Here is a 1,153,433-nt window from a genome sequence, read left to right as displayed (position 1 = left end):
ATTAGTGTGCCCCCACTAATAAATAACGTAAATTTGAAGGATATTAATTTGGATCCTTGTTATATTAAGCAATCGATACATACTTTATAGAGTTGAATATGTATATTTTGATGTGTTGCGAATGGAACGACAAAATGACCATTTCTTTGGTGGTGGATATAGGTAGGTTTAGATCGCGTCTGGTGGAAATTTTCTTAAATTTTGCTATGAAATTATTTTCTTGGATGACAACTTTGGTGGTGGCTGGTTAAATGGTCTTTTTTGTTTTGCTTATGGATATATTGTTAATGTTATTATATGTTGTCGTCCGAAGAGTGCCTCTCAACAATAAATGTGTACTTTCGGTCGCTGAGATTCAAAGTAAATTGTTTCATGAAAAATCAACAAATTTCGGCGTAGTTTTCGACAATAATTGTTTTTTTTTTTCAAAATTATTTTTATGTGTTTAGGAGGATTGCTTTTCTCCAAACGTTTGGGGTTGTTGTTGTTGTCATGTGTTGGCTTCCAAAGAGTGCCTCTCAACAATAAATTTGTACTTTCGGTCGCTGAGATTCAAATAAATTGTTGCAGGAAAATTAAAAAATTTCGTTGTTATTTTTTTCGACAAAAGTTGGTTTTTTTTTTAAATTATTTTTATCTGTGTAGGAGGATTGCTTATCCCCAAACGATTGGGATTGTTTTTGTTGTTATATGTTGGCTTCCAAAGTGTGCCTCTCAAGAATAAATTTGTACTTTCGGTCGCCGAGATTCAAATAAATTGTTGCAGGAAAACCAACAAATTTCGTTGTTGTTTTTTCGACAAAAGTTGTTTTTTTTCAAAATTATTTTTATCTATGTAGGAGGATTGATTATCTCCAAATGATTGGGCTTATCTCTAAACGATTGGGATTGTTGTTGTTGCTATATGTTGGTTTCCAAAAAGTGCCTATCAACAATAAATTTGTACTCTCGGTCGCTGAGATTCAAAATAAATTGTTGCTCGAAAATTTACAAATTTCGTCGTCGCTTTGTTTAGACAAAAGTTGTTTTTTTCAAAATTGTTTTATCTGTGTAGGAGGATTGCTTATCCCCAAACGAATGGGGATTATCTCCAAACGATTGGGATTGTTGTTGTTGTCATATGTTGCCTTCCAAAAGTGCCTCTCAATAGAAAATTTTTACTTTCGGTCGCTGAGATTCAAAATAAATTGTTGCTGGAAAATTAACAAATTTCGTCGTCGCTTTTTTTTCGACAAAAGTTGTTGTTTTCAAAATTATTTTTATCTGCGTAGAAAATTTTTACTTTTGGTCGCTGAAATTCGAAATAAATTGTTGTAGGAAAATTAACAAATTTCGTCGTCACTTTTTTTCGACAAAAGTTGTTGTTTTTCAAATTTATTTTTATCTATTGTTGTTGTTGTTATATGTTGGCTTCCAAAGAGTGCCTACCAACAATAAATTTGTACTCTCGGTCGCTGAGATTCAAAATAAATTGTTGCAGGAAAATTAACAAATTTCGTCGTCGTTTTTTCGACAGAAGTTGTTGTTTTTCAAAATTATATTTATATGCGTAGAAAATTTTTACTTTCGGTCGCTGAAATTCGAAATAAATTGTTATAGGAAAATTAACAAATTTCGTCGTCGTTTTTTTGACAAAAGTTGTTGTTTTTCATAATTATTTTTATCTGTGTAGGAGGATTGCTTTTTTCCAACTGATTGGGAATGTCCAGACAACAAGTCTGATACCTCGTGATTCAGTCTGCCCACCAGGGGGTTTGCCAACATCTTCACAGAATGCATCTTTTCAGGGGCAGCGGGCTTATAATAAACTAGACGAATAAACTGCGAATATTTAATGACTCTAACCTAGAGGCTGGCCGACATAAATGCATTGCGTTTCCGGGACTCTTAAAACCGGGAATATTGTAACTCGGCGAACAACATGTCCTTCTTATTGTTATATAGCCTATCCTATGAAATAAGCTCTCCACCAGACATACTTGTGTTGTTTAGCCCTGCCCTACCGCCAAAAGCCAATTTCACGTTGCTATGTTCACTTACCATCCAATATCAACTAGGCCTAAAGATGACCCGTCCTGAGGCACCACCCACAACTACACCACCAAGATAAAAGTTCCGCCAGGATCATATCCTGTTTTGATTCAAGGATTAAAAGAGATTTACTACTTATACTAGATCCGAAGTTTGGGACATTGGGACTTTCTATCTGCCTACTAAGACACAGTCGCCAGTAGAGAATATCAGCTAATACTCGCTAGTAGCTGCTTAAGATATTCTAGTGGATAACGAGCTTTTCGCTTGAAAGTGTGCCAACACACATACATACCATCTAACATATTGTAATGTTTACTTTCATCTTTGATTACCATCACTCAAGGTAACAATAAAACCTTTTTGTCGCTTAATATTTTATGCAAATCCAAATTTTCTTTTGTGTTATTTTTCACATTTCCTTTTTTTGGCGTACTTGGAAATGGAAAATGTCCTTTTGTTATACACATACTCATACACACACACACACATATATATGTGGGGTAATATAATCTATTTCGGCTTACTCCTTTCAGATGGGAAGTATTTCATGTGCACACAGCACTTCAACTTCTTCTATTCACCGTCTGACATTTGATAAATTAGCAAAGAGTTTTTGTAAAATTAAACTGTCAACGGCACTAAAGTGATTACTTTGAAAGTAGGTGGCTGATAAGTAGCATGAGAAGGACAAGAAGAGGGAGCATAAAAAACTCAACTGAATAACAAAACACAATTTTGGAATGAACAGAACCAAAAAGGGGGGGACAACAACAAGACCCTATGAAAGAGATAAAAAAAGTACAGGGAATTTATTCAAAATTATGCAGATCCCTTAGCAGCTCAACACAGCACAGGAGGAGAAAAATGATAATAATTCAATAAACCACAACTGGTACCCCATTTAAGGAAAATATACCTATGGGACTTTTCGCATGAAATATTACCCAGTGGTGGCATTATAAAAGTCCCCAGAGTGGCATTAAGTATGGCCCCACATTCACAAATTTGAGTTATGTGACTGGGGGCCTTCTATTTGGAGCTTCAAAGAGTTTCACTTTGATATCCCAAGTTTATCATCTCCTTTGGATTGGCTTGGGAAATTCTTTTAATATTGTGGCATAGTTTGTGAAATTTCACATAACTGACCCTTGACGTCAGCAATGGGCAGGAAAAAGAAATATTCTGTTGTAGTGGTAGTTGTAATGAATGGAAAAATCAACTTTAGACGCCCACTTGTGTGCTAGGAATAAAAGCATTGTTGTGGTTTGCAGAGAGGCAGAAAGTTAATATGGTATTTAAATTAAAGTAAGGCCATACACTTAGGCAGTAGAAATATACGTTTATAAAAAAACATTAAAAACTAAAGCCTTTAATAACACTAAAAAACAGAATCTTGTATATAAAAATCTATTTGTGTTTGTTTATTCCGTAGAGACCCGAAAACAGCAAAACCGATTACTTCAAAATTTTCATAGATTGTGTAGGTTGGTCTGGAAGGAAACATAGGCCATATAATTTTTTGATGTCGGGAAGCGGGCGGACCCTCCCTCTTAACCCGAATGTACTACCCAAATAAAAGTTTACCAATCGGGGCAATATGGAACTTAAATGAAAGGTATTCAGGAGTAGAGTACGAATTTCATATTAAAATCGGGTCCAAGTAACAGGGGGCCGCCCTAACCCCAAAACCCCTAAAAAAGGTTTAATAGACGACAATATGGGACTCAAATAAAAGGTATTCGGGAGTAGATTACGAATATGGTCAGGAAGAAAGAATAGGCTTTATAATTTGTTGATATCGGAAGGGGGTTGACCCTCCTCCCTTACCCCAAAAGTACAACCCAAAATTAAAAGTAGACCAATCGGGGCAATATGCAACTCAAATGAAAGGTATTCAGGAGTAGAGTACGAATTCATATTAAAAATCGGGTCCAAGTAACAGTGGGGCCGCCCCAACCCCAAAACCCCTAAAATAGGTTTAATAGACGATCATGACAATATGGGACTCAAATGAAAGGTATTCGGGAGTAGATTACGAATATGGTCAGGAAGAAGGAATAGGCTTTATAATTTGTTGATATCGCAAGGGGGTGGACCCTCCCCCGTTACCCCAAAAACACCACCCAAAATCAAAAGTAGACCCATCGGGACAATATGGGACTCAAATGAAAGGTATTCAGGAGTAGAGTACGAATTTCATATTAAAAATCGGGTCCAAGTAACAGGGGGGCCGCCCCAACCCAAAACCCCTAAAATAGGTTTAATAGACGATCATGACAATATGGGACTCAAATGAAAGGTGTTCGGGAGTAGATTACGAATATGGTCAGGAAGAAGGAATAGGCTTTATAATTTGTTGATATCGGAAGGGGGTGGACCCTCCCCCCTTACCCCAAAAGGACAACCCAAAAGTAAAAAGTGGACCCATCGGGACAATATGGGACTCAAATGAAAGGTGTTGGAGAGTAGAATACGAATATGGTACTGAAATTCCAGTCTAAGTAACCATCGAGCCGCCCCAACCCCAAAACTCCCCCAAACTGACATATTGAACGTTCATGTCAATATGGGGCTCAAATGAAAGGTATTCGGCAGTAGATTACGAATCTGGCATACAAAATTAGATCGATGTTACGGGACTAAAATTAAAAGTATTTGAGAGTGGAAAACGAATTTAATAACCAATTTTGGATCCTAGTGTTTGGGGGTTCGCCCTAAAGCAGTGAACTTCATTTCCGACTATGGCAATATGGAGCTCAAATCAACGGTATTTTAAGGTAAAGAACGAATTTGATATCTATTTTCAGGGCAAAGTGCCGGTGACCCCAAAACACCCTCCAAACTGTTCATATTTACCCACCATGTCAATATGGGGCTCAAATTAAAGAGACTTGGCAGTTGAGCACAAATTTGACATCAATATTTTAGTTGAAATGTCTGAGGTACCATCCCTCCAATGTAGCGCAGAGGTTAGCATGTCCTATGACGCTGAACGCCTGGGTTCGAATTCTGGCGAGAACATCAGAAAAAATTTTTCAGCGGTGGTTTTCTCCTTCCAATGCTGGCAACATTTGTGAGTTACTATGCCATGTAAAACTTCTCTCCAAAGAGATGACACATTGCGGCACGCCATTCGGACTCGCTTATAAAAAAGCAGGTCCCTTATCATTGAGCTTAAACTTAAATCGGACTGCACTCATTGATGTGTGAGAAGTTTGCCCCTGTTCCTAAGTGGAATGTTCATTGGCAAAAATTCGCAATATGCAAAAATGTTCATACTCGACGTCCTCACGATCGCCCGGATCTTCGGCTGCAGGACCTTATTATGGTCAGGCAGTCTAAAACAGATCTCAGTTCCTGGGTTCTTAATGTAGACCGCCCAGGCACTCTCTGCCCTCCAGCGTTGATCCATCCATGTACCATGAGCTACCAGATGGCAATACTAGGGTTCCGGCTGCCAGCGGCACAGTGTCTCGCACTCGACCACAAGTATCGTCTCAGGTATCCGATCGAAAACCTCTTTCATATTTTCCAAGTTTTCTATCGTCGCCTCGATTATACCGCGATGGTATGAGCTACTCTGCTCCTATCCTCAATACATTCTCCCATCGTCTTAAGTCTCATAGCTGCAGTGGCTTCCTCGTATGTATATCTATGGGTCGGATATCTAGAATAGTCTCCAGTGACCCAGTGGACGTAGTCCTCATCGCTCCGCTTATGCCAAGACAACATCTTCTCTGAACCTGTTATATTTTCCTTACGTTGCACTTTTTCTCCATAGCAGTCCAACAAGCTAATGAGGCGCAAGTAAATATCAGGCTAATCACGCTTCTGTAGGGCCAGTTGACTATTCTCGGATTCAGGCCCCATTTCAAGCCTACGGCCCGTCTACATGGTGCCCAACAACTGTGAGCCTTCTCAGTATGCTCCTGAATGTGACACTTCCAATTAAGTTTCCCGTCCACAATTACTTTTAAATATTAGATTTCGTCAGATATCGAAATCGTTCTATTAAGGAAACATGGAGCGTCAAATTGGATTATCTTCGTCTTTTTCGTGAACAGGCAGATTTCAGTCTTCTCTGGCTAGACCTTTGGATCTAGCTTAGTCACATGCCATCTGCAAAACCCTTTCTATCCCTTTGTATAGCTGGTTCGGTTCCTTACTCCTTACGGGTATTATTAAATCATTTGCGTAGCAGACGGATTTAAATCCCTCCTCCGTCATCATCCGTAATAGGTCATTTATGGTGGTCATCCAGAGGAGTGGCGATAAACTGTCCCCCTGAGGCGTGCCTTGTGCCACTTTCTCCCTTATATTTATGTCATGGGACACACTCTTTATTTACCTTATTCTTAGCATATGGTTTATCAAGTCTCTCGGAACCGGGTCCAGCCGATACTGGTCTAACGATTGGATTAGTATGTCGTTCCGCACATTGTTTAAAGCCCCCTCGATGTCAATACATACCGCCTGGGTGTACGTTTTGGCATCGAAGGATTATTCTATTTTATACACAACCTCGTGCAGGGCAATCTCCACCGACCTTCCCTTGACATAGGCATATAATTGAGCAGTTCGCTAGATATTCCCTCTTTATCATGGTGTCCACAGTACCTTCCATACTTTTGAGTAGAAAGGATGTAAGGCTTATAGTTCTGTAGACCTTTGGTGTCGCATAACTTGCCTTGACGGTCTTTGGCATAAATTCCATCCTTGCCTCCTGCCAGATTTTCGGAGTATATGACAGGTGGGGTGCCAGATAATCGGCCTTCTGCTGTAGTAACGCCGGAAATATTCCATCAGGTCCGGGTGTCTCAAATGCTTTGAAGCTCCTTAAGGATTCCTTCACCGATCAACATTATTATTCCAAGATTCCGGTGTCTCCATGGGTCCCGTCGTATCCTGTGGAAAATGGGGTTTCATTAAAAGCCTCAACATGTCCTCCCTTCTCTCTGCACTCACTCCCATGCTCTACTAACGTTTCAGTTTGGTCATGGGTTTTTGAGAGAAACTTGTCCATCTGGGCGGCGTCATTAGCGACCTGTTCGCAGAAAACCTTCCAGAAGGCAAGTTTTACGGCTCTAGTAATCTTATTGTATTCCTTGAGCCGTGTGTAATAAACATTCCTACAACTTTTTTACGACGTGCTCTGTTAAAATGTCTGCGGACCTCTTTCGCAATGTTACGAATCTCCCTGGTCATCCAGAGTTTTTCGTAGGCTGATTTCCTTTTCCGAAGAGAACATCTATCTTTAACATTGTTTTCGCTTTATTCTATGCTTGGACAATCGGTCTATACTTAGTATAGCTCCCATATATTTGAAGAAGCTATTCAAAGAACTTGTCACATGGGATCCAGGGTGAATTCGGCTCGGTCGAACTAAACGCGCTTTTAGTTGTTCAAAAAAAATTTTGTCCAAATTAGATTTATACATAATATTTCGTTTGTTTCCCAGATAGATTTGGAATGAATAATTTAAGAGCAATTTAAAAACAATTTTGTGAAATTTTGTTTTTAATAAAAAATTCCGTGGAAGCTTAAGAAAAAGCTGGGTATTTTGTTTTTGACAAAATGTATTGATTACAAGTCCGTTACATTACGGGTATACTAATGGTCTCCTTAAACCATTGAAACGCATTTCTTTAATATCTTTCTATTTTCCAAGCCACGGCTTTTTCCTATGGATTTATATAAGACATTTATGGCTTAAATGTTGACTACTATTTTTCTAAAGTTTTGCCAAACTTTTTATTTTTTTTTTCGCCCCCAAAACTCTTGCTTACATTTCTGCGCAGTTTAACGATTGCGCTTGTTTTTCATGAATGGCAAATGTGAATGGGGAAATTAAAAACGCCTGTTTTTTTTTGTGAAAACTCCATCTCTTCGTTATAAACAAATACAATAAAATCACTGTTACCAAACGAAACGAAGAAGCATTTAAATTATGCGAATTTTTGCCGGCGACCCAAAACAATTCCATAAAAACCAAATGAAATTAAAACAGAAAAATGAACAAAGAAAACTTACATTCGCTGCGCTGTTGTGTAAACCTTGCCCTTAACGCATCTCAAAGGAGCGAAGGCATAAACACAGCAAATAACAACAAAATTAACATAAACCGCCGACAAACAAATGTTGCCGAAAAGCAGAAAAACATTCCAAAGAAATAAACCCAAAACCAAGACAAACAAAATCCATAATGTAAAAGTAGTCGGTTTGAGGTCGAACATTACTCGTTGGCGAAGAAATCCCCTCGAAATGCCTTAGGGAAGGACCACTCACTCGATAGCTCTGTGCAAACTAAACAAACAGAAGCTGGAATTTTCACAGTTCCATTTGAATAACAACAGTGAAAAAAAGGAACTACTACCCGAACATCTCTGGGAGTCTTGTGCTTACCTAAAACCAAACACAAGAAAAAAGAACAACAAAGCGGAGGATCCTCAAGGCATGAATGGAGCTTGCCATTTTCAGAGAGTTACCAAAACATGAACATTCTCATCATACTTAACAAGGCTATTACTCAGTGGGCTAGCATAATACGAGTATTTGGCATTGTGGCAGAGACGTAGAGTAAAATGATACAAAAACCGTTAAACCGGTTTTGAAAACTATTGTTGAATAGAGTATTTCCCTTAATGTAAGACATCTCAGGTGGTCTGAGTATAAATTCGTGCAAAACAGAAGTATTTCTTTTCACCAGGAGATACAAGTTGCCTACAATGAAAGATCCATCCTTTGGATCTGGTTAAGTATTGAGCAGTAGGTGGACTTTAAAAGCGCCGTCCAGCAGACCACAACACCATATAACATTATAGGTCTGACAACTGCAGAGAAAGCTACCTTAACCTCACGGCAGTGCTCGCTGTCTAGCCACAATGTCCAGAGGCATAAGGTGTAGCATTAAATTCAGTGCATCAGATGGTGTCGATGGTGTCTCCTCAAAGCGGCTGTGATGCATAAACAAGCCATCTTTTGGATCTGGTTAAGTATTGAGCAGTAGGTGGACTTTAAAAGCGCCGTCCAAGAGACCACAACACCATTTAACATTATAGGTCTGATAACTGCAGTATATAGCCAATGTATGACATGAGGTCTAAACCCCTTACTTTTGTCAATGGCTCTCTTGCAGGTGTATAGGGCAAGAGTTGCCTTTCTTGCCCTTTCCAAAATGTTGAATTTTAAGTTCAATTTCCTGTTTAGCAAAACACCCAGGTATTTTGCGCTTTCTGTAAATGGAACATTCTCTACCCCAAGGAGACAGGTGACTATCTCCTTGGGAGGAGACTGTCTGACTGGCTGGCGGTCTCCTTGGGAGGAGAGAATGTTCTCTCTCTCTCTACACTAAGGAGACAGGTGAATATCTCCTTGGGAGGAGGCTGTCTGACTGGGTGCCGGTCTCCTTGGGAGGAGAGAATGTTCCATTTACAGAAAGCGCAAAATACCTGGGTGTTTTGCTAGACAGGAAATTGAACTTCAAATACAACATTTTGGAAAGGGCAAGAAAGGCAACTCTTGCCCTATACACCTGCAAGAGATCCATTGACAAAAGTGAGGGGTTTAGACCGTGTGTCATGCATTGGGTATAAACTGGAGTTGGTCAGACCTATAATGCTATATGGTGTTGTGGTCTGCTGGACGGTGCTTTAAAAGTCCACCTACTGCTCAATACTTTGCCGGATTCAAAGGATGGCTTGTTTGTGCATCACAGTCGCTTTGAGGTAGACACCATCTGATGCACTGAATTTAATGCTACACCTTATGCCTCTGGACATTGTGGCTAGGCTGAGACCACTGTCGTGTGGTTAAGAGAGCTTTCTCTTTGGTCATGTGGCGACTACGGATACTGTGTTATCCTTGATACAATATCTGATGTCCCATGCAGTGTGGATTACACCCAGACTAAGCCGAATTTTGATAAAAAGTACTGTACCATTATTCCTGATAGAACCGATAGGAACTACGATATTCCTGGTAACAGAAGTTACATAGACTTCTATACGGATGGTTCTAAACTAAACGACCAGTTGGGCTTTGGGGTGTACTCTAAAGATCTAGAACTGGTCATATCAAAAAGGTTACCCGACCACTGTTAATCAAGCGGAGATCCTTGCATTTGAGGAAGTGGTGGAATGGCTAAGTTATAATGTCAACGACGACTGGCATAAATATCTTCTCAGACATGGTTGAACAGTTCAAAATTCACCTTTTCTGGGTGCCTGGGCCACAGAGATATCCCAGGGAATTGTAAAACGGCCGAGCTTGCGAGACTAGGAACTACCCTACACAATCCAGGGAAACTGGAATCTGTGGATATGCCTATAGCGACATGGAAGCCAAGTTTTCAGCACCAGTTCTGAGGGCCAACGAATGATAGATGGTCACAAAGAGGGGGCTATGATCATTCCAAACCTATGTGGCCTAATCTAGACGCGGAGAGGTCTACTGCTTTGCTGTCGTTGGTTAGAACAGATGTCTCAGTCATTGTGTCCGTCATGACTGGTCACTGTCTAATCGGAAAACATGCTGACAGACTGAAGGTTGTCAGCAACGACCTTTGCAAAAGCTATGAGAACATCGAAGATAAAGAGACTATCGAATACCTTCTGTGTGTGTCTCGCACTAGCAGTCAGATGGAGTTCCACTTTAGGTTCTCATTTCTTTGAGAACCTGTCTGATTTAGCGAATGTGAACATTTGCAAGTTTTTGGGCTTTTTAAAGCGATCTGGATGGTTCAACGGTAGGAACTTCTGTTTCTGTGGTATCACAATGGACAAAAACTGAGTCTGATGGCAGACTGCCACTTAAACCTAGTCTAAACCTAGGTTCGACATCTAGATTCGAATCGTGTCTAGAAACTAAAAAATTAATTTTACCGCATTAAAGATTAAAGATTAAAATTCCAATCTGGACAGACAGACGGACATAGCAATATCGAATCAGAAAACAATTCTGAGTAGATTCGTATTAGGGCGGATCCACCGTAGCTAGCAAAATATCGATAGCGCTATCGATATTTTATTTTTTGTTTGATTATCGATTTATATTTTTTCTATCGATACTTCGGCAAATTTCCATTATGTGCAATATTGAACAAAAATATTACGCCTAAAGTGAGAGGAATTTTCTTCCGATTGGGCCAAAATTTTGTACAATGATTATTTCTCTCATGACGTCCAAGTGACTTTATTAAATTTATTCGATATGTGCATTGATAATGCTTCCATATAAATCGATATCCTGATTTTTACTTCTCATTTTCGTTTGACATGATGGGAAATTAACGATTACATCGATACTATCGATATTTACTATTAGACATATCGAAAATATCGAATGTTACGATTATCGATAATTTAGCAGCTTTAGCACAGAGGTTAGCAAGTCCGCCTATGATCCCAAACGCCTGGGTTCGAATCCTGGCGAGAACACTAGAAATGGGAAAAGCATGTTAAGTTCGGCCAGGCCGAATCTTATATACCCTCCATCATGGATCGATATTTGTCAAGTTCTTTGCCCGGTATCTTGCGCCCCGGTAGCCGAGTTGGTAGCGTGCTTGGGGTTGTGGGTTCGATTCCCGCCAGAAGCCTTGGTCTGTCGCTACTGTGGTATCACAATGGACTTAAAATTGTCTAAGTGAGTCTGTAAAGGACTGCCACTCTTACCTAACCTAACCTAACCTACCTTTTTTAAAGGCAAACAAAGAATAATGGATCGGAATTGATATGCTTTTGGAGCTATATCAGGTTATGGACCGATTTGGGCTATACATGGTTTGGGTTATGAAGATCATAGCAGAAGTCACTGTTCAAAATATTAGGGTAGCCCTACTGGGGCTCAAGAATAAAAATCAGAATCGTCGATCTTGACCAGAAACTAAGCTGGGGAAGGAACGTCAAGGAAAGTTTCAAAAGGAGACTAAATGTTCTTCACTCCTGCCGCATCTCGATATGAAGGAAATAAAGCTTAGACCAGGAACGATTGTTCTTTCAATCCTGCGTCATTGGGCTTTCGACAACTGAGCCATCGGTTGCATGATCGAGAATGTACAAGGCGCCACTTTGGTGTGTATTTCTGAAGCAAAGAGGAGTGCACCAATAGAGGCGCTGAAAGCGATTCCCGTTCTTAGTTCTTGCCATCTGAATATTGCTTGTTTGACAACGACTACTGCTCGTCAAACGTTGGACACTATTCTGTTCTGCTGGGGGAGATCGTTGCGCAGAGGTAAGCATGTGCTGGCGATCACATCAGAAAAAAATTTTTCAGCGGTGGTTATCCCCTACTAATGCTGGCGACATTTGTGAGGTACTATGTCATGTAAAATTTTCTCCCCATAGAGGTGTCGCACTGTGGCACGCCCTTCGGACACGGCTATAAAAAGGAGGCCCTCCTAATGCTGGCGACATTTGTGAGGTACTACGTCATGTAAAATCTTCTCCCCATAGAGGTGTCGCACTGTGGCACGCCGTTCGGACACGGCTATAAAAAGAAGGGCCCCCTATCATTGAGCTTAAACTTGAATCGGACAAAACTCATTGATATATGAGAAGTTTGCCCCTGTTCCTAAATGGAATGTTCATGGGCAAATTTGCATTTTGCTGAGGGATGGGGTTTTGGGTTTTGATGGTGTGTCAGGCACTGTTGGAACTCTGGTCATCAATGATTGACGGCAAACGAAGTGGTTGACAAGAAAAGAATCGCTGATTACTGCAGATTGTGCCACGGAATCCGGGGGTCCTACCATGTGCAGGTTTCTTGGTTTGGTGCACGCCTTCTAAAATGACTGTGGGAATGAGTCGTGGGCTAATGCCGTGTGTTGCCGGCTGGCATAGACCCCATGGCTGAGTATATCGCGGAACGAGAACAGGAGTACTGTCCCGTCTGTTCGTTAAGGTCGTTCTCCACGCAGTGAAAGGTTGAGAGTCCTACAGGGTGTGCAGTTAAGAGGACGAGTTGGAGACGATTTAGCGCTCCACAATTTGAAGGACAAGGTACAGGAGAAAATGTCCTTGCAAGATTGCCTCCAGGAACTTATTCCTCTTGAATTTCTGTAGAGAATTGGCTGAGTGGACCGTACTCTCATCGGTGAGAGTTTTTTTCCGGTCCGCTTGGTTCCCTCCGTCTGTCAGTGAGACGGACAAGGCCCTCAGATATCTAAACTGTATTTACTTGTTTTTGATGTAGGTTGTTGGGGATTGCAAATGGGCCATATAGGCTCAGATTTGGATATAGCTCTCATATAAAGTGGTTCCTCGACTTAACTTCTTGAGCACCTAGAAACCACATTTATTTATGGTTAAAATTGATCTATAAGCTGATATGACTCCCATAGAAACCTATCTCTTGATTCGACATTTTGAGCCTTGGAAATCACAATTGTTGTCTGATTTGGCTGAAATGAATTCGTGGCAAATATAATCTAAATCAATCTTAAACCATATAAAACGGTCTCCCCATTATTTTTCTTACCTGGGGTGGCAGACATTTGTTACGTAAAGTACCCATATGTCCTTCCACTAAGTAAATTTTGTGTAAATCCATACTATGACGAATTCAATGGATCTAACCTAACCTAAACCCTCTTTGTTCTCTTTAAGAAAGTAGTAGCGTCGGGTATAAAAAGAAATTCCATGGAAACCGGTTAAACCGAATATCGTAATTCTCATTTATACCATAGCTTCAATACAAAGCTTCAATTGTCTACAGACTTTTATTGCAACATCATTTGCAGAAATGTTAACAGCCCTGCGCTGCCGCCATTAACAAAATCCAAACATTAGGCAACCATCCGACTGGCTGTTCGGCTATGATTGTGGTAAAAATGGCCGGTCATTTATATTTGTTTGCCTAAATTTAATTCCCAAATAAATTTTCACTCACTTAAAATGTCCTCATCTGGTTTGTTGTCATTGCTTCTGGCCATGATGGATTTTAATTAGAAAATGGAAGCATTTTAATTGGGGCTTTTACAGCGCACGTACACAGTCACACCTACACTTATCCCCGCACATAGCCAGACACTTATACAGCTCAAAAATTAATTGTTGTCCTGTTTTAAGAGGAAACTATTATGCCAACTGCTGGGTAATTTACCATACATTCAGCGGAGTAGTCGTAGACGTTTTCTTGTAACAACGTTGAAGATACCTGCATGGCCCAAAAGTTGAGGCTTTTGTTTTTATAGCGGAAAACTTTGGTTTATATTGGCCAAACCTCGAAATGTTTATCTTCAAATTAAGGTAATGCTGGGCATAAAGACAATCCTTGGGGACTGTTGGACTCATAAAACAAGTTATTAAAATGTTATTCATTTTGGTAGTTTATGGGGGAAATAATGATATTTTACTCGAAAATTAAAGAGGGTAGTGGTCAGGGGTATTTAAACACTTAAAGTTACCAAATTTAATGCCATGAATGAAAAGAATTTAAAAAAATGAAAATTTTCGCAATCACTTCGAATTTCGTTGATACATGCTTTTAAAAAAGTCAAACCCATAGCTCCGCATACGCTACGATCTCGATGACACCTAAAAAAGATGGAATATAACATAAGTGGATTTTACTCAATGGCGGAGATGTGACCCTAACATTGGGGAACTCAGTGTACAAGGATTCGATTTCTTATCTCCAATTTCCACATACGATTGACAACTACATAACTAATCTGGCTCGGCTATAGGTACGTGTTGCCCGTGTCCTAAAAATGTCCATATCGAAAGCCTTCAATAGGTCAAAAGTCGCAAGGTTTGTCGCACAGTGGGAGAAAATTGAAAAAAAAAAAACAAATAAAAGCGTGCTAAGTTCGGCCGGGCCGAATTTTATATACCCTCCACCATAGATCGCATCTGATTTGAACCATACTTAGCACAGTTGTCGAAAGTCACAACGAAATACGTCGTGCAAAATTTCAGCCAAATCGGATAAGAATTGCGCCCTGTAAACGCTCAAGAAGTCAAGACTCCAGATAGGTTTAAATGACAGCTATATTAGGTTATGGACCGACTTCAACCAAACTTAGCACAGTTGTTGGAAGTCGTAACAAAACACCTAATGCAAAATTTCATAAATTTTATTCAAATCGGATAAGAATTGCTTCATCTAGTGGCTCATGAAATCAAGATCTGAGATCGGTTTATAAGGCAGCTATATAAAAAAAATGGACCGATATGGCCAGATATGGCGCATTTACAATCTCAACGACCTGCACTATAGAGAAATATTTTTGCAAAATTTCAAGCACTTAGCTTTACTCCTTCGAAAGTTAGCGTGCTTTCGACAGATAGACGGACGGACGTGGTAGATCGACCTAAAATGTCATGACGATTAAGAATGTATATATAAACCGATCCCCCCGATTTGACTTCTTGAGCCCTTACAGGACGCAATTGTCCGATTTAGCTGAGATTTTGCATGTAATGTTCTGTTATGACTTGCAAAAACTGTGCCAATATTGTCCAGATCGGACCATATTTGGGTATAGCTGCCATATACACCGTTTTCGAAATCGAAATCAAATGAAAATATTCCTTTAGTGAGCTCAACACTCTATATCGTGAGATCGGTCTATACAGCAACTATCTCCAAATTTGGGCCGATCTGGACCATATTTAACAGGAATGGGTAGGGGTCTACCAAAACTCACTGTGATAAATGTCATCGAAATCAAATTAAAAATGCTCCTTCTATAGACTCAACACCCTATATCGGGAGATCGGTCTATATAGCAGCAATATCCAAATATATTCCAATTTAGACCACATTTGACAAGAATGGGTGGAAGTCTTCCAGAACTCACTGTGCCAAATTTCAATAAAATCGGATAATAAATGTATCTTTTATAACCCTAATCCCCCATATCAGGAGAATGGACGGGCACTCTATATGACAGCAACATCCAAATATGGTGCGATCTAGACCACATTTCACAGCAGTTGATAGGGGTCTACCAGAACTCATTGTGCCAAAATTCATCGAAATCGCATAGAAAATGAGCGATTTATTGCCTCAAGACTTTTTGTCGGGAGATCGGTCTTTATAGCGGCTATATATATCTATGGACGGATTTTATGAGATCAGATGGTCAGGTTTATATACAAAGAATGTGAAATATAAAAATTATTTGCAAAATATTTTATAAAGCCATTTTTATAAAGACCCAGCTTTTGTGTAAATATCCGGGTATTTACTCAAGTTAACCAATGTACCGGGTAAATACCTTTTAGGTACTTTTATATTTAAATATTGACTGATTTGACCCCATTGTAATCCCAACAGACCTCTATTAGTAAGAAGTACTTATGCAAAATTTCAGGCTCCTAGCTTAACTCCTACTGAAGTTAGCATGCTTTCGACAGGCGGATGGATTGCCAGACCAACATGGCGAGATCGACTTAGAATGTCATGACGATCACGAATATTCATACTATGTTGGGCCTCATATCATTATTTCAATGTTTTAAAAACGGATTGACTAGATTAGGTTAGGTTAGATTAGATTAGGTTAGGTTGAAGGGTTGAGTTCACTCGGACGCCAGTTTGGCCCATTGTGGTACCCTAGAGAGAGAAAGGGAAAAGAAAGAAAATCTGAGACCTCGTACTAGAGGTTATACACGAATAAAAGAAAAAGACTGGAGGAGAACCCAAGCGGGGGTGAAGAACCGCCTGTCCCTATGCAAGCTCGGATCTACCTACGCCGGAGCTTGTGGCACCCTCTGTCGGAACCATCCTGTTCCCTCAACAAACCTCAGGAGACATACCAGAGGTACGTTTGCAAGTTCACTCAGATCACAGAAGAAACAGCTCCCCAGAAAGGAGAGCCTACGTCTCTGCAGACCCGGACATGAACACAACAAGTGCTCTATAGTCTCCTCCTCATCCTCATCGAGGCAACTCCTACAAAAGTCATTTTGCGGTATCCCCATGCGCGCCGCCATGCGACCTATGGCACAGTGTTCGGTTATGACCCCTGTCAAAGTACTCATCGACCTTTTATTGAACGCCAGTAACTCCCTCCACCTCCTCCGGTCGATGACCGGTCATAGCTCCTTAGCAGTCCGGCAACCATCTACCGAGCCCCACCTCCCCACCGACGCCTCCCTGGCCATCCCATCTACTGTGTTCAGTAGCTCGACAAATAGCACGTGGGCAAGACCGATGAATGGTCCTCCCGGCACAAATGAACCCCTCCTGGCGCACTCGTCCGCCCTTTCATTTCCTGGAAACCCCTTATGCCCAGGAACCCATGTTAGCGTCACATCGTGGACCCGGAGCCTATCCAGGGATTCCAAACAATCCGGCAGGCGTTTCAACCTCACCATCCTCGACCCTAAGGCCTTGAGCGCCGCCATACTGTACACATAAATTCTGAGTTTCGAGGGCGGTAAGCCCCTTATTAGAAATTCTCTTGCGGCCAGTGCAATGGCACAGACCTCTGCCTGAAAGACCGTACACTCGTCTCAGAGACATACTGATATTGAGTGCATCAGAGTAGACCCCCAATCTAGTCCCTGACTCCATCTTGGAGCCATCTGTGTAGATCGAAGTCTCATCCTCCTCAAGTACACCATTCGCCCTCCATTCGTCCCTCTCAGGAAAACGAATCGCGAATGCCCTCACTCCAGTCGGCAATGGTGCCAGGTAGTCGGAGATCCTCCTCAGTCTACCCTCCGTATCTATAACACCCAGAATCGAACTATGGCCGCAACCATCCTTCTTCAGCATGACGAGCTCCCTCAGCCTAAGCGCGACCCTGGCGGCGCAGTTCCAAACAATGGGCTGCATATCCAGCATCGCCTCTAGGCCTGCCTGCGGTGCGAATCTCAGTACCCTTGTGATCCCGACCCAGTCCAGTCTCTGGACCATCTCGAACTCCCTCGCACGCGTCATCTTTCCTACGGCATTTCACCATACCGGTGTTCTATAGGCCTGGTCTCACGATGGCCCTATACATCCAATAAATCATACTGGGAGTCACCCCGCCACTTGCTACCGAACATCCTCCTGCAGTAATAAAAAGCGCACAGTGCCTTACTGTTTAACTAGATAAGAATACTCCCATGCTATGAAGCCATTAAAAAAATTTGTCCTAAGAGTGCCAAACCCTTTTGAGTGGTTTGCTTGACTTTCTTGATTAAAGACTTCTCTTTGATTAAAGAATCACTGTTGCAATGATTTTTGCTTTGTAAAATAATTGTTTTCTTTTCTAATGTTCCAATTGCTTACTTTTAAATGAAATTAGAAATGGTTACACAGAATAAATAATCCCAAGGCTTTGTTTTCCAGCTAATCGCTATACTTATTTTTCTTCTTCTACTTCTTCTTCAATTATTGCCTTTCGCATTTGCCCCTCTATTGCTGCGACTGACTATCTGTTGATTCATTCATTTATGCTCTTTGCCAAACGATTATTACTGCCTTTTATGTCCTTTTCCTCAACTCAACTCTAAGTCCTTTACATGATTATCCATGAAAAGCTGTAATTCTTTGAAGTACGGTCTGCTCGCTTTGTGTTTTTTGTCCTTTGTTTGTTGGGTGTTCTACTGTTAAATTTTTCCATGTTTCCTTAAGGGTGCAAAGATGTCTTCTCAGGGATGTCATTGAGGTTTTCATTTAATTAGAGTTCAAAACAGTTACTGCGAGAAGTTCACACACATGCACGCATACACGCAAACACAACAAATGCTCAAAGACTTACCAATACCATTTCGAAGAAATCAAAATAAAGTGCAATGCTTGTAGGTAGGTGTGTACATGTGTGTGAGTGAATTTTCTTAGACGACGAAATGATTTTGATTGGCATTACTGAGATACAAAGACTGACATACATTCTTTTAATGGCGATACTCAGAAAAGGAACACAGAGAACGACTTATATATCAGTCGTTCCTTTCATCATATAAGTACGGTATATTAAAACAGTTTAAAATGACGAGAGGTTTTAGAATTTAAACAAGTAAAAGCGTGCTCGGCCGGGCCGAATCTTATATACCCTCCACCATGGATCGCATTTGTGGAGTTTTTTTTTCCCGGCATCTCTTCTTGGGCAAAAAAGGATAAAAGAAAATAATTGCTCTGCTATTAGAGCAATATCAAGATATGGTCCAGTTCGGACCTGTGTAAAATGTCAGCCAATTCGAATAAGAATTGCGCCCTTTAGGGGCTCAAGAAGTAAAATAGAGAGATCGATTTATATGGGAGCTGATCAGGCAATAGACCGATCAGACCATAATAAACACGTATGTTGATGGTCATGAGAGGATCTGACGCACAAAATTTCAGGCAAATCCGATAATAATTGCGACCTCTAGAGGTTTAAGAAGTCAAGATCCCAGATCGGTTTATATGGCAGCTATATCAGGTTATGAACCGATATGAACGTTATTTGGCACAGTTGTTAAAAGTCATAATAAAATACGTCATGCAAAATTTCAGCCAAATCGGATAGGTATTGCGCCCTCTAGAAGCTCAAGAAGTCAAGTCCCCAGATCGGTTTATATGGCAGCTATATCAGGTTATGGACCGATTTGAACCATACTTAGTACAGTTGTTAGATATCATAATAGAATACATCGTGCAAAATTTCGTTCAAATCGGATAAGAATTGCGCCCTCTAGAGGCTCAAGAAGTCAAGACCCAAGATCGGTTTATATGACAGCTATATCAGGTTATGAACCGATTTGAACCATGCTTGCCACAGTTGTTGGATATTATAACAAAACACCTTGTGCAAAATTTCATTCCAATCGGACTAGAATTGCGCCCCCTAGAGGCTCAAGAAGTCAAGACCCAAGATCGGTTTGTATGGCAGCTATATTAAGTTATGAACCTATTTGAACCATACTTGGCACAACAGTTGGATATTACAACAAAACACTTCGTGCAAAATTTCATTCCAATCGGATAAGAATTGCGCCCTCTAGAGGCTCAAGAAGTCAAGACCCAAGATCGGTTTATATGTCAGCTATGTCAAAACATGGACCGATATGGCCCAGTTACATCCTAACCGACCTACACTAATAGGAAGTATTTGTTCAAAATTTCAAGAGACTAGCTTTACTCCTTCGAAAGTTAGCGTGCTTTCGACAGACAGACGGACGGACAGACAGACGGACGGACGGACAGACAGTCGGACGGACAGACGATCGGACATGGCTAGATCGACATAATATGTCACAACGATCAAGAATATATATACGTTATGGGGTCTCAGACGAATATTTCGAGTAGTTACAAACAGAATGACGAAATTAATATACCCCCATCCTATGGTGAAGGGTATAAAAACGCAAGTAAAAGCGTGCTTAGTTCGGTTGGGCCGAATCTTATATACCCTCCACATTTGTCAATTGCTTTACCCTGTATCATGTTTCATTATCTCAGGAACCATGGACGACCCGGTACAAAGTTTTTGGATTGAACCATATCAACTACTTATTATTTTATTCTAACACGTACTCGGACGAGGTCCTGCGTTATTTGCCATACAAATTGAAATTATTTATTTTCTCAGAGTTATTGACGTCGGATGCGAAAGTGATGGGACGGGGAGACTGTGAAGCATAACTTATCTGCTTTTCGGCTATCCAACACCCACATCGGAGTTGCGACGGCTGCTGAGGAAGGCAAACCAGACAGGAAATGAAGTACTAATAGGGTGCGATGCGAACTCTCAGCACATTTCGTGGGGTAGTACCAACACCAATAAACGGGGCCAAACCCTAGCAGAGTTCTTGAATACTAACGGCCTAATAAGACTTAATATAGATAACACTGCTACCTTTGTTAATTGGATTAGGGAGGAGGATTTAGATGCGAGAAATTTTCGGAAAATCTGTTCGATGAGGTTCAGGATTGAAGGGTCTCCAAAGAGCACTCCTTCTCTAAACATCGCTACATTTGGTTTGGTATAGCATGGCCAGCGCCGAATCCGATAAGCTTCCGGAATAAGTTCGAAACCAACTGGCCAAATTTCGGAAGACTACTCCGAAGAAGACTTGGGCAGCATACTTAAGATTATCCAAGCACAGAAGACAAAGACGGCAATGTCAACCGGATTACGACTGTAATAGTGTGATCTTTCGAAAATAGTTGTCCTCTTGGAGAAAGGAAACCAGTCAAAGAAAAACACTGGATGACCGGGGAGATTTGCAACATTGGGAAAAAAGTCAACAGACTTTGCAACAGCACACGTTGCCAAAAAAAAAACGGAAGTTTATTGGAAGGTGTATTAAACACGGCTCAAGAAATATATCAAGCTTATCAGAGTGGCAAAACCTGTCTCCTGGAAGCTTTTCCGCGAACAGGTCTATAGTGTCGAAAAAATTGCTCTCAAAAACCCATGTCCAAACTGAATCGTTTGTAGGCGACATGGGAGTGAGAATAGAGATAACGGAGAACCTGTTGAGGCTTTTGATGAAAAAGCATTTACCACAGGATACGAAGGGGCTCACGAAGACACCGGAATGAGGTTGATCGAAGGCTTGTCATAACGGAATTTATGGTCAAGGAAGCCTAGAGGAGCTTCAAACCATTTAAGTCACCCAGACATAATGAATTATTTCCGGCGTTACTACAAAAGGAGGCCGACTATCTGGCGCCTCATCTGACCACTATTTTCACAACGTGCCTAAGACTTGCATATACTCGGAAAGCCTGGCCGTAGGTAAGTGTGGTGTTTATACCCAAGCCTGGCAAGTCAAGTTATATACACCAAAGGCCTACAGACCCATAAGCCTTACGTTCTTTGTACTAAAAATCATGAAACGTATTGTGGATACCATGATAAAGAGTAGGACATCCAGCGAATTGCTCAAATACAAACCGCATGCCTATGCCAAGGGAAGGTCGATGGAGACTGCCATGCACGAGGTTGCGCATAAAATAGAAGAATCCTTTGAACCGAAGACGTACACATTGGCAATTTGCATTGGCATTGAGGGGGCAGCAATGTGAGCACCGATACATTGATCCAATCCTTAGACCAGTACCGAGGGGACCGGCTGGATAAACCATATGCTAAGGAATAGATGGATAATTTATGGGTCTAATAACATAAATATAAGTGAGTAAGAGGTACAGGACACGCCACAGTGGGGAATTTTATCGCTACTTCAATGGGTGACCACCATAAGAAACCTATTACGGATTTGAACCCGCCTGCTACGCAGATGATGTTATAATACTTCTAAGGGGTAAGGATCCGCACCAGCAATGCGGAAGGGCCGAAAGGGTGTTGCAGATGGCATACGAATGGGCTTGACCCAGGAGACTCAATGTTAACCCTGGGAAAATTGAAATCTGCCTGTTCACAAGGAAGACAAAGGTGGGCCAATGTCACGCACCCCGTTTCCTCAATACAAGTTTAATGACAATGACAAGTTAAATACTCAGATGTGATCTTGAACAGGAAACTGAATTGGAAGTGTCAAATTTAGGAGATTACCGAGAGGGTTCACAGATGTTGGGCACTATGTATGTCTGGCCGTAGGTTCGAAGTGGGGACTGAATCCGAGGATAGTCCACTGGCTCTACAAGAGCATGATTAGATCAATACTGTGTGCCATCAGACTCACTTAGACGTTTTCGTCCATTGTGATACTACAAGAACAGAAGAAGGAAGATGCCTTCTATTTCCTATCGTTGAACCATCCAGATCGCTTTAAAAAGTTCAACAACTTGTGAATATTCAAATGCTAATTTTATGCAAATTTTGCCCATTAACATTCCACTAAGGAACAGGGGCAAACTTCTCGCACATCAATGAGTGCAGTCCGATTCAAGTTTAAGCTCAATGATACGGGGTCTACTTTTAGTAGCCGAGTTCGAACGGCGTGCCGCAGTGCGACACCTCTTTGGAGAGAAGTTTTACATGGCAAAGTACCTCACATGTTGGCAGCTTTAGGAGGGGAAAACCAGCGCTGAAAAAAATTTTTTTCTGATGTTCTCGCCAGGATTCAAACCCAGGCGTTCAGCGTCATAGGCGGACATACTAACCTCTGCGCTACGGTCGCCTCCTTGCGAATATTCACATACGCTATATCAGATAGCTTTTTAAAGGAATGAAACCTAAAGTGGAACTCCTTCTGACTGCCAGTCTTTCAGCATGTTTTTCAATTAGACAGTGACCTGTCATGACGGACACAAGGACTGAGACGTCTGTTCTTGCCAGTGACTGCAAAACGGCAGACCTCTTCAAGTCTAGATTAGGCCACATAGTTTTGGAATGCTCACAGCCCCCTCTTTATGACCATCTATCATACGTTGCCCTTTGGGCCTAGTCCGGAAAACTTAGCTTATATGTCACTAGAGGTATACCCACAGAATCCAGTATTCCTGGATTATGTAGGGTAGTTCCTAGTCACGCAAGCTCATCCGCTTTGCAATTCCCTGGGATAGCTCTGGGGCCCGGCACCCAGAAGTGGTGAATTTTGAACTATTCAGCCATTTCTTTGAGAGATCTGCGACAGTCGAGGGCGGTTTTTGTGTTCAGAAATACGTTCTTCAGGGCTTAAATGGCTGCCAGAGAAGGTATTTATGCCAGTTGTCGTTATGACATTATATCTTAGCCATTCCACCACTTCCTTAATTGCAAGGATCTCCCCTTGATAAACACTGCAGTGGTCGGTTAACCTTTTCGATATGAGCAGTTCTCGATCTTTAGAGTACACGCCAAAGCCCTCCAAAGTTTGGAACCATCCGTATAGAAGTCTATGCAACTTCTGTTTCCAGGGATATCGTAGTTCCAATCGGTTCTATCAGGAATAATGGTACAGTACATTTTATCAAAAAGCGGCTCAGGTAGGGTGTAATCCACACTGCATGAACATTGGATATTGAATCAAGTTTAACACAGTGCCCGTAGCCGCCACATGACCAAAGAGAAAGCTCCCTTAACCTCACGGCAGTGGTCGCAGCAATTTTTCTAGCCACAATGTCCAGAGGCACTAGATGTAGCATTAAACTCAGTGCGTCAGATGGTGTCGTCTTCAGTGCGGCTGTGATGTACAAACAAGCCGTCCTTTGGATCCGGTTAACTATGGATGGACTTTTGAAGCTCCGTCCACCAGATCAAAACACCATATAGCATTATAGGTCTGACAACTGCAGTATATACCCAATGCATGACGCAGTGTAAACCCTCAACTTTTACCAATGGTTCTCTTCACCAATACTTACTTACTCCTCAGATTAAGTGCGATGCAGCCACTGAGGCTATGAGACTTAAGGCGATGGGAGAATGTATTGAGGATAGGAGCAGTTCATACTATCGCGGTATAATCGAGGCGACAATAGGAAACCTGGAAGAGGAATTAAACATCAAACCGATGGCTTTGGTGCAGGCACACCCTCCTGCAGAGACAAAGAAGGAAATCTGGTAACTGACACAGATAACATACTGAGGATATAGAAAGAACGTTTTACCCAACTGCTAGAGTCCGACGTTGGCGGCGAAGAGCATACCGCAGAACCAATCCCTGATGATGGTATAGAATGTTTACCTCCTAGTCAGAATGAGGTCCAAGTAGCAGTGATCCGACTAAAAAACAACAAGGCAGCAGGAGCCGACGGGTTGCCCGCTGAACTATTTAAGACCGGAGGCGACACGCTGATAAGGCGTATGCATCAGTTTATCTGCGCAATCTGGCTAGAAGAACGCATACCCGATGATTGGAACCTCAGCATACTATGTCCCGTACACAAGAAAGGAGACAAGACGGAATGTGCCAACTACAGAGGAATAAGTCTCCTCCCCATCGCATAAAAGATACTCTTGAGCGTACTGTGTGAAAGATTAAAAACTAAAGTCAATGAAATAATTTGGCCCTATCAATGCAGCTTTAGACATGGTAAATCCACTCTAGACCAGATATTCACACTGCGCCAAATCCTTGAAAAGACCTAAAAAGGACAGATATATACCTACCATTTCTTTGCTGACTACAAAGCCACTTTCGATACCCCTATAAGTTCAAAGGCATTTCAAGCCTTGTCTGAGTTTGGTATCCCTGCAAAATTAATAAGACTTTGCAAGATGACAATTGCTGATATGCGTTCCTCATTAAGAATAGGAAAGAATCTCTCCGAATCATTTAATACAAAACGAGGTTTCAGACAAGGAGACAGCCTATCGTGTGTTCTCTTTAATATCCTGCTGGAGAAGATTATACGAGATGCAGATGTGAATAGTTATGGCACACTAATCACAAGAGAACACATGCTACTCGCCTATGCCGACGACATCGACTTCATAGGTCTTTCACCGGAAGTAGTAAACTGCAGCCTTTGAAAGAATCGAAAGAGAGTCAGTGAAAATGAGTCTGGCAGTAAATGGAGATAAGACGAAATGGATGATTTCAACTCCCAAAAAGCCTTTCACAACCGAGCAAATAAAGAAAATGGAGAAAGTTGGGAACCACAACATTGAGACAGTCAGTAACTTTATCTACCTCGTCACCGCCGTAACCGAAACAAATGTCACCAGTTTTGAGATTAAGCGAAGAATAATACTGGCAAACAGATGCTACTTTGGACTAAGTAAGCAGTTTATAAACAAGGCCACCTCTCGACAGACGAAGATTACACTATGCAAGACACTGATACTACCCGTGTTGTTATATGGTTCTGAAGCATGGGTGCTTGTGAAAGCAGATGAGGCAGTGCTTGGAGTATTTGAGAGAAATATTCTTCGTAAAATATATGAACCAGTTTGCGTTAATGGAGAATATAGGCGACGTATGAACCACGAGCTGTATGAGCTGTATGACGACGATAACATAGTTACACGCATCAAAATACAACGGCTGCGTTGGCTGCGTTGGTCATGTTGTCAGAGCGGATGAAGAAGCTCCAGCAAAGTAGTCTTTGGAAGGCAAACACGGTGGTACACGCAAACCGGGGAAGACCAAACGCCCGATGGATGGGAGACAACTCGAAACTTGGTGTCAGAGATTTTAGAATGAGCGCAGAAGTCCGAGGAACGCTATTTTACGTTCGGCTCGTGGAACAAATATTCTGTCATAGCCAATTAAAGTAAAGGAAGGAATGGAAGAGGTTTCCGAACGGATACCTGAGACGACACTTGAGGTAGAGTGCGGGGCACTGCTGCCAGCGGCAAAGTCTTGGAGTGACAGAACTCAGGTATTGCCATCTGCAAGATTGTGCTACACAAATGAATCGAAGCTAGAGGGCCGAATGGACCAGGGTGTCTACATTGAGAACCCAGAAACTGAGATTTGTTTTCGACTGCCTGACCATAATACTGTCCTGAAGGCGGAAGTTCTGGCGACCACGCAATGCGTGAGGTGGTGTAGTGTTGACGCGATAACGTCGAGTACCAGGACGGTTAGGTCACGTACAGTCTTCGAGGGTAAGAAGAAGATTAGCGCCTTCTCTAAGGATAGCACGATCCACATCGTTTGTGTGCCGGGTCAAAGCGGAGTAAAGGGTAATGAAAGAGAAGACGATTGGGAAAAGAAGGCCTTTGGACTGCTGTCAATAAACTTGGTTAACCCGCAGCATGGTTTACTACCCTTAGGAAAGCTTCTGCTAATTTTCGTCAAGATCGGAGCAGATTTAGATATAGCACTCGTATAAAGATACAAACCAATTATTGGGCCATTGATTAAATTTAGCGGACGCTTTTGGCGATGAACTCCTATTCAATTTTGAGTTTGATACAAAAGCGATCTATGATGGAGGGTATATAAGATTTCGCAAAGCTCAGTTTTACTTTTTACATCCACCACCGAAAGATGGGGGTATATTAATTTTGTCATTCCGTTTGCATCACATCGAAATATCCATTTCCGACCCTATAAAGCATATATATACTTGATCAGCGTAAAAATCCAAGACGATCTAGACATGTCCGTCCGTCTGCCTGTTGAAATCACGGTACAGTCTTTAAAAATAGAGATAATGACCTGAAATTTTGCACAGATTCTTTTTTTGTCCATAAGCAGGTTAAGTTCGAAGATGGGCTATATAGGACTATATCTTGATCCGCCGATTTGGGGTCTTAGGCCCATAAAAGTCACATTTATTATCCGATCTTGCTGAAATTTGGGACAGTAAGTTGCGTAAGGCCCTTCGATATCATTCATCAATTTGGACCAGATCGGTCCAGATTTGGATATAGCTGACATATAGACCGATCCTACGATTTAGGGTCTTAGGCCCATAAAAACCACATTTATTATTCGATTTTGATGAAATTTAGGACAGTGCGTTGTGTTGGGCCCTTTGACATCCTTTTTCAATTTGGCCCAGATCGGTCCAGATTTTGATATAGCTGCCATGTAGACCGATCCTCCGATTAAGGGTCTTAGGCCCATAAAAGGCACATATATTATCCGATTTTGCTAAGGTTTGGTACATGGTAGGCCCTTCAACATTGTTCTTCAATTTGGCCTAGATCGGTCTAGATTTGGATATAGCTGCCATATAGACCGATGACATCCTTCTTCAATTTGGCCCAGATCGGTCCAGATTTTGATATAGCTGCCATATAGACCGATCCTCCGATTAAGGGTCTTAGGCCCATAAAAGGCTCATTTATTATCCGATTTTGCTAAAGTTTGGTACAGTGCGTTATGTTAGGCCCTTCTACATCATTCATCAATTTGGCTTACATCGGTTGAGATTTGGATATAGCTGCCATATAGACCGATCCTACAATTTAGGGTCTTAGGCCCATAAAAGCCATATTTATTATCCGACTTTGCTGAAATTTGGAACAGAGAGTTGTGTTGGGCCCTTTGACATCCTTCTTCAATTTGGCCCAGATCAGTTTAGATTTTGATATAGCTGCCATATAGACCGATCTTCCGATTAAGGGTCTTAGACCCATAAAAGCCACATTTATTACCCGATTTTGCTAAAATTTGGTACAGTGAGTTATGTTAGGCGCTTCAACATCCTTCTTCAATTTGGCGTAGATGGGTCCAGATTTGGATATAGCTGCCATATAGACCGATCTCTCGATTTAAGGTTTTGGGCTCATGAAGGCGCATTTATTGTCCGATTTCGCCGAAATTTGGGACAGTGCGTTCGACATTTTTCTGCAATTTGAATAAAATCAGTCCAGTTTTGGATATTGCTACCATGTAGACCGATATCTCGATTTTAAGACTTGACCCCAAAAAAGGCGCCTTTATAATCCGATTTCACTGAAATTTGACATAGTGACTTATATTAGGCTTTTTGTCATCAGTGTCGTATATGGTTCAGATCGGTTTATTTTTAGATATAACTACTAAAAAGACCAATATTTTGTTATACACAATCGAACAATTACTTGTACTTATTAGTATTTGGTTCAAATCGGAACATATTTCGATATAATTGCAATGGGACATACCATATGCAATTTTCACTGGATATTGATGAAAGGTGGTTTACATATATACCCGAGGTGGTGGGTATCCAAAGTTCGGCCCGGCCGAACTTAACGCCTTTTTGCTTGTTTTAGTTTTGATGGAGATTAGTTTGACATTTTTAAGTAAGAACCTAAGCATTAATAAATTTCAGATAATACGTCTTGGAATGATGTCATTATTTTGTTTTTACATCCCAATTTCGGTATGTATTGGGTTGCCCAAAAAGTAATTGCGGATTTTTCATATAGTCGGCGTTGACAAATTTTTTCACAGCTTGTGACACTGTAATTGCATTATTTCTTCTGTCAGTTATCAGCTGTTACTTTTAGCTTGCTTTAGAAAAAAAAGTGTAAAAAAGTATATTTGATTAAAGTTCATTCTAAGTTTTATTAAAAATGCACTTACTTTCTTTTAAAAAATCCGCAATTACTTTTTGGGCAACCCAATAGTTGGAGGATTGTGTACCTCACATATCCCATTGCTTAACTTTACGACTTATCAAATAAAAACCCCATCGACCTCAACATCCAATGATGTTATTTTTGTAAGACGCACCTTTGTTGCTGCCCTCTTTCATCTATTTTTACTTTGGCGATGGCGAACATCATTTCGTCAATGAAAAAACAGAAAACGTCTACGATAGCATCTTGGCTAGGGATCGCTTTCTCAGCGTACAAGATAAACTTAATTTAAAATTGTATTTGTTATAGATTAATAAAATTGGAATCGTAAAAATTGCTGAAATAGAAATGTATTCGTTGACAAACATATACTTAATTTTTATGGCCCTCACCAGTCTCCACTTTACACCACCACATCCGTTTCTCGCTACTCGCTCCATTGTGGTGATATCTTTTTGGCTTTATTTGTTTGTGTGTATGTGTATTTTGTACTTTTTTTCCTCTTTTTTTGCAAAAATCACCATAAAAATAAACCGCAATCATATGCAGGCATAAACGGTGATAATAAAAAGAATGGTACGATAAAAACTGAAATTCTAATACGCACTGAAAGCTATGATAACACGATGATGCTTGCTTAGCGTGGGTGGTGGCTCTAAGCAATGAGAGATGAGAGGAGTGGTGAATGAGAGATGAGAGGTGTGGTGGAACTAAGCGAAAGGGATGAAAGAAGACATCTTAATGTTAAATACTTTTTTTTTGAAGATGCACAGTGATTCAAAATGCAAAAGAGAAAACTTTATATCAGTGTTGGGCACATGTGCTAGTGAACGTAATATTTCCAAGCCCATCAGTATATGTTCTTGTTCGCGTACATAAATATGTATTGGTTTGCCCAAAAAGTAATTGCGGATTTTTTAAAAGAAAGTAAATGCATTTTAAATGAAACTTAGAATGAACTTTAATCAAATATACTTTTTTTACACTTTTTTTCTAAAGCAAGCTAAAAGTAACAGCTGATAACTGACGGAAGAAAGAATGCAATTACAGAGTCACAAGCTGTGAAAAAATTTGTCACCGCCGACTATATGAAAAATCCGCAATTACTTTTTGGGCAACCCAATATAATAGTGTGTGTGCATTTGCCCGCCACTGCTTTATAAACCCACCACCATAAGATGAGGGGACTACTAATCGAATCATTATGTTCTTAACACCTCGAAATATCCATTTACGATCCCATAAAGAATATTTATTCGTGATTGTCTTGACTTTCTAAGTCATGTCCTTTTGTCCTTCCATTCTCCTGTCTGTCCATCCGTACTCCAGTTGGTCCGTCTGTGGAAATCATAGTAGCGGTCGAACGTGTAAAGCTAGCCGATCGAAATTTTGCACAGAGATTTCCTATTGATGTAGGTCGCTGGGAATTGCAAATAGGCTATATCAGCTCAGATTTGGATATAGCTACCATATAAAGTGGTCCTTCGACTTGACTTAATTAAGCTCTAGAAGCTGCATTTACAGTCCGATTGGTCTAAAATTTAGCACGCAGTGTTCTACTACGTCTACCAGCGATCGTGCCAAATATGGTTGGAATCGGGGTAAAACTTGACATAGCTACCACATGAACCGATCTCCCAATTTGATATCTTAAGTCCCTAATAGACACAATTTTTATCTGATTGGGCTGAAAGTTTGAATGAGGTGTTTTGTTACGACTTTCAACCATCGTGCCTATAATGGTCTGATAAAGTTCCCATATAAACTGATCTTCCTTTAAAACATCTTGATCCTCTGGTAGCCTTAATTTTTATCCAATTAGGCTGAAATTTTGCACTTAGTATTATGTTATGACTTACAACAGATGTGACTGGTATGGTCCAAATCGATGAATAGCCTGATATAGCTAACATATAAATCGATCTTTTGATTTGACATTAGAAGCCCTTAGAAGCCACAAACGTTATCCGATTTGGTTGGCATTTTATACGTTGTGTTATGTTATGACCTCTAACATCCATGGAAAGTATTGGCCAAATTGGTCTAAAACCATATAAATCGATCTCCCAACTAGAACACTAGGGTCCCTAAAAGTTTTAATTTTTGCCTGGTTTGGCAGAAATTTGGTACAGTTATAATTTGCCTCTTAACTTAGTTCATTTTTGTAAACTTTTAGCAGAATTCCTAGTGGTGGGTTCCCAGCCGAACTTAGAACTTTACCTGTTTAATAACAGTTCTGGTCCACAGAAAGGGTTTCTTTTTAGGTAGGATTGCAGAAGACTCTTCATGCTATTTCAGCTATATCAAGGTATGAACTAAATGGGGGTCATACCAAAGTGGAATTTATTGTGCAAAATTTCAGGCAAATTGGATAAGAATTGCGTCCTATAGTGGCTCAAGAAATAATATTGGGAGATCTTTCTATATGGGAGCTATATCAGATTATGGACCGATTCAGGCCAAATCTGATAAGAATTAAGAATCTAGAGGCTCAAGAGGTATAATCTGGAGATCGGTTTATATGGGAGCTATATACGGTTTTGGATCGTTTCAGACCATATTTGGCACGTATGTTGAAGGTCTTAAAAAAAGTCATAGTACAAAATTTCAGGATTAGAATTGAGCTCTCTAGAGGCTCAAAAGTAAAATCTGGAGATCCGTTTATGTAGGAGCTATATCAGGTTATGAACCGATTCAGTTCACATATTAACACATACGTTAAAATACAACAAGTAAGAGCTTGCTAAGTTCTGCCAGCCTGAATCTTATATACCCACCACTATGGATCGCATTTGTCGAGTTCTATGCACGGTATCTCTTTTTAGGCAAACAAAGAGTATTGAATAAGAACTGTTATGCTATTGGAGCTATATCAAGTTATTGCCCGATTCGGACCATAAATGAATGCTGAATATTGTAGAAGTCATTGTGTACTATTTCAGTTCATTCGGATAAGAATTGGGCCTTGTGGGGGCTCAAGAAGCAAAATCGGTAGATCGGTTTATATGGGAGCTGTATCAAGCTATAGATCGATTTAGACCATATTAGACACGTATGTTGAAAGTCATGAGAGAAGCCGTTGTACAAAATTTCTTTCAAATCGAATGAGAATTGCGCCCTCTAGAGGCTTAAGAAGTCAAGATCCCAGATCGATTTATATGGCAGCTATATCAGGTTATGTACTGATTTGCGCCATACTTAGCAAAGTCATTGGAAGTCATAAAAAAACACCTCATGCTAAATTTCAGACAAATCGGACGAGAATTGCGCCTTCTAAAAGCTCAAGGAGTCAAGACCCAAAATCGGTTTATAGAGCAGCTTTATCAAAACATAGACCGATTTGAACCATACTTAGCGCAGTTGTTGGAAGTGATATCAAAACACCACGTGCAAAATTTCAGTCAAATCGGACGAGAACTGCGCCCTCTAGAAGATCAAGAAGTCAAGACCCAAGATCGGTTTATATGGCAGCTGTATCAAAATATGGACCAATTTGAACCATACTTTGCGCAGTTGTTGAAAGTGATACCAAAACAACACGTCCAAAATTTCAGTCAAATCGGACGAGAATTGCGCCCTATAGAGGCTCAAGAAGTCAAGACCCAAGATCACTTTATATGGCAGCTATATCAAAACATGGACCGATTTGGCCCATTCACAATCCCACGTGCAAAATTTCAGTCAAATCGGACGAGAATTGCGCCCTCTAGAGACTCAAGAAGTCAAGACCCAAGATCGGTTTATATGGCAGCTATATCAAAACATGGACCGATTTGGCCCATTTACAATCCCAACCGACCTACATTCATAAAAAGTATTTGTGCAAAATTTCAAGCGGCTGGCTTTACTCCTTCGAAAGTTAGCGTCCTTTCGACATACAAACTGACGGACAGACGTACGGACGGACAGACGGACGGACAGACGGACGGACAGACGGACGGACAGACGGACGGACAGACGGACGGACGGACAGACAGACGGACGGACGGACAGACGGACGGACGGACAGACGGACGGACATGGCTAGATCGACATAAAATGACATGAGGATCAAGAATATATATATACTTTATGGGGTCTCAGACGCATATTTCGAGGTGTTACAAACAGAATGACAAAGTGAGTATACCCCATCCTATGGTGGAGGGTATAAAAAAGTCGTTGTGCAAAATTTCAGCCAAATCGGATAAGAATTGCTCCCTCTGTAGGCCTAAGAAACATAATCGGGAGATCGGTTTACATTGGAGCTATATCAGGTTGTAAACCGATTTGGGCCATAATTGACGCATTTGTTTATGGTCAAACCAAAACATTACAAAATTTCAGCCAAACGGGGTAACAATTGCGCCCTCTAGAGGCTCACGAAGTCAAGATTGGAGATCGGAATATATAGGACCTATATCAGGTTATGAACCGATTCGAACCATTTTTTGGATCAGTTACTAAATAGATGTTAGAGCAAAACACGCAAAATTTCTGCAAAATCGGATTATAATTGCGCCCTCTGGAGGGCACCGTAGCGCAGAGGTTAGCATGTTCGCCTATGACGCTAAACACCTGGGTTTGGAGCCTGTCGACACCACCAAATAAAATCAGCGGTGGTTTTCCCCTCCTTATGCTGGTAACATTTGTGGGGTAAGTGTATGTTCTAAGTGGCATTGGGTGTTTTAGAATCCCCCACCCTCTTTTCGACCTAGTTTTTATGAATATTAAATTTTTACGAAATTTTCGATGAATCTCCAAAATGTTTCAAATTTTCTATAAAATTAAAATTTCGTCAAAAAATGTAAATCACTGTGTGTATAAAACTACTAAATTGCTTTGTCGACTTACCTGTTGGGGATACCGGGTGACAGGGTTCATTTCGAATTCATTCATACATGCACTCACCTAAGTAAAAACCCCTTACCCAAGAAAGCAAAAAAAAAAACAAACATACATAAAAGAAGGAAAAAGTGAATACAAAAAAATTTTTTTTAAAAGGTTATGCTGAAATTCACCTTTTAATAATTCATGTGTGAAGAAAATCAAAAAAGATCCTTCTTTCTCTACTTCAGAATGTCTGACAGATGCACGCCCAATACCAAAAAGAAATGCTGAAAAGTGAAAAATAAAAACGCAAATGAAATTTAAATGATGTTAAAAATGGATGATAAAAACTCAACAATCTCAAACAAAAAGTATTTTTTTGGGCATACTTATGTAAATGTGCACATTAGGGTGTCCCAAAAAATAAGAGGTTTTTTTTAGAAATGCATATTCTAGATTTTTTTTTGTTTTTCATCCTAACAAGCAAAATGCAAAATAATATGGCGACCAGTTAGCGATAACACGTACCGACATGACGTCCAAAGTTGGTTGTAGTGATTTTTAAAGAGTCCAGGTGTATAAGGGGATGAAGCGACCCCCAATTACTTGAACCTCATTTTTACGTCATATTCGTAGTATACTCCTAAATAACTTTTATTTGAGTCCTATATTGATATGTACGTCCAACACCTCTGTTTGGAACAGTTTTTGGAGTTGGGCGACCGCCAATTTTGAATACCATATTCGTATTCTACACTCCAATAGTCCCTATCGGTTTTTGAAGTACCGGGGGACCCTGCCCCGGTACTTCAAAAACCCCTTCCAATATCGACAAATTATAAAGTCTATACCTCTTTCTTGACCACATTCGTAATCTACACCCGAATACCTTTCATTGGAGTCCCATATTGTCATTATCGTTCAATAAACCTATTTTGGGGTGCTTTGGGGTCGGGGCGGCCCCCCACTTACTTGGATCCAATTTTTAATAAGAAATTCGTACTCTACTCCTGAATACCTTTCATTTGAGTCCCATATTGTCCCGATGGGTCCATTTTTATTTTTGGGTGGTACTTTTGGGGTAAAGGGGGAGGGTCCGTCCCCTTTCGATATCAACAAATTAGAAAACCTATTACTCCTTCCTGACCATATTCATAATCTACTCCCGTATGCCAATCATTTGAGTCCCATTTTGCCATGATCGTCCAATAACCCTATTTTAGAGGGTTTTGAAGTCGGGCAGGCCCCGCCAGTTACTTGGATCCAATATTTAATATCAAATTCTTACTTCACTCCTGAATACCTTTCATTTGAGTCTCATATTGTCCCGATCGGTCTACTTTTATTTTGCGTTGTCCTTTTGTGGTAAGGAGGAGGGTGCACCCCATTTCGATATCAACAAATTATAAAACCTATTACTCCTTCCTGACCATGTTCGTATTCTACCCCCGAATACCTATCATTTGAGTCCCATTTTGCCATGATCGTCCAATAAGCCTATTTTAAAGGGTTTTGGGGTCGGGCCGGCCCCCCTGTTACTTGGATCCAATATTTGATATTAAATTCGAACTCTACTCCTGAGTACCTTTCATTTGAGTCTCATTTTGTCCCGATCGGTGTACTTTTAATTTTGGGTAGTACTTTTGGGGTAAGGGGGGGAGGGTCGGGTCCCTTTCATCTATCAACAAATTATAAAGCCTATACCTCCTTCCTGACAATATTCGTAATCTACTCCCCAATACCTTTCATTTGAGTTCCATATTGATATGTACATTCAATATCTCTGTTTGGGGCAGGTTTTGGGGTTGGGCGACCTCTTGGATATTTTAACCCAATTCAGAATACCATATTCGTATTCTACTCTCCAATAGCTTTCATTTGATACATATTGTTCTTATTGGCCCACATTTATTTTGCGTTGTCCTTTTGTAGTAAGGGGGAGGGTCCGCCCCCTTTTCGTTATCAACAAATTATACAGCCTATACCTCCATTCTGACCATATTCGTAATCTACTCACGATTGCCTTTCATTTGAGTCCCATATTGCCGTTATCGTCCAATAAACCTATGTTAGGGGGTTTTGGGGGTCGGGCCGGCCTCCAGTTACTTGGATCTTATTTTAAGTATATAATTCGGACTCTGCTTCTGAATACCTTTTATTTGAGTCCCATATTATCCCGATCGGTCCACTTCTTCTTTTGTCCATAAGCAGGTTAAGTTCGAAGATGAGCTATATCGCACTATATTTTGATATAGCCCCCATATAGACGGAACCGCCTATTAAGGGTCTAAGGCCCATAAAAGCCACATTTATTATCCGATTTTGTTGATGTTTGGGACAGTGATTTATGTTAGGCCAGTCCTTCATCAGTTTGGGCCCGATCGGTGCAGATTTATATATGGCTGCCATATAGACCGATCTCTCGATTTAAGGTCTTGCGCCCATAAAAGGCTCATTTATTGTCCGATGTTGCCGAAATTTGGCACAGTGAGTTGTGTTAGGCTCTAAGGCTCATAAAAGCCACATTTATTATCCGATTTTGCTGAAATTTGGGACAGTGAGCTATGTTAGGCCAGTCGACATTCTTCAATTTTTTAGCCCCGATCGGTCCAGATTTGGATATAGCTGCCATATAGACCGATCTCTCGATTTAAGGTATTGGGCCCATAAAAAGCGCATTTATTGTCCGATGTCGCCGAAATTTGGGACAGTGAGTTGTGTTAGGCCCTTCGACATCTTTCTGCAATTTGGTTCAAATCGGTTCAGATTTGGATGTAGCTATCATATAGACCGATCTTATGATTTAAAGTCTTGGCCCCATAATATGCGGATTTATAATCCGATTTCGCTGAAATTTGAAATCTGTGTCTTATAGGGTTCAGATCGGTCTATATTTGGATATAGCCACCAAAAAGACCAATATTTTGTTCTACAAAATTGAACAATGTCTTGTACTTATTAAACCACTTAATGTCCGTGCCGAAATTGGTCCAAATCAGACCATATTTCGATATAGCTGTCATGTCGGCATAAATTATGCATTTTTCACCGGATTGTGACGAAAGGTGGTTTAGATATATAACCGAGGTGGTGGGTATCCAAAGTTAGGCCCGCCCGAACTTAACGCATTTTTACTTGTTTAGTAGTACTTTTGTGACAAGGGGTAGGGCTCGCCGCCTTTCTATAGACTGTTTTTGAGTCTCTAAGAAATGTACAACCAAACGAAGCCAAAAACAAACACAAATTAATTTTTATAGCCTCCTTCTTAGCCTTTGCTTGCAATGCTAAGAAGGAGAACTTGACGCATTGATAAGTACACCGATTGGCTTAGCATCACTTCATGATTCGATTTAGCTATGTCCATCTGTCTGTCTGTCCATGTATTCTTGTGATCATTCTTGTTAGATTTTCGTAAAATGTTTTTTGCTTTCTTGCTTTTCGGTTCAAGGACGTAGGATATTGATTTTAAACAAAATCGGATCAGATTTCGATATAGATCCCATCAGAAGCGTAGAGAAAAAAGCCTCTGGGGTGAGCTAAACATCCCCCAGAAAACTTTTAACCCTCCCAGAATTTTAAAATTTTTTTGGTCAAAATTTTTTTTTGGTCAAAATTGGCTAATTTTATTGCTATTCAAAGGGTTTCATCAAAATCGTCCAAATTTAAATATAGTTTCATACGGTATAAAAGGCCGTAGTAGCCACAAATTAAGTCCTATCGTTAGAAGATCTTACAAGACTCTATTCGATATTTCAATAGGTAAGCAAAATTGGAGTCTAGCTAGTTTTCAAAATAGCTTATATGAATTAAAAGTAGTACTAAGGGTATCCGCCCGACTTTTGTCTTTCCTGACTGGTTATATGTAAAAAAATGTTTCCTTTGTCTACTAATTTCATGCTAGGATCTACAAATCTCAATTGGTTTCCTTAGAAGGTACTATATCCAACTTTGGATCTCACGTCGGCAAGAGTTATCATTAACCGATCGCCATAATATTTCGTATTTTGCTTATTGGCATCAAAAAGGAATAAGAAATGGAGGGTATGCGTCTCAAAAAATATACATTTTGTTTCTTGGGACACTCTAATGTGCACACATGAGCACACGTATAAAGGTAGGAAATACATGCGTAGCATTGAATACCCTATCAGCATGTTAACTAACACAGGAGCAATTTGGCACGGCAAAACGCAGGCCTTTCTACGAAATCGAATCGTTACCAATTAGACCGGGAAATGAAGAATATCAAGAAGTCTCAGTAATTTACGTTGTAAACGCACATGTTACACCCTCCACCGAAGGATGGGGGTATATTCATTTTGTCATTCCGTTTGCAACACATCGAAATATCCATTTCCGAACCTATAAAGTATATATATTCTTGATCGTCGTAAAAATCTAAGACGATCCAACCATGTCCGTCCGTCTGCTGAAATCACGCTACAGTCTTTAACCAGTAAGGAAGGACAAAAGTCGGGCGGGTCGACTCTATAATACCCAACACCTACCCTATAGGTACAATGTGGGAGCTATATCCAATTCTGAACCAATTTTGATGGACCTCTACGAGCATATATGTTCAAACTGTAATAACTACGGTTGAAAAATGACAACAGTATTGCAAATTGCCCAAAATCTGACGAACCTATATACAAAAGCTATATCTAAACCTGAACGGATTATGGGGAAACTTTTCAGATACAGTGGCAGTCGTCGAGGAAAGCATTGTACGAAGTTTTAGGAAGATTGGTCAATAAATGCGCTGGCAGTCGCTCTAGGAGTAAAAAAAAAAAAAAAATATATATATATATATATATATATATATATATATATATATATATATTTGAGAGCTATATCTAAATCTAAACCGATTTACATGAAACTCGCCAGTAATGTCGAGAGTCGTAAGAAAACCCTTCGAGCCAAATTTCGTGAGAATCGGTTAACAAGTGACCATTTTTTTGCATTATTACTGAAAATCGGACGAACATATATATGGGAGCCATATTCAAATCTGAACCGATTTTTCCAATTTCAATAGTCTTCGCCCTAGGCCGAAAAACATGTCTGTACAAAATTTTGGGACGATCGGATGAAAACTGCGACCTGTACTTTGTACATTAATTATAATGGGCCGACGGACAGACAGACGGACAGACAGACAGACGGACGGACATAGCTAAATCGAATCAGAAAGTGATTCTGAGTCATCGGTATACTTATCAATGGGTCTATCTCTCTTCCTTTTGGGTGTTACAAACAAATTCACGGTTGCCCAAAAAGAAATTGCGGATTTTTCATATAGCTTGTGACTTTGTAATTGCATTCTTTCTTCTGTTAGTTATCAGCTGTTAATTTTAGCTTGCTTTAGAAAAAAGTGTAAAAAAAAGTATATTTGATTAAAGTTCATTGTAAGTGTTAATTAAAAATGCATTTACTTTCTTTTAAAAAATCCGCAATTACTTTTTGGGCAACCATATAATACCCTGTACCACGGTAGTGGCGTAGGGTATAAAAATAGAGATATTGAGCTGAAACTTTGCACAGATTATTTTTTTGCCTATAAGCAGGCTAAGTTCGAAAATGGCCTAAAAGCATAAAAGCCACATTTATTATCCGATTTTGCCAAAATTTGGGGCAGAGAGTTGTGTTCGACCCTTCGACATCCTTCTTCAATTTGGCCCAGTTCGGTCCAGATTTGGTTATAGCTGCCATAGAGACCTATCTCTCTATTTAAGGTTTTGAGGCCATAAAAGGCGCATTTATTGCCCGATTTCGCTGAAATGAGGGACATTGAGTTGTAGGCTCTTCGAAATTTTTCTTCAATTTGGCCTAGATCGGTCTAGATTTCGATATAGCTGCCATATAGACCGATCTCTCTATTTAAGGTCTTGGACCCACAAAAGGCGCATTTATTGTCCGATTTTGCCAAAATTTGTGTTAGGGACTTCGACATCTTTCTTCAATAAGGCCCAGATCGGTGCAGATTTGGATATAGCTGTCATATAGACCGATCCGCCGATTTAGGGTCTTAGGCCCATAAAAGCCACATTTATTATCCAATTTTGCTGGAATTTGGGACAGAGAGTTGTGTTGGACCCTTCGACATCCTTCTTCAATTTGGTTCCCAGTTCGGTCCAGATTTGGTTATAGCTGCCATATAGACCGAGTTTTCGATTTAAGAGTTTGGGCCCATAAAAGGCGTTTTATTGCCGATTTCGCCGAAATTTGGATCAGTGAGTTGTGTTAGGACTTTCGACATACTTCTCCAATTTGGCCCAGTTCGGTGCAGATTTGGTTATAGCTGCCATATAGATCGATATCTCGATTTAAGGTTTTGTGGCCATGAAAGGCTCATTTATTGTCCGATATCGGCGAAATTAGGATCAGTGAGTTGTGTTAGGACTTTCGACATACTTCTTCAATTTGGCCCAATACGGTCTAGATTTGGTTATAGCTGCCATGTAGGCCGATTTCTCGATTTAGGGTTTTGAGGCCATAAAAGGCTCATTTATTGTCCGATTTCGCCGAAATTTGGGACATTGAATTGTTTTAAGCTCTTCGACATTTTTCTGCAACTTGGCCCAAATCGGTTCAGATTTGGATAGCTGCCATATAGACCGGTCTCTCGATTTAAGGTTTTATGCCCATAAAAAAGGCATTTATTTACCAATGTCGCCGAAATTTGGCACCGTGAGTTAAGTTAAGCCCCTCGACATACATCTTCAATTTGGCCCAGTTCGGTCCAGATTTGGTTATAGCTGCCATATAGACCGATCCCTCGATTTAAGGTTTTGAGGCAATAAAAGGCGCATTTGTTGCCCGATTTCGCCGAAATTCGGGACATTGAGTTGTTTTAGGCTCTTCGACAGTGTTCTGCAAATTGGCCCAAATCGGTCTAGATTTGGATATATTTAGCTGCCATATAGACCGATATCTCGATTTAAAGTCTTGGCCCCATAAAAGGAGCATTTATAATCCGATTACGCTTAAATTTGGCACAGCGACTTATGTTAGGCTTTTCGAAATCCGTGTCGTATATGGTTAAGATCGGTTTATTTTTGGATATAGATACTAAAAAGATCAATATTTTGTTATACACAGATGAACAATGACTTGTACTTATTAGTATTTGGTCCAAATCGGAACATATTTCGATATAGCTGCTAATAAGGCTGATAATAAGGTATGCATTTTTCAACGGATTGTGACGAAAGGTGGTTTACATATATACCCGAGGTGGTTGGCTACCAAAGTTCGGCCCGGCCGAACTTAACACATTTTTACTTGTTTGGTTTTATTAGGTTTATTGTTTAAGTTTTTGCTTGTTTTTAAAATAACTCAAACATTTTCCATTGTTGTCACCTTCAAATAGTTGCAGTGTGTTTCCATTTGAGTTTTTGTTCACTCATACATAAACAGCTGAGAATTAGAATGTACCCCCTTTTAATTTCAATTTTTTTGGAAACATTCTCAGTAGCCAATACTTTCATTTGTTTTAAATTCCCAGATACTATGCCTAAAACCTAGAAGCTCATCTGTCGCAACAAAATGATACTGAAAATCTGATTGGGTTAGGTTGAAGTGAAATTCTGCAAACTGGCATTGTACAATTGTTGTCTTTTGTATGTAAAGGCCTCTAAATTAAAACCCTTGAAAAGTTACTTCATCATCATATTCCTAAATATAACATATTAGCATATGTATTATTCAGATTTTATATATTTGATGATGGATAGTAAATGACTTCCTGCAAATGTGAACAGCGAACAGTTGTATAAGCCAAATTTTTTGAATCTCTTACGGTTATTGGCCCATCCGCGCGCTCTCTGTCTCTCCCCCTCTCTCTGTCTCATCACTCAGTTTCCATGGTCTAATGCGTAAAAAATTCAATCTCTGGCTTTGACATAAATTTTTTTTTTAAGCATTCCTCGTTTAAGCAAAGTTGCTTAGCTAAATTTAACACTGAAATTTCCACAACAATAAACCCCATTTTCCTTTTATTTTTTTTTTTTTTTTTGACCAAAGAAAACGGCTACAAAAAAAATGAGACAGCGATTTTTATCACCGCAGGCTAAGTGTGCAGTGTTTGCTAGTGTGTGAGGGGTCGTTTCGTCGCTCTCTCTTTTTTGGGGTCAAAAAGAATAACGACAAAAACCAGAACACGTTAAGGGAAAATGTAACGGAAACGGAAGTTGAAACGTATTAAACCCCGTTTCGCTTAAATGGTCAAAAACGAATCATGCTTGGACCTTCGTCGTTGTCCTTTTGATGGCTCAATAAAGGCATATATCAGACATTTGAAACATTTGGGCATAAATTGAAATATTAATAAAGGGCAGACGAAATTGGGATAAATAAAATATGTACGAAACAGAGACAATTTAAAATTTTATAAATTATTAAATAACAAGAAGTTGGTAGTTCATTGCCCATGCCAAAAAAAAACAAGTATATCGGATTATATTTCTGGAGCAAAAAATAAAAAAGTAAGGAAAGGCAAAATTCGAGCGATGCCTACTATATATTGTCCTAGACTTATCCTATGAGTGAAAATTGGGCGTTATAGCTAATTCTGAACCGATTTTGATGTAATTCAGCTGAGGAGTTTGGCTGCGTTATTAAAAAATTCTTATCAATTCTTTCGAGCAAAATATTTCGATTTCGATGTATATTCCGCAAGAAAACGAAGAAAATGGAATGACGCGAGTGAGCGAATCGAGATGTTCAAGAACGAGAATGAAGTCCGAAAATTTTACCGAAGAATTAAACATCATACCGATGGCTTTGGTACAGGCACATCCTCCTGCAGAGAAAAAAAGGAAAACTAGTAAGTGATACGGTGTATCAGCTGCTGGTACACCGATCGAAAAGTTGATACCAATGGTATTGTTGCAAATGCAAATTTTGCCCATGAACATTCCACTAAATAACAGGGACAAACATCTCACATATCACTGAGTGCAGTTCGATTCCAGATTAAGCTATATGATAAGGTGCCCTCTTTTCATATCCGAGTCCGAACGGAGTTCCGCAGTGCAACACCTCTTTTTGGAGCGAAGTTTTACATGGCATAGTAACTTACCAGCATTAGGGGGGTAAACCATCGCTGAAAATTTTTTCTGATGGTCTCGCCAGGATTCGAACCCACGCGTCATAGGCGGAAATGCTAACCTCTGTGCTACGGTGGTCTCCGGCGATATTGATGCAAATGCAAATTACAAATTTACCCATGAATACTCCATAAAGAACAGGGGCAAACTTCTCACACATCAATGAATGCTATCCGATTCAACTTTATGTTCAATGATAAGGTGCCTCTTTTTTATGGCCGTGTCCGAACGGCGTACCGCAGAGCGACACCTCTTTGGGGAGAATTTTTTACATGACAAAGTACCTCACATATGTCGCAAGCATTAGTAGGGGATAACCAACGCTGAAAAATTTTCTGATGTTCTCGCCATGGTTTGAACCCTGGCATTCAGCGTCATAGGCGGACATGATAACCTCTGCGCTACGGTGGCCTTCAGCAACCACTAGTATGGTGAAAAACAAGATCGTGAGAACAATGCACTCAAGATGAGTTGTTATACCGTCCACCGCTTATACTTATATACCGTCCACCATGGAACGGATTTGTCAAGTTCTTTGGCCGATAACTCTTTTTTTTATAGGCAAACAAACGATAATGAATAAGAATTGCTATTCTATTGGAGCTATATCAAGATATAAACCGATTCGTGCTTGCATGGTTTGGATGATGGAGACCACAGTAAAAGTCATTTTGCAAGTTCCGCTGGGAACTTGGACCCAAATTTTAATACCATATTCGTTTTCTGGTCTCCAATACCTTTCTTTGATACCCTTTTTGTGCCCATCGGACCACTTTCGGATATGGGTGGCGTTTTTGGGGTAAGGGGGAGGATCTGCCTCCACCGGATATCTAAAAATTACATATGTTTCCTTCCAACCTAGGAAAACTTTAAGAAAATATAGTCATAATGGGTCTAATGGCGTTTTTGAGGGGTGGCGTGACCCCTTATACTTCGATCTGATTTTGTATGCCAGATTTGAAATCTACTCCCGAATACCTTTCATTTGAGCCCTATATTGAAATGAACGTCCAATGTGACTTTTTTGGGGGAATTTGGGGTTGGGGCGGTCCGATTGATATTTAGACTCAAATTTTAATAAAATATTCGTATGCTACTCTCTAATACCTTTCATTTGATACCTATATGGTCCCGATCGGTCAACTTTTGATTTTGGGTTGTGTTTTTGGGATAAGGGGAAGGGTCCGTCCCCCTTCCTTCCTCCCAGATCAACCTACACAATATGCGAAAATTTCGAGAAAATCGGTTCTGCCATTTTTCAGTCTATACGGTACGAACAAACCGAGTTCCATATATCCGTGATTTGCTAATACTATACTTCGACATGACTTTGTATGCCAGATTCGTTATCTACTCCCGCATATTGTCCTTTGATACCCATATTGTCCTTATTGGATTTTGATTTTGGGTGGTGTTTTTGGGGTAACGGTGGAGGGTTCGCCCCTTCCGTTATCTATAAATTATAAAGCCTATTCCCACTTCCTGACCATATTCGTAATCTACTCCCGAATACCTTTCATTTGAGTCCCATATTGTCATGATCGTCAAATAAACCTATTTTAAGGGGTTTTGGTGTTGGGGCGGCCCCCCATTTACTTGGATCCAACTTTTATTATGAAACTCGTACTCTACTCTTAAATACCTTTCATTTGAGTCCCATAATGTCCCGATCGGACCCCTTTTATTTTTGGGTAGTACTTTTGGAGTAAGGGGAAGGGTCCGCCATCCTCCCGATATCAAAAAATTATATAGCCTATGTTTCCTTCCAGACCAACCTACACAATTTGTGAAAATTTCGACGTAATCGGTTCAGTCGTTTTTGAGTCTATACGGAACAGACAAACAAACCGACAAACACAAATTGAATTTTATATTGGGTTGCCCAATTGCCCAATTACAGAGTCACAAGCTGTGAAAAAATTTGTCAACGCCGACTATATGAAAAATCCGCAATTACTTTTTGGGCAACCCAATATATAAGATGGGGTCGCAACTCAATATTTCGAGGTGTAACAAACGGAATGACTAGATTGGTATACCCCCATCCTATGGTGGTGGGTATAAAAATTAAAATTCCAAGAAAATCCAAAAATCTTCTCCTAAAAAATAGGCCACTGTATTTCAGCTTTTACTTGAAGTTCAGGAGTTACTTTTACTTTTTGTCTCGCTGGTGGTGTTACAGACTCAAAACCTGTATTCATCTCCCTTTCCTTTGTATGAGAGTCGTTTTCAAATACAAATTTGCAGTTAAACGGAAAATAATACTAAATATCAGCTCTTGCACAAACAACAGCTTAAGCGTCTGTTATAACAGAAAAAAATATTTCAAACATATTTACAAACTTTTCCTTCCAATTTGGCCTACACAAGACGGAAAAAGCACAACCTCAGTAAATAGATTCAGGCAAATGCTCCACATTCCAGTTTATGATATAAATCAACAACAAGTTTTTAATGATTCTTTTTATGAACAATTTATTATTCCTATCTTGTGTATGTTTGGACATGCAACGGAAACCCCTTCGGGCAAGATGAAAAAATAAAAACAACAACAAACGCAAACACGCACACAAACACAACCACATCATTGGTCTTTGCGGCCCCATAATCTGTGCTCCAATGATAACGTTGTTCGACCAACATCAACATCATATTCGAAGATACTCTGTGGCTGTGGATAAAACATCGGTTATTTCCTGTCCATTCTCTTGTTGTGCTACATCCTCCTTCCACCGTGATGATGGTTCCTGGCATAAACATGAGCATGAATGTTTCCAATATGTGTTTATATTTCTGTGCTGTGGTCTGCTACTTGTGGCATGTTCTACATTGGCAGTAGCAAAAAAATTGTTGTTCCGTTTTTTGTGAGTGGCAACTACAGCAACTTGAATATTCTCTTGATTTGCATAATTTGCATGCGATGATAGTTGGGAAATTTTCATTCAGTATGATTCACTGTTGGCAAGTGCAGTTGGGGGTGTTAATTCATGTTTGTATATTTGAAGTGAAAGGCCACAACATTAAAATTACCACATTGGCATAGACGATGTGTGTACCACAGTGCGGCTCAGCAATACAAGTTAGGGGGCCTTGTAATTGTAATGAAAAATTTAAAGTAATATGTTGGTATATAATGAGGGTGAGAGAGAGAGAGAGAGAGAGAGAGAGTAAGGAAGGCTCAATTTTGCGAGAGAGACAAACATGAGGCCGTTTTTTAACTTTTCCAGTTTTTTTGATTGTCAGAGCGAAGATCATTTAATTTCACAATTTTTCGTTTGTTCCTCTTTCGAGAAGAGCTCAATGCCCGGAGATTTGTGCAATCGAAAAGGAAAGCTAGAGATCACAACACACACCAACCACTATGGGACGCGTTTCGTCATTTGGTTAGAATAACTTATCGGCTATATTAGGTGTAAAGGTTTCAAGGGCCATACATTGGTGTGACACACAAGTGTGACACCATTCAGACGGTATATTCGATATCTACAAATATATGGCCCTTGAAGCCTCCACACCTAATATGGGCGATGAGTTATTCTAACCAAATTACGAAACACTAGCTGTTCTTTTTCCACCGCATGTATTTTTTAATTGTAATTGTTTAAATTGGAGGTCACCGTAGCGCAGAGGTTAGCATATTCGCCTATGACGCTGAACGTCTAGGTTCGAACCCTGGCAGAAACATCAGAAAATTTTTCAGCGGTGGTTATACTCTCCTAATGCTGGCGACATTTGTGAGGTACTTTACCATGTAAAAACTTCTCCCCAAAGAGGTGTCGCTCTGCGGCACGCCGTTCGGACTGGGCTATAAAAAGAAGGCCCCTTCTCATTAATCGGACTGCACTCATTGATATATGAGAAGTTTGCCCTTGTTCCTTAGTGGAATGTTCATGGGAACAATTTGCAAAATTTTTTAAAGTTGGTTATCTATAGGGAGAACAGAAGCTATTTGTATGTTGCTTAACATCGGTTTAGATGGATATCTACCCAATATACTGCGGTTCACCAGGATGGAATAACTGAAATATTGGTTGAAAAAAGCGTCTTATCTTGGATTTTATTATATAAAATTGTTGTGCGTTTAGTGCCTTCAATCGGAAAGCTGGGCTATATGGCAGCTGCTTACAGATAAGGTCTGATCTGGTCCATACACAGACGATAAACAGTCCACACCACTCACTGGCACGATGAAAATGGGCAGTAAAAGCTTATTTCTGGGTTCAAACCCTTAAATCGCTTTATTCAAACTATGCACGGTTGTTCATTGAGATCAGGGCAAAAAAAAAATTACTTCCATCAACTCAAGATTTCTTATCGGGAGATTGAAAATAAGTAAAAAGGCGTTAAGTTCGGCCGGGCAGAAATTTGGTATATATGTAAACCATCTCTTGTCATACTCCGGTATTTTGGTAGCTATATCCAAATATAGACCGATCTGAACCATATACATATTGGAGAAAGACATCGAAGACATCGTTATCGAACAATAAATGCGACTTCTATTGGCCCAAAACCCTAAACCTCTATATGGCAGCTATATCCAAATCTAAACCGATCTGGGCCAAATTGAAGAAGGATGTCGAGTGGTCTAACGCAACCCGCTGTCCCAAGTAATTTCCCCCATATTAAGATAAGAAACTTAGATAAGACACTTTGGCCAATATTTCATTGATTCTATCCTGGTGAGCCGCAGTGTAAATACCAACACATTGAGTATTTGCCGGGAATTCAATGGGCAAATTAATGGGTATATATCAGTCTTTTATTAATGGGGGAATCATGTTGAAAAAGAATGACTTACCATAACAAAAATCAAACAAGTTATCCATCACAAGAGAACCTAAAATGGATTTTCTTCTGACTGACAGTGCAAGCCACACATAGCAGATGTTCTCTTTTTCCTCGACGTCCTCGTAGCTTCTACAGAAGTCATGACTTGCAACCTTAAGTCTCGCAGCAAGATTTCTGATCAGACAGTTATCTGTCACGACGGACACAATGATGAAATGTCTGTTCTAGTGTAGACCTTTTTAAGTATAAAATAGACCACATTATTTCGGAATGTTCACAAAAACAACTTTGTGACCATTAGTCATTCGTTGGCCTTCGGGCCTGATCCTGAATACTTAGCTTGTATGTCACTAGTAGCATACCCCCAGATTTCAGTTCCCCTGTGTATGGTAATCCCTAGTCCCGCAAGCTCGCCTGCTTTACAGTTCTCTGAGATGTCTTTGTGACCCGGCACCCAGAACAAGTGAATTTTAAACTGTTCAGAGTTCTGCGACATTCGGGGGCGGTTTTTGAGTTTAGAAATACGTTGTTCATGTATTTAATGATTGTCCGGATGTCTGACTATTCTGGGGGTGCTTATCCAACCCTAGAGAGGCCTATCTACGCTTATGGTTGCCATAATTGCCCTCTCCAAAATGTTTGATTTGTAATTCAATTTCCTATCCAGCAAAACACCCAGGTATTTTGCACTTTTAGTTAATAGAACAGTCTCTCCTCCCAAGGAAACAGGTACCACGGGTGGCAATTCGTATTTCTTTCTGACAAAAAAAAAAAAAAACAACTTCCATCTCAGATTTACGCCTAGATCACTTTCGGTAGCCCACTTTGTCATCGCACGTAGAGCCCTTAAAGAATTTCTCTAAGAGGGCTGGGAAACTTGCCACTTACCATAACAGCTACGTCATCAGCATGCGCGACCACTTTTACACCTTTTTCATCCATAGACATTAAACATTGTCTCTATATATATATATGTTAACGGCTTCATTCCAAAGTAGAGGAGACAGTACAACTCCATCTACAGATCCCAAGCCTGTTGTAATGCATCTATAAGTAAGTAAGTTATTAATAAACTTTCTTACGTTAGTATTGATGTCTAGAAACTCCAGCTCCTAAAAGATTGAATTCGCTTTTACATAATTTTAAAGCACCTTCAATGTTAAGAGATGCTTACTTTACTTTAATTGGCTATGACAGAATATTTCTTCACTAGCCGAACGTAGAATAGCGTTCCAAGCGCCTCGATCTTCTGCGCTCATTCTAAAAACTCTGACACCAAGTTTCGAGGTGTCTCCCACAACTTGATCTTTCCATCGGGCATTTGGTCTTCCCGGTTTGCGTGTACCACCGTGTTTGCCTTCAAAAGACTTCTTTGCTGGAGCTTCTTCATCCATTCTGACAACATGACCTAGCCAACGCAACCGTTGTATTTTAATGCGTGTAACTATGCTATCGTCGTCATACAGCTCATACAGCTCGTGGTTCATACGTCGCCTATATTCTCCGTTAACGCAAACTGGTCCATATATTTTACGAAGAATCTTTCTCTCAAATACTCCAAGCACTGCCTCATCTGCTTTCACAAGTACCCATGCTTCAGAACCATTTAACAGTACGGGTAGTATTAGTGTCTTGTAAAGTGTAGTCTTCGTCTGTCGAGAGGTGGTGGTCAAGAGATGCTACCATTATATAAGTTAACAGTTACTAAATTTCTGTTTTTATTAATTTGAGTGCTTTTACAGAACTGAATCAAAAATCTTAAACTTAGGTTGAAGTTGGTTGGTGCTGCTGTTGGCGCTGCTGCTGTTGGTTGGTGCTGTTGCTGGTGCTGCTATTGGTTTCTTGCTGATTGACGATTTTGTTATTGTTGTCGTCATGAGGTGTCAGGTTACCCGCTTTGCTGTGTTTGCTGTTGACCTGCGGTACTGGTGGATACGGATTGTTGACCCTTGCGTTAGCTGTAGAAATGCTTACATTTCATTACCATTACCATTTCATATTGTTGCTTACAAATCATGATGGTTCACTGTTTGTTGTTGCAGGCGGACAATGTTGACTGACAGCGGTCAATGAATTAATCAATAGAATCAGCAATTTTTTGGTATCGAAATCCAATATAAAGAATTTTTTGTTTGGCTGACATCCCAGCAAACATCTTTGATGTTAACACCTCCCCTCTTAGTTACGAGCGTCCTCGATCGTAATACCGTTAGAAGTAAGGTATCTGAGATAATCTTGGTACGTCTCTTGGAAAGTTTGTTGAATTCGATGTCGGAACTGATAGTTGATTGGGAGGTGCTAGATTAACGGTTTCAATCAATGGGCGCTGCTTTCTTCTTATCAAGAACAATACCAGAATGAGAGCTGCAGCTATTGTGAGTAAATGCACGGCCGCACTCCATTTGTTTTTAATGTTCAACAGTTCTATCGCTTTTGTATTGTTTAGATGGATCCTTTTTACAAATTCCAAAGTGGTTACTTCTTCTATTTTTGATCCAGGAGATCTAGGTTGTAGGATTGCAGGTAATGGTTCGGCATACGTTGTTTGGAAATAGTTGTATGTCTCGTTGTCAATTGTTATGGAAGCGTTTTGAAACTTGATTATGAAGGTTCCCGTAAGATTGTACTGCTCGTCGTTGATGAGAATGGTACCATCGAATTGATTTAGTAGAATCATCCCAGGCAAGACTTCCTCTACTGTAGGGGTGGTGCTATGTCTCAATAAAGTACAGTTTGCTTCTACGCTTTTTAAAAGATTTAACAAACAATTTTCTTTTTCTATTCTTTTGACATTATTTAAATTACAAACAGTCAGATTATTGAAAGATTTACATGGTTTAAGGATCCCATAGGATTCATTTTTACAAACTAGTATTTCATTATAATCAATTTTATTAATAAGATCCCCACTCTTAGTGGGTTTAATCAAGAGTTTACTGCAGGAATCTAAATTCGTAGTCGGTACATTGACAATATAAATAAGTGATTTTTCATTTGATGCAATTTTTACTTCAGAGAATTCGAATATTTCTTCTATGTTTACAAAGGGAATTGAATCTTTCTCGAAAAGCTCTTTTGCAATATTCACTTCAGTGTTCGACAATACAAATGAATTTATTATGCCGGACTTTGCCCAGTGAATGGCATAATTTACATTAACAATTTCTTCCTTTAAAAGGTCAATTTTCATTTTGAGCATGGTTATAAAATTTTCATTGGTTTTTACAATTTTTATAATTTTGTTGGTATTTTCTGTGAGTTCATCTATTTTTTTTAGAGACAGATTATTTATTACAACCTGCCTATTATTGCTTGACAAAACATTGTTAATTTTTTGCTCTATTATCTCGAAATCGTCGTGATCTGGATTTCCGGCGATCCATTTCCAAGTAGATCCAATAAAATTAAGAGATCTCTTTACTCTGGGCTTAATCCTATCTAGGTGACGCTGAAGTTGGGTAAGTTCATGTTGAAGGTATGGATAAAGAGGATGGGATTGGTTTATATTCTGACGTAGGTGTTGCTGCAGGGTATTAATTACATTCTGGTAGTCCTCTGTCTCAATAACATGTATTAATTTCAAATATCCCGTCTGAAGTTTCGCATAACCAGTATTTATAGAAATAATCTGTGAGTTGGAGTAATCTAGAATCTGCACCTCAGCCTTTGCAAAAAGGGATAAAAATCTGGAAAGATGGAATTTACTTTAGTTTCTAATGTTATTCTTATGAACAATGCGACCTGACTCCGTAGTGATTGTGCTATTTTTATTTTCTTTAACAATTTCCTCGGCATAGCTTTTACTCAGCTTTGTTCCTAGCCTCTTGTTAACCTTCACGAAAACTTTATCTCCTGGTTCATAATCCTTATGGTTTGTTCTATTCTTGTTATGGACCCTCATATCACTCGCCTGTTTCTGTTTGAGTTTTTCGACTATCTCCATTTTTTCCCTCTCCAGTTCTTGGGGTGCAGTGAAGACACGTCTTCCAAAGAATGCCTCAACTGGTTTTCGTGCAGTGGTAGAATGAATCGAATTATTATATTCAAACAGAGACTTATGAAGGAGCTCTGAGAAGGAATCAGGGGAATTCTCTGCCTTGATGCACCTCATAATCTCAGTCAGTGTCGAATGGAACCTCTCTATTTGTCCATTGACGTAGCTAGCGTATGGGGGAACTTTGAAGATTTTTACATTATATTGGTTTTCCAACATGAATACTATTGCCGAAGAATTAAATGACCTTTCATTGTCCATAACCACTATCTCGGGCATGCCGAATGCTAGAAGTATTTCCCTTAATGGTTCCTTTATATCCGTAGTAGCCCTCGATTGCAAAACCTTCGCCTGGGCGTATTTAGAGAACTTGTCAATAGCGGTTAGGACTGGTTTCCTCTCTGTTATAAAAATATCTATGTGGACAATTTGTCCCGGGAATTCAGGGATTGGTGTTTCCTGAAGCATAATCTTATTAGGGTGGCGTTCGTATTTGTTCTCTTTACAAATTTTACATAGTTTGGTAACTTTCTTTATTTTAGCACTCATTTTGGGAAAGTAGAATCTCTTCAGCAATTGTACTTTGTTCTCGGAACTGTTTCTATGAGCTCTCTCATGTTCCCTAATAATTTCTTCCTCCTGTTCATCCTCGTTCGTAAGGTCTTGCACCATTGTCCTAGTGTATTTGGCTTTATATCTGCCAAAGTTTGTGCTAAATATCTCTTGAAGTTTTCCTAAAATCTCATCTGAAGTTTTAATACAATTCGTTACTGACGGGTTCAAGCATTTTTTTAGATTGTCCAATAAGTTGCTCTCGGATGTGTCCGATAACTCAAGTGTGTGTCTATGGTATTGTGGAAAAATTGTATCGAATTTGTAGGACGTCATTTCTTCTTGAGATATTATAATTTGATTCTTAAAAGCATTTAATGGGGCGTCCGTATATTGTATTAAGTCCTGGGGTGAACTTTCGTCACTATGCTGTGTCGCCGTCAAGGAGTTTATATGAGACACTCCTTGTGGGATTCTTGATAGGGCGTCAGCCACAACATTAGTGCTCCCTGGTTTATACAGCAGTTCATATTTATAGTCCTCAAGGAAGGCTTTCCATCTTTTAAGTTTATAATTGGAATTCTTATTATTCAAAGAGTATGTCAAGGGAAGGTGGTCCGTAAAGATCTTCATCTTGGCCGATCCATAGAGATAATTCCTTAATGACTTCAAGGCCCATACTATTGCGAGCAATTCTTTCTCATTAGTCGCGTAGTGTTCCTCGGACTTTTGGAGAGTTCTAGAAAGGAATATGATGGGTCTGTCATCCTGCGATAACACTGCTCCAAGGGCATAGTTTGAAGCGTCTGTTGTCAATTGGAATTCCTTGCCGAAATCCGGGTATGCCAATAAAACGTCTTCCGAAATTAATGAATCTTTCAGTTTATTGAATGCTGTTATCGCATTTTCATCCAGATCAACATTAATTTTTTTAGACATGTGTTTCGAGACGCGACCTTTCTCCCCCCTCAAAAGCAAAGTTAGAGGCTTTGCTATTTTAGCGTAGTCTTTTATGAAGCGCCTGTAGAAATTCGAAAGTCCAAGGAAAGATCTTAGGTCTTTGAGGGTTCTCGGAAGTGGAAAATTCTTTATGGCCTCTACTCTTGTTGGATTAGTTCTAATTCCCGAATCGGATATCAGAAATCCTAGGAACTCCACTTCATTTTTTAGAAACTCACACTTATCCAGTTGAACTTTCAGGTTAGCACCCTCTAAGGTCTGGAAAACAGTGTGCAGGTTCTTCAAATGCGTTTCCTCGTCTTCTGCAAAAATGATAATGTCATCTATGTAGACAAAACATATCTTCCCTATATGTTCCCGCAATATGTCATCCAAGGCTCTTTGGAAAATAGAAGGGGCGTTTTTCAACCCAAACGGAAGCCTTGTAAATTCATATTTACCGTTGTTAACCGAAAAGGCGGTTTTTCTCATATCGCTTTCCTTTAATGGTATCTGGTGGAAACCACTTTTTAAGTCGATTACTGAAAACCATTTACTTTTCGAAAGTTGCGGTAAAATTTCATTAATATTGGGTATCGGATATTTGTCTGGAATAGTGATATCGTTCAGTTTACGGTAATCGATAACCAAACGGTACTTCTTTTTTCCCGAAAAATCTGCCTTTTTGGGAACAATCCAAACCGGTGAATTGTAGGGCGACCGGGATGGTCGGATTATGTCATTGTCTAGTAGTTCCTGAATTTGGCTCTCAACTTCGTCCTTCAAATGCATTGGATACGGATAGTAACGTGAATAGACTGGAGAGTCATTCTTTGTTTCTATCTCACCTACAACAGTCGTAGTGAACGTCAATTTTTCATTAGGGTCACTAAATAAACCCTTAAATTGCCTGATAATGACATTAAGTTCGTTTATTTGTCGTTCAGACATGTGCGTATTTCTAATGTCAATGGTGTTAATGGATTGTGAAAGTTGTTGCTTGAGGCGTATTTTTCTCCTATTGTTGAAAACCACATAATTTTCAAACGTATAAATGACAGCTCTCATCTCCCTCAAACTGTCATTACCTATGATGCCATGGAAAGTCTTCAATGTTGGAAGAATAAAGAACGTCAAGGGATTCTCGTCTTCGTTAAAGACGCTTACCAATGTATGGTGAGTGATCTCGGTCCTACCACCAACAGATCTAGCGAAAAAATTTTTTAAATTAGGGGTAGGATTCTTTACTAAATCGGACTGGATATAATTTTTATTTGAACCGGTATCTATCAAAAATTTCAATATACGGCCTGAACTCATCCTGCATTCAATATAGGGCAAGGACGAGTTCGCTAGTCTAAAAAATTCACATCAACAAAGTCGTCCGCTTCGGTGTCACCCCTATCATAATATTTCTCGAGATAGTCCTCGAAGGGTTGAAGCTTCTCCTCATCTTCATAATTCTCCATTGTCTCTTCGTAAGATACTGCCTGACTACCCTGATGACTATCCTCCTGTTCGGATTCAATATTGAAATTCCTCTGCATCTTTTGAGGTCGATGCACTTGGTAGGACTGACTGAGCGGTCTTTTCTCCATAAACCTATTACCCTGTCCAGGTCTGTTCACGTAATCAACTGTGTTCGTACGCATAGACCGATCTATATCCATCGGTTCTGGCCTGGGTTGTGGCTTCGGTATCGTCGGTCTTTGCGGTATGTTATTGCTGGTGTAAAATTGCCGTGGAGGCATTTGTGGTGGGGAATTACCAGTGTAGAATTGCCGTGGAGGCATTAGTTGTGGGGAATTACCTGCATAAAGTTGCCGTGGAGTCATTTGGTTAGCATATTGCTGCACTTGCCAACGTGCAGGCGAGTAACTCTGGAAGTTATGCGTGGGAAGAGGATGATGTGAAACTTGCGGTTGCCCGTGGTTGCGATACTGCGGATGGGCCATAGCCTTATCCGTTTTCATATGAGCGTTAGCATACTGCGTCCTATATTGCTGATTTTCTAGCTTCAGACACAAATGTAGTGCCTGAGGAAGGTCGGTTGGTTCCCTAATTCCCAGTAATCTTGGTAAATCGCCTTTAAGCCCTCTTATGAAGGTGTCCAGGGCTTTGTCCCGATAAGTCTGGGTCATAATATCCAACGATTCCCTACCCATATCCATGCAAGCCAATTTGTTCATTATCAATGACAAATGCGCATAGACGCTCTGGTAGAAGTCCTGAACTGTGCTCTGTCCCTGAATCAGTGAAGACATTTGGTACTCGAGAGTTGACAAATCCCTTTTGTCTGCATAATGCAGAGTCAAACACCGGGAAATACAACTCCAATCTAATGGGGTATTATATGACTCAAGGGCGGCATCCGCGCTACCAATGATTTTGTTCCTAACCACATTCAATATTCCGAAATATCTAGGGGTCCCTTTTGATGCCTCATAGAGTTGCAAGACCCTATCGACGCTCTTCTTCCACGAACTAAATTCTCCCGGATTACCGGAGAATTCCCTGAGGCATCTGACTATGTCAGGGATCCTATCTAGATCGTCTAGTTCTCCCCTAAAACGTTCTTCTATCTGCTGATCAACACCGGATATGTCTGCGTTAGGGTTTAGTATTTCCCTAACCGTGCGCCTAGACTGTTCTACACATGCCCGCAGTATTCTATCCATGTCAATATTACCATTAGGTAGAGGAGGCGGTGGATTGGGAATGTTAAGGATTGGGGGTCTCAATAAGTCACCATTTGGGTTAGCCATATTTCTAATTATTTTCCAACTTTTCCTAAATCTATTGATTTTTCTATTTCCTGCAGTTAAAATTTCTAAATTCTTTAATTATTCACAAAATTTTTTTTTTTTTTTTTTTTTTTTTTTTTTTTTTTTTTTTTTTTTTTTTTTTTTTTTTTTTTTTTTTTTTTTTATCTACCAGAGTTTTCACGTTTTTTTCACTTTCGTACTTAAATTCTTCTTAATTATTAAATCTAACTTTTTCCAACTTTTCTTAATTCTATTGATTTTTCTATTTCCTGAAGTTACAATTTTTAAATTCTTTAATTATTCACCAAAATTTTTTCTCTACCAGAGTTTTCACATTTTTTTCACTTTTGTACTTAAATTCTTCTTAATTATTAAATCTAACTTTTTCCAACTTTTCTTAATTCTATTGATTTTTCTATTTCCTGAAGTTACAATTTTTAAATTCTTTAATTATTCACCAAAATTTTTTTCTCTACCAGAGTTTTCACATTTTTTTCACTTTTGTATTTAAATTCTTCTTAATTATTAAATCTACGATTCACAACTTTTTTTTTTTTTTGTTCACTGCCTACTTACAAATGTATCCCTATAAAGATTTTCCATACGTCCATGGAGGCGATTTCGTTGTCCTTTCGTTAAATCTACTTGGAGAATCGTCCGCTTACTTGTTGACGTGTGTTGAGCCGGTAGTTGTAGCTACAGCCTCTGTGGTCTTCTAGGGTGTTTTTTTGGTCCTTGGTCACAGCCTCCGGGTGCGTTGATGGATTGTTGGGCGCCAGTTAACAGTTACTAAATTTCTGTTTTTATTAATTTGAGTGCTTTTACAGAACTGAATCAAAAATCTTAAACTTAGGTTGAAGTTGGTTGGTGCTGCTGTTGGCGCTGCTGCTGTTGGTTGGTGCTGTTGCTGGTGCTGCTATTGGTTTCTTGCTGATTGACGATTTTGTTATTGTTGTCGTCATGAGGTGTCAGGTTACCCGCTTTGCTGTGTTTGCTGTTGACCTGCGGTACTGGTGGATACGGATTGTTGACCCTTGCGTTAGCTGTAGAAATGCTTACATTTCATTACCATTACCATTTCATATTGTTGCTTACAAATCATGATGGTTCACTGTTTGTTGTTGCAGGCGGACAATGTTGACTGACAGCGGTCAATGAATTAATCAATAGAATCAGCAATTTTTTGGTATCGAAATCCAATATAAAGAATTTTTTGTTTGGCTGACATCCCAGCAAACATCTTTGATGTTAACATATATTCCTTCACAGCGAGAGATCCTCCTATATAGGCGACTAGGTAGTAGAGTTGACTTGCCCTAACTATATGCATGCTATATATAGAGACAGGCGATCTTTGAGGATCTTTGTCCTAAAATAGGTTTCTATCAACCTCTCTAGAGTCCTTAGTATAAAGGATGACAGACTAATAGGATGAAAATCTTTGGCCTTCGTTTGGTACGGATTTCCTGGCTTGGAAAAAAATTCCCTTTGAATCCCTACATTCCACAGGTATATACGACATGCTGGTACTAGCAGACTATATCGCCCTAAGCCAAGGAGCCACTCTATCAGATACAGCTTGTAATTCCGCCGGTGATACATAATCATGGTCTGACGACCAAAACTTTTTATCGCCTAAAGGATTTTCGACACAATTTCCCCAACAACTTTCGATGAATGCATATCAGTGACAACCTCTTTAGGCGCAACTTTGTCCATTAGAGAGTTTCCCGAGGAATGTGCATCAACCAGTAGTTCTAATGTATCCTAATTAGACCTTGCCCATATATTCTCTTATATCTGAATGTACCTACCAGCTCGGCCTTATAGACATCCCAGTCGTGTGGTGCCTTTGTGGCACTCGCCCTGTTGAAGAGTTTTCTACAACCTTTCCTTAGACATACCTGTTCTGGGGTCCACCATGGCGGTCTGGGGTCTAGCACTTTTGCAGTATTTTCTCCAAGGCTACAACTAACTTAACGGTAATCAAGTAAGCAGTGATCATCAAAAATTTCCCAGTCAAAATTCCTTCCGCTGACATTAGTACCTCCTGCCTGTTCCTGGTAATAAAGGTGCGTTTATTTACTTTATTACAAATCTTAAAATATATTTCATAAGCAGCTCACCCCTTTCGTTAATATCTGAACTTCCCCATATCTGGTGATGTGCCTTAGCATCACTTCCGACAATGAGGTTATTTTTTCTATTAGAAGGGACTTGAACCCGCAACTTAGGGCTTGAAGGCCCCATTTAGCATCGTGTGTCATATATAGGGAAGTCAGCTGGCTACTATTGAATCTTCAGTGCTGAGCAATGGATGAAAAATCCATTTATACTAATCTTTGCAAGAATACAATCTATGAGTAGTTTAACACTGGAAAATCATCCTATTTTTGTTTACCATAACTTTGCGCGTCATCGTTTTGACGAAGGATTTAATTCAGGAATTCTTAGTCCACGAACCATTCCTTCACACACTTATGGTTTCTGGATAAGAACAACGTCAAATCGTCTTGCCATCAGCAAAACCTTAAGTGCCGCCGAAGAGATTTATTTGCAGAAACCGAACCCTAGTCAGGATTCTCATTTTTGATCACAGTTGCATTAAGCTTGTCGTCTGAGTCCGCCTGGAGTTCATCTCCACTAGTCAAACATTTGTTAACCAAAGTTAAAAAACAAAAGTTTCTTCTTCCTTACATCTTGCGTAAACAATATGAGAGGCTTTGAAAACGATAATGTGACACACTTTGTGAAAAACGAACTGTTGGTCATCAGTTGATTTTCAGATAAAGTTTCACATAAACATATGTGACACTATATCGTTGTAAGAACCAATTTTTCTCAACTCCAATAGATTTTGTCCTTAGAAAGTAAGTGCTTTAAAATTTCAAAATTGGGTGAATAAATTCCTCCTATAAACTTTACAAAATTTCGTTCACAACAATAGATAGATATCCTACTACATGACTAATGTTTCAAAAGTAACAGGGCTCTAAAAACCTATTCAAAGGCCTTTGCTTCCGTTCTTTGTCTAAATATTGCCACAAGCGGTGCTATGCCATATTACCATTACCATACATATGAAGAAATTACTCCAAAGGGATGTTAGCCCACGAACAAGTTTTATAGCAACCATGAAGGCTATCTTTCACTTCCTTATACTGCTACTAGCCAGCCCGCACAATGCTCCCAAGTATTGTTTAGACTTGAAATGTACAAGCAGATGCAAATGCAATGCGGGAAATAAATAAAATTTGCAATACATGTATAGTGTGGCCCAAGAGCAATGTTATTGAATTAATGAATTCCGAAGCCAAGCTCATGGGATACTTGAACATTCATATACAACATATAATTGTTTAGTATGTTATTGTAATTGGTTTCCATTAAACTGGCATACTGGAAACTATTACAAGCAAATTAAAGAGTAACAAAACTTTAAAATAAAAAGAAATCCCAAGGAAATCTTTTAAATATAACTTTAGGGGAAGTAAAACTTCCACAGAATATCCTGTAGAAACCAGTTTTTGGCAAAATGTTAAAAAAATTTTCGAAGAATTTTTCAAAGATACAAATTCTCAGGGAAATTTTCTACAGAAGCCTAACATTTTCTGCGGAAACCAAATTTCAACAAAACTTCCAAAAGAAAATATTTTACAGAACCACACTACCGACGAAATTTTCTAAAGAAACTAAACTTTGACCAAACTTTTTTCGAATACTTATTTGTTGGTTGAAAATGAAATGAAATGAAACAAATTTGTAAATTTGCTCATGAATATTAGGAAACAGAGCAAGGAGCTTAAATGCAACAAATAATATTCTTAAGAAATATAAGCCTTTATGTGGTATCCATGCTTATTAGCTTTCATACATTATTTTTAGAGGAAGCTATATTGGAAGTGCAGAGTAGGTAGATACAGATCTCAAATTTAAAGAACAACTTTTTAATAAAAACTTTTATTGTTTCAGGGTCCCTATGAAAGGAACATTGTGTTTGGTAAGTAATCCCAATACATTTTCAAACAATTGAAATGTCATTTTATCAATTATGTTACGATGAACTTAAAAGTCCATTTACTTACCAGTTATATATATTTGTGTTAAAGTTAAAATTTCAATGCTAATGAATTAGTAACAAGCCATATTTAAATCTGAAACAAAAAACAAAAAAGTGTAAATTTAATATAAAAAATGTTTTGTAAAAATTTTATAAAATTAGCTGAACACAAATCTTTGAACAAATTTCATGGAAAGTTTTTCTAACACTGCAGTACGCGAGCACTTTATGCAAATTTTGCCCATGAACATTCCACTAAGGAACTAGAGCAAACTTCTCACATATCACTCACAGTCCGATTCAAGTTTAAGCTCAATGATAAGGGGCCTCCTTTTTATAGTGCGCCAACTCTTTGTAGAGAAGTTTTACATGGCATAGTACCTCACAAATGTCGCCAGCATTAGGAGTGGAAAACCACCGCTGAAAACTTTTTCTAATGGTCTCACCAGGATTCGAACCCAAGCGTTCAGCGTCATAGGCGGACATGCCAACCTCTGCGCTACGGTGGCCTCCTTTAGGTTAGGTTTAAAAGAGGGTGCGGATATTAATCTGCCCCATGGCACACCTAAGCCAGTAATCGGCTTGTTGTGCGCTCTAAATACTAAAAAACTAACCACGAAAAAGAAAATGTATGTTAGGAATTCGCTGCTACTTAAAAAATCCTTAATTGTTTTCCTTGTCACGCCCCTAAGCTGATTCATGTCTGATATTGCGTCTCCACCTAAGTACCGGTGTCTTTCAGCCCCGAAAGTCGGGCAATGATATAGGAAATGCTCCAAAGTCTCATCATCTTACCCACATGCCCTAAACATGCTACCACTTGCCGCACCGATTTTCCATAAGTAAGCTCGTAGTCCTATGTGTCACCATATGATGCCAAAAACTATTGGGTTGCCCAAAAAGTAATTGCTGATTTTTCATATAGTTGGCGTTGACAAAATTTTTCACAGCTTGTGACTCTGTATTGCATTCTTTCTTCTGTCAGTTATCAGCTGTTACTTTTAGCTTGCTTTAGAAAAAAAGTGTAAAAAAAGTATATTTGATTAACATTCATTCTAAGCTTTATAAAAAATACATTTACTTTCTTTTAAAAAATCCGCAATTACTTTTTGGGCAACCCAATATACTGACCTCCTTCTAACTTGCTTTCAGTAATAGCCTCGTCCTCTCACAATCCCGATCACCCCATAGAATTTTCCCCGTCCTACCGACTGTTCACGTTCGTCGCCCACGCCCTTAACTCGGACTGAGTTGACCCGCAAGGCTCCGGGTTACCCAAGTTAATTGACGGCAGTCCTCTGGCTTTCACCGCCAAATCGTCCTCTCTTTCATTCCCCCTTACTCAGTTATGGCCCAGCACCCAAACGATGCGGATTGTGCCATCCTCAGAAAATGAGTTAATCTTTCTCTTACACTTCAAGATTGTTAGTGATCTTACCGTCCTGGTTGTTATTGCCCTTATGTCCGTAAACATGTTTACACTCGACGACCTAGCGTTAGCACCACACCACCTCACGCAGTCCATGATCGCCCGGATCTCCGCCTGCAGGAACGTATTATGGTCAAGCAGTCGAAACTAGATCTCAGCCCTTAGGTTCTCAATGTAGACCCCCAGGCCAACTCTGTCCTATAACTTTAATCCATCCGTGCAACATGATCTTCCAGATGGCAATACTAGGGTTCCATCAGTCCAAGATTGTGCCTCTGACGGGAGTGCCTCACACTCGACCTCAAGTGTAGTCTCAGGTATCCGTTTAGAAACCTCTTCCCTTCCTTTTAGGTTTCCTATAATCGCCTCGATTATACCGTGATGGTATGAGCTACTCCCATCCTCAATCGATTTTCACATCGCCTTAAGTCTCATTGCCGCAGTGGCTGCCTCACACTAAATCTGTATGTCAATGTAAGTCTCCAGTGCCCTAGTGGGCGTAGTCCTAATAGTTCCGGCTATGCCTAAACAACATCTTCTCTGAACCTTTTGTATGGTTCTTATGTTGCAAACTATTGAGGCGTAAGTTAGTATTGGTCTAATCACGCTCCTGTAGAGCCAGTGCACTATCCTCGGATACAAGCCCGCATAGTGTCGAACATCTATGAGCTTTCTCAGTTCGCTCCTGAATATGACACTTCCAATTAAGTTTCCTGTCCAAGATCACACCTAAGCATTTGACCTTGTCAGATATAAAAATGAGAAATCGTGGTGCCAATGGCCAGCTTCCGTGCAGTGTCAGATTGCACTTTTCTCGCCATGCTCAGACGGGTGCAAACCTTTGCTGCAACAAGGTAATGATTCGAATTGATAATGGATGATGATCGGATCAATCGTACATCTAACACGCTGGTTGAATGCCTTCCTCCTATCACAACGTGATCTATTTGGTTTCTCGTATTTTGATAAGGCGACAGTGATGGGGTCGTATGAACCCTTCGGTGTTGGAATCTTATGCGGCGAAGTCTTTTAGCCCCAATCCATTTGCGGAAATTTCTTCGTGTAGGCTAAACTTTCCGACTTTTGAGTCAAAGATATTTTCCTTCCCTATTTTCGCATTAAAATCTCCCAAAACGATTTTAATATCATGGGCAGGATAGCGGTCATATTCTCTTTCAAAGCGTACGTAGAAAATATTCATGGCGGCATGTGCACAAATAAGGCTGATATTGAAGAATTTGGCTTTTATGCGGATTGTGGCTAGCCTCTCATCCACCGGAGTAAAGCTGGAGACAAGGTGTTCAGTTTCCCAATAACCACAAATGCACAGCAACATTCATGCCTCGTGTTATGGCAGCTAAAATATAGTTCGTCACAATTTGGGGTTGTTATGACGCCATTCCCGGTCAATCGCACTTCTTGTAAGGCGGTCATATCTGCCTTGTACTTCTCCAATACATCCGCTAGTGCGTTTACTGCACCTTCTCTTTAAATCATGGTCCTCTTTTCGTTTGTACCTTTGTATCTTTTCGTCGTTAACGTAAGGGGGGTCCGTTTTTATTATTGCTTTGTTTTTCATAGTAATTCTTATAGTTTTCTGGGAGCGGGTTACTGGCCCAGCGCCCCAACCGCATGGATTTTGTGGGATCGCACATGTATGTCGGTTGAAATCACGTTACAGTCTTTAAAAATAAAGATATTGAGCTGAAACTTTGCACAGATTATTTTTTCGGTCTATAAGGGAGCTATACCAAGGCCGATTTAAGGTCTTAGGTCTTATTATTCGATTGTGATGAAATTTGACACAGTGAGTTGTGTTAGGCCATTCGACATCCTTCTTCTGTTTGGCCCAGACCGATCAGGATTTGAATATAGCTGCCATATAGACCGATCTCTTGATTTAAGGTCTTGGGGCCATTTAAGCCGATAGTCGACATCTTTTTTCAATTTGGCCCAAATCGGTCTATATTTAGATATAGCTGCCATATAGTCCGAACTCTCGATTTAATGAAATTAAGGTCAGTGTGTTGTGTTATGTCCCTCAATATCCTTCATGAAGATGGCCCAGATCGGTCCAAATTTGGATATAGCTGCCATATAGCTCGATCTCTCGATTTAAAGTCTTGGCCCCATAAAAAGCCCATTTATAATCCGATTTCGCTGAAATTTGACACAGTGACTTGTCCTAATGATTTTCGACATCCGTGTTGCATATGGTTCAGATCGGTCTGCATTTGGATATGTCTACCAAAAATACCAATATTTTGTTCTACAAAGTTGAACAATGACTTATACACTGATAGGAAAAATATATTGCAAAATCATGCGCTAGCTACACAGGCATTGTTGGAAATATTGTCAACAAGCGTGGATGATTTTGTAAACACGCGTTGTTGATTCATGAACCGACCGTTTTGAACATCATCCCTTTGAAATGTGTATGAATGCCAACCTTAAGTTTAAATGACTCTTAAAACCTTGTATGTGTATAGCCGTCCGTGATGCAATGTGGTAAGGCGTTTGTAAACACACTATGGGATTAATGGAACACAGGTTTGATACTCATCGGCACACAAAATCTTTTTGTAATCTTTAAATAAACTGTGCACTAGATGTTGTCAGAATGTGAACGGTTGTGGACAATTTGTTCAACAAAACTGTTGTTGGTTTATAAATATTTTTTGTTGGTCTAACAACATCTGAGTGTTGATTCACTTTTATGAACGAATGTGATTTAATTTTTTCTATGGGTGTACTCATTAGACCACTCAATGTCCGTCCCGAATTTCGTCCAAATCGGACCATATTTCAATATAGCTGCAATGGGGACATAATGTTCTAAGTGCGGGGCCACAGAGTTATCTTGGGATATTGTAGAGCAGATGAGCTTGCGAGACTGGGAACTACCTTACACTTTACATGGGAATTGGAATCTGTGCCTCTAGCCACATGTAAGCTAAGTCTTCAGGATCAGGCTCGTAGGGAAACGAATGGTATTTGATCACGAGAAGGGATTTGTGAACATTATGTGAACTAATCCAGACTTGAAGAGGTCTACCGCTTTGCTGTCGCTGATCTGATCTACCGCTTTGTTCATGACTGATCTTAAAACATGCTGACACATTCCACGTTGCAAGTAAGCTGTGAGGACATCGAGAAAGAAGAGATTATAGAACAGTGTTGGGTACATTTGGTAGTGTGCGTAATATTTCCAATAGCAAGGACTATGTTCTTGTTCGCGTACACCAATATGTGCAACAGGGTATGTGTCCGCCAATGCTATAGAACATCTGCTTTATATGTGTCTCCCGCACTGGCAGTCAAAAGGAGTTCCAATTTGAACATTCGCAAGTTGTTTGTCTTTTTAAGCGATCTGGATGGTTCAACAGTAGAAACTTAAAGGCATCTTCCTTCTCCTGTTTCTGGCCTATCACAATGTACGAAAAGGCCTAAGTGAGTCTGATGGTATACTGCCATTTAAACCTAACCTAGATATAACGCCCAAATTCCACTTAAGGGATAGTTGTAGGGTATTATGTAGTCGGCACTACTCTATTTGCCTTTCCTTACTAGTTTTTAGTTAATTTTCAATTTGTCAAACCATAAAATCTTTTGTTCAAATTTTAACATTCCAAATTTTTAATAAAAGTATATAAATGACTGATACCAACACTAATGAAAATAAATTCGCTGAAAGGGGATGCAATAGTTCAAGAAAATGGAAATGGAAATTGAAAAAATATTCCTTTAATCCAACATACGATCATGATATATTCAATTGCCCTCTTCTGAAGAGAATTAAAAATGAAAACTTAACAAGTCCTTGCCCAGATCTAGGAATTCTCAAACAAAATTCGAAGCAATCGCATGAAGTGCAGCAAACTATTGAAGATAATAAACCAAAAGATCTGTACTTCGATTGTCAGGATAGTGAAGGCGACTCTTGCATAAAAACTGAAGGTGTTTCTAGTATGAATGGTATTATGAATCGTATTGAAGATCTGAAAAAAATTAAATATCTCTTGGAGAAGATGGCCCAAACTTCTCAACTGCTTCATCGTTGTTTTAGTAAAGCCTATCACAAGTCCAAAAAATTCAAACGGTATGATGCGGACAATAAAAAGACAAGATGCAGTTGTAATAAATTTTGTGAGAATATTCAAACCCCACATAACAAAGGCAACAAAAACAAGTTTCATCCATGTGAGGTAAACAATAGGAATTATGTGTCTGGTACTTCTGAAGCCCTTAAACAAATTTATGATTATAATTTGGGTCATTCTAAAGATTATGGCGTAAAGGCAACAAATAGTGAAAGTGGAAATCAGGAAACTCCCTGCGAGGAATTCATCATAGGGCATATTTTGGGCCCTACAGATGGCGTGGAGCATAATCAAAATTCCAACATCAAACAAAGAAAGCAAGAAAATTTAGATGATTATAAATTTTTGGGTAAGGTAATTGGCTCCGCCAACTCTACTGCGGTTACCTATTTATGTGCAGCCCACGACAAGGATTACGAAAATCTTGACTTTTGCCAAAGATGTGCCAAACTTCGAGGTGAAGCAATGTCGGATAAAAGTTTCAAACAGCTAGAAGAACAAATTAATGCAAATATCTCAAATAAATGCCTTAGTTATATGGAGACAGGCAAAATGACAGAAAATGATGCTGTACAAGAGGCAAAGATTGAATTTCCTTCAGATCATGAAGATAGCAAGTTGTCTCACAATATGTCTTCTGCCAGTCCATATGTCCAAAACGAAACAGATTTTTTACCCAAGAACTTTCCCTCTCCCATATTATTATACCCACCCCAAGTCTCTCAAATATGCTATTCTTCATATCAAAACAGTTTACCATCTTCTGCTATATGTCCCTGTCAAATAAACCAGCCCGCAAATGAGCCTTGGAATAGTCAGCCAATCCAGTTCAATGCTAACCAACTTCAAGGTAATCATTATTTGCCCACACAGGGAAGCTGTCCCTACCAATATTCTCCAACAGCTATGGCGCAGATCTCCAATCCAGGCAATGTTGCTCAAAACCCCCTGCCAGCTTCCACAACATCTATCTACAAAAGTCACAAGGAAAAAACTTTTCGTAGAGCCAAAAAATCTATTTCCATGGAACCTTTTATCTTCGTATTGCCCCTAAAGCTCCAAATTGAAAAGAGCAATGGCAACATTAAACACTTACAGACCCAGATAACACTGCAAGCTTCTGCTGTATCAGGCAAGGAAAAATCAAAACCTACTAAAATTGGAAGGAAATCCAGGAAGACCCAAACAAAGTCATTGCAAACTCAAACCTCAACCTATAAGGGGCAACAAACTCTAGAAGGGAACCACAATTATGCAACCGAAATATTTTATTCCTGCTACAGTTCCAGTTCAGAGGAGCCACAAATCAAAACATTCCAAAAGTCTAGTGAATCTATGGAAAACTCGAAAATTGGCAAGGAGCATTATCGGTCACAGCATAAAAATGTTTCCAGCCAACTGCTGGGGTCTGTGGTATACCATAATCACCCAAAATCTGTGAACAAAGCCAAGATGAAACCCAAGAATGTTGGAATTGTGAAGAATATCAGTGATAAATATAGAGATAATACCATCTTGCCTAAAGAATTTGTAGAAAAAAGTAAAAACAATTCCTTTGATGCTCATCCAACTAAGTTTCTTTCTTTGGAAGCATCTTCTATTTTGGAAACTAAGAACAGTGTGTATAACGATAGCAAAGCTAAAATTTTGGATATTCCACAAGTCTCATATAGGCCTGAGATTCCAACTCCGCTTCCATACCCACCCCCACCACCACCACCTTCCCCAGCTAGTCCTCCCTCAAAGCTATCTTCATTGGATTTTTTAATTTTTCCAGAGGTTAAAGGATCTCCTATCTCTCCAAAGCCAAGAGATATACATTTCAAACTACCCTCACCGACAACTAGCTCTAATGAGATGCTAACGGAAACCATTACCAAAAAGGTAACTATAAAGCACCAAGAGCCCTTAACACAAGAAGCGGAACCACAACCTCCCTCCAAACTAACAAAACAAAATGATGGCTTTACCAAAAAAGTGAATTTAAAGTCCATGGAAACCCTGACAGATGACTCCAAGACTCTCACAATCCCAACTTCTAAGATTGAAGAATTCCACAGTAATGAAAAGGTTCGACTTAAACCGGAAAACCCCATTGATACCCTGGCAACTTCTAGCAAACCCACAACTTCCAACAATTCTTCACTGTCCACCAAAGTTTCGGCTATAATGCAAACGGATATCACCTCCTATCAAACTATGGCTCATTTCAAGCGAAATGAAATGCGCAGAGAAATTATGGAATATCTAAAAGAGCTCATATGGCCGCCAGCCTTGTATCGTCCCCAGCGTAGTTATGTTCCCTTGGAGGTTGAAGAAATTCTAGCATATCTACATTCTCTATTCAATCCCCAAAATCCATTGAAAGAAAATGATAGCCATGAAAGTGTTTTTGAAAATATTCGCTTGATTTTAAGTCCCAGCGCCATACATAAAACTGCCCCCTCTTCTCTAAGTATGGTGGAAATTTCTCCCTCCAAGGAGAGAATATTACAAGATTTGGGATATATTTTAAATCCCAAATCAAATAGAGTGCCTTCCAAGCATTATTCAAAGGATGATCGAGAATTGATACTAGAGACATTGCAAAAATTGCTTATACCTAGACACGCCAAGAAGGCGGTGTCTCAGGAAACACGCGAAAGTCTGCTCGATCAACTGCTTTATCTCTTAAATGAAGAAAGTGCACCTAATGAGAGTGAGGGAAAAACATCTGCACCTCATCAGCAGTCTGGTGCAATACAATCAAATGTTGTGAAAGATGTCAAGCATGTGTTGAATATAGAGCGGAATACAAAACCAGAAGGATATCCAACAAGACAAGCGAGTTTAGATGAATCATCTTTAGAGGAGTAACTTTTATTAAATGAGTCGTGAGTCCAAAAGGCCCCCCCGAAGAAGTCATAAGAAAGAAAGAGCCTTATACAGAAGAAAGAACTTAAGAAAGTTTTTTTTTTTTTTTTTGAAGCATAATCAATGACTTAATAGGAAAATGATTTTGCAGATTTCTTTAGAATTATTTCGTCTGTCGTTTGTTTGTGAATAAAATTAAATGGAAAATTTTCAGGAAAAAACTCAAATAAACATTATTTTAAACGTAGGTTAACCCATTAATGCATAGTGCCATTTTTGTAGGACATTTTTATACCCTTTGTGCATTTCTTTGTAACACCCAGAAGGAAGAGAGCTATACCCATTGAAAATGATACCGATCAACTTAGAATCACTGTCTGATTCGATTTAGCTATATCCGTCTGTCTGCCAATCCATCTATCTGTCTGTCCGTCTGTATGTCCATGTTAATTTGTGAACAAAGTACAGGTCGCAATTTTTCTCCGATCGTCTTCCACTTTGGCACTGGCATATTTTTCCCTGAAGGCCACCTTAGCGAAGATGTTTGCAAGTCCGCCTATGATGCTGAACGCCTGTGTTGGAATCCTTGTGAGAACATTAGCAAACATTTTCAGCTATATCCCATCATAATGCTGGCGACATTTGTAAGGTACTTTGCCATGTAAAAACTTCTGCCCAAAGAGGTGTCGAACTGCGGAACGACGTGTAACATGATCTTCAAGATGGCAACACTAGGGTTCCGTCAATTCAAATCTGTGCCGCTGACACAATCTTGAATTGGTATATAAACTACATGGAGACATAATCCCATATAGCCTTTCTTCGAGCTTGATCTCTGCCTATGGACAAAAACGAATCTAAGGAAAGGTTCAGCTCAATGGGAATAATTGCCAACCTAGGTGATATGGGTATCAAATGAAAGGTATTAGCTAGTAGATTACGAATATGTAAAAACAAACAAGTAAGAGCGTGCTAAGTTCGGCCTGGCCGAATCTTATATACCCTCCACCATGGATCGCAAATGTCGATTTCTTTTCGCGGTATCTCTTTTTAGGCAAACAAAGAATAATGAATAAGAGCTGTTATACTACTGGAGCTACATCAAGTCATAGTCCGATTCGTACCATTAATGAATTGAATGCTGAACATTGTAGAAGTCATTTTGTAATATTTCAGTTCATTGGGATACGAATTGCGCCTTGTAGAGGCTCAAGAAGCAAAATCCGCAGATCGGTTTATATGGGAGCTGTATCAAGCTTTTGATCGATTCAGACCATATTGGAATTGTGCCGTCTAGACGCTCAAGAAGTCAAGATCCCAGATCGGTTTATATGGCAGCTATATCAGGTTATGTACCGATTTGCGCCATACTAAGCAAAATTGTTGGAAGTGATACAAAACCACCACGTTCAAAATTTCAGTCAAATCAGGTGAGAATTGCGCCCTCTAGAGGCTCAAGAAGTCAACACCCAAGATCGGTTTATATGACAGCTATACCAAAACATGGACCGATATAGCCCATTTACAATCCCATCCGACCGATACTTATAAGAAGGATTTGTGCAATTCAAAAATCAAGTGGCTAACTTTACTCCTTCGACAATCAGCGTGCTTTCGATAGACAGGCAGACGGGTATATTGTGCCCCTTTTTACCCTGAGCAATATGGGCATCAAATGAAAGGTATTAAGGAGTAGATTATGAAAACGCAAAAAACAAATAAATTACACTCAGTTACGGCACTTTCTTCCCCAATTTTAAAAACTTTTATCCGAAATTTAAGATGAAGAGAAGGATGATGATGAGTATGAAGTCATCACATCGTAAGTGAAAATGGATCCCACATTAAATATACTCCCGAGGGCTTTAAATGTGATTGCCACATCAACGCGGCAATCCCTGGGTAGTGCCAACAGCAGGGAGCAAGTTTAATTTATCAGCATCATCTTCTTTTCGATATAGCAGCTTTGGGGCATAAGATATGCATTTTTCACCGGATTTTGATGAAAGGTGGTTTACATATATATCCGAGGTGGTATTCAAAGTTCAGCCAGGCCGAACCTAACGCCTTTTTACTTGTTGTTGAAACATTTTTGCTATTCTGTCCGGAGTCGGAACCTATTTGGGCCATACATGAAAGGCTGCAAAATTTCAGCCAAATCGGGTGGTAAATGCTAGAGAAGTCCAATCTGAAGATGTGACAGGTATATCAATTTTATGAACCGATTCCGACCATACTTTGCACAGTTGTTGGAAGTGTAAACAAAACACCTCATGCAACATTTCAGCCAAATCAGATAAGCATTGTGTTCTCAAAAGGCTCAAGAAGTATAACCGATAGGGCCCCTTTACAATCCTAACCGACCCACACGAATATGAAGCATTGGTGCAAACTTTCAAGCGCCATGTTTTACTCCTTCGAAAATTTACGTGCTTTTGACCGACGGACGGACTTGGCTAAGTCGAGACAATCAAGAATATACATCCAGTGAAATTTTTTAGTAAAAACAGCAAAAATATTTGCTGAAACCAACAACAAAATGTTGGTTTTTGTCCACAAAATGTTAAAATTCTTGACTACACCACTCCAGTTGCTCCAAGGTAAGCAGTCTTTTCTTCTCCCTTGTCCACAACCACCATCAACAACCTGTCCCTTGTGACATTAGCAAACCTGTATTTCTCTTGTTCGCCTCAGTTCTTTTGGGGTTTGTATGTCCTTTAGGTGGAAGGTGGGAGGCCACCGTAGCGCAGAGGTTAGCATGTCCGCCTATGACATTGAACGCCTGGGTTCGAATCCTGGCGAGACCATCAGAAAAAAATTTTCAGCGGTGGTTTTCCCCTCTCAATGCTGACAACATTTGTGAGGTTCTATGCCATGTAAAACTACTCTCCAAAATATGTGTTGCACTGCTGCACGCCGTTCGGACTGGGCTATAAAAAAGGAGGTCCCTTATCATTGAACTTATAAAAAAAAATTAAATTGGACTGCACTCATTGATATGTGAGAAGTTTGCCCCTGTTCCTTAATGGAATGTTCATTTGCATTTGCATGTCCTTCAGGCGATCGCAGTCTTTTGGCTGTCTGCTGTGCCGTTTCCGAATCAAGACGTGTGTCAATTGGGGTAGCCTGTGGAGCAAATCTCAATTAAGGGAATCTCTCACCTGAGAGTCATTAGGATGATGGAGCCTGGTCCAGCCGAAACACTAGTCGAGGTTTTAGGAGCAAGCAACATGCTACGACCTTATACTACCACCCCAAATATTTGATCTTTGGAGTCCTTTCTAAGCCTATTCTCGGGCTCCAGATTTGCAGAGATATTCTTGAGGAGCGAAATAACAACAAGTCCGCTCCACAACAAATTCCAAATTTATAACGTTCTAGTACCCCGTACCACATTCGTTATCTAGGGTATAAAAATGAACAAAACTAATTCAATTCATTACAAGAATATGTAGTGAAGCTAGAGCAACATAAAAGCTAAATTTATCAAAGAGTTAGTGGGTTGCTAGAAAGTAACCGAAACTGCAAGGTCATGGCAAATTTTTCTTTAATTTACGTTACCTTAATTATCTTTTAAAGGTTCCTTCTCTTCTTTCTCATAGCCACAAAAAAAATATTTATTTTTTTTTTCATCTTTTCGAAATAATTCACTGTAAATGCTTGCAAATAATTTAAATTAACTTCTTCCGGTTGGGACTGCAAGTCCTCTCTATTGTCATTGCGTCTGCATTCAACATAACAGCTGATATTCCTGGAAACAACATCGGCTTCAGGTATGGCGACCGCTCATTGTTACTTTCTTAAAGGTGTGCGTCGTGTTGGAAGGACATTGCTGTTGTGAATGCCTTGTCCTTGTTTGCCCGCGTGCCTGTGTGTGTGTGTGTGGCAAATTGAGTTTCAGTAGCTCCCGCACTGCGAGTGTTTAATAGAGAATGGCACGTTATGGCGTCGCCTAAGTGCTTTTGAAATAATCACCCATGGAAATGTTTCATCTTAAAATGCTTTTAAAGTTTCGCCATTAAAGGCGTTTGTAGGTGTTAAAAAGTTGTTAAGTACTTTTATTGCGCCACCAGCAGCAACAACAATCGTAGCTATCAGGGGATAAAGCCAAGAGTGGAACTTGCATGTTCATCCATTCATAGGAAGGCTTTGTAATATACCCTAAGCCAGAGTTGTCGATAACGAATTAGAAATGCCGCCACACTCAACATCTTTGATAAGAAAAAAAACCAATGACCATAAAATGCTGATAAATTTTTAGAAAAATCAAATATCGGCAAGATTCCCTTTAATATTTAATTTCATAAAAAATCTGATTTTCAACGTTTTTTTTTTTTTTAATTTAATTTTTAAAATAAAATACAAACATAAATTAAATTTTTAAAATTTCTGTGTAAAATAAGTTTTAAAATTTCGTAAAAAATTAAATTTTAAAAATGTTTTTTTTTTTATTTTTTTTTATTTTCGACAAAATTGCTATCAAAATTAGGTTCTAGTATTAAAAATCAATATGGGGCGCAAATGAAAACTGTTTGGGAGTAGATCACGAAATTGCTTATCATTTTTGGGACCAAGTTTCTGCGGGTTCAGCCCACCCAAAAAACCCTTAAACAGGATTTATTGATCACCATGATATGGCGCTCAAATATAAGGTTTTTGAGAGTAGTGCACGCATCATGGTGGCCACCCGACCCCCAATATACCCAAATCGGACATATTTACCGATCTTGGTAATACAGGACTCAAACGAATATTATTTAGGAGTAAAGTACACTTTTTGGATATCCACACTCGGGGTGAATTGACAGAGTTTCATTCTTCCCGCAAAAACACCCCAAAAATGACTTATTTACCGACCATGGCAATATAGCGCTCAAGTGAAAGGTATATGAAAGTAAAACACGAAGTTGATACTTACATGGTGGCCACCCGACCCCCAATATACCCAAATCGAACATATTTACCGATCTTGGTAATACGGGACTCAAACGAATATTATTTAGGAGTAAAGTACGCTTTTGGGATATCCACACTCGGGGTGAATTGACAAATTTTCATTCTTCCTCCAAAAAACACCTCAAAAATTACTTATTTACCGACCATGGCAATATAGCGCTCAAATGAAAGGTATTTGGAACTAAAACACGAAGTTGATGCTTACTTTCAGGGGATCAAGTTTTTGGAGTCCACCCCACACTCAAAACACGGCCCAAACATTTACTGACCACGATAATATGAGGCTCAAGTAAAATAAATATTTATTCTCAGGGCCAGGTGTATGGGTGACCATCCCACACCCATACCATACACGTTTACCGACCATGTCAATTTCCGATGTTCTCGGACGGACGTGCTTATCTCTGTGCCACGATAGCCACCCAGACCGATATGACAAAAGTGAGATTAACGCCTTTCCTGAAGATGACAAGATACGCATTGCTTGGTTGCCGGGCCACAGCGGTGTGTAGCCGAACGAAAGCAGAGATCAATTGGCCGAAGGCCCCAGAGCGCGAAATGCCAAACCTTTCTCTGTGATTCATTTCGAGTTAAGCGAATGAGTAACGAACCCGCATTTAGAACTGTGAAACGGAGAAAAGGTCAGTGGGGCGACGAAGAAAGCGGGAATCGTGCGATCCAATATCCCGACTCTCGTCAGTAGCTAAGATGCTTGAAGAACTACTCTTCCCGAACCTTGTCAGAGAATTTGCATGTGTTTCCTACTGCTTTGCGCGCTATCACTACATGGTTAGCTAGGTCTCAACCGCCCTTATAAAAAATTATAACAAAAATAAAACAAGTAAAAGCGTGCTAAGTTCGGCCGGGCCGAATCTTACCATGGTATACCTTCTTTGTCCGTCGTCTCTTTTAAAGCAAATAAAGGATAATGTTAGTCTCATAGTAGAAAACATTGTGTGAAATTTCAGCCAAGAATTGCGTCCTCTAGAGGCTCAAGAAGTCAAGATCCCAGAACGGTTTATATGGCAGCTTTACCAGGTTATGAACCTATTTCAACCGTACTTAACACAGTTTTGGAAGTCATAGCAAAACACCTCATGCAAAGTTTCAACCAAATCGAAAAGAATTGCGCACTCTAGTGTCTCAAAAAGTCACGACCCTAGATCGGTTTATATGGCAGCTGCATCAAAATCCTATGGTGGAGGGTATAAATATTATAGAAAATTCTATTAAAGCTTCTGGGAAAACTTAATTTTTGGTACCCATAAGAAATAAGTTTCCAATATGGGACTAGTAAAATAATAAATTTTTTGGATGAAAATGATGTTGATATCCGAAGGGGGGCGGACCTTCCCCCTTACCCCCGTTTTCAAATACGCCAGATCTCGGAGATGGGTGCACCGATTTAAGTGAAATTAAGTTTGCACACTTATGGTAACCCAAAAACACGAAATTGGTATACAACTTTGGGGAAAAATAGTCTGGGGGAACGCCCCATCCCAAAACCCATCCGAACGGACGTGTTTACCGGTTGGGACAATATGGGTATCAAATGAAAGGTGTTTAAGACTATAGTATGAACTTGGCATAAAAATGTTACCCCAAGTGTCGGCGGGGTCCCCCACCCCCAAAAACACCACTCAATAGGGTACTTCTACCGCCTTGGGCAATATGGATATCAAATGAAAGGTATTTAAAAGTAGAGTACACAACTGACATAAAAAATATTCCTTTGTGTCTAAGGGGCCACCGCCCAAAACCCCCAGCACGACGTATTTACTGATTGGGACAATATAGATATCGAATGAAAGGATTTTAAAAGTTGAGTAAAAAGCTGATATAAAGAATTATTCCTTGGTGTCTGAGGAGCTCCCCATCCCCCAAAACGCCTCAACAGGACATATTTACCGATTGCGACAATGTGGGTATCAAAATGGAAGGTGTTTGGAAGTTGAATAAAATAAATTGATCCAAAGTGTCTACGGGGTCTCCCAAACCCCCAAACCGGGCTTGAATGTCCAACTTAATGGATGAATGTCCAACTCAAATGAAAGGTCTTTGGGGGTTGACTACGAATCAGGTATACATATTTGGGACAAAGACTGCAACATGCCCACCCACTAAATAACCTTTAATAAAACGTGCAGATTGTGCAGGTAAATTATTTTTTGGGTCTTAGCGTCGCGGAGACCGACCCTCTTCTCCCAATAACAACAACACTAAACTGTCATACAGGACATCCGGGAATATTTTGTACTCAAATGAAAGGATGTGTCAAAGGGTCATCCCCTTCCCCCTATACTACCCACAAAAAAAAAGGAATTAAAAATAATATATGAAGGCCGATATGGATTGAATAGGTCTGTAATAAAAGGTTTTTGCTAGTAGAGTACACTTTTTACCCTCAAATTGGGATAGACACAGGAGGACCTGCGCATCTTTAAAAATGTGGTATCCCAAGTGATACAAAAAAAAAAATTTATTTGTGTGGATCTGAACGAGACCCTAGCCCTGAATATCTTGATCGCCACCTTCTAAATGCTTGACATTATGGGACTCAAACAAAATGTTGCTCTAGCACGATGCTGTTATTCTTTCAGGTTCCGCCCCCTTAACTTTCTTCAACCTGCCATGTTTGTTTAATGGTAATAAGGGGCTCAAAAAGTTGATTTTTGATAGTAGCAAACGAAGTTGATATCCAATTTTGAGGACAAATGTTTGGGTTCTTCTCACCCCCTAAACCAATGCAATTGGGGCTCAAATAAAAGGAATTTGAGAGTGGAGCACCATGCTGATATTGTTGAGGGCTAAGCTCGTAGGAAGCCTTCCACACCCAACATACCCCTCAGACTGGGCATAGTTGTGGACTAGGGCTAAAAGGCGCTCTGATATTTGTTTTATGGCCAAGTGTTTCAGTGACGCCTCACCTCATAAGCTCCCCCTAAACCACACATATATACCGACTATAGCAATATCCAGCTCAAATGTGGTTATGGGGAGTAAGGTATGAATCTGATATCCACTTTTGGGGCAAAGGGTTGTGCTACTCCAATCCACCACCAAAACCAATAGAATGGAGAAAATCTAACATCCAAACTTTAATGGGTCCTTCCCTTACGGAGCCTCCCCTTACCCTATTTTCAAAAACGTCAGATCTCGAAATGGAGCGATTTAAGCGAAATTTGGTATGTTTATAATAACACTAAAAAAGAAATTTGGTATCCTTATTTGAGGTGGGATATCTAGGGGAGCCGCCCCACCTCCAAAGCCCGCCAAATGGATATATAGACCAATAATGACAACATGGGGCTCAAATGAAAGGTATTTGTGACTACAGCAGGAATCTGATATATGAGGGTCCATCTCCCCCCAAATATACCCCCATACCGAACATATTTACCGACCATAGCAATAAAAGGCTCAAATGAAAGGTATTTGGGACTAGAGCACCAATATTATATCCCAATTGGGGCGACATATCTGAAAGGCCGTACCAGCACCCCTGAACAAGACTTATTTCCTGAAAGTGCCAGTATAGGTCTTAGGTAAAAAAGAGAGTGAAAACAAGTGCAGCGCAGCGGGCCCTGCCTATCTACTTTTTTTTTATTAAAATAAAAATTTGTATATGATGATGTGTTTTGTTCTTCTAAGCATTGATGATTAATTTGTGTCAGAGTAGTGAAAAATAAGTCTTTATGATCTCTTACTGCGCTTAGGAGGGCCAGGGGACTTGTTGAGCCCGGATTCAGAACAAAAACGTGCTCTACACCGTACTCAAAAGTCGTTGGGTATGTAGAGCACCTTTATCAATTCGACAAAGGTGTTGATGAAGATACATGGCGTATCAGAAATCGCAATTCACCACGCCAGTCAAAGTGTTTTTGACAACAGCACACTCTAGCTAAACTTTTCTAAAGTCTTTGCTATGCTATTTTTTTAATTATAAAGCATTGAATTTAAATGGTCTTGGGCTGGATTATGCTAGAAAAATCACAAAATTTTAATCTTCAAAATTTTTTATTAAAATTTTTAAAACAAACTTTTCTCCAAAGGCTCAATATTTGAAGGCTAATTTTTAAAATTTTTCTTATAAAAATAAGTTTTGAAACATTTTTTGTATAAATAAGTTTTTCTAATATTTTAGGAATATTATTAGAAATGACAAAATTTTCTATAAAAATTTTGCCTTCAAAATTTTTCGAAAATAATATTTAAAAAATTTTTTTTTTTTAAAGATGACCCTTTATTTTAAATACTTCTATGAAAATTAAACTTTCATAAAATATTTAAAAAAAAACTCTTATTTTGGTAAATTTAAATTTTTTTGAAAATTTTTGGGTGGCATCGCAATCTGATGAGCCCTCTGGCAAAGGGCGAAATCGCGATTATTGCAAACCGCCCTGATAAATTTAACACACTAAAATTGCTGAGACTCTTTAAAGTGTTTTTGTTGTTTTATTTTGAAATAGGAGCAAGAAATGAAAACACATTGGTCTAAGCTGGTTAATCCAACAACAATTTTAAGCAAATTTAAAATTATTAAATATGTGTTGCCTTCAAGCAAACCCTTTACATACTAAAATATTAATAGTAAATATATTTGATAGGTGGCAACACTTATTCCATGGCAAAAAAAAAATCACAAGCTGCCTTGTGTTGATGCATGAAAATACACACCAAAGGTGGAAATACTGCTAAGAATTTCATAAAACATTTTAAATTTTTTTTCTTTGTTCAAGATTTACCACCCATTGTTCCCGGGGTAGTTGGCAGAGGAGGATTATTATGCTTCCTTAATTGACGATAAAAGCGGCGATCCCATACTCTTTACTATACTGCTTATTATGGAGTAGTTTAGGTACCTTAAATGATAAATGACTTTTTTTTTGCAAGAGGAGAATGGTTCGGCCTCCATGTGTAATTAACATTTTAATAATGTTGACCTTATCTGTCATTAGCCACAAAAAAAAACTCATTTTTCAATTATAAAATTTCGGCAGCAAAAGTGGCCCTTAATGCCTTTGTCTCAAACTTTTTTTTTTGTAAATATTAAATTTGTTATTCTTTTTTTAATGCAAATTTTGGATTACTAAATGGTGAATACCACAAAACATCTGGTAATTCAAAATTTGTCATGTTATTCCAGAGAAGAAGGAACAAAACGAAAGGCTGATAAATTTGGAAGGCAAGCTTGCATAAAGTAAAAGCAAGCTTTGAAAAAATTAAAAGCGAGTATTGAAAACTTTGCGTAATTTTTGCCCAAAACTGGTGGACTCGGACGACGAGGCTAACGCAACAGTGGTGGAAATTCTGAATCCTAACTATGGTCCGGTTTCATTGTAAGACCGCTTCGGTGGCACTAAAGGTCCTTCTGATGGCAGAAGGATTTGGAGTTTTTCTTATCCAAGAACCATGGGTGTTTGCAGGAATGGTTCGTAAACTAAGAATTTCTGGATTCTCAAAGGTACGGGGAATGGGAGACACAGTGCCTGTTTTCTTGCAAAGAGTAGACTAAATCCGTCGCTAAGCACTAAGGATTCAGTAGTAGCCAGCCTTGAAATGCATAGGTCGTATTAGTGGCTGGTTTCCCTTTATATGGCACACAATTCATAAACAAGGAGGAGGTAATAAATTTTACCTTGGTATCAGAGAATATCAGCGACTTGGATGACCACATCTTCTCGTCATTATATTAGCTTGAGCCTTGCAGAAAATACTGCAAAAATGGTTCCTCGGCTAAACAGAAGTAACATTTCGGCACACATTCTCCACGACTGTCCTCTCTAGATCTGAAAAGCAAGTGAAAACTGCGGAGGACTACATAGACATAATGGTCAAGTGGATAATGAAGGCCCTGAATGACTCATAGAACCAAACCAAGGGGCAAACAGCGACCTCCATAGTGGAATCCAAAACTGGTTGGTCTAAGGACTAAGGACAGTCTAAGGCAAGACTGGTAGTGACCTTACCGTCCTGGTTGTTTTGTTTTTTTGCCCTCATGGCCATTTTACTGTCCGTAAAGATGTTCACACTCAACGTCTTCGCGTTAGCACCGCACCACCACACGCATTCCATGATCGCTTGGATCTCCGCCTGCAGGACCGTATTATGGTCGTGCAGTCGAAAATAGATCTCAGTCCTTGGGTTCTCAATGTATACTCCCAGGCCTACTCTGTCCTCTACCTTTGATCGATCCGTGTCACATGATCTACCAGATGGCAATACTAGAGTTCCGTCAATCAAAGACTGTGCCGCTGGCAGCAGTGCCTCGCACTCGACCTCAAGTCTCGTCTCGGTTATCCGATCGCAAACTTTTTCCCTTCTTTCCAGGTTTCATATCGTCGCCTCGATTATACCGCGATGGTATGAGCTGCTCCCAACTTTAATCCATAGTAGCTGCCTCACACTTAATCTGGTTGTCATAGGATTGGATATCTAGAATAGTCTCCAGTGCCCTAGTGGGTGTGGTCCTCACCGCTCCACCTATGCCAAAGCAACATGTTCCCTGAACCTATTGTATGGTTCTTATGTTTCAGTTCTTCTCCATAGGAGTCCACCAAGAGGTGGAGGCAGTGAAGTATTATAACACCGTCTGTGTAGCAGACGGCTTCAAATCCCACCTCTCTCAGCACCCGTAAAAGACCACTTATGGTGGGCAACCATAAGAGTGGGGTGAAATGGCCCCCTGTGGCGTGCCTTGTGCCACTTTCTCTCACGGGACCCGCAATTTATCCACCTGTTCCTTAGCATATGGTTTATCCAGTCTTTAAGGACCCGGTCCAACCGGCACTGATCTAGGAATTGAATCAGTGTTTCGTTCCGCACATTGTTAAAAGCGCCCACGATGTCAATGCATACCGCCAGTGTGTACGTTTTGGCATCGTAGGATTCTTCTATTTTAGGCACAACCTCGTACCGTGCAGTCTCCACCGATGTTCCCCTGACATAGGCATGCTATTTGTATTTGAGCAGTTCACTGGATGTCCTACTTTTTATAATGGTATTCAAAATACGTTCCATGGTTTTGAGTAGAAAGGACGTTAGGCTTATAGGTCTGTACTTGCCTTGCCGGGCTTGGGTATAAATACCACTCTTGCCTGCTGCCAGGCTCTCGGAGTATATGCAAGCCCCGGGCACGCTTTGAAAAATTCGCCAGATGGGGCGCCAGCTAATCGGCCTCCTTCTGTAGTCCTTTTTAGGCTGAAGAAACCACAATTTCGATCCGATCTGTGTAAAATTAAGCAAGAGGTGTTTATTTGACCTTTTTATATGTGTGTAAAAGTTCGTCAAAATCGGACCAGATTTAGATATAGCTCCCATATATATCTTTCATCCGATATGGCCTTTAAAGGCTGTAGAAGCCACACTTTTGGTCCGATCTGTGTAAAATTAAGTAAGAGGTGTTTTATTTGACCTTTTTATATGTGTGCAAAAGTTCTTCAAAATCGGACCAGATTTAGATATAGCCCCCATATATATCTTTCATCCGATATGGCCTTTTAAGCTTGCAGAAGCCACAGTTTTGGTCCGATCTGTACAAAATTTAGCGTGATGTGTTTTATTTGATGTCGTCATTCATGTCCAAATTTCGCCAAAATCGGGCCAGATTTAGATATAGCTCCCATATATATCTTTCATCCGATATGGCCTTTTACAGCTGTAGAAGCCACAATTTTGGTCCGATCTGTGTAAAATTAAGCAAGAGGTGTTTTATTTGACTTTTTTATACGTGCGCAAAATTTCGTCAAAATCGGACCAGACTAAGATATAGCCTCCATATATATCTGTCCTCATGTGTGTGCAAAAGTTTGTCAAAATCGGACCAGATTTAGTTATAGCCCCCATATATATCTTTCATCCGATATGGCATTTTATGCATGCAGAAGCCACAGTTTTGATGCGATCTTTACAAGATTAAGCGTGAGGTGTTTTATTAAACGTCCTCATGTGTGTGCAAATTTTTGTCAAAATCGGTCGAGATTTAGATATAGCTCCCATATATATCTTTAATCCGATGTGGCCATTTAAGGCCACAGTTTTTGTCCGATCTTTACAAAATTAAGCACTAGACCTTTTTTTTAACGTCCCAATAAGTGTGCAAAATTTCATCAAGTCGATCCAAATTTCGATAGCTCCGACATATATCTTTCATCCGATATGTCCCTTTAAGGCTGTAGTAGCCACAATTTAGATTTCAACATAGGATCCATGTATTGAAAGAAGTACGTATTCTGGGTGATGTAGGGTATTATATAGTCAGCCCCGCCCGACTTTTGCCTTTTCTTACTGGCTTTTTTTATATTCCCATTACTCTTGTGGGTAAACATGTCATTTACGATGAATTTTGCTGTGGCACGTTCCCCCAGGTTGTTTGACCCCTCCCAATTACGTTTAAAAAGCGGCAAACAAAAAGCAAATATTTTGAACAGAATTTCACACGCAACACTTCACTTTCACTATGGGTTACACTGCTAATTTTCTCCCCCACAACAACAAATTTGAGAAAAATTAAATTCCAAACAACTAAATCACAACAATGCAATAACAAAAGACCTTTCCATCCCCCAGCATTAAGTGGAAATATTTTTTCTTCCGAAATGCCACAACGTTTTAGGGGCTTTAAAATGAAATCCTAAATCTTTGCTAATTTAAAAGCTCACTCATAATTAAGGCCACTTCAAAAGAAATCTGGATGGAAGGTATTAAATGCCATGGATTACATTTTTTACAGCACTCAAAGCAAATGTGACTTTTGTTGCTTTTGTAATTTTTTTCGCAATCGTAAGGTACCAAGAATTCTGGCAGCCCCAGGGGCAGTTTAATGTGAATGTCTTCAAGGGAAAAATGTGGTATGCAATAGCAACAATGATGTGAGGCTAGAAAATAATGTAAGGAAATTGAATTCTCTTTTTCATTTGCTGAAGGCATTTCTTACTTATTTTTCAAATTCCTGGGGAAATTTTGATAAAATGTTTGTCTTGAGAGAAAATTGTACGCAAGTCTTTTCTTTGATCCAAGGACAAACGCTATTAATTTTGGAAAAAAAAATCGGTTCAGATATAGATATAGCTCCCATCCTTTCAGAAAAACAATTAAAAAGGGTTTGGCCGGGCCGAACCTTGGGAATCCGCCATGGATACTCCTATAAATTTACAGGAGGAACAAAATTTTACTCTGTTTTCAGGGGCTCCAGACCTGAAATCCGGAGATTGTTTTATGTGGGAGCTATATCAGGTTATAGGCCGATTTGGAACATACTTGGCTCATCTGTAAAAAGCCATGTCGAAACACTACGCGCAACATTTTAGCCAAATCGGACAAGAAATGGGGCTTCCAGGGGCTCAAGATGTCAAATCGGGAGATCGTCGTAAATGGGAGCTATAGCAAGTTATTTGCGATTTAGCTGAAATTTTGGCCATGTGCCAAGTAAGGTCAAAATCAGTCCATTACCTGACATAACCGCCACATAAACCGATCTTCCGATTAGACTTTTTTAAGCTACTAAAGGCGGCAATTGTTATCCAATTTCGTTGACATTTTGCATATGTCGTTTTGGTATGACTTTCAACAACTGTTTCAAGTATGGTCTAAATCGATAGATAGCCTTATAAACCGATCTTCCAATTTTACTTTCGATTTGTCTGAAATTTTGGAGGTGGTATTATTCTATGACTTCTAACAGCCATGACAAATACGATCCATATCGGTCAATATACACAGATTTTTTTCTCGTAACCAACACGAAGGGGATGTCCCCCATATATGCAGTGCATTTCGTTGGATCCAGAGATCGTTTTATATGGGAGCTATATCAGGTTGTTGACGGATTTGGAACGTAACAGAGCACTAGGTGCAAAATATTAGCCAAATCGGCCAAATAGTGGGGCTTTCAGGGGCTCAAGGAGTCAAATCAGGAGATCTGTTTATATGGGAGCTATATCAAAATCTGAACCGATATGATCAATTTGCAATCCCCAGCGACCTACATTAATAAAAAGCCTCTGTGCAAAATTTCAAGCGGATATCTAAATTCGTTCTTCCGCTATCGGAAATATCGGAAGAACGAATTCAGATATCCGCTTGAAATTTTACACTGAGGCTTTTTATTGATATAGGAAGAAGTTTTCACATGGAGGAAGTTTTCACATGGCATACCTATCACACAAATGTTGGCAGCTTTAGGAGGGGATAACCACCGATGAAATTTATTTTCTGATGTTCCCGCAGGACTCGAACCCCGGCGTTCAGCGTCATAGGAGGACATGCTAACCTCTGCGCTAAGGTGGCCTCCAACGACATTAGAACAGGTTCAAATAACACGTTGTCATGGCATAGGTGGAGCTAAATGTACCACGCCTACTAAAGTAGTGAAGACTATTCTCGATATTCGACCCATAGACATACAGGTTAGTTATGAGGCAGCTACTGTTGCTATGTGACTTAAAGCTATGGGAGAATGGATAGAATATTGGTGCAGGTCACACCATCACGTTGCGACCATTATGTAAAGGAAGATATTTTTAATCGGATACTTAAGACATTGTTGAAAGACATTGTTGCTAACGGTACAGTCTTGGTTTGACGGATCACTCGTATTGTCATCTGATAGTTCATGCACTGCACTGATGGATCCAAATCTAGAGAACAAGGCGGGCCTGAAGATCAACATTGAGGAACGAGGGACTGAGTTCTGTTTCTAGCTGCTTGACCATAACACGATCCTGCAGGCGAAAATGCTGACTATGATGGAATGTGTGAGGTGGTGTGATGGTGTGGTTTGAACAACTGTGTGCATCATCAGCGATAGTAAACTGACATACAACAACCCAGGAAGACATTTTTATAAAATTGGAAGCAGTATTTCTTGTGTGCATACTGGAGGCCACCGTGTCGCAAAGATTAGCATGTCCGCCTATTAAGCCGAACGCCGCGTTTCAAAACCCGGCGTGTACATCGACAAAATTTTTTAGCCTTGGTTATCCTTTTACTAATGCCTAGCTGCATTTGTGAGGTATCCTGCCATATTAAAATTTCTCTCCAAAGAGATGTCGTACTGCGGACGCCGTTTGAACTCGGTGTAAAAGAGGAGTCCCCTTGTCATTGAGCTTTAAAATTTAATCGGACGGTACTCATTGATATGAGGGAAGTATCCCCTTTTCCTTTATGGAACATGTTCTATGATGAAGCGCAAATGTTTCTTGCGTTGCACTCAGTATACCCTCTGCACTATAGGATGGGGTATACTAATTTCATCTTTCCGTTTGTAACTGACAAACTATTGAAAATCCAACAAAGCATATATATTCTTAATCGTCTTGACATTCTAAGTCGATTTGGCTATGTCCGTCCGTCTATCTGTCGAAAGCACGCTAACTTTCAAAGGAGTTAAGCTAGATTCTTAAAATGTTACACAAACATGAAAAGAGCCAAATCTGACCATATTATGTTAGCTGCCATAAACCCCAATCTTCCAATTAGACTTCTTGAGCCTTTTGTGAGAAAAGAGGCTATATTGTCAAGTATGGCCCACACCGGACCATAACCTTATGAAGCTGCCATACAAACCGATCTTCAGATTCAACTTCTTGAGCCTCTAGAAGGCGCAATTACTACTCAATTTGCCTAAAACTTTGCACCTGAAGTTGTGCCATGACTTTCAACAGCCAACATATAAACCGATCGCCCGATTTGACTTCTTAAGTCTTCTTATCCGATTAAGCTGACATTTTGCGTGAGGTATTTTGTTTTAACGTCATTTACAATAGTGGCAAGTGCGCTTCAAATTGGCGTATAAGCTGATAAACTTCTATATAAACCGATCGCCCAATTTGACTTTTTGAACCTCTATGAGGTATTTTGTTTTGACTTCTAACAACAACGCCAAATCAATAATCTGATATAGCTGTCATATAAGGCGATCTTCAGATACGACTTTTTCAGCCTCTAAAAGGCGCAATAATGACATAATTTGGTCCAAATCGTTCATAACCTGATGTAGCTCCCATACAAACCCTTCGACCGATTGGACTTTTTGAACCTATAGAGAGCGCTAATGTTATACCATTGTAATCACGCTACAGTCTTTATAAATTGGGATATTAAGTTGAAATTTTGCACAGACTCGTATTTCTTCTATACTCAGGCCACATTGGACTATATTTGGATATAGCTGCCATATAGATCGATCTGACGATTTAGGGTCTTAAGCATATAACAGGCGTATTTATTACCCGATTTCGTTGAAATTTGGCATAGTGAGGCCCGCCGATATCCGAACCAAAAATGGACCAGCTCGGAACATATTTGAATATAGCTGCCATATAGACCCATCTACCGATTTTGGGTCTTAGGCCTGTAACAGGAGCATTTATTACCCGAATTTGCTAAAATTTGAAACAGTGAGTTGTATTAAGACTCTGTTCCGAATATAGTCCAGTTCTGGCTATATTTAGATATAGCTGGCATAGAAACCGATCTTCAGCTTTAAGGTCTAAAGTCCATAAAAGGCGCATTTATTCTCCGATTTTGCTGAAATTTGAAATAGTGAGTAACACTGACAGCCCCGATATCCGATCCGAATATGGTGTATATCGGACCATGTTTCCATATAGCTGTCATATGGACCGATATGTCTATTAAGGGTCTTTAGCCAATAACAGGCGCATTTATTACCCGACTACGCTGAAATTTGAAACAATGAGTTGTATTAAGACTCCCAACATCCGTCCTGAAAATGGTCCAGACCGCGCTATATTTAGATATAGCTGCCATGGAGACCAAGCCTTTAGCTTTAGGGCCAAAAGACCATAAAAGCGCATTTATTCTCCGATTTTGCTGAAATTTGAAACAGTGAGCTTATTTAAGACTACCGACATCTAAACCAAATACGGTCCAAATCGGACCACATTTAAATATAGCTGTCATATTGATGGATCATTCGAATTAGGGCTTATTCACATGATCGGCGCATTTATTACTCGATTTCGTTGAAATTTCGAACTTTTATTTGTATAGAGTTTCTCGGCACCTGAACCAAATGTGATCAAAATAAATATATCCATAGTGGTGGGTACCAACTGTTCGACACGGCTTTAATGCATTTTTGTTTGTTTTTTTTTTTTTTTTTTGTATCTCCTAAATATTGGAAAACACCATTCAAAGAACGTGCTAAATGCCATCCTTGGTGAAAGATATTTAACAATGGGCCTGGCCGAACTTAAAGAGCTTTTGCTTGTTCTTTGTATACAAAAATTATTGGAAAACCCTATAGATAACCGAGGTGGGGGGTATCCAAAAGTTCGGCGGGACCGATCATAAAGCCTTTTTATTATATCCATCACCATAGGATGGATGAGATAGGGGGTATGCTAATCTAGTCATTCCTTTTGTAGCACCTCGAAATATTGATCTACGACCCCCAATATAAATATTCTTCATACTCTGGACATTTTGAGTCGATCTAGCCACGTCCGACCACGTCTGTCGAAATCACGATAGCAAGCGAACGCATAAAGCTAGCCGCTAGCTTTATGCGCAGAAACTCCTTTTTGCTGTAGGTCGTTGGGGATTGCAAATGGGCCATAAATTTAGGTTATAGCTCCCAAATAAATGTATCTCCCAATTCGACTTCTCCCGAAAGCCGAAAATGTTGTCCAATTTGGCTAAAATTTTGGGCGTAGTGTTCTGTTACGACTTCCAACAACTATGCCGAGTACGGGCCCAAATATATATTCTTAGGAAAATTTCATCGTAATTTGGTCTATGAAATTTTTTCTTAAGAGAAAAATTTATTGAAATTCTTGAAAAAGAAAAATCATTAAAATTTTGTGTTTAGACAAAATTTGAATGAAATTTTGCCTCTGAAAAATTGCATACAAATTTTCTCTTTGAATAATATTGCATAGAAATGTTGTCTTTATTTACCAAAAGTACAGTAATTTAATAAAATAAGTCAATTGGAGTACAATTTCTATTTTTCGTCATTCATCATTATCATTTTCCCCTTATGACAAACTTCACATATCAACGATAAGAACTGAAGCACGTACACACGTCCTACTTATAATTCTTGTTTCTTTTTGTACCCTCCACCAAAGGATGTGGTATACTAATTTCGTCATTCCGTTTGTAACACATCGAAATATTAATGTGAGACCCAGCAAAATATGGTTGCCCAAAAAGTAATTGCGGATTTTTCATATAGTCAGCGTTGACAAATTTGTTCACAGCTTGTGACTCTGTAATTGCATTCTTTCTTCTGTCAGTTATCAGCTGTTACTTTTAGCTTGCTTTAGAAAAAAGTGTAACAAAAGTATATTTGATTAAAGTTCATTCTAAGTTTTATTAAAAATGCATTCACTTTCTTTTAAAAAATCCGCAATTACTTTTTGGGCAACCCAATATATATATTCTTGATTCCCTTGACATTCTAAGTCGATTCAGCCCTGTCCATCGATCTGTTCGTTCGTCAGTCCGTCCGTCTGCCCGTCCGTCTGCCGTCAACAGCCAAACCAAGTATGGCCCCAATATGTTTCTATAGCATAGCAATTCTTATCCATTATCTTTTGTTTGCCTATAAAGACATACCGGGCAACAAACTTGACAAATGCAATCCTAGTTGGAGGGTATTGCTGTAATTGTTTGCAATGACACGAGAGACGAAAAAGCAGGTTCAATGATAAATACACAGACTGGATCAGTAAAAGGAAAATTTTTAGTGTAACCATTTTTATATACCGCAGTCATTTTGTCTAGCCATGTATTTCAGTAATCACAGCACATGCCTCATACATATATTACCTGTCTTTATTGGATGTTTTCCATATATATATGTGTCAACTGATTTGCGCTGTCAACTAGGTCAGAGATGTCATCGTAGGTATGTCCGCCTTTGACGCTGAGCGACTGGGTTCAAATCCCGGTGATAACATCTGAAAAAAATGTCAGCGTGGTTATCCCCTTCTGGTGCTGGCGACACTTTTGAGGTACTATGCCATCCATAGAAGCCATATAAGAACTTCTAGAGGCCGTTCGGACTCCATTAAAAAAGTGCTGTCCATTGATGTACGAGAAGTTTGCGCCTGTTCCTTAATTTAATATTCATGGGCAAATTTGTAAAATTTTGATCTGTACCATCAGGGCCTTTATAGCAAAAATTTTAGAACTTGAAGAATTTTTTAACTGATTTAATTTAAATCATATCTTTTTGAAATTAAACTTTAATAGCTATAGCATAAGAAGAGGTCTACTTTTTCCAACTTCAGTCCTTATGTACTTGTATTATGGTTGCTTTTTTTGTTTTGTTTTATTTTATTACGACAAGAGCATGTCAAGCCTACAAGAATTTCACCTTAAATGTTCTGTTAATGGTAAAGCTGCCATTTCGGTTGAACTAAAGAACAAAACGAGCCATACCAGAGCACAAACATAATGCAAATACACATAAGCTTTAAGAGCAACGCCAGCCATATCATCAAAGAAAAATTCTAACAAAAATACACCGAGAGAAAAATATCAACCGAATATTTTATTACATTTATAATTTTCTGTGGGAGTATAGTTGACCTTTAATTTTGATAAAAAAAAATCCATACAACATAAATTTAGTAAAAGCCCTCTGAAATTCGATTTACCAAAAAAGTCGTTTGAATATAAACTTAATCAAAAATTTCATGGAAATTTTATTTTTAAACTAACTTTCTGGAAAATTTTGTACCATAAAAATGCCACCATTTTTTTTTGTTAAGCAAAGTATTTTGTTCAGTTTTCGGAATAGTTGCAGAAAACTTTAACAAAATATCAATTTTTTAATATAACTACATGAACTTTTTTTGCCAGGGGCTTAATTCTCTTTCTATGAAAACGTAAAATGATAAAGGTCTGGTTATGCTCTCGTAAACATACAGTAAATGTCGAAAAAGGTGTCAGCTGTTTTGTTTTGCAAATGATTAGCAAACGTCTTTCGACAGTAACCGGAAAGTAGGATTCAGTAAAAAAAAACAAAGTTTTAATTTCCATTTTCGTGTATGCTGATTAAATTTTAAGTTTGAAGAAAACCAAACATTTTTGTTTAGAAAACTGCTATTGTATGATTTACTTGTCGAATTTATTACAATTTACTGTTGATAATTAAGGTTGAATGGGTAGCCCACAACAAAAATGTGGGCAGTCTTACTTATTGTGAAATGTTGGGTTAGGTTAGGTTAGTTTAAAAAGAGGGTGCAGATATTAATCCGCCCCATGGCATACTATGGCATACACCTAAGCCAGTAATCGGCTTGTTGTGCACTCAAAAAACTATAAAGTAACCTCTAAAAAGAAAATTTGAAGTAAGATTAAAAAATCCTTAATTGTTTTCAATACCACTCCCCTAAGTTGGTTCATGTCTTCACTGAACTCCTTCTTATTTCCTTTCAGTAATAGCCTCGTCTTCTCATCCCCATAGGATTTTAGCCGTCCCACCGACCGTTTCGCCGTTTCACAATGTTGCATGCGCATTCGTCGACCCGAAAGGCTTCCGATTAGCTAAGTTTATTGACCACAGTCCCCTGGCCTTCACTGCCAAATCGTCTGTTCTTTCATTCCGCTTTTCTCCGCTAAGGCAGGGCAACCAAACATTGCGGGTAGAGCCATTCTCAGAGAAGGCGTCAATTTCATTCTTACACTCCAAGACTGTTCGTGACCTTTTCGCCCTGGTTGTTATTGCCATGATAGCCTGCTTACTAACCAAGTTTATTGACGGGAGTCCTCTGACCTTCACCGCCAAATCCTCTGCCCTTTTATTCCCCCTTACTCCGTTGTGGACCGGCACCCAAAGGATGCGGATTTTGTCATCCTCAGAGAAGGCGTTAATCTCCTTCTTACACTGCAAGACGGTTCGTGACGCTACCGTCCTGGTTGTTATTGCCCTTATGCGCGCTCTAAAAACTATAAACTAACTTCTAAAAAGAAAATTTGAAGTTAGAAATTCCGTGCTACTTACAAAATCCTTAAATGTTTTCAATACCACTCCCCTAAGTTGGTTCATGTCTGGTATTGTGTCTGCACCTAAGTGCCGGTATCTGTTAGACGCCAAAGCCGGCAATGACAAAGGAAATGCTCCAACGTCTTATCATCTTCCACGCATGTCCTACACATGCTATCACTTGCCGCACCGATTTTACATAAGTGAGTTCGTTTTACGACGTGCTGATTAAAAAGTCTGAGGACCTCTTTCCCGGTCATCCAGGGGCTGATTTCCTTTCCCGAAAAGAACAACTATCTTCAAACGACCCCACCAGTGCAGTCGTAATCCTGTTGACATTTTCGCCAATGTCTTCTGTGCTTGGACAATCTAAATTATCTTGCCCAAATTTTCTTCTGAGTAGCCTTCCGAATTTTGTCCAGTTGGTTTTCAACTTATTCCGGAAGCTTATCGGATTCGGCGCTGGCCGTGCTATTCTAAACCTAATGTAGAGATGGCCATAGAAAGAGTGTTCCATGGAGACCATCCAATCCTGAACCTTATCGATTAGATTTTCCGAACACCTGTTGTGAAAAGTAAATAAAAAAGTAAAAGTATTCACAAGAATTTACAAGAAGAGAGCGCCAATACGGCGCTGTCGTATACGCTAATCCATGTTAGCACTATATCGTGAAACTGGGTTCTATTCAAGGATTCCACACACCCCGCCCCTCACTTCGACCTCACTGTACTAGAATTCACTTCGTATGCTTCGTATACGGAGTAGCTGCAATACCGAGTAGAGGCCGGGCGGCAACGATTCTCGCTAAAATACTGAGTGCTTGTCATACTCGATATGACAAGGCAACCGATTCTATGGACCGGAACGAACTTTCTCACTTTTGGAGCTTGACAAGGATCGCTAACTCCACATACACATGTGACTACAACAGCTGATTTCGAAAACAGAATTTCTTTCGTGTCTATCGTTATGGCACTTAGCTCTGCCCGAAATGTTGTTTGTGTCGTAGTATAGCCCCAATCCAATCCCTGTCTCCTGAAACCCTCCTCAGTCTACCCACCGCATCCATAGCGTCCAGAAGGGAACGTTGGTCGTATTCTGTCGTTGTCAGATTTTACCTCTCAGTATTTAAGAAGGCCGCTATCGCATACTCCTTCAGTTGGAGAGATGACTCAACTTTTCGCTTCATTGCGTGGAAGGCCGTCTTCTCCGACATGCCCTGGCTTCCACTATATGCTCTATGGTTTTCAGTAAAAACGACATAAGGCTTACGGCTTACGGCTTAACTATAGGCTTTTAGTGTCGCGTAGCTAGTCTCGCCGCTCGCACACTTAGTTCGCCTCCTTAGACTTGCGTGACTTAAATATTTGGAAGCTCCTTAAGGCTTCCTTTATCATAAGCACGCAATGATGACCTTATTGTTCCTAGATTCCGGTGTTTCCCTGTATTCCGTCATATCCTGTGGAATGATTTTGCATCAAAAGCCTCAACATATCCTGCGTTGCCTTCGTCTTAATTTGGACAAGGGTTTTCAAAAAAAAAAAAAAAAGGTTTTCATTTTGGCTGCGTTGTCGAACAGTTCATACAAAAATCTCGTTTCGAAGGAACTTCACAAATTTTAGTAAAATTTAGGAGATACAGCATTTTAAAATATTCAAAGTGAAAATTCGAATTTTGATGCATTTTCGATGAAATATTGAATTTTTTGACTGAGTCACGAATTATGATCCATTTCGTCGCTCTAGGACCCATAGTTTAGGAGATCAGCCAGCATCTTCCAACATCTGAGAAAAATATGATCCGAATCGGTATATAAACTGATAAAGCCCCCATATAAACAGATCCCCGGTTTTGTCATCTTGAACTCCTAGTTGCCTCAGTTTTTATCCGATTTTGGCTGAAAGTTGGTACATGAAGTACACTTTAGGAGATACAGCCATTTTTATGTTTTCGAAATCCAAATACGATTTTTGGTGGATTTTCAATGAAATTTTTATTTTTTGATGGAGTCACAAATTATGGCCTATTCCCCTTTAGGACGCATAGTTTAGGAGATAGAGCATTTTAAAATATTCAAAGTGAAAATTCGAGATTTGATGCATTTTCGATGATATTTTGAATTTTTTGATTGTGTTACGAATTATGGCCCATTTCCCTCTAGGACGCAAAGTTTAGGAATATACAGCCATTTTAAAATATTCAAAGTGAAAATGCGAGTTTTGATGCATTTTTGATGAAATTTTTAATTTTTTCATGGAGTCACGAATTTCGCTCTAGGACGCATAGTTTAGGAGATCAGCCAACATTTTCCAACATCTGAGCAAAATATGATCCGAATCGGTGTATAAACTTATAAAGCCCCCATATAAACAGATCGCCGGTTTTGTCTTCTGGAACCCCTAGATGCCTCAGTCTTCATCCGATTTGGCTGAAAGTTGGTACATTGGGTTCACTTTAGGAGATACAGGCATTTTTATGTTTTCAGAATGCAAATTCGATTTTTGATGGATTTTCAATGAAATTTTTATTTTTTTGATGGAGTCACGAATTATGGCCCATTTCTCTCTAGGTTGCATAGTTAAGGAGATCATCCATTTTAAAATTTTGAAAGTGAAAATTTGAGTTTTGATGCATTTTCCATAAAATTTTTAATTTTTTGATGGAGTCACGAATTATGACAATTTTTCGTCGCTCTAGGACGCAAAGTTTGGGATATACAGCCATTTTAAAATTTTCAAAGTGAAAATTCGATTTTTGATGGATTTTTAATGAAATTTTGAAGTTACGTTACGAATTATGGCCCATTTCCCTCTAGGGCGCATAACATGGGAGATACAGTCAGTTTAGTTTTTTTTAGCTAACTTAACCTCTTCTTGCTTATTATCCACTTATTTAGCTTATGTGTCTACTCTGTATGTCTATTTGCATGTATTTATTTTTCTCTTTTTGTGGATCTTACAGGATATGTCAAAAAAATGACTTCCCGTTGTTAAATTCGTTCTCTCGTTCCATGGCTTTCACTTTGGAGCGTTCAACACTTCAATTTGTTTATAGCATATTTGCCAGTTTCAAACACGCCCATTACCAGCCAGATAGGTTCATAGATATGTTAAAGCCCCCAAGTAAACCGATCTCCGGATTTGACTCCTAGAAGCCTTAGTTTTTGCCTAGTTTGGTACATGAAGTACACTTATGTCCTCTAATAACTCCCAACTAATCCTACCCCAATAGAAGCCTAAATAAAGATAGCCCCCATATAAACCAATCTGCGGATTTGACTGATTAAGCTCCTAAAACTTTAGTTATTGGTCAATAGTTTCATAATTAGTTATAGGTCCCTTGAATCCCGATACCCCGATATGATTTCTTGGGACCATAGAAGCCTCAATCCATACCCGATTTGATTGTTTAACAATAATTCAAATACAAACTAAGTTAACAAGGCCACATTTTTAGCAAAATCAATGTGGGTGGATAGCCAAGATTCGACCCGGCTGAGCTTAGCACGTTTCTACTTCTTCATGTTGTTTTATTTATTTACGAAATTATGCCATATACTATTATAAAAGTAAAGTTTTATTAAACTATTTTCCTACCAAATTAAATTCTTTTCCATATTCTCCACTTTAAGTTTGGTGTACTACCACCATACATAAGGTCTTTCAGTGAGCAAACAGTTTACCTCCCTTTTTTCATGTGTACAGTACAAAGATTCTTGTGTAACAATATTTGACAACAACACATCCACACACACTCACACTTACACAACACGCACTCACGTATTTAACATAGCCCACGACCATGCATTTGTTCATGGACTTTGTCCCTAACATATACCTCGCCGCAGCACTTACGTAGTCTTTGACCGATCGTTTGTCTGCAAAAGTGTGACATTGTACACACATTCACATAGTGTATACAGTACATAATTGCACTTGTCACATAACACATGGCACATGTGACGGGAGAAGCTTGTGTATAACATTAATTTTCGTCACTATGCTTTTTACCTTTTTTATTTTTAAATGCTACTGTTGTTGGTACAATTACTGTCGTTTATATTGTGTTTTCTAGGGTTATTTTTATACTTTTCTCAGATCTTTTTATACCAAATAGTGGTTGATAAATAAATTTCAAGGAAACTAGGTGAAGATTAAGGATTTTAGGGACTTCAAAAAATAGAAAAAACAAGTAAGAGCGGGCTATGTTCGGCCGGGCCGATTCTTTTATACCCTCCACCATGTATCGCATTTGTCGCGTTTTTTGCGCTGTATCTCTTCTTAGGCAAGCAAAGAATAATGAATAAGTACTGTTATGCTATGGGAGCTATATCAAGTTGTAGTCCGATTCGCACCATAAGTGAATGCTGAACATTGTAGAAGTCATTGTGTAATATTTCAGTCCATTCGGATAAGAATTGCCTCTTGTAGAGGCTCAAGAAGCAAAATCGGGAGATCGGTTTATATGGAAGCCGTATCAAGCTATAAATCGATTAAGACCATATTGGACACGTATAATGAAGGCCATGGGAGAAGCCGTGGTACAAAATTTCTGCCAAGTCGGATGAGAATTCTAGAGGCTCAAGAAGTCAAAATCTCAGATCAGTTTATATGGAAGCTATATCAGGTTATGTACCGATTTGAGCCATACTTAGCACTATTGTTGAATGTCATAACAAAACACCTCGCGCACAATTTCAGCAAAATCGGAGGAGAATTGCACCCTCTAGCGGCTCAAGAAATCAAAATCCAAGATCGGTTTATATGGCAGCTATACCAGGTTGTAGACAGATTTCGACCATACTTCAAGCAGTTGTTGGAAGTGATACCAAAACAGCACGTGCAAAATGTCAGCCAAATCGTACGATACTTGCGCCCTCTAGAGGCTCAAGAAGTCAAGATCCAAGAACGGATTAAATGGCAGCTATATCAAGTTATGAACCGATTTTAACCATACCAAACATAGCTGTTGAAAGTGGTACCTAAACACCACGTGCAAAATTTCAGTCAAATTGGACGAGAATTGCGCCCTCTAGGGGCTCAAGAAGTCTAGACCCAAATCGGTTTATATAGCAGTTAGAGAAGTTTTCAAAATGGCTGGATACCTTACAAATGTCACCAGAATTTGTAATGGGATAACCACCGCACAGTGGGAGAAAATCGAAAAAAATAGTAAAAAATATACGGTGGGAGAACGGGTAGAGATATCTCTTTGAAATTATTTGAAAATTTAAATTGAAAAAAACTTCTAGAAAAAAATGAATAAAGATATCTTGGTAACTCGTGTTTGAATATTTCAGATAAAAGTGTCCTTAAAAAACTGTAAGTAAATTCTGCCCGGTTTTTTACAAAAATCCCCAAAATACCCCTTTCGAGCAGAGATGGTTTCAAAATCGGAATTTTTAGTAAATTTGCTGAGAAGGCTACAAATATTGTTAGGTGCAAAAAATGTTTTGCATGGATTTAGGGAACATATGGATTAAAAAAATATGTGCCCAATTGTAGAATTTGGTGTTTGGAAATTTTGAACTCTAGGGGTTTTCCAATTTTTTTTATTAACAAATTGCCTATTTTGAAGTACATATAGCACCTATTTAGGTTGACATATCTCGTTCAAATTTCACTTAAAACTCATCTTCAGTATGTTCTCTTCACAAAAAAAAAAGAAAAAATTAAGGTACTGAAGCAAGTGTTTTCAATAAAAACTAATCAATGAAAATACTTTTTTTTTACCAAAAGAATGGAAAAATACACTTTTTTCACAGTTTTTGATATAATCAAATGTGGACACTTGGCGCGTCACAGTCATTGTACATTTTGTCACGAATCCAAGTCATGCATAAAAAAGAAAATCGAACCACAAATGCTTTCGAAAATTGCAAACTACGAAGAAGATCTCGGTCAAAATTGCACAAAAAAAATAAAGTCGAATATGTCCGAACCCGAAGCCACCGTAGCGCGGAGGTTGGCATGTCTGCCTATGAGGCTGAACGCCTGGTTTCAAATCCTGGCAAGATCAACAGAAAAAATTTTCAGCTGTGGTTTTCCCCTCCCAATGCTGGCAACATTTGTTAGGTACAATGCCATGTAAAACATATCTCCAAAAAGGTGTCGCACTGCGGCACACCGTTCGGACTCGGCTATAAAAAGAGAGCCCTTATCATTGAGCCTAAACTCGAATTGGACTGCACTCATTGATATGTGAGAATATCCAGTAAAAAATTTGGAGATCAGACCATAAGTGAAGTTTGGCAGCCCGAAAAATTCTTCGAAACACCGAGGTGACCAACTTTAGGAGCCTGTCCCAAGGCACCCAGACAATCTAGGACCTTGAAATTTTGCAAACGATCTCATTAATACCTCAGCTCTAACCAGATATCTCTACCCGTTTGCACACGGCCTATTTTTTACTAGTTTTTTCGATTTTCTTCCACTGTGCACAGCTTGAAGTTTTTTTTTATGATTTTTGCGTCGGGATTTGAACCCAGAAGTTCGGCGTCATATGCGGACATGCTAATCTTAATATCTGCGCCACGATGCCCACCATTTGAGACCCAATAAAGTAAATTAATTCTCAATCGTTTTGGCATTCTGAGTCAGTCTACCCATGTCTGTCCGTCCGTCCCTCCGTTTGTTGAAGTCACGATTGCTGTCTAACGAAGGAACCTAGCCACTTGAAATTTTACGCAGATACATACGTTGGAATTTCCATATAGTCTTTATAGGTTCAGATTTGAATATGACTTCCTGAAACCATCGAAAACTCAAATCTCACCTGATATAGCTGAAATTTGCCACAAAGACTTATGTTCTGAATTAAAACATCCGTACCAAGAATGATCCGAATCGGTATATACACCGATATTCCCCCAGGTAAACCCATCTCAGGATTTGACTTCTTGAGCTCCTAGAAGCTTTAGTTTTTGCACAAACCCCCCTATGAATTCATATCTGAATTAGACTTCCTAAGCTCCTTCATTTCTAACTTTAAAACTCCATGATATAGCCCCCATATAAACCGATCCATCATTATGACTACTTGAACCCCTAGAGTCCTTAAATTTGTATCTGATTTGGCATAAGGACTTCTGCTCTGTCTATTAACCTTCGTTTCAATAACGATCCAAATCGGTATATAAACTGGTATAGCCCCCCATATAAACAGATACCAGGATTTGATTTCTTGAGCCCCTAACAACCTCAATATTCCTCTGATTTAGTTGGATTTTAACACAAAGACTTCTGTTCGAACTTACAACATTCATGCCAAATATGGTCTGAGTCATAGCTGTTTTTCTGACTTTTAACTTTCGGGCCAATTATGATCCGAATGGGTATGTAAACTGATATATCCCCCATATAAACCGATCCATCATTATGACTACTTGAACCCCTAGAGTACTTAAAATTTTTTCCGATTTGCCACAAGGACTTCTGCTCTGTCTTTTAACCTTCGTTCCAGTAATGATCCGAATGGGTATATAAAATGATATAGCCCCCATATAAACCGATACCCTGATTTGATTTCGAAAGCCCCTAAAAACCTCAACTTTCCTCCGATTTGACTGAAATGTTGGCACAAGGACTTGTGTTATGACTTCAAATATCTGTGCCCAGTACTTTTCGAAGCGTTCTTAAAACTGATAAACCGATCCCCGGGGTTTGACTTCTTGAGCCCCTAAACAAGTTAATTTTCCTCACATTCAGCTGAAACTTGGCACAAGAATTTATGCTAAGACTCATAATATTGAGTTGCCCAAAAAGTAATTGCGGATTTTTTAAAAGAAAGTAAATGCATTTTTAATAAAACTTTGAATGAACTTTAATCAAATATACTTTTTTTACACTTTTTTTCTAAAGCAAGCTAAAAGTAACAGCTGATAACTGACAGAAGAAAGAATGCAATTACAGAGTCACAAGGTGTGAAAAAATTTGTCAACGCCGACTATATGAAAAATCCGCAATTACTTTTTGGGCAACCCAATATATGTGCCCAGTATGATCCGGTTCAGTATAAAATGTATGTGGCCCCCATATAACTTGACTTCTTGAACCCAAAGAAACCAATCCCTGGATTTGACATCGAAAGCCCCTTAAAGTCTAATTTTTCCTCCGATTTTGCTGTAATTTAGCGCAAGGATGTGTTATGACTTCCAAAATATATGTGCCAAGTATTATTTGAATCGGTCTAAACCATATAAACCGATCCCCGGATTTGACTTCTTGAGCCCCTAAACGCCTTTATTTCCCCCAGATTCAGCTGAAATTTGGCACAATTTGATTCGGATCAATATAAAAATGTATAAAGACCCATCCCCGAATTTGACTTCTTGAACCAATAGAAGCCTCCATTTTCACCAGATTTGGCTCTTAGCCTTTTGTTCTGACTTCCAACATCCCTGTCAGGTATGATCTGAATCGGATTACAAACTTATATAGCCCGAACCCCGGTTTTGACTTCTTGAGCTCCTAGAAGCCACATTTTATGCCGAAATTTGGTATGTGAAATACATTTGTAGTCACAGTGAATCCTTCCCCGTAAGGTTAATAAATCGATATAGGCCACTTAAAAACTAATACCCCATTTGATTTTTACAACATAATTCAACTACAAAATAAGTAAAAAAGGTATATTTGTAGCTAAATCCATGGCGGTGGATACCCAAGATTCGGCCCAGCTGAACTTGAATGCTTTTACTTGTTATAAACATATATCACAAATTAATTGGTACATATTTAGTTAAAAAAAAACTCTGAAAACCTTAATCTTAGCAGCATCCAAAAAAACTGAAATTTAACCTAAGTTTGACACATTACTTCTCTCAAAGGCCATGTTGGTTTCGTTCTCTTGTAAGCCTCTAAATTCATTTGTCATACCAAATTTTTTTGGCAAAGTCGACAACAAATTATTTCAAATTTCTTTTTGTGAGACAAGCATACAATATTCGTAAAAGTTAAATAGTTTCCCTCCAAGTTCCTCTGCGTCGCAATTTAATCTAGCCTGGCTTGTATTTTTTGCTATTTTTACATCCATGTCGCATTTAGTGTTGTTGCAGGTGTTGTTCATTCCATAGTATTTTCACAATAGCATTTCATGGCTGGTCTTGTTAACATTTTACAATGGTGTTGTTGTTGGGTTTTTTTTTCAACTTCTTTGTCCTCGCGTTTTGTTTCCCGTCGTCGGATTCTTGTGAAGTCGAGTGTGTTGGCAATTTCAGTTGTTCAGCTTTAACGTAAAACTCTGTCCCATTTTCACATAGCTTAAAATTTTTTGAAGTAAAACATCAAGAAAAAATTCCATGATGCTGTAGTTTAAAAACTTTGGAATTCTTTCACTTAGTCCTCCGCTTTGAGTTGGTTGCAAAGTTTGTGAGCACAAGATTGGCGTTTATTTCATTTTTCGTTTTTTTTCTCTTCATTTTTATGTAATCTATAAAGGTGTGGCAGCGGAAGCAAAACACAAAACTTGTACTCTGTTGTACCTACCATAAATGTTTCAAACGAAAGGACAACATTCCGTCAGGTGTTTATTTTGTGTAAACTTTATTGTTTTATTATTTTTTGTTTTGTTTTGTTCATTAAAGGGTTTGCGGAATGTTTTTAATTGAATTTTACTTTTACAGTGTTGCGTATACGTTATGCCGTTGGATTGTTGTAATACGCATACGTCACCTTGTACGGCCAGTGTGTAGTGTAAAGGGAATTTTAAAACCTTTTTTTTGTATTCCGTTTTAAAGTTGTGCAATATTAAAGAAATTGTATAGGAACCGTTTGACTCAGAATTGTATTAAAGCATTAACATAACAGTGGCTACTCATGTCAGTTATATCCAAAAATTATCCGATCTGCACCAAACTCAGCACGTAGGTTGAAAGTGATATAACACACTTACTGCTACAAATTTCTGCGAAATCGGGTAATCAATGGCCCTTATATGGATTCAAGATCATATATCGTAATAAATGCCCCTTTAATGGGCCAACAACTTTAATCGGGAAATCGGTATATATGACAGCTATATCCCAATATAGAGTGACCTAAGGCATATTTGACACATAAGTAGGAGATGTTAATACAGCTCACTGCGTCAAATTTCAACGAATAGGAGAAATGAAAGCGCCTTTTGTGGACCTTAGACTTTAAATCGTAAGATCGAAGTAAATGTCAGCTATATCCAAATAAAGACCATTTTGAACCACATTTATCGCAAGTATTGAGGGCCATAACATAACTCACTGTGCCAAATTTCAGCAAAATTGGGAAATAAATGCGCCCAACAACTTGAATCGGGAGTTTGGTATAGTTGCAAGCTATTAATATTATACTATCTGAACCTTATCCCGCATGGATATCGAGGGGCCTAAAAGAAATCACTGTGCAAAATTTCAGAAAAATTAAGTAAACAATTCGGTTTTAAACGCTTAGACCACACACTTGGTAAATTTGTATCAATTTTTATACCCGAAGGATGGGGGTACATTCATTTTGTCATTTCGTTTGCAACACATCGAAATATCCATTTCCGACCCTATAAAGTATATATATTCGTGATCATCGTAAAAATCTAAGACGATTTAGCCATGTCCGTCCGTCTGTCTGTTGAAATCACGCTGCAGTCTTTAAAAATAGAGATATTGAGCTGAAACTTTGCACAGATTATTTTTTTGTTCATAAGCAGGTTAAGTTCAAAGATGGGCTATATCGGACTATATCTTGATATAGCCCCCATATAGACCGATCTGCCGATTTAGGGTCTTAGGCCCATAAAAGCCAAATTTGTTATCCGATTTTGCTGAAATGCGGAACAGTGAGTTGTGTTAGGCCCTTCGACATCCTTAATCAATTTGGGTCAGATCGGTCCAGATTTAGATATAGCTGTCATATAGACCGATCCTCCGATTTAGGGTCTTAGGCCCATAAAAGCCACATTTATTATCCGATTTTGCTGAAATTTGGGACAGTGAGTTGTGTAAGGCCACCCGAAATTTTTCTTCAATTTGGCCCCGATCGGTCCAGATTTGGATATAGCTGCCATATAGACCGATCTCTCGATTTAAGGCTTTGGGCCTATAAAAGGTGCATTTATTGTCTAATTTTGCCAAAATTTGGGACAGTGCGTTGTGTTAGGACCTTCGACATCCTTCTTCAATTTGGCTTAGATCGGTACATATTTAAATATAGCTGCCATATAGACCGCTTTCTTGATTTAAGGCTTTGGGCCCATAAAAGACGCATTTATTGTCCAATGACGCCGAAATTTGGGACAGTGAGTTGAGTGGGGCCCTTCGACATTCTTCTTCAATTTAGCTCAGATTGGTCCAGATTTGCATATAGCACCCATATAGACCGATCGCGCGATTTAAGGTTTTGGGCCATTAAGGCGCATTTATTGTCCGATTTCGAAATTTCGGACAATGCGTTGTGTTAGGCTCTTCGACATTTCTCGGCAACTTGGCCAAATCGGTCCAGATTTGGATATAGCTGCCATACAGACCGATATCTCGATTTAAAGTCTTGGCCCCATAAAAGGTGCATTTATAACCCAATATCACTGGAATTTGCCACAGTGACTTATGTAAGGCTTTTCGACTTCCGTGTCATATATGCTTCAGATCGGTTTATGTTTAGATATAGCTGCTAAAAATATCAATATTTTGGTATACGCAATTGAACAATGACTTGTATTTATTAGTATTTGGTCCAAATCGGAATATATTTCGATATAGCTGCTATGGGGCAAATGGCATGCATTTTTTGGCGAAAGGTGGTTTACATATATACCCGAGGTGGTGGATATCCAAAGTTCGGCTCGGTCGAACTTAACGCCTTTTTACTTGTTGTGTATTATCTATAAATTTTAAGAGCTTCATAATATCCTCATGGAGGGTGGAGTGGAGGGCACCGTAGCGCAAAGGTTAGCATTTCCGCCTATGACGCTGAAGCCTATGTTAAAATCCTGGCGAAAACTTCAGAAAACAACTTCAGCGGTCGATATTCCTTCCTAATGCTGGCAACATTTGTGAGGTACTATGTCTTGTAAAAACCCCAAAGTGGTGTACTGCGCCAAGCCGTTCGGATTCGGCTATAAAAAGGAGGCTCCTTATCATTGAGCTTAAACTTGATCTTAAAAAAAAACTATATCTCTTACCACATTTCTACCACTGAATGTTGTTCTCCATATAAAATACGCAGTGGTACAGCTGTACCAATGGTGTGGTTAGAAGGTGCAGAAAATAGGATGGGGTCTAATGGTTCCATCGGCAGATGGGTGAATATCAGGGCTATATAAAGATATAATCCGATTAAGCCAATCTTCAAACTATAGGCAAAAAAGAATCTGTGCAAAGTATCAGCTCAACATTTAAATTTTTAACCTCGGGAGACAAGGGTGGTATTTATACTCAAGCCCGGCAAGGCAAGTTATGCGACACCAAAGGCCTTCAGAGCTATAAGCCTTACGTCCTTTCTATTGAAAACCATGGAACGTATTGTGAATACCATGATAAAGACTAGTACATCCAGTGAACTGCTCAATTACAAACAGCATGCCTATGTCAGGGGAAGGTCGGTGGAGATTGCCCCGCACGAGGTTGTTCATAAAATAAAAGAATGAAGAATCCTTCGAACGTACACATTGGCGGTATGTGTTGACATCAAGGGGGCTTTTAACAAACTGTGGACACCAGTACCGGGTGAACCGGGTCCTTAGAGACTGGATAGTCCATATGCTAAGGGACAAGTGGATAAATTGTGGGACCCATGATATAAATATAAGGGAAAAAATGCCACAAGGCACGTCACAGGGAGTGGCGATAAAATGCCATCCTCAGTCAGCACGCTATTACGGATGCTGACTGACGAGGGAACCAGCTATGCAGAAGGGCCGAAATGGTCCTGCAAACGGCATACGACTGGGCTAGTGGCCTCAATGTTACCTCAAAGAAGACTGAAATCTACCTGTTCACGGGAAAGACCAAGGTGGGCCACTTTGACGCACCACGTTTCCTCAATAGAACGATTTCGATATCTGACAATGTCAAATATTTAGGAGTGGTCTTGGACTGGAAACTGAATTGGAAGTGTCACTTTCAGGAGAGTTCCGAGAAGGCAGATTTTGGGCACTACGCAGATGGACCATAGGATCGAAATGGTGCCTCAATCTGAGTATAGTCCACGGGCTCTATAGGAGCCAGTGATGAAACCAATACTTACTTATGCCTCAGTAGTTTGGTGGACTGCGATGGGAAAAAAATGTTATGTAAGGCTAATACAAGTTCAAAAATCATGTTGTCTTGGCATAGGTCGAGCGATGAGGACCACGCCTACTAGGGCACTGGAGACTACTCTAGATATCCGACCCATATACATACAAATTAAGTGCGATACAACCACTGCGTCTTTGAGACTTAAGACTTCGATCGGATACCTGAGAAGACCGACACTTGAGGTTGAGTGCGAGGCGCTGCTGCCTGCTCGAGAGTAACTTGTATGCTATTGGGAGGAGACTTATTCCTCTGTAGTTGGCACATTCCTTCTTGTCTCCTTTCTTATGTACGAGACATAGTTACTAAGGTTCCAATCATCGGGTATGTGTTCTTCTAGCCAGATCACGCAGACAAGCTGATGCATACACCTTATCAGCGGGTCGCCTCTGGCGTTAAATAGTTCAGCTGGAAAACCGTCGGCTCCTGCTGCCTTGTTGTTCTTCAGTCGGGTCACAGCTACTTGGACCTCATTCTTACTAGGAGATAAACAATTTATACCATCATCAAGGATTGATTCTGCGGTATCCTCTTCGCCGCCAGCGTCGGACACTAGCATTCTTTCCATTTCCTCAGCACACTATCTGTATCAGTTACCAGATTTCCTTCTTTGTCTCTGCAGAAGGATGTGCCTGTACCAAAGCCAACGGTTTGATGTTAGATTCATTGGTAGAATTTGCGGACTTCTGTACATCTCCATTCGCTCACACTCAATAGGAGCAGGTCATACCATTGTGGTATAATTAGAGCGACTATAGGAAACCTGGAAAGGCAAGAGCTTTTCGATCGGATACCTGAGACGACAGACGACAGGCGAGGCCCTGCCGCCAACTCGAGAGCAACTTGTATGCGATTGGGAGGAGACTTATTCCTCTGTTGTTGGCACATTCCATCTTGTCTCTTTTCTTATGTACTAGACATAGTATGCTGAAGTTCCAATCATCGGGTATGTGTTCTTCTATGATGCATACGCCTTATCAGCGTGTCGCCTCCGGCCTTAAATAGTTCATCGGGCAAACCGTCGGCTCCTGCTGCCTTGTTCTTCAATCGGGCCACAGCTACTTGGATCTCATTCTGAGTTTGCTTTGCTGCAATAAGATAAAAATCCGAATCTATATTTGCTCCACGGATCGATCGTACATTCAACACTCTGGATCAATACCTTCCATCGGGTGACAGTCATGTGCGTTTGTGAATTTTTTTATGTTGAAATCTGGTGCTACCAACTACCATGTTTTTTGCCGGGGCGAAATCTGTCAGCCTCAACCCATTATCGGGCCTTATCTCGTGGAGTCTAAACATTCCGACTGTTGGACCAACGATGTCTTCCTTCGCTATCTTTAAATCTCCCATAACGAAGTTAATATCATGGGCGGTTCAGCGGTCCAATTCTCTCTCTCTAGGCGCTCGTAGAACATATTCTTGGTCCGCTCGTCCTTGTCTTCCGTCGGGGCATGGACACAAATAAGGCTGATGTTGAAGAACTTGGCTTTTATGCGGATTGTGGCTAGCCTCTCATCCACCGGAGTAAAACTTGAGACAAGGTGTTTCAGTCTCCGGCTAACCAGATGCAGATCCGCAAATCATGATGGTTTTTCGTTTTCGTGGGCCATACTGAAACGAGTGCGAACCTTTGCTGCAAAATGGTTAAAATCTGGTGCAGCTAACTACCATGTTTCTTGCCGCAGCAAAATCTATTAGCCTCAACCCATTATCGGACGTTATTTTCGACGTTTGGACCAACGATATCTTCCTTCCCTATCTTTGCATTAAAAATCTCCCAGAACGATTTTAGTTTAATGGTCGGAGCAGCGGTCATATTCTCTCTCTCTACGCGCTCGTGGAAAATCTTCTTGGTCTGCTCGTCCTTGTCTTCCGTCCTGGCATGGGCAAGAATAGGGCTGATGTTTACAAATTAGCTTTTTATGCGGATTGTGGCTAGTCTCATATTCACCGGAGTAAAGCTTGAGACAGGGTGCAGATCCGCAAATCATGATGGTTTTTCATTTTCGTGGGTCGTCAACGTTATTCTTTTGGTTCTCAAAGTAATTCTTATAATTTTCCGGAGGCGGGTTACTGGCCCAGCGCCCCAACCGCATGGGTTTTCTGGGATCGCATGTGAATCCCTCGATGTCGCGAGCCGCTTGCTCCAAGATCCGATGCTTGCCTCCATGCGCTCCTAACCTGGGAACAGACGCTGATGTTAAAGGCGCCAATAACTCGCCTTGTCATCTCGAGCATCATTGGCACTCAGTATTTAATGAAAGGTGTTTTCTACAACTTCTACTACTATTGATCCGAAAAATTATTTGATTTGGTGATTTGTTCTTTAAATTCTAGCAATTAAACTTAATTTGTAGCTTGTTGGCTATAATAATAGTTGAACCTTTTCTTGTATCTTAAAAAATCTCTGTCGCCTAATTAAATCCAAGCCCTTGTTAATCACTGAGGTCTATTGTGGCGCTGACCCAATATAAAACCAAGTATTGTCATTAGCATTCGATTTGCAGCCGCAGTACCAACAACAAAGCCTACTTTCGTCCTTGTATACTGAGGTAAAGTCATTAATTAATGTACTCTTGTCATGTGAAGCATATGAAAGGTAAAGGGCAATAACATCCTACATTACAATGGCAAGAAAATGTATGCCTTTGCCGACTTGAATGTTGTAATATTTAATTTGGCCCATGGTATTGGCGATATGAAAAACAACAGAATCCACAAAAATGCAGAGAGCAAGCCCTGGACCAATGCCACACTAGTATCTAAAACGAATACCTGAACATGAAATCAATAAATAATTTTTCAAAATATAATCCTTGGACATTGTTAATTGAATGTGCTACAAATTTATAGCCACCTTGTGGGTATTTGTTTGGGCATTGAAAGGTGCTTTCCACTACTACTACCACCGCTATACTACTATTGATCCGAAAGCTTCATATATCGTTGTGTTCTATGGATGTACATTTTCTACATTGAACGATTGGCCACTTAGGGGTGGGGAAAAAATCAATACATTCTTGGAAATTGTCTATTTTTACCCGTTTAGCCATTTGTGTGACAGGACTTACTGTGCTGTGGTGCACCACAATAGTTTTTCATTAACATTTTTCATCCAACACAAGCTAGCTGCGGGAAATTTTAGTTTGGTAGTAAATAATAATGGGAAAATTTAAATGAATGAACATGTAGGGAGGTTTTGGACTTAAAGATTTAGAACAATAGTCGAGAATGACTTGTTCTCTAATAATGATGTCTGAACTACACCAAAGAAAGAGGTGAGTGTAAGCGTCAGATTGAATTGTAGCCGTTGAGTGGAACGGACGTGTTTTTATTTCGCTCCTTAAAAAGAAAGTAAATGTCCGTATCTCGGAATAGCTACTAACTATTACGAGTACGCTAGAAAGAAAGAAAGACCCAACAGCTGGGGTAGTGCCGTCAGACCATAGCATGTTGTCCTCCCCTTCTATAGATGTGGGTGCCTTGGCATCTGTAGTCGAGAGTAATGCTTCAAGCGCACAAATAGTCGTCAGACTAATTATTGAGGAAGTGACGGATAAACCAGAGGGATGCACAGTTCGTCCCCAGCCTTTAAGTAAAGGTGGTGTTTCCGAATCGGATTCTGACAGCGACGGTGTCAAGGAAACAGTCCTCGTACCCGAATCGAGATATGAGTACATCTGGATGACGGCAGAAGTGAGCGATGGCTTTGTTAAGCTCATAAGCAGACCGAGAAAGCGATCCGGGGCACGGCGAAGGAGACAGAGGAGTATGTGCCGGCATCGCAATCGGGCAAAAGTGCAGGGTACTGGAAGGGATAGGACTGACATTCCAAGCACTTCTACGGAAGCTGGAAAAAGAATCAGGTCTCCGGAATAGCATAACACTGCTAAAATGCTGAAGAAGAAAACGAGATCTCCGCTTTCAAGTACTCTGGGAAAACCAAGCCAGCGTTCCGCAATGGAGACCCCAGACAGTGTCATGCGGGGGTAGACAAAGTCGGAACAGGAACGAAGGAATCGCGCACGGCTCCTGAGTCTTAATGGAGGACTGTGACCAAACGGAGGCCGCAGCCATCACAGTAGGGGAAGATGGTCGCTGAGAATTTTAAGGAGCCGCCCTCTTACGCCAGAGTGGCAAGGAAGCACAACAGAGATGAGCTGACTTATGCAGTCATCAATATCGGCAGTGCATCCGGTAGGATTCCACCAGATCATCGGTCCCAAGTGGAGGATCTGGATAACGATCGGATTTTCGAACATGTGTGGAACTCTGTAAAGGGTCCACCCATACAAATGATGATCTGCGAGTATAGAGTGGACATCTCTATGCTGCGCTTTGCGCCGGCGGAGTGTATTGATACTGTCAAACAGCACGTCAGAGGTATCCACGATCGCTGGGAGGACGCAAAGCTCGACTTGATGAGAAGGATAGACATCCCCCAGCTCACAAAGGTGACATTCTTCATCAAGTGACGGGGCAGTAAATTTGCGACGGAACGCTTGTTGGGATTCTTGGGCAAGCAAAACTAAGGTTTGGTCGCAGAGAAGTTTGAGGTCCTCCGCAGGGAGGAGAAGGAGGAAGGAACCCGCCTTATGGTTGGCATTGATCGAGTCTCCGTGACGAGTTTGGCTACGACTAAAGTCATGGCGCACTACGGGAGCAAATCAGTCTTTTTCAACATTGGGAAGACTAGGATAGGCAAAAATCCTCTAATTGAGACATCAGGCCGTGCAGTGGTAGGTGGCTTAATACCGCCTAACAAACAGGGGGCTGACGACGAGACCATCACCGGCTGTCCCGATAATGGAAAGACTAGGATAAGCAGAAATGCTAATATTATAACTTTAGGCAGTGCAGGTGCGAGAGACTCAACACAGTCTAACGAACAGGGATCCGACGATGGAACCATTGCCGACATTATCAGGGTTCGGAAGACTAGGATGGGCAAAGAACTTAATACTGAAACATCGAGCAGTGCAGTGACAGGAAAGTCAATGCAACCTAACTAACAGGGAGCGGACGATAAAACCATCACTTACTCCCAAGAAACCCATTTACTCAAGATTTGGAAGACTAGCATTGGCAAAGATCCAAATAAAGGAACATCAGGCAATGCAGGGATGGGAAACTTAACACAGCCTAACGAACAAGAACCCGACGATGGAACCATTACACGACATTATAAAGTTTCGGAAGACTAGCATAGGCAAAGAACCTAATATTGCGACATCAGGCAGTGCAGAGACGGGAAAATCAATGCAGTCTAAAAAACAGGGAGCGGACGATGAGACCATTACTCACTACCAAGAAGCCCATTTATATTTTAAACCTCCACCGGAGCGAGACAACTACACACGCTCTGATGGCGAAAATCAGCAAGGACATGATTCATGTTGCCTTAATTAAGGAGCCACGGACGACCCGGAACAAAGTTTCTGGACTGAACCATATCAACTACCAATTATTATAACACTGGTACTCGGCCGAGGACCTGCGTTATTTGTCATGCAAATTTGAATCATATATTTTTCCCAGAGTTGTCAACATCGGATGTAATAGAAAACTCTTTCTATTCTCTGACACTCTTTCTTCGGCCAGCGCCGAATCCGATAAGTTAAGAATCAACTGAACAAAATTCGGAAGACTTCTCAGAAGAAAACTTGGGCAAGATAATTTAGATTGTCCAAGGATAGAAGACATTGACAAAAATGTCAACAGGGTTACGACTGCACTGGTGGGGTCCTTCGAAGATAGTTGTCCTCTTCGGGAAAGAAAATCAGCCCAAGAAAAACCTTGGATGACCGGGAAGATTCGCAATATTGGGAAAGAGGTCCGCAGACGATTCAACAGAGCACGGCGTAAAAAAGCGGACGTTTATTGGGATATGTTTCATACACGACTCAAGGAACACAATAAGATTACCAGAGCGGCAAAACGTGCCTCCTGAAAGCTTTTTTGCGAACAGGTCGATAGCGTTAATGTCGCCGCCATGATAAAAAAGTTTCTCTCAAAAACCCTCGAATATTTCGAGGTGTTACAAGCGGAATGACTAGATTAGTATACCCCATCCTATGGTGGTGGGTATAAAAATGACATAAATCTTTTTCCCCAACATACCTTCATTTACAACGAATATGAGAGTCCTCATCCACATAAACAGCACACATTGCGTTTAGCTCACAGTTTTATTTCAAGGATGCCTTTAGTCAAACTTTGATGGTCATCAATTGATTTATTCACTCTATTCCATATACGTACAAAATTTAATCGAATGAATGCAATATGCCATGTACAGTATGCCATGTAGAACTCTAATTCAAGTAGCATGTTTCAATAGGAAATGCAGTTATCATGATTTCATCGGAATTGCGACTAAGTTAATGCAGTAAAGTAGTTGCCAAAAATTTTCACAAAATTTATAAACTATAACCAGTGAGAGTAGCTGTTAAAAGTTAAACTGACTTTTGTACATAAAGTGTTTAGTTTAAGTGCACAATTTGTTGTTAAAGTGTTTTATTAAAAGACACAAAAATACTTTTGAAAACTATTTTTATACCCACCACCGAAGGATGGGGGTACATTCATTTTGTCATTCCGTTTGGAACACATCGAAATATCCATTTCCGACCCTATAAAGTATGTATATTCTTGAACGTCGTAAAATCTAAGACAATCTAGGCATGTCCATCTTTCTGTCCGGCCGTCCGTATGTCTGTCCGGCCGTCCGTCTGTCTGTAGAATCACGCTTCTCCCTTCAAAAATATAGATATTGAGCTGAAACTATGCACAGATTCTTTTTTTGTCCATAGGCAGATTAATTTCGAAAATGACGTATATTTCCACAAAGCCCCCATATAGACCGATCCTCCGATTAAAGGTTTTGGACCCTTAAAGCTACATTTATTATCCGAAATTTGAAATTTGGACAGTAAGTTGTGACAGACCTCTGGGCATTGTTGTTCATACGGCCCAGATCCATCCAGATTTAGATATAGCTGTCATAGACCGATCACTCGATTTAGGGTCTTGGGCCCATATAAGGCGCATTTATTGTCCAATTTCTGGACATTTTTGTTTATACGGCCCAGATCCATCCAGATTTAGATACAGCTGTCATATAGACCGATCTCTTGATGTAGGGTCTTGGGCCCATAAAAGGCGCATTTATTGTCCGATTTCGCTGAAATTTGGGACAGTCAGTTGTATTAGGCCTCTGGTCATTGTTGTTCATACGGCCCAGATCCATCCAGATTTAAATATAACTCCCATATAAACCGAGATCTCGATTTAGGGTTTTGGGCGCAAAGAAGATGCATTTATTGTCCGATTTCGCTGAAATCTGGGACAGTGAGTTATGTTAGGCCCCTCGGCATCCTTATTAAATTTGGCCCAGAACGTTCAAGATTGGATATAAAAATGCAAATTTTGCCCATGAACATTCCACTAAGGAACAGGGGCAAACTTCTCACATATCAATGAGTGTAGTCCGATTCAAGTTTTAAGCTCAATGATAAGGGGCCTCCTTTTTATAACCGAGTCCGAACGGCGTGCCGCAGGGCGACACCTCTTTCGAGAGAAGTTTTACATGGCATAGTACCTCACAAATGTTGCCAGCATTAGGAGGGGAAAACCACCGTTGAAAATTTTTTCTGATGGTCTCGCCAGGATTCGAACCCAGGCGTTCAGCGTCATAGGCGGACATGCTAACCTCTGCGCTACGGTGGCCTCAAGATTGGATATAGCTGTCATATATACCGATCTCCCGATTTAAGGTCTAAGGCCATGAAAGCTCTTTCATTGTCCTCGACATCATTGTTTAATTTGGCCCAAATCGGTTTAGATTTGGATATAGCTGCCATATTGACCGATTTAAGGTTGTAGGCTCATAAAAGGCGCGTTTATTGCCTGATTTCGGCGATATTTGGATCAGTGAGTTGTGTTACGAGCCTTGATATCCTTGTTTTAGCTGACCTAGATCGGTGCAGATTCACATACAGCTGACATATAGACCAATCTCTCGATTTAAAGTTTTGGGCCTGCAATAAGCACATGTCCGATTACGCTGAAACAAAGAGGTGTGGCGAGGATTCTAGTGGGTTATGTTAGAATCCTCGCCACACCTATTCAATATGACCCATATCGACCCAGATTTGGTTATAGACGCCATATATACCGATCTCCAATTTTAAGATTTTAGACCCATAAAAGGTGAATTTATTAACCGATTTTGCTGAAACTAGGACCAACGAGTTGCGTTAGGACCCTCGACATTCGTACCGAGTATGGTGAAGATCGGACTATATTTGGATATAGCCGCCATATGTACCGATCTCTCGATTTAAGATCGTGGGACAATAAAAGCACGTTTATTACTCGATTTCATATATGATTCATATTTCTCTATATTATGACGAAAGGTTTTTAAACATATATCCGTGGTGATGGATATGCAAAGTTCGACCCGATTTCGACAGACGGACGGACATGGCTAGATCGAATCAGAATGTCGAGACGATCAAAAATATATATGGAATCTTAGACGAATATTTCGTGGTGTTGCAAACGGAATGACTAAATGAATATACCCTCTATCCTATGGTGGTGGGTATAAAAATACTTATGCGAGTTGTTGTTTTCGCACATTTAAATACCTTCTTTGGAATGGATATTTCTTTATGGCGTAAATATTACCAAACAATGTATATGCCTTAGAAATTCTTGTTGTGTTTTCTTGTACCCAGCAGCCATTTGTCCACTGTTCTAATTATTTTTTTCCAATGGACGTACCAGCATTTTTATACCCTCCACCATAAGATGGGGGGTATACTAATTTCGTCATTCTGTTTGTAACTACTCGAAATATTCGTCTGAGACCCCATAAAGTATATATATTCTTGATCGTAGCGACATTTTATGTCGATCTAGGCATGTCCGTCCGTCTGTCCGTCCGTCCGTCTGTCTGTCGAAAGCACGCTAACTTCCGAAGGAGTAAAGCTAGCCGCTTGAAATTTTGCACAAATACTTCTTATTAGTGTAGGTCGGTTGGGATTGTAAATGGGCCATATCGGTCCATGTTTTGATATAGCTGCCATATAAACCGATCTTGGGTCTTGACTTCTTGAGCCTCTAAAGTGCGCGATTTTTATCCGATTGGAATGAAATTTTGCACAACGTGTTCTGTTATGATATCCAACAACTGTGCCGAGTATGGGTCAAATCGACCCATAACCTGATATAGCTGTCATATAAACCGATCTTGGGTCTTGACTTCTTGAGCCTTTAGAGGGCGCAATTCTTATCCGATTGGAATGAAATTTTGCCCGACGGTGTTTTGTTATGATATCCAATAACTGTGCCGAGTATGGTTCAAATCGGTTCATAACCTGATATGGCTGTCATATAAACCGATCTTGGGTCTTGACTTCTTGAGCCTGTAGAGGGCGCAATTCTTATTCGATTTGGCTGAAATTTTGCATGACGTATTTTATTCTTACTTTCAACAACTGTGTCAAATAAGGTTCAAATCTGTTCATAACCTGATATAGCTGCCATATAAACCGATCTGGGATCTTCTCTAGAGGTCGCAATTATTATCCGATTTGCCTGAAATTTTGTACGACGGATCCTCTAACGACCATCAACATACGTGTTATTATGGTCTGAATCGGTCTATTGCCTAATACAGCTCCCATATAAATCGATCTGTCTATTTTACTTCTTGAGCCAACAAAGGGCGCAATTCTTATTCGAATTGGCTGACATTTTACACAGGTCTGCAACATATAATTTAATTGTGGCCCAAAAAGGACCATATCTTGATATCGCTCTAATAGCAGAGCAAATTTTTTCTTTTATCTTTTTTAGCCTAAGAAGAGATGACGGAAAAAGAACTCGACAAATGCGATCCATGGTGGAGGGTATATAAGATTCGGCCCGGTCGAACTAAGCACGCTTTTACTTGTTATGACTAAGGCCTAACTTTAAAAATTTTAATTTTCCGAGTTTACCATCCTCGCTCGACCGAGCTGCCAAACGAACTGACTGCTCTTTGGTCAAAAAAAAGGAAAAAAAAAAAATTTAGTAAGAATGTGTCTATACCAGTGACGAGCACACATTTGCAATTATTTGCAAGCCCATGGGCTTGCTTTGGATTATTTTCTTGCGTACGTGCACAGTAAAGTGCAGTAGAGTGAGTAGGTTTTTCCATCACTGGTCTTTACGCTTAAATACTTATTTTTCTCTAGCAAGAGAGATACAAGAGAATAACTATTGGTCCGTTAAACGAATAATCATTTTGCAACTATCAAAAGATTTTCTCTATTAAAGAGTTTTTGTTTTTACAACAAAAGAAAGGTCTCGCTTTATCGAAGGCGAAGCTCCTAAAGAGTTCACAACAAACAAAGTTAGTTACATTCAAAAATGCTACGTTTATAGCTAACATTTGATATGTTGAAGCGAAATATAAGATAGTTACAATAGAAGACAAACTTCGTAAAAATGTACCAAACCTTTTTATTTTTTTTTTTGCGTGTGGAAGTCATATCAAAACTTTACATGCACAATTTCAGTCAAATCGGGTAGTAATTGCACCTTTAAAAACCTTAAGAAGTCAAATCGGCGGACCGGCTTATAAGGGAGCTGCATTAGGTTTTTGACCTATTTGAACCATACTTGGCACAGCTATTGGCTAAAGAAGTCAAATCTGAAGATTGGTTTATATGGCAGCTATATCAGGTTATGGACCTATATGAACCATATTTGACACGGCTATTGAGTGTCAAAGCAAAAGTTACATGCAAATCCGGTGGAAATTGCCCCTTCTAGAGGCTGAAGAAGTCAAGATCCAAAATCTATTTATGTGACAGCTTTATCAGGTTATGACCGATTCCTGCCACATTTGTTGGAAGTCAATAGAAAACACCTCATACAAGATTTCAGCAAAACCGGATAACAATTTCGCACTCTAAAGGCGCAAGAAGTCAAGGTCCGATATCGGTTTATGTGGCAGCTATATCAAACCACGTACTGATATGGCCCATTTACAAACCCAATTGACCTACACGAATAGAAAATATTTGTGCAAAATTTCAAGCACCTAGCCTAACTTCTTCGACAGTTGGCGTGTTTTCGACAGACAGGCAGACAGACGTGTGGACATGGATAGATCGGCTCAGAATATGAATATATATATACTATATATACTTTGTTCAATCTCACATCAATGTTTCGATGTATTTCAAACGGAATGACGAAATTACTATTCCTTTAATTCTATGGTGGAGGGTATAAAACATAAAATTGGACAAGGCCAAATATGACTATGTTCATCAGTCGCTTATATTCAATATAAGTGGTACTTATGAGCATCAAAGTTGCTATTGATGTCAGTTACAAATTTGTACAATAAATATTGGGTTGCCCAAAAAGTAATTGCGGATTTTTCATATAGTCGGCGTTGACAAATTTTTTCACAGCTTGTGACTCTGTAATTGCATTCTTTCTTCTGTCAGTTATCAGCTGTTACTTTTAGCTTGCTTTAGAAAAAAGTGTAAAAAAAGTATATTTGATTAAAGTTCATTCTAAGTTTTATTAAAAATGCATTTACTTTCTTTTAAAAAATCTGCAATTACTTTTTGGGCAACCATATTTCAATGAATAAAATGACAAGCAATAGCTGATTGAAGCTGTGCTTAATGAAAAGAGACCTACTATATCTAGCAAAGTCTTAATCAGGCATGGCATTCCTTTATGGCTAAACCATTGTTTAAAGATTCCAAAAAAGGGTTTGATACACAAAATGTCTAAGTTTGAGAATTCAGTTGATTAGATTTAAGATGGTAAAATATTGTACATACTATTTGATATGATACAATTTTCACCATAAGTTACTCTGTTAAAAGGTTTCCACTCACTCAAAAGGTTCCCACTCACTCTATTAGCCAAAACTAAACAAAATCTCAACTTTTGAATTGCAATTGATAGATATATAAAATCCAGCATTTAAGAAGATTTATACATGACCTTCTCTACCGTTTACTGTCTCATCAATAAATCATCTAATGGTATCTATTTGATGCTTTGCCAAACTGTCTTGGCCGAAAGGCAAACAATAGAATCTTACAAATCACTCTCTTAACAGCACAAATATACAATTCTTCAACCAATTCACCTTCACTCGAACTATGAATCTTTTCCACTTCATCGGGCTCTCTTTTTTTTTTCTGCTAATATTTCCTCGAGGGCTTTGAATGTATGTGTATGTGATGGCATTAAGTGTGAACATGAAGGTCCTTCCTGTTTTGTCGTTTCGTGCATCCGTTGTGCTTCCGTTTAAGGAGTACAAAAACACAATGCCATTTGGCTCACACATAAATAATGGCCAATAATAAATCTGCTACCTTTGTTTGCGCAACGCTTTACTGGCTCATTGAGCCACACTTTGTCTTAGTGCCGAGTAAATTTTGACATGTTTTCCATAATCCTCATTGAATTGATAAAAGACAAAGTGGATGTGTTGGTGCATAAGCAATGCCAGTTCCAGTTAAAACCTTAAAGAAAGTGTGGTGGTAGGAGTTAATCGTTATCCTTAAATGTTAAATAACATAAAACACAAATATAAAAGGCCATTCAATCGCAAATCATGAGATTGTTGTAAGCAAAGAATAAACACTGAATATAAAAGTTGGGAGCAAAGCAAATGTCTTATAAATGTCTGGTCATTATGTAAAAAAGTATTTTGTGGCCAAATACGCCCTTCAGTTTTCATGCACATAATGTTTATTGCTGTTTTATGACTTTAAGCATTCATACAACCCACGCTTTCATTGCTTATGCTGTATATCATTCATATGGCCTGCAAGAGCAACACCCATTAGCTTAAGGAGGAAGGATTCCTAGGAGGAGCAGCTTTCGATAGGCATACTTTTTGTAGGTCAAAGCAAAAGTCAGCGTGTTAAATGTCAGCCAAATCGCCCTTGAGGCTTCAGAAGTAATACCATTAGATCGGTTTATATCAGAGCTATATCAAGCTAAACTTGGTAAAGCTATTAAAACTCATAACAGAAAGCCTGTATGGTGGGTCAATAATCGAGCAATTACCAAAATCGGAACCTACGACTAATAATAAGAAAATTTGCCCCAGAAATCAAAATCGAGCTTCTGTCTTTCAAAGACAAAATCCATCCTTCGAGTGGTATCCTTTTTATACCCACCACCATTGGCTTAGCTAGGGGAATCCTGGAGGGGGCTCAGCCATGCCCAGAGAATCTGTAATGAAATTGATTAGAAAACCACAAACTGTACTCTGCACCACAATTGTGACTGTGATAAAATGTTTAGTTCGACTCAGATATTCCCGTTGATTCGACTAAGCCATGTCCTTCTATTCGTATATCCTTTCTGTGCTGATCGTCCGTCTGTCGTTTTTTATACCCTACATCACTACTGTGGTACAGGGTATTATAACTTTAAAGTTTTTTTATAACTCCCAGAAGGAAGAGAGCCAGACCCATTGATGAGTAAACCGATCGACTCTATGTCCGTCTGTGTACCCGTCCGTGTGGTCCACCCCACATTTTTTCAAAATCGAAAATAGCCAAAATTCTACGAGGATTGTTAATGCGAACCTGGGAGATAGTGTGGTCAGAAGGCGGTTGACCAGAAGAACGCCCCAAGGAGGGGTGTTTTCACCGATTCTATGGAACGGCACGAGGATTATCGCTTATTGCGGACGATGTCGAGCTGCTGGTCCGAGGCAAGTTTCTGTTGACTATCAGCGAGATCATGGAAGGTGCACGGAGGAGGTTTTCGCGATAGGCTACCAGAAATGGGTTGAGGACCAACCCAGAAAAGACACAGCTGGTGCTCTTTACGCATAGATATAAGATACCGGAGTTCCGACTCCCGTCCTTGGTCGGGGTCACGCTGCGGCTGTCAAAAGAGGCGAACTACCTAGGCATCGGTTATCGGTTCGAAACTGTCCTGGAAGAGGAACACCGAGGAAAGAAGCCGTAAAGCACTGTGCGCTTTTTACTCCTGCAGGAGGATGTTCGGTAGGAAGTGGGGGGTGACTCCCAGAATGATTTATTGAATATATACGGCCAACGTGAGACCAGTAATGGTCTATGGAGCACTGGTATGATGGAATGCCGTAGGGAAGAGGACGCGTGCGAGGGATTTCGAGAAGGTCCAGAGACTGGTCTGCGTTGGGATCACAGGGGTACTGAAATCCACACCGCAAGCAGGCCTGGAGGCCCTTTGGGGCCCATGGTTTCGTTTAGCCTTAGGGAGCTCGGCATAATGAAGGAGGATGGTTGCGGCCACAGTTCGATTCTGGGTCTTATGGATACGGAAGGTTAGACTGAGGAGGATCTCCGACTACGTGGCACCAGTGCCAAATAGAGTGAGGGCATTCGCGATTCGTTTTCCTGAGAGGGACGAATGGAGGGCGGATTGTGTATTTGAGGAGGATGGGACCTCTATCTACACAGATGGCTCTAAGATGTAGTCAGGGCTGGATTGGGGGTATACTCTGATGCACTCAATATCAGTATATAAACGGCCAACGTGAGACCAGTAATGGTCTATGGTACACCGGTGTGGTGGAATGTCGTAGGGAAGAGGACGCGTGCGAGGGATTTCGAGAAGGTCCAGAGACTGGTCTGCGTTGGGATCACAGGGGTACTGAGATCCACACCGCAGGCAGGCCTGGAGGCCCTTTGGGGCCCATGGTTTCGTTTAGCCTTAGGGAGCTCGGCATAATGAAGGAGGATGGTTGCGGCCACAGTTCGATTCTGGGTCTTATGGATACGGAAGGTTAGACTGAGGAGGATCTCCGACTACCTGGCACCAGTGGCAAATGGAGTGAGGGCATTCGCGATTCGTTTTCCTGAGAGGGACGAATGGAGGGCGGATGGTGTATTTAAGGAGGATAGGACCTCTATCTACACAGATGGCTCTAAGATGTAGTCAGTCCTCAAAACTCTGAATTTTTGTGGACAGTATGGCAGCGCTCAAGGCCTTGTGGTCGAGGATGGTGAGGTCAAGATGCGTGGCGGATTGTTTGGAATCCCTGTATAGGTTCCGGGCCCTCGATGTGACGCTGATGTGGATTCCAGGGCATGAGGGAATTACAGGGAATAAGAGGGCAGACGAGTTCGCCAGGAGGGGTTCGTCTGTGCCGGGCGGACCAGTCATCGATCTTGCCTACGTCCCATTTGTCGAGCTACTGAGGACAGTAGATGGGATGGACAGGGCGGCGTCGGTGGCGAGGTGGGACTCGGTAGATGGTTGCCGGACTGCGAAGGCACTATGGCCGGTCATCGGCCAGAAGAGGACAAGGGAGTTGCTGGCGTTCGATAAGAGGTCAATGAGAACTTTGACAGGGGTCATAACCCGACACCGCTATACATGGGGGCTTAATGAAGAAATTGTCCGATGTAGCCCATCTTCCAACTTAAGAAGCTTTTGGACAAAAAAAAAACAATATGTGCAAAGTTTCAGCTCAAAAGCGCAAATTTTAAAAACTGTAGCGTCATTTCAGCAGACAGATGGACATGGCTAGATAATTTTAGATTTTTACGATGATATATATCGATGTGTTGCAAACGGAATGACAAAAGAATATACCCCCATCCTTCTTTAGGGGTATAAAAATGTTACACCTTGATTCTTGTTATTCAGGGGGACGCCGCAAATGCAAATTTTGCCCACGAACATTCCACTAAGGAACAAGGGCAAACTTCTCACATATCAATGAATGCAGTCCGATTAAAGTTTAACCTCAATGATAGGGGGCCGCCTTTTTATAGCCGAGTCCGAACGGCGTGCCGCAGTGCGACACCTCTTTGGAGAGAAGTTTTACATGGCATAATACCTCACAAAAAACCAACACTGAAATTTTTTTCTGATGGTCTCGCATTCGAAGCCAGGCGTTTAGCGTTACAGGCGGACATATTTACCCACCATAGCAATATAAGACTCAAATGAAAGGTATTTGGGAGTTGAGCACCAATATGATATCCACATAGGGGATAAAATATTTCTTAATAGCTTCCTTCGCCCGGCATTAAACTGATAACAAATGGTATTATAATTTGTTAAAAATGTTTTTATAAATCAATACCATAGTTAAATGGTCAAAATTTAAATCAATAGTTAATTTTTACAAAATATTTCTTTATTTTTTATGTTTTTTTTATCGATTCATTTTCGACACCATACATTTTTTAAATACTCAAGCCCACTCTAATACAGTTCTACAATCATCAATTTACGATTTATCATTTTTGTATCCCCAAAATAAATTCCCAATGCCATCAATTTAAGAATGAGGCGAAACTGATGGGAAAATTAAATCACTATAATATCCATCTATTGATTAGAAATCCAATTTAATGCCGAATGAATGTCATAATGAAGAAATTTGTTGTATTTCCCAGACAGAAAATCATTTCCACTTTGAAGATTTGTGTGTCTCTTGTTGGTATTCTCTCGAGGTTTTGAGGCAATTTTGATGGCATTGCAAATCAGTTTTGTTATGCTTTTAAACAATAGAAAATAGATTAGCTTGACTTTTCAACAAATTTGAAACGTATGAAAACACTCAAATAACTGCCAGTCTTAAGACTAGATAGAAAGTACAATGAATGTTCATCAATAATGTTTAACTGTATTATACTGCTGCAGAAATTTAATTAGAATTTGTTATACATGAAACAATGCTAGAGGAGAGCTGAATTGCGATTTCTTCAATAGTGATATTCGAGGTATAATTGCCAAGAATGAGTTGATTTGTTTCTTTAAATGTTTCAATATATTTTTAAAAACTTTTTTTTAAGGAAGCCTATTAATCTCTTCTTTTTTTTTTTTTTGGTTCTTCATAGTATCAAAATAATTTGCTTGTATTAGTTATACACACATTAAAATTAAATTGTTTCTGCATATAGATAATAGTTTTAAAGTTAAAATTTTTTAACATTCTTCTGTAGCACAATATCTTAAATCATGGGGAGTTTTTTGCTCTATGACATTCCCTCTGTTTACGGGAAATATTTTTACACTCGTACATCTGTTCGCTTCAGATGCATAACATCCGTTATTTATTTAGTTATGCTCATATACACATGTATGTGTCCACTTCTAAATCACTTTTTTATATGTGTGTGTTTGTGAGTATTAGTTCGATGTATTTTTAACCACAATATACCACCGAATTCTTTTTTACACATGACTTAGAGACTGAGCACACGTATGGAGACAAAGAAAGCTAAAAAATTCGTGGTTGAATAGATGAATGAGTTATTTCAGAACCAAACTAATAGAATAGGAACTGAATATTAAAAAATTAAAACGAATATAATATTTAAAAAAAGTTTAAAATAGAAATAATAAATTTTGAAATGAAGAAACAAAAATGTTATATATGCCCTCTTGTTTTGGTTGTATTTAACAAGTAAGGAAAGTCAAAAGTCAGGCGTAGCCGACTATGTAATGCCCTACAATTATAAATACATATGTATATTAGAGATGTATCTTAATCTGAACCGACTATTTAACAGATCGTTTGAAAATTTTTGTTACTACGGCAATATAAGTGCAAATCCGGCGATAAATATGTATGGGTGCTACATCGAAATCTGAACCGAATCTCAAATATGTTAAGATCAGTAACAAAACAATCCCTTCCAAATTTTGTGCAGACGGATTACAAATTGTGTTTATTACAGCTTTGTAAATGTAAATCGGGCAATACATATATATTGAAGCTACATCCAAATCTGAACCGATTTTGATGAAATGTAGCAGATATGTTAAGATCAGTAGCAAAACAATCCGTGCCAAATTTTGTGCAGATCGTTTGAAAATTTTAGCCACTTCGGCCATTTAAGTGCAAATCGGGCGATACATATATATGGGAGCTATATCTAAATCTGAACCGATTTTAATGAAATTTTGCAAATATGTTTAAATCAGTAACGAAACAGTCCATGCCAAGTTTTGTACAGATCGGTTGAAAATTAAAGCTACTACGGCCATTTGAATGCAAATCGGACGATACATATATATGGGAACTATTATTTAATCTGAACCGATTTTGATGAAAGTTTGCAGATATGTTAAGATCGAGAACAAAACAACCTGTGCCAGATTTTGTGCAGATCGGTTGAAAGTTGTAGCTACTACGGCCATTTAAGTGCAAATCGGGCGATACATATATATGGGAGCTATATCTAAATCTGAACCGATTTTTATCAAAATCAATAGCGTTCGTCCTTGGGCCAAAAAAGTGATATGTGAAAAATTTCATGATGATTTGGCAACAAATACGACCTGCACTTTGATTACAAGGACTCACAGATGGACATGGCTAAATCGAATCAGAAATTGATTCTGAGTCGATTGGTATATTTATCAATGGGTCTAGCTCCTTAGCGTTGCAAGCAAATGCATAAATATATAATGCCCTGTACCGCAGTGGTGGTGTAGGGTATACAAATATGGGCAAATAGTTTTAATGTTTTTTATACCCCACACCACTACTGTGGTTCAGGGTATTTCAGCTAGGATGATCAATAAAACGGGTTTTTCCTAACCCCAGTTTTCGAGCTATTCGAAAAATTTGCTTTTTTCAAAAACTGGTTTAAATCAGGTTAAGCCGGGAATTTTTTAAAAATCACAAAAACTTAGTAAAAATCCGGTTTATTGATTATCCCATCTATAAACCACAGCAGTGGTGTGTTATATTAAAAAAAAAAAACAAGTAAAAGCGTGCTAAGTTCGGCCGGGCCGAATCTTATATACCCTCCACCATGGCTCGCATTTGTCGAGTTCTTTTCCTTGCAACTCTTCTGAGGCAAAAAAAAAAGATAAAAGAAAAGATTTGATCTGCTATTAGACCGATATCAAGATATGGTCCGGTTCGGACCACAATTGCTCCCTTTGGGGGCTCAAGAAGTAAATTAGCGAGTTCGATTTATATGGGAGCTGCATCAGGCTATAGACCGATTCAGACCATAATAAACATATTTGTTGAACGGCGTGCCCTATTGCGACACCTCTTTAAGGAACGTTTTAATATGGCATAATACCTCACAAATGTCCCCAGCATTGGGAACCGCTGAAAACTTTTTCTGATGTTCTCGCCAGGAATCGAACCCAGGCGTTCAGCGTCCTAGGCGGATATGATAACCTCTCCACTACGGCGGCCGTAGCTTGCATATAAACCGATCTCCCGGATAACCTTCTCAGCCGCTAGAAGCTTAAGATTTCGCCTGGTTTGGGTAAAGATATTTTGTGTAAGTTTTTACCACAATCCAAAAAAGATTCAAAAATTAGGCCCGGCCGAACATAGCACATTTACAAATTGTTCAATATGATTTCGACAAATGTCGAACTTAACACGCTTTTAACTCAGCCAAACCTTACTCTTTTTTTTTACTTATTTTTGTATCTATATCAGTTGTATGTTCATATAATAAATAAAGAAACAATGGTACTACGTTCTTACATCCTAAAATCATGCTCCGGTATATATGGTGCTATTTTTAAAAATGTCACATATGATGGAAAAAGTAACAAAATATTGAGTAGCTTTAATATGATTGAGTAGCTCGAACAAATAGCAGTTCCCCACTTCACACAGTCATGTACAGAAAAAATGCCTTTATTAGAAAAATTGTTATATTTAAGTTTGCTAAATGGATGAATGAGAGTATGCACGTGTCGGTGTGTGTGAGTATAAGTGTGAGTGAGCCCAGTTATAGTAAAAGCTTTTGTATTATTTAAAACATTGTCGACATCCAGCACATGAGAGAATAAACTACAATGGATTCACAGATGCAAACGGATAAAAAAGGGCTTACACTTGAAGAAAAACAAAATTATGAGAACATCAATGAAATTAAAATTCTTCTAAAATAAAAATATATTCCCACGGTGTCCTACATAGCTAGGTAAATCTGGCTGCTTGCATACTCATCCTAGATGTAGTGCTTGGATTTTCTGAGTGTAGATTAGACTCACCATAGAAACACATATGTTTATTCACACATGATGTATATGTGTTTGCATGTATACAAGTCTATGTGCGTTAGGATGGGTCAATTTTTGAGGTTCAAGGTAAAATCGGAATCTACGACAAATTCTAAGAAGTTTTGGCAAAAAAACCAATGGATCTAAGCACAAAACCGAACGTTAGATCAACAAGGGATTCGGAGTGGAGCGTGAGACGGAGTGGAGTGGAGCGAGGAGCGGAGCGGAGTGGAGCAAGGGGCGGAGCGGAGTGGAGCAAAGGGCGGAGCGGAGTGGAGCAAAGGGCGGAGCGGAGTGGAGCAAGGGTCGGAATGGAGCAAGGGGCGAAGCGAGGGGCGAAGCGGAGTAGAGCGAGAGGCGGAGCGGAGTGGTGCGAGGGACGGAATGGAGCGAGGGGCGGAGCGGTGTGGAGCGAGGGGCGGAGCGGTGTGGAGCGAGGGGCGGAGTGGAGTGGAGCGAGGGGCGAAGCGAAATGGAGCGAGAGGCGGAGCGAGGGGCGAAGCGGAGTGGAGCGAGAGGCGGAGCGGAGTGGTGCGAGGGGCGGAGCGGATAGTTTGGCAATAGTTTGGATCGTTCCATAACTGGGTAGTCAGTCAGCGGAGTGGTGCGAGGGACGGAATGGAGCGAGGGGCGGAGCGGTGTGGAGCGAGGGACGGAGCGGAGTGGTGCGAGGGACGGAGTGGAGTGGAGCGAGGGGCGAAGCGGAATGGAGCGAGAGGCGGAGCGAGGGGCGAAGCGGAGTGGAGCGAGAGGCGGAGCGGAGTGGTGCGAGGGGCGGAGCGGATAGTTTGGCAATAGTTTGCATCGTTCCATAACTGGATAGCAAAATTTGTCCACGAACATTCCATTAAGGAACAGGGGCAAACTTCACACACATCAATGAGTGCAGTCATATTAAAGTTTAAGCTCAATGAGAAGGGGCCTTCTTTTTATAGCCGATTCCGAACGGCGTGCAGCAGTACGACACCTCTTTGTGGAGAAGTTTGTACATGGCTGCCATATCAAATGGTTCCGTACCTCACAAATGTCAGGAGGGGATAACCAACGCTGACTATGTTTCGATCACATGATTCGAACCCAGGCGTTCAGCGTCATAGGCGGACATGATAACCTCGGCGCTACGTGGCCTCCATCAGTCAGTTAGTCAGTCAGTAAGTCAGTCAGTCAGTTAGTCAGTCAGTTAGTCAGTTAGTTAGTCAGTCAGTTAGTCAGTCAGTCAGTTAGTCAGTCAGTTAGTCAGTCAGTTAGTCAGTCAGTTAGTCAGTCAGTCAGTCAGTTAGTCAGTCAGTTAGTCAGTCAGTTAGTCAGTCAGTTAGTCAGTCAGTAAGTCAGTCAGTTAGTCTGTCAATTAGTCAGTCAGTCAGTTAGTCAGTCAGTTAGTCAGTCAGTTAGTCAGTCAGTTAGTCAGTCAGTTAGTCAATCAGTTAGTCAGTCAGTTAGTCAGTCAGTTAGTCAGTCAGTTAGTCAGTCAGTTAGTCAGTCAGTTAGTCAGTCAGTCAGTTAGTCAGTCAGTTAGTCAGTCAGTTAGTCAGTCAGTTAGTCAGTCAGTTAGTCAGTCAGTTAGTCAGTCAGTTAGTCAGTCAGTCAGTCAGTTAGTCAGTCAGTTAGTCAGTCAGTTAGTCAGTCAGTTAGGCAGTCAGTCAGTTAGTCAGTCAGTTAGTCAGTCAGTTAGTCAGTCAGTTAGTCAGTCAGTTAGTCAGTCAGTTAGTCAGTCAGTCAGTTAGTCAGTCAGTTAGTCAGTCAGTTAGTCAGTCAGTTAGTCAGTCAGTTAGTCAGTCAGTTAGTCAGTCAGTCAGTCAGTCAGTTAGTCAGTCAGTCAGTTAGTCAGTCAAATGCGATCCATGGTGGAGGGTACATAAAATTCAGCGCTTAGCAAACTTAGCACTTTTTTACTTGTTGTTTTTTTTTTTGTCCTCTCAAATTGACCCACCCTAATGTGCACACGTTTTAAAGGCCCAATGCTGTAGTACTACTGTGACTTGCCGCTTTGCAGCGATTTACTTCCTTTTCCGTTTTACCACTCTCACAGCTGGCATCATTGTTGGTGGTGTTTTCCCTTTTGTTTTTTTGTCCTCAATTTTTTTTGCTTTATTTGCATGTATGGGTGCATGTGTATGGGTATGTATTTGGATTAAATTTAAATACCATAGGGGTGAGTCTATAATCTATAAACAACAGCTCGGCATAAAAATGTCAATACATTAACGTAAGGATACATATCCGTATGCACACACACTCATATACACACACACTGTCACACACATACATCTTTTTGCTTTATTTGATTGCCGTATAGGGTATTGATGGTGTTATCTTAAGTTTATTAAATTTCAATTTTTGTTTAACACATGTTTCATCTGTTAGGGACTGTCACCAACCATGTGATCCAGCACAGCGTGGGGAGTATTTTGCCAACAGTGTTACTTACAGGATGTCAATACTTTATATCTTGGGACTTTTTCAACAACTTTGTTACATTTAAAGTTGCTGTCATATTCATTGAAAGTTTCTTTGAGCTTCAGCAGTTGACGGGGATTTTTTCAATGTTGTGTTGTATCGTATTATGTCTTTTGATAAAATAATTAACTACACTTTGCAACAAAAAGGGACAAACATTTTAAGCGTGATAACATAATCATCAAAATCGGATAATAATTGAGCCCTCAATAGGTTCAAGAAGTAAAATCGAGTGATGGGTTTATAACCAACATCAGCGACCGTTCCCTGGTTAGGGGCGGCTGGAGGCGCACCTCGCAACAACGGGGGATACATGTGCGATCCCACGAAACCCATGCGGTTGGGGCGCTGGGCCAGTAATACGCCCCGGAAAACTACAATACAATATAAGAATCACTATGAGAAACAAATAAATAGTAATAACAAACCCCCCTAACGTTGACGACCCACGCAAACGAGAAAAGGACCATGATTTGCGTATATGCACCCGGAATTTCCGTACTCTCTATAGAGAAGGTGCAGATATTACCGCCTTGCAGGAAGTGCGATGGACTAGAAATGGCGTCACTACAACACCAAACGGTGAAGAACTATGCTATGGCTGCCATAATACGAGGCATGAATTTGGTGGAGACTGAAACACCTTGTCTCCTGCTTTACTTGATCAAAGGCTAGCCACAAACCGCATAAAAGCCACATTCTTCAACATCAGCCTTATTTGTGTCCATACACCGAAGAAAGACAAGGACGAGCAGATCAAGAATATTTTCTACGAGCGCCTAAGAGAGAAGATTACCGCTGCCCCGCCATTGATATTAAAATCGTTCTGGGAGATTGTAATGCGAAGATAGGGAAGGAAGACATTGTTGGTCCAACAGTCGGAAAGTTTTGCTTCCACGAGATAACGTCCAATAATGGGTTAAGGCTGATAGAACCAGCAAGGAGACAAGACGGAATGTGCTAACTACAGAGAAATACGTCTCTTCCTCATCGCATACAAGATACTCTCGAGCGTACTGTGTGAAAGATTAAAACCTAAAGTCAATGAGATAATTGGGCCCTATCAGTGCGGTTTTAGACCTGGTAAATCCAACCCTAGACCAAACATACACACTGCGCCAAATCCTGGAAAAGACCCGAGAAGGACAAATAAACACCTTCCATCTCTTTGTTTACTACAAAGCCGCTTTCGATACCCCTTCACGCTCAATAAATAATAATCTGCAGGATGACACTTGCTGATACGCGTTCCCAAGGATCCAGCATATTTTGCAATCTCTTTAATAACCTTCTGGAGAAGATTATACGAGATGAAGATGTGAATAGATGTGGCACACTAATCACAGGAAAACACAGCTTCTCGCCTATGCCGACGGCATCGACATCACAGGTCGGTCACCGAAAGTAGTAAACGGCTGCGTTGGCTAGATCATGTTATCAGAATGGATGAAGCAGCTCCATCAAAGATGTCTTTTGAAGGCAAACGCAAACCGGAACGATCAAAAGCCCGATGGAAAGATCAAGTACTGGGAGACACCTCGAAACTTGGTGTAAGAGATTATAGAAGGATCGGAGAAGATCGTTGCGCTTGAACCGCTTTTCTTGGTTCGGCTAATGGGACAAATTTTCAGTCATAGCCAATTAAAGTAAAGTAAGTTTATCAGGTTATGAACCGATTCAGAGCATATTTGGCACATATGACAACCAAATCGGATAAGAATTGCGCCCTCTAGAGACTCAAAAATAAAATCGGGAGATCGGATTTTTGGGAGCTATATCAGGAATGGACCGATTTAGACCATATTTGGCACGTATGCTAGGGGTCAGTGACTGTGCAAAATTTCAGCAAAATTGGATAAGAATTACGCCCTCTAGAGACTCAAAAATAAAATCGGGAGATCGGTTTATATGGGATCTAAATCAGTTTATAGGCCGATTTAGGCCATATTTGGCACGTATATTAGAGCCCATAAATACTGTGACTATTCAAAATTTCAGCAATTTTGGATAAGAATTACGCCCTCTAGATGCTTAAATCAAAACGGATGGTCGGTTTATATCGGATCTATATCAGGTTTTACACCGATTCATGCCACACTAAGCACGTAAGATAGGGGTCATAAAAGAAGTCATTCAACCAATTCGGATAAGAATTGCGCCCTCTAGAAGCTTAAGAAGTATTATCGGGAAATCGGTTTATATGGGAGCCATATCAGGTTTTGAACCGATTCGGACCATACATGGCGCATTTGTTAAATGTCGTAGAACACATCACATTAAAAAATTTCGGCCAAATCGGAGAATAATAGCGCCCTCTAGAGGCTCAAGAAGTCAAATCGGGAGATCGGTTTATATGGAAGCCTTATTAGTTTATAGACAGATTCAAGCCATATTTTGCCCGTATGTTAAAGGTCATAAATACAGTAACTGTACGCCCTCTAGAAGCTCAAGAAATAAAATCGGGAGATCGATTTATATGGAAGCTATATCAGGTTTTACACCGATTCAGGCCATACTATGGACGTACATAGGGGTCATAGAAGAAGTCATTGTTCACAATTTCAGCCAATTCGGATAAGAAATACGCCCTCTAGAGTTCCGAGAAGTAAAATTAGGAAATCGGTTTATATGGGAGCTATATCACGTCATGAACCGACTCAGATCACATTTGGCTCGTATGTTAGAGATTATAGATACAGTGACTGAACAAAATTTCACCAAAATCCGATAAGAATTACGCCCTCTAGAGGCTCAAAAAATCAAATCGGAAGTTCGGTATATGTGGGAGCTATATCAGGTTTTCTCCGATTCAGGCCATACTAAGCACTTATGTTAGGCGTCGTAGAAGAAGTCATTGCGCTTAATTTCAGCTAATTCGGAGAAGAATTGGCTGATCGGGATGCGGTGACTGTGCAAAATTTCAACAAAATCGGATAAGAATTACGCCCTCTAGAGGCTCAAGAATTAAAATCGGGAGGTTGGTTTATATGAGAGTCAGGTCATCAGGTTATGAACGAATTCAGAGCATATTTAGCACGAATATTAGAGGACATCGTTACAGTAACTGTGCAAAATTTTAGCAAAATCGGATAAGAATTACGCCCTCTAGAGTTTCGTGAAGTAAAATCAGGAAATTAGTTTATATGGGAGCTATATCACGTCATGAACCAATTCAGACCATATTTGGCTCGTATATTAGAGATCATAGATACAGTGCCTGTAAAAAATTTTAGCAAAATCCGAAAAGAATTACTCCCTCTAGAGGCTCAAGAAATCAAATCGGGGAATCTGTTTATATGGGAGCTATTGCATATCAAGTATTACTCCGATTCATGCCATACTAACACGTATGTTAGGTGTCGTAGAAGAAGTTATTGTGCATAATTTCAGCTAATTCGGATACGAATTGCGCCCTCCAGTGGCTCAATAAGTATTATCAGGAGATCGGTTTTTATGGGAGCTATATCAGGTTATGAACCGATTTGAACAATATTTGGCACAGTTGTTAGAAGTTATAAAAAAACACGTCATGCAAAATTTCAGCCAAATCGGATAAGAATTGCGCCCTCCAGTGGCTCAATAAGTATTATCAGGAGATCGGTTTTTATGGGAGCTATATCAGGTTTTGATCCGATTCGGACCTTACTTGGCGCATCTGTTCAATGTCATAGAACACGTTACAGTTCAAAATTTCAGCCAAATCGGAGCTCAAGAAGTCAATGTGGATATCGGTTTATATGGGAGCCATATCAAGGCATGGACCGCCATTTACAATCCCAACAAACCTACACTTATAGGAATTATTTGTGCAATATTTCAAGCACGTAGTTTTACTCCTTCCAAAGTAAGCGTGCTTTTCACAGGTGGACAGACACACGGTCAGACGGACGGACAGGGCTAGATCGACTTAAAATGTCATGACGGTCAAGATTTTATATACTATATGGGGTCTTAGACTAATATTTCGAGGTGTTACAAACAGAATGACAGGATTAGTATACCCCCATTTTATGGTGGAGGGTATAAAAACACCAAAACAGATGTGGAGGCCAACCGGGACATTATGGACCTAAATGAAAGCTCTTTGAAAGCGTAGTACGAATATTAGGGGACCATGTGTTTGACCTCAACGTGGTACAGAGATTAGCATGTCCGCTTAGGACGCCGAATGCCTGGGTTCAAATCCAGGCGTCAACATCAACAAAACTTTCAGCTATGGTTATCCCCTTACTAATGCTGGCTACATTTGTAAGACATTCTGCCATGTTAAAACTTCTCTATCAAATGGTGTCGCTATGCGACATGCCGTTCGGACTCGGCATAAAAAAGGAGCCCCCATATCATTGAGCTTTAACTTTAATCGAACTGTACTCTTTGATATGAGAGAAGTTTCCCGTGTTGCTTAATGGAATGTTCATGGGAAATTTAGTATTAAGTTAGTGTCTAAGACTTAAGACGATGGGAGAATGGATTGAGGATGGGAGCAGCTCATGCCATCGCGGTATAATCGAGGCGACGAATGGAAACCTGGAAGGAAGGGAAGAGGTTTCCGATCGGATACCTGAGATGAACCTTGATGTCGAGTGCGAGGCACTGCTGCCATCGGCACAGTCATGGATTGAAGGAACCATAGTATTGCCATCTGGAAGATTATGTTACACGGATGGATCAAAGCTAGAGGACAAAGTGGGCCTGAACATCTACATTAAGAACCCAGGGACTGAGATCTGTTTTAGACTGCCTAACCATAATACGGTCCTGCAGGCGGAGATCCGGGCGATCACGAAATGCATGAAGTGGTCCGGAGCTAACGCGAGGACATCGAGTGTGAACATCTTTACCGACAGTAAAATTTCCGTAAGGACGATAAGGTCACGAACAGTCTTGCAGTGCAAGAAGGAGATTAACGCCTTCTCTGAGGATGGCAAAATCCGCATCGTTTGGGAGCCGGGCCATACTAGGAGTAAGGGGGAATGAAAGGGCAGACGATTTGGCGGTTACAGCCTGAGGACTGCCCTCAATAAACTTGGTTAACCCGAAGCCTTTCGGGTCGACACAGTCCGAGTTAAGGGAGTGGGCGACGAATGCGCATGCAACTTTATCAAACAGCGAAACGGTCGGTAGGACGCCGAAAATCCTATGGGGGGATACAGATCGTGAGAAGAAGAGGCTATTACTGAAAGGAAGTAAGAAGGTGGTCAGTATCGCTATTGGTATCATAACGGGACACATTGGACTACGATCTCACTTATGTAAAATCGGTGCGGCAAGTGCTAGCATTTGTAGGGCATGCGGGGAAGATGATGAGACGTTGGAGCATTTTCTTTGTCATTGTCCGCCTTTCGCGTTCAACAGACACCGGTACTTAGGTGGAGACAAAATATCAGACAAGAACCAACTTAGGGAAATGGTATTTTAAAACAATTAAGGATTTTGTAAGAAGCACTGAATTTCTAACTTAAAATTTTCTTTTTAGAGGTTACTTTATAAATTCTAGAGCGCACAACAAGCCGATTACTATATGTCCATAGTGGCATGGGGCAGATTAATATCTGCACCTTTCTTTCAACCTAACCTAGTTTCTGAGATTCTGCGGAGCACACCGGGCCAGCTTATAAATACGTTTAAAGTATTTTTTCAAATTTTGGGCTAATTTCAACTTTCTACCGTCTGAAAACAGCAGACAACTCTTGCTTATAAATTCTAGAGCGCACAACAAGCCGATTACTGGCTTAGGCGTATGTACATAGTGGCAGGGGACGGATTAATACCTGCATCCTCTTTTCAACCGAATCTAACCTAGTTTCTGAGATTCTGCGGAGCACACCGGGACAGCTTATAAATACGTTTCAAGTATTTTTTGAAAATTTTGGGCTAATTTCAACTTTTTACCGTCTGAAAACAGCAGACAACTTTTGCTGATTCATCAAAAATTTACTGCTGTCCCGTTTTCAGCAGACTTTCTGCTTTTGCTATTTTTACTAACAAATTTCTCTGGGAGGAGTTAAAGTGAAATTCATATTGTATACATCGCTATGCTGCTATTCAATAAAAACTTTTTGTAAACAAATATAAAATCTTATGTATTAAGCAGAAAAAAAAGTATCCTTCTTACCTCAGTCGCCGAATGGATATGCAGTGTTGTTATTATGGCTATGCGTAATTTCTTCTGGTATTGTTTGTTGTCAAACTTTTTGGTCTATTGTTGTTAGCGATTATGTTACTTGTTGTGCGTTGTTTGCTGTTGTTTTTGCGATATCTTCAAAATATATGAAAAAAAATTCTCAGCATAAACGACTTTCACTTGAAATTTTGGTTTTGTGCTTAACACGAAAGGAAAATTTGTGTGCGTATATTTGAAGGTTTTTATGCGTTTTGTTTCTTTATTATATGTTTTTTTGTAAATTTTGTTTTTTGTGTGTTTTCTACAAACTTTTATTTATTGACAACAATAAACCAACATGCCGAACAGAAGAAGAACGTAATATTTAAATTTATTTATAACAACATCCGGTTGGTGAGCAGACGCTGTTGGTTAGGTGGGTGCCGGTGGTAAGGTTTTGTGTATGTATATCACTCACACCTTACAGCTCACTAACACAGGTGTATGATTGGTATTTGTGTTTTTATGTTTCCTCTAGAGGATTGATTGCTGTGTTGGGGGTGGGGTGGGTCTTTGTCCTTGTGGCAGTTCTTTTTGCGTAGCTGTGAATTTATGTATCCAACATTGGCTGGAGCAGCAGCTGCCGCTCTATACTTTCCTTTAATGAGTCACAAGTATATGCTCCGTTACACTTCGCTTGGCTGGGAAATTTAACTCTGCACGTTTTCAGTTCATCACAATAATTTTGATGAATTTCACAAAATGCTGTCGGTCGGTGGAGATGATGGACCTGCTTAATTTTTCCGTATATTTTTTGTTTAAATAAAATTTGGTTTGCGTTTTTGTTGGTGTAGTATTTACTTTGTTTCACTTTCAAAACAAGTTTTACGTCTTTGATATTCTATTTTTTGCTTTGAGATTTTCACTTCACTTCAGTCCGCAGCGCTCTCTCTCTCTCTCTCGCTGTCTGGTTAGACGAGAAAGTTTATGTTTCGATGTAATTTGGCTAACTTTTTAGAAAGTTTTTGAGGAGGAGTTAACATACAATCGGTTGATGTGGTTGTTTGTTGGTTACTCTGGCTCTTTCTTGTAATCCCTCACACAGAAATGTTCTCTATCTGTATAAATGAAAAATTATATGAAATAAAGAAAAGAAGCATTTTATTAGTTAAAGATATATGTTTTGGGGAAAAATTAATGTAGTTTAGTATAGGTGCTATTGATTAAGTTGACGTTTTCTTGTTTTAAAATGTTAAGTTACCCGCAACCTCTCTAAAACTCATAAATTTTCTGACTTTGTTTGTTGGCCCATAAATATTGGTAACAGTTATTTATGACTTTATTTTCCCTCCCATGCCATATATTGCAAATTTTGCCCATGAACATTCCACCAAGGAACACGGGCAAACTTCTCACATATCAATGAATGCAGTCCGATTCAAGTTAAGGCTAAATGGTAAGGGGCCTCCTTAGCATAGCCGAGTCTTTTTTGGAGAAAAGTTTTACATGGCATAATACCTCATATAAGGGGGGGAAAAACACCGCGGACACTTAGCCCTGAATGAGGATATCGAATTCATGCTACTGTAGCCTATGTCCGCCTATGACGCTAAACGCCTGCGTTCAAATCCTGGCGGGAACATCGGACAAAATTTAAAACGGCGTGCCGCAGTGCGACACCTCTTTATGGAAAATTTTTTAACATGACCATGCATGGCATGTTAACTCGCAAATGTCGATCCTCTTTATACTGGCGACATTTGCGAGGTACCATGCCATGCATGCTCATGTAAAAAATGTTCTCTAAAGGGATGTCGCACTGCATCACGCCGTTCGGCCTCGGCTATTAGAAAGGTCCCCACATTGAATTTAAACTTAAATCGGAAAGCACACATTGGCGTGTGAGAAGTTTGCCCCTGCTCGGTTTCTGGGTAAATTTTTACTCTACTCCCAAATGCCTTTCTTTTGAGTCCTATATATCATACTATATTGGTATATATTCCGGTTAAGGGGGTATTTCGGGGATGGTCACTTGGCCATTTAAGTAAATCTAAGATGCTCTACTTTCCAAAAAAACATTTCATATGAGCCCCTTAATGGTATGATCGGTAAATAAGTTGTATTTAAGGGTGGGCTGGACCCCAGGGTCTTTGTCCCTAAAATGAATATCAATTTCCCTAAAATCAATCAATTTCCACCCCAAAAAGCTTTTATACAATAGGGAGGTATTTAAGGTGGCTCCCCAAACACATGGCTCTATATTGTCGTGATTGGTCTATATATACATTTGGCGGGTTTTGGGCGGCCCTCACTTTTTCGGGGAGACATTACGACTTAAATATGTATATCATATTCGTGCTCCACTCCCAAATCCCTTTAATTTGAGTCCCATTTTGCCATGATAGGTAAGTACGAACCATTTGGAGGGTATTTTGGGGTTGTGGCGGCCACCAGCCTTTTTGCCCTAAAAATAGATAACAAATTCGTTATTTAATCCCAAATACCGTTGATTTGAGCTTCATATTGATATAGTCGGAAATGAAGTTCAGTTTAGGAGATTGTCCCTGTTCCTTAGTGGAATGTTCATGGGCAAAATTTGCATTTAGAGGTGATTTAGGGCGTACCCCCAATCACTTGGCTTCAATCACTTGGCTCTCAAATTTGAGTCCCATATTGCCATAATGGGTCAATTAACCTACGACGAATTTTAGAACGAAAAGCGCCTAGACGTGAAAGCAGATTTTAAAGTCTTGTTCGTAATCTACTCTTTCATTTGAATCCCATATACCCATGGTCGGCTGATATGCCCATTTGGGGGTATTTGGGGTTGGGCCACCTACCATTACTTGGACCTTGTTTGTTATGCCATATTTGTAATCAACTGCCGAAAACGTTAAATATATCGGTTTAGAGGAGTTTTGGGGTTGGGGCGGCCCGCTGGGTACTTGGACCCAAAATTTAATGCGATATTCGTTTTCTAGTCATTTGATATTTCATTTGACAACCATAATGTGCCTATCAATCCACTTTTGGTTTTGGATAGCGTTTTTTGGGGTAAGGGGGAGGGCCCGCCACCATCCGATATCTAAAAATTATATAACCTATGTTACCCTCCACAAAATTTACATAATCTATGAAAATATTAAGAAAATCGGTTCAGCCGGTTTTGATTCTACGAAACAAACAAAAAAACCGAGTCTCATATAGTCATGAAGGGTCATATGCCCTTCGATCTGACTTTGCCTGCCAGATTCGTTATCTACTCCCGAATACCTTTGATTTGAGATCCATATTCAATTTGTCTGCTTTTAGAAGTTTTGGGGTAAGGGCGACTTCCTGGGTACTTGCACCCAATTTTTAATGTCATATTCGGATTCTACTCTTCACTACCTTTCATTTGATATTCATATTGCCCTTATTGGTGCACCTTTAATTTTAGATGGAGTTTTTGAAGTAACGGGGAAGGGTCCGCCAAATTATAAAGCCTATTCATTCTTCCTGACTTTATTCATAATATTCTCCCGAATACCTATCATTTGAGTCCCATATTGTCATGCTCGTCCAATAAACCTCTAATAGCATGTTTTGGCGTTGGGGCGGTCCCCCATTTACTTGGACCCAATTTTTAATATGCAATTCGTACTCTTCTCCTGAATACCTTTCATTTGAGTCCCATATTGTCCAGATCGGTACACTTTTATATTTGGATAGTACTTTTGGGGTAATGGGGAGGGTCCGCCCCCCTTACGACATCAAAAAATTATATAGCCTATGTTTCCTTTCAGATCAACCTACATAATCTGTGAAAATTTCAGGTAATCGGTTCGGCCGTTTTTGAGTCTATACGGAACAAACACAAATTCATTTTTATATATAAGATTCGGCCCGGCACGGGATAACTGTGAGCACCACACAGGCTTGAACATTGAGGTCCGATCTGTGCGATGCTCAATGCTGTCACGAGAAGCTTAGCTACGAGCTACTGGGCGAGTCCACAGGTTACGGATAGTGGAATGCTCCATACGGAGTAGTTACAACGGCAGTCGCGGACAATCATAGTCTCAGTGAGAGGCCGGGCGGCATCGGCTTTTGAACAAATATTGAGTGCATATGATGGTCGAAATGGCAAGGCGAGTTATTAGCGCCTTTAAATAACCAATGACCACCTTGTTTCCGCGGCGATCGGTTCTTTGGACCAGAACGAGCTTGCTCATCTAGATGAGCTTGACGAGGATCGCTACCTCCACATGAAAATGTGGCTACAAAAACAAAACACACAGATTCCGATGATACTTGTCACGATTATTGAAAGTCACAACGGAACAATATGTGTAAAACTTCAGCCCAATCGGGTAATAATTGTGGCTTCTAGGGGCTCAATGTCAAATCCGGGAGATTGGTTTATATGAGAGTTATATCAGGATATACACCGATTTTAACTATACTTTCAACCATCGTTTAAAGCCGTAATGGAACACTAAGAGCAAAATTTCAATCCAATCGAATGATAATTGTAGTTTCATTAGCTACACTCATAAAAAAAAGTTTACTGAAAATAGCAAACACTGTCTGCTGAATATTAGTATCGGCAATTTTGCTGCTATTATAGCAGCAGTTCTGCTATTGCAGCAACAGTTCTATAATTTCAGAGCTGCAGACTACTGCTGAAAAGTCTGTTATTTGCTGAAAATAACTGCTTAATTATGAAGGGGATGTTAGAAGAGACAAGTAAAAGCTTGCTAATTTCGGCCGGACCGAATCTTATACACCCTCCACCACGGATAGCATTTGTCGAGTTCTTTTTCTGTCATCCCTTCTTAGGCAAAAAAAAGGATAAAAGAAGAGATTTGCCTTGCTATTAGAGCGATATCAAGATATGGTCCGGTTCGGACCACAATTAAATTATATATTGGAGACCTGTGTAAAATGTTTTCCAATTCGAATAAGAATTGCGCCCTTTGGGGACTCAAGAATTAAAATAGAAAGATCGATTTATATAGGAGCTGTATCAGGCTATAGGCCGATTCAGACCATAATAAACACGTATGTTGATGGTCATGAGAGGATCCGTCAGGCAAATCGGATAATAATTGCGACCTCTAGAGGCTCAAGAAGTCAAGATCCCAGATCGGTTTATATGGCAGCTATATCAGGTTATGAACCGATGTGAACCATATTTGGCACAGTTGTTAGAAGTTGTAACAAAACACGTCATGCAAAATTTCAGCCAAATCGAATAGGAATTGCGCCCTGTAGAGGCTCAAGAAGTCAAGACCCAAGATCGGTTTATATGGCAGCTATATCAGGTTATGGACCGATTTGAACCAAACTTGGCACAGTTGTTGGATATCATAACAAAATACTTCGTGCAAAATTTCATTCAAATCGGATAAGAATTGCGCCCTCTAGTGGCTCAAGAAGTCAAGACCCAAGATCGATTTATATGACAGCTATATCAGATTATGAACCGATTTGAACCTAATTTAGCATAGTTGTTGGAAGTCATAGCGAAACACGTCGTGCAAAATTTCATTCAAATCGGATAAGAATTGCGACCTCTAGTGGCTCAAGAAGTCAACATCCCAGATAGGTTTATATGGCAGCTGTATCAGGCTATTGACCGAAATGAACCATACTTGGCACAGTTATTGGATTTCATAACAAAACACGTCGTGTATAATTTCTTTCTAATCGGATAAGAATTGCGCCCTCTAGAGGCTCAAGAAGTCAAGAACCAAGATCAGTTTATATGGCAGCTATATCAAAACATGGACCGATATGGCCCATTTACAATTCCAACCGACCTACACTAATAGGAAGTATTTGTGCAAAATTTCAAGCGGCTAGCTTTCCCTTCGAAAGTTAGCTTACTTTCGAGAGACAGACGGATGGACAGACGGACGGACATGGCTAGATCGACATAATATGTCACGACGATCAAGAATATATATACTTTATGGGGTCTCAGATAAATATTTCGAGTAGTTACAAACAGAATAACGAAATTAGTTTATCCCCATTCTATGATGGAGGGTATAAAAATAAAATACAAATGTAAATATGTGTCTCAGTGGATGTTTTTATCACCACTGAATGTACACTCAACCAAATTTGTCATTCAAAACAGCAGGTTTTAATTGCTGAAAGTGGGAAAGCAGACAATACTGATGTTTCAGCAAATATAGGGCTGCTGTATTGGCAAACATTTCGGTCAGCTCAATCAGCAAACAAAATCTGCTGTTTTAAGTACAAAAATCTGCTGAAAAAAAATTTTACGCTATTTTTTAATGTTCGCCTGTTACTTGTTTTGATTACTTTATGCATTTTTTTCAGAAATTTTGTTGGAAGAGATGATTTCAATTTGTGGATATTACTGTAAAAAGGCATGGCGATCAATTGTAAATATTATTATTTTATGGGGACTCAGATAAGTATGCCCCCATCCTATGATGGTGGTTATAAAAGTAAAACATTCTTAGGAAAATACCAATTTCCCCGAAAAATTAAATAGCTTTCATAAATCAAACAATTTTGTTCGAGATTTTTTTTCCTATGGCATATGTGAATTAATGGACGGCCCCCGAAATTGACACTTAAAACGACAACATTATTTGATATTCGGAGAAAATATAAGTTGCCATAGAGAACATTTAATTTGAAACCCAAAACAGCAGCAGCATTTATTTTGCACTGTTCTAAATTTCCGCGAAATTAGGTTACTAATATGGCTTTTAAAGGCACAGGACCTCAAGTCGGGAGATGGTCTTAACAATACGATATAAAACAGGGATAGCGAGTGGTTCAAAATAACAAACTACAATACCTTATATTTCGTACCAATAGGATAACAAATTCAGCTTTTTTGTGCTTAAGACTCTAAATCATTAGGTCGATCAGTAGGGCAGCTATATTAAATCATGGTCCGATCTAGACTTAATACGGCATTTATATCAAGAGGTTCTAAAAAGTTCCCTATTCTAGAGTTTGTCGCAATCGTATCAAAAATTCGACTTATATTGACTTTTTTATTGACTCTCAAGTCCCAAGATTCAAATAACCACTTTCAGATTTCGAGGAGGAGTGGAATGGAGGATAGGTAGAGGTCAAACAGTGCCGGAGATATCACACCGCCTTGGGGAACTCCCTGTTTCACTCTTCGGTGCTTCGATTTCTTATCTCTAAATTCCACAAATGACTGGCGACCACACAGATAATTCGTGACCCATCGTTTCAGGCCTGGCTGGAGGGACGTGTTGGCGATGACCTCAAATAGTTTGGTATGACTGACCGTGTTGAATGCCTTCGATAGGTCCAGTGCCACGAGGACCGTCCTATTACATGGCCTGGGCTGATTGAAGCCACGGCAAATGTGTGCGGTGATGGCATGCAAAGCTATTGTTGTGCTATGCAGTCTTCAAATTCCATGTTGATGCTCGGCAAATGGAAATTCTCCTACGAGGCTCGGGAGGAGTAATGCCTCAAGCCTCTTTGCCACTGGTAAGAGAAGGGAGATGGCTCTATGCGGCAACCCTGCAATCAGTAGCAACACGCCAGATGAAGGAGAGGTATCGGGAGAAAAGGAGAGAGGAGAAACGTTTATTCCACAGAAAGAAAAAGGAAATTCAAGGAAGTGAGTGCGAGCGAATTGAGATGTACAGGAGTCAGAATGAAGTCCGCAAATTCTACCAAAGAATTAAACACCAAACCGATGGCTTTGGTGCAGGCACATCCTCCTGCAGAGACAAAGAAGAAAATCTGGTAACTGACACAGACAGCATGCTGAGGATATGGAAAGAACATTTTACCCAACTGCTAGTGTCCGATGTTGGCGGCGAAGAGGATACCACAGAACCAATCCCTGATGATGGTATAGAATGTTTACCTCCTAGTCAGAATGAGGTCCAAGTAGCAGTAACCCGACTAAAGAACAACAAGGCAGCAGGAGCCGGCGGGTTACCCGCTGAACTATTTAAGACCGGAGGCGACACGCTGATAAGGCGTATGCATCAGCTTGTCTGCGCAATCTCACTAGAAGAACGCATACCCGATGATTAGAACCTCAGCATACTATGTCCCGTACACAAGAAAGGAGACAAGACGGAAAGTGCCAACTACAGAGGAATAAGTCTCCTCCCCATCGCATACAAGATACTCTCGAGCGTACTGTGTGAAAGATTAAAACCTAAAGTCAATGAAATAATTGGGCCCTATCAATGCGGCTTTAGACCAGGTAAATCCACCCTAGACCATATATTCACACTGCGCCAAATCCTGGAAAAGACCCGAGAAAGACAAATTAACACCTACCATCTCTTTGTTGACTACAAAGCCGCCTTCGATACTCCTTTACGTTCAAAGGTATTTGAAGCGATGTCTGATTTTGGTATCCCTGCAAAATTATTAAGACTCTGCAGGATGACACTTGCTGATACGCGTTCCTCAGTAAGAATAGGAAAGAATCTCCGAACCATTTAATCCTCATTCACCGTGCAAAACGTGTAGCTTTCATACAGCTCTGCCAAAGCTGTGCCACGCTAGGGGAGAATGCCATGACATGTGATGCGCATTAAAGTCCCCTAGAACCAAACGATTATGGCCAGATAGCAACCCACTTATGTTGGGGTTGTAAGCCTGTCCATTAATGGGGACGCAGCTACCAACCGGCGGTATGTACACGTTGTATAGCTCTATCTCGTCACTACCAGACCTGACTGCTATCTCCATGTATTCCATGTAGGGTCACTAGCGCCATGCGCAGGCGAGATAGGTCTATATTGCACGGAATGGTGTATTACGAAGGCCAATCCCCCACCTCCATTCCTTGAGCGATCCTTACGTAGCACATTGTAACCATGGCAACTGTGCAATCTGCAGGTGTTGGTCAGCTTTGTCTCCTGGATCGCTGCGACCAGTATGCTCTTCCGACTCATAAAGTCCACAATCTCATCGATCTTGGCACAAAGTCCGTTGCACTTCCCGGCACTGGCATGGCAATATTTGGGCTGAGATGCTGCCGTTGCGTATTGTCCTACGGGATAGGTCGGGTGGGTCACATGGTCCGACGACGAGGACGCAGAAGGCGACGACGACGACGCTTGTGACCCACTGCGGGCTATGTTCGCACATCACCTTGCGACATAACCAGTATGACTATACTCCCGTATAAGCAGTATGACTATACTTTAAGCCATTTCAATGGTGGTTATCCTTTCTTAATGCGTGTTTTCTACGGCCCCCCCTTCTGTCGGCCCACAGTTCAATTGAGTATTATGTACCTATTATTTGTACACAAATTGGCTCTTGTAATAAGTTTTCATTGAAACTTTCTTTAGAAAAAATGAATTTAAACTTGGCTTTTTTCTAGGAAGAAAGCTTAACAAATTCTGTCCACTTGATGGAAAATTAAGATTCAACACAAAACAACCAAATCTTTAAAATTTCAGTAGCTACATTTCCCAAATACCAACCTCAACAGAGTGGTTACAGCTATGAACATTCCTCGTTTTCCATGTCTATGATCATAAATTCCATTACTGCTTTAAGCCATTGGCCATAAATAAGACATTCCATGTCCTCGCAATTAAAGTCATTTCAAATGAAAATTCCCCTAACACAAAATTTCCTCACTACTGTGGCCGATGATGTCTTGCCTAGTCTTCAGACTCAATTCGCTTAAGAGAGAAAACTAAATTACGCTGGCGCTACAAGGACAATTCTCATAACTCAACATTCTACATGGCAGGTCTCCATTTGGAAATTTAAAGTTAAAGTTAATCCTCAATATAAATCCCTCCACCCCATTCCATTTGTAGTCACAAAAGGCTGACATGCCAACATATTCTCACATTTTAATTGGAAAAATTGTGAAAATCATTCTATAGACTCAGTCACACGAAGGCCGCCACAATCACAATCACCAACACCAATGCCATTCGTTCCTATTTATTTGGGGGACACATTCCGAACTCCCATTTATCATCAAACGACAAAAGATGGCCGTAATTCACGAGTTGGTAAACCATCACACCAAGCTGCTGGCAATAAAGGAAGCAAGCTGCGCGTCAGCCATCACCATCATCGTTGTCATTATCGTCGCCCAAAACGATAGCCAAGCCATAGCATTGAAACAAACTATTCTTCGTAGTCGGGATGAAATTACTGGCAAGGAAATTGCCAAAGGCCTTTTGTGATGGGAGCATACAAGAGTTAAGAGACGGAAACACATACAGGGCCATAAGCCTGCACACACACACACACATACATATGTGCGCCCAAAACTCTAATTGAATGTAAAACACTTTTTGAAGGAAATCCCAAATAAAGGAAATAACGGTCGTCAAGCATTTGGTTTGATTAACTCTTGCAGGCAAATGCTTATGCCAAATGGGCTGAGAGTGAATGTTAAAAGCAAGGAGGAGAAGATGGATAAACACAACTTTTTCAAATTGGAAGGCATAACAAATCTCCTACATGGAATGTCAAACGTGTGCGTAATTGATGTGCTACACACATTGTTTCGCTATAAAGCGGCATACTTAAAACATAAACAGCAAAATTAGTAACACACGGGAAAAAACAAAGAGGTTTATTATACCCACCACCAAAGGATGTAGGGGGTATATTAATTTAGTCATTCCGTTTGTAACACATCGAAATATCCATTTCCGACACCACTTTACTTACTTTAATTGGCTATGACAGAATATTTGTTCCACTAGCCGAACGTAGAATAGCTTTCCAAGCGCCACGATTTTCTGCGCTCATTCTAAAATCTCTGACACCAAGTTTCGAGGTGTCTCCCGCAACTTGATCTTTCCATCGGGCTTTTGGTCTTCCCGGTTTGCGTGTACCACCGTGTTTGCCTTCAAAAGACTTCTTTGCTGGAGCTTCTTCATCCGCTCTGACAACATGACCTAGCCATCGCAGTTCATACACCTCGTGGTTCATACGTCGCCTGTATTCTCCATTAACGCAAACTGGTCCATATATTTTACGAAGAATCTTTCTCTCAAATACTCCAAGTACTGCCTCATCTGCTTTCACAAGTACCCATGCTTCAGAACCATATAACAGCACTGGTAGTATCAGTGTTTTGTATAATGTAATCTTCGTCTGTCGAGAGGTGGCCTTGTTTCTAAACTGCTTACTTAGTCCAAAGTAGCATCTGATTGCCAGTTTTATTCTTCGCTTTATCTCAAAACTGGTGTCATTCATTTCGGTTATGGCGGTGCCGAGGTAAATAAAGTTACTGACTGTCTCAAAGTTGTGGTTGCCAACTTTTTCCATTTTCTTTATCTGCTCGGTTGTGCAAGCCTTTTTGGGAGTTGAAATCGTCCATTTCGTCTTATCTCCATTTACTGTCAGACCCAATTTCACTGACTCTCTTTTGATTCGATTTCCGACCCTATAAAGCATGTATATTTCGGATCGTCTTAAAATTCTAAGACGATTTTATGATGATCGTGTGTCTGTCCGCTGTCCATCCGTGTGTTTGTCAGTTGAAATCACGCTACAATCCTTAAAAAATTGAGATAATGAGTTGAAATTTTGCACAGACTAGTATTTCTTCTATACGCAGATTAAGTCTTGATTGGGCCACATCGGACTATATTTTGATATAGATTCCATATAGACAGATCAGGCGATTTAAGATCTTAAGCCTATAACAGGTGCATTTATTACCGGATTCCGCTGAAAATTGGGCATAGTGGGTTTAAATAAGCCCGCCGATATGTGAACCAAAATTGGTCCAGATCGGAACATATTTGAATATAGCTGTCGTATAGACCGATCTACCGGTTTTGGGTCTTAGGCTTTTAGCAGGCGAACTTTTTACCCGACTTTGCTGAAGTTTTGGAACGGTGAGTTCTACCAAGACTCCCAACATCTGTTCCGAATATGGTCCAGATCGGGTTATATTTAAATAAGGCTGCCAAAGAAACCGATCTTCAACTTAAGGGTCTGAAGACCATAAAAGGCGCATTTATTCTCCGATTTTGATGAAATTTGAAATAGTGTGTTGCGCAAGGGGCCTCGGTATCCGACCCGGTGTATATTGGACCATATTCACATATTGCTGCCATATAGACCGATATGCCGATTTAGGGTCTAAATCCTATAACAGGCAAAATTGCAAATTTTACCCATGAACATTCCACTAAGGAACAGGGGCAAACTTCTCACCTATCAATGAGTCCGAGTCCGAACGGCGTGCCGCAGTGCGACACCTCTTTGGAGAGAAGTTTTACATGGCATATTACCTCACAAATGTTGCCAGCATTAGGAGGGGAAAGCCACCGCTGAAATTTTTTCTGATGGTCTCGCCAGGATTCGAACCCATGCGTTCAGCGTCATATGCGGACATGCTAACCTCTGCGCTACGGCGCAATTACCCGATTTCGTTGATATTCAAAATAGTGCGTTTTATAAAGCCCGTCGATATTCGAACCATTAATGGTCAAGGTCGGAACATATTTGGATATAGGTCTAAGGCCTATAACAGGCGCATTTATTATCCAACTTCGCTGAAATTTGGATCAGTAAGTTGTATTAAGACTCCCCACATTTATCCTGAAAATGGTCCAGATAGTGCTTTATTTAGATATAGCTGCCATTAAGACCAATATTCAGCTTTAGGGCCTAAAGACCATAAAAGGCGCATTTACTCTACGATCTCGCTACTCCTATAGGTGACCACCATAAATGACCTATTACGGATGCTGACTGAGGAGGGAGGCAGACGATGTTATAATACTTCTGAGGTTTAAGGACACGAGCGAACTATGCAGAAGAGCCGAAAGGGTCTTGCATATGACATATGACTGGGCTAGACCCAGAGGTCTCAATGTTAAACCAGAGAAGATATTTTCACGAGGAAGACGCAGGTGGGCCAATTTAACGCACCACGTTTCCTCAAAAAGACTATTTCGATATCTGACAAGGTCAAACACTTAGGTGTGTTCTTGGACAGGAAACTGAATTGGAAGTGTCACATTCAGGAGCGTACTGAGAGGGCTCACAGATGTTGGACACTATACGGGCCGTAGGCTCGAAATGGGACCTGAATCCTAGGATAGTCCACTGGCTCTACAGGAGCGTGATTAGACCAATACTTACTTACGCCTCAGTAGTTTGGTGGACTGCTATGGAGAAAAACTGCAACATAAAGACCATACAACTGGTTCAGAGAACATGTTGTCTTGGCATAGGCGGAGCGATGAAGACCACGCCTACTAGGGCTCTGGAGACTATTCTAGATATCCGACCCATTGACATACAGATTAAATGTGAGGCAGCCACTGCGGCTATGAGACTTAAGGCGATCGGAGAATGGATTGAGGATAGAAGCAGCTCACACCATCGCGGTATAATCAAGGCGACGATAGGAAACCTAGAAGGAAGGGAAGAGGTTTCCGATCGGATACCTGAGATGAACCTTGAAGTCTAGAGCGAGGCACTGCTGCCAGAGGCACAGTCTTGGATTGACGGAACCCTAGTATTGCCATCTGGAAGATCATGTTGCACGGATGGACCAAAGCTAGAGGACAGAGTGGGCGTGGGGGCTTACATTGACAACTCAGGGACTGAGATCTGTTTTAGACTGCCTGACCATAATATAGTCCTGCAGGCGGGCATCCGGGCGATCACAGAATGCGTGAATTGGTGTGGTTCTAACGCGAGGACGTCGAGTGTGAACATCTTTACCGACAGTAACATTGCCATAAGGGCAATAACAAACAGGACGGTAAGGTCACGAACAGTCTTGGAGTGTAAGAAGGAGATTAACGCCTTCTCTGAGGATGGCAAAATCCGCATCGTTTGGGTGCCGGTAATGGAGTAAGGGGGAATGAAAGGACAGATGATTTGGCAGTGTCAACCAGAGGACTGCCGTCAATATATTTGGTTAATCCGAAGCCTTCCAGGCCGACGCAGTCCGAATGGACGACCAAACATATATTTAGACCAATCACGACAATATGGGACTCAAATGAAAAGTATTTAGGATAAGAAAACGTATCTAATATCCAATTGTCGGACCAAGTGCTAGGGTGACCACCCCAAGCCCCCAAAACACCCCTAAATGGGACATATTTACCGACCATGGCAATATGGGACTCAAATGAAAGGTATTTATGAGAAGAAAACGAATCTAATATCCAAGTGTGGCATTACGTTTCTGGGGGTCCACCCCTTCCCCAAAACACCCCCTAAAAAGGTCTTATTTAATGAGCATGGGAATATGGGGCTTATATAAATGGTATTTGAGTGTAGAATTCGAATCTGATATCCAAATATGGGACCAAGTGTTTGGGGACCGCCTCTGCCCAAAAACGTCCCCTAAAGGGGACAAATTTACGACCATAGCAATATGGCGCTCAAATGAAAGGTTTTCCAAAGAATCTGATATCAATAAAGCACGAATCTGATATCAATATTCGGGAAAAGTGTCTATGGGACCACCCCACACCCACATCACCACCCAAATAAGAATTATTTGCTGATTATTGCAATATGAGACTCAAACAACAGGATTTTTTAGAGTAGAAAACGAATCCGATATATATGTTCAAAGCCAAGTCACTGAGTGGCCGCCCATCTCCCAAAACACCCCCCCAAGCCGGTCATGTTTGCCGACTATAGAAATATGGGGCTCAAATTAAAGGTATTTGGGAGTGGACTACGTATCTGATCTCAACATTGGGGATGCCCACCACCATAATAACCCCCCAATAGGACATATTTGCTCACCAAGACAATGTGGGTCTTGAAGAGAGTGGAACTAAATATTTTTAGTTTTTAGGGCCAATACCCCAAACCGGACATATTTGCTGACTTTTGCAATAAGGTGTTTAAATGAGATTAGAAGACGATTTTGGCTTAATGTTGGCGGACCATGTTGGATAATATTGGAGGCCACCGTAGCGCAGAGGTTAGCATGAACACCTGGGTTCGAATCCTGCCGATACCATCAGAAAAAATTTTCAACTGTGGTTTTCCCCACCTTATTCTGGCAACATTTGTGAGGTACTATGCCATGTAAAACTTCTCTCCCAAGAGGTGTCGCACTGCGGCATGCCGTTCGGACTCGGCTATAAAAAGGAGGCACCTTATCATTGAGCCTAAACTTGAATCGGACTGCACTCATTGATATGTGAGAAGTTTGCCCCTGTTCCTTAGTGAAATGTTCATGGGCAAAATTTGCATTTGCAATGAGGGGGGACCACCCCAATCCCCAAAACACCCATAAATCGGGCATATCTACCATCCCAATGTGAATGTGGAGCTTAAATGAAAGTTATTGGGGGGTAGAGCAAGAATTGATACCCACTTTCCGGACAAATTTTCTGGGGATCTACCTCTTTTCCAAAATACCCTACAAACAGCAATTTTTTACTGACCATCGCAATATGGGGCTCAAATAAAGGTATTTGGGAGTAGAATACGAATTTGATATCCAAATATAGGACCTTGTGTTTAGGGCATCACCTCTTCCCCAAAACACCCCACAAAGGGTAAAAATGTTTCAACCATAACAATATGTGGCTCAAATGAAACGTATTTGAGATTGAAAAACAAATTTAATAACCAATCTTTGGGCTATGTTTTTACGGAACGCCTCATCCTCTAAACTCCTCTCAAAACCAATTCCAATGTGGGGTTTAAAAAATGGTGTTTGAGAGAAGAGCACAATGCAGATATTTTTTCAGGGCCAAGTGTCTGGGGGACCACCTAACCCCCGAAAATACCCCTAAATCGGACATCATGAGAATATCGGGCTGAAAAAAAGTATTTTAAGAATGGAGTACACCTTACATCCAAGCTTAAATTCGTAGACCAATAAAGATCATATGGGATTCAGATAAAGGCACTTATATTGTTAAACTGTTTGTCAAGCGATATACTATTTTCGTAGCATGGTATTTCACTAAAAGCTCTTTTTGTCGAATTATAAATATTCCAAGGAAACTTTTGTTCCATATAAAGTAAAAGAAGCGGAGCGGGTCCGGGTCAGCTAGTTAATTATGGAATAAACATACGATCATTTATCTCAAAAAATTAAATTTTTCTTTGAATACCAAAATAACATCTCTCATTGAGAAACCCTATACTAGCAAATAACATTTTCAACGTGACATTTCCATTTTCTCCACAATGTAGAAAACAAAAACTTGTTCCTTTTCCAATGAAAGGGAACATTTTAAATTATTCATAAGTTGTTATTATGAAAATATGTTCTAGGATTGCTTTCTGCCCATTCAATGCAAGCCAAGAGTCATTATTAGTTTGTTAACAAACAACCGACTCCTACTCCGATGGTGAAGAGTTCAAACTAATGAATCCTTTGAGAGAGCAAAAAGGGTTTACAGGAACTAAGAAGTGCCCTTTTAAATTTATTCATATTCAGTTATGCGAAAAGTAATGCGGTATGGTAATTAACTAAAAATATATTCTGCAAAATCTTACCACAATTTCAGTTATATCATTAAATAGTTTTGTTATTATTAAATTTTTGATTAATGCTCAGAAGTATTAGTTTTTTATGTTTTAATAATTTTTCAATTTCCTTGGTAATTACAAAGTAATGGGACTATTATTTGAGTTTCTCAAAAATAAGATACTGTAGAAACTTTGCACTTATTTGAATTTTCATTGACATTAAATGAGACATTTGCCTAGGGGGCACGAGATACCAGAAGATGAAACCAAATGTCTATCCTTCATAATAATGATAATGTCCTTGTCCTTTAGGCGATGCACACATAACAACTTCATTATGGTTTGATGGACTAGGAGAAACTTTTGTAATTGGTTACTTAATTTGGATCCGTTTTCAGTGGCAAGTACTAATTTATTAGCTTTTGTAAAATCTTATCTATAAAGACCGCCTATTCTTCCTCCCATTTCCTCCTATGTACCGAACAGCCAGTTTTATTTTCTTTATTAGCCTTCGGCATGACGTTTGAAAGTTGACTTAAGCATTGTTCTTTCCCCTACAATTGCCAATGTCTGCTAATTTGCAATATCCGTTTGAGTTCTGTATCTTGGTTTGCTTTGGTATCTTCTTGTTCTATATTACATTGTTGTTACAGTTTATTCCATTTCTTCTCCCTCTCATGCTTTGTACATCAAACAATGCCACCGGAAACCTTAGCAAATCTTTAGCTCGTTAGTTATATAATGTGAAAATGTTAAAGGGTTAACCACAATGAAGTGTGTGTCTAAAAGAAGAGATTCTGAGGCAAACATCCCATTTTAATTCGAATGTGTGTGCCTCAACATTGATGATATAAACCAATGTAGATAATTAGAAACAAAATAAGTAAAGGCATTAAGACACTCGCAAATCCGGAGGAAAATACACCATTTGTGAATCCAAATGTTTATTCTGGTAATCAATCTATATGGCAGCTATTTCCAAATATGATCCGATCTGAATTGCATCGTGCACAAAGGTGAAGAAGTCAAACACAATGGACTGTTCCAAATTTTAGCAAAATCGGTGAATAAATAAGCTTTTTTAGGGGCACTAGAACTTTAAATACATCTCGATCGAGGCTATATTCTATATTCAGCGAAATCGGGTAATAAACACCAAAAACCATGCCTGCTTCGAGGGATTTGGTGAGTGGGTTGGAAAGCATAAAGTGCTTCACATACCGAAATTCAGCTCAATCGAAAAAAATAAGGGCTTCTAGAGGCTGTAGTAGTAACACAAAGGAATCGGTTTATATGATGCCACTAGCGGAACCGGGCCCGCTCCTCTGCGCCTTCTTTTAGTTTATATGGAAGAAAATTATCCTTTGAATAATTATTTTTTACAATAAAAAAACTTTTTATGGAATACCATGCTACGAAATTAGCATGTGTATATCGCTTGAGCATCAGTATAACAATATAAATGCCTTCTCTGAATCCCATATGATCTATATTGGTGTCTGAATTCGCTCAGAGGGTTTAAGGTCATTTAAATTTGGATGTTAGATGCACCCCATTCTTAAGACTTCTATATGGATACTGGGAAGGACCCCAGTGTGGTGGTTGGTGGTTTAAGGGGGTGGTGTGAACCCCCCAGAACATGGTCCGAAAGTGGGTATGAATTTCGTGCTCTACTCCCAAATACCTTTCATTAGAGCCCCATATTGCCATGGTTGGGAAATTTTCTCCAATTATGTTCAATTTAGGGGTGTTTTCTGGGTTGAGGAGGTCCCCCAGACTCTCCGCCCTGAAAAAAATATCAGCATCGTGCTCTACTCTCAAATACCATTTATTTAAACCCCATGTTGCAATTGGTTTAAAGGGTGTTTACACGATGAGGCGTCCCCCAAACACATGGCATCAAAATTGGTTATCAAATTTGTTTTCTAATCTCAAATACCTTTCATTTGAGCCACATATTGGCATGGTCGAAACATTTTTGGGGGGTGTTTTGGGGGATGGGGCGGCCACACAGTGACTTGGCTTTGAAATTATATATCAGATTCGTGTTCTACTCTAAAAAAAAAACCTGTAATTTGAGCCTCAAATCACAATGGTCAGCAAATACTTCCTATTTGGGTGGTGTTATGGGGGTGGGGTAACGCCATAGACACTTTTGTGCTTTACTTCCAAAAACCTTTCATTTGAGCCCCATATTGCTATAGTCGTAAATTTTTCCTCTTTTGGGGATGTTCTCGGGCATGGGCGGCCCCCAAACACTTGGTCCTACATCTGGATATTAGATTCGTATTCTACACTCAAACACCTTTTCTTTAAGCCCCATATTGCCGTGGTCAGTAAATAAGTCCTATTTGAGGGGTGTTTTGGGGTGGGGGTGGACCCCCAGAAACTTGGTCTCACATTTGGATATCAGATTCGTATTTTACTCGCAAATACCTTTCATTTGAGTCCCATATTGCCATGGTCGGTAAATATGTCCGATTTAGGGGTGTTTCGGGGGTTGCGGTGGTCCCCCAAACAGTTGGGGTGGGGTGGTGCCTCAAACAATTGGATATCAGATTCGTTTTCTAATCTTAAATACGTTTTATTCGAGTTCCATATTGTCGTGATTGGTTTATATAAATATATAGTAGGTTTTGGGGGTGGGGCGCCCCCCTAGGTACCCCATCCAAAATTTGGATGCCAAATTTTTGTTTGTAGGTTACTATAAGAGAGCAAAAAAAATTTGGCTTAAATAGCACCACCCATTTCCGAGATCTGGTGTTTATGAAAATTAGGGTAAGGGGAGGGTCCGCCCCCCCTTCAGATATCAAAAAATGTAGTATCCTATTTTCACCACGTGATCATTATGCACCATCTGTGAAAATTTCAAGGAAATCGGTTCAGCCGTTTCGGGGTCTATAAGGAACACACAAACAAACAAACAAACACAAATTGATTTTTATATATAAGAAGAAGAAGATGTCTATTTGAGACCTAAATTGGCGGGATTTAGCGATGGTGTTGGAGGACATCCCCGGCTGACACGGTATAACAGCCACACAGGCTGGAAATTTGAGCTCCGACTTTTGTAGTATTCATTGTTATCACAGGAACCGCGCGGCGGAAAAAGATGTGCAACAGGTGTTTTCAAATGCCAGCAAAGACATCTGGAGGCATTTCAAAGACATACGGGCTCGCTTTCAAATTTACACGGTGGGTCATTGGCGAACTGGTCATCACCTTTCACTTCAATTAGCACTTATAATAGCCCTGTTGAAAGAGTTCGTAAATAATGCCTTCTTAAATATCGCTGAAAATATGCCTCTTTTCTTCATTTTTAGAATGTGTTAAATTACAAAAAGAAAAGCTCGATTTTTTTGTTTATTTTGCTTTTAAATGTTAGATGTGCCAACAAAAAATTGTCTATTTTTAGAACAAACGGCATTGTCTTTTACTTCCGTCGACAGTCATTTTTTTCCTTATCTTGGAAAGTTGTTTTGAACTTGAGTTTACCCTTACCTTTGTGTGTATTTAGAGCGCACAACAAGCCGAATACTGGCATTGGTGTATGCCCATAGTGCCATGGGGAGGATTAATTTCCGCACCCTCTTTTAACCTAACCTAAATTACTCTTTGTGTTTGGGTTGTACTCACACCCAACATATCGTTCATGTGTAAGTATTGAGCCCGATTTCGATGAAATTTGAAACAGCGAGTTTTGGTAGGCCTCTACACTTTTTTGTTGAATGTTGTCCAGATCGGACCATATTTGGATATAGCTGGCATTTAGACCGATCCCCCGATATAGAGAATTGAGCTCACAGTAGGAGCATTTTTCATCCGATTTCGATGAAATTTGAACCAGGGAGTTTTGGATGACCTATACACATTCCTGGAAAATCTAGTCCAGATTTTACCATATTTGAATATAGCTGCCCATAGATTGGAGACCACCACAGCGCAAAGGTTAGCTTGACCGCCAATGACGCTTAACGACTGAGTTCGAAGGCATAACACAAATGAGTTGATTTTGCAGAAAACGCATTTCAAGTTACGCAAAGTCTTGTACACCCGAGCAGATAAAAAAATGGGAAAATTGGGAACCACAACTTTGAGATAGTCTAGGTCTAAAGCCGCATTGATAGGGCCCAATCATCGCGTTGACTTAAGTTTGTAATCTTTCACACAGTACACTCGAGAGTATGCGACTTATTCCTCTGTACTTGGCACATTCTAGCTTGTCTCCTTTCTTGTCTTGAGTATGGGACTTATTAAGCTGAGGTTCCAATCATCTGGTATGCATACTTCTAGATTCTCCAGATTGCGCAGACGAGCTGATGCATACGCCTTATCATCGTGTCACCTCTGGTCTTAAACAGTTCAGCGGGCAACCTCTCGGCCCCTGCTGCCTTGTTCCTCTTCAGTCGGGTCACCACCATTTAGATCTCATTCTGACTAGGAGGTAAACATTCTATACCATCATAAGGAATTGGTTCTGCGGTATCCACTTCATCGCCATTGTTGTACACTCCCCTTTACTGTATCCAAAAATCAGATGCAAGATTCGTTTGAGTAACGAATGATTGACTGACTGACTAATGAATGACTGAATTATGAAATTTTGCATTAATGTTGGTTTTGGATCGGAGATGCGAGGTAAGGCCGGGTTTGGTGAAATTCGTACGTTAAGGTACTAAATAGTACCAAATAGTAAAAAAATGGGTACTATTTGCCCAGGGCGAACAGATACGGCTAAAATTATGATTTGGTCTCAAATTAAATAACTTCCCAAAAAAAATAAGATTTGGTGAAAAAAAAGCCAAAATAGTACCGTAAGTGGGAGAAATAGTTCGTTTAGTACCGCAGTTGGTACTTTTTGGTGGTTTTTTTGTTTATTAAGCTAGAGCTTTGAATTTTGGTTCTCAGGTACACTATTAGGAGGCCAAATGAGTTTTTGAAATTTTGGTACTAAAAAGTAACAAAAATAGTACGAAATAGCTGAACTTTGCATAAAGCGGGTAGAGCTTTAATGAAATTTGGCTTTAATGATTGTTATTGCGAAATAAAGGGGGTAGATAGAAAAATATGAAAAATAGGGTGAAACGTACGTTTAATACCGTATTTGTTAGTACCATTTTGTACTTTCTTTGCGGATTGAACTAGAGCTGTGAAATTTTGCATGTAGGTTCAACTAGGAAATATATGCTGGCTGACAATGTGATTTTTTCACGAATTGTACATTTTGGTACCAAAAAGTACTAAATAGTACGAAATAGCTTATTTACTTTTGCAGTGAATGGAGACGTGCAAAATTAAATAATTTGGTAAAAAATAATCGTAGTCTTGACAAAAATACAATATGTTGTACCAAATACGAAATGCTGAAATCGTACCAGGAGTGGAAGAAAAAGTACTTAAATGCTGTAATTGGTACTTTCTTTATAGATTGAGCTACAGCTCTGAAATTTGGGATACAGGTACATCTTGGCAGCATATACCGGGCGACTACAAGATTTTGTTGATATTAGTAAATTTTGGTATTAAGCGTACAAAATGATATTTTCTTAACGAATTGAACTGCAGCTCTGAAATTTTAATTTTGGAACTATGTACCAGGCGACTATAAGATGGTACCTTCTTTACGGATTAAGCTAACGTTCTTTGGAATACAGGTACATCTTGGCAAAATGTACCAGACGACTAGAAGATTTTTTTGATATTCGTACATTTTGGTACTAAAACGTACAAAATGGTACCTTCTTTACGGATTGAGCAACAGCTCTGAAATTTGGAATACAGGTACATCTTGGCACTATGTACCGGGCGACTAGAAGATTTTTTGATGTTCGTTCAGTTTGATATTTAAACGTACCTTCTTTATAGATTGAAGTACAGCTCTGAAATTGGGAATAAATTTACATCTAAGCACTATGTAACGGGCGACTGGATGACTTTTTTGATATTCGTTAATTTTGCTACTAAAACGTACAAAATGGTACTTTCTTTACCGACTGAGCTACAGCTCTGAAATTTGGGATACAGGTACATCTTGGCAGTATGTACCGGATGACTTGATTTTTTTTTTTTGAAATTTCAACATTTATGTACTAAAACCTACAAAATGGTACTTTATTAACAAAATTGTAGTGGCCCAAATTTTAAATTCAAATGTTTACTCTCATTCCAAGCACATTTTCTTCGAGTCTAATATTTCTCGGATCGGTTCACAGTAACTTGACCTATATTTGAATATCAAATTCTTAATATAAACACAAAAACATTTTATTCGAGTCTCATATTTACAAAAATTTTACACCAAATCTGAATATCAAATTCCAGTTTTTTTTTTGATATAACAAGGGTAGTAGGATACATTAGTTAGTATTCAATATCAAGTTTCAATTTGAAAATTAAAAAATCTGCATTTTTTCCAAGTTTTTTTGTTTTTATATTTAATTGCCCTATTGGGCAAATTTAAACTAAAGTTTCTTAAAAACTACAGGGTGGCTGATGAATATTGCTACAATGATGAATATTGCTACATTTTTTTTTCGGTGTATGGAATACATTTTTCTTTTATTCATGTTAAATTAAATTATTAAATTAATTATTAAATTATTATTAATTAAATTAATTAATTAATTAATTAAATTAATTATTAAATTATTATTATTAAATAGAAAAAAAGTTATTACATTTTTTTTTGGTAGCGGCTTTCATCAGCCACCCTGTATAATAATCCCAAAGTCTAATGCAAACTTCCAACAACATCTACCACAATTGTATTCCACATGCGTCCTCCCAAAGATTTAATTTGTTGCAAATTGTTTACTCTATATCATGAGCATGCAATTTACCATTTATGTCACACTTCCGATTAATTAACTTCAAGTGTTTTGCCACTTGTATGCACAGTCAAGCTTCGATCAAGAGCTGCTCCTTAAAATGCAACACCATTTTTCAACGGTTAAGCAAGCAACAAAAATAAATTGTGTTTGCTTCATTTGAAAAAATAATTATTTAATTTCTACAGCATCATGGACTAATGTACACTTTGCATGGCACACTATTTCATTCGGAACTGAGGTGGAGCTGCGAATGGCAATGTAGCCTTTTACTTATCGCTAAGCTCCACCATCCATACATACATCTAATCCATGGAGGACTTTTGAATGAAAACTGCTTGCTGCAGCAATGGTATGTGGCAAGCGACACCAGAGAGTTTAAGTGTGTGTGTGTGTGTGTGTGTGCCACGTTTCTTCTCACGTACAAACGTTTAAATACGTTGGTTTAGCTGCATGATAATCACTACAAGGATGTGGATATTGATGATGTAGACAAGCAGCATGGCTGCTAAAGAACTACATGAAGCCCTGGGAAGTGCATCAATATTATAAATTGCATTAAGCATTATCCCAGTTGCTTTATTGAATATTCAAAAGTACGACATTGAGACCCTTATGCACATGCCAAGGACACTGGCTAGAGAACAACAGTGTTGCCATAGTTTGCGTGGAAAATTCTTTTTCGTTGATTTTGTGAATAAAAACAAGTAAAAGCGTGCTAAGTTAAGCAGGACCGAATCTTGGATAACCACGATTATGGATTCTGAAAAATATTTACCCTTATTACTTCAGATTCTTTGTGGGTAGGGCACAAGAATTAAAATCCGGGTATCGCACTGTGGGATACTATCGAAAAAAGAACAAGTAATAAATCGGATGTTTGATAACGGGTAGAAATATCTCTTTGAAATATTAAATGAACAGAGCTTGAGTATAAACGAGAACACGTGCAAAATTTAAAGGCCCTACACTCAACGAAATTTGTTATTCCAAATAGCAAAAATTCTTCAATTCCTTGTTTCTAAAGTGCTTAATTAATCCAAGGTAGCATCTGTTTGCCAGTATTATATTTCGCTTTATTTCAAACTGGTGTAATTCATTTCGGTACGGCGGTGCAGAGGTATATAAAGTTACTGACTATCTCAAAGTTGTGGTTCCCAGCATTCTTCATTTTATTTATCTCATCGGCTGTACAGGACGTTTTGGCAGCTGATGCCATCCATTTCCTACCAGACCCATTTTCACTAATTCTCTTTAGATTTTTTCAAAGGCTGCAGTTACTACTCCCGTTGACCGACCTGTAATAACGATGACGCCGGTATAGGCGAGTAGCATGTGTTGTCTTGTGAGAAGTTTGCAATATCTTTTAACATCTGCATCCCGTATAATCTTCTCCAGCAGGAATATTAAAGAGATCACACGATAGGCTGTCTCCTTGTCTGAAACCTCGTTTGGTATTAAATGGTTCGGAGAATTTCTTTCCTATTTTTACTGAGGAACGCGTATCAGCAAGTGTCATTCTGCAGAGTCTTATTAATTTTGCAGGGATATCAAACTCAGACATGGCTTGAAATACATTTGAACGTAGCGGAGTATCGAAAGCGGCTTTGTAGTCAACAAAGAGATGGTAGGTGTTGAGAACGGGTATTCGTTCTTCCAGCTAGATCTCGCAGACAAGCTGATGCATACGCCTTATCAGCGTGTCGCCTCCGGTCTTAAATAGTTCAGCAGGCAACCCTTCGGCTCCCGCTGACTTATTGTTCTTCAGTCGGGTCACAGCTAATTGGACCTTATTCTATACCATCATCAGGGATTGATTCTGCGACGCAGCTTGGTGAAATGTTCTATATCCTCAGAACACTATCTGTATCAGTTATCAGATTTCCTTCTTTGTCTCTGCAGGAGGATGTACCTGTACCAAAGCCATCGGTTTGATGTTTGATTTTTTGGTAGAATTTCCGCACTTATTCTCTCTCCTGTACATCTCAATTCGCTCATACTCACGTCACATCCATTTCCTTCTTCTTTCTGAGGAATAGACTTTTCTCTTCTCTCCTTTTCTCCCGATACGTGTTGCTATTGATTGCAGGGTAACTCTGTATGCCGCATTCTTCGCTTCAGTAGCATTTCGGCAATCTTGGTCGTACTATGGGTTTTTTGGAGAGGCTTCCTGCACTCAAGTACGGATTTCGCCGCATTTTTTATGAAGTGGGGAATGGATTGCCACTGCACCGTTATATCATCAGAACTAGTAGTGCTTTCATCAAGCAGTTGGGTCAGTCGAGTGGAGTATGCCTTTGTCATCAGTTGTGTTTGAAGCTTTCCAATGTTTAGTTTCCGTGCAGTATCAGATCGTACGTTTTCGCCACACTAGGACGGATGTGAAACATTCCTTCAACAAGGTAATGATCCGAATCGATGTTCGCCTCTCGGATCAATCGTACATCTAACACGCTGGATGAATGCCTTCCATCTATTACAACATGGTTTCTTATGTTTTGATCGGGTGACAGCCATGTGGCCGTGTGATTCCTTCGATGTTGGAATCTAGTGCTGCTAACTACCATATTCTTTGCCGCGGTAAAGTCTATTAGCCTCAATCCAATTTCTTCGTGTATGCTAAATATTCCGACTGTTGGGCCAAAGACATTTTGCTTCTCTATTTTCGCATTAAAATCTCCCAAAACAGCAGTCATATTCCCCTCGCCTCGCTCGTAGAAAATATCCTTGGTCTGTTCGTCCTTGTCTTCCGTCGGGGCATGGGTGCAAATAAGGCTGATGTTGAAGAATTTGGCTTTTATGCAAATTGTGGCTAGCCTTTCATCTATCGGAGTAAAGCTTGAGACAAGGTGTTTCATTCTCCGACTAACCACAAATCCACAGCCAAATTCATGCCTCGTCTCATGGCAGCTATAATATAAGGCGTCATCACTCGTTGTTGTGGAGCCTTTCCTGAGCCATTGCACTAACTGTATAGCAGAAATTTCTGCCCTTCTCCGATACATACGCGTACACTTCCCCCTCTCTACAAAGAGTGCGGACATTCTTTGCGCAGATACGAAAATCATGGTCCTTTAAACGTTTTCAGGGGTCGTCAACATAGGGAGGATCCGTTTTTATACTTCTTTGTTTTTTCAAAGCAATTTCCTCAGGTTTGCCGGATGATGGGCTACTAACCCGACGTTCCAACCTATCCTTTATCGTTCTATAGGTAAACTTGTGGCACATGTTAGCCCACTATTTTTAACGGATGTTATAGATAGCTACCCAGGTGCTACTGCGGAGAGGTTTGTGTCCGCATTTGAGATGAAGGAAGACCAAGATAAGCCTGGATTTTGCCAAGCCAAATCCAGTCGGAAACGTCCCCAAGTCAACATTTGTTACTACGATAACAATAAATTGCACCGCATAGAAGGCGAGAATATATTTGCATGTAATTTCGCATATTTAACTCTCAGTTTTATTTTATTTAGTTTTTTACTTAATTTTTTGGGGTTTTATTTTTTGTGTTTTATTTTATTTTATTATTTTATTTTGTTTTTTATTTTATTTTATTTATTTATATGCAGGCAGCCTGCCGGTCTGAATCGGGGATTTTCGACTTTAAATTTTTTTTTTTTTATTTGAGATAGGCTTTGTATTTTGAAATTTACGAAAGCATTTGTAGGTCGATTTTCGTTTAAATGCATGATTTGGATTGGTGATAAAATTTACAACCGCCAAGAGAGTCCAAATCCGATTACCCAGTTAAAAGTTATACAGTTTGGAAATCAAAAAATGTAAAATAAGTGAATTTTTTTTTTGGTATTTTTTAGTCAAAAAAATTATTTTCATTTATTGTTTAGTCTCTATTAAAAAAAACGATGCTTAAATACCTTAGCTTTGGCTCCGAATTCTCAAAACGGATAACCCAGACCCTTCATTTGGGCTTATGTTTTTTTACTTCATATGCCTCCTAAACACACTTTTAATGAAACCTTTTATAGCATTTTACCCTCCACCTCCACAACAACATTACTTAATAATGCCGATTTTGCAATTACCTCTGTCCAAAATGGGTATTTTAGGGATTTTTTGGGAAAAAATTCTGGCTGAATATATATATATATTTTTTTTAAGGACACTTTTATCTGCAAAATTCAAAAAGTTCTATTAAGATATCATTATTCATTTTCTCCTAGGATTTTCTCAATTTGAATTCTTGTTTTCACAAAATCGACTACATATAAATAAGTGTTTTAGAATAACTTCGCGGGCTCCTAGAAGTCGCCGAAATTTTATGGTAATAAAAAAAATCGTCGACATTGAATTTTCATAGAATTTACTATAGATATTATGTAAATCACAGCCAAAATTATAATTTCGTTGAAACAAATCGTCAAAAATTTTTTTTAACACAAATGTAGTTAAAGTTCAACAAAGCAAGAACAAGTTGTACGCTGTTGGCAACATAGCTGTTGATGTGAGTTTTGCTACATTTAACTATATTATCTTGTATGCACATGTTGCTACTGCATCACTGCCATTTTTAAATTATCGTTGTTGAACGTTTATTTTAAGTTAATTGCATATATTTTTTAAAGAAAACAAATTTTTACTCTGCATGTTTTTCATAAACAAAAAAATTCACTCTTCATCATACGGCGTCGCACATCGTAGGAAGAGAATATGCGATGCCCAAGGATATTTACAGGAAATATAAACGGAAACGGAAGTACGGGAATATGGAATAGCTTATGCAAGTAACAAGTAAAAGCGTAAAGTTCGGCCGGACCGAATTTTATATGCCCTTCAACATGGATTGCATTTGACACATTATTTGAATGACTTTTTCAAAATTATAGGAGATTTATCTAGGAGGAAAGTACTTGATATGACTATAAGAAGTCATAAAAACTTACCACGTTTAAAATTTCTGTTTCAGATGGAGCTTGAGGTCTGAAATTTGGTGTGTAGGTACAACTAAGAAATATATGAAGGGTGACTAAGTGTTATATTTAAATTTCGTACGTTTTGGTACCATTTGGTAGTTTCTGTTCAGATGGGTCTAGAGGTCTGAAATTTGGCATGTAGGTAAAACTTAGAAATATATGACGGGTGGCTAAATTATCTATTCATCATTCATACATTTTGGTATCATTTGGTACTTTCTTCATAAGATGAAGCCAAGTGTATGAAATTTGGCATGTAGGTATAACTAAGGTGACTAAATGATCTATTAAAAACTCATACATTTTGGTGCCCAAAGTGGTACCATTTTGTACTTTCTTTACAGATGGAGTTAGAGGTCTGAAATTTGGCATGTCCTAATTATGGTGTAATTGGTACCTTGAAGGATATATTGGGCAACTAGAAGATATTTTTTATCCGTATATTTAGTTACCCGAACGTACAACATGCTACTTTCTTAACGGAGTGAGCTAAAGCGCTCAAAATTGCGATTAATTTATACCTTGTATTGTCATGTATACCTTGTATATTGGGTATACATGACAATTACTTTGAGATTTTCCGATGCATTGTTATTCTTTATACTATTTGGTACTTACTTTATAGAGTAGATCAGATTCCTGAAATTTTATACGCAATTATTAAAAAAACTTCATAATCTTATAAACTGCACTAAAAAGGGGTACAATAGAACGGGGATAGCGAAGCAGGCCACCGAGGCGTTTTATAAGGCAGCTATATCAAGTTATAAGCCGTTTTGACACATTCAGTAGTTGAAAGTCAATCCAAAACATCTTGCGCGAAATTCCAACCAAATCGAGCCCTATAGAGGCTGAAGAAGTCAAGATCCCATATTAGTTTAAATGACAGGTATATCAGGTTATTAACCGATTTTGACCATACCTACCACAACATTAGACAAATCGGATAACAATTGCGCCCTCTAGAGGCTCAAGAAATTAAGATACGATATCGGTTTATTTACCAGCTATAAAAGGCTATAAACCAATTTATTCTAAAGTATTTTTCGAAATTTTCTGTGGGCTATACCCCTGAAAAAAAAATTACAAAAAATCAAAAGCTTGATTCCTTAGTTTTTATTTTTATATTTTTATATTAAAATGATTTCGCGTAGCGTCACTAACGAAGATTTGACGGAATTGTATCATGTTCGGAGTAAAATTTATTCTGAAATATTTTTCGAAATTTTCAATGGGCTATACCCTTCCAAAAAAAATTCACAAAAAATCAAAAGTTTGATTTCTTATTAATTTTAAAATTGAAAACATTCCTCGTAGCGTCATAAACCCAAGGATGAATTGAAATTATTGAAATTCGAAGATTTGACGGAGTTAAAGCATTTTCGGAATACAATTTAAGCCAAATTTTTTTTCGAAATTTTCAACGGTATAGCCATACCCTGGCAAAAAAATGCACAAAAAATCAAAAACTTGATTTCCTAAAATTATTTAATTAAAATGATTCCTCGTAGCGTCACAAACCCGAGGATGCCATTCAATTGTCGAAATTCGAAGATTTAACGGAGTTATGGCATTTTCGGACTAAAATTTAAATCCCGGCACCAAATAGCTGTGAGCTCCACACAGGCTGGAACATTTAGGTCTGATCTGTGTGGTGTTCATTGCTGTCACGAGAAGCTTAGTTGTGAGCGCCCGGTATTTAAAGGCGTACACAGGTTGCGGATAGTGAAATGCTCCATACGGACTAGCTGCAACGAGGACAATCAGCGGTATCGAGCTGCTCTTGCACAAATACTGAGTGCCTATGATGCTCGATATGACAAGGCCGGTTATTGGCGCCTTTAAATAGCTAATGTCCAACACGTTCCTGCGGCGATCGGTTCTTTGGACAGGAACGAGCTAAGGAACTTGACGAGGATCGCCACCTCCACATGCAAATGTGGCTACAACAACAACCTTGTGCGATACTTTATCTAAATAGGACGTGAATTGCGCCCTCTAGAGGCCAAGAATAAAGATACGAGATCGGTTTATATGACGGCTATATCATATTATAAACCGAAGTTGATCATACTTGCCACAGTTATTGAAAGCTGTTTCAAAACACCTTGTGCCACACCTTTTAGCCAAATCGGATAAGAAGTCAAGATATGAGATAGGTTTATGTTGCAACTATATCAGGCTATAAACCGATTTGGAATATACTTGGCACAGTTATTGCCATGATGGAATCAAACGATTTTGATGTTACACAGGCAAATATCATGGTTGATAACGATGTAGTAGTAAAAGATTCAAGGGCACCGAAACGTGATAGAGAGAGCTTTATTAATCGCTCCTCCATCGGAAACCTATCAAAAACTCCTCGCTTATCCGATTCTCCTTTCAGAATGGTACAGATGCTTGATGAGCGCTTTACTAAGTTAAGCGACAAATTGGTATGTCAATTTAAAACCATGCTGAAGGAGACAGAAACCCGAATCATAAACGAATTCGAACAGAAGTTGTCGGAGTTGAGAACCAATTTGGATGATGTCAACACTCGCGTATCTAACCTAGAAAAAGTCGCCGGGGAGATTCAGCACACTAAAGCCGAAATAGATGATTTAAGAATTCAACTCTTAAGGCAAGAGAATGCAACTGTTGCATGTGAAATAAGAGTAAACGGAATTCCTTTTCAAACTGAAGAAAACTTATTCGACGTATTTGCCAACATATGCGAATCTATAAATATAGCTGTACCTCGCATAAAAACAATCCATCGCCTTCAAAATAGAAATAATACAAAAAACCTCAATTCACCGGATGGCGTAATATTAATAAAGTTCATGTCACCATACGACAAAAACTTTTTCCTAAAATCTGTTTCTGGCTATAAAAAGATACACAATAATATATTACTACTGAATTCTATTGGTTTCAGATCTACATCACAATATTATATAAATGAAAATCTGTCCAATATGAATTACAAGTTCCTGCAAGATGCGATTCATCTGAAAAAGAAAGGCCTTGTCAAGTCTGCATACACATTTCGAGGACTTGCTTATATTAAACGCTTTGATAGCAACGAGCCGATATGCATTTTTCATCCGAAAATTATTGATAACTTACGTGCTTTGGAAGAAATACCTCATGCAGAAATTCATAGCTAGACTTATAGTACGCTTGTTTATAATCTTCCTGATTTTGTATGTATTATCGAATTTACAACTTAATATTCCAAAGAGTTTTTTAATTTGTTTTTCTTATAATTTTATTTATCATATTTATATTTTTTGGCTAATACAAACAGGGACATTCTCTTTCAAACGCGATGCTGATGTTACTCTTTACTTTTGTTTGCCTCTCTGTGACACACATGATTAATTTTGATAGATATTCCAAAGACGTAACTCGAAATTTACTGCGCATACTAGCAAAACAAAGAGATGGTTTGAAATTTTGTCACATAAATTCCCAAAGTATAGTAAACAAAGTGGATGAGTTTAAATATATATTTGAGAATGGGGAAATTGATATTATATGTCTTTCGGAGACTTGGCTACACAGTGCTATACCCGATAGCTTGATAAACTTGAAAGGATACACGGTTTTCAGATCGGATCGAGAACGTCGTGGAGGTGGTGTTGCCATCTATGCAAGGAACGCTCTGAAAGCTAAACTGCGGTTGAGATCTAATCCTGAGGATCAGACGGAGTATATTTTCGTTGAACTTTCAAGTAACTCGAGGAAAATTTTGATTGGTTGTTTTTACCGGCCAAACAATACGATAGATTTGGATCAAATACATAACGTCTTAGAGTCCGTGACATTGGGATATAGTGACGTTGTCATAACTGGAGACTTTAATTCCAATATTCTTGTAGACTCGCTTTTAACGGACAATATGTTGACACTGGGTCTCTACCCTACTAATACTACAAACCCTACTCATTTCTCTTCAACTGTTAATACCCTTTTAGATTTATTCTTTGTAAATAATGCCTCCAATATTTTACTTAATGAACAAATATCTGCTCCTTGTTTCTCGAAACACGATTTGATTTATCTAGCTTACAATTTCACCTTGTCGGAGAAAGTGGAGAAGTTTTCGTACCGCGATTTCAGGAACTTGAACTATTCTGCTTTAGATGAGAGGATTCAGGAAGTCGATTGGCATGAAATATATGGACTTATATCTGTTGATGATAAATTGAGCTTTCTTCAAGAAAACATTCTTCGTATCTATGATACAACAGTCCCTATTAAAACGAAAATGAAAAGATCAAACACTAAGCCTTGGTTTAATTCCACTATTAGAAATTTCATTAGAAATAGGGACCTAGCCTACTCTAGGTGGAAACGTTTTAAGACTCCTGAACTTCAGGAAGAATTTCGCACGGCCAGGAATAAGGTTAATAAAGTTATTAATGATGCAAAGTTACGATATTTTTCATCCAAATATTATTCGGCGTTAGACACGAGAAGCAAGTGGAAGGTTATAAATGATATCGGAGTTGGTAAATCCAAGGCGATTTCTACCTACCATGGAGATATCAACGAATTGAATAGATCTTTTGTTAATTTTCCGACCTTGGATATAGACACCACTTTCTATCAAGTCACTAATAGGGTAGTGGACAACACACATGTTGACTGCAGTTTTGAGTTTAGATGTGTATCGCACGATGAAGTTATACATAGTCTTATGTCAGTGAAGTCTAATGCCATTGGTCTTGATGGTATTGACCCAAGATTTATTAAAATACTGATTCCTTACCTACTACCTTATTTTACTCATCTCTTTAACTCAATTCTAATCTCCAGTAGATATCCGAGTATCTGGAAACGATCAAAGATAATTCCTATCCCTAAATCCAATGGCGATTTTCGTCCGATTTCGATATTATGCTACCTCTCGAAAGTTTTCGAAAAGATTTTACATAGACAAATGTCTGAATATCTCCAAAGGGAATCGCTGTTATCTGATAGACAAACCGGGTTTCGAGCTCATTATAGTTGCGTTAGTGCATTAGTTGAAGTTTCGGAATCGATAAGGAGTAAAATTGATGATGGTAATGTTAGTTTTCTCGTCCTTCTTGACCATTCAAAGGCTTTCGACTCGGTTGATCATCGTAATCTATATATGAAGCTCAGAAGATTCTTCAAGTTCAGTGATACTTCTATAAAGCTTTTTCAATCGTATCTCAGTAATCGGCAGCAGTCAGTGTACGTAGGAGATGCCATATCAGAGTCAATAATAGTGCCCAAGGGGGTTCCCCAAGGCTCTATAATAGGTCCGCTTCTTTTTTCACTTTACGCAAACGATCTTCCAAGCCAGCTAGTCCACAGTCAGATCATCATGTATGCTGATGACGTTCAGTTGTTTCTTAGCGGTTCTGTTGATGATATTGGTGAATGCGTTACAAAACTCAACCAGGACCTTTCACGTGTTTATAACTGGGCCACAGCAAATGGTTTATTTCTGAATCCTCATAAATCGAAAATTATTGTTTTTCACAAGAGTAAAAGATTTACTCTACGAGACTTGGATGTCACTATAAATCGTCAGAAGATTGATATTGTGTCTAGTGCGAAGAATTTAGGTGTAATTTTTAATAGCTCATTGACTTGGTCTAATCATGTGAATGCTATAGCAGGGCAGACATATGCAAAGCTGCGTACACTGTGGATCACACACTCTTATACACCTATTGAGGTTCGGACTCTATTAGCGAAGATGTTTCTAATTCCTGGTTTGATCTATGGCTGTGAACTGTTTGCGAACTGCGATTCACTAAGCCAACGGAAATTGAATGTAGTTTTTAACAGCATTATTCGGTATGTCTATGGTGTAAGAAGAAATCAACATATTTCCACCATGGCGAATTCCCTTTATGGCTGTAGTTTTGACAATTTACTCAGAATCAGATCTCTACAATTCCTGCATAAGATCATTGTGACACAAACACCCAATTTCCTCTACGACAAATTAGTATTCGCCCGATCTAGAAGGGGTAGAAAACTTGTACCTTTTCGAAGAAGGAGTCTAGTATCTAAATGGCAATTTTATACGAGTACCATACGTCTTTGGAATACCATTCCCCACGAAATCCAAAACATCAGCAACGCGTCAGACTTTAAGAAAAGACTTTTTATTCTTCTTAGTAACTAATTATTCAAAAATTGTTTTTCTCTCCTTTTAAACATTGTTAACTTCTTCCTTAAAGTGAAAACTATTTTAATTTATTATTTTTCTCAATAATTTGTATTTCCATCATTAATATTCAAAAATTTTTTTACATTTCTTTTATATTTCCTTAAAATTTTTTATATTATTTTTATTATTATTTTTTTCAAAGGATATATGACTGTTCTTATAAGCCTGCACTATAATTATAAGATTTTTTATCTTGTTGTGTAGGTATTCATCAAATAAATAAATAAATAAATATTGAGAGCTAATTCAAAACACTTTGTGCAAAATTTCATCCCAATCTGATAAGAATTGCGCCCTCTAGAGGCCAAGAAGTCAAGATACGAGATCGATTTGTATGACAGCTATATCAGGCTATAAATCGATTTGAAGCATACTTGGAACAGTTGTTGGGAGCTAATTCAAAACACTTGTGCAAAATTTTGACCAAATCGGATAAGAATTGCGCCCTCTAGAGGATCAAGAAGTGAAGATTCGATATCGCTCTCTAGAGGCTAAAGAAATCAAGATCCGAGATCTGTTTATATCGAACAATTGTGGCTTCCAGAAGCTCAAGATGTCAAATTGGGTTATATGGGTCGGTTTATATGGAAGCTATATCATAATTGGACCATACTTACCGCGATTGTTGGAAATCGCAACCAAACACAAATTTCAATGTTACGCGATAACAATTGCGTCTTCTAGAAACTCAAGAAGACAAGTCGTGAGATTTATAAGTCCTATCGATCGATTTGGACCATATTTTAGCACGTTTGTTGCAAGTCGTAACAGAACTCTACTTGTAAGGTTTCAGTCCGATCAGATAATAATTGCGGTCCCAGGAGGCCAAGAAACATATCAAGGACCACTTTGTATGGGAGCTATATCGAAATCTAAACCGATATGGCCCATTTGCAATCCCCTCCAACGTACATCAACAAAAAGAACATATTTGGTAAAATTTCGAGGGACTAGCCTTACGCGTTCGACCGTTATCGTGAATTTCCACATACGGACGGACAGACAAACGGCAGAAACAGATAGGCGGACGGACATGGCTAGATCGACTTAGTATATCAAAACGATCAAGAATATATGTACTTTATGGGGTTGCAGTTTAATATTTCGAGCTATTACAAACGGAATGACTAGATTAATATACCCCCATTCTATGGTGCTGGGATAAAAATTTCCACGAATGACTGTGTGCCAAAATGCACAACGCCACCTGTTATCACTAAAATTAGTTTGAAATTTATTGAGCGCAATTTTATAATTTTAATTTTAATTTAATTTTATAAATTTAATTTTCTAGAGGCTATTAACATTGTAGTAAAGTACTGTGAGATGTGAAACTACGAGTAATTTTTGGTTTTTCAATTTTGGCCCAAGTTTTTTTTATAGAAATTTTTTATTAAAAAGAAGAATAATTTTTTTTTTTGGAAAATGTTCCAAGTCATTTGTGAACCTTTACTTCTGTATTTTAAAACTTTATACAGAATTTTCAAAAAATTGTTGATAAAAGTAAAATTTAAAGTTAGGTTGGATTATTGTGGCATCCTCACATCAGACACATTTGGACGGCTTGACCCTTGTGATACCACAGCAGCCACAGAGCAGAGCGTCTAGTGGGATGCGAACCCAGGACTCCCACACATTTAATCCGAGCTTGTTTCCAACTCAACTGCCGTCGTTTTTAGTATTTTTTCTCCTCGAACAGTTTTTTCTTAATTAACAGCTTTTCACCTTAAATTAAGATCTCCATGAAAATATTCTCCATCCCATAATCCTTATGGAGACCACACAAAAAAGGTGCTATTGAATTAATTATATTTCATTATTTTTCATAAGGCCAACCAGGCATTTCAAAGGAAACAAAAGAAAAAAAGAACAACACACAGGATTGCTTCGCCCCAAAAGCCTCAGGTGGTATGAAGGATTTTCTGGTGGTTAATTATGTGAGGAAGGGGTAAATTGGAGCCCCTGTTGTTAAATATCTACTGGGCAATGCCGCTAATTTAATCAAATATACAACAAGTAAAAGCGTGTTAAATTAGGCTAGACCGAATTTTATATACCCTCCACCATGGATCGTATTTGCCAAGAACTTTCGCTTGTTGTGATCGTGTAGCAGTGTGTTGTACACTGATGCGGCTACTCTTGCCAATGAAGGACTTCATAGGGCCAATCCGGAACGTGCAATCGTCTGCTATGGGATTTGTTGTGTTGTTCTTTCTTCTTATTGGCAAAAACTAAAAAAGAATAATGGTTGGTCATAACAAGAAATCCCCATGAATTTTGTATATTACCTCGATAAGAACTGCGGTCTCAAGAGGTTTAAAAAGTATATTCGGGAGATCAGTTTATATGTAAACGTAGACCGACATGGAAAGTCTGATTATATGAAAGTTTTATCATACTTAGCAAAAATGTTGGAGGTCGTAGGAAAATTTTTGAAAAATTTCAGCCAAATCGGATAGTAATTGAGCCCTCAAAAGCTCAAGAAGTACAATCGACAGATTAGTTTATATGGGGAGCTATATACGGTGATGGACCAATTGGGACTATACTTGACAAAAATTTTGGAGGTCACAAATGAAACAGATTTGCAAAATTTTACACAAGTCTGATAATCCAAAACCAATCCCTGCGCTTAGACGCATATTTCAAGGTGTTACAAACGCAATGTCGAAATTAGTATGCCCCTATCCTATGGTAAAAAAAAAACTTTTAAACAAAGACTAAAATAGCCTAAGGGTATCAAACCCTATAACCTAGCATCTTAATTAAAACATTAGCTGTCCTAGTGACCTTTGGTACATCCTAAAATTTCTTCAAAATGGATTGTTCTTTAAATATTTTAAAGCTGTTGTCCAAAGAATTAGGATTTTCATGGGAACTACTCCTAACCACAGTACATTTTTTTCATATTTGTTATCTACTTTCAAAATCGTGTCTTAATGTGCCATATTGGATACAACATTTTGAAATAACCCTCCTTCTTTTGGGTCAAAATTATTACTTTTTGAGTCAAAATTATTACTTTTCTCCCAGAGGACTTTCAATTTATACCTCTTTCTGTTTGGATGTATGTCTGTTTGGAGTTTTTTATTGGGTTTTTTACTATTGGGTTGCCCAAAAAGTAATTGCGGATTTTTCATATAGTCGGCGTTGACAAATTTTTTCACAGCTTGTGACTCTGTAATTGCATTCTTTCTTCTGTCAGTTATCAGCTGTTACTTTTAGCTTGCTTTAGAAAAAAGTGTAAAAAAAGTATATTTGATTAAAGTTCATTCTAAATTTTATTAAAAATGCATTTACTTTCTTTTAAAAAATCCGCAATTACTTTTTGGGCAGCCCAATATTTTACTTTTCTACAGCCCTACATATTTCAATATCAGAATCATACTCTACTCCCAAGGATCTTTCATTTGAGTACCCAATTTTCTCGGCCTGTCTACATGTCCAATTGAGAGTTTCTGTGGTGGAGCCCCCAGACACTTGGGCCAAATTTTTATAATAGATATTCAAGGCTGCCAATTGACCGGTGCCGAACGTAAAATAATATGTTGAACGAACTTGCTTGTCAATAAGTCCATTGTCTTATTGAAGCCACAAGTGTCTTATTGAAGCCACATGTCACACAAGTCAAGCTCTTGCATTTTGGGAACAAAAAGTTTGATATCATCTCACGATAGCGCTCACCATTGACAGTTACGTTACGCTTCGCATCGTCTTTGTAGAAGTACGGTCCAATGATGCCACCAGACCATAAACCACATCAAACTGTGACTTTTTCTGGATGCATTGGTAGCTCTTGCAATGCTTCTGTATGATCTTCTCTCCAAAATCGACAATTCTGTTTATTTACGTGCCCATTGAGATGTTTGACTGTGAAACAAAACACGAAACGTGCGTGAGCTGTTCGAACCAGTATTTGCCAAAAAGATATTAAGTAAAAAATCACCCTTTATATATATGGGTGCCATACGTATCTACATCTGAGCCATCGAGTTGAGTTAGGCCTCTCGACATCCATGTACAATATGGCTCAGATCGGTCTAGATTTGGGTATAGCTGCCATATAGACCGATCTCTCGATTTAAGGTCTTGGGCCCATAATAAGTGCATTTATTGTCCGATTTCGCTGAAATTTGGTATAACAAGTTTTGTTAGGATCCTTGACATCCCTACGCAATACGGCCTAGATCGGTTCAGATTTTTATATAGCTGCCATATAGACCGGTCACTCGATTCGATTAAATTTAAATTTGAAACACATAATTAAGTTAGGAAAGAATTTGTCCCAAATCGGTCCAGACTTGGAAATAGCTGCCATATAGACCGATGTCACGATTTAAGATCTTTGGTCCATAATTGGCGCATTTATTGTGCGATTTCTCTTAAATTTGGTATAGCGAGTCTAGTGAGGCCTCTCGATATCCTTGTTTAATAAGGCCCAAATAGGTCCAGATTTTGATGTATCTGCCATATAGACCGATCTCTCGATTTAAGGTCTTGCGCCCATAAAAAAAAGCATTAACCCTCCGATTTCGCTGAAATTTGGGACACTAAGTTATGTAAAGCCCCTCAACATCCTTGTTTTGTTTGGACCAGGTGGGTTCAGATTTAGAAATAGCTGTCATGTAGACCGATCTCTAAATTTAAAGCCATAAGCCCATAAAAGGCTCCGATTTCGCTGAAATTTGGGACACTTAGTTATGTAATGCCCCTCAGCATCCTTGTTTTGTTTGGCCCAGGTGGGTTCAGATTTAGAAATAGCTGTCATGTAGACCTATCTCTCAATTTAAAGCCTTAGGCCCATAAAAGGCTCCGATTTCGCTGATCGATGATCGCTGATCGCTGATCAGTTCTATTAGGCCCTTCGACATTCGTACCAAGTGTGGTTAAGATCAGTCTATATTTCGATTAACTGCCATATAGACCGATCACTCTATTTAAGTTCTTGCAACTATAAAATCACATTTATTACTCTATTTGCCTGAAATTTGACACAGTGGATTGTGTTAAGCTCTTCGACATTTATGTTCAATATGGCCCAGATCTGTCTATATTTAGATATAGCTGTCATATAGACCGATCTCCCGATTTAAGGGTTTGAACCTATAAAATGCACAATTATTTTCCAATTTAAGCTCTTCCACATCCGTGCCCTATATAGTTCAGATCGGTCTATGTTTGGATATAGCTGTCATATATGTATACCGATCTCCGGATTTATGTTCTTAGGCCCATAAAAAAAGAATTTTTTAACCGATGGATTTGGTACAATGACCCCTTAAATAGCCTTCCTGAATATGGGGGAGATGGGACTATATTTAGATGTAGCTGCTATGGATAAATGATGCATTTTTTACTGCATTATGACGAAAAGTTGTTAATGTATATATCCGTTATTATATATATATAGAAGTGGTGGGTATCCAAAGTTCGGCCCGGCCGAAATTAATACCTTTTCCCTTGTTGGGAAATTCAGAAGGAATACATAAAGTCGGAAGAAGAAGCATTTCCAGTCTACCTTTTAGATGCTGCAAACCACTACTCTTACAAGCTGTATTTTAGAAAGCATACGCTAATCCGGTGTTATCAGGCCTGATTTAAGCGGGCCTTACTAACTTACCCACTGGGTGTTTGACAGAAACACGCTCTAATTTATTAAGCTCTACTATACAGTAGTGAACTACAACTTAAAAAAAAAGAGGAACAAGTGCTCATGTTTTATACAATTTATATGCCGCTTCATGCTAAAAAAAAAGGATAAATAAATAAATTAATACACAAGTTCATATGTAAGCAAGCGGGTAAGGGTGAGCATACTCTGGTAACAGGTTTGTCCTTTGCTCGTTTTGTTTTTAGTTTTTGTTAAATGTGTACCAGCACACATGAATGTTGAATATTTTTGAAAAGACGTCCGTCAGCCCTTCCCATTCCAATTACCACTTATCCAACTGAGCACTTGCGTTGGTGTTTGTTAAACACCATGCTTTCGAATGGTTTTGGTCCGAAGGTAACATCGTTCGTGGCATTAATGCTGAATTAGTGCAAATTTCTGTTGGAAATTAAGAGCACATTAAGCAAAAATGAAAAAGCAGTTTTAATTTCCTTTCAGGAAATTAGTTGTTGTACCTACATTTGATGTTGTTTTTATTATTTCTGCAAGCAAGCCAGACATTCATTCAGCCTACATGTCGAGTGTCTAGCGATTTCCATAACTTTTTGCCATCATTAAATTAATGAACATGCCATGCTGTCTTTGCTTGTAAGGACAATTGCGTTAAGTTGATGTACTGGAATTTTTCGCTATTGTAAGAAGGGAATCATTGAATTTGAATGCTCTCTAGAAAGCATCTAAATATATTTTACTTGTCTTATTTGTAAATTAGGTCGGCCCAGGGTAAATACATGGGTATTTATCCAATTTACCAGGGTATTTTCCTATGCCCATCTCTATGAATGACCATTAAACTCAATTTTGTGATCCCCTTTTATAGGAACTAGCCCATCCAAGCACGCTCCGCTGAGCCTTCTACAATATACAGAATAAAAATTTACTGATATTAATAATCTAAACTTCTAGGCCTCATGGATGTATTTTGACTTCAAAAATACTCCAGATTGTTGCCTATACCTTTCGGTTGAATGCAGTGCATATTTCAAAAGGTTAAGATTATGCAGCCTCAAAGGGACATGGCCCAAAATGTATTTCTTTTTCATTTTCATTTATTTGTAAGATTCGTAACGCTCTTCTTCATATTGTTACCGGGTTATTATATATCCGTTTGGTGGGAACTGAAGCAGCGGCGAGTGCTACAAACTTGACTTTTTATAGCCATTTCAGGTGCCTACCATACTTACTGTTTAGAGCTTTTACATGTGGACGGAAGAAATGTTTACCCTATTGCCAAATATCATTCTTTTGAATATCATATTGCCATTGTTGGGTTGCATTAATAGAGGCCATCGTAGCGCTATGACGCTGGGTTCGAATCCTGGAACATCAGAAAATTTTTCAAGAGTGGTTGTCCCTTCCTATTGCTGGCGACATATGTGAGGTACTTTGCCATATAAAAACTTTTCCCCAAAGAGATGTCGATCTGCGACACGGCGTTCGAATTCGACTATAAAAAAGAGGTCCCTTATTATTGGGTTTAAAATACTACATGTCCCCTCCTAATGCTGGCGATATATGTGAGGTACTTTGCCATGTAAATACTTCTTCGGCTATAAAAAGGAGGTTCCTTATCATTAAGTTTAAAATTGAATCGGACAGCACTCGGTGATTTGTAAGAAGTTTGCCCCAGTTCCTTAATGGAATGTTCATGGGCAAATTTGCATTATTGGGCTATATGTCTACTGAGGTATAAGGAAGGTGGATTCGCACCCACTTGTTAAATTTTTAAATGTAACGTTCGTACTCTACTCCAAAAACCCTTTCATTTGGACCCAGGTGTTTTTAGATCGGGAACATGTCCTTTCGAGCAGGTTTGAAGGCCCTTGAGATTGTTGTCCCAAAGCTTTAATATCAAATCCTACTCTATTCTCAAATACATTGAATTTGAGCCTCATATTGTTATGGTAAAGCTTTATGTCCGCTTATGCATTTTGGGGTAAAACTCTCTGAAAGTTGGATCCATATTTCAAAGCAAGATTCTTTCTACTTGTAAAACCCCTTATTGTCATGCTAGATGGTTTAAGGAAAAAGGATGACCCCCAAACACTTGACGTCATATTTTTATGTCAGATTCGTTTTGCCTTCAATTCGAGACTCCATATTACCCGATGGCACCATATGTCGCTTTGGATTTTTCAAAAGATATTGACTTTTTATCTGAAAACATATGGGAAACATCACATAGTGTAAGCAAAAATACTGCATCTTTTTTTCCTTTACTTGTTTCACCGCCAACTTTTTGATTCGATTTGATTAAGTGCATATTGTGGCCGTACAATTAGTTACTTTGACTCCTTCTAATATTTACTTCAATGTTTAAATTCGTGCGTTGCCAAAGTTGTATTTAACCGTTGCCAATATATTAAACCGCAAACGTCGCTGTGCATAACCGCTGCTGAAGCTACTGCCACATCTCGATGCCAAAGAACAGCAAGTAGAGCCACATGCATCACACACCCGCACTAAAATAGTGACCTCTTTTACCATACATTTTCTCTCGCACATACAAGTCACCTCTCGCTCTCTCACCACTAATAATCCCACCTATGGCTTTCCATTCACTCAACTAACGTTAAGTAAATAGCAACAACAGTTTGCTGTATTTCTGCTTCTTCTTCTTCTTTTATAGAAAATTAATTCCTCATTTTCATAGATTTTCTTTTCGAAAAATTAATTTTCACATATATTCTGCACATCTCTGGAAAAATATCTTTTGATTGATCCAATTTCATTAAAAACCAATTCAGCCATTTTGCCGTAATATGCACCACAAACTCGCTTTTATAAAACCCACCTACAGCATATGACCTGTAAAATTGTTTGTCTTGTTGTGTAGGCTTGCAAAACATACAAACAACAAAAATAGAAATGTCTCGCACGCCAAAGCCGAGCCTTAAGGAAGTAAGCCCTACTTAGTAGAGACACGCATATCACACCCCAAAAACACCCTCACATAAATAGTGATACTGTTTCTCTCGCATCATTTGCTTCTCTTACTCTCATCACTAATACTCCCACCTATGGCTTTGCATTCACACCCATAACGAATGCTTTAGAAAAAATACCAACAAAAATTTGCTGTGTTTATGATTCTTCTTCACATTGTATATCTTAAACTCACTCACGTGTTGCCGTTTTTGGTAGGTGCCTACCAAAATTGGTAGGTTTTTATTTTCTTGGTAGGTTGGTAGGCCGACCTCAATTTGGTAGATTTTTCCATCACATAAAGTTAAGTACTGAAAAAATCGTCAATGATAACTCAAAATTCGTTTCTGTGTTATTTTTAAAAGTGCAGAACAAAACCATGGATGTCGAGGGGCCAAATAGAGTTACAAGGTTTTTTACTGCTTCAAATTTCAGTAAAAACGCCGTTAGTTCTGTTATTGACTGTAACTGGTTCGAATGTTAAGGGATTTTTTCCAAACTTCGTATGTTCTTGGTAGGAAATGCGCCTTTTGTGCGCTGTATGCCTTTAATCGGAAATCAGGGCTATGTGGCAGCTGCATACAAATATGGTTAGATCTAGTCCATACTCAGATGTTAAGGGATCTATGCAGCTCACTGTAAAGCGAATTTTTGGGCTCAAACATTTCCCGTTTTAAATATCGCTTTATTTAAACTCGGCGCGGTTATCGGTGCGGTTGAAATCGAGGCAAAACTTTCTGAACTCAAGATTTCTAATTGGGAGATCGATATAAAGGGTGCTATATCAAGATATAGGCCATCTTTGAGTAATTTCGACTAAAAGACGGACGCACATGTCTAGATCCTATATGATTAACGACGATCTAGTACTTTGTAGCGTTGAAAATGTATAATTTGATGTTTTCCAAATGGCAAAATGGCAAACTCTTCGGTGGTGGAGCCACATTTTTGGCTTGTATAAAAATTGGTAGGTTTTGGTAGGGTTAGGTAAGATTTTTCTTAAATTTTGTTAGGAAACAATTTGAGTGAGTGGCAAGTCTGCTCACATGGTCTTTTATCAGTTTTGTACTCCTCCCCCAACATTTTTTCCTCCTAATGCCAATAATCCCCTTGATATAATTTTAGTAATTTTTACTTTTCACCAAAAAGACAATTTTGCATTGAAGTTTCCAAACATACCAGACCATGTCATAAATGGATTATAATGATTCCTTTTACTTATTAATTTCCATTGGCTCAATAACTTTGGGTGGTGGTTCATGTGTCAACAAAAAGAATCTAAACTTTTTTCCATATCCATTAATCAACAAAAAACAAACAATAAAACCAAAGAAAAGATAATACGAGACTTTGAAAACAAGATTTAATATTAATTTTGAAACTCGAAATTCTTTCATTTGCTTTTATATTGTGATTTTGCCTGCCTCCAATTGTATGAAACTTGTTTTTTGCTTCTCTTGTTTTATACCATGAAATTCGACATTCTCATTTTACACACGAAGAAGGTCAAATCTAAGGATTCATAGTAGTCTTAAAATTGTGTGCCAAATTAATTTATTTGTATCCCAGAGTCATTAACTTTTTTGTCCGGCTGCTCCTGCTGTTGTTGATGGGACATTTACGGCTTCTTTAGGATATAAACCAAATCAATGTATTTTTGGCCTGCATGCGGGTGTCCTCTTAGTGATAAGAGAGGGGGTAATATAAAACTTAAACCTTTTTATATAACACATTGCCAACAATATTTAATGAATGTTATAGAGAATTTCGTTAAATATTATTTCCACAAAAATTATTTCGACGAAATGTGATATTTAATAATAAATTCATATAATTTGAATTTAGTTTTCAAACAATCGCTTATCAAAATTGCAATTTCAGGAAAAATCGTCATATTTGATTTCTAAAGAAAGATGTTATATTCCGAAGTCAAGGGCTTAATAGTCATGCCCCGTGTAGGTGTGTATGGAAAACAAGCAATTGGCTAATAATGAACCTAAGGGAGACAGTGTTGGTGCTAATTACCCGGGGCTATAAAATATCGGAACTAGGGTTTGCACTATGCTAGACACTATGCGTCTTTTACTCTTGCAGGAGGAATGAATCTTAGGAACCCACAAATTTTTCTAAAAAAAATAAAAGAACAAGTAAAAGGGCCAAAAGTTCGGCCGGGCCGAATTTTATATATCCTCCACAATGGATTGAATGTAACATGTTCTGTCAATATTCTTGTTCTTTTTCAAATATATTAGAACCATATTTAGTTATAGAGCGATATGGACCGTACTAGTCATAGCTTTCAGAAGTCATGGAGAAATACTACTTCCAAAATTTCAGTCGAATCGTGTAATAATTGCGCCCTGAAGAGGCTTAGGAAGTCAAATCGGGAGGTTTATATGGCAGGACATAACCTGATATAGCTGCCATATAAACTGATCATTTGAACCATACTTGGCACAGTTTTTGGAAGTCAAACCAAAACGACACTTTCAAAATTTCAGCTAAATTGGATAAGAATTGTGCCCTCTAGAAGCTCAAGAAGTCTAATCGGGAGATCGGTTTACAGGGCAGCTACATCGGGTTATGAACCGATTTGAACCATAATTGGCACAATTGTTGGAAGTCATACCAAAACTCCACGTGCAACCAAATCGGGGCTCAAGAAATCAAATGTAACAAGTAACCAGTAAGAAATGAAAAAAGTCGGGCGGAACCGACTATATAATACCCTACACCTACCCTTCAGTTATAAATTCGGGCAACAGATGAGAGTTATATCTAAATCTGAACCGACTTTGTGCGAACAGATATTTTGAAAATTTTTGTTACTACGGCCACATAAGTGTAAATCCGGCGATAAATACATATGGGCGCAATATACAAATCTGAACCGTTTATAATGAAAACTTGCAGATATCTTAAGATCAGTAACAAAACAATCCGTGCCGAATTTTTGTGCAGATCAGTTAAAAATTATAGTTACTACAGCCATTAAAGTGCAAATCGAGCAATACATATATATGGGGGCTTAATCTAAATCTGAACCGATTTTTACCAGAATCATCGTTGTTGACGATTGGACAACAAATACAACCTGTACCTTGATTACAAGAATACATGGACTCAGAGACGGACATGGCTAAATCGAATTAGAAGTGATTCTGAGTCGACCGGTATACTTATCAGTGGGTCTAGCTCTTCTCCTTCCTTGCGTTGCAAAAAAAATCACCAACTTATAATACCTTGTACCATAGTGGTGGTGTAGGGTATACAAATATGTTAAGTTCGGCCGTGGCGATCTTTGGATACCCATCACCATGGATAAATAAACCATCGTCTTTTATAACAACTCCACTTCCATATCCATAGGTTTGTGTTCTGAAATCGCGAACTCTCGTATGGTTCAAATCGGTTCATTACCTGATATATTGGGTTGCCTAAAAAGTAATTGCGGATTTTTTAAAAGAAAGTAAATGCATTTTTAATAAAACTTAGTATGAACTTTAATCAAATATATAATTGCCATTTTGTTCGATAACCTTTTGCCATCTTCCTGGCAAATTTAGTATTCCACGCTCATAGAACTTCTGGCCTTTATCTGCAAAAAACTGAACCAAGTGCGATTTTATAGCCTCATCAATGCCGAAAGTTTTACCATTTAAGGAGTTCTGCAAAGATCGAAATAAATGGTAGTCTGATGGTGCAAGGTCAGGGCTATATGGTGGATGCATCAATCAAACGATTGACCAATTCTGGTCGCTTCTCCTTGATGGCTATATTCAATTTGTCCAATTGTTGACAGTAAACATCCGAATTAATCTTTTGGTTCCTTGGAAGCAGCTCAAAATATACCACACCCTTCCAATCCCACCAAACAGACAGCATAACCTTCTTTTGGTGGATATCAGCCTTTGAAGTGGTTTGAGCTGGTTCACCATTCTTGGACCATGATCGTTTTCGACTAACGTTGTTGTAAACAATCCATTTTTCATCTCCAGTTATGATTCGTTTTAAAAACGGATCGAATTCATTGCGTTTAAGGTACATATCACAAGCGTTGATTCGGTTTGTTAAATTAATTTCTTTCCATACATGTGGTACCCATATTAAAATTGACGCCAAACAAACAAATGTAAACAAAATTTCGTGCACTTTTTTCTAAAGCAAGCTAAAAGTAACAGCTGATAACTGACAGAAGAAAGAATGCAATTACAGAGTCACAAGCCGTTGAAAAAATTTGTCAACGCCGACTATATGAAAAATCCGCAATTACTTTTTGGGCAACCCAATACTATTTGAGAGGGCGCAATTATTATCCAATTTGGCTGAAATTTCGCACAATCACACATTGGTCTCCAGCAGCCAAACCAAGAATGGTTCCCATCGGCTCATAACTTGGTATAGCTCCAATAGCATAGCAGTTTTTATCCATTATCCTTTGTTTGCCTATAAAGAGATATCGGGCAAAGAACTTGACAAAAGCGATCAATGTTGGAGGGTATATAAGATTCGGCCCGGCCGAACTTTGTACGCTTTTACTAGTTGTAGTTATACGTAGCGAATCAAACAAAATGGAAATGGACCGTCCACCCCACTAACTCCCTAAAATGTTAGTTCCATCCGACCAATTTTGGTAGTAAACGCCTAAAGGTAAAAGGTGTCACTAGGTACCAAACTGGACTCCGAGTGAATTTGATGTTAGGCCACTTTAAACCTCCAACACTTTTACGACTAGCCTTACTCCTTCGAATGTTTCTTTGCTTTCTACGGACAGATGGATGGACAATTTTTGGAGAAGTTATAAATGGATTGACGAAATTTTTATAATTCCCCTCTCATTTTGAAAGCGAATGCCTTAAATTGTGGAACAACCTTTTGTGGCACTTACACCACCTACTCACCGACCATTGTTTAATAAAGGCTCTGGCATCGCTCAGCCGTAATCAAGGATTAAGCACCGTATTTAACACATTTGGTCCTCTGATATTTATTTTCTCTTTCCAAAATTTAAAAGGCCCAAGAATGTCATAAGGATGGACAAAATAAAAGTCGAATCGCTGAGAGAGCTTAATGCCTTACCAAAAAATGCGGAACCGCTTCGAAGACTGAAAGTGTATTATTTGGTAAAAAAATAAAGCTCTATTGCACAGAGTTCGCATTTTGTCACAATGTAATTTCCTTAGAAAAGTTTTTTCTCTATATCGATATTTGAATGTTTGTCATTTATTATCCCCCTTTTGATACCCAATTTAATACATTTTTATGGGCATTATTCTGCCCAGAGAAAGACATTAAATTTGCCAACAAGCTTCTCTTTTCTTCTCTACACTGCTACTTTTGGCACTTTCACAATTCAAAGAATTTAATGACCCATCAAATAAAAACTTGTGTAACTCAAATACATTTTTTCCCCCTTTATGGACTTCTGTGAACTGTTGACAAAAATGAAAGTGTCCCCAAACATATCTAAACTTTAGTAAAGCAATCACAGAATTTCTGTTGGTTTCTCCCCATTTTCTTTTTTTGAAGGACATTTTATTTCATTTGATTTCTCTCCCCAATGTATACAAATGTAGTTAACACTTTCCCCGAAGTGTGCAACTAAACTGTTCATATAATCTGGAATTAAATTGAGTTAACATATCATTTTTATGACTTTTTAAAATGAGGTCATTTTCAGTCACTTTAGTATCTTTATTATCCATTAAGTGCCAAAAAAAAATCAAAAAGGGCTAGAAAATTATGCAAAAACAAAGTTTGCCATTAATATCCAATACTAAATATAAAATGAGAGAGGTATTTCATGTCGAGTGGTGTCTGATCCGAAATTTAAGTAAATGTGAAAAAAACCAAATCCGAACAGCATATTAAGTTCTTAATTATGACCTCCACCTTAGGATGGGGGTATACCAAACTAGTCATTCTGTTTATAACGGAATAATTTCGACCCTATAAAGTGTGTTTATTCTTGGTCGTCTTTACCTTCTGAGTCGATCTAGACATGACAATTCCGTCCCTCCATCCACCTGTAGAAATCAAAATAGCGGTCGAACGGGTGAAACTAGCTGCTTGAAACACAAAACACAAACTTCTTATGGATACAGGTCGTCGGGATTTGTAAATGGATGACATCGGGTTAGATTTAGATATAGCCCTCATATTAACCGATTCATCGATATGACTTACTTAACTCTGAATCGGTCTATAACCGGATATAGCTCCCATATAAACCAATCTGCCGGATGTACTTCTTGAGCCTTTAGAGAGCCCAATTCTTTCCCGATTTGGCAGAAATTTTGAACAATGACTTCTAGTATGACCTCCAGCATTCGTGCTGAGTATGGTCCTAATCGGTTTATAACCTGATATAGCCCCAAATAAAGGGATCTGCCGAATGTACTTCTTGAGCCCGTATACTGCGTAATTTTTAACCTATTTGGTTAAAATTTTGCACAATGACTTCTGATATGACCTCCAAATGTCATGCCAAGCTTGGTCAGATTCGGTCCATATGTCCTATTTCTCGAGCAACTATGGAAAGTTTTGCTATTTCGAACTTTGGTAACCCACCACCAAGGATATAATAATCATCCTATTTTATTAAAACTCCACTACTATATCCATAGGTATATCTAAATAGGGGCTGGTCTCGATCATATTTTATTCAGATCCCGAGAACTCATATATAAGAAACAGTTTCAGCGAAATCAGACAATAAATCCGCTTTTGATGGAACTAAGACCCTAAACTGAAAGATCGGTCTATATGACAGCTATATCTATATAGTCTGATCTGATTTATATTTGGAGCAGATGTCGGGAGGCTTAAAGTTACCCATTATTTCAAATTTCAAGGAAATCGGGTAATAAAAAAAGCTTTTATGGGCATATCGGTCTATATAACAGCTTTATCTAAATATCGTCCGATCTTTACCATATATGGGTGAGATGGCGGGAGGTTCAAAACAACTCACTGACTCAGATTTCAGCGAAATCGGTTTATAATTGCGGCTTTTATTAGCTTCAGACCCTTTTGTGGATGATCGGTCTATAGGGCAGCTATAGCTAAATATGATCCTATATGAACCATATTTAAGTCGGACCTTGGGAAGCTTAAAAAAACTTACTGTTTTCAATTTCTTCGAAATCGGATAGTAAATGCGCCTGTTACGGGCTTAAGGCCCTAAACCGGCATAGCGGCCTATATGGCAGCTATATGTAAATATGGTCGGATATGGACCATATTCGGTTTGAATATAGGGGCCCCCCGTGTGACTTCCTGTTTCAAATTTCAGCGAAATCGGACAAAAATGCGGCTTTTACGGACTTAAGACCCTAAATCGCCAGATCGGTGTATAAGATAGCTACATCCAAATATACTCCGATGTGGCCCATTCAAAAACTTAACCTGCGTATAGAAGACATACAAGTCTGTGCAAAATTTCAACCCAATATTGCAATTTTTATAGACTGTAGAATGATTATAACTGACGGGCATACATACGGACATCGTTAAATTGCCTAAGAATTGTACGACGGTCCGATATATATATACATTGTAGGATCGGAAATAGATATTTCGATGTGTTGCAAATCCTATGGTGGTGGTTTTTGCTGTTGATTTTTTTTTTTTTTTGAAATTATGTATGGGGCCGTTAACTGAAACCGTCTGACAATCTAGAAATCGGTCCGATTCACCCGCAAAATCTTCCGCATTTTGTAAGACATTCGTTCGGACGGTCCGAAATCGTCTACGAATTCAATCTCATTTCGGTACGACATAAAATTTCCCATGAGAATTTCCCTGGAATTTCACCCTGATACCGGTAAATATCTCAAATTTCCCTCAGAAGTGTCGACAATATGGCAACCACTTCTCTCGTTTAAGTTACGATGTTCATCCGATTGTCGGACCTATGTCGGACCGGAATCGAAAAATGTTGATAGCTGGGAGGTTATTGATGGTGGTCACCCTTAGTAGTGGCAATAAAATGCCACCCTGTGGCTAGCCCTGTGACCCTTTCTTCCTTATATCTATGTGCAATTGTGGGTCACATCACACTTTATCCGCCTGATCCTTAGCATATGGTTTATCCAGTCTCTAAGGATCCGGTCCCCCCGGTACTGGTCTAAGGATTGCATCATTATTAAAAGCCCATTTGATATCAATGCAAACGAACAACGTTTGGAAAATGATTGAGTTTTATTATCAAACTGCGTGCTCTGTTAAGAAAGCTCATCGCACGCTTCTTCTTCTTCAGCGAAGAAGCTCAATTGTCGATTTTGAGGTGAAGATCAGTCAGAAGCATTGCAAGAGTTTTCTGCGGTTTATGAGCTGGTGTCATGATTGGACCGTACTTCTTCAAAGATGATGCGAATCGTAACGTAACTGTGAATGATGAGCGTTACCATTAGATGATATCCAACTTTTTTTGTCCAAAATGCAAGAGCTTGACTTGCATAACATGGTGGTGGTATCAATGGACTTATTGAGAGGCGAACATTTTATTTTACGTTCGAGACCGGTCATTTGGCTGCCTACGTCGTGCGATTTAGCGCCTTTTAACTATTTTTTGTGGGGCTTTGTAAAAGCTCATGTCTATACAGACAAGCCCGCTGCAAATGACGCATTGGAAGATAACATTGAAGCATTTATTCGTGAGTTACCTGCCGAAATTTTCGAAAGAGTATGCCAAAATTGGACTAAGCGGATGAAACATTTGAGGCGCAATCACGGTCAACATTTGCATGAAATAATCTTCAAATATGTGTTTTTTTTTTGAAAAACTTTCCCATAGCTCTTAAAAAATCACCCTTTACCAAATGTAGCGAAATAGGTTAAAAATATAGACCGATCTAAACCATATAGGGCACCGATGTCGATGTACCATCGAAAAAGGACTATAAATGTGGGTCTAATACCTTAAATCGGGAGATCGATATATATGGCAGCTATATGCAAATATAGGCCGGCCTACACAGCTCAAAGTGCCAAATTTCGAGGGACCTAACACAACTCATAGTCCCAAAATGTCAACGAAATCAGTTAATATATATGGGGCTTCAGTAGGCCTAAGACCTGTAATCAGCAGATCGGTCTATATGGAAGCAATATCAAGATATAGTTCGATATACCCCATCTTGGAACATAACCTGTTTATGTAAAAAAAAAAAAACATCTGTGCAAAGTTTCAGCTCAAAATATATATTTGATAGACTGTAGCGTGATTCCAACAGACAGACGGATGGACAGACAAACAGACGGACGTAGCGTGATTTCAACAGACAGATATACGGACGGACGGACACAACTAGATCGCCTTATAATTTATAGGGTCGAAAAAGATGTTTCGATTTGCCGCAAACGGAATGACAAAATGAATTTATCCTTATCCTTTGGTGGTGGGTTTAAAAAAAATTTATTGCTAAGAGGAGAAATCCGATCAATATTGTTAACTGTTTCTCAAATCAAACTAAACATGTTCATCAGTTCTTGCATCCCTTTTGGCAAACATGCTGACATATTCATCATAGTTTTCCCCACAAAAAAACTCAAATAAAAAAAATCTAATTGACATTATCAACCAACAATCTGTTCATACAGATAAATCAAAAAAGATTCTATCATATATCTATACTTCCTCGGATACATTTAAACATTTCGGTCTACCCTCCGTCCATTTAGGCATTCATCAAATGTTCGCAAACCAACCCATTGACCAGTTCAATTATGCCGTTTTTTTCGTTTGGTTTTGTTTCATATCTTTTAAGATGGAAATCATTTTTAATATTCGTTTCTCATAAAATGTATCTAAGCATGAGCTTGGGAGTGGGAGCTTAAAATAACGACGACACGCGCCTAATAAATAAATACGACATTCTTTTGGGGTAGACAACAACGCATTTAATTGAAGTATTAGTTCAGCCAACTGAAAACATTTGCACCCGAACATTTTTTTCAAACAACAGTGTTACTAAGCTTCTTAAAATCGACAACTATTACAGCACATTAACATCTAAATTTTCAAATTAAATTGAAATATTTAATTTAAACTTAAAAATGACGATTCACTTAACATTAAATTTTATATGTCCTTGGAATATTAGTAACAAAATGTAACAAGTGCAAATTTGCCCTTGAACATTCCATTAAGGCACAGGGGCAACCTTTTGGCCGAATGCTGGCCGATTCAAGTTTTAAGATCAATGATAAGAGAAGTTTTTACATGGCTTCTATGCATGGCATAATACCTCACAAATGTCGCCAGCATTAGGGGAAAACCACCGCTGAAAAATGTTTCTGATATTCTCGTCAGGGTTGAAACCCAGGCCTCCAGGCATCACAGACGGGCATGCTAACCTCTGCGCTAAGGTAGTCTCCTACAAAAAGGTTACAAGTCAACCTCATTAACTGTAGCTGGGCTAAACTGCAAAAAATAATCCAAAGGTCGCTGCAGACGGCAAATTGACAGGTCCCGAACGTGAAATAAAATGTTCACCAAACTCGCCTATCAATAAGTCCATTGTCACGCGTGCTGTGTTGCATGTGGCACCGTTTTGGTGAAACTTCACGTCACGCAAGTCAAAGTCTTGCATTTTGGTCAAAAAAAGTTGGATATCAACTCACGGTAGCGCTCACCATTTACAGTTACGTTACGATTCGCATTATATTTGAAGAAGTACGGTCCAATGATGCCACCAGCCTACAAACTGTATCAAACTGTGATTTTTTCTGAATGCATTTTCTAGCTCTCGCAATGCTTTTGGCTGATCTTCACTTCAAAATCGGCAATTCTGTTTATTTACGTACCCATTGAGCCAAAAATCAGCTTTGTCTCTGAAGAAGAAGAAGCGCGCGATAAACTTTCTTAACAGGACACGAATTTTAATAATAAAATTCAATAATTTGCAAACGGTGTTGATTATAAGGGAGAAAATCACCTTTTATAAGAAAGAAAGTTGGATGCCGCCGTAGCGCAGAGGTTAGCGTGTCCGCCTATGACACTAAACGCCTGGGTTCGAATCCTGCATCAGCAAAACATTTTCAGCGGTAGTTTTCCCCTCCTAATACTGGTAACATTTGTGAGGTACTATGTCATGTAAAATTTCCCTCCAAAGAGGTGTCGCACTGCGCCACGCCATTCGGTCCCGTCTCGTCTCAAAAAGGTGACCCCTTATCAATGAACTTAAACTTGAGTCGGACTTCACTCAATTACAACCAGGACGATAAAATCACGAACAGTCTTTGAATTTAAGAAAGAGATTAACGTCTTTCTGAGGATGGCACGATCCGCATCGTTTGGATGCCGGGCCATAGCGGAGTAACTAGGAATGAGAAAGCAGACGATTCGGCAGTGAAGGCCAGAGAGCTGCCGTCAATAAACTTGGTTAACCTGAAACCTTTCGGGTCGACGCTGTCCGAGTTTAGGGCATGGGCGACGAATGCGCATGTAAACCTGTGAAACAGCGAAACGGTCGATAGGACAGCGAAAATCCTATGGAGAGATTCAGATTGTGAGAAGATGAGGCTATTACTGAAAGAAAGTAAGAAAGAGGTCAGTATAGCTTTCGGTATCATAACGGGACACATAGGACTACGAGCTCATTTATGCAAAATCGGTGCAGCAAGTGATAGCATGTATAGGACAAAAGAGGAAGATGATGAGATGTTGAAGCATTTCCTATGTCATTGCCCGGCTTTCGCGGCTAACAGATGCCGCCACTTAGGTGGGTTCACAATACCAGACATACCACTTAGAGGCGTGGAATGGAAAACAATTAAGGATTTTGAAAGTAACACGGAATTCCTAACTTAGATTTTCTTTCTCGAGGTAAATTTCTTTACTATTTATTGCGCACAACAAGCCAACTGCTGGCTTAGGTGTATGTCCATAGAGCCATGAGGCGGATTAATACCCTTAAAATAGGTTTATTTGACGATCATGACAACATGGGACTCAAATTGAATGTAATCGGGAGTAGATTACGAATATCGTGAGGAAGTAGGAATAGGATTTTTAATTTATTGATAACGGAAAATACCGTTACCCCAAAAACAACACTCAAAATCAAAAGTGGTCCGATAAGGACAATATGGGTATGAAATGAAAAGTATGCACGAGTAGATAACGAGTGGGAGTAAATAACGAATCGAATCACCCCCCGAAAACGCCCAAAATGGGCACATTAGCCAATCACGGATATATGGGACTCGGTTTGTTTGTTCCGTATAGACGGAAGGGGGACGGACCCTCCTCCTCATGCCAAAAACACAACCCAAAATCAAAAGTGGACCCATCGGGACAATATAGGTATCAAATGAAAGGTATTGGAGAATAGAATACGAATATGGTATTAATGTGAGTCTAAGTACCCATCGGGCCGCCCCAACCCCAAAACTGGCCCAAACAGACATATTGGACGTTAATTTCAATATCGGGCTCAAATGAAAAATATTAGACAGTAGATTACAAATATGGCATAAAACATTAGGTCCAAGTAATGGCAGATCGCCCACCCCCAAATACCCCCAAATGGGCATATTAGCAGACCATGGTTCTTTGGGACTATAATGAAAGGTATTAGGGAGTAGATTACCAATATGACATTAAAATTTGCGTTCAAGTCTAGGTGGCGCTTTTCCTCCTAAAGATACGTCAAATGGGTTATTTGATACATTATGACAATATGGGACTTAAATGAAAGGTATTTGAGTGTAGAAAACTAATTTGATATCCAATTCTGGGTTCAAGTGTTTTGGGGTACACCCTAAAGCACCCCCTAAAATGAACTTCATTTCCGTTGGGAATAAAGAACGAATTTGATATCTATTTTCAGAAAAGGGTGCCAGTGGCCCCTCAGCCCCAAAACACCCTCCAAACGGTTCATATTTACCGGCCATGGCAAAATGGGGCTTAAATTAAAGGGATTTGGAAGTGCAGCTTATATTTGATATCCATATTTGAGTCAAAATGTCTGAGGTGACATCCCTCCCCTAATGAGAACATTTCCCTAAGGAAGAACATTACCACCAGGAACCGAGATGGGGCAAATTCTCACACATGAATGAGTGCTTTCCGATTCAAGTTTAAACTCAATGATAAGGGACCTTTTTTATAGCCGAGTCCGAAAAGCGTTCCGCAGTGCGACACCTCTTAGGGAAAACTTTTTTAAATGACCATGCATGGCATTGTAACTCGCAAATGTCGCCAACATTAAGAGGGGATAAACACCGCTTTGTTCGATGTTCTCGCCATTATTCTAACGCGTTCAGCGTCATAGGCTACAATGGCACTAATTCGACATCCGCATTCAGGGCGAAGTGTCCCCATCCTATAAAGATATTAGAGAGTTAAAGAAGGCGCAGCGGAGCGGGGCCGATTCGGCTAGTACATGTATAAAAGATGTAATGTTCTTCCCCTAATTTTATTTGCAAATTGCTAAGCTTAGGTGAAAAATTGCTTGGGAGGTGTCTAAAAATCTTGTAGACTAACCTCGTTTTTTGTGATTTGCGTAACCGATTTTAAACTTATGGACAGATTCATATTGATTGGAAATTTACAATAGTGATGCAGCAATCATGTTTTTAAATCCTATTCATCTGTCGAAAGTTATGCTGGTTACAAATCAAAAGAATGGGAAACATTCAACATTGACTATGTAAAGTTTTGAATACATTTCTCTATCCATTTAAAAGTTCCAGAATTATGTGCGGGATGCCTCAGGGCGACACCACTTAGTTGAGGAGTTTGTTATAATACATAGCTTAATACCCCAAGATGTCGTCTCACTTTCATTGAATATTCCAAAATAATGAACCGAGAACTGAGCCCTTAGGAAGTTCGGCCGATACTTCATATTAGTATCCTTTCCAAAGAATAATTTGCCATTATTGCTTTTAAGCAGTTGGGTAACTCATGGCTCCCGAGTTTATGTGTGTTCTTATCTCCAGGGTAACCACGCTGCAGTATTTCCCTTCACCTTTGCCCATCAGTTTTTTCTAATCGCTAAAACATTGTTGCTTTTTGTTTATTTAAACTTAATTAAGAACTTTTTAAATAATTTGTTGGAATTTTATCAAAATATTTATACAGGTTGCATTTTTTGCTCCCTATTAATCAGAGTACTTTTGCCAGACTCCACTAACACACTTACTTGACATACTTACTCTACATTCTTTGGAAACACTCTTATCCACTTTACCCCACCTCTGGCATTAGTGTTTATTTGTAAACGTATGAAAGATTTAAAATGCCATTTATTGTGGTTTGAAGCTTGTGGTTTTTGCTCAGTAGTTGTAGTAATTTATAAACGAGTGTAACATGTGTACTTTGGTCTCCATCGCAGTGTGTTTCCCTTGAGTTAACTTTACATCCGCCCTCCATTCCACTTTCAGCGCATGAGAGCCACCATTTATATATATTTTGCTTCGTTTGTGCCACTTGTTTCCTTTTTTTTGCAATTCTTCTTATGGATGTTTGCACCACAATGCAATTTGTTATATTGTTTTTTGTTGTTGTTTTTTAGAACATTTATAATTTTTATACATTCTGTTTAATCCATAAAATACGTTTGATAGTTCTATTCAATTCTCACATTGTTGTTGAAAAAAGGAAGAAAAATCTAACTCACATAAAATGATGAAATCAACTTCTAATGAAGTTGAAATTGAGAAGATCCATATATTCTTGCTATGACATAAATGGTTTATTATACCCACCACCATAGGATGGGGGTATACTTAGCTAGTCATGCAGGACCGTATTATGGTGAAGTAGTCTAAAACAGATGTCAGTCCCTGGGTTCTCAATGTAAACCCCCAGGCCCATCCTGTCCTCTAGCTTTGATCCATCCGTGTAACATGATCTTCCTGATGCCCATACTTGGATTGATGGAAACCTAGTATTGCCAACTGGAAGATCATGTTACACGGATGGATCAAAGCTTGAGGACAGTGTTAGCATGTGTAGAACATGCGGGGAAGATGATGAGGAGCATATTTATGTCATAACCCAATTTTCGCGGCTAACAGACATGGGAACTAAGATTGGGACGCAATACCAAACATGGAATGGAAAGCAACTAGGGTTTTTGTTATTAGGACGGAATTCCTGACTTGGATTTTCTTTTTCGAGGTTACTTTTTATACCCTCCACCATAGGATGGGGGTATACTAATTTCGTCATTCTGTTTGCAACACCTCGAAATATGCGTCTGAGACCCAATATATATATATATATATATATATATATATATATATATATATATATATATATATATGGGGTCTCAGACGCATATTTCTCAGACGCATATTTCGTGGTGTTACAAACAGAATGACGAAATTAGTATACCCCCATCCTATGGTGGAGGGTATAAAAAGTAACCCTCCAAAAAGTAAAAAGTAAAAGTATATATATATATATATATATATATATATATATATATATATTCTTGATAGTCATGTCATTTTAAGTCGATCTAGCCATGTCCGTCCGTCCATCCGTCTGTCAGTCGAAAGCAAGCTAACTTTCGAAGGAGTAAAGCTAGGCGTTTGAAATTTTGCAAAAATACTTTTCATTTGTGTAGGTTCGTTGGGATTGCAAATGGGCCAATCGGTCCATGTTTTGGTATAGCTACCATATAAACCTATCTGGGGTCTTGACTTCTTGAGCGTCTAGAGAACGAAATTCTTATCGTCAAGTCATTTTAAGTCGATCTAGCCATGCCCGTCCGTCTGTCTGTCGAAAGCAAGCTAACTTTCGAAGGAGTAAAGCTAGGCGCTTGAAATTTTGCACAAATACTGTACTTTTCATTAGTGTAGGTTCGTTGGGATTGCAAATAAGCCAAATCGGTCCATGTTTTGATATAGCTGCCATATAAACCTATCTGGGGTCTTGACTTCTTGAGCGTCTAGAGTGCGCAATTCCTATCCCATTTGGCTGAAGTTTTGCACAAAGTGTTTCGACATGACTTCCAACAACTGTGCTAAGTATGATTTAAATCGGTTCATAACCTGATATAGCTGTCATATAAACCGATCTTGAATCTTGACTTCTTGAGGCAATAGAGGGCGCAATTCTAATCTAATTTGGCAGAAATTTAGCATGAGGTGTTTTGTTATGACTTCCAACAACTGTGTCAAATATGGTTCAAATCGATCGATAACCTGATATAGCTGTCATATAAATCGATCTTGAATCTTGACTTCTTGAGGCAATAGAGGGCGCAATTCTTATCCAATTTGGCTGAAATTTTGCATGAGGTGTTTTGTTATGACTTCCAACAACTGTGTCAAATATGTTTCATAACCTGATCTAGCTGCCATATAAAACGATCTGGGATCTTGACTTCTTGAGCCTCCAGAGGGCGTAATTATAATCCGATTTGGCTGAAATTTTGTACAATGGCTTCTCCCTTGACCTTCAACATTTGTCTTGTCAAATATGGTCCGAATCGGTCTATAGCCTAATACAGCTCCCATATAAACCAACCCCTCTATTTTACTTCTTGAGCCCCTAAAATCGCAATTCTTACTCAAATTGGCTGAAATTTTACACCATCGACTTCTACTATGATCTCCAACATTCAATTCAAGTTATGGTCCGAATCGGACTATAACTTGATATAGCTCCAATATTAAATCAATTATTTTTTTTATCCTTTGTTTGCCTAAAAGGAGATATCGGGAAAAGAACTCGACAAATGCGATCTATGGTGGAGAGTATATAAGATTCGGCACGGCCGAACTTAGCTCGCTTTTACTTGTTAGCACTTAGAGCGCACAACAACCCGATTACAGGCTTATGTGTAAGTCCATAGTGGCATGGGACGGATTAATATCCGCAACCTCTTTTCAACATTACCTTTTAACCGATCCTCACGACATTAGGCACGAGGTGTTCTCTGATCACCGATAAATTTCATAATTTATAGTTATTTCCCAAATTTCACTTTGGGAAACGCTAACGCATTTCCATCTTTGACCATCAACATAGGCTGAGTAAAATGGAATCACCTTATTGAAATTCTTACTATCATATTATTCCACATTTACTCTTTAGTCTCAGGAGTATTCATTACATCTATGTGCAAGAAGCAAAACTATAGTCCGTATTTCTGTTACCACTTTAGTGCTACCTTTAATTTGATAATTTGCTTACTTGGCGTATTTTTTCACTATAAAACTAAAGTACATATATTAAAGATATCAAGGATATGTGTCTCTTAAGTGTGGTGGTTAACCTCTATAGCTGATTGGCAAGGAAGAACAAAAAAGACACGTATGCCCATTGGCTAGCTTTTATTGCCCCTTTCGTACTGCGAAATATTCGTGTTACGAGTAATGCGTGATTTTTTCATGGTACTGCGAAAAAATTATCCGCATGCGGTGGGTGGCGGGTAACATGGTATGGTTTAATGGTATTGCCCTAGCGGTTGGTATGGAATTTGTTTTTATGGCCTCTTCATAGGTTGGTTCGTTGAAACTGTTGCTGAGCTTAATATTCAATAGTGGGAAACTTTCTTTGCGTTTGAAATACCAATGCTGACCTTCATTATTGTATTGAGTCATAAAAAAAAATAGTCAAATGCTATAAAATACAGTTTCGTTAAAATGTCCTGATATATAATTTATGGACAATTAAATCATTAACAGCCCATAATACCAATTTATAGTTAACGAAATGATTGCGGTTGCACTACAACTAAAAGATCAGCAGTGTGTTTATGTTCAATTTGCAAAAGGTTATCAAATTTCATTGCTGTGAAAATTGATGATTTATATTTGAGTAGGGTCTTTTGTAAAACCATGATAAGCATTAAAATCAACTTGAAATGATTTCTATTAATATTGGACAATGCAAACTTAATGATAAACAATTTCCCATGTAATAACAAATAAGGAAAGGGCTAAAGTCAGGCGGCGCCAACTTTATAACATCCTACACCTACACGATAAGTGGAAATTGGACAATACCACTATATGGACGGTTTATCTATCGACTCCCATGGACTTCAGCAGAGGTTTTCAAATCTTATCTTCTTATATATTGGGTTGCCCAAAAAGTAATTGCGGATTTTTCATATAGTCGGCGTTGACAAATTTTTTCACAGCTTGTGACTCTGTAATTGCATTCTTTCTTCTGTCAGTTATCAGCTGTTACTTTTAGCTTGCTTTAGAAAAAAGTATATTTGATTAAAGTTCATTCTAAGTTTTATTAAAAATGCATTTACTTTCTTTTAAAAAATCCGCAATTACTTTTTGGGCAACCCAATATAAAAATCAATTTGTGTTTGTTTCTTGGTTTGTTTGTTTCTTTGTGTGTTTCTTATAGACTCAAAAAGGGCTGAACCGACTTTCTAGAAATTTTCACAGATGGCGCACAATGATCCCGTGGTGAAAATGGGGTACTAAGTGTTTTGATATCTGAAGGGGGGCGGGCGGGTTCCTCCCCCTTACCCTAATTTTCAGAAACGCCAGATCTCGGAGATGGATGGTGCGATTGAGGCGAAATTTTGTGTGCTCTCTTTCAGTAGCCTAAAGCCAAAAATTTGGTATCCAAATTTTGGATGGGGTACCTGAGGGTCGCCCACCCCCAAAACCTTCCAAATAAATATATATATATATATATATATATATATATATATATATATATATATATATAGACCAATCACGACAATATGGGACTCAAATGAAAGGTATTTAAGATTAGAAAATGTATCTGATATCCAATTGTCGGACAAAGTGTTAAGGGGACCACCCCAACCCCCGAAACACCCCTAAATCGGCCATATTTACCCACCACGGCAATATCGGACTCAAAAGAAAGGTATTTGCGAGTAGAATACGAATCTGAAATTTAAATGTGGGACCAAGTTTCTAGAGGTTCATCCCTTTCCCAAAACACCCCCCACACTGGACTTATTTACTGACCATGCCAATATGGGGCTTAAATAAAAGCTATTTGAGTGTAAAATACGCATCTGATATCCAAATATGGGACCAAGTATTTGGGAGGCCGCCCCTCCCCAAAAACATCGCCCAAAGAGGACAAATTTACAACCATAGCAATATGGGTCTCAAATGAAAGGTCTTTCGGAGTAAAGCATGAATCTGATATCTATATTCGGGAAAGTGTCTATGGGGCCACCCCATCACCTAAATAGGACATATTCGTTGATAATTTCAATACGGGGCTGAATTAAGAGGTATTTTAAAGTAGAACACGAATCTGATAGATATTTTCAGAGCCAAGTCACTAAGTGGCCGTCCTATCCGCCAAAACACCGCCAAACCGAAAATGTTTGCCGTCTATGGAAATATGCGGCTCAAATCAAAGGTATTTGGGAGTAGACCACGAATCTGATATCAAAATTCCGGACCAACTGTCTAGGAGATGTCCCACCACCATGAAAACTTCCAACTAGAACGTATTTGCTCACCAATACAATTTGGGTCTTCAAGACAGTGCAGCTCGATATTGAAAATTTTTAGGGCCCATACCCCAAACCGGACATATTTGCTGACTTTTGCAATAAGGGGTTAAAAAGGTATTTCAGATTAACAACCTCACCACCCCCTTAACCCATCATGCACCACCCTACCAATATCCATATGAGAATATCGGGCTCTTAAGAAAGGGGTACATCTAACATCCAAAGTTAAATGAATGATTCATAGACCAATAAAGATCACATGGAATTCAGATAAAGGCATTTATATTCAAGCGATATAAACATACTATTTTCGTTAGCATGGCATGGTTCACTAAAAGGTCTTTTATTGTCAAAAATAAATATTCAAAGTATAATTTAGTTCCATGTAAAGTTAAAGAAGGCGCAGCGAAGCGGGCCCGGTTTAGCTAGTCGCTCATAGAATCGAAATAAAAACTTGGTATGCGCGGGGCAAAGAAAATAAAGAGATTGTTGAGAATAGAAAAAACACATCCAAAATAGATCTAGAAATGAAGTTGGTCTGTTAGTGGATATGCCCAAGCAAAAATCTGGCAGCATCAATGATGGAAATACTGCGAGAATATTTTTCGGAGATCCTAAAACTACTGCAAGCATAACTGGCTTAAATGAAGATCTTTCAAAAAGGCTCATACTATACTTTCTTGCATCGGATGTGGGTTCTAAAGAAATCATATTGCTTTTGATAATTGTGCACGAGAAACTAGAGAACTTTATTTGTCCCAATATCCCTGGTACACATGATGCCAGTGAGTGTACACAAAATTATTTTTCATGGAAAGGAAACAGTTATATCGTGTATTCTTCCTATTGGTCAACTTTCAGAGGAAACTCAAGAGTCAAGAAACAAAGATGCAAGAAATTATCGTAAACTCTTTACTCTAAAAACGTCAAGAATAGAAACCAACACTGACTTATTACACAGATTGCTTAGATCTTCAGATCCATATAAAGGGTGATTTTTTGAGGTTAGGATTTTCATGCATTAGTATTTGACAGATCACGTGGGATTTCAAACATGGTGTCAAAGAGAAAGATGCTCAGTATGCTTTGACATTTCATCATAAATAGACTTACTAACGAGCAACGCTTGCAAATCATTGAATTTTATTACCAAAATCAGTGTTTGGTTCGAAATGTGTTCATTCACCGTAACGTTGCGTCCAACAGCATCTTTGAAAAAATACGGTCCAATGATTCCACCAGCGTACAAACCACACCAAACAGTGCATTTTTCGGGATGCATGGGCAGTTCTTGAACGGCTTCTGGTTGCTCTTCACTCCAAATGCGGCAATTTTGCTTATTTACGTAGCCATTCAACCAGAAATGAGCCTCATCGCTGAACGGTGAATGAACACATTTCGAACCGAACACTGATTTTGGTAATAAAATTCAATGATTTGCAAGCGTTGCTCGTTAGTAAGTCTATTCATGATGAAATGTCAAAGCATACTGAGCATCTTTCTCTTTGACACCATGTCTGAAATCCCACGTGATCTGTCAAATACTAATGCATGAAAATCCTAACCTCAAAAAAATCACCCTTTATATGCAGTTTGCGGAAATCAACTTTAACGAAGAAGCGAGCAATTGATTCCGAAGAACAGAATATCATGATTCTGAATAATTTTTGTCATAAAACATTTTATATAAATCTGTACATAGATAATTTCTCTTTAAGTGTTAAAATTATCCCAATATTGAATAACATACAAATAAATTTGTTATAAACTCATGGCAAACCTGTTTTTAATTTAGCAAAAAATTAATGCACTAATCAGTGCGTTACTACGATAAAGGTATATTTTTTAGGAAACTATTGTCATTTGAGATTCCAACATATACAGTGTTGCGAAAAACCTAAGCAACTTTCGTTCACCTTTTTTAACATCGACTTCTTCTTTATCCTTCTGCTTGCCAGTTTTATTCGGCGTAAGCGAGTAGTATGTGTTCTCTTATGTTTAGTGTGCCATATCTATTCACATCTGCATCTCGTATAATCCTGTCCAGCAGGATATTAAAGAGATCAGACAATAGGCTGTCTCCTTGTCCGAAACCTCGTTTGTTATTAAGTGGTTCCAAGAGATTCTTTCCTATTCTTACTGAGGAACGTGTATCAGCAAGTGTCATCCTGCAGAGTCTAATTAATTTTACAGGGATACCAAACTCAGACATGGCTTGAAATACCTTTGGACGTAAAAAGCTATCGAAAGCGGCTTTGTGGTCAACAAAGAGATGGTAGGTATTGACTTATCCTTCTCCGGTCGTTTCCAGGATTTGGCGCAGTGTCGAAAGCCGCATGGATAGGGCCCAATTATCTCATTGACTTTAGGTTTGAACCTTTCACACAGTACGTTCAAGTGTATCTTGTATGCGTTAGGAAGAAGACGTATTCCTCTGTAGTTGGCACATTCTGTCTTGTCTCCTTTCAATACGTAAAATTTCACTTTTTTTTTTAATTTTTTTAGCAAAGTCTAACAACCCCTTATGAAAATTTAAAATGTTTGATTTTTTGAGTAGAGTATACAGTATTGAAGATTATTTCAGACACCGTTGGATTCGTGAGGAAAATCTCTTTCGTAGATAAAGCAAAAATGTAAAGTTTTCTATGAAAAACATCGCAAAAACCAAATTTTTTTTGGCGTAAAAATTCAAGGTCGTTTTCAAGGTCAAAAGCACTGTAACTCCTTCATTTTTTCGAATTTCAATCATTTTCCAGCATTCCGCAGTTTGAACTTCGATAACGATTCGTACAATAAACAAAATTACGTAAAATTTCACATTTTATTTTTTTGAATTTTTTTAGCAAAGGCTAACCCCTTATTAAAATTTCCAATTTTTTGATGTGAAAAATTTTTTCGAGTTGAGTATACAGTATGGAAGATTATTGCAAAAAAACCCGATTAGAGCAACTCCTATGTTTTTTTCTTTAAAAAACAAGCTCATAAACGCATAATTAATATTCGAAAAATGGTAAAAAATTCGAGGTGAGTTTAAAATTGTTGTAACATCTTTAGTATTGCAAACTTCACAATGTTTTACAGGCACCGTTGGATTCGAGAGGAAAATGTCTTTCTGTAGTGATGCTAGATAAAGCAATACTCTTTCCTATATTCTTGAAAACTTTAGAGTATTGCTACAAAATCGCATAATTAATATCCAAGAAATTCAAAAAAACCATCGTGAGTTTGCTATTGCTGTAACTTCCTTAGTTTTGCAAACTTCACAATGTTACGGACAATTCGAAAACGATTCGTACAATAAACAAAATTACATAAAATTTAACATTTTATTTTTTTGCATTTTTTTTAGCAAGGCTAACCCCTTATGAAAATTTTTCAATTTTTGATGCGAAAACATTTTTTGAGTTGAGTATACAGTATTGAAAATTATGGCAAAAAATGCAGATTAGTGCAACTGCTATGTTTTTTTTTTTGAAAAAAAGTCCAAAATCGCATAATTAATATTCGAAAAATGGTAAAAAATCGAGGTGAGTTTGCAATTGCTGTATCATCTTTTGTTTTGCGAATTTAAAAATTCTAAGTACACCGTTAGTTTTGTGAGGAAAATTTCGTACCGTAGTGGTGTTAGATGAAGCAATACTCTTTCCAATTTCATTGAAAACTTTAGAGTATTGCTTCAAATTCGCATAATTAATATCCTAAAAATTAAAAAAAGCCAACGTGAGTTTGGAGTTGCTGTAACTTCCTTAGTTTTGCAAACTTTACAATATTTCAGACACCATTGGATTCGTGAAGAAAGTTCCTTTCCGTAATGGTGCAAGATAAAGCAACAATGCAAAGTTTTCTATGAAAAACATCGCAAAACCAAATCTTTATGCGTAAAAATTCAATGTTGTTTTCAAGGTCAAAGACGCGGTAACTTCTTAATTTTTTAGATTTTCGATCATTTTCCAGCATTCCGCAATTCGAAATTCGATAACGATTCGTGCAATACACAAAATTACGTGAAATTTAACTTATTATTTTTTGCATTTTTTTAGCAGAGTCTAACCCCTTATGAAAATTTTCAATTTTTGATGCGAAAAAATTTTTGAGTTGAGTATACAGTATTGAAGATTATGGCAAAAAAAATCGGTTTAGTGCAACTCCTATGTTTTTTCTTTAAATAACAAGCTCAAAATCGCACAATTGATATTCGAAAAATGCCAAAAAAATCGAGGTGAGTTTGCAATTGCTGTAAGATCTTTAGTTTTGCGAATTTCAAAATTCTGAGGACACCGTTGGATTCGTGAAGAAAATCCCTTTCCGAAATGTTGCTGGACGAAACAATAATATTTCCGATTTCCTTGAAAACTTTAGAGTATTAATTCAAAATCGCATAATTAATATCCAAGACATTCAAAAAAACCATCGTGAGTTTGCTATTGCTGTTACTTCCTTAGTTTTGCAAACTTCACAATGTTAGGACACCGTTGGATTCGTGAGGAAAATCTCTTTCCGCGGTGGTGCAAGATGAAGCAATAGTACAAAGCTTTCTATGAGAAACACCGTTAAAACCAAATCTTTTTTGGCGTAAAAATTCAAGGTCGTTTTCAAGGTCAAAAACGTAACTCCTTAAATTTTTCGAATTTCGATCATTTTCCAGCACTCCGCAGTTCGAAATTCGAAAACGATTCGTACAATAAACAAAATTACGTAAAATTTCACATTTTATTTTTTTTTTGCATTTTTTTAGCAAAGGCTAGCCCTTTTGAAAATTTTCAATTTTAGATGCGAAAACATTTTTCGAGTTAGTGCAACTCCTCAAAAAACAAACTCAAAATCGCATAATTATATTCGAAAAATGGTAAAAAAAATCCAGGTGAGTTTGCAGTTGCTGTAACATCTTTAGTTTTGCGAATTTCAAAATTCTGAGAACACAGTTGGATTTGTGAGGAAAATTTCTTACAGTAGTGGTGCTAGATGAAGCAATACTCTTTCCAATTTCCTTGAAAACTTTAGAGTATTGCTTCAAATTCGCATAATTAATATCCAAAAAATTCAAAAAAAAACCAACGTGAGTTTGGAGTTGCTGTAACTTCCTTAGTTTTGCAAACATTAGCATTTTTCAGACACCGTTGGATTCGTGAAGAAAATCCCTCTCCGTAATCGTGCTAGATGAAACAATAATGTAAATTTTTCTATAAAAAACATCGCAAGAAACAAATCTTTTTTGGTGCAAAAATTCAAGGTCATTTTCAAGGTCAAAAACGTTGTAGCTCCTTAAATTTTTTGAATTTCGATCATTTTCCAGCATTCCGCAGTTCGAATTTCCTAAACGATTCGTACAATAAACAAAATTACATAAAATTTCACATTTTATTTTTTTGCATTTTTTTTTAGCAAAGGCTAACCCCTTATGAAAATTTTCAATTTTTGATGCGAAAAAAATTTTTCGAGTTGAGTATACAGTGTTGAAGATTATGGCAAAAAAATCGGTTTAGTGCAAATCCTATGTTTTTTCTTTAAATAACAAGCTCAAAATCGCACAATTGATATTCGAAAAATGGCAAAAAAATCGAGGTGAGTTTGCAATTGCTGTAACATCTTTAGTTTTGCGAATTTCAAAATTCTGAGGACACCGTTGGATTCGTGAAGAAAATTCCTTTCCGAAATGTTACTGGACGAAATAATAATATTTCCGATTTCCTTGAAAACTTTAGAGTATTAATTCAAAATCGCATAATTAATATCCAACAAATTAAAAAAAAACCAACGTGAGTTTGCAATTGCTGTAACTTCCTTAGTTTTGCAAACTTCACAATGTTTTAGACAACGTTGGATTCGTTAGGAAAATCTCTTCCCGTAGTGGTGCTAGATGAAAAAATAATGTAAAGTTTTCTATGCAAAACATCGCAAAAACCAAATCTTTTTTGGCGTAAAAATTCAAGGTTGTTTTCAAGGTCAAAAACGCTGTAACTCCTTAAATTGTTCGAATTTCGATCATTTTCCAGCATTCCGCAGTTCGAATTTCTTAACGATTCGTACAATAAACAAAATTACGTAAAATTTAACATTTTATTTTTTTGCATTTTTTTAGCAAAGGCTAACCCCTTCTGAAAATTTTCAATTTTTGATGCGAAAAAATTTTTCGAGTTGAGTATACAGTATTGAAGATTATGGCAAAAAAATCGGATTAGTGCAACTCCTATGTTTTTTCTTCAAAAAACAAGCTCAAAATCGCATAATTAATATTCAAAAAGTTGTAAAAAATCGATGTGAGTTTGCAATTGCTTTAACATCTTTAGTTTTGCGAATTTCAAATGTCTGAGGACTCCGCTGGATTCGTGAAGAAAATCCTTTTTCGTAATGGTGCTGGATGAAGCAATACTCTTTCCTATATCCTTGAAAACTTTAGAGTATCACTTCAAAATCGCATAAATTTTATCCAAAAAATTCAATAATAACCACCACCGAAGGATGGGGGTATATTCGTTTTGTCACTCCGTTTTCAACACATCGAAATATTCAGTTCCGACCATATAAAGTATATATATTCTTGATTGTCATAAAAATCTAGGAAGATCTATCCATGTCCGTCCGTTTGTCTCTTTAAATCACGCTACAGTCTTTAAAAATGGAGATTTTGAGCTGAAACTTTGCACAGATTCTTTTTTTGTCCATAAGCAGTTTAAGTTCGATATTGGGCTATATAGGACTATATTGCGATATATCCCCACATAGACCAATCCGCCAATTAAAGTCTTAGTCCCATAAAAGCCGCATTTATTATCCCATTTTGGTGAAATTTGGGACAGTGAGTTGTGTGAGGCCCCGATCGATCCAGATTTGGATATAGCCCCTATGTATACCTATCTCCCAATTTAAGGTCTTGGGCCCATAAAAGGCGCATTTATTGTCCGATTTCGCCAAAATTTGGTATCTGCTCAGATTTGGATATAGCTGCCGTATAGACCGATCTCTTGATTTAAGGTATTGGACATATAAAAGGCCCATTTGTTATCCGATTTCGCCGAAATTTGGGACAGTGCGTTGTGTCAAGGCCTTCGACATCCTCGACATCGGTCCAGAATTGAATATCCGATCTCTCGATTTAAGATATTGGGTCCATAACAGACGCATTTATTGTCCGATTTTGCCGAAATTTGCGACAGTGACTTATGTTAGGATTTTCGACAGTCTTTATTTGGATATAGCTACCAAAAAGACCAATATTTTGTTCTACAAAATTTAACAATGACATGTACTTATCAGACCACTCAATGTTCGTGCCGAATTTGAACCAAAACAGACCGTATTTCTATATAACTGCTATGGGGGCCATAAATTATGCATTTTTCACCGGATTATGACGAAAGGTTGTTTACATATATACCCCAGGTGCGGTTCGGCCCGGCCGAACTTAACGCCTTTGTACTTACATAGTATAATGAGGTTCCAATTATCGAGTATGCGTTCTTCTGGCCAGATCGCGCAGACAAGCTGATGTATACGCCTTATCAGCATGTCGCCTCCGGTCTTAAATAGTTCAGCGGGTAATCCGTCAGCTCCTGCTGCCTTGTTGTTCTACAGTTGGATCACAATTACTTGGACCTTATTCTGACTAGGAGGTAAACATTCTTTAACATCATCAGGGATTGATACTGAGGTATCCTCTTCGCCGCCATCGTCGGGCACTAGCATTTGGGTAAAATGTTTTTTTCCATATGCCCAGCACACTATCCGTGTCAGTTACCAGTTAAAGTTATATCATCAGGAGAAGGAGTGCTTTCATCAAGCAGTTGAATCAGTCGAGTATGTCCAGCTTCCGTGCAGTGTCAGATCGTACTTTTCTAGCCATGCTCAAACGGGTGCAACCCTTTGCTGCAACAAGGAAACGATACGAATCGATGTTTGGTCCTCAGTTCGATTGTACATCTTACAGGCTGGTTTAATGCTTTCCATCCATCACAACATGATCCATCTCAACATGAAATTTTGCACATATCGTTTTGGTATGACTTTCAACAACTGTGCCATATATGGTCTAAATCGGTGCATAACCTGATATAGCTGCCATATAAACCGATCTCCCAATTTGACTCTCTGAGCCTCTGGAGGGCGCAATTATTACTTGATTTGCCTGAAGTTTTGGAGGTGGTGTTTTTTTCTAACAGCCATGACAAGTACGGTTCATATTGGTCAATATATATTTGGACAAGTCATTCAGAGAACTTGACAAATGCAATCCATGATGGAGGGTATATAAGATTCGGCCCGGCCGAACTTAGTACGCTTTTACTTGTTTTTAAGTTAAATATTTAAATTTTAAGTAAATCAAAACTCAAAATTTTTAAAGCCTTACAAATTTATTGTAAACATTTTTAATTTCATAAAATGGTTCCATCTCTCAACGCATGATTGATGGTATCTATGCGTATCGTATACAACAGAAACAACTTCTCATCAAAATTTATCAACCCTTTTACTAATGTCAGTAGGATTTTGATAAATCCATCTAGGGCTACAACAACAGCAAAAGAACATTAATGGAGTGTACGAATTCCAGTGCTTGAACCACCCAAAATAATACATTTTACCATTTATCATTTTTTTTTTTTATTTTTAGATTTTAAACCAGTTTTCGTAAGGAAAAACACCACCACCACAGATGGCAACGATGGTGTTCAAAGATAAAATTGAATATAAGTGTCACCCTACCCCAACAGCCAGCCCTAGAGAAAATCCCCATTGACCACACCGCAGCAAAACCGCCAAAACGAGCAAATTTTTGAGTGAACATCGTTTCCTTCATTCCTTCAACATCAGAGCCGTTAGAGCCCAAGTTGATTACCCATCTTTGTGACGGTAAGTAGTTAATAATTCAAAAAGATTAATGATTTTCCATCGACGCTTCGACAACCCTCCTTCAGACCACCAAGCAATATTCTGTTGTTGTGCTTGCCTCTGTTAAAGGAAAGAAATTAAATAAAGGTCATACTTTATCAGAGATTGAGATAAAGCAAAAAAATAACCAATACTACGAAGGATATTCGCGATGATGATTAAAAGAGCCAAAACAGAAGAGATATTGTCTTCTTGGGAATAAACGCTTGGTTACAAATTAGTATGCGAAAATTTAAATTATTCATTAGAATTTCATTAAGTCTGCACAAATTGGGAATTGGAAGTTTCCACTTAGATGAACAAGTAAACAATCAGTTAAATTTCCACATTTGTTTGAGAGAAAATATCGAGCAAGCAGCCAGCCAGCCAACCAATATTACCATTCGTTATACCATTCCATTAAATGCACATTGGATTTGTTGGCCAAAGCTACAACTTAAAGTAGGCCAAAACTTTAATTTAGTTTTCAAAAAAACGGCGCATTTTTATCTAAAGCCAGAAATTCAAAGAAATTTTCTCTAGAGACAAATTTTGAAGAAAATTCTATCTTTCGTAAAAATTTAAATTTGAATTCTTTTTTTGTCCATAAGACGGTTAAGTTCGAAGATGGGCTATATAGGACTATATCTAAGGCCCATAAAAGGCGCATTTACAATCCGCTTTCGCCGAAATTTGGGACATTGAGTTGAGTTAGGCCCTTCGACATCTTTCTTCAATTTGGTCCAGATCAGTCCATATTTGGATATAGCGCCATATAGACCGATCTCTCGATTTAAGGTTTTGGACCCATAAAAGGCGCATTTATTTTCCGATGTCGCCAAAATTTGGGACAGTGAGTTGTGTTAGGCTCTTCGGCATCCCTCTTCAATTTGGCTCAGATCGGTCTCGATTTGGATATAGCTGCCATATAGACCGATCTCACGATTTAAGGTTTTGGGCCTATGAAAGTCGCATTTTTCGTCCGATGTCGCCAAAATTTAGGACAATGAGTTAAGTGCCATATAGACCGATCCTCCTATTTTGGGCCTTAGACCCACAAAAGCCACATTTATTATCCGATTTTGCTGAAATTTTTGGACAGTGAGTTGTCCTAGGCCAATCGACATCTTTCCTCATTTTGGCCCTGATCGGTTCAGATGTGGATATAGCTGCCATATAGACTGAATACGCAAATAGTACAAATTCTAGGGACATTCTACATCAAAAACATGATAGTCTCTTGTGTGGAAAACGAAGATGTGTTGGTGTAATCATATGAAAATCACTTCTGGAAATCATTGGATATGGAATCAATTGTTGAATACAAAGAATTAAGGTTGATTATGAATACATGAATAATCGAAATAAAATGAGATTAAAATTATTTTCAATGATTTTTTTGGTTCATTAAGTGGGGGAATAATCAAAAACGGTTTGTTACTAAAACCAATAACCGTCTGGTGCTAAAACCAATAACAGGTTGGTATTAAAACCAATACCAGTTCGGTAATAGGGCTAGTAACAAACGGTACTAACCATTTTATATTTCATCCATACCATCCGGTATTTTTTTTGTGTACCGTACAGGGTTGCTTTACTATCAATACCGTATGGTATTGAAATAAGCATTTTTGGTATCAACTTTTCTCTGGGTGTAGCTGCCATAACACAAGGCATAAATTTGGCTGCGGATCTGAAACACCTTGACTCAAGCTTTACTCCGGTGGATGAGAGGCTAGCCACAAACCGAATAAAAGCCAAATTCTTCAACATCAGCCTTTTTTGTGCCCATGCTCCGACGGAAGACAAGGACGAGCAGAACAAGGATATTTTCTACGAGCGCCTAGAGAGAGAATATGACCGCTGCCCGCCCATGATATTAAAAGCATTTTGGGAGATTTTAATGCGAGGATAGGGAAGGAAGACATCTTCGGTCCAACAGTCCAACAAGTTTAGCCTCCACGAGATAACGCCTGATAATGGGTTGAGGCTAGTAGATTTAGCCGGGGCAAAAAACATGGTAGTTAGCAGCAACAGATTTCAACATAAAAATATTCACAAAGCCACATCACGTGTGATAGTTGGAAGGCATTCATCCAGTGTGTTAGATGTAGATTCGGATCATTACCTTGTTGCAACAAAAGTTCGCACCCGTTTGAGCATGGCGAGGAAAGTACGATCTGACACTGCACGGAAGCTGGACATTGAAAAGCTGCAAACACAACAGATGGCAACAGCAACCTCCACTCGACTCACCCAACTGCTTGATGAAATTAAACTTTGTTCCGATTATATAATGGTGCAGTGACAAACCATTGCCCACTCCATGGTAAATGCCGCGAAATCCGTACGTGGGTACCGGAAGCCGCCCCCAAGAAACCCACAGTATGACCATGAGTCAGCTTTTCTGCGGAATCTGGCTAGAAGAACGCACACCCTATGATTGGAAACTCAGCATACTATGTCCCGTACACAAGAATGAAGACAAAACGGAATATGCCAACTACAGAGGAATAAGTCTCCTCCACATCGCATACAAGATACTCTAGACCAAATGTTCACACTGCGGCAAATCCTGGAAAAGACCCGAAAAGATATAGCTCCCATGTATATCCATGTATAGCATCCGATATGGTCCCATATATATCTTTCATCCGATATTGAGGCCACCGTTGCGCAGAGGTTAGCATATCGTTGAACGCCTGGGTTCGAATCCTGGCGATAACATGAGAAAAAACTTTCAACGGTGGTTTTCCCTCCTAATGCTGGCAACATTTGTAAGTTACTATGCCATGTAAAACTTCTCTCCAAAGAGGTGTCGCCCTGCGGCACGCCGTTCGGACTCGGCTTTAAAAAGGAGGCCCCTTATCATTGAGCTTAAACTTGAATCGGACTGCGCTTATTGATATGTGAAAAGTTTGCCCCTGTTCCTTAGTGGAATGTTCATGGGCAAAATTTTCATTTGATATGGTCTTTTAAGAATGTAGAAGCCACAACTTTAGTCCGATCCGTCCAGATTTATATGTAGCTCCCATATACATTTTTTAGCAGATATTTGCCTGCGATAGCCAGAATTTGAGTCCCATTGTAAAAACATTTTGCTGTTCTATTTGATATTTTAGTAAGTATACAAAATTAAAGTCTGACAAGATTTAGACACAGGTTGTATGTAGGGTATTATATAATAGGCTGCGCCTTTCCTGACTGATTATTTTAATATTAGCATCTCGGGTAATAAAAGAACCTTTTCTGGTTTCAAGACCTAATACCATTCAATGAGATCCATATACTAGTTGTACCATTAAGACTCTCTCAACATTTAACAAATAAAAAGTTCGACCGGTCCGAATATTGGGAACCCACCATCATGGATTTTGCTAAAAATTTACACAAATGAACTTATTTGAAGGGTATATATGTACCTTACATTCAAAATTCTGCCGAAACAGGCTAAAATTGTAGGAGACCTAGAAGGCTCATCAGGATATCGATTCATATGGGAGCTACATACATCAGGTTAAAGACGAATTTGAACAATACCTTAACATGGATTTTGGAAATTATAACAAACTATGAGCAAAATGTCAGTCACGTCATTTAAGGCTTTCAGGGTCTCAAGTTGCCAAATTGATTATAGACCAATAAGAACCATACTTTGCATGATTGTTGGAAAACCTTAAAAAAACACTGTGTGCGCAATTTTAGCCAAAACGAATAACAATTGCGACTTTCTGAGTCTCAAGAAGTGCAGTCGGGAGCTCGGTTTAGATGGAATGGTACACCAGGTTATAGACCGATTTGGACCATACCCCGATATTGGAAGCCTACAAAAACACTTCGTACAAAGACGCATATGTGCAAAATTTCAGGCAGATATCTTCATTTCTTTGACCCATATCGTGATATCGACAGACGGGCATACAAAGGGATAGACGGACGGACATGGCTAAATCGATTTAGAATGTCAGACCATCAAGAATATAAGACTTTATAGTGTGCAGATCAATATTTCGAAGTGTTCCAAACGGAATGACTGTTTAATGATTAGTTTACCCCACATCCTATAAAAATAAGTATAAAAATATGATAGTTGCAAAGTTTCAACTCAATATCTTAACATTTTAAGACTGTAGCGTGATTACAACCATTAGACTTAGCCCACTTATCTGCAGAGCATAAATCATTCTCACAAGTTTGTATAAGTGTGTTGCGGATAAACGACCACCTTATAAATCATTGTTGCCAAAAGTACTGTTAATACTTACAAATATTCTTAAATATAAGACACCACATATCCTCTCGAACATATCTATAGAATTCAAGCCGAATTATGTTAATTAAAAGTTTTGAATTTTTTCAACTAATTATTCATTTAAATCCCATTAAATATCAAATTTTTAAATATACAATACCTTAAGCAACTTCAAGATACATTCCAAGCCCAATTTATTTATAAAAATTTTAGAATTTCAAAACTGCCTAGAAGACTAGAAATTAAAATACCCCACACCAACCAGTGTGCAAAGATTTGGTTGGCATTGGGATTCATTCCTTACTTTGAAAACAAGCTCCACCAAAAATATATTCCAAATATGTAATTGTACACAGACGTAGTCGTCACTCCGCTTATTTCATTGAATTTGATTTGTCGTCTTTCCGTTATTATCTGCCGTGGGCAGGATAGAGCTGTGGATGGGGTTTCGCTCCCAATGTAATCCTTAAATCAAATTATTTGTTTAAAACATTCAAACACACGCACACACTTCAGAGGGCACACACAGGACACACAAACAAAGACACGGGCACAAGCAAGTAGTACACAATTACCGGCAGACAGAGCGGCGGCGTCTTTTCTCTAATGAGGATACAAATTTTGTAGAATGTCTTCCATTAACTTTTCAAATAAATTTACAACGAGATCTGATTAACGCTCAGCGCAACAACTTTTATACGGGTGCATGGAGACTAAATTGGCATGTGTGTCACGCATATACAATTTGCTCACACAAATTTTCGCTTTATAAAGAATATCTTTTTTGGTACTTTCTTTCAAGATGCTTTGCTCAACAATAATCACTTTGGTTCTTCTTTTTTTTTTGCTTTACCCAAAAAACTTTTGTTTTAGAAATCTATGCAATTCGAAATTTCAAAACATTAACTGATATTTCTTTAGCTTTCTTTTCTCCTTTCTTCTATTTTTGAATTTCTTGCCACTTGTTGTTGTGTTAAACACTTTTGAAACACTTAGTTAACTTGGTGTTGTATTACTCTGAGCTAACTGAATCCGCTATTAACGACCGCTTTGGACGACAACATAAACACGAATGATGAATTTTGAATCAGGAAAACCGTTAAGGTACTGTTACTCGCTGTTAGTCCCCCAGTACATAAACACTGTTAACATAGCATGTTAACATAGTGTGCCAAGTGGGAGGTAGGGAGAGTCGCAGACCTGTTAGCATGTGTGCAAAACACAGGCAAACAATTGTTGAACGTCATCATTCAGCGATGGTATACCACCTGTTAGGAATATAAACAATGTTATATCCCATGGGATGGGGGGGGGGTTGGGTTGGCGAGTGAAGAGCGGTAGCTTAGAGAAAAACAGAGTTTTAGTGGGTGTCGTATTGTGGTTTTGTAGCTAAAGTAACAAAGACGAACCACTCGTCGAAAAAGCATTGCTGTCGTATTCTTATTCTCCCCTTTGCAATGTTCTCCTTTCAAAGGGGAAATTACTATACCAAATGCAAAGCTTTCGCTCTCCGACTCTCTCTATGCATCTAGGTTGCCAGTTTATTTTTTAAAAGTATTCAAAACTTGGAAAACTTAATCATTAACAAGTAAAAGCGCGTTAAGTTCGGGAAGAATCTTATATGCCCTCCACCATGGATCGCATTTGTCAAATTCTTTGCCCAGAAAAAGGGAAAATGGATAAAAAATGCTATGCTATGGGTATATCAGCTTATGAACCGAATCGGACCATATTTAGCAAGTATGTTAGAGGTCATAGATACAGTAACTGTACAAAATTTTAACCTAATCGGATAAGAATTGCCCCCTATAGCGGCTCAAGGAGTAAAATCGGGAGATCGGTTTTGATGGAAGCTATATCAGATTATGGACAAATTCAGACTATATTTGGCACGTATGTTAATGGCAAATGCAAAATTTCGGCCAAATTGGATAAGAATTACGCCTTCTAGAGTCTAAAGAAGTATAGTCTAGAGATTGGTTTATATGGGAGCTTATCAGGTTTTGGACCGTTTGAGTCCATATTTGGCACGCAAGTTGAAGGTCATGAAAACGTTATAGTACAAATTTTTTCCAAAATTGGATAAGAATTGTGCTCTCTAGAGGCTCAAGAAGTAAAATCGGGAGATCGGTTAATATTGGAGCTATATCAACTTATGAACCATATTTGGCAAGTATATTGAAGGTCATAACGAAAGTCATTGTGCGAAATTTCAGCCAAATTGGATAAGAATTACGCCCTGTAGAGGCTCAAGAAATATAGTCGGGAGATCGGTTAATATGAACCGATATGGCCCATTAACAATCCTAACTGACCTACACTAATAGGCAGTATTTGTGCAGAATTTCAAACACTTATCTATATTCCTTTGAAAGTTTGCGTCCTTTCCACAGACGGACGGACGGACATGGCTAGATCGACTTTAAATGTCATGCCGATACTTGGCACAATTGTTGGATATAATAACAAAACACGTCGTGCACAATTTCATTCCAATCGGATAAGAATTGCGCACTCTAGAGGCTTAAGAAGTCAAGACCCAAGATCGATTTATATGGCAGCTATATCAGGTTATGGACCGATTTGAACCATACTTGGCACAGTTGTTGGATATCATAACCAAACACATCGTGCAAAATTTCATCCCAATCGGATAAGAATTGCGCACTCTAGAGGCTCAAGAAGTCAAGACCCAAAATCGGTTTATATGGCAGCTATATCAGGTTATGAACCGATTTGAACCATACTTGGCACAGTTGTTGGATATCATAACAAAACACGTCGTGCAAAATTTCATACCAATCGGATAAGAATTGCGCACTCTAGAGGCTCAAGAAATCAAGACCCAAGATCGGTTTATATGGCAGCTATATCAAAACATGGACCGATATGGCCCATTTACAATACCAACCGACCTACACTAATAAGAAGTATTTGTGCAAAATTTCAAGAGGCTAGCTTTACTCCTTCGGAAGTTAGCGTGCTTTCGACATACAGACGGACGGACGGACGGACGGACAGACGGACGGACATGGCTAGATCGACATAAAATTTCACGACGATCAAGAATATATATACTTTATGGGGTCTCAGACGAATATTTCGAGTAGTTACAATCAGAATGACGAAATTAGTATACCCCCCATCTTATGGTGGAGGGTATAAAAATATCATAACTGTTGAAGTTGGGGTTTTCAATGAGAATTTATTCATAATTTTCGTTTTTGGCCATCAAAAAATGACTTTCATGGAAAAATATACTAAAATTTGGAAAAAAAAAACTGTACGAATTTAAAGCAAAGTAGGTTGGAAAGGGAGGAAAACATGCGCATGTGTACAATTTCCCTTATTTTTGTAAATATAAGAATTGAGTTTTTTTGCAATCCTTGCATTTTAGCTATATATTGTGTTAGGCAATGTTAGTGATAATATTGAGGCGATATCTTTCAAACTTTTTAATCCACAAACAACTGAACAACTCAAAAAAAGTTAAAAAAACTCCTTAAAATTGGTATTGTGGTTACTTAAAATATTCTACGAAAATTTTCGTCATATCATTATGGTCAGTTCGACATATTTCTGCGACATTACTAGGCGACATTACTAGGAAACCTATTTAAATACAGCGGGACAAATTTACGATCCAAATTAAAATTTTTAAAATTTCAGCGAATGATATGGCCAAGACCTTAACACGAAAGATCGGTCTATATGGCAGCTATATCCAAATCTGGACCGATTTGGGCCATCTTCAAGAAGGATATCGAGGGGCCTAGCACAACTCACTGTCCTAAATTTTAGCAAAATATCACAAGCAAGCGCCTTTTATGGACCCAAGACCTTTAATCGAGAGATCGGACATTATAGCGGCTATATTGAAGTATGGACCGATCAGGGCCAAATGGAAAAATGATGTCGAAGGGCTTAGCCCAACTCACTGTCCTAATTTTCAGCGAAATCGGACACAAAAGCGCCTTTTATGGGCCCAAAAACAACAATCGAGAGATTGTTCGATTTCACCGAAATTTGGGACAGTGAGTTGTGTTAGACTCTTTCTGCAATTTGGCCCAGATCAGTCCAGATTTGGATATAGCTGCCACATAGACCTATCTCTCGATTAAAGGTTTTGGCCCATAAAAGGCGCATTTATTGTCCGGTATCGCCAAAATTTGGGGCAGTGAGTAGTGATAGAGCCTGCGACATCGTTTTTCAATTTGGCTCAGATCGGTCCAGATTTGGATATAGCTGACATATAGACCGATCTCTGTACTTAAAGTTTTGGCCCCATAAAAAGCGCATTTATAATGCGATTTCGATTATGTTAGGCTTTTCGACATCCCTGTAATATAAGGTTTAGATTGGTGTATATTTGGATATAGCTGCCAAAAAGATCAATATTTTTTTGTTTATAAAAAATTGAACAATGACTTGTACTTATTAAACCACTCAATGTCCGTGCCGAATTTGGTCCAAATCGGAACATATTTCGATATAGCTGCTTTGGGGGCATAGATTATGCATTTTGCAGTAGATCATGACGAAAGGTGATTTATATATATACCCGAGGTGGTGGGTATCCAAAGTCCGGCCCGGCCGCACTTAACGCCTTTTTACTTGTTACAGACTGTAGCGTGATTTCAACAGGTCATGGCTATATTGTCGTAGATTTTTACGCCATGATGATTTTATTTTGGATTTTTATCCAAATCTGAACCGATATGGCCCATTTGCAATCCCCAAAGACCTACATCTATAAGAAGTATCTGTGCGATATTTCAAACTGCCAGCTTTACGCGTTCGACCGCTATCGAGATTTTGACAGACGGACGGACATTGCTACATAGACTCAGAATGTTGAGACGATCCAGAATATAAATATACTTTATGGGGTCGCAGATCAATATTTCAAGGTGTTAGCAACGGAATGACTAGATAAGTATTCCCTTATCCTATGGTGATGGGTATACAAATTAAAAGTAGGAGTTTTTGAACACTATCGAGCAGAATCCAGAATTTTGGAAATCGGACGACAATATTTGGCAGCCCGAAAAATTTTTCCAAATACCAAGGTTACCAACTTTAGGGCCATACCAAGAAGTCCTCGGAGCATCTAGGGAGTTGAAATTTTGCACATGATCTTGAAAACAATTCAGCTCTAACCATTTCAAGGAGTTATCTCTATCAGTTGTCAAATGGCATATTGTTTTACTATTATTTTTTTTTTTCGATTCTATCCCACAGTGCATCGTATGCTATGTCTATGTCCCAAAAGCATTTCTCGTACCACATTCCATGTTAAAGCTGTTTGGACTTGGTCTTGAGAATGAAGCCATTCAGTATAGATTAGGATAAGAATTTGCTCAAATGGGTTCATCCATTTATGAATATGACTCTCTTCCCCCTTCTAATATTTAAAAATTATATAGGCGTTCATTTCTTCCACAAAATCTTCCCCAATTTTTAGTTCCGGCATTTTTGATTAAGATAAAACAGAAAAAACAATCAATGAAACCAATAGACATTTTCTCCGCTATTCACAAAACTTAACGTAGATGTCAAATAGGTTTATTTAAAAGATTTCTTTTAAAAAAACTCTCAAATAAAACTATTTTAGAGCTTCATTAAGTTTTGTGAGTTAATCCGTTTGAGTCTTTGTTAAAATGACATTCAAATTTAATTTTCGTAGAAATTTAATTTCTTTGTTACCAAATTTGCTTTAATAACTCAAAGACCACCCTAATATTTACATAAAACCATTTGCATTTTTCTTGCATTGGCAACATTCTATGCGGCTGCTCGCCTGTTATCAAATTATAACTGCTGTTGTTGTTTATCATTCGGCTCGGCTAAATTTCAACAACAACACATTTGTGTGATCACATACATATGACAGTCAATGTTGTTGTTATTTAGACTACCATGTAAGTTAACAGTTATTTTCGCATTCTTCTTTATAACAACAACCATTAACCATTGCCATTGCCAGACATTAAAGTGGGTAATATTTGTAAAGGAAATTTTTAAAGTAAGTAATGATTTTGAAAGAGAATTAAATAAGGCCTAGGAGTTAGTGAATTTTATTGTTCGCTAAAAATATTTTATATTTGTGTGTTTAGTCTTCAATTAGTTGTATCGCGTTTCTAAACTTTTTAAATACTTTTTATTTATTTTTTTTTTTTTTTTGTTTCTACACTTCATTTTTTTTAATAATATTAACTAATTTTACAATAATAGTAAATTACTTTACTTTTTTTCATTTACAGCTGTACTTGAGAATTACCTTCAGGGAAGCTCTGTGAAAATTGTTAAACCAGTCTGGTGTGCAGCGGATTTCTAAAAATTGTAGAGGTTCTCTAATTCAAATTGAAAAATGGAATGAAATTTGCTAAAAATTGATAATATTAATATACAAAATAAATGTGCAATTAAATAAATAGTAAAACACTGTTTTTTGTAATAAAAATCTTTTGAATTAAAGAAAAATAAATGAATGGCCTTCAATTTTATTTGATAGTGTTGGCTGATGTTATAATTATTTTATTTTAAACTTAAACCCACCTTAATATTCTTAAGAATGTTATTTTGTATCCACTGCAACTTTCTTAGCATTCTGGTCGCCTGGTATTTTTGTGGTTTTTTTGATTTTTATCAATTTTTTTGTGGGACACCCACCCCCTGCCATTTTTTTTAAAGATACCAAATTAATAGGTGATCAGAAAAACTTGTAGAGATCCCTTTTCAAATAAATTTCTTGCTCCTTTATAGTAGTAATCTTCTGTTAAATATGTTGGCCTGCTAAAAAGTAGATTTTTAACATTTAGAGAGAAAAAATTTCGCTTCTCGGTTAAGAAATTTAGAAAATTATCTTAAAAACGCTAAATTACTAAGCGAACAGAGAAATTAACAAGCAGATTTTTTCTTCCTCCCAGTTGCTATTGTCCCTGCCTAAAAATTATGGTTGCCTGGTATAGTTGAGGTGAATTTGGAAAATTTGTGATGGAAACAAATCCTGAGAAATAGATTGACTGGCTGGCTGACTAATTAATTGATCCGCCTACTGACTCAACCACTTTTTGCAATTCTTGTCCCCTAGTATTTTTGACGTTTTTTTGATATTTTTTTGGAGAGGATCGTAAAATTTTTGCTTAAATGTTCAAAATCCACAAAAGTCATAGGCAAACATAGAAACTAGCAAGTAGACTGTCTGTTGAAAACAATTTCAATGCGCGACTGACTGAATGATTCACTAACTGAACGTCTGATTGACTGACTGAAAGGTTCTTTCTACCCACCATAAAAGTCTGTTTTCTAAGTTCATAAATTCATAAAAATACCAGGCGAAAAGAAAAAGTAGCAAGAAGTGTAATGTAGGTGGTATTAAATTATTACTCTCTCTCTTTCTTGCACTCACAGGCGTCGTTAAGAAGCAACAACTGTCTGTTTCATTCTTTTACACTAACATCAAAGCGCCCTTATAAACTGCATATTGAAGGAGAGGGTGACTCATTTTTCATAAAATAATGGGTATTTATAATAAATTTGAATTCATTATGAAGCAAAGTAAAAAAGTAGCAACGAAATATAGTTCTTTGATATTAAAATGAAAAACAAAAATTAAATAAAAATAGATTTAAAACAAAGAATAAACCAATATAATAATAAAATTTGTTTATAATTTTACTTACAATACGACGCCAATTAATAAAACCATTTAATTTGGCAATTACAAAAATAATTGCTTATTTCTGTTTTATTCTCTTCATTTTAATTACTTTTTTATGAAACGCTTATTTTTATTGCAATTATAACAAAATAACATTATCACTATTTCTATTGAATTGCCACGGACTGCAAAGCAATATCGACGAAAAAGTAGATTTTATTAGTGGGAAGAGCATATTGGTTGCAGCGATCCAGGATACAAAACTGACCAACAGCCTATACAGTTGCCACGGACACAATGTGCTACGTAAGGAGTGCAGGTGGGGGATTGGCCTTCGTGATTCACCATTTCGTGTAGTATAGACCCATTTCGCCTACATCTGGCACTAGCGACCCCTACATGGAATATATGGGGATAGCAGTCAAGTCCGGTACTGGCGAGATAAAGCTATACAACGTGAACATGAACAATCTCGTGTCATGATGGAATTTAAATTTCAAAAATTATCAAGCAATTAATTACGTTTTCAAAAATGTTTGTATAATCAATAGCTTAAATTTAAGTCAATATTTTTCTGTGTATCATAGTCAACATTGTGAATGGTTTTGGTCGGTGGTGGGTTTTAGCTAATTTTAAAACCTTTTTGTTAACATATTTTTTGTGCATCTACATGTTTTTGTTCCATGCCGTCGCCCTGTGTTGGAGAACATTTAGTTGGTGGTTGAACAACGTACTATAATATGGTTGGGTCTTAACATTTTGTTGTACAACATAGCAAAAGACTTTAGTTTTATTTGTACGCAAACGAAGCTTCTAATTTAAAAAAGGGTACAATCATAGACAAAAGAAATCCATAGGCAAAGGAAAGGTAAAGACTTTGAAACTCAAAATGTTATTAAAATAACTTAAAAGTTGTCCGTTGTGTGTCGCACGGGTTCCTTGCGCACTCACATATAAACGACTGAGAATTTGACATTTCACCCATCTGTTAGAGCTTTTTTGAACATATTGTTATGAGTCTATAGATTTTCTTTGTCAGTGAGAAATCTGTAGACCATAGACAATATGTTCCAAAAAGCTCTAAAAGACGAGAGAAATGTCAAATTCTCAGTCGCAAGGAACCCGGGCGACACACAACGGCCAACTTTTAAGTTATTTTAATAACATTTTGAGTTTCAAAGTCTACAGATTGCCTTCGTCTATGGAACACTTTAATATGTTGTATATTCCAATAATGATGATTAAAAAATGTAAAATAGCAGGAAACAATTGTGCCCTCGTATGCACAATTAGTTTTTGGTTTAGTTTTCGAATTTGCAGGAACCACCACTCATTATAATAAGTCAAACGGAAGATGTGCAGTTACTAAGGCTAAATTCATAATTTTAGCAGTTCAATGCGATTTAAGGCAAGCAAGATTTAAACACTTTTGCATGCCCTCAAAGCAATTGTCGGAGCAGTTGTTTCAGTCCGATTGTTGAGACATCGGCAAAACATGGCTATTGAATGCTTCAACATCATATCCTGGCGACTAAAATCGTTGACCACGCATTTTTTTTAAAGTGGGAGAATAAAAAGAAGTCATTGGGTGTCAGGTCAAGGCTGTACGGCATATAACCCATAAATTCGCTATTTTGACCGTTCGAAAAGGCGTTGGTTTGAACAATGTGTGAGAGCTCGCTGTCATGATGAACAAAGATTTGTCTTCTTCTCTTTTTCGTTTTTCGAATTTCTCCGATGACTACAGGCAAAAAATTGTGGTGTACCGCTCAGAATTGTACTACTAAGTTGCTCAAGCGGAACAGTTGCCACATGGCAAATTTTACCGAATAAACAGGCGACCCTTTTCTTCGAAGTGCTTATTCGGATTTGGCTCGTCTTCGAAGACCTCCAAGAGCGAATGTTGTTTTGTTGTGGGCTCATACGCACAGATCCATGATTCGTCACCTGTGACAATCTTGTTTTTGTTGTTGCTGTAGCCACATTCTCATGTGGAGGTGGCGATTCTCGTCAAGCTCCCGTAGGTGAGCAAGTTCTTTCCGATTCAAAGAACCGATCGTCGCAAGAACAGGGTGGCCATTTGTAAGCTAAGCTTCCTGTGACAGCAATGAACATCACACAGATCGGACCTCAATGTTCCAGCTTGTGTGGTGCTCACAGCTATCCCGTGCCAGGATTGATGTAGGTTGTTGGGAGTTGCAAATGGGCCATACCGGTTCAGATTTGGATGTAGCTTCCATATAAACCGATCTCCCGATTTGACTTATTGAGCCCTTAAAAGCCGCAATATATGCACGATTTAGCTGAAATTTTGCATGTGGTGTTTTGTTATAATGTTGTTGTAGTTGTAGTAGCAATGTGTGGTACACTGAGGCGACAGCCCTTGCCGATGAAGAAATTCATCGGGTCAATCCGGTACATACAACCGGCTGCCATTGGATTGATTTTAAGCACAGTCCGTGCTGGTGGCTTGGCACGCTTTTACATGTTTTTTTTTTTTGTTTCTATGACATTCAACTTAAGTGCCAACTATATTCTGAATCGGTCCTCAAGCTGATAAAACTCCCATATAAAACCATCTCCCAATTATACTTCTTGAGTCTTCTTGTAAAAAGACACTATTCTTATCCGATTTGGCTGAAATTTTGCACAATATCTTCTCTTATGACCTCCAACATACGTGCAATAAACTGATAATATAAATCGCAGTTCTTGACTTATTTGGCTAAACTTTTGCACAACGACTTTTCCTATTTCTTTATACATACGTGCCATATTTGGTCTGAATAGGTCCATAGCTTGATATAACTCCCATATAAATCTATCCATCAATTTAACTTCTAGGGCGCAATTCTTATCCGATTTGGCTGAATGACATCTACTATTGTCTCCAACATCTAAGCCAAGTATGACCTGAATCGGTTCATAGCCTCATACAGATCCGAGGCATAAGAATTCTTACACTTTCTCAATGTTGTAGTACCAATCTTCTTTTCTTTGTCCGGATTCACAGGGCGTTCAAAGCGTTGATAACAATAACTTTGTTTTATCTCCATTTACTAATCAACATACTTAAACTAACTCTTTCTCGACCTTTTCAGGAGCGGCTGCTACAACTCTCGGAGACCTACGCCGACGACATCGATTTAGTTTTGATCTAATTTTTTTCCAAACCTTATTTCTTCTAGTTGTAGTTCCAAATTTTCTTTTCGGTCCGAAGTCACAGGCGTTCAAAGTGCTGATAACATTATCTTTGTTTTGTCTACATTTACTACTAAACATACTTAACTAACTCTTTCTTGACCTTTTCAGGAGCGGCTGTTACAACTCTCGGAGACCTGAACGACGACATCGTTTAGAGTTTGATCTACTTGTTTTCCATACCTTATTTCTTCTAGTTTGGTGGAGCAAAGCAGTCCGATTAACTTTTAAACATAGGTAGTTAGTTTTTTTCCTTTTTTTATTAAAAAATAATTACTCTAAGCTTTTTTAAAGAATGTCAGGGCATTAAGTTTGACTTACAAAATGAAAAAAAGAAGTTTCGAAGTGATTGATTAAATTTCTACATTACATTCTCTCCTAACACACGAAACATAAGAACAGCACGCGTTAAAATGTTTTTTTTTTTTTTGGAAAAGGGGAAGGCTCTTTTTTACATTTTTTTCCTTTATATTTTTTACAAAAAAACACAATAAGGAAAATGGTCTTCTATAAATGAAGACAATACATTAAATATAAAAAAGTCAGCTTAAAAAACAGTAGTTGTTTATAGCTCATCTTTAAACACGGACTAGTGTTTCGAATGTTGTTGATCCATCCACGCACTGAAACACTTTTCCATAGTAACAAAATCTCATAAATTCCCGGAAGAAAACAACTCTGATATGAAATGATAATTTAAATGAAGGTTGTTGAGGTGTGAGTGGTGGTGGCGGTTTTGAAGTTGTTTGATGATGTTATTTAAAAATCTACATCCTATTGTTGTTTAACAGCCTTTTTGGGTTTGGGACTTTGTGTTTGTTTGGGACTGCTCTGCTTTGCAGCTTTTGGTGACGTTTTGGGAGTTTTGGCCTTTGGTGAAGATTTTTCTGCACACATAAAAAAAAGAAAATAATTTTAAAATTCCTGTTCCATTTCGAAAAAGCAAACACAAACTTACGCAAAGCACGCAATGTTTCTTGTGGCAGCCATTCGTAGTCAATAGAGCTGTCATTGGAACTGCCAGTCTCAATGGTCTTCTTGGCAGCAGAGCGCTTACGTTTGCCGGAAGAGCCCAACAGATATTGTTGACCGATAACCAAAAGAAGTACAACAACACCAGCCATCAAGAGATACAAGAAGAAGGTTTCGCCATCAAGACCTTCATCGACTTCGGAAATCAAAACGGTTTCGTTGAAGACGGCCTCACTGAATTGCACACCATTAGAATCACGATAGTTCATGGCAATGTTTAAGCCGAAGGGACGGCCAGCAAATTGATCAGAGGGCATGAACGAATACGACACAGTAGCCTCAGAACCGGGTTTAACTTCGCGATTGTAGGCAATGGCAGAGAAGTTTTGAATGTAGTAGTTGAAGTCCATGGGGTAGCGGAAGGAAGCTTCAACAGATTCCACAACGAAGTCATTGGGACCCTTGTTGGTGAAGCCAATCAAAAATTCAACAGGTTTGCCTCCGGGCAAATCGAGTTGTTGGCCAGCAGTGTAAGTAGGTTTAGTGAACAACAGGAAAGTATCAGCATAGGGCGACGTCGTTTGCAGGGGTTCCGAATCATCATCAGCTTCAGCATCTTCGCCAGTCACAGAACCATCATCACCATCGGCTTCCACAATATCGTCTTCCGCAGCATCTTCAGCAAAAGCTGAGAATTTGTTGGCTAACAAAAAAGAGAAAGTCAAATTTGATTATTGGGAAATAAAAAGCAACATGTGCCAACTCAAGTCAGTGCCAGACAATATATCTTCTGGATAGCGATACTGGTTGGCTATAGATTTTAGGTTTCTCCAACTATTTCATTCAAAATTTGGTCATATTGCATCAAATTTGCTCCACTTGTCAAAAACCTTATTGCCGTCGTATTTCTGCCACGTCAAATTTACGTCGGCTGCTCGAGAGGCAGCAACAAAGCCGACAACAGTTCACCTTTCTATCATCACTCATCACACACGCACACACACCCAATTTTAAACTTGATGGATCTTTGGTTACCATATCTACTTACGTCCGTTAAATGTACAGATTATGGTTGGCAAAACCAATAATAAAATCAGCATGTAGTTCTTCATTTTGTGTTAATATCGTTTCGAATCTTTTCCAATTATCTCAAAATATCACAACACCAAGCAGCTAAAGGAATGAATTATGCCGCGACTCACACGTTCCCCGTTCCAAATGATGTGACGGCAGCGAAATCAGAATAACGTATGAAAGCCGAATGTATGGGTATTGGAGAAAACACAACGAAGTTTTGTTTTGACATTAACGAAATGTTATTACGTGTCGAGAGTTGTCAAATTCGTTTGTGTTTATCTGACGTTTTATTTTGGGAAGTGAACCGAATGGTTTGACGTATCTACATTTCACAGGGCGATTCATTCTACGGTAATAGATGCTATTTTCCTAACAGCAAACCATGGCGAAACAATTAAAGGTGGTCTCATTTGTACAACAACCACAAATCATATGAAGCAAACCGCCATCTTGTCATCAAGCTGATCGACGTTTTGCCAACACACACAAAGAAATTTGTATAAGTGTGCGTAAATGAGCAAAGAATATGTGAGACAAGACAACAACAAAGAGAATGCAAACAAAAATCCGGCTGTTAACCGTTGCTCGCGTGCTACTACCTTATTAAATCCGCCTTGAATAGCAAGTATAAACATTTGCGAGGAATATATAAACTAATGAAATGTGAATAAAATATAAAGACAAGTCCTTTTAGTTCCAACCGGTTAACCTTGTTGTACGTAGCTGATTGGCCCGATGGAGTCCTTTATCGGCAAAGCCTGCCGATTACCACAACAACAACAACTTGCCGGTATAGAATGCTGTTCGCTCCTTTTTAAATTTTGACAAGAAAATAACACATTTTCAGCGGTAATTTTCCTTAAGCCCAGAACACACATCTAGCGGAATTTTCGGTTGCAGCCAAGTCATTTATGTGTCCGCTGGACAAATATCTTTTCACTATTTTAATAATTTTTGGCTAATAAAGTACATATGTGCTGAAATTGATCCGTTTTTATTTGCTAATACTTTATTTCATGTTGGATGGAGCTATTAAAAGATATCATTCGTAGTAGCAAGAAAAAAAATTCTCATATGCCTTTTATGTCACCCTATTACACAAAGAAAATTTCATATGAGTTACCTGAAAGCCATGACATAATTACCAGGTAGTGAACCGCTGAGTACCACTGTCACTACCTGTAAATGAATATATCTTGCCTGAAAGCCTGGATTCACTCAACAAGGTTAAGTCAAGCGATCAGCCGACATAACATTTTTTGAATTTTCGCCATTAAGCTTGTCAAACTTGTCATTGTTTACGTTTTTCTTACTTGCTTGCAATGTGCGTTTATTCATATTCAAATTCAAATGATTTAATAAAACACACAAAATTAAAAGATTTCAAACCGTATTTAGAAGAGTGAAATAAAAAATAACAAGTAAAAGCCTGCTAAGGTCGGTCAGGGCGAATCTTATATACTCTCCACCATGAATCGTATTTGTCGAGTTCTTTGAAAAAAAAAAAAAAATAGTTGCTATGCTATTGGATCTGTATCAAGTTATGACCCGATTCGGACCATAATCGAATTAAATGTTGGAGACCATGGTAGAAATTACTGTAAAATTTCAATCAATTCGAATAAGAATTGCGTCCTTTAGGGTCTCAAGAAAAAAAAAATAGGGAGATCGGTTTATATGGGAACTGTATTAGGCTTTAGACCGATTCATACCATATTTGACACGGATGTTGAATGTTGTGGAAGAAGCCAAATCGGATAATAATCGCGCCCTCTAGAGGCTCAAGAAGTCAAGACCCCAGATCGGTTTATATGACAGCTATATCAGGGTATGGACCGATTTTAACCATACTTAGCACAGTTGTTGGACTATAACAAAAAAATATATCGAAATTAGTATACCCCCATCCTATGGTGGAGGGTATAAAAATAATGCATCGATGTCCAATATGCTGAATTTTGTAAGAAAAATTTTTTTTTACTGACATTTGTTAACATTCACAATCAGGATTCACTAATAGAAGGTTAGGTCACATGCAAAACACAAAGTGGATAGGCCCCATAAACATCATTAAGGATGTCAAATCCGACGATTGAAAATGTCATCATATAGGAGAAAACGTAAACAAAGAATGAATGTAAAAAGAGAACAAGTTGACATCCTCAATGCCAAGTACTGCCAAATATTAAAAAAAAAGTATATCGGCTGATCGCTTGGCTTAACCTTATTCAGTGAATCCTGATTCACAATAGGCAGATTTTGACAATTTTAATATTGTTCATGGGGCCTATTCACTTTGTATGTTTTTGTTGGTGACTTAACCTTCTATTAGTGAATCCTATTTGGAAGCGAATTTTTCGGTAACGGTATCCAAACCGAAAATTTCGCTTAGTTATTGCCAATGTATTTCTTATGGCAAAAATTTCATCAATACCGGCCTTTATTGGTTGGTACTCTTTCGGCTTTTTAACAACTGTCAAACTCCATAGAAAAAAATTGTTAATCAAAAATGTGTGAAAATTAAAATGCCTTTTAGGCTAATGACTAAATAAAAGCAATTAGATACTCAAAATCCTGGTGTAATATGGCCGCAGGATTGTGTTGGTGAATAAAATTTGCCGTAAATATGTTCAAGTAAATTAACATAATTTGTTGATTTTTTTCAGAACTTAAAACAGGGTAACCTGCTTAAATAATGCTGTTTTTTTTTTTGTGAGCAAAATTTTTACGCTTTGCGAGACGCCGTTTGGAAACTACTAAGGTAAAGTACGACTCAGTGTACGCGTTTGTCTTTTTTTCGTCATGGGAGAGGCCCCACAGTGCCTACTTCGCACGCTTTTGGTCCGTGTCGGGATTGAAAAGACACGGTGTCGGTGAGGTGTGCCCGTTGAATGGAGTGGATGCATTGCCGATCTTGCTCTGGCCTTTCGTTACTACGGGAGAATAGTTGCACTGAAAGGAAAGGAGCTTTACGAACATAAGGCTGGTACTACGTTCGCTATATTTTTCGCCGATTATTTTTTGTAGATAATAGATTTTAAACCAAAAAACTCGCTGATTTCATTCAGTAGGATATTCTCATCATTACCTTATCCCTCATTACTTATGGTAAAATTTTAATGTAATTGTTATTTTATCATTGATATTTATTTGTGTTTCAAAAAAGTAACGGCGAAAAACAACGGGTTTTTAACGGTGAACAACGAGCATAGTACCAGCCAATAGCCAGCAGTGAGACACAAGCGTCGTCTTCATCGACGTCCTCGGCGTCGGACAATGTGACACCTCTGATCTCAATCTTTTAGGGCCAGTGCCGGAAAGTGTAGCTTTCTGGCAATCGAAATGCAATGGTCTCCGATGCAAGACCGACGAGATAATACATTTTATGAGTCAGAAGAACATATTAGTTGCAGCGATCAGGAAGTGTGGGATTGGCCAACGTGACACACTATTCCGTGCAGTAAAGACCCATCGCGCCTGGAGCTAGTGACTCCTATATGGAATGGAGGAGGAAAGTAGTCACTTGGTACTGCTGAGAAAGAGCTATGCGAAGTGTGCATACCGACGGTTGCTTATTGTGACCCAATTAATGGCCATGTTTATAGGCCCGATATTAGTGGCCTACCGTCTGGCCATAATCGCCCGATTCTAGGAGACTAGGAGGAAACGACCATCGGGGCAGAGCAGATTTCAGGCTCCACGTTTTGCACGGTGAATGAGAATGCCCCCACTAGGAATATGAGAGCTCAGACATTTCCATTGCATGCCCTGATTTCCTGAGTGACGTACCTTAGAAAGTCCTCATTTCTTTGGCATCAAACCACCTCCCAATTACACTCATCATCGACCGACGGGCTTTATCAATCTGAAGAAAGCTGATTGCGCCGGCTTCAGAGAGTATAACAACCGCAGCTTCAGTGAGCTGACACCCTCCTCAAATAAGCTATTTGCCGAGAGGAATTACCGAGACATCATTAACGCAGCAGCCGCTTCCGCTTTCCGGCGTGGTACTAGCAGGACTCGCTTACAAAAAGGAGGCTCCTCGGCATGTCATACATTTCTGTGAGATCAGATCTGGAATCCTTAATGTAAAGACTCATGAGGAGTTAATATATACTTATTTCGGAACTAAGATTCCGGAAATCAACCGTCTTGATAACAACTCTAGCACAATGCAAAACAATATAGCAAAATGCAAAACAACAGAAAGAGTCGGTGAAATGAAAATCAACCGGATGTCGTCTCTTAGATCGAAATTAAATGAGCCGTTAGGATGGAAAGTGATCTGCCTGTTTATATGGCCACGCACACACATGAATTTGACATTTAGGGTTATAGCAAAATCTTAATAAAAATGAAAAAATCTTACTCAGCCGTTCGCATAACCTCACCTTATTAGTGCATCCTACCCACCACCCCCGATTCACTGAATTAGGTTGGGCCAAGCGAACAGCCGATATACATTTTTTTAACATTTGGTAGTACATAGCATTGAGGATGTCAACTTGTACTCTTTTTACAATCATTCTTTGTTCGCGTTTTCTCCCATTTGATGGCATTTTCAATCGACATATTTGACATCCTTAATGATATTCATGGGGCCTATCCACTTTACGCTTTCGCGAGTGAGAATCGTGCTGATTACAGTAGATTGGGGATTGCAAATGGGCCACATCGTTTCAGATTTTTATATAGCTCCCACAATGAACCGATCTTCTGATTCGACTGCTTGAGTACAAATAACTTGTATTTAAGCGAATATTTGCTAAAGTCATTGAAACTGTGATTAGCGAAAGTATATTGATTTTCAATGTGAAAAGCGCACATATTGTAGTACCAGCCTTTACTTAACTCTTGTTTGAATCACCCATTGATTGAGCATACATGCAACTCTGTCTGTGTATGCAAGAGTTGTATTTGCCTTGAAAAGTCTTCTGAGACATAGCACATTGAACGAAGATTTAACGAAAAAAAGCAAATTCGCCAACATTTAACGAAAATTTCTTTCTTTTCGTTTCCGGCTGTCACTTTGTGTGTGTGTCGCACGTGAATTTTTTAATAGAAAAATCACAATTTATTAACAAAATATGGATAAACCTGTTGTTTGGGCACGTGTTATCAAAGTCTTGGGCCGCACTGGCTCCCAGGGTCAATGTACCCAAGTCAAAGTGGAGTTCCTTGGTGAACAAAACCGTCAAATCATCCGCAACGTTAAGGGACCAGTTCGTGAAGGCGATATCTTGACATTGTTGGAATCTGAACGTGAAGCCAGAAGACTTCGCTGAAAGAGGAGCTGTGTTCAAAGCTGGAGGGAGGATAATGACACATTGGAAATCTTTTTTTTACTGTAATGTGATGTACATTTAACAACATGAAGGTTTTAGTGATGACATCAATAAAAAGCCTCTGGAAAGTTTTGAAGATTTAAGACAAAATGTGTTTTGTTATTTGTTTATTTTATGTGTTTTAATGTACGTACCAGTGTTTTCAGAAATAACTAAAGGTGTTGTATAAGATGGCGCTGCAGTGGTTCACTATTGCATGTTTGTTTACCCACAAAATTTAACAGTTTGGAGTATAGCAAGCAGAAAATTTATGTACTGCTACGAATAATCGCAGATAATTTAAAAAGAGGACGTCGTATTTGTTATAGCAGTGTGCTGTGTTCTATATTTCATCTGCTTGGTTCTGTTAAGTATCCGTATCCAGATTCAGGAACTCTGCAGCTAAGATGGGGTGCTGCGTCCAGAGGGATCTGGTTCTGAGAAGAGAGAGTATAGCTGGGAAGTTAAACAGGTGACGTGTGGTCCCTGGTCACAATCGAGACCTACATCCTGCACGTTGGCAACAATCCTTGCTCTGCAGGAATTGAGGCGATCTAACGGATCGTAATTGAGCCAGAACTACTCTGGTTTACCGAGGAAGGTCAATTTCTTCAGATGCGGTGGGAAGCTGTCGTTTTCCAAGGACCACATTCACCTGGTTGCTATTCATCGCTTGATTTAGAGGTTTTCTCTTGTAGCGCTGGATCTCAAGTTCTGCGATAACAGCCCAGAAGGTATTGCTTAGACAGCATGTAGTTATGTCTTCGCACGGGTAGGATCTTTGTCTCCCAATGGAGGTGGTCCACGTGAAAATTGAGGAGACAGCCCGTTGTAGTTTTAAGAGCGGCATTCTGACAGCTCTGAATATTATCCCACTGCGTGTCACAGCTGACGAGACCACCTGGCACTGCATAACTAACCAAAGACCGGCCAATTGGTTTGTACGAGTTGGAATTTAAAGTCGATTGGACTTTTTGCAGACATTGCCGGTTCTTCAATGCATCATTTATTTATGAATGCAACTTTATGTTGCATGCATTTTACTGCATAAGTTGCTGATGTTATTGTAGCTGTGTGTTGTACACTTGCCCATTTTAGGCAAAAGAATTTGCTGTATAAAGCGCTTTTGACAAAACCATAATACTCTATGATCACAGCTAATTAGATAAGATATTCCAAAAAGAATGTTTTGAAAGTTCATCTGATTCACAAGACAATCCCGGATAATTGTGAATTGTTCTTTGCTCTCAAATATTACGAAAAATTTGGTCAAGCAAAGTACTTTTTTAGGAACCTCAGAACCATTTCAGCAGAAATTTTACAACAGGGGATCTAATGGCGTTTGTGGATCTAAACACCTGTTAAATATCGAGATATGGTTTTCCTACAATGTTGAGTTTTCTTATATTCAGAAGCGGGCTGGCGCTAAGACTTTATGCCAGGCTATATGCGGCGCGACCGATTATGTACTAGGCGACTCCTTGTCGACAGGCTAAAAGTGATCTATGAATTGGAGAGTACTCCGCCTTTCCCAGCACCTGGATGGATGGATGGATCATGTTGTAGCAGTTTGTTGTGCTCTATCTTTCGTCCGCTTCATTCTGTGGAGTATCCAGATCTAGGAACTCTGCGATTAGGATGGTGTGCGTCCAAAGTGATCTGGGTTGGAGACGAGTGGGTGTAGGACTTGAGGCGGCTGCAACTGCCGGATATTAATTGAGCCAGAACTACTCTGATTTCCGGAGGAAATAAGCGGCAGGATATATCAGATAACAGAGTTAGTCCGTATGACAATTTTTTAGATTTCCGACAGCCGAAATTTTTCTTGCCAGGTTTACGGCGTTTTCGACGCATTTATTATATATCGGAAATATATGTCAGAGTTTCCCACAGGCCAGGTCAGGTAGGCTCTCAACCTATATATATATGTATGTATGTACGTGAATTTCGTTGTTGCGGGGTCCTGAAGGCATGATCAATTTTGATGCAGTCCGGAGCAGGCGGATTAGAGGTAAGTAGAGGATAAACAGTGCAGAAGATGTTATTATTCCTTGGGGAACACTTCAATTTACTCTAAGGAACTTTTGAGTAGTGCCTCAAGTATGTTGTTGTAGCAACATTTGCATGTGGAGGTAGCGACCCTCGTCAAGCTGCCATAGGTGAGCAAGCTTGTTCCGGTCCGAAGGACCGAACGCCGCGAGATGGTGGCCATTGGTTATTTATCGCCTTGTCGTATCGAGCATCATAGGCACTCGGTATCTGTGGACGTGCCCGGTAGATCGATGCGAAGCTCTTCGTGATAGCTATGAGCACTACACAGATCGGAACTCAAAGTCCGAGCCTGTATGGTTTTCACAGCTATCCTGTATCCAATTCTCTATCCTGTGAGACAGAGAATTGCGAATGTTATACTTTATGCTATTTTGAGACGGCCAGCAGAATACTGGTGAAAACATCAGAAAAAAAATTATCAGCGGTGGTTTCCCCCTCCAAACACACGTCACAGCCGGGTTTCCTCACATTAGACTAATTTGAACTAAATTAACAAAAAATTAAAATAAACAGTCACAATAAATTTTTTTTGTTAAGGAGAAGATTGTTTTATAGTTATTTCCTTTGCGAGAAATAAAACTAGTAGATATTATTTTTTTTTTTGTTTAAGCATGAAGACAAAATCAAAGATTTTCCCTACACCCTAGTCCACATGCCAACGAGCTATATAACAAATTTGGGTACACTTAGTTTTTTGCTTTCCAACAAAAAACTGTGTATATATTTTTTTTTCAACAAGCAGCTTTTGGCTTAAGGCATTTACAGTATGTTAGGCCCATATTAAGATATTCCTCGAACTCTTCGGAGGGTTCTATCAAAGTCTTATAGTGTTCCATTCCCTCGGCTTTATAAGGGTCTAGTAGTTGTGAATTGTACTTCAATTTCAATAACCATGCATGAAAGTATTTAAACAAATCACTAACTAGTTCAATAAAAAATGCTAAAGGTTTATGATAGGCATCTCCAATTATGAATGGTGTTTGAAGATTCATATCCAATTGGGAGCACAGGGTTTCAAATAAACGACAAGATGTTCTTAAATCTTTTAAAGAAACTGATATGCGGCAGCTAAAATGAATATGAAAATCAATATCAATTACAATTGTTACAAATGTCACTGTTATGTGCCTACTTCGAGGTTTTAAGAGCTTTAAGTTTTTCACAATATTCTTGCAATATGATTTCTTCGGCTGGCCCGGCAAATATTTCTGGAAATTTGCAACAAGTTCCAGTGCTGTAATGATCAAATGGAAATAATTTATAGTAATCTCTAAAAATTACAGATGCACACTACCAAACCTTGTAATTAGAATATATCTCTGTGATAACACCCACATCCTAGAGATTAATTCTTTCTGAGTTAGTAGCTCGTTTTTTATTACTGCATTGTGTTCACGAAATTCCTTTTCAAGTGCTAATAGCTGTTGCAAAGTCTCCCCTTCGAGTTTGCTTTGTTTTAATATATGTTCATCTGCCGTTTGTTCCAAAGACATTTTAGAGATATAAAAAATATATTTACAAAATTTATTTGGTAGAATGTCTAAAAAATACGATTTTGTTTTGATTCTTTTGTTTGTTTATAACATGTTCTCGCCACATAAAGAGTGATGCCAAATCATATAGAAAAGCACAAAAAAGAACTTCAGTAGAGGTTTCTCTCATAATTTGAGAGCACATGATAAATAGCAGATGCGCTACCATGACATAATTATCAGGTAGTGTACCGTAAACAGCTGAGTACAATTTTTTTCTCGCGAAGTGCGCATTCTGTCAACGGGATTTGGTTGTGTGTGTGTGCAATAGTTAAGAACGATACACATACAAAAACGTAAAATGGCGCGAACTAGTAACATACACAAAATCAGAGTCAACAAAATTTCGATTGCACAATCTGTCAAAATCCGTGATTAGTGACACAATCACGGATTTTGACAGATTGTGCACTCAAAATTTTGTTGTTGGGCAAATGCCATACATGGAGTTTGACAGCATTCCGCTTGAAAAGCTGAATAGAATACTCAGCTTAACAAACGGAAATGGAAAAAATGAAAAATTCAATTAAAGTAAGTAAGATAAGAATGTGAAAGCGCCGCAGGTGAACATTTTTTCATTTCAAATCGCGCTATATTTTACCTTACTACGCTTCTCTTTTCTTGTCCCATAAAATAAAAAAATGTTTTCATATTCTTTTATCTACTCTTCCAAATTAGTAATCTACTCGTTAATACCTTTCGTTTGATATGCATATTGCCTAGTTTGGAGAACTTCTCATAGAGGGGGAGTTGGTTATTTAAAGACGCCAATAAATTGCCTTGTCATATCGAGTATCATAGGCACTCAGTATTTAAGAAAGAGCCGGTGCCGGTCGGTCTCTCCACTCAATACCGCTGATTGACCGCGACTGTAATTGCAGCTACTCCGTATATGGAACATCCCTGTGAACGCGCCTGGTAGCTAGCAGCTAAGCTTCTCGTGACAGTTATGAACACCAAACATATGTTGTTGTAGCGGCGTGTTATACATAGAAGCGGCAGCCCTTGCCGATGAAGAACTCCATCGTGTCAATCCATGGGATTGTGACACATTGTCTATTATATAAGAATGACATTGTTGCGCTTTGTTTGTTTATTAGTTTCTTTGTCTGTTCCGTATAGATTCAAGAACGGCTGAAGCGATTTTCATGAATTTTTCACAGAGGACCCTTACCCTAATTTTCAAAAACTCTAGAACTCGGAGATGGGTGCACCGATTTAAGCAGAATTTTGTATGCCACTTTATGCTAACCCAAAAAAACGAAATTTGGTATAAATTCTTGGGGTCAAATAACCCAGGGGGACGCCCCATCCGGAAACCCACACGAGCGGATATGTTTACCGATTGGAAATATATGGGTATCAAATTTTATATTATCGCTTTCGGCATTATGGGTATAAAATAAGACGTATTTCCCCACCCCCAAAAACACAACCCAACAGGACGCATTTACCTCTTTGTATACAGTAAAGAATTTTTACTGTACCTAAGGGAGTGATATCTTAATATGCACCGATTTTTTTAATCAAAATCAATAGCGTTCGTCCTTGGACCAAAAAAAGTGACATGTGCAAAATTTTACGACAGTCGGACAACAGATGCGACCTGTACCTTGATACGTGGACAGATGAACATAGCTAAATCGAATCAGGAAGTGATTCTAAGACGATCGGTATACTCAGAGAGTCTAGCTCTTCTAATTAGCGTTGCAAACAAATGCACAAAGTTATTATACCCTGTACCACAGTGGTGATGTAGGGTATAAATAGTAAGTTACTTTCTCCTTCTTCTTCTTTCTTTTACTTATTCTTCTCCCATATAAATAGGTCCCATACAGTCTTATCTCCCGATTAGACTTTTTGAGCTCATAAAAGGTTAACAATGCGATAGGATTGTTAAAGTGAATGTTTTTAGATTTTTCGATATAAATAGATATTGCTTTCATATAGACCGACCTAACAATTTAAGGTTTTGAACCTATAAAATGCGCATTTATTAGCCGATTTCGCTGAGATTTGGAACAGTGAGGTATATTACACCACTACATACCAAATACAAATTTGTCCATGAAAATTCCATTAAGGAACAGAGGCAACCTTCTCACATATTAAGGAGTTCGGTCCGATTCCAATTTTAAGCTCAATGATAAGGGGCATCCTTTTTATAGCCGAGTCAGAACGGCGTGCCGCAGTGCAACACCTCTTTGTGGAGAAGTTTTTTACATGTGTACCATAATCTTTTTCTTAAAAATTTAATTTTGTTTCGCTATAATATTATATTATATTTTATACCCACCACCATAGGATGGGGGTATACTAGTCTTGTCATTCCGTTTGTAACACCTCGAAATATTCGTCTAAGACCCCAAATAGCCATGTCCTTCCGTTCGTCCGTCTATCGAAATCACGATAGCGGTCGAACGCGTAAAGCTAGCCGCTTGACATTTTGCACAGATACTTAATATTGATGTAGGACGTTGGGAATGGAAAATCGGTTCAGATTTAGATATAGCTCCCATATAAACCGATCTTCTGATTCTATTTTTTGAGGCCCTGGAAGCCACAATTTTTGTCCAATTTGACTGAAATTTTGTACATGGCGTTCTGTTATGACTTTCAACAGCTGTGCAAAGTACGGTTCACATAGGTATATAACCTGATATAGCTTCGATATAAAACAATTTCCCAATTTGACTTCTTGAGCCCCTGGAAGCCGCAATTTTTCTTTCCAATTTGGCTGAAATTTTGTACGCAGTGTTTTGTTCTAACTTCCAACAACTGTGGTAAGTACGATCCAAATCGGTGTATAACCTGATGTAGCTCCCATATAAACCGATCTCCCGATTCTACTTCTTGAGGACCTGGAAGCCACAATTTTTGTCCGATTTGGCTGAAATTTTGCACATGGCGTTCTGTTATGACTTCCAACAGCTGTGCCAAGTACGGTTCAAATCGGTCTTTAACCTGATATAGCTTCCATATAAACCATTCTCCCGATTTGACTTCTTGAGTCGTTACAAGCCACAATTTTTGTCCGATTTGTCTGAAATTTTCCATGCTGTGTTCTATTATAACTTTCAACAACTGTGACAAATACGGTCCAAATCAGTTTATATCCTGATAAAGCTGCCATGTAAACCAATCTCTCGATTTGACTATTTGAGCCCCCGGAAGTCGCAATTTTTGTCCGATTTGGCTGAAATTGAGCATGCGATGTTTTGTTATGACTTCTAACAACTCTGCTGTATTCTATTACAACTTTCAACAACTGTGCCAAATAGGGTCCAAATCAGTTTATATCCCGATAAAGCTGTAAGATCTTTAGCCCCTGAAAACCGCAATTATCGTCCGATTTCGTTAAAATGTTGCACATTTGTTCTGTTATGATTTCCAACAACTGTGCCAAGTACGGTCCAAAAAAACATAAAATTATGCCCTTCAACTAAACTTATTTTGTATAAAATTTTAGCAGAATCCATGGTATTGGGTTCCCAAGATTCGGTCCGGCCGAACTTAGCACTCTTTTTTTTTTATAGAAAAAATACATAATTTTAAATTGCTATCATTGTGTGTATATCGAAGAAAAAAATACCATACCTATTTTTTCTCCTAATTTTGGACAAAATGTTAAACAACTTAGTTTTTTTTTACTATCAACAAGGCACATGTTCTTCGATACATCTTTTTCGTTTAGATCGCCAGCAGCAACAGTGATCTACATACTCCAGTAGGTTATTTTGGTAATCCTTATTCGGTTTTATTAATGCACAATAATCCTCAATAGCCAACCTATCTGCGGGATCTAAAAGTTCAGCCCAGCGTTGTAGTTTACACAGATGTTCATGGAAATATAGGTATAGGTCATTTATCAAGTTTAAAAAATAGCTAAGTGGTCTCAAATAATAAGTGCCTGAAAGAAATGGGCTTTCGACTGAATAATCCAGGCTATCACAACGACGTTTCAATTCATCAATAGTTTTACTAATTACTTGTAGTGATGTGGCCATATAGCAGCTAGTTCCAAGAAAACTAAATATAACGTTTTTTATATTTAAAAATTAAATTTAAACTTACTTGGATGCGTGGATTTTCAAAATATTTGAACGTATTTTGGTTAAAAATCTTTTCTTGGCTGGCAATGATACTATCTCAGGATAGATTTTAACGCAATTACTGCTTCTGAAAATGTAAAAATAAATAATCGATTGAAGGTGATATACATAAAGTCAACTGAAGTCTTATAATTTGTATACCCTCCACCATAGGATGGGGGTGTACTAATTTCGTCATTCTGTTTGTAACACCTCGAAATATGTGTCTAAGGCCCATAAAGTATATATATTCTTGATCGTCGTGACATTTTAAGTCGAACTAGCCATGTCCGTCCGTCCGTCTGTCGAAAGCACGCTAACTTTTGAAGAAATGAAGCTAGCCGCTTAAAATTTTGCACAAATACCTCTTATTAGTGTAGGTCGGTTGAGATTGTAAATGGGCCAAATCGGTCCATGTTTTGATATAGCTGCCATATAAACCGATCTTGGGTCTTGACTTCTTGAGCCTCTAGACGGCGCAATTCTCGTCCGATTTGACTGAACAACAACTGTGCTAAGTTTGGTTCAAATCGGTTCATAACCTGATATAGCTGCCATATAGACCGATCTTGGGTCTTGACTTCTTGAGCTTTTCCGATTTGGATGTAATTTTGCACGTGGTGTTTTGTTATCACTTCCAACATTTGTGCGTAGTATGGTCCAAATCGGTCCATAACCTGATATAGCTGCCATATTAACCGATCTGGAATCTTGATTTCTTGAGCCTCTAGAGAGCGCAATTCTCATCCTATTTGGCACAAATTTTGTATAACGGCTTCTCCCATTGCCTTCAACATACGTGTGCAATATGGTCCCATATAAATGGATCCCACGATTTTGCTTCTTGAGCCCCGAATCGGACTATAACTTGATATAGCTCTTCCTTCGTCCTTATTCATTATTCTTTGTTTGCCTAAAAATAGATATTGCGCAAAGAACTCGACAGATGCGATCCATGGTGGAGGGTATATAAGATTCGGCCCGGCCGAACTTAGCACGCTCAAACTTATTAATTTTTATCCAATCGTCTTACTCTTTTCAAATATTTTTAGAGTAAACGTCGGGTGGAACGGCCGTGCTTTCATTTCGCTCCTCAAACAACAATATCCCTATTTTGGAACAGGTTCTACCTATTACGAAAAAAAGAAAAAATTTAAAGCCTTTTTGAGGCTGCGGTGGCGGCATCAGACCGTAGCATGTTGTCCGCCCTCATGTAGGTATGGGTGCCTTGACGCCTGTTTTCGAGAGTAATGCTCCAAGTGCACAACCGGTCGTTATACTAACGAATGGCGCTAAAACGGATGAGAGGGATATTCGTTCCCAGCCTTTATGTTAAGGTGGTATTTCCAAATCGGATTCAGACAGCGACATTGTAAATGAGACAGTCATCGCAGCCGAATCGGAAGATGAAGACGGCGGGATGACGCCAATAGTTAGCGAGAGCTTTGCTCTAGCAAGGGGAACAAGAAAGCAATCCGGGGCAAGACGAAGGAGACAGGGGAATATGCGCCGACAGAGCAAAGTGCAGGATGCTTGAAGGTATAAAACTGGCATTTCAAGCACTTCTACGAAAGCTGGAAAGAGAATCAGATCTCGCGAAGAGCATAACATTGCTAAAACTCTGAAGAAGAAAATGAGTTTCCCGTTTTCAAGTACTCTGGGAAGACTAAGCCAGCCCTCCCGCAATGGGGCCAATGTGGTCATTTAAAGTCACATTGCGCCAATGTGGTCATTTAAAGTCGCCAATAACTTGCCGGTGCCGCCCGGGGTCTCACTGTGACTCCGCTCGTTATCGCTGATTCCGGACTGCAGAAGCAGTTACTCCGGAACCTATGGACGCGCCCGGTAGCTTACAGCTAAGCTTCTCGTGACAGCATTGAACACCACACAGATCGGACTTCAATGTTCCAGCCTGTGTGGTGCTCACAGCTATCCCGTGCCGGGAAGGAGCCGCCCTCTTAAGATTTGAAAGACTACAATAGGCAAAGATCCTAGTATTGAAACATCAGGCAGTACAGTGCCGAGAAACTCAATACTTTATAAGATTCCGAAGAACCTAATACGAAAACATCAGGCAGTGCAGTGACAGGAAAGTCAATGCAGCCTAAAGAATAGGGAGCAGACGATGAGACCATCACCCACTCCCAGGAACCCCATCTAATGGTGGACCAATGATTGAGGTCATTCAGATAAACATCCACGGGAGCGAGACTGCTACTCGCGCTCTGATGGAGAAAATCAGCAACGGTAAGATTCATATTGCCTTAATTCAGGAGCCATTGACTACACGGAATAAAGTTTCTGGAATGAAACATATCAACTACCAATTTTTCTATGCTAACTCTGGTACTCGTCCATAGCGAAACAATTTAAGGTGGTCTCATTTGTACAACAACCACAAATCATATGGTGCAATCCTCCATCTTGCCATCAAGCTGATCGTCGTTTTGCCAACACACGCAAGCAAATTTATGTGCATGTGTGAATACGTGTGCGTACATGAGCAGAGAATATGCGAGAAAAAAGATAACAACAAAGATAATGCAAACAAAAATCTGTCATCTTAATACCGTCAAACGTGGCCACATTTTTAAATCCGCCTTGGTACTGGGTCAATGACCTGAGCGAAATCGGAGGTGCGCCCTATAAAGTGCAGTTTTGCCGACATATTTCTATTAATAAAACGGCAACTTCTAAATGATTAATCTACTTACTCCGTCACCATCAAATGTTTTTGAGAATTCACCCAAATATCATCAATTAACGTGTTCTGATACAAGATTTCCTTTTCCGTCAATTTATGATGGCCTTTAAATAGATCATCCAGTAACAAAATAATCTCGTGCACATATTTCTCCAGGTAATAATCATATTTGGTGTATATGTTTGTTTTACAATTTTCAAATTTTGTCATGCTGCAATCCAACTCGTTTTTCGGATACAACGAACAATATTTGACACTGTGCAGCTTGATAGAATCATGAGTCATGCTTTCGTCGTGTGTCCAACTATGACATTCAGTTGAAACTTTATGCGCCAATTCCATCATGTAAGGACCAGAAATATTACTAAAATTTGAATTTTTTAATATATATAATCCCACCCCTTTTTTATTTATGTTGGATCTTGGTATGTATGTACATACGTTTAAAACTGTGACTCAAAAACCTTACGATACTTCCATAATTTTTTTTTTTGTAAGGCAGGTACTTGTAAAGTAAAATATAAAAATTTTAAATGTAAAATTTTCCCATTAATCAGTGTACTCTGTTTTAAGTAGTGAAAAACTTCAACAAAATATCTTTACTTTAACATATAGCAAATTTTCTGTATCACCACAATCTTGTCATCATATTACACTACAATAATTGTGCCTAATTGCTACTTTCAAATCATTAGCCTAAAAAAAATAATTTTATTTTTTCACTCTTTTTTCATATCCATTTTTATACCCTACCTTGTTGACCAAGTACAAAGCAATTGGCCGGTCTGTAGTAAGTTATGCAGCGCCAGTGTGGTCTCGTCAACTTTGTGACACGCAGTGGAAAAAAATTCAGATCTGTCAGAATGAGGCCCTCCGAACAGCGACGGGCTGTCTCCTAAGTTCTCATGTGGACCACCTCCATCAGGAGACAATGATCCCACCAGAGCGAAAACATAACTACATGCTATCTCCTATTGTACCTGAAGAAATTGACCTCCCCCGGCAAACCAGAGTAGTTCTGGCTCAATTACGTTTCGGCAGAAGTAGCCGCCTCAACTCCTACAGAGCAAGGATTAATGCCGACGTGCAAGATGTATGTCCCGATTGTAACCAGGGACCGCACGATGTCACATGTTTAACTGCCCAGCCAGACCCACTCGACTCAGACCCAGATCCCTGTGGACGTACCCAATCTTAGTCACAGAGTTCCTGGGTCTTGATATTCAACAGAATCAAGCAGACGAAGGATAGAACACAATAAACTGCTACAACAACATCAACTTATGGTAAAATTAAAAAAAATAAATTTTTGTAGTTTTTCAAAAAATTAATCGTTGTTGTTGTTGTAACAATGTGTTATACAGTGAGGCGGCAGGCCTTGACGATGAAGAACTCCATCGGGTCAATCTGGTACGTACAACAGGTTGCCCTGGGACTGCAAAAGGATTCGTGAAACAACTATGCCCGTTAACATAGTTAATTTTTTGTACATTTTTGTCAGAACCCACGTTGGTGGGTTCCCAATATTCCGCCCGGACGAACTTAGCACTTTTTGACTTCTTATATCTAATTTATTTCAAATTATATAAAAATGTATTTAATTGGTTTGGAAATTTTGTTTAAAATTGATGGGGTAAAATATGTCATGGCAAAAGGCAATACTGCACGAGAATCGGTTACAATAAACTTGGCATCACTGTGTTACATATACCCAAACTGTCACTCACATTTAACAGCTGGCCAATGTTTACATGCCCCTGTCTATTATTTGTAAAATTGCCAGGAAAATTCAATTTGCATAATTAACCAAGTTATAGTGGAATATTAGCAAGGAAGATGGTGTTCAAATGCCAAGAAGATAGTTTTTTACGAAATGTAAGTTAAAAAAATAAAATAAAAAATGTAGTTTATATTTTATGAACCACTGGATCATAATTGCCTGACGCATTGATTTAAAATTTAGTTCCATAAATACACATTATCTTTATATGGGAGCAATTGAAAATATGTATACAATTTTATTACTGTTGTTTGTTGAAATTTTAGTTCACTTGCAAGGTAGTTTCATGTGAAATCGCAAAATTAAACGTGTCACCTCCAGGATGTGCAGAACCTGAACAGATAAACGGATATAATGTCGTATGTGAAGATACAATTCTATTCCCCGAAGGTGGAGGTCAACCATGTGACTATGGAACAATCAATGGGGAGCCTGTGCGCAGTGTTGTACGCAAAGGAAACGAAGCCGTTCATTTTGTGGAAACCAATAAAAGCTTTGAAGTTGGAACCGAAGTCAAACAATCACTTGACTGGGAACGCCGTCTTGATCATATGCAACAGCACTCTGGACAACACTTAATAACTGACTTGTTTGATAAAGAATTCAACTACGACACTACTTCGTGGTGGTTGGGTGGCGAAACCTCGTTCGTAGAGCTCAATACCAAGCATGTGATTAGCCGTGAGTCTTTAGATGTTATCGAAAACTTAGCCAATAATATTATTAGACAGGGAAAAGAAGTGAATGTGGCGCTGGTTGATGCAAATATCTTGTCGCAGGTAATATGGATTTGAAATAAACTGCATAAAAATTTCTGTAACCAACTAACAAAAGAAATTTTAATTGGGGTTTCAGATGGAAGGAGTGCGTGCTCCACGAGGCTTGCCTAAAGACATAGAAGGTCCTGTCCGCGTTATACGTATCGAAGGACACCGTGACAACATGTGCTGTGGGACGCATGTATCAAATTTATCTCAACTGCAATGTGTTAAACTTTTATATGCGGAAAAAGCAAAGAACAGTGTCAATGTTCACTTTGTTGTGGGAGAACGAGTAACTAAACTTTTGGGAAAATGCTTCCAGAGAGAGCAACAAGTAACACTGGCTCTTAAGTAAGTTTATAATAATGATTTGTGATGTTGTGCATACATTGTTTAAGGTTAGTTTAGGTTAGGTTGAAAGGAGGGTGCGGATATTAATTTGCCTCATGCCACTATTGACATACATTTAAGGTTTTTATGCGCTCTAAATACTGAAAGGTAACCTAGAAAAAAAATCTAAGTCAGGAATTCCGTGCTACTTACAAAATCCCTAATTGTTTTCCATACCACGTCCCTAAGTTGGTTTATGTCTGGTATTGTGTGACCACCTAAATACAGGTGTTTGTTAGCCGCGAAAGCCGGACAATGACATATGAAATGCTCCAATGTCTTATGATCTTCCCCACATGCCCTACATGATGAAAATATTGCAACTCTTTTTCTGCAACACGAATGTTATTTAGTTTTAATTTCTCTCTGTAACCATCTAAGTATAAAGATCTACGTAAAGTTTTAGCATACCAAATTTGCTTTAAATAAAACCTTTTATCATAAACAATACAATACCACGAGCTATCGGAATTAGCTCGTGGATACAACAAAGTGTATGAAAATGCAGATGTGGAAGATACATTTATAAAGACCATAATATTCCCGATCCACAAAAAAGGTTGTCTTAGTGATGTTTCGAATTATAGAGGAATCTCCTTTATGAACTGCGTTGCTAAAATCTTCATGGGAATCCTCAATGAAAGGCTTATTACCTGGATTGAAACACGAAAGTTACTGCTGGAATATCAGGCTGGATTTCGCAGAAATTATTCAGCCGCAGACAACATTTATAACCTTGCTGCAATAGTTAATATCAAGATGGCAGAAAAAAAGAAAGTATATGCCTTCTTCGTTGACTTCAAGGCTGCATTTGATAATGTCAGTCGAAGTCTACTAATTTATAAACTACATGAACTTGGTATTTCCTATAAATTTGTTAAAATGGTAGAAAGCATTTATAAAAACACAAAATCAGCAGTTTGGGCAGGTGAGGAAATATCTGAATATTTTGATACATTATCGGGCGTGAAACAAGGCTGTCTGTTATCCCCGCTGCTTTTCGCGTTATATCTCAATGACCTCCATGATTTTTTAAAAGGTGGCTTGTATATAGAGGACTTGAATATAAGATTATTGCTATACGCCGACGATATCGTTATTTTGGCTGAGGATAAACAGATACTTCAACTTATGATAACGAATTTAGAAAAGTATTGCTCTAAATGGAATTTAACGGTCAACATGGCAAAGTCGAAGATAATTGTATTTCGAAAAGGAGGCAGATTAGCCGAACAAGAAAAATGGGTTTTTAAAGGAGAACAAATTGAGATAGTTTCACAATATAACTACCTTGGAGTAATTGTAACGCCACAAATGTCCTTTTTAAAACATATACAAAATCGAAATAGCCAATCGAAGAGTGCCATAAACGTCACATGGAAGAATTTTATAAATAAAGATGGGGTGCCCTTGGCCCAAAAGTGGAACATGTATCAAGCTGTGTGCAGGGCAATCCAATCATATGCTGCGCAAGTGTGGGGCCATTTACATTTTGAAGAAGTAGATAAACTACAACGATTTTTTCTAAAACGTGTTCTGAGATTACCGGAATCAACACCAAACTACGCTATTTCAATTGAAACAGGTCTTGATGCTGGCCACATTTATACACTTAAACTGCACTTAAATTATATTTGGAGGACATTGTTTCAATATAACCAAGAAAGGTTACCGTGTCAATTAAGTAAAATAATAATTCGGAAACAGCTATTTTGGGTTAGATCCTTAAATGATTTATTAACCGAAATGGATATGCAGACAATAGAGGAAAATATTTCACCAAATGTCTGGAAATTTATGGAAGCGGCTCTTATAGAACGTGTAGCAACCAATAACAGAACAAAGGATTTGCGTAGAGCACGGCAAAGTAACTCACGTATCTATAAACACTTAGATCTAACACGAGGCACATGTTATTTCAATGGTAATTTCAACAGACAAGAAATCTCCTGGATTTTTAAAGCAAGGTGCGACCTAATTTGTCTTAGTGGAAATCGTTATATATCAGGCACAGATGAAAACAACAACTGTACTATTTGCAATATAAATGAAAAGGAAACACTTCAGCACTTTCTCGGTAACTGTCCAATTCTCAGAGAAATTAGAATACAAATATTTGGTAAACCCCACCTTCAACAACACGAAATCGTATCAATACTAGATGGACATGATGGGGCTGATTGGAAAAAATTAGTGTCTTATCTTATATCGGCGCTTAGATATCGAAAACTTATACTTAATGAATACAATTAAAACAAAACATAACGAAAAAGCCAAACAAACAAGAAACAAGAATATATGCTATCTTTAACATATAAGTAAATGTACATATTTTTACCGACTGACGACATAATGTCATAGTCGTGAATCCACTTTATTTTTTTGTTTTGCCCAATTGTAATTAAAATTACATTTATATTTAAGAAAATTTTGAATTGTACCAATTATTAAGAAGAAATAAAGTGATACTACTACTAATTTATTTTTGCTTTCAGATGTGGCCCATCTCAGCATGTCGACCTAATACAAAAACTTCAAAATAATTTGAAGGCTGGCAGAAAATCTTTCCAAAAAATACTGAAAGATTTAGCCTTGGTCGAAGCGGAAAAACTGGAAAGAATGCCAAAACCATTGCCAAAATATTACAGTTTACATCGCAAAGATGGCATTGAACCAGATTTTATCAACACTTTCTTAAGAAATGCCCCAGATGGCGTGGCTTTATATTTTCTAACTGTTTCGGAACCAGCTGTAGGTCGCCAACCAAGCAAAGGGCATATGGTGCTGAAAGGCGAACCTGATGTAGTGCAACATTTTGGACCAATTTTCATGGAAATGTTAGATGGTAAAGGCAATGGCCAAGAGGGCACCTATCAAGGCAAAATAAATGATTGTGAAAAACTTCGTCAATGTGAGGAAATTTTGGAAAAACATTTTGCTGTTGACACTAAAACTGCTGTACCTCCAGCTCCAGGTTCATAATTGTTCTTAATGATATACATATGTACATAGATTTTGAAATGTTGAAACAGCTTTATAGTTTTTTTTAAATACATTTTTGGTGTAGTAAAAATCAGCTAACAAATTGTCTTCGTATTTTATTACAAATAATTTACATCGTAGTTGTGCAATTCATATTTTAAACGCCAAAATTTATTCCAGAATCCGACATCAATCACATGTTGTGGTATGGACCAAAATGACACTTTGGTATATTCGCATATTGCCGGATATGTGCAATCATCGCTGTCGTATAAATCCTCCCACATTAAAGTCAATATACCAAGTGATAAGAAACGTAAACGTCTCTGATTAATATCCTCTTGCAGTCGTCTTAAATATGCATCTGAAGTTGGGTTCTGCAGTGAAGGGTTTACCAGTATCATCTCATTTGTAGCCAAACGAAATTGACGAATAAAATCTTCTTCACTGGGGTTTCGTTGGCCGCACAAATATATAGAATATCCTGTCACTCCATAGAATATCGCCTTCTTTGGTTTCTCTATACTTTCTTTCACAATTCCCACGGCAACATCTTTATAGTCAGTTAAAAGGCCTTTCCAGTAGTTTGTAAGTCTCTCCACAAAGGTGCCTTTAAAGCGTTCGGGCAATGTAAATGTATTGTCTACTCTTGCACGTAGACTCGCCAGTCGGTTGGAAAAAGAGAAGAAACGCATTTTGCAGGAAATTTTTTCGTTAAGGTTTTTAATCTAATTCATAAATGTATTTCTTATTATTCAACTTTTTACAGGCCGTAGTAGCTAATCGATTTTGGCACATTGTGCCAGCTGATAATGACACCTGGAAACATTATAGGTCTGTTCGCGTACTTTTCCAGTAAAAATTTGCAGGAGAGTAAAATCACGTTTACTCTAGAACCGAAATCCACTTGATTTGAAGTAATCTCCAAAGCCCGTTTACACTACGATCGAAATGATTTGCATTTGTCAACAGGGATGTTTTTGACAGCCTTTTATTGTTATCTGCATTTTTATTGTGTCCGGCATATATATTGTGGTCAGCAATTAAATTGGTGAAGGGATCTTACCCGGCACGGGATAACAATGAGCACCACACAGGCTGGAACTGTTCATTGTTATCACGAGAAGCTTAGATGCGAACTTCCGGCCGCGTCCACAGGTTGCGGAATGACCCATACGGAATAGTTGCAATTGCAGTCGCGGACAATCAGCGGTATGGAGCGGAGAGTCTCAGTGAGAGGCTGGGTGGCGCCGGCTCTTGCATAAATATTGAATGTCTATGATGTTCGATATGGCAAGGCGAGTTGTTGGCGCCCTTATTTAACCAATGGCCATGATGTTCCCGCGGCGATCGGTCCTTTGAACTGGAACCAGCTTGCTCACCTATAGGAGCTAGATGAGGATCGCCACCTCCACATATAGACATGTGACTACAAAACCAGCAACAACCGATAATAACCGGTATTCAATACAAACACAGTGTTGCATTTGAATTTCGAAGGAGATTTGCTGCACGAGGAAAAAACCTCCAGTAGAACTTTTCACGCTTTCAATTATTAAACACTCAAAACCGTTCCTTGCTATCACGGACTTTCTCGCTCTCTTCTGCTGGAAAATAAAGTACTCGAACGTCTTCTATTTAGTAACAATTTGAGTACACGAACACACTAATATTTCCTTCATTGGCAACAGCTGTTTGGTCTTTTAACTTGGCAGCATTGCGTGCGCATAGCATGTGTGTGATGTTAGTGTTTATGAATGCTGTGGGCAAGAAAATAAAAAAAAAACAATTGGTCCATGGAAATAATGTCCTTCTGAAATAAGCAAAAGCTAGATAGTGCCAGATAGTTGTTGGATCTCTACTGCCTAGCCGCCTCAGGCATCTAGTGTTTCTGAAACTGTGAAATACCACGTCCCAGAACGCAAAGCATTCTTTCTGACGTCCTAGAAGTTTTAAAAACTATGCCTAAGCGTCCTTCAAAATTCTACGTGGATTTACCAGACTGCTCCTTTCGCAAACGTATGCAAAGGCGGAAATCCATTGTCGATAATGAGCAAGTATTAAATGACAACGATGATATTGAAAATGAAGATGGACCAGAAAGTGGCGGATTGGAAGAAGGTTCTAATAACGTATCCCTTGAGGGGTTTCCTAGACCTAAAACAATACGTCGCCTAAAATATAATCAAAATCACGAAATTGAAAGGCTTCTCCAACATAACTCCAGCAATCTATATTATACGTTTAGTCATAATCTTTTTCCATCTTTCAATGTGGGTTTGTGGCCACAAATGCATGAAAATAAATTGCTCACATATCCTTCGTGTGCCTTTAATGTTCCGCGTCCCATTTACATATCTAACGTTCGACAAGAACTAATAGATTTATGCTATCGAAGACCCAAGGCCAAAGAATCTTATCGATTTCGCATGCAAAAGAGCAAAACATCATATCACACTGCAAAAAAAAGTAATTTATACAATTTAAAAATGTATCGCAGTTTTTTTTTTGAACAATTCTATCTTGCAGGAAATAAGAATACTAGTGCTGAAGAACTTAAGGGAGTGTACCAAACGACGGTATACGAAATTGCTGAACGACTTGCTGTTCAACCGGATCCGTATTTTCAGGCTAGCTATGATTACTATTACACTGGAGGAAATTTATGTGTTATACCACAGTCTGAGCGAATTATGCATGCATCGGGTCCAAACCTACAAACATTGAGTAAGTACAGACAATTATAAAATTAAGAAGTATAAAGGCATTTAGTTCGGTCCAGCCGAACTTGGATACCCATCACCGTAGGTATATATGTATATTATTCAGATTTTAAAGAAATGTCGAACACAGCTCACAACGCCACATCTCAGCGAAATCGGGTAACAAATGCGGCTTCTTTCGCCCATAAACCTTAAATGGGGGATTGCCATATGGGGTCTATATCACTAAATTTTTCCAAACCATATTAAACTGGTGCCGAAGACGAAACACTATGCTAAAATTCAGTCAACTGCGGATTTTATGGGTCTTAGAGCTTAAATCAAGAGATCAGTTAATATGGAAGCTAGATATATAGATATTGTCCTATACGGACACCTTTATCACTCTTAGAATGCTCATTAAACGGACAGTTGAATAACCTGGCTAAGGTCCTTTTGGTTCATTCAACATGATCCCTTTGTCTACAAATCTATAGCATATATGCATTTTTTCACTTATAACCCGGCGTCTCATTTTGAAGCCGCAAGAATTTCAGTTCAACTTACATGTTTGGTATTTTAATTTTTTCAAGGTGATGGGTATAATAGCATTAAATATATGTATACAAATGGTCCTTTGGTTTTAAATTGTTTACTTTTTTTGTATTTATGCATAGAACTCACAGAATTTCCTATGGTTGAAGACTATACGCTTACATCATACTTGAGTTCCGTTGCAAAATTGACGCCAAGGGAGAGATGTGAAATATTTGAGATTAAACCCATGGTTCTGCCGTCCTCGGAGAATAAAAATTGCTTCATTTCTCGCCAAAGAAATTGTGTAACCATCAGTTATCTCAATGAAGATAATAAATTAAATGTTTTAAAAGAGTTTCTTACGCCATCTACGCCTTTCATAAGTTTTGCTCAGTCGGAGCGTGATTACAGTAAATTGTTAGTAACAACAATGAAACAACAAATACAGTTGTATGACGTTGGTGCCGAGAGTTTACAACTAGTGCAATTGTTTAAAATTGAACCGGAAGCTGTCAATGTGGGCTGGAACATGATTAAGCCTTGGCGTGAAAATACTTTCCTATATACCAACGAATACAATTTTTGTCTTATCGATGTGCGAACCACGCCCACTCAATGGATGTCATCTGCTACTTCGATCATTGAAAACCACTATTTATGCGATCATATAACTGCTATTCAGCCAAGTGCCTTTAGCAATATGTTCTATATAGCCACCAATCATAAGTTGCATTGTATGGATATACGTTACATTAAGGGTTCTACTTCCTTTAGTGAACCCGGCGCTGTAGTTTGTCGTTGGTCTCATCAATTGGAGTATAGTCCTTTGTTATTGGATACATATCGATTGTTGAATAATGAATATATTGCATTGTCTTCTCCTCTATCGGGAGACTTGCATATTTGCCAACTGTCTCGCCAGAGAAATGATGAGCAGTTGCCCATACAAGTATCGCAGCGCGTTCCCCATCATATCTATAAATCGCCCTGCATGCCCTATCAACCACCAACCTTTGTCGAAGCATACGATCGAGCTCGACTAGAAGGTAATTGTTTGCAGTCAGATTCAAATTTACGAAATCGTATTATGGCTTGTACAACGGGAATGTCCTTTTGTAAATCAGCATTAGGAGACAAAGGGCCGGCACTGGGGTTGCTTCTAACCTCCAATTCTTTGGGAGATATATTTCTGCAAACGTTGACAAAACGCGAGGAAATGGAAAATGATGCTCGCAGCAATGCACGCAGCACTGAAATAATGGTAGAGTTTGCAAAGAAATTAACAGTACAAAAACAGCCTCTGAATTATACATATTTGAAAAATATGAAAGGTATGTAAAAAAGATAGCTTGTGTTGCTTAAAATATTTCAGTTTTTTTTTTTAATTTTTTGTTAAATTGTGATGGACACGGCACGGGATGAGTGTGGGCGATGAACGGTCCTATGGACTGCAACGGGATTGCTCCGCAGTGTGAGCTTGATGGGGATCGCCACCTCAACACGCAAATGTGGCTGCAACAACAATAACCCTTAGTGGACATCTAGACTAGGTTGGGCCAATTTATGGGAGTGTAAAACTACACACCAAGCGGTTGCTAAAATCGTAATCTACGATAATTTCTAAGAAGTTTTGCCCAAGAATCCATCGGTATGAAATCAAAATTACGAAAATTACATAAATAAATTAAAAAAAAAAAAAACAATTTAAAAGGTATTGAGTTCGGACGGGGCAAACTTTGGATACCCACCACCTCGAATATATAAGTTGACCGCCACCGCGATATCATTTCTCTCACTCTGTATTTGGTCTGCCCATGCTCTGTGTTTTAAAGTATGAGAGAGTGCAACTACCGAATGGTGAATTTCAGTTTCACACTGGCTTATTAGAATTGCAGAGCGATTGCTGGCCGATGGTTGAACTGAGCATCCATACAAAAGCGAGGCCAGTTTCGTCGTCCTATCGTTTTCTATGAGAATGTTTCTTGGCCGGCTGCCGTAACTGAACCCCCCACCTTTTGTTTGGATGCTTAGTTTAACTATCGGCTATATAAGGGTCTAAGACAAATATTTGTACCAAATTCATCGGTTAAAATATGCATCTTTTATGGGTCTAAGAACTAAAATCGGGAGACCGGTATAGGTATATGGTAGCTATACTCAAATATAGACCGGCACGGGATAGCTGTGAACACCACACAGGCTGGAACATTGAGGTTCGATGTGTGTGGTGTTCATTGCTGTCACGAGAAGCGGCGAGCTACAGGGCGCGTCAACAGGTTACAGATAGTGGAATGCTCCATACGGAGTAGCTGCACCGGCAGTCGCAGAAAATGAGCGGAGAGACTCAGTGCGAGGCCGGGCGGCACCGGCTCTTGCACAAATACTGAGTGCCTATGATGCTCGATATGACAAGGCGAGTTATTGGCGCCATTAAATAACCAATGGCCAACTTGTTTCCGCGGCGATCAGTCCTTTCGATCGAAACGAGCTTGCTCACACAGGAGCTTGTCCTCCACATAAAAATGTAGCTACAATAACACCATAGACTGATCTGAACCATATAAGCAAGAATGTCAAAGAGTTTAAAAGGGCTCCTTGTGCCAATTTTCATCGAAATCGGTCAATAAACGCGTCCAAGGCCTTAAATCGGTCTATATGACAGCTCTATCTTAATAAAGACCGATCTGGACCATATTGAACACTAATGTCGATGAGCCTTACACTGTGTGAAATTTCAGCGAAATCGAGTAATAAACGTGCTTTTATGGTTCCAAAAACTAAAATTCCAAATTTTGCCCATGAACATTCCACTAAGGAACAGGGGCAAACTTCTGACATATCAATAAGTGCAGTCCGATTCAAGTTTAAGCTCAATGATAACCGGGCTCCTTTTTATAGGCGAGTCCGAACGGCGTGCCGCAGTGCGACACCTCTTTGGAGAGAAGTTTTACATGGCATAATATTGTACCTCACAAATGTTGCCAGCATTAGGAGGGGAAAACCCCGGGTGAAAATTTTTTCTGATGAAATCTTAGCTATATTGAACTGGAATGCCTCACTCACTGTCCCAAATTTCTATGAAATCGGAGAATAAATGGCTTATTATGAGCACAAGACCTTAAATTGAGAGATCGGTTTATATTTCAGTTTGATTCAAATAAAGACCGATATTGACCATACTCGGTACGAAAGTCAAGGTGCCTAACGTTACTCATTCTGCATTTTGGTTAAATTCGGTTAATAAATTCACTTTTTATGGGTCAAAAACCTTAAACCTGGACCGATCTAGGCCGTATTAAAAAGGGGTGTCGAAGTTTCTAACACAACTCACTGTCCCAAACTCCAGCGAAATCGGAAGATAAATGCGTTTTATGTGCCCTAAAGACTCTAAATCGTGAGATTGGTCTACCGATTTTACATAAGTAACCTCGTAGTTTTGTGTGTACCGTTATGATACCAATAGCTATACTGACCCCATTCTTAGTTCCTTTCATTAATAGCCTCGTCTTTTCACGATCTGGATTACCCCATAGGATTTTCGCCGTGCTACCGACCGTTTCGCTGTTCAACAATGTTGCAAGCGCATTTGTCGCCCACTCCCTTAACTCGGACTGCGGCGACCCGAAACGCTTTGGGTTAACCGGTAAAGATGTTCATACTCGACATCCTCGCGTTAGCATCATACCACCTCACGCATTCCGTAATCGCCCGAATCTCCGCCTGCAGGACCGTATTATGGTCGGGCAGTTTAAAACATATCTCAGTCCCTAGGTTCTCAATGTAGACCCCCAGGCCCACTCTGTCCTCTAGCTTTAATCCATCTGTGTAACATGATCTTCCAGATGGCAATACTAGGGTTCTGTCAATCCAAAACTGTGCCGATGGCAGCAGTGCCTCGCACTCGACTTCAAGGCTCATCTCAGGTATCCGATCGGAAACCTCACCCCTTCCTTCCAGGTTTCCTATCGTCGCCTCGATTATCCTCCAGTGTTATTATATAAATATCTTTATATATTTGTTTTAATATAATTCTTTACAACATTCATTTGATTTAAATTGTTTTCTGTTTTTGTTACAGCCATGCGCAAAGTTTTTCTCTCCAAATATCTGAACACTGCTGTCAAAAACGAAATGGATGACATGGACGATAGTTACAGCGAAACCGAACAAATTCCCCCACCGGAAGTTCTACCTGAAGCGTTGCCACCAAAGAAAAAACGAAAGAGACTCCACTTTGGACGCTGGCAAAAGTCTCTTTCCAAGTTGCATTCCTACAAGGATGCTTTAGTTCCTGATCTACTGTCCATATGGGATATTGAATTGGATGATGAGAAGGATGGTTTGCATCTGGGAAGCTTACAAAACAGCCGCAATATCAAACCAGATCCTGAAATTAAGGTTCAAAATTGGCTTGCTTCATCTATGCGTCCAAATGCACCCATGGTTAATATACCAAACAAAATATCAACCAATTTAAATGAAGTGCGTGTAACCGCTTTGGGAAATGACGAAAATATATCTTTAAATGAAACTCATATCTCAATGGACTTTGAACATGCAGTTCAGTCAACACAGATAATAAACGCATCCGCCTGTGAAACCACATTTAATATTCACAATAATAGTACATTGCATTTAAACACCACAGCTGGTGATATTGAAGTAAACACAACGCTAGACATTGGAGTGGATTCCATGAAAAAGAAGAAAAAAGTCAAGAAATTCGTTAAGGGATTTTAAGATTTTTTGTTGCATGGCAGAAGAAGTTCCTTTTTAATTAAGTGTAAGGTTTAAAAATATCAGATGTAAATATGTACCTACGTAAATATGTATGTAGGTTATTTTTTTAATTTTCATTTGCTCATTTATTAGCCATTATTAGTTTTTGCCAGATCGATAATAAGTAAAAGTTACATTGTAATAAAACTCATTTGAAAATAGGCATGTCCAATAAAATAAATCTCATCTCAGTACTGCGAATAATATTTTATAGGGTCTTTACAGGGTTCATCAAACGCTTAAGGCCAAAACAGAATGAGCGCGTTGAGCATTGCTTTTGAATGTCGCTTTGCAAAAATGCAACTCTGCACACAAATCCCACAAAAGCAACGCGGTAGACATTGTTGAATTAAGAAGGTTGGCTCACTTGCCCATCTGATGCCCATCCAACTCCAGAGTTGTGCCCAAATCCCATTCGAACGTCAAATGCTTGATTTGGACACGTTTATAGTCATAAATCTTTTGATCTTGTGGCTGCTACACATGATAATGTAAAAAAGTAAAAAGGCGTTAAGTTTGGCAGGCGTTCTGAACCATATATGACACGAATGTGTCAAATTTCACCGAAATCGGATTTTAAATGTTCCTTTTATGGGGCCAAAACCCTAAATCGAGAGATTGGTCTATATGGCAGCTTTATCCAAATCTTGACCGATCTGGGCCAAATTGCAGAAAGTTGTTGTCCTGTCTCAAATTTAGGCACCATTGGACAATAAATGTGCATTTTTTTGTGCCCAAGACCTTTAATCGAGAGATCGGTCTATATGGCAGCTATATCCAAATTTGGACCAAATTGAAGAAGGATGTCCAGCGGCCTAACACAACTCACTGTCCCAAATTTCGGCGACGTCGGACAATAAATGCACCTTTTATGGGCCCAAAACCTTAAATCGAGAGATCTGTCTATATGACAGCTATATCCAAATCTGGACCGATCTGGACCAAATTGAAGAAGGATGTCGAAGGGCCTAACACAACTCACTGTTCCAAATTTAGGCTAAATCGGACAATAAATGCGCCTTTTATGGGCCCAAGACCTTAATTCAGGAGATCGGTCTATGTGGCAGCTATATCCAAATCTGGACTGATCTGTGTCATATAGCAGAAAGATGTCGAGGGGCCTGACAAAACTCAGAGTCTCAAATTTCGGCGACGTTGGACAATAAATGCGCCTTTTATGGGCCCAAAACCTTAAATCTAGAGATCGGTCTATATGGCAGCTATATCCAAATCTGGACCGATCTGGGCCAAATTGAATATGGATTTCGAAGGGCCTAACACAACTAACCATCCCAAATTATGGCTAAATCGGACAATAAATGAGCATTTAATGGGCCCAATGCCTTAAATCGAGAGATCGGTCTATATGGCAGCTATATCCAAATCTGAACCGATCTGGGCCAAATTGAAGAAGATTGTCGACTGGCCTAACACAACTCACTGTCCCAAATTTCAGCGGAATCGGATAATAAATGTGGCTTTTATAGCCCGAAAACCCTAAATCGGCGGATTGGTCTATATGGGAGCTATAAGAAGATATAGTCCGATATTCGAACTTAGTCTGCATATGGACAAAAAAAGAATCTGTGCAAAGTTTCAGCTCAATATCCCTATTTTTATAGACTGTTGCGTGGAGATGGCTGAATCGCCTTAGATTTTTACGCTGATCAAGAATATATATACTTCATAGGGTCGGAAATGGATATTTCGATGTGTCGCAAACGGAATGACAAAATTAATATACCCCATCCTTCGGGGTTGGGTATAACTACAATATCAAATGGGAACTGTCCAGAAATTTGACACCCTTGTGGGAATTATGCGCCACCAACGCCACAGGATTGTATCGTTGATTTTGTTGTTGTTGGGCAAGTAAGCTAACCTTCCCAATTCAACCATGGCGGTAAAGCAAGATGGATTTACAAAGGTGGTCTCACGCGGACAGCTATTAACAGCCGGCCAGATTTGACGGTATTAAGATGTCAGATTTTTGTTTGCATTCTCTTTGTTGTCATCTTCTTTCTCGCATATTCTCACACACACACACATACAAATTTCTTTGTGTATGTTGGCAAAACGTAGATCAGCTTGATGGCAAGATGGCAATCCGCCACCATGTGATTTGTGTTTGTTGTACAAATGAGACCACCTTTAATTGTTTCGCAATGGCGGTAAAGTTGAAAATTTTTCTACTTTGACGATTGAAAGTGAGCGCCATTCAGTGCTGCCACATGTAGATAGTGTTTTTAGTCGATATAGCTGCCATATATACCGATCTTAGATCTTGACTTTTTAAGCCAATAGAGGCCGCAATTCTTATCCGATTTGGCTGAAATTTAGCATGAAGTTGTTCGTTATGACTTCCAACAACTGTGCCAAATACGGATCAAATCGATCCATAACCTTATATAGCTGCCATATAAACCAATCTTGGATCTCGCCTTCTTGAACCACTAGAGGGCGCAATTCTTATCCGATTTGGCTGAAATTAAGCATGAAGTATTTTGTTACGACTTTCAACAACTGTGACAAATATGGTTCAAATGGATACATAACCTGCTATAGCTGCTATATAATCCGATCTGGGATCTTGACTTCTAAAACCTCTAGATGGCGCAATTCTTATCCGATTTGGCTGAAAACGGCTTCTCCCATAACCTTCAACATACTTGTCCAATATGGTCTTAATCGACCTATAGCCTGATACAGCTCCCATATAAACCGATCTGCCGAGTAAGCTTTTTGAATGGACTGAATCGACTGAAATATTACCCAATTATTACTACTATGGTCTTCGACTTCAACAACGTTCAATTAATTTATAGTCCGAATCGGACTATAACTTGATATAGCTCCAAAAGCATAGCAATTCTTATCCATTATCCTTTGTTTGCCTATAAAGAGATATCGGGCAAAGAACATGACAAATGCCATCCATGGTGGAGGGTATATAAGATTCGGCCAGGACGAACTTAGCAAGTTTTTACTTTTTTTTATTATTGATGTTCTTAAATTCCAAAATTGTCGTTTAATAAAAATATACATAATTCACAATAGAAAGATTTCGAATGGCTTTACTTGTTCATGTATGCGGTAATCAGAAACCTGGAGAGAACATCAGAAAAAAAATTTCAGCGATGGTTATCCCCACTATAAAAATGGTTATCCCCGCTATAAAAAGGAGGCCCCTTATCATTGAGCTTAAACTTGAATCCGACAGCACTTATTGATATGTGACAAGTTTGCCCCTGTTCCTTAATGGAATGTTCATGTGTAAATTTGCATTTGCATTTGATGGTCATGTGTACATGTAACGCATTCGCCATTTTTTCACAAATACTATTAAAATTACCATGCATCATGATGTGCCAAGTATTAAACTCCCCATATGATAGATATGACCAAATTAACGTGTACCGTGCTAGGGCTCAATAGCCTCCCTCCCTCTGGCTACGTCCCTGCAGCCCATTACTCTGCATACGAGAAATTGATCTTAGCAAACTATCAATTTTGGACATTGGTGTTTTTTTAATCTTAAAACACATCACATCTCTCACACGATATGTATTTTCAAAGAGAGCAACTCTGAAAGTTGTGGACATCGTGTGATACCTACGAAAAATTTGATATAAAAAATCGATTTTCGAACAAATATGCAACTCTCACAATTTAAGCGAGCTCTTGTTAATCAGTCCGAGGAAGGCCAATTTGGTCAGCTTCAGAGAGCACACCTATTGGTTATTGGAATCAACAAATAAATGGAGGTTATGTATTTCAAAGAAACAAATTGTCGTTTGGGACATGTACATAATATGTAAATTAGAAAAGTGCATGTGAGAGATTTTTCACTCACGCTCACGAGACCAAAAAATTATACACGCACGCTCACGCACGACTATTTTATATCGGCTACCAAGCCATAATGGTTTGAAGGGTTGCCACTATAATTTTTTTGCCATTTTCCGTGTGTGAATAAAATTTTTGTCTTCTGAGCTTGCGTGAACGTGAGTCGATATAAAAAAGTCGTGCGTGAGCGTGCGTGTATAATTTTTTTGTCTCGTGAGCGTGAGTGAAAAATCTCTCACATGCACTTTTCTAATTTACATGTTATGTACATGTCCCAAACGACAATTTGGGAATTTGGCAATGGTTGCTGGCATCATTTTTATCTGTTTTATCGGTTTAAATGGTTAGTTTTCTTTCTTTCCGAAAAAATAAATTCATTATAGTGCAGATAAAAAACGGGCTTTGGTATGGAAACAAAAGCATTTGATTGCTGTGCAATTTCGCTCGCGAAACAATTAAAAATGTTAGCGGTTTTTTGGAAAGCAGAACAGAATACCAACCCTAATCGTGGGGATATTATGAGCCGTAATATCCCCTGCTTCGTGATTTTCTCGTGAGTCTTGATTAGCGTTTTGAATCGTGATTAACGCTCACGCACGAAGAATTATAATTCAATCACAATGACGAACGATCACGTGATTAAATTTGAATCTCACTCCCGAATCACGTGACTCACGCGTGACACGACTGCTCACGTGCACACCTCTAATTAAATACACATCCATTTTTCCAAAACAAATTTATTTTCAATTAACGACCTTAGCGTATGAGTGTTAAAATTTACTGGACGAACCATATTCATTACTTATACGCATCAATGTACCAATGTAACAAACCAAGCATTTAAAATGGTACTCAGGTACCATCCACAAAAATTGTTTTGGTAGAAGCAACAAAATTTGTTTAAACGTGAATTATTTTCATAGATTTAAAAGGCAAAAAAGCACGAGGTAAATCTTTCGATTCAATTCGACACACAGTAGGAAAAAATCGAAAAAAAAACTAGTAAAAACAAACAGAGGGTAGAGATATCTCATTGAAATTTGGAATGGTTAGAGCTGAGGTGTTAGCGAGATCGTGTGCAATATCAAGGTGATCCATCCCTAGGTATTCCCAGCGCCTCTTGGCCTTGGCCCCTAATGTTGGTCACCACGACATTTCGAAAAATTGTTCGCGCTGCCAAATCTTCATTTGTGGTCCCATTTGCAAAATTCTTACTTTGCTGCATAGTGCTCGAAAATTCCAACAAAAAAAATTTAAAAAAAAACCAAAAACAGATGTCTTAATAATTCTTTTTTAAACTTACAGAAAAAAGTGTACTTAAAAAAACAAAAACTAATTTTGCCCGATTTTTTTTACAAAAATCCCCAAAATACCCCTTTCGGACAAAGATGGTTTTAAAATCAACATTTTTTTGTAAATTTGCTGTGGAGGCTACAAATATTGTTAGGTGTAAAAAAAAATCTGGACTTTGGAAATTTTGAACACGTGGGGTTTTTCCAGTATTTAAAATAAAAAATTACCTATTTTGAAGTACATACAGCACCCATTTAATTTGCATATCTTGTTGAAATTTCACTTAAAACGCATCTTCAATATGTTCTCTTCACCAATATAAAAGAAAAAAATTAAGGTATAAAGGCAAGTCTTTTCAATAAAATCTAATCAATAAAAATACTTTTTTTTGACAAAAAAATGCAAAAAACTATTAACTGAATAATCAGATGTGAACACTTGTCACGGGAAAGTCGTTGTAATTTTGACACGAATCCAAATCATGCATAACATTAAAAATCGAACCACAAATGTTTTCGCAAATTGCAAAATACAAAGCAGATCTCGGTCAAAATTGCACAAACAATATTAACAACGCTCGACAACCCTGTCTATTAGCTGTACTTTTCCCAATGCATGTGTTTTTGTGTAATGGCAAATTTTCTGTCTGCACAAATTACACTACTTCCATGGAACGTACAAGATTTTGTGCATCTGTTGGAAGTTGTATTGATGGCTTTGAACGCTAGACGACGGAAACGGCTCCCGGTGTTGCTCCTTGAGCCCAGGTTCGAATCCCGGCCGGGCCCTGCCGAATTTTTTAATTTTCATGTTTTTTGCCTGTTAGTGCGAACATCATTAGATTTTACAATTTTTGTTTGTTTCTCTTTCGAGACGAGCTCAATGATCGAAGATTTTCTTTGTAAGTGGAAAAGGAAAGCCGGAGAACGCAACACACACCATCCACTTTGAGACGCGTTTCTTAATTTGGATACATTTATTCATCAGCCATATTAGGTGTGAAGGCTTCAAGGGCCGTACGTTGGTATGTTGTACTTGTACCTAATTTATTGCGAAGACGCCTCTATGATACAAATACCACATTAACCACCCTCGACAAAACTGTCTATTAGCTGTACTTTTCCCAATGCATGTGTTTTTGTGTAATGGCAAATTTTCTGTCTGCACTAATTACACTACTTCCATGGTACGTACAAAATTTTGTACATCTTTTGGAAGTTGTATTGATGGCTTTGAACGCTAGACGACGGCAACGGATTTTTCTATCCTATGGTGGAGGGTATTAAAATTCAGCGCTGGTTATCCCCTTACTAATGCTCTACTATTGGACATTCATGAGTTCTCTACTCATGTAAAACTTATGGTTTAAGTGATGTCACCATGGAGGTCCCATTTTTTTAGCTGCAACTTCAATCGGAAAGCACTCAGCGATGTGAGAGATATATGGACGCCATCATAATGAAATATTCGGTAATCTACAAACCCATGAAACATCTCATAAACCACATTGAAAAATTTTCTTTGGCTGTCCTCCTTAAAAGTAGGTTAGGTTGAAAATAGGGTGCAGATGTTAATCAGCCCCATGACACTATGGACATACACCACAGCCAGTAATCGGGTTCAAAAGTAAATATTTCAAAGAATTTAAGGCACATTATATCTTATCTCTGCATAATTAGGTATGTTGGAATGTTTTTTGTTCAAGGTTATAAATTGTTTTTTTTTTCGAAATGTTTTCAAACCTAAATAAAGGGTGATTTTTAGCTATTATCTTTTTGGCAACACTGGTTTAAACAGCTCACGCACGTTTTGAGTTTTGTTTTACTGTCAAACACCTTCAGTTTGGTCTATAAATTAACATGAATGATGCCACCAGCCCATTGTTCCGTCTCACAAACGAACAGCGCAAATTATTGAATTTTATTATCAAAATGGGTGCTCTGCCAAGAAAGTTCATCGCGCGCTTCTTGTGTTCAGTGACAAAGCTCATTTTTGGCTCAATGGGAACGTAAATAAGCAGAATTGTCGATTTTGGAGTGAAGATCAGCCAGAAGCAATGCAAGAGCTACCAATGCATTCAGAAAAAGACACCGTTTGGTGCGGTTTATGGGCTGGTGGCATCATTGGACCGTACTTCTTAAAAGAAGACACAAATCGTTTTTTGTCCAAGAAGCAAGAGCTTGGCTTATTTGAAAAACTTTCCTATACCTTTAAAAAAATCACCCTTAATTTACTAACTAATTTTTAAAACTTTTTTTGTATACGTAATTATGCTACATGGTCTTTAATATCTTTGACGTATGAGTCTTGTATTTTGAGTTGTTATAAGTCAATTATATTTTATAAGTTACTTATAACCTGCCTTCATTCAATTAAAAATAAAAACAACAACAAATAAAGCCAAAACATTCAATGTAGGAAGGCGACATTTTAAGCTCTCTTCTAAAAGAAATAAATTTCAGCTATTTTCTGTACACTTGATAGACATTTAAATCCATCCATATTTCATGGGAATAATTAAATATAATGGTTTGTATGTCTCGAAGGATGCGTGGCGGCCACATACGAAAAAAACCCATTTGGCGGTGTTTGACGAATGTTTGTAGGCGAATGTGCATTTGAGTTTGTTTTTGGTCCTACCATCATCACCACCCTCTCAGCAGTCAATGGTCATGGTTGCTGGTAATATTTTGCCTTCTGTTTTACTTTCTCTCTCTTTCTCTCACTACTCCCTATTGCGAAAGTGTTGCCACACATTCTACTTACTCTCTCAACTCTCGCTTAATTTTAGAACAGCAGGGATATTTTAGAACATTTGAAAGGAATGGGAGGAATTCATTGATTCTCTACCTGTACCATCAACAGTTTTATAACAGTCGCGCTGGCAAACGTTTGTGGTGCTCGGAAAAAATATTTGGAAAATTCAAAAAAAAAAGTGACAAAGAAATTTTTAAAGAAAAAATCTTTTGAGAATTTTAATAGCATCTTAAAATCAATCTTGGTTTTTGTCATAAAATAAATGAAATAATTTGTAAAGTTTTCAAGAGGAATTATTGCGTTACTTGTGTGAATAATTCATTGGATAAAATTGAAAATTTCAAGTGTTATGCAAAAATTCGTTTGTGTGTGCCATACAAATTTAATACATACATATATCTTTACTTAAGTGACTAGCCAGCCTCCACATCAAACACCCCTCTCACTCTGTGTGTGTTGTCTTCCCACGCCAACAAACGAAGTAGCAAACAATAATACCAAACACCACTATTCGCTTGTGCTCCTTTCGTTTGCACATCAAAATACCCCCCTCACACATACACAAAAACCTCTTGTGCAGTTGTTGTTGTCAATACAGGATCTTTGGCCGCAACATCAAGCACCCACACACCCACCCATTTTGTATCAACGTGCGTTACTGTTCCTTTACCACCACTACAATTCCTCTCATCTGTTCACGGCCTACATATCACTCGCCTAACTTTGTAAGTCGTTCGTGTATTCGTGCTCTCGGTCGCTGGTTCGTACGTTCGTTCATCTCTCTGTTATACACTTGGCTTAGAACACATTGGGATTGTTGTTGTTTGTTGTATGGCCTGCTTGTCCCCCGCTATCAGTGAATTGAAATCTCTAACCCTCATTCATGCTCTTTGTGTGGCCAAATAAAAGTGAAAGTGAAATTGTCCAGAATGCAATGACAACGATGATGAATGATAAAAAAACACACACGTACACATAAAAAAAAATCACTATAAATAAAGAGAAAGCAAATTGAAAAAGTAGTAAACAAACAAAAAAGAAAATAAAATCCCAAGAAAACGTCTGCTTGAATTAGTAGGACCCTTAGAGCGCCAGTGTATGTGTGTGTGTGTGTGAATTGATAAGTTGTGCTACAGTGGGACTACCTTTAAGCATAGGCCAACATACAAACAAAGCGCACTCCATCACATATGAGTATGGTGTAAGTAAGGCTATTGTCCTAGTCACAGCCAGTCAATATCACTGAGTAAGTGCGTGTTTACTCTGGCTGCTTTTAACAAAGTAGTCGCCGCTGCTGTGGGTTTTGTTTTGGAAAATTTCATCCCAAGCCATTTTTGGTGTTATATAAACTAAAGGACGTTTTTCTAAAATAAAATCATCCAAAATACCTGGGACCCTTTATTTGCACAACAGGACTAAAAACCACGAAACCACGTTTTAAAAGCCTACAAAAAAGGTATCCCCACCACTCATCACTGTTAATTAGTGTTTATCTTGTCATGTTAACCTATACCAATATACATACACACATTCAAATGTGTGTGTAGGAGAATGTGAATGAATTTTTATGTGCGAAATTGTATATGTGTGTGTGTGTGCATGCTTAGCAAATCCCAAACCCAGGCTGCAATCCAAATTTTTTACGACGGGCAAGGATAAATGTTTATGAACCCTTGCGGTGGCAGAAAATGATTTGCCATAGCAGATACATAAAAATTTTCTATGTCAAGACCATGCCAATTTTTTCCTTTATTGATTTCAATGTTAATGTCCCCATCAACGTATTTTTCTTATTTTTATCTATCTATTTACGTTTATCCTTCTTTTGTTTATGAAGCATGTGTGTTATTTTTGGGATAGAGAATGACAACATTTTTCTGCGTAATATTTGCCATTTTCTTTGTATGCCTACATCTACAACGAAATCTTGCTTAGATAATATGTTCTAAATTTAAATTGTTATTGTGCTATAACACAATGAAAAAAAATGGTTTAGATTTTCTTTTATGATTAAATTTCCACAAAAATTTTACTCCTGCATTGTACTCATCAATGCTGTAATAAAATGTGGAGCGAAGTTTATACAAAAATAAAATTTATTACGACAAACAAAAATAAAATAAACAAGTTAAAGCGTGCTAAGTTCGGCCGGACCGAATCTTATATAACCCCTTCACCAGGGATCGCAATTGTCGAGTTCTTTGCCTGGTATCTCTTTTTAACAAAGGATAAAAGATAAGATTTGCTAAGCAAATTGTAGCAATATCAAGTTATGGTCCGATTCGGACCATAATTAAACTTATGTTGAAGACCATGGTTAGGTTAGGTTTAAGTGGCAGTCTGCCATTAGACGTTTTTGTCCATAGTGATACCACAGCAACAGGAGGAGGAAGATGCCTTCTGGTTCTTGCCGTTGAACCATTCAGATCGCTTTAAAAACCCCACAACTTGCGAATGTTCACATCCGCTAAATCAGACAGGTTTTCAAAGAAATGAGAATTTCTTCTGACTGCTAGTGCGGAACACACACACAGAAGGTGTTCTATAGTCTCTTCTTCTTGAATGTCCTCACAGCTTCTGCAAAAGTCGTTGCTGGCAACCCTCAGTCTGTCAGCATGTTTTCCGATTAGACAGTGACCTGTCATGATGGATACAATAACTGAGACGTCTGTTCTAGAATAGTGACAGCAAAGCGGTAGACCTCTTCAAGTTTAGATTAGGCCACATAGTTTTGGAATGCTCACAGCCCCCTCTTTGTGGCCATCTATCATTTGTTGTCCTTCGGGCCTGGTCCTGAAAACTTAGCTTACAGGTTGCTAGAGGTATATCCACAGATTCTAGTTTCCCCGGAATGTGTAGGGTAGTTCCTAGTCTCGTTTTACTATTCCGTTTTACTATTCCCTGGGATATCTCTGTAGCCCGGCACCCAGAATAGGTGAATATTGAACTGTTCAGTCATCTCGTTGAGAGATCTGTGACAGGCGAGGACGGTTTTTGTGTATAGAAATATGTTCTACAGGCCTTTAATGGCCTGCCTGGCTGTCTGAGAAGGTAATTATGCCAGTTGTCGTAATGACATAATATCGTAGCACTTCCACTTCCTCAATTCAAAGGATCTCCGCTTGATATACACTGTAGTGGTCGGGTAACCTTTTCGATATGACCAGTTCTTCTATATCTTTAAAGTACAGCCCAAAGCCCACCTGGTCGTCTAGTTGAGAACCATCCGTATAGAAGTCTATGTAACTTCTATTACCAGGGATATCGTTGTTCCATTCGGTTCTACCAGGAATAGTGGTACAGTACCTTTTATCAAAAAGCGACTCAGGGTTTAATCCCCACTGCCTGGAACATCAGATATTGTATCAATGATAACACAGTGTCCGTAGCCGCCACATAACCAAAGAGAAAGATCCCTTAGCCTCACGGCAGTGGTCGCAGCAATTTGTCCCCTTAGTGCGGCTCTGATGCACAAACAAGCCATCCTTTGGATCCGGTTGACTATTGAACAGTAGGTGGGCTTTTGAAACGCCATCCACCAGACCACAACACCATATAGCACGATAGGTCTGACAACTGCAGTATATACCCAATGCATGACGCGCGGTCTAAACCCCCAACTTTTGCCAATGGCTCTTTTGCAGGTGTATACGACAAGAGTTGCCGTTCTGGCCCTTTTCAAAATGTTGGATTTAAAGTTCAATTTCTAGTCCAGCAAGACACCCAGGTATTTTGCGCCTTCTGTAAATGGAACATTTTTTTCTCCCAAGGAGACAGGAGTCAGTCTATGCAACTTGTATCTCCTGCTAAAAAGAACTACTTCTGTCTTGCAGGAATTTATACCTAGACCATTTTCGGCAGCCCACTTTGCTGTTGCACGTAGAGCTTCCTGAAGTGTACCTCTTAGAGTGCTGGCAAACTTTCCCCTAGGCGCAATTGCCACGTCATTAGTATACGAGACCACTTTTACGACTTTCTCTTCCAGAAACAATAATATATTGTTAATAGCTATAATCCAAAGTAGAGGAGACAGTACACCTCTTTGAGGTGTTACTCTGCTGACCCATCTTTTTAGATCCACAGATGCCAAGCCTGCCGTAATGCATCTTTTAGTAAGTAAGTTATTAATAAACTTTCTTACGGTAGAGTTGATGCCTAGAAACTCCAACTCCGTCATGATTGATGTCGGTTTTACATTATTTAAAGCTCCTTCAATGTCAAGAAATTCTACCATTGTAAATTCCTTGACAGCGAGAGAATCCTCTATGTAGCCGACTAGGTTGTGAAGGGCTGTTTTGAGGCGATTTACCTTTGCTATACGCATGCTGCTGCTACGACAGGTGATCCCCAGGGATTTTTGCCCTAAGGTATGCTTCTATCAAAATCTCAAGAGTCTTCACCATAATGGATGACAGAATAAAAGGACGAAAATCGTTCGTGTTCATGTGTTAAAAATGATTTAAAGGGTATCCCTCAGGTATATATGACATGCTGATACAAGGAGAGTATATCTCCCGAAACCAAGGAACCAGTCTATCAGACACAGCTTGTAATTCAACCGGTGATACATCATCAGGGCCTAGCGACTTAAAGGAGTCGAAACTTTTTATCGCGCAAAGGATTTTCGGCTCAGACACAATTTCCCTAATAACCTTCGACGAATATATACCAGTGACAACCTCTTCTGACCCCACGTTGTCTGTTGGAGAATTTCCCGGGAAATTTCTATCAACGAGTAGTTCTAGTGTTTCCTCACTTGACATTGTCTATACATTCTCTGACTTGTGAATATACCCTATCGTAAAAGGTCTCGATGACAGAATCTTCCTTAGCCTACAGGCCTGATGTATCCTCGACCGAGCTGCAGAATTCTACCCAGGATTTGTTCTAAGTCTTTCTCAGCTCGCCCTTATATTTTCTTAGCTCAGCCTTATAGATGTTCCAATCGTGTGGTACTCTTGTGGCTTTTGCTGAAGAGATTTCTGCAGTCCTTCCTTAGACCAACCAGCTATAACCGGGAGATCGGTTTATATGGGAGATATCGTAGGTTGTACTCCGATTTGAACTATACTAAGCACAGTTGTTGGAAGTCATAATAAAAAACGTCATACAAAATTTCAGCCAAATTGGATAGGAATTGCATTCTCTAGTGGCTCAAGAAGTCAAGATCCGAGATCGCTTTATATGGGAGCTACATCAGGAAATGCACCAATTTGAGCCATACTTTGCGCAGCTATTGGAAGTCATAACAAAACAACTCATGCAAAATTTCATCCAAATCGGATAAGAATTACGCCTCTAGTGTCAAGCTCAAGAAGTCATGATCCAAGATGGGTTTATATGGCAGCTATATCAAAATATGGACCGATATGGCCCATTTACAATCCCAACCGACCTATACATTATTATTATTGAATACAGGGGCACTGTTCTAAATTTCAGCGAGATCGGATAAGAATTGCGACTTTCATTGGCTTAAGACCCTAAATCGGCAAATCGGTCTATACGGCTGAAATATTTAAATATGATCCGATCTGGACAATATTCGGTTCTGATATCGGTAGTGCTAGTGCAATTCGCTATTCAGCGAAATTGGCTAATAAATACGCCTTTCGGTAGATTGGTCTAAATGGAAGCCTTATCTTATTTTGATACGATATAGACTATATTCGTATCGGATACCGGGAGGCCTAGTACAACCCACTATTGCAAATTTCACCGAAATTGGGCAATAAAGGGGACTTTAAAGGGCTTAAGACCTTAAATCAGCAGGTCGGTCTATATGTCAGTTAATTCCAAATGTACACCGATTTGGCCCATTCAAAAACTTATACTGCGTATGGAAAAGATATGGAACTGTGCCAAATTTTAGATCAATATATCAATTTTTGAGGGCTGCAGCGTGATTAAAACTGACATCAAGACAGAAGGAAGGACGGACACACGAACATTGATAATCCAGTTTGTGGCGATGAAGAATACTCATATATATCCTTTGTACGTAAAATCGGAAATGGATATTCTGATGTGTTGCAAATGGAATGACAAAATGGATATGCCTCACCATCCTATGATGGTGCATATAAAAATGTTGCAAATGAAAATTTGCCTATGAACATTCTATTAAGAAAAAAGAAAAAAAAAACATATCAATGAATGCTGTCCGATTCAAGTTTAAGCTCAATTATAAGGGTCCTTCTTTTTATAGCCAAATTCGCGGTGCGAAACCTTTTTGGGAAAAGTTTTTACATGGCATAGTACCTCACAAATGTCGCCAGCATTAAAAGGGGATAAACACCGCTGAATATTTTTTTATGATGTTCTGGCCAAGATTCAAACCAAGGCGTTCAGCATCATAGGCGGTCATGCTAACCTCTGCTCAACGGTGGGCCTGGGGCCATGGTGGTGGTGTGAATAAAAAGTTTAGAAAAATAAAATATTTGGTAGCCGTTAACCTTCAACAATTTCCGTTAATCCATTCGCAGAGTTACTTACTTAGGCAGTATAAACATTTTTATAGCGGAGTCCGAACGGCATGCAGCAGTGCGACACCTCTATGGGAGAAGTTTTTACATGGCATAGTACCTCAAAAATGTCGCCAGCATTAGAAGGGGATAAACAGCGCTGAATATTTTTTTCTGATGTTCTCGCCAGAATTCGAACCAAGGCGGACATGGTAATATCTGCGCTACCACGACCTCCATGATGGTGTGTATAAAAATGTTAGAAAAATAAAATATTTAGTACCCGTTAATCTGCAACCATTACCATGTATCCATTCGAATAGTTACCTACTTCTGACGTATACACATAACTTGTATGTACACACATATGTTTGCGATAACAAGGCTTATATGTTCTAACTTTTTTAATCTTCTTATCCACAACAACATGATATATGAGTAATAACTTTGAATTATCAAGCGTCATACGCATAAATGGTATATTAACGCTATGATATTGCAGTTTTACCGAAGTTTATTCGTTGCCAATAAAATTTGTACATGCCATAACAACAATGCACAAAACTTATGACAAAAGGGGTTTTATAGTTCAAGAATAAATACACTACCATTGTGGTGCAAGGATTTTAACTTAGTGCATTTGTTTGTAACACCCAGAAGGAAAATAGATAGACCCGTTGACAAGTATACCGATCGACCCAGAATCACTTTCTGATTCCATCGATTTGGCTACTTCCGTCTGTCTGTCCATTTCATCCGATCGTCTTCTAATTTGGCACATATTTTTTTTTTGGCGTAGAGACGAATCTTATCGTAATTGCAAAAAAATCGGTTTAGATTTGGATATGGATTCTATATATATATATATATTGGGTTGCACAAAAAGTAATTGCGGATTTTTCATATAGTCGGCGTTGACAAATTTTTTCACAGCTTGTGACTCTGTAATTGCATTCTTTCTTCTATTAGTTATCAGCTGTTACTTTTAGCTTGCTTTCGAAAAAAAGTGTAAAAAAAGTATATTTGATTAAAGTTCATTCTAAGTTTAATTAAAAATGCATTTACTTTCATTTAAAAAATCCGCAATTATTTTTGGGGCAACCCAATATATAATAATATATAATTTGGTAGGAAGGATTTCCTCACATTCGATAGGAATTCCAGATTCGATTGAAACTTCAGATTCCATAGAAATCCCAGATTCCAAAGGAACCCCGGAATCTAAAAGAATCCCAGATTCCAAAAGAATCCCAGATTCTAAAAGAATCCCAGTTTCTAAAAGAATCCCAAATTCTAAAAGAATCCCAGATTCTAAAAAAAACCCAGTTTCTAAAAGAATCCCAGATTATAAAAGAATCCCAGATTCTAAAAGAATCCCAGATTCTAAAAGAATTCCAGATTCCATTGAAATTTCAGATTTCATAGAAATCCCAGATTCCAAAGGAACCCCGGAATCAAAAAAACCCAGATTCTTAAAGAATCCTAAATTCTAAAATAATCTCAGATTCTGAAAGAATCCCAGATTCTAAAATAATCCCAGATTCTAAAAGAATCCCAGATTCCAAAAAAATCCCAGATTCTCAAGGAATCCCATATTCCCAAGCAATCCCAGATTCCCAAGGAATCCCACATTCCCAAGGAATCCCACATTCACAAGGAATCCCACATTCCCAAGGAATCCCAGATTCCAAAGGAATCCCAGATTCCAAAGGAATCCCAGATTCCAAAGGAATCCCAGATTCCAAAGGAATCCCAGATTCCAAAGGAATCCCAGATTCCAAAGGAATCCCAGATTCTAAAGGAATCCCAGATTCCAAAGGAATCCCAGATTCCAAAGGAATCCCAGATTCCAAAGGAATCCCAGATTCCAAAGGAATCCCAGATTCCAAAGGAATCCCAGATTCCAAAGAATCCCAGATTCCAAAGGAATCCCAGATTCCAAAGGAATCCCAGATTCCAAAGGAATCCCAGATTCCAAAGGAATCCCAGATTCCAAAGGAATCCCAGATTCCAAAGGAATCCCAGATTCCAAAGGAATCCCAGATTCCAAAGGAATCCCAGATTCCAAAGGAATCCCAGATTCCAAAGGAATCCCAGATTCCAAAGGAATCCCAGATTCCAAAGGAATCCCAGATTCCAAAGGAATCCCAGATTCCAAAGGAATCCCAGATTCCAAAGGAATCCCAGATTCCAAAGGAATCCCAGATTCCAAAGGAATCCCAGATTCCAAAGGAATCCCAGATTCCAAAGGAATCCCAGATTCCAAAGGAATCCCAGATTCCAAAGGAATCCCAGATTCCAAAGGAATCCCAGATTCCAAAGGAATCCCAGATTCCAAAGTAATCCCAGATTCCAAAGGAATCCCAGATTCCAAAGGAATCCCAGATTCCAAAGGAATCCCAGATTCCAAAGGAATCCCAGATTCCAAAGGAATCCCAGATTCCAAAGAAATCCCAGATTCCAAAGGAATCCCAGATTCCAAAGGAATCCCAGATTCCAAAGGAATCCCAGATTCCAAAGGAATCCCAGATTCCAAAGGAATCCCAGATTCCAAAGGAATCCCAGATTCCAAAGGAATCCCAGATTCCAAAGGAATCCCAGATTCCAAAGGAATCCCAGATTCCAAAGGAATCCCAGATTCCAAAGGAAACCCAGATTCCAAAGGAATCCCAGATTCCAAAGGAATCCCAGATTCCAAAGGAATCCCAGATTCCAAAGGAATCCCAGATTCCAAAGGAATCCCAGATTCCAAAGGAATCCCAGATTCCAAAGGAATCCCAGATTCCAAAGGAATCCCAGATTCCAAAGGAATCCCAGATTCCAAAGGAATTCCAGATTCCAAAGGAATCCCAGATTCCAAAAGAATCCCAGATTTCAAAGGAATACCAGATTCCTAAGGAATCCCAGATTCCCAATGAATCCCACATTCTAAAAAAATCCCACAACAGAAAGCAATCCCAGATTCCAAAGGAATCTAAGATTCCAAAGGATTCTCAGAAATCCAAATTCCATAGGAAATTTTTGGGTTGCCCAAAAAGTAATTGCTTGTGACTTTGTAATTGAATTCTTTCTTCTGTCAGTTATCAGCTGTTACTTTTAGCTTGCTTTAGAAAAAAAGTGTAAAAAAAGTATATTTGATTAAAGTTTATTCTAAGTTTTATTAAAAATGCATTTACTTTCTTTTAAAAAATCCGCAATTACTTTTTGGGCAACCCAATATATTTCCCAAAAATTTCCTTTTAAAACAAAGACCGTTGCCCATCCGATGTGACACGTATCTTAAATAACATTTCTGATTACACTAAAATTCCACCCAATTATGTTTCTTGACCCCATATTATGCTTTTTACGCTTAGTTTATTCTCATAAAAGGGTAATGGCATGTTCAAGCCCTACGTTTATGTGGTCAATTGCCGTAAATTTCTACTACTGCCACACATCACTGATCCCTTGCTAATAGAATAAATGATAATTACACCTTTAACTGGAGCCATTTTAACCGCACTAAATTGGTGTTTCCCATTGTGTTGGAATCAACACTCCTGCAGGCCAACGAATGAGTCTTCATGGGGGGTGCCACACAGCCTTTCTGGGGATAACACGCCCCATCGTTTAGCCACATACACGCACATGCACACGATAATATGCTATACACAAGAGTGTATATCAGAGACATGTTCAAAGGATATATTTATGTACTCGTTATGGGTTATTACTAATTCAGTTGTTGTTGCTGTTATTGCTATTCCTTTTTGAATTTTGTCGCCTCCGAGGTTGGGTTGTTAAATTTTCTTGTATTATTAGCTGCTCGCAAGTGATTGTTATCACATAATATGCTGGGAAAATATTTACCTTTTTGTTATTTGTAATTTACACGAATAACATTTCCGTGTCCTGGGTTTTATCGGAAAACACAGGCGACAAGAAATTACTTAATAAACCATTAAACTTTAACAAATTCGTTGATATATTCCAACATTGTGATATGGTATTCGGTAAGAATGTGATATGAAAAAAGTCCAATGTTTTGCTTTGTCTTCAAACGAAGGACAAAAGATAAATTGCATAAAATGTTTGAGGTTATTGCTCATTATTTTGTTTCCATTTTTGAGCTTTTGATGAGTTAATTTTCTGATTACATTATCATAATTCGTGCTCTGTGATAACGGCTCTATGGAAATCCACTTTGCCCCAATTGGTTGAGTTGGACGTAGTTGATAGGTGCTTTCAACAAGGCGGTGCCACATGTCATACACCTGGTGAAACAATGGACATGTTGAAGGATGAATTTAGAGAGCAGTTTATCTCTCGAAATGGCCTCGCGAGTTGGCCGCCAAGATCATGTATTTCGACTCCCCTTCACTATTTCTTGTGGAGTTATATGAAGTCGTTGGTCTATGTGGAAATGTCAAATACGGTCAAAGCCCTAGAGTTTACTGACCGAATGCTCGAAAAAGTGGTGCAAAATTACACTTTACGAATGGATTATTTGAATAATTTGAGCTGCAGGTGAAGCAGGTTAAGTTCGAAGATGGGCTATATCGGACTATATCTAGATATAGCCCCCAAATAGACCGATCCGCCGATTTAAGGTTTTAAGCCCTTTTATGGCGCATTTATAACCAGCTTTCGCCGAAATTTGGGACAGTGAGTTGAGTTAGGCCCTTCGACATCGTTTTTCAATTTGGTCCAGATCAGTCCAGATTTGGATGTAGCTGCCATATAGACCGATCTCTCGATTTAAGGTTTTGGACCAATAAAAGGCGCATTTATTTTCCGAAGTCGCCGAATTTGGTCCAAATCGGACCATATTTCGATATAGCTGCTATGGAGGCATACATTTTGCATTTTAACCGGATTATGACGAAAGGTGGTTTACATATATAGACGAGGTGGTGGGTATCCAAAGTACGGCCCGGCCGAACTTGACGCCTTCTTACTTGTTTGTATATATGAAGAAAAAATGTCTTCCTTTATGTATTCAAGACGTCAAATCCAGATATGGATGCTATATGAGGTAATGGGTCGATTCATACCATACTTGGCATGGATGTTGGAGTTCATAGTAGAAGTGATTATGCAAAATTTCATCCAAATCGTATAAGAATCGCGCATTCTAAAGGCTCAATTAGTCAAATAGGGACATCGGACGGGAGTTATATATAAGGTTATGGGTCAATTTGAACCATGCCTGGCACAGTTGTAGGTATCCAAAACAAAGCGCCACGTGCAAAATTTCAGCCACATCGGATAAGAATTCCGACCTCTAGAGTCTCAAGATATCAAATTGGGAGATCGGTTTATATGGCAGCTATATCAAAATATGGACCGAGCCAGGTTTAAGTGTCAGTCTGCCGTCAGACTCACTTAGACATTTTCGTCCAATGTAATGCCGCAGTAACAGGAGAAGAAAGTTGCCTTCTAGTTCCTACCGCTAAACGCCTTAAAAAGCCCAACAACTTGCGAATGTTCACCTTCAACCTGCAGTCCGACCGCGTGCTTTCCGATTAGACAGCGACCTGTCATGACGCACACAATGACTGAGACGTCTCTTTTAGCCAGCGACAGCATAGCGCTAGACTTCTTCATGTCAAGGTTAGGTCAGCGGCAGTCTGCCATCATACTCATTTAGACGTTTTAGTCCATTGTGATACCACAGGAACAGGAGAAGAAAGATGCCTTCTAGTTCCTACCGTTGAACTATCAAAAGATCGCTTTAAATAGCCCAGCAACTTGCGAATGTTCACATCCGCTAAATCCGAGAAGTTTTCAAAGAAATTAGAACCTTAAGTGGAACTCCTTCTGACTGCCAGTGCGGGACATACACACCACATGTTCCATAGTCTCTCTTCTCCTCGACGGTCGTTACTGCAATCTTCAATGTATCAGCATGTTTTCCGATCAGATAGCAACCTGTCATGACGGACACAAAGACTTCTGTTCTAGCCAGTGACAGTAACGCGGTAGACCTCTCAAGTCAAGATTAGGTCAAGCTGTTTTAGAAAGCTAACAACCTCTCCCTTGTGACTATCTATCATTCGTGGCCCTTTAGGCCTTATATTGTAAATTTAGCTTACATGTCGCTAGAGGCATAGGTAGAGGTAGTTCCTAGGCTCTTTAGTTCATCTGCTCTACAATTCCCTGGGATAACTCTGTGGCTTGGCACCCATAGCAGGTGCATTTTGAACTGTTCAGCCATCTCTTTGATATAACTGCGAGGGCGGTTTTTGAATTCAGACTTACTTTTTTCTCCAGCGATTTAGTCGCTGCCTGGCTGTCTGAGAAGATATTTATGACAATAGTCGTTATGACATAACATCTTAGCCATTCCATTACTTTTTTAATTGAAAGGATCTCTGCTGGATACTAGCTACAGTGGTCGCGTAACCTTCTTGATATGTAAATGCAAATTTTGCTTATGAAAATTTCACTAAGGAACAGGGGTAAACTTCTCACATAACAATGAGTGCATGATTGGGCTCCTTTTTATAGCCAAGTCCGAACGACGAGCCGCAGTGCGACACCTCTTTGGAGAGAAGTTTTACTTGGCATAATACCTCACAAATGCTGGTATCATTAGGAAAACCACCGTTGAAAATTTTTTCTGATGGTCTCGCCAGTATTCGAACTCAGCTTCATAGGCGGACATGCTAACCTCTGCGCTACGGTGTCCTCTTTAACGCATCTGCTCTACAATTCCCAGGGATATCTCTGTGGCCCGGCAGCCAGAACAGGTGCATTTTGAACTGCTCAGCAATCAATTGGGAGATCTTTTAAAGTCGAGGGCGGTTTTTGAATTTAGACTTATGTTGTTCTCCAGCGATTCGATGGTTGGCTGAGAAGATATTTATACCAATGGTCATTATGACATAACATCTTAGCCATTCCATCGCTTCTTTAATTGTAAGGATCACCGCTGGATACTCGCTACAGTGGTCGGGTAACCTTCTCGATATGACCAGTCCAAGTTTTTCAGAGTACACCCCAAAGCCCACCTGGTCGTCTAGTCTGGCACCATCCGTATAGAAGTCTATTTAACTTCTATTACCAGGGATATCCTAGTTCCAATCGATTATATAAGGAATAGTCGTAAAATACATTTTATGAAAATGTGGCTCAGGCTATGTGTAATCCACACTGCCTGCAATATCGGGTATTGGGTGGGCGGCATGGTTAAAAGGAAAGCTCCCTTAGCTTTACAGCAGCGATCGCATCAATTTGTCTGGGCACAATGTCCTGAAGCATTAAATTCAGTGCACTGTGGTGCACAAACAAGCCATACTTTGGATCCGGTTGAGTATTGAACAGTAGCTGGACTTTTGAAGCATCGTACATCAGATCACAACAGCATTTAGCATTATAGGTCTGACAACTGCAGTACATACCCAGTGCATGACACGCGGTTTAAGCTTCCAATTTTTACGAATAGCTCTCTGGCAGGTGTATAAGCCAAGTGCTGCCTTTCTTGCCTTTTGCAAAATGTTTGATTTAAAGTTCAATTTCCGGTTCCGCAAAAAACAAAAACAAGTCATCGATGGTTTATAGCAACTTTTTATAGCATATACAAAAGAAATGATTTTTCGTAGCCCAATGGGGAAGATATTGACTAAAGCCATAGCAAACCCCAAGTACACCGTAAAATCAGTCAAACAAGCCGGTGGAAATATCATGGTTTGGGGAATGTTTCTTTTCAACGGAATGAGCCCTGTGTATAGTATAGAGGACATCATAAAATCTAGAAATTATGTTAAAATTCTACAGGATTGTACTCTTACATTATCTGGAGACTAAAAGCTATTCAGATGGATTTTCAACTGGATATGAGCATTAAGCACACGTCTTTATATAGACAACCTTGGTATAGAAGTAATAAAATTTCTATCACCAAGTGGCCCTTAAAATTTTAGAATTTTACCTAGATTTTAAATCTGTGAAATATCGTTAAAACTCAAAAAGAGGATTACGTCCGTCCATCTCAGATTAATTTTTGTTACTTATTTAAGCTTCGGCTGGAGATACACCAATTTTTGTTCGGCAGTACTGAAGCAACTCTATGCCTAGTGTGATCCATGCGCATTTTAAACACAAGAGATCGTTGAGTATGTTCGGTTAGGTTAGGTTGAAAAGAGGGTGCAGATATTAATCCGCCCCATGCCACTATGGACATACACCTAAGCCAGTAATCGGCTTGTTTAGCGCTCTAAAAACTATAAAGTAACCTCAAAAAAGAAAATGTAAGTTAGGAATTCCGTGCTACTTACAAAATCCCTAATTGTTCTCCAATACAACTCCCCTAAGTTGGTTCATGTCTGGTATTGTGTCTCCACCTAAGTGCCGGTATCTGTCAGACGCGAAAGCCGGGCAATGACAAAGTAAATGCTCCAATATCTCATCATCTTCCCCGCATGCCCTACATATGCATGCGGCACCGATTTTACATAAGTGAGCTCGTAGTCCTATGTGTCCCGTTATGATAGCTATACTGACCTCCTTCTTGCTTCCTTTCAGTAATAGCCTCGTCTTCTCACGATCTGGATCCCCCCATTGGATTTTCGCCATCCCACTGACCGTTTCGCTGTTCCACAATGTTGCATGCGCATTCGTCGCCCACTCCCTTAACTTGGACTGAGTCGACCCGAAAGGCTTCGGGTTAACCAAGTTTATTGACGGCAGTCCTTTGGCCTACACCGCCAAATCTTCTGCCCTTTCATTTTCCCTTATTCCGTTGTGGCCCGCCACCCGTATTTTGCCATACTCAGAGAAGGCGTTAATCTCCTTCTTACACTGCAAGATTGTTCGTAAGTAACGTTGATTAACTAATAAGTTGTTATAACACAATACAGTCGTACATCAAAACTTGCCTTACTTTTTCGAAATCTTTTTCGCTAAATGCCAGAGGCGTCCCTACTATTTTTCAGACGTTTTTACTTAAAATGGCAAGCAATAAAATGGCAAGTACACCCACATCCTATGGCTGATGGTTTAAAAAGTAAATGGCATCAGTTAATAGATTCCAATAAAAATTTTGAATATGTCATGCAGATTTTTGTGTTTTTTTAAAAAACTACGCTTGAAAAATCTCTCTTTACCAACCTTCTGTTTTTAATTTAAATGTTTTTCTATAAAAAGAGTTTTTATTTTTGTTATTTTACTCTTTGATTCTGCATTTTCATGGATGCCTCAAAGTCAATGCAATCATGCCATGAAAATTCCATAACACATAAATTATACAACTCGTACATTTTAAAACAAATACCATGCAATCTATTTGAATATAAATTTCGCCGCGAGGAGTTTAATTTGATATCAACTAAGCCAATTTCAAATATATTGAGTACATTGTTTGTATTTCTTCTTCAGGAATCATATATTTGCTTGGTTAGCATACCATTAGCAAAATATCTAAATGAAGTGGGCAGTTGAAATTGTTTAGGTTGATATATCATTTAAATCATTTGATAAATTATTTTCAGTTTGAGGAATAGAGAGGAAAAACCTCTATTAAATCCTCATTTCGTTTAAATTTCTTCATACATTTTAAGTCGATCGCCACATAAGTTCATTTCTCATGATATGCGTCCGTCCGTCTGCATGCTCCGAATCGGTTAAAAACGTATCTAGCTCCCATACAAACCTGCTCAGCCGAACTTAACACGCTTTAACTTTTTCTTATTAAGTTTACATTTTTATACCCACCACCGAAGGATGGGGATATATTTATTTTGTCATTCCGTTTGCAACACATCGAAATATCCGTTTCCGACACTATAAAGTATATATATTCCTGATCAGCGTAAAAATCTATGACGATCTAGCCATGTCCGTCCGTTTGTCTGTTGAAATCACGCTACAGTCTTTAGAAATAGAGATATTGAGCTGAAACTTTACATAGATTCTTTTTTTTTTTGTCCATAAGCAGGTTAACTTCGAAGATGGGCCATATCGGACTATATCTTGATGTAGCCCCATATAGACCGATCCGCCGATTTAGGGTCTTAGGCCCATAAAAGGCGCATTTATTGTCCGATTTTGCCAAAATTTGGGACAGTGAGCTGTGTTAGACCCTTCAACATTATTCTTCAATGTGCCCCAGATCGGTCCAGATTTGGATATAGCTGCCATATAGACCGATCTCTCGGTTTTAGGTTTTGGGGCCATAAAAGGCGCATTTATTGTCCGATTTTGCCAAAATTTGGGACAGTGAGCTGTGTTAGACCCTTCGACATTATTCTTCAATGTGCCCCAGATCGGTCCAGATTTGGATATAGCTGCCATATAGACCGATCTCTCGGTTTTAGGTTTTGGGGCCAAAAAAGGCGCATTTATTGTCCGATTTTGCCGAAATTTGAGACAGTGAGTTGCGGTAGGCTTTTCGGTAGGCTTAGATCGATGCAGATTTGAATATAGCTGCCATAAAGACCGATCTCTCGATTTAAGGTTTGGGGCCCATAAAAGACGGATTTATTGTCCGATTTCGCCGAGATTTGGGATAGTGCGTTGTGTTAGGCTTTTCGACATTTTTCTGGAATTTGGCTCAAATTGGTCCAGATTTGGATATAGCTGCCATGTAGACCGATATCTCGATTTAAAGTCTTGGCCCCATAAAAGGTGCATTTATAATCCAATTGAACAATGACTTGTACCGATTAGTGTTTGGTCCAAATTGGAACATATTTCGATATAGCTGCTATGTTCGTGTGTCTGTCCGCCTATCCGTCAGTCCGTCTATCAGTATGTCCATCTATTTGTCCGTCTGTTGTAATCGCTCTACAGCCTTTAAAAATTGAAATATTGAGCTGAAATTTGGCACATTGAGCTGAAATTTGGATATAGCTGCTATATAGACTGATCTGCCGATAAACGGTCTGAAGCCCACACAAGCTTTATTTACTATACGATTTCGCTGAAGTTTTATAAAGTGGATTGTTTTAAGCCTACCGACATCCGACCCAAATATGGTTCAAACCGAACTATATTCGGATATAGCTGCTATATGGACCGATCTGCCGATAAAGGGCCTGAAGCCCGCCCATAAATGCTTTAATATTTATGCGATTTTGCTGAAATTTGAACAATATGGTCAACATCGGCCACCGTAGCGCAGAGTTTAGCATGTCTCCCTATGACGCTGAACGCCTGGGTTCGAATCCTGGCGAGACCATCAGAAAAAAATTTTCAGCGGTGGTTTTCCTCTCCTAATGCTGGCAACATTTGTGAAGTACTACACCATGTAAAATTTCTCTCCAAAGAGGTGTCGCAATGCGGCACGCCGTTCGGACTCGGCTATTTATTATCCGATTTCGCTGAAGTTAAAAACAGTGAGTTGTTTTGGTTTATAACCTGGTATAGTTGGGACTATACCAAGTTATAAACCGATTTGAACCGTACTAGTACACAGTAGTTGGATGTCGTAACAAAACATCGCAAGCAAAATTTCAGCCAAATGAGACAAAAATTGCGGCCTCCAGGGGCTCAAGAACTCAAATCGGGAGATCGGTTCATATGGGAGCTATTTCAGGCTATAAACCAGTTTGAACCGTACTTGCCACAGTTATTGGATATCATAACAGAATACTACATGCAAAATGTCAGCCAAATCGGACAAAAATTGTGGCTTGTAAGGGCTCAAGCAGTCAAATCGGGAGATCGGTTTATATAGGAGCTATATCAGGTTATAGACCGATTTGGACCGTACCTGGCACAGTTATTGGATGTCATAACAGAACACTACATGCAAAATTTCAGCCAAATTGGACAAAAATTGCGGCTTTTATGGAAGCTATATCGAAATCTGAACCGATATAGCCCATTTGTAATCCCCGACGATCTATATAAATATTAAGTATCGGTGCAAAATTTTAAGCGGTAAGCGGCCGGACGGACATGGCAAGATCGACTGAGAATGTCGAAATGATCAAGAATATATATTCTTTATAGGGTCTTAGGTCAATATTTCGAGGTGTTACAAACGGAACAATTAGATTACTATGCCCTCATCCTGTGGTGGTAGGTATTAAAAACAATCTTAGTCGAAAATAAAATCACGCATCGTCATTTTGACGAATTATGACTGTCCAGGTTTGACTGACTTTTAGTAAACTCTAGCCAAAAGTATTGGCCGTAGGCAACACACCATTTTCTGATGGATCAAGGCCTGGCTGTGTTCTCTGCTTACAGCTAGTGTGTGTTTTCTCCCAACCCCTATCAGCCGAAAAATATGAGTTTATGACAAAACAAAACAAGTAAAAAAGACATTGTCGAACTTTGGATACCCCCACCATGGATATATTTATCTTCCTATTTCATTATAACTCCACTACTTTATCCATAGTTATATCCAAAGATTATCTGCATCATATTTGATTCAGGCATCGAGAAGCGATATACAAGTCACTGTTTCTGCGAAATCGGCCAAAATATCCACCTTTTCGATTTAAATCAGAAGATTGGTTTATATAACAGCTTTTTTTGCATATGATCCCATTAGAATCGTAATATAGCTAACTCGCTGTTTTAAATTTCAGCGAATTCGGTTAATAAATACTCGAGTTATGGGCTAGGTTGGGTAAGGTAAGGTTAAAAGGAGGGTGCGGATATTAATCCGCCCCAAGCCACTATGGACATACACCTAAGCCAGTAATCGGCTTGTTGTGCCCTATAAATACTAAAAAGTAACCTCGAAAAAGAAAATCTATGTTAAGAATTTCGTGATACTTACAAAATCCTTAATGGTTGGAGTTAGTTAGGCTTGAGGTCATATGTGTAAATATTAAAAAAAAACTAATATTAATTCCTGGAGTTAACTCATTGGTGAACAAGTCAATTGTGTCCCTTGCAAAAATAAAACCCTGACGACGAACATCGCGATGTTTCGAAATATTGGAAAATCAAGAGATATAATAAAGTATTAAAAAAAACATCAGTTTTTTTAATTTTTAAATTTTTGCACATATGAACTCAGCCGAATAACTTCAACAAATAAACAACAAAAGTTCAACTATACCCAAGTTATTGGGGTATTGTTTTCCATAAAAAGCCCCTAAGTAGTTTCATGTCAGTACCAGTGTCTGTTAGCCGCGAAAGCCGGGCAATGACATAGGAAAAGTTTAAACGTCTCATTATCTTCCCCGCATGCCAAACACAGTAATTGCCTCGTCCATTCACGATCCGAATCTCCTCATAGGATATTCGTCGTCCTGCCGACCGTATCGCTGTTCCACAGTATTACATTGGAGTTCGTAGCCCACGCTCTTAACTCGGACTGCGTCGCACCGAAATGCTTCGGGTTAATCAAGATTAGTGACCGCAGTCCTCTGGCCTTCACTGCTAAATCGTCTGCTCTTTTAATCCGCCTTACTCCGCTATGACCCGGCAACCAAACGATGCGGACTGTGCCATTTTCAGAATAGGCGTTGAGCTCCTTCTTATACTCCAAGACTGTTCGTGACGCTACCGTCCTGGTTGTTATTGCCCTCATAGCCAGTTTACTGTCCGTAAAGATGTTCACACTCGATGTCCTCGTGTGAACACCACACCACCTCACGCAATCTGTGATCGCCCAGATCTCTGCCCGCAGGATCGAATTATGGTCCGACAGTCGAACATACATCTCAGTCAATGGATTCTCAATGCAGACCCCCAGATCTACTGTCCACTAGCTTTTATCCATCTGTGTATCATGATCTTCCAGATGGCAACACCAGGGTTCCGTCAATTCAAGACTGTGCCGCTGGCAGCAGTGCCTCACACTCGACCTCAAGTGTCGCGTCAGGTATCCTATCGGAAATCTCTTCCATTCCTTTCAGGTTTCCTATCGTCACCTCGAGTATACCGCGATGGTATGACCTGCTCCTATTCTCTATTCATTCTCCCATCGTCTTATGTCTCATAGCCGCAGTGGCTACCTCACGCTTAATCTGCATGTCTAGAATAGTCTCCAGTGCCCAGTGGTCTGAACCTGTTGTATTATCCTTACGTTGCGCTTAAGTCCCTTAAATGGCAGATCGGCCTATATGGCAGCTATATCTAAATATGGTCCGATCTGGACCGAATTCATTCAATATGTTGGAAGTCTTAATACACAACTCACTGCTTTAAATTTCAACGAAATTGGATGATAAATGCGTCTTTACTAGGCTAAAGACCCCAAATCGGCAGATCGGTCTATATGGCAGTTATATCCCAATAACGTCCGATTTGGCCATTCAAAAATTTAATCTGTGCATAGAAGAAATACGAGCCTGTAGTAGAAGCCTTAAAGTAGATCTACATGATCTAGAGCGCGAGGTCGAGCGCTACAAGAGAAAACCTATAGATAAGCGGCGTATCAAGCGGGCCCAGACAACATTCATGCAGGTACGGTAGCAGAAGCTACTGGGTGAATGTGGTCCTTGGAGAACGACCGTCTCCCATTGCACCTGAAGAAATTGACCTCCCCCGGCAAAACAGAGTAGTTCTGGCTCAATTACGATCCGGCAGATGCAGCCGCCTCAATACCTACAGAACAACGATTGACCAGTGACCAGGGATCGTACGTCACCTGTTTAACTGCCCAGCCAGACCCACTCGTCTCGGACCTAGATCCCTCTGTGTCAAATTTAAACTTAATATCTAAATTTTTAAAGACTGTAGTGTGATTAAAATTGACGGAGACATGGACGGATAGCTGGACAGGCGGACAGACGGACATAAGCACGGACACCGTTAAATCGTCTTTAAATTTTACGACGATCAGAAATATATATACAATACAATACATATTTAATAGGGTTAGAAGTAGATATTTCAATGTTACAAACGGATTGGCTATATACCTTCTATCCTATGGTGGTGAGTATAAAAACTCACTTGACCATCCTACAATTTTCCGTCAGAAGTGTAGCATATGTCACATATGACAAATGACTAAAAACCATTTTATCAAGATAAACCAAACGTTTACTAAAGTTTTTCTTATGAAAACCTTGTGATGTTTATATACACTTTTTACATAAAAAGTTTCTTATTCATATACAATATCAGCTTGTGGAAAAAAGCAACCCTTTAATATAGAGTTTCAGCCTAAAATTGTTATCTATAGATCAAATTACTAAAAGTGACATGTTAAAGGAAATAACTCTGTGGCCTTTTGCGGTCATTGTATGGGTATGGGGACAACGACATTTCACGTACATAAGACATTCTTTATAAAAGCCATTTTTTGGCCAGAGCTACATAATTTGGGAAATAGGGTTTGTTGACACTCAACATTTTCTCTACCCACGAGATGAGTGAAATTAGGTTAAGCCTTTTTGCGGTCATTAATTTCAAAGTAAAGTGTTTATTTTTTGCCTTAACACAACGTCCAAGTGAATAAAAAATTTGGGAACAAAGAAAAATGTTTAGTTATTATTATGTAAGCATTTCGTTCCGTATGTCAGTCTTTATTCTTTTGTCTATTCAAATAAGATGTTCTCGGTGATGTGAAGCATTTATTTCACATGTAGTTTAGTGGGCAGGGGTTGCGTATGAGTATTCAATACAACATGGCTAGAGAACGTATACGCACCAGTATGCCTAATGACGGTCTAGTTCAAAGGTGCACAAAATTAAAATGAATTTTTTTTTAATTCAACCATGGCGTACTGAAAATTAAATATTTTGACAGAACTAATGGAGTTTTTTAAAGTAAACATAATATTAAGAAAATTAAATAAATCAGAATAAAACATTGTTTTTAGATTGAAGATGCATGTGCATGTGCTCATTCAGAGCTGTCTCAACAACGACTGATGCCAAAAGAATAACAATATCTGTGAATTGAACATCAACGCTAGCGTAAAGAAAATTTTAGTTTTATGCACCCCTGACCTAATCCCTTTGGGCAGAAAAAATGTCCTATATAAATCAAATTTCAAATAGCTATACCAATGACATGTAAGAAAAGGCAAATGCCGGGCAAGATGCGAGAGCATCTTAGATTTTGTAAATACGGCAACAATATGGTGCCTACCTACTATAGCCAAAAATATGCATATCGGATGAAAGATATAGATGGGAGGTATATCTAAAACTAAATTAATTTTGATGAAATTTTGATCACAAAATAAGACGTCAAATCAAACGCCTCATGCAAAATTTTGTAAAGATGGGACTAAAACTGTGGCTAATATAGCCATAGTAGCCTATGTCTCCAACTGAACCAACTTCGATGAAATTTTAGCCAACTATTCTGAATAACAATTTCTTGGGAGTTTTTTCTCTACCCCCTTTTCCCTCATTCTAAACAAACTTCGAAGAGGGGAAAAATCCCAGGAAAAAATAAGGTATGGTGAATCAATAAACATCGCGATGTTTCGAAATATTGGAAAATCAAGAGATATAATAAAGTACAAAAAAAAAAAAAACATCAGTTTTTTTTTCTAATTTTTAAATTTTTTTCAAGCCGAATAACTTCAACAAATATACAACAAAAGGTCAACTATACCCCAACAACTTAATTCTTTTCCATAAAAAGCCCCTAAGTAGTTTCATGTCAGTACCAGTGTCTGTTAGCCGCGAAAGCCGTGCAATCACACAGGAAAAGCTTCAACGTCTCATTATCTTCCCCGCATGCCAAACACAGTAATTGCCTCGTCTATTCACGATCCGAATCTCCTCATAGGATATTCGTCGTCCTAAAAGGGAAAATGAGACAAAAATGTTGGGGAAAATTCCCCCAAACAAATGGAGAGGAGTTAGGAAAAAAATTATAAACTTTATTGTTTTGATAAAAAATTATACCACTTCTTACTATTTACGAGCAATTTATTATGTACGGAATTTCTTTTCACTTTTTCATCAAAAAAAAAAAGAACAAGTGTTATTTGGTTCTCCGGATTTAGATATGTCATGTACCTATACTACAAAGTTTGTATAAGAAATGGTATATAGACATGATTATCAAAATATGTGGTTCATGTTTTAATATTCTTAGACCCATATGTATAAAGAGATGTCGCTAAGTTGCACGCCGTTCGGAGTCGATACTATTGTAAAAGGAGGTGTCTTAAAGTAGAATCGGGCAGCACTCATTGATATGCAAGAAGTTTTCTTAGTATTCCTTGAAGAAATGTTCTTGGGCAAATCTGCAACATTGCACTTTCTACCATAAATTGTTCAAAAATACTTAGTGCCACATTTGGCAGCATTTACTCCACAAGAGTAGGAATAAATCTATTAGTCATTTTTCGGCAGCACTATGTCCAGCAGCCGTCCCAACTACCAAGAAAAGCGACCGCAGCCCGGATATGTCGATTAGATCTTCAAGTTTTAGCTCCATAAAAGTGGGTCTTTAGATAAAGCAGCGTATCAGCCAGACCACCACAGCATTTATGACGATGAAGTAGAAGCAACCCCCTATACTACTCACTAAAGTATTTCTGCCCAAGAACGATATGGTTGATTCAGTCACCTTAGCTCCTTTTGTCGAGGGAAAATGTCAAAGAGCAAGATGTGTGCACCGCTTGCAACCAGGGACAATTAATTTAGTTATCTCTCCACTAGATAACTCTGTAAGCATCTCACTTTACCCAACTTTTGTTGGCATAACACTACATACTACTAAATTTCCCATGGACATTCCATTAAGGAACAGGGGATACCATATAAACCGATCATGGGTCGTGACTTCTTGACCCTCTAGAGGGCGCAATTCTCGTCCGATTTGACTGAAATTTTGAACATAGTTTTTTGGTATCATTTCCAACAACTATTGTCAATATGGTTCAAATCGGTTCATAATCTGGTATAGCTGTCATAAAAACCGATCTTGGATCTTGATTTCTTGAGCCAATAGAGGGCGCAATTCTCATCCGATTTGGCTGAAATTTCGCATGAGGTGTTCTGTTATGACTTCCAATAATTGTGCTAAGTATGGCCCAAATCGGTTCATAACCTGATATAGCTGCCATATAAACCGATCTGGGATCTTGACTTCTTGAGCCTCTAGAGGGCGCAATTCTCATCTGATTTGGCAGAAATTTTGTACAACGGCTTCTCTCATGACCTTTAACATACGTGTCCAATATGGAATGAATCGATCTATAGCTTTATACAGCTCCCATATAAACCGATCTCCCGATTTTGCTTCTTGAGTACCTACAAAGCGCAATTCTTATCCGAATGAACTGAATGCAGTGCCTTACACAATGCCTTCTACAATGTTCAGCATTAATTTATGGTCCGAATCGGACTTTAACTTGATATAACTCCATAGCATAACAGTTCTTATTCGGTATTATTTGTTTGCCTAATGCGCATAGAACTCGACAAATGCGATCCATGGTGGAGGGTATATAAGATTCGGCACGGCCGAACTTAGCACACTCTTCCTTGTTCTTGTTACTATTCTTTTGTTTCTAAGAGTAATTCTTATAGTTTTCTGGGCGGGTCACTGGTCCATCGCCCCAACCGCATGGGTTATGTGGGATCGCACATATATCCCTTGATCGCACATATATCTCGCGACTCGCTTGCTTCAAGATCCGATACTCGCCTCCAACCGCCCCATGGGGCGATGTATTGGGTTGCCCAAAAAGTAATTGCGGATTTTTCATATAGCCGGCGTTGACAAATTTTTTCATAGCTCGTGACTCTGTAATTGCATTCTTTCTTCTGTCAGTTATCAGCTGTTACTTTTAGCTTGCTTTAGAAAAAAAGTGTAAAAAAAGTATATTTGATTAAAGTTCATTCTAAGTTTTATTAAAAATGCATTTACTTTCTTTTAAAAAATCCGCAATTACTTTTTGGGCAACCCAATAATATACGCATCCTCGTTTATTAAATTTATCTACGCAAATCAAATTTTAACAAAATTTGGTATATCAAATTTTCTATGAAAACTTGTTGATTTTTTATGAAAATCAAATTGTGCTGATTTTTTCTTAATAGTTATTAAGGTAACATTTCTACGAAATTTTCATAATTGTTTTTTTTTAATGAAATTGTGGCCAAAAGTTCTGCTTAAATCACAGTTCTACAATGTTTTCCATTTCTTTGTATTACAGTAGTTGTGTTGTTTTCCTTAAAACTTAATCTGTTATTTACCATAGCAAAAGAAGATGTCATAAGTTTTACGCCATTGGATATGCCAAGTATATTATTAACTAAAATCCAATCAAACAAAATTTAATTAGCAGACAGCGATAAATTTCTGACGGCTTCCACAGCTTCTTTAGTCATATCTTTTTAAAGGCAGACAAACTTATAACATTTTTCAAGCGCAAAATTATATTACTTTCCTTGTTGCATGGTAGTGACTTGTCTTCTTCACCCACTTCGATTTTAGTGTTTTTCATAGAAGATTATGGGTCGGAAAAAATTGTTTGCTTTTTATACGATAAGGATACTAAAAACGATTTACACTTCATCAGCACCAACAAGGACATATGGTCAGTCAGTTAGAAGGTTTATGGGGCAGAACAAGGAGACTAGTTTATTTTTATGAGATTAAAAAAAAAAACAAAAACAGGGACAGAATCAACTGTCAGGAAACAGAAAAATACAATGTTTGAAAGTGAAGTGAAGTGAAGACTTTAAGGTAAAGCAATTTATGGAAAATATTTTTGTAACAAAAAAAGGTGCAGTATACACACTGGCGGATATATTGGAGAAGTACCAGGCAGATATAACCGACTTATTGCAAGTGCAATGGACCGGGAATGATGTCACAACAACACCAAACGGTGATTAATTATACTTGAGCTGCCATGATAGGAGGCATGAATTGGGTTGTGGATTTGTGGTTAGACGGAGACTGAAACCCCTTGTCTCCAGCTATATTCCGGTGGATAAGAGGCTAGCCAGCATCCGCATAAAAGCCAAATTCTTCAACATCAGCCTAATTTGTGCCCATGCATCAACTGAAGACAAGGGCGAGCACACCAAAGACCGTTGCCCCGCCCATGATATTAATATCGTTCTGGGAGATTTTAATGCGAAGGAAGGAAAGAAAAATATATTTGGTTCAAGAGTCGGAAAATTTTGCTTACACGAGATAACGTCCGATAATGGGGTGAGACTACAAGATTTTGCCGCGGCAAAAATATGGTAATTAGCATCACCAAATTTCAACATTAAACAAGTAAAAGCGTGCTGAGTTCGGCTGGGCCAAATCTTCTATACCCTCCACCATGGATAGCATTTGTCAAGTTCTCTGCCCGGTATCTCTTAATAGGCAAACACAGGATAATGGATAAAAGTTGTCATGTTATTGGAGCTATATCTGGTTATGGACCGATTAGGATCATACTTGATTTTGGTGTTGGAGACCACGGTGGAAGTCATTGTGCAAAATTTCAGCCAAATCGGATAAGAAATTGCGCCATAAACGGGATCAGTAATTAAATCGGGAGATCGGTTTATATGGAAGCTACAAATGGTCAGTAAATAAGTCCTGTTTGGGGGATGTTTTGGGAAAGGGGTGGACCCCCCGAAACGTGGTCCCACATTTGGATATCAGATTCGTATTCTACTCGCAAATACCTTTAGTTTGATTCCCATATTGCCTAGCACTTGGTCCGACAATTGGATATAAGGCCAGGTTTCGGGCCAAATTTCACCCAAATCAGGTGAAAATTTAGGCTTCTAAGGGCTGAAAAAGTCAAATCCGGGGATTGGTTCATATGGCGGCTATATCTGTTTATAAACCGATTCGGATCATAATTGGCATGGATGTTGGAAGTCATGACTCAAGTCTTTGTTCCAAATTTCAGCAAAAGCGGATGAAAGTTTAGGCTTCAATGGGCTTAAGAAGTAAAATCGAGGGATCGGTTTATATGGGGACTATATCTATTTATAGACCGATTCGGATTGTACTTGGTATGGGTGTTGGAAATCATAACTCAAGTCTTTGTTCTAAATTTCAGGCAAATCGGATGAATATTGAGGCTTCTAGGGTCTGAAGAATCAAATACGGGGATCGGTTTATATGTTGGCTATATCGAAATCTGAACCAATATTACCCATTTCCAATCCCCAACGACCTGTGCAAAATTTCAAGAGGCTAGCTTTGCGCGTTTGACCGCTATCGTGATTTCGACAGACGGACGAAAATGGCTAGCTAGACTCAGAATGTTGAAACGATCCAGAATATATATACTTAATGGGATCGTAGATCAATATTTCCAGGTGTTACAAACAGAATGACTAGATTAGTATACCTCCATCCTATGGTGGTGGGTATAAAAAAGTCTATTCTGCAGAAATTTTATCAAAGAATCTAACATCAAACTGAGGGCTTTGGTGCAAGCACATTTTCTGGCAGAGACAAAGAAGGAAATCTGGTAGTTTCATTGAAATTTTGTCTTTAGAGAAAATTTCATTGAAATTTTGTCTTTGGAGAAAATTTCATTGAAATTTTGTTTTTAGGGAAAATTTCGTTGAAATTTTGTCTTTAGAGAAAATTTCATTGAAATTTTGTCTTTAGAGAAAATTTCATTGAAATTTTGTCTTTAGAGAAAATTTCATTGAAATTTTGTCTTTAGAGAAAAGTTCATTGAAATTTTGTCTTTAGAGAAAATTTCGTTGAAATTTTGTCTTTAGAGAAAATTTCGTTGAAATTTTGTCTTTAGAGAAAATTTCGTTGAAATTTTGTCTTTAGAGAAAATTTCATTGAAATTTTGTCTTTAGAGAAAATTTCATTGAAATTTTGTCTTTAGAGAAAATTTCATTGAAATTTTGTCTTTAGAGAAAATTTCATAGAAATTTTTTTCTTTAGAGAAAATTTCATTGAAATTTTGTCTTTAGAGAAAATTTCGTTGAAATTTTGTCTTTAGAGAAAATTTTGTTGAAATTTTGTCTTAGAGAAAATTCCGTTGAAATTTTGTCTTTGGAGAAAATTTCGTTGAAATTTTGTCTTTAGAGAAAATTTCATTGAAATTTTGTCTTTAGAGAAAATTTCGTTGAAATTTTGTCTTTAGAGAAAATTTCATTGAAATTTTGTCTTTAGAGAAAATTTCATTGAAATTTTGTCTTTAGAGAAAATTTCATTGAAATTTTGTCTTTAGAGAAAATTTCATTGAAATTTTGTCTTTAGAGAAAATTTCATTGAAATTTTGTCTTTAGAGAAAATTTCGTTGAAATTTTGTCTTTAGAGAAAATTTCATTGAAATTTTGTCTTTAGAGAAAATTTCATTGAAATTTTGTCTTTAGAGAAAATTTCATTGAAATTTTGTCTTTAGAGAAAATTTCATTGAAATTTTGTCTTTAGAGAAAATTTCATTGAAATTTTGTCTTTAGAGAAATTTTCATTGAAATTTTGTCTTTAGAGAAATTTTCGTTGCAATTTTGTCTTTAGAGAAAATTTTATTGACATTTGGTCTTACAGAGAAAATTCCATAGAAATTTGTTCATTGACATTTTGTCTTTAGGTTGGCCATGCTGATTGAATTCTCACGGTGACCTCTAACAAATCCTTTGTAAGGCATGAATATTCTAGGTTTTGGTTTTTTTTATAATTCTCTTGTCTTTTCTATGGACCAATTTTTGCCAACTTTCTTAAGACACTGTTTAGTATTTTGAATTAGGTGAGAAAGCCTACTGAATTAAATTCCTAAGCATTCAGCGTATTTTAAATAACTTTTCTTTTGAATGTTGACCCAGAATTGAAGAAATTGAGAATGCCTAGCAAGTGGAGTGAATGTAGGATGTTAGAAAATACCAAACTAAGTTATGTCATTGGGTCACATTATTGAAATTCAATGAGCAGGAACCAAAAAGGATCGTCTGTTTCTCGCCCCAATTGTATTTGGCAATAAATGTTTATGTCTATGCGTCTGAAAGAGAAGCGTTAAATTTTTCGTTTGGCAATTAACTTGGAGTGGCATAACTAGTATGAATATTGACTTTTATGTACCATGACATTGTTCAAAGCTTTAATAAAGTCGATGAGTAGATGTGACATTCATTCCATACATTTTTTAGTGAACCGAAATAGGGAGTAAAAGAATAGGAAAAGATGTTGACAATGTAAATTTCATAACCCAAAGGCAAATAAGACTAAACACCATCATTATCAGTTTGCTAATTTTGGTAGGTTTTGAAAATATTTAAGAACAAGTAAGTATGAGTTTAAGTCGGGCAAAGCCGATCTTTTGATACCGTACACCACACTGGGTATGCAGTCTTAGTCGTCCAAATTAAAATTTGTTGTCGTAAATATTGGGGAAATCATGGAAGAAATCGCTGTGCAAAATTTTGAGAAGATCGGTTGACAAATGCCCTTGCAGAAGCCTTAAAATTAAAATCGGGAGATACATATATGGGAGCTATATCCAAATCTGAAATGATGAAACTATTTCTGAAAATTTTGAACTTATTTTACTGCAAACTAAGTCCCAAAATGTATGAAATTTTTTTGGGGCTTATTTCACTTTTTCCTCGAGGGGTTATTTCATTGTGGTTTATTTCGTTTTGCCATGGGGTGATATCCCCCACATATGTGGTCAAATTTTTATATTAAGTTACTATTCTACTCTTAAATACCATTCGTTTGGTACCCATATTTATCCAATCGGTAAACATGTTCGTTTGGATGGTTTTTGGGATGGGGCGTTCCACCATGATTTTTGACCCCAAAGTTTTAATCAATTTTTTGATTTGGGTTACTAAAAGGCAGTAACTGTCTTCGAGATCTGGCGTTTTTATAAATTTGGCTGTTTTTATAACAGCTACATTAACGTTGATATTTAGCACTTACCCAGTATTGAGGAAACACCTGAAAAGATAAAGAGAAACTTAGTTGAAATTTTTGATTGTTTAAAAACTTAACAAAAACAATTAAAAACGTGCATAGTACGGCCGGGCCGAATCTTGGGAATCCACCACCATAGATTCTGCTGAAAATTTCCACAAGTTATCTCAGTTGAAGGGCATGAATATGTGTATTTTATGTAACAAATTCCTGCCAAAGCAGGTACAGTTTGAATCTGTTGATATGGAAGATGGTTATAAACCATTTTGGACAATACTTGTCATGGATGCGGAAAGTCATAATAAATCAACACGTTCAAAATTTTAGCCGACTCGGTTAACAATTGCGGCTTCCAGGGGCTCAGGAAGTAAAATCGATAAATGGAAGCCATAACATATTGCTCTGTGCAAAATTTTAACCAAACGGACAAAAATTTTGGCTCAAGGAGTCAAATCGAAGGACCAATTTATATGAGAGCTATATCCAAATATGAATCGATATGCAAACCCCAACGACTTACACCTATGTGTACAAAATTTCAAGCGGATGTCTATATTCACCTTTACCGGTATTGTGGCACCTGGACGAACGGGCATTACTATTGGGTTGCCCAAAAATTAATTGCGGATTTTTCATATAGTCGGCGTTGACAAATTTTTTCAACGGCTTGTGACTCTGTAATTGCATTCTTTCTTCTGTCAGTTATCAGCTGTTACTTTTAGCTTGCTTTAGAAAAAAGTGTAAAAAACTATATTTGATTAAAGTTCATTCTAAGTTTTATTAAAAATGCATTTACTTTCTTTTAAAAAATCCGCAATCACTTTTTGGGCAACCCAATAGATCGACTTAGAATATCAAGACCCTTGTAAAATAACAACAAATAAAGTTAAGGTTTTATTTTTGTTCTGGAAGACAAATATCAGTTGTACTTTGTCTCTAAAGAACAGATTTACAATGTTTCAAAAAAAACCCAAGTCAATTTGTTTTCCTTTTTCAATAAAGTAGCAAAAAATCCAGTTACGTACTTTTTATATAAAGTCATTGATATAAAGGGTGATTTTTTTGAGGTTAGGATTTTCATGCATTAGTATTTGACAGATCACGTGGGATTTCAGACATGGTGTCAAAGAGAAAGATGCTCAGTATGCTTTGACATTTCATCATGAATAGACTTACTAACGAGCAACGCTTGCAAATCATTGAATTTTATTACCAAAATCAGTGTTCGGTTCGAAATGTGTTCAAATTTTGACAAATTTTGTTCAGCGATGAGGCTCATTTCTGGTTGAATGGCTACGTAAATAAGCAAAATTGCCGCATTTGGAGTGAAGAGCAACCAGAAGCCGTTCAAGAACTGCCCATGCATCCCGAAAAATGCACTGTTTGGTGTGGTTTGTACGCTGGTGGAATCATTGGACCGTATTTTTTCAAAGATGCTGTTGGACGCAACGTTACGGTGAATGAACACATTTCGAACCGAACACTGATTTTGGTAATAAAATTCAATGATTTGCAAGCGTTGCTCGTTAGTAAGTCTATTCATGATGAAATGTCAAAGCATACTGAGCATCTTTCTCTTTGACACCATGTCTGAAATCCCACGTGATCTGTCAAATACTAATGCATGAAAATCCTAACCTCAAAAAAATCACCCTTTACTTTACGAGGTTGCAGATCAATATTTTGAGAAGTTAGGTTAGGTTTAAATGACGGTCTGCCATCAGACTCACTTAGACGTTTTTGTCCATTGCCATACCACAGAAACAGAAGAAGGAAGATGCCTTCTAGTTCCTACCATTGAACCATCCACATCGCTTTAAAAAGCCCAACAACTTACGAACGTTCATGTCCGCTAAATCAGACAGGTTCTCAAATAAATGAGAACCTAAAGTGAAACTTCTTCTGACTGCCAGTGCGGGACACATACGCAGAAGGTGTTCTACAGTCTCTTCTTCTTCGACGTCGTCACAGCTTCTGCAAAAGTCGTAATTGGCAACTTTCAGTCTGTCAGCATGTTTTGCGACTAGATAGTGACCTGTCATTACGGACACAATGATTGAGACGTCTGTTCTAGCCAGTGACAGCAAAACGGTAAACCTCTTCAAGTTTAGATTAGGCTACATAGTTCAGGAATGCACACAGCCCCCCTCTTTGTGACCATCTATCATTCGTTGCTCTTCGGGCCTGATCTTGAAAACTTAGCTCTCAGGTCGCTGAAGGCATACACACAGATTAGAGATGCCAGAATTTCGATGGCACTATCGATATTTAATTTTTTGACTGTATAAACAAAAATAAGCAATCCGACACTGAAATACGATATATTGCGCCTAAAGAGGGCAAAATTTTCATCCGATTGGGCTAACATTTTGTGTGATGGTTTTTCTCATGACTTCCGACTGACTTTATTAACCTTGGTTTTATTTGGTCAATGCATTGATATAGCTTCTATATAAATCGATCTACTGATTTTTACTTCTCATCTTCGTTTGAAATATAGATGATGGGAAATTAACGATAGTATCAAACAATCGATATTTATTATTAAAACTATGGAAAATATCGAATGTTGCGATTATCGATAGTTTGCCAGCTCTACCACAGATTCCAGTTGCCCTGGAACGTGTAAGGTAGTTCCTAGTCTCGCAAGCTCGTCCGCTTTAAAATTCCTTGGGATATCTCTGTGGCCCGGCAACCTGAACAGGTGAATATTGAACTGTTCAGCCATTTTGTTGAGAGATTTGCTACAGTCGAGGGCGGTTTTTGCGTTCTACGTTACGTTCTCCAAAGATTTAATGGCTGCCTGGCTGTCTGAGAAGATATTTATGCCATTCGTCGTAATAACATTATATCTTAGCCATTCCACCACTTCCATAATTGCAAGGATCTGCGCTTGATACACACTATAGTGGTCGAGTAAACTTTTCGATATGACCAGTTCTAGATGTTTAGAGTACCAAAGCCCACCTCGTCGTCTAGTTAAGAACCATGCGCAGAGAAGTCTATGTAACTTTTTTACCAGGAGTGTCATAGTTTCAATTGGTTCTATCAGGAATGGTGGTATAGTACTTTTTGTCTAAAAGCGACTCAGGCAGGGTGTAATCCACACTGCCTGGAACATCGGACATTGTATCAAGGATAACACAGTGTTCGTAGCCGCCACATGGCCAAAGAGAAAGCTCCCTTAGCCTCATGGCAGTGGTGGCAGCAATTTGTCTAGCCACAATGTCCGGGGACAGTAGACGTATTATTAAGTTCAGTGCATCAGATGGTATCCTCCTCAGTGCGGCTGTGATGAACAAACAAGCCATCCTTTGGATCCGGTTGACTATTGAACAGTAGGTGAACTTTTGAAGCGCCGTCCACCAGAACACAACACCATATTGCATTACAACTGCAGTATATACCTAGTGCATGACGCGCGGTCTAAACCACCAACTTCTGTCAATGGCTCTCTTTCAGGTGTATGGGGCAAGGGTTGCCTTAGATGCCCTTTCCCAAATGTTGGATTTTAAGTTCAATTTCCTGTCAAGTAAAACACACAGGTATTTTGCGCTTTCTGTAAATGGAATATTCTCTTCACCTAAGGAGACAGGTTGCACTGTAGACAACTTGTATCTCCTGCTGAAAATAACTACTTTTGTCTTGTACGGATTTACGCCTAAACCACATTCGGAACCCCACTTCGCTGTTGCACGTAGAGCTTACTGAAGTATATCCCTTAGAATGCTGGAAAACTTTCCCTTAGACGCAATAGCCACGTCATCAGTGACAATAATATATTGTTAATAGCTATATTCCAAAGTAGAGGAAACAGTACACCTTCTTGGGGTATTCCTTTGCTGATCCAATTTTTTTAAGATCCACAGATCTCAAGCCTGCTGTAATGCATCCTATAGTAAGTAAGTGACTAATAAACTTTCTTACGGTTGAGTTGATGCCTAGAAACTCCAACACCTTCATGATTGCCGTCGGTTTTACATTATTAAAGGCACCTTAAATGTCAAGAAATGCTACCATTTTATATTCCTTGACTGCGAGATAACTCTCTATGTAGCTGACTAGGTCCTGAAGGGCTGTTTCAATGGACTTACCCTTACTTTATGCATTCTGCTTCCGAGACAGGCGATCTCCAGGAATCTTCGCCCTAAGAGATGAATCTATCAACCTCTCAAGAGTCTTCAGCATAAAGGATGACAGACTAATAGGACGAAAATCTTTCGCCTTCGTGTGGTAAGATTTTCCTGCTTTCGGAATGAAAATGGCCTTTGTGTCCCTCCATCCCACAGTTATATATGACATGCTGATACAAGCAGAGTATATCTCCCTTAGTCAAGCAATCAGTCTATCAGACACAGCTTGTAATTCGGCTGGTTACAAACGGCTGAATACCAGCTTACAAACGGAATGAATAGATTAGAATACCACCCTCCTATGGTGGTGGGTATAAATCAAATGTTATATTTCTGAAAAAGAAATTTTTTTAAGAAAAATCATAACATCCTTTTCATTCTGCAAGTGGAAAATTATTTTCTTTGTTAATATGAAGTCACATATTTTTATTATGTATCATACCAAAGCATTTCCGCCTTCAAAATGCTTTGAAAAATGCTCCAAAACATGAAGATATTTCATTTACCAGTTTTCTTTGCTTTGGTGTACATACTGTAGACATCTTCCCTAAATGAACAATTGATGATTAATGGCATCAATTAAATTGGAAATTTGATGAAAACGGAAAATGTTATTGAACTTCCTATGAAAATTAAGGCACATGCGTTTTTAACAAATGAAAATTGTTAAGCTCATTTTGTTACAGTTGAACCTCGATTACCCGGCTCGTTCGGGACCGAGCTTAGCAGGGAAAATTGAAAATACGGTCAATAGAGGCTTTTCTTAAATTTTATTATTTATGTAGTTTTATTGATTTCTATTAACCCATTAACGCCTGACCTTAGATTCTCTTGCTTGATTTTGATGAATTTTTAAATATTCATTATTTAACCCTTCATAGTGTTAAATAGTGTCATTCGTCCACTTAAGACAATTCAAATTTTATAAGGATAACTTTTTCCTAACTCGCTCTGGAATTTCTCTAAGACATTTTTCTAGCCATTCGTCGTTAATGGGTTAATATTAGCCACAGTGGCTGCCTCATACTTGATCAGCCATTCTTCTTTGTGTTTACCTTCAGATCCCTACACTGAAAAAAAGTTGGCCGAAAATTTCAGATTTTTCTTAATTCGTAGGATTTTAGCAATGAAAATGAGTGAAAGAACCAAAACCTTAAAATATATATCTGTCTTTAAATTGAATTTCCTATTCCTTCAAGTTTGGCACAACCATTTTCTTGGGCCTAAAGAAGAAATTGGAAAAAATCGGTTCAGATTTGGATATAACTTCCATATATATGTTCGTCCGATTTGGACGAGGCGAGGCACGAGGCGTTCTCTTATAAGTCTCGCTATTATTGGAGAATTTCATAGAAATCGGCTCAGATATAGAGATAACTCCCGTATATATGTTCGTCCAATTTGGACTAAAATTGCAATTATGTCGTTATTTGTAAACCGATTCTCACGAAATTTTGCACGAGTGATTGTCTTATAAGTCTCTACATGATCAGCGTAATTTTGTAGAAATCGGTTCAGATTAAACATAGCTCCCATATATATGTTCGCCCGATTTTGAATAAACCTGCAATTATATCGTCATTTGTTAACCAATTCTCACGAGGGGTTCTCTTATAAGTATCGACAATATTAGTGGATTTCATAGAAATCGGTTCAGATTTAGATATAGCTCTCACAAATATGTGCGTCCGATTTGGACTAAATTTGCAATTAAATACACGTTCGTCCGATTTGGACTAAAATTGCAATAATTTGGTCATTTGTTAACCGATTCACAAGAAAATTGGCACAAAGGATTCCCTCATGACTTCCGGTATTGCCATTGAATTTAATAGAAATCGATTTGTCAATCGATCAAAAAAATCAAATTTAAGCAAATTTTAAATTTGACGACTTAGTCTGCGTATCCAATTTGGTGTAGGGTATTAAAAGGTCGGTTTCGCCCGGCTTTAGCCTTACTTGTTTTTATTTTACTTCATAGAAGACTGTCCAATTATTATCTTTTGAAAAATTTTTTTTTTTAAAACTTAGTATCTCAGCCCAAAATAAGTAAAGAGGCGTTGAGTTCGACCGGGGCGAACTTTGGATACCCACCACCTCGGGTATATAAACCACCTTTCGACATGATCCATCGAAAATGTATAAGTTTTGCCCCCATAGCAGCTATATCGAAATATAGTCCGATTCGAAACACAGGGGTCTAATATTGGCCTTTTTGGTAGCCATGTCATAATATAGACCGATCTGAACCTTATACGACACGGATGTCGAAAAGCCTAACAAAAGTCACTGTGTCAAATTTCAGCGAAATGGGATTATAAATGTCCCTTTAATGGGCCCTTAACCTTAAATCGAGAGATCGGTCTATATGGCAACTTTATCCAAATCTAGATAGATCTGAGCCAAACTGAAGAGGGGTGTCGAAGGGCCTAACACAACTAACTGTCCCAAATTTCGGCGTAATCGAACAATAAATGCCTTTTATGGGGCTAAAATCTAAAATCAGGAGATCGGTCTATATAGCAGCTATATCCAAATCTGGACCGATCTGAACCAAATTGAAGAAGAATATTTAAAGGCCTAACACAACTCACTGCCCCAAATTTCGGCGTAATAGGACAATAAATGCGCCTTTTATGGGCCTAAAATCTTAAAACAGGACATCGGTCCATATAGCAGTTATATCCAAATCTAGACCGATCTGAGCCAAATTGAAGAAGAATGTTAAAAGGCCTAACAAAACTCACTGTCCCAAATTTCGGCGAAATCGGACAATAAATACGCCTTTTATGGGCTCAAGACCTTAAATCGAGAGATCGGTCTTTATGGCAGCTGTATACAAATCTGGATCGATCTGAGCCAAATGGAAGAAAAATGTTGAAAGGCCTAACACAACTCACTATCCCAAATTTTGGCAACATCGGACAAAAAATGCGTCTTTTATGGGCCCAAGACCTTAAATCGGTCCATAAGGCAGCTGTATCCAAATCTGGACCGATCTGGGCCAAATTGCAGAAAGATGTCGAGGGTCCTAACACAACTCACTGTCCCAGATTTAAGCAAAATTGGATAAAAAATGTGGCTTTTATGGGCCGAAGACCTTAAATCGAGAGATCGGTATATATGGCAGATATATCCAAAATTGGACTGATCGGTGCCAAATTGAAGAAGGATGTCGAGTGGCCTAACACAACTCACTGTCCCAGATTTAAGCAAAATCAGACAATAAATGTGGCTTTTATGGGCCTAAGACCTCAAATCGGCAGATCGGTCTATATGGGGGCTATATCAAGATGTAGTCCGATATAGCGCATCTTCGAACTTATCCTGATTATGGACAAAAGAAGAATCTGTGCAAAGTTTTAGCTCAATATCTCCATTTTTAAAGACGGACAGACAGACAGACGGACAGACGGACAGACAGACAGACGGACAGACAGACAGACAGACGGACGGACAGACAGACAGACGAACAGACAGACGAACAGACAGATAGACAGACGGACGGACAGACAGACGGACAGACAGAGAGACAAATGGACAGACAGACGGACGGACATGGCTAGATCGTCTTAGATTTTTACGACGATTAAGAATATATATATATATACAGGGTGGCTGATGAATATTGCTACAATGATGAATATTGCTACATTTTTTTTTCGGTGTATGGAATACATTTTTCTTTTATTCATGTTAAATTAAATTATTAAATTAATTATTAAATTATTATTAATTAAATTAATTAATTAATTAATTAAATTAATTATTAAATTATTATTATTAAATAGAAAAAAAGTTATAACATTTTTTTTTGGTAGCGGCTTTCATCAGCCACCCTGTATATATATATATATATATATATATATATATATATATATATATATATATATATATATATATATATATATATATATATTACAGGGTCGCAAATGTATATATCGATGTGTTGCTAACAGAATGACAAAATGAATATATCCCCATCCTTCGGTGGTGGGTATAAAAACTAAACATTTAAAGACGCTCCTATTTGTAAGGTACACTACGGTACACTGTTGTCTTATCTCAAGGTCAATTTACTAACTTTCAACGATATTTTGAATTCCTGTTTAGAGTTTTCTCCTTAAAGACGCAAAGATAAGGATTTATTAACCTACCATTGAAAATAAAAAATCTTAATGTGAAAGAAAATATTTTTCATCAAAGGGAATGTTTTCTAAAAAGTTGGAAAATTGATCATCGTTAAATTGCAAATTGCAAATTTTGCAAATTTTGCCAATGAACATTACACTAAGGAACAGGGGCAAACTTCTCACATATCAATGAGTGCAGTCCGATTTAAGTTTAAGCTCAATGATAAGGGGACTCCTTTTTATAGCCGAGTCCGAACGGCGAGCCGCAGTGCGACACCTCTTTGGAGAGAAGTTTTACATGGCATAGTACCTCACAAATGTCGCCAGCATTAGGAGGGCAAAACCACCGCTGATTTTTTTTTTTCTAATGGTCTCGCCAGGATTCGAACCCAGGCGTTCAGGGTCATAGGCGGATATGTTAACCTCTGCGCTACGGTGGCCTCATCGTTAAATTAAGTTAAACTTTGGCTGGAATCTTTGAAATTAGGAAAACAATTTTTTCAGTGTAGGTCCAGCCCTGTCGTATGCCATCTTCAAGACCCTTTCGGCCATTGTGCATAGATAATTCGGACTTCTAGCCTTTAGAAGTAACTGAGAGGTTCAAAACCTTTACTCAGTCAGGATCAGTAGTAGACTATTTACGGTAGTCCATAAAAGTGGCAATAAAATGCGCTTCTGTGACATGCCTTGTACCACTTTGTCCCTTATACTTATGTCATGAGACACTCAATTTATCCATCCATTCCTTAACAATATTGGTGAAAGGATTGGATGAGAGTGTCAGTCCCCACACTGTCAAAAGCCCCCTCGATGTCAATGCATACCGTCAAAGTGTACATCTTGGCCTCAAAGGATTCTTCTATTCTGAAATTTTGAAAACGTTTTTTTTATTTTTCTTTCTGTGTCTAAAGAACATAAATAAGGTGTACTTCCCTAGGAATGTATGTCTGATTTATATCATTTTTTCTTAACGTTAACAAAAAAATTTTGATTTATTATTCCGCCACGTGAAATTTTGTACTTTTCTCCTTCCTTGTTGTACTATTGGTTTGCGTTGTCTTCCTTTTTCAAATTTATCTGCTTTTTTTGGCCCTCTTTGTTATTTTTATGTTATCCGTTTTTCATTTCCTAAAGCCCTTGGCTTCCCCCTCAACCGCTCAGGTAGTAGAAACAAAATGAGATGGAAATGTTAGAACCTTTCATTCTCAAAGGAATCATTTAGCAAAATTATTGGACGAAGGCAAGTCATTGTATTGCAGATTGTGTTTTGGGATTTCTTTTTGTTCATCTTTGGTTACTGTCATTTAAAGAGCAGGACATAACTTTTCTTTGCTGCATTATTTAGTTATTTTTGTTGCTTTAACAACGAGGAAAGAATTTTAAAAGGCTGTCGGCGTATCTGCTTTGGCAACTTAGATTTGATCCTTCGAGTGTATTGACTTTTGCCTTTTTGCCTAAACAAACATTTTCTTGACATCATTTCAATGTGTTTAAGTTCGAACGATGTTTTGTCAAAGATAAAACACCGATAATATCTTAAAAATGATTGATGGAAATGAAAATTTTATAGGGTGTAAAATTATAACACAAAGATGGTTTGTTATGAGAAAAGAGGAGAAGGAGGAAGAGGATTTTTAAAATTTTTTTGTTAGAGTTGCAGTTTAAACAAGTAAAAAGGCATAAAGTTTGACCGGGGCGAACTTTGGATACCGACCTCCTCGGTTATATATGTGAGCCACCTTTCGTCATAATCCATAGCAAATGCAAATTTTGCCCATGAACATTCCACTAAGGAACAGGGGTAAACTTCTCACATATCAATGAGTACAGTTCCATTCAAGTTTTTAAGCTCAATGATAAGGGTCCTTCTTTTTATAGCCGAGTCCAAACGGCGTGCAGCAGTGCGACCCTCATTGGAGAGAAGTTTTACATGGCATAGTACCTCACAAATGTTACCAGCATTTGGAGGGGAAAACCACCGCTGATTTTTTTTTCTGATGGTCTCGCCAGGATTCGAACCCAGACTTTCAGCGTCATAGGCGGACATGCTAACCTCTGCGCTACGGTGGCCTCCCATAACCCATCGCAGCTTTAACGAAATATGGTCCGATTTGGACTAAATTCGGCACAGACATTGAGTGGTCTAATAAATACAAGTCACTTTTCAATTATGTAGAACAAAATATTGGTCTATTTGGCAGCTATATCCAAATATAGACCGATCTGAACCATATAGGACACGGATGTCGAAAAGCCTAACATCAGTCACTGTGTAAAATTTTAGGGATATCGGATAATAAATGCGTCTTTTATGGGGCCAGGACTTAAAACCGAGAAATTCAAATTAAATCAACTCAAATTAAAATTAAAAAAGGATGTCGAAAGGCTTAGCACAACTCAATTTCTAAAATTTCAGCGAAATCGGACAATAAATGAGTCTTTTATGGGGCCAAGACTTTAAATCGAGAGATCGGTCTATATCCAAATCCGCAGAAAGAAGAAGGAAATCGAAAGGCGTGAGTGTGAGCGAATTGAGATGTACAGGAGATGGATTGAAGTCCGGAAATTCTACCAAAGAATCAAACATCAAACCGATGGCTTTGGTACAGACACATCCTTCTGCAGAGACAGAGACTGGTAACTGATACAGATAGGAAAGAACATTTTACCAAGCTGCTAGTGTCCGACGATGGCTGCGGAGAGGATACTGCAAAAGAAATCCCTGATGATGGTATAGAATGTTTACCTACTAATCAGTATGAGGTCCAAGTAGCTGTGATGCGACTGAAGAACAACTTGGCTGCAGGAGCCGACGGGTTGCTCGCTGAAAGAGTATGTGCAAAGTTTCAGCTCAATATCTCTATTTTAAAGACTGTAGCGTGATTTCAACAGACAGGCGGACGGTAATGGCTAGATCGTCTTAGATTTTTACCACGATCAAGAATATATATACTTCATAGGGTCGGAAAGGGATATTACGATGTGTTGCAAAGACGGAAAGACAAAATATATGTAGAATATATGTACTTTATGGGGTCTTAGACTATTATTTCGAGGAGTTACCAATAGAATGGCGAAATTAGTAAACCCCCATCCTATGGTGGAGGGTATAAAAACTCACTGTTCCAAATTTCAGCAAAATCTAATAGTAAATGTGGCTTTTATGGTCCTAAGACCCTTAATCGACGGATCGGTCTATATGGGGGCTATATTAAGATATAGTCCATCTTCGAACCTAACCTGCTTATGGAAAAAAAAAGAATCTGTGCACAGTTTCAGTTCCATATCTCTCTTTTAAAAGACTGTAGCGTGATTTCAACAGACAGGCGGATGGACGGATGGACATGTCTACATCATCTTAGATTTTTACGTTGATCAAGAATAAAGGTTGGAAATGAATATTTCGATGTGTTGCAAACGGAACAACAAAATGAATATTGTACCCACTATTGAATCCTTCAGTAGTGGGTACAAAAATGCTCCCTTAAATATGACAGCTTTATTCAAATGTATTGGTTGCCCAAAAAGTAATTGCGGATTTTTCATATAGTCGGCGTTGACAAATTTTTTCACAGCTTGTGACTCTGTAATTGCATTCTTTCTTTTGTCAGTTATCAGCTGTTACTTTTAGCTTGCTTTAGAAAAAAAGTGTTTAAAAAGTATATTTAATTAAAGTTCATTCTAAGTTTTATTAAAAATGCTTTTACTTTCTTTTAAAAAATCCGCAATTACTTTTTGGGCAACCCAATAGTCTAGTCTAGACCGGATAACAAATACGCCTCCTAGGACGGCATAACTATGAGCACTAAACTGGCTTGAACTTTGAGCTTCGGTCTATGTGGTGTTCATGGTTATCATGAGAGGTTCAGCTGAGAGCTACCGGGGACGTCCACAGGTTACGGATTGTGGAATGTTCCGTACGGAGTATACTATGTTGTTTCTATCCCAAACTCGACCACTGTTTTTCTTTTATAAAATTTACTATTTTTATTTAGATTTTCGTTATTTTGGCCACTACAAAATATTTGATTTTTAGTTTCGATATGAATTCACAAAGAAGATGTTGTGTGTGATACAAATATTTGTTGCTATATTTGTGGTGATTAAATATTTTAAAAATTTTCTTTCTTGTGTTTTTGCATTTGAAATGCACTTTGCACTTTTACGAACATTTGATTTAAATAGAATATTTGTTTATTAGAATATAATTATTGTTTCATGCTCAAATTAAAGTTCTCTATAGCATGATTTATGTATTTCCATTATTTTTTAAATGCACTTCAAAAAATTCCCCAAGATATGATGCACCACAAAACCTATTTTAGAACGACAAAATGGATGTTGACCATCACAATGTAAAAGCACCTTAAAATCAGCACCACAATTGCAAATCCAATCTACATGTAAATGAATGTGAGTGTGTAAAGGCATTGAAACTCAAAAGCAAAGAGCACCACCACCACTATCACAATTGCCAGAATCTGTGCCAGCACCAGCACTTGCATCTGCATCTGCACCCACAAGTAAAAATTTGCCATAGATTTTGAGTAAAACTCCCTCCCAGAGAATAGAACTGCACTTAACTAGTTAACGTCAAAAGCAAAGCAAATCCAAAACAAGCGCTTAACATATTTTAAATCTTCAAATCGCAATCACCTACCTACCAACCAACCAACCAACAATCCGACCACAAACTACCATCGTCAATCGTCCAACGACTGACGGTACCATCACAAAACTAAACAACCACATCATCTTAAAAACAAAATGGCCAATACAGCACAGTTGTTAAGACGACAAAGCTCCCGGGATATTGTATTAAAATCACAAAAGAGCATTGATCAACATGAATTGAGAGTAAGTGTTACCGGTATGGAAGTATGTATTTAACAATAAAGGGTGTGTTTTAGAGTGACAGAAATTTTAATGTAATATTTATTGATAACATTTAAAAATGACTTCTGGTCGATAATTTTCGAAAAAGGAATCATACCCCATGTTCCGGTTTCCCATGTTTCCTATATCGTACAATGGAAAAATTTATTTTTTCTATCTCTTCTAAGCCTTATACTTGTATAGCTTGTCCGAAAGAGGAAACATTGCCAGGTTCCGGTTTCCTATATCGTGAAATGCAATTACTTTATTATACCCACCACCGTAGGATAGGTTGTATATTCGTTTAGTCATTCCGTTTGCAACACATCGAAATATCAATTTTCGATCCTACAATGTATATATATTTTGAATCGTCGATTTAACGATGTCCGAGTGTCTGTCCGTCCGTCTGTTGTTATCACTCTACAGGCTTCAAAAATGAAGATATTGAGCTGAAATTTGGCACAGGTACGTCCTTTTGATGCACGCTGTTTAAATTCTTGAACGGGCCAAATCGGACCATATTTGGATATAGCTGTTATATAGACCGATCTGCCGATAAAGGGTATGAAGCCCATAAAAGCTTTATTTTTTAACCGATTTCGCCGAAATTTTAAACCGTGAGTAGTTTTAGGCCTACTAACATCTGACCCAAATATAGTTCAGATCGGACAATATTTTGATATAGCTGCCATATAGACCGATCTCCCGATAAAGGGTCTGAAGCACATAAAAGCTTTATTTTTTAACCGATTTCGCTGAAATTTGAAAAAGTGAGTTATTTTAAGCTTCCCGATATCTGACCTAAGTATGGTTGAGATCGGATTAAATTTAGATATAGCTGCCATATGGACCGATCTGCCGATAAAAGGTCTGAAGCCCAAAAAAGCCCTATTTATTACCCGGTTTCGTTGAAATTTGAAACAGTAAATAATTTTAGGCCTCCTAATATAGGACCCAAATATGGTTCAGATGGGACTATATTTAGATATAGCTGCCATATAGACCGATCTCCCGATAAAGGGTCTGAAGCCTATAAAAGCCCGATTACCCGATTTTGCTGAAATTTGAAACAGTGCGTAGTTTTAGGTCTCCCGACATCCGCCCCAAATATGGTTCAGATCGGACTATATTTAGATATAGTTGTTATATAGACCGATCTTCTGATAAAGGGTCTGAAGCCCATAAAAGCTTTAATTTTTAACCGATTTCGCTGAAATTTGAAACAGTGAATAGTTTTAGGCCTCCTAACATAGGACCCAAATATGGTTCAGATGGGACTAAATTTAGATATAGGTGCCATATAGACCGATCTCCCGATAAAGGGTCTGACGCCCATAAAAGCTTTATTTTTTAACCGATTTCGCTAAAATTTAAAACAGTGAATAGTTTTAGGTCTACCAAAAGCTTACCCAAATATGGTTCAGATCGGACTACAGGGTGGCTGATGAAAGCCGCTACCAAAAAAAAATGTAATAACTTTTTTTCTATTTAATAATAATAATTTAATAATTAATTTAATTAATTAATTAATTAATTTAATTAATAATAATTTAATAATTAATTTAATAATTTAATTTAACATGAATAAAAGAAAAATGTATTCCATACACCGAAAAAAAAATGTAGCAATATTCATCATTGTAGCAATATTCATCAGCCACCCTGTATATTTAGATATAGCTGCCATATAGACCGATCTCCCGATAAAGGGTCTGAAGCCCACAAAAACATTATTTTTTATCCAATTTCACTGAAATTTGAAACAGTGAGTAGTTTTAGGCCATCCGACCCAAATATTGTAAAAATAGGACTGTATTTAGATATAGCTGTCATATGGACCGATATGCCGGTTAAGGGTCTGAAGCTTATAAAACCGTTATTTATAACCCGAGTTTGTTGAAATTTGAAATAGAAAATTCAACAGTGACTTATATTTATAAGACCACTCAATGTCCGTGCCGAATTTGGATGCATAAGTTATCCAATTTTCATCGGATTGTGAAAGGGGGTTTACTTATATACCCGAGGTGGTGGGTATCCAATGTTCGGCACGGCCGAACTTAATGCCTTTTTACTTGTTTTGCTTTTATAGTTTGAAATCACTTAAGATTCTTAGTGATTAGAGTATGTACTCAAAAATAGCCGTTACAAGGTTCCCAAAAATAAGGCCAAGAATATCTTGTGTTTAACGACTTCGTAAAACGAAATATATAGTTATATTTTTAATTTAAAATTTTTTCACTCCAAAAAACACAGGGTATTTATTGTCATCCTACTTAATTATCGTTCTTCTTCTAGTTGGTTTGTTATCATTCATTCCTACTTCCATTGTTCTGTATCTCCTTTGTTGCATGAGTAAATTAACTTTTTTTAATTCGATTTCTATTCATCCATTTTTGTGCGTTGTTGTTCTCTTGCGGCAGGAGTTACGTGGTCGCTTGGTCTCCGAACACAGTGTCAGCAGCTCAAGTAGTCATCGTGCTCCTCATCATGGACCCCATCATGGCCCACATCACACCCCCATGTATGGGGCAACAAATCAAGCATTTATGTCCGATGCCTTCGATGAATCATCCGAAGTTGAGGATACGGAGGCCAGCACAAGTAAGGCGGTCGCTGAATTGGTTGCAGCCATTGAAAGTGCCCCAGCGGATATTGTGGAGGGTGAGAAGGAGGGCGAGGAACGTGAAAGTTGGGATAGTAAAATAATGTTTCTACTGGCCACAATAGGGTGAGTATATGTATGTGTGAGTGTATCTACATTCTATGCATTTAATTAAGAACACATGATTTACGTTTGTGAAATCTTTAACAATAAATAAAAGTTTCAAGTTTGATAGCGTATGCTTTGAAGGATAAAGTTATACTGGCAATGTTTAGAATAAAGAATAAAATTCTAAGTCTTAAAACTCTATATTGTCGCTATTGGTTTATATATTCATTTGGCGGGCCTTGGGCAGTCCCCGCTGCACCCGATCCCAACAATAGAAACCATGTTTTGTTTTTGGTGACTGTAGAGTGCAAAAAAAAATTCGAACGAATCCCTTTACCAATCTCCGAGATCCGATATTTTTGAGAAGTGCTTTTTGGGGGAGACATTTCGACTCAAATATGGATATCAAATTCGTGCTTCACTCCCAAATCTCTTTAATTTGAGCCCCATATTGCCATGGTCGGTATGTGTGAACCGTTTGGAGAGTGTATTGGGGCTGGGCCGGCCGCCAGCACTTTGGCCTGAAAATAGCGTTGATTTGTGTTCCATATTGCTATATTCGGAAATGAAGTTCAGTTAAGGGGGTGACTTAGTGCCCTAAGTCAAACACTTGGCTCCAAAATTTAATATAAAATTTGTTACCTTCTCTCAAATACCTTCATTTGAGTCCCATATTGGCATAAAACGACGTATTTATAGGAGGAAAAGCTTGAATGCAAATTTTAATGCCATATTAGTAATCTGCTCCCAAAAAACTTTCATTTGAATCCCATATAGCCATGGTCGGCTATGCCCATTTGGGAGTATTTGGGGGTGGGGAGACCACCCATTACTTGGATCTAAATTTTTATGCTATATTTGTAATCTACTGCCGAATACTTTTCCATATTGAAATCCATATTGTTACGAATGTCGAATATATCTGTTTAGAGGAGTTTTGGGGTTGCGGGGACCCGCTGGATACCTGAACCCAAAATTTAATACAATATTTGTTTTCTAGTCTCCAATACCTCTCATTTGATACCCATATTGTGCCTATCAGTCCACTTTTGGTTCCGATATCTAAAAAATAAATAACTAATGTTTCCTTCCACAAAAACCTACAAAATCTGTGAAAATGTTAAGAATATCGGATCAGCCGTTTTCGATTCTACGGAACAAACAAACAAAGCGAGTCTCATATAGTCACGATGGGTCCTATGCCCATTTGGGGCGCTTTTGGGGATGGGGTGACCCCCCTACACTTTGATCTGATTTTGTATGCCAGATTCGTAATCTACTCCCGAATACCTATCATTTGAGCACCATACTGATGAAATGGACTTTCAATTTGTCTGCTTTTAGAAGTTTTGATGTTAAGGCGACTTCCTTGGTACTTGGACCCGATTTTTAATACCTTATTCGTATTCTACTCTTCAATACCTTTCATTTGATATCCATATCGTCCTTATCGGTCCACTTTTGATTTTGGGTAGTGCTTTTGGGATAGAGGGGGAGGGTCCGGCCTCTTCCGATATCAACAAATTATTCCATTCCTTCTTCCTGACCATATTCGTTATATACTTCCCAATATCTTTGATTTGAGTCCCATATTGTCATATTCGTTCAATAAACCTATTTTAGGGTGTTTTGGGGATGGGGCTGCCCCCAGTTGCATGGACCCAATTTTTCATATGAAATTCGTACTCTACTCCTGAGTACCTTTTATTCGATACCCATATTGTGCCTATCGGCCATCTTTTGATTTTGGGTGGTGTTTTTGGGTAATGGGGTAATCGGTTCAGCCGTTTTTGAGTCTGTACGGAATATTTATAGATATACATCGCGTGGTAATTGCGCCTTCTAGAGGCTCAAGAAGTCAAATCTGAAGATAGTTTTATATGGCAGCTATATTGCAGGGATTTGTAATATTCCTGCCATGTCGGATAAAAATTGCGTCCTCTGGAAAACACCTCATGCGAAATGTCATCCAAATCAAAACATAATTGCGCCATCCAGAGGCTCAAGAAGTCAAGATCCGAATCGATTTATATGGAACCTATATCGGGTTATGAACCGATTTGGACCATTCTTGGCACAGTTATTGAAAGCAAAAAACAAAACATCTCATGCGAGTTTTCATCTTAATCGGATAAGAATGTCGCGCTCTAGATGTTTATCTTTTAAAAAAGAAACAAGCCGATCGGCCCATAAATGGCTGTTGGCAAGCAATTCAAAATTGGGTATCGTCGAGGTGAACAACTTTAAAGCCACACACAAAATCTCATCATTGACTATGTCAAGTTATACATATCTCTATCCGTTCGAAATTTCTAAAAGTATTTCCAAGATTTTTCGATTTGGCACTGTGTGATGGTGGGTATAAAAAGTAGGGAATCCGGCGGACCGGAGGGGAGCACTTACAGGCTTCGCCCACTCAGCCACTTCAGACTTCTACATTAGCCCAGAAAGAGAGTAGAGCCAACTTTCTCCCATCACCGCAGCCCCTGCAAAAGTATGACAGTGTCAAGCGCGACGTCTAAGAACGGACGTTTCAGTGACAAGCAGGATGCTACTACACTAGCTCGCGCGTCTATCATATAAATTGTACACCCTACCTAGAAGCTTGCAAAAGAGGGATTACTGATTCAGTAGCGTAATCGGCGTTTTTCAGCGAACAATTCTTAGCAAACTCATCGGCCGTCCATTCTCTGCCACTCCTTGATAGGCCAGGACCTAATAGCATTCCCATGGATTTAAATAACTCTTTGCAGTTTCTATGCAGCATCTATCTCATATGCCTTAAAGCCCTAGATTTAAGCGCCGCCTAACTGTCCGCACATTCAGAATCGTGAATACGCTACATCCCGCTGAAAGACGCTATATCCATTTTAAAACCCATATGACTCTATAGTTTGTGAAAATTCAATTTAGACTCCTGCCCAAACCAATTTAGACCCATTCGTGTACACAGAAGGTCCTGGAAAAGTGGATTAGCCCCAGTTCAGAGATTACTTTTCTAAAAAACGACAATTTGGATGATTTCTCGTGACGATCTGGCTATTCGTATTCAAATAATAAGCCGACCTTTAAAACCTGAAACAGGCAGGATGTACTGGAGATTATCTTTGTATTGGAGCACATCTGCGGTAAGATGTGGATGTTTTGGATGATCACAGCTTATCTCGTTCATCGTTACATTAGCATCACCAGAAGAGTTCCCTCGACTAAAAAGAACAGAGAAAGGCGAAATCGGGGAGTTTTGGGAAGCACACTGCACGGCTATACTTTTTAGACCTGAAAAGGAAGTTGAAACTGCAGAGGATACCCGCTTAAGTCTGTATACCTCTAGACTACGTAAGATATTTTCTTCTAAATTTATTACGTTAGGGCACATCAGTCAGAGAATGTTTGGACAATGTCTAGTGGGGAAACACTAAAACTGTTCCTGGAAACTCTCCAATGGCCGTGAGAAGAGGTTGCCACCCATATGCATTTATAGGGGGTTGTAGAGGAGACTGAGTCTGAGTTGTGAATACTTTAAGTGCTAATCGAGTTACGACTGATTTAAATCGCAAGGCCCTGATAATGTATCACCAGGACTTTGTAAAGATGCATTACGACAGACAAAAGGTCTAAAAGAGATCGCGGATGCTGATGACCTGTCTACGAGTATAACGGCTGAGGGAAAGGCTCCCGACAGAATGTCCCATTTACTGTAATAGCAGCTGCCAGACCTATAAATTGATGTCGGGTGGACGGAACTTCAAAAGTCCAACAACAATTCAATAATCAGCCGGGTTCAAATGATGTATTGTTTGTGAATCACAGCCGCACTGAGGTCGACACCTTTTAATGCTACACCTTATGCCTCTGGACATTGCGGCTAGACAAATTGCTGGGTCTGCTGCTGTGAGGTAAAGGGAGCTTTCTTCTTGGTCATGGGGCAGCTGACGACGCTGTGTTATCTTTGATATCATGCCCGATGTCCCGGGCAGGGTGGAATACACATTGCCCGAGTCGCTGTTTGATAAAAACTATTGTATCACTATTTCTGATATAAATCAAATACATAAGGCCACTTAATCTAACTTAACCTATCGGTTATATTGCCTTAGTATTGGGCAAGAATGACAAGAATTGTAAAACGAATATTAAAAACAAAAACAAATATTCAATGAAAAAAATCAAATAGGGCGAAATTGTACTAAACCGTTTCCATTTTATAGCAGTGACGCGTGCACTTACCCATTTCCAACTACATCCAAGCCTATGGGCTTATGTTCTTGTATACGTACACAGTGTGCAATAGTATTGGTATTTTTGCGCGTCATTGTTCTATAGCATTATATATGTTATGCAGTTCTACTGAACAGTTAGACCAAACTCACCACGTGGTGAGATATTAAAATAATGTATCAGTCCCTCAAAGTATGCTATCATCTACAATAAAATTTTTAAAACACGACTTATCATTAATGTTTCTCCTAACTCAATACTACAAACAAAGGTATTCCATTGTTTTTCTCGCTTTCCCTTTAACCTTACCTTTACCTATAATGCAACAAATTTAAACTATCGTTGCAGAATTATGCATAATATGTCAAATAATGTTGCCTAGGTTATTGGATTTATTGAGTTTCTGTGTTTTGCCACAGTTCAATGGAACACAATGCAAATTTCAATCCCATTTGTGTGAAATAATGGGTACAAAGAGCGGATGAATGAATGGCTATGTCCTCTAATGGTTTCTTTCAGTTATGATTTTATTTTATTTGTGTTTTTTTTTTCACTCTCCTTGCAGTTATGCCGTTGGCCTTGGTAATGTTTGGCGCTTTCCCTATTTAGCACAAAAGAACGGGGGCGGAGCGTTTTTGGTGCCCTACTTTATAATGCTGTGCATTCAGGGCATACCCATATTCTACTTGGAATTGGCCATAGGCCAACGTCTTCGCAAGGGAGCCATTGGGGTGTGGAGCCAAGTGTCGCCCTACTTGGGGGGCATTGGCATCTCATCAGCTGTCGTCAGCTACATTGTGGCATTGTACTATAATACAATAATTGCGTGGTGCCTCATCTACTTGTTGCACAGCTTCGAATCTCCACTGCCTTGGGCGGAATGTCCAACACGTCTCTATGCCAATTATACTTATGATCACGAGCCGGAGTGTGTGGTAAGAAAGGAAATCCTGCCTCCGTTTCTTCTCAATTGTCTCAAGGCATTCGTTTTGGTTTAAATTTTTTCTTTGTACTTTTTCTTTCTAGGCCTCATCGCCAACGCAATTTTATTGGTATCGCACCACACTGCAATGCTCGGAAAGTGTTAATCAACCGGAAAATTTCAATTATCACATGGCTCTGGCCCTCTTGGTGTCGTGGTTTCTTGTCTACATTTGCATGGTACAGGGACTAACGTCATCGGGGAAAATTGTATATGTGACCGCAATATTTCCCTATGTGGTCTTGATCATATTCTTCTTTCGTGGCATTACTCTGAAGGGTAAGTATTAAGAGTGTGGCCTTGAGTAGCAAGGATTAAGAAACTGAAACTATGAACAAAGGAAGGAAGCACATGTTGATGGGAAGGTTGTTTAACCAGATGAAAAGTTAAAAGTTTTCCCCTTTTGTTTGATGAAATTCAATTAAAGAGAGATGATTAAGAATTTAAAATGAGTTTTAAAACAATATTTCAGAGAAATTTTCTCTAAAGACAAAAAAATTAGTGAAATTTTCTCCAAAGACAAAAAATTAGTAAAATTTTCTCTAAAAACAAAATTTCAGTGAAATTTGTTCTAAAGACAAAAAATCAGTGAAATTTCCTCTAATCACAAAATTTCAGTGAAATTTTCTTTAATCACACAATTTCAGTGAAATTTTCTCTAAAGACAAAATTTCAGTGAAATTTTCTCTAAAAACAAAATTTCAGTGAAATTTTCTCTAAAGACAAAATTTCAGTGAAATTTTCTCTAAAGACAAAATTTCAGTGAAATTTTCTCTAAAAACAAAATTTCAGTGAAATTTTCTCTAAAGACAAAATTTCAGTGAAATTTTCTCTAAAGACACAATTTCAGTGAAATTTTCTCTAAAGACAAAATTTCAGTGAAATTTTCTCGAAAGACAAAATTTCAGTGATATTTTCTCTAAAGACAAAATTTCTGTGAAATTTTCTCTTAAGACAAAATTTCTGTGAAATTTTCTCTAAAGACAAAATTTTAGTGAAATTTTCTCTAAAGACAAAATTTTAGTGAAATTTTCTCTAAAGACAAAATTTTAGTAAAATTTTCTCTAAAGACAAAATTTTAGTGAAATTTTCTCTAAAGACAAAATTTTAGTGAAATTTTCTCTAAAGACAAAATTTCAGTGAAATTTTCTCTAATCACAAAATTTCAGTGAAATTTTCTCTAAAGACAAAATTTCAGTGAAATTTTCTCTAAAGACAAAATTTCAGTAAAATTTTCTCTAAAGACAAAATTTCAGTGAAATTTTCTCTAAAAACAAAATTTCAGTGAAATTTTATTTAAACACAAAATTTCAGTGAAATTTCTTCTAAAGACAAAATTTCAGTGACATTTTCTCTAAAGATTAAATTTCAGTGAAATTTTCTCTAAAGACTAAATTACATTGAAATTTTTCTAAAGATAATATTAGAATGAAATTTTCTCCAAATACTAATTATGATTGAAATTTTCTGTAAAGGTAACATTTCAATGAAATTTTACCAAAATTATCAATGGTGAAAGTGAAATTTTCTGTAAGGACAAAATTTCAGTAAAATTTTCTCTAAAGACAAAATTTTGATAAAATTTCCTCTAAAGACAAAATTTCAGTGAAATTTTCTCTAAAGACAACATTTCGTTTTGTTTTTGTCTAAAGACATAATTGCAGTCAAATATTTTCTAAAGACAAAATTTCAGCGAAATTTTCTCCAAAAATAACATTTCAATGAAATTTTGTCTTTAGAGAAAATTTTCTCTAAAGATAAAATTTAATTGAAATTTTCTCTAAAGATAAAATTTCAGTGAAATTTTATCTAAAGACAAAATTTCAGTGAAATTTTCTCTAAAATTTCAGTAAAATTTCATTCCGCCCCGTGTCACTATGGACATACACCTAAGCCAGAACTCGGCTTGTTGTGCGCTCTAAATACTAAAATGTAACCTCGAAAAAAAAATTTAAGTCAGGAATTCCGTGCTGCTTACAAATTCCCTAATTGTTTTCCATGCCACGCCCCTTAGTTGGTTTATGTCTGGTATTGTGTCGCCACCTACGAGCCGGTGCCTGTTAGCCCCGAAAGCCGGGCAACATAGGAAATGGTCCATGGTCTCATCATCTTCTCCACATGCCCTACATATGCTATCACTTGCCACACCGAATTTGCATAAGTGAGCTCGTAGTCCTATTTGTCCTGTTATGATACCGAAAGCTTTACAGACCTCCTGCTTGATTCCTTTCAGTAATATCATCGTTTTCTCACAATCCGGATCTCCCCATAGAATTTTTGTCGTCCTGCCGAATATTTTGCTGTTCCACTTAACTCGGACTGCGTCGACCCGAAACACTTCGGTTTAACTCTGGTCTTCACTGCCAAATCGTCTGTTTTTTGATTCCCCCATACTCCGCTATGGCCCGGCAGCCAAATGATGCGGATCGTGCCATTGCCGGAGAAGGCGTTAATCTCCTTCTTATATTCCAACATTTTTCGTGGTCTTACCGTCCTGATTGTTATTGCCCATACTCGACGTTCTCGCGCACCACCACATTCATTCTGTGTTCGCCCCATCTCCGCCTGCAGGATCGTATTATGTTCGGGCAGCCATTCTGGTTCCACTCAGTAATAGTCTCGTTTTCTCATCCTTCCGGCCGTTTCAGGGCTATATATGCGTTCGGTGCCCACGCCTGTATGAGACACTTCCAGTTCAATTTCCTATCTAAGATCACTCACATGTATTTGACCTTGTGGAATATTGAAATCGGTCTGCTGAGGAAACGTGGTGCATCGAATGGACCCACAGACAGATATGAGTATTCTCTGGGTTTATATTCAGACCTCGCATGTTATCTCCAAGACTATTTCGGCCATTTTATATAGCTGATTTAGATTACCTACCCTTAGAAGCATTATAACATCGTGTGAGTAACAGACGGTATCAGAAACCGTAGTAGACTATTTATTGTTATGCGGTTAGAAGCCCCGAGAGCAAAGCAGTAAATGAAGGAGAAGCAGCGCGAGCCGAACAAAGAAACAAAATAAAAACCACCAGATCGAAACTGAGCAGCAAAGCACATGTGGTGGCTGGTTAAATAGTTTTTTGTCTTGTTTATGTCTATACTGTTGTTGTTGTTATATGTTGGCTTGCAAAGAGTGCCTTTCAACAAGAAATTTGTACTTTCAGTCAGAAATTGTTGCAGGAAAATTAACAAATTTCGTCGTCTTTTTTTGACAAAAGTTGTTGTTTTTCGAAATTATTATACCCTACACCACCACTGTGGTACAGGGTTATAATACCCTGTGCATTTGTTTGCAACGCTATGATGGAGAAGAGCTCGACCCATTGATAAGTATACCGGCCGACTTAGAATCACTTTTCGATTCGATTTAGATATGTCAGTCTGTCCGTCTGTGTGTTCATGTATTCTTGTAATCAAGCTACAGGTCGTATTTGTTGTCCAATCGTCACGAAATTTTGGACATTTCACTTTTTTGGCTTAAGGACGAACGCAATAGATTTTGTTATAAATCGGCTCAGATTTAGATATGGCTCTCATATATATGTATCGCCTGATTTGCACTTCAATGACCGTAGTAACTACATTTTTCAACCGATCTGCACAAAATTTCGCACGGATTGTTTAGCTACTGATCTCAATATATCTGCAAGATTTCCTCAAAATCGGTTCAAATTTGAATATAGCTCCCATATAAAGGGTGATTTTTTTGAGGTTAGGATTTTCATGCATTAGTATTTGACAGATCACGTGGGATTTCAGACATGGTGTCAAAGAGAAAGATGCTCAGTATGCTTTGACATTTCATCATGAATAGACTTACTAACGAGCAACGCTTGCAAATCATTGAATTTTATTACCAAAATCAGTGTTCGGTTCGAAATGTGTTCAAATTTCGAACCGAACACTGATTTTGGTAATAAAATTCAATGATTTGCAAGCGTTGCTCGTTAGTAAGTCTATTCATGATGAAATGTCAAAGCATACTGAGCATCTTTCTCTTTGACACCATGTCTGAAATCCCACGTGATCTGTCAAATACTAATGCATGAAAATCCTAACCTCAAAAAAATCACCCTTTATATGTGTCGACCAATTTCCACTTAAATGGCCATAGTAACTAAAATTTTCCAACCGATCCCCACAAAATTTGGCACGGAATGTTTAGTTAGCTCCCATATATATGTATCACCCGATTTGCACTTTAATGACCGTAGTAACTGCAATTTTCAACCGATCTGCACAAAATTTGGCATGATTTGTTTTGTTACTGATTTTAACATATCTGCAAGATTTCCTCAAAATCGGTTCTAATTTGGATATAGTAGTTCTCATATATATGTGTCGACCAATTTCCACTTAAATGGCCGTAGTAACTAAAATTTTCAACCGATCTGCACAAAATTTGGCACGGACTGTTTTGTTATCGGTTAAGATTTGGATATAGCTCCCATATATTTTTATAGCCGGATTTGCACTTATGTGGCCGTAGGAACAACAATTTTCAAACGATCTGTTTGAAAAGTCGGTTCAGATTAAGATGAAGCTCTCATATATTTATATATATTGCCCGAATTTATATTTGCGCCCGACTTTTGCCTTTCGTTACTGGTTTTAATCTTGTAGCAGTGGCGATATTGCGTCTCCCTGTGGCATGCCCTGTCATTTTGTCCCCTTGTACTTATGTTATGAGACCCACAATTTATTCATTAATATTTTTGGTACAAATTTACAACTAAGAAAAGTGTTAAAATTTTTTCATATACATAGAAATTTAGTTGGATTTTGGAAAATAATTCATATATGACCATTGAGATTCTAACTTAACTGATATAATTTCACATTGCGAAGAACTATTCAGTTTTTCTTTAGAATTTTCTTGGATCGCCACAAGGTTGTCGAAGATGTTCGTAACGCATATTTAGATATTTCACATTGAGAGGAGTCAAAATCAGTGGTTTCATTTTGCAGTAATCATTTCTGTAGACTTGATCTTCATTTTGCGCCTTATAAACCCGTTTATTAAGGCGTTTCCTTTGAGCATATTCCTTAAAAACAGAATCGTCGAATTGATTTTGTACTTCCTCATAAATGCGATCCATTTGAGAATAGATACGATTTTGTTCGACCGGAAACCAATGATACAAGCGCTGCCATTTACGTCGCGAACGTCCTATGGCATCGATTATGGCAAGTTGATTGGACAATTGAGAAGAGAAACTTGAATCTTCCATTCCAATTTGTTTTTAAAAATAAATACTTTTTTTTGTTTGACATTAAAAATTGTAACCATCTTTCCTTTCCTTTCCTTTGCAGGTGCCTCGGATGGTGTTGCCCATTTGTTTACACCTCGCTGGGAGACTCTACTGGATCCGGTTGTCTGGCTGGAAGCTGGCACTCAAATTTTCTTCTCCTTAGGTTTAGCCTTTGGTGGTCTCATTGCATTTAGCTCCTATAATCCAGCAAATAACAATTGCTATCGCGATGCCATTTTGGTATCGATGACTAACTGTGGGACATCAATGTTTGCGGGTGTGGTGGTATTTTCAGTTATTGGCTTTAAGGCCACAGCAACATTTGATCGATGCAATGAGGAGAAAGCTCATATGATTGCAATGAATAAAACTTCAGGTCTTCCGATTTGTGATTTGGAGCGAGAGTTGGCAAATGTAAGTATAACACCCGAAAGAAAATAAGACATGGTATATCAAACAAGACGAACTTTATTATGAAAATTTAGTTTTTCATATTCTCAATCAAATTTTTCGCATCGAACGGTAAAAATTGGGAAAAAAATTTGTTTAAAAAAATTTCGACGTAATTTTTATTAAATAAAATTTCGACAATGTTTTTATTAAACAAAAAAAAATCTACGAATATAGAATATTGGTAAAATGTTCGCAAAATATCGGATGTCGAAAAGACCAACATAAGTCACTGTGTAAAATTTCAGTGAAATCGGATTATAAATGCGATACAAATGCCAAGACTTTAAATCGGGATATCGGTCTTTATGGCAGCTATATCCAAATCTGGACCGATTTGGCCCAAATTGCAGAAAAACGTCGAAGAGCCTAACACAACTCACTATCCCAACTTTCGGCGAAATCGGACAATAAATGCGCCTTTTATGGCCCCAAAACCTTAAATCGAGAGATCGGTCTATATGGCGGCTATATTCAAATCTGAACCGATCTGGGCCAAATTGAAGAACGATGTTGAAGGGCCTAACACAACTTATTGTAACAAATTTCGGCGACATGGGATAATAAATGCGCCTTTTAAGGGTTGAAAACCTTAAATCAAGAGATCGGTCTATATGGCAGCTATATTCAAATCTGACCCGATCACTGCCCCAATTTAACACTAACACAACTCACTGCCCCAAATTTCAGCAAAATCGGATTATGAATTTGGCTTTTATGGTCCTAAGACCTTAAATCGGCGGATCGGTCTATATGGGGGCTATATCAAGATTTAGCCCATCTTCGAACTTAACCTAGTTAGGGACAAAAAAAAAAAAAAAATAATAATCTGTGCAAAGTTTCAGCTCAATATCTCTATTTTTAAAGACTGTAGCGTGATTTCAACAGACTGACGGACCGACATGGCTAGATCGTCTTCGATTTTTACGCTGCTCAAGAATACATATACTTTATGGGGTTGGAAATGGATATATCGATGTGTTGCAAACGAAATGACAAAATGAATATACCCCCATCCTTCGGTGGTGGGTATAAAAAGACAAAATTTACGGCGGTACAAAGCCAGATATTAGAATGAAGAAGATAAGGAGTCAACATGAATGACAATAATGGGGGCCAGGCGGGCTGAAGATGTTCCCACCAATCTGCCATTGCAAGCTCTTATTGCAATCAAAAATGCCGAAAGGACTATATGCGTGGAAATAATTTAGACAGGAAAAAAGGAGTTCATTTAGCCATAATCCTGAACCATTTCAGGCATTGCCACAATTGGTGCACACCGTCAACAAGCTTGATTTCAAAGTCTTGACATTGCAATTGCTTGTCAGAAGCTCAACAGTAGTGAGAGCGAAAGCTCCACCCCATCTAGGAGAGGTCCACTGAACACAACAAATTACTTCATATTGGTGAATAGCAACCACTTTATCTTTCGGGGATTGGCTAATCTTGGAAGCAGAGTGTATGCTCTCTGAATGGCCACACACCAAGATGGAAACGTCATCCTCGTAGCCAACAAACTTTAGCCCCCTCCAATCCAAGAGCCCCAAAAAGGGTTACAAAGACCGTCATTGAGCTCTAGTCGCTCCTTCCTTCCTTGAAGTTTAAAGAAATTTAAAAACCAAAAATTGTTGTTCCGAAAACTGCTATTCTCCTATTCTATGATTTCTGTGGGGAATTTATTACAATTTATTGTTAATCATTAAGGTTGAATGGGTAGCCCACCATAAAAAGGTGGCAAGTCTGACCTATTATGAAAAGTAAATGAAAAAGCTAGAAATATGTGACAAGAAGAAATTACAAGAAGACAGTAGGGGGTAAGCGCCAATACGGCAATGTTAGCACTATTCGCAAAACTGGGGTTTATTCAGGGATTCTACACACTCCGCCACGCACTTTGACCTCACTGTACTAGAACCCACTTCGTATGCTTCGTATATGGAGTAGCTGCAATTGCAGTCGCGGTATCAAGTGAAGAGTCTTAGTGAGAGGCCGGACGGCAACAGTTCTTGCTTAAATATTGATTGCCTGCGATGATCAATATGACACAGCGATCTATTGGCATCTTTAAATAACCAATGGCCATAACGTTCCCGCTGCAACCGGTCCTATTGCCCGGAACTAGTCTTCCCAATTTTGGAGCTTCACGAGGATCGCTACCTCCACATACAAATACGGCTACAACAACAGCAAAAACAACTCATTTTGAAAACAGAATTTTTTTTCGTGTCTATGCCTGAAATGTTGTGTGAGTCGTAATATAGCCCTAATCCAATCCCTGTCTCCTAAAAACCCTCCTTAGTCTGTCCACCGCATCTATTTTGTCCAGAAGGGAACCTTGGCCGTATTCCGTCCCCCCGTTGCGGCTCAGAGCGGTAACTATCGATCCATCTTCTCGTTGTTAATATTCAAGAAGGCCGCCATCGCGAACTCCTTCCGTAGGAGAGATGACTCGACTTCTGCCCTCGAGTTATGCCTGAAGTTCTCTGACGTCAGACCCTCCATCATCTCAAGCCTTTTTGTTAAAAATTTGTATTAAGCATAATTGCCTTTAACATTTTACATTTGTTCTATATTTACGAGAGTATAACCAGGCCTTTATATATGACTAATAGGAGTATTTTTAAGACTACAATCATAGAAAGAAAAAATAAAAACAAAACTTACCACCTTTTTATAATTGCTCTTTCGATGTTTTATTAGCCGATCACGTAGTTGTTTACGCACCACAATAAACGCCAAACCTACGAATTGCAAAATGATTTCATTCATCATTAAAATTTGCAAGTTATGTCGACAAGTTGTCTGTTTTATATCTATCATTCATGATGGCACTCCCATCATAAATGATAGAAGTGTCAATGAACCCTATACAAAAGGGCAACATTAAGAATTATTCACAACAATAACATTTGTTTTCTGATTGAGACATTCACTATGAGCCAAAATTCACTTTGGTTCGTTAAGAAATTAATTTTACACTGATGTAACACAGCTAATAAACAAACAACCACAACAACAACAACAAATCTATAATGACACTGCAAATTGTTTGAGAGTTATGTTTGGTGAGATGAAGAGAGAACAAACAACGAGTATTAGACAGCCATCCAATGACTTTGTTGTTGTTTGGGTGTGTATGCATATTTTATATTTTTGCCAAAAATAACTTTTGTGGGTTTTTTTTTGCACATATTAGACATTTCCAAGGCTAATTTGAAGTATTTTGCATCTATAATTGATTTAATCACTGATATTTTTCATATTTAATCAAAAACTATTGTATTTTAACCGATTAAACAACAGCAACGAAAACTCGATCGATCTCTAAGGTAATTGGAAAAAACTAAAAGCACGAAGAAAAAAATAAGAGTAAACTAAAGTGTAAGAGAGAGAGAGAGAGAGAGAGAGAGAGAGAAAGAGAGAGAGGTGAATTGATAGTGCTGCCACTATTCATTCACCCCCTGCTTTGCTAGTTAGAAAATAGACCAGTAATGAGAGGCAAAATTTGTGCAGTGCCGACAAGATAATAGCCTGTAAGTGGAAATTGGGAGCCATATGTAAAACCGAACCGATTTGACCAAACTCGTTGGACATTGTAGCAGTCGTAGGGAAAAGCGTTATGTTTGCAGAGCCTTTAGAAGTGACAATCGGGAGTTATACATATAGAGGATGCCGCAGAAAAACTTAATTATTTGAAAGGACAAAAATCAAAGCACTTCAGTTATTGTTTTAATTCTTTTTATACCTACCACCGAAGGATGGGGGTATATTCATTATACCCTACACTACTACTATGGTAAAAATTGCAAATTTTGCCCATGAACATTCCATTAAGGAACAGGGGCAAACTTCTCACATATCAATGAGTGCAGTCCGATTCAAGTTTAAGCTCAATGTTAAGGGCCTCCTTTTTATAGCCGTATCCGAACGGCGTGCCGCAGTATGACACCTCTTTGAAGAGAAGTTTTACATGACATAGTACCTCACAAATGTTGCCAGCATTAGGAGGGGAAAACCACCGCTGACATATTTTTTTTTCTATAGTCTCGCCAGGATTCGAACCCAGGCGTTCAGCGTCATAGGTGGACACGCTAACTTCTGCGCAACGGTGGCCTCCATACCAAGACTGTGGTACAGGGTATTATAACTTAGTGAATTTGTTTGTAACACCCAGAAGGAAGAGAGATAGACCGATGATAAGCATACCGATCGAGACAGAATCACTTTCTGATTCGATTTAGCTTTGTCCGTCTGTCTGTCCGTCGGTCTATGTTAATTTGTGTACAAAGTACAGGTCGCAATTTTTACCCGATCGTCTTCAAATTTGGCAAAAACATTTTCTTGAACCTGGAGACGAAGTCTATTGAAATTGGAAAAAATCGGCTCAGATTTGGATATAGCTCCGATATACTTGTTCATCCGACTTATATCGTAATTTGTAAACCGATTCTCGCGAAATATCGCACAAGGGGTTCTCTTATAAGTCTCGATATGATTGGTTAATTTCATAGAAAATGGTTCAGATTTAGATATAGCTCCCATATATATGTTCCTCCGATTTGGACTAAAATTGCAATTATAACGTCACTTGCAAACCGATTCTCACGAAATTTCGCATGAGGGGTTCTCTTTTAAGTATCGACAATATAAGTGGATTTCATATAAATCGGCTCAGATTTAGATATAGCTCCGATATATATGTTCGTTCGATTTGAACTAATATTGCAAATACATCGAAATTTGTAAACCGATTCTCCCGAAATTTCGCACGAGGGGTTCTATTATAAGTCTCGACATTATTGGTGATTTTTATAGAAATCGGTTCAGATTTAGATATAGCTCCCATATATATGTTTGTCCGATTTGGACTGGTATTGAAATTATTAGGTCGTTTGTTAACCGATTCACACGAAAATTGGAACAGGGAATTCCCTTATGACTCCCGGTACTGCTGTTGAATTTAATAGAAATCGGTTTAGATTTAAATATAGCTCCCATATATATTATCGTCCAATTTTGAATAATACTCCATAACTTAGTCATTTGTTAACCGATCTTCACAAAATTTGGCACGAAGGTCTCTCTTATAACTCTTCTGATGGTTGATGAATTGCATTGAAATTTGTTTAGTTTTAAATATAGCTCCCATATATATACATCTCCCGATTTTAGCTTTTAAGACCTTTGCTAACCCATTAATCTTCTCAAAAATTTGAGCAATGATTTACATATAAAATTTAAAATTTGTTAAAATTTAAGACAGTGAGTTGTGTTAGGCAACTCGATATCCTTCTTTAATTTGGCCCAAATCGGTTCAGAGTTGGATATAGCTGCCATATAGACTGATCACTCGATTTAAGGTATTGGCCCCATAAAAGGCGCGCGCCCTATATAAACTGATCTCCCGAATTGACTCCATGAGCCCATACAAGCCGCAATTTGTTCCCCATTTGGCTGAAACTGAGCATGTAGTGTTTTGTTATGACTTTCAAAAACTATACCAAGAACGGTCCAAATCGATCTATTTATAATCTGATCTAGCTCCCATATAAACCGATATCCCGATTTGACTTCTTGAGTCCTAACAAGCCGCAATTTTTGTCCGATTTGGCTGAAACTTTGCATGCGGTGCTCTGTTACGAGTTCCAACAACTGTGCCAGTACGGTCCAAATCAGTCTATAACCTGATATAGCTCCCATGTAAACTGGTCTCTCGATCATCCTTGTTCGGTTCATCAAAAGTTCGGTATGTGGAATAAAATTATGCCCTTCAACTAAATTTATTTTGTATACATTTTTAGCAAAATCCATGGTGGTGGGTTCTCAAGATACGGCCCGGCCGAACTTAGCACGCTTTTATTTGTTATGATTTTAAAATGTTATACGCAAGGAAATTTTTAATGAGATTTTCTTTAAGATTTCGACAAAAATCTGTGAAAAATATCTAAAAAGCTGTAAGAAAGGGCAAAAGTCGGGCGATGCCGACTGTATAATGCCGTACACCTACCCTATAAGTACAATGTGGGGGCTATATGCAATTCTAAACCAATTTTGATGGACCTCGGCGTATGTTTTCAGATGCGTTATTAAACAATCCCTATCATATTTCGAGCATATGTCCAAACTTTAATAACTACGGTTGACAAATGACTATCTTATTTCAAATTATCCAAAATCTGGCGAACATATATATGGCAGCTATATGTAAATTTGAGCCGATTTCGAGCAAACTTCTCAGACATTGTGGTAGTCGTCGAGGAAAGCGTAGTGCAAAATTTTGGCAAGATTGTAAATAAATGCGCTTGCAGTAGCTCTAGGAGTGAAAATCGGGCGATATACATATATGACAGACATATCTATATCAGGGCCGATTTGTATGAAATTCACCATAACCGTCGAGAGTCAAGAAAACATCCTTTTTGACAAATTTCGAGAGAAACGTTTAACAAATGAGAATTTTATTGGAATATTTCTCAAAATCGGGCGAACATATATATGGGAGCTATATCTAAATCTGAACCGATTTCGAGCAAACTTCTCAGATATTGTGGTAGTCGTCAAGGAAAGCGTTGTGCACAATTTTGGCAAGATTGGTCAATTAATGAGCTTGTTGTGACTCTAGAAGTGAAAATCGGACGATATATATATATATATATATATATATATATATATGAGAGCTATATCTAAATCTGACCCGATTTCCATGAAAATCACCAGTATTCTCGAGTAAGAGTGTCGAGCAAGAGAAAATCATTCCTGCCAAATTTCGTGAAAATCAGTTAACAAATGACCATTTTATTGCATAATTACTGAAAATCGGTCGAACATATATATGGGAGCTATATCCAAATCTGAACCGATATTTTTTTTCTTCGTCTCTTGGCCAAAAAACATTCCTGTACGATAGGATGAAAACTGCGAACTGAACTTTGTACACAATTTAACATGGACAGACGGAGAGACAGACAGACAGCCGGACATAGGTAAATCGAATCACAAGGCGATTCTGAGTCTATCGGTATACTTACCAAGGTCTATCTCTCTTCCTTCTAGGTGTTACAAACAAATGCGCTAAGTTATAATAAAAGTGGTACAGGGTATACAGGGTATAATAGTGATATAAAAACTTGCAAATAAAATTGCTACACCTTCTGTGAAAAAAAAAATTTAGAAAAATGTTCCCGATATTAAAATTAAAATTATATAAAATTAAAAATTATTTTTTAATATTTTATCGTGTTTCTTTATAAGGGACATCTTTTTTCAATTTTATAATGGTATTTTCTGAAAATATTCTTGAATTTTTTTTATAGAGTGCGTCTGGTACCGGCTTGGCTTTCATTATCTTTACTGAGGCCATAAATCAATTTCCTGGATCCCAATTATGGGCGGTGCTATTTTTCCTAATGCTGTTCACTTTGGGTATTGATTCACAGTTTGGAACCTTAGAAGGAGTGGTGACGTCATTGGTGGATATGAAATTATTGCCAAATTTGCCCAAAGAGTATATAGTGGGGGTAAGTAAATTAAGACAAATAATAAAATTAAAATTTTTAGTAGGAGGAGAAGAATAAAAAATCTTAAAAATGCTGTCTAAAACAAAGACTCAAACTTCTAGAAAAAGTTTTGGACTATAATTAGAAATATATCTAAGGCCTATAGCGTGATCAAGCGTTTAATTTCAGGCCCATATTGAAATTTAAAACTCAAATTTACTATACTATATTTTTCTTTATTTAAGGGTTTGTGCTTTTCCTGCTGTATGATTTCTATGTGTTTTGCCAACGGAGCCGGCAGCTATATCTTCCAGCTCATGGATAGTTTTGCTGGAAATTTCCCTCTGCTGATTATTGCCTTGTTTGAATGTTTATCGATTAGCTATATCTATGGTATTCGAAGGTAGGTTCTTTTGCCTTTAAGGAACATTTTTTTTAATTTTTTCCCCCATTGTTTCTTCCAAAGATTTTCCGATGATATTGAAATGATGACGGGCTCAAGACCCAACATGTATTGGATGTTTTGTTGGAAATATTTGTCACCGTGTGCTATGATAACCATTTTATTGGCCTCCTTTTATCAATTACTGACCGAAGGCAGCAGCTATCCGGCGTGGATAGCATCGAAGGGCATTACCGAGAAAATGGAATGGCCCCATTGGTGTATAGTTATAGCCTTTATATTGATTTTATCTTCGATTTTATGGATACCAATAGTGGCGATTTTAAGGTACATATAAACATGGACTTACCTCATGAAAAAAGTTGTTGAGGTTTACTTTGCAATAAATCCTTGAATTGCAGATTACTGGGTATTAAGGTGGTTGAAGATTCCGATCCTGCCTGGTTTCCCGAGGCCGAACTTAAAGAGGTCCATGGTATTGTGCCTCATGAACCGACTGAAATTGAACGCACCATCTTCTGTTTCAATATGGACGGCACTGAGGGTATGTGCTGTCCGAAATATGGTTTACCCGAGAAATCCTTGGAGGAGGAAGATGAATAAACATAGGGAAGAATTAGAGATACTTTAGCAAAAACAAAGTTTTGAGGTTAGAAGCGTAAAACAACAAACAATAGCAACAGCATTCAAGAAAAGACAACAATTATTTTAGTTAAAATTAAGAAGAAAAAAGCTCTTAAAACCTGCAGACATGCTTATACATAGATATATAAATACATACTTAGATAAAGACACATACGAACAATGTATGTACATATGAATACAAATGGTGAGCCAGTTACAGAAGCGGTGTATACTTACCCCCCCACTAGAAGAAGCATGTCCGCACTGGTGAAAAGTGCCATGAGATGTTCTAACACCCTGCCCCTACGAATCGTGTAAATATGCTGAATATTTTAGACTAAACATACAAACCCATAACTTCTATATATATATACACATAATATACAATACTATATACCTTGTTATGTATTATACATTCTAAATATCCTATAGATTATGTATACATTAATATATATATATACTATAATTTATGTGTTTCATATATATTATCACAAGAAAATAACCGCCACCGACATATGCATGTTGTATATTTAACTAAAAATTATTTGATTTGTTGTCAAGTTATGACTCTTTGCCTTATATGCCTAGATTATAAAATAATTTTACTTATACTATCAAACTCAATTGAATTGCATTTGTCGAACGGCTCTCTATAACGAATCAATCGTTTATAAAACAAAGTCTTGCCTATATTTCTCGGTAAATTAATCTGTGCCTCAAATGGGAACAGTCGAACCTCTCTATAACGAACTTCCCTATAACGAATTGTTCTCTATAACAAATAAAAATTTAACACACAACTTTTTGCAGCCATTTTCACATAATTTATCCTCTCAATAACGAACTACTCCATCACGAAGACTTCTCCGAAAGGAATTGTTTTTAAAGCGCAAATTTCTCTCCATAACGATTTTTTTGGCAAACTTTTCTTTATTGAAGTTCACACAAAAAGGTGGAACAAAATGTAAATTTCGTTAGAACATTAGAATTTAGAATCGAAAAAACTACTAAAAAATCTGCAGTTTGATTATGTACAAAATTTCAATCTGTAATTCGTCCAGGCGTCTCTCAGCGCAAATTTCTCTCCATAACGATTTTTTTTTTGCAAACTTTTCTTCATTGAAGATCACACAAAAAGGTGCAACAAAAAGTAAATTTCGTTAGAACGTTAGGATTTAGAATCGAAAAATCTACTAAAAAATCTGCCGTTTAAGAACGGTTAGAGAGTTAATGGGATTATGTAAAAAATTTCAAGCTGTAATTCGTTCAGAAGTCTCTCAGCAAATGCGAATTTGCCCACGAACATTCAAATAAGGATCAGGGGATCTTTTCATATATCAATAAGTGTTGTCCAATTCAAATTTAAGTTCAATGATAAGGGGCCTCCTTTTTATAGCCGAGTCCGAACGGCGTGCCGTAGTGCGATACCTCTTTGGAAAAAAGTTTGACATGGTAAAGTACCTCACAAATGTTGCCAGTATTAGGAGGGGAAAACTACCGTTGAAAAATGTTTCTGATGGTCTCGCCAGGATTCGAACCCAGGCGAGCTTCTGATTGCTCAACATCTATAGAAAGATGATCGTAATGGATCAGCGAATGTTTTGTGTGACGACTGACAGCACTGAATCTTTCGTGCATTAAAATCAAAAAATGCAAAATTGCAAATTTTGCCCAAGAACATTCCTCTAAGGAACAGGGGCAAACTTCTCACATATCAATGAGTGCATTCCGATTCAAGTTTTAAGCTCAATGATAAGGGGCCTTCTTTTTATAGCCGACTCCGAACGGCGTGCCGCAGTGCGACACCTCATTGGAGAGAAGTTTTACATGGCATAGTACCTCACAAATGTTGCCAGCATTAGGAGGGGAAAACCACCGATGAAATTTTTTTTTGATTGTCTCGCCAGGATTTGAACCCAGGCATTCAGCGTCATAGGCGGACATGCTAACCTCTGCGCTACGGTGGTGCATTAAAATCTTTTCGATTTATTCGGCCCCTCTCAGAAATGGCCAGCGATTCCTCAGGGCTCTGTTCTTTCTCCTTTTCTTTTTCTTATTTTCATCAACGATCTCTTGAGTCAGACATCGAACCCGGTCTAAACATTTGCGGATGACAGTAAACTCTGTCATTCGTACTCATTCGCCCATAAGCCGAGTCTTCGAGAGAGATGATACACTGAGTGTATCATACATAATGCGCCTGAGTACGAGTGACAGCGATTTTTGTTATCCGCAAATGAGTAGATCCGATTCGATGTCTGACTCAACAGATCGTTGATGAAAATAAGAAAAGGAGAAGGAGAAAGAACATTGGGTGAACGTTCGCAACCTTCCAACGCGCCGGGAAGACTCTCGCACGGTAGGCAGGGTTAGAAAGGTCGCGCAATGGACGAGCAAGCGTCGAAGAATACTTGCGCAAGACAAGTGTTGATATGCCATCCGGGCCCGGGGATTTATTCTAGTCTAGATTCTCAAGAACCCCTTTCGATAAAGGGGAGTGTTTGATTGCTGTCCAGTAGGGAAGAGTTCCCTGCAAATATATCAGCCAACAGGTTAGCCTTATCAACCGGGTCAGTGAACATTTGATCATCCTTAACAAAAGTTGGGATAGATGAAGAACTACCCTTTACGGTTTTCATGAACGACCAAAAGTTCTTGCTTCCTCGGGTCAGTGAACATTTGATCATCCTTAACAAGAGTTGGGATAGATGAAGAACTACCCTTTACGGTTTTCATGAACGACCAAAAGTTCTAACTTCCTGGAGTAGAAGCAAGAGCGAGTTATACAGTTTGTGATTTTATAATAAATTCCATATAAATGTTTCCTTTGTATACCAATTTTCTGATAGGGCCTAAAATGCTCAATTGGATTCCTTAGAAAGCGCTTCATCCAACCTTGGGTAGGTGCTGTTTGTAAAGAAATTTTCGAGTTGTTACGAACGGAATGTTTAAATTAGTATACCCCCATCATATGGTGGTGGCTTTAAGAACGACAGGAGGAGAAATGGCTCAGATAGGATTTGCGGCCAGATGGACATGACTTGACTGATTCAGGGCAAATTTTGAGTCGAGTTATACCTTTAATCACAGCCACAGTGGTGGTTTAAGGTACAGTTTGTGATTTTATAATAAATTTCATATAAATGTTTCCTTTGTATAACAATTTCCTGAAAGGGCCTAAAATGCTCAATTGGATTCCTTAGAAAGCGCTTCATCCAACCTTGGGCATCGTGTCGCCAAGGGTTATTGTTAACCAATCACCGTAATATTTCGTATTTTGCTTATTGGGATCATAAAGAAACAAGTAAGAGCGTGCTAAGTTCGGCCGGGACGAATCTTATATACCCTCCACCATGGATCGCATTTGTCGAGTTCTATGCGCGGTCTTTCTTTTTAGGCAAACAAAGAATAGTGAATAAGAACTGTTATAGTCCGATTCGGACCATAAACGAATGCTGAATATTGTAAAAGTCATTGTGTAATATTTCAGTTCATTCGGATAAGAATTGCGCCGTGTGGGGGCTCAAGAAGCAAAATCGGGAGATAAGTTTATATGGGAGCTGTATCAAGCTATTGATCGATTCAGACCATATTAGATACGTATGTTAAGGGTAATGAGAGAAGCCGTTGTCCAAAATCTCTGCCAAATCGGATGAGAATTGCGCTCTCTATAGGCCCAAGAAATCAAGATCCCAGATCGGTTTATATGGCAGCTATATCAGGTTATGAACTAATTTGCGTTATACTTATCACAGTTATTGGAAGTCATAACAAAACACCTCATGCAAAATTTCAGCCAAATCGAATGAGATTTGCGGCCTTTAGCGGCTCAAGAAGTCAAGATCCAAGATCGGTTTATATGACTGCTGTACCAGGTTATTAACCGATTTAAACCGGACAATGCATAATTGTTGGACAGACAGACAGACGGACGGACGAACATGGCTAGATCGACTTGAAATGTCATGACGATCAGGAATATTTATACTTTATGGGGTCTTAGATGCATATTGCGAGGTGTTACAAACAGAATGACGAAATTAGTATACCCCCATCCTATGGTGGAGGGTATAAAAAACTGGAGTTGTATGTTTTATAGGATGGGACAATCTAGTGCACATATGTACATCTGCAAACTTAAATTGTTTAACTGCCAAAAATTGATCTCTTTTTTAAGAACTTCTCTGTCTCATAATTTTGCTTTTTATGTGCGGTTGTGTGGTTTTAAATTTTGTTTTTTCTTATAAAACAAAATTAATAGCAAAGAGTTATAACTTGAAATTAAAATCCTTTTGTTACAAAACATTTTACTTAGATACTATTTTTGCCATAAAAAAAACAAATGGACAATAATTATAAAACATTTATTTACCCCTACCAGAAAATGACAATAAACTTCCATATAATTTAACCCATCGTTCGTTAAAAAAAAAAATTAAAAATGTTTATGTATACAAAAATAAGGAGAAAAAAAAAAAATACAAATAGTCAAACAAGACTGTACAACATGAAAAAATGAAATAATAGCAAAAATTTATAAAACGAAAATTTAAAAAAAAATGTAATAAAAAAAAAATATCGTTAAACATGTACAACAAGTATTGTAACAAAGAAATTAATCGCAAAGTCTTTAAAAAACCAATGATTGGTTTCATCATCCATTTTAAATTGAAGAACTTACCAAAAAAACCAAAATTGAAACAAAAACCAAAAAAAAAACTGTACAACAAAACACACACATCATAAGCATAAGACAAACTAAAAGACAACAAAGCACTTTTTTTTTGTAACATTCTCAGCTATATCAGCAATTTGAAAATTGGTAACAAAATTGGAACCCGATATAGGCTTTATACCAATACTGTAGTGCGTTGTTGAGTTTATTTCCCCTTTTTGTAATTGTATCCCTTTTAATGTTGCAGATTTGTGTGTGAGCGCAAGCACAATAAAAATTAAAACAAAAAACGATAGGAAATTTAACACCAGTTTTAAATGAATGACTGGCAATGAACATAGCAGCAAGTGGAAGTAACATATCTTATAACAAACTTAATAATATACCAAATTAGCATAATAGTTTTTAGCTAAATGATTTAACAAAAAACACATAAAAAACAAAAGTATATATAAACGACAAAATTTAGTTGTACACTAGGGTGAGCAAAATTGAAAATTGGTTCCTTAAAATAATTGATTTCTAAACCTGGGAATTTTAAGAGATTTTTTTTTGCTAATATGGCATTTAAGCTTTTTGATTATGAGAACTGGACAGTAGAATAAAAATTTGGGAATATTTTTGATATATTGTATATTATATATATTTTTGATCCTTATGCCATGTCCATGCGATCTAGTCATGTCCGTCCGTGTCGAAAGCACGCTAATATTTGAAGGAGTTAAGCTTGACGCTGGAAAGTTTGCAAAAATACATCTTATTAGTGTAGGACGGTTGGGATTGTGACGGTTGGGATTGCCAAATCGATCTTTTTTTTAATATTTCATTTCATTTCATTTATTAACCAAATATGTTATATAAAGCCAATAAGGCCCATAAAATAATTACATACAAACATTTCAGTAACCTGAGTATAACAGATAATTAAATTCATTTCTTAACATAATGAGGTACTTTATTATATTTACCTAATATTTGGCTCCCCAGCCATTAAAAATAAAGAATATAAAAGAAATCCAAATGGAAGAGAGCGATAAATAGAAAGTGGTCCAACAAAGTGCACAAGAATTAAAAATAGCGCAGCTATTTTAAAAATAGGCAGCTGCCATATAAACCGATCTTGCATCTTGACTTCTTGAGCATCTAGAGGCCGCAATTGCTATCTGATTTCGCTAAAGCTTTTGCACGTGGTGTTTTGGTATCACTTCCCACAACTGTGCTAAGTATGGCTCAAATCGGTTCATAACCAGATATAGCTTGGAATTGACTTCTTGAGCTTCTAGAAGACGAAATTCTTATCGAATTTTGCTGAAATTTTACACATAACGTTAAAGAATGCCCTCGAACAACTGTGTCAAGTATGGTCTAAATTAGTCCATAACCTGATATAGCTGCCATATAAATCGATCTCCCGATTAGACTTCTTGAGCTTCTAGAGGGCGCAATTCTTATCCAATTGGCCTGAAATTTTGCACATATCGCCATATAAACTGATCTCCCGATTAGACTTCTCGAGCTTCTAGAGGGCGCAATTCTTATCCAATTTGTTTGAAATTTTGCATACATTGGTAGGTTAGGGGCTACCGTAGCACAGAGGTTAGCATGTCCGCCTATGACGCTGACCATCCGAAAAAATTTTCAGCGGTGATTTTCCCCTCCTAATACTGGCAACATTTGTGAGGTACTATGCTATGTAAGACTTCTCTCCAAAGAGGTGTCGCACTGCGGCACGCCGTTCGGACTCGGCTATAAAAAGTAGGCCCCTTATCATTGAGCTTAAGCTTGCATCGGACAGTACTCACTGATAGATGAGAAGTTTGCCCCTGTTTCTTAGTGGAATGTTCATGGGGAAAATTTGCAAAAATTTTGTATTGGTAGGTTACGTTTAAGTGGCAGTCTGCCACCATCTCACATAGACGTTTTCGTCCATTGTGATACCACAGGAACAGAAGAAGGAAGATGCCTTCTAGTCCCTACCCTGGAACCATCCAGATCGCTTAAAAACGCCCAATAAATTGAGAATGTTCTCATCCGCTGCATCTGTCAGGTTCTTAAAGAAATGAGAACATAAAGTGGAACTCCTTCCTACTGCTAGTGCGGGACACACACAGAAGGTGTTCTATTATCTCTTCTTCTTCGATGTCCTCACAGCTTCTGCAAAAGTAGTTGCTGGCAACCTTCAGTCGGCCAGCATGTTTTCCGATTAGACAGTGACCTGTCATGGCGGACACAATGACTGAAACGTTTGTTCTAGCCAATGACAGCAAAGCAGTAGACTTCTTCAAGTCTAGATTAGGCCACATAGTTTTGGAATGCTCACAGCCCCTTTTTGTGGTCATCTATCGTTGCTTCGTTGCTTTCGGGCCTGGTCCTAAAAACTGGTGAATTTTGAACTGTTGAGCCATCTCGTTAAGAGATCTGCACCAGTTGATGTCGGTTTTTGTGTTCAGCAATACATTCTCCAGGGATTTAATGGCTGTCTGAGAAGATACTTATGCCAATCGTCGTAATGACATTATATCTTAGCCGTTCTACCACTTCCTTAATGGCACGCATCTCTGCTTGATACACACTGCAGTGGTCGGGTAATCTTTTCGAAATGACCAGTTCTACCAGTGAATACATCCCAAAGCCCACCTGGTCGTTTAGTTTGGAATCATCCGTATAAAAGTCTATGTATCTTCTGTTACCAGAGTCATCGTAGTTCCTATCGGTTCTATCAGGAACAGTGGTATAGTAATTTTTATCAAATTTTTGTCGTTTTGGTACGACTTCCAACAACCTAGACTGGCCGTACTTAGCACGCTTTTACTTGTTATACCTAAAACCATGGGATGGCGGTATACTAATCTAGTTATTCCGTGTGTAACACCTCGAAATATTGATCTAGGACCCAGTATATATATTCTTGATCGTCTCCAAATTTTGATTCGAACTAGCCATGTCCGTCCGTCCGTCTGCCGAAATCTCGATAGCGGTCGAACGGGTAGAGCTAGCCGCTTAAAATTTTGCACATATACTTTGTATTATATTAGGATGTATATATATTATAATGTAAGTCGTTGGGGATCGCAATGAGCCATATTGGTTCAGATTTGGATATAGCTCCCATATAAATCGAGCTCCCGATTTGACTTCTTAAGCCCTTACAAGTCGCAATTCTTGTCCAATTTAGCTGAAATTTTGCATGCAGTGTTCTGTTATGATTTCATACAACTGTGCTAAGTACGGTCCAAATCGGTCTATAACCGGATATAGCTCCCATATAAACCGATCTCCCGATTTGACTTCTACCAAGAAGGCTCACAGATGTTGGGCACTATGTAGACGGGCAGTAGGCTCGGAATGGGGCCAGAATCCTAGGATAGTCCATTGGCTCTACAGGAGCGTGATAAGACCAATACTTACTTACGCCTCAGTAGTTTGGTGGACTGCTATGGAGAAAAAGCGCAACATAAAGACCATACAACAGGTCCTTTAAGGCTTTTCTTGAAGCCCATGGAAGCCACAATTTTTGTTCGATTCGGCTGAAATTTTGCACTAGTTATGGAGCCAAGTACGGTCTAAATCGGTCCATAACCTGATATAGCCCCCATATAAACCGATCTCCCGAGCCCCTGGAAGCCGCAATTTTCATCCGATTTGGCTGAAATTTACGTGGTGTTCTGTTATGACTCCTAACAACTGCGCCAAGTACGGTCCAATTCGGTTTATAACTTGATCTAGCCCCCATATTTTAACAGAATCCATGGTGGTGGGTTCCCAAGATTCGGCCCGGCCGAACCTAGCACGCTTTTATTTGTTTTTTAACTCAAATTAAACATAATTTTCAATATATTTTCAATTAACTTGGTTAAATTCTGTTTTGCCTCACCCTATTTTACTTTCTTTTCGATTTTTTTATAGACTTGGAACAATTTGTTTTTGCTGGACAATTTTAAAGCGTAGAAACCTTGGCATATTTTTAGCTGTTAATGAACTATATAGAGCAAACTCTTCCTTTTTTAAGTCCATCATTATTTAACTACTCGATTCTCATTTTTTATGAAAATATGGCACTGGCTAATTTAAATTTAAGTGTCATACGAGAAGAAACGGGTAGGTAGGCAGAAAATAATTATAATCAAGCGAATTTTTAGGTGTATGGTGCGTTTTTTGTTGTCTATTTGCAAACTTTGAAAATTGAAGTCTTTAAGAATTTTCCTTCGACTGTTGGATTTTTGGATAGGTTTAACTTTGGTTTCAAATATCAACAGCATTTATTTAAGATCAAATTAAAAAAATTAAAATAGCATTGCAATTTGCCTAAAATTTCACCAAAATGTTGACTAAAGCAGCAATTAAATGGATTTTTTTTCAGAGATATTTTTTCAAATAATTTGCTGAAATTTCGTAAAGGGAAAATTTTTTTAAAGAAAAAATTATAAAAAATTTGCCATTCTACAAAATAGGTATATCAAAGACAATTTAAACAAATAAAACCCGTTAAGCTCGGTCGTAGCGAACTTTAATTACCCACCACCATAGATAAACGTATTATCCTACTAGCTGAATCTGGCCCCGCTACGATGTACCTACCTTAACATTACGCGAAAATATGTTTACTTCTTACTCTTTCCCCATGCAATTTTTTATCTATTCCCAAATACGTTTTATTTGTACCCCATATAGCCATAGTGGGGAAAAAATTCCAATTGGGGAGATGTTTTGTAAGGTAGTAGCAGGTGGTCCTCCTTTTTATACCCTACACCACTACTGTGGTACATGGTATTATAACTTAGTGCATTTGTTTGTAACACCCAGAAGGAAGAAAGATAGACCCGTTGGTAAATATACCGATCGACTCAGAATCACTTTCTGCTTCGAATTAGCTATGTCCGTCCGTCCGTCTGTCTGTCTGTCCGTTTGTCCATGTTAAATTGTTTACAAACTACAGGACGATCACCAAAATCGATTCAGATAGATGTAGCTCCTATATATATTCGCACTGGGTTGCGAATTATCTGTCATTTGAGGAATTTAGGGATAAGCAGTCGAAGCACCGTAGAGTTTAACAAGGCGGAGTTGCTCAAGGCGGGGTTATATCTCCGGCACTATTGAACCTCTACCTATCCTCCATTATATAAAATTTCACCGAAATCGGATAATAAAAGCCCCTTTTATGGATTAAAGACCCTAAAATGTCAGGTCGGTCTAAATGGCAGCTATATCTTAGAATGGTCAAGCTCGGTTCGGAAATCGGGAGGCCAAATGCTACTCACTGTTCCAAGTTTTAGCAAATTCGCATTATAAATGTGACAGTTGTGGGCTAATGATCCTAATTGGTTTACATGACAGCTGTATCCAAATCCTGATTAAATTCAGTTCGGATTTCGGGAGTCTTGATAAAACTCACTGTTCCGAATTTCAGCAAAATCAAGAAATAAATGCGCCTGTTATGGGCGTAAGCACCTAACTAGGCTTATCGGTCTATATGGCAGATAAATCTACAATATATACGGTACGATTAAAATCAAATTCGGATCGGATGTCTGGAGGCTCAAAAAAAAATTGCTGGTTCCGATTGCTTCGAAATCTCGCAATAAATGCGCTTGTGATGGCTTTATTCATAAGATCGGTCTATGTGGCAGGTATATATAAATCTAGACCAATCGGGACCATATTTGTCATGTATGTCAAAGGGCTTAATAGAACTCACTGTTTTACATTTCAGCGAAATCGGGTAATAAATATGCCTCGTAAGGGCTGACGACCCTTAATCGGCATATCTATATGGCAGCTATATCGAAATATAGTTCGATTTGGATCATATTCAAGTCAGATATCGGAAGGCTTAGTACAACTAACTCCACATTCCAAATTTCAGCGAAAGCGGATTATAAATGTCCCTGCTTAACATCCCTCTAAAGGGCAATTACACATAAATATAGTCCGATTGGAACCATGTGTGACAAGGAAGTCAAGGTGCTTGGGAAAACTAACCGTTTCAAATTTCAACCTGTAATTGGATTAATGTGGAAGCTATATATCCTGCGCATTGAAGATATACGAATCTGTGTAAAATTTCAAAACAATATCTCAATTTTTGAAGATCTTATTTTGAACCGATGAAATTCTGCAGAGGATTTCAGCTAGGTGATAAAACATTGTAATAAATACGACCTTATAAGTGTAAATCAGGCGATTTATGCATATGGTTGAGCTATACCTTAATCGGAACCGATTGTTAACTAAATTCATAAAATTTGTCTTTGGACTAAAAAAGTGATATGTGAAAACTTTCCTGCTGATTTGGTAAAAAATGCAATCTCCACCTTAATTACAAACAAGTAAAAGCGTGCAAAGTTCGGCCGGGGCGAATCTTATATACCCTCCATCATGGATCGCACTTGTCAAGTTCTTTGCTCGATGTCTCTTTATAGGCAAACAAAGAATAATGGATAAAAATTGCTATGCTATAGGAGCTAAACCAAGTTATGAACCGATTGGGGCCACATTTGGCTTGACTGTTTGAGGACAAAGTGAAAGTCATAGTGAAAATTTTCAGCCAAATTGCATAATAATTGCGAACCCTAGAAGCACAAGAAACTATTTAGACACACTTGTTGGAAGTCAAAACAAACCACTTCGTGCAAAATTTCAACCAAATCGGATAATATTTGCGCCCTCTAGCCGATCAAGAAATCAAGTTCGGAGATCGGTTTATATGGGAGCTATTTCAGGCTATGAACCGATTTAGACCAAACATGGCACAGTGGTTGGAAGTCAAAACAAAACACGAAACGAAAAATAATTGCGCCCCCTAGCGGCTCAGTAAATTAAGATCCGATATCGATTTATATGGGAGCTATATCAGGTTATTAATCGATTTAGACTATACTTAGTCCAGTTGTTGAAAATCAAAACAAAACACTTCTTCAAAATTTCAGCCAAATCGAATAATAATTGTGCGCCCTAGCGACTCAAGAAAACAAGATCCGAGATCTTTTTATATGGGAGCTATATCAGGTTTTTAACCGATTTGGACCATATATGCCACAATTGTTGGGATGGGATGATAATTGCCCCCTCTAGTGGCTCAAAAGTCAAGATCCGAGATAGGTTTATATGGGAGCTAGTCAGATAATTAACCGATTTGAACTATACTTTGAACAGTTGTTGGAAGATAATTCAAAGCACTTTGTGTAAATTTTCAGTCAAATCGGATAACAATTGTGACCTCTAGCTGTCATAATCCGAGAGAGGTTTATATTGGAGCTATGTCAGATAAATGAACTATACATTTAACAGTTGTTGGAAGTTTAAACAAAACACTTCATGCATTTCAGCCAAGTCGTATAATAACTGCGGCCTCTAGTGGCTCAAGAAATCAAGATTCGAGATCGGTTTATATGGGAGCTAAATCAGGTTATGCACCGATTTAGACCATGTTTGGCACAATTGTTGGAAGTCATAACACAACACTTTATGCAAAAATTCAGATAAATGGGATGATAATTGCGCCCTCTAGCGGCTCAAGAATTCAAGATCCTATGTCGGTTTATATGGGAGCTATGTCAGATAATGAACCGATTTGGACCATACTTGACGCAGTAATTGGAAGTAAAAACAAACCACTTTATGTACAATTTCAGCCAAATCGGATGATAATTGCGCCCTCCAGAGGCCGAAGAAGTCAAGATCCTTGATCGGTTTATATGGGAGCTATATCAGGTTTGAACCTATTTGGACCATACTTGGCACAGTTATTGGAAGTCAAAACAAACCACTTTGTGTACAATTTCAGCCAAATCGGATGATAATTGCGCCCTCTAGAGGCCGAAGAAGTCAAGATCCTTGATCGGTTTATATGGGAGCTATATCAGGTTTGAACTGGTTTGGACCATACTTGGCACAGTTGTTGGAAGTTACAACAAAGCACTTTGTGTAAAATTTCACTTAAATCGGATACGAATTGCGCCCTCTAGAGGCCTAAGAAGTCAAGATCCGAGATCGGTTTGTATGGAAGCTATATCAGGTTTTAAACCGATTTGGACTACACTTGGCACAGTTGTTAGAAGTCAAAGCACACCACTTTTTGTACAATTTCAGCCAAATCGGATACGAATTGCGCCCTCTAGAGGTCTAGGAGATTGGTTTATATGGCAGCTATATCAAATCATGGATCGATATAGCCCATTTACAATCCCAGCCGATTAGTGTAGGTCGATTGCGATTGTAAATGGACTATATCGGTCCATTTTTTTGTGAAGTATTTTTGCAAAATTTCAAGCGCTCAGCTTTATTCCTTCGAAAGTTAGTGTGCTTTCAACACATAGACGGACAGGGCTAAATCGACTTAGAATGTCAAGGCGACAGATAATATATAAACTTTGCTGGCCCTCAGACCAATATTTCGATGTATTGGGTTGCCCAAAAAGTAATTGCGGATTTCTTTAAAAGAAAGTAAATGCATTTTTAATTAAACTTAGAATGAACTTTAATCAAATATAGTTTGCGAATTTCTTTCAAGAACCTAAAAAGCTCAACTGGATTTCGTAGCTGTTTCCTTGATAGCATGGATATTCATAATCAACAACGTGTGTTCATAAAATCATCCAGCATGTTGACAATATTATCAACAACGCCTGTTCAAGAAAAATTACACTATTGGCGCATGATTTTGCAACGTAGTTTTCTATCAGTTTATAACACTTCGATGACCCACTTGATTCACTTACGCAGAAAATGACTGTATTGCAAAGAAGTGAAGACAGTTTACCTCCATGAGCAGTTCATCTACTGATTCATCTGAGTAGATTTACAGATCTTAAGACTGCCGTAATGCATCCTTTGTAGGGTAGTATTGTTGCCCAAAGTTTACAGCTTCTTCATAACTGACGGCGGTGTTACATTTGAAGGCATCTTCAATAATGTCTTAAAATATTTTTGAGATTTTCCATCAAGGCAATAAAATACCCTTGCATCAACATTTTTACCAAAACTTGACTCAATATTTTTGTTCTTATTTTTTTGTTTGTTTGCTTTTCTGTATAAGGCCCTTAGGAGAATATGGATATCAAAAGCTTTTGAATATTTTTACATTGGTATTAAAAATAATATCAATAAAAACAAATATCATAAACATTTTAAGTTTGCTATATCAAATGTGATCACAAATAAGTCCCAAACAAACATACACATACATACATATGCATAATTATACGAATAATTAAAATGAAATTTTTTCATAAAAAATAATAAATGTTACAACAAAAGAGAAAGAAACTAGTTAAACTAAAACGAATCGAAACCGTTCATCTTATAAGAAATAAAGTAAGCAAAAATATAAAAAAACTGAATTTAAAATTAGACCACATGCATAACAAATATTTTCATGCACAATTTGTTCATACTAAAAGATTTTAATTTCGTCATTAAACTTAAAAGAGAATATTCACACACGTTAGCAAAAAAAAAACGAAATTTATCTAGGAAAACTGTACACTAAAAATAAAAAAAATAAAAATTAATTTAAGGTAAGCATTATAAAGAAAATATCATCCCGTTTAAATGTGTCATAGTTGAGACATATAAATGCCAAAACTCAAATTGACACAAAAACTGTTAACTGTTAAAAAATATACATAATTACATATAATAAATAACCAAAACTCAAATCTATAACTATAAAACTATTTACCGGAATGTAATGAAACCTAAAGACAAATTTATTTAATAAATGTTTATAAATGTTTACTTTAAATGACACTATGCAACATTTGTCGACATTTTCGTCTTTTGGAACTGTAGAAGGAAAAAGACTTCAAACCATTCAGATTGCTTCAAAATGACATACAGGTTTTGCTGTAGTTGTTACTTGCAACTTTCAGTCTAAGTTTTTCATAATGACAGTGTCCTGTCAGCAAAATTACTCAGATGCCTGTTGTAGTCAACTACAGCGACATCTGACCTCTTCAAGTTAAGATTAGATCACAAAATTTAAGAGTGACCAATACCAGCATTTAGTGACCACTTGTCAGTCGATGTCCTTTGGGTCTCATACTGAAGATCCACCTTACATGTCGCTAGAGGAAGGAAAATGTATTCTAACCATTCAAATCGCTTCAAAAAGATATACAGCTTCTGCAGAAGTCGTTACTTACAACCTTCAGTCTATGTTTTTTTGGTATGACAGTGACCTGTCATTATGGACACTATGACTAAGACGTCTCTTCCAGCCAACTATAGCAAAGCAATTGACCTCTTCAAGTTAAGATAGGACCACAAATTTTTAGAGTGACCATCTGTCAGTCGATGCCCTATGGGCCTCATGCTGAAGACCCAACTTGCATGTCACTCGAGCCATACTTACAGATTCAATTTACCCTGGAATGTGGATGTGGAATGTAGTTCCTAGTTCTGCAAGCTCATAGTACAATGCAAAGTCCACCTGGTCTTCTAGGCTTTTTTTTTATGTTTGTAGGGGTATTATAGTTTCAAATGGTTCCATTAGGAATAGGGGTACAGTTATAGCGGTTCTGGCATTGCGTAATCCACATTGCATGGAACATAGGGCACTGCATCAAAGATAATATAGTTTTCGTAACCGACGCAAGGAAAATCTGTTTTTTTGGCCGTAAAGTCCAGAGACATTAAGTATGGTGTCGTCCGCAGTGCGGCTGTGGTGTATAAGCAAGCTATCCTTCACATTCGGCTAAGTACAAAGGGTTGATTTTTCGAGCGCTGTTCACCAGACATATGTTATAATGGTCTGACAATGCGGTTTAGAAACAAGGCCACCTCTCGACAGACGAACATCACACTATACAAGACACTGATACTATCCGTGCTGTTATATGGTTCTAAAGCATGGGTACTTGTGAAAGCAGATGAGGCAGTACTTGGAGTATTTGAGAGAAAGATTCTTCGTAAAATATATGGACCAATTTGCTTTAATGGAGAATATAAGCGACTTATGAAGTACGTCCTATATGACGACGGTAGCATAGTTACACGCATCAAAATACAACGGCTGCGTTGGCTAGGTCATGTTGTCAGAATGGATGAAGAAGCTCCAGCAAACAAGTCTTTTGAAGGCAAACACGGTGGTACACGCAAACCGGGAAGACCAAAAGCCCGATGGAAAGCTCAAGTGGTGGGAGACACCTCGAAACTTGGTGTCAGAGATTTTAGAATAAGCGCAGAAGATCGAGGCGCTTGGAACGCTATTCTACGTTCGGCTAGGGGAACAAATATTCTGTCATAGCCAATTAAAGTAAAAGTAAAGTAAGGTCTGACAACTGCAGTATACAGTACCACCGTGCCTATCTCTTAGCTCCTGATGAAAAGAACAACAACAGATGGATTAACGTCTAGACCACTTTCAGTCGCCCAATTCACCGTAAAGTAGGTCTCTTGAGTGCAGAGTAAGCAATTTTCTAATCCGGATGTCAATTTTACACTATTTTTTTGACGAGGCATTGGAGACAATACACCTCCTTGAGGAGTCTTTCTACTGACCCATCTATGTAGATATGCAGACCCCAAGCCTGCCATAACACATCTTTCTTACGGTAGTATTGATGCTTAGAGTTTTCAACAAGTCCGTTATTGGCTTTAGTTTTCCATTATGGAGGGTATTCTCAAAGTCTAGAATTGCTACCATTGTATATTCCTTGACAGTGAGAGAGACTTCAGTTTTGCCAAATAGGTCCTGAATGGCAATTTTTGTGGAAATGCCCTTGTGATGGGCTCGTAGTTATTGAGACATGTTTCAAATTGCAAAGTTGCCCATAAATATTCCTTTAAAGAACAGGGGCAAACTTTTCACATATCACTAATTGTCGGCCGATTCAAGTTTTTGCTCAATCGTAAGGGGCCTCATTTTTATAGACGAGTCCGAGTAGCATGTCGCAGTGCGAACCCTCTGTGGGGAGTAGTTTTTACATGGCATAGTAACCTCACTAATGTCGCCAACATTGGGAGGGCATAACCAATATTGACATTTTTTCTAATATTCTCGCCAAGATTCGAACCCAGGCGTTCAGCTTAGGACGTTCAGGATAGGATTCTTTGCCTTATTAGCATAAAGGATGACAAATTAACAGAACGAAAATCTTTTGCTTTTGTCTGAAAATGTGTGCCTGCTTTTGGAATAAAAATGACCTTTGTGTCCGATAGGTATTTATGTTGTTGTTGTAGCCACATTTGCATATGGAGCTGGCGATCCTCGTCAAGCTCCTGTGGGTGAGCAAGAATAGAGAGGCCATTGGCTATTTAAAGGCGCCATTAACTCGCCTTGTCATACCGAACATCATAGACACCCTGTATTTGTGAAAGTGCCGATGCCGCCCGATCTCTCACTGAAACTCTCTGCTTTATACCGCTGCTTGTCAGCGACTGCCGTTGCAGCTACTCCGTATGGTGCATTCCACTATCCGCAACCTGTGGACGCGCCAGGTAGCTCGCAGCTAAGCTTCGCGCGACAGCAATGAACACAAAACAGATCGAACCTCAATGTTTCGGCCTGTGTGGTGTTCACAGCTATCCCGTGCTGGGATAGGTTTTCATGACGTGCTGCTGCGAGCAGAGTTTATGTTGCTAAGCCAAAGAGTCAGCATGGCGGAGTACGCTTGTAGTTATAAGCGAAAAGGGTCCTGAGATCCCTCCAGAAAAGTCAAGTCTATCATGTCTTGGCGATTTAAAAGAGATAAAACTTGTTATCGCCCAGCCCCCGACGAGCCACACATTGTCCGTTCGAGTGTTTCCCGGTAAACATCTCAGCGAACCAAACGAATATCAACAATTGTAGCACCCTATTTTCACCGGAGCTTAAACTCTACCAACTGTGAAAATTTTACGAAAATCGGTTCAGCCGTTTTTACGGAATATATAAAAATTCCGTAAAAACGGCTGAATAGAATATAATAAGATGGTAGTTAATAGGCTCCTAGGAGCTCAAAAAGTCAAATCGAGGGATCGGTTTATATGGGCGCTATATCCAAATTTGAACCGATATTACCTATTTGCTTTGATATTACCTATAGGACATATTGGCTTGAATGGGTCGTTCAGAGTTTTCGTGGTCACATCAACACCTTTCACAGTTTCTCCTTCTTTTTCAGATCTACAAGGGATAACTGCGTAGAAAGTGTGCCGAAACCAATCCCAATAATAAAATGAGGCTTAAATGCGGGATCTCTGGCCCATGTGCCACATAGAAGCAAGACCAGCCAAGTCAACTATCTTTTTTGTAGAAAATTTTTTTGATTTTTTTTTGTAAAAGAAAATTTTGTCGAAATGGTTTTACTGTGTCATCAGAGGGAGACAAGACAGACAGATGTGATTTGGTTGTCTCAAGGCAAACACTTTCTGTTTCTATAGGTATTTTTTTAGTTTTATTTATTTACTTTCTATGAGTATGGTTGACCTGTTTACAAAAGTTTCACTTTTTTAAGTACAATTTTGTCAATACTTCACTTTTACAAAAAAAAATTAATTTTTGTCTAATTTCCAATGCTAAGTAAACCAAAAAAATCGTATAAAATGTAAAAATATGCTTTTAATAGATTAAATATTGTCCACTACTTGCTATCAACTTTTTATGTTTTTATGTTATTATTTAAATGATCGTCATACAATAAAATCCCAAAGACATTCCCTCATAAAATGTTGCCTAGTGTCACTAACTAAAATTATAAAAAAAAAAATATTAACGCCATGACTATAAAACCAATATAAAAAACAAACGAACATGAAAACTCATAAAAATTCAGATTATATTAATGTTAAAGATTATTTAATCCCCACGAAAACAAACACAAAAACAATATCAAAAAGTAAAAACTATGTTCAATGTGTTGAAAAAAGAAAAATCTAAAACTATTCTAAACCCGAAGAAAATCCGAAGGAAATAAAAACTATATATGAGTAATTATTATATTGTACCTTGTTATTATTATAAAACAACAAAAAAAATACAAAAATAATTTTGTTAAGTTTGTTCATTGATTTCAAAGAAAGAAATTATTAAACAATTCGATTCCATATATTGATGTACATTTTACAAACGACCTATTTGCCCATCCATACATCAAGTAATTGTAAAGAGAAACACATTAAAAAAAAGTATAAAATTGACAATAAAACATTTTATTTATTCAACATTTGAAAATATTATCAAATGGAATTAAACGCTTTGTGACTTTTATTTCTCTTCTTCGGTTGGACACTCAGCTTGTTTCCTCTGAACAGATTCTTTACGCTTCTTATGGCGATTCGATTTTAGATGCAAATTCCATTGATATTCACCTATGAAGTGCCGTTGACAGATGGCGCAAAAATTTGTGATCTAAAATAGAGTAAATTTCTTATAGATTTAAATTCGCCATTTTGTTGTTTGGACTTACGCTAATGAGATGAGATGTGATCGCATATGAGTCAGGGAAGTTTTTAAATTATAGAAAATATAAACTAAAAAAAAATTTACTACAGAAATTTTTGACAGTAAAAATTTACTAAAGAAATTTTTGACAGTAAAATTTTACCAAAGAAATTTTTGACAGTAAAAATTTACTAAAGAAATTTTTGACAGTAAAAATTTATCAAAGAAATTTTTGACAGTAAAAATTTACTAAAGAAATTTTTGACAGTAAAAATTTACTAAAGAAATTTTGGACACCAAAAATTTACTAAAGAAATTTTTGGCAGTAAAAATTTACTAAAGAAATTTTTACAGTTAAAATTTACTAAAGAAATTTTTACAGTAAAAATTTACTAAAGAAATTTTTAAATTACTAAAGAATTTTTTGCATTAAAAATTTACTAAAGAAATTTTTACAGTAAAAATTTACGAAAGAAATTTTTACAGTAAAAATTTACGAAAGAAATTTTTACAGTAAAAATTTACGAAAGAAATTTTTACAGTAAAAATTTACTAAAGAAATTTTTACAGTAAAAATGTACTAAAGAAATTTTTGACAGTAAAAATTTACTAAAAAAATTTTTGACAGTAAAAATTTACTAAAGAAATTTTTGACGGTAAAAATTTACTAAAGAAATTTTTGACAGTAAAAATTTACTAAAGAAATTTTTGACAGTAAAAATTTACTAAAGAAATTTTTGACAGTAAAAATTTACTAAAGAAATTTTTGACAGTAAAAATTTACTAAAGAAATTTTTGACAGTAAAAATTTACTTAAGAAATTTTTGACAGTAAAAATTTACTAAAGAAATTTTTGACAGTAAAAATTTACTAAAGAAATTTTTGACAGTAAAAATTTACTAAAGAAAATTTTGACAGTAAAAATTTACTAAAGAAACTTTTGACAGTAAAAATTTACTAAAGAAATTTTTGACAGTAAAAATTTACTAAAGAAATTTTTGACGGTAAAAATTTATTAAAGAAATTTTTGACGGTAAAAATTTACTAAAGAAATTTTTGACGGTAAAAATTTACTAAAGAAATTTCTAGAGTAAAAATTTACTAAAGAAATTTCTAGAGTAAAAATTTACTAAAGAAATTTCTAGAGTAAAAATTTACTAAAGAAATTTTTACAGTAAAAATTTACTAAAGAAATTTTTACAGTAAAAATTTACTAAAGAAATTTTTACAGTAAAAATTTACTAAAGAAATTTTTACAGTAAAAATTTACTAAAGAAATTTTTACAGTAAAAATTTACTAAAGAAATTTTTACAGTAAAAATTTACTAAAGAAATATTTGACAGTAAAAATTTACTAAAGAAATATTTGACAGTAAAAATTTACTAAAGAAATATTTGACAGTAAAAATTTACTAAAGAAATATTTGACAGTAAAAATTTACTAAAGAAATATTTGACAGTAAAAATTTACTAAAGAAATATTTGACAGTAAAAATTTACTAAAGAAATATTTGACAGTAAAAATTTACTAAAGAAATTTTTTACAGTAAAAATTTACTAAAGAAATTTTTTACAGTAAAAATTTACTAAAGAAATTTTTTACAGTAAAAATTTACTAAAGAAATTTTTTACAGTAAAAATTTACTAAAGAAATTTTTTACAGTAAAAATTTACTAAAGAAATTTTTTACAGTAAAAATTTACTAAAGAAATTTTTTACAGTAAAAATTTACTAAAGAAATTTTTGACAGTAAAAATTTACTAAAGAAATTTTTTGCAGTAAAAATTTACTAAAGAAATTTTTTGCAGTAAAAATTTACTAAAGAAATTTTTTGCAGTAAAAATTTACTAAAGAAATTTTTTACAGTAAAAATTTACTAAAGAAATTTTTTACAGTAAAAATTTACTAAAGAAATTTTTTACAGTAAAAATTTACTAAAGAAATTTTTTACAGTAAAAATTTACTAAAGAAATTTTTTACAGTAAAAATTTACTAAAGAAATTTTTGACAGTAAAAATTTACTAAAGAAATTTTTGACAGTAAAAATTTACTAAAGAAATTTTTGACAGTAAAAATTTACTAAAGAAATTTTTTGCAGTAAAAATTTACTAAAGAAATTTTTTGCAGTAAAAATTTACTAAAGAAATTTTTTGCAGTAAAAATTTACTAAAGAAATTTTTTGCAGTAAAAATTTACTAAAGAAATTTTTTGCAGTAAAAATTTACTAAAGAAATTTTTACAGTAAAAATTTACTAAAGAAATTTTTACAGTAAAAATTTACTAAAGAAATTTTTACAGTAAAAATTTACTAAAGAAATTTTTACAGTAAAAATTTACTAAAGAAATTTTTACAGTAAAAATTTACTAAAGAAATTTCTAGAGTAAAAATTTACTAAAGAAATTTCTAGAGTAAAAATTTACTAAAGAAATTTCTAGAGTAAAAATTTACTAAAGAAATTTCTAGAGTAAAAATTTACTAAAGAAATTTCTAGAGTAAAAATTTACTAAAGAAATTTCTAGAGTAAAAATTTACTAAAGAAATTTCTAGAGTAAAAATTTACTAAAGAAATTTCTAGAGTAAAAATTTACTAAAGAAATTTCTAGAGTAAAAATTTACTAAAGAAATTTCTAGAGTAAAAATTTACTAAAGAAATTTTTACAGTAAAAATTTACTAAAGAAATTTTTGACGGTAAAAATTTATTAAAGAAATTTTTGACGGTAAAAATTTACTAAAGAAATTTTTGACGGTAAAAATTTACTAAAGAAATTTCTAGAGTAAAAATTTACTAAAGAAATTTCTAGAGTAAAAATTTACTAAAGAAATTTCTAGAGTAAAAATTTACTAAAGAAATTTTTACAGTAAAAATTTACTAAAGAAATTTTTACAGTAAAAATTTACTAAAGAAATTTTTACAGTAAAAATTTACTAAAGAAATTTTTACAGTAAAAATTTACTAAAGAAATTTTTACAGTAAAAATTTACTAAAGAAATTTTTACAGTAAAAATTTACTAAAGAAATATTTGACAGTAAAAATTTACTAAAGAAATATTTGACAGTAAAAATTTACTAAAGAAATATTTGACAGTAAAAATTTACTAAAGAAATATTTGACAGTAAAAATTTACTAAAGAAATATTTGACAGTAAAAATTTACTAAAGAAATATTTGACAGTAAAAATTTACTAAAGAAATATTTGACAGTAAAAATTTACTAAAGAAATTTTTTACAGTAAAAATTTACTAAAGAAATTTTTTACAGTAAAAATTTACTAAAGAAATTTTTTACAGTAAAAATTTACTAAAGAAATTTTTTACAGTAAAAATTTACTAAAGAAATTTTTTACAGTAAAAATTTACTAAAGAAATTTTTTACAGTAAAAATTTACTAAAGAAATTTTTTACAGTAAAAATTTACTAAAGAAATTTTTGACAGTAAAAATTTACTAAAGAAATTTTTTGCAGTAAAAATTTACTAAAGAAATTTTTTGCAGTAAAAATTTACTAAAGAAATTTTTTGCAGTAAAAATTTACTAAAGAAATTTTTTACAGTAAAAATTTACTAAAGAAATTTTTTACAGTAAAAATTTACTAAAGAAATTTTTTACAGTAAAAATTTACTAAAGAAATTTTTTACAGTAAAAATTTACTAAAGAAATTTTTTACAGTAAAAATTTACTAAAGAAATTTTTGACAGTAAAAATTTACTAAAGAAATTTTTGACAGTAAAAATTTACTAAAGAAATTTTTGACAGTAAAAATTTACTAAAGAAATTTTTTGCAGTAAAAATTTACTAAAGAAATTTTTTGCAGTAAAAATTTACTAAAGAAATTTTTTGCAGTAAAAATTTACTAAAGAAATTTTTTGCAGTAAAAATTTACTAAAGAAATTTTTTGCAGTAAAAATTTACTAAAGAAATTTTTACAGTAAAAATTTACTAAAGAAATTTTTACAGTAAAAATTTACTAAAGAAATTTTTACAGTAAAAATTTACTAAAGAAATTTTTACAGTAAAAATTTACTAAAGAAATTTTTACAGTAAAAATTTACTAAAGAAATTTCTAGAGTAAAAATTTACTAAAGAAATTTCTAGAGTAAAAATTTACTAAAGAAATTTCTAGAGTAAAAATTTACTAAAGAAATTTCTAGAGTAAAAATTTACTAAAGAAATTTCTAGAGTAAAAATTTACTAAAGAAATTTCTAGAGTAAAAATTTACTAAAGAAATTTCTAGAGTAAAAATTTACTAAAGAAATTTCTAGAGTAAAAATTTACTAAAGAAATTTCTAGAGTAAAAATTTACTAAAGAAATTTCTAGAGTAAAAATTTACTAAAGAAATTTTTACAGTAAAAATTTACTAAAGAAATTTTTACAGTAAAAATTTACTAAAGAAATTTTTACAGTAAAAATTTACTAAAGAAATTTTTACAGTAAAAATTTACTAAAGAAATTTTTACAGTAAAAATTTACTAAAGAAATTTTTACAGTAAAAATTTACTAAAGAAATTTTTACAGTAAAAATTTACTAAAGAAATTTTTACAGTAAAAATTTACTAAAGAAATTTTTACAGTAAAAATTTACTAAAGAAATTTTTACAGTAAAAATTTACTAAAGAAATTTTTACAGTAAAAATTTACTAAAGAAATTTTTACAGTAAAAATTTACTAAAGAAATTTTTACAGTAAAAATTTACTAAAGAAATTTTTACAGTAAAAATTTACTAAAGAAATTTTTACAGTAAAAATTTACTAAAGAAATTTTTACAGTAAAAATTTACTAAAGAAATTTTTACAGTAAAAATTTACTAAAGAAATTTTTACAGTAAAAATTTACTAAAGAAATTTTTACAGTAAAAATTTACTAAAGAAATTTTTACAGTAAAAATTTACTAAAGAAATTTTTACAGTAAAAATTTACTAAAGAAATTTTTACAGTAAAAATTTACTAAAGAAATTTTTACAGTAAAAATTTACTAAAGAAATTTTTACAGTAAAAATTTACTAAAGAAATTTTTACAGTAAAAATTTACTAAAGAAATTTTTACAGTAAAAATTTACTAAAGAAATTTTTACAGTAAAAATTTACTAAAGAAATTTTTACAGTAAAAATTTACTAAAGAAATTTTTACAGTAAAAATTTACTAAAGAAATTTTTACAGTAAAAATTTACTAAAGAAATTTTTACAGTAAAAATTTACTAAAGAAATTTTTACAGTAAAAATTTACTAAAGAAATTTTTACAGTAAAAATTTACTAAAGAAATTTTTACAGTAAAAATTTACTAAAGAAATTTTTACAGTAAAAATTTACTAAAGAAATTTTTACAGTAAAAATTTACTAAAGAAATTTTTACAGTAAAAATTTACTAAAGAAATTTTTACAGTAAAAATTTACTAAAGAAATTTTTACAGTAAAAATTTACTAAAGAAATTTTTACAGTAAAAATTTACTAAAGAAATTTTTACAGTAAAAATTTACTAAAGAAATTTTTACAGTAAAAATTTACTAAAGAAATTTTTACAGTAAAAATTTACTAAAGAAATTTTTACAGTAAAAATTTACTAAAGAAATTTTTACAGTAAAAATTTACTAAAGAAATTTTTACAGTAAAAATTTACTAAAGAAATTTTTACAGTAAAAATTTACTAAAGAAATTTTTACAGTAAAAATTTACTAAAGAAATTTTTACAGTAAAAATTTACTAAAGAAATTTTTACAGTAAAAATTTACTAAAGAAATTTTTACAGTAAAAATTTACTAAAGAAATTTTTACAGTAAAAATTTACTAAAAAAATTTTTGACAGTAAAAATTTACTAAAGAAATTTTTGACAGCAAAAATTTACTAAAGAAATTTTTGACAGTAAAAATTTACCAAAGAAATTTTTGACAGTAAAAATTTACTAAAGAGAATTATTTCGAAAGGTTACAAACGGAGTTGGCAAAATTACTATACCCCCATTCTATGGTGGAGGGTATTAACAAAAATCCACTGCTAATCGTAGTCAATCCACATCTAGCAATTTGTATGTAGTAGAATGTAGATCGACATCTGTACAAATGGTAAGTTACATGCGTAAATCTGTATAATGTACATATGCGTCACATACATACCTCTTCATTCAAGCCCGCTCCCGGATGTATTCTCTTCGTCATTGGCTGTATTTCGCATACTTGAGACGAACGATAGCAATCAATTATAGTGACAGCCGGCGAATAGACGCACTCATGCCAGCGTCCAACATCACTCGTATCCAATTCATACAAATCGGGCACTTTACGATCGTTACTGGCCAAAAAGCGGTTGTTAATCCATTTTTGTTGTTTTTTCGAGTAGCGACGCGTAACTAATTTCAATTCATTCAGACATGAATTCAACACATCCAACCCTGGGGGTAATTGATCTTTAGGGTCGATCGTGTCGTTTGCCGCCACCGCCTCTGTATCCGAATCTGAGGGTTCGTTTATTGAACCTGCCCGTTGTTTGAAGTGCTCTAAATAAAAACAATGATATGAAAGAAAATAAATGACATGACAAGACATAGGACAAATGAGTGGATACTTCTATCAATGGAGTAGGTAATACGATATGTGTGGGGGGTTAAGTCGCACTTAAAGATGGCTATTTAATAATATAAAACTTTAGAATAATGAATAACTAAAGAAAATTAAAACTTACATACAACACCTACTGGAAGAAGAGCTACTCTTGTACTATAAATCTGAAAAGGAAGTTATTGGTAATCGTTGGAAGCTTAAAACGAGGCTTATGTATTGCTTGTATACTGTAGCTGCCAGATCTAACATATAACACTGTATGGTGTTGTATTCTAGTGGACGACACTTTAAAAATCCATCTATTCTTCGATACTCATAGAGATCATAGAGATGGCGTAATACAATTTACCCATGAACTTTTCTTTGAGGAACTGGGGCAAGCTTTTCGCATATCAATGTGCTGTGCCTCCTTTTTATAGCCGAGTCCAAAGGGCATGCCGCAGTACGACACCTCTTATGGAGAGAAATTTTTACATGGCATAGTACCGCACAAATGTTGCCATCATTAGAAGGGGATAACCACCGCTGAAAATTTTGTCTGATGTTCTCGTCAGAATTGAAACTCATGCGTTTAGCGTCATAGGCGGACATGCTAACATCTGCGCTACGGTAGACTCCGAAAGATATTCCACGGAATTAAAGAGTTGATGAGATAAATATCCCGCCCGGCACGAGATAACTATGATCACCACACAGGCTGAAACTTTGAGCTTAGACTTGTGAGGTGTCCATCGTTATCACGGAAAGTTTAGCTGAAATCTGCCGGGCGTCCACAGGTTGCGGATAGTGGAACGCTTCGTTTTTATGCGGAGTAGTGAGTAGTGAAGAGTCTGGTGGCACTGGGTCTTATTTCAATACTGAGTGCCAATGAAACTCGAGATGACAAGGCGAGTTATTGGCGCCTTCAAATAATCAAAAGCCAACAGCAGCGTCTGTTCCCAGGTAAAGGGCGGCTGGAGGCAAGGGTCAGATTTTGGAGCAAGCGGGAATGATTTCCGGATCTGCACCTGGAATGTCAGCACTGTTTATAGAGAAGGTGCAGTATATGCGCTGGTGGATGTATTGGAAAAGTACAAGGCAGATATTACCGCCTTACAGGAAATGCGATAGACTGGGAATGGCGTGACAACAGGACCAAATGGTGACGAACTAAACTATAACTGCCATAACACGAGGCATGAATTTGTCTGTGGATTTGTGGTTAGTTGGAGACTGAAACACCTTGTCTTAACGTATACTCCGGTGGATGAGAGGCTAGCCACAATACGCATAAAAGCCAAATTCTTCAACATCATCCTTATATGAATCCATGCCCCGACGAAAGACAAGGACGAGGAGACCAAGGATATTTTCTACTAGAGCCTAGAGAGAGAATATGACCGTTGCCCTGCCCATGATAATAAAATCGTTCTGGGAGATTTTAATGCGAAGATAGGGAAGGAAGACATCTTTGGTCCAATAGTCGGAAAGCTTAGCCTCTACGAGATAACGTCCGATAATGGATTGAGGCTAATAAATTTCGCCGCGGTGAAAAACGTGGTAGTTAGTAGCACCAGATTTCAACATCGAAGGATTCACACCAGATGGCTGTCTCCTGATCACTGTCTGTCACGAGGAACCAAATTGATCACGTTGTGATAGATGGAAGATGTACAATCGGTCCGTAGAGCGAATATAGATTCGGATCATTACCTTGATGAAGCAAAGGTTGGCACCCATATGAGCTTGGGGAGGAAAGTACCATCTGACACTGCACAGAAGCTGGACATTGCTGGAAAAAGTTGCAACCGCAATAGATGGCAACGGCATACTCCACTCGACTGACCCAACTGCTTGATGAGGGAACTCCTTGTTCCAATGATATAATGGCGCAGTGGCAAACCAATGCCCACTCCCATGGTACGACCAAGAGTGTCGAGATGCTACTGAAGCCAGGAATGTGCCATTAAAAGCAACCCTGAAATAAGCAGCAATGCGCCAGACGAAGGAGAGCTGGCGGAAGAAAAGGAGTGAGGAGAAACGTCTATTCCGCAGAAAGAAAAAGGAAATGGAAAGACGTGAGTGTGAGCGAATTGAGATGTGCAGGAGTCAGAATGAGGTCCGGAAATTCTACCAAAGAATTAAACATCAAATCCATGGCTTTGGTGCAGGCAAATCCTCCAACAAAGACAAAGAAGGAAATCTGGCAACTGACACAGATAATATGCTGAGGATATGGAAACAACATTTTACCCAACTGCTGGTGTCTTACGATGGCGGCGAAGAGAATATCGCAGAACAAATTCCTGATGATAGTATAGAATGTTTACCTCCTAGTCGAATGAGGTCCAAGTAGCAGTGACCCGCCTGAAGAACAACAAGGCAACAGGAGCCGACGGGTTACCGTTGAACTATTTAGGACCGGAGCCGACACGCTTATAAGGCGTATGCATCAGCTTGCCTGCGCAATCTGGCTAGCAGAACGCATGCCCGATGAGTGGAACCTCGACATACTATGTCACACGTACACAAGAAAAGAGACAAGAAGGAATGTGCCTACTACAGAGGAATAAGTCTCCTCCCCATCGCATACAAGATACTCTCGAGCGTAATCAATGAGATAATTGGGCCCGATCAATGCGGCTTTAGACCTGGTAAATCCAGCCTAGACCAGATATTCACACTGCGCCAAATCCTGGAAAAGACCCGAAAAGGATAAATCAAAGCCGCTTTCAATAGCCCTATACGTTCAAGGGATTTTCTAGACATGTCTAAGTTTGGTATCCCTCCAAAATTAATAAGACTCTGCAGGATGACACTTGCTGATACACGTTCCTCAGTACGCATAGGAAATAATCTCTCCGAACTATTCAATACCAAACGAGATTTGAGACCAGGAGACAGCCTATCGTGTGATCTCTTTAATATCCTATTGGAGAAGATTATACGAGATGCAGATGTCAATAAACATGGCACACTTCTCACAAGACAACAAATGCTTCTCGCCTATGCTGATGATAACGATATTATAGGTCGGTCAACCGGAGTATTAGTAACTGCAGCCTTTGAAAGAATCGAAAAGGGAATCAGTGAAAATGGGTCTGGCAGTAAATGGAGATAAAACAAAATGTATGATATCAACTCCAAAAACGCGGATCAGATAAAGAAAATGGAGATAGTTGGGAACCACAACTTTGAGATGTCAACAACGTAATCTACCTCGGCACTGCCGCAACCGAAACGAATGACACCAGTTCTGAAATAAAGCGAAGAATAATACTGGCAAACAGATGCTACTTAGGATTAAGTAGACAGTTTAGAAACAAGGCAACCTGTCGACAGACGAAGATTACACCCGTGTTGTTATATGGTTCTGAGGCATGCGTACTTGTGAAAGCAGACGAGTGCTTGGAGTGTTTGAGAGGAAGACACTTCGTTAAATATATGGACCAGTTTGCGTTAATCGAGAATATAGGCGTCGTATGTACCACGGGCAGAAACGTCTTTTTGCTGCACGCAGGTTACGTTCTGGAACGGGTCAAAACGGAGCATATTTGGATATAGCTGGCATATAGACCGATCTGCTGGTTTAGGGTCTGAAGCCCATAAAAGCTGCATGTATTATTCGATTTCGCTGAAATTTGAAATAATGAGTTGCTTTAAGCCTCTCGACATCCGACCCAAAAACAGTTGAGATCGGACGATATATGGATATAGTTGCCATTTAGATCGATATGCGGACATAGTTTCTAAGTCCTTTAAAATACTCATTTATTATCCGATTTAGCTATAAAGCCGTGAGTGTGAGCGAATTGAGATACACAGGAGTCAGAATGAAGTCTGGAAATTCTACCAATGAATTAAACATCAAACCGATGGATTTGGTGCAGGCATATTCTCCTGCAGAGACAAAGGAGGAAGTCTGGTAACTGGCACAGACAGCGTACTGAGGATATTGAAAGAACATTTTACCCAACTGCTGGTGTCTAACGATGGCGGCGAAGAGAATACCGCAGAACCAATTCCTGATTATAGTATAGAATGTTCACGTCCTAGTCAGAATGAGGTCCAAGTAGCAGTGACCCGACTGAAGAACAACAAGGCAACAGGAACCGACGGGTTACCGCTGATCTATTTGGGACCGGAGGCGACTCGCGTATTCATCAGCCGCAGCAGCAGCAGCCTCCCGTCATCCGACCAGAATTTGATCCAGATCAGACTGTATTTAGATATAGCTGCCATTTCGAACGATCTTTCAATTTAGGGTCTTAATTCCATAAATTAAGACCCTAATTTCGCTGAAACTTTGACTTGTATATGAGTTCTCAGCACCTGAATCAAATATAATCCATACCAGCCCCCATTTGCATATTATTATGGATATGCTTGTGGAGTTTTAATAAAATAGAGTGATTAATTTATTCATGGTGGTGGGTATCTAAAGTTCGGCACGGCCGAACTTAACACGTTTTTATTTGTTTTCTTTGTGAAAGACCACACTTATGCGGTCAAAATCTAACCGTATACAAGTAGACTTAAGAGCATCCACATGTTTGTACAAAAATGAATTAACAAATAATTTAAATATTAACAAATAAACGACCACATACTGTTCTTAAGTAGAAATTTCACAAAATATCTGAGGGCTTAGCCAAATACACACGCACTTTCACACTCATCAAGTGCGAGTGTAGTGCGGGAGTTTTACGTTGTGGGAAAATATTTGAAGTTACTCAGTGTCAATGAGCATGTTAAATGGATGATGCTTTATTATTATCATTGATAAAGAAAGTCCATGTGAGAAAGAAGATATAAAAATATTTGTGTCTGCTTACTTTTGTAGTTTTAAACCTTGTTCTAAAATTTAATTTGTATAACAAATAATGAGTTTTAATTTAAAAATTCATATTAAAATTTAATATTAAAATTTTCCAACGAGCACAAGAATCAAATATGAACCAATGTAGTCCTTAATCCGCAGAAACATAGAGGAGACTAATAAAATTCTGTATTCCAAATTTCAGCGAAATCCTGAATGGGCTCAAGATTGAACATCGGTGTAGCTTTATTCAAATAGGAGTCGAATTTGCCCGTGCGTTCAGCGTATAGACAAATAAGGGTCTATGTAAAATTTAAGCTTATCTTTACTTTTTAAAGGTTGTAGCGTGATTACAGGGAAAGACGGACGGAAAGATAACTAAACATCATATAGGTTAGTTTAAACTGACAGTCTGCCATCAGACTCACTAAAACATGTTCGTCCACTGTGATTCACAGGAACAGGAGAAGGAAGATGCCCTTTGGTTCCTACCACAGAATCATCCAGATCTCTTCAAAAAGCCCAATAACGTGCGAATGTTCACATCCGCTAATTCCGACAAGTTCTCAAAGAAATGAGAGCTTAATGTGCAACACCTTTTGCCAGCCACTTCGGAACACACACAGAACAGTGTCTTCTTCCTCGACGTTCTCACAGTTTCTGAAGTAATCGTTACTTGCAACCTTTACTCTGTCAGCATTTTTATACCCACCATCATAGAATAGGGGGTATATACATTTAGTCATTCCGTTTGTTACTCATCGAAATGTCCATTTCCGACCATGCAAAGTATACAAATTATTCGGATCGTTGTAAAATTCTAAGACGATTTAACGAAGTCCGTACATCTGTCCGTCCGTTCGTGTGTCCGCCAGTTGTAATCACGCTACAGTCTTTAAAAATTGAGATATTGAGTTGAAATTTTGCACAGGCCCGTACTTTTTCTATACGCAGGTTTAGTTCTAGAATGGGCCACATATATTGAATATGGCTGCCATAAAGACCGATCTGGCGATTTAGGGTCTTAAGTTTATAACAGGCGCATTTATTATCTAATTTCGCTAAAACTTGGTACAGTGAGATTAATTTAGCCCATGAACATTCCACTGAGGAACAGGGAAAAACTTCTCACATATCAATTAGTGCAGTCCGATTCAAGTTTAAGCTCAATGATAAGGGGCCTACTTATAGAAGCCGTGCCCGAACGGCGTGCCGCAGTGCTACACCCCTTTGGAGAGAAGTTTTATGTGGCATAGTACCTCACAAATGTTGCCAGCATTAGGTGGCGATAACCAGCGCTGGAATTTTTTTTTTATGGTCTCGCCAGGATTCGAACCCAGGCATTCAACGTCATAGGCGGACATGATAACCTCTGCGCTACGGTGGCCTCCAGTGAGTTTTAATAGGCCCGCCAATATCCCAACAAAAAATGGTCCAGATCGAAACATATTTGGATATATTGTAGTTGCCATATGGACCGACCCGCCAATTTTGAGTCTTAGGCCTATAAGAGGTGCATTTATTACCCGACTTCGCAGAAATTTGAAACAGTGAGTTGTATAAAGACTCCCAACATCTGTCCCGAATATGGTGCAGATCGGGCTATATTTAGATGTTACTGCCATACAAACCGATTTTTAGCTTTAGGGTCTAAAGATCATAAAAGACGCATTTATTCCCCGATTTTGCTGAAATTTTAAACAGTGAGTTGCACTAGATATATCCTATCCGAATAAGGTGTATATCGCGTCGTGTTTACGTATAACTGACATATAGACCCATATTCCGATTCAGGGTCTTAAGCCTATAACAGATGCATTTATTATCCGATTTTGCTGAAATTCAGAACAGCGAGTTTTAATAGGCCCGTCCAAACCAAAAATTCTCCAGATCCGAACATATTTGGATATAGCTGTCATATAGACCGATCCGCAGTTTTTGGGTCTTAGGCTTATAACAGATGCATTTATTACCCGACTTCACTGAAATTTGGAACAGTGAGTTGTGGGACTTCCAACATCTGTCTCGAAAATGGTCCAGACCGGGCTATATTTAGATATAGCTGCCATAGAGACCAATCTTCAGCATTAAGGCCTAAGACCATAAAAGTCGCATCTATTCCCCGATTTTGCTGCAATTTGATACAACGAGTTGCTCTAGGGGCCACGACATCTGATCCGATTATGGTGTATTTTGCATCATATTTACATATACCTGTCATATAGACCGATATGCCGATTCAGGGTCTTAAACCCATAACAGAAGCATTTATTACCCGATTTTGTTGAAACTCAGAACAGCGAGTTTTATTAGACTCTTCGATATCTGAAACAAAAATGATCCAGATCCGAACATATTTGGATATAGCTGTCACATAGACCGATCTGCTGATTTTGGGTCTTAGGCATGTAACAGGAGCATTTATTACCCGACTTTGCTGAAATTTAGAACAGTGAGTTGTAATCAGATTCCCAACATCTGTCCTGAAAATGGTCCAGACCAGGCTATAATTAGATATAGCTGCCATAGAGACCAATCTTCAGCTTTAGGGACTAAAGACCATAAAAGGCGCATTTATTCCCCGATTTTGCTGGACTATTTTTAGATATAGCTTTCATATAGATCGATCATCTGAATTAGGCTCAATCACATGAACGGCGCACTTATTACCCGATTTCGCTGAAATGAATGAACTGTTACTTGTATAGAGCTTCTCGGCATCTGAACCAAATATGATTAAGATCGGACTATATTTGGATCTTAATATGGATATAATAGTTAACATTGAGACCCCTAGGTCCAGCGCAGTGGTATGCCATCTGCAAGTCCATTTCAGACCTTCTGCATAGCTGGTTCGACTCCTTAACTCTTAGAAGTAGTATAGCATCGTCTGCGTAGCAGACGGGTTCAAATCCCTCCTCAGTCAGCATCCGTAATAGGTCATTTATGGAGGTCACACAAAGGAGTGGCGATAAAATGCCCCCCGTGGAATGCCACTTTCTCTCTAATATTTATGCCATGGGATCCACAATTTATCTACCTGTCCCTTAGCTTATGGTTTACAGAGCCTCTAAGGACCCGATTCATCAGATACTGGTCTAAGGATTGGATAAGTGTATAGGTCCGCACATTGTTAAATGCATCCTCGATTTCAATGCAGTTCGATGGATGTCCTACTCTTTATCATGGTATACACAATATGATCCATGGTTTTGAGTACCAAGGGCGTTAGGCTTATAGGACTGTAAGCCTTTAGTGTCGCATAACTTGCCTTGCCGGGCTTGAGTACAACTACCATCCTAGCCTATGCAAATCCTAGGCACCCTGTGAAAATAGTGGTCAGATGGGGCTTCAGATAGTTGGCCACCTTCTATAGTAACGCCGGAAAAAATCCATCAGGTCTGAGTGACTTAAATGGTTTGAAGTTCCTTAAGGATTAGTTTACCATTAATTCTGTAATGATAAGCCTTCGATCAACCTCATTATTCCAAGATTCCGGTGTGTCCGTGAGTCCTATCCTGTGAAAACTGGGTTTTCATCGAAAGCCTCAACATGTCCTTTGTTGTTACTGCTCTCACTCCCATGTCGTCTATTAACTTTTCAGTATGGACATGGGTTTTTTTTCTGTCAACCAACATGCAGGGGATGTCCCCTATGAATGCATTGCATTGCGTTGGCGAGAGGAAATTAGGAATTGGAGGGGCGAAAAAAGGATGTCATGCTTATTGACATTTGTCTTAAATCTTTGGATGTCAAAGTGGGTGGGAAAAACATAAGCCGAAAGTCGATTCCACATACGAACGGTTCGGGCGAAATAAAAATTCTCTCTATAATGCATTGCACGGTCCGCTGGCCAATCAATTACAAACGGGTGTGAGTTCCTGGAATGTCTAGTATCCCTGATGTACATCCTTACATCAGGAATAAAAAGACTAATATCAGATGAACACACACCGTGAAAGTGCCGATAGAACAGCGCCAAACAACCCACATTGCGACGATGATGAAGGGAGAAAAGAGAGTTGGATACCCCACAGTCCCCAATCAACGCCATCGCTCGCCTCTGTACACGGTCCAGTAGCTCCAGGGATGATTTTGAAGCTCCAGCCCATACATTTGATTTGTACCCCATTTTCGGCCTTATGAAAGTGGTGTAGATGTTAAGAAGATCAGACGGAGTAAAGTAATTCTTACACCGTTTAAGGAAGCCTAAACATTTGAATGCTTCTTTCGACACTTCAAATACATGTTTAGCTCAATGGACATCACTTTGTATTTTCATGCCCAGAACAACAAGAGCTTCTCAACATTTACACCGTTGATAGACAAAGATGATCGTAATGGGTCAGCAAATCGTTTGTGTGACAACAAGCAATACTGAGTCTTCCGTGCATTAAAATCTACTCGATTTATTCGACTCCACTCAGAAATGGCCAGCAAATCCTGGCAGAGTTTATCGTCCATAACCCGCCTCTTGTCCTCCATCTCTCGAAGACTCGGCCTATGGGCAAATGAGTACCACTGACAGAGATTACTGTCATCCGCAAATGGGTAGGTCGGATTCGATGTCTGACCCAACAGATCGTTGTTGAAAATAAGAAAAAGAGAAGGAGAAATAACAGAGCCCTGGGGTACACCTGCGGTCAATTTGTGCTCATTGGATGAGAACCAATCTATAACGACTGGAATAGTGTGATCTCTGAGAAAGCTCGAAATAAATCGAATGAAGCCATTACCGACACCAAATGCGAAAAGGTTTGATAGCAGTGCACCGTCCCAGACCCTATCAAATGCTTTGGCGATATCCGGAGCCACAACCTTACTCTCAACAAACTGGTGGATTGAGCGACTCCAACGTTCGGACAGATGTGCCATGGGGACGCCCGTAGAGCGATTTCTGCGGAACCCATACTGTTGGGCGCTAAGAAGGCCATTAGACTCTAAATACTTCACAAGATGGTGATTAACCATGCTCTCCATGACCTTGGAAAGAGCGGAGCATATCGCAATTGACCGATAATTCACAGGGTTGTTTGCCTCACCCTTCTTGGGTATTGGCTGAACGTTCGCAATCTTCGAACGCCCCGGGAAGAGTACCGCACGGTAGGCAAGGTTGAAAAGTTGCGTTTGAATTCGTGAGCTTATAGAGGGCACAATTCTCGTGGGATTTGGATGAAATTTTGCACGATGACTTCTACAATGACCCCCAAAAAGGTACACCAAGCTCGATTTAAATCGGTTTATAATTTGATATATCTCCCATCACATCCGATCTTGCGATTGTACTTCTTGAGCCAATATAGGGTGTATTTCTTATCGTATTTGGCTAACATGTTGCAGGATGACTTCTCCTATGACCTCTCACAGCTATACCAGGAATGGTCCAAGACGGCCTATAACATAGTAAAGCTTCTATATAAAGTCATCTTTCGATTTGACTTCTTGAGCCTCCAGATGGCGCAGTTTGTCTGCTATTTGGATGAAATTTTCTTCAATTACATTTGCTATGATCTCCAATACCTCCACCACAAGTAATAAATAGCCTGTTATAGCTCTTAAATTTATGTATTAACAGGCTTTTGCAAGTTTATTCTTTGTTTCCTATTCCGAATTTTAACGTTGTAACTTTGAACAAAAATTTTTAAATACTAAAAAAAAAAAAATATTTACAGCTTTGTCAAGTGAAGAAGAATAAAATTTTTATAGTAGCCATCAAATACATAAACATGAAAATTCTTATATCAAAAGGGCCAATTTAAAATTTGAATGGACACTTATTGACATTTTATATTATGATTGTCAAAATTTGAATGTGTTCCCATACGCGTATTGTCTATTCAAAATTGCCCAGACAACCATAATGGGCTCTCTTCAAGCCAGCACTTGAGTATTTACATATGTGGACTCACTTTTTTGTGTGTATGGTGGACTTTCCCCCTTTCAAACAATCGATGGTGTAGTAAAGCTTACCTTCGGTTGGCATTTTATACGCATTTGCCCTCAAGTATTCGTCAATCTTTTCATCATTTGCCGCACTAAACCGCTCTAAATAGGGAATAAATTCTTTGAAGCCAATAGTTTGTAAAACGCCTTTGGTGTAGTCCCGACCAGAAGATGATGATAGCACAGATGGTGATGTTGCTGATGATGATGATGATGGGTTACTGATTTTACAACCCCCAGGGTAGGTACATAGATGTATATGGCAATTTGGTAGTTGCGTATGTGTGAGTGTTGACAATAGAACATTCATCCACACAACAGGTCATGGATCCACATTTCGATGATTTATCACAGGTGATTACACCATGCAACATTATGGAATAGAACAAGAAGAGCAAACAATGAATGGAAGCCAATATGATTAATAGTTCTTTATTATTGCTCTGCAAAATGGGGCGTCCACCCAGTTTTATGGTCACAAAGAGGACAAACAATTACGCAGATAAGCTTTCAACACATACGCACCTTTTGTCCACATTATGCTCATTGTGAAAGGCTCGTATTTCACGCAGCAAACCTTGTTCGAGCATACCATCGACGCGATTATCTAAACGCGCATTCAGTACTTCCTGAAAGTAGAGAGAATAACAAAAAAGTTACTATAAGTTGAAAACAATCAAAGCTGGTCAAAATATTTTTATGGGAAATTTTTTTTTTATAATGAACGGTTTGGAAAAATTTAGTCACAGCTTTGATTCCATAAATTATTTTAAAATTTTATTTATTTTTTTACAGAAAATTGAGTAAAATTCTAAAATTTTATTTCTATTAAATATTTTGTCAAAATTTTATTTCTATAGAAAATTTTGTCAAAATTTATTTCTAGTTTGTTTCTCTTTCGAGACCAGCTCAATGATCGGAGATGCAAATGGAAAAGGAAAGCCAAAGATAGCAACACACACCAACCACTATGGGACGCGTTTCGTCTTTGGTTAGAAGACTTTTCAACCATATTAGGTGTGATGGCTTCAAGGGCCGTACGTTGTTATGTTGCATTTGTATCGTATTTATTGCGAAAACGCCTCTATTACACAAATACCACATTAACCACGCTCGACAACCCTGTCTATTAGCTGTACTTTTCCCAGTGCATGTGTTTTTGTGTAATGACAGATTTTTTGTCTGCAACAATTACTCTACGTCCGTGATAACCACATGATTCTGAGCATCTGTTGGAAGTTGTATTGACGGATTCGAACGCTTAGACAACGGCAATGGTTCTCGCCGCTGCTCCGTGTGCCCAGGTTTGAATCCCGGCCGAGCTCTGCCGAATTGTTCACTTATCAAGTTTTTTGCCTGTTAGGGCGAAGATCATTAAATTTTACAATTCATGTTTGTTTCTCTTTCGAGACGAGCTCAATGGCCGGAGATGCCCGGCCTGCCTGTTACTGGTAATAAAGGTCGGTTTATCCCCTTTATAACAAATCGCCAGATTGCAACTTGTAATATGTTCGATAAGCAGCTGACACCTTTCTTTGACATTCGAACTACCCCCCTATCTGGTGATGTGCATTAGAATCAGTTCCAACAATGAGGCTCGTTTCGCTGCAGAATCAGCTTCAACAAGCAACTTAAGGCTTGATGCGGTATCTCTCAATCGTGTGCCATATATAGGGAAGATAACCAGTAATGAGACTTATTTATTTCTAGGCTGCCTACTACTGAATCTTCAGTGCTTAGCAACGGAAAAAGAAATACATTTAAACTACTCTTTGCAAGAATATAGGCTCTGGTTCTCCCAATCCCCGTATCCTTGAGACCCGGAATTCTTAGTCAACGAACCATTCTTCCACACACCCATGGTACCTGGATAAGAACCTCGTTGAATCCCCCTGTCATCAGGAGGATCTTTAGTGTCGCCGAATTTCCAATGGTGGAGATTTATCTGCAGAAACCGGACCATAGTCAGGATTCAGACTTTCCACCACTGTTGCGTTAGCCTCGTCTTCTGTTTTCGCCAGGAGTTCATCCTCACCAGATTCGTTAGATCTTGTCATGGTGAGCTACCGTACGCATCCAGGAGCAGATGAGAAAGTAGTGAAACCATTATTCCTCATGACACTAAATAAATGCTTCACGAAGTACTTTTTGAGTTCCATTCTTCCCCGCTGGTACACAGGGCTTATCGGGTCCCATTTCGATCCCTTCCCCTCCTGTTTCGATCGTGTCAGGAGGATTTCCAGTCTCTTGCATTCCGCCAGACATTAGCAATGTGGTCGATAGTCCCCCAGGCAGTGCTTAGCAACAACTGTTGAGTCATCTCCTCATTCCCCAAACCCAACGCTTCTACAGACCTTCAGTTTAACATAAGGATACAACTCCTTCAGAATTGTTGAGGTCTGGGAGACAGCCGGTGTTCGGTACGATTTCAGCATGTCTCCGTTTACCATCAGCCTCATCCAATCCACCAATCTTCCAGTCGGTGGCTGAAAGATTGGGAATATATTTCCTTAGCCTTCTAAGAATGGATTCAGGATATGAGGGAATCCTTGGTACCCAAGCGTGCGCCATTAGTGGAGAAGGTATATCTTCCTGCTTGCCTAGATCCATTGCTGCGATTGGCCTGATCTCACCAATATTTTTTAGGGCGCAACGATACATTCCAATTCAGCTACCAGCCTGTATACTGATGACAGTATGCAGGCTATTCTACAATTATTCCTAGATATGCAGCCCTGTTCTTTTCCCTTATCGACAAGGGAGAAGAACCAAACTGTCCCTAGCGACACTAGCAAAGGTTCTTGTTCGCCCTAGTTCTTTTAGGCATGGGACGCCCTCCAGGTGGCCGCAGACTTTTTTCCGAATCTATGGGTTGCCCAAAAAGTAATTGCGGATTTTTCATATAGTCGGCGTTGACAAATTTTTTCACAGCTTGTGACTCGTTAATTACATTCTTTCTTCTGTCAATTATCAGCTGTAACTTTAAGCTTGCTTTAGAAAAAAAGTGTAAAAAGTATATTTGATTAAAGTTTTATTAAAAATGGATATACTTTCTTTTAAAAAATCCGCAATTACTTTTTGGGCAACCTAATAGATGTATAATCTTTGGGGTAGCATGTGCAGGGAATCCAATTTAGAGAGAGACCTAACAGTAGTTTTGTGGACTGCTATAGAGAAATAGTGCAACATAAGGACCATACAGCAGGTTCGGAGAACATAATGTCTTAGCATAGGCGGAGCGATGAGGACCACGCCCACTAAGGCACCCATTGACATACAGATTAAGTGTGAGGTAGCCACTGCGCCTATGGCACTTGAGGCGATGGGAGAATGGATTGAGGATGGGAGCAGATCATTCCATCGCGGTATAATCGAGACGACGACAGGAAACCTTGAAGGAAGCGAAGAGGTTTTCGATCGGATACCTGAGATAAACCTTGAGGTCGAGTGCGGGCACTGCTGCCAGCGGTACAGTCTCGAATTGACGAAACCCTAGTATTGCCATCTGGAAGATCATGTTTCACGGATAGATCAACGCCAGAGAACAGAGTGGGCCTGGGGGTCTACATTGAGAACTCAGGTGCTGAGATCTGATTTAGACTGCCTGGCCATAATACGGTCCTGCAGGCGGAGATCCGGGCGATCGAGTGTGAACATCTTTACCGACAGTAAAATTGACATAAGGGCAATAACGAGCAGGACAATAAGGTCACAAACAGTCCGGCAGTGTAAGAGAAGAAGGAGATTAACGCCTTCTCTGAGGATGGCAAAATCCGCATCGTTTGGTTGCCGGGCCATAACGGAGTAAGGTGGAATGAACGCAGTCCGATTTTAGGTAGGGGGCGACCAATGCGCATGCAACATTGTGGAACAGCGAAACCGTCGGTAGGACGGCGAAATTTTTATGGGGGCATCCAGATCATAAGAAGACGAGGCTATTACTGAAAGAAAGTAAGAAGGAGATCAGTATAGCTATTGGTATCTTATGGGGACACATAGGACTACGAGCTCACTTATGTTAAATCGGTCCGGCAAGTGATAGCATGTGTAGGGCATGCATGCAAGATGATGAGACGTTGGAGCATTTCCTTTGTCATTGCCCGACTTTCGCGTATAATAGATTTCGGCACTTAGGAGGGGACACAATACCAGACATGAATCAACTTAGTGCAGTGGCATGGAAAACAATTTAGGATTTTGTAAGTAGCACGGAATCCCTAACTTAGATATTCTTTCTCGAATTTACTTTTTTTGTGTATTTAGAGAGCACAACAAGCCGATTACTGGCTTTGGTGTATGTCCATAGTGGCATGGGGCGGATTAATATCTGCACCCTCTTTTTAACCTAACCTAAGACTCGAACCAGGTGTCTTCGTCCAAAGCTTCTGCAGACCAATCGTTAGTCGGCTAGTAGAGTCTGGAGCAGCCGCTCCACCAGTCGAGGTTTTAGTAGTAGACAACATGCTACGGCCTAAAACCACCACCGCAGCTGTTGGGTTTTTGGAGACCATTATCAGCCTACTTCCAGGCTCTAGATCTGCCTCACCACTGGAAACAGACGCAGATTATCGTAGTTATCCTTGAGTGACTTAAAATCTTTTTCCAAAAATAATGATCTATTACGAGTTAAAGAAAAGCTCTTGCAGAGCGAAATAACAAAACGTCCGCTCCACTCAACAGTTCAAACAAGAATCAAATAAAATTTCTATAGAAAATAGAAATTTGTCAAAGTTTTGTTTCAAAATTTTGTTTCTACATAAAATTTTTTACAAACTTTATTTTATTTCGATAAAAATTTTATTTCTATAGAAAATTTAGTCAAAATTTGATTTCTTTAGAAAATTTTGTCAACATTTTATTTTTATAGAAAATTGAATCAAAATTTCATTTTTATCGAAAATTTAGTCAAAATTTTATTTCATATGGCTTTTTAACAGCCGGTCATGCGAATCAATTTCTGTTTCATGGTTTTTCAAGTCGAGCTTAATGACCAAGCGAATGTAACACTCAAAGGAGAGATTGTTAAATGAGTCTTGAAGAAAAGAAATTGTCAGTTCCTCAGACAAGGCAGGACACATGTCTCCCCACTGGTGGGCGCGTTTCGATAATTAGGTTTCTTTATCTCATCGGCTCCATCGTGGACTATGTCCGTCCATCTGACCGGCCTACAGTTTACAACCTGTTGTTCGTAGTACTTAAAGTTGAGATCATAAGCACAAATCCTATGTGAAATCTCAACTAAAGGGTGATTTTTTTGAGGTTAGGATTTTCATGCATTAGTATTTGAAAGATCACGTGGGATTTCAGACATGGTGTCAAAGAGAAAGATGCTCAGTATGCTTTGACATTTCATCATGAATAGACTCACTAACGAGCAACGCTTGCAAATCATTTTCAGTGAATCATTTTCAGTGAAATCATTTTCAGTGAATCGACAAATTTTGTTCAGCGATGAGGCTCATTTCTGGTTGAATGGCTACGTAAATAAGCAAAATTGCCGCATTTGGAGTGAAGAGCAACCAGAAGCCGTTCAAGAACTGCCCATGCATCCCGAAAAATGCACTGTTTGGTGTGGTTTGTACGCTGGTGGAATCATTGGACCGTATTTTTTCAAAGATGCTGTTGGACGCAACGTTACGGTGAATGAACACATTTCGAACCGAACACTGATTTTGGTAATAAAATTCAATGATTTGCAAGCGTTGCTCGTTAGTAAGTCTATTCATGATGAAATGTCAAAGCATACTGAGCATCTTTCTCTTTGACACCATGTCTGAAATCCCACGTGATCTGTCAAATACTAATGCATGAAAATCCTAACCTAAAAAAAATCACCCTTTATTAAGAGCTATGCTAACGCTAGAAAACGGTAACGGCCCTCGTCGGTGCTCCGAATATCCAAATTCGAATCCAGGCCGCGCTCTGTTGAATTTTTGTTTGTTTAATTTTTTTTTAATTTTATGTAAAAATTGGTGGAAAAATGTTTCCAGTTCACCGAAAATGGTAAAAATTGATATTTTCCACTGGGAAAATATTCCTACTGCGAAATCGCTAACAAATATTAGGGATATGGCCTCAGTTACTGCCACTAAATCCACCTCTTCACTTATTTTTATGGGTGCACGCTATCTGCAGCTTCACAAACTAAGAAAAAAAAAACAAAAACTAAAGAAAAACGAAAAAAAAAGTTTTTTAATAACAGATTTTTAATCTACTCCTGAATACCCTTCTTTTGAGTCCAATATCAACATGAACGTACGATGTGTCGGTTAAGGGGAATTTCTGCGTTGAGGCGAACCCTGGGTACTTGGACTAAATTTTCAAATTTTTGTTAATTATCTTTTTTTTTAATTTTATGTAAAAATGACATGTATTTCAGATTGTTAAACAAAAATGTCTTCATTAATACCCCAATCTCTTTGGACATAATGGGTTGCCCAAAAAGTAATTGCGGATTTTTCATATAGTCGGCGTTGACAACTTTTTTCACAGCTTGTGACTCTGTAATGGCATTCTTTCTTCTGTCAGTTATCAGCTGTTACTTTTACCTTGCTTTAGAAAAAAAGTGTAAAAAAAGTATATTTGATTAAAGTTCATTCTAAGTTTTATTAAAAATGCATTTACTTTCTTTTAAAAAATCCGCAATTACTTTTTGGGCAACCCAATAGTATCATTGTTTTATTTTTAATTTTACAGACTGGAAGTCTACTTTGTTTTTTGTTTTTGGACTCGAAACTTATAGATTTGGTAAAAGTTCATTTAAAAGTTCCAATGCTAGCAATATCTTTGTATGACGTTTTCATGCTCCAACTTTTTTTTTTAACGTTGGGCCTAATTAATTTGTAACTAAAAGAATTTTGATAAGAATTTTAGTTTTTATGACATGTTGAGATTAGCATTCATGTCATTGTGTGAATTACATTATTTTTATGCTATATACGATGGAATTCTTTGTCAACGAATTCAACGTAAATCGATTTCTTTAGTTTTATGATCGATTTTATTATTCATGGCAACATTCAACAGGTGTCAATGTACGGATTTAATGATTAGAAAAAAAATTTGCAAAAAGTCTATAAATGTTGTAGCCCTAATTGGGATGGACGATTTGCAAAAGTATGTTGTTTTTTATGGTAGATTGATTTTTATTGCTGAATATTGATAGGGAGAGGGTAATGAAAAAATGTAGCAACCCAAATTTGAATAAATCGAAGAAAGGGCAATACAAATTTATGATATTTGCAATACTCCAGGAGACTCGAACATAGGCGAATCGGAGTGGAGTACCATTGATTGACACCAGAGACGTGTCACACAATGAATAAATGATGCCTGTATTAGTGAAGAGATAATCACCATTGAATTTTTTTATAATCTTGAACCTATGAGCACAGCCTTATAGGCAGACTTGATAACCACTTCTACACCGTGGGCTTGCAAACGAAGCCCAAAATTGGTTTTTTATGTGAAATTCTTCAAAAATTACCTAAATTGGATTCTTACTTCACTCTCAATATTGTCATAACCGGTTTATACAATATATTAATTTTGGGGTTTCAGAGGTAGGAGGCCCACCCGATCTTTCACAAATTTGGATAAGGTATAAACTATTCTCCATAAAGCTTAACATTTGAGTTTTTTTCTTCCACCGAAGGATTTAGATTTAAGTGTCAGTATGCAAAATGACTAAGACTTTTTAGTCCATTGAAATACCACAGGAACAAGAGAATGACGAGCCTTGAATCACTTTTGAACCAGCTAGTAAAAGTCGAGTAGCATACATTTAATTGTGGTAAGCCCTCTGAGACATAAGAACTTAAACTGAAACTTCTCTTCATTCCAGTGCAGGACACAAATACAGAAGATGTTCCTGATATTTGCTGGGATATCTCTGTAGCCCACAACAGGTGTATTTTAAACTACTCAGCTATCTAGCTGATCTCCGCTTAATACACACTACATGAAACGGGTAACCTTATTGATATGCTCAGTTCCAGTTCTTCAAAGTCACCCCAAAGCCCATAGTCTATGCTATAAACTAACTAACTCTACCATACATTACGAATTTCGATTGCTGACTGAATCTCGTTATATTTCACAGATGACTCCAGAAGAGTGTAAGATAGAAGCCCCTATAAAATATGTATGTGCATGCCCGCAGAATCTTATTGCGTCCGCTGTCGGAATCATCCCGTCCTTACTATATATTTTGAGGAGACCTCTGACCTCTGCAAGATCACCCAGTTCGAAGCATAAATGTCTCCTCAAGGTGAAAGCATCGTCTCATCTTTCGTTCAGTGTCCAGATCCAAGAACTCTGCGACGAAGATGGCGTGCGTCCAGAGGAATCTGGGTCTGAGTCGAGTGGGCTTGGCTGGGCAGGTGAACAGAACTACTCTGGTTTCCCGGAGGAGGTCAATTTCTTCAGGTGCAATGGGAGGCGGTAGTTCTTCAAGGACTATATCCGGTACCTATTTACCGCATGTGCTACGGTGTCTGCATGAATGTTGTCTAGACCCGCTTGATCTAGAGGTTCTCTCTTGTAGCGCTGAATCTCACGCTCTAGGTCATATAGATTTTACCATAAGGCTTCTGTGTGGTGGATACCTATCCACAAGATGATGATTTGATAGGTTTATAAACAGGTTATGAACCGATTTAGACCACACTCAGCACATGTGTTGTGCTTATGCGACATGTGCAAAATTTCAACCAATTTGAATAAGAACTGCGCACCCTAGAGGTTTAAGAAGTCTAATCGAGAAATCAGTTTATATGGGAGCTATATTAGGTTTTGGACTGATTTTGATCATAATTGACATAGGTTCTTGAAAGCCATACCAATACGATATGTGTAAAATTTCAACCAAATTAGATGAGAATTGCGCCCTCTAGAAGCTCAAGAAGTCTAATCGGGAGATCGATTTTTGTGGCAACTATATCAGATTATGAACTGATTTGACCCATACTTAACACAATTGTTGGAAGTCATTCCAATACCATGTGCAAAATTTCAGCCAAATTGCGTAAGAATTGCGCCGTTTAGAAGCTCAAAAAGTCAAGACCCAAGATCTGTTTTTATGGCAGCTTTATCAAAACATGGACCGATTTGGAATACCCCCATCCTATGGTGGAGGGTATAAAAAAACTTATAAATGAATTTAAACGACTAAAAACGCATTAAGTTCGGCCGTGCCGATCTTTTGATACCCGCCACCATCAAAATTTATTATAACACTACTATATCCATGTTAATATCCAAATATAGTCCGGTCTTTATCATATTTGGTTCAGTTGCCGAGAAGCTCTATGCAAAAAATGCGCCGTTCATGTGATTAACCCCTAATACGGATTATCGATTTATATGACAGCTATATCTAAATATGATCCGATCTGGGCCATATTTGGATGTCGAGAGTCTTAAAGCAGCTCACTGTTTCAAATTTCAGCAAAATTGGAAATAAATGCGCCTTCTATGGTCTTTAGGCCCTAAAGCTGACGATTCGTTCCTATGGGAGCTATATCTAAATATAGCCCGGTCGGAACTATTTTCGGGACATATGTTGGTAGTCTTAATACAACTCACTGTTCCAAATTTCAACGAAGTCGGGTAATTAATGCTCTTGTTGTAAATCTAAGACCCAAAATCGGCACATCGGTCTATATGACAGCTATATATGTTCCGATCTGGACCACTATCGTTAAATAATGTTTGAATTTTTACGACGAAAATGAATATACCCTCTATACTATGGTGGTGAGTATAAAAATGTTTAAAAACTGAGAGTCATCTGTGAAAATAAAGGCAAATAGGCCATCGAAATTAGAATCGGAAGGTTGTGTCCGTTAGTATATGCAAATTTGCCCACAAATGTTCCATTAAAGAAATGGGGTTAATCTTCTCACATGACAATGACTGCTGTCTGACTCAAGCTTAAAGCTCAATAATGTAGTGTTAGTATATAGCGGATTAAATTTGAATATAGCATCTTTATTTTAAAGAATGGGTCTCTAGCTCGCAATTATTACCAAAATTCTTCCGCAATCATTACCAAAATCCTTCCGATGCATAAAAACTTTAGAATTAACTTCAAGCTGACTTGGGTTGCCTGATATAATCAGATTCCAGGAGAGAGAAAGCGGATGCAAGGAAAAGATACCCTTTGATGATTGTACCTGTGACCAGTGCACCGCTTATTGATCTACTACGTCGGCCTTGTGTGTGTTATTGTAGTCATATTTGCATATGGGGGAAGCGATCCTTGACAAGCACCTTGAGGTGAGCAAGCTAGTTCCGGTCTATAGGACCAATTGGGATCATGATCGCCATTGGTTATTTAAAGGCGTCACTAATTTGTCATGTATCGAGCATCATAGCAGTCAGTATTTAAGCAAGAGCAGAAGCCGCCCGGCCTCTCAAACTGTTGCCGCGCCCGGTAGCTCCTAGCTAAGCTTCTTGTCATAACAATGAAAGGAGGATCAAAGTTCAAGCCTGTTTGGGGCACATAATTATCTCAGTAGGGGATAATTATGAGCAACACATCGATCTGATAGCGGCCAACAAAAGGACTACTTTACTTACAAAAAGATCTTAGAGTTATGATCCTATCAGGGTTATGTCTACCTCTATGAATAAAAGATCGAGCACTTTATTCCCCCTTATTCCGGTTGGCGATGGTGAAAACTGGTTTACATATTGGGTATCACATGAATTCCACTGTCAAATTTGACGAAAACGATCGATATACTAAAAGTTAATAGCATCCTATACCACATTGCGCATGTTTGTCGCAAGAGTATGGAATCTTATTTTATATTATTTTTATATTCTCCACCATAGGATGGGGGTATACTTCTTTCGTCATTCTGTTTGCAACTCCTCGAAATATTCGTCTAAGACCCCATCAAGTATATATATTCTTCTTATCACGGACGAACAAAGCATGCTAAATTTCGAAGGAGTAAAGCTAGGCGCTTGAAATCTTGCACAAATACTTTTAATGAGTGCAGGTCGGTTGGGATTGTAAATGGGCTAGATTGGTCCATGTTTTGATATAGCTGCCATATAAATCGATCTTGGATCTTGACTTCTTGAGCCTCTAGGGCGCAATTCTTATCCGATTTGCCTGAAATTTGGTGTGACGTGTTTCGTTATGACACGTCGAACAACGAACTGTGTTAAGTATGGTGGAAATCGGTCCATAACCTTATATAGCTGTCATATAAACCGATCTGGGGTCTTGACTACTTGGGCCTCTAGAGGGCGCAATTCATATCCGAATTGGCTGAAATTTTAAATAACGGCTTCTCCTAAGATCTTCAACATACGTGTCAAATATGGTCTGGATCGGTCTATAGCCTGATACAGCTCCCATATAAACCGATCCACCTATTTTACTTCTTGAGCCTCTAGAGGGCGCAATTCCTATCCGATTTGTCTGAAATTTAGCATAACTGTACTAAGTATAGTTCAAAATGATCCATAATCTGATATAGCTGTCATGTAAACCGATATGGGATCTTGAAATCTTAAGCCTCTAGAGGGCATAATTATTATCCAATATGGCTGAAATTTTGTGCAACGGCTTCTCCCATGACCTTCAACATACGTTTTAAATAGGGTCTGAATCGGTCTATAGCCTGAGACAACTCCCATATAAACCGATCCACCTATTTTACTTCTTGAGCCTCTAGGGGGCGCAACTCCTATCCGATTTCGCTGAAATTTTGAACGACATGTTTTGTCATGACTTTCAACAATTGTGCTATGTATGGTTCAAATCGGTCCATAACCTGATAAAGCTGCCATATAAACCGATCAGGGATCTTGACTTCTTGAGCCTCTAGAGGGCGTAATTATTATCCGATTTGGCTGACATTTTGTACAAGGGCTTCCTCCATGATCTTCAACTTACATGTGAAATATGGTCTTAATCGGTCTATAGCCTGATACAGCTCCCATATAAACTGATCTCCCTATTTTACTTCTTGAGCCTCTAGAGGGCGCAATTCCTATCCGATTTGGCTAAAATTTTGAACGACATGTTTTGTCATAACTTCCAACAATTGTGCTATGTATGGTTCAAATCGGTCCATAACCTGATAAAGCTGTCATATAAATCGATCTGGGATCTTGACTTCTTGAGCTTCTAGAGGGCGTAATTATTATCCGATTTGGCTGAAATTTTGTACAAGGGCTTCTCCCAAGATCTTCAACGTACATGTTAAATATAGTCTGAATCGGTTTATAGCCTGATACAGCTCCCATATAAACTGATCTCCGTATTTTACTTCTTGAGCCTCTAGAGGGCGCAACTCCTATCCGATTTCGCTGAAATTTTGAACGACATGTTTTGCCATAACTTCCAACAATTGTGCTATGTATGGTTCAAATCGGTCCATAACCTGATAAAGCTGTCATATAAATCGATCTGGGATCTTGACTTCTTGAGCTTCTAGAGGGCGTAATTATTATCCGATTTGGCTGAAATTTTGTACAACGGCTTCTGCCGAAACCTTCAACATACGTGTTAAATATGGTCTGAATCGGTCTATAGCCTGATACAGCTCCCATATAAACTGATCTCCCTATTTTACTTCTTGAGCCTCTAGAGGGCGCAATTCCTATCCGATTTGGCTGAAAATTTAGAATGACGTATTTCGTTATGACTTCCAAGAATTGTACTAGGTATGGTTCAAATAGGTCCATAACCTGATATAGCTGTCATATAAACCGATCTGGGACGTTGTATTCAAAAGCCTCTAGAGGGCATTATTATTATCCGATTTGGCTGATTTTTTGCAACGGCTTCATCCATGACCTTCAACATACGTGTTAAATATGGTATACCAACTGTGCTATCTATGGTTAAAATCGGTCCATAACCTGATAAAACTGTCATATAAACCGATCTGGGATCGTGATTTCTTGAGCTTTTAGAGGGCGTAATTATTATCCGATTTGGCTGAAATTTTGTACAACGGCTTTTGCCTTCAACATACGTGTTAAATATGGTCTGAATCGGTCTATAGCCTGAGACAACACCCATATAAACCGATCTCCCTATTGTATTTATTGAGCCTATAGAGGGCGCAATTCCTATCCGATTTGTCAGAAATTTTACATAGTGACTTCTAAATATTATGGTCTCCAACATTCAATTCAATTATGGTCCGAATCGGATCATAACTTGATTTAGCTTCAATAGTATAGCAATTCTTATCTTTGATATTTTGCTTGCCTAAAAAAAAAGATACCGGGAAAAGAACTCGACAAATGCATCCTTGGCGGAGGGCATATACGAATCGGCCTGGCCGAACTTAGTACGCTTATACTTGTTTTATTTACCACAATTTTTTTCTATTATCAAACAGTCGAAGGCGAATAAGTTGCACAATGCCACCGTGGTGCAGAGGTTAGCATGTCTGCCTATGAAGCTGAAGACCTGGGTTCGAATCCTGGGAAAAAATCATAAAAACATTTGTCAGCGGTGGTTATCCCCTCCAAATGCTGGCGGCATTTACGAGGATCTATGCCAAGTAAAAACTTCTCCCCAAATAGGTGTAGCACTGCAGCACGCCGTTCGGACTCGGCTATAAAAAGGAGGATCCTTTTCATTGTGTTCAAAACTTGAATCGGACAATACTCATTGATATGTGAGAAGTTTGCCCCTGTTCCTTAATGGAATGTTCATGGGCAAAATTTGCATACCACGAAATGTGAAATTCGTCTTCGCCAAAGGGAATAAGGGTGATTGTGCTTACAGGTATAGGTCTGCAGGAGCACAGGATCTATAATGTCTACATGGGTTAATAAATAAATGAATCCCGATTCCTCCATTCCATGCCATTTGATTTCAACGAAATTGGTATAAAATATATGTGCATAATTGTGGGAGTAGAAAGTTTAGCATGTTTTTTTAAAGCAAACATTTTGTTTATAATGTATACACATCCAAATTCGCAATTTGCATGAGCTTTTTGATCATTAAAAACATTTCGTTGGGTATATTGTTACCTAAATGAGAACATTTTTTATTTTCCTTTCACTATAATCTCGGCAACAACTCTGTCACTAAGTCACACCTTTGCAATTAAGAAAGTCTAAAGGGGCATATAAGAGAGTATAATCAGAATAAGGCTGCAACGATTTATTTTAACAGTTTAAATACCAATCTTTATGGTATATTTTCTGCATGAAAGAGCGAGATTGCAAAAGATAGTATTTGTAGTTGCAGAAGTGATCGCCTTCATAAGTAGTGAAGACGGAAATAAAAAAATATTCTATTGGGTTGCCCAAAAAGTAATTGCGGATTTTTCATATAGTCGGCGTTGACAAATTTTTTCACAGCTTGTGACTCTGTAATTGCATTCTTTCTTCTGTCAGTTATCAGCTGTTACTTTTAACTTGCTTTAGAAAAAAGTGTAAAGAAAGTATATTTGATTAAAGTTCATTCTAAGTTTTATTAAAAATACATTTACATTCTTTTAAAAAATCCGCAATTACTTTTTGGGCAACCCAATACTAAAAACATTATAAATAAATATTATTAAATTCATTTTTATCAATTACTAAAGTAAACGATTGGTATATTTCTGCGCCCAATTTTGTCCCCACTTTATTTCTATGTGGCTAAAATTTTATGAGAAACATGTTATCTTAACTTGCCCCCAGATTGTAGGCCATTTAAAAAAGTCTTGTGAAGGGGAAAACATATCGACCACACCAAAACTGAAACAATTCACTTTCCCATTACCGAATGGCCACAAAGAGGCCAACCCACCCATATTGGATGCTGCTTGGGAATTGTAATTGAGCCTGGGAAAAGAACAAGCAACAACAACAACAACAAGAATGACAACGACAAAGAACAACCACGACGACAGTAATTAAATGAGTTGTAAATGAAATGTTTATTTAGCCATAAAACGTTGAAAAGAATGCAAAGTGAAAGGAGTTCTACCAGTCTCCGTAGGCATAATGATAGGTAATCTGTTATGTAGGAATTTTTCTGTTTCTGGCCATCACACTATCTGACCCAAAGCGAATATTGTATGGAATATGGCCGAAATGAAACTTTCTGGCTGTGTCTTACAATTTGTCTTAAATACCTTTTGGGCTTGAGGAGGACGAATGATTTTTAATGTTGAATTTATTCACTCTTAGTTTCTGCAATGTGGTGGTTTAGTTTTATGTGATGCTCATGGTTAAGGCTTTAGTCTACAAAAGGCGTAGAAAAGCTTGGTGAAGGGACAGGGTTAGGGTGAAAATGTAAAATTGCCAATGAGCATAACATTAAGGAACAGGGGCAAACTTCTCACAAACCAAAGCTTTTTATAGCTTTTTGTACCCACCACCATAGGATGGGAGATAAGTTCTTGTCATTCCGTTTGTAAAACCTCGAAATATTGATATGCGATCCCATAAAGTATATATTGTATATTTTCTGGATCGTTAACACTTTTTAACAATGTGCGGATCGACACACTGATCTAATCCTTAGAACAGTACCGGGTGGACCCGGTCCTTAGAGACTGGATAAACCATATGCTAAGGAACAAGTGGTTTATCCAGTCTCTAAGGACCGGGTCCACCCGGTGTGTCGGTCCGCACATTGTTGAAAAGTATCTGTGGAAAATTTTAAGCTTTACGCTCTCAACCGCTATCGTGATGTTGACAGACAGTATGTCGGTCAGCACATTGTAAAAAAGTATCTGTGGAAAATTTCAAGCTTTACGCTCTCAACCGCTATCGTGATGTTGACAGACGGACGGACGTATATGGCTAGAGCGACTCAGAATTGTGTGTCGCATGACATAAATATAAGGGAGAAAGTGGCACAGGGCACGCCAAAGGAGGGGCATTTTATCGCCACTCCTATGTGTGACCACCATAAATGACCTATTACGGATACTGACTGAGGAGGGATTTGAATGATTATATACTACTTCTAAGGGGTAAGGATCCGAACGAGTTAGGCAGAAGGGCCGAAAGGGTCTTGCATATGGCATATGACTGGGCTAGACCCAGTGGTCTAAATGGGTGACCACCATAAATGACCTATTACGGATAGGAGGGATTTGAATGATGATATAATACTTGTAAGGGGTAAGGATCCGAACGAGTTAGGCAGAAGGGCCGAAAGGGTCTTGCATATGGCATATGACTGGGCTAGATCCAGAGGTCTAAATGTTAACCCAGAGAAGACTGATATATGCCTGTTCACCAGGAAGACGAAGGTGGGCCGATTTAATGAACCATGTTTCCTCAATAAGACGTTTTCGATATCTGACAAGGTCAAATACTTAGGTGTGATCTAGGACAATAAACTGAATTGGAAGTGTCACATTCAGGAGCGTACTGAGAAGGCTCACACAAGTTGGGCACTATGTAGACGGGCCGTAGGCTCGAAATGAGGCTTGAATCCTAGGATGGACAGTGGACTGGCTATACAGGAGCGTGATTAGACCAAAACTAACTTACGCCTCAGTAGTTTGGTGGACTGCTATGGAGAAAAAGTGCAACATAAGGACCATACAACAGGTTCAGAGAACATGTGGTCTTGGCATAGGCGTAACGATGCCGATCACGCTCACTAGGGCGCTGGAGACTTTTCTAGATATCCGACCCATTGACATATAGATTAAATGTGAGGCGATGGGAGAATGGATTGAGGATGGGGGCAACTCGTACCATCGCGGTATAATCGAGGCGACGATAGGAAACCTGGAAAGAGGGGAAGAGATTTCCGATCGGATACCTGAGATGAACCTTGAAGTCGTGTGCGAGGAACGGAGGCTATTGGTATCATAACGGGATACATAGGACTACGAGCTCACTTATGTAAAATCGATGCGGCTATGAGACTTAAGGCGATGGGAGAATGGATTGAGGATGGAAGCAACTCGTACCATCGCGTTATAATCGAGGCGACGATAGGAAACCTGCAAAGAGGGGAAGAGGTTTCCGATCGGATACCTGAGATGAAATTTGAAGTCGAGTGCGAGGCACTACTGCCATCGGCACAGTCTTGGATTGACGGAACCCTAGTATTGTAATCTGGAAGGTCATGTTACACGGATGATCCAGATCGTAAGAAGACGAGGCTATTACTGAACGGAAGCAAGAAGGAGGTCAGTATAGCTATTGGTATCATAACGGGACACATAGGACTACGATAGCATGTGTAGGGCATGCGGGGCAGATAATGAGACGTTGGGGCATTTCCTTTGTCATTGCCCGGCTTTCGCGTCCAACAGATATCGGTCATTAGGTGGAGACACAATATCAGACATGAACCAACTTAGGGGAGTGGTATTGAAAAGAATTAAGGATTTTGTAAGTAGCGCGGAATTCCTAACTTAAAATTTTCTTTTTAGAGGTTTTTTTATAGTTTTTAGAGCGCTCAACAAGCCGATTACTGGCTTAGGTGTATGTCCATAGTGGCATGGGGCGGATTAATCTCTGCACCCTCTTTTCAACCTAACCTAACCTAACCTTTTATTGATGTTTGGGATCGCAAATGGGTCATATCGGTTCAGATTTGGAAATAGCCCCCATATAAACCAATTCCCCTATTTGACTTCTTAAGCCACTAGAAGCCCAAATTTTTATGAGATTTGTCTGAAATTTGGAATAAAGACGTGTGTCCTAGTCGGTCTACAAACTAAATTGATACCCGCATTTGATGATTGAGCCCCTAGAAGCCTCATTTTTCATCCGATTTGAAGCAGAAACTTGTGTTATGACTTCCAACATCCATGCCAAGTATGAACGGAATCGGTCTATAAACAGTTTAAGCCCCCATATAAACCTATCCCCGGTTTTGATTTCTAGGGATCCTAGAGATCTAAATTTACATTTGATTATGTCGAAATTTGACCCAAATACCTATCTTATGACTTACAACATCTGTGCTAAGTTTTATTCGAGTCGGTCAATGTGGTGATATAGACTCCCCTAAGCACCGATATCCTGATATGATTTCTTGAGACCATTGAAGTCTCAATCAATTCCCGATTTGATTGGTACAAAATAATTCTATACAACGCAAGTTTAGATAATAAGGGTAAATTTTAAGCGGGATCCATGGTGGTGGGTGTCCAAGACTTAGCCCGGCCGAACTTAGCACGTTTTACTTGTTTATTTTCCAAAAATCCATATTCAATTACAAAATATTTACTAGCTCTCAGCTATTACTGACTACATTTCCCATGAACATTCCATTAAGGAACAGGAGAAACTCTCTCATTCTTAATACTTAACCCTAATAAATATTTACAATGAAGTTATCACTGAGTTGTGCCGTGCACAGTGTCCTGAATATCAAAGCTCCGATGTCTACTATGATAGAATAGAAGGGCCTCGCCATCACATATTAGATTCCCCTCATCTAATCTCAGAAGTGTAGCAGTTAAAATGTACGTTCAGCCCAATAGTACATTCCGGTCATCATTGGAGGAGAGAAAGTCGGACACCAACCCGTTTAGTGGCGCCCCACACCATCCATACATCAATACGGGAACGCAGGGCTCGTCTCTGCCAGGCTCTTACCCACCCCATCTGTGCCGAAGATATGCTAATCAGATCACAAAGGCATACAAAACCACTGGCCTAATTACCTGGCGATACATCAAGTGTTTCACGGCCGGTGACAGATCCCTTTCGTTACAAAACAGACGGTGATATCCAATGATAACCTTTCTTGCATTGTCCAGCGTGAAATCAACAACATCGTGGAACTCAAGTCTAGTGTCAAATACCAAGTCCAGATACTAAATAGTGTCACAAACGCCACATTATCACCTCCGATGCGAATAACAGGAACAAACTGTCAAAAATGAAGATAAGTTGTGCCAGTACGGCTTCTAAAAACAATGCGGGAGCATTTGCTTGAATTCAGAATAAGCCTCCATCTTGTGAAGTATTCGAACAACTCATCCAAAAACGTGTACGCACTCCTGGTGACAATAGAGGGCCTAGGGCCCGAGCCCCATATAGACATAGGGCCCGAGAAAACCAGCATAACATCATCTGCACACGTCAACGAAATACCACCCGAAGGAGATGTAGGAATGTCTCGAAGAAACACGTAGTGTAGCATCGGACCGAGGATAGAGCCCTGAAAGACGCCAGACAAAACTGGTCGGCCCGAGTATGACTGCCCACTGACCCTCACAAAATAACTCCGAGCATGTAGAAAACATTCTGCACACCTGTCTACCAAATCCATGATCATGAAGCTTAAAAAGTAGGCCGTCATGGCAAACGGAATCGAAGGTCTTGGAAAAGTCAAGGTCTATCGCAATGGCCCAGTACTTTCTACCAAATCCTCTAGCGACAAAGACCGAGAAAACGCCCAAGGCCTGGACAGCAGAATGGCCCGGCATGATTCCAGATTGTCCGAAAGTTCCCTCTATTCTCAAGAATTCTAGCGATCCATGTCAAGAGGAAATATTCAAATAGTCTCCCAAATGTCGATAGAGAACAATACCTTCGATCAGACCCCGCTTTTGGGATCGCGACAACTACAGCCGACATCCAGGCGGAAGGGAAATAAAAGTAAAGACCGCAGACCACGCTAGCCCTCCTAAAGGCAATATTCGGGATCCCATCAACACCGGAGGACTTCTTCTACGACGCAGAAGAAAGGGCTGAACCAATACAAGACGAAGACGCTCTCTTCCTACATCGACCTATCGGCGACCAACGCGCCATCGGCATAAAATGAATCATAAAACTCAACCAGGAGAGACCCATCAACAAGACCATCTACAACCTCATGTCGCCCGAACTCGGCGTCCTATGGGGCAAAGCCCGTCGCTAAATCACCTCGAACAAAACATAACCAGCAAGAGTCTCCGCCTTGGAAAGATCGTCAGTCAACATGCTCCCGTCGTAGGTCCTTCGATCTCCAAAATCTTCTATATTGGACAGACCGCGGCTCTCTTAACCCTGTGAGTATGATCGATCCTCGACCCTTATACGGTCGAGGATCGAATAACCCTGGACAAGTGGATGAAGTCAATGCGCAAAATCTCGCGGTGACCTATCAGAGGGCCTTAGGCTTGCGAATGAGCCTCAGGATCCAGGTCGGCAAAAATGTCCTAGCCCTCTCTACAGGAACCCTAGGGACCGAAGCCTTGATTGCCGTGAGAAATACCGAACCAAGTCCCTCAACGCAATTATTGTTCTTCGTGCAGACACATTCCTGTCCAACGGGAGCAAAAAAAGAAGCCAGCCCTTTAACAGCGAACATCCATCCTGCCTAAATCGAGAAAAGTTCTCTCGTCTCAATTCCTCTTTTACCTAGAGTCACTTAAACCGCCCTAAGGGCGGATTCGAAATCAAAAGCCCTCGTTAATCTGCACGTGAGTGGAGTTCCGGGGGTTAATAAAAAGAAGTCTATAAAAGACCCTACGGATGCTTTCAGTCTAGTCGGCGTATCTTACAGATACGTTGAAAAGTAGGCAGATCGGTTTATGCGTCTGTTATCGAGGGCCTTGAGCATCTCCCTGTCCCGAATTTCATTTATATGGGCCAAATAATGTGGCTGGGCTTAAGGTCCTAAATAAGTAGATCGGTTTATATGGCGGCTATATCTAAGTATGAACCGATAGGGACTACTACTACTCACTTTTGAAAAAGCCGGGCCTTTTGTGGAATCAAGACCCTCAAAAGAGAAGATCGGTTTATAAGGTAGCTATACATATCCAAATATGGAGGTCAAATTGGGACCTCTTGAAGAACTTAACCTGGGTATGGAAAAAATGGATCTGTGCCGAGTTTTAGGTCAGGCGGACGGACAGTTAGACTAAAAGACGGACTTACTGAAAGACGGACAGAATGAAAGACTGAAAGACAGGCAGGCGGATTTTCTTGAAGTTTGCACAGATTGTGCAAGGAGCAGTAGTCAATATAATTTGCTGATATCTGAAGGGCACGGACTCTCACCCCTATCCCAAAAGCACTATCCAAAAATAAAAGTGGACCGTTCGGAACAATGTGGGCCACATATGAAATGTATTCGGTAGTAGAGTACAAATTTGATGCGGTCGGCCGCGAGGGCCGAGCAACAAATATTTATATTGGACGAATTTGCTAATGAAAGGTATGGGGAGAAAATTACAAATGTGATCTGGAAGAAGCAGTACACTATATAATTTGTTGATGTCAGGGGGGAGGACCCTTGGGTCCAGGTACCTAAGAGGCCGCTTCGATCCAAAAACCCCCTGAAATAGGTCTATTGGACGAACATGACAATATGGGACGACTATGAAAGGTATTTGAGAGTAGATTAAAAATTTGGAAGGTGCAATAGGCTATATAATGTGTTGATATCGGAAAGCCGTGGACCTTTCATATTGAAGGTTTTTTTAGAGGAGAATACGGGCAGGGTATTCAAAAAATTCAATCCAAGTACTCAAGGGGCCTCTCCAAACCAAAAACTCCCTAAAACAGTCATATTGGACGTTCATGTCAATATGGGACTCAAATGAAAGGTGTTCGGCACTAGATTACGAATATGGAATAACCATTGAAGTAAAAAAAATTAGGGGTTGCCCAAGCAAGAATATATTCCCCAACCGAACACATTTATTGAATAGACATAATATGTAACAAATGAAAGGTATTCGGAAATAAAGAATACTTCTTACATAAAAATCTTGGTGCAAGGGTTTCTTGGGACCGCCTCACCCCTAAACAGAGATGTATGCCCATCGACACAAAATAGAAATCAAATGTCTTTGTGAGAAGATTAAGGGATAGTATGGGACTTGATGAAAGGTCTTCTACAGTAGAATATGAATCTAATATTGGGTTGCCCAAAAAGTAATTTTTTAAAAGAAAGTAAATGCAATTTTAATAACACTTAGAATGAACTTTAATCAAATACACGTTTTTTACACTTTTTTTCTAAAACAAGCTAAAAGTAACAGCTGATAACTGACAGAAAAAAGAATGCAATTACAGAGTCACAAGCTGTGAAAAATTTGTCAACGCCGACTATATGAAAAATCCGCAATTACTTTTTGGGCAACCCAATATTAATATTATGGAACAAGCCCTTCAAAAGAACATGTGTATCGTGACATTAAAGGACTCACAGAAAACGTCTTTGACAAGTGTCTGAGGGACCGACTCCCAAACGCACATGTTGGCCGACCGGGACGGTATTACAATGAAAGGTGAGAGTAGAATAAGAAAATGTTTCCCAAATTTGGATATAAAAGAAAAAACGAAGGGCGAAAAGGACTGCAATAAAAGGTCCTGGTAGTAGAGTACAAATTTTACCCGCCAATTCGATTTGACATAGAAAGAACCTGTGGATCTTTGAGTTGATCCACCACCCATTTGGTTGCTTGGCGATATGATTTTGAAAGTAGGTAAAAAGTACATTCAACAAATCAATTAGTGTGGATCTGAAATGGAGCCCTAAATGACTTGACCATTAAAAAAAATTATTTTCAAAAAACAATTTTAGCATGTAGCGAAGCGCACCGATAAAATGTTCGCAAATTTTTCACAAAACTGAAAAATTTTTACAAAAACTGTTTTTATTTTTGTTTTGGGTATTCATTTCCAATACAAACACAATTTTACACTTCATCCCACAAAATTGGAACGAACTATAGGTTACCCCTTTTTGAAAACTTTCTTTAGGCGCCTTTGACTGTCAGTTCAATGTTTTTCTCTGGCCTACCGCCACGGCTGTCAAAGATAAAGAATATGGTGATAACTTAACGAATGTCTCTTTCATTTATTCGAAAACGATTTTTGTTCTTTGCTACGCTATACCATGGTATAGTATGGACCATATTGGTTGAATCGCCATCAAAAGCCAGCAAAAAAATACAAAAAAAGTGGTATTCGATTTTCTTCAGTTGAATGTCTCTGGTGCGCTTCTTGGCCAGACAATATGTGAATGAATGCTTGAAAGCCTTATGCGAGTTCATAAAGAATGAATAATATCCGCAGTACGCACAAGAAATGTTCAAACGACAGCGAACTTGGACGTCGAAGGCTATGGTGATGATTAGGCAAAGGAATTATGGGCAAAAAAGAAAAATTTATACAAAAACAGGAAAAATTTTTATTTAAAAATTTCACTCAAAAATAGAAATGGCAAGGTAAAGTATGCATAAATTCCTTATTTGCTTCTTTAATTTATAAAATTAATTTTGATTGACATATTTCTATACCCACCGCTATGGGATGGAAGTAACCTCTCGAAATATTAGGTAATATTCGTTCAGATTTGGATTAAGCGCTTTCGACTTGACTTATTGACCTATACGCCCTAATTTTTATCCGATTGTCTGCGTTCTGCTATGACTTAAGTTGCAAAGGTGCCAAATATGCTCTGAATAGGTGTATAACCTGATATAGCTCACATAGAAACCGATCTCACGGTTTTACTTCTTGAGCCCCTACAAGCCTGAAATTTTGCGCATAGTGGTGGTGATAAGGGGGCGGACCCTCCCCCTTATCACCATTCATAAAAACTCCAGATATCGGAGATGGGTGCACCGATTTAAGCGAAATGTTATACGCCATCTTATGATACCCCAAAAACACGAAATTGGTATATTTGGGGTCCAATAACCAGGGGGGACGCCCCATCCCAAAACTCACCCGAACGGACATGTTTATCGATTGGGATAATATGGGTATCGAATGAAAGGTATTTAAGAGTAGAGTATGAACTTGGCATAAAAATGTCATACTAAGTGTCGGGAGGGACCCCAACCACCAAAAAAACACCGCCCAACAGGACACTTTTATCGCTTTGGGCAATATGGGTATCAAATGAAAGGTATTTAAAAGTAGAGTAAAAATATGACATGAAAACATATTCCATGGTGTCTGAGGAGCCTCCCTACTCCGCCAAATCCACCAGCAGGACATATTTACCGATGGGGACAATGCGGGACTCAAATGAAAGGTATTTGGGAGTTAAATAGGAGTATGGTATTAAAAATTGGGTCCAAGTACCTAGGGGGCCGCCCCAGGCTCAAAGCCGGCCCAAATGTAGCGCCCAAAATCAAGAGTGGATCGATCGAAGAAATATAGGACTCAAATGAATGGTATTTGGGAGTAGAATATAATATTTAAAATTGGGTCCAAGTATCTAGCGAGCCGTCCTAAGGCCAAAAACACCCCAAAAGTACCGCCAAAAATCAAAGTGAAGCGAACGGGACAATATGGGACTCAAATGAAAGGCTTTCGGCAGTAAAATACAAATATGGTGTCATAGATTGGATCCAAATTCCTAGGGCGTCCCCCAAGAGTAACGCGCAAAATAAAAAGTGGATCGATTGGGACAAAGTAGGAATCTAATGAAAGGTATTCGGGAGTAGAATACGAACATGATGTCAAAAATCCAAGTATCTAGGGCGCCGCCCCAAGCCCAAAACCGCATCAAAAGTACCGCCCAAAATCAAAAGTGGACCGACCGGGACCATATGGGACTTCAATGAAAAGTATTCGAGAGTAGAGTACAAATATTATTATCGAATATTAAAAATTGGTTTTTATTACAAAGGGGCCGCCTCAAAACCAAAACTGTCCCAAGTGGGCATATTACACTAACATAAAAGGTCTATGTCAGTAGAGTTCGAATCTAATGTTGATTCAAATATCTCTGTCAAGTCCTGTCGTCCTGCCATTCAGCAGTGCATGTAGATCGCAACAATAAAGGACTCAAAAAATTGTCTTTTGGGTAGTAGCGTCAGTGAGTCCAACCCTCTCCTCGCAATAAAAACAACACCAAACCGTCATATTGGACGACAGAGAATGTATTGAACTCAAATGAAAGGATGTGTCAGAGGGCCACATTCTCGCCATATTCTACTCAAAAACAGAAATAAAAATAATATATAAAGGCCGATCAGGATAAAATAGAAAGCAGCGAAATCGGACAATAAATGCGCCTTTCATGGGCCCAAAACCTTTCATCGAGAGATCGGTCTATATGGCAGCTATATCCAAATCTGGACCGATCTCGGCCAAATTGAAGAGAAATGTCGAGTGGCCTAACTAAACTCTCGGTCTCAAATTTCAGCGACATCAGACAATAAATGCGCCTTTCATGGGCCCAAAACCTTTCATCGAGTCATCGGTCTATATGGCAGCTATATCCATCTGAACCGATCAGGGCCAAATTGAAGAGGTATGTCAAGAGGCCTAACTTAACTCACGGTCTCAAATTTCAGCGACATCGGACAAAAAATGCGCTTTTTATGGGCCCAAAACCTTAAATCGGAAGATTGGTCTACATGGCAGCTATATCCAAATCTGGACCGATCAGGGCCATATTGAAGAAAGATATCGAAGGGCCTAAGACAACTCACTGTCCCGAATTTTAGCAAAATCAAACAATAAATGTGGCAATTATGGGCCTACGACCTTAAATCGAAAGATCGGTCTATATGGCAGCTATATCCAAATTTGGACCGATCTGGGCCAAATTGACGAAGGATGTCGAAGGGCCTAACACAACTTACTGTCCCAAATTTCAGCAAAATCGGATGATAAATGTGGCTTTTGTGAGCCGAAGACCCTGAATCGGGAGATCGGTCTATATGGGGGCTATATCAAGATATAGTCCGATATAGCCCATCTTCGAACTTAACCTGCTTATGGGCAAAAATTAATCTGTGCAAAGTTTCAGCTCAATATCTCTATTTTTGAAGACTGTAGCGTGATTTCAACATACAGACGGACGGACATGTCTAGATCGTCCTAGATTTTTACGCTGATCAAGAATATATATACTTTATTGGGTCCGAAAATGGATATTTCAATGTGTTGCAAACGGAATGACAAAATGAATATGCCCCCTCCTTTGGTGGTGGGTATAAAAAATAATTAGTGTGGATCTGAACGATACCCTTACCCCGGAATATCTTGCTTGACATTATGGGGCTGAAACAAAATTGTGTTCCAGCACGATACCACTATTATTTCAGGGTGGTCCCCCTAAACTCCGTTCAAACCAGCCATGTTTGCCTACTACCATGTTTGGGCGTCATCTCACTCCATAAACACCCCCTAAACCAAACGCAATTGGGGCTCAAATAAAATAAATTTGAGAGTAGAGTACGATGATGATATTTTTTTTAGGACTACGTACGTGGTTGGGCACCCCACCCTACAAACCCCCAAACTGGACGTATTTGTGGATTTTGACAAAATCTGATATCAGTTTTATGGCCAAGTGTTTCAGGGACGTCTCACCTCATAAACTCCCCCTAAACCTCATGTATATACCGACTATAGCAATATGAAGCTCAAACGTGGTTTTTGGGAGTAGGGTATGAATGTGATATCAATTTTCGAGGCAAAGGGTTACTCCAATTCACCACCAAAACCAAGAGAACGAAGTAGATCTAACATCCAAACTTTATTGGGCGCACCTTCCCCTTACCTTGTTTTCAAACACGCCAGATCTCGGAGATAGTTGTGGGGCGATTTAAGCGAAATTTATTTTGTTTTTAAAAACTCAATAACAGAAAATTTGTATCCTTATTTAGGGTGGGATATCCAGAGGGCCGCTCTACCTCATATTGCCAATAATGACAATATGAGGTTCAAATGAAAGGAATTTGAGACTAGAGCACGAATCTGAGGGGCCACCTCACCCTCAAAAAAACCGCCATACTGGGCATATTTATCGTTCATAGCAATATAAGGCTCAAATGAAAGAAATTTGGGAATAGAGCACCAATATGAAATCCACATTGGGGCGAAATGTCTGAAAGGGCGTACCAACACCCCCCAAACAAAACTTATTTCCTGAACATGACAGAATGGGGCTAGGATAGGATAAAAGAGTGAAAGAAGGCGCAGCGGAGCGGGCCCTGTTCAGCTAGAAAACTGATATAACTCCCATATAAACAGATTTAACAGCTTAAAATTTTGACTAATTTGTCAGTCAGTTCAGTTCATTAGAGTAAATTTTTAGTGGAATCCAAGATACAGCCCATCTAAATTTGGCACATTTTTACTCATTTTATTTTATGCCTTTAATTCCGCTGTCTGTTGTTTAAATGATGGTGACAATGGTGATGATGATGATGACATTGGTAAAAGGAAAAACATACGCCTATAGCATTGCTAATGAGTTGAGGTCACAAAGCCTGTCTGACACAGCTTATTGGCGGCCAAAATGAAAAATAATTCGATAAAGTTGAGCTGTTGAATTTCAAATAATTTCCCTTTTCTTCACCTCCTTTTCTTAGCCCTTCAAAGGGAGCAGGCCTTTCGTTAGGTGGATAAAGAATTTCATAAAAGTTTGCTCTTTTGAATTGAAAGCGATAGCGATAAGTGAGTGCATGAGACAATTCTTGGTACAAGGGAATTTTTCGAAGTTATCCAGAGGGTCTTTAAAGTTAAGGAAATTTTTTGGAAATCATCTTTATACGAAAAATAAAAAACAACCCGGAATATATGATAATATTATTTTACATAATTTATAATACAATTTAAAAGAATGCAAGTCTGTGAAAAAAATACAAAGTTACAAAAATTATTTAAAATACTTTATTTTACCCTAATTTTTTTTTTGTTTGCCAAGTTCTAATTTTATTTCTATGACTAAAGGCATTAAGAATCATCAACTAAGCATTATTTATTCAGTCCTTGTATTTGCTATATGACCTTTTTGATGATTAAAAAAAAAATTCTCTCAAAATAGCTCGGGGTACATCAACTTTTGTTGTTGTAACCTCCTGTATGTATTATCCTTGGCATTGCTTAATATTTTGTATTTTTATTTTTAAAACGGAACATTGTTTTGTTTACAAACAACAGAATGAATGTAAATACCGCTTGAAGCAATTTGACATATTAGGATAATAGCTTTCGTATAAAATTACATTTAAATGCCGCTGTGTACCTGGTTGGCTAAAATTTAAGGACATCATAAGGGACCAATTTAAAGCAATAAGACAGGGAAACTTAAATTTACATAAAAAAATTGTCAAAGCTTAAGGAAAGACCACCGTGGTGAAGAGGTTAGCATGTCAGCCTATGACTCCAAACGACTGCGTTCAAATCCCAGAGGGAACTTCGGAAAAATTTTCAGTGGTTGTTATCCCTTTACCATGTTAAAACTTTTATATCAAGGGGTGTCGCTATGCCGCACGCTGCTCGTACTCGTCATAAACAAGTAAGGACAGGTTCTCAACTTTCTTCATTTTCTTTATCTGCTCGGTTGTACAAGGCGTTTTGGGAGTTGAAACCACCCATTTCATCTTATCTCCATTTATTGCCAGACCCATTTTCACTGACTCTCTTTCGACTCTTTCAAAGGTTGCAGTTACCACTTCCGGTGACCGATCTATGATATCGATGTCGTCGGTATAGGCAAGTAGCATGTGTTCTCTTATGATTAGTTTCCCATAACTATTCACATCTGCATCTCATATAATCTTCTTCAGCAGGATATTGAAGAGATCACACGATAGGTAGTCAGTCTCCTTGTCTGAAACCTCGTTTGGTATTAAACGGTTCGGAGAGATTCTTTCCTATTCTTACTGAGAAACGCGTATCAGCAAGTTTCATCCTGCAGAGTCTTAATAATTTTGCAGGGATACCAAACTCAGACATGACTCGAAATATCTTTGAACGTAAAGAAGTATCGAAGGCGGCTTTGTAGTCAACAAAGAGATGGTAGGCGTTGATTTGTCCTTTTCGGGTATTTTCCAGGATTTGGCGCAGTGTGAATATCTTGTCCCTTCTGGCTTTACCAGGTCTAAAGCCGCATTGATAGGGCCCAATTATCTCATTGACTTTAGGTTTTAACTTTTCACACAGTACGCTCGAGAGTATCTTGTATGCGATGGGGAAGAGATTTATTCCTCTGTGGTTAGCACATTCCATCTTGTCCCCTTTTTTTGTGTACGGGACATAGTATGCTGAGGTTTCAATCATCGAGTATGCGTTCTTCTGGCCAGATTGCGCAGATAAGCTGATGCACACGCCTTATCAGCGTGTCGCCTCCGGTCTTAAATAATTAAGCGGGTAACCCGTCGGCTCCTGCTGCCTTGTTGTTCTTCAGTCGGGTTACTGCTATCTGGACCTCAGTCTGACTAGGAGGTAAATATTCTATACCATTATCAAGGATTAGTTCTGTGGTATCCTCTTCGTCTCCACCGTCGGACACTAGCAGTTGGGTAAAATGTTTTTTTCCATATCCACCTCATGTTATCTGTGTCAGTTACCATATTTCCCTCTTTGTCTCTGCTGGAGGATGTACGTGCACTAAAGCCATCGGTTTGATATTTAATTCTTTGGTAGAATTTCCGGACTTCATTCTGACTCCCGTACATCTCAATTCGCTCATACTCACTCCCTTCCATTTCCTTTTTCATTAAGCGGAATAGACGTTTCTCCTCTCTCCTTTTATCCCGAGACCTCTCCTTCATCTGGCGTGTTGCTACTGATTGCAGGGTTGCTCTATATGCCGCTTTCTTGGCTTCAGTAGCATCTCGACACCATTGGTCGTACCATGGTTTTCTTGGAGGAGGCTTCCGGTACCCAAGTACGTATTTCGCGGCATTTTCCATGGAGTGGGCAATAGTTTGCCACTGCGCCATTATATCATCGAAACAAGGAGTGCTTTCATCAAGCAGATGGGTCAGTCGAGTGGAGTATGCCGCTGCCATGTGTTTGCAGCTTTCCAATGTCCAGCTTCTGCACTCTACACTGCACGTCAGATCGCACTTTCCTCGCCATGTTCGAACGGGTGCGAACCTATGCCGCAACAAAATAATTATCCGAATTTGTATCACACGCTGGATGAATGCCTTTCATCTATCACAACGTGATCAATTTGGTTTCTCGTGTTTTGATCGGGTGACAGCCATGCGGCTTTGTGAATATTTTTATGTTGAAATCTGGTGCTACTAACTGCCATGTTTTTTGCCACGGCGAAATCTTTCAGCCTCAACCCATTGCTGGACGTTATGTGGTTGAGGCTAAACTTTCCGACTGTTGGACCAAAAATGTCTTCCTTCCCTATATTCTCATTAAAATCTCCCAGAACGATTTTAATATCATGGGCGGGGCAGAGGGCTCTCTGCTCTCTCTAGGCGCTCGTAGAGAATATCCTTGATCTGCTCGTCTTTGTCTTCCGTCGAGGACACAAATAAGGCTTATGTTGAAGAATTTGGCTTTTATGCGGATTGTGGCTAGCCTCTCATCCACCGGAGTAAAGCTGGAGACAAGGTGTTTCAGTCTCCGACTAACTTCTATTCCTTTGTTTCTCATAGTACTTTTTACTATTCCTTTGTTTCTCATAGTAGTTCTAATAGTTTTCCGGGGGCGGGTTGCTGGCCCAGCGCCCCAGTCGCACGGGTTTTGTGGGATGGCACATGTATCCCTCGTTGTGGCTAGCCGCTTGCTTCAAGATCCGACGCTCGCCTCCAATTCCCCCTTACCAGGGAACAGACGCTGATGTTGGCCATTGGCTTCTTGAAGGCGCCAACAACTCGCCTTGTCATCTCTAGTATCATTGGAACTCAGTATTTAATTAAGAGCCAGTGCCACCTGACTCCTCATTAAGGGAAGAAAAATTGATTTAACTGTCATTTTATTGACATAAAATCGCACCAGCTTTCAAAAGTAGTAGGCTTATCGCCATAAATTTATTTTTATATCAATGAGTGCGGTCCGATTCAAGTTTAAGCTCAATTATAAGGGGTCTCCATTTAATAGCCGAGTCCGAACGGCGTGCCGCAGTGCGACACCTCTTTGGAGAGAAGTTTTACATGGCATAGTACCTCACAAATGTTGCCAGCGTTTGGAGGGGAAAACCAACGCTAAAGATTTTTTTCTAATGGTTTCGCCGGGTTTCGAACCTAGGCGTTGAGCTTCATAGGCGGACATGCTAACCTCTGCGCTACGATGGCTTCAGATTTAGATTTAAATCGCCGGATTTTCACTCCTAGAGCCACTGCAAGCTCATTTATTGTACAACGTTTTCTTCGACGACTAGCACAATATGTAAAGAGTTTGGTCAAAATCGGTTAAGATTTAGATAGAGCTCCCCTATACGATAGAGCTCCTCGTACGATATTGAGAAATGTTGCAATAAAGTGCCTATTTGGAAAGATTTTCTTATTACTCTTAATATTACTGGTGAATTTCCTAGAAATCGGTTCAGATTTATATGTAGCTGTCATACATATATATCGCCCGATTTTCAATCTAGTGTCACAGCAAGCTCATTTATTGACCAATCTTGCCAAAATTTTGTACAACGCTCTTTTCGTTAGATTTTGGGTAATTTGTGTAGATGGGTTTCTACCGGGTAAATACCACTGTTTCAAATGCTCCGTTTCTAGACTCAATACACTATATCGAAAGATCGGTATATATGACAACTATATTCAAATATGATCCGAACTGAACCACATTCAACAAATAGGTGTAGGGGTCTAGCAGAACTCCATGTGCCAAATTTCATCGAAATCGGATGAAAATTTCTACTTGTATAGGCTCAATACATTATATCGGGAGATCGGTCTATATGGCAGCTATATCCAAATATTGTCCAATCTACACTACATTTGAAAAGAATGGATTGGGGTCAACCAGAACTACAATTAGCCGATTTTCATCGAAATCGGATAATAAATGGATCATTTATGGCCCTAATACCCTATGTCGGGAGATCGGGTGGTCGGACTATAGGGCAGATGTATCCAAAATTATAAATACCCAGTTTTTGGGTATATATGGGTAAATACCCGGGTATTTATCCAATTCACCGGGTAAATACCTTTTGGATATTTACCCATCGCCCATCTCTAGTAGTTTGCAATAATGTTGTCATTTATCAACCGAAGTTATTACGTTTGAACGTATTTGCTCGAAATTTGATACGGATTGTTCAATAACCCATCTGAAAACATCGGGGCGAGGTCTATCAAAATTAGTTCAGAATTAGATATAGCTCCCATTTTGTACTTATAGGGCTAGTGTAGGGTATTATACAGTCGGCACCGACTTTTGCCTTTCCATGCTGGTTTTAGTATGGAAACCATCAATTGCAACAAAACACTTCAACAGTTTCCAGAAATCTTACTTCTAAGAATTTGGAAAAAAGTGTTTGATTGGTGTTTTTGGATAAAAACGACATTCGACAGACAAATTTCCCCCCAAAAATGAGACACATTATACGACGGAAAACATTTTTTTTTTTTGCAAGTTTCATTCGTCTTCTTTGCTCCAATCCAAATTTCATTAGGATACCTCTTTTCCTACTCTAGCTAGAATTTCTCTAAGGCAGCTTTATTCTTGGGTATATTTCTACCCATTTGTCGTTAATGGGTTAAATGACTACATTTGGATGTTTTATTTAACCTACCTGATTACATCTTAGCCAGAATAAAATGGTGTGCGGATATCTGAGTGGGCCACCCAAACGATTGCCTCCTGGCTGTTGTCGTTGCTCTTTTAGTTTAGAGCTTAATGTCTGACCACTTTCTTGATAGAATTCAATTGCCCTAGAAATAAAAGAAAGAAGAAAACGTTTAATGAATAAATTTAGTTTTTTTGTACAACGTGAAGAGATCTTTTGTTTCGAATCTTTTATAAACAAACTTAAGACTAACCAGCAAGGAAAGGCAAAAGTCGGGCGGTGCCGACTGTATAACACCCTACATCTAACCCATAGGTACAAAGTGGGAGCTATATCTTATTCTGAACCAATTTTGATGGACTTCGGCGGATGTTTTCAGATGAGATATGTTCAAACTGTAACAAATGCGGTTGAGAAATGACAACATTATTGTAAATTACCCGAAATCTGATATATGGGACCTGAACCGATTTTGACCAAACTTCGTAATTTTGGTCAATAAATGCGCTTGCAGTGGTTCTAGATGTGCAAATCGGGCGATAGAGATATATGGCAGCTATATCTAATTCTGAACCGATTTCTATGAAATTCACCAGCAATATTAAAAGTCATAAGAAAATCCTTCGTTACAAATTTCGAGAGAATGAGCACTTTATTGCAATATTTTTTAAAATCGGGCGAACATATACATATATCTAAATCTGAACCGATTTCGACTGAACTTTATAGAAATTGAGGAAGTCGCCGAGGAAAGCGTTGTACAAAATTTTGGCAAGATTGGTCAATAAATGCTCTTGCAGTGGCTCTAGGAGTGAAAATCGGGTAATATATATATTGGGTTGCCCAAAAAGTAATTGCGGATTTTTCATATAGTCGGCGTTGACAAATTTTTTTACAGCTTGTGACTCTGTAATTGCATTCTTTCTTCTGTCAGTTATCAGCTGTTACTTTTAGCGTGCTTTAGAAAAAAAGTGTTTTTCTTTCTTTTAAAAAATCCGCAATTACTTTTTGGGCAACCCAATATATGAGAGCTATATCTAAATCTGAAGCGATATCTATTATATTCTAAATAAGTCTATGATATTCCCAGTAATGTCGAGAGTCAAGTGAAAACTCTTCATACCAAATTTCAAGTGAACCGGTTAATAAATGACCGTTGTATTGCATTATTGCTGCAAATCGGAGCTATATCCAATTTTGAACCGATTTTTATACCCTCCACCATAGGATGGGGGGTATACTAATTTCGTCATTCTGTTTGTAATTACTCGAAATATTCGTCTGAGACCCCATAAAGTATATATATTCTTGATCGTCGCGACATTTTATGTTGATCTAGCCATGTCCGTCCGTCCGTCCATCCGTCTGTCTGTCGAAAGCACGCTAACTTCCGAAGGAGTAAAGTTAGCCGCTTGAAATTTTGCACAAATACTTCTTACTAGTGTAGGTCGGTTGGTATTGTAAATGGGCCATATCGGTCCAAGTTTTGATATAGCTGCCATCTTGGGTCTTAACTTCTTGAGCCTCTAGAGTGTGCAATTCTATGGTTCAAATCGGTCCATGACCTGATATAGCTGCCATATAAACCGATCTTGGGTCTTGACTTCTTGAGCCTCTAGAGTGCGCAATTCTTATCCGATTTGAATGAAATTTTGCACGACGTGTTTTGCTATGATATCCAACAACTGTGCCAAGTATGGTTCAAATCGGTCCATAACCTGAAATAGCTGTCGTATAAACAGATCTGGGGACTTGACTTCTTGAGCTTCTAGAAGGAGCAATTCCTATCCGATTTGGCTGAAATTTTGCATGGCGTATTTTATTCTTATTTTCAACAATTGTGTCAAATAAGGTTCAAATTGGTTCATAACCTGATATAGCTGCCATATAAACCGATCTTGGATCTTGAATTCTTGAGCCTCTAGAGGGCGGAATTTCTATCCTATTAGCCTGAAATTTTGTACGACGGTTCCTCTCATGACTATCAACATACGTGTTTATTATGGTCTGAATCGGTCTATAGCCCGATACAGCTCCCATATAAATCGATGTCTCTATTTGACTTCTTGAGCCCCCAAAGAGCGCAATTCTTATTCGAATTGGCTGACATTTTACCATATCGGACCATATCTTGATATCGCTCTTATAGCAGAGCAAATCTTTTCTTATATCCTTTTTTTGCCTAAGATGCCGGAAAAAGACATCGTTTCTAGGCCGAAAAACATGCCTGTTCAAAATTTTAAGACGATCGGATGAAAATTGTGACCTGTAGTTTGGACACAAATTAACATGAACAAACGGACAGACGAGACCATCAGAAAATTTTTCAGCGGTGGTTCTCCCCTTCTAATGCTGGCAACATTTCCGAGGTACTATGTCATGTAAAACCTTCTCTTTGTCGCACTGCGGCACGCCGTACGGACTCGTCAATAAAAAGAAGGCCCCTTATCAATGAGCTAAAACTAGAATCGGATTCCTTGATATGTGAGAAGGTTGCTCCAGTTCCTTAGTGGAATGTTCATTGGCAAATATTTTTTGAAAATTTTCATTAAACTGGAAATTATTTTCAAAAAAAAAAGACATCAAAATTTTTCCGAAATATATTTTTTTTTGTTTAAAAAAAAATTATAATTATAATTATAAACTTTTTTTATTGTTTTTTTTTTGGTTTGTTTGATTTTATTCTTTAAGAAAAAATTTGTTATTGACCTTAAGATCCATATGACTATTTTATGGGTAAATTTTCTTAGTCTCGCAAATTGGGTCACTAAGGTAACGATTTTTCCTACGTTTTCTTTTTGCTCTACTTTGCCTTTGTTTTCCAATGTGGTGCTGCTGCACCCAGATGCTTAGTTTATCGGCATATTTTATGGGAATCATGAAAACAACCGACTATTCATTATCATTCACTTTACCTCACCTCCATTCATTCATTGTCTGGTAAAGAATTACAGGCCAATTCCCTTTAAGCCATAATTTGTAATAAATTTTTTTCATATCTCGTATAGTTGATCGGGTAAAACCTACAACAGAAAAAATAATAAAATAGCTAGAAGACCATGCTCCTAGAGATTTCGCACACACAAATATTTACACACAATGTTGAGAGAAATATTGGTCTTTGGGTTATTGCGGGCTTTGTTATAATCTGGACTATGTTTTGTCCATATTATGATTTTTCATAATGTTGTGTTGTTAGGGGCCAGTATTCGTCGTAGGTAGACGGAAGAGTACGAGACGTAGAATGCAATATAAAATACCAAAGAGAAACCAGTTTTGTATTGCTGTAATACTGATGCAGTCCATTTTTTTCTACGCTACTCCTCCTCTAGAATGTGTATCAAAATGAACCAAACTATGAAAAGCATGTCGCGCATGCGCAAAATGAATTGAATTGTATCAGAAATGCCCACAAAGGAAAAACATGTTTAAAGCGTTGAGGCAGTGCAATGATGATAGCCGCGCCTATTTTCACTTTCATCGATCAGTATAGGCACAGTGGGAAAAATTAAAAAAAAAAAAAATAATAAAGGAAAATTTTTTGAGATATATATAAAAAAGTGAAAAAAGTAGAAGTCATTGTGTAATATTTCAGTTCATTCGGATAAGAATTGCGCTTTGTAGGGGATCAAGAAGCAAAATCGGGAGATCGATTTATATGGGAGCTGTATCAAGCTATAGATCGATTTAGACCATATTAGACACGTATGTTGAAGGTCAAGAGAGAAGCCGTTGTACAAAATTTCTTTCAATCAATTACAACCCTTCAATTGCTTCCTCTAGAGGCTCAAGGAATCGAGATCCCAGATCGGTTTATATAGAAGCTATATCGGGTTATGTACCAATTTGTGCCATACTTAGCACAGTTATTGGAAGTCATAACAAAACACCTCATGCAAAATTTCAGCCCAATCGGATGCGAATTGCGCCCTCTATAGGCTCAAGAAGTCAAGATCCCAGATCGGTTTATATGACAGCTATACCAGATTATGAACCGATTTAAATCATACTAAGCACAGTTGTTGGAAGTGATACCAAAACACCATGTGCAAAATTTCAGTCAAATCGGATAAGAATTGCGCCCTCTAGGGGCTCAAGAAGTCAAGATCCAAGATCGGTTTATATGACAGCTATACCAGATTATGAACCATACTAAACACAGTCGTTGGAAGTGATACTAAAACACTATGAGTAAAATATCAGTCAAATCGGACAAGAATTGCGCCCTCTAGAGGCTCAAGAAGTCAAGACCCAAGATCGGTTTATATGACAGCTATACCAGATTATGAACCATACTGAACACAGTTGTTGGAAGTGATACCAAAACACCACCTGCAAAATTTCAGTCAAATCGGATAAGAATTGCGTCCTCTAGGGGCTCAAGAAGTCAAGATCCAAGATAGGTTTATATGGCAGCTATATCAAAACATGAATCGATTTGGCCCATTTACAATCCCAACCGACCTACACTACTAAAACGTATTTGTGCAAAATTTCAAGCGGCTAGTTTTACTCCTTTGAAAGTTAGCGTGCTTTCGACAGACAGACGGACGGACGGACGGACATGGCTAGATCGACTTAAAATGACATGACGATCAAGAATATATGTACTTTATGGGGTCTCAGACGCATATTTCGAGGTGTTACAAACAGAATGACGAAATTAGTATACCCCCATCCTATGGTGGAGAGTATAAAAATATTTCCCTCATACAAAGTCATGTTTTGGAAAAAAGAATTGAATTGGATCAAAATTCTTAGGAGAAAGATTTCTGTTAACCGTTTGTATGTCTTGTTGCATTTGATGGTTTCTATAACAAACTAAAATAAATTATGGCGACAATCCCACTACTTTTGACAGTGCGATTTCATGACAAAGTCATTAAAATCCCCTTTTTTTCTTTTAATGATCATACAATATTAGGTTAGGTTAGGTTGATACGAGGGTACGGATATTAAGCCGCCCCATGCTACTATGGACGTACACCTAACCCAGTAATTGGCTTGTTGTGCGCTCTAAAGTGTAACCTCGAAAAAGGAAATCTGAGTTGGGAATTCAGTGACACTTACATAGTCCCCAAGTTGATTCATGTCTGGCATTGTGTCCCCACCTTAATACCGATAGCCGTGAAAGTCGGGCCATGACATAAGAAGAGCTCCAACGTCTCATCATCATCCACACAAGGTATTACCTGACGCACTGATTTTGCATAAGTGAGCTCGTAGTCCTATGTGTCCCATTATGATACCGGAAGCTATACTGACTTCCTTCTGACTTCCTTTCAGTAAAAGCCTCGTCTTCTCACGATCCGGATCTCCCCTTAGGATTTACGTCGTCCTATAGACCGTTTCGCTGTTCCACAGTCTTACATACGCGTTCGTAGGCCATGCCTTTAACTCTGACTACGTTGACCCGATAGGCTTCCGGTTAACCAAGTTTATTGACGGCATTTCTTTGGCTTTCACTGCCAAATCGTCTACTTTATGTTTCCCCATTACTCCGCTTTGGCCCGGTACCCAAACGATGGGAACCGTGCCATCCTCAGAGAAGACATTAATCTCATTCTTACATTCCAAGACTGATGGTGATCTTATCGTCTTTGTTGTTATTGCCCTTCTAGTCAGTTTACTGTCGATAAAAATGTTCCCACTCGACGTCCTCGAGTTAGCACCACACCACCTCACGCATAGCGTGATCGCCCAGATCTCTACCTACAGGATCGTATTATGGTCGGGCAGTCGAAAACAGATCTCAGTCCCTGGCTTCTCAATGTAGACCCCCAGGTCCACTCTGTCCTCTGGCTTTGATCCATCTGTATAACACGATCTCCCAGATGTCAATACTATGGTTCCGTCAATCCAAGACTGTGTCGCTGGCAGCAGTGTATCGCACTCGACTTCAAGTATAATCTCAGGTATAAGATCGGAAACCTCTTCTAAACCATCCGGGTTTCCTATCGTGCAGTGCATCGCACTCGACTTCAAGTATAATCTCAGGTATAAGATCGGAAACCTCTTCTAAACCATCCGGGTTTCCTATCGTCGCATCGATTATACTGCGAGGAAATGACCTGCTTCTATCCTCTATCCATTCTCCCATCGCCTTAGTGGCTGCCTAACACATAATGTGTATGCCAATGGATCTAAAATAGTCTCCAGTGTCTTAGTGCGAGTGGTTCTCATCGCTCTAACTATGCCAAGGCAACATGTTCTCTGAACCTGTTGTATTAGCCCTACGTTGCACTTTCTACATAGCAGTCCACCAAATAACTGAGGCGCAAGTAAGTATTGGTCTAATCACGTTCCTTTAACGGCAATGGACTATCCTCGGATTAAGCCCCATTTCGAGCCCACGGCCGTCTACCCAGTGCCCAACTTCTGTGAGCCTTCTCAGTACGCTCCAGAATGTGACACTTCCAATTAAGTTTCCTTTCCAAGATCACGCCTAAGTATTTGACTTTGTCAGATATCAAAATCGTTATGTTGAGGAAACGTGGTGCGTCAAAAAGGCCTACCTTCGTCTTCCTCGTGAACAGGTGCATTTCAATCTTTTCTGGATTTACGTTGAGACCCCAGGTCTAGCCCAGTCGTATGCCATCTGTAAGACCCTTCTTGGCCTGTCTATGTAGCAGGTTCGGATCCTTACCCCGTAGAAGTATTATAGCATCGTCTGCGTTGCAAACGGGTTCAAATCCCTCCTCAGTCAGCATCCGTGATAGGTCATTTATGGTGGTAACCCATTGGAGTGACGATAAAATGCCCCCCTGTGAATTGCCTTGTTCCACTTTCTCCCTTATATTTATGTCAGCGATCCCACAATTTGTCTATCTGTTCCTTTGCATATGGTTTATCCAGCCTCTAAGGACAGATCAAACCCGGTATTGGTCAAAGGATAGGATGAGTGTGTCGGTCCGCACATTGGTAAAAGCCCCCTCGATGTCAATGCATACCGCCAATGTGTACGTCTTGGCATCGAAAAATATTTCTATTTCATGCACAACCTCGTGCAGGGAAGTCTTCACCGACCATCCATTGACATATGCATTGCTGTTCGTATTTGAACATTTCGCCGGATGTCCTACTCTTGGTCATGATATCCACAATACGTTCCATGGTTTTAAGTAGAAAGGACGTAAGCCTTATAGGTCTGTACGCCTTTGGTGTTGCATAACTTGCCTTGCCGGGTATAAACACAACCCTTGCCTTCTGCCAGGTTTTCGGTATATATGCAAGTCCTAGGCACGTTGTAGAAATAGGGGCCACATGGGGCGCTAGATAGTCGGCCTCCTCCTGTATCCGACACGACATCCTACCTGAATATGGTGTGTAACGGATTACATTTACATATAGATGCCATATAGACCGACATGCCAATTTAGGGTCTAATGCTCATAGCAGGCTCATTTTTTACCAGATTTAGCTGAAATTTGTGATAGTGAGTTTCATTAGACCCATCTATATGCGACCCTAATAATATTCATAGACCGATCTTACGATTAAGAGTCTCTAGCCCATAACCATTCCGCTGAATTTTGGCACAGTGAGTTGCACTTGGGCTCCCGACATCCGACCCGAATGTAGTGTACCGTTATTTTTTGCTCCTCGTATATCGGGCCACATGTCAATGCCGATTTCGAGTCTTAAGCCCAAAACTGACGCACTTATTACTCGAATTCGCTTAAACTTGCGACATTGCGTTTAATTAGGCTCGTCTATATCCGAATCCAAAATCATCAAGATCGGAGCATATTTGGATATAATTTTTTTTTTTGAGGGATGCTACAAAAGTAAACCGATAGGGACAGCAAACGCCACCATATTTCTCACCGCTCTTTTGACATTTCTCTTCAGCAAGGTTTGCCATTTCATGATGGAAAGATCTAAGAGCCAACAACGAGTCGAAATTATTAAAATTTACTAACAAAATTCGGAATCAGTGGCTTCAACGTTAAGAGCGCTATGTCCAATTTAGCGATGAAGCACATTTCTGGCTGAATGACTTCGTCAAAAAGCAAAATATGCGTTATTGGTTGCATCCCGAAAAAATTACGGTTTAGTGCGGTTTATGGGCCCGCGGCGTCATTGGGCCGAACTTCTTCCTTGATATTTATGACCGGCACGTTACTGTGTGAATGGGAATCGCTACCGTTCAATGATAGCAGAATATTTTTTGTCCCAATTGAATGATATGGACTCGCAGGACATGTGGTTTCAACAGGACGGCGTCACAAGCCACACAGCGAATGTCACAATCAATTTATTGGAAATCAAGTTTGAAGAACTTCGTACGAATATAGAACGCGAGATTGCAGCACAGAAGTAAAGAATTTCATTGATATCCACAACCTTTTTAGTTTTATAAAAAAAAGACTTTTGTAGCGCTCTTATTGAAAAATCCGATAGTTGCCATATAAAACGATCTACCGATTTTGGGTCTTAGGCCCATAACAGCCGCATTTATCATCAGATTTCGCTGAAATTCGGAACAGTGCGTTATATTAAGACTCCCGTTATCGTTCCCGAATATGGTGCTTTATTTAGATATAGCTGCCCCACAGACCAATATTCCGCTTTAGGGTCTTAAGACCAAATAAGGCTCATTTCTTATCCTGTTTCACTGAAATTTGAAACAGTGATCTGTTTAAAGACTACTGCCATCTGACCTAAATACAGTTTAGATCCGACCATATTTATAGATAGCTTCCATATAGATTTAATATCCGAATTTGGTGAAATTTTAAACAGCGAGTTGCTTTAAATTTCGATAATATCTAATTATCACCTATCTATGTGAACTCGTTTTAAAAATGGGTCATATAGGTCTTCAAAAAATATTTTTGGCATAGAGGTTTGAAGGTTTGGTCATTATTAAGCATTTTATACGTGTAGATAAATTCTTAAGGAAAAGATTTTAGAGAATATTGGGAGAGAAAATGCTAAAAATGATTTTTTTATTTAAAATATAAAAGAAAATTAGTTAACAGTGCTCTGTTAATCACATAACATAGCTCTGTTAAAATGTCAGGTTTGTGTCTTGGCTAAGTTATAGTCAAATTTATCTTCACGGACATAAATTTCAACGCAATCGGATAAGAATTGCGACCTCTAGAGGCTAACTAAGTATAATCGTGAGATCTGTTTACATAGGAGCTTTAGGAGGTTATGAGCCGATTTGGATCATACTTGGCACAGTTGTTTGAAGTCACAACAAAACACCGCATACAAAATTTCAGCCAAACCGCATACAAATTTTCAGCCTCCATAGAGGCTCAAGAAGTAAAGTTTCGCAATCGGTTATGTGGCAGCTATATCAAAACATGGACCAATTTGGCTCATTTACTATCCCAACCGACCTACTGTAACAGGAAATATTTGTACATAGAGTGCTTTCGACAGACGGACGGACATGATTAAATCGACTTACAATGTCAAGACGATCAAGAATATATGCATTTTCTTGGGTCTAAGATCAATATTTCGATGAGTTGACGAAATAAGTATACACCCATCCTATGGTAGAGGGTACAATAAAAATTATAATTATAATTGTTTCCATTTTGTAGATGTATTACAAAAATATTTGTGGCATGCAAAACAAACACCTTGAATGGCTTTAACAATGGCAACTTAAATGAAAATTTCAAATTAAATTAACACAAAATAAAAAAAGGAAAATAAAAGCGCAGATGGAAAGGGGCCTAGAGGCGAAGCAGAATTCGCAAACATCACAGAGACAGTAGATGTAAATTTTTATGAAAATGGTGTAGAGACGCCTTCATTGGAATAAGAAAAACAGAATATGCCAAAATGTTATGATTAAGAAAATACAATTTTAAATTTGTTTCTCATGCCCCTCTTTTTGAAAAACAAAAACTACGTTCTATGCATCATTCGTCAAAATTACAAATAATGGCACTAAACAAATGAACATTTCAATGTCCATTTGAATGCATGAACGAATGAATTCCAATTCAAAATTTGATAAAAATAAAAATAGCAAAATAGACAACAAAAACATCAAGCAAAAATGGTAAATTGAAATTTTAAATTATTATTGAAAAATGCATGCAATGCAAATTTAATGGCCAATAGTCAGCATCAAACCATTTGCTAATTGCAAAGAAAATGCCATTGAGAAAACGTAGAGAATGATTGTTACATGAATGGATCGGCGAAACGGCAACTTAATACAGCGATTAGCATTTTTGTGCTTAGAATAAGGTATGTTTATTGGCGATGCCGAAAGAAAATTTTCCTATAATCGAAAAGATTCGTCAAAACATTTATCTTTTATTGTCCATTAATCTCCCAAAGGGGAGAGATACAGGCTGTTTGATCCGGAGAATGAACATCACTGGAATGAAAGGTTTTAATTGATTACAGAAAATGGAGGCCTAAACGTCCACTAATGGTGTATATAATCTGTGTCTGCTCCGTCTATGTGTCTGGCAATTTCTTTTCTGATATTCATTATCATGGCTAAATAGCCGGTATCTCTCCCCTTTGGAAAAATAATGAAAAACAAACGAAATCATTGCCCAGCCTAACAGTCAACCAAAACAAATTGATCAAATTTTACAACAACTTTTATGAAAAATTGCCAAATAAAAACAAATAGAGTTTATTAACAATATAGGTGTGATCTTGTACAGGAAACTGAATTGGAAGTGTCAAATTCAGGAGCGTACCGAGACGGCTCACAGATGTTGGGCACTATGTAGATGGGCCGTAGGCTCGAAATGGGGCCTGAATCCGAGGATAGTCCACTGGCTCTACAGTAGCGTGATTAGACCAACACTTACTTGCGCCTCGGTAGTTTGGTGGACTGCTATGAAGAAAAAGTGCAATATAAGGACCATACAACAGGTTCAGAGAACATGTGGTCTTGGCATATGCGGAGCGATGAGGACCACTTCTACTAAGGCAATTGAGTCCATTCTGGATATCCGACCCATCGACATACAGATTAAGTGTGAGGCAGCCACTGCGGCTATGGGACTTAAGGCGATGGGAGAATGGATTAAGGATGGGAGCAGTTCATACCATAGGAGTAATATCGGTTCCAAGTTTCATCCACCTACGGAGACTGCTTCTATTTTTTTCCAACTTTACTATGAAATCACGACACTGTGCGACGTGACATCAGGGGTCCTTCAGGGGGTTATTGTGTCTGACTTGAAGATACTATGAGAGATACAAAGTTTCTTCTCAACCTTTTCCTTTGAATAGCCAAGGTCTAATGATGCATCACCGGTCAAATTACAAACTGTGTTCGATACTGTCTTCTTGGCCTAAGAAGGTATACTCTGCTTGCATCAGCATTTCGTATATACCTGTGCGATGAAGAGACGCAAAAGTCATTTTCATACCAAGTGCAGGAAAACCTTACCTATCGTCCCAATAGTCTGTCATCCTTTATGTTGAAGATTCTAGAGAGGTCCATAGAAACATATCTTAGGCCAAATATCCCTGGAGATCGCCAGTCTAGGCAACAGCATACATGAAATGAATTTGAATTTGGCATTCGCAACTATCCAAAAATGCCGCCTCCATAACCCCTAAAGGTACCATCTAGAACCAAACGAAAAATGAACGCTTGTTGCTTTTCTAGGTAATGCTTTTTGCCCTTTTTGAGTTTTTGCCGTTGCTTTTTGTCATTGGGAGATTTATAAAGGGTGTTTTTTAGCTGTTTTCTTTTGGCAACACTGGTTTAAACAGCTCACATAAGTTTCGTGTTTTGTTTCACTGTCAAACATCTTAAGTTTGGTCTTTACTAAACCATGAATCGGCTTACAAACGAACAACAAACGCTTGCAAATTATTGAATTTTATTATCAAAATGCGTGCTCTTTTAAGAAAGTTCATCGCTTGCTTCTTCCATTTTACGACAAAGCTCATTTTTTGGTTAAATGGGTACCTAAATAAGCATTGCAAGAGCTACCAATGCATCCAGAAAAAGTCACACTTTGGTGCGGTTTATAGGCTGGTGTCATCATTGGACCGTACTTCTTCTAAACTAATGGGAGTCGTAAAGTAACTGAGAGATATCAAACTTTTTTTTTTGCCCAAATGCAAAATGCTTGACTTGCACGACATGTGGTTTCAACAAGACGGTGCCACATGCCACACAGCACGCGTAACAATGGACTTATTGAGAGGCGAGTTCGGTGAACATTTTATTGCACGTTCAGGACCGGTCAATTGGCCGACTATATGGTGCGATTTAGCGCCTTAAGACTATTTTTTGTGGGGCTATGTTAAAGCTCATGTCTATACAGACAAGCCCGCATCAATTGACGTATTGGAAGTCAGCACTAAAGCATTTGTATACTGACCGAAATGTTGGAAAGAGTATGCCAAAATTGGACTAAGCAGATGGATCATTTGAGGCGCAGTCACGGTCAACATTTGCATGAAATATAAAATTATGTGGACCGAACGATCGATTCGAAGAAAGATTTTATGTATTTTACAGAATTATATGTTTTTTTATACCCTCCACCATAGGATGGGGGGTATACTAATTTCGTCATTGTGTTTGTAACTACTCGAAATATTCGTCTGAGAAAGTAAAGGGTGATTTTTTTGAGGTTAGGATTTTCATGCATTAGTATTTGACAGATCACGTGGGATTTCAGACATGGTGTCAAAGAGAAAGATGCTCAGTATGCTTTGACATTTCATCATGAATAGACTTACTAACGAGCAACGCTTGCAAATCATTGAATTTTATTACCAAAATCAGTGTTCGGTTCGAAATGTGTTCAAATTTTGACAAATTTTGTTCAGCGATGAGGCTCATTTCTGGTTGAATGGCTACGTAAATAAGCAAAATTGCCGCATTTGGAGTGAAGAGCAACCAGAAGCCGTTCAAGAACTGCCCATGCATCCCGAAAAATGCACTGTTTGGTGTGGTTTGTACGCTGGTGGAATCATTGGACCGTATTTTTTCAAAGATGCTGTTGGACGCAACGTTACGGTGAATGAACACATTTCGAACCGAACACTGATTTTGGTAATAAAATTCAATGATTTGCAAGCGTTGCTCGTTAGTAAGTCTATTCATGATGAAATGTCAAAGCATACTGAGCATCTTTCTCTTTGACACCATGTCTGAAATCCCACGTGATCTGTCAAATACTAATGCATGAAAATCCTAACCTCAAAAAAATCAACCTTTATATATATTCTTGATCGTCGTGACATTTTATGTCGATCTAGCCATGTCCGTCCGTCCGTCCGTCTGTCTGTCGAAAGCACGCTAACTTCCGAAGGAGTAAAGCTAGCCGCTTGAAATTTTGCACAAATACTTCTTATTAGTGTAGGTCGGTTGGTATTGTAAATGGGTCATATCGGTCCATATTTTGATATAGCTGCCATATAAACCGATCTTGGGTCTTGACTTCTCGAGCCTCTAGAGTGCGCAATTCTTATCCGATTGGAATGAAATTTCGCACGACGGGTCTTGTTATGATATCCAACAACTGTGCAAAGTATGGTTCAAATCGGTTCATAACCTGATATAGCTGTCATATAAACCGATCTTGGGTCTTGACTTCTTGAGCCTCTAGAGGGCGAAATTCTTATCCGATTTGAATGAATTTTGGCACGACGTATTTTGTTATGATATCCAACAACTGTGCAAAGTATGGTTCAAATCGGTTCATAGCCTGATATAGCTGTCATATAAACCGATCTGGGATCTTGACTTCTTGAGCCTCTACAGGTCGCAATTATTATACGATTTGTCTGAAATTTTGTACGACGGATTCTCTCATGACCATCAACATACGTGTTTATTATGGTCTGAATCGGTCTATAGCCCGTTACAGCTCCCATATAAATCGATCTCTCTATTTTACTTTTTGAGCCCCCAAAGGTCGCAATTCTTATTCAAATTGGCTGACATTTTACACAGGTCTCCAACATATAATTTAATTGTGGTCCAAACCGGACCATATCTTGATATCGCTCTAATAGCAGAGCACATCCTTTCTTATATCCTGTTTTGCCTAAGAAGAGATGCCGGAAAAAGAACTCGACAAATGCGATCCATGGTGGAGGGTATATAAGATTCGGCCCGGCCGAACTTAGCACGCTTTTACTGTTTTAATTCCTTTAGCTCTCAAAAGATCACTCTTTTCTAGCTTCTTTCGCTTAGCATAAAATTTCCCACAAACATTCCATTAAAGAATAGGAGATACTTCTCCCATATCAATGAGTACAATTCCCAATTAGAAGCCACCGTGGCGCAGAGGTTAGCATGTCCGTCTATGACGCCGAACGCCTGATTTCAAAGCCCAGCGTTAACAACAGAAAAATGTTCAGCGGTGGTTATCCCCTCCTAAGCTGGCGATATTTGGAAGGTACGTTACCATTTGTTATGGCAACTATGTAAAAACTTCTCCACAAAGAGGAGTCGCACTGCGACACGCCGTTCGGACTCGGATATAATATGGAGGTCCCTTATCATTGAACTTAAAACTTGAATCGGACAGCACTCATTGATATGTGAGAAGTTTGCCCCTGTTCCTTAATGGAATGTTTATGGGCAAATTTGCATTGGTTATCCCCTTTACATCCCCCTTACTACATTTATTAGTTATCGTGCCATGTTAAAACTTCTCTACCAAGTGGTGTAGCGTTGCGTCACGCTGTTCGGACTCGGCATAAAAATGAAGGCCCCTTATAATTGAGCTTAAACTTTAATCGGACTGCACTTATTGATATGAGAGAAGTGTTCCCTGTTCCTTAATGGAATGATCATGGCAAATTTCGTAGCACTAAACCCAAATTATTAGGGATCACTTTTTTCTGAGTCCGAACGGTGTGCTGTTTAACGATATCTCGTAGAAAGGCCTTAAATGGCTCAATACATTACTAATGGGAAGAAGACCACTACTGAATGAAGGGAAAACCTCTTCTGAACATTTTGTCGGATATTATAACCGGTATTTCCCAGTACCGATATATATATTTATTTTTTTTTTCTTATTTTTTCTGCAGAGGATTTTTCGTATAGAATCTCTCACATAAAGCATTATATACCATGTCCATATATCGCATATAAAGATAATCAATTAAATGTTTCGACGGGGATGCACATTGAAGTACCGAACAAAAAAAAAATATAGACAATTATATGCCAATGGCATTTCAATGGCCACCTACGTTTGTGTGTCGTACATCCATTCATATCTGCCATGACATTTGCATTATTCTACAATTACGTATTCAACAACAACAAAAAAAAAACAAAAAACTAAAAATGCATGCAAATATATATCAGCACAAAAACTAGCCAGCATCGTAAGTGTACATAGAAGACAAATACAACAATTTCATTCATAAAATAAAATTATTTCTATTGTAGTATTCGCATAGGAGGTGGGTGTCACTACGTAGTTGAATTTTTGTTTTTGTGTCTTGGGCCATAAAAGGTAAAGCAATGAAAAATCAACGTATCTAAAGCAGAGTTGTCCAACCATTTATTTTGGTAGAGTGCAATTTAAAATTTAGAATGGAGGTTGTAAATATTTTTGTGCGAAAAAATTCAAATGTTGTCTTAGGAGAGAAGAAAAATTTAACCAAATACACTTAGGAAAGTTTCGTAAAAATTATTTTTTCCAGATTCAAAAGTAAGATCTTATGATAGCGTCAATGTCAAACTGTGGATCTAAGAATTTATGTTTGTTTGCACCATAGGATGGGGATATATTAATTTCATCATTCCATTTGTAACTCCTCGAAATATTCGTCTAAGACCCCATCTTCTTCTTACATATAAAAATCAATTTGTGTTTGTTTGTGTGTTCCTTATAGACTCAGAAACGGATGAACCGATTTTCTTGAAATTTTCACAGATGGTGCACAATGATCCCGTCGTAAAAATAGGGTACTACATTTTTTGATATATGAAGGGGGGCGGACCCTCCCCCTTAACATAATTTTCAGAAACGTCAGATCTCGGAGATGGGTGGTGCGATTTAAGCAAAATTTTGTGTGCTCTCATACAGTACACTAAAAAAAAAAATTGGTATCCAAATTTCGGATGGGGTACCTAGGGGGCCCGCCCCACCCTAAAACCTACCATACATACATTTAGACCAATCACGACAATATGGGACTTAAATGAAAGGTATTTAGGATAAGAAAACGTATCTGACATCCAATTGTCGGACCAAGTGTTAGGGGGACCACCCCATCCCCCAAAACATCTCTAAATCGGACATATTTACCGACCATGGCAATATGGTACTCAAATGAAAGGTATTCCCGAGTAGAATACGAATCTAATATGCAAATGTGGGGCCTTATTTATTGATCATGGGAATATGGGGCGTAAATAAAATTCGAATCTGATATCTAAATATGGGACCAAGTGTGTGGGGGACCGCCTCTCCCCAAAAACATCCCCCAAAGGGGACAAATTTACGACCATAGCAATATGGGGCTCAAATGAAAAGTCTTAGGGAGTAAAGCACGAATTTGATATCAATATTCGGTAAAAGGGTCTATGGGGCCTCGCCACCCCCACAACACCACCCAAATAGTAAGTATTTTCTGACTATTGCAATATGAGGCTCTAATAAATGGGTTTTAAGAGTAGAACACGAATCCGATATATATTTTCAAGGCCAACTCATTGAGAGGTCGCCCATCCCCAAAAACGCCCCCCCCCCAAGCCGGTCATGTTTGTCGACTATGGAAATATAGGGCTCAAATGAAAGGTATTTGGGAGTAGATCACCTATCTGATATTTCAATTAGTGACCAATTGTCTAGGGGACGTCCCAGCACCATAACAACCCCCAAATAGGATGTATTTGCTCACCAAGACAATTTGGGTCTTAAAGAGAGTGGAACTAAATATTTATAGTTTTTAGGGCCAATACCACAAACCGGACATATTTGCTGACTTTTGCAATAAGGATTTTAAATGAGAATAGAAAACGAATTTGATGTCCAATTTTGAGGCCAATGGAAATATAAGCTTCAAATAAATGATATATAGATATATGAGAATACGGCACGTTGCTGATTTATTTTCCGGGCTTGGCGTTTGGGGGACCATCCCAATCCCCAAAACACCCCTATATCGGGCTTATTTACCGAATATGCCAATGTGGAGCTTAAATTAAAAGTATTGTGGGGTAGAACAAGAATTGATACCCAATTTCGGGACCAATTTTGTTGGGTTCTACCTCTCTCCCACAAGCAGCAATTTTTTACTGACCATCGCGATATGGGGCTCAAATAAAGGTATTTGGGAGTGGAATACGAATTTGATATCCAAATGTAGAATCATGTATTTAGGGCATCACCTAGTAAACTATAAATAAGGGATCCGGAGCAGGTACCTTTTTGTCCGCTCTACGCTCTATGGTTTGATTTGGACCATACGCGGTTCGGATATCGGGGGCCTAGTGCAACTTCATGTTCCAAATTTATATCAAAATAGGGTCCGATCTGTACAAAATTTTGTTCGGACAACGGGAAATCTAGTCCAACTCACTGCTCTAAATTTCAAAGAAATAGGAAAATATGACTTTTATGGGCTTAAGACCCTAAATTGGTAGATCGGTCTGTATGTTATCTATATCCAAAGTTGGTCCCCAGATCGAACCAATGTTCAGTTCGGACAATGAGAGGCCTAGTTCAACTCACTATTTCAAATTTCAGCGAAATCGGGTACCAATTGGGGCTTTTATGAGTTTAAGACCCTTAATCCGCAGATCAGTCTATATGATAGCTATATCTAAATAAGGTTCGATCTGGACAAAGCCGGTGCAAATGTCGACAGGATGCCACTGTTCTAAATGTCAATAAAATCGGGTGATAAAAGCGCCCTTAAATCGGTAGGTCGGTCTATATGGCAGCTATATCAATTTCTAACCCGATATGGAACATTTTCAGTACGGATATCGGGGGCCTTGATACAACTCGTGGGTTATAATTTCAACTGAATCAGATAATAAATGCGGCTTTTATTGCCTTAACAACCTGGGAGATCGGTCTATATGGAAGCTCTAACTAAATATGATCCGATTTCGTTCGTTCGAGAGCAACCTAAGACAAACTAAGAATCTGTGCCAAATTTTAGCTTATTATCAAAATTTTTAAAGGCTGTAGTGTGATTACGACATACGGACAGACGCACCTACTTCGTTACACCATCTTAGAATTTCACGACGATCCAGAATATATATACTTTGCAAGGTCGATATAAAAATCCATAAAGTTGATGCTATACAAGATTCGGCCCTACCGCACTTAGCTCATTTTCAATTCTTTTGACTTTAAGACGAAACTTTTTTAAATTTGGTACAAGTCCTTTGTCTAATATGTTTTCGATAACGGTTTAACGAAAGCTAGGTTTAGGTAAGAGTGGCAGTCCTTAACAGACTTACTTAGATAATTTTAAGTCCATTGTGATACGACTGTAGCGAAAGGCCAAGGGTTCTAGCGGAAATCGAACCCACGACCCCTGCACTGGTAATCCAAGCACGCTACCAACTCGGCTACCGAGGTGCCCGTGTTCCGTGTTCAAAAACATTCCCTTCTGCTCCACTCCCGCTCCGGTAAAAATAAGCTTGCAACGCTTCGCTTCACGCCCCAATATTTTCCGAATCCCTGGTATAAATATTCTTGATCGTCATGATATTTTAAGTCGATCTAGCCATGTCCGTCCGCCTGTCCGTCCGTTAGTCGGTCCATTGAAAGCACACTAACTTTCGAAGGAGTAAAGCTAGCCGCTTGAAATTTTGCACAAATACTTCTTATTAGTGTAGGTGGGTTGGGCTTGTAGATGGGCCATATCGCTCCATGTTTTGATAAAGCTGCCATATAAACTGATTTGGCATCTTGATTTTTTGAGCCACTACTTGAGCCTCTAGAGGTCGAAAATTCTCATCCGATTTGACTGAAATTTTGCACGTAGTGTTTTAGTATCACTTTCAACATCACTGCTACATGGACCTCATTCTGACTAGGAGGTAAACATTCTATACCATCATCAGGGATAGGTTCTGCGGTATCCTCTTCGCCGCCAGGAATATGTCCCTGCACCGAAGCCATCGGCTTGATGTTTAATTCTTTGGTAGAAATCTTGGAAAGAGTATGCCAAATTTGGACTAAGGGGATGGACCATCTAAAGCGCAGTCACGGTCAGCATTTGCATGAAATAATCTTGGAACATTAAATTATATGGACCGTACCATCGATTTAAATAAAGATTTCCTGAATTTTTCTGAATTTTATGTGTTTTTTCGACAAACTTTCCTATAGCTCTTAAATAGTCACCCTTTATTTGGGACCGAGTGTCTGTATTCGGGTGTAGATTAAAATTTTGGTTTCCCAATTCTGGCAAGAGTTGGGAGGGCCGCCAAATTACCCCCAAAAGAACTTGTGGGTTAATTGAGACAATGTTTCTCAAATAAAAGATCTTTGAAATTGAAGTAAAAATCTGACATTAATTCTGACCCAAAATTGACATTAAGGTCGACCGCGACAATATGGGACTGAAATAAAAGGTCTAATAGTAGAGTGCGAATATAAGGGACCAAGTGTCTGAGGTCCTAAAATATCACCCAAACTTTCATGCAGAATAACCGGGATAATGTAGGACTTCAATGATCCTTCTATTTCTTTGGGATAAATGTAGGGATTTGATATAGGAATTTGGGAATAAACACTTAGGGCCTTCCACAAAACTCCTCCAATGGGCATGCAGACCTATCGGTACAACATAGGAGGGAAATTTAAGGACTTTGACCAGCTAGTCCAATAAAAATCTCATATATAAGTGGTCCTTCGACTTGACAACCTGAGACCCTGAAAGTTGAAGCTTTACAAGTGGTCTTCTATGACTTGATATAGCTCCCATGTAAACATTTCTCCCGATTTCAGGGTTTGAGCCCCTGAAAACAGAATTTTTTGGCCAATTCGGCTGAAATTTTGCATATAGTCTTTTGTTACGACTTCCAACATCCGTGGTAAGTATTGTGCAAATCTCTTTATAGTGCGATATAGCTCCCATATCTACCGAAAATATTTCAAAATATTTATATAGACGCTCTAATAATGAATATGTGATATTTCTTCAAAATCGGGCAAGGGAATCGAGGATCAGGCGTTAATGGGTTAATTTTTGCCTGGTTTGGTAATGGTACCATTGCAACGAGAGATTAGCCCTCTGGTTAGTATTGAACTCACGACCCCCATAGCACTGTATATTCAACTTGGCTTCCTTGTCGTTCAATTTTTCAATTTTAATAAAAAAAAATATAAAAAGTTGCACACAACTGAATATCCGTTTCGTTTACTTCAATGTAAGACGAATATAATTTTTCACTTGAATTATGCTGACATGGGGATTTGTAATTCTCACCATTAGGCGTTCAATTCATGTCGCAAAAAAACCATTAGACGCTCACACATATTGTACTGTATTGCGGTATTCACTCGCCAATGCCAAAAAAGTCGAAAGAAATTGGATAGCATTTACACATGCGCTCAGCGGCGGCACTCCAACACAATCTTAAATGTCGTTTTTGGCCAAAAGCATCAAAATAATTGTAATTATAGATAAACGCTTAGTCAGTGCTATGTTTTTGCCTTATTTTTCTTCGTCTTCTGGTAACGGAAGGTAGGCGGGGCTGGCTATTACGTCTCCATGTACGTATATGCTGAGTAATATTGCAAAATATACACGGGTGGAAAATCGTTGGGTAAAGATAATTTAAATGAAATTTTTCTCGAAAAATAAATTTTAATTAAAATTAATTTTTTTCACTAATAATCAAATTTTCCAATACATTTGCAAGACAAAATTGCAATAAAGTGCACCTCTTAGTGCAAAATTGCAATGAAATGAAATTTTGTTTAAGAAAGGAACTTTTATGAATTTTTTTCCAAAAAAAGTTTCAATAACTGTTTTTTAAAGACAAAACTTTATAGAAATTTTAGTTGAAGACATTATTTCAATGAATTTGTTTTTAAGAAGGAAACTCCCCCTTACCCTCCCCCTTACTCTCCCCCTTACCCCCATTTTCGAAAACGCCAGGTCTTGGAGATGGGTGCACCGATTTAAGCGAAATTTTGTATGCTACCTTATGGTACCCCAAAAACACGAAATTGGTATAAAATTTAGGGGTCAAATAAAGTGGGGGGGAAGCCCAATTCCAAAACCCACTCGAACGGAAAATATGGGCATCAAAAGAGAGGTATTTGAGAGTAAAGCACGAACTTGGCATAAAATTGTCCCACTAAGTGTCGGGGCCTCCTCACCCCCCAAACCTCTAAATTATCGATTAGGAAAATATAGAACTCAACTGAAAGTTTTTTGGGAGTTAAATACGAATATGGTATTAAAAATTGGGTGCAAGTATTTAGGAGGCCGCCCCAGGCCCAAAACCGCCCCAAAAGTAGCACGCAAAATCAAAAGTGCACCGGTCGGGGAAATATGAGACTCCAATGAAAGGTATTTGGGTGTAGAATATGGATATGATATTTAAAATTGGGTCCAAGTATCTAGCGAGCCGTAACAAGCCCAAAACCAACCCAAAAGTACCACCAAAACTCAAAGTGAACCGATCGGGATAATATGGGACTCAAATGAAAGGTTTGCGGGAGTAGAATACGAATATTGTGTCCAAAATGTGATCCAGGCATTTAGTGCGTCGCCCAAAGAGTACCGCTCAAAATAAAAAGTGGACCAATCGGGACAATATAGGACCACAATGAAATGTATTCGAGAGTAGAATGTGAATATGATATTAAAAATTTGAATCCAAGTATCTAGGGAGCCGTTCCAAGCCCAAAACCGCCCAAAATCAAAAGTGGACCTATCGGAACCATATGGGACTGCAATGAAAGGTATTATAAAGAAGAGTACGAATATGAATATTTCAGCCAAATCGGAAAAGAATTGCGCCCTCTAGAGGCTCAAGAAGTAAAATCTGAGAGCCGCTTATACAGGGGCTATATCAGACTATGGACCGATTTAGACCATATTTGGCAATTACGTTGATGGTCACAGGCGAAATCGATGAATTTCGACCTATAGAGGGTTAAAAAAATATTACCAGGATATCGGCTTATATAGGTGCTATATCAGGTTATGAACTGAATGGGACCATACTTGGAACGGTTGTTGAAAGTCCAAACAAACCACTTCGTGAAAAGTTTCAGGCAAGGCGGATAACAATTGCGCCCTCTAGCGGCTCAAAAAGTCAAAATCCGAGATCGGTTTATATGGGAGAGTCAAATCGGATAAGAATTGCACCCTTTAAGGATTAAGAAATCAAGATCCGGGATCGGTTTATGTGGAAGCCATACCAAAACATGGACCTATATAGCCCATTTACAATTCCAACCGATCTACACTAATAGCAAGTATTCGTGCAAAATTTCAAGCGCTAAGCTTTATTGCTTCGAAAGTGAGAGTGCTTTCGACAGACGGACGGACAGGGCTATATCTACTTAGAATGTCAAGAAGATCCAGAATATATATACTTGGTTGGGTGTCCAATCAATATTTCGATGTGTTTCATGTATAAATTAGTATACCCCTCAAGCTATGGAGGGTATAAAAATGTCCGCCCAATCCGGTAACAATTGCATCGTCTAGAGTTTAAAGCAGTCCATACGCTTAGCCCAATTTTGGCATACTCTTTCCAACATTTTGGCAGGTATTTCAAGAATAAATGCTTCAATTTTGTCTTCCAATGCATCCAATTAAAGCGAGCTTGTATAGATATGAGCTTTAACATAGCCCCACAAAAAATAGTCTAAGATCTAGAAGGCCAATTGACTGGTCAAGTCCCGAACGTGAAATAAAATGTTCACCGAACTCACTTCTCGATAAGTCCATTGTTACACGTGCTGTATGGCATGTGGCACCGTCTTGTTGAAACCACATGTTATGCAAGTCAAGCTCTTGCATTTTGGGCAAAAACAAAGTTGGATATAATCCCACGGTAGCGCTCACCATTCACAGTTACGTTACGATTCGCACCATCTTTGAAGAAGTACGGTCCAAAGATGCCACCAGCCCATAAACCTCGGCCCTCATATATTATTTTTAATTCCTTTTCGCTTTAGGTAGGATGGGGGATAAGGGATTGCCCTCTGACACGTCCTTTAAATTGTGTACAATATGTTCTCAGCCGTCCTACATGACAGTTTGGTGTTATTTATATTGGGAGGAGAGGGTCGGTCCCCCACGACACCAAGACCCAAAAGACCATTTATTTGCAACTGTTTCGCTCGCGCATATCAGCCACCTCTCGCACTTGCATTCACACCCTTAATGAATGCTTTGGAAAAACACCAACAACCATTTGCTGTGTTTACGCTTCTTCTTGGGCGCCCCGGTAGCCGAGTTGGTAGCGTGTTTGGATTACCAGTGCAGAGGTCGTGGGTTCGATTCCCGCCAGAAGCCTTGGTCTGTCGCTAATGTGGCATCACAATGGGCCTAAGTGAGTCTGTAAAGGACTGCCACTCTTACCTAACCTAACCTTCTTCTTGCTTCTTCTTCTTTTATTGAATATCAATTCCTCATTTTCATGGCTTTTCTTAAAGGAAAATAAATTTTCATATATATTCGTCGCTTCTCCGGAAAAATATCTTTCGACTGATGTCAATTTCATTGAAATTCATGCTGTCGTTTGATCGTAATATACACCGCAAACTCGCCTTTAGAAAAGCCTTGGACGTTTAATAGCACCTATATATTATTAGTATTATTAACATTATTATTTGAAATCCTTACGATTTGAACATCATCTGACTTATACAAATATTACGTACATATTTTTTGAGTGTTTTCCATCTTACCAAAAAGGAAATGACGCAATATAATCAACATAAACAACAACAATACCAAATAACTGTGGAACAAAACAAGAAAAAAAGAACAATTCATAAGAAATGATTTAACAATTTAGATAACTCAAACATTGTAACGATGCTTTTTGGCAAATTAAACAAACATTGCAAAAATTTCCCTTTTTTTAAATAAACCAAGTTCTAGTTGTATGGCATTTAAGCAAAGTTTAGTTAAGCATCTAATAGTTAAGACAAAAAAAGTCAAACAATTAGCAGTATCTGGTTCCAAAGGAATGCCATAGGCAGAAGTTGCCCAATCATAAAACGATACTACGTATGTTAAACGATATGTCTAATTACAAAACATGCGATCTACGAATTTGTATAAAGGCAAAAAAGAATTGAGATTAAAGCCGTGATTTGTTAAATCTTAACTAGGGAATTAAAGCAAAAATTAAATTATAAAATTAATAGTAGTTTATTAACTTAATCTTCTTTAAATTTTGGCGAATAACACTGTGGAACACAACAGTAAATAAGTGAACGGATTATGAAAGAGGGGTCAATAAGAGAAGACAAGTGTATTGGAGGAAGAAGAGATGTTTCTATGAAGAGTTTTTATGCTTTCGAATGTTGCAAACCTCGAAAATGTCATATACTTGTATACAACGTGTAAAAGTAATAAACGTCACCTACCTCGAAAATGCTTTGCTATTTGTATGAAACCATACATCATCATATTTTGTTTCAGATTGGTTGTTGTTGTTAATAAAGAAAAAAATTTTACTCGATATTTTTTATAGCTGGCCTTGCGGAGTAGTATGGTCAAGTTAAAGTATTCCCAAATGCCGCCAGCATTAGCGAGCGATTAACAGCAGCTGAGAATGTAGATGTTCTCGCCAAGATTCCAACTCATAAATTTTATGTTATGTATGCACCAGGGTTGCCATAATAATTGGACTTAACGTATGGACCATTTGAGGCGCAGTCACAATCAACAATTACATAAAATAATCTTCAAACATTAAATTACTACCGATTCAAATAAAGATATCATGAATTTTTCTGAATTTCATGTGTTTTTTTATGAAAAGCTTTCCTATATCTCCTAAAAATCACCCTTTAATTCTTCAGAGTACATCTCACTTGGTCTTCTAGTTTGGAATCATTCATATGGAGATGTATGTAACTCTTATTACCTTGAATATTGTAGTTTCAATCGGTTCTATCAGAAATAGTGGTACGGTACGTTTTATCAAATAGCGCCTTAGGCAATTTGTAATCCATACTGCCTGGAACATGGCCATTGTATGTCCGTAGCTGCCGCATAACCAACGATAAAACTCCTTAGCCTCACAGCAGTGGTCGTAGCAATTTGTGATCCATAAATAAGCCAATCTTTGGGTTCGGATGAGTATTGAACTGTAGGTGGACTTTTGAAGTGCCGTCCATCAGACCACAACACCATTCAGCGTTATCGCAACAGTGGTCGCACCAATTTATAGAGCCACAATTCCCAGAGGGATCAGATGTACAATTAAATTGGGTGCACCAGATGGTGTCATTATCCATGCGGCAGTGATGCACAAACAAGCTATTCTTTGGATCCGGTTGAGTATTAAACAGTAGGTGGACTTTTGAAGTGCCGTCCATCAGACCACAACACCATACAGCATTATCGCAACAGTGGTCGCATCAATTTATAGAGCCACAATGTCCAGAGGGTTTAGGTGTTTACATTAAATTAGGTGCACCCGATGGTGTCGTTCTCATTGCGGTAGTGATGCACAAACAAGATATTCTTTGGATCCGGTTGAGTATTAAACAGTAGGTGAACTTTTGAAGTGCCGTCCACCAGACCACAACACCATATAGTGTTATAGTTCTGCCAACTGCAGCGTACACCCACTACATGACAACCGGCATCAACCCCCAACTTTTGCCAATGGCTCTCATGCGGGTATATAGGGCATAATGTTTGCTATTTGAAGTTATATTTCGTATCCAGCAAAACACCTGGGTATCTTGAGCCACAACATCATAAAGCGTTATAGATCAGCCAACTGCAGCGTTTACCCAGTACATGACAACCGGCTTCAACCCACAACATTTGCTAAAAGCTCTCCTGCGGGTGTATAGGGCATAATGTTTGCTGTTTAAAGTTATATTTCCTATCCAGCAAAACACCTAGGTATCTTGGGCCTATAGTAAATGAAACTTTCTCTCTTCCCAAAAAGACAGCTGTCAATGTGGGTAACATGAATATCCCGTTGAGAAGGACAACATTGTCTCAGACGGATTTACGCCTAGACTACTTTCGGTAGCCCACTTCACTGTCGTATGTAGGGCTTCCTGAAGCATATCTCAAAGAGTGCCGGGAAACTTTCCTTTAACCGCAACAACCATATCATCTGCACACGCGATCACCTTTAGATCTTTTTCTTCCAGGGACAATAATATGTTGTTGATAGCTATTTTGCCAAGTAGTGGATACTATATATCTCTTTGAGATGTCCCCTTGCTAACCCGTCTTTGTAGATCTATAGATCTCAAGCCTGCCGTGATTCATCTATTAGTAAGTAATGCCTCCATTAGTAAGTAAATTATTAATAAATGTTCTTACGGTACAGACAGAGAAAAATTGATGCCAAATGTGCTCATTTCAGTGCCATGTGGTATTGATCGTTAACCACCACAGAATGGTAACAAAGCAATACCACATTGTATAGATGAAAAATAAAATGATTAGTACCGTTTGGTACTAGCCTTGATACGGAACTGGTTTTGTTTCTTATACCAAACTGGTATTGTTTTTAGTACCAAACTGTTATTGATTTTAGTATCAAATCGTTATTGGTTTTAGTACCATACCGTTATTGTTTTAATACCAATCCCGCTATCACTTGAATATTGCACCCTTTACTGGAGGCCAGCACAGAGGCTTTGAATCATGGCGAGAAAATCAGAAGAAAGGTTCAGTGGTCTTTTTCTTGTCCTTATGTTGTCGACATTTGTGAGGTACTATGCAATGAAGGGCCTGCGAGCATTCCAAAACTATGTGGTCTAATCTAGACTTGAAGAGGTAAACCGCTTTGCTGTCACTGGTTAGAACAGACGTCTCAGTCATTGTGTCCGTCATGACAGTTCACTGTCTAATCGGAAAACATGCTGATAGACTGAAGGTTGCCAGTAACGAATTTTGCAGAAGCTGTGAGGACTTCGAAAAAGAAGAGATTATAGAACACCTTCTGCGTGTGTGTCAGAACACGCACTGCCAGTCAGAAGGTGTTCAACTTTAGGTTATTTTTTCATGGAGAACCTGTCTGATGTGAACATTCGTTGTTGGGCTTTTTATAGCGATCTGGATGGTTTAACGATAGGAACTAGAAGTCATCTTCCTTCTTCTGTTCCCGTGGTATCACAATGGGCGAACACGTCTAAGTGAGTCTGATGGCAGACTGCCACTTAAACCTTACCTAACCTATGCGATGTTAAATCTTCTCCACAAAGAGGTTTAGCACACCGTTCTGACTCGGTTAAAAAAGCTGACTCCTTATCATTGAGCTTAAAACCTGAAGCGAACAGCAGCCATTGATATGTGAGAAGTTTACCCCTGTTCCTTAATGGAATGTTAATGGGCAAATTTCCATGGCCCCCTTCGTTTAGTATTAAATTGATACCAAATGGTATTAAAAATAGCTACCAATAACGCGAATATACTAATATCAGCCGGTGTTGGCAAAATAACGCTCCTTTTTTATCAGATGTCTAAAAACTCCAGCTACCTAATGATCACTGTGGTAACTATTGGGTTGCCCAAAAATTAATTGCGGATTTTTCATATAGTCGGCGTTGACAAATTTTTTCACAGCTTCTTTCACTCTGTAATTGCATTCTTTCTTCTGTCAGTTATCAGCTGTTACTTTTAGCTTGCTTTAGAAAAAAAAGTGTAAAAAAGTATATTTGATTAAAGTTCATTCTAAGTTTTATTAAAAATGCATTTACTGACTTTTAAAAAATCCGCAATTACTTTTTGGGCAACCAATAAATCAAGCCAAACCCAAAACCAAGGAGAACAATTTTTTAAAAATTATTTTTTTAGTAAAAAAAAACAAGGTTGAAAATTAATACCATCGAACTTTTGGAATGAAACTTTTTATACCCACCACCATAGGATGGGGGTATACTAATCTAGTCATTACGTTTGTAACACCTCGAAATATTCGTCTAAGACCCCATAAAGTATATATATTTTGATCCGATCTAGCCATGTCCGTCCGTCCGTCTGTCTGTCGAAATCAGGGTAGCGGTTGAACGCGAAAAGCTACTCGCTTGAAATTTTCCATAGATGCTAACTATTGATGTAGGTCGTTGGAGATTGCAAATGGTCCATTTAGGTTCAGATTTAGATATAGGTCCCATATAAACCGATCTCCCGATTTGACTTCTTGAGTCCTTACAAGCCGCAATTTTTGTCCGATTTGGCTGAAATTGGGCTTGTGGTGTTTTTTTGTTATGACTTCCAACAACTCTGCCATGACGATCAAAATCAGTCTATAACCTGATATAGATCTCATATAAACCGTTCTCTTGATCATCCTTTTAAGATTCCTAGAATCTTTAATTTTTGCTATTTTGCCCTTCAACTAAATTTATTTTGTAGACATTTTAAGCAGAATGGTGGTGGGTTACCAAGATTCGGGGGGTTACCAAGATTCGGTGGGTTACCAAGATTCGGCCCGGTCGAACTAAGCACGCTTTTGCGTGTTAATATTTTTCAAAAGTAGTTTGGGCAGACATTTTGTTTTAATCGTTTATTGTCCTAAATTATCTTATAATCGTTTATCCAATTACTTTTTAAGTTTCGCAAAATTGGTCTAAGAAACTTTCTACCTAACAAAGCCTCACAAAATGCATATGCAACTTTGATGTTGCAATTTAAGCTATTTCCTGCATAAGGTACTTAAAATTCAATACAAAAATGCATATCCATGTTAAATCCTGGATTCCATCCAAAACTATAGATTTTGTAATTTTTGTTTTTTTTTTTTTTGTCTTCCTTATGAAATTCTCTGTATAAGGTTGCGTGATCATAACAACTTCGTTTTTATAGGCAGCAACAACAATTGTTGTTAATTAAAATCAAAATCACTGTGACAATTTTCTGGCACAACGAAATCGAAAGCGAAATCATATGTTTAGCCCCGGTTTTGTTGATAGTCTCTTTTTGTTGTTGTTGTTTAAGCTCTGCAGCCGGCTGCAGACGCTGCTTGAATGCATGGCTTTCGATTGCAAATCAAATATGCGCGAAAAACGGAAATCGTAACAAACATACGTTCGGCCCACATACCTTGAAAACTGTTGAGTGTGACACACTCACAGAGAGCCAGTAAGCCATGGCAAACACAATGACTGACTGAATGTAGTAAAAAATCGGCACACACACGCTCGGCGTGGCATTATAACAATGGGAATCTGTGTCAACTGCGCAGACTCAACGAACTATGTAAACGCTGTCTATGTCAGATAGACAGCACCAAAAACGAAAAGGAAAACAAAATTGGCGAGACAAAATGAAAATAAGCCACACAACGTTTGTCTATCCATTTGTCATTTGGTCGGTATGACTATCTGGCTGTTTGTCTTTTCTGCAACTGTTGCAATGCAAACGTCATGCGCAGCAAAACAACCCGTTGTTGGGGAACTGACAATGCAACTAACAATCAGCTAAAAGCCTAAAGAGCTGAAACACTTAGAAAAATAAAGAGTATCACAAATGATTGGATCGCGACATATGTTTAATAGAAAAATTTTCAACTTTCTTGACGGATTGAACTAGATCTCTGAAAAATGGTTTACAGTTACGCCTTGACAGTGTATGTCGGGCGACAAGAAGTTTTTTTTTGAAATTTATAGGAGAAAAATGAAAATAAAAAAACGGACGGTGCCGACTTCATCATACCCTACACCTGCACTATAGGTACAAAGTGGAAGCTATATCTAATTCTGAACCAATTATGATAGACGTCGGCGGATTTTTTCAGATTCGTATCAAATTTCGAGCAAATAAAGGGTGATTTTTTTGAGGTTAGGATTTTCATGCATTAGTATTTGACAGATCACGTGGGATTTCAGACATGGTGTCAAAGAGAAAGATGCTCAGTATGCTTTGACATTTCATCATGAATAGACTTAATAACGAGCAACGCTTGCAAATCATTGAATTTTATTACCAAAATCAGTGTTCGGTTCGAAATGTGTTCAAATTTTGACAAATTTTGTTCAGCGATGAGGCTCATTTCTGGTTGAATGGCTACGTAAATAAGCAAAATTGCCGCATTTGGAGTGAAGAGCAACCAGAAGCCGTTCAAGAACTGCCCATGCATCCCGAAAAATGCACTGTTTGGTGTGGTTTGTACGCTGGTGGAATCATTGGACCGTATTTTTTCAAAGATGCTGTTGGACGCAACGTTACGGTGAATGAACACATTTCGAACCGAACACTGATTTTGGTAATAAAATTCAATGATTTGCAAGCGTTGCTCGTTAGTAAGTCTATTCATGATGAAATGTCAAAGCATACTGAGCATCTTTCTCTTTGACACCATGTCTGAAATCCCACGTGATCTGTCAAATACTAATGCATGAAAATCCTAACCTCAAAAAAATCACCCTTTACGTTCAAACTGTAATAATTACGAAAATGGCACAGGGCATTTTATCGCCACTCCTATGGGTGACCACCATAAATGAGCTATTACGGATGCTGACTGAGGAGGGATTTGAACCCTTCTGCTACGCAGATGATGTTATAATACTTCTAAGGGGTAAGGACCCGAACGAGCAATGCAGAAGGGCTGAAAGGGTCTTGCATATGGCATATGACTGGGCTAGACCCAGAGGTCTCAATGTTAACCCCGAGAAGACTGAAATATGCCTGTTTACGAGGAAGACGAAGGTGGGCCAATTTAACGCACCACGTTTCCTCAATAAGACGATTTCGATATCTGACAAGGTCAAATACTTAGGTGTGATCTTGGATAGGAAACTGAATTAGAAGTGTCACATTCAGGAACGTACTGAGAAGGCTCACAGATGTTGGGCACTATGTAGACGGGGCGTAGGATCGAAATGGGACCTGAAACGGAGAATAGTCCACTGGTTCTACAGGAGCGTAATTACGCCTCAGTAGAATATGTTGTCTTGGCATAGGCGGAGCGATGAGGACCACGCCCACTAGGGTACTGGAGACTATACTAGATATCCGACCCATTGACATACAGATTAAGTGTGAGGCAGCCGTTGCGGGTATGAGACTTAAGGCGATGGGAGAATGGATTGAAAATGGGAGCAGCTCATACCATCGCGATATAATGGAGGTGACGATAGGAAACCAGGAAGAAAGGGAAGAAGTTTCCGATCGGATACCTGAAATGAACCTTGAAGTCGAGTGCGAGGCACTGCTGCCAGCGCTACAGTCTTGGATTGACGGAACCCTAGTATTGCCATCTGGAAGATCATGCTGCATGGATGGATCAAAACTAGAGTACAAAATGGGCATGGGAGCCTACATTGAGAACCCAGGGACTGAGATCTGTTTTAGACTGCCTGACCATAATACGGTCCTGCAGGCGGAGATCCGGGCTATCACGGAATGCGTGAAGTGGTGTGGTGCTAACACGAGGACGTCGAGTGTGAACATCTTTACCGACAGTAAAGTTGCCATAAGGGCAATAACATCTAGGACGGTAAGGTCACGAACAGTCTCGCAGTGTAAGAAGGAGATTAACGACTTCCCTGAGGATGGAAAAATCCTCTTCGTTTGGATGCTGGGCCGTAACGGAGTAAGGGTAAATGAAAGGGCAGACGATTTGGCGGTGAAGACCAGAGGACTAGCCTTTCGGGTCGACGCAGTCCGAGCTGAGGGAGCGGGCGACGAATGCTCATGCAACATTGTGGAACAGCGAAATGGTCGGTAGGACGGCGAAAATCCTATTCACCGATTTGGCGGTGAAGGCCAGAGGACTATCATAAATAAACTTGGCTAACCCAAAGCCTTTCGGGTCGACGCAGTCTGAGCTAAGGGAGTGGGCGACGAATGCTCATGCAACATTGCGTAACAGCGAAACGGTCGGAAGGACGGCGAAAATCCTATGGGGTGATTCAGATCGTGAGAAGACGAGGCTATTACTGAAAGGAAGCAAGAAGGAGGTCGGTATGGCTATTGGTATCATAACAGGACACATACGACTAAGAGCTCACTTATGTAAAATAGGTGCGGCATTCGCGATTCGTTTTCCTGAGAGGGACGAATGGAGGGCGGATGGTGTACTTGAGGAGAATGAGACCTCGATCTACACAGATAACTCCAAGATGGAGTCAGTGTGTGGATTGGGGGTCTACTCTGATGCACTCAATATTAGTATGTCTCTAAGACTGCTGATGCACTCAATATCAGTATGTCTCTAAGACTGCCGGATGAGTGCACGGCCTTTCAGGCAGAGGTCTGTGCCATTGCAGTAGTCGCAAGGGAAATTCTGGCAAGGGGCCTACCGCCTTCGAAACTCAGAATTTATGTGGACAGTATGGTGGCGCTCAGGGCCTTGGGGTCAAGGATGGTGGGGTCGAGTTGCATGGCGGACTGTTAGGAATCCCTGGATAGGCTCCGGGCCCACGATGTGACGCTGACATGGGTTCCTGGGCATGAGGGAATTACAGGGAATGAGAAGGCGGACGGGTGCGCCAGGAGGCGTTCGTCTGCGCCGGGCGGACCAGTCATCGATCTTGCCTACGTGCCATTTGTCGAGCTTCTGAACACAGTAGAGTGGATGGCCTGGACGGCGTCGGCGGCGATATGGGACACGGTGGATGGTTGTCGGACTGCGAAGGCCCTATGGCCGGTCATCGACCAGAGGAGGAAAAGTGAATTGGTGGCGTTCGATAAGAGGTCGATGAGTACTTTGACAGGGGTCATAACCGGACACTGTGCCATAGGCCACATGGGGGCGCGCATGGGTATACCGCACAATAACTTCTGTAGGAGCTGCCTCGATGAGAATGAGGAGGAGACTTTTGAGCACCTACTGTGTTCTTGTCCGGGTCTGCAGAGACGTAGGCTTTCCTTTCTGGGGAGCCATTTCTTCTGTGATCTGGGTGAACTTACGAACGTACCTCTGGTATCTCTCCTGAGATTTGTGAGGGAACAGGATGGTTTCGAAGGGGGAGGGTGACACAGGCTCCGGCGTAGGTAGGTCTGTGCTTGCGTAGCGTAGGGCGGTTCTTCACCTCCCGCCCGGGTTTTCTCCACTCCTCCTGTCTTTTCTCTTTTTTCTTTTTATTCGTTTATAACCTCCAGTACGAGGTCTCACATTTTTTCTTTTTCTTCTCTTTCCCTCTCTAGGGTACCACAATGGGCCAAACTGACCTTCGAGTGAACTCGCCTTTGGTGGGCCACCCATTTAACCTAGCCTTACCTAAGGAGCCAGGTAGTCGGCCTCCTCTTCTAGTAATGCCAGGAATATTCCATCAGGTCCGGGTGACTTAAATGGTTTGTAGCTTTTCAAGGCTCCCTTGACCATAAATTCGGTTATGATAAGCCTTCGATCAACCTCATTGTTCCAAGATTCCGGTGTCTCCGTGAGTCCCGTCGTATATTTTGGAAAATGGGTTTTCATCAAAAGCCTTAACATGTCCTCCGTTGTTTCTGCTCTCACTGTCATGTCCTCCACAAACGTTTCAGTTTTGACATGGATTTTTGAGAGAAACTTTTTCATCTTGGCGACGTCATAAGGCTATCGACCTGGTCGCAGAATAGCTTCCGGGCGTACGTTTAGCTGCTCTGGTAATCTTATTGTATTCCTTGAGCCGTGTGTAATACACATCCCAATATATTTCCGCCTTTTAACGACTTGCTATGTTAAAAAGTCTACGGACCTCTTTTCCAATGTTGCGAATCTCCCCGCTCATACAGGTCTTTTCTTGGGCTGATTTCTTTTCCTGAAGAGGACAAATATCTTGGAAAGACTCCACTAGTGCAGTCGTGATCCTGTTTACATTGTCGTCAATGTCTTCTATGCTAGGACAATCCAAATTATCTTGCCCTAATTTTCTTTCGAGTTGTCTTCCGAATGTTGGCCAGTTGGTTTTCAACTTATTACAGAAGCTTGTCGGATTCGGCGCTGGCCATGCTATTCTAAACCTGAGAAGGACTACTCCAGGAAGACCCTCCAATCCATTTTTTTTATTTTATATAGAAACAAAAACATATCCTATTGTGCTAAAGGGGATATCGTAGCGCAGAGGTTAGCATGTCCGACTATGACGCTGAACGCCTGGGTTCGAATCCTGGCGAGACCATTAGAAAAAATTTTCAGCAGTGGTTTTCCCCTCCTAATGCTGGCAACATTCCTGAGGTACTATGCCATGCAAAACTTCTCTCCAAAGAGGTGTCGCTCTGCGGCACGCCGTTCGGACTCGGCTTTAAAAAGGAGGCCCCTTGTCATTGAGCTTAAACGTGAATCGGACTGCACGCATTGATATGTGAGAAGTTTGTCCCTGTTCCTTAGTGGAATTTTCATGGACAAAATTTGCAATTTGCAAAATTTGCTAAAGAGGACATAGTTTCAACAAGAAAATTAAAAAATTTTCTACACATTCTTAGTTTTTTGCTAAGTGTTGTGAGTTGTAAACTACCGCAGCTAAAACGCACTACAGTAATTGCCTGAATGGATGGTTGCTAGTATTGTTACTTGCTTTGTTTTGTTATTGTTGGAAAACTAACACACAAAAAAAATTATAAAAACATTTTTGCATTCTTTTGTATATAAAATCATAACAAACCCCTCTCTCTATCTCTCTCTCGAAGTGAGCTTTGACGATTGCACGAATTAATGAATGAAAGAGTAAAGGTGGCAGCAGCAGCAACAGCAGCATAATGAAAAACTAGATTCATTCAAATATCCATTCATACAATTCGAAATTCACTTGAGATACACCACACTACGGTGCAAGGAGCACAGATAGTGCTCATTGCATCTGTATCTCAATGAATGGAAAGTACTTGGCCCAACTGCATACATAGTAAACTCCCATGGTAGTGTTCGTCTATCTCGATGGCATTGTGGACGATGCTTAAAGCAAATGAAAAACACCAAGCAAAAAATCCAACATTTTTCCATGAATGAATTTTGCAATTCACAAATGTTTTAATTACCCAACTAGACAACTGCCACAATCGTCATCGTCATCATCATCATCATCATCACCATCAACATCATTATCATTGTAATCATCATGGACAAATAGATGAATTAATAACAATTGCTTACAAAAATTACCACAGATGTTGTAATGGCATTCAACGAAAGCGAATAACCAATTGCAGGCTACTGACACCGAACCAAGCGATTATTTGTGCTGAATGGTATGTAATATGGAATTTTCGTTAGAATGTGGCGACATAATTACTCTGCAATAACAAGTTGTGTACATCTTGCAGGACTTGTAAGACACATTTTTAAAGTGGCTGTTTGAGTTTATATAGCAGCTGCATTAGATTTTTTAAACCGTTCTGAAACAATCTAATGGAGGCCACCGTAGCTCAGAGATAAGTATGCCCGCCTATGACGCTGAACGCCTGGCTTCGAATTCTGGCAGGAACATCAGAAAACATATTCAGTGGTTGATTTGTCCTTCTCGGATCTTTTCCAGGATTTGGCGCAGTGTGAATATCTGGTCCAGGGTGGATTTACCAGGTCTAAAGCCGCATTGATAGGGCCCAATAAACTCATTGACTTTAGATTTTAATCTTTCACTCAGTACGTTCGAGAGTATCTTGTATGCGATGGGGGAGGAGACTTATTCCTCTGTAGTTGGACGAGCAATCCGTCTTGTCTCCTTTCTTGTGTACGGGACATAGCATGCTGAGGTTCCAATTATCGGATATGCGTTCTTCTAGCCAGATTGCGCAGATAAGCTGATGCATATGCCCCATCAGTGTGTCGCCTCCGGTCTTAAATAGTTCAGCGGGTAATCCGTCGGCTCCTGCTGCCTTGTTGTTCTTTAGTTGGATCACTGCTACTAGGACCTCGATCTGACTAGGAGGTATACATTTTATACCATCATCATTGATTGGTTCTACGGTATCCTCTTCGACGCCAACGTCGGACACTAGCAGTTGGGCAAAATGTTCTTTCTATATCCTCATATCTTATATCCTACTTTGTCTCTGCAGGAGGATATGTCTGCACCAAAGCTATCGGTTTGATGTTTAATTCTTTGGTAGAATTACCGGACATCATTCTGACTCCTGTACATCTCAATTTGCTCACACTCACATCTTTCCATTTCCTTTATATACCCACCACCGAATGACAGGGGTATATTTGTTGTCATTCCGTTTGCGACACATCGAAATATCCATTTGCAACCCTATAAAGTACAATATATATATTCTTGATCAGCGTACAAATCTAAGACGATCTAGCCATATCCGTCCATCTGTCTCTTGAAATCACGTTACAGTCTTTTAAAATAGAGATATTGAGCTGAAATTTTGCACAGATTCATTTTTGTCCATAAGCAGGTTAAGTTCGAAGATGGGCTATATCGGACTATATCTTAATATAGCCCACATATAGACCGAACCGCCGATTTTGGGTCTTAGGCCCATACAAGGCACATTTATTATCCGATTTTGCTGAAATTTGGGACAGTGAGTTGTGTTAGGCATTTCGATATCCTTCTTCAAGTTGGCTCAGATCGGTCCAGATTTGGATATAGCTGCCATATAGACCGATCTCTCGATTTATGACTTTGGGTCCATAAAAGGCGCATTTATAATCCGATGACCTCGAAATTCGGGACAGTGAGTAAAGTTAAGCCCCTAGATATACTTCTGCAATATGGCACAGATCGGTCCAGATTTGGATATAGCTGCCATACAGACTGATCTCTCGATTTAAGGTTTTGAACCCTTAAAAGGCGCATTTATTATCCGATGTCGCCGAAATTTGGGACAGGGAGTTGTGTTAGGCCCTCCAACACCCTTCTTCAATTTGGCCTAGATCGGTCCAGATTTGGATATCGCTGCCATACAGACTGATCTCTCGATTTAAGGCTTTGAACCATTAAAAGGCGCATTTATTATCCGATGTCGCCGAAATTTGGGACAGGGAGTTGTGTTAGGCCCTTCGACACCCTTCTTCAATTTGGCCCAGATCGGTCCAGATTTGGATATCGCTGCCATATAGACAGATCTCTCGATTTAAGGTTTTGAACTCTTAAAATGCGCATTTATTGTCCGATGTCGCCGAAATTTGTGACAATGAGTTGTGTTAGGCCCTACGACATCCTTCTTCAATTTGGCCCAGATCGGTCCAAATTGAGATATAGCTGTCATATAGACCAATCTCTCGATTTAAGGTTTTGGGGCCATAAAAGGCGCAATTATTGTCCGATGTCGCCACAATTTGGGACAGTAAGTTGTGTTAGGGCTTTCGATATCCTTCTTCAATTTGGCCCAGATCGGTTCAGATTTGGATATAGCTGCCATATAGACCGATCTCTCGATTTAAGATTTTAGGTTCATAAAATGCGCATTTATTATCAGATGTCGCCAAAATTTGGGACAGTAAGTTGAGTTGGGCCCTTCGATATTCTTCTTTAATTTAGTTTAGATCGGTCCAGATATGGATATAGCTGCCATATAGACCGATCCCCCGATTTTAGGTTTTGGGGCCATAAAAGGCTCATTTATTGCCCGATTTTGGCGAAATTTGGGACAGTGAGTTGTGTAAGGCTCTTTGACATTTTTCTGCAACTTGGCCCAAAACAGTGCAGATTTGGATATAGCTGCCAGATGGACTGATATCTCGATTTAAAGTCCTGGCCACACAAAAGGCGCATTTATAATTCGATTTCACTGAAATTTGACACAGTGACTTATGTTAGGCTTTTCGACATCCGTGTCGTATATGGTTCAGAACTGTTGATTTTTAGATATAGCTTTTATGCTATGGGGCATAAGGTATGCATTTTTCACCCGATTTTGAGGGTGGGTTTCCAAAGTGCGGCCCGGCCGAACTAAACGCCTGTTGACTTGATCTTTCTGCGAAATAGAGGTTTTTCTCTCTCATTTTCTCCCGATACCTCTCCTTCATCTGGCGCGTTGCTACTGCTTGTAGGGTTGCTCTATATCCATGAAGTGGGCAATGACTTGCCACTGCGCCATTATATCATCGGAACAAGCAGTGCTATCATCAAGCAGTTGGGTCAGTCGAGTGGAGTATGGAGCTGCCATCTGAATGACTTCCATCTATCACAACGTCATCAATTTGGTTCCTCGTGTTTTGATCGGGTGACAGCCATGTGGCTTTGTGAATGTTTTTATGTTGAAATCTTGTGCTACTAACTACCATGGCGAAATCGTTCAGTCCCAACCCATTACTAGACGCTATCTCGTGGAGGCTAAACTTTCCGACTGTTGGACCAAAGATGTCTTCCTTCCCTATCTTCGCATTAAACTCTCCCAGAACGATTTTAATATGGGCGGGGCAGCGGTCATATTCTCTCTAGGCGCTAGTAGCAAATATTCTTGGTCTGTTCGCCCTTGTCTTCCGTCGGGACATCAACAAAGGTTGAAAAATTTGGCTTTTATGCGGATTGTGGCTAGCCTTTCATCCATCAGAGTAAATCTGGAGATAAGGTGTTTAAGTCTCCGACTAACCACAAATCCACAGCAAAATTCATGCCTCGTGTTATGGCAGCTATAGTATAGTTCGTCACCGTTTGGTATTGTTGTGACGTCATTCCCAGTCCATTGCACTTCCTGTAAGGAGGTAATATCTGCCTTGTACTTCTCTGATACATCCGCCAGCGCGTATACTGCACCTTCTATATAGAGAGTGCGGACATTCCAGGTGCATATCCGCAAATCGTGGTCCTTTTTATACCCTCCACAAAAGGATGGGGGTATACTAATATTGTTATTCTGTTTGTAACACTTCGAAATATGCGCCTGAGATCCCATAGAGTATTTATATTCCGGATCGACATGTCATTTTAAGTCGATCTAGCCATGGCCGTCCGTCTGTCTGTCCGTCCGTCCTGCTGTTTGTCGAAATCACGCTAACTTTCGAAGGAGTTAAGGTAGCCGCTTGAAATTTTACACAAATACTTTTTATTAGTGTAGCTCGGTTGGGATTGTAAATGGGTCATATTGGTCCATGTTTTGATATAGCTGACATATAACCCAATCTTGGGTCTTGACTGCTTGAGCCTCTAGAGGGCGCAATTCTTGTCCGATTTGACTGAAATTTTTCATGTGGTGTTTTAGTATCACTTCCGAGAACTGTGCTAAATATGATTCAGATCGGTTCATAATCTGACATAGCTGCCATATAAGCCGATCTTGGGTCTTGACCTCATGAGCCTCAAGAGGGCGCAATTCTTGTCCTATTTGACTGAAATTTTACACATCGTGTTTTTTGGTATCACTTCCAACAACTGCGCGAAGTATGGCTGAAATCGGTTCATGTTTTGATGTAGCTGCCATATAAACCGATCTTGGGTCTTGACTTCTTGAGCCTCTAGATGGCGCAATTCTTGTCCGATTTGACTGAAATTTAGCATGTAGTGTTTTGGTATCTTTTCCAATAACTATGTTAAGTATGATTTAAATCGGTCCGTAATCTGGTATATAAACCGATCTTGGATCTTGACTTCTTAAGCCAATAGAGCGCGCAATTCTCATCCGATTTGCTGAAATTTTGCATGAGGTGTTTTGTTATGACTTTCAATAACTGTGCTAAGTATGGTTCAAAACGGTCCATGTTTTGATTTAGCTGCCATATAAACCGATCTTGGGTCTTGACTTCTTCAGCCTCTAGAGGGCGCAATTCTCATACGATTTGGAAGAAATTTTCTACGACGTCTTCTCTCATGATCTTCAACATACGTGTCTAATATGGACATAAATCGATCAATAGCTTGATACAGCTCCCATATAAACCGATCTCCCGATTTTGCTTCTTGAGCCCCTACAAGGCGCAATTCTTATCCGAATGAACTGAAATATTACACAATGACTTCTACAATGTTCAGCATTAATTTATGGTCCGTATCGGACTATAACTTGATATAGCTCCAATAGCAGTACAGTTCTTATTCAACGTTCTTTGTTTGCCTAAAGAGATACTGGGCATAGAACTCGACAAATGCGATCCATGGTGGAGGGTATATAAGATTTGGCCCGGCTGAACTTAGCATGCTTTTACTTGTTTCGTTTGCGTGGGTCGTCAACGTTGGGTGGGTCCGTTTTTACTATTCCTTTGTTTCTCATAGTTTTCCGGAGGCGGGTTACTGGCCCAGCGCCCCAACCGCATGGGTTATGTACCCCTCATTGTGGCGAGCCGCTTGCTCCAATATACGACGCCTCCAGTCGCCCCTAACCTGGACGCTGATGTTGGCCATTGGTTATTTGAAGGCGCCTATAACTCGCCTTGTCATCTCTAGTATTATTGGCTTTCAGTATTAAATTAAGAACCAGTGCCGCTTGACTTCTCACTGAGACGCTCATTTGGTATGACAACCATTTAAAAACTTCTCAACAAAGAGGTGTCGCTCTGTAGAACCCCGTTCGGACTAGGCTGTAAAAAGTAGGGTCATTATCAATGAGCTTAAACTTGAATCGGACTGCACTCATTGATATATATGAAGTTTGCCCCCGTTCCTTAAAGGAAAGTTCATAAGCAAATTTGCTTTTGCAGATGAGTTTTACTAGTCATGAGACTAGTAAAACTCATACTCAGTTTAAGGATATTTTCACTTATGCCCCATTATAGCACTTTCGAATCATAAAGGTAGCAAACCAATCATTTGCGGTTAATGAGAATAAAATTTGCCTCCGCCTTACATTAGAAAGTAAAACAATTAAATTCGCATCACTCGTTATGCTCTGCCGCATTCGCAGTTCTGATTTCCCTTTCCTATTCTTTATAAAATTTCTCAATTCAATCTCTTAGCAATTCCCAAAATACTACAATAGCTGCGCGTAATGGTATAGGTTTCTGATCTTTAATCCGATCTAATTTCCAAGACTTAAAGTTTCTGTCCACACTCAGAGCACACTTGAGGGCAAAGGCAAAAAAAAAACAATAACAACGCACTCTTGTTATTGGAATGCTTATTATAGGCAATAATAATAAAAGAAAAAAATATTGGAAAAAAAACCCAAAATCAGAGGCGGTCTTTTCTTTAAAACTATGCACATGTAGATGTGTGTGATCAAGAGCATTTGTTCCCTAAATGACTTCCAATGAAATGGCAAATAAAAGCTCTTAGCTCAACAACAACAACAACAACAAAAAGAAAGAGTCCAAGAAACAATGGAAAAAAAGGAAGACCACTGGAGCTAAAGAGAAACGCTTTAAGGGCAAAACGTGATCTCCAAACTGTTTTGAAAAGAATCTCCAATTCATTCAAGAAAAAAAGAATGTTGTTGCTGGCAGACTCTTCCATACTACACCACTTCACAAGTAGGCGATGATGAAAGTGGCAGCGCTGAGCAGGCCACAGAAGTTGAAGGAATGTACAGACAGGTAGGCAGATAGTTCGAGGATCGTATGATACTATGGGAAAATATTCAAAGACTTCTTCAAAATTCTTATTGCTCTCTATGTGCGTTTAGGATCACTTGTTTTTGGTTGGCATTTACCAAGGGAAAACTACCAAACCAATGGTTGGTGGGTGGTTTTATCTCATATTGGGTTGCCCAAAAAGTAATTGCGGATTTTTTAAAAGAAAGTAAATGCATTTTTAATAAAACTTAGAATGAACTTTAATCAAATATACTTTTTTTACACTTTTTTTCTAAAGCAAGCTAAAAGTAACGGACCCCCCCTTACCCTAATTTTAAGAAACGCCAGATCTCACAGATGGGTGGTGCTATTTAAGCGAAATTTTGTGTTTCTCTCATATAGTACCCTAAAAATAAAAATTTGGTATCCAAATTTCGGATGGGGCATCTAGGGGGTTCGCCCCACCCCCGAAAACCAACCAAACATATATTTACACTAATCACGACAATATTGGTCTCAAATGACAGGTATATAGAATAAGAAAACGTATCTGATATCCAATTATCGGACCAAGTGTTAGGGGAACCACCCTAACCCCCAAAACACCCCTAAATCAGACATATTTGCCGACCATGGCAATATGGGACTCAAATGAAAGGTATTTGCAAGTAGAATACAAATCTTACATCCAAATGTGGGACCACGTTTCTGGGGGTCCCCCCCCCCCCCTTCCCCAAAACACCCCCCAAACAAGACTTCTTTACTGGCCATGGAAATATGGGGCTTAAATAAAAAGTATTTGAGTGTAGAATACGAATCCGATACCCAAATATGGGACCAAGTTTGTGGGGGGCCGCCTCTCCTCAAAAACATCCCCAAAGGTGAGAAATTTACGACCATAGCAATATGGGGCTCAAATGAAAGGTCTTTGGGAGTAAAGCACGAATCTGATATCAATATTCGTGTCTATAGGACCACCCCACACCCACAACACCACTCAAATAGGGAGTATTTGCTGACTATTGCAATATGAGGCTCAAAAAGAGGGTTTTTAGAGTAGAACACGAATCCGATATATATTTTCAAGGCCAACTCACTGAGTGGACGCCAATCCTTCAAAACACCCCCCAAGCTGGTCATGTTTACCAACTATGGAAATATGGGGCTCAAATTAAAGGTATTTGCGAGTAGACCACGTATCTGAGATCAACATTAGGGACCAACTGTCTATGGGACGTCCCACCACCATAACAACCCCCAAATAAGCCGGGGTTTGATCACCAAGACAATTTGGGTCTTAAAGAGAGTGGAACTAAATATTTTTAGTTTTTAGGGTCAATACCCCAAACCGGACATATTTGCAGACTTTTGCAATAAGCAGTTTAAATGAGATTAGAAAACGATTTTGGCTTAATGTGGGCGGACCATGTTAGAGGCCACCGTAGCGCAGAGGTTTGCATGTCCGCCTATGACGCTGAACGCCGGGGTTCGAATCCTGGCGAGATCATTTGAAAAAATTTTCAACGGTGGTTTTCCCCACCTTATTCTGGCAACATTTGTGAGGTACTATGCCATGTAAAACTTCTCTCCCAAGAGGTGTCGCACTGCGGCACGCCGTTCGTACTCGGCTATAAAAAGGAGGTCCCTAATCATTGAGTTTAAAAACTTGAATCGGACTGCACTCATTGTTATATGAGAAGTTTGCCCCTGTTCCTTAGTGGAATGTTCATGGGCAAAATTTGCATCTGCAATGTGGGGGGACCAGCCCAATCCCCGAAACACCCCTAAATCGGGCACATTTACCTACCATGTCAATGTGGAGCTTAAATACAAGGTATTGGGGGGTAGAGCAAGAATTGATACCCATTTTCGAGACCAATTCTCTGGGGGTCTACCCCTTTCCCAAAATACCCCACAAACAGCAATTTTTTACTGACCATCGCAATATGGGGCTCAAATAAAAGTATGTAGGACCATGTATTTAGGGCGTTACCCCTTCCCCAAAACACCCTCCAAAGGGTAAAAATTTTTCGACCATACCAATATGTCGCTCAAATGAAAGGTATTTGAGATTAAAAAACATATTTGATAACTAATTTCGGGGCCATGAGTTGGGGGGACGGCTCATCGTGTAAACGCCCCTTAAACCAATGGCAATATAGGGGTTTAAATAAATGGTATTTGAAAGAAGAGCATGATGCTGATATTTTTTCAGGGCCAAGTGCCTGGGGGACCTCCTCACCCCCGAAAACACCCCTAAATCAGATATCATGAGAATATCGGGCTGAAATAAAGTATTTTAAGAATGGAGTACACCTTACATCCAAACTTAAATTCGTAGACCAATGAAGATCATATGGGATTCAGATAGAGGCACTTATATTGTTAAACAGTTAGTCAAGCGATATAAAGGGTGATTTTTTTGAGGTTAGGATTTTCATGCATTAGTATTTGACAGATCACGTGGGATTTCAGACATGGTGTCAAAGAGAAAGATGCTCAGTATGCTTTGACATTTCATCATGAATAGACTTACTAACGAGCAACGCTTGCAAATCATTGAATTTTATTACCAAAATCAGTGTTCGGTTCGAAATGTGTTCAAATTTTGACGAATTTTGTTCAGCGATGAGGCTCATTTCTGGTTGAATGGCTACGTAAATAAGCAAAATTGCCGCATTTGGAGTGAAGAGCAACCAGAAGCCGTTCAAGAACTGCCCATGCATCCCGAAAAATGCACTGTTTGGTGTGGTTTGTACGCTGGTGGAATCATTGGACCGTATTTTTTCAAAGATGCTGTTGGACGCAACGTTACGGTGAATGAACACATTTCGAACCGAACACTGATTTTGGTAATAAAATTCAATGATTTGCAAGCGTTGCTCGTTAGTAAGTCTATTCATGATGAAATGTCAAAGCATACTGAGCATCTTTCTCTTTGACACCATGTCTGAAATCCCACGTGATCTGTCAAATACTAATGCATGAAAATCCTAACCTCAAAAAAATCACCCTTTACTATTGGGTTGCCCAAAAAGTAAATGCGGATTTTTCATATAGTCGGCGTTGACAAATTTTTTCACAGCTTGTGACTCTGTAATTGCATTCATTCTTCTGTCAGTTATCAGCTGTTACTTTTAGCGTGCTTTAGAAAAAAGGTGTAAAAAAAGTATATTTGATTAAAGTTCATTCTAAGTTTTATTAAAAATGCATTTACTTTCTTTTAAAAAATCCGCAATTACTTTTTGGGCAACCCAATATTTTCGTAGCATGGTATTTCACTAAAAGCTCTTTAATAGTCGAAAAAAAAAACATTCAAATTAAAATTTTGTTCCATATAAAGTAAAAGAAGGCGCAGCGGAGCGGGCCCGGGTCAGCTAGTTTATTAATAAAATCTGCATTTGGTTTTAGTCAAAATGTTTTCAAAAATTTGGTCGAAAGAGAAGACTGAAATGTGTTCACTAGGAAGGTGGACCACTTCGACGAAACCACGTTTCCCCAATAGAACAATTTCGGTATCTGACAAGGTCAAATACTCAGGCGTGATCTTGAACAGGAAACTGAATTGGAAGTGTCCCATTCAGGAGCGCACCGGGAAGGCTCTATGTTGACGGGCCTCGAAATGGGGCCTCAATTCGAGGATAGACCGCTGGCACTTCAGGAACTTAATTAGACCAATACTTACTTACGCCTTTGTCGTTTGGTGGACTGCGATGAAGAAAAAGTGCCTTGTTAGGATAATACAACAGGTTCAGAGAACATATTGTCTTGGCATAGGCGGAGCAATGAGGACCATACCCTCTAGGACACTGGAAACTATTCTAGATATCCGACCCATTGACATACAAATTAAGTGTGAGACAGCCACTGCGGCTACGAGACTGAAGGCGATGGGAGAATGGATTGAGGATGGGAGCAGCTGATACCATAGCGATATAATCGAGGCAACGATAGGAAACCTTGAAGGAAGGTAAGAGGTTTCCGATCGGATACCTAAGATGAACCTTGCAGTCGAGTGCGAGGCACTACTGGCACAGTCTTGGATTGATGGAACCCTAGTATTGCCATCTAGAAGATCTTGTTACACGGATCGATCAAAGCTAGAGGACAGAGTGGTCCTGAGGGTCTACATTGAGAACCCAGGGACTGAGATCTGTTTTAGACTGCCACACGATCCTGCAGGCGGAGATCCGGGCGATCACGGAATGGGTGAAGTGGTGTGGTGCTAACGCGAGGACATCGAGTGTGAACATCTTTACCGACAGTTAAATTGCCATAAGGGCAATAACAGCCAGTACGGTAAGGTCACGAACAGTCTTGCAGTGTAAGAAGGAGATTAACGGCTTCTCTGAGGATGGGAAAATCCGCATCGTTTGGGTACCGGACCATAACGGAGTAAGGGGAAATGAAAGGGCAGACGATTTGGCGGTAAAGGCCAGAGGACTGCCGTCAATAAACTTGGTTAACCCGAAGCCTTTCGGGTCGACGCAGTCCAAGTTAAGGGAGTGGGCGATGAATTCAACATTGTGGAACTGTGAAACAATCGGTAGGGGGACCCAGATCGTGAGAAGATGAGGCTATTACTGAAAGGAAGTAAGAAGGAGGTCAGTATAGCTATTGGTATCATAACGGGAGACATAGGACTACGAGCTCACCTATGTAAAATCGGTGCGGCAAATGATAGCATGTGTAAGGCATGCGGGTAAGATGATGAGACGTTGGAGCATTCCGTTTGTCATTACCCGGCTTTCGCGGATACAATACCAGACATGAACCAATTTAGGGGAATGGTATTGAAAACAATTAAGAATTTTTTAAGTAGCACGGAATGCGTGACTTAAAATTTTTTTTTAGAGGTTACTTTATATTGGGTTGCCCATAAAGTAATTGCGGATTTTTCATATAGTCGGCGTTGACAAATTATTTCACAGCTTGTGACTCTGTAATTGCATTCTTTCTTCTGTCAGTTATAAGCTGTTACTTTTAGCTTGCTTTAGAAAAAAAGTGTAAAAAAAGTATATTTTAGATTAAAGTTCATTCTAAGTTTCATTAAAAATGCATTTACTTTCTTTTAAAAAATTCGTAATTACTTTTTGGGCAACCCAATAGTTTTTAGAGCGCACAACAGGCCGATTACTGGCTTAGGTGTATGTCCATAGGGGCAATGGGCGGATTAATATCTGCACCCTCTTTTCAACCTAACCTAACCTAATCTATATTGTTTGAAATCATGAGTTGTTTTAAGTCTTCCGACTTCCAACCCGAAAGGGGGTTTTCATATATACCCGAGGTGGTGGGAATCCAAATTTCGGCCCGGCCAAACTCAATGCCTTTTTATTGGTTATATAAGAACGATTTTTTTAGAAGAGAATTACGAGCGAATTTTGTATTTTGCTTTTAAGCTAATTTTTTTTTTTAAATATGTTTGAAAATATGACCAACCTTATCTCTTGGTCAACGTTTAACACAAAACAAAGATATGATTAACATTGGCACATGCGCAAGCAAATTCTGTGAATTTTTGCGCACAGGTAAATGACGATGTTTTATCTTTTCATGGCAATGCTATTTGCTAGTGAAGTTGTAGATGTGTTGCCTTTATCGATTGTTGGTTGTGTTGTTTTTTGTTTTGCGGAGGGCTTCCAAACCAAAAAAAAAAAAACAACAAAAAATACCAAAAACATTTTGTCCAGGAGAAGATTACAAGACATCCCAGCCAGAGATGAATGTGTTGTTGCTTAGTTAAACTTGAAGCTCATAATGGTGAATGGAGTGGTTCATTTTGGGGGGTTTTTTAGAATGAGAGTTTTTATTATTTTTTGTTTGTTGAGGTACTGCCTCCCAATTCAAGCATCAAAGCATACAAAAGATGATTATGTTGAAATTGAAGATGTGGAGTGCCAAGAGCAGAGGCCATGGCAGCAGAAAAAGCAGCTTATAAAAGAAGTACTATAGGTTCTTTTTTTCTGCTTTTGGCATGCTAGAGGAACGCGCCTTATTTGGAAACTGCAAATTTTTGGCTATTGTATAGCTGTTGCTTCTGCTGCTGCAGATGACGAGGGTGTGATGGGTTCTAAGAGGATGCTTATTTTTCATATTGAATATTACGAACAAGTCATCATTCCTTTTGTGTTTAGTTTTTCGTGCTGTCTTAGTTTAGCTCAGTTCAGCTGAGCGTTTTGGCAAAACGTTTGTCGCTGTTCATTTTCTGTACTTAATTTCCCTGGGATGTTGCGATAGCATTCCCAAAAACAACAACAAAAACTCAAGTTTATTTTGGCATAGTAGTTGCCAGTTACCATAGATCAACTTCCTTTGTCGTTGTGCTTCTCAAAAGACCAATAGTAAGGTCCCAATACGGTTCAATTGATTATCTTTTCGTTTTCAATGAGATTTTGGTTTTTCTCTTCTTTACGTTTCGTTTGTTCCACTTGGGGGAGTTTTTGGTAAAATGGATATTATTTTTCCGAGTAGTTCATGTTGCATGCCAATATGCAGACTCATAAGGCAAACTAAAAAAAAATTAAACTATGAAATGTTATCTAACGAAAACACTGAAATTTGACTAAAAATTTGTCTACAGTACAAAAATTCTGCGAAATTTTATCTAAAGACTGAATTTAATTGAAAATGTATCTTAGTTTGTACTATAGTTGGCCAGTATAGAAAAGATTTCCAAGCGTCTCGATTTTCTGCATTCCTTCTCCAATTTGTGACATATAGTCACTCCTTGGGTCATTCCTTGGGAATTTTGGTCTTACCTTTTTGCGTGTTCTATTATGGTCGCCTTCAAAATACTTCAAAATACAAAATACTCGCTGGAGCTACTTCATTCTATCTCACAACAAGACCTAGCCATCGCAACCGTTGTATTTTGTTGCGTTTTGCTATGCTATTGTCGTCACACTGCTAGTGGTTCATACGAGGTATAGTGGGCCAAATGTCAGAAAAATTGGAAATAAGTCTAAAAGTTTGAATCTGTTGGTGTTAGGTTAGGTAAGGTTAGGTTGAAAAGAGGGTGCATACATTAATCCGCCCCATTCCACTATGGACATACACCTAAGCCAGTGATCGGCTTGTTGTGCGCTCTAAAAACTATAAAGTAACCTGCATCAAGAACATGCATTAGGAATTCCGTGCCACTTACAAAATCCTTTCAATACCATTCCCCTAAGTTGGATCATGTCTGGTATTGTGTCCCCACCCAAGTGCCCGTATCTGTTAAACGCGAACGCCAGGCAATGACCAAGGAAATGCTCCAACTTCCTATCATCTTCCCCTCATGCCCTACACATGCTATCACTTGCCGCACCGACTTTACATAAGTGAGCTGGCAGACCTATGTGTCCTGTTGGGTTACCGAAAGTAAGTAATTGCGGATTTTTCATATAGTCGGCGTTGAAAAATTTTTTCACAGCTTGTGACTCTGTAATTGCATTCTTTCTTCTGTCAGTTATCAGCTGTTAATTTTAGCTTGCTTTAGAAAAAAATGTAAAAAAGTATATTTGATTAAAGTTCATTCTAAGTTTTATTAAAAATGCATTTACTTTCTTTTAAAAAATCCGCAATTACTTTTTGGGCAACCCAATATACTGACCTCCTTTTTACTTCCTTTCAGTAATAGCCTCGTCTTCTTACGATCTGGATCCCCCCATAGGATTTTCGCCATACTACCGACCGATTCGCTGTTCCACAATGTTGCATGAGCATTCGCCACCCACTCCCATAACTCGAACTGCGTCGACTCGAAAGGTTTCGGGTTAAACAAGTTTATTGACGGCAGATCTCTAGCCTTCACCGCCAATTCGTCTGCCCTTTCATTCTCCCCTACTCCGTTATGGCCCGGCACCCAAACGATGCGGATTTGGCCAACCTCAGAGAAGGCGTTGATCTCGGGTTAACCAAGAATATCAACGGCAGACCTCTGGACTTCACCGCACAATCATCTGCCCTTTCACTCCCCCTTACTCCGTTATGGCTCGGCACCCAAACAATGTGGATTTTGCCATCCTCAGAGAAGACGTTAATCTCCTTCGCACACTGCAAGACTGTTCGTGACCTCACCGTGCTGGTTGTTATTACCCTTATGGCAATTTTACTATCCGTAGAGATGTTCACACTTGACGTCCTCGCGATAGCACTATACCACTTCACGCATTCCGTGATCGCCCGGATTTCCGCCTGCAGGACCGTGTTATGGTCAGGCAGTCTAAAACAGATATCACACCTTGGGTCCTCAATGTCGACCTCCAGGCCCACTTTGTCCTCTAGCTTTGATCCATCCGTGTAACATGATCTTCCAGATGGCAATACTAGGGTTCCGTCAATCCAAGACTGTGCCGCTGGCGACGGTGACTCGCACTCGACCTCAAGGTTCATCTCAGGTATCCCATCGAAAACCTTTTCCGTTCCCTTCAGGTTTCCTATCATCGCCTCGATTATACCGCGATGGTATGAGCATCCTCAATCCATTCTCCCATCGCCTTAAGTCTCATAGCCGCAGTGGCTGCTTCATACTTAATCTGCATGTCAATAGGTCGGATATCTAGAATAGTCTCCAGTGCCCTTGTGGGCGTTATCGGCATCGCTCCGCCTACGCCAAGACCACATGTTCTCTGAACCTGTTGTATGGTTCTTATGTTGCACTTTTTCTTCATAGCAGCCCACCAAAATGAGGCGTAAGTAGGTTAGGTTAAAGATGGGAGGCTCGAATTAAATATTTCGAGGGACGCAATAGGGAATGTATTCCCAGCGGCTTAAGATGGGAAGGCTTGAATCAAAGATATCAAGAAGGTGTAAGAACTGGCTTGCTTTGGGATCACTGGAGCATTGAGACCCGCACCATAGGCGATTTAGGGAGCGATGCTGCATATGTTACCTATTGAGGTTTATATTTGGAACTTCGCGCTTAGGTTGAGGGTGCTCGGTAGGGTAAAGCCACAGTTGTATTCTGGCATCGATGCGGATGGTAGACTGAGGAAGGGCTAGGGCTTCCTGGCTTGGAAGCCTATTCAAAATAGGATCTTTAAAATTCGCTTTCCCCGAAGAGAAGTTTGATAGACGAATGTTGTGCTTGAGAAGGATGAGACCATTTCTTTCACTAATAGCTCCTATATGGAGTCAGGGACGGAAAAGTGAATCTATTCAGAGACACTCTAAATCGGTATATTGTCGAGACTGCCGGATGAGTGTACAGCAGACACCTGCGTAACGACAGCCGCTAAAGATATCCAGGGAAATTGTTTGCCGCCTTTGAAGCCAAGGATTTAAGTGGACAGTATAGCTGTGATCAGAGCCTTGGATTCGAGGATAGTAAAATGGAGGTGCATAGAATAGCGTCGACTTGGGCTCCTGGCCACAATGTTATTCTAGGAAATGATAATGCGGACTAAAATTATAGGAAGGCTTCGGGAGACCCTCTCTCAGGGAAAGAGTTAGCCACCTTTGAAGCCTGAGATTTAAGTGGACAGTATAGCAGTGATCAGAGCCTTGGATTTGAGGACAGTGAGGTGAATGTGCTAAAAATAGCGTTGACTTGGGCTCCCGCATACGATGTTATTCGAGGAAATGAGAAGGCGGACGAAAATGCCAGGAAGGGTTCGAGAGACCCTGTCGCTGGTCTCGTATATGTACCATTTGTCGCACTACTGAACATAGTAGAGGACATTTCCAGTGTGGAAATGATGGCGAGGTAGGAATCTGTCCATGTATGCCCAATTGCCGGAACGCTATGACCTACTGTCGATCATATCGGGACAAAGGAAATGCTGGCTCTGGATTACAGGACAGTGAGATCATGGTGGAATTTTCGGGTTCCCCTGAATAGATTGCAAGTGTGGAGTTGATGGCGAGGTAGGAATTCGTCCATGGTTGCCCAACTGCCGGAACGCCATGACCTTCTGTCGATCAAATGAGGACAAAGGAACTGCTGGCTTTGGATTAGAGAACAGTAAGATCGTGGTGGAATTTTTGGGATCCTTGAATGACATAGCGCAGCCTTAGGTATTTCCGGGAAATGCGAAGGTTGATAAATATGCCAGAAAATGCTCTTCTACTGTGAGCAAACCAGTAGCTGATCTTGCACTAGTGCCTGTTGTCGAACTACTACACATAGTAGAGGGAACCTACCTCTCCACCGAGGTGGAGTACATGGATGCCGCAATGTGAACTACCGAAGGAGGACGAAAGAACTGATGGCCTTCTGCAAGAGTTTAGTTAGTGCTATTACAGGGCTATTGATGGCGCACATGACAATCCTTCACAATGATTAATACAGAAAATTCGTTTATGGACAATTTGTCACTCAATATATAGGGTTTTTTTTCAGGGACGCTACAAAAGTAAACCGATAGCGACAGCAAACGATGCCATATTTTTTGCTGCTCTTTTAACATTTCTCTTCAGTAAAGTTTGCCATTTCAGATACACAAGCCACCAACGAGTCGAAATTATTAAAATTTACCACCGACTTTCGGAGTCAGCGGCCTTAACGTTAGAACGCTAAGTCCTATTTAGCAATGAGCGATGAGAATGGCTTCGTCAATAAGCAAAATATGAGTTATTGGTCAGATAGCAATCCCCACATACTCCATGAGTCATCATTGCATCCTGTAAAAATTTCCGTTCGGTGCGGTTTATGGGCCGGCGGCGTTATTGGACCGTACTTCTTCCGTGACGATCAAGCCCGGCACGCTACTATAAATGGGAATTACTACCGTTCAATGATAACAGAATATTTTTGGCGCCAATTGGATGATATGGACTTGGAGGACATGTGGTTCCAACAGGACGGTGCCACAAGCCACATAGTGAATATCACAATCAATTTTAGGGAAACCAAGTTTGGAGAACGTGTTATCTCACGAAATGGTGCAGTCGATTGGCCGCCTCGTACGTGCGATTTAGGAAACCAAGTTTGGAGAACGTATTATCTCACGAAATAGTGCACTCGATTGGCCGCCTCGTTCGTGCGATTTTACGCTGTTAGACTATTTCCTGTGGGACAAGCCAGCGATGATTGATGAACGAATATCAAACGCGAAATTGCAGCAGTATCGGCCGATTTATGCCCGAAAATCGTCGAAAATTGGGTTCAGCGTCTTGACTTCTGCAAGCGTGCCCGTGGTAGACGTGCAACGAACGTACTTTCGCAGAAATAAACAATTGTATTGATATCCACAACCGTTTTTGTAATACCCACCACCGAAGGATGGGGGTATACTCATTTTGTCATTCCGTTTGCAACACATAGTAATATCCATTTCCGACTCTATAAAGTATATATATTCGTGATCGGCGTAAAACTCTTAGACGATCTAGCCATGTCAGTCCGTTTGTCCGTCCGTCCGTCTGTCTGTCTGTCCGTCCGTCTGTCCGTCCGTCCGTCTGCCCGTCTGTCCGTCTGCCCGTCAGTCTGCCCGTCCGTCTGCCCGTCCGTCTGTTCGTCCGTCTGTTCGTCCGTCTGTCTGTCCGTCCGTCTGTCTGTCCGTCTGTTTGTCTGTCTGTCTGTCTGTATATCTGCCGTCCGTCCGTCTGTCTATCAGTCTGTCTATTCGTATGTCTGTCCGTCTGTCTATCCGTCTGCCTGTTGAAATCGCGCTACAGTATTTAAAAGTAGAGATATGGAGCTGAAACTCATTTTTTTTGTTTTGTTCATAAGTTCGAAGACTATATCTTGATATAGCCCCCATATAGACCGACCCGCCTATTTATGGTCTTAGGCCCATAAAAGCCACATTTATTATCTGATTTTGCTGAAATTTGGGACAGTGAGTTGTGACAGTTGACATCCTTCTTCAATTTGGCCCAGTTCGGTCAAGATTTTGACCCACCTCTCGATTTAGGGTTTTGAGCCCAAAAAAAGGCGCATTTATTGTGCAATTTTGCCGAAATTTGAAACAGTGAGTTGTATTAGACCCGTCAATATCCCTCTTCAATTTGGCCCAGATTGGTCCAGATTTAGATATAGCTGGCATATAAACCGACCTCTCGATTCAAGGTTTTGGGCCCATAAAAAGCGCATTTACTGTCCAATTTCTTTTGCTGAAATTTGAGAAAGTGAGTTGTGTTCCTTCTTCAATTTGGCCCTGATCGGTCCAAATTTGAATACAGCTGCCATATAGACCGATCTCTCGATTTAAGGTCTTCGGCCCATAAAAAGTGCATTTAATGTGCGATTTTACCGAAATTCGGGACAGAGAGTTGTGTAAGGGCCTGCGACATTCTTCTTCAATTTGGCCCAAATTGGTCCAGATTTGGATATAGCTGCCATATAGACCGATCTCTCGATTTAAGGTCTTGGGTCCATAAAAGCCATATTTATTATCCAATTTAGCTGAAATTTGGGACAGTGAGTTGTGTAAGACCAGTTGACATCCTTTTTCAATTCGGCTCAGATTGGTCCAAACTTGGATATAGCTGCCATATAGACCAATCTTTCGATTTAAGGTCTTGGGCCCCATAAAAGGCGCATTTATTGTCCGATTTTACCGAAATTTGGGACAGTGAGTTGTGTAAGGGCCTGCGACATTCTTCTTCAATTTGGCCCAGATTGGTCCAGATTTGGATATAGCTGCCATATAGACCGATCTTTCTATTTAAGGTCTTGGACCCATTAAAGGCGCATTTATTGTCAGATTTTGCCAAAATTTGGGACAGTGAGTTGTGTTAGACCAGTCGACATCCTTCTTCAATTTGGCTCAGATCGGTCGTGATTTGGATATAGCTGTCATATTGACCGATCTCTCGATGTAAGGTCTTCGGCCCATAAAAGGCGCATTTATCGTCAGATTTTGCCAAAATTTGGAACAGTGGGTTGTGTTAGACCAGTCAACATCCTTCTTCTAGATTCTTGGACCCATAAAAGGCGCATTTATCGTCAGATTTTGCCAAAATTTGGGACAGTGAGTTGTGTTAGACCACTCGACATCCTTCTTCAATTTGGCTCACATCGGTCCAGATTTAAATATAGCTGCCATAATGACCGATCTCTCGATTTAAGGTTTTTGGCCCATAAAAGAAGCATTTATTGTCCAATGTCGCCAAAATTTGGTACAGCGAGTTGTGTTAGGCCCTTCAACATTCTTGTTTAATTTGGCCCAGATCGGTTCAGATTTGGATATAGCTGACATATAGAACGATCTCTTGGTTTAGGGTTTTTGGCCCATAAGAGGCACATTTATTAATCGCTTTCGCCGAAATTTGGGATACTGAGTTGAGTTAGGCCCTTCGACAATCTTCTTCAATTTGGCCCATATCGGTTCAGATTTGCATTTAGGTGCCATATAGACCGATCTCTCGATTTAAAGTCTTGCCCCCATAAAATGCACTTTTATAATCCGATTTCGCAGAAATTTGATACAGTGACTTATTTTTGGACTTTTCGACAACCGTGTCGTTTATGGTTTAGATCGGTCTATATTTGGATATGGCTACCACAAAGACCAGTATTTGGGTCTACAAAAATGAACAATGAGTTGAACTTCTTAGATCTCTCACTATCCGTTTCGAATTTGATCCAAATCGAACCATATTTCGATAAAGCTGCTATGGGGGCATAAATTATGCATTTTTCACCGGATTATGATAAAAGGTTGTTTATATATATGCCCGAGGTGGTGGGCATCGAAAATTCGGCCCGGCTGAACTTAACGCCTTTTGATTTGTTTTATTTAAAACAACTTTTGTAGCGATCTTACTGAGAACCTCGCGATAAGGATTGACATCCTTAACTCATTATTTAGCGTTTTTTGTCATCATTCATTTTATGTTCAATTGCAAGCAGTCATTAGTAGCAAATTACTGCAACACCTTCAAAAGTTATGCTTCTTTCTTAGCTATTTTTTAAATTCCATATAACAAAACAAAAGTAATGGCAATCAATTTGTTTAGTTGTGTGGCGGGTGCAATGCAGCTTTTGAATACACATTTCTATGGTAAAATTAATTACAGCCATTTGGCAATTTGTTATAATCAACCGAAAATGAATTTGTGGTGTATTGGATGTCACACCTCGCACTGCCAATCTGTGGCGGCTCTATGCTCTATTGTTGGTGGCAAACCACTCCCCCCACCACCTCTCCAACCCACTAATCTTATTTTATTAATTAGAGTCATAAGTTTAAAAAAATACCCCTGACCACACTGAAGGAAACAAAACATTAAAACTTGCCAAGCTCATACTTATATCGTGATTTTAACTAATTTCAAAACTTCTAATGAGTTTGAAATGTTCTATTTTTGTGATTTTTATTGACTGTCACTTGGCACACGCAAGTATTCATGCGACAAGAAGAGAGAGAGAGCGAGACACATAACATAAACCAGCAATGGCCACCACGCCGCTTTGTGTCACTTACATTGACCCTAATGACGCTTATGGCAAATCCTTGTCTGGGTCGTGCAAATCAATGTCTTGCTACAGTTATGAGTCTTGTATGTCACACAAAATGATGGAAATAAATTAAATGTAAGACTCCGTTTAACAAAAACAAAAGCAAATATGAATTAATTTAAAATTAAATGACGCTAAGCTTAAAATATTAGATTTATAGAATAACTTAATGGCACACAAATTCTCAAACGAGTCGCCTGCCCTAGGGCTAACGACCGATAATGGATGAGAGTGTCAAACTTCATATAATTTTACTATCACTTAATATTTTGGCTAATTACTTGAAATTAATTAGGAGATAATAAAAACAGAAATAATTCGAAAAAAACTCTAACAAAGTATTTTGAGTATCAACAAATAAAAAGGGGTTTATTTCGGCCGGGCCGAACTTTGGATACCCACCACCTCGGGTATATATGTAAACCACCTTTCGTCAAAAATCCGGTGAAAAATGCCTACCTTATGCCCCATGCAGCTGTATCGAAATAGGTTCCGATTTGGACCAAATACCAATAGGTATATGTCATTGTTCAATTGTGTATAACAAAATAGTGGGCTTTATAGTAGCTATATCTAAAAATAAACCGAGCTAAACCATATACGACACGGATGTCGAAAAGCCTAACATAAGTCACTGTGTCAAATTTCAGTGAAATCGGATTATAAATGCGCCTTTTATGGGGCCAAAACCTTAAATCGAGAGATTGGTCTATATGGCAGCTATATCCAAGTCTGGACCGATCTGAGCCAAATTGAAGAAGAATGTCGAAGGCCCTTAAACAACTCACTGTCCAAACCTTCGGCGACATCGGACAATAAATACGCCTTTAATGGGTGCAAGACCTTAAATCAAGACATCGGTCTATATGGCAGCTATATCCAAATCTGGACCGATCAAGGCCAAATTAAAGAAGGATGTCGAGGGGCCTGGCACAACTCACTGTCCCAAATTCTGGCAAAATCGGATAATAAATTTGGCCTTTATGGGCCTAAGACCCTAAGTCGGCGGATCGGTCTATATGGCAGCTATATCCAAATCTGGACCGATCTCGGTCAAAATGAAAAAATATGTCGAAGGGGCTAACATTACTCACTGTCCCAAATTTCGGCGACATCGGACAATAAAAGCGCCCTTTATGGGCCCAAAACCTTAAATCGAGACATCGGTCCATATGGCAGCTATACCCAAATCTGAACCGATCTGGGCCATATTGAAGAATGATATCTAGGGGCCTAGCATAACTCGCTGTCCCAAATTATGGCAAAATCGGATAATAAATGTGGCTTTTATGGGCCTAAGACTCTAAATCGGAGGATCGGTCTATATAGCAGCTATGTCCAAATCTGCACCGATCTGTGCCAAATTGACGAAGGATGTTGAAGGGCCCAACACAACTCACTGTCCCAAATTTCAGCAAAATCGGATAATAAATGTGGCTTTTATGGGCCTAAGACCCTAAATAAATCGCCGGGTCGGTCTATATGGCACCTATATCGAAATCTGGACCGATCTGTGCCAAATTGCAGAAAGATGTCGATGGGTCTAACACAATTCACTGTCCAAAATTTTAGCAAAATCGGACAATAAATGCGCCTTTTATGGGCGCAGAAGAATATCGAAGGCCCTTACGACATCGGACAATAAATATGCCTTCTATGGGGCCAAAACCTTAAATCGAGAGATCGGTCTATATGACAGCTGTATCCAAATCCCAAATTATGGCAAAATCGGATAATAAATGTGGCTTTATGGGCCTAAGACCCTAAATCGCCGGATCGGTCTATATGGCAGCTATATCGAAATTTGGACCGATCTGTGACAAATTGCAGCAAGATGTCGATGGGTGTAACACAATTCACTGTCCAAAATTTTAGCAAAATCGGACAATAAATGCGCCTTTTATGGGCGCAGAAGAATATCGAAGGCCCTTACGACATCGGACAATAAATACGCCTTCTATGGGGCCAAAACCTTAAATCGAGAGACCGGTCTATATGACAGCTATATCCAAATCTAGGCCGATCTGAGCTAAATTAAAGAAGGATGTCGAAGGGTCTAACACAACTCACTGTGCCAAATTTCGGCGACATTGAACAATAAATGCACCTTTTATAGACCCAAAACCTTAAATCGAGAGATCGGTCTATATGACAGCTGTATCCAAATCTAGACCGATCTGGGCCTAATTGAAGAAGGATGTCGAAGGGCCTAACATAACTCACTGTCCCAAATTTCGGCGACATCAGACAATAAATACGCCTTTTATGGGCCCAAAACCTTAAATCGAGAGATCGGTCTACATGACAGCTATATCCAAATCTGGACCGATCTGGGACAAACTGAAGAAGGATGTCGAAGGGCCTACCATAACTCGCTGTCCCAAATTATGGCTAAATCGGATAATAAATGTGGCTTTTATTTACCTTAGACCCCAAATCGGCGGATCGGTCTATACGGCAGCTATATCCAAATCTGGACCGATCTAGGTCAAATTGAAGAAAGATGTCTTAGGTCCTAACCTAACTCACTGTCCCAAACTTCGGCGACATCGGACAATATATGCGCCCTTTATGGGTCCAAAACCTTAAATCGAGAGAACGGTCCATATGGCAGCTATATCCAAATTTGGACCAATCTGAGTCAAATTGAAGAAGGATGGCGAAGGACTTAACAGAACTCACTGTCCAAAATTTTGGCAAAATAGGACAATAAATGCGCCTTTTATGGGCCAAAAACTTTAAATCGACCTGGGAAAAATTGATGAAGGATATCAAAGGTCCTAACCCCACTCACTGTCTCAAATTTCAGCAAAATCGGATAATAAAAGTGGCTTTTATGGGCCTAAGACCCGGATTCGGCGGATCGGTTTATATGTGGGCTATATCAAGATATAGTCTGATATAGCCCATCTTCGAACTTAATCTGCTCATGGACAAAAAAAGAATCTGTGCAAAGTTTCAGCTCAATATCTCTATTTATAAAAACTGTAGCGTGATTTCAACAGAGAGACGGACGGACATGTCTAGATCGTCTTAGATTTTTACGCTGTTCAAGAATATACATACTTTATAAGGTCGAAAATGGATATCTCGATGTGCTGCAAACGGAATGACAAAATTAATATACCCCCATCCTTTGGTGGTGGGTATAAAAATTTGAGAAAAAATATTTTAGGTAATTGCAGCATATGGCTGATTGCCATGATCAAATAAAACAAATATTGGAAAAGGATATGATGGGTTATAACAAAATGGATTAGAGGAATTGGATTAGACGAAATTGGTAAGACGAAATGGATTATCAACGTGTCGCATCCTGTCTTAAATAATTCAGAGGGTAACCCGTCGGCTCCTGCTGCCTTATTGTTCTTTAGTCGGGTCACTGCTACTTGGACCTCATTCTGACTAGGAGGTAAACATTCTACACCATCATCATTGATTGGGTTGGTGGTATCCTCTTCGCCGCCAACGTCGGACACCACCAGTTAGGTAAAATATTCTTTCCATATCCTCAGCATGTTATCTGTGTCAGTTACCAGATTTCCTTTTTTTTTCTCCGCAGGAGTATGTGCCTGCACCAAAGCCATCGGTTTGATGTTTAATTCTTTGGTAGAATTTCCGGACTTCATTGTGACTCCTGTACATCTCAATTCGCTCACACTCACTTCTTTCCATTTCCTTTTTCTTTCGGCGGAATAAACGTTTCTCTGCTCTCGTTTTCTCCCGATACCTCTCCTTCATCTGGGGCGTAGCTATTGATTGCAGAGTTGCTCTATATGCGCATTCTTGGCTTCAGTAGAATCTCGACACTCTTGGTCGTCCTATGGGTTTTTTGGGAGAGGCTTCCGGTACCCAAGTACGGATTTCGCGGCATTTTTCATAGAGTAGGCAATGGTTTGTCACTGCGCCATTATATCATCGGAACAAGGAGTGCTTTCATCAAGCAGTTGGGTCAGTCGAGTGGAGTATGCCGTTGCTATCTGTTGGGTTTGCAGCTTTTCAATGTCCTGCTTCCGTGCAGTGTCAGATCGTACTTTCCTCGCCATGTTCAAACTGATGCGAACCTTTGCTGCAACAGGGTAATGATCCGAATCTATATTCGCTCCTCGGATCGATCGTACATCTAACACGCTGGATAAATGCCTTCCATCTATTACAACGTGATCAATTTGGTTCCTCGTGTTTTGATCGGGTGACAGTCATGTGGCATTGTAAATGTTTTTATGTTGAAATCTGGTGCTACTAACTACCGTGGCGAAATTTATCAGCCTCAACCCATTACTGGACGTTATCTCGTGCAGGCTAAACTTTTCATCTGTTGGACCAAAGATGTCTTGTTTCCCCATCTTCGCATTAAAATCTCATAGAACTATTTTAATATCATCGGGGAGGCAGCGGTCATATTCTCACTCTAGGCGCTCCTAGAAAATATCGTTGGTCTGCTCGTCCTTGTCTTCCGTCGGGGCATGGACACAAATAAGGTAGATGTTGAAGAATTTGGGTTTTATGCCTCTCATCCACCGCAGTAAAGTTTGAGACATGGTGTTTTAGTCTCCGACATACCACAAATCCACAGCCAAATTCATGCCTCGTGTTATTGCAGTTATAGTATAGATCGTCGCCGTTTGGTGTTGTGGTGACACCATTTCCAGTTCAGAGCTCAAAGTTCCAGCCTGTGTGGTGCTCATAGTTAATTCGTCACCACATAGTTTGGATTTTTGAGCTCGAAAAGCGGACTTAAGAGCAGCACTATGAGTGAACACTACACAGGCTGGAATTTTGTGCTCAGTTTTGAATGGTGTTTCTCATTATCATGAGAAGTTCATCTGAAAGCTACCAGGACTGGTCTTACGTCATTGTGGAGCGCTGCGAGGGTACACGAAGTAGCTGCAACTGCAGTCGCTATCAAACAACGGTTTCGAGAGTAGACTTAAATACTGAGTGTCTGTGATACTCGATATCAACAGGCAAGTTGTTCGCGCTTTTAATTAACCAACATCGATAAGCCATCTTGTTGAGATATTTGCGCTTGTAGAGGGTGCTTTCTGAGTTTAGAAATGCGTGCTGAAAATAGTTCATGACTGTTTTGAAATAAGTCATCGTGCAATATTGCAACCCAATCGAATGAGAGATGTGCTCTCTAGAAGCTCAAGAAGTCAAATCTTGAGATCGGCTTATATGGTAGCTTCATCTAGATAAGGACTGAGTTGGAAAAATTTACTCTCTCAAACTACCTACATAGATAATTGGAGTCGTGTAAACCTGCGCGAACTTCATCAGAAGCCACTTCATTGTGAACGAGTTACTGTCTGTTGTGCGATGTCGGTAGTGGGAATAATTGGTCTTTATTTTTATTGAAAACAAGTAAGACCGCACTAAGATCGGCCGGGCCGATTTTTATATACCCTCTTCACCATGCATCGCATTTGTCGAGTTCTTTATGCGGTATCTGTTTTTAGGCAAATCAAAAATAAGGGATAAAAATTAATATGCAATTGGAGCTATATCAAGTTATAGTCCGATTCAGACCATAAATAAGTCATTGGGTAGTATTTCAGTCCATTCGGATCAGAATTGCGCCTTGTAGAGGCTCAAGAAGCATAATCGCAAGATGGGTTTATGTGAGAGCTGTATCAGGCTATAGATCGATTCATACCATATTGGACACGTATGTTTAAGGTCATGGGAGAAGCCGTTGTACAAAATTTCAGCCAAATCCGATAAGAATTGTGCCCTCTAGAGGCTTAAGAAGTCAAGATCCCAGATCGGTTTATATGGCATCTATATCAGGTTATGGACCGATTTGAACCAGGTTTAGCACATTTGTTGAAAGCCATAACAAAACACTTCATGCAAAATTTCAACCAAATCGGATGAGAATTGCGCCCTCTATTGGCTCAAGAAGTCACGATCCAATATCGGTTTATATGGCAGCTATATCAGGTTATGGACCGATTTGAACCATGACTTACACAGTTGTTGCAAGTCATAAAAAAAACACTTCATGCAAAATTTCAGCCAAATCGAATGAGTACTGTGGCTCAAGAAGTTTAATCGGGAGATCGGCTTATATGGCAGCTATATCAGGTTATAAACCGATTCGAACCATACTTAGCACAGTTGTTGGAAGTCAAAACAAAACATCTCATGCAAAATTTCAGCCAAATCGGATATGAATTGTGCCCTCTAGAGGCATAAGAAGTCAAGATCCATGATCGGTTAATATCACAGCTATATCAGGTTAAGTACCGATTTCAATCATACTTAGCAGAATTGTTGGAAGTGACACCAAAACACTTCATGCGAAATTTCAGCCAAATCGAATGTGTACTGTGGCTCAAGATGTTTAATCGGGAGATCGGCTTATATGGCAACTATATCAGGTTAAGCACCGATTTGAACCATACTCAGCACAGTTGTTGGATGTCAAAACAAAACATCTCATGCAAACTTTCATCCTAATCGGGTATGAATTGTGCCTTCTAGAGGCCTAAGAAGTCAAGATCCTAGATCGGTTTATATGGCAGCTATAGCAGGTTAAGCACCGATTTGAATCATGCTTAGCAGAGTTGTTGGAAGTCATAACAAAACATTTCATGCAAAATTCCAGCCAAATCGGGCGAGAATTGCGTCCTCTAGTGGCTCAAGAAGTTCAATCGGGAGATCGGTTTATATGGCAGCTATATTAGGTTGTGACCCGATTTCGAACATACTTGGCACAGTTATTGAAAGTCGTAACAAAACAACGTATACCAAATTTCAGCCAAGTCGGACAAGTATTGGGCCCTCTAACGGCTCAAGAAGCTAAGATCCATGATCGGTTTATAGGGCAGCTATATCGAAACATGGACCTATATGACCCTTTTGCAAGCCCAACCAACCTACACTTATGGGAAATATTTGTGCAAAATGTCAACCGCCTAGCTTTACTCCTTTAAAATTTAGCGTGCTTTCGACAGACAACAATTGTAACGAGTACGGTCCAAATCGGTCAATAACCTGATATAGCTCCCATATAAACCGATCTCCCGATTTGACTTCTTGTCAAATCAATCTATTTTGTATAAATTTTTTTGCAGAATCCATCCATGGTGGTGGATTCCCAAGATTCAGCCCGCCCAAACGTAGCACGTTTTTACTTGTTCTTTCCTCTCATCTGTTGGTGTAGGGAAAAGCCGTTAAAAATATAACGCAATGGTAACCCGCAATGTGCCAAATTTTATTTCCCATCTCTTGTCTGAGCTCAAAAACTGTTAATAAAAAACCTAACATAGGAAAAAAAACTCAAGAGTAAGTAGGTGCTCTCACAACTCATACATTCAAAATGTTGTACAAAGTTCAAAGAAATAAGAGATACATTAAAGAGCATGCCAAATAAAACTCTCACAATAATTTCTGGCATGACATCAACGCCGGGAAACACCCAAAGTTGTTTGGTGCTGAGAGCTGAGCAAAGCACGAAGCAGACATGTGAGATATATCTAAAAAAGCTTCTTTTTGCGCTATGCTATGGCATTTGAAATAAAGTACAGCACAACAACAAAACCAAAACACTTTATGAATATAAACAAAGATTTGTTTGTATAGGCGTTAGCGGAGAGTCAGTCAATCAGTGGGCAGCGTAAAATTAATAAAGTGAGAGACAGAGAGAGGGGTCTCCCAACAGAGAACACACGCCGCACACAGCCCACCACATACAAATATACATAGCCGGCTTTATTGCAAAAACAACACAGACACAACACATGGCGAAGCAGAGAAGCAAAGCGAATTTGAACCCAAACACACACTCAGCCAGCCAGCCAGTCAGTCACACGCACACACCCATTGAAAGGAAAAATAAAGTAGCGGCACAACGATAATCAACGCTGTCGTTTTATACTATACTACGTATGAGTATTATGTATATAAATAACGAATCCCCAACACCTCAACCCCTCACCCAACAGCATGAAAGTTTAATGGTACATTGCTGTAGTATGCATGTTGATGGTGCTCCGTCAGTCACTCAGCATGTTTCGATTAGGCAGTGTAGGGGTTCGTGAGAACGAGATGGGGGGAATACTACATTCAACAACAGAACTTTTGTTAATTTCCCGAAAAAGGCAACGTGTATGAAAGCTTTACCACAGCGGTGTGTACGCTTGCTTTATTTTGTTGGATTTTTTTTTCTCGTTCTTATACTCGTATACTTTGCTGTTGTTGCCGTGTGTGTGTGGGGAGCGGGGGGGATGATGTTAGAGGAAGGTTCAAATTAAAGTATTGTTGTCTATGGTAGGTTGGTGATAGGGAACACGAGACAAAGATATTTGCACAAGTTGGCGGTCTGCGTTTTTGCATTTTCTTTCGATGTATGCGTAAATGGTTGCGTACGCGTGTCGCTCTTTATCAACGGATATAAGGCGTTGTATGCAAACTAACCCTGCAGGAAAAGATGGTATCAAGAGGCAATATATATACATAACTAACAACCGATGCACGGTGATGAATTCTTCAGATCTACATCTTAATTTCGTATTTTTTTTTCTACTAATTTGTCAATTTTTTTTTTAGTCAAAAACAGATGGCTGGATTGATAAATCTCCAATCATAGCAATGAAATAGTAAATGATTCACGCCAAATTCTGAATCATGAATTTCGTCATGTCTGTTTTTTATGACTGTAGCTGGCGGGCAGGTCAATAGCCACTTTTTAATAGTTGATGTTAGAATTCGAATAGAATAGAGCAAAAGTTTAACGAAACTTTGTTTCAATTTATTCTAATAAGACAATTTAGTAGTAATTTTGATTTTCCTAAAATATTTTTCATAACCAAAAAGAGATTTAACAGACATTTTTAACAAAAGTTTTTAACTTTTAATTTTCTTAGAAAGTTTTTTAAATAGGCGTGAAAACACGAAACTTGGTTTTTTAATTTGAAAACAAAAAACTTTTGGAAGATTTTAATTTGACAAAATGTTATTTCCATAAAGAAGTTCGTTGAAATTTTACCAACATTGGATTCTCAGAGACAAAATTTGGTATTGGTTGGATATAGTTGCCATATAGACCGATCTCTCGATTCAAGGTCTTGTGCCCTTAAAAGGCGAATTTCTTTTCCGATATCGCCAAATTTTGGCACAGTGAGTTGTAATAGGCCTTTCGACTTCTTTCTTCAATTTGACCCAGATCGGTTCAGATATGGATATAGCTGCCATTTAGACTGATCTCTCGATTTAAGGTTTTGGGCCCATAAAAAGTGTATTATAATCCGATTTCGCTTAAATTTGGCTCAGTGACTCATGTTAGGCTTTTCGATATCCATGTTGTATATGGTTCCGATCGGTCTATATTTGGATATAGCTACCAAAAATACCAATATTTTGTTCTACAAAAATTAACAATGACTTGTACTTATTACTTCACTCAATGTCCGTGTCGAAATTGGTCCATATTTCGCTATAGCTGCTATGGAGGTATAAATTATGCATTTATTACTGAATTATGACGAAAGGTGGTTTACCTGTATACCCGAGGTGGTGGGTATCCAAAGTTCGGCCCGACCGAACTTAACGCCTTTTTACTTGTTTTTCCTTCTGCGGTTTTAATAAAATTTCATATTATTAACGTAGTAATATTTTTGAATTCTTATTTTTTTTTAATAAAAAATAAAATGAAATTTTTAAATGAATTTAAAAAAAAAATTTTTGATATATTTTAAATTTAGCGAAGAAAATTGGATTGAAGATTCTTCAAAAAATTTAAAAAAATTATTTTTGAACTTTACCTACCCCACAGAACATTTGCACAGCTAACTATATAATCTAGTCGCTTCTGCGAAATTCCCACTATGCATGAGATAGAAAATAAGTCATGTAGTTTTTCCTGCAAGGTATGTTAAATGTGTCCAACTATCTATATGTCTGCTTGCCGGGTACCATGTACAAAAATTGTCGTCTCTCTCTCTCTCTCCTCTAACGGGGAGACCCCACTACTCTTTAGAATGACTAAAACCAACAGAACATCGAAAACTGGAAAACCAAGCAAATGGGCAATATTTCGCTACATATACAGCTTGAAAAGGATGTTGTTGGTGCTGTAGTTGTTGTTGTTGTTATAGCCAAAAGAGACAGCGTCACTTTTGGCGCCAACAAGAGTAGAGTACGATATATACTCAACCAACCAAACATTCCGTGAACCATTGAAAACAATCAAAAGAGCAAGGGATGAAAGCTTAAGCATCCAAAGGCAATTAAATAGCAGTGGCCATGAAGATAAGTTAACAATTGTTAGCTTCAATCTAGTTATCTTTTAGAGCAAATCTCTAAGTAAATTATTTCTCAGAAGACAGACAAAACAAAATCCCCAACTCAATGGCCTGTGTCTTCAATTGCCCACAACTGTTATCCTCTCAAGTTTAAATGTGTATGCGTGAGAACTCTTCTATTGAAGATGAGGAAAAAAAAAGCTTTGGCAAGGAATTCAAGGAATGGAGGCAAGAGTGAATGATATGGGCACATCGCCCTTTGTCTCTTCCTTCTCCACCTTTTGTCAGAGCCATGTCACTCCGTACAACTCTCTCATTCATTCTCTTTTGCTCTAGCACTACTAACCTAAGGCAGGGGTTTTTTTGGAGGGAAATTTTTGGGTTCTTTTTTTTATTTTTGAATTCTCGTTACTCGTCGGGCGCGGCAAGTAGTATATTAGAGAGGGGTTTGGGGGGCCAGAGGAATTTACAACTTGCGTTCATGCAACAAAGTATGTTTGCCAATGATTCAGATTGGCACAGACACACACACACACACTTGCACGCCCAAATGCTTGCACTAGGATGGGTTGCACACATTGCCAAGCGACAGACACTAAACATTTTCTAATGATGATGGAGCCAAATGAATGTTATGATTATGGCGTTCATGTCAATGGGTATGGAAATGTGTAAAGCTTTGTGCATCTTCTCCTCCTACTCAGTTTCTTGTTGTATCAGTAAGTGTTGTCGAATGCTTACGTTGCAGTCGGGCAGTGCAGCATCGCAATGCTGTGTAGGTGTGTCGATTGCAGTTACAATTTTGTTTTATCTTATTTAGATTAGAGCAGAAAAATTCGCATGAAACATTCAAATGTACATACTTTAGTTACGGTTTAAACAGGTCTAGGTCATATTAGCATTCTAACTGTAACAAGGCAAAGTTCTACAATACATTTTGATCGAAAATTTGAACAAAAAAAAATTTGGACAAAATTTTTAATAGATAACATATGAAATTTTTGTCAAATTTTCTATAGAAGTAAAATTAACAAAAACAAGTAAAAAGACAAAGTTCGGATGGGCCGACAATATTCGGTAAAAATTCACCATTTATGAATCCTTGGCAGTTATATTGAAATATGGTCCCCTCTTGGACAAACCCAACACGAAAGTTGAGGTTGTAAAGCAGTTCACTGTTCCAAAATTCAACGAAATGGGGTAGTGATACCTTATGTGAACCCACATAAGGTATCACTTATTACCCCATTTCGTTGAATTTTGGAACAGTGAGCTGCTTTACAACCTCAACAGACAGTAAATCGGCAGATTGATATATATGGGAGTCAGGGACGTAGCTAGTATGGAAAGGGGGCTGGCGAGCCCGAACCCAACCAAAAATTATTTCGTATAAAAAAAAAACACTTAAATTTATTCTAACCACAAAATTTCAGTAAAATTTTTTTAATAACAAAATTCCACATTTATCATGTCCTAAAGAGACAACATAAAGCTCAGGCCAGGGCGGCCCAAAAATTCTTTCAGAAAAAATTGTAATGAAATTTTTAATAAATAGAAAAAATTTATCAAATTTGTTCTTTTTGAAGACAAAATTTCATAACATTTTTCTATCCTCTACCATAGGATTGATGTATACCAATTTCGTCATTCTGTTTGTAACTCCTCGAAATATTCCTTTGATACGATCCAGCCATGTCCGTCCGTCCGTCCGTCTGTCTGTCGAAAGCACGCTAACATTCGCAGGAGTAAAGCATGCCGCTTAAAATTTTGCCAGAATACTTCTTATTAGTGTAGGCCAGTTGGGATTGTAAATGGACCATATCGGTCTATGTTTTGATATAGCTGTCATATAAACCGATCTTGGATCTTGACTTCTTGAGCATCTAGAGGGCGCAATTCTTATCCGATTTGGCTAAAATTTGGCATAACGTGTTTTGTTATGACTTCCAACAACTGTACTAACATTGGATCAAATCGGTCCATAACCTGATATAGCTGTCATATAAATCGATCTGGGATTTTGAATTCTTCAATCTCTAGAGGGCGCAATTCCTATCCGATTTGACTGAAATTTTGCATGAAATGTTTTGTTATGACTTTAAACAACTATGCTAAGTATGGTTCAAATCGGTCCATAACCTGATATAGATGCCCTATAAACCGATCTCTCGATTAGACTACTTTAGCCTCTAGAGGGCGCAATTCCCATCCGATTTGACTGAAATTTGGCATGACGTGTTTTGTTATGCCTTCCAACATCTGTGCTAAGTATGGTTCAAATCGGTCCATAACCTGATATACCTGCCATGTAAACCGATCTTGGGTTTTGACTTTTTGAGCTTCTAGAGGGCGCAATTCTTATCCGATTTCGCCGAAATTTTGAGTGACTTCCAACCACAGTGTCAAGTATGGTCTAAGTCAGTCCATATCCTGATATAGCTGCCATATAAATTGATCTCCCGATTAGACTTCTTGGGCTTCTAGAGGGCGCAATTCTTATCCAATATGGTTGAAACTTTGCACGTGTCATTTTGGTATGATTTCCAACAAATGTTCCAAGTACTGTCTAAATTGGTATATAACCTGATATAGCTGCCATATAAACCAGTTTGACTTTTTGAGCCTCTAGAGGGCGCAATTATTACTCGATTTGTCTGACATTTTGGAGGTTGCGTTTTTCTATGACTGATTTTGCCTAAGAAGAGATGCCGTGAAAAGATCTCGACAAATCCGATCCATGGTGGAGGGTACATAAGATTCGGTCCGGCCGAACTTAGCACACTTTTACTAGGGTTTTCCAAAAGAAAGATTTAAAATTTCAACCTTCCAAGCGACAACACCTTACCTACGAATTTTTTTAAAGACAAATTTCAACAAATATTTTTCAAGACAGAATGTTAATGTTATTTTCTTTAAAGATCGAATTGCGATCTAATTTTTTCGAAAGATAATATTTATGAGATTGTTTTCTACAAAAAATGTATCACAATTTTCTTGAAGCCAAAATTTTTATGGAATTTTTTCTAAAAATATTAACAAATAAGTAAAAAGACATTAAGTTCGGCCCGGCCGAACTTTGGATACCCACCATCTCGGGTATATATGTAAACCACCTTTTGTCATAATCCGGTGAAAAATGCATAATTTATGCTCCCATAGCAGCTTTATCGAAATATGGTCCGATTTGGAACAAATTCGACATGGATATTGAGAGGTCTAATAAGAACAAGTCATTGTCCAATTTTGTAGAACAAAATATAGGTCTTTGTGGTAGCCATATCAAAATATAGACTGATCTGAACCATATACGACAAGGATGTCGAAAAGCCTAACATAAGCCACTGTGTCAATTTCCAGCGAAATTGGACAATAAATGCGCCATTTATGGGCCCAAAACCTTAAATCGAGAGATCGGTCTATATCGCAGCTATATCCAAATCTGGACGATCTGTGGCATATTCCAGGAAGATGTCGAGGGGGCTAACTTAACTCACTGTCTCACATTTCAGCGACATCGGATAATAAATGCGCCTTTTATGGGCCCATTACCTAAAATCGAGAGATCGGTCTATATAGCAGCTATATCAAAATCTGGACTGATCTGAGCCAGATTGAAGAATAATATTGAAGGGCCTAACATAACTCACTGTCCCACATTTCAGCGAGATCGGATAATAAATGCGCCTTTTATGGGTCCAAGACCTTAAATCGAGAGATCGATCTATATGGCAGCTATATTCCAATCTGGACCGATCTGTGTCAAATTGAAGAAGGATGTCGAAGGGCCTAACACAACTCACTGTCCAAATTTCAGCAAAATCGGGTATGAAATATGGCTTTTGTAGGCCTAAGACCCTAAATAGTCGGATCTGTCTATATATTAAGATATAGTCCGGCTATATTAAGATATAGTCCGATATAGACCCCTTCTTCGAACTTAAGCTGCTTATGGACAAAATAAGAATCTGTGCAAAGGTTCACCTTAATATCTCCATATTTAAAGACTGTAGCGTTATTTCAACAGACAGACGGACGGACATGGTTAGATCGTCTTAGCTGATCAAGAATATATATATTTATAGGGTCGAAAATGGATATTTCGATGTGTTGCAAACGGAATGACAAAATGAATATATCCCCATCCGTCGGTGGTGGGTATAAAAATATGCTCCGATAGACAAAAATTTCTGTTAGTTGGTTTGCCTGTTTCGTATAGACTCAAAAACGGTTGAACCGATTTTCATAAAATTTTTACATATGCTAGAGTTTGTGAAAATAGGGTACTACATTTTTTGATATCCGAAGGGGGAGCGCACCTTCCCCTTTATCACCATTCACAAAAACGCCAGGTCTTGGAGATGGGTGCACCGAAATTGTGTATGCCATCTTATGATACCCCAAAAACATGAAATTGGTATAAAATTTTGGGATCAAATAATTGGGGGGACGCCTCATCCCAAAACCCACCCGAACGGTCTTGTTTACCGATTGGGACAATATGGGTATCGAATGAAAGGTATTTAGGAGTGGATTATGAACTTGGTATAAAAATGTCACACTAAGTGTCGGGAGGGTCCCCCACCCCCAAAAACACCACCCAACAGGACACTTTTATCGCTTTGCCCAATATGGGTATCAAATTAAAGGTATTTAAAAGTAGAGTGCAAATATGACATCAAAACTTATTACTTGGTGTCTGAGGGGCCTTCCCACCCCCTAAAATCCCTCAGCTAGACATATTTACCGATTGGGACAATGTGGGACTCAAATTAAAGGTAGTTGGGAGTTAGATGCGAAAATGGTATTAAAAATTGACATAGGGGGCCGCCCCAGGCCCAAAACCGCCCCAAAAGAAGCGCTCAAAATCAAGAGTAGACTGATCGGGGAAATATGAGATTCCACTGAAAGGTATTTGGGAGTAGACTATAACTATGATATTTAAAATTGGGTGTAAGTACCGACGAGCCGTAACAAGCCCAAAACCACCCCAAGGGTATCGCCGAAAATCAAAGTGATCGGGACAATATGGGACTCAAGTGAAAGGCTTTCGGGAGTACAATACGAATATGGTGTCATAAATTGGAATCAAATACCTAGAGTAACGCCCAAAACAAAAAGTGGACCAATCAGGACAACATAGGACCCAAATGAAAGGTTTTCGGGAGAAGAGTATGAAAATGATATTAAAAATTGGATCCAAGTATCTAGGTAGCCGTCCAAGCCCAAAACGCCCAAAATCAAAAGTCGACCGATCGAGACCATGTGGGACTCTAATGAAAGGTATTCGAGAGTAGAGTATGAAAATGATATAAAAAATTGGATCCAAGTATCTTGGTAGCCGTCCCAAACCCAAAACCGCCCAAAACAAATTGGACCGATCGGGACAGCATGGGACCCTAATGAAAGGTATTCGGGAGTCAAATACAAACATGATGTCAAAAATCCAAGTACCAGGACCCAAGCCCCAAAACCGCATCAAAAGTACCGCCCAAAATCAAAAGTGGACCAACCGTGACCATATTGGACTCCAATGAAAGGTATTCGAGAGTAGAGTACAAATATTATTATCGAGTATTAAAAATCGGGTGTAATTACCAAAGGGGCCGCCACAAAACCAAAACCGGCCCAAATCGGCATATAAGACAACCATGAAAGGTCTATGTTAGCAGAGTTCGAATCTAATGTTGATATAAGGATTCAAGTATCTCGGTCCTGTCGTCCTGCCGTTCAGCAGTGCATGTAGATCGCGACAAACCCTCTCCTCCCAATAAAAACAACACCAAAATGTCATGTAGGCGTAGTGGCTGGCTCGCACTTAATCTATATGACAATGGGTCAGATATCTAGAATAGTCTCCAGAGCCCTAGTGGGTGTAGTCCTCATTGGTCCGCCTAAGTTCTATGTTCTCTGAACCTGTTGCATGGTCCTTATGTTGTTCTTTTTCTCCAAAGCAGTCCACCGAACTACTGAGGCGTAGGTAAGTAATGGTCTAATCACGCTTCTGTAGAGCTAGTGGGCTATCTTCGGATTCAGGCCCCATTTCGAGCCTACGGCCCGTCTACATAGCGCCCAACATCTGTGAGCCTTCTCAGTACGTTGTGACACTTCAAGATCATTCCTAAGTATTTCACTTTTTTAGATATCGAAATCGTTTCATTGAAGAAACGCGGTGCGTTAAATTGGCTCACCTTCGTCTTCCTCGTGAACAGGCATATTTCAGTCTTCTCTGGGTTAACATTGAGACCTCTGGGTCTAGCCCAGTCATAAGCCATATGCAAGACCCTTTCGGCTCTTCTGCATAGCTGGTTCGGACCTTTACCCCTTAGAAGTATTATAACATCGACTGCGTAGCAGACGGGTTCAAATCCCTACTCAGCCAGCATCCGCAATAGGTCATTAATGGTGGTCACCCATAGGAGTGGTGATGTGAACGTCTAGACATTGAAGAATTCTTCTATTTTATGCACAATCTCGCGCAGGGCAGTTGCCATCCACCTTTCATTGACATAGGCATGCTGTTTGTATTTAAGCAGTTCGCTGGATGTCCTACTCTTTATCATGGTATCCACAATGCTTTCTATGGCTTTGAGTAGGAAGGACGTAAGGCTTACCGGTTTGTAGGCCTTTGGTGTTCCATAACTTGCCATGTCGGGCTTGTGTATAAATACCACCCTTGCATCCTGCCAGGCTTTCGGAGTACATGCAAGTCTCAGGCACCCTGTGAAAATGAGGCGCCAGATAGTCGGCTTTCTTTTGTAGTAACGTCGGAAATATTCAATCAGGTCCGGCTAACTTAAATGGTTTACAGTTCCTTAAGTATTCCTTGAACTTACACTCCGTAATTGTATACCTTCGATCAACATCATTGCTTCAAGATTCCGGTGTCTCCGTGAGTCCCTTCGTATCCTGTGGAATCTGGGTTTTCATCAAAAACCCTCAACATGTCCTCCATTGTCTTTGCTCTCACTCCCATGTCGTCTACTAAAGTTTTAGTTTGGCAATGGATTTTTGAGAGAAACTTTTATATCTTGGCGGCGTCATCGACCTTTCACAGAAAAACTCCCAGGATGTATTTTTTCCGCTCTGGTAATCTTGTTGTATTTCTTGAACTGTGTGCAATATACATGCCAATAAACTTCGGCTTTTTTATGACCTGCTCTGTTGGAGGCCACTGTAGTGCAGAGGTTAGCATGGCCGCCTATGACGCTGAACGACTGGGTTCGAATCCTGGCGTGAACATTAGAAAAAAAATTTCAGCAGTGGTTATCTCCTCCTAATGCTGGCAACATTTGTGAGGTACTATGCCATGTAAAAACTTCTCTCCAAAGAGATGTCGCACTGCGGTACGCCGTTCGGACTCAACTATAAAAAGGAGGCCCCTTATCATTGTGCTTAAACTTGAATCAGACTGCACTCATTGACATGTGAGAAGTTTGCCCCCATACCTTAGTGGAATGTTCATGGCAAAATTTGCATTTTTGCGTTTGCATTACATTTGCTCTGTTAAAAAGTCAGCATGCCTCTTACCCAATATTGCTAATCTCCCCGGTCATCCAGGGTTTTTCTTGCGCTGATTTCCTTTCCCGAAGAGGACAACTACCTTCGAAAGACCCAACCAGTGCAGTCGTAATCCTGTTGACATTTTGGTCAATGTCTCCTATACAAGGACAATCTAAATTATCTTGCCCAAGTCTTCTTCTCAGTAGTCTTCCGAATTTTGCCCAGTTGGTTTTCAACTGGAAGTTTATAGTATTTTGCGCTGGCCATGCTAGTCTTATCCTAATGTAGCGATGATCAGTGAAAGAGTGTTCCATGGAGACCAAAGTCCATATGGTGTTTTATGCAGGCACCTGCCACAATGGCTTAATCCTGCAGGGCTCTTAACCCCGGGTGAAAACGATGCGCCTACCAACGCCCCCATACATAGTCGAAGCTTGCATGAATACCAATTCGAGTTCACGTTGTCTGGACGTGTCCTCCCCCTTGGAAAGGAGCAGAGCACTATTTCCGTTCTATGGGTCACGGCACCCGGTTGAGTACAAGCAACTCCGAAGACCGAATATTGAAATGACTATCCTGCGATTTTGGGTGTTAAACCACAGCCACCATGTTGCTCCCAACTAGGGCCTCACCAATAGTCAGGCTGGAACCGAAGTTCCAGGCACTCCTGTCGCCCGTGGAACCAGATTGAGGACTCTGGTTCGACCTCTCCAATAGTCAGGCTGGAACCGAAGTTCCAGGGGCTCCTGACTCCCGTGGTACCAGATTAAGGACTCTGGTTCGATTAACAACTATCAGTTGAACTCCAGACAGTTCCGGACTGGTCACCTTATGGGATGATGCAAGCACTATCCTGTAGCAACACGTCATTCACAAACAGTCAGAAATTAGGTGTCATAACCCGAAATAACTCAGCACAAGTCTGAGCGAAAACATATGGTATACAGTATCACGAGGAATAACTTCCACACCGTGTAAAAACTTTCAAAACATCAGAAATTCACACACACACCCACTCGACCAGCTGCAAAACTTCATTGTCCAGCCATCTTCAGCTAACCGACTCAGCTCGATGCCGCCTACTAATTGCTCATCCATACATCGTCTTTTCGCTTCACCCGTCCATCACCACATACATCCCCTCACAGACAGTTCCGAAACTTTATGGTCCAACCATCTTCAGCTCACCGACTCTGCTCGATGCAGCCTACTAATAGATCATCCATACATCGTCATTTCGCTTCACCCGTCCATCACCATATTCATCTCCTCACGATCAGCTCCGAAACTTCATGATCCAACCATATTCAGCTCACCGACTCTGCTCGATGTAGCCTACTAACAGCAAATCCATCCATCGCTTCACCCGTCCTCCCTACCTACCTACCTACCATCCCCATCCTACTCCACATCACTACGTTTATCAGCATTTTATCCCACGTTGTGTTGTACCCAGGAAATTCCAAAACAACACGAACCCTGGGTAGCTTTAATATTCCACTTCTGACCGTGGTGAAGAGCTCTTATATACGTTTCACCTAAATGGTCCCCCGTGTTCCATGGAGACCCTCTAATCCTGAACCTCATCGATTAGATTTTCCGAACATATCGTCACATCTAATACCTCCTCCCTAATCGTATTAACGAAGGTAGCGGTGCCCCTGTTCATTGGTGGAATGTTCATGGACAAAATTTGCATTTGCAAGGTCCTTAGTATTCAAAAACTCTGCCAGGGCTTGGCCCCGCTTATTAGTGTTGGTATTACCCCACGAAATGTTGTCAGAGTTCGTATCACACCCTATTAGTATCTCGTTTTGCAAGCGTTCTTCGTTGGTAAGACGATTTATGATTACATTGTAGACCAAACTGAAGATGTTTGACAGTGAAACAGAACTCGAAACATGCGTGAGCTGTCTAAGCCAGTTTTGCCAAAAATACAATAGCTAAAAAATCACCCTTTACTTAAAATAACGCTGAATTTTGCCTATTTGTGGGGCCTCAATATTTCTAGCCTTGCTGACTGCATCGAGGAATATCTACAGCTTCAACTACTCGCACTATTTACTACTACCACTACTACAAGTACCACTAGTAAAAGTACCACTACTACTACCACTACTACTAGTACCACAACTACTACTACCACTACTACTATAAATCAAAAAATATAAGTATATTAGAGATGTTGTAGTAGAAAATACTTCAATACAACAACATTGTGTTCACTGCCGAATTTTGTAGCAAAAACAACAAAAAAGAAGCAGAAACGATATGAAAAAATCATAGTTAAACTACTTTATCACCATTTAGTTGCTAAGGGGCTATTTTCGGTAATTTTTTTTTTAGGGGGTTGGTTGGTTGGTTTGGTTAGGTTTGGGGTTCGTTGGTGACGTTGGAACCAAATCAGTGTATCGCACGAGACATCACGTGAGGATTCGTGGTGATATGACAAAGAGCGGCAACAAAGGACACACAAAAATTGGCAAAAAAAAGCTCATGCCATGATTCTTTTTCGTCCTATATTTGTATGATAGTTCGGTTTTGCAGCCACATAATGAAGCTGCTGCTGATGATGATGATGATGATGATGACAGCAATGATTATGGCGATGCTAACTTTTTATGGGCTTGGAGATGGAATTTTTTTTTGTACCATTTCTTGGTTTTACTTTTTTTTGCACATTTATTTTGACAAAAGTTCTTTATGCTGCGATTTCCTTTGAATCTGTGCGCCGACAAGATACACTGATTTTTATCGATGATGATGGCGCAAACTAATTATTGACTTCCGTTTTGTTATGCTTACGTGATTCTCTGTTGGTTATGTTACTTACTCTCTGTGCCACCATGCCAGGGCGTTTTTTCTTGCAGACCACATTGGGCAATATGACATAAATTATGGTTGATCTTCGCTAGAAAACGATTATGTCTGCCACATAAGGGTCTATAAATTAGCATCATTGGCAGGAAGTGTATGGTGAGAAAAACTCTTATAGAAACTTTTATTAGACTAATTTACCTATATTATGATAATTGTTATCTCTTTGTGAATATCATGCCATATCAATTAAAGTCAATGCAGTTGCAAAGATAAGAGAGCAAAATTAGGCCAAGGCTATCTATGCCAAAATGTTGATATGATAATAATTTTGGACAGCAGGCAAAAAAAAAAATGTTAATATAAGGAATATTAACCCATTAACGACGAATGGTTAGAAAAATACCCTAGAAAAGAAATTTCTTAGAAAAATTCCAGCTCGACTTAGGAGAGAGGTAGCCTTATGAAATTTGAAATGATGTAAAGTAGACGAATGAAACTTTTTGAAAAAAAAAATTGTTTCCCTTACATAAGATCATGTTTTGGGGGAATATGGGCTTGTTGAAATTCGAGTATTTTTTTTAATACACAAAAACAAAAAAGAAGTAAGAGCGTGCTAAGTTCGGCCGGAGTGAATCTTATAAACCCTCCACCATGCATAGAATTAGTCGAGTTCTTTGCGCGGTATCTCTTTTTAGGCAAACAAAGAATAATGAAAAAGAACTGTTATGCTATTGGAGCTATATCAAGATATAGTCCGATTCGGACCATAAATGAATTGTGAACATTGAATTGTGAAATGCTGAACATTGTAGTAGTCATTGTGTAATATTTCAGTTGATTCGGATAAGAATTGCGCCTTGTAGGGGCTCAAGAAACAAAATGGGGAGATATGATACATGGGAACAGTATCAAGCTATAGATCGATTCAGACTATATTGGACACGTCTGTTACAGGTCATGAGAGAAGCCGTTATACAAAATTTCTGCCAAATCGGATGAGAATTGCGCCCTCTAGCGGCTCAAGAAGTCAAGATCCCAGATCGGATTATATGGCCGCTATATCAGGTTATGTACCGATTTGCGTCATATTTAGCACAGTTGTTGGAAGTCATAACAAAACACCTCAGGCAAAATTTCAGCCAAATCGGATGAGAATAGCGCCCTCTAGCGGCTCAAGAAGTCAAGACCCAAGATCGGTTTATATGGCAGCTATGTCAGATTATGAACCGATTTGAACCACACTAACAGCAGTTGTTGAAAGTGATACCAAAACACATCGTGCAAAATTTCTGCCAAATCGGATGAGAACTGCGTCCTCTAGAAGCTAAATAAGTCAAGATCCTAGATCGGTTTATATGACAGCTATATCAGATTATGTACCGATTTGCGCCATACTTAGCATAGTTATTGGAAAACATAATAAAACACCTCATGAAAAATTTCAGACAATTCGGATGAGAATTGCGCCCTCTAGCGGCTCAAGAAGTCAAGATCCCAGATCGGTTTATATGGCAGCTATATCAGACTATGAACCGATTTGAACCATATTTAGCACAGTTGTTGGAAATCATAATAAAACACCTCATGAACAACTTTAGACAATTCGGTGGAGAATTGCGCCCTTTAGCGGCTCAAGAAGTCAAGACCCAAGATCGGTTTATATGGCACCTATGTTAGATTATGAACCGATTTGAACCATATTTAGCACAGTTCTCGGATGTGATACCAAAACATCACGTGCAAAATTTCAGTCAAATCGGACAAGAATTGCGCCCTCTAGAGGCTCAAAAAGTCAAGACCCAAGATCGGTTTATATGGCAGCTATACCGAAACTTGGACCGATTTGGCCCATTTGCAACCCCAATTGATCTACACTAATAAAAAGTATTTGTGCAAAATTTCAAGCGGCTAGCTTTACTCCTTCGAAAGTTAGTGCGCTTTCGACAGACAGACGGACGGACGGACGGACATGGCTAGATCGATTTACAACCAAATCGGATAAGAATCACGCCCTCTAGTGGCTAAAGAAGTCAAGACCCAAGATCGGTTTATATGGGAGCTATGTGAAATTATGAACCGATCTGAATCATACTTAGCACAGTTCTCGGAAGTGATACCAAAACATCACGTGCAAAATTTCAATCAAATCGGACAAGAATTGCGCCCTCTAGAGGCTCAAAAAGTCAAGACCCCAGATTGGTTTATATGGCAGCTATGTCAAATTATGAACCGATATGGCCCATTAACAATCCCAACCGACCTACACGGATAAAAAGTATTTGTGCAAAAATTCAAGCGCCTAGCTTTACTCCTTCGAAAGTTAGGGTGCTTTCGACAGACAGACGGACGGACATGGCTAGATTTTTGGGAGTGTGATTTCTGAACTCCTTTTAAGAGCCATTTTGCATTGGAAGGTTTCTATATAAAAAAAAATATGGCTATAAGCGTACTTTTCACAGCAGGTGTGATTTCATGTCAAAGTCATCACAAACCACATTTCTTCCCTAAATGGTCTTAAAATAATTAAGAAATGATTTTTGTTTTTGTAAAAACATCCCGACCTAGAAGGGATAACTATGAGCACCAGACAGGCTGGAACTTTGAGCTCCGACTTGGGTGGTATCCATCGTTACCACGGGAAGCTTAGCTGAAAGCTACCTGGCACGTCCACAGGTTGCGGATGGTGGAAAGCCCCGTTTTTATACGGAGTAGCTGCAAATGCGGCCATGAGCAGTCAGCGATTTTCGAGAGGAGTCAGGTGGCACTGGCTCTTAATTAAATACTGAGTGCCAATGATATTCGAGAAGACAAGGCGAGTTATTGGCGCCTTCAAATAACCAATGGCCAACATCAGCGTCTGTTCGCAGGTTAGGGGCGGCTGGAGGCGAACGTCGGATCTTGGAGCAAGAGGCTTGCCACAACAAGGGATACATGTGCAATGCCACAAAACCCATGCGGTTGGGGCGCTGGGCCAGTAACCCGCCCCGGAAAACTATGAGAACTACCATGGGAAACAAAGGAATAGTAAAAACGCACCCCCCAAACGTTGATGACCCACGCAAACGAAAAAACCACCATGATTTGCGGATCTGCACCTGGAATGTCCGCACTCGTTATAGAGAAGGTGCAGTATGCGCGCTGGCGGATGTATTAGCGAAGTACAAGGCAGACATTACCGCCTTACAGGAAGTGCGATGGACTGGGAATGGCGTCACTATAACACCAAACGGTGACGAACTATACTATAGCTGCCATGACACGAGGCATGAATTTGACTGTGGGTTTGTGGTTAGTCGGAGACTAAAACACCTTGTCTCCAGCTTTCCTCCTGTGGATGAGAGGCTAGCCACAATCCGCTTAAAAGCCAAATTCTTCAACATCAGCCTTATTTGTGCCCATGCCCCGACGGAAGACAAGGACGAGTCGACCAAGGATATTTTCAACGAGCGCCTAGAGAGAGAATATGACCGCTGCCCATGATATTAAAATTGTTCTGGGAAATTTTAATGCGAAGATAGGGAAGGAAGACATTTTTGGTCCAACAGTCGGAAAGTTTAGTCTACACTACAAAACTTCCCATAATGGATTGAGGCCTATAGATTTCGCCGCGGCAAAAAACGTGGTAGTTAGTAGCACCAGATTTCAACATAAAAATATTCACAAAGCCACATGGCTGTCACACTATCAAACCACGAGGAACCAAATTGATCACGTTGTGATAGATGGAAGGCATTTATCCAGCGTGTTTGATGTACGATCGATCCGTGGAGCGAATATAGATTCGGATCATTACCTTGTTGCAGCAAAGTTTTGCATCCGTTTGAACATGGCGAGGAAAGTACGATCTGACACTGCACGGAAGCTGGACGTTGAAAAGCAGCTCAACTGACACAACTGCTTGATGAAAGCACTTGTTGTTCCGATGATATAATGGTGCAGTGGCAAACTATTGCCCTCTCCATGGAAAATGCCGCGAAATCCGTACTTGGATACCGGAAGCCTCCCCCCAAAAAACCCATGGTATGACCCAGAGTGTCGAGATGCTACTGAAGCCAAGAATACGGCATATAGAGCAACCCTGGAATCAGTAGTAACGAGCCAGGTAAAGGAGAGGTATCGGTAGAAAAGAAGAGAGGAGAAACGTCTATTCCGCAGAAAGAAAAAGGAAATGGAAAGACGTGAGTGTGAGCGAATTGAGATGTATAGGAGTCAGCGTGAAATCTGGAAATTCTACCAAAGAATTAAACATCAAACCGATGGCTTTAATGCAGGCACATCCTCCTGCAGAGACAAAGAGGGAAATATGGTAACTGACACAGATAACATCCGGAGGATATGGAAAAAAACATTTTACCCAACTGTAAGTGTCTGAGGTTGACGGCGAAGAGTATACCGCAAAACCAATCAATGATGATGGTATAGAATGTTCGTCAGTCAGAATGAGGTCCAGATAGCAGTGGCCCGACCAAAGAACAACAAGACAGCAGGAGCCGACGGGTTACCCGCTGAACTATTTAAGACCGGAGACGACACTTTGATATGGCATATGCATCAGCTTATCTGCGCAATCTGGCTAGAGGAACGCATACCCGATGATAGGAATCTCAGCATACTATGTCCCGTACACAAGAAAGGAGACAAGACGGAATGTGCCAACTACGAACGAAAACGTGCAAGTGAGTCAGATAACGGACTGTAACTCAAATCTTACCTAGCCAATCTGTGGATGTTAACTATTGATAAACGGGAAATATTGGTTAAGCCTAACTTTCGTTCTATTAACCTATTATTGGTGATGTTTGTTTGTTCACTTTTTTATTTGAAGTCATCGTTCAGATGGCCAATACCTGATACCACAAACAAAACTGATATCACAAAAATAATTTACAATGTAATATTTCGTTACCTTATTATTCGATTTAAAAGACATACCTGAAAAGATATAAAAAACAATTAATTATTTACTTATATAATAAAAATCTTCTTTTAACTTTAAGAATAAAGAGAAACATGTAAAAGCGTGCTAAACTAGGCCGGGCCGAATTTTATATACCCTCCACCATGGATCGCATTTGTCGAGTTCTTTACCCGATATCTATTCTTACTCCCAAATACCTTTCATTTGAGCCCCATATTGCTATGGTCGTAAATTTTTCCCCTTTGGGGGATGTTTTTGGTTTGAGGCGGTCCCCCAAACACTTGGTCCCATATTTGGATATCAGATTCGTATACTACATTTAAATATCTTTTATTTAAGCCTCATATTCTCATGGTTAGTAAATAAGTCCCGCGTTTGGGGGTGTTTGGGAAAGGGGAGGACCCCCAGAAACTTGGACCCACATTTGGATATAAGATTGGTATTCTACTCGCAAATACCTTTCATTTGAGTCCCATATTGCCATGGTCGATTAAGGGGTGTTTTGGGGCTTGGGGTGGTCCCCCGAGCACTTGGTCCGACAATTGGACATCAGATCCGTTTTCTTATCCTAAATACCTTTCATTTAAGTCCCATATTGTCGTGATTGGTCTAAATATATGTTTGGTAGGTTTTAGGGTGGGGCGGTCCCCCTAGGTACCCCATCCGAAATTTGGATATCATTTTTTTTATTTTTAGGGTACTATATGAGAGCACACAAAATTTCGCTTAAATCGCACCAATCATCTCCGAGATCTGGCGTTTCTGAAAATTAGGGTAAGGGGGAGGGTCCGCCCCCCCTTCAGATATCAAAGAATGTAGTACCTTATTTTCACCACGGGGTCATTATGCACCATCTGTGAAAATTTCAAGAAAATCGGTTCAGCAGTTTCTGAGTCTATAAGGAACACACAAACATACAAACAAACACAAATTGATTTTTATATATAGGATATCCAAATCTGAACAGCTATGGCCCTTTTGCAATCTCCGACGACCTGCATCAATTTTAAGTACTTGTGCAAAATTTCAAGCGCCTAGCTTTACACATTCGACCGCTATCGTGATTTCGATAGACGGACGGACGGACATGGCTAGTTGGACTCAGAATGTAGAGATGTATACTTTATGGGGTCCGAGATCAATATTGCGAAGTAACATTTCCTTTAAAACTTTAAAAAAAGGGATTTTCATCCCTTTTGTCATTATGAATTGAAGATTTTTTTCTCATTATTCAAAACAAACAAAAAAACGCTTAAAACACCTACAATCGGTGACAGGCAAACCTTTATGTTCATGACATGTATTGGTAGCGACCCTTTCATTTTCCTACACAAACGTCACTCATCATAATCAGTCGTCGTCGTCGTCGGTGTCGTTGTCAACGTTTTTTCCATTTTATCAACCAAAATCCAATCTATGCCATTCAGATTTTGTTGCTTCTCTTTGGCCCTATGTTATATATAGCCATTTGTTTTTTTTTTTTTGTGGATGTTTTCCACGATTTTCATGTAACGGAATTCACATTTGCCAAAAAAAAAAATCTACTTTTACTCTTGTTGAATGTAATCAGCAATTTTGTGAATGCCAATAAGTGGTAGTGGGTGGTGGGTGTTGTGTTTGCCAATGAAGGGTATTGGGGGCCCATGCAGGTTTGGCACCCAAAGCCCTGGGCTGAGGATAAAGCAACGAAATTGATTTTCCATCAGCTTAACAGATATTAATAATTTCATTTATATTGCCATTCATTGTCAGTCAGTTGTTCGGTGTTAATACGAAGCTCTTTTTGTGTGTGAAATCTACCATCAAAATGTGGCATGATTTTCGGTTATGCGTATTCCAATACATATTGGCCAACATAGTATCGCATTGCATGATGCCATTATGCCACAAATATATATATTTTTTTGTATTCAATTCGTTTTGTTTTGTTTGGTATGGCTTGTCGAAATGGAAATTACGTTGGATATTTGTATTGATACGATATTTATTGATGTGTGTAAACATTTGACTTAAAATCGATTTTATTGTGTATGCAAAAATGTTCAAGTGATTAAATTCAATCCACATCTTCCATGAATCCATTGAAAAACATTGTTGGCATGGAAAAAATTATGTGAAAATTTTTGAATCTAAGAAAAGTTCAATAGTAAAAATTGTAAAAAATTAAAATAAAACAAGTAAAAGCGTGCTAAGTTCGGCCGGGCCGAATGTTATATACCCCTCACCATGGATCGCATTTGTCGAGTTCTTTTCCCGGCATCTCTTCTTAGGCACAAAAAAAAGGATAAAAGAAAAGATTTGCTCTGCTATTAGAGCGATATCAAGATAAGGTCCGGTTTGGACCACAATTAAAATATATGTCAGAGACCTGTGTCAAATGTCAGCCAATTCGAATAAGAATTGCGACCTTTGGGGGCTCAAGAAGTAAAATAGAGAGATCGATTTATATGGGAGCTGTATCAGGCTATAGACCGATTCAGACCATAATAAACACGAATGTTGATGGTCATGAGAGGATCCGTCGTACAAAATTTCAGGCAAATCGGATAATAATTGCGACTTCTAGAGGCTCAAGGAATTAAGATCCCAGATCGGTTTATATGGCAGCTATTTCAGGTTATCATACGATTTGAACCATATTTGGTACAGTTCTTGAAAGTCACAATAAAATACGCTATGCCAAATTTCAGCCAAATCGGATAAAAATTGCGCCCTCTAGAGGCTCAAGAAGTCAAGTCCCCAGATCTGTTTATATATGATAGCTATATCAGGTTATGAACCGATTTGAACTATACTTTGCACAGTTGTTGGATATCATAATAAAACACGTCGTGCAAAATTTCATTCCAATCGGATAAGAATTACGCCCTCTAGAAGCTCAAGAAGTCAAGACCCCAGATCGGTTTATATGACAGTTATATCAGGTTATGGACCGATTTTAACCGTACTGGTTGGATATCATAACAAAATAATTCGTGCAAAATTTCATTCCAATCGGATAAGAAATGCGCCCTCTAGAGGCTCAAGAAGTCAAGACCCAAGATCGGTTTATATGGCAGCTATGTTAGGTTATGAACCGATTTGAACCTTACTTGGAACAGTGGTTGGATATCATAACAAAATACTTGGTGCAAAATTTCATTCCAATCGGATAAAAATTGCGCCCTCTAGTGGCTCAAGAAGTCAAGTTTCAAGATCGGTTTATATGGTAGCTATATCAGGTTATTTACCGATTTGGACCTTACTTAGCACAGTTGTTGGATATCATAGAAAAACACGTCGTGCATAATTTCATTCATATCGGATAAGTATTGCGCCCTCTAGAGGCTCAAGAAGTCAAGACCCAAGATCGCTTTATATAGCAGCTATATAAGGTTATGGATTGATTTGAACCATACTTGGCACAGTTGTTGGAAGTCATAGCGAAACACGTCGTGCAAAATTTTATTCCAATCGGATAAGAATTGCGCTCTCTAGAGGCTCAAGAAGTCAAGACCCAAGATCGGTTTATATGACAGCTATACCAGATTATGAACCGATTTGTATCATACTTAACACAGTTGTTAGAAGTGACACCAAAACACTACGTGCAAAATTTTAGTCAAATCGTATAAGAATTGCGCCCCCTAGACGCTCAAGAAGTCAAGATCCCAGATCGGTTCATATGACAGCTATATCAGGTTATGGACCGATTTGAACCATACTTGCCACAGTTGTTGGAAGTGATACCGAAACACTACATGCAAAAGTATAGTCAAATTGGATGAGAATTACGCCCTTTAGAGGCTCAAGAAGTTAAGACTTAGATCGGTTTATATGGCAGCTATATCAAAACATGGACCGATTTGGCCCATTTACAATCCCAATCGACCTACACTAATAAAAAGTATTTGTTCAAAATTTCAAGCGGCTAGCTTTACTCCTTCCAAAGTTAGCGTGCTTTCGACAGACAGACGGACGGAAGGACGGACGGAAGGACGGACGGAAGGACGGACGAAAGGACGGACGGAAGGACGGACGGAAGGACGGACGGAAGGACGGACGGAAGGACGGACGGAAGGACGGACGGAAGGACGGACGGAAGGACGGACGGAAGGACGGACGGAAGGACGGACGGAGGGATGGACGGAAGGACGGACGGAAGGACGGACGGAAGGACGGACGGAAGGACGGAAGGACGGACGGAAGGACGGACGGAAGGACGGAAGGACGGACGGAAGGACGGACGGAAGGACGGACGGAAGGACGGACGGAAGGACGGACGGAAGGACGGACGGAAGGACGGACGGAAGGACGGACGGAAGGACGGACGGAAGGACGGACGGAAGGACGGACGGAAGGACGGACGGAAGGACGGACGGAAGGACGGACGGAAGGACGGACGGAAGGACGGACGGAAGGACGGACGGAAGGACGGACGGAAGGACGGACGGAAGGACGGACGGAAGGACGGACGGAAGGACGGACGGAAGGACGGACGGAAGGACGGACGGAAGGACGGACGGAAGGACGGACGGAAGGACGGACGGAAGGACGGACGGAAGGACGGACGGAAGGACGGACGGAAGGACGGACGGAAGGACGGACGGAAGGACGGACGGAAGGACGGACGGAAGGACGGACGGAAGGACGGACGGAAGGACGGAAGGACGGACAAACGGGCGGAGATGGCTAGATCGACTTAAAATGACATGAAGATCAAGAATATATATACTGTATGGGGTCTCAGACGCATATTTCGAGGTGTTACAAACAGAATGGTGAAATTAGTATACCCCCATCCTATGGTGGAGGGTATAATAAGCTACAAAGACGGAAGCCTCAGCAGTCATTGGGGATGTGAGCAGAGCGATGGTAGTCAACAAGAAAATTTAGCCACCTTTTGAAACGAAACCTATATCATTGGCAGCTATTACTATGCCCAAGGATCTGTTGATCAGGCAATTTCTTGAAGAAGGAATACAACATCGTCTGCGTAACAGACGGTTTCAAATCCCTCCTCAGTCAGCATCCGTTATAAGTTATTTATGATGGTCAGCCATAGGAGTGGCGATAAAACGGCCTCCGTAGCGTTCCCTGTGCCACTTTCTTCCTTGTCTTTATGTCATGGGACTCACTATTTATCCACCTGTTCTTAGCATGTGGTTCATTCAGTCTCTAAGGACCAGGTCCACCCGGAACTGGTGTAAGGATATAGGGGTATTGATATAACCCACACTTTGTAATAAAAGACTGGATATATAACCACCGTAGCGCAGAGGTTAGCATGTCCGCCTACGACGCTGAACGCCTGGGTTCGAATCCTGGCGAGACCATCAGAAAATTTTTTCAGCGGTGGTTTTCCCCTCCAAATGCTGGCAACGTTTGTGAGGTACTATGCCATGTAAAACTTCTCTCCAAAGAGGTGTCGCATTGTGGCACGCCGTTCGGACTCGGCTATAAAAAAAAGGAGGTCCCTTATCATTGAACTTAAAACTTGAATCGGACTGCACTCATTGATATGTGAGAAGTTTGCCCCTATCTCTTATTGGAATGTTCATGGGCAAAATTAGCATTTTGTATAACCCCATGATCGAGGAAATTCCACAGTGCGTCTCAGCCAAACTTAAGGCATTCTTAGTTGTAAAACTATTCCTTCATATAACTATACTGGCGTTACTCATATGATTCAATGGGTGGGTGTTGTTTTAAAACACCAGCGTTGAATAAAATTTTACGCATTGCAGCGTGGAAGCGTCACCGCCATCCGCAAATTCCATTAGACTAACGAAAACGATGAGCTGAAAATAACTTCGAAAAAAAAAAAAAAATAAAATCAATTTTGGCAAATATGAATAAATTTCCTTTAAATATTGCCATCATCTGCTATTCACAGCTCAGCAGTTGGGGCAACACACCCACACTGAAATTCCATACAATGCGAATTTGTGCCGTTGCCGTTGGTTAAAGATGACGATTCTCAAGCGACTCGGGCGACGTTTAGCATTACAGTGCACAAAATAAACTCTAATGCCATACGACATCTCCGCCATAGCCGCCACAACCAACACCCTGGCGAAGTGAGGAGTATTAACTCGGGTGAAAATTGCTTTGCACATTGCGAAAACGCATCCAATGATGAATGTTCCAATGTTCAGTGTTCAGTTGGCACGTAAAATTAGTGTTAAAATGATAAATTTATTTTAATGCCACCATTTATTAAGATCGCTTTTAATTAAACAATGGCAGATGGACGCGTAAAACAAAACCGAACTGACAACATCAACAACCACTGATAAGGGAGTATGTGAAAGGCAAAGAAACACACAAAATTTCACATTTGAATGAAATTTTAAGCCCAGACAGTGAGGCAGAATCGAAAAATTAACCTGATGCATATATGTCGAAGGCTCAATTATTTCAAAAATCTTCAAAATTGAGGTTGGCTACACTCAGTCGTTATGCAAAAAGGCAACTGCCATTTCTAAGGCACGTAAAAGTTTTGGAACTAGGGATGGCTGGAGCGGCTTAGTACAATACATTGCAAATTTGCAATTTTTTGCCCATGAACATTCCACTAAGGAACAGGGGCAAACTTCTCACATATCAATGAGTGCAGTCCCATTCTAGTTTAAACTCAATGATAATTGGCCTCCTTTTTATAGCCGAGTCCGAACGGCGTGCCGCAGTACAACACCTCTTTGGAGAGAAGTTTTACATGGCATAGTACCTCACAAATGTTGCCAGCATTAGGAGGGGAAAACCACCTCTGAAAATGTTTTCTGATGGTCACGCCAGGATTCGAACCCATGCGTTCAGCGTCATAGTCGGACATGATAACCTCTGCGCTACGGTGGCCTCATTACACAGAGACCAAACACTTCGCCCTGAATGCGGGTATCGAATTCGTGCCATTGCAGTCTATGACGCTGAACGCGTTCGAATCCTGGCGAGAACATCGGATGAAGCGGTGTTTATTCCCTCTTAATGTTGGCGACATTTGCGAGCTGCAATGCATGGTCATTCAAAAAATTTTCCCTAAAGAGGTGTCGAACTGCGGGACGCCGTTCGGACTCGGCTATCATTTAATTTAAACTGGAATCGGAAAGCACTCACTGACGTGTGAGAATTTGCGCCTTCTCGATTGCTTGTGGTAATGTTCTCATTAGGGGAGACTTTAGGGGGTACTTTAGGGCGTACCCCAAAACACTTGGCTCCAAAATTGGATATCAAATTCGCTTTCTAATCTCAAATACCTTTCATTTGAGTCCCATATTGTCATAATGGGCCAAATAACCCTTTTGACGTATCTTTAGGAGGAAAAGACTTGAACGCAAATTTTAATGTCATATTCGTAATAATAGCCATGGTCGGCTTATATGCTAATTTGGGGGTATTTGGCCTGTGGAAGACCTCCCAAAACTAGGACCTAATGCTAAATGCCATATTTGTAATCTACTCCTAATACTTTTCATTGGAGTACCATATTAACATGAACTTTGAATATATCTGTTTAGAGAGGTTTTGGGGTTGGGGGGCCTGCTGGGTACTTGGAGCCAAATTTTAATACCATATTCGTTTTCTGGTCTCCAATACCTTTCATTTGATACCCTGATTGTGCCCATCGGACCACTTTCGAATATGGTTAGCGTTTTTGGGGTAAGGGGAGGGTCCGCTTCCACCTGATATCTAAAAATTATATATCCTATGTTTCCTTCCAGACAAACAAACACATTCTATGAACATTTTAAGAGTCTAATGGCGTTTTTTAGGGGTGGCGTGACCCTCTATACTTCAATCTGATTTTGTATGCCAGATTCGAAATCTACTCCCGAATACATTTCATTTGAGCCCCATATTGAAATGAACATCCAATATGTCTGTTTGGGGTTGGGGGGGTCTGCTGGGTACTTAGACTCAAATTATAATGCCATATTCGTATTCTACTCTCCAATACCTTTCATTTGATACCTATATTGTTCCGTTCGGTCCACTTTTGATTTTGGGTTGTGTTTTTGGCATGAGGGGGAGGGTCCGTCCCCCTTCCGATACCGAAAAATTATATACCTTCCATTTGAATCCCATATTGTCCCGATCGGTTCACTTTTATTTTTGGGTAGTACTTTCGGGGTAAGGGGGAGGGTCCGCCCCCCTCCCGATATCAAAAAATTATATAGCCTATGTTTCCTTCCAGACCAACCTACAAAATCTGACAAAATTTCAAGATAATCGGTTCAGCCGTTTTTGAGTCTATACGGAACAAACAAACCGAGTCCCATATATCCGTGATTGGCTAATGTGCCCATTTTGGGCGGTTCTGTGAATGAATTTGACATGAATTTGTATGCCTGATTTGTTATCTACTCCCGCATACTTTTCATTTGATACCCATATTGTTCTTATCGGTCCACTTTTGATTTTGGGTGGTATTTTTGTGGTAACGGTGAAGGGTCCGCCCCCATCCGTCATCAATAATTTATAAAGCCTATTCCTACTCTCTGACCATATTCGTAATCTACTCCCGAATACCTTCCATTTGAGTCCCATATTGTCATGATCGTTAAGTAAATCTTTTTTAAGGGGTTTTGGGGCTGGGGCGGCCCCCAGGTTCTTGGACCCACCTTTTATTAAGAAATTCGTACTCTACTCTTGAATACCTTTCATTTGAATCCCATATTGTCCCGTTCGGTCCACTTTTATTTTTGGGTAGTACTTATGGGGTAAGGGGGAGAGTCCGCCCCCCTCCCGATATCAAAAAATTATATAGCCTATGTTTCCTACCAGACCAACCTACACAATTTGTGAACATTTCAAGGTAATCGGTTCAGCCGTTTTTGAGTCTATACGGAACAAACAAACACAAATTGCATTTTATATATAAGAAGATTACTGAAAATCGGACTGTATTCAAATCTGAACCGATTTTTTCCAATTTCAATAGGCTTCGTCTCTAGGCCAAAAAACATGAAATGGACCAAATTTTAAAACGATCGGATGAAAACTGCGACCTGTAGTTTGTACACATTAACATGGAGAGACAGGACGGACAGACAGACTATTAACATGGACAGACGGACAGACAGACGGACATAGCTAACTCGAATCAGAAAGTGATTCTGAGTCGATCGGTATACTTATAAATGGGTCCATCTCTCTTCCTTCTGGGTGTTACATACAAATGCATTAAGTTATAATACCCTGTACCACAGTAGTGGTGTAGGGTAAAATTAAAAGTATTTTTGCCTTTAGTGAAAATTTCATTGACATTTACAATTTTAACCACTGTGCAACGATATGAATACTCACACGGCCAGACGAACAACCCGTCTGTTTGAAGCTATTTCTAATTAAGACATTTGATGATGACAAATTAAAAAAAGAAAAAATTAACAATAAAAACAAACAAAAAAAGTTGGCCTGAGTCAACTATTTCCCCAAATTAAGCATAACGTAATTTTGAATCGTGTTTAACGCAGCAGATTTTTTGGTAGTCTCACCCACATTATTTTATTATTTTATTTTAATTAAACAATGATTTAATAGATTGTGCTGAGGGTAAGAAATTCACCAGACACAAGATATCAAATTAATGATTTTTATGTGTTCCACCATAGGATCATAGGATGGGGGTATACTTAATTCTTCATTACGTTTGTAACACATCAATATTCTTGATCGTTTTGACATTCTATGTAGATTTAGCCATGTCCTTCCGTCTGTCGAAAGCAAGCTCACTCTTGAAGGAATAAAGCTGGGCGCTTGAAATTTTGCACAAATACTCACACTTTCTATAAGTGTAGGTCGGTTGGCATTGTAAATGGTTAAATAAATCTATTTCAAGGTGCTTAGGGGCTGGGGCGGCCCCCCGGGTACTTGGACCCAAGTTTTACTATGAAATTAGTACTCTACTCTTGAATACCTTTCCTTTGAATTCATATTGTCCCGATCGGCCCACTTTTATTTTTGGGTAGTACTTTTGGGGTAAGGGGGAGGGTCCGCCCCCTCCCGATATCAAAATATTATATAGCCTATGTTTCCTTCCACACAACCTACACAATCTGCGAAAATTTCAAGGTAATCGGTTCAGCCGTTTTTGAGTCTATACGGAACAAACAAACACAAATTTATTGGTCAAGGCTTTGAAATAGCTGGCATATGAACCGATCTTGTATCTTGAATTCTTGAGCCTCTTGACGGAATTCCTATCTTACATTTTCTTTTTCGAGGTGGTGGTGTTTCTCTCATAAACACGAATCCCCCTGAAATTGTTTGCGTTGAGGGTTTAGGGTCATTAATGTTTGGCTGCTTGATATACTCCATTATTAAAAGCCCTTATTTCAGCTCGATATTGTCATGATATCCGATTTAGGGGTGTTTTCGGAGATGAGGTGGTCCCTTAGACTCTTGGCCTAGAAAAATATATCGGCATCGTGCTCTTCTCTCAATTACCATTTATTTAAACCCCATATTTATTTAAACCCCATTGGTTTAAGTGGAGTTTATGGGATGAGGCGTCCTCAAACATTTGGCCCCAAAATTTTTATTCTTTGGGGGGTGTTTTGGTTCCAGCAGCATCGTGCTCTACTATCAAATATCATTTATTTGAACCTCATATAGCCATTGGCCTCAAAATTGAATATCATATTCGTTTTTTAATCTTAAATACCTTTTATTTAAACCCCTTATTGCAAAAGTCAGCGAATATATCCGGTTAAGGGTATGGGCCCTAAAAATTATCAATATCCAGATCCACTTTCTTTAAGATCCAAAATTGTCATGGTGAGCAAATATGTCCCATTTGGGGGTTGCTATGGAGGTGGGACGTTCCCTAGACAGTTGGTCCCGAATGTTGATATCATCAGGTTCGTGTTCTACCCCCAAATGCCTTTCATTTGAGTCCCATATTTCCAAAGTCGGCAAACATGACCGGTTTCGAGGGCGTATTGGGGGATGGGGCGGCCGATCATTGACCTGGCCCTGAAAATATATATCAGATTCGTGTTCTACCCATATTGAAATGATCTGCAAATACGTCCTATATGGGTGGTGTTATGGGTGTGGAGTGGCCCCAAGCACCCCGAGTATTGATATCAGATTTGTGCTTTACTCCCAAAGACCTTTTATTTGAGCCCCATATTGCTATGGTCGTAAATTTGTCCTTTTTGGGGGATGTTTTTGGGGAGGGGCGGTTCCCCAAATACTTGGTCCAACATTTGCTTATCAAATTCGAATGCTGCACTCAAATACATTTAATTTAAGCCTCATATTGCCATAGTCAGTAAATAAGTCCTGTTTGGGGTGTGTTTGGGGGAAGGGATGGACCCTCAGGAGCTTGGTCCCACATTTGGATATCAGATTCGTACTCTACTCGCAAATACCTTCAATTTGAGTCCCATATTGCCATGGTCAGTAAATAAGTCCTGTTTGGGGGGTGTTTTGGGGAAGGGGTGGTCCCCCAAACACTTGGACCGACAATTGAATATCAGATACGTTTTCTCATCCTAAATACCTTCATTTGAGTCCCATATTATCGTGATTGGTCTAAATATATGTTTGGTAGGTTCTAGGGTGGGGCGGCCCCCCTAGGTATCCCATCCGCAATTTGGATACCAAATTTTTATACCCTCCACCATAGGATGGGGGGTATCCTAATTACGTCATTCTGTTTGTAACTATTCGAAGTATTAGTCTGAGACTCCATAAAGTATATATATTCTTGATCATCGCGACATTTTATGTCGATATAGCCATGTCCGTCCGTCCGTCCGTCTGTCTGTCGAAAGCACGCTAACTTCCGAAGGAGTAAAGCTAGCCGCTTGAAATTTTGCACAAATACTTCTTATTAGTATAGGTCGGTTGGTATTGTAAATGGGCCATATCGGTCCATGTTTTGATATAGCTGCCATATAAACCGATCTTGGGTCTTGACTTCTTGAGCCTCTAGAGTGCGCAATTCTTATCCGATTGGAATGAAATTTTGCACGACGTGCTTTTTTTTATATTATACAACAACTTTGCCAAGTATGATTCAAATCGGTCAATAACATGATATAGCTGCCATATCAACCGATCTTGGGTCTTGACTTCTTGAGCCTCTAGAGTGCGCAATTCTTATCCAATTGGAATGAAATTTTGCACGGCGTGTTTTGTTATTATATACAATAAATGTGCCAAGTATTCAAATCGGTCAATAACCTGATATAGCTGTCTTATAAACCGATCTGGGGTCTTGACTTCTTGAGCCTCTAGAGTGCGCAGTTCTTATCCGATTGGAATGAAATTTTGTACGACGGATTCTCTCATGACCATCAACATACGTGTTTATTATGGACTGAATCTGTCTCTATTTTTCTTCTTGAGCCCCCAAAGGGCGCAATTCTTATTCGAATTGATGATGATATTTTACACAGGTCTCCAACATATAATTTAATTGTGGTCCAAACCGGACCATATATTGATATCGCTCTAATAGCAGAGCAAATCTTTTCTTATATCCTTTTTTGCCTAAGAAGAGATGAGAGCACACAAAATTTCGCTTAAATCACACCACCCAACTCAGAGATCTGGCGCTTCTGAAGATTAGGGTAAGGGGGAGGGTCCGTCCCCCCTTCAGACATTAAAAAACGTATTACCCTATTTTCATCACGGGATCATTATGCACCATCTGCGCTTGAAATTTTCCAAAAATATTTCTTATCAGTGTAGGTCGCCTTGGATTCTAAATGAACTAAATCAGTTCATGCTTGATAAAGATTCCAAATAAACCGACCTCGTGATTTGTCTTCGGGAGCTTTTAGAGGGCGCAATTCTAATCTGATTTTATTGAAATTTTACACAATGACTTATGCTATGACCTCCAATATACATGACAAATATGAATATTGGAGGTCCCGATTTTATATGCCCAATGTAGAGGATGAACATGATATCGTTACTAAATATTATTTAGATAACTGTTATAGCTATACCGCACCTAGCTATATCGAAATAGTATCCAACCTAGACCATATTATGATACCGAAATTTAAAATATTGTGCAGAACTTTATGCTAAGATATGCTAATACCTATTATAAACTAAATCCATGATCTGGTACACTTCAACAAACACCCTTATGATTGCTACAACCCTCTCTAATGTATAAACATTTCTCGATATTTTTACAATTATTGTATGCTTATGACACTGCATATTAATAAATGGCCAACACGTGATTGTGGAAACAAAGCCTCGAGGTAAACAAATGCCAAAGCACGCCGAAAACAAATCCAGGCTACAAAAAAACCTTACAACAACAACAACAACAACAAAGAAAAAACAAATAAACCCTGCTTACAGCCACAAATTTTGCTTCAAGCCATATTGGGATTTTGCGCATGTTAGCAATTGTTTCATTTAATTTCAAATTTGTAGCGTCAGTCCTAATGTAAATGATTTTGTTAAACAATTCGAGTAACACATTCGAATTGCCAATGCTTTGTGGTTTGTTCTAAGACTAGCACCGCCGAGGGTGTGTGTGTGTGGGTGTGTGTGTGGAGATTGTCCGGAGTCTGTCTGAACACATGTGGGAAGGTAAACTTCTTTATGAAAATTAATTATTGTAATAATTGTACATGTCTAATATAACGGTACACTAACACACGCGGAAAGAGCGAGAGTGAGAGTGTTTGTCTGTTTTAATAGCATTTGACAATTATTATTATAACCGTACCCATATATCAGAATGAATAAGAATTTTTAAATTACCTCATAAGAATGCGGCTGAGTTGAATTATGAGGTGGGTTGAAACTCGACGTTTTATTAAATTCGAAACAAAAGAAAGCGAAATAGGCGAGACCACAAAAATGTTGGCTATTTTGACAAAGAAACACGGAAATTTCTCTAAAGACAAAAATTAATGAAATGAATGAAATTCTCTAAAGACAAAATTTCCATGAAATTTTCTCTAAAGACAAAATTTCCATGAAATTTTCTCTAAAGACAAAATTTCCATGAAATTTTCTCTAAAGACAAAATTTCCATGAAATTTTCTCTAAAGACAAAATTTCCATGAAATTTTCTCTAAAGACAAAATTTCCATGAAATTTTCTCTAAAGACAAAATTTCCATGAAATTTTCTCTAAAGACAAAATTTCCATAAAATTTTCCCTAAAGACAAAATTTCCATAAAATTTTCTCTAATGACAAAATTTCCATAAAATTTTCTCTAATGACAAAATTTCCATAAAATTTTCTCTAAAGACAAAATTTCCATAAAATTTTCTCTAATGACAAAATTTCCATAAAATTTTCTCTAAAGACAAAATTTCTATGAAATTTTCTCTAAAGACAAAATTTCCATGAAATTTTCTCTAAAGACAAAATTTCCATGAAATTTTCTCTAAAGACAAAATTTCCATGAAATTTTCTCTAAAGACAAAATTTCTATGAAATTTTCTCTAAAGACAAAATTTCTATGAAATTTTCTCTAAAGACAAAATTTCCATGAAATTTTCTCTAAAGACAAAATTTCTATGAAATTTTCTCTAAATTTCTATGAAATTTTCTCTAAAGACAAAATTTCCATGAAATTTTCTCTAAAGACAAAATTTCCATGAAATTTTCTCTAAAGATATTTTGTAGAATTTTTTATGGATATTTTGCCTTTAGAAAAAATTTCTTGGAAATTTTGTCTTTAGAGAAAATTTCATGGAAATTTTGTCTTTAGAGAAAATTTCATGGAAATTTTGTCTTTAGAGAAAATTTCATGGAAATTTTGTCTTTAGAGAAAATTTCATAGACATTTTGTCGTTAGAGAAAATTTAATGGAAATTTTGTCGTTGGTGTAGCCCAAATCAGTTTATAACTTTATATAGCTACCATATAAACGTATCGCCCGATTTGACTTCTTGAGCCTATAGAGGGCGCTATTAGAGAAATTTTCTTGGAAAATTTCCATGAAATTTTCTCTAAAGACAAAATTTCCAAGAATTTTTTTCTAAAGGCAAAATTTCCATAAAAAAATCTACAAAATATTCCATTAAGGCAAAATTTCCAAGAAAATGTCTCTAATAGCGCCCTCTATAGGCTCAAGAAGTCAAATCGGGCGATACGTTTATATGGTAGCTATATAAAGTTATGAACTGATTTGGGCTATACCAACGACAAAATTTCCATAAAATTTTCTCTAACGACAAAATTTCCATGAAATTTCCTCTAAAGACAAAATTTCCATGAAATTTTCTCTAAAGACAAAATTTCCATGAAATTTTCACTAAAGACAAAATTTCCATGAAATTTTCTCTAAAGACAACATTTCCATGAAATTTTCTCTAAAGACAACATTTCCATGAAATTTTCTCTAAAGACAAAATTTCCATGAAATTTTCTCTAAAGACAAAATTTCCATGAAATTTTCTCTAAAGACTAAATTTCTATGAAATTTTCTCTAACGACAAAATGTCTATGAAAATTTCTCTAAAGACAAAATGTCTATGAAATTTTCTCTAAAGACAAAATTTCTATGAAATTTTCTCTAAAGACAAAATTTCTATGAAATTTTCTCTAAAGACAAAATTTCCATGAAATTTTCTCTAAAGACAAAATTTCTATGAAATTTTCTCTAAAGACAAAATTTCTATGAAATTTTCTCTAAAGACAAAATTTCTATGAAATTTTCTCTAAAGACAAAATTTCTATGAAATTTTCTCTAAAGACAAAATTTCTATGAAATTTTCTCTAAAGACAAAATTTCTATGAAATTTTCTCTAAAGACAAAATTTCTATGAAATTTTCTCTAAAGACAAAATTTCTATGAAATTTTCTCTAAAGACAAAATTTCTATGAAATTTTCTCTAAAGACAAAATTTCTATGAAATTTTCTCTAAAGACAAAATTTCTATGAAATTTTCTCTAAAGACAAAATTTCTATGAAATTTTCTCTAAAGACAAAATTTCTATGAAATTTTCTCTAAAGACAAAATTTCTATGAAATTTTCTCTAAAGACAAAATTTCTATGAAATTTTCTCTAAAGACAAAATTTCTATGAAATTTTCTCTAAAGACAAAATTTCTATGAAATTTTCTCTAAAGACAAAATTTCTATGAAATTTTCTCTAAAGACAAAATTTCTATGAAATTTTCTCTAAAGACAAAATTTCTATGAAATTTTCTCTAAAGACAAAATTGCTATGAAATTTTCTTCTCTAAAGACAAAATTTCTATGAAATTTTCTCTAAAGACAAAATTCCATAAAATTTCTCTAAAGACAAAATATCATGAAATTTTCTCTAAAGACAAAATTTCCATGAAATTTTCTCTAAAGACAAAATTTTTATGAAATTTTCTCTAAAGACAAAATTGCTATGAAATTTTCTGTAAAGACAAAATTTCCATGAAATTTTTTGTAAAGACAAAATTTCCATGAAATTTTCTCTAAAGACAAAATTTCCATGAAATTTTCTCTAAAGACAAAATTTCTATGAAATTTTCTCTAAAGACAAAATTTCTATGAAATTTTCTATAAAGACAAAATTTCTATGAAATTTTCTCTAAAGACAAAATTTCTATGAAATTTTCTCTAAAGACAAAATTTCTATGAAATTTTCTCTAAAGACAAAATTTTCATGAAATTTTCTCTAAAGACAAAACTTCCATAAAATATTCCCTTAAGGCAAAATTTCCAAGAAAATGTCTCTCAAGACAAAAAAAATCGTATAATAATAGCGCCCTCTATAGGCTTACGAAGTCGAATTAGGCGATACGTTTTTATGGAAGCTATATAAGGTTATGAACTAGAGACTGGCCTGCATCGGGATCACAGGAGCGCTCAGATCCGCACCGTAGATAGGCCTGGAGGTGATGCTGGATTTGCAGCCCATTGGGGCCTATATTTGGAACTGCGCCGCCAGGGTCAGGCTGAGAGAGCTCGGCATGCTGAAGGAGTATGGACACCGAGGGTAGATAGAGGAGGATCTCAGACTACCTGGCACCAGTGCCGACCGGAGTGAGGACATTTCACGATTCGTTTTCCTGAGAGGGACGAATGGAGGGCAAATGGTGTACTTGAGGATTAGACCTCGATCTACACATGGCTCCAAGATGGAGTCAGGGACTGAATTTGGGGTCTACTTTGATGCATATAATATCAGTATGTCTCTGAGACTGCCGGACAAGTGTACGGTCTTATGGCCGCAGGAGAAATTCTGGCAAGGGGCTTACCGACTTCGAAACTCAGAATTTATGTGGACAGTATGGCGGATCTCAAGGCCTTGGGGTCGAGAATGGTGAGGTCAAGATGCGTGGCGGACTGTTTGGAATCCCTGGATATGCTCCGGGCCCACGATGTGACGCTGACATGGGTTCCAGGGCATGAGTACATTCCAGGAAATGAGAGGGCGGACAAGTGCGGCAGGAGGAGTTCATCTGCGCCGGGCGAACCAGTCATCGGTCTTGCCTACATGCCATTTGTCGAGCTACTGAACACAGTAGAGGGGAGGGCCAGGGTGGCGTCGGTGGCGACGGTGGCGAGGTGGGACATGGTAGATGGTGGCCGGACTGCGAAGGCGCTATGGCCGGTCATCGACCGGAGGAGGACGAGGGATTTGCTGGCGTTCGATAATAGGTCGATAGGTACTTTGACAGGGGTCATAGCCGGACACATGTGTTATAGGGCGCATGGTAGCGCGCATGGGGAACGATTTAAATAATATTATGCACATAATTTTCTGCTATGACTACGAACAACTGTGCCAGGTACGGTCCAAAAAACAAATAAAATTTGCCCTTCAGCTAAATTTATTTTGTTTAAAATTTTAACAGAATTCATGGTGGTGTGTTCTCAAGATTCGGCCCGGCCTAGGTTAGCAAAAAAAATACAACATTTACCATAGAATGACTTAAAATTTCATTGAGATATCTACATGGTGGGCAGCTGTTGATTGGGAGCAGTTGTTTCAAATATCACACAACTATTGTAAAAGTTTTCGCATATGACCTACCTTAGAATACTGTCTGTCCGGCATAGTAAGTGCATAAATCATTTGAAATGTGTGTTGAAATTTATAATCATATTAAATATTTCCGTTCAATTAATTAATTTTTTACAATCGCCTACATAGAATGGGGAGGGGTGAGTAAACTAGACTCCGCAAATTCATTTGTAACACCTTGAAATGTAGATGGGCTTAACTACAAAATGTCGTTCTTAGTTATTCAGTTTATAGTGCATGTCTTTTCATTTTTATTTTTTTTTTGCCCTTGACCATTCCTCAAAGGATCGGTGGCAAACTTCTCACATATCAATGAGTGCTATTCGATTCAAGTTTTTAAGCTCAATGAGAAGGGGCCTTCCTTTTATAGCCAAGTGCGAACGGCGTGCCGCAATGCGACGCGTCTATGGAGAGAAGTTTTATATGGAATAGTACCTCACAAATGTTGCCAGCATTAGGAGAGGAAAACCACTGTTGAAATTTTTTTCTGATGGTCTCGCCAGAATTCGAACCCAGGGGTTCAGTGTCATATGCGGAAAATAATGACCTCACATATCAAAGAGTGCTTTTCGATTCAAGTTTTTAAGCTCGATGAGAAGGGGCCTCCCTTTTATAGTCGAACGGCGTGCCGCAGTGCGACATCTCTTTGGAGAGAAGTTTTAACATGGCATAGTATCTCACAAATGTTGCCAGCATTAGGAGAGGAAAACCACCGCTGAAAACTTTTTTCTGATGGTCTCGCCAGAATTCGAACCCCGGCGTTCAGCGACCTCTGCGCTACGGTGAACTACAAATTTTATATTCCAAATTTAAGCAAATTTTAATTTCGACGAACTAGCATGCATACCCCATGTGGTGTAGGGTAAAAATGGGTCGGCTTTGCTCGACTTTAGCTCGTCCTTACTTATTTTTGTGTGTGTGGTGAGGAAATAGGACAATCTTTTGGTAAATGGTACTTGCACATAATTGTATATCAAAATGTCTCCATGGGCGTATGGATGTCACACCAAATGGAGTAGCTTGGCAGAGATAGACACTTTGTAGAACACACACGCACACACATATTTATAAAGAAGTGATGGGTATACTCACACATACGGATATATTTTCTAAGCCAATGGACCTACGTTCTGGTGTACATATATTGGGTTGCCCAAAAAGTTATTGCGGATTTTTAAAAGAAAGTAAATGCATTTTTAATAAAACTTAGAATGAAATTTTATCAAATATACTTTTTTTACACTTTTTTTTCTAAAGCAAGCTAAAAGTAACAGCTGATAACTGACAAAAGAAAGAATGCAATTACAGAGTCACAAGCTGTGAAAAAATTTTTCAACGCCGACTATATGAAAAATCCACAATTACTTTTTGGGCAACCCAATACATTAACATGCCCATCGTTGTCATAAAATATTGAACCAAGAATATATACCATGTCCACCAAACGTTTATGCAAACGCCCTCATCCTATCCCATTAAGCCAGTGAATATCGTAGACATATGTATTTCGAATTCGGCAACATTCATAAATTCATATCTTTATTAAAATCTTAATTGGCTTAACAGAAATTACAGAAATCCATTTTATTGTCCTCACACATTTTCAAATACAGACGACATTGCCAACAATAACAACCAAAACAGCAATTATTCGTATGTTTATAAAAAAACCCCCTTTCCGAAAACAAGTGAAAATAAACAACGAAAAAAGAGTAAGAATACGAAATTTTGTCATTTAGCATGAAACAGAATAACCCAAACAGGCCAAATTATTGAATTAAATTGAAATTGTCTTTTAAGAAACAAAAGACAAAAAAAAAATACCATTCTGATTCCCCTTTGAAATGAGTCATAGAATTTGAGGCAACTCAATTGCCTATTTTCGGCACAATGGTACATTGTAAGGAACAGGGTTACAAAAGATATGGTCCAGTAAAAGCAATCAAACAGGATTTGGATTGTCACCATCTCGAACCATGCAAATTTTTCAAAAAACTGCTGAAAAATACACCAAATACGCACCCATAGCAGCTGTATCCAAATACAGGGTGATTTTTTAGCTATTATCTGTTTGGCAATACTGGAGTAAACAGTTCACGCAAGTGACGTGTTTTGTCTCACTGTCAAACATCCTCAGTTTGGTCTATAGCAAACAACACCTGCAAATTATTGAATTTTATTATCAAAATGCGTTCCCTGTTAACAAATTTCATCGCGCGCTTCTTCTTCTTCAGCGACGAAGGCCATTTTTGGCTCAATGGGTATCTATTCAAGCAGAATAGTCGATTTTGCAGTGAAGATCAGCCCGATGCGTTGCGAGAGCTACAAATGCATCCAGAAAAAGTCACAGGTTGGTGCGGTTTATGGGCTGGTGGTATCATTGGACCGTACTTCTTCAAAGATGATGCGAATCGTAACGTTACTATGAATGGTGAGCACTACCGTGAAGTGATATCCAACTTTTTATACCCTCCACCATAGGATGGGGGGTATACTAATTTCGTCATTCTGTTTGTAACTACTCGAAATATTCGTCTGAGACCCCATAAAGTACGTATATTCTTGATCGTTGCGACATTTTATGTCGATCTAGCCATGTTCGTCCGTATGTCCGTCCGTCCGTCTGTCTGTCAAAAGCATTCTAACTTCCGAAGGAGTAAAGCTAGCCACTTGAAATTTTGCACAAATAATTCTTATTAGTGTAGGTAAGTTGGTATTGTAAATGGGCCATATCGGTCCATGTTTTGATATAGCTGCCATATAAATCGATCTTGGGTCTTGACTTCTTGAGCCTCTAGAGAGCGCAATTCTTTTCCGATTTGAATGAAATGTTGCACGACTTGTTTTGTTATAATATCCAATTACTGTGCCAAGTATGGTTCAAATCGGTTTATAACCTGATATAGCTGTCATATAAACCCATCTTGGGTCTTGACTTCTTGAGCCTCTAGAGGGCGAAATTATTATCCGATTAGAATGAAATTTTGGCACGTAGTATTTTGATATGATATCCAACAACTGTGCCAAGTATGGTTCAAATCGGTTCATAACCTGATATAGCTGCCATATAAACCGATCTGGGATCTTGACTTCTTGAGCCTCTAGAGGTCGCAATTATTATCCGATTTGACTGAAACGACGGATCCTCTCGGTCCGGTCCATATCTTGATATCGCTCTATTAGCAGAGCAAATCTTTTCTTATATCCTTTTCTGCCTAAGAAGAGATGCCGGGAAAAGAACTCGACAAATGGGATCCATGGTGGAGGGTATATAAGATTCGGCCCGGCCGAACTTACGCTTTTACTTGTTTTTTTTTTTACCCAAAATGCAAGATTCTGACTTGCAAGACATGTAGTTTCAACAAAACGGTGCCATATGCCACACAGCACGCGTAATAATGGACTTAGGTTAGGTTAGCTAAGGTTTAAATGCAGTGTGCCATCAGACACACTTAGACGTTTTCGTCCATTGTGATACAGAAGAAGGAAGATGCCTTCTAGTTCCTACCATTGTACCATCCAGATCGCCTTAAGAAGCCGAATGTTCCCATTCGCTAAATCACGCAGGTTCTTAAAGAAATGAGATCCTAAAGTGGAACTCCTTCTGACTACTACTGCGGGACATACACACAGAAGGTGTTCTATAGTCCCTTCTTCTTCGATGTCCTCACAGCTTCTGCAGAAGTCTTTATTGGCAACCTTCAGTCTGTCAGCATGTTTACCGATTAGACAGTGACCTGTCTTCACGGACACAATGATGGAGATGTCTGTTCTAAGTTCGGCCAGGCTGAATCTTGGGAACCTACCAGTATGGATTCTGCTGAAATATGGGAGATATGTCTGGTTAAAGACCAATTTGGACCGTACTTGGCACAGATTTTGGGAGTCATTATGTAAAATTTCAGCCAAATCGGATAAAAATCGCGGCTTGTAAGGGCTCAAGAAGTCAAATCGGGCTATGGGTGTATATGGGAGCTATATCATGTTCTTGACCGATTTGGACCTTGGACCCAACAGATGTTGGGAGTCATAAAATAACACAATGTACTCAGTTTCAGCCAAACCGGACAAAAATTGCGGCTTGCAGGGGTTTTAGAAGTCAAATCGGGAGATCGGTTTATATGGGAGCTATATCAGGTTATAGACCGATTTAGACCGTGCTCGGCACAGTTATTGAAAATCATAACAGAACACTATGTGCAAAATTTCAAGAAAATCGGACAAAAATTGCGGCTTCCAGGGGCTCAAGAAACCAAATCCGGAGATCGGTTTATATGGGAGCTATATCAGGTTATAGACCGATTTGGATCGTGCTAGGCACAGTTCTTGAAAGTCATAACCAAACAGTATGTCCGAAATTTCAGCCTAACCGAATGAAAATTAAAGCTTCAAGGGGCTCAAAAAGTCAACTCGGGAGATCGGTTTATATGGGAGCTATACCAGGTTATAGACAGATTTGAAGCGTACTTAGCACATTTGCTGCAATCCATAACAAAATACTACACGCTCAATTTCAGCCAAGTCGGACAAAAATTGCGGCTTGTAAGGGCTCAAGAAGTCAAAACAGGAGATCGGTTTACATGGGAGCTACATCCGGTTCTTGACCGATTTGGACCGTGCTCGGCATAGTTGTCGGAAATCATCACAGAACACTATGTCCGAAGTTTCAACCTAATCGGATGAAAATTGAAGCTTACAGGGTCTCAAGAAGTCCAACCGAGAGATCGGTTTATATGGGAGCTAAATCTGGTTCTTGACCGATTTAGACCATTCTCGGCACAGTTGTTAAAAAGCATAACAGAACACTATGTGCGAAATTTCAGGAAAATCGGACAAAAATTGCGGCTTGTAAGGGCTCAAGAATTCAAAACGGGAGATCGGTTAATATGGCAGCTATATCCAAATCTGAACCGATATGGCTCATTTACAATCCCTAATGACCTACACCAATATTAAGTATTTGTGCAAAATTTCAAGCGGCTAGCTTTACGCGTTCGACCGATATCGTGATTTCGAAAGACAGACGGGCGGACATGCCTAGATCGTCTCAGAATGACGCGACGATCAAGAATATATATACCTTATTGGGGTCCTAGATCAATATTTCGAGGTGTTACAAACTGAGTGACTATATTTGTTTACGGCCATTTTATGGTGGTGGCTATAAAAATCAGTTCAGATTTGGATATAGCTCCGATTTGGACTTGCAAATGCAAATTTTGCCCATGAACATTCCACTAAGGTCTCGCTGTATTCGGTCTCTCGCCAGTATTCGAACCCAGGCGTTCAGCGACATAGGCGGACATGCTAACCTCTGCGCTACAAATGGCAACATTATTGGAATATCAATCCAAATCGGAGGCCACCGTAGCACAGAGGTTAGCATGTCCGCCTATGTCGCTGAACGCCTGGGTTCGAATACTGGCGAGACCATCAGAAAAAATTTTCACCGGTGGTTTTCCCCTCCTAATGCTGGCAACATTTGTGAGGTACTACGCCATGTGAAACTTCTCTCCAAAGAGGTGTCGCACTGCGGCACCTAGATAATTTGGTCGAACATTTTCATTTCTAATTTGAACATTCATTTAATGCGTAACCAAGTGGTATTATTTATTAAAAAATCTGTTTGGACCGACTTCAGCCCGTCCTTACATGTTTTTTTTAAGAAACGTGAAACGTGATTTCAAGAGTAGAGCCTCATTCGGAGGTCAGATAGCACTGACTTTTGTTTAAATACTGACGGCTTATTATACTCCAAAAGACAAGGCGAATTGATAGCGCCTTTAAATAACCAGTGGCCTATATCAGCATCTGTTCCCAGGTCAAAGGCAGCTGGAGGCTAGCGTCGGATCTTAGAGCAAGCGGCTCGCGACATCGAGGGATACATGTGCGATCCCACATAACCCATTCGCTTGGGACGCTGGCCCGGTATCCTGCACCCGGAAAACTAAAAAAAATATTCTGAGAAACAAAAGAATTGTTACAACGGACTCCCCTAGAGATGATGACCCACGACAACGAAAAATGGAACATGATCTGCAGTTCTGCAACTGGAATGTTCAGACTCTTTATAAAGAAAGTGGAGTATGTGCACTGGCGGATGTATTTGGGAAGTTTAAAGGAGATATAATCGCCTTACAGGAAGTGGGATAGATCACGGCAGATACTATAGTATAGCTGCCGTGACATGAGACATGAATGGTTGTTGATTTGTGGTTAGCCGGAGGGTCAAAGACCTTGTCTCTAGCCCTACTCCGATGGATGAGTGGTTAGCCACAATCTGTACAAAGGCCTATTCTTCAAATAAGGTCGATTATTTGCGCCGGTGCCCCGACAGAAGACAAGCACGTGCGAACCGACGATATTTTCTAAGAGGGCCTGGAGAGAGAGAGAGAGAGCAGACGAGGCAGTGCTTGGATTGTTTGAGAGAAAGATTCTTCACTAAATTTATGGATCAGTTTGCATTGATGGACATTGACGTCGTTGAACCACGAACTGTATAAGCTGTATGACGACTTTACCATAGCTAAACGTATCAAAATACAACGGTTGCGTTGGCTAGGTCATCTTTTCAGAATGAAGTCTCTTGAAGACGATCACGGTGGTACACACAAACCGGGACGACCGAAAATCCAATGGAAAGCTCAAGTGGTGAAAGGCATCTCGAAAGTTGGTGTCAGAGATAGCAGAAGGAGAGCAGAGTATTAAGGCGCATTGAAATCTATTCAAAGTTCGGCTAACCAATCAAAGCAAAGTAACATATTTACATAGTTTTTTTATACTCCTCCACAATAGTATGGGGGTACAATAATTTCGTCCTTTCGTTTGTAACTCATCGAAATATTAATCTGAGACCCAACAAAGTACATTTTGTTAATAGTCTTGATATTCTTATAGATTTAGCCATGGCATCTGTGCAAAGCACACTAACTTTCGAGGGATTCAAGCTAGACGTTTGTAATTTGGCGCAAATACTTTTTATTAAAGTAGCGTGACGAAGAGTGGTGGGATTCGTTGTATGGACCCCACTAATCCCAAAATCAGCGAGCTGAATTTTGGAATAAAACAGGATAGTCAACGAACATAAGCGGAATTTGTGACTAGAGCAATGTAACTTAGGTATCGGTTAAGGCAAGCTGTGGTCTACTGTTAACCCGGTAGACGGCACGATAGGACCTTAGCCACTTTTGGCGACCTTACTATGACTGATCTGAAAAGATGCGCCAGGTTGTTCAGCCATCAAATTATTGTGCACCCCGAGAGTGACAGGGCGAGGAGTAGAGCCATTCGTCGTATCTGTGGCCTTCGAACCAATGGGCAGCCATCACAGTTTACCATGGATGAAGTTACAAATCACATCCGTGGCGCGAAATCATCAAAGGCAGAAGATTCTTTATTCTATTCTCTCTTTGCATGCCATCACCGCACAAATTTGCCGAGGCTTTAATCAGTCCAAGCCATGCCATAGGACGGTCTTCGTGGCACTGGACCTATAGAAGGCATTCGCCAGTGTGGTCTCGTCAGCTCAGCGACACGCAGTGGAATAAAATTTGCCGAGGCTTTAATCAGCCCAGGTCATGCCATAGGACGGTCTTCGTGGCACTGTACCTATCGAAGGCATTCGCCAGTGTGGTCTCGTTAGGTCAGCGACACGCAGTGGAATAATATTCAGATGTGGCCTTCGAACTGCGACGAAGGGCGGCATTCTGCTCAGTTCTCATGTGGACCACCTTCATCAGGAGACAAAGATACTACCAGTGCGAAGACATAACTATTTACATGTTGTTAGGCTGTTAACGCAGAGACCATCCAAATCATCATCTTGTGGATAGGTATCCACCGCGCAGGACCCTTTAGGTAGATCAACATGATCTAGAGCGTGAGGTTCAGCGCTGTAAGAGAGAACCTCTAGAGCAGGCGACATATCAAAGGGTTCTAGACAACGTTCATGCAGACACGGTAGCAGATGCGGTAAATAGCTACCGGGGGCAAATCGTCCTTGGAGAATGACTGCTCCCTTTGCAGCTGAAGAAATTGACCTCCCGCGGTAAACCAGAGTAGTACTGGCTCAATTACGATCTGGCAGATGCAGCAGCTTCAACTCCGAACAAGGATTGATGCCGACGTGCAGGTTGTATGCTCCGATTGTGACCAGGGACCACACACGTTACACGTCACCTGTTTAACTGCCCAGCCAAACCCACTTGACTCAGACCCAGATTCCTCTGGACGCACCCCATCTTAGTAGCACAGTTCCTGAATCTGGTTACTCAATAGAACTAAGCAGACGAAAGATAGAGCACAACAAACTGCAACAAAAAAACAACAACAAGGGCATTAGAGTAGCTCAGTTTTGATGGCAAATGAGCCAAGTTGCTCCAGGACATGATAAAGCTCCGGTATAATCCATCTGCCAACTTGACTTCTTGAGCCTCTAGAGGGCGTAATTATTATTCAATTTGGATGAAATTGAATAACAACTACGCGATCTGCTATAGCTTCCAACAACTGTGCCAGGTATGGTCAAAATTGGTTTATAACTTGATATAGCTTTCATGTCCAGTGTGGTCCAAATCAGTTGTGAACTGAATAAAATAGCTCCCATAAAAACAGATCGCCCACTTTGATTTGTTGAGCCTATAGGGGGTGCAGTTCCTATCCGATTTGGCTGAAATTTTAAACGTGACATTTTCTTAGGACTTCTTGCAGTTATGCCAAATATAGTCCATATCGAGTCGTAAAATAAGGTAGCTTATATATTGGGTTGCCCAAAAAGTAATTGCGGATTTTTTAAAATAAAGTAAATGCATTTTTTATAAAACTTAGAATGAACTTTAATCAAATATACTTTTTTACACTTTTTTTCTAAAGCAAGCTAAAAGTAACAGCTGTAAAAAAAATTTGTCAACGCCGACTATATGAAAAATCCGCAATTACTTTTTGGGCAACCCAATATATTTGAAAAAATCATTCAAAAAACTTGTCAAGAACAATCCATGATGGAGGGTATATAAGGCTCAGTGCGGGCGAGTTTAACGCACTTTACTTTAATTTTTTTTAAAAATTGTTTTCTGATGATTGGACCACTGTGGCCTTATTGCCATCATAATTGTAGTCATGTTTCATAGAATTTCCAAATCTATTCATAAACTATGGAATAAATCTGAATAGAAATGGATGATTACATTTTGATGATTTGCTCGCTCGTACCATACATTGCATTGCGTTAAGCAATGGATGGAGGATAGCGTGATATTTTGATGCCCTCCCCTCATTGAGTTTTTATTCTTCATGAAAAAACAACGAATATTTTAAAAATTTAATAATAATACAAAATGAGAAAAAAAAACATAAATAGCGCCAAAAAGTCCAATTGATTTATGGAATAGAACCACACATCAGTTCCCATCATGAGAATTTCGAGACATAAAATTCTGCTGTATTTTGCTATTCTTGGTAATTATGTTTTTTTTTGCTTGCTTGCTTGCTTTCAAGAAATTGTAAATTTGCCAATGCCACAAACGTAAGGGCGTCTGTTCCTGCCTTTCGCTTATTGTACCAAACATTTTGTTGGTAGCTAAAGGGGGGGAGGAGGCACTTATAACGCTCGCCATTGTCCATAGAGCATAACGCCAGACAGAACGACGGACACATGTTATCTCAGGGCATTTATCTACTTAGGGGTCGCTCGGTGATGCCACAATGAGGCTGGACTGGGCCTCAGTCAAAGGTGGTGATGGTTGTTAGTGAGCACAACATTAATGTGGATGTGTGGTAGGCGGCCAAAGAACGACACATGCCACATGCCATCACCGCGGCCACCGCTAACATGTGCTAAAAATTTGTTGCCATTTGATTTTAGATAAAAGCCTCGTTCATGGCCTGGCATTTGCCACACGGTCGGTACGACAGACTATTTATAGCTCCCCTGTGAAGTTTTGGGCGATAAGTCTGCATTGGACGTTTTAGCGTTGTGGCGTTTTGTTGTTTTTTTGGTTTTTGTTTTCATTTCTTTTGTGGTGTTTTTGTGTCATCTGTGCTTATGTCCTAGCAACGTTAGGCCTTTGCTTCGAGCTAATTTCCTAGGCCATAGATCTTACATTTGAATAGCTTAGACCTGAGGCCCAATTTCCCCACGTTCTCCATATTCTCCATATTCCCCATATTTGAGTGTTGGTTTCCTATCAAGGGCTAAATTTGTTTCATAAATGCCATTAAAGGCAGCAGACAAATTAATCACCCTGCCATCATCATTGTAACCACAAATCTTCTTTGATGACAAGCTTTTGTTGCAATGACAATGATTTTTGGAGGGTGCTTACTTATTAAGTTGTAAGTAGCTAATTAGATGAAGGGTCAGTAAGAGTATCTTAAATTTCAATTGAAATGGATAGCAGCAAAGACTTTAAGACAAATGTTATAAAACAAATAAAAGTGTGTTAAGTTCGGCTCTGTCGCATTTTATATACCATTCACCTTGAAAAATCCTTTGAAGCAATGTTTATATCCTGCAAAATAGAAGGGGGGGGGGGGGGTTTACTTATTACGTCATTCCGTTTGTAACTCAATGAAATATCGAACTGAGACCCAACCAACAACGTATATAGTCATGATAGTCTTGACATTCTAACATGATTTTGTTATGTCTGTCGCACAGTGGGATGAATCGCAAAAAAAACTAATAAAAAATATGACTTTTGAGAACAGAACAAGTAAAAGCGAGCTAAGTTCGGCCGGGCCGAAGCTTATATACCCTCCACCATGGATCGCATATGTCGAGTTCTTTTCCCGGTATAAAGGAAAAACAAAAAATTGCTATGCTATTGTAGCTATTAGATTGCCCAATAAGTAATTGCGGATTTTTTAAAAGAAAGTAAATGCATTTTTAATAAAACTTAGAATGAACTTTAATCAAATATACCTTTTTTACACTTTTTTCTAAAGCAAGCTAAAAGTAACAGCTGATAACTGACAGAAGAAAGAATGCAATTACAGAGTCACAAGCTGTGAAAAAATTTGTCAACGCCGACTATATGAAAAATCCGCAATTACTTTTTGGGCAACCCAATATATCAAATTATGGTCCGATTCGGACCCTACTTCTTAGGGAGATCATTTCATAAGGCAGTTGTATAAGGATAAAGACCGATTCAGATCGCATTTGACACATACATTGAAGGTAGTGAGCAAAGAAGTTGTATAAAATTTCAGCCAAATGAGCCCTCTAGAGGCTCAAGAAGTCAAAATCCAAGATTGGTTTATATGGCAGCTATATCAGCTTATAGACCGATTTGAACCATATTTGTCACAGTTGTTGGAGGTCATAACAAAACAAGGATAAAAGAATAGAATTGCTTTGCTAATTGAATTTTGGAGACCACAGTAGAAGTATGTGTGTAAAATTTCAGTCAAATGGAATAAGAACTGAGCCTTTTAGGGGCTCAAGAAGTAAAATTGGGAGATCGGTTTATAGGGAAGCTGCGTCAGGCTAAAGACCGATTCAGACCATATTTGACACGTAAGTTGGAGATCAGGGAAGAAACAGTTGTACAAAATTTCAGCCAAATCGAATGATAAATAGGCCCTCTTTAGGCTCAAGAAGTCAAGATCCCAGATCGGTTTATATGGCAGCTATATCAGTTTATAGACCGATTTGAACTATTCTTAGCACAGTTGTTGGAAGTTATAACAAAATACATCATGCAAAATTTCAGCCAAATCGGATAGGAATTGCGCCCTCTATCGGGTAAAGAAGTCCAGATTCAAGATCGGTTTATATGGCAGATATATCAGGTTATGGACCGATTTAAATCATACTCGGCACATTTATTAGAAGTCATAACTAAACACGACGTGCAAAATTCCCGCTAAATCGGATAAAATTTGTCCCCTTTAGAGGCTCAAGAAGTCAAGACCCCAGATCGGTTTATATGGCAGCTATATTAGGTTATGTACCGATTTAAATCATAATTGGCACAGTTGTTGGAAGTCATAACAAAACACCTCATGCAAAATTTCAGCCAAATCGGATGAGAATTGCACCCTATAGAGGCTCAAGAAGTCAAGACCCCAGATCGGTTTATATGGCAGCTATATTAGGTTATGTACCGATTTAAATCATACTTGGCACAGTTGTTGAAAGTTATAGCGAAACACCTCATGCAAAATTTCAGCCAAATCGGATAGGAATGGCGCCCTCTATCGGGTAAAGAAGTCCAGATTCAAGATCGGTTTATATGACAGCTATATCAGGTTATGTACCGATTTAAATCATACTTGGCACAGTTGTTGGAAGTCATAACTAAACACGTCGTGCAAAATTTCAGCCAAATCGGATGAGAATTGCACCCTATAGAGGCTCAAGAAGTCAAGACCCCAGATCGGTTTATATGGCAGCTATATTAGGTTATGTACCGATTTAAATCATACTTGGCACAGTTGTTGAAAGTTATAGCGAAACACCTCATGCAAAATTTCAGCCAAATCGGATAGGAATGGCGCCCTCTATCGGGTAAAGAAGTCCAGATTCAAGATCGGTTTATATGACAGCTATATCAGGTTATGTACCGATTTGCACCATACTCAGCACAGTTATTGGAAGTCATAATAAAACACCTCATGCAAAATTTCAGCCTAATCGGATAAGAATTGCGCCCTCTAGAGGCTCAAGAAGTCAGGACCCCAGATAGATTTATATGGCAGCTATATCAGGTTATGTACCGATTTAAACCATACTTGGCACAGTTGTTGGAAACCATAACAAAACACCTCAAGCAAAATTTCAGCCAAATCGAATGAGAATTGCGTCCTCCAGTGGCTCAAGAAGTCAAGATCCCAGATCGGGTTATATGACAGCTATATCAAAACATGGACCGATATGGCCCATTTCCAATCCCTACCGACCTACACTAATAAGTAGTATTTGTGCAAAATTTCAGGCGAATAGCTTTACTCCTTCGAAAGTTAGCGTGCTTTCGACAGACAGACGGACGGACGGTCATGGCTAGATCGACTTAAAATGTCATGACGATTATGGGGTCTTACACGAATATTTCGAGGAGTTACAAACAGAATGACGAAATTAGTATACCCCCATCCTATGGTGGAGGGTATAAAAAGATAACTCTTTGCACTTTGAGAATGCTTAAGCAGAGGTCTTATCGAGATCATGTGCACCACTTCACGGCCTTAGGTGGTTCGGGCGTCTCCTGGCAGATCACTTCGTCCTTTCAAAAAAAATTTCGGGCTGCCAAAACTTCATTTGTGATCAGATTTCCAATTCGTTTTTGCTGGTTTCTGCTCAAAATCCTGCATATGCCGCTTGAGGTATACAATAACTCCACTGGTTTTGGGGACATGCGAGTTTTCACTTCTATATGTGGAAATTTTGTCCGAGTTTGGCAATCGTAATAGGTCATTTATGGTGGTCACCAATAGGAGTGTCGATAAAATGGCTCCCTGTGGCGTGCCTTGTTTCACTTTCTTCCTTATATTTATGCCATGAGACACACAATTTATCCACCTGTTTCGTAGCATATGGTTTATCCAGTCTCTAAGGAGCGGGTCCACCCGGTACTGGTATAAGGATTGGATCAGTGTGTCGGTCCGAACATTGATAAAAGCCCCCTCGATGTCAACACATATCGTCAGTGTATATGTTTTCGCATCGAAAGATTCTTCTCCACCGGCCTTCCCTTGACATAGGCATGCTGTTTGTATTTGAGAAGTTTGCTGGATGTCATACTCTTTATAGTGGTGTCCACAATACGTTCCATGGCTTTGAGTAGAAAGAACGTATAGGCCTTTGGTGTTGATTTACTTGCCTTGCCGGGTTTGGGTATAAACACCTCCCATGCCTCCTGCCAGACTTTCGGAGTATATGCAAGTCACAAATGAATATTTGGCAAAACAATTTTTCGAAATGCCGAGGTGACAAAGAGACAAAAGACAAAGCCCGGACCCCCATAGAGCCTTGAAATTTTGTACACGATTTCGACAACAACTCAGCTTAACCATTTCATGTCCATCCGGTCTCAAATTACATTTTTTAAAATTTTTTTTTCGTTTTTATTTCACAGTATGTCGATCTGTCCCTTTGTCCGTCTGCCTGTCCGTCCGGATCAATATTTCGAAGTGTTACAAACGAAATGACTAGTTTAGTCAACCCCCATCTTATGCTGGTGGATTTAACAACGAAGAGAAACCAGACGAATAAGAGATGAGTTTTCATAGACGAGAGCATTGCCCCGTTAGCCACTTAGGCTTCCACAGTATGTCTGAAGTAAATCAAAGCACGAAGCGAGGCTTTTTTATCCATAGTCCTGTAGTCCTGGACAATGACACTAAAGACGATCGACCAAGTTCGTTGGAACGCAAACTTGATGAAACTTAGACGTACTCAATGAGCCGCGTTTTGCTTCTCCTCGTATCGACAGGACGGCGCGAGGACAGGGTGGTTTTAATCTAGAAGGCGAGAAAGGACTGCAGGCCAATCAATCTCTCATCTTTTGTCTTTAATTTCGAAGACCCTGGAGGCAAAAATTGATACAAATATAGGCTGTCCGGATGGGTGAGACCATTAAAGCCAGAAAGATTAAGCTTGTACTTTTCGCCAGAGGACGGAAATTGAGTGTTTTCAGCGAACCTGCACTGGAGGGGGTAAAACTGTTCCTCCATCCGGAGGCTAAGTACTTGCGACGAATTCTTGATCAGAATCTAAGCTGGAGTAATGACGTCAAGGAAACAGTCAAAAGGCGACTGAGTGCGCTCTCCTCCTGTCGCAACTCGATAGAAAGAAGTTGGGGCCAGATTGTCACCTATAGATGCGTGGTGTGGCATCGGGCTTTGGATAATTGTTCTTTCCGCAGGATGATCTAGAAGGCGATTCTAATCTCTGCAGCAATGAGAAGTGGCCCGAGAGAATCGTTGAATGCCATTCTCATCGTATACCCTTGCGCCTGTATGTTGGACGTATGGCAACGAAGCTTGCCCTGAGGATAAGAAAGTCAGGTATTTGGTTGTCCCCAACCTTTGGCCATTCTCTTGTTGTGCGAGGGGAAAAAGATGCGTCGCAGCGGCAAGAGAATGTATATTTTTGTCTGGGATATACCACTCTTCCCGGAATCTTCTGTATGCACGTATGGGTCTTAACTGGAGGGGGTATTGGGACAGAAATCTTCATTGAATTTGTTGGACTCAGGAAATCACATAGGTTTTGTAGGGTAAATCATTTGGAGGTCACAGTAGCGAAGAAGTTAGCATGTCTGCCTACGACATGCGGTGGTTATTCCCTACGAATGCTGGCAAAATTTGTAAGGTACTTTGTTATGTAAAAATTTCTCCCCAAAAAGGTGTTGCACTGCGGCACGCCCTTCCGACATGGCTATAAAAAGGAGGTCCCTTATCATTGAGCTTAAACTTGAATCGGGCCACATTCAAAGTGCTTTCGTTTCTTAATGGAATGTTTATGGACAAATTTGCAGCATCATTCAGGCGGAGTTGTTCGTGGTCCTGAAGTCACTGGAGATGAGGTCGATGCGATTTTTGTGAACAGTAAGGCAGGCTGAAGGGTCTGGTGTCGAGCAATGTGAGGTCGAGATGGTTTAGAAGGTGCAAAAAGCTCATAGAACCGTGGGAAAGGCTCTGCTAGATCCCGGATGTCGGCCGACGAGTTGGAGCTTCTGCTGTCTTGCTGAGTTTCTTTGTCTCCTTTTCAAATCCACCACCGTAGGATCTGGGTATACTAATCTAGTCATTCCGTTTGTAACACCTCGAAATATTCGTCTAAGACCCCATACATAAGGTAATATATTCTTGAACGTCTCGACGTTCTAAGTCGCTCTAGCCATGTCCGTCCGTCCTATAGGTCCAGATTTAGATATAGCTACCATACAAACCGATTTTCCGATTTGAATGCTTGAGCCCCTGGAAGCCGAAATTTTGCATGAAATTTTCTGTTGTGACTTTCAACAACCGTACCAAGTACGGTCCAAAACAGTCTATTGGCTTGCCCAAAAAGTAATTGCGGATTTTTTAAAAGAAAGTAAATACATTTTTAATAAAACTTGGAATGAACTTTAATCAAATATACTTTTTTTAAACTTTTTTTCTAAAGCAAGCTAAAAGTAACAGCTGATAACTGACAGAAGAAAGAATACAATTACAGAGTCACAAGCTGTAAAAAAATTTGTCAACGCCGACTATATGAAAAATCCGCAATTGCTTTTTGGGCAACCCAATATAACCTGATATGGCCCCCATGAAAAACGGTCTCTCGACCATCCTTATTCGTTTCCTAGAAGCTTTAACTTTTGCTGGTTTAACGGAAGTTTGGTATGTAGAATAAAATTGTGCCTTTCAATTAAATTTATTTTGCACAAATTTTTAGCAGAATCCATGGTGATGGGTTCCCAAGATTCGGCCCGGCCGAACTTAACATGCTTTTACTTGTTCTCTGGAACCTTCTTCTAGGGCGAACATAACGGGTGAAAGGTATCCGAGTGAAGTAATTAGGAATTGAGGTTGCTTAACGCCTGACCTCCATCCAAATCTAACCTCACCTACAACAGAACCTGAAGAAGACCGCCTCTCCCTGTGCCTAGCTCGTTATCAAGGATCTGCCATTACAATCACCCGTAAGGACTTTTTTAAGCAATTGCTTTTTCACCCTCAGAATAGCTGACGTCCTGTCTCGACACCTCATTTGCTCTTTTATCATTGAATGTGTCTACTGTACCTATTTAGAAGCTCACACAGAGAAGGTTCAATGAATCAGTAGAACGATGGGCTTACATCAGCATTCCATTGTTGGCTCGACGATGGACTCGATGTCTGCCACTGCTTGATCTCACCCAGAGACCCAAAGTCAGAAAGCTTTTCTCATGGTTACAAGAAACAATTTGCATATTCTAACGGGTCTCGACCAAACATTTCACGACGCAGCAGTCTTCAGCGCCTTATGACAGTCCACGTAAGTGTCCACATTGAATGTCGCACTGATCTCTACCTTGTTTTGGTGTCATTCGCATTTTGGCATAGAGTAACTGGCATGCGTTCTTTAAGTTCATCATTTGCAAGCCTCTGACTTTTATTTCATTCTTTTAATTGACTTAATCAGACTGTGACTTGGTACCATTACAATGCTGTTTTTTTTTACCTTGGCTTAGGAATAGAGGAATAGGTCGTTGACCTCGAAAAGTCTACCCTGATTCGAAGACCGGTTCGGAGGTTTACTCTACTCTGTACAGCACTATGTTCCCCCCGGTTTTTAGCATATGCAGTGTAAGCATTAATCGCAACACATCTTTGGATGTGGTATTTTCATTTAATTCTCTTGTCTAAGATGTATCTAGGAAACATAGGACCTTGTATTGGCCTTTTGCGCCCTCTAAAGGCCCAAGAAGTATAATTGGTAGATCGATCAATATGGGACTGATTCGGATAGTACTCAATTCAAATCGGAAGATCGTTTTATATGGCAGCTATTGGGTTGCCCAAAAAGTAATTGCGGATTTTTTAAAAGAAAGTAAATGCATTTTTAATAAAACTTTGAATGAACTTCAATCAAATATACTTTTTTTACACTTTTTTTCTAAAGCAAGCTAAAAGTAACTATCAGCTGTTACAGACAGAAGAAAGAATGCAATTACAGAGTCACAAGCTGTGAAAAAATTTGCCAACGCCGACTATATGAAAAATCCGCAATTACTTTTTGGGCATCCCAATATATTGAAACATGCACCGATTTGGCCTATTTACAACCCCAAGCGACTTAAGCGTGCTATCGACAGAAAGACAGACGGACGGACGGACATGGCTAAATAAATTTGGAATATCAAGAATTTTTGGACATTTTCAAGTACGAAAACGCGAACGAACGGAGGGTCGGGGACGGACGGAGGGTCGGACGGAAGGAGGGTCGGACGGAAGGAGGGTCGGACGGACGGAGGGTCGGACGGACGGAGGGTCGGACGGACGGAGGGTCGGACGGACGGACGGACATGGATGAATCCCATTTTAATATTTCGAGTTGTTCCAAGCGGAATGACTAAATATGTATACCCCCTACCCCCTTCTCTTCATAGTTAGTCCCTTAAAATCCATCACAAAATCAATTAACCTTTTACAAAGCATATCGAACGATAACCATATAATAAATAAACCACAAATTCTGCATGCCACCCCCAAAGTTACTTGAAATCTTCCTCCCATCTAAGGATAAAAAGTTTAATTTGTATGACAGCATTCAATAAATCAAAAGATTTCCGCATACGATGACGCATGACGCATCCTATGCCATGGCTTAAAGACTTCAATCTCAACCCAAGTTGAGGGTTGCCCCCACCTAGGCTAGGACAGACAGAAAAAAAATATCCATTTATATTTCATAATGACACAACAGATGCGAGGAAGGACGAGAGCTCATAAAAAAATGTTTTTAAACTTTCAACGTTCCATAAGGGAGATTGAGGATAAGAAGTGCGTGTATTTTTGATGTCCATGTTATTTTCGTGAAAGCTACAAGGGTTCCGACTAAAGTGGTGTGTCCATCAACTAACCCCATTTGCCAAAGTTAGTCTCTGTCGAGACATCTTTGAGCCACACATTGGGTCGTAGAAAAATGTTGGCTGTAGATGTGTGGCTGTTAGAAAATAGACTTGAAAGTAGCATAGTTCCAAAAGAGAGGAAACCTGGGTGGGTTATTGAAAAAATTTAAAAACAAAAGGAAACAATTTTACCTTTTAGCATTCACAGTAATAAGGAAAATTCCACATAGCCATTGAAGAACACTGAAACGATGATGCCACCAGCCCATCAACCACATCAAACTGTCATATTTTCAGAATGCAATCGTAACTCGTTCTTGTTAGGCATATGGCTTTTACAGCCAATTACTGTCTTCGGTGTTTATCCATGGGAAGGATTAACAGACGCACCCTCTTTATGTAATTTGACCTAACCTACAAACGGTATATCTAGATTAGCATGTCCTTATTCCAGGGTGGTGGGTATAAAAATATGCAAAAGTTGTTCTAAAACGACTTAAGGCGATGGGAGAATGGATTGAGGATGAGAGCAGCTCATACCATAGCGGTATAATCGAGGCGACGATAGGAAACCTGGAAGGAAGGGAAGAGGTTTCCGATCGGATACCTGAGATGAACCTTGAGGTTGAGTGCGGGGCACTGCTGCCATCGGCACAGTCTTGGATTGACGGAACCCTGGTATTGCCATCTAGAAGATCATATTACACGAATGGATCAAAGCTAGAGGACAGAACGAGCCTGGGAGAACCAGAGACTGCGATCTGTTTTAGACTATCTGACCATGATACGGTTCTGCAGGCGGAGATCCGGGCGATCACGGAATGCTTAAAGTGGTGAGGTGCTAACGCGAGAACGTCAAGTGTGAACATCTTTACCGACAGTAAAAATGCCATAAGGGCAAAAACAACCAGGACGGTAAGGTCACGAACAGTCTTGCAGTGTAAGAAAGAGATTTACGCCTTCTCTAAGGATGGCAAAATCCGTATCGTTTGGGTGCCGGGCCATACCAGGAGTAAGGGGAAATGAAAGGCCAGAAGATTTGGCGGTGAAGGCCTGAGGACTGCCCTCAACAAACTTGGTTAACCCGAAGCCTTTCGGGTCGACGCAGTCCGAGTTAAGGGAGTGGGCGACGAATGCGCATGCAACACTGTGGAACAGCGAAACGGTCGGTAGGACAGCGAAAATCCTTAGGGGGGGATCCGGATCGTGAGAACACGAGGCTATAACTGAAAGGAAGCCAGAACGAGGTCAGTATAGCTATTGGTATCACAACGGGACACATAGGACGATAAGAGCTCACTTATGAAAAATCGGTGTAGGGAATGATAGCATGTGTAGGGCATGCGGAGAAGATGATGAGACGTTGAAGCATTTTCTTTGTCAATGCACGGCTTTCGCGTCCAACAGATACCGGCACTTAGGTGGGGACACAATACCAGACATGAACCAACTTAGGGGAGTGGCATGGAAAACAATTAAGGATTTTGTAAGTAGCACGGAATTCCTTACTCAAAATTTTCTTTTTATACCCACCATGGAAGGATGAGGGTATATTACATTTTTTCATTCCGTTTGCAACACATGGAAATATCCATTTCCGACCCTATAAAGTATATATATTCTTGATCAGCACAAAAATCTAAGACGATCAAGCCATGTCCGTCCGTCTGTCTGTTGAAATCACGCTACAGTCTTTAAATATAAAGATATTGAGCTGAAATTTTGCACAGACTATTTTTTTGTTCATAAGCAGATTAAGTTGGAAGATGGGCTATATCGGACTATATCTTCATATAGCCCTCATATTGACCGATCCGCCGATTTAGGGTCTTAGGCCTATAAAAGCCACATTTATTATCCGATTTTGCTGAAATTTGGAACAGTGAATTGTGTAGGGCCCTTCGACATCATTCCTCAATTTGGTTCAGATCGGTCTAAATTTGGATATAGCTGCCATATAGACCGATCCGCCGATTTAGGGTCTTAGGCCTATAAAAGCCACATTTATTATCCGATTTTGCCGAAATTTGGAACAGTGAATTGTGTAGGCCCTTCGACATTCTTCCTCCATTTGGCCCAGATCGGTCTAAATTTGGATATAGCTGCCATATAGACCGATCCGCCGATTTAGGGTCTTAGGCCTATAAAAGCCACATTTATTATCCGATTTTGCCGAAATTTGGAACAGTGAATTGTGTAGGGCCCTTCGACATCCTTCCTCAATTTGGTTCAGATCGGTCTAAATTTGGATATAGCTGCCATATAGACCGATCCGCCGATTTGGGGTCTTAGGCCTATAAAAGCCACATTTATTATCCGATTTTGCTGAAATTTAGGACAGTGAGCTGTGTTAGGCCCTTCGACATCCTTCCTCAATTTGGTTCAGATCGGTCCAAATTTGGATATAGCTGCCATATAGACCGATCCGCCGATTTAGGGTCTTAGGCCTATAAAAGCCACATTTATTTACCGATTTTGCCATAATTTGGGACAGTGAGTTGTGTAAGGCCCTTCGACACCCTTCTTTAATTTAGTTCAGATCGGCCTAAATTTGGATATAGCTACCATATAGACCGATCTCTCGATTTAAGGTTTTGGGCCCATAAAGGGCGCATTTATAATCCGATGTCGTTGAAGTTTGGGACAATGAGTTGTGTTAGGCTCTTCGACTTGGCCCTTCTGCAACTTGGCCTAAAACGGTCCAGATTTGGATATAGCTGCCATATAGACCGATCCCTCGATTTAAGGATTTGGGGTAATAAAAGGCGCATTTATTGTCCGACTTCGCCAAAATTTGGGACAGTGAGTTGTGTTAGGCTTTTCGACATTTTTCTGCAACTTGGCCCAAAACGGTCCAGATTTGGATATAGCTGCCATATAGACCGATCTCTCGATTTAAGGATCTGGCGTCATAAAAGGCGCATTTATTGTCCGACTTCGCCGAAATTTGGGACAGTGAGTTGTGTTTGGCCCTTCGACACCCTTCTTCGACTTGGTTCAGATCGGTCCAGATTTGGATATAGCTGCCATATTGACCGATATCTCGATTTAAAGTCTTGGCCACATAGAGGCGCATTTATAATCCGATTTCGCTGAAATTTGACACAATGACTTACGTTAGGCTTTTCGACATCCTTGTCGTATATGGTTCAGATCAGTCTATATTTGAATATGGCTACCAAAAAGACCTATATTTTGTTCTACAAAATTGAACAATGACTTGTTCTTATTAGACCTTTCAATATCCATGTCGAATTTGTTCCAAATCGGACCATATTTCGATAAAGCTGCTATGGGGGCATAAATTATGCCCCCAAGCCGATTACTGGCTTAGGTGTATGTCCATAGTGGCATGGGGCTGATTAATATCTATACCCTCTTTTCAACCTTTTCTAACCTAACCTGTTCTAAAATGGAGGTTCCTTAGAATTGCAGATTTAACTTTAAGTTTCGACCAAATATTGTCTTGTTAAGATGTGTATGTCTTAAATTTTAAATTTTATCGTGACATCAGCAATTGCCTTGACGAATTAGGATAATGAACCACATATGAGCTTTACTGCCGTTTCTTTCCACTCTATTAAAAAATCATAAGAAGGAAACAAAGTCACAAAGTCTTAAAACTAACCAATAAATATTTTAAGTTCTTTACTTTGCCAAAGTATTTCTTGTGGATAACTGTTATACCCTCTACCATAGAATGGGGATATACTCATTTCATCATTCTCTTTGTAACTCCTCGAAATATCGTCTAAGACCCCATAAAGAATATATATTCTTGATCGTCATGACATTTTAAGTGGATCTAGCCAAGTCCGACCGTCTGTCCGTCTGTTCGTCCGTCCGTCTGTCTGTCGAAAGCACGCTAACTTTCGAAGGAGTAAAGCTAGCCGCCTGAAATTTTGCATAAATACTACTTCTTAGTGTAGGTCGGTTGGGATTGGAAATGGGCCATATCGGTCCATTGTTTGATATAGCTGCCATATAAACCTATCTGGGGTCTTGACTTCTTGGGCCTCTAGAGGGCGCAATTCTTATCCGATTTGGTTGAAAATTTGCATGACGTGTTTAGTTATGACTTCCAACAACTGTGCCAATTATGGTTTAAATCGGTAAATAACCTGATATAGCTGCCATATAAACCGATCTGGGGTCTTGACTTCTTGAGCCTCTAGAGGGCGCAATTCTTATCCGATTTGGCTGAAATTTTGCATGAGATGTTTCGTTATAACTTCCAACAACTGTTACAAATAAGGTTCAAATCGGTCCATAACCTGATATAGCTGTCATATGAACGTATCTTGGGTCTTGACTTTTTTAGCCTCTAGAGGGCGCAATTTTCATCCGATTTAGCTGAAAATTTGCACGACGTGTTTAGTTATGACTTCCAACAACTGTGCCAATTATGGTTTAAATCGGTAAATAACCTGATATAGCTGCCATATAAACCGATCTTAAATCTGGACTTTACCCGATAGAGGGCGCAATTCCTATCCGATTTGGCTGAAAATTTGCATGAGGTGTTTTGTTATGGTTTCCAACAACTGTTACAAATATGGTTCAAATCGGTTATAACCTGATATAGCTGCCATATAAACCGATCTGGGATCTTGACTTCTTGAGCCTCTAGAGGGCGCATTTGGCCTTTAGAGGGCTCATTTGGCTGGAGTTTTGTACAACGGCTTTGCTCACTACCATCAAATATATGTATCAAATGTGATCTGAATCGGTCTTTATCCTCATACAGCTCCCTAAGAAGTAGGATCCGAATCGGACCATAACTTGATATAGCTCCAATGGCATAGCAATTTTTTGTTTATCATTTGTTGGCCTTAAAAGAGATACCGGGAATAGAACTCGACATATGCGATCCATTGTGGAGGGAATATAAGATTCGGCCCGGCCGAACTTAGCACGCTTTTACTTTGTTTCTTTTGCCGTTTTATTAAAATTTTAACTGCTTCGTGCTTTAAGTGTTCTGGCTGGATGGGACTTTCTCTTTTCTTTTGGTTTTTTTCTTTCTTTGGGGTACTAAATATTATAATATGACATTTATTTATATTTTATTGTAATTTATTACTCAAACACTCAGTAGCAGCAATTTTGATCTAAACCCTGGAATGGTGGCCAGAGTCCATGACCATGGACGCATCTGTAGGAGACATACCATCAGACAGAGAGAGAAGAAGACCAACATACGCTCGTTGTATACGAATGACTCATAAATGGAAGACATGTTTTCAGTGCTGTTACTGAAAATTGCCTCTTTTTTTTGGGGGGGGGGGGGGTTTCTCTGAAAGTGTTTTTTAATTTGAATTTAACAATAACGGCATTTAAATGAGACTTGTGGTATTTTTTTAATACAGTTCTATTAAATGATGAGTATTTACGGGCGTTTCTATAGCTTGGAATGTTTCAATACACTTTTCCAAACCTATTTCCTCCCATATGATTAAATTAATTATTAATTGTAAGCAACTAAGGCTGGTCATGCAATGCATTCTCTTGGAAAGAGAAAACACAGAAGGGTAAGTTGAATGGCCCCATAGAGATAATCTGCAGTAATTTAATTACTATTTAAAAATTCAATTGTAAATTTAAATTAACATTCAAATTAAATAGGATATAACAAAAAATTGAGATGTTCATCAACAAATTGAATTAAAACCGGTTAAATTTCCCATTGATTCTAACATTCTAGGTTAAACATTTTCGTTTGATGTGATACCAAAGGAACTGGAGGAGGAAGATGCTTTCTAGTTCCTACCTTTCACTCATACAGATCTCTTTAAAAAGCCTAAAAACTTGCGAATGTTTACCTCTGCAAATTATAAAGGCTTCACTTCCTCGAAGTACCCGCAGCTTCTGTAGAAGTCCTTGCCTTCAACCCTTTAGCCTATCAGCATATTTTTCGATCAGCCAGTGATCTACCATTACAGACACAATGACTGAGACCTCTGTTCAAGGCAAAGGCAGCAAAGCGGTAGATATGACCAGCCCTAGTTCATCAGAGTAAACCCCAAAGCCCACCTGGTCGTCTAGTTTGGAACCGTCCGTAGTCTATGCAACTTCATTTACCAGGAATATTGTAGATCCAATCGGTTCTATCAGGAATAATGGCACCACAATTATTATCAGCAAGTAAAAACATTTTAAATTTGGCGGAGCCGCACTTTGAACACCCACCAGCATGGATATATTTACTGCGAGCCTGGTAGCTCGTCCACAGGTTGCGGATAGTAGAATGTTCCATACGGAGTAGCTGCAACGGCAGTCGCGGACATGCGATATCGAGCGGGGAGTCTCACAGAGAGGCCGGGCGACACCGGCTCTTGCTTAAAAAAGACGATAAGTTCGGCCGGGCCGAACTTTGGATACCTACCAACTCGGGTATATGTGTAAACAACCTTTCGTCATAATCCGGTTTTCATAAATCATAATTTTTCCACCCATAGCAGCAATATCGAAATATGGTCTGATTTGGACCAAATTTGACACGAAGATTGGGTGTTTTAATAAGTACAAGTCATTGTTCAATTTTGTAGAACAAAATCTTGGTCTTTTTGGTAGCCACACCCAAATATAGACCGATCTGAACCATAAACGACGCAGATGTCGAAAAGTCTAACATAGGTCAAATGCAAATTTTGCCCATGACCATTCCCTTAAGGAACAGGGCAAACCTATCACATATCAATGAGCGTAGTATTCCACTAAGGAACAGGGGCAAACTTCTCACATATCTCACATCTCTCAATGATAAGGGACCTCCTTGTTATAGCCGAGTCCGAACGGCGTGCCGCAGTGCTACACCTCTTATGAGGAGAAGTTTTTATATAGCATACTATCTCACTAATGTTGCCAGGATTAGGAGGGGAAAACCACCGTTGAAAATTTTTTCTGATGGTCTCGCCAGGATTTGAACCTAGGCGTTCAGCGTCATAGGCGGACATGCTAACCTCTGCGCTACGGCGGGCTAGTGGGTCATACCATAGGTCACTGTGTCAAATTCCAGCGAAATCGGACAATAAATGGGCCTATTATGGGCCCAAGATCTTAAATCGAGAGATCGATCCATACGGCAGCTATATCCAAATTTGAACCGATCTGGGCCAAAATGAAGAGGGATACTGTGCCAAATTTCGACTAAATTGGACAATAAATTCGACTTTTATGGGCCCAACACCTTAAATCGAGAGATCGGTCTATATGGCAGCTATATCCAAATCTAGACCGATCTGGTCCGTGTTGCAGAAAGATGTCAAAGATCCTACCACAACTCACTGACCCGAATTTCGGCGAAATCGGACAATAAATGCGACTTTTATGGGCCAAAAACCTTATATCGAGAGATCGGACTATATGGCAGCTATATCCAAATCTGGACCGATCTGTGCCATATTGCAGAAGAATGTCGAGAGGCTTAACACAACTCACTGTCCCAAACTTCAACGACATCGGATTATAAATAGGCCCTTTATGGGCCCAAAACCTTAAATCGAGATATCGGTCTATATGGTAGCTATATCCAAATTTGGACCGATCTGAACCAAATTAAAGAAGGGTATCGAAGGGCCTTACACAACTCACTGTCCCAAATTATGGCAAAATCGGTTAATAAATGTGGCTTTTACAGGCCTAAGACCCTAAATCGGCGGATCGGTCTTTATGACAGCTATATCCAAATCTGAACCGATCTTGGCCAAATTGAGGAAGGATGTCGAAGGGCCTTACACTACTTACTATCCCAAATTATGGCAAAATCGGATAATAAATTTGGCTTTTATGGGCCTTAGACCCTAATCGGCGGATCGGTCTATGTGGCAGCTATATCCAAATTTAAACCGATCTGGGCCAAATTGAGGAAGGATGTCGAAGGGCCTAACACAACTCACTGTCCCAAATTTCAGCAAAATCGGATAATAAATGTGGCTTTAATGGGCCTAAGATCCTAAATCGGCGGATCGGTCTATATGGGGGCTACAGCAAGATATAGTCCGATATAGCCCATCTTCGAACTTAACCTGCCTATGGACAAAAATGAATCTGTGCAAAGTTTCAGCTCAATATCTCTATTTTTAAAGACTGTAGAGTGATTTTAACAGACAGACGGACGGACATGGCTAGATCGTCTTAGATTTTGGTCTACTATCAATTGTCAATCATGTGTGCCCCATATTTGCGTAGTCAGCAAACATGTCCGGTTTGGGGGTGTTTGGGGGATGAGGCGGCCACTCAGTGACCCAGGCCCTGAAAATATATATCAGATTCGTATTATACTCTAAAATACCTCTTATTTGAGACCCATATTGCAATGCTCAGTAAATAGTTCCTATTGTGATGAATGTTGTGGGGCTGGAGTGGCCCCATACACCCTTTTTTGCCAAACATTGATATCAGATTCCTGCTTTACTTCCAAAGTCTTTTCATTTGAGCCCCATATTGCTATAGTCGTCAATTTGTTTTTGGGAGGGGCGAAGCCTAAACACTTAGTCCCACATTTAGATATCGGATACGTATTCTATTCACAAGTACCACTTATTTGAGTTCCATATTACCATGGTCGGTAGATATGTCCGATTTTGGGGTGTTTTGGTGTTGGGGTGGTCTCCCAAACACTTGGTCCGACAGTTGGATATCAGATACGTTTTCTGATTTTAAATACCTTTCATTTGAGTCCCATATTTGGTAGGTTTCTGGGGTGGGCGGCCCCCTTAGGTACCCCATCCGAAATTTGGATACAAACTTTTTGTTTTTAGGTAACTGTAAGAGAGCACACAAAATGTCGCTTAAATCACATCACCCGTCTCAGAGATTTGGCGTTTCTGTACCAAATTCCACCAAAATCGGACGACAAAATGCGGCCTTTATGGCCTTAAGACCATAAATCGCCAGATTGGTTTATATGGCAGTTATCTACAAACAAAGTCCGACTATGCCCATTCAAAAACTTATCCTGCTCATGGAAAAAATATGAGTTTGTGCCAATTTTTAGCTCAATATCTCAAGTTTTGAAGGCTGTAGCGTGATTGCCACAGACGTACGGACAGACACATCGGCCGATTAATGGTTTTAGGCCTATAAAAGGCGCATTTACTTTGGTATAGTGAATTGTGTTAGGCCCTTCCATATCTTTCTTCAATTTTGTCCAGATCGGTCCAAATTTGGATATAGATGCCATATAAATGCCATATAATCGATTTAAAGTTTTGGGCCCATAAAAATCGCATTTTCTGTCCTATGTCGCCGCAATATGCAACAGTAAGTTGTCCCTTTGATTTCTGCAAGTTGATCCAGATCAGTCTAGATTTGGATATAGCTGCTACATAGACCGATCTCTCGATTTAAGGTCTTGGACCCATAGAAGGCGCATTTATTGTACGATTTTGCCAAAATTCGGGACAGTAAGTTGTCTTAGGCCCTTCGACATATTTCTTCAATATGGCCCTGATCGGTTCAGATTTGGATATAGCTTAAGGTTTTGGGCCCATAAAAGTCGCATTTATTGTCCGATCTCGCTGAAATGTATGACAGTGAGTTGTGTTAGCCCCTTCGATATCCTTCTTCAATTTGGCCCAGATCGGTTCAGATTTGGATATAGCTGCCATATAGACCGATGTCTCGATTTAAGGTTTTGGGCCCATAAAAGTCGCATTTATAATCCGATTTCACTGAAATTGGACACAGTGACTTATGTTAGGCTTTTCGACATCCGCGTCGTAAATGGTTCAGATCAGCCGATATTTGGATATAGCTACCAAAAAGACCAATATTTTGTTCTACATAATTGAACAGTGACTTGTACTTGTTAGACCACTCAATGTCCCTTCCAAATTTAGTCCAAATCGGACCATATTTCGATATAGCGGCTATGGGGGCATAAATTAGGCATTTTTCATCGGATTATGACGAAAGGTGGTTTACATATATACCCGAGTGGGTATGCAAAGTTCGGCCGGCCGAACTTAACGCCTTTTTATTTGTTCTTTTTTTTTGAAAAACTTTCTTATAGCTTTTACAAAATCACCCTTATATATATATTATGTGGGTTCGAAAGTGTATAGTTCAATGTGTTGCAAACGGAATGACGAAATTAATATACTCCCTATCCTATGGTTGTGGGTATAAAAAGAGGCTGAGGCAATATGTTATTCCCACTGCCTGGAATCATATTAAGTTCGAATATCGGAGGTCCTACTATAACTCACTGTTTCAAATTGCATCAAAATCTGGTAATAAATACAGATTTTATGGGTTTAAGACCTTGAATCAGCAGCTATATGTGAATATGGGCCAATATGGTCCGTATTAGTTTCTGATATCGGGGGCCCTAGTACAACTAACTTCTCCAAATTGCAGCGAAATCCGGTTTCGATGGGCTTAAGGCTCTAAATCGGCAGATCGGTCTATATGGCAGCTACATCTGACTATGGTGCGATTTGGCTCGTTCGAGAACTTAACTGGCATATGGACAAAATACGAATATGTGTTCTAAATTTCAGCTTAATAGCTCAATTTTTTAAGGCTCTAGTGTGATTGCAACTGACAGACTGCTAGACCGGATGGACAGCCAGACACACGAATATTGCTAAATCGCCTTAGAATTATACCTTGTAGGGTCGGAAATTGATATTTCAATGGGAATTTCCACGGCATGACACAATGAATATACCACCAATCCTATAAAGGTGGGCAGATTTGTTTTACTTGTAAATATATGATAAAGTCGAAACAAGTAAAATAAAAATATTATTTTTTCGAAATGAAATGAAGAAGTCCGATATTCTTTCTACCACAGGACTACTTCACAAAATCATTGGAATTTAAAAAAAAATTACCTCCTAGTATACGAACTAAATAAATTAGTTATATGTAAATCCAAAGCTCTAAGGTGGCCACCTTTAAGTCTGACCTCCAATAACTATACGACTATGGCTAAGTTTATTATGTAAATTTATTGAAAAATTAATAACTACGATAATGCTATGCAACATTAAATATCACACATGTGTGTAATCAATTTTGTGATTTAAATACCAATTGCAAAGAGCAACATTTAAATTCCAATCATATTTAATAATCTGAAGTAGGAAGTAATAAATATATGGAAAATAACGTCTGTGAATTGCGCAACAAACTAATAGCACGCTTTGAAAATTGTCAAGTTTTGCCCCCCAAGATTATGCCAAGAAATACTACTTTTTGCATATGTCAAGAAAACATGAATGACGTTCTTAATTGGAAAATGGAAAGTGTAGTACAAGAATGTTCGCTGAATAATTACACAAGATTACAAGGTGCGAGAAAAATTATGCAATTGCTACTTAAGACAAAATCTGCATGAAATTTATTCTGAAGGCTGGTACTATGTTAGATTTTCGCGAAATTTTTTTTTTAGTGGATGGTTGCCAGACTGCAAAGGCGCTTTGGCCGGTCATCAATCGGAGGAGGACGAGAGAGTTGCTGGAATTCGATAAGAGGTCGAGGTGCGAGAAAAATTATGAAATTGTTTCCTAAGGCAAAATCTGTATGAAATTTATTCTAAGGGCTGGTACTATGTTCGATTGTCAAGAAATTTTTTGAGGATTACTTTTTATAGTGGATAATTGCCAGACTGCAAAGGCGCTTTGGCCGGTCATCAACCGGAGGAGGACGAGAGAGTTGCTGGAGTTCAATAAGAGGTCGAGGTGCGAGAAAAATTATGAAACTGTTTCCTAAGACAAAATCCGTATGAAATTTATTCTAAAGGCTGGTACTATGTTCGATTGTCAAGACATTTTTTCGTAATTACTTTTTTTTAGTGGATGGTTGCCAGACTGCAAAGGCGCTTTGGCCGGCCATCGACCGGAAAAGGACGAGAGAGTTGCTGGAGTTCGATAACAGGTCGAGGTACAAGAAAAATTATGCAATTGTTTCTTAAGACAACATCTGTATGAAATTTATTCTAAAGGCTGGTACTATGTTCGATTGTCAAGAAATGTTTTCGGGATTACTTTTTTTAGTGAGGAGGCCGAGAGAGTTGCTGGAGTTCGATAACAAGTCGAGGTGCGATAAAAATTATGAAATTGTTTCCTGAGACAAAATCCGTATGAAATTTATGTTCGATTGTCAAGAAATGTTTTCGGGATTACTTTTTTTAGTGGATCATTGCCAGACTGCAAAGGCGTTTTGGCCAGTCATCGACCGGAAAAGGACGAGAGAGTTGCTGGAGTTCAATAAGAGGTCAAGGTGCGAGAAAAATTATGAAACTGTTTCTTAAGACAAAATCTGTATGAAATTTATTGTAAAGGATGGTACTATGTTCGATTTTCGCGAAATTTCTTCGTAATTACTTTTTTTTTAGTGGATGGTTGCCAGACTGGAAAGGCGCTTTGGCCGGCCATCGACCGGAAAAGGACGAGAGAGTTGCTGGAGTTCGATAACAGGTCGAGGTACAAGAAAAATTATGCAATTGTTTCTTAAGACAACATCTGTATGAAATTTATTCTAAAGGCTGGTACTATGTTCGATTGTCAAGAAGATGCCTGACATCACGGCCCAAACCTGCGAGGCCCAAGGGTGAATACAATGCGTCTACCAATGCCCCCACATGTGGTAACCCACACATGATTACCAATTTGATCCCACGTATTTGGACATGTTCACCTCCTTGGTTAGGAGCGGAGCACTACCTAAAACTCCTTCCGATCTATGGGTCATGGCACCCGGTTGAAAACGCAACTCCACGCCGAGCTTATGCTCTAGCCGCGATTTGGGTACAAACCACAGCCACCATGTTGCTCCCAACTGGGGCCTTACCATTGTCAGACTGGAACCGAACTTCCAGGAGCTCCTGACACCCGTGGTACCAGATTAAAGTCTCCAGTCAGACTTCGTAGCCTTAAAAGACTACTACCAGTCGAACCCCAAACAGTTCCGGACTGATAACCTGGATGAAAAGAATCGCCCTAAGCCGAACTCAAGCCAGCATACAAAAGTATGCATTAAACATACAACAGGACGATATGCACAAACACAAACAGGACACGGCAGCCCTCACGGACTACGCCACACATATCTGCATCAACTTCACAATCAACGCGGCCAGTCATAAACCGTAGGAGGTACGTAAGAGTTGCTGGTGTTCGATAACAGGTCGATGAGTAGCTTGACAGGGGTCATAACCGGACGCTGTGCCATAGGCCGCATGACGGCGCGCATGGGAATACCGCACAATGACTTCTGTAGGAGTTGCCTCGATGAGGATAAAGAGGAGACTATTGAACACTTGCTGTGTTCATGTACGGGTCTGCAGGGACGTAGGCTCTCCTTTCGAGGGAGCCGTTACTTCTGTAATTTGGATGAACTTACAAATGTACCTTTGGTAGGTCCCCCGAGATTTGTTAAAGGAACCGGATGGTTCCGACGGGGGGTCCCATAAGCTCCGGCGTAGGTACATCCGTGCTTACGTGGGGATTACGATTGGGTTGCCCAAAAAGTAATTGCGGATTTTTTAAATGAAAGTAAATGCATTTTTAATAACACTTAGAATGAACTTTAATCAAATATACTTTTTTATACTTTTTTTCTAAAGCAAGCTAAAAGTAACAGCTGATAACTGACAGAAGAAAGAATACAATTACAGAGTCACAAGCTGTAAAAAAAATTTGTCAACGCCGACTATATGAAAAATCCGCAATTACTTTTTGGGCAACCCAATATATTCATATAAATGCTCTAAATGATAAATACATGAAATTTCATCAAAATCGTACAAGGGCATCTAGGGTCCGACGTTAATGGCTTAAGTTTAGATTCAACAAACGTTTTCCACTCAAACTTTTCCTTTTCTGATTGTAGCATGGCCATCATGGAGAAAGATATCAGTTTTTCAAAGCAGATGTGAAACCAAACGACTAATTTCTACAAATCAAAATCCCTTAAATATTTCTTTTCTTTCCCCCAAAATGGATCAAATCAAAATTCTTAAAGGTCTTCAACTAATAATCACTTTGGCGGGTGCCTATCTCACACCCTTCCATGACTGCATATTTGGATTTTTCGCTTTTGTCATCGGTAGCATGGATGCCGTTATGCATTTGATTCAACAACAAAATTATGCCCAAGCAGCAGAGGAGGAACCTTCCAACATACCCTTAATGCTGGTGCAATGTGTCCATGACTATATGACGGTGGGTCTCATCAATATGGAGCTGTACCGTTTGTCCTCCCGAAATTCTCAACTTTCCATGGCATTTTCCATACCCATGACTGTGGAAATACTAGGGAAACTCTTTGGAAATGAAGAGAATGCAGCGTCAAGCTTATTTGTATATATAAAACAATTGAATATGGTGATCAATTCCATGTCGATGGGATACTTGGCCAAAAATGAGTTGAATATTTGGTTTGGTGGCGTTTGGATGTCCCTTTTGGTAGTGAACTTTGGCTTATACTCGGAATCATCTGGAGGAAATTACGGCGAAGCTCTGAAGGTGCTTGGCTATATTTTAATGTATTTTTTTGCACTCATTGGAATTTATGATGATGAGTTTTTGGAAAGACTGCAATGGTTTGGTGTTGGAACTGTGGCCTAATTGTTACTGAGAGTGGAATAATATACAGAAAGCTTGTCGATTGTGGATGGATAACCATCGTGCTGAGTATTTGTGTAAATATCTTATCTCTTGTTAACGAAAACAAGAGATAAGATATTCTCATTTACAAAGTAGAGCTGCCCAACTATTGATAATCGCTATAATCGATATTTTCGATACTTCTAATCATAAATATCGATGGTATCGATAGTATCGATACTATCGTTTATTTTAAATCACTCATGATAGAAATTATTCTTGTACACCACCACTATGGTACAGGGTATTATAAGATTGTGCATTTGTTTGCAAAGCCTAGTAGGAGAAGAGCTAGACCCAGACTCGGATTCACTTTCTGAACCGATTAAGCCATACCCGTCTGTGAGTCCATGTATTTTTGTAAGCAAGGTATAGTTCGTATTTGTTGTCCAATAACCACAACCATTTTGCCATTTTGCACATGTCACTTTTTTGCCTCAAGAACGAACGTTGTTGTTGTTTGGTAAAAATCGGTTCAGATTTAGATATAGCTCTAATATATATGTATCGCCCGATTAACATTTTAATGGCGTGGTAACTACAATTTTCAACCGATTTGCACAAAATTTGACACGGATTGCCATGTTATTAATCCTAATATATCTGCAAGATTTCATCAAAATCGGTTCAGATTTGGATATAGCTCCCATATATATGTAATGCCCTATTTGCACTAAAATGGCCGTGATAACTACAATTTTCAACCGATCTTCACAAAATTTGGCACAGAACGTTTGGTTATTGATCTTAGTAAGATTTTATAAAAATCGGTTCAGATTTAGATATAGCTCCCATATATATGTATCGCCAGATTTCCACTTAAATGGCCGTAGTAACTACAATTTTCAACCGATCTGCACAAGATTTGCCGCAGAATGTTTGGTTATTGATCTTAGTAAGATTTTATCAAAATCGGTTCAGATTTGGATATAGCTCCCATATATATGTATCGTCCGATTTGCACTTAAATGGCCGTAGTAACTAAAATTTTCAACCGATCTGCACAAAATTTGGCACGGATTGTTTTGTTACTAATCCTAACATATCTGCAAGATTTCATCAAAATCGGTTCAGATTTGGATATAGCTCCCATATATATTTATCGCCCGATTTGCACTAAAATGGCCGTAGTAACTACAATTTTCAACCGATCTCCACAAAATTTGGCACAGAATGTTTATTTACTAATCTTAGCATATCTGCAAGATTTCATCAAAATTGGTTCAGATTTGGATATAGCTCCCATATATATGTATCGCCCGATTTGCACTAAAATGACCGTAGTAACTACAATTTTCAACCAATATCCACAAAATTTGGCACAGAATGTTAAGTTATTGATATAAGCTTATCTGCATGATATCATCGAAATCGGTTCAGATTTGGATATAGCTTCCATATATATTTATCGCCAGATTTCCACTTAAACGGCCGTAGTAACTACAACTTTCAACCGATCTCCATAAATGGCACAGAATGTTTAGTTATCGATCTTAGCATATATGCAATGTTTCATCAAAATCGGTTCAGATTTGGATATAGCTCCCATATATATGTATCGCCCGATTTGCACTTAGATGGCTGTAGTAACTGCAATTTTCATCTGATCAGCACAAAATTTGGCACAGAATGTCTTGTCGTTGATCTTAGCATATCTGCAAGATTTTATTAATATCGGTTCATATTTGGATATAGTTCTCATACATATATATTGCCGGATTTGCACTTATGTGGCTGTTGTAACAGCAATTTTCAAACGATCTGTTCGAAAAGAGTCGGTTAAGATTAAGATAAAGCTCTCATATACATATATCTTTTAGAGCTGGCAAAATATCGATGGCACTATCGATACTATCGATATTAAATTTTTTCACTGAAAACCGATTAATGTTTTTCCGATGGATACTATCGGAAAAGTTTAATGTTTTGCAAAATTAAACAAAAATAAGCGATGCGACACTAAATGTATCCTTTAAGATGCCTCTATAGAGGTCGCAATTTTCCTCCGATTAGGCTAACATTTTGTGCAATGATTCTTCTCATGACTTCCAATCGATTTTAATATTCTTGGATTTATTTGGTCTTAATATTGCTTCTATATAAATCGATCTCCTTATTCTTAGTTCTCATTTTCGTATGAAACATAGGAAATGGGAAAATAACGAGAGTATCGATACTATCGATATTTATTATTAAAACTATCGAAAATATCTAATGTTGCGATTATCGATAGTTTGCCCAGCTCTAATATCTATTGCCCGAATTTGTAATTCTAAGGTAGTTATAGGGTATTATATAGTCGGCTCCGTCCGACTTTTGTCTTTCCTTACTGATTTTTGTTCAATTTTGTGAAAAATTTAACTTTGATAGGAAAAAGATCAATCGATTTTAAGACAAAAAATAAAATCGATGGTCTGGATAGTACCATCGATATTTTGCCAGCTCTATTACAAAGTGTTGTTTTCTGTCTTAAATAGATCGGCTAGCAACCCATCCGTACCCAATTGAGTCAGTCTACGGTTACATTTCGACTCATATATGTATCCTTGCTAGCTCACAATCACGTATTTCCATTTCCCCTCTTCTAATTTGTGGAATTATCTTTTCTCTTTTCTCTCAAAATATTCCCCATTCCTTGAAGTTACTTAGAGAATTGTTGACTAGTGTTCTGTGTGTAACATACCCTCAAATCGTTATATCATTCTGGTTGCTGTAACCACGACAAAAAATTAATTATTTCTGGATTCATTAACTTTTCTGAAGAAAATTGTTATACCCACCTCCATGGATAGGGGGTATGTTCATTTAGTCAATCCGTTTGCAACACATCGAAATATCCAGTTCTGACCCTACAAAGTATATATTTTATTGATCGTCGTAAAATTCTATGACGTTCAACAATGTCCGTGTATCTATTCGTCCATCCACCAGTGCGTCCGTCTGTTGTAATATTGTAATCACACTGCAGATGGAGATATTGCACTGAAATTTGATGCAGCTCCATATATTTTTCATATGTAGGTAAACTTCTTGAAAGGACAACATTGGATTATATTTGGATATCGCTGCCATTTAGAACTATCTTCGGATGTTAGGTCTTTAGCCCATAAAAGGCGCTTTATTATTCGCATTTATATTTCGCTAAAATTTGAAACTATGAGTATAAAGACTACCGACCAAATATAGGGCAAACCAGACTATATTTGAATATAGTTGCCATATAGACCGATCCTTTAATATTGGGTCTTAAGTCCATAAAAGGTGTATCGTGTACTATGCGGACGACTGTTCGATCATTTCATCGGGACCCCCACCCATTTCTGCAAGAGATCTGAAGATATGGGCCACCAAATCTTCAGCCACATACACACATGAGGTGGAGCTGAATGTGATAGTCGACTGATTAACGATTCCGACTATCAAGTGTCCCAGATTACTTGTTGTCACATTTGACAGCTATTTCACATTCTTCCCACATACCACAGCAATTTGCGATAAGGTCAAAAATAGAAACTAGGTCCTTAAGTCACTTGCCGGTTGCATTTAGGTGCTGACACAGAAAACTTGTTGAACACGTACAAAGCATTTGGCCGGTCTGTGATAGGTTATAAAACGCCAGTGTGGTCTCGTCAGCTATGTGACAAGCAGTGGAATAATATTCAGATTTGTCAGAATTCCGCTCTATGGATTGCACCACCTCAGTTCTCAAATGCACCACCTCAAGCAGGAGACAGAGATCCTACCCGTGCGAAGACATAACTACATACTCTCCAAGCAATACCCTATGGGCTGTTATCGCAGGGACCATACCAATGGTCCCTTCGATGGATGGGTATCTACCGCCCAGAAGTATTAAGGTGGATCTACCTGATATAGAGTGAGAAGTTCAGCGCTACAAGAGAGAACCTCTAGATCAAGCGGTATATCAAGGGACATACATGTAGGTATAGACAACATTCATGCTGACACGGTAGCAGATGCAATAACAGATGCTTTGAATAGCTCCGGGTGAATGTGGTCCTAGGAAAATATCCGCCTCCCATTGCACCTGAAGAAATTGACCTCCCCAGCCAACCTGAATGGTGCTGGCTTAATTACAAACCGGCAGATGAAACAGCTCCAACTCCTACTAAGCAAGGATTGATGCCAATATGCAGGATGTATATCTCGATTGTTACCTGGGACCACACGACGCACATCAACTGTTTAACTGCCCAGCCAGACTCACTCGTCTCAACCCAGATCCCTCTGGACGAACCCCATTATAGTCGCAGAGCTCCTGGATCTGGATGTTTAACAGAACCACGCAGACGAACTTTAGAACACAACACAATACAACAACAATAACCAAGAGGCGCCCGAACCAGCTGGGTCTTTAATTTGCAACAATGAAATGAATGGGGGCGGACCATCCCCCTTACCCATATTTAAAAAAAACACCAGATCTCGGAGATGGCTGCACCGATTGAAGAGAAATGTTGGTATGCCACCTAATGTTACCCCAAAAACATTAAATTAGTATAAAATTTTGGAATCAAATAACCTGGGGGAAAATTCAAGATCACGGAGATGTGTGGGGTGATTTGGAATATTTATTTATGGTGGGATGAATATAACGACCGCCCACCTACAAAGCGCGTCAAATGGAATTTTAAACCAATAATGACAGTATTAGGCTTAAATGACTCGAGCGCGAATCTGATACATGGGGATCCACCTCACCACCAAAAACACTCCCATACTCAACATATTTACTGATCATAAAAATATAAGGCTCAAATGAAAGAATTTGGGGAGTAAAGCACCAATATGATATCTACATTGGGGTTAAATATCCTAAAGGCCGTACCAGCACCCCCAAACACGACTTTTTTCCTGTCCGTGCCAATAAAGGGTTCAGATAAAATAAAAGAGCGAAAGAAGGCGCAGCGGAGAGGGCCCTGCCCAGCTAGTAGATATAGTAAATATGTACCCGTTCTCAAACGGCAGATTTTAGAATAGTTCTTATACCGTCCACCATAGAATAGGGGCATACTAATATCTTCATTCCGTTTGTAATACATCGAAATATTGATCTGAGCCAACAAAGTGTAAAAAAAAGAGATTTTTTTAGAGATATAGAAAAGTTTTTCAAAAAAAAGTTAAATTCAGAAAAATGCTTTAAATCTTTATTTTAATCTATATTACGGTCCATAAAATTTAATGTTTGAAGATTATTTCATGCAAATGTTTACCATGATTGCGCCTCAAAAGTTCCATCCGCTTTGGCAAATTTGGCATAATTTTTCTAAAATTTCGGCCGGTATCTCACGAATAAATACTTCAATGTTGTCTTCCAATGCGTCAATTCAAGCAAGCTTGTCTGTATAGACATGAGCTTTAACATAGCCCCACAGAAAATAGTCGAAAGGCGTTAAATCGCACGAACCAAGCGGCCAATTGACCGGTCCCGAACGAGAAATAAAATATTCACCGAACTCGCTTCTCAATACGTCCATTTTTACGCGTGATGTGTGGCATGTGGCACCGCCTTGTTGAAACCACATGTCAAGCAGGTCAAGCTCTTGAGTTTTGGGCAAAAAAAATCATCTCACGATAGCGCTCACCAATTACAGTTACGTTACGATTCGCATCATCTTTGGAGAAGTACGGTCCAATGATGCCACCAGCCCATAAACCTCAACAAAGACATTGTTTAGATCTACCAATGCATCCAGAGAATGTCTTTGATGAGGTTAATGGGCTGGTGACATCATTGGAGCGTACTTCTTCTAAACTGATGCGAATCGTAACTGTGATTGGTGAGCGCTCATGCAATGTTTCTGTCCGATCTTAAGTCAAAAATCGACAATTCTGCTTATGAGTACGTAACCATTCAGCCAAAAATTTACTTCGTCGCTGAAAAGGCATAAGCGCGCGATAAACTTTCTTAACAGAGCACGCATTTTGATGATAAAATTCAATAATTTGCTAGCGTTGTTCGTTTGTAAGACGATTCATGGTTAGACCAAACTGAAGATGTTTGACAGTGAAGCGAAACACGAAACGTGCGTGAGCTGTTTATACCAGTGTTGCCAAAAAGATAATCGCTAACAAATCACCCATTATATTCTTGATCGTCTTGACATTATAAGTCGATTTAGCCCTGTCCGTTTGTCTGTCGAAAGCACGCTAACTCTCGAAGGAATAAAGCTAGGCGCTTGAAATTTTGCACAAATACTTCCTATCAGTGTAGGTCGGATGGGTTTGTAAATTGGCAATAACTGACATGTGTTGATATAGCTGCAATATAAACCGATCGTGCGCATTGACTTTTTGAGCTTTTAGAGAGCGCAATTCCTATTCGATTTGACTTCCAACAACTGTGCTAAGTATAGTCCAAATAAGTTTATAACCTGATATAGCTCCCATATAAACCGATCTCGGGACTTGACTTCTTGAGCCTCTAGAGGGCGCTACTATTATTCAATTTTTCTAAAATTTCACATGAAGTGTTTTGGTTAGATCGTCAACTACTGTACCAAATATGATTAAAATCAGTTCATAACCTGATATAGCTTCCATATAAACCTATTTCGCATCTTGACTTCTTGAGCAGCTAGAGGGCGCAATTATTGTATTATTCGATTTGGCTGAAATTTTGCATTAAGTGTTTTGCTCTAACTTGTAACAATTGCTCCAAAAATAGTTCAAATCAGTTCATAGCCCTATATCTCCTATATAATCCGATCTCGGAACTTGACTTCTTGAGCCTCTAGAGGTCGCAATTATTATCCGATTTGGCTGAAATTTTGCAAGAAGTATTTTGATTTGACTATCAACAACTGTGCCAAGTATAGCCCACATCGGTTCGTAACCTGATATAGCTCCCTCATAAACTGATTTCGGATATTGACTTCTTGAGCCTCTAGAGGGCGCAATTATTACCCGATTTGGTTGACATTTTGCAAGAAGTATTTTGATTTGACCAATAACAATTGTGCCATGTATAAACCAAATCGGTTCATAACCTGATATAGCTCCCTCATAAACCGATTTCGGATCTTAACTTTTCAAGCCTCTAGAGGGCGCAATTATTATCCGATTTGGCTGAAATTTTGCATGAAGTATTTTGATTTGACCAGTAACAATTGTGCCAAGTATAAACCAAATCGGTTCATAACCTGATATAGCTCCCTCATAAACCGATTTCGGATCAGGACTTTTGGAGCCGCTAGGGGGCGCAATTATTAACCGATTTGGCTGAAATTTTGCAAGAAGTATTTTGATTTGATTATCAACAAATGTGCCCGATTATTGTTGACATTTTGCAAGAATTGTTTTGATTTGACCAATAACAACTGTGCCAAGTATAAACCAAATCGGTTCATAACCTGATATAGCTCCCTCATAAACCGATTTCGGATCTGGACTTCCGGAGCCGCTAGAGGGCGCAATTATTAAGCGATTTGGATGAAATTTTGCAAGAAGTATTTTGATTTGATTATCAACAATTGTGCCAAATATAATCCAAATCGGTTCAAAACCTGATATAGCTCCCTTATAAACCGATTTCGGATCTGGACTTCTGGAGCCGCTAGAGGGCGCAATTAATAACCGATTTGGCTGAAGTTTTGCATGAAGTGGTTTGTTTGACTGCAAAGTATGGTCTAAATAGGTTCATCACCTGATATAGCTCCCATATAAACAGATCTCCAGATTATACTTATTGAGCCACTATAGGGTGCAATTTTTATACGATTTGGCTGAAATTTACCACAACGAATTCCACTTTGGTCTCCAACAGTCAAATCAAGTATGGCCTAGGTTTGGCATAACTTGCAATATCTCAAATAGCATAGCAATTCTTATCATTTTCCTTAATTTTCCTATAAAGAGATATCGGTTAAAGAATTTGACAAATGCGATCCTTAGTGGTAGGTTCCCAAGATTCGGCCCGGTCGAACTTAGCACGCTTTTACTTGTTTTCTATTCTATCTCACGCGATCTTCCGGTATAAGGTCTAAAGTCCATTTATTGTCCGATTTCACTGAAATCTTATACAATGAGTTTCATAAAGATTCTCGGCATCCGAACCGAATAAGGTCCAGATCTGATCATATTAAAATACAGCTGCCATATAGACCGACATTTCGACATAGGCCCTTTAATGAAGCCTATTAAAGGAATTCTTGTTGTCCGATATCACTGAAAATTAAAACAGCGGGTTGTATTAGGAATCCCGCTATTCGAACCGAATATTTTCCGGATCAGATCGAAGAGGATATAGCTGCCTTATAGACCAGTCTGCCGATTTGTGGTCTTAAGCTCATAAAAGGCACATTTATTATGCGATTTTGCTGAAAATTGGAACAGTATGCTGTATTAATCCTTCCGTTATAGAAAATGAATATGGTCCAGGTCAGACAATATTTATATAACGCTACAATATAGACCGATTTATCGATTTAGGTATTAAGCCTATAAAAGGCGCATGTATTACCCGATTTTGCTGAAATTTATAACAGTGAGTTTTATGAGATTCCTTGATATAACTAAATTTCCCATCAACATTCCAATAAGGAATAGGGAATACTTCTCCAGTATTAAAGAGTGTAGTGCAATTAAAGTTTAAGCTCAATGATAAGGGATCTCCTTTTTTATGCCGAGTATGAACGGCGTGCCGCATAGCGACACCACTTGATAGAGAATTTTAACATGACAGGATACCTTACAAATGTAGCCAGCATCAGTAGGGCGATAACCACCGCTGAAAATTTTGTTGATATTCACGTCGGGATTTGAACCCAAGCACTCGGCGTCATGTGACCTCCCTCACGGTGGAGATCCCTTGATATCTTTTCCAATTATGGTCCAGATCAGAACATACCTGCTATATAAACCAATCTTCCGATTTAAGGCCTTAATCCTAAAAAAACCGGATTTATTGCCCGATTTCGCTGAAACCTTGATTCGGGGTAGGCTTCTCTCTACCTGAATCAAAAATTAATCAAAATTAGAGTTATAACAAAATAGAATGATGACTTTATATCCATGGTGATGGGTGTCCAAAGTTCGGCACGGCTAAATTAAATAAGTTTTTGCTTTTGTTTTTATTAAAACTGACAAAGAACATAGACAAATAAATATTTCAAAGAATACAAAATAGTCGTGATGCTTATGTACGAGAAAAAGTTTGTCTATTAAGATTTCAAATTAAGATTTGAGTAGTCATTTTGTTCTAGCCCTTTTCTCCACTCCATTCAATTGTAATATGGCAATATGTTAATTAATTAGCGTGATTGGTTCTATCGGAATAACCCAACCCAATAGTCCAAGCTAAGTAAAAAGGTTTGATGAACAAAGGTTCAATATTTGAAATAATTATTCTGTTAATGGGCAAGAAGGCCATATAGAAAAAGAAAATGAATGGAAAAGATTATGCAAATGAAAAACTTAGTAACAATGATCAACTAACTTTGCATTTTAAAAGTAACATTTGATTAGATTGATTTCAACTGATGAGGTTTCAATGTCATTGATAAATTCCTTTAAATGCGACTAAATCCACTACAGAGCCAAAATGAATGGCAGTTGGTTCATCCTTGGAAGCCTGAATGGAGAAATCTACCACATATACACCCTTATTGTATTGGGTTGCCCAAAAATTAATTGCGGATTTTTCATATAGTCGGCGTAGACAAATTTTTTCACAGCTTGTGACTCTGTAATTGCATTCTTTCTTCTGTCAGTTATCAGCTGTTAATTTTAGCTTGCTTTAGAAAAAAAGTGTAAAAAAGTATATTTGATTAAAGTTCATTCTAAGTTTTATTAAAAATGCATTTACGTTCTTTTAAAAAAGAAGTGTAAATCGACAGCAGTCATGGTCGAAGACCATTTTTACATCTCGTGGTGTTTCCTACATTTTTCGCCTTTGACTGCCTATTAACACTTTGACTGCCATATAATACTAAGTAACCAAAGAGTGTAACAGAACGTTCCATCTGGCAAAACAAAATAAAACAAGTAAAAGGGCGTTAAGTTCGACTGGGCCGAACTTTGGATACCCACCACCTCGGCTATATAAGAAAATCACCTTTCATCAAAACCCGGTGAAAATTGCATACCTTACGTCCCATAGCAGTTATAACGAAATATATTCCGACTAGGACCAAATATAAATAAGTACAAGTCATTGTTCAACTGAATTCAATAATATAAAACAAATAATATAAAATATTTGTCTTTTTAGTAGCTATATATATAAAAAATAAAAACGAACCGATCTGAACCATATACAACATAGATGTCGAAAAGCCTAACATGAGTCGTTGTGGCAAATTTCAGTAATATCGGATTATAAATGCGCTTTTTATGGAGCCAAGACTTTAAATAGAGATATCGGTCTATATGGCAGCTATATCCAAATCTGGACCGATTTGGGCCAAGTTGCAGTAAAATGTGGAAGGGCCTAACACAACTTACTGTCCCAAATTTCGGCTGATTCGGACAAAAAATGCGCCTTTTATCCGCCCAAAACATTACATCGAGAGATCGGTCTATATGGCAGCTATATCCAAATCTGGACCGATCTGAGCCAAATTGAAGAAGGATGTCGAAGGGCCTAACACAACTTACTGTCCCAAATTTCGGCGACATCGCACAATAAATACGCCTTTTATGGCCCCAAAACCTAAAACCGAGAGATCGATCTATATGGCAGCTATATCCAAATCTGGACCGATCTAAGCCAAATTGACGAAGGATGTCGGAGGGCTTAACGCAACTCACAGTCCCAAATTTCCGCAAAATCTGATAATAAATGTGGCTCTTATGGGCCTAAGACTTCAAATCGGAGGATCGGTCTATATGGCAGCTATTCGAAAGTTAGCGTGCTTTCGACAGACAGACGGACGGACGGACGGACATGGCTAGTTCGACTTATAATGTCACGACGATCAAGAATATATATACTTTATGGGGTCTTAGATGCATATTTTGAGGTGTTACAAACAGAATGCCGAAATTAGTATACCCCCATCCTGTGGTGGAGGGTATAAAAATGAGGATCCCAGCGGCACAAAAAGTCAAATCGAGGGATTGGTTTATTTGCATCAGAAGCTGGACATTGAAAATCTGCAAACACAACAGTTGGCAACGGCATACTCCACTCGACTGACCCAACTGCTTGATAAAAGCACTTCTTGTCCCAATGATATAGCGGCCCAGTCCATTGCCCACTCCATGAAAAATAACGCGAAACCCGTACTAGGGTATCAGAAGTCTCCTCCAAGGATCCCATGGTACGACTAAAAGTATCAAAATGCCACTAAAGTCAAGAATGCGGCATGCAGAGCAACCCTGCAATCAGATGAGGGAGAGGAATCGGAAGAATAGAAAAGTGGAGAAACGTGTATTCCGCAGAAAGAACAACTAAAAGCGCATTAAGTTTGACCAGGTCGAATGATTCTTTGAATGATAAGAGCTTCGTCAATCTATGGAGAAATAGAAATCCCGATAGGATTTATTAAACGCTTGGATAAGACTTACCCCGCCCTACACGAAATAACTATGAGCACCATACAGGTTGGAACTTTGAACTCCGACTAATGTGGTTATCCATCATTATCACGGGAAGCTTAGCTGAAAACTACCGGTTGCGTCCATAGGTTGCGGATAGTGGAAAGCTCAAGTGGCATTGGCAAAAAAAAAATTAAAATTTTGCCCATGAACATTCCACTAAGGAACAGGGGCAAACTTCTCACATATCAATGAGTGCAATCCGATTAAAGTTTAAGCTCAATGATGAGGGGCCTTCTTTTTATAGCCGAGTCCGAACGGCGTGCCGCAGTGCGACACCTCTTTGGAGAGAAGTTTTACATGGCATAGTACCTCACAAATGTTGCAAGCATTATGAGGGGAAAACCATCGCTAAAAAATTTTTTCTGATGGTCTCGCCAGGATGGTCCCAGGCGATCAGCGTCATAGGCGGACATGCTAACCTCTGCGCTACGGTGGCTTCCAGGTGGCACTGGCACTTAATAAAATACTGAGTGCCAATGATACTCGAGAGGACAAAGCGAGATATTGGCGCTCTCAAATAACCAATGGACAACATCAGCGTCTGTTCCCAAGTTAGGGGCGGCTGGAGGCGATCGTCGGATCTTGGAGCAGGCGGATGGCGACATCGAGGCATACATGTGCGATCCCACAAAACCCATGCGGTTGGGGCGCTGGATCAGTAACCCGCCCCCGGAAAACTATAAGAATCATTAGGAGAAACAAAGGAATAGTAAAAACGGAACCCCTTTACGTAAACAAATAAAGGACCATGATTTCCGGATCTGCAACTGGAATGTCCGCACTCTTTATAAAGAAGCTGCAGTGTACGCGGTGGCAGATTTTTTGGAGTAGTACCAGGTCGATATTACCGCCTTATCTCTCTTCCTTCTGGGTGTTACAAACAAATGCACAAATCTATAATACCTACAGTGATGGTGTAGGGCATAAAAATGAGAAGATCCATGTTTCAACAACGCATTGAAGTTTTTAAAGTTCACTACAAAAATGGTGAAAAACTTGTTATCACCGTTTGCAAAACTAAAGCCATTTTGGATCGTCCTAAAGCACTTTGTCGGACTGCAATACAGCAAAATTTTCGCATCTGAAGCTCGGAAAATACAAACGCTTTGTTAAAATGTCACGTATAGAGATCCTCTTAAAATTAGTCGCATATTTAAAGACTCCACCTGAAACACCCCCAACCTTACATTGAATTTGTCTTTTTGCATACAACTGGAAATTAGAATTTATTGCTAAAGCGCGTTTTACAACTCCTTAAGAAACGAAAATAAAAAATTAGCGCGAAATTGTTTAACAACCTGTAGTTGCTGTGGCCCGACATAGGCAGTTACAGTCAGTCAGTCTGTCCACTTTGAAAACTGTAGCAAATTGAACAAGAATTTCCCATTCATTAAATCTGGCCTTTTGCTTAGCAGCGAACAACGGGGAATCGCAACAACCTTCAAACGATGGCGTCGTAGCTTAACGCAAAATAAGGCTTTTGAAGCTTACAAAACCAAATGAACAAATATTGGGTGGAGCACCCCATGTCTGTCTATCTATGTGTCTATCTGGGTGGTTTGTGCCTGGCCAAGAATCAATTTGTAGTTATGTTGTTGTTATTTCAATATTTGATACCATTTCTTTACCCCCTCTGCTGCGATAAATTAATTTTAGTTTTTTTTTTCTTCAGTTCTATTCATTGAAATCCGTTTTCTTTACATTCATTTATTACGGCTTTGGGTGAGGCGTTTAAATAGTGTTATATAAGGAGCAGGGTTCAAGAGGGGCAAGCCTCCGTCTAGTTGATATCCAGCTCTACAGCTCATTTAAAAAGAATTCCGAATGACATTCCATTAAATAATTAAGCCCGAACGTGTACTAACCGATGGAATGGTAGAGTCTCGCTCCGCCATTCCCACCTTCAACGCAATTGATTTGCCAAGACAACATAATAAAATCAACTATACCACAGCGCAGCAAGGAAGCGGTATGGGGTAAGGCCAAAAGCAAGTTACCCCATGCCACTGCCTGCCTGCCTGCCTTCTACCGCCGCCTTGGCATCACGAAAAGCAGTTTGTGCTCCATACGACTGAGATACCCATGGTGGCAAGGTTGACTAGTTAAGACCGGCACTTATTTTGTGGTAACACCACATTTACCGGCAATTCCAAAGTCTGAGGTGCCTAATAAAAAAAAACTAATTTCTATTGAAATTCAACGAATGACTCACTTAAAGATTTTTGCAATTTCCTAGAAATGAAAGGAGATTAGTGTTTGATTAATTATGCTACGTTACTATTGAATAGATGAAATAAGAATATGGCGAAAAAATTTTACAGTAAAAACTCGTTTAAAGAATTATTAAAAAAAAAAAAATTACTGTCAAATTTCTTTAGTAAATTTTTACTGCAAAAAATTACAAAAATTTATTACAGAAATTTCATAAGTAAATTTTTACTACAAAAAATTACAAAAATTTACTAAAGAAATTTTTACAGTAAAAATTTACTAAAGAAATTTTTACAGTAAAAATTTACTAAAGAAATTTTTGACAAAAAAATTTACTAAAGAAATTTTTACAGTAAAAATTTACTAAAGAAATTTTTACAGTAAAAATTTACTAAAGAAATTTTTACAGTAAAAATTTACTTAAGAAATTTTTACAGTAAAAATTCACTAAAGAAATTTTGACAGTAAAAATTTACTAAAGAAATTTTGACAGTAAAAATTTACTAAAGAAATTTTGACAGTAAAAATTTACTAAAGAAATTTTGACAGTAAAAATTTACTAAAGAAATTTTGACAGTAAAAATTTACTAAAGAAATTTTTACAGTAAAAATTTACTAAAGAAATTTTTACAGTAAAAATTTATAAAAAAAAAAAATTTACTAAAGAAATTTTTACAGTAAAAATATACTAAAGAAATTTTTGACAGTAAAAATTTACTAAAGAAATTTTTGAGAGTAAAAATTTACTAAAGAAATTTTTACAGTAAAAATTTACTAAGCAATTTTTACAGTAAAAATTTACTAAAGAAATTTTTACAGTAAAAATTTACTAAAGAAATTTTTACAGTAAAAATTTACTAAAGAAATTTTTACAGTAAAAATTTACTAAAGAAATTTTTACAGTAAAAATTTACTAAAGAAATTTTTACAGTAAAAATTTACTAAAGAAATTTTTACAGTAAAAATTTACTAAAGAAATTTTTGACAGTAAAAATTTACTAAAGAAATTTTTGACAGTAAAAATTTACTAAAGAAATTTTTGACAGTAAAAATTTACTAAAGAAATTTTTGACAGTAAAAATTTACTAAAGAAATTTTTGACAGTAAAAATTTACTAAAGAAATTTTTGACAGTAAAAATTTACTAAAGAAATTTTTGACAGTAAAAATTTACTAACGAAATTTTTGACAGTAAAAATTTACTAAAGAAATTTTTGACAGTAAAAATTTACTAAAGAAATTTTTGACAGTAAAAATTTACTAAAGAAATTTTTGACAGTAAAAATTTACTAAAGAAATTTTTGACAGTAAAAATTTACTAAAGAAATTTTTGACAGTAAAAATTTACTAAAGAAATTTTTGACAGTAAAAATTTACTAAAGAAATTTTTGACAGTAAAAATTTACTAAAGAAATTTTTGACCGTAAAAATTTACTAAAGAAATTTTTGACAGTAAAAATTTACTTAAGAAAATTTCACAGTACAGCGATCTATGGTGGTGCTCTCACGTTGCTATTTTTAAAAGCTCCATTTTACTTGACTTCCTCCAGTTTTATACCCTCCACCATAAGATGGGGGGTACACTAATTTCGTCATTCTGATTGTAACTACTCGAAATATTTGTGTGAGACCCCATAAAGTATATATATTCTTGATCGTCGTGAAATTTTATGTCGATCTAGCCATGTCTGTCCGTCCGTCTGTCTGTCGAAAGCACGCTAACTTCCGAAGGAGTAAAGCTAGCCGCTTGAAATTTTGCACAAATACTTCTTATTAGTGTAGGTCGGTTGGAATTGCAAATGGGCCATATCGGTCCATGTTTTGATATATCTGCCATATAAACCGATCTTGGGTCTTGACTTTTTGAGCCTCTAGAGTGCGCAATTCTTATCCGATTGGGATGAAATGCACGACGTGTTTTGTTATGATATCCAACAACTGTGCCAAGTATAGTTCAAATCGGTCCATAACCTGATATAGCTGCCATATAAACCGATCTGGGGTCTTGACTTCTTGAGCCTCTAGATTGCGCAATTCTTATCCGATTGGAATGAAATTTCGCTCGACGTGTTTTGTTGTGATATCCAACAACTGTGCCAAGTAAGGTCCAAATCGGTTCGTAACCTGATATAGCTGCCATATAAACCGATCTGGGGTCTTGACTTCTTGAGCCTCTAGATTGCGCAATTCTTATCCGATTGGAATGAAATTTTGCACGACGTGTTTTGTTACGATATCCAACAACTGTGCCAAGTATGGTTCAAATCGGTCCATAACCTTATATAGCTGTCATATAAACCGATCTGGGGTCTTGACTTCTTCAGCCTCTAGAGGGCGCAATTCTTATCCAATTTGAATGAAATTTGGCACGTAGTATTTTGTTATGATATCCAACAACTGTGCCAAATATGGTTCAAATCGGTTCATAACCTGATATAGCTGTCATATAAACAGATCTGGGGACTTGACTACTTGAGCTTCTAGAGGGCGCAATGTCTATCCGATTTGGCTGAAATTTCGCAAGACGTTTTTTATTGTTGCTTTCAACAACTATGTCAAATAAAGTACAAGTCGGTTCATAACCTGATATAGCTGCCATATAAACCGATCTGGGATCTTGACTTCTTGAGCCCTAGAGGTCGCAATTATTATCCCATTTGCCTGAAATTTTGTACGACGGATTCTCTCATGACCATTAACATACGTGTTTATTATAGTCTGAATCGGTCTATAGGCCGATACAGCTCCCATATAAATCGATCTCTCTATTTTACTTCTTGAGCCCCCAAAGGCCGCAATTCTTATTCGAATTGGATGACATTTTACACAGGTCTCCAACATATAATTTAATTTTGGTCCAAACCGGACCATATCTTGATATCGCTCTAATAGCAGAGCAAATCTTTCCTTATATCCTTTTTTTTGCCTAAGAAGAGATGCCGGGAAAAGAACTCGACAAATGCGATGGTGGAGGGTATATGAGATTCGGCCCGGCCGAACTTAGCACGCTTTTACTTGTTCATAATCAATTCAGTTTTTTTACTATCGAAAAAATATAATTCTGTCGCACAGTGTTCCATGACGAAAAACCCTCCAAAAATTCTTGCAATAAATCTCATACAAATCTAAATTTGTTTATTGCAATTGCATTGAAACACACAAATAATAAACAGATACAAACAGTAGAAAACAAGCGGCAATCTATAGTAATTTATACTCCAAAGACCCCTTGCAGCGACGAATGCGCCCTCTTTCCATCAAACAAATGGCTTAATGGATTTTTATGAATGGATTTCAAGTACTACTTGCTACGCTCTTTGGCCATTATGTAGGAATAGGGAGAGAAGAGATGATAGTCGACGTTGTTTTTGCAATTGCACTACCAATTGAGAATTCAAGCGAATACAAGAAACAAAAACTTGTTGGGGAGATTGGTGAATGGATGCATACACACGCACACACACTCATAATTGTTCGTACACTTTCGTCAAGTGTGTGTAGTGATGGGAAGAGAGCAGAAGAGAATGAAGCTGTGGCATGGGTGCAATTCGGAAATGCAATGTGCAGATTTTGTTGGCAGACTGTTATGATGTTGCTGTTATTGTTGCTATTACCTAATGCTTTGATCGGCTTGTTTTTGTTTGTTTGTGTTTTTGTTTGGCGCGTTACAAAATATAATTTTTAATGCGTTTGAATTTTGCCCACTTAGAAGACGGAATTGTGGCATTTCACCATGTTGATATAATATTTGAACAAATACATGGTAATGAAACCCTATGCAGTAATGAAACCCAAGGCAAAAGAAAAATATTTAAGATTGGATGAAAATTAAATTCAATTTCAACAAAGAAAGTTTTAGGGTGAACATTTAATAAAGAAATTGTTAGCCAGTCCCGATGTTCACTTGATTTACGTCACGGGTTCTTCCTGGTACGTCTATTGTCTACGACCGAATTGTTGTTTGCGTGCACACAGCTTCAAAGCAAGTGCCGTTGATACCAGGCTCGATGAAAACGATTGGAGAAGAAAAGGTACTGCCTGTGTACGTTTGTAGGCTAAAATTCTCGTATGTGCGTTCGGCTAAAACACGATCATTTGGAAGTTTACGAATTGCTCCGTTGGAAATTGACCATGCTCGTGCAAGAGTAGCAACTTATTTGCTCTATCGAGTCTTACTTTGCTTCGATTTGGTGTAAGATCGTGTGCTTGTTGGAACTTGTACGGCTATATATTCAGATATTTAGCCATTTTATTGCCATCACGGCACACAGTGGGATAGAATCGAAAAATCAAAATAAAAACTCTGCCGTTTTAGAATGGATAGAGAAAACTCTTTGAAATGTCCAAAGGTTAGAACTGAGATCTGAATGAGATCATGTCATTTGCAAAATGCTAAGACTTAAGGTGATCCGGGCGCCTTTTGACAGACCAGTTGGTTATTTTGGCAAATTTGTATACCTTCCACCATAGGATGGGGGTATAATAACTTTGTCATTTCGTTTGTAACACCACGAAATATTGATCTAAGCCCCCCCTAAAGTATATATGTATCTGTTAAGTCAGACATCAAATCTGATCCGATCCGACAGCGAATCCGAACTGAAGGAGATCATGTCATGTGCAAATGCTAAGACTGAAGGTGGTCCGGGTGCCTCTTAACATGTCAGCTGGTTATTTCCGAAAATTTTTATATCTTCCATCATAGGATGAGGGTATACTAATTTCGTCATTTCGTCGAAATAATGATCTAAGCCCCCATAAAGCAAATATCTGTTGGGTCAGACTTCAAATCCGATCTACTCAATTGCGAATGATAGTAATCTCTGTCATCCGTACTCATTCGACCAAAGGCCGAGTATTCGAGAGACTGAGGACAAGAGGCGGGTTATGGACGATACACTCCGCTAGGATTTGCTGGCCATTTCTGAGTGGAATAAAATGAATCGAGTAGATTTTAATGCACGGAAGGCTAAGTGCGATTCGATGACAAGAAAACACAAAGTGATGTCCTTTGGGCTAAACATATATTTCAAGTGTCGACAGATGCATTTAAGTGCTTGTAAATGAAAATTTTGCCCATGAACATTCCACTAAGGAACAGGGGCAAACTTCTGACATATCAAATGTAAGCTCAATGATAAGGGGCCACCTTTTTATAGCCGAGTCCGAAAGGTGTGCCGCAGTGCGACCAGTTTTACATGGCATAGTACCTCACAAATTATGGCAGCATTAGGTGGGGATAACCACTGATGAAAATTTTTTCTGATGCTCTCGCCAGGATTCGAACCCAGGCGTTCAGCGTCATAGGCGGACATGCTAACCTCAGTGCTTAGGCTTCCTTAAACGGTGTAAGAATTACTCCACTCCGTCTGATCTTCTTAACACCTAATCCACTTGCATAAAGCCGAAAATGGAGTACAACTCGAATGTATGGGCGGGAGCTTCAAAATCATCCCTGGAGCTACTGGACGGTGTACAGAGGAGAGCTATTGCGTTGATTGGGGACAGTGGGGTATTCAATTACTACTGCTAATTTGACTGCTTAAGTCCCTACAATCTGCAGTTTGTCCGTGCCAAGTATGGTCTAAATCGGTTCATAACCTGTTATAGCTGCCATATAAACCGATCTCGGTTCTTGACTTCTTAAGCCGCTAGAGGGTGCAATTATAATCTGATTTGGCTGAAATATTGCATGAAGTTATTTTGCTTTAACTTTCAACAACTGTGTTAAGTATGGTCCAAATCGGTTTATTACCTGATATGGCTTCCTTATAAACCAATCTCGTATCTTGACTTCTTAAGCCTCTAGAGGGCGCAATTCTTTTCCGATTTGATTGAAGTTTTGCATGAAGTGTACTGTTATGACTGACAACAACTGTGCCACGTATGGTATAAACTTCAAATCGGATCATTACCTGATATAGCTCCCATATAAACCGATCTCAGACTTCTTAAGCTGCTAGAAGTGCGCCCTCTATTAGCCGATTTAGCTACAATTTTGCATGAAGTGTTGTGACTTTTGTATTGTGTATTGTGAAGAAGTGTGACTTTCAAGAACTTTGCCAAGTATGGTGTTAATGCGTTCATAACCTAAGATAGCTCCCATAAAAATCGATTACACTTCGTCAGCCTCTAGAGGGCGCAATTATCCGAATTTGGCTTAATTTGCCCAACAGTCAAACCAATTATGGCCCAACCGATTTATAACTTGATACAGCTCCTATAGCTTAGCAATTCTTATTAATTATCCTTCGTTTGGCTATAAAGAGATATCGGGCAAATAATTTGACAAATGGGATCCATGGTGGAGGGTATACAAGATTCGGTCCGGCCGGCACGTTTATATTTGTTATTCCTCTGTGTATTTTTAGGTTCTCCGGGTACGGGTCCCGTGATAAATATGAACACCTGACAACTCGGAGCTAAAAGTTCCGGTCTGAGTGGTGCTCACAGTTATGCCATGTCGGCTGAGCCAGACGCCTGCTTCCACCCGATATTAACATGGATACAGACGCTGATAATGGTTCTTTTAAGGCGCCAGTAACTCGCCTTGTCATTCCGAAGGTAACAGGCACTCAGTATTTAAGTAAGAAATCGCTGATTGTCCGCGGTTGCAGTTGCAGCAACTATGCACACCTATGAAGCGTTCTACTATCCGTATGACTTCTGGATGGGAACTCTGTGGATAGCATTCATTGATTTGAGAGAACTATCCTTTCTGTTCGGAGGCCACCGTAGCGCAGATTTTTATCATGTCGACCTATGACGCTGAAAGTCTGGATTCTAATCCTGGCGAGAGAAAATTTCAGCGGTGGTTATCCCCTCCTAATGCTGGCGACATTTGTGAGGAAGTATGCCATTTGAAAAAATAGTTGTTGTTGTTTTTGATGCAGTGTGTCGTACACTGAGGGGGTAGCTCTTGCCTATGAAGGAATCCATCGGGTGAATCCGGTACGTACGTGAGATTGTATGGTATGGCAGCCATGTAAAAAAACGGTTTCAAGTCCCTTTGGACATTTGTGATGTCAAAGGCTGATGCTGTGGTCATAAGATACATATCTTCAGGCGTTTCTGGGATATACGCTTAATTCGTTCTGTCTTCTATATGAAGGGGTCACTTCCCTTGTATTTTATCCCCTCGTCCCTGCGTTTCTAAAATTAAAGCATAATTGTGCTTCTTGCATTCTTGTTTATGTCTTCTTTTTTATTGCCAACTCAACAACAACCATAAACTGGCCCACACATTAGTAGGAGTTGACATCGTTTTGCCCTAAATTGCAAAACGGTTAACAAAGTTAGCATTGCTCAAATCATGATGGCTATAATTATTGCTGTTTAATTTGTTTTCTTCTGTGTTATTGACACTACCGCGATAGTTGTTTTTGCATTTATTGGCATCGATGTTGTTGATGTTGTGGTACATTAAAAAAAAAGTGCAACACGTGCCGAAATAAGTTTTATTTTTTTCTTATTGTGCAGCATGAATATGCATAGCAATGCACACATGTACATAAACGCGCAAAACAATTTCGAAATAATTACAATTTTCCTTCTCCCTGTGTATTATGGCTGCTTCTTCTTCTTCGTCGTTTGCTTATTTGTGTTTTGTTTTTTTTAGTATTTACAACAATTTTTACGCGCCATTTTATGGCTTAGCGCATTATTTTCGACGCCCGCTGGCACCAGCAGCAAAAAAAATCATCATGGCTTAGAGTTGCCATGCGGTCATAAAAAATCAAAATAGTGTGCATTCATAAACTGAGAAATTTAAATGTCATTATCATCATTTGCATTGCACACGCCATAGCCGGGCACTGCGGAAGAGTATGAGCGAACGAAGGAGAGTGAGAGATAGAGAAGGTCATTCGACATAAATGCCAGCAGCTCATGTAAAGATCACGGTCAAGTGGCAGCCAAAGCATAGAAGAGCAGGAAATGTAAACGATTTTAAATTGATGTTATCGTCTGTGTGATGGAATGAATTAATATTGTTGGCGCATTTAATGCGCCATATTTTCCAGTACTATGGGAAATTCTAGAAGGACATTGGGTGCGTGTGTTTGGAGAATAAATAAAATGTAGTGGGCACGAAAATTGCAATAGAAAAGGCCCAGAAAGTTGGATAGGCAATAGCATCATTTGGATGTTATGAGAAGAACATTTACTCAAGTAAAAAAGTGCAAAGTTCGGCCCGGCAGAATCTTTGTAACCCACCACCAAGGATTCTCCAAAATTTTTACACAAAATAAATTTAGTTGAAGGGCAAGATTTTATTTTACATACCAAACTCCTGTCAAACCCGCAAAAATTAAAGCTTCTACGAACCGAGCAAGGATAATCGAGAGACCAGTTTTTATGGGAGCTATAACAGGTTATAGACTGATTTGGACCGTAATTGGACCAGTTGTTAAAAGTCATAACAGAACATGACATGCAAAATATCCACCAAATCGGACAACATTTTGAGGCTAGTAAGGGCTCAAGAAGTCAAATCGGGCGATGGGTTTATATGGGAGCTATATCAGGTTATAGACCGATTTGAACCATACTTGACACAGTTGTTGAAAGTCGTAACAGAACACCATGTGCAAAATTTTAGCCAAATTGGACGAAATTTATGGGTTACAGGGGCTGAAGAAGTCAAATCGGGCGATGGGTTTATATGGGAGCTATATCAGAATATAGACCGATCTGGACCGTATTTGATACAGTTCTTGGAAGTCATAAGAAAATAAGACATGCAAAATTTCAGCCAAATTGAACGAAATTTCTAGCTTCCAGAGGCTCAATAAGTCAAATCGGGAGATCGGTTTAGATGGGAGCTATATCAAATTATGGACCGATTTGAACCGCACTTGACACAGTTGTTGAAAGTCATAACAGAATATCGCATGCAAAATTTCAACCAAATCGAACAACGACTGCGTCTAGTAAGGGCTCAAGAAGTCAAATCGGTAGGTCGGTTTATATGGGGGCTATATCAGGTTATAGACCGATTTAGACCGTACTTAACACAATTGTTGGAAGAGAATACCATGTGCAGAATTTTAGCCAAATCAGAGAAAAATTTTTGGCTTCCAGGGGCTCAAGAAGTCAAATCGGGAGATCAGATTATATGGGAGCTATATCAGAATATAGACCGATTTGGACCGTATTTGACACAGTTGTTGGAAGTCATAAGAAAATAAGACATGCAAAATTTCAGCCAAATCAGACAACAATTGCGGCGGGTAAGGGCTCAAGAAGTAAAACCGGGAGATCGGTTTATATGGGAGCTATATCAGATTATCGACCGATTTGAACCGCACTTGACACAGTCATAACAGAACATCGCATGCGTAATTTCAGCCAAATCGAACAACGACTGCGGCTAGTAAGGGCGCAAGAAGTCAAATCGGGAGATCGGTTTATATGGAAGCTATATTGGATTATAGACCGATTTAAACCATATTTGACACAGTTATTGAAAATCATAACAGAACATCGCATGCAAAATTTCAGCCAAATCGGACAACAATTGCGGTTGGTAAGGGCTCAAGAAGTAAAACCGGGAGATCGGTTTATATGGCAGCTATATCAGGTTATAGACCGATTTGAACCGTACTTGACACAGTTGTTGGAAGTCATAACAGAACATCGCATCCAAAATTTCAGCCAAATCGGACAACAATTGCGGCTAGTAAGGGCTCAATGGCCCTCATGGGATTGTAAATGGCCACATCGGTCTATGTTTTGATATTGCTGACATATAAACTGCCATATCTTGAATCTTATTATCCGATTTAGATGAAATTTGGCATGAGGTGTTTTGTCATGGCTATGCCAAGAATGCTCTTAATCGGTTCATAACCTGATATATCTGCCATATAATTCTGCCATACAATTCTTCTCCACAATTCTTATGCGGATCTTGACTTAGAGTGCGTAATTCTTATCTGATTTGGTTAAGAGTTAGCATGAAGTGTTCAGTTTTGACTTCCAACCACTATGCCAATTATGGTCGAAATCGGTGCATAACTTTATAAACCGATCTGCCGATTAAATTCCTTAAGCCTCTAGAGGGCACAATTCTTAACAGATATGGCCGAAATTTGTTTCAACAGTTTCTACCATGACCTTCAACATATGTGCACAGAATAGCCAGAATCGGTTTAAAACTTGATATACAGGGTGGCTGATGAAAGCCGCTACCAAAAAAAAATGTAATAACTTTTTTTCTATTTAATAATAATAATTTAATAATTAATTTAATTAATTAATTAATTAATTTAATTAATAATAATTTAATAATTAATTTAATAATTTAATTTAACATGAATAAAAGAAAAATGTATTCCATACACCGAAAAAAAAATGTAGCAATATTCATCATTGTAGCAATATTCATCAGCCACCCTGTAGGTCCCATAAAAACCAAGCTAGGTGAGCAACTTTTTGTCATCAACAATGACATTTTTAAAATTCTGGGGGTTTTTTAGCCCACACCCCAGAGGCCTATCTACGCTTATGGCAGCCATATAAACCGATTGTGTATCTTGACTTCTGGAGCCACTAGATGGCGCAATTATTATCCGAAACGGCTGAACCGATTTTCATGAAATTTTCACAGATGGTTAGGTTGTGTCCCCCGTGAAAAAAGGGTACTACATTTTTTGATCTTCAAAGGGGGGGAGGACGCTCCCCCTTACCACCATTTTTAAAAACACCAGATCTCGGAGATGGGTATCCCAGAAACACGAAATTAGTAAACAATTTTGGGGGCAAATTACGGGGGGACGCCCCATCGCAAAACCCACCCTATAGGACATGTTTACCGTCTAGGGCAATATGGGTATCAAATGAAAGGTATTTAAGAGTAGAGTTGGCATAAAAATGCATTTTTAAGTCTCGGGGGTTCCCCACCCTCAAAAACACCACACCCAAAACAGAACACTTTTACCGCTTTGGGCAATATGGGTATCAAATGAAAGGTATTAAAGAGTAGAGTACGAACTTGGCATAAAAATGTCATTTTAAGTGTCTGAGGGTTTCCCACTCCCAAAAACACCACACCCAAAATAGGATAAATTTACCGCTTTGGCCAATATTGAAAGATATTTAAAGTAGAGTACAAATCTGATATAAAAATTTATTCCTTGATGTCTAAGGGGCCTCCCCACCTCCCTCGAAACCCCCCAGCAGGACATCTGATCCCATTGGGACAATATGGATATTAAATGTAAGGTATTTAAAGGTATAGTAAAAAACTGACATAAAATTGTATTCCTTGGTGTCTGAGGCGGCCTCCAACCCCCAAAACCCCCTCAAGAGGACATATTTACCGATTGGGACAATAAGGGTATCAAATAAAAGGTGTTTGGAAGTTGAGTACACATATGTTATAAGAAGTTGTTCTACGGTATCAACGGGACCTCTCCATCCCCAAAAACCCCCAAAACGGCTATGGATATCTAAAGTCACAAAAAAAAATTGGTAAAAAATTAAAGGTCTTTGAGAGTTGACTACGAATCTGATATGCACATTTGGCACAGAGACGTGTAATTGTATCGGGATAATATGGGAATTAAACGAAAGGACTATGATAGTAGAGTTCAAATCCAATGTTGATGTAAAGATTCAAGTATCTGGTTTACGGCCTGCCCTTCAGCCGGACATGTAGATTTCGCCCTTTAAGGACTCAAAAAATTGTCTTTTGGTTCTTAGCATCTGGTGGTTCTTAGCATCGGTTTACCCGAAATTTAGTTTGTTTATAATAACTCAAAAGCACAAATTTGTATACCTTCCAATAACTGTGTTGAGTATGGTGCAAATCGGTCCATAACCTGATATAGTTGCCATATAAACCGATCTGGGGTCTTGACTTCTTGAGCCACTAGAAGACGCAGTTATTATCCGATTTGGCTGAAATTTTGCACGAGGTGTTTTATTATGACTTCCAATAACTGTGCCAATTATGGTTCTAATCGGTCCATAAACTGATATAGTTGCCATATTCACCGATCTGGGGTCTTGACTTCTTGAGCCACTAGAAGACGCAGTTATTATCCGATTTGGCTCACATTTTGCATGAGGTGTTTTGTTATGACTTCCAATAACTGTGCTGAGTATGGTGCAAATCGGTCTATAACCTGATATAGCTGCCATATAAACCGATCTGGGGTCTTGACTTCTTGAGCCACTAGAAGACGCAGTTATTATCCGATTTGGCTGAAATTTTGCATGAGGTGTTTTGTTATGACTATCAACAACTGTGCTAAGAATATTTCAAATCGGTCGATAACCTGATATAGCTGCCATATAAACCGATCTGGGGTCTTGACTTCTTGAGCCTCTACAGGGAGCAATTCCTATCCGATTTGACTGAAATTTTGAATGAGGTGTTTTATTATGACTTTCAACAAATGTATTAAGAATGGATCAAATCGGTCCATAACCTGATATAGCTACCATATAAACTGATCTGGGATCTTGACTTCTTGTTTATATTTAGTTCAGGTGGAATGTCTAAGGCGGCCGCCACACCTCCAAATTTAAACCAATAATGATAATATTAGGCTCAAATGAAAGTTATTTGAGACTATATTACGAATCTCATACATGGGGTCCACCTCACCCCCAAAAATACCCTCATTCTGGACATATTTACCCCCCATAGTAATATAAGGCCCAAATGAAAGGTATTTGGGAGAAGAGCACCTATATGATATCTGTAAGGGTGTACCAGCACCACCAAACAGACCTTATTTTCTGACTGTATTATAAAGGGCCCAGATAAAAAAGGAGAGTTTAAAAAGGCGCAGCGGAGTGGGCCCTGTCCAGTCTTTGCATCAACGGGTTTTGTTACAACCCTTGTCATATTTGCCGAAAAAGGTCCACTTTAAGGGAGAATGTCCTTCAACATTCCTATCGAGTACTATAGGGATCGGACTATTTTTCGATACAATTGCCATATGGAGCAAACTCAGGATTTAAGGTCATTGGTACATAAAAGCCAATCTCATCAAAATTTTGAATTATGGGTAGTTTTAGCCCCCTCGAAATTCTCACTCGATTTGGTCCCCTAAAAACTTTAGTAATTTTTACGGTGCTGGTGGGTTTCCAAGCGTTTGAACTTGTTTTGATTTTTATTTCATTCATTTTGTTTTAATTCGCATATTTCTAATTACGTATTTTTTCTGTTATATATAAATTGCCAAAGCTCTACCTTCAACTGATAGGTACTTGATTGTTGATCTGTTTATCAGTAAGGCGGCGGCAGGCAGGCGACGCAAAACGTACTCGGTATTAAATTGTATAAACCAAGCCATAAAGTCGCTTATTTACAATGCCCTATGATAGTTTGAAATACCCATGTCAATAATAATCTGGTTATGACACCTTGGGTAATATACCGCCATCTTTGGTTTAATACCTTAAGTATTGACCCACAACTACCGCCATACCCTTTCGCATACCAAAAAGGAGGAAGTGCCAATGAAAAACCCTGATCTAATTAACATCGTCTTAATGCATTTCTCACAACAGTGAAATATTTCGATGATTATTGTTCTGGGCTTTTTGTGTGTTGTAAATTTTCCCGCCCAAAACAGACAGTCGCCTTCAACGTCCATTGGGTTAATTTGTATTTGGTCACGACGCACAGTGGGCCAAATGGCAAAAAAATTGGAAATAAGTCTACAACTTTTTATCTGTTGATTTTAGCCATACAAAATGTTCTAGACATTTGTAGAGGAGGACATAGGCTTTCAGAAAAGTGCTGTTGTTGGTCCATATCTTTAATACAGGGTGAGCTACAGGGTGTCAAAGTTGACCACTTTTGACTTCTCCAAGCTTCTGGGGGCCATAACTTTTGATCTACTCAACCGATTTACATGATTTAGGACTCTAGAGAAAGAGCTTGACAAGATCTAAAAAACTTATGCATAAAGTACCATGCCATCGTGTACTGTTAAGGAGTTATGAATTGTTTAATTTTAAAATATGAAAATTTGGCCTTGGTTTTTTTCAGTGTTTTTTAAATAACTCCGTCAATTTTAAAGCTATAAACTTCATACTTCACACAAATTATGCCAGCATATGTGTGCATAAAATACAAAAGGAATCACGTGAATATCTTTGGCGGTTTAAAAATGGCATCGTTTTCAATATGAAAAATATTTTTTTTGTCAAAAAATTGCAAAATTTTTCAAAAAAGATACTCCCATTTCCTTTAAGTTTTCGCAAACTTTGGCCGTCAAAGCATTATCATTTCTTTCCATTTTCACAAAGTCGAGGTATTAAGAAAAGTTTTAAGTGCTAATTTGGCTAATTTCGATATCAAACAACACCGTTATCTTAAGACCAAAATGGCCAATTTTTTTACTAAACTTCAAAAGTTTCTCACTGGAAAAAAAGTTCCACGGGGATTTTTTCGCTTTTTTTGAACTTAAATGAAAGCTTAAAATGTTCCCAACATTTTAAGGTATGTCTCGCCATATCCTAGCCATAAATGAGATCGTAGCGATCAAAATACTGAAAAAAGTCAATTTTCAAGTAGTGCTATATTCATTGCTAAAAAACAAGTATTACGTCACATTTTATTGCAAAGATGTTAAATAAACTTTTATTTGGTAACACTTCTTCTACAAAACACAAAAAGAATCATGGAAATATCTCTATTCTATTCCATTTTATGGAACCGGCAATAAAAAAGTCAATTTTTCAAAAAAGTCGAATTTCCCAAATTTTGTTTTTGTTGTCCTAATTGCACATGACACACTATAGCCATATTTACGCAACATACCTTATCGTAAAGGAAATTTTCATACCTTTCCAACGATGTATAAAACATTTCTCAACTCGGATTCTATCTACTCTAAAATTCATTTACACTTCATTAAACTCTATATAAAAATGTCTATTTGTGAAATGGAACCTTATATGGGGCCTACACTAAAACATTGATAGATTTGCCCAGGGTTTACAATACAAATGTGTTAGAATAAAAAAAGGTCTCCTGCCAAAGTTTAAAAAAATTGGAATAAAAATATGTGTTTTAGAGCGAAAACACTTCGCATCGGCGTGCGTTTATATGTATATTAGCTACTCCCAAAATAAAAAAGCATTTTAGTTTTGTATTATTTGATTTTATTCTCTACCAAATAATCTAAGGTATCAAAATTTAAAAGCTCTTTAATTTTAATGGCATCGGGATCGTCCTTATCTATATCGTCACATATTTTTGGTAGCCATTTAGTTCGGATGCTGTATAGTACCGGATCAGACGATAACAATAAATATTGAAGTAAATCATAATTTTGGTTAAATTTGGTGCTCTTTCGGGTATTGAAAAGCCGGAACTGTTTAACATCTCTATTACGGGATTCCTGAGCTTCTTCTGTAAGTTCTCCTAACGGAAGTATGTTGTATTCCACAATTTCCTTGCCATGATGTAAGACTTTATGTACTGTCGGTGTTAAAGGTTTCCACGAATATAAATCAGATAAAATGTTTTTTGTGTCATTACTATAAGCTTCAAATTTGGTTGAATTTATCATCTTTTTGCTATTGATTACAGCCAAAATCACTTTGAATCGTCTTAGCAAGTGTTCATCAAGACCGGTTATTTTAGATGTCGATACGGGGTCCTCAAAAAACCGCCTTGCCGAGTTGCCATCATTTGTGCTTCCGTATCCGTAAAGAGGTTTATCTATTATAAGTCCCTTTTGTTTAAACTCCAACTGGATTCGATTCTTCTCTTCCTGCCTCATTTTGTGAAGATCTTGGTTGTTTCTAGCAGAGACATCGCGGTTTCCAGGGCTAGTCCGATATTTAAGGTCATACGATAAATGCAAACAATACTCCATGAATCGAATTCTACAGTGCAGGGGCGAAATACCGAAATTGAGCGCATTTTCGTTTACTAAATTTTCATCAGACTTGTCCTCGAATTGCCCATTCTTCTTGCCACAAATATTGCATCTCCAATTGGACATAACGCCAGTTAATGCGTTTGCCACCTTTCCATCGATCATAGTGAGTTGTAGTTGAAACGAAACTTTTATATTTCTTCCCAATTGGTTTATAACAATCATGGGTAATGCAGCAATTTCTTCCTTTATTTCGTTCACCAAAGATCGTGTTGTGTTCCGGTCTTCCTTTGTATACTCAAACCGAATTGGGCGACATAAATATTTTGACCCAGGTGTTCTATTTATCCATATATCTTGAAATGCATTTTCTTTCGATGATGAAGATTGGTCCTTGTACAATCTCATTCTCAATGGTACTAATGATGCCATGAAAATTGATGCGAAGTTGGTATCTATTTCTGTTTGTTGCTTATATTCGGAAAATCCAGATGATCCATCACAACCCCATTTGCTGATCAAAACCACTTCGGAATTATTACATGTGTTCAACTGTTCTTCAGTAAAATTAGAAATAATTCTAACAGCTGTATTTTCAACAAGATCAGCAAGTTTCACTCTTGCTTTTAATTCGTCCACGTATATATTTGATGGCACCATTTTCGTCCTGGTGTTGTACAATTTATGTTTTGAGGGTAAACAACCCCATCCTTTTTCACGAAGAGCCTTCCTCATTGTTGAGTATTTGTTTCTTGAGAGGCCTAGGTTCAAAATCAGGGCCAGTGCATCTTCCTCCGTGAATTCTGTAGTCGATTTTGGAGTTGGAATACTTTCTACCATTCTCTTTACCCTTTTCGGAGATGCTAATGGTAAAACATCGACAATTCGTCCAACATTTTTTGGTTGTGTTTTTAACAATGCTGTTTTGAACGTATCTTTTATTAAATTTGGCGGATGTGCCGCCAATAGTTCCTCTTGTTTTTTCTTTTTGGTTTTCTCCGTAACTTCGTCGTATGCTTTGCTAGGCCGGCCGGGAATCAGCGGTTTAATTTCAATAAGTAGATCCGATTTCAGCCACTTCTCATACATTTTGAAAAACTTGATTTTTGCGAATGAACATTCTGGCAACCTTCTCTCAAATGATTTGTAGAATTTTTCAAGTTTGTCTAAAGCGTCTTTATTTAGCCTTATTCCATATATGTGGTCCAAAGTGTAAACAAGTTCCTTAAATGACTCCGTGTATGATTTGGAATCATTTTTGATGTCCCATACAATTTTCGAAAGAGTGGAATACTTCAGTATGACTTCCATAACTTATAAATGTCCTTTACGCCTCTACAAAATATAATGAAGAAAATTTGGATTTTGTTCAAATATTTATGCAATATATTCACAATTAATGACCCATTTCAGGTATCAGACGCAATCGTAAAAAGGGGTCCAAAGTGCCTCTTTTTACTTACTCTTCTATAATTATTTACCTGGACTCGAATTTGGTTAAAAAAAATGACAATGAATTTTTTATGGGTAGGTTTTTTCACATTCATTGATACGGTGGATTTCCTGGGAATTCGACATAGCGAAACAGGTAACATTTGTCTGCATCAAATCTTAACACAAATATATATATATATGCAGGTATATTTCTAGGTTACTTTTTATTCAAAAATCATCAGCTTACATTAAAAATAGATGTAGGTACTATACAAACGCACGCCGATGCGAAGTGTTTTCGCTCTAAAACACATATTTTTATTCCAATTTTTTTAAACTTTGGCAGGAGACCTTTTTTTATTCTAACACATTTGTATTGTAAACCCTGGGCAAATCTATCAATGTTTTAGTGTAGGCCCCATATAAGGTTCCATTTCACAAATAGACATTTTTATATAGAGTTTAATGAAGTGTAAATGAATTTTAGAGTAGATAGAATCCGAGTTGAGAAATGTTTTATACATCGTTGGAAAGGTATGAAAATTTCCTTTACGATAAGGTATGTTGCGTAAATATGGCTATAGTGTGTCATGTGCAATTAGGACAACAAAAACAAAATTTGGGAAATTCGACTTTTTTGAAAAATTGACTTTTTTATTGCCGGTTCCATAAAATGGAATAGAATAGAGATATTTCCATGATTCTTTTTGTGTTTTGTAGAAGAAGTGTTACCAAATAAAAGTTTATTTAACATCTTTGCAATAAAATGTGACGTAATACTTGTTTTTTAGCAATGAATATAGCACTACTTGAAAATTGACTTTTTTCAGTATTTTGATCGCTACGATCTCATTTATGGCTAGGATATGGCGAGACATACCTTAAAATGTTGGGAACATTTTAAGCTTTCATTTAAGTTCAAAAAAAGCGAAAAAATCCCCGTGGAACTTTTTTTCCAGTGAGAAACTTTTGAAGTTTAGTAAAAAAATTGGCCATTTTGGTCTTAAGATAACGGTGTTGTTTGATATCGAAATTAGCCAAATTAGCACTTAAAACTTTTCTTAATACCTCGACTTTGTGAAAATGGAAAGAAATGATAATGCTTTGACGGCCAAAGTTTGCGAAAACTTAAAGGAAATGGGAGTATCTTTTTTGAAAAATTTTGCAATTTTTTGACAAAAAAAATATTTTTCATATTGAAAACGATGCCATTTTTAAACCGCCAAAGATATTCACGTGATTCCTTTTGTATTTTATGCACACATATGCTGGCATAATTTGTGTGAAGTATGAAGTTTATAGCTTTAAAATTGACGGAGTTATTTAAAAAACACTGAAAAAAACCAAGGCCAAATTTTCATATTTTAAAATTAAACAATTCATAACTCCTTAACAGTACACGATGGCATGGTACTTTATGCATAAGTTTTTTAGATCTTGTCAAGCTCTTTCTCTAGAGTCCTAAATCATGTAAATCGGTTGAGTAGATCAAAAGTTATGGCCCCCAGAAGCTTGGAGAAGTCAAAAGTGGTCAACTTTGACACCCTGTAGCTCACCCTGTATTAAAGATATGGACCAACAACAGCACTTTTCTGAAAGCCTATGTCCTCCTCTACAAATGTCTAGAACATTTTGTATGGCTAAAATCAACAGATAAAAAGTTGTAGACTTATTTCCAATTTTTTTGCCATTTGGCCCACTGTGCGACGTAGTAAATAGACTGCACTGCGATTGTAAACTGAAACGTGTGCAGATTTAGACGATTTTTGTAAAAAAAAAAAAAAACCTGAACCAGAACTAAAATGCTGTGAAAACATTCACACTTTATGATGATTTGATTTTATTACCGCTTACATTGCAGCCATAAGTGGTTGGTTGTTCAAGTTCGAGCCAAGGGACAGAGGTAAGTGGGCGGTTGAGAATGCAATGGATGGATGGATATACAGACAAACGAATGAGTGACTGACTGGGAGTACATTGTGCTACTTTACGATAAGATTTCGCATACATATGGAAATTGCTCTAAACTAAATGGTTCAAGTGGTGCATGCTATTGACGAGACTTACAGTGGTAGACAAGTTCAATCAAATCACAGATGGTTGAGACCCAATAATGGCTATCTGAAAGAAATATCATCTTTTGTCCATTGTAGATTAAGAGTTTAAACCCAATCAAAGAGTCTAGCGTCAGGGTCGATTTTTTTTTATATATTGGGTTGCCCAAAAAGTAATTGCGGATTTTTCATATAGTCGGCGTTGACAAATTTTTTCACAGCTTGTGACTCTGTAATTGCATTCTTTCTTCTGTCAGTTATCAGCTGTTACTTTTAGCTTGCTTTAGAAAAAAAGTGTAAAAAAAGTATATTTGATTAAAGTTCATTCAAAGATTTATTAAAAATGCATTTACTTTCTTTTAAAAAATCCGCAATTACTTTTTGGGCAACCCAATACATTTCATGTGGGAAATACAAAACCGCTGATACTAGCGTCAGCGAACAGCGGCATGAGAGTCCAATACGAAATGCTTGTAAAACAAGCACGGTGACGGTGGATCTTGTCTCTTTGATTGGGTTTAGACTCTAATGGCTAAGAGAGCTAAAGTATGGCCCGGCCCAAAGGGTCAGGCATCTGGGCCTTTTTTTTCACTTAAATTTCATGTTCGTAATAAAAAAACTGCTGACGCTAGAGTCAGAGACCAGAGGCATGGGAGTCCCATTGGCTAAGGGGGCCAAAGTTCGGCCGGCCCACCATCACCTCAACCAAATTTTATCAAAACTCGGTGGAAAACGCACCATTTGTGAATCCATAGCAGTTATATCAAAATAAAATCCGTTCAGAACAAAACGCTGTTAGGACGCCCAGGGATCTAAAAAGTCACTGTATCAAATGAGTAAAAAACCGCAAACCTGAAGATCGATATATGGGGCAACTATATCCAAATACTAGCCGGACAGGGTCCGCTCTGCTGCGCCTTCTTTTAATCTTTTACTTTATCTGAGCCTAGGAATTGGCTTAGGAAAAAAGTCCTGTTTGGGGGTGCTGATACGGCCTTTCAGATATTTCGCCCCAAATGTGGATATCATAGTGGTGCTCTACTCCCAAATGTTTTACATTTCAGCCTTATATTGCTATGGTCGGTGAATAAGTCCGGTATAGGTGTGTTTTTGGGGGTGAGGTGGAGCCCTCAGATTCGTTCTATAGTCTCAAATACCTTTCATTTGAACCCCATATTGTCATTATTGGTTTACATTTCCATTTAGCGGGCTTTGGAGATGGGTAGGCCGCCCTAGACATCCCACCTTAAATAAGTATACCAAATTTCGGTTTTCGAGTTATTAGAAACAAACTAAATTTTTGCGTAAATCACCCCACCCTTCTACGAGATCTGATGTTTTTGAAAATAGGGTAAGGGGAGGCTTTGCCCATTAAAGTTTGAATGTTAGATCTACTTCATTCTTTTGGTTTTGGTGATGGATTGGAGTAGCCAAACCCTTTGCCCCGAAAGTGGATATCAGATTCATACTCTACTCCTAAAAACCACATTTGAGCTACAAATTGCTATAGTCGATGGTTCAGGTGGGTTTATGAGATGAGTTGTCCCTGAAACACTTGGCCATTCCACAGATATCAGATTTGAGCCCCTTTTTGCCATAATCCACAAATATGTTCAGTTTAAGGGGTATGTTAGGTGGGACGGCCACCCACGCACTTAGCCCTGAAAAAATATCAGCATCATGACCTACTCTAAAATTTCTTTTATTTGAGCCCCAATTGCCAAATACTTGGTCTCAAAATTGGTTATCAAATTCGTTTTCAACTGTCAAATATCTATCGTTTGAGCCCCTTATTGCCGTAGTAGGCAAACATGGCCGGTTTGAAGGGAGTTTAGGGGGCGGGCCCCGAAATAATGCTGTTGTTGTTGTAGGCACATTTTCCTGTGGGTGAGCAAGTTCGTTCCTGTCCAAAGGACGGATCGCCGCTGAAACAGGTTGGCTATTGGTTATTTAAAGGCGCCAATAACTCGTCTTCTTATATCGAGAATCAGAGGCACTCAGTTTTTAAGCAAGAGCCGGTGTTGCCCGGCCTCTCACTGAAACTCTCCACTCAATACCGCTGATTGCCAGCGACTGCCGTTGCAACTACTCCATATGGCGCAATCCACTATCCGCAACCTGTGGACGGGGCCGGTAGCTCGCAGCTAAGCTTCTGGTGACAGCACTGAACACCACACAGATCGAAGCTCATTGTTCTAGCCTGTGTGATGCTATCCGGTGCCGGGATACTAAAAAATGCTGTCCTATTCTATCTTGATTGGCCTTCTTTATTATTTTTAATTCCTTTTTTGGTTAGGATGGGGTGACGGCGATTACCCTCTGACACGTCCTTTCATTTGAATACAATATACAATCTCGGTCGTCCTACATGATATTTTGGTGTTGATGTTATTGGGAGGAGAGGGTCGCACCCCCCGACAGTAAACCCAAAAGACAATTTATTTTAGTCCTTTAATGTCGGGATCTACATGTCCGACTGGACAGTAGTACGGCAGGATGGCAGCACGTGACCCAGATACTTGAAAGCTTATACCAACATAAAATTCGAACTCTACTGTCATAGAACTTTCCTCAAATTCCCATATTATCGAACTACACGACCTATTGTAGGGTATTTAGTGGGTGGTTGGGCTGGTTCCAGACCCTGCCAAATGTGTATATCAGAATCGTAGTCAACTCTCGAAGAACTTTCATTGTATACCCATTTTGTGACGTTGGACATTCATGGCCGTTTTGTGGGTTTTTGGGGTTGAAGAAGCCCCGTAGACACCTTGGACCAAATTTTTAAAACAGATGTGTACTCAACTTCCAAACACCTTTCATTTGATACCCTTATTGTTCCAGCCGGCAAATATGTTCTGTTGAAGGGTTTTCGGGGGGTGGGGGGCGCCTCTGACACCAAAGAATACATTTTTTATCAGCTTTTTACTATACTTTTAAATACCTTCCGTTTGATATCCATATTGTCCCAATGGGATCTTATGTCCTGCTGGGATGTTTTTGAGGGTGGAGCGGTTCTCAGACACCAAGGAATATATTTGTATATCCGATTTGTGCTCTACTTTAAAATACCTTTCATTTGATACCCATATTGCCCAAAGCAGTGAAAGTGTCCTGTTGGTTGGAGTTTTTGGAGGGTGGGGACCAGCCGACTCTAAAGGTAAAATTTGTATGCCAAATACGTACTCTACTCTTAAATACCTTTTATTTGATACCCATATTGCCCAAAGCGGTAAAAGTGTACTGTTGGGTGGTGTTTTTGAGGGTGGGGTACTCCCCCCACCTCCTCACCCCCCGACACTAACGTTGCCATTTTTGTACCAAGTTCGCTCTCTACCTTTAAATACCTTTTATTTGATACCAAAAATGTTCCAATCGGTTAACATATCCGTTCGGGTGGGTTTCGGGATGGGGCGTCCCCCCAGGTTATTTGACCCTAAAGTTTATTACCAATTTCGTATTTTTGTATTAACTTGAATTTTGCACAGATCTTTTTTGATATAGCAGATCATTGAACATTAGGGTGCTATTTTTGTGTCAAGTTCGCACTCTACTCTTAAATATCTTTCATTTGATACCAATACTGTTCCAATCGGTAAACATGTCCGTTCAGGTGGGTTTTGGGATGGTCCGTTCCCCAAGACTATTTGAACCCACAGTTTAATACCAATTCCGTGTTTTTGGGATATCATAAGGTGACATACGAAATTTCACCTAAATCGGTGCAACCATCTCCGAGATACACCCCGGGTATATAATCAGTTGCGCCACATGTAGCATGACGCCAAACCGCATCACCGTCCCTCAGCAGAACAGAAGAATGGCAAACTTTTGAGAAGCGTAAGACATATGTCATCCTTAGTATTAGGGTGCTCTTTGTTGCCACACTACGAGTGCAAGGGTCTGAGATCGAGAAAGCCTTTCTGGAGCAAGGCGGAGGGCCACTCTCTGGGCATTCCTCATTGCTGTGGAGATCAGCACTGCGGTACCATGTACCTTTGCTTTCATATTGGCGGAATTGATAGTTATTCAAAGTCCAAAGACAAACCCGACACACCATAGTTGAGAATCGGCCGAACAACTGCCGTAAACATCCAGTGTACTGTCCCCGGCCTAAGCACCCAACAATTCTATTCCATCGAGTTGCGACAGGAGTAGAACGCACTGTTTTGACTCTTTACTGGACATTAATTTTCCAGCTTAGTTTCTGTTTAAGAATCACGTCTTAAGCTGCGGCAGCTTAACCCATCCACTACTGGTCCTCTGAAAGCAGCTTCCTTCTCCTGGTTGTTGTTGTTGTTTTTGTAGTAGCAGAGTGTGGAACACTGAGGCAGCAGCCCTTGCCGATGAAGGAATTCATCGGGTCAATCCGGTACATACAACCGGCTGCCATGGGATTGAACTGGTGAACAGTCTTTGTGGACTTTATGCCAAAATCCGTTTACCCTCGCTTACACACCATTTTTTCCGCCCCCTGAGCGAGGCCCGTAAAAGTAGGGAGGAAATGGGCCCCTAACCATGATGACGACGTCAAGCGAATAATCAACGACCTTCACCCTCACCATCCCGATAGAACTCAGAATCCCATTGTTAATCAGCAGTCGCAAAATAGGGGGTTAAATCCCTACATGCAGAATTCTTCTAGTCACTAACTTCCTAATCAAGACACACCAGACATCCATAAGTGAACATCGGCCGAACAACTGCCGTAAACATTCAGGGTACTGTCGCCGGCCTAAGCCCCTCAACAATTACTTTCTAACGAGTTGCGATAGGAGTAAAACGAATTCAGGTCCCTTTTGACGCTTTCCTCGACTTTTATTTTCCAGTTTCTGGTCAAGAATCACGTACCTGTTAAGATGTTAGCCTTTGTAGAGAACAGCAGATCTAACCCATCCACGACAAGTCCCCTATAAGCAGCTTCCTCCTCCTAGTGGAAAGTCTTTCGGGGCTTTGTGCTCAGCCCGATGGCCCTAACCGATTCAGATGGCTTTCTCAACACCCCCCGACCGGATGCGTAATAATACGGAGGAAATGGCCACACACCATAATGACGACGCCGGCAACAACCTTCACCTGTACTCAAAAACTTCCCAATCAAGACACACCATAGGTGACAATCGGACAAACAACTGCCGTAAACATACAGTGTACCGTCCTTGGCCTAAGCCCTCAATAATTCTTTTCTATCGAGTTGCGACAGGAGTAGAACTCTTTCAGATCCGTTTTCACTCTTCCTCGACTCTTCCTTTTCCAGCTTATTCTCTGATCAATAACCATATCTCAAGTATTTGGCTTCCGGAGAGTGCGGCAGCTCTGACCCATCCATGACAGGAACCCTGAAAGCAGCTTCCTACTTCTGGTGAAAAGACTTCCGGGGCTTCGGTCACGAACGAAGACTTGGGCCGTCGCCCATCCAGACGGATTTGTCAACGCCCCCTGAACGAGGTCTGTAATAATAGGGAGGAAATGGGCATCCACCACCATGACAACGTCAACCGTGCAGACAACGTCCTTCAGTCTCCCTTTCTCGAGATAAATTAGAATCGCATTGATAATTGGCAGTCACAAAAGAGGGGCTAGATTACTCGGAGTCCTCTAGTCACAATCTCCCTAATCAATACACACCGGACACACCATAGTTGAGAATTGGCAGACCAACTACCGTAAACATCCAGTGTACCGTCCCAGGCCTTAACCCTCAACAATTCCTTTTTATCAAGTTGCGACAGGAGGAGAACGCATTCAGGTCCCTTTTGACTCTTTCCTCGACCTTCCTTTTTCCAGCTTATTCTCTGTTCAAGAATCCTGTCTAAAGTATTTAACATCGGGAGAGAGCAGCAGCTCTACCCAATCTACGGTAAGTCGCCTGGATCCATTTTTCCTCGTTCTCAACCCAGAAGCTAGTATCGCCTGGCAACCCTCCCCCCAATTCTAAGGTTTTTACATTAACTTATATGATTTAAAGCAGAGTGCCACATGAGAGTCGACGCCAAATCGTATGCAAAATTAAATAGCATTCCGCTAAGGAACAGGGAAAAGTTCTCAGATATCAATGAGTGCAGTCCGATTCAAGTTTAAAGCTCAATGATAAGGGGCCTGCTTTTTATAGCCGAGTCCAAACGGCGTGACGCAGTGTGACACCTCTTTGGAGAGAAGTTTTACATGGCATAGTACCTCACAAATGTTGCCAGCATTAGGAGGGGAAAACCACAGCTGACATTTTTTTTCTGATGGTATCGTTCGGATTCGAACCCAGGTGTTCACCATCATAGGTAGACATGCAAACCTCTGCGCTACGGTGGCCTCCGCTAAGTCGTATGCAGGAAGCGAAAATCATTGTCCGAAAAACTTTGCTCGAGGCTACATCCATGTTGAACTTAGGATCCAGAGGAGCGCGTAATGCTTTAGACCAAATCCCCCTGTCCCTATATTTTGGCCGGGGGGACAAACTTCGAAAGCCCACAAATGGGCCCACGCGCCTTCTAGAGCCCAAACGTAATCTGGTTAATATCTCAGCTACAACCATTTAAAATTTCTTTAAGATGTCTCGATTCGTTCAAAATTCAAAATACCAGAAATCTGTCCGCAACATTTTTATTCCATCCCACTGTGTAGCCATTCGTCTTAGACGGCAGTCAAGGCAGCGATGACGTTTAGCTGTGACTGCATTAGCAGTCGTCAGCACGTGGCTTTTACGATTGTCATTACGCGATGCAGTAAACGGACAAATATAACAACAAATTGTAAATAGTAAAATCGCGACGAAAAAATCAACAATAGCGGCGCAGCCAAGTAAAAAGAAGCAAAACAAAAAACAAAAAACAAAAGGAGAAATGTAATACAAAATAATTGTGTATGGCGCGTTAAATATTTCACGATCAATAGTACAGACTTGTAAAGTATCGAACACGCTCGCGCCACCACCACAGACCCAAGCCATTCAATAAATATGGCTAGCATGCATAACCTCCTATGGGCTGAGCGGGTAAATGGGGGGTGTCAAACGCAGAGAATCAAGTGCGCGCGTGTTTAGAACATTGTTGCAGCGTCTGCACTCTATCAACAATAACAAGACACCAAACCCATACAACCAGCACATGTGTGCAAGTGTAAGGCTAAAGAGTAAAAAAATCATACACACACACACGCACACACACACACACAAACTAGCCGAAAAAACTCACCGAAATAAGGCAGCCGGTTTATGGTTATTTAAAAGATAATTGGTAAATTAAAACTAAAAAACAATTAAAATGCACAAGCGTGAAATGTTCGACAAAATTGTTGCAAAAGAATGAAACGGAAATTTGATTGCAAAATAACTAAAAACACAGGTAAAGCTAAGCCGAGTCGAATCTTGGCTACCTACCGCCATGGATTCTACTAAAAATGTGCATTACTTACGACGATTTAAATTTGATTTAGTTTCAAGAAATAAAATGGAGTAATATTTGAGGCTTCCTTGATCTCGAGAAGTCATATCGGTGGATAAGGTTTAAATAAGAGGTCTATATACACTTTTATGCCCACACCCATCCCTTTGTAATACCTCAAAATATTCATCCACCTCTCTTGTTCATCTTGACATTCTAAATCGATCTGGCCATGTCCGTCCGCCCATTTAAATCCTGATAGCGGTCGAACAAAGATATCCCCTTGACTTTGCACAAATACTTCCTATTGATGTAGGTCGTTGGAGATTGCAAATAAGATATCTCGGCACAGATTTGGATATGCAAATTTGCCCATGAACATTCCATTAAGGAACAAAGGGGCAAACTTCTCACATATCAATGAGTGCTGTCCGATTCAATTATACCCAACACCACTACTGTGGTACAGGGTATTATAACTTAGTGAATTAGTTTGTAACATCCAAAAGGAAGAGAGATAGACCCATTGATAAGTATACCGATCGACTCAGAATCGATTGAGCTATGTCCGTCTGTCTGTCTGTCCGTCTGTCCGTCCGTCTGTCTGTCTGTCCATGTTAATTTGTCTACAAACTACAGGTCGCAATTTTCATCCGATCGTCTTCACATTTGGTATGGGCGTATCTTTCGGCCTAGAGACGAAGCCTATTGAAATTGGAAAAAATCGGTTCAGATTTTGATATAGCTCCCATATATATATTCATCCAATTTGCAGTAATACTGCAATCAAATGGTCATTTGTTAACCGATTTTCTCGAAATTTGGCAGGAACGATTTTCTTACGACTCCCGACATTACAGGTGAATTTCATAAAAATCGATTCAGATTTGGATATAGCTCCCCTATATATGTTCGTCCGATTTGCAGTAATATCGCAATAAAATGGTCATTTGTTACCCAATTCTCTCGAAATTTTGCCGGAAGGATTTTCTAATGACTGTCAACATTGCTGGCTAATTTCATGGAAATCGGTTCAGTATTAGTTATAGCTCCCATATATATATTCGTGAGATTTTGGGTAATTTGCAATAATGTTGTCATTTGTCAACCGTAGTTATTACAGTTTGAACATATTTTTGCTCGCCGAGGTCCATCAAAAATGGTTCAGAATTGGATAAAGCTCCCACATTGTACGTATAGGGTAGGTGTAGGGTATTATACAGTCGGCACCGCCCGACCTTTGCCCTTCCTTACTGGTTTTAAGCTTAATGACATGGCTCGTGACATGGCAAAGTACCTCACAAATGTCGCCAGCATAGCCAAATAAGCACCTCTGAAAAATTTTCTGATGTTCGTGCCAGGATTCGAACTCAGGCGTTCAGCGTCAAAGCGGGACATGCCAACTTCTGCGCTATGGTGGTCTTCTTAGATTTGGACATAGCTCCCATAAAAATCGATCTTTAGTTTTGGAGCTCCTGGACGCAGCAATTGTTATATTATGGGTAAAGAAGGCAATGATGTGTCCCCCATCCAGGAACCGTGGTTACGAGGTAAAAAAGTTCGTGAACTCAGATCTCCTAATCGGAATCTCATCTACAAACAGGCTAAAAGGGATTTGAATTTTACTCTAATTTCTCGTTCCAGCAGCCAAAATTTAACAGTAGTAGCTTTGGAGAGACCGCGCAACCCATGATTGGTCCTGGCCTCCATGTACCTACAGTACGATGAAGACAACTCCCCCAACACACACGGTCCACATGGTCCAAACTCTGGTTAATTAATGTAAAAACAAAAAAAAAACATTAAGTTCGGCCGGGCCGAACTTTGGATAGCTACCTTTTATAGGCCCAAGACTTTAAATCGGAAGATCGGTCTGTATGGTAGCTATATCAAATATATATACAGACCTGGGCCACATTGAACATGAATGTCGAAGAACCAAACACAGCCCACTATCCCAAATTTCAGCGAAATCTGACATTAAATGCACCTTTTATGGGCCCAAGAACTGAAATCGGGAAATCGGTATGTATGGCAGATATATCCAAATCTGGATCGAACTGGGCCGTATTGAACAGGGATATCGAGGGGTCTAACGTAACTAACGTAACTAATTTCAGCAAAATTTGTTAATAAATTCACCTTTTATGGGCCTCAAGCCTACAATCGGGAGATAGGTCTATATAGCAGCTATATTCAAATCTATACCGATCTAGGCCGTATTGAATTGGGATGTCGAGGGGCCTAACACAACTCGCTATCTCCAAATCGAGAGATGGGTATAAATGGCAGCTATCTCCAAATTTGGACCGATTTGGGCGAAATGAAGCAAGGTTTTCAAGGCGCCAAACTTAGCTTACTTTCCAAAATTTCAGCGAAATCGGACAATATATGCACCTTTTATGGGTCCAAGACCATAAATCGAGAGTTCGGTCTATATTAAAATCTGGACCGATCTGGGCCGTATTGAATTGGGATGTCGAGTGACCTAACCCAACTCACTATCCCAATTTCCGGCGAAATCGGAAAATAAATGCGCCTGTTATGGGTCCAAGACCTTAAATCGAGTGATCGGTCTAAATGGCAGCTTTATCCAAATCTGGACCGATCTGGGCCAAATTGCAGACAGATATCGAAGGACGTTACACAACTCGGTATCCCAAATTTCAGCGAAATCGGAAAATTGTGCGCCTGTTATGGGCCCATGACCTCAAATCGAGAGATGTGTATATATGACAGCTATATCCAAATTTGGACCGATCTGGGCAAAATCAAACAAGGAGGTCGAGAGACTTAACAAAACTTACTATCCAAAATTTCAGCGAGATCAGACAATAAATGCGCCTTTTATCGTACCAAGACCTTAAATCGAGAGGTAGGTATATATGACAGCTATATCTAAATCTGTACAGATCTGGGTCGTATTGAACAGGAATGTCGAGTGGCCTAGCACAACTCGCTATCCCAAATTTCAGCAAAATCGGAAAATAAATGCGCCTATTATGGGCCCAAGACCTCAAATCGAGAGATGGGTATATATGGCAGCTATATCCCAATTTGGATCGATTTGGGCGAAATGTAGCAAGGTTGTAGAGGCGCCTAACGTAGCATACTTTCCAAAATTTCAGCGAAATCGGACAATATATGCATCTTTTATGGGTCCAAGACCATAAATCGAGAGGTCGGTCTATATGACAGCTATATCCAAATCTGGACCGTAATGAACAAAGACACCGCTATGCCAAATTTTAGTGAAATCGGGCAATAAATGCGCCTATCATGGGCCCAAGACCTTAAATCGAGAGATGGGAATATATGGCAGCAATATCCAAATTTGGACTGATCTGGGCCAAATCAAACATGGATTTGGAGGGGCCCAACATAATTTACTGTCCTAAGTTTCAGCGAAGTCGGACAATAAATGCGCCTTTTAAGGGTTCAAGACCTTAAAACGAGAGATCGGTCTATGTAGCAGCTATATGTAAATCTGGACCGAACTAGGTCGTATAGAACAGGGATATCGAGTGGCATAACACAACTCGGTTTCCCAAACTTCAGCGAAATCGGACAATAAATGCGCCTGTAATAGGCCCAAGACCTTAAATCTAGAGATCAGTACATATGGCACCGATCTGTGCCAAACTACCAAGGATTTTGAGGAGCCTAGTACAATTAACTGCCCTAAATTTCAGCGAAATCAGACAATAAATGCGCCTTTCATGAATCTAAGACCTTAAATCGAGAGATCGGTCTATATGGTAGCTATATCTTAATCTGAACCGATCTGGACCGTATTCGAAAAATAAATGTGGCTTTAATGGGCCGAAGGCCTAAAATCGGCAACATTTAATGGTGGGTGTAACAAGGGGCATTGCCAACCCATGACACAGTCTCTGGCGAAGCACGGATATCAATGATACACGAGAGTCACTCTTTGATTACATTCTATCCACTGACCTGGTTATATGCAATAGGGCCAATGCCCCAACTTTCTACAAGCGGATCATGGAACCAGTTATAGACATAACGTGACTAACAATGACTCCTTTTAGGTCTTTGGCTGGAACGTCACACCCAGTGTTTCTTTTCGATTCACTACAGGAAAAGATTTTAAATCGAGCATGAGATGGGGAGAAGCAAGTCGTACAGAAATCGGAGGAAGGCCGGTTGAGTAAAGTTTAGGGAACTAAAGTTGGAGCCTCCTGGGGAGCCTCGGGCGGAAGCAAGGGAAGTGGAAGCTGCAGTGCGTCTTGTCACGGAATGCCTTAACGAGCCATTTCAGAACGCAAGTCCCGAATGAGTTAAATTGCAAATTTTCTCCAAGAACATTCCTCTAAGGAACAGGGGCAAACTTCTCACATATCAATGAGTGCAGTCCGATTCAAGTTTAAGCTCAATGATAAGAGGCCTCCTTTTTATAGCCGAGTCCGAACGGCGTACCGCATTGCGCCACCTCTTTCAAGAAAACTTTTACATAGCATAGTACCTCACAAAAGTTGCCAGCATTAAAAGAGAAAAATCACAGTTGAAAATTTTTTCTGATGGTCTCGCCAGGATTCGAACCCAGGCGTTCAGCGTCATAGACGGATATGTTAACCTCTACGCTACGGTGGCCTCCCGAACGAGTGCCGACACATAAAACCCGCCAGTCATAGTTGTTACCGGAACTGATGTTATTCAGGGGGAGAGCAGAAGGCTTTTTAATAGGGCCAAAAGGGAGCAAACGACTGAGGGCTGGGACGAATATCGCAAGACACCGGGCAAGTTCAAGAAGGAGACGAGTAGGTCGTTAAGAAGTTTCAGTGTGAAGTTTTGTGAAGATTGGAAAGCATTAGTACGGCGCCAAGTGCTCTAAAAGAATCTAGCACGTCTAGCTTTCTCAAGATGGAGGGCGGGAGGAGGGAGGAGGGAGGACGGGAGGAGGCAGGTTGGGAGGAGGGACGACGGGAGGAGGGAGGACGGGAGAAAGGAGGACGGGAGGAGGGAGGAGGGAGGACGGGAGGAGGGAGGACGGGAGGAGGGAGGACTGGAGGAGGGAGGACGGGAGGAGGGAGGATAGGAGGACGGGAGGATGGGAGGAGGGAGGATAGGAGGAGGGAGGACGGGAGGAGGGAGGATAGGATGAGGGAGGATAGGAGGAGGGAGGACGAGAGTAGGGAGGACGGGAGGATGGGAGGACGGTGGACGGGAGGAGGGACGACGGGAGGAGGTAGGACGGGAGGAGGGAGGACGGAGGGAGGGAGGACGCGAGGAGGGAGGACGGGAGGAGGGAGGACGGGAGGAGGGAGGAAGGGAGGACAGGAGGACGGGAGGACGGGAGGAGGGAGGACGGGAGGAGGAAGGACGGGAGGAGGAAGGACGGGAGGAGGAAGGACGGGAAGAGGGAGGATAGGAGGAGGGAGCACGGGAGGATAGGAGGAGGGAGGACGGGAAGAGGGAGCAGGGTGGAAGGGAGGGGGGAGGACGGGAAGAGGGAGGAAGGGAGGGGGGAGGACGGGAGGACGAGAGGAGGGAGGATGGGAGGAGGGAAGATAGGAATACGGGAGGACGGGAGGAAGGGTAGAGGGAGGATGGGAGGAGGGAGGATAGGAGGAGGGAGGACGGAAGGGGGGAGGACGGGAGGAGGAAGGACGGGAAGATAGGAGGAGGGAGGATAGGAGGACGGGAGTAGGTAGGACGGGAGGATGGGAGGAGGGAGGATAGGAGGAGGGAGGATAGGAGGAGCGAGGATAGGAGGAGGGAGGACGGAAGGAGGAAGGACGGGAGGATAGGAGGAGGGAGGACGGGAGTAGGGTGGACGGGAAAACGGGAGGATGGGAGGAGGGAGGACGGGAGGAGGGAGGCAGGAGGACGGGAGGAAGGAGCAGGGAGGACGGGAGGACGGAGGACGGGAGGAGGGAGGAGGGAGGACGGGAGTACGGGACGAGGGTGGACGTGACGAGGGAGGACGTGACGAGGGAGGCATGACGAGGGAGGACAGGAAGAGAGAGGACGGGAGGAGGGAGGATTTACACCGACAGTGATCAGAAGACGGTTGTGCTGCTGGTCAATGGAAGGTTTCTGTCGACAATCAAGGAAATCATGAAACAGTCACTGAGGAGACTATCGCAATTAGCTATGAGAAATGGGTTAAGGACCAACCCAGGGAAGACAGAGCTGGTGCTCTAGATTTGAAACTGATTTGAAACTGTCCTGTAAAAGGAATACGCAGGAAAGAAGCCATGAGTTACTATACGCTTTCAACTCCCGTTTAAGGATGATCGATAGGAGGATCCAGATCATGAGAAGACGAGGCTATTCCTGAAAGGAAGTAAGAAGAAGGTCAGTATAGCTATTGGTATCATGAAGGGACACATAAGACTAAGAGCTCACTTATGCAAAATCGGTGTCGCAAGTGTATGCATGTGTAGGGCAAGCGGGGAAGATGATGAGACGTTGAACCATTTCCTATCTCATTGCCCCGTTTTTGCGGCTAACAGACACCTACACTTACATGAACAACCTTAGGGGCGTGATATGGAAAACTATTAGGGATTTTGTAAGCAGCACGGAATTCCTGACTTAAATTTTCTTTATCGAAGTCACTTTTTAGTATTTAGAGCTCACATCAAGCCCATTACTGACTTAGGTGTATGTCCATAGTTGCATGGGGCGGATTAATATCCGCCCCCTCTTTTCAACCTAACCTAGCACGCTCTTACTAGTTTTTATTTGTTTAATTTTATTTTTACAGAAACTTTGAATTGGTATTTTTATGAAGAATTTCAAATGATTAACAGTTATAAGTTACTAGAAACTATAATAATAAACTTAAGTGTGTACGTTAGGTAATCACAATCATGCACACACACACACACACACACTCTCTCACTCTTTCTCTCTCTCTCTCTGATAGTTCACTGTGTGTGTTCTAATCACATCTAATCTGAACTATGACAATTTAATCTCCTCCATCACAGGGTATCGATGGGTATTTTCGCTGTTAGTTTCAAAGAAATTAAATCATAGAAATTCCACTTAATTGGTGTTTATTATGAAAAGAACAACAATAATAAAGCAAATATAACAACAACTATAAGGTAGTAGTATCTAAATACTACAGAGAAATGCAAAATATTCTAAATGCAAATATTGACATTTATTAATGTCGCCAAGTGTACGAGTGTGTGTGTGTGTGCGACTGTCTTACTATGAATCAGATTCTACCCATCGTGGGAGGGGTGCGAGCGTATAGCGATTGGCGCTTGAACTGGCGCTACGTAGAAATCCCCCCCTATTCAAGGCATGCAAGCACTTCTAAGCAGATAAGAGTAAGATATCTTTTAATTGCATATGACAGACAGTTTCGAAGGAAAGCAGGGGCGTCGATGAGCAAGGGGGCGCCTTTGTAGTAAAAGTTTTAATGTATTTTTTTTTTTTTGAAAATAATAAAAAAAACATTTTTTTCTTACAATTTTTATTTAAATAAAATTTTAATAATTCAAACAAAAGTCTATCCAGTATTGTTTTTTGTAAAAAAAATTTTGCTACGCCTAAGTTGCAAGACAGACTAAGAAGTATATAAAACTGATAGCGCAAAATTCCCCCAACTCATGGGATTTAATGACTTAGATATGAATGAATGAAGGTGTGTGGCAATGCACAGTGGTCCAAATGGCGAAAAAATTGGCAGTAATTTCATAACTTTTTATCTGTTATCTGAGCGGTAACAAGCAAAAAGGCATTAAGTTTGACCGGGCCGAATTTTAGATACCCGCCACCTAGGGTGTATATGTAAACCCCCTTTCGCCAGAATCTGGTGAAAATTGGATAACTTATGCACCCAAATTCGGCACGGACATTGAGTGGTTTTATAAATTTGTGACCATGCCCCGACGCACAGTGGGCCAAATGGCAAAAAAATTGGAAATAAGTCTACAACTTTTTATCTGTTGATTTTAGCCATACAAAATGTTCTAGACATTTGTAGAGGAGGACATAGGCTTTCAGAAAAGTGCTGTTGTTGGTCCATATCTTTAATACAGGGTGAGCTACAGGGTGTGAAAGTTGACCACTTTTGACTTCTCCAAGCTTCTGGGGGCCATAACTTTTGATCTACTCAACCGATTTACATGATTTAGGACTCTAGAGAAAGAGCTTGACAAGATCTAAAAAACTTATGCATAAAGTACCATGCCATCGTGTACTGTTAAGGAGTTATGAATTGTTTAATTTTAAAATATGAAAATTTGGCCTTGGTTTTTTTCAGTGTTTTTTTAATAACTCCGTCAATTTTAAAGCTATAAACTTCATACTTCACACAAATTATGCCAGCATATGTGTGCATAAAATACAAAAGGAATCACGTGAATATCTTTGGCGGTTTAAAAATGGCATCGTTTTCAATATGAAAAATATTTTTTTTGTCAAAAAATTGCAAAATTTTTCAAAAAAGATACTCCCATTTCCTTTAAGTTTTCGCAAACTTTGGCCGTCAAAGCATTATCATTTCTTTCCATTTTCACAAAGTCGAGGTATTAAGAAAAGTTTTAAGTGCTAATTTGGCTAATTTCGATATCAAACAACACCGTTATCTTAAGACCAAAATGGCCAATTTTTTTACTAAACTTCAAAAGTTTCTCACTGGAAAAAAAGTTCCACGGGGATTTTTTCGCTTTTTTTGAACTTAAATGAAAGCTTAAAATGTTCCCAACATTTTAAGGTATGTCTCGCCATATCCTAGCCATAAATGAGATCGTAGCGATCAAAATACTGAAAAAAGTCAATTTTCAAGTAGTGCTATATTCATTGCTAAAAAACAAGTATTACGTCACATTTTATTGCAAAGATGTTAAATAAACTTTTATTTGGTAACACTTCTTCTACAAAACACAAAAAGAATCATGGAAATATCTCTATTCTATTCCATTTTATGGAACCGGCAATAAAAAAGTCAATTTTTCAAAAAAGTCGAATTTCCCAAATTTTGTTTTTGTTGTCCTAATTGCACATGACACACTATAGCCATATTTACGCAACATACCTTATCGTAAAGGAAATTTTCATACCTTTCCAACGATGTATAAAACATTTCTCAACTCGGATTCTATCTACTCTAAAATTCATTTACACTTCATTAAACTCTATATAAAAATGTCTATTTGTGAAATGGAACCTTATATGGGGCCTACACTAAAACATTGATAGATTTGCCCAGGGTTTACAATACAAATGTGTTAGAATAAAAAAAGGTCTCCTGCCAAAGTTTAAAAAAATTGGAATAAAAATATGTGTTTTAGAGCGAAAACACTTCGCATCGGCGTGCGTTTATATGTATATTAGCTACTCCCAAAATAAAAAAGCATTTTAGTTTTGTATTATTTGATTTTATTCTCTACCAAATAATCTAAGGTATCAAAATTTAAAAGCTCTTTAATTTGAATGGCATCGGGATCGTCCTTATCTATATCGTCACATATTTTTGGTAGCCATTTAGTTCTGATGCTGTATAGTACCGGATCAGACGATAACAATAAATATTGAAGTAAATCATAATTTTGGTTAAATTTGGTGCTCTTTCGGGTATTGAAAAGCCGGAACTGTTTAACATCTCTATTACGGGATTCCTGAGCTTCTTCTGTAAGTTCTCCTAACGGAAGTATGTTGTATTCCACAATTTCCTTGCCATGATGTAAGACTTTATGTACTGTCGGTGTTAAAGCTTTCCACGAATATAAATCAGATAAAATGTTTTTTGTGTCATTACTATAAGCTTCAAATTTGGTTGAATTTATCATCTTTTTGCTATTGATTACAGCCAAAATCACTTTGAATCGTCTTAGCAAGTGTTCATCAAGACCGGTTATTTTAGATGTCGATACGGGGTCCTCAAAAAACCGCCTTGCCGAGTTGCCATCATTTGTGCTTCCGTATCCGTAAAGAGGTTTATCTATTATAAGTCCCTTTTGTTTAAACTCCAACTGGATTCGATTCTTCTCTTCCTGCCTCATTTTGTGAAGATCTTGGTTGTTTCTAGCAGAGACATCGCGGTTTCCAGGGCTAGTCCGATATTTAAGGTCATACGATAAATGCAAACAATACTCCATGAATCGAATTCTACAGTGCAGGGGCGAAATACCGAAATTGAGCGCATTTTCGTTTACTAAATTTTCATCAGACTTGTCCTCGAATTGCCCATTCTTCTTGCCACAAATATTGCATCTCCAATTGGACATAACGCCAGTTAATGCGTTTGCCACCTTTCCATCGATCATAGTGAGTTGTAGTTGAAACGAAACTTTTATATTTCTTCCCAATTGGTTTATAACAATCATGGGTAATGCAGCAATTTCTTCCTTTATTTCGTTCACCAAAGATCGTGTTGTGTTCCGGTCTTCCTTTGTATACTCAAACCGAATTGGGCGACATAAATATTTTGACCCAGGTGTTCTATTTATCCATATATCTTGAAATGCATTTTCTTTCGATGATGAAGATTGGTCCTTGTACAATCTCATTCTCAATGGTACTAATGATGCCATGAAAATTGATGCGAAGTTGGTATCTATTTCTGTTTGTTGCTTATATTCGGAAAATCCAGATGATCCATCACAACCCCATTTGCTGATCAAAACCACTTCGGAATTATTACATGTGTTCAACTGTTCTTCAGTAAAATTAGAAATAATTCTAACAGCTGTATTTTCAACAAGATCAGCAAGTTTCACTCTTGCTTTTAATTCGTCCACGTATATATTTGATGGCACCATTTTCGTCCTGGTGTTGTACAATTTATGTTTTGAGGGTAAACAACCCCATCCTTTTTCACGAAGAGCCTTCCTCATTGTTGAGTATTTGTTTCTTGAGAGGCCTAGGTTCAAAATCAGGGCCAGTGCATCTTCCTCCGTGAATTCTGTAGTCGATTTTGGAGTTGGAATACTTTCTACCATTCTCTTTACCCTTTTCGGAGATGCTAATGGTAAAACATCGACAATTCGTCCAACATTTTTTGGTTGTGTTTTTAACAATGCTGTTTTGAACGTATCTTTTATTAAATTTGGCGGATGTGCCGCCAATAGTTCCTCTTGTTTTTTCTTTTTGGTTTTCTCCGTAACTTCGTCGTATGCTTTGCTAGGCCGGCCGGGAATCAGCGGTTTAATTTCAATAAGTAGATCCGATTTCAGCCACTTCTCATACATTTTGAAAAACTTGATTTTTGCGAATGAACATTCTGGCAACCTTCTCTCAAATGATTTGTAGAATTTTTCAAGTTTGTCTAAAGCGTCTTTATTTAGCCTTATTCCATATATGTGGTCCAAAGTGTAAACAAGTTCCTTAAATGACTCCGTGTATGATTTGGAATCATTTTTGATGTCCCATACAATTTTCGAAAGAGTGGAATACTTCAGTATGACTTCCATAACTTATAAATGTCCTTTACGCCTCTACAAAATATAATGAAGAAAATTTGGATTTTGTTCAAATATTTATGCAATATATTCACAATTAATGACCCATTTCAGGTATCAGACGCAATCGTAAAAAGGGGTCCAAAGTGCCTCTTTTTACTTACTCTTCTATAATTATTTACCTGGACTCGAATTTGGTTAAAAAAAATGACAATGAATTTTTTATGGGTAGGTTTTTTCACATTCATTGATACGGTGGATTTCCTGGGAATTCGACATAGCGAAACAGGTAACATTTGTCTGCATCAAATCTTAACACAAATATATATATATATGCAGGTATATTTCTAGGTTACTTTTTATTCAAAAATCATCAGCTTACATTAAAAATAGATGTAGGTACTATACAAACGCACGCCGATGCGAAGTGTTTTCGCTCTAAAACACATATTTTTATTCCAATTTTTTTAAACTTTGGCAGGAGACCTTTTTTTATTCTAACACATTTGTATTGTAAACCCTGGGCAAATCTATCAATGTTTTAGTGTAGGCCCCATATAAGGTTCCATTTCACAAATAGACATTTTTATATAGAGTTTAATGAAGTGTAAATGAATTTTAGAGTAGATAGAATCCGAGTTGAGAAATGTTTTATACATCGTTGGAAAGGTATGAAAATTTCCTTTACGATAAGGTATGTTGCGTAAATATGGCTATAGTGTGTCATGTGCAATTAGGACAACAAAAACAAAATTTGGGAAATTCGACTTTTTTGAAAAATTGACTTTTTTATTGCCGGTTCCATAAAATGGAATAGAATAGAGATATTTCCATGATTCTTTTTGTGTTTTGTAGAAGAAGTGTTACCAAATAAAAGTTTATTTAACATCTTTGCAATAAAATGTGACGTAATACTTGTTTTTTAGCAATGAATATAGCACTACTTGAAAATTGACTTTTTTCAGTATTTTGATCGCTACGATCTCATTTATGGCTAGGATATGGCGAGACATACCTTAAAATGTTGGGAACATTTTAAGCTTTCATTTAAGTTCAAAAAAAGCGAAAAAATCCCCGTGGAACTTTTTTTCCAGTGAGAAACTTTTGAAGTTTAGTAAAAAAATTGGCCATTTTGGTCTTAAGATAACGGTGTTGTTTGATATCGAAATTAGCCAAATTAGCACTTAAAACTTTTCTTAATACCTCGACTTTGTGAAAATGGAAAGAAATGATAATGCTTTGACGGCCAAAGTTTGCGAAAACTTAAAGGAAATGGGAGTATCTTTTTTGAAAAATTTTGCAATTTTTTGACAAAAAAAATATTTTTCATATTGAAAACGATGCCATTTTTAAACCGCCAAAGATATTCACGTGATTCCTTTTGTATTTTATGCACACATATGCTGGCATAATTTGTGTGAAGTATGAAGTTTATAGCTTTAAAATTGACGGAGTTATTAAAAAAACACTGAAAAAAACCAAGGCCAAATTTTCATATTTTAAAATTAAACAATTCATAACTCCTTAACAGTACACGATGGCATGGTACTTTATGCATAAGTTTTTTAGATCTTGTCAAGCTCTTTCTCTAGAGTCCTAAATCATGTAAATCGGTTGAGTAGATCAAAAGTTATGGCCCCCAGAAGCTTGGAGAAGTCAAAAGTGGTCAACTTTCACACCCTGTAGCTCACCCTGTATTAAAGATATGGACCAACAACAGCACTTTTCTGAAAGCCTATGTCCTCCTCTACAAATGTCTAGAACATTTTGTATGGCTAAAATCAACAGATAAAAAGTTGTAGACTTATTTCCAATTTTTTTGCCATTTGGCCCACTGTGCGACGGAAGACAAGGACGAGCAGACCAAGGATATTTTCTACGAGCGCCTATAGAGAATATATGACCGCGGCCCCATTATATTAAAATCGTTTTGGGAGATTTTAATGCAAAGGTAGGGAAGGCAGACATCTTTGGTCCAACATTCGAAAAGTTTAGAGTCCTCGAGATAATGTCCAGTAATGGATTGAGGCTGATAGATTTGGCATCGTCGTTAGCAGCACCAGATATCAACATAAAATATTCACAAAGCTACATGGCTATCACCCGATCAAAACACGAGAAACCAAATTGATCACGTTGTGATAGATGGAAGGAATTCATCCAGCGTGTTAGATGTACGATCGATCTGTGAAGCGAATATAGATTCGGATCATTACCTTGTTGCAGTAAAGGTTCGCACCCATTTGAACATGGCGAGGAAAGTACGATCTGAAACTGCACGGAAGCTGGACATTGAAAAGCTGTAAACACAACTGCTTGATGAAAGCACTTCTTGTTCCGATGATATAATGGAGCAGTGGCAAACCAATGCCCACTCCATGGAAAATGCCGCCAAATCCGTACTTGGGTACCGGAAGCCTTCCCCAAGGAATCCATGGTACTACCAGGAGTGCCAAAAAGCTACTGAAGCCAAGAATGCGGCATACAGGGCAACCCGTAGCAACGAAGGAGAGGTATCGAGAGAAAAGGGGAGAGGAGAAACGCCTATTCTGCAGAAAGAAAAAGGAAATGGAACGACTTGAGTGTGAGTGAATTGAGATGTACAGGAGTCAGAATGATGTCCGGAAATTCTACCAAAGAATTAAACATGAAACCGATGGCTTTGGTGCAGGCACCAAAGCTTTGTCCTCTCCAGAGACAAAGACGGAAATCTGGTAACTGACATAGATCACTGAGGATATGGAGATAACATTTGAGGCGGCGTAGAGGATACCGCAAAACCAATACCTGATAATGGTATAGAATGTTCACCATCTAGTCAGAATGAGGTCCAAGTAGCTGTGACCCGACTGAAAAACAACAAGGCAGCAGGAGCCGACGGGTTACCCGCTGAACTATTTACGACCGGAGGCGACACACTGATAAGGCGTATGCATCAGCTTATCTGCGCAATCTGGCTAGAAGAACGCATATCCAATGATTGGAACTTCAGCATACTATGTCCCATACACAAGAAAGGAGACAAGACGGAATGTGCTAAATACAGAGCAATAAGTCTGCTCCCCATCGCATACAAAACATTGACTAGGTCATGTTGTCAGAATGGATGAAAAAGCTCCAGCGAAGAAGTCTTAAAGGCGACCACAATAAAAGCAGCAAAGGGGGATAACCTAAATTCCAATGAAGTAACCAAGTGAAGAGCGATACCTCGAAACTTGGGGCAGAGACTGGAAAAAAGCGCAGAAGGTCGAGGCTCTTGGATTCTGTTCTACTGTTGGCTAGAGGAATACGTTTTCTGTAATGGCCAATTTAAGCGAAATTACAGCTAAATATTTAATATGCATTGGGCAACATCACCTACTTCTCCATATACATATATGAGCTACATCAACTTATAATCTGATATGGTTTGTACTTGGCATGGCTATTAGAAATATCAAAAAAAAATTGAGCCCTCTAGAGGCTAAAGAAGTATAATCGGGAGAAGAGTTTATAAGGGAGCTATATCAGGATGTGAACCGATTTAGATCATACTTGGCATGTGAATCGTATAATTATTGCGCACTGTAGGGGCTTAAGAAGTCAAGAGTCGATATCGGTTTATATGGCAGCTATATCAGGTTATGAACCGATTTGAAAGATACTTAGCACACAGTTGTTGGATGCTACAGCAAAACTCTTCGTAAACTTCCAAATAGGCTGAATATATTTTGAGCCAGAGGCTCATATAATTATATCGGCCTATCGGTTTGTATGGGAGTTTTAACAGGTTGTGGACCAGTTTTGACCATACCATACAAATTTGTTGGAAGTCATAACAAACCGCCAAGTCAAAATATCAACCAAATCGGATGAGAATTGCGCCCTCTAGAGGCTCAAAAAATCAAACCGTGAAATTCGTTTATATGGGAGCTAGATCAGGTTATGGACCTATTTCGACCATACTCTGCACAAATGTTGGAAGGTTTTACAAAACGCCACGTGCAAAGCCTGAGGCAAATCGGATAAAAATTGCGCCCTCTAGAGGCTAAAGTAGTCAAATCGGGAGATCGGTTGTATGGCAGCCTTATCAAGTTATGGACCGATTTTGACCATACTCTGCACAAATGTTGGAAGGCATAACAAAACATTGCTTCAAAGTTTCCGCTAAATCGGATAAGGATTGCGCCCCCTAGAGGCTCAAGTAGTCAAATCGGGAGATAGGTTTATACGGCAGCTATATCAGGTTATGGGCTGATTAAGACCATATCTGACACAGTTGTTGGAAGTCATACTAAAACGCCACGTGCAAAGCCTGAGGCAAATCGGATAAAAATTGCGCCCTCTATAGGCTAAAGTAGTCAAATCGGGAGATTGGTTGTATGACAGCCTTATCAAGTTATGGACCGATTTTGACCATACTCTGCACAAATGTGGGAAGGCATAACAAAACACCATGTCAAAGTTTCCGCTAAATCGGATAAGTATTGCGCCCCTAGAGGCTCAAGTAGTCAAATCGGGAGATAGGTTTATATGGGAGTTATATCAGGTTATGGACTGATTTTGACCAAACTCGCATAAATGTTGTAAGGCATAATAAAACACCACGTCAAAGTGTCCGCCAAATTGGATAATGATTGCGCCCTCTAGAGGCTCAAAAAGTTAAATTGGGAAATTGGCTTATATGAGAACTATATAAGGTTATGAACCCTTATAGCAAAACGCCAGTGGCAAAATTTAAGCCAAATCGTTTAATAACTACGTTCACTAGAAACTCAAGAAATCAAATCGGGTGATACGTTTATACGAGAGCTATATCAGGTAATGAAACAAGTTTGACCATACCTGGCACAGTTGTTGGAAGTCATACTACAACGCCACGTGCAAAGTTTCAGCTACATCGGATAAGAATTAGCGCCCTCTGGAGGATCAATAAACCAAATCAGAAGATCCGTTTATACTGCAGATTTATCAGATTGTGGACCGATTTTACCACACTCGACAGATGCAAATCGGTTCAGTAGGTCAAAAGATATAGCCATAAAAATTTCAGAGAAGGGGAATTGGCAATTTAGAACCCTATATCTCACCCTGTGTTTAAGATATAGAACAACAACAATGCCTAGGTCCTCCTCTTCTTCTTGCAATGTGTACAGCAATTTTTTCCACCTCAGATCAACGGATAAAAAGTTGTAAGCTTACTGCCAGTTTTTTCCCTTATTTGGACCACAGTGCAACGTCAATCGATTGTTGTGTATGCGTTACACTGCAAGTGCCTTAGTGTAGCTACAATCAATTACCCTATTCTTCAATCGATGAAATGTAATTCGACTTTTTGAATGAGTTATGACTTGGAATTCCAAAAAACACTGCTCATTACTGCCACGTAATATCATCACCAGTTTTCGCCATCCTATACCGGTTGATGGCAAATTAATACTCGAACTTGAAATGGAAGAACGTAAATACTTAACACAACACTTCACTCCCCAGGGAACAACCGAAGTGTATTGTGACGTCAAACCACAAATCTCAAATTCCAAGAAGAAAGTGATTCGATTGTCATTTGTTTACATGATGTTATTGTTTTCAAGAACTTGACATTCAAATGTGAAAATAAAAAAACTCTAACAAATGACAAACTGATAAATGTGTTGACTTCACCGAAACTGGGAGAGCAGTTTTGCACCATGCGTTAGAAAAACATTTTGAAAGAACTTGTAAAACAACCATGTTGAGGATTTTCGAAAACCTTAGTTTAGCGATAGCACTCATCCCACTGTCATAAAAGGGAGTGATGTATGTATGCCTATCCAGTGGAACAATGGATAGGCTTTTTGCGAAATCTAACACCGAAGTGTTAAATATCTGTGATGAGGCATTCATTCTTTGGAATGACTATGTTCTTGACTTTCTATACTCAGTTAGGGCCACGTCATTTTGTTTTTGTTCTTAGAGAAATAAGGAAAATATGAAACATCTCATAATATTTTGCAAAAGCAAACATTGACATTTTGCAATACCAGTAGTTAGCAAAAACTTGGCAACTTCTGTTAGATCGATAATTTGGAATTTTTTAATCTACTCCCAAATATCTTTCATTTGAATTCTATATAGCCATGGTCGGCTGATATGCCCATTTGGGGGTATTTGGGGGAGAGGCAACCTCCCATTACTTGCACCTAATTTTGTATGCCATATTTGTAATCTACTGTCGGATACTTTTCATTTGAGTCCCATATTGATAGGAACGTCGAATAAATCTGTTTAGAGGTGTTCTTGGTTGGGGGCGGCCCGCTGGGTACTTGGACCCGAAATTTAATATGATATTCTTTTTCTAGTCTTCAGTACCTTTCACTTAATACCCATATTGTGCCCATCAGTCCTCTTTTGGTTTTGGGTGGCGTTTCTGGTGTAAGGCGGAGGGTCAGCCACCATCCGATATCTAAAAATTATATAACATATGTTTCCTTTTTTTTTTTGATTCTACGGAACAATCAGACAAACCGAGTCTCATATAGTCATGATGGGTCATATGTCCATTTGGGGAGTTTTTAGGGGGTGGGGTGACCCTCTACACTTGGATCTGATTTTGTATGCCAGATTCGTAATGTACTCCCGAATACCTTTCATTTAAGCCCCATATTGATATGGACGACCAATTTGTTTGTTTTTAGATATTTTGGGGTTAGGGCGACTTCCTGGGTACTTGGACCCAATTTTTAATACCATACTCGTATTCTACTCTTCAATACTTTTCATTTGATATCCATATTGTCTTTATTGGTCCACTTGTGATTTTGGGTGGTATTTTTGGGGTAATGGTGGAGGGTCCGCCCCCTTCCGATATCAACAAATTATAAAGCATATTTCTTCTTCCTGACCATATTCGTAATCTACTCTCGAATACCTTTCATTTGAGTCCCATATTGTCATGATCGTCAAATAAACCTATTTTAAGGGGTCTTGGGGCAGAGGCGGCCCCCAGGTACTTGGACCCAACTTTTATTACGAAATTCGTATTATACTCTTGAATACATTCCATTTGAATCCCATATTGTCCCGATCGCTTCACTTTTATTTTTGGGTAGTACTTTTGGGGTAAGGGGGAGGGTCCGCCCCCCTCCCGATATTAAAAAAATTATATAGCCTATGTTTCCTTCTAGGCCAACCTACACAATCTGTGAAAATTTCAAGGTAATCGGTTCAGCCGTTTTTGAGTCTATACGGAACAAACAAACAAAAGGGGGGCTATATCTAATTCTGAACTAATTTTGATAGACCTTGACGGATTTATTCAGTTGGAACTTCTCACATATCAATGAGTGCAGTCCGATTCAAGTTAAAGCTCATTGATAAGGGGCCACCTTTTTATAGACGAGTCCATCGCGGTATAATCGAGGTGATGATAGGAAACCTGGATTGACGAAACCCTAGTATTGCCGTCTGGAAGATTATGTTACACGGATGGATCAGTGGGGGCCTGGGCTCTACATTGAGAACCTAGGGACTGCGTTCTGTTTTAGACTGCCTGATCATAATACGGTACTGCAGGCGGTGATCCGGGCGATCACGGAATGCGTGAAGTGGTGTGGTACTAACCGGAGGACGTGGAGTTGGAACATCTTTACTAACAGTAAAATGACCATAAGGGACTGCTGTTTTAGCAAACATTTTTGCTGTTTGTCAAAAACAAATTTCGTCGAGTGTAGACATTTGTAGAGCAGAACAAAGCCTTTCAGTAAAATTACGTTAGGCTGGAGAGGATGATAGCAAAACATTAACTTGATATCCACTGGGGCCCTATGCGGCCCATTGTGTTTCCTCAATATTCTCTCTCCTTAAGCCGCAGAAATAGCATTGAATTCTATCTCCTCTACCTAAAACGGTCCATCATCGTACCTTCTAATCTGGCTGGACTTACCCCAGGACGACAGGTCACGAACAGTCGTGCAGTAGAAGAGGGAGATTAACGCCAACTCCGAAGATGGCACAATCCGCATCATTTGGATGCCGGGCCACAACGGAGTAAGGGGAATGAGAGGGAAGACAATTTGGCAGTGAAGGTCAGAGAACTACCGTCAATAAACTTGGTTAAGCCGAAGCCTTTCGGGTAGACACAGTCCAATTTAAGGGAGTGGGCGACAAACGCGAAACAGTCGTTAGAACGGAAAACGTAGAAAATCCTATGGGGTGATACGGATTGTGAGAGGACTAGGCTATTACTGAAAGGAAGTAAGAAGGGGATCAGTATAGCTTTTGGTGTCATAATGGGACACATAGGACTACGAGCTCACTTTTGCAAAATGGGGCAAGTGATAGCATGTGTAGGGCATGTTGGGAAGATGATGATAGACGATAAGCCCATAAAAACCGCATTTATTACCCGATTTCGTTGAAATTTGGAACAGGTAGTTTTCTTAAGGCTCCTCCAAGAAACCCATGGTACGACGAAGAGTGTCGAGATGGTTCTGAAGCCAAGAATGCGGCATATAGAGCAACCCTGCAATCAGTAGCAACGCCAGATGAAGGAGAGTTATCGGGAGAAAAGGAGAGAGGATAAACGTCTATTCCGCAGAAAGAAAAGGAAATGGAAAGACGTGAGTGTGAGCGAATTGAGATGTAAAGGAGTCAGAATGAAGTCCGAAAATTCTACCAAAGAAATAAACATCAAACCGATGGCTTGGGTGCAGGTACATTCGCCTGCAGAGACAAAGAAGGAAATCTGGTAACTGACACAGATAACATGCTGAGGATATGAAAAGAACATTTTACCCAACTGCTAGTGTCCGATGTTGGCGTCGAAGAGGATACCGCAGAACCAATCCCTGATGATGGTATAGAATGTTTACCTCCTATTCAGAATGAGGTCCAAGTAGCAGTGTCCCGACTAAAGAACAACAAGGCAGCAGGAGCCGACGGGTTACCTGCTGAGCTATTTAAGACCGGAGGCGATACACTGATAAGGCGTATGCATCAGCTTATCTGCGCAATCTGGATAGAAGAATGCATACCCGATGATTGGAACCTCAGCATACTATGTCCCGTACACAAGAAAGGAGACAAGACGAAATGTGTCAACTACAGAGGAATCGCATACAAGATACTCTCGAGCGTACTGTGTGAAAGATTAAAACCTAAAGTCAATGCGATAATTGTGCCCTATCAATGCGGCTTTAGACCTAGTAAATCCACCCTAGACCAGATATTCACACTGCGACAAATCCTGGAAAAGACCCGGGAAGGACAAATCAACACCTACCATCTCTTTGTTGACTACAAAGCCGCTTTCGATACTCCTTTAAGTTCAAAGATATTTCAAGCCATGTCTGACATCGATATCATAGGGCGGTCAACGGAAGTAGTAGCTGCAGCCTTTGAAAGAATCGAAAGAGAGTCAGTGAAAATGGGTCTGGCAGTAAATGGAGATAAGACGAAATGGATGGTTTCAACTCCCAAATGGCCTTGCACAACCGAGCAAATAAAGAAGATGGAGAAAGTTGGGAATCACAAATTTGAGACAGTCAGTAACTTTATCTACCTCGGTACCGCCGTAACCGAAACGAATGACACCAGTTTTGAGATTAAGCGAAGAATAAACTGGCAAACAGATGCTACTTTGGACTAAGTAAGCAGTTTAGAAACAAGACCACCTCTCGACAGACGAAGATTACACTCTACAAGACACTGATACTACCCGTGCTGTTATATGGTTCTGAAGCATGGGTACTTGTGAAAGCAGATGAGGCAGTGCTTGGAGTATTTGAGAGAAAGATTCTTCTCTCGTTAACGGAGAATATAGGCGACGTATGAACCACGGGCTGTATGATGACGATAGCATAGTTACACGCATCAAAATACAAGGGATGCGTTGGCTAGGTCATGTTGTCAGAATGGATGAAGAAGCTCCAGCAAAGAAGTCTTTTGAAGGCAAACACGATGGTACACGCAAACCGGGAAGACCAAAAGCCCCATGAAAAGATAAAGTTGTGGGAGACACCTCGAAACTTGGTGTCCGAGGTTTTAGAATGAGCGCAGAATATCGAGGCGCTTGGAACGCTATTCTATGTTCGGCTAGTGCAACAAATATTCTGTCATAGCCAATTAAAGTAAAGTTAAAGTAAAAGTTTTCTTATGGTCATTTACAACTGACTCGAATATGGTTCATATAGGGCTACAGTTACATATAGCTGCCATATAGACCCATCTGCCGATTCAGTGTCTTAGGTTCATATAGATAGATCGGCCTATAAACGATCTCGTAAAATAAGCATTTATTGTCAAATTCTGCTGAAATTGTAACCAGTGAGTTACACTAAGCTACCCGATATCTGATTCGAATATGGTCTGGGTCTTAAGCATATAAAAGCCGCATTTATTTTCTTATTTGGCTGATATTCGAAACAATGTTCCCATCAGACGAGTAGCACTAGACAACTCGATATCGGAACAAGGTATGGTTCACACCAGAAAATTTTTGAATAATAGGACCATATAGATTCATCTGCCGATTGAAGATCTTAAGCTTATAGAGACATCATTTACTACCCAATTTTGCTGAAATTTGAAACTTTCATCCAGAGCGGCCCATACTTGAATACTAATATGGATATAGTGGAGCTATAATAATATATAATAATAAATGTATGCATGGTGGTTTGTATCCAAAGTTCGGCACCGACGAACTTAATGTATTCTTTCGTGTTTGAAATACTCATGCACAGGTGGCACCGTAAGTGCCTTTTACTTTTTTTTGTTTAAAATAAATATACAAAATAGTTTGTCGTCAATGAACCCGGTACCAATTTTGCCCCATATATTAATCAGCTATAATTACAATTTATAATTTTGCAAAAATGTAGTTCAATGGTAATAACGAAGAAAAAAATATATAAAAGCAAACTTACGGAATATAATGCAACAAGGTCTTGAACGCACTCACCTGCAATAGGAGGAAGAAGCTTTGGTTAATATTAAATCGGAAATAATTCATGGTAGTAATGTATAAAATAAACAAGTAAAAGTATTCTTCGGCCGGCCGGCCGAATCTTGGGAACCCACCACCATGGATTCTGCTAAACATTTATACAAAATAAATTAAGTTGTGGGGCATAATTTTTTTCTATTGGATTGCCCAAAAAGTAAATGCGGATTTTTTTAAAGAAAGTAAATGCATTTTTAATAAAACTTAGAATGAACTTTAATCAAATATACTTTTTTTAGACTTTTTTTCTAAAGCGAGCTAAAAGTAACAGCTGATAACTGACAGAAGAAAGAATGCAATGCATAAGCTGTGAAAAAATTTGTTAACGCCGACTATATGAAAAATCCGCAATTACTTTTTGGGCAACCCAATACATACCAAACTTTTGTGAAACCAGCAAAAATTAAAGCTCTCTCTTACCGAGCAAGGATAATCGAAAGACCGGTTAATACGGGAGCTATATAAGGTTATAAACTGATTTTGGCTGTACTTGGCGCAGTCGTTGGAAGTCATAAAAGAACACTACATGCAAAATTTAGCCAAATCGGACAAAAATTGCGGCTTCCAGGGGCTCAAGAAGTCAAATCGGGAGATCGGTTTATATGGAAGCTATATCAGGTTATGGACCGATTTGGACCGTACTTGGTTCAGTCGTTGAAAGTCATAACAAAACTCCACATGCTCAATTTTAGCCAAATCGAACGAAAATTGCGACTTATAAGGGCTCAATAAGTCAAATTGGGAGATCGGTTTATATGGGAGGTAATCAGGTTATACACCGATTTGAACCTTACCCGGCATAATTGTTGAAATTCACATCAGAACGTTACATGCAAAATTTCAGCCAAATAGGACAAAAATTGCGGTTACCAGGGGCTCAAGAAATCAATTCGAGAGATCGGTTTATGCGGGAGCTATTGGGTTGCCCAAAAAGTAATTGCGGATTTTTCATATAGTCGGCGTTGACTAATTTTTTCACAGATTGTGACTCTGTAATTGCATTCTTTATTCTGTCAGTTATCAGCTGTAACTTTTAGCTTGCTTTAGAAAAAAAGTGTAAAAAAAGTATATTTGATCAAAGTTCATTCTAAGTATTATTAAAAATGTATTTACTTTCTTTTAAAAAATCCGCAATTACTTTTTGGGCAACCCAATATATCTAAATCTGAACCGATATGGCCGATTTGCAATCCCCAATGACCTACATCGATACTTAGTATCTGTGCAAAATTTCAAGCGGCTAGCTCTACGCGTTCGTCCTCTATCGTGATTTCGACAGACGGACGGACATGGCTAGATCGACTCAGAACGTTGACGCGATCAAGAATATATATACTTTATGGGATCTTAGACGAATATTTCGGGGCGTTACAAGAAAGAGAAACTCAATAGAACCTTGCAAACATTATTTTTGATAGGACTTTAATGGTCGCTGCTACAGACTGTAAGGGCCATATCGGATGAAAGATATATCGGAGATATATATAAATCTGGACCGACTTTGATTAAATTTAGCACACGTACTAGCACGTTAAATAAAACACCTCACGCTATATTTTATATGGATTGAACAAAAATTGTGGCAACTACAGCCTTAAAAGGCCATATCGGATGAAAGATTTATATGGAAGCTATATCTAAATTTGAATCGATTTTCATAAAATTTTGAACACGTATTAAAACGTCAAATAAAATATCTCATGCAAACTTGTGTAAAGATCGGACCACACCTGTGGCTTTTACAGTCTCAAAAGGCCATATTAGCTGAAAGATATATATGGGAGCTATATATAAATCTGGCCCGATTTTAATGAAATTTTTCACACGTATTGGAACGTTAAATAAACCATATTCTGCTTACTTTGGTGAAGATTGAACCAAAATTGTCGCCTCTATAGCCTTAATAGGTCAAATCGGATGAAAAATATATATGGGAGCCACATCTAAATCTGACCCGATTTTGGTGAAATTTTGCACACCTGTTAGGACGTTAAAAAATACAATGCATGCCAAATTTGTAAAGATAAGACCAAAATTGTGGCTTCTACAGCTTTCAAAAGGGCATATCGGATGAAAGATGTTTCACGAAACATCTCGTGCTAAATTTGCAAGGATCGGACCAAGTTGTGGATACTAAACACTTAAAAGACCACATCGGCTGCAAGATATATATGGAAGATATATCTAAATCTGAACCAATTTTAAAGAAATTTTGCGCACATGTTAGGACGTTAAAAAACAAACACCGCATTCCAAATTTGGTAAAGATCAGAACAAAATTGTAGCTTCTACAGCTTTAAAAGGGCTTATCGGATGAAAGATATATATGGGAGCTATATCTGTGGAAGCTATATCTAAATCTGCACCGATTTTTTTCAAAATTAATAGCGTTTTTCCTTGGACAAAAAAAGTGATTTGTGGAAAATTTTATGGAAATCGGACAATCGGACCGATTCTTTTTTCCCAACGGAAATTAAGTTCAATTTAGGGGGTGCTTTAGGGCGTACCCCAAAACACTTGGCTTCAAAATTGGATATCAAATTCGTTTTCTACTCTCAAAGAAATTTCATTTGAGTCCCCTATTGTTATAATGGGTCAAATAACCCATTTAACGTATCTTTGGGAGGAAAAGCGCCACCTAGACTTGGACGCAAATTTTAATCTACTATAACCCGACCATGGCTATATGGGACTCAAATGAAAGGTATTAGGGAGTAGATTAAAATTTGCGTCTAAGTCTAGGTGGCGCTTTTGTAATTTGTAATAAATAAATTACAAATAACAAAAGCGCCACCTAGACTTGGACGCAAATTTTAATCTATTCCCTAATACCTTTCATTTGAGTCCCATATAGCCATGGTCGGGTTATATGCCCATTTGGGGGTGGGCGATCTCCCATTACTTGGACCTAATATTTTATACCATATTTGTAATCTACTGCCTAATACTTTTCACTTCAATCCCATATTGACATGAACTTCGAATATATCTGTTTAGAGGAGTTTTAGGGTTGGAGGAGGCCCGCTGGGTTCTTGGACCCAAATTTGAATACCATATTAGTTTTTTGGTCTCCAATACCTTTCATTTGATACCCTGACTGTGCCCTTAGGTCCACTTTCGGATATGGGTGGCGTTTTTACCTTACCCCCTACCTCCACCCGATATCTAAAAATTATATAGCCTATGTTTCTTTCCAAACGAACGTACACAATCTATGAAAATTTTAAGAAAATCGGTTCAGCCAAGTATCATATGGTCATAATGATTCTAATGGCGATTTTGAGGGGTGGCGTGACCCCCTATACTTCGATCTGATTTTGTATGCCATATTCGAAATCTACTCCCGAATACCTTCCATTTGAGCCCCATATTGAAATGAACGTCCAATATGTCTGGGAGTTTTGAGGTTGGGGCGGCCCAATGGGTACTTCGACTCAAATTTTAATACCATATTCGTATTCTACTCTCCAATACCTTTCATTTGATACCTATATTATCCCGATCGGTCCACTTTTGATTTTGGGTTGTGTTTTTGGCACAAGGGGGAGGGTCCGTCCCCCTTACGATATCGAAACTTAATATAGCCTATGTTTCTTTCCCGATCAACCTACACAATATGCGAAAATATCGAGAAAATCGGTTCTGCCGTTTTTCAATCTATACGGAACAAACAAACCGAGTGCCTTGTATCTGTGATTGGCTAATGTGCCCATTTTGGACGTTTTTGTGGGGTGACCCGCTATACTTCGACATGCATTTGTATGCCAGATTTATTATCTACTCTCGCATACTTTTCATTTGATACCCATATTGTCTTTATCGGTCCACTTTTGATTTTGGGTGGTGTTTTTGGGGTAACGGTGAAGGGTCCGCCCCGTACCGTTATCAATAAATTATAAAGCCTATTCCTACTTCCTAACCATATTCGTAATCTACTCCCGAATAACTTTCATTTGAGTCCCATATTGTCATGATCGTTAAATAAATCTATGTTAAGGGGTTTTGGGGCTGGTGCGGCCCCCAGGTACTTGGACCCAACTTTTATTATGAAATTCGTACTCTACTCTTGAATAGCTTTCATTTGAATCCCATATTGTCACGATCGATCCACTTTTATTTTAGGGTTTTACTTTTGTGGTAAGGGGGAGGGTCCGCCCCCCCCTCCCAATATCAGAAAATTATATAGCCTATGATGTCTTCCAGACCAACCTACACAATCTGTGAAAATTTCAAAGTAATCAGTTCAACCGTTTTTGAGTCTATACGGAACAAACAAACAAACACAAATTCAATTTTATATATAAGAAATAATTCCTTATTTTGATGGCTTTTCTTTCAGGAAACCTAATTTTTATATAAATTCGTCGCTTTTCTGGAAAAATTTCATTAAAATCCATACAACCGTTTGGCTGTAATATGTACTACAAAATCGCCTTTATAAAACTCTTGGCTGTTTAATAATATCATATTGGGTTGCCCAAAAAGTAATTGCGGATTTTTCATATAGTCGGCGTTGACAAATTTTTTCACAGCTTGTGACTCTGTAATTGCATTCTTTCCTCTATCAGCTATCAGCTGTTACTTTTAGCTTGCTTTAGAAAAAAAAGTGTAAAAAAAAAGTATATTTGATTAAAGTTCATTCTAAGTTTTATTAAAAATGCATTTACTTTCTTTTAAAAAATCCGCAATTACTTTTTGGGCAACCCAATATAAGTATTTATAACAGAAAATACAACTTTAGAAAAAAAATTCGTTGATCATTAATAAGCCCAAGAATGTTACTTAGAAAAAAGAGATTGTTTTAAATTAGTTTTGCCGAAAAAAAACTGCCAGCTTTTTGGACCAATCAAGACACCTAAGAAAATTTAACAGAGAAAGAAAATTTGGGAATTTCTTGCACAATATTGTCTAGCTGTAGGCCATAAAGTTCAATGCTAGCAGTGTAATGTATCGTTCAATGTGTGATGTAGTTGATGCATATGACAAGCTTCTCGGATCGCAAATTTTTTTTCTTATATGAGAATTTTCACGAGATCTGGCAAAAGGTGTTCTACATACCCACAACTAGTAACAACAGTGTAGAACACACTTTCACACAAAATCAGTGAAGAATATATATATATATATATATATATATATATATATATATATATATATATATATATATATATATATATATATATATATATATATATATATATATATATATATATATATATATACATATATATATATATATATATATATATATATATAGAAAATATCAGTGAAGAATATATAGAAGAATTTCATAATTTTCATAAATTCGAATTCATTCATTTATTCAAACTCATTGATCTAAAGCAGAAGTATTAATAAAGACATAAGAAAAATATTTGACGTAATTAGTCATCTGACTTCATGACCTAATTTTCAAAGAGTTCCCTACACCAAGATTAAAAATTAAAAATAACAGCAATAACAATAGCAATAATCCAATAATAGAATGTGCTGACAAAAGTAGTGCACACAGGAGAACTATAAATTAGAACACCCAACTAGGTTATCATTCAGTCTACTACGGTGTGATAAGACTTTAATTGGCATAGTTTGCATTGAAAATTTGAAAATTAAAACAGAAAACGCCAGAAGAACAATGCCAGCGAAAGTGATGATAATATAAAGGTACCACTAACATTGATAGCAAAAAATTATTTTTCCTTGAACCCATGGACCCACAAGTGATTGTCCCATTCAAGGTATTATCAATGCAGTTTGAATGAAAATTTCAACCTTTGCCAGGCACTGTTATACAAAGTAATGTGTGGCGCAGATAGTGTCATACAGACCCATTATTGGCTGTCAAATACGGCGCCTTTTTCTTAATGAATTAGTGATAATGATTTCAAGGGCCCTTGGTGATGCTCTATACATTAGAAGAGACGTATGCTGCAATGCGCGTCATCAGCTCGAATGATCCGGCTTTTGGTGTTCAATTCTTATTTCGATGTTTTCCTGCAATATCGCATTAAATTTGATAATAATTTTACTCTACACCACTATTGTGGTACAGGGTATTGTAACTTAGTGAATTTGTTTGTAACACCCAGAAGGAAGAAAGATAGACCCATTGATCAGTATACCGATCGATTCAGAATTACTTTCTGATTCGATTTAGATATGTCCGTCTGTCTGTCTGTCTGTCCATGTAAATTTATGTACAAATGACAGGTCGCAATTTTCATCCGATCATTTTAAAATTGGGTACAGGCATGTTTTTCGGCCTAGAGACGAAGCCTATTGAAATTGGAAAAAATCAATTCCGAATTAGATATAGCTCCCATATATATTGGGTTGCCCAAAAAGTAATTGCGGATTTTTTAAAAGAAAGTAAATGCATTTTTAATAAAACTTAGAATGAACTTTAATCAAATATATTTTTTTACATTTTTTTTCTAAAGCATGCTAAAAGTAACAGCTGATAACTGACAGAAGAAAGAATGCAATTACAGAGTCACAAGCTGTGAAAAAATTTATCAACGCCGACTATATGAAAAATCCGCAATTACTTTTTGGGCAACCCAATACAAATGACAGGTCGCAATTTTCATCCGATCATCTTAAAATTGGGTACAGGCATGTTTTTCGACCTAGAGACGAAGCCTATTGAAATTGGAAAAAATCAGTTCAGATTAAGATATAGCTCCCATATATAGGTTTGTCGAATGCTTCAAAATGGCCCACCATCATTTTCCTTGTGAACCGACATATTTCTGTCTTCTCTGGGTTAACACTGAGACCCCTGAGTCTAGATCAGTCATATGCCTTATGTAAGACCCTTTCGGCCCTTCCGCTTGGCTGGTTCGGATCCTTGCCTCTAAGAAGTATTTTAACAACGTCTGCATAGCAAAGGGGGTTCAAATCCCTCCTCAGTCAGCATCCGTAATAGGTCATATATGGCTGTCACCAAAGGAGTGGCGATAAAATGCCCCCCTGTAGCGGCCCTTGTGCCAATTTTTCCCTTATATAAGCCATGGGACCCACAATTTAACCACCTGTTCCTTAGCATATGGTTTATCCAGTCTTTAAAGACCCGCTTCACCCGATACTAGTCTAAGGATAGGTTCACTATGTCGGTCCGTACATTATTAAACGCCGCCTGAATGTCAATGCATACCGCCAGGGTGTACGTTTTGGCATCGAAGGATTCTTCTATTTTAAGCACAACCTCGGGCAGGGCAGTCTCCACCGACCTTTAATTGACATGGGCATGCTGTTTGTATATTAGTATTATGTTGGATGTCCTACCCTATATCATGGTGCCTACAAGGCGTTCAATGGTTTTGAGTAGAAAGGACGCAAGGCTTATAGGCTTGCAGGTATTTGGTGTCGCATAATTTACCTTGCCGGCCTTAGGTATAAATGCCACCCTGCCTCCTGTCAGGCTTTCGGAGTATATGGAGGTCCTAGCCACGCTGTGAAAATATTGGCCAGATGAGGCGCCAGATAGTCTGCCTCTATCTGTAGTAACGCCGGGAATATTCCATGAGGTCCGGGTGGTTTAAATGGTTTGAAGCTCATCAAGGCTTCCTTGAACATAAACTCCATTATGATAAACCTTGGAACAACCTTATTATTCCAAGATTCCGGTGTTTTCGTGAGTCCCGTCGTACCCTGTGGAAAATGGGTTTTCATCAAAAGCCTCAACATGTCCCCCGTTGTTTCTGCTCTCACTCCCATGTCGTCTACTAACGTTTCAGTTTGGACATGGGTTTTTGAGAGAAACTTTTTCACCTTGTCGGCTTTATTAACATTATCGACCTGGTCAGGAGGCATGTTTTGCTACTCTGGTAATCTTCTTGTATTCCTGGAGCCGTGTGTAATACACATCCCAATATATTTCCCCCTTTTTTAAGACTTGCTCGGTTAGAAAGTCTGCGGACATCTCTCCCAATATAGCGAATCTCCCTGGTCATCCCGGGTTTTTCTTGGGCTGATATCCTTTCCCGAAGAGGACAACTATCTTCGAAGGACCCCAGTCGTAATCCTGTTGACATTTTCGTCAATGTCTTCTATGCTTGGACAATCTAAATCATCTTGCCCAAGTCTTCTTCTGAGTAGTCTTCCGAATTTTGGGCAGTTGGTTTTCAAATTATTACGGAAGCTTATCGGATTCGGCGCTGCCAGTGCTATTCTACACCTTGTCTTTAGAGAAGGTTTTATAAAAATGTCTCTATAGAATGTTTATTAAAGAGTTTGTCTTTCAAGAAAATTTTCTGAATCTTTTTCCAAATGCAATTTTTTGCCCATGAACATTCCACTAAGGAACAGGGGCAAACTTCTCACATATCAATGAGTGCACATCCGACTCAAGTAAAAGCCCGAACGGCGTGCCGCAGAGCGACACCTCTTTAGAGAGAAGTTGTACATGGCTAGGTACTAAGCCATGTACAACAAATGTTGCCAGCATTGGGAGGGGAAAACCACCGCTGAAATTTTTTTTTCAGATAGTCTCGCCAGGATTCGAACCCAGGCGTTCAGCGTCACTCACATATCAATGAGTGCAGTCCGACTCAAGTAAAAGCCCGAACGGCGTGCCGCAGAGCGACATCTCTTTGGAGAGAAGTTTTACATGGCATAGTACCTCACAAATGTTGCCAGCATTGGGAGGGGAAAACCACCGCTGAAAATTTTTTTCTAATGGTCTCGCCAGGATTCGAACCCAGGCCTTCAGCGTCACTCACATATCAATGAGTGCAATCCGATTCAAGTAAAAGCCCGAACGACGTGCCGCAGAGCGACATCTCTTTGGAGAGAAGTTGTACATGGTTTAGTACCTCACAAATGTTGTCAGCATTGGGAGGGGAAAACCACCGCTGAAAATTTTTTTCTGATGGTCTCGCCAGGATTCGAACCCAGGCGTTCAGCGTCACTCACATATCGATGAGTGCAGTCAGACTCAAGTGAAAGCCCGAACGGCGTGCCGCAGAGCGACATCTCTTTGGAGAGAAGTTGTACATGGTTTAGTACCTCACAAATGTTGTCAGCATTGGGAGAGGAAAACCACCGCTGAAAAATTTTTTCAGATAGTCTCGCCAGGATTCAAACCCAGACGTTCAGCGTCATAGGCGGACATGCTAACCTCTGCGCTACGGTGGCCTCCAAATCCAAATCTTTTGCCTTTATAATAAATTTTATTGAAATTTTGTCTTCATTATTTCTTATCATTCCATATTTCACTACCCTTTGCCCAATAGCTAAGCAAATATTGGCATGCCAACTCAATTTGAAACCTAGTATCCGCGTACAATCGGTGTATTTCAAAAATTTCTTAGGAAGTAGAGAGGAGTGAAGTGACTCCTCAAATTCTAATATCAGCTCAAATGGACAGCATTGAAATTTTTTTATTAAAATATTTCGACTATCTTGCACATTTTTTGTTGAAATTTTCACATCGCAAATTCCAGTCGTCAAATTGCAGAGCAAATATTTCGTCAAATAAAAGGTAGAAATATCATCTTCACATACGACAAAGGCCTTGATGTTGAGGCAGTCATTCAGTCAGTCCGTCGTCGTGATGAGGGTCAGTTTAGCACAATCGTTGACGCCAGACTTAGACCGTCTCCCTTTGCACAACCGTATGGCAATGACGCACAAAATTACTAGAACGCAGCAAACGAGCAATCATTCGATATGTCAGAAGATCGCTGTGGTGCAGCAGCACATAATTAAAGCTTCCTGTAGGTGATAATGCAAGAGCCAAAGCCAAAAATTTTCACTTTCGAATTCCCCAAATAGAAATTTTGATTATCATTAAATCAGGGGTGCTATTAAAATTTAAACAAGAGCGTGCTAAGTTCGGTCGGGCCGAATCTTATATACCCTCCACCATAGATCGCATATGTCGAGTTCTATGCGGCAAACAAAGAATATTGAATAAGAACTGTTATCCTATTGGGGCTATATCAAGTTATAGTTACATTCGGACCATAAATGAATGCCGAACATTGTAGAAGTTATTGTGCAATATTTCAGTTCATTCGGATAAGAATTGCGCCTTATAGGGGCTCAAGAAGCAAAATCGGGAGATAGACTTATATGGGAGCTGTATCAAGCTATTGATCGATTCAGACCATATTTGACACGTATGGTGAAGGTCATGAGAGAAGCCGTTGTACAAAATTTCAGATAAATCAGATGATAATTGCGCCCTCTAGAGGATCAAGAAGTCAAGATCCCAGATCGGTTTATATGGCAGCTATATCAGGTTCTATACCGATTTACGCCATTCTTAGCACAGTTATTGGAAGTCATAACAAAACATGTCATGCAAAATTTCAACCAAATCAGATGAGAATTGCGCCCTTTAGAGGCTCAAGAAGTCAAAATCCCAGATCGGTTTATATGACAGGTATGCCAGATTATGAACCTATTTAAACCATACTTAGCGCAGTTGTTGGAAGTGATACCAATATACCACGTGCAAAACTTCAGTCAAATCGGACGAGATTTGCGCCCTCTAGAGGCTCAAAAAGTCAAGACCCCAGATCGGTTTATATGGCAGCAATATCAAAACAAGGACCGATTTAAACCATACTTAGCGCAGTTGTTGGAAGTGATACCAAAACACCACGTCCAAAATTTCAGTCAAATCGGATGAGAATTGCGCCCTCTAGAGACTCAAGAAGTCAAGATCCCAGATCGGTTTATATGGCTGCTATATCAGGTTCTATTCCGACTTACGCCATACTTGGCACAGTTATTCTAAGTCATAACAAAACACCTCATGCAAAATTTCAGTTAAATCGGACGAGAAGTGCGCCCTCTATTGGCTCAAGAAGTCAAGACCCAAGATCGGTTTATATGGCAGCAATATAAAAACATGGACCGATTTAAACCATACTTCGCGCAGTTGTTGGAAGTGATACCAAAACACTATGTGCAAAATTTCAGTCAAATCGGACGAGAATTGCGCCCTCTAGAGGCTCAAGATGTCAAGACCCAAGATCGGTTTATATGGCAGCTATATCAAAACATGGACCGATTTAAATCATACTTAGCGCAGTTGTTGGAAGTGTTACCAAAACACCACGTGCAAAATTTTAGTTAAATCGGACGAGAATTGCGCCCTCTAGAGGCTCAAGAAGTCAAGATCCCAGATCGGTTTATATGGCAGCAATATAAAAACATGGACCGATTTAAACCATACTAAGCGCAGTTGTTGAAAATTATACCAAGACACCACATGCAAAATTTTAGTCAAATCGGATGAGAATTGCGCCTTCTAGAGGCTCAAAATGTCAAGATCCCAGATCGGTTTATATGGCTGCTATATCAGGTTCTATACCGATTTACGCCATGCTTAGCATAGTTATTGGAAGTCAAAACAAACACCTCATGTAAATTTTCAACCAAATCGGATGAGAATTTCGCGCCCTATTGGCTCAAGAAGTCAAGATCCAAGATCGGTTTATAGGGCAGCTATATCAGGTTATTAACCAATTTGAACCATACAGGTTATTAATCAATTTGAACCAATTTGAACCATACTTAGCACAGCTGTTAAAAGTCATAACAAAATACTTCAAGCAAAATTTCAGTCAAATCGGACGAGAATTGCGCTCTCTAGAGGCTCAAGAAGTCAAGATTCAAGATCGGTTTATGTGGCAGCAATATCAAAACATAGACCGATTTGGCCCATTTACAATACCAACCGACCTACTCTTAAAAGATATAGTTGTGCAAAATTTCAAGGGGCTAGCTTTACTCCTTCGAAAGCTAGCTTGCTTTCAGCGGATAGACGGACGGACATGGATCGACTTAAAATGACATGACGATCAAGAATATATATATATACGTTATAACGTCTCAGACGCATATTTCGAGGTGTAACAAACAGAATCACAAAATTAGTATACCCCCATCCTATGGTGGAGGGTATAAAAAGAACAGCACGTCACAATGCTATCGATGATCACTAAAACTACCGTAAGATTGTCACTTGTGCAGCATGGCATATGTGTATATAAATGTGTGTGTGTGTGTGTTTTGCAATGCAAAGTGCAAAATTCACAGCGATAATTAAGACATCCGCTATTGAATGAAAATGAAAAGCTTAGGATAAGAATTAATAGCGTTAGAAAAATTCTCAGGAGAGGGAGGGATTGGGAGCAGTAAGATAGAACTACAAGATTGTCAACAAAAGTTTCACTATTTGAGCTGGTGCTGCAGCAAAAGGAAAATGCTTTACCTTGAGTTGTATACCGCTGTGGGGTTATAGTCTCTTTCTCATAATACTGACACACACACACGTCTAAGCTTAATCGGGAAGGGGGCAACCCAAAGCCGAATATTTCCCAACAGACATCAAAAACATCGATTCATGAGAAAACGCTTTTCAGAGCCCTTGGAATTATTGGTGTTTAATGCAACATACTGTTCCAAATTTCTGTGAAATCGGGTAAAAATGCGGCATTTTTTGGACTATAATCCTAAAACAGAAGATCGGTCTGTATGCCATCAATATACCAATGCGAAAAGACCTTGATCATACTCGAAACGGGTATCGAGAGGTCTAACAAGTAACGGCTGGGTCGAATCTTGGGTACACACTACCATGGATTCCAATAAAAATGTACCCTTATTAACAAAGTTCGTATTTTAATTATTATACCCTCCACCATAGGCTGAGGGGTATACTAATTTCGTCATTCCGTTTGTAGCACCTCGAAATATTCGACTAAAATTCCATAAAGTATACAAGATCGTCATGACATTTTAAGTCGATCTAGCCATGTCCGTCCGTCCGTCTGTCCCAAGTACGCTAACTTTCGAAGGAGTAAAGCCAGACGCTTGAAATTTTGCACAACTATATCTTATAAGTATAGGTCGGTTGGGATTATAAATAGGCCAATTCGATCATAATCGGTTTTGATATAGCTGCCATATAAACCGATCTTGGGTCTTGACGTCTTAAGCATCTAGAGGGCGCAATTCTTATCCTATTTGGCTGAAATTTTGCATGTTGTGTTTTGGTATCACTTTAAGCAATAGTACTTAGTATAATTCAAATCGGTTCATAACCTGATATAGCTGTCATATAAACCAATCTTGGGTCTTGACTTCTTGAGCCAATAGAGGGCGCAATTCTCATCCGATTTACCTGAAATTTGGCATGAAGTGTTTTATTATGACTTCCAACAACTGTAATTCAAATCGGTTCACAACCTGCTATAGCTACCATATAAAACGATCTGGGATCTTGACATTTTAAGCCGCTAGAGGGCGCAATTCGTATCCCATTTGGCTAAAAATGTGCATGAAGTTTTTGTTTTGACTTTCAACAACTGTGCTAAGTATGGTTCAAATCAGTTCATAACCTGATATAGCTGTCATACGATTTAGCTGAAATTTTTCACGTTGTGTTTTGGTAGCACTTTCAACAATTATGCAAAGTATATTTCAAATCGGTTCATAACCTGATATAGCCGTCATATAAACCAACCTTGACTTCTTGAGCCAATAGAGGGCGCAATTCTCATACGATTTACCTGAAAATTGGCATGAAGTGTTTCATTATGACTTTTAACAACTGTGTCAAGTATAATTCAAATCGGTTCATAACCCGATATAGTTGTCATATAAAACACTCTTGGGTATTGACTTCTTGCGCCAATAGAGGGCGCTATTCTCATCTGATTAAGGTGAAATTTTGCATGTTGTGTTCAATTATGACTTCCAACAACTGTGCCAGATACGGTTCAAATCACTCTATAACCTGATATACCTCCCATGTAAACCCATCGCGGATCTTGACTTCTTGAGCCAATAGAGGGCGCTATTCTCATCCGATTAGGCTGAAATTTCGCATGTTGTGTTCTGTTATGACTTCTAAAAACTGTGCCAAGTATGGTTCAAATCGGTTCATAATCTTATATAGCTGCCATATAAACCATTCTTGGATCGTACATCCTTAAACCTATAGAGAGCGCAATTCTCATCCGATTTGACTGAAACTGTGCACGAAATGTTGTGTTATGACTTCCAAGAACTGTGCTGTGTGTGTGGTTCGAATCGACACATGACCTGCCATATAAACACAGCTGCCATATAAACCGATCTGTGATCTTGACTTCTTAAGCCTCTAGAGGGCGCAATTCTAATCCGATTTTACTGAATTTTTGCAAAACTGCTTCTCCAATGACCTTTGATATACGTGCCCAATATGGTCCTAATCGATTGATAGCCTGAAACAGATCCCATATAAACCGATCTCGCGATTATGCTTCTAAAGCCCCTACAAAGCTCAATTCTTATTCGAATGGACTGGGGTCTTCAACGACCAATTCACTTATGGCCCGAATCGGACTATAACTTGATATATCTCCAATAGCAAAACAACTCTTATCCATTATTCTTTGTTTGCCTAAGAAGAGATACCGCGCAAAGAACTCGACAATTGCGATCCATGGTGGAGGGTATATAAGATTCGGCCCTGCCAAACTTAGCACGATTTTACTGGTTTTGGTCTCAAGAAGTCATATCGGGTTATCGGTACTAAGGGCGGCCAATATCACTATATTGACCGATTCGGATTAAACTTGACACTGATGTTAAAAGTCATAAGATAACATAAGAGGCGTTTGGGCATGTCTGTTGAAAGTTGTAACTTAAGCCAATGTTCCAAGTTTCAGCCAAATCAGGTGAAAATTGAGGCTTCTATGGGTAGAAGAAGTCAAATCTGGGAATCGGCTTCTATGGGGGCTTTATCTGTTTATAGACCGGTTCGGACCATACTTGGTATGGAAGTTGGAAGTCATAAATTAAGTCTTTGTTCCAAGTTTCCGCCAAATCAAATGAAAGTTGAGGCTTCTAAGGGCTCAAGAAGTAAAAATCGGGGAACAATTTATATGGGGAATATACATGTTTATAGACTGACTAGGACCATACGTGTTAGGGATGTTGGAAGTCATAACTCAAGTCAGTGTTTCAAGTTTCAGCCAAATCGGATGAAAATTTTGGCTTCTAAGGGCTCAAGAAGTCAAATACGGGGATCAGTTTATATGGGGGCTATATCTGTTCATAGACCGATTCGCATCATACTTGGCATGAATGTTGAAAGTCACAACTCAATGTTCCAAGTTTCAGCCAAATCAGATGAAAATTGAGGCTTCTAAGAGCTCAAGAAGTCAAATCAGGGAATCGGTTTATATGGGGGCTATATCTGTTTATAAACCGATTCGAGTCAAGCTTGACAAGGATGTTGGATGTTATTGCTCAAGTCTTTGGTTCAAATTTCAGCGAAATCGGATGAGAATTGAGGCCTTTAGGCGCCCAAAAAGTCAAATCATAGGATCGGTTTATATGGGGCTATATCCAAATCTGAACCGATATGGCCCATTTGCAATCCCCAACGACCTACATCAATAAGAAGTATCGGTGCAAAATTTTAAGCGGATAGCTTAAGGCTTTCGACCGCTATCGTGATTTCGACAGACGGACGGACCATGTCCGCTAGTTAGACTCAGAATATCGAGACGATCCAGAATATATTTACCTAATGGGGTCGCAGAACAATATTTCGAGCAGTTACAAACGGAATGAATAGATTAGTATACCCCCATCCTATGGTGATGGGTATAAAAAACCAATCTGTTTCCGATTCCCGTGAAAGCGGGTAAAAATGCAGCTTCTATGAGTTCAAGACCTTATAAGGGAACATGTTCTATATGCCATCTATATCCAAATATCCGACCTTAACCATTTTGGGTTTGTAAATTGGGCCGACACGGGATAACTATGAGCACCACACAGGCCGGAACTTTGAGCTCCCACTTGTGTGGTGTGCATCGTTATCACGAGAAGCTTAGCTGAGAGCTACCGGGCGCGGTTAGTGAAAAGCTTCGTTTTTATGCGAAGTAGCATAAAACGGCCGCGGGTAGTCAGCGATTTTCGAGAGGAGGGTCTCAGTGAGATGTCGGGTAGTACTGGCTCTCCATTAAATACTGAGTGTCAATGATAATCGAGATGACAAGGCGAGTTATTGGCGCCTTTAAATAAACAAGGGCAAACATCATCGTCTGTTCCTCGCAGGGATGCGAAACGTGGATGGAGCTGGGTCGGAGTTAAAGCGGAGCGGCCCAGTTTTTGCCGAAGAGGGATTAAAATTTTGTCTATGCTGGGTGGAATGCCTTGCAATCTCAATCCCGCTCCGGCCATTCCGCCCCTATCATGCTCCACTCCAGGCCGCTCCAAATCGCTGGTTCCCAGGTTAGGAGCTGCTGGAGGCGAGCGTCGGATCTGGGAGCAAGCGGCGACACCACAGGATTCATGTGCGATCCCACAAAACCCATGCGGTTGAGCGCTGGGCTAGTAACCCGCCCTCGTGAGATAAAAATTACTCTGAGAAACAAAAGAATAGAAGAAACGGACCTCCCTAACGTTGACGACCCACACAAACGAAAAGAGGACCATGATTTGCGGATCTGCACCTGGAATGTCCAGTTTTTGTATAGAAGGTGCAGTATAAGCACTGGGGGATGTGTTGGAGAAGTACAAGGCAGATAATACCGCCTTACAGGAAGTGCGATGGACTGGGAATGGCGTAACTACAACTACAAACGGTGACGAACTATACTGCAGCTGCCATGACACGTGGTTAGTCGGAGACTGAAACACCTTGTCTCCAGTTTTACTCCAGTGGATGAGGGGCTAGCCACAATTCCCATAAAAGCCAAATTCTTCAACACCTGCCTTATTTTTGCCCATGCCCTGCCGGAAGACAAGGACGAGCAGACCAAGGATATTTTCTATGAGAGCCTAGAGAGAGAATACGACCGCTGACCCATCCATTATATTAAAATCGTCTTGGGAGATTTTAATACAAAGATAGGGAAGGAAGACATCTTTGGTTTAGCCTTTACTACAAAACTTCCCATAATGGATTGAGGCCGATAGATTTCGCTGTGGCAAAGAACATGGTAGTTAGCAGCACCAGACTTCAACGTCGAAGGATTCACACGGTCACATGGTTGTCACCCGATCAAAACACGAGGAACCAAATTGATCACGTTGTGATCGATGGAAGGCATTCATCTAGCGTGTAAGATGTACGATCGATCCGTGGAGCGAATATAGACTCCGATCACTAGCTTTAATACTGCACGGAAGCTGGGCATTGAAAAGCAGATGGCAACGCCATACTCCACTCGAATGACCCGACTGCTTGATGAAAGCACTCCTTTTTCCAATGATATAATGGCACAGTAGCGAACCATTGCCCACTCCATGGATAATGCCGCGAAATCCGTACTTGAGTACCGAAAGTCTCACCCAAGAAACCCATGGTACGACCAAGAGTGTCAAGATGCTAAAAAAGAATGCGACATACAGAGAAACCCTGCAATCTGTAGCAACGCACCAGATGAAGGAGAGGTAACTGATACAGAAAGTATGCTGAGGACATGGAAAGAACATTTTACCAAGCACCTAGTGTCCGACGATGGCGGTGAAAAGGATACCGCAGAACCAATCCCTGATGCTGGTATGGAATATTTACCTCCAAGTCAGAATGAGGTCCAAGTAGCAATGACCCGACTGAAGAATAACAAGGCAGCAGGAGCCGACGGGTTACCCGCTGAACTATTTAAGCCCGGAGGCGATACGCCTCCACCTGGACCTTCTATATACACAGTTGGGTCAAATTGGATGACTGCACTGGGGCAGGGGTCTTCATTGAGTTGCTTGATATCAGAGAATCAAATAGCGATGTGGGTGGGTGTACAAATTTTCAAGCGTAGGTCCTCGTTGGTCCTGAAGATACCAGAGATGATGTCGATGCGGGCCAAAGACTGAAAATTCACCATTAACCAACTCTCCCTTGACAACAAAGCCATCAACAGCCCTCTACGCTTCTAGCACACATTTTTGGTATTTTTTTTCACTCATTATTTTCGAGTAGCAATTTCACCTCAATCATTTTTGCAAATTTATCTTCATGAGATATGATATCAAGTAGGTCAATTGGTAAATTTTGCACAATTTCACCAATTGTTTGTTGAAGTTGTTTGATAGCACCATTCATTCGTAGACGTGTACGATTTTTGTTGTTGGTTTTGTTTGACGCTTTGATTTAGTGGAACAGGAGCAAACAATTAGTACGCCAGCCACCCTCTTATCAAAAATGGGTCAAACATTTTAAGACACCGTTTTCTTTTCAATGCTTTTTTCTATTTGATTATGAATTTCTCGTTTGGATGATTTGCATTCACGATTTTAGAAGCCGCCAGTCGCCAAATGGCAATTGATAAGAAACTCCCATTTAGTTGTTATCAATGGTGGGGCGGCGAGCTTAGTAACAATGACAAAATTTCTTTCAAATGAAATGGGCGTAGAGCCTTAAATAGATCTAATTATGGTAATTTTCTGTATCTAATTTGTTGGGAGTGATGACTCAACAAAAAAGGTTTATGAAAATTCATGGAGCCACATATGTAGAAAATTAAAAATTTGAAAATGTTTTCTATAAAAATAAAATTTTACCAATTTTTTCTATAAAATATAAAATTTTTACATCTGTTCTGACTTCCAATAAATGTGCCAAATCAGTTCATAACATGGGATAGCAGCTATATAAACTGATCTTGGATCTTGACTTCATGAGCCTTTAGGGGGCACAATTCTTATCTGATTTGGCTGATATTTTGTATGAGGCGTTCCCTTCTGACTTCCCGTAACTGTGCCCAGAATAGTCCAACGGCCACCCCACTCCCACAACACCACTCAAATAGGAAGTATTGCAATATGAGGCTCAAATAAGAGGGTTTTTAGAGTAGAACACGAATCCGATATATATTTTCGGGGCCAACTCACTGAGTGGCCGCCCATCCCCCAAAACACCCCCCAAGCCGGCCATTATTGCCGACTAAGGAAATATGGGACTTAAATTGAAGGTATTTGGGAGTAGACCACCTATCTGATATCAATATTAGGGACCAACTGTCTAGGAGACGTCCCACCACCATAACACCACCCAAATAGGACGTATTTGCTCACCAAGACAATTTGGGTCTTAAAGAGAGTGGAACTAAAGGGTGATTTTGTTGAGGTTAGAATTTTCATGCATTAGTATTTGACAGATCACGTGGGATTTCAGACATGGTGTCAAAGAGAAAGATGCTCAGTATGCTTTGACATTTCATCATGAATAGACTTACTAACGAGCAACGCTTGCAAATCATTGAATTTTATTACCAAAATCAGTGTTCGGTTCGGTTTGACAAATTTTGTTCAGCGATGAGGCTCATTTCTGGTTGAATGGCTACGTAAATAAGCAAAATTGCCGCATTTGGAGTGAAGAGCAACCAGAAGCCGTTCAAGAACTGCCCATGCATCCCGAAAAATGCACTGTTTGGTGTGGTTTGTACGCTGGTGGAATCATTGGACCGTATTTTTTCAAAGATGCTGTTGGACGCAACGTTACGGTGAATGAACACATTTCGAACCGAACACTGATTTTGGTAATAAAATTCAATGATTTGCAAGCGTTGCTCGTTAGTAAGTCTATTCATGATGAAATGTCAAAGCATACTGAGCATCTTTCTCTTTGACACCATGTCTGAAATCCCACGTGATCTGTCAAATACTAATGCATGAAAATCCTAACCTCAAAAAAATCACCCTTTATTTTAAGAATGGAGTACACCTTACATCCAAACTTAAATTCGTAGACCAATAAAGATCATATGGGATGCAGATAAAGGCACGTAGATTGTTAAACAGTTAGTGAAGCGATATACTATTTTCGTAGCATGGTATTTCACTAAAAGCTCTTTAATTGTCGAAAATAAATATTCCAAGGAAACTTTTGTTCCATATAAAGTAAAAGAAGGCGCAGCGGAGCGGGCCCGGGTCATCTAGTTTTCTATAAAAATGATAATCTTACAAAATATGCAGCCCGTTGAGATTCTCAAAAATTCCATTACTACCACATTTCCCAAATGCCCATGTAATTTTGCACCTTTTGTTTGAGATTCGCAATAAAATGTGATTTCTTATAAACAATTCCTTCTCCCGTAATCTCGGGAATTTCACCACATGAGTGCCGAGTTTATGGGTAATTTATCGTTTATTGCGAAACCCAATGTGCAAATATCAAATTAAGGCTAATTGACATTCTTGATGTTGTCACACCTTGAGGGGGCTCTTCTTAAGATAGGGAATGATTTCTTGGTAAAATTTGATTTGAATTTTATTCTGATCTGATGCATGAGCCGGACAAAAGAATGCATTCATTTTTTTTTGTCATCCTACATGAAGGGGAATAACATTGAAAGGTGTTTTTGTTGTTTGGCAGCTGGCAGAGGTGCAGATATTCAAAAGCGATTTTTTTTTTTTTAATTGTGATTCATTCATTCCTTTCATTCATTCATCTATTGACGCTTGTTTAGAAGTGTTCTCAGAATTTTGTCAGCTAAGAGGCCGGCATACGAGAATAACAAGCAAATAAAAGAACAACATTGCCAAACCGGATCATGGACGCCAGTTGTGTGAAGGGTAGCCGGCATAGGCCAGACGAAACGGGTCATATGTTTATTTATCTGTAACGTCATTCATTCATGCAAACGGACATTATTTGCACATTAACGATAACATGTATTGAACTTCAACGCAGTGAGTGGGCAGTATCAAGGGGCCAAAGGATCATATGTTACTTTGAAAAGTCTTGAGTGGTCTTACTTGTCTCATGCCTCTCATACTCTCCCATATTAAATATCATTCAATTATTAATACTCATTGATTGGAAAGCAAAGAAAAAATGCACAGTGGTACAAAGTAATATTTTTGGCAAATGCAAAAAGCTTTGACAAAATTCATACATTTTAATACCCACCACCATAGGATGGGGGCACACTAATCCGTTTGAAACAACTCGAAATATTGATCTACGACTCCATAAAGTATATATATTCTGGATCGTCTGAATATTCTGAGTCGATGTCCGTCCCTCTGTCGAAATCATGGAAAGCGTAAAGCCAGCCGCTTGAAATTTTGCACAAATACTTCTTATTGATGTAGGTCGTTGGGGATTGCAAATGGGCCATATCGGTTGAGATTTGGATATAACCCACATATAAACCGATCCGCCGATATGACTTCTTGAGCCCATAAAAGCCTCAATTTTGATCCGATTTGGCTGAACTTTTGAACAAAAAAAAAGAATTGCGTTATAACTTTTAACATCCAAGCCAAGTATGATCTGGATCGCTCTATAAACAGATATAGCTCCTATGGAAACCGGTCACTCGATCATTCTTGTTCGGTTCCTAGAAGCTTTCATTTTTGCTGATTTGGCAGAAGTTTGGTATATAGACTGATTTGAAACGCATTTAGCACAGCTGTTGGAAGTTGAAATAGAACACCGCATGAAAAATTTCATCCAAATAGGACCAAAATTGTTGCTTGCAAGGGCTCAAGAAGTCAAATCGGGATATCGGTTAATATGGGAGCTATATCAGATTATAGACTGATTTCGTCCATACTGGGCTCAGCTGTTGGAAATCGTAAAAGGACACTACATGCAAAATTTCAGCAAAATCTGAATAAAATTGCGGCTTCCTGGGACTCAAGAAATCAAATCGGGAGATCGGTTTCTATGGGAGCTATATCTGTTTATAGACCAATTTGGACCGTACTTGGCTCAGCTGTCGAATGTTGTAACAGAATGCTACATGCAAAATTTCAGCCATATAGGGCTAAAATTGTGGCTTCCAGGGGCTCAAGAAGTCAAATCGGGAGATCGGTTTATATGGGAGCTATATCAGGTTACAGACCTATTTCGACCGTACTTGGCTCAACTATTAGAAGTCGTAACGGAACACTACATGCGAAATTTCAGTCAAATCGGACTAAAATTACGGCTTCCAGGGACTCAAGAAGTCAAATCGGGAGATCGGTTTATATGGGAGCTATATCAGGTTATAGACCGATTTCGACCGTATTTAGGACAGTTGTTAAAAGTCATAACAGAACACTACGTGCAAAATTTCAGCCAAATCGGACAAAAATTGTGGCTTGTAAGGGCTCAAGAAGTCAAATCGGGAGATCGGTTTATATGGGAGCTATATCAGGTTACAGACCTATTTCGACCGTACTTGGCTCAACTATTAGAAGTCGTAACGGAACACTACATGCGAAATTTCAGTCAAATCGGACTAAAATTACGGCTTCCAGGGACTCAAGAAGTCAAATCGGGAGATCGGTTTATATGGGAGCTATATCAGGTTACAGACCTATTTCGACCGTACTTGGCTCAACTATTAGAAGTCGTAACGGAACACTACATGCGAAATTTCAGTCAAATCGGACTAAAATTGCGGCTTCCAGGGGTTCAAGAAGTCAGACCGGGAGATCGGTTTATATGGGAGCTATATCAAGTTATAGACCTATTTCGACCGCACTTGACACTATTGTTGGAAGTCATAATGGAATACCACATGCAAAATTTCATCCCAATAGGATAGCAATTATGGCTTGTAATGGCTCAAGAAGTCAAAATGGGAGGTCGGATTATATGGGAGCTATACCAGGTTATAAACCGATTTGGATCGTGCTTATCACAGTGGTTGGAAGTCGTAACAGAACACTACAAGCAAAATTTCAGCCATATAGGACTAAAATTGTGGCTTCCAGGGGCTCAAGAAGTTAAATCGGGAGATCGGATTATATGGGAGCTATATCAGGTTATAAACCGATTTGGACCGTACAGAACATTACATGCAACATTTCACCCAAATCGGACAAAAATTGCGGCTTCCAGGGGCTCAAGAAGTCAAATCGGGAGATGGGTTTATATGGGAGCTCTATCAGGTTATGAACCGATTTGGACCGTACTTGGCTCAGCTATTGGAAGTCGTAACGGAACACTACATGCAAAATTTCAGCCAAATAGGACTAAAATTGCGGCTTCCAGGGGGTCAAGAAGTAAAATCGGTTTGTATGGGAGCTATATCAGGTTATAGGCCTATTTCGACCGTACTCGGCACTTTTGTTGGAAGTCATAATGGAACACCACACGCAAAATTTCAGCCCAATCGGACTAAAATTGCGGCTTCCAGGAGCTTAGGAAGTGAAATCGGGTGATCGGTTTATGTGGGAGCTATGTCTTAATCTAAATCGATATGGCCCATTTGCAATCCCCAACGACCTACCTCAATATTAAGTATCTTGGCAAAACTTCAAGCGGCTAGCATTACGCGTTCGACCGCCATCGTGGCTTCGACCGACGGACGGACATGCCTAGTTCAACTCAGAACGTTGAGACGATCAAGAATATATATATTTTAAGGGGTCTTAGACCAATATTTCGAGGTTTTACAAACGGAATGACTAGATTAGTATACTCCCATTCTATGGTGGTGGGTATAAAAATCAATTTGTGTTTGTTTGTATGTATGTTCCGTATAGATTCAAAAACGGCTCAACCGATTTTGATGAAATTTTCACAGATGGTGCATAATGATCCCGTGGTGATAATAGGAAATTTCTTTGATATCTGAAGGTGGGGGGGCGGACCCTCCCCCTAACCTAACTCTCTTATAGTAACCAAACAAAAAAAATTTGTTATCCAAATTTTCGGATGGGGTATCTAGGGGGGCCGCCCCATCTCCAAAATCTATCAAATATATATAAAGACCAATCACGACAATATGGGACTCAAATGAAAGGTATTTAAGATAAGAAAACGTATCTGGTATACAATTGTCGGGCCAAGTGTTTGGGGGACCAACTGAAACCCCAAAACACCTCTAAATCAGACATATTTACCGACCATGGCAATACGGGACTCAAATGAAAGGTATTAGGGAATAGAATATGAATTTTACATCCAAATGTGGGACCAATATTTTAGGGTCCACCCCTTTCCCAAAACACCCCCCAAACAGGACTTATTTACTGACCATGAAAAAAATGGTACTTAAATAAAAGGTATTTGAGTGTAGATGGTATTTGAGTGGGGCGAAATAGTTGAAAGGCCGTACTAGCACACCCAAACAGGACTTTTTTTCCTGACCGTGAAGAAAGTGAAAGAAGGCGCAGCGGAGTGGGCCCGGTTCAGCCAAGTTTTATATAAAACCACATTAACGAAGCATACTAGACCAGCTAATTTTTGATAAAAATCCATTTCGGAAAATTTTACTTCTTACACTCTGGAGGCCATGCCACCGTAGCACAGAGGTTAGCATGTCCGCCTATGACGCTGAACGCCTGGGTTCGAATCCTGGCGAGACCATCAGAAAAAATTTTCAACGGTGGTTTTCCCCTCCTAATGCTGGCAACATTTGTGGGGTACTATGCCAAGTAAAACTTCTCTCGAAAGAGGTGTCGCACTGCGGCACGCCGTTCGGACTCGGCTATAAAAAGGAGGCACCTTATCATTGAGCTTAAAACTTGAATCGGACTGCACTCACTGATATGTGATAAGCTTGCGCCTGTTCCTTAGTGGAATGTTCATGGGCAAAATTTGCATTTGCACTCAGGAGGCCAGTGCAAGCTTTGCGCTTAACATGTCCACCTTATTACGCTGAACGCTTATGTACGAAACCTGGCGAGAACATCAGAAACAAGTAAAAGCGTGCTAAGTTCGCCCCGGTCGATTCTTACATACCCCCCACCATGGATCGCATTTGTCGAGTTCTTTTTGCGATATCTCTTTTTAGGCAAACAAAGGATAAAAGAAAAGAATTGCTTTGCTAATAGAATTGAATGTTGGAGACCATAGTAGATGTCATTGTGTAAAATTTCAGCCAAATCGATAAGAATTGCTCCCATTAGGGTCTCAAGAAGTAAAAGAGGGAGATGGGTTTATAGGGTAGCTGTATCAGGCTATAGACCGATTCAGACCATATTTGATATGTATGTTGAAAGTCATGAGAGAAGCCGTTGTGCAAAATTTCCGCCAAATAAGATGAGAATTGCGCCCTCTAGAGGCTCAAGAAGTCAAGATCCCAGATCGGTTTATATGGCAGATTATGAACCAATTTGAATCATACTTACCAAAACACTATGTGCAAAATTTCAATTAAATCGGACGAGAAGTGCGCCCTCTAGAGGCTCAAGAAGTCAAGACCCAAGATAGGTTTATATGGCAGCAATATCAAAACATGGACCGATTTAAAAATAATTAGCGCAGTTGTTGGAAGTGATACCAAACCACCACGTGCAAAATTTCAGTCAAATCGAACGATAAATGCGCCCTCTAGAGGCTCAAGAAGTCAAGACCCAAGATCGGTTTATGTGGCAGCTATATCAAAACATGGATCGATTTAAACCCTATTTAGTGCATTTGTTGGAAGTGATACCGAAACACTATGTGTAAAATTTCAGTTAAATCGAACTATAAATGCGCCCTCTAGAGGCTCAAGAAGTCAAGACGCAAGATCGGTTTATATGGCAGCAATATGAAAACATGGACCGATTTAAACCATACTTAGCGCAGATGTTGGAAGTGATACCGAAACACTATGTGCAAAATTTCAGTTAAATCGAACGACAAGTGCGACCTCTAGAGGCTCAAGAGGTCAAGACCCAAGATCGGTTTATGTGGCAGCTATATCAAAACATGGACCGATTTAAACCCTACTAAGCGCATTTGTTGGAAGTGATACCAAAACACCACGTGCAAAATTTCAATTAAATCGGACGAGAAGTGCGCCCTCTAGAGGCTCAAGAAGTCAAGACCCAAGATCGGTTTATGTGGCAGCTTTATCAAAACATGGATCGATTTAAACCCTATTTAGCGCATTTGTTGGAAGCGATACCGAAACACTATGTATAAAATTTCAGTTAAATCGAACGATAAATGCGCCCTCTAGAGGCTCAAGAAGTCAAGACGCAAGATCGGTTTACATGGCAGCAATATCAAAACATGGACCGATTTAAACCATACTTAGCGCATTTGTTGGAAGTGATACCAAAACACCACGTGCAAAATTTCAATTAAATCGGACGAAAAGTGCGCCCTCTAGAGGCTCAAGAAGTCAAGACCCAAGATCGGTTTATGTGGCAGCTTTATCAAAACATGGATCGATTTAAACCCTATTTAGCGCATTTGTTGGAAGTGATACCGAAACACTATGTGTAAAATTTCAGTTAAATCGAACGATAAGTACGCCCTCTAGAGGCTCAAGAAGTCAAGATCCCAGATCGGTTTATATGGCAGCTATCCCAGATTATGAACCAATTTGAATCATACTTAGCGCATTTATTGGAAGTGATACCAAAACACTATGTGCAAAATTTCAATTAAATCGGACGAGAAGTGCGCCCTCTAGAGGCTCAAGAAGTCAAGACGCAAGATCGGTTTATGTGGCAGCTACATCAAAACATGGACCGATTCAAACCATACTAAGCGCAGTTGTTGGAAGTGATACCAAACCACCACGTGCAAAATTTCAGTAAAATCGAACGATAAATGCGCCCTCTAGAGGCTCAAGAAGTCAAGACCCAAGATCGGTGATACCGAAACACTACGTGCGAAATTTCAGTTAAATCGAACGATAAGTGCGCCCTCTAGAGGCTCAAGATGTCAAGACCCAAGATCGGTTTATGTGGCGGCAATATCAAAACATGGACCCATTTGGTCCATTTACCATCCCAACCGATCTACTCTTAAAAGATAGAGTTGTGCAAAATTTCAAGCGGCTAGCTTTACTCCTTCGAAAGCTAGCGTGCTTTCAGCAGACAGACGGACGGACATGGATTGACTTAAAATGACATGACGATCAAGTATGTATATATACGTTATGGGGTCTCAGACGCATATTTCGAGGTGTAACGAAGTTGTACAAAATTTCATCCAAATCGGATAAAAATTGCGCCCTCTAGAGGCTCAAGAAGTCAACATCCCAGATCGGTTTAAATGACAGCTATATCAGGTTATATGCCAATTTTGAATCATATTAGGGACAGTTGTTGGAAGTCTTAAGAAAACACGTCGCGCAAAATTTCAGCCAAATCGGATAAGAATTGCGTCCTTTAATGGCTCAAGAAGTTAAGTTTCAAGATCGGTTTATGTGACAGCTACATCAGGTCATGGACCGATTTGAACCATAATTAGTACAATTTTTGGAAATCATAACGAGACACTTCCTGCAAAATTTCAGCCAAAGGCTCATGATGTCAAGACCCCAGATCGGTTTATGTGACAGCTTTATCAGGTTATGGACCACAGTTGTTGGAAGTCATAAAAAACACTTCATGCTAAATTTCAGCCAAATCGGATCAGAATTGTGCCCCCTAGTGGCTCAAGAAGTTTAATCGGGAGATCGGTTTATATGGAAGTTATATCAGGTTATGGACCGATTTGAACCATGACTTCCACTAATGTTGGAAGTCATAAAAAACACTTCATGCAAAATTTCATCCAAATCGAATTTTAATTGCGTCATCTAGTGGCTCAAGAAATTTAATCGGGAGATCGGTTTTTATGGCAGCTATATCAGGTTATAGGCCGATTTGAACCATACTTAGCGTAGTTTTTGGAAATCATAACGAGGCACTTCCTGCAAAATTTCAGCCAAATCGGATATGAATTGAGCCCTTTAGAGGCTCAAGAAGTCAAGACCCCAGATCGGTTTATGTGACATCAGGTTGTGGACCAATTTCAACCACAGTTGTTGGATATCATAACCAAACACCTCATACAAAATTTCAGTCAAATCGGAAAAAAATTTCCGCCGTCTAGAGGCTCGTTCGAACTCGACTTTAAAAAGCAGGTCCCTTACCATTCAGCTTAAACTTGAACCGCCAGCACTCATTGATATATGAGAAGTTTACCCCTTTTCCTTGATGATTTGTCATGGGCAAATTGGCAATTTTACACTTTTACCCACTGTGCGAATATTAAATGATGTATGCAAAGAATGTCCATACACATGTTGATCTTTGAAATGAATTGAAGGAACATTATGCTTTATCACAAGGCAAAGTGTCGCATCGGTAACGGGGAGTATGTGGGGTCAATGTGCCCCCCCCCCCCCCCCCCATGTTCAACACAACAACCCCTTGCTGCCAATTCATTTGCAACACAACAGAAAGCAAAACAATTTGAACAACTTCCGTTTTAGACAACTAAGTAAACGGGCGACTTGCTATGTCCGTCTTGGCGATGCCGCCATTCTTGACGCTGCGTTCTTTTCTTTTTCTGTTGATTTTGAAATCATCTACAATCAAAAAAAAAAGCAGCAAAACAGAAGCATAAATTCCATTAAAAGTTTTAATGTAACAACAAAATCCTACACATATGACTTCTTGTCAGACACTAAATTGGCTCTTAACATTTTTCAATTTTTCTGTGCGTTTGCCGTTCTTATGTAGCTTTTGGGGTCTTTGTTCATTTTACTTGGCATTTTTGCATTCTGAACACCATCATCATCATCATCGTCACAGCACACCACACCACACCAAATTGATATAAAGTTTAGCGTAAAAAAACGCTTTTAACAGCAAATGCTGTTTAGCTGCGATGACAACGACATGTGATGGGAAAACAAATTTCACCACTTTTGATTTATTACAGCCATATGAAGGCAATTTTTGGGAGGAAACGGAATAAGCGAACGAACGTCTTCAACATAAAGGAAGACCCTTGTCCCTGTGTGGAAGTGTTAAGGGTTGGAGGGTAGGTGGGTGTGGGGCGGTGGCACATAATTGGATAGTTTTGGGGTTTTCTTCATTCGTTATCATCAGGCAGGATAGGCACAACATGCGTGTTTAATATTCAAAAGAAACAATTTGACTGATTTTTTATGCAAACAACGTTTGGGGTTAAATGTTGGATACTTTAAACCTTGTTGTTGGCAACAACAAAATTCACTTCACTCATTTTAAAGGTTGCAAAAGAACAACCTAAAACTCTAACTGCGTATGGGACAATTGGATTTGCCAATAAATTAAGTTCCTTCCTTAGAAAAATGTGAGTCCAATGGACTCGAACAAATTTCAAATGCAAGCCTGGTATTTTCAAGTTTTTTGCCTGTTATAGCGAAGATCATTAAATATTGGGTTGCCCAAAACGTAATTGCGGATTTTTTAAAAGAAAGTAAATGCATTTTTAATAAAACTTAGAATGAACTTTAATCAAATATACTTTTTTTGCACTTTTTTTCTAAAGCAAGCCAAAAGTAACAGCTGATAACTGACAGAAGAAAGAATGCAATTACAGAGTCACAAGCTGTGAAAAAAATTGTCAACGCCGACTATATGAAAAATCCGCAATTACTTTTTGGGCAAACCAATAGATTGCTGGTGAATTTCATAGAAATCGTTTCAGATTTAGATATAGTTCTCATATGTACGTATTCCCCGATTTACATTTAAGGGCCTTTGCAAGAGCATGTACCCACCCCCCTTGTAGAAAAACTATTTCCATTTCCATTAAAATAGTAAAAAAATTAATTAAAACTAAAATCCATTGTGATAGGTAGAGTAAATATAAATTTGTTAGATAAAACTTCGTTTCATGGTAATTCTTCTGTATTTCTTGTTTCCAAATTAATTTTCCTAATCTATAGATTACCTATGATGGAAGTTCCAAACACTTAAGTTTGCCCAATGTCCATAGAGTTATCAATCACGAAAACCTCAACTATTGGACACTTGGAAAAAGTTAATGAAGAAAATCACATTAAGGTGGTACGAAGCCTAAAAACCGTTTTGCAGTCAAGTGTGTAAAGTTCGGCCGTACCGAATCTTAAGACCTAAACAGAATAAGCGCGTTGAGGAGCGCACAGTGTTGCTAATGTTGATCAATTTGTATGCAAAATTTGGGTATCCCAATAGACTCAGACGCTGATCCATGGGGCTTGAAAATTGATCACCTCGAGTATGTCAAACAGTCATTTATGGGCCCATCGGCTTGATTCTTTTTTTTTAAGATAGAGCCTGTATGTTCTACAAAAAACATGATTGATTTCTAATCCGCATACCTTTAGACTAAAGAATCCGATTTCAAAACGTGATGCAGCAAAATTGTTGTAAATTTTGTAAACAATCTGAATCGGTCTATAAGTTAAAAATCGGCCCACAAATATCTTCGCAACATTGACTATGTAAAGTAACGGGTTCACATATCTCTCCGTTCAAAAGTTCCAGAATTATTTCCAAGATTTTTCGATTTGGCAACACTGTGGAGCGTCGGGTTGAAAAATGCAACTCTGCAAACATAAGTCAAAAAATCAACTCGTTAAACAAATTTTAACTTTGACTACTAAAAGCACTGCTTACCTTAGGCAGCATAGAATGACGCTCGCTTTTCAAGCGTTAAGTTGAAAATTTTTCAACTTTTGCGTGTTGCTTTTGTATGGTTTGTGTGCAGAGTTGCATTTTTGTAACGTTACGTTACGTTAGGCAGCATAGAATGACGCTCGCTTTTCAAGCGTTAAGTTGAAAACTTTTTCAACTTTTTCGTGTTGCTTTTGTAGGGTTTGTGTGCAGAGTTGCATTTTTGTAACGTTACGTTGAAAAACAAAGCTCAACTCGCTCCTGTTGATCTAAAAATTTGTAGAGGAGGACATAGGTTTTCAGAAAAGTGCTGCTGTAATGTGGTTTACAGAGGTAAAATACCAAAAATGTGGAGGGTACGTTTGTATGGGTCCCACCACTAAAGTTGGACCGATTTGGACCATATTCGGCACATTTGTAGCTACGTCTAAAACAACCCCCCTCCTCTAAATTTCAATCAAATCGGATAAAAGTATGCATTTTTTTTATCCAGGGATTGGTATAGCTGTCATATAGAGAAATGCTAAAATGTTTAAAAAGCTCAAAAGTTGAGCTTTTCAATCTCCGAGTCAAACTTTTGATATTTTAAAATTTAACTATTCCTACATCGTTAACGGTACACGATGGCATAGCACTGTGGGAATAGCTTTTTTGATATCAAGCTCAAGCTCAAGCTCAGTTCAGTAAATCAAAAGTCATGGCCCCCAGATGGGTGGAAAAGTGAAAAGTGGTAAACTTTGACACCCTGTATCTCACCCTGTATTAAGGATATGGACCTACAACTGCACTTTCCTGAACGCCTTTGACCTCCTCCAAAAATGTCTAGAACATTTTGTACCGCTAAGATACCGCTAACAGACAAAATTTGTTTGCCGTTTAGCCCACTGTGCATCGGAATGTGGGCAGCGTGGTGCTGTTTTGTCGATATTATCATGGTGTGTGCTCCGCAGAAATGCTTATCCCTCAAGTAAGCAGGTTCGTCAGAGACACAGGATTTTCTAGGAATGCACTATGCGATCGATTGGCCAGTTGCATTACCGTGAAAACTCGTTTTTTGCCTGGACAATACAAATATAGGACCGACTTCCGGCAAATATCTTTCCCAGAACTTACGACCTCCACAAATTTTAAACAAATGTGAATAATCACTCCTCCCTTTTGCCCCATTCCGACTCCAGAATTTACCATTCGTACCGACCATGGCAAAATTTGGCTCATATGACAGGTATTTGGAAGTGGAGCACGAAACTTATGCCCTGTTGTGGGACCAAGTTTCTGGGGGTCCATCCCACCCCCTACCACCTCCCTAAAAGGTCGTATTTACAATGCAATTTTTGCTCATGAACATTCCACTAAGAAACAGGGGCAAACTTCTCACATTTTAATGAGTGCAGTCTGATTCAAGTTTTAAGCTCAATGATAAGGGGTCTCCTTTTTTGGCCGAGTACGAACGGCGTGCCGCAGTGCGACACCTCTTTGGAGAGAAGTTTTACATGGCATAGTACCTCAGAAATGTTGCCAGCATTGGGAGGAGAAAATCACCGCTGAAATTTATTTCTGATGGTCTCGCCAGGATTCGAAACCATGCCATTCAGCGTCACAAGCGGACATGCTAACCTCTGCGCTACGGTGGCCTCCAGGTCGTATTTACGGATCATTTAAATATGGCGCTCAAATGAAAGGTATTTTAAAATAGAGCAGGAATCTGATATTTTCAAGGCCAAGTCACTTAGTGTCCGCCTCATTTCCCAAAATACCCCCAAACCGGACTATTTAACGGCTTTGGAAATATGGGGCGCAAATGAAAGTTATTTGGGAGTCGACCACGAATCAGATATAAAAATTCGGGCCCAAGTACCTAGAGGCCGTCCCACCCCCATAACAACCCCCAAATAGAACTTTTTGCTGACCATGACAAGTCTGGCGGATTGAAAGAGACTGAAAAACCCCCTGCCACAATCGAGACAGGAGGGGATGTCATCAAAATGGGACCCGACAAGCCCTGTGTGGGTGGGTCACAAAGCTGGACTGGGCTCAAAATGTGCGCCGGCGGGGAAGCACGGAACTCAGAAAGTACTCCGACACCAGCAGTGAAACCAGTAGTGAAACATCTAAGGAGAAAGCCTCCAGTGTCCTGAGGAAGTGCCCAGTGTCCTGAGGAAGAGTGGTTCCATAGCTTTCTCACCTTCCCCTGGATGTGTACGGAAGCTCATCATGACCGGTTTTAACGAATCTTGTGAAAGTGGAGAGAATGTTTTATTTAGAGAAAGCGCGAAATACATGGGTGTTTTGCTGGACTGGAAATTGAACTTCAAATCCAACATTTTGGAAAAGGCAAGAAAGGCCAATTTTTTCCTGTATACCTGCAAGAGAGCCATTGGCAAAAGTTGGGGGTTTAGACCGCGGATCATGCATTGGGTGTATACTGCAGTTGTCAGACCTATAATGCTATATGGTGTTGTGGTCTGGTGGACGGCGCTTCAAAAGTCCACCTACTGTTCAATACTTTGCCGGCTCCAAAGGATTGCTTGTTTGTGCATCACAGTCGCACTGAGGACGACACCATCAGATACACTGAATTTAATGCTTCATCTTATGCCTCTGAACATTGTGGCTAGACAAATTGCAGCGACCACTGCCGTGAGGTTAAGGGAGCTTTCACATTGGTCATGTGGGGGCTACGGACACTGTGTTATCCTCGATACCGATATCCGATGTTCCAGGCAGTGTGGATTACACCCTACAAAAAGTTCTTTACCACTATTCCTGATAGAACCGATTGGTTCTAGTTCGTCTAGTTTGCAACCGTTGGTATATATGGTTCCAAACTAGACGACCAGGTGGATTTTTGGGGTGTACTCTAAAGATCTAGAACTGGTGATATCGAAAAGTTTACCCGACCCCACCACAGTGTGTATCAAGCGAAGATCATTGCAATTAAAGAAGTGGTGGTGACATAAACATAAACAGATATAAAGTCATTACGACGATTGGCATAAATATCTTCGCAGACAGCCATTAAATCCCTGAAGAACGTATTTTTGAACACAAAAACCGCCTTCGACTGTCGCAGATCTCTCAACGAGATGGCTGAACAGTTCAAAATTCACATGTTGTGGGTGTCGATCCACAGAGATATCTCAGGGAATTGTAAAGCGGACGAGCTTGAGAGACTAGGATCCACCCTACACATTCCAGGAAAACTGGAATCTGTGGGTATGCCTCTGGCAACATGTAAGCTAAGTTTTTAGGATCAGGCCCAAAGGGCAACGAATGATAGATGGCCGTACAGTGTCAGATCGTACTTTCCTCGCCATGTTCAAACGGGTGCGAACCTTTGCTGCAACAAGATAATGATCCGAATCTATATTCGCTCCACGGATCGATCGTACATCTAACACGCTGGATGAATGTCTTCCATCTATCACAACGAGATCAATTTGGTTTCTCGTGTGTTGATCAGAAGACAGCCATGTGGCTTTTCGAATATTTCTGTGTTGAAATCTGGTGTTCCCAACCACCATGTTTTTTGCCGCGGCGAAATCGATCAGTCTCGACCCATTACTGGACGTTATCTTCTGGAGGCTAAACTTTCCCACTGTTGGACCAAAAATGTCTTTCTTCCCTATCATCGCATTAAAATCTCCCAGAACGATTTTAATATCATGGGTGGCCATATTATCTCTCTAGGCGCTCGTAGAAAATATCCTTTGTCTGCTCGTCCTTGTCTTCCGTCGGGGCATGGGCACAAATAAGGCTGATGCTGAAGAATTTGGCGGATTGTGGCTAGCCTCTCATCCACCGGAGTAAACCTGGAGACAAGGTGCTTCAGTCTCCGACTAACCACAAATCCACAGCCAAATTCATGTCTCGTGTTATGGCAGCTATAGTAAAGTTCGTCACCGTTTGGTATTGTAGTGAAGCCATTCCCAGTCCATCGCATTTCCTCTTAGGCGGTTATATCTGCCTTGTACTTCTCTAATACATCCGCCAGCGCGTATACTGCGCCTTCTCTATAAAGAGTGAGGACATTTCAGGTGCAGATCCGCAAATCGTGGTCCTTATTTCGTCAACCTTGGGGGGTACTATTCCTTTGTTTCTCATAGTTTTCCGGGGGCGCGGTACTGGTCCAGCGCCCAACCGCATGGGTTTTGTGGGATTGCACATGTGTACCTCGTTGTGGCGAGCGGCTTGCTCCAAGATCCGACGATTGCTGCCAGCCGCCCCTAACCTGGGAACAGATGCTGATGTTGGCCATTGGCTATTTGAAGGGGCCAATAATTCGCTTTCTCATCTCGAGTATCATTGGCACTCAGTATTGAATTAAGAGCCAGTGCCACCAGACTCCTCACTGAGACTCTTCTCTCGAAAATCGCTGACTGCCCGAGGCCGCATTTGCAGCTACTTCGCATAAAAACGGAGCTTTCCACCATACGCAACCTGTGGACGCGCCCGGTAGCTTTCAGCTAAACTTCTCGTGATAACGATGGACACAACACAAGACGGAGCTCAAAGCTCCAGTCTGTGTGGTGCTCATAGTAATCCCGTGTCGGCCGGGACGGTTTTTCTGCTACTCCACCTTAATATGCGCATAGCTTAACACTGAACCTTGGATTTCCTCTTCAGATGAGAAAGAAAAAAAACCAATTGAAAGCAATTCAAGTGGGAGTCGACAAATGCTAATACAGGCCATTATCATTAGACAAGCCCCAAAAAAGGGGGGAAAAAACGCACAAATCATACCAACTGATATAGCATAACAACTAAAACATTCACACATAAGTAATTGTAAATGAACTCAACAAATACAAAGAAATCCTTCAATAGATTGTTCTACAATCTCCATCTCCATCTCGATGACGATGTCGATGATAATCAATTTACGCAATTTGTACGCATAGTTTTTTTTTTCACTATTATTGCTAGACGCAAACATATTTTCTTTGGCCATGGTCATAATGGTTCGTAGGTCGTTTAGTTGCTTGCTTGGTTGGTTGGTTGCTATAGTAGCTGTCAAGTGGCTGTCTACTCTACTTGGCTGATATTCATTCCATTTCGCTAATTAACTTTAGCTAAAACATATCAGCTGTTCGCTGCCACGTCGCAGCAGAGCAAGGTCTACTCAGAGTGCTGCTGGTCCTGCTGCTGCTGTTATTCATGTGACTGCTAATGTTTAGGTTCAAATCATATGGCCCAGGGAATTAGCAGGCAATTTTGCGTTGATAAAGAAAGTTGCAAACTAACGCATCAAATTCACACACTTAGCAAGACTATTCTAATCATATAAACCAACATTCATTCATTCGTCGTAATGGTGATACTTATAATGAAAAAAAAAAACACCAACAACAACAACAATAACAAATTATAACGAGATATGGCCAGCTACCTCAATGAAATCAAATAAAATAAATCTTACTCATACAAAGACCGTAGCTGTAGTATTATCACCATTTACTTTTGTAATTATCGAAAGGTGTCTGGGGAGCCGCAAAAGCCTTCAAAGGAACATTGAGTATAGTGAACTATATCAGCTATTGTTAAACGTTTGTATAAAAAGGTAGCATTTATTATGCAATGCAGTTTTATTTTTGAACTAAGCTGTTCTTGTTCCTATATTTGAGAGATTTGTTATCAAACCTCTTGGTCCCACATTTGGATATCAGCTTCGTATTCTACAATCAAAAACCTTTTATTTGAGCCCCATATTGCCATTGTCAGTTAAAAAAAAGTCCTGTTTGGCGGGTGTTTTGGGAAGGGGGTGGACACTTCCCAGAAACTTGAAACCACATTTGAATATCAAATTCGCATTTTACTCGCAAATACCTTTCATTTGAGTCCCATGTTGAAATGGTCGGTAAATATGTCCTATTTAGGGGTGTTTTTTGGGGGGTTGCGGTGGTCCCCCCACACACTTGGTCCAATAACTGAATAGCAGATACGTTTTCTAATCTTGAATACCTTCCAGTTGAGTCACAAATTGTCATCGATAGTCTATATAAGTATGTGAATATTTGGTAGGTTTTGGGGGGGAGGCCCCTCTAGGTACCCCATCCGAAATTTGGATGGGGTACCTAGGGGTAGCCCGTCCAAATTTCGATCTCCGAAAACTTTTCATTTGAATCCCATATTGTCTTGATCCTCCACTTTGATTCTTGGCGGTACTTTTGGGGCGGTTTTTGGCTCGAGATGGTTCACTGGGTATTTGGACCCAATTTTAAAAATCATATTCATACTCTACTCCCAAATACCTTTCATTGCAACTGGGGCATACTTCTCACATCTCAATGAATGCTGTCCCATTCAATTTTAAGCTCAATGATAGGGGACCTCTTTTTACAGTCGAGTCCAAACGGAGTTTTTGGCTCGAGATTGGACCCAATTTTAAAAATCATGTTCATACTCTTCTGCCTACTGAAAGGTAGGAAGTAGAGTATGAAAGGTATTTTCATTGCAACTGTGGCATACCTCTCACATCTCAATGAGCGCTGTCCGATTCAATTTTAAGCTCAATGATAGGGGACCTCTTTTTAAAGTCGAGTCCGAACGGAGTACCCCAGAGCGACACCTCTTTGGGGAGGAGTTTTTACATGGCAAAGTAACTCACAAATGTCGCCAGCATTAGGAGGGTATAACTACCGCTGAAAATTTTTTCTGATGTTCTCGCCAGGATTTGAACCCAGACTTTCACCGTTATAGGCGGACATGCTAACCTCTGCGCTACGGTGGCCTCCTACCTTTCATTTGAGTCCCATATTGTCCCAATCAGTCCACTTCGACCCAATTTTAAATACCATTTTCGTATTTAACTCACGAATATCTCTCATTTGAGTCCCATATGGTCCCAATCGGTATATATGTCCTGCTGGGGTGTTTTAGGTAGTGGAGAGGCCCCTCAGACACCAAGGAATAAATTTGTATGTGAGATTTGTGCTTTAATTAAAAATACCTTTCGTTTGATACCCATATTGCCCAAAGATGTGTAATGGTTCTGTTGGGGGGTTTTTTGGGGGTGGGGACCTCCTGCACCCTTAGGGTGAAATTTGTATACCAAGATCGTACTCTACTCTTCAATACATTTCATTTGATACCCATATTGTCCTAATGGATAAACATGTCCGTTCGGGTGGGTTTTGGGATGGGGCGTCCCCCCTGGTTAGTTGAACCCAACATTTTATACCAATTTTTTGTTTTGGGGTTCCATAAGGTGGCACACAAATTCAAACCCTATTTTCACAGGGGGGGCTCAAAATTTCAAAGAAAAGGGTTCAACCGTTTTTGAGTTTATCTGATCACCGGATTAGACTTTTTGAGTCCCTGGAAGCCGCGTTTTTTGTCGAATTTGGCTGAAATTTTGCATGCGGTGTGTAAGTGTTCTGTTGGGGGTTTTTTGGGGGTGGGGACCTCCCGAACACTTAGGGTGAAATTTGTATACCAAGTTCGTACTCTACTCTTCAATACATTTCATATGATAACCATATTGTCCCAATCGATAAACATGTCCGTTCGGGTGAGTTTTGGGATGGGGCGTCCCCCCAGGTTAGTTGACGTCAACATTTTATACCAATTTTTTGTTTTGGGGTTCCATAAGGTGGCACACAAATACAAACCCTATTTTCTCGGGGGGCTCAAAATTTCAAGGAAAACGGTCCAGCCGTTTTTGAGTCTATCCGATCATCCGAATAGACTTCTTGAGCCCCAGGAAGCTGCAATTTTTGTGGGATTTGGCTGAAATTTTGCATGCTGTGTTCTGTTACGACTTTCAACAATCGCGCCTGGTACGGTCCAAATCAGTGTATAACCTGATACTTCAATATTACTTCTAACTTTCCCATGAACATTCCATTAAGGAAGAGGAGATACTTCTCTCATATCAATGAGTGTAGTCCGATTTAAGTTTAAGCTCACTGATGAGGGGCCTCCTTTTTGATGCCAAGTCAGAAAGGCGTGCCGCATAGCGACACCACTTGGAAGAGAAGTTTTATCATGTCAGCATACCTCACAAATGTAGCTAGCATTAGTAAGGGGATAACCACATGTGAACATTTTTTTATGTTCACGCGGGGATTTGAACTCAGGCGTTCAGCATCATATGCGGACATGCTGACCTCAGCGCCACGGTGGCTTACAATATACAAGCTCCAAATTATGAATGAATGATTTATCATTAAAATTAAACAATGTAATCGAGGGTCAGGCGTTCATGGGTTAAGATAACTGATAAAACAAGTAAGAGCGTGCTAAGTTCGGCCGGGCCGAGTCGAGTTCTATGCGCGGTATCCCTTTTTAGGCAAACAAAAAATATCGAATAAGAACTGTTATGCTATTGGAGCTATATGTAGTTATAGTCCGATTCGGACCATAAATGAATGCTGAATATTGTAGAAGTCATTGTGTAATATTTCAGTTCATTCGGATAAGAATTGCGCCTTGTAGGGGCTCAAGAAGCAAAATCGGGAGATAGGTTTATATGGGATCTGTATCAAGCTATTGATCGATTCAGATCATATTAGACACGTAAGTTGAAGTTCGCGTGGGAAACCGTTGTATAAAAGATAAGAATTGCGTCCTCTAGAGGCTCAAGAAGTCAAGATCCCAGATCGGTTTATATGGCAGCTATATCGGGTTCTATACCGATTTACACCATACTAAGCACAGTTATTGAAAGTCATAACAAAACAGCTCATGCAACATTTCAGCCAAATCGGATGAGAATTGCGCGGTCTATTGGCTCAAGAAGTCAAGGTCCAAGATCGGTTTATATGACAGCTTTACCAGATTATGAACCGATTTGAATCATACTTAGCACAGTTGTTGGAAGTGATACCAAAACACTATGTGCACAATTTCAGTTAAATCGGATGAGAATTGAGCCCTCTAGAGGCTCAAGAGGTCAAGACCCAAGATCGGTTTATATGGCAGCTACATCAAAACATGGACCGATTAGGCCCATTTACAATCCCAACCGACCTACACCAATAAAAAGCATTCGTGTAAAATTTCAAGCGGCTAGCTTTACTGCTTCGAAAGTTAGCGTGCTTTCGACAGACAGACGGACGGACAGACAGATGGACATGGCTAGATCGACGGTCTGTATGGCAGCTATATTCGAATCAGGACCAATCTAGGCCAAATTGACGAAGAATGTCGAAGGTCCTAACACAACTCAATGTCGCAAATTTCGGCGACATCGGACAGTAAATGCGCTTTTTATGGGCTCAAGACCTGAAATAGAGAGATCGGTCTATATGGCAGCTATATCCAAATCTGGACCGATCTGTGCCATATTGAAGAAGTATGTCGAGGGACTTAACTTAACCCACCGTTCCAAATTTCGGCGACCTCCGGAAATAAATGCGTCTTTTCAAGGCACAAAACCTTAAATCGAGAGATCGGTCTATATGGCAGCTATATCTAAATCTGCAATGGGGCAAATTGAAGAAAGATTTCGAGTGGCTTAATACAACTAACTGTCCCAAATTTCAACAAAATCGGATAATAAATGTGGCTATTATGGACGCAAGACCCTAAATCGGCGGATCGGTCTATATGGTAGCTATATCCAAATCTGGGCCGATCTGGGTCAAATTGAAGAAGGATGACGAAGGGCCTTACATAACTCACTGTCGCAAATTTTGGCAAAATCGGACAATTAATGCGACTTTTATGAGCCCAAGACCTTAAATCGAAAGATCGGTCTATATGACAGCTATATCGAAATCTGGACCGATCTGGACCGAACATAACTCACTGTCCCAAATTTCAGCAAAATCAGATAATAAATGTGGCTTTAATGGGCGTAAGGCCCTAAACCGGCGGACCGGTCTATATGGGGTTATATCAAGATATAGTCCGATTTAGCCCATCTTAGAGCTTAACCTGCTTATGGACAAAAAAGAATCTGTGAAAAGTTTCAGCTCAATATCTCTATTTTCAAAGACTGAAGCGTGATTTCAACAGACAGACGAACAGACATGGCTAGGTCGTCTTAGATTTTTGAGCTGATCAAAAATATATATATACTTTATAGGGTCGGAAATGGATATTTCGATATGTTGCAAACGGAATGACAAAATTAATATACCCCCATCCTTCGGTGGTGGGTATAAAAAACGGTATTTTATGGCTCTATAGAAAAAAAAATTCAAAAATTCTGAAATTTTTAACCTCCTAAAAGTATGCAATATTTTTATCCCTTACAAGTATGCCACATTGTTTAACCTCAACTAAGAACTCTACGGCCTATAGCAACAAAAACACTACTTCACTGCGTCATGACGAGCAGTTTTCTTTTCAAACGAAGCTAAAGTGATACAAAAGTGAAATGAATACGTTGCATGAGCGGAAATAAACCTACAATTACCTTAAGATTAAATATGAAAAGCAACAACAACACAATGCCACACTGAAATGATATATAAATAATGAACAAAAGAAAGAAAAAAAAAACTTAAAACATTCCACCCAACTAGAACTTTATCAGAGACATTTGATAAGATTCGAAAACAGTTGAGTAAATAATTGTGTAAATATTTAAAATAGAAAGCGAAAGAAAAACTAGCACAACTCTTCTACCAATAAAAATCAATAAAATGAAAGTAAGAGCCGAGCACCTTACCGCTGAAAACCTAATCAAACATAGAGGCAACGTACTACAGAACAAAAAAAAAATATACATGCGTCTGGAAGATATAGCAATGCGCGCACTATGTCACAAAGCAACCACAAAAAAAAATTGATGTCAGCAAAATAGGGCAAAATTTTGTTAACTGGAATTTGATTTAATTTTAGAAAAGCATTTGCTTTTAGTTTTTTGTAGCTAAGGGACCCCTGGATATTTATTAAGCCAATAAAATTATTAGTATACTGTTAGTGTTTTAGTACAGATGGCAACAGTTCAAAGTTTTTGTTTTTATAAATAATGGGAAATAATATCAAAGATGGAATGGCGGGCTATCATACTAAAAAGATTAGCATGCCTGTCATATATTCACCAATGCTGGAAATTCAAACTTTAAGGAGAATCAGAACAATAAATTCTAGAAAAGGCCTGGAGTATTGTAATCACTTAAGACACTCACATAGGTTGGGTTTAAGTGGCAATTTGCCATCATACTCACTTAGACGGGTTTCGTCCATTGTTATACCTTGAAGAAGAAAGATGCCTTCTAGATCCTATCTATTAACAATCCAGCTTACCTTAAAAAAGCCCAACAATTTGCGAATAATCAGATACGATCATTCAGACAAGTTCTCAAATTAATGGCAACTTTAAGTGGAACTCCTTTTGTCCGAACACATCAGATGTTCTATACACGCAAACAAAAAAAAGTCTAGGACATTTTTACGACAAACAAATTACTTTTATTACGAACTTGTGCTTTTATTGCAAACGAGAAACGTTTCGCTTCAACATATCAAACTTTAGCATAATGGCTAAAACCCTTTAGCAGCTTCGTCTACGGTAAAAGCACCTTTCTTTTGTTGCAAAACCAAAAACTCTTTAATGGCAAAAGTGTTTCAGTAGCTCCAAACGATTATTCCTTTATTGGAACAATAATAAATCTCTTCTGCTTCACCTACCAGAGAGAACAGGGAAAATATATGAACGTATGGGCAAAAATGCTCATTCTATTGCGCACAACTGTGTTTGTCCATAAGAAAATAATCCCAAGCAAGCCCATGGTCTTGGAAATAATTGCAATTGTGCGCACGTCTCTGGTATAGATACATTCTAACACACATTTGTTTACTTTTTTTGACTGAGCAAAGAGCAGTTCTGTGGAGTGCGAATAATAGACCCGCAATATGACAATTTTAGAAGATTCGCCTTAAGTACAACAAGTAAAAACGTGTTAAGTTCGGTCGTGCCGAACTTTGGATACCTACCACCATGGATAAATTAACCATCCTCTTTTATAACAATTCCACTACCATTTCCATAGTGTTATGCAAATCGGGGCTGGTCTGGATCATGTTTGATTGAGGTTCCTAGAACTCTTATACAAGTTACAGTTTCAGCGAAATGGAGCAACAAATCCGCTTTTTATGGGATTAAGAACCTTAATTGGAAGATCGGTCTATATGAAAGCTATATCTTAATATAATGTGATCTGGGCGATATGCTGGATGGACTACGGGAGGCTTAATGACAGTCACTGTGTCCAATTCCAACGAAATCGGGCAATAAATTCAGCTTTTATGGGCTTCAGAACTTTTATCGGCAGATCAGTCTATATGGCAGATACATATAAATATGGTCAGAAATGAACTATATTAAGGTCAAACATTGGGATGCTCAAAACAACTTACTGTTTCAAATTTCAACGAAATCGGGTAATAAATAAAGGTTTTATGGGCTTCAGACCCTTTATCGGCAGATCGGTCTATGTGGTATAGCTGCCAAATATAGTCCGATCTGAACCATTTTAAGGTTAGGTATCGGGAGGCTTAAAGCTACTCACGGTTTCAAATTTCAGCGATATCGGATAAAAAATACAACTTTTATGGGTTTCAGACCCGTTATCGTTAGATCGGTCTATATGGCAGGTATATCTAAATATACTCCGATCTGAACTATATTTGGTTCGGATGTTGGGAGGCCTCAAACTACTCACTGCTTGAAATAAAAGCGATATAGGATAAAAAATAAAACTTTTATGGGTTTCAGACCCGTTATCGTTAGATCGGTCTATGTGACACATATATCCTAATATAGTCCGATCTGAACCATATTTGTGTCGGGAGATTGGTCTATATGGCTGAACCGTATAAAGGATAGATATCGGAAGGCTTAAAGATACTCACTATTTCAAATTTCAGCGAAATCAGATAAAAAATAAAGCATTTATGGACTTTATACCCTTTATCGGTAGATCGGTCTATATGGCAGCTATATCCAAATATTATCTGATTTGGCCCCTATCTTATGGTGGTGGGTATAAAAATGCTTGTATGTCCAATGACAAACATCATTAGAGGAACCGACAAATGGCTGCCAGGTACAAGGAAACACAACAACAACTTTTTAGACACATACATTGTTTGGTAATATTGGGTTAGGTTAATTTGAAAAGAAGGTACGGATATGCCACTATGGACGTACACCTAAGACAGTAATCGGTTTGTTGTGAGCTCTTAATACTAAAAAGTGAACTCGAAAAGAAAATCTAAGTTAGGAATTTCGTACTACTAACAAAATCCTTAATTGTTTTCTATACCAGGCCCCTATGTTGGTTCATGTCTGGTATTGTGACACTCAAATAGGTTGGGTTTAAGTGAAAGTCTGCCATCAGACTCACATAGACGGGTTTCGTCCATTGTGATGCAAATGCAAATTTGCCCATGAACATTCCATTAAGAAACTGGGGCAAACTTCTCACAAATCAATGACTTCTGTCCGATTCAATGTTTAGCTCAATAATAAGCCGAGTCCTTTTTAAAGCCGAGTCCGAAGGGCGTGCCGCAGAGCGCCACCTCCTTGGGGACAAGTTTTTACATGGCAAAGTACCACACAACAGTCGCCAGCATTAGGAGGGGATAACCAACGCTGAAAACTTTCCTGATGTTCCTGCCATGATTCAAACCCAGGCGTTCAGCGTCATAGGCGGACAATTTGCATTTTTGCAATTGCGAGTTTTATGGCCTTAAGACCATTAATCGGCAAATCGGTCTATATAGCAGTTAAATCGAAATATAGTCTGATCTGGACCATATGTTGGTCGGATGACGGGATGCTTAAAACAACTCTATATTCGTATTTTATCGAAATCGTATAATAATTTCGGTTTTTAGGGGCTTCAGACCCAAAATTAGCATATCGGTCTATATGACAGCTATATCTAAATGTGGTCCGATCTTAACCATATTTGAGTCGGATTTAGGATATCGCAATCGTATAATAAAAGTGCCTATTACGGGCTTAGGACCCTAAACCGACATATCGGCTTATATGGCAGCTATATGTAAATATGGTCCGATATGGGCCGGTTTGAATATCTAGGCTCCTAGTACGTACAACTTCGTGTTTCAAATTTCAGCGAAATCAAACAAAAAAATGCGGCTTTTATGGGCTTAAGACCCTAAGATCGTTCTATATGGCAACCAGGGACGTAGCCAGGGGGGGAGGGGGCCGGGGGCCCTGGCTACGTCCCTGATGGCAGCTATATCCAAATATTGTCAAATTTTTCCTGTTTCAAATTTCAGCGAAATCGGACCAAAAATGCGGCTTTTATGGGCTTAAGACCCTAAGATCAGTCTATATGGCAACCAGGGACGTAGCCAGGGGGGAGGGGGCCGGGGGCCCTGGCTACGTCCCTGATGGCAGCTATATCCAAATATTGTCAAATTTTTCCTGTTTCAAATTTCAGTGAAATCGGACCAAAATGCGGCTTTTATGGGCTTAAGACCCTAAGAACGGTCTACATGGCAACCAGGGACGTAGTCAGGGGGGGGGAGGATTGGGCCCTGGTTCCGATTTCGCTGAAATTTGAAACAGGAAGAATTTGACAATAATTTGGATATAGCCAGGGACCAATCCCCCCCCTGTCTACGTCCCTGATGGTAGCTATATCCAAATATAGTCCCATTTGGCCCTGCGTATAGAGGAAGTGCGAGTCTGTGCAAAATGTCAACTCAATGTCTCACTTTTTAAATACTGTAGCGTGAATACAATTGACGGAAACACGGACGGACAGACACAAGGACATCGTTAAATCGCCTTGGAATTTTTCGACGATTCGAATCGAGATGGATATTTCCATGTGTTGCAAACGATATGACGAAATGGCAATACCCCCTATCCTAAGGTGGCGGGTTTAAAAATGGTATGGCAGCCATGTAAAGCCTTCTCCCCAATGCTCCCCCATGGAGCTCCCTTATCATTATGCTTAAATAGCGAATCGAACAGTGCTCAAAATTTCCGTTTTACATCGCTTTTAGCTTTTCATTCCATACTTTAAGTGATAACACCTTCATGACATTAAAGTCCTTCCACTTGATTAGTACTACTATATATGGAGTAGATATGGCCGTGAGGGGTTTTTGACCACTCAAACAAAAATTGCTCTGCAATTTCTTATCTTGGTTCGCAAAATTGAATATAATTCTCCTCAAGGTTAGGTTACTAAATCATTGTGAGATAATACCATTTGACAACTGCACGCATTGACATCGTGGTACTCAATCAAAAAAATTCTTTCATTTCGTTTCATTAGTTTTGTAGATAGTTGCATTATTTATAATTTAATTATTTTTTTATTTTCGCCCCAAGGACATGCATGGATTACTACTTGACATAATCTTATCTGCGTTTATTTTTGATAGCTGCATCCCTATGTGCTATACTTCACTTTAAATAGCATTTTTTACTCTACACCATAGGATTGGGTTGTACTAACCTCGTCATTCCGTTTGTAACACAATGAAATATTGGTCTAAGACCCCATAAAGGGTATATAAAGGGTGATTTTTTAGCTAAATATTATCTTTTTGGCAACACTGGTTTAAATAGTTCACGCACGTTTCGAGTTTTGTTTCACTGTCAAACATCTTCAGTTTGGTCTATAATTTAAGCATGAATCGTCTTGCAAACGAACAACGCTTCCAAATTATGAATTTTATTATGAAAATGCGTGCTCTGTTTAGAAAGTTCATCGCGCGCTTCTTTCATTTTACGACGAAGCTCATTTTTGGCTCAATGGGTACGTGAATAAGCAGACTTGTCGATTTTGTAGTGAAGATCAGTCAGAAGCATTGCAAGAGCTACCAGTGGATTCAGAAAAAGTTTGGTGCGGTTTATGGGCTGGTGGCATCATTGGACCGTACTTCTTCAAAGAGTATGCGAATCGTAACGTAACTGTGAATGGTGAGCGCTATCGTGTGATGATATACAACTTTTTCTTGTCCAAAATGCAAGAGCTTCACTTGCATGACATGTGGTTTCAACAAGACGGTGCCACGCATAACAATGGACTTATTGAGAGGCGAGTTCGGTGAACATTTTATTTCACGTTCGGGACCGATCAATTGGCCGCCTAGATCGAGCGATTTAACACCTGTAGACTATTTTTTGTTGGGCTATGTTAAAGCTTATGTCTATACAGACCCTCCCGCTGCAATCGACGCGTTGGAAGACGATACCGGCCGAAATTTTGGAAATAGTATGCCAAAATTGTACCACGTGGATGGAGCATTTGAGGCGTATATGGACCGTATTATCGATTCAAATAAAGTTTTCATGCATTTTTGAGAATTTTATGTGTTTTTTTAAGCTTTCCTATAGCTCTTTAATCAATCTTTGTTATTGAACGCCCCGACATTTTTAGTCCATCTGGTCATGTCCACCTGTCAGTCTGTCAAAAGCAGGCCAATTTTCAAGGAGTAAAGCCAGGCGCTTGAAAATTTTGATAAACTTCCTATTAGTGTAGGTATGTTGGTGGGCCTTATCGTTACCTGCTTTGATAAAGCTGCCATGTAAACTGATTTCCGACCTTGGCTCCTTGAGCTTCTAGTGGGGTTCAGCCAAATCTTATCCGATTTGGCTGAACCCCACTAGAACCCCTGAAATATTGCACTTAAGGTTTTGATGTGACTTCCAACAGCCGTGCGACAAATCGATCAATAACCTGATGTGGCTCCCATGTAAAACGATTTTCCAATCTTACTACTTGAGCCTCTATAGGGCGTAGTTATTATCCGATCTGGCTGAAATTTTGCATATGACGTTTTCTTATGACATCAGACTGTGGCAACTATGGCCAAAATTGGTTTATAACCTGATGTAGCTCCCATATAAAAACGATCGCCCAATTTGACTTCTTGAGCCTCCACAGGGTGTAGTTATTATCCGATTTGGCTAAAATTTTGCACGTGGCGTTTTGTTATGACTTCCCAACAACTGTGCCTGGTATGATCAAAATTGGTCTCTAACCTGATATAGCTCCCGATTTTACTGCTTGGCCTCTAGAAGACCCAATCATTCTAGTACATATCAGCCCATAACATAATATATGCATGTCCTATATGTTCGAAAAATTCATTTACAGAACGTGTCATATAAGATCCATGGTGGAGTGTATATAAGATTCGGCCCACCCGAACTTAAGGCGCTATTATTTGTTCTGATTGTTGTTGTTTTTGCTTCATTATTAATATTGCAGATTTTGATAAGGTTCCACTTTCACTTAGTAGCGACCTGAAATGGAATTCCATTCAATGATTGCCCACTTATTCAACATACGATGTGTGCATTAGAAAAAATTATGATTTTGTCGCACTCTTAAACGCCAGCAGCGATATCATCAAATTAAAATCCAAATATTTCAAGGACATGGGTTGGGCTATCAGTAGATAATTCAAACATACTTTGGTATGCAGATAATTCATAGAAAAAAATTCCAAAGGCAATTGAATGCCGGAAATCAAATTTAACAGCACACCTAGTTGCCCGGCTACAAAAAAAAAAAAAAAAAAAAAAAAATGAAATCAAAGACAAGGCATAAAGTTCGGCCGAACTTTCGATGCCCATAAAGAAAAAATAAAAATCGGTTTCAGCAACGAAATTAATTGATTTAATCAAATTTTTAATTGAAATTACTTCAATTACGAAAATGATGATATCATCGTTTTTGAAAAAGTAATTGAAAAAAAAAATTTTAATTAAAAATAATAGCATTTTCATATAAAATAAGTAAAAGCGTGCTAAGTTCGGCCGGGCCGAATCTTATATAACCTCCACCATGGATTGCATTTGTCGAGTTCTTTTCCCGGTATCTCTTTTAAGGCCAACAAAGTATTAAGAAAATAATAGCTATGCTATTGGAGCTATATCCGATTCGGACCATAATGGAATTGAATGTTGGAGACCATAGTAGAAGTCATTGTGTAAAATTTCAGCCAATTCGAATAAGAATTGATTTAGGGGTTCAAGGAGTAAAATACGAAGATCGGTTTATATGGAAGCTGTATCAGGCTATGAACCGATTCAGACCATATTTCACACGTTTGTGGGAGGTCATGGCAGAAGCCGTTGGACAAAATCTCAGCCAAATCGAATAATAATTGCGCCCTCTAGTGGTTCAAGAAGTCGAGATCACAGATCGGTTTATATGGCAGCTATAAAAGGTTATTGACCAATTTGAACCATATTTGGCACCGTTGGTGGAACTCATAACGAAAAACATCATGCCGAATTTCAGCCAAATTAGATAATAATTGCGCCCTCTAGCGGCTTAAGAAGCCAAGATCCGAGATCGGTTTATATGGGAGCTACATCAGGTTATAAACCGATTTCAATCGTACTTGGTAGAGTTGTTGGAAGTCAAAACAAAATACTTTTGGCAAAATTTCAGCCAAATCGGTTTGGAATTGCCCCCTCTAGAGGCTCAAGTAGTCAAGATCCCAGATCTGTTTAGATGACAGCTATAACAGGTTATTGACCGATTAGAACCATATTTGGCACAGTTGTTGAAAGTCATAACAAACCACTTCATTCGATATTTCAGCCAAATCGGATAGGAATTGCGCCCTCTAGCGGCTCAAGAAGTCAAGATCCGAAATCGGTTTATATGGGAGCTACATCAGGTTATGACCCGATTTGAACCATACTTGGCAGAGTTGTTCAAAGTCAAAACAAAATACTTTTTGCAAAATTTCAGCCTAATCGGATAGGAATGGCGCCCTCTAGAGGCTAAAGAAAACAAGATTCAAGATCGGTTTATATAACAGCAATAACAGGTTATTGACCGATTTGAACCATATTTGGCACATTTATTAGAAGTCATAAGAAAACACGTCATGCAAAATTTTAGCCAAATCGAATTGGAACTGCGCCCTCTAGAGGCTCAAGAAGTCAAGACCCAAGATCGGTTTATATGACAGCTATATCAAGTTATGGACCGATTCGAACCATACTTGGTACAGTTGTTGGATATCATAACAAAATACGTCGTGCGAAATTTCATTCCAATCGGGTAAGAATTGCGCCCTCTAGAGGCTCAAGAAGACAAGACCCAAGATCGGTTTATATGGCAGCTATATCAAAACATGGACCGATTTAAACCATACTTGGCACAGTAATTGGATATCATAACAAAACAAGTCGTGCAACATTTCATACCAATCGGAAAAGAATTGCGCTCTCTAGAGGCTCAAGAAGTCAAGACCCAAGATCGGTTTATATGGCAGCTATATCAAAGCATGGACCAATATGGCCCATTTAAAATCCCAACCGACCTACACCAATAAGAAAAATTTGTGCAAAATTTCAAGCGCCTAGCTTTACTCCTTCCGAAAGTTAGCGAGCCTTCGACAGACAGACGGAGGGACGGACAGACGGACAAACATGGCTAGATCGATATAAAATGTCACGACGATCAAGAATATATATAATTTATGGGGTCTCAAACGAATATTTCGAGTAGTTACAAACAGAATGACGAAATTAGTAAACCCCCATCCTGTGGTGGAGGGTATAAAAACTGCTGCAGTGCCATTTTCAGCAGACCTTCTGTTGTTATAGCAAACATTTTTGCTGATTTTACTAACAAATTGTGAATATAGGAAACAAGGCCAGAAGGGCTCTGTCTTCTACTTCTGCGGAGGATAATTGCCAGAAATCAGAGTGGTAACCCGAGGTTGACTTACTGGCCATTGTGGTGGTTTCATGGCATGTGGGGCACTTATATGGTTTGAGCCTGTAGATAAGAGCAATTGTACGAGGGAGTTGGAAAAGGTTCAATGATTGTTCTCCGTCAGAATCACGAAAACGCGAAAGCGACGGGATTGGGGCATCGGCAAGTGCACTGAGACTGTCGGAAGAGTAAACGGTGGTTGAGGCAGATCCATAAAAAAGCGACAATTGAAGTCATGGGAAGGGATTTAACGCCCCGGAAACTCAGAATTTATGTGAATAATATGGTGATGCTCAAGGCCTTGGACTATAAGTTTGAAATACGTGGTGGTGGTGGCCTGATATTTCAGTATAAACTCTTGGCTCATGACATATACGTTCACTACAGAACGACTTAGACATCCCAAAGCTCAAATACTTGGAAGTGATCTTAAATGAAGATTTCGCATGCAACTCTAAAATGGTCCAGACAATGACATGACAATCACGATCCATGTTAAGAATCAAAAAGTCCCAGCCATTGCCATCATCATCATAGTTATCACCATCCACCGCCACTCAATGCATTCATTCTATTCCATAATTTTTACCATTCATCGCTTGACTGTCATAATTCAATATTTAATGTTTTACTCATTATTTTGTTATTGTTGTAGTTGTTGTATAATTGAAACACGGTTTTTTGTGTATTTTGATAAGAATGCTGGCGCCAAATGTTTAAATTTCACATAAAAGTTCTCCTCAAAGTTGTTACTGTGCGAAACGAAACTGAAATAAAACCTAAGCAAACAGATATGCCAGGAGAGGGCGCCGTTGTGACGTCGATCGCCTGCAAACTCTACCTACATGCCATCAACGCCCCCATTCCTCTCACTGGCTCTTGCTCATATGCTGGAGGAGGCGAATTGATCGACGAGAAACACTTGTTGCGAATATGCTACAACAAAACACAAAACACCTTTATTGTTTTTGCAATTTATTGCTAGTGTTGTTGTCACTTTTATCTAACACACACACACGCACACACACACATGTGTGCATAAATATTTCATCAGCTGATAATGGGTATGTGCGTTTAATCGATAGTTTGTAACCAATTTAGAGTTTCACCATCTATGGGGGTAGGTTGTTGCTAGTTTATCAACAAACAAAGTTGGGGTATGTAGGGGGGCGACGAATTTTAAATTAATGATGGATTATTCACCTGCATAATTTTCCAAACGTGATGGAAACCCCCCTCCAACGATGACAAAAGATAACGGCCATTGTAAGAACAGTGGCGACACATGGCGCTTTCATTTGTTTGATTACTCGCATTGCAGTGTTGGAAAAGGTCCCAAGACTTATCGCATCGGAATTGGGGGTTTTCGTTGAGGCAGGCTACTTTGGAAACGTTGCTTTAAATGCAGCCTATTGACGTTAATATTCAGAACTGTACTGGTAATAGAGAGATTTAGACTGAGAGAACTTGGCATGCTGTATAAAACGGCTATGGCCACAGTTCCATTGTGAATCCTATGAATGCGGAGGGAAACATATCCATTCTACATACTTTCGTAGGATCGCCCGAATGCTAGGAAAACATTACGTAAAAGTGGCGCCCGTGCAGAGACCGTTAAATAGCGAATTTGGACCCAACCGCCGTTGGTGTAGAGAAATTACACATTCTTGAGGCTTGAGGTTGAGGCCACTCCCCAACACCAATTGCCAATGATTTAATTTAATTTCATTTTTTTTTTTTTTTAAATTTAATACTCCTGATTGACACAATGTTTGGCGAGTTTAGAATACATTTTGGCAACATACGAGGGTTACGTTCGAACTTTTTCGCGGTATATTCCCATGTTCATTATCAACGACCTGATGTCTTCGCTTTATGTGAAACCCAGGTGGGTGAGGATTCTGATCCACAGGATTTTAACATTCCAGGGTATCACACTCTTTCACTTTTTATCCCCCACAGAGGCCTTGTGCTAAATTTAGGATTGGAACACACGTACTTTACTTCGAGATAATATATAGGTTTCCTTAAGCGGCTTCGACTCCCTTTTTGACTCATTTACTGCAATCTTAGAGGATTTTTCGGAAAGTGAAATCGTTATTGCTGGCGATTTCAATGTCCATAATTTCTCTTGGCTTTCCCATTCGGGATATACGACTCCGGAGGGTCAATACGCCGAGCTATTCACCACGCAGAATGCAACTACTGAATGAATCGACACACATTTCATGTGTCGAAGGGCACCAACATAACACTCTTGACCTATTCTTAACTTCGCACCCTGAAAAGTATAAAGTTAATGTCCTTGCGCCTCTTGGTAATTCCGATCACTGCACCATTTCAGCGTCCTTTTCGTATTCTGCTGTTCGCGCCGGCTCTTCCCCAGCACCGAACGGTGACGTAAATGCTGCTGCCGAAATGGTGCAGGAAGTAATATTAATAGGAATGAGATCGTTCATTCCGACTAAGAATTTATGGGTCAAATCAAAAGATAACATTTGTTTTAACCGGGCATGCAGAGATGCTGTCAGATCAAAAGAGGACATGGCGTCTGAACAAAAATGCCAATACCGAAATGCTGCGCAAACAGGCCAGAACTTCGTGTGTCAGAGTACTTAGACACGAAAAGTTTCTTTACGAACAGTATCTTCGTGCCAAAGTTATTTCTTCTCCGAGGGGAAGCAAGAGCTGTTGGTCACTCGTAAAAAGAGTTACGGGCAACCCATCAGCAATCCCAACTCTTGTTATCGATGATCCGGTATTCACTGACCCGGTTGATAAGGCTAATCTACTGGCTGAAATGTTTGCAAGAAATTCCTCCTTGGTGTTTAGCAATCAACCACTCCCCGCGATTGATAGTGTACCTAGTTCGAAGCCTCAGATATTCTTTCGAACACGTGGAGTTAAAAGGGTCCTTGCGGATCTCGACGTTAATAAATCTCCGGACCCGGACGGTTTATCAACACTTGTCGTTTGTAAGTGTTCTACAACCTTGCTTACCGTGAGGGAGTACTCCCGGCGCGTTGGAAGGTTGCGAAAGTTCAGCACATAGTATGGTTAACCATCATCTCGCCATATACTTAGAGTCCAATGGCTTTCTTAGCGACAGACAGTGTGTGTTTCGCAGAAATCGCTCTACGCGAGACCTAATGGCATTTTTGTCGGAACGATGGAGTCGCTCTATCCACCAGTTTGGTGAGAGTAAGGTCGCGGCTCTGGATATCTCCAACGCATTTGATAGGGTCTAGCACGGTGCACTTTTATCAAAGCTTGTCGCTTTTGGAATCGATAATAACTTCGTTCGATTTATATCGAGCTTTCTCAGAGATCGCACTATACGAGTTGTTGTAGATTGGTTTTCATCAGATGAGTATACATTGACCGCAGATGTGCCATAAGGCTCTGTCCTTTTGCCTTCCCTTTTTCTTATTTTCATTGACGATCTATTGGCTCAGACTTCGAATCCAGTCTACTCATTTGCCGATGACAGTAGTCTATGTCATTCATATTTATTCAACCACAGGCCCAGTCCTCAAGAAATTGTGGACAAAAGGGCCCATTATGGATGAGACGCTCTTCCAGGAATTGTTGGCCATTTCCGAGTGGGGTAGAATGAACAGAGAAGACTTTAACGCACAGAAGACGCAGTGCTGTTTCTTGTCTCACAAGCAATTCACTGACCCAATCAATCGTCGATATCTATCGACGGTATAGTCAGATGCTCTTGATGTTCTGGGCATGAAGATACAATGGGATGTCCGTTGGTCAATGTCAGTTGCATGTATTCGAAGTGTCGAAAGAAGCATTCAAGTGTTTAGGCTTTTTTAAGCGGTGCAAGAAATATTTCACCACTTCGGATCTTCTCAATATCTATATTACCTACATCAGGCCGAGGATGGAATGTAAGTCTCATATACGGGCAGGAGCTCAAAAATCATCCTTTGAGCTACTAGACCGTGTTCAACGGAGAGCGATGGTGTTGATTGGGTACAGTAGGGTATCCAACTCTATTGCTTCTATTGAACATCGTCGGAATGTGGGTAGCGTTGTATAGCTCTATCGTTATTTTCATGGCGTATGTTTCAAGGATATTCTTCTTTTTATCCCTGACGTTAGGATGTTCACCAGGAATACAAGACTTGCAAGGAACTCACACCCCTTTGCAATTGATTGGTCAGTCGACCGAACCATGCGTTAACGAGAAAATTCATTTTTCGCCCGAACCATTCGTATGTGGAATCGACCTCCAGCTAATGTCTTTCCCACCGACATTGACGTTCAAGATTTAAGACGAATATCAATAAACACTACTCAATCTTTCCCCCTCCAACCCTTAACTTTCCTAATTGACAACGCTATGCCCTGCATATATAGGGGACATCCCATGCTTGTTGGTTACGAAAAAAAAAATATATGAAACCCCCATAACCCCACCACCATAATCTAGGGATCGCATACAACGCAGGTCCACAGAACAGAGAGGCCGACCGCCGTCAGGCAAGAAGATTCTCGTCGAATATTGAGCTGCCATGGAGGTAAGGATCGATTGGAGTTCATGGAGCAATTGGAGGAGCTAGCGGACATGAACTGTGTTAATGTCGAGATCATGCCGATAATATACTTGAAACTGATCCGATTTTGTTCAAAATCAAAAGAGTTCATCCTTGCAACAAAATAGTGGCTTGTATAAAATTACGTTATAATCGGAGAAGAAATGCGACCAGAATCTCTATCACAAGAATGCATGGACAGACAGACGGACATAGCTTAACCGAAGCAGGTAGTGATTCTAAGCTGATGGGTATATTTATCAATAGGTCTAGCTCTTTTCCTACTTAATTTTGCAAGTAAATGCAGAAACTTTAAATATCCTGTACCATGGTAATGGATTGGGGTATTGGAAAATACTTTACTATGGCTCTCAAAATCTGTGGAAAATATGCCCTCGACGAACGATTTTTAGACGACCTTTCGATTTAGGATGCTTATCCCATAAAAGTCTATTTATTACCCGAGTCAGCTTATACAGTGTACAGTGTGTTTAAATTAGCTCTTCATTTCTTTGACGGATATGATACAGATCCACCAATACTTGTGTAAAACTGTCATACAGACTGATCTTCACATTTAACGTCTTAAACCCCGTTTACACTGCTCTTTAAATTCGATTTAATGGCTCAATCATCTGTTTTCCCTTTATAAAATCAGCTGATGAGAGCCTTAAATCCGGATTAAATGAGCAGTGTAAACAGGGTTTTAGCTCCATAAAACGAGCGTTTTTATACCCACCACCAAAGGATGGGGGTATATTCATTTTGTCATTCCGTTTGCAACACATCGAAATATCCATTTCCGACCCTATAAAGTATATATATTTTTGATCAGCGTAAAAATCTAAGACGATCTAGACATGTCCGTCCGTCTGTCTGTTGAAATCACGCTGCAGTCTTTAAAAATAGAGATATTGACCTGAAATTTTGCACAGATTCTTTTTTTGTCCATAAGCAGGTTAAGTTCGAAGATGGGCTATATCGGACTATATCTTGATATAGCCCCCATATAGACCGATCCGCCGATTTAGGGTCTTAGGCCCATAAAAGCCACATTTATTATTCGCTTTTGCTGAAATTTGGTACAGTGAGTTGTGTTAGGCCTTTCGACATCCTTCGTTAAATTGGCCCAGATCGGTTCAGATTTGGATATAGCTGCCATATAGACCGATCCTCCGGATTAGGGTCTTAGGCCCACAAAAGCCACATTTATTATCCGATTTTGCTGAAATTCGGGACAGTGAATTGTGTAAGGCCCATCGACATCCTTCGTTAATTTGGCTCAGATCGGTCCAGATTTGGGTATAGCTGCCATATAGACCGATCCTCCGATTTAGGGTCTAAGGCCCATTAAAGCCACATTTTTTATCCGATTTCGCTGAAATTTGGGACTGTGAGTTGTGTTAGGCCTTTCCACATCTTTTGTTAAATTGGCCCAGATCGGTTCAGATTTGGATATAGCTGCCATATAGACCGATCCTCCGGATTAGGGTCTTAGGCCCACAAAAGCCACATTTATTATCCGATTTTGCTGAAATTCGGTACAGTGAATTGTGTAAGGCCCATCGACATCCTTCGTTAATTTGGCTCAGATCGGTTGAGATTTGGATATAGCTGCCATATAGATCGATCCTCCGATTTATGGTGTTAGGCCCATAAAAGCCACATTTATTGTCCGATTTTGCTGAAATTTGAGATAGTGAGTTGAGTTAGGCCCTTTGACATATTTCTTCAATTTGGTCCATATCGGTTCAGATTTGGATATAGCTGCCATATGGACCGATTTCTTGATTTATGGTTTTGGGCCCATAAAATTCTCATTTATTATTCGATGTCGCCGAAATTTGGGACAGTGTGTTAAGTTAAGCTCCTTGACATCCTTCTGCAATGTCGCACAGATCGGTCCAGATTTGGATATAGCTGCCATATAGACCGATATCTAGGTTTTAGGTTTTGGGGCCATAAAAGACGCATTTATTGTCCGATGTCGCTGAAATTTGAGACAGTGAGTTTGGCTAGGCTCTTCGACGTCCTTCTTCAATTTTGCCCAGATCGGTCCAGATTTGAATATGGCTGCCATATAGACCGATCTCTTGATTTAAGGTTTTGGACCCATAAAACAGGCATTTATTGTCCGATTTCGCCAATATTTAGGACAGTGCTTGGTGTTAGGCTCTTCGACATTTTTTATGCAACTTGGCCCAAATCGGTCCAGATTTGGATATAGCTGCCATGTAGACCGATATCTCGATTTAAAGTCTTGGCCCCATAAAAGGCGCATTTATAATCCAATTTCACTGAAATTTGACACAGTGACTTATATTAGGATTTTCGATATTCGTGTCGTATATAGTTCCGATCGGTTTATTTTTAGATATAGCTAGTGTACTTATTAGTATTTGGTCCAAATCGGAACATATTTTGATGAAACTGATACGGGACATAAGGTATAAAATTTTCACCGAATTTTGATGAAAGGTGGTTTACATATATACCCGAGGTGGTGGGTATCCAAAGTTCGCCTTTTTACTTGTTTCTATATGCAATTCAACTAATGTATGTCAATTTTACAGAAATTATTTATTAAAAACTTACCAAACATTAACATTTTATCTTACCTAAAAAGAAAAAGAATATGTCAATAAAAATAGGAATTTAGTCTAAAATTAACAAAAAAAAAAATTAACAAGTAAAAAGGCATTAAGTTCGGCCGGGCCGAACTTTGGATACCCATCACTTCGGATATACACATATTAACCACCTTTCGTCATTATACGGTGAAAAATATTTTTTTATACAATAGTCCGAGTATCTACAAACACCACATAGGTGGGAGCTTTGAGCTCCAATCTGTGTGGTTAGCTCACCTGCGACAAGTGATAGCATGTGTGGGGCATGTGGGGAAGATGATGAGACGTTGGAGCATTTCCTATGTCATTGACCGGCTTTCGCGGCTAACAGACACCGGTACTTAGGTGGGGGCACAATACCAGACATAACCCAACTTAGAGGTGCGGTATGAAAAACATTTAAGGATGTTGTCAATAGCACGGAATGCCGGAATTCCAAATTTCAATGAAATCGGATAATTAATTCGCCTTTTATGGGTCCAAGACAATAAACTGAGAGATCGGTCTATGTGGCCGTTATATGGAAATATCGACGGATCTTAACCATACTCGGTACGAATGTTCACGGGCCTAACGCAAATTATTGTGCCTAATTTCAGAGAAATCTATTAATAAACTCACCTTTTATGGATCGAAAAACTTAAATCGAGAGATCGGTCTATATGATAGCTATGTTCAAATCTAGACCGATCCGGGTCGTATTGATTAGGAATGTCGAGGAGCCTAACACAACACGCTACATCAAAATTCAGAGAATTCTGACTATACGTGCGCCTACAATCTTAAATGAAAAGATCGGTCTATATGGCAGCTATATCCAAATCTGAACCTATCTGGGCTAAATTGAACAAGGATGTCGAGGGACCATATATAATACTCACTATCCCAAATTTCAGCGAAATCGGAAAATAAATGAGACTTTTGCGGAACCAAGACTTTAAATCGAGAGATCGGTTTATATGGCAGGTATATCCAAATCTGGGCCGATCTAGGCCAAATTAAACAAAGATGGCAAGGGGCCCAACATAACTCACTGTCTTAAATTTCAGCGAAATCGGACTAAAAATTTGCCTTTTATCGGCCAAAGACCTTAAATCGGTGAATCGGTCTATATAACAGCTATATGTTAATCTGGACCGATCTAGGTCACATAAACCAGGGATATCTAAGGGCCTAACACAACTTACTTTACTAAATTTCGGCGAAATCGCAGAATAAGTGCGACTTTTATGGGTCTAAAATCTTAAATTAAGAGATCGGTTTATATGGCAGCTTTATCCAAATCTGAACCGATCTGGGCCAAATTAAACAAGGATGTCGAGGGACCATACAATACTCAATATCCCAAATTTCAGCGAAATCGGAAAATAAATGCGACTTTTGCGGAGCCAAGACTTTAAATCGAGAGATCGGTTTATATGGCAGCTATATCCAAATCTGGGCCGATCTGGGCCAAATTAAACAAGGATGACAAGGGGCCCAACATAACTCACTGTCCCAAATTTCAGTGAAATCGGACAAAAAATTTGCTTTTTATGGGCCAAAGACCTTAAATCGGTAGATCGGTCTATATAACAGCTATATGTTAATCTGGACCGATCTAAGTCACATAACAAAGGGATATCTAAGGGCCGAACACAACTCACTTAACTAAATTTCAGCGAAATCGGACATTATGGGTCTAAAACCTTAAATTAAGAGATCGGTCTATACGGCAGCTATATCCAAATATGGACCGATCTGGGCCAACTTAAACAAGCATGTCGAGGAGCCATACTGCACTCACTATCCCCAATTTCAGCAAAATCTGACAAAATATTTACCCATGACCTTTAATTGAGAGATCGGTCTAAATCGGCAGCTATATCTAAACCTCGACCGATATGGGCCGTATTAAACAAGGATGTCGGAAGGCCTTATACAACTTACTGTCCCAAATTTCAGCGAAATCGGATAACAAATGTAGTTTTAATGGCCCTGAGACCTAAAATCGGCAGATCGATTTACATGGAGTCTGATATAGCCCCTCTTCGAACTTAACCTGCTTTTGGTTGAGACAAGAATCCGTGCAAAGTTTCAGCTCAATATCTCTATTTTTAAAGCCGGTAGCGTGATTTCAACACACAGACGGCAGGACGGACATTTCTAGATCGTCTTAGAACGACGATCAAGAATATATATACTTTATAGGATCGGAAATGGATATTTCGATGTGTTCAGAAACAAGGAAACGCGTGCTAAGTTCGGCCAGTCCGAATCTTGGGAACCCACCACCATCGATTCTGCTAAAAATGTATACAAATTAAATTTAGTTGAAGGAAATAATTTTCTTTCTACATACCAACCTTCTGTCAAACCAGCAAAAATTAAAGCTTCTAGGAATCGAGAGACCAGTTTATATGGAAGCTATATCGGGTTATAGACTGATTTGGACCGCACTTGGCGCAGTTGTTAGAAGTCATAGCTGAACACTGCATGCAAAATTCCAGCCAAATCAGACAAAAATTGAGGCTTGTAAGGGGTCAAAAAGTCAAATCGGGAGATCGGTTTATATGGGAGCTATATGAGGATATAGACCGATTTGAACCGTACTTTGCACAGTTGTTGGAATTCATAATAGAAGACTATGTACAAAATTTTAGCTATATCGGACAAAAAAGCGACTTGTAAGGCCTGAAGAAGTCAAATCGGGAGATCGGTGTATATTGGAGCTATATCCAAATCTGAACCGATATGGCCCATTTGCAATTCCCAACGACCTACATCAATAGTGAGCATTTGTGCAAAATTTCAAGCGGTTTGCGTTACGCTTTCGACTGCTATCGTGATTTAGACAGACGGTTGAACGGACGGACACAGCTATATCGACTCAGAATGTGGAGACGACCCAGAATATATATGCGCATTCTAGAGGGTCAAGAAGTCAAGATCCGAGATCGGTTTATATAGCAGCTATATCGAGTTATGAACCGACTTGGACCATACATTGCACAGTTGTTGGAAGTCTTGAAAAAAAACCCCTCATACAAAATTTCAGTCAAATCGTATAAGAATTGCGTGGTTTGTAGGCTCAAGTAGTCCAGATCCGAAATCGGTCTATATATCAGCTCTATCACAACATTAGCCGATAAAGCTTATTTACAAACAAACCAAACCGGCCTTTGCTAATAGAAAGAATTTTTGCAAAATTTCAAGCGCTTAGCTTTATTACTTCCGAAATTAGAGTGGTTTCGACAGACGGACGGACTGATGTAAGGACCTGGCTCAATCGACATGGAATATCAATACAATCAAGAATATATGTACTTTGTTCGGTCTCACCCCCATTCAATGGTGGAGGGTATAACAACTATAGCTGGTTTATGTAAAGCTTTGTGTAGGTCTCAGGCCCAAAACTTTTCATAGGTGTTTGATGGGAAAATTATGTCAGCCCCTTGGTGTTGAGGGGGGTACCTTTAAATTGTCTTCTCTATTGCCCGTAAAATTTAACAAATGTTCACATGAGTCAAAATAATTCAAACGAAATTCCATTCAAAATCTCTGGGCTTTCAAACATTGGGACAAAACAATTAATTCTAAATATATCAAAAGTTCTAATGTGAATGGATTTCATCTCGAGCAGCCATAAATTGAAATATCTTTAGCACACTTTACAAATTAAACGGCAATATTATTTTGTTTTTGTTTTTTAACTTTACAAAATGTGTGACCGCAGACCAGGCGTAAAGGAGAAAGCACAGTGTTTCGAATTTAGTTAAAAGTAAAAAGAAAAACTAAGTAGGGCCGGACCGAATCTTGGGCATAATAATGAAGGGCATAATTTTTTCCACATACCAAACTTCAGTCAACCAACAACAATTTAAACTTCTACAAACCGAACAAGGACGGTCGAGAGACCGGATTACATGGGAGCTATATATGGTTATAGACTGATTTGGACCGTATTTGGCACAGTAGTTGGAAGTCACAACAGAACCCTACATGCAAAATGTCAGCCAAATCGGACAGAAATTACGACTTGTAAGGGCTCAAGAAGTCAAATCGGGAGATCGGTTTATATGGGAGTTATATCCGGTTATAGACCGATTCGGACCGTACTTGGCACAGTAGTTGGAAGTCACAACAGAACCCTACATGCAAAATGTCAGCCAAATCGGACAGAAATTACGACTTGTAAGGGCTCAAGAAGTCAATTCGAGAGATCGGTTTATATGGGAGTTATATCAGGTTATAGACCGATTCGGACCATATTTGGCAGAGATGTTGAAAGTTATAACAGAACACTATGTGCAAAATTTCAGTCAAATCGGACAAAAATTGCGACTTATAAGGGCTCAAGAAGTTAAATCGGGAGATCGGTTTATATGGGAGCTATACCAGGTTATAGACCGATTTGAACCGTACTTGGAACAGTTGTTGGAAATCATAACAGAACACCGCATGCAAAATTTCAGCCAAATTGAACGTAAATTGCGGCTTGCTAGGGCTTAAAAAGTCAAATCGGGAGATCCATTTATATGGGAGCTATATCTAAATCTGAACCGATATGGCTCATTTGCAATCCCCAACGACCTACATCAATCGTAAGTATCTGTGAAAAATTTCAAGTAGCTCGCTTTACGGGTTCGACCACGATCGTGATTTTGATAGAAGGACGGACGGACATGACTAGATCGATTCAGAATGTCGAGACGATCCATTATAGGGTCTTAGACGAATATTTCGAGGTGTTACAAACTCAATGACTAAACTAGTATACCCCCATCCTATGGCGCTGGGTATAATTTTGAGATATATGAACTTCGCCCTAAAGGGCAAGAAAACTTGATTGTTGGAAAAAATTTGTCCTACCTTCTTGTTGAACTAAAAATAAGGAATTTTGTGTCAATTATAGGAAAAATTGCCTTTGGCGAAATATTTTTTACTGGATATTAAGGAATTTCTTTGCTTAATTTTCGTAAAATAATTCAGAATCCTGAGCGGCCATTGAGGACAAAAATGCAAATTTGCCCATGAGCATTTCATAAGGAACAGGGGTAAACTTTCCACATATCAATGAGAGCTGTCCGATTCAAGCTTAAGATCAATGATAAGGGGCATCCTTTTTAAAGTCGAGTCCGAACTAGAGCTGGCAAAATATCGATGGCACTATCGATATTGTATTTTTTGGCTGAATATCGATTGATATTTTCCTATCGATATTATCGGCAAATTTAAATTTTTTGCAAAATTTAACAAAAATATGCGATACGACACTGAACGCCTATAGAGGGCGCAGTTTTCATTCGATTGGGCTACAATGATTTCTTTCATGACTTCAAACTGACCTTATTAAATTTGGCTGTGTTCGGTCTGTGCATTGATATTGCTTCTATATAAATCGATTTCCTGATTTGTACTTCTCATTTTCCTTCAAAAATATAGGTGATGGGAGATTAACAATAGTATCGATACTATCGATATTTCTTATTAAAGATATCGAATGATGTGATTATCGATAGTTTGCCAGCTCTAGTCCGAACGGCGTACCGCAGAGCGACACCTCTTTGGAAAGAAGTTTAACATGACAAGGTACAAATGTTGCCAGCATTAGGAGGGGCTTAACATTTTTTTACCCACCACCCAAGGATGGGGGTATATTCATTTTGTCATTCCGTTTGCAACACATCGATGTATCCATTTCCGACCCTATAAAGTATATATATAATCAAAAACGATCTAGCCATGTCCGTCGGTCTGTAGAAATCTCGCTACAGTCTTTAAAAAAAGAGATATTGAGCTGAAACTTTGCACAGATTCTTTTTTTTGTCCATAACCAACTTGAGTTCGAAGATGGGCTATATCGGACTAAATCTTGATATAGCCCCCAAAAAGACCGATCCGCTGATTTAGGGTCTTAGGCCCATAAAAGCCACATTTATTATCCGATTTTGCTGAAATTTGCGACAGTGAGTTGTGTTGGGTCCTTCGATATCCTTCTTTAATTTGTATCCCGATCGGTACAGATTTGGATATAGCTGACATATAGACCGATCTCTCGATTTAAGGTCTTGGGCCAATAAAAGGCGCATTTTTTGTCCGATGTCGCCGAAATTTGGAACAGTGAGTTGTGTTAGGTCCTTCCACTTCCTTCTTCAATTTAGTCCAGATCGGTCCAGATTTGGATATAGCTGGCATATAGACCGATCTCTCGATTTAAGGTTTTGGGCCCATAAAAGGCGCATGAATTGTTCAATGTCGCCGAGATTTGGGACAGAGAGTTAAGTTAGGTTCCTCGATATCTTTCTGCAATATGACACATATCGGTCCAGTTTTGGATATAGCTGCCATATAGACCGATCTCTCGATTTAAGGTTTTGGACCTATAAAATGTGAATTAATTGTCCTATGTCGTCGAAATTTGGGACAGTGAGTTATGTTAGGTCCCTCGACATCTTTCTGCAATATGGCACAGATCGGTCCAAATTTGGATATACCTACCATATAGACCGATCTCTCGATTTAAGATTTCAGGCCCATAAAAGGCGCATTTATTGTCCGATTTCGCCGAAATTTGGAACAGTGAGTTCTGTCGAGCCCTTCAACATTCTTCTTAAATTGGGCTCAGATCGGTCCAAATTTGGATATAACTGCCATATAGACCGATCTCTCGATTTAGGGTTTTGAGCCCATAACAGGTGCATTTTTTGTCCGATTTCGCCGAAATTTGGGACAGTGAGTTGGAGTGGGCCCTTCGACATCCCTCTTGAATTTGGCCCAGATCGGTTCAGATTTGGATATAGCTGCCATATAGGCCGCTCTCTCGATTTAAAGTCTTGGCCCTATAGAAGGCACATTTATATTCCGATTTCGTTCGAATTTAACACAGCGACTTATGTTAGGCGTTTCGACATTCATATCGTATATGGTTCAGATCGGTCTATATTTGGATATGGCTACCAAAACGACCATAATTTTGTTCTACAAAATTGAACAATGACTTGTACATATTAGATCACTTAATATCAGTGTCGAATTTGGTCAAAATCGGATCATATTTCGATGTAGCTGCTATGGGGGCATTTTTCGCCGGATTATGAAGAAAGCTGGTTTATATATATATCCGAGGTGGTGGGTATTCAAAGATCGGCCTGGCCGAACTTAACGTCATTTTACTTGTTTTTTTGATGTTCTCGGCAGGATTCGAACTCAAGCGTTCATCGTCAAAGAGGGACTGTAGTGCAGAGATTGGCCTTTGCATTACGGTGGCCTCCTACATCACCATAGAGCATATAGTGAAAAAATGTATGTTCTACCTTTAAAGATTAGTTAAACTAAGTTTTAGGAAATTTTCATCAATTATTAGAACATTTTCCTTTAGTTTAATATTTTTTACTTGATATTAAGAAATATTTATCCAAGTTTCGCCTTCTATTCCTTAATGGGATCACAATTTTCGTTACACTGTGCCATAACACAACGTCCAATGAGTCCATTGAACTGTACCATTATTTCAGACATAGAGACAGGGAACTGTGTACATCACCAAAGTAACAACAATCACACAGACGTCTTGTGCCACCATCCCACTGACAACTTTACCGTTTCAAAAGGAAACAAAAAACAAAAAAAAAAAACAATCCCAAAAAGTCAAGCAGCAGCGAGAACACATCAACAATTTGGCCTAACAAAAAATAAAATAAAAATTTTTTCACATTTAAAAATAAATTTTGCTTTCAAAAGAAAGCAAAGTAAAGCACAAAAAAAAAAACAAAGCGGCCACAAGAAATAACGCATACCATGCGAAAGACATCAAGGGGACAGGCAGCAACAACAATAACAACAAAAGAGATTTTGTAAAACACATCCCCATAATCATGTGATGAGGGGGAGTAAATAAATGTGACAGGATGGTGAGAAAAACGAAAGAACCTACCGACAAACGTACGGAGGGTGGGAGATGGGTACAGACTAAAAGAGCATAAGCTATAACAAAAGTCAAAATGTCACATTTGCCGCTTAAGCATCAGCTGACAGCTAAATTTTGTGTAATCAGAAAAGTATCTGAACAGAATTTTATTTCACAAATACACACATACACACACACACGCACACTTCTACTAGGAAATAGGCTGGCGGCAGGCATGCAGACTATTAAGCATTCAACCCATTACCCCACCGAAACTGAAAACGTTGTGGCAGCAATCGAAAACGGCACAACAACAACAGCCCGGCATTGTCACACCATCAGCCTAAGCATCACACCATCACCATCACCGCCACTCACATTCAACTAAATTTGTCACCGAGACGCACTAAAAATATCCATCCATCCGCTTTTTCTTATGAACGAAATATTTCTATTTCGAACATGAAAATCTAATTTCTCCTTTTTTTTGTTTCTATTTGAGAACACCGTTTCCAAAGGGGAATAAAAATTACCTGGAGAGAACAGCAGAAAATATTGTCAGTGGTGGTTATCTCCTCCTAATTCAGGCGACATTTGTGGGGCACTTTGCCATGTAAAAACTTCTCCCTAAAGAGGTGTCGCACTGCGGCCCGCAGATGTCAATTCGGGAGATCGGTTTATATAGGAGCTATATTAGGTTTTACACCGATTTGGACCGAACTTGGAAAAATTGTCAAAAGTCATAACAGAACACCACATGAAAAGTTTCAGCCAAATCGGACAACAATTGTGGCTTGTAAGGGCTCAAGAAGTCAAATCGGAAGATCGGTTTATATGGAAGCTATATCAGGTTATTGACCGATTTGGACCGTACTAGACACAGTTGTTGGAAGCCACAAAAGAACACCACATGCAAAGTTTCAGCCAAATCGGACAAAATTGTAGTTTGTAAGGGCTCAAAAAGTCAAATCGGGAGATCGGTTTATATGGGAACTATATCAGTTTATAGACCGATTTGGACCGTACTCGGCACAGATGTTGAAAGTCATAACAGGACACTATGTACGAAATGTCTGCCCAATTGGACAAAAATTGTGGCTTCCATGGGTTCAAGAAGTCAAATCAGGAGATCGGTTTATATGGGGGCTATATCCAAATCTGAACTGATATGGCCCATTTGCAGTCCCGGACGACCTACATCAATATTATGTATCTGTGCAAAATTTCAAGCGGCTAGCTTTACGCGTTCGACCGCTATCGTGATTTCGACAGACTGACAGACGGACGGACATGGCTAGGTTGACTCAGAACGTCGAGACGATCAAGAATATACATACTTTAGGGGGTCTGAGACGAACATTTCGAGGTATTACAAACGGAATGCCTAGATTAGTATGCCTCCATGGTAGTATACCCATATGGTAGTGGGTATAAAAAATTTTTTTGCGGTAGTTATTTCCAACTAATGCTGGTTACATTTGTAAGGTATCCTGCCATGTTAAAACTTCTCTACCAAGTAGTGTCGCTATGTGGCACGCCGTTCGGATAAAAACTCATTGAGCTTAAACTTTCATCGGACTGCACTCATTGATATGAAATAAGTATCCCCTGTCCCTAAATGGAATGTTCATGGGAAATTCAGTAGTATTTATGGATGAAAACTCACAGATTGGGAGATCGGCGTATTTGGCAGCTTTATCCAAATATGGACCGATCTGAACCGTACGAAGTACGGTCTACCACAGCTCTCAGTGCCGAATTTCAGCGAAATCGGGTAACAAATGCGGTTTCTACAGGCCTTAGACCCTGTTTAGAGAGATCGGTCTAAATGGGGGTTATATAAAGATATAGTCCGATCTGAACCATATTCGATACAGATGCCGAGAATCCTTAGACAACTCCCTGTATCAAATTTCATCGATATCGGCTAGTAAATACGGCTTCTATGAGTGTTAGACCTTAAATCAGGAATAGGTCTTCATGGCGCTACTCCAAAATATTACCCGGCACGGGATAGCTGTGAGCACCACACAAGCTGGTATATTGAGGTCCGATCTGTGTGGTATTCATTGCTCTCACGAGAAGCTGAGCTGTGATCAGGTTGTGGATAGTGGTATGATTCATACAGAGTAGCTGCAACGGCAGTCGCGGACAATCGGGGTATCGAGCGGAGAGTCTCAATGCAAGGCCGGGCGGCACCGGCTCTGCACAAATACTGAGTACCTATGATACTCTCTATGAAAAGGCGAGTTATTGGCGCCTTTGAATAACCAATGGACACCTTGTTCCTTTGGACCCGAACGTCCTTACTCACGAAAGGAGCTTGAGGAGGATCGCCACCTGCACAGGTCCGATGTGGATGTAGACTACTCACTGGGTCAAATTTCAGCGCAATTGTATATTAAATGCGCCTTTTATGGCCCAAGACTTTAAAACGGGAGATCGGTATATATAGCAACTGCATCCAAATATTGACCGATCTGAACCATATTTGGCGTGAATGTTAAGAACCCTACAAAACTGTCTGTGCCATATTTCAATAAAATCCAGTCATAAACGCAGCTTTTGGGAGCCTAAGACCATATATCTGGAAATCGGCATATGGGCCTATATCAAAATATAGTCAAGATATAGTCCGAATGAAAATTCAGGCTTTTTGGGTGATAATGTCAAACCGGGGGAACAGGTTTATAAGGGGCATTCGTGTGGGTGTTGAAGAGTATATTTCAATCGGATGCAATTAAGGCTTTTAGGGGCTGCTGAAGTCAGATCGAAGGATCATTTTTTATGACAGCTATACCCAAATCTGAACCGATATGGCCCATTTGCAGTCCTCAACGACCTACATCAATAAAAAGTAGATGTGTAAAACTTCATGGGAACTGCTTCATTCGTGTGAACTTGAACATTCTCCCTGTATACCCACACATGGCCTGCGGTGCACTGCTCTGTTATGAATCCTGGCATAGTGCTCTGTCGCTTCTTGTCGAAAGACAGCAACTCATTCATCCCCTTTTTGTCGAGGGTACCCAGAGAGTTCAGGCCAACGACCTCGCACTTGCCACAAATTCTACTAGGTTAAAGTTAGGTTAGGTTTAAATAGCAGTCTACCATCAGATTGCATCTTCCTTCTCCTGCTCCTGTGAAACCACAATGAAAGTATTGGGTTGCCCAAAAAGTAATTGCGGATTTTTTAAAAGAAAGTAAATGCATTTTTCATAAAACTTAGAATGAACTTTAATCAAATATACTTTTTTTACACTTTTTTTCTAAAGCAAGCTAAAAGTAACAGCTGATAACTGACAGAAGAAAGAATGCAATTACAGAGTCACAAGCTGTGAAAAAATTTGTCAACGCCGACTATATGAAAAATCCGCAATTACTTTTTGGGCAACCCAATACTTTCATTGTGGTTCCACAGGAGCAGGAGAAGAAAGATGCCTTCTATCGGGTTTTTTCAATAATAGCGCTACAAATGTTTTTTTTATATAAAACAAAATCGGTTGTGGATATCGATGAGATGATGCCATTGTGTATGCAACTCGATTTATTTTGCCTGGCCACCTTGGGCACGCTTGCACAAGTCCAGAGGTTGAACCCGATTTTCGACAGTCTTCAAGCATAAATCGGCCGATACTGCTGTAATTTCAAGTTCGATATTCGTACCACAGAAAAGTAGTCCAACGGCTTCAAATCGCACGACTAAGGCGGCCAATCGACTGGACCATTTTGTGAGATAACACGTTCTCCAAACATGGTTTCCAATAAATTGATTGTGACATTCGTTGTGTGGCCTGTGGCGCCGTCCTGTTGGATCCACATGTCCTCCAAGTCCATATCATCCAATTGGGACCAAAAATATTCTATTATCATTGAAGAGGTAGCGATTCCAATTCACAGTAACGTGCCGGTCTTGACCATCACGCAAGAAGTACGGCCCAATGACACCGCCGGCTCATAAACCGCACTAAACCGTAATTTCTTTGGGATGATGAATGATGACTCATGGAATATGTGTGCATTGCTGTCTGACCAATAACGCATATTTTACGTATTGGCAAAGCTATTCAGCCAGATATGAGCCTTATCGCTGAAGATGATTTTTTGCTTTTAACGTTGAGACCACTGATTCCGAATTTCAGTAGTAAACTTAAATAATTTCGATTCGTTGCTGGCTCATATATCCTTTCATCATGAAATGGCAAACCTTACTGAAGAGAAACGTCAAAAGAGCGGCAAAGAAAATGGCGTCGTATGATGTCCCTATAGGTTTTCTTTTGTAGCGTCCCTGTTCAAAAACCCTAAAGTTCCTAAATTCTACGGAGTTCATTTGCTCGACAAATGATAGCTAAACAGGGCAGAACACCAGTTCACTCAACGGAGGCGAGCCCATCCTGCTCTATTAGTCCAGTTTTCGGTTCGAGCGAAAATGTGACCACAGCCTCAGGGGTCCTGGATGAAAAGCTGGCTACATGGGTCACCGAGCCGTGACTCATTCACGGCGTGAACGCGGCGCTAGGTCACAAGGACTGCGGTACGCTACGCACCATTGGCTAGTCATAATGCCGAAATTTGATTCACTCAAGGCGTGGTCCAGGTATTTGGTCTCCGACAAGCGGGAGGTAGACGGTTAGAGCGAAAACTTGACCACTGTCTCAGTGATTCTTGTGTCGGCGAGACACTGGGCGAAAAGCTGGCTACATACGTCAACGAGACGTAATGCACTCACGGCGTAAACACGGCACTAGGGTTACCGGGACGCGAAAGTAGGCGGATATAACGAAAGCGTGGTCTGTATCCTCTGCGTCGAAAGGACAAAGCCAGATTGATTACCCCCCCGCAACAGCATTGGCTCTTTCCGCTTGAACAAATTACAAGAACTAGAAAAGATAAACGCCGAACTGTCTGAAAGGAATGAAAGATATGAAAGGCTTTGTGGTCAACTCCAAAGAGATGTTGAATCTTTAAAGTTCAAACTCAACAAGCAAACTGAATCATTTGAGACAGATGAAGAAGAGCTCCAACAAGAAATAGGTCGTTTTGATTCTCAACCTCCAAATTCTTCCGAAAACTGCAACAGTGCAGTAGCATCGCCCTGCGAATGGCAAACAGTCAGACGAAACAAGCGAGCAAACGAAAGCCCAGAGCATGTTATTAATAATAACACCAAAAAACAAGCCACTACCCAAAAATATTGGTTGAGTAAGACTCCTCAAACTGCCAACCAATATGCGGATCTGGATAATGACGACGGGTCTCAACCCAACTCTAATCCGCCTCAAATTCTTTACAAACCTCCGCCTATATTTGTTGAGAAGGTTGCTAACATACAACCTTTAATATCCATGCTAAACCAAACTGTTCCAAACCAATTTGAAATAAAAACCCTGCGAAATGAACAGGTCAAGATAATGCCAAAAGACCACGAAACTTATAAAAAAATTATTGGTGAACTAGAAAAGAAAAACACTGAGTTCTTTACTTACAAACCAAAATCTGAAAGGGGATTTAAAGTAATCTTGCGAAATATGCACTCAACAGCAAATATAGACGACTTGAAAAACGAGCTCTCCCAACTTGGACATGAAGTCAAAAATATATGGAATATAAGAAGTCGTTATACAAAGGTTCCGCTTCCTCTGTTTGAGGTCGAATTGAGCACCAAGCCCAACAATAAAGATATATATTCCGTAACAAAACTTATGTCATGCGTTATTAGATTTGAGCCTCCGCGTCCTAAGAAAATAGTCCCTCAATGCTCAAACTGTCAACAATACGGCCATACAAAGTCATATTGCAAGAAAAAATCAGTCTGCATTAAGTGTGCTGGACACCATGAATCAAAATCATGCGAACGCAAAAACTGGGCAGACGAGGTAAAGTGCGCCTTATGTAATGGTAATCACCCAGCAAATTATAAAGGATGTTCAATTTATAAGCAAATTTACTCCCAACATTACCCCTCTCTTAGAAACACGAGAGAGAGTCAACAGCCTGAAACCCGAACTTTGACGACGAACCCCACATATTCAAGCGCTGCTAGAAGAACAGATTTTCCGCAAACCTCACAACAAAACACCCAAATTCAGCCACAAAATCTTCAAACGGATCGAAGTCCGCAAGTATCCGAAATACATGAAATGTTAAGCAATTTAGGAACACTTATGCAGCAGATGACAAGCCTTCTTATGAGTCTAACTTCAAAATTAACACAAATCTAATAATGAACTTTCTTAATATAGTGTTCTGGAATGCCAACGGTCTGGCACAACATACCTTAGAAGTGAAAAACTTTTTGTCTTCTAAACAAATAGACATACTTCTTGTGTCAGAGACACATTTTACCAGCAAGCATCACTTTTGTATCCCCCAATACGATTTTTACCACGTTATGCACCCATCTGGAATGGCACGTGGTGGTTCAGGAATCTTGATAAAGCAATCCATTAAGCATCACCAAGGAACCCACTACAGCTCCGATATAATTCAGGCAACAAACATCATAGTAGAAAGCATGCAAGGACCTTTAACAGTGTCATCAATCTATAGTCCACCAAAACATACCATCAAAAAAGAAAATTATATTAATTTCTTTAAGACATTAGGAAGCAAATTCATAGCTTGTGGAGACTACAATGCCAAGCACACAATATGGGGATCACGTCTTAATACGCCGAAAGGCCGACAGTTATACTGGGCTATAAAAGAACTTAATCTTCGGGTTATTTCACCACATTCTCCAACATATTGGCCGTCAGATCTGAATAAAACCCCAGATCTTATAGATTTCTGCGTTTCCAAAGGGATTTCGGCTGGCTCCGAAAAATGTTTTTCAAGCCACGATCTGTCTTCTGATCACACACCAGTCTTTCTATCATTGCACGCACAGCATATACCCCAAGATCAAAAATGTAAACTTCACAATAATAAGACTAACTGGCATTATTTTCGTTACCTAGTCAGCAAAACATTACATCAAAATTTACCTTTAAAATCAGATCAAGACATTTCTTACGCCGTAGACCACCTAGTGCAAACTATACAGAGCGCTTCATGGAACTCTACACCCAAGAAAAGTTTCATAGAATCATACAAATACCCTGCCTTTATACAGAGAAAAGTTAAAGAAAAGCGCAAGGCGAAAAAACGTTGGCAAAAAAACAAAATCACCAGAGAAAAAACGAAAACTTAATAAAGCAACTGCAGATTTGCAAAAGTTATTAAAATGCGTAGATAATAACCATATTGAACAAGAAATCCAAAATCTTGGGCCAACAAAGTCAACAGACTATTCTCTATGGAAAATCACGAAAAAACTCAAAAATGAGCCAAAAATCAATTACCCAATTCGAAAGTCTGGTAACTCGTGGACAAAAAGCAACTTAGAAAAAGCCTACACATTTGCCAATCATTTATACGATGTTTTCACCCCAAATAGCTCGGAAGAACCGCCCAAATGCTTGGAAACTTTCTTAAATGAACCTCATCAGCTTGACCTGCCAATAAAGAAAATTTCAAAAGCCGAAGTCTCACATGCAATAAAGATTCTAAAACCTGGTAAGGCTCCTGGCTATGACTTAATAACCCCTAAAATACTCAAAGAACTCCCTAAAGAAGGTACTGACTTCATTACGTTCATATTCAATGCCTGTTTAAAGCGCTGCTTCATTCCGCCCCAATGGAAAGTTGCCCAAGTCACAATGATCCAGAAACCTGGAAAACCATCCGATCAAGTCAAATCATATCGACCAATAAGCCTACTGCCAATAATTTCAAAGGTATTCGAATCTCTATTTCTTAAGAGATTAATGCCAATAATTGAGGAAAATAACTTGATACCAAATCATCAATTCGGATTTAGAAAGAATCACGGGACTACTGAACAAATCCACAGATTAGTGGAAACCATAAATTCTGCATTTGAATCAAAGCAGTACTGTACTTCCGCATTTTTAGACATCTCGCAAGCCTTTGACAAGGTATGGCATGAGGGTCTTCTCTACAAGGCAAGGAAACTTCTTCCAATAAATTACTATCTATTAATTAAATCATATATTCAAAAAAGAATGTTCTTCGTCCAAGAGGCCGATGAAATGAGTGATTTAAAATCTGTCAGAGCTGGGGTACCACAGGGGAGTGTGATGGGCCCAATCTTATATATCTTGTTCACATCTGATCTACCACAGACAGAGAACGCAGTGGTGGGTACATTCGCTGATGACACCGCTGTGCTAGCTGTTAATAAAAATCCACAAATAGCAAGCAATATGCTTCAAACCTACCTAAATACTTTGTGCGAGTGGCTGAAACACTGGCGTATAAAACCAAATGAAACTAAGTCTATACACGTAACATTCACACTTAACCACGGAAACTGCCCTCCAGTTCAAATGAATGAAGTCCAACTCCCGCAGGCGAATGAGGCGAAATATCTGGGACTATACTTGGACAAGAAACTAACTTGGAAAACGCACATAAAAATAAAAAGAAAAGCTTGTGATATACAACTACAAAAAATGAATTTTCTGATTGGACCAAATTCCAAGTTATCCTTAGAAAATAAGATACTTATATACAAATGCATTATAAAACCAATCTGGACATACGGTATCCAGCTATGGGGAACCGCTTCACATACAACAATCAAACTACTACAGCAACTACAATCAAAAACATTACGCAAAATTGCAGGTGCACCATACTACATAACTAATAAGCGACTACACGAGGAATTAAATATAAAAACTGTCCAGGAAGAAGTATTGTCACAACTCCAAAATTATAAATTGAGAATTCAACAACATCCAAACCCACTAGCAACAAACCTGATGAGGAACACTGAAACATTTAAGCGGCTCAAAAGAAAAGCACCGCAAGACCTACTGTAAATTTTTAACTCCACTTTAATGATGCATAAATAAATTTTATACGTGGGCCAACCACTGGGTTGGCACCATTAGTAATTATAATATACAAAATAATGTCGATAATAATGTAAATATCTATACTAAGATAGAAAGCATTAATAAAAATGAATTAAAAAAAAAAAAAAAAAGATTGATTACCAGGCATACTCATGTGGCACCAGGTCAGCGGAACACGAAAGTAGGCAATTGTTGCAAATGGAATGACGGAATGAATATATCCTCTTTCCTATGGTGTTGGGTGTAAAAACATTAGAATCACAGCTCAGACAACCATCAGAATACTTTCCGAAATGTCGGAAGGCAAATTCTTAGTGGTTCAAAAAGAGCAAAGCGAAATGGGGTTTAGAATTCTTTAGAAAAAATTTTCAGGCAAGCAGAAAGGAAATCGTTCAGAATACACTCCAATAAAACCCCATTTAGAAAGTCGAACAGAATTCGTAGCGAACTCGAAAAGATTTTGTCGGAAGAGTTCAGAATTTGTTAGAAATGTCCTGATTGGGATATCACTGCCTTTTGTCCGATTCAAGTTTTAAGCTCAATGATAAGGTGCCTTCTTAGACGAGTCCGAGAAGGGAGAAGTTTTTACATGGCATAGTACCTCTCAAATGCAGTTAGCATTCAAAAGGGATAATCATTGCTGATTTTTAATTTTTTTATGTACTTGCCAATACTAGAACCCAGCATAAGGGGTGGACATGCAAAGCTCTGTGCTATGGTGGCCTCGACACCATTGATGCGTTGATAATCCCGCCTTTTAAAATCTTATCAACCCAATTCACCAATAAAAGGAAATTTTCTTGTCCACCAAAGTGTCATGTATGGAGAGCAATTTCGCGTCCTTACAGGCCCCATCTACGACCAAGAAACCCTTGGAAGGCACAAAAAGCTTTTGCGTGCGGTAGAAGGTTTTGCAAGTGCTAAATATCTTCCTAGAATTTTGATTTGGCTTTCGTTATGGTACCGACATTGACCTAAACCACTGATTATACGTTTAGCAGCTTCAACGACATAAAAATACCCGGTGTATCGAAATGAACCCCTATCCCGTTCCCCCTACACATATTGGAGGCTTCATAAGAGACCGAGGCCTTTGTAACTTCAAACACAGTATGCGCCTTCCAGTCCTTTCTCTTTACAAAGCGAATCAAGAAGATCTTATCTTGAATCGGCTTAAGTGTGAGGTTTGAGACCCGTGCCCGTGCCCGGAAGCGTTCTCCTTCAGAGCGCTCAGCAAACTCTAGTTGACATAATATAGACCTCAATAGACTGCATTGCTGAAGGTTAACAAAACACATGCGATTAGTTTCGTGATATCCCTGTCTAGATTCAAAAAGAATTTACTTTATCTCAAGATTTCAGAGAATCATCGAGAACACTTCTTGAGGTGTTCTCCTAGCGTTCTGTCGCCTTTTGGCACCCTGCTTGAACTCCAACGGGACTTTTTTCATCGTTTATTCGTGAAAACACCACTTCTTCAGGCCTTTCCCCTAGAGGACCGATTATTGACCTTTTTCCACTTTGTTTATAGCATGACTGCAAAGTCGGAGTTTGTAAGTCAAAGTCGTAGAAAAAAACCTAAAATCGGAGACCGCGAGTTGTAGTGACGCATCATTTAGCCTAGACCCGTATTCCCGTTACATTTGATTTCTGTTACATGTGTGCACGATGGTCTTGATGATGGTATGTGTATCCGACACTTGAATCAATTTTTATACCCACCACCGAAGGTTGGGGGCATATTCATTTTGTCATTCCGTTTGCAACACACCGAAATATCCATTTCCGACCCTATAGAGTATATATATTCTTGATCAGCGTCAAAATCTAAGACGATCTAGATATGTCCGTCCGTTTGTCCGTCTGTCAGTTGAAATCACGCTACAGTCTTAAAAAATAAAGATATTGAGCTGAAATTTTGCACAGACTCTTTGTTTGTCCATAAGCAGGTTAAGTTCGAAGATGGGCTATATCGGACTATATCTTGATATAGCCCCCATATAGACCGATCCGCCGATTTAGGTCTTTGGCCCATAAAACCCACATTTATTATCCGATTTTGACGAAATTTAAGACAGTGAGTTATGTTAGGCCCTTCGACATCCATTGTCAATTTGGCTCAGATCGGTCCAGATTTGGATATAGCTGCCATATTGGCCGATCCTCCGATTTAGGTCTTAGGCCCATAAAACCCACATTTATTATCCGTTTTTGTCAAAATTTGGGACAGTGAGTTGTGTTAGGCCCTTTGATATCCTTCGTCAATTTGGCCCAGATCGGTCCAGATTTGGATATAGCTGCCATATAGACCTATCCTCCGATATAGGGTCTAAGGCCAATAAAAGCCACATTTATTATCCGATTTTGCTGAAATTTGGGACAGTGAGTTGTGTTAGGCCCTTTGATATCCTTCGTCAATTTGGCCCAGATCGGTCCAGATTTGGATATAGCTGCCATATTGGCCGATCCTCCGATATAGGGTCTAAGGCCAATAAAAGCCAAATTTATTATCCGATTTTGTTGAAATTTAAGACAGTGAATTATGATAGGCCCTTTGATATCCTTCGTCAATTTGGCCCAAATCGGTCCCGATTTGGATATAGCTGCCATATATACCGATCCTCCGATTTAGGATCTAAGGCCCATAAAAGCTACATTTATTATCCGATTTTGCTGAAATTTGGAACAGTGAATTGTGTTAGGCCCTTCGATATTCTTCGTCAATTTGGCCCAGATCGGTAAAGATTTGGATATAGCTGTCATGTAGACCGATCCACCGATTTAGGGTCCTAGGCCCACAAAAGCCACATTTATTATCCGATTTTACCGAAATTCGGGACAGTGAGTTGTGTTAGGCCTCTCGACATCCTTTTTCAATTTGATCCAGATCGGTCCAGTTATGAATATAGCTGCCATATAGACCTATATCTCGATTTTGGTTTACATATATATCCGAGGTGGTGGGTATTCAAAGTTCGGCCCGGCCGAACTTAACGCCTTTTTACTTGTTGTTTTTTTTTTCATTAGTATTCTACTCTCAAAAAACTTTCATTTGAGACCCCCAATTGTCGATTCAAAATTTTCTCTTCTTACATGAAATGGTGTAGAAAATAAAACCAAACACAAATGACATCAAGAGAAGTGGCACTTTTCTAATGCGGAAAGCGGGAAATGTTTTGAAATTAAACAAATGTAACAACATTTTTTTCGTTTTTAATTTTATTTACGGAGACGGCAAAAGATGCATGAAACGATGCGTCTCGGATGAGATTCATGCAAGGCATCTCATCCATCCGTCTTCTGGGTTGGACATTTTCTAAGGCAATAGACATAAATGAGGGGGGGAAATGCATCCGAATGCATTTTTAAGAATCGATGTACAATGAAGTTAGTAATGTGAGGTTTTTCTTAAGCTTTTCATACGAGTATGTGATAACAATCGTTTATTGTAATCACATTGACCCCCATGTCAATGTAATGGGCAGAGAATCGTCATGAACTAGGCGCCTTTTAATTGCTCGCTTAGATTGGCATGGTATGTTTTTAATTCGTTTTCCGTTTTATTATATTATCTAACTTCGGATGGAGAGCGGTATGCTAACATTATCACAAAGTTTGTAACAGTTTAGGAATATCACATGGATTATCTGGCTTCGCTAGATCGTCTTGATACTCTCAGCTAATTTTGATAAAAAAAAGATTTCCTGCTTGATAATTTTCTTCAGTATTTTTTCTTAATGTTAGTCATATGGGATATTAAACGGACCAATTCGACCAAGTCGATTACACCTCTAAAGCTTTTAGAAGGCCTCTTTATTATCCAATTTGATTGAAATAATGTACCTGGATTGACTCCCAATACCCATGTCAAGAGTGGTTCGAAAGCAAAAGCATAGCTCCCTATAAACCTTTCTTAGGATCTGTCCCCTTATTTCATGCTATAGATCCATTTTATAGAGTATATTCGAATCCAACAGGCCGAGTTTAACTCTTACGAACGTACTTTTTTGCATTATCTCTTATTGACGGCAAGAAAAAAATCATCAAATTACGCTGCTCCTTATGCTCATTGCAATCATAGACGTAGAACGGGAGGGGGTCAAATGTTTCCAAGAAAACCAAACTCAAAGTAATTTTAGAAGAAATTTTTTATGAAAAAATTACTATCAACATATATTGGATAAGGCTAATGGCGATCCCAGATATTCAGTATTCGTACAAACCCAGTGAATCAAAAGCAGTGAATCAAATTTTTACGAAAATCGAAAAATTCAACCGAAGTCTGTTCGAATCTTTAACGAACAAGTAAAAAGGCGTTAAGTTCGGCCGTGCCGAACTTTGGATATCCACCACCTCGGGTATATATGTAAACCTCCTTTCATCAAAATTCGGTGAAAATTTCATACCTTATGTCCCATAGCAGTTATATCAAAATATCTTCCGATTTGGACCAACTACTAATAAGTATAGTGGCTATATCTAAAAATAAACCTATCTGAACCATATACGACACCGATGTCGAAAAGCCTAACATGAGTCATTGTGGCAAATTTCAGTGAAATCGGATTATAAATGCGCCTTTTATGGGGCGAAGACTTTAAATCGAGATATCGGTCTACATGGCAGCTATATCCAAATCTGGACCGATTTGGGCCAAGTTGCAGAAAAATGTCGAAGAGCCTAACACAAAGCACTATCCCAAATTTCAGCAAAATCGGATAATAAATGTGGCTTTTATGGGCCCAAAACCTTAAATTGAGAGATCGGTCTATATGACAGCTATATCCAAATCTGGACCGATCTGTGCGATATTACAGAAGTATGTCAAAGGGCTTAACTTAACTCACTGTCCCAAATTTCGGCGGCATGGGACAATAAATGCGCATTTTATGGGCCCAAAACCTTAAATCGAGAAATCGGTCTATATGGCAGCTATATCCAAATCTGAACCTATCTGGGCCAAATTGAAAAAGAATGTCGAAGGGCCTAACACAACTCACTGTCCCAAATTTCAGCAAAATCGGATAATAAATGTGGCTTTTATGAGCCTAAGACCCTAAATCGGCGGATCGGTCTATATGGCAGCTATATCCAAATCTAAACCGATCTGGGCCAAATTAACGAATGATATCGAAGGGCCTAACACCATTCATTTTCCCAAATTTCATCAAAATCGGATAATAAATGTGGCTTTAGTGGTCCTAAGACCCTAAATCGGAGGATCGGTCTATATGACAGCTATATCCAAATCTGAACCAATCTGGGCCAAATTAACAAAGGAATCGAAGGCCCAAAATTTCAGCAAAATCGGATATTAAATGTGGCTTTTATGGGCCCAAAACCTTAAATCGAGAGATCGGTCTATATGGGGGCTATGTCAAGATATAGTCCGATATAGCACATTTCCAAATTGTCTGGAAACCGTGCACCGTGCGCTTTTTCTACTGCAGGATGATGTTCGGTAAGAAGTGGGGGGTAACTCCCAAGATGATTTATTGGATGTATACGGCCATCATGAGACCAGTACTGGCCTATGGAGCACTGGTATGGTGAAATGCCGTAGAGAAGAGGACGCGTGCGAGGGAGTTCGAGAAGGTCCAGAGACTGTCCTGTGTTGGGATCACAGGTACACTGAGATCCGCACCGCAGGCAGGCCTGGAGACGATGCTAGATATGCAGCCCATTTAGGCCTATATTCGGAACTGCGCCGCCAGGGTCGCGCTTAGGCTGAGGGAGCTCGCCATGCTGAAGGAGGATGGTTGCGGCTATAGTTCGATCCCGGGTGTTATGGATACGTAGGGTAGACTGGAGAGGATCTCCGATCACCTGGCACCAGTGCCGATTGGAATAAGGGCATTCCCGATTCGATTTCCTGGGAGGGCGAATGGTGTACTTGAGGAGAATGTGAACTCGATCTATACAGATGGCTTCAAGATGGAGTCAGGGACTGGATTGGGGGTCTACTAAGATGCACTCAATATCAGTATGTCTCTGAGACTGCCGGACGAGTCTAAGGACTTTCTGGCAGAGGTCTATGGCATTGCACTGGCCGCAAGAGAAATTGTGGTACCGTCCTTGAAACTCAGAATTTATGTGGACAGTATGGCGGTGCTCAAGGCCTTAGGGTCGAGGATGATGCGTGGCGGATTGTTTCGAGACGCTGGATAGGCTTCGCGGCAGCAATGTGAGGCAGACATGGGTTCCTGAGCATGAAGGGATTCCAGGGAATGAGAGGACGGACGAATGCGCCAGAAGGGGTTAGTCTGCGGTGGGTGAACCCGTCATCGGTCTTTCGTATGTACCATTTGTCGAGCTACTGAACACAGTAGAGGGGATGGAGAGGGCGGCGTAGGTGGTGAGGGTGATGGTTGCAGGACTGCAAAGCCGCTATGGCCATCATCGACTGGGGGAGAACGAGGTAGTTGCTGGCGTTCGATAAGAGGTCGATAAGTACCTTGACTGGAGTCATAACCTGACACTGTGTCATAGGCCGCATTGCGGCTCGAATCGGGATGCCGCACAATGACTTCAGAAGGAGTTGTCTCGATGAGGATGAAGAGGAGACTAATGAGCACTTGCTGTTTCTTGTCCTGCAGGGACGTAGGCTATCCTTTCTGGAGAGCGGTTTCTTCTATGATCTAGGTGAACTAGCGAACGTATCTCTGGTAGGTCTCTTAAGATTTGTTGGAGGAACAGGATGGTTCAGAAGGGGGGGTGACACAGGCTCCGGCGTAGGTAGGCCCGTTCTTGCGTAGCGAAGGGCGGTTCTTCACCTCATGCCCGGGGGTGCCAAAAGCTCGGAGGTGGGGGTGCCATAAGTTCCGGCATAGAACATCCGTTCTTGCGTGGGGGATGAGTGTTTCTTCACCCCCCTTGGGTTCTTGGGTTCTTCATTCTTCCTGTCTTTCTTTTATTCTCATATTATAAGATCAGACCAAAATTGTGGCTTCTACAGCTTTAAAAGGCAGCTTTAAAAGTGCCACTGTAGCGCAGAATTTAGCATGTCCGCCTATGACGCTGAACGCCTGAGTTCGAATCCTGGCGAGACCATCAGAAAAAATGTTTAGCGGTAGTTTTCCCCTCCTAATGCTGGCAACATTTGTGAGGTACTATGCCACGTAAAACTTCTCTTCAAAGAGGTGTCGCAATGCGGCACGCCGTTCGGACTCGGCTATAAAAAGGAAGCCCTTTATCATTAGCTTAATCTTGAATCGGACTGCAATCATTGATAAGTGAGAAGTTTGTCCCTCGAAAAAAAAAAATTAAAAAAATCATACGACAGGACGTTGAGATATCTTTTAGAATTTTTTTAGAACTGTTGGAACAAAATTCCAGTGCAGAAATAGTTTAGAATTCCTTTCGAACTTTCGGATGAAAAATTCGAGAAAAAGGATGGTTAGACCTCGTTCCAAACCGTCGGAACAAAAATTCCCTCTGAATGTCAACATAATTCGGAACCAACTCGGTAAGATCTTATCAGAAGACTTCAGAATTTGTTCAGATTTGGCTTACATCCGACATTTGGTTCGTTGGGTAAACTTCGGCTGTCGAAACGAAACCCGACAAACCTTGTGTGGGTTGGTCATCCGGTTGGATTGGACTCAAGGTGTGGACCAGCGGAGAAGAGGAAGGACGGAACTCAAAGAGTACGTCGACAGCAGCAGCTACGACCACGAAGTAGGCTACCGAAAGTGGTCTAGGCATTAATCCGTTTTAGGTTTTTTTCAGCAGGACAAACAAGTTATCCACAGTTGCACCTGTCACCTTGGAAGGAGAGAATGTTCCATTTATAGAAAGTGCAAAATAACTGGGTGCTTTGCTGGACAGGTAACTGAAATTCAACTCAAATATTTTGGTTGGTTTAAACCGTGTAACATGCACTGGATGTACGAGTATACTGCAGTTGTGTGCTATATGGTGATGTGGATAGGTGGACGGCGATTCATAAGTCCACCTTATGTTCAATACTCAGCCGCATCCAAAGGGTGGCTTTGATGCACATAGTGTAATGCCACACTAAATGCCTTCGGACATTGTGGCTAGACAAATTCCCCCTACAGAGCAAATTCGTTGCCACGCCATTGTTGGTACCAATTAAAAAGTAAACAAAGAACATTGCAACCAATAATAGTGTCAGTACAATAAAATTACAAAAACATATATAAATATTAATTATTTACAAATTAGAATGATTAAAGCAATGGGACATTGAATCACTGCCGAATCCATTGAGGAGTGGGGTAAGTTTGTTTAAAGGCAAAACAAACTAAAGTCCAGCAGCATCAGCAAAACAGAATAAATCAACTTTTCTGCCAGTATGAATGACTTGCAATGAAATCAAATACAGAAAAAAAGAATAACAGAAATTATTTCACAATAAATTGCAATGTCATGAAATGCAATTTTAATGATTGCTGTGTTGTGCTATTGTTGATGTGATCAAAAGTAATTTGCGATTATTTTTATTTTGATTAGAAACTATTTAATGACAGTCAATAAAAGTTCTTATTGCACCTGAATTGCACACTGACATGGAATTTAGATTTCTCTGGAGACATTCCAACAATGATTGGCAAGTGGAAATAAATTGCATTGATTTATTAATAGGTTTTTTTTTTAATTTTTACAATTTTCTTTTTTAAAACCATGAAAAAAATTTTAATGAAATTTTCTCTTGAAATTACATTTTGATGACATTTTTATACCCCCACCATAGGATGGGGCATATATTCATTTAGTCATTCCGTTTGCAACATAGCGAAATATTAATTTCCTACCCTATAAAGTTTATATGCATTCTTGATCGTCTAAAAAATCTGAGGCGATTGAACGATGTCCGTCCGTCTGTCTGTTGTAAACACTCTGCAGCTTTCAAAAATTGAGATATTGCGCTGATATTTGGCAGATTAAGTTCTTGAAAGGGCTAAATCGGACCATATTTGAATATACCTGTGATATAAACCGATCTGGCGTTTTAGGGTCTGAAACCAATAAAAGCTACATTTTACCGATTTCGCTGAAATTTGGAACATTATGCTGTTTTAAGCCTCCCGATACCTGACTCTAATATGGGTCAGATCGGACTATATTTAGAAATAGCTGCGATATGGACCAATCTGTTGATTAAGGGTCTGAAGTCCATAAAAGCTGTATATATTAGCTGATTTTCCTGAAATTTTTAACAGTGAGTTGTTTTAAGCCGACGCACAGTGGGATGGGAAAAAAAAGTGAAAATAAGTCTGCCATTTTGGAACGGATAGAGATATCTTCATGAAATTTTACTTGGTTATAGTTAAGGTTATCCAAAATCCTTAATAATTTTCTATGCCACGCCCCTAAGTTGGTTCATATTTGGTATTGTGTCCATACATAAGTACCGGTGTACGTTAGCCGCGAAAGCCGGGCAATGACATAGGAAATGCTTCAAAGTTTCATCATCTTCCCTACATGCTATAATTTGCCACACCGATTTTGTATAAGTGAGATCGTATTCTAGGTGACCCCTAATGATACCGAAAGCTATACTGACCTCCTTCTTAGCCTCGTTTTCTCACATTCCGGATCACCCCATAGGATTTTCACCGTCCTGCCCACCGTTTCGATGTTCCACAGATCGTTCGTTGACCACTCTCTTAAGTCGAACTGCGTCGACCCGAAAGGCTTCGGTTCAACCAAGTTTATTGACGGCAATCTTCTGGTTTTCACTGCAAAATCGTCGCTCTTTCATTTCCCCTTACTCCGGTATGATCAGGCACCAAAACGATGCGGATTGTGCCATTTTCAGAGAAGGCATTAATCTCCTTTTAACACTGCAAGAATGCTAGTGACCTTACCATCCTGGTTGTAATTGCCCTTATGGCTATGGATGTTCGTCGAGTATGACACCACCTCATGTGTTCCGTGATCGCCCGGATCTCCGCCTGCAGAACCGTAATATTGTCAGGCAGTCTAAAACAGATTTCAGTCCCTGGGTTCTCAATGTAGAACCCCAGACACACTCTGTCCTCTAGCTATGATTCAGATCTCCGGCTGTAGAATCGTATTATGGTGAGGCAGTCTAAAACAGATTTCAGTCCCTGGGTTCTCAATGTAGACCCTCAGGCCCATTACGTCCTCTAGCTTTGATCGATCCGTGTAAAATGATCTTCCAGATGGCAATATTAGAGTTTCGTCAATCCATGACTGTGATGCTGACATCGCGCTCCACCGCAAGTGCAATCTCAGGTATCCGATCGGCAACCTCTTCTAATTCGTCCGGGTTTCCTACCGTTGCCGGAGGCCACCGTAGCGCAGAGATTAGTATGTCCGCCTATGATGCTGAACGCATGGGTTCGAATTCTGGCGAGACCATCAGAAAAAAATTTTTAGCGGTGGTTTTCCCCCTCCTTATGCTGGCAACATTAGACCTATTGATAAGTACACCGATGGACTCAGAATCACTTTTTGATTCGATTTAGCTATGTGCGTCTGTCTGTCTGTCTGTTGATGTTAATTTGTGCACAAAGTACAGGTTGCAGTTTTCGTACGATCGTCTTAACATTTGATAAAGGCATGTTTTTTCGGCCTACAGACGAAGCCTATAGAACTTGGAAAAAATCGGTTCAGATTTGGATATAGCTCGCAAATATAAGTTCGTTCGATTTGCAGTAATAATGCAATTAAATGGTCGTTTGTTAACCGATTCTCTGGAAATTTAGAAAAAGACTTTCTCTTGACTCTTAACATTTGTGGTGAGTTTCATGGAAATCGGTCCAGACTTAGATATAGACCTTATATATATCGCCCGATTTTAACTTCTTGTAGAGTCACAGCAAGTGCATTTATTGACTAATATTGCCAAAACTTTGTGCAAGACTTTCCTCGACGACTACCACAGTATCTATCGAAGTCGGTTCAGATTCCGATATAGCTCCCATTTATATGTTCGTCCGATTTGGACTACTGTTGCAATAATGTGGTCATTTATTAACCGATTCTGTTGAAATTTCGCAGAAAGGATTTTTTCTCGATTCTCGACTTTAGCTGTGCATTTCATAGAAATCGGTTCAGATTTAGATATAGCTGCCATTTATATATATCGCCCGATTTTCACTTCTAGAGTCACTGGAAGCTCATTTATTGACCAATCTTGCTAAAATTTTGCACAACGCCTTTCTCGACAACAACCACAAAATCTAAGAAGTTTGCTTAAAATCGGTTCAGATTTAGATAAAGCTCCCGTATATATATGTTCGTCCGATTTTGAGATATATTGCAATAAAGTGCTCATTTATAAACCGATTCTCTCGATATTTGGCAGGAAGCATTTTCCTATGACTCTTAATATTACTGGCGAATTTTATAGACATGGGATCAGATTTAGATATAGCTGCCATATATGCATATAGCTCGATTTTCACTCCTAGAGCCCCTGCAATGGCATTTATTGACCAATCTTGCCAAAATTTTGCACAACGCTTTTCTCGACGACTACCACATTATCTGAGAAGTTTACTCGAAACCGGTTCAGATTTAGATATAGCTCCCGTATATATGTTCGTCCGATTTTGAGAAATATTGCAATAAAGTGCTCATTTGTAAACCGATTCTCTCGATATTTGGCAGAAAGGATATCCTTATGACTCTTAATATAAGTGGTGAATTTCATAGAAATCGGTACAGATTCAGAAATAGCTGCCATATATGCATATCGCCCGATTTTCACTCCTAGAGCCACTGCAGGCACATTTATTGATCAATCTTGCCAAAAATTAGCACAATGCATACCTCGACGACTACCACAATATCTAAGAAGTTTGCTCAAAAGCGGTAAAGAATTAGATAGAGCTCCCTATACATGTCAGATTTGAGTAATTTGCAACAATGTAGTCATTTGTCAACTGTAGTTATTACAGTTTGAACACACGTGCTCTAAATGTGATACGGATTGTTTAATAACCCATCTGAAGATATCCGGTGAGTTCCATCAAAATTGGTTCAGAATAAGATATAGCTTCCACCTTGTAGTTATAGGGTAGATGTAGGGTATTAGGCAGTCGGCACGGCCTGACTTTTGCCTTTCCTTACTGGTTTCAAATGGTATAGTACCTCACAAATGTCGCCAACATTAAGAGGGGATAGCCAGCGATGAAAATTTTTTCTGATATTCTCGCCAGGATTTGAACCCAGGCGTTTAGCGTCATAGGCAGACATGCTAACATCTGAGCTACACCTGACTTTTGCCTTCCCTTGCTGGTTTCAAATGGCATAGTACCTCACAAATGTCGCCAACATTAGGAGGGGATAGCCAGCGCTGAAAATTTTTTTTGATATTCTCGCCAGGATTTGAACCCAGGTGTTTACCGTCATAGGCAGACATGCTAACTTCTGGGCTACGGTGACCTCCAAGATCACTCCTAAGTATTTGACTTGGTCAGATATCGAAATTATTTTTTTGAGAAAACGTGGTGCATCAAATTGGCCCACCTTCGTCTTTCTCGTGAACAGGCAGATTTCAATCTTCTCTGGGTTAACATTGAGACCCCTGGGTCTAGCCCAGTTGTATGTTCCGGGTGACTTAAATAGCTTGAAGCTCCTCAAGGCATCCTTAACCATACATTCCGTTATGATAAGCCTTCGATCAACCTCATTATTCCAAGAGTCCTGTGTCTCCATGAGTCCTCCAAGTAATGTTGATGAGCAAATTCCCATTGCATTTGCACTAAGGAAAATTCATAGAAATTTTGTTTTCCTTTCCACAATTACAACTAATGGGGACATTAGCTTTTGATATGTCACTTGTTCAATAACCCAAATATTTTTCAATTACTCCTACAGTTGGCCCCACAAAAACAAAAACACAACAATGTTGTGTTTCCATAATATTGTATGATAATTTATGACATGTGCTCAATACTACACCCAAGGCAGATAATTATTAATTGGAAATGAATTTCAATAATTTGTAACAAATTGCATATTATTTCAAATAAATATGTTGACAATTTTATTTATAATTTCAAAGAAATAGATTCCAAGTTTTTTTTTCGGACACTCATTTTGTTTTTATTCAGCCGTGCCGAATCTTGGAAACCCACCATCAGGTATTGCACTAAAGATTTACACCAACGAACTTGATTGAAGGGGACACATGTACTTAATGTACAAAATTTCTGCCCACTCAGCCAAAAATTTAACATTTTGAGGCCATGCAAGGCTAATCGGGAGATGGGCTTATATGGGATCAGGTTATAGACCATGGATTTTGGGAGTCATAATAGAACACTACCTAAAAAATGTCAGCAAAATCGGATGCAAACTGCTGCTTCCAGTAACTCAAGATATCAAATCTGAAGATCGGTTTATATGAGAGCTATTTCAGGTTATAGACCAATTTTGATCGTGAAAATACTACGTAGAAAATTTCAATTTCAAATATAGAGATGTCCTATCAAGTTACGGACCAAAGTGGACAGTACTTGTCATGGCTGTTAGAAGTCTCAAAACAAGTAAAAAGACATTAAGTTCGGCTGGGATGAACTTTGGATACCATCATCTCGGGTATATATGGAAACCAACTTCCGTCATAACTCGGTGAAAAATGCATAATTTATGCCTCCATAGCAGCTATATCGAAATATGGTCCGATTTGGGCCAAATTCGACACGGACATTGAGTGGTCTTATAAGTACAAGTCAATATTTAATTTTAAAGAACAAAATATTGGTCTTTTTGGTAGGCATATCCAAATATAGACCGATCTGAACCATATACGACACGAATGTCGAAAAGCCTAACATAAGTCACTGTGTCAAATTTCAGCGAAATCGGATTATAAATGTGCCTTTCATGGGCCCAAGTCTTTAAATCGAGAGATCGGTCTATACGGCAGCTATATCCAAATCTGAACCGATCTGGACCAAATTGCAGAAAGATGACGAAGGGCCTAACTTAACTCACTGTCCCAAATTTTAGCAAAATCGAATCATAAATGTGGCTTTAATGGGCCCAAAGCCTTAAATCGAGAGATCGGTCTATATTGCAGCTATATCCAAACCTCGACTGATCTGGGCCAAATTGAAGAGGGATGTCGAAGAGTCTAACCCAACTCACTGTCCCAAATTTCGGGGCAATCGGACAATAAATGCGCCATTTATATGCCCAAAACCTTAAATCGAGAGATCGGTCTATACGACAGCTATATCCAAATCTGAACCGATCTGGACCAAATTGAAGAGGGATGTCGAAGGGCCTAACAAAACGCACTCTCCCAAATTTCGGCGCAATCGGACAATAAATGCGCCATTTATATGCCCAAAACCTTAAATCGAGAGATCGGTCTATATGGCAGCTATATCCAACCCTCGACCGATCTGGGCCAAATTGAAGAGGGATGTTGAAGAGCCTAACACAACTCACTGTCCCAAATTACGGCGAAATCGGACAATAAATGCACCATTTATATGCCTAAAACCCTAAATCGAGAGATCGGTCTATACGGCAGCTATATCCAAATCTGGACCGATCTGAGCCAAACTGAAGAAGAATATTGAGGGTCCTAACACAACTCACTGTCCCAAATTTCTGCGAAATCGGACAGCAAATGCGCGTTTTATGGGTCCAAGACCTTAAATCGAGAGATCGGTCTATATGGCAGCTATATCCAAATCTGGACCGATCTGAGCCAAACTGAAGAAGAATGTTTAGGGGCCTAAAACAACTCACTGTCCCAAATTTCTGCGAAATCGGCCAACAAATGCGCGTTTTATGGGCCCAAAACCTTAAATCGAGAGGTCGGTCTATATTGCAGCTATATATAAATCTGGACCGATCTGAGCCAAACTGAAGAAGAATGTTTAGAGGCCTAAAACAACTCACTGTCCCAAATTTCTGCGAAATCGGACAACAAATGCGCGTTTTGATATCTGATATCTGTGTTATGGCCAAGCGTTTCAGGGACGCCTCACCTACGTCTACTCATATATTGGGTTGCCCAGAAAGTAATTGCGGATTTTTCATATAGTCGGCGTTGACAAATTTTTTCACAGCTTGTGACTCTGTAATTGCATTCTTTCTTCTGTCAGTTATCAGCTGTTACTTTTAGCTTGCTTTAGAAAAAAGTGTAAAAAAAGTATATTTGATTAAAGTTTATTCAAAGCTTTATTAAAAATGCATTTACTTTCTTTTAAAAAAATCCGCAATTACTTTTTGGGCAACCCAATATATAATATGAAGCTTAAATGTGGTTTTTGAGAGTAGAGATTGAGTCTTATATCCACTTTGGGGGCAAAGGGTTTGGCTACTGCAATTCACCACCAAAACCAAGAGAATGAAGCAGATCTAACATCCAAAATTTATTGGGCGGACCCTCCCCTTACCCTATTTTCAGAAACGTCAGATCTCGGAGATAGGTGTGGGGCGATTTAATCGAAATTTCGTTTTTTTATAATAACTCAAAATCAGAAATTTAGTTTCTTTAGTTAGGGTAGGATATCCAGGGGGGGGGGGCTCCCCCTTCCAAGCCCGCCAAATTGAAATATAAACCATTAATGACAATATGAGGTTCAAATGAAAGGTATTTGAGACTAGAACACGAATCTCACACCCAAAAATTGCACCATACCGGACATATTTATCGACCATAGCAATATACGGCTCAAATGTAAGAAATATGGGAATAGAGCACCAATGCGAAATCCTCATTGGGGCGAAATATCTGAAACGCCGTCCAGCACCCCCCAAACAGAAACTTATTTCCTGATACTGACAGTATAGGGCTAGGATAAAATAAGAGATTGAAAGAAATCCCAGAGGAGCGGGCCATGTCCAGCTTTTGATCTTAAAAATGAATCGGACAGCTGTCACTGATATGTGAGAAGTTCGTCCCTGGTGCTTAATGGAATGTTCATGGGCAAATTTCCATTTGCATTAGCGCAAAATTGCAAGCGGCTAACTTTACTCCTTCAAAAGACAGACAGGCGGATGGATAGACTGACGGACTAGATCGACCTAGAAAGACAAGACGATCAACAAAACATACACTATGTTGGGTCTTGGATCAATATTTCGATGTGTTACAAACGCAATGACTAGTTTAGTATGCTCCCATGATATGGTGGAGGGTATAAAAATTAGTAAAAATTTGTCCAACTCATTTGGGTGTCCATCTAATGGCATATATTTTTGGTTTTCAGTGGTTGTTGGTTTTTTTTTTTTTTGGGGGGGGGGGGGGGGGGATGAATTGCAGACATTTCTGCAATTGAGTATAAATTGTGCCACAATTGTTGGGTGAATGAAAAACGCCCACAATTAGCCGTCGACATGTCCCACGCAAACACATTTTTATCACATCTTCAGTGTTTTGCGATTTTTTGAATTGCCGAAGATAAATGCTGGTGTGTGCTTTTTTGCAATTTTAGCGCCGCCATTATGACACTTCTAGTCTCCATTAGGAACGAAACAGAAGAGGTAGTATGAAACAAGTTAAGCAGAAAATAGAATTTAGAACACAAATCCCGGTACGGACTTTGGCCAGGCATGGACAAATCTTTCATGACAAGAAAAATGTGTCTTTAGCGAAAAAAGAGAAAAAAAGCAAATAAATAACAACTAAGATGTCGCACAAAAATATGTCATTGTGGATTATCCTCATGGAACAGTACAAGAAAAAGGAAACAATTGGAAGAAAAATTTTAGCAAAAAAAAAAATTAAAAAAAAATCAAAAAAAAAAAAACAAGTTTTTCACAAAATTCGGAAATTTCATTAAAATTATGCATTGAGAAAAATTAAAAAAAAATCTATCTTTGGAGAAAGTTTTATTAAAATTTAAGAGAAATTTTCATTATAGTTAGCATTTAGAAAAAACTTCTTTGAAATTTTGTTTTGAGACAGATTTTTTAAAATTTTTCGGTAAGAACAAAATTTTCATCAAAATCTTGTTCTAAAAATTTCCCAAAATCTTATATCACACAAATTACTGTGCCTTTGTAAGCCTCTGAATGACTATTCCAAATGGCCATTACTTGCACTCTTGCACTAAATCAAAGAGAAGTGGAAAATCGCACGTACCAGAAAATATCAAATTTTATAGCAAATATAGATTATGACCCACATTCTATGTGTCAAGATAACATTTTCCAAATGCTGAAAACAAATCCTCCACATGAGTGCTTTGAGAAAGAAAGGGAAACATTTTCAGCTTTTCCTTTTGTCGGCCAATGGGCTCTTCTTTCATCAAACCTGAAACAGGCCAATGATTCATCCATTTTGTTTTAGAAGAGTGGTAGAAGAGGACCGCTTACCATTCATCAGTTGTGACAAAAGGCCACTATCAAGTTTCGTATATTCTGTTTTTGTAGGCTAACATCTCTCAATAATCTAAGGTCCAAAAATGTCACTTATTTTGACATAATAATGTCCACATTGACTATGAGACGATGAGAAGACCATGTTCATTCGCTAGTCTTTTGCTAAGACATCATAATTCGGTCAGAGGACTCTTGGTTTTTGATGTTTTTTTGTCTTTTTTTCTTTTGCATCATTTTGGGTCAGACATGTATGGCTTGTCGTCGCTCATCCGCGCCAAAGGCTGACGCATTCATCAGTGATAAATTGTCATTTAGCACGATTCGCTGGTGCTTGTCCATTAGAGGGATTTGGCTAACAATGAATATGAAAATGTTCTTCTCATATGACCAATTGGTGTCTTAGAAATAGATTTTACTTAAATACTGACCCAGAAAATACCGAAATAAAGAATCTCAATTTCATGACTTGCACGTGAATGGTATTGGAATACGTTTTTGGGAAAAGTTAGGTCAAGTTGTATAATGTTCATAAACATTGGAAAAAAAGAGATCTATATATTGGGTTGCCCAAAAAGTAGTTGCGGTTTTTTTTAAAAGAAAGTAAATGCATTTTTAATAAAACTTAGAATGAACTTTAATCGAATATACTTTTTTACACTTTTTTCTAAAGCAAGCTAAAAGTAACAGCTGATAACTGACAGAAGAAAGAATGCAATTACAGAGTCACAAGTTGTGAAAAAATTTGTCAACGCTGACTATATGAAAAATCCGCAATTACTTTTTGGGCAACCCAATACATATAACAAGTAAAAGTGTGCTAAATTCGGCCGGGCCCAATCTTATGTTCCCTCCACCATGGATACCATTTGTCAAGATAAGAATTGCTACGCCATTGGACCCATATCAGATTATGAACCGATTCGAGTTGGAGACCATAGTAGATGTCATTGTGCAAAATAGAGACTCAAGAAGTAAAATAGGGAAATGTCTTCATATGGAAGCTTTATCAGCACAGCATGTTAGAGGTAACAGAAAGACAATGACTACGCAATATTGAGGCCCAAGAAGTAAAATCGGGAAATCGGTTTATATCGCAGCTATATCAGGTTATGCACCATTAGAACATTTACCATGTATGTTAAGGGTTACAGAAGAAGTTACTGAAGCAAAACTTCAACCAAATCAGATAAGAATTACGCCTTCAAAATGGTCAAGAAGTGTAATCAGGAGAACGATTTAAATCAGAGCTATATCAGGTTTTGAACCGATTCGTACCATTCTTGCCACATTTTCACGTGATAGCACAAAATTTCACCCAGATCGGATTAGAATTGTACTCTCTAGAGGCTCAAGAACTATAATCGGGAGATCTGTTTATATGGGAGCTATATTTAGATATGGGATATGGGATATTTATAATCTCAATCGACATACCCTTATAGAAAATATTAGAGGAAATTTTCAATCGCCTAGTTTTAATCCTTAGAAAGTTAGCATGCTTTCCATCAGGGCTGCGGTGTTGACCGGAGACGAGTTTGTGAGGCCTGAAATGAAGTCAGAGCTGGACTATTGAGCCAGAGTCGGAGATTGGTTCGGAGTTGAACATGCTTCTGCCGTATCCGAGCCGCTCTCCGACTCCGGCTTAATACTCCAGATCCGACTTAGACTCCGACAGTTGGTCGGAATCGAGGGCTAGACTCCGCAGCCCTACTTTCCACATAGAGACACAAAAGATGGACGAACATAGCTCGACTCAAAATATCATGGCGATCAAGAATATATATACTTAATGGGTTCTTAGACCAATATTTCGATATGTTAAAACGGAATAACGAAGTTACAACACCCCAATCCTATGGTGGAGGCTATAAAAAGGACTCTCTGTTTGATTTTTACCTTTAACTTTGAACGGAAATCACAGAACATTTGTTCCGCTAGCCAAACGTAGAATAGCGTTGCAAACACCACGCTCTACTGCGCTCATTTTAAAATCTCTGATTTCAAGGTGTCTCCCACTACTTGATCTTTCCTTCGGGTTTTTTGTCTTCCCGGTTTCCACTTCAGTTCTTTGCTGGAACTTTTTCATCCATTCTGACAACATAACCTAGCCAATGCAGCCGTGTATTTTTATACGTGTAACTATGCTATTATCGTCGTACCTATGACGCCTATACTCTCCATCAATGCAAACTGATTCCTATATTTTACAAAGAATCTTTCTCTCAAACAATCCAAGCACTGCCCCGTCAGCTTTCACAAGTACCCATGCCTCGGAACCATAACATCAAGGGTCGTATCAGTGTCTTGTATAGTGTAATCTCCGTCTGTCGCGAGGTGGCCTTGTTTCTAAACTGCTTACTTAGTCCACGTTCTTCTAGCCAGATTGCGCAGACAAGTTGATGCCTAGGCCCTATCAGCGTGTCGCATCCGATCTTAAGCAGTCAGCGGGTAACCCGTCGGCCCCTGCTGCCTTGTTGTTCTTCAGTCGGGTAACTGCTACTTGGACCACATTCTGACTAGGTGGTAAATATTCTATGCCATCTTCAGGGATTGGTTCTGCGGAACTAGGGGGCAAAACATTCCATACCATCTTCAGGGATTGGTTCTGCGGTATCCTCTTCGCCACCATCGTTGGACTCTAGCAGTGGGGTAAAATGTTCTTTCCATATTCTCAGCAGGCTAAATGTGTCAGTTACCAGACAACCTGATGTATACGCCTTATCAGCGTATCGCATACGGTCTTAAATAGTTCAGCGGGTAACCCGTCGGTTTCTGCTGCCTTGTTGTAATTCAATGGGGTCACTGCTACTTAGACCTCATTCTGACTATAAGGTAAACATTCTATACCATCATCAGAGATTTTGTTCTGCGATATCCTCTTCACCGCCACCGTCGGACACTAGCAGTTGGGTAAAATGTACTTTCCATATCCTCGGCATGCCATCTGTGTCAGTTACCAGATTTCGTTCTTTGTCTCTGCAGGAGGATATGCCTGGACCAAAGCCTGCGGTTTGATGTTTAATTCTTTGGTAGAATTTCCGGACTTCATTCTGACTCCTGTACATCTCAATTCGCTCACACTCACGTCTTTCCATTTCCTTTTTCTTTCTGTGGAATAGACGTTTCTCCTCTCTCCTTTTCTCCCGATATCTCTCCTCCATCTGGCGCGTTGCTACTGATTGCAGGGTTGCTCTATATGCCGCATTCTTGGCTTCAGTAGCATCTCGACACTCTTGGTCGTACCATGGGTTTCTTGGAGGAGGCTTCCGGTACCCAAGTATGGATTTTGTGGCATTTTCCAAAGAGTGGGCATTGGATTGCCACTGCGCCATTATATCATCGGAACAAGGACTGCTTTCATCAAGCAGTTAGGTCAACCAAGTGGAGTATGCCGCTGCCACCTGTTGTGTTTGCAGCTTTTCAATGTCCAGCTTCTGTGCAGTGCCAGATCGGACTTTCCTCGCCATGTTCAAACGGTTGCGAACCTTTGCTGCAACAAGGTAATGATCCGAATTTACATTCGCTCTTCGGATCGATCGTACATCTAACACGCTGGATGAATGCCTTCCATCTATCACAACGTGATCAATTTGGTTTCTCGAGTTTTGATCGGTTGACAGCCAGGTGGCTTTGTGAATATTTTTTTTATTTTGAAATCTGGTGCTGCTAACTACCAAGTTTTTTGCCGCGGCGAAATGTATTAGCCTCAAACCATTAACGGTCGTTATATCGTCGAGGTTAAACTTTCTGATCTTGGACCAAAGATTTCTCCTATCTTCACTTAAAGAGCGATTTTAAAATCATGGTCGGAACAGCGATCATATTCTCTCTCTAAGCGCTCGTAGAAAATATCCTTGGTTAGTTCGTCCTTGTCTTCCGTCTGGGCGTGGGCACAAATAAGGCTGATGCTGGTTTTTATGCGGATTAAGGCTAGCCTCTCATCCACCGGAGTAACACATGAGACAAGGTATTTCAGTCTCTGACTAACCACTAATCCACAGCCAAATTCATGCCTTGTGTTATGACAGCTTTAGTATAGTTTGCCACCATTCCGTGTTGTTGTGACGCCATTCCGGGACCATCGCACTTCTTGTAAGGCGGTAATATCTGCCTTGTTCGTCTCCAATACATAAGGCAGCGCGTATACTGCACCTTTTCTATAGAGAGAGTGAATATTCCAAGTTCAGATTCGCAAATCGTGGTCCTTTTTTTGTTTGCGTGGGTCGTCAACGTTAGGGTGGTCCGTTTTTTTATGACTTGTTTCTCAGAGTGATTCTTATAGTCAATGATAATCGAGATGACAAGGCGAGTTATTGATTGGCCATTGGTTATTACAAATAACCAATGGCCAACATCTGCATCTGTTTCCGCGACAACGAGGGATATATGTGCGATCTCACAAAACCCATGCAGTTGGGACGCTGGGGTTACAGGCCTATCCCCTCGTTGTCGCGAGACATATTCCTCGTTGTCGCGATCCGCTTGCTCCAAGATTCGACGATCGCCTCCAGCCGCCCATAAACTGGGAACAGACGCTGATGTTGGCCATTGGTTGTTTGAAGGCGCCAATAACTCGCCTTGTCATCTCGAGTATCGTTAGCACTCAGTATTTAAGTAAGAGTCAGTGCCACCACACTGAGACTCTTCTCTCGAAAATCGCTGACTGCCAGCGGTCGCATAACTTGCCTTGCCGGGCTTGGGTATAAACACCACCCTTGCCTCCTGCCATGCTTTCGGAGTATATGCAAGTCCTAGACACGCTGTGAAAATAGTGACCAGATAAGGCGCCAGATTGTCGGCCTCCTATTGTAGTAACGCCGGAAATATTCCATCAGGTTCGGGTGACTTACATGGTTTGAAGCTCCTCAACGCTTCCTTAACCATATATTCTGGTATAATAAACCTTCGATTAACATCATTATTCCATGATTCCGGTGTCTCCTGTCAGTCCATGTTTTGATATAGCTGCCATGTAAACCGATCTTGGGTCTTGACTTTTTGAGCCCCTAGAGGGCGCAATTCTCATCCGATTTGGCTGTAATTTTGCACGTGGTGTTTTGGTATCACTTGCAACAACTATACCTTAGTATGGTTCAAATCGGTTCATAACCTGGTATACCTGCCATATAAACCGATCTTGGGTCTAAGACTTCTTGAGCCTCTAGAGGGCACAATTCTCATCCTATTTGGCTGAAATTGTGCATGAGGTGTTTTGTTATCACTTCCAACAACTGTCCTTAGTATGGTTCAAATCGGTTCATAACCTGGTATAGCTGCCATATAAACCGATCTTGGGTCTAGACTTCTTGAGCCTCTAGAGGGCGCAATTCTTTTCCGATTTGTCTGAAATTTTGCATGAGGTGCTTTGTTATGACTTTCAACAGCTGTAATTAGTATGGTTCAAATCGGTTCATAACCTGGTATAGCTGCCACATAAACCGATCTTGGGTCCGAGACTTCTTGAGCCTCTAGAGGGCGCAATTCCTATCCGATTTAAGTGAAATTTTGCATGAGATGTTTTGTTAAGACTTCCAACAAATGTGCTAGGTATAGCTCAAATCGGTACATAACCTGGTATAGCTGCCATGTAAACCCATCTGGGATCTTGACTTCTTGAGTCTCTAGAGGGCGCAATTCTCAACCGATTTGGCGGAAATTATGTACAACGGCTTTTTCCATAACCTTCAACATATGTGTCCAATATGGTCTGAAGCGATCTATAGCTTGATACAGCTCCCATATAAACCGATTTTCGGATTTTGCTTCTTGTAGGGGCTACAAGGCGCAATTCTTATCCGAATGGACTGAAATATTGCACAGTGACTTCGACAATGTTCAGCATTCAATTCATTAATGGTGCGGTCCATAACCTGGCTCTATTAGCATGAAAATTTGTATCCATTATCCTTTGGATAAAAATGGGCAAAAAACTTGACAAATGCGATTCAGGGTGGGGGGTATATAAGATTCGGCCCAAACTTAGCACGCTCTTATTTGTTTTTATAAATTTTTAGCAGACTCCATGGTAGTGGTTTTCCAAGATACGGCACTGCTTGGAAAACCAAACTTAACCCACTTTTAGTTGTTAATCTTTATATCTGTAAACGCTTGTCGACTGGCATAGGAAACCCAATTGACCACTTATAACCTGCCCATGAGAAGTGATTTATTTGGCTCGAAATCATTTGAAGCTGTCATGCAAATTTATTGCCAATGTATGTTCTCACACCCCAACAGGTTTTCCCCCAAAATGGCAATTGTTAACAGAAAGTGATGGTTAAACGCCATTGGCATACTAAAGAAAACTGCTCAGATTTCCTTAAAGTGTTGGCTGACCACCATTTGAATGCAATTCATTGATTTTAATGCATAAATTTGAAACCATGCAGAAAAGCCAATGCATGAGTCATGGCGTACAATTCAAAAGAGAAAAAAAAACGAAACCAAAATACATTTTTGTTAGCGTGAAATTCAAAAATATTCCCTAAGACAAGAGCGTATGAAAATTTATGCTAATAACCCCGGGGGATCATTTGAAGGACATACCACACAAAATCATTGACGATTTTGGCAATCATCGATGGCATTGCCTTCGCTGATGGTTTGGCTTGCGCTAATGCCATTGACATCGTGCTTCTACCTCTTGTAGGATGCGAGTATTGGCTACCACCAAATGTTGAAATCAGCCAACTTTTGGACATACAACCCAGTAAACAATAACAAAGCAAAGTGACGTAAGGGGGTCCTCACAGGCCCAGCACTGTAGATGTCTTCATTCTGCACGAATGCATTTGTTTGTCGCATTGTGTGACAACAACAAACAAACAAAGAGCCGTAGCCAAAGACTCATGGCCACAATTAAGACATCTGCAGCAGCTGTCAAATTAACAGCGGATGAGCTGTCAAAAGTTTTGTTTTCACTGCGTTTTAAGCTGGGCACTTTGTTTTTTTTTTTCTCAGCAAAATTCTCCCTTGTCATTGACGTTTGTTTTCGTATCAAGAAAACATCAAACTCTTGATTTTGAGCCAAAGTAAATATTGTCCAGAAGGAAAGGAAAAAAATGTAATGCACAGTGGTATTGTGGGTATGAAAGAAAAAACAATCTTGAAAACCTCATCCTGGGAACCCATCACCATGGGTTCTGCTAAAAATTTAAACAAAATGATTTAAGTTGAAGGGCAGAACAGTCCTCTAGGTACCAACTTTCTGACAAACCGGGCAACAATTAAAGCCTCCAGGAGCCGAACAAAAATAATCGAAAGATCGTTTAATATGGGATCTACATCAGGCCAAAGACCGATTTGGAAAGTACTTGGCTCGGTTATTTAAAGTCGTAGCAGAACGTTACGTGCAAAATTTTAGCCAAATCAAAGAAAATTTGCTGCTTCCAGGAGCTCCAGATGTGAAATCGAGAGATCGGTTCATATGGGAGCTATATCAGGTAAAAGACCGATTTTTACCGTACTTGGCTCGGTTGTGGTAAAAATCTTGGCAGAACCTTATGGGAAAAATTTTAGCCAAATCAAAGAAAATTTGCGGCTTCCAGGAGCTCTAGACGTGAAATCGAGAGATCGGTTCATATGGGCGCTATATCAGTCTAAAGACCGATTTGCACCGTACTTGGCTCGGTTGTGGTAAAAGTCGTATCAGAACACTCGGTGCAGAATTTTAGCCAAATCGAAGAAAATTTGAGGCTTCTAGGGGTTTTAGACGTGAAATCAAGAGATCGGTTCATAGGGGAGCTATATCAGTCTAAAGACCGATCTGTACCGTACTTGGTACGGTTGAAAAAAGTAGTAGCAGAACACTATGAGCAAAATTTTAGCCAAATTGAAGAAAATTTTGGGCTTTAAGGGGTTCCAGACGTCAAATCGAAAGATCGATTCATATGGAAGCTACATCAGGTTGAAGACCAAATTCAGCCATACCTGGCAATTTTTGTTTGAAGTCATAACAGAACACTAGGGGCAAAAGTTTAGCCAAATCGGATGAAAATGGAAGCTTCCAGGGCCTCAAGATGTCAAATCGGGGCATCGGTTTATATCGGAGCTATATCAGGTTATAGACCGATTTGGACCTCACTTGATACAGTTGTTCGAAGTCGTAACAAAACACTACGTGCAAAGTTTTAGCCAAATCGGACCAAATTTGAGTCAACCAAAGCCTAAAAATGTCAAATCGGGAGATCGGTTTACATGGGAGCTATATCACCTTAAGGACCCACTTAAACCATACCTTGCAAAACAATTGGAATTCGTAACAGAACGCTACATGCAAAATGTTAGCCCAATCGAATAACAATTGAGGCTTTTAGGTACTAAAAAAGCCGAAAAGTCGAAGGACCACTCTATATGGGAGCTTTACCCAAATCTGGGCCGATATGGCCTATTTGCAATCCCCAACGACCAACATCAAAAGTAAGTAATTGTAACCAGTGTTGCCACTCAAGAAAATTATTTCCTATCAAAATTTAAGAAAAACTCTACCAAATGCTCTGTAATCCAAAAATGCGATTTGCATGGACCCCTCAACATCTGAATATGGATCAGATCCTACTAGACTTGTTTTTTGGTACCATATAGCCCTATTTTCCGATTGAAGACATTGAACGCACAAAAGCCGCATTTCTTACCCATAATTTAAGAAATTTGTAAGTAATCCCTTGACACTTGTACCAGAGAACAGCAGCAAGTCACCTTAAAAATAAGTGCACATGGTAGACATTTGCAAGCCCACACCTTATACCAGCAATCGTTGTTGACGCTTACGACTCTCAACGACCAACACATAAAATACTCTTTTAAAATTCGTTGAGCTATTATGTTTTTGTTGATGAGCATAAAATGAATGCTGGCCGTATTTTACATTTTGAGCAATGCTCACGAGGGTTTTCAATGACCGTAACTGAATAGAAGACACACACAGTTACCGTTCGAAGTTATGAGAGCCGAAATTAATTTGTATGCTTTGTAATGGCTTGGGTAAAGAAATAAATGGAAGTCTGTCACTTGTGAACAGACGAAGACAGACAGACAGCACGTACGTCATCATAGAAGCAATTCTTATCCAAAAGTAAAAGAATCAAGTGTAAAGAAACAAGCGAGTATATCTATGCCGCTCAACAAAACTTGAAGTCTCATTCCTCTGCTTGCTTTGGCTTTTTTTTGGCACTCATCTGAGTGGTGTTCATTTGCAAACAACATACGATGTCCGTCGACCAAATTAAAAATTACATCCACTGACGATTACTGAAACGTTCGCGCATCTTTCACTCTATTGTATTTGTGAGTGTGTTTTAAGCTAACCTTGTTTTTATGTGGCATGCGATACAGACAATTGCTTTGGTCAAAGTAGCTATTGAGTGTCAAATCTTGGGTCTTATGCATTTCTCTGACTCGTACCTCGTATCATTTCAGAGATCATAAATATTTCTTTGAGATTTGATGCAGTGAGAATCCTTGTAAAAGTATAAGGCCTCTCGACATCCTTGGTTTGATTCTGCAGTATAAACGAATAAACAGTGGCGACTAGAAGTGAAATAATTTTAAGTTATCCTCGACCACTTTTTCATGAATTGACTTGGTATTTAAATGTAGGCAAAACCTACCAAAATATGAGGTCAGCCTACCAACCTACCAAGAGAACAAAAACCTAAAAATTTTGGTAAGAACCTACCAAAACGGCAACACTGATTGTAACAAGCGGACTCACGGAGACACCAGATTCTTGGAATAATGAAGTTGATCGAAGGTTTATAATAACGGACTTTATGGTCAAGAAAGCCTTGAGGAGCTTCAACCCTTTTAAGTCACCCAGACCTGATGGAATACAGCCGGCGTTACTACAAAAGCAGGCCGACCAGCTGGCGCCTCATCTAGCCACTATTTTCACAGCGTGCATAGGACTCCGACAGCCTGGCAGGAGGCAAGGGTGGTGTTTATACCCAAGCCCGACAAGGCAAGTTATGCGACACCAAAGGCCTCAGACCTATAAGCCTTACGTCCTTTCTACTCAACACCAAAGAACGTATTGTGGACACCATGATAAAGAGTAGGACATCCAGCGAACTGCTTAAATACAAACAGCATGCCTAAGTCAAGGGAAGATCGGCGGAGAGTGCCCTGCACGAAGTTGTGCGTAAAATAGAATAATCCTTCGATGCCAAAACGTACACATTGGCGGTATGCATTGACATAGAGGAGGCGTTTGACAATGTGTGGGCCAAATTGATAAAATCCTTAAACCAGTACCGGATGGACCGGGTCCTTAGAAACTGCATAATCCATATGCTAAGGAACAGGGGGATAAATTGTGGGTCCCATGACATATATAAGGAAGAAAGTGGCACAGGGCATACCACAGGGGGACATTTTATCGCCAATCCTTTGGGTGACCACCGTAAATGACCTATTACGTATGATGACTGAGGAGGGATATGAACCCGTCTGCTACGCAGACGATCTTATAATACTTCTAAGGGGTAAAGATCGGAACGAGCTATGCAGAAGGGCCGAAAGGGTCTTGCATATGGCATATGACTGGGCTAGACCCAGAAGTCTTAATGTTAACCCAGAATAGACTAAAATATGCAGAAGGGCCCAGAGGGTCCTGCATATGGCATATGACTGGGCTAGACCCAGGGGTCTCAATGTTAACCCAGAGAAGAATGAAATATGCAAAAGGTCCCAAAGAGTCATGCATATGGCATATGACTAGACAAGACCCAGGGATCTCAATGTTAACCCAGAGAAGAATGAAATATGCAAAAGGTCCCAAAGAGTCATGCATATGGCATATGACTAGACAAGACCCAGGGGTCTCAATGTTAACCCAGAGTAGACTGAAATATGCAGAAAGGCCCAGAGGGTCCTGCATATGGCATATGACTGGGCTAGACCCAGGGGTCTCAATGTTAACCCAGAGTAGACTGAAATATACTGAAGGGCCCAGAGGGTCCTGCATATGGCATATGATTGGGCTTAGACCCAGGGGTCTCGATGTTAACCCAGAGTAGACTGAAATATGCCTATTCTCGAGGAAGACGAAGGTGGGCCAACTTGACGCACCACATCTCCTCCTCAAAAAAACGATATCGATATCTGAAAAGGTCGAATACCTAGGAGTGATCTTGGATAGGAAACTTAATTGGAAGTTCCACATTCAGGAGTTTACTGAGAAGGCTCACAGATGTTGGGCACTATGAAGACGGGCCGTAGGCTCGAAATGGAGCCTGAATCCCAGGATAGTTCACTGGCTCGTGAAATTTCACATTCAGGAGTTTACTGAGAAGGCTCACAGATGTTGGGCACTATGAAGACGGGCCGTAGGCTCGAAATGGAGCCTGATTCCCAGGATAGTTCACTGGCTCGTGAGCGTGATTAGCCCACTACATACTTACGCCTCAGTAGTTTGATGGACTGCTATGAAGAAATTGCAACATAAGGACCATATAACGGGTTCAGAGAACATGTTGTCTTGGCATAGGCGGAGTGATGAGGACCACGCCCACTAGGGCACTTCATATCCGACCCATTGATATACAGATTAAGTGTGAGGCAGCCACTGCCGCTATGAGACTTAAGGCGATGGGAAAATTAACTGAGGATGGGAGCAGCTCATACCATCGCGGTATAATCGAGGCGACGATAGGAAACCTGAAAGGAAGGGAAGAGGTTTCCGATCGGATACCTGAGATGAACGTTGACGTCAAGTGCGAGGCACTGCTGCCATCGGCACAGTCTTGGATTGACGGAACTCTAGTATTGCCATCTGGAAGATCATGTTACACGGATGGATCAAAGCTTGAGGACAGGGTGGTCCTGGGGGTTTACATTGAGAACCCAGGGACTGAGATCTGTTTTAAACTGCCTGACCATAATACGGTCCTGCAGGCGGAGATACGGGCGATCACGGAATGCGTGAAGTGGTGTGGTACTTGGATTGGGAACCTGGAAGAAAGGGAAGAGGTCTCCGATCGGATACCTGAGATGAACGTTGACGTCGAGTGCGAGGCACTGCTGCCATCGGCACAGTCTTTGCATGACGGAACCCTAGTATTGCCATCTGGAAGATCATGTTACACGGATGGAGCAAAGCTAAAGGACAGACTGGGCCTAGGGGTTTACATTGAGAACCCAGGGATTGAGATCTGTTTTAAACTGCCTGACCATAATACGGTCCTGCAGGCGGAGATACGGGCGATCACGGAATGCGTGAAGTGGTGTGGTACTTGGATTGGAAACCTGAAAGGAATGGAAGAGGTTTCCGATCGAATGCCTGAGATGAACGTTGAAGTCGAGTGCGAGGCACTGCTGGCATTGACACAGTCTTGGATTGATAGAACCCTAGTATTGCCATCTGGAAGATCATGTTACACGGATGGACCAAATCTGGAGGACAGAGTGGGCCTGGGGGTTTACTTTGAGAACCCAGGGACTGAGATCTGTTTTAAACTGCCTGACCATAATACGGTCCTGCAGGCGGAGATACGGGCGATCACGGAATGCGTGAAGTAGTGTGGTACATGGATTGGAAACCTGGAAGAAAGGGAAGAGGTCTTCGATCGGATACCTGAGATGAACGTTGACGTCGAGTTGACGGAACCGTATTGCCATCTGGAAGATCATGTTACACGGATGAACCAAAGCTAGTGGACAGAGTGGGCCTGGGGGTTTACATTGAGAACCCAGCGACTGAGATCTGTTTTAGACTGCCTGACCATAATACGGTCCTGCAGGCGGAGATACGAGCGATCACGGAATGCGTGAAGTGGTCGAGTGTGAACATCTTTACCGACAGAAAAATTGCCATATGGATAATAACAACCACGACGGCAAGGTCACGAACAGTCTGGCAGTGTAAGAAGGAGATTAACGCCCTCTCTGAGGATGGCAAAATCCGCATCGTTTGGGTGCCGGGCCATAACGGAGTAAGGGGAAATGAAAGGACAGACGATTTGTTGGCGTAGGCCACAGGTCAATATACTTGGTTAACCAACCTTGGTAGGACGGCGAAAATCCTATGGGGGTATCCAGATCGTGAGAAGACGAGGCTATTGCTGAAAGGAAGCAAGAAGGAGGTCAGTATAGCTATTGGTATCATAAGGGGACACATAGGATGTGACGAGCTCAATTATGTAAAATCAATGCGGTAAGTGATAGTATTTGTAGGTCGTGCCGGGAAGATAATGAGATGTTGGAGCATTTCCTTTGTCATTGCCCGGCTTTCGCTTCCAACAGATACCGGTACTTAGGTGGAGACACAAAACCAGATTTGAACTGACTTAGGCGAGTGGCATGGAAAACAATTAAGGATTTTGTAAGTAGCACGGAATTTCTAACTTAAAATATTATTTTTAGAGGTTACTTTATATTGTATTGGGTTGCCCAAAAAGTAATTGCGGATTTTTTAAAAGAAAGTAAATACATTTTTAATAACACTTTTTTTCTAAAGCAAGCTAAAAGTAACAGCTGATAACTGACAGAAGAAAGAATGCAATTGCAGAGTCACAAGCTGTGAAAAAATTTATCAACGCCGACTATATGAAAAATCCGCAATTACTTTTTGGGCAACCCAATATTTCGAACGCACAACAAGCCGATTACTGGCTGGTGTATGTCCATAGTGGCATGGCGCGGATTAATATCAGCTCCATCTTTTCAACCTAACCTAATGGTCTTGGCAGTAAGTTTTTTCAAACATATTTAATGGAAGCGGAAATTTTGTTGGCCTAACACACAGTCTGTCCGCCTGTGGAAATCACGCAACACGCTTTAAAAAAATTAATATATTGAGCTAAAACGTTGCACAGGTTCTCTCTTCGTCAATAGGCAGATTAGAGTTCGAAGATAGGCTATATCGGACTATATCTTGATATAGCCCACATACAGACCAGTCTGCCTATTTAAGGTCTTAGGCCCATAAAAACCACATTTATTATCAGAATTTGCTGAAATTTGAGACAGAGAGTTGTGTTAGGCCCATTTTTTTTTTATTTGGCCCAGATTGGTCAAGTCTTGGATATAGCTGCCATATAGACCGATCTCTCGATTTAAGCTTTTGGGCCCAAAATTTCCGATTTCGCTAAAATTAAGGAAAGCGAGTTGTGTTAAGCCCCTAGATAACCTACTTGAAGACGGCCTAGATCGGTCCAGATTTGGATATAGCTGTATATGGACCAATATCTCGATTTAAGGTCTTGGCCCCATAAAACGCGTATTAATTATCCAGTTGCGCTGAAATTTGACACAGTGACTTATATTAAATCGGACTTTATTTGGATATAGCTGCCACATAGAGCAATATTGAACCAAAATTGAACAGTAGTTAGTATACCACTCAATGACTGTGCCGCATTTAGTCCAAATCGGACCATATTTCGATATAGCTGCTGTCGGTGCATAAATAATGCATTTTTGACCGGAATGTGACGAAAGGTGGTTTACATATATACCCTAGGTGGTGGGTATCCAAAGTTCGGCCCGACCCAAAGCTAATTAATTGGAAATTAAAAATTAAAAAAACTAATTGGAAATTTAAATATTCAATCATTATTTTAATTGACTTTGCAATTTTTTAATCGAAAATTTTTTTAATTAACTTTTTTGAAAAACTTTCATTGATATTATCATTTTTGTGATTTGAGCAGTTTCAATTAAAAAATTAATTGAATCAATTAATTTCGTGGTTGAAACCAATTAAAATTTTTTTGTGTATCGTATGGAAGTAACTATTGGGTTGCCCAAAAAGTAATTGCGGATTTTTTAAAAGAAAGTAAATGCATTTTTAATAAAACTTAGAATGAACTTTAATCAAATATACTTTTTTTACACTTTTTTTCTAAAGCAAGCTAAAAGTAACAGCTGATTACTGACAGAAGAAAGAATGCAATTACAGAGTCACAAGCTGTGAAAAAAATTGTCAACACCGACTATATGAAAAATCCGCAATTACTTTTTGGGCAACCCAATAAATTCGGGAGATAGGTTTATATGGGAGTTATATCAGATAATTAACCGATTTGCATCATACTTAGCGTGAAAGTTCAAGTTGTGTCAAAACCCCCCTTCACTAAATCAGAGTATATTTTTAGTTAGATCAACCACAGTGCATAACGCATCACATTGGAGTGTTGTATTATTTCGTTTAACCTTCTTATTGCTGTTTTTCTTTTTGTTTTTGAAACATTGTCCCCAACATTTACTTTGTGATTGTTTTTTGGTGGGACCCAGTTGTTGTCAAATAATTTGTTGCAACTTTATTTACTTTCATTCGATGAAGATGAAGCGTCATGAATGTGCTTAAAATAAATTAAACCATCATGACAACCACATGCAATTCAATTTAAAAAAGTAACGTATTTTAGCACTCAATTTTGTAACACCACCCGCCTTAAGTGTGTGCTGCTAAGCTTTAAATTCCAAAACCCTTTGTTTGCAATGAACAAAAACTGATTGGAAATGCGATAGTTTCAGATAGTTAATCTGTTGGGTCACGATAAACACTGCCCCGTTGCTATGGTTAGGCAAAACGCTAAAAGAGTTAAAATGTTGCTAATTGGTAATTTCTTTGAAGAAACGGTTTTAGTCTTGGCGTATTTCCGGCTTAAGAGGTGCTACTGATAAAAGACAAGGCCAGTGTTGCCTTGGTAACAAAAAATAGTTGATACATATATGGCAAAGTAGCCACAAAGGCCACCGTAGTGCAGGGGTTAGTGTGTCCGCCTATGGCCTCGAAAGCCTGAGTTCGAATCACTACAAGAAGGTTAAGTTGAAAAGAGGGTGCAGATATTAAACCGCCTCATGATAATATGGACATAAACCTAAGCCAGTAATAGGCTTGTTGTGCGTTTAAACTCCTGGCGAAAACATCCGAAAAAAACAAATTTTTTTCAGGGGTGGTTATACCCTCTTATCGCTGGCAACATATGTGAGGTGTACCATGAATGGCAGCCACGTAAAAATTTCTCCATAAAGAGGTGTCGCACGCCGTTCGTACTCATCTTCAAAAGAGGCCCCCTATCATTGAGCTTCAATCTTGAATCGGACCGCACTCATTGATATGTAAGAGGTTTGCCCCTGTTCCTTAATGGCAAATTTGCATATAAAAACTTCTCCCCAAAATGGTGTCGCCCTGTATCAAGCCCTTCGAACTCGGTTATATCTATGAACTTAAAAATTTGAATCGCATAATACTCCTTGCTATGTGGGAAGTATGCCCCCAGTTCGAAATGGAATGTTGGACAGTGAGGATATAGTGTCACATATCACTATTTGGAAGTGTTATCAACGGAAACGCAATAGATTGGTGGCAGTCGGAAACCCCACACAATTTTCGCCCTTTTGGGATACCAATTCTTCTTATATATTGGGTTGCCCAAAAAGTAATTGCGGATTTTTCATATAGTCGGCGTTGACAAATTTTTCACAGCTTGAGACTCTGTATTTGCATTCTTTCTTCTGTCAGTTATCAGCTGTTACTTTTAGCTTGCTTAAGAAAAAAAGTGTAAAAAAAGTATATTTGATTAAAGTTCATTCTAAGTTTTATTAAAAATGCATTTACTTTCTTTTAAAAAATCCACAATTACTTTTTGGGCAACCCAATATAACAAGTAAGAGGGTGCTAAGTTCGGCCGGGCCGAATCTTATATACCCTCCACCATTGATCGCATTTTTCGAGTTCTATGCGCGGTATCTCTTTTTAGACAAACACAGAATATTGAATAAGAAATGTTATGCTTTGGAGCTATATCAAGTTATAGTCCGATTCGGACCATAATTGAATATTGAACATTGATGAAGTCATTGTGTAATATTTCAGTTCATTCGGATAAGAATTGCGCCGGTTTATATGGGAGCTGTATCAAGCTATTGACCATAATATACACGTATGTTGAAAGTCATGAGAGAAGCCGTTGTACAAAATTTCAGTCAAATCGGATGAGAATTGCGCCCTCTAGAGGTTAAAGTAGTCAAGATCACAGATCACATTAATATGGCAGCTATATCAGTTTCTATACCAAATTACGCCATACTTAGCACAGTTATTGAAAGTGATACCAAAACACTACGTGCAAAATTTCAGTTAAATCGGATAAGAATTGTGCCCTCTATTGGCTGAAGAAGTCAAGACCCAAGATTGGTTTATATGGCAGCTATATCAAAACATAGACCGATTTGAGCAATAGTTGGAGCAGTTGTTGAAAGTGATACCAAAACACTACGTGCAAAATTTCAGTCAAATCGGATGAGAATTGCGACCTCTTTTGGCTCAAGAAGTCAAGTTCCGATATCGGTTTATATGGCAGCTATATCAGGTTATGCACCGATTTGATCCTAGCTTACTACAGTTGTTGGAAGTCATATCGAAACACGTCATGCAAAATTTCATTCCAATCGGATAAAAATTCCGCCCTCTGGAGGCTCAAGAAGTCAGGACCAAAGATCAGTTTACATGGCAGCTATATCAGGTTATGAACCAATTGCAACCATAATTAGCACAGTTATTGGATATCATAACAAAACACTACGTGGAAAATTTCAGTTAAATCGGATAAGAATTGCGCCCCCTAGAGGCTCAAGAAGTCAAGATCCAAGAAAGATTTATATGACAGCTATACCAGATTATGAACCGATTTAAATCATACTTAACACAGTTGTTGGAAGTTATATCAAAACACTACGTGCAAAATTTCAGTCCAATCGGATGAGAATTGCGTACTCTACAGGCTCAAGAAGTCAAGACCCAAAATCGGTTTATATGGCAGCTATATCAAAACATGGACCGATTTCAACCATTCTCATCGTAGTTGTTGGAAGTGATACCAAAACACTACATACAAAATTTCAGTTAAATCGGACAAGAATTGCGCCCTCTTCAGGCTCAAGAAGTCAAGACCCAAGATCGGTTTATATGGCAGCTATATCAAAACATGGACCGATTTCAACCATACTAAGCACAGTTATTGGAAGTCATAACAAAACACCTCATGCAAAATTTCAGCCAAATCGGATAAGAATTGCGTGCTCTATTGGCTCAAGAAGTCAAGCTCCAAGATCGGTTTATATGACAGCTATACCAGATTATGAACCGATTTGAAACATACTTAACACAGTTGTTGGAAGTTATACCAAAACACTACGTGCAAAATTTCAGTTAAATCGAACGAGAATTGCGCCCTCTACAGGCTCAAGAAGTCAAGCTCCAAGATCGGTTTATATGACAGCTATACCAGATTATGAACCGATTTGAATCATACTTAACACAGTTGTTGGAAGTTATACCAAAACACTACGTGCAAAATTTCAGTTAAATCGGACGAGAATTGCGCCCTCTACAGGCTCAAGAAGTCAAGACCACAGATCGGTTTATATGGCAGCTATAGCAAAACATAAACCGATTTTAACCATACTTAGCGTAGTTGTTGGAAGTGATACCAAAACACTACATGCAAAATTTCAGTTAAATCAGACGAGAACTGCGCCCCCTTGAGGCTAAAGAAGTCAAGATCCAAGATCGGATTATATGGCAGCTATATCACCCCTCCCCCTTACCCTAATTTTCAGAAACGCCACATCTCGGAGATGGGTGGTGCGAAATTTTGTGTGCTCTCATATAGTACCCTAAAAATAACAATTTTGGTATTCAAAATTCGGATAGGGTCTAGGGGGGCCGCCCCAACCTAAAACCCACCATCACAACAATATGAGACTCAAATGAAAGGTATTTAGGATAAGAAAACGTATCTGATATCCAAATGTCGGACCAAGTGTTAGGGGGAGTACCCCAACCACCAAGACACCCCTAAATCGGACATATTTACCGACCATGGCAATATGGGACTCAAATGAAAGGTAATTGCGAGTAGAATACGAATCTAATATCCAAATGTGAGACCACTTTTCGGGGGGTCCACCCCTTCCCCAAAACACCCCCCAAACAGGGCTTATTTACTGACCGTAGGAATATGGGGCTTAAATAAAAGGTATTTAAGTGTAGAATTTGAATGTGATATCCACATATGGAACCAAGTGTTTGGGGGCCGCCTCTCACCAAAAACATCCCCCAAGGGAACAAATTTACGACCATAGCAATATGGGGCTCAAATAAAAGGTCTTTGGGAGTAAAGCACGAATCTGATATCAATATTCGGGAAAAGTGTCTGTGGGGCCATCCCACCCCCTCAACGCCACCCAAATAGGAAGTATTGCAATATGAGGCTCAAATAAGAGCGGTATTAGAGTAGAACACGAATCCGATATATATGTTCAAGACCAACTCACTGAGTGGCCGCCCATTCCCCACAACACCCCCCCAAAGCCGATCATGTTTGCCGACTACGAAAATATGGGGCTCAAATGAAAGGTATTTGGGAGTAGACCACGTATCTGATATCAACATTAGGGACCAACTGTCAGGGGACGTCCCACCACCATAACAACTCCCAAATAGGACGTATTTGCTCAGCAAGACAATTTGGGTCTTAAAGAGAGTGGAACTAAATATTTATAGTTTTTAGGGGCAAATACCCCAAACCTGACATATTTGCTGACTATTGCAAAAAGGAGTTTAAATGAGATTAGAAAACGAATTTGATATCCAATTTTGAGGCCAATGGCAATATGAGGTTCAAATAAATAATATTTAGTTATATGAGTGTTTGGGGGACCACCCCAATCCCAAAAACACCCCTAAATCGGGCATATTTACCTACCATGTGAATGTAGAGCTTAAATGAAAGGTATTGGGGGGTAGAGCAACAATTGGTACCCAATTTCGGGGCCAATTTTCTGGGGGGTCTACCCCTATCCCGATTTCATACTGACCATCTCAATATGGGGCTCACATAAAGGTATTTGGGAGTAGAATACAAATCTGATATCCAAATGTAGGATCATGTATTTAGGGCATCACCCCTTCCCCAAAAACACCCTCCAAAGGGTAAACATTTTTCGACCATGCCAATATGTGGCTCAAATGAAAGGTATTTGAGATTAGAAAACGATTTTGATAACCTATTTTGGGGCCATGTGTTTGGGGGACGCCTTGTCGTGTAAACTCCCCTAAACCAATGGCAATATGGGGTAAATGGTATTTGAAAGAAGAGCACGAAGCTGTTATTTTTCAGGGCCAAGTGCCTGGGGGACCATTTCACCCCCGAAAACACCACTAAATCAGAAATCATGAGAATATCGGGCTGAAATGAAGTATTTTAAGAATGGAGAACACCTTACATCCAAACTTAAATTCGTAGACCAATAAAGATCATATGGGATTGAGATAAAGGCAAGTGGTATACTATTTTCGTAGCATGGTATTTCACTAAAAGCTCTTTAATTGTCGAAAATAAATATTCCAAGGAAAATTTTGTTCCATATAAAGAAAAAGAAGGCGTCGCGGAGCGGGCCCGGGTCAGCTAGTTGTTCATAAACGTACCGATCTTCTTACACAGAGGGTTATGGTCTAACCGAATAAAAAGAGTTTCTGAGTCAAAATGTTAACTTCACCGTTGCCGTAATAGTAATACAGATAGTCTGTTATCTAGGCGTTGCAAAATTTGAATTTCATGAGAAATTTTGTTGCAAATTTCCCAATTTGGTTCTCATAGAATATTAATTCGAAACTTAATTTCCACAGAAACTTTATCAATGTTGTTAAAGTGACACAAATATTTCCTAAAAGTGGCAATACTGACTAACAATATCTATGGTCTATTTTCATTCCTTCCTCTTCTTTTTTTAGGGTCTTTCCATGCGGCATGGCAATAGCTGCTCAAGGTGCTCAACCCTGAAAAGGGATTTAAGAAATTCAACACCACAATCGCCCAGCGGGAAGACAGACACTACAACCAATTTATAACCAAATTATGGAGCATAAACTCAACCCATATCAAATAATGAAAACTTAAACTTGGGAAGCGCATGAATGCACTCAAGTGAAAAATGATTCAAAATCGTTTATAATAAAAAGAAGGGGGAAAAAAAAAACTTAATCCAAAAAGCAGTCACGGTCATGTGATTCAAAAAAAAAAAATATATATATATATTATGGGGAGATTCGGTTTGTGAGAAGACGGTGCTATTGCTGAAAGGCGGTAAGGAGGAAATCGGTAAAGCTTTCGGTATTATAACGGGATAGATAGGACTATGAGCGCTCTTATTCGGTTTAGGTGCGGCGAGTGATAGCATGTGGGTAAGATGATCAGCTGTTGCATGCAAATGCAAATTTTGCCCATGAACATTCCACTAAGGAACTGGGGCAAACTTCTCACATATCAATGAGTGCAGTCCGATTCATGTTTTAAGCTCAACAATAAGGGGCCTCCTTTTTACAGCCGAGTCCGAACGGCGTGCCGCACGGCGACACCACTTTGTGAGGCATATTACCTCACAAATGTTGCCAGCATTAGGAAAAAACCACCGCTGAAATTTTTTTCTGATGGTCTCGCCAGGATTCGAACCCAGGCTTTCAGCGTCATAGGCAGACATGCTAACCTCTGCGGTACGGTGGCCTTCAGACGTTGCATAGTGGGAGAAAATCGAAAAAAATAGTAAAATATATGCCGTGTGATAACGGGTAGGGGTATCACTTTGGTTAAGGCTGACGTGTTATCGAGATCGTGTGCGAAATTTCAAGGACCTAGGTAGTCCGGGCGCCTTTTGGTAGGCCCCTAAATTTAGTCACCTCGGTATTTCGAAAATATGTGGGGGCTAACAAATCTTTGTTTGTGGTCAGATTTCCTTTTTTTTTTGCTTGATAGTGCCAAAAATCCCAACAAAAAAAGTCAGCTTGAGATCTACAATATCTCCACTGGCTTTGGAGATATTCGACATTTTTTTCAATTTTGACTGAGATTTCTGCAATTTTCGAAAGCAATTGTGGTTCGATTTTCATCTTTAAGCATGATTTGGATTTGTGACAAAATTTACAACGACCTTTTGTACATTTTGTCAAAAATCCAAATCATGCTTAAAGATGAAAATCGAACCACAATTGCTTTCGAAAATTTGAAATAATGAAGGTCTCTGTCAAAATTGAATAAAGTCGAATTTCCCGATGCCAGTGGAGATATTGTAGACCTCAAACTGACTTTTTGTTGGGATTTTTGGCACTCATAAAGTGTCCAAAGCTGTTAATTCAGTTAAAAGTTAGACATATTTTAAGTCAATAAATGTGAAAAAAGAGTATTTTTTCCATATTTTGGTCAAGAAATGACTGCCCATTCGGCTTAATTTTTTTATATTACCGCCACCATAAGTATACTAGGCATACTAATTCCGTCATTCTGTTTGCAGCCCCTCGAAATATTCGTCTAAGACCCCGTCATGTATATATATTCTTGATCGTCATTACATTCTAAGTCGATCTAGCCATGTCCGTCCGTCCGTCTGTCTGTCGAAAGCAAGCTAACTCTCGAAGGAGTAAAGCTAGGCGCTTGCAAAAATACTTTTTATTGGTGTAGGTCGATTGGGATTGTAAATGGGCCAAACCGATCCATGTTTTGTGATAGCTGCCATATAAACCGATCTTTGGTCTTGACCTCTTGAGCCTCTAGAAGGCATAATTCTCGTCCGATTTGACTAAAATTTTGCACGTGGTGTTTTGGTATCACTTACATAAACTGTGCTAATTATGGTTCAAATTGGTTCATAACCTGATATAGCTGCCATAAAAACCGATCTTGGGTCTTGGCTTCTTGAGCTTTTAGGTAGCAATTCTCGTCCGATTTGGCTGTAATTTTGCACGTGGATTTTTGGTATCACTCAAATAACTCATGGTCAAGAATGTCGAAATGCTACAAAAGCCAAGAATGCGACATACAGAGCAACCCTGCAATCAATAGCAACGCCAGATGAAAGAGAAGTATCGGGAGAAAAAGAGAGGGGGTTTAGCGTCGAGTCCGCAGAAAGAAAAAGGAAATGGAAAGACGTGAGTGTTAGCGAATTGATGGTATAGAATCTTTACCTTCTAGTCAGAATGAGGTCCAAGTAGCAGTGACCCAACTGAAGAACTACAAGGCAGTAGAAGCCAACGGGTTACCCGCTGACCTATCTAAGAGCGGAGGCGATATGCTGATAAGGCGTATGCATCAGGTTGTCTGGTAAGTGACACTGATAGCCTACTGAGGAAATGGAATGAACATTTTACCCAACTGCAAGAGTCTGACGATGGCGGGGAAGGAGATACCGCAAAACCAATCCCTGAGGATGGTATAGCATGTTTACACCCTAGTCAGAATGTGGTCCAAGTAGCAATGACCCGCCTAAAGAAGACCAAGGCAGCAGCAGCCGACGGGTTACCCGCTGACCTATTTAAGAGCGGAGGCGATACGCTGATAAGGCATATGCATCAGCTTGTCTGGTAACTGACACTGATAGCCTACTGAGAAAATGGAAAGAACATTTTACCCAACTGCTAGAGTCCGGCGATGGCGGGGAAGGGGATACTGCAAAACCAATCCCTGAGGATTGTATAGAATGTTTACCCCCTAGTCAGAATGTGGTCCCAGTAGCAGTGACCCAATCGAAGAACAGCAAGGCAGCAGGAGCCAACGGGTTACCCACTGAACTATTTAAGAGCGGAGGTGATATGCTGATAAGGCGTATGCATCAGGTTGTCTGGTAAGTGACACTGATAGCCTACTGAGGAAATGGAAAGAACATTTTACCCAACTGCTAGAGTCCGGCGATGGCGGGGAAGGGGATACTGCAAAACCAATCCCTGAGGATTGTATAGAATGTTTACCCCCTAGTCAGAATGTGGTCCCAGTAGCAGTGACCCAATCGAAGAACAACAAGGCAGCAGGAGCCAACGGGTTACCCACTGAACTATTTAAGACCGCAGGCGATATGCTGATCATCTTGTCTGGTAACTGACACTGATAGCCTAGTGAGGAAATGGAAAGAACATTTTATCCAAATGCTACAGTCCGACGATGGCGGGGAAGGGGATAACGCAGAACCAATCCCTGAGGATGGTATAGAATGTATACCTCCTAGTCAGAATGTGGTCCATGTAGCAGTGACCTGACTGAAGAACAATAAGGCAGCAGGAGCCGATGGGTTACCCGCTGAACTATGTACGACCGGAGGCGACACACTAATAGGGCATATTCATCAGCTTATCTGCGCAATCTGGCTAGAAGAACGCATACCCGATGATTGGAACCTTAGCATACTATGTCCCGTACACAAGAAAGGAGACGAGACGGAATGTGCCAACTACAGAGGAATAAGTCTCCTCCCCATCGCATACAAGATACTCTCGAGCGTACTGTGTGAAAGATTAAAACCTAAAGTCAATGAGATAATTGGGTCCTATCAATGCGGCTTTAGACCTGGTAAATCCACCCTAGACCAGATATTCACACTGCGCCAAATCCTGGAAAAGACCCGAGAAGCACAAATCAACAACTACCATCTCTTTTTTTCGACTACAAAGCCGCCTTCGATACTCCTTTACGTTCAAAGGTGTTTTAAGCCGTGTCTGAGTTTGGTATCCTTGCAAAATTAATAAGACTCTGCAGGATGACATTTGCTGATACGCGAACTTCAGTAAGTACAGGAAAGAATCTATTACCATTTACTACCAAACAAGGTTTCAGGCAAGGAGACAGCCTATCGTGTGATCTCTTCAATATCCTACTGAAGAAGATTATACGAGATGCAGATGTGAATAGATATGGCTCACTAATCACAAGGGAACACATGCTAATCGCCTATGCCGACGACATCGATATCATAGGTTGGTCACCGAAAGTTGTAACTGCAGCCTTTGAAAGAATCAAAAGAAATTCAGTGAAAATGGGTCTGGCAGTAAATGGAGATAAGACGAAATGGATGGTTTCAACCCCCAAAAAGCCTTGCACAACCGAGCAGATAAAGAAAATGGAGAAAGTTGGGAACCACAACTTTGAGACAGTCAGTAACTTTATCTACCTCGTTACCACCGTAACCGCAACGAATGACACCAGTTTTGGAATTAAGCGAAGAATAATACTGGCAAACGGATGCTACTTTGGACTAAGTAAGCCACCTCTCGACAGACGAAGATTACACTATACAAGACATTGATACTACCCGTGCTGTTATATGGTTCTGAAACACGGGTACTTGTGAAAGCCGATGAGGCAGTACTTGGAGTATTTGAGAGAAAGATTCTTCGTAAAATATATGGACCAGTTTGCGTTAATGGATAATATAGGAGACGTATGAACCACGAGCTGTGTGACGACGATAGCATAGTTACATGCATCAAAATACAACGGCTGCGTTGGCTAGGTCATGTTGTCAGATTGGATTAAGAAGCTCCAGCAAAGAAGTCTTTTGAAGGCAAACACGGTGGTACACGCAAACCGGGAAGACCAAAAGTCCGATGGAAAGATCAAGTGGTGGGAGACATCTCGAAACTTGGTGTCAGAGATTTTAGAATGAGCGCAGAAGAACGAGGCGATTGAAACGCTATTCTATGTTCGGCTAGTGGAACAAATATTCTGTCATAGCCAATTAAAGTAAGTAAGTAAGTAAAGGCGTCGTATGAACCACTAGCTAGCTGCATGACGACGATAGCATAGTTAAACGCTTCAAAATACAGCAGTGTTGACTAGATGATGTTGTCAGAATGGATGAAGAAGCTCTAGCAAAGAATTGTTTTGATGGAGACTGTAAGAGAACATGCAAAAGGGGAAGACCAAAACACCGATGAAGTGACAAAGTGGAGAAAGCAATTTCGAAACTGAGTGTCAGAGATTGGAGAAGAAGCGCAGAAGATCGAGGCGCTGGCACATCTATTCTATGCTCGGCTAGAGGAATAAATTTTCCTTAATGGCGAATAAAAGTGGAGTAAGGTTATGCGTCATTTTCATTTTTCTCTCCTTATTTAATGTCTTGTATCGTGCTGTGGTGTCTGTTTATAAAATTTGTCGCCAGCTTTTTTCTTTAACTTTATTCTAGGGTGAAGACAATGGACTTAAGGTCTACAAGTGAAACGCTAGTAACGGAGGTTGTTACGTTCCCTCCAACCTAACTTTACCTGCATATCGTTATATCCTTGCCTCAATTTGGATCGAATAAATGGGCGAAGTATTTTACCAACTTATTTTTAGCCTAGACTCTCTTTTCTTAACAAAGGGCCGAACTGGCCTCCGAGTGAACTCATCTTTTAAGGTGGGCTACCCATTCAACCAAAACCCAAGCTGCAGCCCCCTAGGGGTCCATATTATCAAATCCGAAGATGGGTTTATATATGGTCCATTTTTAATCCCCAATGACCTACATCCATATGAAGTTTCTGTGCAAATATTCGAGTGAAAAATATTTGCCTTGAATAAATTTTATGAGTTCAGATCACTTTTCTTTATTTCGCAATGCATATCACTTTTAAGTAAATTTCATACATAAAAAATTTCTCAAACCTTGAACTTTAAATTTAAAACGAGCCCAAGCTACACACAATCGGAAAGACACAGTAGAAAAAGCAAAATTTAAAAAAAAAAATAAACTGTGAGTGTCACATGCAAACTCGACCCCAAAAACAAATTTTATTGAGACCGGGAGGAAGAAGAAATGAATCAATTCAAATGGGAGGAAGTGTAAACACAAAAAGCCAATGCCTCTTCAAAGTGCTGACCTTGAAAGGCCGACAAACTAATAAATCATATCAAGTCTCCAAAAATAAAGAAAAAACCAAATAATTGAAAAAAAAAATACAATTTCACTGGTGAATATTGCACTCGATAAACGATGGATGATGATGATGATGATGGTTGCCAGAGGTTCTAGTCGAACGCAAAGGACACTATCTTACATATAAAAATCAATTTGTGTTTGTTTCTAGGTTTGTTTGTTTGTGTGTTCCTTATAGACTCAGAAACGGCTGAACTGATTTTCTTGAAATGTTCACAGATGGTACATCATCCCGTGATAAAAATAGGGTACTACATGTTTTGATATCTGAAGGGGGGGCGGACCCTCCCCCTTACCCTTATTTTCAGAAACGCCACATCTCGAAGATGGGTGGTGCAATTTAAGCGAAATTTTGTGTGTTCTCATTTAGTACCCTAAAAATAAAAATTTGGTATCCAAATTTCGTATAGGGTACCAAGGGGGGACGCCCCACCCTAAAACCTACCGAACATATATTTAGACCAACCATGACAATATGGGACTCAAATGAAAGATATTTAGGATAAGAAAACGTATCTGATATCCAAATGACGGACCAAGTGTTAGGGGGCCCACCCCAACCCCCCAAACACCCCTAAATCGGACATATTCACCGACCATGGCAATATAGGACTCAAATGAAAGGTATTTGCGAGTAGAATACGAATCTGATATCCAAATGTGGGACCAAGATTCTGGTGGTCCACCCCTTCCCCAAAACACCCCCCAAACAAGACTTATTTACTGACCATGGCAATATGGGGCTTACATAAAAGGTATTTGAGTGTAGAATTTGAATCTGATATCCACATATGGGACCAAGTGATTGGGGGGCCGCCTCTCCCCAAAAACATCCACCAAGGGGACAAATTTAAGACCATAGCACTATGGGGCTCAAATGAAATGTCTTTGGTAGTAAAGCACGAATCTCATATCAATATTCGGGAAAAGTTTCTATGGGGCCAAACCACTCCCACACCACCACCCAAAAAGGAAGTATTTGCTGACTTTTGCAATGTGAGGCTCAAATAAGAGGGTTTTTAGAGTAGAACACGAATCCGATGTATATTCTCAAGACCAACTCACTGAGTGGCCTCCCATTCCCTAAAACACCCCTCAAGCCGGTCATGTTTGCCAACTATGTAAATATGGGGCTCAAATTAATGGTATGTGGGAGTAGACCACGTATCTGATATCAACATTAGGGACCAACTGTCTAGGGAACGTCCCACCACCATAACAACTCCAAATAGGACGCATTTGCTCACCAAGACAATTTGCGTCTTAAAGAGAGTGGAACTAAATATTTATAGTTTTTAGCGCCAATACTCCAAGCCGGACATATTTGTGACTTTTGCAAAAGGAGTTTAAATGAAATTAGAAACGAATTTGATATCCAATTTTGAGGCCAATGGCAATATGGAGTTCAAAGAAATGATTTATAGTTATATGAGTATAGAGCACGTTGCTGACCTATTTTCCGGGCTTGGTGTTTGGGGGACCACCCCAATCCCCAAAACACCCCCAAATCGGACATATTTACCGACCATGTCAATGTAGAGCTTAAATGAAAGGTATTAGGAGTGTAGAGCAAGAATTAATACCCAATTTCGGGAAAAATTTTCTGGGGGTCTACCCCTTTCCCAAAATACGCCACAAACAGCAATTTTTTACTGACCATCGCAATATGGGGCTCAAATAAAGGTATTTGGGAGTAGAATATGAATTTGACATCCAAATGTAGGACCATGTATTAAGGGCATCACCCCTTTCCCAAAACACCCCCAAAGGGAAAAAAATTTTCGACCATGCCAATATGTGGTTCAAATGAAAGGTATTTGAGATTAGAAAACGAATTTGATAACCTATTGGGTTGCCCAAAAAGTAATTGCGGATTTTTCATATAGTCGGCGTTGACAAATTTTTTCACAGCTTGTGACTCTGTAATTGCATTCTTTCTTCTGTCAGTTATCAGCTGTTACTTTTAGCTTGCTTTAGAAAAAAAGTGTAAAAAAAGTATATTTGATTAAAGTTCATTCTAAGTTTTATTAAAAATGCATTTACTTTCTTTTAAAAAATCCGCAATTACTTTTTGGGCAACCCAATATTTTGAGGCCATGTGTTTGGGGGACGCCTCATCCTGTAAACTCCTCTTAAGCCAATGCCAATATGGGGTTTAAATAAATGGTATTTGAGAGAAGAGCACGAGGTGATCCCCCAAGTATCGGGGGGACCAACTCTCCCCCGAAAACACCACTAAATCAGACATCAAGAGAATATCGGGCTGAAATGAAGTACTTTAAAAATAGGGTACACCTTACATCCAAACTTACATTCGTAGACCAATAAAGAGGGATTCAGATAAAGGCACTTATATTGTTAAACAGTTAGTCAAGTTAGCATTGTATTTCACTAAAAGATCTTTAGTTGTCGAAAATAAAAATTCCATAATACTTTTGTTCCATATAAAGTAAAAGAAGGCGCAGCGGAGCGGGCCCGGGTCAGCTAGTTACTCATAAAAGCCAAAAGATTTGAACAGTGATTCTATTGAAATATGTTGTAGTTGAATACAATTTGGTTTCTTTGTCTGATAAGTCTGATAAAAGAAGGAATAATGGAGAGTAGATTTGTATTTTGTTCATCACCGCTAGTTGTCTTCACACAAGTACGGATTATGTGAGCATATATGGGAGTTTACTCCAAAATTATGTGACGGACCAATATAGGTGAGACCCCATGCATAAATTTCCTTGATCGTTAAGAGGCTCTTTTAGAAAATATAACAGAAACTACAAGATGAAAAGTTCAAAAGTTGTCAAGTTCGACCTTCTGTATTGGAAACTTTACACTGTTTAAAGTTGCCCTATGAACCCGATCAGGTAAAGAAAATGGAGAAAGTTGGAAACTACAACTTTGAGATAGTCAACAACTATATCTATCTCGCCACCGACGTAACCGAAACGAATGACACCAGTTTTGAGATAAAACAAAGGATAATATTGGCCAGCAGATACTATTTTGGAATGAGCAAGCAGATGAGGAGCAAAGCCACCTCTCGACAAACAAAAATTACAATTTATTAGACACCGATACTACCCGTGCTGTAATATGACTCTTAAGCATGGGTACTTGCGAAGGCAGACGACGCAGTACTTGGAGTGTTTGAGAAAACAAAAACCGATAACATAGTTAAACTCATCATAATACAACGTTTGCGTAGACTATGGAGACAGTTGGAAACTAAAACTTTTAGATAGTTAGCAACTTATCTACGTCGCCACCGCCGAAACCGAAACTAACGATACATGTTTTGAAATAAAACGAAGGATAATATTGGCTAGCAGATGCTATTTTTGACTGAGCAAGCAGATGTGGAGCAAAGCCACATCTCGACAAACAAAAATTACAATATACAAGACACTGATACTACCCGTGCTGTTTATGGCTCTTAAGCATGGGTACTTGCGAAAGCTGATGAGACAGTACTTGGAGTGTTTGAGAAAAAAATCCGATAATATGCATTAAAATACAACGTTTGCGTTGGCTAAGTCACGTTGTCAAAATGGATGAAGAAGTTTTTTGAAGGCGACCATAAATGAAAATGCGAAACGAGAAGACCAAAATCCTGATATGGTGACCAAGTGGAGAGTGACATCTCGAAACTGGGTATCATAAATTGGAAAAGAAGTGCAGAAGATCGAGGCACTATTCTATGCTCGGCTAGAGGAATAAGTTAGTTATGTTAGGTTGAAAAGAGGGTGCAGATATTAATCCGACCCATGTCACTATGGACGTACACCTCAGCCAGTAATCGGCTGGTTGTGCGCTCTAAAAACTATAAAGTAACCTCTAAAAAGAAAATTTTAAGTTAGGAATTCAGTGCTACTTACAAAATCCTTAGTTATTTTCAATTCCACTCCCCTAAGTTGGTTCATGTCTGGTATTGTGTCTCCAGCTAAGTGCCGGTATCTGTTAGACGCGAAAGCCTGGCAATGACAAAGGAAATGCTCCAACATCTCATCATCTTCCAGGCATGACCTACAGATACTACCCTTTGCCGCACCGATTTTACATAAGCAAGCTCGTAGTCCTATGTGTCCCGTTATGATACCAATAGCTATACTGACCTCCTTCCTGCTTCCCTTCAGTAATAGCCCCGTCTTCTTACGATCTGGATCCCCCTATAGGATTTTCGCCGTCCTACCGACCGTTTCGCCACCGTAGCACAGAGGTTAGGATGTCCGCCTATGACTCTGAACGCCTGGGTTCGAATCCTGGCGAGACAATCAGAAAAATTTTTAACGGTGGTTTTCCCCTCCTAATGCTGGCAACATTTTTGAGGTACTATGCCATATAGAACTTCTTTCCAAAAAGGTGTCGCACTGCGGCACGCCGTTCGGACTCGCCTATAAAAAGGAGGCCCCTTATGATTGAGCTTAAAACTTAAATCGGACTGCACTCATTGAAATGTGAGAAGTTTGCCCCTGTTCCTTAGTGGAATGTTCATAGGCAAAATTTGCATTTGCTTGTAGTCCTATGTGTCCCGTTATGATACCAATAGCTATACTGACCTCCTTCTTGCTTCCTTTCAGTAATAGCCTCGTCTTCTCAAGATCTGCATTCTCCCATAGGATTTTCGTCATCCTACCGAACGTTTCGCTGATCCACAATATTGCATGCGCATTCGTCTCCCACTCCCTTAACTCGGACTGCGTCGACCCGAAAGGCTTCAGGTTAACCATGTTAATTAATGGCAGCCCTCTGGCCTTCACCGCCAAATCGTTTGCCCTTTCATTTCCCCTTACTCCGTTATGGCCCGGCATATAAAGGATGCAGATTTTGTTATCCTCCTTCTTACACTGTAAGACTGTTCGTGACCTTACCGTCGTGGTTGTTATTGCCCTTATGGCAATTTTACTGTCGGTAAATGTGTTCACACTCGACGTCCTCGCGTTAGCACCACACCACTTCACGCATTCCGTAATCGCCCGGATCTCCGCCTGCAGGATCGTAAGTTCCTGGGTTCTCAATGTAGAACCCCAGGCCCACTCTGTCCTCTAGATTTGATCCATCCGTGTAACACGATCTTCCAGGTGGCAATACTAGGGTTCCGTCAATCCAAGACTGTGCCGATGGCAGCAGTGCTTCGCACTCGACTTCAAGGTTCATCGTAGGTATCCGATAGCAAACCTCCTCCCTTCCTTCAACATAGACCCCCAGGCCCACTCTGTCCTCTAGCTTTGATCCATCCGTTTAAAAAGATCTTCCAGATGGTAATACTAAGGTCCCGTCAATCCAAGACAGTGCCGATGGCAGCAGTGCCTCGCACTCGACTACAAGGTTCATCTCAGGTATCTGATCGGGAAACTTTTCCCTTTCTTCCAGGTTTCCTATCGTCGCCTCGATTATAAAGCGATGGTATGAGTTGCTCCCATTCTCAATCCATTCTCCCATCGCCTTAAGTCTCATAGCCACAGTGGCTGCCTCACTCTTGGCCTGTATTTCAATGGGTCGGATAACTTGAGTAGTCTCCAGAGCCCTAGTGGGCGTGGTCCTAATTGCTCCGCCTATGCCAAGACAACATATTCTCTGAACCTGTTGTATGCTTCTTATGTTGCACTTTTTCTCCATAGCAGTCCACCAAACTAATGAGGCGTAAGTAAGTATTGGTCTAATCGCGCTCCAGTAGAGCCAGTCCTACATCTACATAGTGCCCAACATCTGTTGGACCAACTAAAGTAAAGTTGTGGATTTTTTTTCCAATTTTTTGCTTATTATGCGACTTCTCTAAGAAAAAAGAATTAAAAAAATCCTAAAAACCTTTAAAAATCATAAATCATAATTCTATAGCAAACGGTATGCCTAACGATAAGTTGAACCTGCAATCCTTAAACTATACTATCCCTTACGAAAAAAGCAATAATTTTGCAGTTTAAAATTTTTTTCCAGAACTTTTCAACATTTCACAGGTAAAACGTCTACAGCCTTAAGGTCTTTTGGTGTGGCACTTGGCGATTCCAGACTGACACTTCTAACATTTGCGTGAGAGAACTTTTTGCACGAACGATTATCAACACCGACACCAGCAAGATCGGAAGCAACGAGCCACAGCACCAACCACTCACTGTCTTCATTAACATCATCTTTTAACTTTGAGTAGAATGGGAAACTCCATATCATATGGGTGTTTAAAAATTGAAATTCAGTTGATGCAAAAAATTGCAAAAATAATGAAAACCAAGACCTTATTAAAAATGTTACCCAGAGCAGCAGTCCCAATGCATCTATGGTTACTTGGCCCCTCTTCAATGATATACCGCACAGCAGAAAGGGTCAACACAATTACGAAGGTAGTTAAGTGAAAAATAGACGAGAGTTGCTAAAAGTCATTGGCCAGTCAACATCGATGCACATCTAAGCGAGTGGAACGTGAGTCGGATGACTTGGAAGCGTAAATTTGGCCATAAATCATGACATATTTCCAGCAATTGAATAGGAATTAAAAAAAATGCACTGCATTTATTTGGGTGATTATTTCAATGCTTAGGGAAGGAAGAACTTAACTTGACCTATGGCTAGAGTAAGAATTGGAAAAAAATAAATTTAGAAAAACGTTCAAGAATCTAAACACTGATATTTTCAACACCTGGTGTATTTCAGAAAAAAAAAGATTTGAAAATTTTGTTAAACAAAATAATTGATCTGGAAGGCAGGCTATATCATTTTTGATATCGGAAGGGGGGGCGGACCCTCCCCCTTACCCCAAAGTACTATTCAAAAGTAAAAGTGGAGCGATCGCGACTATATGGGATTAAAATGAAAGGTAATCAAGAGTAGAGTACGAATTTCATAATAAAAGTTGGGTCCAAGTACCTGGGGGGCCGCCCCAGCCCCAAAATCCCTTAAAATAGGTTTATTTGACGATCATGACAATATGGGACTCAAATGAAAGGTATTCGGGAGTAGATTACGAATATGGTCAGGAAGAAGAAATATGCTCTATAATTTGTTGGTATCGGAAGCGGGCGGACCCTCCCCGTAACCCCATAAATACCACCCAAAATCACAAGTGGACCGATAAAGACAATATGGATATCAAATGAAAGGTATTGAAGAGTAGAATACGAATATGGTATTAAAAATTGGGTCCAAGTACCCAGGAAGTTGCTCTAACCCCAAAATGTCTAAAAACAGACAAATTAGTGGTCCATATTAATATGGGGCTTAAATGAAAGGTATTCGGGAGTACATTACGAATCTGGCATATAAAATCAGTTCAAAGTGTAGGGGGTCACCCCACCCCTCAAGAACTCCCCAAATGGGCATATGACCCATCACGACTATATAAGACTCGGTTTGTTTGTTTGTTTCGTAGAATCAAAGAAAGTAAACATAGGCTATATAATTTTTAGATATCGGATGATGGCTGACCCTCCCCTTACACCAAAAACGCCAACCAAAACCAAAAGAGGACTGATGGGCACAATAGGGGCATCAAATAATAGGTATTGGAGACTAGAATGAAAATCATATTAAATTTTGGGTCCAAGTACCCAGTGGGCCGCCCCAAACAGAAAACTCCTCTTAATAGAAATATTCGACGTTCTTATCATTATGGGACTTAAATGAAAAGTATCCGGCAGTAGATTACAAATATGGTATAAAAAATTGGGTGCAAGTAATGGGAGGTCGCCTCTCCCCCAAATACCCCCAAATGGGCATATCAGCCGACCATGGCTATATAGGATTCAAATGAAAGATATTTGGGAGTAGTATAAAAATATGACATTAGCATTTGCGTTCAAGTCGAGGTGGTTCTTTTTCTCCTAAAAATACGTCGAATAGATTAATTGACCCATTTTGGAAATGTGGAACTGAAATGAAAGGTATTTGAGAGTAGAAAGTGAATTTGATTTCCAACTTTGGCGGTACGCTCTAAATCACCTTTAAACTGAATATGGAGCTCAAATCAAAGGATTTTGGGAGTAAAGAACGAATTTGATATCTATTTTCAGGTCAAAGTGCCGGTGGCCTCCCCAGCCCCAAAAAACCCTCCAAATGGTTCATACTTACCGACCATGACAAAATGGGGTTCAAAGTGAAGGGATTTGGGAGTGGACACGAATTTGATATCCATATTTGAGTCGAAATGTCTGAAGTGCCCTCCCCCTTAAAAGCACTTCTCATTACATTACTTTTAAAAATACCCGATCTCGGAGGGGGTGGATATTTATTTATTTTCGGGACAAAGACCCTGGGGTTCACCCCACCTTCAAACACAACTTATTTACCGATCATGACATTATGGGACTCATACGAAATGTTTCTGAAAGTAGAGCACGAATCTTATATTTAGTTTGATGGCCAAGTGACCACCCCCAAAATACCCCCTAAACCCGAAATATTTACCAATACAGTAACATGGGGCTTCCGATTCAAGTTGAGTTTGTCAACGATAAGGGACCTTTTTTATAACCAAGTCCGAACGGTGTGCCGCAGGGCGACATCTCTTTGGGGAGAATGTTTTACATGACCATGCATGGTACTGTAAATCGCAAATGTCGCCAGCATTAAGAGGGGATAACCACCGCTTTAAATTTTGTCCGAAGTTCTGCCAGGATTCGAACCCAGGCGCTCATCGTCATAAGTGAACATAGGCTACAGAAGCATGATATCCACATTTAGGGCGAAGTGTCCCCACCCCACCCTAAATAGAAATAGAGCCATTCGTCGTATCCGTGGTCTTCGAGCCAAAGAACAACCATCATAGTTTTACGAAGACTGCATAGCACAATAACTGCTTTGCATGCCGTCGCTTCAATCAGCTCAGGCCATGTGATTTCGAAAGCATTCGACACGGTCAACCATGCCAAACTATTTGGGGACATCGCGAACCATCTGTGTGGCCGCCAGTTATTTGTGGAATTTTGGAATAAGAAATCGAAACAACGTAAAGTGAAACAGGGAGTTCCCCAAGGCGGCGATCAATCGAAGGCACATAGGTCGTATCATATGCAGACGATGGTACGATCACGGCATCAGGTCCCCCACCCCTTGTTGACATCTACGATAGGTTAAACATCTACTTCCATAAGCTTGCCGCTTATTTCGCTGCAAGAGATATCTGTCACCAAATCGTCAGCAACATTCTTCACTACAAACACGCCTGAGGTGATAGTCGATGGAGAAACGATGCCGACCATCAAGTGTCCCAAAATATTTGGTGTCACATTTGACAGCTCTTACAAATGCTTCCCACATGCCACGGCAATTTGCGATGAAGTCAAACGAAGAAACAAGGTCCTCAAGTCACTTGCCGGCAACACTTGGTGTGCTGACATAGAATCCTTTCTCCCCATATACAAAGCAATTGTCTGTTCAGTGGTAAATTATGTAGCGCCAGGGTGGTCCCGTCAGCTCTATGACACGCAGTGGAATAATACTCAGAACTGTCAGAATGCCGCTCTTTGAACTGCGACGGCCTATCTCCTCAGTTCCCATATGGACCACCTCCATCGGGAGACAAAGATCCTACCGGTGTGAAGACATAACAAAATGCTGTCTCAGCAAACCATCTGGGCTGTTATCGAAGAGACCATCTAGATCATCACCTTGCGTATAGGTATCCACCGCCCAGAAGCCTTATTGTAGAACTACTTTTTCTAGAGCGTCGGGTCTAGCGCTACAAGAGAGAACCTCTAGATCAGTGGCAGGCAAATGCACACACACTACTACAAATATTGTATTTGTGTACGCGAACAAGAACATAAGTCCATGGGCTTGGAAATATTTTGCACACTAACGCATGTGCCCGAGGATAGTCCAATGGCTCTACAGCAGCGTGATTAGACCAATACTTACTTACTTCTCAGTAGTCTGGTGGACTGCTATGGAGAAAAAGTGCTACATAAGGACCATACAACAGGTTCAGAGAACATGTTGTCTTCGCATAGGCGGAGCGATGAGGACCACGCCCACTAGGGCACTGGCGACTATTCTAGTTATCCGACCCATTGACATACTGATTAAATGTGAGGCAGGCACTGCAGTTATGAGACTTAAGGCGATGGGACAATGCCTTGAGGATGGGAGCAGCTCATACCTTCGCGGTATAATCGAGGTGACGATAGGAAACCTGGAAGAAAGGGAAGAGGTTTCCAATCGGATACCTGAGATGAACCTTCAAGTCGAGCGCGAAGCACTGCTGCCACCGGTACAGTCTTGGATTGACGGAACTCTGGTATTGCCATCTGGAAGATCATGTTACACGGATGGATCAAAGCTCGAGGACAGAGTGGGCCTGGGGGTCTACATTGAGAACACAGGGACTGAGATCTGTTTTAGACACCCTCACCATAATACGGTACTGCAGCCAGAGATTTGGGCGATCACGGAATGCGTGAAGTGGTGTGGTGCTAACGCGAGGACGTCGAGTGTGAACATCTTTACAGACAGTAAAATGGCCTTAAGGGCAATAACAACCAGGACGGTAAGGTGACGAACAGTCTTGCAGTGTAAGAAGGAGATTAACGCCTTCTCTGGCAAAATGGCAAAATCCGCATCGTTCGGTTGCCGGGCCATAACAGAGTAAGGGGAAATGAAAGGGCAGACGATTTGGCGGTGAAGGCCAGAGGATTGCCATCAATAAACTTGGTTAACCTGAAGCCTTTCGGGACGACGCAGTCCAAGTTAAGGACGTAGGCGATGAATGAGCATGCAACCCTGTGGAACAGCGAAACGGTCGGTAGGATGGTGAAAACCCTATGAAAGGAAGTAAGAAGGAGGTCAGTATAGTTATTGGTATCATAACGGGACACATACAGGGTGGCTGATGAAAGCCGCTACCAAAAAAAAATGTAATAACTTTTTTTCTATTTAATAATAATAATTTAATAATTAATTTAATTAATTAATTAATTAATTTAATTAATAATAATTTAATAATTAATTTAATAATTTAATTTAACATGAATAAAAGAAAAATGTATTCCATACACCGAAAAAAAAATGTAGCAATATTCATCATTGTAGCAATATTCATCAGCCACCCTGTATGACTACGAGCAAATGCAAATTTTGCTCATGCACATTCCACTAAGGAACAGGGGCAAACTTCTCACATATCAATGAGTGCAGTCCGATTCAAGTTTAAGCTCAATGATACGGGTCCTCCTTTTTATAGCCGAGTCCGAACGGCGTGCCTCTTTGGAAAGAAGTTTCACATGGCAAAGTACCTCACAAATGTTGCCAGCATTAGGAGGGGAAAACCACCAATGAAAATTTTTTCTGATGATCTCGCCAGGATTCCCACCCAGCCGTTCAGCGTCATAGGCGGACATGTTAACCTCTGCGCTTCGGTGGCCTCCAACTACGAGCACACTTATATAAAATCAGTGCGGCAACTGTAAGTATGTGTAGGGCATGCGGGGACGATGATGAGACGTTGGAGCATTTCGTTTGTAATTGCCCGGCTATCGCGTCTAACAGATACCGGCACTTAGGTGGACACACAATATCAAACATGAACCAACTTAGGGGAGTGGTAGTGAAAACAATTAAGGATTTTGTAAACAGCACGGAATAACTAACTTAACATTTTCTTTTGAGAGGTTACTGTTTGGTATTTAGAGTGCACAACAAGCCGATTGCTGGCTTAGGTGTATGTCCATAGTGACATGGGGCGGATTAATATATGCACCCTCTTTTCAACCTAACCTAACACATGTGCCCAACACTGCTCTAGATCAAGCGGCATATCAAGCGAGTCTTGACAACATTCACACAGACGCGGTAGCATAAGCGTTGAATAGCTATTGGGTGAATGTGGTCCTTGGAGAACGACCACCTCCCATTGTACCAGAAGAAATTGACATCCCCGGCAAACAAGAGTGGAATTGACTCAATTACGATTCGGCAAATGCAACCGCCTCAATTCCTACAGAACAAGGATTGATGCCTACGTCCAGGATGTATTCCCCGATTGTGACCAGGGACCACACCAAACCCGTCACCCGTTAAACTGCCCAGTCAGACCCACTCGCCTAAATTACGATTCGGCAAATGCAACCGCCTCAATTCCTATAGAACAAGGATTGATGCCTACGTCCAGGATGTATGCCCCGATTGTGACCAGGGACCACACCAAACCCGTCACTCGTTAAACTGCCCAGTCAGACCCACTCGTCTCAGATCCAGATCCCTCTGGACGCACCCCACCTTAATCGTTGAGTTCCTGGCTCTAGGTACTCAACAGAATCAAGCAGACGAAGGACAGAACACAAAACACTGCTACAACAGCAACACCAACGTCATCTTTAGCATGAGCAAAACAAAAACTAAAAATCAACAGAGATAACTCATTGACTTACCTGATAATTTTGCGTTTATTGTTGGGATGTATACGATTGGCAGTTTCGGGATCAAATGTCCTTAAATGGTTATGCAGAAATTCCGATTGCATTGTCAGCATCTCCGATGGGTCAATGAATGAAGGCTACATGAAAAGATACAAAATGAGAATGAAATTAACGACAAAACCGAAACTCTGGCAAAGGTAAATTAAAAACAAAAAAAAAATATTTACTTTCGGTTTTATTGAAAAAAAAAAAAAATAAATAAATACAGAAAACTAAAAAAAAAATAACATACATTTTTGGAATTCTCAGACACTGGGGCAACATCCTGAACTTCATTTGAGGCTTCATTTGTGGTGGTGGCAGCAGCGGCGATTGGTTTTGCGGCATTGCCAGCACTGCTAGCTGTAGCTGAAGGTGACAATGAGATATCCTCCGTGCTTGTGGAACTCACCAAAATGTCCCACAATAGAGACTCGATATAGTAATTGGTGCCACCAACCACAATTGGGCATTTGGACTGTGACAAAAGGTTTTCAATCTGTTTAGGTGAATGTTTTGGTTTTAAGAATTAAGGAAAACTGAATGTTTGAAAAATGGCTAATTTAAAAGAAATCAAAATTAAATTAAAAATTTCAATCATGTCTACATCGAGAGAGGAGCAAGCGACACAGGAAGTTCCTTTTTTTTGCAAAACAAGTTAAATGTGTAAAAAATTATCAAAAATAAATTGACATGTGGCTTATTAATTTGAATCACGTTTCAATTTTAAGCCTGATTTAAACGTTTTGGCAATTTGACTTTTGAGACTCTTTGCATTCGTGGTGTAACACCAGTACACTTAGAAAATTCAAAAACCTGAGCAAAACCCAACATCAGCTCACAGGACTGTGTGGACACACAATCACATTTCCGCACAGCTCTGTTGGGAGGTAAATTTTTTTGTTTAATAATTTTTTTAAAATTTTTACTAAAATTATTATATAATAACGGAGTAAGGGGTTGCCCAAAAAGTAATTGCGGATTTTTCATATAGTCGGCGTTGACAAATTTTTTCACAGCTTGTGACTCTGTAATTGCATTCTTTCTTCTGTCAGTTATCAGCTGTTTTTTTCTTTTGGCTTGCTTTAGAAAAAAAGTGTAAAAAAAGTATATTTGATTAAAGTTCATTCTAAGTTTTATTAAAAATGCATTTACTTTCTTTTAAAAAATCCGCAATTACTTTTTGGGCAACCCAATACTATTTTAAGATATTAACAGATGGCTGACAATGCGATTAACAAAAACTAATTTTTAAAAATATTTTTTAATTTCTATTATTTCTCCCAAAGGGGAGTGAGTCGAGCTAATGACCATGAGAAGGAATGTCACCAGAAAATGAAGGACTTAATTGATTACTGAAAAGAAATTGTCAGTCAACCGACGGATTCAGTACCAGACAACACGCCCTCACCATATGTATCTATCCTGGGGCATGCTGTCAACAATACCGTAGTGTTGCTCTCTAACCCCCAGAAGAGTAAAATTTCACAAAAAAAAATTTTAAACATTTTTTAAGAGTGTTTATATGACTTCTCCCACAGAATGGGGGTATAGAAGGTTAGGTTAGGTTGAAAAGAGGGTGCAGATATTAATCCGTGCCATGCCAATATGGACACACACCTAAGCCAGTAATCGGCTTGTTGCGCGCTCTAAAAAGTAACCTCTAAAAAGGAAATTTTAAGTTAGGAATTCCGTGCTATTTACAAAATCCTTAATTGTTCTCAATACCACTTCCCTAAGTCAGTTCAAATCTGGTTTTGTGTCTCCACCTAAGTACCGGTATCTGTTGGAAGCGAAAGCCGGGCAATGACAAAGGAAATGCTCCAACGTCTCATCATCTTCCCCGCATGCCCTACACATGCCATCACTTGCCGCATCGATTTTACTTAAGTGAGCTCGTAGTCCTATGTGTCCCGTTATGACACCAAAAGCTATATTGACCTTCTTCTTGATTCCTTTCAGTAATTGCCTCATCTTCTCACGATCCGGATCCCCCCATAGGATTTTCGCCATCCTACCGACCGTTTCGCTGTTCCACAATGTTGCATGCGCATTTGTCAACCACTACCTTAACTCGGACTGCGTCGACCTGAAATTCTTTAGATTAACCAAGTTTATTGAAGGCAGTCCTCTGGCCCTCACCGCTAAATCGTCTGCCATTTCATTTCCCTTTACTCCTTATGACCCGGCAACCAAACGATGCCGATTTTGCCATCATCCTTCTTACACTGCCATACTGTTCGTGACCTTACCGTCCTGGTTGTTATTGCCCTTATGGTAATTTTACTGTCGGTAAAGGTGTTCACACTCGACGTCCTTGCGTTAGCACTACACCACTTCACACATTCCGTAATCGCCCGGATCTCTGCCTGCAGGACCGTATTATGGTCAGGCAGTCTAAAACAGATCTCAGTGCCTGGGTTCTCAATGTAAACCCCCAGGCCCAATCTGTCGCCTAGCTTTGATCCATCCGTGTAACATGATCTTCCAGATGGCAATACTGCAAATGCAAATTTTGTCCATGAACATTCCACCAAGGAACAGGGGCAAACTTCTCACATATCAATGAGTGTAGTCCGATTCAAGTTTTAAGCTCAATGATAAGGGGCCTCCTTTTTATAGCCGAGTCCGAACGGCATGCCGCAGTGCGACACCTCTTTCGAGAGAAGTTTTACATGGCATAGTACCTCACAAATGTTGCCAGCATTAGGAGGGGAAAACCAACGTTGAAAATTTTTTCTGATGGTCTCGCCAGGATTCGAAACCAGGCGTTCAGCGTCATAGGCGGATATGCTAACCTCTGCGCTACGGTGGCAATACTAGGGATCCGTCAATCCAAAACTGTGCCGATGACAGCAGTGTTTCGCACTCGACTTCATCTCAAGTATCCGATCGGAAACCTCTTCCCTTCCTTCCGCCTCGATTATACCTCGATGGTATAAGTTGCTCCCATTCTCAATCCATTCTCCCATCGCCTTAAGCCGCAATGGCTGCCTCACACTAAATCTGTATGTCAATGGGTCCGTTATCTAGAATGGTCTCCAGTGCCCTAGTGGGCGTGGTCCTCATCGCTCCGCCTATGCCAAGACAACATGTTCTCTGAACCTGTTGTATGGTCCTTATGTTGCACTTTTTCTCCATGGCAGTCCACCAAACTACTGAGGCGTAAGTTAGTATTGGTCTAATCACGCTCCTATAGAGCCAGTGGACTATCCTAAGATTCAGGCCCCATTTCGAGGCTACGGCCCGTCTAAATAGTGCCCAATATCTGTGACCTTTCTCAGTACGCTCCTGAATGTGACACTTCCAATACAGTTTCCTGTCCAGGATCACACCTATTTATTTGACCTTATCGAAATCGAAATCGTCTTATTGAGGAAACGTGGTGCGTTAAATTGGCCCACCTTCGTCTTCTTCGTGAACAAGCATATTTCTGTCTTCTCTGGGTTAACCTTGAGACCTCTGGGTCTAGCGCAATCATATGCCATATGGGAAACCCTTTCGACCCTTCTGCATAGCTCGTTCGGATCCTTAACCTTTAGAAGTATTATAACATCGTCTGCCTAGCAGACGGGTTCAAATCCCTTCTCAGTCAGCATCCGTAAAAGGCCATTTATGGTGTTCAACCATAGGAGTGGCGGTAAAATTCCCCCCTGTGGCGTACCCTGTGCCACTTTCTTCATTATATTTATGCCATGGGACACACAATTTATCCACCTGTTCCTTAGCATATGATATATCCAGTTTTTAAGGACCGGGTCCACCCGGTACTGTTCTAAGGATTGGATCAGTGTGTCGGTCCGCACTTTGTTATAAGCCCCCTCGGGGTATAGAAACTTTGTTATTACGTCCAAATATTGGTCCAAGATCCTAGAAGATAACAATATACTTTATCGTCACGTCCGTCCGCCCGACTCGTCATGTCCGTCCGCCCGACTCGTCATGTCCGTCCGCCTCCAAAAATTAAAAAATTGGCTGTATCTCCTAAACTACGCGTCGTAGCGGGAAATGGGCCGTAATTCTTGACTCCCTCCAAAAATTAAAATATTGGCAACTCCACAAAAATCGAAATTTCACGAAGAAAACTTCAAATTGGCTGTAACTCCTAAACTATGCGTCGTAGAGGGAAACGGACCATAATTCGTGGCTCCCACCACAAATTCAAAAATTGCACAAAAATCCATCAAACATCGAAATTTGACTGTGAAACCCTTAAATTGGCAATGTCTCCTAAACTATGCGTCGAAGAGGAAAATGGGCCTTAATTCGTGATTCCCTCCAAAAATTCAAAAATTTTCACAAATCCATCAAAAATCGAAATTTCACTATTAAAACTTTAAATTGGCTATATCTCCTAAACTATGCGTCGTAGAGGAAAATGGGCCTTATTTCGTGACTCTCTCGGGAATTTCGAAAATTGACCACAAATCCATCAAAAATCGAAATTTCATTATGAAAACTTTAAATTGGCTGTATCTCCTAAACTATGCGTCGTAGAGGAAAACGGCCTTTAATTCATGACTCCTTCCAAAAATTCAAAAATTTACCACAAATCCATCAAAAATCGAAATTTCATTATGAAAACTTTAAATTGGCTGTATCTCCTAAACTATGCGTCGTAGAGGGAAATGGGCCTTAATTCGTGACTCCCTCTAAAAATTCAAAAATTTACCACAAATCCATCAAAAATCGAAATTTCACTATGAAAACTTTAAATAGGCTGTATCTCCTAAACTATGCGTCGTAGAGGGAAATGGGCCTTAATTCGTGACTCCCTCTAAAAATTCAAAAATTTACCACAAATCCATCAAAAATCGAAATTTCACTATGAAAACTTTAAATTGGCTGTATCTCCTAAACTATGCGTCGTAGAGGAAAACGGCCTTTAATTCATGACTCCTTCCAAAAATTCAAAAATTTACCACAAATCCATCAAAAATCGAAATTTCATTATGAAAACTTTAAATTGGCTGTATCTCCTAAACTATGCGTCGTAGAGGAAAACGGCCTTTAATTCATGACTCCTTCCAAAAATTCAAAAATTTACCACAAATCCATCAAAAATCGAAATTTCACTATGAAAACTTCAAATTGGCTGTATCTCCTAAACTATGCGTCGTAGAGGGAAATGGGCCTTAATTCATGACTCCCTGAAAAAATTCAAAAATTGGATCACAAATCCATCAAAAATCGAAATTTCACTATGAAAACTTTAAATAGGCTGTATCTCCTAAACTATGCGTCGTAGAGGGAAATGGGCCTTAATTCGTGACTCCTTCAAAAAATTCAAAAATTTTCCACAAATCCATCAAAAATCGAAATGTCACTATGAAAACTTTAAATAGGCTGTATCTCCTAAACTATGCGTCGAAGAGGAAAATGGGCCTTAATTCGTGATTCCCTCCAAAAATTCAAAAATTTTTTACAAATCCATCAAAAATCGAAATTTCACTATGAAAACTTTAAATTGGCTGTATCTCCTAAACTATGCGTCGAAGAGAGAAATGGGCGTTATTTCGTGACTCTCTCGGGAATTTCGAAAATTGACCACAAATCCACCAAAAATCGAAATTTCACTATGAAAACTTTAAACTGGCTGTATCTCCTAAACTATGCGTCTTAGAGGAAAACGGCCTTTAATTCATGACTCCTTCCAAAAATTCAAAAATTTACCACAAATCCATCAAAAATCGAAATTTCATTATGAAAACTTTAAATTGGCTGTATCTCCTAAACTATGCGTCGTAGAGGGAAATGGGCCTTAATTCGTGACTCCCTCCAAAAATTCAAAAATTGCACAAAAATCGAAATTTCACTATGAAAACTTTAAATTGGCTGTATCTCCTAAACTATGCGTCGAAGAGGAAAATGGGCTTTAATTCGTGATTCCCACCACAAACTTTAAATTGGCTGTATCTCCTTAACTATGCGTCGTAGAGGAAAATGGGCCTTAATTCGCGACTCCCTCGAAAAATTCAAAAATTGACCACAAATCCATCAAAAATCGAAATTTCATTATGAAAACTTTAAATTGGCTGTATCTCCTAAACTATGCGTCGTAGAGGGAAATGGGCCTTATTTCGTGACTCTCTCGAGAATTTCGAAAACTGACCACAAATCCATTCGGATAATAAATGTAGCTTTTATGGGCCTAAGACTTTAAATCGGCAGATCGGTTTATATGGTTTATATATATATATATATATATATAGTCCTATATGGTCCATCTTCGAACTTAACTTGCCTTTGGACAAAAAAAAAGAATCTGTGCAAAATTTTAGCTCAATATCTCCTTTTTTAGAGACTATAGCGTGATTTCAACAGACAGACGAACGTACGGATGGACAGACAGACATGGCTTGTTCGTCGTAGATTTTTACGGAAATGGATATTTCGATGTGTTGCAAACGGAATGACAAAATAAATATACCCCCACCAGTTGGTGGTGGCAACTGCGGTCATTTTCATTGAGCACACTTTCTGTCATCTAATCTGTATGTACTTTGTTGGGTCTAAAACTGATTTTCCTGTATGCTACAAACTGAATGACATAATGACTATACCTCCATCCTTCGATGGTGGATATAAAAATGTTTAATCATTAAAGTTAAGATCTAAAAGACCATTAACACTTCCACTGAATATGACTTCTTATGATGTCCAAATGGGAATTAAATCTAAAAACTGAAACAGTGAACAGGGCAATAAACCTACAAAAGTGGAGACTGTCCATTCAAGCTGTTCAGTAATCTCAAGGTAATGCGGTGCGTTAACGCATTTTTGCCAAAACTTTAATTTAACGTAATTTCATATCAATAAAAATATAAGTTTTAATTATTTTTCTGCAAAATTGTACGCTTGTCAACTAAGAAACAAAGCGACATTTGAAATTTTGCGACAACTTTCACACGCATGCGATCCATGCGAAATGAGGTAGCTACACCAATAAACAGATTTATGACCCCTCAAAATAAAACGTTTTTTGCGCACATTATGCTCTGCATAAAAACTTCAACTTCAAGTGTTTAAACAAGTGTTGTAAATTTTTATAAGGAGGGTGATTCGATATGTCAAAGAAATGTAGGCGAGAAAATTAAGGAAAATTTAACTCAAAACAAGTAAAAGAGGACTTAGTTCAGTTGGACTAAATCCTAAGCAATCCATAACTCAATATGTATTTGAGTATAGTATATTGAATATTGCAATAACTTTTTGTTGTCAAGAAGTTATGTTGGGTCTGTCGGTCTCTAAGGACCTACATATATATTAGGTTGCCCAAAAAGTAAGTGCGGATTTTTTAAAAGAAAGTAAATGCATTTTTAATAAAAATTAGAATGAACTTTAATCAAATATACTTTTTTACACTTCTTTCTAAAGCAAGCTAAAAGTAACAGCTGATAACTGACAGAAGAAAGAATGCAATTACAGAGTCACAAGCTGTGAAAAAATTTGTCAACGACGACTATATGAAAAATCCGCAATTACTTTTTGGGCAACCCAATATATTAAAATATCTGGGTTCAGGGTATTGGAGAACACAAGTGTAGTTCATGTAGAAAACCTCAATCAAATCCGAGGATCGGTTGTTAGGGGGCAATATATATAATATATATTTAGGAATTTGACTGGGTGGAAGGCACCGTAGCGTAGACGTTAGCTTGTCACACTATGACGCACAGTGGGAGAAAATCGAAAATAACTGGTAAATAAGATCCCAGATCGGTTAATATGCCATCTATATCAGATTATGTATCGATTTGCGCCAAACACTTCATGCAAAATTTCAGCCAATTTGGATGCGAATTGCGCCCTCTAGCGGCTCAAGAAGTCAAGGTCCGAGTTCGGTTTATATGATAGCTATATCAGGTTATGAACCGATTTGAATCATACTTAGCATAGTTGTTGCAAGTGATACCCAAATATTACATGCAAAATTACAGCCAAATCGGATTAGAATTGCGCTCTCTAAAAGCCGAAGAAGTCAAGACCCCAGGTCGATTTATATGGCAGCTATATCAGATTATAAACCGATTTGAGCCATACTTAGCACAGTTGTTGGAAGTCGTAAAAAAACACCTCACGTTAAATTACAGACAAATCGGATGAGAATTGCGCCCTCTAGAGGCTCAAGTAGTCAAGACCCAAGATCGGTTAATATGGCAGCTCTACCAAAACATGGACCGATTTGGCCCATTTACAATTCCAACCGACTTGCACTAAAAAAAAATATTTGTGCAAAATTTCAAGCGCGTAGCTTTACTCCTTGTAATGTAAGCGTGCTTTCGACAGACAGACGGACGGACGGACAGACGGATATGGCTAGTTCGACTTAAAATGACATGACGATCAAGGGCATATATACTTTATGGGGTCTCAGATGCATATGTCGAGGTGTTACAAACAGAATGACGAAATAAGTATACCCCCATCCTATGGTGGAGAACGGAACGGGGCCATATTCGGCACATTTGTTGGAAGTCATAACAGAACACAACATGCAAACTTTCAGTCAAATCGGACAAAAATTACGGTTTGTAAAAGCTCAAAATGTCAATTCGGGGGAACGGTTTATATGGGAGCTATATCAGGTTATAAACAGATTTGGACCGTATATGGCACAGTTGTTAAAAGTTGACCGTATATGGCACGGTTGGCCATATTTCAAAGACACATCTCTAAATTTTCCACGTGGCATATTTTTACTAGTTTTTTTTTTCGATTTTCCCTCACTGTGTGACGCAGAACGCCTAGATTCGCATTCTGGTCAGAATATCGGAAAACAATTTTCAGCAGTACAATAGTTTACATCTAAAACCTTCTCCCCAAAGAGGTGTCGCACTACGGCACGTCGATCGAACTCGGCTATGAAAAGAAGGCCCCATATCATTGAGCAGAAACTTAAATCAGACAGCTTTTATTGATATATGAGAAGATTTCCTCCTGTTGCTTGAGGGAATGTTCATGGGCAAATTTGCAATTTGCATCTGGGTAAGATGTGCAAAGAAGTCTTTGTGGGGCGCCCCGGTAGCCGAGCTGGTAGCGTGCCAATGCAGGGGGTGGGGTTCGATTCCCGCCAGAAGCCTTGGTCTGTCGCTACTGTGTTATCACAATGGACCTAAAATTGTCTAAGTGAGTCTTTAAAGGACTACTACTCATACCTAACCTAACCTGAGATGTGGGGTGAGTGTTGGAGAGCATAAGTGTTCTCCACGTATCAAATTTCGGAAAAAATGAAGGTCCTAGGGCCTCAAGACACGGCTAATACGGGATAATTGTAAGCATCAAAAAGGCAGAAACTTGGAGCTCCGACTTAAGTGGTGTTTGTTGCTGTCACGGGAAACAATGACCGCAATTTGCGAATAGTGGTAAGTATTTCGTTTTTATGCAGAGCAGCTGTAAATGCGGTCGTATTCGGCAATTTCGAGGGGAGAATATCAGTGAAGCGTGAGGTGGCTATGATTCTTACCTAAATTCTGAGTGCCTATGATACTGGAAATGACAAGGCGAGTTGTTGGTGCCTTCAAATATCCAATGACAAACAGCGGCTAGAAGCGAGCTTCGGATCTTATGGCATGCGGTTTGCGGCATCGAGGAATACATGTACAATCCCACAAAACCCAAGCCCTCTTGATAAATGTCGAGGAGCCTTAAGCAACACATTGTGCAAATTACAACGAAATCGGAGAATAAAAGTGGCTTTAATGGGACTGAGACCTTATATCGGCATATCGGTCTATATGGGGGCTAAAGCAAGATATAGTCTAATATAGCCCATCTTAGAACTTAACCTGCTTATGGACAAAACAAGAATTTGAGCAAAGTTTCAGCTAATTATTGGGCAAAAGCCCGTATCTTGATTAAAAAAAAAACACACGGACGGACATGACTACATCGTTTTAGATTTGTACGACGATCAATAATACTTTATGCTGTTGTATGAACCATGAGCTGTATGATGCCATAGGTAAGCGTATCAAAATACAACGGTTGCATTGGCTACGTCATGTTGTCAGAGTGAATGAAGGCGATCCACCGAAGAAGTCTTTTGAAGGCCAGCACTGTGGTACACGCAAAGAGGGACAACCAAAACACCGATAGAAAGATCAAGTTGATATCTCCAAACTCGGTGTCAGAGATTGAAAAAAAGGGCAGAAGAGCCACTTGGAAATCTTTTCTAAGTCTAGCTAAAGGGACAAATTTTTTGTCATGGTAAAATTTTTGAATTTTTGTTCCACCCATAATCAAAGGATGAAAGAATTCTATTCTAGACCTTTTTCAGAACCCCCGAATATCGATCTAGGGCCATAGATAAAGAATATACATTTAAATAAAAAAAAAAAACAAGATACAGATCGATTCAGACGAAGAGAAGCCGTTGTACAAAATCTGTGCCAATCGGATCAGAATTGTGCTCTCTAGAGGCTCAAGAACTCAAGATCCCAGATCGGTTTATATGGCAGCTATATCAGGATATGGAGTGATTTGGACCATACTTCGCATAAATGTTGAAAGTGATATCAAAACACTATGTGCAAAATTTCAGTGAAATCGGATAAGAATTCCGCCTTCTAAAAGCTCAAGAAGTCAAGACCCAAGATCGGTTTATATGGCAGCTATATCAGGGTATGGAGCGATTTGGACCATACTTCACATAAATGTTGGAAGTGATATCAAAACACTATGTGCAAAATTTCAGTCAAATCGGATAAGAACTCCGACTTCTAAAAGCTCAAGAAGTCAAGACCCAAGATCGGTTTATATGGCAGCTATATCAGGATATGGAGTGATTTGGACCATCCTTCGCACAAATATTGAAAGTGATATCAAAACACTATGTGCAAAATTTCAGTCAAATCGGATAAGAATTCCGCATTCTAAAAGCTCAAGAAGTCAAAACCCAAGATCGGTTTATCTGGCAGCTATATCAGGGTATGGAGCGATTTGGACCATACTTCACATAAATGTTGGAAGTGACATCAAAACACTATGTGCAAAATTTCAGTCAAATCGGATAAGAACTCCGCCTTCTAAAAGCTCAAGAAGTCAAGACCCAAGATCGGTTTATATGACAGCTATATCAGGTTATGGACCGATTTGAACCATACTTCGCACAGTTGTTGGAAGCCATATCAAAACACTTTGTGCAAAATTTCAGTCAAATCGGATAAGAACTTCGCCTTCTAGAAGCTCAAAAAGTCAAGACCCAAGATCGGTTTATATGGCAGCTATATCAAAACATGGACCGATTTGGCCCACTTACAATCCCAACCGACCTACACTGAAGAGAAGTATTTGTGCAAAATTTCAAGCGGCTAGCTTTGCTCCTTCGAAAGTTAGCGTGCTCTCGACAGACGGACGGACAGACGGACGGACGGACGGACATGGCTAGTTCGACTTTATGGGGTCTTATGGCGCATATTTCGAGGTGTTACAAGCAGAATGACGAAATTAGTATACCCCCATCCTATGGTGGAGGGTATAAAAATACATTTAGGTCTTAACATTCCAAGTTCTAATGTGTGTCCGCGCGTCCATTAATCGGAGTCACGGATTCCTTTATTTGATTTCTTGCGCTCCTTTACTTTTTTTCCAACAAAAACCCATGACTTATTTTCACCATTAGGGGGTATTGCTAGTTTCTACTATCTACTATGACATAGTTGAGGTTTGTGGCTTCCCGAAATTGTGTATACCAACTCAATAGACTCACCTCGAGCTCTTGTTATACCCTACACCACTGCTGTGGTACAGGGTAATACCCTTAGTGTATTTGTTTGTAACACCCAAAAGGGAGAGAGATAGACCCATTGATAAGTATACCGATCAACTAAGAATCACTTTCTGATTCGATTCGATGTCCGTCTGTCTGTCCATGTTGATTTGTGTACAAACTACAGGTCGCAGTTTTCATCCGATCGTCTTCAAATTTAGTACAGGCATGTTTTTCGGCCCAGAGGCAAAGTCTATTGAAATTGGCAAAAATTGGTTCAGATTTGAATATAGCTCCCATATATATGTTCGTCCGATTTGCTGAAATAATGCAATATACAAGAAAGGATTTTCCTCTTGACCCTCGATATTCCTGGTGAATTTCATATAAATCGGTTCAGATTTAGATATGACCGCCATATATGTATAATGCCCGATTTTTATTTCAAGAACCACTGCATTGGCAATCGGAAAGCCAAAGATCACAACACACAGCAAACCAATATTGAACGCGTGTCGTCATTTGGTTAGAATAGCTCATCGGCCATATTAGAAATGGAGCCTCCTAGGGCCATACAATGGTAGGTCGTACTTATACCTTATATACCGCGAAAACATGTCTACGATGTAAGCACGACACTAACATAAGGCTGGCACATTTCATACTAGTCGGACACTTTCACTGTGAAACTTCGATATTTGTAAAGACAACGGCACTGGAGAAAGGATTCCGACAATCAAGTGACAGCTCTTACACATTCTCCCCACATGCCACAGCAATCTGCGATAAAGTCAAAAGTAGAAACAAGGTCCTCAAGTCACTTGCCGGCAGCACTTGGGGCTGCAGACAAAGAAACCTTGTTGACCATGTACAAAACAATTGGCCGGTCTGTGGTAAGTTATGCAGCGCCAGCAGTATGGTCTCGTCAACTTTGTGACACGCAGTGGAATAACATTCAGATATGTTAGAATGCCGCCCTCCGAACTGCGACGGGCTGTCTCATCAGTTCTCATGTGGGCCTACCAGTGCGAAAACATAACTATTGGGTTGCCCAAAAAGTAATTGCGGATTTTTTTAAAAGAAAGTAAATGCATTTTTAATAAAACTTAGAATGAACTTTAATCAAATATACTTTTTTACACTTTTTTTCTAAAGCAAGCTAAAAGTAACAGCTGATAACTGACAGAAGAAAGAATGTAATTACAGAGTCACAAGCTGTGAAAAAATTTGTCAACGCCGACTATATGAAAAATCCGCAATTACTTTTTGGGCAACCCAATACATGCTGTCCAAGCAATACCTTTTGGGCTGTTATCGCAGAAACCATCCAAATCATCATCTTGTGGATAGATATCCACCGCCTGGAAGCCTTAAGGTAGATCTATTGGGTTGCCCAAAAAGTAATTGCGGATTTTTTAAAAGAAAGTAAATGCATTTTTAATAAAACTTAGAATGAACTTTAATCAAATATACTTTTTTTACACTTTTTTGCTAAAGCAAGCTAAAAGTAACAGCTGATAACTGACAGAAGAAAGAATGCAATTACAGAGTCACAAGCTGTGAAAAAATTTGTCAACGCCGACTATATGAAAAATCCGCAATTACTTTTTGGGCAACCATACATGATCTAGAGCGTGAGGTTCAGCGCTACAAGAGAGAACCTCTAGATCAAGCGTCATATCAAGCGGGTCTAAACAACATTCATGCAGACACGGTAGCAGATGCGGTAATTGGCTACTGGGTAAATGTTGTGCTTGGAGAACGACCGCCACCCATTGCACCCGAAGAAATCGACCTCCCCCGGCAAACGAGAGTAGTTCTGGCTCAGTAACGTTCGGGCAGATGCAGCCGCCTCAATTCCCACAGAGCTAGGATTGACGTGCAAGATGTATGTACCGATTGTAACCAGGGACCGCACGATACATGTCACAGAATCAAGCAGACGAGAGATAGAACACAATAAACTGCTACAAGAACAACAACAACTATGAAACTTCGATATTCGCAAAGACAACCGCACTGAAGGCTTTGAAGGATTTTGACCGGTCTATTAATAGTGTGTTGGTAATCAGTGCAAAATTCAGCTCTGACTTAATAACCAAATCTCACCGCCGATGGGTTAGTTCTAGCGACCAAAACCTTAAAAGAAATTGAGATATATTTACCAATTTCACAGTAATAGAAGAATTTAGGCAATTTTCGATTTTGAAAAAATGTGAGGTGTAGCCCCCCCCTCCCCGCCAAAATAAGATCCTGGCTACGTCCCTGGCTGTCATATATGTATATCGCCTGATTTTCACTGCAAGCGCATTTATTGACCAATCTTGCCAAAGACAACCGCACTTTGAAGGTTTTGAAAGATTTGGACCGGCCTATTAATAGTGTGTTGGTAATCAGTGCAAAATTCAGCTCTGACTTTATAACCAAATGTCACCGCCGATGGGTTAGTTCTAGCGACCAAAACCTTAAAAGAAATTGAGATATATTTACCAATTTCACAGTAATAGAAGAATTTAGGCAATTTTCGATTTTGAAAAAATGTGAGGTGTAGCCCCCCCCTCCCCGCCAAAATAAGATCCTGGCTACGTCCCTGGCTGTCATATATGTATATCGCCTGATTTTCACTGCAAGCGCATTTATTGACCAATCTTGCAAAAAAAAAACAACCCTATCTTCAACAACAACCACCATATCTGAGAAGTTTGCTCGAAATCGGTTCAGAGTTAGATATAGCTCTCATATATATGTGCGTCCAATTTAGTGAAATATTGCAACAAGTGCTCATTTGTTAACCGATTCTTTCGGAATTTCGCAGGAAGAATGTTCTTATGGCTCTCAAAATTTGATAGGGATTGTTTAACAACCCATCTAAAAACATCCGCTGAGACCCATCAAAATTGGTTCAGAATTAGATATATTGAGTTGCCCAAAAAGTAATTGCGGATTTTTCATATAGTCGGCGTTGACAAATTTTTTCACAGCTTGTGACTCTGTAATTGCATTTTTTCTTCTGTCAGTTATCAGCTGTTACTTTGAGCTTGCTTTAGAAAAAAAATATGGCTAGTTCGACTTTATGGGGTCTTATGGCGCATATTTCGAGGTGTTACAAGCAGAATGACGAAATTAGTATACCCCCATCCTATGGTGGAGGGTATAAAAATACATTTAGGTCTTAACATTCCAAGTTCTAATGTGTGTCCGCGCGTCCATTAATCGGAGTCACGGATTCCTTTATTTGATTTCTTGCGCTCCTTTACTTTTTTTCCAACAAAAACCCATGACTTATTTTCACCATTAGGGGGTATTGCTAGTTTCTACTATCTACTATGACATAGTTGAGGTTTGTGGCTTCCCGAAATTGTGTATACCAACTCAATAGACTCACCTCGAGCTCTTGTTATACCCTACACCACTGCTGTGGTACAGGGTAATACCCTTAGTGTATTTGTTTGTAACACCCAAAAGGGAGAGAGATAGACCCATTGATAAGTATACCGATCAACTAAGAATCACTTTCTGATTCGATTCGATGTCCGTCTGTCTGTCCATGTTGATTTGTGTACAAACTACAGGTCGCAGTTTTCATCCGATCGTCTTCAAATTTAGTACAGGCATGTTTTTCGGCCCAGAGGCAAAGTCTATTGAAATTGGCAAAAATTGGTTCAGATTTGAATATAGCTCCCATATATATGTTCGTCCGATTTGCTGAAATAATGCAATATACAAGAAAGGATTTTCCTCTTGACCCTCGATATTCCTGGTGAATTTCATATAAATCGGTTCAGATTTAGATATGACCGCCATATATGTATAATGCCCGATTTTTATTTCAAGAACCACTGCATTGGCAATCGGAAAGCCAAAGATCACAACACACAGCAAACCAATATTGAACGCGTGTCGTCATTTGGTTAGAATAGCTCATCGGCCATATTAGAAATGGAGCCTCCTAGGGCCATACAATGGTAGGTCGTACTTATACCTTATATACCGCGAAAACATGTCTACGATGTAAGCACGACACTAACATAAGGCTGGCACATTTCATACTAGTCGGACACTTTCACTGTGAAACTTCGATATTTGTAAAGACAACGGCACTGGAGAAAGGATTCCGACAATCAAGTGACAGCTCTTACACATTCTCCCCACATGCCACAGCAATCTGCGATAAAGTCAAAAGTAGAAACAAGGTCCTCAAGTCACTTGCCGGCAGCACTTGGGGCTGCAGACAAAGAAACCTTGTTGACCATGTACAAAACAATTGGCCGGTCTGTGGTAAGTTATGCAGCGCCAGCAGTATGGTCTCGTCAACTTTGTGACACGCAGTGGAATAACATTCAGATATGTTAGAATGCCGCCCTCCGAACTGCGACGGGCTGTCTCATCAGTTCTCATGTGGGCCTACCAGTGCGAAAACATAACTATTGGGTTGCCCAAAAAGTAATTGCGGATTTTTTTAAAAGAAAGTAAATGCATTTTTAATAAAACTTAGAATGAACTTTAATCAAATATACTTTTTTACACTTTTTTTCTAAAGCAAGCTAAAAGTAACAGCTGATAACTGACAGAAGAAAGAATGTAATTACAGAGTCACAAGCTGTGAAAAAATTTGTCAACGCCGACTATATGAAAAATCCGCAATTACTTTTTGGGCAACCCAATACATGCTGTCCAAGCAATACCTTTTGGGCTGTTATCGCAGAAACCATCCAAATCATCATCTTGTGGATAGATATCCACCGCCTGGAAGCCTTAAGGTAGATCTATTGGGTTGCCCAAAAAGTAATTGCGGATTTTTTAAAAGAAAGTAAATGCATTTTTAATAAAACTTAGAATGAACTTTAATCAAATATACTTTTTTTACACTTTTTTGCTAAAGCAAGCTAAAAGTAACAGCTGATAACTGACAGAAGAAAGAATGCAATTACAGAGTCACAAGCTGTGAAAAAATTTGTCAACGCCGACTATATGAAAAATCCGCAATTACTTTTTGGGCAACCATACATGATCTAGAGCGTGAGGTTCAGCGCTACAAGAGAGAACCTCTAGATCAAGCGTCATATCAAGCGGGTCTAAACAACATTCATGCAGACACGGTAGCAGATGCGGTAATTGGCTACTGGGTAAATGTTGTGCTTGGAGAACGACCGCCACCCATTGCACCCGAAGAAATCGACCTCCCCCGGCAAACGAGAGTAGTTCTGGCTCAGTAACGTTCGGGCAGATGCAGCCGCCTCAATTCCCACAGAGCTAGGATTGACGTGCAAGATGTATGTACCGATTGTAACCAGGGACCGCACGATACATGTCACAGAATCAAGCAGACGAGAGATAGAACACAATAAACTGCTACAAGAACAACAACAACTATGAAACTTCGATATTCGCAAAGACAACCGCACTGAAGGCTTTGAAGGATTTTGACCGGTCTATTAATAGTGTGTTGGTAATCAGTGCAAAATTCAGCTCTGACTTAATAACCAAATCTCACCGCCGATGGGTTAGTTCTAGCGACCAAAACCTTAAAAGAAATTGAGATATATTTACCAATTTCACAGTAATAGAAGAATTTAGGCAATTTTCGATTTTGAAAAAATGTGAGGTGTAGCCCCCCCCTCCCCGCCAAAATAAGATCCTGGCTACGTCCCTGGCTGTCATATATGTATATCGCCTGATTTTCACTGCAAGCGCATTTATTGACCAATCTTGCCAAAGACAACCGCACTTTGAAGGTTTTGAAAGATTTGGACCGGCCTATTAATAGTGTGTTGGTAATCAGTGCAAAATTCAGCTCTGACTTTATAACCAAATGTCACCGCCGATGGGTTAGTTCTAGCGACCAAAACCTTAAAAGAAATTGAGATATATTTACCAATTTCACAGTAATAGAAGAATTTAGGCAATTTTCGATTTTGAAAAAATGTGAGGTGTAGCCCCCCCCTCCCCGCCAAAATAAGATCCTGGCTACGTCCCTGGCTGTCATATATGTATATCGCCTGATTTTCACTGCAAGCGCATTTATTGACCAATCTTGCAAAAAAAAAACAACCCTATCTTCAACAACAACCACCATATCTGAGAAGTTTGCTCGAAATCGGTTCAGAGTTAGATATAGCTCTCATATATATGTGCGTCCAATTTAGTGAAATATTGCAACAAGTGCTCATTTGTTAACCGATTCTTTCGGAATTTCGCAGGAAGAATGTTCTTATGGCTCTCAAAATTTGATAGGGATTGTTTAACAACCCATCTAAAAACATCCGCTGAGACCCATCAAAATTGGTTCAGAATTAGATATATTGAGTTGCCCAAAAAGTAATTGCGGATTTTTCATATAGTCGGCGTTGACAAATTTTTTCACAGCTTGTGACTCTGTAATTGCATTTTTTCTTCTGTCAGTTATCAGCTGTTACTTTGAGCTTGCTTTAGAAAAAAGTGTAAAAAAAGTATATTTGATTAAAGTTCATTCTAAGTTTTATTAAAAATGCATTTACTTTCTTTTAAAAAATCCGCAATTACTTTTTGGGCAACCCAATAGTTCCCACATTGTACCTATAGGGTAGGTGTAGGGTTTTATGCAGTCGCCACCGCCCGACTTTTGCCCTTCCTTACTGGTTTAAGTCTCAGAAAAACTTGATTTAGTCGTTTATCGTTTTGTAGTTTCTATGATTTATTAAAAGTTTTGAATGTAAGTTTTTGTTGCACAAAGCTCATGGCTAATAACCACACAGCAAAAGCTGTGGTTAATATGTTAGGCCTAGTTAGAAGGCCTCGGTTGTTTCTTTTACACATGTCCGTGTTGTTGCGTGTATTGCGATACACTTTAATAGTTTAATTACTCGACTTCGTTTAATACTAAACGTGATGTTGACAACATTTACGATCGAAAGTAAAGGTCTGTACTCAAAGTGATTTATGCAAAATTTTTGCCAAAAATTATAAAGTTTATGGAGGTATTGCAGCCTATAATGATTCAGAAGAAGCAATTCTAAAGAATTGCTTAATTACCGCATAAACATTTTTATAGGATACTACAGTGCGAATAATTATTTCCTGTGACATTGAATTAAATTAAAAATTCTGTCATATGAAAATTCTAAAAAACTCCCACAGTTCCAAGAAACAAGGCCATTTTGAAGTACTTTTAATGAAAAACAAGTAAAAAGGCGTTAAGTTCAGCCGGGCCGAATTTTGGATACCCACCACCTCGGGTATATATGTAAAGCACTTTTCATCAAAATCCAGTGAAATTTGCATACCTTTATCCCACAGCAGTTATATCGAAATATGATCCGATTTGGACCAAATACTAAAAAGTACAAGTCAATGTTCAATTGTGTATAACAAAATATTGGTCTTTTTAGTAGCAATATCTAAAATAAACCGATCTGAACCATATACAACATGGCAGCTATATCCAAATCTTGATCGATCTGAGTGAAATTGAAAAAGGATGTCAAAGGGCCCAACACAACTCACTGTCCCAAATTGCGGCGACATCGAGCAATAAATGCTCTTTTTCTGGCCTCAAAAACTAAAACCGAGAGATCGGTCTATATGGCAGCTATATCCAAATCTTGACCGATCTGTGCCGTAATGTAGAACTATGTCAAGGGATTTAACCTAACTCAATGTACCAAATTTCGGCGACATCAGACAATAAATGCGCCTTGTATGGGCCTAAAACCCTCAATCGGAGGATCGGTCTATATGACAGCTATATCCAAATCTGGACCGATCTGAGCCAAATTGACGAAGGATTTCGAAGGGCCAAATATAACTCAATGTCCAAATTTCGGCGACATCGGATAATAAATGCGCCTTTTATGGGCAAAAACCCTTAAATAGAGAGATCGGTCTATATGGCAGCTATATCCAAATAAGGACCGATCTGGGCCAAATTGACGGAGGATGTCGAATATTCTAACACAACTCACTGTCCCAAATTTCGGCGACATCGGATAATAAATGCGCCTTTTATGGGCAAAAACCCTTAAATCGGAGGATCGGTCTATATGGCAGCTATATCCAAATATGGACCGATCTGGGCCAAATATAACTCACTGTCCCAAATTTCAGCAAAATCGAATAATAAATGCGCCTTTTATGGGCAAAAACCCTTAAATAGAGAGATCGGTCTATATGGCAGCTATATCCAAATCTGGACCGATCTGGGCGAAATTGACGGAGGATGTCGAAGGGCCTAACACAACTCACTGTCCCAAATTTCAGCAAAATCGGATAATAAATGTGGCTTTTATGGGCCTAAGACCCTAAATCGGAGGATCGGTCTATATGGGGGCTATATCAAGATATAGTCCGATATAGCTCATCTTCGAACTTAACCTGCTTATGGACAAAAAAAATACTCTGTGCAAAATTTTAGACAGACGGACAGACGGACGGACATGTCTAGATCGTCTTAGATTTTTATGCTGATCAAGAATATATATACATTATAGGGTCGGAAAAAAATGGCCTCCATTTTTTTACCGACCCAATATTATGGTCTCTGGACGAAAAAGGTGTAAAAGTGATCGCGTATGCTGATGGCGTGGCAATTGCTGTTAGCGAAAAGTTTCCCAGCTTCCTTGGATATATACTTGAGGAAGCTCTACGTGCCACAGCTAAGGGGGCTACCGAATGTGGTCCAGGCGTAAATCCGTGCAAGGCAGTAGTAGATGTTTTCAGAAGGAGCTACAAGTTGCTTACAGTGCAACCTGTCTCCTTGGGTGGAGAGAATGTTCCATTTACTGAAAGCGCAAAATACCTGGGTGTGTTGTTGGACACGCAATTGAACTTCAAATTCAAACATTATGGAAAGGGCAAAAAGGCAACTCTTGCCCTATACACCAGCAAGAGAACCATTTGAAAAAGTTAGGGGTTTGAACCGCGTGTCATGTACTGGGCATAAACTGCAGTTGTCAGACTTATAATGCTATATGGTGTTGTGATCTGGTGGACGGCGCTTCAAAAGACCACCTACTGTTCAATACTCAGCCGGATCCAAAGGATGACTTGTTTGTGCATCACCGCCGCACTCGGAATGACACCATCTGATGCACTGAATTTAATGATACACCTATGCCTGTGGACATTGTGGCGAAACACTTTACTGCGACCACTGCTGTGAGTCTATGAGAGCTTTCTCTTTGGTCACGTGGCGGCTACGGACACTGTGTTATCCTTCGTAATATGTCCGATTTTCCATGCAGTGTGGATTACACCCTGCCTGGGCCACTTTTTGATAAAAAGTACTGTGCCACCATTCTTAATAGAACCAATTGGAACTACTATATCCCGGGCAATAGAAGTAACATAAGGCTTCTACACCGTTGGATCTAAACTAGACGATCAGGTGGCTTTGGGGTGTACTCTGAAAAACTATAACTGGTCGTATTGAGAAGGTTACCCGACCCCTGCAGTGTATACCAAGCGGAGATCCTTGCAATTAAAGAAGTGGTGGAATGGCTTAGATGTAATGTTATAAACACAACTGGTATATAAAATGGCCAGGCGGCCATTTAATCCGATTTTATTGTCAGACTTATAATGCTATATGGTGTTGTGATCTGGTGGACGGCGCTTCAAAAGTCCACCTACTGTTCAATACTCAACCAGGTCCAAAGGATGACTTGGCAGTGTGGATTACACCCTGCCTGGGTCGCTTTTTGATAAAAAGTACTGTGCCACCATTCTTAATAGAACCAATCGGAACTACGATATCCCGGGCAATAGAAGTAACATAAGGCTTCTACAACGATGGATCTAAACTAGACGATACTGGAATCTGTGGGTATATCGCTGGCGACCAAGCCCGAAGGACAACGAATGAAAGATGGGCTGTGCGCATTCCAAAACCAGGCGGCCATTTAATCCGATTTTATTGTCGGACTTATAATGCTATATGGTGTTGTGATCTGGTGGACGGCGCTTCAAAAGTCCACCTACTGTTCAATACTCAACCGGATCCAAAGGAAGACTTGGCAGTGTGGATTACACCCTGCCTGGGTCGCTTTTTGATAAAATAGAATAGAAGTAACATAAGGCTTCTACACCGATGGATCTAAACTAGACGATACTGGAATCTGTGGGTATGCCGCTGGCGACCAGGCCCGAAGGACAACGAATGAAAGATGGGCTGTAAGCATTCCAAAACTATGTGGGCTAATCTCGGCTTGAAGAGGTCTACCGCTTTGCTGTCACTGGCTAGAACAGACGTCTCAGTCATTGTGTCCGTCATGACAGGTCACTGTCTAATCGGAAATCATGCTAAAGGTTTCCAGCATCGACTTTTGCAGAAGCCGGGAGGACATTGAAGAAGAAGAGACTATAGAACACCTTCTGTGTGTGTGATCTGCACTAGCAGTTAGAAGGAGTTGCACTTTAGGTTTTCATTTCTTTGAGAACCTGTCTGATTTAGCGGATGTGAACATTCGCAAGTCATTTGGCTTTTTAAAGCGATCTGGATGGTTCAACAGTAGGAAATAGAAGTCATCTTCCTTCTTCTTCTGTTCCTGTGATATCACAATGGGCGTAAACGTCTAAGTAAGTCTGACGGCTGACTGCCACTTAAACCTAACCTAACCTACATGGTTAACCTAACCTACATGGTTAACCTAACCTACATGGTTAACTTAACCACTTAAACCTAACCAAACCACTTAAACCTAACCAAACCACTTAAACCTAACCAAACCACTTAAACCTAACCTAACCTACATGCCATTATTTCAAATGGCATAGTTCCTCACAAATGTTGCCAGCATTAGGAGGGGATAATGACGATGAATATTATTTCTGATGTTCTCGCCAGGGTTCGAACCCAGGCGTTCAGCGTCATAGGCGAATATGCTAACCTCTGCACCACGATGGCTTTCATAATAAAAATAAGAAATATCTATGCCAAAGTTTAAGCGGATGTCTTCATTGGTACGAACGCTAGCGTGATTTTGATAGACGGAAGGACAATCTAATGGACGAATATGGCTAGAACGACTTAGAATTTCTAGACGATCAAGAATATATAACTTTACAAGGTTGCAGACTAATATTTCCAGGCGTTACAAGCGGAACGACTAAATTAATACACCCCTCATCCTATGGCGGTGGTTACAAAACTGAAAAAATTCCCATTCACATCAATCGATCATATCCTGCTCAAAAATTAAAAAAAAAAAAAACGAAAAAAAATACCAACACACACAACAAATGATCCCAACAGCTCATGATCATCACCATAAATGCTCGCTTTGCAATGACTCATCATCTTTATTTGATGGCTGTGTGAAAGCGCCATAGTGCGAAATGATTATTGAGAAACTCCCGCTTAACCTTGGATTCTTTCATAAGAATTCATTGGCTTTTTAAATAATCCAAGATTTCGAAAAAGAGAAAAAACGCAAAAAAATACTACGGTCAATAACTTAAAATGAGCAAAGCTCATAAACGGTCACATGCATACTTATTATGAAAGGAAACAAGTACATGTAGGGGCGAAAAAATAGCACAAAAAATGAATCGCACAAAAAACAATGAAATTTGGGAGGGATATATAAAAATTAGGCAAAAAATTTGATTTCTATGGAAAATTTTAGTTCATAAGGCCGTAATGTATAGGCACTTGCTTCCTGTTCTCTACTTTAATCTCTTAACGTGTCTCTCATGGTCCCTAGGTGTGGTTTGTGGACTCACATTTTTGTATTTACTAAACTTTATATACCGTACACCATAGAATGGAGGTGGACTGACTTTGTGATTCTGTTTGCAATACCTCGAAATATTGGTGTAAGACCCCATGTGCCAAATCGGTCCAAGTTTAGATATAGATTCCATGACGATATAGCGATTATACTTCTTGAGCCTCTTGAAGGCGTAGTTATTACCCTTTTTTGTGCTTTTTGGTGGTGTTTTGTTCTGGAAGCCTTCGTAGCACAGAGGTTATCATGACCGCCTTTGACACTGAACATCTGGGTTCGAATCCTGGTGAGAACATCAGAAAAAACTAGTCAACAGTGGTTATCCCCTCCTAGGTTAGGTTTGAGTGGCAGTATGCCATCAGACTCACTAAGACGTTTTTTTTTTAGAAGAAGGAAGATGTCTTCCAGTTCCTACCGTTGAACAATTCAGATTGCCCTAAAAAGCCCAACAACTTGAGAATGTTCATATCCGCCAAATCAGACAGGTTTTCAAAGAAATGAGAACCTAAAGTGGAACTCCTTCTTACTGCCAGTGCGCGGCACACACACAGAAGGCGTTCTATGGTAACTGCTTCTTCGATGTCCTTGCAGCTCCTGCAAAAGTGGTTACTGGCAAGCTTCAGTCTGTCAGCATGTTTTAAGATTAGACAAGGACCTGACGGACACAATGACTGAGACGTCTGTTCTAACCAGTTACAGGAAAGTGGTAGACCTCTTCTAGTCTAAATAAGGTCACATAGTTTTGGAATGCTCACAGCCCCCTCTCCGCGACCATCTATCATTGGTTGTCCTTGGAGTCTGGTCCTGAAAACTTAGATTACATGTTTCTAGAGGAATACCAACAGATTTCAGTATCCCTGGAATGTGTAGGATAGTTCCTAGTCTCGCAAGCTCATCCGCTTTATAATTCCCTGGAATATCTCTGTGGCCCGGCACCCAGAACAGGTGAATTTTGAACTGTACAGCCATCCCGTTGGCAGATCTGCGACAGCCGCGGGCAGTTTTTGTGTTCAGAAATGCGTACTCCGATATACCTGGAATGTGTAGGGTAGTTCCAAGCCTCGCAAGCTCGCCACTTTACAAATCCCTAGAATATCTCTGTGGCCCGGCACCCAGAACAGGTGAATTTTGAACTGCACAGCCATCTCGTTGAGAGATCTGCGACAGCCGCGGGCAGTTTTTGTGTTCAGAAATGCGTACTCCGATATACCTGGAATATGTAGGAGAGTTTCTATTCTCGCAAGCTCGTCCGCTTTACAATTCCCTGGAATATCTCTGTGGCCCGGCACCCAGAACAGGTGAATTTTGAACTGTACAGCCATCTCGTTGGCAGAACCGCGACAGCCGCGGGCAGTTTTTGTGTTCAGAAATGCGTACTCCGGTATCCCTGGAATGTGTAGGGTAGTTCCTAGTCTCGCAAGCTCGTCCGCTTTACAATTCCCTGGGATAGCTCTGTGGCCCGGCACCCAGAACAGGTGAATTTTGAACTGCACAGCCATCTCGTTGAGAGATCTGCGACAGCTGCGGGCAGTTTTTGTGTTCAGAAATACGAACTCCGGGAATTCAATGGCTGCCTGGGTGTCTGAGAAGATATTTATGCCAATCGTTATTCCAATTCACCATTCCACCACTTCCTTAATTGCAAGGATCTCCGCTTGATACACCCTACCCTGGTCGGGTAACCTTTTCGATATGACCAGTTCTTTAGAGTACACCCCAAAGCCCACCTGGTCGTCTAGTTTGGAACCATCCGTGTATCCATGCAGGAATGTCGTAGTTCCAATCGGTTCTATCAGGAATTGTGGCAAAGTACTTTTTGTTAAAAAGCGGCTCAGGCAGGGTGAAATCCACACTGCCTGGAACATCGGACATTGAATCAAGGATAACACAATGTCCGTAGCCGCCACATGACCAAAGAGCAAGCTCCTTTAACCTCACGGCAGTGGACGCAGCAATTTGTTGAGCCACGATGACCAGAGGCATTAAATATAGCATTAAATTCAGTGCATCAGATGGTGTCGTCCTCAGAACGACTGTGATGCACAAACAAGCCATCCTTTGGATCCGGTTGACTATTGAACAGTAGGCGGATTTTTGAATCGCCGTCCACCAGACCACAACACCATATAGCATTATAGGTCTGACAACTACAGTATATACCCAATGCATGAAGCGCGGTCTAAGCCCCCAACTTTTGCCAATGGCTCTCTTGCAGGGGTATAGGGCAAGAGTTGCCTTTCTTGCCCATTCCCAAATGTTGGATTTGAAGTTCAATTTCCTGTCCAGCAAAACACCCAAGTATTTTGCGCTTTCCCCTCCTAATGCTGGCGACATTTGTGAGGTGCTGTGGCAAGTAAAAACTTTTCCCAAAGAGGTGTCGTACTGCGGCACGTAGTTCGGAGTTGGCAATAAAAAGGAGGCCCCTTATCATTTTAAGTTCACTGATAAGGGCCCTCCTTTTTATTGTCAATTCCAACTTGAATCGGATAGCACGTGAGAAGTTAGCCCCTGTTTCTTATGAAATGTTCATGGGTTAACTTGCATTGGTGTTTTGTTATGACTTCCAACAACTTTGTCAGTTATGGTCGAATTTGGTCCAATATGGTCCATAACCTGATATAGCTACCTACAAACCGATCTCGCGATTTGACTTCCGGAGTCTCTAGAAAGCGCCATTGCTATCCCTTTTTTCACGTAATTTTTTGCTATGACTTCCAACTACCTTGTTCAGTATGGTAAAAATCATAACCTGAAATAGCTCCCTTATAAACCGATGAGCCGTTTGAGCTTCTAGAGGGCGCAATTTTTATTCGATTTGTCTGAAAATGTAATTCATAAACTTCTCAAATGTAATCCATAGAGGAGGCTACATAAAATTCGGCTCGGTCAAACTTAACTTGGGTTTAGGTATATCCTCGTACAACTTCTACCAGTCTACTCAAAAATTTTAGGACTTTTACCCTTTGTTTATATTTCGATGCTCTTTAATTGCACATCACTGTATGCCGAAGTATTCCCTGGAAGGCGCATCACCATGTCACCCTTCCGTTACGATAAACGCCAGAACGACGAACGCATCTACTCAACAAAATAAACAAATCGGCAACATTTTACCCTTTTCATGGTTTGCTCTTGCTGCCGGGATGTATTAACATGGAATGCACGCATGAACAACAAGCAGACAGACAGACGGACAGAGGCAAACAATTTTCAGACTCAATGCAAACAAAGAAAGCTCAACAAAAATGCCAACAAAGAAGGCTCAATACGCAAATCGTGCAATTAATATGTGAGAGTTTAACAAAACACAAAAAGGCTTGAGTCCATTGAAGACAAGAAACGGCATTTATTTTGAAAAACTTTACGAATACCGCCAAATTGACACAAAGAACTGCTCACCATTACAGCACCATGATGAGCATGCATTCACAGAATTATGGTGCTGGTTTTGTAGTTAATGCCTTCAATAATTTTCGACTGAGGATAAGGAAAGGCGTTTAAACCATGTGTTTGAATGTTGGTGTCTTTCTCCTTTTTTTTTTGGTGGTTATTATTGCAGTTCACATTTTATTCCTAACCCATATCAGCCTAATTGCTGATCTCATTTTTTTCTTGGTCAACGCAAAGCTTTGTAAATTTTCGCTTGTCATATCACATCAGAATTTGGGGTTTTTATTTTTCTTTGGCAATGATCATTTTAAATTCATAAAAATTGACAAGTGAAAACAATATGTGGCACTCAAAACGGCTAAGGCAAGGAGGTGGTGGCGCAGGAATCAGAAAACAAGAAAACACTCTCCAACATGAGTTGCATATAACAATTCCTTGATTGACTTTTTCAAAAAAGGAAATAGGTTTATACAGAGTCTTAAGCAAGGCCACCGTAGCGCAGAATGACTGAACGTCTGTGATTGAATCCTGGCGAAAACATTTGAAAAAAAAATTGAGCTATAATTACCTCCTCCTAATACTGGCCGCATTTGTGAGGTACTATGCCATGCAAAAATTTCTTCCCGAAAGAGGTGTCTTACTGCGACTTGCCGTTCGGACTCTCCTTTAAAAAGAAGGCCCCTTATCACTGAGCTTAAAACTTGAATCGAACTTCACTCATTGATATGTGAGAAGTTTGTCTCTGTTACCAAATGGAATGTTCACGAGCAAATTTGTATTTGTTTTTCTTAACACCTGAACCATATATGTTTCGGTTCGGCCCAAATTTTGCATATCTTTCCATTATATAAAAACTAGCATACCGGGGTACCGCTTCGCTAGCCCCGTTTTAGAAACCCCCTATTTAGTGTAGGATTTCCAAAAATCTAGGTAGTCACTCAGTTTTTAAGATTATGAAATTCTGTAATAATTCCGTATAAAATTTCAGAAATCTCTTCCCTTCTGTAAAGAAAGTACCAAATGGTACCAATTTTGGTACCAAAATTAACGTGTTGGGAAAAATTAATTTTGTCGTCCGTCATATATTTCAAAGTTTCGCCTATATGCAACATTTAAGACCTCTAGCTTCATCTATACCAATATTGGTACCAAATGGTACCAATATTGGTACCCAAATGTACAAATTGTAAAAATATCATAGTCACCCATCATATATTTCCTAGTTTTCAGAATTCTAGCCAATTTTCAGACTTCTAGCTCCATTTGTAAAGAAAGTATCCAATGGTACCAATTTTGGTACCAAAATGTACGAATTTTGAATAGATCATTTAGTTATCCATCATTAATTTCTTAGTTGTACCTACATGCCAAAGTACCAAATGGTACCATTATTGGTACCCAAATGTACGAATTGTAAAAATATCATTGTCACCCATCATATATTTCCTAGTTTTCAGACTTCCAGCCAATTTTCAGACTTCTAGCTCCATTTGTAAAGAAAGTACCAAATAGTACCAATTTTGGTACCAAAATGTACGAATTATGAGAAAATCATGTTGTCGTCCGACATATACTTCTAAGTTTTACCTATATGCCAAATTTCAGACCTCTAGCTCCATCTGTGAGGAGAGTACCAAATGGTACCACCATTGGTACCAAAATGTAAAAATTTTGAGTAGTTAATTAAGTCAACCCATCATATATTTCCAACTTGTACCTATATGCCAAATTTCAGACCTCCAGCTCCATCTGTAAAGAAAGTACCAAATGGTGCCAATGGCGGTACTAAACATACGTTTTCTTCGGTTACCGGTACTATTTTTATACCCACTACTAATCTTTATAAACCCCCCTACTAATCTAGTCATTCCATTTGTAACACCTCGAAAAAATTGTCTAAGACCCCATTAAGTATATATATTCTAGAACGTCTCGACATTCTGAGTCGATCTAGGGACTTCCGTCAGTTCGTCCGTCTACCGAAATCACGATAGTGGTCGAACACGTTAAGCTAACCGTTTGAAATGTTGCCGCCCAGATATTTAATATTGGTGTAAGTCGTCGGGGATTGCAAATGGGCCATATCGGTTCAGAATTAGATATAACTCCCGATTTGACTCCTTGAGCGCGCGGAAGCCGCAATTTTTGTCCGATTTGGCTTAAATTCCGCACGTAGTGTTCTGCTATGACTTCCAACAACTGTGCCAAGTACGGTCCGAACCGGTCTACAACCTGATATAGCTCCTAAAAAGCCGATATCCCGATTTGACTTCTTGAGCCCTTATGCCCTGCAACTCAATTCATTTTGGCATAACTTTAGCAGAATCCATGGTTGTGGGTTCGCAAGATTCGGCCCAACCAAATTTAGCTTTTGCGTGTTCCCTTTTTGTTTTTCACCGTCATCCTTTTGCATCAGATGTCTTTTATGGCTAGTTTCAAGATTTTACCTCTATCCATGCGCCCTGTACAAAGTTCACCCAATTCGTACCTTTTTGGTACTTTTTTAAGTACCCAAATGAACAAATTTCCAAAAACTCTTTTAGTCACCCAAATAAATTTGCCAAAGTGTACAAAAGATCCAAAATTCAAAGCTCTAGTTCAATTAACAAAAAAAGGTTCCAAATAGTACCAATTGTGGTACTAAAGTACTATTTCTCTCACTTCCAGTATGATTTTCCAAAATATTTTTACCAAAACTTATTTTTTTGAAATGCTCTTTTATATGAGCCCAAGAACATAATTTTAACCCTTTCCGGGCAAATATGTACCATTTCGCACTTTTTGGTACTTTTTAGTACCTAAATGTACTAATATCACGCTATTGCTTGTTGCTTTCTTTTTGGTTTTTCACCGTCATCCTTTTGCATCACATGTCTCTTAAGTCAAATTTCTAAATTCTACCTCTATCCATGCGCCCTGTACAAAGTTCTCCCATTTCGTAAATTTTTGGTACTTTTTTAAGTATCCAAATGAACAAATGAAAAAATTTTCAAATTTTTATTTTTTTGAAATGCTCTTTTATATGAGCCCAAAAACATAATTCTAGCCCTTTTCGGGCAAATATGTACCATTTCGCACTTTTTGGTACTTTTTAGTAACCTAAACTTACTAATATTACCAAATCCAGGTATCGTGCGGAAAGTCTCAGCGAGAGGCCAGATGGCACTGGTTCTTGCACTAATACTGAGTGCCTATGATGCTCGATATGACAAGGCGGGTTATTGGCACCTTTAAATAACCAATGGCCACCCTGTTTCCGCGACGATCGGTCCTTCGGACCGGAACAAGTTTGCTCTCCTATAGGAGCTTGACGAGGATCTCCACTTCCACATAATAATGTGGCTACCACAATAAAAACCAAATCCAGCCTTGTGCCCGTGCTTTTGACCCATAATCAACATTCTTGCAAAATTTCATGATTCTAGCTTTAGCCGTTTGAGCTGGGCGATGATTAGTCAGTCAGTCATTCAGTTCGTCACGCAGCTCCTTTATGCATATAGACGAAATTGTTGCGCTTTGTTTGTCTGTCTGTTCCATAAAGGCTCAAAAATTGATTTTCCGATTTTCATGAAATTTTGAGATGGTACAGTTTGAGCCCTCGGTGAAAACAGGGTACTACGATTTTTGATATCCAAAGGGGGAGGCCTCTCCCCTTTACCCCAATTTTCAAATACGTCAGATCTCTCAGTTGGGGTCACCGACTCAAGCGAAATTTTGTATGCCACCTTATGGTACCCCAAAAAAACGAAATTAGTATACAATTTCGAGGTCAATAACTTGGGGGGACGCCCCATCCCAAAACTCACCCGAACGGACATGTTTACCGATTGCGACAATATGGGTATCAAATGAAAGGTATTTAAGAGTAGAGTGCGAACTTGGTATAAAAATTTCACCCTAAGTGTTCAGGGGGTCCCCACCCCCAAAAAAGAACCCAACGGGACACTTTCAACGCTTTGGGCAATATGGGTATCAAATGAAAGGTATTTAAGAGTAGAGTAAGAATCTGACATAAAAATTTAATCCTTAGTGTCGGAGCCTCACCACCCCCCAAAATACCCCAGCAGCGCATATTTACCAATTGCAATAATATGAATATCAAATGAAATGTATTTAAAAGTAGAGTAAGACTATGATATAAAAATGTATTACTTGGTGCCTGAGGGGCCTCCTTCCTCCCAAAACCCCTCAAGAGGACATATTTACAGATTGGGACAATATGGGTATCAAACGAAAGGTATTTGGAAGTCGATTACGTCTTTGTTATAAGAATTTGGTTCAAGGTGTTTACGGGCCCTCCCCAACCTTAAAAACCCCCAAAACGCGCATGAATGTCCAACGCCACAAAATGGGTATCAAATGAAAGTTCTTTGGGAGTTGACTACGAATCTGTTATACACATTTGGTACAGAGTTCGTACATCCGTACTTAAAGCATTTTTACTTGTAAGTATTAAAAAAAGAATATTCAAGCAAAAAAAAAAAATTGTATTATAGTTAGTTGCCCATGATTCTTGACCACTGTGCTTCGCTTTAGGGTATTGCAGATAATTCGTTTTAACTTCTCACGATTTGTAAGCAGACATAATGACAATACTATTTTCATTATGAAGAGCATATAACAGATATTTTAAATACAAATTTTTGTGGGCTAAAATTTCAGTTTGCATGCCTTTGTGTATGTGTGATTATGTTATCTCGCACTGCATGGCCCCAACTAATGATAATGGCGAACAACAATGTTGCCCTGAGTTGTGGCTACAAAAAACACACAAAATTTTTGAGAAAAAGTAGCCTACAGAACAAAATAACAAAAAAAAAACCAAACCAAAACGCATCAAACTGTCAAAGTGAAATTATCTCATTTATTATGAGCCTCGGGCTAACTACTACGGGTCAGCGGCCTAAAGAGGTCCTTCAACCATATCACAACAAACCGCATATGGGAATTTATATGCGTGTGTGTGTGTGCGTTAAGTAAACTTATGCTGCCGCCACATTAGCGTCAATGAGCTAACAACACCAACTAAATCGTTGCAAAACGCAATCCATAAATAATGGCTATCCCTTTCACAGAATCCAAAAGTGATGACAACACTGCCATGCGAATTGATGGCAACGTCATCGGAAGGCAAGTTGTTAACTATGCATTTAATGAAGATAATAAAAATGTCCACCATCTGAAATCGGAACACATTTGGCATTTATGTCGTTTGATGCAAATTGCACTAATTTTGAATTTACTCTTAATTAAGGTAACTTAGGGTGTTCGATAAATGACGTGGCGGGAGATAAAAAGGAAAAAAACGTAAGAATATACAAGTGAAAGCGTGCTAAGTTCGGCCGGGCCGATTCTTATATACCCTCCACCATGCATCTCATTTGTCAAGTTCTTTGTCCGGTATCTGGTTATAGGCAAACCAAGGATAGTGGATAAGAATTGCTATGCTATTTCAGCTATTATGAACCGATTGGGGTCATATTTGGTTTGGCTATTGGAGATCAATGTGGAATTCATTATGTAAAATTCCAGCCAAATTGGACAAGAATTTCAGCCAAATCGAACAAGAATTTCAGCCAAATCGGATAATAATTGTGTCCCCTAGCGGCTCAAGAAGTCAAGATACAGTTTATATGGGAGCTATATTAGGTAATGAACCGATTCGACCCAACCTTGGCACAGTTGTTGATAATCAGACCAAAACGCTTCATGCTAAAATTCAGCCAAATCGGATATTAATTGCGCCCTCTAGGGGCACAAGAAGTAAAGATCGGAAATCGGTTTATATGGGAGCTATATCACGATATGGACCGATTTGGACTATACTTGGCGTAGGTGTTAGAAGTTAGTACAAAAAACTTCGTACAAAATTTAAGCCAAATCGGATGGTAATTGCGCCCTCTAGCGGCTCAAGAAGTCAAGATCCAAAACCGGTTTATATGGGAGCTATATTAGGTTATGAACCGATTTTACCCATACTTTACGCAGTTGTTAGCAGTTAGTACAAAAAACTTCGTACAAAATTTCAGCCAAATCGGATAATAATTGCGTCCTCTAGCGGCTCAAGAAGTCAAGATCCCAGATCGGTTTATATGGGAGCTATATCAGTTTATGAAACGATTTGGACAATACTTAGCACAGTTGTTGGAAATCAAAATTAAACACATGTTGCAATATTTCAGCCAAATCGGATAATAACTGCTGCACCTAGTGGCTCAAGAAGTCAAGATCCGAAATCAGCTGTGAACCGATTTGGACCACTTTATACAAAATTTCAGCCAAATCGGATACTAATTGCCTCCTCTATCGGCTCCAAAAGTAAAGCTCCGACCAGTTGTTGATAATCAGACCGAAACGCAGAATTCAAAATTTCAGACACATCTGATAATATCGTCCTCTAGCGGATCAAGAAGTCAAGATCCCAGATGGGTTTATATGTGAACTACATCAGTTTAAAAACCGATTTGGACCATACTAGACAGAGTTGGTGCAAGTAAAAAAAAAAGCACTTGGTGCAATATTTCAGCCAAATCTGATAAGAAGTGCGCCCTCTAGTGACTCAAGAAGTCAAGATCCGATATCGGTTTATATGGCAGCTATGAACCGATTTGGACCATGCTTAGCACAGTTGTTGATGGTCAAACCAAAACACTTTATGCAAAATTTCAGTCAAATCGGATAATAATTGCACCCTCTATCGACTGAAGAAGTCAAGATGCGAAATCGGCTTATATGGAAGCTATATTGGATTATGAACCGATTAGACCCATATTAGACACAGTTCTTGATAATTAGACCAAAACGCTTCATGTAAAATTGCAGCCACATCTAATAATAATTGCGCCTTCTAGCGGCTGAAGAAGTCAAGATACCAGATGGGTTTATATGGAAGCTATATCAGTTTATGAACCGATTTGGGCCATACCAGACAGAGTTGGTGGAAGTCAAAATAAAACACTTGGTGCAATATTACAGCCAAATCTGATAAGAACTGCGCCTTCTAGTGACTCAAGAAGTCAAGACCCGATATCGGTTTATTTGGCAGCTATGAACCGATTTGGACCATGCTTAGCACAGTTGTTGATGGTCGAACCAAAACACTTTATGCAAAATTTCAGTCAAATCGGATAATAATTGCGCCCTCTATCGGCTGAAGAAGTCGAGATGCGAAATCGGTTTATATGGGAGCTATATTAGATTATGAACCGTTTAGACCCATATTTGGTACAGTTCTTGATAATCAGACCAAAACCCTTCATGTAAAATTGCAGCCACTTCTAATAATAATGGCGCCCTCTAGCGGCTCAAGAAGTCAAGATCCCAGATGGGTTTATATGTGAACTACATCAGTTTAAAAACCGATTTGGACCATACTAGACAGAGTTGGTGCAAGTAAAAAAAAAACACATGGTGCAATATTTCAGCCAAATCTGATAAGAAGTGCGCCCTCTAGTGACTCAAGAAGTCAAGACCCGATATCGGTTTATATGGCAGCTATGAACCGATTTGGACCATGCGTAGCACAGTTGTTGTTGGTCGAATCAAAACACTTAATGCTAAATTTCAGTCAAATCGGATAATAATTGCGCCCTCTATCGGCTGAAGAAGTCGAGATCCGAAATCGGTTTATATGAGAGCCACATTAGATTATGAACCGATTAGACCCATATTTGACACAGTTTTTGATAATTAGACTAAAACGCTTTATACAAAATTTCAGCCACATCTAATCATAATTGCGCCCTCTAGCGGCTGAAAAATTCAAGATCCTAGATCGGTTTATATGGGAACTACATCACTTTATGAACCGATTTATACCATGCTTGGCAGAGTTATTGGAAGTCAAAATAAAACACTTGGTACAATATTTCAGAAAAATCTGATAAGAACTGCGCCCTCTAGTGACTCTAGAAGTTAAGATCGGAGACCGGTTTATATGGGAGATACATCACTTTATGAACCGATTTGGACCAAGCTTGGCAAAGTTATTGGAAGTCAAAATAATACACTTGGTGCAATATTTCATAAAAATCTGATAAGAACTGCGCCCTCTAGTGACTCAAGAAGTCAAGATCCGATATCGGTTTATATGGCAGTTATGAACCGATTTTGACCATGCTTAGCACAGTTGTTGATGGTCGAACCAAAACACTTCATGCAAAATTTCAGTCAAATCGGATAATAATTGCGCCCTCTATCGGCTGAAGAAGTCGAGAGCCGAAATCAATTTTCAACCGATTTGACCTATATTTAACACAGTTCTTGATAATCAGACCAAAACGCTTCATGTTAAATTTCAGCCACATCTAATCATAATTGCGCCCTCTAGCGGCTCAAGAAGTCAAGATCCCAGATGGGTTTATATGGGAACTACATCAGTTTAAAAACCGATTTGGACCATACTAGGCAGAGTTATTGGAAGTCCAAATAAAACACTTGGTGCAATATTTCAGAAAAATCTGATAAGAACTGCCCCCTCTCGTGACTCAAGAAGTCAAGACCCGATATCGGTTTATATGGCAGCTATGAACCGATTTGAATCATGCTTAGCATAGTTGTTGTTGGTCGAATCAAAACACTTAATGCAAAATCTCAGTCAAATCGGATAATAATTGCGCCCTCTATCGACTGAAGAAGTCAAGATGCGAAATCGGCTTATATGGGAGCTATATTAGATTATGAACCGATTAGACCCATATTTGACACAGTTCTTGATAATCAGACCAAAACGCTTCATGTAAAATTGCAGCCACATCTAATCATAATTGCGCCTTCTAGCGGCTCAAGAAGTCAAGATACAAGATCGGATTATATGAGAGCTATATCAGGCTATTAGCCGATTTGTACCATACTTGGCGTAAATGTTAAAAGTTTGAATAAAATACTTCGTGTAAAATTTGAGACAAATCGGATAATAATTGCGCCCTCTAGCGGCTCAAGAAGTCAAGACCCGCAATCAGTATATATGGAAGCTATTTCAGGTTATGAACCGTTTTGGACTATACTTAGCGTAGTTGTTAGAAAATAGATAAAACACTTTATGATAAATATCAGCCAAATCCGAAAGTAATTGCGCCCCCTAGCGGCTCAGGAAGTGAACATCCGAGATGGGCTTACAACACGCTGGGGATGTCCCCTATCTATGCAGTGCACTGCGTTGGAGAGGATAGTTAAGGATAGAAGGGGGGAAATAGGGAGTAGTGTTCACTTACAGTTGTTTTGAATTTCTGGATGCCGTAAGTAGCGGAAAAAAAACATCCGCCGGAAGTCGATTCCACATACGAACCGCCCGTGCGAAAAAAGAATTCTCTGGGTAGTACATTGTCCGATCAGCTGGCCAATTGATTACAAACCAGTGTGCGCTTCTAGAAAATCTTGTATTTTTTAGAAACAACCTCAAGTTAAGAATCAGAAGACTGATTTCCGAAGAACATGCACCGTGGAAGAATCGAAAGAAGAGCGCCACACAATCCACATTTCGACGATGTTCAAGGGAAACAATAGAGTTGGATACCCAACCATCTCCAATCAACACCAACGCCCGCCTCAGAACACAGTCAAGCCGCTCCAAAAATGATTTTGGAGCTCCGGCCTATATATGCGAGTTATATTCCATCTTCAACCTGATATGTGTACGTAGAGTAGATATTAAGAAGATCAGCGGGAGCGAAATATTTCTTACACTGCCTAAGAAAGCCCAAGCACTTAAATATGCTTCTTTCGACACTTCGAATACATGTTTTGACCAAAGGACATCACATTGAATCCTCATGCCCAAAACATGACGAACCTCTGACTGCTTGATGTCTACACCGTAAGGTGTCAGTGAATCGTTTGTGGGACAACAAAGAGCACTGCGTTTTGGGTACATTAAAATCTACTCTGATCATTCGACCCACCGTTTAGAAATAGGCAGCAAATCCTGGCAGAGTGTTACGTCCATAATCCGCCTCCCGTCTTCAATCTTTTGAAGACTCGGCCTATGGTCAAATGAAAATGAATGACAGAGGTTGCGGTCATTCGCGAACGAGTAGATCGGATTTGAAGTCAGACCCAGTAGATCCTCAATGAAATTAAAAAAACGAGAGGAAGAAAGGACAGAGCCTTGTGGTACTCCTGCGGAGCTATATCAGGTCAAATGAAAATGAAGGACAGAGGTTGCGGTCATTCGCGAACGAGTAGATCGGATTCGAACTCAGACCCAGTAGATCGTCAATGAAATTAAGAAAAAGAGAGGAAGAAAGGACAGAGCCTTGTGGTACTCCTGCGGAGCTATATCAGGTCAAATGAAAATGAAGGACAGAGGTTGCGGTCATTCGCGAACGAGTGGATCGTGTTCGAAATTCAGACCCAGTAGATCGTCAATGAAATTAAGAAAAAGAGAGGAAGAAAGGACAGAGGCTTGTGGTACTCCTGCGGAGCTATTTCAGGTCAAATGAAAATGAATGACAGAGGTTGCGGTCATTCGCGAACGAGTAGATCGGATTCGAAGTCAGATCCAGTAGATCGTCAATGAAATTAGGAAAAAGAGAGGAAGAAAGGACAGAGCCTTGTGGTACTCCTGCGGAACTATATCAGGTTATGAACCGATTTGGACTACACTTGGCACAGTTGTTGGAAGTCAAAATTAAACACTTGGTGCGAAACTTCAGCCAAATCGGATAAGAATTGCGCTCTCTAGTGATATCAAGAACCGATATCACTTATATGGCAGCTATACCAAAACATGGACCCATCTGGCCCATTTACAATCCCAACCGATCTGCACTAATAAGAAGTATTTATGCAAAATTTCAAGTACCCAGCTTTACTTCTTCGAATGTTAGCGAGCTTTTGACAGACACACAGTTAGACGGACGAACGTAAAGGCGGACAGAAGTGCGGACATGGCTAAATCCATTCAGAATGTCAAGACGATCAAGAATATATTGGGTTGCCCAAAAAGTAATTGCGGATTTTTCATATAGTCGGCGATGACAAATTTTTTCACAGCTTGTGACTCTGTAATTGCATTCTTTCTTCTGTCAGTTATCAGCTGTTGTTTTTAGCTTGCTTTAGAAAAAAAGCGTAAAAAAAGTATATTTGATTAAAGTTCATTCTAAGTTTCATAAAAAATGCATTTACTTTGTTTTAAAAAATCCGCAATTACTTTTTGGGCAACCCAATACATACTTCTTTGGGTCTCAGATCAATATTTCGATGTGTTACAAACGGAATGATGAAATTAGTATACCCCATCCAATGGGGGTATTGAATTACATTTTTTTACCCATTTTTGATTTTGAATCACACTGTGGTAATGAGTACATCGAGGAAATAGAGACTGTAGAACATATGCTGTGTTTGCACTGGCAGTCAGAAGGAGTTCAACTTTAGATTCTCATTTCTTTCAGAACATGTCTGGTTTAGTAAATGTGATTCGCCAAAGTTGTTGGGCTTTTAAAAGCGATTTAGATGATTCAACGAGAGAAACTAGAAAACATTTTCCTTCCCCTGTACCTGTGATATTACAATGGACTACCGGTCTAAAAGAGTCTCATGGCAGACTGCGACCTATACCTAATCGATTTCGATTAAAAATTCGGGGGTTGTGTTTTTGTCGTTTGGACCGATATTAGATCTTGTGCCAATACTTTTATCCAACTTCACAGAAAATTGTTGTTAATTTATGACTCGATCTCGCAGGAATTTGTATTGGGTTGCCCAAAAAGTAATTGCGGATTTTTTAAAAGAATGTAAATGCATTTTTAATAATACTTAGAATGAACTTTAATCAAATATACTTTTTTTACACTTTTTTTCTAAAGCAAGCTAAAAGTAACAGCTGATAACTAACAGAAGAAAGAATGCAATTACAGAGTCACAAGCTGTGAAAAAATTTGTCAACGCCGACTATATGAAAAATCCGCAATTACTTTTTGGGCAACCCAGTATTATAACCCTCAAAATCCAGCAGTATGTAGGCCAGATCGCATCATGTTTGGATAATGCTTTCCCAAAGACGGTACCCCGACTTAAGCTCTTAGACCAATTTAAGGTGTCTTTATTACCTCTTGTCGATAAATTTTGAATTGTAAGTAATTTGAATTAACCGTAATGGAATGTTCAGGGGAAAATTAATGACATTTTGGAAATAGTTTTGGTTTTGGCCCATTAAAGGCATAGCTTCAAGGTCTCTACAATTCAAATGTATGGGTAAAGAATTTGGCAAGCTTTAGACAAAACTGAGACTCCCACAAGATGTTCAAATATTCGATTTTGTATAATAATTATTATTTAATGACAATATAAATCTTCGACACACAATAACCATAAATAATGAAGCCCTTTCTATTTTATTTAAAAATCACAAAATATTTAGAAAAAAATATCAAATTTCATATGCATTCTCTCCAATAATTTTTTCATTTCCATTTAAGGCGAAATAAACTATGGCTGTATCAACTCCAGACCATAAATAAATATGAAATTAATTCCAGTGGTCATTGACCCCAAGTGGTTTCTTTGTGGCTAGAAGCTTAATTTCTGTCTGTTTATTTAGCCGTCCGTCTGTGTGTCCATTCGTTTGTCTGCACGACCGCCTCTGTCCATGTGGCGGCTGCTGCTGTTGAGGGGTTAGACAAATGCCAGACCCCTCTCATTTTTTTGCTTAATAATTAATCTTGTATTGTTATAAATAGAAAGACAATTGTTCCATAACAAAAACGCAAAGAATGAAAGAAAGGCGGTCGTTTTTTTTTTGCAATAGCAGCCAGAGCAGCTAAAAAAGATTGAAAAACCAACATACCAACAACATGAAGAGCAGCAATGAAAACCAGAAACATATAAATTGCATGTTCAAGATCACTGAGGAAATATCATCAACTGTCTGACTGAATCGGCCACTGCAAGTTGTATTGCCATGTGTGTTTTGGCGTTTCGGGAAAGCCCTTACTTTAGATGATCATATAGTGGCATTCGTTTAATTTTTATACCATCCATCATAGGATGGGGGTATACTAATTTCGTCACTCTGTTTGTGAATCTGAGACCCCATAAAATATATATATCCTTGATCGTCATGTCATTTAAAGCCGATCTAGCCACGTCCGTCCGTCTGTCCGTCCGTCCGTTCTGTCGAAAGCACGCTAATTTCGAAGGAGTAAAGCTACCGGCTTGAAATTTTGCAAAAATACTTTTTATTAGTGTAGGTCCGTTGGGATTGTAAATGGGCCAAATAGGTCCATATTTTTATATAGCTGCCATATAAACCGATCTTAGATCTTGACTTCTTGAGCCTCTAGAGGGCGCAATTTTCATCCGATTTGACTGAAATTTTGCACGTAGTGTTTTGGTACAACTTCCAACAACTGTGTTAAGTATGATTCAAATCGGTTCATGATCTGGTAAAGGGTGATTTTTTTGAGGTTATGATTTTCATGCATTAGTATTTGACAGATCACGTGAGATTTCAGACATGGTGTCAAAGAGAAAGATGCTCAGTATGCTTTGACATTTCATCATGAATAGACTTACTAACGAGCAACGCTTGCAAATCATTGAATTTTATTACCAAAATCAGTGTTCGGTTCGAAATGTGTTCATTCACCGTAACGTTGCGTCCAACAGCATCTTTGAAAAAATACGGTCCAATGATTCCACCAGCGTACAAACCACACCAAACAGTGAATTTTTCGGGATGCATGGGCAGTTCTCGAACGGCTTCTGGTTGCTCTTCACTCCAAATGCGGCAATTTTGCTTATTTACGTAGCCATTCAACCAGAAATGAGCCTCATCGCTGAACAAAATTTGTCAAAATTTGAACACATTTCGAACCGAACACTGATTTTGGTAATAAAATTCAATGATTTGCAAGCGTTGCTCGTTAGTAAGTCTATTCACGATGAAATGTCAAAGCATACTGAGCATCTTTCTCTTTGACACCATGTCTGAAATCCCACGTGATCTGTCAAATACTAATGCATGAAAATCCTAACCTCAAAAAAATCACCCTTTTTAACTTTCAAATAAACTTTTTATTAGTGTAGGTCGGTTGGGATTGTAAATGGGCCAAATAGGTCCATGTTTTGATATAGCTGCCATATAAACCGATCTTGGGTCTTGACTTGACTTGACTTCTAGAGGACGCAATTCTTATCTGATTTGACTAAGATTTTGCACGTAGTGTTTTGGTATAACTTCCAACAACTGCGTTTAGTATGATTTGAATCAGTTCATAATCTGGTATTACTGTCATATAAAACGATCTTGGATCTTGACTTCTTGAGCCTCTAGAGGGCGCAATTCTTATCTGAATTGACTGAAATTTTGCACGTGGTGTTTTGGTATCACTTCCAACAACTGCGCTAAGTATGGTTAATCGGTCCATGTTTTGATATAGCTGCCATATAAACCGATCAGGGATTTTAAATTTTTCAGCCTCTAGAGGGCCTCCAATAACTGTGCTAAGTATGGCGTAAATCGGTACATAACCTGATATAGCTGCCATATAAACCGATTTGGGATCTTGACTTCTAGAGCCTCTAGAGGGCGCAATTCTCATCCGATTTGGAAGAAATTTTGTACAATGGCTTTTCAACTTTACTTTACTTTACTTACTTACTTTACTTTAATTGGCTACGACAGAATATTTGTTCCACTAGCCGAACGTTCCAAGCGCCTCGTTCCAAGCACCTCGATCTTCTGCGCTCATGCTAAAATATCTGACACCAAGTTTCAAGGTGTCTCCCACAACTTGATCTTTCCATCGGGCTTTTGGTCTTCCCGGTTTGCGTGTACCACCGTGTTTGCCTTCAAAAGACTTCTTTCTTGGAGCTTCTTCATCCATTCTGACAACATGACCTAGCCAACGCAACCGTTGTATTTTGATGCGTGAAACTGTGATATCGTCGTCATACAGCTCGTGGTTCATACGTCGTCTATATTCTCCGTTAACGCAAACTGGTCCATATATTTTACAAAGAATCTTTCTCTCAAATACTCCAAGCACTGCCTCATCTGCTTTCACAAGTACCCATGCTTCAGAACCATATAACAGCACGGGTAGTATCAGTGTCTTGTAAAGTGTAGTCTTCGTCTGTCGAGAGATGGCCTTGTTTCTAAACTGCTTACTTAGTCCAAAGTAGCATCTGTTTGCCAGTATTATTTTTCGCCAAATCGAAAAACTGGTGTCATTCGTTTCGGTTACGGCGGTGCATAGGTAGATAAAGTTACTGACTGTCTCAAAGTTGTGGTTCCCAACGTTCTCCATTTTCTTTATCTGCTCGGTTGTACAAGGCTTTTTGGGAGCTAAAACCATCCATTTCGTCTCATCTCCAGACCCATTTTCACTGACTCTCTTTCGATTCTTTCAAGGGCTGCAGTTACTACTTCCGGTGACCGATCTATGATATCAATGTCGTCGGCATAGGCGAGTAGCATGTGTTCTCTTGTGATAAGTGTGCCTTATCTATTCACATCTGCATCTCGTAAAATCTTCTCCAGCAGGATGTTAAAGACATCACACGATAGGCTGTCTCCTTGTCTGAAACCTCGTTTGGTATTAAATGGTTCGGAGAGATTCTTTCCTATTCTTACTGAGAAACGCGTATCAGCAAATATCATCCCGCAGAGTCTCATTAATTTTGCAGGGATACCAAACTCAGACATGGCTTGAAATACCTTTGAACGTAAAGGGGGTATCGAAGGCGGCTTTGTAGTCAACGAAGAGATGGTAGGTCGTTCTCGGGTCTTTTCCAGGATTTGGCGCAGTGTGAATATCTGGTCTAGGGTGGATTTACCAGCCGCATTGACAGGGCCCAATTATCTCATTGACTTTAGGTTTTAATCTTTCACACAGTACGCTCGAGAGTATCTTGTATGCGATGGGGTGGAGACTTATTCCTCTGTAGTTGGCACATTCCGTCTTGTCTCCTTTCTTGTGTACGGCACATAGTATGCTGAGGTTCCAATCATCGGGTATGCGTTCTTCTAGCCAGATTGCGCAGATAAGCTGATGCATACGCCTTATCAGCGTTTCGCCTCCGGTCTTCAATAGTTCAGCGAGTAACCCGTCGGCTGCTGCTGCCTTGTTGTTCTTTAGTCGGGTCACTGCTACTGGGACCTCATTCTAACTAGGAGGTAAACATTCTATACCATCATCATTCTGCGGTATCCTCTTCGCTGCCAACATCGGACACTAGCAGTTGGGTAAAATGTTCTTTCCATATCCTCAGCATGTTATCTGTGCCAGTTACCAGATTTCCTCCTTTGTCTCTGCAGGAGGATGTGCCTGCACCAAAGCCATCGGTTTGATGTTTAATTCTTTGGTAGAATTCGCGGACTTCATTCTGACTCCTGTACATCTCAATTCGCTCACACTCACGTCTTTCCATTTCCTTTTTCTTTCTGTGGAATAGACGTTTCTCCTCTCTCCTTTTCTCCCGATACCTCTCTTTCATCTGGCGCGTTGCTACTGATTGCATGGTTGCTCTATATGCCGCATTCTTGGCTTCAGTAGCATCTCGACACTCTTGGTCGTACCATGGGTTTCTTGGAGGAGGCTTGGTCTGCTCGTCTTTGTCTTCCGTCGGGGAATGGGTACAAATAAGGCTGATGTTGAAGAATTTGGATTTAATACGGATTGTGGCTAGCCTCTCATCCACCGGAGTAAAGCTGGAGACAAGGTTTTTCAAACAAATTCAAATCCACAGCCGAATTCATGCCTCGTGTTATGGCAGCTATAGTATAGTTCGTCACCGTTTGGTGTTGTTATGACGCCATTCCCAGTCCATCGCACTTCCTGTCAGGCGGTAATATTTGCCTTGTACTTCTCTAATACATCCGCCAGCGCATATGATGCACCTTTTCTATAAAGAGTGCGGACATTCCAGGTGCAGATCCGGAAATCATGGTCCTTTTTTCGTTTGCGTGGGTCGTCTACGTTGGGGGGTCCGTTTTTACCGTTTTCCGGGGGCGGGTTACTGGCCCAGCGCCCCAACCGCATGGGTTTTGTGGGATTGCACACGTATCCCTCGTTGTGGCGAGCCGCTTGCTCAAAGATCCGACGCTCGTCGGCAGCCGCACCTAATCTGTGAACAGACGCTGATGTTGGCCATTGGTTATTTTAAGGCGCCAATAACCCGCCTTGTCATCTTGAGTATCAATGGCACTCAGTATTTAATTAAGAGCCAGTGCCACCTGACTCTTCACTGAGACTCAGACAATGCCATTAAGGGTCCGACTTGATTGTGTTAAAGGCACATTTGCTGTCCAATATGCCGCCCTATATCCGGACCAATTATGGTCCCAATCGGAACATTCGCTCCATGCTCATACTGAATACGATCCAATTAGTTGTTATACCTTCCATTACATGATGGGGGTACACTAATTTCGTCATTCCGCTTGTAACACCTCGAAATATTGGTCTAAGACCCCATAGAGCCTATATGTTTTTGCTAACTATGACATTTTAAGTCGAACTAGCCATGTAAGGCTAGGCGCTTGAAATTTTGTACATGTTGTTGTTGTAGTTATATTTTTATGTGGAGGTGGCGATCCTCGTCAAACTCCTGTAGGTGAGCCAGCTCGTTCCGATCCAAAGGACCGATTGGCGTGGAAACAGGGCGACCATTGATTACTTAAAAGCGCCAATAACTCGCTTTTTCATATCGAGCATCATAGGCACTCAGTATTTGTGCAAGAACCGCTGCGGCTATTCCGCACGGAGCATTCCACTATCCGCAACCTGTGGATCAGCACGGTAGCTCGCAGCTAAGCTTCTCGTGACAGCAATCAACACCACACAGATCAGACCTCAATGTTCCAGCCTGTGTGTTGCTTACTTCTATCCCGTGCCGGGATACAAGTACTTACCATAAGTGTAAGTCGGGGGAGATGGACCATATAGGTCCATGTTTTGATGTTGCTCCCATATAAACCAATCTCCCGATTATACTTCTTAACCTTCTAGAGGGCGTAATTCTTATCCGATTTGAAATTTTGCACAATAACTTCTTCTACGGCCTCCAACATACTTGCTGAGTATGGTCTGAATGGGTCCAAAACCCGATAAAGCGGCCATGTAAAACCATCTACCGATGAAATTTTTTGAGCCTCTAGAGGGCGAAACTCTTATCCGCTCGACCGAACTTAATATGTGTTTAGTTTTTAAAGACTCTAGCGCGATTTCAACTGACTGACGAATATCACATCAAGATATATCCACTTTAAAGGGTCGAAATGGATATTTCAAGTCTTGAAAAACGGAATGACGCTCAGATTAGCAGTGCGGCAGTTGTGGGTTCAACTTCTACCAGTGGTGTGTTTGTACCGCTACTGTTGTATCAGAATTGACAAAATTTGTCTAATTTCCGACTTCCTAAGCCACCCTTATAGTTTGTATTTTCCTTAACAAAGCAATTTATCTTTGAAAAAAGTTTCTAAATTGTCAATCGTGTGTTTGAGAAAAATTTAATTTTTTGTACAGCAAAATCTAAAAAATTTTATGTTTTTTGGTTTTAACTCAGAAACTAAAAGTCCTTCGAAATTCAATTCAAAATGGTTGATGCCATTTTCAATGGCCTTGTGGTGGGTACCTCTAGCTATGCTTTGAGTCAACTTCAACCCTCGGAAAGTCCCTTCCTTTTCACCGCCTGTGCCATGGGCTTATGTCATGGTCTTCTCAGCCTTTATGGCAATATCATGGAGGGCTCCAGCAATAGCGAAAATGCAGCCACATATCCAGGCCCCAGCGATAGTATGGTGCGGAGATTACAAAGTCTCACGGAGAGCTGTGTGGAAATCGCAAGTGTTCCTCTTATCAATATGGACTTTTATCTAAGATCTCAGCAATCTTCTCCCCTGGCTATGGGTCATGGTCTCTTCGTTATACCTTTGATGGTGGACTTGTCATGGCAACTGTTCAGTGGAAATCAAAATGGAAATGGCACTGAAACTCTGAAGGAACTGAACACATTGGGTAATATTGTGTCGCTGGTATTTCTTTCGGTGAATGAGGGTAATTTGGCCTATGGTATAATGGCTGTGTCGGCTTTAATGGCCCAATATGGGCCCATGATAATGGAGAATTCGCTGAGGGGATCGGGTGCAAATACTGCTTTAATTGGATATTCATTATTTTTTGCCTTGATACCAGCTGCCCTTAGTGATGGGGGTCAACAGACGGCTTAAATACAGAAAAATTATTAAAATTTTTTGTAATGAAATAAAAATCCATTTTTAAAATTTCGATGCTAAAAGAGTCTTTCATTTGCTTTTATGGCAAGGTAGTCTAGGCGGTGAATACGTTACAACCCTGCAAGTCAGCTGTATCGACTGGTGTATTATGTTCTATGTTGCAAAGGGCAGGACGGTATACCATACGGGTCCTTGAGATGAGTTTTAGAAGTTGCGTTTGCTTCTAGAATATTTGCCGACTGAGTGAAGGAGCAAAAAGGTGATTTTCATACCGAACGCGGGGAAATCCATTAAATAGCTGCCTAAGGCCTACATGCCAATCAGCCTTTCATCTTTCCTCATAAAGATCCACAAGAGACTGATTGAAACGGGTGTTAGGGACAGCCTCGACTCTTCATTGATATGCGAATTACACTTAGGGTTGGTCGGTTTAGGGTGCCCTACATGATGTGGTTGGGTACAACGAAAGAAATTTGGGTGTGGGCGACTTCACTTTGGCGGCCTTCTTGGACAAAGCAAAGGGTTTAAATAACGTGAAGTTGGAGTCCCTAATGGACGCTCTGGTGGACATAAATATTGTTGTTGTTGTACACTGAGGCGAAAGCCTTTGACGATGAAGGAATCTATCGGGCCAATCCGGTACGTGCAAACGGCTGTCATGGGATTGCGGACTTAAATGTCCCCTTCTTTGTTAAATTTGGTTGATACGATAGTTGAAAGGCCGAATTATCAACGCATCATTGCTGGGGGATTTGATTGGGAAGATTAAAAAAATACCGCAGGTAGGGGTATAATCCCCTCTTTTACGGCTTTTGGTTATCAATCGAATTCAAAGGTCTTTCGAGAAAGAGTTCACACTCTCTCTTTCTCGCACTGCGGCACGCCGTTCGGACTCGGCTAGAAAATGGAGGCCCCTTATCATTGAGCTTAAACTTGAAACGCACAGCTCCATTGATATGTGAGAAGTTTGCCCCCATGGGTAAATTTGCATTTTCAAGCTGAAGAAGCTTAGCTTTTGGTTAAGAATCACGCCTCTGGAGATAGCAGCAACCCCCGCTTTTGTTGAATTGTTGCTAAAAAATATTGCTAACAAAATACCGCAGGGAGGGGTTTAATCCACTCTTTAGCGGCTTTTGATTATCAATTGGATTCAAAGGTCTTTCGAGAAAGAGAGGGTGAAGGTGAATGCCTATGTGGATAATGTAGTCATCCTGGTGAGTGACCGATACCTCTCGACTAATACGAACCACTTTTAGAGGGCATTGAGGCAGCTGCCTGCAAGAAGAGGAATAGCAGGCTTGGCATAAATCCTAGAAGAGTCAAGGTCAGTTTTTCTAGGATTTATGCCAAGCCTGTTATGCCTCTTCTTGCAGGCAGCTGCCTCAATGCCCTCTAAAAGTGGTTCGTATTAGTCGAGAGGTATCGGTCACTCACCAGGATGACTACATTATCCCCATAGGCATTCACCTTCACCCTCTCTTCTCGAAAGACCTTTGACTCCTATTGATAATCAAAAGCCGCAAAAGAGGGGATTAAACCCCTACCTGCGGTATTTTATTAAACCAATCTTCCTTTCAGCAACAATTCAACAAAGCGGGGGTTGCTGCTATCTCTAGAGGCGTGATTGTTGGCCAAAAGCTAAGTTTACCCAGCTGGCAAATGCAAATTTTGCCCATGGGGGCACATTTCTCACATATCAATGGTGCTGTGCGATTCAAGTTTAAGCTCAATGATAAGGGCCTCCATTTTATAGCCGAGTGCGAACGGCGTGTCGCAGTGCGTAACCTCTTTGGAGAGAACAGTCATACCATATCTCCGATACGGGATAAATATGTGCCCCACACAGGCTGGAACTTGAAGCTCCGATCTGTGTGGTGTTCATCGTTGTACCGAGAAGTATAGCTGCGAGCTACCGTCTGCGTCCACAGGTTGTGGATCCATACGAGTAACTGCGAATGTATTCGCGGACAATCCGCGGGAAGAAGTGGAAAGTCTCAGTAAGAAGCCGGGTGGCACCTGCTTTTTTTTAAATACTGAATGTCTATGATGCTCGATAGGACAATGCGAGATATTGGCGTCTTTAATTATCCAATAGTCAACATCTTCCCTGCTCACCTATAACAGCTTGACGAGGATCGCCACCTCCATATGCCAATGTAACTACAACAACAATAACCATTTCTCAAATGGCATAGTTCTACACAAATGTCGCCAGCATAAGGAGAGGATAACCACCTCTGAAAAAATGTTTGTGATGTTCGCGCAGAATTCGAAGCCAGGCTTTCAGTGTCATAGGTCTCCTTCTCCAGCTTTGTCTCTAAAATGTTGGGGAAAGGCTTAAAGGGCACTGAGTGCGCTCTACTACTGTCGCAAATTCATAGGAAGAAGTTGGGATCTTAGCACAGGGAAGGTACACTGAATGTTTACTACTGTGGTTCGGGCGACTCAAACTTTGGGTATGTCTGACTCTGGACAAAGGTGTTCTCCGAAGGATAATACAGAATGATGCATCGTACTGCTGCACTGCTGATCTCTGGGTCGAGAAAGAGTGCCACGAAAGAGACGCTAAATCCCATACTCTGTTATAAGGCAACAAAGATCGCCCTCAGACTTAAGGAGTCAGAAAACTGGCACTTTACAAACATCGGGCAACTTGGCTTGGTGGCGTGCCATATGCGGCGTGAGGGATTAATTACAAAGGGAGTCCCTTCTTGTTGATGGGGTGGAAGTCTTTTTACAGATGAGAGATCGCTAGTCTAAGGACCCTCTATACACATGGATGGGTCTAAATTGGATGGAAGCACCAGAACAGGAGTCTTCATTGAATTCCTTGGAATCAGGAATCAAATAGGCTTAGGTACGGGTGCAATGTTTTTCAGTCGGGGATCTTCGGACAATGGGAAAGGATGTCAGGCTGCGCTGGGTCTCGGGTCATCTAAGTGTGGCAGGAAACGAGATGGTTGTCGAGCTGGCCAAGAATGCATCGCTGATAAACGAGCTAAGGTACAAGCGATCACTTTCCTGTGTGACCTACGTAGTTGGATGTTCGCCTTCTGCGATGATCATACGAGTGAATCGAGGTACTGTTGATTACAGCTTGACAAATGCTTCTTGACCAAGAATTTCCCAAAATAGGATGCCGCTTATTATGGATCTAAGTAAACATGGCTTTGACTGGTCAATGCGACGTAAAATCTTTGTCATTATTGAGTGCCTTGGACGAAGCCTCAATGTTTGCCTGATCAATGAGGCTGGATGAATTTAACGGATGGATTTAACGTCCTTAAGGTGAAGGCTTCGCGATCCTGAAGACACCGGAGAAGATGTTGATGCGGGAGCAGCAGCCCGTTTGAATAGTTACGAGTCAAGCGGCGTTGAAGGCTCTGGCGTCGGGCCATGTGAGTTCGAGAATGATATGAAGATGCCAAAAGCGTTTTCGAACAATTGGGAAGGCTGTCAGACCCTGATGGGTCTTAGGCTATCGGGCTACAGGGTTGCGGGCAACAAAGTGTCCGACGAGCTGGCCATGAATGAATCACTGATTGGGACATTGGGTTTCCTGGAGGAGTGAAGCGTTGCCTGATTTTGTAGATTTCAGATTGTCAAGGGCCTAGTATTTCACGCAACAAGACGTCGCTTATCACAGCGCTCTAGCCAATGCGAGCTTTTTGGTAGATTAGATGCCTTCTACGTTTCCTGGAGGAGTGAAGCGTTGTCTGATTTTGTAGATTTCAGATTGTCAAGGGCCTAGTATTTCACGAAACAAGACGTCGCTTATCACAGCACAGAAGAAGCTTTACTTCCGACGGCAGATAGGAGCCCAGACTGGTCATTGCCTTGGATTCGAGGAATCATAAAGGCTTCTGGATGGGTGTAACGTTTTTCCGGTCCTGAAGGCACTGGAGACGATGTTGTTGCGGCAATGGTTGCCCGATCGAATTGTCACGATGTACGTGGGGAGTCGGCAGGCACTGAAGGCTCTAGCAACAGGCCGAGTTTGATTGGAAGATGGCCAAGGCTTCTTCGAACAATAGGAAAGGGGTCGCTTTGAAGCGCTTATCATGTTACAGAATTAGGAACCATATCCCTGTGGCAGCTTTTTAGTAGGATGGACGCCTTCTACGAAGACCGCGTGAGTGAGGTGTGGGCTGGTTCTGTGGGTTTCAGGTTGGAATGGGCCCGTAGCCGAATACTTTGCGAAACAGGACACCGCTTACTATGTATCTGAGGAATCATCATTTCGGCTAGCCTATAGGAGTCCGAACTGGTTATTGCAACGTCAAATCTTTGATATTATGGAGAACCTCAGAATCAGGTAATCCAATCCAGGCTTTGGTTGAGAGTTACTTACTTCAAGAGATCACCGCGATTCTCAAGACAAGGGAGACAGTGTTTATGCAGGAGTGGCGGCCCGATTGGACTGTCATGATATATGTGAACAGTTAGGCGGCGCCGAAGGCTTTGACGTCTGCCCAGATAAGTTCCAGACGCAAGGAGCTTCTTCAAACAAGCGAAAAGGCCGTCAGTCTATGCTTGGTCTTAGGCCATCAAGGGATGGAAGGTAACGAGGCGGCGAAACGTGATACGAAGTTAATGAGCCCACCTCTGTGCGATCTTATTGTTAGAATGAACGCCTTCTACCATCGCTGCGCGAGCGAGGCATTGGCTGGTGTTTAAAATTACATGTTGCCCTGTGGCCGAGTATTTCGTGAAACAGAATGTCGCTTATCATGTGGCTGAAGGAGTTTGACTTCGAACTGATGGAATAAGTCAAAATTGGTCATTGCAACGGAGATCTTTGAGGTCGCGGTGAGCAAGATGTGCGAAGACGAGCATTTGACATTTTAAACAAATCAAATTTTTTAACAAAAAAGACTTGGAGGTGAGGGAGGGTCTGACGTCGGAGAACTTTAGACATAGCTCAAGGGTACAACATGCATACCTTAAGGGCAGATCAGAGAAAACGGCCCTCCACGCAGGTATTCGAGAAGTCGAAACGTCCCTCTAACTGAAGGAGTAAGCGATGGCGGCCTTCCTGAATATTGAGAGGGCATTTAATCACGATGAGATGGGTCGAAAGTCATTGCTCTGAGCCGCACGGGGATCCACCCGAGACTCTCCCTGCGGACGGGCTGTATGCTACGTGGCAGTACTAACAAAGCGGACTTTGGAGGAACTGTGGTCAGAAGGCGAGTGTTAAGAGGAACGCCTCAGGGAGAGATGTTCTCGCCAATTCTCTGCAGCGTAGTGGTAAACGAATTTCTGTTGAATCTTAACGAGGAGGGGGTGAGAATGATGGCAATGCTAGGTAGGCAATATATTAAGGTTTATATTCCGAACAGTGTCCTCTAGGTTGCGCTTAAGCTGAGGGAACTTGGCGTGCCAGAGGAGACAGAATGTGGCCAAAGTTCCCTCCTGGACACTATGGAGGAGGGTTTCAGACTAATTGGAATTTCGGGATTTGTTTTCCCGGAAGGCAGGAGCAGGAAGCGAATACTGTGTTTGTAGATAATTATACTTCGGTCCTTATAGATGCCTCTAAGATGGAATGAGGGACTGAGGGGCTATACTACGAAATACACAACATTTCAGTCGGAGCTCTATGCCATAGCGATAGACGCCAAACAAATTCTGGGAGGGGATTAACAGCTCTCGAAAACGGTATATATGGCGGCACTCAACAGCGGACCAAACGGCAAAAAATTGGAAATAAATCTACAACTCTTTTTATCTATTGCTCGTAGCGGATGGAATATTCGAGACTTTTGTAGAAGAGGACATAAGCTTTCAAGAAAGTGTTGCGGTATGAAATTTATAAGGGCCTCGTGGCGATTTTTTATCCGATTTTTTTGATATTTGGAAAAGGGATTTTATTTAGACACATCTTCAACAGGGCCGAAAATGGTCCAGGTCAGTCTATCTTTGGTCTAGGTTCCATATAAACGTACCACCGATTATTGGTATTTTTGCTCTGGAACCCACATTTTTAGTTAAATTTTTCTAAAATTTGCCAAATGACAAATTCTCGAAATGGAATTTTCATTTCCTTTTCTTTCATTTCATAAAATGAAATTTCATTTCATAAAAATTACGGCTTGTAAGGGCTCAAGAAGTCAAATCGGAAGATCGGTTTATATGGGAGCTATATCATGTTCTTGGCACAGTAGTTGGGAGTCAGTACAGAACACCATGTATATTTCAGCCAAATGGTATAACAATAGCGGCTTCCAGGGGCTCAAGAAGTCAAATCGGTTCCTGACCGATTTGGGCCGTACTAGGTTCAGTCGTTGAAAGTCGTAACAGAATACCGCATGCAAAATTTCAGCCAAATCGGGCAAAAATTGTGGCGTCCATGGGCTGAAAAAGTCAAATCGGGAGATCGGTTTATATGGGAGCTATATCCAAATCGGAATCGATATAGCCCATTTGCAATCCCCAATGACCTACATCAATACAAAGTATCTGTACAAAATTTCAAGCGGCTAGCTCTACGCGTCCGACCGCTATCGTGATTTCGACAGACGGATGGACGGACATGGCAAATTCGACTCAGGATTTCGAGACGATCAAGAATATATGTATGGGGTCCCAGATCAATGTTTTGAGGTGTTACAAACGGAATGACTAGATTAGTGAACCCCCATTCTATGGTGGTGGGTATAAAAATGATGCCCCAATGATATCCATAATGATTTTAAGGGTTGCCATGTTAATTTTTTTGCCATTTTTCCCACTATAAGCAGAGTTCTACCCATTCGCCAATTTCTCTCCCACTTTTCGCCGACGTTTGACGACACAAAAAAAAAGTATTAATTGCTTTATGGAAAAATATTTTTTCAACCGTAATAAGCAAGTTTTTCGTGAGTCTTGATTTTTCTTGTGAGTCGAGGTTTTTTCGTGAGTCGTGAGCGTAAGTCGTGCGTGAGTAAAATTTTTGTCCCGTGAGCGTGGGTGAATAATCACTCACGTGCACCTCTCTAGTATATACTCATTGGCTCTTGGCCCAATATTTCTAGGGTAAAAACGTAATGAAAAATTCGTATACCTCTGCGGTGGGTATAAATAAGTAAAAGCGCGGGGGTTCTGCAAGGCCGAGTCTTTTATGCCATCCGCCGTAGATCGCATGTGATAAATTCCTTGAATGACTTTTTGAAATATATTGGAGCTCTGTTCCACCTTTCAGTTAAATCGGATAATAAATGCGCCCTCTGGAGGCTCGAGAAGTCTAGTTCGAGCGATCGATTTATATTGGAGCTATATTAGGAGGATTATAGGATTAGGATTATATTGGAGCTCTATCAAAATATGATATAAGTACCATCTTCCAACCTTCAGTTAAATCGGATAATAAATGCGCCCTCTAGAGGTTCGAGAAGTCTGGATCGAGCGATCGATTTATATGGGAGCTATATTAGGAATGGACCGATTTGAAGTATACTTGGTATAGTTGTTGAAAATCAAAACAAAATATCAGACAAATCGTATAATAATTGCGCCCTCTAGAGGCTCAAGAGTTATAATCTGAAGAACATCTTATGCTGCAGCTATAACGCATAATGGGCCAACTTGAACCATACTTGACACAGTTGTTGGAAAAGGCAAAACATCACGTGCAAAATCTCAGCAAATTGGAGCTCTATCAATCTATGGAAAACAAATAAGAGCGTGGTAAGTTCGACCGGGCCAAACCTTATATACCCTCCACCATGGATCGCATTTGTCGAGTTCTTTGTGCGGTATCTCTTTTAAGGCAAACAAAGAATATTGAATATGTACTGTTATGCTATTGGAGCTATATCAGATTATAGTCCGATTCGGATCATAAATGAATCGAATGCTAAACATTGTAGAAGTTATTGTAGAATTTTTCAGTCCCTTCGGATAAGAATTGCGCCTTGTAGGAGCCCAAAAAGCAAAATCGGGAGATCGGTTTATATGGGAGCTCTATCAAGCTATAGATCGATTCAGACCATATTAAACACGAATGATGAAGGTCATGAGAGTAGCCGTTGTACAAAATTTCTGCCAAATCGGATGAGAATTGCGCCCTCTAGAGGCTCAAGAAGTCAAGATCCCAAATCGGTTTATATAGGAGCTAAATCAGATTATGTGGCGATTTGCGCCACACTTAGCACAGTTACTAGAAATCATAACAAAACACCTTATGCAAAATTTCAGCCAAATCGGATGAGAATTGCGCCCTCTAGCGGCTCAAGAAGTCAAGATCCCAAATCGGTTTATATGGCAGCTACATCAGGTCATAAACCGATTTGAATCATACTTAGCACAGTTATTAGAAATCCTAACAAAACACCTTATGCAAAATTTCAGTCAAATCGGATGGGAATTGCGCCCTCTAGCGGCTCAAGAAGTCAAGATCCCATATCGGTTTCTATGGCAGCTATACCAGATTATGAACCGATTTGAATCATCACAGTTATTAGAAATCATAACAAAACACCTTATGCAAAATTTCAGCCAAATCGGATGAGAATTGCGCCCTCTAGCGGCTCAAGAAGTCAAGATCCCATATCGGTTTATATAGCAGCTAAATCAGATTATGTAGCGATTTGCGCCATTCTTAGTACAGTTATTAGAAATCATAACAAAACACCTTATGCAAAATTTCAGCCAAATCGGATGAGAATTGCGCCCTCTAGCGGCTCAAGAAGTCAAGATCCCATATCGGTTTACATGGCAGCTACATCAGGTCATAAACCGATTTGAATCATACTTAGCACAGTTATTAGAAGTCATAACAAAACACCTCATGCAAAAATTTCAGTCAAATCGGATGGGAATTGCGCCCTCTAGCGGCTCAAGAAGTCAAGATCCCATATCGGTTTATATGGCAGCTATACCAGATTATGAACCGATTTGAATCATACTTGGCACTGTTACTGCAAGTCATAACAAAACACTACGTGCAAAATTTCATCCAAATCGGATGAGAATTGCGCCCTCTAGAGGCTAAAGAAGTCAAGGCCCAAGACCGGTTTATATGGCAGCTATATCATAACATGGACCGATTTGGCCTATTTATAATCCCAACCGACCTACACTAATAAAAAGTATTTGTGCAAAATTTCAAGCGGCTAGCTTTACTCCTTCGAAAGTTAGCGTGCATTCGACAGACAAACGGACGGACGAACAGACGAACGGACAATGCTAGATAGACTTAAAATGACATGACGATCAAGAATATATATACTTTATGGGGTCTCATACGCATATTTCGAGGTGTTACAAACAGAATGACGAAATTAGTATACCCTCATCCTATGGTGGAGGGTATAAAAATAATATTTTCAACATTCTAAGTTTTATTAAAAAAAAAAATTTCTTTTAAAAAATCCGCAATTACATTTTGGGCAACCCAATACATGCGCCCTCTATAGGCTGATGAAGTCAGCTGTGGGAGCTATATCAGGTATTTGCTACATTTCAAGCATACTTAGCACAATTGTTGGAAGTGAATACAAAACACCACGTGGAAAATTGCAACCACATCGGATTAGAATTAAGCCCCCTACAGGTTCAAGGAGATCGATATATATGGGCTCTATTTCAAAACGACTTGGCCTATTTACAATCCCAAACTACCTACACTAATATCAAGTATTGTGCAAAATCTAAAACCGCCTACATTTGCTTCTTCGAAAGTCAGCATGCTTTTGACAGACAGACGACCACATGAGCGGACATGGCTTAATTGACTAGGAATTTCAAGACGGTCAAGAAATACTTTGCTGGGTCTCACATCAATATTTCTATGAGTTACAAATAGAATGACCAAGCTAATATACCCCCATCCCATGGTGGAGGGTATAAAAAAGGCCGCTGATTATTTCACTCTGTTTTGTTAATAAGAGAAGTTTCTCATTGTACCCTAATGAGATGTTCGGCAAATACGTTCCTGATTACAATATCTTATGAAGGAATCCTCAAAGCTACACACATTTCAGTACATTTGTATTGGTGTTTCAATACCGGGTATGCGCAAATTATCCAAGTAAACAACCCTGGCATGCATTCATTTAAACATACTCATACACATGCACTCAAAAAATAAAAAAACATTCGTAAATTCATTCGTATGCAGACGAAACGCTTGGACCACTACTAAGTGACTACGTCAGCGTAAAAGCTAGCCGGCCGGCTTTTGCCAGAAAGCTTTAGAGTATGTACAGACGTATGTATTGTAGGTACTGTGTAGTGTTTAAACCAGTATGATTGTTTTTGTATCAGCATGTCGTTCGTCCGCCTCACTGGCCGTCAGCATGCTTGCCTGACAGCCTGCTTGCTTGTTTGATTGTTTGTTTTGGTTTTTTTGTCTTTGGTTTGTTTGGTGTTCGTGTGATTGTTGTTGTTGCAAATGTATTAGTAGTACATACGAGCGAAATATTCGGTTGAATGATGTTGACTCACAGGTTTGTTGAACTTGTACAAGGTTTGTGTTGTTTGTTTAGTACTGCGCTGCTTTGCCGATATATTGTAGTTTGTATAACCTACACCATCGCATGGCGGATATTTATGCAAGTCATTCTGTTTGTTACAGCTTGAGTATTCATCCAAAGTTGTATAAAGACTGTAAAGCCCTGTTTCGTCCGTGTGTTTGTTTAAAGCATGCAAACTTTTGAGGGATTAAAGATAACCTCTTGACGTTTGGTATCAATACTTGTTATGGATACTCATCCAATCTCCCAATTTGACGTGTTGAGATCATGAGGCTTGTTACATCAAGTTCACTAGCTGAGACACTGCAGGGCGCAATTTTTTATATAAACTCAGAAGATAATGAATGAAAACTTTATCAATCATTTACCGAAATCTATGGTGGTGGGTATCCAAGATTCGGCTCGGCCGAACATACCGCGTTTTTACTTGTGTTTGAATGCTTTTTTTCTTTTATTCGTGAATTTGCACACACGAGTAACCAACAATCAACAATGAATGTATTTATGTTTCTGTATTTATGTATATGTAAATATGCGTTATGTATGTTACTCGTTCAATTGCGCAGACATATCCATATCCTTTTTTTATGTTATTCAATGAAAAGTGTTTGATGTTATTGCTGCTGAATCACCAAATGAAAACCCCTTTGCGGAAATGGTGAAATGCCTGTTTTTCGTTAAAGCGTCATCATCTATTTTTAGTTGGAACAAAATCTCAATTTATAACAAGGATCCTCTTGACCAATTACAAAAACGCTCAACTTTTCCATATGATGCCAATAAGCAAAATACGAACTATTATGACGATCGATTAACGATAACCCGTGCCGGCACGGCGCACAGTGGGATTAAATAAAAAACAAACTAGTAAAAAAACTACAATAAAAATGTAGAATGGCTATAGCTGTGGTATTTCAAGGCCCAGCTCGTCCTGGCGCCTGCTGGCAGGGCCTTGAAAATTTTCACTTCGGCATTTCTGCCAATTCTTCATTTTTGGTTCCCACCCCACTGTGCGATGCACAAAAAGTGGTGGGAAAAGTATATTCATATTATATGGTTATAGCTCTGAGGTGTTAATTCAATCATCAGACCAATACTGACTTACGCCTCAGTAGTTTGGTGGACTGCTATGGAGAAAAAGTGCAACATAAGGACCATACAACAGGTTCAGAGAACATGTTTTCTTGGCATAGGCGGAGCGATGAGGACCACGCCCACTAGGGCACTGGAGACTATTCTAGATATCCGACCCATTGACATACAGATTAAGTGTGAGGCAGCCACTGCGGCTATGAGACTAAAGGCGATGGGAGAATGGATTGAGGATGGGAGCAGCTCATACCATCGCGGTATAATCGAGGCGACGATACGAAACCGATAGGAAGGAAGTGAAAAGGTTTCCGATCGGATACCTGAGATGAACCTTGAAGGCGATTGCGAGGCACAGCTGCCAGTGGCACAGTCTTGGATTGACGGAACCCTAGTATAGCCATCTGGAAGATCATGTTACACGGATAGATCAAAGCTAGAGGACAGAGTGGGCCTGGGGGTCAATATTGAAGGAAGGGAAGAGGTTTCCGATCGGATACCTACGATGAACCTTAAAATCGAGTGCGAGGCACTGCTGCCATCGGCACAGTCTTGATTTGACGGAATCCTAGTATTGCCATCTGGAAGATCACGGATGGATCAAAGCTAGAGGAAAGAGTGGGCCTGGGGGTTTACATTGAGAACCCAGGGACTGAGATCTGTTTTAGACTGCCTGACCATAAAACGGTCCTGCAGGCGTAGATCCGGGCGTTAAAGGACTGCGTGAGGTGGTGTGGTGTTCACACGATGACTTCGAGTGCAAATCTCCCCGGTCATCCAGGGTTTTTCTTGTGATGATTTCTTTCCTCGAAGAGGACAAATTTCTTCGAAAGATCCCAGTCAGTCGAAATCCAGTTGTCGCCAATGTCTTCTATGTTTGGACAATCGAAATTATCTTGGCCCAGTCTTCTGGTATATATTGGGTTGCCCAAAAAGTAATTGCGGATTTTTTAAAAGAAAGTAAATGCATTTTTAATAAAACATAGAATGAACTTTAATCAAATATACTTTTTTTACACTTTTTTTCTAAAGCAAGTTAAAACTAACAGCTGATAACTGACAGAAGAAAAAATGCAATTACAGAGTCACAAGCTGTGAAAAAATTTGTCAACGCCGACTATATGAAAAATCCGCAATTACTTTTTGGGCAACCCAATAGTTGGTTGTCCATTTGGTGTTCAACTTATAAGGGAATTTTATCGGATGCTATTCTAAAGTACTCCATTAAGTCGCTCCAATCCTCCTTTAAGTCGCTCCAATCCTGAACCACATCGATCAGATTTTCCGAACATATTGTCACATTTAAAACCTCTTTCCTTATACTATTAACAAAGGTAGCGGTGTTACCTATAAAAAGTGAGAGGTACTATTCCTTGTTAAAACTTCTCCCCAAAGAGGTGTCGCACTGCGGCTAGACGTTCGGACTCGGCTATTAAAAGGAGGTTCCTTGTCATCGAGCTTAAACTTAGACCGGACAGCACTCATTAATATGTCGGAAGTTTGCCTTTCTTCCTTAAAGGAATGTTCATGGACTTCAAAACTTCTCACATTCTATAAAGCGACATCCGGTAGAGAGTCCAACATTGCGCATGAGTCTACCTGAGTTTTTCAGTGTTATAAACCATCCGATATGAGTTTGGTTGACACTACCGTTAAGAGTTTTAAGATCTGAGGTTCGACCTCAAAGACATTACTAGCATAAGTTAAACACCAAATGGTCCACAACTGTTTGCAGCTTCTCAGTTTCTTACCTACTGCTCCCTCCTTCGTAAATTCCACACTCTCATTCAATAATATTCATTCATTCAAATAAGCACCCTTTCCCATAACAAACATGTTGACAGTCATTTTGTTTTGGGTCGTGATTACAATATCGGCTTGTAAAAAATTCATTTGGTTCAACCGACCAACAAAATGACATCCCGTAATTTCTGAGTATCGCTGCACGTACATTAAGATTACAAGAGAAGAACATATGCTGCCACCGATACTCCTACTGAGTGGAAGCATCATCAACTCGTTATTAAAAGTGAAATCATATTTGGAATCACGCACGTATTCCGCACTTCATAAAAACCGACACCAGTGGTCACACAAAAGAGGCAAACACACAAAACAATTCATCCAGCAAACAAACGACTTTGTTTATGAAAAAGCCATTGGATTTAAAAGGGTATTATAATAAATGCTGGATTATTATGACAATGGGAAAATCAAGAGAAAAAGAAAACAAATCTTAACAAAATATGGGATACCGATGCGTATGATTCAGATTGTCTTACAAACGCCTAATTAAAGGATTTTATGCGAATTTCAAAGTGAAATATTGGAAAATTTAAAATTTTATAGCGTTGTTAGATTAGTCTAGCTTCGGTTTTAATAGCAGTATATAATCAGACTCTTAGACAGTTTTGTCCATTTGTCCTTCAGGCCTTATCTCAAAAAACTGGTCTAAATGTCGCGTACCCAAAAATTTCAGATCCTAAGACCCGATACCCAGAATACCTAAACTAGAAATCATTCTGCAAACTCATTGACAGATATACGAAACTTGAAGGGGGGATTTTTGAAATACTTTCTGCGAACCTATTTGTCAGAGCTTAGCAACTCTACCCCTAATTTAAGTGTAAGGAGCTTCTGTATCAAGCACACAGGGCTGACATATATTCAGTGCTTAGCAACAGAAGATGACAAATATTTGGGCTGTTAGCATTTCCCTCCATTAAAATCGTAGTTTAATTTGAGGTATATCCAAGAATATATGGAATATACATTCAGAAGAGAGAAGGAAGTAAAACTACCAATTCCCAGGGGAAAGGGAATTTACACCACAAATTCTCAGGGGAAAGGATAGTAAAACTACCCATTCCCAAGGGAAAGGTGCTAAAACTATCCACTTACCAGGAAAAGGATAGTAAAACTACACAATCTCAAGGAAAAGGGTACAAAGACTACACATTCACAATGAAAAGGGTACTAAAACTACCCAATCCCAAGGGAAAGGGTAGTAACACCACCTATTCCCCAGGGAAAAGTACCAAAACTTTCTATTCTTAAGGGAAGTAGTTTAAGTACCCTTAAACTACCCATTCCCAAGAGAAAGGGTAGTAAAACTACCCATTCCCAAAGGACAAAGTACTAAAACTACCTATTCCCTAGGGAAAGAGCACTAAAACTACCCATTCCCAAGGAAACGGGTCCTAACACTGCCATCTTCCCAAAGGAAAGGGTGCTTAAAGTATCCACGGTTTTAGTGCTCTTTCCCTAAGGAATAGGTACAGCGGTCAAAAAAAGTATTCATCATTCAATGTTTTTTTTTTAATAAGTCTACAAAAGACAATTGGAATTAAAACATATTAAACTAATGATGCAGTAGTGCTTGTGTGATATATATGTACACAATTTCATTGTTTTTAAAGAAAAAAATAGTATTTATTGGAACAAAAAGGGCCATTTTACAGCTGAACACAAAAAATTAAACAAAAAAAGTATTCATCATTGCAAAAAAACAAAAAAATAAATAACATAATTTAAAAAAATTAATACTTTGTTATTCGACCACCGCGTCTTATAACTTCTTTTAAACGGTTTGACATCGATTGGACTAATTTAGCGGTTATATTTTGGTCTATATTAGTCCATTCCTCCATTATCACCTGTTGCATTTGACTCTTGCTCGAAAAATTGCGCGTTCTCAATTTGCGTTCGAGATGTTCCCAAAGATGTTCAATTGGGTTCAAGTCGGGACTTTGAGGAGGAGTTTTAATGACTTTGGGGCAGTTATACAGCATCCACATCTTGGTATTTAAAGCAGAATGTTTGGGGTCATTATCTTGATAATATTGAAAGTTATTACCAAGCCCAAGTTTTACAGCACTATCTTTTAAATTCCTCTTTAAAATGTCAATGTAATACTTATGATCCATTACTTCATTAATAATTTCAAGATTTCCCGCTCCTGAAGCCGCCATACACCCCCAAACCATTAAACCACCTCCACCATGTTTTACAGTAGCAACTGTGTTTCGTTCTTCAAGCTCTGTATTTGGTTTTCTGTACACTATGACCTTTCCATCGCACCCAAAAAGATTAAACTTGCTCTCGTCTGCAAAAATGACTGTTTTCCAAAATGATTCGGGCTGTTTTACATACATTTTTGCGAAGTTTAGCCTTTTCACTCGGTTTATTTTATTTATAAAGGGCTTCTTACGTGCAGTTCTTCCTCTGTAACTATGCCTTTTGAGTGTATTTCGAACTGTTTGTGTAGTAACTTCCTTTCCTAAATATTCCATAGTGTTTTTACGAAGAATGGTCGCATTTGTCTTCGGAGTTTTCTGAACTTGCCGCACTAGCCAACGCACATCTCCAACTGAAAGTGCTTTTGGTCGACCAGATCTTGGTTTATTGTCAACAGTTTTCGTTTCTGTCCACTTTCTGATGATGGATTGTATAGTAGATCGTGGTCTATTTAATATTTCACTGATAGTTTTTTGAGTTACACCATTCCTGTGGTGTTTTATTATCAAAACTTTTACCTCATCAGAAACCTCGTTTTGCTTACGACCCATTTTGACAAAAACTATATTTTCAATGAAATTAAATATTTGCTGTCAAGGGCAAAGCCTCCTTTACTAAATAAAACAGAAAAGGGGGATTCCCAAATAATATTTGAATTTGACTTTGATGATAGCACATCAATGATGAATACTTTTTTTGTTCTGTTTTTGGTGTTATTATATAAAATTGCATTTTTTGCGCTAATTAAATTTATTTTTTGAATTTATTTTAAAACATATTACGAAAAATAAACTATTGCATAAAACTGCATTATTTGTTTACTTTAAATTTTCTTCAATTACCCAAAATAAGTGAATTTATTATCAATTTTGCTAATGATGAATACTTTTTTTGACCGCTGTAGTTTTAGTACTTTTTCTTTTGGGAATGGGTAGTTTCACTACCCTTCCTCTTGGAAATGGATAATTTAAGGGTACTAAAATTAGACATTCCCAAGGGAAAGCGATGTAAAACTACTCAAAGGGCCATAAAACTACCCATTACCAAGAGCAAGCGTACTAAATCTATCCATTTCCAAGGTAAAGGGAAGTAAAAATACCAACTTCCAAGGGAAAGGGGACTAACCACCCATTGTCAAGGGAAAGGATATTTAAACTACCCATTTCGAAGGAAAAGGGTACCAAAACTACACATTCCCAAGGGAAAAGGTACCAAAACTAGCCGATTCTCTAGGAAAAGAGAACTAAAACTACCCATTCCAAAGGGAAATGGTACTAAAACTACCCTTTCCCAAGGGAAAGTATACTTAAACTACCCATTTCCAAGGAAAGGGTACTAAAACTATCCAATTCCAAGGAAAAGGGTACTAAAACTGTCCAACTCCAAGGGAAAAGGAACTAAATCTACCCATTACCAAGGAAAAGGGTACTAAAACTACCCAATTCTAAGGGAAAGGTTACTAAAACTAAGGGAAAGGGATAAAAAACTACCCATTCCCAAAGGAAGGGATAGAAATACAACCCATTCCTAAGGGAATTAATAGAAAAACTTCCCATTTCCAAGGGAAAAGATAGTAAAACTACCCATTCTCAAGGGAAAACTACCCATTCCCAAGGGAGAACTACTCATTCCCAAGGGAAAGGAGAGAAACTACCCATTTCCACGGGAAAGGATAGTAAAACTACCCATTCCCAAGGGAAAGGACAGAAATACTACCCAACCCTTAAGGGAAAGGATAGAAAAACTACCCATTCCCATGGAAAAATAGAAAAACTACCCATTTTTATTGGAAAGGATAAAAAAACTATGCGTACCCAAGTAAATTTATGGATAAGCTACCCATTCCCAAGGGAAAGAATGAAAAAACTCCCCATTCCCAAGGGAAAAATTAGAAAAACTACCTATTCGCAAGGAAAAATTTAGAAAAACAAACCATTTCCAAGAGAAACGGTAGAAAATCTACCCCTTCCCAAGGGAAACGATAGAAACATTACCCATTCCCAAGGGAAAATATAGTAAAACTACCCATTCTCAAAGGAAAACTACCCATTCCCAAGGGAAAACTACTCATTCTAAGGGAAAACTACCCATTCCCAAAGGAAAACTACCCATTTGCAAGGAAAAACTACCTATTCCCAAGGGAAAACTACCCATTCCATAGGGAAAACTACCCATTCCAAAAGGCAAACTACCCATTCCCAAGGGAAAACTACCCATTCCCAAGGAAAAACTACCCATTCCCAAGGGAAAACTACCCATTCCCAAGGGAAAACTACCCATTCCCAAGGGAAAACTATCCATTCCCAAGGAAAACTACCCATTCCCAAGGGAAAACTATCCATTCCCAAGGGAAAACTACCCATTCCCAAGGAAAAACTACCCATTCCCAAGGAAAAACTACCCATTCCCAAAGGAAAACTACCCATTCCCAAGGGAAAACTACCCATTCCCAAGGGAACTATGTCTATTCTCAAGGGTAAACTACCCATTTCCAAGGGAAAACTACCCATTCCCAAGGCAAAACTTCCAATTCCCAAGGGAAAATTACCCATTCCCAAGGGAAAACTACCCATTCCCAAGGGAAAGGATAGAAAAACTACCCATTCCCAAGGGAAAGGATAGAAAAACTACCCATTTCCAAGGGAAAATTTAGAAAAACTACCGATTCCCAAGGGAGAACTACCCATTCCCAAGGCAAAACTTCCAATTCCCAAGGGAAAATTACCCATTCCCAAGGGAAAGCATAGAAAAACTACCCATTCCCAAGAGAAACGATAGAAAATCTACCCCTTCCCAAGGGAAACAATAGAAACATTACCCATTCCCAAGGGAAAATATAGTAAAACTACCAATTCTCAAAGGAAAACTAGCCATTCCCAAGGGAAAACTACCCATTCCCAAGGGTAAACTTCTAATTCCCAAGGGAAAATTACCCATTCTCAAGGGAAAACTACCCATTCCCGAGGGAAAGGATAGAAAAACTACCCATTCCCAAGAGAAACGATAGAAAATCTACCCCTTCCCAAGGGAAACAATAGAAACATTACCCATTCTTAAGGGAAAATATAGAAAAACTACCCATTCTCAAAGGAAAACTAGCCATTCCCAAGGGAAAACTACCCATTCCCAAGGGAAAATTACCGATTCCCAAGGGAAAACTACCTATTCGCTAGGAAAAATTACCGATTCCTAAGGAAAAACTACCCATTCCCAAGGGAAAACTACCCATTCTAAAGAGAAAACTACCCATTCCCAAAGGAAAATTACCCATTCCCAAGGGAAAACTACCCATTCCCAAGGGTAAACTACCCTTTCCTAAAGGAAAACTACCCATTCCCAAGGGAAACTACCCATTCCCAAGGGAAAACTACCCATTCCCAAGGGAGAACTACCCATTCCCAAGGGTAATCTTCCCATTCCAAAACGAAAACTACCCATTCCCAAGGGAAAACTACCCATTTCCAAGGGAAACCTAAACATTCCCAAGGGAAAACTACACCATTCTCAAGGGAAAACTACCCATTCCCAAGGGAGAACTACCCTTTCCCAAGGGTAAACTACCCATTCCAAAGAGAAAACTACCCATTCCCTAAGGAAAACTACCCATTCCTAAGGGAAAACTACCCATTCCCAAAAAAACTACCCATTCCCAAGGGAAAAGTACCCATTACCAAGGGAAAGGGTACCAAAGGGAAAGGGTACCTAAGGGAAAGGGTACCTAAGGGAAAGGGTACCAAAAATAACCATTCACAAGGAAAAAAGGTACTAATGCCTCCCATACCCTAGGGATAGGACAATTAAACTACTATTAGACTAAGACTTCATTAAGTACTCATTTCCAAAGAAACTGGTACTAAGGCTACCCATTACCATTCGCAACGGAAAGGGTACTTTAACTGGAAAAAGTACTTAAAGTACTTACTAAAATTTACCAATCCTAAATGAAAGGGTACTATAATTACCCATTACCTAGAGAAAGCGTTCTATAGCCACCCATTATCAAGGGGTTACTTCAACAGCCCATCATCAAGGAAAAGAGTACATAAATTATTGTCCCCTCGCCTCTCAAGAATGGAGTCGGAATCTAAACGATTCCTTGGCATTCTTACCTTATCCCATTGATCGAAAGGGAATATCTTCTTTATGGAGCAAATAAATTGCTGCTATAGTTCATTCGCTATCATACTTTATATATTTCTTGATATGTAGCCCTCTTTTTCCTCCTTGTTAATAACCGCCACTAAGCTGTCCTTAGTGATATTTCAAATTTACCCATGAACATTCCTTTAAGGAACAGGCGCAAACTTCTCACATATCATCGAGTATTGCCCAGTTCAAGGTTAGGATCAGTGATAAGGGGCCTCCTTTTTATAGCCGAGAGTCTCGCCACCAGGAGTCTCAAAAAACCTAGAAAGCAGGGCGACCTTTATTTTCTACCTTTTCGAGGGGTCTATTTTCGGGGAATACCTATGGTCTAGATATGTATTTTTCAGGCATGAGAAGATAACATTGAATCGGGCCTCTGCAGACTAGTACCCTGTCGGAAGTCAGATGCAGCTACTTCACCAGTCAAGGTATATTTAAATGCAGTTTTTTTGTTAAAACCTCACATTGTTGCCAGAATTGCCAGTTTTATGGAAAATTTTATCAAAGTCTGATACTTCAATATACCGTCTTAAAATAAAACTCCAGTTGAATAAACCTAACAGTTATATTGGAACAATACCTAAACAATGTCCATTTGATCTTAAAGCCACATTTCATTGGAATAGAAATTTCTCTTCTTTTGTTTGAAGACAACAAAACATTTGGCCAAAAAAAAAACCACACAAAGCAACATTAAAGACGTGAGACTCAATGCTAAGACTAGCACAAAAGAACTTAAACATATGTATTTAAAACATATTTTCTATTGTTTCAAGACCTTGAAATTTTTAAAATAAATTTTTGCATGAGAATTTGCCATGCATTCATCGATTATTTGAAACAATAAATTTCCGTTATTGTCGTCAAGTTGCAAAAACTAACCCATAGCCACGATTCGAAATTTTAAGTTAATATTTAAGAAAAAAAAAAATAAGCAGAAAAAGAGAGAAAATATTTGCCAATGCGCACTGTTGATGAATTGATTTTATTAAAAACAAATATTATCACAAAGTCAATATACAGTTGAAGAACTTGAAAACCGGCGAATTCCACAGAACTCCACAAGCCAGTACAGTAACAATGTCGAAATGTGTGAAAAATCAATGAAGTGCTAAGTGCGAAACGCGATGCGAACTGAAAATTCCCCCAAATGTGTACAAAGAGATATAAACCGGAAATATGAAGATGACGGTGGTGCAGAAATGGTTGGTGATGTTGAAAAAAGAAAGAGCCGTAACGAATGTTATAGGCACTCTACATTTCAGATTTTGTGGGGGGGTTAAATGAGGTTCGACTGACCGCCTATTTTCTAAATAGACTCACTTGAGATTATTTTGGGCTACAGTACCGGCTTCTCGTGAGAAATGTATTCACGACACTCACAATGAGAAAATTTTGTGGAAATTTTGTCTTTAGAGAAAATTTTAGCAACTTTTTTTTGGAAATTTAGTCTTTAGGGACAACGTCAGGAAATTCAGTTAAAAGTGTCTTTACTGAGGTACTCATCAAGGTCTCCAAGCAAATCCTGAAGAATCCCAATAGCCCTAGCAAATCTTTATGGAAGTACAAATGAAGGTCTGATGGAAAATCCTGAAGAATCCCAGTAGCATTAGCGAATCCCTCCGAGAGTACTTATCAAGGTCTCCTAGAAAATCCTGTAGAAACCCGGTAGTCCTAGCTAACCCTTGCGGGAGTATATATTAAGCTCTCCAACACATTTTGTGGTGAAACCTAGCGTATCCTAATTGGAGTACTTACCGAGGTCTACTGGTAAACCTGCAAAACCCCAGTAGTCCTATCACTCACTTACGGGAGTACTTATCAAGGTCTCCTAGAAAATTCTGTAGAAACGCAGAAGTCCTAGCGTATCCCAAGCGAATATTTATGGAAGTGCAAATCAAGGTCTGCTGGAAAATCCTGTAGAAACCCAATAGTCCTAGCGAACCCTTACGGGAGTATTTACTAAGAATTCCAACACATCAGGTATATCCTAGCGTATCTTAATTGGAGTACTTACCAAGGTGTCCTAGCTGTAAAATCCCAGTAGTCCCATCGTTCACATTCGGGAGTAATACGCAAGGTCTCCGAGAAAGTTTTGTAGAAATTCAGAAGTCCTAGCGTATCCTTATGGAAGTATTTATTAAGATCACCTAGCAAATGCTTTAGAATCCCAGTAGATATATTAAATCCTTGCCGGAGTACTTATCAAGGTCTTGTAGAAAATCCTGTAGAATTCTAGAAATGCTAGCGAATCTTTACGGGAGTAGTTACTATAAGTCCTAGCAAATCCTGTAGAAACTCAGAAGTCCTAGCGTATTTTTATGAAAGTACTTATTAAGGTCTCCTAGCAAATACGTTAGAGACCCAGTAGGCCTAGTAAAAATTTACGAGACTGCTTATTAAGGTATTGTCAAAAATCCTGTAGAATCCCAGTAGTCATAGCGTATATCTTATGCAGGGAGTACGTACCCAGATCTCCCAGCAAATCCTTCAGAATTCAAGTAGACCGAGGCGATCCCCACGATAATACTTTCCAAGGTTTCCCAGCCAATCCTGTAGAGTCTCAGTTGTCATAGCTTCTCCTTGCGTGAGAACTTAAATTCTCCTTGGCGAAAAATTCATGAAAATTTTGTCTTTAGAGAACATTTCACGGAAATTTTGCGTTTATAGAAAATTTTATGGAAATTTTGTTTTTAGAGAAAATTTCATGGAAATTTTGTTTTTAGAGAAAATTTCATGGAAATTTTGTACTACGAGAAAATTTCATGGAAATTTTGTCTTTAGAGAAAATTTCATGGAAATTTTGTCTTTAGAGAAAATTTCATGGAAATTTTGTCTTTAGAGAAAATTTCATGGAAATTTTGTCTTTAGAGAAAATTTCATGGAAATTTTGTCTTTAGAGAAAATTTCAGTTGTCATAGCTTCTTGCGTGAGAACTTAAATTCTCCTTGGCGAAAATTTCATGAAAATTTTGTCTTCAGAGAAAATTTCAGTTGTCATAGATTTTCCTTGCGTGAGAACTTAAATTCTCTTTGGCGAAAATTTCATGGACATTTTGTCTTTAGAGAAAATTTCATGGAAATTTTGTCTTTAGAGAAAATTTTATGGAAATTTTGTCTTTAGAGAAAATTTCACTGAAATTTTGTCTTTAGAGAAAATTTCATGGAAAATTTTGTCTTTAGAGAAAATTTCATGGAAATTTTGTCTTTAAAGAAAATTTCATGGAAATTTTGTCTTTAGAGAAAATTTCATGGAAATTTTGTCTTTATATAAAATTTCATGGAAATTTTGTCTTTAGAGAAAATTTCATGGAAATTTTGTCTTTAGAGAAAATTTCATGGAAATTTTGTCTTTAGAGAAAATTTCATGGAAATTTTGTCTTTAGAGAAAGTTTCATGGAAATTTTGTCTTTAGAGAAAATTTCATGGAAATTTTGTCTTTAAAGAAAATTTCATGGAAGCTTTGTCTTTAGAGAAAATTTCATAGAAATTTTGTCTTTAGAGAAAATTTCATGGAAATTTTGTCTTTAGAGAAAATTTCATGGAAATTTTGTCTTTAGAGAAAATTTCATGGAAATTTTGTCTTTAGAGAAAATTTCATGGAAATTTTGTCTTTAGAGAAAATTTCAAGGAAATTTTGTCTTTAGAGAAAATTTCATGGAAATTTTGTCTTTAGAGAAAATTTGATGGAAATTTTGTCTTTAGAGAAAATTTCATGGAAATTTTGTCTTTAGAGAAAATTTCATAAAAATTTTGTCTTTAGAGAAAATTTCATAAAAATTTTGTCTTTAGAGAAAATTTCATAAAAATTTTTTACTTTAGAGAAAATTTCATGGAAATTTTGTCTTTAGAGAAAATTTCATGCAAATTTTTTCTTTAGAGAAAATTTCATGCAAATTTTGTCTTTAGAGAAAATTTCATGGAAATTTTGTCTTTAGAGAAAATTTCATGGAAATTTTGTCTTTAGAGAAAATTTCATGGAAATTTTGTCTTTAGAGAAAATTTCATGGAAATTTTGGGGAAAATTTAATGGAAATTTTGTCTTTAGAGAAAATTTCATGGAAATTTTGGGGAAAATTCAATGGAAATTTTGTCTTTAAAGAAAATTTCATGGAAATTTTGTCTTTAGAGAAAATTTCATGCAAATTTTGTCTTTAGAGAAAATTTCATGCAAATTTTGTCTTTAGAGAAAATTTCATGCAAATTTTGTCTTTAGAGAAAATTTCATGCAAATTTTGTCTTTAGAGAAAATTTCATGCAAATTTTGTCTTTAGAGAAAATTTCATGCAAATTTTGTCTTTAGAGAAAATTTCATGCAAATTTTGTCTTTAGAGAAAATTTCATGCAAATTTTGTCTTTAGAGAAAATTTCATGCAAATTTTGTCTTTAGAGAAAATTTCATGCAAATTTTGTCTTTAGAGAAAATTTCATGGAAATTTTGTCTTTAGAGAAAATTTCATGGAAATTTTGTCTTTAGAGAAAATTTCATGGAAATTTTGTCTTTAGAGAAAATTTCATGGAAATTTTGTCTTTAGAGAAAATTTCATGGAAATTTTGTCTTTAGAGAAAATTTCATGGAAATTTTGTCTTTAGAGAAAATTTCATGGAAATTTTGTCTTTAGAGAAAAATTCATGGAAATTTTGTCTTTAGAGAAAATTTCATGAAAATTCTGTCTTTAGGAAAATTTCTTGGAATTTTTGTCTTTAGAGAAAATTTCATGGAAATTTTGTCTTTAGAGAAAATTATGGAAATTTTGTCTTTAGATTTTCCTGGATACTTGGTTCCAATTTTCAATATCATATTCGTATTCTACTCTTCAATACCTTTCATTTGATACTCATATTGTCCTCATCGGTCCACTTTTGATTGTGGGTGTTGTTTTTGGGGCAATGGGGGAGGGTCCTCCCCCCTTTCGATATCAACAAATTATAAAGCATAATCCTTCTTTCTGACCATATTCGTAAACTATCCCCGAATACCTTTCATTTGAGTCCCATATGGTCATGCTCTTCCAATAAACCTATTTTAGGGGGTTTTGGGGTTGGGGCGGCCCCAGTTACTTGGAACTAATTTTTAATGTGAATTTCATACTCTACTCTTGTATACCTTTCATTAGAGTCCCATATTGTCTCGATGGGAACACCTTTATTTTGGGTGATACTTTTGGGTTAAGGGGGAGGGTCCGCCCCCCCTTTCGATATCAAAAAATTGTAAAGCCTATGTTTCCTTTCAGACCAACCTTCACAATCTGTGAACATTTCAAGGTAATCGCTTCCGCCGTTTTGAGTCAATACGTAACAAACCGACAAACAAACGCAAATTGATTTTTACATATCAGAGTTCATGAAGACAATTTTGTTCAAAATTTGTAAGTTTTTTTTCCGAAGGAAGTTCCTTGTTCTTTGTCTACCAAGACGATTACTCATATTTTAGCATAAGTTGGTCATCAACTGAAAGCAGTAGCAGTTAAAAACGGTAGTCACACACTATGTGTAAATCGTTAACAAGAATTTCATAATAACTTTGACCTTTTTAGCCCACTTTGTCTAAGGCTTAATGCATTTTTAGATTTCTATATCCGCAGTACAATGTTGTTTGGTGGAATTATTAAACATTAAGCATTAAAATGCATTTAAAAGCTTGGCTCCTTCTGTAACCTTAGCAGACTACAGCTATGCTTGCACAGAAGACAAGGGTGGGGTATTGTACTGAAGGTGGGCGTTGTGATGAATTGGTTAGTGTTCCTTGTTGGTGTTTGGCCCTAAAATGCATGCGACGCGGAGGCATATTGTCAACCAAGAATTGATGAGAACTCTCTTTGCATACTGATGGATAATGGCGGGCAGTTGGCTTTAATCCTTAGGGTTTTATTGCAGTTAAAATGACGGTAAATAAAGAATTCATTTTTGCATTTTTTCAAAGAAAAGGCGATTATGTGAAACACGGTTCAAAAAGCACCATGAGAGGTAAGAAGAAAAACAGTGGCTCATAAAAGGTCTTAAAGTTAAATTCATTCTATATATTCGAAAAGCACAAGAATTTTATGAAAATTAATTTTTAACTATTTTTATTGGGTTGCCCAAAAAGTAATTGCGGATTTTTTAAAAGAAAGTAAATGCATTTTTAATAAAACTTTGAATGAACTTTGATCAAATATACTTTTTTTACACTTTTTTCTAAAGCAAGTTAAAACTAACAGCTGATAACTGACAGAAGAAAGAATGCAATTACAGAGTCACATGTTGTGAAAAAATTTGTCAACGCCGACTATATGAAAAATCCGCAATTACTTTTTGGGCAACCAATACAATGCAATTTCTACGAGATTCGATAGGTGTACAAATGTTTGGAGTTTCCAGCTCCTTCATTAGGGATGTAGTTTTACATTATTGAACATTTTGTATTCCTCGACAGTGATAGATTCTTCGATGTAGCTGTTTCTGTAGATATGCCTATAGCAAATAGGCGTACAAATCTTTGCTGAAGAAACCTTTATAGGATGACAGACAAATAAGGACGAAAATCTGTTGCTGTCTAAGTGAATCTGTTTGGAAATAGACTTCCACTATTACCCAACCCTAACCTCTACATCTTTCAGGTATTACCGATAAACTAATACAAGGAAGTAAAAATCCCTAAGCCAAGCAGCCCGTCTATCGGACAGAGTCTGTATTCCTACCGGCGACAGTTTATTGGAGGCCACCATACCGCAAAGGTTAGCATGTCAGCCTAGGACACTGAACGCCTGGGTACGAATCCTGGAGAGAACATCAGAAAAAAATGTTCAGCGGTGGTAATCAACTCCTAATGATGAAGAGATTTTGCATTTTAATAAATTATTAGGGCCTGGCGATTTAAAGGAATCGAAACTTTTGACGGCCTTATTCTTAGATCAGATATAATTTCCCCAACAACCCCCAAAGAATGTATACCAGTGACAATCAAAAAAGATAAAAAAGTCAAAATATTTTGATTTCGTGGAGTTTGGATTTCCGGTGTTTGAAATGAAAATGGCAATTTAAAGGATTCGAAACTTTTTACCGGCCTTATTCTTATGTCAGACATAAATTCCTCAACAACTCCCTAAAATTGCTTATGAGTGACAACCACTTCTGGCGCAACTTTGTTTCGTGACAGAGGTTTAAGGGAAATGTGTACCCAGAAGTAGTTCTTGTGTTTCCTAACTACGTTCATACTTTCTCTGATTTCTAAATGTACCCTACCAAACAAGTTTTCAGCGGTGGTTATGCCTCCCTACTGCTGGCGACATTCTGAATTTTAATCCATTATTGGGGCCCGGCGATTTAAAAGAATCGGAACTTTATACAGGTCTTATTCTACAGTGAGACACAATTTCCCCAACAAATTAAAATTTAACAAGTAAAAGCGTGCTAAAATATGGGAGCTATATCTGGATTTGGACCGTACATGACACAATTGTTGTAAGTCATAATAGGACACTATGTGCAAAATTTCAGGCAAATTGGACAAAAACTGCGGCTTCCAAGGGCTCAAGAAGTCAAATCGGAAGATCGGTTTATATGGGAGCTTTATCTGGTTACAGACGGATTTAAACCGTAATTGGCACAGTTGTTGGAAGTCATGACAGAACAGCATGTGGAAAATGTCAGTCAAATTAGTTGACAATTGAGGCTTCCAGGGGCTCAAGAGGTCACATCGTAAGATCGGTTTATATGAGAGCTGTAGCAGGCTTTTGACTGATTTGGACCGTACTAAACACAGTTTTTGGAAGTCATAACAGAACACTTTGTGCAAAATTTTAGCAAAATTGGACAAAAAATGCGGCATCCAGGGACTCAAGAAGTCAAATAGGGAGATCGGATGACGAGATAAGTATACCCCTAGCCTGTGGTGATGGGTATAAAAATTAAAAATTATTTGTAGAAGCACGACGACGGCCAGGGTTCAAAATTTGTTTTACTCTTGCCGTAGCCTTATCAAATGTGTCCTACAGAAGTTTATTCCCACAAGATCATTTGGGTCTTATTATGATGAACTTCCTTACACAGCCAGATGCCGTTAAGACAGCACGGCGGTGGACACTTGCGGCGTGACTATTCCTCCTCAGTTGCCTCCACAGCTGCTGTTGCCGAAAAATACACTGAATTTCTTACTATGTCGCTAGCGCACAATTAGAGCCAAATCAAAATTCCCACCGCTTCAAGGTGCCTCTTGCCTCAACGCGTCCGTAGAAGACAAGAAAACGAACAAAAATTATTAATTACGACATGAAAAAGTAGTAAAACGACGTACTCGCAACTGAAAGGGTACAAAAACTATCCATTGTCATGGGAACAAGAGACTAAAACTATACATTGCCAAGGAAAAAGGGTACTAAAACTACCCATTGCCAGGAGAAAGGGATAATAAATTTGCCAATTCCCAATGAAAAGGGTATTTAAACACCCATACCGAAACACCCATTTCCAAGGAAAAGGGTACTAAAACTAACAATTCGCAAGGGAAAGTGTAGGCTCTCCAAAGATATATACTAAAGCAATCCATTCCCAAGATAAAGGGTACTAAAACTACCAATTCCTGAGAGGAAGGGTACTAAAACTTGCTATTCCCAAGAAAAAGAGTACTAAAACTACACACTCATAACAGAAAGGTAACTAAAACTGCCGATTCCCAAAGTGTATACAAAATTTCCAAATTTCCAATGTACAAAAATTTCGCGTTCCCAAAAAAGTCCTAAAATTTTCCCATTCCAAAAGCGATTGGAAACTTCCCATTTCCAAGGAAAGGGCTACTAAAATTACCCATTTACTACGGAAAGAGTACTAAAATTACCCATTTCCGCGAAAAAGGGTTCTAACATGACTTTTGGTAAGGGAAAGTGTACTAAAAGTGTACGATTTCCAAGGGAAAGGGTACGAAGACTACCCATTCACAAAGAAAAGGGTACTAAAATTACTCATTATCAGGACAGAGGGTACTAAAACTACCCATTCCAAAGAAAACAAAGTAGTAGAACTACCCATTCTCTAGGGAAAGGGTACTTAACCAACCGATTTTCAAAGGAAAGGGTACTAAAACTACCCATTTGCTGAGAAAAGAATACTTAAACTACCCATTCGCAAGGGAAAGGGAACTAAAACTGCCTATTCTTCTAGGAAAGGGTATATAAACTTTTCATTCGCAAGGGGAAGGATACTAAAATTAATCATTCCTAAATGAAAGGATACCAAAACTAACTATTACCAAGAATATGGGTACTAAAACTTAGTATTCCCAAGAGAAAGGGTATTTAAACTACCCATTTTCAAGGGAAAGGGTACTTAATCTAACCATTCGCAAGAAAAAGGGTACTTAAACCATCCATTCGCAAGACAAAGGGTATGAGAACTACCCATTCACAAGCGAAAGGGTACTTAAACTACCCAATCCCAATGGAAAGGATACTAAAACTACATATCCCTAAGGTAAAGGGTACTAAAACTGACCATTCCTAAGGGAAAGGGTGCTAAAACTACCCATTCCTAAGAAATAGGGCACTAAAACGACCCATTCCTAAGGGAAAGGGTACTAAAACTACCCATTCCTAAAAAATAGGGCACTAAAACGACGCATTCCTAAGGGAAAGGGTACTAAAACTACCCAGGGGTAAACTACCCATTCCCAAGGGAAAGTTACTAAAACTACTTATTCCTAAGAAAAAGCGTACTAAAACTACCCATTCCTAAGGGAAAGGGTACTAAAACTACTCATTCCTAAGGGAAAGGGTACTAAAACTACTCATTCCTAGGGGAAAGGGTATTAAAATTACCCATTCCAAAGAGAAAGGGTACTAAAACTATCCATTCGTAAGGGAAAGAGTACTAAAATATCCATTACTAAGGGAAAGAGTACTAATACTACCCATTCCTAAGGGACAGGGTACTAATACTACCCATTCCTAAGGGCAAGGGTATTAAAACTACCCACTCCCAACAGAAAGGGTATGAAAATTACCCATTCGTAAGGCAAAGGCTATTAAAACTACCGATTCTCAAGGAAAAGTGTACTAAACTACCAGAGTGAAGGCTACTTATACTACCCATTCCTAAGAAAAACGGGTACTAAACCTAACCATTTCCAAAGGAAAGGGTACCAAACCTAACCATTTCCAAGGAAAAAAGTATTAAAACTCCCGAAATCCATGAGAAAGGGTAGTAAAACTACCTATGCCCAAGGAAAAGTATACTTAAACTACCCACTCCCAATGAAAAGGGTATTAAAGCTACCCATTTCCATGGAAAAGTGTACTTTAACTACCCATTCCCAAGGGAAAGGATACTAAATCTTCGTTTCCCCGAGGAAAAAAGTACTAAAACGACATATTCCCGAAGGAGAGGGAACTAAAATTACCTTTTTGTACACAAAAAGGTACTACAATTTGTTATTTCCAAGTAAAAGAGTACGTAGGCTACCCATTCCCAAGGGAAGGGTACTAATACTACCCACTCCCAACGGAAAGGGTACGAAAATTACCCATTCTTAAGGCAAAGGCTACTAAAACTACCGATTCACCCTGCTAATGGGTGTACTAAACTACCCATTGGCAGGGTGAAGGCTATCTAAACTACCCATTCCTAGGAAAAACGGGTACTAAACCTAACCATTTCCAAGGTAAAGGTTATTAAAACTACCGAAATCCGTGAGAAAGGGTAGTAAAACCACCTATTCCCAAGGGAAAGTATACTTAAACTACCCACTCCCAAGGAAAAGGGTATTAAGCCTACCATTTCCCAAGGGAAAGGGTACTAAACCTACCTATTCCAAAGGGATAAGGTATCCATTTCCAAGGAGGAGGGTACTAAAACCACTAATTTTCAATGGAAACTATACATTGCGAAGCGAAATGGTATTAGGACTACCCATTCCAAAGGGAAAGTGTACTATAACTACTCATTTCCATGGGAAGGATACCAAAACTAGCCACTACCAAGGGAAAGGGTACATAATTTACCAACTGCCAAGGTAAAGGGTACTAAATTTACCCACTTCCAAGGGAAGTGTACTAAAACTACCCATTCGTAGAGGGAAGGGTACTAAACTACCCATTCGTAAAGGGAAGGGTACTAAACTACCCACTACCAAGGGAATGGAGCAGCCGTAGTTTAGTTCGAACACAGTTTGTCCACGATTTCCATTAGATTAGTCAAATATACCAATATGCTATGGGGTCGAATTTTCACACTACATTTTACAGTAGAGAAATTTTTTTTTTTTTAGAAGCCACCACCTCCTTTTTTATATCCACCGCTGAAGGATGGGGATATATTCATTTTGTCATTCCTTTTGCAACACATCGAAATATCCATTTCCGACTCTAGATCGTCGTAAAAATCTAAGACGATCTAGTCTCGTCCGTTCGTTCGTCCGTCTGTCTGTTGAAATCATGCTACAGGCTTTTAAAATGAAGATATTGAGCTGAAACTTTGCACAGATTCGTTTTTTGTCCATTAGCAGGTTAGGTTTGAAGATGAGTTATATCGGACTATATGTGGATATAGCCCCCATATAGAGCGATCTTCCGATTTAGGGTCCATTATAGGCCCATTACAGCTACATTTATTATCCGATTTCGCTAAAATTTAGCACAAGATAAAGATCGGGCTGCCACATAGACTGATCACCCGATTTAGGGTCTTGGGCCCATAAAATGCCGGCCCATAAATAATTCTTCGATTTCGCTGAAATTTGGCACTAAGACCCATGTTTGTCTTTTTGATATCAGATCCCTATATGGTTCAGATTGATCTATATTAGGTTATAGCTGTCATCGAGATCGGTCTCGGTCTACAAGGAATCCTTTAAGGTCTTGGGGTCCATAAAAGGAGAAATTTTGCACAGTAGGCTTTTTTAGACCCTTCGCCATCCGTGTTCAAATGGTCCCGGTCGGCCTATATTTCGACACAGCTGCCGTATAGACCGATTTCCCGCTCTAAAGTCTTGAACCGATAAAAGTAACATTTATTATCCGAAAAGCCTTATACAGTGACCTATATAAGGCTTTGGAGGTCCGTATAAGGTCCGGTTCGGTCTATATTTTGATGTAGTTGCCACATTGACCAATATTCTGTTTTAAGAACTTGAACAGTGAATTGTATTTATTAGACCACTCGACGTCAGTGTCAAGTCTGGTCCAAATCGGACCATATTTAAATATAACTGCAATGGGTTCATAAATGATGTATTTTTCTCCGTATTATGACGAAAGGTGGTGGATATCCAAAGTTGGACCCGACCGAACTAAATGCCTTTTTAGTTGTCTTCTACTACTGTCTTTCCCAGTGACCGGCTATGACGAGAGCGGTTTCACTTTAGCAAAAGCTTTATTTTTTTTTTTTTTTAATTTGTAGTTGGGTGACACTGGGTTCTTTAATGCACGCTGCGAATACAAAATAATTTTTATGAATGAAAAATTTTGTATACATGTTGTTGTAGTACAATACGTTGCAAGAGCAGCAGCCACAAAACGGTTGCGAGACGCCGAAAGAAATTATGTGGAATTTGTGTAGTTGTGTGTTTATGATAATGTTTATTATTTGACTTTGGTTGCTGTTATTTGTTATTTGCATATGTCAATCATGTTTTCTGTTCGGTGTGTTCGTGTGACAAAACAACAGCAAGGAGGGGGAAAAATGCTGGCGACACAAAGGAAAAACAACAACAACAAATAGCAAATGGACTGAAAGTGTGTTGCAGATTTGAGGCATGGGTAGGCGAACGGATGAATGGTTGGACAGACAAAAACCCTGCAAACATTTTCGATCGCCTCGCAATCTACTGCGAAACTTCTAGAAGGAAATAATGATCGCGGAGGAGTTTGTCTAAGAGGCGTAGACGATTTCCCCCGGTGTGAGGAGTTGTGTCCTCAAGACGAATCTTCTGGAAGAGTGTTTGGCGAATCTTCCTAACGAGTTGCTAAAGAGTAAGTCAGAACAGATGTATGTCTATGCGGTGTATGTCAATAGAGTCATTCATCCTATTCTAACCTATGTCAGAAGTGCCTTGGAAGATGTTCGAATCGAGCAAGAATCGTGTGGATAAGAGTAACATATGAGATGTGCAAAATACTCTTCTAGAAGAGTTGCGCATTACTCGTCTGGACGAGTATCAAATAAGTGTTTTGGAATATTAGTTTACTATTGTTCTAAAAGAGTTGCGCATTATTCGCTTGGAGCAAATCGGACGGGAAACGAAATGCTAATAGGGTGCGATGCGAACTCTAACCACATTTCGTGGGGTAGCACCAACACTAATAAGCGGGGCCAAGCCCTGGCATAGTTCTTGAATACTAACCACCCAATAACACTTAATATTGGTAACACCGCTACCTTTGTTAATAGGATTAGGGAGGAGGTATTAGATGTGATGAAATGTTCGGAAAAACTTATCGATGAGGTTCAGGATTGGAGGGTCTCCATGGAACACTCTTTCCCTGACCATCGCTACATTAGGTTTAGAATAGCACGGAATATAATTCCGGAATAAGTTGAAGACCAACTGGACAAAATTCGGAAGGCTACTCAGAAGAACACTTGGGCAAGATAATTTAGATTGTCCAAGCATAGAGGAGATTGACGAGAATGTCAACAGGAATACGACTGCACTGGTGGGATCCTTTGAAGATGGTTGTCCTCTTCGGTAAAGGAAATCAGCCCAAGAAAAACCCTGGATGACCGGGGAGAGAGGTCCGCAGACTTTTTAACAGAGCACGTCGTAAAAAAGTGGAAGTTTATTGGGAGGTGTATTTAACACGGCTCAAGGAATACAATAAGAATACCAGAGCGGCAAAACGTGCCGCCTGGAAGCATTTCTGCGAACAGGTCGATATGGTCGAAATGACACCGCCAAGTTAAACACGTTTCTCTTAAAAACCCATGTCCAAACTGAAACTTTAGTAGACGATATGGGAGTGAGAGCTGAGACAACAGAGGACATGTTGAGGCTTTTAATGAAAACCCATTTTCCACAGGATACGACGGGATTCACGGAAACACCGGAATCTTGGAATAATAACGTTGATCGAAGGTTTATAATAACGGAATTTATGGTGAAGAAATCCTTGAGGAGCTTCGAACCATTTAAGTCACCCGGACCTGATGGAATATTTCCGTTATTTACTACAGAAAGAGGTAGACTATCTGGCGCCTCATCTGGCCAATAGTTTCACAGCGTGCCTAGGACTTTCATATACTCCGAAAGCCTGGCAGGAGGCAAGGGTGGTATTTATACCCAAGCGCGGCAAGGCAAGGTTTGCGACACCAAAGGCCAATAGACCCATAAGCCTAACGTTCGTTCCACTAAAAAACATGGAACGTATTGTGGATACCATGATAAAGAGTAGGACATCAAGCAAACTGCTAAAATACAAAACAGCAAGCATATGTTAAGGGAAGGTCGGTGGAGACTGTCCTGCACGAGGTTGTGCATAAAATAGAGGAATTCTTCGATGCCAAGACGTACACATTGGCGGTTTGCATTGACATCGAGGGGGCGTTTAATAATGTGCGGAGCAACACAATGATCCGATCCTTAAACCAGCACCTGGTGAACAGGTCCTTAGTGACTGGATATGCTAAGGAACAGGTGGACAAATTGCGTGTCCCATGACATATGAGGAGAAAGTGGCACAGGGCACGCCACAGGTGGCATTTTATCGCCACTCTTATGGGTGTCTACCATAAATGACCTATTACGGATGCTGACTGAGGAGGGATTTGAACCCGTGTGCTACGCAGACGATGTTAAAAAACTTCTAAGGGGTAAGCATCTGAACCAGCTATGCAGAAGGGCCGAAAGGGTCTTGCATAAGGCATATGACTGGGCAAGACCCAGAGGTCTCAATGCTAACCCAAAGAAGACAGAAATATGGCTGTTCACGAGGAAGATGAAGGTGGGCCTATTTGCAGCGCCACGTTTCCTCATTAAAACGATTTCGATATCTGACAAGGTCAAATATTTAGGAGTGATCTTGGATAGGAAATTTAATTGGAAGTGTCACACTCAGGAGCGTACTGAGAAGGCTCGCAGATGTGGGGCACTATGTAGACAGGCCGTAGGCTCGAAATGGGGCCTAAATTCAAGGATAGTCCACTGGCTCTACTGAAGCATGATTAGACCAATACTTACTTACGCCTCAGTAGTTTAGTGGGCTGCTATGGAGAAAAAGTGCAACATAAGGACCATGGCATAGGCGGGACAATGAGGACCACGCCCACTAGGGCGACTATTCTAGATATTCCACCCAAAGACATACAGATTAAGTGTGAGGCAGTCACTGTGGCAATGAGACTTAAGGCGATGGGCGAATGGATTGAGGATGGGAGCAGCTTATATCATTGCGGTATAATAGAGGTGACGGTAGGAAACCTGAAAGAAAGGGAAGAGGTTTCCGATTGGATACCTGAGATGACGCTGGTGCCAGCGGCACAGTCTTGGTTTGACGGAGCACTAGTAGTGCCGTCTGGAATATCACGTTACACGGATGGATCAATGCTAGGGGAAAGAGTGGGCCTGGGAGTCTACACTGAGGACCCAGGGACTGAGATCTGTTTTAGACTACCTGACCATAGCACGGTCCTGCAGGCAGAGATTCGGGCAATCACGGAATGCGTGAAGTGGTGTGGCGCTGACGTCGAGTGTGAACATCTTTACGGACAGTAAAATGGCCATAAGGGCAATAACAACCAGGACGGTAAGGTCACGAACAGTCTTGGAGTGTAAGAAGCAGATTAACGCCTTCTCTGAGAATGGCAAAGTCCGCATTGTTTGGGCACCGGGCCATTACAGAGTAACGAGGAATGAAAGGGCAGTAGATTTGGCATTGAAGGCCAGAGAATTGTCGTCGATAAACTTGGTTAACCTGAAGCCTATCGGTTCGACACAGTCCGATTTAAGGGCATGGACTACAAACTCGCATGTAACGCTGTGGAATAGCGAAACAGTCGGTAGGACGGCGAAAATCCTTTGGGATCATCCCGATCGTGAGAGGATGAGGCTATTACTGAAAGGAAGTAAAAAGGAGGTCAGTATAGCTTTTAAAGTCATAACGGGACACATAGGACTACGAGCTGACTTATGCAAAGTCGAAGCGGCAAGTGATGGCATGATTAGGGCATGTGGGGAAGATGATGAGACGTTGGAGCATTTCCTATGTCAGACGTTGGAGCATTTCCTATGGCTTTCGCGGCTAACAGACACCGGTACTTAGGTGTATGTCCATAGTGGCATGGACGGATTAGTAGCGGCACCCTCTTTTCAAACTATCCTAAGTACCAGTCTTCGTATAAGCCAAGTGAGAATTATACTTGCTGTTGTGGAAGTTGTCCCGTCAAAACAATGCATCGAATAACATAATTCAAACAAGTCTTAAACTCACAAGGCATGAAAATAAAAACAATTGCGAAAATTTGACTCAGGCGATTTATAATCAAATCTTCTGGACGATTATAATGCAATGGGTTGTGCAATAATCATCGCGAAAAGTTGCTAAAACTTCCGCACATGCAATGGATTGTCCAAGGAAAACCTAGAAGAGTATTTCACGAGTCATGTGGACGATTATAACGCGATGGTTTATAAAGGAATCGTCGCAAAGGGTTTCTAAAATTTCCGCACATGCAATACTCGTAGATTATCCAGTGATTTCCCGGAAGAGTGTTTAACAACTCGATACCGACGATTGTAACGCAATGGATTGTAAGAGAATCGTCCCAAAGAGTTGCCAAGACATCCGCACAAGCAATGGATTGCCCAATGATATCGTAGAAAAGTGTTTCTCCACTCATAGATTCTCCAGAAGATTGTTGTACTCATCGCGAGGACGAACGCTCTTCCAAGAATATGAAAAATGTTTGTAGGGAAGACGCCTGAGGCAGACAGACAGCAGGCATACATGCCTTAAATGTCTATGTCTCTGGTATAGTTTGTCCATATTTACCCATTCATATTCCTTTTTTTACGATTTTTATGTTGCGGTAATTTATGAGAATTATGAGCAGTAAATAAATAAAATGTCACATGGAGCAAATGACCAAGTTGCACCCTCTACCCCAAGAAAAACACCGCCCATCACCATTATAATCATCATCTTGATCAGCAATTTTTTGAATGAATTTTTATGTATATGGGCCTTCACTTTTCATCCTTTGACAGGCCTTATGATTGGCCCACCCGACTGGTTAACAAAACATTTCAACTGTGGGGAGAAGGGTGTGAAATGTTAAGAAAATTCACAAAATGTCAATCATATCATTTCCGTTAAAGGAAGTCAAACCGACAGTTTTGCGTACACGTTTTTGACTTCCATTTCATGAAGAGACGAGACTTAAAGACAGCGTGACTGCTTGCCTAGTTTGTTGGCTTATTGATTGTTGTTTTTGTTTGTGGGCCATAGTGCTTGTATTACCCACTTCAATCTTCTCCCCAACTGAATTTTTTTTTGATATTCAATAACCAAATTGAATCAAAGTTGATATTGGGAATAAGAGATTCATTTATGGGTAAGCATTTGGGAAATCCACTTTACTTTCTTGGAAGGGGACTGAAGCAGAAGTGGTACTTTTGGGCTGGCACAATAGAGGGATTTATATTGATTTGGACAATAAAAATCGTTGGCCTGGCGCCACATCCCTTCTTCTATGCTCATTGCCCAAAATCTATGAATAGCTAATGATTTTATTTATGTTCAAGTTTTCCATAAAATATTAAATCCCAAACTATTTGCTAAAGTAGCTCGTGGTAATTTATTCATACCAACAAATAAATTTTGCGGGGAAGATAAAAAATATCGGGAAAACACAAAAAATTGTGCCAACAACTAAAAGTGCGTTAAGTTCGACGGGATCTAATCTTGTACACCATGGACCTCATTCGACAAGTTTTTAAAGGACCTTGCTCTTCTAGGTATACCAGAATTATGGAAAGAGATGGTAATCCCCTCCAAGAACCGTGGTTACTAGGCAATAAGGCACTTGGACTCAAATCACGCAATCTTAAACTCATCTCTTTCCCAAAAGAAGGTTAGATAAGAAGCTGTGTCGTAGCTTGTATTAACCTAAACCTAGGCTAGGTAATGTCACTGAGACATTTAAAGTCCAATGTGATACCACAGACCAAGGCCACGACCTCTGCATTGCAGTGATCTAAACCTAACTCTAAGTTTTTGTTGCAGCAATGATAACTTAAAGTAGAGGCCCTAACCAAGCAAACCTTTACTGGTCATAGCTATCATGCACTTACCGTATGATAAAGAAAACCCCACCAAATGTGGTTCTGGCCAGTTGTACGAGATGACACATTGATGAAATGTGCCGGAAGGGGTATTCAGGAATCCATTGGGACAAGCTATGGTCTGGGAGATATTTAGATGTCTATGTCTGGTAGCATCCTCATCTAACCTAACCTTGGTCAGTTGTTGCGAAACCAAGATGCGCTAGCTTATACATGAAGGCGTCGCCAACGAACGCTACGGTCTATTGGGTAGCAAATGCAAATTTTGCCCATGAACATTCCACTAAGGAACAGGGGCAAACTTCTCACATATCAATGAGTGCAGTCCGATTCAAGTTTAAGCTCAATGATAAGGGGCCTCCTTTTTATAGCCGAGTCCGAACGGCGAGCCGCAGTGCGACACCTCTTTATACAGAAGATTTACATGGCATAGTACCTCACAAATGTCGCCAGCATTAGGAGGGGAAAACCACCGGTGAAAAAAATTTTTTTTTCTGATGGTCTCGCCTGGATTCGAACCCAGGCGTTCAGCGTCATAGGCGGACATGCTAACCTCTGCGCTACGGTGGCCTCCTCTATTGGGTAGCACGGAAATAAAATATAATAAAAATAGGTTACTTGTTGGCAACATTTTGTCCACAAGCTTTGTTATCTGCAATAGGGGGCATAACTCAACGTTCTAACTACAACTGTATCAACGAACAGGTCATAGATGTAAACCCTCTGTTGAGCAGTGACTTGGTCAAAGACTCAAGTTTGAACGTCTCTACCCAGTGCTACTTATCGAACCATGACAGCATAGGCTGCCAGGTGGAGTATGAAATATGAAGAAAGAAGCCGTACAGGATTTCGATAAAGTCTAACTGGGATAGGTTAAAAAAACCTACGTAGAGCAGAGCTTTAAGTCACTTTTGGGTTCTATGTCGAAATCAAGGGAATTGAAGTCCACAGTGTCCTGTTGAGAAAAGCGAAAACGAGGCCTTTCGGAAGCCAAACCCACAACGGGTACTTCCGCGTAAGACAAACCAATCGTGAAGGACACCGATGTTAAAGGTAACTGGAAAGGAAAACAGGACACTTTTTACTAAGGCGAAGATCCCTAGGTAGGTTTCAGAAGAACACGAGGAGAACCTGGACGTAGTTCTGAGGCGAGCTGGAGGGTACTAGTGAGGTATCTAGGCTGCCCAAAGTGCTCTCTAATGATCGCGGCATTCCAATATCTCTGAGGAAGGAGGACGAAACTTACACCGAGAGCAAACAGGAGATGGTGGAACTACCCTGCAAACATTTCTGATCACCAAACAATCTTCCGCAAATCTTCTAGAAGAAGGTTACGATCGCAGAGGAGCTCATCTAAGAGTCGTAGACGATTCCCCCGTCGTTAGGAGTTGTATCGACTAGACGAATCTTCTGGAAGAATGTACCGCGAATTTTCCATATGAGTTGCTATAGAGTAAATCGGAAGAGACTTGGAAGATTGAAGAACCACGCAAGAATCTTGCGTGCGAGTAATAAATGAGTGTTTTGGAAGATTAAAAAAATACTCTTGTAGAAGAGTTGCGCATTAATCGCCTGGACGAGTAACAAATAAGTGTTTTGGAATATTTCTTAAATATTGCTCTAAAAGACAATGTATCATCAACACGAGTCTTCTTGAAGAGTGTACCGCGAAACTTCCATATGAGTTGCTAAAAGTCAGAAGAGTTTTGGAAGATCTTAGAATCGCGTAAGAATCGTGTGGGCAAGTAACAAATGAGTGTTTTGGAAGATTAATGAAATACTCTTATAGAAGAGTCGCGCATTACTCGCCTGGATGAGTAATTGATAAAAGTTTTGGAATTTTTATTAAATATTGCTCTAAAAGACGACTCCCCCATCTTGAGGAGTTTTATCATCAAAACGAATCTTCTGGAAGAGTGTTCCACGAATCTTCCTTATAAGTTGCTACGGAGTAAGTCAGAAGAATCTTGGAAGATCTCAGAATCGCGGAAGAATCGTGTGGGCGAGAAAAAAAAAAAGAGTATTTTGGAAGATTAATAAAATACTTTTATAGAAGAGATGCGCATCACTCGCCTGGACGAGTAACAAAAAAGTGTTTTTTGGAATATTTATTAAATATTGCTTTAAAAGACGATTCCCCCGTCGTGAGGAGTTGTATCATCAAGACGAATCTTCTGGAAGAGTGTTCCACGAATCTTCCTTATAAGTTGATATAGAGTAGGTTAGAAGAGTCTTCGAAGATCTTAGAATCGCGTAAGAATCGTAAGGGCGAGAAACAAATGAGTGTTTTGGAAGATAAATAAAATACTCTCATAGAAGAGTCGCAAATTACTCGCCTGGATTAGTAACAGAAATGTGTTTTGGAATATTTATTAAATATTGCTCTAAGGATGATTCCCCCTTCGTGGGGAGTTGTATCATCAATACGAGGCTTCTTGAAGAGTGTTCCGCGATTCTTCCATATGAGTTACTATAAGTCAGAAGAGTCTTGGAAGATATTAGAATCGTGCAAGAATCGTGTGGGCAAGTAACAAATGATTGTTTTGGAAGATTAATAAAATACTCTCATAGAAGAGTCGCGCATTACTCGCCTGGATGAGTAACAGATAAGAGTTTTGGAATATTTATTAAATATTGCTTTAAAAGACGGTTCCCCATTGTGAGTAGTTGTATCATCAAGACGGGTCTTCTCGAAGAGTGTACCGCGAATCTTCCATATGAGATGCAACAATTCAGAAGAGTCTTGGAAGATCTTACAATCACGGAAGATTAATGAAATACTCTTATAGAAGAGTTGCATATTACTTGCCTGGATGAGTAACAGATAAGAGTTTTGGAATATTAATAAAATATTGCTTTAAAAGACGATTCCCGTGAGCAGTTGTATCATCAAGACGAATCTTCTGGAAGAGTGTTCCGCGAATCTTCCTTATAAGTTGCTATGGAGTAAGTCAGAAGAGTCTTGGAAGATCTTAAAATCGCGCAAGAATCGTGTGGGCGCGTAACAAATGAGTGTTTTGGAAGATTAAAAAAATACTCTTCTAGAAGAGTTGCGTATTACTCGCCTGGACGAGTAACAAATAAGTGTTTTGGAATATTTATAAAATATTACTCTAAAAGTTTTGCCCGTTATTCGCTTAGAAGATCTTAAACCACATATCATGATTAACTGTTCAATAAAAACGTAACAACTACGAAAAAACTCAAAAAAGTTTTGTATTACTCGTCATACAAGTACCAATCGTCATATAAGCTGAGTGAGAATTTTGTTTGGTGTTGTGGAAGTTGTCCACTCAAAACAAATCATCGAATTACATAATTCAATACAAGTCCCTAACGCACCATGCATGAAAATAAAAACAAACGCGAAAAGTTAACTCAGGTGATTAATAAACAAATCTTCTGGACGAGTATAACACAAAGGGTTGCGTAATAATCGTCGCGAAGAGTTGCAAAAACTTCCGCACACGCAATGGATTGCCAATCGATAACCCAGATGAGTGTTTGACGAGTCATACGGAGATTATAACGCAATTGGTTGCAAGAGAATCGTCGTGAAGTGTTGCTAAAACTTCCACACATGCAATGAATTGTCTAATGACAACCTAGAAGAGTGTTTCACGAGTCATACGGAAGATTAAAACGTAATCGGTTGCAAGAGAATCGTCGCGAAGAGTTTCTAAAATATCGCTATGGATTGTCCAATGATATTGTAGAAGAGTGTTGCACGACTAATACCGAAGAAAAATTGCGTAAAACTCTTCCCGAAGATTATTTTATTCTTTGGGGGGACAAACACTCTTCCAAAATTATTAAAAATATTTGTAGGGTACTGATGGAGACACACTTTTCAGGCAGCCACGAGAAGGTCAAAACCCATAGTAGCTGTTTTTACGGAAGACCTTTTCAGGCAGCCACGAGAAGCCATAGTAGCTGTATTTACGGAAGCCCTTAGCGGTTGTGGACGAGGAAAAAATAGTGTGGGTGATTCGAACTTTGCAGCCGGATTGGAAAGAATTTCCTATGTGATACTTCATGAGTCTCTTACGGAAAACTCTAGCGGTGACATTGTCGACAAGGAGAAGATGGTGTTGGCGATTCGTACGGAAAACCCTAGCGGTGACGTTGTGGATGAAGAGAAGTTGGTGTGGGCGATTCTAACTTTCCAGCCGGGCTGGGCAGAATTTTTCCGGTGATACTGCTATGAGTATCATCGAGTTACTCTGCTATGGCTGGAACGGATCTTCAGGGAGAACCTGGTATTTTCCTACAAAGGATAATAAACCCATCATTCTGTCATAATTTTTAATCAAAACACTGGAAAAACTGTTAGGCCTGAATATGAGTGGGAGACTGATGACGGAGAATTTCAGTGGGGAAAAAATCGAATACCTCAAAGGCAAGTCGACAGAGACGGTCCTCCACAAAGTCAAATGAGGGGCCGAGGTGTCTCTTCAACTCGTGACGAGAACATCATTAAAATTTTTCAGAGATGGTTTTCCCCTCCTAATGCTGACGACGTTTGTCAAGCACTATGCCATGTAAAAACTTCTCCCCAAAGAGGTGTCGCACTGCGGTTAACCAATCGGACTACCTTGTCATTCAGTGTGAACTTGAATCGGACAGCACTGATTGATATGTAAGAAGATTACCCCACATTGCATTAAAGGAATGGTCATTGGCAAATTTGCAAGGTCGAGGTGCGTGGCGGAGATTTTGGAATCCCTGACTCCGGGATCTACACATAGTGCTAACTTGAGTTCTCGGACACAATGGTATTCCGGAAAGCGACGACGGATCATTGTATAAAAGACGATCAGTGTGGAGGTGTTAGGGAATCTGTACATGGCGATACAGGAACAGCTGGCCTTTGAAAATATTGGGTTGCCCAAAAAGTAATTGCGGGTTTTTTAAAAGAAACTAAAAGCATTTTTAATAAAGCTTAGAATGAACTTTAATCAAATACAGTTTTTTTTACACTTTTTTCTAAAGCAAGCTAAAAGTAACAGCTGATAACTGACAAAAGAAAGAGTGCAATTACAGAGTCACAAGCTGTGAAAAAATTTGTCAACGCCGACTATATGAAAAATCCGCAAGTACTTTTTGGGCAACCCAATAGGTCACAGAGTACAGTTGTAACTGAGTACCACCGATAATCGCTACATTCAATATTTTCGATATTTATAACAGAAAATATCGATTCTATATCTATCTAAAAATGAGAATTAAAATAGGGGGAGATCGATTTTTGTTGAAGCTATATCAATGCACAGACCAAATAAAATCAAATTCAATAAAGTCAGTTGGAAGCCATGAGAGAAATCATTGTACAAAATTATAGTGCAATCGGATGAAAATTTGCGCCCTCTATAGGCGCAATGTATCTTAAAGGATACTTTCAGTTTCGGTTCGCTTAATTTTATTCAATTTTGCAAAAAATATAATTTTGTCGATAGTATCGATAGGAAAAATTTCAATCGATATGCAGACAAAAAATAAAGTATCGATAGTGCCAACGACATTTTGCCGGCTCTAGAGGTAGAGCTGGCAAAATATGCTCAAAAACTCATATCAGAAGATTGGTTAATCGGAACGCTTATTTTTATTCAATTTTGCAAAAAAAAAAAATAACTTTGCCGATAGTATCGATAGGTAAAATTTCAATCGATATGCAGACAAGAAATAAAATATCGATAGTGCTATCGATATTTTGTCGGCTCTAGAAGTAGAGCTGGCAAAATATGCTCAAAAAGGTATATCAGAAGATTGGTTTATGTGGGAGTTGTATATAATTTTTATGGACCGATTTGGAACTTACTTGGCACTATTATAACAAAATACCACATGCAAGATGTCAACCAAATCGGATATGAATTGCACCCCCTAGTAGCTCAAGAAGTATAATCGGGAGATCGAGCTACATCTAACCATGGGAGCTACATCTAAACATGGACAGATTTGGCCCATTTACAATCTCAATAAAAAGTATTTGCTCAATATTTCAAGCTGCGAGACTACCCATATGAAACTTAAGGCGATTTGAACAGACGGATATCATGGGCATGAAGAATATATACTTTATAGGAACATAACACCCATATTCCCTGATTGTGAAAACTATATTAGCATACCCCTCATCCCATGGTGGTGGGCACAAAAAAATCGTAACATTCATGTTTCTATCATTTATCAATGTCTAGCTTGGATATGCGTAAAGACAAATAAAATTCGCTTACATTTTAAAATATTCTCCTTATAAACTATGTCATGCTCATTAATTTCCCCAAAATAATTACATCTACCACCTCCACAATGCATTTTTTTTTTTGCTTTTGCTTTCGAGAAGAGGCAAACCATTCCAAACTAAATCTTCTGTCACAGCTCATTTTACACTGTCCAAACTAATTGCTTTCCCTGGTCATTTGATGAAATTATAAAAAAAAACCATTGCCGCCATACTAAGGCCACTATGTGATTGAGTTGGAATGGCAAGAGAGTAAAGAACGGAATTAAAATCTTACACATTTCACATTGATGTGACAAATGTTGTCAGTTGTCCGTTTCATAAACATTCGAAATGTAGCATTTTTAAGCACATTTCATTAAAATAAAAAAGTATGATATATGGGGTTGGTCCGTTTTTATGCCCATCACCGAAGAATGGGGGCGTATTAATTGTGTCATTCCGTATGTAACATATGAAAAACTCAATTTCTGACCCTAAAAAGACCATGCAGCCATGTCCCTCTGTCCGTCTGTCGGTTATAATCCCGCTACAGTCTTTAAAAATGAGCTGAAAATGTGCACAGTTAATTATACCCTACACCACCAGGGTATTATAAGTTTGTGCAATTGTTTGCATCGCTAAGAAAGAGAAGAGCTAGACCCATTGATAAGTATACCGATCCACTTCGAATCACTTTCTGATTCGATTTTGCCATGTCCATCTGTGAATCCAACCAACACGCAAGGGATGTCCCCTACATATACAGTGCATTGCGCTGGCAATTAGGGAAGCTAAGGGTTGGAGGGGGAAAGAGGGAGTAGTGGGTATTGATAAACGTCTTAAATTTCTGAACTTCTGAATGTCGGTGGGAAAGAGCTTAGCCGGAAGTCGATTCCACATACGAATGGTTCGGACCAAAACTTAATTTTCTCGGTAATACATGGTTCGGTCGACTGGCCAAGCAATTACCAACGGTTGTGAGTTCCTGACAAGTCTTGTATTCCTGGTGAACATCCTAACGTCAAGTATAAGAAGACAAATATCCCCAGGAACACACGCCATGAAAATAACGATAGAGCAATACAACGCTACCCACATTACGACGATGTTCAAGAGAAGCAATAGAGATGGATACTCTAATATCCCAATCAACTCCATCGATCTCCGTTGAAACCAGTCAAGTAGCTCCAAGGATGATTTTGGAGCTGCTGCCCATATATGAGAGTTATTTGGTAGCCCAAAAAGTAATTGCGGATTTTTAAAAGAAAGTAAATGCATTTTTAATAAAACTTAAAATGCAGCTGATAACTGACAGAAGAAAGAATGCAATAACAGAGTCACAAGCTGTGAAAAAATTTGTCAACGCCGACTATATAAAAAATCCGCAATTACTTTTTGGGCAACCCAATATTTTCCACCCTGCGCCTGATGTAGTTAGTATAGATATTGAGAAGATCAGAAAAGGTGAAATACTTCCTGCATCGCTTAAGAAAGCCCAAACACTTGAATGCTTCTTTCGACACTTCGAATACGTGTTTTGACCAAAGGACATCACAATGTATCTTCATGCCCAGAACAGTATGAGCATTTGACTGCTCAATATCTAAACCGTGGATAGATATCGACGCTTGTAGTGGGTCAGTGAATCGCTAGTGAGACAAGGAACAGCACTGCGTCTTCTGTGCGTTAAAGTCTACTCTGTTCATTCTACCCCCCTCGAAAATGGCCAACAAATCCTGGGAGAGCGTCTCATCCTTAATACGCCTCCTGTCCACAATTTCTTGAGCACTGGACCTATGGTCGAATGAATATGAATGACACAGACTACTGTCATCGGCAAATGAGTAGACTGAATTCGAAGTCAGATCCAATAGATCGTCAATGCAAATAAGAAAAAGGGAAGGGGAAAGGACAGAGCCTTGTGGCATACCTGCAGTCAATGTATACTCATCGGATGAGAACCCATTTACAACCACTGATATGGTGCGATCTCTGAGAAAGTTCGATATAATTCGAACGAAGTTCCCACCGACTCCAAAAGCGACAAGCTTTCATAAAATTGCACCGTGCCAGATCCTTTCAAATGCCCCACTCGGAAATGGCCAACAAATCCTGGGAGAGCTTCTCATCCATAATGCGCCTCCTGTCCACAATTGCTTGAGGACTACCGTCATCGGCAAATGAGTAGACCGAATTCGAAGTCGGATCCAATAGATCGTCAATGCAAATAAGGAAACGGGAAGGGGAAAGGACAGAGCCTTGTGGCATATCTGCAGTCAATGTATACTCATCGGATGAGAACCCATCTACAACCACTCATATGGGGAGACCTCTGAGAAAGTTCGATATAAATCAAACGAAGTTCCTACCGACTCCAAAAGCAACAAGCTTTCATAATAGTGCACCGTGCCAGATCCTTTCAAATGCCCTACTCGGAAATGGCCAACAAATCCTGGAAGAGCGTCTCATCCATAATGCGCCTCCTGTTCACAATTTCTTGAGTCGCAGGGTCGAATGAATATAAATGACACAGACTACTGTCATCGGCAAATGAGTAGACAGGATTCGATGTCTGAACCAATGGATCGTCAATGACAATAAGAAAAAGGGAAGGGGAAAGGACAAGGCTTGTGGTACAACTGCAGTTAATGTATACTCATCGGATGAGAACCCATCTACAACCACTGATATGGTGCGATCTCTGAGAAAGTTCGATATAAATCGAACAAAGTTCCTACCAACTCCAAAAGCTCCAAAAAAGTGCACCGTGCCAGACCCTATTAAATGCCTTGGAGATGTCCAGAGCTTTGACCCTACTCTCACCGAACTGATGGATAGCGGGACTCCAACGTTCCGACAAAAATGCCATTAGGTCTCCTACAGAGCGATTTCTGCGGAACCCATACTGTCTATCGCTATGAAGGCCATTGGACTCTAAGTATCTCACAAGATGATGGTTAACTCTACTCTCCATAACCTTGGAGAGCGCGGAGCATATCGCAATTGGCCGATAATCCGCAGGGTTGCACGCTCCACCTTTTTTGCGGAAGGGCTGAAAGTTCAAAACCCTCCAACGCGCCGAGAAAACTTCCTCACGGTAAGCATAGTTGAATAGGTTGCGCAGTGGACGAGCAAGCGTCGAAGAACACTTACAAAGGACAAGTGTTGATATACCGTTCGGGCCCGTTCGCCCGTCGAGATCCGCAAGAACCCTTTTAACTCCACGTGTTTGGAATAATATATGAGGCATCGCGCTAGATGCACTGGACGAGCAAGCGTCGAAGAACACTTACAAAGAACAAGTGTTGATATACCGTCTGGGCCCGGAGATTTATTAACGTCGAAGTCCGCAAGAACCATTTTAACTTCACTTGTTTGGAATTATATATAAGGCATCGGACTAGATGTGATAGATAGTGTATCACGGGGAGTGGTTGATTGCTTAACGTCAAAGAAGAATTTCCTGCAAACATTTCAGATAGTAGATTAACCTTATCAACCGGGTCAGTGAATACCTGATCATACTTAACAAGAGTTGGAATTGTCGATGGGTTGCCCTTCACTCTTTTTACGAGTGACCAAAAGCTCTTGCTTGCCCGCGGAGAAGCAATAACATTGGCACGACGGGAAGACGCTGTTCGAGAAAGAAAGTTTTCGTGTCTAAGTACTCTGGCACACCAACTTCTTGCCTGTTTGCGCAGCATTTCGGTATTGGCGTTTTTATTCAGACGCCAAATCTTCTTTTGATCTGAGAGCATCTGTGCATGCCTGTTTAAACCAAATTTTAAGGGGAGGCGGACCCTCCCCCTTACCCTAATTTTCAGAAACTTCAGATCTCAGAGATAACTGGTGCGATTTAAGCGAAATTTTGTGTGCTCTCATATAGTACCCTACAAATAAAAATTTGGTATCCAAATTTCGGATGGGGTACCTAGGGGGGCTGCCCCACCCTAAAACCTACCAAACATATATTTAGACCAATTACGACAATATGGGACGCAAATGAAAGGTATTTAGGATAAGAAAACTTATCTGATATCCAATTGTCGGACCAAGTGCAAGGGGGACCACCCCCAACCCCAAAACACCCTTAAATCGGACATATTTACCGACCATTGCAATATGGGACTCAAATGAAAGGAATTTGCGAGTAGAATACGAATGTTATATCCAAATGTGGGACCACGCTTCTGGGGTCCACCCCTTCCCCAAAACACCCCCCAAAAAGGACTTATTAACTGACCATGTCAATATGGGGCTTAAATGAAAGGTATTTGAGTGTAGAATACGAATCTGATATGCAAATATGGGACCAAGTGTTTGGGGGCCGCCTCTCACCAAAAACATCCCCCAAAGGGGACAAATTTACGACCATATCAATATGGGGCTCAAATGAAAGTTCTTTGGGAGTAAAGTACGAATTTGAAATCAATATTCGGGAAAAGTGTCTACCCCCCCCACCCCACAACACCACCCAAATAGTAAGTATTTTCTGACTATTGCAATATGAGGGTTTTTAAAGTGGAACACGAATCCGATATATATTTTCGAGGCCAACTCACTGAGTGACCGCCCATCCCCCAAAACACCCCCAAGCCAGTCATGTTTGCCGACTATGGAAATATGGGGCTCAAATTAAAGGTATGTGGGAGTAGACCACGTATCTGATATCAACATTTGGAGCCAACTGTATAGCGGACGTCCCACCACCATAAAAACCCCCAAATAGTACATATTTGCTCACCAAGACAATTTGGGTCTTAAAGAGAGTAGAACTAAATATTCATAGTTTTTAGGGTCAATACCCAAAATCGGACATATTTGCTGATTTTTGCAACAAGGTGTTTAAATGAGATTAGAAAACGAATTTGATATCCAATTTTGAGGGCAATGGCAATATGGGGTTTAATTAGATGATATATAGATATATGAGAATAGAGCACGTTACTGATATATTTTCAGGGCTTAGAATTTGGGGGACCACCCCACTCCCCAAAATACCCCTAAATCGGGCATATTTACCGACCATGACAATGTGGGGCTTAAATGAAAGGTATCGGGGGGGTAAAGCAAGAATTGATACCCATTTACGGGACCATTTTTCTTCGGGATCAACCCCTTTCCCAAAATACCCCACAAACAAAAAATTTTTACTTACCATCGCAATATGGTGGTCAAATAAATTGGGAGTAGAATACGAATTTGATATCCAAATGTAGGACCATGTATTTAGGGCATAACCCCATCCCCAAAACAAATTTGTCGACCATGCCAATATGTGGCTCATGAATGGTATTTCATGAAAGGTATTTCAGATTAGAAAACGAATTTGATAACCTATTTTGGGCCCATGCGTTTGGGGAACCCCTCATCCTCTAAACTCCTCTCAAAACCAATTGCAGTATGGGGTTTAAAAAATGGTATTTGAGAGAAGAGCACGATGTTGAAATTTTCTCAGGGCCAAGTATCTGGGGGACCACCTCTTCAACGAAGACACCACTAAATCAGACATCACGAGGATATCGGGCTGAAATGAAGTATTTTAAGGATGGAGTACACCTTACATCCAAACTTAAATTCGTAGACCAATAAAGATCATGTGGTCATTCAGATAAGGGCACTTATATTGTTAAACTGTCAGTCAAGTTTGCATGGTTTTCCACTAAAAGCTCTTTAATTGTCGAAAATAAATATTCCAAGGAAACTTTTGTTCCATAAAAGTAAAAGAAGGTGCAGCGGATCGGTCCCGGATCAGCAGTACGTTATAAAAATGTTAAATGTCATATTGCCATATGTTTATTCTTTACTCGTATTTTTCTTGTTTTGTAAAAAAAAAACGTAATATGTTGGGAAAAAACTTACTCTGTGTCGCTCAGTTAGCAATTTTAGATTCATTTTAAAAAGGATACAATTGGCAATGCTTTGTTGCGAAAATGCATCACTGTAAATGGTTCAGATGGTGTTGCCACATCCAACAAATGATGTCTGACTCGAGATTGCTCTTCTCTGGTTGCCTTGGCCGTAGCAATGTCCAAATTAGCATAAACCTGGAAATGGATTGAAACAAAAGAAATAAAACGATATGAAATATTTCAATGCAGCATGACCAGACAGTGTTAATTACTGTTATAACGTAGAGAACAATAAGTTATGAAATTAAACTGTTTTCATACGAAAGCTGAAATGCACTTAGAGAAATAGCAGAGTGTCCTTATGAAAGGGGACCTGAGGAAGCTTAGAAAAATGATCAGGAGCCATTGGGTTGATGTACCCGGATGGTATCAATGGCGCTTCGATACAGTACAGCGCCGATTTCAAGGACGTAGTCAAGTTTTTATTTGGGGGGGGGGCATATTAAATTTACAAAACAATAATATATATGTATACTTGCAAACATTCGAAAAAAGAACTTGGGAAGAGGAGGGAGCTCGCGCCCGACAGCCTCCCCCCCCTCCCCCTCGTCCTTGGCTGAGACACTGAACGTGGCTGAGGATATGCTAAAGGAGGGGAACATAGTCTGGGCGTTGAATTCGGCTGAACCATACAAGTCAATGGGAAAGGATGGCGTATAACTTGCAATGTTGCAAAGGGCAGTATTGTAAGCCTTACGACACGACACAATATTGATCTAGGCATACACATTCTTGATCGTCTTGACATTCTGTGTCGAACTAGCCATGTCCGTCGGTCCGTCGAAATCACAATAGCGGTCGAACGACGCGAAGAGCTAGCCAATTGAAATTTTGCACAGATACTTTACATCGATGTACCGATCTCCCGATTTACTTCTTGAGACCTTGGAAGCCTCAATTTTCATACGATTGGCTGAAATTTTGCGTATAGTGTTCTGATATGACTTACAACAACTGTGCCAACTACAGTTCAAATCGGTCTATAACCTTTTCATCCGATTTGGCCGAAATTTTGCATATCGTATTCTGTTATTATTCACACCAACTGTGCCAAGTACGGTCCGAATCGATTTATAACTTGATATAGCTCCCATATAAACTGATCTCCCGATTTGACTTCTTATACCCCTGGAAGCCTCAATTTTGACCGATGACCGATTTCAAGTACGGTTGAAATCGGTCAAGAACCTGATATAGCCTCCATATAAACCGATCTCCGGATTTGACTTCTTGAGCTCTTGATAGCCACAATTTTTGTCCGATTTGGCTGAAATTTTGCACATGTTGTTTTGTTGTGACCTTTTACATCTGTGCCAAGTACGGTCCAAATTGGTCTATAGCCTGATATAGCTACCATGTAAACCGATCTCCCGATTTGACATCTTGAGCCCCTGAAAGCCACAATTTTCATCCGATTTGGCTGAAATTTTGTACATAGCGTTCTGTTATGAACTCCAACAACTGTTCCAAGTACGGTCCAAATCGGCTAAGAACCTAACATAGCTCCCATATAAACCGATCTCTCGATTTGACTTCTTGAGCCCATAAAAGCCGCGATTTGTATTCGATCTGGCTGAAATTTTGCACATGGTGTTCTGTTATGACCTCCAACATTTGTGCCAAGTACGGTCGAAATCGGTAAAGAACATGATATAGCTCCCATATAAACCGGTCTCCAGATTTAACTTCATGAGACAATATAAGCCTCAATTTTCATCCGATTAGGCTGATATTTTGCATATAGTGTTCGGTTATGACTTTCAACAATTGTGGCAAGTACGGTCTAAATCGGTCAAGACCAAGATATAGCTCCCATATAAACCAATCTCCCGATCAGACTTCTTGACCCCTTACACGCAGCGATTTTGATTCGATATTCTGTTATGACTTTCAACAACTGCGCAACTGTGCAAGTAAGGTCCAATTCGTTCTATAACCAGATATAGCTCCCATATTTTAGCAGAATCCAGAATTAAGAATGCTGTTTGGATGGCCGAGAGCCAAAGGGCTTGGTATAAGCTAACAAATAATTGGGCTGTTTCTTTTCACCAGGAGGAAAAAGCTGGGTGTTTTCAGGAGTCTTGTTCTGAATGGTGTTAAACCACTTTGTACTTGGGTGAACTATTTGGTCGTGATACTTGATCAGACTCTAACCTTGATAGAAAGGTTAGGGGGTTAGGCCAGGCATGGTAAACCGTATGTTTAAGGCGGTTGTTCAGCCGATGTTTACCTAAGTATCTTTGGTGTGGCATAGGGATTTGGACAACTATGCTGAAGGCAGGGTAAAGGTACAATGGATAAAGGATAAAGAAGGTACAATGTAGCGCTGCGATGCTGATTATTGCAGCAAGAACCAGTGTGATGAATTCCTTTCTCGATCTTAGGTCGTTGTACCTGTAAATTGCTTTAAGATTGAGGCAGAGAGGTACCTGTCGCTCCTCAAAGTTGGGGCATCGTTTTGTTCTGCTGAGGGATGGAGAAACTGGACTTCCAAGGAAGTCCTTCCTTGTTTATGGGTTGGATGTCCTTTTCTGAAAAGGGATCTGCCTTAAAAGGGACATTCTTTTTACACGGATGGATTTAACTTATAAGGCGACTCCTAGTTGATATCCTTGGATTCACCACATTCAATAGAATTTTGGACGGGTGCAGGGTGTTTCAGGCGTAGGTCTTTGAGATGATGTAGAAGCGGGAGCGGTGGCCAGACCAGACACGAATGTCGTTGTTTAACGCAGATGCCTGCCATCACGGGCCAAACCTGCGAGGCCCAAGGGTGAATACAATGCGTCTACCAACGACCCCACAAGTGGTAACCCACACATGAGTACCAATTTGATCCCACGTAGTTGGACGTGTTCACCTCCTTGGTTAGGAGCGGAGCACTACCTAAAACTCCTTCCGATCTATGGGTCACGGCACCCGTTTGAAAACGCAACTCCACGCCGAGCTTATGCTCTACCCGAGATTTGGATACAAACCACAGCCACCACGTTGCTCCCAGCTGGGGCCTCACTATTGTCAGGCTGGAACCGAAGTTCCAGGGGCTCCTGACACTCGTGGTACCAGATTAAGATCTCCGGTCAGACATCGTACCCTTAAAAGACTACTACCAGTTGAACCCCAAACAGTTCCGGACTGGTCACCTAGAACAAATGAATCGCCCTAAGCCGACCCTAAGCCAGCATACAAAAGTATGCACCAAACATACAACAGGACTATATATACAAACACAAACAGGACACGGCAGCTCTCACGGTCTACGCCACACATATCTGCATCAACATGGGACTTACAATCAATGGATGACCGAACACAACCACAACAGCTACGGGAACCAACAATGGGCAAACGACGCTGCATCAACATGGGCAAGGCAGGTGCCAGGCCACGCCATGCGCAGCACCAAATCACTCGGTTGCGCCAGACCAGACTGTCAACATATAAGTAGGAAGTCAGGCACTGCTGAATAGTCGGGCCATGAGCGGCCGAGTCCTGAATGGTAACTGCAACGCCAAATCTTTGACGTCGCGCTGAACGCTGAAATTTTCCCACCCCTTCATATGTCAAACAAGTTTGGTAAATAAATGCGCTTTCGGTGGCTCTTGGAGTGAAAAATCGGGTGATATATATGTATGGCAGCTATATCCAAAGTAGGACCGATTTCTATGAAATTCATCAGTAATGTCGGAAGTCATAGGAAAATCCTCCTTGCCAAAAATTCGAGACAATCGATTAACAAATGAGCACTTTATTGCAATATTTCTCAAAATCGGACGAACATATATATGGGAGCTATATCTAAATATGAACCGATTTCTCATATATTGTGGTAGTCTTCGAAAAAGGTGTTGTACAAAATTTTGACAAGATTGGTCAATGAATGCGCTTGCAGTGACTCTAGGAGTGAAAATCGGGCTATATATATACATGAGAGCTATATCTAAAACTGAACCGATCTCTATGAAATTCAAGAGAAGTATTAAAAGTCACATGGAAATCCTTCTTACCGAATTTCTAGGGAATCGGTTAACAAATGAGCAATTTATTGCAATATTTCTCAAAATCGGAGGAAAATATATATGGGACCTATAGCTAAATCTGAACCGATTTCGACTAAACTTCACAGATATTGTGGAAGTCGTCGAGGAAAGCGTTGTACAAAATGTTGGGAGGATTAGTCAATATATGCGCTTGCAGTGGCTCTGGAAGTGAAAATCGGCCATATATATATACATGAGAGCTATATCTAAATCTGAACCGATTTCTATGAAATACACCAGTAATGTTAAGAGTCAAGAGAAAATCCTTCCCAACAAATTTCAAGAGAATCGGTTAACAAATGGCCATTTTATTGCATTATTACTGCAAATCTGTCGAAAATATATATGGAAGCTATATCCAAATCTGAACCGATTTCTATGAAATTTACCTGTAATATCGGAAGTCATAAGAAAGTCCTTCTTGCCAAATTTCGAAGGAATCGGTTGACAAATGACCATTTTATTGCAGTATTACTGCAAATCGGTCGAACATATCTATGGGAGCTATATCCAAATCTGAACCGATTTTTATGAAATTTACTTGTAATGTCGAGAGTCAAGAGAAAATTCTTCCTACCAAATTTCAAGAGAATCGGTTAACAAATGACCATTTTATTGCAATATTACTGCAAATCGGTCGAACATGTATATGGGAGCTATATCCAAATCTGAACCAATTTTTATGAAATTTATCTGTAATATCGGGAGTCATAAGAAATTAATTCCTGCCAAATTTCGAGAGAATCCGTTAACAAAGGACCATTTTATTGCAGTATTACTGCAAATCGGACGAGGATATATATGGGAGCTATATCCAAATCTGAACCGATTTTTATGAAATTTACTTGTAATGTCGAGAGTCAAGAGAAAATCCTTCCCAACAAATTTCCAGAGAATCGGATAACAAATGACCATTTTATTGCAGTATTACTGCAAATCGTACAAACATATATATGGGAGCTATATCCAAATCTGAACCGATTTTTATGAAATTTACCTGTAATGTCGCGTGTCACAAGAAAATCATTCCTGCCAAATTTCGAGAGAATCGGTTTACAAATGATCATTTTATTGCAGTATTACTGCAAATCGGACGAACATATATATGGGAGCTATATCCAAATCTGAACCGATTTCTATGAAATTCACCAGTAATGACGAGAGTCAAGAGAAAATTCTTCTTACCAAATTTCAAGAGAATCGGTTAACAAATGACCATTTAATTGCATTATTACTGAAAATCGGACGAACATATATATGGAAGCTATATCCAGATCTGAACTGATTTTTTCCAATTTCAGTAGACTTTGTCTCCAGGCCGAAAAACATGTCTGTACACAATTTGAAGGCGATCGGATAAAAATTGCGACCTGTAATTTGTACACAAAAATGCATTTACTTTCTTTTAAAAAATCCGCAATTACTTTTTGGGCAACCCAATAACATGGACAGACGGACATAGCTAAATCCAATCAGAAAGTGATTCTGAGTCGATCGGTATACTTATCAATGGGTTCTATCTCTCTTCCTTTTAGGTGTTACAAACAAATGCACTAAGTTATATAGCACCCTGTACCACAGTAGTGGTGTAGGGTATAAAATATGTATTACCCCAGTTTACCCACACAATTCTGCACCAACTATGAAAATATGAGGAAAGGCGGTTCAGCCGTTTTTAAGTTCTTACAGAACAAACAAACTGACTTTAATCGACTTTTGCAAACAGGAAGATTTCATAGGAATTTTGTCTTTAGGGAATTGCACAGAAATTTTGTCTCTAGAAGAGTTTTTGTCCACAATATGCCAATAGAGTTTTTTTTTGGCTTTTTCATTGCCCTTTTTCTCCAAGTGTATTAGTTTTTTTTTGTATAAATGCATTTTCTCGACAAAAAGCAATATTTAAAAGTCTCTATGAATGCTTGTGGTAGTTTTACTCCCATTGTTAATTACAAAAGGTCTTAATAATTTAATTAGCATATCATTGGTATTTCAAAGATAGGCATAGAAACAAAAGAGTTGAAGGTGTTTATGGTAGTCTACCTCCAGAGTGAATGCCTCTGTGCACAGACATCTCCTCCCACCCTAGGTCGTGGTAGAGCCATTTGTAAAGGGTTCAACGACTTTGGAATTCTTAAGCCTAACACCATGACTGTTAAGTTCGAACCAGTATCGCTCGAACTAAAGCAGATCAGCACAATCGATGAAGGGTTATCCGCTTGTCCAAACAGGTTGTTCGTTAAATCCCGAATAATGCCACTGCCATCACCTCTACCAACGAAATTCCAGTTAGACATTAATTTTTCATTAAATATTAAAATTTCGATTTGTTGGTTTTTTTGCTATTTGGGAATAGGATTTTACATAACAACAAAACCAATTCACCAGAGAAAAATTTAGAAAGATCTGGTGGCGCATCCATATGCCATCGGCAGACAAATAACATTTTGATTTTATGACAAACACAATGGCTGCCTCTCTCAACGTTCATCTAAACGGGGGCTGTTTTGATAAAACGCTGACGATTAACTACCAGATTTTTGTATAACCTACACTACTAATGTGACAAAAAGGGTACTGGTATTTAGTCGATTGGTTTGTAACAAAATAAAAAAAAAAACAAATAAAATAAAAAAAAAAAAATAAAAAACAATAAAAAAATAAAATAAAATAAATCAAAAAAATTAAATAAAATAGTGAAATAAAATATAATAAAATTAAATAAAATAAAAAAATAAAATAATATAAAATAAAATAAAATTAAATAAAATAAAATAAAATAAAAAAAAAATAAAATAATAAAATAAAATATAATAAAATTAAATAAAATAAAAAAAAAAATAAAATAAAATTAAAAAAAAAATAAAATAATAAAATAAAACATAATAAAATTAAATAAAATAAAAAAAAATAAAATAAAATTAAAATATAATAAAACAAAACAAAATAAAATAAAATAAAATAAAATAAAATAAAATAAAATAAAATAAAATAAAATAAAATAAAATAAAATAAAATAAAATAAAATAAAATAAAATAAAATAAAATAAAATAAAATAAAATAAAATAAAATAAAATAAAATAAAATAAAATAAAATAAAATAAAATAAAATAAAATAAAATAAAATAAAATAAAAATATAATAAAAAAATAAAAATAAAATTAAAAAAAATAAAACTAAAATAACATAAAAAATAAAATAAAATAAAAATAATATAAAAAAGTTAAAAAACAAAATATTAATACAACAATTAAAGTAAAACAAGTAAAAGCGTGCTAAGTTCGGCCGGGCCGAATCTTGGGAACCCACCACCATGATTTCTGCCAAAAATTTATGCAAACTAAATTTGGTAAAAGGGCATAATTTTATTCTGCATACCAAACTTCTGTCAAACTAGCAAAATTTAAGCATCAAGGAACCGAACAATGATAAATAACAGACCAGTTTATATGGGAGCTATATCAGGTTATAGACCGATTTGGACCTTACTTAGCACAGTTGTTTAATGTCATAACAGAACATTCTGTGCAAAATTTCAGTCAAATCGGACAAAGTTGTGTTTTCCAGAGGCAAGAAGTTAAATCGGGAGATCGGTTTATATGGAAGCTTCATCAGATTCTTGACCGATTTGAACCGTACTCGCACAGTGTTTGAAAGTCATAACAGAACAGCAAGTACAAAATGTAGGCCAAATTGGATGGCCTTGTGGCTTCCAGGGGCTCAAGAAGTCCAATCGGGAGATCGATTTGTATGAGAGCTATATCAGGTTATAGATCGATTTGAACCGTACTCGACGCAGTTGTTAGAAGTCATGTGAGAACACTGTGTTTAAAATTAAAGCCAAATCGGGTGAAAATTCTGGCTTCCAGGGGCTCAAGAAGTAAAATCGGGAGATCGGTTTATATGGGAGCTATACCGATTATAAACCGATTTGGACCGTACTTACCACAGCTGTTAAAAGTCATAAAAGAACACCTTGCACAAAATTTCAGCCAAATCGGATGAAAATTGCTGCTTCCAGGGGCTCAAGAATTCAAATCTGAAGATCGGTTTATATGGGAGCTATATCAGGTTGTAGATCGATTTGAACCGTACTCGACGCAGTTGTAATAAGTCATAAGAGAACACCTTGCACAAAATTTCAGCCAAATAGGATGAAATTTCGGCTTCCAGGGGCTCAAGAATTCAAATCTGAAGATCGGTTTATATGGGAGCTATATCAGGTTATAGATCGATTTGAACCGTACTCGACGCAGTTGTAATAAGTCATGAGATAACACAATGTGTAAAATTAAGGCCAAATCAGATGAAAATTGTGGTTTTCAGGAGTACGGTTTATATGGGAGCTATACGTGCAAAATTTCAGCCAATTCGAATGAAAATTGCGGCTTTCAGGTGCTCTAGAAATCAAATCTGGAGATCAAATTATATGGGAGCTATATCAGGTTATATACCTATTTGGACCCTACTTAGCACAGTTGTTAAAAGTCACGAGAGAACACAATGTGTAAAATTTCAGCCAAATCGGATGCAAATTGTGGTTTTCAGGAGCTCAATAAGTCAAGTCGGGAGTACGGTTTATATGGGAGCTATACCAGGTTAAAGGCCGATTCTGAGTCTACTTGACACAGATGTTGGAGGTCATAACAGAATGCTACGTGCAAAATTTCAGCCAAATCGGATGAAAATTTCGGATTCTAGAGGCTCAAGAAGTCAAATCTGGAGATCGGTTTATATGGGAGCTATATCTAAATCTGAACCCATTTGTAATTCCCCAACGACCTACATCAAAATTAAGTATATGTGTCAAATGTCAAGTGGTTAGCTTCACGCGTTCGACCGCTATCGTGATATCAACAGACGGACGGACATGGCTAGATCGAATCAGAATGTCGAGAGGATCCAGAGTATATATACTTTGTGGGGTCGGGTCAGATCAATATTTCGAGGTGTTACAAACGGAATGACTAAATTTGTAAAGGGTGATTTTTTTGAGGTTAGGATTTTCATGCATTAGTATTTGACAGATCACGTGGGATTTCAGACATGGTGTCAAGGAGAAAGATGCTCAGTATGCTTTAACATTTCATCATGAATAGACTTACTAACGAGCAACGCTTGCAAATCATTGAATTTTATTACCAAAATCAGTGTTCGGTTCGAAATGTGTTCATTCACCGTTCAGCGATGAGGCTCATTTCTGGTTGAATGGCTACGTAAATAAGCAAAATTGCCGCATTTGGAGCGAAGAGCAACCAGAAGCCGTTCAAGAACTGCCCATGCATCCCGAAAAATGCACTGTTTGGTGTGGTTTGTACGCTGGTGGAATCATTGGACCGTATTTTTTCAAAGATGCTGTTGGACGCAACGTTACGGTGAATGAACACATTTCGAACCGAACACTGATTTTGGTAATAAAATTCAATGATTTGCAAGCGTTGCTCGTTAGTAAGTCTATTCATGATGAAATGTCAAAGCATACTGAGCATCTTTCTCTTTGACACCATGTCTGAAATCCCACGTGATCTGTCAAATACTAATGCATGAAAATCCTAACCTCAAAAAAATCACCCTTTATACCTCCATCCTACGGTGGTGGGTATATTTAAGTAAAAAAATTATTAATTTGAAAAGTTAAATTTAAATACGAAAAAATAATTAAATAGAAATAATTATTTATTTGGAAGAAATTGTGAAAAATTTTTTATACAATTTCACAAAGCTTATAGGGCTTACAAACTTTGCCCTGACCCTATATCTGCCTTATTAGCTTCTTTAATTTAGGAAGTGAACTGTGAAAATTTTGTTGTTGTTTTTTTTTTTACTTTGCTTCACAGACGAACAGACAATACACATTCCTATGTTGACAGGCCAAGTTGATTGGGTTCCATAGAAATTTAAATATTTTACATAAATAACAAAATTCACATGATATTGGACATTAATTTCGATTATTGATTCACTCAGTTAGGATTGCAGCACAAATAAAAGAAAGAACTTATATTCGTTCTAGTTTGAAATTCTAGTCTAGGAGACAGGCCATATTTATAACCATCATCAGTAGTCACTACCAGTGGCATATACTATATGTATATATAGACGCCGAGACAATCTGACATTTGTCTGATTAATTGTTTATGCAACCTTTCATAGATTAAGACATAAAATTAACCCTTGGAGGACGTAGAATTAACCGAATGATAAAAATTTGTATCGCCAAAATTGTATGAATGTGTTAACTTGCATGAAAAAAAAAATCTTGGAACACATACAGTGGGCTATAAAAGTCTGCGTATAATACAAATTTAACTACCTGCAAATTTTCTTTACATTATGGACAATTGGTAAAGGTTTGCTGTAGTATTTTTATGTTAATGAACTATAAGTAATGACTTTAATGACTTCTTCTGTGATCTGCATCGGACGAGCCAAATGGCTTGAATCGGTGTTAAACCTGAAAAAACTCCCACATGGACCGATCCCCCTATTGCAATTGAGGCTCTAGAGGGCGCAGGTCTGGCCGGATTGGATTTTGTGCAACGACTTCTCCTATGCTCTTCAGCATACGTGCCGCCTATAGGACGAAATTTTTATCAGACTTCTACAATGGTCTTGAAAATAAGGTACGGCCCTAATAGATTCATAATATGATATAGCTCAAAAAGTATAGCAATTATAATCTATTATCGTTTGCCTTCTTATAAGGAGATAGCGGGCAATTAACTTGGCAAATGCGATTCATGGCAAAGGGTATAAAAGATTCTACCCGGCCGTACTTATCAAGCTTCTTCTTGTTGGGAGTTATAAATGGACTAGCTGACCAGATGCGCTCCGCTTAACCCTAAAATTGCTTTTTATACCCTCCACCATGGAATGGGGGTATACTCATTTCATCATTCTGTTTATAACTCCTTTGGAGTTATATATACTCTTGATCGACATGATATTATAAAGCGATCTAGCCATGTCCGTCCGTCTGTCTGTCCGTCGGTCCGTCTGTCTGTCGAAAGCACGCTAACGTTCGAAGCAGTAAAGCTAGCCGCTTGAAATTTTGAAAAAAAAAATTTTTTAGTAGTGTAGGTCGGTTGGGATTGTAAATGGGCTATATCGGTGAATGTTTTGATATAGCAGCCATATAAACCGATCTTAAATCTTGACTGCTTGAGCCTCTAGAGGGCGCAATTCTTATCCGATTTGGCTGAAATTTGGCATGACTTCCAACAGCTGTGCTAAATATGGTGGAAATCGGTTCATAACCTGATATAGCTGTCATATAAACCGATCTGGGGTCTTGACTTGTTGAGCCTCTAGAGGGCGCAGTTCTTATCCGATTTGGCTGAAATTTAGCATGACTTGTTTTATTATGACTTCCAACAGCTGTGCAAAGTATGGTTTAAATCGGTGCATAAAGTGATATAGCTGTCATATAAACCGATCTGGGAGCTTGACTTCTTGAGCTTCTAGAGGGCGCAATTATTATCCGATTTGGCTGACATTTTTTTACAACCTTTAACATGACCTTCAACATACGTGTCAAATATGGTCTGAATCGGTCTATAGCATGAAACAGCACAATAGAGATACCGGGAAAAGAACTCGACAAATTTGATGCATGGTGGAGGGTATATAAGATTCGGCCCAGCCGAACTCAGTACGCTTTTACTTGTTGATAATTGATTGTTATTTATTACATATAGGATGGGGGTACACCAATTTCGTCAATCATTTGGGTACAACACGAAATATTCGTCTAGCGCTCCGAGAGCAGCAGTAAAACGAAGCAGTGCGAGCCGAACAAAGAAAATAAAAAAACCACCACCCGAAGCAAAGCAAATGTGGTGGCCTGTTAGATGGTTTTGCTTATGGATATATTGTTGTTGTAGTTATAGGTTGGTTAACAAAGAGTACCTGTCAACAACAAATTTGTAGTTTGAGTCGTTGAGATTCATTATAAATTGTTGCAGGAAAATTAACAAATTTCGTAGTTGTTTTTTTCGACCAAAATTGTTGTTTTTCAAAATTATTTTTAGATGAGAGCTATATCTAAATTTGAACCAATTTTTACCAAAAAATGATATGTGAAAATCGATTTGATGAAAAATTCGATCTTTACTTTGAGGGTACAATATGAATTTTTCTAGTAAATGTCACATGAAAGTTTCCTTTATTTGCCAATTTAAAGCTAGGACCGAAAATACTCAACTGGATTCCCTAGAAATCAATACGTCCAATTTGAATGTCATGTCAACGGTTTATCGTTAACCAATCACCATAATATTGCGTATTTTGCTTATCCATCGGCTTATCCATATGTCCTCATATAGCCCTCATATAGGCCGATCTTTCGATTTAGGGTCTTAGGCTCGTAAACTCTGTATTTATTAGCCGAATTGATTGAAATTTGGAACAATGATTTGTGTTGAGATCCCTGATATTGTTCAAATCGAACTATATCCTAAAATATATTATAATATAATGGTTTAAGGTCTTAGGCCCATAAAATGTGAATTTATTACCGGATTACTTTGACATTTGGACAATAACTTGTGCTAAAATCGCCCATATCCGTGCCGAATATGGTTCAAATCTGTCTTTGTCTTAATATAGGCTGCATACACATCAATCTCCCGATTTAAGGTCTCAGGCCCATAAAAGACGCATTTATTGCCCAATTTCACTGAGCTGTGTTACGTGGCGAGTATAGAATAGATCGGAACATTTTTGGTGTAGCTCTAGATCAATCACCCATTCAAAGGTCTTTCAACCATAAATATCGAATTTATTATTCGATTTTGCTGAAATTAAGCACAGTGAGCTAATCCCTAAATATCCTCCCCGAAAATGATGCTAATCGGATCACATTTGCATATGGCTAATATATATCGATCTCTCGATTAACGGTCTTGAACCTAAAGAGGACCCCTGTATTAACCGATTTTGTTGAAATTTTGAAGAGTGCATAAGGCGAAGTGAGTCCATTTCGGAACAAATGTGGATATAGCTGCGGTAGGTTAATAATGGTGTATTTCCCACAATTGAATGCGGATATAGCGATGCTCGTCAAGCTCAAAATCCAGTTCCGGTCTATAGGACCGATCGCAGCAGGAACATTATGACCATTTTTAATTTAAAGACTCCGATAACTAGCCTTGTCATATTGAGTATCACGGGCACTCAGTCTTTTAGCCGGTGCCGCCCGGCCTTCAATACTCATAGTCATACCGTACCAGAATTGGACAAAGTGTTGTTTATATATACCCGATCCAATGTGCGGCCCAACCGAACTTAATGCCTTGTTATTGTTGTTTTTTTTTTTTTTTTTTTTTTGTAAGTTGGGCTGTAGCACTCAACAGGAACAAAATGTCAAGCTACGGCAACGAAGACAGCTGTACTTTAATATGGTCCAATCTGAACCGTACATTGCACAAACGACAAAAGGTCTAACAGCTTCACAGTGCCAAATTTGAGCGAAATCGGGTAATAAATGCGGCTTCTATGTGGTCTAAAGACAACTCACTGTTCCAGATTTCAGTGAAATCGGATAAGAAATGGGGCTTTAATTGATCTTAGAATATAAATCGAGAGCTATATCAAGATTTTGCCTGATCTGAATCATATTCGAAAAGAATGAAGAGGAACCCAAAACAACTGACTGTTTCAAATTTCAGCGAAATCGGACAATAAATGGGTTTCCTGTAGACACTACCTCCTAAATCGGCAGATCGGTCTATGGCGATTTAGATCCGAGACGTATGCAATGGGCCTCAAACAACTCGCCGTTCTAAATTTCAGCGAAATCGGGTGATAAATAGGTCTTAGACCTTAAATGGAGCAATGGGTCTACATGGGGGATATTTCAAAATATTATTCGATCTGGTCGATATTCGCTACAGATGCCAAAGGTCCCAAGATAAGTCACTGTTCTAAATTTAAGCAAAATCGGATTAATAATGTGGCTTCTATGTTCCTTATATCCGAAATCGGGAGAACGGTCTCTATCGGGCCTATATTCAAATATTGTCCGATCAAGACCATACCTGGTACGGATGCTGAGGGTCTCAAGACTATTTACTGTTCCAAACTTCAGCGAAATCTGGTAATAAGTGCGACTTCTGGGCTATATCATTACATATCATTTGGGCCATATTAGGTACGGACATCGTGGGTTTGATTGGGGGATTTAGGCCATAACCGATACGGATATTAAGGGTCTCGAGACAATTCACCGTTCTAAATTTCATCGAAATCGGGTAATAAATGGGTTTTAGACCTTAAATCGGAAGATAGGTCTACATGGGGGATATATCAAGATATCGTCCGATCTGGGCCATATTCGATATGGATGTTAAAAGTCCCAAGATAACTCACTGTTCTAAATTTTACCAAAATTGACTAATTAATGTGGCTTTTATGGTCTTTATACCCGGAATCGGGAGAACGGTCTATATGGGGGCTATATTCAAATATTGTCCAATCAGGATCATACCTAGTACGGATGTTGAGGGTCTCAAGACATCTCACTGTTCCAAATTTCAGCGAAATCGATCTGGTCCATATTAGGTACGGATATCGTGGGTTCGATTGGACGATTTAGACCATAACCATATGGGCCTCAAGACAACTCGCCTTTCTAAATTTCAGAGTAATAAATGGGTCTTAGACCTTAAATCGGAAGATAGGTCTACATGGGGGATATATCAAGATATCGTCCGATCTGGGCCATATTCGATACGGATGTTAAAACTCCAACGATAACTCACTGTTCAAAAGTTTAGCGAAATTGGGTAATGAATGTGGCTTATATAGGCCGTATACCCGGAATAGGGAGATCGGTCTATATAGGGGCTATATTCAAATATTGTCCGATCAGGACCATACCTGGTACGGCTGTTGAGGACCTCAAGACAACTCACTGTTCTGACCTTTAATCGAAAAATCCGTCAATATGAGGGTTATATCAACATGTTGTCCGATCTAGACCATAGTCGACAATGATGCTGAGGGTCTCAAGACAACTCACTGTTCCAAATTTCAGCGAAATCGGGTAATAAGTGCGGCTTCTACGGGGTATGGGGGCTATATCATTATATGGTCCGATCTGGGCCATATTAGTTAGGTACGGATGTCGTGGGTTCTTAGTAAACTTGCTGTTCGAAAATCCAGCGACATCGGGTAATAAAAGCTGTTCTCATAGGCCCTACTCCCTTAATCGTCAGATCGGTCTATATAAGGGCTATAACAAAAAAGCCCTTATATACTCTATACGAATGTTAGAGGTCCCAACACAATTCACCTTTCTACATTTCAGCGAAATCGGGTAATAAATGCGGCTTCTGTGGGCATAGACCTTAAATCGGGGGACATCGGGTAATAAAAGCGGCCCTACTCCCTTAATCGTCAGATCGGTCTATATAAGGGCTATAACAAAAAAGACCTTATATACTCTATACGAATGTTAGAGGTCCCAACACAATTCACCTTTCTACATTTCAGCGAAATCGGGTAATAAATGCGGCTTCTGTGGGCATAGACCTTAAATCGGGAGATCGGTTTATATGGGGGCCATATCCAAATATTTTCCGATCAGGACCATATTATATACGGATGGCGATAGTCCTAAGACAACTTACTGTTCCAAAATTCAGCGACATCGGGTTATAAATGTGACTGCTATGGGCATTAGACCTCGAATAGGGAAATCGGTATATAAGGGGGCAATATCAACATATTGTCCGATCTGGGCCATATTCGATATGAATGTTGAGGGTCTCAAGACAACTCACTTTTCCAAATTTCAGCTTAATCGGGCGATAAATGCGGCGTCTATGAACTTTAGACCTTAAATCGGGAGATCGGCCTATATGGGACCTATATCAAGATATAGTCCGAATATCATCGAACTTAACTTGGATATGGTGAAAGGAATTGACTCTGCATAGCTTCATCTCAATACCTTAAGTTTTAAAACTGTAGCGTGTTTACCACAGAGAGACGGGCAGACAGACGGACAAAGATTTTTACGACGATCAAGAATATATGTAGCTCGTTGGGTCGGTAAAGGATATTTTGATAGGTTACGAACTGAATGACATAATGAATATACCCCCACCTGGAAGTGGGTTTACAAATATTGCATATTTTTGTGTTTGACATCATACCAGATGGAAAAATATATTCACCTTTAGTGACGGATTTTTATACCCTCATTGCTTTTCTAGCAATTAAATGAAAATTTTTAAAAATCTGTTAATAAATTTGGATTTAAGAGCAAATATATCAAATGGGATATATATGTCTCATTCGTCCTCAAATGGTAAAGAGATCAAAAAACACCAAAAATTAAGGAACATTGATTTTAATTCCCAAAAATGGATTATTCAGTTAAATCCAAACATTTTTATGTAGCTGTCGCTAGGGCAACCTGATTGCGGCATCTCTTTTTTTATGGTACCTCAACATTCAAGGCGCTTAAATCAATTTATCTAGTTTTAAATTACGCTTTATTAGCATAAGCTGCGCCTGAGCTATACATGCTCTACATAATCATAAAAATCTGTACATCCGGTTTAGCTAATTTTTTTTTTAATCTCGCATTCACTCAAAATTTTTGCAGTCGAATTCAAAACCAAAACAGCGAATTGATTTCAATAATTAAACATTTTTAAGTTAAAATATTGTCGATGCCATAAATGTTATTATCTCCAACACCTGTTTTAAAATAGCAATAAGAAATTTTTGTTGCTCTGTATCTAGAAGTGCAGTTATGGCCAATGCCAATTGCTCATAATCAAGATGACAATTAGCTGCATGTGAGAGTAATAGGTTCGACATTTTGTTGAAACGACAAGAAATTTGACGAAATCATAGATCTTCAAATAATATGAAGGATATTTTCGTGATTTTTAGAACATACAAAGGGCACAATAAAAGAGCGCAAACAAACAAAGATGAAGGATGTAAATAAATGCAAAATTTGCCATGACCATTCCATTAAGGAACGGGGGCAAACTTCCAACATATCAATGAGTGCTATCCGATTAAAGTTTAACTTCATGATAACGGGCCTTCTTTTTATGGCCGAATCCGAACAGCGTGACGCAATGCGACATCTCTTTGTGGAGAAGTTTATACATGGCTGTCATGCGTATACTGCGTCTTCTCTATAAAGAGCGCGGACATTCCAGTTGCAGATGCGGAAATCATGGTCCATAAAACGTTTGGGGCGGTCGTCAACATAAGCGGGATCCATTTTTAATATTTATCGTTTTTTTACCCTCCACCATAAGATGGCGGTATATTCATTTTGATGTTGCGTGTGAAACATATCAAAGTATCCATTTCCGACCCTATAAAGTATATATACTCTTGACCGACGTCAAAATCTAAGATGATCTAGCCGTCTGTCTGGCCGTTCGTATGTTCGTCGGTCTGTCCGTCTGTCTGTTGAAATCACGCTACAGTCTTTAAAAATAGATATATTGCGCTAAAACCTTGCACAGATTCTTTTTATGTCCATTGGCAGGACAAGTTCGAACATGGGCTATATCGGACTATATCTTGTTATAGCCCACATATAGACCGATCTGCCGACTTAAGACCTTAGGCCCATAAAAGCCACATTTATTATCCGATTTTGCTGAAATTTGAAACAGTGAGATGTGTTAGGCCTCTCGTCACTCTTATTCTTTGGCCCAGATTGGTCCAGACATAAATATTGCTGTCATATAGACCGATCTCTCGATTTAAGGTCTCGTGCCTATAAAAGGCGCATTTTTGTCCGATTTAGCTGAAATTTGGGATAGTGAGTGTATTAGGATATTTATTCTGTTTGTAGCACGCTAACTTTCGAAGGAGTAAAGCTAGCCGCTTGAAATTTTGCACAAATACTTTTTATTAGTGTAGGTCGGTTGGGATTGTAAATGGGCCAAATCGGACCATGTTTTGATTTGGCTGCCATATAAACCGATCTTGGGTCTTGACTTCTTTAGCCTCTAGAGGGCGCAATTCTCGCCCGATTTGACTGAAATTTTGCACGTGGCGTTTCAACAACTGCACTAAGTATAATCCAAATCGGATCATAATCTGGTATAGCTGTCATATAAACCGATCTTGGATCTTGACTTCTTGAGCCTCTAGATGGCACAATTCTCATCCGACTTGACTGAAATTTTTGCATGAAGTGTTTTGTTATGACTTCTAATAACTGAGCTAAGTATGGAGCAAATCGGTACATAACCTGATATAGCTGCCATATAAACCGATCTTGGATCTAGACTTCTTGAGCCTCTAGAGGGCGCAATTCTCATCCGATTTGACTGAAATTTTGCACGTAGTGTTTTAGTACCATTTTCAACAACTGCACTAAATATGATTCACTAAGTATGGTTCAAATCGGTAAGTATGGTTCAAATCGGTCAATGTTTTGATATAGCTGCCATATAAACCGATCTTGGGTCTTGACTTCTTGAGCCTCTAGAGGGCGCAATTCTCATCCGATTTCACTGAAATTTTGCACGCAGTGTTTTGGTATCACTTCCAACAACTGCACTAAATATGATTCAAACCGGTACATAACCTGATATAGCTGTCATATAAACCGATCTGGGATCTTGACTTCTTGAGCTTCTAGAGGGCGCAATTCTTATCCGATTTGAATGACTTTTGGCACGACGTGTTTTGTCATGATATCCAACAACTGTGCCAAGTAAGGTTCAAATCGGTTCATAACCTGATATAGCTGTCATGTAAACCGATCTGGGGTCTTGACTTCTTGAGCCCCTAGAGGGCGGAATTATTATCCGATTGGAATGAAATTTCGCACGACGTGTTTTGTCATGATATCGAACAACTGTGCCAAGTATGGTTCAAATCGGTTCATAACCTGATATAGCTGCCATATAAATCGATCTTGAATCTTGACTTCTTGAGCCTCTAGAGGGCGCACTTCTCATCCGATTTGGCAGAAATTTTGTACAACTGCTTTTCTCATGACTTTCAACATACCTGTCTAATATGGTCTGGATCGATGAATAGCTTGATACAGCTCCCATATAAACCTATCTCCCGATTTTGCTTCTTGAGCCCCTACAAGGCGCAATTCTTATCCGAAGGAACTGAAATATTACACAATGACTTCTACAATGTTCAGCATTCATTTATGGTCCGAATCGGACTATAACTTGATATAGCTCCAATAGCATAACAGTTCTTATTCAATATTATTTGTTTGCCTAAAAAGAGATACCGCGCATAGAACTCGACAAATGCGATGCATGGTGGAGGTTATATAAGATTCGGCCCGGCCGAACTTACCCCGCTCTTATTTGGTTTTTTTGAGAAAGTTTATGTGCCCAATTTTCCCTAAACGTTTTGTTTATTTTTTGAAAATCTTATTTTAAAGAAAATTTTATTGGAACCGTTATCTTTAGAGAAAATTTCTTAAAAGTTTGATGTCCCTGAATATCTGAGCTGCTGAAGACTTTCTCTGTTATATATGCGGAAACATTTTTGCTTATTCATTGCTGGCCATTTGTCAATATCAGATTTCAAGTTTTTAAAATTAACATTTCACTTGATCTTAGATTCGATTCTCTACTTCTCCGCTGGAATTTAGATTGACATTTTCATTAATCCGCAATAAAATCTGTCGTTGGGCATTTATTTGTACATAAAGTCGGTGATAGCTTTCAAGTCATCAGACGGGTAGGCCAAAAGGCAGGTCTGTTGTCTGCCTAAATGATGGCCGGTCAGGCAACCTGCTAGACGGCCGCATAAGACAGCCACTCAGTTTTTTGTATGTTTTTTGGTCTATAAATAAAAAATTCACTATTTGGCAGTGCTCTTTATAGCTCATAAATATTTATTATTTATTATTTTATATTTTATTTATTAAAGAGCCAGAAGAAACATCAGAAAACATTTGAGTTTTTGTGCAAATTATCAATTATGCGCATTGAGATGGTCTCGCTTCATGGATTGGTTTGGCGCTGTTTGTTTGTGTTTGGGCTGCGGTTTGATTTGGTTTCGTTTGAGGTTGGCCCATTGTTTCTTGCTCCGTTGGATGGATGATATTTGCTCCTAACAAACTTCCTGGCTAATAAATTTGCAAAAGCGAATGTTTTAATTTCAATGGCTAGACCTGTGGCAGTGAGTGTGAATGCTCAAAGAAGTGGAACATCAGTTGAGGGCACTGCTCATGGCTTGAATATGCCTTTACGGCAGGGTGGGGTGGGTGGTTGTTGGTGGCTTAGGTGTGGTCTTGATTTGGTTTGCTTGGCCAACCAGAACAACTGGCTGAAAACTAATTTAATTTTAGCCTTATCTTAATCCCAAAGCAGTGATTCTTTCTATTTGATGCCGCGCAACTGACTGGTTATTGGATGCTTATTTTGAATCAATTAAAATTTAATAATTCACATATTTTTTGTTCATTTCGCTTTAATTTGTTCAAAGCTAATTTCTATTGTCGTTATTTGTTCTACCTTCGCTAAATATCAAAGATAAGTCTAAGTGTAGACATCTTCTCATAAATTTGTTAATTGTGGTGACAGGTTCCACTCAATGGGCTCCAATTGATTAAAATGATGAAATTTTGAAAGAAATTTTACCGAAATGTTGTAGAAATTTAAAGTGAATTTTAAATGGAATTTTCTAGCAAAGAGTTAGCTTTTTTTTAAAAAGTAATGGAAAGGTTTGGTTTAGTTAGGCTTAAGTGTTTGTCTCTACAATCAGACTTAGACCCTTTAGTCCATTACGATACTACAACAAGTAAAACGGCGTTAAGTTCGACAGGCCGAACTTTGGTCTATATAGCAGCTATATTCAAATCTGAACCGATCGGGGCAAAATTGCAGAAAGATGTCGAGTGGCCAAACACAAATCATTGTCACAAATTTCGCTGAAATCGGACAATAAATGCGTCTTTTATGGGCCCAAAACCTAAAACGAGATATCGGTCTATATGGCAGCTATATCCTATTCAGGACCGATCTGGGCCAAATCAGAACTCACTGTCTCAAATTTCGGTGGAATCGAACAATAAATGCGCCTTTTAGTGGCCCAAAACCTTAAATCCAGAGATCAGTCTATATGGCATCTATATCCAAATCTGAACCGATCTGTGCCATATTGCAGAAAGATGTCGAGGAGCCTAACCTAGCTCACTGTCCAAAATTTTTGGCGGCAACGGACAATGAATGCGCTTTTAGGGGCCCAAGACCTTAAATCGAGAGATCGGTCTATATGGCAGCTATATCCAAATCTGAACCGATCTGTTCCATATTGCAGAAAGATGTCGAGGGGCCAAACACAACTCACTGTCACAAATTTCGGCAACATTGGACGAAAAATTCGACTTTTATAGGCTCTAAACCTTAAATCGAGAGATAGGTCTATATGACAGCTATAACCAAATCTGGACCGATCTGTGCCATATTGCAGAAAGATGTCGAGGGGCCTAACACAACTCACTGTCCCAAATTTTGGCAAAAGTGGACAATAAATGCGTCTTTCATTGGAACCAAAACCATAAACCGAGAGATCGGTCTATATGGCAGTTATATCCAAATCTGGATCGATCTGGTCCACATTGCAGAAAGATGTCGAGGAGCCTAACCTAACTCACTGTCTAAAATTTCGGTGAAATCGGACTATAAATACGCCTTTTATGGGCCCAAAACCTTAAATCGAGAAATCGGTCTATATGGCAGCTATATCCAAATCTAGACATATCTGGTCCAAACTGCAGAAAGATGTCGAGGGGCCAAACACAACTCAATGTCACAAATTTCGGCAACATTGGACGAAAAATTCGACTTTTATAGGCCCTAAACCTTAAATCGAGAGATAGGTCTAAAGGGCAGCTATATCAAATTCTCGACCGATCTGGGCCAAATTAAAGAAGAAGGATGTTGAAGAACATAATACAACTTACTGTCCCAAATTTTGGCGAATCGGACAGTAAATGCGTACTATATGGGCCCAAGATCTTAAATCGAGAGATCGATCTATATAGCAGCTATATCCAAATCTGAACCGACCTGGGCCAAATTGCAGGTGGATGTCGAAGGGTCTAACACAACTCACTGTCCCAAATTTCGGCATAATCGGACAATAAATGCGTCTTTTATGGGCCTTTAATCGGCAGAGCGGTATACATCCAAATCTGGCTCATTGGGTTCTTTGGGGAGGAACGGCCCTTAGCAGTCATACGACTGACCTTGAGCTTTTCGCCGCACATAATGGTTTGGCACAACTAATGAACGAACCGACACATATCGCATGTGTCCAAGGGCATCCGAAAAATTACTCTTGACCTTTTCTTGACCTTTTCTTGACTTCACACCCTGAAAAGTACGAAGTTAATACTCTCGCACCTCTTGCTAACTCCGACCACTGCATTGCTTCAACATCAGAATAGGTATTCTGCTCTTCATACTGCTTCCTTCCCAGTCCTGAAGCGGTCAATATTTTTATACGAAAAACCACGTTGGACTGCGCTCTATGGATTCTTTCAGCATTTTAATTGGAAAGTATGTTTTCTAGGTGACTTCAGCAGTAGCATTTATTGCTGAAGTGATTGAGAAGATAATTTTATATGGTATGAGGACATTCATTCCCGTTAAGACAATAAAGGCTAAATTAGATGACAAAAGTTGGTTTAACCAACCATGCAGAGATGCTGTCAGATCGAAAGAGGTGACATTCAGGATCTGGCACTTGGATAAAAATTCCAATATTGAACTGCTGCGCAAGCAGGCAAGATCTTCGTGCGCCAAAGTGCTTAGGCGCGAAATAAAAAATTTCATTACGAACAGCGCCAGCGTATTGAGGTCCTTGCCTCTACACGAGGAGCTTTTGGTCGTTCGTGAAAATAGTAAAGGGTAGTTCTTCAGCTATCCCAACTCTTGTTAGGTATGATCAAACGTTTACTGACCCGTTTGATAAGGCTAAACTGTTGGCTGATACATTTACCGGGAACTCTTCCCGGCCAGATAGCAATCAACCACTCCCCCTTAATCCAAAATATATCTAGCGTCATGCCCCAGATATTTTTTCAAACTCGTGGAGTTACAAGGGTTCTTGAGACGTAATTAAATCCCCGGGCCCTGATGCCGAGTGTTCTTCGAGGCTTGCTCGTCCATTATACAACCCGTTCAACCTTGCCTACCATGCGGGAGTCGTCCCGGCGTGTTGGATAGTTGCAAACGTTCAGCCAATACCCCAGAAGGGTGAGGCGAGTTCAGCCAGTCTTTTGCCCTTAGCATCACCTGTCGTCGTTTGCGCTCAGCAACTTCCGTGTCTCTTGCCGTGATGACTGCAGTGATGTCGTCAGCATATCCTACTAGAAAGTTCCATTTGGCATTTCTGTTCGAAGTATTCCATCATAACTGGCATTTCAAAGATCCAGTCCAAGTATGGAGTCTTGCGCCGTTCCTGATGTGACCTCATATTCACTCGTTCCATCCTGTGAGATTTAGATAAGTATCACGCAAATAACTTTTCATTATTCTCATCAGATACGCCGGAATATTAAATTCTTCTCTGAGCACTTGGAGTACGTCAGACCATCTGAGGCTATTGAATGCGGTCTTCACAGCCAGTGTGGCCAAGTGGGCAATCGGCCTGGAGTAGTGGTTTCTTTGCCTAGCCGCCTCTACTATCTCTACCACATCTCTGAGAGCTCTAGGACGCCATCATTGAGGGAGTGGACTATCACTGAGGCAACATGGCTTCCGGGCAGGAATGTCTACGGGAATGTTGTCTCATTCAGGGTCCACCTCCCTCAATGATGGCGTCCTGGAGCGGTGGCTTTATAAGTCGCACCAAAAAGCTTACTGGCCGTATCCAGCATTAATAGTGGTCTGTATGAGGATGGGTATATTGGATCACCTTTTCCCTTGCTTATGACCACCAGCTTTTGTCTCTTCCATATCTCCGAGAAAACACCTTCCAATAGACACCGGTTAAAAATTTTCAGAAGAAATTCCGGTCTGTTTTCAGCTTATCTGCCTGATGATCTAGCATACATAGTGGTCTGTATGATAACGGGTAGGTTGGATCAATTTTTCCTTTGCTTATGAGGACCAGCTTTTGTCTCTTCCATACCTCCGGAAAAACACCTTCCAATGGACGCCGGTTAAACATTTTTAGAAGAAATTCCGGTTTGTTATCAGCTGTCTGACTGATGACCTCCAGGGCCAGGGGCTTTTCTAGTCTGAAGGCTGCGGGCTCTCCTCTATCGTAAATGGGTTTATGCTGTCAGTGGGCTCTTCATAAACTTCATTTTCGATACGGTCGCGTCGGGGAAAGAGTGTGTGGACTATATTATCCATTATTTGTTTCTCCTTCGAGACGAGCTCAATGATCGGATTTTTTATTTGCAAATGAAAAAGGAAAGCCAGAGATCACAACACACACCAACTACTATGGGGCGCGTTTCGTCTTTGATTAGAAGGCTTATCATTCATATTAGGTGTAACGACTTCAACGGTCGTACGTTGGTATTTTGCATTTTTATCGTATTTATTGCGAAAACGCTTCTACGAAACAAATACCAAATTAGCCACGCTCGACAACCCTCTCTATTAGCCGTACTTTTCCCAATGCATGTGTTTTCGTGTAATGACAGATTTTTTGTCTGCAACAATTACACTACTTCCGTGGTATGCACATGATTCTGTGCACCTGTTGGAAGTTGTATTGATGGCTTCGAACGCTAGACAACGGCAACGGCTCTCGCTGTTGCTTCGAGTGCCCAGTTTCGAATACCGGCCTTGCTATGACGATTTTTTTTTTAAATTTCAAGTTTTTTGCCTGTTAGGGCAAAGATCATTAAATTTCATAATTTTTGTTTGTTTCTCTTTCGAGAGGAGCTCAATGATCGGACATTTTCTTTGCGTCACCACTATTGGGCTTCGTTTCCCGAGTTTTTCCATCACAATTTTGTATTCGACACCCCCCAGCGCTTCGGTTTATATCTTCTCTTAATTCCTCCCACTTTTCTTTCTTGCTTCTTTCTTTTACGGCAGGTAGTATCTTTTTTGCGTGCTTGTATAGATCGTATTCTGTCTCAGCCGTGCAACTGCTGCGAGCTCTTGCATATCTACAGTTGCTTCGTTGCTCAGCTATAGCATCATTCCACCAATGTATTGCGATTCTTTTTCCCCTTAGACCGTTTTGAGTCTTGGCATGGATTTTTTGCATCCGTTCTCTATGACGCCCATCACTCGTCCCATTGTCGACGGAACCTTTAGTTCAATCTGATCTGACCACTGGGCTTACTGATCAATTTTCGCTGGGAGTTTCGAGGTGTCGAGCTTGTTCACGTTCCACTTTCGTGTATTTGTGCTCATTCCCCCATTATCTGTGTCATTTAGTCTTAAATCAGAACAAAATATACTGGTAGACGCTTGCTGAGTAAATTTCTAGTACACTCCTAGTTTTTTTTATATGGAGTTCGGTTCTATCAGGAATAGTGGAACAGTTCTTTTTATCAAAAAGCGGTTCAAGCATGGTGTAATCCGCACTGTCTGGAACATCGGGCATTGTATCAAGGATAACACAGTGTCCGTAGCAACCACATAACCAAAGAGAAAGCTCCCTTAAAACAATGCCCAGAGGCATTAGGTGTAGGATTTAATTCAGTGCATCAGATGGTGTCGTCCTCGGCGCGGCTGTGATCTACAAACAAGCCATCCTTTGGATTTGGTTAAGTATTGAACAGTGGGTGGGCTTTTGAAGCGCCGTCCGCCAGACCACAACACCATATAGCATTATAGGTTTGACATCTGCAGTATATACCCAGTGCATGGCACGCGGTTGAAACCCCCTACTTTGCCACTGGCTCTCTTGTAATTGTATAGGGCAAGAGTTGCGTTTCTTGCCCTTGCTAAAATTTTCGATTTCAAGTTCAATTTCCAGTCCAGCTTCACACCCAGGTATTTTGCGCTTCAGGTAAGGGAATAGTCTCTCTTGCCAAGGAGACAAGACAGAAAATAACTACTACTGTCTAGCACAGATTTATGACTAGACTAGTTTCGGTAGCCTACTTTGTTGTGTCACGTAGAGCTTCGTAAAGTATATCTCTAAAAGAGGCGGGAAACATTCCCCTAACCGCAATAGCCACGTCATAAGCATACGCGGCCACTTTAACACATTTTTCTTCCAGGGACAATAATATATTGTTTTTGTTTATATTCCAAAGTAGAGGAGACAGTACGCCTCCCTGGTAAATCAGGTATCAATTAACTTTCTTACAGTAGTGTGGATGCCTAGAAACTCCAACTCCTTCATGATTGACGTCGGCTTTACTTTATTGAAAGCACCTTCAATGTCAAGAAGTGCTACCATTGTATATTCCTTGACAGCGGAAGAACCCTCTATGTAGCCGACTAGGTCCTGAAGGATGGACTTGCCCTTACTATATGCATGCTGTTGACAGGCGATGTCCAGGGATCTTTGCCCTAAGATGTGTTTCTATCAACCTCTTAACAGTCTTCAGCATGTAGGACGACAGACTAATAGGACGAAAATCTCTCGCTTTCGGATATTACGATTTTCCTCCTTTTGGAATAAAAATGACCGTTGTGTCCCTCCATCCCCCAGGTATATGTGACATGTAGCTGCAAGCAGGAATATCTCCTTAGGCCAAGGTGCCAGTCCGTCGGGCACAGCTTTTAATTCAACCGGTGATACATTATGAGGGCCTGGCGACTTAAGGAGTGGAAACTTTTTATTGCCCAAAATATTCTCGCCTCAAACACAATTTCCCCAACAATCTCCGACGAAGACATACCAGTGACAACCGCTTCTAGAGAGTTTCCCGGAAAATGTGTCTCAACGATTAGTTTTAGTGTTTCCTCGTTAGAAATTGTCCATGCATTCTCTGACTTCTGAGTATATCCCACCGTAATAGGTCTCGAGGATAAGATCTTGCTTAGCCTAGAGGTTTCAGATGTATCCTCCACGGAGCTGCAGATTTATTCTTAGCCTTTCTCAGCTCGCCCTTGTATTTACTAAGCTCAGCTTTATAGACTTCCCAATCGTGTGGTGCCCTTGTGGCTTTCGCTCAGTTGAAAAACTTCTTGCAGTCCTTCCTTAGACCAACCAGTTCTAGGGTCCACCATGGCCTTCGGACGCAAGGGTGTTGTCCGGTATTATGCCATCGCACACGGGTCGCCTAGAGTTTGACACATTTTCAGTGTTCACAACGAGTAAATCAGTTTTTGCGGTCATGTCTAGAACTCGTCTTCCTCTTGAGTTGGTCGTTGGCATGCCCCGTTCCACTCCTCGAGAGTTGAAATCGACTGCTACTAAGTAAAGCCACCTATGGAGGCCACCGTGGCGCAGAGGTAAGCATGTCTGCCTCTGACGCTGAACGACAGGGTTCCAATCCTGGCGAGACCATAAGAAAATTTTTAACGGTGGTTTTCCCCTCCTAATGCAGGCAACAGTTGTGAGGTACTATGCCATGTTCACGGCGGCACGCCGTTCAGACTCGGCTATAGAAAGGAGGCTCCTTATCATTGAGCTTAAAACTTGAATCGGACTGCACTCATTGATATGTGAGAAGTTTGCCCCTGTTCCTTAGTGGAATGTTCATGTTCGAAGTTCTAGCTCTACCCGTTCGCCCTATGCAAAGTTCACTTATTTCGTACCTTTTTGGTACTTTTTTGTTTCTAAATGTCCAAAAACTCTTTTGGCATCCCAATTAATTTTGGCATCCCAATTTAAGCTGCCATAGAGTACCAAAAATCCAAAATTCAAAGCTCTAGCTCAATCAACAAACAAGGTACCAAAAAGTACCAAATGCGGTACTAAACGTACCATTTTTCCCACTTACGGTAATTTTGGGAAATTTTTGTCACCAAATGTAATTTTTTCGAGACGCTTTTTAATTTGAGCCCAAAATCATAATTCTAGCCCCATCCGTTAGCGCTGCGTAAAAAGTCACCATTTTGTACTTTTTAGTACCTAAACGTACGAATGTCACAAAACCCCGTCTTATCGCGGACCTACAACCCAACTCCCACATGCGTGCCAAATGACTCTAGCTTTAGCCGTTTGGGCTGGGAGTTAATCGGTCAAGTAGTCCGTCAGCCAATAAGCCGGGGCTCGGGCCCGAGGACCCTCCCCCTGGCTACGTCCCTGCTCCAATATTTATTGTATATTTTCGTCCGATTTGGACTAATATTGGAATAATGTGGACATTTGCCAACCGATTCTCACGAAATTTGGCACGAATGGTTCTCTTATGACTGGCGACATTGCTGTTAATTTTCATGGAAATCCGGTCAGATTCAGATATAACTTCCCATATATTGGGTTGCCCAAAAAGTAATTGCGGATTTTTCATATAGTCGGCGTTGACAAATTTTTTCACAGCTTGTGACTCTGTAATTGCATTCTTTCTTCTGTCAGTTATCAGCTGTTACTTTTAGCTTGCTTTAGAAAAAAGTGTAAAGAAGGTATATTTGATTAAAGTTAATTCTAAGTTTTATTAAAAATGCATTTACTTTCTTTTAAAAAATCCGCAATTACTTTTTGGGCAACCCAATATCTTCTCGGTGTGTCAGCCGACAATTTGTCATTCCAATCAGAAGCCTGCTGGTCTAAAGCAACTCGTTGGCGTAGCTTGCTAGCTTGGGAGACGAAGACCTGTATGATGACATTTGCATAGTTACACGTATCACAATTACCTTGGCTAGGTCATGTTGTCAGAATGAATGAAGCAGCTCCTGAGAAAGAGTCTTTTGAAGGCAAGCACTGAGGTATACGCAAACTTAGACGACCAAAACTCCCATGAAAGATGAAAAGGTAAAAGACATCTCGAATCTAGGTGTCAGAGAAAGAGGAGCGCGGGATGCTAAGAAATGCCCTATCATAGCCAGTTAAAGTAAGAAAAAAGCTCAGCTTTTAAGCTAATAAGAGTTTAAGTTTATTGATTACCTCAGTTGATAGACTGACCCTTTGCCACAAACCCTTCTAACCAAACAAGCTTTTTGTTCTCGAAAATCATTAAAAAACCCTCTGAAAAAACTTCACTTGGCAACAAGATCGGCCAAGAGGCTCAGCATTTTGCAAAGTTTGTAGTTTTTAAAAACTAAAATTTGTCTTTTGAAAAGTTTTTGCCAAAGTTCATTAGCAAAACTTGTCACAAAAAGGCAAACAAATTAATGAGATACATTAATTTAAGTATTCAAACCATGGCACAATCATCAGGCATACTCATAATCTTTGATAGATTTAGTTTAATTTATGATGAAAACCGGAAATCACCTGCTCATCTGGGCAGTACTCTGCGGGCAAGATTTAAACTCGATTTTTAAAATTTCTTTCAATGGATAACCAATTTTTTTTCTCTCTCTCTCTATCTCTCTTGAAACAAAATTTGCATAAATTCCAATTTATTGTTAAAACTATTATTTTTTGTTTTTTTCTAAAATTTTAACCATTCGAAATACAGCTATCACCGACCGCAACAAAATCCACAACAACAAAAGCCATGCTAAAAATGTTTTAAATTAGAAAGAAAAAAAAAGTTCATACTTGGAGAGAGACAAAAACCGTAAAGAAAGACCTGTTCAGTGTTTCGTCGATCAAACAGAAATAGCAGCAACTTGAAACCTGTTGTTCCAAGCGGCTGTTCAAATATTGTTTGAAATTTATTTAAAACACAAAAACCAAAACTGCTACGGATTGTTGCTTTCAGTTTGTCGGTATGTCGGTGGTGTTTCAGTCACAGTCTTAGCAAACATTTTATTTCAATATTTAGTTTGGAGAAAACTTAAATGACTGAATACCTGGACTAATATCGTAGGCAACCATATGAATCTATGAAAAATTTTTATGAAACAACATAGGACTAAGGCCAGAACTAATAATAATGGAAATTGATTATTCAAGTTTATCTACTCGTTCCATTATTTAACGAAACTATGTGAACTTCATGCTAGTTTAGTTTTAAATTAATAAAAAAACAAAAACAACAAAGTATCGACTTCAAATAGGCATCAGATTATGCCACTTTTTAGAACAACCAACCACATAACAGTTGTCATGTGGTGGAATTAGAAAGAAATTAGAAAAAAAAAACTTAATCTTAATCATGTTCATAATCATATGCAAAAATTTCAAAAAAAAAAAAAAAAGTTAATAATTTTTATAGCACCTCTCTTTTGGCCCAGCAGGTATCAAACACATTTGTGGTATTAAATATTTATTGCAATGATAAATTTAACAAACTATCATCATGAATAAGAATGTTTTTGCCAACTATTGGGTTGCCCAAAAAGTAATTGCGGATTTTTATATAGTGAGGCGTTGACAAATTTTTTTCACAGCTTGTGACCCTGTAATTGCATTCTTTCTTCTGTCAGTCATCAGCTGTTTCTTTTAGCTTGCTTTAGAAAAAAAGTGTAAAAAAGGTATATTTGATTAAAGTTCATTCTAAGTTTTATTAAAAATGCTTTTACTTTCTTCTAAAAAATCCGCAATTACTTTTTGGGCAACCCAATAAAACAAGTAAGAGCGTGCTAAGTTTGGCCGGGCTGAATCTTATATACCCTCCACCATGGATCGCATTTGTCGAGTTCTATGCGCGGTATCTCTTTTTAGGCAAATAAAGAATATTGAGTAAGAATTGCGACTTGTTGGGTCTCAGAAAGCAAAATCGGGAGATCGCTTTATATGGGAGCTGTATCAAGCTATAGATCGATTTAGACCATATTAGAAACTAATGTTGAAGGTCATAAGAGAAGCCGTTGTACAAAATTTTTTTCAAATTGGATAAGAATAGCGCCCTCTAGAGGCTCAAGAAATCAAGACCCAATATCGGTTTATATGGCAGCTATATCAAAACATAGACCGATTTGAACAATACTTGGCACAGCTGTTGGAAGTCATAACAAAACTCCTCATGCAAAATTTCAGCCAAATCGGACGAGAATAGCACCCCCTAGAGGCTCAAGAAGTTAAGACCCAAGATCGGTTTATATGGCAGCTATATCAGGTTATGAACCGACTTGGCACAGTTGTTAGATATCATAACAAAACACGTCGGGCAAAATTTCATTCCAATCCGATAAGAATTGCGCCCTCTAGAGGCTCAAGAAGTCAAGACCCAAGATCGGTTTACATGGCAGCTATATCAGGTTATAACCCGATTGAAGCCATACTTGGCACAGTTGTTGGATATCATAACAAAACACGTCGGGCAAAATTTCTTTCCAATAGGATAAGAATTGCGCCCTCTAGAGGCTCAAGAAGTCAAGACCCAAGATCGGTTTATATGGCAGCTATATCAGGTTATGGACCGATTTAAACCATACTTGGCACAGTAGTTGGAAATCATAAAAAAAACACTACATGGAAAACTTTGGCCAAATTGGATAAAAACTGCGGTTTCCAGGGGCTCAAAAAACCAAATCGGGAGATCGGTTTATATGATATCTATATCAGGTTATAAACCAATTTAGACCGTACTTGGCACAGTTGTTGGATGTCGTAACAGAACACTACATGCAAATTTTCAGCCAAATCGGACAAAAATTGCGGCTTCCAGGGGCTCAAGAAATCAAATCGGGAGATCGTTTTATATGGGGACTATATCAGGTTATAGACCGATTTAGACCGTACTTGGCACAGTCATTGGAAGTCATTACAGAACACTCTCCTCAAAATTTTAGCCAAATCGGACAAAAATTGCGGCTTCCAAGGGCTCAAGAAATCAAATCAGGAGATCGATTTATATGGGGACTATATCAGGTTATGGACCGATTTGGACCGTACTTGGCACAGTTGTTGGAAGTCATAGCAGAACACTCTCCTCTAAATTGTAGCCAAATCGTACAAAAATTGCGGCTTCCAGGGGCTCGGGAGATCGGTTTTAATGGGAGCTATATCTTAATCTGAACCGATATGCCCCATTTGCAATCTCCAACGACCTACATCGATATTAAGTATATGTGCAAAATTTTAAGTGGCTAGCTTTACACGTTCGACATCTATTGTAAATTCGACAGACGATCAAGCATATACATACTCTATGGGGTTTTGCATACCCACAACCATTCGTCGGGGGTATATAAATTTCGTCAATCCATTTGTAACACCTCGACATAATTGTTCAAGACCCAGAAAGTATACATATATATATATATATTCTTGATCGTCATGACATTTTAAGTCGAACTAGCGATGTCCGTCCGTCCGTATATCTGTCGAAACCACGCTAAACTGCGAAGATGTAAAGCTTGGCGCTAAAAATTTTGAACAAATCTTCCCCATTATATAAAAATTAAATTGTTGCATTTTGTTTGTTTGTCTGTTCCGTATAGACTCAACAACATTTAGAACGATTTTCATGAAATTTTAACAGATGATAGAATTTGAGCCCCCGATGAAAATAGGATACTATATTTTTGCTATCTGAAGGGGGGGCGGACCTTCCCCCATAGCGCTATTTTCAAAAACGACATATCTCGGAGATGGAGGGAGCGAAATTTTGAATGCCACCTTATGGTAACCCAAAAACACGAAATTGGTATAAAACTTTGGGCGATCAAATGACCTGAGGGGACGCCCCATCCCAAAACCCACCCAAACGGACTTGTTTACCGATTGGGACAATATGGGAGTCAAATGAAAGGTATTTAAGAGTAGATGGCGAATTTGGTATAAAAATTCCACCCTAAGTGTCGGGGCGGTACCCCGACCCCGAAAACAACACAAGACACTTTTACCGCTTTGGGCAATGTGAGTATCAAATGAGAGGTATTTAAGAGTAGAGTACGTACTCGACTTAAAAATGTCAACTTTAGTGTCGGGGGTTTCCCTACTTTCAAAAACATTGGTATAAAAAATTGGTACAAAACTTTGAGTTATCAAATGACCTGGAGGGACGCCCCATCCTAAAATCCACCCAAACGGACATGTTTACCGATTGGGACAATATGGGTGTCAAATGAAAGGTATTTAAGATTAGATGGCGAATTTGGCATAAAAATTCCACACTAAGTGTCGGGCGGTACCGCACACCAAAAACAACACCCAATGGGACATTTTTACCGCTTTGGGCAATGTGAGTATAAAATAAGAGGTATTTTAGAGTAGAGTACGTATTCGACATGAAAATGTCAACTTTAGTGTCGGGGGTTTCCCCACCTCCAGAAACATCACCCAACAGGACACTTTTACCGCTTTAGGCAACATGAGTATCAACTGAAAGGTATTTGAAAGTAAAGTACAAATCTGACACCACCCCCCAAAACACCCCAGTAGGACATCTGAACCGATTGGGACAATATAGATATCAAATGGAAGGTATTTAAAAGTATAGTAAAAAGCTAAAATAAAAAATGTATTCCTTGGTGTCAGAGACTTCTCCCAATCTTCAAAAACCGTTCAACAGGGACAATAGGGATATCAAATGAAAGATGTTTGGAAGTTGAGAACACATCTGTTATAAGAATTTGGTCCAAGATAGAGCCTCTCCAACTCCATATACCACCAAAACGGACATGAATGTCCAACGTCACAAAATGGGTATAAAATTAAAGTTTTTTGAAAGTTGACTACGAATCTGATTTACACATTTGGGATAGAGCCAGGGACCGGCCCACCCACCTAGTACGCTTCAAAAAGACCTGTAGTTCCATCGGAAAAATATGGGAATTGAAAGAATGGTCTATGAGAGTAGACTTCGAAACTAATGTTGATATAAGGATTCAAGTATGTGGGTCATGTCCTGCCGTTCAGCCGGACATGTAGATTTTGATATTAAAGGACTCAAATAAATTGTCTTTTGGGTCTTAGCGTCGGGTGGACCGACCCTATCCTCCCAATGAAAACAATACCAAACTGTCATGTAGGACGATCGAGAATATATTGTATTCAAATGAAAGGACGTTTCAGAGGGCAATCGCCTAACCCAAAAAAAAAAGAATTAAAAATAATAAATGAAGGTCGATCAGGATATAATAGGATATCATTAAAATGCCTTTGGCAGAAGAGTGCACTTTTTACCCTCAAATTGGGATAGCCACAGGAGGACCTGCGGATCTTTAAAAATGTGGTATCCCAAGTGGTAGCTTTGAAATGTGATTTTGAATGTAGATACCCAATAATATTTTTCAGGGCTTAGTGTGTGGGTGACCGCCCCACCCTACTTACCCCTCCTGCCGGACTGGAACATATTTGTGGATTATCGCAAAAAGGGACTGGACATATTTGTGGATTATCGCAAAAAGGGACCCAAATCTTATATCTGTTCTATGGCCAAGTGTTTCAGAGTCGACTCATCTCATAAGCTTCCCCCGAACCACAAATATAGATATATCTAACATCCAAACTTTAATGGGCGGACCTCCCCCTTACCCTATTTTAAAAGCGCCAGATCTTGGAAATGGGTGGGACGATTTACGCTAAATTTAGCACGTTTATATTAACTTAAAAATAGGGGGGGCCACCCCATCACCAAAGCCCGCCAAATGAAACTTTAAACCAATAATGACAATATTAGGTTCAAATGAAAAATATTTGAGACTAGAGCACGAATCTGATACATGGGGTACCACCTCACCTCCAAAAAAACACCCTCATACCGGACATATTTAACGGCCATAGCAATATAAGGCTCAAATGAAAGGTATTTGGGAGTAGAGCACCAATATGATATACAGGCTACATAATTTTTTGACATCGGAAGCGGCGACGGACCTCACCCCAAAAGTACTACCCAAAAATACAAGTGTACCCATCAGGACAATATGGGACTCAAATGAAAGATATTCAAGAGTAGAGTACGAATTTCATATTAAAAATTATGTCCAAGTAACTGTGGTCTGCCCCAACCCCAAAACACTCTAAAATAGGTTTACTGGACGAACATGACAATAAGAGACTGAAATGAAAGGTATTCAAGAGTAGAAAGACAAAATTTCTTAGAAATTTTGTCTTTAGAGAAAATTTCTTAGAAATTTTGTTTTTAGAGGAAATTTCTTAGAAATTTTGTCTTTAGAGAAAATTTCTTAGAAATTTTGTCTTTAGAGAAAATTTCTTAGAAATTTTGTCTTTAGAGAAAATTTCATAAAAATTTTGTGTTTAGAGAAAATTTCATAGAAATTTTGTCTTTAGAGAAAATTTCATAGAAATTTTGTGTTTAGAGAAAATTTCATAGAAATTTTGTCTTTAGAGAAAATTTCATAGAAATTTTGTCTTTAGAGAAAATTTCATAGAAATTTTGTCTTTAGAGAAAATTTCATAGAAATTTTGTCTTTAGAGAAAATTTCATAGAAATTTTGTCTTTAGAGAAAATTTCATAGAAATTTTGTCTTTAGAGAAAATTTCATAGAAATTTTGTCTTTAGAGAAAATTTCTTAGAAATTTTGTCTTTAGAGAAAATTTCTTAGAAATTTCATAGAAATTTTGTCTTTAGAGAAAATTTCTTAGAAATTTTGTCTTTAGAGAAAATTTCTTAGAAATTTTGTCTTTAGAGAAAATTTCTTAGAAATTTTGTCTTTAGAGAAAATTTCTTAGAAATTTTTGTCTTTAGAGAAAATTTCTTAGAAATTTTGTCTTTAGAGAAAATTTCTTAGAAATTTTGTCTTTAGAGAAAATTTCTTAGAAATTTTGTCTTTAGAGAAAATTTCTTAGAAATTTTGTCTTTAGAGAAAATTTCTTAGAAATTTTGTCTTTAGAGAAAATTTCTTAGAAATTTTGTCTTTAGAGAAAATTTCTTAGAAATTTTGTCTTTAGAGAAAATTTCTTAGAAATTTTGTCTTTAGAGAAAATTTCATAGAAATTTTGTGTTTAGAGAAAATTTCATAGAAATTTTGTCTTTAGAGAAAATTTCATAGAAATTTTGTGTTTAGAGAAAATTTCATAGAAATTTTGTCTTTAGAGAAAATTTCATAGAAATTTTGTCTTTAGAGAAAATTTCATAGAAATTTTGTCTTTAGAGAAAATTTCATAGAAATTATGTCTTTAGAGAAAATTTCATAGAAATTTTGTCTTTAGAGAAAATATCTATGAAATTTTGTCTTTAGAGAAAATTTCATAGAAATTTTGTCTTTAGAGAAAATTTCATAGAAATTTTATCTTTAGAGAAAATTACTTAGAAATTTTGTCTTTAGAGAAAATTTCATAGAAATTTTGTCTTTAGAGAAAATTTCTTAGTAATTTTGTCTTTAGAGAAAATTTCTTAGAAATTTTGTCTTTAGAGAAAATTTCTTAGAAATTTTGTCTTTAGAGAAAATTTCATAAAAATTTTGTCTTTAGAGAAAATTTCATAAAAATTTTGTCTTTAGAGAAAATTTCATAAAAATTTTGTCTTTAGAGAAAATTTCATAAAAATTTTGTCTTTAGAGAAAATTTCATAGAAATTTTGTCTTTAGAGAAATTTTCTTAGAAATTTTGTCTTTAGAGGAAATTTCTTAGAAATTTTGTCTTTAGAGGAAATTTCTTAGAAATTTTGTCTTTAGAGGAAATTTCTTAGAAATTTTGTCTTTAGAGGAAATTTCTTAGAAATTTTGTCTTTAGAGGAAATTTCTTAGATATTTCATAAAATTTTGTCTTTAAAGAAAATTTCATAGAATTCTTTTCTTAAGAGAATATTTCATTTCATTTTTGTGTCATTGTGTCCTATGGGAAATAACTTTAACAATTTGCCCCTTTTTCAATATGAATGAGCAGATAAACCGTAATATATATTTTTGTGTATTAAAACACAGTGGCTCTAAAAGCAAATCGTCAATACAACTCAAAACACTCTAATATGTACATCACTTTTTTTCAATCTTTGCCTGTTCTCTCACACAGCCCAACACAACACATCAAAATGTTTTCTTTCGCTCTTCTACTTTGGTTTTTGCGTATTGTTGTTGTTGTGTTTGCAGCTGCCGGGTGCTCTTGTACTTACTTGCATTGAGTCGGCACTAATAATTTCGCCACCAAAACGTTCAGCCAATTCCAAAGACAATTTTGTTTTACCCGTGCCGGTAGAACCTAAAATAACAATTAAAGGCACTTTGCGTAACATTGTTTTACACGAATCACTTAGATTTATGGATTAAAATCAATGAGAACACAGTAATTTTATTAAAACAAATCACTCGCGGCAGCCAAACACTCTAACGCAAAGCGAAAGCTAAAGCAACTACAGAAAATAAACAAAAATTCGAACAGCTGTTTTCACCATGTGCTGCTTGTTGAGTGTTGAATGGTGAGCAAGAGAGAGACCAATGGGTAATGGGGTGACCATAACAAGCAGCAACGTTGTTGATAAGTAAAAAAAAATACTTATTGCCTGGTAGGCAAAGAGGATGGTCTGCTTAATGTTACATCTTATTGGAAATTTAATGGGAGAGGTGAATAATAACCATTTGAAAAGCGGTGAATAAAAGTAGCGTTTTTTCACCATCTAATAAGAAAAGGCCTAATAGAATTTTTGTTAGGGGCATGGTAACAAAACTCTATGCATTGGTTTTGCTAAGCTGTCCCACTTGTTTGATAATAAAGTACTTATTTATCAAAATTAAGCGATATTTTGCAGAAAAAAACTCCATTAAGTGGTGTCGAGAATTATGAAAGCAATAGTTTACTTGCAATGAAGCTAGACAAAATATTCAATGCTGTCAATGTCACCCTGTAACACAAAGGGAAACGAAAATGTCGGTTAGTCTATGTCATTACATTTCTTATGGTAACGAAAAATTCGTTTGAGTTGCATACCGCCCTTAAAAAAATTAATATAACATCAAAAATATATATAAAAAAAAGAATTGAGAACAAAATGTATATATAAAAATTGTTATAAATTCGGCAATTTCGTTATCAGAATCAAATGTTGACGAAAATATTTCAACATATGTATATCGCGGACAATTTTTATGAAAATCAAAATTTTAACAAGTGAAATCGGGCTAAGTTCGGCCAGGCCGAATCTTGGGAACCCACCACCATGGATTCCACTAAAAATTTATAAAAAAAAAATATAGTTGTATGGCATAATTTTGCTCCACATCCCAAAATTCTGTCAAACCAGCAAAAATTAAGGCTTCTGGGAACCGAACAAGGATGATGAAGAGACCGGTTTATATGGGAGCTATATCAGGTTATAAACCGATTTGGACCGTACTTGGCACAGTTGCTGGAAGTCATAAAGGAACACCAAATTCAAAATTTCAGCCAAATCGGACAAAATTTGCGGCTTGTAACGATTCATAAAGTCAAAGCGGTAGATCGGTTTATATGGGAGCTATATCAGGTTAAAGACCGATTTGGATCGAACTTGGCACAGTTGTTCAAAGCCATAATAAAACACTAAATGCAATATTTCAGCCAAGTCGGACAAAAATTGCGGCTGGTAAAGACTCAAGAAGTCAAATTGGGAGAACTGTTTATAAGGGAGCTATATCAGATTCAAGACCGATTTGGGTCGTACTTGGCACAGTTGTTGAAAATCATAACAGAACACTACAGACAAAATGTAAGCCTAGTCAGACAAAAATTGCGGCTGGTAAAGACTCAAGAAATCAAATCGGTAGATCTGTTTATATGGGAGCTATATCATATTCAAGGCCGATTTGGATCGTACTTGGCAAAGTTGTCGAAAATCATAACAGAACACTACAGACCAAATGTAAGCCTAGTCAGACAAAAATTGTGGATTCTAGGAGCTCAAGAATTCTAATCGGGATATCGGTATATATGGGAGCTATATCAGGTTATAGACCGATTCGAACCGAACTTTGTGAAATTGTTGGAAGTTATAAAGAAACACGACATTGAAAATCATAACAGAACACTACAGACAAAATTTTAGCCAAATCGGACAAAAATTGCGGGGCGTAAGGGCTCCAGAACCCAAATTGGGAGATCAGTTTATATGGGAGCTATATCTAAATCTGAACCTATATGGCCCATTTGCAATACCCAACGACCTACATCGATATTAAGAATCTGTGCAAAATTTCAAGCGGTTGGCTTTACTTGTCGATCGCCATTATGATTTCGACTGACGGACGGAGGAATATGGCTAGGTCGACTCAGAGCGTCGAGACGATCAAGATTGTATATATGTACTTCATGGGGTCTTAGACGAATATTTCGAGGTGTTACCAACGGAATTACTAGATTAGTATACCCCCATCCTATGGCAATGGGTATAAAAATATCGAGGAAATTTTTTATGAAAATCAAAATTTCAAAAATATTTCATGAAAATAAAATTTTGCTGAAATCTTCTCTTATCTATCTTTTATACACACAAAAATTAATTTTGGTTTGGTTGTAAGTTTGGCCTTAAAAACGGCTGAATTGATTTTCCTCCTCCCCCTTTCACAAAAGTACCAACCAAAAGTAAAAGCGGACCGACCGGTACAAATGTAAGGTATTCGAGATTAGAGTACTAATTTGATATTAAAACTCGGTCCAATTACCTAGCGCGCCGCCTCGACCCCAAAACCTCCTCAAATTGTCATTTTGCACGATCATGATAATATAGGACTCAAATAAAAGGTATTCGGGAGTAGATTACAAACATGTCATAATAAGGGTTAAAGTTATAGGGCGATACCCCACCCTCAAAAACCCATCCCCACATGAAAGTATTTCCCAATCCCAATATGAGGTACAAATAAAGCGTATGAGGCCACCGTAGAGCGAAGATTAAAGCCCGGCGGGAATATCACAACAAATTTTCAGCTGTGGTTTTTCCCTCCTAATGTTCGCGACATTTGTGAGGTACTATGACAAGCATAGAAGACATAAAAAAACTTTCCCCAAAGCAGTGGTTTTTCCCTCCTAATGGTTTTTCTGTGGTTTTTCCCTCCTAATGTTCGCGACATTTGTGAGGTACTATGCCATGTATAGAAGACATAAAAAAACTTTCCCCAAAGAGGAGTCGCACTTAGGCTTGCCAGGACCTCAAATTTTGAAGTCGGGAAACTCTTTACTAAAGGGTGATTTTTTAAAAGCTATAGGAAAGTTTTCAAAAAAATATGTAATTCAGAGTAAATGCCATATAATTTAATGTTTGGAGATTATTTCATGCAAATGTTGACCGGTCAATCCGCTTAGTCCAATTTTGGCATTCGTTTTTCAACATTTCGGTCGGTATCTCACAAATAAATGCGTTAAATCGCACGATCTAGGCGACCAATTGACCGGTACCGAACGTCAAACAATATGTTCACAGAACTCGCCTCTCAGTAAGTCCATTGTTACGCTGTTTGGCATGCGGTCCATTGTTACGCGTGCTGTGTGGCATGCGCCACCGTCTTGTTGAAACCACATTTCATGCAAGTCTAGCTCTTCCATTTTGTGCAAAAAAGAAAGATGGATATCATCTCAGTATTGCGCTCACCATTCACAGTTACGTTACGGTAAGCATCAACTTTGAAGAAGTACGGTCCAATGATGCCATCAGCCCATGAACCGCACCTCACTGCCACTTTTTCTGGATGCATTGGTAGCTCTGGCAATAATTCTGACTGATCTTCACTCTAAAATCGAAAATTCTGCTTATTTACGTGCTAATTGAGCCAAAAATGAGCTCCGTCGCTAAATGGAAGAAGCCTCTCTCTCTTTACAGAGCACGCATTTTTATAATAAAATTAAATAATTTGCAAGGTTTTTCGTTTTTAAGACGATTCATGGTTAAATTATAGACCAAACTAAAGATGTTTGACAGTGAAACAAAACATGAAACATGCGTAAGCTGTTTAAACCAGTATTGGCAAAAAGATAATAGCTAAAAAATCACCCTTTATTATCTAAAGCATATGTTAGTTACAATTAAATCTACCTAGCATCTGCTTTGACAGAGATTTCTTTTGAAGATCAAGGCCTTTGCTATTTGCATAAAGATGTCTGCAACACCTTGCCATTATCTTAAGTCCTTTTTTTCATTCTAGAACAAATATGTTGAACAAGAACCTCCTTACACGTCAAAATGAGTTCTTAATCATTTGTTTTCATTTTCTTTTATGTAGAGACCGCCCTTTGCCGCTCATCATTACCCTTATATTCTTGCTAATCCGCAAGGGCTCTTCTTCTAAAACCACATAGTAGATAAATAACCCTGGAATCCATATGCATTGTCCTTTTTTCAGTGAAATTTGCCAATTTGTTTACTTCCAGCGGATTTATGAGGATCTGGTTTAAGACACAAGATTATCTTGAGTAGAGATATCTTTCAGGCTAATTTTAACAGCAACACAGATGATAAGATTACCAACGAAACAAAAAATCATTTAAAAATATTGGTATGCCCTGGATAACAGGATGGTGTTTAAGATGGATGTGCCCCAAAAGACAAAAAAAATATTTTTTTTTGTGACAAGCATATCCATAAATTGTTTCCCTCTTGATCTCCATTAGAAAAATGAGAAATATAATGGTGATAGAAGGCCTAGGGTCTACACTGAGAACCCAGGGACTGAAAAATGTTTTGGACCGCCTGACCGTAACACGATGTTGCAGGCGGACACCCGGGCGATCACGGAATGCGGTCACGAACAATCTTGAATTTAACAAGAAGATTAACGTCTTCTCTGAGGATAGTACCGTTGGGGGTCAGGTCAATGCAGAGTAAGGAGAAATTAACAAGTCGACGCATTGGCAGCGATTCCGATTTGACTGTTTGAATCCTTTCAAGTCACAATTTTTATCTGATTTGGCGGAAATGTAGCATATGTGTTTTGTTATGATTTCCACCAACTGTCCCAAGTACAGGTCTATAACCTGATATAGCTCCCATATAAACCGATCTCCCGATTTGACTTCCTGAGTTCTTACAAGCCACAATTTGTGTCCGATTTGGCTGAAATTTTGCATGCGGTGCAATTACGGTCCAAACCAATCTATAACCTGATATACCTCCCATATAAACCGGCCTATCGATCACCCTTCCTCGGTTCCCAGAATTTAATTTTTTTTACAAAAATTTCACAATGGCTAAACAATTCCACGGTGATTTTTACACCTTCCACCATAGGAACAGGGTATATAAATTTCGTTATTCCATTCGAAACACATCGAAATATTGCTCTGAGACGAAATATTGTGTATATAAAGGGTGATTTTTTAGCTATTATCTTTTTGACAACACTGGTTTAAACAGATCACGCACGATTCGTGTTTTGTTTCACTGCCAAGCATCTTCAGTTTGGTCTATAATTTAACCATGAATCGTCTTGCAAACGAACAACGATTGCAAATTATTGAATAATATTATCAAAATGCGTACCCTGTTAAGAAAGTTCATCGCACGCTTCTTGTTCTTCACCAACGAATTTCATTTTTGGCTCAATGGGTACGTAAATAAGCAGAATTGTCGATTTTGGAGTGAAGAACAGCCAGAAGCATTGCTAGATCTACCAATGCATTCAAAAAAAGTCACAGTTTGGTGCGGTTTATGGGCTGGTGCCATCATTGGACCGTACTTCTTCAAAGATGATGTGAATCGTAAGGTAACTGTGAAGGGTGAGCAATACCATGAGATGACATTCAACCTTTTTTCCCCAAAATGCAAGGGTTTGACTTGGTTTCAACAAGACAGTGCCACATACCACACAGCACGCGTAACAATAGACTTATTGAGAGGCGAGCCCTGTGAAAATTTTTTTTTCACGTTTGGCACCGGTCAATTGGCTGCCAAAATCTTGCGATTCAAAGCTCATATCTTTACAGACAAGCGTATTGGAAGACAATATTGAAGCATTTACTCGTGATATATCGGCCGAAATGTTGAAAAGAGTATGCCAAAATTGGACTAAGCGGATGGACCATTTGAGGCGCAGTCACGGTCAACATTTGCATGAAATAATCTTAAAACACTGAATTATGTGGAGCGTTATATCGATTCAAATAAAAATGTCATGCATTTTTCTGAATTTTAAGTGTTTTTTTTTTTAACTTTCCTGTAGCTCTTATAAAATCACCCTTTATATTCTTGATCGTCTTGAAATTCTATGTCGATTTAGCCCCGTCCTTCCGTCTGTCGAAAGCACGCTAACTTTCGAAGGAGTATAGGTAGACGTTTGGAATTTTGCACGTACACTTCATACTAGTGTGAGTCGGTTCGGATTGAAAATTGGCTATATCGGTCCATGCTTTGATATAGCTCCTATATATACAGATCCTGGATCTAGGCTTCTCAATGCTCTAGAGGGCGCAACTTCCGATTTGGCTAAAATTTTGCACAAGGTGTATCGGTTCATAACCTGTCCAAATCGGTTCATAACCTGATACGTTATAGCTCCCAATTTTTATCCGATTTGGCTGAAATTTTGCACGAAGTGTTTTGGTGCAACCATTAACAACAATGCCAAGAATGGTCTAAATCGGTTTATAACCTGACATAGCTCCCATATAAACCAATTTCGGATTTTGCCTTCTTGAGCCGCTAGAGAGCGCAATAATTGTCCGATTTGGCTGAAATGTTTCTGATTAACTAACTGCGCCATGTATGATCCTAATCGGTTCGTTACCTGATTTAGCTCCCATAAACGCTGCATTCAGATCTTGATTTTTTTAGCCGCTAGAGGGCGCAATTTTTATCCGATATGGTTGAAATTTAGTATGAAATGTTTTGTTTTAATTTTCAACAACTGCACCAATTACGGTTCAAATCGGTTCATAACCCGATATAGCTCCCATATAAACCGATTTCGGATCTTGACTTCTTGAGCCGCTAGAGGGCGCAATTATTATCCGATTTGGCTGAAATTTTACATGAAGCGTTTTGATTTGACCACCAACAACTGGGCCTAGTGTTGTCGAAATCGGTTCATTATCTAATATAGCTCTCATATAAACCGACCTGGGAACTTCCCTTTTTGAACCGCTAGAGGGCGAAATTATTAATTGATTTGGCTGAAATTTTGTATGAAGTGCTTTGTTTTGACTTCCAATAACTGTGCTAAATATGGCTGAAGTCGGTTAACAACCTGGTATAGCTCCCATATAAACTCCCGATCTCCCGATTATACTCCTCGAGCCTCTAGAGGGCGCAATTATTAAACGATTTGGCTTAAAATTCTCATGAGATTATTTGTTTTAACTTGTGATTGATTAACTGCGCCAAGTATGATCCAAATCGGTTCGTTACATGATAGAGCTCCCATAAACACTGAATTCGGATCTTGACTTCTTAAGCCGCTAGAGGGCGCAATTTTTATCCGATTTGGCTGAAATTTGCAAAAAGAGCTTCGGTGTGATTATCAAAAACTGTACCAAGTATAGTCTTAATCGGTTCATAACCTGATAAAGCCTCCATATAACCCGATTTCGGATCATGACTTCTTGAGTCGCAAGAGGGCGTAATTATTTTCCGATTTGGCTGAAATTAAGCTTGAAATGTTTTGTTTTAATTTTAAACAACTGCACTAATTATGGTTCAAATCGGTTCATAACCCGATTTAGCTCCCATATAAAACGATATCGGATCTTGACTTCTTGAGCCTTTAGAACGCGCAATTATTATTCGATTAGGCTGAAATTTTGCATGAAGTGTTTTGATTTGACCATCAACAACTGTGTTGTCGAAATCGGTTCATTATCCCTGATATAGCTCTCACATAAACCGATCTGGGATCTTCCCTTCTTGAGCCGCTAGAGGGCGCAATTATTAACCAATTTGGCTGAAATTTTGTATGAAGTGCTTTGTTTTGACTACTTTCAATAACTGTGCCAAATATGACTGAAGTCGGTTCACAACCTGGTATAGCTCCCATATAAACCGATCTTCCGATTATACTTCTCGAGCCTCTAGAGGGCGCCATTATTAACCGATTTGGCATAAAATTTTCATGAGATTTTTTGTTTTAACTTCTGATTAATTAACTGCTCCAAGTATGATCCAAATCGGTTCGTTACCTAATGTAGCTACCATAAACACTGAATTCCGATTAAGCCGCTAGAGGGCGCAATTTTTATCCGATTTGGCTGAAATTTGCAAAAATAGCTTCGGTGTGATTATCAATAACTGTACCGCCTATAGTCTTTATCAGTTAATAACCTGATAATCCCCCATATAACCCGATTTTGGATCTTGACTTCTTGAGCCGCTAGAGGGCGCAATTATTATCCGATTTGGCTCAAATTTTTCATGAGATTTTTTGTTTTAATTTATGACAAATGCGCCAAGTATGGTTCAAATCGGTTCATTACCCGATATAGCTCCCACCGCACACCGATATCGGATCTTGACTTCTTGAGCCGCTAGAGGGCGCAATTATTATCCGATTTTGCTACAGTTTTTCATGAGATTTTTTGTTTTAATTTATGACAACTGCTTCAAGTATGGTTCAAGTCGGTTCATTACCCGATATAGCTCCCATATACACCGATATCGGATCTTGACTTCTTGAGCCTTTAGAGTCTTCGCTGAATGGTAATGTGGAAAGGACATTCACTTTTTTCCTACTTAGAGATTTTGTGAAAATAATTCTTTAATAAAAAATTCTTTGCTAAAATGACTAGTCTTTCCCTAATGTTCATGTTTTTTTTTTATGTGAAATTTACCCCACATGGTTTTTTAACCTCTTTTCCTCATTGGGGTATTGCTTTTGCCAGATTTACTAAGTTTGAAATAGTTCCTTCGCAGGTGTTTCTCTTTATTGAATAAAAAACACTTGCGACATTTCTTCCTCCATTGCTGCTGCATCATCATCTTACCATTAGTTCGATTTAATGCGGTGGTGGTGGAAGCTAATTTCTTGCTGACGAACATTTCAATATTTAGTCCTCATGCCTGAGAAACTTCTCTCCAAACATGATATACCCAAAAAATCATGACTTATCACAAAATGCCAATCATTTTCAATGAAAAAAGGAAATCAAAAGAGAGCAAAACAAGGAATTAAATCTCTCAAAGGTATTCATTTGAAGAAGTATTTCCTATGCCTTCCAACGATAGGCAGAAACTACGTTTTCAATAAATCTACAAGACGGGATGGAATAGGCATCGCCGATAGAAGGAAACAAGAAAAGAACAATTGGTTGCCCTATCATATCCTATGAGGCTAAATCACTTCCTTGGCGGCTAGACATGAACAAACATGCATGATTAGCAAAAAAAAATACTAAAATTAAAGGTGAAAATATTCAAAAGCCATAGAATGACAAAATAGGCATATGTATGTCTTGTGTTACAGATGTTTCCAAATGTGTAGCAGACAAGGGTGGGATTTGTTCGCTGGCTACTAAATACATGGCAATGAATGCTGAAAGGGTGCTACTTTGTCTTGCCACTTGGGTTACAATCTTTTGTTTATTCATCTAAATTTTACACCATTTAATGCTGCTGCTACTGCTTTCTTGGGTGTTGTATTTTTACACACCTTTTTCTTTGTCTTTGGCAGAAGAAGAAGATCAACATCTTAGTTATGCCATTCTTGCGACAGTACCTGAAATTTATGAATAGCAACAAACTGTTGCTGCCTACAGAATGTTGTTGGGATCTTCTTTTTCGAATATTAGAAAAATTGAACGATACTCAGTGAAATATGATTTGATTGTTTGGATTAGAAAATGTAATTTGAAAACTTTTATACCCACCACTATAGGATAGGCGGTATATTCATTTAGTCATTCCTTTTGCAACACATTGAATATCAATTTCCTAATCTATAAGGTATATACATTTCGGATCGTTCTAAAATTCTCAGACGATATAACAACGTCCGCATGTCTATCCTTCCGTCTGTGTGCCCGCCTTTCTGTTGTCTCTACAGCCTTCAAAACTTGAGGTATTTAGTTGAAATTGTCCACAGCTCCGTATTTCTTTAAAATGCAGTTTAAGTTCTTGAACGGGCCAAATCGCATCATACAATATTTGGATGTAGCTGCCATATAGACTGATATTCTGTTTTCGGACCTCGAGCTCATAAAAGGCGCTTTTATAATCGGACTAGCCGAACCAGGCCCGCTCCGCAGCGCCTTCTTTAACTCTGTTTTAGGATCTCGAGCTCATAAAAGGCCCATTTATAATCGGACTAGCCGAACCGGGCCCGCACCGCTGCGCCTTCTTTAACTCCGTTTTAGGACCTCGAGGTCATAAAAAGCGCATTTATAATGGGACGCTCCGCTGCGCCTTCTTGAACTCTGTTTAAGGACCTCGAGCTCATAATCGAACTAGCCGAACCGGACCCGCTCCGCTGCCCCTTCACTAACTCTCTAATATCTTTTTAGAATGGGGACACTTCGCCCTGTATGCGGATATCGAATTCGTGCCATTGTAGCCTATGACGCTGAACGCGTTCAAATCATGGCGAGAACATCCGACAAAGCGGTGTTTATCCCCTCTTAATGTTGGCGACATTTGCAAGGTACAATGCCATGCATGGTCATTTAAAAAAATTTCCCCAAAGAGGTGACGCACTGCGGGACGCCGTTCAGACTCAGCTATAAAAAACAGGCCCTTATCATTGAATTTAAACTTGAATCGGAAAGTTCTTCCTAAGGGTAATGTTGTCATTAGGGGAGGGATGGCACCTCAGACATTTCGACTCAAATATGGATATCAAATTCGTTCTTTATTCCCAACGGAAATGAAGTTCAGTTTAGGGGGTGCTTTAGGTCGTACCCCAAAACACTTGGCTCCAAGGTGGATTTAAAATTCGTTTTCTACTCTCAAATACCTTTCATTTGAGTCCCATATTGTCATAATGGGTCAAATAACCCATTTGACGTATCTTTAGGAGGAAAAGCGCCAACTAGACTTGAACGCAAATTTTAATGTAATATTTGTAATCTACTGCCTAATACCTTTCATTTGAGACTCTTATAACCATGGTCGGCTTATATGCCCATTTGGGGGTATTTGGGGGTGGGTGACCTCCCATAACTTTGACCTAATGTTTTATGCCATATTTGTAATCTACTGCCAAATACTTTTCATTTGAGTCCCATATTGACATAAACTTCGAATATATCTGTTTAGAGAAGTTTTGGGGTTGGGTCTCCCGTTTCCTGGTCTCCCATACCTTTCATTTGATATCCTTAGTGCGCCCATCGGACCACTTTCGGATATGGGTAGCGTTTTTGGGGTAAGGCAGACGGTCCGCTTCTACCCGTTATCTAAAAGTTATCTAGCCCATGTTTCCTTCCAGACAAACGTACACAATCTATGAAAATTTTAAGAAAATCGGTTCATCCAAGTATCATATAGTCATAATGGGTCTAATGGCGTTCTTGAGGGGTGGCGTGACCATATACTATACTTCAATCTGATTTTGTATGCTAGATGCGTTACCTACTCCCGCATACTTTTCATTTGATACCCATATTGTCCTTATCGGTCCACTTTGGATTTTGGGTGGTGTTTTTGGGGTAACGGTGGAGGACCTACCCCCTTCCGTTATCAATAAATTATAAAACCAATTTCTACTTCCTGACCATATTCGTAATCTGCTCCCGAATACCTTTCATTTGAGTCCCATATTGTCATGATTGTCAAATAAACCTATTTTAAGGGTTTTTGGGGCTAGGGCGGCCCCCCAGGTACGTGGACCCAACTTTTATTGTGAAATTCGTACTCTACTCTTTCATACCTTTCATTTGAATCCCATGTTGTCCACATCGTTCCATTTTTATTTTTGGGTAGTACTTTTGTGGTAAGGGGGAGGGTCCGCCCCCCCTCCCGATATCAAAAAATTAAATAGCCTATATTTCCTTCCAGACAATCTGTGAAAATTTCAAGGTTCAGCTGTTTTGGAGTCTATACGGAACAAACAAACAAACCGACAAATCGACCGACCAATCGGCGCATTTTTTACCCGATTTGACTGAAATTTGGAACAGTGATTTGCAGTAGGGCACCCGATATCTGAAGAAGGAATAGTCGAGATCGACACATATTTGGATATAGCTACAATGTAGACTGATCTGAAGATTCATGGTCTAAAGCCAATAAAAGTGGAATTTATAACCCGAATTTGCTGAAATTTGGAACAGTGAGTTGGATTGGGCCACTTGATATCCGAACCGAGTATGGTCCACATCAGATCACACTTGGATATAGCTGACACATTGGGCGATCTGCAAAAGGCGCATAGATTGAACGAAATTGGGTTCGCTGAAATTTGGAACAGTGAGTTGGATTAGGCATCCCGTCGAAAACACGCTAACTTTCCAAGGAGAAAAATTATGTGCTTGAAATTTTGCACAAATACTACCTATTAGAGTAGGTCAAGATTCTTAATGGACCATATCGGTCCAGAGAGCGCAATTCTTATACGATTTGGATAAAATGTTGTACCAAGACGTTCAACAGATGTGACAGTTATGATCCAAATCGGTCCGAAACCTGATATGGTACCCATATAAACCGATCGATTGATTTGAGTTCTTGACCCCCTGAAAGCCACGATTGTTATCTGATTTAGCTGAAATTATGCACAATGACTTTTCCTTTGACCTCCGGCATCCGGGAGAAGCATGACTTGAATCGATCTAAAACCTGATGTAGCTCCAATATAAACCGATCTTCGAAAATTATTTCTTGAGCCCCTATAGGGCGCAATTCTTTTCCGAAATTTCGTACTTTGATGTTTTCTATGAAGTTCGACAGATGCGCCAAGCTCCCATACATAACCGATCCCCCGATTGCACTTCTTGAACCCCTAGATGACACAGTTCTTGTCTCATTTGACTGAAATTTGGAACAACGAGTTCTCCTATGACCTTCAGTTTACGTGTCAAATATGGTCTGAATCGGTCCATAACACGAAATACATCGATCACATGTAAACCTATCTTCAGAGTTGTCTTCTTGGCCCCTGTAGGGTGCAATTCGTATCAATTCTGGCTGAAATTTTACACAATAGCTTACATTATGGTCTCCAACATCCAAACCAAGTAAATACTAAATCGGTGCATAACCTGATATAGCTCCAATAATATAGCAATTCCTATCCATTATCCTTTGTTTGCTAATAAAGAGATACCAGGTAAAAAATTTGACATATGACATCCATTAGGGATATAAGATTCGGGCCGGCCGAATTTAGCACGCATTTACTTGTTTCTGATGTTCTCGCCAAGATTCCAACCCCGTGCAGACATGCTAATCTCTGCGCTACAGTAACCTTCTGATGTATAATGGCCATATACATAAAAAAAAAATCTTCAGGCTAACTTCCCGGAAGAAACTCCGGTGGACCTCGTTGCAGTCCTGGGCCGTCACTATCGACTTCATTTCTACGTTGTTATGTGCTCCCTCATTTACGACATCGCGTACTTTTTCTATTTTAGAGACATCCATCTTCCCCTAACACGGCCGTCTCCTCTGATCTGCTATTGAAGTAAGGTTTCCCCACTGAAGTTCTTCGGCGCCAGTCCCTCCCTCATCCTTAAGGTTTATCATTCTTTTTACTATTTTCATCAAAAACGATGACAGACTGAGGGGCCTATAACTCTTCGTCGTGCTCTGATTATTTTCGTCATGCTTGGTATGTAGGATACTGGCAACCTCGCTCTAAAAATCTGTTCCAGCAATGGCAGAGTAACTCCAAAAGGCTCTTGCGGTATCGCTGGGATGACTCCTTCCAGTTCGGCCCATTTAAATGTTTGAAAAGTTCGAATTGCCCATACTATCTTCACCTCGTCGACAATATCACCGAGAAGGTCTTCCGTTAATGTACCTGCTGTGGCTATTGTGATATTTTGATCGCTGACCTCTACCTATCTGCCTGGAAAGTGCGACTTCATCAGCAGTTCCAACGTCTCTCGGTGGCTCTCTGTGTAAGTTCCACCCATTCTCCTAACAGAGCTTGACGTGATCGGACCCTTTGCGCTACTAAGAAGACTTACTAGGTTTGGTAAGGTTAGGTTTAAGTGGCAGTCTACAATCAGACTCACTTAGATGTTTTCGTCCATTGTGATACCACAGGAACAGAAGAAGGAAGATGGTTTCTAGTTTCCACCGTTGAACCATCCAGATCGCTATAAAAAAGCCCAACAACTTGGGAATGTTCACATCCGCTAAATCAGAGAGGCTCTCAAAGAAATGATAACCTAAAGTGGAACCCCTTCTGACTGCCAGGGCGGGACACACATACAGAAGGTGTTCTATAGCCACTTCTTCTTCGATGCCCTCACAGCCCTCGAAAAGTCGTTGTTGGCAACCTTCAGTCTGTCAGCATGGTTTCCGATTAGACAGTGACCTGTCAAGACTCAATGATTGAGACGTTTGTACCAGCCAGTGACAACAAAGAGGTAGAAGAGCTAGTGTCCGTCATGACAGGTCACTGTCTAACCGGAAAACATGCTGACAGGCCGAAGGTTGCCAGCAACGATTTTGCTGAGGCTGTGGGGACATCGAAGAAGCAGAGACTATAGAACATCTTCTGTATGTGTGTCCCGCACTAGCAGTCAGAAGGAGTTCCATTTAAGGTTTTTATTCCTACCTCTTCATGTCTAGATTAGGGCACATAGTTTAGCAATGCTCACAGTCCGCTCTTTGTGACCCTCTATCATTCGTTGGCCTTCGGGCCTGTTCCCGAAAACTTAGCTTACATCTTGTTAGAGGCATATCCACAGATTCCAGTTTCCCTGGACTGTGTAAGGTAGTTCCTACTCTCGCAAGCTTGCCCGCTTCGCAATTCCCTGGGATATCTCTGTGGCCCGGCACCCACAACAGGCTAGTTTTTAACTGTTCAGCCATCTCTTTCAGAGATCTCTAGGGATTTAATGGCTGGCTGGCTGTCTGAGAAGATATTTATGCCAATCGTTGTAATGATATTATATCTTAGCCATTCCACCACTTCCTTAATTGCAAGGATCTCCGCTTGATACACACTGCAGTAGTCAGGTAAACTTTTCGATATGACCAGTTCTAGATCTTAAGAGTACACACCAAAACCCACCTGGTCGTTTAGTTTGTAAGCATCCGCATAGAATTCTATGTAACTTCTGTTACCAGGAATATCGTAGCTCCAATCGGTTCTATAGGAATAGTTGTACAGTACTTCTTTCAAAAAAGGGAATCAAGTAGGTTGTAATCAACACTGCCTGAAACGTCAAAATTATATCACAGTGTCCATAGCCGCCACAAGACCAAAGAGAAAGCTCCCTTGATGAAGGCAATTTGTCAATTGTATTCAATTCAGTGCATCAGATGGTGTCGTCCTCAGTGCGGCTGTGATGTACTAACGAACCATAATTTGGTTCCAGTTGAGTATTAAACAGAAGGAGGACTTTTGTGCATCAGATGGTGTCGTCCCCAGTGCGGCTGTGATGCACAAAGAAGCCATCCTTTGGATCCGTTTGAGTATTGAACAGTAGGAGGACTTTTGAAGCGCCGTCCACCAGACCACAACACCATATAGCGTTATAGGTCTGACAACTGGAGTATATACCCATGCATGACGCGCAGTCTAAAGCTCCTAACTTTTGCCAATGGCTCTCTTCCAGGTGTATAGGGCAAGAGTCGCCTTTCTTGCCCTTTCCAAAACCGTTAGATTTGAAGTTCAATTTCCTGTCCAGCAAAACATCCATGTATTTTGCGCTTTTCGTAAATGGAAGTTTAGAAACAAGGCCACCTCTCGACAGACGAAGATTACACTATACAAGACACTGCTACTACCCGTGCTGTTATATGGTTCTGCAGCATGGGTACTTGTGAAAGCAGATGAGGCAGTACTTGAAGTATTTGAGAGAAAGATTCTTCGTAAAATATATGGACCAGTTTGCGTTAATGGAGAATATAGGCGACGTATGAACAGTATGACGACGATAGCATAGTTACACGCATCAAAATACAACGGCTGCGTTGGCTAGGTCATGTTGTCAGAATGGATGAAGAAGCTCCAGCAATGAAGTCTTTCGAAGGCAAACACGGTGGTACACGCAAACCGGGAAGATCAAAAGCCCGATGGAAAGATCAAGTTGTGGGAGACACCTCGAAACTTGGTGTCAAAGATTTAAGAATGAGCGCAGAAGATCAAGGCGCTTGGAACGCCATTCTACGTTCGCCTAGTGGAACAAATATTCTGTCATAGCCAATTAAAGATTAAAGAAAGAAAGTAAATGGAACATTCTCTTCCGTGCAAGACAGAAGTATTGGGTTGCCCAAAAAGTAATTGCGGATTTTTTAAAAGAAAGTAAATGCATTTTTAATAAAACTTAGAATGAACTTTAATCAAATATACTTTTTTTACACTTTTGTTCTAAAGCAAGCTAAACGTAACAGCTGATATCTGACAGAAGAAAGAATGCAATTACAGAGTCACAAGCTGTGAAAAAATTTGTCAACGCCGACTATGTAAAAAATCCGCAATTACTTTTTGGGCAACCCATATTTTATTTCAGCAGGAGATACAAGTTGCCTTAAGTGACATCTGTCTCTCCTGCTGAAAAGAACTACTTCTGTCTTGCACGGGTTTATACCTTAGCCACTTTCGGTAGCCCACTTCGTTGTTGCACGTAGAGCTTTCTGAAGTATATCTCTTGGAGAGCTGGGAAACTTTCCCGTAACCGCAATTGCCACGTCATCAGCAGACGTGGCCACTTTTCACCTTTTTCTTCCAGATATAATAACAGTACACCTCCTGGAGATGTTCCTCTGCTTTTTAGATCCAGAGCCAGCTATAATGCATCTTTTAGTAAGTAAGTTATTAAAAAAACTTTCTAAAGGTAGAGTAGATGCCTAGAAACTTCAACTCCTTCATGGTTAATGTCGGATTAATATTATGAAAAGCACCTTTAATGTCAAGAAATGGTATATTCCTTGACAGCGAGAGAACCCTCTATGTAGGCGACTAGGTCATGAAGGGCTGTTTCAGTAGATTCGCCTTTACTATATGCTTGCTGCTGCCGTGACAGGCGATCTCCAGGGATCTTTGCCCTTAAATATGTTTCTATTGGGTTGCCCAAAAAGTAGTTGCGGATTTTTCATATAGTCGGCGTTGATAAATTTTTTCACAGCTTGTGACTCTGTAATTGCATTTACTTTCTTTTAAAAAATCCGCAATTACTTTTTGGGCAACCCAATATCAACCTCTCAAAAGTCTTCAGCATAAAGCATGACAGACTAGTAGGACAAAAATCTTTCGCCTTCGTGTGGTAAGGGTTTCCTGCTTTCGGAATAAAAATTACCTACGTGTGCCTCCATCCCAAAGGTATATATGACATGCTGATATAGCAGAGTATATTTTCCCAAGCCTAGACCCTTGGAATATACTCAGACGCAGCTTGTAATTCAAGCGGTGATACATCATTAGGGCCTGGCGACTTAAAGATGCCTTGCCAGTACACTCTACTTTTCAATTGAGCTTTGCCCAGGAACTCCGACACGCTCTTCTCGTCTTCTTCTTCACAGACTGCTCCAAGTTCTTAGAAATTTTAATCTGATGTTCATCGGGCATACCCTGTACCACCACTACGGTGCAGGGTATACCCTACACAAAGTACAGTTCGCAATTTTCATCCGATGGTGTAAAACTTGGTACAGGCATGTCTTATCGTCTTCATCTTGAACCTCCACAGACTGCTCCAAGTTCTGATTATGTAAGAAATTTTAATCTGATGTTCATCGGGCATACCCTGTACCACCACTGTGGTACAGGGTATACCCTTCACACAAGGAACAGGTCGCAATTTTCGTCCGATCGTCTTAAAATTTGGTACAGGCATGTTTTTTGGGCCTAGATACGAAGCCTATTGCAATTGGAAAAAATCGGTTCAAATTTGGATATAGCTTCCATATATATGAACGGCAGACCTGGAGTAATATTGCAATAATGTGGTCATTTGTGAACCGATTCTCTCGAAATTTGACAGGAAGAATTTTCTCTTGACTCCCGACCGAACCGATTTCATAAAAATCGGTTCAGATTTAGATATAGCTCCCATATAAATGTCCCTCAGATTTTGGATTATTTGCAATAATGTTGTCATTTGACAGTCTTATCGTTTTTCTTAAACCTGAACAGACTGCTCCAAGTTTTGATTATGTAAGAAATGTAAAACTGATGTTTATCGGGTACCCCCGTACCACCACTGTGGTATAAAGTATACCCTACACAAGAAACAGTTCGCAATTTTCGTCCGATCGTCTTGAAATTTTGTACAGGCATGTTCTTCGGCCTAGAGACGAAGCCTTTTGGAATTGGAAAAAATCGGTTCAGATTTGGATATAGCTCCCATATATATGTTCGTCCGATTTGCAGTAATACAGCAATAAAATGGTCATTTGTTAACCAATTCTCTCGAAATTTGACATGAAGGATTTTTTTTTTACTTCCGACCGAACCGATTTCATAAAAATCGGTTCAGACTTAAATATAGCTCCCATATAAATGTCCCTCAGATTTTTGGGTAATTTGCAATAATGGTGTTGTCATTTGACTCCAAATGTGATACGGTTTGTTTAACAACCCATCTGAAAACATCCGGAGAGGTACATCAAATTTGGGTCAGAATGAGATTCAGCTCACACTTTGTATTTATAGGGTAGTTGTGGGGTATTATACAGTCGGCAACGCCCGACTTTTACCTTTCCTTACTGATTTTGTAACCGTTTCTGTTTATATTACAAACTTTTCTTGGTGTTTTACTTTCATCAACCTTTTCGTTGTTTCTTTCAGGTTCACAAAAAAACACAAACAAGATAAACATCTCCTCTTTGGCTTTCTGTAAATATTACCTGAATTTACGGGTCATAACATGCTCGCAATGTTACCGAACTCTAAGGTCGTTCGAGAATTTGTTGGAATATAATAAAAATGAAATTATGGGCCAATAGCAAATTTGCCATTTTCTTGCCACGTGAGTTTTAAGTGGCCTTCCAGTGTAATTTATTCAAAATATAAATTGTTTTACATAAATTCACCAAATCAGGCACACGCTTTGTTACACAATTATCATCATATTGAGCAGCATTAGAATGGCGCCATCAAATTTAATTGAAACACTTTTGGTTGGTTTCTATTGTTGCTGTTGTTCATTAAAAGAATTGCCATGAATTATTAATGTTTTATCGTGAATTGGAGAATGGAATTTTCCGTTATGATATCCTATCAAGTAATGCAATTCAATTGATTATACAAAATAAACACTTGTGGGAAAAGGGGGGATTTCTTCATATCACAAGGATAGTACAAACGCCAAGTCGGTGGGGGATTTAAAATTTCATTTTGCCTTTATAGAATCAAACCAGAGAAGGAAATCAAGGCAATAAATGCCTAAACCTCAACTCACTTGCCTGATACTAAGTAAGAGCAAGCTATGTTTGGCCGGGCCAAACCTTGGGAACCCATCACCATGGATTCTGTTAAAAATTCCATAAAATGAGTTTAGAAGAAGTTCATAATTTTACCCTTCAAACCAAATTTTGCAAAGCAGGCAAAAATGAAAGGTTCTAGGAATCGAGCAAGGATTATCGACAGATCGATTTTTATGGGAGCGATACCACGTTAAAGACCGATTTGGACAGTACTTGGCATAGTTGCTGGAGTTGGTGACAGAACACTGTACAAAACTTTAGCCAAATCAAACCAAAAATGCGGCTTCCAGGTGCTCCAAACCTAAAATCGAGAGATCGGTATATATGGGAGCTATATCAGGTTATGGAGCGATTTGGAATATGCTTGGCATAGTTGTTCGAAGTTGTCATAGAACACTACCTGTATAATTTAACCAAATCGAACAAAAATTGCGACTTCCAGAGGCTCCAAACCTAAAATCAGTTTATATGGGAACTATGGTTGCCCAAAAAGTAATTGCGGATTGTGCGAATGCGGATGATGACCAAATCAAAGCATTAATCGAATTGGATCGTCATGTAACTGAGCGTGAGATAGGAGAGAAGTTAAATATACCAAAATCAACCGTTCATTATCACATAAAAAGTCTTGGACTGGTGAAAAAGCTTGATATTTGGGTACCACATGTATTGAAAGAAATTCTTTTAACAAACCGAATCAACGCTTGTGATATGCACCTTAAACGCAATGAATTCGATCCGTTTTTAAAACGAATCATAACTGGAGATGAAAAATGGATTGTTTATAACAACGTTAGTCGAAAACGATCATGGTCCAAGCATGGTGAACCAGCTCAAACCACCACTTCAAAGGCTGATATCCACCAAAAGAAGGTTATGCTGTCTGTTTGGTGGGTTTGGAAGGGTGTGGTATATTTTGAGCTGCTTCCAAGGAACCAAACGATTAATTCGGATGTTTACTGTCAACAATTGGACAAATTGAATAAAGCCATCAAGGAGAAGCGACCAGAATTGGTCAATCGTAAAGGTGTCATATTCCACCAGGACAACGCTAGACCGCACACATCTTTGGTCACCCGCCAAAAACTGAGTGAGATTGGCTGGGAACTTTTGATGCATCCACCATATAGCCCTGACCTTGCACCATCAGACTACCATTTATTTCGATCTTTGCAGAACTCCTTAAATGGTAAAACTTTGCAGATAAAGGCCAGAAGTTCTATGAGCGTGGAATACTAAATTTGCCAGGAAGATGGCAAAAGGTTATCGAACAAAATGGCAATTATATATTTGATTAAAGTTCATTCTAAGTTTTATTAAAAATGCATTTACTTTCTTTTAAAAAAATCCGCAATTACTTTTTGGGCAACCCAATATATCAGATAAGTTGAATACCAACTGACCACAATTCGGAAGACTACTCAGAAGAAGACTTGGGCAAGATAATTTAGATAGTCCAAGCATAGAAGAGATTGACGAAAATGTCAACAGGATTACGACTGCACTGATCGGGTCTTTCGAAGATAGTTGTCTTCTTCGGGAAAGGAAACCAGCCCAAGTAAAAACCCTGGATGACCGGGGAGATTCGTAATATTGGGAAAGAGGTTCACAGACTTTTTAACAGAGCACATCGTAAAAAAGCAGAAGTTTATTGGGATGTGTTACAAACGGCTCTATAAATACAATACGATTACCAGAACGGCAAAACGTGCCTCCTGCAAGCTCTTTTGGGAACAGATCGATAGCTTTAATGAAGCCGCCAAGATGAAAAAGTTTCTCTCAAAAACCCATGTCCAAACTTAAACTTTAGTGGACGACATGGGAGTGAAAACAGAGACAATGGAGGACATATTGAGGCTTTTGATGAAAACCCATTTTCCATAGGATACGACGGGACTCACGGAGTCACCGAAATCTTGGAATTATGACCTTTATCGAAGGTTTATAATAACGGAATTTATGGTGAAGGAATCATTGAGGAGCTTCCAACCATTTAAGTCACCCGAACCTGATGGAATATTTCCGGCGTTACTGCAGAAAGAGGCAGACTATCTGGCGCCTCGTATGGCCAAAATTTTCACAGCGGGTCTGGGACTTGGGAAACCTGGCAGGAGGCAAGGGTGGTATTTATACCCAAGCCCGGCAAGGCAAGTTATGCGACACCAAAGGCCTACAGACCTATAAGCGTAACGTCCTTTCTACTCAAAACCATAGAACGTATTGTGGACACCATGATAAAGAGTAGGACATCCAGGGTACTGCTCAAATACAAACAGCATGCCTATGTGAAGGGAAGGTCGGTAGAGACTGCCCTGCACTAAATTGTGCATAAAATAGAAGAATCCTTCGATGCCAAAACGAACAATGAAGAAGAGATTATAGTACTTCTTAGGGGTACGGATCCGAACCACCTATTCCAAAGGGACGAAAGGATCTTGTATATGGCATATGACTAGACTGGAACCAAAGGTCTCAATGTCAACCCGGAGCAGACTGAAATATGCCTGTTCACGAGGAAGACGAAGGTGGGCCAATTTACCGCACCACGTTTCCTCAATAAGACGATTTCGATATCTCACAAGGTCAAATACTTAGGTGTAATATTGGACAAGAAACTGAATTGGAAGTGTCACATTCAGGAGCGTATTGAGAAGGCTCACAGATGTTGGGCACTATGTAGACGGGACGTAGGCTCGAAATGGGGCCTGAATCCTAGAATAGTCCACTGGCTCTACAGGAGCGTGATTATACCAATACTTACTTCACCTCAGTAGTATGGTGGACTACTATGGGGAAAAAGAGCAACATAAAGACCATACAACAGGTTCAGAGAACATGTTGTCTTGGCATAGGCGGATGAGGATCAATGAGTGCTGTACGATTCTACTTTAAGCTCAATGATAAGGGACCTCCTTTTTATAGCCGAGTCCGAACGGCATGCTGCAGAGCGATACCTCTTTGGGCAGAAGTTTTTACATGGCAAAGTACATCACAAATGTCGCCAGCATTAGGAGGGGATAACCAACGCTGAAAAATTTTCTGATATTCCTGCCAGGATTCGAACCCAGGCGTTCAGCGTCATAGGCGGACATGTTAACCATTGCGCTACGGTGGTTTCCATTAGGCGATTCTTATGGAAGGAAAAAAATCTTAATGGGCCCTTCGCGAAAAATGTTTATCAACGAGTAGTTCTAGTGATTCCTCACTAGACATAGTCCATAAATTCTCTGGCTTCTGAATACACCCCACCGTAATAGGTCTCGAGGATAGGCTAAAGAAGAGCTTAGGGGCCTCAGATGTATTTTCCACGGAACTGCAGAATTTTATCTAGGATTTGTTCTGAACCTTTTTCAGCTCGCCCTTACATTTTCTTAGCTCAGCCTTATGGATGTCCCAATGTCCCAGTTTTCTGCAGTTCTTCCTTAGACCAACCAACTCTTTGGTCAACCCTTGTGGTGGCTGTTTGCCTCTTGGTTTGGCACTAGGGCATAAGCGAGTCATTCAGGGCCTTCGTGATCTTCTTGACCACTATGTTAATATCCTCCGTAGTTTCCACTTTCTATTCTGGTCTAGAAGGCATAGACGTGCAGAATTTGTGCCGAAATTTAACCCAATCCGCCTCTTTTTTGTTTAGTCGAGGGACCACTTCTGCAGTATTTTCTTCAAGGCTGAAACTAATATAACGATGATCAGAGAAGCTGTGGTCATACAACACTTTCCAGTCGAATATTGTTGCGCTTATATCTTTCGATACAATATGGTAATAAATGTCAGTCTATCCCCTTTATTACAAATTCCCAGTATTCGATAAGCAGCTCACCCCTTTCGTTGACATCCGAACTTCCCCATATCTGGTGATGTGCATTAGCATCACTTTCTACAGTGGGGGTCTTCTTCCCAACAGCAGCGGCTTCAACCAGCAACTTAAGATTTGAAGACGGCATCTCTGAATCGTGTGTCATATATAGGGAAGCCAGCCGGTAATGAGACTTATTCTGGCTGGCTGGCTGGCTACTACTGAATCTGAAGAAGAAAAACATTTAGACTACTCTTTGCAAGAATACAGGCTCTGTGTTTCCCATTTCCCGTACCCTTGAGTAGTTGAAATCCCGGAATTCTTAGTCCACGTTTCTTCCATACACCCATGGTTCCTGGATAAGAACCACATCAAATCCTCCTGCCATCAGGAGGACCTTTGGTGCCGCTGAAGCGGCCTTACAATGTTGGAGATTTATCTGTGGATTCAGAACTTCCACCACTTTTGTGGTAGCCTCGTCTTCTTATTTCGCCAGGGGATCATTCTCACAAGATTCATTTGATCTTGTCATGATGTGCTTCCTTACGCATCCAGGGGCGAGTGAGAAAGCAGTGGAACCAATCTTCCTCAGCACATTGGACACTTGCGGTGTAGACGATTCCTCCTTAGATGCTTCACAAACTACTGCTGTTGAATTTCTTTTTGAGTTCCGTCTTTCCTCGCTGGCGCACACCTTGAGCCCAGTTCAACCGGATGATCCACCCATACAGAGCTTGTCGGGTCTCGTTTCGATACCTTCTCCTCCTGTCTCGATTCTGGCAGGGGGATTTTCATTCTTCTACAATCCGCCAGACTTTGGCGATGTGGTCGATTGTTCCTCAGGCAAGTGTTCAGCATTCACTGCTGAGTCGTCTTCTGATTTCTGATATGGAACTCCCGATTAGAGTTCTTGGTACCACAATAGTCGTCTCTATCGTTCGATTTGCCAGAAATTTTATGAAATAAGGTGTGTCGACTATGCTTCACACCGACATCTCGATTGGGCATCGTGAGCTTATAAAATCCGATTTCGATGGAATTTGAAACAGGGAAATGTAATGGACCTTTCGAGATCCATGTCGAACATGGTCTAGATCGTCCTTTATTTGGATGCAACTACGCAAATGAGCAATACTTAAAAAAATTTCTAACCACCTGGATAGACGGACGGACATTGCGATGATACAAATGTGATTAAGATTAAACATATATTCCTCCTAGGATCCTAGTCAAATTTTTCAAAGATTTTGATGGTTGCGCTGTTATCCCCCATCCTATAACGGAGTGTATCAAGAGAAAAGTAAACATGGTAAATGATAGTTTTTTTGTTAGCATGACAGTAAACATATCACCCCTTCCATAAAATGAACAAAGCAAATAATAAAGGATCACAAAAAGGGATCACATTGAAGGTCGAAAGGATACAGACCGCTTCACCTTAGGATCACTGAACATCAGTGGAAACTGTTGTCAAAGTGTAACACACATGGGTAGGTTTTTTTCTTGGATAAAGTGAGGAAAAAAAACAATTACGCGTTCTATTTGTAGAGCAAATAAACATAAAAATGCGTTGTTTGTGAAAACAAAAAAAAAAAAAATGATAAAATCTATAAAAGGGTTAAAAAGGGGGGAGAAACAATGAAGGTTAACAAATCTTAAAATGATTGGCATCTTGTTGTTGATAATGACTATGATGAGGGTCAATTACCCCCTATATTCAGATTCAATTAAAAACTATTCAAAAACAAATTAGCGTAGCAAAATGGTAGCAATAGCCCTAACGCCACCCCATTTTTAAAGTTTTTCCATCAAAAAATGAAACAAACAGGACACATTTGAAATTTCCTAAAATTTTTTTTTTTTTTTTTTTTGGTTTACTTTTCGAATAAAAAATGTTTTTATTTCGGTTCAGTGAATTTTTAGGTGTTCAAATGATAAACGCAAACATTGAGAAAATCCTTGCAATGACTAGAAAAAGAGTTGAACAGATTTTTGTATGATTTTTTCAAAAAAAATCACACTTTATACATCTGACGGTATATTCTTTGATCTGTTATTTCCTTTGCTTTATGGGCCTGTAGAAAATCCGTAAGCGCTGCTATGAGGTGATGATTTCAAACCCTTTTCGTCCAGAGGAGTGATAATCAGTATTAAGTTGTTGGGGTATTATCACACTTAGGTGAGGATTACGGGGAAGAGATTTTATTTTCCCATGAGAATACTTTTAAAGGCTTAAGCCATGCATAGTCGGTTAAGGATATATATTTTAAATACATAAAAGATGATTTAAAGACGAGTAAAAACGTGGTAAGTTTGGCTGGGCCGAATCTTGAGTACCCACCACCATGGATTTCGCTAAAAATGCGCCTTATTAACTGAGTTTGTAGCAACCAAATTGGGAAATGTCTCAAGAAGTCATATCGGGATTTCAGTACATAGGGTGGTCTATATCAACATATTGACCAATTCGGATAAAATATCTCACTGATGTTGTAAGTAGGTTTTAAAATTAAATTTCAACCAAATCAGATGAAAATGTATGCTTCTAGGGGATTAAGTACTCAAAACCGGGGAGCGGTTTATATGAGGGCTTTATCTGTTTATAAAGGGTGATTTTTTTGAGGTTAGGATTTTCATGCATTAGTATTTGACAGATCACGTGGGATTTCAGACATGGTGTCAAAGAGAAAGATGCTCAGTATGCTTTGACATTTCATCATGAATAGACTTACTAACGAGCAACGCTTGCAAATCATTGAATTTTATTACCAAAATCAGTGTTCGGTTCGAAATGTGTTCAAATTTTGACAAATTTTGTTCAGCGATGAGACTCATTTCTGGTTGAATGGCTACGTAAATAAGCAAAATTGCCGCATTTGGAGTGAAGAGCAACCAGAAGCCGTTCAAGAACTGCCCATGCATCCCGAAAAATGCACTGTTTGGTGTGGTTTGTACGCTGGTGGAATCATTGGACCGTATTTTTTCAAAGATGCTATTGAACGCAACGTTACGGTGAATGAACACATTTCGAACCGAACACTGATTTTGGTAATAAAATTCAATGATTTGCAAGCGTTGCTCGTTAGTAAGTCTATTCATGATGAAATGTCAAAGCATACTGAGCATCTTTCTTATAGACCGACAATGATCGTACCTGGCTGGCATGGATGTTGCAAGTCATAACACAAGTCTTTGTTCCAAATTTCAGTCAAATCGGATGCAAATTGAGTCTTATAGGGGCTCCAGAAGTCAAATCCGAGGATCGGTTTATATAGGGGCTATACCAGTTTATAGGCCGGCAAGGATCATACTTCGCATGGATGTTGGAAGTCATAACACAAGTCTTTGTTCCAAATTTCAGTCAAATCGGATGCAAATTCAGACTTCTAGGAGGTCAAGAAGCCAAATCAAGAGATCGGTTTATATGGGGGCTATATCAGTTTATAGATCGTCAAGGATCATACTTCGCATGGATGTTGAAAGTCATAACACAAGTCTTTAATCTAAATTTCAGCCAAATCGAATGACAATTCCAGGGGTTCAAGAAGTCAAATCCGGGGATCGGTTTGTATGGGGGCTATATCAGTTTATAGACCGGCAAAGATCATATTTCGCATGGATGTTGCAAGTCATAACACAACTCTTTGTTCCAAATTTCAGTCAAATCGGATGCAAATTCAGACTTCTAGGAGTTCAAGAAGCCAAATCAAGAGATCGGTTTATATGGGGGCTATATCAGTTTATAGATCGTCAAGGATCATACTTCGCATGGATGTTGAAAGTCATAACACAAGTCTTTAATCTAAATTTCAGCCAAATCGAATGACAATTGAGGCTTATAGGGGCTCAAGAATTCTAATCCGTGGATCGGTTTATATGGGGGCTATATCAGTTTATAGACCATCAAGGATCATAATTCGCATGGATGTTGCAAGTCACAACACAAGCCTTTGATCCGAATTTCAGCCAAATCGAATGAAAATTGAGGCTTCCAGGGACTCAAGAAGTCAAATCCGGGGATCGGTTTATATGGGGGCTATATCAGTTTATAGACCGTCATGAATCATAATTCGCATGGATGTTGCAAATCACAACACAAGTCTTTGTTCCAAATTTCAGTCAAATCGAATGAAAATTAAGGCTTCCAGGGACTCAAGAAGTCAAATCCGGGGATCGGTTTATATTGGGGCTATATCAGTTTATAGACCGACAATGATCGCACCTGGCATGGATGTTGCAAGTCACAACACAAGTCTTTGTTCCAAATTTCAGCCAAATCGTATGAAAATTCAGGCTCCTAGGGGCTCAAGAAGCCAAATCGGGGGATCGGTTTATAGGGAGGCTATATCTGTTTATGAACCGTCTCGGATCATACTTGGCATGGATGCTGCAAGTCAAAATTCAAGTCTTTTTTCTAAATTTCAGCCAAATCGTATAAAAATTCAGGCTCCTAGGGGCTCAAAAAATCGGGGGATCGGTTTATAGGGGGGCTATGTCCAAATCTGAACCGATATGACCCATTTGTAATCCCCAACGACCTACATCAATAAGAAGTAAAATGCAAATGCAAATTTTGACCATGAACATTCCACTAAGGAACAGGGGCAAACTTCTCACCTATCAATGAGTGCAGTCCGATTCAAGTTTAAGCTCAATAATGAGGGGCCACCTTTTTTATAGCCGAGTCCGAACGGCGTGCCGCAGTGCGACACCTCTTTGGAGAGAAGTTTTACATGTCATAGAACCTCACAAATGTTGCCAGCATTAGGAGGGGAAAGCCACCGCTGAAAATTTTTTTGTGATGGTCTCGCCAGGATTCGAACCCAGGCGTTCAGCGTCAAATTAAATATTTTTTGATCACAGCGTTTTGAGTTTCAACTCATTGGGTGTGTATTTCTGTCCACCTGTTGTAGTCTCGCTACAGCCTTCAAAGATTGAGATATTTCCGCACGCAGGTTAAGTTCTCGAACGGGCCAAATCGGACCATATTTGGATATAGCTGTCATATAGACCGATCTACTAATTAAGGGTCTGAAGCCCATAAAAGTTTTTTTGTTAACCAATTTCGCCGAAATTTTAAATGAAGTTGTTTTAAGCCTTCCAACATTGACCATATAGTCCGATCCGCTGGTCAAGAGCCTGAAGTCCATAAAATGTTTATTTATTACCGTATTTCGCTGAAATTTAAAATACGGATTTTTTTAAGCCTCCCGACATCCGACTTAAATATTGTTCCGCTCGGACTACAGTTAGATATAGCTGCCATATTGACCGGTCTCAAGTTTTAGGGTTTGAAGCTTTATTTGTTACCCGATTTCGCTGAAATTTGGGTATTTTAAGTCTTCCGACATCTGACCCAAATATAATTTAGATCGGGCTATGCTTTGATATAGCTGGCATATAGACCAAGCTGCCTACATATGTCTAATTCCCTTTAAATACGTATTTATTATCCATTTTCGCTGGAATTTGACACAATGACTTGTGTTAAGACTCCCGTCATCTAACCAGAATGTGATCCAGTTCAGACTATATGAAGATATAGCTGCCATATAAACCGAGTTGCCAATTAAGGGTCTTAAACCCATAAAAAATGGATTTATTGCCTTGTTTCCCTGAAACTGAGATATGTATAAGAGCTCCCGGGACTTGAATCAAATATGTTTCAGACTAGCCCCTATTTAGACATAACTATGCATATGGTAGTGAAGTTATAATAAAAAGGGATGGTAAATATCCCGACGGTAGTGGGTATCCAAAGTTTGGCACGTGTTTACTTGTTATATTTCTTTGGTAAATTTGCCGTACATGTTAGCTAACTGTTTTTTACGGATGTTTGTTTAAGCTAAATCAGGTTACGCGTGAATGTCAGTGTCAACAGTTGATATGACTGTTCTAGTTTTTGCTATAATAAAAGCGATCAGAACATTTGTTTGGTATCCAAAATCGTCTACAACATGGTTTGTATAGCGAAACAAAGGTTTTGAGACACATACGTATGTACGTTGGTATGTCGTCCATAAAAATTAAAAATATTTCTTCAAAATTTAGCTCTTTATTTACTTTGCTGATTTGGTTTTCCCCTCCCAATGCTGGCAACATTTGTGAGGTACTATGCCATGTAAAACTTCTCTCAAAAGAGGTGTCGCACTGCGGCACGTCGTTCGGACTCGGCTATAAAAAGGAGGAGGACTGCACTCATTGATATGTGGAAAGTTTGCTTCTGTTCCTTAGTGGAATGTTCATGGGCAATATTTGCAATTTGCAGGGACGTAGCCAGGGTTTCGTTTTTGGGAGGGCCGAATATTAGAACTCCAAAACTTTAATAAGTACGTATAAGCGCTGACGTTGGAAAAATAGCCATTTGTAATCTGCAGGGACGTAGCCAGGGTTTCGTTTTTGGGGGGGCCGAATTTTAGAACTCCAAAACTTTAATAAGTACGTATACGGCTGACGTTGGAAAAATAGTCATTTATGGGTGGGGGGTCTCGAGCCCGATAGCAACCCACCCGACCTGACCACGTTCTTGGATGCCATATAAACCTATCTTCTAAATTAGAGTCTTAGGACTATAAATACGCATTTTTATCTGATTTTACTGATACGATGGGTATTCTTTAGCTTCTCGACATCCTGGCCAATGATCTCGATCGGATTAGCTCCGATATAATCCGATCTCCTGAGCTATATCAGGTTATGGACCGATTCAAATCAGATTTGGCACGTACGTTGAAGGTCGTAGGAGAAGTCATTGCACAAAATTTCAGCCAAATCGTGGTTCCGGCCTCCGGAGGTTCAATAAATCTGAAGATCGGTTTAAATGGGAGCTATATCAGGTTATGAACCGATTTTTACCATGCGTGACAAACGAAACACTTCCTGCTAAATTACAGCTAAATCCGATAATAACTGCACACTCTAGATACTCAGGAAGTCAAGATCCCAGCTCGATTTATATGGCAGCTTTATCAGGTTATGAACCGAGTTATACCATAACTAGCACAGTTATTGAAAGTCTTTAGCAAAATGCTACATACAAAATGTCAGCCCAATCAGAAAAGAATTGCGCCCTCTAGGGGCTCAAGAAGTCAAGATCCGTGATCGGTTGATATGGCAGCTATATTATATTATTAACCGATTTCAACCACACGTGGCACAAATGTTGGAGGTTATAATGAAACGCTACTTGCAACATTTCAGCTAAATCAGATAAGAATTACGCCCTCTAGAGGCTCAAGAAGTCAAGATCCGAAACCGGTTAAAATGGCAGCTGTACCAGATTATGAACCGATTAGGACCATACTTGGCAGAAGTCACAACAGAACACTACGTGCAAAATTTCAGCCACATGGGATGAGAATTGCACACTCTGGAGGCTCAAGCAGTCAAGACCCTAGATCGGTTTATATGGCAGCTATATCAGATTATGAAGCGATTCGGACCAAACTAGGCACAGCTTGCGGAAGTCATAACAAAACGTTACGTCTAAAATTTCAGCCACATCGGATGAGAATTGCACTTTCTAGAGGCTCAAGAATTCAAGATTCAAGACAGGTTTATATGAGAGCTATGCCAAAACATGGCCCGAATTGGTCCATGTAAAATCCAAACTGAGCTGCAGTGCAAAATTTGTGCAATATTTATGCAAAATTGGAAGCGTGCTTTCGACAGACAGACAGACGGACGGACATGGCGACATCGACATACTTTATTGGGTCTCAGATCAATATTTCGATGAGTTACAAAAGGAATAGAGAAATTAGTATACCCCCATGGCAGCCTTATAAAAACTTCTCCCCCAAGAGTTGGTGCAGGAGGCCCCTTTATGAGCTTAAACTTGAATCGGACAGCACTCATTGATATGTGAGCAATATGCCCCTGTTCCTTAATGGAATGCTCATGGACTAATTTGCATTTTTTTACCATATAGACCGATTTTCCGGTATAGAATCTTAAGACCATAAAAATCGCATTTAGAACCCAATTTCGCTTTGATTTGTGTTATAATAAGCCCTCCTTGAGCCCATTAAAGGCACATTTATTAACCCCTTTCCCTGAAAATTAGAATATTGAGTTGAATTAGACCACTTGGTGTCTGTGCTGACTATGGTTCTGATCGGACTATAGCTCGATATAGTCGCCATATAGGTCGATCTCCTGATACAAGGTCTTATATCCATAACAGGACCCATTTATGAACCAATTTCTCTGAAATTTGATAGAGTCAGTTGTATTGAGCCTCCCAAAATCCGAACCGAATATGGCTCAGATCATATTGAGATATAGCTGCCACATAGTCCACATAGGCCAATTTGGCGATAAAGGGTCTTATACATAAACAAGTAAAAAGGAGTTAAGTTCGGCCGGGCCGAACTTTGGATACCCACCACCTCGGGAATATATGTAAACCACCTTTCATCAAAATTCGGTGAAAATTTCATACCTTATGTCCCATATCAGTTATATCAAAATAGGTTCCGATTTGGACCAAATAAAAATAAACCAATCTGAACCATATACGATACAGATGTCGAAAAGCCTAACATAAGTCACTGTGTCAAATTTCAGTGAAATCGGATTATAAATGCGCCTTTTATGGGGCCAAGACCTTAAATCGCGATATCGGTCTATATGGCAGCTATATTCAAATCTGGACCGATCTGGGCAAAATTGAAGAAGGACTTCGAAGAGCCTAACCAAACTCACACTCTCTAATTTCAGCAATATCGGACAATAAATGCATCTTTTATGGCCCCAAAACCTAAAACCTAGATATCGGTCTATATGGCAGCTATATCCAAATCTGAACCGATCTGTGCGATATTACTGAAGTATGTCAAGGGGTTTAACTTAATTCACTGTCCCAAATTTCGGCGACATCGGACAATAAATAAGCATTTTATGGGCCCAAAACCATAAATCAAGAAATCGGTCTATATGGCAGCTATATCCAAATCTGAGCCGATCTGGGCCAAATTGAAGAAAGTTGTCGAGGGGCCTAACACAACTCACTGTCCCAAATTTCAACAAGATCGGATAATAAATGTGACTTTTATGGGCCTTAGACCCTAAATCGGAGGATCGGTCTATATGGCAGCTATATCCAAATCTGGACCGATCTGAGCCAAACTGAGGAAGGATGTCGAAGGGCCTAACAAAACTCACCGTCCCAAATTTCAGCAAGATCGGATAATAAATGTGGCTTTTATGGGACTAAGAACCTAAATCGGCCTATCGGTCTATATGGGGGCTATATCAAGATATAGTCCGATATAGCCCCCATAGTCCGATATAGCCCATGTTTCGAGTTCGCTAAAATTTAAAACAGTGAGTTGTATTAAGACCAAAAATAAATTTGGTTCAGAGCAGACTATATTTAGCGGTAGCTGTCATATAAACCGTTCTGGTGGGTCTCTAAAGTTTGGAACGGCCAAACTTGATACCATTTTGTTTTATACCAATTGAGACTTTTTTAAATGAAAACTGTTGTGGTTAAGCAATTGTTGGTCTTAAAAAATCGTACGACATGGTTTAGAGGTTTTGAAGTACTTGACATATCTCATCTCTAAAATAATCTATCAAAAACTAGCTATGGACACTATAACCACAATACTAATCACCACCTATCAAAGGCTTTCTTAAATATCTTTGCCATTCAACTTTTTGTGAAGTCATTCAAATTTTTGCCCCTTAAACACTTGGTAACTAAGAGTCCAAAAACAAAGAAAACCAAACAATTCATATCTCTTCCACGCGACTCATTCTATGCCCCCAAAAATAAATATTGTCAAGTGCCAACATGACGCTAGCTTCCCAACAAAAATTCCTAAGTTTACAATGGAATGGAGTATAAGGGTGGCCTTATTCAATTTCATTATCATTTCTTCAAGTGGCAACATTTGATTTTCATGTTGCGACACCTGAAATGTGGCCCACAATTTCGGCCCTGTTTTGGTCTATTGGTTGTCCCTTCTTTTTCTGCTTCTTCTTTCTTATCTAATCTTCCTCACTGTAATAAGAAGGCAAAGATAAATTCTACCAAAGAATTAAAACTATTGATAGTAAAATTTATTTCATTATTTTATGACAACTGCATGTTGATAAGAATTTAGGGGGGAAATAAATTAAAATTGAAATGATGACTATAAATTTTATACGATTGCTTTGCTCAGGGGGTATCATTAATTAAAAAAGGATTAGGAACTTTCTCTGCGATAAAATATTCTGTCTTAAATGGTGAAACACAATAAAATTATTTTCAAGTCAATGCTTAGAAAACCCGAAACACAAGTAAAAGCGTTCATTGCAAAAAAAAAAAAAATCTATGATCATTGATCTCGTCTCAAAAGAGAAACAAATTAAAAAGATTTTTCCCCCTACCAGGCAAAAAAACTTGAAAATGAAAACTCGGCAGAGCCCGGCCGGGATTCGAACCTGGGCACACAGAGCAACAGCGATAGCCGATGCCATTATCTAGCGTTCGAAGCCATCAACAAAACTTTCAAAAAGATACACAGAGTCATGGGTATGCCTTGGGTGTAGTGTAATTGTGCGGACAAAAAATTTTTCACCCTACCAGGCAAAAAAACTTGAAAATGAAAACTCGGCAGAGCCCGGCCGGGATTCGAACCTGGGCACACAGAGCAACAGCGATAGCCGATGCCATTATCTAGCGTTCGAAGCCATCAATACAACTTCCAAAAAGGTGTACAGAATCATGTGTATGCCTTGGGAGTAGTGTAATTGTGTGGACAAAAAATCTGTCATTACACAAACACATGCATTGGGAAAGGCACAGCTAGAAGACAGGGTTGTCGAGCGTGGGTTATGTGGTACAGTATACCACCGTACGGCCCTTGAAGTCTTCACACCTAATATGGCCGATGAGTTATTCTAACCAAATGACGAAACGCGTCCCACAGGATAAGAACTGCAAACTTTAGATGCTCAAGAAGTCAAGACCCAAGATCGGTATATAGGGTAGCTTTATTAGCTTATGGACCTTTTTCAACCTTACTTAGCACAGTTGATAAAAGTCGTAACAAAACACGTCATGCAACATTTCAGCCAAATAGTATAAGAATTGCGCCCTCTAGTGGCTCAAGAAGTCAAGATTCAAGATCGGTTTATACGGCAGCTCTATCAGGTTATGGACCGATTTGAACCATATTTGCCACAGTTGTTGGAAATCATAACGAAACACTTCGTACAAAAATTCAGCCAAATCGGATACGAACTACGTCCTCTAGGTGCTCAAGAAGTCAAGACCCCATATCGGTTTATAAGGCAACTCTATCAGGTTATGAAACTATTTCAACCGTACTTAGCACAGTTGTTAAAAGTCGTAACAAAACACGTTATGCAAAATTTCAGCCAAATCGGATGAGAACTGAGATTCCAGATCGGTTTATATGCCAGCTATATTAGATTATGAACCAATTTGAACTATACTTAGCACAGTTGTTAGAAGTCATAACGAAATACGTCATGCAAAATTTCAGCTAAGTTGTGCCCTCCGGAGGCTCCAGAAGTCAAGACCCCGGATCGGTTTATGTGACAGCTATACCAGGTTATGGACCGATTTCAACCAAAATTAGCCAGTTGTTGGATGTCATAATAAAACGTTATGTGCAAAATTTCAGCTTAATCGGATAAAAATTGCGCCCTCTAGAAGCTCAAGACCCATGATCGGTTTATATGGCAGCTATATCAAAACATGGACCGATATAGCCCATTTACAATACCAACCGACATACACTAATAAGAAATATTTGTGCAAAGTTTCAAACGGCTATCTTTACTCCTTCGAAAGTTAGCGTGCTTTCGACAGACAGACGGACGGACGGATGGACAGACAGACGGACGGACGGAAAAACGGACGATCGATGGCTAGATCGACTTAAAATGTCATGACGACCAAGAATATATACACTTTATGTGGTCTTAGACGAATATTTCGAGGAGTTACAAACAATGATGAAATTATGGTGGTGGGTATAAACAATTGGAATTCATTTCTTATACAAAAATATTTTCTACCGACTAAGGATGTTTGTCATGCGAAGGCATGAATATTTCAGGATACTGTCCAACGATATACCATTTTGTTCAATGCTTTCTATTCAAAGAACAGCACAGCCAAGAACTCTTAGGCAAACTGTTTGATGTTGCTAAAAAGCATTTAGCCTGCTACCCATATCTCGATTTCTGAGCGCCATGAATCCTCATTAGCCGTTATTTTAAGAAGTAAACAACTAAAAACGTATTAAGTTCGAATACCCAGCACCATGGATAAAGTAACCATCCTCTTTAATAACAGCTCCACTCCACAAATGTGGGCTGGTCTGGATCATATTTCATTCAGGTCCCGATAATTCTTATAAAAGGCACAGTTTCAGCGAAATCGGACAACACATCCAATTTTTATGGTATAGAGACCCCTAATTGAAAGATCGGTCTATATGGCAACTATAACTAAATCGAGTCTGATCTGGAGCATATATGAGTCGGATGTCGCGAGGCTTAACACAAGCCAGTGTCAAATTTCAGCGCAATCGGGTAATAAATGCGGCCTTTATGGGCTTAAGTCCTTAATCGCCAAAACGGTCCATATGGCAGCTATATCTGACTAAAGTCCAATCTGAACCATATTTGAGTAGGATATAGGTAGGCTTTAATCAACTCATTATTTCAAATGCCGAGCGAAATCGGGTAATAATTGCGGCTTTTATGGGCCTAAGACCCCAAATCGGCAGATCGTTCTATATGGCAACTATATCTAAATATAGTCCAATCTGTACCATACTTAGGTGTGATGACGGAGGGCTATAAAATAACTCACTGTTTCAAATTTCGGCGTAATCGGGTAATAAATAAAACTTTTAAGGGCTTTGGACCCCTTATCGGCAGACCGGTCTACATGACAGCTATATATAAATATAGTCCGATCTGAACCACATTTAGGTCAGATGTTGGGAGGCCTAAAACTATTCACTGTTTCGGTTAACAAGTAAAGCTTGTATGGGCTTCAGACCCTTTATTGGGAGATCGGTCAATATGGCAGCTATATCTAAATATAGTCCGATCTGAACCATATTTAGGTTGGATGTTGGGAGGCCCAAAACCACTCACTGTTTCAAACTTCAGCGAAATCGGGTAAAAACTAAAGCTTTTATGGGCTTCAGACCCCTTATCGGGGGATCGTTCTATATGGCAGCTATATCCAAATATAGTCCGATCTGAACCATGTTTAGGTCAGATGTCGTGAGGCTTAAAATAAGCCACTAAAATTTAAGCAAATCGGGTAATAAATAAAGCTTTTATGGGCTTCAGACCCATTATCGGCAGATCGGTCTAAGTGGCAGTTATATCTAAATATAGCCCGATCTGAGTAATATTTAGGTCAGACGTCGGAAGGCCTAAAACTACCCTCTGTTTTAAATTTCAGCGAAATTGGATAATAATTGCGACTTTTAAGGGCTTAAGACCCCAAATCGGCAGATCGGTCTATATGGCAGCTATATCTAAATATAGTCCGATCTGTACCATATTTTGGTGTAATGACGGAAGGCTCAAAATAACTCACTGCTTCAAGTTTCAGCGAAATCGGTTTGTAAATGCTGCTTTTTGTTGGCTCAAGACCCTTAATCGCTCTATACGGCAGCTATATCTGAATCTAGACCGAGTTAAACCATATCTAGGTCGGATATCGGGAGGCTTTATTCAACTTACTATTCAAAATTTCAGAGAAATAGGATAATATTTTGAGGGTTTTAGATCGGATATCGGAAGGCTTTATTCAACTCACTATTTAAAATTTCAGAGAAACCGGATAATAATTTGGGGTTTTACGGGCTTAAGACCCTAAATCAGCTGATCGGTCTATATGACAGCTATATCTTAATATAGTCCGATCTGAACCATATTTGAGTCGTATGTCGGGAGGCTTACAAAAACTTACCATTTTCTTACCAATTTCCATACAGACCGATATACCCTAAACTGGTATATCGGTCTATATGGCAGCTATATATAAATATGGTCCGATATGGGCCATATTTGGTTTGAATACCGGCCCCCCTAATATCACTTCGTGTTTCAAATTCCAGCGCAATCGGGCAAAATATGCGGCTTTTCGGTCCTAAGACCCTACATCGCCAGATCGGCCTATATGGCAGCTATATCTGTATATAGTCCGATTTGGCCCATTCAAGAACTTTGCCCGCGCATAGAAGAAATACGAGTCAACTTCAACTCAATATCTCATTTCTTAAAGACTATAGAGTGATTACAACAGACGGACACACGGATGGACAGACACACGGAAATCGTTAAATCGTCTTAGAATTTTACGACGATCAGAAATATATATACTTTGTAGGGTCCGAAATGGATATTTCCATTTGTGTTCCCAACGCAATGACTAAATGAATATACCCCCTGTCCTTTAGTGGTGGGTATAAAAACAGGCCCTATATGACTGTCCATTTTCATACCCACCACCATAGGACGAGGGGTATATTCATTTGCAACACCTAGAAATATGGATTTCCGACCCTACAAAGTATATAAAGGGTGATTTTTGTAGCTATTATCTTTTTGGCAACACTGGTTTAAACAGATCACGTACGTTTCGTGTTTTGTTTCATTGGCAAACATCATCAGTATGGTCTATATTTTAACCATGAATTGTCCTACAAACGAAAAACGCTTGCAAATTATTGAATTTGATTATCAAAATGCGTGCTCTGTTAAGAAAGTTCATCGCGCGCTTCATTATGTTCAACGACGAAGCTCATTTTAGGCTCTATGGGCACGTAAATAAGCAGAATTGTCGATTTTGGAGTGAAGATCAACCAGAAAAATAGCCACATCCAGAAAATGTCACAATTTTGTGCGGTTTATGGGCTGGTGGCATCATTGGACCGTACTTCTTTAAAGATGATGCGAAACGTAACGTTACTATGAATGGTGTGCGCTACCGTGAGATGATATTCAACTTTTTTTTTGCCCAAAATGCAAGAGCTTGACTTGCATGACATGTGATTTCAACAAGACGGTGCCACATGCCACACTGCACGCGTAACATGGACTTATTGAGAGGCGAGTTTGTTAAACATTTTATTCCACTTTCGAGACCGGTCAATTGGCCGCCTAGATCGTGCGATTTAATGCCTTTATACTATTTTTTTGTGGGGCTATGTAAAGCTCATGTCTATACAGACAAGCCCGCTTTAATTGACGCACTGGAAGACAACATTGAAGCATTTTTCGAAATACTGACCCAAAATATTGGAAAGAGTATGGCAAAATTAGACTAAGCGGACGAACCATTTGAGGCGCAGTCACGGTCAATATTTGCTTAAAATAAACTTCAAACACTGAATTATGTGGACCGTACTATGGATTCAAATAAAGATTTCAAACTATAGCTCTTAAAAAGTCACCCCTTATATAAGTTATATAGGGTTTTAGACCAATATTTCCATGTGGGTTAAAAAGGGAATGATACTAACTTCGTCATTCCCTTTTTAACCCACATGGAAATATTGGTCTAAAACCCTATATAACTTATATAAAGGGTGATTCATTCACCCTTCATTCATTCCGTCATTCTATGGGAATGTATGAAAGAGTATGAATTTAACATCGATATTTGAGGCTTAGAGTGAGGGGTCGCACACCACCCCTACAATGCAATAAAAATCATATTCCCAAGAAAATTTCTATAAAATATTTCAAACAAAAAATTACTCCTATATTTTCTTAAAATCAATCAATGCTTCTCTATGATCAAATCACGGCGTGAACATCAGAAACAAATTTTCATTAGTGGTTGGACTCGGCATAAAGAAGGAAGCCTCATATCATTGAGCTAAAACATGAAAAGGACCACACTCTGTGAAGTGAGAGAAGTATCCCATGTTCCTTAATAGAACATTCATGGGAAAATATGTATATGATTAAATCATTGCCCATATCGATTGGCACTCTATTTGCTACTGTATTGATTTGCTTCAACTTTTTTTTTCGGCAATTTTCTCTATCCTTTGCTACCATAGCTGACCATTTTCTTTGTGATTGACAGCCCTTATCGCCGCGAAATACGCCAAACAATTAAAGTTATCATTAGTTGTTGTAAGCCCAACAAAATAATCCCACCAATCAAGCAAACCTCCATGCATCCATATCAATACAAATATAAATTGAAAGATCTACGCGAAGATAGAAATCATTGAGGGTAACCGAAAAAAAAAGAAGTGTCAATCATTTCGTTTATGTTGGGTTGCCAACAATACATGGAGACCAACCTCTTAAAAAAAAAACGTATGATTGACCAATTCCGATGTTTATGATGAACAAATATGACGGAATTGATTGACACATTCAAGATTAGATAAATCAAAGTTTCATTCTGTATACATTCCTGCATGATATGAGGGAATTTGGGTGGCAAAAAGAGTCATAATGGGGAAATAGCATGATGGCCAAAAGGAGTGAGAAGGATTTAAGCAGTTATCGAATGCAAGGATGTATGCGTGGCATGTGAAGTTCCAATTGAATGAAACTTTATGGAGGTTAAGAACTAAATGCAACAACTATCTATAGAATACAACAGAATCTAAACAAGTAAAGACAGGCTAAATTGGGGCAAAGCCATCCTTTTCACGTCCTACGCAACGTTAGGTAAGCAGGCTAAGTAGTTGAAGTAGTTAAATGAAGAATTTCGACTAAAATCCCTACATATTGTGCTAGTCGTAGAAGAAAGCATTGTGCAAAATTTTAAGAAGATCGGTTGACAAATGCGCTTGCAAAAGGCCCTAAAAGTGAAAATCGGAAGAAACATAGATGTATATGAAGCTAAATCTACATCCGAACTGATTTAAATCAAATTCACTAGTGATTCGAAGAATCCTAAGATAAACCTTCGTGAAGATCAATTAATAAATCACAAAATTATTGCAATATAAGTTAAAACAAGTGAAGGCGTGCTGAGTTCGATCGGACCGATTCTTATATTGAGTTGCCCAAAAAGTAATTGCGGATTTTTCATATAGTCGGCGTTGACAAATTTTTTCACCGCTTGTGACTCTGTAACTGCATTCTTTCTTTTGTCAGTTATCAGCTGTAACTTTTAGCTTGCTTTAGAAAAAAAGTGTAAAAAAGTATATTTGATTAAAGTTCATTCTAAGTTTTATTAAAAATGCATTTTCTTTCTTTTAAAAAATCCGCAATTACTTTTTGGGCAACCCAATATATCCTCCACAATGGATCGAAGTTGTCAAGTTCTTTGCCCGATACCTCTTTACAGACAAACAAAGGAAAATGAATAAGAATTGCTATGCTCTGGGAGCTATAGCAGGTAATGGACCGATTCGGGCCAAACTTGGTTTGGATGTTGGACACCATAGTAGAAGTCATTGTATTTAAATTTAAAGCCAAGCCAAGATGAAAGGCTCAAAAAACAAAATCAGGGCATCGGTTTATGTGGGAGCTATATCAGGTTTTTGACTGATTCAGACCACATCTGTTGAAAGTCATAGAAAACGGTATGAACAAAATTTTAGCCAAATCGGATAAGAATTGCGCTCTGTAGAGTCTCAAGAAGTATAATCGGGAGATCACTTTATATGAGATATATTGGGTTGCCCAAAAAGTAATTGCGGATTTTTTATAAGAAAGTAAAAGCATTTTTAATAAAACTTAGAATGAACTTTAATCAAATATACTTTTTTTACATTTTTTTTCTAAAGCAAGCTAACAGTAACTGCTGATAACTGACAAAAGAAAGAATGCAATTACAGAGTCACAAGCTGTGAAAAAATTTGTCAACGCCGACTATATGAAAAATCCGCAATTACTTTTTGGGCAACCCAATATATGAAAATATGAAGAGGCCATCGCTCCGCAAAGGTCAGCATGTCCGCCCATTGCACTTAAAGCCTGGGTTCGAATCTTGCCGAGAAGATCAGAAAAAATTTTCAGAGGAAAATTTTGAGTGAAATCGGGAGATCAGTTTATAAGGGAGCTACATCAGGCTACAGAACGATTTGGACCATACTTGGCACAGATGTTGAAAATCACTACAGGACACTGCGTGCAGAATTTTAGCCACATCGGACGAAAATTGCGGCCTCCATGGCCTCAAAATGTCAAATCTAGAGATCAGTTTATATGGTAGCTGTATCAGGTTAAAGACCGATTGTGACCCTACTCGGCACAGTTTTTGGAAATCGTAATAGAACGCCACACGAAAAATTGCAGCGTAATCGAACTAAATTTGCGGGCAGAATTTCGCGATCAGTTTATATGTGAGCCAGGAACGTAGCCAGGGGGGAGGGTTATCGGGCTCGAGCCTCCCCGCCTTCCTTATAGACTCAAAAACCGATTTTCTTGAAATTATCACAGATGGTGCATACGGATCCCGTGGTGAAAATACCGTACTACATTTGTTGATGTATGAAGGGGAGGTGGACCCTCCCCCTTACCCAAATTCACTGAAACGCCAGATCTCGGAGATGAATGGTGCAATTTAAGCGAAATATTGTATGCTCTCTTATAGTAACCTATCACATCACTTTATCTGCCTTTTGACTCTCCGACTGCGACACCCACGTCGGAGCTGCAACTGCTGGTGGGGAAAGCAAAATAGACAGGAAACGAGATACTAATAGGGTGCGATGCGAACTCTCACCACATTTCGTAGGGTAGTACCAACACTAATAAGCGGGACCAAGCCCTGGCAGAGTTCTTGAATACTAACGGCCTAATAACACTTAATATTGGTAACACCGCTACCTTTGTTAATAGGATTAGAAAGGAGGTATTAGATGTGACGAGATGTTCGGAAAAACTTATCGATGAGGTTCAGGATTGGAGGGTCTCCATGGAACACCCTTTCTTTGACCATCGTTATATTCGGTTTAGAATAGTACAGCCAGCACCGAATCCGATAAGCTTCCGGAATAAGTTGAAAACAAATTGGACAAAATTCGGAAGACTACTCAGAAGAAGACTTGGGCAAGATAATTTAGATTGTCCTAGCAAAGAAGACATTGACAAAAATGTCAACAGGATTATGACTGCAGTGGTGGGGTCCTTCGAAGATAGTTGTCCTTTTCGGGAAAGGAAATCAGCCTAAGAAAACCCCTGGATGACCGAGGAGATTCGCAATATTGGGAAAGAGGTCCGCAGACTTTTTTAAAGAGCACGTCGTAAAACAGAGGAAGTATATTAGCAAGCGTATTACACACAGCTCAAGGAATACAATAAGAATACCAGAGCGGCGAAACGTGCCTCCTGGAAGCTTTTCTGCGAACAGGTCGATGGCGTTAATGATGCCGCCAAGATAAAAAAGGTTCTCTCAAAAACCCATGTCCAAACTGAAACCTTAGTAGACGACATGGGAGTGAGAGCTGAGACAACGGAGGACATGTTGAGACTTTTGATGAAAACCCATTTTCCACAGGATACGATGGGACTCACGGACACACTGGAATCTTGGAATAATGATGTTGATCAAAGTTTTATAATGACGGAATTCATGGTGAAAGAATCCATGAGGAGCTTCAAACCATTAAAGTCACCCGCACCTGATGGAATATTTCGGGCGTTACTACAGAAAGAGGCAGACTATTTGGCGCCTCATCTGACCAATATTTTCACAGTACACCTAGGACTTGCATATACTCCGAAAGCCCGGCAGGAGGCAAGGGTGGTATTTGGACCCAAGCCCGGAAAGGCAAGTTATGCGACACCAAAGGCCTGCAGACCCATAAGCCTTACGTCCTTTCTACTCAAAACCATTGAACGTATTGCAGACACCACAATAAAGAGTATGACATCCAGCGAACTGCTCAAATACAAACAGCATGTCTATGTCAAGCGAAGGTCGGTGGAGACTGTCCTGCACGAGGTTGTGCATGAAATAGAAGAATCCTTCGATGCCGAAATACTGGCGGTATGCATTGACATTCAGGGGCGTTTAACAATGTGCGGAACGACACACTGATCCAATCCTTAAACCAGTACCGGGTGGACCCAGTCTTAAGAGACTGGATAAATCATATGCTAAGGAACAGGTGGATAAATTGTGTGTCCCATGACATAAATATAAGGGAGATAATGACACAAGGCACGCCACAGGGGTCGTTTTTTATTGAAACTCCTATGGGTGATCACCATAAATAACTGACTGTGAAGGGATTTGAACCCGTCTGCTACGCAGACGATGTTATAATACTTCTAAGGGGTAAGGATCCGAACGAGCTATGCAGAAGGGCCGAAAGGGTCATGCATATGGCATATGACTGCGGTCTCTGACCCAGAGGTCTCAATGTTAACCCAGAGAAGACTGTTGTCACGAGGACAACAAAGGTAGGCCAATTTAACGTACCACGTTTCCTCAATAAGACGATTTCGATACCTGGCAAGGTCAAATACTTAGGAGAGATCTTGGACAGGAAACTGAATTGGAAGTGTCACATTCAGGAGCGTACTGAGAAGGCTCACAGATGTTGGGCACTGTGTAGACGGGCCGTAGGCTTGAAATGGGGCATGAATCCAAAGATAGTCCACTGGCTCTACAGGAGCGTGATTTAACTATTTTCGCTTCAGTAGTTTGGTGAACTGGGATGGAGAAAAAGTGCAGCGTAACGATAATACAACAGGTTCAGAAAACATTTTGTCTTGGTATAGGCGGAGTGATGAGGGCCACGCCCACTAGGGCACTGGAAACTATTCTAGATATCAGACCCATGGACATGCAGATTAAGTGTGAGGCAGCCACTGCGGCTATGAGACTTAAGGTGATGGGAGAATGGATTAAGGATGGGAGATGAGCTGCTCCCCATCGCGGTATAATCGAGGCGACAATAGGAAACCTGGAAGGAAGAGAATAGTTTTCCGATCGGATGCCTGCGACGACACTTAAGGTCGAGTGCGAGGCACTGCTGGCAGCGGGACAGTCTTGCATTGACGGAACCCCAGTATTACCATCTGAAAGATCATGTTACACGGATGGATCAAAGCTAGAGGGCAGAATGGGTCTGGGTCTCTACTTTGAGAGTTCAAGGAGATCTGTTTTAGACTGCCTGACCATAATACAATCTTGCAGGCGGAGATCCGGGCGATCACGGAATGCGTGAGGTACTGTGATGTTAACGCGAGGACTTCAAGTATGAAAATCTTTATGGATAGTAAAATTGGCATAAGAGCAATAACAAGCGGAGTAACTGGGAATGAGAAAGCAGACGATTTGGCAGTGAAGGCCAGATTACTGCCCTCAGTAAACATGGTTAACCCGAAGCCTTTCTGGTCGACGCAGTCCGAGTTATAGGGGTGGGCGACGAATCCGCATGCAACCCTAAGCGAAACAGTCGGTAAGACGGCGAAAATCCTATGGGGAGACCCAGATCGTGAGAAGACGAGGTTATTATTGAAAGGAAGTAAGAAGGAGGTCAGTATAGCTCTCGGTATCATAACGGGAGACATACAACTACGAGCTCACTTATGTAAAATCGGTGCAGCAAATGATAGCATGTGTAGGGCATGCGGGGAAGATGATAAGACGTTCGAGCTTTTCCTTTGTCATTGCCCGGCTTTCGCGTCTAAAATCAATACCAGACATGAACCAACTTAAGGGCGTGGCATGGAAAACAATTAAGGATTTTGTAAGTAGCATGGAATTCCTAACATAAACAAAACAAAATTTGCCCATTAACATTCCACTAAGGAACAGGGGCAAACTTCTCACATATCAATGAGTGCAGTCCGATTCAAGTTTTAAGCTCAATGATAAGGGGCCTCCTTTTTATAGCCTAGTCCAAACAGCGTGCTGCAGTGCGACACCTCTTTGGAGAGAAGTTTTACATGGCATAGTACCTCACAAATGTTGCCAGCATTAGGAGGAGAAAAACCACCGCTGAAAATTTTTTCTGATGATCTCGCCTGGATTGGAACTCACATCAACGCTCATCAAGCCGATAACTGGCTTAGGTGTACATCCATAGTGGCATGGGGCGGATTAATATCCGCAACCTGTTTTCAACCTATTGGACTTAAATTATTGGGGTGGTTTGATATCGAAATAAGTCAAATTAGAATTTGTATACCCACTACCATAGGATGGGTTTTTTTCCCGATTTGGCTGAAATTTTGCATATAATGTTTGGTTACGACTTCCAACAACTGTGCTAAGTACGGTTCAAATCGGTCAATAATCTGATATAGCTCCGATATAAACCCATCTCTCGATTTTACTTCTTGAGCCTCTAGATGCCGTAATGTTTGTCCGATTTGGCTGAAATTATGCATGTGGTGTTATGCTATGATTTTCAACAACTGTGCCAAGCAAGGTCCGAATTGGTCTATAACCTGATATAGCTCCCATATAAACCGATCTCCCGATTTGACTTCTTGAGCCCCTGGAAGCCGCACTTTTTGTCCGATTTGGCTGAAATTTTGCACATAATGTTTGGTTATGACTTCCAACAACTGTGCCAAGTTAGGTTCAAATCGTTCTATAACCATACAACCTGATCTCTCGATTTGACATCTTGATCCTTTAGATGCCGCAATGTTTGTTCTATTTGGCTGAAACTTTGCATGTAGTGTTATGCTATGTTTTCCAATAACTATGCCTAACAGGGTCCGAATCAGTCTATAACCTGATATAGCCCCCATATACACCGACCTCCCGATTTGACTTCTTGAGTCCTTACAAGCCCCAATTTTTTTACGATTTGTCTAAAATTTTGCATGTAGTGTTCTGCTATTACTGCTTTCAACATCTGTGCCAAGTACGGCCTATAACCTGATATAGCTTCCATATTAACGATCCCCCGATTTGACTTCTTGAGTTCTTACAAACCTTAATTTTATTCCGTTTTGGGAGAAATTTTCGATTCGATGTTCTATTACGACTTACAACAACTGTGCCAAATACTGTCCAAGTCAGTTTATATCTTGCTATAGCTGTCATATAAACCGATCTCCCGATTTGACTTTTTGAGTCCTTACATAACCCAATTTTTGTCCGATTTGGCTGAAGTTTTCCTAGCGATGTTCTATTACGACTTCTAACAACTGTGCCAAATACTGTCCAAATCAGACTATAACCAGCTATAGATGCCATATAGACCGATCTCCCGATTTGACATCTTTAACTCCTGAAAGTCACAGTCATTCTGTTATGACTTCCTACAACTGTGCCAAGTACGGTCAAAAAAACCATTAAAAGATACCTTTCAACAAAATTTATTTTGTATAAAATGTTAGCAGAATCCATGATGGCGGATTTCCAAGGTTCGGCCCGGCCGATCTTAGTACGCTTTTAGTTGTTTTTTATAAAATACTATTCATATCCCACTAACGATGCCCGATGCCACTGCAAATCGGTTCAGTAGATCTATTGGGTTGCCCAAAAAGTAATTGCGGATTTTTTTAAAAGAAAGTAAAGGCATTTTTAATAAAACTTAGAATGAACTTTAATCAAATATATAATTGCCATTTTGTTCGATAACCTTTTGCCATCTTCCTGGCAAATTTAGTATTCCACGCTCATAGAACTTCTGGCCTTTATCTGCAAAAAAACTGAACCAAATGCGATTTTATAGCCTCATCATTGCCAAAAGTTTTACCATTTAAGGAGTTCTGCAAAGATCGAAATAAATGGTAGTCTGATGGTGCAAGGTCAGGGCTATATGGTGGATGCATCAAAAGTTCCCAGCCAAGCTCACTCAGTTTTTGGCGAGTGACCAAAGATGTGTGCGGTCTAGCGTTGTCCTGGTGGAATATGACACCTTTACGATTGACGATTGACCAATTCTGGTCGCTTCTCCTTGATGGCTGTATTCAATTTGTCCAATTGTTGACAGTAAACATCCGAATTAATCGTTTGGTTCCTTGGAAGTAGCTCAAAATATACCACACCCTTTCAATCCCACCAAACAGACGGCATAACCTTCTTTTGGTGGATATCAGCCTTTGAAGTGGTTTGAGCTGGTTCACCATGCTTGGACCATGATCGTTTTCGACTAACGTTGTTGTAAACAATCCATTTCTCGTCTCCAGTTATGATTCGTTTTAAAAACGGATCGAATTCATTGCGTTTAAGGTGCATATCACAAGCGTTGATTCGGTTTGTTAAATGAATTTCTTTCAATACATGTGGTACCCATATTAAAATTGACGCCAAACAAACAAATGTAAACAAAATTTCGCGCACTTTTTTTCTAAGGCAAGCTAAAAGTAACAGCTGATAACTGACAGAAGAAAGAATGCAATTACAGAGTCACAAGCCGTTGAAAAAATTTGTCAACGCCGACTATATTACTACTATATTACCGACAATTACTTTTTGGGCAACCCAATACTTATGTATGGAGAAGTGGATAGTGTTCCACTTTAACACCCTGAATTTCACGCAGCTATTTTCGCGAAAATCTCTGTCCTCCTCCACAATAGTCTAGAAAATTTTTTCCCGCTCAGACCATTAGATAAAAAGTTGTGAACTTGTTTCCAATTTGTCGTCGTTTGGCCCACTGTGCGTATCGAAATACAACAGTGTCGTTGGCAATATCATGTTGAATGAAGAAGCTCAAGCGAAGAAGTCTTTTGAAGGCCAATGATAAGATCAAGTGATGATAGACATCACTAAACCAGGTGTCAGAGATTGGATAAGATGCGCATAAGGTCGAGGAGCTTAAAAATCTATTCCATGTTCAGGTAATGGACATATGTTCTATCCTAGCCAATTTAAGATAAAATACTTTTCAATATTCAACACCATTTAAACATTTTTGAAGATATATTTCAAAAACTCCACAATTCGACATGCTAACTGCAATATCCACTCAGATAAAATGAAAGGTAAATGAATTCCGTAAATGTTTTTTGCCAAAATGGTTTGTATGCCTCATTTGGTACCATAAACGTTTCGTTAAACCGTTAAAACCCAACGATAAGAGTGAAAAGAGATCTTTCTATCTTCTATTGTATGAGACTTTATTGTTAAAAAAAAAGTTTAAAAAATACCATTATGATGTAATAATAATGGAATTTCAAATGTCTGCTACCACTTGTGGTAAGGAAAAAAAAGAACACAACAATAAGACAGTCATTTACACATTTTCAACATAACTACGTACACAACTGTCATACATAAGACGTTCGAATTCGTCGTTGTCGTGCGTAACGACTTCGAACACACCCAAAATCTAAGAATTACACACTAGAATGTTACGTGAAGATTTTTTTTTTGAAGTCGTTATTTGATTGGCTGATTTGTGCAAAACGGATTGTGATTGAAAGTTAAATGAAGGTAGAAAGACCAACCCGACAAGGTCAAAGGAATAGTACCAACTCGCTCTGGTTTCTTGTGGTATAATACTCTATGAGCATTTATTGCAACAAAATTAGGTTAAAACAAGTACAAGTGTGCTAAGTTAGGACGGCCGAATCTTGAGAACCCTCCACCATGGATTCCGCTCAAAATTTATGCAAAATAAATTTAGTTGAAGGGCATATTTTTATTCTACATACCAAACTTTTGTCAAACCAGCTAAAATTAAAGCTTCTACGAACCGAACAAGGATGATCGCGATGCCGGTTCACATGGGAGCTATATCAGGTTATAGATCAATTTGGACCGTATTTGGCTCCATTGTGGAAAGGCGTATTAGAACACCGTATGCAAAATTTAAGCAAAATCGGAATAAAATTGAGGGTTGTAAGAACTCAAGAAGTCAAATCGGGAGATCGGTTTATATGGGAGCTATATCAGATTTTAGACCGATTTCAATCGTACTTGAGACAGTTGTTGGAAGTCACAGCAAAACACTATGTGCATAATAGTAGCTAGATCGGACAAAAATTGCGGCCTGTAGGGGCTCAAGAAGCAAATCAGCAGATCGGTTTATATGGGAGCTATATCAGGTTATAGACCGCTTTAGACCGTACTTCGCACAGTTATTGGAAGTCACTAGAAAACACTACGTGCAAAATTTCAGCCAAATCGGATATAAAATAATGGTCTCTAAGGGCTCAAGAAATCAAATCGGGAGATCGGTTTATATGGGAGCTATATCAGGTTATAGACCGATTTAGACCGTACTTCGCACAGTTATTGGAAGTCACTAGAAAACACTACGTGCAAAATTTCAGCCAAATCGGACAAAAATTATGGCCTGTAAGGGCTCAAGAAATCAAATCGGGAGATCGGTTTATATGGGAGCTATATCAGGTTAATCGCACGAAAATGTTCACGATTTAATTCCATTTTTTTTGGGCGAGATGAATCTTTAAAGTTACTGTAAACAACACAAATATCGCTCGTATGTCAAAACGTTCTGAGTATGTATAACCTCAAAAATGTCAAGCGCTGTCTGTTGGCAGATTGCAACACAAGGGTTGTCCAATCCCAAAATATAAAAGGCAACCCTCGTACAGATTGATCCCAGCTAGAGGAGAGAGTGGGCTTGGGTGTCTACATTGGAACCCAGGGACTGAGATCTGTTTTCAACTGTTTCACCATAATACGATCCTGCAGGCAGAGATCCAGGCGATCACGGAGTGCGTGAGGTGGTGTGGTGTTAACGCGAGGACGTCGAGTGTAAACATCTTTACAGGCAGTATATCGGCCATTAGGGCAATAACAACCAGGTCGGTAAGGTCAAAAACACTCTTGGAGTCTAAGAAGGAAATTAACGCCTTCTCTGAGGATGGCACAATCGGCATCATTTGGGTGCCGTGTCATAGCGGAGTAAGAGGGAATGAAAGAGCAGACAATTTGGCAGTGAAGGGCAGAGGAATGCAATCAATAAACTTGGTTAACCCGAAGCCTTTCGGGTCGACGCAACCCGAGTAAAGGGAGTTTTGGACGAACACGCACTTTACACTGTGGAACTGCGAAAGGGTCGGTAGGACGGTAAAAACTCTATAGGGAGATACGGATCGTGAGAAGACGAGGCTATTACTGAAAGGAAGTAAGAAGCAGGTCAGTATAGCTTTCGGTATAATAAAGGGAAACATAAGACTACGAGCTCACTTATGCAAAATTGGTGCGGCAAGTGATAGCAAGTGTAGGCCATGCGGGGAATCTGATGAGACGTTGGAGCATTTCCTATGTCGTTGCCCGGATTTCGCGGCTAACAGACACTGGTACTAAAGTGGGGATACAATTCCGGACATGAGGAAACCTTAGTGCGTGTTATAGAACACAATTAAGGGATTTGTAAGTAGCACGGTTTTGTTAATAGCATGACTTATTTTCACTGTTTATACCCTCCACCATAGGATGGGGGTATACTTATTTCGTCATTCTGTTTGTAACTTCTCGAAATATTCGTCCAAGACCCCATAAAGTAAATATATTCTTGATCGTCATGATTTTTAGGTCGATCTAGTCCGTCCGTCTGTCTGTCGAAAGCACGCTAGCTGTGGAAGGAGTAAAGCTAGCTACTTGAAATTTTGCACATCTTGAAATTTTGCACTTCTTATTAGTGTAGGTCGGTTGTTGTTATAAATTGGCTATATCGGTCCATGTTTTGATATAGCTGCCATATAATCCGCTCTTGAATCTTGACTTCTTGAGCCATTAGAGAACGCAATTTTTATCTGATTTGGCTGAAATTTAGCATAAGGAGTTTTCTTATGATTGCCAATAACTGTGCTAAGTATGGTTCAAATCGGTTTATAACCTGATATAGGTGTCATATAAACCGATCTGGGGTCTTGATTTCTTGAGCCTCCAGAGGGCGCAATTGTCATCCACTTTAGCTAAAAGTTAGCATGACGTGTTTTGTTATGACTTCCAACAACTGTGCCAAATATGATTGAAATCGGTTCATAACCTGATATAGCTGCCATATAAACCGATCTGGCATCTGGACTTCTTGAGCCACTAAAGGGGGAGCAATTCTTATCCGATTTGCTGAAATTTTGCATGACGTGTTTTGTTATGACTTTCAACAACTGTACTAAGTATGGTTCAAATCGGTCCATAACCCTGCCACAGCTGCCATATAAACCGATCTGGGGTATTGACTTCTTGAGCCTCTAGAAGACGCAATTCTCATCTAATTTGATTGAAATTTTGCACGTGGTATTTTGGCATTACTTCCAACAACTGTGTTAAGTATGATTCAAATCGGTTTATAACTTGGTATAGCTGCCATATAAACCGATCTTGGATCTTAACTTCTTGAGCCGCTGGAGGGCGTAATTCTCATCCGATTTGGCTGAAATTTTGCATGAGGTGTTTTGTTATGATTTCCAATAACTGTGCTTAGTATGGCGCAAATCGGTTCATAGTAATATGTAGCTGCCATATAAACCAATCGGGGGTATCGACCGCTAGAGGGCGCAATTCTTATCCGATTTGGCTGAAATTTTACACAACGGCTTCTCCCATGACCTTCAACAAACCTGTCAAATGTGGTTTGAATCGGTCTATAGCCTGATACAGCTCCTATATAAACCGATGTCCGTATTTTACTTCTTGAGCCCCCAAAGGACGCAATTCTTATTCGAATTGGCTGAAATTTTATATTGGGTTGCCCAAAAAGTAATTGCGGATATTTCATATAGTCGGCGTTGACAAATTTTTTCACAGCTTGTGACTCTGTAATTACATTCTTTCTTCTGTCAGTTATCAGCTGTCACTTTTAGCTTGCTTTAGAAAAAAAGTGTAAAAAAGGGATATTTGATTAAAGTTCATTCTAAGTTTTATTAAAAATGCATTTACTTTCTTTTAAAAAATCCGCAATTACTTTTTGGGCAACCCAATAATTATGGTCCGAATCGGACCATAACTTGATATAGCTACAATACCATAGCAATTCATTTCTTCTATCCTTTGTTTACCCAAAAAAAGAGATACCGGGAAAAGAACTCAACAAATGCGATCCATGGTGAAGGGTATATAAGATTCGGTCCGGCCGAACTTAGCAAGCTTTTACTTGTTCGAGGTTACTTTTCAGTATTTAGAGCGCACAACAAGCCGAATACTGACTTAGGTATACGTCATGGGGCGGATTAATATCTCTCCTCTTTTCAATTTAAGCTTACCTAACCTATATCTACCACAGGATCATTCTACATCACCTATGAACATTTCAAGAAAATTAATTTAGGCTTGAGTCTATGTATTGGGTTGTCCAAAAAGTAATTGCGGATTTTTCATATAGTCGGCGTTGACAAATTTGTTCACAGCTTGTGACTCTGTAATTGCATTCATTCTTCTGTCAGTTATCAGCTGTTACTTTTAGCTTGCTTTAGAAAAAAAGTGTAAAAAAGTATATTTGATTAAAGTTCATTCTAAGCATTATGAAAAATGCATTTACTTTCTTTTAAAAAATCCGCAATTACTTTTTGGGCAACCCAATAGAACATATAGACAATCAACAAAATACAAATTGATTTTTCATTGTAAACAATCTAAGCCTTTTGAGGATTTCTGTAGCATTTGTACACTTCCACTTAAATGTTAACTGAAATGTCACATTGTGATGCAGCTGCATTGTGTGCTCTTTAATTTATCCATGATACTCTACAATTTTGGTCACAATATACAGCAAGGCTATGTGATATCCCGCAATTCATCTAAAGGTGAGCTGTATAAATCAGTAACTACCAAGGCATTTGCCATAACAGACATGACATGAAATGTGATACTTTGGCTTATTTTCTTCCCCCATATATGTACAATAATTCAAAAAATTCATTGAAATTTTGGACTACTCAAAGCTATTTGAAATTAATTTGCTGCAAATAGCAGATTGGCATCCTTTGTTAATTAAAGCGGCTTACTGAGAAAACAAGCGAACAAGGAACACACTCCACCCACCAAATGATGCACTCGATGCAACCATTTGTGGAACTCACACTGGCTTTATTCATACTAAGAAAGCAAAAGAAATATTTCTTTCTATTCACATCGTAAGTTTTATGTGTTACGAGCAAAAATTTCAAATCAGATTCCTTTGAAGCTCTAAATTAAGCGTTTGTCCATTTCGGTCAGCTCTATGGCATGGGAAACAGAGTGAAAGAGACTAACTAGTACCGCTCACTGAGTTGATTTGTTTTTTATAACAATTACTAACAGCAGTTAGTGCTTGCGGCCAATTATGCATTGCGCATGCGCACCAATTTTTATGGGATCTCTACCTGTGGTGGTGGTGGTGGTGGTGTTGATAGTTGGACGATTGAAGAATTAAAACAAACTATTTGTGCGAAGATTTCAGAGTTTTGTTCGCGTGTGCATTCACTTGTTGTCATAGACACGCATGAGGAACACACAACACGACTGGTGTAAATGGGGTGTTTGACTGCAGTTGTGGTCGATAAAAAAGCATAAGTGGAACAAGTAAGTAAAGAAACTAAGTTTGGCCAAGTCGAATCCAGGATTCTGCTATCAATTTTAACAAAAGAACTTAGTGGAAGAGCATATATGTACTTTAAATACCAAACTTCTGCCAAATCAGGCAAAAAGATGGGAGATCGGTTTACATGGGAGCTATTGGGTTGCCCAAAAAGTAATTGCAGATTTTTCATATAGTCGGCGTTGACAAATTTTTTCAACGGCGTGTGACTCTGTAATTGCATTCTTTCTTCTGTCAGTTATCAGCTTTTACTTTTAGCTTGCTTTAGAAAAAAATACATTTACTTTCTTTTAAAAAATCCGCAATTACTTTTTGGGCAACCCAATACATCGTGGGAACGCATTTTTCGTCGATTATCCTCCATTCCATGGTGATGGGTATAAAAAGGGTATTGATCCCCAGCCCTTTGCAATTCAATGCAAGCTCTATATCCTGAATGGCCATATGTCCGCCCCCTCCATGTCCATTCTTCGCCTTTCTTCATTGGCAATTTACAGTTGCTATTGTTTATGGCTTGGCTGCATGTAAATTTGAATTGAGGCAAAATGCCTTTAAAGAATGTCGCTGATCGCAGATGCGATCAGCATATACCAGAATACCAAAACCAAAATATTGTAAACTTTTATGTTTCGAACATTACGTGTGCAAAATTTCCAATGAGAAAGACTGCGACCAACTAGCAATTTTTGTGGGTTAGGTACAATGGTAAGTTGAGTGACTAGCTTTGTTTTTGTTTCTTTTTTTTTTGGATAGTCCATTTGTACAGAATTTATTTCGTTCATTTGAAAAAACAATTGGGTGCTAAATACTTGGCACCTCTTTCTTCATTCAAGGGAAGCAGAGCGCCAACAACAAAAAACAACGCTCCATTCCCATTTTGGTGGTGTTTGGTCCTATAGCTGAATTGAGTTGTCGTTGTGGTTTGTTTCTGTTGTTGTTGTTGTTGGTTTTTATTTTAATTAGAAACAATTTAAACGATGTTAATCTAACTGCCGCAAAGTTGGGCGCATACTAAACACGTTCTGCACCCTAAAAATCATTGTTACGCGTTTTTGTGGTTGGCTTGTTGGCCGGCCGGTGTTGGGATTTGTTTGTACCCATCCCAATGGATTACCTAGCTCGAATTCCCAACAAAAACAAACGGGTTATAGAAAAACCATCGACAGAACTACAACTATCAGTCATGTGTTACGGCATGGCATGTGAACGTAATTAGTTTTTTTTGGGTTTCCTATGTTCCGCATTTTTACGAATTTACGCAGCCACATTGACAACATATAAATTACCAAATTTGGTTTAAGAATTAAATGTTTGAAGTCTAATGCCCCGCAGCACAGTGGCCATCAAAAGTGGCAATCAACATTGAATGGCAAAGACGTAGAACAAGAAAAAGAGAGCAAAAAAGACAGGAAGACACATCTAAAAGACAGCCTCCATGAGGACTTTATCACATTATTGGTCCTATTCGGTTCAATACGTAGTAGAAACTTTTAGAAAACCAAAACTAAGGCTTGGTCTTGAAGAAAGAGTAGTCTAAAGGGAGTAGAATAACGAAGAATCTCTTTTTCTGTTAAACCTTAACCTATTCTTCATGGCAAGTTTGGCGTATTGTCTTTTTACAGATTGTGAATACTAGGATAGCCAATGATCAAGATCTGAAATTCAACGAAGCCTAGCAAAGACTTCAACCAAAATCCCCGTTTACTGAGAAGCGAAAAAAGTTGTGGTCATCCAGATAAACCTCTAACGCATTCAGAAATCCGAAATGGAGCGTGGAAGGGAGCGGAGCAGGCCTATTTTTGCCGGAGCGAAATTTTTTGAACCCGGAGCGGATTCTAATCTCAATATCCGCTTCACTCCGACAAAATAAAACTCTTTAAAATATTGTGTTGCCCAAAAAGTAATTGCGGATTTTTCATATAGTCGGCGTTGACGAATTTTTTCACCGCTTGTGACTCTGTAATTGCATTCTTTCTTCTATCAGTTATCAGCTGTTACTTTTAGCTTGCTTTAGAAAAAAAGTGTAAAAAAAGTATATTTGATTAAAGTTCATTCTAAGTTTTATTAAAAATGCATTTAATTTCTTTGAAAAAATCCGCAATTACTTTTTGGGCAACCATACATATTTTTATACCCACCACCATAGGATGGGGGTATACTAATCTAGTCATTCCGTTTGTAACACCTCGAAATATTGATCTAACACCCCATAAAGTACATATTGTTGATCGAAATTCTGATTCCAACTAGCCATGTCCGTCCGTCCGTCTGTCGAAATCGCGATGGAGGTCGAACGCATAGAGCTAGAAGCTTGAAATTTTGCACAAATACTTTATATCTTATTTATATTAACGTGCCTCCTGGAAGCTTTTCTGCGAACAGGTCGATAGCGTTAATGAAGCCGCCAAGATAAAAAAGTTTCTCTCAAAAACCCATGTCCAAACTGAAACTTTAGTAGACGATAGGGGAGTGAGAGCAGAGACAACGGAGGATATGTTGAGGCTTTTGATGAAAACCCATTTTCCATAGGATATGACGGAACTCACGGAGACATCGGAATCTTGAAATAATGTCGTTGATCGAAGGTTTATAATAATGGAATTTATGATGAAGGAATCCTTGAGGAGCTTCAAACCATTTAACTCACCCGGACCTGATGGGATATTTCCGGCGTTACTACAGAAAGAGGCAGACTATCTGACGCCTGACGCCTGGCCAAAATTTTCACAGCGTGCCTAGGACTATCATATACTCCGAAAGCCTGGCAGAAGGCAAGGGTGGTGTTTATACCTAAGCCCGGCAAGGCAAATTATGCGACACCAAAGGCCTACAGACCCATAAGCCTTACGTCCTTTCTACTCAAAACCTTGGAACATATTGTGGACACCATGATAAAGAGTATGACATCCAGCGAACTGCTCAAATACAAACAGCATGCCTATGTCAAGGCAAGGTCGGTGAAGACTGCCCTGCACGAGGTTGTGCATAAAATAGAAGAATCCTTCGATGCCAAAACGTACACACTGGCGGTACGCATTGACATCGAGGGGGCTTTTAACAATGTGCGGAGCGACACACTGATCCAATCCTTAGACCAGTACCGGGTGGACCCGGTCCTTAGAGACTGGATGAACCATATGCTAAGGAACAGGTGGATAAATTGTGTGTCCAAAGTGGCACAGGGCACACCACAGGGGGGTATTCTATCGCCACTCCTATGGGTGACCACCATAAATGACCTACTAAAGATGCTGACTGAGGAGGGATTTGAACCCGATGTTATAATACTTCTAAGGGGTAAGGATACGAACGAGCTATGTAGAAGGGCCGAAAGGGTCTTGCATATATATATGACTGGGCTAGACCCAGAGATCTCAATGTTAAGCAAAGAGGACTGAAATATGCCAGTTCACGAGGAAGATGAAGGAGGGCCAATTTAACGCACCACGTTTACTCAACAAAACGATTCCGATATCTGACAAGGTCAAATACTTAGGTGTGATCTTGGACAGGAAACTGAATTGGAAGTTTCACATTCAGGAGCGTACTGAGAAGGCTCACAGGATATGAGCACTATATAGAAACGGCTCGGAACAGGGCCTGAATTCAAGGATGGTCCACTGGCTCTACAGGAGCGTGATTAGACCAATACTTACTTACGCTTCAGTAATTTGGTGGACTGCTATGGTATAAAAGTGCAATATAAGGACCTTACAAAAGGTTTAGAGAACATGTTGTCTTGGGATAGGCGGAGCGATGTGGACCCCGCCCACTTGGGCACTGGAGACAATTCTAGATATCCGACCCATTGACATACAGATTAAGTGTGAGGCAGCCACTACGGCAATGAGACTTAAGGTGATGGGAGAATGGATTGAGGATGGGAGCAGTTCATACCATCGCGGTATAATCGAGGCGACGATAGGAAACCTGGAAGGAAGTGGAGAGGTTTCCGATCGGATAGCTCTACAGGAGCGTGATTAGCCCAATACTTAGTTACGCCTCAGTAGTTTGGTGGACTGCTATGGTATAAAAGTGCAATATAAGGACCATACAACAGGTTCAGAGAAAATGTAGTCTTGGGCTTGGCGGAGCGATGAGGACCACGCTCACTGGGGCATTGGAGACTATTTTAGTTATCCGACCCAGCGACATTGACAGATTAAGTGTGAGGCAAACCACTGAGGCTATGAGACTAAAGGTAACGGGAAAATTAATTGAGGATGGAAGGAGCTCATACCATTGCGGTATATTCGAGGCTTCGATAGGAAACCTGGTTTTTGATCGGATACCTGAGATGAACCCTGAAGTCGAGTGCGAGGTACTGCTGCTAGCGACACAGCAGCCATCTGGAAAATCATGTTAAATGGATGGATCAAAGCTAGAGGACAGAGTTGGCCTGGGAGTCTGCATTGAGAACCAAGGGACTGAAATCTGTTTTCGACTACCTATTACCGGCTTATGTGTATGTCCAAGTAGCATGGGGCGGATTAATATCTGCACCCTCTTTTCAACCTATCCTAATTTTTTCTCGAAGCTATAGAAAACGTACTTTTAGTACCGCAATCGGTACAATTTGGTACTTTACGACTTTACGAATAGAGCTAGAGCTCTGAAATTTGGCATGTAAGTACCAAGTCGAGGAGTGATCCGGAGTTTGGTTCGGAGTTTGGTTCGGAGTTTGGTTCGGATTTGAGCACGCAAGACCCGACTCCGAACCGCTCTCCGTCTCCGGCTTAAAACTTCGAATCCTACCCTGGGTCGGAGTAGAGTGCTAGACTCCGCAGCCCTGGTAAGTACAACTAGGAAATATGTGATGGGTGGCTAAATGACTTTTTCAAAAATCGTTCTTCAAAAGGACGAAATTGCTTATCTTCTCCCACAGCGTAGGGCGGCAACTAGAATTTAACAATTTGGAAAACTTGAATATTCGAAAACAAATCGTATCAGAAGTGGAAGAAATCGTACTATAGTGCTGAAATCGATACTATTTGGTACATTATTTATGGATTGAGCTAAAGTTTGCATAATTAATACACAGTTAAACCTTGGCAATATATATTGGGCAACTAGGAAGTCTTTTTGAAATGCATTTATTTAGGCACTAAAACGTACAAAGATGTACTTTCGGGATACAGGTATACCTTAAGAGTATATTCGGTCGACTAGAAGTTTTTTTTGAAATTCGTACATTAAGGTACAAAAACGTACAAATGGTACATTCTTAACAGATTGAGAGACAGTTCTCAAAATCGGAATGCAGTTACTCCTTGGCAGTATATATCGGGGAATTAGGACATGTTTTTTTTTAAATTCAAAGGCTTACTTACTAAATCGTACAAAATGGTACTTTATTTTCGGATTGAGTGGAGTTCTGAAATTTGGGATACTGGCAGACCTTGATAGAGTTTTCTAAAGGTTTAGCTGCCATATAGACCGATCTTACGGCATAGGGCCTTAATGCGCATTTGCAGCCCAATCTAGCTGAAATTCGAAACAGCAAGTCAAAATAAGTCTCCCGATATAAAAACCGAATATGGTCCAGGGGGGAATTTATTTGGGTATATCTGCCATAAACATAAGGGTACTTATTAAATTTTCTCGATAATATCGATTGAATTAAAAACCATCACTATTGGCACAAAAATAAAACTATCGATACTATTGATTCTCTCGATAGTGCCATCGACAGTTTATCATCTTTGAAATTCAGAGAAGGCGTAAATCTTCTTTTAAACTTACATGGTATCTAATCAAAAACCAACCCTGAGAACAATTTTCTACAACAGTGTCTACATGACACCCAACCAGCAAAATATTTTGCTTACTTTTCTGTTAAATGTATTTTTTTGTTTCTGTTCCATGGCAAAATTATTTATTATCGGTACACACAAGGTGCGATGACTGTCAAAGAAATGTGTGTAAAGACCAGTTGTCAATAACCTTTTCCGCCAATTCATTGGTATCATGGCATGCATGCATATTTGTTAAAAAAAAAAAAAAAACAAAGTTTCAATTGCCACCGCCCAGATTCTGTCATTAGAATTGATGTGGTAAACATTAATGGATCTATCTGTCATTGGTTGCTAGTTTTTTCTTAATTTATGGCATACATATAAATCGTATGCCAAAGCCCAAGTCAAGGCATGGTCATCCATACAAAGTGGAGCATAAATCTTAATGAAATATTTTCCAGACAATCAATGGTATAAAGAGAAAAAAAAAAAAAAGATTTGAGATCATATGGTCAATCGTCGTCCAAAGACAACGACCGATCGTTGATTACTCAGTTTATGTGTTAATCGGTACTTTGATCAATGAACAATATCAATTACCACTACCGGTTAATCGATGAAGTGGGTAGTCATAGGTTAGATATTTTTTGTTTCAATTGAGTAAACGGCTGGCTATCAACAGTTTCTTTGATGGATTATGGATTTTTGAAGAGAACAAAAAGTTTTTTTTAAATCTATGAAAGATTTATTGAATTATGGAAATTTTAATTAACAAGACTTACCTTAGCATAGCTTTGAAGAGATACCGACTTAGAAAGACGAACCTTCATTGCCTCTAGCAATATAAGTCAAAAGGCAGCAATAAGAGGTCCACTTACGATTGTCTGAAATATATTAACAAAAAGATTTAAATTAAAACCGGTAAGGAAAGGCAAAAGTCGGGCGGAGCCGGCTATATAATACCCTACACCTACCCTACAATTATAAATTCGTGCAATAAATGGTCATATCCCCTAAACTAAGCGTCCTACAGCAAAACTGAGGTTAATTCGTGATCACTTCGAAAAATTAGAAATTTTCAGTTGGAAAACTTAAAATGGCCATATTTCCTAAACCAAGCGACGTTCAGCAAAACTGCTGGTAATCACTTTTAAAAATTCACAATTTTCAGTTAACTTTTCAGAAAACTTAAAATGGCCATATCTCCTAAACTAAGCATCCTACAACAAAACAAAGGTTATTTCGTGATCACTTCCAAATATTTCAAATTTTTAGTTTAAAAACTTAAAATTGCCACATCTCCTTAATTAAGCGTCCTACAGCAAAACTAAGGTTAATTCGTGATCTCTTCCAAAAATTCTAAATTTTCAGTTGGAAAACTCAAAATGGCCATATCTCCTAAGCTAAGCGTCCTACAGCAAAACTAAAGTTAATTCGTGATCACTTCCAAAAATTCCAAACTTTCAGTTGGAAAATTTAAAGTGACCATATCTCCTAAACTAAGCGTCCTACAGCAAAACTAAGGTTAATTTGTGATCACTTCCAAAAATTCGAAATTTTCAGTTGAAAAACTCAAAATGGCCATATCTCCTAAGCTAAGCCTCCTGCAGCAATACTAATTTTTATGTAAATCAGTTGGAAAACTTAAAATGGCCATATCTCCTTAACTAAGCGTCCTACAGCAAAACTAAGGTTAATTCGTGATCACTTCCAAAAATTCGAAATTTTCAGTTGGAAAACTTAAAATATCTCCTAAACTAAGCGTCCTACAATAAAACTAAAGTCAATTCGTGATCACTTCCGAAAATTCTAAATTTTCAGTTGGAAAACCTAAAATGGCCATATCTCCTAAACTAAGCGTCCTACAGCAAAACTAAAGTTATTTCGTGATCACTTCTAAAAATTAAAAACTTTTAGTTGAAAAACTTAAAAACTCTCCTAAACTAAGCGTCCTAAAGCAAACCTAAGGTTAATTCGTGAACACTTCCCAAAATTCGAAATTTTCAGTTGGAAAACTTAAAACGGCCATATTTCCTAAACCAAGCGTCCTACAGCAAAACTAAGGTTTATTCGTAATCACTTCCAAAAATTAATTTGAACCTACTTTTTTCGAGCAGATCGTTGAATATTGTTGTTACTACGGCTACATAAGTGCAAATCCTGCGATAAATATGTATGGGAGCAGATTGGTTGAAAATTGTAGCTACTACGGCCGTATAAGTGCAAATCGGGCGATAGATATATATGGGAGCTATATCTAGATCCAAACCGATTTTAATGAAATCTTGCAGATATGTTAGGAACAGCAACAAAACAATCCGTGCCAAATTTTGTGCAGATCGGTTAAAAACTGTAGTTACATCTGAACCGATTTTGATGAAACCTTGTATATATATTAAGAACAGTAACGAAACAATCCTTGCCAAATTTTGTGCAGATCGGATGAAAATTGTACTTACTAAGGCCATTAAAGTGCAAATCGGGCGATACATATAAAGGGTGATTTTTTTGAGGTTAGGATTTTCATGCATTAGTATTTGACAGATCACGTGGGATTTCAGACATGGTGTCAAAGAGAAAGATGCTCAGTATGCTTTGACATTTCATCATGAATAGACTTACTAACGAGCAACGCTTGCAAATCATTGAATTTTATTACCAAAATCAGTGTTCGGTTCGAAATGTGTTCATTCACCGTTCAGCGATGAGGCTCATTTCTGGTTGAATGGCTACGTAAATAAGCAAAATTGCCGCATTTGGAGTGAAGAGCAACCAGAAGCCGTTCAAGAACTGCCCATGCATCCCGAAAAATGCACTGTTTGGTGTGGTTTGTACGCTGGTGGAATCATTGGACCGTATTTTTTCAAAGATGCTGTTGGACGCAACGTTACGGTGAATGAACACATTTCGAACCGAACACTGATTTTGGTAATAAAATTCAATGATTTGCAAGCGTTGCTCGTTAGTAAGTCTATTCATGATGAAATGTCAAAGCATACTGAGCATCTTTCTCTTTGACACCATGTCTGAAATCCCACGTGATCTGTCAAATACTAATGCATGAAAATCCTAACCTCAAAAAAATCACCCTTTATATGGGAGCTATATCTAAATCTGAACCGATCTTTACCAAAACCAACAGCGTTTGTTCTTGAGCCAAAAAAGTCACACGTGCAAAAATTCGTGTCGATTGGATAAGAAACGCAACCTGTACCTTGATTATAAGAATATATGGACTCACAGATTCGAGTCAGAAAGTGATTCTTGCCCTTCTTAGCGTTACAAACAAATGCACAAATTTATAATACTCTGTACCACAGTGATGGTGTAGGGTACAAAATTTACGGCTGGATTGAGTCCTTGGTACCCACCATCAATTACGCAAAAAATTTTTCTTCATCAAGTTAGAGGGTGCTAAGTTCGGCCGGGCCGAATCTTATATACCCACCACCAGGGATCGCATTTGACGAGTTCTTTGCGCAGTATCTCATTTTAGGCAAACAAATTATAATGAATAAGAACTGTTATGCTATTGGAGCTATATCAAGTTATAGTCCGATTCGGACCATAAATGAATTGAATGCTGATCTTTGTAGAAGTCATTGTGTAATATTTCAGTCCATTCGGATAACAGTTGGGCCTTGTAGGGGCTCCAGAAGCAAAATTGGGAGATAGGTTTATATGGGAGCTGTATGAAGCCATAGATCGATTCAGACCATATTGGACACATATGTTAAAGGTCATGAAAGAAGCAGTTGCACAAAAGTTCTGCCAGATCGGATGAGAATTGCGCCCTCCAGAGGCTCAAGAAGTCAAGATCCCAGATCGGTTTATATGGCAGCCATATCAGGTTATGCACCGATTGGCGCCATACTTAGCACAGTTGTTTCAAGTGATAACAAAACACCTCATGCAAAATTTCAGCTAAATCGGATGAGAATTGCACCCTCTAGAGGCTCAAGAAGTCAAGATCCAAGATCGGTTTATATGACAGCTATACCAGATTATGAAACGTTTTGGGCCATACTTAACACAGTTGTTCAAAAATATAACAAAACTCTACGTGCAAATTTATAGCCAAATCGGATAAGAATTGCGCCCTCTAAAAGCTGAAGAAGTCAAGACCCAAGATCGGTTTATACTGCAGCTATATCAAATTATGATCCGATTTGAACCATACTTATGACAGTTGTTGGAAGTCATAACGAAACACGTCATGCGAAAATTCAGCCTAATCGGATAGGAGTTGCGACCTCTAGAGGCTCAAGAAGTCAAGACCCCGGATCGGTTTATATGGCAGCTATATCAAAACATCGACCAATTTGGTACATTTAAAATCTCAACCGACCTACACCCATAGGTAGCATTGTTGCAAAATTTCAAGCGGCTAGCTTTACTCCTTCGACAGTCAGAAGGACGGAAAGACGGACAGACATGGCTAGGTCGAGTTAAAATGTCAAGAATATATATACTTTATGGGGTCTTAGACGAATATATCGAGGAGTTACAAACAGAATGACGAAATTACTATACCCCTATCCAATGGTGGAGGATATAAAAAGAAAAATAAAGTTCGGCCGGGTCGTATCCTTGGTACCCACCACCATCGAGTATGCTAAAAATTTATCTTTATAAAAACAAGTAAAAACGGATTAAGCATTATACCCAAAATACTACATCCGTATTAATATCCAAATATTGTCCGATCTTAATCATATTTGGTTCAGGTGCGGAGAAGCTCTGTACAGGTAGCAGTTAAAATTTTCAGCAAAATCGGGCAATAAGTGCACCGTTCATATGATTAAGCGTTCGTACAATGATCGATCTATATGACGGCTATATCTAAATATAGTCCGATCTGGACCATATTTGAGTTAGGTATCGGTCTTGAAGCAGCTCACTGTTTCAAATTTCGGCAAAGTCCTTTTATGGTCTTTAGGCCCTTAAGCTAAGGATTGGTCTCTATGGCAGCTATATCTAAATATAGCCCGATCTTGAGCATATTCGGGACAGATGTTGGGAGTCTTAATACAACTCACTGTTCCAGATTTCAGCGAAGTCGTGTTATAAATGCGCCTGTTATAGGCCTAAGACCCAAAATCGGCAGAACGGTTTATATGGCAGCTATAGCCAAATATGTTCCTATCTAGACCATTTTTTGTACGGATATCGACGGTAATAAATGCGCCAGATATAGTCTTAAGAACTTAAATCGGCATATCGGTCTATATTGCTGCTATATGTAAATATGATCCGATATACACGATATTCTGGTCGGATGACGAGGTCCCTGGTGCAACTCACTTTTTTTGAAATGTTAGTAAAATTGGAGAATAAATGCGCCTTTTATGGTCTTTAGACCCTAAAGCTGAAGATCGGTCTCTATGGCAGCTATATTTAAATATAACCCGATCTGGACCATATTCGGGACAGATTTTGGGAGTCTTGATATAACTCACTGTTCCAAATTTCAGCGAAGTTGGGTTATAAATTCGCCTGTTATAGGCCTAAGGCCCAAAATCGGCAGATCAGCCTATATGGCAGCTATGTCCAAACAGGTTGCGATGTGTACCACTTTTAGTTCGGCTATCGACGGGCCTAATAAATTTCACTGTTGTGAATTTTAGCAAAAAAGGTAAAAAATACGCCTGTTATAGGCTTAAGAGTCCTAAATCGCCAGATCGGTCTTTGTGGCAGCTATATGTAAATATGGTCCGATGTACACCATATTCTGGTCGGATGACAAGGTCCCTAGGGCAACTCACTTTTTTTGAAATGTCAGCAAAATTGGAGAATAAATGCGCCCTTTATGGTCTTCAGACCCCAAAGCTGAAGATCGGTCTCTATGGCAGCTATATTTATTATTTGGGAGTCTTGATATAACTCACTGTTCCAAATTTCAGCGATGTCGGGTTATAAATGCGCCTGTTATAGGCCTAAGACCCAAAATCGGCCGATCAGTCTATATGGCAGCTATATCCAACTATGTTCCGATCGGGACCATTTTTGGTTCGCATATCGACGGGCCCAAAAAACCCCATTATGACAAATTTCAGCGCAATCTGGTAATAAATGCGCCTGTTACGGGCTCAAGACCCAAAATTGGCAGATCTGTCTATATGGCAGCTATATCTAAATATAGTCTGATGTGGCCCATTCAAGAAGTTAACCTGAGTATAGAAGAAATACGAGTCTATGCAAAATTTCAACTCAATATCCCAATTTTTAAAGACTGTAGCGTGATTACAACTGACGAATACACCAACGAACAGACGGACAGACACACAGACATCGTTAAATCGTCTTAGAATTTTAGAACGAACCGAAATATATATACCTTGTAGGGTCGGAAATGGATATTTCGATGTTTTACAAATGGAATGACTACATGAATATACCCCCTATCCTATGGTGGGGGGTATAAAAATACATGCATTATTTAATTATTTAAGCTCGTAGAAAAAAGTTTGCTGAATATAGCAAACACTGTCTGCTGAATATTAGTAGTTAATTTGTCTGCTATTGTAGCTTACTGCTGTGTATTCAAAACAGCAGATTTTGTTAGTTGAAATACCAGTACGAAATGTTTGCTAATACAGCAGTAATGTCTGTTTTTCCCATTGTCAGCAGACAAAAGCTACTGTTTTAGCAAAAATTTTTGCTGATTTGAATAACAAATTTGGTTGAGTGTAGTTCCTCACAAATGTTACCAGCATGAAATAAACACTACTGAAAATTTTGTTCCGATATTCTCGCCAAGATCCGAATCCAGGCACTCAGTGTCATAGGCGAGCATGCTAACATTCGCAACGAGTTCAGACATCGTTCAGAATTTCTTCCGAATTGTCGGGAAAAATTTCTACCGGTAAAAAATGTTTTGGGCTGGTGGTGCTTCCCACAGACAGACGGACATGGCTAAATCGATTTAAATACCAAGGGATGGAATACTTTGTTTTGTCTAACAACAATTTTTTTCGAAGAGTTACAAGCAGAATGACAAAAAACCCCTCCCCAATTTTCAAAAACGCCAGATCTCGAAGATGTGTGCACCGAATTAAGCGAAATTATGTACGAAACTTCATGATAACCCAAAAACACGAAATTGGTATAAAATTTTTGGATCAACTAACCCTGGGGGGCGCCCTATCTCATAACCCACCCGCCGAACGGACATATTTACCGACTGAGACAATATAGGTATCAAATGAAAGGTATTTAAGAGTAGAGTAGAGAACTTGGTATAAAAATTTTTACCTTTGGTGTCGGGGAGTCTCCCACGACCAAAAACACCACCCAACAGGACACTTTTACTGCTTTGGGCAATATATGAAAGGTCTTTAAATGTAGAATACAAATCTGACATAAAAATTTATTCCTTGGTGTCTGAAGGGCCTCCCCACCCCCACCAAAAACCTCCAGCAGGACACTTTCGCCGCTTTGGGTAATATGGGTATAAAATGAAAGGTATTGGGTTGCCCAAAAAGTAATTGTCGGTAATATAGTAGTAATATAGTCGGCGTTGACTTTTAGCTTGCTTTAGAAAAAAAGTGCGCGAAATTTTATTTATATTTGTTTGTTTGGCGTCAATTTTAATATGGGTACCACATGTATTGAAAGAAATTCGTTTAACACACCGAATCAACGCTTGTGATATGCACCTTAAACACAATGAATTCGATCCGTTTTTAATACTAATCATAACTGGAGATGAAAAATGGATTGTTTACAACAACGTTAGTCGAAAAGGATCATGGTCCAAGCATGGTGAACCAGCTCAAACCACTTCAAAGGCTGATATCTACCAAAAGAAGGTTATGCTGTCTGTTTGGTGGGATTGGAAGGGTGTGGTATATTTTGAGCTGCTTCCAAGGAACCAAACGATTAATTCGGATGTTTACTGTCAACAATTGGACAAATTGAATACAGCCATCAAGGAGAAGCGACCAGAATTGGTCAATCGTAAAGGTGTCATATTCCACCAGGACAACGCTAGACCGCACACATCTTTGGTCACTCGCCAAAAACTGAGTGAGCTTGGCTAAGAACTTTTGATGCATCCACCATATAGCGTTGACCTTGCACCATCAGACTACCATTTATTTCGATCTTTGCAGAACTCCTTAAATGGCAAAACTTTCGGCAACGATGAGGCTATAAAATCGCACTTGGTTCAGTTTTTTGCAGATAAAGGCCAGAAGTTCTATGAGCGTGGAATACTAAATTTGCCAGGAAGATGGCAAAAGGTTATCAAACAAAATGGCAATTATATATTTGATTAAAGTTCATTCTAAGTTTTATTAAAAATGCATTTACTTTCTTTAAAAAAAAAATCCGCAATTACTTTTTGGGCAACCCAATTTCTAAGTAGAATACAAACTGACATAAAAGTTAATTCCTTGGTGCCTGAGGGGCCTTCCCAACCCCCAAAACCCCCCAGCAGGACATATAAATCTATCGGGACAATATGGATATCAAATGAAAGTTATTTATATGTATAGTAAAAAGCTGATATAAAAATCTATTCCTTGGTGTCTGAGGCGGCCCCACTACCTAAAAACCCATCAACAGGACATATTTACCGATTGGGACAATATGGGTATGAAATGAAAGGTGTTTGGAAGTTGATTACCCCTTTTTATACCCTGCACCACCACTGTGGTACAGGGTATTATAGTTTTGTGCATTTGTTTGCAACGCTAACAAGGAGAAGAGCAAGACCCATTGATAAGTATACCGATCGACTCAGAATCACTTTCTGATTCGATATAGCCTTGTCCGTCTGTGAGTCCATGTATTCTTGTAATCAAAGTGCAGGTCGTATTTGTTGTCGATTGTCACAAAATTTTGCACATGTTACATTTTTGGCCCAAGGACGAACGCTATTGATTTTGAAAAAATCGGTTCAGATTTAGATATAGCTCCAATATATATCTTTCATCCGATTTGGCTTTTTAAGGCTGTAGAAGCCACAATTTTTATACCGATCATTACAAAATTTGGCATGGGGTGTTTTATTTCACGTCTCCATATGTGTGCAAAATTTCATAAAAATCGGTTCAGATTTAGATATAGCTCCCATATATATGTATCGCCCGATTTGCACTTAAATAGCCGTAGTAGTTACAATGTTCAACCGATCTGCACAAAATTTGGCACGGACTGTTAAGTTACTGATCGTAATATATCTGGAAAATTTCAAAAAAATCGATTCAGATTTAGATATAACTCCCATATATATCTTTCATCCGATTTGAACTATTAAAGCTGTAGAAGCCATAATTTTTGTCCGATCTTTAGCAAATTTGGTGTGGAGTAGTTTTTGTGAAGTCCCAATGTATGTGCAAAATTTCATAAAAATCGGTTCAGATTTAGATATAGCTCCAATATATATCTTTCATCCGATTTGGCTTTTTAAGGCTGTAGAAGCCACAATTTTTATACCGATCATTACAAAATTTGGCATGGGGTGTTTTATTTATAACTCCCATATAATCTTTTATCCGTTATGGCCTTTTAAAGATGTGGAAATCTAAATCTTTTGTCCTATGGTAGGAAAATCTTACAAGGTTCTAAATTGCTATTTCAATTGGCAAATTAAAGTCTGACTAGATTTCGAGATAAGTTCTACATATAAAAAGTACTACATGCACTAGGTGGACTTTTTCCTTTCCTAACTGGTTTTATAAGAATTTGGTCTGAAATGTCTAAGGGCCCTCTCCAACTTCAAAAACCCCCAATACGGAATAATTCTCCAACGCCACAAATGGATATAAAATTAAAGGTCTTTGAGAGTTGACTACGAATCTGATATACACATTTGAGACAGAGTCCGGGGTCCGGAGTCCCACCTAATACACCTCAATAAGACGTGTAGTTCGATCGGGATTACAGTAGAGTTCTAATCTATTGTCGATATAACGATTCAACTATCTGGGACGCGCTCTGCCGTCCTGCCGTTCAGCCGGATATGTAGATCTCGACATTAAACGACTCAAATTAATTGTCTTTTAGGTCTTAGCGTCGGGGGGAGCGACCCTTTCCTCCCAATAAAAACAACAACAAACTTTCATGTAGGACGATGAAAAGACGTGTCAGAAGGCATTCACCCTCCCTCCATCCTACCCAAAACAAGGAATTAAAAATAAAAAATTAAGGCCAATCAGGATAGAATAGGACACCAATAAAAGGTCTTTGGCAGGAGAGTACACTTTTTATCCTTAAATTGGTATAGACACAGGAGGGCCAGCGGATCTTAAAAAAAATGCGGTATCCCAAGTGGTAGCTTTGAAAAATTATTTTGAATGTAGATAACCAATACCGAAAAATTCAATTTGTGTGCATCTGAACGAGACCCCTGGCCCTGAATATCTTGATAGCCAACTTCAAAATGCTTGTCTTTATAGGGCTCAAACAAAATCGTGGCCCTCAAAACTCACTTTAAACCGGTCATGTTTGCTTACTCACTCACTTCAAACCGGCCATGTTTGCCTACTATGGCAACAAATAATAGGTATTTGATAGTAGAAAAAGAATTTGATATCAATTTTGAGGCCAAGTCGTCTCAGTTCATAAACTCTCCCTAAACCTATGGCAATATTGGCTCAAATAAAAGAAACTTGAGAGTAGAGCACGATGCTCATATTTTTTAGGGCTTAGTGCGTGGGTGGTCGCCCCACACTACATAAACCTCAAACTGGACATATATGTGGAATATAGCAAAAAAGGGGGCTCAAATCTGACATCTGTTGGCCAAGTTTTTCAGGGACGTCTCAACGTATAAACTTCCCCTAAACCACACATATATACCGACTATAGCAATATTTAGCTCAAATGTTGTTTTTGGGAATAGAGTATCAACCTCACCTGACCATAGCATTAAAAGGCTCAAATGAAAGAAATTCGAGAATAGAGCACCAATATGATATCCACATTGGGTCGAAATATCTGAAAGGTTGTAACAGCAGCACCGAACAGGCCTTTTTAAAATAATAGAGTGAAAGAAAGCGCAGAGGAGCGGGCCCTGTCCAGCTGGTTTATTACAAATTTATAAATAATTGTATTTGCCTTGGTACATACATACCTACTACCTACATATGTTTATCTTTAAAATAGTTCACAAAAACGATCATTTATGTACCTTTGCTAAGGCTAACATCAATAACGCACAAGACAACATTCACAATGGCAACAACAACAACAAAAATCAAAGCATAACTTACCACTTTCCTATAAATGTTCATACAATGTTTCATAAAACGATCACGATCACATTGTTACCTAAACACACGACGACGACTTGATATGCGAAACGACCGAAGTGCAAAATGATTTCATTCATCGTTAGTATTTGCAAGCTGTGGATATATACCTGTGTGTGTGTCTTCTTGTTTAATTCCAACATCCACACCATCCAACTACAGAAGAGTCAATGAACCTTCTTAACAAGAGGCGCAAAAATTCACTAGCACAAAAAGACAACTTTTATTTATTGATTGATACATTCTTTCAGTTTGAGGCAACAATCAAACACACATGGTTTACACTACCGTAACACGGGCACTGTTCTAACAACAACGAAAACAACAACAAGTTCACATAATGACAATGCAAATTATGAAGTTGTAATTGAGAGGGAGAGCAAATGGTGCAAATAAACCAGCAAGCAATACATTGCTTTGTGTGTGTGTATAAGCATCGTTCTTTTTTCTTTGCTGCTGGACAAAAAAAAAACATTTTTCGCTTGCAATGTAGGTAAGTGGGTATTTTGTGCTTCCATTTTTCACTTTTTGTGTATATTTCACGGGCTTATGTTATGTATTTTGCTCTAATGTTGGCTTGACCACTGTTCAAGAATCTTTAATCGAAAACCATTGCACTTTTTAACCGTTTTACACAACTGCGACGAGAACGCGACCGATCTCTAAGGTAATTGGCAGAAACTAAAAACAAAAAACAAAAATATGGGACAACATTAAGTTTTGTAGACTTTGAAGGATGAGAGCGAGAGTAACCTTGCACCGCAAAAGAATGTTTGGAAATCTCATCTAGTGGGAGGGTGTGAATGAGGCACATTGCTCTTTGCATTGCTCTTCCCCACCTTCCATTCACTCCTTGTGTGTTGGTGTTTTTGGTTTTTCAATGATGGTGAACATTTGTTAACGGCACATTAGTTATTACACATTTATTATCCATTATTATCCAACACCTTAGATAATAGAAATTTGGGTACAAAAATATGATGAGAAACAGTGTTGTCAGATTAGGAAAAATTTCCCAAAAAGGGAATTCTTGTTGTGTTTGATGAAAAATATTCTCATTTGGAGTTCGGGATTTTGATGGGGAAAAAGTAAGAATTAGTGATTTTATAGAGGAAACTTCATCAGTATAGTTTTAAAATTAAGTTTCATGAGTAAGGGCTGGTGTTCTATGCTACTTTTGGAATAGTCGCGGAAATTGTTATTTGTTTCGCCAGCGGAATTTGACAGCAAACAAATAATTTTTGACTCCACACCAAAAAAAAACCTTTTTATTATCTGCGCTTATTATTTTTTCTATTTGATTTATTTTCTAGCCAATATTGTTTTTTCTATTTGATTTATTTTCTAGCCAATATTGTTTTTTCTATTTGATTTATTTTCTAGCCAATAAATAAAGGAAAATTAACCTTTAAAACCAATAAAACAAACAAAATGATGCCGCAAACGGTTTCAAGTGTTGCCACTTTAACCTTTTTTGCCATTTCCTTTTTTTCCGCCTATTTTATTTCCGCCGACATTTTTTTACAAGGAGTTTGACTGCATTCCGCTCAAAAAACTGAACAGAATACTCAGCTTAAGGGTTGGAATTCTATACTGCTTTATTTTCTCCGCGAGCGGAAATTGACAGTCATGTTTTTTTTTTATTTTAATACCAAAAGATGTGTTTATCTACGCTTATTTTTTTTTTATTTAATTTATTTTCTAGCCAATAAATAGAGGAAAATTAACCCTTAAAACCAATAAAACAAACAAAATGATGCCGCCAACGGTTTCAAGTGTTACCACTTTAACTTTTTTTCTCCATTTTCTTTTTTTCTGCCTATTTTATTTCCGCCGACATTTTTTTACATGGACTTCGACACAAATTTGGAAGTATTTTTTTTTTTATTTTTTTTACCAAAAGACGTTATTATCTGCACTTATGGTTTTATTATTATTTTTTTTTTTTTTGCAAATAAATAAAATAACAAAAAGAAAAAACGAACCATTGAAACCAATAAAACAAAAAGATGTCGAGTGTTGTCACTAAAATTTATTTTTGCCATTTTCATCACTATAAACAGAGTACTACTTTTTCACCTATTTTCCTCCAGCGCTTCGCCGACGTTTTTTTTACATGGAGTTTGACAGCATTCCGCCTGAAAAGCTGAACAGAATACTCAGCTTAAGTACACGAATATTTCTTAGTCTCAAGCTGGTCATTACTTTTTATGTTCGATGCAAAAACGAATCTCCGGAATTTAGTGGGGGAATGAGAAATTGTACTTTAAACTGATTGGAAGTCAAAGAGCAGTATGCAACTCTGGCGAAAATTTCGTTTCCATAAGAAATGCATTGACATATGCTAAGCGAAATTTTCGGTTTCGATAGCGTAACCGAAAATTTCGCTTACTGATGCTTAAAGGGCAGTATGCACCTCTGAGGAAATTTTCGTTACCTTACATTGACATATCACAAACGAAATTTCCGTTACCGGTGGCGTTTCCGAAAATTTCGCTTGTAGGTACGCAGCCCGAATCCAATTTTCTTTGCGTTACATAATAATCATGAGAAATTGTTCTTTTAACTGAATGGAAGTTAAAGAGCAGTTTGCATCTCTGGCGAAAATTTCTTTTCCATAAGAAATGCATTCACATATGCTAAGCGAATTTTTTAGTTTCCATAGCGTAACCGAAAATTTCCCTTACTGATACGCAGCTCAAATGAAATGTTCTTTGCCTAAAGGGCAGTATGCACCTCTGGGGAAATTTCCGTTACCTTAAGAAATGCATTGACATATCACAAACGAAATTTTCGTTACCGATGCCGTTACCGAAAATTTCACTTGTAGGTACGCAGCTTGAATGCAATTTTCTTTGCCTTACAGGTTGACATAATAGTCAGTTCAGAATTTTTTCTTGCAATTACGCATGAAAATTTATATTTTGATAGGTTCATGCAGCATGAAATATAGTCATTTGCTTATAAAAGCTTTTAACTTCAGTATATAAGCACATTATTAGATTGATTAAATGAATGATTGAAAATTAGGCAAAATTATAACTCAATGTTTGTCGCCATCGTGTAATCTACACAACTATTTTCCAGTGGGGACATAAATGTCTTGGCTGCAACCAGCGTTGCCACTACACAAAAAAAGCTTTTCGACAATAAATTTCTAAAGGCCTACCAAATTCCCTGTCAGCCAATTAAAATTGTAAACTAAATCAAAATAAATGCGATTTCTTGTCAAAGTTATTACTAATTTAACAATATATAATTTAAAAAAAAAATAATATAAAACAAAAAAAGAGGCATCAAGTTCGGCCGCGCCGAGCTTTCGATACACAAATTTTATCAACATCTGGTATTTATCGGGTTAAGGGAACCAAAATTACTCACAATTCTAAATTTTGTCAATCTCGGCAGATAACAGAGGCTCTTATTGGCTCATGGCCTTATGGGGTCATATACAACACACCATATAAATCCAAATATAATTCGATCTTGAGCATACTCGGCACAGGTATCGAGGGGCCTAATGCAACTAAAGTCCACCGTGCCGCAGAGGTCGGCATGTGGGAGACAACAATAGAAGTCATTGCGTAAAATTTCAGCCAATTCGAGTAAGAATTGCGCCTTTTAGGGACTCAAGATATAAAATAGAGAGATCGGTTTATATGGCTAGAGACCGATTTGAACCATATTTGACACGTATGTTGAAGGTCATGGGAGAAGCCGTCGTTCAAATCCAACTCGGATAATAATTACACCCATGGAGGCTCAAGAAGTCAAGATCCAAGACCGGTTTATATGGCAGCTATATCAGGTTATGGATCGATTTGAACCATATTTGGCATAGTTATTGAAAGTCATAACGAAGCACGTTGTGCAAAATTTCAGCCAAATCGGAAAAGAATTGCGCCCTTTAGACGCTCAAGAAGTCAAGATTCAAGATCGGCTTATATGTCAACTACGAATTGCAAATTGCAATTATTTATTACAAATTTATAAATGTTTTTATTTGCCTTGGTACGTACCTACTACCTATGTTTATCTTTAAAATAGTTCACAAAAACTAGCATTTATGTACCTTTGCTATGACTAACATCATTAAGCACAAGACAACATTCACAATGGCAACAACAACAAAACTTTAAGAATTACTTACCACTTTCCTTCAAAAGTTCTTTCAATGTTTTATACACCGATCACGTGATTACCTAAACACACGACGACGACTTGATATGCGAAACGACCGAAGTGCAAATGATTTCATTCATTGTTAGAATTTGCAAGCTACACCTGTGTGTGTGTCTTCTTGTTTAATTTCAACATCCCCACCATCCAACTACAGAAGAGTCAATAAACCTTCTTAACAAGGGGCGCAAAATTTCACTAGCACAAAAATACAACTTTTATCCATTGATTGATACATTCATTCACTTTGAGCCAATAATCAAACACACATGGTTGGTTATCTTATGAAATTGATTTTACACAACCGTAGCACGGGCACTATTCAGGCAACAATAAAAACAAGAACAATTTCATATAATGACAATGCAAATTATTAAGTTGTAAGTGAGAGGGAGAGCAAACAAACCAGCAAGCAATACTTTGGTTTGTGTGTGTATAAGCATCGTTCTTTTTTCTTTGCTGCTGGACAAAAAAAAAAAAAAACACTTTTCGCTTGCAATGTAGGTATTTTGTACTTTTTGTGTATATTTCAAGTGCTTATGTTATATATTTTGCTCTAACGTTGTCTTGACCACTGTTTAAGAATCTTTGATCGAAACCCATTGCACTTTTTAACCGTTTTACACAACTGCGACGAGAACGCGACCGATCTCTAACATGATTGGCAGAAACTAAAAACAAAAAGCAAAAATATGGGACAACATTAGGTTTTGTAGACTTTGAAGGATGCGAGCGAGAGTAACCATGCACCGCAAAAGAATGTTTGTAAATCTCATCTATTGGGGGGAGGGTGTGAATAGGGCACATTGCTCTGTACATTGCTCTTCCCCACCATCAATTCACTCTTTGTGTGTTGGTGTTTTAAGTTGGATAAACGACAATATGATGAGGAACAGTGTTGCCAGATTTGGAAAATTTTCCCAAAAAGGGAATTTTTGTTTTGCTCGCGGGAAAAATTTTCTCATATGGAGTTTGGTATTTTGATGGGGAAAAAGTAAACATTCGTGAAATTTCATTAGTATAGTTTTAAAATTAATTTTCTTGAGTAAGTACACAAATATTTCTTAGTCTCAAGCTGGTCATGATTATTGGTGTTAAATGCAAAAACGCATCTCCGGAATTTATTGGGGGTATGAGAAATTGTACTATGAACTGATTACAAATCAAAGAGCATTATGCACCTCTGGCGAAAATTTCGTTTCCATGAGATACCCATCGACATATGCTAAGCGAAATTTTCGGTTTCGATAATGTAATCGAAAATTTCGCTTGCAGATACACAACTTAAATGAAAATTTTCTTTGGGTAAAGCGCAGTATGCACCTCTGGGGTAATTTTCGTTACCATACGAAATTCATGGTCATATCCTGAACGAAATTTTCGTTACCGAAAATTTCGCTTGCAGGTACGCAGCTCGAATGCAATTTTCTTTACGTTACAGGGTGACATAGAGGATTCACTGAATAAGGTTAAGCCAAGCGATCAGCTGACATTTTTTTTTTTGACAGTACTTGGCATTGAGGATGTCAACTTGTTCTCTTTTTACATTCATTCTTTGTTTACGTTTTCTCGTATTTGATGACATTTTCAATCGGCAGATTTGACATCCTTAATGATGTACATGGGGCCTATCCACTTTATGTTTTCGCAAGTGTCCTAACCTTCTATTAGTGAATCCTAGGTGACATAATAGTCATTGCAGAAAATTTTCTTGCGATTACGCAAGAAAATGTATGTTTTGACAGATCACCACCACCACCATGAAATAAATTAATTTGCAAATAAAAACGTTTAACTTCAGTACATATGTACTTTATTAGCCAAAAACGATTAAAAATTAGGAAAATTGATAAATCGATGTTTATCGCCATCGTGTCGTCTACACAACTATCTTCCAGTGGGGACATAAATGCCTTGGCTACAACCCATGGCGAAACAATTAAAGGTGGTCTCATTTGTACAACAACCACAAATCATAATGTGCAATCCGCCACCTTGCCATCAAGCTGATCGAAGTTTTGCCAACACACATAAAGCAATTTGTGTGAGTGGGTGTATACGTGTGCGTACGTGAGCAGAGAGTATGCGAGAAAGAAGCGGCTGCGAACAGCTGTTCGCGTGAGACCGCATTTTTAAATCCGCCTTGGCTGCAACCGAGTAACAGGGTGACATAATAGGCAGTGCAGAATTTTTGCTTGCAACTTAAGATGAAAATTATATACAAATCGCTTCATTCAACATGAAATAAAGTGATTTGCAACTAAAAACGATTATTTTCAGTGCTCACATACATATGTATGTACTTTATAAGACAAAAATAACAACAAATCGGGGAAAATTAAAAATCTGTGTTTGTCGCCATCTTTAAGTCAGGACATCTATTTCCAGTGGCAGCATAGGTTAGGTTAAGATGATACCAAGACCTTATCGTTCGAGCATTCACGTTGCACTATGGCGCAGAATGAGGAAGCAGGTGGCAAAAATCTAAATCTTCATAAGCCCTATGAAATTTTTAAAGAACTTATCTTTTTCTTCTTCTCATATATAAAAATCAATTTGTGTTTGTTTGTTTGTTCCGTATAGACTCAAAAACTGCTGAACCGATTACCTTGAAACTTTCACAGAATGTGTAGGTTGGTCTGGAAGGATACATAGGGGGGGACGGACCCTCCCCCTTAACCCAAAAGTTCTACCCAAAAATAAAAGTGGACCGAACGGGACAATATGGGACTCAAATGAAAGGTATTCAGGAATAGAGTAAGAATTTCGTATTAAAAATTGAGCCCAAGTAACGGGGGGGACGCTGTCCCAACCTCAAAACACCCTACAATAGGTTTATTGGACAAGCATGACAATATGGGACTCAAATGAAAGGTATTCGGGAGTAGATTACGAATTAGTCCGGAAGAAGGAATAGGCTTTATAACAGGTAGATATCCGGAGAGGGTCCCCCCACTCCTTTACCTTGAGTAGAGGGGTGGGCCGTTAAGGACAATATGGATACCAAATGAAAGGTATTGAGGAGAAGAATATGAATTGGTTCCAAGCATCCAGAAAGTCGACCCAAGCCCAAAATTCTAAAAGCAGACAAATCGAATCGGGTCTCAAAAGAAGGTATTCGGAAGTAGATTACGAATCTGGCATACAAAATCAGATCGAAGTGTTGGCGGTCACCCCGCCATACAGATATTGTGGTGCTTGCGTGCAGATCAGTTTGTGCAGGAAAGTAAGTACAAGTGCTGTAAGGAGACGCCATACAGGGATAAAGAGTATTCAGAGATGGAGTCGCGCCGTCTCAAGCCAAATACATAACGAGTAACGCTATTAAAAAAGGTGTTAAGCTTACGTCTACTTACCGGGTCGCAATTATCAAACAACTCACAGCCGTAGAGAAAGCCAGGAACAAGATAATCCGCAGCAGAGTAACAGACTGAGTGGCCCAGAGAACACGCAATTTCGAATATCCCTGACCAACGACAGAGACGATATGATTACTCCAGATCGGAGTGCTATTAATAACCACACCCAAGTTATTTGCATGAGGAACGATTTCCAAACTAGCGTCGTTTATATGTATATACCGACTTCACATGAAAAACGAGACAGCCTGTTTTTGATAACAACTACCTTGGACTACAGGGTTGAGACACGGGCCATTGGCTTTCGCCCATGTGCTGACTCTTGACAGATCATGATTAAGCAGACGTATGTTTTCAGCAATCTCATCCCTCGGACTGCCGATACATATTTGTACATCGTCAGCGTACATATGTGCCTCACAATAAGACATTTGACTCGCCGAATCCTTACTGTACAATGAAAAGAGAAGAGGACCCAGATTTGATCTCTGAGAAAGACCTTTTAAAACAAGCAGATGCGACGATGCGGAAGACTTATAACTAACGGACTGAGTGCGGTGTGACAGGTACGACAAAATAAGACGAACGGACGTAGAAGAAAAATTGTAAAGATGTCTCATCACATAACAAGGAATGATCCACAGTGTCAAATGCCTTAGAATTAGTAAATTTATCTTGTCATTTTCCAAATTGACCCTGATCCTCTCAGTGACCTCTGACAAGGCAGTTATGTAGCTGTGGTTAGGAAGAAACCCGGATTGTCTTACAGATAACAAAAAGTTCTCGTTGACTAAAGACGACATTTGCAAATACAGCTACATATTTCTCAAACACCTTTGACAAGTAACAAAGAATCGCAATTGGCCTATATTCCTTGGAATTCTTAGGCAGTGGTATGACCTTGACATGCTTCCACACTAATGCAAAATAACTCGTGGTCAAAATTCTATTGAAAATATAGGTTACATGAGAAATAATAAGGGGGAGCAAGAGGCTTTCAAATCTAGGATCAATACCATCCGATCCGACAGCGTTAGGCGACACACTCAAAAACATTGGCGGAACCAATACAGCTGAAGCCAAAACCAGAGTCGTCATCGAGAGGGGGAAACATTGAAGCCTTAGAAACTGGGATTGACTGGGATCTGTGGGACATTAACAAAGGCATCATTAAGTTTCTTGAACATTTAGTAGTATCTTTCCCAATTCCAATGTCTCGAATAATCTTCCAAGTTCTGTTGCAGCCTATTGCAGAAGTAAAGAATCTGTAATAGAAGTCTTTCTTGGGTTCGACTGGGATCTGTGGGACATTAACAAAGGCATCATTAAGCCCATTGATGTCCTAGTTTCTTGATCTTCTATTAGTATCTTTCCCAATTCCTATGTCTCGAATAACCTTCCAAGTTCTCTTGGAGCCTATTGGAGAAGTAAAGAGTCTGTAATAGTAGTCTTTCGTGGCTATCTTAATCTTACTAATTGACGTGGTCTCTTGCTGAGCGAAAGGCATCGTGTAAGTCAGGCGTCCTGAAACGTCTCTACCTGCGATGCGATATATTCCTCTCGTGAATAGCCGAACGAATATCCCTGGAGAACCACGGTTTCGTTCTGGAGGACACTTCTCTAGTCTTGAGTGGTAGTTCACGGATATTCCTCTGTAGAATGTCAGTTTTTTCATCGATAGTTTCCCTACGGAATATCACATCCCAGTCGATAAGCACGCCACTCGAAAGCAAATAATCATAGTCGATACTGGCAAAATCGCTATATGAATAAGTTTCACTAGTCCTAGAGAGCTCAAATTCGTAACATGAAACGAGCAAGTCATGGTTCAAAAAACATGGAAAGGACAGTTGGTCGTATAGGAGGGCTTTAGAAGTGTCACTAATCGAGAAGCGTGCTGGAGGATGCGGAAAAATGCGTGGGAATTATTGAATTGACAGACAAAAGCCCAAGGAAGACATTTCAAACGTCAAGCCCTTGTCCTGTAAAGCGTTAGAGTTGAAGTCCCCAGCAACCACAATTTCTGAGTAAGCAAGAGAGAGAGAGAGAAAGGTTCAAGGAAAGAGAAAAAATCTCGCGTATCCGTACTGTTGTTCGGTCTATAAACGCACCCCACTAGAAGCTTGTTATCGGCAGCAGACACCTCAACAAAAACATACTCAATTGGGCCACCTAGGTTGGACTTTATACATAACTGAGTATACAGGTAGTTTCTCACATACAGAGCGGTGTTGGAAGTCAAGTTTGGGGAACGTGTTATCTCATGAACCAGTCGATTTGCCGCCTTGGTCGTGCGTTTTAACGCCGTTAGACTATTTCCTCTGTGGCTTCGCCAAGTCTATGGTCTATGCCAACATGCCAGCGACGTGGTGGGGACACAATACCAGACATGAACCAACTTTGGGGAGTGGTGTGGAAAATAATAAGGGATTTTGTAAGTAGCACGGAATTCCTTACTTAAAATTTTCTTTTTCGAGGTTGTTTTTTAGTATTTAAAGCGCAAAACAAGCCGATTATAGGCTAAGGTGTATGTCCATATTGGCATGGGGCTGATTAATATTCGCATCAGTTTTTCGGAATTTTAGTGTCCGTAAAGTCTAAAACAGTTCCCAGTCCCTGGGTTTTCAATGTAGACCCCCAGGCCCACTCTGTCCTCTAGCATTAATCCATCCGTGATCGCAAGGATCTCCGCTTGCACGACCCTATTATGGTCAGGCAGTCTAAAACAGATTTCAGTCCCTGGGTTCTGAATGTTGACCCCCAGGCCCACTCTGTCCTCTAGCTTTGATCCATCCTTGTTGACAACACCAAAATACCGTCAGTCCAAGACTGCGTCATTGGCAGCTAGATCTCGAACTCAAGTGTCGTCTCAGGTATCTGATCGGAAACCTCTTCCCAACCTTCTAGGTTTCTTATCGCCGCCTCATTTAAACCACTATCCGCAATAAATTCTCCCATCGCCTTAAGTCTCATAGCCGCAGTGGCTGCCTCACACTTAATCTGTATCTCAAAGGGTCGGAAATCTAGAATAGTCTCCAGTGCCCTAGTGGTCGTGGTCCTTATCGCTCCACCTAAGCCTAGACAACATGTTCTCTGCACCTGTTGTATGGTCCTTATGTTGCACTTTTTCTTCATCACCAAACTACTGAGGCGTACGTAAGTATTGATCTAATCACGCTGCTGTAGTGCCAGTGGACTATCCTTGGATTCGGGCCCCATTTTGAGCCTACGGCCCATCTACATAGTGCCCAACATCTGTGAGCCTTCTCAGTACGCTTCTGAATGTGACACTGCCAATTAAAGGCGTTATTACACGGCTTGTAGATGTCTTATGACATGTCACTTTTTGTATGCACATGTAATAGAAAATGTTTCTCAATTTACATACGATTCCTAAGTTTTCCTATCACACCTTAATGTTATTTTCGTATGACATAACCTAAAATGTGAGCAGATCTGATTTTCTTTTATGTGTACGAATTTTTAAAGTTGCGAAAAACCACCTTTCTCATCGTAAAATCATAAATTTATGAAAACAATTTATTTTTGGATTGCTTTTATTCGACTGACAACAAAAACAGCTGATTTCTTTTTGTTTTTGTCAGAAGGAATAGAGCACGCTCTAACCGAAAAAAATTACATGCGCTATTCTGAAAAGAGATTTGCCATATGTTAGTTTCGTTGGTATCACACAACATGAGCAGCTCAACATGTGGTTAATTTGACATGTCATAAGACAACTACTTGTCATGTACTAGAGCCTTAAGCCTAGTATTGACTTCATTCACAGCGAAAATGCGTATTAAATTTTTGTAAAATCCGACGGACTCTTTTCGTTGTCAGAACACACACAAAAGTCAAACAACAATACACAACCAAGGCAATAGTATTGAAGCACGGCCCATTTCGTGAGCATTTAATTACATTTGCAATCAAGGCGGATTTAAAAAGGTGGTCTCACGCGAACAGCTCATAGCAGCCGGCCAGGTTCGACGGTATTGAGATGTCAGATTTTTGTTTGCATTCTCTTTGTTGTTATCTACTTTCTCGCATATTCTCCGTTCATGCACGCACAAAAAATTTGTTTGAGTGTGTTGGCAAAACGACGATCAGCTTGATGGCAAGATGGCGTATTACACCATATGATTTGTGGTTGTTGTACAAATGAGACCACCTTTAATTGTTTCGCCATGATTTGCAATTTAATATTGTGTGAAATTTATTCTGATGCAGCGACATGTCGCTGCTATTTTGTTCATAGAATTCAAGTACCACTTGTACGGAATGTGTTCGCATTATCTTCGTCACTATTTTTTTTATAGTGCGTTTTGACAATTTTTCGCGCGAAAAGTCGAAGTCAATACTAGGCTTTAAGGATTGCTATTCTATTCTGCTTTCACAATAGTCGCGGAAATTTTTAGTTGTTCCACGAGCGAAATTGACAGTTATGATTTTTTTCAGTTTCATACCAAATGACGTTTTTTATCTGCAGTTATGGTTTTGTTATTTTTTTTTTCGCATATAAATAAAATAACAAAAAGAAAAAACGAACCATTGAAACCAATAAAACAAAAGTTATGCCGACAATGATGTCAAGCGTTGCCACTAAAAATTATTTTTGCCATCTTCCTCACAGAGTATTACTTTTTCATATATTTTCCTCCAGCGTTTCGGCGACGTTTTTTTATATGAAGTTTGACAGCATTCCGCCTAAGAGGCTGAACAGAATACTCAGCTTAAGTTTAATTTGCATACATTTTTGCCAAAAAGAAAATCAATTTTAAAAATTTGCTGATGTAATTTCTTCGAGTAAATCCCATTTTTTATTTTTTTTCACCATCAAAATCCCCGCACTACTATTGGGGTTATTCTCATTTGGGGTACGGCGATCACAAAACAAAAACCCTTTTTGGCGAACTTTGCCCATATCTGACAACATCGTTCCTCATTTCATCATCATATTTTTGACACAAATTTCCATTTTCCAACACCATCGTCTATTAATGTCATAAACGATGGTCAAACCCAAAACAATAACACTCAAGGGGTAAAGCTAAAGAGCAACGCATTTTATTGGTGAATCGCCATATATGGGCCTTTGTTTTGATTTGAACCTCATTCACTTACTGCCAATAGATGAGAATTACCGCATTATTTTGCAATTGTAAAGTTACTCTCCCTCTCATCCTTAAAAGTCTACAAAACTTGATGTCGTCCAATATTTGTACTTAGTACTGTTAGTTTGTGCCAATTGCGTTAGAGTTCGGTCGCGTTTTCGTCGCAGTTGTGTAAAACGGTTAAAAAGTGCAATGGTTTTCGATTAAATATTCTTAATAACAGTGAATAAACAAACATTAGTGCAAAATACAGTGACATTAGCCCTTGAAATATTCAAAAGCGTGAGAAATCGCAGTAAAAAAAATACCTACATACATATATTGCAGGCGAAATTGTTTTTTTATGCAGCAGCAAAGAAAAAGAACGAGCCTATACACACACAAACCAAGGTATTGATTGCTGGTTTGTTTGCACTATTTGTTCTCCCTCTCACTTACAACATAATAAAAGCAGCATTGTCAATGTCAAATTGTTGTTGTTTTCTTTGTTGTTTCAATAGTCTCGTGTTACGGTTGGCTCAAAGTGAATATATCAATGAAAAGTTCTCTTCTTGTGTGTTAGTGAATTTTTGCGCGCCTTATTAGGAAGTTTCATTGAATCTTCTTTAGTTGAATGGTGGGGGATGTTGGAATTAAACAAGAAGACACACACACAGGTGTAACTTGCAAATTCTAACAATGAATGAAATCATTTGCACTTCGGTCGTTTCGCATATCAAGTCGTCGTCGTGTGTTTGGGTAATCACGTGATCGGTGTATAAAACATTGAAAGAACTTTTGAAGGAAAGTGGTAAGTAGTGCTTAAAGTTTTGTTGTTGTTGCCATTGTGAATGTCGCCTTGTGCTTAATGATGTTAGCCATAGCAAAGGTACATAAATGCTAGTTTTTGTGAACTATTTTAAAGATGCACATAGGTAGTAGGTACGTACCAAGGCAAATAAAAACATTTATAAATTTATAATAAATAATTGCAATTTGTTTTCGTTGAATTATATTGTACACACCTAAATAACACTTATTTCAACGTGCTGTAGAGAGTATATCTTTTTGTCATTCCGCTTGTAACTCATCGAAAAATTGTTCTAAGACCCAACAAAGTACTCAATCTCTTGGCATTCAAATCGATTTAGCCATGTCCGTCTGTCTGTAGTAAGCACCAGCACCAGCCCACAACACCATATTGCATCATCGGTCTGACAACTGCAGTGTACACTAGGGTGGACAATTTGCACATCTTAAGGGGAGCTTCGCGTTTCTGATTTTTATACCTTCCCCCATAAGATGGGCGGGGTATACTAAATTCGTCTAAGACGCCATAAAGTTTTGATCGTCATGACATTTTAAGTCGATCCAGCCATGTCCGTCCGTCTGTCTGTCGAAAGCTCGCTAACTTTTGAAGGAGTAAAGCTAGCCGCTTGAAAATTTTGCACACACACTTCTTATTAGTGCAGGTCAGTTGGGATTGTAAATGGGCTATATCGGCCCATGTTTAGATATAGCTGCCATATAAACTGATCTTGGACATCATTTCTTGAGCCACTAGAGGGCGCAATTCTTATCCGATTTGTATGAAAAAATGGATGAGGTGTTTTGTTATGATATAGCTGTCATATAAACCGATCTGGGGTTCTGAATTCTTGAGCCTCTAGAAAGGGGCAGTTCCTTTCCGACTTGGCTAAAATTTTGTATGACGTGTTTCGCTATGACTTCCAACTACTGTGCTAAATATGGTTGAACTCGGTAACTAAGCTGATTTGGTTGTCATATAAGCCGATCTTGAATCTTGACTACTTGAGCCACAAGAGGGCGCAATTCTTATGCGATTTGGCTGAAATATTGCATGACATGTTTTGTTATAGCTTCCAACAACTGTGCTTAATAAGGTTCAAATCGGTTCATAACCTGATATAGCTGCCATATAAACCGATCTTGGGTCTTGAATTCTTGAGCCTCTAGAGGGCGCAATTCTTATCCGATTTGAATGAAATTTTGCACGAACTATTTTGATATAATATCCAACAACTGTGCCGAGTATGTGAAATCGGTAAATAACCTGATATAGTTGTCATATAAGCCGATCTTGAATCTTGACTACTTGAGCCACAAGAGGGCGCAATTCTTATGCGATTTGGCTGAAATATTGCATGACATGTTTTGTTATAGCTTCCAACAACTGTGCTTAATAAGGTTCAAATCGGTTCATAACCTGATATAGCTGTCATATAAACCGATCTGGGATCTTGACTTCTTGAGCCTCCGGAGAGCGTAATTATTATCCGATTTGGCTGAAATTTTTCACGACGGGTTCCGTCTTGACTTCCAACAAGTGTGCCAAATATGGTTCAAATCGATCCATAACCTGATTTAGCTGCCAAATAAACCGATCTGGGATCTTGACTTCTTGAGCATTCAGAGGGCGTAATTATTATCCGATTTGGGTGAAATTTTGTACAACGGCTTCTCCTATGACCTTCAATATTTTTGAGTCCCTAAAGGGCAAGATTCTCACTCGAATTGGTTGAAATTTTACACAACGACTTCTATTGTGGTTTCGCACATGCCAACCTCTGCGCCACGGTGGCCTTTAGTTGCATTAGGCCTCTCGATATCTATGCCGAGTATGGTCAAGTTCAAATTATATTTCGATATATATGGTGTGTTGTATTTGACCCCAATAAGGCCATGAGCTAATAAGAGCCTCTGTCTCCCCAAATTGACAAAATTTAGAATAGTGTGTAGTTTTGGCTCCCTTAACCAGATGGAGACCAATATCCCGAAAAAAAATTTCACAAATGTTAATAAAATTTGGATACGGAAAGCTCGGCGCGGCCGAAATTGATGCCTCTTTTTTTGTTTTATTATTTTTTTTTAAATTATGTATTGTAAAATAAGTAATAACTTTGACAAGAAATCGCATTTATTTTGATTTGGTTTACAATTTTAATCGGCTGACAAGGAATTTGGTAGGATTTTTGAAACATTTTGGTTAGAAAGCTTTTTTGTGTAGTGGCAACGCTGGTTGCAGCCAAGACATTTATGTCCCCACTGGAAAATAGTTATGTAGACTACACGATGGCGACAAAAATCGAGTTATAATTTTCCCTAATTTTTAAACATTCATTTAATCAATCTAATTATGTGCTTATATACTAAAGTTAAAAGTTTTTATTAGAAAATGACTTTGTTGCATGGTGCATGAACCTATCAAAGCATCTATTTCATGCGTAATTGCAAGAAAAAATTCTGAACTGTCTATTATGTCACACTGTAAGGCAAATAAAACTGGATTTGATCTGCGTACCTACAAGCGAAATTTTCGGTAACGGTATCGGCAACGAAGATTTCGTTTGGGATATGTCAATGCATTTCTTAAGGTAACGAAAATTTCCCCAGAGGTGCATACTGCCCCTTAAGCAAAGAAAATTTATTTGAGTTGCACATAAGTAAGCGAAATTTACGGTTACGCTATCGAAGCCGAATATCACGCTTAACATATGTCAGTCTTAACTTATGGCAACGAAATTTTCGCCAGAGTTGCATACTGTTCTTTGACTTCCAATCAGTTAAAAGTACAATTTCTCGTGACTATTATGTAACGCAAAGAGAGTTGCATTCGAGCTGCGTACCTACAAGCGAAATTTTCGGTAACGGTATCGGCAACGAAGATTTCGTTTGGGATATGTCAATGCATTTCGTAAGGTAACGAAAATTTCCCCAGAGGTGCATACTGCCCTTCAAGCAAAGAAAAATTTCATTTATACTGCGTATCAGTAAGAGCAATTTTCGGTTACACTATCGAAACCGAAAATTTCGCTTAGCATATGTCAGTGCATTTCTTATGGAAACGAAATTTTCGCCCTAGTTGCATACTGCTCTTTGACTTCCAATCAGTTAAAAAGAAAAATTTCTCATTCCCCCACTAAATTCCGGAGATTCGTTTTTGCATTTAACATAAAAAGTAATGACCAGCTTGAGACTAAGAAATATTCGTGTACTTAAGCTGAGTATTCTGTTCAGCTTTTCAGGCGGAATGCTTTCAAACTCCATATAAAGAAAACGTCGGCGAAACGCTGGAGGAAAATAAGTGAAAAAGTAGTACTCTGTTTATAGCGAGGAAAATGGCAAGTTTAGTGGCAATGCCTGACATCATTGTCGGCATCATTCATATTTTATTGGTTTCAATGGTTCAGATAAAAACGTCTTTTGGTATAAAAATAAAAAACATAACTGTCAATTTCCGCTCGCGGAACAATTAAAGATTTCCGTGAATATTCCAAAAGCAGAATAGAATACCAACCTTTAAGCTGAGTATTCTGTTCAGTTCCTTGAACGGAGTGCTGTCAAACTTCATGTAAAAAAAATGTCGTCGGAACGTTAGCTTAAACAAGGCGAAAAAAATTCCGCTGGCGGAACAATTAATAATTTTCGCGACTATTCTGAAAGTAGCATAGAATACCAGCCCTTACTCAATTAAATTAATTTTAAAACTCTACTGATGAAATTTCCCCTATAAAATCAATAATGTTTACTTTTTTCCCATTAAAATCCCAAACTCCAAATGAGAAAATTTTTTCCGCGAACAAAACAAAATTTTTCTCTTTGGGGAATTTTTCCTAATCTGGCAACACTGTTCCTCATCATATTTTTGTACCCAAATTTCTATTATCCAACACCTTAATGTGCCGTTAACAAATGATGGTGAAACCTAAAACACCAACACACAAGGAGTTAATTGAAGGTGGGGAAGAGCAATGCACTGAGCAATGTGCCCCATTAACACCCTCCCACTAGATGAGATTTGCACACATTCTTTTGCGGTGCAAGGTTACTCTCGCTCTCATCCTTCAAAGTCTACAAAACCTAGTGTTGTCCCATATTTTTGCTTTTTGTTTTTAGTTTCTGCCAATCATGTTAGAGATCGGTCGCGTTCTCGTCGCAGTTGTGTAAAACGGTTAAAAAGTGCAGTGTGTTTCGATTAAAGATTCTTAAACAGTGGTCAAGCCAACATTAGAGCAAAATACATAACAAAAGCTCTTGAAATATACAAAAAAAGTGAAAAATTAAAGCACAAAATACCCATATACCTACATTGCAAGCGAAAAGTGTTTTTTTTTGTCCAGCAGCAAAGAAAAAAAAGAACGATGTTTATACACACACAAACCAAGGTATTGATTGCTGGTTTGTTTGCACTATTTGGTCTCCCTCTCACTTACAACTTAATAATTTGCATCGTCATTATGTTGTTGTTGTTGTTGTTTTTATTGTTGCCTGAATAGTGCCCGTGCTACGGTTGTGTAAAATCAATTTCATAAGATAACCAACCATGTGTGTTTGATTGTTGGCTCAAAGTGAATGAATGTATCAATGAATAAATAAAAGTTGTCTTTTTTTGTGCTAGTGAAATTTTGCGCCCCTTGTTAAGAAGGTTTATTTACTCTTCTGTAGTTGGATGGTGGGGATGGCGGAATTAAACAAGAAGACACACACACAGGAGTAACTTACAAATTCTAACAATGAATGAAATCATTTTGCACTTCGGTCGTTTCGCATATCAAGTCGTCGTCGTGTGTTTAGGTAATCACGTGATCGGTGCATAAAACATTGAAAGAACTTTTGAAGGAAAGTGGTAAGTGTTTTTTTTTGTTGTTGCCATTGTGAATTTGTGCTTGATAATGTTAGCCAAAGCAAAGGTACATAAATGCTAGTTTTTGTGAACTATTTTAAAGAGAAACATAGGTAGTAGGTACGTACCAAGGCAAATAAAAACATTTATAAATTAGTAATAAATAATTGCAATTTGTTTTCGTTGAATTATATAGTACACACCTAAATAACACTTATTTCAACGTGCTGTAGAGAGTATATCTTTTTGTCATTCCGCTTGTAACTCATCGAAAATATTGTTCTAAGACCCAACAAAGTACTCAATCTCATGGCATTCAAATCGATTTAGCCATATCCGTCTGTCTGAAGTAAGCACCAGCCCAAAACAACATATTGCATCATCGGTCTGACAATTGCAGTGTACACAATTGAGCCACAAGAGGTCGCAATTCTACTCCGATTTGGCTGAAATTTTGCATGACATATTTTTTTATAGCTTCCAACAACTGGGCCAAATATGGTTAAATTCGATTCATAACCTGATTTAGCTGTCATATAAACCGATCTTGGATCTTGACTTCTTGAGCCTCCAGAGGGCGTAATTATTATCCGATTTGGGTGAAATTTTGCACAGCGTCTTCTCCTATGATCTTCAATATTCTTGAATCCCTAAAGGGCGGAATTATTACACGAATTGGCTGCAATTTTACACAATGACTTCTATTGTGCCCGCCAACATGCCAAACTCTGCGCCACGGTGGCCTTTAGTTGCATTAGGCCTCTCGATATCTATGCCGAGTATGGACAAGATCGAATTATGTTTGGATTTAAATGGTGTGTTGTATTTGACCCCAATAAGGCCATGAGCTAATAAGAGCCTCCGTCTCCCCAAATTGACAAAATTTAGAATAGTGTGTAGTTTTGGCTCCCTTAACCAGATGGAGACCAATATCCCGAATTTTTTTTTTTTTCACAAATAGTAAAAAAATTTGGGTACGGAAAGCCCGGCGCGGCCGAACTTGATGCCTCTTTTTTTGTTATTTTTTTTTTAATTATATATTGTTAAATAAGTAATAACTTTTACAAGAAATTGTATTTATTTTAATTTAGTTTACAATTTTAATCGGCTGACAGGGAATTTGGTAGGATTTTTGAAACATTTTGGTTAGAAAGCTTTTTTGTGTAGTGGCAACGCTGGTTGCAGCCAAGACATTTATGTCCCCATTGGAAAATAGTTGTGTAGATTACACGATGGCAACAAACATCGATTTATAATTTTGCCTAATTTTTAATCATTCATTTAGTCAATCTAATAATGTGCTTGTATACTGAACCTATCAAACCATATATATTCTCATGCGTAATTGAGAGAAAAAATTCTGAACTGACTATTATGTCACCCTGTAAGGCAAAAAAATTGCATTCCAGCTGCGTACCTACAAGCGAAAATTAAGGTAATGGCATCGGTAACGAAAATTTCGTATGCAATACATTTCTTAAGGTAACGAAAATTTCCCCAGAGGTGCATACTGCCCTTTAAGCAAAGAAAATTTATTTGAACTGCACATCATTAAGCAAAATTTTCGGCATATGTCAATGCATTTCTTATGGAAACGAAATTTTCGTCAGAGTTGCATACTGCTCTTTGACTTCCAATTAGTTAAAAGTACAATTTCTCATTCCCCCACTAAATTCCGGAGATTCGTTTTTGCATTTAACATAAAATGTAATGACCAGCTTGAGACTAAGAAATATTCGTGTACTTAACCTGAGTATTCTGTTCAGCTTTTCAGGCGGAATGCTTTCAAACTCCATATAAAGAAAACGTCGGCGAAACGCTGGAGGGAAATACGTTAATAAGTAGTACTCTGTTTATAGCGAGGAAAATGGCAACGCCTGACATCATTGTCGGCATCATTCATATTTTATTGGTTTCAATGGTTCAGATAATAACGTCTTTTGGTATAAAAATAAAAAACATAACTGTCAATTTCCGCTCGCGGAACAATTAAAGATTTCCGTGACTATTCCGAAAGCAGAATAGAATACCAACCCTTAAGCTGAGTATTCTGTTTAGGTTTTTGAGCGGAATGCTGTCAAACTCCATATAAAAAAAATGTCGGCGGAACGTTAGCTAAAAAAATGGCGGAAAAAAAGAAAATGGCAAAAAAAAGTTAAAGTGGCAACACTTGAAACCATTGCCGGCATCATTTTGTTTGTTTTATTGGTTTTAAAGGTTAATTTTCCTCTATTTATTGTTTAGAAAATAAATTAAATAGAAAAAACAATATAGGCTAGAAAATAAATCAAATAGAAAAAATATTAAGCGCAGATAAAAAAAAGTTTTTTTTTGGTGTGGAGTCAAAAATTATTTGTTTGCTGTCAAATTCCGCTGGCGAAACAAATAACAATTTCCGCGACTATTCCAAAAGTAGCATAGAATACCAGAAAAGTAGCATAGAAATCAAGAAACTTAATTTAAAACTATACTGATGAAGTTTTCTCTATAAAATCACTAATTCTTACTTTTTCCCGATCAAAATCCCGAACTCCAAATGAGAATATTTTTCATTAAACACAACAAGAATTCCCTTTTTGTGAAATTTCTCCTAAATTGGCAACACTGTTCTTCATCATATTTTTGTGCCCAAATTTCTATTATCCAACACCTTAATGTGCCGTTAACAAATGATGGTGAAACCTAAAACACCAACACACAAGGAGTGAATGGAAGGTGGGGAAGAGCAATGCAAATGTGCCTCATTCATACCCTCCCACTAGATGAGATTTGCAAACATTCTTTTGCGGTGCAAGGTTACTCTCGCTCTCATCCTTCAAAGTCTACAAAACCTAATGTTGTCCCATATTTTTGCTTTTTGTTTTTAGTTTCTGCCAATCATGTTAGAGATCGGTCGCGTTCTCGTCGCAGTTGTGTAAAACGGTTAAAAAGTGCAGTGTGTTTCGATTAAAGATTCTTAAACAGTGGTCAAGCCAACATTCGAGCAAAATACATAACATAAGCCCTTGAAATATACAAAAAAAGTGAAAAATGAAAGCACAAAATGCCCACATACCTACATTGCAAGCGAAAAGTGTTTTTTTTTTGTCCAGCAGCAAAGAAAAAAGAACGATGCTTATACATACACAAACCAATGCATTGCTTGCTGGTTTGTTTGCTCTATTTGGTCTCCCTCTCACTTACAACTTAATAAAAGGTGCATTGTCATTATGTGAAATTGTTATTGTTGTTTTCGTTGTTGTGTCAATAGTGTTCCTGTTACGGTCGGCTCAAAGAGAACGAAAGTATCAATCAATACATAAAAGTTTTCTCTTATTTTTTGTTAGTGAATTTTTGCGCGCCTTATAAGGAAGGTTTATTGAATCTTCTTTAGTTGTATGGCGGATGGGGGATGTTGGAATTAAACATGAAGACACGCACACACATATGTATATTCATAACTTGCAAATCCTAACAATGAATGAAATTATTTTGCACTTCGGTCGTTTCGCATATCAAGTCGTCGTCGTCGTCGTATAATCACGTGATCGGTGTATAGAACATTGAAAGAGCTTTTAAAGAAAAGTGGTAAGTAATGCTTAAAGTTTTGTTGTTGCCATTGTGAATGTGCCTATTGATGCTAGTCATAGCAAAGATGCATACAGTGTTGTGCAAAAGAAAAGCAACGCTTTTTCCATATTGATGAACATAATCCTAACATTCGATTAATGCATTGTGTGCAAAAGAAGTTTTATAAATATTTTACTTGGCGTACTGTAAGCTTTAAAAGCCATCTTATCAAATCTAAGCTTAAGACCAATATTTGTATTTTAATGAGGTTTTTTCCAAGATTGATAAATTTTTATCAGTTGCACCATTTTTGACCTTGGTTATAAATCAAAAATCAGATACAAATACATCATAATAGGGATCTCAAAGTGGCCTTTCAATTAGTCTATGACATAACCATCAGGTAGTGTATCGTAAATAGCTGAGTACAGTTTTTTCTTGCGAAGTGTACTATCTGTCAACGAGTTTTGGTTGTGTGTGTGTGTCTACTATAGTTAAGAACTATAACACAAACAACAAAGAATGCAGCGAACTGATCAGAGTTACACTAATCACTGATGCTGGCAGATAGTGAATAGACTATTTTTTGTTGAGCAACTGCCACTAACTGTAAATTAATATATCTTGGATAAGTAGATTTTTTTTTTGTAGAAAAGTCGAAGTCGACTTTCAGTGATTAAAAAGTCGAATAATCGACTTTGAATTCGAATAGCCGAAAAGAAAACTGCACAGAGATACAAATTTGGCTTTGATAATGTTGCTGCTAGGTTGCATTTTGAGGTTAGAATTTAGTACAAAAAGTTAGCCACATTGATTTAATGTTAGAGTGGTGGTTAATATAAAAATACGTCGATTTTGCATATAAAACTTTTTTAAAAGCTCCCCCTTATGAAAATACCAACAAATGATTATATCTTGAAGGTAAAAATTGAAGAAAACTAGGAAATAGAAATATCTAATATAAAAATTTTTGCAAATTTTTGACAAAAAATCGAAACGTCAAACTTTTGTAAATGTTAACTTTTTGATAAAGTCAAAAAGTAGTTGAAATGCAAAAATAAGTTCAAAAGTCTAAAAGTCGAACTTTTCGTCCCAATTTGGGATCCCTAATGTAAGCCACATCAATGATACAAAAATGATAGTTTTTGTGGACATTAGATAAAAACCATTAAGGAAAGGCAAAAGTCGGGCGATGCCGACTTTATAATACCCTACACCTACCCTCTAGGTACAAAGTGGGAGCTATGTCTAATTCTGAAGCAATTTTGATTACCCAAAAATTGACGAACATATATAAGGGGGTTATATCTAATTCTAAATAGATTTCAAGCAAACTTCTCAGATAATGTGGTACTCGTCGAAAAAGGCGTTGTGCAAAATTTTGTCAAGAAGTGAAAATCGGGCGATATATATGACAGCTATATCTAAATCTGAAACGATTTCTATGAAATTCACCAGTAATGTTGAAAGTCAAGAGAAAATCCTTTCCCAACAAATTTCAAGAGAATCGGTTAACAAATGACCATTTCATTGCATTATTACTGCAAATCGGTCGAACATATATATATGAGCTATATCCAAATCTTAACCGATTTCTACGAAATTTATCAGTAACGTCGAGAGTCGTAAGAAAATCCTTCCTGCCGTATGTTGAGAGAATCGATTAACAAATGACCATTTTATTGCAATATTAAAATCAGACGAACATATATGTGGGAGCTATGTCATAATCTGAATCGATTTCGAGCAAACTTTATAGACATTGTGGAAGTCGGAGAGGAAAGCGTTGTACAAAATTTTGGCAAGCTTGGTCAATATATGCGCTTGCAGTAACTTTTGGAGTGAAAATTGGGCGATATATACGTATGTGAGCTTTATCTATATCTCAACCGATTTCCATTAAATTCATCAGTAATGTCTAGAGTGAAGAGAAAATCCCCTCTAACAAATTTAAAGAGAATCGGTTAACAAATGACCATTTCATTGCAATATTACTGCAAACCGGACGAACATATATGTGGGAGCTATGTTTTAATCTGAATCGATTTCGAGCAAACTTTATAGACATTGTGGAAGTCGTCGAGGAAAGCGTTGTACAAAATTTTGGCTAGATTGGTCAACATATGAGCTTGCAGTGACTTTTGGAGTGAAAATTGGGCGATATATATGTATAAGAGCTATATCTATATCTGAACCGATTTCCTTTAAATTCAGTAATATCTAGAGTCAGGAGAAAATCCTTCCTAACAAATTTCAAGAGAATCGGTTAACAAATCAACATTTTATTGCATTATTACTGCAAATCGGACGAACATATATATGGGAGCTATATCTAAATCTAAACCGATTTCTATGAAATTCACCTGTAATATTGGCAGTCATAAGAAAATCCTTCCTGCCAAATTCCATGAGAATCGGTTAACAAATGACCATTTTATTGCAGTATTACTACAAATCGGGCGAACTTATATATGGGAGCAATATCCAAATCTGAACCGATTTTTTCGAATTTCAATAGACTTTGTCTCCAGGCCGAAAAACATGCCCATACCAAATTTAAAGACGATTGGATAAAAATTGCGACCTGTAGTTTGTACACAAATTATCATGGACAGACGGACAGACAGACGGACATAGCTAAATCGAATCAGAAAGTGTTTCTGAGTCGATCGGTATGCTTATCAATGGGTCTATCTCTCTTCCAATTGGGTGTTACAAACTAATTCACTAAAATATAATACCCTGTACCATAGTAGTGGTGTAGGGTGTTAAAACAAATTTTTTATAAACAATTGCAATTATTATTTTTTTTTTGATAAATAAATTTGGTAAAAAAAATAATTAAAATTTATTTCAAAATGCTATTTTTATAAGAAGGGGGTAAACTTATTACCAGAGAGACCCAATATTTGGGTCTCAATAGAAACTTATGAAAAACACTCAGTAGATATACTTATGTTTGCTTCTCATGCCACCAAAAAAAATTTTTTCTTTTCTTTAATTGGCTATGGCAGAACATTTGTTCCACCAGCCGAACGTAGAATAGCGTTGTAAGCGCTTCGATCTTCTGCGCTCATTCTAAAATATCTGACACTAAAATTCGAAGTGTCTTCCACCACTTAATCTTTTCATCGGGCTTTTGGTCTTCTCGATTTGCGTGTACCACCGTGTTTGCCTTCAAAAGACTTCTTTGCTGGAGTTTCTTCATGTATTCTGAAAACATGACCTAGCCAACGCAGCCGTTGTATTTTGATGCGTGTAACTATGCTAACGTCGTCATATAGCTCATACAGCTCGTGGTTCATACGTCGCCTATATTCTCTGTTAACGCAAACTGGTCCATATATTTTGCGAAGAATCTTTCTCTGAAATACTCCAAGTACTGCCTCATCTGCTTTCACAAGTACCCATGCCTCAGAACCATATAACAGCACGGGTAGTATTAATGTCTTGTAAAGTGTAGTCTTCGTCTGTCGAGAGATGGCCTTGTTTCTAAACTGCTTACTTAGTCCAAAGTAGCATCTGGTTGCCAGTATTATTCTTCGCGTAGTCTCAAAACTGGTGTCATTCGCTTCGGTGACGGCCATGCCGAGGAAGTTGCTGATTATCTCAAAGTTGTGGTTCCCAACTTTCTCTATTTTCTTTATCTGCTCGGTTGTGCAAGGCTTTTTGGGAGTTGAAACCATCCATTTCGTCTTATCTCCATTTACTCTCAGACCCATTTTCACTGACTCTTTTTCGATTCTTTCAAAGGCAGCAGTTACTACTTCCGGTGACCGACCTATGATGTCGATGTCTTCGGCATAGGCGAGTAGCACATGTTCTCTTGTGATTAGTGTGTCATATCTATTCACATCTGCATCTCGTATAATCTTCTCCAGCAGGATATTAAAGAGATCACACGATAGGCTGTCTCCTTGTCTGAAACCTCGTTTGGTATTAAATGGTTCGGAGAGATTTTTTCCTATTCTTACGGAGGAACGCGTATCAGCAAGTATCATCCTACAGAGTCCTATTAATTTTGCAGGGATACCAAACTCAGACATGGCTTGAATTACCTTTGAACCTAAAGGAGTATCGAAGGCGGCTTTGTAGTCAACGAAGAGATGGTGATGGTGTTGATTTGTCCTTCTCGGTTCTTTTCCAGGTTTTGGCGCAGTGTGAATAACTGGTCCAGGGTGGATTTACCAAGTCTAAAGCCGCATTGATACGTCCCAACTATCTCATTGACTTTTGGTTTTAATCTTTCACACAGTACGCTCGAGAGTATCTTGTATGCGATGGGGGAGGAGACTTATTCCTCTGTGGTTGGCACTTTCTGTCTTGTCTCCTTTCTTGTGTATGGGACATAGTATGCTGAGGTTCCAATCATCGGGTATGCTTTCTTCTAGCCAGCATTCTAAGCTAATGCGTACGCCTTATCAGCGTGTCGCCTACAGTCTTTAAAAGTTCAGCGGGTAACCTGTCGGCTCTTGCTGCTTTGTTTTTCTTCAGTCGGGTCAATGCCACTTGGACCTTATTCTGACTAGGAGGTAAGCACTCTATGACATCATCATTAATTGGTTCTGCGGTATCCTCTTCGCCGCCAACGTCGGGCACTAGCAGTTGAATAAAATATTCTTTCCATATCCTCAGCATGTTATCTGTCAGTTACCAGATTTCCTTCTTTGTCTCTGCAGGAAGATGTGCCTGCACCAAAGCCATCGGTTTGATGTTTAATTCTTTGGTAGAATTTCCGGACTTCATTTTGACTTATGTACATCTCAATTCGCTCACACTCACGTCTTTCCATTTCCTTTTTCTTTCTGCAGAATAGGCGTTACTCCTCTCTCCATTTCTCCCGATACTTCTCCTTCGTTGCCACTGATTGCAGGGTTGTTCTATATGCCGCATTCTTGGCTTCAGTAGCATCTCGACACTCTTGGTCGTACCATGGGTTTCTGGGGAGAGTCTTCCGGTACCCAAGTACCGATTTCGCGGCATTATCCATGAAGTGGGCAATGGTTTGTCACTGCGCCATTATATCATCGGAACAAGGAGTGCTGACATCAAGCAATTGGGTCAGTCAAGTGGAGTGTGCGGCTGCCATCTGTTGTATTTGCAGCTTTTCAATGCCCAGCTTCAGTGCAGTGTCAGATGATACTTTCCTCGTCATATTCAATCGGGTGCGAACCTTTGCTGCAACAAGGTAATGATCCGAATCTATATTCGCTCCACGGATCGATCGTACATCTAACACGCTGGATGAATGCCTTCCATCTATCACAACGTGATCAATTTGGTTCCTCGTGTTTTTATCGGGTAACAGCCATGTGGCTTTGTGAATAATTTTATGTTGAATTAGCTTCAACCCATTATCGTAGGTTATCTCGTGGAGGCTAAACTTTCTGACTATTGGATCAAAGGTGTCTTGGGTTGGGTTCTCATTGAAATATTCATGTCAGACCCAACAAACTATATATATATGTCTATATTCTTCATCGTCTTAACATTCTAAGTCGATTTAGCCGTGACGGTGCGTCTGTCTGCCTCAAACACCGCTAGAAAACAACACCATATAACGTTAATGGTCCGCGGATATTATTCCGCCCCATACCACTATGGACATACACCTAATCCAGTAATCGGCTTGTTGTGTGCTCTAAATACTAAAAAAATGTGTCCTCGAGCAAGAAAATCTAACTTTGGAATTCGGTGCTACTTACAAAATCCTTATTTGTTTTCAATACCACTCCCCTAAGTTGGTTCATATCTGGTATTGTGTCTGCACCTAAGTGCCGTTATTTGTTAGACGCGAAAGCCGGGCAATGACAAAGGCAATGCTCCAACGTCTCATCATCTTCCCCCCATGCCCTACACATGCTATCACTTGCCGCACCGATTTTACATAAGTGAGCTCGTAGTCCTATGTGTCCCATTATGATACCAATAGCTATACTGACCTCCTTCTTGCTTCCTTTCAGTAACAGCCTTATCTTCTCACGGTCTGGATCCCCCCATAGGATTTTTGCTGTCCCACTGACCGTTTCGCTGTTCCACAATGTTGCATTCGCATTCGTCGCCCACTCCCTTTACTTCGACTGCGTCATTCCGAAAGGCTTCGGCTTATCCAAGTTTATCGACGGCAGTCCTCTGGCCTTCACCGCCAAATCATCTGCCCTTTAATTTCCCCTTACTTCGTTATGGCGCGGCACCCAAACGATGCGGATCGTGCCATCCTCAGAGAAGGCCTTCTTCTTACATTCCCCGACTGTGCAGGATCTTACCGTCCTGGTTGTTTTTGCCCTTTTTTTGCCGTAAAGATGTTGACACTCGACGTCTTCGTGTTAACACCATACCACCTAACGCATTCCGTGATCGCCCGGATCTCTGCCTGCAGCACCGTATTATGGTCAGGCAGTCTAAAACAGATCTCAGTGCCTGGGTTCTCAATGTAAACCCACAGGCCCGAAGCCTTTAGGGTCGAAGTTTATTTACTCCAGGTAAGATCACGAACCGTCTTGCAGTGTAAGAAGGAGGTTAATGCTTTGTCTGAGGATGGCACGATCCGCATCGTTTGGGTGCCGGGCCATAGCGAAGTACCTAGGCATGAGTAAGCAGATGAATTGGCAGTGATGGCTAGCCAATTCATCTGCTTACTCATGCCTAGGTACTTCGCTATGGCCCGGCACCCAAACGATACGGATCGTGCCATCCTCAGAGAAGGCATTAATCTCCTTCTTACACTGCAAGACTGTTCGTGACCTTACCTTTCTGGTTGTTATTGCCCTTATGGCAATTTTACTGTCGGTAAAGATGTTCACACTCGCAGTCCTCGCGTTAGCACCACACTACTTCACGCATTCCGTGATCGCCCGGATCTCCGCCTGCAGCAGCGTATTATGGTCAGGCAGTCTAAAACAGATCTCAGTCCCTGGGTTCTCAATGTATACTCCCAGGCCAACTCTGTCCTCTAGCTTTGATCCATCCGTGTAACATAGTCTCCCAGATGGCAATACTAGGGTTCCGTCAATCAAAGACTGTGCCAATGGCCGATGGCAGTGCCTCGCACTCGACTTCAAGGTTCATCTGAGGTATCCGATCGGAAACCTATTCCCTACCTTTCAGGTTTCCTATCGTCGCCTTGATTATACCGCGATGGTATGAGCTGCTCCCATCCTCAATCCCTTCTCCCATTGCCTTAAGTCTCATAGCCACAGTGGCTGCCTTACACTTAATCTGCATGTCAATGGGTCGGACAGCTATAATAGTCTCCAGTGCTGTAGTGGGCGTGGTCCTCATCACTCCGCCTATGCCAAGACTATATGTTCCCTGAACCTGTTGTATGGTCCTTATGTTGCACTTTTTCTCCATAGCAGTCCACCAAACTACTGAGGCATAAGTAAGTATTGGTCTAATCACGCTCCTGTAGAGCCAGTAGACTATCCTCGGATTCAGGCCCCATTTCGAGCCTACGGCCCGTCTACTTAGTGCCCAACATCTGAGAGCCTTCTCAGTACACTCCTAAATGTGACACTTCCAATTCAGTTTCGTGTCCTAAATCACACCTAAGTATTTGACCTTGTTAGATATCCAAATCATCTCATTCTTCCTCGTGAACAGGTATATTTCAGTCTTCTCTGGGTTAACATTGAGACCTCTGGGTCTAGCCCAGTCATATGCCATATGCAAGACCCTTTCGGCCTCTCTGCATAGCTCGTTCGGATTCTTACCCCTAAGAAGTGTTATAACATCATCTGCGTAGAAGACGGGTTCAAATCCCTCCTCAGTCAGTATCTGCAATAGATCATTTATGGTGGTCCCCCATAGGAGAGGCGATACAATCACCCCCTATGGCGTGCCCTGTGCCACCTACGCGCTCATCTCCAATAACCATTCCATGCACCCGCAACGAGAGCAACGAAAAAACAAACATAACAACCACTTAAACTTCCAGGAGTCTGTGCATTTATGAACGTACCAAAGTAACTACGGTGTAAGAGAACTTAGATCACAGATGTTCTGCGAATAGGGAATCCGATCCAGATTTTTTTTTTTTTTCAAAAATATACCAAAGAAAAAATCAATTGCTACAAATCAGAAAGTGATTCCGATCGCTATACATATTAACGGGTCTATCTCTCTTCCTTCTGGGTGGAACATATTCACCAAGTTATAATACCCTGTATCACAGTTGTGGTGTAGGGAATAAATGCTTATACTTGTTATGGATTGTTGGGTCAAGAATTTAGGCTCTGTACTACTTATGTCACATCATATCATATCTCTTATGTTGTTTAACTTTAATCAGTAGAGTTACATACCATATTTGGTTGCTCTTTCCGAAAGTCCGGCTATTATCATGGTTATTGTTTTCCTCTTGCCCAAGACATTCTTTTGTTAAATGCTTAAAGACGTTTATATGGCCGTCGTAAATATCAATTTCACGTGTATCAGTAACAAAAGAGAACGATACAATTTAATAGATTTATATTTTAAAAAGAAAAAAAAAAATATTAGTACATACGAGTATTGGGCAATAAAATATGATGACATTATTGAAATTCATTCATGCTTTCGAAAGGTTTTGGCTTTTGTCAAGCTTATCATTTCCAAAACAACGACTGACTGATTAGACAAGGCGTTCGACCCTTACAATCTTCCATTCACCAAACGTTGTAAGTCGTAAACAGAATTTAGTTTTCAATAAAAAATTCTTTTTTGATAAGCACACTTTTACAACGAGTTGAAGACATTTATATTTCCATTCAAAATATATGCCCACCATAGGAAATGAGTATACCCCTACTCATTTCGTCATTCTATTTAAAACACTTCGAAATTTTGATCTGAGAGTTAACGAGCTATAAATATTCTTGATCGTCTTGACATTGTAGGTCGGTTTATGTCCTCCGTCAGTCTGTCTATGGGAAGCAAGCTAACTCTCGAAGCAACAAATCTAGCCGCTTGAAATTTTGCGCAAGTACTTCATATTAGTGTAGGTTGGGTTAGGTTAGGCTGAAAAACGGATGCGTATATTAACCCACCCCATGTCACTATGGACATACACCAAAGCCAGTAATCAGCTTGCTGTGCGCTCTAAAAACAACAAGTAAAAAGGCGTTAAGTTCGGCCGGGCCGAACTTTGGATACCTACCACCTCGGGTATATATGTAAACCACCTTTCATCAAAACCCAATGAAGTTGCATACCTTATGTCCCATAGCAGTTATATCGAAATATGATCCGATTTGGACCAAATACTAATAAGTACAAGTCATTGTTCAATTATGTATAACAAAATATTGGTCTTTTTAGTAGCTATATCTAAAAATAAACCGATCTGAACCATATACAACACGGATGTCGAAAAACCTAACATAAGCCAATGTGTCATATGTAAATCTTGATCGATCTAGACCAAATTGCAGAAATATGTGGAGGGGCTTAACATAACTCAACTAATGTCCCAAATTTCGTCATCATCGGATGAAAAATGCACATTTTATGGGCACAAAATATTAAATCGAGATATCGGTCTATATGGCAGCTATATCCAAATCTGGACCGATCTGTGACAACTTGAAAAGGGATTTCGAAGGGCCCAACACAACTCACTGTCCAAAATTTCGGCGACATCGGACAATAAATGCGCTTTTTCTGGCCCCAAAACCAAAAATCGAGAGAACGGTCTATATGGCAGCTATATCCAAATCTGGACCGATCTGAGTGAAACTGAAGAAGGATGTCGGAGGGTCCAACACAACTCACTGTCCCAAATTTCAGCAAAATCGGATTAAAAATGTGGCTTTTGTGGGCCTTTAACCTTAAATCGGACGATCGGTCAATATGGCAGCTATATCCAAATCTGAACCGATCTGGGCCAAATTGATGGAGGATGTCGAAGGGACAAACACAATTCACTGTCCTAAATTTCAGCAAAATCGGATAATAAATGTGGCTTTTATGGGCCTAAGACCCTAAATCGGAGGATCGGTCTATATGGCAGCTATATTCAAATGTAGACCGTTCTGAGCCAAATTGACGTGGGATGTCGATGGGCCTAACACAATTCACTGTCTCAAATTTTAACAAAATCGGATAATAAATGTGGCTTTTATGGGCCTAAGACCCTAAATCGGGGGATCGGTCTTTATGGCAGCTATATCCAAATCTAAACCGATCTGAGCCAAATTGACGAAGGATGTCAAGGGGCCTAACACAACTCCCAAATTTCAGCAAAATCGGATAATAAATGTGGCTTTTATTGGCCTAAGACCCTAAATCGGAGGATCGGTCTATATGGGGGCTATATCAGGATATAGTCCGATATAGCCCATCTTTGAACTTAACCTGCTTATGGACAAAAAAAGAATCTGTGCAAGATTTCAGCTCAATATCTCTATTTTTGAAGACTGTAGCGTGATTTCAACAGACAGACGGACGGACATGTCTAGATCGTCTTAGATTTTTACGCTGATCAAGAATATATATACTTTATAGGGTCGGAAATGGATATTTCGATGTGTTGCAAGCGGAATGACAAAACGAATATACCCCCATCCTTCGGTGGTGGGTATAAAAAAGTAAATCCAATAAAGAAATTTTAAGTTAGGAATTCCGTGCTACTTACAAAATCTTTAATTGTTTTCCATACCCACTCCCCTAAGTTGGTTCATGTCTGGTATTGTGTATATATCATAGCCCAGCTTTCGAGCCTAAAAGACACAGGTACTAAGATGGGGCTTAGTACCTGTGTCTTTTAGGCTCGAAAGCTGGGCTATGATATACACTCAGAGAAATTTGTTTGAAATTTGTTGCTGTAACAGCAGAAAATGGGACAGCAGTAATTTTTTGCTAAAACAGCAAACACTGCTGTTGTTTTAAAATTTTAAAAAGTTTAAAAAATTTCATGAATATTTTAAACATTCTTATACTCTATCTTATCTCTCAGCTTACGAGCATATAACGTAAAATTTTTCCCAATTTTCTGCAATTTGCTAATTTTTTATCGCATTTAAATAACAGCTGAAAAAGTAACTACCAATATTATATTAATGCTTTTAATCCAAATTCGCTTTATATTCGCAAAATGTTTTTATTAATATGTAGCAGATGCCTCAGTTATTGTAAAGAAATTAAAAAATTTTGGATTTATTCAAAAGTTACAAAATTTTTAATTTCATATCAGCAGGCAGTGTTTGCTGATATCAGCAGATTAATTTTTCTGGGTGTAGGAAATAATCCATCGTCTCATCATCTTCCCCACATGTACTACACATACTATCACTTGCCGCACCGATTTTACATAAGTTAGTACGCGACTCTTTGTGTCCCCTTATGATACCAAAAGCTATACTGACCTCCTTCGTGTTTCCTTTCACCTATAGCCTTGTCCTCTCACGATCCGGATCACCCCATAGGATTTTCGCCGTTCTACCGACTGTTTCGCGTTCCTCGCCCACGCCCTTAACATGGACTGCGTCGACCCGAAAGTCTTCGGGTTAACCAAGTTTCTTGACGGCAATCCCCTGGCCTTCACTGCCAAATCGTCAGTCGTTTCGTTATGGCCCGGCACCCAAACAATGCGGATTGTGGCATGCTCAGAGAAGGCGTTAATCTCTTTCTTACACACATAGACTGTTCCTGACCTTATCGTCCTGGTTGTTATTTGGGCTGATGGCCAGTTTACTGTCCGTAAAGCCATTCACACTCGTCGTCCACGGGTAAACTCCACACTACCTCACGCATTCCGTGATCGCCCGGATCTCCGCCTGCAGGACCGTATTATGGTCAGGCAGTCTAAAACAGATCTCAGTCCCTGGGTTCTCAATGTAGATCCCCAGGCCCACTCTGTCCTCTAGCTTTGATTCATTCGTGTAACATGATCTTCCAGTTGGCAATACTAGGGTTCCGTCAATCCAAGACTGTGTCGCTGGCAGCAGTGCCTCGCACTCGACTTCAAGGTTCATCTCGGGTATCCCATCGGAAACTCTTCCCATTCCTATCGTCGCATCGTTTACACCGCGATGGTATGAGCTGCTCCCATCCTCAATCCATTCTCCCATCGCCTTAAGTCTCATAGCCGCAGTGGCAGCCGCAATGGGTCGGATACCTAGAATATTTTCCAGTGCCCCAGTGGGCGAGGTCCTCATTACTCCGCCTATACCAAGACAACATGTTCTCTGAACCTATTCCTTATGTTGCATTTTTTCTTCATAGCACCAAACTACTGAGGCGAAAGTAACTATTGGTTCCCCTTCTAATGCTGCCAACATTTGTGAGGTACTATGCCATGTAAAATTTCTCTCCAAGGAGGTGTCGCTCTGCGGCACGCAGTTCGGACACGGCTATAAAAAGGAGGCCCCTTATCATTGAGCTGAAAACTTGAACCGGACTGCACTCATTGATATGTGAGAAGTTTGCCCCTGTTCCTTAGTGGAATGGTCATGGGCAAAATTTGCATTTACAAAAGGAAGTGGTGGTAAAAGTAATTCCAAGAACCTATCACATGCTATTCATTAGGGAGGGTATATATGATTCGGCTCGGCCGAACTTAACTCGCCGTGACTTGTTCTTGATATATTGTGGCTCATATAAATTTTAATTTAATTATTATTTTTATCTATAGTTAAAAGTTGGTAATCGTAGACCAAAGAACACATATCAACTTCCCAAAGAAGTCGAATTGAAAGTCATAAATGTGATTGACGACTCGTTTATCATTATCAGTGGTATTAGCTACAATATTAGCATCTTTGGTTATTGTATGTGGATCAGTGTTGCCATGTTGAAGGCTTTTAACTAAGAAATGATAACACCTGTGCTGGAAAATTTCTAACCCAGATTGATGCTCATAAGATTTGTGCTTGAGACACACTCTGCAAGCAATAAGAATTTTTCAATAACTTTTTTTAATTTTTTTTTTTGCTATTGGCAACCCTGAGTCTCTGTCATTGATGCTTGCTTATGGGTGGGTCCGATAGTGTTAAATTTTACATCTTGATTTGTTCACACACACAATGCCGGTGGTCATAACATATCCCCATCCCCTCTCCACTCCCCCAAGAAGTGTTGTAACAAAGGTGACCAACCTTTATGGGTTTGTCAAATGATTACAGCGAAATGTCTATAAAAAACGATTTGCATAAATTTGCGGCTACTTTTTAAAATTTTTTGATTATTTCATGAATTTTTGTTTTAAACTCGTTTTGCGAGGTAAGTGTGTGTGTGTGTGGGCTGATAGCATCGCTCTATAGAATACATGAATGTCATTTGAATAATAACTCTGTTAGGAAAGGCCATCAATTAATAGCGAATCAGATCACATTCCACCTGTGTCCGAATTACGGCCATTCGAATGAGAGAAATGATCGTAAACCTATCACCGCTGTTCACATAGAAACTACTTTTCTATGCTATTGCCACTCGAATGTGGAATCGATGTGGATAATTAAAAATTAAAATTTTAAATGATCAGGTATGTCTGGTGTTATGAGTTATATGGAAAATTTCTATGTCTCGTGCCAAATCATAAAAAATATTCCCACTCTTACACGAGGGTTACAAAGTTTTAAGCTTACAACAATTTTAAGTCAAGAAGATAACCAAGATTAAGAAGAGTTTTTTTTACATGAATATATTTAGAATAACAAGTCAAAGCGTGCTAAGTTATGGCGAATCTTATATACCCTACACCATGGATCGCATTTGTCAAGTTTTTTTGCCCGGTATCCCTTTATAGACAAACAAAGCAGAAAGGGTAAGAATTGCTGCCTATTCAGTGGAGCTGCCTATTCAGTGGAGCTGGCAAAATATCGACGACACTATCGATATTTAATTATTTGGCTTAATATCGATTAATATTTTTCCGATGGATACTATCGCAATAGTTAAATTTTTTACAAAACCAAACAAAAATAAGCAATGGGACACTGATGTATCCTTAAAGATACATTGCGCCTATAGAGGGCGCAATGTTCATCCGTTTAGGCTAACATTTTGTACAACGATTTCTCTCATGACTTCCAACTGACTTTATCTTTATCTTAACCTTGGTTTTATTTGGTCTGTGCATTGGTATAGCTTCTATATAAATTGATCTTCTGATTTTTACTTCTCATTTTCGTCTGAAATATAGGTGATCTGAAATTAACGATAGTATCGATTCTATCGATATTTATTATTAAAATTATCGAAAATATCGAATGTTGCGATTATCGAAAGTTTGCCAGCTCTACGATTCAGGCTATACTTGGTTTGGGTAAATGCCATTTTGTAAAATTTCATCCAAATCCGATAAGAATTACGCCCTCTAAACACTCAAGTAGTACAATCGGAAGAAGGGTTTACATGGGAGCTACATCAGATTATGATCGGATTCAGACCATACTTGGTACTTATGTTGGAAGTCATTGAAAACGGGAGATAGGTTAATAAGGGAGCCTTATCAGGTTATGGGCCTATTCAGACCATATTAGGTACGTATGTTAGAGGTCATAGAAGAAGTCCATGTGTAACTTTTCAGCCAAATCGGATAAGAATTATGCCCTTAAAGGCTCAAGAAGTAAAATCGGGAGACCGGTTTATATGGGAGCTGTATCAGGTTGTGAACCGATTCAGACTATATTCTATATGTATGTTAGAGGTCATAGAAAAAGTTCCTGTGTCACATTTCAGCCAAATCGGGTAAGAGTTACGGCCTATAGAAGCTCAAAAAGCAAGCTCGGGAGATCGGTTTATATGGGAACTAAATCAGGTTATGGACCTATGCAGACCATATTTACTGCCGACGTTGGAGGTCATAGCAAAAGTCTCTGTGCAACATTTCATCCAAATTGGATAAGAATTACGCCCTATACAGGCTCAAGGAGTAGAATCGGGAGATTGGTTTATATGGGAGCTATATCAGGTTATAGACTAATTCAAACCATATTTCACGCGTGTGTTGACGGTCTTTGAAAAAGGAATTCTGCATCATTTCAGCCAAATCGGATAAGAATTACGCTCTATAGAGGCTCAGGAACGAGCGTTAGGTTTATATGGGAGCTATATCAGGTTATGATCCTATTCAGACCATATTTGCCAAACATGTTGGAGGTCATTGAAAAAGTCCCTGTGCAACATTTCAGCCAAATCGAATAAGAATTACGCCCTCTAGAGGCTCAAGAAATATTGGGTTGCCTAAAAAGTAATTGCAGATTTTTTAAAAGAAGTAAATGCATTTTTAATAAAACTTAGAATGAACTTTAATCAAATATATAATTGACATTTTGTTCGATAACCTTTTGCCATCTTCCTGGCAAATTTAGTATTCCACGCTCATAGAACTTCTGGCCTTTATCTGCAAAAAACTGAACCAAGTGCGATTTTATAGCCTCATCATTGCTGAAAGTTTTACTATTTAAGGAGTTCTGCAAAGATCGAAATAAATGGTAGTCTGATGGTGCAAGGTCAGGGCTATATGGTGGATGCATCAAAAGTTCCCAGCCAAGCTCACTCAGTTTTTGGCGAGTGACCAAAGATGTGTGCGGTCTAGCGTTGTCCTGGTGGAATATGACACCTTTACGATTGACCAATTCTGGTCGCTTCTCCTTGATGGCTGTATTCAATTTGTCCAATTGTTGACAGTAAACATCCGAATTAATCGTTTGATTCCTTGCAAGCAGCTCAAAATATACCACATCCTTCCAATCCCACCAAACAGACAGTGGTTTGAGCTGGTTAACCATGCTTGGATCATGATCGTTTTCGACTAACGTTGTTGTAAGCAATCCATTTTTCATCTCCAGTTATGATTCGTTTTAAAAATGGATAGAATTCATTGCGTTTAAGGTGCATATCACAAGCGTTGATTCGGTTTGTTAAATGAATTTCTTTTAATACATGTGGTACCCATATTAAAATTGACGCCAAACAAACAAGTGTAAACAAAATTTCGCGCACTTTTTTTCTAAAGCAAGCTGAAAGTAACAGCTGATAACTGACAGAAGAAAGAATGCAATTACAGAGTCACAAGCCGTTGAAAAAAATTTGTCAACGCCGACTATATTACTACTATATTACCGACAATTACTTTTTGTGCAATCCAATATTAAACATTTCAAAGAGCTATCTCTATCCGTTGTCTGAACGTCTGGGTTCGATTCCTGGCGAAAACATCGAAATTTTCAGCGGTGGTATCCCCACCTAATGATGTCGACATTTGTGAAGTTCTATGACGTTAAACAAAATATTATGGCAGCCATATGAAAGCGTCTCACCAAAGAGGTATCGTACTGTGGCACGCCGTACAGACTCGGCTATAAAAATGAGGCCTCTTATCATTGAGCTTGAACTTGAATCGGACAGCACTCATTTATATGTGAGAAGTTTCCTTAATGGAGTGTTTATGGGCAAATTTGCATTTGCTTTTGCATTTTTGCTGTACCATTGCCTAATTATGTGATGGCCCATCTGAGGTAGCCTTGCTCTCTCCCTATTGGGGAGAGTCTATACTTAAAATCTTTCGTACGAAGCCTTTCACTAAAATTTAGAGCAAGACTTTTTTTGTCCTCAGAAGTCTCTGTAAACCTATTGTCTGTCGACTAGTGGTACCTGCTGCAACAACTCCACATGTTGACCTTTAGTTGTAGATAACATGCGGTTTGATATTACCAACGAAATTGTTGGCTCTTTGGGGTCTATTCTAAGTCTACTTTAATCTGCTGCCCCTCTAAAAACAGACATATACCCTCAACCACTTAGAGGATAATACTATGGTAGCTGCACTTGAGTGCGGCAGAAATTTGTTTCTTCAATAGAATCTACAAGAATTGTTACTCTTCTGGAAGACTGGATAATTAAGTTTTCAATCGTAGACATACTACCATTTCACATTTGGTGGGCACGTTCGGATGCATGATAAAAAGCCACAAATCTTTCATCACCTACTTACACTGATTAATGAAGCCATACCATTGCGTTGTTTTAGCCAATTTCGTTATGCATCCTTTGATTTCTAACTTCATCGAAGTTGTATATCATTTTTTTCTTTGCATGTACAAATTCCCCAATAAAATTGTCTAGCTCACTGGAGGGGTATTCATGGCCAGTGAAAACGACAACTTTTTTCCATTTCAAATGTGAATTTCATTATCGAATTCATATGCAAGTTGCAATAAATAGTCCTCTTCCACATGCATCAGCAGACGTCATTGTTCCCCCCATCGTCATCGCCAAGTTCATTCAAATTCAATCATAAACCATAAAATTATGCGAAAAAATAATTATGCAAATTTGTTCATAATTCAATGGGGGGAAGAAGAAGGTAGCACAATACCAACCAACATCATCATCATCCCTGTTGCAACCTGTTCTAACTTCTGAGTATCTTGCCTCAGCTCATCTACTGCTCCATTTACCAAGGAACTTGAAGTTGATGTTTTCACTATAGGCCAAGGCAAAAACATTTTTACATACCCACGTTACAACGTCCCACTTTGCCTGCCCCTGTCTTTTCTCATAAATCTCCTTACGTCAGTTAGACCTTAAGAAGCAAATAAACGCAGAATATGTTTCAAGTGAATTAAAAGGCTGTTAAAAACGTCTTAAAACTCAAGATGACGTGAGAACTTCATGTGTGTGTGGGGTTGAAAAAAGAAAATTTACAAGTTAAGTAAGGCTATAACGGGCATATACTGTGGCTTCTTGACTTGCCAACAAGTTGGTAGCAATATTTTTTAATTAAATAGGGAATTTTGTATTACATTATGAAACTGTGAAACATTTAAGATTGCAAATCAAACATTTGAAACTTCATCATTCAACATCACTGTCAATGCAAACCCAAGACAATTAGTGGATATAAGTAATAGGTAGGCCACCGTCCGCCTATGACGCTTAACAACTGGGTTCTAATCCTGGCAAGAACATCAGAACAATTTTCAGCGGTGGTTATCCCCTTCTAATGATGGCGACATTTGTGACTTAAACTTGAATCGGACAGAAATCATTGATATGTGAGAAATTTGCCCCTGTTCCTTAATGGAAAGTTCATGGGCAAATTTGCATTTTTAGAAATAGGAAGGTTGGAAAACTCTTTATTTGAGAACGTGATAGAATAGAAGAATCTTAAAGAACCAAACAAATCATAAGAGTAATTTGAATGAGCTTTGGCACATAAGCCGAAAAATGCTCGAAATTGACTCGAAATGGCACACTATGTTGGTGCTGGTTTGCTATAGACTCATGAATTCGTAAACACTGCACAATTTCTTTGCTGCCTCACTCTGTTATACGATCAGTTATTGCTCTCTCTTTCTTTGTAGGATGTTCAAGGGATGTACAAGCATTTTAAGTTTCCTTTTCATCATCATACTTTATTAAAAACTAGCTGACCCGGGCCCTCTCCGCTGCGCCTTCTTTTACTTTATATGGAACAAAAGTTTCCTTGGACTATTTATTTTCGACAATTAAAGATCTTTTAGTGAAATGAAAAAGTAATTGTCGGTAATATAGTCGGCGTTGACAAATTTTTTCAACGGCTTGTGACTCTGTAATTGCATTCTTTCTTCTGTCGCGAAATTTTGTATACATTTGTTTGTTTGGCGTCAATTTTAATATGGGTACCACATGTATTGAAAGAAATTCATTTAACAACCCGAATCAACGCTTGTGACATGCACCTTAAACGCAATGAGTTCGATCCGTTTTTAAGACGAATCATAACTGGAGATGAAAAATGGATTGTTTACAACAACGTTAGTCGAAAAGGATCATGGTCCAAGCATGGTGAACCAGCTCAAACCACTTCAAAGGCTGATATCCACCAAAAGAAGGTTATGCTGTCTGTTTGGTGCGATTGGAAGGGTGTGGTATATTTTGAGCTGCTTCAGCGTTCAGCGTCATAGGTGCATATGCAAACCTCTGCGCTACGGTGGCCTCTATAGCCATCTTGATAGAATACTCCTGAAATATTATATTACCCTTGGGGACGCTCGTAGGTCCTTCCTTTTTTCTCTCAATATACTCCGATTCTATCAAATTGACGCAGTCTAGGACTAACGGAATTCGGCTATTGCCATCTGAAAGTTCATGCTACACAGATAGATCAAAGTTAGAAGACAGAGTGGGCCAGGGGGTCTACATTGAGAACCCAGGAAGTGAGATCTATTTTCCTCTGTCTGACCATAAAATGGTCCTGCATGCGATGATCCGGGCGATCGCGGGATGCCTCACAAATGTTGCCAGCATTAGGAGTGAAAATCACCACTGAACATTTTTTACTGATGGTCTCGCCGGGATGCGAACCCTGGCGTTCAGCGTCATAGGTGGACATGCAAACCTCTGCGCTACAGTGGCCTCTATAGCTATCTTGATAGGATACTCCTGAAATATTATTGGGTTGCCCAAAAAGTAATTTTTTAAAAGAAAGTAAATGCATTTTTAATAAAACTTAGAATGAACTTTAATCAAATATACTTTTTTTACACTTTTTTTTCTAAAGCCGGCTAAAAGTAACAGCTGATAACTGACAGAAGAAAGAATGCAATTACAGAGTCACAAGCCGTTGAAAAAATTTGTCAACGCCGACTATATGAAAAATCCGCAATTACTTTTTGGGCAACCCAATATATTACCCTTGAGGACTATGGTCTACTTCCTTTTTTCTCCCAATATACTCCGTTTCTATCAAAGTGACGCAGTCTAGGACTTGCGCAATTCGGCTATTGCCATCTGGAAGTTCATGCTACACAGATAGATCAAAGTTAGAAGACAGAGTGGGACAGGGGCTCTACATTGAGAACTCAGGAAGTGAGATCTATTTTCCACTGTCTGACCATAAAATGGTCCTGCAGGCGGTGATCAGGGCGATCACGGGATGCGAGAGGTCTTGTTTAACGCGAGGATCTCGATTGTGAACATCTTTACGGACTGTAAACTGGCCATCAGGACAATAAGACCCGGGACGATAAGGTGACAAACATTCTTGAAGTATGCATTAAAGAAAAAGTTAGACAAAAATTTTGATCGCTGATTGATTCTTATTTTACTTCATAGATTACTGTATTATTTTTGAAAAAATATTTTTTTTTTAACATAGCATCTTAACTTAAAAAAACTAAACATTAAAAGTCGCTTCTATTTGTAAGGCTATTTTGTGTCCTTAACAGCAGTTCACTGTTATCTTGTCCCAATGCCAATTTTCTACCTTTCAACGATATTTTGACCCTCATTTTACATTTTTATACCCACCACCATGCAGTGCAACACCTCTTTGGGCTGAAGTTTCTACATGACATAGCACCTCACAAATGTCGCCAGCATTTAGAGGAGATAACCACCGCTGAATTTTTTTTCTGATTTACTTCCCAGGATTCGAAACCAGGCGTTCAGCGTCATAGACGGGCATGCTTACCTCTGCACTACGGTAGCTTACGCGCAGCATATCCTCCCTCACTAAAATTCCTATGCCCGCGAGCATGGTAGAAACGACTAGAAGCACACGTACAGGGCAAACAACGTAGTGAGGCTGCCTGAATGTCAAAGCTATTGCTTGATGTTTGATGATACTCACACGCACACAGTTTGCTATTTTCAACAGTGTTAGTGTGCCCATCACTTAAATCGAGAAATATGTCATAAATAAATCGGTCGGTCCCTTGTAAATTTTTCTTAGAATTCGTCGTTGATTTTGATTTTAATATCCGCTTGGTGGTTTCTTTTTTGGTCCAAGCAATCGGAACCACTTTAAAGTATATAGCAGTCACATAGAGCGATTTACCCACCACCATACCGTGGTCATACCGTTTGTAACACCTCAAAATATTCGTCAAAATATTCTCATAAAGTAAGTTGATATAGCTTTGTCCGTCCGTCTGTCGAAATCACGATAGCGGTCGAACGCGTAAAGCTAGCTGCTTGAAATTTTGTAAAGACTCTTCGTATTGAAGTAGGTCGTTGGGGATTGCAAATGGACCATATCGGTTCAGATTTGGATATAGCCCCAATATAAACCGATCTTCCGATTTGACTTCTTGAGCCCCTGGAAGACGCAATTTTCATCCTATTTGGCTGAAATTTTGTATGTAGTATTCTGCTGGGACTTCCAACAACTGTACTAAGTACGGTTCAAATCGGTCGATAACCTGACATAGCTTCCATATAAACCGATCTCCCGATTTGACTTCTTGAGCGCTTACAAGCCCCAAATTTTGTCCGATTAGGCTGAAATTTAGCGTGTGGTGTTCTGCTAAGACTTCCAACAACTGTGCCGAGTGCAGTTCAAATCGGTCTATAGCCTGATATAGCTCCCATATAAACCGATCTCCCGATTTGACTTCTTGAGTTCTTACAAGCCGCAATTTTCATCCGGCTTGGCTGAAATTTTGCATGTGGTGTTCTGCTAGGGCTTCCAACAACAGTACTAAGTACGGTACAAATCGGTCGATAACCTGATATAGCTATCATATAAACCGATCTCCCGATTTTACTTCTTAAGCCCTTGGAAGCCGCAATTTTCATCCGGCTTGGCTGAAATTTTGCATGTAGTGTTCTGCTAGGACTTCCAACAACTGTACTAAGTACGGTCCGAATCGGTCTATAACCTGTATAGAGCTCCCATATAAACCGATCTCCCGATTTGACTTCTTAAACCCTTACAAGCCGCAATTTTTACCCGCTTTGGATGACATTTTGCACGAGAGGTTTTGTTATGACTTTCAACAACTATGATAAGTAGGGTTCAAATCGGTCTATAACCTGATGTGTCTGATGTTCACTCCGGCATTTTAACCCAGGCGTTCGGCGTCATCGGCGGACATGCTAACCTCTGCGCCACAATGGCCTCCCTTTCCATGATGGTGGTTATATAAAGTTCGGCTAAACCGAATTCATTACATTTTTACCGCTTTTCAAATCTCATCTAAAGTTACCAATCTTTGCCAAGTGTCAACACTAGCCCGCTCTTCATTACATAGTACTCGCAATTAGAATGTACCAACTAACAATGTTGGCGGCTTAGCTTCATCATGCAACTTAAAAGCATTCCGTGTGTCAGTTTCAATATAATATTCAGATCTTGGCGAGTGTTAATGTTTATCAGCTTGGCAAGAGTTGGCCCTTCCTTCTTACCCATTTGCTGTATGGGTCCTTTAAAACACGTCATTTCAGGTGCATACATGAAACAAAAACAAAAGAAAGAAAAAGAAAAAACAACACTAAACGAAAGTAACGTCTTCTTGGCAGTGGAGCATAGAAATGGAATCGTGACTTTGTGGCTAAATTTATGAATAAAATTTGAGTACATTTTCCGCACCGTCTCTGACCTGGCTGCGGTAGTACTAGACTTGTCAGCCTCAGAAGCAGGCACATATTTCATGTGAGAGTAGTACATAATGGGCCTTAACATTCGTGTCTGTCTAACTCTCTATGTGTGTCTGTCCGTCCAAATGGCTGTTCGTGTTTTAACCGTTGTTTATTTAATAATCATCTTCATCATCATTGCCGTCATACTCATACCGCTCATCCCCTGCCACATCTTGTCATCTTCTTGTTTTTTATTCTGTTTTTTTTTTTTTGGGGTGGGGGGAAGGTGTCTTGAGGCAGATTTCCAAGGAGTAGCAGGGAAATATAAACACCGTGTTGGTATTTAATTTGGCAGCAATTTAAATTATAACCATCTTAACTTTATATTGTCAAACACACTTACAACAGAGTTTACCAAAAAAAAAAAAAACAAAACACACCAATACACCCATACACACACACACGCACATGCATGTTCATGTGAAGGACAGAAGAGCCATACATACATACAAACTTGAAAAATACACCCGGAATCACCTATTCATAGCTGTACCGGCATCCTTCCTCCCACACCTCCACCACTGCCGTCAATTCACAAAATAACCGCAGGAAACGGAAATTATTACTACCGTTATGTTTGTTTTGAGGATGTGGAGAAAATTGAAAGGATTTGTTTGTGGCTTTAAGGGAAAATTTATGTTTTGTTTTTCTTCTTTTTTTTTAATTTCCTTCGAAGCGAAGGTAACAGAAGGGACTACTTACCAGCCAGCCAAAACCAACCAATTTGGTTTGTACTGGTAGGGCTCTATTTATTTTCTTTTTGTTTTTGTTTGTGTTATTTTGTTTTTTATTGGTATTTTATATGAGGTCTAAGGATGAGAACGGAGATGTGGGCGTGGATTTGGGGTAAATGTGAAATTGTTGGAAGATTGTGTTTATTTTTGTTGTTTTTTTTTCAGGAAACTTTTGTCCAAGGCATATAAAAAGTTTAATATTAAATTAAATTCATTTTTCCTTACACGTTCTTATTAATTTAGAAACTTTAAGCATATCACTTCTATCCTTGATCGTCTTCCCATGCCTGCTGTTTGTCAAAGCCAACCGATGGGAAAAACATTGTTAGTTCTCTCTCAGAGGTGAAAAAATATCAGTCTCTTTGCTCTCAAGGTTAGTGAGAGGCTAAATCCGACGATTATTAAGACTCCTATCAATTGGGTTGCCCAAAAAGTAATTGCGGATTTTTCATATAGTCGGCGTTCACAAATTTTTTCACAGCTTGTGACTCTGTAATTGCATTCTTTCTTCTGTCAGTTATCAGCTGTTACTTTTAGCTTGCTTTAGAAAAAAAGTGTAAAAAAAGTATATTTGATTAAAGTTCATTCTAAGTTTTATTAAAAATGCACACACTTTCTTTTAAAAAATCCGCAATTACTTTTTGGGCAACCCAATAGCATGTGTATGGCATACGGGGAAGATGATGAGACCGAGGAGCATTTCCTATACCTTTGCCCGGCTTTCGCGGCTAATATATACCTGCACTTAGGTGGGACTAGACATGAAGCAACTTGGGCTAGTAGCATGGAAAGCCATTGAGGATTTCCAAATTCCTATTTTAGATTTTCTTTCTCAAGATTACTTAGGGGACACAACAATCCAATTACTGGCTTAGGTGTATGTCCATAGTGGCATGGGGCGGATTAATATTCGCACCCTCTTTTCAAACTAACCTAACCGTACCAAGAAGGCCACCACAATGAAGTCGCCCGTTTCCAACTACCTCTCTACGTAACCCCCCACGTTTTGAAGAGCACTATTAAGGCATGAAAGGGCATGCATTCACCAACGGTGGATCACGTCGATGAATGCATGCTGGTAGCCGCTAACCCACGATGGGTCAAAAAGATCCATGATGTACACTCTCTCAAGTGTCTTAAAGACAAAAGTCGAATAAGTAAAAGTGTGCAAAGTTCGGCCGGGCCGAATCTTGGGAATCCACCAGTTGGAGGGCATAATTTTATTCTACATACCAAACATCTATTAAACCAGCAAAACTTAAAGCTTTTAAGAACCGAACTGGGATAATCGAGAGACTGGTTTACATGGCAGCTGTATAAGGTTATGTCCTCTTTTAGGTCGTACTTGGCACAGTAGTTGGAAGTCCCAACAGAATATAACATGCAAGATTTTAGACGAATCCGACAACAATTGCGGCTTTTAAGGGCTCAAGAAGTCAAATCGAGCAGTATATATGGGAGCTTGATTAGGTTATAGACCGATTTGAACCGTACTTGGCACAGTTGTTGGAAGTCACAACAGAACACCACATGCACAATTCCAGCCAAATCGGAGAAAAATTTCGGCTTCCAGGGGCTCAGGGAATCAAATCGGAAGATCGGTTTATATGGGAGCTATATCAGGTTATAGACCGATTTAGACCGCACTTTGTGCAGTTGTTGGAAGTCATAGCAGAACACAAAATTTCAGATAAATCGGACAAAAATTAGAGCTTGTAGGGGCTCAAGAAGTCAAATCGGGAGAACGGTTTATATGGGAGCTTTATCTAAATCTGAACTAATATGGCCCATTTGAAAGCCCCATCGACCTATATCAATATTAAGTATCTCTGCAAAATTGCAAGCGGCTAGCTCAACGCGTTCGACCGCTATCGTGATTTCGACAGATGGACGGGCGGACAAACATGTCAAGATCGACTCACAAAGTCGAGGCGATCAAGAATATATATATTTTATAGGATCTCAGACGAACATTTCGAGGTGTTACAAATCGAATGACTAGATAAGTATACCCCCACCCATGATGGTGGGTATAAGAACTTTTTAATCTTAAGTCCTTGTGCAGGAAGTGGCTCGGATTTCCTGCCTATGGAATGCAAACTACCCTTACCTCCCGCCACGTAGCCGCCACAAAGCAAAACGCAAGCCCTATAAATCCTTTGCAGAGCCGTACGTCATTCCGTCTCCCCTCCGGCAGCATGTCATGCAATATGCAATATGGTCACCGCGCCTCCACACTGTTTTCTGTTCGGCTTACATCTGTAACATCGAAAATCGCCGTTCCAAAATCCAGGCTTACTTCCAACTCGGATACTAAGGCGCTAATCGCAAGTAAAAGCCTGCTAAGTTCGGCCGGTCCGAATCTGATATACCCTTCACCATGGATCGCTTGTGTCTGGTTTTTTGCATGATTTATGTTAATAGGCAGATGGGCAATAAAGGGGTAGGAATTGCTTTCTGCATTTGCTCAAATTAGGTTATATGGAAGTTATGTCCAGTTATAGGCCAATTTGGAGCGAATGTTGGTGGTCATAGTGTAAACTATTGTGAAAATTTTCCGGCTAAAATCGCGCACTTTAAAGCCTAAGAAGTACATTCTGGAGATCGGTTTATATGGTAGCTACATCAGGTTATGAACTGATTCAAACCCCACTTTGCATGAATTTGGGAGGTCTTAGTTAATTTATTGTGCAAAATTTTAGGCTAATCGGATAATAATTGCGCTCTCTAGGAGCCTAAGAAGTCATGCCGATGGGTCAGTTTATATGGGGGCTATATCCAAATTTGAGGCAATATGACTCATTTGCAGTCTCCAAGGACCACGTTCGCCGCTAACTCGATTTGTACAGACGGGCTGAGCAACGGACGGACGGACATGGCTAGATTGATTCAGAATGTAAAGACGATCAAAAATGTGTATGCTTTATAGGGTCGGAGATCAAGATTTCGAAAAGTTGCAAATGGAATGGCTAGGTTAGTATTCACGCCGTCCTATAATGGTGGATACAAAAAAAGGTTAAATATACTGAGCTAGCACTCAAATCCAAGGGTTATAGAACTTTTTTTTAACAATTCTACTAGAACTTTAAAAAAAATTTATTCATATTGTCAAAAAATTCCAAATGCTCATACCAATAGTGTCAAGTGTTCCAACATTTGCCCAATGTTCTTTAAGATGTACACACGAAAAAAAGAACGTACAAAGCAAATAAACCCCATCAGAATTGATGTACTTTAATTTTGCTCAAGTATTTATCTTTGAATTAAAATCTTGTTAATTTCTGCCTAAAGTGATAGCAATCAATTATTTAATTGCGTTACGCCTCACCAAGCAAATGGTTCGTGGTAACAGCAGTTTATTGTCCTCGCCAATGTTTACACAGTTAAACAGTCGACAAACAAGCACAAAAACGAAATCTCCGAAAGATTTGTCGTAAAACGATGATTTGGATGATGATTTGAAGATAGTGATGACAAAAACTACGCAAAATAAGCAAAGAAGTGAACAGAAATGTCAGAAATAAAAACAAATAAAAATTTGGCATTTTAAAGCTTCGCAAAGATCAACAAAATGCCAGCTAGCATGGCTAGGTAGTAAGGCGGCTGACGGTATTCAATTCCAAGATTGAGCATCATTAAGCGTTTCCGGCTTAATGGCCAAAAGACTCCCGGACCAATGATCCATGAACATCTCCAACTTGTCATCCTACAGGCAGGGTTTGTTGACTTTTAGCAGGGCGACATAAACGGCTTTGGTTGTCGTTGTCGTCGTCATCGTCGTCGTCGCCACTTGTCTAAGCCAAGCATAAAAAGTAAGACGATTTTGGGCAACCAAACTTTTTGTTTTTTGCCATTTGTTAGTATTTTCATTATTTAGTAAAACAAACATAGAAATTGAGAGTTTAGACACTCGTTCGCTAACTCGCTCAGTCATTCATTCGTTTTTGCTTTTGTTTGACCATCAATCAAATGCCTACCACGAATTAAATCACCTTTGGCCATTTATGAACGTTTAACAAAGTTTACTTAACAATTATGCTCGTTTATCTGCTGGCTGGTCAATCCAAAAAAAAAAAGAAGGTACAAAAAACACAACCCCAACGCATAAATTAGCACAACTATAGGAAAATAAGCAAACCCAAAAATGAAGTATTTTTAGATTTAGTGCCTTAGCACCAAGAGCCAAAACGTTGGCATTTTTGCATAGATCATCGATCGTTCAAATTGGATAGGTACATAGAAAAAAATTGTTTTTCCATATTTTAAATATTTGTCCAGATATTCTCAATAGACCTAGAAATGTCATCTTTGTCTTTGGGAAATCAATAATTGGAGGAATAATTGGAGGTCTTTATGGTATCTCAATGGTATTTTTGGGTGTTAGAAATACTCCATTCCTAAAAGTCTTTTCTTTTCAGCCCTATATTGTCATGAAGTCCGATTTAGGGGTATTTTCGGGGGTGAAGTGGTCTCCTAGACACTAGGCCCTGAAAAAATGCCAGCAAGGGGCGGTCACCCATGTACATGGTCGCACATTTTGATATCAGATTAGTATTCTTCTCCCAAATACCTTTATTTGAGCCCCATATTGCGATGGTCACTACTCCCCAATCCCTTTCATTTGAGGCCCACTTTGACATATTGGGTTGCCCAAAAAGTAATTGCGGATTTTTTAGAAGAAAGTAAAAGCATTTTTAATAAAACTTAGAATGAACTTTAATCAAATATACTTTTTTTACACTTTTTTTCTAAAGCAAGCTAAAAGTAACAGCTGATAACTGACAGAAGAAAGAATGCAATTACAGAGTCACAAGCTGTGAAAAAATTTGTCAACGCCGACTATATGAAAAATCCGCAATTACTTTTTGGACAACCCAATAGTTGGTAAATATGTCCGATTTAGGGGTTTTTGGGGAGTGGGGTGGCCCTCCGAACACTTAGCCCTGAAAACATATCAGCATCGTATTCTGCTCTCAAATATCATTTATTTGAACCCCATATTGCCATGGGCCTAAAAATTGGATATCAATTTTGTTTTCTAATCTCAAATACCTTTCATTGAAACCCCTTATTGCAAAAGTTAGCAAAAATGTCCGGTTTGGGGTATGGACCCTAAAAACTATCAATATCGAGATACACTCCCTGTAAGACCCAAAATGTCATGATGAGCAAATACGTCCTATTTGGGGAGGTTGTTATGGGGGTGGGACGTCCCCTTAGCATTTGGTCCCGAATGTTGATATCAGATTTGTAGTCTACTCCCAAATAACATTCATTTGATCCCCAGATATCCAAAGTCGGCAAACACGAACAGTATGGGGGATGAGGCGTCAGTTCAATGACTTGGCCTGAATATATATATCAGATTCGTGTTCCACTATAAAATACCTCTTATTACAGCCCCATATTGGAATGGTCAGCAAATACGTTCTACATGGGTGGTGTTAGGGATGGAGTGGCCCCATAGACACTTTTTCCCTAATATTGACATTAAATTCGTGATTTACTCTCAAAGGCCTTTTATTTGAGCCCCATATTGCTATGGTTGTAAATTTTATCCTCTTTGGAGGGTGTTTTTGGTAGGGCCGGCCCCCTCAAACACTTGGATATCAGATTCGTATTCTAAACACAAATACCTTTTATTTGAGCCTCATATTGCTGTGGTCGTAAATTTGTTCTGGGGGGTGTTTTGGGAAAGAGGTGGCCCTCGGAAATTTGGAAATCAGATTCATTTTCTACTCGCAAATACCTTTCATTTGAGTCCCATATTGCCATCGTCGGTAAATATGTCCGATTTAGGGGTGTTTAGAGGGTCGTAAATTTGTTCTGTTTATGGGGTGTTTTGGGAAAGAGGTGGATCCCCGGAAATTTGGTCCCACATTTGGATATTAGATTCATTTTCTACTCGCAAATACCTTTCATTTGAGTCCCATATTGCCATCGTCGGTAAATATGTCCGATTTAGTGGTGTTTTGGGGGTAGGGGTGGTCCCCCTAACACTTGGTCCGACATTTGTGTATCAGATACGTTTTCTTATCCCATATACCTTTCATTTGAGTCCCATGTTGTCGTGATTGGTCTTAATATATATTTGGTAGGTTTTGGGGGTGGGGCGGCCCCCCTAGGTACCCCCTCCAAAATTTGGATACCAAATTTTTATCTCTAGGTTACTATAAGAGCACACAAAATTTCGCTTGAAATGTACCACACGTCACTGAGATCTGGCGTTTTTGAAAATTAGGGTAAGGGGGAGAGTCCGCTCCCCCTTCAGATATCAAAAATGTAGTACCCTATTTTACCACGGGTTCATTATGCACCATCTGTGAAAATCGGTTTAGCCGTTTTTGAGTCTATAAGGAACACTCAAACAAACAAACACAAATTGATTTTTGTATATAAGATTTGTAGGATTCGTACCCCTCTTCTTCAATTTATGCCCCATATTGTTATTATCGGGTTATATGTTCGTTTGGTGGAAATCGAATCGGAGGGGCAATCGTTGGAAACTTGACTTTATATAGCCATTTCAGGTGCTTGGCCTATTTACTTTTGACAGCTTTTATAGTTGGACGGAACAAATTTTTACCCTAGAGCCATATACCCTTCATTTGAATATCATATTGCCATTATTGGGCTACATGCCAACTTAGGTATAATGCGGATTCTCAGCCAGTTGTTAAATGTTTGAATGTTGCGTTCGTACTTTGCACCTAAAACTGTTTCATTAGATGCCCTCATTGTCATGATAGGTAGTCTAAGGAAAAAGGATGACCCCCAAACACTTGACTTCATATTTTTATGTCAGAATCGTTCTGCCTTCCATTCGAGAGCCCATATTACCAGATCGCGATACATACCGCTCAGTGGCAGGGCAATCCCTCACATAGCCCCCTTCTGATATTGAAATTTTAAGTGCACTATTTTCATCATATAATCACCTAAAACCATCTGAATATTGCAAGTATATTTAAGTCTATACAAACATAGAAACATACAACCAGATATTGATTTTTTACCTTAAAACATATGGGAACCGTCACATAACGTAGGCTAAAGTACTGCATCCTCTTCCTCTTACTTGTTTTAACTCTTCACCAACTAAATATTGCATTCATTAAGTACATAGTGTGGCCACAAATTTGTTACTTTGACTCCTTTTAATGTTTACGTCAATGTTTAAATAAGTGCGTTGCCAAAGCTGCTGCATTTTACCGTTGTCTACATATTAAACCGCAAACGTCATTGTCCATAGCTGCAGCTTAAGCTACTGGCTGACCTTCATGTCAAAGAACACACCCCCACAATACCCTCATCATAGTTGTGATACTCTTTCTCTCGCACCATTTTTTTCTCTTACTTTTACCACTACTCCTGCCTATGGCTTTGTATTCACACCCACAACGAATGCTTTGGAAAAAAACCAACAACAATTTTCTGTGTTTTTGCCTCTTTTTTTATTGAAAATTAATTCCTCATTTTCGATGGATTTTCTTTTCGGAAAATAAATTTTCATATATATTCTGCACATCACTGGAAAAAAAAGCTGTCGATTCTTGACAATTTCAGTAAAATTCATTCAGCTGTTTGGCCGTAATATGTACCGTAAACTTGCTTTTATTAAACCCACCTTCTACATATCACCTGAAGTTACAAAATTTTTGAATTGTTGTGCATGCTCGCAACACATATACAAACAGCAACAAAAAAAAATGCAAATGCCTCGCTCGCCAAAGCCGAGCCTTAAGAAATTGGCTAACCTAAATGCCAAGTAGGGCCACGCACATCACCCCCCCCCCCCAGCACCCTCACCTAAATAGCGATACTCTTTATCTCTCACCATTTGTTCCTTTTACTCTCACCACTTATACTCCCATCTATGGCTTTGCACCCATAAGGAATGCTTTAGAAAAACACCAACAACAATTTCTCTTTCTCTCGCACCATTTGTTTCTCTTACTCTAGCCACTAATACTCCCACCTAAGGCTTTGCATTTACGCCCATAACGAATGCTTTAGGAAAACACCAACAACAATTTGCTGTGTTAATGCTTCTTCTTCTTTTATTGAAAACTAATTCCTCATTTTTATGGATTTTCTTCACCAAAAATTAATTTTAATATATATTTGTCGCTTCTCTGGAAAAATATCTTTCGATTGGTCCCAACTTCATTAAAATCCATTCAGCCGTAATATGTAGCACAAAATCGCCTTTATACAACTTTCGTTGTTTAATAATATTTACTATCATAGCTCTTTTCTTCGAGTGTATTCTAACATCGAGTTAGACAAACCATCAATTGACCATCCATATTCATTGATAAATGACTTACACTTGGTTACCGCTCATGTGAATGGCATTGACTTTGGGCATATAGCTAACATTAGCATTATTTATTTAAAAGCAAATATGGCAAAAACTTTTAATTTCTTACTTCGACCATAAACGCAGAAAGACTTTCAATGTTAATATTAGTTTTTATGAATGAAATATTTGAAGGCCGAAAAAGTACCAGACCATCCGGGACAATTTTATTGAGACTTTCGAATTTGGCATAACGAAAGAACGTGAAGGAATTTCAAATTCCTTACAAATGTGCAAAAACTTTTTATATTTAGTTAGAAGCGGCAGAAATGACACCATCATGAATGTAGTCCTTCCAAGAATGAAAATTTGCAAATATAAATTTGCCCTTGAACATTCCATTAAGGGACAGCAGCGCACTTTTCACATATCAATGAGTGCTGTAGGATTCAAGTTTAAGCTCAACAATAAGGGTTCTCCTTTCTATAGCCGAGGCCGAACGGCGTGCCACAGTGCGATATCTCTGCGGGGAGAAGTTTTTACGTGAAATAGTACTTCACAACTTTTTTTCTGATGTTCCCGCCAGTATTCGAATCCAGGCAATCAGCAGCGCACTTTTCACATATCAATGACTGCTGTAGGATTCAAGTTTAAGCTCAACAATAAGGGTTCTCCTTTCTATAGCCGAGGCCGAACGGCGTGCCACAGTGCAAGACTTTTTTGGGGAGAAGTTTTTTCGTGACATAGAAGTTCACAACATATTTCCTGATGTTCCCGCCAGGATTCGAATCCAGGCAATCAGCATCATAGGCGGGCATGCTGACCTCTGCGCTGCGGTGCCCTCCAATCCATTTTACTATACCCAACACTACAGAATTGGCGGTATATTTATTTGGTCACTCCGTTTGCAACACATCGAAATACCCATTTCCGACCCAGCAAAGTGTGTTTATTTCTGATCGTTGTAGAACGATTAGACGATTTGACGATATCCGTGCGTCTATAACGTGGTGCATTTGTTTGTAACACCCGATCCACTCAGAATCACTTTCTGATTCGATTAAGCTATGTGCGTCTGCCCATGTTAATTAGTGTACAAAGTACAGGTCACAGTTTTCATCCGATCGTCTTAAAATTTGGCACAGACCTGTCTTTCGGCCAAGAGACGAAGCCTATTGAAATTTGAAAAAATCGGTTCAGATTTAAATGTAGCTCCCATATATATGTCCGTTCGATTTTGAGAAATATTACAATAAAATGCTGATGTGTTAATCGATTCTCTTGAAATTTGGCAGGAAGGATTTTCCTATGGCTCTCGACTATACTGGTGAATTTTAAAAAAATCGATCAAGATTAATATATAGCTGTCATATATGTATATCGCTCGATTATTGACCAATCTTGTCAAAACTTTGCACAACGCTTTTCACGGCGCCTAACACAATATCTGAGAAGTTTGCTCGAAATCAGCTCAGATTTAGATATAGCTCCCATATATATGCTAATCAGATTTTGGATAATTTGCAATAATGTTGTCATTTGTAAACGGTAGTTATTTGACCATGTTTCCTCGAAATTTGATACGGATTGTTTAATAACCCATCTGAAAACATCCGCCGAGGTCCATGAGAAGCTGAGAAAGGCTCAAAACAAATCCTGGGTTGAACTCCGCAGCTCCATGGAGCATACATCTCAGGCTTCTAGGCAAAGGATATTGTATCCTCGAGAACTTTTACGGTGGGACATATACAGAAGTCATAGAATTTATGGGCAAAATCAAGTGAGGAAACATTTGAACTACTCAATGATGCACATTTCCCAAGAAACTCTCCAACGAACAACGTGGCTCATAAGAGGTTGTCACTGATATGCACTCATCAGAGGTTGTTGGAAAAATTGTGCCTGACTCGAAAATCTTTTTGGCGACTTCTTTAAATCGCCAGACACTGATGATGTATCACCTTTTGAATTGCAAGCTATGTCTGATAGACTTGCTCCTTGGCTTAGGGTGGTATACTCTGCTTTTATCAGCGTGTCGTATATAGCTGTGGGATGGAGGGACACAAAGTACATTCCAAAAGCAGGAAAATCTTACTACAACAAGATAGATTTTCGTCCTCAAAGTCTGTCATCCTTTATGCTGAAGAGCCTGGAGAGGATGAAGGAAACATATCTTGGGGCAAAGATCCCTTGGAGATTGCCTGTTGCGCAACGGCATGCATATAGTAAGGGCAAGTCCACTGAAACAGTCCTTCATGACCTAATTGCTCTTTCGCTGTAAAGGAATATAGAGTGGTAGCATTTCTTTGCACTGGAGATGCTTTCAATTCAAGGATCAACCGTAAGAAAGTTCATTGATAACTTACTTACTAAAAGATGCATGACGGCAGGCTTGGCATCTGTGGATCTAAAAATATGGGTCAGCAGAAGAACTCCTCAAGGAGGTGATCTGTCTCCTCTACTTTGGAAGAATAGGGTTTAAAAGTCGTCGCGTAGCCATATGACCTGGCTTTCTAGTCAACTCTTAGAGATAAACTTCAGGAAGCTTTACATACGACGGCGAAATGGACTACCTAAAAAGGTCCGCGTAAGACAGATGTTGTTCCTTTCAACAAGAGATACAAGTTAATTACTGCGGCACCTGTCTTCTTGGGAGATGAGAAAGTTAAATTTACTGGAAGTTTTGCTTCACAGGGAATTGGAAATCAATTCCAACGTTTTGGAAAAGACAAGACAGGAAATTCTTGCACTGGATGTTTACTGCAGTTGTCAGATCTATAATAGTATATGGTGTTGTGGTCTGGTGGACGACGCTTCAAAAGTCCACCTACTGTTCAATACTCAGCCGAATCCAAAGGATGGTTGGCTTGTGCATCACATTGAATTTAATGCTACATCTTATGTCTCTGGACATTGTGGCTATATAAATGTATCCGACCGCTGCTGTGAGTCTAAGTGAAGCACTCCCCGCGAGAAGCGTAACCACAGATTCCAGTTTCCCTGGAATGTGTTAGATAGTTCGTAGTCCAGCGAGCTCTTCCTCTCTACAATTCCCTGTGATATCTTTGTGGCCCGGCATCCAGAATAGATGAATTTTGAACTGTCCATCCATTTGGTTGAGAGATCTGCGAAAGTCGTGGAGAGTTTTTAAATTCAGAAATACGTACTCCAGGGATTTATTTGCTGTTTGGCTGTCTGAGAAGGTATTAATGCCAATCGTCGATATGAAATTACATTATAGCCATTCCAACACTTCTTTAATCTCCGCTTGGTATACACAACAGTGGTCGTGTAAGAATGGCCATTTGCCCATGAACATTCCAATAAAGAACAGGGGGAAACTTCTTACATATTAATGAGTGCTGTCCGATTCCAGCTCAATGATTAAGGGCCTCCTTTCTATGGCCGTATTATCAGGGGTTAGGTTAGGTAAGAGTGGCAGTCCTTTACAGACTCACTTAGACAATTTCTTAAGTCCTTTGTGATACCACTGTAGCGACAGACCAAGGCTTCTGGCGGCAATCGAACCCACGACCCCTTCACTGGAAATCCAAGCATGCTACCAACTCGGCTACTGGAGCGCCCTAGCAGGGGTTAACCACCGCTGAAAATTTCTTGTCCATTGTTCTCTCCAGGTCGGATAATCTTTTCCATATGACCAGCCTTAATTCTTCAGAGTACACCCCATACTTCACCTGTTCGTCTAGTTTGGAACCATCCGTATAGTCCCAATCAGGGATATTGTAGTTCCAATGGGTTCTGTCTGCAATGGTGGTACAGAGTTTTTAGCAAAAAGCGGCTTAGGCTATGTTTAAGCCACACTGCCTGGAACATTGGGCATTGTAGAAAGAAGTATACAGTGTATGTAGGCGCCGCATGACCAAAGGGAAATCTTTTTTAGCCTCGCAGCAGCGGTCGTAGCAATTTGTGATCCACAAACAAACCATCATTTGGATTCGGTGGAGTATTGAACCGTAGGTGGAGTTTTTAAACGCCTTTCACCAAACCACAACACTCAGTTTAAACCTCCAACTTTTGCTAATGGCTCCCTTGCAGGTGTAAAAGGCAAGATTTGCCTTTCCAAAATGTTGGATTTGAAGTTCAATTGACTGTGCAGCAAAACACACAGGTATTTTGCGCTTTCAGTAAATATGACATTGTCTCTTCAAAAGGACACAGATATCACTTGAATCACCTGCTGAAAAGATCAACTTCCGTCTTAGACGGATTTACGCCTAGACCTATTTCAGTAGCCAACTTCAACGTCGAACTTTGGGCTTCCCGAAGAATATCTCTAAGAGTGACAGGAAACTTTCCCCTAACTCTAGAGTTTTTGGTGTAAAGGATGACATACTAAAAGGAAGAAAATGTTTCGCCTCGGTGTGGTAAGGTTTTCCTGCTTTTGCAAGAAAATTACCTTTGTGTCCATCCATCCTACTGGTATAAACTCTATGCTGATTCAAGCAGAGTATATCTCCCTACAGCTTGTAATTCAACCGGTGATACATTATCAGGCCCTGACAGTTTAAGCTGCCTAACTTTTTTAGAACAAAAGATTGTTGACTCACACAAAATTTCACCAACAACATCAATATCTTCTGGTGCCTCGTTATCCGTTAGAGAGTTTCCCGGGAAATGTGTATTAACAAGAAGTTCTTGTGCTTCGTTTTACCAGACATTGTCCATACATCCTCTGACTTCTAAATATATCCCATCGTAATAGTTTTCGAGGAAAGGATGTTCCTTAGCCAACGGCCTCAGTTGTATACTTCATGGAGCTGAAAAATTCCTTTCCTTTATTTTCTTAGGTCAGCCTAAGAAAAGGCACCGTGTGGTGCCTTTGTGGTTTTCGCCCTGTTAAGGAGCCTTCTTCATTATGACAAGGCATTTGTAACACACAATCACTGGTTCGATTCTAAGCAGCACAAAAACAATTTTTGCAATCTTTAAAAAGTACTGTGCACTAGACGTTGTCAGAATGTGAACGGCTGTGGACAGTTTTGAACGTTTAGTTCACAAAAAACCGTTGTTGATTTATAAACATTTATGGTTGATCTGATAACATCTGAGAGTTGAATAACTTTTATAAACCAATGAGGTCAATTTTATAGCGGCGCGATTGATTTCTTTTCTGTGGATATTCAATCAATCCATTCATTCAATTCATGGTTATAGAATCAATTCAACTCATTCAAATAATCGTATTAAGGTATTAGGTGAATATTTGCTTGATGAATCCAAAGCAGTGGGTATGCTAGGTCCGGCTAGCCCAAAATGTTTTTTTCACATGTGTATTAAATTAGGATTCAGGTATGTTTAAAACCTTAAAATGTATCCTTTTACAAAGTCAATGACTTCGCCAAGCTAAACCAAAGAACTTTTACCATTCTCTAAGACAATTCAACTTCTCTTAAACCATAGTTAGTTCACCAAGTTTTTGCTTTACTCATCCTCTTATCGATTTTTCGGCTATTGTTTTCATCAATTTTGGGTTTAAAACCAGAAACAAGAAAGATGGCCATAGTCGAAAGCCCCCCCCCAAAAAAAACAAGCTTTGAAATTTGAGACTTTTTCATTCATAAATTTTGTATAGTCTAATACATCGTCTTAATCTCTATCATTCGCTTTTGTTTTAAGGGAGACGAATGAATTTTTTTTAACATTTATCATATTTCGTTATTTAGAGATTATCTGTTTTGGGGGGGACAAAACATTTTACTCGTGGCTGTTGGCCTTTTTCTTGCTCTTAGTCTTCTTCTTTCTATTTATATTAATTAATGTTTTAAGTTAATTATCACACATCAGTTAAATGGTTTGCTTCATTGTTATCGCTGTTCTTGGGGTTTTCTGGTTGGTGGCTGCTTCAACATCATCATCAGGGAACCATCAACGGCAGGCTAATTTCATCCACCAGCGTATCTTTTACTTTTTCCCAAAGTTTCCCCAATGTCTGAGATTGAGTGCTTTGTAGTGCGTTTTTTTTTTTGCCTAAACGCCTTTAAGTGCTGGTCGGTGGTATTCATTTGGGAGGGTATTAAAGGTGTTTCCTTTGGAGTTGTATACATCCTCCTTAGAATAACAACACACAAAAAGAAAATATTTTGTTGATAATGCGTTTGCAAGCAAATGAAAAACAAGTAAAAAAGCACTAAGTTCGGCCGGGCCGAACTTTGGATACCCACCACTTTGGGCATATATGAAAACCCCCTTTCGGCACAATCCGGTAAAAATTGGATAATTTATGCACCCAAATTCGTCGCGGATATAGAGGGGGCTTATAAATATAAGTCACTGTTGGATTTTGTATTTCAAATGTCAACAAAATCGGGTAATAAATAAAGCTTTTATGAGCTTCGGACCCTTAATCGGCACAACGGTCTATATGACAGCTATATATAAATATAGTCCGATCTGAACCATATTTGGGTCTAAGGTTAGGAGGCGTAAAAGTACTCAATGTCTCAAATTTCAGCGAAATTGGTTAAAAAATAAAGCTTTTATTCGCTTCAGACCCTTTATCGGAATATCGGTCTCTATGGCAGCTATATCTAAATATAGTCCAATCCCAACCATATTTGGGAAGGATGTCGGGAGAACTAAGACTACCCTCTGTTTCAAATTTCAGCGAAATCGGTTAAAAAATAAAGCTTTTATGGGGTTCAGACCCTTTATCGGGAGATCGGTCTATATGACAGCTATATCTAAATAAAGCCCGATCTGAACCATATTTGGGTCCTATGTTAGGAGGCGTAAAACTACTCAATGTTTCAAATTTCAGCGAAATCGGTTAAAAAATAAAGCTTTTATGGGCTTTAGGCCCTTTATCTGGAGATCGGTCTATATGGCGGCTATACCTAAATATAGTCCGATTTGATACATATTCAGATCAGATATCAGGAGGCTTAAGATAGCCCTCTGTTTTAAATTTCAGCGAAATCGGGTAATAAACAAAGCTTTTATGGGCTTCCGACCCTTTATCGGCAGATCGGTATATATGGCAGCTATATATAAATTTAGTCCGATATGGACCATTATTGGGTCAGATGTCGGGAGGCCTAAAACTACTCACTTTTTCAAATTTCAGCGAAAATGGTTAAAAAATAAAGCTTTTATGGGCTTTAGACCCTTTATCTGGAGATCGGTCTATATGGCAGCTATACCTAAATATATTCCGATTTTATCCATATTTTAGTCTGATATCAGGAGGCTTAGGGTAACCCTCTGTTTTAAATATCAGCGAAATCGGGTAAAAAACAAAGCATTTATGGGCTTCAGACCCTTTATCGGCAGATCGGTATATATGGCAGCTATATATAAATATTAATCGAAATGGACCATATTTAGGTCAGATATCAGGAGGCTTAGGGTAACTCTCTGTTTTAAATTTCAGCGAAATTGGGTAATAAATAGAGTTTTTATGGGCCTCAGACCATTTATCGGCAGATCGGTATATATGGCAGCTATATGTAAATATAGTCCTATATGGACAATATTTGGGTCAGATGTCGGGAGGCCTAAAACTACTCACTGTTCCAAATTTCAGCGAAATTGGTTAAAAAAAAGCTTTTATGGGCTTTAGACCCTTTATCTGGAGATCGGTCTATATGGCAGCTTTACCTAAATATAGTCCGATTTTATCCATATTTGGGTCAGATATCAGGAGGCTTAGGGTAACTCTCTGTATTAAATTTCAGCGAAATTGGGTAATAAATAGAGTTTTTATGGGCCTCAGACCATTTATCGGCAGATCGGTATATATGGCAGCTATATGTAAATATAGTCCTATATGGACAATATTTGGGTCAGATGTCGGGAGGCCTAAAACTACTCACTGTTCCAAATTTCAGCGAAATTGGTTAAAAAAAAGCTTTTATGGGCTTTAGACCCTTTATCTGGAGATCGGTCTATATGGCAGCTTTACCTAAATATAGTCCGATTTTATCCATATTTGGGTCAGATATCAGGAGGCTTAGGGTAACTCTCTGTATTAAATTTCAGCGAAATTGGGTAATAAATAGAGTTTTTATGGGCCTCAGACCATTTATCGGCAGATCGGTATATATGGCAGCTATATGTAAATATAGTCCTATATGGACAATATTTGGGTCAGATGTCGGGAGGCCTAAAACTTCTCACTGTTTCAAATGTCAGCGAAATTGGTTAAAAAATAAAGCTTTTATGGCCTTTAGACCCTTTATCTGGAGATCGGTCTATATGCCAGCTATATCTAAATATAGTCCGATTTGATCCATATTTAGGTCGGATATCAGAAGGCTTAAGCTAACCCCGAAATCGGGTAAAAAACAAAGCTTTTTTGGCTTCAGAACCTTTATCGGCAGATCGGATGAAAAATAAAGCATTTATGGGCATTAGACCCTTTATCAGCAGATCGGTCTATATAACAGCTATATCCAAATATGGTCCGATTTTGGCCAGTTCAAAAACTTAACCATCGAAGGCACGCTAACTTTCGAAGGAGTAAAGCTAGCCTCTTGAAATTTTGCACAACTGTTTCTTATTAGTGTAGGTCGGTTGGGATTGTAAATGGGCCATATCGGTCCATGTTTTGATATATTTGCCATGTAAACCGATCTTGGGTCTTGACTTCTTGCGCCTATACAGGGCGCAATTCTTATCCGATTGGAACGACGTGTTATGTAATGATATCCAACAACTGTGCCAAGTTTGGTTTAAATCGGTCTATAACCTGATATAGCTGCCATATAAACTGATCTTGGGTCTTGACTACTTGAGCCTCTACAGGGCGCAATTCTTATCTGATTGGAATGAAATTTTGCACGACATGTTTTGTAATGATATCCAACAACTGTGCCAAGTATGGTTTAAATCGGTCTATAACCTGATATAGCTGCCACATATAAACCGATCTTGGGTCTTGACTTCTTGAGCCAATAGAGCGCGCAATTCCTATCTGATTTGGCTGAAATTTTGCACGTCGTATTTTGTTATGACTTTCAACAACTGAGCCAAACAAGGTTATAATCGGTTCATAACATGATACAGCTACCATATAAACCGATCTGGGGACTTGACTTCTTGAGCCTCTAGAGGTCGCACTTATTATCCGATTTGCCTGAAATTTTGTGCGACGGATCGACGTGTTTACTGTGGTCTGAATCGGTCTATAGAGCTCCCACATAAATCGATCCCTCTATTTTACTTCTTGAGCCCCCAAAAGGCGCAATTCTTATTCGAATTGGCTGACATTTTACACAGGTCTTCAACATATAATTTAATTGTGCTCCGAACCGGACCATATCTTTATATCGTTCTAATAGCAGAGCAAATTTTTTCTTTTATCCTTTTTTTGCCGAAGAAGAGATGCCGGGAAGAGAACTCGACTAATGCGATCCATGGTGGAGGGTATATAAGATTCGGCCCGGCCGAACTTAGTACGCTTTTACTTGTTGCATGTCATTGTACCATAGCACTTCTCTAATTTTTTTCAGTGTACCATTTGCGTACCCTGTGGTGGTGATTGCATTGTTATATTACCAGACAGATTTACGGGGAGTTGCGGGGTTTCTTGGGCCATTTCTCTGCGATTTGCCCAGACAAATTAGCAATTAATTATTTGTTCTCCGCTGATATTTGTCTATAGTCATTAATTGAGTTATTCGAATGTTTGTTTCAGCAATAACATCTTATTTTGCCATTCATCATTGCTATCATCTTAAGAACATTAAAAGCATCTTAATAACACAGACATTAGAACGCAATAATATGGAATGACGTGAAATTCCAATGAAATTTTCCCAAAAGACAAAATTTTAACAAAATTTTACCTAAACCTAGAATTTCATTGAATTTGTACTTGGAGACAAAATTTCAGTGAAATTTTTTTTAAGTCAAAAAAAAAAAAGTCAAGTTTAAGCTCAATGAAAAGGCCCTTCTTTTTGTAGCCGAATCCCAACGGAGTCCCGTAGTGCAACACCTCCATGGGAAAGAGTTTTTACATGACTTCTATGCCTGACCTAGTACCTCACATCATTGGCGGTCTTGCTGACCTCTGCGTTTCAATGACACAGATTCGATATCCACATTCGGGGCGAAATATCCCCCTCTTTAAACTGTAGCAAAACTGGTTATACCCACCATTATACGATAGCTACACACACCACCATACGATATATTCTTAATCCTCTCAACGTTCTGATTCGATCTAGCCATGTCCGTCCGTCCGTCCGTCTGTCGAAATTACGATAGAGGTCGAACACATAAAGCTGAAATTTTGCACAGATTCTTAATATCTTTGTAGGTTGTTGGGGATTGCAAATGGGCAATATCGGTTCAGATTAAGATATAGCTCCCATATAACCGATCTCCCTACTTGGCTTCTTGAGCCCCTGGAAGCTAAAATGTTTGTCCAATTTGGCTGAAACTTTGCATTTAGTGTTCTGTTATGACTTCCAACATATGTGTCCGAATCGGTCTATAACCTGATTTAGCTCCCATATAGACCGATCTCCTGATTTGACTTCTTGAGCATTTACAAGCCGCAAGTTTAGTCCGATTTAGCTGAAATTTTGCATGTAGTGTTCTGTTATGACTTCCAACAACTGTGCCGAGTAAGGTTCAAATCAGTCTATAACCTGATGTAGCTCCCATATAAACCGATCTCCCGATTTTACTTCTTGAGACCTTACAAGCCGCAAGTTTTGTCCGATTTGGCTGAAATTTTGCATGTCATGTTCTGTTATGACTTCTAACCACTGTGCCAAGTACGGTCCGAATCGGTCTATAACCTAATGTAGCTCCCATACAGACCTATCTCCTGATTTGACTTCTTGTGCACTTACAAGCCGCAATTTTTGTTCGATTTGGCTGAAATTTTGCATGTCATGTTCTGTTATGACTTCTAACCACTGTGCCAAGTACGGTCCAAATCGGTCTTTAACCTGATATAGCGCCCATATAAACCGATCCGCCGATTTGACTTCGTGAGCCCTTACAAGCAGCAAGGGCTGAAATTTTGCATGCGGTGTTCTGATTTGACTTTTAACAACTGTACCAAGTACGGTTCAAATAGGTCCATAATCTGATATAGCTCCCATATAAGCCGATCTCTCGATTTGACTTCTTGAGCCCTTACAAGCTGAAATTTTGATCCAATTTGGCTGAAATGTTGATGCTATTTTCTTTTACGACTTCTAACAACTATGCCAGGTATGGTCCAAATCGGTCTATAACCTGATGTAGCTCCCATATATACCGATCTCTCGATTTGACATCTTGAGCCCTTACAAGCCGCACTTTTGGTCCGATTTGTTTTTTTTTTCTCTGTAGTTTTTTCAACTTTACTCACTTATTTCTTCAAGCATCTTGTTGGTCTCAGCATGTGATTATCGTTGCCATTGGAACTATCGGAGGCTCGTGGACTCATCTCTCTCTTTATCTCAACTTTTAATCTTGATTTTGTCAATTTTCGTCTGAGTACAACAAATCCTCCCAGAATATGTCGTTCAATTTCATATCTGAACAAGAACAAACCTAAGCTGAGATGCAAACCGTCTTGATGCAGCTCTATTCACCGCTTTAAGACGCGCCCGTGAAAAATCTAACAAAACCGGGAGAATATTTCAACTAAAAGGCAATGAAATATTTCACGCAATTTTCTCTAAACACACAAATGTTATCAAATTTTCCCTAAAAAAACAACGTTTTAACAAATTTAAGAAGAAAATCGTTTACATATTCAATAATGTGAACCTGCCCATCGTTGTTCTTGGGTATAAAAAATTCGGTCCAGCAGACTTTTTGTCGTTTTACTTGGTTTTTATTTTTTAAATTATTTGTTCTTGACTGAAATGTAAAATTTTTAAGATTTCTTTGTCCCATCAAACTCAGATTTCTTAGGAGAATAAGAAAAATTCATACACACACATACATACATGCACATGTACTCTCTAAAATGTACAGGACAATCGACTATATAAACAATAAAAACCAGTATAAAAAGAATCAAGGACTTGGTCTTGTTGTTGTTGATGTTTTCTTTTTCTTCTTTTTTTGAATTCAAAAACATTCAAAGCCAGCCTGTAGTTGGAAGGTATAGAAAGGCATTTTTGAATGTCTGTCGATGCAACATTTCTTTGTCAAGGATAAGACGAATAACAAAAGGCCAAGATTGTACGAACAACAAAAAAAAAAAAAAAACCAAGAATTGTTCCATCCTCTGTACTTTGCTTAAAGCTTACGACATGGAAATCAGAATGATAGCAAAAAAAAAAAAAAAAAAAAAAAACACACAACAACAACAAAATATCAAAAGCATGTTGTAAAGAAACTACACAGAATAAGTTTCACTCACTACTATAATGGCGTTGAATACGAGCTTGAGTACATAACATTTTATTATCCTTCTTCTTGTTCGCATAAAAATCCTCACACACTCACACAATTACGCAAAGTATTATCCATGGCTCATGACGACAACACTCGCATGAAAAGTACACGCATTTTATTTCAACACACTTAAATGGATGAAGCGCGTCTATGGTGTCTATTTTTACATTAGTGGTCAATAAAATAGTTTTACTTATTGTAGAATCAGATTTGATTTCGTTGAGGGTTATTTACTAGAAAAACAAGTAAGAAGGCGTTAAGTTCGGCCGGGCCGAACTTTGGATACCCACCACCTCGGGTATATATGTAAACCACATTTCGTCAAAATCCAGTGAAAAATGCATACCTTATGCCCCATAGCAGCTCTATAGATATCATCCGATTTAGACCAAATGCTTATAAGTACAAGTCATTGTTCAACCGAGAGATCGGTCTATATGGCAGCTATATCCAAATCTGGACCGATCTGAGCCTAATTGAAGACAAATATCGAAGGGCCCAACACAAGTCATTGTCCCAAATTTCGGCGACATCGGACAATAAATGCGCTTTTTATGGGCCCAAAGCCTTAAATCGAGAGATCGGTCTATATGGCAGCTATATCCAAATCTGAACCGATCAGGGCCAAATAGAAGAAAGATGTCGAAGGGCCTAAGGCAAATCACTGTCCCAAATTTCAGCAAAATCGGATAATAAATGTGGCTTTTATGGGCCTAAGACCATAAATCAGAGGATCGGTCTATATGGCAGCTATATCAAAATTTGGACCGATCTGGACCAAATTGACGAGGGATGTCGAAGGTCTCAACGCAACTCACTGTCCCAAATTTCAGCAAAATCGGATAATAAATGTGGCTTTTATGGGCGTAAGACCATAAATCGGAGGATCGGTCTATATGGCAGCTATATCCAAATTTAGACCGATCTGAGCCAAATTGACGAAGGATGTCGAAGGGCTCAACGCAACTCACTGTCCCAAATTTCAGCAAAATCGGATAATAAATGTGGCTTTTATGGGCCTAAGTCCATAAATCGGAGGATCGGTCTATATGGCAGCTATATCCAAATCTGGACCGATCTAAGCCAAATTGACGAAGAATGTTGAAGGGCCTAACACAACTCACTGTGCCAAATTTTATCCAAATCGGATATAAAATGTGGCTTTTATGGGCCTAAGACCCTAAATCTGAGGATCGGTCTATATGGCAGCTATATCCAAATTTTGACCGATCTGAGCCAAATTGACGAAGGATGTCGAAGGTCCCAACGCAACTCACTGTCCCAAATTTCAGCAAAATCGGCTAATAAATGTGGCTTTTATGGGCCTAAGACCCTTAATCGGCGGATCGGTCTATATGGGGGCTATATCAAGATATAGTCCGATATAGCCCATCTTCGAACTTAACCTGCTTATGGACAAAAAAAGAATCTGTGCAAAATTTCAGCTCAATATCTCAATTTTTAAAGACTGTAGCGTGATTTCAACAGACAGACGGACAGACGGACGGACATGTCTAGATCGTCTTAGATTTTCACGCTGATCAAGAATATATATACTTTATAGGGTCGGAAATGGATATTTCGATGTGTTGCAAACAAAATGACAAAATGAATATACCCCCATCCTTTGGTGGTGGGTATAACAAAGTCTTTATGCAGGTTTTTGTGGTAAATGTTTTGCTACCAAGTCGATGAAGGCCAATTTAAACCCTTGTTTTGATATGGGCTAGATTTTCATAATGGGTGATGAGAAAGGATTCTCGCTCCAAGTGGATATTTTCAAAATATTTTATGAAAGGAATGATTAGAACAAAAATAATCTAAGCAAGAATTAGTTTTTTAACATGGACCAACATTTTTTTTTTTGCAAATTTGCCCATTAACATTAAGGAACAGGGGCAAACTTCTTATATATCAATGAGTGCTGTCCGGTTCTAGTTTAAACTCGATAATAAGGGACCTCCTTTTTATAGCCGATTCCGAACGGCGTGGCTCAGTGCGACACCTCTTTGGGGAGAAGTTTTTACATGGCTGGACTACCGTTTTTATACCCTACACCACTACTATGGTACAGGGTATTATAACTTAGTGAATTAGTTTGTAACACCACAAAGGAAAAGAGATAGACCCATTGATAAGTATACCGATCGACTCGGAATCACTTTCTGATTCGATTTAGCTATGTCCGTCTGTCTTTCCATGTTAATTTGTGTACAAAGTACAGGTCGCCCTTTTCAAATTTAGTACAGACATGTTTCTCGGCCTAGAGACGAAGCCTGTTGAAATTAAAAAAAATTGGTTCAGATCTGGATATAGCTCCCATATATATGTTCGTCCGATTTTCAGTAATAATGCGATAAAATTGTCATTTGTTAACCGATTTTCCCGAAATTTGACCAGAAGGATTTTTTTACGAGTGTCGACATTTCTGGCGAATTTCATGGAAATCGGTTCAGATTTAGATATAGCTCTCATATGTATATATCGCCCGATTTACCCTCCTAGAGCCACTGCAATCAAATTTATTGACCAATCTTGCCAAAATATTGCACAACGCATACCTCGCTCGCTCCCATATATATGTTCGTCCGATTTTCGGTAATAATGCAATAAAATGGTCATTTGTTAGCCGATTCTCTCAAAATTTGACAGGAAGGATTTTTTTACGAGCATCGACATTTCTGGCGAATTTCATGGAAATCGGTTCAGATTTAGATATAGCTCTCATATGTATATATCGTCTGATTTTCACTCCTAGAGCCACTGCAAGCAAATTTATTGACCAATCTTGCCAAAATATTGCACAACACTTTGCGTGATGACTATCACAATATTCATAGAGTTTGGTCAAAATCGTTTCAGATTTAGATATAGCTGCCATATATATGTTCGTCCGATTTGCAGTAATATTGCAATGAAATGGTCATTTGTTAACCGATTCTCCCGAAATTTGGCCAGAAGGATTTTTTTACGACTGTCTGGCAAATTTCATGGAAATCGGTTCAGATTTAGATATAGCTCTCATATATATATATCGCCCGATTTTAACTTCTAGAGTCATAGCAAGCGCATTTATTGATCCATCTTGCCAAAGTTTTGCAAAACGCTTTCCCCGACGACTGCCGACAGTATCTGAGGAGTTTGCTCGGAATCGGTTCAGGTTTAGATATAGCTCTCATATATATGTTCGTCTGATTTTGAGAAATATTGAAAAAAATGTGATCATTTGTTATCCAAATCTGTCGAAATTTTGCAGGAAAGATTCTCTTATGACTCTCAATATTACTGGTGAATTTCATAGAAATCGGTTCAGATTTACATATAGCTCTCATATATGTATATCGCCCGATTTTCACTTTAGAGCCACTGCAAGCGCAATTAATGACCAATCTTGCCAAAATTTTGCACAACGCTTTCCTTGAAGACTACCACATTATCTGAGAAGTTTGCCCGGAATCGGTTCAGAATTAGATATAGCTCTCATATATGTATTCGTCAGATTTTGTGTAATTTGCCATAATGTTGTCATTGGTCAACCGTAGTTTTTACAGTTTGAACATATTTGCTCGCCGAAGTCCATCAAAATTGGTTCAGAATTGGATATAGGTCCCATATTGTACTTATAGGGTAGATGTAGGGTACTATACAGTCAGCACCGCCCGACTTTTGCCCTTCCTTACTGGTTTCAAATGGCATAGATCTTCACAAAAGTCGAGTTCTATGCGCGGTATCTCTTTTTAGGCAAACACGAAGACTGCTGCCTATATTTCCTTCTGAATATCTTCGTGCGAATCATGTTGAAGAAATACGATCGCGGTGCTTCAAAAAACCAATCAAGGATCTAGAGACCGATTCGGAGTGGGGCAGGCGTGCTCAACTTTGATCTTAACTCCGATTCCGGTTCAATAGTGCGATTCCGGCCTTAAAAATCTCGACTCCGGTCGACTCCGCAGCCTTGGTAACACAGTTCCCCACAACGGCTCAAACCAGCACCTTTCAGAGCGGCAAAAACGTCAAATTCATGGGTTATCTGCCGTACAGCCCTGCCTAGGTAAAAATAAGTAAAAGCGTGCTTAGTTCGACCGGGCCGAACCTTGGGAACCCACCACCAGGGATTCTGCTAAAAATTTATACAAAATAAATTTAGTTGAAGGGCATACTTTTATTCGACATACCAAACTACTGCCAAACCAGCAAAAATTAAAGCTTCTAGGAACCAAACAAGGATGATCGAGAGACCGCTTTACATGGGAGCTATATCAGGTTATAGACTGATTTGAACTGTATTTGCCACAGTTGTTGGATGTCGTAACAGAACACCACGTGCAAAATTTCAGCCAAATCGGGCAAAAATTGCGGCTTGTAAGGGCTCAGGAAGTCAAATCGGGAGATCGGTTAATATGGGAGCTTTATCAGGTTACTTACCGATTTGGACCGTACTTGACACAGTTGTTAGAAGTCATAACGGAATACCACGTGCAAAATTGCAGCCAAATCGGACAAAAATTGCGGCTTGTAAGGGTTCAAGAAGTAAAATCGGGAGATCGGTTTATATGGGAGTTATATCTGAATCTGAACGGATATGGCCCATTTACAATCCACAACGACCTGCATCAATATTAAGTATATGTGCAAAAGTTCCATATAAACCGATCTCTCGATTGGCCTCCTTGAGCCCTTGAAAGGCGCAATTTTTATCCGATTTGGCTGAAATTTTGTACATGACTCCCAACAACTGTGTTAAAAACGGTTCAAATCGGTCAACTCTTTAATCTCTGTATATCATAGTGGTTTGGTAAAACATTAGCTGGAAGTCGATTCCACATACGGGGGTGTGAGTTCCTGGAATGCCTAGTATCTGTGACATACATCCTTACATCAGGAATAAGAAGACGAATATCAGACGAACCTACTCCATGGAAGTGTCGATAGAACAGTGCCAAACAACCCACATTGCGACGATGATGAAGGGAGGCAATAGAGTTGGATACCCTACTGTAACCAATCAACGCCACCACTCTCCAACGCCACCGCTCTCCAACGCCATCGCTCTCCAACGCCATCGCTCTTTAACGCCATCGCTCTCCAACGCCATCGCTCTCCAACGCCATCGCTCTCCAACGCCATCGCTCTCCAACGCCATCGCTCTCCAACGCAATCGCTCTCCAACGCAATCGCTCTCCAACGCCATCGCTCTCCAACGCCATCGCTCTCCAACGCCATCGCTCTCCAACGCCATCGCTCTCCAACGCCATCGTTCTCCAACGCCATCGCTCTCCAACGCAATCGCTCTCCAACGCCATCGCTCTCCAACGCCATCGCTCTCCTCGGTCCAGTAGCTCCAGGGATAATTATGAAGCTCCAGCCCATAAATGTGAGTTGTACCCCATTTCCGGCCTTATGAAGAATAGAAGATCAGAAGGAGTGAAGTAATTCTTACACCGTTTAGGGAAGCTTCTTTCGACACTTCATGTCGAAACGGACATCACCTTGTATTTTCATGCCCAGAACTTCAAGAGCTTCTGATTGCTCAGCTTCTATACCGTTAATAGACAAAGATGGTCGTAATGGGTCAGCGAATCGTTTATGTGACAGCAAACAGCTCTGAGTCTTCCGTGCATTAAAATCTACTCGATTCATTCGACTCCACTTAGAAATGGCCAGCAAATCCTGGCAGAGTGTTTCATCCATAAACCCCCACTTGTCCTCAATCTCTCGAAGGCTCTGCCTATGGTCTAATGAGCACGAATGACAGAGATTACTGTCATCCGCAAATGAGTAGATCGGATTCAATGTCTGACTGAACAGATGGTTGATGAGAAGGAGAATGGACAGAGACCGGGGGTACACCTGCGGTAAATTTATGCTCATTGGATGAGAATCCATCTATAACGACTCGTACAGTGCTATCTCTGAGAAAGCTCGAAATAAATCGAACGAAACTATTATCGACACCAAATGCGACAAGCTTTGATAGTAGTGCACCGTGCCAGACCCTTTCAAATGTCTTGGATATATCCAGAACCACAACCTTACTCTCACCAAACTGGGGGATTGAGCGACTCCAACATTCTGACAGAAGTGCCATAGGGTCCCCCGTAGAGCGATTTCTGAGGAACCCATACTGTTGGTCGCTAAGAAGGCCATTAGACTCTAAATACCTCACAAGGTGGTGGTTAACCATGCTCTCCATAACCTTGAAGAGAGCGGAGCATATCGCAATTGGCTGGTAATTCGTATGGTTGTTCGCTTCATCCTTCTTAGGTATTGGCTCAACGTTCGCAACCTTCCATCACGCCGGGAAGTCTCCCTTACGGTACGCAAGGTTGATAAGATTGCGTAATGGACGAGCAAGCGTTGAAGAACACCTGCGCTAGACAATTGTTGATATGCCATCCGGGCCCGGAGATTTATTTACGTCTATATGCTCAAGAACCCTTTTAACGCCACGAGTTCAAAAAAATATCTCGGTCATGTTGTCAGATACATTTTCGATTAAGTTCTCTCAGCCTGGAGGCCACCGTAGCGCACAGGTTAGCATTTCAGCCTATGACGCTAAACGCCCGGGTTTGTATCCCGGCGAGACCATCAGAAACAACATTTTTTAGCGGTGGTTTGCCTTATGCTGGCAACATTTGTGAGGTACTATGCCATCTAAAAAATTCTCTCCAAAGAGGTGTCGCACTGCGGCACGTCGTTCATACTCGGCTATGAAAAGGAGGCCCTATATCATTGAGCTTAAACTTGAATCGGACTGCGCTCATTAATATGTGAGAAGTTAGCCCCTGTTCCGTAGGAGAATGTTCATGGGCACAATTTTCATTTGCATATTCTCTGAGCCTGGCCGGTACCGTGGCGGCTTAATTCTGGTTGAATTTTCAGACTTGCCTCTAAACTTTTCTTAAACTCAACGCTCACGTATTTTCGACCAGCCTTCAGACATTTTCGAACCCCTTGGAGTTCTTCTACAGCCTTCGAAGCCCTCAGGTGCTGCCTCATATGTCGGCGCTGATTTAACAAAGACCTCTTGTATTCAGTAGACCATGTTATTCAGTAGATCATCATATATTGGGTTGCCCAAAAATTAATTGCGGATTTTTTAAAAGAGAGTAAATGCATTTTTAATAGAACTTAGAATGAACTTTAATCAAATATACTTTTTTTACACTTTTTTTCTAAAGCAAGCTAAAAGTAACAGCTGATTACTGACAGAAGAAAGAATGCAATTACAGAGTCACAAGCTGTGAAAAAATTTGTCAACGCCGACTATATGAAAAATCCGCAATTACTTTTTGGGCAACCCAATATTTGGTAGATCTCACTTTTTATTCCCATGTTCCTTCCAAAGACGGTAGCCTGGAATCCCACATCTTTAGCTACCAGTGAAGAGCAGCAGATCCATTTCCCTTGGGATAGGCCACAACCCATTCATCAATGCCGTTTTTAACAGTTTTCTTGATCTCGCTGATCGTCGGTAGAAACTTTCATGGGAGGCGATTAATTTCGTGCATCCGGTTGGAGATTCAATAAGACTTCGTTTATCATGAGCCTTTGGAGAAAGGCAGCCTGGCATACACCTGAAGAGAGCGTCTTGAGCTCTTCTACTTGAGGGGGCTAGAAAACGTCTTTTCCCATGTTCCACCTTTACCACTCAAAAAGTGTTTCCACATTCGAGTATGTCCTGAATGTTGTGCTATTTTTTTGCACACCTCTGCTGGATGTCCTTGTGCCATATGTATGTTAAACTAAAAAACATGTACACTTTTATACTCACACGCAAATCGGTGATGAAATTATTTAACCTTCGTTGGGTTTATGATTTATTTACCTTCTTCCTGTGTCTTTATGGGGTTTTGCCTTTATAATAATGATGAAGAAAATAAAATATGTAGGTATTTCGCATGTACATATGTTTGTATGGTTTCATATCCCCTCCATGCATACACGTCTCCAAGGAATTGTTTTTCTTTTGTTATGGTTTTTTGGTTCCTTTTGCCAAACGTTTTGTTTTGCTCCCGTTTTCTATACAAAAGTAGCACTGCCAATAGTGATAATAATTTTTTAGTTAGAATGTTGCCTTCCTGCATACGCAATAGACAAGGATAATAGACATTGCTGGCGTAAAAATGAAAGTGTGAAGTAAGATAATAACACGTAATCCGATTAGAATTATTCACAATAGCTTGGAGAAAAAAAAGTTAAAAAGTTATTCACCTATGCGATGCAGGCTAATACCATGGAGATTAAATTAAGCACATTAAAAGTTGAGTTAAAAGATAAGAATCTCTAAAAAAAAAAGAAAAGAAAATGGTTACGAATATTGACTTTAGGTGGTTAGGAGAATCATGAATGGTTTATGTGGGAAACAAGGGGTTTAAAACTTCTAATTTTTAGGTACTCGTGTTATATTGGGTTGCCCAAAAAGTAATTGCGGATTTTTCATATAGTCGGCGTTGACAAATTTTTTCACAGCTTGTGACTCTGCATTCTGCATTATTTCTTCTGTCAGTTATAAGCTGTTACTTTAAGCTTGCTTTAGAAAAAAAGTGTAAAAAAAGTATATTTGATTAAAGTTCATTCTAAGTTTTATTAAAAATGCATTTACTTTCTTTTGAAAAAATCCGCAATTACTTTTTGGGCAACCCAATATTTCGTTAATATGTTCGTCCTTGTCTTCTGTTGAAGCCCTATATTAAAGCTAGCTATATTAAAGTATCAGTCTGCTACAAGAACAAGAGCCAGAGAAAGATGTCCTTTAGTTTCCTCCGTTGATCCACTACGCTTTAAAAAGCCCAACAAGTTCAAATCGTGGATTAGGAGAATGAGAGATACACCACAAAGCACTATGTAGTCTGGTCATGAATAGCGATTGCCTGTAATCTTCTGATAGTTGTTCAAAATGTTAGATTTGTAGTTTAATTTCGTTTCCAGCCCTGTTTGGGGGGTGTTTTGGGGAAGGGGTGGATGGCCCAGAAACTTGGTCCCACACTTGGCTATCAGATTTGTATTCTACTCCCAAATACCTTTCATTTGAGTCCCATATTGCCATGGTCGGTAAATATGTCCGAACTAGCTGAAAAGAGCCCTCTTCGCTGCGCCTTCTTTAACTCTCCAATACCTATTTAGGGTGGGGACACTTCGTCCTGAATGTGGATATCGTGCTACTGTTAGCCTATGTCCACCTATGACGCTGAACGCTGTGTTCGAATCCTGGCGGAACTTTGGACAAAATTTAAAGCGGTGGTTATCGCCTCTTAATGCTGGCGACATTTGCGGGGTACCATACCATGCATGGTCATGTAAAAAATTCTCCCCAAAGAGATGTCGCACTGCGGCACACCATACGGACTCGGCTATAAAAAAAGGTCCCTTAGCGTTGATAAACTCAACTCGAATCGGAAAGCACTCTTTGATGTATGAAAAGTTTGCCTCCGCTCGGTTCCTGGGCAAATTTTTACTCTACTCCCAAATGTCTTTCTTTTGAGTCCCATATAACTGTATTGGTAAATATTTCGGGTTTTGGGGGGTATTTCAGGGGTGGTCACTTGGCCATCAATCTAAATATAAGATTCGTGCTCTACTTTCAGGAACATTTCGTATGAGTCCCATTATGGCATGATCGGTAAATAAGTTGTGTTTGAAGGTGGGGTGGACCCCAGGGTCTTTGTCCCGAAAATGAATATAAATTTCCCAAAAATCAATAAATATCCATCCCAAATAGCTTTTATATAATGGGGAGGTATTTTGGGGGGAGGTACATGGTTCTATATTGTAGTGATTGGTCCATATATCCATTTAGCAGGTTTTGGGCTGTCCCCGTTGCACCCGTCTCCAACAATGGAAACCCTGTTTTTTTTTGGTGATAGTTAGAGGGCAAAAAATTTCGAATTAATCGCATTACCAACTCTCCAAGATCTGTATTTTTTTTTTTAATTAGGGTAATGAGAAGTGCTCTTTAGGGGAAACATTTCGAATTCGTGTCCACTCCCAAATCCCTTTACTTTGAACCCCATTTTGTCATGGTCGGTAAGTATGAATCGTTTGGAGGGAGTTTTGGTATTGGGGAGGCCACCGGCACTTTGCCATCAAAAAATAGATATCAAATACGATCTTTACTCCTAAATACCGTTGATTTCAGCTCCATATTGCTATAGCCGGAGTGAAAATTCAGTTTAAGGGTGATTTAGGGCGTACCCCCGAAATTGGATATCAAATTCGTTTTCTACTCTCAAATACCTTTCATTTCAGTCCCATATTGCCATAATGGGTCAATTAATCTATTCGACGTATTTTTAGGAGGAAAAGAGCCACCTTGACTTGAATGCAAATTTTAATGTGATGTTTTTAATCTACTCCCAAAATACGTTTCATTTGAACCCTATATAGCCATGGTCCGCTGATATGCCCATTTGGGGGTGAGGCGACCTCTCATTACTTGGACCTAATTCTTTATGCCATATTTGTATTCTACTGCCGGATTCTTTTCATTTGAGTCCCATATTGATTGCAACGTCGAATATTTCTATTTAGAAGAGTTTTTGTGTTTGGGCGGCCCGCTGGATACTTGGACCCAAAATTTAATATGATTTTCATTTTCTAGTCCCCAATACCTTTCATTTAATACCCATATTGTGTCCATCAGTCCTCTTTTGGTTTTGGTTGGCGTTTTTGGTGTAAGGGGGAGGGTCAGCCATCATCCGATATCTACAAATTATATAGCCTATGTTTCCTTTTTTTGATTCTAAGGAACAAAAAAACAAACCGAATCCCATATAGTCATGATGGGTTATATGCCCATTTGGGGAGTTTTTGGGGGGTGGGATGACTCCCTACACTTCGATCTGATTTTGTATGCCAGATTCGTAATGTACTCCCGAATACCTTTCATTTAAGCCCCATTTTAATATGGACCACTAATTTGTCTGTTTTTAGACATTTTGTGGTTGGGGCGACTTCCTGGGAACTTGGACGCAATTTTTAATACCATATTCGTATTCTATTCTTCAATACCTTTCATTTGATACCCATATTGTACCGATCGGTCCCCTTTTATTTTTGGGTAGTACTTTGGGGTATGGGGAAGGGTCCGCACCCCTCCCGATATCAACAAATTATAAAGCATATTTTTTCTTCCTGACCATATTTGTAATCTACTCCCGAATACCTTTGATTTGAGTCCCATATTGGCAAGATCGTCAAATAAACCTATTTGAATGGGTTTTGGGGCTGGGGCGGTCCCTCAGGTACTTGGACCCAACTTTTATTATGAAATTCATACTCTACTCTTGAATACCTTTCATTTGAATCCCATATTGTCCCGATCGGTTCACTTCTATTTTTGGGTAGTACTTTTGGAATAAGGGGGAAGGCCCGTCCCCCTCCCGATATCAAAAAATTATATAGCCTATGTTTCCTTCCAGATCAACCTACATAATCTGTGAAAATTGCAAGGTAATCGGTTCAGCCGTTTTTGAGTTTATACGGAAGAAACAAACAAAAATTCAATTTTATATATAAGATGAGGGGTGTTTTGGGAGTTGGGGTGGTCCCCCAAACACTTGGTCCCACATTTGGGTATCAGATTCCTATTCTACACGTAAATATCTTTCATTTGAGTCCCATCTTGTCGTGATTGGTCTATAAATATATTTGATGAGTTTTGGGGGAGGGGCGGTTCCCCTAGGTACCCCATCCGAAATGTGGATATCAAATTTGTGGTTTTAGGTTAAAAGAGAGAATACAAAATTTCGCTTAAATCGCGATACCCATCTACGAGATCAGGCGTTTTTGAAAATTAGGGTTAGGGGGAGGGTCCGCCCGCCCCTCCTCACGATATACAAACAAACACAACTCGATGTTTGTATAATCGTATAATCTTCTCTAGCAGGATATAAAACACATCACACGATAGGTTACCTTCCTGTCTGAAACCTCGCTTGATATTGAATGGTTCGGAGAGATTCTTTCCTATTCTTACTAAGGAACGCGTATCAGAAAGTGTCATCCTGCAGAGTCTTATTAATTTTGCAGGGATACCAAACTCAGACATGGCTTGAAATACCTTTGAACGTAAAGGAGTATCGAAAGCGTCTTTGTAGTAAACAAAGAGATGGTAGGTGTTGATTGGTCCTTCTCGGGTCTTTTCCAGGATTTGGCGCAGTGTGAATATCATAAGCCATAAGTTGCCAATTATCTCATTGTCTTTAGATTTTAATTTTTCACACAGTTCCCTCTAGAGTATCTTGTATGCGATGGGGGGTAGACTTATTCCTCTGTAGTTGGCACATTCCGTCTTGTCTTCTTTCTACGGTACGGGACATAGTATGCTGAGTTTTTAATCATTGGGTATGAGTTCTTCAAGCTAGATCGCGCAGATAAGCTGATGCATACGCCTTGTCAGCGTATCGCCTCCGGTCTGAAATAGTTCAGCGGGTAACTCGTCTGCTCCTGCTGCCTTGTTATTCTTTCGTCAGGTCACTGCTACTTGGACCCCATTCTGACTAGGAGGTAAACATTCTATACCATCATCATTGATTGATTCTGCGGTATCCTTTTCGCCTTCGTTGTAGGACACAAGCAGCTGGGAAAACATTCTTTGCATAGTCCAACCACATTATAATGGGCTTTTCCATGGGCAATGGTTTGCCACTACGCCATTATATAATCGGGACAAGGAGTGCCTTCATCAAGCGGTTGGTTCAGTCATGTGGAATATGCCGTTGCCATCTATTGTATTGGGTTGCCCAAAAAGTAATTGCGGATTTTTTGTCAACGCCGACTATATGAAAAATCCGCAATTACTTTCTGGGCAACCCAATATTTGCAGCTTTTCAAAGTCCAGCTTCCGCTATTACAACGTGGTCAATTTGGTTCCTTACTTCTTGAGCTGGGGATATCTATAAGGCTATTTGAATATTATTTTTTGGTCGAAATCTGGTGGTGCTAACTACCATGCTTTTTGCCACGGCGCTGTCGATTAGCCTCAATCCATTATAGGACATTATCTCGAGTAGGCTAAATTTTCGAATTTATACATCAAAAGATATTTTCCTTCCCTATCTTCGCATTACACCCTCCAGAACTATTTCTATAAAGGGCGGGGAAGCGGTCTTATTCTCTATCTAGGCGCTCATATAAAATATCTTTGCTCTTAATTGTGTTCCGTCGAGGCATGAATAAGGCTGATGTTGGAGAATTTGGCCTTTATGCGGATTGCGGTAATTCAGTCTTCAACTAACCACAAATCTACAGCCAAATTCATGCCTCTTGTCATGGCAGCTATAGCGTAGTGCTTTACCCTTTGGTGTTATTTTGCCACCTTTCGTGATCCATCCACATCCTGTAAGGTGGCAATATCTGCAAATGAAAATTTTGCCCATAAACATTGCACTAAGGAACACAGGCAAACTTCTCACATATCAATGAGTGCCGTCTGATTCAATTTTTTTTAAGCTCAATGATAAGGGGCCTCCTTTTTGTAGCCGTATCCGAACGGCGTGTCGCAGTGCGACATCTCTTTAGAGACAAGTTTTACATGGCATAGTACCTCACAAATGTTGCCAGCATTAGGAGGGGAAAGCCACCGTTGAAAATTTTTTCTGATGATCTCGCCAGGATTCGAACCCAGGTGTTCAGCATCATAGGCGGACATGCTAACCTCTGCGCTACGCTGGCGGCAATATTTGCCCTGTACTTTTTCGCAACACATCCGCCAGTGCGTACACTGCACCCGCTCTACTATCGTTTCCGGTGCAAATACGCAAGTCATGGTCCTAAAAACGTTTGCGGAGGTCATCAACATAGGGGGATCCGTTTTTTACCCACCACCATAGGGGTGAGCGACTACTTGGGTTTCCGAAAGTCCTACTCTAAAAAGAGAGTATCAAAAACGGGTTTAGCGAAGCGGGCCGCAGGGTTGCATGTTTTATTATTTTAGTTATACCCTCCCCCATAGGGCGGGGGGTATACCAATTTCGCTATTCCGTTTGTAACACCTCGAATTATGCATCTAAGACCCCATAAACTATATATATTCTTGATCGTCATGACATTTTAAGTCGATCTAGCCATATCCGTCTTTCGAAATCACGCAAACTTTTGAAGGAGTAAACGTAGGTGCTTGAAATTTTGCAAACATATATCTTGTCAATGTAGTTCGGTTCGGATTGTAAATGGGCTTAATCGGACCATGTTTTGATATAGCTGACATATAAACCGATCTTGGGTCTTGCCTTCTTGAACATCTAGTGGGCGCAATTCTTATCCGATTTGATTGAAAATTTCCACGTGGTGTTTTGGTATCACATCCAACTACTGTGAAAAGTCAGGCTAAAATCGGTCTATAATCTGATATAGCTGCCATATAAACCGATCTTGGATCTTGACTTCTTAAGCCAATAGAGGGCGCCATTTTCATCCGATTTAGCTGAAATTTTGCCTTAGATTGTTCGTTATGACTTCTAACAACTGTGCCAAGTATGGTTCAAATCGGTCCATAACCTGATATAGCTACCATATAAACCGATCTTGGATCTTGACTTCTTGAGCCACCACAGGGCTCCATTCTCATCCGATTCAGCTGAAGATTTGCAAGTCGTGTTTTGGTATTACTTTCAACTACTGTGCTAAATATGGTTCAAATCGATCCATAACCTAATATAGCTGCCATATAAACCGATCTGGGATTTTGACTTCTTGAGCCACTAGGGGGCCCAATTCTAATCCGATTTGGCTGAAATTGTGCATGAAGTGATATGTTATTACTTCCAACAACTGTGCCAAGTATGGTTTAGATCGGTCAATAACCTGATATAGCTACCATATAAACCATTCTCGGATCATGACTTCTTGAGCCACTAGAGGGCGCAATTCTTATCCGATTTGGCTAAAACTTAACATGAGGTGTTTTGTTTCGGATTCAAACAATTGTGCTAAGTATGGTTTAGATCAGTCGGTAACCTGATATAGCTGCCATATAAACCGATTTTGGATCTTGACTTCTTGAGCCTCTAGAAGGTGCAATTCTCCTCCGATTTGGCTGAAATTTTGCATGAAGTATTTTGCTATGACTTTCAACAACTCTGCCAAGTATGGTTCAAATCGGTCCATAACCTGATATAGCTACCATATAAACCGATCTTGGATCATGACTTCTTGAGCCACTAGATGGCGCAATTCTTATCCGATTTGGCTAAAACTTAACATGAGGTGTTTTGTTTCGGCTTCAAGCAATTTTGCTAAGTATAGTTCAAATCGGCCGGTAACCTGTTATAGCTGCCATATAAACCAGTTTCGGGTCTTGACTTCATGAGCCTCTAGAGGGCGTAATTACTATCTAATTTGGTTGACATTTTGCAGTGTTTTGACTTGACCATCAACAATTGTGCCTAGTACAGTTCAAATCAATTCATTACCTGATATAGCGCCCATATAAAGAGATCTTGGATCTTCACTTTATGAGCCTATAGAGGGCGCTGTTACTATCCGATTTGGCTGATATTCGCATGAAGTGTTTTGGTTTGACCATCATCTACTGTGCTTAGTACGGCCCGAATAGGATTATTAGCTGATATAGCTGGCATATAAACCGATCTGGTATCTTGACTTCTTGAGCCGCTAGATGGCGCAAATATGATCCCTTTTTTTTATAATTTCATGACGTGTTTTGGTGTGACGGAGGCCACCGTAGTGCAGAAGGTTGGCATGTCTGGCTACGACCCTGAACGCCTGGGTTCGAATCCTAGCGAGACCATCAGAAAAAATTTTCAGCGGTGGCTTTCCCCTCCTAATGCTGACAACATTTGTGAGGTATTATGCCATGTAAAACTTCTCTCGAAAGAGGTGTCGCACTGCGGCACGCCGTTCGGACTCGGTTATAAAAATGAGGCCCCTTATCATTGAGCTTTAACTTTAATCGGACTGCTCCTGTTCCTTAGTGAAATGTGCATGGGCAAAATTTGCAATTTGTTTTGGTGTGACCATGAACAACTATACCAGGTATGGCTCAAATTTATCCATAACCTAATAAAGCTCCCATATAAACCGGTTTCGGGTTTTGACTTTGCACAACGAATTTTTAATTTGGTCTCCAACAGCCAATCCTAGTAGGGCCCCAATCAGTTCATAACTTGGCAGAGCTCAAATAGCATAGCAATTCTAATCCATTATCCTTTGTTTGCCTATAAAGAGATATGGGCCAAAGAACTTGAAAAATGTTATCCATGGTAGAGGGTATAAAAGATTGGACGCGGCAGAAAATAGCACGAGCTGGTTACTACCATGGTTTTTTGATGCGGCAATGTCTGTTAAACTTGACCCATTATTGGACCTTAACTCGTGCAGGCTAAATTTTTCATTTGCTGGATTTTAATGATTTGTGTATCATGGGCCGGGTATCGGTTGAATTCTCTCTAGGCGCTCGTAGATAATAATAAAGAAAATTTGGTCTACTCGTCCTTGTCTTCTGTCGGGGCATGTTGAAGAATTTGCCTTTTTTTTTGCTGATTCCAATTTTTTTTTTAAATGTTTGAAATGCGAATTTGGTTCTTCTCCATTGCCGCCGCTACACTCAATGTTAAGGAATTCCAGTACATTATCTCTCCAAAAGGGTCAAATGTTCCATAAAACCACATCGAGAGATCTTTGGGATTGCCTGTTTGTGCTGTTTGGCGCTCTTTATAAATCATTTCGAGCCTTACACTTCTTACACAAAAAACCAATGAAAACAAAACCATTCAAAATTTGTATGATAAATTATTGAAAGGAGTAGCCGAGGAGACAAGGGAGAGATAGGACAATGTCTCTTTCTCTAACGATACTTGAAATAAAACCTACAGTTTACAATTATTAGTTGGGAAAGGAGGGCCTATCGAACAAGCACCATAATAAAGCGTTAAAGCGTTTGCTAACTTGCAAAAGGATTTAATTTTATTGTTTCTGGTTTGGTTGTTGTTTCGCTGGCATATTTTCGTCCTTAGACGAAAAACATTGGCTGGCGCGACACGCGGGGCTGACTACTGCTTGGCGAGGGTTTGGTTTGGGTTTGGTTTTACTAGCTGGCGTGTATTTTTGGATTTTGATGAGTTTTTTCTGTGCCTCTGCCTTAAAGCAATCGTTGGGCTGAAAGTTCGCCGCTTGTTGTTGTGAGGTTATCTTTAAGGGTTCATTTGCCCAAAAACTCGGCGTAAGTTTTTGGGGTTTGTTTTCGTTTTTCGGTAGTTGTGGAATTTCTTAAAGAAGGTAAAATTGCTGTTGCTGCTGTCGTCATTGTTGTTCGCCGTTTGAAGGAGCCAACACAACAACAAAGCACAGGAAGTGTTCAAAAGTTCAATGTACCTTGTTTCGCGTGTTTGTTCCATACTATGTGGCTTTTTAGCTGTATGTTCCTGCTAAATGTCGATGGTTTTTTTCTTCGACTACGTTTTTTTTGGGTTTTGTTTGTTTTATTTTTTTTGGTAATGATTGTTTCGTTTAGTTTTTTTTTTATATTCATTTTTATATTTTTTTATTATTGCGATTATATGAATATGCTGTTGTACATTACACTATTGCATACGTAAATAGCTTCAATAATGTAGACTAAGTCTACATTGATGATAAACGCTATAATGTTTTTGGGCTTTTGCGAGTTAAAATAATCTCTTCCAAGGAACCATCACCAAATTTGCATTTATTTTCTTAGTTTTTTTTTTGTTGCTCGTCAACGCTGCTGTCTCTACGAGCACATTTGAATGAGAGTGAATTAATGAAATGTAATATTAAATTTCATTTGAATTACTTGGGGTAGATATGTATAGTTGTTCTGTTCTGTTTTGGGCCATTATGTTTTTAATAATCCTTAGCCGCGGCAGGATGGTGGTGACGATGATGCCATGAAACCATCAAGGATCTCATACCGCCAGCCATATGATGTCACGCGTACAGTTGTGTACAATGCCCCATTGAGAGATAGGCAAGGATTTTCCCTTCGAAGAAATTATGGAAGAAATTACAATATTATGATTAGGAATGTTGATACACCTGAACGCAATTTTTCAATAGGATATAAGATGGTCATAAAGACTATATCACTTTGGAGACACAAAAAATGTGACCCAAAATTGATAATTATACCCTACAACACTATTGGGGTACATGGTATTATAACTTAGTGCATTTGTTTGTAAAACCCAAAAGGAAGGGAGATAGACCCATTGATAAGTATACGGATCTACTCAGTTTCACTTTCTGATTTGATTTAGCTATGTCCGTCTGTCCATGTTAAATTGAGTGCAAACTATTGGGTTGCCCAAAAAGTAATTGCGGATTTTTCATATAGTCGGCGTTGACAAATTTTTTCACAGCTTGTGACTCTGTAATTGCATTCTTTCTTCTATCAGTTATAAGCTGCTACTTTTAGTTTGCTTTAGAAAAAAAGTGTAAAAAAAGTATATTTGATTAAAGTTCATTCTAAGTTTTATTAAAAATCCATTTACTTTCTTTTAAAAAATCCGCAATTACTTTTTGGGCAACCCAATATATGTATATATCGCCCGATTTTCACTCTTAGAGCAACTGCAAGGGCTTTCATTGACCAATCTTCCCAAAGTTTTGTACAACGCTTTCCTCGACGACTTGCACAATATCTATAAAGTGTGCTCGAAATCGGATCAGATTTGGTTATAGCTTCCATATTTCTCATTTACTGACCAATCATCACCAAACTATGTACAACTCTTTCTGCAACGACTTCCACAATGTCTATGAAGTTTACATGAAATCGGTTCAGATTTAGATACAGCTCCCATATATATGTTCGTCCGATTTTGAGAAATATTGCAATAAAGTTCTTAGGCTAACAACCTATTCTCTCGAAATTTAGCAGGAAAAATTTTCTTATGAATTTCAACATTACTGGTGAATTTCATAGAAATCGGTTCAGATTTAGATATAGCTGTTATATATGTATATCTCCCGACTTTCACTACTATGTTGACTGCAAGCGCATTCATTGATCATTCGTCCCAAAATTTTATACAGCTCTTTCCTCGAGGACTACCACAATATCTAAGAAGTTTGCTTGAAATCGATTCAGATTTAAATATAGCTGCCATATATGTATTTCGGCCGATTTTCACTTTTAGGGTCACTGCAAGCGCATTATTGTCCAATATTGCCAAAATTTTGCACAACTCTTTCCTCGATGGCTACCACAATATCTAAGAAATTTAGTCAAAATCGGTTCAGATTTAGATGTAGTGCCCATATGTATGTTCCCCAGATTTTGGACAATTTGCAATAATGTTGTCATTTGTCAACCGTTTGAACATATTTTGCTCGAGGTCCCGAGGTCCATCAAAATTGTTTCAGAACTAGATATAGCTCCCAATTTGTACCAATAGTGTAGGTGTAGGGTTCAAGAGGCCTTGTAAGGCTGTAGAAGTCACATTTTTTGTCCGATCTGTCAAACCCTAAGCAAGAGGTATTTTAGTTGACGTTTTTATACTTGTGTGCAAAATTTCGACAAAATCGGGCCAGATTGACATATAACTCCCACATATATCTTTCATCCGATATGGCCTTTTAAGGCTGTAGAAGCCATCATTTCGGCTCGATAGTTACAAAATTTAACATGAAGTGGTTTATTTGACGTCTACATATGTGTGCAAAATTTCATTCACATCAATCAAGATTTACATATAGCTCCCATATACATCTTTCATCCGATATGGCCTTTTAGGGCTGTAGAAGCCACAGTTTTCGTCCGATCTTAAAAAAATTTAGCATGAGACATTTTATTTAACGTCCCAAATACGTGTGCAAAATTTCATCAAATTTCGGTCCAGATTTAGATATAGCTCCGACATATATATTTCATCCGATGTGACCCTTTAAGACTGTTGTATACAAAATACAAAAAGTAGCCTCGAAAATGGTGTCTTATGGTGTCCCCACCTAAGTGCCGGCATCTATTAGACGCGTAAGCCGCACTGATTTTGCATAAGTGATCTCGTAGTCCTATGTGTCCCGTCATGATACCCGAAAGCTATACTGACCTCCTTCTTTCTTCCTTTCAGTAATAGCCTCATCTTCTCACGATCTGGATCCCCCCCCCCCCCATTCTACCGACCGTTTCACTGTTCCTCAGTGTTGCATACCCATTCGTCGTTCACGCCCTTAACTCGCATTTCATCGACCCGAGAGGCTTCGTGTTAACCAAGTTTATTGACGGCAGTCTGTCACCACCAAATCATCTGCCCTTTCATTTCCCCTTACTCCGTTTTGGCCTGGCACCCGAACGATGCAGATTGTGCCTTTCTGCGAGAAGACTTTAATCTCCATCTTACAATCCAAGACTGTTTGAGACTTTAGTGTCCTGTTTGTTTTTGCCCTTAAGGCCATTTTACTGTTCGTTGAGATGTACACTCCCGACGTCCTCCTTAGTAGCACACCTGCACGTGCTGCAAGACCGTGTATTATAATCAAGCAGTCTAAAACAGATCAGAGAGTTATATCAGGTTGTGAATCGATGTTCACCATTCTAAGCAGAATTGTTGCAGGTCATAACAAAACACCTTACGCAAAATCGCTGTGTGGCTTGTGGCGCCGTCTTGTTGGAACCACATGTCTTCCAAGTCGATATCAACCAATTTGGGGCCAAAAATATTATGTTATTATTAGTGAACGGCAGCAATTCTCATTCACAGTAACGTTACGGTTTTGATCACCACGGAAGAAGTACGGCTCAATGACGCCGCCGGCCCATAAACCGCATCAAACCGTAATTTTTTCGGGATGCAACAATTTTTCAATTGGTTACAATTTCCAACATTATTCTCGATGAAAGGCAATCTCTTTCGTAGCCATCTTAATCGGAGTAGAGTTTTTCGAAGAATATGTAGGCATTGAACATTGACCACCTCAACGAGTATTTGACAATTGTTTTGCCTTTAATGTAATGTCTCAGCATTTCATTAAATTTTATGGTCCCATAGGTCTACCGTAATGCATGTCCGCCTATGACGCTGAACGCCTGGGTTCGAATCCTGGCGAGACCATCAAAAAAAATTTTCAACGGTGGTTTTCCCTCCTAATGCTGGCAACATTTGCGAGGTACTATGCCATGTAAAATTTCTCTCCAAAGAGGTGTCGCACTGCGTCACGCCGTTCGGACTCGGCTATAAAAGGGAGGCCCCTTATCATTGAGCTTAAACTTGAATCGGACTGCACTCATGAACATTCGTTCATGGGCAAAATTTACAAATTTGCATAGGTCTACTATAACGATATAAACTTCGTATGTTGTCTTATAAAAGCTTATCGGTTGCCTACGAAAATGTACAATCGAGTCAAATATTGGGTTGCCCAAAAAGTAATTGCGGATATTTTAAAAGAAAGTAAATGCATTTTAAATAAAACTTGAATGAACTTTAATCAAATATGCTTATTTTACACTTTTTTTCTAAAGCAAGCTAAAAGTAACAGCTGATAACTGACAGAAGAAAGAATGCAATTACAGAGTCACAAGCTGTGAAAAAAATTTGTCAACGCCGACTATATGAAAAATCCGCAATTACTTTTTGGGCAACCCAATAGTTCAATAAGCAACAATAAAATAGGCCACCTTATATCTTTTCTTATGTTGGATAAGAAAAGAATGGCCTTCCATTATATAAAATCACCATTATATTAAAATATGATTCACTCACATAAAAAAGCACAATGCGATGAAAAAAATTGACAGTTATAGTTTTGGATTTCCGTGATGATGGTACCATAAACTGGGTCATTCTCATTGATTTGTTGCACTTCCTTTTTGCATAGCAACCTAAAATTTTCTCATTGTGAATAACTCAAATTCCACTTCTCCCCCTATTAATGGCAAACTCAAAACGGGTAATGGCCAAAAAACAAAAAAACAAAAAAAAACATGATGGTTCAAAGTTTGTTCTTTTTTTATGTCGGAACATAAAAAGCGACAAACCAAAAACCAAGGTAAATTTATAAGCCATAAAATTTATTAGAAATCTATTAATTTATGCATTAATGATCCATAAATATTTGGAATAAAGTCATAACACAAATTCTATACGCTGCTAATGGCAAAGAATGTCTTTCATTCGATTTACATTCCATTTAAAAAATTGGTAAGAAAAAAAATTCCACCGAATTCGTTTCGCATAAATGTGTGACATTCGCAAATTGCTAACATAAATTAGATGAGATTTTTCGGGGCGATATATTATGGTGAATGGGGTGAATGGGAGTTGTGTGCGGTGTGGTCAAGTTGGTAGCCGAATAGTAATGGGATATTATTAAAGCAATGAACTCTATTGAATTTTAAAGGATTGGATAGCTGCAAATAAATGGGTTAACATTTTGATAAGTCATCACGATAAGCGAAAAGTTTGAAAGTAGATATTGCATAACAAAGCGTCTGGTTTGAACTATCATTAGATTGCAGACGAAATTTATCTAAAACTAGCTGAACCGGGCCCGCTCCACTGCGCCTTCTTTTACTTTATATGACACAAAATTATCCTTTGAATATTTATTTTCGACAAAACAAGAGCTTTTAGTGAAATTCCATGCTGCAAAAAAGCAATCTGAATTCCATATGATCTTTATTGTACCACGAATTCGCTGGGAGGGTTTAATGCCATTCTAAAAAGGCTTGTTTTCCGCCCGATATTCTGGAACATTGGTCCCGAAAGTGGTTATCAATTTTATATTAGCCCCACATTGACATGGTCGGTAAATATGCCCGATTTAGGGGGGTGGTCCCCCAAACACTAAGCGCTGAAAAGATATACAGCTACGTGCTCTATTCTCATGTATCTATTGCGTTGCCAAAAAAGTAATTGCGGATTTTTCATATAGTCGGCGTTGAAAAAATTTTTCACAGCTTGTGACTCTGTAATTACATTCTTTCTTCTGTCAGTTATCAGCTGTTACTTTTAGCTTGCTTTAGAAAAAAAGTGTAAAAAAGTATATTTGATTAAAGTTCATACTAAGTTTTATTAAAAATGCATTTACTTTCTTTTAAAAAATCCCCAACTACTTTTTGGGCAACCCAATATATATAATTTATTTGAACCGCATTGGCCTTGAAATTAAATATCAAATTCGTTCTCTAATCTCAATTTTGTCCCTTATTGCTAAAGTCACCAAATATGTCAGGTTTGGCGTATGGGCCCCAAAAACTGTCAAAATCGAGCTTCACTGTCTTGAATACCCAAATTGTCTTAGTGAGCAATTACGTCCTATTTGGGGGTTTTTATGGTGTTGGGACGTCCCCTAGACAGTTGATCCCGAATATTGATATCTGAATCGTGGTCTACTCCCAAATACCTTTCATTTGAGACCCATATTTCCATAGTCGGCAAACATGACCGGCTTGGGGGTGTGTTGGGGGATGGGCGGCCAATCAGTGAGTTGGTCTTGAAAATATATATCGGATTCGTGTTCCACCTTAAAAATCCTCTTATTTGAGCCTCATATTGCAGTAGTCAGCAAATACTTACTATTTGGGTGGTGTCGTGGGGGTGGGGTGACCCCATAGTCACTTTTCCCCGAATATTGATATCAGATTCGTGCTTTACTCCCAAAGACCTTTCATTTGAGCCCCATATGGCTATAGTCGTAAATTTGTCCCCTTTGGGGGAGGTTTTTGGGGAGAGGCGGCCCCCCAAACACTTGGTCCCATATTTCGATATCAGATTCGTATTTTACATTCAAATACCTTTCATTTAAGCTCCATATTCCTATGGTCAGTAAATAAGTCCTATTTGGGGAAAGGGGTGGACCCCCAGAAACGTGATCCCACATTTGGATATCAGATTCATATTCTACTTGCAAATACCTTTCATTTGAGTCTCATATTGCCATGATCGGTATATGTCCGATTTAGGGGTGTTTTAGGGGTTGGGTGGTGTTGTGGGGGTGGGATGGCCCCATAGACAATTTTCCCGAATATTGATATTAGATTTGTGCTTTACTCCCAAATACCTTTCATTTGAGCCCCATGTGTCTATGGTCGTAAATGTGTCCCCTTTGGGGGAGATTTTTGGGGAGAGGCGGCCCCCAAACACTTGGTCTCATATTTGGATATCAGATTCGAATTCTGCACTGAAAACCCTTTAATTTGAGCCCCATATTCCCATGGTCAGTAAATAAGTCCTGTTTGGGGGGTGTTTTGGGGAAGGGGTGGACCCCCAGAAACGTGGTCCCACATTTGGATATCAGATTCGTATTCTACTCGCAAATACCTTTCATTTGAATCCCATATTGCCATGGTCGCTAAATATGTTGGATTTAGGGGTGTTTTGGGGCTTGGGGTGGTCCCCCTAGCACTTGGTCCGACAAATGGATATCAGATACGTTTTCTTATCCTAAATACCTTTTATTTGAGTCCCATATTGCCGTGATTGGTCCAATTATATGTTTGGCAGGTTTTGGGGTGGGGCGGCCCCCCTAGGTACCCTATTCGAAATTTGGATACCAAATTTTTATTTTTAGGGTACTATATGAGGGCATTAAAAATTTCGCTTAAATCGCACCACTCATCTCCGAGATCTGGCGTTTTTGAAAATAAGGATAAGGGGGAGGGTCCGCCCCCCCTTCAGATATCAAAAAATGATGTACCCTATTTTCACCACGGGATCACTATGCACCATCTGTGAAAATTTCAAGAAAATCGGTTCAGGCGTTTCTGAGTCAATAAAGAACACACAAACAAACAAACAAACCGACAAACACAAATTGATTTTTATATAAGATTGGTAGACCCATCTCCGGAATCTGATGTTTTTAATAATTATGCTGAGAAGAATATATTCTGTTCATATCATAAGAAAAGCAACTCTCTTGGAATGTGGAAATATTGGAATATTGCAAATTTGCCCATGAACATTCCATTAAGCAACAGCAGCAAACTTCTCACATATTAATGAGTGCTGTCGGATTCAAGTTCAAGCTCAATGATAATGGACCTCCGAGACCGAAATGCGCAGTCATTTATGGACCAATCGGCTTACTGTTTTTTTTTAAGATAGAGCTCGTAGAGCCTTACAGTAAACATGCCGAAATGCACAGTATATCTCTAACAGTTTATGAGTTATTGGACTTACAACAATAATTTTGAAAAATTCCTCCAGAGGAAGACAATTGTCGACCGTTTTTTTATAGACCGATTCAGTTTGCTTACAAAATTAACAATAATTTTGCTTCATCATGTTTTGAAATTCGATTCTACAGTCAAAAGTAATGCTTCAGTCAAAAGTTATCAAAACTTTCCATAAATGACTGTTGAGCAAGCAGAACAAAATTTGACATATTCGAGATGACCAATTTCCAAGCCCCATGGATCAGCCTCTGGACTAACTAGGGTCCCCAAATTGTGCACACTTATTGGAAAACGCCTCAAAATTGACTATATAAAGTTTCATGTACATATCTCTATCCGTTCAAAAATTTCAGAATTATATCCAAGATTTTTCGATTTGGCAACACTGTGCGGTGTGCCGCTGAGCGACAACTCTTTGGGTAGAAGTTTTTACATGATATAGAACATCACAAATGTCGCCAGCAATAGAAAGGGATAAACACCGTTGTAATTGTTTTTCGGATGTTCTTTCCAGGACTCATAGTCAAAGGCGGGCATGGTACCCTACCTGCCTCTGCCCTACGGCGCTCTCTAAAAAGTAACCTCGAAAAAAGCCATGTCAGGAATTGAGCGGTACCAATAAAATCCTTAAATGATTTCCATACCACGCCCCTAAGTTGGTTCATGTCTGTACTGTGTCCCCAGCTAAGTGCGGTAGTCTGCTAGCCGCGTAATGCGTGCAGTAACACAGGATAAACTCCAACGCACAGTGGGATAGAATCGAAAAAAACCAGTAAAGTATTTGCCGTTTGAGAATGGGTAAAAATGACTCGAGATGAAATGCCAAATTTTAAGGCCCTAGGTAGTTCGGGAGAAGGCCACTGTAGCGCAGAGGTTAGCATGTCCGCCTATGACGTTGAACGCCTGGGTTCAAATCCTGGCGAGACCATTAGAAAAATGTTCAACGGTGGAAATCCTAATGATGGCAACATTTGTGAGGTACTATGCCATGTCAAACTTCTCTCTAAAGTGGTGTCGCTCTGCGGAACGCCGTTTAGACTCGGCTATAAAAGGAGGCCCCTTATCATTGAGCTTAAACTTGAATCGGACTTGGCAAAAATGCAAATTTTGAATCGGACTGCACTAATTGATATGAGAGAAGTTTGCCCCTGTTTCTTTAGTGGAATGTTACTAAGGAACAGGGGTAAACTTCTCTCATATCAATGAGTGCAGTCCGATTCAAAATTTGCATTTTTGCCAAGTCCGTCCGCCTGTCCTGTCCGCCTGTCCTGTCTGTCCGTCCGTCTGTCCGTCCGTCTGTCCGTCCGTCTGTCCGTCCGTCTGTCCGTCCGTCTGTCCGTCCGTCTGTCCGTCCGTCTGTCCGTCCGTCTGTCCGTCCGTCTGTCCGTCCGTCTGTCCGTCCGTCTGTCCGTCCGTCTGTCCGTCCGTCTGTCCGTCCGTCTGTCCGTCCGTCTGTCCGTCCGTCTGTCCGTCCGTCTGTCCGTCCGTCCGTCCGTCCGTCTGTCCGTCCGTCTGTCCGTCCGTCTGTCCGTCCGTCTGTCCGTCCGTCTGTCCGTTCGTCTGTCCGTCCGTCTGTCCGTCCGTCCGTCTGTCCGTCTGTCCGTCTGTCCGTCCGTCCGTCCGTCTGTCCGTATGTCCGTCCGTCTGTCAGTCCGTCCGTCTGTTTGTCCGTCCGTCCGACTGTCTGTCGAAAGCACGCCAACTTTCGAAGATATAAAGTTAACCGGTTGAAATTTTGGACAAATGCTTCTTATTAGGTCGGTTGGGATTGTAAACGGCCTATATCGGTCCATATTTTGATATGGCTACCATATAAACCGAAATTTTGCATGACGTGTTTCATTGTGACTTCCAACTACTGTGCCAAGTATGGTCTAAATCAGTTTATAACCTGTTTTAGTTGCCATAGAAACCGATCATGAATCTTGACTTCTTTAGCCCCTAGAGGGCGCAATTCTTATCCGATTTGTCTGAAATTTTGCATGATGTGAATTGTTATGACTTTCAACAACTCTCCCACATATACTTCAAATCGGTCCACAAACTGATATATTGGGTTGCCCAAAAAGTAATTGCGGATTTTTCATATAGTCGGCGTTGACAAATTTTTTCACAGCTTGTGACTCTGTAATTGCATTCTTTCTTCTGTCAGTTATCAGCTGTAACTCTTAGCTTGCTTTAGAAAAAAAGTTTAAAAACAGTATATTTGATTAAAGTTCATTCTAAGTTTTATTAAAAATGCATTAACTTTTTTTTAAAAAATCCGCTATTACTTTTTGGGCAACCCAATATTTAGTTGCCATATAAACCTATCTGGGATCTTGACTATCAGCCTCTAGAGGGCGCAATTAATATCCGGTTTGGCTGAAATTTTGTTCAAAGGCTTCTCTCATGTCCTTCAACATTCGTATTAAAGAAGGTTTTGAATCGGTCTGTATCCTGATACAGCTCTCATATAAACCGATCTTTCTATTTTGCTTCTTGAGCCCCTTAATGACGCAATTCTTATTCGAATTGGTTGAAATTTTATGCAATGACTTCTACTATGGTCCCTAACATTATAGTCCAATTTGGATCATAACTTGGTATAGCTCCAATAGCATAACAATTATTTTTCTTTATCTAAAAGAGACCGGGAAAAGAACTTGCCAAATGCTGTCTATGGTGGAGGGTATATAAGATTCTGCCCGGCCGAACTTAGCACGCTTTTATTTGTTTCAGTGTACTTTTATAGAAAGTAACTTTGTCCAGTTTCTATGATTTGATCCCGAATTGACTTCTCACCATATCATAATATTCTGAAAAGTGTCGGAGCATTTGACCACCATAGAAAATTCATAGCTCTTTTTTCTCAGCCTTTATTTATATTAAAATCCATTTTCGTTTTTGCTAACTCACTCTTCATCATTGAGAGTGGAATAAATTTTTTCGGAAATTCTTTATGCCGTTTGTAACATAAACTTTTGGCCAATTCATGGGCTTTTCTTCATAAATGTTTGGCTCAATTAAATATACACTAAATTATGAAATACGAAGCAAACGTGCCCATAAAAACTCCTAGCCAGACACGCGGGCAACACTCGAGTCCAACAAATGGAGGGAATGGCGAGTGGATGCAAATGAAATATATTATCCTACTTAGGATGTTCAACATAATCAGGATAAGATGTGGCTCGGAATTCCGGCCAGTAACAAAATTTGGCCGCCTTTGGCTGCCAGATAACATAAATCCTTAAATTGCATTTGCTCATGCTGTCAGGCAGCGATACAAATGGACAAATGGACGAATGACGGCGAAATCGGCTTTCAGTAATGGTAGCATAAATTGGCCAACACAACATGCTTTGTTGTTATCTTAACTTGTTACTTGTTAAAAAAAAGATGGGGAAACATACAGTTTAATATATAAATTTTATAGCAATGTATTGCAGTTTACTGCAATCGATATCTAAGATTAGAATGAGTTGGAAAATAGATATTTCTTTTATGTTATATTGGTGCATATAAAGAAATAAGGGGTGTGATAAGGAACATATATATAAAATTTATGCTTTCATAATAGGGTGAATTGCGCCTGTTTTCTGACAAGCAGTTTTCATTGTGATGATAGCTTAATTGAGACTTCATGTGCGCCAACAACTATAACTTCCTTAGCAAAACTTATACTGAAACTAAGACAAAGGTAAAGTTTTGTTTCCGCAAGGTAATGAATGGAAGCAATGTAAGTCCCCGACACACTGGTCGCAATGTGATAAATTTATTGTTGGTACTATTATAAAATTTGTCATTCCGTGTGTAAAACTGCGAAATAAGCGTCTAAGACCCCATAAAGTATATATATTCTTGATCGTCATGACATTTTTAGTCAATCTAGCCATGTCCGTCCATCCGTCCATTCGTCCGTCCATCTGCCCGTCCGTTTGTTCGTCAATCTAACCGTCCGTCTGTCCGTCCGTCTGCCTGTCTGTCCGTCCGTCTGTTTTTACTACCCCCAACCACAGGATGGAGGCATTTTAAATCCGTCATTCCGTTCGTAATCCCTCGAAATATTCGCCTAAGACCCCATAAAAATATATATATTCTTGATCGTCGTGATATTTTAAGTCGATCTAGCCATGTCCGTCTGTTTGTTCGTCCGTCTGTCCGTGCGTCCGTTCGTCTGTCCATCTAAACGCCCGTCTGTCCGTCCATCTAAACGCCCATCTGTCCGTCCGTCTGCCTGTCTGTTTGTCCGTCCGTCTGTTTGTACTACCCCCAACCATTGGTTGGAGGTATTCTAAAATTCGTTATTCCGTTTGTGACCCCTCGAAAAATTCGTCAAAGACCCCATACAAATATATATATTCTTGATCGTCATGATATTTTAAGTCGATCTAGCCATATCCGTCTGTCTGTTCGTCCGTCCGTCCGTGCGTCCGTCCGTCTGTCCATCCGTCCGTCTGTCCATCCGTCCGTCTGTCCATCCGTCCGTCTGTCTGTCTATCTGTACGTCCGTCTGTCCATCCATCTAAGCGTCCGTCTGCCTGTCCGTCCGTCCGTCTGTTTGTACTACCCCCAACCATAGGATTCTAAAATTCGTCATTCCGTTTGTAACCCCTCGAAATTTTCGTCTAAGACTCCATAAAAATATATATTGATGATCGTCATCATATTTTAAGTTGATCTAGTCATGTCCGTCCGTCTGTTCGACCGTCTGTCCCTCCGTCCGTCCGTCCGTATGTCCATCCGTCCCTCTGTCCATCCGTCCGTCTGTCCATCCGTCCGTCTGTCCATCCGTCCGTCTGTCCATCCGTCCGTCTGTCCGTCCGTCCATCTAACCGTCCGTCTGGCTGTCTGTCCGTCCGTCCGTCTATTTGTACTACCCCCAACCATAGGATGAAGGTATTCTAAAATTCGTCATTCCGTTTGTAACCCCTCGAAATATTCGTCTAAGACCCCATAAAAATATATTCTTGATCGTCATGATATTTTATCTAGCCATATCCGTCTGCCCGTCCGTCCGTCTGTCGAAAGCACGCAGACTTTAGAAGGAGCCGCTTGAAATTTGGCACAAATACTTCTTATCAGTGCAGGTCGATTGGGCCATATCGGTCCATGTTTTGATATAGTTGCGATATAAACCGATCTTGGATCCTGACTTCTTGAGCCACTAGAGGACACAATTCTTATCCGATTTAGCTGAAATTTGGCAGAAGGTTTTTTAACGACTTCGTAACCTAATATAGCTGCCATATAAACCGATCTTGGATCTTGAGTTCTTGAGTCTCTAGAGAACGCAGTGCTCATCCGATTTAGCTGAAATTTTGCATGAAGTGTTTTGTTATGACTTTCAATAACTTTGCTAATTATGGTTAGAATCGGTCCATAACCTAAAATAGCTGCCATATAAACCAATCTTGAATCTTGAGTTCTTGAGCCACTAGAGGGCGCTACTCTCATTTGATTTGGCTGAAATTTTGCATGAAGTGTTTTGTTATGACTTCAAATAACTGTGCTAAATATGGTTCGAACCGGTCCATAACCTAAAATATCTGCCATATAAACCGATCTTGGATCTTGAGTTCTTGAGCCACTAGAGGGCGCTACTCTCATTTGATTTGGCTGAAATTTCGCATGAAGTGTTTTGTTACGACTTCTAATAACTGTGCTAAATATGGTTCGAATCGGTCCATAACCCAAAATAGCTGCCATATAAACCGATCTTGGACCTTGAGTTCTTGAGCCACTAGAGGGCGCTACTCTCATTTGATTTGGCTGAAATTTTGCATGAAGTGTTTTGTTATGACTTCAAATAACTGTGCTAAATATGGTTCGAACCGGTCCATAACCTAAAATATCTGCCATATAAACCGATCTTGGATCTTGAGTTCTTGAGCCACTAGAGGGCGCTACTCTCATCCGATTTAGCTGAAATTTTGCATGAAGTGTTTTGTTATGACTTTCAATAACTTTGCTAATTATGGTTCGAATCGGTCCATAACCTAAAATAGCTGCCATATAAACCGATCTGGGATCTTGAATTCTTAGGCCTATAGAGGGCGCAATTCGTATCTGATTTGGCTGTAATTTTGCATGAACTGTTTTGTTATGACTTCCAAAGACTGTCTAAGTACGGTTAAAATCGGTCTATAACGTTATATAGCTGCCATATAAACCGATCTGTGATCTTGAATTCTTAGGCCTCTAGAGGGCGCAATTTTTGTCCAATTTGGGTGAAGTTTGGCATGAAGTGCTCTGTTATGGCTTTCGACGATTATGCTTAGTGTGATTTAAATCGGTCAATAACCTGATATAGCTGCCATATAAACCGATTTGGGATCTTGAATTTTTAGGCCTCTAGAAAGTGCTATTCTTATCGGATTTGGGTGAAGTTTTGCATGAAGTGTTTTGCTATGACTTCCGACGACTGAGCTTAGTGTGGTTTAAATCGGTCCATAACCTGATATAGCTGTCATATAAACCGATCTTGGATCTTTATTTCTTGAACCACTAGAGGTCGCAATTCTCATCCGATTTAGCTGAAATTTGGCGCAAGGTTTTTTTACGACTTCCACGAACTAAGTATAGTTCAAATCGGTTCATAACCTAATATAGCTGCCATATAAACCGATCTTGAATCTCGACTTCTTGAGTCACTAGAGGGCGCAATTCTCATCCAATTTCGCTGAATTTTTAATGTGGTTTGTTATGACTTCTAATAACTGCGCTAAATATGGTTCAAAACAGTCCATAGTTCATGTCCATATAATAGCTGCCATATAAACCCATCTAGCATCTTGAATTCTTAGGCCTATAGAGGACACAATTATTATCCGATTTAGCTGAAATTTGGCACAAGGTGTTTTGTTATGACTTCCAAGAACTGTGCTAAGTAAAATTCAAATCGGTTCATAACCTATATTGCTGACATATAAACCGATCTATGATCTTGGCTTCTTGAGCTACTAGATGGAGCAATTCTCATCCGATTTGGCTGAAATTGTGCATGAAGTGTTTTGTTATGACTTCCAATCGCTGTGCTTAGTACGGTTCAAATCGGTATATAACCTGATATAGCTGCCACATAAACCGACCTGGAGTCTGGACTTCTAAAGCCTCTAGAGGGCGCATTTCTTATCCGATTTGCATGCAATTTTGTAAAACGGCTTCTTTCATGACCTTCAACATATGTGTCCAATATGGTCTGAAGCGATCTATAGCCTGATACAGCCCCATATAGACCAGTCCCCCGATTATGCTTCTTGAGCACCTACAAGACGCAATTCTTATCCGTATGGACTGAAATATTACCCATTGACTTCTGCTATGGTCTTCAACATGCAATTCATTTATGGTCCGAATCGGACTATAACTTGATATAGCTCCAATAGCATACAATTTTTTTTGCGTAATTCTTTGTTTGCCTAAAAAAAGATACCGCGCAAGGAACTCGACAAATGCAATCCATGGTGGAGTGTATATAAGATTCGGCCTGGCCGAACTTAGCAAGCTCTTACTTGTTTCTCTTTCAAGACGAGCTTATCGAGACGAGCTGATCGGAGACTTTTGCAATAGAAAAGAGAACGCGTTTCGTCTTTTGGCAAGAAAGCTTTCAACCAACCTTAATGGTGTGGAGACTTTCAGGGCCATACATTGTGGTAGGTCGTACTTATATCAAAAATGTACCGCGAAAAGATGTCTACGATGTGAGTACGACACTAGCACAAGTTTGACACCTTTCACATTAGCTGTTCTCATACACCGCATGTTTTTCTTGTAGTAATAAAATTATTTTCTGGTAGAGTTTGGGCCCCTGATGAAAATAGAGTACTACATTTTTTGATATCCGAAGGGGGAGCGGACCCTCCCCCATAACCCCAATTTTCAAAAACGCCAGATCTCGGAGATGTGTGCACCGATGTAAGCGAAATTTTTTGTGCCACCTTATGGTACCCCAAAAACACGAAATTAGTATACAGATATTGGGTCCAATAACCTGGGGGGACGCCCCATCCCAAAGCCCACCCGGACAGACATGTTTACCGATTGGGACAATATGGATATCAAATGAAAGGTATTTAAGAGTAGAGTACGAACTTGTTATACAAATTTCGCCAAAAGTGGGGAGGAGTCCCCCACCCCCAAAAAAACCCCCTAACAGGACTTTTTCACCGCTTTGGGCAATATGGGTATCAAATGAAAGGTGTTTAAAAGTAGAGTACAAATCTGACATAAAAATTTATTCCTTGTCTAAGGGGGCCTCCCCACCCCCCAAAACCCCCCACAGGGCATATTTACCAATTGGGACAATATGGATATCAAATGAAATGTATTTTAAAGTAGAATAAGAATCTGATACAAAAATTCATTTCTTGGTATGTGAGTTGCCTCCGCACCCCCTCAAAACCCACCAGCAGGGCTTATTTACCAATTGCGACAATATGTGTATCAAATGAAAAGTATTTGGAAGTTGAATACTTATCTGTTATAAGAATTTGGTCCAAGGTATCTACAGGGCCTCCCCAACCCCAAAACCCTTTAAACGGGCATGAATGTCCAACATCACAAAATGGGTATTAAATGAAAGGTCTTCGGGAGTTGACTACGATATATCTGGTATACATATTTGGGATAGAGTCTACTTTGCATCCATGGCATACACCTGTCTTTTGTGCATCTTCTGAAAGCTGTACGCTAGACAACGGCAAGGGCACTTTCTGTTGCTTCGTGTATCCAGGTTCGAATCCCAACCGGGCTCTACCGAATTTTTATTTTCAAGTTTTTTTTTGACTATTTGGACGAAGATCGTATTTCACAATTTTTTGTTTGTTTCTCTTTCGGAACGAGCTCAATGATCGGAGATTTTTGCAATGGAAAAGGAAAGCCAGAGATCACAACACTACAAACCAATGTGATACGCGTTTCGTCTTCGGTTAGATGACTTTTCAATCATATTAGGTGTGGAGGCTTCAAGGACCGTATATTGTGATAGGTCATACTTATATCGAATGTACCCCGAAAATGTGTCTAGGATGTCAGCACAAGTTTGACTCACTTACTCTTGGTATAGCTCTTAGTTTTTGCTTCGTAGTAGATTGTGAGTCCCATTCTATTATCCATTGCAACTTTAAGCTGGCTTTAGCCACTTAGCTCTTAGATATCCTTCCTTGCCATTTTCCCATTCAAACCACCACTTGCACTTTGTTAATGTTATGGTCTCCTTAAGCCAAGGAAATGTTCATTTGTCCTGCTTTTCGTATTTCTGATATGGCCCTAACCATACTAAAAGCATAAACGGATGCCAAGGACAGACTTAACCTGGCAATATGAATTTTCAAATTCAAAATAAATGGAAGATGGTACATCATCCAAAAAACATCTTAAAAATGAAAGATGGCACTGGAAGAACGAACAAAAATTTGGCCATGGCCATACAAAATGTAAAAAATTAAGAAACACTAGGAGGTGAAGTGGCATGTAGGCTGTACGTGGCTGACTCGGGCCAAGTGGAATGGATGGCTTGACAGAGTGCCCTTAAAATGGTGTTCCTCCAAGTTGCTGACCATTATTCTCGACTGGCGACTTAGAGCTTAATGTTGATAATTTCTTTTCTGTTTCGCTTAGTTAACTCCAATTTTGTTTTGTTTCCAGTTTTTTTTTCTTTCGTCTCTTCCTTTTGCCTTGCGCCACATTTCATGGAGATGCTGCTTAACCAAAAAAAAAAAGTCCCCATTATGCTGAGGTTTGAGCAAAATGTTATGTTTATAAAATGCTATCTGCTTTCCGAGTTGGTTTTTTCTCTTCACTCTAAAGGGTTTTTTTTTCTCCTGCATTTCGTAATTTGAGGACGTTTCCCTTAGTAGGTACATTTAGATACTTTATTTTACTTTTAGAGAGTGTGCGAAAAACTTTATGTTTTGCCAGAATGACACAGTGCTATTTTAACAATAAGAGGTAATGGAATTAATTTTTGGGAATAATAAGAAAAATTAATTTAACTAGGACAACTAGGCACGCTCTGCTGTGTCCTCTTTTACAATAGACAAATAAAAATTTCCTTCAATTCATAATCTAAACTTCTAGGGTTAATGGTTGCGTTTAGGCTTCAAAGGTTTGTCTACAATATTGCAAAAAAGTTACACTCAGAGAAATTTGTTAATAAAATCGACAAAAAATTTTGTAGTAACAAAAGATAGTCTGCTGGAAATGGAAAAGCAAACATTTTTTGAAAAAAAACAGCAAACATTTTCTGCTATTTTCATGTGTTAAATGTCATTATATATGTATACTAGCTGAACCTGGCCCGCTTCGCTGCGCCTTCTTTTACACTATATGAAATATTGGATTGCCCAAAAAGTAATTGCGGATTTTTCATATAATCGGCGTTGACAAATTTTTTCACAGCTTGTGAGTCTGTAATAGCATTCTTTCTTCTGTCAGTTATCAGCTGTTACTTTTAGCTTGCTTTAGAAAAAAAGTGTGGGTTCGATTCCTGACGAGAACAACAGAAACAAGTAAAGGCGCGCTAAGTTCGTCCGGGGCGAATCTTATATACCCTCCACCATGGATCGCATTTGTCGAGTTCTATCTTATTAGGCAAACAACGAATATTGAATAAGAACTGTTATGCTATTGGAACTACAGCAAGTTTTAGTCCGATTCGGACCATAAATGAATGCTGAACATTGTAGAAGTCATTGTGTAATATTTCAATTCATTCGGATAAGAATTGCGCCTTGTAGGGGCTTAAGAAGCAAAATCGGAAGTTAGGTTTATATGGGAGCTGTATCAAGCTATTGATCGATTCAGACCATATTAGACACGTATGTTGAAGGTCATGAGAGAAGTCGTTGTACAAAATTTCAGCCAAATCGAATGAGAATTGCGCCCTCAAAAATCAAGATCCCAGATCGGTTTAAATGGCAGCTATATCAGGTTATGTACCGATGTGCGCCATACTTAGCACAGTTATTGAAAGTCACAAAAAACCACCTCATGCCAAATTTCAGCCAAATCGAATGAGAATTGCGCGCTCTATTGGCTCAAGAAGTCAAGATTCAAGATCGGTTTTTATCACAGCTATACCAGATTATGAACCGATTTGAATGATACTTAGCACAGTTGTTGGAAGTGGTACCAAAACACCACATGCAAAATTTCAGTCAAACCGGACAAAAATTGCGCCCTCTAGAGGCTCAAGAAGTCAAGACCCAAAATAGGTTTATATGGCAGCTATATCAAAACATGGATCGATTTGAACCATACTTAGCCCAGTTGTTGGAAATGATACCGAAACAAGACATGCAAAATGTCAGTCAAATCGGGCGAGAATTGCGGCCTCTAGAGGCTCAAGAACTCAAGACCCAAGATCGGTTTATATGGCAGCTATATCAAGACATTGACCAATTTGAACCATACTTAGCGCACTTGTTGGAAGTGATACCAAAACACCACGTGCAAAATTGCAGTCAAATCGGGCGAGAATTGCGGCCTCTAGAGGCTCAAGGAGTCAATCGGTTTATATGGCAGCTATATCAAAACATGGACCGATTAGAACCTTAATTAGCGCAGTTGTTGGAGGTGATACCAAAACACTATATACGAAATTTCAGTCAAATCGGGCGAGAATTGCGGCCTCTAGAGGCTCAAGGAGTCAAGACCCACGATCGGTTTATATGGCAGCTATATCAAAACATGGACCGATTAGAACCTTACTTAGCGCAGTTGTTGGAAGTGATACCAAAACACTATGTACGAAATTTCAGTCAAATCGGGCGAGAATTGCGGCCTCTAGAGGCTCAAGAAGTAAAACCACAAGATCGGTTTATATGGCAGCTATATCAAGACATTGACCGATTTGGCCCATTTACAATCCTAACCGACCTACACTACTAAAAAGTATTTGTGCAAAATTTCAAGCGGCTGGCTTTACTCCTTTCGACAGACAGACGGACGGACATGACTAGTTCGACTTAAAATGACATGACGATCAAGAATATATATACTTTATGGGGTCTCTGACGCATATTTCGAGGTGTTACAAACAGAATGACGAAATTACAATAGTATACCCCATCCTATGGTGGAGGGTATAAAAATTTTCAGCGGTGGTTATCCCCTTCTAACGCTGGCGATATTTATGAGGTACTATGCCGTGTTAAAACTTCCCCCCAAAGAGGTGTCGCACTGAGGCACGCCGTTCGGACTCGGCTATAAAGGGGAGACCCCTTATTATTGGGCTTAAAATTTGAGTCGGACAGCAGTCAGTGATATGTGTGAAGTTTACCACAGTTCCTTAGTAGAATGTTCATGGAAAAATTTGCAAATTTCAACAAAATCGGGTGATAAATGCGCCTTTAAATCGGTAGGTGGGTCTATATGGCAGCTATATGCAATTATGGCCCGATATGGACCATATTCGGTGCGAATATTGGGAGCCTTAGTTGTTGTTGTAGCAGTGTGTTGTATAATAAAGCGGCAGTTCTTGCCGATGAAGAACTTCATCGGATCAATCCGGTACGTACAACCGGCTGCCGAGGGGGCCTAAATATAACTTGTGGTTTAAATTTGAACGAAATCGGATAATAAATGAGGCTTTGGTAGGCTTAAGTGCCTAAACCGGTGGCAGCTATATCCAAATATAATCCGATTTTGCTCTTTCAAGAATTTAACGAGAGTATAGACAAAGTACGAATCTGTGCCTAACTTTAGCTCAATATTTAAATTTTTAAAGTCTGTAAACTGTTTACAACAGAAGGGCAGACATAGACATCGTTGAATCATCTTAGAATTTTACGACGATCCAAAGTATATATACTTTGTAGGGTCGGAAATGGGTACTTCGATGTGTTGCAAACGGAATGACTTAATGAATAAACCTCTTGTCCTATGGTGGTGGGTATAAAAATCCTTTAAGTTTGTTGCTGGATCTTTTTTGGTTTCTGTCTATGAAAAAAGCGTGCAAATAACTTGACAAATGCGATGGTGTGGTGGATGGCATACAAGATTGGAATGGTGGATGGCATACAAGATTCGACCCTACCGCACTTAGCTCGTTCTCACTTGCTTTGACTTTAAGACAAAACTTTTTAAAATTGGTACAAATCTGTTCTCTAATATGTTTTCGATAAAAATTTAACTAAAGTTTACTCTAAAATTGTCTAATTTGATTTTAATGCGCCAAAATATTGGGTTGCCCAAAAAGTAATTACGGATTTTTCATATAGTCGGCGTTGACAAATTTTTTCACAGCTTGTGACTCTGTAATTGCATTCTTTCTTCTGTCAGTTAAACAGCTGTTACTTTTAGCTTGTTTTAGAAAAAAAGTGTAAAAAAGGTATATTTGATTAAAGTTCATTCTAAGTTTTATTAAAAATGCATTTACTTTCTTTTAAAAAATCCGCAATTACTTTTTGGGCAACCCAATAAATCCATCTCCCGATTTGCCTTCTACGGCAATGGAGTTTCAACTATTGAATGATTTGACAGTAATTGGCTAAGCAAACTACACATGCGCCCTTCAAATAAGTTCATTTTTGTAAATTTTTGGCGGAATCCATGGTGGTGGGTTCTGTACGGCTTGGCTTATACCGTTTTTACTTCAGGTTTTTATACCCTCCACCATAAGATGGGGGGTATACTAATTTCGTCATTCTGATTGTAACTACTCGAAATATTCGTCTGAGACCCCTTAAAGTATATATATTCTTGATCGTCGTGAAATTTTATGTCGATCTAGCCATGTCCGTCCGTCTGTCCGTCCGTCTGTCCGTCCGTCTGTCCGTCCGTCCGTCCGTCTGTCTGTCGAAAGCACGCTAACTTCCGAAGGAGTAAAGCTAGCCGCTTGAAATTTTGCACAAATATTTCTTATTAGTGTAGGTCGGTTGGTATTGTAAATGGCCCATATCGGTCCATGTTTTGATATAGCTGCCATATAAACCGTTCTTGGGTCTTGACTTCTTGAGCCTCTAGAGTGCGCAATTCTTATCCGATTGGGATGAAATTTAGCACGACGTGTTTTGTTATTATATCCAACAACTGTGTCAAGTATGGTTCAAATCGGTTCATAACCTGATATAGCTGTCATATAAACCGATCTGGGGTCTTGACTTCTTGAGCCTCTAGATGGCGCAATTCTTATCCAATTTGAATGAATTTTGGCACGTAGTATTTTGTTATGATATCCAACAACTGTGCCAAATATGGTTCAAATCGGTTTATAACCTGATATAGCTGTCATATAAACAGATCTGGGGACTTCTTGAGCTTCTAGAGGGCTCAATTTCTATCCGATTTGGCTGAAATTTCGCAAGACGTTTTTTATTGTTACTTTCAACAACTATGTCAAATAAAGTACAAGTCGGTTCATAACCTGATATAGCTGCCATATAAACCGATCTGGGATCTTGACTTCTTGAGCCTGTAGAGGTCGCAATTATTATCCGATTTGCCTGAAATTTTGTAAGACGGATTCTCTCATGACCATTAACATACGTGTTTATTATGGTCTGAATCGACCTATAGGCCAATACAGCTCCCATATAAATCGATCTCTCTATTTTACTTCTTGAGCCCACAAAGGGCGCAATTCTTATTCGAATTGGCTGGCATTTTACACAGGTCTCCAACATATAATTTAATTGTGGTCCATACCGGACCATATCTTGATATCGCTCTAATAGCAGAGCAAATCTTTTCTTATATCGTTTTTTTTTTTGCCTAAGAAGAGATGCCGGGAAAAGAACTCGACAAATGCGATCCATGGTGGAGGGTATATAAGATTCGGCCCGGCCGAACTTAGCACGCTTTTACTTGTTTTTTTTTTTAATTATGTTGCCCATATTTATTAAACCTCCCCTCGTCAAATATGATATCGGCTGGCTGCCATGAGTATTAAATTCACACTCATAAAGTAAATAAATTTTAAGTGGCGGCACTTTTTTTTCCTACTCCTTTGGCCGCATTTAGTTGTAGCGCATTGTATAGATAAGTGAAGCTCTTCTGCCTTTCGCAATGTGTGGTTGTGTGTGGCTCTTGGCCATCTTCTGCCGTTGTTGGTGTTTCACAAGAAATCCTTGATGATGAAAATGCCAAGTAGGAAATTGCTGAGATTAGTCCGCGTTGCTTTGCTGGTGGGTTTTGCCCCTCACCTCTTACCGCTGCTATTCGCCAACCATATAGAGCGACCAAAGACATTAAGATTTTGTTTTTTATAGTTATTAATTTGACACTGTATTACGGGGGAATCTTGGAATTCCAGCACAAACAGCAAAACCCAAAAAAAAGTTAAGAAAATTGAAAAAGGCAAAAATATAAAGAAAAAAATTTATCACAGTACCCAAGTAAGCAACCATCCTGCGGCTTGCGCGCTCAGATGGTAACGATGGGTTCCGGTGGCGGTCACTATGTTGTGTCCCTTTGCTTGGCCGCTGAACAAGAAACGATTAAGAAATCAACGGGTGATAAAGATTAAGTAAAATTGAAATTTATAATACATAAACTGTGGACAGCATACAGCAACGCCATTAACAAATTCCACCCAAATCATCAAACCGAGCAAGGATGCGCGCCATGACGCTGCCACAGCATTTGGTATAATTTTGTGAAATTTATGTTTATATTCCAAGTGTGGAGATATTTAATTAAAATTGTTCTGTTTTTAAGATACAAATAGTCGCTGAAATAGTCTAGCGGGGAAAGGGAAACATTTCAAAGGAATGCTACAAGGAAGGATGAAAGGATTTTCAAAATTTTTGAAACTTCTACAGCGTTGTAAAGGGTATTACAGCATAACCTTACAGCATATTGAAGAGGGAGACCATTTGGGAGGCTTTTTCTCTCCATACTAATTGAATTAATAGCTTCTATGATTATTATCAGAAATTTCATTCTTTTTCTATTGTTTTCATTTGTTTTTTTCTTTTCGCCAATCATAATCCCCTTTGGAATTCAATTTTTGACATTTTTTTCTCCCGACATACGCACAATCTAAAGATTTTGCCTTAATGTGAAGAACAACAAATGCTGACATAACAATGACAATTAATCAAAATTGTCGAACAAATGTTAAATTAAATCACAACAATGACAATTATGACTACAATTTAAAAATCTGTAGACAATTTTTCAAATTCTCCCTCGCACCAAAACTAAGAGTAAGGCAATGAGAGAAAAAATACTGGTGGAAACGCATTAAAATGGGCCATGCCGAATTTTATATACCCTTCCTTCACCTGAAATGCTCAACTGGATTCCTTAAAAATCTAACATCCAACTTTAAACGTAGCACAGTGGGAGAAAATAAAAAAAAATTAGTAAAAGGCTTCTGGCGGGAATTGAACCCACGACCGCTGCACTGGTAATTCAAGCACGCTACCAACTCGGCTACCAGGGCGCCCTAATTTAGACCATTGGAAGTCAAAACAAACCACTACATGCAAAATTTCATCCAAATCAGTTAATAATTGCGCCCTCTAGCGGCTCAAAAAGTGAAGATCCGAGATTGGTTTATATGGGAGCTATATTGGTTTGTAAACTGATTTGCACCGTACTAGGCTCAGTTGTTGATGGTCAAAACAAAACACTTCATGCAAACGTTTAATCAAATCGGATATTAATTGCGCCCTCTATATGCTCCAGAAGTCAAGATACGAAATCTGTTAATATGCGGGCTGTATAGGCTATTGAACCGATTAAGACCATACTTGGCAAAGTTGTTGGAAGCAAACCACTTCATGCAAAATTCCAGACAAATCAGTTAATAATTACGCCCTCTAGCGGCTCAAGAAGTGAAGATCCGAGATCGGTTTTAATGGGAGCTATATCAGGTAATGGACCGATGCAAACCATACTAGCCACAGTTGTTGATGGCCAAACCAAAACACTTCATGCACAGTTTCAGCCAAATCAGTTAATAATTGCGCCATCTAGCGGCTCAAAAAGGAAGCTCCGAGATAGGTTTATATGGAATGCTATGTCAGGTATTGAACTGATTTAGACCATGCTCAGTTGTTGATAGTCGAATCAAAACACTTTGCGCGAACGTTTAATCAAATCGGATATTAATAGCGCCCTCTAGATGCTCAAGAAGATGTTCAAGATTCGTAATCGGTTTATATGGGACCTATATCAGGTTATGAACCGATTTGAACCTTACTTATCGCAGTTGTTAGAAGTTAAAACAGAACTCTTCATGAACAATTTTAGCCAAAATGGATAACAATTGCGCCCTCTAGCGGCTAAATAAGTCAAGATCGGTTTATAGGGGAGCTTTTTCAGGTTATGAACCGATTTGAACAATACTTGACACGGTTGTTGATGGTCACACCAAAACATTTCAGCCAAATCTGATATTAATTGCGCCCTCTAGCTTAAGCTCAATGGTAAGGGGCCACCTTTTTATATCCGAGTCCGAATAGCGTGCCACAGTGCGACATCTTTTTTAAGGAGAAGTTTTTACATGGCATAGTACCTCACAAATATCACAAGCATAAGGAGGGGATAACCATCGCTGAAATTTGTATGATGATCTCGCCAGGATTCGAACCCAGGCGTTCAGCGTCATAGGCGGATATGCTAGCCTCTGCGCTACGGTGGCCTATATGACAGCTATACCTTATTGTGGCCCAATATGGACCATTTTCGGTTCGGATATCGGGGGCCTAAGTACAACTCGCGGTTTATAATATCAACGAAATTGGATAGTAAATGGGTTTAAGACCCTAAACCGGGAGATCCGTCTATATGACAGCTATATCTAAATTACGGTGGTACGAAAATTGTGGCTTCTATACAGCCTTAAAAATCGAAGCGCATAAAAGATATATATGAGAGTTTTATTTAAATCTGATTCGATTTTGATGAAATTTTGCACACGTATTGGGATGTCAATTAAACCATCTCATGAAAAATTTTGTAGAGATCGGACCAAAATTGTGGCTTTTAAAGCCTTAAAAGGCCATATCGGATGAAAAATATATATGGGAGCTATATTCAAATCTGGACCGATTTTTATGGAACTTTGCACACATATAAAGGACAATAATGAATAAAACGCTGCATGCCAAATTTTGTAAAGATCGGACCAAAATTGTTCCTGCTGCAGCCTTAATAGACCATATCGTATGAAAGATATATATAAGAGCTATATATAAATCTGATCCGATTATGATGAAAATTTTGCCCACATATTAAGACGTCACAAAAAGCACTTCGTGCCAAATCGTACCAAAATTGTGCCTTCTGCAGCCTTAATGGGTCAAATCGGACGAAAGTTATATATGGGAGCTATATCTAAATCTGAACCGATTTAATTTTGCACACATTTTGGGACGTGACAAAAAGTACTTCGTTCAAAATTTGGTAGAGATAGCACCAAAATTGTGCCTCCTACAGCTTTAAAAGGGCATATCGGATGTAAGATATATATGGGAGCTATATCTAAATCTCGAGCGATTTCAATAAAATTTTGCAAACATTTTGGGTCGTTAAAAAAAACACTTCGTTCCAAATTTTGTAAAGATCGGACTTAAATTGTGGCTTCTACAGCTTTAAAAGGGCATATCGGATAAAAGATATATATGGGAGCTATATCTAAATCTGGACTGATTTTTTTCAAAATCAATAGCGTTCCTCCTTGGACCAAAAAAGACGTTTATGCAAAATTTTGTGAAAATCGGACAACAAATGCGACCTGTACCTTGATTACAAGAACAAATGGACAGTCAGACAGAGAGACGGACAGACGAACATAGCTAAGTCGAATCAGGAGGTGATTCTAAGCCGATCCGTAAACTTATCGATGGGTCTAGCTCTTCTCCTTCTTAGCGTTACAAATAAATCTATAAAACCCTGTACCACAGTGGTGGTGTAGGGTATAAAAACGAATTCTATAAAATTTGTTTCAGATATAGATATAGCTTCCAATTTCCACTTATAGGGTTGGTGTAGGGTCTAATATAGTCAGCAATGCCCAAAATTTTGCCTTTCCTTTCTTGTTATACCCTCCACCCATCCTATCCTCATTTCATCATTCTGTTTGTAAAGTTGTAAAAGTAAAGTAAAGTAAAGCCAGGCGCTTGGAATTTTGCACAAAGACTTTTTATAAGTGTAAGTCGGTTGGGATTGTAAATTGGCCAAATCGGACCATGTTTTTATATAGCTGGCATCGTATAAACCGATCTTTGATCTCGACTTCCTGAGCCTCTAGAGGGCGCAATTCTCGTCCGATTTGACTGAAACTTTGCAAGTGGTGTTTTGGTGTTCAAACAACTGTGCTAAGTATGGTTGAAATCGCTTCATAACCTGATATAGCTGCCATATAAACCGATCCGGGGTCTTGACTTCTTTAGTTTTCTGGAGGCGCAATTGTTATCCGATTTGGCTGTAATTTTGCACATGGTGTTTTGTTATGACTTCCAACAACTGTGCTAAGTATGGCGCAAATCGGTTCATAACCTGATATAGCTGCCATATAAACCGATCTGGGGTCTTGACTTCTTTAGATTTCAGGAGGCGCAATTGTTATCCGATTTGGCTGTAATTTTGCACATAGTGTTTTGTTATGACTTCCAACAACTGTGCTAAGTATGGTTCAAATCGGTTCATAATCTGATATAGCTGCCATATAAACCGATCTGGGGTCTTGACTTCTTTAGCTTTCAGGAGGCGCAATTGTTATCCGATTTGGCTGTAATTTTGCACACGGTGTTTTGTTATGACTTCCAACAACTGTGCTAAGTATGGTTCAAATCGGTTCATAACCTGATATAGCTGCCATATAAACCGATCTGGGGTCTTGACTTCTTGAGCCGCTGAAGGGCGCAATTCTCATCCGATTTGGCTGTAATTTTGCACATGGTGTTTTGTTATGACTTCCAAGAACTGTGCTAAGAATGGCGCAAATTGGTTCATAACCTGATATAGCTGCTATATAAACCGATCTGGGGTCTTGAATTCTTCAGCTTTTAGGGGCGCAAATCTTATCCGTTTTGGCAGAAATTTTGTACAATGGCTGATTCTATGACCTTCAATATACGTGTATGTATCGATTTATAGATTGATACAGCTCCCATATAAACCGATCTCCCGATTTTGTTTCTTGAACCCCTACAAGGTGCAATTCTTATCCAAATGAATTGACATATTACACAATAACTTCTACTATGTTCAGCATTCATTTATGGTTCGAATCGGCCTATAGCTTGATATAGCTCCAATAGCATAACAGTTCTTCTTTAATATTCTTTGTTTGCCTAAAAAGAGATACCCCGCAAAGAACTCGACAAATGCGATCCATGTAAGATTCGGCCCGGCCGAACTAAGCACGCTCTTACTTGTTTTTATTTCCTATGTCTCCCTAACACTTGGAAATCATTTTTTTACACCAAAAAATATTTGTAGCCTCCACAGTCAAGTTATTAATAATTTCGGTCTTTTAATCATCTTTGTCGGAAATGGGTATTTTGCGATTTTTTTTTTTTTTTGAAAAAATTCTGACAAAATTTATTTTTAGTTTTAAGGAACATTATTATATGCAAAACTTGAAAAGATTTCGTTATTTTTTAACAATTTTTTCTATCTGTATATTCGTTTTCAGAAATTTGCAGTTTGGAGCCCGAATTAGTTATCGAAATACCGATGTGACCAATTAAAGGGGCCTGCCAATACCCGTACACCCTTGGCCATCAAACCTCAATTTTTGTGCGATTTGACTGCAAATTGTCTCGGATTGTTTTGTTATGACTTCCAAAATCCATGGTAAGTATTTTCCAAATCAGTATATTACATAATATAGCTCCGATATAACGATTAGCCTTTAACGGCTCGCAATAGCTTCAAAATGTTCCTAGATTGGTTATTTTGCAAATTAGAATTAATGTTATGGAAAAAAAACATTTAGGCGATCAAAAGTTTCGACTGCTTTAAATTGCCAGGCCTTGATGTTCTATCACCGTTTGAATAGCACGCTGTGTCCGATAAGCTGGATCCTTGGCTTAAGGAAATATATTCTGGTTGTATCAGCGGAATATGTGGAATATGCCCGTGGGATGGAGAGACACAAAATGCATTCTCATTTCAAGAGCAGGAAAACCTTATCACACGAAGGCGAAAGATTTTCGTCGTATTAGTCCGTCATCCTTTACACTGAAGTCTCTAGAGAGCTTGACGGAAACATATCTTAGAGCAAAGATCTCTGCAGATCGCCTGTCTCGACAACAGCATGCATACAGTAAGGGCAAGTCCAAGTCTGAAACAGCTCTACACGACATAGTCGGCTGCATAGAGGGTTCTCGGAATTCAGATAGAGGATGCTTTCACTAAGTTACAACCAAGGTCTATCAGGAGAGACCTTGGTCTATCAGGAGACGTGTACTGTCTCTTCTACTTTGAAATATAGCCATTAACAATATATTATTATCTCTGGGAGGAAAATGTGAAAAAGTGGTTGCTTATGCAGATGAAATGGCTGTTGCGGTTAAGGCAAAGTTTCCCAGTACTTCTTAGTGACATACTTCAGGAAGCTCTACGTGCGACAGCGAAGTGGGCTACCGAAAGTGGTATAGGCGTAAATTCGTGAAAGACAGAAATAGTTCTTTTCAGCACAAAATTGACGCGTGTTTTGCTGGGCGGGAAATTGAATTTCAAATCAAACATATACACATGAAAGAGAGCCATTGGCAAAAGTTAAACCACGTGTACTGCACTGGCTGTATAGTGCAGTTATCAGATCTAAAATGCTATATGGTGTTGTGGTCTGTTGGACGGCGCTTGAAAAGTCCAACCATTGTTTAATACTCAGCCAGATCCAAAGGATGGCTTGTTTATGCAACTCAGTCGAACTGAGGACGACATCACCTAATGCCAATGGAAATTTGCCGATGAACATTCCATTAACACAAGTTATAAGGGGCCTACTACGGGCCTACGTGCCTCAGTGCGAAACCTCTTTGTGGAGAAGTTGTTACATGTCTACCATACCAAGTGTTACTGTACCTCACAAATGTTGTCAGCATTGGGAGGGGATAACCACCGCTGAACATTTTGTTCGAATGTTCTCGCCAGGATTCGAACATGCTAACCTCCGCGCTACGGTGTGGCTAGGCAAATTGCTGCGACCACTGCTGGGAGGCTAGGGGAGCTTTCTCCTTGGTCATGCGGCGGCTACGGACACGGTGTAGTCGTGGTTCCTGGCAGTGTGGATTGGACAACGCTATCATAGGAGGGTACTTAGGAGAACTAGAACGGGTCATATCGAGGGGGTTACCCTTCATGGAAATTTTATATGAAGGGAAAATTTCATGAAAGATTTGAGAAAATTTAGAGAAAATGTTTGGGAAACTGGTATACAAATTTTCCGCCACCACCATAGGATAGGCGTATATCCATTTAGTCATTCCGATTGCAACACATCGAATTATCAATCTCCGACCATACAAAGTATATATATTTCGGATCGTCGTAAAATTCCAAGACGATTTAACGATGTCCGAGTGTCTGTCGGTACGTCTGTTGTAATAACTCTGCAGCCTTCAAAAATTTAGATATTGAGCTGAAATTTGGCACAGATGCGTCTTTTTGATGCATACTCGTTAAGCTCTTGAACGGGTCAAATCGGACCATATTTGTATATAGCTGCTATATAGACCGATGCGACTAATGCCCATTTTTTATCCGATTTCGCTGAAATTTTAAACAGTGAGTAGTTTAAGACCTCCCGACATCTGACCCAAATATGGTTCAGATCGAACCATATTTGGATATAGCTGCCATATAGACCGATCTCCCGATAAAGGGTATGAAGCCCATAAATGCTTTATTTTTTATCCGATATTGCTAAAATTTGAAACAGTGAGTAGTTTTATGGCTCCCAATATCCGACTTAAATATGGTTCAGATCGGATTATATTTAGTTATAGCTGCCATATAGACCGATCTCCCGATAAAGGGTCTGAAGCCCATAAAATTTTTATTTTTTATCCGATTTCGATGAAATTGAAAAGAGTGAGTAGGTTGAGGCCACCCGACATCTGATTTAAATATGGTTCAGGTCGGACTATATTTAGATATAGCTGCGATATAGACCGATCTGCCGATAAGGAGTCTGAAGCCCATAATAGCTTTATTTATAACCCGATTTCGCTGACATTTTAAACAGTGAATAAGTTAAGGCCTCCCATCATCCGACTTAAATATGGTTCAGATCGGATTATATTCAGATATAGCTGCCATATAGACCGATGTCCCGATAAAGGGTCTGAAGCCCATAAATTTTTTTTTTATCCGATTTCGATAAAATTGGAACCAGTGAGTAGTTTTGGGCCTCCCGACATCTGACCAAAATATGGTTCTGATCGGACTATATTTAGATATAGCTGTCATATAGACCGATCTCCCGATAAAGGCTCTGAAGCCCATAAAAGCTTTATTTTTTACCCGATTTCGCTGAAATTTCAAGCAGTGAGTTATTTTGAGCCTCCCAATATCCGACTTTAATATGGTTCAGATCGGTTTATATTTATATTTCGGTTGCCCAAAAAGTAATTGCGGATTTTTTAAAAGAAAGTAAATGCATTTTTATTAAAACTTAGAATGAACTTTAATCAAATATACTTTTTTTACACTTTTTTTCTAAAGCAAACTAAAAGTAAAATGTGATAACTGACAGAAGAAAGAATGCAATTACAGAGTCACAAGCTGTGAAAAAAATTTTCAACGCCGACTATATGAAAAATCCGCAATTACTTTTTGGGCAACCCAATAGTTGCTAAAAAGACCAATATTTTGTTTCACAAAATTGAACAGTGACTTATATTAATTAGACCACTCAATGTCCTTGACGAATTTGGGTGCTAAAGTTATCCTATTTTCATCGAATTGTGACGAAAGGCGGTTTACATATATACCCGAAGTGGTGGGTATCCAAAGTTTGGCCCGGCCGAACTTAATGCCTTTTTACTTGTTTGAAATAGGTTCCAGATAAATCGATCTCCCGATTACACTTCTTGAGCCTCTAGAGTGCGCATTTCTTATCCGATGTGGCTGAAATTTTTTATGAAGCGTTTTGTTATGATTTGCTACTAATGTGTCAAGTGTGTTCAAAATCGGTTCATAACTTGATATAGCTGTCATATAAACCGATCTCGGCTCTTGACAACTTGGGCCTCTAGAGGACGCTATTGTTATTCGATTTGGCAAAAACTTGAGTTGAAATCGGTTCACAATCTGATATTCTCATATAGTTATAGATAGTTGCCATGTGAAATGATCTCCCGATTATACTTCCTGAGTCTATAGATGGCGCAATATTTATCCAATTTGGATGAAATTTGTACAACAATTTCTCCTATCACTCACAACGTGTGTGCCAAATATGGTCTAAATCGGTTTATAATATGATATAGCTCTCATATAAACCGATCTGTCGATATTATTTCTTCGACCCCTATAGGGCGCAGTTCATATCCGATTTGGTTGACATTTTGCACAATGACTTCTACTATGGCCCCTAACACCCAACTAAGTATGGTCCGAAACGGTCCATAACCTGATATGGCTCCCATAGCAAGGCAATTTTTATCCATTATTCTTTGTTTTGTATGTAAAGAGATACTGGGAAAAGAACTTGACAAATGCAATCTATGGTGGAGGGTGTATAAGATTCGGCCCTGCCGAACATGGCACGCTTTTACTTGTTTTAGGCTAAAAATACTTTGTTTACAGCAAAAGACGTTTTTTTCATCAAAAAATATAACTCTTTTGGTTTGTCTATATCTTGTGTCCCTTTCGTTTTGCATGTATAATCCATCTTCCTTCTCCCATTCCTGTGATATCACAATGGTGAGTCTTAGCGAGACTGGTGGCCGACTGACACTCAAACCTACCCTAACCTAAGGTAAGACTATGTCCTTCAACTAAGTTCACTTGGAGTAAATTTTTCGCCGAATCCTTGTTATTGGGTTCCCACTTTCCTTTGGTTTGTTTTTGTGCCCCATAAGCATCAATCTGCAGTTTCATTCCGCTCTGACATTATTCCTTAAATTAAAACTGGCAATCGTTCGAATGCAATGTTTGTTATGACAGACGACCATTAGACATCGATTTTGTTGTTCGCAGATACGATGACAAATATGCGTATTTTTCGTCGAAGCAAGGCGCTTAACAATGTGCAGGGGATTGTGGGAGTGCTTAGTTGTGTAAACACCAACCAGGTTTAAGGTGTAGCACCACTTCGATTACTGGCAAATTTGACAGTTTCGGCAATGTACACATGTGGTATATTTCAAAGGTGCGTATCTGGTTTTTTTACTAAAAAAAAAAAAAACAAACAAAAAAAATCGCAAAAACCAAATATTCAAAAGTATTTATATTGGCTATGCCAAACAATGGAAAGGATTAATCTTTGCCTGTGCACAATGGACTGAAATTTTGCAACCTTCCATTTAGATGTGTTTTAAACGAAATGACAAAATGCCTACACCAACATCTTTGGGAGGTGGGTATTAACAATTTTTTATAACCTCCGCCATAGGATGGGGATATACTAATTTCGCCATTCTGTTTCTAAAACCTCGAAATATGCGTTTAAGACTCCATTAAGTATATACATATATTCTTGATCCTCATGACTTTTTAAGTCGAACTAGCCATGTTCGTCCGTCTGTCTGTCGACAGCCAGCTAACTTTCGAGGAAGTAAAGCTAGGCACTTCAAATTTTGCACAAATAATTTTTATTAGTGTAGGTCGGTTGAGATTGTAAATGGGCCAAATCAGTCCTTGTTTTGATATAACTCCCATATAAACCGATCTTGGGTCTTGACATCTTGAGCTTCTAGAGGGCGCAATTCTTATCCGATTTGGCTGTCATTTTGCATGAGGTATTTTGGTATGACTTCCAACAACTGTGCTAAGTATGGTTCAAATCGGTTCATAACCTTGTATAGCTGCCATATAAACCGACCTTAGATCTTGACTTCTTACGCCGCTAGAGGGCGCAAGTCTCATCCAATTTGCCTGAAATTTTGCATGAGGTGTTTTGCTATGACTTCCAACAACTGTACTAAGTATGGTTCAAATCGGTTCATAACCTGATACAGCTGCCATATAAACCGATCTTGGATCTTGACTTCTTGAGCCTCTAGGGGGCGCAATTTTCGTTCGATTTGACTGAAATTTTGCATGAGGTGTTTGTTCCAACAACTGTGCTAAGTATGGTTCAAATCGGTTCATTACCTTGTATAGCTACCATATAAACCGATCTTGGATCTTGACTTCTTACGCCACTAGAGGGCGCAAGTCTCATCCAATTTGGCTAAAATTTTGCATGAAGTGTTAGCCGAACCGGGTCCACTCCGCTGTGTCTACTTTAACGCTATAATATCTTATTAAATTGGGGACACTTCGCCCTGAATGTGGATATCGAATTCGTGCCACTGTTGCCTATGTCCGCCTATGACGCTGAACGCCTGCGTTTGAATCCCGGCAAGAACATCGGACAGAATTTAAATCGGTGGTTATCCCTTTTATTGCTGGTGACCTATGCGAGGTACCATGCCATGCATGTAAAAAATTCTCCCCAAAGAGGTGTTGCACTATGGCACGCCGTTCAGACTCGGCTATAAGAAAAGGTCCCTTATCATTGAGTTTAAACTTGAATCGGAAAGCACTCGGTGATATGTGGATATCAGATTCGTGCTCCACTCCTCCGTGCTCCAGTTCCTTTAATTTGAGCCCCATATTGCCATGGTCGGTAAATATGAACCGTTTGGAGGGTGTTTTGAGGCTAGGGCGGCCACCGGCACTTCGACCTGAAAAAGGTTATCAAATTCGTTATTTTTTTCCAAATACCGTTGATTTGGGCTCCATATTACCATAGTCGGATATGAAGTTCAGTTTGTTAGTTCATTTGATATCAAATTCGTTTTCTACTCTCAAGTACCTTTCATTGGAATCCCATATTGTCGTAATGGGTCAAAGCGCCAGCTATACGCAATCTACTACCAAATATCTTTCATTTGAATCGCATATATCCTTGGTCGGCTTACATGCCAATTTGGGGGTATTTTGGGGTGGGACGACCTCCCATTACTTGGACCTAAATTTTTAGGCCATATTTGTAATCTACTGCCGAATACGTTTCATTTAAGTCCCATATTGACATGAACGTCGAATATGTCTGTTTAGGGGTTGGATCGGCCCGCTGGTTTCTTGCACCCCAATTTTATTACGTTATTCGTTTTTTAGTCACCAATACCTTTCAATTGATACCTATATTGTGCCTATCGGTCCAGTTTTGGCTTTGGGTGGCGTTTTTTATGATAAGGGGGAGGGCCCGCCCCCATCCGATATCTAAAAATTATATAGCATAGGTTTCCTTCCAGACAAACCTGTACAATCTGTGAACATTTCAAGAAAATCGGTTCAGCCGTTTTTGATTCTACGGAAAAAAACAAACAAACCGATTTCCATATGGTGATGATGGGTCGTATGGCAATTTGGGGCGTTTGTGGGGGTTGGGTCAACCCCTATATTTCGATCCGATTTTTTTGTGTCAGTTTCGTAATCTACTCCCGAATACTTTTCATTTGAGCCCCATATTGACATGAACGTCCAATATGGCTGTTTGGGGAAATTTTGGGGTTGGGGCGGCCCGATGGGTACTTAGACTCATATTTATATACCATATTCATATTCTACTCTCCAATACTTTTCATTTGATGCCCATATTGTCCCGATCGGTTCACTTTTGATTTTGGTTGGTGTTTTTGGCATAAGGGGGAGGGTCCGTTCCCCTTACGATATCAAAAAATTATATAGCCTATGTTACCTTCCAGACCAATCTACACAATCTGTGAATATTTCAAGGTAATCGTTTCAGCCGTTTTTATATCCTCCACTACAGGATGGGGGGTATGCCTGGTGCGGTCCAAATCGGTACATTATCTGAAATAGCTCCCATATAAATCGATTTCGGATTTTGTTGAGCCGCTAGAGGGCGCATTATTATCCGATATGGCTGAAATTTTGCATGGAGTGTTCTGGTGTGACTATCAACAACTGTGCTTAGTGCCGTCCAAAGAGGTTCATTATCTGATATAGCTCCCCTATATAAACCGATTTCGGATCTTGTTGAGCCGCTAGAGGGCGCATTTTTATCCGATATGGCTGAAATTTTGCATGTAGTGTTCTGGTGTGACTACCAACAACTGTGCCTGTATGGGCCAAATCGGTTCATTATCTGATATAGCTCCCAAATAAACCGATTTCGGATCTTGACTTCTTGAGCCGCTAGAGGGCGCAATTAATATTCGACTTGGCTGAAATATGAGATGAGGTGGTTTGATTTGAACATCAACAACTGTGCCTGCTACGGTTTTAATTGGTTCATAACCTGTTATAGCTCCCATATAAACCTATCTTGGATTTTGACTTCTTCAGCCGCTAGATGGCGGAATTATTACTCGATATGACTGAAATTTAGCATGAAGTTTTTTGTTACAACTTCCAACAACTGTGCCAACTTGGACCAAAGTATGGTCCAAATTGGTACTCTATCTGCTACAGTTCCCATATAAACCGATTTCGGATCTTGACTTCTTGAGCCGCTAGAGGACACAATTAGCATTTGATTTTGTTGAAATTTTGCATGAAGTGTTTTGGTTTGACCATCAACAACTGTGTCTACTACCGTCCAAATCGGTTCATTATATGATATAGCTCCCATATAGACCGATGTCGGATCTTCACTTCTTGAGCCGCTAGAGGGCGCAATTATTAACTGATTTGGCTGAAATTTTGCGTGTTGTGGTATGTTTTGTTTTTTAATAACTGTGCCAAGTGTTGTCTAAATAGGTCCACAACCTGATATAGCTCCTATATTAACTGATCTCCCGATTATACTTCTTGAGCCTCCGATTTGGCAAAAATTTTGCACAACATCTTCTTTTATGAACTTTAATATACTTGTTTAATATGGTCGGAATTGGTTCATAACTTGTTATAGCTCCTATATCAATAGATCTTCCAATTTTATTTCTTTAGCCACTATAGGGCGCTATTCTTATACAATTTGGCTGAAATGTTGCACAATGATTTCCACTTTGGTCTGCAACAGCCAAACCAAGTATGACTCCAAATCGGTTAAAAGCTTGGTCCTTTGTCTTTGCCTATAAAGAAGAAAATTCGGTCAGGGAACTTGGCAAATGCCATCCATGGTGGAGGGTATATAAGATTCGGTCCAGCCAAACATACCACTCTTTTACTTGTTTTTTTTTTTGTCTTAAGATAAAATTTTTAGGAATTTTAAGAAAAATTTTCAAAGAATTTTTAGTGATCAAGTCAGCACTTCCAATGAGATCACAATTATCACCAAAGGTTTTCTTCGAAACGATCATTCCATTTAATATCACTTGTTTTCCCAAAATGCGTCAACCAGAGTAGTGAAATACTATCCTGGAATAGTAATTGAATTTCTATTATTCGATAAACTGGAAATACCCATTACTCATCTAATGGTAAACTTGCAATTATGCACACTTATTGGGAATAATGAAATTGCTCAGTCATAGTCCCAAGTGGTACGAGGGGGTGGGGGGAATTGTTTCAGTTAAACTTTCACTATCGTCCACAACATTCACAATCCAAAGGTAAACAAATCTTTCATTCTCACCCGGCTTTTAAGCTTCCTTATCTAGATAAACGAGTTCAAAATACAAAAAGTCATCGGAATCTTGCAATGAGGCTGGCTGCTGGTTTCCTACCATAGCAAATGCATTTGATTTACAGTCATGTATGTGTTTGGAATGAGTCACCCACTAACAAGCCAATGTCGTCATCGGAGGCGGCTGCAGTGCCATTAGCCATACAGCCTTCGCCACCGTCATCATCCTCATCGTCATGTGAGACACCAATGAATAATGTGTGTATTGCAGCCAACTAGCTAAACAACGGTGGTGCGCCATGGGTATGGGTGCAAATGAGACATTCCACGAGACAAAAAAAAAACAAACAAGAAACAAGTATTGGGTTGCCCAAAAAGTAATTGCGGATTTTTTAAAAGAAAGTAAATGCATTTTTAATAAAACTTAGAATGAACTTTAATCAAATATACTTTTTTTACACTTTTTTCTAAAGCAAGCTAAAAGTAACAGCTGATAGCTGACAGAAGAAAGAATGCAATTACACAGTCACAAGCCGTTGAAAAAATTTGTAAACGCCGACTATATGAAAAATCCGCAATTACTATTTGGGCAACCCAATCAAAAGGCGTTAAGTTCGGTCCGGCCACCTTTTCATGTTCAATTGTGTATAACAAAATATTGGTTTTTTTAGTAGCTATACCTAAAATTAAACCGATCTGAACCATATACGACATGGATGTCGAAAAGCCTAACATAAGTCACGGTGTCAAATTTCAGTGAAATTGGATTATAAACGCATATTTTATGGGGCCCATGCTTTAAATCGAGAGATCGGCCTACATGGCAGCTATATTCAAATCTGGACCGATTTGGGCCAACTTGCAGAAAAATGTCGAAGAGTTTAACACAACTCACTGTCCCACATTTTGGCGAAATCGGACAATAAATGCACTTTTTATGGGCCCAAAACCTTAAATCGAGAAATCGGTCTATATGGCAGCTATATTCAAATCTGGACCGATCCAAATTGAAGAACGATGTCGAAGAGCCTACCACAACTCACTTTCCCAAATTTTGGCGACATCGGACAATAAATGCGCCTTTTATGGGTCCAAAACCTAAAACCGAGAGATCGATCTATATGGCAGCTATATCCAAATGTGGAGCGATCTTGGGCCAAATTGACGAAGGATGTTGAAGGGCCTAACACAACTCACTGTCCCAAATTTCAGCAAAATCCGATAATAAATGTGACTTTTATAGGCCTAAGACCCTAAATCGGAGAATCAGTCTATATGGCAGCTATATCCAAATCTGGACCGATCAGAGCCAAATTGACGAAGGATATCGAAAGAGCCTAACACAACTCACTATCCCAAATTTCAGCAAAATCGGATAATAAATGTGGCTTTTATGGGCCTAAGACCTTAAATTGGAGGATCGGTCTATATGGCAGCTATATCCAAATGTGGACCGATCTAGGCAAAATTAACGAAGGATATTGAAGGGCCTACCACAACTGACTGTCCCAAATTTCAGCAAAATTGGATAATAAATGTGGCTTTTATGGGCCTAAGACCCTAAATCGGAGGATCGGTCTATATGGCAGCTATATCCAAATCTGGACCGATCTAGGCCAAATTAACGAAGGATGTTGAAGGGCTTAACACAACTTACTGTCCCAAATTTCAGCAAAATCGGATAATAAATGTGACTTTTATAGGCCTAAGACCCTTAATCCGAGGATCGGTCTATATGGCAGCTGTATCCAAATCTGGACCGATCTGAGCCAAATTGACAAAGGAAATCGAAAGAGCCTAACACAACTAACTATCCCAAATTTCAGCCAAATCGGATAATAAATGTGACTTTTATAGGCCTAAGACCCTAAATCGGAGGATCGGTCTATATGGCAGCTATATCCAAATATAGACCGTTCTGAGCCAAATTGACGTGGGATGTTGATGGGCCTAACACAACTCACTGTCCCAAATTTCAGCAAAATCGGATAATAAATGTGACTTTTATAGGCCTAAGACCCTAAATCGGCCGATCGGTCTATATGGGGACTATATCAAGATATAGTCCGATATAGCCCATCTTCGAACCTGTTTGTGGACAGAAAAAAAGAGTCTGTGGAAAGTTTCAGCTCAATATCTCTATTTTTAAAGACTGTAGCGTGATTTCAACAGACAGACGGACATACGGACGGACTTGACAAGATCGTTTTAGATTTTTACGCTGATCAGTAATATATATATACTTTATAGAGTCGGAAATGGAAATTTCGATGTGTTGCAAACGGAATGACTTCATGAATATACCCCCTTTCTTATGATGGTGGGATAAAAACATAAACTTGAATGGGGATCTTCGGTTTGCGCTTTGCAATCTCGAGCGGATATTCCTATTTTTTAATAAAATTTTTCCAAATGCCAAGGTGTCCAACTTTGGGCCCTGCCAAGAGCTACCCGCACAACCTAGGGTAGTGAAATTCTGCGCACGATCTCGACAGCACCTCGGCTCTAACATTTTTAAATTTCAAAGACTTATCTTCATCCGTTCTCAAATGGCATATTTTTTACAATTTTTTTTTTTCGTTTTTATCCCACTGTGGGATCTACCGATCTTGAGCCCCCGGAAGCCGCAATTCTTGCTCCCATATGAAACGATTTCCTAATTAGCCTTTTACGAGACCGGGAAACTTAAAATTTTACTTGATTCCTTCGTTGTATAAAGTACACATATGCCCTTGAACTGAGTTCATTTTTGGGATTTTTTAGCAGATTCCATGGCGGTGGGTTCCCAAGATTCGGCCCAGCCGAACTTAGCACGTTTTTACATGTTCTTGGTTAATTTTTGTACCCTACTCCACTTCTGTGGTACAGGGTATAATAACTTAGTGAATTTATTTGTAACACCCAGAAGAAAGAGAGCAAAAATGCAAATTTGCCAATGAACATTCCAGTAAGGGACAGGGGCAAACTTCTCACATACCAATGAATGCTGCCGGATTTAAGTTTATGCTCAATGATAATGGAATCTCCTTTTTATAGCCGAGTCCGAATGGCGTGCCGAAGTGCGTTACCTCTTTGGGGAGAAGTTTTACATGGCATAGTACCTCACAAATGTTGCCAGCAGGGGAAGACCAGCTCTAGCCGTTTGGGCTGGGCGATGATCAGTATATATAGGTTAAACGGCCAAGGGTTATATAAAGTCGGTTTTGTGGTACATATTACGGCCAAACAGCAGCATGGATTTTAATGTGAAATCAGCATCAATCGAAACATATTTTTCCGGAGGAGCCACGAATATATATGAAAATAAATTTTCCTCAAAGAAAAGCCATGAAAATGAGGAATTAATTCTCAATAAAAGATGAAGGAAGCAAAAGCACAGCAATCAAAAGTTTTAGTTATGGGTGTGAATGCTAAGCCATAGGTGGGTGGTAAGTCCAATTCGGTCTATAACCAGATGTAGCTCCCATATAAACCGATTTCCTGATTCCCCGATTAGCCTACTCCGGGAAACTTAAAATTTTAATTGATTTGGTAGTAATTTTGTGTATAAAGTACAACAAAAGTTCAAAATCGGTTCCGATTTATATTTAGCTTCCATATTCTTACATGCATCTCCCTATATGCACAGATTTGCTCCATCTGAAAATCTCTACCATAGTCCATCAAAGTCGGTTCAGAATTAGATATAGCGCATAATTGCCACTTAAAGGGTAGGTGAAGGGTATTATGTAATCGGCACCACTCGACTTTTGCCTTTCCTTACTTGTTAATGTGAAACTTTTTTCATGGAGTGCCCCATATATGAATTTGTAATTTGTGGATTCTGTGCCAAAATGTTTGAGCAATTTTTACACGTCACTTTTATTAGCTCAAGGAGATGCATAGCGGAGGAAGGAAGGCTTTTGTGCATGGGGCAAGGTGCAAGTGCAAGCTAAACAATTGATTTTCACAATTCGTGGAAAAGATGCAGCCAGAGAATCTAGTGAATAACATCATCGAAATATTCGTATGATGACCATATCAATGAACGCGATCTGCGACATTGTCTTGAGTTAGTGGCACAAATCGCCAATAGTATAGAAACTTGCCTCATTATAGTGGTCATGGGACACAGTGGTTTAAGAACACAGGATGCATCTCTGCACCAACTTTTCCACACGCAATACGTTCCATGGTTTTGAATAGAACGGATAGATCTTTAGACCCTTGGAGCCGCATATAAATACCAACCTTGCCTTCTGCCAGGCTTTCGGAGTATATGCAAATCTTAGGCACGCTGTGATAATACAGGCCAGGTGGGGCGCCAGATAGTCGGGCTCCTTTTGTAGTAACGCCGGAATTATTCCATCAGGTCCGGGTGACTTAAATGGTTTGAAGCTTCTAAAGGCTTCATTGACCATGAATTTTATTATGATAAGCCTTCCATCAACCTCATTGTTCTGAAGTCTCTTTGAGTCCCGTCGTATCCTAGGGACAATGCATTTCCATCAAAAATCCCAACATTTCCTCCGTTGTCTCTGCTGACGTTTGAGTTTGGACATGGGTTTTTAAGAGAAACTTTTTCATCTTGGTGGCGTCATTACCGCTATCGACCTGTACGCAGAAAAGCTTTCAGGAGGCACGTTTTACCGCGCTCTGATAGTCTTGTTGTATTCCCTGAGCCAGGAGTATGCTGGGTGCGTTAATGGAGAATATAGGCGACGTATGAACCACGAGCTGTATGAGCTGTATGACGACGATCAAAATACAACGGCTGCATTGGCTAGGTCATGTTGTGAGAATGAATGAAGAGCTCCAGCAAAGAAGTCTTTTGAAGGCAAACACACAAACCGGGAAGACCAAAGGCCCTATGGAAAGATTAAGTGGTGGGAGACACCTCGAAACTTGGTGTCAGAGATTTTAGAATGAGCGCAGAAGACCTAGGCGCTTGAAACGCTATTCTACGTTCGGTTAGTGGAACAAATATTCTGTCATAGCCAATTAAAGTTAGTAAGTCTTGGGTGAGATTAGAGAAGGAGAGCAGAAGAGCAAGTCGTTTTGACATCTCGCCTATTCTACATTCGGCTAGAAGAATTAATTTTCTGAATTGGCCAATTAAAGTAAAGTAAGTAGAGTGGTGGGCATTCAAAGTACGTCCCGCTCGAACTTTATGCCTTATTATAAAGCCGTTTGTATTGATTGTGGAACATGTAACCACGGTGTATTCTTTTGGGCCATTTGTTAGTCTTATGATGTCATCATGGTCTAGTGTTTTTGCCTATTTCTTTTCTTCTGTGCCCATAACCTAGTGCTTGCTCATTAGGCCACATACACACATATGCACTTTCGTTCAGGTTAAATAGCATTAAGGCAAACCAAGATTGAAATCCCAGACAAACGTGACACAGAATCTGCAAATGCAGCGCTTAGCAACCAAATGCTTAATCATCATTCGGAGCATCGAAAGAAAATCAATGCCACAAAGATGATGATGATGATATTTTTTTTCTTGTGATATGCTGTATGTTGGAACGCGATGATGGGAAGCCATGACTGGAAAAGGCTGTTGGCGTTCAATGCAATTTCAGTAATTATTGGTCAAATTACAAATTCATATACGAGATCATTTCAAGGTTTAGCTTAAGTAAAATGTTTAGTGTGAGACATTTTCGATTTTTAATGAAATGTTGATGAAAAAATATCATGGGAAAAATTCAGAATTTTGTGTCATTTTACCAAGGGGCAAATGCAAAATTTCAATGAACGAAGTTCCTATCTCCTGGTATAGGGTTATTATCCCATCCCAAGACGCATTCGTTACCTGATTTAGCTGAAATTTTGAATATTGAGTAACAATGAGCCCACCAATATTCAAGTAAAATATGGTCCATTTGTGTTTGTCGCTCGAAGTGACGAATTGCCACTATTCTTACATCCCCGATTTGCCGTTTCGAGAGTCTAGAGGACGGAATTTTTATCCAAATTGGCTGAAATCTTACAAGTAGTGTTTTGTTTTGCCTTCCAACAACTTTGCCAAGTATGGTTAAAATCGATAAATAAGCTGATATAGCCCCATATAAACCAGTCTCTCGATTTCTTTTTTTGAGCCTCTACAAGGGACATTTCTTATCCGATTCGGCTGAAACTTTACACTTAGTGTTTTGTTAATTTTGCACGAATACCTCCCATTAGTAAAGGTCGGTTGGGATTATAAATGGGTCAGATCGGTCCATGTTTTGATATGGCTGCCACATAAACCCATCCTGGATCTTGAATTCTTGAGCTTTTATCCGATATGGCAAAATTTTTGAATTTAATTTTGCTTGAAGTGTTCTGTTATGACTTCCAACAACTGTGCTTAGTATGGTCCAAAACGGGTCAAAACATGATATAGCTGCCGTATAAACCTATCTCAGATCTTGAATACAACACCAAACGATGACGAACTATACTATAGCTGCCATAACACGAGGCATGAATTTGCCTGTGGATTTATGGTGAGTCCGAGACTTAAACACTTTGTCTCCAGGTTTACTCCGGGGAATGAGAGGCTAGCCACAATCCGCATAAAAGCCAAATTCTTCAACATCTGCCTTATTTGTGCCCATGCCATGACGGAAGACAAAGACAAGGAGACCAAGAATATTTTCTACGAGCGCCTAGAGAGAGCAGAGAGACCGCTGCCTCGCCCATGATATTAAAATCGTTATGGGAGATTTTAACTGTTCCCAGGTTAGGGGCGGCTGGCGGCGAGCGTCGGATCTTGGAGCAAGAGGCTCACCACAACGAGTGATACATGTGCAATCTCACAAAACCCATGCGGTTGGGGCGCTGGGCCAGTAACCCGCCCCCGGAAAACTGTGAGAACTACTATGCAAAAGAAAGGAACGTTGACGACCCACGCAAACGAAAAAAGGACCATGATTTGCGGATCTGCACCTGGAATGTCCGCACTCTTAATAGAGAAGGTGCAGTATACCCGCTGGCGGATGTATTAGAGAAGTACAAGGCAGATATTACCGCCTTACAGGAAATGCGATGGGCTGGGAATGTCGTCACTACAACACCAAGCGGTGACGAACTATACTATAGCTGCCATAACACGAGACATGAAGGCACCTTGTCTCCAGCTTTACTCCGGTGAATGGGAGGCTAGCCACAATCCGCATAAAAGCCTAATTCTACCCAACCCCCGACGGAAGGCAAAGACAAGGAGACCAATAATATTTTCTGCGAGCGCCTAGAGAGAGAATATGACCGCTGCCCCGCCCATGACATTAAAATCGTTCTCATAAGTCGGTCACCGGAAGTAGTAACTGCGGCCTTTTAAAGAATCGGAAGAGAGTCAGTGAAAATGGAGATAAGACGAAATGGATGGTTTCAACTCCCAAAAAGCCTTGCACAACCGAGCAGATAAAGAAAATGGAGAAAGTTGGGAACCACAACTTTGAGACAGTCAGTAACTTTATCTACCTCGACACCAGTTTTGAGATTAAGCAAAAAATAATACTGGCAAACAGATGCTACTTTGGACTAAGTAAGCAGTTTAGATACAAGGTCACCTCTCGACGGACGAAGATTACGCTATACAAGACACTGATACTACCCGTGCTGTTATATGGTTCTGAAGCATGGGTACTCGTAAAAGCAGATGAGGAGTGTTTGGAGTATTTGAGAGAAAGATTCTTCGTAAAATATATGGACCAGTTTGCGTTAATGGAGAATATAGGCGTCTTATGAACCACGAGCTGTATGACGACGATAGCATAGTTGCACGCATCAAAATACAACGGCTGCGTTGGCTAGGGCATGTTGTCGGAATGGAAGAAGAAGCTCCAACAAAGAAGTCTTTTGAAGGCAAACACGGTGGTACACGCAAACCGGGAAGACCAAAACTCCGATGGAAATATCAAGTGGTGGGAGACACCTCGAAACTTGGTGTCAGAGATTTTAGAATGAGCGCTGAAAATCGAGGCGCTTGGAACGCTTTTCTACGTTCGGCTAGTGGAACAAATATTCAGTCATAGCCAATTAAAGAAAGAAAGATGATCTTTAATTCTTAAACCGCTAGAGGGCGCAATTATAATCCTATATGGCTGAGATTTTGCATGAAGTGTATTGTTATGACTTCCCAAATTTATGTCGAGTATGGTCCAAGTTAGTCTATAAGCTGATATAGCTCCCATATAAACCGATTTCAGGTCTTGACTTCTTGAACCTCTAGAGGGCGCTATTCCTATCCGATTTGGCTGAAATTTTGTGTGAAGTGTTTTGGTATGACTTCCAACAACTGTGCTTAGCATGGTCCAAATCGGTTCTAAATTTGATATAGCTGCCGTGTAAACCGATCTGGGATTTTGACTTCTTGAACCGCTAGAGGGCGCAATTCCTCTCCGATTTGGCTGAAATTTTGTGTGAAGTATTTTGGTATGACTTCCAACAACTGTGCTTAGCATGGTTCAAATCGGTTCAAAACTTGATACAGCTGTCGTATAAACCGATCTCGTATCTTGACTTCTTGAACCACTAGAGGGCTCAATTATTATCCGATTTAGCTGAGATTTTTCATGTAGTGTTTTGTTATGACTTCCAAAAACTGTGTCGAGTATGGTCCAAATTAGTCCATAACCAGATATAGCTCCCGATTTCGGGTCTTGATTTCTTGAGCCTCTTAAGAGCGCATTTATTATCCGATTTGGCTTGAATTTCATATGAGGTGTTTTGTTATGACTTCCAACAACTGTGCTTAGCATGGTCCAAATCGGTTCAAAACTTGATATAGCTGCCGTGTAAATTGATCTCGGATCTTGACTTCTTGAACCGCTAGAGGGCGCAATTATTATCCGATTTGGCTGAAATTTTGTGCCAAGTGTTTTGGTATGACTTCCAACAACTGTGCTTAGCATGGTCCAAATCGGTTCTAAACTTGATATAGCTGCCGTGTAAACCGATCTGGGATTTTGACTTCTTGAACCGCTAGAGGGCGCAATTTTTATCCGATTTGGCTGAGATTTTGCATGAAGTGTCTTGTTATAACTTCCCAAATTTATGTCGAGTATGGTCTAAGTTAGTCTATAAGCTGATATAGCTCCCATATAAACCGATTTCAGGTCTTGACTTCTTGAACCGCTAGAGGGCGCTATTCCTATCCGATTTGGCTGAAATTTTGTGTGAAGTGTTTTGGTATGACTTCCAATAACTGTGCTTAGCATGGTCCAAGTCGGTTCAAAACTTGATATAGCTGCCGTGTAAACCGATCTCGAATTTTGACTTCTTGAACCGTTAGAGGGCGCAATTATTATCCGATTTGGCAGAAATTTTGTGTGAAGTGTTTTCGTATGACTTCCAACAACTGTGCTTAGCATGGTCCAAATCGGTTCAAAACTTCATATAGCTGCCGTGTAAACCGATCTGGGATTTTGACTTCTTGAACCGCTAGAGGGCGCTATTCCTCTCCGATTTGGCAGAAATTTTGTGTGAAGTGTTTTGGTATGACTTCCAACAACTGTGCTCAGCATGGTTCAAATCGGTTCAAAAATTGATATAGCTGCCATATAAACCGATCTGGGATTTTGACTTATTAAACCGCTAGAGGGCGCAACTATTATACGATTTGGCAGAGATTTTGCATCAAGCTTCTTATTATAACTTCCAACAACTGTGCTGATTATGGTCCTTATTCGTCCATAACCTGATATAGCTCCCCTTTTAAACGATCGCCCAATTTGAATTCCGGAGCCTATAAAGTGCCCAATTAGTAACCAATTTGGCTTAGATTTTGAACGTGGTATTTTGTTACAACTTCTAAGAGGCATGAATCATAAATTGATGTAGCTTAAAGCGCCTTTACTTCAACTTCAGTCTTCAACTTTATAAAATTTATTCAATTTTAGCCATTGCGGATATCCATCGCCAAATGACACCAATAACCATATTGGTGTCTCCAAAACCAAGAACGGGGGCATCGATCGACTTAATGTGCTTTCAGAGTTGTGTGTCTGTTACTTGTTGTGTTTTTTGGCTGTACACATCAGAATTTGTACTTGTCTTCAAGGCCATAAAGCAAATCTCAAAATCCATGTCATGTCATGGACATTGATCTAAAATGAATTTCTATGACAATTTATGACAACAAAGTGAATTGTGACATTTACCTTTGGAAGAGAAAAACCGCCACAAACAAGCAAAAAGACAATGAAAACCCCCTCTCCTCCTATGTTAGCAATACCAACAATCGATAGATTTCTTGTAAATTGAAAAAAAAAAACACTGAGAAACATGTTTGGCCGCCAATCCCCGCCAAGTCCCATGTTTGTCAGTTTATTTGTTTGACTAAATGTTCAAAATGTGCCAAATTACCGGCTAAACATTTATGTGTACAAAGAGCTTTTGTTTCTATAGAAATTTGCCTTTAAATTAATGCCTCCCATTTGGGCTACCAACCTACCTACCTATCCACCAGCCCCAAACTATGAGCATATGTGCATATGGACTGGGCGGACGGACAGACCGACAGACGACTGTAGTAAGAACACCTTTCGCACGTTTGTTAGTCATTCATTTAATTGAGATTCGTTTTTCGACTTAATTTGCATTTCTTGGGAATTGCAGTTAAATTTGAATTTTTGTTTACCAAATTGAGATTGCATGCAAAACAGTTTATCGTCTGGGCATGTGTGTGTGTGTCTGTGCGAGGTTTTTTCAGTTAAATTTGAAATTTATATTGGCTATGGCTACCCTACACTGTCTACACTGTGTCAGCACAGCCGTGATGTAATGCATTGCAGCAAAATAATGCCAAACATTAAACCTATAACTTTATGGTGGCTAGAAGTTGCCTTTTCCATGTAATACCCATAATCACTTAAGAAAGAAATTTTCATAATTTTCACATAATTTGTGCACCAACTATGTCACAGATAGTGGGAGTATACGGACGAATTATTTTTCTATGGTATGGGAAAGAATTTCAACAAAGAGTTATCAAAAGCTTTTGTCCATTTAAGAAATCGGCTTGAAAAGCTAGTCAATTTTATCCCGGAATGAACGCCTTTAATGGTTATAAAATTCATTTTGTTGCACAATATTTCACCAAAAAAATAGTTTTTATAAAAAATTAAAAAAAAAACAAACTTATTTCTTAGACTGTAATTGAGAAATAGTAGGCATCCACCCCAATATTCATTCATCATATTTAAATGTTTGCAACAGATTTGCTGTACAAATGGTAAATAGCTGAATATTGTGATACTGTGATGTCATATTTTTGCATTCATTTTTATACCACACCTCCATAGGATGATGGTATACTAATCCAGTCATTCCGTTCGTAACACCTCGAAATATTGATCTAAGACCCCATAACGAATATATATTCCTGATCGTCTCGAAGTTCTGATTCGATCTAGCCATGTCCGTCCGTCTGTCGAAATAACGATAACGGTCGAACGTATAAAGCTAGCCACATGAAATTTGCACAGATACTTCCTACTGATGAAGGTCGTTGGGGGTTACAAATGGGCCATATCGGTTCAGATTTGGGTATAGCCCCCATATAAACCGATCCCCCGATTTGACTGCTTGAGCCCCTAGAAGCCTCAATTTTCATTCGATTTGGCTAAAATTTGGAACAAAGACTTGAGTTTTGACTTCCGCCATCCATGCTAAGTGTAATCCGAATCGGTTTATAAACAGATATAGCCCCCATATAAACCGATCCCACGATTTGACTTCTTGAGCCCATAGAAGTCTCAACTTTCATCCGATTTGGCTGAAATTTGGAACATGGTCTTGAGTGATGACTTCCAACATCCGTGTAAAGTATGGTTTGAATCGGTCTATTAACAGATATTGGCCCCATATAAACCGATCCCAGGATTTGAATTCTGGAGTCCCTAGAAGTCTAAATTTTTATCCGATTTAACTAAAATTTGGAATAAGGACTTGAGCTGCGATTCCCAACATCCATGCCAAGTATGATCGGATTTGATCTATAAACAGATATTGGCCCCATATAAACCGATCCCAGGATTTGAATTTTGGAGTCCCTAGAAGTCTCGATTTTCATCCGATTTGGCTAAAATTTGGAATCAGGACTTGAGCTACGACTTCCAACATCCGTGTCAAGTATGATCCGATTCGGTCTATAAACAGATAAAGCTCTCATATAAACTGATCGCCGGATTTGACTTCTAGAGCCTTTAGAACCTGTTGCACCTGTTGTTCAGTTATGACTTTTAACAACTCTGCTAAGTATGGTCCAAATCGGTCTATAACCTGATAGAGCACCCATATAATTCTCTCCCCGGATTTGACCTCTTGATCCCCTAGAGGCCTCAAATTTTTGGTTCTGAGTTGGCTAAAATTTGGAAGGAAGACATGGGTTACGATTTGCGACATCCATGCCAAGTATAATCTGAATCAGACTATGAACAGATATAGCGCCCATATAAACCAATCCCCTTATTTGACTTCTTGAGCCCCTGGAAGCCGCTATTTTTGTTCGATTTGGCAAATATTTTGCACCTGTTGTTCTGTTATGACTTTTAACAACTCTGCTAAGTATGGTCCAAATCGGTCTATAACCTGATAGAGCACCCATTTAATTCTCTCCCCGGATTTGACCTCTTGATCCCCTAGAGGCCTCAATTTTTTGGTTCCGAGTTGGCTAAAATTTGGAATAAAGACTTGAGTTATGACTTCCGACATCCACGCCAAGTTTGATCCGATCCAAGCCCTCATATCAAGACTATATCTTGATATAGCCCCAATATAGACCGATCCGCCGATTTAGGGTCTTAGGCCAATAAAAGCCACATTTATTATCCGATTTTGCTGAAATTTGGGACAGTGAGTTGAGTAAGGCCGCTCAACATCCTTCTTTAATTTGGACTCGATTGGTCCAGACTTGGATATAGCTGCCATATAGACCGATCTCTCGATGTGAAGTCTTGGGCCCATAAAAGGTGCATTTATTACCCGATTTAGCCATAATTTGGGACGGTGAGTTGAGTTAGGCCCTTCGCCATTCTTCTTCAATTTGGTTCAGATCGGTCCAGATTTGGATATAGCTGCCATATAGACCGATCTCTCGATTTAAGGTTTTGGGGCCATGAAAGGCGCATTTATTGTCCGATTTCGCCGAAATTTTGTACAATGAGTTAAGTTAGGCCTTTCAACATCTTTCTGCAATATGGCACAGATCGGTCCAGATTTGGATAGAGCTGTCATATAGACCGATCTCTCGATTAAAGTTTTTGGGCCCATAAAAGGCGCATTTATTGTCCGATGTCGCCGAAATTTGGAACAGTGAGTTGTGTTAGGCCGATGGACATCCTTCTTCAATTTGGCTCCGATCGGTCCGGATTTGATTAGAGCTGCCATATAGACCGATCTTTCGATTTAAGGTCTTGGGCCCATAAAAGGTGCATTTATTGTCCGATGTCGACGAAATTTGGAACAGTGAGTTGTATTAGGCCTTTCGACATCTTTCTTTAATTTGGTTCAGATCGATCCAGATTTCGATATAGCTACCATATAGACCGATCTCTCGATTAAAGTTTTTGGACTCATAAAAGGCGCATTTATTGTCCGATGTCGCCGAAATTTGGAACAGTGAGTTATGTTAGGGCGATGGACATCCTTCTTCAATTTTGCTCCGATCGGTCCGCATTTGATTAGAGCTGCCATATAGACCGATCTTTCGATTTAAGGTCTTGGGCCCATTTATTGTCCGATGTCGGTCCGAAGACGCATTTATTGTCCGATGTCGACGAAATTTGGAACAGTGATGTCCTTTCGACATCTTTCTTTAATTTAGTTCAGATCGATCCAGATTTGGATATAGCTGCCATATAGACCGATCTCTTGATTTTAGGTTTTGGGCCCATAAAACGCGCATTTATCATCCGATTTCGCTGGAATTTGACATAGTGACTTAAGTCAAGTTTTTCGATATCCGTGTCGTATATGGTTCAGATCGGTATATATTTGGATATAGCTACTAAACAGACCAATGTTTTGTACTACAAAAATGAACATTGACTTGTACTTATTAGACCACTCAATGTCCGTGGCGAATTTGTTCCAAATCGGACCATATTTCGATATATTTTTCACCGGATTATGACGAAAGGTGGTTTTCATATAAACCCGAGGTGGTGGGTAGCCAAATTTCGGCCCTGCCGAATTTATCGCCTTTTTACTTTTCCTTTTTCTTATTCATTTTGTTTCCCTCCACTATAGGTTGGGGTTATACTAACATCGTCATTCCGTTTGTAACATCAACGCAATTATATTCTTGATCGGCTTGATTTTCTAAATCTATTTAGCCATGTCCAACCGTCTGTCGAAAGCACGCTAATATTCAAAGCAGTAAAGGTAGGTGCTTGAAATTTTACACAAATATCTTGTTTTTGTGCAGGTCGATTGGTGATTGTGAATGGGCCAATTAGGTTCATGTTTTGGTATAGCTGTCATATAACCTGATTTGACTTTTTGGAACTCTATTGGGTTGAAATTAAGCACAACGACCTCCAACTTCGTTCTTCTATGACCTCCAAAATGTCAAGTATGGCCTGAATCGGTCTAGAATCTGATATAGCTTCCATGTAAACCGATCTCCTGATTTGAATTTTTTAGCCTCTAGAGGGCGCAGTTATTGTCTGATTTATCTCAAATTTTGCACAATTGCTTATTCTACGACTTTCAATATATGAATCGGTCTATAACCTGATATAGATCCCATATAAACCGATCTCCCGATTTGGCTAAAATTTTGCACAATAACTTCTTCTATTACCTCCAGTATGCGTGCTAAGTATGGACTGATTCGCTCCCAAACCTGATGTAGCTCCCATATAAACCGATCTCCTGATTATATTTCTCAAGCCTTTGTAGGGGGCAAATCTTATCCGATTTGGCTGACATTTTGCACAATGACTTTTTCTATAATCTCTAACCTACGTGTCAAGTATGGTCTGAATCGGTATAACACCCGATATAGCTCCCATAAAAGCCGATTCCCCGATTTAACTCCTTCAGCCACTAGAGGGCGCTGTTCTTGTATGATTAGTCTGAAATTTGCACAACGACTTCTTACCCTACATGCCAAATATTGGGTTGCCCAAAAAGTAATTGCGGATTTTTTAAAAGAAAGTAAATGCATTTTTAATAAAACTTAGAATGAACTTTAATCAAATATACTTTTTTTCTAAAGCAAGCTAAAAGTAACAGCTGATAACTGACAGAAGATTAGAATGCAATTACAGAGTCACAAGCTGTGAAAAAATTTTTCAACGCCGACTATATGAAAAATCCGCAATTACTTTTTGGGCAACCCAATAAATGGGAGCAGAGACGTAGCCAGGGGGAGGGTCCTCGGGCCCGAGCCCCGGCTTAGTGGCTTGTTGGCTGCCGGACTAATTGACCGATTAACTCCCAGCCCAAACTGCTAAAGCTAGAGTCATGAAATTTGGCACGCATGTGGGAGTTAGGTTGTAGGTTCGCAATAAGACGGGGTTTTGTGACATTCGTACGTTTAGGTACTAAAAAGTACGAAACGGGAGAATTTTTATCCGGCGAGAAGGGATGGGGCTTAAATTATGATTTTGCGCTCAAATTTAAATGCGTCTCGAAAAAATAACATTTGGTGACAAAAATTTCCGAAAATTACCGTAAGTGGGAAAAATGGTACGTTTAGTACCGCATTTGGTACTTTTTGGTACCTTGTTTGTTGATTGAGCTAGAGCTTTGAATTTTGGATTTTAGGTACCCTATGGCAGCTTAAATTGGGATGCCAAAAGAGTTTTTGGAGATTTAGAAACAAAATTTGCATAGGGCGAACGTGTAGAGCTAAAACTTCGAAATTCGGCTTAAATGATTGTTGTTGCGAAATAACGGAGGAAGATAAGAAAATATTTAAAATAGTAGTGGAATCGGAAATCGGCAATGGAATGGCGCCCCCCTCTCACAAAAAAAAAAAAAAAAATAAATTCCTGGCTACGTCCCTGTATGGGAGCTACATCCAAATCTGGGTTCGAATCCTGGCGAGAACATCATGAAAATTTTCAGCGATGGTTGTTATCCCTCCTAATGCTGACGATATTTGGGAGGTACTGTACCATTTGGTATGGCAGCCATGTAAAAACTTCTCCACAAAGAGGTGTCGCATTGCGGCACGCCGTTCGGACTCGGCTATAAAAAGGAGGTCCCTTATCATTGAGCTTAAATTTGAATCGGACTGCACTCATTGATATGTGAGAAGTTTGCCCCTGTTCCTTAGTAGAATGTTTATGGGCAAAATTTGCAAATTTGCATATAAACTGATCTCCCGATTTTACTGTTTGAGCTTCTATTGGGCTACCCTGAAATTTTGAGAAATGATATCCACGGGCATCTATGATCTCCACCATCCAAACCAAGTATCATTCCATTACCTGCAATAGCTCCAATAGCATAGCAATTCTTATTCATTATTCCTGTTTGCCTATAAATAAATACCAACCGAGCATAGTACTTGACATATGCTATCCATGATGGAGGGTATATTAAATTCGGCCCTGCACGTTTTACTTGTTTTTTTTTTTTTTTTTTGCCTGGTTTATGCCTCTGGGGCCACCCATGATTATGGACACATTCAGTTGAATAACAGGCAATGATCGATAAATAAATGAATTAATAGCCATCATATCCATGTACAAAGGGGACCAACACGGAGTAAGAAAGGGTGTTGCTTTTTGCTGATCACTGCTCATATGGTACAAAATATTTAAAATTATTTGCAAATTTTTTTGCCAGCAATGATTTCATGATTTGAAAAAAAATCTTTTTTTTTTGCAATTAATGCCACATACATTCGGTCATCGCATCGAAATGCCAACAAAGTCTGCGATATGTGCAATTTTGAATGAAACATTGTATTTAGTTTCACAGACATTTGCTAAATAGATAAATAATATGGAATATTATGGAAAAAATTAACAAATATTTATGAATTATAAATATGAGTTTGAGTGACTTTTATTTGGTTTGTAATAATGCAAGTGATTCCATGGATTTAATTTGAAATATGAAGAAAATTAAACTTATTTCTGGGCAATTTTCAAATTAACTCGAATTTTCATTAGAAAATTTGAATGTTTTTAGTGAAATACCAATGCCCAAAAAGTAATTGCGGATTTTTCATATAGTCGGCGTTGACAAATTTTTTCACAGCTTGTGACTCTGTAATTGCATTCTTTCTTCTGTCTGTTATCAGCTGTTACTTTTAGCTTGCTTTAGAAAAAAAGTGTAAAAAAAGTATATTTGATTAAAGTTCATTCTAAGTTTTATTAAAAATGCATTTACTTTCTTTTAAAAAATCCGCAATTACTTTTTGGGCAACCCAATATATATCACTTGACATACAGCATGACAACATAAATGCCTTTATTTGAATCTCATATGGTCTTTATTGGTCTATGAATTCGGTCGGAGGGCTTAGGATCATTTTAGTTTTGATATTAGAGGTACCGATATTCTAATGGGAATTTTGGGAGTGGGCACCAGGGTAGTGGTTGGTGGTTTTAGGGGGTTATGTGTGCTCTACTTTCAAATAGCTTCCATTTGAACCCCATATTGCCATGGTTGAAAAATATTTTGGGATTGTTTTGGGCGGTCGGGTGGTCCCCCAGACACTTAGCCCTGAAAAAATATCAACATCGTGCTCTACTCTCAAATATCACCTAAACCCCATATTGCCATTGGTTTAAGGGGTGTTTATATCCCCAAAATTGGATAACAAATTCGTTTTCATTTCTCAAATACTTTTCATTTGAGCCCCATATTGCTGTGGTTGGTAAAATTGTCCTCTTTGGAGAGTGTTTTGGGGGAGGCGTGGTCCCCAAAATCAAATATTTGGATATCAGATTCGTATTATACTCCCTAGAACCGTAGAAACTTGGTCCCTAAAGTGAATACTCTCCAATACCTTTCATTTGAGTCCTTTATTAACATGGTCGGTAAATATGTCCGATTTAGGGGTGTTTTAGGGGGCCCTGAAAAAATATCAGCATCGTGCTTTACTTTCAGATATCATTTATTTGAACACCCAACACATTGCCCCATTGGATATCAAATTCGTTTTCTAATCTCAAATGCGTTTCATTTAAACCCGTTATTGCAAAAGTCAGTAAATATGTCCGGTTTAGGGTATGGCTCCTTAAAAACTATCAATATCGAGCTCCACTCTCTTTAAGACCCAAATTGTCATTGTGTGCAAATACGTCCTATTCCGGGGTTGTTATGGGAATGGGACGACCCCTAGACTGTTGGTCCCGAATGTTGGTATCAGATTCGTGCACTACTCATAAATACCTTTCATTTGAGCGCCATATTTCCATAGTTAGCAAATATGTCCGGTTTGGGGGTGCTTTTTTGGGATGGGGCGGCCACTCAGTGACTTGGCTCTGAAAATATATATCAGATTCGTGTTCTACTCTAAAATACCTCTTATTTGAGTCCCATGTTGAAGGGGTCAGCAAAAACGTCTTATTTGATGGAGTTATTAGGGTGGGGTGGCCCCATAGATACTTTTTCCCGAATATTGAATATTATCTTGCTTTCCTCCCAAAGACCTTTCCTTTGAGCCCCATATTGCTATGGTCGCAAATTCGTCCTCAATGGGCGATAATTTAGGGGAGGGGCGCCCCCCCCAACAACATAGTCACCATTTTGGATATCAGATTCGTATTCTACACACAAATACCTTTTATTTAAGCCCCATATTGCCATGGTCAGTAAATAAGGTCCCCTTGGGGGGAGTTTTGGGGTGGGGGTAGACCCCTAGAAACTTTAGCCCATATATCAGATTGGATATCATATTCATATTCTACTTGCAAATACCTTTCTTTAGAGTCCCATATTGCCATGGTCGGTAAATATGTCCGATTTAGGGGTATTTTGGGGGTTGGGATGGTCCCCACACACGACAGTCCGACAATTATTATAGATATCAGATACGTTTGCTAATTTTAAATATCTTTCATTTGTGTCCCAAATTTTCGTAATTTTTGACGGTGGGGCGGTCCCCCTAGGTAATCCAATCGAAATTTGGATGCCAAATATTTGATTTTGGGTTGGGATCCCACAAAATTTCGCTTAAATCTCACCACCGATCTCTGAGATCTGGAGTTTGTGAAAATTAGGCTATCTACTCCCAAACGCTATACCCTTTATTTGTACTCCATACAGCCATGATTGCCAAATATTCCCGTTTTGGAACGGGTTTGTAGTCCCATATTGTCATGACTTTCCCCTTCCGATATTAACCTATTGCTCTTTCATCAGAGCTACTCCCTAGTACCTTTCATTTGATTCCTATATTGGTCATTATCGTTCAATATGCCTATTTGTGGTGGTTTTGCGTCAGCGTGGCCCCCTAGGTACCTGGACCCAATATTTATTATCAAATTAATACTCTACTCCCTAATACCTTTCAGCTCAGTCCCATATTATCCCGATCTGTTCACTTTTATTGCTGGGTGGTGCTTTTGTTTTAAGAGGAGGGAGGGGCCCGCCCCCTTCCGATATCAAAAAATTTTATAGCCTTTTATTCCTTCCAGACCATCAATGACAATTTGTGAAAATTTCAAGAAAATCGTTTCAGCCTTTTTCGAGTCTATTCGAAACAACGAACAAACAGACAGACAAACAAACTCACTTTGGGTTTTATAAAATATTGGGTTGCCCAAAAAGTAATTGCGGATTTTTCATATAGTCGGCGTTGACAAATTTTTTCACAGCTTGTGACTCTGTAAAATAGTTTTGAAGGTATTCGAATTTACATAGAAAATTTTAAGTTATTCAAATTTTCATAGAAAACGTGCGTGAACTTGATCGTCATGTGACATACTGTGAGATAGAGGCATGCTTTGGCATATCTTCCGCCAGCATACATATGATAATGCATGATATTTTGCTATTCCATAGTGTTACATGCGCGTTTGTCGCCCACGCATTTAACTCGGACTACGTCGACCCGACCCGTCGACGGTGGAGGCCACTGTAGCGCCTATGACGCTGAACGCCTAGGTTCGAATCCTGGCGAGCCCATCAGAAAAAATTTTCATCGGTGGCTTTCCCCTCCTAATGCTGGCAACATTTGTGCCAGCTATGCCATGTAAAACTTCTCTCCAAAGAGATGTCGCACTGCGGTACGCCGTTCGAACTCGGCTATAAAAAGGAGGCCCCTTACCATTGAGCTTAAACTTGAATCGGACTGCACTCATTGATATGTGAAAAGTTTGCCCCTGTTCCTTAGTGGAATGTTCAGGGGCAAAATTTGCAATTTTATATCGACCCGAAGAACTTCGCGTTACTCAGTCCTCTGGCCTTCATCGCTAAATCATCTGCTCTTTCAATACCCGTGCCTACGGTATGGTCCAGCAGCCAAACAATGCGGATCGTGCCATCCTCAGAAAAGGCGTTAATCTTGCCTTGTTGGCCAGTTAACTGTTCCTAAAGATATTCACAGTCGACGTCGTCGCGTTTACACCACACCACTTCACGCATTTTGTGATCGCCCGAATCTTTGCCTACATGATTTCGATTTCCTCCCACTGTGCGTTACCTCGATTATTTCGACCTATTGTATGACCTGCTCCCATCCTCTATCCATTCTCTCTTCAACTTAAGTCTCGTAGCTGCAGTGGCTGCCTCACACTTTATCTGTATGTCAATGGGTGGGATATCTATAATAGTCTGCAGTGCCCTAGTGGGCGTGGTCCTCATCGCTCCGCCTATGCCAATTCAATATGTTCTCTCAACCTGTTGTATTATCCTTACGTTGAGCTTTTTCACCATCGCAGTTTACCAAACTACTGAGGGGTACGTAAGTATTGGTCCCGGTCCTGGGATTCAGGCCACCTTGCGAGCCTACGGCCCTTTTAAATAGTGACCAACATCTGTGAGCTTTGTGCCACGCTCCTGAATGTGATACTTCCACTAAAGATTCTTGTCCCAGATCACTTCTTAGTATTTGACCTTGTCAGATATCGGAATCTTTCTACTGAGAAAACGTGGTGCGACAAATTGGCCCACCTTGGTCTTTCTCGTGCACAGGCACATTTCTGTCTTCTCTGGGTTAACGTTGAGACCCCTGGGTCTAGCCCAGTCGTATGCCATCTGCAATACTCTTTCGGCCCTTGTGCATAACTGATCCGGATCATTAAGTCTTAGAAGTATTACAACATCGTCTGCTTAGCAGACTGGTTCAAATCCATCCTCAATCAGCATCCGTAATAGGTTGTATATGGTGGTCGCCCATTAGAGTGGCGATAAAATGCCCCCGTGTGGCGTGCCCCGTGCCACTCTCAAACTTATATTTATGTCGCGGAACCCCTAATTTATCCATCCGTTCCTTAGCATATGGTTTACCCAAGACCCGGTCCGCCCAGTACCTCTAGAGGGCAAATTTCTTATCAATTTTGATTGAACATTTGCTCAAGTAACCTTTAACATACATGCTAAATATTGTGCGGATCGGTTTAAAACCTGATATAAAGTCCCTTATAAACCGATCTCAAGACTTCTCCTGTAACCTGTAACATACATGGCAAAAATGGTCTGAATCGGTCGAAAACCTGATGAAAAGTTCCTTTTAGACCGATCTCCCGATTTTACTCATTAAGCGCTACCTGAAATTTTCCACAATGGATTCTACGAGGGTTGCCTTTTAAATTTCGGGTTTGGGCAACCCTGGTGTTGCAATCTGCCAACTAACAGCTCTATCGTAAAGCTTAAAATGTTTGACATTATACGTACTCAGAACGTTTTGACAGGCGAGCGCTATTTGTGTTGTTTACAGTAAACATAATATTCATCTCGCCCGAAAAAGGGAATTATTTCGTGAATTTTTTTTGTGTGATTACTTTTTTACAACTTTCGACAGGGATCGATGAACTTAATTCAATTCTTGGCGGTGATGCCCCATCAAGGTCAATGTTTATCGATGGTATGGTGAATTCAACCGAGGTCATACTTCACCGAGGCCATACTTCACAAGACGAATTTCGTAAAGGTCTTCCAAAATCAATTCTTGCTCCAAAAATTATTGATACAGTGGGCCAACTGATATTGCAAGATCGTCAAGTGACCTATCGTGAAACTTAGGCAACCTTAGGCATTAGTGGAACCAGCATTCATTCAATATTGCATGGGCACTTGACCGGTAAAAAAAAATTGTTCGCTTTGGATCCCACACAATTTGTCAATCGCTCAAAAAAGGCTCGTGTCGATTAGTCGAAAGAAATGCTTCAAAAATACGATTGCGATGATTCGGAACACGATTATGACATCGTGACAGGTGATGAATCGTGGATATACGCGTGTGAGCGCTAAAGTAAACAGCAGTCGACTGTATGGGTGTTTCAAGATGAGCCAAATCCAACAAAAGTTGCTCGCGCACGAAGTACTTCCAAGCAAATGATCGCCTTATTTTTCAGAAAAACTGAGCACGTCGCAATTGTGCCACCAGAATAACGCAGAAAAGTCAATTCTGAGTGGTACGCAACCATTTGTTTGCCAGTTGTCTTCCAAGAAATCAGGAAAACCAACCGCTCTTCATCACGACAATGCGAGCTCTTACATATCGGCTCAAACAATTGCATTTTTGAGCACTCAAAACATCGATTTGATGAGTCATCCACCGTATAGTCCTGACTTGGCACCGAATGACTTCTTTTTATTCCCGTACGTAAAAAATGAGAGGTCAACGTTTTTCGACACCTGAAGAAGCGGTTGATGCGTTCAGGTGGCATATTTTGGAAATACCCCAATCAAAGAGGCAAAAGTTTTTCGACTATTGGTTCAAACGCCTGTATAGATCCTAATGGGGATTATTTTGAAAAGCAATATAGCGATTTTCGAGAGGCCACCGTAGCGCAGAGGTTAGCATGTCCGCCTATGACGCTGAGCACCTGGGTTCGAATCCTGGCGATAAGATCAAAAAAAAAAAATTTTCAGCGGTGGTTTTCCCCTCCTAATGCTGGCAACGTTTGTGAGGTACTATGCCATGTAAAACTTCTCTCCAAAGAGGTGTCGCACTGCAGCACGCCGTTCGGGCTCGGCTACAAAAAGGAGGTCCCTTAGCATTGAGCTTAAACTAGAATCGGACCGCACTCATTGATATGTGAGAAGTTTGCCCGTATTCCTTAGTGGAATGTTCATGGGCAAAATTTGCATTTGCAATATTTGTTTTTGTTCTCTAATCTCGAAATATAAAAGGCAACCCTCGTACTATGGGTTCCACTATCCATAACCTTGCATGGCTCCAATAGCATAGCAATTCTTATCGATTATCCTATGTTTGCCTTTAAAAAGATGCTGGGCAAAGAACTTGACAAATAAAATTAGGCTCGACGAATTTAGCATGATTTTACTTATTCAACGCAATTTATAGAAAATCTGTATTTATTCAAATTTTCTCTGAAAATATGCCACACCATAAGATTCGCCAAAATCAATAACGAAATTGTTGAGACGATGCCCACTTCAATTCTATATTCACTTATATTCCGATGATCCTCCATTGGGCTAAGTATCGTTTAAAAGTGGTATGCCTTGTCAATGTTTGAACTACATCTCTAGAGGCTATTAGCATCACCAATTGACATAAAGAAGCACAAAACGAAAATTTTATGGAGCATAACCGGCAGTTCGATCTATTGGTCGTTTTTGCGAACAATAGCCCACAAATTAGCCCATGGGCCAAAGCAAAAATAATAAAACGATACCAGATTGGCATAATGTCGATTTTAACAATTCATTAATCACTGTTAATTATATTAAATGTGATCTTATATAGGCCTACACCATTACCAACAACAAAAAATTCACAAGAAAAAAAAACAACAAAATATTTCAAAAGTAGTACAGCAACAAAATCCCTAATAAGCATGGAGTCCAAAATAAACGATATGTCTGCTATCATTTGAAGCGGGAAAGACTTAAGGGGCATCTTTTATGGGTTTAAAAAAAGTAGTTAGTTGGTTATACACTGAGAAAAAACAACCTATGCTTTCACTACATATAACGCAAAAAAAATTGGAGAAGATTTCATTCAATATATTTTAATAATTATAGCCAATATTCTTTGATATTCTTCTCTCAAATTTATTTTTGATATCGTCCACCATAGGATGAGGGTATACTAATTTCGTCATTCCGTTTGTAACACATCGAATTATTGAACTGAGCCGCAACAATGTATATACATTATGGTGATGACTTTTTTACAATACAAACTCATATCTCTGTATCATATTTGGATGAACTTTTATTTACGATTAGATGAAGTCTTACATATCGGTTAATTCAATAAAAACACCTCACGCGCAAAATGATTTTAAAATTTTTATTTCAGCATTTTGGGCAGATTAAAAACAAGCTTAAGAGCTACATATATGTAACATTATATAGGATCCACAGGAATTTAAATATTCACGTCGTCATTAGATGAATCTTAGCGGGAGGTTGTCCTTGTTGGAGCAGAAGCTGTATAGGTCTTGCATTACATTGATCGCATGCTCACAGCACTTGTTGTTTCGGGAAATATTGATTGGAGGTTCCTCTTTTTCCAGTAGGTCTTCAAGCACTTGAGAGCTTTTGGGTAGTCATTCAGATCTAAATACATATTATTCTTCAATATCCTTATTACGGAACAATTAACAACTCAACCAATGATCAGTCCCTGAGTGAGAAATTTATGAACCGATTTTACGCAACCTTTTTTCAGCCAACATGCTGGGGATGTCGCCTATGCATGCCGTGCATTGCGTTGGCGAGAGGAAATTAGGAATTGGAGGGGGGAAAAAGGATGTAGTGCTTATTGACATTTGTCTTAAATTTTTGGATGACGAACACACACCATGAAAGAGAAGAGTTGGATACCCCACTGTCCCCAATCAACGCTATCGCTCTCCTCTGTACACGCTACTGTAGCTCCAGGGATGATTTTGAAGCTCCAGCCCATACATGTGAGTTGTACTCCGTTTTCGGCCTTATAAAAGTGGTGTAGATGTTAAGAAGATCAGACGGAGTGAAGTAATTCTTACACCGCTTAAGGAAGCCTAAACACTTGAATGCTTCTTTCGACACTTCGAATACATGCTTAGCCCAACGGACATTACTTTGTATTTTCATGGCCAGAACATGAAGGGCTTCTGATTGCTCAACATCCACACCGTTGATAGACAAAGATGATCGTAATGGGTCAGCGCATCGTTTGTGTGACAACAAACAGCACTGAGTCTTCCGTGCATTAAAATTTACTCGATTCATTTGAACCCCATTCAGAAATGGCCAGCAAATCCTGGCAGAGTGTATCGTCCATAACCCGCCTTTTATCCTCAATCTCTCGAAGACTTGGCCTATGGCCGAATGAGTACGAATGTCAGAGCTTACTGTCATCCGCAAATGAGTAGATCGAATTCGATGTCTGACCCAACAGATCGTTGATGAAAGTTAGAAAAAGAGAAGGAGAAAGAACAGAGCCCTGGGGTGCACCTTCGGTCAATTTGTGCTCATTGGATGAGAACCCATCTATAACGACTCGAATAGTGCGATCTCTGAGAAAGTTCGAAATAAATCGAACGAAGCCATTACCGACACCAAATGCGACAAGCTTTGAAAGTAGTGCACCATGCCAGACCCCATCAAATGTCTTGGATATATCCAGAATCACAACCTTACTCTCATCAAACTGGTGGATTGGGCGACTCCAACGTTCCGACAGAAGTGCCATGAGTTCACCCGTTGAGCGATTTCTGCGAAACCAACCTGTTCCGAGTTTCAGGCATCAGTATAAACCCAGGAAGAGTTAGAATGGTACGAGGGTTTTGGCGTGTATTGTAGATATTTGGGATCTGCTTAAACTTTACAAAAAGGTTATTACTCTTCTCAGTGATATGACGCAAAACATGAGAGTGGTGAAAGAGTATATTCATGTTTTCTCTCCAGGGGGCTCCTTAATCTCAGTTAAACATTGCTGAAGGCTGCATTCAATTGGTCATTATTGCTCTTCAAATCCTGTCCAATGAAGAAATCATCTCACACATTATGGAGTCCTTTTGCGATTCTATTCTCAAGAAGTTTCTTCTCTGTGATTACTAAGTAGTCCTTCTCTAGAGTAGCATTCTTTTAGACTGCCTTGTGGTTCCTGGCTGATATGCGGTGGGGGTTTTAATGCCCACAGAGGAAAGCTGATGCCACACCGTTGTTGCCCATTGGGACGACAGCTTTGTGCTTCATACATTTCTTTTTCCGTCACATCTCTATGGAAAAGGTGAACCATTATTTGGGTATTTTTACTTTTAGGAACCACAGCGTACTTAGGAAAAGCACCTAATACCCTTTATGTTGTCTCCATCATGATTTATGGCCTTTAAAATATACTGAGGGTCAAGCTTTTTTTTTTGACTTGCATGAAAAAATTATTCATACGATGTCCTCTAATCAAAAACATTGACTCACAGTATACCTTAAAGTCTATGAATCCTGATGGAGATAACGTAATGTCATTGAGATGCTTTTTCATGCTATTTTGCGGTTCCTAAACGTAAGAATACTCTAAACAGGGATCAACATTGCCATATCTCTATGGAGAAAGCAATGAAAGCATTTATGATTCACAATATGCCAACTTCATTCGTTGTTATGGACGATAATGCTCAGGGGCGTTTAACACCGATTTTTCTTATATTATTTTACGAAGAATCTTTCTGTCAAACACTCCAAGTACCGCCTCGTCTGCTTTCACAAGTTTCCATGCCTCGGAACCATATAACATCACGGGTAGTATCAGTGCACTTTATAGTGCAATTTTCGCCTGCCGAGAGGTTGTCTTGTTTCTAAACTGCTTTCCTAATCCAAAGTAGCATCGGTTTGCCAGTATTATTCTGCACCTTATCCCAAAACTAGTGTCATGGTTTGGGGGGCGGCGGTGCCGAGGTAAATATTGATGACTATCTATCTCTAAGTTGTGGTTCGCAACTTTCTCCATTTTCTTTATCCGATCGGTTTACTGCCAGACCCATTATCACTGACTCTCTTTCGATTCTTTACAGTTACTACTTCCGACCTATGATGTCGATGTCGTCGACATGGGCGAGTAGCATGTATTCTCTTGTGATTAGTGTGCCATATCTATTCACATCTGCATCTCTTACAATCTTCTCCAGCAGGATATTAAAGAGATCACATGATACACTGTCTCCTTGTCTGAAACGTCGTTTGGTATTAAATGGTTCGGAGGATTCTTTCCTATTCTTACTAAGAAACACGTATCAGCAAGTGTCATCCTGCAGAGTCTTATTAATTTTGCAGGGATACCTAACTCAGACATGGCTTGAAATCGAACGTAAGGGGGGTATCGAAAGCGGCTTTGTAGTCAACAAAGAGATGGTAGTTGTTGATTTGTCCCACTCGAGTCTTTTCCGGGATTTGGCGCAGTGTAAATATCTAGTCCAGGTTGGATTTACGAGGCTACATTGATAGGGCCAAATTATCTCATTGACTTTAGGTTTTAATATTTAACACAGTACGCTCCAGAGTATCTTGGGGAGGAGATTTATTTCTCTGTAGCTGGCACATTCCGTCTTGTCTCTTTTCGTGTGTACGGGACATAGTGGTCTGAGGTTCCTATCATGGGTATGCGTTCTTCTAGTCAGATCGCGCAGACAAGCTGATGCATAGACTTTATTAGCGTGTCGCCTCCGATCTTAAATAGTTCAGCGGACAACCCGTCGGCTCCTACTGCCTTGTTGTTCTTCAGCCGGGTTACAGCTACTGGGACCTCATTCTGATTAGAATTTAAAAATTCTTTACTATCATCAGGGATTGGTTCTGGGTAGAGATGGGCGGTAGGTTAATACCTAAAAGGTATCTACCCGGCAAATTAGGTAAATATCCGGTTATTTACCCATATATACCCAAAAGCTGGGTATTTATTATTTTGCAGATATCTTATATATAAAAACCAGTTTCCTAAAAATATTTGATGATTTCGTATTCTTTGTGTATAAACCTGACCTTCTGATGTCATAAAATCGGAATTTCGTTATGTATATCCGCTATATAGACCGATCTCTAGGCTTCAAGTCTTACGACAATAAATTTGTCATTTTCATCCGAATTTTGCCACAGTGAGTTTTAGTAGCCCATTTCTGTGAAGAATGGTCTATATTTGGATATAGCTGGCATATGGACCGACGTCCCGATATAGTGTTTTGAGCCCATAAAAGTCGTATTTTTCATCCGATTTTGATGAGATTTGAAACCCTAAGTTTTGCTACACTTCTACTCACTTCTGTTGAATATGGTACAGATCCCGGAAACTATTTAGAATTAGCTGCCATGCAGAGCTATCCTCCGATATGGGGTATTGATCCATTAAAAGTAGCATTTTTCATCCAATTCAATTTTGATGAAATTTGAAACAATGAGTTTTGATAGACCTCTACACCTTTTTGTTGAATATCGTCCAAATATGGGAGGATCTGGACGATATTCAACATAAAGGTGTAGAAGGGTACCAAACTCACTGTTTTAAATTTCATCAAAATCGGAAAAAAATGCTCATTTTATGGTCTCAATATATTGTGTCAATGGTGTTGTGGGCTGGTGGATGGCGCTTCAAAAATCCACCTACTGCTCAATACTCAACCGGATCCAAATGATGGTTCGTTTGTGCATCACAGCCGCACTGAAGACGACACCATCTGATGCACCGAATTTAATGCTACATCTTATGCCTATGGACATTGTGGCTAGACAAATTGCTGCGGCTACTGCCATGAGGCTAAGGTGAGCTTTCTTTCAGGTCAAGTGGCGGCTACGGACATTGTGTTATACTTGATACAATATCCGATGTTCCAGGCAGTGTGGATTACATCTTAACTGAGCCTCTATTTGATAAAAAGTACTGTGCCACTATTCCTGATAGAACCGATTGCAACTACGATATCCCTGGTAACAAAAGTTACATAGACTTGTATACGGATGGTTCCAAACTAAACGACCAGGTGGGCTTTGGATCATACTCTGAGAAACTAGAACTGATCATATCGAAAAGGGTACCCGACTACGGCAGTGTGTATCAAGGAGAGATCCTTGCAATTAAGGAAGTGGTGGAATACTTTAGATATAATGTCATTACGACGATATAATGTCATTCGCCTCAACCCATTATCGGACGTTATCTCGCTTAGGCTGTTGGACAAAGATGTCTTCCTTCCCTATCTTCGCATTAGAATTTCCCAGAACGATTTTTTAGTCATGGGCGGGGCAGCGGTCGTACTCTCTCTCTCTCTCTCTCTCTCTCTCTCTCTCTAGACGCTAGTAGAAAATATCCTTGGTCTGCTCGTCTTTGTCTTCCGTCAGGGTATGGGCACAAAAAAAGGCTGATGTTGAAGAATTTGGCTTTTATGCGGGTTATGGCTTGCCTCTCATCCACCGTAGTAAACCTGGAGACAAGGTGTTTCAGTCTCCGACTAACCACAAATCCACAGCCAAATTCATGCCTCGTGTAATGTCACCTTTAGTATATTTTGTCACCGTTTGGTGTTATTGTGACGCCGTTTCCGGTCCATCGCTCTTTCTGTAAGGCGGTGATATCTGTCTTGTACTTCTCCATTATATCCGCCAGCGCATATACTGCACCTTCTCTATAGAGAGTGCGAACATTCCAGGTGCAGATCTGCAAATCATGATGCTTTTCGTTTGCGTGGGTCTTTAACGTTAAGGGAGTCCGTTTGTTTTATTCCTTTGTTTCTCATAGTTTTCCAGGGGCGAGTTACTGGCCCAGCGCCCCAACTGCATGGGTTTTGTGGGATCGTCTATGTATCCCCTGATGTCGCGATCCGCTGGTTCCAAAATCCGACGCTCGCCGCCCCTAACCTGGGAACGGACGCCACGAACACAGACACAACATATAGGGTCAGATATAGCTCCCATATAAACCGATCCCCTGATTTGACTTCTTGAGCCCCTGGAAGCCGCTATTTCTGTTCGATTTGGCAAAAATTTTGCACCTGTTGTTCTGTTATGACTTTTAACAACTCTGCTAAGCTCTGCACCCATATAATTCTCTCCCCGGATTTGATTTATTGATCCCCTAGAGGCCTTAAATTTTTTGGTTCCGAGTTGGCTAAAATTTGGAATAAAGACTTGAGTTATGACTTCCGACATCCATACCAAGTATGATCCGAATCGGACTATAAAAAGGTATAGCCCCCATATAAACCGATCCCCTGTTTTGACTTCTTGAGTCTCTGGAAGCCGCAATTTTCGTCCGATTTGGCTAAAGTATTGCACCTAGTGTTCTGTTTTGACTTTTAACAACTGTGCTAAGTACGGTCCTAATCGGTCTGTAACCTGGTATAGCCCTCACATAAACTGATCCCGGGATTTAACTGTCTTAGCCCCTAGAAGCCTCAATTTTCATCCGATTTGGCTAAAATTTGGAATAAAGACTTAAGTTATGACTTACGACATCCACGCCAAGTTTGATCCGATCCAAGTTTCATCCGATTTGGCTAAAATTTGGAGTAAAGACTTAAGTTATGCCACCTGAGAACCAGTGTCACGTGACCCAAATCGTTGATTGCCAGTGGCCGCATTTGCAGCTGCTCCGCTTAAATATGGGGCTTTCCATTATCCTCAAACTGGATAACGAGCTCGGTGGTGGACCCGCTCGGTATTTTCCAGTTAAGCTTCCCGTGATAACGATGAAGTTATCATGAGTCGGAGCTGAAAGTCACAGCACATGTGGTGCTCACACTTATCTCGTGTCATCCGGGATCTAAGATATATAAGCCTTCGACATATAAGATTCGGCACCTGGGTAAAGATCTATTTACTGTACTACAACGGTTTTCTGTTTTATTGTAATTAAAGAGAAGAATGAAGTGTTAAGGCTTCTTTTTGCTTTATAAGTTCAATTTATTTCTGAGTTGAAAGATTGAACCCACAAATTTTCTAAGTGTACCACAACTAATCACACAGATCACATACTACGTAATTCAGTTCATTGATACGGCCCATATGTATGTACGTAGCCAGCTCAGACTCCAGTTATGAGTTTACACATTCTTTTTGGGCATTTGTGAAGTGCTTATGATGACTAAGGTAAAGTAGGCTTTTGACTCTACTCTTATGGGAGATTTCGTTGTTCAATGTTTACTCAGCCAAAATCAAATGATTGTTGTAAGCTGTATTTGTCCAAGTGTTCCCACATTCTTTTGGCCATTATACCGACTACAATGATGTGAAAAGTAAGTGCCTTCCCTTTTTGTTGAAAACCTAACTCGGGCTGGTGGGTGGGGTTTTGTTTTTCTGGATAACAGTGGTTGGAAAGAAGCTTATAGCAAATTCTTAAGAATGCTCGAATTACTATGGCACGAGATAGTAATGCATGCTTAAAACTTAGGTATAACTTTGGTTGAAACAAGGAAAAATATGCTGAGCTGGAAAGGGGCCGAATCTTGAGAATACACCACCATGGATTCTGCTAAAAATTTATACAAAATTGAACTTCGTTGAAGAGCACGGTTGTACGGTACATACCTAAATTCTGCCAAATAAGTAAAATAGTTTAAGCTTTCAAAGGCCGTAGAAGGCTAAACGGGAAATGGGGGTATATGGGAGCTATATCATCAGCGGAGAGATCGATTTGAACATTACTTGCCTTGGATGTTGGAAGCCATAACAAAACACTGCGTGCAAATTTTCATCCAAATCTGGAATGCGTTTTCCAGAGGCTCAAGAAATCAAATCGCAAGATTGGTTTGCAAGGGAGCTACACCAAAATATGGGCCGATTTAACCAGGGACGTAGGCAGAACATTGTTTGAGGAAAGGGGAGGGGGGGGGGGTGGGGTGTGCCATATTAGAACAACAAAACAATAATAAGTACGTTAACGTGATAACGTCACACAGTGGGATGGAACCGAAAAAAAAATAATAAAAACCAGTAAGGAAAGGTAAAAGTCGGGCGGTGCCGACTGTATAATACCCTACACCTACCATTTAAGTTCAAAGTGGAGGTTATATTTTATTCTAAATCAATTTTGATGGGCCTCGCCGGATGTTTTCAGATGGTTTATTAAACAATTCGTATCACATTTCGAGCAAATATGTTCCAACTGCAATAACTACGATTGACAAATGACAACATTATTGCAAATTATCCAAAATCTGATGAACATATATATGGGAGCTATATCCAAATCCGAACCGATTTCGACCAAACTTCTTACATATTGTGATAGTCTTCGAGCAAAGCGTGGTGTTAAATTTTGGCTTGCAGTGACTCTAGAATTTATTGGGTTGCCCAAAAAGTAATTGCGGATTTTTTAAAAGAAAGTAAATGCATTTTTAATAAAACTTAGAATGAACTTTAATCAAATGTACTTTTTTACACTTTTTTTCTAAAGCAAGCTAAAAGTAATAGCTGATAACTGACAGAAGAAAGAATGCAATTACAGAGTCACAAGCTGTGAAAAAATTTGTCAACGCCGACTATATGAAAAATCCGCAATTACTTTTTGGGCAACTTTGGGCAATAAAATCGTGCTGTTTACATATATGACAGATGTCTATATCTGAACCGATTTCTATGAAACTCAATGGTAATATTAAGAGACATAAGAAAATCATATTTCGAGAGAATCGGTTAACAAATGAGCACTTTATTCAAATATTACGCAAAATAGGGAGAACATATATATGGGACATGTATCCAAATTCGACCCGATTTTTTTTCCAATTTCAATAGGCTTCGTTTCTACGCCAAAAAAATTTTTGTGCCAAATTCGTACGAACCTGCACACACAAATTATCATGAACAAACGGACAAACGGACATAGATAAATCGAATCAGAAAATTGTCGATCGGGATACTTGGAACGATTAGGTTCAACTTTTGTACAATGATTCCTTTCATTGATTCTCCGATTTTTAATTCTCATTTTCATTTTAAATAAAGGTGACAGCAATGTTTAATTTCCGATCACCCGATTTAAGTTATTAAACTCCTAGAAACAACATTCATTATCCCATTTTCTTTCACACATCCTTCCCGAAGGAGGTGCAGATCGGACCCCATATGGATATTGCAGCCATATGGACTGATTTCCCGATTTACGAGTTTGAGCCCAGATTAGAGCTGGCAAAATATCGATGGCACTATCGATATAACCGATATTTTAGTTTTTTGGCTTAATATCGATTTTTATTTTTCCTATCGAAACTATCGGCAAAGTTCCACAAACAAATTGCGCACAACATCATTAATTTATCAATCGTCCTTGTTATTGTATATTACAAGTATCGTTCATACTAACGCATAAGCCTATCTAGCATCGTTATGAAATCTAGTAATTTAAATTCTTAAGCCTATAGAGGGCGCAGTTATCATCCAATTGGCCAATTCATTTTGTACAAATCATGAGATATCACGATTTCCAACTGACTTTATTAAATTTGGTTTTAATCGTTGCATGCATTGAAATTGCTTTATATAGATAAACCAATCTCCTGATTTTTATTTCTCATTTTCGTTTTAAATATAGGTGATAGGGAATTATCGATGGTAATATCGAAAGTATCGATTGTTGCGACTATCGATAGTTTGCCAGCTCTAGCCCACATAAGATCCGTTTATTATTTTGAACAGTGAGTTGTATTATACCGCTCGCTTTGTCGTTTGTGACCAGTTTGGTTCATATCCAGACCACATTTCGATATGGCTGCTGCAAAGGCAAATTTGCTCATGAATATTCAATTAAGTAATAGAGGCAAACTTCTCACATATCAGTGAGTGCTGTCCGGTTCCAATTTTGATTAGAGAATTCCTTTTTAATAGCTGAGTCCGAACGGCATGCCGCAGTGAGATGCCTCCTTGAAGAGAAGTTTCACTTCGCATACGAAGGCTGCTATACAAGTTTCTGTCCTAATAATGAAAATGAAAATTTTTTATCATTCACAAGTAAGAACGTTCTAAGGTCGACCGGGCCGAATCCACCACCATTCTGCTAAAAATGTACCGTACTTGGCATAGTTTTTGGAAGTCATTAGAGAACACCTTGTGCAAAATTTTAGCCAAATCGAACACAAATTGTGCTGTATTGAAAAGAAGTCATTGGGTGACAAGTCCGGGCTGTACGGCAGATGACTCTTCAGTTCGACGTTTTGGTAGGTCAAAAAGGCTATGGTGTGAACCGATGTGTGAAAGCTCACATTGTCGTTTTTCAAAATTCTTCCAAGACTCCAGGCACTCAAATTGTGACTTACCATTCAAAATTGACCGTCTTATATTGCTCAAGCGGAACAGTCGCTACATAACCAGTTTTGTGCTTCTTCCACGAACAACTTTCTTTGGATTTGGCTCGTCTTCGAAGACCTACACGATCGATGGTTGTTTTGTTTCGGGCTCATACGCATAGATCCACGATTTGAAGCATCGCGATCGTATTTGATCAGCGTTTTTTAGCACCAATCGACAAGGGCTTTATTTTTAGCGATTGTAGGTTAGGTTAGTTTAGGTTTAAGTGACAGTCTGCCATCATGGAACAGAAGAAGGAAGAAGCCTTCTAGTTCCTATCATTAAACCATCCATATCGCTTTGAAAAGCCCAACAACTTGCGAATGTTCACATCCGCTAAATCAAACAGGTTCTCAAAGAAATGAGAACTTAAAGTGGATCTCTGTCTGACTGCTAGCGCGGGATACACACACAGAAGGTGTTCTATAGTCTCTTCTTCTTCGATGTCCTCACAGCTTCTGCAAAAGTCGTTGTTGGCAACCTTTAATATGTTTTCCGATTAAACACTGACTTGTCATGACGGACACAAGACGTCTGTTTAAGCCCAAGGATGACTGTATTTCACGGTGTGTCCATGACGATCTTGCATTATAAGTTCGCTCAAGGAATCAATGTTCTCTGTTAAAAGGCCGTTTTTGAACGCCTTTCAACGAATTTGGCTTTGAGCGAGCATATACCTGTTTTTCACAGCGCTGTAGCATAGTGCTTCATCCCTTTATAAATCCAGGCCAAAAACTTATACAGCATCCCTCGCAGTGCCTCACAAATGTCGCCAGCATTAAGAGAGGATAACCACCACTGAAAAGTTTTGCTGTTGAACTCGCCAGGACTCGAAACACGGCGTACAGCGTCTTAGGCAGACATGCTAACTTCTGCGCTACATAGCCTCTGGCGATATAGCTGCTATGGGGTCATAAATGGTGCATTTTTTCCCGAATTTTAAGGAAATGTGGTGAATATTTATATATGTCCCAGGTGATTTCGTACCGGCCGAACTTAAAGACTTTTTACACCTATAGAAAAAACCAAGTCCGGCGTCGACAAATTTATCACATTGGTTCATAGCGAATCAACACACAGACGTTCTCCGGTCAACCACAAATGTTCATAAGATTACAACAGTTTTCGTGAACGACATGATGTTTTTAACCAGGGGGCTACGAAATTAGGCTAAAATTTAATCTACTGTTATGGCTTCTAACAACCGATGTAAGTGTAGTAAAAATCGGTGTATAATCAGGAGATCAGCTTATATGGGAGCTATATCAGGCTATAGACCGATTTGGATCATACTTGACGGGATTGTTGGAAGTTAAAACAAAACGCTGCATGCAAAATTTGAACCAAATCTTACAAAAAATTAAGGATTCCCGGGGCTCAAGATATCAAATCGGAAATTCGGTTTGTATGACAACTATAGTATATCAGGTTATAGATCGATTTGAACTATTCTTTGTACAAGTGACTTATTGGAAGAATAATTTGTATAGAAGCTATATCGGGTTATACACCGATTTGTACTACACTTGCATCGGATGTTAGAAGCCATAACAAAAGGTTACATGCAAAATTTCAGCCTAATTTCGTAGCCCCCTGGCTACGTCCCATCCATTCCATGAAATATCTTTGGGACAAACTTTTGGTTCACATGCACATGTAGGGATGACGTTAACAACGGTCTGTGCATGAAACAACAACGCGCGTTCATAAAATCAAAACCGCATGTTGACAATATTTTCAACAACGCCTGTGTATGATAATGACACCAAATGTGCATGAATTTCCAATTTTTTTTTTTTACCTATCAGTGAACTTGTTTATATTACTTTAAGTTCGAAATTTTAAACCTCTATAACACATGACTAATTTAAAGTTATTTATATGGACATAACCTAAATTAGTTTTTATAAACTTAAATACCATAGTCATGATAATTGTTTAATGTACACCAAGTCGGCTGTTGTTTGGAAATTCCCAAAATTTTATTGACTATCACCACGAAGGTCAAATATAATGTATAAATAAGGCTTTTTTTTTTAACAATGGTTATTTAAACAAAACCGAAATGTGGCTTAATTTCTCCAAAACTATATCAATGGCACATACACAAATAATGTGCTAAACATTTGTTTGTTATGCCTCCAGTTCATGGGGAAATTGTGTCTAGCCAAGGTAAATAATTGTTTAAGAGTATAATGTGGTATAATTTCAGTAACGGTAAGAGTTGAAAGATTTTATTGATGCCTACTTTGCTATGGAGATCTAACACATCTTTTTTCCACTAAGACAATTGCTTTAGTCGTTCAGCCACTTTCGTGATAATTACAAACAGGCCTACATTTACTGCTGAATCGGCTCAGAACTCCAAGCCTTTTAAGATCATATATGTATATTTTATGAGCTCTTAAGAGATGGAATCGTCGAAGAATAATTTAATGGAAAACTAGCCCTTTTCGCTGCGCCTTCTTTCAATCTATTGAACCTTCAAGTTAAGCCCTATATTGCCGAGGTCTAGAAATAATTTCAGCTTTTTGGTGTTTAGGGGGTAGGATTGCTCTTCATATATTTCACTCGGAATGTGGATATCACACTCGTGGTCTACGATGTGATGCAAAATCTGGGAAAAAGATGTCATAACTGCTGAAAGAAGATAAAAACGTGCATAGTTCCGGGCCGAATCTTGTACGAGGTCTGATAAAAAAAAAATTAACTAAAGAGAGCCAATTATTGGCAATTATTGGTGTTTAGACCGCGAGTCATGCATTGGGTGTATACTGTAGATGTCAGACCTATAAAGATGTCATAACTGCTGAAAGAAGATAAAAACGTGCATAGTTCCGGGCCGAATCTTGTACGAGGTCTGATAAAAAAAAAAATTAACTAAAGAGAGCCAATTATTGGCAATTATTGGTGTTTAGAACGCGAGTTATGCATTGGGTGTATACTGCAGTTGTCAGACCTATAATGCTGTATGGTGTTGTTGTCTGGTGGACGGCGCTTCAAAAGTCCACCTACTGTTTGATACTTAACCGTATCCAAAGGATGGCTTGTTTGTGCATCACAGCCGCACTGAGGACGACATCATCTGATGCACTGAATTTAATGCTGCATATAATGCCTGTGGGCATTGCGACCACTGTGGTGAGGCTAAGGAAGCTCCCTCTTTGGTCATGTGGCGGCTACGGATACTGTGTGATCCTTGATACAATATCCGATGTTTCAGGCAGTGTGGATTACACCCTACCTGAGCCGCTTGTACTGCGCCACTATTCCTGATAGAACCGATTGGAACTACGATATCCCTGGTAATAGAAATTACATAGACTTCTATTCGGATGGTTCCAAACTAAACTATCAAGTGGGCTTTTGGGTGTACTCTGATAGAACCGATTGGAACTACGATATCCCTGGTAACAGAAGTTACATAGACTTCTACACGGATAGTTCCAAACTAGACGACCAGGTGGGCTTTGGGGTGTACTCTGAAAAACTAGAACTGATCATATCGAAAAGGACACCTGTCCACTGCAGCAGTTGTCATGCGGAGAACCTTGCAATTAAAGAAGTGCTGGAAGGGGTAAGATATAATGTCATAACAACAACTGGCATAAATATCTTCTCAGACAGCCAGGTAGCCATTAAATCCTTGGAGAACGTATTTCTGAATTCAAAAACCGCCCTCTACTGTCGCAGATCTCTCAACGAGATGGCTGAGCAGTTCAAAATTCACCTGATTTGGGTGCCGGGCCACAGAGATATTCCAGGGAATTGTAAAGCAGGCGACCTTGCGAGACTAGAACTGGAAACTGCAATCTGTGGATATGCCTCTATCGAGGCATTTGTTAGGGTTTTCCTAAATTTTGGTAGGGAATAATTTTCTTGAGTGGCAACACTGCTCGCAAGTTCCCCTTGGTGTAGCTTTTGGTTAAGGCAGTTGCTGACAACATTCGATCTATCGTTGATTGGGAACTTTTGGTGGGCGTTGAATCGGCCTTGGTTGCTGAAATATTGACGGTGAGGTCCTGGCATGTTCAAGGCCCCTTTGTCTATCGGAAACTTTTGGAGGGCGTTGGTGTAAGGCGTCACTTGTCGGTGCGGGCATTGAATGGTGTTTGGCATACATTGCGGGCGCTTTATTGTCGGACTCTACTTGTGAAGGGTGATTTTTTAAGAACTATAGGAAATTTTTTTCAAAAAAATACACGTAAAATTCAGAAAAATTCATGAAATCTTTATTTGAATCGATAGTACGGTTCATATAATTATTGGGTTGCCCAAAAAGTAATTGCGGATTTTTCATATAGTCTTTTAGCTTGCTTTAGAAAAAAAGTGTAAAAAAAGTATATTTGATTAAAGTTCACTCTAAGTTTTATTAAAAATGCATTTAATCCGCAATTACTTTTTGGGCAACCCAATTAAATTTTAAAGATTATTTCATGCAAATGTTGACCCGCCTCAAATGGTCCAACCGCTTAATCCAGTTTTGGCATGCTCTTTCCAACACTTCGGCAGCTATCTCACGAATAAATGCTTCAATGTTGTCTTCCAATGCGTCCATTGAAGTGGGCTTGTCTGTACAGACATGAGCTTGAACATAGCCCCACAAAAAATAGTCTAAAGACATTAAATCGCACGAAGTAGGAGGCTAATTGACCGGTCCCGATGGTCACTGAACTCGCCTCTCAAGTCTATTGTTACGCGTACTGTGTGGCATTTAGCACCGTCTACTTGAAACCACATGTCATGCAAGTGATGCTCCTGCATTTTGGGCAAAAAAAAGTCCATTGTTATGCGTTCTGTGTGGCATGTGGCACCGTCTTGTTGCAACCACATGTCATGCAAGTCAGGCTCTTGCATTTTGGACAAAAAAATGTTGCATATTATCTCACGATCCATCACAGTTATGTTACGATTCGCATCATCTTTGAAGAAGTACGGTCCAATGATGGCACCAGCCCATAATCCCCACCAAACTGTGACTTATTCCGGATGCATTGATATCTCTTGCAACGATTCTGGCTGATCTTCACTACAAAATGGACTATTCTGCTTATGTACGTTCCCATTGAGCCAAAAATGAGCTTCGTTGTAAAATGGAAGAAGCGCGCGTAGAACTTTCTTAACGCAGCATGCATTTTGATGAAAAAAATTCAATAACTTGCAAGCGTTGTTCGTTTGCAAGACGATTCACGGTTAAAGTATAGACCAAACTGAAGATTCGATTTGTTTGACAGTGAAACAAACACGAATCGTGTGGGAGCTGTTTAAATCCGTGTTGTGAAAAAGATAATACTGGGTTGCCCAAAAAGTAATTGCGGATTTTTTAAAAGAAAGTAAATGCATTTTTAATAAAACTTAGAATGAACTTTAATCAAATATACTTTTTTACACTTTTTTCTAAAGCAAGCTAAAAGTAACAGCTGCTAACTGACAGAAGAAAGAATGCAATAACAGAGTCACAAGCTGTGAAAAAATTTGTCAACGCCGACTATATGAAAAATCCCCAGTTACTTTTTGGGCAACCCAATATATACTTTATGGGTACGAAAATCAATATTTCGAGGAGTTACAAACGGAATGACTAAATTATATAACCCCCATCCCATGGTGCTGGGTATAAAATAGACGAAAAACTAGAGGATTGAAATTTGGGATGTAGGTAAAACTGAGAAATATATGATGCGCGACGAAATGATTTTTTCACACCTCTACCATTTTGGTACCAAAATTGGTACTATTTGGTACTTTCTTTGTAGATGGAGCTAGAGGTCCGCAATTTGGTATGTAGATACACTAAGAAATTAATGATGGATGACAAAGTGGTCCATTTAAAATTCGTACATTTTGGCTACAAAATGTGTACCATTTTGTACTTTTTGTTCAGATGGATCTTGAGTTTTGAAATTTGTCATGTAGATACAGTTAAGACATGTGAGATGGGTGACTAAATGTTCTATTAAAAAAATACCCTCCACCATAGATCGCATTTGTCGAATTGTTTTCCCGATATCTTTTTTTTTTTAGGGAAACAAAGGATGAAAGAAAATAATTGCTATAATATTGAAGCTATATCATGAATGTCGGAGACCATAGCAGAAGTCATTGTGTAAAATTTCAGCCAATTCGAGTAAGAATTGCGCCTGTAGGGTCTCAAAAAGTAAAATAGAAAGATCGGTTTATATGGGAGCTGTATCAGGCTATGAACCAATTCGGACCATATTTGGCACGTATATTTAAGGTCATGGGAGAAGCTGCTGTACAAAATTGCAGGCAAATCGGATAATAATTACGCCCTCTGGAGGCTCAAGAAGTCATGATCCCAGATCGGTATATATGGCAGTTTTACCAGGTTATGGATCGATTTGAACCATATTTGGCATAACAAAAAACGTCATGCAACAAATTTCAGCCAAATCAGATAAGAATTGCGCCCCCTAGTAGTTGAAGAAGTCAAAATTGAAGATCGGTTTATATGCCAGCTATATCAGGTTAAACCATACTTAGCACAGTTGCTAGAAGTCCTAACATGACACGTCATGCAAAATTTCAGCCAAACCGGAAAAGAATTGCGTCGTATAGACGCTCAAGAAGTCAAGACCCCACATAAGTTTATATAACAGCTATATCAGATCATGAACCGATTTCAAACATACTCAGCACAGTTGTTGGAAGTCATAATAAAACACCATGCGCCCCCTAGCGCCTCAAGAAGTCAAGAACCGAATTCGTTTTATATGTGAGCTATATCAAAACATGAACCGATATGGCCCATTTACAATCCCAATCAACTTACAATAATAAGAAATATTCCTGCAAGATTTCAAGTGGCTAACTTTACTCCTTCGAAAGTTAGCACGCTTTCGATAGACAGAGGGGTATTTTATAATGAAGTCTAATAACCAGAGTCCACCGTAGCGCAGAGGATAGCAAATTCGCTTATGACGCTGAATGCCTTATTCGAATCATGGCGAGAGTATCAGAAAAACTTTTTCAGCGGTGGTTATCCTTACTAATGCTGGCTACAATTGTGAGATACTTTGTCATGTAAAAACTTCTCCCTAAAGAAGTGTAGCATTGCGGTATGCCGTTGAGACTTATCATAGAACTTAAACTTGAATTGGACAGCATTCATTGATCTATGAGAAGTTTTCCCCTGTTACTATTGTTTCCTTTGAACGTCGTTGAAATATGGGTTGTGTGGCACTGTTCTATCGATTCTTCCACGGTGTGTGTTCTTCGGAAATCAGTGTTCTGATTCCTGACCTGAGGTTGTTTGTCAGAAATACAAAATTTTCTAGAAGCGCTAAACTAAAAAAATCACCCTTTACATGATATAGCTCCCATTCATACCAATCTCCCGATTTTACTTCTTGAGCCTCCAGTGGGCATAATTTTTATCCGATTTGGCTGAAATTTTGCACAATTGCATCTACTACGGTCTCCAACATCTAAGCCAAGTATGCCTGGAATCGAGGCATAACCTGATATAAAGGGTGATTTTTTTGAGGTTAGGATTTTCATGCATTAGTATTTGACAGATCACGTGGGATTTCAGACATGGTGTCAAAGAGAAAGATGCTCAGTATGCTTTGACATTTCATCATGAATAGACTTACTAACGAGCAACGCTTGCAAATCATTGAAGTTTATTACCAAAATCAGTGTTCGGTTCGAAATGTGTTCATTCACCGTAACGTTGCGTCCAACAGCATCTTTGAAAAAATACGGTCCAATGATTCCACCAGCGTACAAACCACACCAAACAGTGCATTTTTCGGGATGCATGGGCAGTTCTTGAACGGCTTCTGGTTGCTCTTCACTCCAAATGCGGCAATTTTGCTTATTTACGTAGCCATTCAACCAGAAATGAGCCTCATCGCTGAACAAAATTTGTCAAAATTTGAACACATTTCGAACCGAACACTGATTTTGGTAATAAAATTCAATGATTTGCAAGCGTTGCTCGTTAGTAAGTCTATTCATGATGAAATGTCAAAGCATACTGAGCATCTTTCTCTTTGACACCATGTCTGAAATCCCACGTGATCTGTCAAATACTAATGCATAAAAATCCTAACCTCCAAAAAATCACCCTTTAGCTCCAATAGCATACCAGTTCTTATTCAGTATTCTTTGTTTATCTATAAAGAGATACCGTCAATGAACTTGGTAAATGCAATCCTTGGTAGAGGGTATATAAGACTGACTCAGCCTGGTCGAACTTAGCAAGCTTTATCGGTAACTTATATTATCGGTAACTTTGGACACCACCCTCGTATGTCTATGGATATAAGACGGAAAAAGTTAGTTATAATCATCTTACCTATGATATGGTCTAACTTCTTCTTCTCGTTATGCTCTATAATGGTCATTAAACTATTTATAAAAAAACCCGTCTAATGTTAAAAATCATTAATCTAAAAATAACAACTTTTATTGATTATAGTAATGGCAATAGTAGTTTGGTTTTAGATACATCCTAGGAAAACCTCATTAAGCGTGTGAAAATAACTTTTCAAATATGAGGTGTTGGGCCAATTATTCCCCCTCTTCCCAAATCTTCACAAGGTTATAAATCACAAACTAAAAATATCATAAAGGTGTACTAGGCCATACTCACACCCCATAAGGTAGCCCATATGAGCTTCTCTTCAAAAGAAAAGGTGTACTTACTATCGTTTAGACAAAAAATGCCTACATCTTAGTTTTACCCTTTTTTTAAACTCGAATATGTTGTTATTTCATTTCATTTCGATTTCTTTTACTTTTTAGTAATTGTGTTCATGTGTGCGGGGTGTGCCTTGCTGCCAACCTCTTGGAAGGCTAATGAATAAGGAAGACTCTACTACCACTACCAACACCATCAATCCAACTCAACAGAGGTAATTAACTTTCGTTGTTTCTGCAATACATTTTCATGTTGAAAATTGGAATAATTACCTGAATTGTGCATATTTTATAGACACATACATAAACATCTCTACGACTGCTTAGTGTTGTAAAGAGAGAGACTGAAGAGATTTCCTTAGAACCCCAATGAGTTCTCGGATAGCCTTTTATATGAATCTTTCCTCATAAATATTAAGAAGAGAACAAACCTTCGTCAAAATCTAATTCAAATGATTTCTGTGTCCATTAACCCCAAGCTCTTAAGTGACCTTAAGCTAAAACACTTCATTGAGTAGGATTGTAATGATGTTGTTTTAAGTGATTTAGGACATTTGATTTTAACACACAAAATTGGTGTAGCCCAAAAGTGGTGAAGGTCAAAAGACACATTAATCTTATAAAGAAATTGAAAGTAGGCGGAGGTCATGACAAAATGATTTCCTGAAACAAGTAATCAAAAAGAAATTTTGTAAACAAATATCATATCCCCTGGTCCGCTTCACTACCCCCTTGCAAATGGGCCATATCGCAAAATGCCCTACAGTGGACTGCAAATTGTCAAAGTCTACAATTTTCCAAAATCATTTTTTGAAAACTAAATTGTGTTACTCTTTTTATACCGACCACTATAGGATGGGAGTATACTAATCTAGTCATTCCATTTGTAAAACCTCGAAATATTGACCTAGAACCCCATACAATATATATATTCTTGATCGTCTCGACATCCATCCTCAGTCGATCTGGCCATGTCCGTCCGTCTGTCGAAATCCCGATAGCGGTCGAACGCGTAAAGCTAGCCATTTGAAATTTTGCACAGATACTAAGTATTGGTGTGTATGCCATCGTTGCGCAGAGGTTAGCATGTCCGCCTATGACGCTGAACGCCTAGGTTCGAATCCTGGCGAGACCATCAGAACTAATTTTCAGCAGTGGTTTTCCCCTCCTAATGCTGGCAACATTTGTGAGGTACTATGCCATGTAAAACGTCTCTCCAAAGAGGTGTCCGACTGCGGCACGCCGTTCGGACTGGGTTATAAAAAGGAGGCCCCTTATCATTGAGTTAAAAACTTGAATCGGACTGCACTCATTGATATGAGTGCAGTGGAATGTTCATGGGCAAATTTGCAATTTACAAAGTATTGGAAATGGGCCATATCGGTTTAGATTTGCATATAGCTCCTATATAAACCGATCTCCCGATTTGGTTTCTTGAGCCCCTAGAAGCCGCAATTTTTGTCCAATGTTGCTGAAATTTTGCACATAAACCGATCTTCCGATTTGACTTCATAAGCCCTGAAAACCGCAGTTCTTATCCGATTTGGCTGCAATTTTGCACGCGACGTTCTGTTACGACTTTTAACAACTGTGCCAAATACGGTCCAAGTATTGCAGATTGCGAATATGGTCAGCAAATGAGAAATAGCCTTTAAAGTTAGTTGATTTCGGAAGGGGACGGACCCTCCCCCTTTACCCAAAAACAACACCCAAAATCTAAAGTGGACCGATCGAGACAATATGGGTATCAAATGAAAGGTATAGGAAAATGGAATACGAATATGGTGTTAAAATTTGGTTCTAAGTACCCATCGGGCCGCCCCAACCCTAAAATTCCCCCAAACAGACTTATTGGGCGTTCATGTCAATATGGGCCTCAAATGATAGGTATTCGGAAGTAGATTACGAATGTGGCTTAAAAAATCAGATCGAGGTATAGGTGGTCCTCCTTCCCTCTAAAAACGCTTTAAATGGGCATATGACCCATCATGACTATATGAGACTCGGTTTTTTATACCCAACACCGAAGGATGGGGGTATATTCATTTTGTCATTCCATTTGCAACACATCGAAATATCCATTTCCGACCCTATAAAGTATATATATTCTTGATCAGCTTAAAAATCCAAGACGATCTAGACATGTCCGTCCGTCTGTCCGTCCGTCTGTCCGTCTGTCTGTTGAAATCACGCTACAGCCTTCAAAAATTGAAATATTGAGCTGAAACTTTGCACAGATTCTTTTTTTGTCCATAAGCAGGTTAAGTTCGAAGATGGGCCAACTCAGACTATATCTAGATATAGCCCCCATATAGACCGATCCGCCGATTTAGGGTCTTAGGCCCATAAAAGCCACATTTATTATCCGATTTTGCTGACATTTGGGACAGTGAGTTGTCTTAGGCCCTTTGACATCCTTCGCCTATTTTTCCCAGATCGGTCCAGTTTTGGATATAGCTGCCATATAGACCGATCCTCCGATTTAGGGTCTTAGACCCATAAAAGGCGCATTCATTATCCGATTTTGCTGAAATTTGGGACAGTGAGTTGTCTTACGCCCTTCGACATCTTTCGCCAATTTGGCCCAGATCGGTCTAGATTTGGATATAGCTGCCATATAGACCAATCCTCCGATTTAGGGTCTTAGACGCATAAAAGCCACATTTATTATCCGATTTTGCTGAAATTTGGGACGGTGAGTTGTCTTAGGCCCTTCGACATCCTTTGTCAATTTGGCTCAGATCGGTTCAGATTTGGATATAGCTGCCATATAGACCGATCTCTCGATTTAAGGTTTTGAGCAAATAAACGGCACATTTATTGTCCGATGTCGCCGAAATTTGGGACAGTGAGTTGTGATAAAACTTTCGATATTATTTTTCAATTTGGCTCAGATAGGTCCAGATTTGGATATAGCTGCAATATAGACCGATCTCTTGATTTATAGTTTTGGGGCCATAAAAGGCGCATTTATAGTCCGATTTCGCCGAAATTTGGGACATTGAGTTGTGTTAGGCGCTTCGACATGTATCTGCAACTTGGTCGAAATCGGTCCAGATTTGGATATAGCTGCCTTATAGACCCATACTTCGATGAAAAACCTTGGCCTAATAAAAGGCGCTTTTATATATTTCTATATAGCTGCTAGGGGTCATAAGGTATAGATTTTTCCCCGGATTTGACGAAAGGTGGTTTATATATATACCCGAGGTGGTGGGTATCCAAAGTTCGGCCCGGCCGAACTTAACGCCTTTTTAGTTGTTTTTGTTTGTTTTGTTTGTTCCATAGAATCAAAAACGGCTGAACCGATTTTCTTCAAATTTTCACAGATTGTGTAAGTTTGTCTCGAAGGAAACATAGGCTATATAATTTTTAGATATCGGATTGAGGCGGTCCCTCTCCCAAACCCTAACAACGCCATCCAAAACCAAAGGTGGACCGATAGGCACAACACGGGTATCAAATGAAAGATATTGGAGACTAGAAAGCAAATATCGTATTAAAGTTTGGGTTCAAGTACCCAGCGGACCTCCCCAATCCAAAAACTCCTTTAAAAAGATATATTCGAGGTTCATGTCAATATGGGCCTCAAATGAAAAGTATTCGACAGTAGATTACAAAAATGGCATAATAATTAGGTCCAAGTAATGGGAGGTCTCCTCACCCCCAAGTACACCCAAATGGGCATATTAGCCGACCATGTCTATATGGGACTCAAATAAAAGGTATTTGTGAGTAGATTACGAATATGACATTAAAATTTGAGTTCAATGTTGCCCTTTTTTTCAAAAATAAGTCAAACAGGTATTCGAGAGTAGATAACGAATTTGATATCCAATTTTGGACCCAAGGGTTTGGGGGTATGCCCAAAGGCACCCTCTAAACTGAACTTAATTTCCGATTATGGCAATATGGAGCTCAAATCAACGGTATTTGGGAGTAGAGAACGAGTTTGATATCTAGTTTCAGGGCAAAGTGCCTGTGGCCGCCTCAGTCCCAAAAGACCCTCCAAACATTTCTTCTTTACAGACCATGGCAATATAGGGCTCACATTTAATGGATTTGGGAGTGTAGCACGAATTTGATATCCATATTTTAGCCTAAGTGTCTGAGTGCCATCCCTCCCTTAAAAAGCACTTCTCATTACCCTAATTTTCAAAACCATCAGATCTCGGAGACTGGTAATGCGATTCGTTCGAAATTTTTGATGCAGGGAAATGGAATATTCCTTCAAACACTTACAACAAAAGATAAATAGCGCAATTGCGTTTCCTAACCGAGAAAGTTTAATTGATTTTGGCATATGTCTCAATGATGGAAAGATAAATGGATGTTTTTGTCTACCATTAAAATACCTGAGCCCATTTTATTCTCAATACGATACCCCCTCACAACTTTAATCGATGTTTAAGACAATTGTGTATAAAGCACATGGTTCTCTACATGTCTCATAATGTTCTCGTGTTTAAATCTGCAAAGAAAATTGAAATTTGCCCTTCGGTTTACTTTTAGCTGTGGTTCAATCTTGTCTCCTGCTTGATGTGCCAAAACAAATTCGCCAATTTGCATTTCATTCTATACCACAAAATTGTGATGCAGGAAGATATATAAAAATTAATTTCATAAAACAGCAGGTTCTGAAGTTATGATTCGTTAACACATCCATCAAATCCATAAACTTTACGTGAGTTTTATTTAAAAATTTAATTTCGTTCGCCAAAGAAAAAGCAACGATTTGCTATGGATCTTCCTTATGCACGCTTGAAATTCATCAAATTTCAAACTGATTATATTTGAAATAAAAAAGACGTTACTTTTTTACTACGCTGCCGTGAACAACAACAGCACAATGTAATGATGGGCAAACGTTCTCGCGGATATTAAATTCGCTTTATTTCTGATTAAATTTCTGCAGAAATCCAACAGGTTTATTTGGATTCCCTTTAAATGTGTGCGCGTGTGTGTGTGTGTGTAAGTTTTTGTCTTTTTTTTCTTATCAGAACGGATGTCTGTCTGTCTGGACGTTTTCTTAAAGTTCTAATGGTTCATTTTTCTGCTTCTTTGCTGAAATTCTTTTTTTTTTGTTTGGTTAAGGGGGGCCTGGGAATGTAAATCAAAACCCCAAACTGAAGTCCAAATAAGTATTGTTTGTGTTTTTTTTGTTTTGTTGAAAACGAAAGTACGCTTCTCCTTTTCTTTTAGTTTGTTTGAGAATTTATGTCTTTGTGTGGTTTGAGTTTAAATTGTTTGCGCGTTTGGGCCATTTATTGGATTAGAGTTTTTTGTTCTTTTTGGTTTTTTTGTTTTATAGGAGCCACCACAAAAGCCGAAAATTTATTTATGATTTATGTGAAGAATACATGTTTTAGATTTCATTCACACTGATAAATGATGAATTGAGCATTTTTATACCCTACACCACTACGTTGGTCATTGGCGAAGCCAGCACAGCTTTCTGGAGGATAGGTCTAAACCCCTTTAAACAGCAAGGAATTTAGCAAATTTGATTGAAATCATTGACGTTATTGAAATTCTGGGGGGGGGGGGACAATTTTTTCTAGGTGTTTCTCAGTCCACCCCCAGAGGCCTTTCTGCGCTTATGACTGTGCTACGGGGAATTATCACTTAGTTCATTTGTTTGTAACACCCTGAAGAAAGCAGGTAAGACCTAGAATTGATAAGTACACCGATAGGCCCAGAATCATTATCTGATTCGATTAAGATTTGTCCGTCCGTCTGTCTGTCTGTCCACCTAATTTTCCGTCCATCTGTCTGTCCACCTAATTGTCCATCCGTCTGTCTGTCTACCTTATTGTCCGTCCGTCTGCCCATCTGTCTGTCTGTCCGTTTGTCTGTCTGTCCGTCTGTCTGTCTGTCTGTCTGTCTGTCTGTCTGTCTGTCTGTCCGTCTGTCTGTCTGTATGTCTGTCTGTCTGTCCGTCTGCCCACCTAATTGTCCATCCGTCTGTCTGTCCACCTTAATGTCCATCCTTCTGTTTGTCCGTTTGTCTGTCTGCTCGTCGTTCTGTCTGTCCGCCTGTCTGTCTGTCCGTCTGTCTGTATGTATGTCTGTCTGTCTGTCCGTCTGTCAATCCGTTTGTCCACCTTATTGTCCATCCGTCTGTCTGTCCACCTTATTGTCTGTCCGTCTGTCTGTCCGTATATCTGTCCGTCTGTCTGTCCGTCTGTCTGTCCGTCTGTCTGTCTGTCCGTCTGTCTGTCCGTCTGTCTGTCCATCTGTCTGTCTGTCCGCCTGTCTGGCCGTTTGTCGGTCCGTCTGTCTGTCTGTCTGTCCGTCCGTCTGACTGTCCGTCCGTCTGTTTGTCCGTCTGTCTGTCTATTCTTCTGTCTGTCCGTCCGTCTGTCTGTCCGTCGGTCTGTCCGTTTGTCGGTCCGTCTGTCTGTCCGTCCGTCGGCCTGTCTGTCTGTCGGTCTGTCAGTCTGTCCATCTGTCTGTCTGTCCGCCTGTCTGGCCGTTTGTCGGTCCGTCTGTCTGTCTGTCTGTCCGTCCGTCTGACTGTCCGTCCGTCTGTTTGTCCGTCTGTCTGTCTATTCTTCTGTCTGTCCGTCCGTCTGTCTGTCCGTCGGTCTGTCCGTTTGTCGGTCCGTCTGTCTGTCCGTCCGTCGGCCTGTCTGTCTGTCGGTCTGCCCGTCTATCTGTCCGTCCGTCTGTCTGTATGTTCGTCGGTCCGTCTGTCTGTATGTTCGTCTGTCTGTCTGTCTGTCCGTCTGTCTATCCGTCTGTCTGTCCGTCCGTCTGTCTGTCCGTTTGTCTGTCCGTCTGTTTGTTTGTCCGTCTGTCTGTCTATCTTTCAGTCTGTCTGGCCATGTTAATTTGTGTACATAGTACAGGTCGTAATTTGTATCCGATCGTCTTCAAATTTAGTACAGGCATCTTTTTTGGCCTAGCGAGGAAGCGCATTGAATTTGGAAGACATGAGTTCAGATTTTGACATATATCACATATATATGTTCGTCCGATTTGAACTAGTATTGCAATAATATCGTCATTTGTTAACCGATTGCCACGAAATTTGGGATGAACGTTTCTCATTGGTGCGAATGACTACGACTTTCTCGCGAGGTTTCGCTGCACAGGCTACCCCAAAGACTAAACGTCTAGATTCGGAAACTGCACTGCAATCAGCCAAAAAACTGCGGTCCCCTGGAGGGTATCACATACCTAAAACAACTAAGGCGACCAATAGTAAGACGGGTCAAAGAACCTTTGCTAATGTCACTAGGGACAGTTTGGTGATGACAGATGTCGACACGGAAGAAGAACAGGGCTACAAACCTAGGAATATTTAGAGAGGGATAGTCAATGGACTTTAATCAGTATACTCCAATGTTCCTCGTCACAAACTTGAGGAGACTAAGGAAAGTCGTTTCAAGTTTGTGACGATGCCGGCTGGTATCGAGGCCGATACAGACTAATTGCCTTCGGGGATCAACGCTCAATTGAAATGTATTGTTGCGCCCTAAAAAAAATTGGTGAGATGTGGCCAGGCGCAGCACCTGATTTAGTCAAAAAGGAAGATACTCCTTCTCGATCAATGGCGCATGCTTGGATACCAAGGATTCTCTCAGATCCTGAATCCATACTAGGAAGACTAAGGGATTGTAATCTAAATATTTCAACCACCAACTGAAATATTGGTAGATTGGATAAGGCTGATGGAATATTTAAATTAAGAAACAAAGTTATTTTCACAAAGTGTGCCACCACAAAGCTATGGGGTTGGGAATTCAGAAGAAGACTCAGCAGTTGTTGCTGAACACTTGCCTGAGGAACTATCGACCGACATTACTAAAATCTGGCGGATTTCAGGAGACTAAAAATCTCCCTGACACTATGTTGACAGGAGGGGAAAGCAACCAAACAGGACCCTGGGGAATCAGAAGAAGACTCAGCAGTTGTTGCTAAACACTTGCCTGAGGAACTATCGATCACATCGGTAAAGTCTGGCGGATTGCAGGAGACTGAAAATCCCCCTGCCACAATGGAGATAGGAGGGGAAGGCATCAAAACAAACCCTGTGTGGGTGGGTCATCCAGTTGAACTGGGCTCAAGGTGTGCGCCAGCGGGGAAGCACGGAACTCAAGAAGTACTTCGACAGCAGCAGCTAGTGAAGTATCTAAGGCGGAATCTTCCACACCGCAAGTGTCCAGTGTCCTTAGAAAGAGGGGTTCCACTGCTTTCTCACCTGCCCCTGGATGCGTCCGGAAGCTCATCATGACAAGATCTAACGAATCTTGTGAGAAAGAACTTCTGAAAACCCCCCTGCCACAATCGAGACAGGAGGGGAAGGCAACGAAACAGGACCCTGGGCAATCAGAAGAAGACTCAGCAGTTATTGCTAAACACTTGCTGAGGAAATACCAATCACATCGGTAAAGTCTGGCGGATTGCAGGGGACTGAAAAACCCCCTGCCACAATGGAGATAGGAGGGGAAGGCATTGAAACGGGACCCGGTACCACCCTGTTTGGGTGGGTCATCCAGTTGAACTGTGCTCAAGGTGTGCGCCAGCGGGGAAGCATAGAACTCAAGAAGTACTTCGACAGCAGCAGCTAGTTAAGCATCTAAAGAAAAATCTTCCACGCAAGTGTCCTGAGCAAGAGTGGTTCCACAGCTGTCTCACCTGCGCCTGGGTGCGTACGGAAGCTTATCATGACAAGATCTAACGAATCTTGTGATGATGGACTCAGAAGACGAGGTTAACACAACAGTGGTGGAAGTTCTGAATCCTGACTATGGTCCGGTTTCTACAGATAAATCTCCACTATTATAAGGCCGCTTCGGCGGCACTAAAGGTCCTCCTGATGGCAGGGGGATTTGAGGTGGTTCTTACCCAGAAACCACGGGTGAGTGGACGAATGGTTCGTGGACTAAGAATTCCAACATTTAACTGCTCAAATTTACGGAAGAGGGATACACAGAGCCTGTCTTCTTGCAAAGAGTAGTCTAAATGTTTTTTTTCTTTCGTCGCTAACCACTGAAGATTTAGTAGTAGCCAAACATGTCTCTTTACTGGCTGGCCTCCCTATAATGGCACACGATTCAGAGATGCCGCCTTCAAACCTTAAGTCGCTGGTTGAAGCCGTTTCTGTAGGAAAGAAAAGCCTCATTGTAGGAAGTGATGCTAATGTACATCTCCAGATATGGGGAAGTTCGGATGTCAACGGAAGTGGTGAGCTGCTTATTGAATATATTATAAGTTGGAATCTGGCGATTTGCAATAAAGCAAATAATCCGACCTTTATTACCAGGAACAGGCAGGAGGTACTAGATATTCCCTTTGCATCGGAAGGTAGTGGGAGAAAATGCGACTGGGAAGTGTTGGATGACCACAGCTTCTCTGATCGTCGTTATATTAGTTTCAGTCTTGGAGAAAATACTGCAGAAGTGGTCCCTCGGCTTAACAGAAGAAAGGTGGATTGGGATAAATTTCGGCATAAATTCTGCCCGCCTATCCCTTCTAGATCAGAAAAGAAAGTGGAAACTACGGAGGATATAGACATAGTGGTCTAACGGATCACGAAAGCCCTGAATGACTCTCTTGGATCAGCATGCCCTAGTGCAAACAGCGACCGGCATGGAGGACCCCAGGATTTGGTCTATGGAAGGACTATAGAAAACTTTTTAACAGAGCAAAAGCCACAAGAGCACCACACGATTGGGACATCTATAAGGCTGAGCTAAAAAAATATAAGAGCGAGCTTAGAAAGGCTCAGAACAAATCCTGGGTAAAATTCTGCAGCTCCGTGGAGGATACATCTGTCCTCGAGACCTATAATAGTGAAGTATATTCAGAAGTCAGAGAATGTATGAACAATGTCTAGTGAAGAAACACTAGAACTTCTCGTTGATACATATTTCCCGAGAAAATTGTCCAACGGACAACGTGGCGCCAGAAAAGTTTGTCACTGGTATGCATTCGTCGGAAGTTATAAGGGAAATTGTTTCTGAGCCGAAAGTCCTTTAGGCGATAAGAAGTTTCGACTCTTTTAAATCGCCAGACCCTGATGATGTATCACCGGTTGAATTACAAACTGTGCCTGATAGACTGGATCCCTGGCTTAGGGAGATATACTCTGCTTGTATCAGAATGTCGTATATACCTGTGGGATGGAGGGACACGAAGGTAATTTTCATTCCGAAAGCAGGAAAACCCTACAACACACGAAGGCGAAAGATTTTCGTCCTATTAGTCTGTCATCCTTTATGCTGAAGACTCTAGAGAGGTTGAGCTGCCACGACAGGCGATCCCTGGAGATCGCCTGTCGTGGCAGCAGCATGCATATAGAAAATGCAAATCCACTGAAACAGTCCTTCACGACCTAGTCGGCCACATAGAGGGTTCTCTCGCCGTCAAGGAATATACAAGGATAGCATTTCTTGACATTGAAGATGTATTTAATGATGTAAAACCGACGTCAATCTAAAAGGAGTTAGAGTTTCTATTCATCAACTCTACCGTAAAAAAGTTTATTAATAACTTACTTAATAAAAGTTGGATTACGGCGGGCTTGGGATTTGTGGATCTAAAAAGATGGGTCAGCAGAATAACACCTTAAGGAGGTGTACTGTCTCCCCTACTTTGGAATATAGCCATTAACAGTATATTATTGTCTCTGGAAGAAAAAGGTGTAAAAGTGGATGGGTCTGCAGAATAACACCTTAAGGAGGTGTACTGTCTCCCCTACTTTGGAATATAGCCATTAACAGTATATTATTGTCTCTGGAAGAAAAAGGTGTAAAAGTGGTCGCGTATGCTGATGACGTGGCTATTGCAGTTGTCAGACCTATTATGCTATATGGTGTTGTGGTCTGGTGGACGGCGCTTTAAAAGTCCACCAACTGTTCAAAACTCAACCGGATCCAAAGGATGGCTTGTTTGTGCATTACAGTCGCACTGAGGATAACACCATCTGATGCACTGAATTTAATGCTACAGCTAGTGCCTCTGGACATTGTGGCTAGACAGATTGCAGCGACCACTCACGTGAGTTTAAGGAAGCTTTCACTTTGGTCATGTGGCTGTGGCTACGCTAACGCAAGGACGTCGAGTGTGAACACCTTTACGGGAAAGTAAAATGGCCATAATGGCAATAACAACCAGGACGGTATGGTCACGAGCAGACTTGGAGTGTAAAGAGGAGATTAACGCCGGGCCTAACGGAGTAAGGGGGAATGAATGGGCGGACAATGACAGTGAAGGCCAGAGAACTGCCATCAATAAACTTCGTTAATCCAAAGCCTATCTGCTCGACGCAGTCCGATTTAAGGGCGTGGGCGACGAATGCCCATGCAAAACTGTGAAACAGCGAAACAGTCGGTAGGACGGCGAATATCCTATGGGGTGACCCGAATCGTCAGAGGACGAGGATATTACTGAAAGGAAGAAGGTCAGTATAGCTTTTGGTGTCATAAAGGGCCACATTGGACTACGACCCACTCATGCCAAATCGGTGCGGCAAGTGATAGCATGTGTAGGGCATGTGGGGAAGATGATAAGACGTTGAAGCATTTCCTTTGTCATTGTCAGGCTTTTGCGGCTAACAGACACCGGTACTTAGGTGAGGACACGATACCAGACATGGACAAACTTAGGGGAGTGATATGAAAAACAATTATGGATTTTGTAAGTAGCACTAATTTAAAATTTTCTTTTTCGGGATAACTTTTTAGTTTCAAGAGCGCACAACATGCCGATTACTGGCTTAGGTGTATGTCTATAGTGATATGGGGCAAATTAATATCTACACCCTCCACCCCTAACATAACCTTACCTTAGTCATATGTCGGCTACGGACACGGTGGTATCCTTGATACAATGTCCTATGTTCCAAGCAGTACTGTACCACTATTCCTGATAGAACCAATTGGAACTACGATATCTCTGGTAATAGAATGGACTTCTAATCTATGTGACATCTATTACGGATTGTTCCAAACTAGATGACCAGGTGGGCTTTGGGGTGTACTCTAAAAATCTAGAAGTGGTCATATCGAAAAGGCTACCCGACCACTGCAGTGTATAACAAGCGGAGATCCTTACAATTAAGGAAGTGGTGGAATGGCTAAGAATTCCACAACTTCCTAAATTGCAAGGATCTCCGCTTGTTATACACTGCAGTGGTCGGATAGCCTTTTCGATATGACCACTTCTAGATCTTTAATAATGTCATTACGACGATTGGCATAAATATCTTCTCAGACATCCAGTCGGCCAGGCAGCCATTAAGTCCCTGGAGAACGTATTTCTGAACACAAAAACCACCCTCGACAGTCGCAGATCTCCCAAAGAGATGGCTGAACAGTTAAAAATTCGCCAGTTTTGGGTGCCGGGCCACAGAGATACCCCAGGGAATTGTAAAGCGGACGAGCATGCGAGACTAGGAACTATCCTACACATTCCAGGGAAACTGAGATCTGTGGTTATGTCTCTAGAGACATGTAAGCTAAGTTTACAGGACCAGGCCCGACGGACAACGAATGATAGATGGTCACAAAGAGGGGGCTGTGAACATTCCAAAACTATGTGGGCTAATCTGTCATTGGCTAGATCAGACGTCTCAGACATTGTGTCCGTCATGACAGGTCACGGTCTAAATGGAAAACATACTGACAGACTGAAGGTTGCCAGTAACGACTTTTGCAGAAGCTGTGAAGACATCGAAGAAGAAGAAACTAAAGAACACCTTCTGTGTATGCGTCCCGCAATGGCAGTCAGAAGGAGTTCCACTTTAGGTTTTCATTTCTTTGAGAACCTGTCGGATTTAGCGGGTATGAACATTTGCAAGTTGTTGGACTTTTTAAAGCGATCTGAATGGTTCAACGGTAGGGACTGGAAGGCAGCTTCCTTCTTCTGTTTCTGTGGTATCACAATGGACGAAAAGGTCTCAGTGAGTCTGATGTCAGACTGCCACTTAAACCTAACCTAACTGCAGTCGCGGACAATCAGCGGTATCGAGCGGAGAGTCTCAGTGAGAGGCCGGGTGGCACCGGCTCTTGCACAAGTACTGCGTGCCTATGATGCTCGATATGGAAGGGCGAGCTTTTGGCGCCTTGAAATAACCAATCGCCACCTTGTTCCTACGGCAAGTTGTTGGGCTTTTTAAAGCGATCTCAATGGTTCAACGGCAGGGACTAGAGGGCAGCTTTCTTCTTCTGTTTCTGTGGTATCACAATGGGCGAAAACGTCTAAGTGAGTGTGACGGCAGACTGCCACTTAAAACTAACCTAAACTTCTCTTATAACTCTTATGAATTAAAGTGAATTTTTTAGAACTCGATTCAGATTGGTCAGGTCTTTGCAAACGATTTTCGTTCGTTGGTCCCGATTTTCGTTGGTCAGGCCTTTGCAAACGCTTTTCTTTTCTCAAAGTTTCGCACTCGATTTTCCTTTTGACTACCACAAAAATTAGAGATTTTGGTCGAAATTTTTCATTTCAAATTTCAGTTTCGACGACTTAGCCTGCATACCCAATGTGGTGTAGGGTATCAAAGGAATGGTTTTGCCGGACTTTAGCCCGTCAATACTTGTTTTTTCTTATGTTTTTTTTCTCCTTTATAGTGGCTTTTCAAGAGTATCGTGGTGACAATGTTAAATTTTGCAGCATTTCTAAGAACAAAGCTTAGTTTTTGTTTATTAATAAACGCTTTTGGACAATTGGGGTAATGACAAATGAGAATATATAGAAAAGGGTATAAAATTGTTTGGCTATTTAATCCCACATATTTAAGTTATATGGTTAACTTAGGGTATTTGAACTGAGAGACCACATAGAGTATGAAGATATTGATCCCAAAACGTTTCAACGAAACTTTTTTAAAAACTGGGAGACTATTCTATTGGGTTGCCCAAAAAGTAATTGCGGATTTTTTAAAAGAAAGTAAATGCATTTTTAATAAAGCTTACTTTTTTTACACTTTTTTTCTAAAGCAAGCTAAAAGTAACAGCTGATAACTGACAGAAGAAAGAATGCAATTACAGAGTCACAAGCTGTGAAAAAATTTGTCAACGCCGACTTTATGAAAAATCCGCAATTACTTTTTGGGCAACCCTAGATATCCGACTCATTGACATACAGATTAAGTGTGAGGCAGCCACTGCGGGTACGAGACTTCAGGCGATGAAAGAATGGATTGAGAATGGGAACAGCTCATACCATCACGGTATAATCGAGGCGACGATAGGAAACCTCGAGGCGACGATAGGAAACCTGGAAGGAGGGAATACCTGAGATGAACCTTGAGGTAGAGTGCGAGGCACTGCTGCCATCGGCACACTCTTGGATTGACGGAACCCTAGTATTGGCATCATCTTACACGAATGGATCAAAGCTAGAGATCAGAGTGAGCCTGGGGGTCTACATTGAGAACACATGGACTGAGATGTGTTTTAGACTGCCTGACCATAATACGGTCTAGCAGGCGGAGATCCGGACGATCGCGGAATGCGTGAGGACGTCGAGTGTGAACATCTTTACCGACAGTAAAATTGCCATAAGGGCAATAACAACCAGGACGGTAAAGTCACAAATAGTCTTGCAATGTGAAAAGGAGATTAACGCCTTCTCTGATAATGGCAAAATCCGCATCGTTTGGTTGCCGGGCCATAACGAAGTAAGGGGAAATGAAAGCGCAAACGACTTGACGGTGAAGGCCAGAGGACTGCCGTCAATAAACTTAGTTAACCCGAAGCCTTTCGGGTCGACGCAGTCCGAGTTAAACCACCGCTGAAAATTTTTTCTGATGGTCTCTCCAGGATTCAAACACAGGCTAAACTCTGCGCTACGGTGGACTCCCTGTGGAACAGCGAAACGATCGGTAGAACGGCGAAAATCCTATGGGGGATCCAGATCGTGAGAAGACGAGGCTATTGCACCCTCTTTTCAACCTAGCCCAACCTAACCTAAACAAAATTTTGTCGTTCCGTTTGTGACACCTCTGCAAAGAGGTGTAGCACTGCGGCTCGCCATTCGGACTCGGCTATAAAAAACTTGAATCGGACTGCACTCATTGATATGTGAGAAGTTTGCCCCTGTTCCTTAGTGGAATGTTCATGGGCAAAATTTGCAAATTTCCAATTTTGGTCGTACCATGGGTTCCTTGGGGGAAGGCTTTTGGTACACATGCACGGATGTTGCGGCTCCTTCCATGGAGTGGGTAATGGCTTGCTCTTGCGTTGCTATACAACTGGTACAATTACGGCTTACTTTAAGCAATTGGGTCGTGCGAACCTTTGCTGCAACAAGGTAATGATCCGAATCGATGTTCGCCCCTCGGATCGATAGGCACTCCTGGTCGTACCATGGGTTCTTGGGGGAAGGCTTTTGGTACATATGTAAAGATCTTGTGGCTCCTTCTGCCTAGTCGTACAATGGGTTCCTTGGGGGAGGCTTTTGGTAGAAATGTTACGGCTCCTTCCATGGAGTGGGTAATGAATTGCTCTTGCGTTGCTGTACAACTGGTACTCGAAGACCACCCAAAACCCACCAGAACGGACATGTTTAACGACTGGGACAATATGGGTATCAACTGAACGGCTTTTAAGAATAGAGTACATACGTGGCAAAAAAATGTCAACCTTAGTGTCGGGGAGTCCACCACCCCCAAAAACACCACCAAATAGGACACTTTTACCGCTTTGGGCTATGGGTGTATCAATGAGAGGTAACTAAGAATAGAGTACAAATCTGACATTAAAATGTATTCCTTCTTGTCTGAGAGGCTTTCCCTTCCCCCAAAACCCCCTACCGATTGTGATATATTTACCGATTGTTCGAGCGGAATAATATGTGAATTAAAGGAAAGGTCAATGTCAGTAGAGTTCTCCAGTCTGAAATACTGGACAATAAATTGTCTTTTTGGTCTTAACGTCGAGGGGGGAGGACTCCCCCCTTACTAAATTTTCAAAAACTAGGATGGGATACTAGGGGGACCGCGCCACCTCCAATGCCCGCTAAATGAAAATATAAACCAATAATGACAATATGATACCCAAATATTGTCATTATTGGTTTGTATTTCCATTTAGCGGGCTTTGGAGGTGGCGCGGCCCCTCTAGGTATCCCATCCTAGTTTTTGAAAATTAAGTAAGGGGGGAGTCCTCCCCCCTCGACGTTAAGACCAAAAAGACAATTTATTGCCCAGTATTTCAGACTGGAGAACGAATCTGATATATGACGGTCCACCTCACCCCTAAAAATACACCCATACCGGTCTTATTTACCGACCATGGCAATATAAGGCTAAAATGAAAGGTATTTGGGAGTAGAGCACCATTATGATATCCACATTGGGGTGAAATGTTTGACCGTACCAGTACCCCCAGACAGGACTTAACCGTTTCCAGTATAGGGCTCAGAAAAAAAAAATAAAAGAGAGAGAGAGAGAGACCAGGCCCTGTCCAGTTAGTTTTTAAATAAAAAACAAGTATCTCTTCATTTCATATATGTATAACATTGCGACCCTCTATGCTGGTTCCTTGATCCTCAACCATTTGTCGGTAGGTCAAAGTCACGTAGGCGTTCAAACAAACGTTTTTGTTTAATGTTTCATGACTCACATACTAAAGAATTGGGTCACTTTATTTAGCACAAGCTCTGCAATCGAGCATCATCAAATTTATTCGAAAAAAATTTTGGATTTTTTTATTGCTTTGGAATTCTTGTCAAAATTGATTATTTTAAGAAGAGAGGCATAAATAAACAATTATTTCCTGGCCCACCTGTGCAAAAACTTTTCAACCGCATCCATGCAAAAGAAATCAACAATTTTCACACAACAATTTGTTTTAAATAAATTAAGTTGTTGAATTGTTTTTTATAGCAACAATATGTTGATTGCGTTCGTAATTTTTTCTTTTTTATGAAAATTCGAATGGAAAATAGGTCAGCATTTGACCGAAAAACCGAAAACGTTATGAAAACTAAATTATAAACACCACACACTCGCAATCACAATATGTTTACCATGAATTATAGTTGGTCTCTATCATTGTTTGCCGTTTGTTTATTTTAGTTAGTTGTGTTTGGAGTGCTACGGTGAATTTCTGTTTTTTTTTTTTGGATTTTTTTACAGCTATTATTTAATAGCTCAACGAAGCGTTTAATAAGATGATTATGATAGCACTTGGCAGTGTTTGCAAATAAAAGTTAATTATTTTCGATTTGCACACACTTTTGCACTTGCTGATCAAAAAATTAAATGGGAAATTTTGAAAAGGCATTCAAATTGAAAACTTAACTAGCCGTGAACAATTAAATATGTGGAACAAAATTTATAACCCATTTCTATTAGTTTTAGTATAGGTCAATTTATTAGGTACTTTAATTGAAATTTTGAGAAACGAATTGTTTAGAGAAATTTAGCGAAAACTTTGTCTTTAGAGAAAATTTCATGGAAATTTTGTCTTTTTCATGGAAATTTTGTCTTCAGAGAAAATTTCAGGGAAATTTTGTCTTTAGAGAAAATTTCATGGAATTTTCGCCTTTAGAGAAAATTTCATGGAATTTTCGCCTTTAGAGAAAATTTCATGGAAATTTTGTCTTTAGAGAAAATTTCATGGATATTTTGTCTTTAGAGAAAATTTCATGGAAATTTTGTCTTTAGAGAAAATTTCACGGAAATTTTGTCTTTAGAGAAAATTTCATGGAAATTTTGTCTTTAGAGAAAATTTCATGAAAATTTTGTCTTTAGAGAAAATTTCATGGAAATTTTGTCTTTAGAGAAAATTTCATGGAAATTTTGTCTTTAGAGAAAATTTCATGGAAATTTTGTCTTTAGAGAAAATTTCATAGAAATTTTTTCTTTAGAGAAAATTTCATGGAAATTTTGTCTTTAGAGAAAATTTCAGGGAAATTTTGTTTTCAGAGAAAATTTCAGGGAAATTTTGTCTTTATAGAAAATTTCATGGAAATTTTGTCTTAAGAGAACATTTCATGGAAATTTTGTCTTAAGAGAACATTTCATGGAATTTTCGCCTTTAGAGAAATTTTCATGGAAATTTTGTCTTTAGAGAAAATTTCATGGAAATTTTGTCTTTAGAGAAAATTTCATGGAAATTTTACCTTTAGGGAAAATTTCATGGAAATTTTGTCTTTAGAGAAAATTTCATGGAAATTTTACCTTTAGAGAAAATTTCTTGAAATTTTGTCTTTAGAGAAAATTTCATGGAAATTTTGTCTCTAGAGAAAACTTCATGGAAATTTTGTCTTTAGAGAAAATTTCATGGAAATTTTGTCTTTAGAGAAAATTTCATGGAAATTTTGTCTTTAGAGAAAATTTCATGGGAATTTTGTCTTTAGAGAAAATTTCATGGAAATTTCGCCTTTAGAGAAAATTTCATGGAAATTTCGCCTTTAGAGAAAATTTCATGGAAATTTTGTCTTTAAAGAAAATTTCATGGAAATTTTGTCTTTAGAGAAAATTTCATGGAAATTTTGTCTTATGAGAAAATTTCATGGAAATTTTGTCTTTGGAGAAAATTTCATGGAAATTTTTTCTTTATTTTCATGGAAATTTGGTCTTCACAGAAAATTTCATGGAAATTTTGTCTTTAGAGAAAATTTCTTGGAAATTTTGTCTTAGAGAAAATTTCATGGAAATTTTGTCTTTAGGGAAAATTTCATGGAAATTTTGTCTTTAGAGAAAATTTCCTGGAAATTTTGTCTTTAGAGAAAATTTCATGGAAATTTTGTCTTTAGAGAAAATTTCTTGGAAATTTTGTCTTTAGAGAAAATTTCTTGGAAATTTTGTCTTTAGAGAAAATTTCTTGGAAATTTTGTCTTTAGAGAAAATTTCATGAAAATTTTGTCTTTAGAGAAAATTTCGTGGAAATTTTGTCTTTAGAGAAAATTTCGTGGAAATTTTGTCTTTAGAGAAAATTTCATGGAAATTTTGTCTTTAGAGAAAATTTCATGGAAATTTTGTCTTTAGGGAAAATTTCATGGAAATTTTGTCTTTAGAGAAAATTTAATGGAAATTTTGTCTTTAGAGAAAATTTCATGGATATTTTGTCTTTAGAGAAAATTTCACGAAAATTTTGTCGTTAAAGAAAATTTCACGAAAATTTTGTCTTTAGAGATAATTTCACGGACATTTTGTCTTTAGAGAAAATTTCATCGAAATTTTGCCTCTGGGGAAAATTTCATGAAAATTTTGTTTTTAAAGAAAATTTCTAAAAGAAAATTTGTCTTTAGAGAAAATTTCGTGGAAATTTTGTCTTTATAGAAAATTTCATGGAAATTTTGTCTTTAGAGAAAATTTCATGGAAATTTTGTCTTTAGAGAAAGTTTCATGGAAATTTTGTCTTTAGAGAAAATTTCATGGAAATTTTGTCTTTAGAGAAAATTTCATGGAAATTTTGTCTTTAAAAAAAATTTAATGGAAATTTTGTCTTTATGGAAATTTTGTCTTTAGAGAAAATTTCATGGAAATTTTGTCTTTAGAGAAAATTTCATGGAAATTTTGTCTTTAGAGAAAATTTCATGGAAATTTTGTCTTTAGAGAAAATTTCATGGAAATTTTGTCTTTAGAGAAAATTTCATGGAAATTTTGTCTTTAGAGAAAATTTCATGGAAATTTTGTCTTTAGAGAAAATTTCATGGAAATTTTGTCTTTAGAGAAAATTTCATGGAAATTTTGTCTTTAGAGAAAATTTCATGGAAATTTTGTCTTTAGAGAAAATTTCATGGAATATTTTGTCTTTAGAGAAAATTTCATGGAAATTTTGTCTTTAGAGAAAATTTCATGGAAATTTTGTCTTTAGAGAAAATTTCATAATAAATTTTGTCTTTAGAGAAAATTTCATGGAAATTTTGTCTTTAGAGAAAATTTCATGGAAATTTTGTCTTTAGAGAAAATTTCATGGAAATTTTGTCTTTAGAGAAAATTTCATGGAAATTTTGTCTTTAGAGAAAATTTCATGGAAATTTTGTCTTTAGAGAAAATTTCATGGAAATTTCGCCTTAAGAGAAAATTTCATGGAACTTTTGTCTCTTGCGAAATTTTCATGGAAACATAAAAAAACATTCTACAACAGCAGACCCATCAGCCTAAGCCAAGATCCTAAACAAACATTAGATAGCGTCAGCCTAGCCATAGTCCTCAACAAACATTAGATAACATTATCATGGTCTTCAAATGAGTGGAAAATTCCATTCCACAGTTTTTACTTCCTTATCACAACTCAATTTTTAGCGAATAAACAAAAGTATGTTCCATGAACAACCAGTGCAAGGGTCGTGGGTTCAATTCCTGCCAGAAGCATTGGTCTGTTGCTACTATGGTATCACAATGGACTTAAAATTGTCTAAGTACCTAACCTAACCTAACCTTCTCTAAAATGACCCAGTATTCGTTTGATCGAAAGAATCACCATCGAAGGCAGTTGCTCAGCAAGTGGTTGAATATGAGTGACGTCGGCGTGCTCAACATGCCGAGCGAAAACTTTTCCTTTGGTGGGCTTTCAGGCAGGTTAGTGACATTGACGTTTCGGCTGCAATTGGGTCGGCATTTAAAGCTTACCAGTTTAGATGGACGGTTTGAGACGAATGGGGTATTAGTGACCATAATCCAATTGAGATTATGGTCACATTCAGGTATCGTCGGACTCGAGTTACTAGAGAGCGGTCTAGGTGCTGAAAAAACGACACGTGAACTGGGACCTTAAGCGGAAAGTACTAAAGAGACAGTATAACACGACCAACGTAATGCAGAGGTTATCATGTCTGTCTATGACGCTAGACGCCTCGGTTCGTATCCTGGCGGTAACATGAGAAAATATTTTATGCCATGGTTATCCACCCCCCCCCCCCCCCCCCCCCCCCCAAATGCTAGCGGCATTTATGGGATACTATGCCATGTAAAACTTCTGCCCTAGGAGATGTCCCACTCCGGCACGCCGTTCGAGCTCGCCGCTAAACCCTTATCATTGAATTTAAACTTGAATCGGACAGCATTCATAGATATGTGGAAAGTTTATCCCTGTTATTTAATGGAATTTTCATGAGCAAATTTGCATTGAGGAGACAGCATCAGCCTTTTCTTTAGATGACTTTAGGGCACCGACGATAGATGACCAAATTGTTGACTTAGAAAAATTGAAATTTTGCATATAATGTTCCGTTGTGACTTCCAATTACTGTGTCAAGTATGGTCTAAATCGGTCTATAACCTGATATAGCTCCCATACAAACAGATCTCCCGATTTGACATCTTGAGCCCTTGGAAGCCGCATTTTTCATCCGATTTGTCTGAAATTCATCCAAACATGGTGTTTTATTATGACTTTTAATAACTGTGTTGAGTAGGGTCCGTCCAAATCGGTCTAGAACATGATAAAGCTCGTATAAAAACCGATCTCCCGATTAGAATTTCTAAGCCCTTACAAGTCGCAATTTTTATCCGATTATCCTGAAATTTTTTGTATAGTGTTCTGTTATGACTCTCAACAAGTGCGGTCCAATTCGGTTAATAACCACATATAGCCCCATATTTTAGCAGAATCCATGGTTGCCAAGATTCGGCCCGGCCGAACTTGGCACGCTTTTACTTGTTTGGAGGTGGGTTAAATTGGTAGTGGTCTTCAATGGCTACTAGCGAATTTTATCTGATCCCACGGATGTCAGAAGCCTTTGGTACTTCGGTTCCATTCTGACAAGGGTAAGGCCCCAGTGGGCGCAACGTGGTGGCTGTAATTTGTACCTAAATCGCGGCTAGATCGCATGCTCAGCGTGTAGTTGCGTTCTCAACCGTGTGACGTGATCCATAGATCGCAAGGAGTTTTAGATAGTACTCCGCTCCTAACCAAGGAGGTGAACATTTTCAAATGCATGGAATCATATTGGAACTCCTGTACAGGTTACATGTGGGCCTTGGTAGACGCATTATATTCACCCATGCAGCTGTTGTTCTCTATCCACCCTTCCATCGTCTTAAGTCTCACAGCCATAAGAGGCTGTCTCTTAGTTAGTCTGTATGCCTAATGGGTCTGACATTGTCCCCTGTGCCCCAGAAGGCTTGGTTCTCATCACCTCGTTTATACCAAGACAAGATCGCCGTGTTTCCTGAACCTGCCTCAAATTACCACTTCCCTTCCATCGCCATCAACCATGCTATCGAGACGGTAGTTGGTATTGGTCTTGGATGTGAAACTGACAGTACAGTTTCTTATCACTTCCAAGTACTTGGCCATGTCCGATATTGAAACAGTTCGGTTGAAGAAGCGTGGCTCCTCAATTAGGCCAATCTTCATTTTTCTCTGGGTTAACGTTAAGGCCTTTAGGGGATATATCCAATGAGTTTCGTTTCGTTGTCAACACAATCTGCTGTTGCGCAACATTAAGACGTCTTCGCTATACTCGCAGCTCAAGATTTGCATGGGTGAACCTATCCAAGGTGCAAAATCCAAAATTCCAGAATCTGTTCGCTAACCATAGCATCTGCTGGGGACTGATGATCTGATTAATAGTTACCAGAGGCCAACATAGCGCAGATGTTAGCATGACGCTGAACGCCTGGGTTCGAATCCTGGCGTGGCGATCAGAAAAAATTTTCAGTGGTGGTTTTCCCCTCCGTTGTTTTTATGAGGGTTTTTGTGAGTTACTATGCCATATAAAACTTCTCTCCAAAAAGGTGTCGCGCTGCGGTTCGGACTCGGCTATAAAAAGGAGGACCCTTATCATTGAGCTTAAACTTGAATCGGACTGCACTCATTGATATGTGAGAAGTTTGCCTCTGTTCCTTAGTGGAATGTTCATGTGCAAAATTTGCAAACACTTGAATGCTTCTTTCGACACTTCGAATACAAGTTTAGCCCAAGTTAAAGTGATTTGTGTTAGAGCCCTCGATATCTTTCTGCATTGGCCGGTCCAGATTTGGATATAGCTACCATATATACCGATCTTTGGCCCATAAGAGGCGCATTTATTGTACGATTTTGCCGAAATTTGTGACAAGGCATTATGACCGCTTAAAGGTAGGACAAAAGGCCCAAACATGTTTTGGACGGCCACCGTAGCGCAGAGGTTAGCATGTCCGCCTATGACGCTGAAAGCCTGGGTTCGAATCCTGGCGTGAAAAAAAATTTTCAGCGGTGGTTTTCCTGTCAACATTTGCGAGGTACTATGCCATGTAAAACTTGGGGTCTCAAATTGCAGACCTGGGAGATCTGAATGCGAATCTGATACCCATATTTGAGGTGAAGTTCTTGAGGATCACCCCACATCAAAGAACCCCCTAGGCTCTATAGGCCGACCATAACAATATGAGACTCAAGTGATGGACCTTTAAGTGGAGAGTCTGTTATTCTTACTATGCACCAAGCTTCTGGGTTTGTAATTCTAGTTTTACATACTGTTACAAATGTTATTGATTGCCCAAAAAGTAATTGCGGATTTTTTTCAAAGAATGTAAATGCATTTTTAATAAAACTTAGAATGAACTTTAATCAAATATACTTTTTTACACTTTTTTTCTAAAGCAAGCTAAAAGTAACAGCTGATAACTGACAGAAGAAAGAATGCAATTACAGAGTCAGAAGCTGTGAAAAAATTTGTCAACGCCGACTATATGAAAAATCCGCAATTACTTTTTGAGCAATCCAATATTTCAAACTTAGTATACCCTCAGCCGTCCTTAGTGTCCCATAGTTATGTTGTAGTAATGGCAAAAATTTAATTAAAATATAAAAAATCATATTTTATTAGAGCGAAATGATGATATTTACATTTGTTTTTTGCTGTCATTTCAGAAATTTCATTTAATTAGATTTGTTTTTACCACTTTTTGTGTGAATGTCTGACTGACTTTAAGCGCTCAATGAATAGTGAAAATTTGAAAACACGTAATACGTAGTTGAGAAATTTCTTTCATTGATATTTCTATGGCATTGATGGAGTCGCATGTATGGTCGAATGAATTGAAGTCCATCAATGGCACATCATTATGGTTATTCAATACCAATAAGAGACGATGTCATATGGGGTGGTGGTCATAAAGCTCATAGTTGTGATTTCTTTATATTGCATTTCGTTATTATTCAATTTGAACTGTGTAATGGTTTATTTTTCTCAAATTTTTTTTTTTTTTTGTATATCTGCAAACTTTCTCAGCGCGTGGTACAATGTCTTTATTTGGTACAACAATTATTTCGCCAGACAGACGGGACGTGGGTAAAAGATATACTCTGAGATTAAGATTTCCAGATGTTGCAAATGTAATGACAAGTTTAATGTTTCACATCCCAGGGTGTTGGTAAACCAAACCGCCATTTGTCATAACTCAATCCCATACTCATTTTTATCGATTTAACCAATTTATGTGAAATTAAGCCGTATTTAGTTTTTTTGATCGTCAGTGATTTTGTTTCTTACATTGCAATAAACTTTTTCTTTTATTGGGTTGCCCAAAAAGTAATTGCGGATTTTTCATATTGTCGGCGTTGACAAATTTTTTCAACGGCTTGTGACTCTGTAATTGCATTCTTTCTTCTGTCAGTTATCAGCCGTTACTTTTACAACAACGTTAGTCGAAAACTATCATGGTCCAAGCATGGTGAACCAGCTCAAACCACTTCAAAGGCTGATATCCACCAAAAGAAGGTTATGCTGTCTGTTTGGTGGGATTGGAAGGGTGTGGTATATTTTGAGCTGCTTCCAAGGAACCAAACGATTAATTCGGATGTTTACTGTCAACAATTGGACAAATTGAATACAGCCATCAAGGAGAAGCGACCAGAATTGGTCAATCGTAAAGGTGTCATTTTCCACCAGGACAACGCTAGACCGCACACATCTTTGGTCACTCGCCAAAAACTGAGTGAGCTTGGCTGGGAACTTTTGATGCATCCACCATATAGCCCTGACCTTGCACCATCAGACTACCATTTATTTCGATCTTTGCAGAACTCCTTAAATGGTAAAACTTTCGGCAATGATGAGGCTATAAAATCGCACTTGGTTCAGTTTTTTGCAGATAAAGGCCAGAAGTTCTATGAGCGTGGAATACTAAATTTGCCAGGAAGATGGCAAAAGGTTATCGAACAAAATGGCAATTATATATTTGATTAAAGTTCATTCTAAGTTTTATTAAAAATGCATTTACTTTCTTTTAAAAAAAATCCGCAATTACTTTTTGGGCAACCCAATACATTTCACAATTTTTTCTAAAAGCCTTTTATAAACAATTTCACTGCATTAATTCTCAAAACGTTTTGAATTAACATTTTTAATTACTATAAGATATGCATTTGTGCCATTAGTATTCTTGCGGTTTTCGTGCGAAATAAAATGCCTATTTATTGTGTCAATTTGTACTTTAAGTGTCAATTTTTGGTGTTGCGTTTGAGGCTCGTAAACCATTAGCGTAATGCGAGAACCTCATCATCTTTATTAGTTAATGTACAAATTAACACAAAATGCGCCGCTCGAAATCACCGCATTTCAGACAAAGTCATAACAAAAAAAAAAAAAAAAAGACTAAAATTAAATAAATAAAACAATTTCGCCAGACGACGACGACGACCTTCACCTATTTCAATAATAAAATTGAACCTTTAAATCATCATTTGTCTGTCTGTTGTGTCAGTTGTTATTAATTCTCACATTAAAAAGGGGACCGCTAGAGAAGCGAAAGAGGTTTCACCAAACCATGCACAGTGTTTGCCAACATTTGAATCCAAAACATAAAAGAGCGAGAAGTAGGGTCAAGCCAAAGGTAAACTACCTAACATTTAAGTTAGCGCCATCTACTGGCAGTCTTCAAATCCAATTGAAAACAGCCAGTAAATGATGCCAATTTGGAAAAGTTGAAATGAACAGAAAGAGGGCAGAGTGGTAAAAAGTGATCATACAGCATTTAACTTCGTTATGACTTTGTTGCGGTTGTTTGTAGTATTATTATACCCACCACCGAAGGATGGGGGTATATTCATTTTGTCATTCCGTTTGCAACACATCGAAATATCCATTTCCGACCCTATAAAGTATATATATTCTTGATCAGCGTAAAAATCTAAGACGATCTAGCCATGTCTGTCCGTCTGTCTGTTGAAATCACGCTACAGTCTTTAAAAATAGAGCTATTGAGCTGAAAGTTTGCACAGATTCTTTTTTTTGTCCATAAGCAGGTTAAGTTCGAAGATGGGCTATATCGGACTATATCTTGATATAGCCCCCATATAGACCGATCCTCCGATTTAGGGTCTTAGGCCCATAAAAGCCACATTTATTATCCGATTTTGCTGAAATTTGGGACAGTGAGTTGTGTTAGGCCCTTCGACATCCTCCGTCAATTTGGTCCAGATCGGTCCATATAGACCGATCCTCCGATTTAGGGTCTGAGAGCCACATTTATTATTCGAATTTGATGAAATTCGAGACAGTGAATTGTGTTAGTGTGTTGTGTTAAGCCCCTTGACATACTTCTGCAATATCGCACAGATCGGTCCAGATTTGAATATAGCTTCCATATGGACCGATATCTCGATTTAAAGTATTGGCCCCATAAAAGGCGCATTTTTAATCTGATTTCACTGAAATTTGGCACAGTGACTTATGTTAGGCTTTTTGACATCCGTGTCGTATATGGTTCAGATCGGTTTATTTTTAGATATAGCTACTGTACTTTGGTCCAAATCGGAACATATTTTGATATAACTGATATGGGATATAAGGTATGCAATTTTCACCGAATTTTGATGAAAGGTGGTTTACATACACGAGATGGTGGGTATCCAAAGTTCGGCGCGGCCGAACTTAACGCCTTTTTACTTGTTTTTATTTTTATACCCTCCACCATAGGATGGGGGTATACTAATTTCGTCATTCTGTTTGTAACACCTCGAAATATGCGTCTGAGACCCCAAAAAGTATATATATTCTTGATCGTCATGTCATTTTAAGTCGATCTAGCCATGTCCGTCCATCTGTCCGTCCGTCTGTCCGTTCGTCCGTCCGTCCGTCTGTCTGTCTGTCGAAATCACGCTAACTTTCAAAGGAGTAAAGCTAGCCCCTTGAAATTTTGCACGAATACTGTTTATTAGTGTAGGTCGGTTGGGATTATAAATGGGCCAAATCGGTCCATGTTTTGATTTAGCTGCCATATAAACCGATCTTGGGTCTTGACTTCTTGAGCCTCTAGAGGGCGCAATTCTTATCCGATTGGAATGAAATTTTGCACGACGTGTTTTGTTATGATATCCAACAACCTTGCCAAGTATGGTTCAAATAGGTCGATGTTTTGATATAGCTGCCATATAAACCGATCTTGGGTCTTGACTTCTTGAGCCTCTAGAGTGCGCAATTCTTATCCGATTTGACTGAAATTTTGCACGTGGTGTTTTGGTATCACTTCCAACAACTTTGTTTAGTATGATAACAATCGGTTCATAATCTGGTATAGCTGCCATATAAACCGATCTTGGGTCTTGACTTCTTGAGCCTCTAGAGAGCGCAATTCTCATCCGATTTGACTGAAATTTTGCACGTAGTGTTTTGATCTAACTTCCAACAACTGCGCTAAGTACGGTTCAAATCGGTCCATAACCTGATATAGCTGCTATATAAACCGATCTTGGGTTTTGACTTCTTGAGCCTCTAGAGTGCGCAATTGTTATCCGATTGGAATGAAATTTTGCACGACGTGTTTTGTTATGATATCCAATAAATGTGCCAAGTATGGTTCAAATCGGTCCATAACCTGATATAGCTGCTATATAAACCGATCTTGGGTCTTGACTTCTTGAGCCTCTAGAGTGCGTAATTCTTATCCGATTGGAATGAAATTTTGCACGACGTGTTTTGTTATGATATCCAATAAATGTGCCGAGTATGGTTCAAATCGGTCCATAACCTGATATAGCTGCCATATAAACCGATCTTGGATTTTGACTTCTTGAGCCTCTAGAGGGCGCAATTCTCATCCGATTTGGCAGAAATTTTCTTCTCTCATGACCTTCAACATACGTGTCTAATATGATCTGAATCGATCAATAGCTTCATACAGCTCCCATATAAACCTCTCTCCCGATGTTGCTTCTTGAGTCCCTACAAGGCGCAATTCTTATCCGAATGAACTGGAATCGTACACAATGACTTCTACAATATTCAGCATTCATTTACCGTCCGAATCGGACTATTACTTGATATAGCTCCAATAGCATAACAGTTCTTATTCCATATTATTTATTTGCATAAAAAAAGATACCGTGCATAGAGCTCGACAAATGCGATCCATGGTGGAGGGTATAGAAGATTCGGCCCCGCCAAACTTAGCACGCTCTTACTTGTTTAACCCTTAGACAGGCCTTAACAACAATTTTCAAAAATACCAGCTTTCGAAGATAGGTAGGGAGATTTAAACCACCACTTGATGATCGATGTTATAGGCGATAAGCCACTCCAAGCGAGTAGTACTAACATTTAAGTTAGCGCCATCTACAGGCTGTTTTCATATTGATTTAGTTGATCCAATTAAAAACAGCCAGTAAATGGCGCAAATTTGAGATGCCAACATGAAGAGAAAGAGGACAGAGTGGTCAAAATTGATCATAAAGCATCTATCTTCGTTATGACTTCGTTGTTTGCGGTATTATTTTTTAATTTTCCCAATCTAAGACTGGCCTTAACAAAAAATTTAAAAAACACCAGATCTCGGAGATGAGTAGGGCGATTTAAGCGAAATTTTTTTGGCACACTTACATTAATCTAAAATCAAAAATTTGTTATCAGAATCTGAGGTGGGGTGCCACCCCCAAACCCCACCAAACGGATTTATATACCAATCACTACAATATGGGTATCAAATTAAAGGTATTTGAGAGTTGAAAGCGAATATGATATCCAATTGTGGGACTAAGTGTTTTGTGGGTCACCCCATACCCAAAAAACCCTGCAAATCGGACATATGTACCGATCATGGCACTACGGATCTTAAATGAAAGGTCTTTGTGAGTAGATTTAGACTACTTTTCTCCAACATAGCATTATCGGGCGCAGCAGCGCGGGCCGGGCTCAGCTAGTCTTATATATAAAAATCCATTTTGTGTTTGCTTGTCGGTTTGTTTGTTTGTGTGTTCCTTATAGACTCAAAAACGGCTAACCCGATTTTCTTAAACTTTTCATAGATGGTCCGCATAATGATCCCGTGGTGAAAATAGGGTACTAGATTTGTATACCCTACACCACTACTATGGTAAAGGGTATTATAATTTAGTGCATTTGTTTGTAACACGTAAAAGGAAATCAGAATCACTTTCTGATTCGAGGCCGCCCCACCCCCAAAATCCACCAAATATATATATAGACCAATCACGACAATATGGGACTCACATGAAAGGTGTTTAAGGTTAGAAAACGTATCTGATATCCAATTGTAGGACCATGTGCTAGGGGGACTACCCCTACCCCCAAAACACCCCTAAATCGGACATATTTGCCGACCATTGCAACATGGGACTCAAATGAAAGATATTTGCGAGTAGAATACGAATCTGATATCCAAATGTTGGACCAAGATTCTGGGGGTCCACCCCTTTCCCAAAACAGGACTTATTTTCTGACCCTGGCAATATGGGTCTTAAATGAAAGGTATTTGAATGTAGAATACGAATCTGATGTTTAAATGTGGGACCAAGTGTTTGGCGGGCCGACCCTCCGCAAAAACATCCCCCCAACAGGACGAATTTACGGCTCAAATGAATGGTGTTTGGGAGTAAAGCAAGAATCTGAGATCAATATTCGGGAAAAAGTGTCTATTGGGACATCCCACCCCCATAACACCAACCAAATAGGAAGTATTTGCGGACCATTGCAATATGGGGTTCAATTAAGAGTTATTTTAGAGTAGAACACTAGCCCGATATATATTTTCAAGGCCAACTCACTGAGTGGACGCCCATCCCCCAAAACACCCGTCAAACCGGTCGTGTTTGCCGACTGTGGAATATGGGGTTCAAATGAAATTTTCACCCCCTTAACAACCCCCAAATAGGACGTATTTGCTCACCAAGACAATTCGGGTCTTCAAGAAAGTGGAGTTCGATGTTGATAGTTTTTAGGGTCTATACCCCAAACCGGACATATTTGCTGACTTTTGCAATAAGGGGTTCAAATGAAAGGTATTTGAGATTAGAAAACGAATTTCATATCCAATTTCGTGGCCAATGGCAATATGGGGTTCAACTATATGATATATAGATGTATGAGAATAGAGCACGATGCTGATATATTTTGAGAGTTAAGTGTTTGGGGATCATCCCGCTCCCCAAAATACCCCTAATTCGGGCCTATTTACCGACCATGTCAATGTGGGGCTCCAATGAAAGGTATTGGGAAGTAGTGCACGAAATTGATACCAATTTTGGGGACCAATGCTTATTGAGATCAAAAGGAAAGAATGGAGGGTATGCGTTTCAAAAAAAAAAAATTTTTTATGTTTCGGGACACTCTCATGTATATCCGAGGTGGCTATTCAAAGTTAGTCCGGTCGAACTTAATGCCTTTTTATTGGACTTAAAAATTTTTATACGATTTGACTAAAATTTTGCAAGTTTTTTAATGTTAGGTTCATGTCTTTGCTATTTAAATTTATTCATTATAATTAATAGAATATTTTTGTTTTATTAAAACACTGTACCATTGCTCTGAAAAGAGCAAAACCCCAATAATTTAAAGTGCATTTTTTTAAAATGCCCACAACAAATTCGGCAATGTTTGTTAGCTAAGCCTTTTCCACGGCAAAATCATTTAAAGTGCGGATGGGGGCGGACGACCATAGATGGCGTCGTTCTCAGTGGCAATAACCTCTGGTGCAAATGAAATCATTATCTATTATTCATTTTATTTACATATTCATTGTCGAAGTCGAAAAAGCCCAAAAATACAAAAACAAAACGAGAAAATAGCTACAAATAAGGCTGTTGAACAAAAAGAATGCCAATTCAAATATAGAGTACTGAACAATTTTGAAATATCCACAAAAAAAAGAATGTCTTTCTATGAATAAAAACAATTGCAATAAATCGGCATCGGAAGGAAGAATGGACGGACGGACAGACGGATGGATGGATGGAAGGACAGACATAGCCGCAGTGACATTTGTCACGATCAAATTGCAATTGCCAAAAACATGCAAATAATTGAAATAAATTGCCGTGCTGATTAAAATGTGGTGTCTGAGTGAAATTTTAATGAAGACAACCTGTCTGTGTGAGGCCCGGCCAATGTTTGTGTTTGTGGCCGTTGATGGGCCGTGGGACATGGTTCATGTAAACATTTTGAGCTGCCATATCTGACGCATTTTTTTTTTTGCGAAATTGCTTTAGAACTTTCCTGAAGTCCATTAAACAGCCAACTGTATGTTAATTATTAAATTCCCATTAAAGGTGATTCATTTGCGTTTTCGTTAATTTCACAAGGGACTGTGAGTCACCTATTGCCATAGTTATGGAGTGGGTAATAAAAACAAAATATGTTGCAATTGTAGTTCTTTTAGGAATTAGAATACACTCTTTACACCCTCTAACATAGAATGGGGGTTTACCAACTAACTCATCATTCCGTGTGGAACTTATCAAAATTTTGATATAATCTCGATTATCTTTACATTGCAAATCAATTTAGCCATGTTCATTCGAAAGCTCTCTGACTTTGGAAGAGGTAAAGTTGGGGTCATGAAATTTTGCACAAGTAGTTCATATATGATTGATTTCTTGAGCATTCAGAGGGCTCAGTTTTTGTCCTTTGTGGCCTAAAAGTGTTTTGCCACGAACTCCAACTATAGTGCCAGTATGATTTAAACTGGTTCATAACCTGATATAGCCTCAAGAGGGCGCATTTATTGTCCTATTTGTTTAGCTGGTGTTTTGATATCAATTCCCACATTCGCGCTGGGTATGATCCAAATCAGTTCGTAACCGGAATATCATGGCTCCCATTGGCCCAAGTAACCAGTTTAGATCCTATACAAAATCAATATATCGCCCGGCACGGAATAACTATGAACTAAAGATGTGCACGTGAGTGAATTTTCACACACGCTCACGAGACAAAAATTTAATTCACGTACGCTCACAAAAAATTTATGATTCACGAGACACTCACGTATTTCCACGTACGTATATTCCAACAATTAAATGCGTGCTAAGTTCGGCAGAGCCGAATCTTTTATACCCTCCACCATGGATCGCATTTGTCAAGTTCTTTAAATGACTTTTTCGAATAGAAAAACACCTGTCGTAGAAAAATACCATCTCCAACATTTCAGGCAAATCGAGTGATAATTGCACTCTCCAGAGGCTCAAAAAGTCAAACCGGGAGATCGGTTTATATGGTTATATACCGATTTAGACCATACTTAGAACAGTTGTTGGAAATCATACCAAAACGACATATGCAAACTTTCAACCATATTGGATAAGAATTGCGCCCTCTAGAAGCCCAAAAAGTCTAATAGAAATATCAGTTTATATGGCGGCTATATCAGGATATAGACTGATTTAGACCATACTAAACACAGTTGTTGGAAGTCAAAATAAAACACTTCATGCAAAATTTCAGCCAAATCGGATAAGAATTGCGCCCTCTAGACGTCAAGACCCAAGGTCGGTTTATATGGCAGCTATATCAGGTTATGAACCGATTAAGACCATACATGGCACAGTTGTTGGATGTGATACCAAAACACCACGTGCAAAATTTCAGTAAAATCGGAGAAGAATTGCGCCCTCTAGAGGCTCAAGAAGTCTATTCGGGAGATGGGTTAGTAAGGCAGCTATATCAGGTTATGGACTGATATAGACTATACTTGACACAAATGTTGCAAGTCATACCAGAATATTTCGTGCAAAATTTCAGCCAAATCGGATAAGAATTGCGCCCTCTAGAAGCTCTAGAAGTCAAGACCCAAGGTCGGTTTATATGGCAGCTATATCAGGTTATCAACCGATTAAGACCATACCTGGCACAGTTGTTGGATGTGATACCAAAACACCACGTGCAAAATTTCAGCAAAATCGGATAAGAATTGCGCCCTCTAGAGGCCCAAGAAGTCTATTCGGGAGATCGGTTTATAAGGCAGCTATATCAGGTTATGGACTGATATAGACTATACTTGACACAAATGTTGGAAGTGATACCAGAACATTTCCTGCAAAAATTTTCAGCCAAATCGGATAAGAATTGCGCCCTATAGAAGCTCTAGAAGTCAAGAGTCAAGGTCGGTTTATATGGCAGCTATATCAAAACATGGGCCGACTTGGCCCATTTACAATCCCAACCGACCTACACTAAAAAGAAGTATTTATGCAAAATTTCAAGCGCCTAGCTTCACTCATTTGAGAGTTATCGTGCTTTCGACAGACAGACGGACGGACATGGCTAGATCGAATTACAATGTCATGAAGATTAAGAATATATATACTTTATGGGATCTTAGACGAGGTGTTACAAACAGAATGACGAAATTAGTATACTCCCCAGGGTATAAAAATCAATATGTTTTTGTTTGTTTGTTTGTCTGTTCCTTATAGACTCAAAAACGGCTGAACCGATTTTCTTGCAATTTTCACAGATGGTGCATAATTGTCCCGTGGTGAAAATAGGGTACCACATATTTGATATCTGAAGGGAAGGCGGTCCCTCCCCCTTACTCTTATTTTCAGAAAAGCAAATCACGGAAATCTGTGGTGCGATTTAAGGAAACTTTTATGTCCTTTCGGTTCCCTTTAGTAACCTAAAACAAAAATTTGGTATTCAAGTTTCGGATGGGATACCTAGGGGGGGCCGCTCCACCCCCAAAACCCACCAAATATATATATAGACCAATCACGACAATATGGGACCCAAAGACCTCAAATGTGGAGTCAAGTGTTTGGAGGCCACCACACCCCCAATACACCCCTAAATGGGACATATTTACCGTCCATGGCAATATGGGACTTAAAAAACAGGTCACTTTCGGGACCAAGTTTCCGGAGGCCCTCCCCTTCCCCAAAACACTCCCCCACACAGAATTTATTTACTAACCATGGCAATATGGAGCTCAAATAAAAGGTATTTGAGAGAAGAGTACGAATCTTACATCCAAATGTGGAATCAAGTTTTTGAGGGGGCGTCCCTACCCCAAAACAACCCTTAAAGAGGAAAAATTTACTGACCATAGCAATATGTGGCTCAAATTAAAGGTCCTTGCGAGTAGAGCACGAATCTGACATCAACATTTGGTAAAAAGTGTCTATAGGGCCACCCCTCCCCCAAAGCATCCCCCAAAGAGGACAAATTTACCGACTATGGCAATATGTGCTCAAATAAAAGTAAATTCAGTTTAGAATACAAATTTGATATATATTGGGTTGCCCAAAAAGCAATTGCGGATTTTTTAAAAGAAAGTAAATGCATTTTTAATAAAACTTAGAAAGAACTTAAATCAAATATACTTTTTTACACTTTTTTTCTAAAGCAAGCTAAAAGTAACAGCTGATAACTGACAGAAGAAAGAATGTAATTACAGAGTCACAAGCTGTGAAAAAAATTGTCAACGCCGACTATATGAAAAATCCGCAATTACTTTTTGGGCAACCCAATATATATATTCAGTGCCAAGTCACCGAGTGGCCTCCCCAACTCCCAAATCACCTCCTTAAGCCGGACATGTTTGCAGAATACGGAAATATGGGGCTCAAAGATATTTGAGAGTAGAGTAAGAATCTGATATCTGCAATCGGGACTAACTGTTTAGGGGACGCCCCACCCCCATACCAACCCCCAAATAAGACGTGTTTGCTCACCGGGACAATTGGAGGCTCAAAGAGATTGGAACACAATGTGAATAGTTTTTGAGGCCCCCAAACCGGCCATATTTGCTGATGATTGCAATAAGGAGCTGAAATGAAAGGCAGTCGTGATTCATGAGCGTCTCGTGAGTCGGCAGTTTCTTGTGAGTGTCTTGTGCGTCGTGAGTGCCTCGTTGTCGTGAGTAACTCTTAAGTCGTGATTTTTCCGTGAGTCGTTCTAAGTGTCGTGAGCAGGATTTCACTCAATCATGCTCACGCACGAAGAATTTTAATTCAATCACGGTCTCACCCGACACGAGATACACACGTGACACGACAACTCACATGCACACCTCTATTGCGAGCGCCTTACAGGCTGGAACATTCTGCTTTAATTTGTGTGGTGTTCATTGCCGTCCCGAGAATCTTAGCTGCGAGCTACCGGGCTCGTTCACTGGTTGCGGTTAGTGGAATACTCCGTACGGAGTAGCTGCAACGGCAGTCGCGTACAATCAGCGGTATGGAGCGGAGATCCTCAGTGAGAGGCCGGGCGGCACCAGCTCTTGCACAAATACTGAGTGCCTATGATGCTCAATAAGATAAGAGAGTTATTGGAGCCTTTAAATAACCAATGGCCAGCCACGCTGTTCCCGCTGCGATAGGTCATTTGAACTGAAACGAGCTTGCTCACCTACAGGAGTTTGGCGAGGATCGACAACTCCACATGAAAATTTAGCTACAACAACAACCTCTACTATGAACACCACACAAGCTGCAACTTTGAGGTCCAATCTGTGTGGTGGTCATATATAGCTATCAGCTAAAAGCTACCGAGCAAGTCCACAGATTGCGGATAGTGGGATGCTTCGGAAACTGAGTAGCTGCAACTTCAATCACGGACAATCAGCGGTAACGAGTGGAGAGTCTCAGTGAGAGGCCGGGTGGCACCGGCTCTAGCTTAAATACTCAGTGCCTATGAGGCAGCGGGAGATATCGCTGCAACTGCAATCGCGGACAATCAGCGGTAACAAGTGGAGAGTCTGACAGGATTTTTTGTGGCGTCTTCTAGCATCCCTTTTAATTGTGATCCAAATCTGTAATGAGAGCAAAACCTAACCATTCGGACCGGGAAGAAACACTCACCGGTGGGTGAAGGGCCCAGTCCGCCAATTCAGGTTTCTACAGAACTCCAGAGTGACATGGAAGCAATCCAGTCAGTGAAAGAGGTGTTAAACCATTATTGCCTTCTATTCGCAATTTGAGGACAGTGAGCCAAAAGTTAATCGACTCGATCCAACTCCTCGCACACCCTGCAGAAGACTGAATCGCCCTTCGGCCAGCGCGACCTGACGTTAAAATGCCCCTACAGGACTACTATCAGCAATCCGTAGTCATGCTACTTCGGCATCAAAATATTCAGCCAAAGGGCTTTTGGCACACTGCACCCTACAGCAACAAAGTGAGCTGTTAAAAAGTTTGGCCGGTCCAATTTTTGGATACCCACCACCTCAGATATATGTATTAACCACTTTTCGTTATAAAACGGCAACAAATGAATCATTTATGAACCCATAGCAGCTACATCTTTATAAAGTCCGATCCCTACCATATTCAGGAAGGCTATGTTAGAGGTCATTGTACTAAATTCAATGCAAATTTTGCCCATGAACGTTCCGCTAAGAAACAGGGGCAAACTTCTCACATATCAATGAGTGCTGTCCAATTCAAGTTTAAGCTCAATGATAAGGGGCCTCAATTTTACAGCTGAGTCCGAACGGCGTGCCGCAGTGCGGCACGTCTTTTGGAGAGAAGTTTTACATGGAATAGCACCTCAAAAATGTTGCCAGCATTAGGTGGGGAAACCACCTCTGAAAATTTTTTCTGATGGTCTCACTGGGATGCGAACCCAGGCGTTCAGCGTCATAGGCGGACATGCTACCCTCTGCACTACACTGTCAAATTCACCGGTTAAAAATTAACGTTTTGTGGGTCTATGAACTTAATCAGGAGATTGGTGTATGTTTATGGCAGCTATATCCAAATATAGACTGATCTGAACTATTTAGGGCACAGATGTCGAAGAGCTTAAATTGGACAATAATTACGCGTTGTATAGGTCCAAGACTTTAAATCGCGAGATCGGTCTATATGGCAGCTACATCAAAATAATGACCGATCTGGGCCATATTGAACTTAAATGTCGAAGAGCCTTACACAGCCAACTGTGTCAAATTTCAGCGGAATGGAGTACTATGTGATATTTTGGTTCCAAGAACTTAAATCGAAAGATCGGTCTATATGACAGTTATATTGAAAACAATTCCGATCTTAACCATACTCGGTAAGAATGTCGAAGAGCCTAACAGAACTGATTGTTCGAAATTGCAGCAAAATTGGACAATAAATGCGAATATTATGAGCCCATGATCTTAAATTGAGAGATCGGTGTATATGGCAGCTATATCAAAACCTGGACCGATCTGAGCCTTATTAATGAAAGATGTCGAAAGGCCCCACACAACTCGCTATACCAAATTTCAGCGAAATTGGACAATAAATGGACCTAAGACCTTAAACCGGCAGATAGGTCTATGTAGGGATATAGTCCGATATATCCCATTTTCGAACTTAACCTGTCTATGGACAAAAAATAATCTGTGCAAATTTTCAGCTCAATATCTTTATTTTTAAAGACTGTAGCATGATTTCAACCGACAGACGGACGGACTGTCATAGCTAGATCGTCGTAGATTTTTACGACGATCAAGAATATATAAACTTCATAGGGTCGGAAACGGGTATTTCGATGCCGCAACATCCGCAACGAATTTGATCCAGAGAGGAGCATTTTGGATATAGCTGCCATAAGGAACAATCGCCCAATTAAAGGTCTTTAACGCTTAAAAAACGGTTATAAAAATGCAGTTTTTATGAGCCTAAGAACTTAAATCAGGAAATCGGTATATGTATTGGGTTGTCCAAAAAATAATTGCGGATTTTTCATATAGTCGGCGTTGACAAATTTTTTCACAGCTTGTGACTCTGCAGTGTAAAACTTCTCTGCGGCACGCCGTTCGGGCTCGGATATAAAAAGGAGGCCCCTCATCATTGAGCTTAAACTTGAATCGGACAGCACTCATTGATATGTGAGAAGTATGCCTCTGTTCCTTAGTGGAATGTTCATGAGCAAAAGGCATATTTGGCACTCTACTCTATATAGCTTAGATCGGTCTGTATTTGGATGAAGATGCCATATACTGGGTTGCCCAAAAAGTAATTGCGGATTTTTTAAAAGAAAGTAAATGCATTTTTAATAAAGCTTAGAATAAACTTTAATCAAATATGTTTTTTTTACACTTTTTTTCTAAAGCAAGCTAAAAGTAACAGCTGATAACTGACAGAAGAAAGAATGCAATTACAGAGTCACAAGCTGTGAAAAAATTTGTCAACGCCGACTATATGAAAAATCCGCAATTACTTTTTGGGCAACCCGATATTAACCTATTTAGCTGAAATTTATCATTATGGTGAGTTGCATTAGACACCTTTACATCTTCCCGAATATGCTGTTGATCGAATCATATTTGGATGTAGCTGCCATATATACCGATCTCCCAATTTACGGTCTTGAGCACACATAAGCCCCATCACTCTATTTCACAGAGTTTTGGAACAGGGATCTGCGTTAGACCCAAGAAATCCGTATTGGATTTGCCATCGATCGGACCCTATTTCGATATAGCTGCTACGGCTTCCTAAATTATGACTTTTCACCGGATTTTGTCCAAATGTGGTTAATATACATATATACCGGAGGTGCTGGGAATCAAAAGTTCGGCCCGCCAGAACTGATTGCCTTTTTATACCCTCCACCATAGTAGGGAGGTAAACTAATTTCGTCAATCCGTTTGCAGCACATCGAAATATTGATCTAAGACCCAACAACATATTTATATTGGGTTGCCCAAAAAGTAATTGCGGATTTTTTAAAAGAAAGTAAATGCATTTTTAATAAAACTTAGAATGAACTTTAATCAAATATACTTTCTTTAAACTTTTTTTTCTAAAGCAAGCTAAAAGTAACAGCTGATAACTGACAGAAGAAAGAATGCAATTACAGAGTCGCAAGCTGTGAAAAAATTTGTCAACGCCGACTATATGAAAAATCCGCAATTACTTTTTGGGCAACCCAATATATTCGTGATCGTCTTCACATTCCAAGTCGATTTATCCATGTCCGTCTGTATGTCTGTTGAAAGCACGCTAACCCTTTTTTTGAGCAGGAACGCTACAAAAGTGGACCGATAGGGAGAGCAAACGACGCCATACTTTTTGACGCTCATTTGACATTTGCCATTTCATGATGGAAAGATATACGAGCCAAAAACGAGTCGAAATTATTAAAATATACTACCGAAATTCGGAGTCAGTGGCCTCAATGTTAAGAGCGCTGCGATGGGGCTCATTTCTGGTGGAATAGCTTCGTCAATAAGCAAGATATGCGTTATTCGTCTGACAACAATCTATACGTACCCCCTCACATGATGCTCACATCATTGTATCCCGAAACAATTACGGTTTAGTGCGGTTTATGGGCTGGCGACGTCATTGGGCCGTACTTCTTCCATGATGATCAAAAGCGGCTCGTTACTGTGAATGGGAATCGCTACCGTTCAATGATAACAGAATATTTTTGAACGCAATTTGATGATATGGACTTAGAGAACATGTGATTGCCACAGGACAGCCCCACAAGTCACACAGCGATTTTGTATGAGGTGCTTTGGTATGACTTGAACAACTCTGCTATGACTCTCAATAAGTCCATTGTTAGGCGTGCTGTGTGACATGTGGCATTTTGGGCCAAAAAAGATGGATACCGTCATTCGATAGCGTTCACCGTTACTTTATGATTCGCTTCATCTTTGAAGAAGTACGGTCCAATGATGCCACCAGCCCATAAACCACACCAAACTGTGACTTCTTCTGGATGCATTGGTAGCTTTTGCAATGCTTCTGGCTGATCTTCACTCCAAAATCGACAATTCTGGTTATTTACGTACCCAATGAGCGAAAAATGAGCTTCGTCGCTGAAGAAAAAGAAGAGCTCGATGAACTTTCTTAACAAAGCATCCATTTTGATAATAAAATTCAATCATTTGCAAGCGTTGTTCGTTTGTAAGGCGATTCATGGTTAAATTATAGACCAAACTGAAGATGTTTGACTCTGAAACAAAACACGAAACGAGCGTGGGCTGTTTAAACCAGTGTGCCAAAGAGTTATTAGCTAAAAAATCACACATTTTATCGGATTTGGCTGAGAAGTATTTTCTCAATTCCCAAAATATATGTAAAGTATGGTCCAAATCGGTCCATAACCTGATATAGCTCCAATTGCATGGAAATTTTTTTCCATTATCCCATAAAGAGTTGCCGGGCAAAAGTCTTGACAAATGCGATGCTTGTTGGTGGGCATATACAAATCGGCCCTTTCTAACATAGCACCCTTTCACTTGTTAGCTATTTATTGTTCCATTTACCTGCATTCACCGTCGTTTATTATCATCGTTCATATATCTCTCAATAGTAACTGACTGCTAATGGATTTTCCAACACATTGTTAAAATGGTTCGCCTACCGGTTGGATTTCCTTCATGCTTTCGATTTGTTTTTTTTTTTTTTTCAATCTCTTCTATGCGTGAAACTATTTACTTCCGACTTGAGCTGCAATAAGCTCAGTAGCCTTTTCCATAATTGCTGAAAGCAATTTCAGGCATTAGATTGCCATGGCAAGCAGAAGGGTGGTTGCATCCTCTGAATCTGCCTGCAGCCGGCAGCGTGTGGCATACAATGGCATTGGAGTGTGTAATTTATGAATTTATGCCTTTATAATTGAGCGTTGTTACAGCAAGAACCACAACAAACCGCAAACGTTGTTCCATCTACAGCAATGATATAACAACTTGCAACATTCAATTCAAATTAATATCAGAAGCATTCCGTAGCTGCTATTTACTTTACATATATCACCCTTTCACCCCGCATAAAATTCTTCAATGCCTAGTAGCTAACGCACCTTTACGTTTGTGGCATCAACAGAGTTACAAGTGCATTTGGTTGGGCATTCGTTCGTCCGTACATCAATGCGTCCATCCGTCTGTCCAACATCATATTGCGTGTGGCAAGCAGGCAACCAAAGTTGGTGCACGTGTCCGTCCTTCCGTTTGACATTATCAACACACCAGTCCATCAGTCTGTATGTAGGTCTGTCCCCGTTTAAAAGTTACTTAGTGCCAATTATTATTAGCTGGTACGTATCTTACCTTTGCTGGTGATAACCCAGCAAACAAATTGTGATAAAGTAATCTTTGGAACTTTTGCTACAGGTGTTGAAGAAGTAAAACCCGGAGATTTTTTTATATAGAAGCTGTATAGGGTTTTGCATCGGTTACGATCGATCGATTACCAAAATTATCGTAAAAATTTGCAACCGAATCGGAGGCTCAAGAGCTATAATATTGGGTTGCCCAAAAAGTAATTGCGGATTTTTTAAAAGAAAGTAAATGCATTTTTAATAAAACTTAGAATGAACTTTAATCAAATATACTTTTTTACACTTTTTTTCTAAAGCAAGCTAAAAGTAGCATCTGATAACTGACAGAAGAAAGAATGCAATTACAGAGTCACAAGCTGTGAAAAAATTTGTCAACGCCGACTACATGAAAAATCCGCAATTACTTTTTGGGCAACCCAATAGGAAGATTGTTATGTGAGGCTAAATCTAAACATGAACCGATTTGACCAAAACTGACCAACATCATATTTTCTGCAAAAGGTCTAAAAATGTTAGAGCAGCTAGCTTTATTTGTGAGAATGTTAGTTCAACCGGCTCTATCCATTTCCGTCTGTGCATCTGTCGAAAACGCTCATAGCGAGTAAACTGCAGTGAAATTTTGCGCACGGTGTGTTGTGCCGACTTCTAAAACCCATGGTTAGCCTTGAAATTCAAGGTGGTCTTTATCCCCAAGATGGAAAGAGTAAACCACAGTACGATGAAGGATAATAGGCCTATTAATCTGTCATCGTTGTTGCTGAAAACACTGGAAAGACTGATTGATCTGAAGGTGAGAGGGGGACTGAAGCCGGAAAACTTCAGTGGTGCACAAGACGCATACCTCAAAGGCAGGTGGGTGGAGACGGCCCTTCACAAGGTGGTACAGGATGTCGAGACGTCTCTCCGACAGAAGGATTGCACTTTGGCGGTCTTCTTGAATATTGAGGGGGCCTTCAATAATATGGGGATAGGGGAATTCACCCCTTAATCTCACAATGGACAAATAATATGCCTTATGGCTGGATTATTAATGTGAACCTGGGTGCTAGTGTGGTCAGAAGGCGGGTGACCAGAGGAACGCCCCAAGGAGCGGTGTTCCCGTCGATTCTGTGGAACCTCGTGATTAATGAAATCCTGATGGATGTGGAGAAGTTTTTACATGGCTGTCATACCAAATGGTACAGCACCTCCCACATGTCCCAGCATTGGGAGGTGATAGCCACCGCTGAAAATTTTCATGATGTTCTTGCCAGGATTCGAACCCAGACGTTCAGCGTCATAGGCGGTGGCCTCCATCGCACGGGGATTCACCCTTAATCTTCCAATGGACAAATAAAATGCTTTATGGCCGGATTATTAATGCGAACCTTGGAGATAGTGTGGTCAGAAGGCCAGAGGAACGCCCCGAGGAGAGGTGTTTTCACCGACTCTATTAAACCTCGTGATTAATCAAATCCTGATGGACCTAGGAGGAAATGGGACGAGAATTATCGCTTATGCGGACGACGTCGTGCTGCTGGTCCGAGCGTGGCAAGTTTCTGTCGACGATCAGCGGGATCATGGTCACTGAGGGGGTTGTCGCTATGGGCTACCAGAAATAGATTGAGGACCTATCCAGGGCAGACGGAGCTGGTGCTCTTTACGCGTAGATATAAGATACCGCAGTTCAGACTCCCGTGCTTAGACGGGGTCACCCTGCGGCTGTCGAAGGAGGCGAAGTACTTAGGCATAGTGCTCGATTAGATAATGTCCTGGAAGAGGAACACCGAGGAAAGAAGCCGTACGGCACTGTGCGCTTTTTACTCCTGCAGCAGGATTTTCGGTAGGAAGTGGACGTGACTCCCAGGATGATTTATTGGATGTATACGGCCATCGTGAGATCAGTACTGCCCTATAGAGCACTGGTATGGTAGAATGCCTTAGGGGAGAGGACGCGTGCGAGGCAGTTCGAGAAGGTCCAGAGCCTGGCCTGCGTCCGGATCACAGGGGCACTGAGATCCGCCCCACAGACAGGCCTAGAAGCGAAGTTGGATATGCAGCCCATTGGGGCCTATATTTGGAACTGCGCCGCCAGGGTCGCGCTTAGGCTGAGGTTGCTCGGAATGCTGAAGGAGGATGGTGGAGGTTGCGGCCACAGTTCGATTCTGGGTGTTATCGATACGGAGGGTAGATTCGAAACTGTCCTGGAAGAGGAACACCGAGGAAAGAAGCCGTAAGGCACTGTGCGCTTTTTACTGCTGAAGGAGGATGTTCTATAGGAAGTGGGGGTGACTCCTAGGATGATTTATTGGATGTATACGGGCATCGTGAGACCTGTACTGGCCTATGGAGCACTGGTATACGTTCATTCATTACTGGCCTATGGAGCACAGGTATGGTGGAATACCGTAGGGAAGAGGACACGGGCGAGGGAGTTGGAGAAGGTCTAGAGACTGGCCTGCAACGGGATCACAGGGGCTCTGAGATCCGCATCGCAGACAGCCTGGAAGCGATGCTGGATATGCAGCCCATTGGGGCCTGTATTTGGAACAACGCTGTCAGTGTCGCACTTAGGCTGAGGGAGCTCGGTCTACTGAAGGAGGATAGTTGCGGCCACAGTTCGATTCTGGGTGTTATGGATACAGGAAGGTGAATTGAGGAGGATCTCCGACTACCTGGCACCAGTGCCGATTGGAATGAGGGCATGGCGTACTTGAAGAGTATGCGACCTTGATCTACACAGATGGAGTCAGTCAGTCTACTCTGATGCACTCCAAATCAGTATGTCTCTGAGGTCTATCAGGCAGAGGTCTGTGCCAAAGCAGTGGCCGCAAGAGAAATTCTGTTAAGGGACTTACCACCCTCGAAACTCAGAATTTATGTGGATAGTATGGCGGCGCTCAAGGCCTTGGGGTCGAGCATGGTGAGGTCGAGATAAGTGGTGGATTGTGACTCTGACATGGGTTGCTGGGCATGAGGGTATTCCAGGAAATGAGAGGACGGATGAGTGCGCCAGGAGGCGTTCGTCCGCGCCTGGTGGACTATTCATCGGTCTTGCCTACGTGCCATTTGTGGAACTACTGAACACAGTCGATGGGTTGGCCAGGGCGGCGTCGATGGCGAGGTGGCACTCCGCGAATGTTTGCCGGACTGCGATGGCAGTATGGGCAGTCTTTAACCAGAGCCTCCTCTGGCAGCCTCCTGGAGGGAGTTGCTGGCGTTCGACAAGAGGTCGATGAGTACCTTGACAGGGGTCATAACCGGACATTGTGCCATAGGACGCATGGCGGCGCGAATGGGTATAACGCACAATGACTTCTGTAGGAGTTGCCTCGATGAGAATGAGGAGAAGACTATTGAGCACTTGCTGTGTTCTTTGTCCGTGTCTGCAGAGACGTAGGTTCTTCTTTTTCTGGGGAGCCGATTCTTCTGTGATCTGGGTGAACTTGCGAACGTACCTCTGGTATGACTCCTGAGGTTTATTGAGGGATCTGGATGGTTCTGACGGGGAGTGCCACAAGCTCTGGCGTAGTTAGATCCGTGCTTGCGTAGGGACGGGCGGTTCTTAACGCCGTGCTCGGGTTTCACTCCTCCTGTTTTTTCTTTTATTCTAGTCCAAGGTCTTACATTTTCCTTCTCCTCCCTTTCTCTCTCTAAGGTACCACAATGGGCCAAACTGGCCTCCGAGTGAAGTCACCTTTGGTGGGCAACCCATTCAACCTAACCTAACTTAACCTTGCCTAGAAAAATTTTATTAATTTTTTAGAACTCTCTTTCTTTCTCAAAAATTTCGCTGGGTCATAACTCAATACATGTTTACCCTCTTCATTCGCTGTTATCGGTCTGATTGATATCACTCTCGTTTGAAAACTTCATTGGAAGAAGTGCGCTCAAACTGGCAATTGAGAGTAGGCTTTACATTTCATTTTGCGTTTTTTTTTTGCTTCTCTAAACGCTGATGTTCTAGGGGCTCGTGCTATGACCACCATTACCATCATCAGCATCATTGGTGCTAGGCCACAGAGCCGGCAGAACCAATTACTTCTGTTAACCCATTTAAGTGTTTGGCCAGTGGCCACATTCACATCGTTTGAGGGCAATGAATTCGAACATTCAAACGTATGTCCATGCGTACCTCCCATTCCATGTGATATAATCATAGGCTGAGACAACGCAGCAAAGGGTTGGTTGACTTTGGCGGAGTGTGGTTTGACTGTTGATGCTAAGCACAATGCCCGGCACTTGGTTTAGCTTGCTGGGAGCTCTTCGAGTATTTGTTCAATTGTTTTGAATGTTGTTAATAATTTCTCAATGCGTCTGACTACCACCGGCCGACTGAATGACATGAAACTGACAGACAGTGTTCCAGTTCAGCGCCTTGTAGCTCAGCTCCGAAGAATTATTTCGAAATTTACAAGCATTCAACACACGGGCCACATGATAATTACAGAGCTGCCCCTCATCTGTAAGACAACCATTAATGGTTACCCCAAACAGGTATTGTGGTCTAGAATTCATGAAAATGTTAAGGCAAAGAATTCATCAATATTTTGAAATTTGTCAATTTGATTAATTGCTAGAGCAACTGGCATGATGCTTAAAGCTTTGGGCATTTTTAAATAAATGATACTGCATGGATAATTAGCATTTGGTTTGTACCCACATGTTCTTCCTAGGTAGAAATTTTATAATACCCACTAGCATAAGATTGGGAGGAATACCTATCTAGGCATTCGGTTTGTTACATCTCGAAAAGATGATCTGCGGCCTATAAAGTATAGATACTCAAATGCCGTCTGGACATTCCAAGTCAATCTAGCCATTTTCGTCCGTAAACACGATGGGGTTCGACCGATATCCGCTTGAAATTTTGCCCTGATACTACTTCTTAATGTAGGTCTTTGGGTATTGCTAACGGGCAGTATGGGTTCAGAGTTGGATGAAGCTCTTACATAAACAAATCTCCCGATTCGCCATATTGAGTCCCTGGCAGCCAGAAATGTTGTCTAATCAGGCTCAAATTTTGCACATGATGTTCTGTTAGGATTTCCAACAACCGTGCCTAGTATATACGATTCAAATCTGTCTATAACCTGATATAGCTCCCCTATAAATCTATCTCCCGATTTTACATCTTGAGCCCCTGGAAGCCCCAATTATTATCTGATTTGGCTGACATCTTGCACTTAGTGCTCTGTTACGACTTCCAACAACCGTGCCAAGTTCGATGTATAACCTGATATAGCTTCCTTATTAACCGATCCCCCGATTTTACATCTTGAGCCCCTGGAAGCCCGCGTTGTTATCCGACTGGGCTGAGTTTGCACATGATTCGTATTACGGCTTTCAACGGTGCCAAGTACGATTCATATCGGTCTTAAACTGGATATAGCTCCCATATAAACCGATCTCCGGGTATGAGAACTAGAGCTCCTGGAAGCCTGACCTGAAATTTCGCACATAACGTTCTGTTATGGTCCAAATCTGTGCATAAAGTAAATAATAAACCGATCTCCTGATTAGCATATTACGGCCCCAAGAAGCTTAAATTTTAGGTTGAAAAGAGAGTGGGGATATTAATCCGCGCCATGCCTCTATGGACATACACCTAAGCCAGTAATCGGCTTGTTGTGCGCTCTAAATTCTAACCTCGAAAACGGAGGCCACCGTAGCGCAGAGGATAGCATGTCCGCCTGACGCTGAACGCCTGGGTTCGAATCCTGGCGAGACCATCAGAAAAAATTTTCGGCTGTGGTTTTCCCCACCTAATGCTGGCAACATTTGTGAGGTACTATGCCATGTAAAACTTCTCTCCAAAAAGGTGTCGCATTGCGGCACGCCGTTCGGACTCGGTTATAAAAAGGAAGGTCCTTATCATTGAGCTTAATCTTAAATCGGACTGCACTCATTGGTAGGTGATAAGATTGCCCTGTTCCTTGTTGGAATGTTCAAGGGAAAAATTGTATTTGTAACCTCGAAAAAGAATATCTAAGTCAGGAATTCCGAGCTACTTACAAAATCCTTAATTGTTTTCCATATCACGCCCCTAAGTTGTTTTATGTCTGGTATTGTGTCCCCACCTATGTACTGATATCTGTTAGCTGCGAAAACCGGGCAATGACATAGGAAATGCTCCAACGTCTCATCATCTTCTCCACATGGCCTAGAGGTGCCACCACTTGCCGCACCGATTTTGCATAAAGGAGCTACTGATATCCTGCTTAGTTCTTTTCAGCAATAGCCTCGTCTTCTCAATTTTGATTTCCCCATAGGATTTTCGTCATCCAACCGATAGCTTCGCTGTTTCATGCAGGTGTTAATGCGCGTCGTAGCCCACGTCCTTAACTCGGACTGCGTTGAATTTTAGGCTAAACTAGATGGACAGGGCCCGATCCGTTGCGCCTTCTTTCACTCTCTTATTTTATCTGAGCCCTATACTGACACGGTCAGGAAATAAGTCCTGTTTGGGGGGGCTGGTACTGCCATTCAAATATTTCGCCCCAATGTGGATAATATATTAGTGGTCTACTACCAAATTTCTTTTATTTGAGCCTTTTATGGCTATGGTCGGTAAAATCATATATCAGATTCGTGCTCTAGTCTCAAATACCTTTCGTTTGAGCCCCATATTATCATTATTGGTCTATGTTTCCATTAGGCGGGCTTTGAAGAGGGGGCGGCCCTCCCAGATATGCCAATATAAACTAACCAAATTTCGCTTAAATCGCTACACCCATCTCCGAGATGTGGCGTTTCGGAAAATAAGGGTTAGGGGGAGCGTCCGTCCCCCCTTCAGATATCAAAAAATTTAGTACCCTATCTTCATCACGGAATCATTATGCACCATCTGCGAAAATTTCAAGAAAACCGGTTAAGACGTTTTTGAGTCTAAACGGAACAGACAAACAAACAACCACAAATTGATTTTTATATATCAGAAGAAGTAGACTAGCTGGCATTACCCGCTTCGCTGCGCCTTCTTTCACTCTCTGATTTAATCTGAGCCCTATACTGGCACGGTCAGGAAATAAGTCTTGTTTGGGGGTGCTGGTACGGCCTTTGAAATATTTTGCCTCAATGTGGATATCTTATTGGTGTTGTGCTCCTAAATAGCTTTCATTTGAGCCTTTTATTGCTTTAGTCGGTAAATATGTCCGGTATGGGGGTGTTTTGGGGAGATGTATCAGATTCGTGTTCTGTTCTCAAATACCTTTCATTTGAGCCTAATATTGTCATTATTGGTTTAAATTTCCATTTAGCGGACTTTGGGAGCGCGCGTCCCCCCTAGATACGCCATTAAAAACTAATCAAATTTCCCTTAAATCGCGCCACTCCGAGATCTAGAGTTTTTAAAAATAGGGTAAGGGGAGGGTCCGCCCATTACAGCTTGGATGTTAGATCTACTTTATTCTTTTGGTGGTGGATTATAGAAGCCAAAGCCAGTGCCTTGAAAGAGGAAATCAGATTCATACTCTACTCCCACAAACCACATTTGAGCTACATTTTTGTTTTCTAATAACCAACACGCAGAGGATGTCCCCTAGGCACTTGAATTTTTGCACAAATACTTCTAATTAGTGTAGATTAGCTGGGTTTGTAAATGGGCCATATCGGTTCCATTGACCATATCAACCGATCTGGGATTTTAACGTCTTGAGCTTCTTTACTACATAATTCTTATCTGATTTGGGTGAAATTTTCGTATGAGGCGTTCGGTTCTGACTTCCAGTAGACATGCCAAGAATGGTCCAAATCGCTTCATAGCCTGATATGGCTGTCATATAAACCGATCTCGGATCTCGACTTCTTTGGGCTCTAGAGGTCGCAATACTTATCCGCTTTGGCTGAAATATTCCTATTCTTGGCAATCTAGAGGAAGTGATTCTTACACAATTGCGCTGACATTTTGCACAGTGAAAATTTGTATAACCATTAACAAACGTGCCAAATCGAATCGGTCCAAAACCTGATATAGCTTCTATGTAAACCGATCTCCCGATTATACTTCTTGACCCTCTAGGGGGCGTAATTCCTATACGATTTGGCTAAAATTTTGAACAGTGACAGTCATAGTACTTCTGATATATGGCAAATATGCGGCTTCCGGGGGCTAAGGAAGTCAAATCGGAAAATGGGTTTATATGGGAGATATATCAGGTTATGGACCGATTAGAACCGTACTTGGCACAGTTGTTGGAAGTGATAATTGAACACTATATCCAAAATTACAGCCAAATCGGACAAAAATTGTGGTTCCCAGGGGCTCAAGAAGTCTGTCTATGACAAAAATTTCAGCCAAATCGGACAAAAATTGAGATTTCAAAGGGCTCAAGAAGTCTGTTCGTCCGTCTGTTGAAATCACGGTAGCGGTCGAACGCGTAAAGCTAGCCGCTTGAAATTTTGCACAGGTACTAAGTATTGATATAGGTCATTGGGGATTGCAAATGGAACATATCGGCTGAGATTTGGATATAGCTCCCAAAGAAACCGATTTGCCGATTTGACTTCTTGGGCCCCTGGAAGCCGCAATTTTTTGTCCGATTTGGCTAAAATTTTGCACATAGTGTTCTGTTATGACTCCCAACGACTGTGCCAAGTACGAGTCAAATCAGTCAAGAACATGATATAGCTCCTATATAAACTGATCTCCCGATCTGACTTCTCGAGCCCTTATAAGCCACGATTTTTATCCGATTTGGCTGAAATTTTTCATATAGTGTTCTGTTATGACTCTCAACAACGGCGCCAAGTACGGTCCCATAGCTCCTATATTTTAGTACAATCCATGGTGGTGGGTTCCCAAGCTTCGACCCGTCAGAACTTAGCACGCTTTTACTTATTATACCCACCACCATAGGTCATTCCGTTTGTAACACCTCGAAATATTGATCTGCGACCCCATCTTATATATAAAAATCAATTTGTGTTTGTTTGTAGGTTTGTTTGTTTGTGTGTTCTTTATAGACTTAGAAACGGCTGAACCGATTTTCTTGAAATTTTCACAGATGGTGCATAATGATCCCGTGGTGAAAATAGGGTACTACATTTTTTGATATCTGAAGGGGGGGCGGACCCTCCCCCATACCCTAATTTTCAGAAACGCCAGATCTCGGAGATGTGTCGTGCAATTTAAGCGAAATTCAGTTTGTCTCATATAGCACCCTAAAAATAAAAATTTGGTATCCAAATTTCGGATGGGGTACCTAGGGGGGCCGCCCCACCCTTAAATCTACGAAACATATATTTAGACTAATCACGACAATATGGGATTCAAATGAAAGGTATTTAGGATAAGAAAACGTATCTGATATCTAATTATCTAGGGGGACCACCCCATCCCCCAAAAAACCCGTAAATCGGACATATTTACCGACCATGGCAATATGGGACTCAAATGAAAGGCATTTGCGAGTAGAATACGAATCTGATATCCAAATGGGGGACCAAGTTTATGGGGGTCCATCCCTTCCCCAAAAAACACCCCCAAAGGTTAAAAATCGACCATGCCCATATGTGGCTCAAATGAGAGGTATTTTAGATTAGAAAACGAATTTGATAACCTATTTTGGGCCATGTGTTTGGGGGACGCCTTATCGTGTAAACTCCCCTTAACCAATGGCAATATGGAGTTAAAATAAATGGTATTTGAGAGAAGAGCACGATGCTGATATTTTTTCAGACCCAAGTGTCTGGGGGACCACCTCACCCCTGAAAATACCCATAAATCAAATATCATGACAATATCGGGCTGAAATAAAGTATTTTAAGAATGGTGTACACCTTACATCCAAACTTAAATTCGTAGACCAATAAAGATCATATGGGATTCAGATAAAGGCACTTATATTGTTAAACAGTTAGTCAAGCGATATATTGGATTGCCCAAAAAGTAATTGCGGATTTTTTAAAAGAAAGTAAATGCATTTGTAATAAAACTTAAAATGAACTTTAATCAAATATACTTTTTTTACACTTTTTTTCTTAAGCAAGCTGAAAGTAACAGCTTATAACTGACAGAAGAAAGAATGCAATTACAGAGTCACAAGCTGTGAAAAAATTTGTCAACGCCAACTATATGAAAAATCCGCAATTACTTTTTGGGCAACACAATAGCTCCTATATAAACCGATCTCCTGATTTGACATCTCAAGCACCTGGAAGCCTCAATTTTTATCCGATGGTGCGGTTTTAACTTATTCAGCCCATTTGGCTAAAGCTTGGCACAAAACTTTCTGTTCTGACTTTCAATGTCCGCGCCAAGTATGATTCGAATCGGTCTATAAACTCGTATAGCCCCCATATAAACCGATCCCCGGATTTGACGTTTTGAACCCTTAGAAGCCTCAATTTTTAACATTCGGGTCAAGAATGATCTAAATCCATCCATAGCCTGATATATGTAGCTCCCATATAAACCGATCATTCGAATGTACTGCGTGAGCCCCTAGTGAGCGCAATTTCTAACTGATTTTGTTGAAATTTTATACAATGACTTACACTATGACCTCCAACATTTGTGCCAAAAATTATTTGAATCGATCCATAGCCTGATATACCTCCCACCGATCTCCCGAATGTACTGCTTGAGGCCCTAAAGAGGGCAATTGTTAACCGATTTGGCTGACATTTTGTACATGATGTTTTGTTATGACTCCCAACAACTGTGTCAAGTACGATTTAAATCGGTCAAGAACATGATATAGCTCCCATATAAACCGATTTTCCGATTTGACTTCTTGAGCACTTACAAGCCGCGATTTTCCTCCGATTCGGCTGAAATTTTGCAAATAGTGTTCTGTTATAACTCTCAACCACTGCGCCAAGTATGATCCTATTCGGTCTATAACTAGATATAGCTCTCATATTTTAGAAGAATCCATGGTGGTGGGTTCCCATGATTCGGCCCGGCCGAAGTTAGCATGCTTTTACTTGTTAACAATAGTTCCTACTTTGACCTCTGAATCGGTCCATAATCGATCAATTTTCATATGAATATGAAAAACGTCTTATTAATGGATAGCCCAAATGAATCCTCTTAAACGGGAAATGCAACTCCAATGCTTAGCTTAAAATTTTACATCATTAATTTCGAAACAATCCGCCTCCCACCCTCCCTCCAAAGACGCATCTTTTGGGGCATATTAAATAGACCACAAATTGTTCTTAATTCGTTGTAATGTCTTACGGATGAATGAATGGATGGATGATTGGTGTAACCGACCGAACGACCTACCGACAGACAGAGAGACCGGTAGTGACTATGCAGCCAGGGCAACCAAGCCGGATGTTCAATGGTGTGGGAGTTGGTTTTGAATGGGCGCTCATGTATTCAGCCGATGTGGTATCAATTATGTTCAGACTTTGGTTTGGTTTCATGCGATATGCTTTTATGACAAACAACCACATTTACCCCACCGCATGTGGGCTCCCCCCAGCAGTGAGACAGAGTTTGTGCTTTCATGGAGCTTAAAAGCTCTGGGAAATTTGTGATATTTTAATTGGAAGTTGATTAATTAAACGTTACTTAAAAAATTTTTTTTGTCTTCTTGTGAAGTGGGCTCAATGTTTCTATTGTTGTTGTTTTTTATGTTGACATTGTTGTGGTTATTGGTGTTGGTGGGCTCGTTACTTTTTGATTAATAATCGAAATTAATCAATCAACCGCCATGCTATATGCCATTATATTAATTATGCCTCATATATTAATGTGAGAAATAAAACAGCCACTTTAAAAGCGAACTTTGGCGATTTTTTTTTTGGTTGTTTGCATATCTAGGCACATGAATTTCCTAAGAAAATGAAAAATCGAATAAACAATTGCAATTTCCATGGGCTCTAGACGTCTACTCGAGAGATAGGTTTATACGAGAGCTATATCAAGTTTAAGACTGTTTTGCACCATACTTGCTACGATTGTTAGATCTCCTAACGGAACAATATTTCAGGAAAATCTGACAACAATAATGGCTTCTTGGATCTCAAGATGTCAAATCGGGAGATTGGTTTATATAGAGAAGCTAAATCAATTTCTACGCCGATTTGAGCCATACTTGGCACTGACATTGAAGCTCATAACAGAACACTACTTGCAAAATTTTAGCCATATCTAATGACAATGTCGGCTTTTAGGAAGTCAAGACTTCAAGTCAAAGGACCACTTAATATGGGAGTTAAATCCAAATCTGAAACGATATGGCCCATTTGAAATCCCCAACGACCTCAAGTGGCTATCTTTACGCGTTTGACCGCTATCTCGATTTCCATAGACTAGATCACTAGAACACGGCTAGATCGACATAGAATGCCAAGACGATCAGGAATATATATACTTTATGGGTACGAAAATCAATACATCGAGGAGTTACAAACGGAATGACTAAATTATATAACCCCCATCCGATGGTGGTGGGTATAAAATAGACGAAAAACTAGAGGACTGAAATTTGGGATGTAGGTAAAACTGAGAAATATATGATGCGCGACTAAATGATTTTTTCACAACTCTAACATTTTGGTACCGAAATTGGTACTATTTGGTACTTTTTTTTGTAGATGGAGCTAGAGGTCCGAAATTTGGTATGTAGGTACACTAAAAAATTAATGATGGATGACAAAATGATTCATTTAAAATTCGTACATTTTGGCTACAAAATGTGTACCATTTTGTACTTTTTGTACAGATGGATCTTGAGTTTTGAAATTTGGCATGTAGGTACAATTAAGGCATGTAAGATGGGTGAATAAATGTTCTATAAAAAAATACCCTCCACCATAGATCGCATTTGTCGAAACAAAGGATAAAAGAAAAGAATTGCTATAATATTGGAGCTATATCATGAATGTTGGAGACCATAGCAGAAGTCATTGTGTAAAATTTCAACCAATTCGAGTAAGAATTACGCCTGGTCTCAAAAAGTAAAATAGAAAGATCGGTTTATATGGGAGCTGTATCTAGCTGTGAACCGATTCGGACCATATTTGGCACGTATGTTTAAGGTCATGGGAGAAGCCGTTGTACAAAATTGCAACTATATCGGATAATAATTACGTCCTCTGGAGGCCCAAGAAGTCAAGATCCCAGATCGGTATATATGGCAGCTTTACCAGGTTATGGATCGATTTGAACCATATTTGGCATAACAAAACACGTCATGCAACAAATTTCAGCCAAATCAGATAAGAATTGCGCCCCCTAGTGGTTGAAGAAGTCAAAATTGAAGATCGGTTTATATGCCAGCTATACCAGGTTAAACCATACTTAGCACATTTGTTAGAAGTTCTAATATGACACGTCATGCTAAATTACAGCCAAACCGGAAAATAATTGCGTCATATAGACGCTCAAGAAGTCAAGACCCCATATTGGTTTATATGACAACTATATCAGATTATGAACCACTTTCAAACATACTCAGCACAGTTGTCGAAAGTCATAATAAATCACCTCGTGCAAAGTTTCAGCCAAATCGGTTTATATGGGAGCTATATCAAAACATGGACCGATATGGCCGATTTACAATCCCAATCAACCTACAATAATAAGAAATATTCCTGCAAGATTTCAAGTGGCTTACTTTACTCCTTCGAAAGTTAGCGTGCTTTTGACAGACAGACGGGTATTTTATTGAGTTGCCCAATAAGTAATTGCGGATTTTTTAAAGAAAGTAAACGCATTTTTAATAAAACTTAGAATGAACTTTAATCAAAAATATAATTGCCATTTTGTTCGATAACCTTTTGCCATCTTCCTGGCAAATTTAGTATTCCACGCTCATAGAACTTCTGGCCTTTATCTGCAAAAAACTGAACCAAGTGCGATTTTATAGCCTCATCAATGCCGAAAGTTTTACCATTTAAGGAGTTCTGCAAAGATCGAAATAAATGGTAGTCTGATGGTGCAAGGTCGGGGCTATATGGTGGATGCATCAAAAGTTCCCAGCCAAGCTCACTCAGTTTTTGGCGAGTGACCAAAGATGTGTGCGGTCTAGCGTTGTCCTGGTGGAATATGACACCTTTACGATTGACCAATTCTGGTCGCTTCTCCTTGATGGCTGTATTCAATTTGTCCAATTGTTGACAGTAAACATCCGAATTAATCGTTTGGTTCCTTGGAAGCAGCTCAAAATATACCACACCCTTCCAATCCCACCAAACAGACAGCATAACCTTCTTTTGGTGGATATCAGCCTTTGAAGTGGTTTGAGCTGGTTCACCATGCTTGGACCATGATCGTTTTCGACTAACGTTGTTGTAAACAATCCATTTTTCTTCTCCAGTTATGATTCGTTTTAAAAACGGATCGAATTCATTGCGTTTAAGGTGCATATCACAAGCGTTGATTCGGTTTGTTAAATAAATTTCTTTCAATACATGTGGTACCCAAACATCAAGCTTTCTCACCAGTCCAAGACTTTTTTATGTGATAATGAACGGTTGATTTTGGTATATTTAACTTCTCTCCTATCTCACACTCAGTTACATGACGATCCAATTCGATTAATGCTTTGATTTGGTCATCATCAACTTCATTTGGCCGACCTGAACGTGCCTTATCTTTAAGTGAAAAATCTCCAGAACGGAATTTGCGAAACCAATTTTTACACTGTCTTCCTTTTAAGGCTTTATCACATACACATCTCGTAACTTTTTAGCAACCTGCTCCGCGTTTTTTCCTTTGCGGAAATAATAAAGTAAAATATGACGAAAATGCTCCTTTGTGGGCTCCATATTAAAATTGACGCCAAACAAACAAATGTAAACAAAATTTCGCGCACTTTTTTTCTAAAGCAAGCTAAAAGTAACAGCTGATAACTGACAGAAGAAAGAATGCAATTACAGAGTCACAAGCCGTTGAAAAAATTTGTCAACGCCGATTATATGAAAAATCCGCAATTACTTTTTGGGCATATATATAATGATATAATATAATGAAGTCCAATAACCAGAGCCCGCCGTAGCGCAGAGGACAGCATATTCGCTTATGACCCTGAATGCCTTAGTTCGAATCATGGCGAGAATATCAGAAAAACTTTTTCAGCGATGGTTATCCCCTCTAATGCTGGCTACATTTGTGTGGTACTTTGCCATGTAAAAACTTCTCCCTAAAGAAGTGTAGCATTGTGGCATGCCGTTGGGACTCGGCTATAAAAGGGAGGTCCTTTATCATTGAACTTAAACTTGAATTGGACAGCATTCATTGATCTATGAGAAGTTTTCCCCTGTTACTATTGTTTCCCTTGAACATTGTGGAAATATGGGTTGTGTGGCACTGTTCTATCGATTTTTCCACGGTGTGTATTCTTCGGAAATCAGTCTTCAAATTCCTGACTTGAGGTCGTTCGACAGAAATACAAGATTTTCTAGAAACGCTCACCGGTTTGTAATCGATTGACCAGCTGTTCGGACCAAGCACTACCAAGAGAACTAATTTTTCGCAAGGACGGTTCGTATCCGGAATCTACTCCGGTGGATGTATTTCCCGCTACGTACGACATCCAGAAATTCAATGCAAGTGTCAATATACACTACTCCCCCTTTCCCCCTTTTATCCTTAACTATCCTCTCTAACGCAATGTACTGCATACATAGGGGACATCCCCTGTGTGTTGGTTGATAGAAAAAAAATTTTCATGGGCAAATTTGCAATTTTCAATATACATATCAAGTATACCTCAAATCGCTCTGTATTCGAGTATGTAAGGAAAAGTGGCCGTCTTCCATCATACTCACATAGACATTTTCGTCCATTGCTATACCACAGGAATAGAGAAAGGAAGATTCCTTCTAGTTCCTAACATTGAACCACCAAGATCGCTTTAAAAAGCCCAACAACTTGCGAATGTTCACAACCGCTAAATCAGACAGGTTCTCAAAGAAATGAGAACCCAAAGTAGAACTCCTTCTAAATGCCACTGCAGGACACACACACAGAAGATGTTCTACAGTCTCTCCTTCCTTGACTCCTCACAACTTTGGCAAAAGTCGTTATTGGCAACCTTAAGTCTATCAGCATGTTTTCCGATCAGACATTGACCTGTCATGATGAACACAATGACTGAGACGTCTCTTTGAGCCAGTGACAGCAAAGTGGTATCCTCTTCAAGTCTAGATTTGCCCACATAATTTTGGAATGTTCCCAATCCCCCCTTTGTGACCATATATCATTCGTTGCCTTTCGGATCTGATACTGAAGACTGAGCTTACATATCGCTAGAGGCATACCCGCAGATCCCAGTTGCCCTGGAATATGTAAAGTACTTACTAGTCTCTCAAGGATGTGCGCTTTACAATTCCCTGGAATAACTCTGCGTCCCTGTGCACACAGAACATTAAACTGTTCAGCCATCTCGTTGAGAGTTTTGCGCTAGTCGGGGCGTTTTTGGAATTCAGGAATACCTTCCCCAGGGAATTAATGACTGCCTGGCAGTCTGAGAAGATAATTAAGCCAATCGTCCTTATAACATTTTATTTTAGCCATTCCACCACTCCTTTAAAAGCAGGGATCTCTGCTTGATACACACTGCAGTGGTCAGGTAACTTTCCCAATATGATCAGTTCTAATTCTTCAGAGCACACCCCCAAGTCAACCTGTTCGTCTAGTTTAGACGCATCTGTATAGAAGTCTATGGAACTTCTATTTTCAGGGATATCGTAGTTCCAATCGGTACTATTAGGAATAGTGGTACAGTACTTTTTTATTAAAAAGCCGCCGCCTGGCCTAAGAGAAAGCTCCCTTAGCCTTACAGCAGTGTTCGTATCTATTTGTCTAGCCTCTAAGTCCAGAAGCAGTACTAGTAACTTTAATTTCTGTGCATTAGTTGGTGTCGTCCTCAGTGCGGCTGTGATGTACAAACAAGCGATTCTTTGGGCAGTAGGTGGACTTTTAAAGAGCCGTCCACCAGACCAAAACACCATATAGCATTATTGGTCTGACAACTGCAGCATATATCCAATGCATGACGCGCTGTCTAAACCCACCAACTTTTTCCATTGTGTATTCTTTGACAGCGTCGTGAAGACCTGGACTTGCCCTAACTATATGCATGATGTTGCCGAGACAGGGATCTAGGAATTTTAGCTCTAACATATGTTTCTATCAACCTCTAAAGAGTCTGCAGCATATAGAATGACAGACTAATAGAACGAAAATCTTCCGCCTTTGTGTGGTAAGGTTTTCCTGCTTTTGGAATGATAATGACCTTTGTGTCCCTCCATCCCATAGGTATATACCACATGGTGATACAAGCAAAGTATATCTCCCTAAGCCAAGGAGCCAGTTAATCACACAATTCAGTAATTCAATCGGTGATACATCATTAGGGCCTGGCGACTTAAAGGTGTCGAAACTTTTTTTATCGCCATTTTCTTCCCCCAATAACCTCCAACGATTGCATACCAGCGACAACCTCTTCTAGAGTCACGTTGTTCCTTAGACAGTTTCCCGAGAAATGAGTATCAACGAGTTGTTCTAGTGTTTCCTCACTAGACATTATCCATGAATTCTCGGACTTAGGAATATATCCCACCGTAATAGGTCTCGAGAAAGCCCTGAAGCATCAGATGTAACCTGCTTAGGCCAAAGCGGTAAAAGTGTCCTGTTGGGTCTTGTTTTTTTTTTTGGGGGGGGGGGGGTGGTCCCCCCCTAAACCCTTCGGGACAATACTGGACCCGAATGAAAGGTATTCCAGAGTAGAGTATGAATATGCTATTAAAAATTGGATCTAAGTATCTAGGGAGCCAAGCCCAAAACCGCTCAAAATCAAAAGTAGACCGATTGGGACCATATGGGACTCCAATTAAAGGTATTCGAGAGTAGAGTACGAATATGATCATCGAATATAAAAGCTTGGGTGTAATTACCAAGGGGCCGCCCCAAAACCAATAACGTCCCAAGTAGTCATATTAGACCATCATGACAATATGGGACTCAAATAAAAGGTTTTCGGGAGAAGATTACGAATATGGTATTCACGAGTTAGGAGGTTACCTACCCCTCAAAACACTTCTCAAAATGTGAATATTTGTCATATATGGCAATAAGGGGTTCAATAGAAGGAATTCGACAGTAGATGAACATATTGTACTGGGGATATACATATGGTAGTAAGTGAGAAACTTATTTTTCGCGTGGTGCTAATGGAGGCGCAGCGGAGCGAGCCGGGTACAGTTAGTAGATTATATATTGGTTGGTTGGATTGCTGATAAAGAAGAAAGAATGCAATTACAGAGTCACAAGCTGTGAAAAAATTTGTCAACGCCGACTATATGAAAAATCCGCAATTACTTTTTGGGCAACCCAATAATTACGTTAAAGGTCGTCGGTGAAGTCGTTGTCGAAGATTGTTAGTCTCGAGCCCGATATAAACCATATAAACCGATCTTCCTATTGCATATCTGGAGCATTAAAGGGCGTATTTTTTGACTGAAATCTTTGCCAACGATTTCTCCGACGACCTTTCAAGTAATTACCAAATATGGTCTGAATCGAATTATAACCTGATAGTTCACATATAAACCGATCTCCCGATTTTACTTCATGGGACCCTATAGGGCACCATTGTTATCAGATTTGGCTGAAATTTTTTACAAATTTTTAGTTTGCAGCAAATTTCTTTAAATTTTGTCAAAAATTTTTATTAATAGCTTCGTCAATTCTGCTGTAACCCACATAAAGATTTCAAAGATTAATGCCTTCAGCATCAAAACAAAAGAAAATATAACCCTTAGGCAAAGAGCTTCTTACCTACCAAATACTCTTTTCAAGCATTAACTTTACAATTCAGCTTTTATGGTGTAGGATATCTCGCTTTAGGCTCCTCTTGTAATTGTAATTTTAATCCTTGGCAGGGAAGCACTTCTTCATTTCGCTGTACACCGCATATATGCTATGGGGCGAATCTTGAATTGGAGTTGCCTGCTTTAGTTGCCCGAGTAATGTAAACTTTGCTGTAAAGTGTAAAAGTGGCTGTGGCTGTTGCTGTGGCTGTTGCTGTGGCAATGTAAACAGCAGCGGCGGTCACAACCACAACAGTAACATGACATAAAAATATGAAATGGAAACCAAATGCTGGGATTGAATTAGGGTTTGGGGTGAAACACACACACACACACACACACAAAACAAAACACCTTGCACTCTTAAATCAACAATGCGACACTTCTGTTTCTGGTTGAATCCTTTCTTTGCATCGTTGTGGCATTTCTTTCGATTGCACCCCACTTAGCACCTGTTGCATGCTACAACACCAACATCAAACCATTGCAGGAAAGCAGCACATTCGGCTACAGACACATTCAGTCACAATCGTCCTCAGAGTCTTAAGGCTCAAATGTCACCGTAACATGAAACTGTCCTTGTTGGTTTTATTTGTTGCTTGTTACTACCTCAATTTTTTTTAACACCAAAGTGCAGCACAGCACAGCATATATTCTTTGTTAATCATGCCTTGCTTGCCACAAGTGACAGTGGTGAGCAGAGTTGCCGTTTTAGAGTTTTTTTTTTCTAAAGGGTTTATAAGAACTTCTTTGGTTTTGTTTTCTTTATATGTTAAATTAGGACCGAACCGTTTTTCCAAAAAATTTTAAAGCTAAGCCCTCTGGTGCAAATAGGGTACTATCTATCAGCAGGAGAGCGGAACCTCCCCTTTACTCAAATGTTCAAAAGTATCAGATCTCAAAGATGGATGCATAGATTCCAGCGAATTTGTATCTGCAGTCTTAGGGCAAGCAACCATGGGGGAACGCCCCACCCAAACGGGCATGTATACCGATTGGAACTATATGGGTATCAAAGGAAAGGTATTTTGGAGTAGAGAACGAATCTGACGTACAAATGTGGTTCCTAAGCTCTGGGGATTAAAAACCCCCTTAACTGACATGAAATCAATTGGAGGACTTTTTAGATAAAGTTGGGATCATCGGGACAGATATTGGGAGTCTTGATACAACTCACTGTTCCAAATTTCAGCAAATCGGGTAATAAATACGTCTGTTGTAGGCCTAAGATTTAAGTGTGAGGCAGCCACTGCGGTTATGAGACTAAAGGCGATAGGAGAATATGTTGAGGATGGCAGCAGCTCACACCGAGGCGACGATAGGAAATCTGGAAGGAAGGGAAGAGGTTTCCGGATCGGATACCTGAAATGATCTTTGAGGTCGAGTTCAATGCACTGCTGCCAGCGGCACACTCTTGGAAGATCATGTTACACACATGGATCAAAGCTAGAGGACAGAGTGGGCCTGGGGGTCTATATTGAGAACCCTATAGATGAAGATCCGGACGATCTAGGAATGCGTGAGGTGGTGTGGCGCTAACGCGAGGACGTCGAGTGTGAACATCTTTACGGACAGTCAAATTGCCCTAAAGGCAATAACAACAAGGACGGTAAAATCACAAGAACTCGCAGTGTAAGAAGGAGATTAACGCCTTATCTGAGGATGGCAAACTCTGTATCGTTTGAGTGGCGGACCATAAGGGAGTAAGGGGGAATGAAAGGGCAGACGATTTGGCGGTGAAGGCCAGAGGACTGCCGTCAATAAACTTGGTTAACCCGAAGCCTTTCGGGTCGACGCAGCCAGAGTTAAGAGAGTGGGCGATGAATGCGCATGCAACCCTGTGGGACAGCGAAACGATCGGTAGCATGGCGAAAATCCTATGGGGGGACTTGGATCGTGAGAAGACGAGGCTATGAAATTTGCATACCTATTGTAATATTGAATAGAACATTGTAAGATTTTCTTACGGCCTTAAAGGGCCATATCGTATCTAAATCTGGACCGACTTTGACGAAATTTAGCACACGGACGGTCTAAATGGCAGCTATATCCAAATATGAGGAGTACCAAAACTGGCTGTGCCAAATTTCATCGAAATAGAATGAAAAATGCTCCTTTTATTGGCTCAGTACACTATATTGGAAGGTCGGTCTATATGGCAGCTAAATCCAAATATGGTGCGATCTGGACCACATTTGACAGTCCTCATTACCCTATATCGGGAAATCGGTCGGTCGGTCTATTCGGCAGCTATATCTAAACATAGTTCGATCTGAAGCACACTTCGCAGAAATTGGTAGGGGTCTACCAGAACTCACTGTACCGAATATAATCGAAGTCGGATGAAAAATGACCAATTTATTGCCTCAAGACTTTAAGTCTAAAGTTCGGTCTAAATAGCGGCTATTCTTATATATAAAACTGAATTTGTGTTTGTTTGTTCCCATAGACTCAAAAACGGCCGAACCGATTACCTTGAAATGTTCACAGATTGTGTAGGTTGGTCTGGAAAGAAACATAGGCTATATATTTTCTTGATATCGGAAGGTGGGCGGATCCTCCTCATTTCCCCAAAAGTACTATCCAAAAATAAAGGTGCACCTAACGGGACAGTATGGGATTCAAATGAAAGGTATTCAGGAGTAGAGTACTAATTTCATATTAAAAATCGGGTCCAAGTAACTGGTGGGCCGCCCCAACCCCAAAACCCCCTAAAATAGGGTTTTTGGACGATCATGACAATAAGGAACTCAAATAAAAGGTATTCGGGAGTTGATTGTGAATATGGTCAGGAAGGAGAAATAGATTTTGTGATTTGTAGATTTCGGAGGGGAGCGGACCCTCCCCCTTTACCCAAAAACACCACCCAAAATTAAAAGTGGACCGATCGGGACAATATGGGTATCAAATGAAAGATATTGAAAAATAGAATACGAATGTGGTATTCAAATTTGGGTCTAAGTACCCATCGGGCCGCCTCAACCCTAAAATTCCCCCAAACAGACATATTGGGCCTGGATGTCAATAGGGGCTTCAAATAAAAGGTATTCGGGAGTAGATTACGAATCTGGCATACAAAATCAGATCGAAGTATAGGGGGTCACCCTACTCCCCAAAAACGCCTTAAATGGGAATATGACCCCTCATGACTATATGGCACTCGGTTTTTTTTTGTGTTCCGTATAATCAGTAACGGCTGAACCCACCATTTCTCTATGGGACTCAAATGAAAGGTATTTGGGAGTTGATTACGAATATGACATTATTTTGTGTTAAAGTCTAGGTGGCGCTTTTCTTTTCAAAAATAAGTCAAATAAGTCGATTGACCCATTATGACAATATGGGACTCAAATGAAAGGCATTTGAGAGTAGAAAACGAATTTTATATTAAATTTTGGAGCCAATTTACCGGGTAATACCTTTTGGGTATTTTTCCATCGCCCATCTCTACCCATGTTAACCGGTCTCTCGACCATCCTTGTTCGGTTCCTAGAAGTTTTCATTTTGATGGTTTGACAGAAGTTTGGTATGTACAATAAACTTATGCCCTTCAACTAAATGAATTTTTAAAATTTTTTTAGCAGAATCCATGGTGTTGGGTTCCCAAACTTCGGCCCTGCCGAACTTTGCACGCTTTTTTTACTTTTTAATTCATTTCTTTCAAACTTTTGGTGGCAACACTTGTGTACTTGTGTTGACTACATCATTGTGCACTTTCTTGCCCTCCAGTACGAGTGCGGTTGCGACTACGTTTCTTTGGCATAAGAGTCAGACACTTTGAGTGCTTTCGAGTGCCGAAAACAATTACGTTCAAGGGGTTCATTCCTTCCTTTTCGACGTTGCCTGAAAACGCAGACGCACACGCACAAACCATTTTGGTTAACTCCTTTTTTTTGTTAAAAAACACCCAATTAGAAAGTTTATTTTCCCCCCCTCGGTCTTTATGCTCAAGTGACACTAATTGGTCCTTGATGTGTCTCTCTCTCCCTATTCTCAGGTTGACATATGACTTCCAAGTGTCCCTTGCACTTTTGGGTAGTTTCGCATGCTAAATGTTCTTTTTTTTCACAATCTAATTGATCAATTATGGTTAATAATGAGTTTTACTACATTAGAAGGGTGAGCATTATAAGCGTAATGGGGTTAGTAATTTAAAATTTATTAAGTAACTGCATATGGGGGGAAAAAAGGGAAAAAATTGATTTGTGATACGAAAGACTAAAGTTAGAACAGAATTATAAGGACATAGGTGGGAATTATCTACGTTGAATATAGGAAACAAGGTTAGGTTTAGAGGGTAGAGTTTGGTTTAAGGTCAATTTGGAGGACATTGAAATTTTGTCTTAGGAGAAAATTTCATGGAAATTTTGTTTTTAGAGCAAATTTCATGGAAATTTTGTCTTCTCAGAAAATTTTATGGAAATTTTGTCTCAAGAGAAAATAGGTATTGAACGCTTCGAAGAGGTTTTTTCTTGTTCTAAGTGAGAAACATGTATCAGCAGGCGTCATTCTGCAAATCCTTATCAGATTTGCAGGGACAAACCTCTGAACGTAAATGCCTGTTGAAGGTCGCCTTGTAGTCAACGATAAGATGATAGGTGTTGATTTGTCCTTCTAGTGTCCTTTGAGGGATTTGGCGTACGGCAAATACGTGGTCTATGGGGGATTTAATAGTTCCAGGGACCCAATAAGGGTTTTTTAAGCAGCTCGAAATTCCTAACTTAGATTTTCTTTTTCGAGGTTACTTTTTATTGTGTTGCCCAAAAAGTAATTGCGGATTTTTTAAAAGAAAGTAAATGCATTTTTAATAAAACTTAGAATGAACTTTAATCAAATATACTTTTTGTACACTTTTTTCCGCAATTACTTTTTGAGCAACCCAATAGTATTTAGAGCGAACAACAAGTCGACTAATGGCTTAGGTGTATGTCCATGGTGTGCATGGGGTGGATTAATATCCGCACCCTCTTTTCAACCTGGTCTTACCTGTAGGTGCGACAGCGAAGAGGTGCGACAGCGAAGAGGGCTACCGAAAATGGTCTAGACATAAATCTGACTTAGACGGAAAATGTTCTTGTCCGCAGGAGATACAATTTACCAACCTACAACACCTGTCTCCTTGGTAGGAGAGACTGTTCCATTTACTGAAAGCCCAAAATACATGGGTGTTTGTTTGGCTGGTCAGGAAATTGAACTTCAAATCCAATATTTTGGAAAGGGAAGACATGCAACTCTTGCCGTATACACCTCCCACCTGAAAGCCATTGTCAATAGATGAGGGTTTTGAGGGTTGCCCAAAAAGTAATTGCGGATTTTTCATATAGTCGGCGTTTACAAATTTTTTCACAGCTTGTGACTCTGTAATTGCATTCTTTCTTCTGTCAGTTATCAGCTGTTACTTTTAGCTTGCTTTAGAAAAAAAGTGTAAAAAAAGTATATTTGATTAAAGTTCATTCTAAGTTTTATTAAAAATGCATTTACTTTCTTTTAAAAAATCCGCAATTACTTTTTGGGCAACCCAATATAACAGGTTCTTGACTGATTTGGACCTTACGTGTCGCAGTCGTTAATAGTCATAACAGAACACCATGAGCAAAATTTCACACAAATCGGACAAAAACTACGGTTTCCAAGGGCTGAAGAAGTCAAAGCGTAAGGTCAGTTTATATGGGAGCTTTATCAGGTTCCTGTTCGATTTGGACCGTACTAGGCACAGTTATTGAAATTCATAACAGAACACTATGTGCAAAATTTGAGCCAAAGCGGACAAAAGCTGCGGCTTCCAGGGACTCAAGAAGTCAAAGCAGGAGATCGTTTGATATGGAAGCTATATCTAAATCTGAACTGATATGGCCCATTTGCAATCCCCGACGACCTACATCAATACGAAATATCTGTTAAATTAAGTGGCTAGCTTTACGCGTTCGACCGCTATCGCGATTTCGACAGATGGACGGGCGGACTTGGTTAAATTGACTCAGAATATCGAGACGATCAAGAATATATTGGGTTGCCCAAAAAGTAATTGCGGATTTTTCATATAGACGGCGTTGACAAATTTTTTCACAGCTTGTGACTCTGTAATTGCATTCTTTCTACTGTCAGTTATCAGCTGTTACTTTTAGCTTGCTTTAGAAAAAAAGTGTACAAAAATTATATTTGATTAAAGTTCATTCTAAGTTTTATTAAAAATGCATTTACTTTCTTTTAAAAAATCCGCAATTACTTTTTGGGCAACCCAATATTTACTTTCGTTATCAAATATTTCGAGGTGTTACAAACGGAAGGACTAGGTTATCATATCCCCATCCTATGTGGTGGTGGGTATATTAATTCGTAGTTGATTTGGTTCAGTCCAGACACTTTGTTCCGGGTCATCTATGACTACTGCATTAAGTCAATATGAATCTTGCCCTTGCTGATTTTCTCCACCAGAACGTGAGTAGCTATCTCGCTCCGGTGGAAGTTTAACTAGAAGACCTCAATCATTGGTTGTCCATTAGATGGGCGTCTTGGAAGAAGTTCATGTTCTCCTCGAAATATTCGCCTAACACCCCATAAAGTAAATCTATTTTTGATCGTGATGACATTTTTAGTCGATCTAGCCATGTCCGTCTAAACTGTCTGTCGAAAGCACGCTAACTTTCGAAGGATTAAAGCTAACTGCTTGAAATTTTGTACAGATACTTTTTATTAGTGTAGGTCGGTTGGTATTGTAAATGGGCCATATGGGTCCATATTTTGATGCAGCTGCCATGTAAACCGATCTTGGATCTTGACTTCTTGAGCCACTAGAGGGCGCAATTCTTATCCCATTTGGCTGAAAATTTGCATGAGGTGTTTTTTTTTTCATGCAAATGCAAAATGCAAATTTTGCCCATGAACATTCCACTAAGGAACAGGGGCAAACTTCTCACATATCAATAAGTGCAGTCCGATTCAAGTTTTTAACTCAATGATAAGGGGCCTCCTTTTTATAGCCGAGTCCGAACGGCGTGCCGTAGTGCGACATCTCTTTCGAGAGAAGTTTTACATGGCATAGTACCTCACAAATGTTGCCAGCATTGGGAAGGGAAAACCACCGTTGACAATTTTTTCTGATGGTCTCGCCAGGATTCGAACCCAGGCGTTCAGCGTCATAAGCGGACATGCTAACCTCTGCGCTACGGTGGCCGTCATGATTTCCAAAAACTGCTAAGCATGGTTGAAATTGGTCTATAACCTGATATAGCTGTCATATAAACTGATTTGGGGTCTTGACTTATTCAGCCACTAGAGGGCGCAATTCATATCCGATTTGGGTGTAATTTTGCATGTTATGACTTCCAACAACTGTGCTAAATATGGTTTAAATCGGTCTATAACCTGATATAGCTGTAATATAAATCGATTTGGGGTCTTGACTTCTTGATCCTTTAGAGGACGCAATTCTTATTCGATTTAACTGAAATTTTGCATGAGGTGTTTTGTTATGACTTACAAAAACTGCACTCAGTATGGTTCAAATCATTAAACGTTTTGATATAGCTGCCATATAATCCGATCTGGGGTCTTGACTTCTTGAGCGTCTAGAGGGCGCAATTCCTATCCGATTTGGCTGTAATTTTGCATGAGGTGTTTCGTTTTGGCTTTCAATACCTGTGCTAAGAATTGTTAAAATCGGTTCATAACCTGATATAGCTGCCATATAAACCGATCTGGTATCTTGACTTCTTGAGCCACTAGAGGGCACAATTCCTATCCGATTTGGCTGAAATTTTCCATGAGGTGTTTTGTTATGACTTTTAGCTGATGTGCTAAGTATGGTTCAAATCGTTCCATATCCGGGTATATCTGCCATATAAACTGATCTGCGGTCTTGACTTCTGGAGCCTGAAATTTTGTACAATGGCTTCTCACATGACCTTTAACATACGTGTCGAATATGGTATGAATCGGTTTATAGCCTAATGCAGCTCCCCTATAAACCGATCTCCCTATTTTACTTCTTCAGCCCCTAAAGTGCGAAATGCTTACTAGATTTGGCTGAAATTTTACACAATGACTTCTACTATGGTCTCCAATATGCAGTTCAATAATGGTCCGAAATGAACCATAGCTTAATGTTGTTCCAATAACATAGCAATTCTTTTCGTTTATCCTTTGTTTGCCTAAAAAGAGATACTGTGGAAAGAGCTCGACAAATGCGATCCATGGTGGAGGGTATATAAGATTCGTTCACACTCACCTGTTTCCATTTCATTATTCTTTCTGCAAAACAAACGTTTCCTCTCTCCTTCGCCTGACGCATTGCTACTGATTGTAAATTTCAGAAAAGCGGCGATGGTGTTCAACGGGACTATTCGGAACATAGAATTACATGTGGATATTCGTTGACTAGGTCATATTGTAATGTTGGATGAACAACTCCTGCCAGTTATTTATGGGGGAACACATGAGAGACCTCCGGTGAAACCCATGAAAGAAATGTAACTTCATTACAAAAACAATAAAAAAGTTCTGGCACCACATTAGACAGACAGACTCTATTAACAGACATATTGGGTTGCCTAAAAAGTAATTGCGGATTTTTAAAAGAAAGTAAATGCATTTTTAATAAAACTTAGAATGAACTTAATCAAATATACTTTTTTTACATTTTCTTTCTAAAGCAAGCTAAAAGTAACAGCTGATAACTGACAGAAGAAAGAATGGAATTACAGAGTCACAAGCTGTGAAAAAATTTATCAACGCCGACTATATGAAAAATCCGCAATTACTTTTTGGGTAACCAATAGATTTACATGTGGATATTCGTTGACTAGGTCATATTGTAATGTTGGATGAACAACTACTGCCAGTTATTTATGGGGGAACACATGAGAGACATCCGGTGAAACCCATGAAAGAAATGTCATTTTATTACAAAAACATAAAAAAGTTCTGGCACCACATTAGACAGACAGACTCTATTAACAGACATATTGGGTTGCCCAAAAAGTAATTGCGGATTTTTAAAAGAAAGTAAATGCATTTTTAATAAAACTTAGAATGAACTTTTTTTACACTTTTTTTCTAAAGCAAGCTAAAAGTAACAGCTGATAACTGACAGAAGAAAGAATGCAATTACAGAGTCACAAGCTGTGAAAAAATTTGTCAACGCCGACTATATGA

General features: G+C 39.4%; 10 protein-coding genes and 1 long non-coding RNA gene across 14 annotated transcripts in view; 6 read left to right on the top strand and 5 right to left on the bottom strand.

The window, feature by feature from the left end:
- Positions 1-218,647: 218,647 nt before the first annotated feature.
- LOC106094504 (translocon-associated protein subunit alpha) lies at positions 218,648-220,674 on the bottom strand. Its single transcript, XM_013261730.2, has 3 exons — positions 220,427-220,674; positions 219,365-220,081; positions 218,648-219,293 (listed from the first exon to the last, which is right to left on the bottom strand). Exons 1-3 carry the CDS (start codon positions 220,488-220,490, stop codon positions 219,181-219,183), a joined length of 894 nt encoding a protein of 297 aa, XP_013117184.2. The 5' UTR covers positions 220,491-220,674; the 3' UTR covers positions 218,648-219,180.
- Positions 220,675-225,458: 4,784 nt separating this feature from the next.
- LOC106094375 (small ribosomal subunit protein eS28) lies at positions 225,459-225,890 on the top strand. Its single transcript, XM_013261590.2, has one exon. The coding sequence runs from the start codon at positions 225,543-225,545 to the stop codon at positions 225,738-225,740; it is 198 nt and encodes a 65-aa protein (XP_013117044.1). The 5' UTR covers positions 225,459-225,542; the 3' UTR covers positions 225,741-225,890.
- A 2,616-nt stretch (positions 225,891-228,506) lies between these two features.
- Positions 228,507-233,032, bottom strand: LOC131993967 (uncharacterized). The gene is made up of 4 exons (XM_013261604.2): positions 232,961-233,032; positions 229,131-229,302; positions 228,964-229,065; positions 228,507-228,899 (listed from the first exon to the last, which is right to left on the bottom strand). Exons 1-4 carry the CDS (start codon positions 233,028-233,030, stop codon positions 228,563-228,565), a joined length of 681 nt encoding a protein of 226 aa, XP_013117058.2. The 5' UTR covers positions 233,031-233,032; the 3' UTR covers positions 228,507-228,562.
- LOC106094385 (uncharacterized) lies at positions 232,991-236,604 on the bottom strand. The gene is made up of 3 exons (XM_059367017.1): positions 236,169-236,604; positions 233,438-233,542; positions 232,991-233,377 (listed from the first exon to the last, which is right to left on the bottom strand). The coding sequence occupies exons 1-3, from the start codon at positions 236,501-236,503 to the stop codon at positions 233,017-233,019; spliced, it is 801 nt and encodes a 266-aa protein (XP_059223000.1). The 5' UTR covers positions 236,504-236,604; the 3' UTR covers positions 232,991-233,016.
- Positions 236,605-237,868: 1,264 nt separating this feature from the next.
- On the top strand, positions 237,869-242,174 carry LOC106094357 (alanyl-tRNA editing protein Aarsd1-A). Its single transcript, XM_013261568.2, has 4 exons — positions 237,869-238,033; positions 238,205-238,717; positions 238,794-239,050; positions 241,585-242,174. Exons 1-4 carry the CDS (start codon positions 237,995-237,997, stop codon positions 242,069-242,071), a joined length of 1,296 nt encoding a protein of 431 aa, XP_013117022.2. The 5' UTR covers positions 237,869-237,994; the 3' UTR covers positions 242,072-242,174.
- Positions 242,171-242,950, bottom strand: LOC106094365 (mitochondrial import inner membrane translocase subunit Tim29). Its single transcript, XM_013261580.2, has one exon. It carries the CDS (start codon positions 242,764-242,766, stop codon positions 242,191-242,193), a length of 576 nt encoding a protein of 191 aa, XP_013117034.1. The 5' UTR covers positions 242,767-242,950; the 3' UTR covers positions 242,171-242,190.
- Positions 242,951-243,798: 848 nt separating this feature from the next.
- On the top strand, positions 243,799-250,107 carry LOC106094526 (uncharacterized). The gene is made up of 4 exons (XM_059367284.1): positions 243,799-244,540; positions 244,601-244,798; positions 245,367-246,641; positions 249,389-250,107. Exons 1-4 carry the CDS (start codon positions 244,033-244,035, stop codon positions 250,048-250,050), a joined length of 2,643 nt encoding a protein of 880 aa, XP_059223267.1. The 5' UTR covers positions 243,799-244,032; the 3' UTR covers positions 250,051-250,107.
- Positions 250,108-301,188: 51,081 nt separating this feature from the next.
- LOC106094451 (sodium-dependent neutral amino acid transporter B(0)AT3) lies at positions 301,189-324,052 on the top strand. The gene is made up of 9 exons (XM_059367014.1): positions 301,189-301,285; positions 303,730-304,037; positions 308,803-309,172; positions 309,264-309,498; positions 314,541-314,893; positions 322,243-322,446; positions 322,671-322,828; positions 322,892-323,155; positions 323,230-324,052. Exons 1-9 carry the CDS (start codon positions 301,196-301,198, stop codon positions 323,429-323,431), a joined length of 2,184 nt encoding a protein of 727 aa, XP_059222997.1. The 5' UTR covers positions 301,189-301,195; the 3' UTR covers positions 323,432-324,052.
- An 18,187-nt stretch (positions 324,053-342,239) lies between these two features.
- Positions 342,240-925,941, bottom strand: LOC106094472 (tRNA dimethylallyltransferase). Of its 4 annotated transcripts, XM_059367009.1 has the most exons (11): positions 921,077-921,182; positions 910,640-910,741; positions 850,636-850,721; positions 813,678-813,815; positions 717,859-718,104; positions 717,579-717,703; positions 392,165-392,303; positions 360,316-360,419; positions 359,818-360,011; positions 348,606-348,985; positions 342,240-342,459 (listed from the first exon to the last, which is right to left on the bottom strand). In XM_059367009.1, the coding sequence occupies exons 3-11, from the start codon at positions 850,639-850,641 to the stop codon at positions 342,316-342,318; spliced, it is 1,476 nt and encodes a 491-aa protein (XP_059222992.1). In that variant the 5' UTR covers positions 850,642-850,721; positions 910,640-910,741; positions 921,077-921,182; the 3' UTR covers positions 342,240-342,315. The 4 variants fall into 4 exon arrangements, with proteins under 4 accessions (XP_059222992.1, XP_059222990.1, XP_059222991.1 ...); XM_059367007.1 differs by lacking the exons at positions 850,636-850,721; positions 921,077-921,182 and adding an exon at positions 925,266-925,941; XM_059367008.1 differs by lacking the exon at positions 850,636-850,721 and having other exon boundaries at positions 921,077-921,183.
- On the top strand, positions 762,903-763,649 carry LOC106094480 (uncharacterized). Its single transcript, XM_013261709.2, has one exon. The coding sequence runs from the start codon at positions 762,949-762,951 to the stop codon at positions 763,579-763,581; it is 633 nt and encodes a 210-aa protein (XP_013117163.2). The 5' UTR covers positions 762,903-762,948; the 3' UTR covers positions 763,582-763,649.
- A 158,580-nt stretch (positions 925,942-1,084,521) lies between the features above and the next one.
- The window catches only part of LOC106094404 (uncharacterized), a 135,319-nt gene continuing 66,407 nt past the window's right edge, over positions 1,084,522-1,153,433 (top strand). Inside the window, exon 1 of the long non-coding RNA XR_001222552.2 lies at positions 1,084,522-1,084,624. This is a non-coding gene — a long non-coding RNA (uncharacterized LOC106094404). The remainder of the gene's footprint in view (positions 1,084,625-1,153,433) is intronic.

This window comes from Stomoxys calcitrans, chromosome 4 (genome assembly GCF_963082655.1).
Source record: "Stomoxys calcitrans chromosome 4, idStoCalc2.1, whole genome shotgun sequence".
In the NCBI taxonomy this organism is placed as follows: Eukaryota; Metazoa; Arthropoda; class Insecta; order Diptera; family Muscidae; genus Stomoxys; species Stomoxys calcitrans.
This window is presented reverse-complemented; position numbering and strand designations above follow the sequence as displayed.

Excerpts from the sequence above, each read along its gene's own strand:
- LOC131993967 (XM_013261604.2), bottom strand. The coding sequence starts at position 233,030 with ATGTGCCTTGTTGATAGTAAAAAAAAACTAAGTTGTTTAACATTTTGT. Across the intron at positions 229,303-232,960 it reads AAAATTAGGAGAAAAAATAG|ATGAACATATATTAAAACAA; the intron begins GTATGGTATTTT and ends AACAAACGGCAG. Across the intron at positions 228,900-228,963 it reads AAAGCTCTTAAAACCTCGAA|CTGCCGCATATCAGTTTCTT; the intron begins GTAGGCACATAA and ends TATTCATTTTAG.
- LOC106094504 (XM_013261730.2), bottom strand. The coding sequence starts at position 220,490 with ATGAAGAACTACATGCTGATTTTATTATTGGTTTTGCCAACCATAATC. Across the intron at positions 220,082-220,426 it reads AATCTGTACATTTAACGGAC|CCAACAAATTCTCAGCTTTT; the intron begins GTAAGTAGATAT and ends CTTTTTTGTTAG. Across the intron at positions 219,294-219,364 it reads AGAAACATTGCGTGCTTTGC|AAAAATCTTCACCAAAGGCC; the intron begins GTAAGTTTGTGT and ends TTATGTGTGCAG.
- LOC106094451 (XM_059367014.1), top strand. The coding sequence starts at position 301,196 with ATGGCCAATACAGCACAGTTGTTAAGACGACAAAGCTCCCGGGATATT. Across the intron at positions 304,038-308,802 it reads TTTCTACTGGCCACAATAGG|TTATGCCGTTGGCCTTGGTA; the intron begins GTGAGTATATGT and ends CTCTCCTTGCAG. Across the intron at positions 309,173-309,263 it reads ATCACGAGCCGGAGTGTGTG|GCCTCATCGCCAACGCAATT; the intron begins GTAAGAAAGGAA and ends TTTTCTTTCTAG.
- LOC106094480 (XM_013261709.2), top strand. The coding sequence starts at position 762,949 with ATGGTTGATGCCATTTTCAATGGCCTTGTGGTGGGTACCTCTAGCTAT.
- LOC106094365 (XM_013261580.2), bottom strand. The coding sequence starts at position 242,766 with ATGCGTTTCTTCTCTTTTTCCAACCGACTGGCGAGTCTACGTGCAAGA.
- LOC106094357 (XM_013261568.2), top strand. The coding sequence starts at position 237,995 with ATGGTGTTCAAATGCCAAGAAGATAGTTTTTTACGAAAT. Across the intron at positions 238,718-238,793 it reads ATGCAAATATCTTGTCGCAG|ATGGAAGGAGTGCGTGCTCC; the intron begins GTAATATGGATT and ends TTGGGGTTTCAG. Across the intron at positions 239,051-241,584 it reads CAAGTAACACTGGCTCTTAA|ATGTGGCCCATCTCAGCATG; the intron begins GTAAGTTTATAA and ends TTTTGCTTTCAG.
- LOC106094375 (XM_013261590.2), top strand. The coding sequence starts at position 225,543 with ATGGATAAACCTGTTGTTTGGGCACGTGTTATCAAAGTCTTGGGCCGC.
- LOC106094472 (XM_013261696.2), bottom strand. The coding sequence starts at position 850,755 with ATGTTACGCAAAGTGCCTTTAATTGTTATTTTAGGTTCTACCGGCACG. Across the intron at positions 718,105-813,677 it reads GCAACAAAGCATTGCCAATT|ATTGAAAACCTTTTGTCACA; the intron begins GTATCCTTTTTA and ends TCACCTAAACAG. Across the intron at positions 392,304-717,578 it reads AATAAACGCAAAATTATCAG|GGCAATTGAATTCTATCAAG; the intron begins GTAAGTCAATGA and ends TTTTATTTCTAG.
- LOC106094385 (XM_059367017.1), bottom strand. The coding sequence starts at position 236,503 with ATGATGGAATTGGCGCATAAAGTTTCAACTGAATGTCATAGTTGGACA. Across the intron at positions 233,543-236,168 it reads AAACATTTGATGGTGACGGA|AAGCAGTAATTGCGTTAAAA; the intron begins GTAAGTAGATTA and ends TTACATTTTCAG. Across the intron at positions 233,378-233,437 it reads TTGAAAATCCACGCATCCAA|CTGCTATATGGCCACATCAC; the intron begins GTAAGTTTAAAT and ends TCTTGGAACTAG.
- LOC106094526 (XM_059367284.1), top strand. The coding sequence starts at position 244,033 with ATGCCTAAGCGTCCTTCAAAATTCTACGTGGATTTACCAGACTGCTCC. Across the intron at positions 244,541-244,600 it reads ATATCACACTGCAAAAAAAA|GAAATAAGAATACTAGTGCT; the intron begins GTAATTTATACA and ends TCTATCTTGCAG. Across the intron at positions 246,642-249,388 it reads ATATTTGAAAAATATGAAAG|CCATGCGCAAAGTTTTTCTC; the intron begins GTATGTAAAAAA and ends TTTTTGTTACAG.